Raw genomic sequence first — 1,111,112 nt, forward strand, 5'->3', positions numbered from 1 at the left:
TGGCATTACCTCCGAATGAAGTGGTGTTTCCAGACAAATAATACGACCCTGAATATAGACGGTGATCTCCACAGTGTATATTATCAGACCAACAGTGTGCTTGCACGTCGCCGACGCTGCAACCTCGTAATAAAATTACCGAATTTTGCAAGTGATTCGCCTAAGGAACGTGGTATGACGTCGGTATTTGCAACTCCCTCATGCCACAGCCATATATTTTTCCAGTATTTGTTATGCATTCTCAGTGCCATATCTGAGGTGCGGTGATATATCCACTGGATTAAAGTTGATGGTTGACTGAGAAGGATTACAAACAGTAGATGGTGTGCTCATCGAGGTGGTGAGAAATACACACTATCTTTTCAGATCTCTAGCTTTCCGGTAGAAATCACGTCTGCGATTTGGAATGAAGTCTTACCATTCAACTACATACCTGCGTTGGATCCTATGGAGAAGTCTTTTAAGGATTACAGGGCATTTGTGAATCACTCTTCTGGCACTCTCATGTCTCGAAACGAGTCACTTATTTTGAACCTACCTGCTACAGTAAAATTTTAGATAATCCCTATGCAACTTGCAGCAACCCCCCAGACTCTGCCCTACCACCCAGTAGCTTTGAGTATGTCTTCGTTCCAATTTAAGTCGCAACGGAGCAGAAGGCGAGATAGCTATATCTACCACATTCTACAGCCCATGTTGAAACAGGCTAAGCTGAGTTACTGCATCAGGACCGTGTTTTGACTATTAGACAGAGGTGCGAACATGTTGTCGTAGCTCCACCAACAGTGTACGATGTGTAAGGTCAGCGCCAAAGGAAATACGCACGTGTAAGACAGTAAGGGAACTGGGAGAAGGACGAGGATTTTGTTAATGCATTGTGGTTCATCTCCTAACTACATACAGGTTGTATACTGCCATATATTTTGTTTTTTTCACCACAACTTCGAGGTCTAAGTTAGGCTCTAAACTGATATTACACGTTCCGATCCATTGCATCTCACAGAAAACTAGATATCACACAGTGAAAATCATGTTGTTGCTGCTGCTACCATAACACACCACACACACACACACACTCACACACACACACACACACACACACACACACACACACACACACTGGATGATTTTAAATAAAAAAACAGTCACAATAAAGAAATCTGGAAGAGTTTTTCAGTGTTGTGGTGCGTTTCCAAACTGCTATCCAAAGGTGACTGACGACCTCTACATTTAAACTCTTCTGTCACAGTGATAGAATAGCTGATGACTCTGCGTTCCATTTCGATTGATTCCTCATATTGCAGTCATGAACATGATCACTATTTCAGTGCTGGCCATCCCCAGAAGGTGTTGCCCCCCACCAAAACTCTTTCTCCATATCAAACAAGCGATGTGGTAACCAACAGCATACCAGTGGATGGATGGGAAAGAAGTGGCACTGACGATGAACTGTAATAATAAGCATCACAGTTGATAGTGCTAAAAAGCGTAGCAATTTTACAGAAATTTCAACGTCGACCACTGATGCGACAGCATGTTTCCTGATTTTAGTGTCATCGCTAAACCACTCCTTCTATACGTTGCGAGTACCATTGCGCATATAGAGAGATGAGACTGCAGTACGTCCATCCATTGTTAATTCTCGAACACATACATCATCAAACAATACCAGAGAGCAATCTACACTACTGGACATTAAAGTTGCTACACCGAGAAGAAATGCAGATGATAAACTGTTATTCATTGGATAAATAAGTTATACTAGAACTGACATGTGATTATATTTTCACGAAATTTGGGTGCATATATCCTGAGAAATCAGTACCCAGAACAACCGCCTCTGGCCGTAATAACGGCCTTGATACGCCTGGGCATTGAGTCAAACAGAGCTTGAATGGCATGTACAGGTACAACTGCACATGCATCTTCAACACGATACCACAGTTAATCAAGAGAAGTGGCTGGCGTATTGTGACGAGCCAGTTGCCCGGCCAACATTGACCAGACGTTTTAAATTGGTGAGAGATCTAGAGGATATGCTGGCCAGGGCAGCAGTCAAACATTTTCTGTATCCAGAAAGGCCCGTACAGGACCTGCAACATACAGTCGTGCATTATCTTGCTGAAATGTAGGGTATCGCAGGGATCGAATGGAAGGTACAGCCACGGGTCGTAACACATCTGAAATGTGACGTCCACTGTTCAAAGTGCCTTCAGTGCGAACAAGAGGTGACCGGGACGTGTAACCGAAGGCACCCCATACCATCACGCCGGGTGATACGCCAGTATGGCCATGACGAATACACGCTTCCAATGTGCGTTCAGCGCGATGTCGCACGGATGCGACCATCATGATGCTGTAAACAGAACCTGGATTCATCCGAAAAAATGACGTTTTGCCATTCGTGCACCCAGGTTCATGGTTGAGTACACCATCGCAGGGGCTCCTGTCTGTGATGCAGCGTCAAGGGTAACCGGAACCATAGTCTCCAAGATGATAGTCCCTGCTGCTGCAAACGTCGTCGAGCTGTTCGTGCAGATGGTTGTTGTCTTGATAACATCCCCATCTGTTGACTCAGGGATCGAGCCATGCGGATAAGATGCCAGTCATCTCGACTGCTAGCGATACGAGGCCGTTGAGATCCAGCACGGCGTTCCGTATTACCCTCCTGAACCCACCGATTCCAAATTTTGCTAACAGTCATTGGATCTCGACCAACGCGAGCAGAAATGTAGCGATGCGATAAACCGCAATCGCGATAGGCTACAATCCGATTTTTATCAAAGTCGGAAACGTGATGGTACGTATTTCTCCTCCGTACACGAGGCTCCACAACAACGTTTCACCGGGCAACGCCGGTCAACTGCTGTTTGTGTCTGAGACATCGGCTGGAAACTTTCGTTGTAGGTGTCGGCACAGCCACCAAACTTGTGTGAATGCTCTGAAAAGCTAATCATTTGCATATGACAGCATCTTCTTCCTGTCGGTTAAATTTCGCGGCTGTAGCACACCTTCATGGTGTAGCAATTTCAGTGGCCAGTAGTGTACATATTTTTAACATCTCGTGCATAAGTTACGATCTTACTCTATACAGATGAGAGTTTCAGAGCATTCTCACATTCTTGGGATAAATTTAGAGACTGAAAGACCCCCTCGCACTGTCTTTGAACAACCCGCCCTGCGGCACCGTTACCGATTTAATCTGCAGCTGACGAGAATTAGACCGCTACATTCCGTGCCTCGTGAATGAAAGGTGCTTGCCGAGTTCTCGTCCATCCAAGTGCATAAGATTTCTCCAGATGTGCGCATGTCGAGGAGGTTTGCACCCCTTATCGAACTATACTTGTAGATTTGAAAGAGTTTTGATGTAATTCAGATGGTTAAGAAGAACAAGAAACTGGTGGTTTTTATGCATGATGGAGCTCCAGACGGATGGATTTACAACCATTTTTACGTAAATCAACCACGCAGTCAACTCTAAAGTATTATTCGAGTGTCTGAGATCAGTACTGGGAAGGTGTTGGTAAGAGATGACATAAACACATGCACTCCTAAGGCTCCACGGTTCCGCACTTAAAACAGGCTATAATGTTAGATCGTTTCAGTTCCCGACGTATTAGACGTATGGAATGCAGCGCTGTTAATTTTCAAATGTAAGAAATGTAGTTCCAGCGCAGCTTCCTCTATGATAAACTATGGTAACAAACTGTAAAATGAAATAGCTGCTTCCTCTAAACATCGGTTCTGCATGATACATGCACAATATAGCTCTCCAGAGGTGTATACTGTCCAGTGTTCACATCCGATCATAGTTCAGAAATTATACTATTCCCACATCTGTCCTATATAAAATGACCGTTTGTAATGGAGAATACCTCTTACAAGGAAACAGGTAAAACGCATAGCGGCTGGGTTTGAGACGTGAAATCACACGTTATGACGCCACTAACTCTGTAAACAGGACATCTGTAAAGCAGATGTGTACACGGGAATTGCAGTGTCTCACAAACACCCATCGCTAACTTGAATCATGGGTATATTAAGTTTAAGGATAACCTTCATGACTTTAAGCACATATGGTCATCGTGTAAAGTGCCCCCACCGAACATGCCTAATAGCGAGCTCCTTACTTGTTTCACTTATTTAAAATCTTAATCATTATCAATAATTTAATTAGGGTGTAACTGGGCATACGACGCCCCCGTCGTCACACTTAACTATTATTGACCAACATGAGTCAAGTGTATTAATTAGAGTGTGACGGAGAGTACAACATCTCCGTCATCACGCTTACATGCTATTGACCGACACAGGTCAAGTACACTAAAATATAGTCTACGATGTACGTTAGACGGGAAATATTATCTATAGGAAACATTGTGAGTAACGCGGTACACGTGAAACGTTATAGTTATCATTACAAGGGAAATATTTAGAGCAGCTTTACTTTGCTGCATAATTGTTAAAGCCATCTATGCTAATGACCGATATAGGTCACGCATAAGCGTGATGACGGAAATGTACCAAACTACACTCCTGGAAATTGAAATAAGAACACCGTGAATTCATTGTCCCAGGAAGGGGAAACTTTATTGACACATTCCTGGGGTCAGATACATCACATGATCACACTGACAGAACCACAGGCCCATAGACACAGGCAACAGAGCATGCACAATGTCGGCACTAGTACAGTATATATCCACCTTTCGCAGCAATGCAGGCTGCTATTCTCCCATGGAGACGATCGTAGAGATGCTGAATGTAGTCCTGTGGAACGGCTTGCCATGCCATTTCCACCTGGCGCCTCAGTTGGACCAGCGTTCGTGCTGGACGTGCAGACCGCGTGAGACGACGCTTCATCCAGTCCCAAACATGCTCAATGGGGGACAGATCCGGAGATCTTGCTGGCCAGGGTAGTTGACTTACACCTTCTAGAGCACGTTGGGTGGCACGGGATACATGCGGACGTGCATTGTCCTGTTTGAACAGCAAGTTCCCTTGCTGGTCTAGGAATGGTAGAACGATGGGTTCGATGACGGTTTGTATGTACCGTGCACTATTCAGTGTCCCCTCGACGATCACCAGAGGTCTACGGCCAGTGTAGGAGACGGCTCCCCACACCATGATGCCGGGTGTTGGCCCTGTGTGCCTCGGTCGTATGCAGTCCTGATTGTGGCGCTCACCTGCACGGCGCCAAACACGCATACGACCATCATTGGCACCAAGGCAGAAGCGACTCTCATCGCTGAAGACGACACGTCTCCATTCGTCCCTCCATTCACGCCTGTCGCGACACCACTGGAGGCGGGCTGCACGATGTTGGGGCGTGAGCGGAAGACGGCCTAACGGTGTGCGGGACCGTAGCCCAGCTTCATGGAGACGGTTGCGAATGGTCCTCGCCGATACCCCAGGAGCAACAGTGTCCCTAATTTGCTGGGAAGTGGCGGTGCGGTCCCCTACGGCACTGCGTAGGATCCTACGGTCTTCGCGTGCATCCGTGCGTCGCTGCGGTCCGGTCCCAGGCCGACAGGCACGTGCACCTTCCGCCGACCACTGGCGACAACATGGATGTACTGTGGAGACCTCACGCCCCACGTGTTGAGCAATTCGGCGGTACGTCCACCCGGCCTCCCACATGCCCATTATACGCCCTCGCTCAAAGTCCGTCAACTGCACATACGGTTCACGTCCACGCTGTCGCGGCATGCTACTAGTGTTAAAGACTGCGATGGAGCTCCGTATGCCAGGGCAAACTGGCTGACACTGACGGCGGCGGTGCACAAATGCTGCGCAGCTAGCGCCATTCGACGGCCAACACCGCGGCTCCTGGTGTGTCCGCTGTGCCGTGCGTGTGATCATTGCTTGAACAGCCCTCTCGCAGTGTCCGGAACAAGTATGGTGGGTCTGACACACCGGTGTCAATGTGTTCTTTTTTCCATTTCCAGGAGTGTATAATTAATACGCTTGACCTATGTCGGTCAATACCAGTTAAGTGTGATGACAGGGGCGTTGCACGCCCAGTTACAACCTAGTTAAGTATAGTTAATGATTAAGGTTTTACGTAAGTGAGACAAGTAAAGTGATCGCTATTAGGCATGTTCGGTGGGGATACTTTACATGATGACCATGTGTGCTTAAAGTCGTAGAGGTTATCCTTAAATTTCATATACCCAACCATGCAAATTTCCGACCATTTAATACAATTTGCATATAGTTTATACACATAGGGACGTCATCTACATAATGCCTAGTCTGCTTACAATTACGGTTATCAGTTCCCAACACGTGATATACAGACAGCCAATGACATACATCCTTGACTCTCCGTATGTGCAACACAGCATCGTATTTCCAAGTTTTCGATTCTTCAACCTTTGACTCAGGCGACATGTAATACAGAAAGCACTGACCGCTACAGCCACAGAAAGAGCTACAGTGGCTCCCATTTGCTGTACGAGGGCGTGTAGAAAACTGACACCTCCGAATTCTTTACCTGAAATCTCTTAAAGCGTTTTAAATAAAACAAATGTTATTAATTCTACACCACTATTCTTCATGTCTACATATTTGTTTTCAGCCCTGGAACACATTTCTCGCAACAAGACACCAGTTTGTTGATACCGTCACTGTAAAATGTTTGTCTATGTTCACGGAGCAACATCTTCATCTCTTCTTGCTCTTCATCACTACGCAAATGAAGTCCTCGAAGGTGTTGTTTAAGTTTTGGAGGCATACGAAAATCGGATGAGGTCAAGTCGGTAGTGTATGGAGGATGATTCACGAGAGTGAACCCAAGGCGTCTGTTTCTCACTCACTGAAAAAAAAAATGGCTCTCAGCACTATGAGACTTAACATCTGAGGTCATCAGTCCCCTAGACTTAGAACTACTTAAACCTAACTAACCTAAAGACATCACACTCACCGGCATATTTACGTTATACACCGCAATGTTACATTCTACAATTAGGAGCCTCCTAGCGGAGGAGGTCTACAAATATGTAGACTTCCATATAAATAAAAATGTGAGTGTTCATTTGTTCAAAGTCACGTATCTTCGAAAGTTCTTGGTCGATTGCTTTGAAATTGTGACAGAACGTAGCATTCTAATACAGATCTGTTTTTTAGATATCTGTTCTTTTTATTTTTGAGATTTTTTGTAACAATCTTTCCCATCATTAATTTATAAAAAATTGAATATAAAATATACTAAAAAACTGGTAGAAAAACACACTCATTTTCAAATGCAGCATTGTGTTAAAATTTAAAAGCATTCGGTCAAAAACTTTCGAATACTTGTGATATTTACAGTTTCTATATAAGAACAAACGTAGACGTTATATATACATATATGTAATAAAAAGAGTAACGTTATAAAAATGAAAATGGTAAAATGTTGGTTTGTTCAAAATCATTAATCTCGGAAGTTCTTGACTGACTGGTTTCAAATTTTGACACAAACACTGAATTAAAATACTTGTATGTTTTTCTTTAATATGTGCATTTTTTTAATACGTATAAAATATAAAAATATATTATTACACAAAGAGAAAACATTGCTACCAAAAATTTCAAAATGTACATTACTGATTTACTTCAAACTTTTACAAGTTTTTGCGCTACATACTTCTTGAATACATAAATAACAGTGAAACGTTGTAAGCAAACAAGAAAGCTGTGATTTTGACTTATTGGTTTATGATTAGAATACTACCACAGAACCTGAATTTGCAATAACAATAAACAAGGCCCAAGGTCAGAGAGAGGGAGAAATTGATGGGGAAGGGGGGGGGGGGAGGAAATGTAAATAGGCCACAGGGGGGGAGGGGGAGGAGATGACTAAAGAGAGGGGCAGAAGGAGATGGAAAGACAGGGGGAGGAGTAGATGACAGAGAAAGGGGAGGAGGTGATGGGCTTAGAGAAGGGGAGAGAGGGGGGCAGGAAGAGGTGAAGAGAAAGAGAGGGATGAGAAGATGGACAGAGATAGAGGAACAAGGGGATGGAGGGAGAGAGGGGGAAGGAGGAGCAGACAGACAAAGAAATGTGGAGGCAGAGATGGACAGAGAAGGGGAGAGAGACAGACTGAACAACAGCAAAGCGTGGTTGGGTACAGCTAGTGAAGAACAAAGATATAAAATGTTAAAAACGTCTGTTTTATTTAAAACAACTTTGTGAGTTTTCACATTAAAAATTCGTACGCATTACTTCTCAGTACGTCGTCGTGACATACATAGATATCGCAAGCATTTGCACTGGTTTGGCACGGTTGCGGATTTAAAAATTTTGCGCCCCTAAGCTCACCTCATTATATGTGCTCCTCCCCCCAAAAAACATGTTTTAAATAATAAATGTTACCCGATTACTTCACAATAGCCGTTCTGGGTGGGAATGCTGTGAGCTGTTTGCGTACTCTGCTATTCGTTGTTGTGAAGGATCGTCAGCAGTCTAGTCGCACTCAATCAAAATGTAATATGGTTCCTGAACTGTACTTGGCGTACGGCAGCGGATAAAACAAACTTAAAACGTCATTGTGTTAACACATTCTTCTGTCGAAACAGAACAGGATCGAACACTAGGGAAATAACTTTTCTTTTGTGGCCTAAAAATTCAGCATAGCGAGTAGGAGACAACGGATTTTTGTTATACATTCACTTTTAATATGTTCTTTTACACGAAAGCGTTGAAAACGAAAATAAAAAACTTGTGTTACGATCTAAAAATTGAAGCAAACGTGTCATGCGTTAGAAATTAATACGTACTTTTACAGAGATGCATTCAAAATTAAAATTAAACTGTCGTATTCCGATCTAATAACTTGAATGTATGGCAGATAAAAAAAACACGTTCGGTATTAATACGTGAATATATACAAAAGCGTAAGAAATGAAAATGAAATAGAGATATCGGTGCACGAACTAAAAACTAAATACGGATGAGCAAACACAGAGATCGATTTGCTATTACATAATTTTACAGATTAGTATGGAAAAATGAAATTTGTCTTATACTCTAGTAGTTAAGGTGTAAAGCATTACGGTCTGTGTAGTTATACGCTGCATAGTAAGTGTACACAATACCTCTAATCCATGTAAGGGCTGAACAGTTTTGTACTGCAGCTACTGCGCTGACCATATCTGTTTCTAACGGTATTAACAAAGCTTTTACGTATTAATCGACAGAACTGAACTACGTTATTTATTAACACTTTTTCATCTGAGCTTACCCTCCGGTAACATACATTTCCTTGATAACTATACATTTCAGCAGACTCCAAGAATACGCATCAGTTGTAACATACTACAGTATCACTATGACTTGGCTGTACAGCGCCGAGCGCCCTTGGTCATTCGGGTATTGTTTAGCATTGTAGGGGCGCCTTCATTCACGTCTGCACGTAAACGAGGTTTAGTTCCGCGTTCTGCCATCGGCAGTTGTAAAATAAACAGGTAATACGTAGTTTGTAAATCCAATGAATGTGATCTAATTATAATAAAAACCACATTATAATATTAAATTTTTAAAACTAATATGAATAAATAGACTCACACACCAGTCAGAAAAGTGTGCATCTGGCTTTGACGGCAGAAAACTCGTTGATCATATCTTTATAGTTCAGACGGTTATCGGTTAGGAGGTCGACTTCGATGTGAAGAATGGACAAGGCGTGCAATCTCTCCTCAGACAACGTAGAAAGTAGGTACGATTTCAGTCTTTTAAAAGTCGGAAAAGAGCGTTCTGCTGAAAAAATTTGTGACATACATAGAAATGTTCTAAGAGCAATGTCAACATTCGGAAACACGGACTTTAACCTCTCTTTTCGTAAAAATTTACTCACTTCGACTGATATATCACTAATCTCAGAAGATTTCAAAAGTTCCGCGAAATGTACACATTCACTATTCCAAGGAAGACTCTCAATCTGTGTCATATGACGCTTGGAGTTTTGCTCCAAGTTCAGCAATATCGTCGAATGAATTCTTCTTAAGGTTACTGAAAACTGTGAAGGAGTCCAACAGTGTACTATAGTTGTCGTTCCTCCTCACTAATTCGGCGTACAAGTTGTCGAGTACTGGGAGAATGTTTCGAATCTACATTTTTCCCTTCCAATCAGAAAAACTTCTTCAGAGTCCGCTTCTTCGTAATCATGAAGTTTGCATTTTCGTGATTTTTTACAGGAGCATTCATAGTCTATATCAGTCACAATCTCTATAGATTTATTTTATAGTAGTCGAAAATGCCACAAATAGATGCAATAAAACCTACAAGTGATTCATATAATTCATGCACTATTTACATTACGTAGCTCCCGATTTATACTATTAAATCTCTGGTGTATGTCCTTCCAAACTGTCGTCATGAATACTGTTTCTAGTCTGCTGAGTTAATTCAATAAAGTTGAAGCCTCATTTCACACACATGGTTTTTCAATTGCAATATTAGAAATACACTCCTGGAAATTGAAATAAGAACACCGTGAATTCATTGTCCCAGGAAGGGGAAACTTTATTGACACATTCCTGGGGTCAGATATATCACATGATCACACTGACAGAACCACAGGCACATAGACACAGGCAACAGAGCATGCACAACGTCGGCACTAGTACAGTGTATATCCACCTTTCGCAGCAATGCAGGCTGCTATTCTCCCATGGAGACGATCGTAGAGATGCTGGATGTAGTCCTGTGGAACGGCTTGCCATGCCATTTCCACCTGGCGCCTCAGTTGGACCAGCGTTCGTGCTGGACGTGCAGACCGCGTGAGACGACGCTTCATCCAGTCCCAAACATGCTCAATGGGGGACAGATCCGGAGATCTTGCTGGCTAGGGTAGTTGACTTACACCTTCTAGAGCACGTTGGGTGGCATGGGATACATGCGGACGTGCATTGTCCTGTTGGAACAGCAAGTTCCCTTGCCGGTCTAGGAATGGTAGAACGATGGGTTCGATGACGGTTTGGATGTACCGTGCACTATTCAGTGTCGCCTCGACGATCACCAGAGGTGTACGGCCAGTGTAGGAGATCGCTCCCCACACCATGATGCCGGGTGTTGGCCCTGTGTGCCTCGGTCGTATGCAGTCCTGATTGTGGCACTCACCTGCACGGCGCCAAACACGCATACGACCATCATTGGCACCAAGTCAGAAGCGACTCTCATCGCTGAAGACGACACGTCTCCATTCGTCCCTCCATTCACGCCTGTCGCGACACCACTGGAGGCAGGCTGCACGATGTACGTCCACCCGGCCTCCCGCATGCTCACTATACGCCCTCGCTCAAAGTCCGTCAACTGCACATACGGTTCACGTCCACGCTGTCGCGGCATGCTACTAGTGTTAAAGACTGCGATGGAGCTCCGTATGCCAGGGCAAACTGGCTGACACTGACGGCGGCGGTGCACAAATGCTGCGCAGCTAGCGCCATTCGACGGCCAACACCGCGGTTCCTGGTGTGTCCGCTGTGCCGTGCGTGTGATCATTGCTTGTACAGCCCTCTCGCAGTGTCTGGAGCAAGTATGGTGGGTCTGACACACCGGCGTCAATGTGTTCTTTTTTCCATTTCCAGGAGTGTATGTGTGTGGGCATTGATAACGCCCTCCCAGTTTTCATATAGACTTACACACGCTTTCTCTCTTGCTTAACAGCGTGTTTTTGATAAACGTTTTTCCGTTTTGCTTCCTGGTTTCATGAGAGAAAGAAGTTTATCCCAGCGCTGTGTAGGAGAGAGAAGAAATTACAAAGGTTTTGCACTACACTGAAAAATGAACATGCTTCCCAACAACAGCTTGCAGCACTACTGCCGACTAAATTCAAAGAGTGTGCCGCACAAGGCACATAATGCGCTCTCAGATTTCGTTCTTTAATGCGTGCCTGGAAACCAGTGCAGGTTCCTGGCGTATTTCTTGGGTTATCATATATGACTGGCCTCTACAGTCAGTAATATCAATGGAATTTGTAGACAGGACTTTTAGTTCGGCCTCAGCTAAGTTTACGAACTTGTGTGCCGGGCTTGGAAAAAACAGAAAGAGTCGTTCACCATTCTCGTTCACATATCTTAATATCAAACATAATTGATTAAATGTTCAAATGTGTGTGAAATCTTACGGGACTTAAATGCTAAGGTCATCAGTCCGTAAGCTTACATACTACTTAACCTAAATTATCCTAAGGACAAACACACACACACCCATGCCCGAGGGAGGCCTCGAACCTCCGCCGGGACCAGCCGCACAGTCCATGACTGCAGCGCCTAGACCGCTCTCCTAATCCCGCGCGGCGATAATTGACCAATATGTGAAATGTCCACGATAGAATACGCTATATTGGCCTGTTTTATTTCACTTACGATAATTCTTTTTATTCGTTCAGAAAGAAGCCCTATTATTTCATCACATATTGTTGAAGAAAGATAGTGTGTTCCTGTCTGGATTTCCATATCGTTCAATGTGCTCTACGAGAAAAGGATCAAACTCTGCTGTAAGTTCAAGAGACATCATCAATTGACCAATATGTAACGAATGGAATCTTTCAACGAGTCCACGTACGGGAAGTCCAGGACTTGTTAGCTTCTTCACTACTGCAAACACCCTTTTCAACACACTGCACCAGTACATTTTTTCTGTCTCAGCATATGAATCGAAATGTTTATCTATTGTTCCAAGTGACTTTTTTCTAGTTAAGAGTGATAACACAGAATTTTTGTGTTCAAGTGAATTCTCATGATAAGATAAAATATTAGAAATATTTTTCCACTCTACAATACCATTAGTAGCAATCTGAACAATTTACATGGTGCACAAAAAACAGTACCGGTGCTACAGGAGTATACTATAAAATCATGCAAAGTTGATTCACCATTTAAAAGTTTACGGCAAACTACATTTTTGTTCAAACATTTGCTTTTATCGCCTGTCGATCTCCTTGAATTAGAAAAATCACCGTTACAATTGTGATTAATGCCACGTTGTAAGAGAACGTCGATTGTTGATTCATTGACACCCCATTCTGCAGGATTATCACTAACGAGGTTATTTCTTTTTGTATTGTCTGACTCAACACTTAGTTTTCGTGAAACACGAAATCAGGAACAATTTGCTTTTCGTCATTTTTACTTTTGTTTCGTCTGCATTTACTTCTTTTGCAGCAGCTGCAGTGCAGAAATATCATCTGTACTACTTGAACTCGAAGTCGAACCAGCAACATTTTTGCGAAAAAAAGCGTTTTAGAACATTGACTTCTCTTTCTCGCCTTTCCTTCGATAATTTTTGAAATGCCGCCCCACTTAATTGTGCACGTTTGCTTTTTGCACTGTTTTTCACGTTAAAGCACTTACAAAATTGTCAACCAAGAGTCAAAACAAAAGAAAACAAATTTGTAAAAGGAAAGAAAAAACGACTGTATCCAGTTACAATCGTACTTCAACGCACATGAGCACAAAGTTTTTTACTTTACACACGGCACACGGATACCAAGATTTTTCCTTTAAACACAGAGCGATGAACTAACCAACTCGGATTATTAGACGTGACTCTGCTATGAAAGAACGACAATGTAGAATAATTTAATTTCATTGTCGCCTGTTTCTCTGTTGTCAGTGAACAGTAGAAACACACGTGCCGGCTGGAATTCGTCTCGAAAAGAAAACGGGACAGTACCTTTTTTGGCTACTGTTTCCCGCCGCGTCTCCGGAATTTTAGCTGGGACGCAAATATGTTCTGAATATCCTTGACACCGTCTTTCTAATTTAAAAAGCAAATAATTTTTGCAGTTTCTTGCAGTGAGGTGTGCTGGATCGACTCTTATCCCACTTACAACATTTTAGCGGTTTCTGTGGGCAGCGAAGACGGACTACAAAGTTGAAGTAGTCTTGTTGGCAGTTGATGTGGTGTGTCGTCATTTGTGTGAACACTGCTGTTATATCTACTCGCAAACGCACCTTTTGTTCCAACATAAAATAAAAATAACCTTTCCTCGCAGAAAAAAAAGCTTAGTTACGAAGTTTAATATAAAATTTGCAATGCCACGTAGTATCCGATTGCACAGAGTGGGGACTATGATATCGAGCAGGCTGCACCGCAATAAATGAGACAAACGATAATTTGTTTCTTCTTCTTTTTTCGCTAAAAACAGTAATTAAGTAAATAAATAAAGTGTTTAAACTGTTGTGAAGTGTATTTCACATATTATTAGATATTCTGCTTACGTTCTTTTCGTATAAACAAGTGCTTAAAAATGTAAAATATTCCCAGTATCAACATGTTTTGTTAAACAGGTGTTATTAAATCAAAGCTCATACTTTGAAGACCACAGAGCTTTCACATTAATTACGGTAACGGAGGGTTGACTTGATACTTCCCCGTAATTTATGAAAGAAGTTTAAGTAGAGTCGGGTTTTACATACTGAGGCCCACACGTGTTACAGTATTTTAGAAACTGCTGATTAGTTTGTTAAAGCTTTTCAGGGGTCCCGGTATTTCCATGGGAAAATATGGTAGGGTTAATTAGAAGGCTACAACATTCTCGGATTAATAACGTTTCAAACATTGTATTGTAGACTGCCGTCCTGACAGCTTACTTCAAAATACACTACCGGCCATTAAAATTGTTACACCAAGAAGAAATGCAGATGATAAACGGGTAATCATTGGACAAATATATTATACTAGAACTGACATGTGATACATTTTCAAACAATTTGGGTGCATAGACCCTGAGAAATCAGTACCCGGAAAAACTACCTCTGGCCGTAATAAAGGCGTTGATACGCCTGGGCATTGAGTCATACAGAGCTTGGATGACGTGTACAGGTACAGCTGCCCATCCAGCATCAACGCGATACCACGGTTCATCAACAGTAGTGACTGGCGTATTGTGACGAGCCAGTTGCTCGGCCACCATTGACCAGACGTTTTCAATTGGTGACAGATCTGGAGAATGCACTGGCCAGTGTAACAGTCGTGTATCCAGAAAGGCCCGTACAGGACCTGCAACATGCGCTCGTGCATTATCCTGCTGAAATGTAGGGTTTCGCAGGGATCGAATGAGGGGTAGAGTCACTGGTCGTAACACATCTGAAATGTAACGTCCACTGTTCAAAGTGCCGTCAATGCGAACAGGAGGTGACCGTGACGTGTAACCAGTGGCACCCCATACCATCACGCCGGGTGATACGCCAGTATGGCGATGAAGGATACACGATTCCCGAAATAATGACGTTTTGTCATTGGTGCATCCAGGTTCGTCGTTGAGTACACCATCGCAGGCGCTCCTGTCTGTGATGCAGCATCAAGGGTAACCGCAGCCATGGTCTCCGAGCTGATAATCAATGCTGCTGCAAACGTCGTCGAGCTGTTCTTGCAGATGATTGTTGTCTTGTAAACATCCCCATCTGTTGACTCGGGGATCGAGCCATGCGGATAAGATGCCAGTCATCTTGACTGCTAGTGATACGAGGCCGTTGGGATGCAGCACGGCGTTCTGTATTACCCTACTGAACCCACCGATTCCATATTGTGCTAACAGTCATTGGATCTCGACCAACGCGAGCAGCAATGTCACGATACGATCAACCGCAATCGCGATAGTTTACAATCCGATCTCTATCAAAGTGGGAAACGTGATGGTACGCATTTCTCCTCCTTACACGAGGCATCACAACAACGTTTCAGCAAGCAACGCCGGTCAACTGCTGTTTGTGTATGAGAAACCAGTTGGAAACTTTCCTCATGTCAGCACGTTGTAGGTGTCGCCACCGGGGCCAACCTTGTGTGAATGCTCTGAAAAACTAATCATTTGCATATGACAGCATCTTCTTCCTGTCGGTTAAATTTCGCGTCTGTAACATGTCATCTTCGTTGTGTAGCAATTTTAATGGTCAGTAGTGTATTTTGAAGAGTCATGAAGATGACATCAGACAGAAATCTATTGTTAAATTTCCAAGCTTGTATTGTCAAATTTCGTTCTTAAGGCTTACTTAAACTATCAAGTAGCTTAACAACATCAAAAATTTTTGTCGTTATAAGCGTAGTTATTTGAAAACGTAAAAGGTTAAAATGAGTGCAGAACAAAAATGCCGCCCCCCTTAAGGTGCCTCCCCTAGGCCCGTATGTCAGTGCGCCACTGGTTTGGCATGCTACCGACGAAAGGTGAAAACAAATGTGCTCGGGTGCACGATTTTTGTTCCTTTCATCGGTTTTCAATAGCAACTGCCGCCCCGTAGCATCTGTCAACGGCTGGTACAGTCGTATGCCGGCGGCAGCGGTTGTTGTTCAGCGACTGGCCGGGCTGCATTTTTAAAATCTGCGAGACAGCCGTGAAAAGACTCAACTCACAGAGCCGCTGCGCACTGCTCGTTCTCCTGTCGCGTGACACCCTCATAGCAAAAAAAATTTCGCTGTTTTGGCGGAGTTTTCGAGCGTCACCCGGAATTCCGGCACGTGTTGTGCCCCGTGGGAGAGCGGGAGGGGCTGGGAGAGGGGGTGGTGGTGCAGCGACGGGTGGTAACGGAGAATGACAGGCGGGCAGAATCTGAGCCGACACGGCCCCGGGCCCGGGTTCTATTTTTATTTTTTCATTCGTCCCTGCCATGTGGAAAATGCACCACACCCCGTTTTCAGCTCTATCCTTGTGATCGCTGGCCTGCAGTGAAGCGATTTTTTCCAGTCGCTTCGGCCAGAAACGCTTGATACACACGCAGGGAAAGTGGCCTTTCTGCGACGTATACACTGTGGGTGGGGCCCAGCCTTACTACAACAGTCTCCGCAGTATATGTACGAGTGTCTGGTGGTCACTACTGTGTGACTTGTGAGTGAGTTACACAGGGTGTTACAAAAAGGTAAACATTCCTCACACACAAATAAAGAAAAGATGTTATGTGGACTTGAGTCTGGAAACGCTTAATTTCCATGTTAGAGCTCATTTTAGTTTCGTCAGTATGTACTGTACTTCCTCGATTCACCGCCAGTTGGCCCAGTTTAAGGAAGGTAATGTTGACTTCGGTGCTTGTGTTGACATGCGACTCATTGCTCTACAGTAGGCATTGTTGGTGATGTCTTGATTGGGACCCATGTTCTTCCACCTACTCTCCTGATTTCATACGGGATACTCTGCCTGTGCTGCTAGAACATGTGCCTTTACAAGTACGACACAACATGTGGTTCATGCACGATGAAGCTCCTGGAAGTGTTCGTACGCTTCTCAACAACAGATTCGGTGACCGTTGGATTGGTAGAGGCGGACCAATTCCATGGCCTCCACGCTCTCCTGACCTCAACCCTCTTGACTTTCATTTAAGGGGCATTTGAAAGCTCTTGTCTACGCAACCCTGGTACTAAATGTAGAGACCCTTCGTGCTCGTATTGTGGACGGCTGTGATACAATACGCCATTCTATAGAGCTGCATCAGCGCATCAGGGATTACACGCGACAGAGGGTGGATGCATGTATCCTCGCTAACGGAGGACATTTTGAACATTTCCTGTAACAAAGTGTTTGAAGTCACGCTGTTACGTTCTGTTGCTGTGTGTTTCCATTCCATGATTAATGTAATTTGAAGAGAAGTAATAAAATGAGCTCTAACATGGAAAGTAAGCGTTTCCGGACACATGCCCACGTATCATATTTTCTTTCTTTGTGTGTGAGGAATGTTTCCTGAAAGTTTGGCCATACCTTTTTGTAACACCCTGTAGATTCAGCACATCCATTGCCATAAGAGGAATGAAAGATTTTTTTACGTGGAAAATTATGTTTGCCATAGATATTGAGATTCATTCCAGAACCACAGTAGTCAAGAGGAGGCATTTCCAGTACATTGCTAGGTGTCAGACTGCGGTGGCAATCCTAATATTTAGTTGTAGTTACACTGATAAATATGAGGGTCACTCCAAAATAAAAAAGGACACTATTTTTGAAAAAAATACAGTTTTCACTCTGCTTGTGTGAAACTCTTACAGTGTGTAGATACATCCTTCCCGCTTGTTTTCAAACTTAGTTCAACATGTTGCCGTGAGTGGCGCCGTCACAGCATGTCTTCAAGATGGCTGCTACACTTGACGTTCAGCAGAAGCAACGTGCTGTCATAGAATTCCTGTGCTGTGAAAACGAAACAGTGGGAAACATCTACAAGAGGTTGAAAAAAGTGTATGCACCCTGCACAGGTGAACAGTGAACTAATACCAAGTTTGCATCGAGTCGCCATTGGGACCGTGTGTAAGCAGTTACCGGCTTGGCGTTGATTCATAGAGTTGTTGGATGTCCTTCTGAGGAATATCGTGCCATATTCTGTCCCATATGCGGTTTAGATCGTCAAAATACCGACCTCTGCCCATAACGCTCCAAGCCTTCTCAGTTGGGGAGAGATCCGGGGACCTTGCTGGCCTAGGTAGAGTTTGACAAGCACGAAAACAAACAGTAAGAGGTATCGTCGTGTACGGGCGGGCATTATCTTGCTGAAATAAAAGGAAATGGGACGTAGAATGTCGCCGACGTGCCACTGTGCTGTCATGGTGCCCCGATAACGACCCAAGGCGCCCTACAATGAAATGAAATGGCATGCTGGACCACATGTCTTGGTTGCTGGGGCGTGTGTAAGGCTGGTATCCCACCACTCTCTGAGGCGTCCCCAGACAGGTCTTTGCTGGTCATTCGGGCTCATTTAAAGCCGGACTTATCACTGACAACAATTTTACTCCTGTTAATGAGATTCCTGGCCGAAGACGAGTCTGGAGACGCTCCAGATACCAACCTGACTGTCGCAGGTCACACGGCCAGACGACTAGGAGTGACGATCTGGTCTGGGGTGGTGTTTCATTTTATAGCAACAGCATGCCTTTGTTTGTCATCTGATGCACCCCTACAGTACAGTGGTACGTCTTCTGGCATTAGGTGAAGAGTTTCTACTGCTTGTCTTCGTGCTTGCCAAATTGTATGGTGGCCAACAAGGTTGCAGGATCCCCACCTGAGACCGTTTGTAGCATTATGGGCGGGCCCTTCAATCAGCGCGGGATTTTGATGAGCTAACGCACCAACCGTACAGAATTTGGCACTTGATCCACCAGGAAGACGTCCAGCAACTCCATCAATTAATGACAAGTCTAATAACTGTTTGTCAACGGCCTTACCGCAGTGGATACACCGGTTCCCGTCAGTTCACCGAAGTTAAGCACTGTCGAGCGTGGCCGGCACTTGGATGGGTGACAGTCCAGGCAGACATGCGCTGTTACCATTTTTCGGGGTGCACTCAGCCTCGTGATGCAAATTCAGGAGCTAATCGATCGATTAGTAGCGGCTACGGTCAAAGAAAACCATCGTAACGACCAGGAGAGCGATGTGCTGACCAGACGCTCCTCCTATCCGCATCCTCATCTGAGGGTGACACGGCGGTAGGATGGTCCCGATGGGCCACTTGTGGCCTAAAGACGGAGTGCTTAAGAACTGTTTGATTAAGGGGACAGAGGTGGACCAACATGTTACTGACTTGCTCAATTTATAAAGCTCTTTCTCTTGAATAGATCTTCCATTTTTTTCTGGAGTTGTAATCATATGCTTTTCTGTACATGTGCATCACATCTAACCATTTGCACCCCTTCACTATAATTCCTTGTTGGTGTGTCGTTTTTGTTGTCTTAGAGTGTAAATCAACAAAATGGTTCAAATGACTCTGAGCACTATGGGACTCAACTGGGTCATCAGTCCCCTAGAACTTAGAACTACTTAAACCTAACTAACCTAAGGACATCACACACATCCATGCCCAAGGCAGGATTCGAACCTGCGACTGTAGCAGTCACACGGTTGCGGACTGCGCGCCTAGAACCGCGTGTAAATCAACACCGAAATCTATACACAGAAAATTTAAACTTTGATTTTAAGGTAAAATACAGCCAACGTCATTTTCGTTGTTTTACACTGCCCATGAGAAAGAAAGAAAGAGAGAGAGAGAGTGTGTGTGAATGAAGCAGCAAGGGAGGAGGAAAAGGAATACAGGTCGAGAGAATATCTGATGTTATTTCAGTAGTACTGTATCGAGTCAGGTTTACATAAATCTTGTCAGCAGAAGCTCACTTATCAATGTGATGGTGCACACTGTCTCTGGCCTTGATGAACTCACCATTTCAGTTGGGAAGGATGTCTACTGGCGTTGTATCCTCTCTTCAGGCAAGCTGGCCCACAACTGTTGAAAAGGTCACAGGATGTCCTGGATATCAGCACTGGGACAGGGTTGACTTCCAAGCAGGTAACACATATGATCTATCAGGGATGGATATGTGGAATTGCTGGGCACAGGAGCGTCTCAGCATCACGTACTCGGTTCATAGAGGTACGAACCATGAGTCGACGACCACTGTCATATTGAAAAATGCCACAACGATACTGATGCATAAGAGGTAACACATGAGGACGCAAGATGTCCATGACGAACCAAAGTGCCGTCTGAAGCCCTTCAGTCACTACCAACAACGACCAGAAGTTGTAAGTGCGCTGCTTCTGTCTTGATAGCGCAGTGTAGCGCTTTGCATTCGGTCTCGGACTGCGCTTTCTTTGTAAGAGACTGTGGCTGGTTGGACTCATTGTTGGAAGTTAATCGCCTGTAGTGTTGGGTAGTTGGAAGTACTGTTGGGCATTTGGAGGTGAACAGCCAGCAGTGACGGATGGTAAATGTCAGAAGATATCATGGATGGAGGGTAGAGGTCTGAAGTGTTTGCGTAGGCTAACGATCCGGAAGTATCCGACTTGGAGATTGAAAATTATTCTTGATTATATATCTTTGTATAGAGTGTCAATGACGATTTATATTTGTGTATGAAATGGCTGTCAAATTATTAACGTAAAAAATACATTATTCGGTTTGCAACAAAATCTTTCCGTTGCTATCGAGATGCCTATTAGTAGTTAGTGGCTTACTAGTTAGAATCTTTTATTTAGCTGGCAGTATTGACGCTCGCTGAATTGCAGTAGTTCGCGTAATGAAGATTTTTGTGAGGTAAGTGCTTAATGAAATGTATGAGTTATTGTCAGGATTGCTTCTTAATCACGGCCATTCTTTTGTATTAATTATTTGAAGTCAGATTTATTTTGAGTAGTCAGATTGCGTTGCGCTAGAATATTGTGGGTCAGTGTTGACATGATAAGAAAAAGTAAAGAGAAAGTTGGCTCAGTACTTTCAGTTTTACTCAGCTGTTTCGGAATCAAATGACGTAGAAGATTCATGTTGTCGGTCACTCAGCAATTTAAGTAGGCCTACAGACACATACATTTAAATAAAGAAGATTCAAAGCCAGACTCGATTGATACGCATACCATAACGCCAGGAATAGCACCGCTGTGCCTTTCCAAAACGTTTGAAGAATGGGACCTCTTCGAGGTCCCATTCTTGCGTACGTTCGCCATGCAGGTAGTGCGAAACCGTGGCGCAATGCTGAATATGCTATAAGTAGGCTGTTTAGATTCTTATATTGGTAACGCCTTCGCCACGTAGCGCTCTGTATGAAAAATAAGGTAAGTGATTTGTGAAACGTATAGGTTAATGTTAGTCAGGGCCATTCTTTCGCAGGGATTTTTGGAAGTCAGATTGCGTTGCGCCAAAAATATTTTTCAAAGGGGACGTTTCATATGTCGACCCTTAGCCGAGGATACCTCACTGGAATCTTCTGATTCTTTTCTTGTAGTTTGTGTAATTAGTGTATCTTTTGTTTATTGCTAGCGGGTAATTGTAGAGAGAATCTCCTTTGTAGTTGCAGTCTTTCATTGTTGTATAGTAAAACAGGTGTGGCACGCATGTAAATTTGCGCCAAGTATTTCGCAGCTGCGCTTGCAATTAACTAGTTATTATTTTCAGTGCTATGTTAATGTGTTTTCTTATTTTCCTCTTCAAATTGTGCTTTTCTGTGTTGTCGTGTGAAATATTTTGACTATAATGGCGTGTGACAAACGTAATACTAGGCTCCAAAGTAAACTGAGAAATGACAGTGAAGACGAAAGCAGTGTGTTAGCGCCACCATGTAATGAATTAACTAATGTTCAAAGTAGTAATTTGGTAATTGTACATAGGGAAATGGAGCGGGCTGCAAACAATGGTGTAGACAGTGAAACAATTAGTGAACAGGGAAGCATTATCGATCGATCGGTTGGCAACAGCTCGCCTCAGGATTCCGAAATGACAGAACACATTCTTGCAAATACTGTAGATTCAGGTTTTGCGCCCTCACCGTTTTCTCAAATAAGTCAAGACACATTTTCTGTTTTTCAAACTGCGAATATTTCCGGTTCAAATGCATTGCCGAATAGCACTAAGGAACATGTTTCAGACACCAGTGCACTGTTATTACAATTAATGCAACAAATGGGACAAAAGCTTCCAAAGTTAGACACAGTGGAACAAAATCTTCAAAAGTTAGACACAATGGAACAAAATCTTCAAAAGTTAGACACAACGCTTGAACAAAATCAGAAACAAATGAGACAGAATCTTCAAAAGTTAGACACAATGGAACAAAATCAGAGACAAACACAGCAACAGTTGGACACAATGGAACATAATCTTCAAAAGTTAGACACAATGGAACAAAATCAGAGACAAACACAGCAACAGTTGGACACAATGGAACATAATCTTCAAAAGTTAGGCACAATGGAACAAAATCTTCGGAAGTTAGACACCACACTTGAACAAACACTTGAAGATTTAACTACTGAGTTACATAACATTGAATCGAAATGTCAAAAAATCTGTAATTACGTAAAAACACAAATCTGTGAGCATTTTCAACCTATTTTTTCGCGGCATGAAAACGCATTACAGAATCACGAAGCAGCCATAAAAGAATTGCAAACTGTTGTTCGTGAAAATCACGACACCTTGCAAGCTAAAATGGACTCAGTTGCATCCACCGATTCGGTTACGCAACTTGTAAGAACTCAGGAAAACTTAAAGGACACAGTAGATTCGATTTCAACACAAATGGACACTCTGAAACTTGGTTCAGAAAAACACACTGATGATATGTGTTCACTATCGGAGAAAGTAGCCGAACTTTCGGATCACTTCACTAATTTATCTACGAATGTAGATGATAATCTGAATGACACAAAACCGGTAGTCTTTAATGACACAGAAGAGTGCGAACAAATTAGGAAAGCCGGCCGCGGTGGTCTCGCGGTTCTAGGCGCGCAGTCCGGAACCGTGCGACTGCTACGGTCGCAGGTTCGAATCCTGCCTCGGGCATGGATGTGTGATGTCCTTAGGTTAGTTAGGTTTAAGTAGTTCTAAGTTCTAGGGGACTAATGACCACAGCAGTTGAGTCCCATAGTGCTCAGAGCCATTTTGAAATTAGGAAATTCAAACAAAGTCTGAATCAAATTAGTACGCAACACCAAAGAGAAATCCGGGAAGTACAAGATCAGCTGACACAGGTAATACAACAATTACGTATTTCAGAGGACACTCGCGCTCCAATACGGGAAGAGGGACATAGAAATACGGAACAGCCACAAAATAATAAGACAGGGCACTTCGGAAATTATGAAAGAAATTGGCAAGGTACACCGAATTTTGAGATGGAACCGCCGAAACGACGTAACAATGACCGACATGCGACTCGCCGACATGATAATTTTGACTATAAGCTGTTCATTACTACACGTAAATTCAAAACATTTAAGAATTCTGGCAACGACATTCATGCACAAGCGTGGCTTCATCAATTCTCTCATTGTTTTCCTCCCAACTGGTCATTAGAACACAGATTAGAATTTATGTGTGGCTACTTGGAGAATGAACCTGCTGTAAGAATGCGATCTGTCATTCACGATTGTCACAGTGAAGGAGAATTTTATCATGCTTTCCTCTCAGCATATTGGTCTCAAGCTACACAAGACCGAGTAAAACATAGCATAATGATGATGAAACACTTTGAACAATCTGAATTTTCCAGTCTTGTCAAATATTATGAAGACATGTTGCAGAAGAACCAATATTTTTCAAACCCATATAGCCCTTCAGAACTCATCCGCATTTGCATAATGAAATTGCCTGAACATTTAAGGAATATTATTTTAGCAGGACGATGCAAAGACGACATTGAAGCTTTTCATGGACTCTTACAACAATTAGAAATTGACACAGACAGTCGCGGGATGCGAAAACAGGAAAACAATCAATACAGGTCACATCCGTCGCAATTCCGCGATGAAAGAAACAATAAGTGCACACGACAAGGCTATTCTCACTACACAAATCGTGACCAAAACAGACACCACCCATATGACAACCACTGGCAGAGTAATAGTTACAGAGAAAGATCGCATTTCCGTAGTAATGAATATTACACAGAGAATCACAGAAACAGACAGTATGGCAACCAGAACTATTATTATCAAGGGAAACAGAATAACTTAAGACGCAACGGTCCAGCGCGCAGTTACGATTCCGGGAGAAATTCTTCACCACATGACCGGAAATCAAGAAACTACGTAAACTACCGACAAAACGACAGACCTGAATTCCATTAGAACTGGGGGGTTTCAAACAGGGCAGGACCCTCTCGACAAGGTGATTTCGTAGAAGTTAGGTCTCCTAATCCCAATAACGACCCGCGCCAACAAAGAGACAGACAATGACTCGCACCGCAGGCAGTCACGTGCGCCGGCTGGCTCCGCGAAAAATAACATAGACGCAAACCTTGAGAGAAATTTTAGCATTTTTACCGATATATACAACATGATAATTACTTTGAAGTTGAAACTCTGCTCATTAGAAGGAGTAAAGGACTGCACCACATTTCATATGTAAAACCGTTTCTTGAGAGATAATCTGTTTTTGTTGTTTTAACTTAGTCTTTGCAATAAAATTTTTCACTTCACGCTACTAGTACAATTTGACACACTGAGAAACTGTTAACATGTAACAATGTTCTGAAGTTAACTATCCAGTCTAGAACCTAGGCAAGATATTTAGACCGTATTTACGAGTGCATTGTTATAGTGAACATACGACACAGTGTTATTGTGTGTGTACATTCTTGCTTGTTAGTTAAACGATTACGTAACGTCTAGAAGGCTCACATACTTAGAACATTTACCAGTACTGCTAATGAGATTTCAATGCAAGATTTTGGTTTACTTGAAAATACATTCTGAATTTAAAATACTTTCTGTGAGATACCAGATGACACAGTGGTTGGTTTATGTGACAGCTACACGATTATATCACGACGCTACTAATGAGTGACAATTTACAATGTTGCGTTTGCGGTGTATCTGTTTTATATCTGCACAGTTTTTCTGAATTCTTCTGGAAAGGAAAACATTTTTAGTAGTAACTTTGTGGTATAGCTACAATGAGACAGCCTTTTCTGTAGCACAACAATACGTTACAGTACAGTACTTACTTCATCACGGCAATAAGCGTAGTAACTACGATATCTATACGCAAAGCATTTCACTTTTGTTTATCATGAGGTAAGTACATTGACTTCTGCAGAACTTAGCTTTCGGAGGACGATAACTACGGCACTTCCACAGAGATTATCTTACAACACGACGCTCAGTTTAGCGCTACAGTACGTGTATTTGAGTGACTAATTTTGTACTTAAAACATTTATTTTTAAAGATATTTGAAATACAATGATACAAAGGTTTTTCTGTGATACATTTAATTCCATTGCTGTAATCTGTAACATCTGAGGATATAATTACATTAATCCTCAGGGGGGTACACGCCTACTTTGTGTACCATGTGTTTGGCAAGCACAAGGAGCCCTAGCTAATATGGTATTTTCTTATACAACTTTACACATCGGTACCATATTTCTCTAACACATAAATTACACAGCTATCTGGTTATTTAACTGAGAGAGACAAACATTTATTTTACTACATCAGTGAGAGATGTTTACGTAATTGCACCGTTGGATAACTTCACACTTATGAAATTGTATTTTGTCTGTACTTTGTGAACAGTTCATATTTTTTCGGAACCATTGTGATATTATGAGAGCTTTGAATGATGGATTTGGTATGGGATCGTGATTTTTAAAGTACGTTTCAGGCAGATGACACTTTTGACACGAGCAGAGAATTTTTTTTAGGTTTTGAAATTATTGGAGGAAGCTATGACGATTTTGAGAGTTGGCTGAGGTGTTACGATGTTATTATTACGATGACTTTGTGTATTATGCTGTTGAGGTATGTTTATCATCAATAAGCTGATGCTATATGAGGAATTTGATTATGCTACTATTTATTATGATGAAATCTTGAAGAAGTGTCTATGAATAATGAGCAGTGGTTAGGGACTCTGATTTGTGAAAAAGGATGTTGGAAACCGAGAATCGTACTTCAAGAGTTATGAAATGTGTGTATATGCGTGAATGTATCACTATGCTGGCGAAAATTTTTTGGACACATATTTAAATAATTTTATTTCTACAGATTTTTAACGCAAATTCTTGACCTGTGAATTTTTTTTATATGAGACTGCCACTGTAGCGGAAGCTGGTGTCGTAAATATTTCGATAAGACAGTGAAGTGACCACCTGCACGTAATGCGTCGTGGGCACCCAGCTGCGCGACAACCACCTGACAAAAGAAAGCCATTAGTGTGTGCCTGTCAGAGGCACAGGTGGAGAGAAAAAAAGAGGCCATTATCCTCGCTATTGAGATTCCTTTGTAGAAAGCATCGCAAAAACGACACGCTCATTACTTGGAAAGATATTTTCTTACATCTGCACACCTGATAATGACAAGCGTCTTTCTACGAGAATTGAGAGAATGTCTACTAACTTATGAAATGCCACATCACTATTGAATGATATTTTTATGCTTTTTACATAAATGCTTATTTCATTTGATATCTGTTTTCCAGCTGTGTTGCAGCATTGGTTTTATAAAATAAAAGTAAATGCATTTGCTAATGTGAAAACTTTCTGTCAACAGATCTGTTAAATAATAATTTTATGATCCACATTCTTAAAAAAAAGGAGCACTTGGAAAGGAAAGAACAATAAGAAGGGACTAGTAACAGGAACTGCATACATCATTTTCTTTTCAAGTACTTGGTAATTTATTTCATAGAATAAGTTGTGGTCCACCACTTTAATTACATAGACATTAAGATGTGATTATAACTTTCCCTTATCTGCATTGTTGTCTTTAGTGTACTATTTTTTCTGCTTGTGGGTTTGTCATGTTAAGGTATAAGTTATTACATTTATTGCTGCTTGCTTTGGTTAGTTGCATTTTTTTGTCCTTGTTGTTTGTGTTAATTGTTTTGTGCTGCTGCATTGCGTCGTCCCTTAGTTTAGCATCTGAGCTCAGTAGGTTTAACTTAGCTTAAGAGGGGGTAGACTATATAAGAAACTAACTATGATGAATTGGAAGAAAAGCATTGAAAAGCTATAAGAAAATGGTTTGGCAAAAAAAAGTAGTGTACAGCGGAGGAAAACTATTTTTGAAAGAGGATGAGAACAGAATACAGAAAGCATGCTTGGATAGATTTTTTTTTTTTTTTTTGGCTGGAGCAAATGATGAAATAAGAGGGGCGATCTATGGAATGAAGTTTTGGGTTGGACTCCAGTACCAAATGTTACCCTGAAAACGAACCCTGTCCTTTCCTTTTGTGTTATCCCACTGAGTGTTTGTGTACCCTTGTGTATTTATTTTCTTCCTGTCTCTGTGTACTGTTCCATAGAATTTTTTCTCTTCTAATACTAAGCTACATTCACTTTGATGAGGAATACTGTTATCCTCAAATATAATTTGCATTAATAACATGTTATTTACTTCGTAAAGATGTTTACACATTATTTATTCTGTTTTGTTCTAATGCTCATGTGTGAAATTGATGTTTCAAAAGTTATTCTGATCTTTTATGTATTTACTTATGTCATAATTCCTGTAACACTGATGTATTTGTTATTTCGATTCTATTGTAAAGCCTGTATTACTGTAAATGTTATCTGTACTATTATGTTCTTTAATGATATATTTTGTACCTTTGTTATTGTATTCTTATGTTATAAAATTGTAATTGACACCAGTTCATCAAATTAAGTAACTTGTAAATTACATTTCACTGCACACGTTTCTGTTGATCATAGTATATGGACAATATGTGAGAAGTAGGGACTGTTAGTGTTTGCACGTGTGTTAATAATTCAGCAAGGGACTGGATAACAGCATTGCTGGTTCTAAGGACATTTCAAACAAATTCTTTGTGAGTGGACAAGTGGTGGTTTATGGACTTGCTATATTGTCCATGAGACTCTTCGATGGTGATTGTGCAGCTGCACAGTCGCAACAGTTGGCTCTTAGCCATCTCTACAAGGACTACAATGGGTCTACACCTTTGATGACTCACCAATACCATTATTTCTATAAGGACTGCAGTGGGTCTGCAACTCTGGTGGCCCACCAATACCATAATCTCTATGAGGACTACAATGGGTCTACTCTGTGTTGACCTACCTACCAATATTCTTCAAAACTTCGACTGACTCTGCTATGAGTTTGCTTTGTTGTGGCCCATTATTTGTCTACATGTCAAGAGTCAGCACTGTATTTCCGTTGGAAGGACAACACTACTTCTTCAAGACTGCAAGGAAATCCACTACTTCCATGCGCATTTTCTTTTATTGCTCACTCTTTGAGAAAAACACTGCTATTTTACTGTGATGAATGATCGGGACTGTCTCTATGGACTGTGAGAAAATTTTAGCTTTTGACCAACATTGTATCAATAAATGTGTGCATTTGATTTCTTTGTTATTGTAACTATGAAAAAAATTTTCAAATCTGCATTGGCCACTGCCCAAAACAATTTGTAAATTTTTTTGTGGGGAGCATGTGGGCTATGTAAGTAGGCTGTTTAGATTCTTATATTGGTAACGCCGCTGCCACGTAGCGCTCTGTATGAAAAATCACTGGCTGTGCTGTGTGCAGTCAGTGGCTGGTTGGCATTGTTGTAATACTCGCCATTGTAGTGTTGGGCGGCTGGATGTTAACAGCGCGTAGCGTTGCGCAGTTGGAGGTGAGCCGCCAGCAGTGGTGGACGTGGGGAGAGAGATGGCGGAGTTTTGAAATTTGTAAGAATTGGTGTCACGAACTGATTATATATATATATATATATTGACTATTAAGGTAAATACATTGTTTGTTCTGTATTAAAATCTTTCATTTGCTAACTATGCCTATCAGTAGTTAGTGCCTTCAGTAGTTTGAATCTTTTATTTAGCTGGCAGTAGTGGCACTCGCTGTATTGCAGTAGTTTGAGTAACGAAGATTTTTGTGAGGTAAGTGATTTGTGAAAGGTATAGGTTAATGTTAGTCAGGGCCATTCTTTCGTAGGGATTTTTGGAAGTCAGATTGCGTTACGCTAAAAATATTGTGTTTCAGTTTAAGCACAGTCTTGCATAATTTTTCTAAGGGGACGTTTCAATGTGATGCCATGCATCCGCAGTCCATGCGTCTCAATCACGGCAGGACACCAAACACAGCCATTTGTGTTGTGATGTCGGTCTTCACCCGCATGGGACGGTAATTCTCTTGTCCAACTGCTTCTGGCATCCCACCAGCGGATCGGGATGACACTGAACGATACAGAGAGTCCATTACCTGTTCTCGGATTTCGGGCGCAGATATGAAACAGTTACAACGTCGCACTATACGTCGATCCTAGTTTGTGGTAGCCTACCGCGAAGGGCGTTCGGTAAGTAATTCCACATTTTTGTTTCCTCAGGCAATTTCGGCTGAAAGTATGTGGAATTTTTTGAGGGACATCGTGCGTTCCAAGCAGACAGCTGCCATTGAATTTCTTTAGTGGAAAAACAATAAATCGCTGATATTAATAGGCGCTTGCAAGATGTCTACGGAGACCTGGAAGTGAACAAAGACGCGGTGTCGTTCTAGGCGTCTGTCATCATTGCAACAAGATCGAGGGAATGTGTCCAGCCCCCCGCGTGCCTAAGAGCGGCACACGGGTGTGACTCTGCAATGCTGGTACTTGCGGACACTCTCATTCGAGATGAACGACAGATCCCAACGCAGGACCTCGCTGCTCGGCTGGACGTCTCTGTCGATAGTGCTGACACACTCGTCCACCAGCTGAGATACTCAAAGTATTCCTCACCTCTTAACAGAAGATCATACAGAGCAACAAAGGACCATCTGTGCAGAATTGCTAGCGCGTGAAGAGACAGATCGTTACAATTTTTTGACGAACGTCGTAACAGGCGATGAAAAATACAGGTAGGTTCATCACTTCGAACTACACTCATAAATTAAGGATAATTGCAGAATGTGGTGCCACACAACGTGGCACTACACAAAACTGGCGCTAATAGCATAGGCACACAGGGAACACACTCGACACAGATATGTAAGTCCACGGTGTAGGTGATAAGTTGAGAAAACCGTCCCGAAACACAAGAGCTACAAAACGCCACTGTTTCCTGCGCATGGACCACGACATCAATATGGGATATCATCACCATGCAGACGTACATTGACCACACAACGGGTTGGCATACTCTGGATCAGGTGGCCGAGCAGCTGCTGGGGTACAGCCTACCATTCTTGCACCAGTGCCTGTCGGAGCTCCTGAAGTGTCCTAGAGGTTTAAAGACGTGCAGCGATATGTCGACCGACAGCATTCCAGACGTGCTCAATAGGGTTTAGGTCTGGAGAACAGGCAGGCCACTCCATTCACCTGATATCGTCTGTTTCACTCCTCCACGTTGGCAGCTCTGTGGGCCCGTGCGTTATCGTCCATCAGGAGGAAGGTGGGACCCACTGCATCCCTGAAAAGGTGGACATACTGGTGCAAAATGACGTCCCGATACACCTGACCTGTTACAGTTCCTCTGTCAAAGACTTGCATCCAACACCATCAAACCACGACCTCCATACAGGTCCCTTTCAAGGACATTAAGGGTTGGTATCGGGTTCCTGATTCACACCAGATGAAAACCCAGCGAGAATCACTGTTCAGACTATACGTGGACTCGTCTGTGAACATAACCTCGGACCACAGTTCCAATGACCATATACTGTGTTCTTGACGCTTTATGGGCACCTTGCAGGTCTCTCGGCGAATAAACCACGTCTGTTCAGTTGTCTGTAGACTGTGTGTCTGGAGACAACTGTTCCAGTGGCTGTGGTAACGTACCGAGCAAGGCTACCTGCAATACTCCGTGGCCGTCTGCGGGCACTAATGGTGAGATATCGGTCTTCTTGTGGTGTTGTACATTGTCGAAGTCCCGTACTGTGGCTCCTGGACACGTTTCCTGCCTGCCAAAATCGTTGCCATAATCTTGAAATCACACTTTGTGGCACACGGAGCTCCCGTGCTACAACCTGCTCTGTTTGACCAGCCTCCAGTCGCCCTAGTATTCTACCCCTCATAACGTCGTCAATATGTGTTCTTTGAGCCATTTTCAACACACAGTCACCATTAGCACGTCTGGAAACGTCTGCTCACTTACGCGCTGCACCATACTCTGACATGCACCAACACACCACTGCGTATGTGGACTGCTGCCAGCGCCACTGTTCGACGACCGCAGGTCAAATGCACCGCATGGTCATACTCCGAGGTGATTTAAACCCGCAAACTGCCCACCAGAGCGTTGTTTCATCAGGTTTCAGCATTATCCTTAATTTATGAGCATGAGTGTAGAAACAAAACTGCAATTCATCGAGTGGCGCCACACCACCTCTCCTGCGAAGAAAAAGTTCAAAGCTGCACCCTCAGCCGGTAAAGTCATGGCGGCGGTCTTCCGGGTCTCTGGCGGGATTATTCTGCTTGATGATGCTCTCTGTCACAGAGCAATGATCAATTCTGAAGTGTACAGTGCTACGCTCATGAAACTAAAGAAATGACTTCAGCATGTTCAACGCCATAAGAATGCAAACGAAGTTCCCTTGTCCATGACAATCCAAGGCCTCACAGAAGTCCGCGCACCCGAGAATAGCTCACACATTTTCATTGAATCTTCCACCCCACTGCCAGGATCTCGCACTTTATGGCTTCCATCTTTTTGCTCCAATGAATGACGCACTCGGCAGGGAGCAGTACGTAGATGATGGGATGGTTATTGTTGCAGCAAGACGTTGACGCCGGCGTCGACCGGTAGAGAGGTACCATTTTTGCATAAAGGCCCTCCTAGTTAGGTGACGTAAGGACGTCGAGTTGAGCGAAGTTTATGTTGGAAAATAGGGTTTTGTGCCCAAAAGTGTGGGGAATAATATGGTGTATTGGAATCACGAATAAAAACAACCTGCTTCAGAAATAAAAATATGTCGTATTACTTACTAAAAATCCCTCGTGTATAAACCATTATAAAGATAAAGACGTAATTGTCCTGCAGAGATTACATCTTTAGCCCTTGTATCACTATCTGCATTTATTTACTTAGTGTTCCGTCGGACCAAATTAAGGAGAATTCTCCATGGTCATGGAACAAGTCAATACATGAAATTATAACACGATATTAGAAACAGATAAAATGAAATATAAAAAACATATTCAAGTGACAAGTAAGTTTAAATAAAGAAAATCAACAATGTAACACAGGAATTTGCTTAATTTTTTAGATCTTCCAAGAGCTCCTCGACAGAATAGAAGGAGTGAGCCATGAGGAAACTCTTCAGTTTATACTTAAAAGACTTTGGGCTACTGCTACGATTTTTGAGTTCTTGTGGTAGCTTATTGAATACTGCACTCCTTTCTGCACAATAGTCAAGGAAGTGCATTCCACATGCAGATTGGATTTTTGCCTAGTATTAACTGAGTGAAAGCTGCAAACTCTTGGGAATAGGCTAATATTGCAAACAACAAACGACATTAAAGAAAATATATACTGTGAGGGCAATGTCAGAATTCCCAGACTATTGAATAGGGGTCGACAAGAGGTTCTTGAACTTACACCACATATAGCTCGAACAGCCCGTTTTTGAACCAAAAGTACCCTTTTTGAATCAGACGAATCACCCCAAAAAATAATACCATACGACATAAGCGTATGAAAAAATGCGAAGTAGACTACTTTTCGTGTTGAAGTGTCACTTATTTCAGATACTGTTCTAAGGGTAAATAAAGCATCATTTAGTTTCTGAACAAGATCCTGGACATGAGCTTTCCACAACAGCTTACTATCTGTCCGAACGCCTAGGAACTTGAACTGTTCCGTCTCGCTTATAATATGCCCATTCTGTCTGATCAAAGTATCGGTTCTTGTTGAATTGTGAGTTAGAAACTGTAAAAACTGAGTCTTACTGTGATTTAACATCAAATTATTTTCCACAAGCCACGAACTTATTTCATGAACTACATTATTTGATAGTGTTTCAATATTACACACAAGATCCTTCACTACCAAACTGGTGTCATCAGCAGACAGAAATATTTTTGGATCACCTGTAATATTAGAAGGCATATCATTTATATAAATAAGAAACAGCAGTGGCCCCGGCACCGACCCTTGGGGAACACACCACTTAACAGTGCCCCATTGGGACTGAAGATCACTACCACTGTCAATATTGCGGAGAATTACCTTCTGCTTTCTGTTCTTAAAGTAAGAGGCGAACCAATTGTAAGCTACTCCCCTTACTCCATAATGGTCCAACTTCTGCAGTAATATTTTGTGGTCAACACAGTCAAAAGCCTTCGTTAAATTAAAGAAAACTCCTAGCGTTCGCAACATTTCATTTAATCCGTCCAAAACCTCACAGAGAAAAGAGAATATAGCATTTTCAGTTGTTAAACCATTTCTAAAACCAAACTGAACATTTGACAGCAAATTATGTGAATTTAAATGCTCCAGTAACCTTGTATATACAACCTTCTCGATAACTTAAGCAAACACCGATGGCATAGAAATAGGTCTATAATTATCAATATTATCCCTGTCTCGCTTTCAAAAATGGCTTCACCACTGAGTACTTTTATAGGTCTGGAAACTGACCACTCCTAAAGGAAAAGTTACAGATATGGCTAAGTACTGGGCTAACATACATAGAACAATACTTCAGTATTCTGCTAGATACCCCGTCGTATCCATGAGAGTTCTTGGTCTTTAGTGATTTAATTATTAACTCAATTTCCCTCTTATCAGTATCATGGAGGAGCATTTCAGGTAACAGTCTCGGAACACTTTTTTTCTAAGAGCGCTGTATGATTCCCTGTTGGGACTAGGTTTCTATTTAGTTCACCTGCTATATTCAGAAAGTGGTTATTAAATACTGTACATATATGCGACTTATCAGTAACACAGACATTCCCACTACACACTGATTCTATATCCTCGACCTGTCTCTGCAGACCAGCCACTTCCTTTACGACTGACCATATAGTTTTAATTTTATCCTGAGACTTAGTTATTCTATCTGCATACCACATACTTTTTGCCTTCCTAATAACATTTTTAAGCACCTTACAATACCGTTTGAATGGGCTGCTGCATTTAGATTCTGACTGTTTCTAACGTATTGATATAATTGCCACTTTGTTCTACAAGATATTCTTATCCCTTTAGTCAGCCATCCAGGCTGCCTGTTTGTGCTAGTACCCTGTTTTGAACGTTCTAACGGAAAGCAACTTTCAAAGAGCACGAGAAAAGTCTTGAGAAAAGCGTTATATTTATCGTCTACTGTATCAGCGCTATATACATCTTGCCACTCTTGTTCCTTGATAAGGTTTACAAAAGTCTCTACAGCAACTGGATCAGCTTTCCTGAAAAGTTGGTAACTATATTTAATATGTGTTGCAGCACAAAAATCTTTTAGACTTAAAATTTGTGCATCATGATATGAAAGGCCATTCACCTTTTTGCTAACAGAATACACTTCTAGTAATGAGGAATGAACAAAAATATTGTCTATGGATGTTCTGCTGTTCCCTTGCACTCTCGTTGGAAAGAATACGGTTTGCATAAGATTATATGAATTAAGGAGGTCTACCAGCATCCTTTTCGTTACACTATCACTTATACAATTAATATTGAAGTCACCACATATAACTAACTTTTGTATTTCCTATAAAGTGAACCAAGAACCTCCTCTAGCTTTAGCAAAAATGTTCCGAAATCGGAGTCTGGAGATCTATAAATAACAGCAGTAAGAAGTTTAGGTCCACTAAATTTAACCACACCTGCACAACATTTAAACACCTTTTCAGTGCAGTACTTTGAAACATTAAATGAGTCAAATGGGATACCGTTTGTCACATACGTGGCTACTCCCCCACACCGCAAAATAGCTTCTCGAAAAGCTGCCAGCCAACCTGTTTCCTGGTAAAGGAAGCCTCTGAATTATCTCCTTTTTTAAGAAGTGTTCAGATATACAAATAATTTCAGAGTCAACATCTATAAGCAGTTCACTGACTTTATCTCAAATTCCCTGTAGATTTTGATGAAATATACTAATTCCCTCATTAATCGGATACCTAAGCTTTGTCTAAAGTGCTTTCTTTGTTAGAGAGACTTCCCTTAAGCAGGAATACCTATCAGCTGACTTCAATCTAAAAAAAAAGGTATAGCTCTAACACCCACAACTACCGGAATTTTCCCATGAGTGATCCCACCACCCCCACATATGCTGTCACCTATAAGCTTTGCCAACCTCCCCTTTCCATACCTGTTGAGGTGCAGGCCATGTCTAGTGAAACCCGTCCTGCCGATAGACTCCACCGACACCACTGAAATGTGACTCATGCCTTCTGTCATCAGCGCACCCCCAAGTCTCATGTTATTACGCCTGACGGCTGTATTAAGAGGAGGCCGATCGTGACGCTGAAACAGTTCCACGAAATGTACAATCGTGTTGCCAGTCTGAGTGGCTATCTTTTCCAGGTCACCACCTATGTCAAACTCCCCATCCCTATTAATACTATTACCAGCCCCACCCACAATCACTACCTGATCCTCTTCAGTAAAATCCCTACATAATCCCCCTATGTTAACAGTCACCTGAGCCAATCCTGCATTAGGCTTCACAATGCTGGTGACCTGGTACTCACTCCCCAAAACTTCCTGCAACTGCTGGCCTACACCTCTACCATGAGAACTACCTAAAAGCAGAACTTTCTTCTTTCTCTTAGACTTTGCAAATGTCCTATCCACCGTAACTGCTGAGGTCTGCTGCATACTTCCTACATTTGCAGCTACTTCTGAAATTATTTCACCAGAAAACACAAAAACCACCTATTGAAGACTACTAAAGTTTCTAAATAAACCACTATACACAAACAATTAATCAGTACTTAGCTTTCGATGCGCCGCTACAGCTGCAACTGGTCAGCGCGGAATGTAAACACAGCTAAGAGGTTACGTTGCTCGATACGAAACACTCACAAATATCACGTCACAACACAAGGCAGAGGCGAACGAAGAAACCACTAATATGTCAATCACTTATATAGTAAATATTATCACAAAAATCGTTAAAATATGTATCTGAAACGTAAAAATATGAATCAACAGTTGAAAAAAAATTGATGTACGACTTACTCTTGCTTCAACTCTTATATTAATCGATTGTTATCTCTCTCTTGTCGTCCTCCGGATGAGAAGGTCATGTACTGCTTTGTCATTACAGATGATAGTGAAATATTCATAAAATATCGAAAAATGCACCGTGTTTCATTTAGTAGACAATTCACTAATATCCTTATTGACGGCTGCTGTGTAAGGGCACAAGAAGAGTGAACACTCTAACTTTCGACGCCTTGTGGATTTATTGGTTATTTTTCTTTGAATGCTGTTAAATTGAATTGCAATTTGAAAGATACGGCACTTAAATCTACCGCGCTTCTGCTCCTGTAGTCTCTGTGGAATTTGGCATCAGGGTCGCGAGCACACCTTCAGTTGTGCATGTTTTAAGGAGCTTTTGCGTATGCGCAACAGGCGTGACGTAATTGCCTTATGGACCAAATACATACAGATTTGAAACCAATGTGCACAGTTCATGGGGTGCACAGCTAGCCCTTGCCACTCAACTAGAAGTTAACGTCAGTGCCATAAGGTGGTCGTACGCTGCGACAGACTTTTATCCCCGTTCGCTCAGCATAAATCCTCCTACATGACAGCAGACTAATTCACTCACTATATAGTAAAATTAAGTCGGGCGTCAGTATGTTAAAGTTGTACTGACAGTAAACCTGTTTTGTCGGATTCAGAATGAGTTTTAGAATATTGAGTTACGAATTTTATCATACAGTAATCCATTTGAGGCGGTGAGGAGCATTAGAGCCTAAAGCACATCACCGCCGATTGTGAGATTGTAGATTTATTCCTGCTTCTGAAATCTGTTGGTCTTACGGTGAGTGGCTTCTCTGTGCTATAGGTCCACATTGTACACATGAAAATTCACGAAGAGCTGTATCATTGGTTTCTCCGATATTCAGTTAAACGTGGGGTTGACGGCGGTGTGCTGTACGCCCTTATGGATCTCAGCGCCTCTTTTGTACACTGGTTAACTCACCATGTTGGTAGACATTACTACTTGAGTTTAAAATAAGTAACAGTTTGTGTTCGGAGTTGGTTGTTTACTGTGCGGGAATCGGCTTTTGTGTGCAGTGTAAACATGAGCTACGTTGAATTTATTTTAAATGCTAACAGGAAAGCAAAGGTGTGAGTCGTGTTTGCGTCGATCAGTCGGCAGAGCACTTGCTCGCGAAAGGCATAGGTCCCGAGTTCGAGTCTCGGTCCGGTAAAGCTTTAATCTGCCAGGAAAATTCATTATCTGCGCACACTCCAGTGTAGGATGAAAAATCTCATTCTCGGAACAAAAAATTAAGTATCAGGAAAAGTTAGCCACAGAGGAACTAGGGTCTTTGAGAACAGATCCTTTGACTGCCGAAATCAAATAAGCGTCACTACAAGCGAATGTTTAACAACGGAAGTGTACAGTTAGCACAAGATGTTCTGTAGATGCAGTGTAAGAATATCTAATTTTCAGCCCTGAAGTAAATTAGTGAAGTAATACATCTGTTAGGGATCTTGTACATTTGTCTGAAAAAATGGAAAAGCATGAAAACTCCCACTTACATAAAAATGCGAAACGGAGAATTGCGAAAGCTTACACATTATTCCGTTATTGCCCTAAACGGTACTTAATTATGTACAAAACAAAATTGCACAAAACAATTGTTTCTTGTTGGTTCAAATGGCTCTGAGCACTATGGGACTTAACTTCGTAGGTCATCAGTCCCCTAGAACTTAGAACTACTTAAATCTAACTAACCTAAGGGCATCACACACATCCATGCCCGAGGCAGGATTCGAACCGCTCGGTCACTCCGGCCGGCGTTTCTTTTTGTCAGATAAGTTGTACATCTTCTTCTTCTTCCTCTTCTTCTTCATCCTGTTTATTATTATTATTATTATTATTATTATTATTATTATTATTATTATTATTATTACTGTTGTTATTTTTGTCAGTGGCTGTACTTGTATAAACTAGTTGATAAGCATAACTGTTATACATCAGATGCTATTTATTTCACACTCCCAAATTTATGGGAATCTAAAAATTTGTGAACACCCAGAATGTATACTCACGAGCCGTCACTGAATATCCTACTCTTCTGATTATAAACTTGTTATAAGATCGGCTGGCCGGGGTGGCCGAGCTGTTTTAGGCGCTACAGTCTGGAACCGCGCGACCGCTACGGTCGCAGGTTCGAATCCTGCCTCGTGCATGGATGTGTGTGATGTCCTTAGGTTAGTTAGGGTTAAGTAGTTCTAAGTTCTAGGGGACTGATGACCTGAGAAGTTAAGTCCTATAGTGCTCAGAGCCATTTGAACCTTTTTTTTAATAAGATCTGAGCTGATTAAAGCCAGTTGCATGTGGTCGGATTGGTACGTCTTCTAGACGCTATTGTATTTACATTTACGTTTTCAGAAGTCGAAGCTGCAAAATATATTTTTTGAGAAACTCCAATCACCTCTATTATTATCATGCAATAATTTGTTGCATTGCAAATTGATGTCATCACGATTCCGTGTCACCAAGCTTTACCTGTAGCCAACAACGACTTCGGCACCTGTCCATTTCTATTTTTAAGGTTGCCATGTATTTAAACATTAACCGTCGTAAGAGGATTTTTATTTTTATTATTAATACAACGGCTCCATATTATTATTATTATTATTATTATTATTATTATTATCATTATTATTATTAAACAGATTCAGAAGGATGTAGGTTGCAGTAGGTACTGGGAGATGAAGAAGCTTGCACAGGATAGAGTAGCATGGAGAGCTGCATCAAACCAGTCTCAGGACTGAAGACCAGAACATCAACATTATTATTATCTTGTTCTTGATATGGTGTGTCCCACCACTCGATAATTAACATTCACAGTCCAATCACTTCTCTTTACATTTTACTTTGTGGGATACAATTCAATATGTGGTTAACTGAAGTCCTGACGACGGGTGTACCTGCGCTCTCGTTCCCATGCAGTCCAATATTAGGCCAGTGTCACATCCGAGCGCTACAAAAATTTGGATATTGCAGGATTCGATCAGCCGCCTAAATGGAGGCCCACAAAAAGGCCCCTTTCAAACTTTGTCAAGTGCTGATATCGCTGTCTCTCACGGGTACCACCTCCGTGTCTTTCACAGTGATCTCTAGGCATATGACGTTCACGCATCATACATACCCTACCATGCCCCGTAACGAAACTAAACCCAAGAAATGGCCTTTCTACCTGCAATAGAGAATTGTAACTCTAATCGTGTACATACCTGCCCATGGTGTGTCTGAGTACGAAGTTCCATCAATATCCAACCACAGACTGTGTTTACACATACATGGCGACGGAAAATAGGTGTCAGTAAGTTTTTGCCTCCTACGACATAATACGAAGTATGCGTTGTTTTTCATATTTATGTTGTTGTGTTCTGTTCTGTACGTCAATTGCTGTGCCTTACCTGTGTGTACATGAGCAGTTTGTTAAACTGTATGATTTTAGGCACACATACGTAAAGTTACACTTCAAAAGACGCCACACACGCTAAAGTGACAACACAGCTATCACTGGCAAATTACACAGTCATTTTTTGTGGAAATATTAATTAGAAGGTTTAATGCCGTCAATATGAAACGCGTAAAGGGCGATACTGCTTTAATGTCATAGGTTCACGTAGACTATTATTATTGTGTGGTTTATTCATCACTGATCACTTCGGAGAGAGTTAATTTCTGTGATTTTACGAAGCCGACTGTGAGATAAAATATAACCGTAATGCGGGAACCACAAGAATTTGATAAAAACTGCTTTTAATCTTTGCAAATAAATATAAATGACACTGGAGTTAAATAATATAATTAAAATGCACACTTTGTAAGTTTTTAGCGGCTCTGTGCCGTTTAATATTGACAATACTGAAATAAAGAATTGCGGCTGTGCAAATGGCCGACAACAATCAGTCACAGGCTTGCGCTGTATTGTGCATTCTGATACTGTGAAAAAATAAGTTACTAGTTTCCTAACATGTAGGGACACTGAAGATGCACAAACAAAGGTTTTAAGAACAAATAAACACATATATTTAACCAACATGCAACATAAGTGCACTTACGAAGTCTCTCAAGTCTACCCTCATCCAGGATCAAGACCAGAGTACATAATTACACAAAATAATTCTACTGTTTCACAGTCATTAATATTTTAACATAGAACAAAGATATTGTTTTTAACTACAATTGCGTTGAATATTAAATGTTTTTTCGGTGTGCGTATTTAGGTACGTCATTCACGAATCTTAGAAGTCTTAATTCATTGCATTGTTCGTAATTCCATATGAAAAAATATTGTTCTCTCCAGGGCAAGGAGTACAGGTGAAAGACTCTTGATTTCATGTTTATGCTGTAGCAGGCAATCTAATATTTAATAAGGAAGATTTTCAAATAGCTTTCCTTCTGCGGCAATAAGTGTGTAGAGCCTTAATTTCTTGATGTCTTTGTGAAGAACATCATTTTATACAGCCCGAATCTCTCTGGAAATTACAGTAAAAATATCCTGGGGTGTTTTAGGTACTCTTTTGAAGACTCTGCTCTTTAAATAACTCCGTAAGAAATAATCACGCAGGTTGAGATCGATACCATAAGGGGTCCAATCCAAAACATGTCCACTGAACGCTAAGGTGTTCATACCGACGATCTGATCTCTGGTCGTATGCTGAAAGAAAGTGTGGTGTGGACGTGCCCCACCTTGCACGAATAGTTCAAATGGCTCTGAGCACTGTGGGAGTTAACATCTGAGGTCATCAGTCCCCTAGAAGTTAGAATTACTTAAACCTAACTAACCTAAGGACATCACACACATCCATTCACGAGACAGGATTCGAACCTGCGACCGTAGGAGCAGCGAGGTTCCGGACTGGAGTGCCTAGAACCGCTCGGCCACAAAGGCCGGCACCTTGCATGAACCAGTGGTTTCGGAGCATTCTGCGGCGTCGTGCAGCCGGTATAAATTCACATTCCAGTACCCGGCTGTATTTGCCTGCTCTAACAGTTCCTTCATTAAAAATGGGCCCCGTAATGCACTGTACAATGACTGCATTCCAAACTGTGAGTTTGTGTTGACGAGGTGAAGCAGTAGCTTGAAATTTCGCATTCTTAATAGCCCAGTGGCCTCATCAGTACATCGGGTCTGATCCGTACAGAGTGTTCCATTTTCAGAGGCCTCATACATCTTAGTTCCAAAATAATAATGACGCTCCCTATCTCTCTCTTTCAGACATGGGCATCGTTGAATTTTGTGAGGTAAAAGGTTAACTTTCTCTTTCGTAAGCCCCTGCAGAGTCCATCGTGACATACTGAGTTGCTGTGCTGAATTTCTGGCTGATATAGTGGGCTCCGCACTGAATAAGGTTCGCACTCGTTCCACATTCTCCAGGGTTACAGCTGAGTCTGTTTGTCCTCACTGCCTCTTTCTGGAATCATATAGGGATCTGGGGTTTTATACACGTTTCATCAACATGTTAAAAAGCTTGGAGGACATGACAAAATGTATATGAGACGACGCTAAAATTTTGTCGGCACAATTTGACTTCAGTACTATACAGCAATCTCACCGAGAAATGGTCATTAGCCGCACGGAGTAACCGCGCGGTCTTGGGCGTCTTGTCACGGTCCGTGCGGCTCCCCCTGTCGGAAGTTCGAGCCCTCCCTTGGACAGGTGTTTGTGTTTGTGTGTGTGTATGTGTGTGTGTGTGTGTGTGTGTGTGTGTGTGTGTGTGTGTGTACATAGTGTAGTCTAAGTTAGGTTAAGTAGTGTGTAAGCTTAGGAACCGATAACGTAAGCAGTCTGGTCCCTTAAGATCTTACCACAAATTTACAAATGGTGATTTCGAATTGCGCTGTTCTTGGATCAAATGTGCCGTCAAGTCGGTATAGCACCACAACAATATGTCCAGAATTGAATAAAACATCTCTTTGATCAACAAATGCTGTCCCACGGTTACTGCTTCCATTCTTAAATGTGAACTGAGACATCGTGAAGTGAGCTATAGAATTTTGAGAACTACATTAGAACAATATCATGGAGAGAATTGTTTTACGGCATTTAATTACATCACAACAGAGAAGTACTTCCTAACACCTAAGTATTTTGCGCCGCACTTTAGCTTCTTTCACCAACATTACAGTCTGCTCCAAAGGTCTAATTATCATATAAACATTGCCTTTTGTTCCAAAATTTCTTAATGATCGCAAACATGAACTAAGGTTATTATTAAAAAGGGGAAGAGCGTTTCTAATAAAGTAGGAAAACCTACGTAGTGAGCATGGCGTTTAATGCGTGTGGCCAGCATCAGACCACTATAGTATCGTTAAGTTGCGATGCTGTTGTTTACGTTTTTCAGTAAGATCGAAGCTTTAATACGACACGTATCTGTCCTATTATCGCACATTTTTGTTAGTTACAACAGTGGTGCTGAACGGTTGCTGCTACTGCGCCTGCCAAGTGCTAAAGTGCTAAACACAAACCGTGTACACCATAGGGCTAAACACAACAGTGTACATCAAGTCTGCCACGCACACAGGCAGAGGTAACATTCCTCAAGGCAGTGTCTTTCCAAGCGATCTAAACGGTATTGTGATGGTGGGAGGGATGCGTTGAGCACCAATCGCTGGTTTCTTCTCTAGCTGGGACTCAATAGTCCTAGGGATCTTACATGTTTTACGACCCAACAGGGCATGGAGTATGAGGATTCTGAGAGAAATATCATATATTCTGGACTGTCAGTCTGGCTAAAGCTGTTGACACCATTGTATGGATGCTACACAAGTGGAACGGAAGTTGCTAACGAACAGCTCTACAGTTCCCCACTAAAATGAAAAGAAACGTCAAGGACGACTTTTATACAAGAGGAGAGAAGGGGAGCAGGGTGATCCTCCCCCTGATTGGCAGGCAGTGAGACACTTTGACTTCTGCTGGAAAGTCACTCAGGATTTATCCTTGGTGTACGAAATGATCTGATACCTGTGAAAGTAATTGCCAGTGACGCTGGAGAAGTTCCACCCGATCACCACTACAGCTGGCTCTGCTGATTATTTCGGGATAATTATGGAAAAGTAAATGTAATTAATTTAGTACTGGTGCTGAATAAAAGCAATTATGAGGTACATCATTTACAATTCTTAAGCTTGTGCACTTAACTTTTATTGATTATAAATATGGTACCCAAGTGTATTTTTTAAGTAACAGATGCTATTAGTATATCAACCTCCTCAAAATGCATTTAATAAAATCAAAAATGGCAACCAAAGTGGAATGCAACAAAGCGTTCATTATTGCATATCATAGACTAACTATTGTGACTGAAGAAAATTTTAATTTTGTTCTTGCCTTTGTGACCATAATAAGAGTACACGCTCCATAGGCAAACAGCCAGCTGACATTAAGAAATAGTCCATCAGGACGTAGGGACAAAATAAGTGGCGGTGGCTGCTAAATATGGCTTGTTGATCAAATAACTTAGTGTTTGACTTCCTGCCAGAGGAATCAGCATGAGTCAAACTTGCACAATGGAAGACGCAAACACTAGGGCGATAATAGAGCAAGAGAGAATGTCAGTCACGTGCGGAAAAGACAGGTGTGGAACCAAATTAAGTTCTGTGCAGCTAGAAACGAAAGTGTCGAGTGGAACTGAAGGCATTCTTGCGCAAGTCGACCAATTAGAAACGAGAGTGTCGTGTGGAACCATAGGCATTCTTGTGCAATCTGATCACTTAGAAATGAAAGGGTCGTGTGAAACAAATTAACTCGTGTGCACCCAAGTACATGAGTAACGAAATAAAAGGCCAGGCAGCGGAATAGCTAGAGGCAGAGATTCGGATTCAGATTCAGAGCCAGTGTAGGCAGTTTGGAGATTCCGCAGCGAGATGCCAGCAGGGCCGAGTAGGCCCATAGCAGCCGATACAGCTGATAAAGACTTCAACTACGAGAAGACGGTGATAGACTCTGGTGGACACTCAGGAACTGCAGGTCAAGTAGTATTTTTAGAGTTTCATTGGAATAGTGTTGAACAGAGGCTGTCTGTCTTTGTGTCAGTTACTTAGAGAGATTTCAGTGCTAACCAAGAACAAGTGATTGTTTTGTACTTGTTCCTTATATGTACCGGCAATTAGCTTTGAAGTAACAAGTCCGAATAAATAGACTGAATCTTACTAAGGGGTTTATGGTCCAACTCCTCACATATGAGAGAATAAACTTGATAGAAACTAACCAGTCTTTTCTGCCTATTGCAATTCTGTAACCTATTTTCAGGAAACTTATTTGCTTCAAACTAAGGAGATTCTCTCCCTCTCATCTCCGATATAAAGGTTGACAGCAATTTATAATTAACCCATTGTCGTTAACGTCCCAATTGCGCTACACAGTTCGCACTTCGTTCTGGTATAGTGAGGCTGTGCTGGGACGCGACATAACTACAAAATTGCGATCTACGACCGGTATACGCTGAGGTGACAAAATTCATGGGATAGCGATGTACACATATACATATGGTGGACCGATCGAGGTGGCGAAGTGGCTAGCATGCTGGACTCGCATTGGGAGGTCGACAGTTCAAACCCACGTACGGCCATCATGATTTAGGTTTTCTGTGATTTCCCTAAATTGATTCAGGCATGTACCGGGACGGTTCCTTTGAAAAGGCACGGCCGACTTTATTCCCTATCCTTCCCTAATCCGATGACATCATTGTTTCTTCCTCTCTCTGAAGTCAACCAACCGACAGATGGCGCCAGTATCGTGTACAGAAGGCATAAAATGACAGTGCAATGGCAGAGCTGTCATATGCATTCAAGTGATTCATGTGAAAAAGTTTCCGACGCAGTGATGGCCACAAGGCGGGAATTAACACTCTTGGAACACGGAATGATAGTTCGAGGTAGAGGCATGGGACATTCCATTTTGGAAACCGTTAGGAAATTCATTATTCGGAGATCCATAGTGTCAAGAGTGAAGCAGAATAGCAACTTTCAGGCGTTATATCTCACTATGGACAACGCAGTAGTCGTCAGCCTTCACTTAACGACCTAGAGCAGCGGCGTTAGCGTGGAGTTGTCATAGCTAACAGTCAAGCAACACTGCTTGAAACAACCGTAGAAACCAATGTGGGCTGTCGGACGAACGTATCCGTTAGGACAGTGCGACTAAAATTGGCGTTAATCGGTAATGGCAGCATACAACGGACGCGAGTGCCTTTGGTAATAGTACGACATCGACAGGAGCGTCTCTTCTGGGCTCGTGACCAGATCGGTGGGACCTAGACGACTGGAAAACATTGGCCTGGTCAGATGAGTTCCGATTTAGGTTGCTGACAGCTGACAATAGGGTTTGAGTGTGGCGCACACTCCACGAAGCCATAGACCCAAGTAGATATCAAGGCAGTATGCAAGCTGGTGGTGGCGCGTTAATGGTGTGGGCTGTATTTACATGGAATGGAATAGGTCCTGTGGTGCAACCGAACCGATCATTGACTAGAAATGATTATGTTCGGCCACCTGGAGACCATTTGAAGCCATTCATGGGATTCATGTTCTCAAGCAACGATGGAACTTTTATGGATGACCATGCGCAATGGCACCGGTTTGAAGGACATTCTCAGCAAATCGTGGGAATGATTTGGCCACCCAGATCGCCCAACATGAATCACATCCCATGTTTTTGGGACATAATCGAGCGGTCAGTTCGTGCTCAAAACCCTGCACATGCAATTATGGATAGCTATAGAAGCAGCATGGCTCAGCATTTCTGCAGGCTTTTCAAGTTGCTTTCGGTATTAATAAACCTTCAGCTATATTTAGTCCTTTATTATTGAATCACAGTAATAAAAGACTTAAGAAGGCTAAAGCGGTTTATTAATACCCAACATGACTACCCGTAACTGTGGTTGGCCTACCGACAAATTTGAATGCAAGAGTTGTTGAGTCCATGCCGCGTCGAGTTGTGCTGTGCTAAAGGAGATCCGACACGATATTCGGAGGTATACCATGATTTTTATCACCTCAGCGTGTACTGATTCAAGCCATGTCATTGCGATGTAAATTGCGAAATTGAATTAACTAACTACCCGGCCATTTTCCACAGTGTGGAAGAGGCTGGAAGGAAGATTAGAGTCGAGATGATTATGGAAAGAGCATTAGATCGATTAGAGAAAGACAGGGGAAATACAGGCCGTCCACTGATTGACGGAACTGTCAGTGCTATTATCAGGAGCTGTATAGGGAAACCGCACGAAACAGAATGCGTGTATCACGTATTAAGCCAACCGTTGGCGTGAGGACCTCTCAGGAATCTGTGTAATAGCGGCCCCATTCCCTTCAGTTGGCGTTTACCCCCGCTGAAAGCCGCACGCGTCCCCGCTTGCACGGTGTATGGAGGTGGGGGAGGCGCGCCGACCGACTGCCGTTTCCTATGCAAATGAGCGGCCGGAGAATGGCGGCTGCGCTTAGCGGAAGCTCTGTAATGTGCGCCGGTGGAGGGCCGCCATCACCATCACTTAGACGAGGCATTAGCTGCCGCAGAGCGCGCTGCTTGGAGCCCCAACTTTCCGCGACAAATGGACTCTGTGGATACTCCAGTGCTGTCAGAGAAGTACAGCTGTTGTATGTACGCATTTGCGTAGGAAATACCACATTTATCAACTCCACAGGGTTTCACTGTGCCTCAATAACATCCAAATAACTGTGCGGTTCCTAGGGTGTTGTTTACATTTTCTTAATAACCATACTTGATACACATCAAAATAAGTCAAAAGTGTCAAATGAGTGATGCGACGCATTTCTTTTCTGACACCTGGTTAGTTTTATCCAGTACACCACATTATTCTCCACTCTTTTGGCTCCAAAGCCCGACTTTTCAACATAATCTCCTTCCAATGCTACGCCCTTCCGCTGTCTTACTGCGAGGGCCTCTATGCCTGCATGGTACCGAGCGAAGTGGAGCAGTGGTTACCAGACTGGACTCGCATTCGGGAGGACGACGGTTTAAACCCGCGTCCAGCAATCCTCACTTAGATTTTCCGTGATTTCCGTAAATCACCTCTACATCTACATCTACATACACTCCTGGAAATAGAAAAAAGAAAACATTGACACCGGTGTGTCAGACCCACCATACTTGCTCCGGACACTGCGAGAGGGCTGTACAAGCAATGAGCACACGCACGGCACAGCGGACACACCAGGAACCGCGGTGTTGGCCGTCGAATGGCGCTACCTGCGCAGCATTTGTGCACCGCCGCCGTCAGTGTCAGCCAATTTGCCGTGGCATACGGAGCTCCATCGCAGTCTTTAACAATGGTAGCATGCCGCGACAGCGTGGACGTGAACCGTATGTGCAGTTGACGGACTTTGAGCGAGGGCGTATAGTGGGCATGCGGGAGGCCGGGTGGACGTGCCGCCGAATTGCTCAACACGTGGGGCGTGAGGTCTCCACAGTACATCGATGTTGTCGCCAGTTGTCGGCGGAAGGTGACGTGCCCGTCGACCTGGAACCGGACCGCAGCGACGCACGGATGCACGCCAAGACCGTAGGATCCTACGCAGTGCCGTAGGGGACCGCACCGCCACTTCCCAGCAAATTAGGAACACTGTTGCTCCTGGGGTATCGGCGAGGACCATTCGCAACCGTCTCCATGAAGCTGGGCTACGGTCCCGCACACCGTTAGGCCGTCTTCCGCTCACGCCCCAACATCGTGCAGCCCGCCTCCAGTGGTGTCGCGACAGGCGTGAATGGAGGGACGAATGGAGACGTGTCGTCTTCAGCGATGAGAGTCGCTTCTGACTTGGTGCCAATGATGGTCGTATGCGTGTTTGGCGCCGTGCAGGTGAGCGCCACAATCAGGACTGCATACGACCGAGGCACACAGGGCCAACACCCGGCATCATGGTGTGGGGAGCGATCTCCTACACTGGCCGTACACCTCTGGTGATCGTCGAGGCGACACTGAATAGTGCACGGTACATCCAAACCGTCATCGAACCCATCGTTCTACCATTCCTAGACCGGCAAGGGAACTTGCTGTTCCAACAGGACAATGCACGTCCGCATGTATCCCATGCCACCCAACGTGCTCTAGAAGGTGTAAGTCAACTACCCTAGCCAGCAAGATCTCCGGATCTGTCCCCCATTGAGCATGTTTGGGACTGGATGAAGCGTCGTCTCACGCGGTCTGCACGTCCAGCACGAACGCTGGTCCAACTGAGGCGCCAGGTGGAAATGGCATGGCAAGCCGTTCCACAGGACTACATCCAGCATCTCTACGATCGTCTCCATGGAAGAATAGCAGCCTGCATTGCTGCGAAAGGTGGATATACACTGTACTAGTGCCGACATTGTGCATGCTCTGTTGCCTGTGTCTATGTGCCTGTGGTTCTGTCAGTGTGATCATGTGATGTATCTGACCCCAGGAATGTGTCAATAAAGTTTCCCCTTCCTGGGACAATGAATTCACGGTGTTCTTATTTCAATTTCCAGGAGTGTATACACTCCGCTAGCCAAAAGTCATATTTCTCCCCCCCTCCCACTTCCTGTTCCACACGCGGATCGCGCGAGGGAAAAACGACTGCCTGAGCGCCTCAGGACGAGCTCAAATTTCCCTTATATTTGAATGGTGGGAATAATATATGCTCTACATCCTCGGCGAAGATCGGATTTCGGAATTTAGTGAGCAGCCTCTTCCGTTTAGCGCGCCGTCTATCTGCAAGTGTGTCCCACTTCAAACTTACTATGAGATCTGTAACCCTCTCGCGATTGCTAAATGTACCAGCCACGAATCTGGCCGCTCTTGTTTGGTCCTTTTCAATCTCTTGAATCAGACCCAACTGGTAAGGGTCCCATACAGACGAACAATACTCTAAGACAGGACGAACTAACGTATTATAAGCAATTTCCTTTGTTGAAGGACTACATTGCTTCAGGATTCTACCAATAAACCGCAATCTAGAGTTCGCCTTGCCCGTTACTAGTGTAATCTGATCATTCCATTTGAGATGATTTCGAGTAGTCACGCCCAGATACTTGACGGATGTTATCGCTTCCAAAGACTGGGCATTTATCTTGTATTCTTACATTAATGGGGATTTTCCCCTTATTATACGTAGTAGGTCACACTTACTAATATTGAGAGATAACTGCCAGTCATTAGACCACGCATTTATTTTCTAGAAATCCTCGTTGAGCTGTTCACAAACTTCGTGTGATACCACTTTCCTGCGGACTACAACAACATTGGCAAACAATCTAATGCCGCTGTCAATACCATCAACCAGATCGTTTACGTAAACTGTAAAAACCAGCGGACCTATTACGCTGCCCTGGGGCACACCTGAAGTTACGCTTGTTTCTGTTGAAGTCACCTCATTCAGCACGAAGCAGAGACGAGCTTATTTACCAGCTATTCAGGCAACTGCCGGGATGGCTCCTTTGAAAGGCCACGGCCGACTTCCTTCCATAATCCTATGGGACCGTTAACCTCACCGTTTGGTACTTCCCCCCCCCCCCCCCTCCAAATCAACCAACAAACCAACCATTCTACTGGTCGAAGTCGGAGCCAACTTCCTGCTGCATCAATAACCTCCCTATCATTAACGTCGGCATTCTTCACTGGGCCCAAGAGTTGAAAGTCGGATGGTGCGAGATCAGGGCTGTAGTGTGGATGAGGAAGAACAGTCCAGTGAAGTTTCTTGAGCTCTTCTCGGAAGCGCAGACTTGGGTGAAGTCTTGCATGTTCATTACGAAGAAGAAGTTCGCTTGCACTTTGTAGCGACAAACACGCTGAAGTCTTTTCAGTTTCCTCAGCATAGCACAATGCACTTCAGAGTCGATCGTTGCACCATGGGAAAGGACATCAAACAGAATAATCCCTTCAGAATCCCAGAAGACAGTCACTGTGACTTTACCGACTGAGGGTGTGACTTTGAACTAATTTTTGGAGGAGATGTGGTGTGGCGCCTCTCCATGCATTGCCGTTTTGTTTCCGATTGAAGTCGTGAACCTACACTACTGGCCATTAAAATTGCTATACCACGAAGATGACGTGCTACAGGAGCGAAATTTAACCCACAGGAAGAAGATGCTGTGATATGCAAATTATTAGCTTTTCAGAGCGTTCACACAAGGTTTGCGCCGAGAGCGACACCTACAACGTGCTGACATGAGGAAAGTTTTCAACAGATTTCTCATACACAAACAGCAGTTGATAGGCGTTGCCTGGTGAAACGTTGTTGTGATGCCTCGTGTAAGGAGGAGAAATGCGTACCATCACGTTTCTGACTTTGATAAAGGTCGGATTGTAGCCTCTCGCGATTGCGGTTTATCGTATCCTGACATTGCTACTCGCGTTGGTCGATATCCAATGACTGTTAGCAGAGTATGGAATTGGTGGATTCAGGAGGGTAATACGGAACGCCGTTCTGGATCCCAACTGCCTCGTATCACTATCAGTCGAGATGACAGGCATCTTACACGCACAGCTGTAACGGATCGTGCAGCCACGTCTCTAACCCTGAATCAACAGATGGGGACATTTGCAAGACAACAATCATCTGCACGAACAGTTCGACGACGTTTGCAGCAGCATGGACTATCAGCTCGGAGACCATGGCTGAGGTCACTCTTAACGCTGCATCACAGACAGGAGCGCCTGCCATGGTGTACTCAATGACGAACCTGGGCTCACGAATGGCAAAACGTCATTTTTTCGGATAAATGCAAGTTCTGTTTACAGCATCATGATGGTCGCATCTATGTTTGGCGACATTGCGGTAAACGCAAATTGGAAGCGTGTATTCGTCATGGCCACACTGGCGTATCACCCGGCGTGATGGTATGGGACGCCATTGGTTACACGTCTCGGTCACCTCTTGTTTTCATTGACGGCACTTTGAACAGTGGACGTTACATATCAGATGTGTTACGACTCGTAGCTTTACCCTTCATTCGATCCCTTCGAAACCCTACATTTCAGCAAGATAATGCACGACCGCATGTTGCAGGTCCTGATCGTAACAAAGTTTTGACGAGCACCGTCAGAGCTGATGAGATATACCCTACTGCCCATTAAAATTGCTAGACCAAGACGAAATGCAGATGATAAACGGGTATTCATTGGACAAATATATTATACTAGAACTGACATGTCATTACATTTTCACGCAATTTCGGTGCATAGATCCTGAGAAATCATTACCCAGAACAACCACCACTGGCCGTAATAACGGCCTTGGTACGCCTGGGCGTTGAGTCAGAGCTTGGATGGCGTGTACAGGTACAGCTGCCCATGCAGCTTCAACAGGATACCACAGTTAATCAAGAGAAGTGACTGGCGTATTGTGACGAGACAGTTGCTCGGCCACCATTGACTAGACGTTTTCAGTTGGTGACATGTGGAGAATGTGCTGGCCAGGGCAGCAGTCGAACATTTTCTGTATCCAGAAAGACCCGTACAGGACCTGCAACATGCGGTCGTGCATTATCCTGCTGAAATGTAGGGTTTCGCAGGGATCGAATGAAGGGTATAGCTACGAGTCGTAACACATCTGAAATGTAACGTCCACTGTTCAAAGTGCCGTCAATGAAAACAAGAGGTGACCTAGACGTGAAACCAATGGCGTCCCATACCATCACGCCGGGTGATACGCCAGTGTGGCCATGACGAATACACGCTTCCAATGTGCGTTCACCGCGATGTCGCCAAACACGGATGCGACCATCATGATGCTGTAAACAGAACCTGGATTCATCCGAAAAAATGACGTTTTGCCATTCGTGCACCCAGGTTCGTCGTTGAGTACCCCATCGCAGACGCTCCTGTCTATGATGCTGCGTCAAGGGTAACCCTAGCCATGGTATCCGAGCTGGTAGTCCACGCTGCTGCAAACGTCGTCGAACTGTTCGTGCAGATTGTTGTTGTCTTGCAAACGTCCCCACCTGTTGACTCAGGGATCGAGACGTGGCTGCACGATCCTTTACAACCACGCGGATAAGATGCCTGTCATCTCGACTGCTAGTGATCCGAGGCCGTTGGGATCCAACACGGCGTTCCGTATTACCCTCCTGAACTCATTGATTCCATATTCTGCTAACAGTCATTGGATATCGACCAATGCGAGCAGCAATGTCGCGATACGATAAACAGCAATCGCGATAGGTTACAATCATACTTTATCAAATTCGGAAACGTTATGGTACGCATTTCTCCTCCTTACACGAGGCATCACAACAATGTTTCACCAGGCACCGCCGGTCAACTGCTGTTTGTGTATGAACAATCGGTTGGAAACCCTCCTTATGTCAGCACGTTGTAGGTGTCGCCACCGGCGCCAACCTTGTGTGAATGCTCTGAAAAGCTAATCATTTGCATATCACAGATCTTCTTGCTGACGGTTAAATTTCGCGTCTGTAACACGTCATCTTCGTGGTGTAGCAATTTTAATGGCCATTAGTGTAGATATATATCATTTCACTATTTTTTATCATATTCGAATATTAAAGCTGCTACCTTGTGTAGCCAAATCAGGAAGAAAGTCATTTGTCAAATTTCCGCCCCTGGTAGCTGAGTGGTCAACGCGACGGATTGTCATACGTAACGGCGCGGGTTCGATTCCCGGGTGGATCGGAGATTTTCTCCCCTCAGGGACTGGGTGTTGTGTTGACCTTATCATCATTTCATCCCCATCGAAACGCAAGTCACCAAAGTGGCGCCAACTCGAAAGACTTGCACCACGCGACCGGTCTACCCGACGGGAGTCCCTAGCCACACGGCATTTTTATTTACATTTGTCAAAGGAGAGAAAAACTGCGACTGTCTGTAAAACAAGCACACTGAAAAGTGTGTTACATCTGCTATTAAAAATATAGTTAAAGCATTGCGTGAATACCTTGTTATAACGTAAGAAAATATCAATAACCAGATCCTAAGGAACTCTGCCATAGTTAAAACTGGAAATCAGAAAGATATTCCTTTAGGTGGACCAACTGTGAACTGTTTTCAAGCACACCATTTCCAAATGTTCTCTGGCAATTCCCTCACATCCTGAAATGTATGTCGATTCTGAAATCCACTCAGGTCTTTGACTTATTCTGTAATTTTTACTTTCCACGTCTCATTCATTTACCTGAGTACATTATATCAGGATACGACTATTTTCCTGTGAAATCATCCATCAACTAAACTGCCTCGTTCTGTATTTTCTCTTCTTTGCAACTGAAGTCCCTATGAGACACCAGTGCTATAAGTCAAAGCCTAGAGGTGGCCGGGTAGAGTTATGGCGATGCCTCACCGCAGTGTGGTGTAACGCAGGTGTGTTGTGTTGGAGTATGCTTTGTGTCGACACTAGTTATATCAACACTCTCATGTCGTCACCAGCACAGTACACTTACAACATTGTCTCCATGCACGGATCACAGACATATAAACTCAAGATTCATTACTGATACATCATGAATGAAACGCGTGAATATACCGAAATTAAGAAATACTTTCAATGCTGTGAACTTATGTAAAGTAGAAATGTTTTGCTATCCCAAAAGTGCCAGAAGAATCTTTCTTTAAAAACGCGTTAATATACCGAAAGTAAGAAATACTTTCAATGCTGTGAACTTATGTAAAGTAGAAATGTTTTACTATCCCAAAGGTGCCACAAGAATCTTTCTTTAAATTTTCACTTTCTATCTTCTTCTTCTTCAGATGTAACATATTCAGATGAGAACTGCGACAGAGTCTTTTTCGTCAGTGATGAAACACATTGGTTCTTCTAGCTAGCATAGTTATCATCATATCGTTTTTGAAGATCGTGTGGATGCGGCACTGCAGTAATTGCCGGGCAACTCAAATACGTTTTTAAATAATGTCAGTTTACTGAACGTGTACAGTAAAAGGTCCGAAGGAATGGTAAGACTGGAGAACACACTCTTCATCGGCAAGGGAAATTTGATGTAAGAGGGCTCCATACAGTACCGGTCCGTAGCACCAGTTCAAAAGTCAGCAAGTGGTCTGGACTAGCAAGGAGGTATAGACGCAATTCACAAAAAACACTAAGATTGGCTGTGAACTGCAGAGCCGGTCACATACGCACAAATCACTGCCAGGTGGGTTATCCACGAGACGAGCTGCGGTGAGAGGAGAGCGTTGCTTACGGCAGCGCCCTCGGTAGTATGCGAATAATTTGCGGACTCCATACTGATGTCAGGCTGTGATGCAAAACATAGCAGGCAGTATCGGCATGGCAGACTCTGTAACTACGGTGATATTCTTCGCGCTGATTCGCATACTGAACGTACCCAACTTAGTGAATGCTGCATTTCCTTACTGGACAGGGTCCTTACAATAGAGAGGTGGGCAACAGCTCTGAGTGATTGCGAAGAAGAGGAGAAATGGGGCTAAAATTGGCAACACAAAAAAATTAATAAAGAGAAATGACATTTCTGGAATAAGTTTGTATGGGTAACATATTTATGTGATTGACATTGCAATATCACAGGTTAAACTACACGCGAGACAAGCCATTGCAAAAGTGAAATGCTGGTGCATTAACAACCGGTGTAACTGCCAGAATGTTGAATGCAAACATGCAGATGTGTATGCATTAGGTTTCACACGAGTCGGATGTCAGTTTGTGAGATGGGGTTCCAGGGACGGTAACGCCGGCTGTGCATAACGCTGACGCCCCATATGTGCTCGACCGGAGATACGAGGGTCACTCCAAAAGTAATGCACACAATTTTTTTTAAATCCATCTTTTATTCTACATGTTTGAAAGATTTACTGTGTGTTGATACATCCTTTAGGAACAATATTTTCATTTCTCCACATAATTTCCATTCATCTCAACTGCCTTACGCCATCTTGGAACCAGCACCTGTATACCCGCACGGTAAAATTCTGGAGCAACATGTTGTAGCCACTGTTTGGCGGCGTGCACAATGGAGTCATCATCATCAAACCTTGTTCCACGAAGAGAGTCTTTCAGTTTCCCAAAGAGATTATAGTCACATGGAGCCAGCTCAGGACTGTAAGGCGTGTGTTTCAGTAATGACCATCCGAGTTTTGTGATCGCTCTCATGGTTTTTCGACTGACATGTGGCCGTGCATTGTCGTGCAACATCAAAACATTCTGCTTTTCCCGATGTGGTCGAACACGACTCAGTCGAGCTTGAAGTTTCTTCACTGTCGTCACATATGCATCAGAATTTATTGTGATTCCACTTGGCATAATGTCCACAAGCAAGAGTCCTTAGGAATCGAAAAACACCGTAGCCATAACTTTTCCAGCAGAAGGTGTGGTTCTGAATTTTTTTTCTTGGGTGAATTTGCGTGATGCCACTCCATTGCTTGCCTCTTCGTCTCTGGTGAAAAATGATGGAGCCATTTTTCGCCACCTGTCACAATTCTTCAAAGAAATTCATCTAAAAAATTCTCATAATTTTCCAAAAGTTCGCTGCATACCGTTTTTCTTTTTCTTGTTTCTTTGTGAGCCACTGTCAACATTCTTGGAACCCACCTAGCACAAACCTTTTTTAACGCCAACACTTTCACTATTCTGCAAACACTTCCTTCCCCTATTCCAACGTCACTGTGATGCGTCTGTCAACAGTCACCAATTCGTTAACTCTTTGCACATTGTCTGGAGTGTGTGCAATATGATGCCTGCCGCGGCGCGGACAATCCTCAATGTTGCCGTGCCCGCTGTCATTCTGTAACCTGCCAGCCCACCGACTAATCGTACTGCGATCGACAGGAGCATCTCCATACAGATTTTCCAACCTCTTGTAGATGTTTCCCACCGTCTCGTTTTCATAGCACTGGAATTCTATGACAGCAGGTTGCTTCTAACGAATGTCAAGTGTAGCAACCATCTTGAAGACATGCTGTGACGGCGCCACTCACGGGAACAGGTTGAACTAAGTTTGAAAACAAGCGGGAAGGATGTATCTACATACTGTAATACGTTCACACATGTTGACTGAAAATTGTATTTTTACAAAAATAGTATGCATTTGTTTTGGAGTGACCCTCGTAGATCTGCTGATCAAGCAGGCCAAGGGAAAATGTCGACACTCTGTAGAGCCAGTCAGGAGATAGAGCAGCAGAACAACATCGAGAACTTGTTCAGCAATGGAACAGTGAAGTGGAAAGCTTTCTGAGATTTTAAGTTCGGTAGCAGGTGATGATGAGTAGGAAATGGATGTTTATAAATAGGTTAATCGATGATGTAATATGTTTATTTAGACTGCACAGATGTTCAAATTACATACGAAACATAGGAACCAAAATAGTAATGAGAAGGCTCGAGTTCTACCGTGCCGCGCAGGGTGAACTGGCAGTAGTTTATTATTGGGATAAACTTAGATGTAACGGATTGCATGGTCAGCAGTCTTTAGCAACACCAAGATTGCTGATTACCATCCTAACGTAAAAGGATCCCACTGTTGCCTGACTATTCGAAACTTCTAAATACTGGTTGTTAATTTTTTGGCTGGATGAACTTCGCCGTTTAACAGGGCTGTTCCGTAGCCACGAACCTCCTATGGAGGAAGTACAGTGCTTAACATTTTATGCCTTGCCCTGAGTGCAAAGTTGGCCGAAGTCCCGGAAGTACTGCCTTTTGACGTAGTTCCTATCACAAGGAAAATAAAATCACCGGAAATCTAGCGGACTTCATATCGACCGATCAGGGACTGAATTTCACTAAATTCTTCTTAGTAATCAGGTCAGCGATCACAGAAGGAAGGATGGTATGTCGGTATACACATTGGGGAAACGTTTAGCGTATCAAGAGTGACGTTCAGTAAGAAATGCAATGAAACTCCCTGGCAGATTAAAACTGTGTGACTTGAGCTCGGGACCTTTGCCTTTCGCGGGCAAGTGCTCTACCAACTGAGCTACCCAAGCACGACTCACGCCCCGTCCTCACAGCTTTACTTCTGTCAGTACCTCGTCTCCTACCTTCCAAACTTTACAGAAGCTCTCCTGCGAATCTTGCAGAACTAGCACTCCTGAAAGAAAGGATATTGCGGAGACATGGCTTAGCCACAGCCTGGAGGATGTTTCCAAAATGATATTTTCACTCTGCAGTGGAGTGTGTGCTGATATGTTGGTAGAGCACTAGCCTGCTAAAGGCAAAGGTCCCGTGTTCGAGTTACGGTCCGGCACACAGTTTTAATCTGCCAGGAAGTTGCGTATCAGCGCACACTCCGGTGCAAAGTGGAAATCTCATTCAAGAAATGCAATACTTTTTTCTGAAAGCTGGTTGGTTTAATTCAGGATTCGAATACACCATATTATTCCCCACTCCTTTGGCAACTAAACGCTGCTTTACAACATAATCGCTTCAATGCGAAGGTCTTACGCTACCTTACTGTAATGGCCTGTACGCCTGCGTTGTACCACTCTGGCCGTCATCGTCGGAACCTACATCTTGCTGCATCAATAACCTTCCCATCATCCACGTGCTGCTTCCCTCGCAGCGCGTCATTCATCGGGCCAAACAGATGGAAGTCGGAAGTTGCGAGATCCGGGCTGTATTTTGAAAGAGGAAGAACAGGCCAATGTAGTTTTGTGAGCTCCTGTCGGGTGCGCAGTCTTGTGTGAGGCCTTGCGTTGTCATTGAGTAGAAGAAGAAGTTCGTTTGTGTTTTTATTACTACGAACAAGCACGTTCCATCACTGCCGCGTGCGGCCGGCCGGCTCGTGGGAGGTTTTCGCGACGTTGTTGGAACGTCCGTGCTTTTGTTAACTGCCAAGTCCCCGTAGACATTGTACAAGCGCGTAGAAATATCTACGATGCTCTGGTTTTCCACCCAAAGAAACTCAGCGACAGCTGTCTGCTTGGGATGCACCTCCGTTACAAACGCCATTTTGAAGGCCACTTATAGCGCCGCCGCGTACCGTAGCTTCATGAAACTAAAGGGGCTGAAGCGGGAACATTCCACGGTGTCGCACAACAAATTCCGTATTTTTTCAACCGAAACTGGCTGAGAAAAATTTTGTTGCATAACGTATTGTAGGCCCCTAGTAGAATGAAACAGAGAGAGCTTGATTCAACTAATTAGAGCATACAAAATCCTAACACTATGGTTCCGTAAGAAAAAACTGTGTTATTATTCAGGAGGATTGGCTGGATTAGAGGGCGCAACGTGGATACACTTAGGCTCATACACAGGTTCTCAGACATCCACGGAATTACCGAAGATAATGTTCGCGTATTTCTCGCCAATGTTGAGTTGTCAATCTCGCTTGTGCGTCGAAGCAGAAAGAAAACGTGTAACGCAATTAGCAACATGATCTGAAGTGAATCGTGACCAGGTAAAGAGCAAGTTCTTCCCCGTCAGAATTTCGTTGAATTATACCAAAATTATCATTCACGAGAACCCCGTGGTACTTACAACAAATGACTTTAAAGTTACACAAAGTTCCTTGCTAGAAGACTCTGAACTAGTTCTCACCCAAAATCGACGAACATACAAACGACATACCATACTCGCCAGCACAGTGACTTGCCTACCACTCGACTCCTCTGTGACCCGGTAACTTATCCCCGAAATCAAATCTGCCTCGCCTCCAACCACAGAGACCTTAAAACCTGGAGGAGGCGTACATACCTACGAAGAAGACGAACTCTTTCGTGGTAGAAGGCATCTTCTCCATCCACATGACAGGAAAGACGACGCTTGTTTACTCGTTCTCATTGAAAGATTTTCTGTCGGTTGAACGTCTGAAATTTGAACGAAAGCGTCCCTCGCTTGTAGCTCTTAGAGAGCCAGTCCCATTGGCCCGCGGCAACGTCCCGGCATGTACTATGAGTGTCGACGCAAGCTGACTTGGAAATTGAGCCCCACTGCTGTTTCCGAGACACTGCCGCCAAACTAAAACAAGAAATTCCAGCTGAATACACCCATTCTCATGCCCCTGCAATCACACTAACATTCATTCAATCCAGCAATCGTCCATATTTAGGGCAGGTAATTTTATAAACACAGTGTGCTGAATATGTAATGTAATAAAAAGGAGAATGAAACACATTCAGTTTCGGTTCCCCACGTGATCTTCCTGGCTGACATGAAAAATACCAGAAAAGACACTCTGCCGAACTTGATAAAACTAGTGAATTATAAACCCACAAATTTTTATCTGAAAGGTGAACTGAGTGCCACCTTTCAAAGGTTTGGGCACAGAGGATCACGTAGTGGTGGGTATTTCTTTTACTTTCACTTGACTATTCCTACTTTCTTTAGTTTCTACATTTTTCTGTTATTACAGCAGTAGTATTTAGTTGTAGATTTTAATATTGTATATTCAATGTCAAACTGAAATGTGCAAAGCGTAACTAGTCGCTCAAGGCAGATGTACAGCATAAAAAAATAAATACATACCCAATCACAGTTCATTAGAGTTGTAAACCTACCGCCGGCCGCGGTGGTCTCGCGGTTCTAGTCGCGCAGTCCGGAACCGTGCGACTGCTACGGTCGCAGGTTCGAATCCTGCCTCGGGCATGGATGTGTGTGATGTCCTTAGGTTAGTTAGGTTTAAGTAGTTCTAAGTTCTAGGGGACTGATGACCACAGCAGTTGAGTCCCATAGTGCTCAGAGCCATTTGAACCATTTTTTGTAAAACTACCGTAGACTATCGCAGAGAATCATAAATCACCGTAGACTACGGTAATTTTTCTAGTAGCTGTGTCGTTCTAAGTATGCATGTGGTGTGTTCTGTTCTGTACATCAAGTGGTAGGCTTTAATTGTGTGTTACAGTCTGGAACCGCGTGACGCTACGGTCGCAGGTTCGAATCCTGCCACGGGCATGGATGTGTGTGTTGTCCTTAGGTTAGTTAGGTTTAAGTAGTTCTAAGTTCTAGGGGACTGATGACCTCAGATGTTGAGTCCCATAGTGCTCAGAGCCAGCCAATTGTGTGTACGTGTGCATTTCATTAAACTGTAATATTTGTAGGCACATATACGTATAGTTACACATCAAATGACGCCATACACACTGAAGTGACAACGCAACTTATCACGGGCATCAGTCTTTTTTTTTATGAAAATATTATTTGAAGATTTAATGCCCGCACATGTGAAGGGCGGTGTGAAACACCGTACTAACTAGTATGTAAACAAAATATTTCGGGTTCATTTTGCACTGCAGTTTCATTGAAATTAATACTGCTTTAATGTCACGGGTGTGCATAGAGAAATATTATTGTATGGCATGTTTATCACTCATCATTTCGGAGTAAGTTAATTTCTGTGAATTTACGTAGCTGAGATAAAAGATGGCCGTTATGCTGGAACCACAACAATTTGATGAGAACTGGTATTAATCTTTGCAAATAAATTAAAATTACACTGAAGATAAATAAAATAATTACAATGCAAACTTTGTAAGTTATTCTAGATTGTCTGTGTCAATTAATATTGGGAATATTCAAATAAAAGGTTGCAGCCGTGCAAATGGCCGACCGCAATTAGTCAGAGGCTCGTGCTGTATTACGCGTTCTGATACTATGAAAAAAATTTATTAATTTCCTAAGGAATGCTGCAAATACATAAATAAAGATTTCAAGAGCAAGTAAACATATCTATTTAAGCAAAATGCAACATAGTTACACTTACAATAGCTCCAACGTCTGTCCTCATCCAAGATCGTGACCGGAGTACATAATTACATGATATCGTTCAACTATTTCACAGTTATTAATATTTTTAACAAAAAATAATATACATAATAAATCGATAAGGTTTTTAAATACAATTAAGTTGAATTGTAAATGTTTTTTCTGTACGTTGTTAGGTGCGTCTTTCAAGAATCATAAACGTCTTAATTCATTGCACTGTTCGTAATTGCGTATGCATAGATATTGTTGTCCCCAGGGGAACCAGTACAGTGGTCCCCTGGGATTATTGTCCCACAGACGCACATAGCTTTTGTGGACAGTAATTCCACTAGCACTAGTTCTGCACTATCACAGTTGATCACCTTGTTGGCATTTGTGAAAGAGACACTTCAATCTGTTTGAGTTCATCATTACGGAGTGTTCATCTCCTTTTCAGGACGTCGATGATTAGTTAAAAATGATTGCATTAATCGACTGTTCAAAGTTTTTAAAAGTTTTTAGATATCAGATGACATTGGATAGTACTGATTATACAGGGTGGTCTATTGATAGTGAACGGCTATCACAAAGCGAAAATAGTGGTCCAACTAAAACATTAATATTTCTTTACGTACTGCACGAATGTGTAACAAAAAATGGGGGTTCCTATTTAAAAAAAAACGCAGTTGATATCCGTTTGACCTATCGCAGCGCCATATAGCGGGCCACCCATAGCGCCATCTGGTTTCCCCCTTCGAGCTAGACAGGTTTCGTTCCGTGTAGTTTTCCCGGTCGACGTTTATTTCTTGAGATATTTGGCTCAGTCACGATCAATGGACCACCCTGTATACATTCTTCGCGTAATTCTTTGGGTATATATCGGCACTACATTCTTGACGTTTGGCTGCCCTATACATAACAATTACCGAAAACTGTCTGGAAAGTTTACATTCCCCGGAAAGATATTGACTGACTCCCCCATTCGGGTTACAGGCAACAGGAAAAACAGGATAATACTAAAAACTGTGCCCGTGGTCTTCAGACTGAACATTATATATTGATACCAAGTCCGTTACAGGTTACGTTACGCCATTTATTAAAATGTGGTAAGAAATCAAAATTATTTAGTCATCGTTACGAAACTTACAAAAACGTACAGTATCTGTTATATAAAGAACATGACAACATTCGTTTGCAAGATTGTCTTTTGTATTTCAGAAACATAAATAATTTCGAAAGTATTCGCTAAGAAAGCTTTGGTAAACAGTTCATACTGACAATATTTGCGGAAGTACGATTTTTTTTAGAATAGTAGTTCGTGAATACATAAATAATTCTTCGTCAGTCGCGTTGGTGGTGGCGGCGTGGGTGTGGCGCACTGGAACATAAGTCCATGGTTCGACTTGTGCTTGGCCGGTGCTGTGCGACGGCTCGAGGTCAGGACGCCCCCCTCGTCAATCAGCTGTAGTGGCCGGCTAAACCCGAGAGGCGATCAGCTGGTCTGGTTCCGAACGCCCTGTTTGCTGTTTGCTGCTTGGAATCCGGCTCTGTCTCTCATAAAAAAACAGAGGGACACAATTAGTGCTACCTCACCTGTTGATTAATAGTAACTATCGATATTTCTGATGTTGGTTATCTTTGGTCGTGTTGACGCTTATTCTGTGTGTGGTGTCTTCCTTGCTTCTCCTCTGTGAACCGAGGTATTAAATTTGCTTGCACATTTTTTCTTCCTTGCATTTGTGCCTTCAGAATGGCAGGGTGTGCTCCTGTCGAAATATCGGCGGTGTTCGACGACGTCACGCGGCAGCAAACCCGTAAGTTATTTGAAGATTCGATTCGCCGGGAAAAGTTAAAGTCTCACATTTTTGCCATGATTGTTGCCGCGAGTACATTAAAAGTCACCGAACATAGGATTATCAGCTATGGTAGTTTGGCTGTAAAAAGTTTTGCTAGACTGCAGTCATTCCACATTGTGTGTGAAGAAATGTTCTCGTATGTAATATGAAGGTTTATTTCAGTCTAGGTTTCGTACAAGTTTTCAAGAATCTACAAAGAGTATCACTTTTTATTTTGGCACGGCACTTCTAACATCGCGCATCATCTGTAGACACTGTGGTGAGCATTCGTAGCGGGCTTGTCGGGTTGTAGTGCTTTTACTTTGTAGTGTTGGTGCACCTGGAATTGCAGTGTTCAGATGCGTCATTTTTAAGCGACACTGTCCGCCACGCCAGTAAGCGCAGCTGCTTTCTCATTGCGTGACACAGCTCCAATCTCTTTTTCGTAATGCACAATTCTAAAGGTTTAGGCATGTCAGGTGAAGTATTACTCAGCTACATTGGTGTCCAAAATTAAAGCAACACACGGAAATTCTGCAGGGTTGTGTTTATTTTGCCACAAAACAGTGTAAACAGGTGACAGTAAAGTAGAAACAATGTAAACAGTACAAAACATAATCAACTGCAACATGCGGAACGGTAGACAAAAATATTCTTCGGTTTTTTCCAACTTAACGGATTTGCATACACTTCGTGATGACTGATTTCCGTGCTCAGTAATGGGTGTAACCACCACTGGCACCAAAACAAGCCTGACAACGACGGGACAAGCTGTGAATGACGTCATCAGTCTCACGTTGTGGCAATAACGCCCAGTCTTCCTGCAGAGCTGCTCACAAGTCTTGGAGAGTGGTTGGTGAATGATACAACCCGTCTACCTAGAGCAACCCAGACCTGCTCTGTGGAATTAAAAGCGGGATAGCTAGCAGACCATGCGACGCATGCAATATCTTCCGTTTTCAAAAAGACATCAACCACCCGTGCTTTATAAGGTCGAGCATTATCGCCCATCTACAAAGTCTGGGCCTACAGCACCTTGCACCAACTGAGCATGGATCCCAAGATCTCCTCACGGTAGCTGACAGCAGTTTAATCTTGCTGATTCACCCCTACAATTTCATGAAGAGGTGTTCGAGTGGTCAACAGAATCCCTGCCCACACGATGAGGGGTACTCCTCGATAACGGTCTCTTTCCACAATGTTTGGGTCCTAAAATCGTGTTCCACGTGCCTTCCAGATGCGAATCGGTCGAGAATCACTCTCCACATCAAATCGGGACTCATCTGTGAAAAGAACATCAGCCGACCGTTCGATCGTACAGGTGTCATGTTGAAGGCTCCACTTTAGGCGTCCCCATCTGTGAAGACACGCCAGAGGTAAACAGACAGCAGCCTTCTGTACAGTATTTGCCTCGATACAACCCGCGATGCTGCGATGTCACATACCAGTTGCAGTGCAGTACTAAGGAGATACCGTCGTACCCTTATAGCCAAATAACGGTCCACTCCTTCTGAAGTCCCACGTGATAGGCCCTGTCCTGGTCTCCGGGATACTGTTTCGGTCTCTTAAAACTGTCGCCTCATCCGAGAAACAACTGAACAATTCACTTTAAGGCATCGGACTACATCAATTTGTGACTCTCTCCTACTTCCGTTCGTCCTATAGCTCTCCGGAGCAGAAAGTCTGTAGCGGTCTTCACTGTGCCATATTGTACAGTATGTGACTGTGTACACAGCGATTGTGGAGGTGGGACTACCCTGAAAACACTACCCCGCTTGATAGACGCGCTGACGCATTGAGGGAGTGGTTGTCCGTTGATCGGAACGCCATCTTCCGCACAGAACACGATCGTAACACCTGTATGAATATATCGTGAATTAGACATAGCTCGGGGAAACAGTAGTTTGTTGCTTTAACTTTGGACACCAGTGTAAATACTTAATTGAATAATCGAACTCCTGATAATTATATCAGTCTTGTGGTTCCTGTGATTATGCAGTTTTTGTCTGTTTGCATCACACTCTGTTTAGCACTCGAATAAAGCGTTCTTGCACTTAAAGCACAATTTATATTCACAAATTCATACTTAGAATATCTTTCATATCATTCAGTCTGTGCACTGAATATGATGAAAAAGAAGCACTATAAGTGTATAAGTTACTGCAGTTCATCAGTATTAACAAAAAATATGACATACGTTTACATGTTACAATTTGTCATTTACAATGCTTTGAGCTTTCCTTACTTATGTTCGTATCAGAAGTAACTTAGCATCCCTTCATGCCGAAAACTTGACCGAAAAGAAAAAATGGTTCAAATGGCTCTGAGCACTATGGGACTTAACGTCTGAGGTCATCAGTCCCCTAGAACTTAGAACTACTTAAACCTAACTAACCTAAGGACATCACACACATCCATGCCCGAGGCAGGATTCGAACCTGCGACCGTAGCGGTCGCGCAGTTCCAGATTGTAGCGCCTAGAACCGCTCGGCCACCAAGGCCGGCTTGACCGAAAACTTGAGAGTCATTCGTAATGATTCATTGTGGAAAATTCTGTCACATACAGCACACGGGTGCATCTTTTCAAGCTTGGCTATGATCTGTAGAAAACTCTCACACATGAATGACCAGTTAACAACATACGAATAAAGCGTACAAATGTTCACAATCAGGACAAGTCTCATCCTGGATGAGACATAATTATAAGCAAAGTGAAAATCAGAATAGTCTGATTAGTAAGTCGAAATCATGTAACCAAAATATTTTTCCGGTGCATGCTATAGTTGCCCACTGAGGGCTCATTTTGACTTACAATTGTTAACACGGTTGCCATACCGTTGTGACTCCTACGTAAAACACTGAAATGGCTGTGGCTTTAGTTACCACCTCAAAGTCAAACAAAACGTTACACACACACACACACACACACACACAGAAGAAACTTAAAATTGTTAACATACATACACAGATACCAATTAATGTTCAAAAAATGTTAAAATGTATGTGAAATCTTATGGCACTTAACTGCTAAGGTTATCAGTGTCTAAGCTTACACACTATTTAACCTAAAGTAACCTAAGGACAAACACATACACCCATGCCCGAGGGAGGATTCGAACCTCCGCCGGGACAGCAGCACTGTCCATGACTGGGGCGCCTAAGTCCGCTCGGCTAATCCCACGTGGCATGGCAATGAATAAAACACAGAAACCATACAGACACTACTATTTACATGAGTAAAAATTTTGTTTCTTCTGTCAGACGATATGGCATATTGTTAATGTTCATTTATTCTGAAAGGTTTCAAATCACGGCGCTGGTATACCGTTAAAGTTCTGGGTTTGCAAGAAGGTAGCAACCCTCATGCGGTATATTTACAAACAAGTGCGGCCCTGTGTATAACACTGCCACTTTTTAGTCTCTATTTTGAGAAGACTTTTGGCTGAGTCCTCAGCAAGATTTGATTGCCCTCTCGGTACTCATGAATAGCCGTCTGTTGTCTGTTATGTTGGCGACTTCTGATTTGCGCCTACAGGTGTCAAAGCTTGATCAATGTTTTCCTCTGACATCACCTGTCTTGGCATCTCCAAGCTCGTAAGAAATCTCACTCCATGGAACTTCTGTATTTGTTCCTCCGATTTTTCCGGTCGTGTTTGCAGAGGAACGATTATCTTGTTTATGTTACGCGCATCGAGCACAAGACGAGTTTTAGCGTCCGACTTTGGGATCGCGACCAACGAGCTGCTATAAAGAGATGTGGTGCTCGTATTCTCCACCACTTTTTCATCAGTTGTATCTCTTTCGATATCACCTCTTTCTTGCCCGAGGGACAGAGTAGATAGTTCGGAAATATGTCTCAAGCGGTTTAATTTGCGTGTCATAAATGTATCCTTTTTTATGCCGGTTTCTCCGAAAATACCACTGCATGATGTTTTAGTAGTCGGTGACTTTAGTAGCGATGTCCTTCCTTACGACGTGTTTCTCTTTCTCGCTGCTCCTACATATGCGTGTGTAGTCTTCCCGCGTATTCTCATAGGCGACGTGCGATAACTTCGGCCGTTCGTAAGTAACCGTTAACCCCCTACAATAGTGCCGGTACAGGGCGGTTATCTTTATCATTGCCAGTTCTACAATTCTGCCTTCATTCCCTAGTGAACAGATAGTTCGAGAAAGATCCATTTTTGCGTTCCTCTCTCTCTCTCTAAAAAATTCCCACCCTGGAATACAAGGGAAGCGCCAAATCCCTTGCAACTAGGAATGATCATTTAACTGCTTCATTTTCCATTTACATAGCGGCCAGCACCTGGTTCTGGATTCTTAGCATTCGTCCACTTGTGGCTCTGACAATTCTGCAGTTCTGCACCGGCAATGAGGTTAACTTATATAGCTTATGCACCTGATTAAGTCATAATAACCCACGGATACACTTGCACCAGTATGGAGAATGATATTCACGGGCCATCCATGAACAGTTACCTTAATCGCAGCTTACACCAATGCAGTGTTCCGCTGACCACTTGTGCGTGTATCAATTCCTTCTTCAGGTCCAACTCCTCGTTGTACCGGAGTCCTCTTTGTACCTGAGAATCGATACATTTATTTGACAATTGTCCCCCACCCCCTGTGTACCCCCACGACCACATGCCGAGAGCTTACGTGAGTCGTGCGGAGTCTGACGTTTGTGATGTGGTGCGCTGAGGTTCGTCAGCAGCCGCAACAATCCTGAGGCTATGAGGTTGCTGCGGCATCTCTTTTTGTGGCGGTATCCACTGTTGTTGGTGGTTACGAGGTCGCATTGGTATTACGCTGACATTATTTACAGGAGGGTTTCTGTCCCGTTGTGGATTCGACTGCCAGTTTACTGGGCCTTTTGTTTGTCCAGAGTAATTTACCTCACACATGTTTTTAGACTGGAATCGAGCCTTATAACCACCTTCATTCTGTCTTTTTCTGTTAATGTTACCATTGCGGAACTGTTTACTGTTAGATCAGTTGTTATGATCGTTGTTATAGTTAGGCTGAGTTACAAGTCCGTTTGGTTCGTTACTGTTATTCTATGTACAGTAATCATTACATCTCTTCTGACCGTAGATTGTTGTCATTGTGCATTTGTTTTTTATTGCAGTTGTTGTGACCTCTGTTCACTGCTGTGCTCTGCTTTGCATCCTCTTGGAAAAGACAGAGCGAGTCAACTGTGGCCATGAACAATTCCACGTCCGTGTCAGGGAGGTGGAATAGTTTCTCGCGTGTAGCGATCGGTTATCTACCTTTTAAAATTCTTAACACGTCGCGTTTTGTTCAAGCACTTCTCAAACTGTTTTCAATTGCATTTCTCAGGATTATAAACTTGTTTTCTTAAGCGTTCATGTGCACACTTCGACCAGAAGCGACCCAACAATGCTTTCTCAAGTTTGAAAAATGTTTGGCAGCTATCAGCGATCTCCATCGTCCACAGAGCTGCTTCGCCAGTTATAAATGAGATCATGAACTGGATCTTTTGTCTTTCAGTCTATGACATAGGCAGTACACTCCGGAAACTCTCACTAAATATCATGAGAAGCACAGTTTTCTTCTATTCCGAGAAGGTCGGGAACTGGTGATGTTTTATTGAAGATTCCTCATGTTTTATATTTGCCAATGTTGGCACCGCAGCTCCAGGGCTCGTCATGGCATCAATGCATTCTTCGCAATACAGATTGTACCTAACAGCAGCACTGCGATTCAAATTCTCGCACCGTGTAGCATTGATTGGACTATTTCCATACTGACAGCTTGTATGTGGAGTCTCAGTAATCTGTCGATACCTACTGTCATTGTTCTCACGCTCTGCTATTGGCGTAAGCGGCGGTACTTCAAGCCTATCCTGTGGCAGTCGCTTAGTTTGTTCGTTTTCCTCACAACTCGCTGCAACGTTCATACTCTGCACGGCCGCGGCTACTTCGGTTTCAGGTCTACAGTCGTCATTATGTTTTTAACCTGTTCCTCAGGAGCACAATACACTTCGTGAGTCTAGTTCACCCACATTGTTAGACAAATCTTTGTTTTGGTATCAAGTTCTTCGACCTGGGTGTGCATTTTATTTATTCCATCTTTAATACGGACAACTATCCGCTTATCTCTCGTATCAAGGCCCTTATTGAGCTCTTCTGCTAACCTCTTGTCTCTTTAGGTTTCTCTTAGCCTTTGTTTTCCTTAGGTTGCTCTCCCTCCTCACACTTAATCTTCTTAATCCTTTCCCTCTTCTCTTTCTCTTTCTTTCGTCTTCTCTTTCTCCTCTTGTTCTGGAACCTGAATAGTTCCCTCTCTTCTGTTCCCCTTTATTTCGCCTTCTCTTTCTCGTCGCGTTCTACCTCCATATCAGCCAGGATTTATTTACACAATGCATTAATGTAGAGTACGTCTTTCCTAGGAGCTTAGGTGGTATCACATTTCCTGCCGCTGTTGCGTGTTCAATATTGACCATGGCGTCAGGTCCTCTGTCCCCTGTTTGTGGTTCTAACGTCTCGACATCTGAACCACACATTTAAGTTCCGTAAGTCAGACTGTTCGGTTTTCAAAGCTTGGAATTCCGGGCTGACATCATCTGCATCATTACATGGTAACTCCATGATATTCTCGTCTCCTCTAAATCTATAATATCGTCACCGTCCGCTCTATCCTTTCTCTTTGACCCATCCATCTCTGATGACTAAGTAGAAAGTACGCACTAGATACACACAAATATAACACACACAACACAAAAAAATAGTATGACACTTAAAACGTTGCAATAAACTGAATAAAAAAATTCCCCGATTACTGAGCATTCTGTCTAAGAATCACTGAAACAAATCTGTGAATGAAACTATCTCCAACAGCAATGCAATATGTGTAGCAATAAGAAATACTTTTAGAAAAGTATACAAACACAAAACACTTATTGCATGCCCTCAAGGCACTATCCTTGAAGCTTGGTGGTCATACGACCATCTCCTTACCTGAATGTTCTGTCGTATTGTAAATTTTCTCGGAATTTTCTCGATTAGCAATGGCTCCTCTCTCTTGCAGAATTCTTTTCAATATGTATTTATCTCATTGTTGTAGTCGACGTGGTACGCGAAAGAAAATACAATACGCATTACAACAAAGTAAAAACATTATACAACCTAACCACACCAATATATCTGGTCCCACTTTGAGTGCCAGTGTCTTTGTCTTCTGATCTGTACGTCCAGTGGTGTGCCTTCACTGTGTGGACATGTGCAGTTCATTAAACTGTATGATTTGTAGCCACATATACGTATAGTTACACATCAAATGACGTCACTCACACTAAAGTGACAACACAACTTATCATGGGCAAACTACACAGTCTTTTCTATGGAAGTATTAGTTGAACGTTTAATGCCCGCAATTTGAAACACGTAAAGAGCGGTGTGGAGAACCGCACTAGCTCATATGTTAACAAAATATTTCAGGTTCATTTTGCATTGCAATTTCATTGATAGTAATACATCTTTAATTCATGGGTTCACGTAGAGAAATATTATTGTGTGGAATGTTTATCACCGATCATTGTGGAGTAAATTTGTGGCCTCCTCTCTCCTTTCTCTCTCTTGCTCCGTCGTCGTCGTTTTCTTCTTTTCTCCTCGGCTGTCCAAACGCTCTTCCTTCGCCGTACCGTGGATATATCTCAGGGTTTTCGACAAAAGGGAGGGAGAAGGGGGCCCATATGTGGTTTGTCACGATGATGTAGTGCTATGTGTGAGTGTCATCCTTATCTCCGTTTTGGGAAGATTGATGGCTAAATATGAAACATTTCTCTAAAAAGGTAAGTGCTCTCTTTTTCAAAAGGTGAAAATTGTAGTGTGGACTACAATTTTTATCGATCTACTAAGCTGAAGAAACACGACACAGTTTATAAAGTTCCAACTTCGGATGAAGTTTATTGATGCCAAGGAGCTGAAACAAAACTCATCCGTTCCATATATCATTCTCAACGAGAGTAGTTAGTTTTCTAGTGTGCGTGATCACCAATGATTGAAATGATCGTTCCGGTAATTCCGTTAAATCTGTTTATTGGATGCTAACCAATGTATCAATCAATCGACTATTCCGTGATTAATATATGTTATATTCAAACAGTAAATCAAATCCCGTTTACTGTTAGCATCAAGAACGATTACTATACCCTCCAATAATTCTTTAATAATTATTACCATGTTAATGTCAAGAAATTACAGGGAGTTTCAATTAATCCTTTACGCGAATATATTGCGCGTATCTGAAACTACGCGCATTTATTTCAAAGACCATGCGCGATCTGTTTATAACAATGTTTGGCCGTGGCTCTCTAGAATGTTTTCCAAACCAACTCCGGATTATGGATTATCAGTTTTATGTCAATTCTTTGCAATTAAAGATGAACCGCACTCGATTACCACTTGTCCACACACTTGAGCAACTCAGAAGTTATTATCCCGACAAGATTATTGCTTAAAGATTTCGTGGGCTACTCGGACGATTACCCATGTAATGCTACAAATTAATTTCTGTGATTTTACATAGTTGAGATAAAAGATAGCCGTTATGCGGAAACCACAAGAATTTGATGAAAACTGCTATTAATCTTTGCAAATAAATTAAAATGACACTGAAGGCAAATAATTTAATTAAAAATGAAACTTTGTATGTTATTTTAGTGGCTCTGTGCCATTTAATATCGGCAATATTCAAATGAAAGTGGCTGTGCAAATAGCCGCCAATAATCACTCATAGGCTTGCGCTGTATTGCGCGTTTTGATATTGCTACAAAATAAATTATTTGTTTCCTAACATCAGTTTTATGTCAATTGTATACTAAGATTTTAAGAGCAAATAAACACATATATTTAACCAAAATGCCAACATAAGTGCACTTACAATGTCTCTCACGTCTGTCCTCAACCAAGATCATGGCCAGAATAGCTAATTACATAAAATCATTCAACTATTTCAAATTTATTAATATTTTAACAGAGAACGAAGAATAATGCACATGTACAATAAATCTATATTGTTTCTAAATGCAATTACGTTGAATGATAAATGTTTTTCTGTACAGTTTTGCGTATGGGTTTTGAGAATCATAAACGTCTTAATTCACTGCGCTGTTCTAAATTCCATGCGAATAAATATTGTTCTCCCCAGCGCTACCAGTGCATAGCATTTGTCAGTTGAGGTCGTATCCGCAATACCAGAACATTAAGTGTGTTGCATACCTATTGGGCGTTACCTCAAGTCGATCGCTTTGCTTGCGTGTGCAAGCAGTTTCTTACTAGATTCCTGAAGAAACGGGAAGTGATGAACCGTTTAGAAACTGAGACGGTATATAAAATGTCACATGAACTATTTCTTCTACATAGTTATCATTGTGTCTGTTACTTAAAAAGAAACAGAATTTATAGCAAAATTTAAATTTTCAATGTTTAAACTGGTTTTATTCGAAATCTGTAGCTCTATTCGAAGTCTGCTCATTTCTAACGTGAAACGGTGGTTTGAAGTAGGAAAAAAATTGAAAAAATGCAGATTTATTATACAGCACTAAAATAACTCAGTTTCCCCAAAAAGGCGAAAAAAAACACAAAACAGAAAACATTAAACATCGCTTCAATACTTCGTTCGGCTTATGCAACATATGTTTCTGTCAGTCACAAAAATTTTCGCACTTTTCAATCATCATAAGAAACTCATGGTGGAGAACGTTCTACTGAGTACAAAATAACAACGAGAATTATATACTTTTTTATATTTGTGTGTTTAAACTGTATTTGCCACAAAAGTAATTGTTTTGGTTACTTAAAAGCGCATAGTTACGCGATCAGTTAATTTTTTATTATAAAATGCAATCTATATTTTGAAAGGGTATAAAATACGCTATGGACTTAACACTAAACGATCTGCAGTTCCAATTAAATGCAAAACAAACAAACAGACAAAAACCAAAGAGAATTGTCGTCTCGCAGTTACTGTCGCATACATTCATTCATGTTCCTTTCCATGTCAGTGCTACCAATACTGCTTGTACTCCTATCACTACGTCATTTATGTATTGCAACGAAAACACCGAACCGTAGTTCTGGCAGAGCGCGACTTTTCTGTTGATCATTGATTTATTTTCTCTCTCATAATGGGACGTTGCGGACTGTTCTGCACTCTACAATTTTCTTCATACCTGTGGAATCTGAAGAACAGGGTTGTAAATCTATTTACTAAAGCAGCTCCTCCGTATTTTCTTCACGCATGTATCAGTTGCGCACGGCACAGGACGGTGCGAAACAAAGGCCGGAAAATCAGAAAACCCTTTAGTGCTTCGGATCATGTTCAAATTTAATTTTTTTGGAAATGTTTTGTTAGGCCCCTAGTGATTCCGCCTCATATACTAGAGCAAATACGACAGTCGTGCTGCACTGCAAAGGGATGCGATCACGATCTATGGGGCTGCAATTCCACAGTGTCCTTTGAGAAGGGTTGAGTCATCCGGGGGGAGGCATAGCGGGCGTGGTCAAAAACGTCGGCCTGTCGCTCACTGCACAGTGAACCGTTGTTACCGTTGTTTTAGGCCGCGAAATGTGTGGGCATCAACGCCCCAAGAGAAGGGGTATTTCCATTGACGTCCTTTATACTACCCCGATGAATTTTCGCGTAAATACTGCGGCGATGTGTCAACTGCCACCAAAAAAAAAACCGTAATTTCAGTGATGGGCATCGCGGCTCTGACTTCTATGGCAAACGCTTCGAAAGAAGGTGTGAAATGTGGGTAAGAAGGGATATGACGACCTTCTCATATTGCGACACGTCCACGGGGCACTGGGCAGAATTGTGGTGGTGGCCTCAGTAACCCATCTTACAAGTCTCATGAACCTCTGAGCTTTGGACTTTTTCTCGCAGGTGTCGACACCTTGTGGTTTGAAGCATTCCCGAGCCAGAGGATGACGTCGCAGGACGCCACACAATTGTAACATTGCATAAGAAAGTTGTAGGCACCCTTGAGCCAAATTTTAGACTTCTGCTTCGCATTGGGAGACGATTTCGGGGTTTCAAAAGAGAGCGTTTAATTGTGTGGTCCAGTGTATTTTCTTGATTCAATAATGAATTTGTTAATATAGTCTCATTTCGAAAAAAATAATTAATTACAGCAGATCACAATTAAAATAAACTGCACATCTGCTAACTGGCAGGTGTAGCTTGGATAATTTAACGTGTGAACATCAGTTATAATTCTATAAAAACTACAGAGTATACAGGGTGGTCCATTGATCGTGACCAAGCCATATCTCTCACGAAATAAGCATCAAACGAAAAAACTACAAAGAACGAAACTCGTCTAGCTTGAAGGGGGAAACCAGATGGCGCTGTGGTTGGCCCGCTAAATGGCGTTGCCATAGGTCAAATGGATATCAACTGCTTTAAAAAAAAAATAAGAACCCCATTTTTATTACATTTTCGTGCAGTACGTAAAGAAAAATGAATGTTTTAGTTGGACCACTTTTTTCGCTTTGTGATAGATGGAGCTATAATAGTCACAAACGTATAGGTACGTGGTATCAAGTAACATTCCGCCAGTGCGGACGGTATTTGCTTCGTGATACATTACCTGTGTTAAAATGGACCTTTTATCAATTGCGGAAAAGGTCGATATCGTGTTGATGTATGGCTATTGTGATCAAAATGCCCAACGGGCGTGTTCTTAGTATGCTGCTCGGTATCCTGCACGACATCATCCAAGTGTCCGGACCGTTCGACGGGTAGTTACGTTATTTACGGAAACAGGATGTGTTCACCCACATGTGAAACGTCAACCACGACCTGCAACAAATGATGATGCCCAAGTAGGTGTTTTATCTGCTGTCGCGGCTAATCCGCACATCAGTAGCAGACAAATTGCATGAGAATCGAGAATCTCGAAAACGTCGGTGTTGAGAATGCTACATCAACATCTATTGCACCCCTGCCATATTTCTATGCACCAGGCATTACATGGCGACAACTTTGAACGTCGTGTACAGTTCTGCCACTGGACAGAAGAGAAATCACTGGACGATGACAGATTTTTTGCACCCGTTCTATTTAGTGACGAAGCGTCATTCACAAACAGCGGTAACGTAAACCGGCATAATATGCACTATTGGGTAACGGAAAATCCACGATGGCTGCCACAAGTGGAACATCAGCGACTTTGGCGGGTTAATGTATGGTGCGGCATTTTGGGAGGAAGGATAATTGGCCCCCATTTTATTGATGGCAATCTAAATGGTGCACTGTACGCTGATTTCCTACGTAATGTTCTACCGATGTTACTACAAGATGCTTCACTGCATGACAGAATGGCGATGTACTTCCAACATAGTGGATATCCGGCACATAGCTAGCGTGCGGCTGAAGCGGTATTGAATAGCATATTTAATAACAGGTGGATTGGTCGTCGAAGCACCATACCATGGCCGCACGTTCACCGGATCTGACGTCTCCGGATTTCTTTCTTTGGTGAAAGTTGAAGGATATTTGCTATCGTGATCCACCGACAACGCCTGACAACATGCGTCAGCGCATTGTCAATGCATGTGCGAACATTACGGAAGGGAATGTCGTTACACGAACTGCAAAACGCATTGAGGTTGTCGGACATCATTCTGACAATTTATTGCATTAATGTGGTATTTCCAGGTAATCACGCTGTAACAGCATGCGTTCTCAGAAATGATAAGCTCACAAAGGTACATATATCACATTGGAACAACCGAAATAAAATGTTCAAACGTACCTACGTTCTGTATTTTAATTTAAAAAACCTAATTGTTGCCAACTGTTCATCTAAAATTGTGAGCCACATGTTTGTGACTATTACAGCGCCATCTATCACAAAGCGAAAAAAGTGGTCCAACTGAAACATTCATAATTCTTTACGTAGTACAAGAATATATAATTAAAAAAACGCTTATTTCTTGAGATACTTGGCCTGGTCACGATCAATGGACCACCCTGTATACGTATCACAGAGCAATGGGATAGTACCCCCTGACTTATAGCTACAACACACCAATAATTTTATCTTGGGACTCTTCCATTTGGTCCGTGTTCGCATAGAAAAACAACAATATCAGAAGTTGAGTTCGCCTTGATGCAAAACACCTTGTTGTATGTTTAATTTCTTTATTTTCCCAAACTAGTTTCGGCGACAAATATCACCATCATCAGTGGGCTTTTTTAATCTAGAACACGCAGAGAATAGGATGGTTACACAAACAGAGTGGCACATTACTACATTTTTACTGATCGTTTTTTGAAATATACTTTTTTATACTACCTTATTTATTGCAAGTTACATAATGTTTTTGAGCATTGTTTTTGCTGTTTGCAACATATTTACTCCGTGCTTATGTCACCGTTCGTGAATAAAAAACGGTAGAGATAAGAACACATGTAGACTGTAAAGAATCTGTAAGAGCAGCAATGAACTTATGGAACCCAACGACAAAAACAGCCTTTGAAACCTGAAAATTTTTCATGCAAGGGAACGGGATATTTAACACAACTGATGTGGAAGTGTTGTACACGAACTGAGCTATTATACATGGAGTAGTCAATTTTCATTGCCTTCATCATGAGCAATAATTGTCTAGACACAAGGAGCGGCTCATAACCAGTGTTGACAAGATGGTGTCACTCAATTACTTACGAAAAGTTCAAGATAAGATGTAGGATAGCAGAAATGCATAACAGCAAATTTGAATTGATACTCAGCGAACATAACCCATATGACATTCACATATTTGTGAAATATGAGTCAAATTTCTAGTAATCACAAATGGTTCAAATGGCTCTGAGCACTATGGGACTTAACTTCTGAGGTCATCAGTCCCCTAGAACGTAGAACTACTTAAACCTAGCTAACCTAAGGACATTACACACATCCATGCCCAAGGCAGGATTCGAACCTGCGACCGCAGAGGTCGCGTGGTTCTAGACTGTAGCGATTAGAACCGCTCGGTCACTGCGGCCAGCTAGTAATCACAGCAATGTAAGTATTTCTATACATGAGGTCCAGCAAAGCATTGAATAGTCTAAAGCTGCAGAAGAGGATGGTAAAATGGAGAGCGTAGTACTTCCGACAGATGACTATGACAAGATTCTATAATCAGGTTCCAACTTATGAAAAAGAAGCGATTTCTGAGGCTCTGTAGCTTCTCGTGCTTAAATAGGTGATCGCGTTCACAATTCATCACAAGTTCAGCAGGCGAAATTGTTGCAAAATATTTGTACAAATACGTATATTACACGACGGAAATGACCGAAAACTCTGCCTGTTAACAAACACTGAAAATAACTGAACAGTCTCACTAAATCTCCAAACTGCAGCCGCCATCTTAGAACTCCTACGACTCCTTACTTCAACGATCCGAAACAAAATATGCTTTTAAACCATCTAACCAGCTTAGCCTGTTACCACCCAAGGGTCTGATTGGCTGGAGAAGTACGTAACTCGCCAGAAATACACATGCTCTCATAGCGGTTTCTCAAAGAGACGTAACTCAAATATTCTGCACTAAAAATAATGTCTAAAAGTAATGTCTTTGCAAAAAAACTTGTAAAGACTAGATTACTGAATTAAAGAAACAAAACAGTAGCAAAATTTAAAATGCCGTTTAACACGCAACTTTCTCTCTTTCTTAAAAGTTCATCAGTTTTTCGACTTGTTTGATGTTGAGCTCCATCTTTCTCTACACTGTGCTAACGTTATCATTTCTCATTGTGGCGAAACAACCGCTGCATCACTGGAGAGATAAGAGCCGAGCGAGAGTGCCGGGACTTAACCCAGTTCACTGCTACTAGCGCCACGTCATGATAACGCACCTGTGTGCAGCATAAAAAGTATTGTGCCATAATCTAAGGATGAAATTTAAAATTAAAGTTGTTTTTCCTAAATTAGTCAAGATTGTCCCTATTTGTACTAGATTAAGTATCAGTTATATTAATGACATAAAGTTCTGATTACAGCAATTGATTAAATCCATTAAATAAGAAAGCTTTAACAAGTTTCAAGACTTAGATGCAAATATCAATCAATAAAAAGTCTCTTAAAGTTATAGTTCAGAGGTCATTTCTACTTTCAGTTTTGTTCTAAAAATTCTAGCCGCCAAAGTTTAAATGCAGACGAGCTAAAACTTTTTCTGTAATTAGAACCAACTTTACTCCGTTCGCATAGAAATTACGAAAGATTGTAAATTGATTCATGACGGAGTTATTAAATAATATCTGTCGGAGAAAGTGGACATTTAGGTGTTGCTACCTCGGCATACACTAGATGACTGCACCCATGTATAAACACGGCCTGAGAGGTGGTGAGACACATACTTCGCACCCCGCTATCATACGGTGCGCGTCAGTCAAACGCCGGATTACACGCTGCCTCGGATGACGTCACAGCCAGGATGCTAATAAACTCGTGTTGGGTAAGAATAGAAAGTGAAATCACGAGGACTGTACAACGTCCTGGATCGTTTAAATTTTACAAAAGACACGCTTCGCACCGAGCTATCACTCTGTCGGCGTCAGTAAAACGCCGGGTTACGCGCTGCCTCGGATGTCACAGTCAGGCTGTTGTTAAATGCATGTTCTCAGCAATAATACAAAGTGAACTCGCGAGGACTGGATCGTTTAGATTTTTGAACACACACTTCGCACCCAGCTATCAATCGCTCCGCAGTCAAACGCCAGCTTGCTCACTGCCTCGGGTGACCTCACAACCAGGCGGCAGCTAAACGTATGTTTTCGGTTCAAATAGCAAGTGAACTTGCGAGGACTGTACACCGTCCTGGTTTGCTTAGATTTCGCGAAGAAACTGTTTGTGTGCCGCCCCTAATGTTAACAAAACCGCGTTGCAACTGGTGAGATTATTTTCCACTTTTGTGGGGAGCAAATAACTTTGACGTTTCGAAGTCAGGGCGAACACCGTTGTAATGGGAACTTACCGTAGACGTCGCCTCTGAGCTGCTCGTAGTGCTATTTATGATATACGTAATTATTATTATTATCAGGATTATTACTATGTTTGTGCATGTGTACTTGTACTAAATAAATTAATCAGTTAGAACTGAAAACTTCTATTTATAATCATAGTTCCTGATCCCACTGAGTAAATAGAGAGAGAGAAACATTTTTGATTTGAGCACATCGACCTAGCGGTTATCGATCCCGTCTGGCGTAAAGTTTGCCTATAAAGCGTGCGCCTGAGGCGAGGCACGTGAAGAGAGAGTGAACACGGAGCCGCTAGGAGGCGTGAGTCGCGCATGCACCGTGTTTAGAAGCACCCTGGGCGGCAGTATAAGCTGGCAACGCGTATGACTTAGACTGTTAGTACTGGCATTGGTGATTCTGATGTTCATTGGTTGAAGAGACCCTGAGTCGACAGCCTTGTTTCAGCTCACGACTGCATTGGAACCATGGATAGGTTTTTTTTTAGGGTGAGCAAAATTTCAGCCCATGAACTGTCGTAACAACGTGATTTAATGTATTGCTGCCATTTGTTACCTCATTCGGAATTCTCGTCAGTTACTTCAGACTGTGCTATGGGAATTGCCAACTGCCAGTCCTGAACGATTTCCTTAGCAGTGAAATGCCCGTGTTTAGATGGTTTATCAAGTGTGTTTAAATTTTTTTATTTTATTTAGTGGACCAATTGGTTGCTTGAAGTTTTCCAGGCCATAGTTTAAATTGTTATTATTGTCTGGCCTGTATCCGAGGAAGCACGTATGAACATGTTTTTGAGGCTTGTTGGATTAACACCATCTGTTTGTGTGTTTTAGAAGCTTTGTGTTCTCTGCCATGTGTACAACGGCCTGCCTGAGGAGACGAGCGAGCTGGGCCTTTTGATTGCTGGAGAGTAAAAGGGCTCCTGTGTTGAACTATTGCAGAAGATAACACTGAAGTCATTTACTTGTCAGCTTGAATTTGTTTTACTGATTTCTACATTGAACAAGAATAATGTTTTATGAGAAACTTTGTCTTAAAATTTTATGCTCTGTGTTTTTTCAATAAGTACCAAGGAATGAGACTTGCTTAGAGAGCTATATTGTAATAAAGTCAATCATGTTTGAGAATTGTGGACTAGTCCCTTCATTAACTGAACCTTTCCTGTGTTAGCGTAAAGTTGCGTTACAATTTTCTTTCAGAGAGCACAAGAAGAATGTGGACTCGCAGGCTGGAAATTATCGTCAGTATGTTGTCCATCCCTTTCTGGCTGACGACAAAAATAGTTTTCAGGTTCTCGTGAAAGACGATGAAAATATATATACTATTCCACCCGCCGCCTTATACCATAACTATTACGCTCAACATCTATGATCCGTTTTGCTAGTTTTAATAATGATCTGCAGTAGTGTTTTCTCCCTCTTCCGCTGCTACCGGAGACAGGTTAGCTGTTCCTGAATACCTTTCGCTTCTTCAGAGATGGGCTTTGGATAACCTCGAATCCTCATCTATTTATTAACCCTTCTAGGTCGTGCGGTAGCGTTCTCGCTTCCCACGCCCGGGTTCCCGGGCTCGATTCCCGGTTGGGTCAGGGATTTTCTCTGCCTCGTGATGGCTGGGTGTTGTGTGATGTCCTTAGGTTAGTTAGGTTAAAGTAGTTCTAAGTTCTAGGGGACTGATGACCATAGCTGTTAAGTCCCATAGTGCTGAGAACCATTTGAACCATTAATCCTTCTACATTTTTTACTAGATCTGTGCACTTAATTTTTAACATTCTGTAATAAAATCATGTTTTATATGCTCCTATTCTTCTCCAGTTTTTTGATACCCAGCGTTTCAATTTCATACAATGCTATGCGGCAGACCTACATTATCAGGAACGTGCTACGCCTTTCCTTATTAATGTCTGATAAATGCAGAGCTTTTTTTAAAGAAGGAATCTCTTCTCGGGTGTGGAAATTGCTGATGTTCCCTGCTTCGGCCACCCTCTGGATTCTATTTTATACTGCTCTTCATCACTTTCGTCTTTGCTCTGTTCACCAAGTTATGTTATGTGCTGAGTATGTTTTCTTTTCTTTACACCACGTCTTCTGCGTCTTCCAGATATCCGACCAGAAGGGGTGAGTCGTGTGTGAACTTTCAGAGTGAACATTTATGACACTTGCGATATTTTCTATTTTCTTTATCGCTGGACGACCTCCGTATCCCAATGATTAGTGTCGCTGTCTTCAGTGAGGAAGGGCGCGGCTTCGATTCGTACTACCTCCCCGGCCTTTTCTGAGGTATAGATATCTGGCTTACTCAGCGTCGTGGGACCAGATGGCGAACTGCTTGAGTAAATAATCACCAGAATTTTCAGGATTCATCTACTGACAAGAACGGCTAGAGGGATTGCCGACATGCTGATTACATCATTGTACAAATGTTCAAATGTGTGTGAAATCTTATGGGACTTAACTGCTAAGGTTATCAGCCCCTTAGCTTACACACTACTTAACCTAAATTATCCTAAGGACCAACGCACACACCCATGCCCGAGGGAGGACTCGAACATCCGCCGGGACCATCCAAAATCATTGAACACTCCTCGTACAGCCTTGTAGGCTGCAGTTGACCAGTTGGAACAGACCTAAGGCCTAATCCATGAATGGTATTTCCTTTATTGCTTCTTCGGCGTACAAGTTTAATAACTTCACAGCATCAAACTTGCCTCACACCCTTCTTAACTCTTTATTTCACTTCCTATACACGATTGTCTTCCTCATCAACGACGCGGAGACCAACTAATAGAGGGGGAAGAACTGTTTCCTTCAGACTGACTGTCCTCAGGTAAGTTACCCACGGTCTGAGGCGTCTTGCCACGGTTCGCGCTGCTACCCTCGTAGGAGGTTCGAGTCCTCCCTCGACCATAGGGGCAGCAGAAGTGGCCATGCTGTTCTAGGCGCACCAGTCTGGAACAGTGCGGCCGCTAATGTCGCAGGTTCGAATCCTGCCTCGGTCATGGATGTGTGTGATGTCTTTAGGTTAGTTATGTTTCAGTAGTTCTAAGTTCTAGGGGACTGATGACCTCAGAAGTTAAGTCCTATAGTGCTCAGAGCCATTTGAACCATTTTTCGGGTATGGGTGTGCCTGTTGTCCTTAGCGTAAGTTAGTTTAAGTTAGATTAAGTAGTGTGTAAGCCTAGGGACCGATGACCTTAACAGTTTGGTCCCGTAGAAGCTGCCCCAAATTTCCAATTTTTGCACCCACGGCGCAGCAGTAACAGTTGAACACTGTCCCATTGCCCATCTATCCATGAACTCAGTAATGGCAATGATAGTGCAGTGACCAATCAATAGCTGTCGAAGATTGGTCCCTTTCCCTGTCCTCGCTTAGCAAATGAGTAAGCGTCACGTACATGCTGTCCTTCTCAGCCAGACCATCCAATGGTAGGTGAGGGTTAGTCAGTTTACCATTTACTCATGGCTGATTTCTTCAGTGACGCCACCAATGGCGCGGAGACGAACCAATAACAGGTGAACATCGTCAGTAGGCTGTTTAGGTTTTTATGTTGGTAACGCCACGTAGCGCTCTATATGAAAATCACTGACTGTGCTGTGTGAAGGCATTGTTTTGCATTGTTGAAGTATATGCTATTGTAGTGTTGAGCAGTCGGCTGTCACAGCGCGTAGCGTTGCGCAGTTGGAGGTGAGCCACCAGCAGTCGTGGATGTGGGGAATGAGATGTCGGAGTTTAGAGAGCGGATGATCTGGACAGAGGCAGTAAATTCAGTAGTTAGTGCCTTCAATAGTTACAATGTTTTATTTAGCTGGTAATAGTGGCGCTCGCTGTATTGTAGTAGTTCGAGTAACGAAGATTTTTGTTAGGTAAGTGATTCATGAAAGATATGTGTTATTGTTAGTCAGGGCCATTCTTTTGTAGGGATTATTAAAAGTCAGATTGCGTTGAGCTAAAAGTATTGTGTGTCAGTTTAGTGTTGATCAGAATAAGTAAAGAGAGTAATGTCTGAGTACGTTCAGTTTTGCTCAGCTGTTTGAAAAGCAAATAATGTAAGAGGTTTATCAGTACAGTAATTCATTAATTTTTCTAAGGGCACGTTTCAATATTAGGCCCGTATACCTATCTATAACTATTCTCCTCACGGCGCTGTAGCCAACTAATGTCGTGTTAAGATTTACTTGAGAGGAAGTATCAGAGATCGGGACGGCCTTCGCCTCCTCCGGTACTTTGTTAGTGCTACATAAAGGACGAGCTCCGAGACGCTGGAGAAATTCTAATTGGGTCGTATCCGCTCGTTATACGGCGAGTGCCCGCTGCAGCCCGTAACGTTTTCCGTCACCAAGGAAGCGACGGCGGCAGCGGACGGCACGCGTTGTTTACCAGCACGGGGAGCGTTGTTTGCGGACGGCGGTCGCCAGTCGATACGGAGGCGGCGCGGGGCGGGGGCGGGGGCGGGGGCGGGGGCAGGGTTGGAGGCGGAGGGGTGCTCCGGGCAGGTGAGGAGCGCCCGAGAGAGACAGAGCAGCCGCTCTGCGCGAATATCGATCTCTGGCAGCGGCGGCGGCGGCGGCGGGGGCGGCCGCTGGGGCAGTAGCGCGCCCGCCAGCACGCCGGCCGCAGCACGCCACCGCCGCCGCCCCCGCCAGCACAGCAGCAGACCAGCAGCGGCATGGCTCGCACGCGCGCAGCGGCTCTTGCGCTCCTGGCGCTGCTCGCCGCCGCGTCTGCCCGGACGGTGAGTCCACACCGACAGCCCGCTCCCCAACCCGCGCCAGGAAAACGCTAACGTATCTTTATTACAAGCAGAGTTATCTGAGGCCGGAAATGTCTTAAAAAAATCACAACGTCTGTAGACACATATTCCACTGCATTACTATATATCAAAATATTTTGGCGCTACTTGTACTGCCGGCATACTGCCTTCTTCTGATGCCCACATGTCTTACGTCTTCACATGTTTAGAGCAACCGAAGACCGTAGCGTGACGCTGCAACATTTCGGTAAACAAAAGGTAGCTCAAGCAGACAACACTTGTAGCACTGCCAATTGTTAATAGAACGACTGCCAACCCTATTACGCTATGCTGAAAGCTCAATGTGTAGCTCTGACTGAGGTAGGGGAAACTGAAACATCGTCTAACTTCTGGTGTTTCTCAGTGAAATGTACTGGTACCATTTTTATTCTCAAGCCACGGTATTTTATTTACTTCCCATCATATGTAAGATTTGTAATCTAGTGTCTATGGCAAACCCTGACAACCACCACAGATAATTACTGCAGAAAAAAGAAAGGTATACTATAAGTTCAAAACGCAGTATGTATTTTTACTTAAGTTACAGCTTGGTAATTACTGAGCTACTTCAGGTTTTGCATAGTAAATTGTTTGCACGAAATTAAATTACAATACCTCATAAAATTCATTGCGCATGTATACAAATTTTCTACTGCATTCACTGTATATCAGAATATTTTGGTGCTACTTGCGTCCCCGCCACGCTGTCGTCTTCTGCTGCTCATATGCCTCACGTCCTTAAATGCTCAGAGCACCCGAAGATGGCTCCGTGATGACGCAACATTTTGGTAAACAAAAGGTGGCTGAAGCAGACAACACTTATAGCCTTGCGAATTTCTAGTAAAACGACTAGTAACCCCATAACGCTACACAGAAAACCCAGTACGTAGCTGTGTCTGAGGTAGGGGAAGCTGGAACATCGTCTAACTTCAAGTGTTCGTCAGGGGAATGTACTGGTACCATTTTTATTCTCAAGCCAGAATATTTTATTTATCTGGCATCATATGTAAAGTTTTCCGTCTGCTGGCTTTGGCAACCCGTGATGGTTACTACTGAAAAAAGAAAGCTACAAAGCTGGACTATAATTTCAAAATAACGTTCTCTACTTTTACATAAATTTCATCATGGTGTACTTCTGACCTGTTTCGAGATATGCGCAGTTTGTTGTTTGCATTAAATTAAATCAAAACTACACCTAATTTGTAATTATTAATTACACATATTATCTCTAACACATCCTGGTATCACCAGACTCGGATGCGTAGGTCCAGAGCAATCACAGCTGAACTGGTCCACCTAAACGAATCGCCTGTCACTGGTTCCCCGACACGCAAGAATACTTATAACGTCTCATACTTAATATCCATCAATCTAACAATACTAAATTTGTCCCGTAGTCTTGCCCATTTTTTATCACATTTCTAAATATAGTACTGAAACAAGGCATCATCTTTCTATCACGATCGTTACGACATAAAAATATCTTTTTATCTATCATATATCCAAGCATTAAAACGCGGTATCAGCTCAAGAAATATGCAAATTTAAAGCAACCCTGCACAGGTACCCCGTTCTGCACATTTCCTACGCACTGCTTCCTCGATGTGATGTTACCAAAAAAATATCTTTCAGGTGACTTTAGCAATGAGAAAAATATCAGATTGTTACATCAGTTCCTTGAACGTGCATGGAGTGTCAATTCAGGATTCCCAACTTCGAGGACTCTGAAACATTTCCACGAACAGGTTAAGTATTCGAAACAAGGTCTTCTACAGGGGACTAGTATCTTACTGTCTGCTTAATCTCGTTGGCTGACACATCTGCCATAATACTGAACTAGCTATAGTTTTTGTTAAGTGGAACGATGTTCCTCCTTACTTTGCCATTCGAGAACTCTTAAAGAGGCATATATACTAATGTTACTATTGATGGTAGTTGTGTTGAAATTTTTCCCATGAAAAGACAGGAGGTGTGGTAACGGTCAAGGTCATAATTTGAGGCACAACACACGGTGACCTTCCGGGGTCATGCAAGCAACGGGTAATGGAGCAGAAACTGCATTGCTCCGAGAACATTGTTCTTTAGTTTACCATATTTATGGGCCATTTTATGTGTTCATTTGCTGGAAATTATCATGACACTACAATTAACTTCAACGACCTTTCTAATGGCATTAAGCACATCGTTCCATTAAAAAAAGAACTTTCCTTCGTTGTGCTGTTAGACAAAAATTTTAATCATATTTTTTATACACAAAAATATATGCTGATTGATGGCTAAAACTTTTGTAAACACTTCGATGCTTGGAAACTTTATGGCGCCCACATTACTTGAACCGCCTTCGATACATAAATTATTTAGTAAGAGATTTCTGCAGCTCCTTGGAACTATTCTGAATGATTTAGTTGTATGTGTACGATAATTCTTCCTAATACCCTGTTACAATATACAGGTACATTTAATACCACAGTAACACCTGGTCAACTGAATTTCTTTTTATCCCCAATGTATGCTAACAAATTACAAAGACATATAGACAAACTCAAGAACAATGGAAAATAATTAGAGTAAGTTGTGTCAGATTGAATTACTACGTGAAGCAATCAAGTTTATTCCAGTCAAATCCTCGCATAAATTCTTCAGTAGCAAGGACGGTGTGGACTGGCTACTTATTCTCAATAGTTCATAAATACTTCTTTGGCGGTGGCTGCGTCGGAACTTGCAGGTATCAACATTTTCGTGAGCCTCATACTAAATGACTGATGACAAATATAGCCATTTAGTCCAAAATATTGGATACTGGATTAATAAATAATTGAGACAAGTTAAGATGGCGGATTTAATGCTTCAGTTCTTCTGCATAGCCGGCCGGAGTGGCCGAGCGGTTGTAGGCACTACAGTCTGGAACCGCGCGACTGTTACGGTCGCAGGTTCGAATCCTGCCTCTGGCGTTGATGTGTGTGATGTCCTTATGTTAGTTAGGTTTAAGTAGTTCTAAGTTCTAGGGGACTGATGACCACAGATGTTAAGTCCCATAGTGCTCAGAGCCATTTGAGCCATTCTTCTGCATAGCCTCCTCCACTTGAGTACAACGCACAGAAGTTCCACACGCCCAAGCGAGACTGTTAGAAATGTCCTTCTCTGGAATCTTGTTCTACTCGCCGTCACAGTCGCACCTTCGTTGGTCTTGCCCGTCCATCGGAGATCTGTTCCGCACTTTGTCTTTCTGTTGTGGATCAATAACACCACATCTTGTCACCCTTGATAATTTCTTCCAGGAGAGAACGGTCCTTCTTAGTCTCGGAAATTTATGGACAGACATTGCAAACATGAAGAATGCATCTACAGCTATCTCCACACTCCACCTTTTGATGTGTGGTAGAGAGTATTTCCAGCGCCACTGCCTTTTCCTCTTCCCATTCACGAAAGGTGCACTGGAAGGACGACTGTCGGTGTTACTGCGTATGAACTTGTCTAATTTTCTTCTCGCGATCGTTTCGCGAAACGTATTGGCCTGGAAGCACAATTTGCACAACTATTCTTGGAGCACACCGTCTCGGAATTTCGGTATAATCTAATCCATCTGTATATTGAGCAAGCAGTAAAGGAAACAAGAGAAAAATTTGGAGTAGGTATTAAAATCCATGGAGAAGAAATAAAAACTTTGAGGTTCGCCGATGACATCGTAATTGTGTCAGAGACAGCAAAGGACTTGCAAGAGCAGTTGAACGGAATGGATAGTGTCTTGAAAGGAGGATATAAGATGAACATCGACAAAAGCAAAACGAGGATAATGGAATGTAGTCGAATTACGTCAGGTGATGCTGAGGGAATTAGATTAGGAAATGAGACACTTAAAGTAGTAAAGGAGTTTTGCTATTTGGGGAGCAAAATAACTGATGATGGTCGAAGTAGAGAGGATATAAAATGTAGACTGGCAATGGCAAGGAAAGCGTTTCTGAAGAAGAGAAATTTGTTAACATCGAGTATAGATTTAAGTGTCAGGATGTCATTTCTGAAAGTAATTGTATGGAGTGTAGCCATGTATGGAAGTGAAACATGGACAATAAATAGTTTAGACAAGAAGAGAATAGAAGATCTCGAAATGTGGTGCTACAGAAGAATGCTGAAGATTAGATGGGTAGATCACATAACTAATGAAGAAATATTGAATAGGATTGGGGAGAAGAGAAGTGTGTGGCACAACTTGACCAGAAGAAGGGATCGGTTGGTAGGACATGTTCTGAGGCATGAAGGGATCACCAATTTGGTATTGGAGGGCAGCGTGGAGGGTAAAAATCGTAGAGGGAGACCAAGAGATGACTACACTAAGCAGATTCAGAAGGATGTGGGTTGCAGTGGGTCTGGGAGATGAAGAAGCTGGCACAGGATAGAGTAGCATGGAGAGCTGCATCAAACCAGTCTCAGGACTGAAGACCACAACAACAACAACAACTAATCCGTGCTGCCCAACGCCTCGCTAGAAGCATCTGTGACCATCTCTGTAACTGTCTCCAGCTGACTAAATGATCCCGGGACAGATAGCGCTTCTTTGGATCTTCTCTAAATGTTCTATTAACCCAACTCCGTAAGGCTTCCAGACTGATGGACAACACAAAAGAATCGGTCGAAAATGTGTTTCGTAATCTATTTCTTTCGTGGTTTGAAAAGGTTTTATCAAATTTGAACCAATTAATCTCCTCTTCCTACAATTTTTTCCGTGGTTATACCACTTTGAGTCGGTCCAGATGGTTGTTGTTGTTGTTGTTTTTGCGGTCTTCAGTCCGAAGACTGGTATCATACAGCTCTTCATGCTACTCTCTCCGAATGACTGCTGCAACCTACATTCTTCTAAATGTCCTTACTGTATTCATCTGTTGGTCATTCTCACACACACACACACACACACAACACACACACACACACACACACACACACACACACACACACACACACACACACACACACACACTAAACTGCTGATCCCTTGATGTCTCAGAATGTGTCCTATCAACCGATCCGTTCTTTTAGTCAAGTTGTGCCAAAATTTCTTGTCTCCCCTATCCTGTTCAGTACATCCTCATTACTTATGTAATCTGCGCATCTTACATTCAGAATTCTTCTGTAGCACCACATCTCAAAAGTTTCTATTTTTGTCTTGTCTAAATTGTTTATCGCCCATGTTTCACTTCCATATATGGTTACATCCAGACAAATAAGCTCATAAATTACTTCCTAACACTGAAATCTATATTCGATGTCGACAAATTTCTTCTCTTCAGAAACACTTTTCTTGCTATTGCCAGTCTACAGTTTATATCCTTTCTGCTTCGGCCGTTATCAATTATTTTGCTGCCCAAATAGCAAAACTCATCTACTACTTTAAATGTCTTGTTTCTTAATCTAATTTCCTCAGTTAATTCGACTACACTCCATTATTCTTATTTTGCTTTTGTTGATTTTCACCTCACATCCTCGATTCAAAATACTATCCATTCCGTTCAACTGCTATTTAAAGTTCTTTGCTGCTTGTGACAGAATTCAATGTCATCGGCAAACCTAAAAGTTTTTATTTCTTCTCCTTTGGCTTTAATGCACATTCCGAATTTTTCTTTGGTTTCCTTTAATGCTTGTTCAGTGTACGAATTGAATAACATTATAACTGCCGTCTGGTTTCCGTATATATTGTAAATACCCTTTCGCTCCCTGTATTTGCCGGCCGCGGTGGCCGTGCGGTTCTGGCGCTGCAGTCCGGAACCGCGGGCCTGCTACGGTCGCAGGTTCGAATCCTGCCTCGGGCATGGGTATGTGTGATGTCCTTAGGTTAGTTGGGTTTAAGTAGTTCTAAGTTCTAGGGGACTTATGACCTAAGATGTTGAGTCCCATAGTGCTCAGAGCCATTTGAAGCTCCCTGTATTTTACCCCTGATATCTTCAGAATTTCAAAGAGAGTATTCCAGACAACATCGTCGAAAGCCCTTCCTAAGTCTACAGATGCTGTAGATGTAGTTTTACTTTTCCTTAACACTTTCGGGACGTGCGATGTAGCTCCTACGTCGGTCCGACAGTACTCCAAAAAGACGATCGACGTAGTTCCTGAATCGGCCGATTATCAGCGATGTTAACGACTCCCAGCGCATGATTTTCATATTCTGTAGGTTTAAAAGTACTCTCTGGTTATCCTAGTACCAAGGAAAAATTACAGATGGAAGCATACGTCACTGGTGGAAGTGGAACAGGAGTATATTTTGAGTCATTTGCTTTGCCGCGCTCACGGTCGACTTACTACCTTTAGATTGTTGTCGGCTGATACCTTTGCGCTTTATTTTCGTCATGGCCTTGCGAGATGAAGAAATAGAGTTTTTATTGAACAATAGTGGTTTAGAATTACATGAAGATATTGCAGATTTTGACATTACTGATGGTAAGCTATTTTTGTCCAAATTTTCCGTGATTCTGTGGTTTGATTCTTGGTCAGAAAAAAGGTAATTTTTACGAATTTTCTTATAGATGAAAACGATCCCTCGGACGGTGAACCGTCAGGAAGACCTGAAGATGAGGCTGTTGACATCGTTGTCACAACAAACACAACTGGTCATTGCAATTTGCCATATTCTTCTGGCCAGTGGACAGATGACGATACAATCACTCCCCAGCTTCCTGTTTTTTTCTGAATCCTGTGGAATTCAAGATGGGATTGACCAACATTCTTCAGTGTTGGATTGTTTCACGTACTTTTTCGATGAAGAACTGGTGAGACTGATCAAACGAGAGACAAACCGCTACGCTAGAATGACAATAGAGATACCAAGTGCTACAGGAAAACTGAAGCCTCAGGGAGTATGGTGTAAGTGGACAACAGTGAAACTCAGTGAACTGAATAAATTTTTTTGATATTATTTTGCATATGTGCCTAGTCAAGAAACCAAAACTGTCTGACTACTGGTCTACAAGTCCCGTGTTGCAGTCCTCATTTGCGTCAAAGTGTCTGCCAAAAGATAGATTTTTGTCAATTCTACGAATGTTACATCTCGTAGATAACGCAACATATACTCCTAAAAACCAGGTAGGGCACGATCCTATTCATAAGGTAAGACCTATATTCGACAGATGCGTGACCCCAAGTGGAAAGGCTTACAAGCTAGGCGAAAATATTACTAAAGAAGAAGGAATTTGCCCTTTTCGTGGTAGACTGAGTTTTAGAGTGTATATGAAAAATAAGCCTAATAAATATGGCGTAAAATTTTTTATGCTATGTGAAAGTGAAAGTGGGTACGTCCTGTACTGTGAAATTTATTCCGGGAAACAGACTAATGCCGATAACAGCGGTTTACACATTGTAGACAGATTGCGTCCTTCGTTTCATAATTAAGATCACACATTATACATGGACCGATATTACACCAGCCCTGATTTACTGAATTATTTGTGGGGGAAAAGAACTAAGGCAGTTGGTACTGTACAGAAAAATAGAAAAGGATCTTGCTGGCCAGAAATTGAAAAAAAAATGAACTTTGTTTCGCAGACGAGGTAACTTACTGTTTGTAAAATGGAAGGACAACAGACGTTTTTATTTTGACAACAAAGTATAAAATGACGGCAACAAATGTTAGTGTAAAAACTAGAATGGTGGAAAAAATGAAGCCAGGCTATGTTTTGGACTACAACAGTAGAAAGCTGGTGTGGATCATAGCGACCAGCTAATGGTGTACTGTCCTTTTGAACGAAAACAGATAAAGTGGTGGAAAAAAGTTTTCTTTCACATTTTCATGCTCATGGCTAAATTCTTACATTTTGTACAAAATGTCGCGAAATACAAGCAAACATCTGGTTCAATATATTACAGAGTTAGCAGAGAACTTGGTTCACAAAGGTGGCCTCTTAGACTCATGCAGTTCTCAGAATAGTTTCCCCATCAACAGACTAAGCAGAAGACATTTTCCAAAGTTAATTCCATCCACAAAATAGTCTTAAGTGGCCTCAGAGAAGATGGAAAGTATGCGCAGAAACAAGCAAGGCCAGATATAGTAAAGTTTCAAGGAACGACACGCGATATTAGTGTGAAACCTATGACGTAGGGCTTTGTTTTCCAAAATGTTTCGAAATATTTCATACAAAAGCCAATGTAACTGTGTGATTATTAATAAAATAAAAGTTCATATTTCAGCAGTTATTCATTTAAAACTAACAACTTCAATCCTATGTCCCTTAGAGGTCCTAAAACCTAAAACAAAATTGTATTTTCACTGTGAAAACAGCATACTCTCAAATTGATATACAACCCTTCTCACTAAATTAAATGTTTATTTCTTTGCAGTACTCTGAAGGGAATGGACGTAGTTTTTAAATGCAAAAGAGCAATCTATTTTCTGTGGTATAGCATTTGCTGTAGAAAAATCAGAAAACCTGTGAAATCGTTCAGTACCAGCCGGTTGAGCGTCCTCACTCGCGCTCAGTCCTCAAAGTGTTACCCTATCTTTTGAGATAAGCCGTAGGTTCAGTACTGACTCTCCAAAGTCCGAACTGATCTTTCCCGGAGTCGGCTTCTACCAGTTTTTCCATTCTTTTGTAAAGAATTCGTGTCAGTAGTCTGCAGTCATGACTTTTTTAAACTGATAGTTCGGCAATTTTCTCATTGTCAGCATCTTCTTTCTCTGGAATTGGAATTGTTACATTCTTCTACAAGTCTGAGGGTATTTCGCCTCTCTCATATACCTCGCAAGCCAGATGCAAGAGTTTTGTCATGGCTGTCTCTCCCAAGGCTATCAGTAGTTCTTACGGAATGTCATCTTCTTCCGGGGCGTTATTTCGAATTAGGTATTTCATTGGTCTGCCAAATTCTCCTCGGAGTATCATATCTCTCATCTCGTCTTCATCTACGATCTCTTCCATTTCTATATTATTGTCTTCAAGTTCATCCCTCCTGTATAGGCCCTTTATACACTCCTTTCAGCTTTCCCTTCTTTGCTTAGCACTGGTTGTCCATCTGAACTCTTTTGCCCAAAGAACTCTTTGGTTTGTGGCCGTGCGGTTCTAGGCGCTTCAGTCTGGAACCGTGCGACCGCTGCGATCGCAGGTTCGAATCCTGCTTCGGGCATGGATGTGTGTGATGTCCTTAGGTTTGTTAGGTTTAAGTAGTTCTAAGTTCTAGGGACTGATGACTTCAGATGTTAAGTCCTATAGTGCTCAGAGCCATATGAACCAACCAACTCTTTGGTTTTCCTGTAGGCAGTATCTACCTTTTCCCTATTTAAACATGCTTCTAAATCCTTAGATTTTGCGCTTCTTGTCAATCTCATTTTTAAACATTTGTACGCTTTCGCATGCTTCATTTGCTTCAGATGGTTATTCCGAAGTATTTTACTGTAACTCCCGTAAAATACCAGATGGTTATTAGTAGGTAATCTACGGTAGTTGCTGTTTTCAGTTATTGACGCCACACTGGTGTATGTCATTGCCATTTCATGTGCAATACATTAATTTATTTACGATCATGCAGTATGGAAGCACGAGAGCATAAAACACGCTCAGTGAACACCATGGAACTCCACCACTCCCTACACCACATAACGTGCAAAGATCACTATCGCTATAAGAAGAATATCACATTACATTTGCAATCGCGTCGGAGATTTTCTTCATACGATTCGTTAGAGAAATGGAAGTGGTACATACATATGATCCTCGTTTTGTATCATGCCCTGATATGAGGATTTTGAAATTAATAGACTGCAGTCTATTGTAGTTGAGATCTTGAGATGGATGACTGGTTCGATGCAGCTCTCCGCTCTATCCTATACTGCGCAGGCCACTTAATCTGTGCATAGGTGCTGCAGCTTACGCCCATTTGAACCTGCTTACTGCACTCAAGTCTTGGCCCCTTCTACAATGTTTACCCCCCCCCCCCCCCCTCCCCATTATTGCCATATTATCTTGTAATATAAAAGGTAAGTAATACTATCTGGCGTCATAAAATTACGTCAGTTCTTAAGTACACTGGTGCAGTCACTGTGCGACAAGTACACAGAGTAGTATCACTCTGCTAAAGAATGAAGTCACCGACACCAATGACTATAGCGTATAATGTGATGTTACAAAACATTACCCCTTACTCTCTGAACTTACGAAAAAATACTCTTGTGAATAATCCAGCTCACGTCCTTCTCCTGACACGCTCCTGACACGCTCATAAGTATCCCATTATAGTTACATTGGCTGAAACAAATCAGTACAGTTGGAAATCGACAATGAAAAACAGTAAAAGATTTCAAACTATCCATGGAACCGAGTAATTTAATATCATTTGAAAGGCGATTGAATCAGCCCATCAGAACGTAGTGTGCCACAGCTGAAATTTTAATTAAAATGGTTTGCTTTCATTTCCTGGCGGGTATATTTTTACGACTAAAAAACGCAATAAAACGGTAGCGTTCCCAATCTTGTTAAGAAAAAAAATGAAACATGCTACGAAAATATCACGCAAAAATACTGACGATAGCCTTCACCCGGATGTTAACGAACAGCAAAGTTAACTGTTGTGTAACGTTCAAATACAGCGTCCGCGAATTAGAGAATAGTTATACGCCAAGGGACGTGGAGAGGTCGTATGTCGTGAAGCACATTGTCACAAGCGGAGGACCATTGGGAGTTAAGATTTTTGTGACGGAGCTAATTTAGTGGTTGGCGATCGCTGCCTGAGGAATGAATATTTGACCTAGCATGGATGTGAGATGTTTGATATCTCGGAGGCTGCAGGGTTTTATATGACCTCAATCGGATGCGGAACGGTGCATATCCATGATGTACTGAAAACATGTCCCACTTGCGGCACAAAGAAGCAGCATTTTTTCTTATTGTATTTGAAGTTAGCCGTTGGATCAAGCTGAACAAGGAGTCCAGACTGGTTGCTTAATCCCGTACATTTTTGCCAGTGACAATAATATCGAACAAATAATTTGCTGTCCTTGGTGTGTCCCGTGAAAGATGTCCAAAATAGTACTGGAATATGGCTAGTGCACTGGAGATGCAGAAGGACGGGCGATTACATCGAAAAAGACCAAATGGCGTGTTGATGACCAGAATGCTTTTGGAGGCTTCGTCCAAGGGAGCTGAAAGTAAGTGTCGATAGGTCTACTTTTACAACACCTTTGTCTTTGGCTAGGCGTGCCATATTATTCTCCAATTTAGGAATATCCATAACTATGGGCAAGCGACAAACACCTATGATAAGATCTGCAGAGCTGTCGAGAACCTAATGGACTGTTGAAACGCTCAAATGGTGGGAAGACATGTAGCTAAGTGATTTTTAAAAAAGAAAAAAAACCTCCCTGTGAGCTGCTTTTCCTGCTAATGCTGTAATGACACTCATAATAATAATAGCGACATTGACAGATACAAAATATGCTTAAGGGTGTACAAAGGTTATTTCTGTCATCGCCAGTTCTGAGGGGAGCAAATTTAGGTAGACAGAACCAGCTAAGAGCATCGGGAAGTGAGGAAGATCTGATTGGAAAGAAGAATCAAATGAGTAATGATTGCATACTAAGACAAAGGTAGGCATTATTTATACTTAAGTACATTGCTTTTGAGGTGGTGGTAGTAGTAGTAGTAGGCTTCTAAGGGACTCGAAGCTCCCGTGCCGATCTCACATTATTCCTCCAGATGCTCCTGTCTTCTGCTGCCTCTTACCAGTTACTTATTCCCAATCTTTCGCATATCCAATCAATTTCTGGGTCTCCCCCTTGGTCTTTTGCCATATGGCTTCTCTCTGAATGTTCTTAACACAATTTGATCTTCTTTCATTCTCATCAGACGTCCAGCCCGTTGCAGTCACCTAGCATTTATTATGTTTACTATCGTCGGTTGTTGTGATAGCTCATGGATTTCTATGTTCTGTCTTCTCTTCCAGCATTGTGATTCATTTTCATAATATGGATCAAAGATTTTTTCATGAAGTTTATTCTCAAACACTTGTAAATGGTGGTTTTCTGTTTTCGTTAGGCTCCATGTTTCTTCCCTATAGATTAGAACTGGTCTGATGATTGTGTTATATAACTTTATTTTGGTTTTACTAGTCAGCAGTTTGGATCCTAAGATGTGTTGTATTGCATAATAGAGTCGGTTAGCATTTAGCAGTCTCGCTTTTATTTCCACCTGTCTCTGATTTTGTTCGTCTGTCACTGCGCCCAGAAATTTGAACTGTTCAACACACTCGAATTTTTGTTCACCAACTATTAGATGTGATTGGTTATCCCATTGATCTCTACATCTTTGAACTATCATGTATTTCGTTTTCTCGTCATTTTCTTTCAGGCCAGGTCTTGATGTTTCTGTTGCAAGCTCCACAAATAATTGCCTAATCTCTACTTCACTGTCTCCAATGAGCACTATGTCATCTGCGTATGCTAACACGTTAATTTTACTTTCTTGGAGGGTCCCAGCAGGAACCAGTTTGAGTTTCCTCACAACTCTTTTTAAAGCTATTTTGCAGAGAAGGGGGAGCAAAGAATCTTCTTGTCTTAACCCACTTTTATTTTTAAAATAATCACACTTTAATCCATTTAGTAAAACCAATCTTGTATTTTCATCCATGCATACTTTGCTGAGAGTTATCAATTTAATTGGCTAACCAAATTCAGTCATTACATTCCACAAGCTTTGCCTATGGGTGGGGTTATAAGCTTTCATGACATCGATAAACAAATAATGTATTTTTTGTTTATAGTTCCAAACTTTTTCATTTATTGATTTGATTGCAAATATGCTGTTAGTGGTGGATTTGTTTTTGCAGAAGCCATTTTGAGAACCCCCATTGCGCTTGAAGTGGAGATATTATTTAGTTTTCTAACATAAAGAGGGAGGTCATTCGAAAACTTGGTTGCTGTTACTGAAAAGAACTTCGAGAAAACAGGTGTGTGACGGAGTGGGACGAAAACGATTTTCTTCTGATAGGAACAAGAATTTCTGCTATGTTGTTTAGAGAAGAGGTTAAGATCGAGGAGCGATATGATTGGCAGTGTACATGGGTGAGACAGTGCAGGAAACAGAGGGTATGGAAACCGCTCCACTTGTCTGCACGTAGCCAGGATAGTTGCGTATGAGACGGTGAAATACGATCGAACGCAGACGTTAATCACCAGCTCCAGGCGCCGTGAGCTTTCCAGAGAAAGACCTTGCAGTATAACATCGCTGTAATGAACAATTGGAAGTGTAAGAGTGTGTACAAATTTCTTTTTCAGGTCGGAAGGGAAGAGATTTTTATACTTTTGTACGGCATGGAGATACTGTTGCCTTCCTGTACATTGCTATTGTGTGACGAGCCCAATGTGGCTTATCATCCGGTATAATTCTTAGACTCTTTCCTGAGGGAGAGAAGTTGATATTTGTACCATTTAACATTTAAGTTGGTAGGAATTTGTGATATTTGGGTTTAATGAGTCTAGTATGATTAATCGGAACTGCTTTTGTTACAGTTATATTAATCCTATATTCTGTGCCCATTTCGATAGTGCACAAGGTCAGTATTGAAATTTTCTATAGCTGTAACTGGTCTATGGTTCCACCTTTTTGTCACACGCCTGGAACGACGAGGATGCTGCCAGCAAACGAGTTGATGCAAGAGATTGCCGGTGGTGTGTTGGTGATGGCAGCCATATGCTCTAACATCAGCTCCTGAGCTTGCAATTTTTTGTAGAAGCAGTAAGACTTGAGTGGTGACGTTCATAGAGGTGGTCGTAGTGGACCAAAGAGTAAATTTCGCCCACCACGAACAGGAAAAAACACAGGAAGAAGCATCGTCTACCCGGGATGTACGCCGCGGTGGTCTCGCGGTTCTAGGCGCGCAGTCCGGAACCGTGCGGCTGCTACGGTCGCAGGTTCGAATCCTGCCTCGGGCATGGATGTGTGTGATGTCCTTAGGTTAGTTAGGTTTAAGTAGTTCTAAGTCCTAGGGGACTACTGACCACAGCAGTTGAGTCCCATAGTGCTCAGAGCCATTTTTGAACCCGGGATGTACCACAAGCGTGCAGAGTGAGTCCATGAAAACCTCATCGTCAATGGAAGTGGCCCACGACGCTGTCGACGCAGAGAAACTAAAACCCAGATAGACAATGAAATGCAAATTTATGCACGTGCAAAAGCGACTGGATGCACGCTGACTGCGTCCTCTTGGAGAGACCCTGCTGCCTGGTGTCAGTGAGGCGTGCACCGGAAACTGCAGTGGTACTGTTCGCCGTTGTAGCCCCTGTGGCTTTTGGCACCGGCCATCCGAGGCATAACGCTTTTATGCTGGAGAGTTCTGTGCCCTTACACAGCATTTCCAAGCATTTTCTATGCACAGGGTGACAATTATTGAACTATATGATAAAAACGTCAACTAGTGACAAATTACTGCGTGCACACTCTTTATTCAACACGTAGAGGTCACTATAGATATTAGGAATTAGGTTTTGACATGACCGATATGCCTGCCATCATTGGCGATGATGTGGCGCAGACGAATAGCGAAATTCTGCATGACCCGCTGAGTTTTTGGAATATCGATGCTGTCGATGACCTCCTGAATGGCTGTTTTCAACTCAGCAATGGTTTTGGTGTTATTGCTGTCCACTTTGTGTTACATAGAGCCCCACAAAAAGGAGTCGCACATGTTGCTGTCCGGTGGATACGGCGGCCCATCGAGGCAAACGCATTGAACACCCGGGAAGTTTTGTCTTCTAGTATCCTCAGGCATTTCCAACTGTTTTGTTCTTTTAGCTGTCTTCGATACACTTATGGAAAGTTTGTAACTCGTAGTAGTTTCTCTTAAAGCTCTGTTCCGTCAGTTGGTGATTATTTCATAGATACCACTGTTGCAACTTCCTTGGCAAATGACAGCAGTCTACATTTTGACTCTCATTCTACACCCAGCATGCTATGTAAACTGCTATCTTTCTCAGCCACAACTCAAAGACATTATCCCGAGAGACTAAGCCACACACCGATATTTGTAGGCATCGTTTCGTTAAATGCTTCATTTGGCAATTCTTAGACCAAGCGTGTACGGTCTTCATCCGCATTAGTAATCTCATATACCCTTGTAAATGATTTTAGGGAAACTGATTTCCCTCAATATTGAGGTCATCGTATATCAAAACTAAACCTAATGTGCACCAGAATCCCCATGGTGTACATTTTATTGATGTTCTAATGATAGGAGCTATTCTTCAAGTTCTTCGTTAGTTTTTCACTGTTAAAATTCAAGCTGATTTGGGTTTACGCCTGCAAGATTTCTACGGATGTCTAGACATTCACAATTAATTATTTCTTAATTATTCGCATCTCTTAAATCCTACGAGTTTCTAAGCATCAACGCGTATGTTTTTCTTTAAAGTTTCGATGTCTCAGTGCCTATAGATATCACCTTCATTCCATTAACCTCTGCAACATTTCTCTTGTTCAGTATCATCAGTGACTTCCTCCGAAAGAGTCGTTTTAGCTTTTCTTCGCTACTCCTGTCGTACCTCATTTTTGCGGTTGTCATCTGGAGACAACGTTCCCGTTAAAAGGAATATTGAATCGTATATGCTTTCTCATAGGGACCACTCGTGATGACTGGGTGTTGTGTGATGTCCTTAGGTTGGTTAGGTTTAAGTAGTTCTAAGTTCTAGGGGACTGATGACCATAGATGTTAAGTCCCATAGTGCTCAGAGCCATGTGAACCATTTGAACCATAGGGACCACTGGGACTCTACCTTTTTTGTCAATAGTTTATTTTGCCTTTGCCAAATCTTGTTATTCAGGTGTTCTCTTCAAGTATTCCCATCTTTCTTCTTCATGTTACTTCAGTAATTATTTGTATTTCTGTTTGGAACTCCAATAAGTCCCTATTTGTCTAATACATTATCCGACTCCTATTGGTTCCTGATAACTTTACACCTCACTTTTTGTATATCGTTACTCCACACTGCCTTTGGGCCTCCTGTGTGTCACAAAACAATAAAGTGAAAAATCACTTATATTTGTCTGCACCATTATGCCATTATCTGTCAGACAAGCAATAATTTGTACAGACGCTAACAGTAGTTAGTCTGAGCGCCGGACGGAATATTAAGACGTAAATGTAAATTTCATGCTTTTTGTGATATTGTGCACTTTTAATATTTAGTCTTTATATCACTTTATTTTTTTGTATGTAAACGTATTTTATGAAATTTCCCATAAGTTTTCTTTCTTTTCAGCTAATACATGCATTTCATTTAAAATAGATTGCACTTACATCAATGATTGACTCATAGCGATGTTTTATCAAGCTGGTCTGAGTAACGAATTCCTTAAACACTTTTCGTTCGTTCTCTTCAATCTAATTTGTGTACGAGTGTAGGGGAATATTGTTTGTTTTTATTTTGGAGTGAGAGCGTGTTAGTTAAGGACCTACACGTTTGTAACTGACAGGGGAAACGTTCGCAGGAATCTATAAATCAATTTAAGGAGAGTACGAGATGAAATATTTAATGTTCTTGTTGTTGATCCAATCGTAAGGTGTAGGCCTAACACTCAAACCTACAGAGAGTTTGTTCACAGAAAGTATTATGTCTCTGTAAAATATTGTATTATACGAGTTCTTCACACTTTTGATTACGATAAAGGACGAACTAAAACGCGTCGTAATACATCTAGTATGTTGTCATCCTCAAGAACACATGTGTTAAAAAGCTGTGAACAGACATCAGCAATCCCAGAACAACGCCTTTTGGCAGCTATACGAAGTTCACCTAATACAACCACTGGAGGGTCTACTGATAGTGGGACACCACATACGGTATCATTATAACTAAACAGATGACACGGCAACCCCTTGCCAGTTATCAAGGTTGCCTACATGATCGTTTCCAGGGATGACAAAGATTTAATTTTCAAAAATTCATATAGTTATTGACAGAATTTAAAAATTTAAAATGTTGTCATAATCTACTCTTTAAGAGCTATAATCTTATGCTAAATTTTTAACGCTGTAGGACAAGTATTGTCGTTATAAACTGTGTATATGCCTTGAGGTACTGTAACTCACTTCGTGCAAATTATCCAGATTTTATTCATCCAGTATTTGAGATTGATATCAGTTATCGACTTCCATCTAGCTTTAAACTTAATTTCAAATATTAGCAAAATTTATCCCTCTGACACCATCCACAAAATGAAGAAAGGAAGAAAATTCATCGCCTACTACATTTTCGCTGTTCATGCAGCGAAACTTCAGCATCAGCCATAACGTTTTAATTCGTTACTCATTTACTACTTGCTCTATTCCCGACACATTCTGCAGACAATATCCACATGGATCACTGAAAGTACCTGAGAAATTACTCATTTTACGACTCATAATTCAGTAAATGTGAGTCCTATTCATAGAGAAGCGTGAAAAACTAGCTTCTGCTTAAAACGAAGCGCAAGTTATCCATACGATACTCATCCAATGTTTGATAACGAGAACACTTTTCTATTTCAAAAAATTTTAAAGGTAATTTCAAACCTTTTCTAGATTTTATGTCACTTATATGCTTCGTATCAAATATTTAACATACTATCTCATTTGTAAGTTATCAGACGTTCGAAGTTGTTTCATATATTGAAGTCCGATTTAGTAAAAAATCGTGGATGAGGGTTTACTGGTGTTACATACTAACGTCAGTAGAGATTCACATCAAAGTTACTTGCTAAAAATTACAAGAAAGAAACTGATGAAAGTATTTCTGTGATAAAAATGCTATCCATCGTTTTGTATAGCCTTACGCGCACTTCAATACTTTTACAGTCTAATAATATGAAATTTCTTTATCGGTTTGGCCTATACTTATTTAAAAGTTATAAATTGGTGGAAAATGCTTGGTAAATTTACGCCTGTAGGGGATCGGCCATACTAACACTGGACTGATTTCACGTTGATTCGTTCATAGACGAGAATTTGTTCGTAAGTTAGCTCTAACCTCTCTACGTAATGCTAGCACGTAGATATTAGCTAGAAAAGAATATGTCTTCAACGATTAATTTCGAGGCATTTTTTTGGACTACAGAAATTTCAGTTAGGAATTTATTGTGAATTTATTTTATAAATATTTTCACTGTTTCTTTTAATTTCAGACAAGCGTCTAACGGTAAAATGACAGCAAATAATTTTTGTGCGCCAGCGTGAAATAAAGTAATAGTACATTGTGAAAAACTTGAAGTGTATATAAGGATGCTCCGCTAAATAACATTCCAAGTGGGTGACGTATCACTTCACGTATTTTACTTGGACAGCGCAAATATTAGTATTTGTTTGTTGTTTTGCAGTGCGGCGCTGTCAAGTCCAGGAAAAGAAAACGAGAAAAAAGAAGGCGAACGGCTGCAGGTTAGCTGCGCTATACGGCAGTGGCGGCTGTCGGGAATTGGCCCCAGGCTCCTCTGAACAGGCTGTGCAGTGAGACAGCGACAATTCGATCCGACAGGAGCCCCAGAGCAATCTCAGGAGTGCGCAGAGGATATCGGAAGAATGGACACTCCTTGTGGAACGACCATGTTTAAAAAAAAAAAGTCTGTTATTAAGCCTGTTATTCAGATTATCTGCCTTCCAAGAGTTAAAAAACCTATGTGTTCGGTAATTCCAGGCTTGCCTCTTCTTTTAGTCATCTATGGGATCAAAGGCTAGATGCGTTTTTCTCTATAAGCGCTACCTTACTTTGTGACAACGAATGTCGCTCCAAAAGACATATCTGCTTGATTTTTACTTCTGGAATTTTTGGAAGAAGGAACCAGAGAGGCTGCAGTCTAGCGGCCGGTCTACATTAAGATCGTTACTGTACATTTGGTTAGAGCAGGGCTTAAACCCCCACCTCATTTTCCCTACTTTTAGATTGATGTATGTTCTAAGAAATCTGCATCGTACTTCTGAACAACACAAGCAGTGCAATATAGTATTTATCCGTCGACACCAGGCAAGCTACTTACAAATTAAAATGTGCCCCGTGAACGAAAATATACATAATGGATGTTCAAGTGCAGGTTGTAGACACGTAGTTGACGACATATGGGAGTTTGGGTCTGGTCGTGAAGCGTGCACGGATAGCCTAAAGGTAAGGCGACAGCTCGCGATAAGTGGGAAACCCGGATTCGAGTCCGGTCCGGCACAAACTTTTATTGTCGTCATTCAGTTATGCAGCTGATGGGTGTCTATATTCGCATCTGTGAATATAGTTCATGTTTTTTGATGTATTTTTGGAGAGGACGGCGTTCAACCAATGGAGAAGCAGACAGTGTCGGAACACTGCTGAAGTCAGGTAGTGACGTACACTTTTCGAATGGTGTGCTCAAGGAAGCGATTCTGGAACCTTCATGTCGGGTTCTCCAAGAAGGCAGACCTATCTGAAAGTAACGTGAGCTATACGGTCGTGTAGGTGGTTGATTCTGGGCGGTGAACGGCCACTACGATACTCTTACTTTCTCCGGTTGCATTACGGAATTGGGAATAGGCAGAGCATGAGTTTATACATCCTATGCCATGTGTTTAATTTGTAAATCATCCTGTTGAACTCTGAACTATTTTGAGCTGGTGAATATTTCGTGTATTATGATCACGAAATGTACACAGTTTACGCGCGTCTTGGATTACTACTTAGACTGGGGTTTCTGCTACAATTATCGTAACGGTTTCAACGCAACTTTACGGTATTTGGTATGGTTGTTTTCTGTCTGTATTATATTAAATTATCGTTGGACCATTTCCGTTTAGCTGAGATATACTTTAGTTAATAAACATCACTGAAAGTAATGTCTGTCTTACAGATGTTACAATTGAATCCTTTTATTAAATTATTAATTTATCTTTTATTTAATATTCCTACGCATTTTATTAATTCGAAATTCTAGCCAATGCATAGATTGTCTGACTGTAGGATCGGTTCTAAAGATTATTATTTGCAGCGAGTTAGCTGCTGGGCATGAAAAGAGACATGCGTGGCTCAACTCTGTAACTACATCGAGTTACCTCTTTTAAACAGATCCATGCATAGCCCAAATACTACGGGGCGAGCAACATCAGATAAATTCGCAGTTTGTTTTCCCGTGTGGCTGCTGGTTAGAGCAACTACTCGGTAAAAAACCGTTAGTTCGAGTATAGATAGCCTAGAGTGACAGACGATCCGTTTCAACTCTTTGCCGGAGTTCTTGAACGGCTGTGTGGTGGAGAGTGATCGGGTGCCTATCTCTTGGCAACCCTTGACAAGATGTTCCCAATGTGTGAGACAGCTGGAGGAGGTGTTGGCCATCGCAACAGTCCAATGGCCTCTGTATCGTGGTAAGCCAGGGTAACATAAGCAACATGTGGTCTTGCGTTATCTTGTTCATAGCTCGCTCAGGGACGCGGAATTGTTGACCTGCTCCGAGGTCGCACACCCGTGTGACGCTTGAGCTTTCCTTATACAGCGTGAATACTGGTTTTGCGTTTGGTATGGTTACCTGTAGCAAATTGTAGCGTTTGACTTGTATCTTGGTGACGACAAGCTCCGTCATGTATGGCCGGGTCTATAGCGAAGGAGATGGAAGTGTCGAAGCCCCTGCAAGTGACCATTTACAACAGCTACCCAGCGGCTTGATCAAAAGGCAGTCCCCCTCACAGCTCCTTCAGGAACTACACTGGACAACACGGTGGACTGGCATCAGTCATTTGCTGACGGACACACTCCTGACCCTTGTCGATCTGCGCACAATAACTTAACAGTTGACTCCGTGCACAACAGCTCCCCAGTATACGAGGGTTGGAACTTAAATAATGGCAACTATTTGTTCACAACCGATACAAAAGAGTTACATGTTTGCACCTGTTACTGTCCTTCAAAGTAGTCACCAGCATTCTGTAGAACCCGTTGCCAGCTATGTGGGAGGCGTAGTATACCGTTAGCAGAGCGTGTTTTGTTGATGGTGCGAATGGAGCGGTCTACTGCCTGTTGAATCTCTGGAACAGTTCTGAAGCGAATGCCACGAACCCAAAACTGAACCGCCAACACAACGAATGGCGTCATTATGGGTTGCCGTGAAAGTCGAAAGTGTGTCAGAGCCCCAGTATGGTGAATGTTATGGTGACTCCCGCGTACGACTGTGGTGGTGTTATCCTAACGCATTACGTTCCTACACGGCAGACCGTCCAAGCACAGTATTACTGTTCGGTTTTGGAGCATCACCTGCGGCCAGCTTTGCGAAAGAAGCGGCGACACTTTCTGCGCAACCCACCCAACATAATGCGCGGGCTCATAGAGCGCAAGCCGTAGCTGTTCGGTTTTGGAGCATCACCTGCGGCCAGCTTTGCGAAAGAAGCGGCGACACTTTCTGCGCAACCCACCCAACATAATGCGCGGGCTCATAGAGCGCAAGCCGTGGCTGCTCTGTTCGGTCGATGGGACTGAAAAGTACTGTACCACTCACAATACTCCATGGACTTAAATCCTTGTGACTTTGATTCTATTCGGAAGATGAATATGAAGATGATTCGTGGCATTCGCTTCAGAACTGTTCCAGAGATTCGACAGGCACTACCAACAGAACAGGCTCTGCTAACGGTATACTACGCCCTCCACATCGCTGGCAACGGTTCTACACAAAGCTGGTGACTACTTTACAGGACTGTAACAGGTGCAAACATGTAACTCTTTTGTATCAATTGTGAATAAATTGTTGCCACTATTTAAGTTCCAACCTTTGTAGTATAGCGGAAGATGAGTGGAGACGCTTAATAAGACAGCTTCGGTCTTCCTTCCTTCATAACAGACGGAGGCCTGAATTTCCATGATGTACTGTGGAGAGGAGAAATAAAAGAAAGAAGCCACTAGACTTTGATGAATATTATAGAAAAACGGACCCAAAATCCAGGAAGAGACAAGCTTTCGTACAACAGATATTAGATTTACTCAGAAATGGTGAAATTGGCAAAATTTTAAAGTGCGTTTCGTACAAAGTAGTCGTGAGCAGAACGTAAAATACAAAAAAAAAAAAAAAAAAAAAAATACAGTTGACGTCAGGAAATATTGTATGTGAAATTTACAATGAAACCTTTGTGTTTCCGTATAATTTGTTTTCTGTGTTATCTTTTCCAGTATTTGTAATATTCTTGAAGAATGTTGTGAAAAGGGGCGAATGTCGTGCACTCTCTCCGTTCTGATTTGGAAGAGTTCGCAGAGTTTGTGCAGCTGGTCTGCCATGAGCGGGTAGAAGTTGCCGAACTCGTGTGTGCCGCTCAGAGGACGCTTTGGGAAGAGTTGGGGAATTCGAGTGTTTCGTTTTCCACCAGCAGGTAGAAGTTCCGAGTTCTGACGAGCCGCAATTAAACCGTGCTGCACTTACTAACACTAGATCGGATGCGAAGCACCCAGATTAACCGTGAGTCACATATCACGCCTAGTAATCGAGCGTGAGAGGCTCTCTGGAAAGTATAATTTCCACATGTGGCGTTCGATTTGCTAAACGAGCTGACCGTCGGTTTCTCAGCCGAACGGTCCAGACTGCTGGCAGACAGCCTCTCACAGACGTATGCATTGGCAGAAAGTAATGCTGTTTTGGTCTGAAGATGTGAGTCTGCATTTGAATGAACACTTTTGTATGGAGAGTAATTTTTCGTTCCAAATGAAAAGTATAGAGAGAATACGAGAAGGAGCTAAAAACTGCACGCTATGGCAAGCCCTCAGAGACAAGAAGATGTCAGAGCATGTTGCCTTTAAATCTGACATAGATTGTTCTTTGAGCGACGAAGATGTTGATACTATAAATTCGCCTCGAACGTATTCCGACTTCCGTCAGCTTTCCAGGAGAACCGGTATCTGAACTTTATCTTTAAGCTCCCATAACGTCAAGATAAACGGCGACAACTGCTTTTTTCGTTATAAAGGCTGAAGTGGTGTCCATTGCAACCTAAACAGATTATTGTAGGACCTTTTGCCTTTCCAGAAACCGTATTGACTCCTTGGCATCAAATTATTATTTTCAAGGAATCTTTCCAGTCTCCTTTTTACCATTGGCTCCGTCGTTTTTGCTACACATGACGACAACGGGATCGGTCGATAATTAGGGGCCGTATCTGGATCCATCCCATTTTTCAGATCTGGAATTATAAACTGCATCTTCCATGTTTCCATGAGGTCCTGTTGCATTAAATACTGATTACAGATGAACAGAGGGAAATCTTTCACGCCGATGAGCAGATTCCCAAGAGTAGAATAATCAATGAAATCAATACCAGGTCAAGTGTCACTTGATGATTTAATCTCACCATGTAGTTCTTTTTTAAAGAAGAGACGAAGCAGAACGTGAAGAAAATCGTCGTCAACAAGAAATGGATGGTTTTGAAACTGGACTGCGTAAGGTACGAGCGTGTCAATAGATTCTTCTACCCAGGCAGTGGTAGCAGGAAGAGCGGGAAGGCAGTGGGCTGTTTCGAAATATCTTTGTTTCATTCAAAATGAGACTCACACTCTTTGTCTCGTTGACAGAAGACAAAATTTAATCCCACTACTCTTTTTTGCTTTTTCAAGAATTTAACACGTGCATTTACTTTTAGCACTTTCAAAAAATTATCCAAGTTTGAATTTTGGCGATAAGTTTCCAAAGCAAGTCAGCCTTTTTGAAACTTTTGTAGAGCTTTCGCTAAATCACCAAAAAGAGGAATGTTGCTCCACAAGAGTAAACTCTTTTTTCTTCGCAATGCTGTCACTCGCAGCTATCTCCATATCGTTGGTTAAAGAGTTTTACGCTTCTTTTTTCCGTGGGTCAGCGGTTCTAGGCGCTACAGTCTGGAACCGAGCAACCGCTCCGTCGCAGGTTTGATGTCCTTAAGTTAGTTAGGTTTAATTAGTTCTAAGTTCTAGGGGACTGATGACCTCAGAAGTTAAGTCCCATAGTGCTCAGAACCATTTGAACGCGTAGGTCAATCCTCGAGTTCTCGTCTAACTGCATCCGTACTTTTGTCACAATCGGTTTCCACATTTTTCCAGTTACTATTGGCATAATATATTTGTGTAGTATTAAAGTTTGCTTTAACTTAGAACCCTAGCGGGTGACGATCGGATCCCACTGAATTTGTTTTAAAGTGCCAATTAGAAGTTTCAGCATAACAGGAGGACCGAAGTCGGGAAAGGGAACAAACCATAGCAGGGGCTCCATCGTTGATTAATTAAAGTCTTGCAGCTTCTGTCTTTCATTTCTAATCACCACGGTACGTGATGGAAATTCAGGGTCAATTCTTACGTAGTCATCAACTTGCTCTTGATTCAGATTTTTCACAAATCTGAAGCTGTGTGGATGAGGATTTTCACGCGAAGCGCCGAAATAGGAATAAAAGTTTCCACAACCATTATACGTTTTCCTTAAGTAAACGCAATCTGATACCCAGATGTGAGAAGGGAATAGCGCAACTTCTTCGTCATCAATGTAATTTGGTCAGTTTTAGGTCTTGTGGCTTTATGCTGACCAGGTCAACAAAACCACCAGGAACATTTTGAGGATTTAACTAATCAAGCCCAAAAATGTAGTGCAGCCACAGGTCTTTTTCACAGTTCTGGTCTTTGTGTCTCTAAGCCAAACCAAATGTTTCTGTTCTTCGTTACTTGAAATGTGTAGAAAAAAATAGTGTTTGTCGAAACTTAAAAGACAAAAGTTTAAGGTCCGCGACTAAAGCAATGTACAGAACCTTGGGAGAGTGAATGCCATTAGATAATTTCGGGAACATCGAAATTTTAGGAGTAACTGGATTCTACCGATTTAAAAAAAGATGAATAATATTCTATACTAATTATGACCGTTTATCGTTCAGCAATAATACGGTTTTCTTAAAGTAACGATTAGGCCTACAGCAGTACTTACCAATCCTGAGCCTTGTGAAATCGACAATCAGCAATCTTGACTGATGGGAAGGCAACCTTGATAATCTCATGGATGTATTCCAGTATTTCCAGTACCGAATATGGAACTATTACAAAATTGCTTTATAGATGCTGTCAAAAATCTATATCAAGATGCCTGACCGTGTGTTCATTGCTGTCCAACTCCTCTCGCTCCATCAAAAGAGCGTAAAGTTTATAGTATAGAGGTCAAACATACATATCAATACATCATAGGTACAACATCGATAATTTCTCAAATTAAGTTGAGGCGAAACTATAAATATTCCCAACGTTAAGACAGATGCTCAGGGGTCATTTAACGTATTTAAGCTCTTATCCAGTATGGTGGTGTATAATGGCTGTGGCAAGTTAAGATTCTGAGAAATATGTGCAACCAGTCAGCCATTGTTATGGTAGAATTTTTATTTTTTCGTTATCTGTTAGAAGTCCTCTAACGACTCCACATGATATGGTACACCTCTTAGTAACAGTTCATGACCCTGTGGGGGTCGTTCTGTAGATTTTATTCCATACGATTTAAGGAAAGTACGTAGGCTGTTAGGGCTGGGTTAGGTTGGGTTCGTTGGGGAAGGAGACCAGACAGCGAGGTCATCGGTCTCATCGGATTAGGGAAGGACGGGAAAGGAAGTCGGCCGTGCCCTTTCAAAGGAACCATCCCGGCATTTTCCTGGAGCGATTTAGGGAAATCACGTAGGCTGTTACTGTAGAAAAGTTCATGTAGTCTCTTCTAATTAACATTGTGAGAGGGAGGCGGTAATTCAATAAAAAATGTGATGTCTGTTTCTTAGTTATCTTTCCCTACACATCAGGTATCTAAAGTGGGTCCCTTAGATATGAGCATCGGACGAGTTGGGAGGGGGGGGGGGGGGGGGGAGTATCAACTGCACAAGTTCCCATATTACCACTTTCTCGCTGAACTACTGGGAGTACCACAACCAGCTGTAGGTCGTAACTTTTAAATATATTGTACAACGGATAACGCGTTATATAATCTGCAGTATGGGAAGAGAAAGCACAGCGAACCACTCTGTCTATTTCGGCCCACTCGTTCCTCAACCCTCTTCAACGATATTTTCATCAGAACTTCCATAATCTACAGCGACTCGTTAAAACATCAAATAATAATGGGTACGAGTTGGATTGGAGTCTAGGATACAACAGCTTAAACTCCATGTTTAAACTCTTTGGACGTTTATTATTCTGAATATCTCACTCTTGGCGGAAAAAAAATTGAGAAAGCTTTTTTTTTTTATTATTCCACCTGAATATTTCATGTGGCGAGTGACACCCATAGTACACTTCTTCTATTACAAATTATGAATTAATGAAGCTTCTTAATAAACCACTGGGGCTCCCATTTGATCTTAGAATGTGCACACTGGCCGGGGGAAAGGAAGTGTCCTTATTTATTGACTATCGGAAGGGTAGTTTTTATGCAATCTCGCATTAATTCTCTTTCATCCACATCGTCCTGAAACTACCATGAGGCATTTTAATTAACTAAAACTAACTTAATCTGGATAGGCAGAGCAGGAAAGGGTCCCATCCGAAAGGTGTAAAATCATTAGCTCCAGTCGTCGTGGATATCAAGGTTATCTCTTGCCATACGTGCAAAAGTTGGCACATCAGCTCTGAAACTGTTCGCACCTAGATGGACTTCACCCGTCCACATGCAGTCATCTAACCATAAAAATCAGCCAGCGCCGTCGTTATTATCATTACCTGCACCTCAATCCCTGGTGCAATAACCAGAACCATGTGGTTGCCTTGAATGACCAAACTTCACACGATAAGGTATTGATCGTATGGTACATATGCGCGCTTCCTAGCTTAATCTTTCACCAGGAACGCTCTGGCTCATTGTCTTGTGCAGTCGGTCCACATGAGACCGGAAGACCAATGGCAATTTGTACTCACTATGTGTCATTCCTGTGCATTAATTAATTGACACGTAAAGATTACATTTTATTTAATTCTAGCACATGCTGTATCCTATTATTAATAATCTAAAGAACAATTTGGTTCATCATCAGTCAAGTCCTACCACGTAGGACAAAGAGACAATGACCATACAATTCACTCACCATTGCTAACACTCTTGAGCAGTTTATATTTTCATTCGAATAGGATTTCAGTCTTATGAATACACCCGCGATACTTCTCATGTGAATAAATCAACCACGACGTCGGCACATCGTCCGTGCACCCATAGACCTGGGATCCACGAAGACAAAATTACTCACCCACTTATCGTGCATAACCAATAAAAAACTTCATACGCATAATGTATTTCAACTTACTCTACAACACGCTCACTGTGTTTCAACTTAACCCACTCACAGCACAATAGTAGCCTAGACACTTGCCCAAGAGCCGGCCGCGGTGGTCGTGCGGTTCTAGCGCTTCAGTCCGGAACCACGGGACTGCTACGGTCGCAGGTTCGAATCCTGCCGCGGGCATGGATGTGTGTGATGTCCTTAGGTTAGTTAGGTTTAAGTAGTTCTAAGTTCTAGGGGACTGATGACCTAAGCTGTTAAGTCCCATAGTGCTCAGAGCCATTTGAATATCTGAACTTGCCCAAGAAGCGTGTCCAGCGACCAGGGCAAAGCAGGCTTGAAGAGTTGAGATTCCCCTAATGAATTTACCCACTGAAATGAATATAAATTTCCTCATGACCTAAATCATTTCTACCTAAAAACAACGGATTAATCAAATATCCTACTTAATTAGTTAACAGTTTATACGTCTTATGTCGCCCAAATTTAGAGCACACTGTAAGATAACCTATCAGTACCGCATCCCATGTCTAAGTGTCTAAACATGACGGCTCCAGCGACTATTCCTTCTTGCGGTTTGTAGAGGGGGGCATGGGTCTTTCGACAGTGGCCAGCCATGGTCTACCACTCTTTGCCTCTTTCGCAGCTTTGCCCAGACTGTTCTCTTTGCCTCTAAGGACAAAAACTCAAGTTGGCAGCTTCCTGAGACTATTCACCTAACATCTTTGATAGCTTACAACAACATCCAAGCTGACAATTCACACCATGCCATAATAAATCCTGTGAAGACATCAGGAATTAACTATATAATGAAGAGACTAAATAAGAACACTACAGGAAATGATAGGGAAGTGCAACAGTAAATAAAGCATCAATATCATCCATCCTTCCTACGAAAGTCTCCGGTACTTCTGTTCGAAGGTATATAAAAGATGAACTAAATAACTTCAGTGGCTTCAGGCAGTATTAGTGTTCATTAAAGTGAAATCAGAACTACTGTATCATTTCAGCATAACTAACCAACGTAAACAATGTTTTCTAAAATGATTTGCGCTCTCGGAATAAAGCTATGGGATCAAATAACTCTGTATGGCCACCGCAATGCTGTGAAGTATCACTAAGAACGGTGCTATTTGACGATGTTCCATTTGATGAGTTCAAATAGGTAATGGAAAAATGTGCACCCTTGATGTAAGATATTTCTGATCTATTTCTAGCCAGACTTCTTCGAGCCTAGAGTCCATTTCACTGATATTAATTACCAGGAAGAAGTGACAGCCATGTTACCCGATCTTCAAAAGCGCTACACCCTTAACCACAAACAAGCTGCATATTCTGCTGTAATCTGTGTATCTTGGCCGTTGGGTGGTTCACTGATATCTTGTCCCAGTTTAGTAGTACTTGTGTGAGAGATGATGTCTATGACTTCCGGATATGTAAGCTTCCTAGGTAGTGATTGTAGAAACATCGACATCTCAGGCAACAACCGGAAGAGGAATACAGTCAAGATCTAATGTGTTGGTGGACCAGTGAGATGTATGAATGTCTCGGTAAGCTCGCGTTGCAAGTGACTACCCATATACATGTGACAGACCGTTCCTATGCTGATACGCAGCACCTTACTGAACTAACTGCAAGCATGATGGTGTGGTGTCCTAGGACAGATTCCTACGACTGCATCTCAAGAACATAGCTCGACCACACGTCGAATGGAAAGTGAAGGGTTTATTCTCATGTACGTAGCATACGCTGTTTATTTCCTGCAGTTCCTGCTAGCTTGGGATATCGCAGAGAGCAAATCGAAGATTTCAGTTAGTTCGTCAACGAAATCATGATTGTCGGCCAGAAGCCGTCAGCAACTGACTGCAGTCAGTCGAAATATCTCTCTAATCAAACTCGTGCAAGTAAAGAAGACCCAGCTGCTACACAGAATGGCACCACAAAATATACAGTTTCCTTAAATGTACATTTACGGCTGTCCAGGAGTGTTGACAATTCCATATTTACGCACACTTTTCGGCAATTGATGAAGTCGCGATCGTGCAGTGTCGCCAGAGAGATAGTCTTAGATCTTTCCACTTCTAGACTTCACTAACAAGGAGAAGGCCTCGACACGCCTAACCGATTCTGCTCCTATTTGGTACAACCTAAAATGAGAGTCTCTAAGATATTTTGTCTCAACACCCCTCTGTTTTTGAGAAAACCATCCCTAATGTTCACAACGCGTAATCGAGTCAGAATTGACAAACCTTATAAGTAATTATTGAAAACTGAGTATTTTCGTTGCCTTATATGGGGTCGATACCCCGATGTATTCAGCACTTTTTTGTACTTGTATTTTTTTTCCGCGTCGAATTTAGTAGGTTAATAAAGTAAATAACTCAACAAGAAATAATAACAAAATATACACATAAATTTCTCAGACGACTTGGATTAGTAAGAAACTGAAAATTTAACCTCGTTGCATGAAAACAACTACGTGTGATGCTGCTACGAAGAAGAGCGGTCTGTACACGTTATCTCATGAGGTAGAAAAGCGAACACTTGTCGCCGTTCGTAGTATACATAAGATAAGGCATTCGTACATACCGCATCGTACATACCGCATCGTAGCATCTGGAAAATTGTCGCCTGAAGTTTACCAGTGTTCATAAGAAACAAATGATTAATTTGGTCCTCGGCATACAGAAGAGGGTACTCGTATAACTGACTTGTTAAAAAATGTTTACATCACTTTGTCCAAATCCCGGCAACTGACAAATTCAATTTACAAAACATGTCATGAGAACATTGTTTAAGTTTCTAATAAAAAGTTTTGTCTACTGTAATCCGCAGCTCGTGATCGTGCGGTAGCGTTCTCGCTTCCCACGCCCGGGTTCCCGGGTTCGACTCCCGGCGGGGTCAGGGACTTTCTTTGCCTCGTGATAACCGGGTTTTGTGTGCTGTCCTTAGGTTAGTTAGGTTTAAGTAGTTCTAAGTTCTAGGGGACTGATGACCATAGATGTTAAGTCCCATAGTGCTCAGAGCCATTTGAACCATTTTGTCTACCCATATATGGGTTCCTGGAGTGGACAAACTAATACCGCCAGCAATGATAGCATGTTTATAATTGACGAAGATCATGCGACTTACACGGAAGAAGTAATACAGCCAGACTGCACAGCTGTGTGCCAGCCATGTGATGTTTATTTTTGCCGCCAAGTAAAATTTTATTTCAAGTGTTCTGAATTGCAGTCTCTTTTCGGAAACGTAGAGGGATTCCACAGCCGCAAAGATGCACTAACGATTCAGAGCATATTTCATTATCAACTTTCAACATCGATTTTTCATGTTATCACATGCGTCTTATTATTATAGAAAACTAAGTATTTTCACACGTAAACAAAGTCTGCTTTCCGCTTAATGTTCGGAAGGAACGATGTAGTTGCGCGAAGATTACATTCAATAGGTGCTGAGAGTGCATTTTCTTGGAAAGTTTGTGTGATCAGTATCATCCGTCTAGCTGTTTGAAGGAAACTGAGGACATGTAAGAGAGTGAGTGAAAGAGACATTGTAAAGTGACCAGTATTATTCAAAACTGCATGTCATTTCAGATATTTATTTGCCTACCTGGTTGTTATTCCTTATTGTTTTACATACCTCCCGTTACTACCAATTTCGGAACGGAAAAAAATACAAATGAAAAAAATTCAGAGTCCATGCAGAAATCGAACACAGGTTCCCCACTCCGCAGCCAGATGCCTTGATCTCTATGGCGGCGCCGCTTGTGATGATTGGCGTTTCCCGTACGAGTGCATAAGCGGCAGTCGCAAAAGTTTTCCTCGATTTCTACGAAAATGTGTGATTGTGGACCCAATATTTGATGTTGTTGAAGACTGCTCGATTTTCAATTATCTGTCGGTTGTGAGTCGATTGTGCATCATGAACTTTAGCGGTGGTTTTCTCAAACATGAGAGGATGTAAACATTTGAGGCCTTCCCCTTTTGAGTGTGTTAGGTATTGCTGGAAACGCGCCGCTATTTATACTCAAGTTCGATTCCCGCTACTGACCACGCCCTTTCGTTTCTACTTTGCCTTCCGACAATTGAGCCGCCGTTGCAGAAAACACATGTCACTTCCACGTTTTCAGCTCCGACGGATGAGATGGCCTGCGAGATCTTAATAAAATAAGTGCTATAACCAAACCCTTCGTTAAACTTATATTTGCATTGCTTCATATTAGCTTTCCCAACATTCTTATTTTAAAAAAATAAGAAAGAAACTATAAACTTAGGCTTGCATCACGAGTCAAATCTCTTCGTATCTCTTTTCACTTCCACACTCTGAATAGAATTCGGAGATAGGTGCTCTATTGCACATCCTGAGCCAAGGAGCCACTCTCCTCCTCTTAAATGTCGAGGAAAGGTGGCAGATCTACTTTGGAGAGCAGTGCATTATAGTCACTAAGGGGGAAGCAATCTACATCTACAAACCACTGTGCAGTATATGGCGAAGGGACTGTCTCATTGTATGGTCCCGGCGGAGGTTCGAGTCATCCCTCGGGCATGGGTGTGTATGTTTGTCCTTAGGATAATTTAGGTTAAGTAGTGCCTAAACTTAGGGACTGATGACCTTAGCAGTCAAGTCCCATAAGATTTCACACACATTTGAACTTTGTTTGTCTCATTGTACCACTCACGCATGCAGGGTGGGAAAAATGATTGTTTAAACGCCTCCGTGAGAGCTGTAATTTATGTCGTATTGTCCTCAAAATCCCTAAGGGAGCGATATGTAGAGGGCTGTAGTATATCCCTAGAGTCGCCATTTAAAGACAGTTCTTGAAACTTTGTAAATAGGCTTCCTCGGGATAGTTTACATCTATCTTCGAGAGTCTACCAGTTCAGTTTCTTCAGCAGTTCTGCAACACTCTCCCAGGGATCAAAGAAATCTGTGACCATTCGTACTACTCTTCTCTGTATATGTTCAGTATACGGAAAAAATCTGAATACTAAAAAATAAATAATGTAGGGAACGAAATTTCGGGAATACATTTGTCTGGGTAACACATTTCAGTGAATGACATTGCGACATCGCAGGTTAATGAAAGCGCAAAATTAGCTATTGCAAATGTATAACGCTGGTAGATTAATAACCGGTGTAACCCCCAAACTGTTGAATGAAAGCATGCAAACGTGCAAGCATTTTGTTGTTTGGGAGCCGGATGTCTGTTTCTGGGAAGGAGTTCCATGCTTTTTGCATTTGGTCAGTTAATTCAAGGACAATTAATGCTGTTCGTAGATGACGCTGGAGTTGTTGACCGATGATATCCCATATGTGCTCGATTGGAGACATGTCCGAAAGAATAGACACCATATCCATAAGTATATACAGGGCTATTACAAATGATTGAAGCGATTTCATAAATTCACTGTAGGTCCATTCATTGACATATGGTCACGACACACTACAGATAATACGTAGAAAAACTCATACAGTCTTGTTCGGCTGAATCCGCACTTCAGGTGTCTGCCGCCAGAGCGCTCGAGAGCGCAATGAGACAAAATGGCAACAGGAGCCGAGAAAGCGTATCTCGTGCTTGAAATGCACTCACATCAGTCAGTCATAACAGCGCAGCGACACTTCAGGACGAAGTTCAACAAAGGTCCACCAACTGCTAACTCTATTCGGCGATGGTATGCGCAGTTTAAAGCTTCTGGATGCCTCTGTAAGGGGAAATCAACGCGTCGGCCTGCAGTGAGCGAAGAAACGGTTGAACGCGTGCGGGCAAGTTTCACGCGTAGCCCGCGGAAGTCGACGAATAAAGCAAGCAGGGAGCTAAACGTACCACAGCCGACGGTTTGGAAAATCTTGCGGAAAAGGCTAAAGCAGAAGCCTTACCGTTTACAATTGCTACAAGCCCTGACACCCGATGACAAAGTCAAACGCTTTGAATTTTCGGAGCGGTTGTAACAGCTCATGGAAGAGGAAGCGTTGAGTGCGAAACTTGTTTTCAGTAATGAAGCAACATTTTTTCTTAATGGTGAAGTGAACAGACACAGTGTGCGAATCTGGGCGGTAGAGAATCCTCACGCGTTCGTGCAGCAAATTCGCAATTCACCAAAAGTGTTTTGTGCAATCTCACGGTTTAAAGTTTACGGCCCCTTTTTCTTCTGCGAAAAAAACGTTACAGGACACGTGTATCTGGACATGCTGGAAAATTGGCTCATGCCACAACTGGAGACCGACAGCGCCGACTTCATCTTCGAACAGGATGGTGCTCCACCGCACTTCCATCATGATGTTCGGCATTTCTTAAACAGGAGATTGAAAAACCGATGGATCGGTCGTGGTGGAGATCATGATCAGCAATTTATGTCATGGCCTCCACGCTCTCCCGACTTAACCCCATGCGATTTCTTTCTGTGGGGTTATGTGAAAGATTCAGTGTTTAAACCTCCTCTACCAAGAAACGTGCCAGAACTGCGAGCTCGCATCAACGATGCTTTCGAACTCATTGATGGGGACATGCTGGGAGGAACTTGATTATCGGCTTGATGTCTGCCGAATCACTAAAGGGGCACATATCGAACATTTGTGAATGCCTAAAAAAACTTTTTGAGTTTTTGTATGTGTGTGCAAAGCATTCTGAAAATATCTCAAATAATAAAGTTATTGTAGAGCTGTGAAATCGCTTCAATCATTTGTAATAACCCTGTAGTTCTGCCAACACCGGCCATGACCTTCTTCTTCTGTGCGGATGCACACATATTCCCCGAACTCTTGCAGGACTTGGTAAGAATGTCTTCCACGAGTAATGATTGTGTTGGGGTGGGACACTACGAATATAGTGCGTGGATATACAAGGTGAGAATGTGGGTCTCGCGGGAGGCGTGCGCGAGATAGTCCCTGCAGTCGCGCTATCCTCTGTGCCATCGGTGGCTCAGATGGATAGAGCGTCTGCCATGTAAGCAGGAGATACCGGGTTCGAGTCCCGGTCGCAGCACACACTTTCATCTGTCCCCATTGCTATATATCAACGCGCGTTAGTAGCTGAAGGTATTAATACAATTCTAATCTCTGTAGAACATGTTGCATTAAAACGGAGATATATGGGCGAGCGTTATCCTGTTGAAAAACACCCCCTGGAACGCTGTTCATGTCTGGCAACACAACAGGATGAATCACCAGACTGACGAGCAGATTGACAGTCAGGTGCATGAGATAATCACATGAGGCCATAACTCCATGTGTGTCCAGGCGGCAAACATGTTGGTTTGCAGGCCCCCAACCCGCCTCCTCCTACCAACACATGGCCGTCACTAGCACAGAGGCAGAAACAGCGTTCACCAGAAAACACGACGGATCTCCACCCTGGCCTCCAATGAACTCGCTCGAATCCACTGAAGTCGTAAACGATGGTGATATGGAGTCAGTGGTATGCATGCTACAGGTCGTCTGTGTTGAGCTGTTCTTGAAGTAATCGATTTGTAGCAGTTCGTTGTGTCACTGTAGTGCCAGCTGCTGATCAGAATACTGCTGCAGATGCAGTACGATGGCACATCAACATACGCAGAACAGGGTGGTCTTCGCTCTCGGTAGTGACATGTGGACGCCCGGTGCCCGGTTTTATTGCGACCTTACGTTCCCGTGAACACCGCTGATGGCAATATCACCGAAAGTATATCCAGCTTCTCGTAACCCAATGCGTTACCAGCGCCACTCTTATGCGACTAGCCTTAAGTCTGAATAGACATCGTCTTTCAGATGTAGAAACATGCCTACCAACTTCCGTTTATGTCGCACAGTTCTTTCTTACTGTTGCTGTTTTTTTGCCCGTTAGTGTAATTAGTATGCGTCCCAAAAACTTTAGCAACATTCTAGGACTGGTCGCACGAGTGATTTGTGGGCAATCTCCTTGTAGCTGATTGCATTTCCGTAGTATTCTAGTCCGGCCGATGTGGCCGAGCGGTTCTAAGCGCTTCAGTGTGGAGCCGCGCGACCGCTACGGTCGTAGGTTCGAATCCTGCCTCGGGCATGGATGTGTGTGATGTTCTTAGGTTAGTTGTTTAAGTAGTTCTAAGTCTAGGTGACTGATGACCTCAGATGTTAAGTCCCATAGTGCTGAGAGCCATTTTTAGCCATTCGTAGTATTCTACCGATAAATCAAAGTACACCATCTGCTTTATCCATGGGTAAGCCTATTTGATCATTCCATTTCATATTCCTACAAACTATTTCACCCAGGTACATGTATGAGTTATGTGATTCCAACTGTATCATACTGATATTACAGTCATGGGATACTACGTTTTTCAGTTTAGTGATTAGATACAACCGTGTGGCGAGCGTACACACACACACACACACACACACACACACACACACACATACACATACAAACAACAATAACAACAACAACAAAACACACACACACAACACATACTGGGTTAGTCAGTGAAACGGGCAGATTGGAGATGGCCTTGACAGCTGGAATGTGAGGGGGGGGGGGGGGGGTTAATGGTGGCGGCTCCGTTCTAACTGCATGTCCTGTCATTTCGTTGCGATGGATCGTTGGACGGGTAAACATCGCGGCTACGCGGTTAAAGCGTATTAACCGAATGGTGACAGTTTGGTGAAAACGCGACGTGCTTTCCGACGCCATTTCAGCAGACTGCACAGCAAGCCTGTTCCCTCGGATAACGCAATTCGTTCGTGGATAAACAAACTTGAACAAACTGGATCAACGTCTAAAAAACAAGCTGGGAGTGCAAAAACCGTTCGAACCCTTCAAAACATCGCTGCTGTTCAACAGGCAATGCTCAGAAGTCCACGCCGATCTGTCAAACAACATGTTCTACGTCTTGGAATAAGTAACACTTCGGTGAGAAGGATTCTTTGTCAAGATTTACATTTTCACCTATACAAAATACAGATTGTGCAATCTCTCAAACCAAGTGACTATCAGAAACGATTACAATTTTGTGAGGAAATGGCCAGAAGACTTGAAGAAAATAACGACCAAGTAAACCACTTGTGGATGGCGATGAGGCGCATTTCCATCTGTCTCGTTATGTTAATAAACAAAACTTCAGATACTGGTCGGATGAAAACCCTGGAGCACTTCATGAAACGCCTCTTCCAGCTCAAAAAGTGACGTTTTGGTGCGCAATGTCGGCAAGAGGTATCATAGGCCTATTTTTCTTCGAGGATATCAATGGAAGTGCTGTGACTGTTAACTCTGTGCGTTACGTTGCGATGATCCAGAACTTTCTTACGCCAGAAATCGGCCGTTTCCCAGGGAATGAACACACAATGTCCCAACAAGATAGGGCAACAAGCCACATTGCAAGTTGCCATGAATGCTGTGAATGCTTTGTTTCCAGGCGGCGTCATTTCCCGAAATGGGGATATCCCTTGGTCCCCTCGCTCTCCAGATTTGACAACCTGAAACTTTTCTCTATATGGTTACTTAAAATCAAGAGTTTTTCAGAACGATCCACCCAAAACTATCCCAGCCCTAAAGTAACGAATTCTGGACGACACTGAAGGAATACCAGTCAATATGCTGCAAAATGTCATGGGAAACTTGCAGGCCCAGCTGCAGAAGTGCATAGATTCCAGTGGAGGACAATTGGCAGATGTTATATTATAAATATATTTTTTCACTTATTGTACAGTAAATGGCTACCTTTGTACTTTATATTTATAACCATTAAATTAATAAATTTTCTTAAAGAATTAGTTACTTATTTAAATCTTCCTGTTTCACTGGATAACGCTGTACAAACAACAACAACAACAACAACAACACACACACACACACACACACACACACACACACACACACACACACACACACACACACACACAACAACAACAACAACAACAACAACAACAACACACTACTGCCAGGACTAACATATACAGTGGAGGGTTATATGACCTGGTGCTGTACCAGTGCTAGATCATTTACAGCGCACTTTCAAGGGGGGAGGGGCTAATATTTCATCGATGAGCTAGTAGAACGTCGTGCATACATGTAGAGAGCGATATTGTTCACGACCAAGACAGTCCACAGTCCGCAACTCAACACATCAGTCAAGTGTAATAGTTGGAAAAAGTTATAGGTCAGCGATCCTGATATACCAGAATTTAAGAGGACTGACTCACATAAAAGTAGAGATAAAGTGAAAGATATGACGTTAAAATCCAGGCAGCCTCTCGCACAACCAGTATCTACAGCCACAGGCCTGGACAAACCAGATATCCAGGCAAGCGCAGTTTCCGGACTTCTACTCTCCGCTCACCTTACATGTGAACACCGTGATGCTGGTCAAGAGAAGGAATAAAGAGCGAGTGAGGTAGCATAGTGGTTAGCATACTTGACTCGTATTCTGGAGTACGGCAGTTCATATCCTCTTTCAGCCATTCAGATTTATATTTTTCGTGATTTCCCTAAAACGCTTCAGGGAAATGACGGGTTAGTTCCATTGCAAGGGCACGATCGGTTCTCTCTCCCATCTTTGAACCTTGCAACATTCCGAGCTTCTACTAGTCTCGCGCTTTTTCTTCCTTGAGGAACAAAAATGAGTGGAAAAGAAAAATATCGTTCCATATGCACGTTGCACCTATTCACGGTGTTAGCAGCGATTTATTGCTTTTATGGGATGCTTTAGGTAACAAAGTACATTCCAGGGCGCAAATGTGCCTCACTTCCGTTTAAATGTCATGTCGTCAACAGAGATTACGGCGAAAAATAATTATACACTGTAATCTACTGCACTATATCAGAATTGAGGAAGAGCTGTGTAGAATTAAATAGGTAAGCAGACACTACCGACAGTAATTTTTTGAGAATTTGCCTTGCCTTCATCGATTAGCTAAAAAAATATATTATTATATCCATGCACTTAGCGCAGTCGATACCAGTTATTCACACATGTTGTCAAATTTTAAATGTCTCTTCCCACACATGCCTCATTTTTAAGACTACTGCCAAGTTCATGAATTTTTCGCCCCCGTTCATTCATTTTAAAATTGCATACGGTTGTGAAAAGAGGTTTTCTTTATTTGGTGTTTTGAACATTTATCAGGATAGCGTTGTCGAAAGACCCGTTATTTACTGAATTATACAAACCATTTCGCAAACGTTTTCCATGTCGCCTACATTAATTTCGGTTTCTGTAACTAAGATTTCTTTTCTTATTTATGGGCAGAGGAGCTTGAATATTAAACACAGCCTGCGTTATCGATTGAAACGTATATTCCTCTCTTAATTTATTATCTCCTCTCCGTGCAAAATCAATTGTTTTTACTAGTTCGATGATATACGAGGGTAATTCAGAAAGTATGGAACGATCGGTCGCGGAATGGGAACCACAGTGAAAATCCGATGACATTATGCACAGGGTTGGGCAGTGTCTCTAGTATGCCCATTGTTCTTTTTGCTTCTGAGCACACAGGGAGATACCTAGAACAATAGTGTCTCCCGCCACGTACAAGGGCTTGGTGAGAATTTTCCCCTGAATCTATGCAGCCAACATTACATAACTGTCGTGCGATTTCTTCTTCAAGACAATTCTCGGCCCCATTCTGCAGGAGCAATGAAGATGCTCCTGCATCGTTTTCAGTTGGAAATGTTTGATTACCCAAAATACAGCCAATGATTGTCTCCCTCTGAGTTTCATCTCTGCTCACATGAACCGCTGGCTATAAAGACAACATTTTGGCACAGACAAGGAGCTGTATGCCAGAGTAGAGAAGTGGCGGAAAGCACTGGCGGCTGCCTTCTATAACGAGGGTGTTGGAAAATTGGAACAACGCTACGACAAACGTCGAAGTCGGATCGGCGACTATGGATATAAGAAGCTGGAAGTCGTATTTAACTGTTGAAAATAAAACAGTTTCGATTTTCACTGTGGTTCCATTTCGCGACCTGTCGCTCCTTACTTTCCGAATAGCTCTCGTACATAACTATAAAAATTAACTATTAACACTACGGCCTTCTGAAAATCGGTTCTCACAGAATAAGAACGGGTCAAAAGGTAATTTTTATCTGTAAATATATAGCCAAAACGTATTAAATACTATTAGGGCTCTTTATATGTCTGAGTTAATGGATAATACTGATCCAGAAATAATTCAAAATAATGCTAAGACCCTGGTTCCCACTAAGGTTTACCTACGGTTTCGTTTGACCGTCAGGCGATGGTTCGATGTGGAAAACCTCTTCCAAATACTCCGCATTGGAAACTGCAGTGTCCCACTCTCAGAGTATTGGGGTATTTGAATGACATGAACTATGTTCCATAACGTGGCTTTCCACCTCCCCTTCAGAGGAAGGAGTTAAAGATGAAAGTATGTTATACAAATTATTCTAACTACCGTAGTCACATTTCTAGGAAACAATCGTGTACTTTTTTTCTTTGTTAGAGTTTATAACTTACATACATTTAATTGATTCTCTAAGTCTTAGGAGAACTTTGAAACCCCTGCAAGGAATCTGGCAGCTGCGATAGAGTTTTTGAGGAGTTTCGCAACGAATTCCCCTTTCTGTTGGAAGAAGAAGCGAGTTCTTACAGCTACATTGCGAAGCATGTAATTAACAGTTTATAAAGTTATGTCAAACACCCTCCTAACCTGCCAAACTTTGCTTTTACACAGGCAGAAAACTGACGGAGAAATACCCCTTGATTTAACGAACAGCGAGAAAGAACTTAATTACTGCTCACTCTAGCAATCCGTCACGCAGTTCACATGGGAAAGGGTAGGAATCGGAGGAAATCTTGTTTCTACAGATTCAAACAAGATTACCCTCGAATAGAAGTTCGTCAATATAGCAGCACCTTTCGCTCGCTGTACAGATTCATCCCAGAAGGCCAAGTGCATGCCTTATAGCACCGAACCGCGGCATTACAAAATGCAACGCTTTTCTGATTATGGCGAGAAGGGAGAACGCAGAACTTTGAACGTTTCCATTCCAAGTTAAATTCTCAGATACTAAGTGTGCGGTACTGGCATCGAAACCGTGTAGCCATAACTTACAGAGCTCTAGTGTTTGTCGCCAGTAAATGAAAACCCCTCGGGGACAGTAAAATAAGCCCTGCACTTGTTTCGGAAATGGCTCTTTGTTTCCGCAGTCGACATAATAGGACCTGGACGCAGCAGATATTTTTCTTCTATTCTGTAAAATCCTTTTGTTCTGGTTTTATTCGCAGCCGGAATTTGTTTTCTCCTTTCTTTCCTGTGCGGAAGCCATAAAACATGGAAACTAAAGCGTTCCAGGGGGATGTCTGCGCGGGCACAGCCGCTGCAGGTTGCTAAGCTTAGCTGGTTATTTGCTCTTTTACGACACAGCCACCTTCTAGCACATAAAAATGTGCTTCATCTCAACCACTTATGCTTCATACGCTTTCAAATGTACCGCACTTAAGAGCGATGCTACTTTGCGAAGTTGAAGGTAAGTGACTTTTCACAACTACGGAGTGTATCACTACTAAATAAGGCCGCTAAGAGCTACTATATTCAGCAGCTTATGTCTTTGAGCAACGTGTTAATCCTCTTTGCATGTAAAATGCCATTTCTAGAGTGCTCTTTCTTATCATGGTAGGTAGAGTATGTCCTTTCGTTGTAGCTGTTTATTCTGGTACAGTAAGTCCCGTGTAGGATGTCTACTGTTATTGTTTATGTGCAACAGAATTTATGTATCTGAACATATCACTGAATCTGAGTGTGTTTATGAATGGCATCTGACTGCATGGGAAGATATTTACCGATTCTGCGACATGCAAATAATACTGGCATTCCCAAATCGTTTTTCCGTCTGAAGAATTAAGCTGAATAAAAATATGTTCTTTGTTACTTTAAAATGAGTTGAGCATCGATGTAGCGCGCCAATCGTTTCTTGAGGTAAACTTGTAACCCAAAGATTTCTTGAAATAAGACACCTTCCCTCATTCGTTTTACATTATCACTTACATTTTTCACAGTTTTATTACGATGCCAGCTGTTACCACACAGTATTAATACCTATTGCACACGCTTTCACTAATTGTACATTGTCAAAATAAACTTGTTCGAACACTTTCACATTCAGTTTCAGTGCTACCAACCGCTCCCAGTATTCTGTTCGCAAACTGTTAATTACATCATGCGCCATCGTCTGCTCTCACCTCCAGCGCAGATTTGTCTGTTACTCATGTCTCAGCTCTCCCCAACTGTCCGCGACACCTCTTCGGCCACAACTGCTTCGCTTGAGGTCGCTATGGGGCAGGGTCCCTACGTAGCTTGTGATGATGTGCGCTTATTGCTGAAAATCCCTTCAAATGAGTGGACGATGAATGCAGTACTGTTTCAGTAATTTCGTTCTCTGAGTGCCGCTTTCTTGTAACTGAACTGCTGCACGCTCTAGGTTTTGAGTTCAGGGTTCATTACATGTTACTTTACATACACCTCGTTTAATTGTTTGTCGCTGAATGAAACGGAAGGTGGCATCGGACGTTACTGCAGATATGGTCACGCTACAACAGATCGCTTCTTTATTTTCTTATCCTTGAATTAAATGCGAGCTTTGTCTTCATACAATTAAACAGTTTTTCTGTACTTATTCAAAATAACAATGAAACTTGCCTACTTTATTCAGCGGCGAACGGTATTTCTATTTAGCATCTTGCTCTAATTTTCATGCCATGAAACTTCTTTTTATTCGTTCGTTGTAAACTGACAGCTTTCGCATTACATTTGCGTGACGTATTAATGTTATAAGGGATGCAAATTTTGAGCACGCTTTCATCACCATGAAAAATGTCCAAGGACAGTATACACGTTATACGAAATTATTAGTTACTTAAATAATCTAGAACTAACTACTAAGCACCATAAATACGGTCCATTGTTGAGATGAATGGCGGACGTTGGGGGAAATAAAGAATGAAAGCGTTCACTGGTATCAGGTACTGCGTGCAGTAAACATGTAACCTTGCACAATGCAATTAAGTGTCGCAATTCTTCTTTCGCCCGGTAACAAAAAAATGGTTCAAATGGCTCTGATCACTATGCGACTTAACTTCTGAGGTCATCAGTCGCCTAGAACTTAGAACTAATTAAACCTAACTAACCTAACAACATCACACACATCCAAGCCCGAGGCAGAATTCGAACCTGCGACCGTAGCGGTCGCTCGGCTCCATACTGTAGCGCCTAGAACCGCACGGCCACTACGGCCTGCGCCCGGTAACACAATACTACTTTCTTGTGCAATATTATGTTGTAACAATTAGCGCATACGTCATTATTTTGTTTCACATCTGCACATAACACTGCCAACGTAAGCTCAACGTAGTGAACATACAATTTTCAGGCAGGTTGTCGATTATCGATTACTGTGCCGTCAATTTATAGGAAAATAACAGCCGAGTAATCACTCATTACTCACTGGTGCATCTTATATCTGTAGTTCTATTGTTGCCTTGAGGCTATTAAAAGCCTTTGGTCTTTTACACATTTTTATTTCGTTGATGATGCTGTCTTTCGAGATGAGCAAGCGATGCAATTTCAGCATTCAGACAGAAGCGGGAAGGATGGAAAAGAAAAACAATGTAAAAGTAAATAAGCATGGTCAGACACGATTGCAGTCTGGGGTGGGGGCTTTATTATGTAAATGTTTGGATTCATAGACTGCTACTGATAAGCAGAAGCAGTAAACGTGGTACAACAAAACAGTACATCTCAGGTTATCGGGATCTTTCGGCAATGTAACGGTAGAGGTACTTCAAGTGGAATAAATCCACTTGAGTTAACAGCGGTAATATACTGCTTCGAGTCCAGATTCTCATAGGAGTGCAGGTCACTGACTGAAAACGAGAAATCAGGCCCTTTTTCTCTGAAAGAAACTCTTCGACAACCGAAAAAGCACCAACATCAAAATATCAGTTTGCAGCTCATGACACGCCCCCCACCCCCAAGAACGGCTGACCCATTACTTCGTTAACTACATTTCGCGATTAAACAACTTGCATTCGCCGCTGTTTCTGTTGGCAATTCACCAATTTTGGTAGAATTTTGGCAGTCAGACGTTTCTTAGTCAAAACGCCAGCCAGCTGTTATGCTGACATCAGAGACTTTTCTAACTGTGATTCGGTGATCGTTCATAATCACTTCTGTCACTTTTTTTCATGATTTCACCGGACGCTATGCTGTAGCGTCCCAGGCGCTCGCTATCTCAACGTGGTCACGGTCTTCTTACGATTACAACTCTAGGCAAAAATTAGCGCAAATTATCTGATCTACTTTCATATTAAACAACTGTTCAGCCTAGTTAAATGGAAGAGAAAGAAAAGATAAAGCACAAGTTTATTATATGTATGGGAATCTAATATATGTGCTTATTTCCTTCTCCCCCCCCCCCCCTCCCTGTCTATGCCCATCTCCTCCTCCCAGCCTCTCTACCCATCTACTCCTTTCCCGTCTCTCTTGCCACGCACCTCCCCTCTTCCTTTTTCTGTCCATCTCCTGCTTTCTGCCTTCTATGTCCATTTCCTCCCAGCACTCTCTCCATCTCCTCTTCCCCCCTCTCTATGACCTTGAAACGTGTTTATTCTTACTGCCGATTCAGATTCTGCGATAGTACGCTATCCGTCAGCCGATAAGCCATAAATAAAACTTTCCTGTTTGCTAATAACGTTTCGCCACTATATATTTTATATAAATTTATATATTAAATATTTTAAAAATACGAATCCTAATGTACCCAAAGGTTTATTACAGAAGCGTGAAAGAATCTGAAGTAAAACGGTCGAGTACTTTTTAAGATTTTTGCTAACGATGTTTCCCCATTGTAAATTAAACGTATATTTTTATATTATATATATATCCATGTAGCCTATGTCCGTCCTAATGTGCATTACAGTACTGTGAAAAAATTTAAAGTAAATCGATCAATAAATTTTCGAGATTTCTTGCAATAACGTTTCCTCTTTGTATATTACATATTTATTTATATTGTATATGGTGACAGCCAGTCAAGGATATTTTAGGGAATTGGTTGAAAAAATTTATTTCGAAGGCCCTAGTCAGATCTTTACAAGTTTTCTCCCAGAGCAACTTCCGCTGTGCATACGTGACACAAGTTGCCTGCCTTTCAGAACAGAGGCAGTTATGTCCAGTTAAAGCTGCTGACAAGAGACGCCTTGAGCCCTCTGCTGAAACCGCTTGCGAATTCACGCCACCGGTTTTAGACAATAGCGTGCGTGGGATAGAGGTTACGTGTGTGGACTCTGGAGGATTCTGCAGTGCACAACACAGTTACTTCTCTCCCTTGTGATCCAGACTTTGAGCAGAACAGACGTGTTTCTTGGGAGGCAGCGCCTCTGGCTCTGCATTCCATGACCGGCCACCGACACGAATTATCACGAGCCGCCTCTCCATCCGTTGTCCATTTCAATTAATTGTCCGACCTCCTAGATTGGCCTGAACCTGGTAACTTCTAACCCTAAGCGCACCCTCCGTATACCATATATTGAAACGTGTTCTCTTTATTTCACATAATTTCCTGTTCTGTCATTTAACGGCAGCCTTGGTTGCCCACTCACAAGTCCTGAACGCTCCACCTCCTGCACGCTGTCGTCATAAGCCGGGCGCAACAATCTTCTTCCCCCTTCCTTGCCCATGTACAATATATTATATGTATTAAAAACAGCTACATAAAAACTGGCTCGTATTCGAATGCAACGTTGTGTCAAAATTTCGAAGCAATCGCTGAAGAACTTTCACAGATTTATGACTATTTATTTAGATGTAAATGTTCGTTCATTCAGAATCAGTTTTCAATATCCGAAAATTCTTCATGGATTTCTGTGAAATTTTGAGACAACGTTTCACTTGTTTTTACATACCTATGGAAACGCCATGAAGTATAAAAATAGCAATCAGTAGAGAACTTTCGGAGATCCACGTATTTGAACAAACGAACATTTACATTTATGAATAAATAAACATTGATGTTACCAAGACAAATGTGACCTTTTTGACAGTTGATGACAGACTAATATCCGATATAGTGAACAGAATGTATAATTTTCAGACATGTTTACCAACACAACAGCGAAAAAATCCCACGAGTCGTACTGATACAACATGCACACCTCGTAAGACATGTACTTGCACCGTATCAGAAGGAAATTAAGAAGAGAATGTTACTACGGAGAAGAATGCACTCCACAACAAGCTGTCTGAGAAAAAGGAAGGTAGGAAGACGAGAATTTAACGTCCTGTCTAGCACTATCAAGGACCGCTGCCTGCATTCAGATATGACTAGGCGCTGGTAACAACAACTGAGTCAGTGTGGAATATCAGGTGTTAAGATGATTATTCGCCAATGATCAGCATACCACGTCCTCGATAATATTGCTGAAACAATGTCGAAAAAGGCATGGTAGGCACATCATCTGAATCACCCCATTCCCCTATGCTACCAGAACAGCAGTGTCGCTGAAGTATCAGTTTGCGCCCCGAAGGAATCCGAGCGACCGGAATGAGATGTGTCGCCATGCAGCGACTGTGCTTATTGGAAACGGCAACGTTCCCTCGTAAATGGAGCACGTCCTCTGCAGCCAGGGATACTAGCACGGCTGAGGCAGATTGTCTCAGAATTCCCTCCACTTTTTTAGTGGGGGGGGGGGGGGGGGGATGGGAGAGGCAGGGCCGTCAGCGTGCATTACGGACTGAGGTACCACTGACTGACACGATATCTTTGATATAAAAACTTCTCTTTCTTAAAGCGTCATAATAGCAGTAGCAATAACGATGGTGAAAGTAGACATAGTAGTAATAAAAGCGATGGAGATTGTGGTAGTAACAACAGCTGTGATATGAAGCTTCCTGGCAGATTGAAACTGTGTGCCGGACCGAGACTCGAACTGGGGACCTTTGCCTTTCGTGGGCAAGTGCTCTACCAACTGAGCTACCCAAGTACAACTCACGCCCCGTCCTCACAGCTTTACTTCTGCCAGTACCTCGTCTCCTACCTTCCAAGCTTCACAGAAGCTCTCCTGCGAACCTCGCAGAGCCAGCACTCCTGGTAGAAAGGATATTGCGGAGACTTGGCTTAGCCACAGCCTGGGGGATGTTTCCAGAATAAGATTTTCACTCTGCAGTGGAGTGTGTTCTGACATGTTGGTAGACCACTTGCCTGCTAAAGGCAAAGGTCCCGTGTTCGAGTCACGGTCCGGCACACAGTTTTAATCTGCCAGGAAGTTGCGTATCAGCGCACACTCCGGTGCAAAGTGGAAATCTCATTCCAACATGTCTGATGTTTATACACGATTCAGTCACATTAATGTTGCTACTGCTTATATTCGACGTAAACGTGCGGTAATCACTCACAGACGGCAGCTGGCAGCATTAGCAGTGGAGGGTATATAAAAGGCGTCGGGGAGACGCGGAAAACAATCGAGTCGTTGTCATAATGCGGAAATGAAGCGAATTATCTGACGTCTAAAAGGGCATAATCATTGGCTTTCTGAAAGGGCCAACTCTGTAAACTGTTCGCGTGCCGCCTTGGTTAGAGTATGCCATGCATGGCAAAATGGCGCAATCAAAAACCGGGACCGTAGCAGCTGTCGTGCACCATGTGCCATAGATTATGGGGGTCTGTCGTGTCCTGACATAGGTGGGGGAGGGAAAAAAGGGGCTTCTGGTCAGTCTGCGCTCCCGAGCGGTACAGAGTAGAAGGCAGAAGACAATTCACAGTGAAGGCATTTGACTGTTTTCTTCTGTCTGAGCCAACACTGGTACAGGCATTTACTAGAAATGCAGGTGGTGAGGCTCGGTAGGGAACTCGTTGTGGAGACTCTTGGACAAACAGGGTTTTGAAATAGTTGTTTATTCCAGACAGAACTAACTAATACACTGGACGCTAGTTCTAGGGTTAGAAAAAGCATGAATAACTCTGTTACAACAGAAGCCAATGCAGAAGTCACAGGAGTGGATGCTAACCACAGTAGCAAACTCTAGCCGCATCTTAAGGCAACAACTTACTTGCATAACAAAACATACTTAATGTTACACTTTTCGCTGAGGCACTCCAAGTGAGAGAGCAGACAGACTTACGCGGAGCTGGTCCGAGGCTGCAGTCGACGGACGCTGATTCGGCGCCCAGAACTTCTGACTGAGAACTCCACCAAAATACGGAATCTAGGGGTTTTAAAGAGTTGCGTGCGGGCACTGTTTCTTCCACTTAAAGCCACCCAGCCAATCCTGCAGGCCTCTTGCAGGCGCCTGCCAATCACAGTTTGTATGTTGTATGTTAACCTGGGACCTAGAAACGACGGAGAGGCTCCGTCCCCGCCGCACCCGCAGTGGTCCACAACCCCACGACGACTACCGCAGTCCACTTCACTCCTCCGCCGCCCCACACCGAACCCAGGGTTATTGTGCGATTCGGGCCTCCGTGGAGCTCCCCCCCCCTTCAGGGAAGGTCTCACACCAGACGAGTGTAACTCTATGGTAGAGTAATGATGGAGATCTTGTTTACGCAGCAATCGCCGACATAGTGTAGCTGAGGCGGAATAAGGGGAACCAGTCCGCATTCGCCGAGGCAGATGGAAAACCGCATAAAAACCATCCACAGACTGGCCGGCTCACCGGACCTCGACACAAGTCCGCCGGGCAGATTCGTGCCGGGGACCAGGCGCTCCTTCCCTGTGCGGAAAGCCGTGCGTTAGACCGCTAGGCTAACCGGGCGGGGTTAGTCACGGTTTAGTTAGGTCCGCTCTGCTGCTCCTAAGGTGGGGATGTTAAAGCAGTTGCACTAACTAAGTACGTATTTGGTATCAACATTCTTCAGCGGAAAGCTAAACGTAACTGCTCTGCAAAGTAAGAATTGCAACATTATTGTTATACGTCATTTAGCCCCGCCCCTCGGGCACCCCGGAGTAGGGACTGCTAGGTCAACAGTTTTTGACGTTTTCGCTCTCTTTCTAACCCTCGTGAGCCTACTGACGTTGCTGTTCTCAATGCTGGTATCAAGCTGGCTTTATACGCTAGTACGTGCCTGATGGTTACAATGTACTACGGTGGAAACCTACCACAGCGTCTAGACGACGTATGAACTTACACGTTAATTCCTTGAAAAGTAAGTAACGCCCTGGGACCGCGTCTGGGGGCGTCTGTATTTTCTCAGGGCTCTCCCCTTACGGTTTACTTCCTGTAACAATATCTCTCCTAGTTTCGTCTGCCCTCATCATCGTCTCTGCTTCCGCCCCTGACAGCTTCAAGATGACACTACAGTAGCAAGGAATAAGCAATATATTACAGGTCAACGACGGCTGCGGAGAGTTGTGCAGCGGAAGAGACGTGCAACTCTTGAGCAATTGACGGATAAGATGAATCTAAAGGCTACCAACACTGTATCCTCAGGGACTGTCCAGCGAATGATGCAGCGTTGGGCATTCGCAACAGGAGCCTGGTTCGTGAGCCCATAGGACGAATGCTGCAATATATGTGCCACTACTGCAACTATACGTCCACTGAATGGCGACAGGTGACCTTTTCAGCAGAATCACGTTTTATGTACCATCGGACAGATGGCCGTTCGCGTGTACAGCATGAAACAAGCACCCTGAAGCAGTTATTGTCTGCGATATGTTTCCATGTCATTCCCTTGGCGATACCGTTATTCTAGAAGGCACAATGGGTAAACTCGAGTGTGCATTCATCCTTGGGGAGAATGCCCATCCTTACATGCAGTTTGTTTTTCCTCTGCACAATGGCGTCTACCAGCAGGATAATGCAACGTGTCGTACAACCTGCAGTGTATGTGCGTGGGTCGAAGAGCACAGGAAAAGTTGACCGTACTCCCCTGGCCGCCGAAGTCCTCGGAGTGAAAGTCAATCGACAATCTAAGGGAGGACCACGACCTTGCTGTTCGAACCGTGGATGCTCAATCGAAAAAGCTGGAATCACCGGCCACGGCACTGAAGTCAGCTCGGATCCACATCTCTGTCGATACCTTCCAGAACCTCGTTTGCTCTCTTCCTGCGGCCAGCGCTGCAAAAAGTAGTTGTTCAGGTTTCTGACAGGTGATCAAATTAATGTGACCAAACAGTGTATTTGCTTTAATGGTAAACGTAGCTTCGTTTTTATTTTGAACAAGTTTGGATTGAGAAATACACTAACGAGCCAAAAAATTATGAACACCTGCGTGATAGCGTGTTGGTTCACTTTGAATTAGATAATTTCCTGATAGTTTTCTCCAGGTACGCTGCTGTAGATGTCACAAGGCGCAGGTCACACAAGCCCAAAAACTACGGACAGTGTCAGAAGTTTCATGCGGCTTTTCGCGGATGATGCTGTAGTATACAGAGAAGTTGCAGCATTAAAAATTGCAGCGAAATGCAAGAAGATGTGCAATGGATGGGCACTTGTTGCAGGGAGTGGCAACTGACCCTTAACATAGATAAATGTAACGTATTGCGAATACATAGAAAGAAGGATCCTTTATTGTATGATTATATGATTGCGGAACGAACACTGGTAGCAGTTACTTCTGTAAAACATCTGGGAGTATGCATGCGGAACGATTTGAAGTGGAATGATCATATAAAATTAATTGTCGGTAAGGCGGATACCAGGTTGAGTTTCATTGGGAGAGTCCTTAGAAAATGTAGTCTATCAACAAAGGAGGTGGCCTCCAAAACACTCGTTCGACCTATACTTGAGTATTGCTCATCAGTGTGGGATCCGTACCAGGTCGGGTTGACCGAGGAGATAGAGAAGATCCAAAGAAGAGCGGCGCGTTTCGTCACAGGATTATTTGATAAGCGTGATAGCGTTACGGAGATGTTTAGCAAACTCAAGTGGCAGACTCTGCAAGAGAGGCGCTCTGCATCGCGGTGTAGCTTGCAGTCCAGGTTTCGAGAGGTTGCATTTCTGGATGAGGTATCGAATATATTGCTACCCCCTACTTACACCTCCCGAGGAGATCACGAATGTAAAATTAAGAGAGATTCGAGCGCGCACGGAGGCTTTTCGGCAGTCGTTCTTCCCGCTAACCATACGCGACTGGAACAGGAAAAGGAGGTAATGACAGTGGCACGTAAAGTGCCCTCCGCCACACACCGTAGGGTGGCTTGCGGAGTATAAATGTAGATGTAGGTAGATGTAGACCAGTGGTTTGTGGACGTGGAAATAGCGCCCAGCAGAGTCCCAGATGTGTTCCATCGGGTTAAGATCAGGCGAATTTGGTAGCTAAGTCATTAACCAGCGTTAACTATCACGCTCCTCAAACTACTGCAGCATGATTCTGACAAGAACAATTATCCCCCTATAATAGGTCACCGCCGTCTGGCGGTTCACAGTGTTGTTCACGTAGTCCGCACCTGTTATCGCGTCTTGAATTATTGCCACATGTCCCATGTTCCACACGGCATAATACTGCTCCCACCGGCCTACGTGCGTGGCGCAGTGCATCTCTGTTGCAGCCGTTCCCGGACAGAACCGTCGACTTGGAACAACAATAAAAGTGATTAAGCCGACCAGCCGCCACGTTGCCATTCATAGTCCGGATCGTCACGTGTCCATTGCAATCGTAATTGACGATATCCTTGGATCAAATTGTAGGGGTAGTCTGCAGCAGGGCCACATTTTGAATGACGTGAGCTGCACTGCGTGCTCCGAAACACTTTTGTCTGCAAGGCAAGTCATCCGGTTCAGATCGTATACCAATCAGGTTCCTTTCAGAGTATGCAGAAACAATAGCGCCAATTTTTTAGCAATCGTATACAACCGCTCACTTGACGTAAGGTCTATTTTTAAAGACTGGAAAGTACCACAGGTCACACCAATATTCAAGAAAGGAAATAGGAGTAACCCATTGAATTACTTACCCATACACTGACCTCAATTTGCAGTAGGATTTTGGAGCATATACTGTACTCTGACATTATCAATCACCTTGAAGAAAATGACTTATTGATACATAACCAAAACGGATTCAGAAAATATCGTTCTTGTGCAACATAGCTAGTTCTTTATTCCCATGAAGTAATGAGTGCTGTCTGCAAGAGATCTCAGATCGATTCCATATTCCTAGATTCCCAAGAGACTTTTGATACCCTTCCGTACAAGCGACTATTAATCAAATTGGATGCACGTGGAGTATCGTCTCAGTTGTGTGACTCGATTCGTGGTTTCCTCTCGGAGAGATCACAGTTCGTAGTGATAGACGGTAAATCATCGAATAGAACAGAAGTGATATCTGGCGTCCCGCAAGGTAATGTCATAGGCCCTCTGCTGTTCCTGATTTACATAAATGATCTAGGGGATAATCTGAGCAGCCCCCTTGGATTGTTTGCAGATGGCGCTGTAATTTACCGTCTAGTGAAATCATCATACGATCAATTCCAATTACAAAATGACCTACAGAGAATTTATGTATGGTGCGGAAAGTGGCAATTGACACTAAACAAAGAAAAGTGTGAGGTCACCCACATGGGTACTAAATGGAATCTAAGGGCTGTCAATTCGACTAAATACCTAGGAATTACAATTATGAGCAACTTAAATTGGAAAGACCACATAGATAATTTTGTGGGGAAGGCGAAACAAAGACTGCGCTTTGTTGGCAGAACACTTAGAAGATGCGACAAACGGAATAACGAGACAGCCTACATTACACTTGTCCGTCCTCTGCTGGAATATTGCTGCGCAGTGCGGGATCCTTACCAGGTAGGATTGACGGAGGACAACGAAAAAGTGCAAAGAAGGGCAGCTCGTTTCGTGTTATCGCGCAATAGGGGTGAGAGTGTGACTGATGATACGAAAGTTGGGGTGGCAGTCACTGAAACTTAGGCGGTTTTCTTTGCGGCGAGATCTATTTACGAAATTTCAATCACCAACTTTCTCTTCCGAATGCGAAGATATTTTGTTGACACCCACCTACGTAGGACCGAGCGAGGTGGCGCAGTGGTTAGCACACTGGACTCGCATTCGGAAGGATGACGGTTCAATCCCGCTTCCGGCCAACCTGAATTAGGTTTTACGTGTTTTCCCAAAGTCGCTCCACGCAAATGCCGGGATGGTTCCTTTGAAAGGGCACGGCCGAATTCCTTCCCTGTCCTTCCCTAATCCGATGAGAACGATGACCTCGTAGTTTGGTATCTTCCCCAAAAACAACCCAACACACCTACGTTGGGAGAAATGACCATCATAATAAAAGAAGAGATATCAGACTCGAACGGAAAGATTTAGGTGTTCCACTTTCCCACGCGCCATTCGACAGTGGAAATGGTAGAGAAGTAGTATGAAAATGGTTCGATGAACCCTCTGCCAGGCAGGTGAATTGCAGAGTAACCATGTAGATGTAGATGTAGAGTGGTATCCTCTGTCGTCAGATAATCCACAAATCTCCACCTGTCCTGCTTTCTACAGCGATGAAGCCTCTGTCCTCCGAGCTTTGTGCTGAGGCGTGGACGTCCAAAACGCCAATTCGTGGTTTCGCTCACCTTCAACGACTTTCCACAGATGATGACGTGGACGGCCGACCGGCTTCTCCGATATGCTCATTCCCAGTCGTCAGACCACAACAGGCTACCCTTTGTCAGAGTCGCGTACGTCAGTGGATTTCCCCCTTTGTGGCCCGTATCGTAGGCGAAGGGGTTCCACATTCGCCTCTGTTCCTCCGTTCCGCTTCACGAGACCACATCACCACCAGGCGGCATTTTGCCTCGGGCCAGGCAGTGACTCAGTGTATTGTAGAACAGCCTTTATGTAGAACAAATGAGTAATTTTTACACTCCTGGAAATGGAAAAAAGAACACATTGACACCGGTGTGTCAGACCCACCATACTTGCTCCGGACACTGCGAGAGGGCTGTACAAGCAATGATCACACGCACGGCACAGCGGACACACCAGGAACCGCGGTGTTGGCCGTCGAATGGCGCTAGCTTCGTAGCATTTGTGCACCGCCGCCGTCAGTGTCAGCCAGTTTGCCGTGGCATACGGAGCTCCATCGCAGTCTTTAACACTGGTAGCATGCCGCGACAGCGTGGACGTGAACCGTATGTGCAGTTGACGGACTTTGAGCGAGGGCGTATAGTGGGCATGCGGGAGGCCGGGTGGACGTACCGCCGAATTGCTCAGCACATGGGGCGTGAGGTCTCCACGGTACATCGATGTTGTCGCCAGTGGTCGGTGGAAGGTGCACGTGCCCGTCGACCTGGGACCGGACCGCAGCGACGCACGGATGCACGCCAAGACCGTAGGATCCTACGCAGTGCCGTAGGGGACCGCACCGCCACTTCCCAGCAAATTAGGGACACTGTTGCTCCTGGGGTATCGGCGAGGACCATTCGCAACCGTCTCCATGAAGCTGGGCTACGGTCCCGCACACCGTTAGGCCGTCTTCCGCTCACGCCCCAACATCGTGCAGCCCGCCTCCAGTGGTGTCGCGACAGGCGTGAATGGAGGGACGAATGGAGACGTGTCGTCTTCAGCGATGAGAATCGCTTCTGCCTTGGTGCCAATGATGGTCGTATGCGTGTTTGGCGCCGTGCAGGTGAGCGCCACAATCAGGACTGCATACGACCGAGGCACACAGGGCTAACACCCGGCATCATGGTGTGGGTAGCGATCTCCTACACTGGCCGTACACCTCTGGTGATCATCGAGGGGACACTGAATAGTGCACGGTACATCCAAACCGTCATCGAACCCATCGTTCTACCATTCCTAGACCGGCAAGGGAACTTGCTGTTCCAACAGGACAATGCACGTCCGCATGTATCCCGTGCCACCAAACGTGCTCTAGAAGGTGTAAGTCAACTACCCTGGCCAGCAAGATCTCCGGATCTGTCCCCCATTGAGCATGTTTGGGACTGGATGAAGCGTCGTCTCACGCGGTCTGTACGTCCAGCACGAACGCTGGTCCAACTGAGGCGCCAGGTGGAAATGGCATGGCAAGCCGTTCCACAGGACTACATCCAGCATCTCTACGATCGTCTCCATGGGAGAATAGCAGCGCTGCATTGCTGCGAAAGGTGGATATACGCTGTACTAGTGCCGACATTGTGCATGCTCTGTTGCCTGTGTCTATGTGCCTGTGGTTCTGTCAGTGTGATCATGTGATGTATCTGACCCCAGGAATGTGTCAATAAAATTTCCCCTTCCTGGGACAATGAATTCACGGTGTTCTTATTTCAATTTCCAGGAGTGTATTTGCACACCCGGAAGAACAGCGTATAGGTGTCGAATTATTTTGTTACAGCTGTAGACCGTCAGCAACATCTGTTCTTCCTGAACCCAAGTATTATGAGCCCAGATCGGCATGCGACGTTAATATCATTGGTCTCGATTCCTCCAAGTCTCATTTTCCTTGGCTCGGAAATCCAACTGATAATGTTGGCGAGCTTAGGTGACGAATTCTGTGGACTATGGCATATGAATTTAGACAGTTTAACACAGCCAGATTTCGGTCGGTGGAAATTTTGGTTCGACTCCCGCGCCGGCAGAAATTTTCATGTATCACTAATCAGTAGTCGCCGCAGGTCTTACACTTAGAGGCAGTACTTAACAGTCGAACAGACCATCCTGGTAGCCTTATTGTACGTACATATGAAACTCGAAATTGGAGATGTACGAAAGAATATTTATTGAATTTAACATGTGAACATTCATCTGAAAGTTTTCACCAAGATGAGGACGTGAACAAGGACTTCCTACATTTCGCAAACAGTACTACATTTATACCTCATTCATTATCTAATACAATGATGTCAAAGAATTCGCAGTGAGCGAATGAATTTCGAAATGAGTAATTACGTACCATTCATTGTATTATAGGTAGGTATTTCTGTTTCTCCCATTCTTTCACTTTTTTCAGCTTTGTGACGGATTCTATGTCGATTTGTATCTGAAAAAGTAATTCAAAACTGCTCCTCGTTGAGTGAGTTAATTAATGCCATCCGCCTCTGTTCCCTTGGAGTGATGCTATTCCCTTGAAGGGAGAACGTCTGCGGATATGAATACGGCATATGGGGGACGAACATCAAGTGGAATCCAGAATTTGGAACGCGTCAGGCATAATAAAACGACTGATTGCGAAAAGTAGGAAGTCCTTGTTCACGTTGTCATCCCGGCGAAAATTTTCTGGTGAATTTTCACATGTTAAATTCAATAAATATTCTTTCGCATATCTCCAATTTCATGTTTCATATGCCCGTATAATAATGCTACCAGGATGTTCTATTCGACTGTCAAGGACCGCCTCTTACTTTAAGACGTGCTGCGACTGCTGATTAGTTTCATTTGCCCAGTCTGTAACAGTTCATTTGTTCAGTGAAATGAGTCCTCAGATTTCTTCCAGTCCAGTGTGATGTGATTTGCATACAATTCGTTGCTGTAAGAGCCAGATGTGTCCAAATGCACGACTGTGAATTTAATGTCGTGGGCAGTACTTCTACTTGCGTTTTCTGCGTTATTAAAATTAATTTTTATTTATTTAGTTACGAATAATCTAGCCAGTTATAGAATATTACAACGGTTTATGCTAATTTTACATTTTTAACTGCTGGATGATTTTTAGATGTCAATGTAGTTTCTATTCCTTCGTTCAGTGTAGTTCTTAGCTGTTGTAATATTGTTGTAAGCAATTTAAAGACACTGACTGCTAAGAATTGGAGGAATACCGCAAATCAGCAGCAGTGGCACACGATTGACATCCAGACCGCTCTTCGACAGTAGAAACAATGGGAAGCACAATTATCATAAAAGAAATAGTAATATTCTTAGTTATTGCTCTGCATGGGAATGGTATTCCCAATGAAGTAATAACTTAAAAGCTCGGTTTTTTTAGTGGCCTCAGTTCAACTATTGTAAAATAGATGTCTTTTTGCGTTAGTGAAAAGTAGATTAATACCTGGCTGATACTTCCGCCGATGTCTGTGCCAAAGGAGTGCATAGCCTATAGCCCGACTGCTAACCTCGACGATGTCTATGTGCAGCAGTAAAAAAAAGTAGAAGTATGCAGCGCCGAACACAACAACAGCAGCAACAACGACGACGACGACGAAGACGGCGACAGCAGCATCTGAAACAAGTGAACTTCCCAGAAGAACCACGCCATCAACGGAATGGGGATTTAGTTTAAATTCTATAATTTCATAGTTATTTATATAATAATGAAATAACATTTTTTACTACTTGTATTCTTCCTAAAGATGTGGCAGATAATTGGCAAACATGCCTGAAATACGTTACAATGTATCAAATTAAAACAAAACTTAATTTTTACTTTTCATTTAGCCACCATGGCGACGAATAGCGTGAAACTAATTTGGACGAACGACGCAAACGTATTTTGTGTATCTGTTGATATACGTAATCGAACCAGCTTCAATCTGCTATAATCACAACAGAGTAAAAAAAAAAGTTCAATGTGTTTGGGCATTTCGAAAGTATCAGCTAATACGGCTTTTTTATCGATCCACTCAAGTAAGGAAAGAGGTAAAAATGACTGTTTAAATGCTTCTTTGCATGCTGTGGCTACTCTAATATTGTCTTTGCGGTGCCTAACAGAGTGACTCATGGGAGTTTTAGTACATTCTTAGTTTCAGCACTTAAAGTTGATTCTTGAACCGTTATAAGCAGGCTTCCACGGGATAAATAAATGTCTTGTGACTAGGGCCTCCCGTCTGGTAGATCGGTCACCGAGTGCAGGTCTTTTCGATGTGACGCCACTTCGGCGACTTTCGAGTCGATGGGGATGAAATTATGATAGTTAGGACAACACAGTACACAGTCCTTGAGCGGAGAAAATCTCCTACCTAGCCGGTAATCGAACCCGGGCCCTTAGGATTGACAGTCTGTCGCGCTGACCACTCAGTTACTGGGGGCGGAAATCCACGGGATAGTTTGCGTCTATAATGTAGTGTTTGCCAGCTGATTTCTCTCAGCATCTCTGTCACCCCATGAGACACACAAACCTGTGACTGTTTTGTATGCAATCTCCTTTGTAAACTGATTACATTACCCAAATATTCCACTAATGAACCCACAGTCTGCCATCTGATTTACGTATAACTGACCCTATATGATAGTTTCATTTCCGTTGGCATAGGCATGTACGTTACATATCAACAAATCTGGGACAAATACACGACGGTCGTTCAATAACTAACGCAACACAAGATTTCTATACACCACATTATTCCCCACTATTTTGGCTACAAAGCCCTATTTCCCAACATAAGTCTCAGTTCAATTCCTTACGACACATTACTGGGAGACCCTGTATGTCAGCATGGTATCACTCTATTAGTCGACGTCCCAGTCAAGTTTGCTGCACCAATAACCTCCCCATCATCCATGTACCGTATCTCGCGAAATGCGTCCTTCATTGGGCCAAGCAGGTGGAAAGTGGAAGGTGCGAGATCCGGGCTGTAAAGTGGATGAGGAAGAACACTCCAGTTGAGTTTTTTGAACTGCTCTCGGGTGCGCAGACTTGTCGAGGCCTTGCGCTGTCACGGTGAAGGAGAAGTTCGTTTGCATTTTTGTGGCGACGAACACGCCAAAGTCGTTTCTCCAATTTCTTTCCGAGTTCTTCATTGCACCATCGGAGAGGACATAAAACAGAATAACTCCTTCAGAGTGCCCAGAAGACCGTCGCCTTGACTTCAGCGGCTATGAACTTTTTTTTTCCGAGGAGAATTTATGTGACGCCACTACATGGATTGCCGGTTCGAAGCTATGAACCCATGTTTCATCACTAGTGACAATGTTCGACAAAAATTGTCACGATCAGCGCGTAACGCGCAAGCAATTCTACAGAGATGGTCCTTTGTTGTTTTTTATGGTCTTCTCCTAGGCGACGATGAGCCCAGCGGATACACACGCACCCATGAGTACCCCGACTGGTGGACTAGTGTCTCAGCGCTACCAACAGAGGAGGAGGAGGAGATTTGTGTTTAACGTCCAGTCGACAACGAGGTCATTAGAGACGGAGCGCGAGCTCAGGTGAGGGAAGGATGGGGAAGGAAATCGGCCGTTCCCTTTCAAAGGAACCATCCTGGCATTTGCCTGAAGCGATTTAGGGAAATCACGGAAAACCTAAATCAGAATGGCCGGAGACGGGATTGAACCGTCGTCCTCCCGAATGCGAGTCCAGTGTGCTAACCTACCAACAGAGATGTCTAGTCGTGCAACGAGGTGTTCAATTTTGATCCATCGATCTCCTCGAATGAGTGACCGCACGTTCCAACATTGCAGGAGTTACAGCTGTGTGCAGCTGGGCAGCACACAGGAGATCGGATTGGTTTCTGCGATATTACCGCGATGATGGCAGTCACCTCTCCTAACGACACACTCTGCTTTTGTTCACTGCCGGGTCTCCATAAATATTCTGCAAGCGTCTCTGAATATCTGCGATTCTCTGGCTTTCCATCAGAATGAAGTCAATGACAGATCTGAGCTTGGAACGTACTTCCGTTACAGACTCCATTTTCAAAGCTACATATAGCGCCGTGTAGTACTGTACCCGTGGTCTAGGGGTAGCGTCTTTGATTCATAATCAAAAGTCTTCGGTCCCTTATTCGATCCCCGCCACTCCCCAAATTTTGATAAATAATCAGCATTGGCGGCCGAAGACTTCCGGCATAAGAAGTCAGCCTCATTCTGCCAACGGCCTTGTCAAAGAGGGCGGAGGAGCGGATAGAGGTTCAGGGCACTCTCTTGTCCTAGGGGTGGGAAATTGCCCCTAAAGGCGGAAGAATCAGCAATGATCAACGACATGAGGATGCAGAAGGCAATGGAAACCACTGCAATAAAGACACATAACGTGTATCCACAGGACATGTAGCCTGTAGTTGAAGAAGTGTCATGATGATCTCTCCATTGTCAAAAGATTCCGGAATAGTCCCCCATTCGGATCTCCGGGAGGGGACTGCCAAGGGGGAGGTTACCATTAGAAAAAGATTGAATAATCAACGAAAGGATAATGTTCTACGAGTCGGGGCGTGGAATGTCAGAAGCTTGAACGTGATAGGGAAACTAGAAAATCTGAAAAGAGAAATGCAAAGGCTCAGTCTAGATATAGTAGGGGTCAGTGAACTGAAGTGGAAGGAAGACAAGGATTTCTGGTCAGATGACTATCGGGTAATATCAACAGCAGCAGAAAATGGTATAACAGGTGTAGGATTCGTTATGAATAGGAAGGTAGGGCAGAGGGTGTGTTACTGTAAACAGTTCAGTGACCGGGTTGTTCTAAGTAGAATCGACAGCAGACCAACACCGACAACGATAGTTCAAGTATACACGCCGACGTCGCAAGCCGAAGATGAACAAATAGAAAAAGTGTATGACGATATTGAAAGGGTAATGCAGTATGTAAAGGGAGACGAAAATCTAATAGTCATGGGCGACTGGAATGCAGTTGTAGAGGAAGGAGTAGAAGAAAAGGTTACAGGAGAATATGGGCTTGAGACAAGGAATGAAAGAGGAGAAAAACTAATTGAGTTCTGTAACAAGTTTCAGCTAGTAATAGCGAATACCCTGTTCAAGAATCACAAGAGGAGGAGGTATACTTGGAAAAGGCCGGGAGATACGGGAAGATTTCAATTAGATTACATCATGGTCAGACAGAGATTCCAAAATCAGATACTTGATTGTAAGGTGTACCCAGCAGCAGATATAGACTCAGATCACAATATAGTATTGATGAAGAGTAGGCTGAAGTTCAAGACATTAGCCAGGAAGAATCAATACGCAAAGAAATGGGATACGTAAGTTCTAAGGAATGACGAGATACGTTTGAAGTTCTCTAACGCTATAGATACAGCAATAGGAAATAGCGCAGTAGGCAGTACAGTTGAAGAGGAATGGACATCTCTAAAAAGGGCCATCACAGAAGTTGGGAAGAAAAACATAGGTACGAAGAAGGTAGCTGCGAAGAAACCATGGGTAACAGAAGAAATACTTCAGTTGATTGATGAAAGGAGGAAGTACAAACATGTTCTGGGAAAATTAGGAATACAGGAATACAAGTCGCTGAGGAATGAAATAAATAGGAAGTGCAGGGAAGCTAAGACGAAATGGCTGCAGAAAAATGTGAAGACATCAAAAAAGATATGATTGTCGGAAGGACAGACTCAGCATACAGGAAAGTCAAAACAACCTTTGGTGCCATTAAAAGCAACGGTGGTAACATTAATAGTGCAACGGGAATTCCACTGTTAAATGCAGAGGAGAGAGCAGATCGGTGGAAAGGATATATTGAAAGCTTCTATGAGGGTGAAGATTTGTCTGATGTGATAGAAGAAGAAACAGGAGTCGATTTAGAAGAGATAGGGGATCCAGTATTAGAATCGGAATTTAAAAGAGCTTTGGAGGACTTACGGTCAAATAAAGCAGAAGGGATAGATAACATTCCATCAGAATTTCTAAAATCATTAGGGGAAGTGGCAACAAACCGACTATTCACGTTGGTGTGTAGAATATATGAGTCTGGCGACATACCATCTGACTTTCGGAAAAGCATCATCTACACAATTCCCAAGACGGTAAGAGCTGACAAGTGCGAGAATTATCGCACAATCAGCTTAACAGCTCATGCATCGAAGCTGCTTACAAGAATGATATACAGAAGAATGGAAAAGAAAATTGAGAATGTGCTAGGTGACGATCAGTTTGGCTTTAGGAAAAGTAAAGGCACGAGAGAGGCAATTCTGACGATACGGCTTATAATGGAAGCAAGGCTAAAGAAAAATCAAGACACGTTCATAGGATTTATCGATCAGGAGAAAGCGTTCGACAATATAAAGTGGTACAAGCTGTTCGAGATACTGAAAAAGGTAGGGTTAAGCTATAGGGAGAGACGGGTCATATACAATATGTACAACAACCAAGAGGGAATAATAAGAGTGGACGATCAAGAACGAAGTGCTCGTATGAAGAAGGGTGTAAGACAAGGTTGGAGCCTTTCGCCCCTTCTCTTCAATCTGTACATCGAGGAAGCAATGATGGAAATAAAAGAAAGGTTCAGGAATGGAATTAAAATATAAGGTGAAAGGATATCAATGATACGATTCGCTGATGACATTGCTATCCTGAGTGAAAGTGAAGAAGAATTAAATGATCTGCTGAACGGAATGAACAGTCTAATGAGTACACAGTATGGTTTGAGAGTAAATCGGAGAAAGACGAAGGTAATGAGAAGTAGTAGAAATGAGAACAGCGAGAAACTTAACATCAGGATTGATGGTCACGAAGTCAGTGAAGTTAAGGAATTCTGCTATCTAGGCAGTAAAATAAACAATGAAGGAGGGAGCAAGGAAGACATCAAAAGCAGACTCGCTATGGCAAAAAAGGCATTCCTGGCCAAGAGAAGTCTACTAATATCAAATACCGGCCTTAATTTGAGGAAGAAATTTCTGAGGATGTACGTCTGGAGTACAGCATTGCACTATCATGTCGTCTATCTTTATCGAGTAAGTGATATAGCTATTTTCTAAAGCGTTGTACACTTTTTAATTTTTATTTCTTTTTATGAGCAAAGTGCCAAGAAGTAAAGACTACCGTAACATCGTCTTGGAATCTTTCGAAGCTCGACCTGTGCGTCTACGATTAGGGAGGATTTAATTAAAGATATTAATTTCATATTCACACTGCACCGCTTACATAGCAGCGAAGAGCGCGCGTGAGATCAATAACAGTCGCATTCTGGTATTTCATATAGGCTGCTAGGCTGCTTGTATTACAAATGGTTCAAATGGCTCTGATCACTATGGGACTTAACTTATGAGGTCCTCAGTCCCCTAGAACTTAGAACTACTTAAAGCTAACTAACCTAAGGACATCACACACATCCATGCCCGAGGCAGGATTCGAACCTGCGACCGTGGCGCCTATAACGGCTCGGTCACCCCACCCGGCTACTTGTATTACAAAAAGTCACGCTATTCACATATAGTATTAACTTACAAGTATCTAAATTTCATTAATATTGTTACATCTTCATACAAGTTTTAAGTGCTGTCTAAGTCAAACATATATAAGAAAAAATATAAACGTACAGATATTATGCAAGGGAAAAAAATTTCAAGCAATGAAAACCTAGTTTCCGTTACTCTGAATTCTTCGGGACAAGAAAACTTGATACTTTCGAAGAGGAGGTTGTTTCTCTTATCTAAATTCCGTTATGAGTAGATCCTGATTTGAAAAGTGTGGATTACTTACTTCATTACTCCGTCACTAGCCGTTCACTTTAATTGCTAAGTATATCTTTACAAACAGCGCAATTACTTGCCACTGATGTCTGTAAAAGCCAAAAATTTCAATTAGTTTCTTGATTATGATGAAGTCCCATACTCCGTAACAGAGCGTAGGGGACGATGCGGGAGCCCCGCACCGCCGTACTAGGCAAGGTCATAGTGGAGGTGGTTTGCCATTGCCTTCCTCCGATCGTAATGGGGATGAATGATAAGGATGAAGACGACACAGCAATACCCAGTCATATCGAGGCCGGTAAAAATCCCTAACCCCGCCAGGAATCGAACCAGGGACCCTGGGCTCGGGAAGCGAGAACGGTACCGCGAGACCACGATTCTAATGTATTCCCAGTGTTTTGGTTTTTTGGTAATTTTTGAGATCTGTACATCTACATCTACATGACTACTCTGCAATTCACATTTAAGTGCTTGGGGCAGAGGCTTCATCGAACCACAATCATACTATCTCTCTACTATTCCACTCCCGAACAGCGAGCGGGAAAAACGAAGACCTAAACCTTTCTGTTCGAGCTCTGATTTCTCTTATTTTATTTTGATGATCATTCCTACCTATGTAGGTTAGAATCAACAAAATAATTTCGCATTCGGAAGAGAAAGTTGGTGACTGAAATTTCGTAAAAAGGTCTCGCCGCGACGAAAAAGTCTATGCTGTAATGACTTCCATCCCAACTCGTGTATCATATCTGCCACACTCTCTCCCCTATAACGTGATAATACAAAACGAGCTGCCCTTTTTTGCACCCTTTCGATGTCCTCCGTCAATCCCACCTGGTAAGGATCCCAACCGCACAGCAATATTCTAACAGAGGACGAACGAGTGTAGTGTAAACTGTCTCTTTAGTGGACTTGTTGCATCTTCTAAGTGTCCTGGCAATGAAACGCAACCTTTGACTCGCCTTCCCGACAATATTATCTATGTGGTACTTCCAACTGAAGTTGTTCGTAATTTTAACACCCAGGTACTTAGTTGATTTGACAGCTTTGAGAATTTTACTATTTATCGAGTAATCGAATTCCAACGGATTTCTTTTGGAACTCATGTGGATCATCTCACACTTTTCGTTATTTAGCGTCAACTGCCACCTGACACACCATACAGCAATCTTTTCTAAATCGCTTTGCAACTGATACTGGTCTTCGGATGACCTTACTAGACGGTAAATTACAGCATCATCTGCAAACAACCTAAGAGAACTGCTCAGATTGTCACCCAGGTCATTTATATAGATCAGGAACAGTAGAGGTCCCAGGACGCCTCCCTGAGGAACACCTGATATCACTTCAGTTTTACTCGATGATTTGTCGTCTATTACTACGAACTGCGACCTTCCTGACAGGAAATCACGAATCCAGTCGCACAACTGAGACGATACCCCATAGCTTTGCAGCTTGATTAGAAGTCGCTTATGAGGAACGGTGTCAAAAGCTTTCCGGAAATCTAGAAATACGGAATCAACTTGAGATCCCCTATCGATAGCGGCCATTACTTCGTGCGAATAAAGAGCTAGCTGCGTTGCACAAGAGCGATGTTTTATGAAGCCATGCTGATTACGTGTCAATAGATCGTTCCCTTCGAGGTGATTCATAATGTTTGAATAAAGTATATGCTAAAAAACCCTACTGCAAACCGACGTCAATGATATAGGTCTGTAGTTAAATGGATTATTCCTACTACCCTTCTTGAACACTGGTGCGACCTGCGCAATTTTCCAATCTGTAGGTACAGATCTATCGGTGAGCGAGCGGTTGTATATGAGTGCTAAGTACGGAGCTATAGTATCAGCATAATCTGAAAGGAACCTAATCGGTATACAATCTGGACCTGAAGACTTGCCCGTATCAAGCGATTTGAGTTGCTTCGCAACCCCTAAGGTATCTACTTCTAAGAAAATCATGCTAGCAGATGTTCGTGTTTCAAATTCTGGAATATTCCATTCGTCTTCCCTGGTGAAGGAATTTCGGAAAACTGCGTTCAATAACTCCGCTTTAGCGGCACAGTCGTCGATAACAGTACCATCGGCACTGCGCAGCGAAGGTATTGACTGTGTCTTGCCGCTTGTGTACTTTACATACGACCAGAATTTCTTCGGATTTTCTACCAAATTTCGAGACAATGTTTCGTTGTGGAACCTTTTAAAGGCATCTCGCATCGAAGTACGTGCCAAATTTCGCGCGTCTGTAAACTTTAGCCCATCTTCGGGATTTCGCGTTCCTCTCGAACTTCGCATGCTTTTTCCGTTGCCTCTGCAACAGCGTTCGGACCTTTTTTGTGTACCACGGGGGATCCGTTCCAACTCTTACCAATTTATGAGGTATGAATATCTCAATTGCTGTTGCTACTATATCTTTGAATTTGAGCCACATCTCGTCTACATTCGCATAGTCAGTTCGGAAGGAATGGAAATTGTCTTTTAGGAAGGCTTCTAGTGGCACTTTATCCGCTTTTTTAAATAAAATTATTTTGCGTTTGTTTCTGATGGATTTGGAAGAAATGGTATTGAGCCTAGCTACAATGACCTTGTGATCACTAATCCTTGTATCAGTCATGATGCTCTCTATCAGCTCTGGTTGTTTGTGGCTAAGAGGTCAAGTGTGTTTTCGCAACCATTTACAATTCGCGAGGGTTCGTGGACTAACTGCTCGAAATAATTTTCGGAGAAAGCATTTAGGACAATCTCGGAAGACGTTTTCTGCCTACCACCGGTTATGAACAAGTATTTTTGCCAACATACCGAGGGTAGGTTGAAGTCCCCACCAACTATAACCGTATGAGTGGGGTATTTATTTGTTACGAGACTCAAACTTTCTCTGAACTGTTCCGCAACTGTATCATCGGAGTCTGGGGGACGGTAGAAGGAGCCAATTATTAACTTAATTCGGCTGTTAAGTATAACCTCCACCCATACCAATTCGCACGGAGTATCTACTTCGACTTCACTGCAAGATAAACCACTACTGACAGACACAAACACTCCACCACCAATTCTGCTTAATCTATCTTTCCTGAACACCGTCTGAGACTTCGTAAAAATTTCTGCAGAACTTATTTTAGGCTTTAGTCAGCTTTCTGTACCTATAACGATATCAGCTTCTGTGCTTTCTATTAGCGCTTGAAGCTCAGGGACTTTTCCAGCGCAACTACAACAATTTACAACTATAATTCCGACTGTTCCTTGATCCAAGCATGTCCTGTAATTGCCAAGCACCCTTTGACATTGCAGCCCATCCCGCACTTTCCCGAGGCCTTCTAACCTAAAAAACCGCCCAGTCCACGCCACACAGCCTCCGCAACCCGTGTAGCCGCCAGCTGAGTGTAGTGAACTCCTGACCTATTCAGCGGAACCCGAAACCCCACCACCCTATGGCGCAAGTCAAGGAATCTGCAGCCAATACGGTCGCAAAACCGTCTGAGCCTCTGATTCAGACCCTCCACCCGGCTCTGCACCAAATGTCCGCAGTCGGTTCTGTCAACGATGCTGCAGATGGTGAGCTCTGCCTTCATCTCGTAAGCAAGACCGGCAGCCTTCACCAAATCAGATAGCCGCTGGAATCCAGAGAGAATTTCCTCAGATCCAAAGCGACACACGTCATTAGTGCCGACATGTGCCACCACCTGCAGCTGGCTGCACCCTGTGCTCTTCATGGCATCCGGAAGGACCCTTTCCACATCAGGAATGACTCCTCCCGGAATGCACACGGAGTGCATTTCTTCGCCTCCTTAGCCGCCGTATCTCTAAGGGGCCCCATTACGCACCTAACATTGGAGCTCCCAACTACCAGTAAGCCCACCCTCTGCGATTGCCCGGACCTTGAAGGCTGAGAATGATCCTCTGAAACAGGGCAGGCAGCTGCATCTGGCTCAGCCACAGACAGTGCCTGAAACCGGTTTGTCAGACGCACTGGGGAGGCTTTCTGATCAGCCTCTGGGGACGCCTTTCGCTGCCTGCCACGCCTTGGAACGACCTCCCAATCAACCGCAGGCGAGGGCTCAGCCCCACTGCGGGCAGCAACCGGGGCAACCACAGCGGCAGACCGATCTGGGGACAGACGGGACGAGGTTGACATCCCCGTGATACCCAAGTCCGGCTCCCCACAGTGGTGCCCATTGCCAACAGCCTCAAGCTGCGCGACCGAAGTCAGCGCCGATTGCAGCTGTGAGCGAAGGGATGCCAAGTCAGCCTTCATCCGAACACAGCAATCGCAGTCCCTGTCCATTCTAATCGATGTTGAACAACAGTTACCGAAACACGAGTCCGTGCCTAGATAACGCAAGCGAAACACGCAAAGAATGTATCAACTAACCTGTACAAATGCCTAAGGACTGCGCTACAATCTGCTGAATTTACGATTACAGTAACTAAAACTCGAAATTGCACCTCCTATACGAAACTCACACGCAATTTAAATAAGAATCTACGAAGTAAACACTAAAGCGCGATGCTACAACTGTCAAATACTATAATACGCCCGAAATATATGAATTAAACAATGCAAGTACCCAAAAACACGCAAAGAAATTAATTAAACTATCTAACAAATAAGTAAGCTAGGGTTATACGACTTGCTGCTGCAGCTGCTTATCCAACGGCGGCAGGGAGCACAATGGCTGTGACCAACCGACACTGGCTGTTCAAAACAAAAACAGAAGACAGACGACCACGCGAATTTACACTATTCAGGTACTAAGGCGCGATGCTACAACCCTCAAATACTATGATACGCCCGAAATATATGAATTAAACAATGCAAGTACCCAAAAACACGCAAAGAAATTAATTAAACTGTCTAACAAACAAGTAAGCTGGGGTTATACGACTTGCTGCTGCAGCTGCTTATCCAACGGCGGCAGGGAGCACACTGACTGCATTAAATTCCAAAACCTGAAACTGAATGAAATTAATTTATAAAATTGTATTTTTCGAAAGAAAGTTAATCTGCATTAAACTATCCAGGATATGTCGTTGCATTGAAAACTTTCATTCTGGCTGTGGACCCAAAAAGCGCAAAGGGCTCATTTCCTTAATTCGAATAAATCTGAGTACTGAATTGTCTGAAAACGTGGTAAGTCTGCTCAGGTCGTAAAACAACTTTTACTGAAATGCACGAACGTTCAGGAAATTAAACAAATGTGCTGTACCCATCAGTGAGGAATTATTCTATATGCGTTCTGGTTTATTTATTAACACAATATAAATACCGAAACATGTAGACATAAACATCTAAACTCACTACGAAGTCGGTAAAACAGAATGTTAATAACTTTACGTATTCAACAAAATTCGGCGACAAGATTCGGATTTCAAGACCCGGTGGGAGCCGCACGTAATTCTTCAGAGGGCCAGAATCGCGTACTGTAGAGGCACGATCATAGCTACTTTGTCGATTCAAAAAAAGTTACTTCATGGTACAGTTTTACGAAAATTTCTCAAAAATTCTCTATTTGACTCAACCGGGGAGAATGCTTTCGCTTCTGTAAAGCTCAGTTACTTCACTGAACTGTCAGTTGCTTCCAGTAGACAGCACAAGCAGATCTCAGTTTTGCGCAAACAGAGAATAAAACATCTGTTGACACGGGTAATTTTGGCAGAGTACTCGTCTGTGACACTGAATATTGGAGACATGCCACAGAATCACGTAGCACGAAGCAACTGCTTAATTCGTATTGCGCCGGTAATGAGGTAAGCAAACAGCAGGAACGTCTCATGAGTTACTCCAACTCGGCTCTGCCGGCATGTTAATATTGATAGCGCAGATGTGGAAACGCGAAGTTACAAGTTGGGGCAGGTACGAAGTGCACCAGGCTGAAACCTGGGAACCATCCACCGTAGCTTGCAGTTACCTAAACCAGCAGACTTTGCTCCCATGAGACACGTTGTAACTGTACGTTAAAGTTTTATGTACTATCAGTAGATAGCACTACTGACATTATTATAGTTTTATGGTAAAATATTGTCATTTGTTTTTGTTAACAGACTGGCAGCTCGAAAGCTAGGTGAGTGGCTTGCTTATAAAGAGGCCTTAAAAAAGTAATGTTGTGAGAGAAATGGAAAACTGACGTGACAGTTTTCTGCTGGATCCTCCGGATAAACGGAACATAGCCATACACAGGGCAGCGTCTCCAATGTGAATAAACGTAGTTATTGTAAGATGCCTTAGATGGTGCACAAAACACGGACTATATCATGTTCGTGAGCCAACGAGATATACGGGCCCTGTGGCGTGCGTCCCACTGAAAGTCTTACGCATTCCAACGACCGTCTCAAGGGAAGCGTGATACTATTTCCGACGAATGTTATAATTCTTAATTGTGCGTTTAAATAATGAAAGCTGGCCGCGGTGGTCTCGCGGTTCTAGGCGCGCAGTCCTGAACCGTGCGACTGCTACGGTCGCAGGTTCGAATCCTGCCTCGGGCATGGATGTGTGTGATGTCCTTAGGTTAGTTAGGTTTAAGTAGTTCTAAGTTCTAGGGGACTAATGACCACAGCAGTTGAGTCCCATAGCGCACAGAGCCATTTGAACCATTTGAACCAATAATGAAAGCTCTCGATAACAAATGAAGAAGTGAAGACCTTTAGTGAGTACATTGTCATTGACATCTTGATTTCCCATTGGCCCTGGGCGGAGGCGAACATTCGTGACTTACGGCGGCAAGGCAACCATTGTGACGACACAAGATCGTTGAGGAGCCCATATTTCTCGTTGGCCCCGTCATCCTTCCGCATTGCGTCATAAAAATAGTTCCTGAAAAAACATTCGGCCACCAATCGCAGATTAAGCAGACACACGGCTCCACTCCACAGTCAGTGTCGCACCATCCGCACAGACAGCTTCCGCCAAGTGTCGCAATGTGGATGCATCAACTAGAGATCAGAAATGAGCTCTGTATACTCTTATATGAATGCATGCTGTCTATTTTCTCGGACATGTCCGAAAGAACAGAGACCACACGTTCATTTATGTGATTCGTCTCGACGGCCAATGAATCCACAACCCCCAGTGATAATAGCGGCATGTCTTCCTAAAACAATGGGAGATTGGGACCACTTACCATCTTACCACCACAGTCTCTGACGATGGTCATCCGGGATACTACAGAACAGCAGTTTAAGCCTGAACACAATACAACGCCAGTTATGAGCAGCCCATACTTCCCGATCACGATACCACTCAAAACGCAGCCATTTGTATTGTAGTGTTAACGGCTGCGTACGTTTGGGACAAAATCTCCCCTTATCCGGCATCTGCTAGTCTCCCACCAACGATGCTGGATGACGCAGAACGTTGTAGTGAGTTCATGGATGGCAGGCGTTGAGATGAATGGGTTAGGATGCCCCTGGTGCACAATGTGGCGTTCCTCCTTTGTTGTGGTCAGATGTGCTCTACCAGAACCTTGACGATTAACATGCTTGCCCTCACATTCCCATTCAATCCAACATCGGGGCATTGTCATAGCCAAGTGCTCCTAAAATCTGAAACTGCACAATTCGACTAGACGACCACATAGAAATAAACAATGAGGCCCGTTTGAAATTCTGTTAGGTGCACTTAACGCTATCTCTCATGAGTCCGCCGAATCTCCATGTCCTTCAGAACGATCACTGAACATCGGACGCTGTTCATTCACCTTATATACTCTACCAGGCCAGGTAACAACAACAATAATGCGCTTTCCCTGTCACAGAGAATTACAAATCTGTAAACATTTACTTATCCGCCGAAGAACTTATACTCACATTCGGCTACGTGTTCTGGCTGCTTTTTTTTTTTTCTTTGCCAATCATTGTAGTTAAAGTGTATTAGAAACCCGATTTCCAGTCAGCTGCGATTCAAAGGAAATCACAACAGCCAAATATGAAACTCTGAACATAGACACTTCGTTAATAACAAGTGCATCGTCTCTTCATGCAGCAGCAGAAGTGGAATACGTGTTATTTAGAATAGCCAATGGTGTTTGCTATAAGAAATGTTACACGAAAATTAACAAATATATCAACTATCGAAGATGACGTTGCGTTTCGCAACATGGAGCCATGTAACGGCGCGGAAACAAAGTTACGCCAGAGTACTTAAACATTACGTTAATGAGCAGGGCGTTTAAAATAAGAAAAAAATACTTGAGTTCCGCGCTGTATAATTAATTGAAAATTAATTTAAGACGCTCAAAGCAGCTTACTCCCACTTTCGCTGCCCATGAGAAGTTTTGCTAGGGAAACTGTCGGGCTTTCGTTGTAGTCAACCAACTGCCAAAGACTCCCGGTACCACGTCTCGCCACATTCCACGAACTGAGGAAACCACGAGCTAATAGAATTAATAATTAAAAGCCCTGTTTCTACCTGACTGCTTTCAGGTAAGATTTCTAGATCCGACCACTGGAATGGAAAGATAATCGTCTAACACTTTCAACTTACTAGCAGCAGTTGCTATTGATAATTACTCCAACAACCAAACGGGAACACAATTCAGTATCAACAGAGAAAAAGCCACTCATAAAGCTTCATTCTCAGATTTGCACAGAAAACTATGAAATTTATTTGCCAGAATTAAGCCCAGCCAATTTCGTCTTGTTCAGTAAGATCTTACTGCCCAGCTAGCTGCTAGCTCCGCGTTTCCTCTGTCCTCTCAACTCATCGAAAAAGTCAACTGCCACTACTCCGCAATAGTCTCAGAGAACAGGAAAATGCGCTCGGCAACGCACTTTCGAATACTTTCTCGGCTTTCCCTACCGGAAACGTAAATCCGTTGGTCATGGAAGACGACTCACTTCACAGCTTCGAAATGAAAACTACATTGAAACAGAAACGCTGCCCAGAGGGCCCACGACTTTCAACCTCAATTCCAAAATGGCAGACGGCTGACTATCTTGATTTCGTGAGCTACCCACCGATGTAACAAACTGTTAAAAATGTAGGCCTTTCAGATAATCAGAAAACAGGAGCAAAAAGTAAGCATTGTCTTTAGCCATTACCCTGTTCGTGTTAACAGAGATCTTGAAAGATTCTGTCATCTGAAAGGCTGTTTAGAACTCTTTCTGCAATTGGAACTGTACTATACAAATGCTGAATAAGTCACATAGAACTTGCACTGTTGTTGTTGTTGTTGTGGTCTTCAGTCCTGAGACTGGTTTGATGCAGCTCTCCATGCTACTCTATCCTGTGCAAGCTTCTTCATCTCCCAGTACCTACTGCAACCTACATCCTTCTGAATCTGCTTAGTGTACTCATCTCTCGGTCTCCCTCTACGATTTTTACCCTCCACACTGCCCTCCAATGCTAAATTTGTGATCCCTTGATGCCTCAAAACATGTCCTACCAACCGATCCCTTCTTCTAGTCAAGTTGTGCCACAAACTTCTCTTCTCCCCAATCCTATTCAATACCTCCTCATTAGTTACGTGATCTATCCACCTTATCTTCAGTATTCTTCTGTAGCACCACATTTCGAAAGCTTCTATTCTCTTCTTGTCCAAACTAGTTATCGTCCATGTTTCACTTCCATACATGGCTACACTCCAAACAAATATTTTCAGAAATGAATTCCTGACACTTAAATCTATATTCGATGTTAACAAATTTCTCTTCTTCAGAAACGCTTTCCTTGCCATTGCCAGTCTACATTTTATATCCTCTCTACTTCGACCATCATCAGTTATTTTGCTCCCCAAATAGCAAAACTCCTTTACTACTTTAAGTGTCTCATTTCCTAATCTAATTCCTTCAGCATCACCCGATTTAATTGGACTACATTCCATTATCCTCGTTTTGCTTTTGTTAATGTTCATCCTATATCCTCCTTTCAAGACACTGTCCATTCCGTTCAACTGCTCTTCCAAGTCCTTTGCCGTCTGTGACAGAATTAGAATGTCATCGGCGAACCTCAAAGTTTTTACTTCGTCTCCATGAATTTTAATACCTACTCCAAATTTTTCTTTTGTTTCCTTTACTGCTTGCTCAATATACAGATTGAATAACATCGGGGAGAGGCTACAACCCTGTCTCACTCCTTTCCCAACCACTGCTTCCCTTTCATGCCCCTCGACTCTTATAACTGCCATCTGGTTTCTGTACAAATTGTAAATAGCCTTTCGCTCCCGGTATTTTACCCCTGCCACCTTTAGAATTTGAAAAAGAGTATTCCAGTCAACATTGTCAAAAGCTTTCTCTAAGTCTACAAATGCTAGAAACGTAGGTTTGCCTTTTCTTAATCTTTCTTCTAAGATAAGTCGTAAGGTCAGTATTGCCTCACGTGTTCCAACATTTCGACGGAATCCAAACTGATCCTCCCCGAGGTCCGCATCTACCAGTTTTTCCATTCGTCTGTAAAGAATTCGCGTTAGTATTTTGCAGCTGTGACTTATTAAACTGATAGTTCGGTAATTTTCACATCTGTCAGCACCTGCTTTCTTTGGGATTGGAATTATTATATTCTTCTTGAAGTCTGAGGGTATTTGGCCTGTCTCATACATCTTGCTCACCAGCTGGTAGAGTTTTGTCGTGACTGGCTCTCCCAAGGCCGTCAGTAGTTCTAATGGAATGTTGTCTACTCCGGGGGCCTTGTTCCGACTCAGGTCTTTCAGTGCTCTGTCAAACTCTTCACGCAATATCGTATCACCCATTTCGTCTTCATCTACATCCTCTTCCATTTCCATTATATTGTCCTCAAGTACATCACCCTTGTATAAACCTTCTATATACTCCTTCCACCTTTCTGCCTTCCCTTCTTTGCTTAGAACTGGGTTGCCATCTGAGCTCTTGATATTCATACACGTGGTTCTCTTCTCTCCAAAGGTCTCTTTAATTTTCCTGTAGGCAGTATCTATCTTACCCCTAGTGAGATAAGCCTCTACATCCTTACATTTATCCTCTAGCCATCCCTGTTTAGCCATTTTGCACTTCCTGTCGATCTCATTTTTGAGACGTTTGTATTCCTTTTTGCCTGCTTCATTTACTGCATTTTTATATTTTCTCCTTTCATCAATTAAATTCAATATTTCTTCTGTTACCCAAGGATTTCTAGCAGCCCTCGTCTTTTTACCTACTTTATCCTCTGCTGCCTTCACTACTTCATCCCTCAGAGCTACCCATTCTTCTTCTACTGTATTTCTTTCCCCTATTCCTGTCAATTGTTCCCTTATGCTCTCCCTGAAACTCTGTACAACCTCTGGTTCTTTCAGTTTATCCAGGTCCCATCTCCTTAATTTCCCACATTTTTGTAGTTTCTTCAGTTTTAATCTACAGGTCATAACCAATAGATTGTGGTCAGAGTCCACATCTGCCCCTGGAAATGTCTTACAATTTAAAACCTGGTTTCTAAATCTCTGTCTTACCATTATATAATCTATCTGATACCTTTTAGTATCTCCAGGGTTCTTCCACGTATACAACCTTCTTTCATGATTCTTAAACCAAGTGTTACCTATGACTAAGTTGTGCTCTGTACAAAATTCTACTAGGCGGCTTCCTCTTTCATTTCTTAGCCCCAATCCATATTCACCTACTATGTTTCCTTCTCTCCCTTTTCCTACACTCGAATTCCAGTCACCCATTACTATTAAATTTTCGTCTCCCTTCACTATCTGAATAATTTCTTTTATTTCATCGTACATTTCTTCAATTTCTTCGTCATCTGCAGAGCTAGTTGGCATATAAACTTGTACTACTGTAGTAGGTGTGGGCTTCGTATCTATCTTGGCCACAATAATGCGTTCACTATGCTGTTTGTAGTAGCTTACCCGCATTCCTATTTTCCTATTCATTATTAAACCTACTCCTGCATTACCCCTATTTGATTTTGTGTTTATAACCCTGTAATCACCTGACCAGAAGTCTTGTTCCTCCTGCCACCGAACTTCACTAATTCCCACTATATCTAACTTTAACCTATCCATTTCCCTTTTTAAATTTTCTAATCTACCTGCCCGATTAAGGGATCTGACATTCCACGCTCCGATCCGTAGAACGCCAGTTTTCTTTCTCCTGATAACGACATCCTCCTGAGTAGTCCCCGCCCGGAGATCCGAATGGGGGACTATTTTACCTCCGGAATATTTTACCCAAGAGGATGCCATCATCATTTAATCATACAGTAAAGCTGCATGTCCTCGGGAAAAATTACGGCTGTAGTTTCCCCTTGCTTTCAGCCGTTCGCAGTACCAGCACAGCAACGTCGTTTTGGTTAATGTTGCAAGGCCAGATCAGTCAACCATCCAGACTGTTGCCCCTGCAACTACTGAAAAGGCTGCTGCCCCTCTTCAGGAACCACACGTTTGTCTGGCCTCTCAACAGATACCCCTCCGTTGTGGTTGCACCTACGGTACGGCCATCTGTATCGCTGAGGCACGCAAGCCTCCCCACCAACGGCAAGGTCCAATAATATAATATGATCGCAAGCTTCCTGTTTACATCTCCCTTTCTTTAACGGCCGTCATGGTAAAATTTCTCTCTCTCTCTCGCTCTCTCTTAAACCAACCGTTTAGAAGGGTTGGAGAAAATCTAGCCCATCCTCTTCAGGCCGAACGGAACTCCCTTCAACCAGCCGCTGGAAACCGGCCCTTCTCGACTACCATACCGAGGAGCTTATTGGCGCTCAACGCAAGGTTATCAGCAACATACCATACGGAAACGAATCCCAGAGAAATGTGGACACGGAGATATGCGCTCGCCACGTTTGGCAGATAGTGGCTTGTTGAACAATGACGCCCAATTTAAAACAGATCATTGTTTCTGCCGTACTGTGTAACAAATAGGGATAAAAGTCTTAAATATATGCGGATATATATTTTTATCAGCACGAAACTTAGAATTTCTACAACTGTATATTCTTATTCCTTAATCATTTATCACAATTTCGTGATAGTGACGTGCATTTTACAGACTAACAGTTGTATAAAAACGATATACTACTCGAGTGGAAGCAGTTTTCCCCACCTGAAAAGTAGAATATTGCAGTGATTGAATTCGGTAAACTAAAACTGTGTTTTAATCTGTAAAATGGAACCACATTCTGGAGTGTTAAATATAATTATTAAACCACAGACTTATGCTACTTAGGAATCTTGAATGAAAATGCTATTCAAAAAATTCATTCTGAGGAACTAGATTTCTCTTTTGTTTTATATGTACAGCACGAAGACTGCGTGGATGCATATACTGCTGTTTCAGACGTATTCTGAGGCCTAATAACGCTTCTACTTGTTTATAAACTAGAAATTATGGACTACCATTAGAACAATTTGGCTTCTTAGTGTTAAAAAGAACCATATAATGTGGCACATGAGAGTGCAGTTTCAGAAAAATGCCCATCAGGAACATATACAGAGTGGTCCATTGATCGTGACCGGGCCAAATATCTCAAGAAAAAAGCGTCAAAAGAAAAAAACAACAAAGAACAAAATTTGTCTAGTTTGAAGGTGGAAACCAGATGGCGCTATGGTTGGCTCGCTAGATGGCGCTGCCATACGTCAAACGGATATCAACTGCGTTTTTTAAAAAAATAGGAACCCCCATTTTTTATTATATATTCGTGTATTTCGTAAAGAAATGTAAATGTTTTAGTTGGACCACTTCTACGCTTTGTGATAGGTGGCGCTGTAATAGTCACAAACTTTTGGCTCACAATTTTAGACGAACAGTTGGTAACAGGTAGGTTTTTTAAATTAAAATACAGAACGAATGTACCTTTGAATATTTTATTTCGGTTGTTCCAACGTGATACATGTACCTTCGTGAAATTATCATTTCTGAGAACACATGCTGTTACAGCGTGATTACCTGTAAACACCACATTAATGCAATAAACGCTCAAAATGAAGTCCGTCAACCTCAATTCATTTGGTAATACGTGTAACGACATTCCTCTCAACAGTGAGTAGTTCGCCTTCCGTAATGTTCGCACATGCATTGATAATGCGCTGACGCATGTTGTCAGGTGTTGTCGGTGGATCACGATAGCAAATATCCTTCAACTTTCCCCAAAGTAAGAAATCCGGGGACGTCAGATCCGGTGAACGTGCGGGCCATGGTATGGTGCTTCGACGACCAATCCACCTGTCATGAAACATACTATTCAATACCGCTTCAACCGCACGAGAGCTATGTGCCGGACATCCATCATGTTGGAAGTACATCGCCATTCTGTCATGCAGTGAAACATCTTGTAATAACATCGGTAGAACATTATGTAGGAAATCAGCATACATTGCACCATTTAGATTGCCATCCATAAATGGGGGCCAATTATCCTTCCTCCCATAATGCTGCACCATACATTAAACCGCCAAGGTCGCTGATGTTCCACTTGTCGCAGTCATCGTGGACTTTCCGTTGCCAAATAGTGCACAATATGCCGGTTTACTTTACAGCTGTTGGTGAATGACGCTTCGTCGCTAAATAGAACTCGTACAAAAAATCTGTCATCGTCCCGTAATTTCTCTTGTGCCCAGTGGCAGAACTGTACACGACGTTCAAAGTCATCGCCATGCAATTCCTGGTGCATAGACATATAGTACGGATGCAGTCGATGATGATGTAGCATTCTCCACATCGACGCTTTTGAGATTCCCAATTCTCGCGCAATTTGTCTGCTGCTGATGTGTGGATTAGCCGCGACAGCAGATAAAACACCTACTTGGGCATCATCATTTGTTGCAGCTCGTGGTTGACGTTTCACATGTGACTGAACACATCCTGTTTCCTTAAATAACGTAACTATACGGCAAACGGTCCGGACACTTGGACGATGTCGTCCAGGATACCGAGCAGCATACATAGCACACGCCCGTTGGGCATTTTGATCACAATAGCCATACATCAACACGATATCGACCTCTTCCGCAATTGGTAAACGGTCCATTTTAACACGGGTAATATACCACGAAGCAAATACCGTCCACACTGGCGGAATGTTAAGTGATACCAAGTACTTATATGTTTGTGACTATTACAGCGCCATCTATCACAAAACGAAAAAAGTGGTCCAACTAAAACATTCGTATTTCTTTCCGAACTACAGCAATATGTAATAAAAATGGGGATTCCTATTTTTTAAAAAACGCAGTTGATATCCTTTTGACCTATGGCAGCGCCATCTAGAGGGCCAACCATAGCGTCATCTGGTTTCCCCCTTCAAGCTAGACGAGTTTCGTTCTTTGTAGTTTTTTCGTTTGATGGTTATTTCGTGAAATATTTGGCCCGGTCACTATCATTGGACCACCCTGTATAAGGTGAAATTAATAAAACCGACGAACTACAGGAGCGAATTCCTGACTGGAAATTGAAGAAAAAAGATCCTACGAAATGCATCGTTGCCACGGTAGATGGCGCTGGCGACTGACAGCTCCTCTGACCACGTGCCGTGTGTTCCTTGCGTGTTGCAGGCTGAGAGATTGACGCCGCGTACTGTAAGCAGCAGAATGGTCCGGTATTTTTGTCGGGACCAAACCGAGATGGTGTTTGTGTAAGGCCATGCTGATGGAAATGGTCAGAGGCAGCTCGGCTGTATAGAAAAAAATAGCCTCATAGACACCTATCACATAACATTTCAAGCTATTTTTTGGCGATTATATCATGGGTCCCTTCAGACAGACGAACGTGCGGGGAGCAGGCAGATTATGCGTACAGCAGATTTGGAGGACCGGGTTCTACAGGACATTGAGACGAACTCTATTACAAGCTCCAGGCAAGTGACCCGCCAGCACGGTGTAAGGCAAAGTATTATTATGTTTACCCTACATGACACCCGCAACTACGCCTGTCACCTGCAGTCCCGTGGAGGCCAATTTGAACACTTGAGACGTGGATGCGATACTACTCCGCACTGTGTTCGGGGATGACTTGTCGTCGTTGCAAGCACACCGTCCATTTCCGGACACGTGTTCATAGAACCTTTTCTTCCTCCATTTCCAGTCAGGAATCCACCCCTTCAGTTCGTCGGTTTTAAAAATGTTCACCCTGTAGAAGTATAATTCAAGCTAGATGGAGACCAACAAACTCTGTACAACCATATAAACAATTATTAACAACATTGAAAAATACGAAAAGTAAACCTTTAAACAAATTATTAAATGATAGACTATTTCAAGCTTATATTTGAGGCAAGTAGGCAACAAACACCATTATTGTTAACTGTATCAATTTTAGTTTTAAACCCCTTTATCCCCTCTGGGAAATTTCTGGTATCAGTGACAAAACATTCGCATACTTTTTACATACGTTTCCACGTCTTGACGATAGAACTACAGAAGAATTTGTTCATTAATATAACATAACGCCGATAGAGCTTCTTCAAAGCCATTAATAGTTTACGCAAGTGATCGGTGGCTTTGATAGCATTTTTATATTCTGTTTTACTTGCGAACAGATGTTAGTCCAGTTTCTGAATGTGGACAGTGACTTTCAAGCAGGACCGAATCTTATAAATTCTTCTTTTACACACTTGTTTTTGACCAACCTCTACTGGTTTCGCACCATGCCCCAAAATCTCGTATGATCGTATCATAAAAAGTGTGTCAAATAAATACAATTTTATAATAACTCAGTCACCGACTCCTGGAGCGGAGTGTCCTTTCCCAGCACCTAACGTCGCCATCCTCTTCATACTTCAGCTTCACATCCATGGAATTTTCTGGTGATACGTAAAGAACAAAAAAAACTTTCTTAACAACCAATTATGATTGGGACCCGTCCTCAAATCTGACACCAATGCTCCTGTCGGACCAGTAACTATGTAACTGTTACATGTGCAACAGTTGACGGGCGCAAACTCCGTGTTAGCACGCGGGAGCGAGTTCTTAAGCTGTTGCTGTATATATCTACGAGGAAGTACTCGAAAAAACAGGAATAATTTTTTAAAAGCTATATATTTTCGAACTGTTTACAAAACAACCTAATCCCCTTCAAAATGCTCTCCATTACAACTAATACATTTTGAGATCCCCTGCTATACCCGCAGGACAGGACAGGTGGTTTAATTTGTGGAAAGGGGTCAAAATGAGTGTCTGTCAGTTTCACTCGAACAGACTACTATATTCATTTGACAAACATTACAAGAGTCAAGAAAACTTTAAGAACAGATCAAGCGCCGGACGGTGTGGCCGAGGGGTTCTAGGCGCTTCAGTTTGGAACCGCGCGACCACTACGGTCGTGGGTTCGAATCCTGCCTCGGGCATGGATGTGTGTGATGTCCTTAGGATAGTTAGGTTTAAGAAGTTCTACGTTCTAGGGTACTGATGACCTCAGATGTTGAGTCCCATAGTGCTCAGAGCCATTTGAACCATTTGAACAGATCATCCAAAATTAATCATCATCATCATCATCATCATCATTTAAGACTGATTATGCCTTTTTGCGCTCAGTCTGGAGCATAGCCCCCTTATAAAATTCCTCCATGATCCCCTACTCAGTGCTAACATTGGTGCCTCTTCTGATGTTAAACCTATTACTTCAAAATCGTTCTTAACCGAATCCAGGTACCTTCTCCTTGGTCTGCCCCGACTTAATTCCCGGTTAAATGCGCCATTCAATCTCACGCCTCAAGGGCAAAACAACTTTAATTTAAAACCGGCTTTAGGCCAATGACTTAAGACTCAAAAACAAAAATTTGAACATTAAAAGGCAGACGGCCTCATCTTGAAACATTTATCTAAATTAGGCTGAAGGCCCAAAAAATCTCACGCCATAAGGGCAAAACAACTTTAAATTAAAATCGGCTAGAAGCCATACATAAATAAACAACAAGGACAAATAAGAAAAGGCAGCACATCAAACGGCGCTGAGAAGTTTCCAAGGATCAGCCTGGAATTAAAAAACTAACGCTCGCTTAGGTGAGACAGACAGTCGGCCCAACAAATTCTACACGACGTGCTGGACAGCCACAACACGCCGAGGAAAATACACTGCCTGAATTTACGTCGACGGTCAGAGTATGTAACCGGAACGTTAACGGCCACAAGGCAGAAGATTTTGCTGATGCACTTCAGTTCAAAATAAAGTTACGTTAAACTCCACCGGAGGGCGGCTAGAATTTGGCCAACTTGAAAACACACGTTGTTGCTCGCGGGAATTTCCCAACAGCCCACAACGAACAGTTGGGGCTGGCTGGTAGATTAAGTAAAGACTCAACTTTCGTGTCCGGAACCGGTGAGCCACGGACCTCGTAGCAGTGGGAACAGCGCCACACACTCCGACCGCACGTGGACGCCGCCAGCGGGCCCAGCCAAACAAGTGAGGTCAAAGATAGTACGACTCGCAGAGAGAGAGAGAGGATAACAGCATAATCGCGATAACTGCGGGAGACTAATCGTAGAATAGCAACCAAGGTTTAATGCGAAGCATAACACGAGCCAGCCACGGCTCATATTTGTTCCGTCGGTGCTTCCACTGGTCGAAACATACTTGCGGTTATCTTGAGTAATGGCTGATAGCTCCTCCGTCCTTTTCTTTCTTCACTTCTTCAATGTTGTCAAATCGGTATCATCTCATGTCCCTTTTCATGCGTGGAAATAAGAAATGTCACACACAACCAGATCAGGCGAGTAAGTTGCGTGGGGGAGCTGAACCATGCCATTTTTAGCCAAAAACTGTCTGACTGAGATGGCTGTGTGCATGTGCGTTGTCGTGGTGGAATAACCAGTCTCCTTGTGCCGATGGTATCCTCGCCACATGTCCGAAGCCTTTGAATGCCGCGCACAAACTTCCTGCGACGGTACTAGAGTGTGTCACTCAGGTGTCGCCCTCTGCCGACTGTCACGAGGGATGGCCGGAGCGAGCTACGTGGAGAACGGTTGCAACCAGGGAGGGAGACGGCAGAGCGGAGCCCCGGACAGCATCAACCTGCTACACGGCGTGTTCCGGACAGAAGATGCCTTTGGTCGGTATCGATGACACCGTGGATAGTACCGATCATAAACCTTTTTGAGTTATAGTGAGCTGTGGTCATTGTAACGATCGTCGGCCAGGGGACTGAATACCAGGCGTGTTCTATGTGGCTCAGCTGTGGCGTATATCTAAATGAGAGAACTCTGTGGGAGGGGGGAGTCCGAAAACTTGTCACGCTACTCATGTGTACCGTAATCAGATGGTTATTCTCGTGCCCCTTCCAGAGACAAATTCTGAGAGTTGTGTTTTCAAATGGTTCAAATAGCTCTGAGCACTATGGGACTTAACATCTGAGGTCATCAGTCCCCTAGAACTTAGAACTACTTAAACCTAACTAACGTAAGGACACCACACATATCCATGCCCGAGACAGGATTCGAACCTGCGACCGTAGCAGTCACGCAGTTCCGGACTGAAGCACATAGAACCACTCGGCCACAGCGGCCGGCTAGTTGTGTTTTCTTTTGTAACTGTTCGCATTGAGCAAAGATATACGAATGAGGAATTGCTGCAATTTTGATAGGATGAGCGCATTCCCTTCTGGTTGTAAAGTTTTTCTTGGCCAATGTACCACATTAAATTAGATTAATTTTTGTCCTAATGTTTTAAATCAGCTATTTCGTGTTGTTTTTAAACGTTTGTGTTTAAGAGTATCAGTGGATTTTACTGGATTGTTACTTACAATAAAATTATGCTTAGAACTGTTGTATTACCTCCTCACCCCCAGTCCTTCCACTTAATGCTCTGTTACACTTCTGTCTGCTACCGAGCTCTAAGAAACCCCTCTAATCTCTGATAATTGATGAATTGTCTGGCAACAACCTGTGAGTACAGGCCCTCGAATTTTTCAATATTTTAGTCGATTCGGAGTGTTGATGGACGTCAAGAGCGAGATTTGTCATCAATCGACATGTCGCCATTTTTAAGTGGAGCAATTCACTCGTACATTTGAGTTTTTCGCACAGCGTTATCATGGTAAGCTGCTTTCAATATTAATACAGTTCCAGAAAACAAAATTTCAGCAGTTACACATTGTTCACTTATACCTGCCACCATAAAAAATGAAGCAAGAACAAAACAACTCTAGCAAAAAACAATCACTGCAGATGAACAGAACAAGGCGGGCCGACAACACAGGTGGCAATCAACTGGAATTAGTTCGCTATACATGGATAGTGGCAGAAATGCTCACTACACAAGCTGCGCCCACGTGGCAGAGTTATTCCGATTCATATTGGGTACCCTCCCCCCAACCCCGGTACAATACTACAGGGATCCGTTATCACGCTGCACACTGTTACGTTACCTCACGTGCCCTACTTTTGCACTAACCCATCCTGAATTACTGCTGTGTTGTTTCCCTTCAAACGCAGAAAACGAATTATCTCACGACTCTCCACTTCGCCTGGGACTGTGACATCTTGTTTCGCCTCAGGTAGTATGAGAAACCCTAATAAAACTACGCGGAAAAATCTTGGTTATAAAAATATATCACCATACTCTTTCCTGAGATAATGATGAATTGATGATTCGATTTTCATATTTTTTTTCTTTTTTTGGTCATCAGTCTACTGACTGGTTTGATGCGGCGCGCCACGAATTCCTTTCCTGTGATAACCTCTTCATCTCAGAGTAGCACTTGCAACCTACGTCCTCAATTATTTCCTTGACGTATTCCAATCTTTGTCTTCCTCTACAGTTTTTGCCCTCTACAGTTCCCTCTAGTACCATGGAAGTCATTCCCTCATGTCTTTGCAGATGTCTTATCATCCTGTCCCTTCTCCTTATCAGTGTTTTCCACATATGCCGTTCCTCTCCGACTCTGCGTAGAACCTCCTCATTGCTTACCTTATCAGTCCATCTAATTTTCAACATTCGTCTATAGCACCACATCTCAAATGCTTCGATTCTCTTCTGTTCCGGTTTTCCCACAGTCCATGTTTCACTACCATATAATGCTGTACTCCAGACGTACATCCTCAGAAATTTATTCCTCAAACTAAGGCCGGTATTTGATATTAGTAGACTTCTCTTGGCCAGAAATGCCTTTTTGCCATAGCAAGTCTGCTTTTGATGTCCTCCTTGCTCCGTCGGTCTTTGGTTATTTTACTGCCTAGGTAGCAGAATTCCTTAACTTCATTGACTTCGTGACCATCAATCCTGATGTTAAGTTTCTCGCTGTTCTCATTTCTACTACTTCTCATTACCTTCGTCTTTCTCCGATTTACTCTCAAACCATACTGTGTACTCATTAGACTGTTCATTCCGTTCAGCAGATCATTTAATTTCTCTTCACTTTCACTCAGGATAGCAATGTCATCAGCGAATCGTATCACTGATATCCTTTCACCTTGTATTTTAAATCCACTCCTGAACCTTTCTTTTGTTTCCATCATTGCTTCCTCGATGTACAGATTGAAGAGTAGGGGCGAAAGGCTACAGCCTTGTCTTACACCCTTCTTAATACGAGCTCTTCGTTCTTGATCGTCCACTCTTATTATTCCCTCTTGGTTGTTGTACATATTGTATATGACCCGTCTCTCCCTATAGCTTACCCCTACTTTTTTCAGAATCTCGAACAGCTTGCACCATTTTATATTGTCGAACGCTTTTTCCAGGTCGACAAATCCTATGAACGTGTCTTGATTTTTCTTTAGCCTTGCTTCCATTATTAGCCGTAACGTCACAATTGCCTCTCTCGTGCCTTTACTTTTCCTAATACCAAACTGATCGTCACCTAGCGCATTCTCAATTTTCTTTTCCATTCTTCTTTATATTATTCTTGTAAGCAGCTTCGATGCATGAGCTGTTATGCTGATTGTGCGATAATTCTCGCACTTGTCACCTCTTGCCGTCTTCGGAATTGTGTGGATGATGCTTTTCCGAAAGTCAGATGGTATGTCGCCAGACTCATATATTCTACACACCAACGTGAATAGTCGGTTTGTTGCCACTTCCCCTAATGATTTTAGAAATTCTGATGGAATTTTATCTATCCCTTCTGCCTTATTTGACCGTAAGTCCTCCAAAGCTCCTTTAAATTCCGATTCTAATACTGGATCCCCTATCTCTTCTAAATCGACTCCTGTTTCTTCTTCTATCACATCAGACAAATCTTCTCCCTCATAGAGGCTTTCAATGTATTCTTTCCACCTATCTGCTCTCTCCTCTGCATTTAACAGTGGAATTCCCGTTGCACTCTTAATGTTACCACCGTTGCTTTTAATGTCACCAAAGGTTTTTTTGACTTTCCTGTATGCTAAGTCTGTCCTTCCGACAATCATATCTTTTTCGATGTCTTCACATTCTTCCTGCAGCCATTTCGTCTTAGCTTCCCTGCACTTCCTATTTATTTAATTCCTCAGCGACTTGTATTTCTGTATTCCTGATTTTCCCGGAACATGTTTGTACTTCCTCCTTTCATCAATCAACTGAAGTATTTCTTCTGTTACCCATGGTTTCTTCGCAGCTACCTTCTTTGTACCTATGTTTTCCTTCCCAACTTCTGTGATGGCCCTTTTTAAAGATGTCCATTCCTCTTCAACTGTGCTGCCTACTGCGCTATTCCTTATTGCTGTATCTATAGCGTATTGATTCTTCCTGACTAATGTCTTGAACTTCAGCCTACTCTTCATCACTACTATATTGTGATCTGAGTCTATATCTGCTCCTGGGTACACCTTACAATCAAGTATCTGATTTTGGAATCTCTGTCTGACCATGATGTAATCTAATTGAAATCTTCTCGTATCTCCCTGCCTTTTCCAAGTATACCTCCTCTTCTTGTGATTCTTGAACAGGGTATTCGTTATTACTAGCTGAAACTTGTAACAGAACTCAATTAGTCTTTCTCCTCTTTCATTCCTTGTCCTAAGCCCATAGTCTCCTGTAACCTTTTCTTCTACTCCTTCCCCTACAACTGCATTCCAGTCGCCCATGACTATTAGATTTTCGTCCCCCTTTACATACTGCATTACCCTTTCAATATCCTCATACACTTTCTCTATTTGTTCATCTTCAGCTTGCGACGTGAGCATGTATACCTGAACTATCGTTGTCGGTGTTGGTCTGCTGTCGATTCTGATTATAACAACCCGGTCACTGAACTGTTCACAGTAACACATCCTCTGCCCTACCTTCCTATTCATAACGAATCCTACACCTGTTATACCATTTTCTGCAGCTGTTGATATTACCCGATAATCATCTGACCAGAAATCCTTCTTCCTTCCACTTCACTTCACTGACCCCTACTATATCTAGATTGAGCCTTTGCATTTCCCTTTTCAAATTTTTTAGTTTCCCTACCACGTTCAAGCTTCTGGCATTCCACGCCCCGACTCGTAGAACATTATCCTTTCGTTGATTATTCAATCTTTTTCTCTTGGTAATCTCCCCCTTGGCAGTCCCCTCCCGGAGATCCGAATGGGGGACTATTCCGGAATCTTTTGCCAATGGAGAGATCATCATGACACTTCTGCAATTACAGGCCACATGTCCTGTGGATACACGTTACGTGTCTTTAATGCAGTGGTTTCCATTGCCTTCTGCATCCTCATGTCTTTGATCATTGCCGATTCTTCCGCCTTTAGGGGCAATTTCCCACCCCTAGGACAAGAGAGTGCCCTGAACCTCTATCCGCTCCTCCGCCCTCTTTGACAAGGCCGTTGGCAGAATGAGGCTGACTCCTTATGCCGGAAGTCTTTGCCCGCCAATGCTGATTATTTATCAAAATTTAGGCAGTGGCGGGGATCGAACCAGGGACCGAAGTCGTTTTTGATTATGAATCAAAGACGCTACCCTCTTTTTATCTCATTTTGTTCCGTTTCTTTTGTTGCATCTGCTCGGGGCGGACGTCGTAAGACATCCGTTTAAGTTCGTTGTTGATCTTTTAACTCAGTTTTTTTATTACAGAGGGCAGCTAACCTTCTGACCGAACACGTTGAGCTACCGTGCCAGCAATTAGACCACGGGTTCTTGTATTTTCATATTACCATACTCCAATAGCCTCAGTTATTTAGGTAGAGAGGTGAGTACGGCTCGTAACTATAAATACAAGACCAAATTGAATTTGTTCTCGTTAATATTCGACAAAAGACCAAACTGCTGAGGTCATTGGTCCCTAAACTTACACACTACTTAAACTAATTTATGCTAAGAACAACACACACACCCATATCCGAGGGAGGACTCGAACCTCCGGCGGGAGGGGACAAGTAATCCGCGACATGGCGCCCTAAACCGCGCGGCCACTCCGCGCTGCTACTTTTCTTTACTGCTGGCTGCAACTCAGGGAAACGATTATGTGACGTGAAAAGTAGCCGTTATGCCAGAAGTAGTCCGCTGAGTGAGGGCAGAAGCTGTCAGCACGTGAGCCTGGGGGCGCCGCTGCTGATGGGATCTGCCTTAATGGATTAGCTCTGCAGATTGCTCGGCCGTGCGGAAATCTGCTGCTTCGTGCGCATCTGTCCATCTTTGCTGGCGTGTGGCCGGCAGCTCGGGGAGCTGTGCCTAACAGCTCTCTATCTCCTCCACTTAACACGCCCCTGCTATAACGCAGCCGACACGAAAATAGAGCAATCGAAAAGCCTTGCCTTCGTGTTAGGTTGTGCCATTCTATATCTCACAACATTCGGCTGAACGTGGACAAAACTGTCAGATATTTTCGGTAAAGAGCTAGCTTTCGCACCAAACGTGTCAAATACTAGTCTGTTGTGAATGTGGGAGGATAATAGTTGAATTGTTTATTTTCCATTAAACATCGTAAGTTTGTTCATACGCCGGAAGAACATAAAATAAACTTGTAGTGCATTACAGCCATAACTTAAAATAAGTTTGGTGTTTTAAACACCTCACTTTGTGATCAAAATATTTGAAACCATAATGAAACAGAAACGAAGCAGAATAACGTACAGGCATCGTTATGTAAGTGACATCAAATCTCTTCTAGATCAAATAACCATTTGCATACATTAACTGCACAATGGCATTAATATAGATAAAATTCTCCACATAAATGACAAAAAGTTATATTTCTTATACATCACAATAAACAGATACAATACCTAACATCAATTCATCAATTTTCCATATAGAGCGAATCCACCACCATCAGCGCAACCATACGCAAAAATTCAAACCTGCCTACAACACACAAAGAAGCCATTTTCTGATACTTGCTATACATGTTGAATAGAACTTCAATGAAGACGGCTACACAAAAAAAGGCTACAGACAATCATACAAATAGCTGATGGAAATGGATGCGGAACAAACATGATAGATAAACTAAACACATAATTAAAGCAAAAATCAATAGATAACCAAAACACAACAATAGATTAACACCAACATAGAAACACAGATATGCAGGACTCAGACACCACAACATATCTGAATAATAAAAATCCACAAGAAAATACAAATGCACACAGTCACATACAACAAGAAAGCAACTCGTATGATTGGCAATATACTCAAAAAAGGAAAACAGCCTCCACGACAGGCACCTTACAGAAAAGGGAGTCAGGGCAAACAACACTAACACTGACACTGACAAACACAACAAATCTGGGACCTATCAGTTCACATGTCAGGACTGCATCATATCTGAGAGACGGATGTAAATTTCAGCATTAGATGCACTGAAGTCTTAAGGGCACTTAAAAGTAACAGCAGTCATCCTACATTTGCAGATCAGCTTATGGACATGTAGCACAAATCAACAGACATAAAAACAGATCTAAAAATTCTTAAATGCAAAAATAGCATCCACAGAAATTTAAAGGAGAAAGTTGTTTTGTACATAATGTCATAATATAAGGAAAAGAAACAATAAATGAATGCACAGCACTCTGCAGTGGAAACATGTTCTTAGCTCAAAGAGAACTATCAAAAGAACAAGGCGCATAATGCGCGCGCGAGCTCAGACACACACACACACACACACACACACACACACACACACACACACACACACAGACCTGCTGTCATTACGAAATTCCCGCGAGTAACACCTGAAGCAAGGAATCGGAATATGGAATATATGATAAGCAGTGTGCCAGTGCGTGTTACACAGCGCAGTTTGCATACCATGTAGAGGCATGAGAAAGCGGAATAAACAAAGAGTAAGTACAGTTAAGTTACATACACAGCCCCCCTTACGTTCACCAATTCACAAAGCTCTTTCATAATCAACATACACTACAACGCTTACTAACGCTGTTTTTATAGCACAACAAATGACAACTAAACAATAAAACAACAACTCAGTGTTGACAGAGAATGTAATATGATGATAACACTATACTCTAACAGTAACAAAGCAATAATTACGTTTTCCGTCTAATATTTTGTTAAATTTACATACTCTCCTGGAAATGGAAAAAAGAACACATCGACACCGGTGTGTCAGACCCACCATACTTGCTCCGGACACTGCGAGAAGGCTGTACAAGCAACGATCACACGCACTTCACAGCGGACCTCGGTGTTGGCCGTCGAATGGCGCTAGCTGCGCAGCATTTGTGCACCGCCGCCGTCAGTGTCAGCCAGTTTGCCGTGGCATACGGAGCTCCATCGCAGTCTTTAACACTGGTAGCATGCCGCGACAGCGTGGACGTGAACCGTATGTGCAGTTGACGGACTTTGAGCGAGGGCGTATAGTGGGCATGCGGGAGGCCGGGTGGACGTACCGCCGAATTGCTCAACACGTGGGGCGTGAGGTCTCCACAGTACATCGATGTTGTCGGCAGTGGTCGGCGGATGGTGCACGTGCCCGTCGACCTGGGACCGAACCGCAGCGACGCACGGATGCATGCCAAGACCGTAGGATCCTACGCAGTGCCGTAGGGGACCGCACCGCCACTTCCCAGCAAATTAGGGGCACTGTTGCTCCTGGGGTATCGGCGAGGACCATGAAGCTGGGCTACGGTCCCGCACACCGTTAGGCCGTCTTCCGCTCACGCCCCAACATCGTGAAGCCCGCCTCCAGTGGTGTCGCGACAGGCGTGAATGGAGGGACGAATGGAGACGTGTCGTCTTCAGCGATGAGAGTCGCTTCTGCCTTGGTGCCAATGATGGTCGTATGCGTGTTTGGCGCCGTGCAGGTGAGCGCCACAATCAGGACTGCATATGACCGAGGCACACAGGGCCAACGCCCGGCATCATGGTGTGGGGAGCGATCTCCTACACTGGCCGTACACCTCTGGTGATCGTCGAGGGGACACTGAATAGTGCACGGTACATCCAAACCGTCATCGAACCCATCGTTCTACCATGCCTAGACCGGCAAGGGAACTTGCTGTTCCAACAGGACAATGCACGTCCGCATGTATCCCGTGCCACCCAACGTGCTCTAGAAGGTGTAAGTCAACTACCCTGGCCAGCAAGATCTCCGGATCTGTCCCCCATTGAGCATGTTTGGGACTGGATGAAGCGTCGTCTCACGCGGTCTGCACGTCCAGCATGAACGCTGGTCCAACTGAGGAGCCAGGTGGAAATGGCATGGCAAGCCGTTCCACAGGACTACATCCAGCATCTCTACGATCGTCTCCATGGGAGAATAGCAGCCTGCATTGCTGCGAAAGGTGGATATACACTGTACTAGTGCCGACATTGTGCATGCTGTGTTGCCTGTGTCTATGTGCCTGTGGTTCTGTCAGTGTGATCATGTGATGTATCTGACCCCAGGAATGTGTCAATAAAGTTTCCTCTTCCTGGGACAATGAATTCACGGTGTTCTTATTTCAATTTCCAGGAGTGTATGAAAACATTATTTTTGCATTTTTAATCTTGCACACAAAATTCTGAAATTTTTTCCAAAGACGGCGTCTAAAAATCGAGTTTTGCCAAATGTGAACATCTACTGCGTGGAGCAGATATTTATTATTAGCTTTCGACAAAGTAGCTCACTACCGTACTTCCCAATCAGGGGTCACAATTACATTCCAATAGGGTATTTTATAAATAAAAAAAGGGATTCAGAAAACTTGAAACCCTAACCTTACCCTCACACCACTGCTAACAGTTTAATAAAAGAAAAACTACCATTTAAAAAGTCTGGAGCCAGAGTTCTTATATATGAACCCCATGCTTAAGATTAAGCCAAGGCAGTGCTATCTGCGAAGTCGAGACAACATACTTTTCCTCTCTGATCTTTACTGAAGTAAAGGAAACTAACATAGTTTCAAGGACAAACAATCACCCCTGTAATAAAGCCATGTGACTACCAACAAATCTGGTGATGTAAAGAAAGTAAAGAGATTTTCTTATATGTCACCAGAAGAAGCCTGAGAGTTGTATGGGAGGACCCTAGAGTGTTGCGATGAACATGGCAATTAAAATAATGCAGTACCTTAATGAACAGGTTCATTAACTTTATTACGTTATGAACAAGATTTATTAAATTATTTTTTGTTCACTAGGTTAAAATAAACTAGAACATTACTGCTACAAGGGAATTGATCTGTAGGTCTTCAGTTTTGGAAAATATTATGATTTTTACATATTTTTATTTACGTCTAAAAGCTTATACAAATGTTTTTCACCATTGCGTTATGTATGTATAGCTTATTTGTGAAATGTAATTTTGTATGGCATCGGCCATGTGTAATGTTCAAGCAATTAAATAAAATGTGTTTCCTGAAAATTTTCTTTTTTGTACGATTTACTTTTGTGAAAACAGTCCTCAGTTGTTCTCTAATTCGAAAACTCTGAGAGACCATTGTGTATTGACGACAAGTCTTGTAATTCGACACCTAGTTTATGCACTTTTTTTACAGATTGCGTAGTAGCTTCTGTATTCATGTAGTGCTATTGTACATACATGTTGTCCGTCCGGGATGTAGTTCAGTTGTTGGTGGTAGTTGGCGTTAGATAAGTTTAGTGAGCTAGTGTGCTTATTGTTATATCATTTCTGTGCCCTTTCAGTAAAGCTAAATCGTGGGCAGAACTAATGTTTATTTTTATCGCGTAAATAAATTTTTAGGATAAGTTTCTATTTTATGTTCTTATTGCTCCCTTTGGAGATCTTGTTACTTTTTTACTGTGGGCTGAGTAGCCTGTTTTGGTATCTGATATCATTGTTTATCTGATGTAAATTATATTAAGAGGTTAAAGCCGTGTTTATTTATGCTAGCGCTCTGGTATTGTAAACTGGTACGTAATAAGTCTAAGCTTGATTAAAATCTCAAGCTTGCAGAACCCCCAGCCAAACACTATTCCCAAGTAAATCATGAGCTACACAAGTGTCATCTCATAGGAATTGTTTGCAATGTAATCAGCTCACTGTAACGTACGTAAAACGTCGTTATCCACATGCATCAGCTAGTCGGAACATTGACTGCCGTTCTACATCAAAGAATCTCATAAGAAGTCAGTGGTTTTCACAGTTTTTACTAAATGTTCATCAGGTGTTTTTCGACCTGGAATGGCCGATAGATAACGTAATTATTTTAGGTGTTGTGACAGGTAACACCGAAAAGCATTTAGGTCATATCAACATCAAGGCCAGAGAACTGGCCACTCCTTAGTTATCTGTCTACAGTGGTACATTTATAAAGCTCATCCAAGTACTTATACTGTACGTATCTCACTATTCACTGGTCAGTGATTTCCCCATGATACTTGTTCGGTAAGCAGTACAGCTGTTCTTTCTGAACATTTTAGAATTCATGAATACATGAGGAGACAGAAATACTTTTTTGTCGCTATTTGATTAAACATCATGCTGTTGATTGACTTCAGGCAGGAATTGCTGGGACATGGTTCCAAAGCAGTCTATATCGAACGACACAAAACACAAATACAAAGACACTTCGCCTAAATCGAGATAGATGAAGTTGCGAAGGTCACTCTAAAGAAAATTAAATACTTGCAGTACGTTACAAAGACTTAGCCCCCCTCCTCAGCCTGTAACTATAAATGGTCAACAATAAAAATAGTTACATTCCAAATACATCCAGAGTTTGGTACCATGCAAAATAATAACAAGCTGGAGTAGTGTATACGGCACATATAATACACAGCGGTGCATACACGTGTGACCTATCTGTTCTCTACGTCTGACTATTGCGATGCTGCTAGTTGATGGATTGCTCAGCATAAACCCCCAGTAGTGTATTGGTCATGTTGTGCGGATCCATCGCGTCACCTACAGGTGCATCCGCTACCTCTAGCAGCCCTGTGTCTCTTCATCTCTGATTATCAGTACGTCCCAGGCGTATTTATTCAATTGCGTAAAACATTGATGCCCCCAAATGTAAATATGAAATACTAATTGAGATAGCGTTATACAGTTTTATCGTTAAGAACATTTAATTTGATTTATTGCATGTGAAAAGGTTAATGTAAATTTAATTTTGATAGATAATGCTCCATTTTTTTGCTCTTGATTATCTGAAAGTACTGATAATTGAGACCCACTTGTTTGCTTGGTACACTGTTTTGTATCGCTTGATCAGTTATTTATGCATACCAACCACGGGCTCACATTTCTGGTATCCAGATAAATACAGCAACGTACCTGGATACTACAGGGTGGGGCAAGTAGAAGTTGCCCCAAGAACACAGTTCCAGGGTACAAAGATATACAGCAGAGGAACCGAAATACAGTACTAAACTGACTGCCACTCATTATTTGGCACTTTGGGCCCTGGTTAGCTAGCTGCTGGAGGCGGATCGAAGATGGAGTGATGGAACTGCTGGAATCTCATCCGAAATATTTTGCTACAGTTCTTGAAGACTGTGAGAGTTGTTGCGATACTCCATAGACTTGAGGGCTCCCCGCACGAAGTGATCGCACACTGACAGATCAAGTGACATGGGTGGTCAGCTGGAGCCGCAACCAGACTGACCTCTACTAACAACTGTCAGGCGTGAATTTTGTGTAAATCTGCTCCAAGGTTCGGCCGGTTGTATGGACAGTTGCTCCATCTTGTTGGGCGTTATTTGGTGTGGTTGTATGTACACATTCACGTCCAATAGTATCCACTCGTACTGGCCACTTTTATTTCCTCCACTCCGTATCTGTTGAGATGAACTGTGCCGGGTCTCTACTGACTGGCTCATATTTTTTACTTTAACTATCCACCATGGCAAAAGTCTTCAATAATATGCTAGAAGATCGTGAAAGAGGAGACCTGGGCATATTGAGGCGGCATTGGATGGCACGTATCACTCACTAGGTGTCAGCCATCAGAACTTCCCTTTCCAGCTTCCTAACTTCAGAGCGTTATCGTTTTCATTCCGAGTCACCTGATTAGTTTGAATTTTATTTTATTGTTCCTACCAACACACGGTGCTCTACTATTCGGATTAATTTAGAGTTGGCCGAACTCCAGCTGCCTTTTTAGATTCCAGTCAGTTCCATTCATTCTCCAGCTGCTACAGTAATAATTACCGCAGATGGCAGTGTAGTTCTCCAGAGCGACATTTTGTTTATAACACCAGCTGTCGTTATGTGAACATAGCCCCCTTTTCTCCTTACTGCACCCTTACTTTTTCCTTATACTATCATTTTTCCTCGTACTTGAAGTAAGAGTTACTCCCTTGATAATTCTCATATTGGATGATTTCTGTTTCTTACTATCGTTGCAGCTTTCACGTAATTTTTGACAGTCGGTCTTTTGAGGTGATCCTGCTACTAGATCTCTCAGCTTCGTTACACACACACACACACACACACACACACACACACACAAAAGCAAATGTTCTCTGGTTGTTCTTCTACAAAGGGCAGACATGTCTGACGCAGCGTAACAAAATTGTCTAGATGTTAGCCCAGCCGGCCGCGGTGGTCTCGCGGTTCTAGGCGCGCAGTCCGGAACCGTGCGACTGCTACGGTCGCAGGTTCGAATCCTGCCTCGGGCATGGATGTGTGTGATGTCCTTAGGTTAGTTAGGTTTAAGTAGTTCTAAGTTCTAGGGGACTAATGACCACAGCATTTGAGTCCCATAGTGCTCAGAGCCATTTGAACCATTTTTTTTTTGTTAGCCCAGCAACGTAACAGGCGAGATCTGGTGACTCTTCTGTACGTGCATGGCGCCTTTGTCTAAAGGAGAAATAGACGTGGACTTTTATTTCTGGACAGTAGTAAGGGTGGTAACGAGATGGACGCACCCGGATGTCATACACTGTACTCCCAAGTCGTTACCAGGGTGTCAAAAGTCAGAAAACGTCTTCGCTTTGCATATATACGACCATCACTGAATATTATGTGTGCAACACAAACGACGAAAAATATTACAGGCATCTGCTCAGCCGCTCTACCTTATAGATTAGGAATATTTTTGTTAATAATACGTACACATTTCAAATAATGTAACGTTACGTCAGTGTAGTTCTTGAAAATGGAGTTGTAACTCCTAACTGAATTGGATTCGAACAATAAAATACAGTATCGTGAAGGAAGGTGGTGTGTTATTAACGAAAATATTGCTGATCTACAAGTTATAAAATTTTGTTTATATAATTTATTTGTATTAATTTCAGTGGAGTGGTATTTTCATAGTTAGTGAAGATCAACTGTTTCGTTGAGTTTGATTAGCGAAGTAACCTCGTTATGACCGTAATGTGACTGATGCAAGAAGAACGGAAGGGTTTTTTCTGACAAGTGCGTCCACATTAGTGATATTAACCAACTCAGCGCGATATTGATTGACGACAGAAATTGTAATTCACTTCTCATCGCCGACTATTGCATTATTCGTAACGCCACACCGGACTTAACACATCAAGAGAAGAGATTTCTTTTACACACATTCACATACTTCGTCTAAATTGTAGCTGTATTAAGTGGAAACTCCAGATAAATCCGTTTCCTGGTTGTGCTAAGAAGCGCCAGGCAAAGTACTGCAGTGGTTGAGACACTTAATTCTCTTTCCTGAGGGATGGATTTCAAATCTCCACCATATCATCCATATTCAGATTTTCATTGCTTTCCTTAAATTATTTTAGACACAAACCATGATGATTTCTTAAACAAGAAATGATCGATTTTGGGTATAACTTTGACATCGATGGAAACTTAAACTCTAGCCTTCCTCTCTGCTTTCATATCTCTTGCATGGAGCTGCTTCTTGAGATAATTACATGCAATAGTAACTCAGGTTAAACAACGTATATATTGGAAACTTGTTCATATTGACAGATGTCCTCAATATACAACACACAGAAAACCTAAAATCTGCAAACACAATGCAATAAATGTTAATTTTTTTTAATAAAATTTATAGCAGCTACTAATGGGTTCCAGTTCACAAAATGAAAAAAAGATATCTTTACAGAACTCGCCTCTACATTCGAGTTTATAAGAAAATAAAAATGCTGACTATGAAACCGGCACCGGCGTGCGATCGTTAATTTCTAGTACACAGGGTGAATGTGTGATTACTTACAAACTTTCAGGAAAGATGGATTAATGTAAATGTATTAAAATGTGGTAAAGGACACTGGTCCAGAAACGCCCTAGTCGAAAGCTGTAAGCGAAAATCCTGACACCTCTGACAGTGGAACACACGTACTGGTATTGTTGTTGCTATGATTGTAGGGTAAGCAACTTTCAGAAGTGGTCGTATAGACCAAACCGAGAAAAAAAAGTCAGGTACATAAGATCTCTAAAATGCATACTTTAAGAGCTATGGGCACTTGTTCAGTACAAGATATGTGTTTCACAGTAACGAAGATGAACAAGTGCTCATGGCTCTTTGGGTATACAATTTAGAGTCCATGTTTCCCTGACTTTTTTCTTGTTTTCGTCCACACTACCACTTACCTACCCTACAGTCTTATCAACAACAGTACCACTACAGATATGCCACTGTCAGGTTATCACAACCCTTTTCGCTTATAATTTTCGACTCTGTCGTTTCCGGAACAGGGTTCCGTACCTCAGAATGCTACATTTACACCTCTCCATCGTCCCTGAAAGTTTGTAACATCATCCTGTATATCTAAATACGAGCACGTTTTGAAATGACGTGAATCAATGTTTCCGGCAGCCTTAATTGATTTCCACTTTAGAATGAAGTAAATGCTTTTGATCTGTCATCACATTGTACTCTTTTTACCGACTTACTGCTTGTAGTGAATTCGTAATCATTGGTTGTTCCCAGAAACTTACGATTAAACAGGGGAAAAAGCTTTTTCATTTTGTAGTATAAACAGTAATCTGCTCCAATCGGAAAATGTTTGGGGATGAATATTTTTTCCCCATTGGAATATCAACAAACAAAATCAAAAAGCAAAATCGAAAACAGTTATCTCTTTCTTTGAATCGCACTGCGCTTTGAAGACAGTTTGGGTGTTTAGATTAATATATTTTATCTGTTGATAGTGAATTTACGAGTTGTATCTAAAGATGATTTCCGTAATGGTGGAAGGCAAGGCTAGCAAGTTAAAGGCGCAACACAAACGCCTGCTTGTGTTACAGTTCGAACTCGACCCTTCGTCAAGAATATCGTGCAACATACTAAAATACTGAGAAACGAATGTAATGTCTATCAACTATCAATCTGTCTTCTTTGAATGACTGTGACAAACAATTGTTCATTGTACTGTTTTGTTTATGTTGTGGGAATTGCTTTTCAATGCGGCCATTTCATGTCCGTTAAGACCCCGGTTCTTAATTACTGTACCAGGATATCATTTCACTTTTGGGCTAAATTTGTTCAGTTTTTATGTTAGTTTCTTTTGATCTATTCACTATGTCCATGGGTTCCATCTTGTTATGATGATAGTGAAAGAAAGAAGAGGGTGAGAGAACGTGCTGGAATATAGCATATTCCTCTTGAATAGGATCATCAAAGGGATGGATGGGTTTAATGTTCGGATACAGTGGAATGACTTCCTGAAGCTCTGCAGAGAAGTTTTCGAGCATAATCAGATGATTATTCTGTGACAATTCGTCTTCGTCTCCGATCAGGCAAATTGTAGTAATAAAATTTTGCACAATACCAAGGTTGCTGGTAAACTTAAACAAAGGAGTAAAGTGGATAGTTAATTACATTAACGTTTCTGAAAATTGCGCAGCCATTTATCATTGTACTGTAAATTTGGTACATGACAAAGCATAAATGATTAAGAATATACATGCATATATGATCTGTGGGTGCAAAAATTCAGAGCAGTGCGGAGTCTCTGTATTCTGCAATACAGGCCTCAAATAAATCGTTAGTTAGCCGGTATCTGGGAAATAATCGCAGATTCTCTGGATTTACTCGAAAATATTCAAACATGGACTCTATTTCACATGCGTAAAAATTAACTGCGAATAAGGAAGTACATGGTGTTGAAAATACACTGACCGAAAAATCACAACATCAAAAAATAATTGATGTAGAGTAATGAAATTTTGGAAATATGATTGGCTAGGTAACATATTTAAGTGATTAACATTGCAAGAGCATAGGTTAATGTAAGCGCGAGATAAGCTATTGTAAATTTGAAATTTTGGTACAATAAAACCGGTGTAGCTGCCAGAATGTTGATTGCAAGCGTGTAAACGCGCATGTATTGTGTCGCACAGATGCCGGGTGTCAGTTTGTGGACTGCAGTTCCATACATTCAACTTGGTCAGTTAATACAGGGACGGTTAATGCTGTTTGTGGATGACGCTGGAGTTGTCGTCCAATGATCTCCGACATGTGCTCGACTGGAGACAGATATAGTGATCGAGCAGGCCAAGGCAACAGGTCGACGCTCTGTACAGAATTTCTGGATGAAACATCGGTATGCAGGAGTGCATTATCCTATTGAAAAACACCCCCTAGAATTCTGTTCATGAATGGCAGCATAACAGGGGCACAAATTGGCGGTCATGTTGCGGGGCCGGCCGTAGTGGCCGTTCGGTTCTAGGCGCTACAGTCTGGAACCGAGCGACCGCTACGGTCGCAGGTTCGAATCCTGCCTCGGGCATGGATGTGTGTGATGTCCTTAGGTTAGTTAGGTTTAATTAGTTCTAAGTTCTAGGCGACTGATGACCTCAGAAGTTAAGTCGCCTAGTGCTCAGAGCCATTTGAACCATTTTTGTTGCGGGGGATAACCACGATAGCGCTCTTGCTGTCATACGAAATCGCTCCCCAGACCGTTACTCCAGTTGTGGGCCCAGTGTGTCCAGCACTCAGACAGGTTAGCGGCAGGCCCTTAACTGGCCTCGTTCTAGCCATCAGTGGCACCGAGGCAGGACCAGCTTTCACCAGAAAACACAACAGGCCTCCATCCTGTCGCCCAGTAAGTTCTCGCAAATGGCGGTAGTTTGGGAAAGCATGCTACAGGGCATCTGGCTCTGAGCCGTCCTTGAAATAACCGATTTGTAATACTTCGTTCTGTCACTGTCATGCCAGCTACTGCTCAAATTGGTGTTGCTGATGCAGTACGATGCACCAGTACCATATACCGAACGCAATGGTCTTTCCTCGTGTTAGCGCCAGGTGGCCTGTCGGAACCCAGTCATCCTAGTAACCACCGCCGCCAACAATCACGTACAATGGCTACATTCCTGACAAGTCTATCTGCAATATCGAAGAAGACACATCCATCTTTTCGTAGCCCTATTACACGACCTCGTTCAAACTCGACGATGCGCTAATAGCGATTCTCTGTGGCCTTGAAGACTTTCTTGACGGCATCAACTGACAACGTCGAATCTCAAAGGTAAAGTAACGCTCACGATCGTTTCAGCGCAGCGAACCCAATTTCCGTCCTCGCAGTGGCACTACCAGCGTCGCCCTTAAGCGACGGTTGCGAAGTTTTAATAGCTTTCAGCTTTCAGGTGTAGAAACACGCCTGCCAACTTTCGTTTATGCCACACAACTCCTTTTTGGTGTTGTGGTTTTTTTTTTTTTCCTTCAGTGTAATATCAGACTGTTCAGACTGGATGGACACGGAAGTAAAACCTTATTTTTATATCTTGTTGAATTTACCTGTACCGACGGCCACTGCAGGAACGATCACCACGATTGTGGCATGAGCATAAAAGGAGGGGCGGGGGGGGGGGGGGGGGGCAGCGGGAAGCGCTCTTATGGGACGAGCGGGGTGGAGGGGGGGGGGGGCATCACACGCGGTGGAAGGGATAGTTAGCTGTGTGTGCCGCAGTGAGGCAGTTACATACAAGCGGATGATATTTACGCTGATTTCAGAACAGGTATCAACAATGTTTTAAAATGGGGCTTGTCTGTTATTCCTGTTACCTTAATGGTGACGCAGATTTTATGTTAAACACAAGCTTGCTCATTTCTCGGCCTGAGACGTGTCAATGGGAAACACAACGTCCTATCTGTCAAAAACGAGGTCTTGACGTAATACTCAAGTTTAAAGATCCCTTGTTGAACTCTGCTATGTAACAAGTACGCGCAAACTACCGTGATATGCGAGAACAACAAAACGTGAGCCGCATACATTTCATTACATCTTGTGCGCCGTGCAACATTAATTTATCATGTCAGACAAAACCCGGCGTCTGGTAGGAAGAATGACGTTCTTGCCAGGATAGTGAAATAGCGATTTCACTGTGCTTTGTGTGGGCTCAGTCCGGGACTTAGAAGTGATCCAGAAAACGCCGTGTAGGATGCAAAGTATTTAAATAGTGTTATCTACGATATCCAGCAAACATTATGGCATTTTTAAAACAATTTGTTCAACCGGATTATATATCAACAAGAAGTCGATGTTTATTCCTTAAACAATTCTAACAAAAATGAGAGATATTCTCAAAAAAGCATGAATGACTGACAGCCTTCTGTCGCAGATTGAAAGATGTGGTGGAGCCCTTTCATCCCATTCACGTTTACAACTGCTGTAGCGATGAAAATATAACTCGATAGGACTGGAAAATAGCAGCCAACCAGTTGCAGAATTGTAGGTTTATTAACCTCTTACCATGGCTTCGACACATAAATTTGTCTTCTTCAGAAGGGAAATGGACTCGGAGAATCTCATATCGACAAAAACGGATGTTACGTCAAAAAGACTTGTCTACTTCAGTGTGCATATAAACCACAAATATCAACAGTTAAAATGAATAGTTGAAGTTGGTAGCCCAATGCTGCGGGGCTTCGTCATAAAACTTTTAAAATAAAACACTAGTGCCATTGGATCCAACTAATGTTTAGTATGGCTTTGTTGTAAAAGATACAAAATAAAACACAAATACCATTGAATCCAGCTGACATTTAGTATGGATTTGACGTAAAAGTTTTCAAATAAAATACAAGTGTCATTGCATCCAACTGGCATATAGAATGGCTTTGTCGTAGAAATTTTGAAATGAAGCACAGTGCCGTTGAATCCAGTTGACATTGGTGGGACTTTGTCATAAAACTTTCAAAATAAAACACAAGTACCACTTGATTCAGGAATATTTTCTCATAACAGGGCTTGTTATTGTGATTGCCGTATTTACACACTTTCGTGCTTGCCTTGTCGAGGCCCCTGCGCTTTTGGGCGCAGTGAAGCCGTGTCATGCTGGTAGGCTAAGTGCCACGACGTAGCACACCCATCTTCTGATATTGCATTCTTCGATGTCGACGAGGCGTACCAACACTTGCTTGCAAGTTTATACTTCGCTTGACAATTCTGCACTGACTGAGTATGGTGCAACACTGACCTTCCCGGACACAAATAGTAGGTCGCTGCTGGGGCTCTGTGCACACCGTCTCTCTGCAGCCTTAATCACTAATTGTGGTTCCAGTGTTCTACACATCCTACGACTATGGAGTGATTCCGACCAGTCCCTGTGGGTGTTGCAGTTTTCACAGACAGTAGTATATTACTACCCCCGTATGGGTCTCGTGAAATGATCACAACGAGGATGTTGGAGAAATTAGAGTTTTATTTATTTATTATCTTGTAGGAAGTATAAATTTTATAATAAGCAAAAAGAAATCTATAGTTGACATGAATTTATACATTGGCTGACTAGAAACTGGCAACGTCGTGTGCATTCTCTGTCGCCCTCATCAGATCTCTCATACTGCGTGATATTGGGGATGAAGAACAACGTAGTAGATGATTGTTATTCTGTACAGCACCACACTTACAAAAAGCGAGCTCCACAGAAGGGCGCTATTTCTGCAGGTTCTGTAGTGGGAATTTGCGCCCTCTTAAGCGTCCTCAAGATTTTACGGAACGACTGTGCCTAAGCAGTTTCAGATGCTTCATTCATTGGTTTAATACATATACATAATTTTTGAACCAATCTTCGTTAAAAATTGCAAAAACTTTGTCATAAAATTTAATATAAGGTGAGAAATATGATGTAACAAACAGATAAATTACCCGAAGTAACAAGTTACTTTCTGTAAAAAAATTTACAAGCATTTGTAGTACAAAAATATATATAGAACTGATGGGTTACCAATACCCAAATTCCCCTGGATAAGATGAATACGCAATAACCAATAATGCACATTACAAATTTTAAAACTTACTTTCAAATAATAACGGATATATGCCGTCCTTCAACAAAGCCTTTAAAATAGGAACTTTCGGTTTGATTTAAATAAATAATGGCTTAAACTGCAGTTTTAAATCAACAAGGAATGAATTTAAGTTCCCCTGCCTTAGAGAAAATACCCGGTTATATTTTGAAAGAACTATTAATTTACTAAAAATGAGCTCAGCCATGATAGAACGGCAATAAGAATGACTGAGGACCCACTTAAACAGGTTAATCGTCAGAGACCTCAGGAAGCCCTGAAAGCTGACACTCATAGAGTGCCTAGAAAGCCGATATGTCCAAATTAGGATAACTTATCTTGCCCACAATGTAGGTGAGCGGAACTGTGGCTGGCGCACCGTCTCGGCAAACGGAGAGATGTGTGGATGTGTGGCGGCAAAAGAGTAGACACCGCAGCCCTGCTTGAGCACCAGCTTAGGCGACGGCCTCAGCCCGACTGCGCTGCTCCCTTACCAACCCCGTCACCGATGAGCCCCATAGAGAAATATCAATGACACGCTCCTGCAGGGTCGAATAGTTACCTTAAGATATGAACTACTATAAAGACACTACCAAGTGATCCCCCTCCCAGCCGGCCCTGGTGGCCGAGCGGTTCTAGCCGCTTCAGTCTGGAACCGCGCGACCGCTACCGTCGCAGGTTCGAATCCTGCCTCGGGCATGGATGTGTGTCATGTCCTTAGGTTAGTTAGGTTTAAGTAGTTCTACGTTCTAGGGGACTGATGACCTCAGATGTTAAGGCCCTGTTCATTTGAATCACTTTTTGACCCCCTTCCAAATATACAGAGTGATTCTAAAGTCACTATACATTTTGTACTTAAACAAATTTTATTAACCAATATGTAATGGCACTACAACATATGTTACAATAGGGCATAAATTCAGAACATTTCAGTGTGACCACCTTGCGCACTCCCCCCCCCCCCCCCCCCCACCCAGCGCTCCACTGTAGACCGAAAATCCTTCCCAAGCATATCTGGTGTAATAATCCAGCTGCGGCTTCGAATCCGCTGTATTAAGTGCTCAGTGCTGCGGATCTTCACCTGGTATATCTTAGACTTGATAAACCCCCAAGCAAAAAAGTCTAAGAGTGTCAAGTCAGGAGAGCGGATTCCCCCCATACGTCGAGCGGCACGACCAATCCTTCTGCCGGGAAATGCTTGATTCAGATAATCCCGAACAGAGAGGCCAAAATGGGGTGGTGCACCATCCTGTTAAAGAACAACAGTATCCATAATCCCAGCAGATATCAACTGAGGCTCCAAAAACTGTTCCAACATATCTAGGTATGTGGTTCCAGTAATGGTTTCTTCTGCAAATAAGAAGGGCCCGTACACTTTCGACCTCGTTATCCCTAGCCACCCGTTCACTTTTGCTGTGTCTCGTTGCCACTCCTGCGGCACACTTGGTTGTTTATCTGCAGAGATCCTGCAGTTGTGTCTGTTCGCATTCCACAGGTATGAAATGTAGCTTCATCACTGAACAAGACATTTTGCATTGGCATCAAATTATAATTTTCCACAGCTTGTAGCAGGTCATGACACATAGCTTGTCTGGCTGGCTGCGTAGTCCTTCGCTTCAAGCTTATGTACACCCTGGATATGGTACGCACGTTTGTGCAGCTTGTAACGAAGAACTCTCCTTACAATGGTTTGAGGAATAACAAGCTCCGTACTATGTCTCCTGGTAGATGCGGAAGGGCTACGTGTGATCGCATCCTGCACACTTTACACGGTGTCTGACGTTTTGGCCGGCCTCCCTGGACGTTCTTCATCTGCAACACTACTAGTACGCTGGAATTTATTGACGAGAGTCTTGATAGCAAACATGGTGGGGCCTGTTTTCTGGAATCGACGGGAAAAGTCTGTCCGCACCTGTTCGTACGTCATTCCACGAAGACGAGCAGAAACAACAGCGATTCGTTCTTCTTTGGTTAGCATTCTGTGGTAGTACCTGCAAGAAACAAATATTCCGTTACTATATCACTGAAATGTATAGTGACTTTAGAATCGCCTTGTATATTCTAATGCCAGGAACTCCTTGAGATCGAGAATGGTCTCTTTTAAAGAGAAAATAACAACCTAACGACCTCAGCAAAGCCCGAAAACACCAACGAATCTTTAACTCTTTTTAACTTGAAAACCTTAAAACAAGATTAAAACTAAAATTGTGAATTTTTATCGCTTCAGACGCGCACCAGAATTATAGTTTGAAGTTCCTTTAAACATCCAACGGAGTTACCAAAATGCAACGAGGGAAAAAGATGGCGCGCACGAGACCATAATAGCAGCTAGGGCTGCTTAGCATAGTGCTCTCCTCCTTTCAAGAACGATTGGCATCGATTACAGGCCAGTAAAATAGTACAAATTATACAATAATATATTTAAAATTCATACACACGGCGTATAGGGCAAAATTTCCAGTACACAACTAGGAAGTCTCACAGAAACAAAATTTAAGGTGGGACGTTGGTGAAAAACACACAATAGTTCAAAAATGTACCAAATCCACAATTTTGGAAATATGGAAATGAAATTTTGCACCACTCTTTACATGAAAGTAACACATTTACGTACAAAAGTCTTTGATTATATACATTCAACTTTTTTTAATGAAATTTCGAGCTTTATTTTCAAAAAATCATGTATGTTCTTTTTTCGCAGAAAGTATTCAAGAGATTTGTACAGAAATTTCTCTGTTTCATCTCTTTACATGTTGTAAGCTTCTCTCATAAGGTTTTTTGAATAGGTCAAGTAGGAGAATTTCCATATTTTTTAAAATTATAATTGCACAAGTACAATTTTAAATTCATGTAAAATTCCAAGCACTTTGCCCCATATCTCAGCTTGCAATCAGAATTTCAAAATGTGCTCTTGAGACAACGTTTATTCGGTTTACAGAAATACGTGTACAAAATTTCATAATTCTAGCATTCATATAATCTGAGGAAAAGGTAGATAAACTTTAAAAAACAAACTTTTCAGGAAACGCAATTTAAAGTTCAACCTAACTTTTTTCTTATGTCACTTCTTCAGAAGGCACCACATTTGTACTCTGGGTCGTCTTTCCCTTCAAGGCTTCTCTTCTGGTTTCTTGTTGTCTGTCTTCTTTCCTTTACCAGGTCTTCAACTGACTTTTCAGCTGCAGAGACGCGCTGTAAATCTATTTTTCTCGAGATGTCTTGAATAAAATTTCCTATCTTGAAGCCCATTCTTTTTAATACCTTCATCCTCCCGGCGTTCCCATCATTAAACACAATAACTGCATCATATGTTCCAATTGTGATAACTGTAGCAGATGCAAATGTGTTTTTATGGCAACGTTTCCATATGACTGAATTTAAATAGAGACTCATTTGGATTTTTGGGTTTTGTCATGAACACACTTTTTAAGAAGTGCAGGATCGGCCAAAGATGATCTATAAAACCAAAGAGTATGTATCACGGCCTTCTAGATGTATTCTGCACACGTTTGGTTGGAAGTAATTCACAGGCACTTCGGATGCGGTTTCAATATTGAAACTTTGGAAACTTTTTGTCCATGAGTTGTACTAACAAATAAAAAATAAATCGAAAATTGACATTTTTGGTCAATTTCATCAATGTCCCACCGTAACAGACCTTAGAACCAATTCGTCTCTTAACCATAGGAAAACCACTACAATGTACTACCATGGAGACGAAAAAACCACGAATCGAACACAGGAGAAAAACATTCATCTGTTGTGGTGAACTCGCCTCTGACAGCGTGGTACCTCCTTCGTAACCAACTCCACGCTTCTCGAAGATACCAAATAACGAATATAAAGTTCCTTGAGGCTGCGATGTTGAGACTCTTTTTTTCTCTACTGCGCCGACGGACCGGAAACCACCAGAAACCTTGTTTTTGATTGCGCTTCATAGCCCCAGTTCGCCACAGTCCCCCTAGAATGAGCCATACACGTTTCAAAGCCCTGCGGTCAAAGACGAGAGGCGACTAACAAAGTCGATACCGCTCGATAAGCCGCCAGGGCTTGGGTTGATAATGCATCTCGTGCTACTAGAGCGCAGTCTGTGAGCCTTCCACGTTGTCCACTTCTCTGAGTGACCAGGAGGGCGCTCTTCCTTCGGAACCTTTCTATTTCTACACATTTTGACATCTCCCGCCGCTTTGTCGTCCTTGCTTGCTGTGGTGTTCCTCTAAGAGCTTCAGTAGTCGACAAGAACCTCTTTCTTGATTTCAGTCGAGGATATTCTGGCTGACGCCATATAAAGGGTGGCCTTCAGCAGTCACACCTTACTTCCGTCGCATCTAGCAGCTATCTTTTGTCTGATTTGAGGAGTGGTTATCCAAGCAAGACAGTGGAGTTTACCCACGGGTGTAATAATGTGACGCGTCTCATTAAGAGCTACTTGTATGTTTGTGGCATGACTGTACCATGCTGAGGACGCACCTTCAGTACTGCAGTAACAGAGCGCTAGCACGCTAGTTCTCACGGTGCATAAGTGAGCTCTCCAATGAGGTACCTGTCAGTTTCCACACTCTGCTGTTTCTGGCAGACGCTTTCTGTTTCGTGTTTAGGCAGTGTTTCTTACATCTACATTTCTGTATATACTCCGCAAGTACCGTACGATGCTTGATGTACCACTACTATTCATTTCGTTGTCCAGGGAAAAACGAGTGTCTTTTGCTTCCGTATGAGCCTAATTTCTTGTACCTTATCTTCGTGGTCCTTATGCGAAATCTTTGTTGTCGGAAGTACAATCTTTCAGCAGTTAGCTTCAGATGTCGGTTCTCTAAGTTTCGTCAATAGTGCTTCTCGAAAAGAACGTCGCTTTCCCGCCAGGGAATCCCATTTCAGTTCCCAAAGCATCTCTGTAACACTTGCAGGTTGTTCATACCTACAGGTAACAAATCTAGAAGTTCGCTAATTCCTTCCTTTACTCCGACCTGGTACGGATCACACACACTCGAGCAGTAATCAAAGATAGGTCACATTAACGTCCTACGAGCCGTCTTTTTTACAGATAAACCACACTTTCCAAAAATTCTCCCAGTAAACAGAAGTCGAACATTCGTCTTGCCTACCACAATCCTCACACGCTCGTTCCATTTCACATCGCTTTGCAGCGTGACGCCCAAGATATTTAAGCAACGTGACTGTGTGTGGCAGAACACAACTAGCGCTGTATTCGGACTTGACAGGTTGCTTTTTCCTACTCATCTTCATTAACTTACATTTCTCGATATTTAGTGCTAGCTGCCTGTCATCACACCAAGTAGAAACTAAAGTCACTCAACTTCGACACGTTATCGTACACCACAGTGTCATCAGCAAGCAACTGTCGGCCAGATCATTTATGTGTATAGAAAATAATAGGGGTCCTATCATACTTCCCCCGAGGCACTTCTGGCGATGCTCTTGTCTCTAAAGAGCACTTGCCATCCTGGACGACATAATGGATTCAATTACGTCTTCAAATCATTAACGTATATGGGAACCTATTCCAAACGCTCGTACCTTCGTTAATACGTCTGTAGTGGGTCACCGTGTCCCATGCTTTTGGGAAATTTAGTAATGTGGAATTTGCCTGTTTCATTTTTTTGTAAGTGTATGGTTCAAAGTCACTCCCAGATATTTCGGAGTCGGACTGCGTTCAAGAGAAATTCCTTCCCAGGTGATTTTCTTTATAGTAGATGGTAAATTCTTCCAGGGCTTGAGAGTTCATTTGTGAGACACACAGGCGAGGAAAACGGAGTACCCTCCACCACACACCTTGAGGTGGCATGTGGAAAACATACACTATGTGGTCAAAAGTATCCGGACACCCCCAAAAACATACGTTTTTCATATTAGGTGCAGTGTGCTGTCACCTACTGCCAGGTACTCCATATCAGCGACCTCAGTAAAATGAAATGGCTCTGAGCACTATGGGACTTAACATCGGTCATCAGTCCCCTAGAACTTAGAACTACTTAAACCTAACTAAGCTAAGGACATCACACACATCCATGCCCGAGGCAGGATTCGAACATGCGACCGTAGGAGTCGCGCTGTTCCGGACTGAAGCTTGACCTCAGTTGTCATTAGACACAGTGAGAGAGCAGAGTGGGGCACTCCTCGGAACTCACGGACTTCGAATGTGGTCAGGTGACTGGGTGTCACATGTGTCAAACGTCTGTACGCGAGATTTCCACGCTCCTAAACATCCCTGGGTCCACTGTTTCCGATGGTATAGTGAAGTGGAAACGTGAAGGGGCACGTACAGCACAAAAGCGTACAGGCCAGCGTCGGCTGTTGGCTCACAGAGACAACCGACAGTTGAAGAGGGTCGTAAAGTGTAATAGGCAGACATCTTTACTGAACACCACACATGAATTCGAAACTGCATCAGGATCCGCTGCAAGTTCTATAACAGTTAGGGGGGAGGTGAGAAAACTTGGATTTCATGGTTGAGCGGCAGCTTATAAGCCACACATCATGTCGGTAAATGGCAATGGTCGCCTCGCTTGGTGTAAGGAGCGTAAACATTGGACGATTGAACAGCGGAAAAACGTTGTGTGGAGTGACGAATCACGGTACACAATGTGGCGACGCGATGGCAGGGTGTGGGTATGGCGAATTCTCGGTGAATGCCATCTGCCAGCTTGTGTAGTGCCAATAGTAAAATTCGGAAGAGGGGGTGTTATGGTGTGGTCGTGTTTTTCATGGCGGGGGCTTGCACCTCTTGTTGTTTTGCATGGCACTATCACAGCACGGGCCTACATTAATGTAGGCTTCCCGCTGTTGAAGAGCAATTCCGAGAAGGCGATTGCTTCTTTCAATACGATCGAGCACCTGTTCATAATGCACAGCCTGTGGCGGAGTGGGATGTTTTGGAACGCCGAGTTCGTGCCAGGCCTGACAGACCGACATCGATACATCTCCTCAGTGCAGCATACCGTGAAGAATGGGCTGCCATTCCCAAAGAAACCTTCCAGCACCTGTTTGAACGTAGGCTTGCGAGAGTGGAAGCTGTCATCAAGGCTAAGGGTGGGCCAACACCATATTGAATTCCAGCATTACTGATGGAGGGCGCCACGAGCTTGTAAGTCATTTTCAGTCAGGTGTCTGGATAGTTTTGATAACATAGTGATTGTGGATGTAAACGTCCACACCTTAGCGTGGGCAAATAGTAACTAGGGTGACTGTAAACTTGACACCGGTAACGACTCGCCGCCGCTGCCGTGGCAGACTAATTCATCAGGTGTTTGGGATGCGGCCCTCCAACGCCCTGTATACGCACAACCCTAGCCGCGCAGGTACAGCGGCGGATATTGGCGACGCGGTTAGCGGAGCATCGCAGCCCCGCAGGGGCCGCGCCGCGTAATGCGGTGTGTCTGTCCCGAGAGGCACGGGTGGCGGTGGGGGGCAGGGGGCCAGGGGGGCAGCAATTTGGCGAGCCCCTCTGCGCCGCTATCGCTTCCGCTTCCCGTTATTGAATAATTACGCCGGCGTCAGCGATGCCTGCGGATCGCGCGCCCCGGGCGGAAGGGGGGCCCAGGAGCAGTTCGTCCCCTCCGCCCGTCGCATCGTTTTGTTTCGACCCATCCGTCCCCCGCCCACTCTGCTGCGAAACAATGAAACGCGATTCATCTCGTGCCGTTTGGACGGTAGACGTCCGGAATGGATTCCAGGCGGCACCAATCAGCGATCCGGAGAACACTTCCAATCAGAGCAGTAGGGAACCTCAAGTGCGGAGACGACAGCTAAGCAACACGAGCAAATAACGCGGGTTCACTATAGCCATGTCTGTCTCTAATCACCAGTTCTGCTGCTAGTTTCCGTCTACTGTATTTATCTCCAGCTGATTACATGTTGAGTATTTCTAAATTACGTTAATCCATTATTTAGACTTACTTTACCTAATCAAAATTATCTGTGCCCTTATTAGTGGATATTAATATGGAATACGTCCACCTTTGGCCCTTACGATGGCTTCAACTCTGTTGGGGATTTATTTATGAGGTGTCTGAATGTCTGCGGAGGAATGATAGCCCAGTCTTTCTCAATATCCGAACCAAAGAAAGTAGAGATGTTGATGTCGGACACTGGATTATATTACAAATAGGTCCTCGGTCACAAATATTAAGTCAAACTTGACCAGGTTTCGACGCTACTACGAGCGTCGCCTTCAGAATTAAACTAACTGCTCTAAAACATATTAGCTATATAATACATTAATAAAATTAAAGTTTGTACTGACTGGAAAGAGACGCAGTACTTACAAGTCACACTAAAAAAATGAATAGTTGTAAATTAAGATGTTGTAAATAGTTGTAAATAAGTTGTAAATAAGACAGTCTTGTTGCAACCCTTGCTCACTCAAGTACGAGCAGCCCTTAGCGGCTCGCCATCTTATTTACAACTAATCATGACGTCGCCTTTCGGGCATAGATTTTTTTTTAAAATGTGACTTGTAAGTACTGCATCTCTTTCCAGTCAGTACAAACTTTAATTTTATAAATGTATTATATACCTAATATGTTTTAGAACAGCTAGTCTAATTCTGAAGACGACGCTCATAGTAGCGTCGAAAACCGGTCAATTTGACTTAATATTTGTGACCGAGGGCTTATTTGTTCTAATATAATTCTGACACGGTCACTGAACCTTAGCAGCTATGTTCAATGTTTAATGTCGGACACTGCAGTCTTAAGCGACTTTCTAACGCATCCTAAATGTGTCCCCTTCGGTCCAGGAATGTTATTGTCCACAAACCATTGCATCACAGATGTTGATTTACGCCAAAGCGCATTGTCATGCCGATGCAAACAATCGTAGTCTCTAAAATGTTCGTCAACTGTACGCTGTGCTGGCCGGTTTGGCCGAGCGGTTCTAGGGTCTTCAGTCCGGAACCGCGCTCCTGCTACGGTCGCAGTTTCGAATCCAACCTCGGGCATGGATGTGTGTGATGTCCTTAGGTTAGTTAGGTTTAAGTAGTTCTGAGTTCTAAGGGACTGATGACCTCAGATGTTAAGTCCCATAGTGCTCAAAGCCATTTTTGAACTGTACGCTGCCGTTTTTGAACTGTACGCTGCACACAAAAAAATGGTTCAAATGGCTCTGAGCACTATGGGACTTAACATCTTTGGTCATCAGTCCCCTAGAACTTAGAACTTCTTAAACCTAACTAACCTAAGGACATCACACAACACCCAGCCATCACGAGGCATAGAAAATCCCCGACCCCGCCGGGAATGGAACCCGGGCGTGGGAAGCGAGAACTCTACCGCACGACCACGAGATGCGGGCCGCTGTACACAGTGCCGTAAAAGTAAACAAAATGGTGAAAGACCGTCAAAGTTGCACAGAGCACACAATATTTGTGTGACTGAGTGCAATACCATACAAAACGACTGTACTGCGCTGGATGCAGCACGACAGTGCTAGGTGAGCCTCATTCATAGGCAGACTAGGATAGGGGGCACTGACGACACTCAGGACACAAATAAAAGTTACATGCGGCATAAATAATATATATCTTAAATGATAATTTATAGGTTACAACCATAATATAATCAGAAGCAAACAAAGAGTAATCATATGGACGCATATTCGCGACAACCAGTAGCGCTACAAACGACTGTAAAATGTATTCATATTCTTCCGCGTTTAATGTTTTCTCAAGAGTAATAAGGAGAACACACTTTAACACCGAAAAACACCCAATACCGTAGCACCACCTTCTCCGTACTTATCTGTTCACACCACACATGTTGGCAGATGGCTTTCGCCAAACCCAAACCCTTTCATCGGATTACTAAAGGATGTATCGTGATTCTTCACTCCAAATAACTTGTTTCAAGTCACCCACTGTCCACTGGCATCGCTCTTTACATCACCTCCACTGTTTCTTACCACAAAGTTCGGAGATGTGTGGACTATGAAGAGACGCTCGACTGTTCTACCCCATTGTTAATAAGTCGCTTCGCGTATTTATTGTACTAGCTGGACTTCCGGTGGCTTCTTGGAACTCACGTCTAATTCCTTCCGCTGATTTCATGTAAAGTGTTTACAGCCACACTTCACAAAGTTCGACGGTTCTTGTCCGTCGTTAAATAAAGACCACCTAGTTTTTGTTTAGCTGTGGTTTTCCTTTCCATTTCCATTTCGCAGTGGCATCATCAACAGTCGACTTGGGTAGCTATGGAAGTGTTGAAATGCCCCTGATGGATCTGTTACTAGTGGTATCCAATGATTAGTCAACGTTCCAAGTTCCTCAACTCTCCTGACCGACCCATCCTGCTTCTTTACTGACATCGTAACACTCCCCGCCTCCTCTTATATTGGTGGGTCCGCCGCATCTGATAGCTCCACCATAACACTCATAAAAGCATTCCACGTCCCGACTTTAGGCAAAAGATTGGATTTTTGTGACTGTCCCTAATTTATGGGAACCATTCGATGTTGTTACTGCCCCGCCGTTTGTAAACTATCAAACTTGTCTGCCAGATTTCCTGTTTGCTGTACATATGTTTTGTTACACAAGTGCGCAGACGTACCAACCAAGTTTTTCAAATTTAGCCCCAGTTGGAAGCAGCTGACACGTTGTGCGTTTCGTGACACGAAGTGGGTAAAACACAAGGTGCACTGCAGGATACAAACTTTATATCACTGAAATCTGCTCGAGTTGCCAGATATCTCAAAGTTACATATAACAGCCCCTCAAGCCACTGGTTATTGTTTGACAGACGCATGCCTAGACGGCCAAACTTGTTTCTCAAATCACCCATCAATCAAAATTTCTCTCAAACACGTCAAACAAATCAGCCCATGTTAATTTTGACAAACTGCTTGATCATCCACGGGGCCTTTGGATTCTCTGCATGATAAATCGAAGGACTTATTCAAGAAATTTGAACATCGGTTCCGTCATTCCCAGTTTTTCCCTAGACTACCAAAGATTTTTTTTCATATCTACCGGTTGCTACTTTTTTCAATTCCTCCACCTCACGTTTGTCAAAGAACCTTTAAATTTAAATGGGACGCATCTTCAAGATGCTCTACTTTCTTAGTTCCACCACAGTCGTTCCCTTCATAACGCGAGAACTACTGGCTCCTTCTTTTTGACCACCGCTTTGTCATGTTTGACGGTATGAGTCTTTCACCGATGGCATTCCTAAGATTTAATGACCATCATTTCCTGAACTATTTGCAGTGATTCTTATCCCTTCGATATTCTTAAATGTACATACTTGTCTAAGAGTACAATTATTGTGTAATCCAGTCCAACTTTCACTGTCACATTGATATAATTTTAAAAAGGGCGGGAGAGACCGCATATGGATACATTTTAAGAAAAGAGCGGGAAATATCGCGCATTGATACATTTTGTAATGGTAGCAGGGATTGTCTGCACCAGAAAGCATTGTTGGTGGGAGAGACCGCACCTTAACGTTCGTAGGAAGTCAGTAGTAAGCAAGATGTGAAACGAGTTGGTAGCATGTCTGAAGCGAGAAGTTGAGAGGAGCGGTGTGCCTGCCAGCCACCAGCTATGATTTGCAAGAGATTATAAACGGATGTACAGAGACATCAGCTACCTATTATCATAAGAGAACTAATGTAATTGATTTTCTTTTAGAAGCTTAAGGCTACTGAAGGTATGTTTGCGCAATGCTAGTTGTAAGATTATTGTAAAAAAAGTAAGTCCCATTTGAAAGTTTGTAAAATCATTTCATTACCAACATTAAATATTTGAAGAATCGTTTTCAGAATATAATTAATATTTGCCAGCAATATTGCATTACTGATTATAATCCATCGCTAAAACCATCAACGTAAAACTATGCAAAATTTTAATGTTGTCAAGAAAAAATTTAACTATGAATTACGTAACTTCAGTGAAATTAATTAAAGGATAACGTCAGCTTTTCTATTAAAGAATAACGTCAGCTTTGGTAATAAATACAGCCACTTATTATGACAGCCCACCAGCAACTAATAGAGTATAGTAAAACAGAGTAAGTATATTCATGTCGGAGTTCGATGTAGCAGTCAGATGGCGATACAGTAACAGTAAAAAGAGGTAAGTAACAGTTTTGGGTTATTGCAGGTAACGACTGAGGGCCACGGCGACGACACATTCTATGTTTCGTCGAAATAATCAGCAAATCACTTTTAATAAGCAGCATTTAAATTTGTATGCGAAGATTGCACTTATTATTATTGAGAAAGAGAATTAATTTCAAAGGGAAGATTTCATTTGTTATTATTAAGCAAGAGATAGAAATCCTAAGGGGAGGTTTCATATGTTATTGTAGAATGGAAGGTTGCGTAACAAAAGAGATATGGAGGAGACGGGAAGGTTTCAGGTTCGGCGGAGCTCCACGATTTGCAGCGGTCTGGGAGACCATCCGCGGCTGTCAGACCTGACATGTTGCAGCGAGCTGATGTCATTCGCGAGGACAGACGCATTACGACTCGGCAGTTGGATCTGCGTCTGTCAATCAGCAAAGGAGGTTCACACAATGAAGCACTGGCTTCCAGGACAAGGACGCTACCGAGTGGGCAAGCACGCCCTTGTTTCGCGCTGGAGGAAGGCCATAGAACGGGGTGGAGTGTACGTGCAAAAGTAGGGTGTGAACATAAAACACCATTCTTTCGTGTGTGTGTAACTCTCATTACGTTCAATAAAGGATTGTTGAAGAAATAAACGCGGTGCTTTACTTTCTAAGCAACCCTCGTACATACCGGGTGATCAAAAAGTCAGTATAAATTTGAAAACTGAATAAATCACGGGATAATGTAGATAGAGAGGTACAAATTGACACACATGCTTGGAATGACATGGGGTTTTATTAGAACCAAAAAATACAAACCTTAAAAAGTGCATGACAGATGGCGCTTCATCTTATCAGAATAGCAATAATTAGCGTAACAAAGTAGGACAAAGCAAACATGATGTTCTTTACAGGAAATGCTCAATATGTCCACCATCATTCGTCAACAATAGCTGTAGTCGAGGAATAATGTTGTGAACAGCACTGTAAAGCATGTCCGGAGTTATGGTGAGGCATTGGCGTCGGATGTTGTCTTTCAGCATCCCTAGAGATGTCGGTGGATCACGATACACTTGCGACTTCAGGTAACCCCAAAGCCAATAATCGCTGGATCTGGGGACCTGGGAGGCCAAGCATGACGAAAGTGGCGGCTGAGCACACGATCATCACCAAAAGACACACGCAAGAGATCTTTCACGCGTCTAGCAATATGGGGTGTTTTTTTCTAATAAAAACCCACGTCATTCCAAGCATGTGCGTCAATTTTTATCTCTCTATTTACATTATTCCGTGGTTTATTAAGTTTTCAAATTTTTACTGACTTTTTGATCACCCGATACATACTCCGCAACCCACCCTATGGTTCATGGAGGAGGTTACCTTATATCGTTATTACTCATTTCCTTTGCCGATCCATTCGCAAATAAGGCGAGGGAAAAACAGCTGTCTATACGCCTCAGTACGAGCCTTAATTTCCTCATTTCTGTTACCCCTTACAACCGCCTATCCCGCTTTACACACCGGGCAAGTCTCCGACCTTCATGTTCTGTGATGAGGCGTCGACTTCCAGTATCTCCACGCCTGTTCGCAGTCGCCGTCCTTCAATCGCTTTCATAATTTATATGTCCACGACAGTAGTACACAAACAGCCGACCTTCTCGGCCGTTTCCGAGATGCTCGTTCCCAGGTGCGGGATCGTAACAATCTGCCCATTTGTCGAATCCGCCTATGTCAGTGAATTTCGCTATTTGCCGTCCGTGTTTTCTGCACAGTATGTTCATTTGTCTCTGCTCTGGTTGTGGTAGTGGTAAGTTCCTATGGGACCAAATTGCTGAAGTCATCGGTCCCTAGGCTTACACACTACTCAATCTAACTTAAAGTAACTTACGCTAAGGACACACATTGATGCCCGAGGGAAGGAGGACTCGAACGTCCCACGGGGGAGCCGCGAGAAGCGTGGCAAGGCGACTGACACCAAGCGGCTACCCCGCGCGACTATGGCTGTAGTAAAAAGATATTTTGCTTTAGGTTGAGTGGTAGATGTACTTTCATTTGTTAATACACTGCTTGACAATTGTTCACGAACAACTGCCAGTTGCTACGAAACCGGCAATTGATACGGAACACCAGACGAACGACGATAAAAGGAAAGGCAGCGAAGCATCTGTACGAACGCTGTGTGCATTCGACAGTTCACGCAGTACGATTGTTGATGAAGAGTGTTGTGGAACAGTTCAGTGCGACATTCCCTGTGGTACATGTCTGCAAGACATCATTTGAGAGCTTACGATCGTAGACGAATAGTTGGGTGCTCCGAAGCCGGCCAAAATGTCTCCACTGTGGCTACAGTAGTGGGTGTGTCCAAACGTATCATCTCACGATTAAGAAAGCTTTCCGGTAGTCGTAGGCGGACCACCACATCACAAAAGTATCGATACGTAGCCATTGAAATCCGCTTACGCAGGTCAGAGCGGATCAAGTTGTGGAAAGGGGCCAAGATCAGTTACTGTTAGTTACACAAGAGCACACAACTTTATTCCTCGAAAACCAATGCACAGGTTTCTCTTTAAAAGAACAAGTATCAATTCACAGCTGAGGTCCCAAGTAACTTCTCAATAATAAAGTTTAAATAACTCCTTTTAAAACACAAGGATTTAGCGAAACGGCTGAAGGCCTTACTTAAGTAAAATTAAAATATCCTTAAATAATTCCTTTCAAGACACAAGAATTTAGACAAATGGCTGAAGGCCTTACTTAAGTGAAATTAAAATATCTTCTCGGCTAAAGGCCCAAATAATATTTCAGATCAGCAAAGTAAATTCTTTAAAAGGCAAGCATTTACAAACGTTGGTTAAAAGCCATATTAAGGAAAATTTACATTAATTCCTCGGCTGAAAACCTAATAATATTTCAACATCTTGACGGCTGAAGGCCCAAACAATTATTCGAAATACTTAAAGACCAACCTTAATATAAACATTTACACAGTACGGCTGAAGGCCAAGATAATTAAAGAGAAACGTTATAGTCACGAATTTACGCATTATGGCTGAAAGCCGCAATTTAAAAACAAACGCGGCTGACGGCCTAAATACAGAGCAAAGAAGAATTTTAAATAAAACGCTGCTAAAGGGATAATCTTAAAATACTTCACAGAGAGTTCGGCTGAAGGCCTTATAGTAAACATAGAACAGACAAAATTAATACATGGCTCAAGACCTGGCAAAGTACTTGCGAGAAAAGAAAATTACAACCACCAACAACAGAAAGGTGCTGCTCAGAAGTGTTCCAAGGGTCGGCCTGGGGAGGAAACTAACAACAGTTCAGGCGAGACAGTCAGCCAAGAGTAATACTAAATAACCAGGTGGCAGCACGACCCAGGGACGGCTGAGAAACCAACCAACAACCTAATCAATTCCCTTCCACCCAACCCACGGCACGACAACCGAAAATATCAGCGAGGACGAAGATTGCAGCAGCACTACGTCTCGATAATTGGCATCTAAACGCAGTCAATGCACAGTAACCACTCAGAGAAAAGGGGAACACAACGCCAAGTTGTCGAACTACACACTATGCGGGCAGCATCAACATGGCGAGGAAAAAACACTGCCGGAAAACTACACCAACGACCAGGCAGGTAACCGGAGCGTTAACAGCCACAAGGCAGAAGATACCGCTGGTGCAATTCGCTATTAAATTATAATCATTTCAGAAGTTAAACGTCATACAGGAAGACGGCTGAAAAATTTTGTCGACTCGAGCACACGATCACGTTGCTGCTTGCGGGAACAGCCCAGGAAGCAACAACCGACAGTCAACGAAGAGATTTCACAGCAGTTGAGATATCATAGCAGGTTCACTGATTACTCAACTCCAGTACGCAGGTTCGGTGGGCAACTTTGCAGCTCTCGCAGCTAGTGCGTCACAACTCCGACTTGACAGCACAATGCCAGCGGCCCCGGCCTGACCTCACGCCGCGGAGACTTCCTTGTCGCTCCGGCGCGATAGACCAACTACTACTCCAGTACACAGACAACATTCAACGGCTCGGCGGAAATCACAGAAGCTACATACAGTTCCGTGTAAACATTTGCACCAAGAATTTCGACAATCCCAAAACCAATCACCGTGGAACAACAAGGAGAAATGACAAGTCACACACACACACACACACACACACACACACACACACACACAGAGTTTCCATAAGCGGTCGGCGACCAAATACATGTCGTCCGATGAGACGACCAACCGAACGCCGGACCAAGGTCGTCCCCATCCAAGATATGAGTGTCAGCAACGGCCGGGCGAGTCTTGGCTCTACGGAGCTCACTGCAGCTCTAGCCCGGCTCAACTCGATGTCCGTTCGGAACTCGGAGACACGGCGACCCGGGCACACTGGCTCGGACCCACCCATGCAGAGGTAACTCTTGCCCATCGGCGAGACATCTCTGCTCGATGAAGGGACCAACCCACGTCCGGCAAGATGACCAAGCGACGAGGCCCAGAAACGGCCAAAAGCCAAATACACGTCGTCCAATGAGACGACTAACCGAACGACCAACCAATGGCCGTTCCCGCTCCAATCTTCTTCCGTCGAACAGTTCATGTGTTTTGCCAGTGGTCTGCAAGTACTGGCTTTCCGGACCTCACTGGCGCTACGTCCACCGACTGACTCATGACACACAACGACCCGGAAATACTAACGGTTGCTCCAGAGATAGTACGACAGTGCACTATCGATACGCGCTGCTACTGCCACCTACAGGCAAGCAAACAAGCAACTTAGTGACGCCAGTAAATTGAATAAGAAGGAGGCCGGTACGGTAAAGACAAGGTGACAAGCAATAAACGACATGAACACGAGCCGCGCACTCTCAGCCATAGTGGCGAAAAGTGAACAGACTTCTCACTCCTAGGCAGATCTCGTAATCGCTACCGGTTCATGTGTCTCTGGCAGAACCATTTGTTGCATGAAATCAGGCTGGTTCGTATGCTCGGAAGCCTGCTACATGTATTCCATTTCAACCACGCCATCGTGGAGGAAGAGTTCATTGGGCTGAATGTATGAATTTAAAAAAAACGCCTTCAGTCACAACGTTTCGTGTTTTATTAAGTACACGATGCATTTCGGATCCTGTGGGTCCATCATGAGGTAGGATTTGTCTTAATACATGCTTTATTTTTTCTCTTAAATGAGGTGATATACATATTACTGTCATGAAAAGTTTTTCTGTTAGGTTATAAATTTCGTAAGTCAAACGCTGAGAATATGTGCCAAATAGTGGAAAAGATGAACAGCGTAAACTTACCGCATAATCCAAGAAAACGGTTTTTAACCTTTTAGCACCATCATACATTCTTTTCTCCTTGCTGTTCGTACATATCACTTCACTCAAGAATGTATGCGGTCAGCAACAGGGATCCAAAGTGATGTTCTCCGAAGAATCGTGCTTGAATATGGTAAGTGATTCTGGCCACCAGTTAATGTAGAGGGAGAGAAGAACGCTTTACACACCACAGAATGTTCATGAACATCATCGGTAGGGTCCAGGCATTACGGCGTTGGCAGTCAATGGCCAAACACCGCTGCATATCTTTGCCCGAGGTACCATTACAGCACTGCGGTATCGCAGTGAGGTTATTCTGGAACATTTCTGTCTGTTCTGGGTGCCTTAGGTCAGGACTTCCTCTTTATGGACGACAATGCCCTCACAGAGAAGAGGTGTTGGACACAATGGTAGGTGAAGATACTGAACGCATGGAATGGCCTGGGTCCTCCCCGGACCTAAACCCTACCGAACATACCTGGGACGGTCTTGGCATACGTGTTTGTCGACGAAAACCCCCTTCCTGAACCGTGCAAGAAGAGCCAACTGCCTTCAGAAAGGAGTGGGACAATATCCCTCAAGGGCTCCTCAGCAGTTTCGTAGACAGCGTGAATAACACCTGCTGAATGTGCATTAGTGACCGAGGAGGGCATATTCTTTACTGAGAGTCCGATATCGATCTTTATGTTGGGCGTCTGACCTGTATCAAACATGAACGTTATTTCTGTCGGCTATCCTGGTTTCCCACTATGTACCATTTTTTGTTGTAAGTTTATCTCTCCGCCTTTGTTACATACGTACTGTATTTCATGCCGTCCATCACTGCCTGTGATTACTCCTCTCCAACAATGTCTCTGCTCCTTTGCAACTGTCTTACAGTTTGTAGTTTCCTAATCGTGTCACGCTCCCCTATCGTCACCAGGCGGCATAGAACTGATCCTCTATTTTATTTAGCAGTCTTCTGTATTTACAGTGAGCTTCCGGATGTTCTGCCGAGTTGTTGTTTCCATTTTATGCTGAATATTTTGAAGACCAATACTGCCGTCTTCTTCAGGTGCTGTGAGTACACATAGCAGCAAAACTCGCAGCATATGGAGAAGATGGCTGCGTTGGTCGTCGATATATTGTACATAGCGTGCAAACAATAACTCGGCAGAACATCCGGAACACACTACTAGTCAACCGCACCGAGAAAGCCTGACAGATTATAACACTATTGTCTGCTACTGCTGAACCATAGCCTTAAAGCAGGTTGTGAAATAAAACAATATTATTAAAGCAATTATGGTATAACGCAACAGAGCAGTGTTACCCTCTGGGAGGAATTTTGTTGTGTTGACCGTGTTGTACCTAACGGAGGTGGCTTATCGGAAATGAAAGTCAGAATTATGCAAATATTTGAACATTAACAAACAAAATTTTGCCTATCTGCACTGTTTAACAGGTAAAGAAAACGGTCGCCAGCCTAACTAGGCAAGAGAATGATTAACATTCTCGTTCAAGAAAATAGTTATTAGTAACTTGAATGGATAAACACAGCCTATACTTTGTCACACGCGAGTGCAGTGAATTCTTGACACATACATATGTGTACGGTAAGATTGAAACTAACAGTTAAAGCAGCACAAACTATTTGCAAAATTATAACAGATACTGAAACACACTATTACTTTCAGGGCTTACACAAACAGAATGGTCTTTCTAACGTTATTACTATTAACTGCAGAAACATTAATTGGATATAGGTTAAGTCTCTCTCAGTTAAGTACGTTACTATTTAAAATAAAAGTTAATTTGAATCCACTTAAAGGTTGCTCCTCACTATCATTTGACTAAAGAAATTATGGTTTTCATAATTAATGGTCTTTCCGTTACTTGTTACCGAGTATTAACCCAATAGACAAACTGTGGATCCTGTTATACTTTTAATAAGCACTTCTAATACACAGGAGAGACAAACACTTAGCAAACATGAGTATATAACATTCCACACTGCAGTTTTCCACTTTTACTACACTGAGACACAAAATTAACATATATGTAAGATACTGACTCACCTTCTGTGATTTACAACAGACAGTAATGAGATCATTTACGAAGCAAAACTTTATAAGCCTCAGTCTTCACAACTTTTAATTTGAAGTTGGCAACAACACATTAATAAGCAGTTTTATTAGGAAAATTTACTTTCATTAACTTTCTCTTTTTTTATTATGTTCAAGAGGCATTAATTAGCTAAAACACTGGTCTTTAACGTTCTTTCAGTAGGGACACTCGGAAATCACTTTAGTTCAAACGGAGAGGAACCTGAGAAGTGTTATGATAAGGAGAAAAATCAAGATAGGTACATAAACTCACTTATAAATTAGCTTATATTTGAGCACACTAACCCATCCATTTAGCTGATCCTTCACTGTACATTGCTATAGTGCTCCATTACAGTGATTGCGCAATGTGGTGGCGATTGCATGTCGGTAGGTGGAATTGCAGGTAGGATTGGTGGACTCTGTCATTTCTTGGTGGCGATGATAGATACAAATTCCAGAATAATTCCAGCTATTTATCCATTCATCCGAGGCATTGGAAAGTAGCAGAAAAAAACCTCTCTCGGAACCAGCACAGTATGCAACATTTACATGGCAGTGCAGAATTTGGTGGCTCGTCCCCGACTCCTAGCTCGTCCCCAACTGGTGGCTCGCCCCTGACTGACTCTCAGTTCCACCTTTTCTACTTAGGCCAACCACAATTTGCGCGAGCTACACATTTCCGTCCCCGAGGGAAACCACAACACCTTTTACATACAAACTAACTAAGAACCCTAAGTGAGGATCAGCAGTTTACATAACAGTAATCAAATACATTAAATAAAACAGAATATTTGCACATATTGACATTGCTACAAAAAATTATTCACACAAAATCACAATTATATGCAGTAGGTTTTGTTTCCTCCAAATGGGACAAAGAATTTAAATGACAGATACACTATATTGCATAGAAACATATCATGACATCGAAGTTCTTACAAAGAAATGAGTAAACAATTTTATGTTATCGATTCAAAGAAACACATTTACAGAAGCTCAGTGATGTAACATTAAATGAAACAAAAACCAAAATAAATCATTGGAGTATTAGAGCTATGGTGTTACAAGATCACAAGCTTCTGTATATTGTTCTGGTCAGAAACTTGGATGCTTGAGCTGTTACAACAGATTGTGCTGCATTTCTCGAATTTATTTAACCTATCTTTGTTTGTTAAGTCTCATGAACCCAGCGAATTTTTTCAGTTATCTGGGACGTCCTACTGCCCAAGCATTTACATACCAAGTGGAAACATGTGTCTGTACAACTGGCCTGAAGAATAAACAACTCTGACCCATCGCACCTATAGTGTCCTCTCGCGTGTCTCCTTTCCGTACCAACTCCAAGGCCGAAATATTTTCAACGCTGCCGTGCAGCGAGATAAAAAAGAAGCTGGAGAACACGCGACTTGCAGGCAAGTTCGACGCCAGAACTCGTCCCATCAACACGCAGAGTCCATATTTCACGCCTTTATCGTCCGCAGAGGGTCCGGCTCTAATGACCTGCTGTCAACGCGCCGTTATATTTTAAAGAAAAATACTGAAAAGGAAATAATTGTTCAAAATAGTCTCCCCTGGTTACAAAAACCTAGTTTGGTCGTGATCAAATGGTGGATCCAACACTGTAGTATAAAATTAAACATGGTCATTTCCGCTTGCACCTGTAAAAAATTATTAAATTTTTATTTTTTGCGATTGTAATTTCTGAAAGGTTTATCTGCACACAGCCGGCAGTGTGGAAGAGCGGTTCTAGGCGTTTCAATCCGCAACCGCGCTGCTGCTACGGTCGCAGGTTGGAATCCTGCCTCGGGCATGGATGTGAATGATGTCCCTAGGTTAGTTAGGTTTAAGTAGGAGACTGATGAACTCCGATGTTAAATCCCATAGTGCTTAAAGCCATTTGAACCATCTGCACATAGCGCAAACTCCAAGCGAGTACTGTGTCCAACTTACACAGTGCGCAAATAAAGATAAAACCAGACAAAAACTATAGTATGTCCGTCGCCACTGTAGGGTCCTGTACAGCAAGGAAGCAAGGGAAAGGATGTTGTTATGGGTGGCCGGTGTTTTCTTTCTAAAACGCAAGTGCACAGGTTGATTAATACGGTTTTTTATTTACATGAAGCTGCTACTTAACTTGAATAGAGTCCTTGTTGGCGGTACAAGCTCATCAGTACTAGTCCTCTTGCAGACAATATCGGTAACCTTGTTCTGACAATCTTGCTTAGGCTTCACTGCTAGTCCCGTGATAGGCACTAAACTGGTCACTAAGTACAGTCATAAGCTGCGATGAACTATACATGGTCTGCCAGTGGACTGAAAGACGCCAACTGAAAGAGTGAGTCAGTGGGGCCCTCCATCAGCGGCGGCGGCCTAAATACACGCCGTCGAGAGAGCGTTAGCGGATTGTTGCTTGTTGGTGTGTCTCTGGCCTCTCTCGTGATAGGCGCGCTCAACGCAGCGCCTGCTATCGACCTTCACACTATATCTTTCCCGCCAGCACAAAAACCTCTACATCTACTTACGTAACCCACAAGACAGTGTAAAATACCTGAAGGAGAGTAATTTGTAACAGCATTATCTGTTTTCATTCTATTTCATTCGGCGTACTGAGCGAGGGAAGAATACCTCTGTAACTGCACTAGTGTACTCCCCTTATTGTCACGAGATACATGAGATAACACAGTGGTGGCAGCATAATGACAGAACAGTCCATTCTGAACTGTGGTTTTCCAAATTTAAGCAATGGGTTTTAGAGAGAGCTACATCGTCTTGTGATCCACGAAGTCTCTGCTGTACTTCACCTCCACAGGTACTCTCCCACTACGATGATGTTGCCAGTCTCACGCGAAAGTAACTGGAAAGTAGAACAGGACACATCAATATTCAAGAAAGGAAACAGGAGTAACCCACTGAATTACAGACCCATATCACTTACCTAAGTTTGCAGTAGGATTTGGGTAGCATATACTAAACTCGAAAATTATGAATTACCTGATGAAAATGACTTACTGATACATAACCAACACAGATTCAGAAAATATCGTTCTTGTGCAACACAGCTAGCTCTTTATTCCTATGAAGTAAAGAGTGCTCTCGACAAGGGATCTCGTATCGAATCCATATTCCTAGATTTCCAGAACGCTTTTGATACTCGTCCTCACAAGCGATTATTAATCAGATTGCATGCATACGGAGTATCGTCTCAGTGGTGTGACTGGATTCGTGATTTCCACTCAGAGAGATCATACTTCGTAGTGACAGACGGTAAATCATCGAGTAGAACAGAAATATCTGGCGTTCCGCAAGGAAGTGTCATAGGTCCTCTGCTGGTCCTGGTTTACCTAAATGATCTAGGTGATAATCTGAGCAGCCCCCTTATACTGTTTGCAGACGACGCTGTAATTTACCGTCTAGTAAAATCATCAGATGATCAATTCCAATTACAAAATGATCTAGAGAGAATTTCTGCATGCTGCGGAAAGTGGCAAATGGCACTAAACAAAGAAAAGTGCGAGGTCATCCACATGGGTACTAAACGAGTTCCAATAAATTTTTAGTATACGATAAATCGCACAAATCTAAGGGCTGTCCATTCGACTAAATACCTAGGAATTACAATTACGAGCAACTTAAATTGGAAAGACTACATAGTATGAAAATGGTTCGATGAACCCTCTGCCAGGCACGTAAGTGTGAATTGCAGAGTAACCATGTAGATGTAGAGGGTACAGATTTTGGGAGACACTTAGTAATACAAGCCTGGGAAAAAGCATCGCGTCTACCGCTTTGGTAATGGCCAGTGAGCTTTTGTTGTTATCCTTAAACTGTTTCGATTTTAGTTAAACTCACGATACAGATAAATTGTAATAAAAGCGGTTTCTCGCTAGACAAGTGCCAACATAAAAAAAACGTACGACATCTTATCAAAATGGTAGTCAGTAAAAATTTCTCAAACACTTTAAACAAAGTCTATGATTGACAAAAACCTCAAAGCAAAGATGTACAGTATCAAATAACTTGACAGACTAGTGAAGTTTGTGAAACTGTTTGAGTGCATACGGGTGAGGAGTGGCTGTAACTCCGACGTGCAGCAGGCGGCGGGGTGGACGGAGCGCCGCGGTCCGGCAGCGTCGCTACTGGCGGTGACGCGCGTCGCGGCCGCCACCCACAGGCATCGGGCCCTAATGGCCTGTCGGCCGACTCTCGGCGCGCCGGACAGCTCCATCACCGAGGCCAGCCCGCCGACCGACGCTGGGGACCGGAGCTCCACAGCAAAACCTCCCTTGTTCTGCGGCCGACGCGACAGCCCATTTCTTACCCTTCCGACGTACTCGGCCGTTTAATCTCCGGCAAGCCTTCACTACCTATAACACTGACGCTACGTCACACAGTTGCTGGAAGTAATGCAATATTAATTGCACGGCACATCGACGCTATTCTCGGCTTACTGACGTACCAGCCACGGTCGTGTCACCAAACAGTGCACACTAAATACGAGTTGACCTCAAAAAACAGCTGATACATTATGCTACACTGAATTTCAAAGAAACACAGATCACTGACACATTTTTCGACCTAGTCACCGTGTCTCTCTGGACAACGGTCGGAATGTTTAATCAGTCGTTCGATCCTCAGCTTTTCGGTTACGGAACTATACGAGAAACGGTCAGTGAACGTTTTCATCCTTGGGAAATCTCTTTCCCTCCAGATGCTCTTTCACGTTTCCGGACAAAGTCCTCTGCGGTCGATGTCTATCGCCTTTCTTCCCCATTACCATCCATCATCCACGTCTTTGCAACATCTACAGCTACATGGTTACTAGAACGAAATTTTTCACTCTACAGCGGAGTGTGCGCTGCTATGAAACTTCCTGGCAGATTAAAACTGTGTGCCAGACCGACACTCGAACTCGGGACCTTTGCCTTTTGCAGGCAAGTGCTCGAGTTCGAGTCTCGGTCTGGCACACAGTTTTAATCTACCAGGAAGTTACATGGTTACTCTCTGCAAATCACACTTAAGTGCCTGGCAGAGGGTTCAGCGAAACATTTTAATACTACTTCAGCTGTGGCCTTCTCCAATTAATTGAACAGTCCAATAAATTGTTTTCGGACTTGATCGTTAGTTTCTTCTGGCTACGCAGACATATCAACTTCCCTACCATTCCACTCTCGAATGGCTCGCGAGAAAAAGAAACACCTAAATAATTTCGTTCGAGCTCTGATTTCTCTTATTTTGTTATTATGATCATTTCTTCCTACATAGGTAAGTGTCAACAAAATATTTTCGCATTCGGAAGAGAAAGTTGGTGATTGAAATTTCGTAAATATATCTCGCCTCAAAGAAAACCGCCTTGGTTTCAGTGACTGCCACCCCAACTCACGTATCATATCAGTGACACTCTCACCTCTTTTACGCGATAACACGAAATGGGCTGCCCTTCTTTGCACTTTTTCGATGTCCTCCGTCAATCCTACTTGGAAAGCATCCCATACCGTGCAGCTATATTCCAGCAGAGGACGGACAAGTGTAATGTACGCTGTCTCGTTATTCCGTTTGTCGCATCTTCTAAGTGTTCTGCCAACGAAGCGCAGTCTTTGTTTCGCCTTCCCCACAATATTATCTGTGTGGTCTTTCCAATTTAACTTGCTCATAATTGTAATTCCTAGGTATTTAGTCGAATTGACAGCCCTTAGATTTGTGCAATTTATCGTATACCCAAAATTTATCGGATTTCATTTAGTACCCATGTGAGTGACCTCGCACTTTTCTTTGTTTAGTGCCTATTGCCACTTTCCGCACCATACATAAATTCTCTGTAGGTCATTTTGTAATTGGAATTGATCGTCTGATGATTTTACTAGACGGTAAATTAGAGCATCATCTGCAAACAATCTAAGGGGGCTGCTCAGTTTATCACCTATATCATTTATGTAAATCAGGAGCAGCAGGGGGCCTATGACATTACCTTGCGGAACGCCAGATTTCACTTCTGTTCTACTCGATGATTTACCGTCTATCTCAACGAACTGTGGTCTCTCTGAGAGGAAATCACGAATCGAGTCACACAACTGAGACGATACTCCATATGCAAGCAATTCGATTAATAGTCGCTTGTAAGGAACAGTATCAAAAGCCTTCTGGAAATCTAGGAATATGGAATAGATCTGAGATCTGATCACATTGTTGGCACCGCGTCACTACGGGTGCAAGGAACATTGCAATTGGTCCATATACATCAGAATTTAACGGTGATTCTTTGTGCAATATACATATTTTGTCACACAAGCACTGTATTGACCTGCACACTAATATAGGTGACTCCTTCCGCATGTATCGAAGGCCCAGTGGTCTTCTTCAAACGGACTCTGACTGCAGGTTACCTGGTATAGGGAACGGGAGAAAGTTTGTATCATTTCCAGGTCGAAATACACTCCTGGAAATGGAAAAAAGAACACATGGACACCGGTGTGTCAGACCCACCATACTTGCTCCGGACACTGCGACAGGGCTGTACAAGCAATGATCACACGCACGGCACAGCGGACACACCAGGAACCGCGGTGTTGGCCGTCGAATGGCGCTAGCTGCGCAGCATTTGTGCACCGCCGCCGTCAGTGTCAGCCAGTTTGCCTTGGCATACGGAGCTCCACCGCAGTCTTTAACACTGGTAGCATGCCGCGACAGCGTGGACGTGAACCGTATGTGCAGTTGACGGACTTTGAGCGAGGGCGTATAGTGGGCATGCGGGAGGCCGGGTGGACGTACCGCCGAATTGCTCAACACGTGGGGCGTGAGGTCTCCACAGTACATCGATGTTGTCGCCAGTGGTCGGCGGAAGGTGCACGTGCCCGTCGACCTGGGACCGGACCGCAGCGACGCACGGATGCACGCCAAGACCATAGGATCCTACGCAGTGCCGTAGGGGACCGCACCGCCACTTCCCAGCAAATTAGGGACACTGTTGCTCCTAGGGTATCGGCGAGGACTATTTGCAACCGTCTCCATGAAGCTGGGCTACGGTCCCGCACACCGTTAGGCCGTCTGCCGCTCACGCCCCAACACCGTGCAGCCCGCCTCCAGTGGTGTCGCGACAGGCGTGAATGGAGGGACGAATGGAGACGTGTCGTCTTCAGCGATGAGAGTCGCTTCTGCCTTGGTGCCAATGATGGTCGTATGCGTGTTTGGCGCCGTGCAGGTGAGCGCCACAATCAGGACTGCATACGACCGAGGCACACAGGGCCAACACCCGGCATCATGGTGTGGGGAGCGATCTCCTACACTGGCCGTACACCTCTGGTGATTGTCGAGGGAACACTGAATAGTGCACGGTACATCCAAACCGTCACCGAACCCATCGTTCTACCATTCCTAGACCGGCAAGGGAACTTGCTGTTCCAACAGGACAATGCACGTCCGCATGTATCCCGTGCCACCCAACGTGCTCTAGAAGGTGCAAGACAACTACCCTGGCCACCAAGATCTCCGGACCTGTCCTCCATTGAGCATGTTTGGGACTGGTTGAAGCGTCGTCTGACACGGTCTGCACGTCCAGCACGAACGCTGGTCCAACTGAGGCGCCAGGTGGAAATGGCATGGCAAGCCGTTCCACAGGACTACATCCAGCATCTCTACGATCGTCTCCATGGGAGAATAGCAGCCTGCATTGCTGCGAAAGGTGGATATACACTGTACTAGTGCCGACATTGTGCATGCTCTGTTGCCTGTGTCTATGTGCCTGTGGTTCTGTCAGTGTGATGATGTGATGTATCTGACCCCAGGAATGTGTCAATAAAGTTTCCCCTTCCTGGGACAATGAATTCACGGTGTTCTTATTTCAATTTCCAGGAGTGTACATCCACGGTTTCCTCCGACAACGTCTTTATAGGCTCCACCTCATATCATCGCCATATGGAGACTTTGAAGAGCTCTGGGACGTTAATCATATCTTATTTTGCTGCCCTTAGTACAGAAGGGAATCCGACTGGTTGATTATGGAACTGGTCCGTATGCATCGGCCACTTCGTTCTCATATGTTAATTCTCTTTATTACGAAGAATGTAGGTATTTGCGAATTATTAGCTGCATTTCTTAGAAGTTGGAGATTAATTGTAACTGTTAAGTTTTGATATGTGTGTGTGTGTGTGTGTGTGTGTGTGTGTGTGTGTGTGTGTGTGTGTGTGTGTGTGTGTGTGTGTGTACGTACACGCCTGTGTAAAGTTGTTTTTTTTTTCACTGTTTGTAATCTGACAATTTATTTTTTAGTATCTGATAAGCCCAGCATTGCCTGTGTTGGGCTTTGCCCGCACGTCTCGTATAAGGTGCCTAAGGGATGCTGCGTTCTCGCAGTGCTATACAACAATTCAAGCAAATAACATTAGTAGGTTCATTTCTATAAAACAGATTGACAATACTTAACTTTAATGTACAAAAGTGTCGCAAGCGATGAGGGACATACAACACAAATCCGAGTCCTTGCTATACACAATGTTCAAACAAGCAGTGGATGTGGATCACTACAGTGTGATATCGCAGCACTCTCTGGTAGGCCGCGCTAATGCTGTCCACTAATGCCCGGCCGTGGTTGACAGGAGCAGCGCTTATATTCACTACTTGCAGAGGTCGCTGCTATCGTGGCGCGGTGCTTGTCAGCGCGCTATTGGCTGACGTCGCCTCACCGCCTTCTCTGGTCTTGTGTTCTTCCTCTTCGTTCCAGCGCTTGTGGTTACGCCAGAACAGCCTGGGTATTCATTGTGCCAGTTTTGTATTAGAAACGAAAACAAAGAATGAATAGCATTCATGGTGAAGTATCGAAAAAATATCATCTCCAAATATTCATGAAAACACCTCTGAAATTATGAAACACTCGTACAAAGAAATATGCATAATGTACAAATGTACAAGTACAGTACCCAAATTAAGAAACATGATGCCGGACAGTTTCCGTATGCTACGTGCAGCTTCTTCGTGCTTCTACAACGAGATATTGAAAACGTCTCTATGGCAACGCCTCTTCATAGCTCTATAGGGGGCTCCTCTTTCCGCCTTCAGCCATCTGCACTTTGCAGTCGAAAGCTATCAAAAGCGCTGTCAGATGTTAGAGATTTCCTTCCTTTGACTCGACTGTACGAGTGTCTTAGTAGTAAACGGAAAGTATGGAAACGTCATGTATGAAGAGACATTTTTCACCCACCTCAGTGTTTATGACGTCATATCTCCGGACCTGTGTGTTGTACAGTGATGTATTTCGGTAGGTGCATTTAGCGGCGTATGTGTATACTGCAATTGGAACATGTTGCGAATAGAGTTAGTAGCAAAGGGGAATTAATTTTTAGGTAATGCGTGATACCGCAGTTTTTTTGCATATCTCAGTGTTCATGGTTCAAATGGCTCTGAGCACTATGGGACTCAACTGCTGTGGTCATTAGTCCCCTAGAACTTAGAGCTACTTAAACCTAACTAACCTAAGGACATCACACACATCCAGGTTTCGAACCTGCGACCGTAGCAGTCGCACGGTTCCGGACTGCGCGCCTAGAACCGCGAGACCACCGCGGTCGGCTCTCAGTGTTCATGACATCACATCTTCTGAACTCTGCTAGGAAGGTGATTCTTACCCCACATTGATTGTTACCTGACAATAAAGGATAGGTATACCAAGTTCCAATTATTAACGTTAAAAATCAATGAATTATCGCTAGAGTATCGAAAAAGAAATAGATGCGTAAACCAAGTAACAAGCAAAGCAAACCGAGCCCGAAATCTCATAAACAACAATTAACGTCCCAGGATTTTACTCTACACGTTGAGTCCGACAGATGCGCTCCCCTCACATTAGATCACAGGGCGGAAGTGTAAAGGTTAAGCCTTGGTTATCGTCATTGCATCCAGGAAATGTGGATTAGTGTCTTGAACCCAGATCTGACGTTGTTAGCCTTGAAGAGAGCGAATCTCGTCGTTTCCCCAGAAGTGAAGTTGTTTGTCTCGAGCAGTGAATCTCGCCATGTTTCCACATTGCTATCCAGGATGACAGCACTAGTATTATACTCTGCGGCGGCATAAGATTAGGATATTTGTCCTGCATGCAGTTTCCACGCTAGTGAGAGTGCTTTCATTAACATGTATGTCATCCTGCAACGGTATGTCGACCTTTTCCGTGTTCCGTATGTTACTCGGTTCCATCAATAACACTATAATGTACGTTCACTTGGGATTGGCCTGAGGAATGTGTACCTTCACCACGAAATCATATGTCCATAGTTCCAGTTCAGTCGCTGGACTTAAATCTCATTGAACATGCATGGGACGATCTAGACTGATGTTAAGTAATGTGAGACGTTTCCCGAATTCAAGCGGGAGAACCTGAGATGCCTCCTAATCAGATGAATACCTCACCCTGATCACATTGCTCGACTTATCACCGTATTATCTTTCAGCAGCTTGTTCGAGATTTGCACAGGGAGTTGTAGCCATGCTAAAGTAGGCGAAAGTTACTACGATTTGCCATGTGGATATCTGTGGTTTCCAGCTGAAGGCAGAGAGATGCGAACCCAGTAACAGCGATCCAAAATCCTGCACATTATCGTTGCACCTACTCGTTCGAAAAAAGACTAGCTCATATAAGCAGCCTTTTATATGGGATGATTCAGCTGCCCCTGCCGATGTCGTTTTATGCAACCACACATGACAGAACAATGTTCCTGGCCAATTCCCTCTGTAGATAAAAAGAACATTGCCAAAATGTTGCATAATAACAGGTAAAATGTCCGCCCCCTGGTAGCTGAGTGGTCAGGGTGACGGAATGTCATACCTAACGGCCCTGATTCAATTCTCGGCTGGATCGGAGATTTTCTCCGCTCAGGGACTGGGTGTTGTGTTGTCCTTATCATTATCCTTTCATCCTCATCGACACACAAGTCGCCGAAGTGGAGTCAAATCGAAAGACCTGCACCAGGCGAACGGTCTACCCAACAGGAGGCCCTAGCCACAGGTCATTTACATTTTTACTGGTAAAATACATGAAAACTTTTTAGACCAATTGTACAATTTTTGTTTATGAAACCACTTTAGCACTTAACGTGGCTAGTCATAAATTAACCTTTTCATTGTATTATATACCGGAAAATTGTTAGTTACACGTATCTCATTTTGATATCGCCTGTTAAGGAGTTGTACGACATAAGTTGGTAGGCCTGTTTCTAAAGCTGAAAGATAATGTCTGTTCACATTTCCAACCAGTGGCACCAGAGTGGTGCTAGTAGTACCAATACGAGGACAAAAATCAGGTTTGCTTTAAATACACGCTGTAACGGTCGTGACCGTTAGTTACCTTTGAGTTCGGAAGCTGTGAGTTGAGTTGAGGTTAGTTAAGGATGCCCTTAAGTTGACAAAGACGTCATTATCAACACCTCACTGAGTTTGAGCTAGGTCGTGTAATAGGGCTACGCGACGCTGGACATTCCTTCTGTAATATTGCAGAAAAACTTTCCAGGAATGTAGTAACTGTACATGACAAGCAGCGGTAATTATGAGAATATACGGTGCATTCCAATAATCACAAGCCACCACCATCTCTGACTTTACTGGTGTCAAGCGAGAGCTCGTTGGAGGGCAGAGAGTCTGATGAAAGCTGATTCTGCCTCGGTGCCAGTGATAGCCGTGTGTACGTTAGGAGGGCAGTTGAGGACCTGCACCCAACCTGTCTGCATGCTAGACAAACTGGACCTACACCTGCAGTTATAATCTGGGGTGCGATTTCGTACGAAGTGTCCCGCACCCTGACTGCAAAATTGTACGTCAGTGGTGATTCAACCTGTTGTACTGCCATTCATGAACAGCGTTCCAGGGAGTGTATTCCAATAGGATAACGCCCACCCACATTCCGCTGTTGTAACCCAACATGCTCTACAGATGTCCACATATTGCCTCGGCCTGATCGATCACCAGGTCTGTCTCCAGTCAATCACAAATGAGACACCATCAGACGACAACCCCAGTGTCATCCATGAACAGAATTGTTCAAATGGTTCAAATGGCTCTGAGCACTATGGGACTTCTGAGGTCATCAGTCCCTAGAACTTAGAACTACTTAAACCTAACTAACCTAAGGACATCACAAACATCCATGCCCGAGGCAGTATTCGAACCTGCGACCGTAGCAGTCACGCGGTTCCGGACTGAGCGCCTAGAACCGCGAGACCACCGTGGCCGGCCTAAACAGAATTATCCGTCCCTGTACTGGCCAACCAATTGCAACAGGCATGCAGCACCATCCCACAAATTGAAATCCGGCACCTGTACAATACAATGCAAGCACGTTTCCATGCTCGCATTCAACATTCTGGCGTTTACACCGGTTATTAATGTACTGGTATTTCACATCTGCAATGGCTTATCTTGCGTTTACATTGGCCTGTGATCTTATCTATACAAATCTTATCTATACGAATATATTACCAAAATTTCACTGCTCTTGATTAATTATATTTTAGAGTTGCTATTTTTTCCGTCATTGTATTAAGGGTTCATTCTTTTTTTCAATGGCTCCGGGGCATCTGAAATAGATACAGATTTTGTGGGAGCATCTGGAGCGTCTGAAATGGATACAGCACATAAAACACTATATTCACTGAGGATGTGCTCCTATCAAGTAGACAGCATAGGCGCATTGCAAAGAACGTAACAGGTCACTACAGCATATCTCTTACTATAACAAAAGCGCTGAGAAAACAAAGTTTTTAGGAGCAGAGTCTACGTTCTTGTGAAACCTTGCTGACTAAATTTAGGGTACAGATATTGCAGGAAGATTACGAAACAATTATACTACACCCAAGATGTATCGAATGAAAGGATAATGGGAAAACAAAAAGTTGGATTTTGGTACGTACCTAAGTAAGCAGAAAGTTATTTTCCCTCGTAGCAAATGGAGCAGGACAGGAAGTCCTTAATATTGCTACGAAATATCCGCTGCCATGAAGTGTACGTTACCTTGTGGAGTATATATGGTGACGCGGAACCCAGAATACGAAACCTGGAATCCGCTACCAGTTGCAGCTTAGGGACCGCCAATATTCGATTTTTACTCAAAACGGAATGTCCTTTACTTAACTATTGAGTATCTAATAAAAAATTCTAATCTAGTCCGTCTGTGTTCCTCCAGTAGCTTGGGAATGTGAAATTGATACGGAACAATGCAGGGCTTGCGTAACATTCTGACGCAAATGGAAACAATGATCACTTTGCATGCTGACGATGGTCTATAGTTATCCACATCCAGACAAATCACTTAAATTAGTCATAAACAGCATCGTTTGATGTACACAATACAGACTTGCACTGCTTCAAATAACTGTGTATTGATCTCGTCCAACAATTGCTCGTGCAGCTCTGCCGTGATTTCTAACAACGAACGAACCTCCAAGTATCCCAAAGTAAGTTCACTTTTAACTAATTTCAAAGATTCTTAGTTTTCTATTTTTGGATAAAGTGAGTAGTTTGTAGCTGTAACATATCGTTTCAGTACTTGCTCCTACACATTATGTTGTTCCCAACGAGATTCTACATAGTAAGAGATATTTTGCGGGTGCTCATTGCCAATTGGTAGCTTACCGTCAGTTATGTGCATCAGAATATTCAGTAAAAATGTCATCATTATTTCTAGTACAGCTTCACAGAATTACAGAGTACTGAAAGACATGACAGTAACGCATGGGACGTCGCGGTTGAATTCCATCCAGAGGCATAGAAGTAGCCTACTACAATTTTTCTTTCAAATGATCAGTGGATCAGTTTTCGAATAATGCCACTAGAAATCTGTTCCTTCTTAAAGACTATATGACACTGATAGTTCATTGTACATTGACGGTAATAGATAAAAGAAAGGTACTCACCACCCGCACGGGCCACTACTTACAATACCACGTAGTTAGGTCCACGATTGCTTATATTTCTTGCAGATCAGTAAAAGAAGGAAAATAGCCAGTTACATTAGTTTTCCTTTTTTATTACCGTCGTTTTGCGAGATCATAAATTGCATAAAGCAACCGAAATTAATCATTCTCCTTTAATTGTATTCCAAAAACAATTGTCTAGGTATCGAAGTTTTTAAATTTAAAAATTAAAAAATATATGTATTTAATGAATTAAATTAAGATGGCCTCCTCCTCCCTCACAATATCAGGCTTCACTAGTAATGAAACGTGACAGATATAAATAATAGTACATTACATGAAGCTTGTGGTGTGTTTGTATGTGTGTTTGTGTGTGTGTGTTTTAGGGAACTTTTATGTTATAGTTGTTATTAAAGTATTATTATCCTACGATTTTTATTCATACCCATGCCATAAAGCTTCAATAAGGACATTGAATTCAATCCTATCGTGCAACCAAATCAATACATTACTACTACCACCACCATATAAAACTTTTTAAATATGGTTGTTGAACATTATCTAGCTTGATAAAAGCATATTAACAAAACTAAAGTTTTGACAATCCGATATGTCCTCTGAGTGGGGAAACATTTTAAAATTAATACCACAGTTTCAAACTGAAATTCACAGAAGGAAATTGAAGTCTTTGGACAATACTTTCATTTACTTTCTCTCCGTTGTGCTTTCAACCCTGTTACACGGGGTGTTTATAAAGCAATTTTCGTTAGTGTTTTTCAGTAAAGTTATTTTTCAGAGAAGCGCCAAGACCTGTGAAGAAATATAATACAAATAACTAAAGATTGGTTACTACAGAAATTTCTGTCGGTATTTGTTCGAAATTAAATGAGCTTAACTATTAAGATATTATCAAGTCCATTTGCATTAGTAATATAGTATATCCCATATGCGTGGAAACATTCGTTATTTCGCTTGTTTCGAACTGAAGTTCGAATCTGGAAAGTCTTTGGAAAAAAATTGGTTTAGATTTAAAGAATAAACGAAGCTCTTTTATATAGCGTGTTTCTAAAAGTAATTTTCACACCACTCTTCGAGAACTTTTAGTAGGGACTGATAAGGTATAATTTCCAATAGCATCTCACAGCCCTCAATGTCTATAGGGGCAAATATGTTAAACCAGTGTCTTACACCTTCTACTCCATGCTCGATGTAATTGTGATAGTGAAGTACGCTGGCTCCAGTTATTATATCACATTTGTATTGAAACCATGTGGTGACAATGCACATACTAAGGGCCTACCGGAGCTTACAGCAGTCACGTCTCAGATTGTGTAACTGAAATCTCTTCTGTTCCACTATTAGAATAACCGTTAGGTGTTGGTCATTGTTATCACATTACTTGGCTACAAAAGAATAACTATGCGAGACACATTACAGTTCTGTAGCTCCTCCTGATAACAGAAGCGAAAAACGCAATGATAAGAGGCATATGAAAACATTAGTGTTACCCAGATAAATAATTACGAACTTACTACATTGTTCTGGGTTCTTCCAAACTGAACCAAAACTGGATAAGATAATAAAGGTACTAGGGGAAAAACATGTCTCAACAGGTCCACATTCCCAGAGGTTCTTTTGAACAATCGTTGTTTGAAGTATCAACAAATAGCCTTCGCCTTCTGATCTTACTGCTGTCATTCCAAGATTTTTGAATGAACTGCTTTCTGCCAGCATAAAATGTTGTCATTGTTTCTTTGCTAGTTCACATTGCACTCTAGGCTGTACGTTAGGCCCGTAGCGGTGCCAGTGTGCATGTTTTGCAACCAATTTTTACGTATTTATACGAATAGAGTGGATGGTACAGTGATTTAACTATGCACTTCTACCAACCTGTAAATTATTTAAGTAGTTTCAATAAGTTAGCTGTGTGTATTTTAATAGGTTATACGGAATATTTAGATATGAAAATATTCAGTGTGAAGGTCAATAGAAATTGCATAGCTCTGTTTCATTGTCAGCAACTGCTGCTTAACTTAAAAGATGTATATAGTTTAATAAGTAATAAAAACTACTTAGATGTGAAAATATTTAATTTGAATGTCCGTAGTGTTTGCAAAATGCGTTTTGTGCTCTAAATCTTACAATTTTAGTTTATTGGAATGTTTGAATTTTCGAGATTTCTAAGTATGTTGTGTATTACGATAAGCAACATACATGAGTTTTTTGGTAATAAATAGCTTTGCGAAAGATTCTGCTGTCTCATTCTGCAATCTCTTTGGGGCTGTTACATCCCTGTCACTGTCTTTGATCGTACTGCGTGTAATCATAATAGAAGTTGTCCAGTTTACGTGCCACATCATAATAAAGACACTCTCTTCCTTCCCTCATTTCCAAAATAGTATTTGTGTGTGTGTGTGTGATATTTTTCATATATGTTGGTATTATTCATTAGTTTATTATAGGAAATACAGTCTGTAAACGTTTTAGAGAGCCTTCGCGATATACTTCTGATTGGTGAAGATTACAGCAGTACATTTTGTACTTAACCTCGATTGGGCCCAACCATTTGGAGTAAAACAAACAATAACTGCCTATCAGTACCATCGATTATATTTTTGTGCGTTATCTTTATCTTCATTAAACATTAGTGAAAAACATAAAATGACAGTACATTCTGTAACATGTCCTCAGACTAAAATGACAATACCCTTTACAAATTTCAGACATGGAGATCGCAATGCGTCGATTGGCAACTATAATAGAATCATAGGATCGTAGAATAGGCGTAACTAAAACGGAGAAAAAAAACTTTATATCCTTTTATAACAGATTTGCAGAATTCTCTCGCCGTGAATATGGCGACTAGAAATAACGACTTCTCACGCTTGGTTGGGGGGGCGACTAGGAGTTTACTGCGATTTTCTGAGACATTTAATGAGGGACGACATGAGCATAAAACGTCCGGGTAAGTAGCGTACGTAAGACTGGGCACTCCCTGTTTATGTGCGACAGCGTGTGGCTATCATCACTCAAGAATTTTTTAATTAAAAACAAGAAGGCACTTGTAACAATTCCTCGTACTCAGCAGAATTTGCACTGCAAGATGAAAAAGCCAGTTTAATGGTCGAAGTTTTGACACAGTGGAGGAGACTCACGTGAAACTGCAGGGGATCCTAGACACCCTGACAAAGAAAGACTGCCGTGATGCAATACAAAACTGGCTTTGGGGGGGGGGGGGGGGAAGATTGTAGGTAAGACGTAATAATAGTAATTTCAATTAATATGTTTCGGAAAGTTTTTGAAACCACCTCGAATAATCTAATTATCTCACGTTCCAACTACTTAATACTCGTAATATAGCTGCCCGACATGCTGTGTGTTCTCCCATATTTTGTTCGATTTGCAGCTTGCTTAAGCACGCACAGCTGTACCAACGGCCTTGTCACAGTGGTCGCACTGGTTTACGCCAGATCATGAAATGCAATCGGGCTTGGCAAGCACTTGGATGGGTAACCGTTCCGGTACGCTGATTGCTGTTGGCAAACGGAGTATACATTCGGCCCTTGTGAGGCTAGTTGAGGAGGTACTTGACTGAGAAGTAGCGGCACCGGTCACGAAGACTGACAACAGCCGGGAGAGCGGTGTACTGAACACATGCCCCTCCATATCTGCATCCAGTGATGCCTATGGTCTAGAATAACAAGGCGTCGGTCGGTACCGTAGGGCTTCAACGGATTTCGGACATAGATTAAGCAAAACTGTAAGGTTGCATTACATACTATTGTGGTATCGTCTCTGCAGATACCGATGGTGACCACTGCAACAAATCACCTCACTGAACAAGTGCAAGATTCATTGCGGTATTCCGACGATGTTACCGTTACCCGTCATTCAACAATAGCAGTTTATCTAGAATTTTTGGTCTTCCCACCAGACAAAGTTCGTTAGCAGGAAATTTATTTCTTGTTCATTTATTTTTTTGTTTAGTGCTGATAACGAACTGATCCTGATATAGTATTACCTAATGCTGGTGGTATAAACCAAAGTATGATTGCACAAAATTAAAACATATATTCATACGGACTTTATTTGATACTGAATAGACATGCTGCAGTCATAATAAACGGTTCTAAGAACCCAATCCCTTAAAACTAAATATAAAGATTACGTAACTTCAGTAGATGTGTCATTTTAGGTACGAATCATGACCTGGTATTCCTGGACTAACTTGGGCTCTGGCATTCAGAGTCTCTACTTAACCACCCAAGAAAAAAAAAAGTATAACTGCTTTCTATAGCTGCACACTAAATTAGTAAAGTCCGATAGCTAATGGATTATTCTGTCCACTAGAAATCTGATTTGAAGTTGTTCTCTTTCTCTGGGTGTGAGACGATCATGGTGTCACCAGGAAGACTTTCCTAGTATCACATTGGTGGCTCTATACGCTCCCGATGGAAGCCTATCTGACTCAAGATTGTGTTCTTTCTCTGAGCGTGAGACGGCCGCTGTGCCATCAGAAAGGTTTTCCTAGTGTCACATCGGTGGCTGTACACTCTCACAGTGGCACTGTTCCAACATCCAACGCCTCACACCCACTCATCAGAAGCCATTTCTTCTGGGATTTTCCGGGAGAACACGGTAACGGAACCCCCGCCTCACCCCCAAAATTGCAAAATTGTCTCCTATTCATAGTTGTTCCTGAACTCCTGTACATTCTTCACTGTTTGTGTATTTGGGGAGGCTACGTCATGAGCTGTTTCTTATCTTAACTGCTACTGATGTTTCTCCATCTATAGTGGTCGTCAGGGCCTGATGGTCCATAATTACTATATCATCTGTTTTGACTGCTAGTGTCTTCACATTCTTTCTCGAGTCAATCTGTATTTTAGATTTCACGTAGCTTAATTTTGGCTGTATTATTCGCTATAACATCAAACAGCGGCTAGTTTTCATTATGAACTGCGTCCTATGCACTGACTGATCTTTTGTCCACACTCCCTGTCTAAATTACACTCCTGGAAATTGAAATAAGAACACCGTGAATTCATTGTCCCAGGATGGGGAAACTTTATTGACACATTCCTGGGGTCAGATACATCACATGATCACACTGACAGAACCACAGGCACATAGACACAGGCAACAGAGCATGCACAATGTCGGCACTAGTACAGTGTATATCCACATTTCGCAGCAATGCAGGCTGCTATTCTCCCATGGAGACGATCGTAGAGATGCTGGATGTAGTCCTGTGGAACGGCTTGCCATGCCATTTCCACTTGGCGCCTCAGTAGGACCAGCGTTCGTGCTGGACGTGCAGACCGCGTGAGACGACGCTTCATCCAGTCCCAAACATGCTCAATGGGGGACAGATCCGGAGATCTTGCTGGCCAGGGTAGTTTACTTACACCTTCTAGAGCACGTTGGGTGGCACGGGATACATGCGGACGTGCATTGTCCTGTTGGAACAGCAAGTTCCCTTGCCGGTCTAGGAATGGTAGAACGATGGGTTCGATGACGGTTTGGATGTACCGTGCACTATTCAATGTCCCCTCGACGATCACCAGAGGTGTACGGCCAGTGTAGGAGATCACTCCCCACACCATGATGCCAGGTGTTGGCCCTGTGTGCCTCGGTCATATGCAGTCCTGATTGTGGCGCTCACCTGCACGGCGCCAAACACGCATACGACCATCATTGGCACCAAGGCAGAAGCGACTCTCATCGCTGAAGACGACACGTCTCCATTCGTCCCTCCATTCACGCCTGTCGCGACACCACTGGAGGCGGGCTGCACGATGTTGGGGCGTGAGCGGAAGACGGCCTAACGGTGTGCGGGACCGTAGCCCAGCTTCATGGAGACGGTTGCGAATGGTCCTCGCCGATACCCCAGGAGCAACAGTGTCCCTAATTTGCTGGGAAGTGGCGGTGCGGTCCCCTACGGCACTGCGTAGGATCCTACGGTCTTAGCATGCATCCGTGCGTCGCTGCGGTCCAGTCCCAGGTCGACGGGCACGTGCACCTTCCGCCGACCACTGGCGACAACATCGATGTTCTGTGGAGACCTCACGCCCCACGTGTTGAGCAATTCGGCGGTACGTCCACCCGGCCTCCCGCATGCCCACTATATGCCCTCGCTCAAAGTCCGTCAACTGCACATACGGTTCACGTCCACGCTGTCGCGGCATGCTACCAGTGTTAAAAACTGCGATGGAGCTCCGTATGCCACGGCAAACTGGCTGACACTAACGGCGGAGGTGCACAAATGCTGCGCAGCTAGCGCCATTCGACGGCCAACACCGCGGTTCCTGGTGTGTCCGCTGTGCCGTGCGTGTGATCATTGCTTGTACAGCCCTCTCGCAGTGTCCTGAGCAAGTATGGTGGGTCTGACACACCGGTGTCAATGTGTTCTTTTTTCCATTTCCAGGAGTGTAAATATATTGATTACATTCGAATAAAGCATGTTCAAGTGTTTCTATCGATCCTCAGTTGCCAGTTAATGCCCTAATCTTGTTAATTCTATATAAATACACAAATATTTGTCATTGGCGGACACTGTAATACAGCAGTTTGTTTGCAATGGAGATTCAACACAAAACATTGTAAATTCAGAGCTTTCACGATAGTAACCATGAACATCCTCCATATACTTACGCATCAATACCGTAGACATCGTGCATATAGCGTTTCACAAATACCAGGTCGTACAGAGGAGAACAAACATTCTTATAACCCTCTATCTCCGAATAGAATGGAAAGAAACTTTAAGATATCGTATAATAGAAATTTCCCTCTGCCACGAACTTCACAGAGACTCGCAGAGGACAGATATAAATGTAGATAATGATTTTGAACAGTTCCCTGGTATTCTGCGGATTTTCTCTGTCTAGATTTTAAAACATTTGAGACATTTCAGCAAACTATTAGTGTTTCTCCCCAACCTGAAGATGACAACAAGTCAGCTTGCCACAATGTTCGAAATGTGAAGTCTGGGTGATGCTACACGACAAAATAACCAAGATCTATCAAAAACACTTTTTACTGTGTCTAAGTGAACAACCAAGTATCGTAGACGTAGCCCGATTTTGGGTATTACCCGTGTTATAAATTATTATATTTGAGACATGGTGTATTTTTCCATTATAAGTATGTAATTATTCTGACATGGAAGCGAATAAGTAGATTGTGAGACGGGCAATACTGTCTTGCCCTGAAACCACGCATTAAACGTTGTTTTCAACTTGTGTCTGAGGATGGTTGTATGCCGGAAGTTGTACTGTAACTGGTGTTACATAAAAGTGGGATCTGAACGGAAAATGGAATAAAGAGTACATATATTATCGCAGACTGGTAGGTAAAATTTATTTACTTCGTTAAAAAACGATGAGAAGGTCGAAAACTGTTTGATTTACTAAAGAGGAAATGGTGACGGTGATGCAATGTTGTATGAAACTATCACAAAAAGCTTAAACATCTTTGCTTAGCTGCTATAAAAGCAATATGGCAGTCAACTACTCCAAGCCTCATAATATAGGATTTACGGCGAGAGTAAAGGGGTGTGTCGGGACAAGCTTGAAAATTTCCGCGGCATAAAAGCCAATAATTCTTCTTTTATCGTATCCTAGGGCAGTTACCTGTCTCCGTGGATGAGGTCTCTAAATCCTCGGGCACTCGATACTGAAATATGGAGTACGAAAGCCGATAATGAAAAAAGTTTTCGACATTTTTATTTTGCCAGCAAAGGGAGGAACCGTTGGATCGTTCATTTCGGGTGAAAGGCGGCCCTAGTTCAGTGACCTGACACTGAGGTTATTAGGAACAGGCCATTGGCTGTGCTGGGCAAGAATGGAGAAGGGAAACTGCGTAAGGTTTCTGTAAAAATTTATTGTATGCGAGGAAACTAAATACATCTATATCAAAAACTTTCCCCTCATGTAACGGGTACTTAAGATATCGTGTTGAATTGCTGAGCAAAACTAACTATTGGTTGGCCTTGTGTTGCGTATGTGAACAGTATCGTGAAATAAAACTTTAAATGTCTTGGAATGTAAAATTTTAAATGAAGAAAAAAAATTGAATTAAGTCCCAAAAGAAAGTAATTGTGTGCTGAATGGAAATTATATAACTAAAACTCAGAATCTTAGTACATTATGAGCGTTGTGGAATATGAAGTGTAATGTTCGACTCGGAACATCTACAAAAATAAATTAGTGATCTACTCGGAAGAAAATAATTGTTTGAAATTTCCAGAACTGTTTTCTGGAATCTAATCTACTTGCTAGCACGACGCCTGACAATCCCGACTACACATCGGTTTTTTTAAGGAATGCAAGGCGAAATCAGCCTTGATATAAAAGTGACCTAGCTCTTGCTCAGTATGCTATGTTTGTGTACGGAGTACTGACGTTCTGGAAAGAAATACAAATCAGCAGATGCAGCAACTAAAGGAAAATAAACTACTCATAACTAATTTCTTCCTTTTTGCTTGTTAGAAACAATCTGTGACTTCATGTGGTGCAATTCACACACGACAAAACATTCAAAACTTTATTATTAATCATCGAGGTTGGTATTACTTTAAAGAAAATCGTTCTTGAGAAATCATATTCTGATTATTGACAAAGAGACTGAACAAGAGGACTCTATTACAAAATTCTCTCAGTATGAAATTCACACACATTTCAACCAGACGGTTATTTGTGACATAAAGAGAAGAAAGAGCTCAAATTAATACTAAACCTAAATGTTACTAGTTAACCTATCTAAGGAACAAAGATTCCCTTCAATTAATAGTTCTGTCAAACAATCATGTATGTTTACAGATAAGTTTTCATCTCTATAACAGAGTATTCCATGTAATTTCATCCAATTTCACTTATATCAAGTCTCCTTTTCTAAGAACTTGACTGCTCGCTACTATGTCTCAAGTAAGAATGTTCCCGCGCTGCAGAAATGACTGACTAGCAAGTGAACCACAGCTGAAACTAAACATACAGAGTTAAGGATCTTATTCACTACTCGCGCACTACGGTCATGCCTGTTTGTCGCAGTATAGTAAAGATGAATTATTTACAATAGCAGAAAACATACGAAAACCTTACTATTGTTGTTCTGTATTAAAGAAAGCATTGCTGCTCACGTTATCTATAGAAAACAAACGAAAATTAGTCTTGAGTGAGATTATGAAATCTCGAAGATGATTCATGCATATCCTCACTTCACAAATATCTGAAGTATATGACACATTATACTACATTTTACGATTTCTTCCGGTTCACGTACTGAGCTCGGGAAGAATGACGGCTTAAATGTCTTCTGAGCGCGCCGTAATTAATTTAACGTTTCCCACACGGCCACTACGGATGCGATACGTAGGAGGAAGCAGGACGTGCCTAGCTTCTCATACAATACTGGTCCTTGGAACTTCGCAAGTAGGCTTTATCAAGCTAGTCAATGACTTCGTTAAAACGTCAGCCAGTTTGGGATTTTAGTATTTCAGTGACGGTCTTTCGTGAATCTAATAAGCCAGTGACACTTCACGGTGATCTTCTCTGTACGCAATCAAATTTCTCTTTAGATGTATTTGGTTTGGGCCGAAACAGTTGAGCAGTTTTCTAGGATGAGTGCCAAGAGTGTTTCCATAAGTAGTATCATTGTCGACTGACTGTATTTTCGTGGTACTCCGTGGTATCTACGACTCGCATTCGGGAGGACGACGGTTCAATCCCGTCTCCAGCCATCCTGAATTAGGTTTTCCGTGATTTCTCTAAATCGTTTCAGGCAAATGCCGGGATGGTTCCTTTGAAAGGGCACGGCCGATTTCCTTCCCAATCCTTCCCTAACCCGAGCTTGCGCTCCGTCTTTAATGACCTCGTTGTCGACGGGACGTTAAACACTAACCACCACCACCACCACCACCACCACCACCACCAGTATCTACCACACGCTCTAGAACTCTCCCCAGTAAATGTGTAGTGTGGTATAACATTCAGTTGTTGGGGTTGCTGTGTTACCACATCGCCTTACAGGTCCCGTCATCAAGACTCTTCGTACACGACGATAGGGTAGATAAGGGTGGAGTGGTTGATTGAGTTCAGTAACATTTAGACAGTTCTCTTTTAATACACTCCATTTCACCCAACAACACGTTTCGAAACATGATCATGCAGATAGCAAACCAATCATTTTGCAGAAAACAATGACCGACAGCACAAATCAGCCCAATAGCCAAACAAATTTCAATTTAAGTAACACGTGACTCTAATCTCACCCATTAGGATGACGTAAGAAGTGGGTACTATACTTAATATCTTAAACAATAAAAAAATGACCATTGAGATTAACTTTAAGAAAACTGAGAAGTCAAAAAGAAAGACAAGCTACCCCATGAGCGAGATCTTACCTTCAAGTTATTTAATCTTGACAACTCTCAAATCCGCTTCAGTTAGAAGACTTAATATTGGCCAGTCGGCAATTTTATCAATTTTCTTTTAAAAAGATAACCTAACTCTCTCTCTCTCTCTCTCTCTCTCTCTCTCTCTCTCTCTCTTTCTTTCTCTCTCTGCGCAATGACTTAGATTTTTAGAAGAAAGAAAACGCGTGGCATCCATAAAACTTTCAACCTTTTCTTAAAAGGAATTGTGGCAATTATTACTTTTAATCACAGCAGGACCACGTGTAAGGCAATTAATCCTGACCTGCAGTTTTATGACTAACACGTATCCAGACAATGTTCAACAGCCAATTTTTAATAAGGAGGCCACAACCAATACTTCAGCATATATCATCAAATATCAAAGGCTATAAAAAGTGGTTGCTTCCCTTATTTGTCAGTCAATTTGTATCCCAGGCGGACGCGCCTTCACATCCAGTCTTTTGGCATTCAGCCAAGAGGTCCGTTCTAAATACAGAATATAACATCTCAGACCGCACGCGAAACAGGCCATTGTTAGACATAAGCAACACACAACATGCTGGAACAGGCACTTCCAAGAACAAATAACGAGCCTCAAAACTAAGTCAGTCAGCACAGCGTCAAAATGTAACATCACCATAATAGAGAGGTTACCAAGTCAGGTTCTTATTAATCAAAGAAGCACATTCTACCTTCGAACTGAGGCCATAGAAACAGCGTATACACGCGGAATTTGTATTATATGAAAGCTCAAAACAGTCATCAATTAGCGCCTAACTGTAGGTGAACGCTAGACAGAAATCGTGGCAACGCCACCACCCGTTCACAGCACCTGCATAACACTGCGCAATCTAGATGCAACAACGACGCCGGTTATCCTGTCCGGCGGGATACTTGGTGACTGTAATTAAACTGTCCCTGTTTAATGCCAAGCTTGGTAGCATTAATGTCAAGGACGTGGGAAAGAGAAATAATGCAGAATTAATTTAATTGAAACGCTTTTAATGCGCTGCTACGTTACATCACACCACTGTATAACGGTACCATTACTGCTACAAAAGAGGCTCAATATGGCGTCCATCAATGTCCAGAAGAGTCTGAAAGCGCAGGATTGCATTCTTCCCAGCAGAACGAAGCATATCCGTAGGCATGCTGGCTACCTCTCTTGATATGCTGCGTTTCAGATCAGCACGTGTGTGAATGCTTCCCTGGTAAACCCTGTCCTTCAGGTAGCTCCACAGCTCCACAACCAGAAATCACGGAGAGTGAGTTCAAGCCATCGTGCCGGCAAAGCATTTGGAAACGATCAGCTGATAACTCGAAAAGCAGGTGAACTTCCGAGTGATGTGCGATGGAGTCCCATCTTGCGCGAAAACTGTTGAGTTCAATGCGTCTCTCTCTCTTGCAGGGCGGCTACGACTTGCCGGCGAGCCGGCCGCTGTGGCCAAGCGGTTCTAGGCGCTTCAGTCTGGAACCGAGTGACCACTATGGTAGCAGGTTCGAATCCTGCCTCAGGCATGGATGTGTGTGATGTCCTTGGGTTAGTTAGGTTTAAGTAGTTCTAAGTTCTAGCGGACTGATGACCTCAGAAGTTAAGTCCCATAGTGCTCAGAGATATTTGAACCATTTTTGAACTTGCTGGCGAATCATACCGCAGTAACGTTGGCCAGCCACATTGCACGTATTTGGTCATTGAGCGCCAACCTGTTCAAAACAGGATGGACAGCCAGCCCTCGTCAACTTCTATCCTTACGAGAAAGTGGAGAGCGAAATCAATACGCCGTAGGTCGTCCTGTGGTGCAAGCAGCTGTACGATATGGCTCTTGTACGGATGCCATTTGAGAATGGTTCGAAGCACCTACCGTACAGTGGACCACGGGATGTTCAACTGTTGTGACATAGCAGGCGCTCTGTATGAGAATCGAGAACTGGGAGCAGCGTTGTCTGTTGTAACAACCTGTCGTGTAACCGCTCGTTGGCCTCTTTCCGGAGCGACGCCTAGTTCTCCAGTTGGTTCGAACTTCTTCATCATGCTCCGCACAGTAGGTGGAGAAAGAGGACCTTTCTGTAATCCCTTCAGCCGACGAGATTCTCTCACAGCGCCGATGTTATAGTATGACACCAAGCAGTTCCTAGAATGAGATTTTCACTCTGCAGCGGAGTGTGCGCTGATATGAAACTTCCTGGCAGATTAAAACTGTGTGCCCTACCGAGACTCGAACTCGGGACCTTTGCCTTTCGTGGACAAGTGCTCTACCATCTGAGCTACCGAAGCAAGACTCACGCCCGATCCTCACAGCTTTTCTTCTGCCAGTATCTCGTCTCCTACCTTCCAAACTTTACAGAAGCTCTCCTGCACTTGCCCGCGAAAGGCTAAGGTCACGAGTTCGAGTCTCGGTGGGGCACATAGTTTTAATCTGCCAGGGAGTTTCAGTATTACTGTTGTTTTGATAACAGAGCTTCACCAATAATGCCCTGCTCCTTATGTCCTAGCTCATGTAGACACGTCAACAAGTACACTGCGCCTGGTCAGGTGTGTGAGACTATGATACACGATGACCAATCTCGTCACCTGGTGGCCGGAGTTTGAACTGGACGGTGGCCCTGTGACGCGTGCAAATCATGCACCCCATACTCTGGACATTAATGCTACAAAGGTTGGTACTCGCACGGTAATTCGTTTCCGTGTTATAACCTGTTAAATAGGGAGATATAATTCTGTAAGAGTACGAGGCGGGAGAGATCGCTTCTGAAAAGCACGTTGCAAGGCATCCCAGATATGGCCACTAATGTTCATGTCGAGGGATCTCGGTGGCCAGCGGAAGTGTTTAAACTTAGAAGAGTGTTCCTGAAGCCACACTGTAGCAATTCTGGACGTGTGGGGCGTCGCATTGTCCTGCTGGAAATGCCCATGTCCGTCTGAATGCATAATGGACATGAATGGCTGCAGGTGATTACACAGGATGCTCACGTATGTGTTACCTGTGAGAGTCGTATCTAGACGTATCAGGTTCAAATGGTTCAAATGGCTCTGAGCACTATGGGACTTAACATCTGTGGTCGTCAGTCGCCTAGAACTACTTAAACCTAACTAACCTAAGGACATCACACACATCCATGCCCGAGGCAGGATTCGAACCTACGACCGCAGCAGTCGCGCGGTTCCGGGCTGAGCGCCTAGAATCGCGAGACCACCGCGGCCGGCAGACGTGTCAGGGTCCCTTATTACTCCAAGCGCACACGCCCCACACCGTTACAGAGCCTTCACCAGCTTTAAGAGTTTCTTGCTGACATGCAGAGTTCATGGATCCATGAGGTTGCTTCCATACCCGTACACGTCCATCCGCTCGATAAAATTTCAAACGAGACTCGTCCTACTAGGCAACATGTTTCCAGCCATCAATTGTCCAATGTCGATGTTGACGGGCACAGGCGAGGAGTAAAGCTTCGTGTCGTCTAGTCATCAAGGGTACACGAATGGGCCTTCGGCTTCAAAAGCGTATATCGATGATGTCTCGTTGAATGGTTCGCACGCTGACACTTCTTGATGGCCCAGCATTGAAATATGCAGCAATTTACGGCAAAATTGAACTTGTGTCACATTGAACGTTGCTCTTCAGTTGTCGTTGGTCCAGTTCTTGGAGTATCTTTTTCCGACCATAGTGGTGTCGGAGATTTGGTTCCTGATATTCACGGTACTCTCGTGAAATTGTCGTGCGGGAAAATCCCTACTTCATCGCTACCTCGGAGATTCTGTGTCCCATTGCTCTTGCGCCGACTATAACAACACGTTCAAACTCACTTAAATCTTGATAACCTGCCATTGCAACAGCTGTAATGGATGTAACAACTGCGTCAGACACTTGTTGTCTAGTATAGGCGTCGCCGACCGCAACGCCGTATTCTGCCTGTTTACATACTTCTGTATTTGAATAAGCAAGCCTATACCAGTTTCTTTGGCGCTTCGTTGTGTTATATTTCAAGTACTGTGAACAAAACTTAAAAATTTAAAAAAATGTTCCAAAGCTTTGTGAAATGACTTGTCTAAAACTAATAAACGAAGTAAATTATACAAAGATATGATACACCTCAAATTCTGAACATGATTACGAGCATCGATCAAAGGTACGTCCAATGTTTCTTTAATCCGTTTTCTTTCTTAGTTGTAGACAAATCATTTAAAAAATATTTGACATTTTATTAAAAAGCTTTTTTAACATTTAGTGAAATGGAGAAAAGAGAATTGAGAGGACTACGGATGGTAGTATGGGTAGGGAGGAGTAGTTTAGGGGTTTGATAGAAAGAGGGAGGAGAGGGAGAGGGACAGCAAAGGCAGAGACTGTCTCGGGATGCGAGGCGCCGCCAGCGAGCCGTGACGTGATCGCCGGCGGACGTGTTGACAGCCCCGGGTCCCCTGGGGTGGCAGAGATGCACGGGGCCACTCAGTATTCATGGGAAAAGTTGAGCCCCGTAACGCGATCAGCGCTAACAACAGCGCACAGGCACACACACACACACACACACACACACACACACACACACACACACACACACACACACACAGGGCCACGACTGGGCCGGAGGACTTAATGCGACAGAGGCGACGGCCATGAGCGTGGCCGAGATTCCTCCGTCTATCAAGTTCCGCTGTGCAGCTTCTGCTCGTCACCTCCTTCCCTCATAAAAAGTTAGACTGTAAAATCCAGACATTTATATTTATGATAGCCTGAAAATCCTATTTTCTTAGCTCTAGATTCGGCCAGGGTAAATTTCTGGATTTCTGGTTACTTTATTTGCTCTTCGAACTCCGAATTACCGTCCTCGACATTTTTCTGATGAACTAGTGGGTCGTTCCAGCGCGGACCTGCAGAACTGTTCCTGTCCTACATGCCTCCCAGCTTTGCTTTAAAATTCGTATCTTCAGAATTTTCGTTCAGCCGCCAATCATCGCAAAATTCACCATTTCATTACCAACTACAGTGGATTACGATTATCTTTAGATCAGCACGCAAGTATATAGACGGGGAACCATTCGTTTGAAACAATGAGATTACTGTTACCAGTCACAATTTAAACTCAAAGATAAATAAAAAAACGGCGCACCACGAAGGAATTTTGCCAATGGGAGGGATGTCGGTAGAAGTGATGTACGTCTACAAACAAACAAATGATTACAATGTCAGAGAAATTGGATGATTTATTCGAGAGGAGAGAATTTTACAAACTGAGCAAGCCAGTAACGCTTTGGTCCACCTCTGGCCCTTATGCAAGCAGTTATTCGCATTCGCATTGATTGATGGAGTTGTTTGTCCTCCTGAGGGACATCGTGCTAAATTCTGACCAACTGGCGCGTTAGATCATCAGCACCCCGTTCTCGGTTGGGGAGTGATGCGGCGACCTTGCTGCACAAGATAGCGTTTGGGAACCACGGAGACGAGCAGCAGAAGCTCTCGCCGTATGCGGGCCAGCATTGTCTTGCTGAAATGTAAGCGCAGAATTGCTTGTTACGACGGGCAGCAAAACGGGGCGTAGAATATCGCCGACGTACCGTTGTGCTGTAAGGGTGCCACGTATAACAACCACGTATAACGTCCCACTTTGAAGTGAAATGGCATACCAGACCATTATTTCTGGCTGTCGGAGCAACAGTCAGAATGGTGTCCCACCGAGTCAGGGGCATCTCGACCTGAAATATTGACTGGAGCAGAACTGTCTTCAGTGGAGAATCCAGCTTCGAACTCAGCCCTAACGACCGGTGAAGACGTGTATGGATTAGAGATGGTTCGTTCGCGAACTAACGGGTCCAAAGGAACGCTTCATCAAGGTGAACGCAATGAGCGATAAACGAATTCTGAGGAGCTGTCTTTCATAGTTCACTTCGGTCGCGGTTCTCTACTTATAGTTCCCGGGAACGGGAAACGGTCGGTCTTGGTCCCTGACCCACCTGTCTCGGTCTACCTCTGCCGGACTCGTCCTTCTTCGCGTGGCCACTCGTCGCAGTTCCACTACTGACTGCTCATAGTTCGGTATAGGGTTGTCCGTTTGGTTCGCTGCGCACGCCCGTTCTACATCTGTTTCATACCTTCTTTGAACTCTGAACTTCTGGTTATTTTCGTTTTCTATTCAGCGTGCAAGTCCGGTAATTAAAGTTTATTTTATTATTACGTAATTGAAATAAAATTAGTACATACATCTTTTCAGGTAACGAACCGGCGTATCAGCTTACATCACTATTTTGATAAACAGCTGAAGAAATACTGGAAAAAGGCCAGATATTTTTACTACACATGCAAAGAAAGTCGGCACCGCACACACGAATAGCCGTTTTCCGTTTTTTTCTGATCGAAGGTAAAAGTGCACGTTCATTGTTATGAAAGGCAGACCGACTTACAACAAAATGCAGGCCGCATTCCATAATCGAGTGTCTGGTGTCACAGTTTGTAAAGAGAATATGATAACTTCTGCAATATTATTTCAGTGGTACAGGGTGGCGCACGAAAAATCGGCCCCGAGTACTAGACTGCTTTTTCTCGCCTACCAATCGTCATCTATTGTTTCGAAATTGTTGTTTGCATTAGCTTATTTGTTATTTCTCCACTGCCTAATTATTACATGTTTATCTATTCTGCTCGTTGCGGTCAACAAATCGTGCGTAATTGGCGAACAGTCTGTACCCGGGGCCGGTTTTTCGTGCGCCACCTTATATTACTTCACTACGATCAGCCACCTAACGCTACAGTTGAAACGTCCCCTCAGAAAAATTAGTGAATTACTATGCTGGTAGACGTCTTACATAATATGGTTTTCAAACAGCTGAGCAAAACTGAACGTGCACAGACATTTCACTCTTTACTTATTCAAATCATCAATAAACTGACGCACAATATTTTTAGCGCAACGCAATCTGACTTTCAACAATCCCTACAAAAGAATGGCCCTGACTAACAATAACCTGTACCTTTCATGAATCACTTACCTCACAAAAATCTTCGTTACTCGAACTACTGCAATACAGCGAGCGCCAATACTGCCACCTAAATAAAACATTCTAACTACTGAAGTCACTAACTACTGATAGGCATAGATAGCAAATGAAAGATTTTGGTACAGAACAAACAATGTATTTACCTTAATAGCATCCAAATTTACTGTTTCTGATGGACACACGTCCAGATCATCCGCTCTCAAAACTCCGCCATCTCTCTCCCCACATCCACCACTGCTGGCGGCTCACCTCCAACTGCGCAACACTACGCGCTGTTAACAGCCAACTGCCCAACACTACAATAGCAGATTCCAACAATGCAAACCAGCCACAGACTGCACACAGAACAGTCAGTGATTTTCATACAGAGCGCTATGTGACGTTACCAACATAAAAACCTAAACAGTCTACTTAGACAGTTGGCTAAACGAGAGGTTTTGCAGGATCACGAATATTACAAGTGTGTGAGAATTCTGTAACGAATAAAAACTCTGTACTCTAGGGCGGAGGCAAGTGCCCCCCCCCCCCCCCGCCCTCTTTGATGCCTCCCATCTTCAGTCACCTATGCTATGAATTTTCAGTTTTTCATTGCCAAGTACAAATTCACGGTGAACGAGTGAAAATGAACGCTTTCCAAACAGAGCGATACCCAGTAAACTAGTTCCCAAGGAAACGAGTTAGCCCATCTCTAGTATGGAGACGCACTGGACAGCAGTGGGATACCAACTTTATTATCGCCTGCCATACATCCTGACAGTCACTGTCTGAGGTGCCATTTCTCCCAAGAGGACCGCTTTAGTTGATTGGACCATGCGGTTTTCCTGAAACAGTAACTTTTTTGCCGTATTTATTTCCACGACGCTTTTTAGAGTTTTAAGCTCCATCGTCAAGTGGATTTATGTGAATTAATATGAAATATTTGTGTTGTGTTACTACTTTGGACCAACATGTCGCAAGGTCTAGTAGAGGACGACAAAAATAATACACAATTTCACTACGTGGCTCATCGTTTTTTAGAGGTATCTGATTGAGACTGAAAGGATGAAAGAAAACATAAGTATAAAATTAAAAATACGTCCAATGGTCACATGTTGCTTTTCTTGTTGTGTTACTTTTTTTGTTGTGTTACAACACACACGCACTGACGCTTTGTTCATATTGAAAAAATCATAGATGGAATCTAGAATCTAAAGAGTCCAAACAAAATATAACAAATTAAAATATTGATTTAGCACGAGTCTCAAAGCGCTGTGGAGATCTTAGGTTGTGTGGATGAACAGAAATATAAGTGTTAGTATCTCCAGTGATCATAGATTCTTTTCAGTCAGAAGTCTTGGGATATATCCTAAGATCGTATCGTACCTCCTTTTGCCCGGCGCAGTGCGGCAACTCGACGAAGGATGGACTTAGAAAGTCATAGGAAGTCCTCAGCAGAAATATTGGATCATGCTGCCTGTGTAGCCGTCCATTATTGCGAAAGTGTTGCCACTTCAGGATTCTGTACATCAACTCACTTCTCGATTATGTCCCATAAATGTTCGACAGGACACATGTTGTGCAGTCTAGGTGGCCAAATCATTCGCTCGAATTCTCCAGAATGTTCTTCAAACGAATCGTGAACAGCCCATTCGTAGAAATTTCATCGTTATTTCGGAACATCAAGTCCATGATTGGCTACAAATGGTCTCCAAGCAACCAAACATAATCACTTCCAGCCAATGATCGTTTCAGCTGAACCAGAGGACCCAGTCATCTACATCTACATCTACATCCATACTCCGCAAGCCACCTGACCGTGTATGGCGGAGGGTACCCTGAGTACCTCTATCGGTTCTCCCTTCTATTCCAGTCTCGTATTGTACGTGGAAAGAAGGATTGTCGGTATGCTTCTGTGTGGGCTCTAATCTCTCTGATTTTATCCTCATGGTCTCTTCGCGAGATATACGTAGGAGGGAGCAATATACTGCTTGACTCTTCGGTGAAGGTATGTTCTACTGAGCGTCTCTCCTGCAGAGTCTTCCACTGGAGTTTATCTATCATCTCCGTAACGCTTTCGCAATTACTAAATGATCCTGTAACGAAGCGCGCTGCTCTCCGTTGGATCATCTCTATCTCTTCTATCAACCCTACCTGGTGCGGATCCCACACTGCTGAGCAGTATTCAAGCATTGGGCGAACAAGCGTACTGTAATCTACTTCCTTTGTTGTCGGATTGCATTTCCTTAGGATTCTTCCAATGAATCTCAGTCTGGCATCTGCTTTACCGACGACCAACTTTATATGATCATTCCATATATGATCAAATCCATATAAAAACGGCCCACACCATTATGGAGCCACCACCAGCCGTTATTTCCCTAAATCGCTTCAGGCAAATGCCGGGATCGTTCCTTTGACAGGGCACGGCCGACTTCCTTCTCCATCCTTCCCTAGTCCGATGAGACCGATGAGCTCGCAGTTTGGTCTCTTCCCCCAAATTAAACCAACCCACCACCAGCTTGCATAGTGCCTCGTCGACAATTTGGGCCCATGCCTTCCTGGGGTCTGCGCCACACTCGAACCCTACCATCAGATCTTATCAACTGAAATCTGGACTCATCTGAGAAAGAAACGGTTTTCCAATTGCCTAGGATCCAAACGATATGGTCACGTGCTCAGGAGAGGCATGGCAAGCGGTGTCGTGCTGTCGGGAAAGACACCCACATCAGTTGTCTGCTACCACAGTCCATTAATGTCAAATTTGTTAGCAATTTCCTAACGGATATGCTCGTCGTACGTCCCACATTGGTTTCTGCGATTACTACACACCGTGTTGCTTGTCTGTTAGTACTGACATCTCTACACAAACGCCGCTGCTCTCGGTCGTTAAGTGAAAGCCATCGACCACTGCGTTGTCCATGGTGAGAAGTAATGCCTAAAGTTTGGTATTCCCGGCATAATCTTATCATTGTGGCTCTCGGAATATTGAATTCACTAACGATTTCCGTAATGGAATGTCTCATGCGTCTAGCGTTCATAACTCTGTTAATTCCCGTCTTGTGGCCATAATCATTTTGGAAACTCTTTCACATTAATCACCAGAGTATAAATGACAGCTTTGCCAATGCACTGCCCCTTTAACCTTTTGAACACGGTACAACCGCCACCTTCATACAGGACGACAATTATTGAACTATGTGAAAAAAAAACTTAAATTAGTTACAAACTATGGCGTGTTCAACGTGTAAACGTCGGGTTTAGGTTATGACATGACCGATATGCCTGCTATCCTTGGCGATGATGTGGCGCAGATGAATAGTGAAATTCTGCATGACCCGCTGAAATATCGGAACATCGAGTATAGTCCCACAAAAAGGAGTCACATGTGTTCATACTCGGAGAATACAGCGGCCAATCGAGGCCCATGACAGTGGCCTCTGTGTGCCCCAGAGCTAGCTAGAATGTGGTTCACAAAGTGCTCTCCCAGAACATCAAACACTCTCTTGCTTTGATGGGGTCGAGCTCCGTCCTGCATGAACCACATCTTGCCGAAATCAGGCTCACTTTGGATAATGGCGATTAAATCATCTTCCAACATCTTCACATACCGTTCGATAGTCACCGTGACATCAACGAATATCGCATCGATTATTTCGTGACTGCGCATTGCACAGCACACAGTCACCCGTTGAGACTGGAGAGACTTCTCGATGGCGAAGTGTGGATTCTCAGTCTCCCCAATGCGCCAGTTTTGCTGGTTGGCGAACCCACCCCAATGAAAGTGGGCTTTGTCGCTAAGCCAAACTATATTCACATAAAAGTTGTGTTCGTCAATTCTGTGGACAATGGTGTTGGCGAAACACAATCGCTGTTCCATGGCCCTGGGGCTTAATGGAAGGTCTTCAACAACAATTTGTCGCAGTGTCTCCAGGTTGATTCCCACCGGTTGTGCAACTTATCTGATCGATTTTCTGGAGCTGGTTTGAATTCAGCGAGCGTCTTCTTGATGTTTTCAGGCGTTTTCACCCTTTTCGGACGACCGACATTGTCAACACTGCCCTCACGATCACTACCAATTCTCTCAACCTTGCGAATCAAATTCTTGATTGTTAGGACACTTGGACCGCCTGCCTTGAGCTTGAACGCGGTCGCAAACTTTCTTTGATCCGCAGTTGGGCTGTTATAGCTCGCATACGGTAGTAGACCGTCACAAGCTTTATACGCGCAGGCACGCTGTGCCGTGATACTTCCACATGGAAACGACCGACTGCAACAAGGCGCGTGCGCATGTGCATGCTAATTCCCGCCGCCAACCGTGCAGTTTGAACGTTCTAACGCTAACCGTTCAGTAGTTATGACGATTTTTGTTCAATAATTGTTATCCTGTATGTGCATATCGCTACCCCCATTATTTTCATCACGTCAGTGTACAACTTAATATTTTATACACATTGAAGCAGTCAGGATGACGTGCTATAAACGTTAGGTGTGAAGAAGGTATGACATAATTATTTTGCTGACAATGACAAAATGTGTACAGCTGTCCCTACCGATGTAGTTTTATCCAGTCCACAATTCCATATCTGGTCCTCAAAAACCATGTGCGAAATTATCATGTTCTCTCGCTCACTATACCCCAATTGTTAGTCCTACACAAAAATTGATCAAAACTTTTTCTAGGAAATTTAATGCAGTTTAAATATTGTTCTGCGATACGTTTTCGCAGGAGGCCAAGGTTTTCGAGTTATACAAAAACAACGTTCACAAGTGACCTTCAAACGGACCTCCACCCCACATTTCTCTTTCAATAATCTGGATTTTTAGTAAGTTATTCGTTACTCTCCCTCCTATTACTTTACACAAATTTCCAACTGCAAAAACAATTCCCAATGTTCGACATTCTTTGGTCTTTATTGGATGGGCTATTACGCCTCTAACACAGTCGATTATTTCGTTAACATTAATTTAAACGTGCCTGTAACGGTGATGAAAGAAAAACTACTTTTGTAAATGTTATCCTAAAAGTAATTGCGTTGACAGTTCTGTCCAAACTTAACTCTTAAAAGCACAGTACTTTCGTAGTTTTTATGCCTAATGAATAAAACAATGTCATTGTTTATTTTATGCTGTTAAGTTTCACAAATTTGTTAGGTAAAATTTACACAAACGTTCCTGTTAAAATTTGTAAGCGCTCGACTAATACCAGTTGCATAATAAGGTCAGTCAATGAAGATCAAAGAAGCTCGAATGTGGGAAATAATTCGTGCAGTTGCAAACTTTTATGCACTGGTATGAGAGAGTGCCGTGAACAATGTGCAAGAAATCCTGACTGGTGGGGACTGAGTGTAGGATTGGGGGTGCATTTGTAGGTCAGTTTTGTAGGCTTTTCTTGAATAATTCGAAAGCTACACCCTCTAGTGCAAACGTATCACCTTAAACAGTTTAACTACATTAAATTTCCTGCAGAGAGGTCAGGTCATTTTTTTTTCTGTATGACTAATAGTTCGCGCATAGCGAGCGAGAGAATATGGAAATCGTGCGCGTAGTTTTTGAAGGGATTGCATTAAACGACAGCAATAGGGGCTGCTGAGTCACTCTGTATACATAACAATTTACTTATTATTGCTATGTTACACTGATAATGAACGTGTCTGTACCACAATATTTAAAAGTATTATAATTTTCTGCTATCATTTGTGGAACTCTAAAAGTACAAAACATTTTTTGTGAGATTATCGTTCGTAAAAAGTCTACTTACTATTTGCTACCTCGATTACTGAATTAAAAGTTCAGTCGTAATGGCCATGTCCATTGTTAATGAACAGTATACACTGAAGCTCCGAAGCAACTGGTATAGGCATGCGTATTCAAATACAGAGATTTGTAAACAGGCAGAACACGGCGCTACGATCGGCAACGCCTATACAAGACAACAAGTGTCTGGCGAAGTTCTTAGATCGGTTACTGCTGCTACAATGGCAGGTTATCAAGAGTTATGTGAGTTTGAACGTGGTGTTGTAGTCGGCACATTAGCGATGGGGTAGAGCATCTCCGAGGTAGCGATGAAGTGGGGATTTTCAGACACGATAATTTCACGAGTGTACCGTGAATATCAGGAATCCGATAAAAAATCAAATCTCCGACATACCTGCGGCCGGAAAAAGATTCTGCTAGAACGGGACCAACAACGACTGAAGATATTCTTGCAACGTGGTAGAGGTACAACCCTTCCGCAAATTGCTGCAGATTTCGATGCTGAGCCATCAGAAAGTGTCAACGTGCGAACCATTCAACGAGACATCATCGATATGGGCTTTCGGAGCCGAGGGTCCACTCGTGTACTCTCGATTACTGCACGATACAAAGCTCTAACCCTCGCCTGAGCACGTCAACTCTGACATTGGAACGTTGACGACTGGAAATGTGTTACCCGGCCGGACGAGTCTCGTTTCAAGTATTATCGACCAGATGGACGTGTACGGGTATGAATTCATGAACCGTGCATGCCAGCAGGGGACTCTTCAAGCTGGTGGAGGTTCTGTAACAGTGTGGGGCGTGTGCAGTTGGAGTGATATGGAACCCCTGATAGGTCTAGATACGACTCTGACGGGTGACACATACATAACTACCCTGTCTGATCACCGGCATCTTTTCATGTCCACTGTGCATTCCGACGGCACCCCATATGTCCATAATTCCTACAGAGTGGCTCCAGGATCCCTCTTGTGAGTTTAAACACTTCCGCTGGCTACCAAACTCCCTCGATATGAACATTATTGAGCATATCTGGGATGCCTTGCAGCGTGCTGTTCAGAAGCGATCTCCAGCGTCTCGTACTCTTACAGATTTGTGGACAGCCCAGCAGAATTGATGTCAGTTCCCTCCAGCAGTACTTCAGACATTAGTCGAGTCCGTGCCACGTCGTGTTGAGGCACTTCTGCGTGCTCGCGGGGGCCCTACACGATTCTAGGCAGGTATACCAGTTTCTTTGGCTCGTTAAGAGATTCGCTGTTCTTCGTTTACAAATCGACGAAGATGCTATACTCAGAAGATTACAGGAAACCGTACAGTACGTTCATTGTCACTCTCTATGAAATAAATGTGTAATTTTTTCACTCACGTTGTGGCTATCCCACACAAATTCTCAGTTGACAAAGGAATAATCAGTCAGGTAAATGACTGCGTCTCGACCACTAACAAAATTACACGAATTCAGTTATTCACATTTTTACTTTATATGTGAAGTGCCCTCATATCTATATCATGATGAGACGATACAGCTGCAATTACAACGAAACACAGAAGCAAACTGTATTATTAAACAAGCACCTGAGGATAAACAGGGAGGTTAGTTATGAAAACGTTCATTGTCACTCTATATGAAATAAATGTGTAATTTTTTCACTCACGTTGTGGCTATCCCACACAAATTCTCAGTTGACAAGCTATTGATGGTCCATAAAAGATTACATTGTTACATTATATCGCGGTAGGTAAGAAAGTTTTGCTTGTTTCTCCTGTTTACATGTCATCATTTGCAAAAACTCGTTTCATTGTCTTGAACAGTTTGTGAGGTATGGCAGATATTATGAACAGTTCGCTTTCACTGTAGTGTTGGCATGGGCGAGCGGAAGTAAGAGCACTATGTACAGTCAAGTCCCTCGATATTGTAGATACATAAAGATCTCCTTCTAAGTTTAAGAATAATTCTATGTTTCGTACTTACAAATGCATAACCTAATATGGGCCAAACGTATACTCTTAGCGACACTATTCTTCATTGTTGGTGGTACACTTTCAATCGTAGATGTCAAAACACACCTTTTGGTCGCTTAGGGGACAGTCCTCGACATTAGATTTGCTGCAAAAATTCCGAAATTTAGATTATGCGGAATACTTAGTGTTGCTACTTAGTCCATTGCTTGACTTTCCTCCCTTGTACCGTGGGCCCAGAATGCTTGCTTCTGCGTGTATAGTTTTGCAGGTAAACTCTTTCCTACGTTTCAGAGTAGGTCTTATAACTTATTGGTCTTCTCCAGAATACAGATACTTCTACGGGCCACATCGTGCTCACTGACGTGGAAGGTGTAGCTCAGCACTACATCTTTCAACCTGTATTTGTGAACGCCTTTGTTTCTTTCTTGTCGTAGGTTGTGACGTCACCATGAGTTAAATAGATTAGGGATCACCTTGAGATTCATTGAGATGGTGGTGCACTCACAACGCCAGTGCATAATGATAGGCTTGCAATATTTACATGTAGCTTCTATTTTTCCATAAATACTCAAAAAAATGGCTCTGAGCACTATGGGACTTAATATCTGAGGTCATCAGTCCCCTAAACTTAGAACTACTTAAACCTAACTAAGGACAGCACACACATTCACGCCCAAGGCAGGATTCGAACCTGCGACCGTATCGGTCGCGGGGTTCCAGACTGAAGCGCCTAGAACTACTCGGCCAGACTGGCCGGCCCATAAATACTGCTTCATACTGATTGCATACGTTGTCACGAGGCTGAATCGCTGCAGTGACTTAGAGTTCACGCAGGAATATGGTATCTGATGCGAAGAGACCATTTATTATTGTCCCAAGCGCTGGGCGACCTCATTCGTTTGTTCATAAGGCGAGACCAACATTGTTTGTGCCCGCTTTTGACCAATCAGCGATGCGCTCCGATGACAGAATCGAGTCGCACGCCCTGCAGTCTTTCTGAAACTAAAATGACGCGTGGCTAGGGCCTCCCGTCGGGTAGACCGTTGGCGACTTGCGCGGCGATGGGGATGAAATGATGATGATTAGGACAACACAACACCCAGTCCTCGTGCGGAGAAAATCTCCGACCCAGCGGGAATCGAACCCGGGCCGTTAAGATTAACATTCTATCGCGCAGACCTTTTTTTTTTTTTTTACTTCTTCATTTTGTTCGGTATTCATTCAGCAACTGAGGTCGGACTTTCTAACACGATTTTAGAGGAACTATTTAGTAAATAAAATCCTTTTTGAATTACTTATAGATTTTTATTTCAGCTTCATGATGACATGCCCATCATTCGTTAATGATCATAGTTACTGTAATGTTAGTAAGACACAACGTGAAAGTCGAAAAAGTTTGCAATGAGAAATGGGGGTCGCTATGATTTTACGTTTGCCCACATTGTACAAAATTTTGCTGCGTACGAAATCTAGCTAAGATCTTGAATTTTTCTTAAGACTCGGATGGATATCTCTATCTGTCACATATCTCGAGAAAATTGATCTAATGCTGCACACTCATTTGCGATCGCTGTTAGTGATAAAACCAGAATGAAATATTCACAATGTTCCTCATGTCTATCTCGAGAAAATTGATCTAATGCTGCACACTCATTTGCGATAGCAGTTAGTGATAAAACCAGAATGAAATATTCACAATGTTCCTCATGTCTCATAAACTGTCTGAGATATCGACATGAGACTTTGACAAATGACAGCACGTAAAGAGGTGAGTATTTTGCCGTACGGTTATTATGAAAAACTTTGTTGTGTTGTTCCACTAACTACATGGCCATCGATATGTGCTGAAAAGAGATCAGCAGAAGTGAAGGCATTACACGTTTTTTTCTTGTACTGAGATTGTGCTTTTGCCTAGCTTTTTGACCCTACTTTTCCTCAGTTCTTCACTTAAAGAAGTTAATGATGCTCGGTTTCAGACTTTTCTCGCAATTGCATGTGCGCTTCATGTTAGTCAGATGACATTGTGTAAACTCCTCTTTGTTTTGGCAAATGAAGCAAATCTTAAGGTGGCAAAAAGAGAAGTGTAGGTTTTACTCGAAATTCTCTATTCGTGACGGTTCTCTGAAAGTTACAATTGGTTAACTAGTCGGGCGAAAATAAATCGCTGCTTTTGTTGCATTTTCAGTATAATTCTTTGTAGGTATTAACCAAAGTAGAGCTGACAGTAGATCGTTTTGAATGGTCAGTAGTCAAGTGTGAGCAGGAATGTGCTCCCGTCGTTATGAGAAATCTCAGCTTAGGCTTCAGTTTAGACCAGTACTTCCCCTTCAATGCTCGGCACTTCCCCTACAGCGCCTGCCCACAAACCCCTCCACTACTGCTCTCCCCACGCTTGCCCTACAGACTGGCCATGTTATTGTGTGTGCACTATATGATGGTCGGTTTCTATGCCTGTCAATGTGTAAACAAATGCGTCAACATTCTAACTCCAGCAACTTCTACCTCCGGCACTTCCGCTAACGGGCTTTTCCCCATCTAGGGGCGTTTCCCTACCCCCCGGAGATATCGATCTTACAGACTGCAGCAGTTTAGGCACCCAAGTAACCTTATTATAAAACTATTTAAAATTATATCTACTAACTACTTAACGCAGTACTTTTTCATCTCTACTACAGTGGATATTTTTCGCCCAACTTTGAGCCGTAGCCTGCTGGCATCCAGTAAGTGGATTCTTGCATCCATGACTACACAACTTGCCCGCTTGGTAAACAGCATTCTTGCCATAGCCATTGGATGATCTTCCCGTTCACTGCGCAAACTTCACGTGGCATGAGATTTTCAACAATGAGTGTTTGTCAAAGTCTTGTGCAATCACTATGACGAGTTTTTTATCACGCTTTTTCCAGCACTGTCTATTGTAAATTAGGACCTCAGTGTGTCATCTAATAAACCTCTGAAAGATTAAAATGTCCAGATTCTCAGGTCCTTCAGTGGCTCGATGAATGCTAACTTTTCTCCTTTATTTAGTGATGTTGAGTACAGGAGGGGTAAAAACGCAGCTTTTTTTGACTTGGAACGTTTTTCCACACTTATAACTCACCTGCTGCTTGCTTCATATGCAAAGTTAAAAGGGCGAGTCGGTACCGACCCTCCGCCGTGTTATCCCCTGCCAATAGCGTGATGGGATACCTCATGCAGGGCATGGAATCACCACACTGCTCTCCTCAATGTGAGTTTTTGTGACCTGTAACTGCTACTATTCGATGAAGCAGCTCCTGAATCAGATCACGAGGCTGAGTGCACCCAACTCCAGTTCCCCTACTAACCAAAAGGTCCCTGGCAGTCCCGGAATCGAACCTGGGTCCTCTGCCTGGCAGTCAGCCATGTTTACTACTCATGTACAGTCAGACGAACTTAAACAACATCAGAATTAATATTAGAAATTAACTGACCAGAACAGATATGTACTGCGTTATACAGGGTGTTACAAAAAGGTACGGCCAAACGTTCAGGAAACATTCCTCACACACAAATAAAGAAAAGATGTTATGTGGACATGTGTTCGGAAATGTTTAATTTCCATGTTATAGCTCATTTTAGTTTCGTCAGTATGTACGATACTTCCTCGATTCACCGCCAGTTGGCACAATTGAAGGAAGGTAATGTTGACTTCGGTGCTTGTGTTGATATGCGACTCATTGATCTACAGTGCTAGCATCAATCACATCTGTACGTAGCATCAACAGGTTAGTGTTCATCACGAACGTGGTTTTGCAGTCAGTGGAATGTTTACAAATGCGGAGTCGGCAGATGCCCATTTGATGTATAGATTAGCACGAGGCAATAGCCGTGGCGCGGTACGTTTGTATTGTATCGAGACAGATTTCCAGGACGAAGGTGCTCCGACAGGAAGACGTTCGAAGCAATTGATCGGCGTCTTAGGGAGCACGGAACGTTCCAGCCTATGACTCGCGACTGGGGAAGACCTAGAACGACGAGGACACCTGCAATGGACGAGGCAATTCTTCGTGCAGTCGACGATAACCCTAATTTAGGCGTCACAGAAGTTGCTCCTGTACAAGGTAACGTTGACCACGTCACTGTATGGAGAGTGCTACGGGAGAACCAGTTGTTTCCGTACCATGTACAGCGTGTGCAGGCACTATCAGCAGCTGATTGGCCTCCACGGGTACACTTCTGCGAATGGTTTATCCAACAATGTGTCAATCCTCATTTCAGTGCAAATGTTCTCTTTACGGATGGGGCTTCATTCCAACGTGATCAAATTGTAAATTTTCACAATCAACATATGTGGGCTGACGAGAATCCGCACGCAATTGTGCAATCACGTCATCAACACAGTTTTTCTGTGAAAGTTTGGACAGGCATTGTTGGTGATGTCTTGATTGGGCCCCATGTTCTTCCACCTACGCTCAATGAAGCACGTTATCAGGATTTCATACGGGATACACTACCTGTGCTGCTAGAACATGTGCCTTTACAAGTACGACACAACATGTGGTTCATGCACGATGGAGCTCCTGCACATTTCAGTCGAAGTGTTCGTACGCTTCTCAACAACAGATTCGGTGACAGATGGATTGGTAGAGGCGGACCAATTCCATGGCCTCCACGCTCTCCTGACCTCAACCCTCTTGACTTTCATTTATGGGGGCATTTGAAAGCTCTTGTCTACGCAACCCCGGTGCCAAATGTAGAGACTCTTCGTGCTCGTACTGTGGACGGCTGTGATACAATACGCCATTCTCCAGGGCTGCATCAGCGAATCAGGGATTCCATGCCACGGAGGGTGGATGCATGTGTCCTCCCTAACGGATGACATTTTGAACATTTCCTGTAACAAAAAGTTTGAAGTCACGCTGGCACGTTCTGTTGCTGTGTGTTTCCATTCCATGATTAATATGATTTGAAGAGAAGTAATAAAATGATCTCTAACATAGAAAGTAAGCGTTTCCGGACACATGTCCACATAACATATTTTCTTTCTTTGTGTGTGAAGAATGTTTCCTGAAAGTTTGACCGTACCTTTTGTAACACCCTGTATGGTTTAAGTAAATCAGTTAAAATGGTGGACCACGAAGCAAACAGAGAAGTAAATTGTGTGAGACATTATTCACATCTACAGTAATAGCTCTGTATGTAATACTCATACGTCTGAGGAGTGGAACTAACTAACACACTGCACTTTAATATTATTATAATCCACTGTTATTAGAACTACCAGGTAGTTATAACCGAACTGCGGCTACTCAGCTGTAATTATCGTATTCTAGCGAAATTTGGTACGTATTCGAGAACATATTTACAATGGATAAAACTTAGTTCCAATTTTGGCTACCAGGTGCAAATCTGACATGAATGGGACTTCGGCAGAAAAGGACAGACAATTGAGAAAATCATTTTATTATTCACCGCTGGTAAGAGTCTGCCCAACGTATCGTGTCCAGCAGATGTGCAGTTGGCAGGGCATGTATGGGGAGAGTGGTATTGGTGGGGATTCAGGCAGGTGCTGCAGAGAAAATGCCAAGTGCTGGAGGGAATGCGCCATTCTAAACTAAAGCTCACATTTTTTGGAGATATCAATTGGAGACCATCCAGACGCACACTTACGTGGTGGCCATTCAGAAAGACACATCACCTCTGCTTTGATTAGCATATAAAAAGAGCTCCGCTGAAAATGCTGCAATTTATTTTTGCCTAGCTCGTTAACTATTTGTAACTTTCAGAAAAGCGTCACGAGAGGAGAATTTTGTGTAAAACCCACAGAGTTCTCTTGTTGCCATGTTAAAATTCGTATCTTTTGTCAAAACACAGCGGAGTTTACAAAATGTCACCTCACTAACATTCTTTCATCTAACAGTCTGTAGTTAGTGGAAGAACACAGTAGGTAATGAATTTTTGCATAATAAACAGCTGACAAAATACTCTTCTCTTTAAGTGCTATCTTTTTACAAAATCTCATTGCGTTATCTCAAATCGTTTATGAAATATGTTTCTATAAAATCGTTTGAGAAAGATGGCAACGTGTGCTCCTCGATTCTGTCGTCGCCGACTGGCCGAGAGATTGCAGACACTTTCGGCCTTAGCTTTTGAACAAACGAAAGAACTCGGCCACCGCCTTGGACGAAAGTTGATCACTGCGCATTGGCCACCACATCCTGCGTGACTCTACACTGTTCTATGTGAGCTCCGGAGAAGTCAACGAAATGCTGCACAGCGCCAGACTTGCACCTAGTGGCCTAAACTGGAACTAATTATTTCCATCGAAAATCGGTTCCGCATTAACGCATTAGCATATCAACGAAATTTATCTGCCATATGATAGTTACAACCCACAATGGACCTCAGTGAGTAGCTGCATATTAATTATAACCACCTGATACATGTATTCGTACTGTAACTTATAAATCAGCATTTAAATTAGATTGTCTTTGCTTGGTATGAAATTAATTTTCACAAACTCGCTAGCTGGGTTATGCATAATTCCGAAAATTTACGTTTCTGCTTTCATCAAGATTAGTGCTCAGCAAGCAAAACGTGGTGCGACAGTTTTGTGAGAGGGATGGCACAGAGATAGTACGGAGGTGGAGGACAAAGACGGTTCTAAGAAGCAAGGAGGCATTCCAAGAAAAATCTCGGGAAGACAGCAAGCTCTGTTCGGAAAGCCGCCTCCTGCGCCAAGCACTTCCGGCGTCACAAAAGACGGCCAGGACGTTCCGCCGGCGGCGTAATCCTGACACGGGTGCTGTCCGCCTTGTTTGTGTTTGCGCGCGTAATGGAACGCGCCCGCCCTGTGACGTCAAAGGAGGCGAGCGCTTACACGCATGCGCGCCTCAACCGTCAACAGCACACCGGACGTCTTTGCTCCCGCGCTTCTCATCTTGCAACAATCGATATTGCCAGTCGCCTCTCTGCAGCCGTCGCCGTCGCGGTGACGCCTTTGTTTGCTCCTCGAGTTACTGGCCTATTACTCTTCGATCCAGTCGCCTCCGGGAGACTTTGTCGCTGCACTTTGTACTAGCGCCTGGCGTCACTCTGCCGAGAGAAGACGTGTTTCTCTGGCGAACTTGGGTCGGCAACCTCTTGCTGTAATACCGCAAAACCTTTGTCCTCGGAAGCAATTAGCGAACAGAGGAACACCGGCTGGCAAAAGCCGTTCGTGGCGCTATTCGCAGCCTTTTTGTCTTCCATTTAATTTTAGGTCACTAACTGGAGGGCCTCTTAATTTGGACCATTAGTTCCCGAATTAATTTATTGTTAATTTTCTTTACTGTTACTACTAGTACACGTTTCTTACACCGACAGAGAAGCACTGAAACTGAAAAAGAGATTTTTACCTTTCTAGATTTAATATGTATCGTACCATATACGTTAGCTAATACCTAATGAGAGCGAAACATAGATTTCTATGAAAAAACTTCCCATTTATGTATTGAATGATGTATATTAAACACGAGTGCAAATTAAAAATCACAAACAAAAATAAAAAATTACTTGGTATGGTAAGCAGCAAAACACTCAACACACAATTCCACATTACATATCTTGCACTGAAATCATATAGTTTATTTCACCACATCATCTTTCTTAGAGTTGCTGTGTTTTCACAATCAGATGGTTCATTCCTTCAATCTGCTGCAGTACTGGAGTGCAGCATTCGTACATGTCCGTTCAATGGTGTCATATACATCCTCAATAACACCTGCGTATTTTCTCTTTCAATATTTACCTGAAAGATTGCATTTCCATTTCTGCGGTAGAGTATCCAGGCTTTGAGTACAGTGATATCTATTAACCAACCGATAGGAGCCCAGTACCGGTACCTGTCATGGATATTTATCCTTTATTGATTCACATTTTGAACCATTCGATCAGTGCCATGTACGTGCTTGTTATATTCTATCACAAAAGAAGGCCGAGGAACCTCGATGTGTTTCCTCGACCACTGAGAATGTCTTTTAACATTAGTTACTAGGTTCACACCAGTTGCATTTGATGTTGCAGAAACAACGGAGGTGTCATGCCATTTAAACATCTAGAGGCTCATTTTTCTTTTGTAGGGCAGAATAAATAGTATGTCTTCCTTCTTTCTCAATTTCCGTCTTCTTTGCTAGCGGGCAATTTTGAAGGATACGATTCTTTCTCTCAGTCCCACTGCCCCCAAAATTTTATTCTCTACGAATATAACAGATTAAAACATGTAAACAAGTAGCCAACATAGAAGTAAAAATTATTAAATTGGTCTCATTACTGATTACAAGGGTACCGTAGGAACTTTCCCTCACCGATTTTATTCATATTGCTAGGTTGTGCAACACATGACTGGGACTTCAACACATGTAAACGAGAAGACGCAACTCTTAACCGTTTCCGAGAAAACCAAGTTTGATACTTTTATGCCTGCTTATATACCTTGTATGGTCAACCAAACTCCAGGAGTCCTCAGATTTCCTTCGTGCTGACATTCACTTAAGTAAACTGTACCATCCAAAGTTTCGCGAATTTTTATAAAAATATCCAATAAATCTTAAGAAAGCGCTACGCCATATGAAGCTACGAAGAAACAACGCAAGAAATCAGACAAGAGGTTGCAAATTAAAGAAAAGGGAGGGTATCAATTCATGAAACAGCTGACTCAATGGGAGGATGTATTGCAAATGTTATTGTTGGAACACTGGCTCAAGATGATCCTGGCAAAAAGTTTCTATATAAAGTATATTTTCCACCATTAGTTAATTGTTCAACAAAATATGCCTGAAGGCGTCAAGCGTGATAGTGCAATACTCTTCATAACCGATGCTGCAACTTACATGGTGAAAGCTGCCAATTCACTGCAAAAATTAAACTGTAAAATAGTGCCTGTGACTTGTTCGGTTTGTGTGTTATACAGAGCTGCAGAAGAGATTCATAATAAATTTATTGGGTGTATCCAAAAGGTATTTTTGAACACCCCTTCACTTTTTGAAGCATTTAAGTTGTTAGCTCCAGGCGTTTCCTCATCACCATATCCCATTTTAACAAGATAGGAGCCCTGGGTTTATGCCTGCAACTATTACTGCCAAAACTTCAACGCAGTGAAAAGCATCATTGATCTATTCGATAGCAGTAAACCCGTCGTAACTGGAGTAGCCCAATGATTAATGTCTAGCGCTGAAATTAGATCAAACTTTCATTCATAAAACCAAAGTTTGGAATTACACTCCTGGAAATGGAAAAAAGAACACATTGACACCGGTGTGTCAGACCCACCATACTTGCTCCGGACACTGCGAGAGGGCTGTACAAGCAATGATCACATGCACGGCACAGCGGACACACCAGGAACCGCGGTGTTGGCCGTCGAATGGCGCTAGCTGCGCAGCATTTGTGCACCGCCGCCGTCAGTGTCAGCCAGTTTGCCGTGGCACACGGAGCTCCATCGCAGTCTTTAACACCGGTAGCATGCCGCGACAGCTTGGACGTGAACCGTATGTGCAGATGACGGACTTTGAGCGAGGGCGTATAGTGGGCATGCGGGAGGCCGGGTGGACGTACCGCCGATTTGCTCAACACGTGGGGCGTGAGGTCTCCACAGTACATCGATGTTGTCGCCAGTGGTCGGCGAAAGGTGCACGTGCCCGTCGACCTGGGACCGGACCGCAGCGACGCACGGATGCACGCCAAGACCGTAGGAACCTACGCAGTGCCGTAGGGGACCGCACCGCCACTTCCCAGCAAATTAGGGACACTGTTGCTCCTGGGGTATCGACGAGGACCATTCGCAACCGTCTCCATGAAGCTGGGCTACGGTCCCGCACACCGTTAGGCCGTCTTCCGCTCACGCCCCAACATCGTGCAGCCCGCCTCCAGTGGTGTCGCGACAGGCGTGAATGGAGGGACGAATGGAGACGTGTCGTCTTCAGCGATGACAGTTGCTTCTGACTTGGTGCCAATGATGGTCGTATGCGTGTTTGGCGCCGTGCAGGTGAGCGCCACAATCAGTACTGCATACGACCGAGGCACACAGGGCCAACACCCGGCATCATGGTGTGGGGAGCGATCTCCTACACTGGCCGTACACCTCTGGTGATCGTCGAGGGGACACTGAATAGTGCACGGTACATCCAAACCGTCATCGAACCCATCGTTCTACCATTCCTAGACCGGCAAGGGAACTTGCTGTTCCAACAGGACAATGCACGTCCGCATGTATCCCGTGCCACCCAACGTGCTCTAGAAGGTGTAAGTCAACTACCCTGGCCAGCAAGATCTCCGGATCTGTCCCTCATTGAGCATGTTTGGGACTGGATGAAGAGTCGTCTCACGTGGTCTGCACGTCCAGCACGAACGCTGGTCCAACTGATGCGCCAGGTGGAAATGGCATGGCAAGCCGTTCCACAGGACTACACCCAGCATCTCTACGATCGTCTCCATGGGAGAATAGCAGCCTGCATTGCTGCGAAAGGTGGATATACACTGTACTAGTGCCGACATTGTGCATGCTCTGTTGCCTGTGTCTATGTGCCTGTGGTTCTGTCAGTGTGATCATGTGATGTATCTGACCCCAGGAATGTGTCAATAAAGTTTCCCCTTCCTGGGAGAATGAATTCACGGTGTTCTTATTTCAATTTCCAGGAGTGTATTCTTAATGTCATAACTGCTCTAGAGCATTAGGAAATGCCACGTGTGAAGCCGACAGAACAAATGAAAAGAATGTGAAAGAATTAGAGACTGTTTGCTGTAAACTGGAAAAAGAACTGCAAAGAAACTGGAAAAGGAGTTAGAAGTAAATGAAGGGTATCACACACTGTGTTTCATTTCAATGATTTTGCTGGGTGAAAAGTTTTCTCTTGATTATTTACATTTAGATTCAAGAGATATTGCCCATTTTAAATACACTCAACTTGTGTCAGTTGAAGAAGAAATAAGTTCTTCGAAGTACAAGGCTTTGTTGGCTTCAAATGGGAAATCTCTTAATTTGGAAATTTACACAAAGTATGGATTGCATATTGCAACTCAGAGGTCATAAACTGAAGTAAAAATGAAGATATAAAACAAAAAAAAAAACATCATAGAGCAGATACATTCTGATAATGTTAATAAAAAGCGTAATACGAGACCAAAGTCCATAGTTACTTTGCTTCTCAAGTTCATTTTAGTCTTAAATAAATGGTTTATTATCATAAACTTATTTTCAATTTATTCTGCAACAAAAATTTTTTTCTATTATTGTGAACATTTTTGTAAATTTTCCATTATAAGAGCATATTATTTTGTGCATACTATGATGGTTTTTTTAATCAAGAAAATCCTACACCTTGCTATATTTATTATTATTTCTCATAATTATGACAAATTATTAATTCTGCTGTTAGTGTTATTTTTGTCGTTTCGATTCAGGCCACGAACAGTCTATGTTAAGTCGATAAGTTGGCTTTATGCTTCCTCCAACGATTCAACAGTTCAGATTTTCTTCTTTCCTTCTGCTTTTCATTTTCTTTCCTTCTAGTGTCTTGGAAACCTCCTCATTTGTTAATTTTCTTTTTGTATGTTGTTCTGTCCGGACTTCTGTTTCCTTAAGTAAGTTTCTTCTTAACCACCATCATGTGTTTTCCTAAACCAACTGATTTGCCTTTTAATTTGGAAAATATAGCACAAGTTTCTTATCAATCTGTTGGGACTCATTCTCTGTTCCCATAATACATATCTTCTTTTCTTAATTACATCGTAGCTTCTTTCATAATTTTGTATACTTCTATGTTACTTTTTAATATCTTCCTTGACTGTTACGTAACGTATTCACAATACTGTTTCTTTTCTTCTTCCTAATTTCGACAGTTTCTATTACCGATCCTAAAATTAGAGTTTATGGTGCACACCTGCATTCTGACCATAATACATTTTTGTGATGATGATTTTTTTCGTTTGTAGGAAGTTATTTTTTTAATTGTAAACTTATATTTTGGAGTGTACTATGAAGTTCGTTTTTCGCCTTTTCCCCTCCATTGGACAAAATTATTTCTGCTAGGTACTTTAATTTGATCTTTTATTTTTATATTTTTTCTACTGAATTTTGGAATATACTCTTTCGTTGTATGTCAATATCTCTTTCTTTTTACCTCTTTTGGTGATTTGTGGTCCGTCTTTTTGTAATGTTTTCCTGTTTTTGTGCTACCCCTACACTGTTTTACAGGTAATCTAAATTATTTTTCACTTCATGATATGGTTGGTATAGCAACCAGTATATGTGATGTGAGAAAACTCCTAGTCTTGGTTGCAAACACTGTAACGAAGACTGCTTGTTTCTTCAGTAATCTAAATCATCGACATATTTTAAACATTTTTGTATATTTCTAAGAATGTCTAATAGTAATCTGTTTTTATGTGTGGTTATAGTCCCCACTTGAGTGTTGGTTATTTATGTGGGAAAAAATTTAATGTCGTATGGCATTATTGGTCCAGAGATTCCCATTTGAGGTTGTTCGGCCGTCTGGTGCAAAGGACTGTGTTACACCTTGTGTAAGAAAATGATGTATCAGAGCGTGCCGATATACAAGATGGCAGGATCATGGACTATCGATCCGCGATGTTGCCACTTAACCTATTTCGAATCTTGAAATGAGCATGTTTGCAGCAAGACAAGTAATCACACACACACACATACACACAGCGCGATAATGTGCGGAGCACCACTGACTGTCAGCATGGCGGCCACTGTTGCAGCTTCTTTGTGACGGAAGCAGCGGGACGTGGGCCCACTGTGGTGGCTCCAAAAACGACATTGGACACAGGAGTGGCACCACGTCTTCCTTTTATACTTCTGCATATAGCATCACAATGGACTTAACTGCGAATACGATTAGACTTCAGCTGCACAAAGGATTAATGACAATGAAAATTTGTGCTGCACCGGGAATCGAACCTGGACTTCCCATTCATTCCGAGCAGTCGCCTAAATCGCTTAGACTACCGGAGCACACCTCCAGGACCGACCAAAATGTTCCTATGTCACTGTTTTCGAAGTACATTGAACAGTATGTCGTATACTACAGACACTGCAAATACTGTTATCCTTGTTTGGAGGCTCTGAGGGAACGAATGTTACCAGATTGCGTTAGTCATCTCCATATGGGCATATCTTGGCATGGTGGTACTGGGCGGCGTTACGTACAGAACACCTCTGGCTTCCATAGCCCGAAAGACTAGAAGCCCCTGTACACCGTCAAACAATCTGTCAAACTTTACTATATTTGCCATACTCGGTGATATTCGACGTGTTTATCAAGCGTAGATCGTGTCTGACGTGTTTACGAGAAAGTTTGATTGATAGAAAGTTTGACAAAATGGCGGAAGTTGTTTGTGTCGATGTTTCGCCGCAAGTGTTTAGTAAAAAATAGTATTATTACTGTATCGTGTGTTTCCACAACTGTGGAAAATAGGAGGGTTGCCCAGATAATAATGCACCACATGTTTTTCTCAGTCAAAAACAATGCTGAGGGTTGAATTTCGTACAATTTTAAAATATTACATAATGTGATAAAAGGACAACTGCTACATACTTCAGAAGAAATTGAAAACTATTCACTTTACAAAAGTACACCGTTATCTGTTTTAAATAAGCAACTTAAATTCAAAGACAAATATTTCATTGAGCTTTTTGACGATCTGATTTAAAATGTTCACTCTCGTTTTTTAAAATTATTAAGACCTTCATGAAATATTTTATTTTTACTGTGTAATTTTATTTTTTTGCCAAATTTTATTTTATGACTGACTAACCTGTTTTTAGAATGTTTGTTTATATGCTTTAAGAATGCATATTGCTAATTCACATCCTTTGATTTCTGACACTACAACTCGTAGTATTATAATGTTAAATTCCTTCCATTTTCATTATTTTTATTTGTTATATAAATGGAATTCTCTTATTACACCATGAAATCGTATCTCTGCAGCATGTACTACACATGTCGGTTAATGATTTTTGCAGTCTGCTCATTGAAAAGCGCCCTGATAGAGCGTCTATCGTCTCAGTAGAGACATGTTGCTGCTCAGTAGTACATCATCGTCTGCCGTGACAGTGTCTGTCATTTCACTTTCACAACAACTTCATCTGCCACATCTTTGGAACGGCGTCTAACTTCACCATGGTAACCAGTGGCTCCAAATGGTTTACCAACAGGCCTTGAGAGGGTAACCCATGTACTGTCTAAACGATGTTCATTTTCCTACCTGTTTAAATATTTTTACGCTTCTTAACTGAAATAGCTGTTCAACAAGTTAAGTTTTATGTATGTTTATATTCCTTTCTTGTCAGTGTTTTTTTAACTGAGAAATTTTACGTTGTTATTCGACCTATAACCCATTGAATAGCAATGACATCATTCTGTCAGAAGTGGGCGGAGTCTCCAATATGTATAGTAAGACGTGCACTGGTTTCTCCAGTAGTGATTTACCACCAGAAAGCGGTTGTTACTCATTGGTAATTCATCGTTTTATAGCTTTGTAGCTTTATGTATTTTCTTTAATTTACGTAGCCTTCTAATCAAAGCTTTGTATATGACGTGTAGGTCTGAAGATGACCACAGTTGTGGTTGAAACCGGTCACCGGAATAAATAATTTGTGACCAAGGCTGTTTTTGATAGTAAATATTTTTTAAACAATCGATGTTGTTCTGTTCTCCCACAGAAGATGAGGCTATATGTTCCCATGTCAGAGTCAATTCCAGAAATACTTTGTCTGCATTTTTGGTCATTTTCACCACTGTCAAAATACTCACGACCACGAACATCGTCTGTTTCAAAGTGAGGTTAAACTGACAAACTTTGTTTGTAAGTGTAAGGAGCAGTTTGACAAATCCGCGGCTATATGAGGCCGAATTTGACAGCGTCGCTCGCTCGTTTACGGGGACTTTTACATTTGGCTATGTGCACTATTTTCGAGGTCTCCGCGACGTTACGTAGATGTAGATGCCCAGCAGTACTGGCACCGCCCTGGTTACCATTGGTGGTACGTACATCTACTAAGTATCGTACCTAGTTCCCCTCACGCCGTACAGAAATTTAATTACGTATTCTTGGAAGTGAAACGTTGCATTCCGGACTAATCGTTTGTCCAATCTGCATCAAATGCCACTTGTACGACAAGTTTGGAGCAGCACTGGGAACTAACTATGGAAAAAGTGCTAATAAGACGGTTTCTGTATAAGCTTGTCTGCTGTAAGCTATAGTTGCAGTAACTAATATTTCATTATTTGCTAACCTTCGTGCTGTTGTGCGTGAGTGAGTGTGTGTGTGTGTGTGTGTGTGAGAGAGAGAGAGAGAGAGAGAGAGAGAGAGAGAATTGGTTTTCTGTTATTAACTTTCGTGTATGTCTGTGTTGTAATGTGAATTCGGAAAATGCAAGTGGTGTCCTTACGTAAGCGCTATCTAATTAAATGAGTCGACCGATCAACTGAAATTGTATTGCAATTAATTTTTACCAAAAATAAATCTGTACACTAAAGAAACTGATGTGTAAAATTCTGTATCGTGCAATGCAGTGAACAGTGCTACGAAGCGTGACGTCACATTACGTGGCTTGCAGTTCCAAAACACAAAACTAAGAGACTAAAAATTCTACATAAAATTATAAATTCAGTTACGAAACAATAAATACCCAAAATGCTTTTATTAAAATCCTATGTAATTTTAAGCACGTAGACTGACTAAGTAAACTCACGAACAACAAATGACACACACACACACACACACACACACACACACACACACACACACGCATGCATGAGCAACACTGCACTGAAAGACTAAAATTGATTGAAAAAGTGAATGAAATCTTAAGTAAATTTTGCTTAAATGAACCTGACTGTAATTTTGAAATGGAAAGCTTGACTGTCAATCATTTTATTGTGTTCTAATTGATGTTAAACTGGCCCTAACAAATTTTCATGACTTTCCTTGTGGAAAGGGAAACTAGACATTGGTGAATACCGAAATACAGCGCCGTAGCAATCCAGCACTGCCGAGCACTTCATTGAGTGATTGTGTTCCGCTCAGTGCAATTCGACGGCAAACAATTACAAGAGAACATTTTCGAGAGCAAACTGTGGAAGAAACTAGGCTTACTGAATGACTGAAAAGAGACCGGCATTCAAAAAGAACATTCCGAAACTCGTCCCGTAACAATTACAACCATCTAAACAAAAATCAGTAATTATAAAAAATATGACTACCATTAAATTAAATTAGTTAATGAAATGGCAGATCTATAACGCTGAGCCTAAGCTATGTGAGCAGATAACTTTGTTTAATCACGCTTCTACAGTGGAACTAATCAACCCGAATCAATAAGGAAAACATAGTGCAATTTTAAACATGGCTCTTTGTCAGCAACCGTATAAAAGTTTTAACATAGGAATCACACAGCCAACCGGTTGCAATGTGCCGAAAGTCATTTGCAAGGAGCTGGCTATATGATTCCTATGTTTAAAAAAAGAAAAGAAAAAACAGTGCTAAATATTTACCTTTCAAGAACTCATGATAAATTACACACGGGTAAGCAATACAAGACAACATTACTGGAATATCTTCACACTTCTCACCGCAGTCTTTGCAAAATCATATTTCCATAATGCAACATCCTCTGCATTTTCCTCTCCGTGTTATGCTAGTTGTTTCCATCCGCTCAGACGCATGTCATCACCCGACTATCTCATTAGCGTGCTTAGAAAGCTTACTGCGTACTGACAACCAGAGATGACATTGCTTGTAGTCAAAACCTCTGTGGCGTAACCTATCGCCTATCGAAAAAACCGTCTAGTGTACAGGTATGAAGTATTACACACTGAATAAAAAGAGAGCTCCAATCACTTTCATTGAATTCCAAAACTAAGCTAGAAACCTTACATGTTGCAGTTTTAATGGCCAACAGTAGATAATGTCTCTTAGGGAGCAAAACACCTGTCATCACTTCTTGTGCTAAACGGATTTCTTGAGTAGTGAGCAAACGAAATTTCCTTTACCTAAATTATGTTTCCTTTTGTTTCAGGTAAGCCACCAGCGATTCTCATCGTAACACTCTACTATGCCAAGGTGTAGCGACAGGATTTCTCAACACCTCTGCTGAGAGCAACATCAAACATCAGTAAGTATAGCGCGTCAATTATTCAAAGAGATCGCGGACAAGCTCCTGCGTGTGTGACTAACAAGCTGTACCGTATATGCCAAGAAGACATGCTGTGCACGGGACAGCTAAATCTGGAACGTTGTACCCACGAGAAAAGCGCAGTCCTACCCGATACGGCCTCAGATTCATTAACTCGGTGGGTAAGAGACTAAGAAATCCAGAGATTGAGGGTTCAATCTTTTAGTCGCTCTAAGAAATTTCTCTGCAGCCTACAGTTTCTTTCACCTCTGTCAACGATTTTCACATGTGAAAAATGTTCAGTTGCACAGTTTTTTACAGTCGGCTTCAAGTTGCAGGTACCATTACATCTGGTTGGCTATGTGAGTTCAAAGTTCAAAAGATGGTAAAACCTTACTACCTTCAATTGGGTTTTTGGGTTGTTGTGGGGGAGGAGACCAGACAGGGATTTCATCGGTCTCATCGGATTAGGGAAGGACGAGGAAGGAAGTCGGCCGTGCCTTTTCTAAGGAACCATCTCGGCATTGGCCTGGAGCGATTTAGGGAAATCACGGAAAACTCAAATCAGGATGGCCGGACGCGGGATTGAACCGTCGTCCTCCAATTGGACTATGCTTAGTGCAGCACTGCTGTGTTCAAAGTCAGTCTTTGCCTTAATGACAGCTTTACCATGTGAATACCGGTTGCGAAGTTCTGCTTCATTTTTTTCTTTCTTGTACCTCTACGAGTATAACTGCAGATGATCTCCCGTCTAGGCCACACTAACGATAAACACTAACGATAAGGCACTGAACTTTCTCTCGTTTTGCTGAATGTGCAGAGCCATCTAACACACTTTATGCGACAAACAGGACAGAATCAACTTCACTTGAAGTATACAACACTTAATCTTATAAGGAGACCACACGGCAAACTGTTTTTGACAGGGTGTAAAAAAATGTACGGCACAAACTGCACGACACGTTCCTCACACGCAGATGAAGAGATTATGTTATGACCACGGGTCTGGAAACTCTTTATTTCCATGTTACATCTCATTTTCTCCAACTCATTAATCATGGGAAACACATCATGGGCAACATGCATTCTTGGTGACGTTTGGTTACGTTGTGCACCGCCAGTGTTTTGTTTTACATGTCCCTGTTGCCATGCGACGTATGTCATTGCTTTGTTTACGGGTAGCATTAAATGTTCCAGCTTTCAGTACGATCGTTGAAAGCACACTGGTTACTACCTTGAGTTAATCACAGACATGACTCGTACAATGGCAATGCACAAATGCAAATATGGCAGATGCCAGTCTGATGTATGGATTAGCTGACGGCAATGGTGTTTGCGCTCAGCGCTTGTATCGGAAGAGATTTCCAGACGAAGGTGCTCCGACAGGAAAACGTTGAAAGCCATTCATCGTCGTCTAACGAAACATGGGGCACTTAAGCCTGATACATGCGATCAGGGGAGATCTATATGGACGAGAACACCGCGACGGGAGGCCCAATTCTTCATGCAGTTGACGATGACCCTTGTGTCACTTCAAGACGTGTAGCTGCAACACTGAATGTTGACCACATGACTGACTTGTGAGTGTTACACGAGGACCAGCTGTAACCATACCATTTACAGTGTGTGCAAGCACTATCAACATCTGGTTTTCCTGCACGGGTACTCTTCTGTGAACGGTTTATTCAACAGTGTCAACCCTAACGGTGCTGTTCACAGATGAGGCGTCGTTTCAACGAGATAACATTGTAAATTTTCACAATCGGCATGTATAGAAAACGTGAACTAGTGAAGCAAGCCATCAGCAAAGATTTTCTGCAGTGTTGGGCAGGCATCGTTAGTGACTGCTTGTAGGGTCTCACTTTCGTCCGTCCAGGCTCAACGGACAAAGTTATAATTTGTAACTTCCTGGCAAATTAAAACTGTGTGCCGGACAGAGACATGAACTCGAGACATTTTGCCTTTCACTGGCAAGTTCTCTACCAACTGAGCTACCCAAACACGACTCACGCCCCCTCCTCACAGCTTTACTTCAGCCAGTACCTCGTCTCCTACCTTACAAACTTCACAGAAAATCTCCTGCAAACCTTGCAGAACTAGCACTCCTGGAAGAAAGGATACTGCGCAGCCATGGCTTAGCCACAGCCTGGGGGGATATCCCTGGAATTTTCACTCTGTAGCAGAGGGGCTATTTCCTGGTAGATTAAACCGTGACTCGAACTCGGGATCTTTGCCTTTGATGGACAAGTCCTCTACCAATTGAGCTACCCAAGCACGACTCACGACCCGTCCTCACAGCTTCAATTCACCCAGTACCTGGTTTCCTACCTTCCAAACTTCACAGATGTTAGGAACGAAGGAGACGATGTACTGGCGGAAGTAAAACTGTGAGGACGGGGCGTGAGTCGTGCTTGGGCAGCTCAGTTGGTAGAGCAGTTGCCCGCGAAAGGCAAAACGTCCCGAGATCGAATCTCGTTCCGGTGCACAGTTCTAATCTGCCAAAAAGTTTCATATAAGCGCAAACTCTGCTGCAGAGTGAAAATTTCATTCTGTTATCATAATTTCATAGAGAATGTTCTACCTCATCTGTGAGCCGATGGCCGGCCGTGGTGGCCGAGCGGTTCTAGGCGCTTCAGTCCGGAACCGCGCGACCGCTATGGTCGCAGGTTCGAATCCTGCCTCGGGCATGTATGTGTGTAATGTCCTTAGATTAGTTAGGTTTGAGTAGTTCTAAGTTCTAGGGGACTAATGACCTCAGATGTTAATTCCTATAGTGCTCAGAGCCATTTAAACCATTTGTTAGCAGATGTGCACTTAGCTGCGCAACAAAACACGTACTTTAAGCACGATGGAGCACCTTCTTATCTTCGTATTGATGTCCGTCGGTTTCTAAATAACACATGCGGTGACAGATGGATAGATAGACATGGACCACTTGCCTGGCCTCCACGCTCTCCGGACCTACGCAAACTGGACTTTTATTTGTTGGGACATTTGAAAGCTCTTTTGTATGTAACCCTAGTCCAAGATGTTCATAGTCTCCGTCTCCAAATTATGGAAAGCTGCGAAACCATGTGTAATACTCCAGGGATACATCAGCGCATCGTAGATTCATTACGACGGCGGATTGATGCAGGTGTCGATCCCACGGAGGGAATACTGAATATCTCATGCGAGAAAGAGTTGCGCGTGGTACGCATTGTTCTGTTCCTGTATGTTTCCCATGATTAATGAGTTGGAGAAAATGAGTTGTAGCATGGAAACAAAGCGCTTCCTGGCTCATGTTCACATAATATAATTTATTGGCCTACGAAAGAAGAATGTGTGCAGCAATTCGTGCCGAAAGTTTTTGTTACACCCTGTATTATGCTACGTGACGATTAGAATTGAAATATCGATCACTCTAAGCCATTCCAGGCAACACACCAAAAATTCTCGGAAAAATGCTTTGAGGTATTCCAAATGCTTTAATATCCTTATGTAAGTGCGCTTTTTAAAAGGCAGCAAGGCCGTGTGATAGAATGCGTGCCTGCCTTGTGGAGGTCTGTATTTCGATTCCTGGCCGCTGCAAATTTTTAGCGAGAGCTACATGTTCTGCGAACATTTCCGTGTAGCGTAAAAAACGTAAAGATGGAAAAACAGTCAGCAGCCCTCGACACTGGTGATCGGTGGGTCACATGTTCGAGTCTCATTTCGGTCATTTTTTCCGTTTTTATTTATTTATTTTTTGGTTCAGTTCGAATGCCACCTTCTCATAAATAGAAAATTCATCAAATAAACACTAATTAACACAAATGCAATTGTCACTTTTATGAAAGTACACTCTTTCTTATTTCTACTTACATGTTGTTGTTGTTGTTGTTGTTGTGATCTTCAGTCTAGAGACCGGTTTGATGCAGCTCTCCATGGTACTGTACGCAGCTCGTGCTCTCACGGTCGCGTTTTCGCTTCCCGAGCACGGGGTCTCGGGTGCGATTCCCGGCGGGCTCAGGGATTTTCACCTGCCTCCAGATGACTGGGTGTTTGTATTGTCTTCATCATTTCATCATCATTCATAAAAAGTGGCGAGATTGGGATGGGAAAAGGTTGGGAATCTGTTCGGGCGCTAATAACCACGCAGTTGAGCGCCCCACAAACCAAACATCATCACCTTCATGCTACTCTATCCTGTGTAAGCCTCTTCATCTCCAAGTAACTACTGCAAACTAAATCCTTCTGATTCTGCTTACTGTATTCATCTCTCGGTCTCCCTCTACGATTTTACCCCCACACTTCCCTCCAGTACTAAATCGTGATCCCTCGAGGCCTCATAATGTGTTCCTACCAACCAATCCCTAATTCTAGTCAGCCTGTAACACAAATCTCTTTTCTGCTCAATTCTATTCACTACCTTCTCATTAGTTACGCGATCTACCCATCTAATCTTCAGAATTCTTCTGTAGCATCACTTCTCTAAACTGTTTAACCTCCATCTTTCACTTCCATACGTGGCTACACGTCATACAAATATTTTCAGAAAGGACTTCCTGACGCTTAAATCTATACTCGATGTTAACAAATTTCTCTTTCTCAGAAACGCTTTCCTTGCCATAGCCACTCTATATTTTATATCCTCTTTACTTCGACCGTCATTAATTATTTTGCTCTACAAACAGCATAACTCATCTATTACTTTAAGTGTCTCGTTTCCTAATCTAATCCCCTGAGCATCGCCTGTTTTAATTAGACAAATATTCTGTTATCCTCGTTTTGCTTTTTTTATGTTCATCTTACATCCTCCTTTCAAGACACGCTCCATTCCCTTCAACTGCTCTTCCAGGTCCTTTGCTCTCTTTGCCTGAATTACAGTGTCATCGGCATCTTCTCCATGGATTTTAATACCTACTCCAAATTTTTCTTTTGTTTTCTTTACTGCTTGCTCAATATACAGATTTAATAACATCGGGGATAGACTACAACCCTGTCTCACTCCCTGTAGTCTCTAAGTCTACAAGTGCTGTAAACTTAGGTTTGCCTTTCTGTAACCTATCTTCTCTGAGAAGTCGTAGGGTCATATTGCCGTGCGTGTTTCTATATTTCTGCGGAGTTCAAACTGATCTTTCCCGAGGTCGGTTTCTACTAGTTTTTCCCTTCTTCTGTAAAGGATTCGTGTTATTATTTTGCTGCCGTGACTTTTTAAACTGGTAACTCGGTAATTTTCACTCTTCTCAGCACCTGCTTTCTTTTGAATTGGGATTATTGTATTCTTCTTGAAGAATCAAGCCGAAGTGGCTTTGCGGTTCTAGGCGCTCCAGTCTGGAACCGTAAGACCGCTACGGCTGTAGGTTCGAATCCTGCCTCGGGCATGGATGTGTGTGATGTCCTTAGGTTAGTTAGGTTTAAGCAGTTCTAAGTTCTAGGGGACTGATGACCTCAGTAGTAGTGCTCAGAGCCATTTGAACCATATTTCGCCTGAGTAATACAGCTTGTACACCAGGTGGAAGAGTTTTGTCATGGCTGGCTCTCCCAAGGCTATCAGTAGCTCGAATGGAATGTTATCTACCCCCGGGGCCTAGTTTTGACTTATGTCTTTCAGTGCTTTGTTAAATTCTTCACCCAGTGTTACATCTCCCTTATATTCATCCTCGTCCTCTTTAATTTCCAAAATATTGCCTTTAAGTCCAACGCCCTTGTATAGACCCTCTATATACGCTATCCACTTATGCTTTGTCTTCTTTGCTTAGACTCATTTTCCAGCTGAGCTCTAGAGATTTAGATAGATGGTTCTCTTTTCTCCATAGGTCTCTTTAATTTTCCTGTAGGCAGTATCTATCTTATCCTAGTGATATGTGCTTCTACATCCTTACATTTGTCCTCTATCCATTCCTGCCTAGCCATTTTGCACTTTCAGTTAATTTCATTTTTTAGACGTTTGTATTCCCTTTCGCCTGCTTCATTTATTGCATTTTTTTTATTTTCTCCTTTCTTCGATTAATTTCAATATCTCTTGTGTTCCCCATGGGTTTCTACTTGTCCTCGTCTTTTTACCTTCTTGACCTTCCGCTACCTTCATTATTTCATCTCTCAGAGAACTCAATCTTCTTTTACTGCAATTCCTTTCCCCTTTTCTTCTCAGTCGATCCCTAATGCTCCGTCTGAAACTCGCTAGAACCTCTGGTTCTTCAGTTTATCCAAGTCCCATCTCCTGAAATTTCGCATTTTTGCAGTTTCTTCAGTTTGATCTGCAGTTCATAACCAATAAATTGTGGTCAGAGTCCACATCTGCCCCTGGAAATGTCTTACAGTTTAAAATCTGGTTCCGAAATCTCTGTCTTACCATAATATAATCAATTTGAAACCCTCCGGTGTCTCCCGGTCTCTTCGACGTATACAAGCTTCTTTCATGATTCTTAAACCAAATGCTAGCTATGATTAAATTATGCTTTGTGCAAAATCCTGCCAGACGGTGTTCTCTTTCATTCCTTCCTCCCAGTCCATATTCGCCTGCTAATTTTCCTTCTCTTCCTTTTCCTACTATCGAATTCCAGTCCCCCGTGACTATTTAATTATCGTCTCCATTAATTATCTGAATTATTTTTTCTATCTCATAATAAATTTATTCAATCTCTTCATCATATGCGGAGGCACATAAACTTGTGCTAGTTTGGTGTTCCGTGTTGGCTTTGTTTCTATCTTGGCTACAATGCGTTCACTACGCTGTTCATAGTAGCTTACTCGCATCCCTCTTTCCTTATTCAGTATTAGACCCAATCCTTGATTACCTCCATTTGATTTAGAACGTACAACCCCGTATTCCCTGACCAGAAGTCCTGTTCCTCCTGCCACAGAACTTCAGAAATACTCACTACTTCTAGCTTCAATCTATTCGTTTCCGTTTTTAAATTTTCTAACACACGTGCCCGATTCAGGGATCTGTCATTCCACGTTCCGATCAGTAGAACGCCAATTTTGTTTCTCCTGATAACGACATTCTCCTGAGTAGACCCCGCCCGGAGATTCAAGTGAAGGTCTATTTTATATACTGGATATTTTACCGAAGAGGGTAAACTATTTCGGAGATAATTACATATCGCACACAAGAATCCAATTTCGGTCGCAAATACAAATTGAAGACTTCATAACAAAAACGACCTGGTCAAAATTTACATTTTTCAGGATAGCGAGAAAAAACGTTCTAAATAGTTGCATAACATCTCACCGTCAATTATATATATATTTTTTTTATTTGGCTCCTTGGGAATGGCTAAATCATTCTTATGACGCTGTACTAATTTACTTTTCAATGAAGCTAATAAGTTTTTTTTCAAATTACGGTTGTCACCGGCATAGCTGTTTTTGCTAGAAAATGTAGATGAGAGTAAGAAGAAATGACTCATTAAGTGCGCTAATTACATTTCATAAACCTCATAACATATTAATTTTTTACAGAACAAAAGGTTAAGTTACATTAAAGATACACAGAATTGATCAAAGAAACGTTCACAGGTCTTCTGCGTTATTGTCGTCAGATTCAATCATATCTAAGTTCGACTCATCTTTTTCCTCTCCAGAAGCAATCAGTGTTTTGAGAAAGTTTTAGTTGTTACTCGTCAAATTAGCAAGAAGCACCTTCACGTGTTAAGTTTTTAACTCCTTAATCTTGAATACGTTATGCGGAAAGTAAACTCATGTATCACTTTCCGTTGCCCGAAGTGCAACCGTACGCCAAGGTTCTGTATAACTGTATCGCACAAAAATATAGCTCGTGCGTGCCTCAGTTCTGTACATCCTTAGCTCTCTTAGCTTAACATTTTCTTTCAGACGGTTTAAGTTAGTGGTCATCAGGTTCTTTAATGTTGAATATCACTGACTGGTTTATTTTGCAGATGCGGAAAGGTATTGGATGTTTTTGAGAAGAGGTAATGACTGCGTCCCATAACCTTATCAACTTCACTGGCCTGAAATTGCGTGAAATTAAGGAGAAATCTTGACCATTTGGCAAAAGCGAACCACCTTTCATGGAAAAGATGTAAGGTATTCTGTTGAACATTGTCAGACATATACGAAAAATGCAGCATGAATAAAGTTTATTCTGACCAGCGCTTCCCTCTGAAATCAAAAATAATTCTCTCCCAGTGTGTTGCCCACTTTCCAAGTAATGAAACAATAGAGAGGTCAATTCGTTATATCGGTTGGGGGGAACACTTTTGCCGGCATAATCCATGTATTCCTCGCCCACTGCTTCTTCTTCTTCTTTATTACATTCTGCTTTCTTTCTTGACGTTTCTGCCTTTTAGGATCTGCCTTTTAGGATCCTGAACAATGTCTCAGACATTGAACCGTCACTTGCCAAAGAGCAGACTGAAATAATGCAGTAAGTACTACAAAGGCACAGTGAACACTGAGGATGCACTGTCGCATTCTTTCATACAGAAATAGTCCTTGTCAAATGACGAAGGCTGCTTTTGACATAAATTATTTTGGCGAAGGCTGGTTTTTCTGGAACGATCACATTTTCTAGCTGCAATAACTCAGGCGAAGGGTCGTTTCTGCCATATGTGATTAGAACGAATCGTGAGCCTTAATGCTGACTACAAGACTGCGCTGAAATCGCGGAAAGATAGAAACAGACAAAGGTTATTTTTGTTACGAGCTCTTCAGTCTTAGTTATCCGCTTTTTATAAAAGATTGTTAATAAAGATGCCTCGATAAAAAAAATTACAAATATTTTTTTTCATTTTTATGTATTTTACGTTTCTCGGAAATTTTTCTTAAAAATTCATTTGTTTAAAAATTTTGCAGCGGCCAGGGTAGTCCCCGGCGCTCCACGTAGCGCACGAGAGTTCTACCGCAGAGCCACGCTGCCTGATGAAAATGCAACCTAACACTCAGGTATCAACGACGCTCGGAGATCTTCGAAGTTGATTTTCTCTAAAATTTTTGAGATTTGCATCGATAAACTCTGGCAGATTAATATTTGAGATCTCGACTTCACGTACCACAAATATAAAAAAGTTGCAAAATCCAAGTGCGATTGGTTTATTTGTTAGACTGTCTACATGTACAGAATGACGATAATTTGTCTGGAGCTACATGAAAACAGGTAGGTAGCTCCGTCAGCACTGAGGTCTTCAAATTTCCGGGAAGGGCTGTTCAATTTGAAGGTGTGCCATGTTTGAAGTCCATTTTTGCAGCTAGAAGTAGTGTATGGGGCAATTTTTGATACGATGTCTCAGGACAAGTCACAGATTAATCGACTATAAATGTGATATGAAAATCGCTGTAAGACACGCAAATCACAGCAAATTGGAAATTACGTAAGAGTTGGGGTTACTGAGATCAACTTTGTCTGTGGGAATCTTCAGTACGGCAGAAACTGCCGCCACCCGCCATCGATGGCGCAAAGTACGACCACGAGCGCCTGTTCAACAGACGCCACGTCGCCCCCACAGAGTCATAGGTGGCGACCGACCATCGACTGTAAGTCAGGACGACACCGGTTTGAAAGACGAGCTTCAGAACTACAAGCAGATCAACGCCTCGCATAGGCTTCAGCTGCCCATCTTTGTACTTTGACCATTCAGTGTATAGGCAATGCCAATGAAATTGATGTGGGCAGAACGTGAAGGCCGATGAAACAGTGGTTGATGGACCGAGAAAATTCTTTGTCAGATTCCTAGAGATAATAATGACGGAAAAAATGACATAATGGAAGATGTGTAGACGGCATTTGAAACATTACAGAAAGAGCATGTATGTGATTTGCCGTAAGATTCTCAAAGTTTATAGGAGTATCCAGAATGAGATTTTCACTCTGGAGTGGAGTGTGCGCTGATAAGAAACTTCCTGGCAGATTAAAACTGTGTGCCGGACCGAGACTCGAAATCGGGACCTTTGCCTTTCGCGGACAAGTGCTCTACCAACTTTTTTTTCTTTTTTTTTCTTTTCGTTTTGTTCGGTATTGTTCATAGCGTTTGGTCTGGGCGGACGTCACAAGATATCCGTTCAAATTGATCGTTGATTCCTGTCCTCAGTTTTTGTATTACAGAGGGCGAGCAGCCCTCTGACCGAACACGCTGAGCTACCGTGCCGGCTACCAACTGAGCTACCCAAGCACGACTCGCGCCCCGTCCTCACATCTTTACTTCTGCCAGTACCTCGCCTCTTACCTTCCAAACTTTACAGGAGCTCTCCTGCGAGGAGTACTTTATCCAGCAGTGAATGTCCAGCAGTGAATGTCTACATGCACACTCCACAAACCAATATACGGCGCATGGCTGAGAGTACCTCGTACCACTCCTAGTCATGTCTCGTTCCAGTCGCAGATAGAGGGAGGGAAAAAGTCTACCTATATGCCTCCGTTCGACTTCTAATTCCTCTTATCTTATGTAGATAGTCCTTCCCCAATATGTGCGTTGGTGGCATAGAATCGATCTGCAGTCAGCCTCAAATATTGGTTCTTTAAAATCTTCTTAATACTGTTTACTTCGCGAAAATTACGTCGCCTTCCCTCCAGTGGTTCACATTTGAGTTCACGAAGCATCTCCGCAGTACTATCACTTTGATCGAACCTACCGGTAACAAATCTATCAGCCCACCTCTGAATTACTTCGATGTATTCTTTTAATCCGACCTGGTTGGGATCCCAAATACTCGAGCGGTAGTGAAGAACGGATCGAACTAGTGTTTTGTACGTTTGATAGGTGAACCACACTTTCCTAAAATTATCCCAATAAATGGAAGTCTACTATTCGAATCCTCTACTACGTCCTTACGTGCTCGTTCCATTTCATATTGCTTTGCAACATCACCTCTAGATACTTAATCGACGTGACGTGTCACGCACTACACTACTTACGCGTTTTATTCGAACGTTGCAGAGTTGTTTTTCTTATTCCTCTGCATTAACTAACCTTTTTTCAATTGTTAGAGGTAGCTGCCTTTCAAACAAAAAGCAGAAATTTTGTCTACGTCATTTTGTATCCTCCTACAGTCACTAAACGATTAAACCTTCCCGTACACCCCAGCGTCATCAGCAAACCTGCAGACTGCTGCTCACCACGTCCGTCAGATGGTTCAAATGGCTCTGAGCTCTATGAGACTTAACATCTGATGTCATCAGTCCCCTAGACTTAGAACTACTTAAACCCAACTAATCTAAGGACATCACACACATCCATGCCCGAGGCAGGATTCGAAAGTGCGACCGTAGCAGCAGCGCGGTTCCTGATTGAAGCCACAACGGCCGGCTGTCCGTCAGATCATTTACGTATGTAGAAAACGAGAACGGTCCTATCACACTTCTATGAGGCACTCATGACGATAACCTTGTCTCTGATGAACACTCGCCATTGACGACAAGTTCTGTTACTTACGAAGTCTTCCAGCCACTCACATATCTGGAACCCCATTCCGTACGTTCCTATTCATAGAATATGTACATTATTAAGCTTTGCAGAAATGATAAGCATTTGAACCATGTCGGCCCGCGGTTTCAAGATCAACATCGATATCGTGGCGCAACACCACCTACCGGTAAAATGAGCCTGCGGGTTTCTTTATCGCCAAAAACCGAAGGTAACGTAGCAGTGTGATTTGAGCAGACGTGCAGGATGCCTCGCAGACGTAAGCGCGAACCGTACCGTCAAATCAGTGAGTCTGAAAGAGAGCCCATTATTGGGCTGAGAGAAAGCGATGCATCCATCCAGGAAACTGCTGGTCATGTGGGACGAAGTGTGTCGGCAGTGCAACTGGTGTTGATTGAATGTTTCACGGAAGACTGTAGAACACGACGAGATGGGCGAGGTCGCCCCACCAACACGACCCCCCGATGAGATCGAAACCTCATGCGGATGGCATTGCAGGACAGATATGTGTCCTCCTCGGCTCTGGCGCAACAGCAGAACAGTGTTCACATACCGTACAATGTCAGGGGTGACAGTCCATCGGCGTTTATTACGGCATGGGTTACGTGCGCGGCGTACACTTCTCCGCCTTCCTTTGGCGAATGTGCAGAAACATGTTAGACGGCAATGGTGTATGGAACGACGTCAGTGGGGACAGGAATGTGATCAGATAGTATTTTCGGACGAACCAGGTCCTGTTTGTTTGGAAATGAAGCCACATTTTCGTTCACAGCAGGCAGAGGGGGGCAGTATCGCAGTGACTGCTTTCGCACAAGACATACAGAGCCAACTCAAGGCCTTATGGTGTGAGGTGCTATTGAGTAGAACCACAAATCACAGCTGGTGCGTGTCCAGGTCCCTGTGACCAGTGTGACCTACGTGAATAACATTCTGTGACCCTTATCCATGTCCGCCCCCGGTATCTGAGTGGTCAGTGCGACAGAATGTCAATCCTCAGGGCCAGGGTTCGATTCCCGGCTGGGTCGGAGATTTTCTCCTCTCAGGGACTGGGTGTCGTGTTGTCCTTATCATCATAATTTCATCCCGATCGACGCGCCAGTGGCCGAAGTGGCGTCAAATCGAAAGACTTGCACCCGACGAGCGGTCTGGCTGACGGGAGGCCCTAGCGCCACGACCCTTATCCATATCCTTTTTTGAGAACACTACAGACGCTATTTTTCCGCAAGACAATGCACCACTACATGTTGCTGCACGAACACGTGTCTTCTTGCTGTCACAGGCTGCCAGCCTTTTGCCCTGGCCCGCCAAATTACCAGACTTCTCGCTATTCAAAAATGTCTGGGATTTGGTGAAACGACGGGTGCAGCGCTGTGACCCAATGACAATCACCATAGATGAACTTTGGAAGCAGGCGAATCTGCATGGATGGCTGCACTACACTATCGAACGCCATTCGTGTCCTATACGCGTCGATGCTATCACGCATGGAACAAGTTATCAGGACCCATGGCGGGTACTGCCCCTACTAGGAAAGAGGACACGTGCTGAACCGAGGTGACGGAAATGCTAATCACTTCTGCAGAACATACTAATGTACACGTACTGTCAATATGAACATCCTGTCTCTAGTCGTTGAAGGTGTTCTCTATTGTTGAACATGAGTGTAGAGATACAGAATCTGCCTGTAGCGTTTTATCCATTTTTGACAGGGTATTGTTTGAGAAAAGGCCATTTATCGAATTGGTGCTTGCTAACGAGATTGTTTCGGTCTGCACATTAGACCATTTTCGAGTGGACGTTGTGTTCTTTCAAGTGATGGAGCGGTGTTCCATCAATTGAACATTCCGTTTCGGAATCAGTCCCCTCCGAATCTTGTAATTCTACGAAAGTACGCATTGTCAAACGACTCCTTAAATAGTGTCGCGTTTCCCAACGTACGAAGGCTGACGAATCCACGTGGCAGCGCTCCGGCCCGTGGCGAGCAATCTGTGTGAGTGGCTGTGCAGGTGGGCTTTGTGATGGCCCATCAAGGCGAGGCACACTGCAGGCACGGCTTTAATCTGGGCCGAGTAGCTGCCAGCCCGGGGGCCATTACCCGTAAAAGAAACAGCGCGCAACAACAGCGCACCATGTACCTACCTCTCCTAGGAATGCACGCGCAACAGTCGCTAATGGTCGTCACACCCGGCATACTCCAGCTGACGCATTGCCGCAAAATGTTGTCGTCTCCTCTCATAAGAGTAAATTTAAACCTACAAAAAATGATTTTTTTTTTATTTTAGGGCGCATATTCGAGATGTACAGTTTTGTGGTTGTAAAAAATGTACGCTGATAGGCAAAAGAAATGTAGGACGCAGAAGTGAGGAGGAAATGAAATGAAACTTTTGTTCAGAGGGTAAGTGATGTTGCTTCAGAGATTATGAAATCGACTCAGATTTGCCAATATCACGTTGCCTCACCCCCCCCCCCCCCTTCCCCTCTTACTTCGATCCATTCACTGATCCGTTAGGGAAGCCGTTGTATCCTCTACTGAGGCAAGCTGGATCTTAACCATTGCAAAAGTCCTCGATACTAGCACAGGGATAAATTTGACATCCGAGCTAGACCAACACATGATGTATCCGGGAAAGATCTGAGGATTTTCTGGCGACTCGAGTACCTAAAAAACACGCACATAGATCATAGAGACAAGTGCTGTGTGTCGACGAGGATTATCTTGTTGAAGATGATGCAACGATACTGTAGCATTAAAGGAAACACATGCGAACCATGATACAAGGAGTAACGCTGCTGTTCTGTCTAAGACACTGGAAGGATGGGACCTCTCTCAGATCGCGCCAACACTCGCCGGCGGTGGCCATCCAAGGTAGAGCAGAACAGTGATTCATAGCTGAACTCAATACGATGCCATTCATCAGCAGGCTGATTCCTCGTCACAGCGCCACTCCAAACGTGGGCTTTTGTGTTGTGGAGTTACCAGCAGCTTACGCCTAGGACGGTAATTTCCTATTCCGGCTGCTGCTAGTTCTTTGGACAATGGTGCTGTATGACGTAGAAGATGGCAAGGAGTCCATTAACTGTTTTTCAATGTAGCTGCAGATGTGAAGGGGTTATGACGTGCTTAGTTCCAATATGGTGATCCTCCCTTGTCATGGTCAGACGTGATCGACTGGAACATGGACAATGGGTACGACTGTCAGGTTCCAACCCAGTCCAACATTGGACCAGTATCACATCAGAATGCCCCACGGATCTGGATAGCGTGCGATTCAAAGACCCATAACGAGACCCATTTCACAATCTGTCACATGGCGATAGCGCTGACTCACATGCGTCCTTCACAGTGGTAAGTCTACACTTGACGCTGTTTGAGGCTCCTTACACTGTCTGATCAAAAGTATCCAGACACCTGGCTGAAAATTACTTACACGTTCGTGGCGCCCTCCATTGATAATAACATGATATTGGCCAATCCTTAGCCTTGATGACAGCTTCCACAGGCATACGTCCAGTCAGGTGTTGGAAGGTTTCTTGGGGAATGGCAGCTCATTCTTGACGGAGTGCTGCACTGAGGAGAGGTATCGGTGTCGGTCGGTGAGGCCTCGCACGACGTTGGCGCTCCAAAACATCCCAGAGATGTTCTATAGGATTCAGATCATGACGCTGTGCAGGCCAGTCCATTACAGGGATGTTATTGTCATGTAACCACTCCACCACAGGCTTTGCATTATCGACAGGTGCTCGATCGCGTTGAAAGATGCAATCGCCATCCTCGAATTGCTCTTCAACAGTGGGAAGCAAGAAGGGCTTAACACATCAATGTAGGCCGGTGTTGTGATAGTGATACGCAAAACAACAAGGGAATGCAAGCCCCTCCAAGAAAAACACGACCACACCATAAAACCATGGCCTCCGAGTTTTATTGTTGGCACTACACACGCTGGCAAATGACGTTCACCGGGCATTCGCCATACCCACATCCTGCCATCGGAGCTCCACATTGTGTACCGTGATTCGTCACTCCACACAACGTTTTTCCACTGATCAATCGTCCAATGTTTACTTTCCTTACACCAAACGAGGCGTCATTTGGCATTTACCGGCGATTTGTGTGGCTTATGATCAGCCGCTCGACCATGAAATCCAAGTTTTCTCACCTCCCGCCTAAGTATCATTGAACTTTCACTGGCCGATTTTCAGACGAGAAGTCTGTATCAGTTAGAGTAGCAATAACGCCTTAACTTAACAGTGGAATTAGTGTAACACCAATAGACCGCGTTTTAAAACTATGACAGTGTCTGTTCAATTTATTGGAAAAATTGTGTCACGCGTACCTTATTATGCCGAAAAACTGTGAACTGTGTGGTTAGGTAGTTACTGCTCACAGGTGTTCAGCAGCAAACTTTTATAGCAGTATGCTGATGTTTTTCTGCAAGATATTAGTGAGGCTTACCATTTACCACTAGGGAACTGGCCATATAATTGTGTAATATTAAGAGGACTGTGAACAGTGAAAGTAAAGAACTGTGAAACGCAACTGTGCACCTGTCGACTACATCATTTACAGTGGTCAGTGTTGAACTTCCACCCCGTATTTTCAGCTAGTGTAACAATGCAGTACGTCGGCACCGATACATATACACCGATGACTATCAACGAAGAAATAAAGCAGGTGAACGTGACAAACTGTAATTCCATCTTCCCTGTTTGTTATCATTCTAGATTCCAGACATCAGATGAAGGAATTTTACTAAGTCTTCGGAAACCCGTCGTGAATACAATCAAACATTGTTGACTAAGCAAATTTTGTGCGGTTTCTTCATTTTAGAAAATGGGCTGACAAACAAAAGGAACTCTTTCACAACGGTCTGATCATTTAGAAATGTGATAAGTTTACTATACGTTACAAATGAATAACTCGAACGTTGGACCTTAGCTCTTTCTTTTAATGTATCATTCTAGTTTTACATGAAATGTTTCGTTGAAAACCACGACTTCTGAGCGTCAAAGTAGTAATATTCATGTAATACGTGCAGCTAGCCAGAGCAGTCGGTAATACGTCCTACTCAAATTAATGCCCCAGGCTGGAAGAGCACAGAGATAAGTTAAAAATTCGAATGTATTGAAAACCAAAAGAAGCATGAAAATATCTCAGCGATGTCTTACCATCTGCTTAATTGCAAAAATTAATCACAGAAAAATAAAAACTGTAGTAATATTCAAGAAAAATATTAGCATATGATTTTTATAGTACAATTACAAACGTTGCGAGTATGGGGCGAGCGAACTGCTCATATCCTTGTCAAAGGAACCATCTCGGCAACTGGTTACGCCGTTTAGAATGAACGCGGAAAAACTACATTTGGATGGCCAGACGTGAGTTAGAGTCGCTCTATTTAGTAATTCTTTACAGACGAATGGAAAAACTGGTAGAAGCTGATCTCGGGGAAGATCAGTTTGGACTCCGTAGCAATGTAGGAACATAAATGTAGGAACAAAAATCTTACGTGGAAGATAGGTTAAGGAAAGGCAAACCTGGGTTTCCAGCATTTGTAGACTTAGAGAAAGCTTTTGACAATTTTGACTGGAAAACTCTCAAATTCTGAAGGCTACAGGGTGCGAAAGGCTATTTACAATTTGTACAGAAGCTAGATGGCAGTTATAAGATTCGAGGGGGCACGAAAAGGAAGCAGTGGTTGAGAAGCGAGTGAGACAGGGTTGTATCCTATCACCGATGTTATTCAATCTGTACACTGACCAAGCAGTAAAGGAAACAAAAGAAAATTTGGAATAGAAATTAAAATTCGTAGAGAAGAAATAATAACTTTCAGGCTTGCCGACTACATTGTAATTCTATCAGAGACAGCAAAGGATCTGGAAGAGCAGCTGAAGGGAATGGACAGTGTCTTGAAAGAAGATGAACGTCAACAAAAGCAAAACTAGGATAATGGTATGTAGTCTTATTAAATTAGGTGATGCTGAGTGGATTATATTAAAAAATAAGACACTTCAAGTAGTACATGAGTTATGCTGTTTGGAGAGCAAAATACGTGATGAAGGTCGAAGTAGAGAGGATATAAAATGTAGGGTGGCTATGGCAAAGAAAGCTTTTCTGAAGAACAGACTTTTTTAACATCGAGTATAGATTTTAGTATGAGGAAGTCTTTTCTGAAAGTATTTGTAAGAAGTTAACCACGTATGGAAGTGAAACATAGACGATAAACAGTTTACACCGGAAGAGAAGAGAAGAGAAGCCTTCGAAATGTGGTGCTACAGACGAATGCTGAAGAGTAGATTGGTAGATCACGTAACTAATGAGGATGTTCTGAACAGAATTGGGGATAAGAGAGATTTGTGGTACAACCTAACTAGAAGAATGGATCGGTTGGTAGGACATATTCTGAGGCATCAAGGGATCACGATTTAGAACTGGAGTTAAGCGTGGGGGTAAAAATCGTAGAGGTAGACCGAGAGATGAATACAGAAGGCATAATCAGAAGGATGTAGATTGTAGTAGTTTGGAGATGAAGAGGCGTGCACAGGGTAGAGTAGCATGGAGAGCTGCATCGAACCAGTCTTTGGACTGAAGACTACAACAACAACAACATTTCATAATTACTGTGAACAGTTCGCGAGTGTCTCCACTTGCGTGACGCCATCTCGAATATTCAAGTAATTACTACGTGCACATTCCATGACGTCACAACCTGACTACTAGTTATAACACGTGAACTTACTAGCAGTCACGACAGGCTGTTGCTCCTGACGAAAGAAGGACGTTTAGTCTTGAACTTTCCAACATTTGAATCGGAGCCTAAGCTCGTATTCAGGGAGTGATGAGGAAGCGATCCGGAAGTGTCCGTTTGAAAGCAATCAACCTGACATTTACCTTACACTAGTTAGGGAAACCACATTAAATCTGAATCTGAATTGTCAGCTGCTCTCCCGAATATGGGTCTAGTGTGCTTGCTCACTCCATAGATCGAGTTTCTTCTGGAAAAAACACGATGCCCACCATAGGTAGTACGACGGGAAAACGTCCGTAACAGTTAACGTCGGTGGCGAGACTGCTTCACACGCCTACCATGTCCAATCACGTAACGAGGATTCGTTTCCGTTTCTAGGGCAGTGTTGCCGCAGTTTTAACCGGCTCACACTTTTAGCAAATCTTCAAAGTGCCCTTTCGAGCCTCGTGCTGGCGATAGCGCTGCCAGCTTTCGAGGTTCTTTTTTGGCGTACGGAGTATAATAAACTAGGGTCTTGATTTGGGAGGAATCGCCTTCAAAACTAGTCGCACAGTTTACGTTTTCCATGACTTGTTGATCCTCTATTGGTGGAAGGAAGGAAGGTTCGGGGTTGACGTCTCGTCAACTACTATGTCAAAGACGGAACACAAGCTCGCAATGCTTAAAGGCTGGAGGAGGAATCCACCTGTGTCCTTCAAAGGAACCATTCCAGGGTTTGCATGCAGCGATTTAGGGAAATTGTCAAAAACCTGAATCTGTATGGCCAGACGCAGATTTGAACCGTCGTCCTCCCGAATGCAAGTCCAGTGTGCTAACCACTATGCCCCCTCACTTGTCCTCCATTATTGGGTGCTGGCATAGTTCTCTCGATTATATTTTGGTCAGTCATTTATCCAGTTCACTTCATGGTTAATCTGTAATGATCTTGTTTGGCGGGCGTTAGATCAGAGAAAAAATTATGAAATTATCCATTCGCCCAAAGATCTTACATTGCACTTATTTGGAGTTGACGATGACCGCTTACTAGGAATCTAAGTGTAGCAGCTAACACTATGTTCATTCTTCATGTTATTTTATTATTCCTCCTCCTCAGCCTAATCATCAGCGTCTTGTGTTTTGAAAATATACACTGATGAGACAAAGCATTACGACCACCTTCTTATAGCGTGTCGCACATCAACATGAGTTCGCTACCGTAGCCCTCAAACTACTCTATCATGATATAAGAGCGTGACATGAATAGTTATCCTGCCCGAATGTTCCAACATCTCCCGTACAGACATCAAGCATAAAGTGTGCAGGTGGTACGCAGTCGTCTTCACATTGTCCACAGCTGTCACGATACCTTCAATTACTACGACAGGTAACATGGAAAAGCAGGTGAACGTTCCCCCCCCCCCCCCCAACCCCCGGAATTTGCACATGCCGCAGCGCATGTTCGAACATCCGTTCCCCCGCATGTCGTACACCGATACGATCATCGACATGGTGTTGCAAGAAACGTGATTCATCCGACCAAGTGACACATTCCTATTGATCCACTGTCCAATTCCGATCCTTCCGTGCCCACTGCAACCGTAACTGACGATGTCGTTTGGTCAACATGGAAACGCATGCACCTGAACACTTGATCTTAAACCAGAATTGTGTTCTTTCATTGGATGTACAGCAGATCACCGCTTGCTTTCCTTTACAGATTTGGCAAACCTCCGACCTCCACATCCTGTGATGAGGCGTGGACATTTTTTCGTGGTTTTGCCGTACTTCAGCTACTGTCCATAGATGCTCACAACATTGGCCTACGAATATCCTAGCAGCTTCGCCGTTCCCTGGCGTCAGGTTGTAAGAATCTGCTCTTTGTCAATCTCATTTTCGTCAGTGGATTTATCCATTTTCGGCCAGTATCGTCCCTAGAATATTTCCGTATTCTTCTCTGCTCCGCTTATATCGTTCCCTCAGCGCGTCACGTGGCCGCAGCGCAAACGTGCGACATTACTTCTCTTGGTAAGCAGTGGTCATAATGTTTTGGGCTCATCGGTGAAGCTGGCTGTACACACTCGCAGAGGAAACAAATCGGAATCGGGCTTCTTTTTCTACCACCATTAGCAAAATAAAGACTGTTGAAGTTTAAAACTTTATTTTGAGACTTACACCTTGAACAAAACACAATATGTTGTTGTACACTAGCTCTCATATGTGTTCTGGTGATATTACACATTTATTAAAAATACATATTTCACAATAACAAAACTATCTAGCTAGCCTTGTAATAGAAGTTTAATATATTTCCGTGTTCCGTTTTAAATAATGGTTTTTTTATGTACTACAGTCTTTCTCTGAAATTATAAAAAAATTATTCCGGAAAATTAAGGTTATTCCAAATGTAAAAACGTGTTCAAAACTGCAACATCGTTACGTACCTAGGAACAACTACTCTAATGAAATTTAAAAGCGTTGCAGTCGAGAAAATCATGCCAGAATTATCGTAATTAATCGTCTGTCTGTTACGTTATTACCCTGCTGCACACCAATAATTAGTAAGTGAGATCAAATTAAGAGGAAGCATTATCAAAACCAGCCGCAAGTTAAATACGTTTTCAAACAAAAGCTTTCGGTAACTAAAACCAATTTCCATTTTCAAGAGAAGTAAAATTATGAAGACATTAAAGGAACTCAGTTGATCTGCAAGTTGCATACACTGATCAGCCAGAACATTATGACTATCGACCTACTATCAATATAAAACCGTTTAGGCGATAGCAGCGTCGCCTGGCGAGGAATGACTGCTAGTCAGACACACTCACGGTGCATGTAGTACCAGTGGACGTGCTGTCCGTGTGCAGACTGGGGAAGGCGTGCAATCGATCTGAGTTTGACCTGGGGCAGCCTGTGATGGTCTGGAATCTCGGAACGAGCATTTCGGAAACTACATGACTTGTCAGGTGTTAGAGTAGTGCTGTGGTGAGTGTCTTCAACACGTGTCGCAACCAAGGTGAAACCACGTCCAGGCGTCGTGGGGTTGGGCGGCCACTCTTTATTACAGATGCCGGGCGTCCTAGGCTGGGAAGAACAGTAAAACAAGGCAGGCAACGAACTGTCACGGAACTGACATCAGGAGTGAATGCTGGGAAAAGTACAAGTGTGTCTGAATTCACAGCGCATCGAACACTTCTAACGTTGGGCCTCCGAAGCCGGCGACCCAGGCATGTGCCAATGTTAACACCGCTATGTCGGTAACTACGACTGAAATGGGCACGTTACCATTGGCAGTGGACGTTGGCTCAGTGGCAGAGGGTAGCATAGTCTGATGAATCCCGATACCTTCTTCATCATGCCGAGCCCGCATCTCGTGGTCGTGCGGTAGCGTTCTCGCTTCCCACGCCCAGGTTCCCTGGTTCGATTCCCGGCGGGGTCAGGGATTTTCTCTGCCTCGTGATGGCTGGCTGTTGTGTGATGTCCTTAGGTTAGTTAGGTTTAAGTAGTTCTAAGTTCTAGGGGACTGATGACCATAGATGTTAAGTCCCATAGTGCTCAGAGCCATTTGAAACATTTGAACCATCATGCCGATGTGAGCGCGCGGATCCATCGTCTTCCAGGGCAACAGCTCCTTAACACCGGTACTGGAGTTCGGAGACGAGCTGGCGGCGGCTCCATTATGCTCTGGGGAACATACACATTGGCATACGTGGGTGCAGCGGAGCTCATGTAAGGCACCATGACGGCCAAGGAGTATCGTACACTGGTTGCAGGCCACGTACACCCCTTCATAACAATCATCTTTCCTTACTGGTGGCATTTTTCAGCAAGACAATGTGCCATGTCACAAGACCTGGAATGTAATGGAGTGTTTCGGGGAATACAGAGGTGAATTCCAATTGAAGTGCTGGCCCCTCAACTCGCCATATCTGAAGCAGATTGAACACATGTGGGATGTGATTGAACGTAGTGTCAAAGCTTGTGGCCTGCCTCCCAGAAATTTACGGGAATTAGGACCACATCTGCACATACAAGTCACCTAACTCCCTCCAGTGACCTACTAAGGTCTCACTGCTTCCATGCCACGACGCGTCGCCACTGTTATCCGTATCAAAGGTGGATACCGGCTATTAGATTGGTGGTCATAATGTTCTGGTTGACCAGTCTATGTTCTACGGTAAAAGCCCTTCTCCTGCTTGAAGGCACAAGATGGTGCACGACCGGCAAAGAATGACTTAACCATCCGTAAGTTACATAAACAGGCCTAAAAATATACAACATTTTACTCACCACAAAATTCTGCAACTGAAAAACTAACAATATCTTCGAAGCATTTTGAACGTATCATACAGCACTGAAATGTGTAGAAAGCGAAATATTTACAAATGCTGCACAAAACGCATCCTCATGTCTAACAAAAGCTAACTGTCTATGCCGGTCTCTAGTGTGTACTGCTCCAGGTGATTGTAAAATCAGTTACCAGACTGAAGTATCGACCAATAAACGTCATTTGTTCCTAAGTCAACCAGCCTCTAGGCACAACACTACCAACAGCTGCCGTCTATGTGTGACTGTAGGCTTTCCCGGCGTAAACTGTTGATGAAGGTTTCTCGGGTCTCCAGCAGGGTGATAGCGTTGAAATCTCGCGACGTTTTGGAAAGTGTCATAGTACCCATCTTGTAGCGAAGATGGGTACTATGACACTTTCCAAAACGTCGCGAGATATCAACGCTATCACCCTGCTGGAGACCCGAGAAAACTTCATCAAAAGCTCCCGTCTATGTTTTGCGGCATAGATAGTATTTTCTTATTCTACAGAAAGCATCCACAACGTGAACATGCAAATGTTTTTGTCGAAAGAGGTTTGTAAATCCCAACCATAATCCCAACCAACTTGTATTACATTACTTAAGATTTCCAGTAAAATGAAGAGATTCTCACTGATGAAGCTGTAACATCACGGAAGCACATGCGGGAATAGTGTATAACACTAAATTGTGTTTTGTCCAAGGCATAATTCTCAAGGGATATTTAAACTACAATACAAATAGTCGGCAAAAGAAACTGTTTAATGATTTGCAACAATAAATAAATTAGCTTTCAGCTAAAAGGATGGTTTTTGATTCCTGATTCTACGTTGAGGTGTTATTTTTTGTGATGTTGGGGACGTACTGCTGATTGGTAATGACAGTCAACTGCGATGCCGAAAGAAATACCTAACATCGATTAGATGCACAGTATATTTCTAGGTGCATCTGAAAATGGGGTTTTCATTCCCTAAATTGGTTATGCATTGAGGTAATTATAAATTATTCTTACAGCCAGAGGCTAATTTATTTATAACTATTAAAGAAATTGTTCCTCGTATAAGGTTCAGTCCGAGACTTGTATTTATTGCTCAGCCAAATATGCACACAGAAACTGAGCTTCATGTAGAAAGTCAGCACTAGATGAATATGGTGTTTACAACTGAGGACCCACTGTACTAGTGTGTAATTGAGAGACATAACCACAATGGACTTTTACTATTTGATTCCTTGTTCACAATATTACTTCAAATATGCGACATAAAGAAACTAACAAGTGAAATTACCTCCCCTTGACTGTTCCCATATTAGAGCAATTTTTAAAACATAATTATCTATTTGTGGGTGCCCTTCGCGTTACATGCTATCCTGCTAACAGTGCAGGACTCTATTCCGGCTCATGATAAGACGTATTATTGTTCAGGTTGAGTGAGCTCAGCTGACAGTACGTGAGGATCAAATCAGTCCATTTGGTCGTCACAAATACGTTGAAAATACGGAATTAGCGGACTGTACGTCACATTTAAAAACTTGTTATAATAGTGTCACCTGGTAAACTGTACTGCGTGGTCCTAACTCATTTGCTGTCCACATTCTCCACATATTGTTAGCTGTAAAACTACTTCTGACAGCGCTGCCAAAGGCTTTGTTCTCTTTCCTCGACACCATAATACGATAAAAGTAATCTAATCGCATGCAAGCTGAGACACCGGTAAGTACCTATGCGACTCTTTATTTTCCGAAATGTACGCAAATCAATTATCCACATACATCAGGAAAGTAATGCGATTTGCTGTCTAATGTTGACTAAGCTTTAAGAGGACCCTTTGTCAAGTTCGTATCATTGGCTAGTGTCAATATGAATATGCGATCGTACTTGCATGTTATGAAAGTGAAATGACACCGTTCTTTTTTATGCATGAGGATCCACTTTAATCCCATGGTAGCATTGAAGTTGCGTATAAATAAGAGTTCTTTCTGTGATTAATCTTCGCGTTTGAAAGGGAAATCGGTGATTCAAATTTATGATAAAACTGTGCTTGTGCTCAGAGATTACTTGGCTGTATACCACGTTGAAAAAGGAAAACTAATTCCTTCAGTGACATTACACGGAACTGACAGACTCTCAACAAGCTGACAGTCTTCTCTGAGAATCAAACAAGCTTTCGTTGGTCAGATGGTGACTTTGATGTTACCTAACAGGCGCAGAAACATCCAAACATAAGCCGGAGTCAGTCATGGATCTGAGCGAAAGATCTTACGTGGTGAACTGCTCGTGTAGTCCTGAGTGCGTTTCCTACCAGTAAAATTACTCCTCACTGGTAGTGTTAAGAACACAATGATGTTGTCCATTTTTGAGACCGCTTATCAATTTTTTTCACCATTTCTGTACCAACTGGTTTGATGCTGCCCGTCACGAGGTTCTCTCTTGTACCGGACAATAGCTTCTTCTCACACTAGCGCTTTTATCCTACGTGCTAAATTATTTGTTTGTATGTATTCTAATCTCTGTCTCCCCCTGCACCTTTTATCATCTACAGCTCGCTCTAGTGCAATCTAAGTTATTCCCTGACGTCTTAACACACGTCCTATCATAATGTCCCTTCTTCCTGCTTCATCTCATTCCTTTTCAGCCCATCTAATTTTTAACATCCTTCTATAGTACTATATTTCAAACGATTCGATTCTCTTCTTTTTCGGTTTTCTCACAGATTCTTAGAAACGTCTTCCTCATAATAAACCTGTCCATTTCACGATACATTAAACCTTAATCATTATTCTTTGCGTTTACTTAACTGATACTTAACGTATTAAACGGTCTTCCATATTCGTCAATGGCGAATATAGGAATGCTGAACATTTCGGCGCGTTGTTGATAACATTTCGCGGAACCCTGGTGGCGTACAACTACTACGAAATTTAATATAATTATACAGCAATTGTAGTAGAACTAAAATCGATATACTATTAATAACGCTTTTTGACCGATAAATGAATTTTTGTGATGCTACTTAAAAGTTTGTGACTTCGCTAAAAGACTAATGAACGATGTTGCAGTTTTTGTATCGCACAAGTCGAAAAAAATACGAAAAATAATTACTTCTCTGCGCTTTTAGAAGCACACACGTTTTAGAAACAAGTTAACAACGGTAAATTTCAACTAAGTGCAGCAAAGACTACTGATGGTCAGTTGGACGGTAGAGACGATGTAGTACCAAAGATTATATATATATATAAGTAAAAATCAGAGATGCTATGACGTGTTGGGGGATTGGGGGAGTAGATCCAATAGAACATTCGAGTGCTTACTTCGAGCCTAAGTTACGAAATCTTATTTATATTCATGTTAATCAACAGAAATCAAGAGACATTTCCATGTTATCGACTGAAAAATAAGACGCTATATGAAAAACGTTTCCTGAGTGATGAAGATGATGTTATTGGGTCTGATGATGATGATGTTGATGATGATGTTTGCTTTGCAGGGCGCTCACTGCGCAGTCATCAGCGCCCGTACAAATTCCCAATTTTTACACAGACCAACTTTTCACAATCCCATCTATCCACTATCACGAATGATGATGATGATGAAATGATGAGGACAGCACAAACACCCAGTCCCCGGCCCCCGACCCGGCTGGGAATCGAACCCGGGACCCCGTGATCCGTTATTGAGTCTCAGAACCTTTTATAGCGCCAATTCGCAGACTTCTATAAAAGTGGGATACCACAAAAGGTCTGTTAGCTCTGTTAGTGGGGGAAATAATTGAATTTCTACAGAATTTAATCAGAGAATGACTAATGAAAAGGCACAATTTCAGAATTTATTCCGTAAAATTCTTTTTACCCAAAATATTAGCAATGTAAACCCAACTCATATTTCACGTCTAATTTACATGTGTGTATCAGCGTGTAAGTCTGGGTGTTATAATACAATCCACCCCAGTGATGTGTGGAAGTGCCAAATGAGACCCTACAGAAAACAGTTCGGCAAACATGAGACTTCCGTTTATTTCGTTGCCTCACTCTACAAATTCCTCTCACGGACACGGTTCTGAGCAGCTGTATCCCGCCAACATCTGTATTTTCTAGCAACTGATAATACGGCTGGGTTTCCGACAAATGTAGCTTAGGTATTAATGCACTGCACCAATCGATAATTGTAATGAATAATTCATACAGCTTGTTGCCGCAGCGATATGCAGTCGTGCGTGTCGTTTTCATTGAAACTCCGAGTGCTGCAAGCAAATAATTCACACTCACATCAGGACTTAGTCGTTCATGTTTAATGGCTTGTTTGCTGAAAATATAACGAATGCTCTTTGTTTCAGTAATAGAATTCTGCAATCTGTCGCTAGCCATTTGTGAAGGCCAGTACAAATATTTGTTTGCCGTTGTGCTCCAAGCACGGAACAATATTTTGTCGTAATGCATTATGTATGTCGTTATTGAACGTACTTGTAGTGTTGTCAATGCCAGACAACCTACCATGTGTCCTCTGCAAACATCGTATATCATAGGGTCGTTTCTGAAAAAGCTCACGAAACAATTCCTCTCTGCTACAGAGTAAGTCAAACTAATATTGAAGAACATGTGAGTGATTTAATGCGTGCCCGGTAATAGAACTTTGTCTGGAAGAGAATACGCTATCATTACCTTATTCAGAGAAACTTCTGTTCACGATTTAACAGAGTATGGAGTGTACATAGTGCTTAAAGACTGTTTGCCAACAATGACACAGCGCATATGGAGAAACCCACTTCGAAAAACGAAGACAGGAAGAATAGGGTTCAACATACCGACGACAACTAGATCATTCGAAACTGAGCTGTGTCTCGGGCAGGATAAGGATAAGGAAGGAAATCGGCCTATCAAAGAAGCTATGCCAGCATTTGACATTTGGGGGAACCACCCAACCCCTAAATTTGAATGGCCGGAGGGTGATACAGACCCTACTACTCCAGAAAGGGGATTGAGTGTTTCAAATACTGCGTTATCTCAGTGGGTTACTCCAGTCGGCCCCAACGTAAATAAAAATTTGTGGAGACATATACCAAACAGTGATACAAAAGAACTTCGTTAAATCGTAGTAATTGATGAGCCTATTACGTAGTGCATTGAGTATTTTAGCACAACCAAACTGGCATCAATTTCCAAACCGAAAAATTTTAAAGAAGTCTGTACTCTGTGGAATTTCTGGTACTGATTTGTGGCTTCCTCTCCTGAGAGAGCGAGAGAACTTGATTGAACCTGAAACTTCCTGGCAGATTAAAACTGTGTGCCCGACCGAGACTCGAACTCGGGACCTTTGCCTTTCGCGGTCAAGTGCTCTACCATCTTTTCTTTTTTTTATTTTATTTTTATTTTTTATTTTTATTTCTTTTTTTTGTTTTTTTAATTTTTTTTATACAAATGGATAAAAGGAAGGCCGTTCCTCTTCGGCTACATAAACAGAATAATAGGAAGTCGTCCCGTTACGACAAAGGATGCTCCATACTATAGCCCGCTGCGAATTTTTCGATGACTGTCTTCTCGTTGCTGTGTTGTTTCCGTTGTTTGTTCAGTCTCATAAAAAAAGTAACTGGGAAGAGGTGCTATGGTTATCTTCTCATGTCATCGATAATCCAGCTGCGAGGAGGATGATGGAATGCGCTCCAAAGGAAATTAGAAAAATATTGCCTATATTTAGAGTTCTTGACGATCGCACAATGTCGTTCGTTGAGGTAGTACCAAAAATCGGGTACTGTCTTTTCGCCATTACCGAAGAGGTAGTGAACAGCGTGGCCGCTGATCCGCGTCACAGAGTTCGTTTTTGCTCTTGGGAAATAAATCTTATCGGGGAAAAGAAGTGATCGGGTAGTTATCCTGTCGGGAGTCGTGCGTGTGAGAAAAGCCAATATCTGACACACCGATTACCAAACGTCCTTTGCCGACCCGCACTCGAAACGATGTTCATCCGTGTCAGTCACTTGGCATGTGGCACACAACGGTGAATCAGCGAGGTGGATGTGATGTAGCCGTTACTGTCACAACTGTTTCCCATTAACAGTTACGTACCATGCAGATTGCACGCCAGTATCAAGGGTGGTGGCATACACTGCCTGCCACACAGCGCGCCACTTTGTATTGGGGTGTTTGCTTTCAATCACATTCGGCGTCCTGTTCATTTGCATGGCAGCATATATCGCCCTCGTCATCATCAAGCGTGTGGGTAGTAGTGCGGTGAGGATGTAGCTTAATTCAAGGAAGAATTGGCTAATGTAGAAGAAAGGTGCTGGGATGTCCGACATCATCACAGGGGGTGCGAGTGAGATAGGTCGTAAGGCTTCCAGTAAGAGACTTGTGAGGCACTTCGGACTTCGTCGCCACAGTTGCAGGTGACAGCTGACGAACAGGGCCTTCGCTCTGTTCTGAACATGACAAAGGCCTAAACCCCCTCTGCTCCTCGGGAGAGTTAGGGACTCGTAGCGAATCTTAAATAACATGCCGGTATTAACAAAGGATCCCAAAACCGCCAACATGCGGTGAGCCAGGGTAGGTGGTATTGGGAGTATCTGTGCAAAATGGGGGATACGTGACGCCTAATAGACGTTAGCATATCGTGTCCGTTGCAGGAGGTCTAGATGTCTCAGATGGTGGACACGAACGCTTCATGTCAGATGTGACGTCATTGCCAAGACAGCGGGTTGTGTCACTGATTCGTAGCGGTGCGACGCTCTCGCCGGGTAGGCCTCTGCCTATTGACAGAGCGTGTGATTTGTGGAGATTGAGATGGCTCCCCGATGCCGCGCCGTAGGTCGCCACCCACGCCAGTGCAGCTCGAACATCGTCATTATTGCGAAGAAGGAGTACCAGATCATCTGCATAGGCAGTGCAGCAAAAAATGTGTCCACCAAGGGACATCCCGGTCAGGCGTTGTCGGAGGCCGCAGAGGAGTGGTTCCAAGACGAGGGCGTACAATATCGCCGAAAGAGGGCAGCCTTGTCGCACCGATCGCTGGATCTGTATCGGCGGCGTAAGACGGCCATTATATAACACCTTGGACGTCGCGCAGCGTAGGAGACGCATCAGTACATTAACTATGACGTCCGTATACCCCATGTGTCACAGTACCTCCATCGAAAATGTGTGGTCGACTCTGTCAAAGGCCTGGCTAAAGTCGAGTGAGGCCAAAACTCCTGGCAGTTGGCGAGCTTTGGCTAGCGCGTCTCATATCTCTATACAGACACAATGCAGTGCGAATATAATGGTCACCACCTAACGATGCCTGGTCCTGCGACACAACACATCTTACTGATCGCTTTAGGCGTGCCGCCAGAAGCCGGGTGAAAATCTTCAAGTCACTGTTGAGTAAGGTCAAGGGCCGATAGTCACTGATCCTGGATCTGCCTCGTGGTTTGTGTATGGGCACAATCAGTCCTTCTAGGAAGGTCCCAGGTATCTGCGACGTGGGAGACATAAGATCGCGGCAAATATCAGTCCATGCTGGTGCCAGCAATTGTTGATACGTCCGGTAAAATTGCAGAGGAAGGCCATCAGGTCCCGGGGACTTATGAGCAGCCCCAGCCTGTATTGCTTCAATGATTTCCTCTTACGTTACATCTGCAGTCAAATCCGCCGCCACTGTCGGAGAGATCAAGGCATATATGAGTTGAGAGACTTCGGCGTTCACCTCTGGGGGATGTCGATGTTCCGAGTACAGCCTAGTGTAGTGAGCATGAAGGGCGTTCCCTATGTCGCGCTGTGTATCAAGGCGTCGTCCGTCTTCCGACGTGATAGCTTGGATCAGTGTCCTGCGTCGGCGCCGTCGTTCTGCAATGACGTGTTACATAGAGGGCTCCTCCTGGGCCACTCTGTCTTGAGTGCGCTCCCTGACGATCACACCCTCAAGGTGGCAACGTGTTAACCTGATGATCTGTGCCTTGGCACGTTTCACCGTCACCTGCCGTGCAGGTGACTACGGCAGTGTTGTACATTCCCTTAAGATGCTGTAGTAAAAGTCCATGGTATGTCTCTTCCATGCTGCAACATCTCAGTCGTAGCCTATCAAAGTCTTTCGGAGGGCTGGTTTGGCGCAGAGTAACCACCACGACAGTGTAGACCGGTAGGTGCCACGCCGACGTCTACAAGAGTCCCACGTGTTCTCTTTAAGGCGGTAGCATTCCTGAGAAACTAGGTGGGCGACGTTCAACTTCCAAGGACCCCGGCTGTGCCATACCTTCTGGCGGCCGACGGTAATAGCGCAGATGTACGCCTCGTGGTCATAAAAAGCTGTGGGCCAAACTTCGGCAGCTCTTGTCCCCACAGCTATGGAGCGCGAGATGTAAATCCGGTCGATGCGACTGGAGGAATGGTTGGTGTAGTGAGTAAATCCGGGCCGATCACCACAAACATGTTCCCACGAGTCCACCAATTGATGATTATTTATAATTGTCGTAAGTTCTGCGCAGAGAGAATGATGTGGTAACTGATCCTTAGTTGCTTGGCTACAGTTGAAGTCCCCTACCATTATCAAGGTGTCCTGACGGCCCATAAAGAGGGGCGTGATTGTATGAGCGAAAAAGGTGGATCGTTCGCGACGCCGACCAGATCCTGACGGTGCATAGATGTTAATATGTTTGACTCCTTGGATAGTAAGAGCCATGCCCCTGGCCTCAGGGAGATACTCAACGTCTTCTGCGGATATACCTTCGCGGAGCAGGATCGCCACACCACTGTCATTGGCAGACGCAAGTGAGACCCAAGTCTCTCAGCCATTTTTTTTTTTTTTTTTTTTTTTTGTCATCAGTCTACTGACAGGTTTGATGCGGCCCGCCACGAATTACTCCCCTGTGCTAACCTCTTCATCTCAGAGTAGCATTTGCAACCTACGTCCTCAATTATTTGCTTGACGTATTCCAATCTCTGTCTTCCTCTACAGTTTTTGCCCTCTACAGCTAACTCTAGTACCAGGGAAGTCATTCCCTCATGTCTTAGCAGATGTCCTATCATCCTGTCCCTTCTCCATATGAGTGTTTTCCACATATTCCTTTCCTCTCCGATTCTGCGTAGAACCTCCTCATTCCTTACCTTATCAGTCCACCTAAGTTTCAACATTCGTCTATAGCACCACATCTCAAATGCTTCGATTCTCTACCATAGAATGCTGTACTCCAGACGTACATCCTCAGAAATTTCTTCCTCAAATTAAGGCCGGTATTTGATATTAGTAGACTTCTCTTGGCCAGAAATGCCTTTTTTGCCATAGCGAGTCTGCTTTTGATGTCCTCCTTGCTCCGTCCGTCATTGGTTATTTTACTTCCTAGGTAGCAGAATTCCTTAACTTCATTGACTTCGTGACCATCAATCGTGATGTTAAGTTTCTCGCTGTTCTCATTTCTACTAGTTCTCATTACCTTCGTCTTTCTCCGATTTACTCTCAAACCATACTGTGTACTCATTAGACTGTTCATTCCGTTCAGCAGATCATTTAATTCTTCTTCACTTTCACTCAGGATAGCAATGTCATCAGCGAATCGTATCATTGATATCCTTTCACCTTGTATTTTAATTCCACTCCTGAACCTTTCTCTTATTTCCATCGTTGCTTCCTCGATGTACAGATTGAAGAGTAGGGGCGAAAGGCTACAGCCTTGTCTTACTCCCTTCTTAACACGAGCACTTCGTTCTTGATCGTCCACTTTTATTATTCCCTCTTGGTTGTTGTACATATTGTATATGACCCGTCTCTCCCTATAGCTTACTCCTAGTTTTTCAGAATCTCGAAGAGCTTGCACCATTTTATATTGTCGAACGCTTTTTCCAGATCGACAAATCCTATGAGCGTGTCTTGATTTTTCTTCAGCCTTGCTTCCATTATTAGCCGTAACTTCAGAATTGCCTCTTTCGTGCCTTTACTTTTCCTAAAGCCAAACTGATCGTCACCTAGCGCATTCTCAATTTTCTTTTCCATTCTTCTGTGTATTATTCTTGTAAGCAGCTTCGATGCATGAGCTGTTAAGCTGATTGTGCGATAATTCTTGCACTTGTCAGCTCTTGCCGTTTTCGGAATTGTGTGGATGATGCTTTTCCGAAAGTCAAATGGTATGTCGCCAGACTCATATATTCTACACACCAACGTGAATAGTCGTTTTGTTTCCACTTCTAATGATTTTAGAAATTCTGATGAATGTTATCTATCCCTTCTGCCTTATTTGACCGTAAGTCCTCCAAAGCTCTTTTAAATTCCGATTCTAATACTGGATCCCCTATCTCTTCTAAATGGACTCCTGTTTCTTCTGCTATCACATCAGACAAATCTTCACCCTCATAGAGGATTTAAATGTACTCTTTCCATCTATCTGCTCTCTCCTCTGCATTTAACAGTGAATTTCCGTTGAACTCTTAATGTTATCACCGTTGCTTTTAATGTCAATAAAGTTTGTTTTGACTTCCCTGTATGCTGAGTCTGTCCTTCCGACAATCATATCTTTTTCGATGTCTTCACATTTTTCCTGCAGCCATTTCGTCTTAGCTACCCTGCACTTCCTATTTATTTCATTCCTCAGCGACTTGTATTTCTGTATTCCTGATTTTCCCGGAACATGTTTGTACTTCCTCCATTCATCAATCAACTGAAGTATTTCTTCTGTTACCCATGGTTTCTTCGCAGCTACCTTCTTTGTACCTATGTTTTCCTTCCCAACTTCTGTGAAGGCCCTTTTTAGAGATGTCCAGTCCTCTTCAACTGTGCTGCCTACTGCGCTATTCCTTATTGCTGTATCTATATCGTTAGGGAACTTGAAACGTATCTCGTCATTCCTTAGAACTTCCGTATCCCACTTCTTTGCGTATTGATTCTTCCTGACTAATTTCTTGAACTTCAGCCTACTCTTCATCACTACTATATTGTGATCTGAGTCTATATCTGCTCCTGGGTACGCCTTACAATTCAGTATCTGATTTCGGAATCTCTGTCTGACCATGATGAAATCTAATTGAAATCTTCCCGTATCTCCCGGCCTTTTCCAAGTATACCTCCTCCTCTTGTGATTCTTGAACAGGGTATTCGCTATTACTAGCTGAAACTTGTTACAGAACTCAATTAGTCTTTCTCCTCTTTCATTCCTTGTCCCAAGCCCATACTCTCCTGTAACCTTTTCTTCTACTCCTTCCCCTACAACTACATTCCAGTCGCCCATCACTATTAGATTTTCGTCCACCTTTACATACTGCATTACCCTTTCAATATCCTCATACACTTTCTCTATCTGTTCATCTTCAGCTTGCGACGTCGGCATGTATACCTGAACTATCGTTGTCGGTGTTGGTCTGCTGTCGATTCTGATTAGAACAACCCGGTCACTGAACTGTTCACAGTAACACACCTTCTGCCCTACCTTCCTATTCATAACGAATCCTACACCTGTTATACCATTTTCTGCTGCTGTTGATATTACCCGATACTCATCTGACCAGAAATCCTTGTCCTCCTTCCACTTCACTTCACTGACCCCTACTATATCTAGATTGAGCCTTTGCATTTCCCTTTTCAGATTTTCTAGTTTCTCTACCACGTTCAGGCTTCTGACATTCCACGCCCCGACTCGTAGAACATTATCCTTTCGTTGATTATTCAATCTTTTTCTCATGGTAACCTCCCCCTTGGCAGTCCCCTCCCGAAGATCCGAATGGGGGACTATTCCGGAATCTTTTGCCAATGGAGAGATCATCATGACACTTCTTCAACTACAGGCCACATGTCCTGCGGATACACGTTACGTGTCTTTAATACAGTGGTTTCCATTGCCTTCTGCATCGTCATGTCGTTGATCATTGCCGTTGGCAGAATGAGGCTGACTTCTTATGAAGGAAGTCTTCGGCCGCCAATGCTGATTATTTATCAAAATGTAGGCAGTGGCGGGGATCGAACCCGGGACCTAAGACGTTTTGATTATGAATCAAAGACGCTACCCCTCGACCACGGGTACAAAGTTTGTAGCCATAGGGTCTTTTGAAGTTTGAGACATACAACTCTTGAAGGAGCGCAATGTCGATGTCTGTTGCGTTGAGTAGATCCTGTAGCATCGCTAGTTTATGTCGAGCACGTATGTTGTTGATGGTAATCGTCGCTAGACGGTATGTTTGGTCAGCCAGGTCGGCAACTGGGTTGTGTAGGAGGCCAGGTGTGGGCGTCAGGGACAGCCCCACGGGGGCTGACGATACAGCCGTAGTCACTGTTGTTGGTTGGTGCTGGGTACAACCGAGGGAGCATCTCTGCCTTCGGAATCCTCCTGGTGCTGTGGCTCACCCTCGACATCATCCGCCCAAGAATCAGATGCAGCAATTGGTAACTGTTGATCAGTGCTGTCAGTAGAGCGCTTGCGCGTATGTTCAGTAGCAGAAGTGATGTTGTCAGACGGAGGCTCAGAAATTGTATCCGCCGTAGCATCGTGATGGGAAGGGGGAGTTGTGGTGGTAGAGTCCTGAGTGTCGTGCGACGCCGGATATTCGTCTGGGTCACACATCCGAAGCAGAAAATCATCGGATGGCATATGGCGCCGTTTCTTGCGTTTTCGAGGGGACCATTGTTTCCGGACATGTTGTTCTGTGTCAGAGTGCGGGCGACAATCATCTGATGCGGTCTCCATTGGTAGGAAGGCAGAGGTCGGGACAATTTTAGTTTCTACTTCCATCTTCTCTTTAGGCTCGTCTTGGTGGCACAATTGATCACCGTCTTGAGGCAAGTCTGCCGATGACGTCGTAGAGGGTGATATGCTGTCCGCCACACTGTCATCGACCACTGACCGCAATATGGTGCTACGATCCTGGGCAGGAACAGCTGCTGCGGTTGCAGCCGCTGCATACGTGATGGGGAGTGAAGTAGGCATCGCCGAGGATGGAACTTCACCAACCGGTGTCTGAGTCAGTCGGCGTTGAATGCAGGCCGATCGGACATGTCCTTCCTTGCCACAGCCGGCGCAAGTACGCGGTTGTCCGTCGTACATGACAATGGCTCTGCAGCCGCCAATTACTGGATAGGATGGCACATGCTTCGTCAGTTCAATCTTAATTTGTCGCACTCCATTTAAGACGGGGTACGTCTCAAACGTTTGCCATTTTTCAGTCAAGTGGCTTAGCACGTTGCCGTACGGTTTGAAAGCTGTCATCACAACATCTGGCGGGACTTCGAATGGCAGCTCGAAGACCCTCAGAGATTCACGGCGGGGTCAGGGATTTTCTCTGCCTCGTGATGGCTGGGTGTTGTGTGTTGTCCTTAGGTTAGTTAGGTGTAAGTAGTTCTAAGTTCTAGGGGACTGATGACCATAGGTGTTAAGTCCCATAGTGCTCAGAGCCATTTGAACCATTGTAAAATGCCGGCACGGTAGCTCAGCGTGTTCGGTCAGAGGGTTAGCAGCCCTCTGCAATAAAAAAAAACTGAGTTAATCGATAAACAACGAACTTTACCGGATGTCTTACGACATCCGCCCCGAGCAGATACAAGAAAGGAAATTGGACAAAATGAGATTAAAAAAATAAATAAATAAATAAAAAATGGTAGAGCACTTGCCCGCGAAAGGCAAAGGTCCCGAGTTCGAGTCTCCGTCCGGCACACAGTTTTAATCTGCCAGGAAGTTTCATATCAGCGCACACTCTGCTGCAGAGTGAAAATCTCATTCTTGCTTGAACCTACCTGAACCAATTTTTAATACCAGAGGTAGGGGGTTATCAATTTGATCCTTTCAATCAATGCGAGAGTGTATACAATGACAGCTATAGACTTTGCAACCGAATCAGCAGGCGACCGTGGTGTTGGCTCCCAATAAGTTACTTGCTTTTGTAAAATCGACGTTACATATGGATACAATATACAAAAGGGGAAATCACACCATTGCCATCATATAATGACAGCTAACAATTCGTTGCTTCGGATGCAATTGTTTCATTTCTGTCTAGTTTACACAATGTTGGAAGATAACTGGTCAGACACTACGTCTCACTTCACTACCGTAGGTAACTGAGTAGAGATGAAGCGTGGAATTATAAGTACGCACGCTGAGCATCTGAATGTGTCGGAAAAAAGCATAGTCCAGACATAGGGGTGAAGGAGTTTTCATTCGTTGTCAAAAGTTTGCAAAGATAAAAGTACAGAGAAAAAGAAGAACGGGTCCCCGACGGTCATATTACCTCCTCGCGACTCTGTGGTAGTGAAAGCTTGGCGTGCGAGCTCCAGAGCAGCTTCCAGTGGACCAAGAGTGAGCTTACTGGCAGACTATTCTGATTTAATGCCTACGATCGCTTATAGGTACTCCTCAGACTGCTGTCCAACACTACGCTAAGATGATATTATGTCCGCAGAAAGTACATGGCCCGAGATTGAGTTAACATGAGATGAAACGAAATGCGAAAAATGAACCACATGTAAAATGAAAGACAATCAAATCAGATTAAGTCCTGCAGGAGTGACATAAGCAGTCCTTCTCTATGCCGGGACCCAGTCCCAACACAGCAACCGAATAGTGGGAGAGGGCAACCTGTATATTTCTACAGGGACAGAGGGGAGCGAGTCTTGGATCTTAAGTTGGCAGCCACATGTAGTTTAGGGTGCGGGTGTGTTGTGACATGCCCGGAAAAGACAGGGCGTTTGAAATGAGCTGCCCATCATCTTAGTTAACTCTGTAAGATACTTAAAAATGAGACGACTAGTTTACAGATAAGCATAATCTAGAGCTTAAATTCATCAGGAACATACTGATTTCGGTAGTCGAATCTTAATTTTCTCAACTGCCGCGAAATTATGTTATTAGCTAGAACCAATAGCTAGTGAAAGATTTAATAAGATTTTAAAATAATTGTCAGCTGTCTTCGATAGTTACCATTAGTCCTTCCTTTTCTTTTTTTGTCAGTTTTTGTTTGAGTAGTTAGTCTTCTGACACAAATTACCCTCCCGTGCCAATCTTTTCATCTGATTAACACTTGCAAACTCTCTCCTTAACTATTTGCTGGGTATATTCTAATCACTGTCTTCTTGTACCATTTTTACTCTCTATAGCTCCCTCTAATACCACGGAAGTTATTCCCTGATGTCTTAACAGAAGTCCTATCACCCTGTCCCTTCTTTTTGTTAGTGTTTACGATGTATTCCTTTCCTCGCCGATTCTCTGGAGAACCTCATTTCTTACCCTATGAGTCTGCCGCGTACATTCTCAGAAATTTCTTCCTCAAATTAGGCCTTATGTTTGATACCAGTAGACTTCTCTCGACCAGGAATGCTCTCTTTGCCAGTGATAGTCTGTTTTTCATGTCCTCCTTGCTCCAACCATAATGGGTTATTTTGCTGCCGAAGTAACAGAATTCCTTAACTTCATCTGCTTCGTGATTCCCAATTCTGATGTTAAGTTTCTCGCTGTTCTCACTCCTGCTACTTCTCATTGCTTTGATCTTTCTTCGATTTACTTTCAACCTACATACTGCACTCATTAGATTGTTCACTCCATTCAACAGATCTTGTAATTCTTCTTCATTTTCACTAGGGGTAACGATGCAATCAGCGAATCTTATCTTTGATATTTTTTTCACTTTGAATTTTAATCCCGCTCTTGAGCACTTCTTTTATTTCCATCGTTGTTTCGCTAATGTTTAGATTGAACATTAGGGCGAAGGACTAGACCCCCGTCTTACACCCTTTCGTTCTTGGTCTTCCAGTCTTATTTTTCCCTCTTGGTTCTCGTACATGTTATATGTTACCTGTCTTTCCCTATAGTTTATCCCTAGTTTTCTCAGAATTTCTATGTATAAACATGAGCGCCAATAAAGGTCCTGAAACACTATGGAAACAAGGTTAAGTATCTACATAGAAGGTATCCCGGGAGGAACGGTCACTATTCAGGGATATGAAAGGAGCGATTATTCGAAGAAGAAAAAACTAAAGTAAACATAGACTCTAAAATTCATGTCTTAAGACCTATGAGCTCTGCTTCATCTTCGATACTGTGAATCAAATCTCATCTACAACAAGCTCATTCCTTTCCGCATTTTTAGAGGTGGTAGTATGTACCAAAACGAGAAACAAAATTCCAATAAACTTCGGCACTAGAAGGTGTATCTTAAAAGCTATGAGCACTTGTTCGTCTTCACTACCGTGAAATACATCTCTTCTTCTGAAGAAGTGCTCATAGCTCATATATACGGGAAATTCTGACCGGCCGCTGTGACCGATCGGTTCTAGACGCTTCAGTCCGGAACCGCGCTGTTGTTACGGTAACAGGTTCGAATCCTGCCTCGGGCATTGGTGTGTGTGATGCCTTAAGTTAACTAGGTTTAAGTAGTTCTAAGACTGATGAATCCTGAAATTAAGTCCCATAGTGCTTAGAGCCATTTTTGGGGGAAATTCGTTGTACTACTGCATCCGCTTGTAGTAACTTCACAGACTTCGGGAACATCCAGTAAATTTCCACAAGCCTGTACAACTCGCTACTCCAGTTCTTCAGCATTACCAACTGTTTGCTATTTGTTTCACTTTTGAGTCGCCTTCACACAGAAAAATCCAGACGATTCATGTCATGTGCCTGTCCCAGCTCGACAACCCATCTTGGACCATATTGCCACGACTGAGTTCTTACATTCGCAGCAGAATATGCCTGTGGCTCATTACGCAGATATTACATTCTCCATCATGGATCGTGGATGAATATTGAGCCCAATTAAATGAAGACCTAATCGAGAAGTTTACGTGTTAAATATTTTGTAGTAGTTAGCATAACATTTCATACTGGAGTCAGTAGTGCCTCGTAACCACACAATCGCAACTACACTCCTGGAAATTGAAATAAGAACACCGTGAATTCATTGTCCCAGGAAGGGGAAACTTTATTGACACATTCCTGGGGTCAGATACATCACATGATCACACTGACAGAACCACAGGCACATAGAACAGGCAACAGAGCATGCACAATGTCGGCACTAGTACAGTGTATATCCACCTTTCGCAGCAATGCAGGCTGCTATTCTCCCATGGAGATGATCGTAGAGATGCTGGATGTAGTCCTGTGGAACGGCTTGCCATGCCATTTCCACCTGGCGCCTCAGTTGGACCAGCGTTCGTGCTGGACGTGCAGACCGCGTGAGACGACGCTTCATCCAGTCCCAAACATGCTCAATGGGAGACAGATCCGGAGATCTTGCTGGCCAGGGTAGTTGACTTACACCTTCTAGAGCACGTTGGGTGGCGCGGGATACATGAGGACGTGCATTGTCCTGTTGGAACAGCAAGTTCCCTTGCCGGTCTAGGAATGGTAGAACGATGACGGTTTGGATGTGCCGTGCACTATTCAGTGTCCCCTCGACGATCACCAGAGGTGTACGGCCAGTGTAGGAGATCGCTCCCCACACCATGATGCCGGGTGTTGGCCCTGTGTGCCTCGGTCGTATGCAGTCCTGATTGTGGCGCTCACCTGCACGGCGCCAAACACGCATACGACCATCATTGGCACCAAGGCAGAAGCGACTCTCATCGCTGAAGACGACACGTCTCCATTCGTCCCTCCATTCACGCCTGTCGCGAAACTACTGGAGGCGGGCTGCACGATGTTGGGGCGTGAGCGGAAGACGGCCTATCGGTGTACGGGACCGTAGCCCAGCTTTATGGAGACGGTTGCGAATGGTCCTCGCCGATACCCCAGGAGCAACAGTGTCCCTAATTTGCTGGGAAGTGGCGGTGCGGTCCCATACGGCACTGCGTAGGATCCTACGGTCTTGGCGTGCATCCGTGCGTCGCTGCGGTCCGGTCCCAGGTCGACGGGCACGTGCACCTTCCGCCGACCACTGGCGACAACATCGATGTACTGTGGAGACCTCACGCCCCACGTGTTGAGCAATTCGGCGGTACGTCCACCCGGCCTCCTGCATGCCCACTATACGCCCTCGCTCAAAGTCCGTCAACTGCACATACGGTTCACGTCCACGCTGTCGCGGCATGCTACCAGTGTTAAAGACTGCGATGGAGCTCCGTATGCCACGGCAAACTGGCTGACACTGACGGCGGCGGTGCACAAATGCTGCGCAGCTAGCGCCATTCGACGGCCAACACCGCGGTTCCTGGTGCGTCCGCTGTGCCGTGCGTGTGATCATTGCTTGTACAGCCCTCTCGCAGTGTCCGGAGCAAGTATGGTGGGTCTGACACACCGGTGTCAATGTGTTCTTTTTTCCATTGCCAGGAGTGTATATCGAAATGGGCTTACGGGAAAGTTTATGCTTCTGTTATCGTATACATTCATCTGTTTAGGTCTGAGAAAACCTGTGAAAGGGAATCCGTAGTTGAAAAGGTAGAGAGAGGGTTGTAGCAAATCCCCAGTGTTATTAAATCCGACGTTGAGCAAGCTGTGAAGGAAACCAACCAGAACTTTGTAAAGGGAATTAATATTCTGGGAGAAAACATAATCATTTTAAGGTTTTCCGATGGCAATGTAATTCTGTTTGATACCGTACTGCAAAGGAGAAGCAGTTGAACCTAATGGATAGTGTCTTGAAAAGAAGTTATGAGACGAACATCAAGAAAAGTGAAAGAACGGCAATAGAATTAAGTCGAAGGAAATCATGCGACGCTGAGGAAATCAGATTAGCAGATGAGACACTAGAAGTAGTAGATAAGTTCTGCTATTTGTGCAGCAAAATAACTGATGATGTGTGAAGTAGAGTGAATGTAAAATCAGAATGTATATAGCAAGAAAATCATTTCTGAGAAAAAGGAATTTGTTAACACTTAATATCAACTGAAGTGTTACGACTTATTTTCGAAGATGCTTGTCTGGAGTGTGTAACTCTGCATGGAAATGAAACGTGGCCGGCAAGAAGTCAGACAAGAAGAAAAATAGAAATGTCTGAAATGTTGCAGCAGAAGAATTCTAAAGTTTAGATCGAATAATAAACGAGGAGGTGCTGAATATAACTGGGAAAAAAGGAAATTAATGGCACAACTTGACTAAAAGGAGGGATCCATCGATAGGACGTATCCAGAGGCATCAAAAACAAGGAACTGTCAGTTTGGTACTGGAAGGAAGTGTGGGAGGTAAAAATTGTAGACAGAGAGAAAGGCTTCAGTACTTAGAACAGGTTCAGATATATGTATTTTTATTTTATTTAGTTATTTGTTTAACTTGATCTGATTAGGCCATCAAGCCCTCTCTTACATCAGACCAGTGTTTCACATATACAGTATCTTCTTTGCATCATACTTACCTAAGAAATAATAATTTTAATATGACAATTAATATTAAAATGATCTGAAAGTCTATAGCGACAATGTGAGTAAATAATACTGCCTATGAACCATTAAAGTTAATAACGGTAGTACTTCTACTGTAGCTGCTGTCGCCACTAATAATAATAATAATAATAATAATAATAATAATAATGGCAGATATAAAAAGAATTTATAGGTGTATAAAATGTTTTCTGATAAAGCGAGTTTTGGGAAAAGGGAATTTAACGAGACTGCACCAGTTAAAAATACGTGGAAATGAAGATCTGGTAGGAACGGAGGACGTGGGGGGGGGGGGGGGTTAATGAGTGCGTAGAGGGACAATGATAATCATAACTGTTGCTTATGAAGATATGTCATTAACTGTCTTCTGAAGCAGGAGATGTTTTCGTTCTGTAATGTAATGCGGGATGTTATTCCAGGCCGGCCGCGGTGGTCTAGCGGTTCTAGGCGCTCAGTCCGGAACCGCGGGAGTGCTACGGTCGCAGGTTCGAATCCTGCCTCGGGCATGGATGTGTGTGATGTCCTTAGGTTAGTTAGGTTTAAGTAGTTCTAAGTTCTAGGGGACTGATGACCAAAGATGTTAAGTCCCATAGTGCTCAGAGCCATTTGACCATTTTTTTGTTATTCCAGAGTCGGTTTCTCGCTACTGGGAAAGACTTCGAGAGAGTGATTGAACGACAGAGAGGGACAGAAACGATTTTGTTGCGATACGAACGAGTACTTCTGCCATGCTGTTCAGACAAGAGGATTAAGTTAGCGGAGAGATATGACGGACAGTCTAAGTTGATAAGACAGTAGGGAAGACGAAGGGTATGGAAACCTCTGAGATTGTCTGCACGCAGCCAGTATAGCTGTGCATATGATTAGTCGAACATCACAGATATAAGGAAAACAAGCATTCATAACCAGTTACCACCGCCGTGAATTTTCCTGAAAAAGACATAGCAAGATAACATCGCCGTAATCAGTAACTGAAAGTATAAATATTTGTACAAGATTCAGTTTTAGGCCAAGGGGGCTGAACATTTATATTGGGCATGGAGAGATGCTGATGCCACTTTGCACATTGCAGTTATTTGCTCAGCCCAATTTAGATTTTCATACCTTATTACTCTTACCAAACTCTTCCCTGGAGGAGAGAAGTTGCCATTTGTCTCACTTAAGGATAAAGATGATAGGGATCCCCGGTATTTCGGTAGCGCTTCGATTTTGGGTGTGTTGAGCCTTCACCCTATATTCTGATCCCATTTTGACAGTGCACATAGGTCGGTATTGTGATTCTCGATAGCCGACTTCAGGTTTATTGGTTCTGCACTGAAATAAAATTCGAGGTCGTCAGAGTACATGTGGTATTTGCAGGAGGGCAAAACTGATGACACATCTTGACGTACAGTGGAAATAGTATGGGACCCAAAACCGAGCCCTACCTACCTCCATTGTGACTTTATTTTGCCGAATACGACGAATTGCTGGCGAGACGTCAGACATAAGTGGAACCATTGCACTGCACTTGGTGGGAAATTTACACTGCTAAGTCTGGCAAGTAAAATGTCGAAGTAAACAGTATCAAAGTCTTTGCTGAAGTCTAAGAAGAACTACTGCCATCCGTGGCAAGCTACAAGTCATCTGTTATCTTTATCAAGGAAGACGTTGTGCTGCGATATTTACGGAAACATGAGTGGTATTAGTGTAGTAGGTTCTTTGTAATTGGAATTAGTTAGCCAGTCTTGGACTATACAAGTTGCAACGGATATAAATTCCGATATTTTTATATGTGTTACCCTAATATGGACACACATTAGTGTGTTGGTTGTTTTTTTTTCGCTGGGTTGAACAGTCTTCCCACAGAAAAGTTTCAAATTTAATGACCGCATATTTTCTGCAGGGTTGTAACTGCGCCATTAAAATTAATGGCTTGCTCTTGCCACAAGTACTTGGAAGTACTAACCAACCTAAAAACATATTACTCCTAATAGCTACAATTATTAGTCTGCAAATAAAGTATATACAGACATAATGTTGTTCAGTACTCTGTCTTTAGTCACCAATAAAAATATCTTCACTTATACCAGTTACATACTGTACATTCTGAGGCCTTGGATAGTGCAGGAAGAATGTAAATGGGTCAGTAATCAGAGGATGCTGTGGCAACGTCCTTTTTCGGTAGTCCATGTTTCTAGACCTCAGGAAAAACACTTGTGGTTAAGGAGTAGTTGAAGAAGATATGTCATCGTGGACAGTAGTGGGTCAGTAATAAGCAACCCTGTCGAGGAGATGCTGATCTTCTTCATGCCTTTTTTGACGATATTGCAAGTAACATGTTTTAGAAAGAATTTTTCGTAACTACAGTCTATCGTTTACACCTTTGAGTGTTCGGTGAGTTCTATTTCGTTTGCGGTTCAGCTGTTGTAGGTAACGCGAAATACGCTTCAGTTCTTCGGGTAAGACAACTGGATCTGCTGCAGCTGCCCTTCACCCATGGCAAGACCATACAGATTTTTTCCATAGGGCAGGTGGTCTGTTTATGTTGTTGGTTAGTGTGTGGGCATGACTGAGTTTGCATTTCTCAGAGCTTGACTGATCCTTTTCCGCTACTGCTTGTAATAATATGATGTTCAGGCGTGTAACGTCTAGACTTATGAGCTTCAGTTAGCCAAAGTGTAGGTTTCCTTTTACTATTCCGGTTTTTAGGGGGACATATATGTTATATAGTTGAGTAAGTTTGTTATTAAATCCATGAAGATCTTTGTTCTCGTCCGAGAAGGGAATAGAAGACGTCCTACTAACTTTTCCTTGCGTCTCAGTTGCAAGTGCATTTAATTAGGCTGCTATAGTTATGCAAAGATTGCACAGGATAGACTAAAAAGGAGAACTGCTTCAACCCAGTCTTCGGACTGAAGATCGCAACAACAGCAACAACAACAACGTCCTACAGGCAGGGTGTTTCAGGAGGGGTAGCAAATAGCGTAGGACAACGGCTTACAGACTTGCCAGTACCGCGGACCGCAGATCTCTACTGTGACTACATAAAGCAGCAAGTTCAAAAATAACGTGGAGCGAGACAACTTACTATTCCGATTATAAAATCAATGGCGCCGCATGTGGCCCGCTGGCTGCAGTCTGTGCACCCCTTGTGTAGGAGGTTGTAGTACATTTTAAAGTTCAGTTTGTGAAGCTGTGTTTCATGTCAAGTAATATCTTTTTTCAGCTGTGATTGTCATTTGTTGGCCGATACTACTGTATCGTTTAAGCATATGATATTTTTGTGTATGGATTCTGCTTGTAGAGAATAATGCGGATAATTTACGAACCGCGGGGTAACAGGGGTACCAGACTGAAGAGTGTTTAGTAGTGGTTTCACTCATCTGTGTGAGAGTGGTGCACTGCACAGCAGTCATATCTCATGTGATGTTGTCGCGTTTTCTTGGACCATACCCGTTTCGTCTTTTTCCTGTGGGCAGTTTGAAAGGCGAAATCCACAAAGAAAAATAAACACTGGGGACGAAATGATCGTACTAGTACTGCCCTCACAAAAGACGACCTCAGTAGATTTACAGATAATCAACTTTGAAGTTAAACATGTGCCCTTGCTTAACATCTTGTGCGAGTTTTTGTTTGGGTTACATTCTAACACTTTTATCTCTCTAGCCGTGGAACCTCTCATTCTAATTTGTCTGTACTATCACCTTCTAATATATTTAGTATTCCTCCTAAAACAACCTGTATAGCTGGAGTCCTAGTCGATTCGCTCAAAATGAAATTGATGTTCTGAAAATATTTAGAACAGAACCACTGTTGCCACCTTTATCAGTATGCAAAAATAAATGCAACATTGGATTTCAGTAGACGTTGAGTGACTCGTACATCCGTATCAGCAGTAGCCTTTACAGATCTTGCTTAAATATGAGGTCGCTAGTTATGAGTCTTGTCACTGAGGAAAAATGAGCGCGACCTTAGTACCTTAACTTCAGTCTCAACACTCTACTGTTCGCCAGAACAACGACGTAGAAGTTTCTTGTGATGCGTACGTCTTAATGTCTACAACCGTTTTGGAAGCCGACCGCCGCGGGGAGTTGTGAACGCATCACGCTCAGAATGCACGGACTCAGGTTTCTCGCCCCCTTTTAGCAAAAAACATTAGCCCTTTTATTTTGTAAGTTAATTGTATGTATGCCATGTGTAAGAAATTGCCAATATTAACAAATTAAAATTTTTGTTTCGTTAGCAAAAAATACAGTTAATATTTATTCCACTCTGCCATTATATCATCACAATAAAGATAGATTTGTTTATCATAATATAACGATGCTGCATAATTACATTTCATTCACATAACTTAAGCTTATAAATTCGGTATTTTCCAAGCGTTCAGAGGAAACCGGTCACAAAAATAGCAGAAATACGAGGTTTTGGCGCAACATGAGTTTCACATGAATAATCAACACCAGCAGTTGTTTCGTACAAAATGAATCGAACTGTTTACGTGATTGAAATACTGAGTACTTTGTCAAAGCAGAGCACAGGCGTAGGGATGTTAACTTGAGGTTGATTCTCTCTTTAGTTTTTAGCAGAGAATGACATACCCAAGTTTGAATGATATTATGACTATAACGTAGTTACAACGCATTTGGGCCACCTGAATTGATATTCAACCGTGCAATTAGTAATTTTCAAGTTTTTGTCAGACTTTATTATTACTTCAAGAACATTGACAGCAACAAAATCATTCTGCCTCATTTCCTTTGTAATGAAAGGTGTAATTAACCCTTTCAGACCCTCTGGCTACAATTGTGTACATTAATTTTTCTGCGTCTTAGTTATAACAGAAGCAGTTTTCCCACGGAAACCTGAGGTTCACATCTGTGAATGCTCAACCATTTCACATGCCCAAGTGCATCCACATCCTGGCCATCATCATGAAAATATTAGCAAGTCAATGGAGCAGTGAGCAGCAGCTCGTAACCACCAGAAAACAGAGGTGTGGTTGGTTCGCTATATTGTGCTGTATAATTGAATACTGTTATTGTTATTTTGCTTAGTTATTATTGAATGATCATTTTACTACTTGTTACAATAGAGAATACTTCGTAATTAGCTATTTTAGCCATAAAATGTCAAATGTACGAAGTATAGTTTGAAAACAAACTTCGTACACTTGGCTTCATTTTATGGACTAAAATAAAAGGGGCACATATTTTTTTACAAATATTACATCCAAAATCACTAAAAAGTCATGTGAGAACATTGTCACATCAAGAAACTTTTCCGTCTCCCAGAAAAAAAATCGGGTCTGAAAGGCTTAAACAAGCTTCAGATATTACTTATTTCCATTACAGATAATCATAACATCCATTATACTTTTTCCCCGATTAGTGCAAAAGAACAGTCCAAAGGCAGGCAGAAATGATCCGAAACAATAAACTTACGCTCTATTGTTATAAAATATCTTATCAAAACAAGGTATTTATACAAAAGTATCACTGTCTTTTACTCTAGTGTACAATTTTTACTTTACAATGATATAGAACTTTCTTAAACATGACAGTTTTGATATACAGGGTGATTATAATTAAACTTTCAAAACGCTGTAGAAATAACACCACTGGTCAAATTGACGTCAAATTGCAACAGAATATTATCGGAGAAGGGGGAAAACGTATGGCAGAAGAAGAAAAAAAATTGTGTAAAAATTGATCAATAGATGTTGCTATATGTGTCAGAATACGTAAATGAATACACCTGTCACGCTCACGTCCCACTGAGGTTGGTATAAACACGCCAGGTACACAGCTTTTCCTCCTTTCGCGTCTGCGACGTTCGTCATGACTGTCTCAATGCAGGATCGCACTCTGCTTGTAAAGCTGTATTACAAGAATGATGACTTGCACACGTCGCTCTGCAGAAGTTCCGGTCACTGAAGGGTTTGCAAAAAAAGGGGTTGGTCCGATGACTGCCGTGGGTCTGGAGAAAATGACTCGGAAATTCGAAAAAATGGGTTCTTCTGGTGTGCAGCCTGGTAGGGGGAGGAAACAAATTGATTCGACGTCAGTGGAAGCAGTGGCCACAGCAATGCAGGAGGAAACGAGTGGTGTTGTGCAAACGTGTAGTGCACGGAGAATTGCCAGAACACTGGGCATATCCGTGAGTACGGTGCCTAAAATCGTACGAAACACCCTTCTTTGCTATCCATTCAAAATTACCCAAGTGCACGAGTTGCTTCCTGTTAACCTGCCAGCGAGAGAGACATTTGCTTTAGAATTTCTTGCTCGCATGGAAGTGGACAATATTGGCCGTGGAAGATTTTGTGGACACACGAAGTCCACTTCCATCTGAAAGGATATGACAATACACAGAATTGTCGAATATGGGCAGCGAAAAATCCACACGCAAATCAACCACCACCACTTCATCCTCAAAAGGTCACTGTGTAGCGCGTGTTTACTGCATTTATCATAGGGCCATATTTTTTCGAACAGACAGGTGCTTCCAGTCCTGTTACCTGTACCGCCACTGGTCAGAGCTATGAGTGTCATTCCAGTTCTGTAACAGCGTGGATGTGTGGATGGAATCATTTTTACGCAAGATGGCGCACCTCCGCACATTGAAAATCCAGTTAATCAGCTGCTGAAGCGCTATTTCGGAAATGCTGTAATTATCAGTCGCCATTTCCTTAGAGCACGGCCGTACCGATTACCTGATCTTACTCGGTGTGACTTCTGGCTGTCGGTCTATCTGAAAAATGTTGTGTTCAGTGTTCGGATTAGAAACTTAGCTGCATTGAATGCACGCATTGCGCAGCACATTCTGAGTGTGACCCCGGAAACACTTCGATCAGTTGTGAAAAAGGCTATTTCTCGATTTCTGTTTGTTGCAGAAAACGGTGGACAGCATGTTGAACATGTTTTGCGCCAGTCACACGAAAATTAATAATCCGTTTTGATTCTGATTGGTGCTTTTTATGCTGTCTTTGGCCTCATGACAATTAAAAACTGATGTGAGTGATGCTTTTTATGCGGTTTTTGGCCTCAGGACAATTAAGAACCGATTTTTCCTATTAGATGAGATTTTGTAGCACACCTGTACACCCATGCACACTGAGTAGTACAATTGCTTAACGTTAAACGTAAACTTTAGGCATTGTTGTACGATTCATTTGTTATTTGTAGTCGACCACAATTAAATTATGATGCTTACAGCACCATCTATTGCTACATTTTGTAACGGTTTATTTTTCCTCTGCCATACGTTTTCCCCCTTCTCCGATAATATTCCGTTGCAATGTGACGTCATTCTGACCAGTGGTGTTATTGCTACAACGGTTTGAAAGTTTAATTTTAATTATAATCACCGAGTACTTTCTCTCAGGCAGGTCTTTACCAGCTGTAGAATTATAAGGTTTTCCACTGTTCCTCCTACTTTTCTTGACGTTCTCCTTCAAATTTGATGGATCTATATTCCTTTCTATGATCAGCAATTTTTATTGATACAATGATCTTCCAGGATGCTCAGCTTTACAGCTGCAAACAGTTCAACTTGTAAGCAGAGACATGTTGCTATGTCTCATGTCATGTACCACCTGTGAAAACTCAACTTTGCCAAAAAGGCGATACACAGTCTTCTTTGTAGGAGATCTTGAATTCATGCCTCCGCGATACCATGCATTCGCAGAGACGTAAGTGTATAGCCATACCAATGGCCATGGACACTAAGATACCGACAAAAAATAACAGTAAACTTAGATAAATAGCTGCATAACTCTCTCTCCCTCTCTCCCCCCCTCTCTCTCTCTCTCTCTCTCTCTCTCTCTCTCTCTCTCTCTCTCTCTCTCCGTCCTCACAGGCCTTGGAAAGCCCACCGGTACCGACCGTCCGCCGTGTCGTCCTCAGACGACAGACGTCATTGGATGCGGATATGGAGTGGCATGTGGTCAGCGCTCAGTGTATAGCTACAAACCATATGTCAAAATTCCATTACGCTCCCTGAAAACTGAAAACGCACAGCTGAAACTTCTTTCCTACCTTTGGATGTTTATCTTAGGAAGTAGATAGTAGCGTATGCAAAACGAAGTGATGTCATAAATTTACTTGTTTGCTAAAGCAATGTATTCCAGATAAAGTGATCAATAATAAATTTCACATTCTGGAGAATTGGACTTTTCTGTCCAAGAAATGCATGGTGATTCCGTGATGATGATACACAAGTTCAGGGAAAATTGGAAAAGGGGAATTTGGCCCGGAAATTGGGAAGTAGAAATTTATAAGCGAAAATCGCTCTAACAACTCTGGCAGTAGAATGTATGTACCTCTACTGTTGTTGCTAAGATTGTATGGTAGCCAGCTTTCAGAGGTGATACTATGGACCAAATGAGTAAAAGAAATGCCAGTAAATATGGGCTCTAAAATGCTTGCTTACTTTATGAGCTGTGGGCACTAGTTCATGTTCGATACTGTGAAACACGTCTCTTCTACTGCAAGCTCTTTGGCTATCATGTTTCTGAAGGACATAGTATGAACCAAAACAATAAATAATGTCCAGTGAATATGAGCTGTAGAATGCCTACTTTAAGAGCTAAGAGCATTTGTTCATCTCCACTACTATGAACCACACATCTTTTACTGCACAATTGCCCATAAATCTTAAGGTATCCATTTCAGAGCGCATATTCACTGGAATTTTTTTTATTGTTTTAGTCCATACATCTATTCCAAAAATATAGATACTAAAGACCTTGCAATAGGAGAGATAAGGAAGTACCCATAGCTCTTAGGGATGGAGTTTAAAGTGCATACTTCCAAGACTCTTTTTTCATGTTTTGGTCCATGGTACCATCTCCGAAAGCTGCATACCCTACAATGTTTGTAACAATAGTATCGGCACATGTCTTCCACAGTCAGCGGTATTAAGATGATAATCGCTTATAACTTTCGACTCTGTCATTTACAGACGAGGATCCCTTATCTAAAGCTGATACAGTTACCGTTCTCCATCACACCTAAAAGTCTGTAAAATCATCACGGAATCATCCTTCAGAACTGTAGTTTCCCTTTGCAAAATAAAACTAAATGTGTATTCGCAAACTACGACATACGCCTTGAATGACCAACATATAGCGCCCAAATTACCAACATGGTCATCAAAAAATTTTGGATCCCTCCTACCGTAACCAAATAATCAGCCGCACTCATCTCTTTTTTCCTGTTTTCGACATTAATGACATCGTTAGTAGCAATATGAGAAGTAGAAGGTAATATATTGAAACTTTTACTGACAAAGAGGGGGCGGAAGAGGGATGGGGAGAGGCTATTAACAGGTAACACAGAAATTACCGTCAAGTGTGAGATTTCGCCATCAATTGTTTGGAAAAGCCCTGGATAGTCTACCCGTCACACAACAATCGTTCTCGGGGACTTGATACCCCATCTCCTTATGATATTCGCGGCATCGAATGAACCAGCATTGTGCTTTTAAAACTTGGAATCTACACTCTTTCGTAGCCGATATCGCTGGCGCACACTTGAGCGGCTGCGATCCACTCGGAGGTAGCCAGCTAGAATTGCGGTGACGGAAAACAAAGTATTCATTACCAGCATTTTGCAGGCTAAAGAAGGAGGGGTAGTGGCGTCAAGTTCCTAATCGCTGAACTTTGACCTAGTTTTCTGGCTTGAATTCCAAACCTCCGTGTATTGTCTCACGAAGTGAGAACGTGGGAAGCTGTTAATGGTGATCCATCAATCGGATGCGGACGTTAAGCTCTGCTTAAAAGGCGCTTTTTGCTAATCGAGTAGGCTTCATGCCAGTACCGAGCTCCCTCACCCTCTCTCTCTCTCTCTCTCTCTCTCTCTCTCTCTCTCTCTCTCTCTCTCTCCACACACACACACACACACACACACACACACACACTCTGCCAACATGACACCAAAACAACACACGTATGTATCACAGTCACAAATAGACTTAACAGCCTACAGAAGCACCACACTTAGCGAACGAAAAGGTACCTTTGTGCACACAGAATATGAACCCTTTCAATTAGGCGGCTGTATCTCTCTCTAGAGGTATTTCAGCTTACAGTACCGTATGACTACACCTTTATGCCAAGAGAAAAGACAATAGCTCAATAGCTCCACAACAAAAAACCTTCATGATAATTAGAAAAATTATACATTTTAGCTATTGCGGTCTGCTGTTCGATGACTATTTTGATGCAGCTCTCCACACTAACCTATCCTGTGCAAATCTCTTCATCTCTGACTAACTATCGCCGGCCCGAGTGACCGTGCGATTCTAGGCGCTACAGCCTGGAACCACGCGACCGCTACGGTCGCAGGTTCGAATCCTGCCTCGGGCGTGGATGTGTGTGATGTCCTTAGGTTAGTTAGGTTTAATTAGCTCTAAGTTTTAGGAGACTGATGACCTCAGAAGTTAAGTCGCCTAGTGCTCAGAGCCATTTTGACTAACTATCGCAACCGGGATCCGCTTGAAACTATGCAACTAATGCGAAGCCGTGGTCTCCCTGTAATATTTTTTACCCTCCATTACCAAGTTAACTATTCTTTTATGCCTCTGAACCGACTTATTCTTATTTTCAAGCTGGATCAGAATCACCTTTTCTCTCTAATTCGATTCAGTACGTTCCTAACAATTATCCGGGTTAACGCCAAGTTTCTTCTGTAGCATCGTATTACAAAACCTTCAATTGCCTTATTGTCTGTAGTTTCTATCGCCCACATTTCACTTCCGTAGAAGGCTACGCTCCAAACAAATCCATTCGTAAAGGGTTTCCTACAACTGAAATTTATATTCGATGGTAAAAAGTAACTCTTTTTCATGAACGCTTTTCTTGCTATTGCAATTCTACGTTTTACTCCCTTTTTAAGTGTATAATCGTCAGTTATTTTGCGGCCAAAATGGCAAAACTCGTATCCCTCCTAGTGTCTAATTTCCTAATCCAACTTCCACAGCAACACCGCGTAGATTATTTAATACATGTCTTTGTTTGTAACATCGTTTCAACTACTGGCATCATCAGATCAGAACCTAGAACTTGCGAAACAAGGTTTATTCTACCACATTCCATTATTCCTGTTTCGCCTTTCTTCATGTTCATCTTATAACTGCTTTTCAATACAATATCCATTCCGTTCAGCTATCCACAGAGTCCTTTGCTACCTCTGACGTAACTACGTTGTCATCGGTAAAACTTACATTTTTTATTATTTCCAATATCATTAGGTTTCCTTTTATTGGCTGCTTGACGGACAGACTGTATAGTATGGGTGATCTGCTTTGAATCTGCCTCAATCCCGACTCAGCCACTATCTCAGTTTCATGTCCATAGACTCTTGCAACTGTAGTCTGGTTTTTGCAGAGATTGTAAATAACCATGCACTCTCCATAACTTTATACCAAACCAAGAGTTAGGGGATTTAGGCCAACCGAACCTTACGGTACCATCCTGCGTTTCTCGAAAATTGCGATTCCTCCGCTTCCTCTCTCTCTCTCTCTCTCTCTCTCTCTCTTCTCTTCTCTTCTCTTCTTTCTTTTGGGAGTCGAGGACGGGGGCAGGGAACGTTTATTCGCATTTCGGACTTTTAAGTACGGCTTCATGATTTTTATATACACTGATTATCCAGTACATTATGACCACCTACCTAATAGCAGGTATGTCCAAATTTGGCACGGATAACAGTGGCAACGCGTCATGGCAAGGAAACACTGAGCCAGCCATGGGGCTGGATAGAGTTGGCACCACATCTGCAGACTCAAGTCACCTAATTCCCGTAAATTCCGGGAATGGGGGCGATGAACTTTGAACACCACGTTCAATCACATCCCGGATGTGTTCGATCAGGTTCAGATGTGGCGTATTGGGGGCCAGCACAACAATTGGAACTCGCCACTTTGTTGCTCTAACCATTCCCTCACACTCCTTGCCTTGTGACATGGCGTATTATCTTGTCGAAAAATGACACTGCGGTCGGGAAACCTGATCGTCATGAAGGGGTAGACGTGGTCCGCAACCAGTGTGCGATACTTTTTGGACCATGGATGCCCACGTGGATGTTTCCGAGAACATAATGGAATCGCCGCCGTCTTGTCTCCATTCCGCAATACAAGTGCCAAGGAACTGTACTCCTGGAAGACGATCGTTTCGCACCCTCCCACTGGCATGATGAAGAAAGTGTCGGGATTCATCAGACAACGCAACGCTCTGACTCTGCACCAACGTCCAGTGGCTTAGTTAGCGTGTCCGTAACAGTCATAGTTGCCGACGTCGTGCTTTTAAAATTGGCACATGCCTGGGTCGTCGTCTGTGGAGGCCGAACGTTAGGAGTGTTCGGTGCACTGTGTGTCCAGACACACTAGTACTGTGCCTAGCATTAAAGTCTGATATTAGTTCCACCACAGTCCGCCGACTGTCCTTTTTTACCAGTCTGCCCAGCCTATGTGTTCCGACATCTGTAACAAGGTGCGGCCGCTCAACCCCACGACGTCTAGACGTGGTTTCATCTTGGTTTCGCCACACCTCGAAAATCCGGTAAGTCGTGCAGTGTCAGAAAAGCCCCTGGGGCATCACAATCTGTCCTCCGTCAGTCTCAGATAGATGGTGCGCCTCCCCCCTTCTACACACGGACAACACGTGCACTGATACTACATGTACTGTGTGTGGGTCTGGCTAGCAGACATTACTCGCCAATTGACGCTACTGTCACCTGGACAGGTTTATATCGATAGTAGGGCGGTGGTCATAATGTTCTGCCTGATCAGTGTAAGAACGCTATACTCTCAAGTATTTAGCATATTATATTCTTATCCAAATTTATTTTTCATATAATAACAGTTTTGCGAATTACAGTGTGAAAGTATAACATTACGAAAACTGGGCATCTTATAGATCTCACTTCCCAAATGCTACAATCAAAACATTTCGTAGCTACAAGAAATGTAGTTTTAAGCATTTTTTCCATATCATTAATAACAAATGCAGATGGATATGGTTATTTTCCCCAGTTTAATTTAATGAAAAATGGAAATTTATTGCTCAATATTTAAAGAAGCATCACTTTATTTGAAAAGCGCAATAAAATTGTTCACTAACAATTTATCGGGATGCAAAATGTTTGTATAACAAAACGTAAACAAATCGTGTGATGTGGCATATCTTTAAATTTTATGTTCTGTTTCACAACTGCATAAAATATTTTCATTGCCATTTTTACTCCCAGATTTTTTAACAACAAAAAATTATATTTTTTACTTGGATTCTCACTGTACGTAAAACCGGATGTTATCGTAGACCTTTTTGCGACAATACTGCTTCTACAACATTCTGGAGAACGCTGCTGTAATATGTAGAGCTGAATGCGAGCCAAGTGAGCCAGTCAGTAGCTGGGAGTCACTCTGTCTGCAATTCGCATTTGGCTCTTTTGTCTTCGACTGCTAATAATAGTTTTTTGTTCTGAAAATTGTTGCGCAAAAAGCTCTCTTCTGAGTTATAATTTGTATGTTGTGTTTTACTTTTGTGATCAGACAAAAGTGCAGTAAATTGAAAAAAACTGTTAAAGAATAGTGTTTTCACTGAAGAATAAACAACCAGCGGACAAAATCGGTCCTAGTAAGACGAGGAGCATTGTATTGTCAACAATGAAGAGGAGAGTGTTTATTTTATGATAATATTCATCAGGTTTAGTTTTCAATGACTATTCTTTCCGTTAACATCCAAACACACTACATTATAACACTTATCAGCTAAAAAGTACATGCGTTTGGTAAAAATAATAAAAACTTTTTATATTTTTGGAAAGAAGGTCATTTCACCTTCAACCTCAGAATTTGGAGGAGAGTATTCCGGTCAACATTATGAAAAGGTTTCTCTAAATTTACAAACGCTACTAATGTAGATTTTTCTTTCTTCAAGATTAGAAATAATGCATCAACAAAAGTTGGAAATAGAAGTCAGCGATTTTATCCGCCACATAATTAAAGGTTTAGAGGAGGACAAACGCGAATCTCCTGCTTTCAAGCTTTAACGAAAGAGCGGCGCGTGGTTCCTTTCTTTGATCCCAATCCTGGTAAGGGACTTTGCAATTTTCAATAGAATCGTAAGGGTTTCTGTGGTTAGAAGATCCCCTTTTACGTCTCGAATCTCCCACTGGGCATTAAATCTACAAGATAACAAAACGGACAGAAGAATTATTCAATTTTCATTTGAAGTAAAACTCTCAGCACTGCAGAGAAATAATAACTGCGTTGCATGCAAAGCAGCTGCCAGAATACAGTCCAAACTCATTTCCATTCAGTCAACTCTTCTCCGCGAGTTTCCCGACAGCCGTGTTGTTTGCAAGTCTCTCCTGCTTTGTCTCTTTGTATTCTATATGTGACTATTGAAGTGGTGTCGACAGCACTGCGAACGAAAGTGGCGTTTTTACATATGTAACAGCTGGGTCCGTTGGCCGTCGCTTTACCCTAGGCGAGCGATTTGTTCCACCAGTCGCAGAAAGTTTGCCGTATGGGGAAGGAAAACTTGTCGGCGAGTTCCGAGGCTGAAGTTGTACTAGTAGCTGTTTGGCTGTCCAGGAGCAAGCGTCCCCTCGATTTATTCAGACCTCCATGAAACACGCAATACTCGGTCGGTCAATAACCCAATGAGGCAGGAGAGGAAGCAGGCTCTCAGATGTAGCAACGCGGTACGTTCAGAGCCTTGTGTGGCCCTTATCGATTGCGGTTAAGTCGCCACACGGTTCTCTGTCATTACTGACAATTTTCTTTTCCTTCAGGTATAAGCTTCCGTCAGCAATCTTATCTTTCTGCTTCTTCGGTTTCTTCATTTTCTACTTTGTCTCAGTCCTCGTCCGGAGCAAATACTTCTTCCTGTTCCTTGTCTTTCCACATGTAGTTTCCTCCGAAATTGTTTGTCCCGCTAGTGTGAGGAAAATTTGTCTATCTGCTTAAGAACATCTCCGAAATGGATCGATACGTTCTTGTTAGACATCATGCTCATACCTGAGCCACAGTTTTGATTTATGGTACCATATAATGTGATGTTGTGACCGAAGTAATTGAAGTTAATCTATCTGAATTAAATATTTGCTAGCGTGCTTCGTATTCTTTCGGCTAGACGTGATTGCAATAATATTATAATGTACGAAAAATCTTGTGGAACAATAAATTTGGATTAATGAACAGTAACATTGAATGTACATTTATGATTAACAAAATTATCTTTTTCTTGTTTAAATGTATATTTATTGATTAGATGAGACCGGCTTCATATTTTAACGTTCTTTAAATAAAATTTGAAATCATACACTTTATGATTACGTTAAATAAATGTCTGATCTGTGGAATAGATATAGAACGCGAATTATCGTGTTGTAACTACAAGTGGTGTACTTACTCTGTGTTACTGTTGCAAAAACTTTACACGAATTGGTTGGGCAATGCAACTCCCAAAACCAATAATGAAATAAGGTCTCTGCAAAATACATTCAGCCCCTTACGAACTGAATCCTCTGGCCGTGTTCAAAACTAATAAGTTTGCTCCCTGTGCACATAACAAATTAATTAAATTGTCTTACATGTAGATCAGCAACTCAGTAACGAGATATATTTGATCTTTCAAAAAAATGATGAATATGCTAATAACAGCAGTGTGCAATGCTGGCCATAATACTTGAAATGCACATTAAATTTATTTGGCTGATAAATTAGAATATTTAAGAAAATTCAACTTTTTTAAAAAATATATGACCTGGACTGAGAGGAGGTACTGATTATGGTGAATTACTAACACACATTTTTTTTTAGGAAAATTATATTGCAAGTTAATTTTGGCTTTTCAAAAGCATTTGACAGTTTAAGATTCATTAGTGGCAACTGATTCACAAACAGTGAGGTTTAAATAGCAAGTATTATCTAACATCATTAATCCAACATAAATGCAGATCATTAAATTACACGTAGCTCTGTTAACAAATCTTGAAAGCATTACAAAAATTAAATATCTAACTAGCCTTTTGATCAAAACCGTTTACGTACATTCTGGGGTTCCTCAACAATTACAAATTATCAGCCAACTCATGTATACTAACGCGCTGGAAAAAATAGAAATCATAATTATTGAACATCTTTACCTTATTTGCCCTAAGACTTCTGCTTCCATGTTCAACAATAATGACATAGCAACATTAATCTAACTCTTGGTAGATTCACACAGCACACCACAATAGTACCTACAACTGAGCGCCCAGCGCTCTCTTACTGCAACAAAGCAGTACAGTATCTTTGGCTCTGTGGCCCCGCACAGTCAGCGATCCACATTATCGAGCCTATCAGAGACATTCATTGTATATAGTACACTAGTTTCATTTTAGTTTATTAATATTCTTATCTTATTCAGGAGCCACATACTCGTACAAGTGTGCCCCAGTATACTCCCTTCAATATTTTATATTCCTTATATAAATAGTATCTTTAAATATTAAGCAACACATACATTAATTTTCGAGAAAAGTAAGTGAAACTTAGATTAAATGATATTTGAAAATTGTAGTCGTATTTTACGTTGGTCTGAATAGGGATGCTGGTTTTTGGAATAAAAAATGTGCTTCCCTATTTAGACACGTGTCGTGTTCATTGTTCGTTGCTTTTAGAATCATTGCGCTTTTTGTAATGTTTTTAATCTTTTCGGTCACACACTTAGGTATCTCACCATCAACAGCAACAACATCACAAACACGACGCAACACACCCGTACTCGTCGTAAGTGCCGACACGAGATATTTACCGTTGGGACATGTGTCACGGCCGGCCGGCGTGGACGAGCGGTTCTAGGCGCTACAGCCTGGAGCCGCGCGATCGCTACGGTCGCAGGTTAGAATCCTGCGTCGGGCATGGATGTGTGTGATGTCCTTCGGTTAGTTAGGTTTAAGTAGTTCTAAGTTCTAGGGGACTGATGACCGCAGAAATTAAGTCCCATAGCGCTCAGAGCCATTTGAACCATGTGTCACGCAAGTCGCCAGAACATGGGCAATTGTTCAGTTTTACACAAGACTGTTAGCCGTCTTAGTCAACTAAATCAACGAACTTAAGTATTGGACCATTGGATTAGAATACGCTGTCGAACATTCTTATGTTGGATTCTGTATAAAAGTTCAGAATTTTCAAGATAAATAAAAGATTAATGCATCACTTTAGGTCACTGAACATTCCTCTACGGGGAACCGCATACTTAACAAAGTTTTTAAATGATAATATCGCCGGAATTTCACTACGTGTTTCTCATTATTTCCCCTAGCGCGATTTCTACTTTTGAGCCAGCATCAAGTGCGACTGGAAAATATATCAGTGTCAGACGTATCTGCGTAACGCCGTCCTCAAAATATTATAATTCATACCTGCATATATAAACCAAATATCTCGTCATAAAATATGAGAAGAAATCATTCATGGCGGTAACATTTAACATGGCACACGACAGATACAGTACATCTGCGTCCTGAGCTGCATTATTGTTAACAAACGTGCGCACAAAACATGACAAAACAAGGAGAGAGGAATGTCTCAAAGACGAATGTGACAATGGAAATAATAAAAAATATTCAGTCAAAAAGAGGCAGTGTAATAATTTTTAAACATTAGAATTCCATCCCCCTGCATCTCACGGAATTACTTCAGACTACCCGCTGAATATGTTCTATAAATAAAAATTGAAGTACGTTTGGATTAAACAAAGAAACTACATTTCAGCAAACAACAAGTGGTTGCGTTTCTTCTAAAATAAAATACATGTGAAGTAAAACTACCATTCCAGCAAAACGCGTAAACTAAAATATGAATCTAACTAAAAGTCGCGATGTCGTTTGTCAGATGTGTCACTTTTCTTATGTTTCAAGGAAACAAGCTGGAATGTGACTCTTCAGGATAAATCTCTAGACCATTTGACCATAGCTGGACGGGATACAGTGTCGTGCGATTGGTCCTTCCCTCTTATTTTACTATTTCATAATATTATCATAGCTGTGATGTATAATTCTGATTTAAAGTAAGCTATAGAATGACAAACACGGTTACCATTTTGTAACTATGAAAAAGTTAAGAACGTCAAGATCATTAATGAGTTCCGTTATCTGACGCCATGGATTTTATATCAATTAGTATGAGGTCTAAATGCTTTACAAACGTAATGGTGGTCCGTGGGCCGATAACGGTTGTTCAGTAAAGAAATTTTCTCGGCAGCTCTCGATGGTAAATCATGAAGTTCTTCAAATAGTTATGAGCAAGGGGCATCATCTTCTGAAAATATGTTAGTAAAACAGATTCTGTTATAGACAGTAAACACTAACTCAAATAATTAGCTAGGTGAAGGGAATTGCAAGAAACTGTTATTCCTCTGATGCATTAACGTTTTGAGGCCGTGAAATAACAGAAAGAGAATGGACCTGCTTTACGTTGACAATAAATTTAATTTTTTTCACCTAGGATAACATTAGTAAATATGATTTAAATGTCTATCACGGCACAGGAAAAAATGAAAGCCAGGAAAATATCGAAGTTAATTTTAGAGAATAATGCACAGCATTCTTCGCCTGAATTGGGGATAAGCAAATAAAGGAAAATTTTCATTTAAATTCTTCGTGGGGGATTTTGTCGAAGATCCTAGGAAAGATGTATCCAGTATCTTGCACTGTATACTGACATATTAGGGTTTCTTTCTCCATGATGTGTCAGTAGTGATATGAATGTTTTGAACTGTCTGCGCATTAATTTTCCGGAAGTAATCTACACTCATGCACATAAATCACAGATAATGCTGATACATGTTGAAACAACGCTGTGGTGAGCTGTTTGCGGGCTTAAATCACCTTGGGGTATGACCATGCGGTGCATTTGACCTGCGGTCGTCGCACGGTGGCGCTGGCAGCAGTCCACATACGCGGAGGTGTGTTGGTGCATGACAGAGTACGGTGCAGCGAGTAAGTGTGCAGACGTTTTCAAACATGCTAAAGGTGACTGTGAGTTTGAAATGGCTCAAAGAACACATATTGATGACGCTATGAGGGGTAGAATACTAGGGCGACTGGAGGCTGGTCAAAAACAACAGGATGTAGCAAGGGCCCTCCGTGTGCCACAAACTGTGATCTCAAGATTATTGCAACGATTCCTGCAGACAGAAAGTGTGTCCAGGCGCTACAGTACGGGACGTCCACTGTGTACAAAACCACAAGAAGCCCGATATCTCACCATCAGTGCCTGCAGACGGCCACGGAGTACTGCAGGTAGCCTTTCTCGGGACCTTACCACAACCACTGGAACAGTTGCCTCCAGACACACACGGCCTACAGACGACTGAACAGACATGCCCGGATGCCTGCAAGGTGCATTCTACTGACCTCTGGTCACAGGAGAACCCGTAAAACCTGGTGGCAAGCACACAGTACATGGTTATTGGAACAGTGGTCCCAGGTTATGTTCACGGGCGAGTCCAGAACCAGATACCAAACCCTTAATGTCCTTGAAAGGGACCTATAAGGAGGTCGTGGTTTGATGGTGTGGGGAGGGATTATGATTGGTGCACGTACACCCCTGCATGCCTTTGACAGAGGACTGTAACAGGTCAGGAGTATCGGGACGTCATTTAGCACCAGTATGTCCGTTTTTTCAGGGGTGAAGTGGGTCCCACCTTCCTCCTGATGGATGATAACGCACGGCCTCACTGAGCTGCCATCGTGGAGGAGTACCTTGAAACAGAAGATGTCAGGCGAATGGAACGGCGTGCCTGTACCCAGACCTAAACCCCATCGAGCACGTGTGGGCTGCTCTCGGGCTATTATCGCAGCACGTCTCCGACAGGCACTGGTGATAGAATGGGAGGCTACATCCCAGCAGCTACTCGACCACCTGATACACAGTATGCCAACCCGTTTTGCGGCCTGTGTTCGTGTAAATGGGTCTCATATCCCATATTGATGTTGGGGTACATGCACAGGAAACAGTGGCGTTTTGTAGCACATGTGTTTCGGGACGGTTTTCTCAACTTATGACCAATACCGTGGACTTACAGATCTGTGTCGTGTGTGTTCCCTAGGTGCCTATGTAATTAGTGCCAGTTTTGTGTAGTGCCGCGTTGTGTGACACCACATTTTGCAGTTATCCTTAATTTATGAGTACGAGTATATACGCCTGTGAAGAACATTACGGTCGCAGGTTCGAATCCTGCCTCGGGCATGGATCCTTAGGTTAGTTAGGTTTAATTAATTCTAAGTTCTAGGCGACTGATGACCTCAGACGTTAAGTCGCATAGTACTCAGAGCCATTTGAACCATTTTGAAAAACATTAATGTATGTGGGAGACGCAGTTGAGACAAACAGGGTGCGCGATGTCCCCGTATCTCATCGTTTTACCTCTGGAAATTGTATACGGCGACGAGGAGACGACTACTTGGATTCAGAGCCAGCATCGACTGTGGCACACGAAAAATTCTGTCGTGGACAAGCATTCATGGGCTTGTGATGACCGTGTCTTTATTTCAGGAAATCTGGAGTTGTGGCTACGCCAGAGTCCGCGAGAGAGTGCTTTCAAACAGGGAGTCAGTATTATCTCCAGCCAGAGACATTGGCCCACCGGTATGACAGTCCTTAAATGGCCTGTGAATATTTACCTTCAGGTTGTTGTATTTAGCGTCAGCACGGAACTTGTAGAAACTGTGTACTGACACGTCGAAATCCGCTTTTCCTCAACCCTCGCTTTATTCTTATCTCGAGTATTTCTGTGAACTGTTGTCTACCACTACATCAGTTTCGTTAATTAGATGCCTATGTCAGAAGACACCGACGCCAACAAAATTTTAGTTTTACGAGCGTGGGTTGTATTTTTCCGATGTTAAGATTTACGCGAGCTTTGCAGTGTTTTGGGTGCCATATTTACATAAATGATACTCCCTCTAGTATTACGGGTAACTATAAAATATTTCTGTTTGCTGATGACACAAGCTTGGTAGTAAAGGATGTTGTGTGCAACATTGGCTCGGTTTCAAATAGTGTTGTTCATGACATAAGTTCATGGCTTGTGGAAAATAAACTAACACTAAATCACACTAGGATTCAATTTTTACAGTTTGTAACACACAATTCAACAAATACTGATGTTTTGATTTCGCAGAATTGGCGTATGATTAGTGAAACGGAACAGTTCAATTTTCTAGGTGTTCAGATAGATAGTAAACTGTCGTGGGAAGCCCACGTTCAGGATCTTGTTTAAAGACTTAATGCTGTCATTTTTACTGTTCGAACGGTACCTGAAGTAAGTGATTGTTCGACACGAAAAATAGTCTACTTTGCTTATTTTCATTCATTTATGTCGTATGGCATTTTATTTTGCGGTAATTCTTCCCATTCTAAAAGGATATTTTTGGCTCAGAAACGGGCGGTTGGGGCAATAACTGGCGTAAGTTCACGAACTACTTGTCGACCCCTGTTCACGAGTCTGAGTATTTTGACGTTGTCATTTCTTGTTAACAATATTAGCTTATTGATGTAATTTCATAAACTTTCCCGGCGATTTGATGACATCTCGTGGAAAGCAGCTTTCACTCAGTTAATACTCGGTAGATATGAAACCTGTATTTGGATCAATCTTCCTTGTGCAGAAATGTGTGCAGTATGCTGCTGCATCCATTATCAATAACCTACCACAAGAATTCAAAAATATTAGCAGAATTCCACGCGCTTTCAAATCGAAACTGAAGAGTTTCCTCATCGGTCACTGCTTCGATTCTGTCGAGGAGCTCCTAGAAAAATTAAGATGATTGTTGTTGTATTGTTGACTGCGTTTACTTAAACATATGGCTTGACTTTTTACGGCTTCATAAACATTTTATTTTTATCTGTTAATACTTTTATGTTGTAATTTCATGTATTGACACGTTCCAGGGCCTTGGAGATTTGCTCCTCAATCTGGTCCTATTGAACTTGACGTGTAAATAAATAAACAAATAATCATTTTGCAACGGAAGGGAGACACTGCAGTGTTGTTCTGCTTGTAACATTACTTATATGGACTTCCCAGTATATTTACATACATGATACCATGCTACACAAGTAGTTAAATCAAAAGGACAGCCTTGAGGAATAATTATTCTTCTGCACGGCAATTATAGCAGTCTTCCAGAAAATACAACGATCCCCACCACAAGATCTGCTCGGGCTTCAGCTTAAGACAGACTATAGTAGGTATATTGATAAATTTCTCACACAATATTGTTTCCTGAAACTTTGTAAGTAGGCGGTCATAGGTATAGTTGGCACCTACCTTCAGATGTATGCCGCTTCAGTCTCTTTAGTCTCTCCGTGACGCTAACCTCCGGTCAAACCAACTCGCAACCACTCATGCTACCCTTCTCTGTATACTTTCAATATTACCAGTTAATCCTATTTGGTATGGGTCCCATACACTTCGACAGTATTCTAGGATGGGATGCACGAGTGTTTGGTAACCATCCTTCTTCGTAGACTAACTTGTACAACCACGGCAGGCCGATGTGATAATTCCATTTCACATCCCTACAAACTAGCACATACGGTACGACTTGACTGATTCCAATGGTGACCCACTGATATTGCTGTCATAGTGTAGCACATTCTGAACATTGAAATCAATGATTGTGACTTCTTTATTTCAGGGCACCAAACTTCGTATGCCGCAGACTTCCTTCGTCTGAAACCACAATCGTACACACGTTCTGTTCTGGAAGTTGTAGATGCATGGTGTAATGAGGAGCGACCACATAAGCCCTGTTGCACTTCAGATAAATGGTTAGTTTACATATATTGTTAGGATACTTGCAAACAATCTGCAAGTATATCACTTTCAAAACACATATATGGGCCCATATACATTTGAAATACATATTAGGTCGCGCATCAAAGGTCACCGCGCGCATACAAATGAAAGCGGTGAAAATGGACAAGTGTTTCTGCTTATGGCAGAGCATTAGCGATTCCTGAAGAACCTTAAGTGGCAGGCACTCGCAGATACGCGAAAACCAGCTTAAAAATTCCGATAACTGGTTTTCAAAGAGGATATTACGAAAACTAAAATTCGCGCCCTGTACACCTGCAAATTATCTACAAATTCATTGATATATTCTTCTTACTGTACTGTACGAGTATTTACTTTACTTTACTTTACATGTAGCAAGGGCCTTATCGACAATGCGCCTGCTCTGTGACCCTCTTCCACTTCTGTCTGTCGAATGCGCTATGCGTTGTTTGTCCAGTTGCTGTTGCTGTTCATCCTACTTGTGTCCTACCGAATGTTATCCCGCCATCTGATTTTGGGCCTTCCTCTTCCTCTCGTTCCATCTATTGTTCTGCTGAATGCCATTCTAGGTATTTGTCATTTTTGCTATATCGCTTGCCCAATTCAACCTTCTCCTCTTGCACACTTCGACGATGTTTCGCTATTTGTACAGCCCTCTTAATTCTTCATTTCTTTTTATTCTCCATTCCATGTTATTTTCGTCGTATACTGGTCCAAAAATTTCCCTTAGTACTTTTCTTTCGAATATTAACAGTTTTTCTTCATTTTTCCTTCTAAATATTGATGTTCCACATCCATATAACATCACAGATATAATGGTCCATTGATATAAGCGGATTTTGAAGTTATTCCTAAGAGATCTTTTTCTTTGAATTTTGATGAAACTAAAAAGTGTCTTGTTTGCTGTTGCTAAAAGGACATCTAGTTCTATATCTGTTCTGTTGTTATTACTAAAAAGACTTCCTGGGTATTTGAAGTACTCAACAGTCTTGAAACTGAATCCATCTACAGTCAGAGGTGCATTGTTTTTTGTTTTCTTATTTATGGGTAAGTATTCTGTCTTTTCTTCATTAACAAGTAATCCTGTTTTCTCAGGAATTTTGTAGTAATTTTGCATCATTCTAATTAATTCTGTTTTGGAACTACATACTGTGCGAGTATAATCACAATAAATAAAATTTTGTTATTTGCAATACCTCTTGATTCAAATGGTTCAAATGGCTTTGAGCACTATGGGACTTAACATCTGAGGTCATCAGTCCCCTAGAACTTAGGACTACTTAAACCTAACTAACCTAAGGACATCACACACAGACATGCCCTAGGCAAGATTCGAACCTGCGACCGTTGCAGTCGCGCAGTTCCGGACTGAAACGCCTAGAACCGTTCGGCCACCGCGGCCGGCTAATACCTCTTGGGATTGCAGTTTTATTCGCCAGTAAATTACATGGCTGAGTGCACTGAATTAGAAAGACTAGAAAAATGTCAGTGTAACTAGTCCAGATATTACAAAAAGAGAAGTTAAGAATGCCATAACAAATCTCAGGAAAATAAAGGCAATGGGCACTCATAACAGACTAGGCAAAAATTTTTTTCAAATGATCAAATGTGTGTGAAATCATATGCGACTTAACTGCTAAGGTTATTAGTCCCTAAGCTTACACACTACTTAACTCAAATTATCCTAAGGACAAACACACACACCCATGCCCAAGGGAGGACTCGTACCTACGCCGGGACCAGCCGCACAGTCCATGACTGCAGCGCCTGAGACAGCTCGGCTAATCTTGCGCGGCGCGCAAAAGTTTTTGAAGATGATGCCGTACAGTCACCAACATTGCTCATTAGCATAATATAAGGTACAGGAATATGGAGGCAAGATTTTCTTAAAATATTCAGAAAGTGTTAGAATCTACAATAAAAACCGGCGACAAATTTAGAATATGTATCAGTGTGCAGAAAACGAAAGTAATGAAACTTGTAAAGACACATAGCCAGGTAAATACAACACTACAAAGAATGAAACTTAATAAATAAACTCCTGCACTTGCTTAGGTAGCTGCAGATGGAAGTTTTACTGGAGGAATAAGAAGCTGAAAATCAAGAAAGGAATTTATCTGAGGGATAAATTTACAAAATGCTTTATTTTGAGAGTTGCTACATATGACTCGGAAATTTGGTCATTGGGAAAGAACAAGGAACTTTAAAACGGTCTGTGAAGAAGAATGGAGACAAGTAAATGTGTAGAAAAAGTAAGAGTCGTAAACCGTTTCGAACAGTAAAGGAAACAAGAATTTTCCTGAAATTCTTCAAAGAGAAGAAAGCCATCTAGGCCAGAAATCCAACGAACAACTATTGCTCAAAAACAAAGAAGAATAAAGAAGAACAAGAAGATCTGGGATGCTGACAGATTTAAAGGAATGAGTGCCATAACGAAGAACTAAAGGAGTTCGCGAAAAATAGATTATCGTGGAGGGAAAAGTTCAGGCGAAACTTGTTTTTCTGGCACATTTGTATGTGTTGACGATAATAGCGGGACACAAAAAAGATTCTCCTAGCAAACGGCGCAGTTGGGAAATGTACCCATTGCATGAAAATATACATGTAAGAACCTTGTATCATAGCATCAAATAGCTAAGATCACGTGTTAAAGCAATTGCACCAACAAGAGGCTCGACAAAATACTGCATCAAAGGTAGTGCGAATGTTATCCATTCACGCGTATGAACTTCAGGATATACACGTTCTGATGCGTTCGAAAGAGAATCTTACAGTGAACCAGCTCGGTGCTGTCTGGATAACGCATGAGCTAGTGCGTTAAACTGACACTGGGTTCGACAAAACGTCAGATGTGTTATAACACGGACTAACATAATGTTACAGCATGCGACAGCACTAATTATGGGCGTACATCACGTTAGCAAAGCTATGGCAACCCACTTTCCAGTAGCACTTCAGGTCATGTAGATAGCCGATTAGATTACGCGCTGCACTTGACTCAGCTTCTACACACTCATCAATCCTACGGCCATTAAGGACAGTACGGGTACGATCGACTTCCCAGAGAACTACTGAAGGGCAAGTGAATGACGTTAGATTAAAATACGATACGCTTTTAACAGGTCGCCTTTCGCGATCAATATGCCAGTTGCGTCGTTGAAGGCTTCAGTCATAGGGAATTACGTATAGGGACTTTAACTTCTCTCACAGCTGATCAGTGTAACATTCCTGGTAATATTGTAAGCAACATAGGCACTATATCAGGTTGTATTGTGAGCAATTATTAGTTCCGACTGTGCAACCAGTCAAGTGTTCGTGAACTGGTCGTGTAATCTCATCCAAAATGTCCATACAGTTCTGTTGTCTACCGACGGTTCCTGAACGACATAAGGGAGCGAGATAACGCAAGACCCACACCTCAGCAGCTCGGCGTGTTGCACATAGTAATTATACAGTGCACAGTACCATTCGTGTTTTGCTAGAATGTGGGAGTTGATAGAATGGTACACTCATCAGGGATGACGCCCTATAAATAATCTTTCTGAAATTGTTCGGCAGAGGTAGTAATAGTAGTACAGAGGTATTCCTCTGGAGGCATGTGGCACCTGTACGGCCTAGAGGGTGATATATTCCTTGTGAATTTGGGTGGGCGACATCCATTGACAATGTTCATAAATCAAGTGAGCTTTTTTTCAATTCTTAGCCGCACGACGCTACCCCAGAGAAGATCTGACCTTCTTTTTAACGTTTTCAAATGTGTGTGAAATCTTATGGGACTTAACTGCTAAGGTCATCAGTCCCTAAACTTACACACTACTTAACCTAAACCATCCTAAGCACAAACACACACACACCCATGCCCGAGGGAGGACTCCGGGACCAGCCGCACAGTCCATGACTGCAGCGCCTAAGACCGCTCGGCTAATCCCGCACGGCTTAACGTTTTCGTTTAGTAGTCACTCGTTCGACAAAAGCTATTCCTCAATGGAATTTAGATTCTCAGAAAAAAATAAAGGAACGAGAGAATCAGTTCTGGTTTAGCACTTACAACAGTAATGAAAGGAAATGTGAAAAATCAGGAAGCGTTCATAGGTTTTTGAGATGTACAGGAACCCTTCGTCAATATATTATGGGATATGGTTTTTATTTTGTTTAGCAATTGCTGGTAAATATAAAATCTGCTATGCCTTAACCTGGTCACCCGCCTGGATAGCCATGCGTGTTGGAACGTCGCTTCTGGGACGGAGAGGATCGCCAGAGTCGTATCGAATCCGTCCGATGAATTAACGATAAAGTATGGTTTGACGGTCTGTCTTTCCACTTTCACAGGAATACAGACAGATGGGTTACACATAGTGTGTCTTGGGGGGTAAAGAGGTGGCGACAGAAAGGGCATCCGGCCATCCCTTATATTAACCATCCGACGTCCTCGATAACGAGAGAAGCCGAAGCAATTAATTCAAATTTGTGCCAATACCAGGACTTGAACCTTGTCTGCTGCTTACTAGGCAGACATGCCATCCACTACACCACCCTGGCAGTGTTGACTGAGCTGCGTGAAGTCGAATGCCCTCCCTAACGCAACCTTCAATTCACGCTTCAGCCAGTCTTGAATTTCCCTTCTTAAGAGGTGGTATTGGTACAATTTCAACGAAGTCGTAAAAAAATCGCAGGGGGCTGAAAATCTGTTTCATAACATACCTTAGCATGCTGAATTCAGTGGGTAAATCCAGTTTGCTAAACCAATTTTTTTTCATCACTTCTGAATTTTTGAATTTTGCAAAAATCATTTTTATACAAATCCACACATGGAATTGTTGGTTATCACGGAATGTATTCACAAAAAAGGTAAGCCGAAAACTTTTAAAACTGATAAACGAGTAGTTCTTGTTATTGTAGCCATTTTGATATTTTTTTCAAAAAAGTTGACGTATATCTTTCAATCACTAGATAGATATGTACAGGGCAGAAATTTAAATGAAACTTTAATTTTATGTGAATATGTCTGTGTATGTACATAAACTGTACGTACGTCTTTAATCGTGTATGTATATGTGCGTAATCTATATGTTCATCCGAAATGAAGGTAAATAAATACGTGTAAGTGTAATATTTTTTTCAATTTGCAGACGTGCGGATTTACATTCGCGGAGGACTTAGTTGTGAACTGGGAAGTAAATATTTGTAATAAGTTATGGTCAAGAACGTGTGGCGGCGGGGTGTGAGGTTCTTAGCGCGAGCAGGTGATCAACATTCGAACACTATTTGGTTGCTTGCTACACCTGTGGCCGGCGATCCGCTCGTGCGGAGACAGGAATTTGTGATGAAATATGTAAGTTGAAAATAAAGAAAGCAATTTTCAAACGTATCAGGTCATCTTTTATTTGTTTGTTCTTCACACTGGGACAAACATTGTACAAGGTCGTAGTAATTCTGTTTTACGCTAAATTCTTGTCGTGCACTATAGATACCGAATTTTTAAAATTGGTTTACATTTTTCGTACGTATATAGTGTCAAAAAGTAACTATATTTCAATTTCTTTGAAAAAATCGAAAAGGTCGAAACGGAAAAATGCTGTTACTCTGTCGATTTAAAAAATTTTTGGCTCAAAATATTTTTGTGAATACAGTCCGTGACAACTAACAATCCCACGTAAGGGTTTGAAAAAATGTTGATTTTTCTCAACAATCTAAAAACCAAAAGTGATGAAAAAATTGATTAGTAAATTGGATTTACCCATTGAATTCATCACGTCAGGATACCTCAAGAAATAAGTTTTCAGTCCCCTGTAATTCTTTCTTTTTTTTCCGACCAGGATGAAATTTCCCCGGTACCTTCCCTTAAATCGTCAGTGTTAACCATGAAGCCGACCCTGCACCGATGCACGACAAAGGCGCAAGAAAAGAGAAATAAGCTGCAGCCTGGTTCACAATATACAATGATGATCCAAAACATTATGATCGTCTGCTTAATAGCGTGATGATCCTTTTTGGAAAGCAGTACAACACCAATTTATACATATATAGTGCTCAGATAATTTGTTGTTTATCTTAGCCACTTCCACTCAATAAAACATAAATACCAGACCAGACTGGATTAGAGTATTGGTTTTATGTAGAAGCATTTATTAGTACTTAATGCAAGATAGGAGTAAGGAGGATCAATCGGGCCATAAATGAAAGAATTATAATTCAATCTATTTACTGAACATAAGAAAATGTTGGATGGTACCTCATATCATTTAAATCAAGGATCAGTTATATTTGAATCAAGCATGACAATCAACTTCCTATACAAAGGCCTTATAAGGAAGATGTATCATCATTCACAAATACCTTCAAATAAGGTGACAACCTTCTGAAACAGTTAATAAAAGTCATATTTAGTTTGTATATTAATACTAATCACAAAGATTCCCTAACTCAAGTTGGTGAACGAAAGAACCCTTCAATAAACTCTCATTAAGAAATTAAGTTCGTTTTCGAAGACACAACGTAGTAATTCACTTACTCCGTGAGTAAACCTCATAAAAAATAACACCAAATAACCAACAGGCGCTGTGGAAGGCGTACCCGTATGATGAGAGTGAAGCTGTGGGCTTAGCTCACACCAGCGTGCTGCAACAAGCCTCCAGAATAAATATTCCGGAAATTCGAAATGCTTCTGAGAATTCGCAAATGGCCACTCAGATCACTAGCCCCAAAACTGTCAGTAGCTCCATATTTTATTTAGAGGCAACAGAATTACCAAGCCAGCCTTATTGCTGCTTCGTCCGGATCAAGAGGCCCGACACGCAGCAGTTTACACCAATATACACTTGATACGCCGCTAAGCATACACGGTAGCTGCCATTCCGTCGTGTTTACCATTACGGCCCCGCTAACACCACTGTTCCTGCCGAACAGCTTGTTATCTTCACTTGCGGACGAGGACAAAGCCCGTACTGCTCACCACTCATATACCAATAGCCTCATTGCCGAGAACTCTCTTCCCCATGTGAGTGCGCCGGTACCCTCTGCCCCTTCCCCCCCCCCCCCCCCCCCTCACCTCTAGGTAGTTGGTTTGAGGAAGAACTCCAAAGACATCGTCCTGCAGGTAAGAACAAAGCTAGGAAACGAGTGTATGTCGACATTGACGACCACGTAGCAAGGATTACTGGCAAACACCAAATATTATATGTCGTCCTATTAAATGGAAAGGAAAGGTGCTGAAACAGCAGCATCGTCTAACACCAACGTTCATGGCCGCAGTACTACACTACTGGCCATTAAAATTGCTACACCAAGAAGAAAAGCAGATAAGAAACGGGTATTCGTTGGACAAATATATTATACTAGAACTGACATGTGATTACATTTTCTCGCAATTTGGGTGCATAGATCCCGAGACATCAGTACCCAGAACAACCACCTCTGGCCGAAATAACGGCCTTGATACGCCTGGGCATTGAGTCAAACAGAGCTTGAATGGTGTTACAGGTACAGCTGCCCATGTAGCTTCAACACGATACCACAGTTCATCAAGTGTAGTGACTGGCGTATTGCGACGAGCCAGTATCTCGGCCACCATAGACCAGACGTTTTCAATTGGTGAGAGATCCGGGGAATGTGCTGGCCAGGGCAGAAATCGAACATTTTCTGTATCCAGAAAGGCATTACCCTGCTGAAATGTGGGGTTTCGCAGGGATCGAATGAAGGGTAGAGCCCCGGGTCGTAACGCATCTGAAATGTAACGTCCACTGTTCAAAGCGCCGTCAATGCGAACAAGAGGTGACCGAGACGTGTAACCAATGGCACCCCATACCATCACGTCGGGTGATACGCCAGTATGGCGATGACGAATACACGCTTCCAATGTGAGTTCACTGCGATATCGTCAAACACAGATGCGACCATCATGATGCTGTAAACAGAACCTGGATTCATCCGAAAAAATGACAATTTGCCATTCGTGCACCCAGGTTCGTCGTTGAGTACACCATCGCAGGCGCTCCTATCTGTGATGCAGCGTCAAGGGTAACCGCTGCTGCAAATATCATCGAATTGTTCGTGCAGATGGTTGTTGTCTTGCAAACGTCCTCATCTGTTGACTCAGGGATCGAGACGTGGCTGTGCGATCCGTTACAGCCATGCGGATAAGATGCCTGTCATCTCGACTGCTAGTGATATGAGGCCGTTGGGATCCAACACGGCGTTCCGTATTACCCTCCTAAACCCACCGATTCCATATTCTGCTAACAGTCTCTGGATCTCGACCAACGCGATTACCAATGTCGCAATCGCGATAGGCTACAATCCGACCTTTATCGAAGTCTGAAACGTGATGGTACGCATTTCTCCTCCTTACACGAGGCATCACAACAACGTTTCACCAGGCAACGCCGGTCAACTGCTGTTTGTGTATGAGAAATCGGTTGGAACTTTCCTCATGTCAGCTCGTTGTATGTGTCGCCACCGGCGCCAACCTTTGTGTGAATGCTCTGAAAAGCGAATCATTTGCATATCACCGCATCTTCTTCCTGTCGGTTAATTTCGCGTCTGTAGTACGTCATCTTCGTGGTGCAGCAATTTTAGTGGCCAGTAGTGTAATTACGCAGAGTACGTGAGCACTTTCCAAACGCACAGCCAACAAAAGACTGATGGTTCAAAATAGGCGCGACTCACAGATAGGTAGACTCATACGAGACGGGATTTTGTGCGACGCTGCGCACCCAGCAGGTGGGTCGGGTTCAGCTGAGCCCAGCTCAGCGCGGCTCCGCTCGGGGTATCGACCTGGGCCCGTGCCAGTGCCATTGTCGGCACCTCTCGTTACGCGCCCACACACTGCCTTCTGCCACCGCTGCTGGATATTTGATGGCGCCTCCTCCAGGGCTCCAGACACTGTCATTTATTCCATTAATTCTTGATGCCTCGCGCAGAATTCGCTGTGGGCAGAGGCTTCAGCTCGGCAAAGACGTTGGCTCCTGGTGCGGTCAGAACTGTTGGAATCGACAAACCACTCGGCTTGTGGATATCGCACTTCACAAACTCACAGCCGCGGCCCCTTTGCTGTGGTATCGCTGTTGGTTAGTACATCTGGCGCGTCACCTGAATTAAATGCAGCAAAATCTAAGAATTGCATTCTTTCAATCACATCTCTGCATTTCATTCAAAATCCTCATTGATTCCAATGAAATGAAAAGAGCGTTTTTGGCCGGGAGTCCCCCTTGCGCGGGATTCGACCGCCTGCTGCAAGTCGTTTTGTTTGATGACACTTCGGTGACTTGCTCGTCGATGGTGATGAGATCATGATGATGACAACACGAGTACACCCAGTCAAGAGTGGAAAAAAATGTCGGACTCAGTCGGGGATCGAACCCGGGACCCCAGTGATCGAGAGGCAGCACTGCTAGCCACAGCCCACAAGCTTCCGACATTGGTTTCATTAATTTTAATGTACTGAATTCAATTCAGTCGATGTACATCACTGTGGTAGCGCAAGCTATGGTTCCCCGTCGTACCCACTTTCTTGTTGGTGCTATTCTTGAAAGTAAAACATTCAGTTGTTCCTTCGGAAAAACCTGGAAGAAAACATAAATCAGTCCAATTGCTTGGAATGGTAAGTGAGGTGTAGTTTTCTTTTTAGAATCAGTAGTCTTCTTACTGGTTTGATTCGCCACAAATTCTTCTCTTGTACCAACCTCTTCATCTCAGAGAAGCACTTGTGCTTTACGTTCTCAGTTATTTGTTAGATGTCTTCAAATTTCTGACTTCCACCACAGTTTTTACCTGCCACAGTTCCCTCTAGCACCATCGAAGTCTCAATACATTTCCTGTCACCATGTCTCTCCGTCTTGTCAGTTTTTTCCATGTTCCTATCTTCATCTGTTCTACGGAGAACCTCTATATCTTTCCCACCCACAAACGATTTCACATTTAAAACGCTTAGATTCTTTTCTTTTCCGGTTTTCCCATAGCCCATAATTCACTGCCATACAATGCAGCGCGTCAAAAATACATTCTCAGAATTTTTTTCCTCAAATTAATACCGATGTCCGGTGCTAGTAGACTTTGTTTTGTGCAGAAAAGCTCTCTTTACCTGTGCTAGACAACTTTTAATGTCTTCTTTGCTGCAGCCGTCATATGTTAATTTTGCTTCCAAGTCAGCAGAATCCTTTAACTTCATCTGCTTCCCATTCCCTAGTTTTTATGTTAATTTTATGACCAACCTCTTTTCTGCTACTCCTCATTATTTTAATTTTTCTGCTGTTTGTTCTCAATCCATATTCTATTGTCATCAGACTGCTCGTTCCATTCAGCACATCCTGTACTACTTTTTCGCTCTCACTAAGGATAGTAATATCATATGTCAATCTTATCATTGTTATACTTTCACTATGAAACTTAAACCTATTCTGGAACCTATACATCATTTTCGTCATTGCTTCGTAAATGTATAGATTTAACAGTACTGGCTAAACATTGAATCCCTTTTTATATCCTTTTTAATCCGATTCTCTCTTGGGTCTTGTACGTATGAATCGGTCATTTTAGAAACCACGAACTCCACATTTTATGAAAAATTAGCTATTTTTGTTAAGGACTTCTCTAAGCGTAGTCGCAGCGTTATGTGTACAGGGTGTTTCAAAAATGACCGGTATATTTGAAACGGCAATGAAAACTAAACGAGCAGCGATAGAAATACACCGTTTGTTGCAATATGCTTGGGACAACAGTACATTTTCAGGCGGACAAACTTTCGAATTTACAGTAGTTACAATTTTCAACAACAGATGGCGCTGCAAGTGATGTGAAAGATATAGAAGACAACGCAGTCTGTGGGTGCGCCATTCTGTACGTTGTCTTTCTGCTGTAAGCGTGTGCTGTTCACAACGTGCAAGTGTGCTGTGGACAACATGGTTTATTCCTTGGAACAGAGGATTTTTCTGGTGTTGGAATTCCACCGCCTAGAACACAGTGTTGTTACAACAAGACGAAGTTTTCAAAGGAGGTTTAATGTAACCAAAGGACCGAAAAGGGATAGAATAAAGGATCTGTTTGAAAAATTTCAACGGACTGGGAACGTGACGGATGAACGTGCTGGAAAGGTAGGGCGACCGCGTACGGCAACCACAGAGGGCAACGCGCACCTAGTGCAGCAGGTGATCCAACAGCGGCCTCGGGTTTCCGTTCACCGTGTTGCAGCTGCGGTCCAAATGACGCCAACGTCCACGTATCGTCTCATGCGCCAGAGTTTACACCTCTATCCATACAAAATTCAAACGCGGCAACCCCTCAGCGCCGCTACCATTGCTGCACGAGAGACATTCGCTAACGATATAGTGCACAGGATTGATGACGGCGATATGCATGTTTGCAGCATTTGGTTTACTGACGAAGCTTATTTTTACCTGGACGGCTTCGTCAATAAACAGAACTGGCGCATATGGGGAACCGAAAAGCCCCATGTTGCAGTCCCATCGCCCCTGCATCCTCAAAAAGTACTGGTTTGGGCCGCCAAAGGAATCATTGGCCCATCTTTCAGATCCGAAACGGTTACTGCATCACGCTATCTGGACATTCTTCGTGAATTTGTGGCGGTACAAACTGCCTTAGACGACACTGCGAACACCTCGTGGTTTATGCAAGATGGTGCCCGGCCACATCGCACGGCCGTCGTCTTTAATTTCCTGAATGAATATTTCGATGATAGTGTGATTGCTTTGGGCTATCCGAAACATACAGGAGGCGGCGTGGATTGGCCTCCCTATTCGCCAGACATGAACCCCTGTGACTTCTTTCTGTGGGGACACTTGAAAGACCAGGTGTACCGCCAGAATCCAGAAACAATTGAACAGCTGAAGCAGTACATCTCATATGCACTTGAAGCCATTCCGCCAGACACGTTGTCAAAGGTTTCGGGTAATTTCATTCAGAGACTACGCCATATTATTGCTATGCATGGTGGATATGTGGAAAATATCGTATTATAGAGTTTCCCAGACCGCAGCGCCATCTGTTGTTGACAACTGTAACTACTGTAATTTCGAAAGTTTGTCTGCCTGAAAATGTACTGTTGTCCCAAGCATATTGCAACAAACGGTGTATTTCTATCGCTGCTCGTGTAGTTTGTATTGCCGTTTCAAATATACCGGTCATTTTTTAAACACCCTGTAAAAACAACGCAATTTCCATCTAACTGTGAATGTTTTTGTGTCATGTAAATTTGCGTTAGTTTTCGAAACGACGTAAAGCCTACAATACTGGTGTTTCTAATATTAACGTGGCAACACTATTAATTCTGTTGGCAGTGCTGCGCGACTTGTTTGTTCTAGTATTAATTTGTCATTATTGAAGAGCTGGTTGTCTTTCAGACAGAACAGAACATTCTTGGTTATCTTATGTGATTACAAAGTGCAAGTTGATAGGAGTTTCATTTTAAAGTTCTGTAATAATGAAAAACTCCACAAAACGAAAGAGGGATGTGAGGAATCAACCTGAATACAAGAGTGAGGTAATTAAAACAGCACGTCTTCAAGGAAGTGAGTACAAAAAACAAGCAGGAAAAACAATTCCGGAAAAAAGGTGAAAAATATAACTGTAAGAAAATATTTTTTGTTAATGTTAATATATTTCATCAGACATTTTTGTTAGAGAGAATTAATAATTTCAAGAGCAAAATCAAGAGAAGGTCATTTTCACCTCTATAATGAAAACCAGGGCAACAAAGGACCATATGAAGTATCTTCTTTTGTTCTCAATTACTTAGATGCAGCGTGGGATTAGCCGAGCGGTGTTAGCCGCTGCAGTCATGGACTGTGCGGCTGGTGTCGGCAAGGTTCGAGTCCTCCCTCGTGCATGGGCGTGTGTGTTTGTCCTTAGGATAATTTAGTTTACGAAGTGTGTAAGCTTAGGGACTAGTGACCTTAGCAGTTAAGTCCTATAAGTTTTCACACACATTTGAACGTTTTGAACATTACATTTATAATTGCATTCCGAAGGATGCGAAGGATCTGTACCTCTTTAGTGATAGCTGTGGTGACCGAAGTAAGGTTTTTGATGACCCTTGTAGAAACAGAGCCTTTTGATAAAATCCAGCATTTCTTTCCCCTGAGAAGACATTCTTTTCTCCCCAATGGGCTAGATTTTGTGTTGTGAAAATTCCTTTGCAAAGCACGACAGAACTATCTTCCAAAACAAAAATGTGACATAGTAGTAAAGCCAAGACTCCCTGGGAAGTTCATGGTTACTATGGTAGGCGTTAAGATGTAATTAACTTCAAGAAGCGGTGCCCTCCTCTGTGTAAGAAGATACTAAATTCACAGGATAGCGAACATCTTTCAAGAGATAAGCGTATAGCATTGCAGATATCGAAGTTAGGTCATTTCAAATACTCGTCTCGCTATCCAGGGGCAGTAGTCTGGTGATAAGGAACTTTGCCCCGTCATCTCTCCTTCCTTTGTCGGTCATGGCAGTGAAAATTTTTCCAGCGCTAGGATTCGAGCCGGCTTACCTCCGGATGGAGCGCCAGCACACAGGCCGGCGTTATTGACCTCGGCCACTTTACCTTTCCAAATGTAGAGCTGAATGTCATCTAATAGGTCTTCAATTTTCTTTTCCATTCTTTTGTTTATTATTCTCGTCAGCAAAATGGATGCATGCACTGTTAAGCTAGCTGTGCAATAGCTTTTGCAGCTACCTGCCCTCGCTACCTCCGTGATTGTGTGGATGATATTTGTTCCGAAAGTTCATGCTTCATTAGTTACAAGTGCCATAGATCATTTAAACGATTCTGTTACTAAAACAATGTGTAATGAGTTAGTTTACGCTATGTGTATACAAGGTACGACAATAAGGTAATGAGACTGATTTTCTTTGCAAGATGTGGCAACACTGCAGGCTTGCGAAGGCACAATATCTTTGACCTTGGTCTCTAAGCTGCTTCTAGTCCAAGTGGCACAACGATGCAACTACTCAGTTGTAAGTTGTGCTGTAATAAGTCAACACGTGTTTGTGTCTCTCGTCACGGAAATGGAACCGCATAATATTGCGCTACAGTATGCCATTACTTTTTGCATTGAATTGGGAGAAAAAGCGATGACAACTTACAGTTAGCTTCAGAAGGTTTTTGGAAACGAGGTTATGTCAAGAGCTCAAGTTTTTCGTAGGTATAAAATGTTTAGTGAAGGCAGAACGAATGTTGAAGATGAAGACCGCAGTGGACGACCATCAACCTCACGGACGGATATCAATTTGGCCAGGGTGCATGAACGCGTACGATCTGATCGAAGATTATCTGTGAAAATGATTGCAGAGGGACTGAACATCAATCGAGAAACGGTTCGTCTAGTAATAAGTGAAGATCTTGGTATGAGAAAGATTTGTGCAAAAATGGTCTCCAAAAATCTCACATTACAACAGCGAGAAACACGGAAAAATGTGGCAGCCGATCTGTTAGAGCAAAGGAAATCAATCTCGAATTGTTGAACCGTGTTATCGCTGGTGATGAAAGTTGGTTTTTTCGGTACGGTCCAGAGACAAAATGCCAAAGTTCGCTATGGTGCTCAAAGGCATCACCCAAACCAAAGAATGCTCTCATGTCAAAGTCAGAAGTGAAATTCATGCTTATGTGCTTCTTTGATTCCAAGGAATAGTTCATAAAGAGTGGATGCCTCCTGGACAAACAAGTAACCAATATTACTACAAAGAAATTTTAGAAAGACTTTGTAAAAGAGTTCTTCGTGTCCGTGCCAATATTGTTAATAACTGGATTCTGCATCACGATAATGCGCCATCCCATACTGCTCTGTCAGTACAGCAATTTTTAACCTCAAAACAAATTTCAGTACTACCACAGCCACCTTATTCACCAGATATTGCTCCGTGCGACTTCTCTCTATTTCCAAGAGTCAAAACGGCGGTCAAGGGACGCCATTTTCAAACAACACAAGATGTCCAAAAACCTGTGACGAGGGTCTTGGAGGGTATTATAGAAGATGAGTTCCAGAAATGTTACCATCAATGGCAGATGGGCTGGAAAAAGTGTTTGAAATCAGAAGGGAACTACTTTGAAGGAGACAACACTAAACTTGACTAAAATGGTAAGCAACATTTTTTGTCACACCTGTCTCATTACTTTATTGTCGCACCTCGTACATGATTAGTTTTAACAGTAATGAATACCTGAACAATTTAGTCCTAATTACGCAGATATACTTAGCTTTTTTCTTTTTACAGGCTACCAGTTTTTAAACAGTTGTCCAGAGAAATGATTTTACGTTTACTTTAAATCTGGCTTTGCGATGTGTCACGCATTTTATGTTATTGGGTAAACGATGAAGAAAATGTCTTTCCTGTATAATTAACTCCTTTCAGAGCCACTGACAGAGTTAATTATGTGTGATAAAGGTCTTTTTTTACCTCTGGTGGTGTAGATATGGCCGTCACTCTTCTTCCCAAATTGTGATGGATTATTTACGACAAATTTCGTTAGCGAAATGTTTCTTGCGATAATGAAGTTAAAATGCGTACCTAATTCATTGAAAACGTACCCACATGACGACCACAGGTAAACATCATAAACTATTTTTACTATTCACTTTTGTGCAAATAATATTTTCTTTCTGTTGTAATGTGAGATTTTTGGAGACCATTTTTGCACAAATCTTTCTCATACCACAGAAAATTATTTCATAAGAAGTTATTGAGTTAAAATATGTAAATTATGGCAGGAGATTGATTCGTTTGTCTCCAGCACTAGCAATCATATGAAGAGCAAAGCTAACTGAACATAACTCTTTGAGAATCTCAGTAATATGGTTCTTCCACTTCAAGTTTTCATCAACACGTACGCCCAAAATTTTGAAGCATTCTACCCTATCTGCTGACTCGTGATCATATGGTAAATCAGTTATTGGTATGACTCTATTTCTTATACAGCCCTGAATACGTGTTTACTCAAAATTTGGGAAGCGTCCATTTACACAGAACCACTTCATAATTCTTTCACAAACATCAGTTACAATATCCTCTGTGGCTTTCCGTGTAATAGAATTCATTGCAACATTAGTATCGTTTACAAAAATTATCAATTTTGCTTGTTAAACGTTAAGTGGAAGGTCATTTACACAGATAAGGAATAGAAGTGGGGTCATAATTGAACACTGTGGGATTTCCTTTGTGATTTCTCCCTAGCCACTAAAATTTGCTACCCTTCTATCACTGAGTTACTCAGCACAACTTTCTGCATTCTGTTTCTAAAGTATGATTCATACCAGTTGTGTGTAAAACCATCAGTTCCATTAAACGTAATTTTTCTATGTGTAATATGATCCTGGAAAAGATCACAAAAACCCTATCTGGCGATATTTTACTAATGAAGACCTGTAACATTTAATGAGTGAATGTATGAGCACCATTCACAGTTGAACAGCTTTTCTGGTGCAGCTCCGCTGGAATCCAAACTGTAATGAGCCAAGTAAATTGTTTCCGTTTACATGTGAATCTATTCTTTAGTACATTACTTTTTCGAATGTTTTGAAAAAGATGTGAGTAGGGAAACTGAACGATAACTATTCAAACCTTTCTTGTCACCTTTCTTATGAAGAAATATTGTTGTATTATATATGTATATCACTAAGGATATTACTTATTATGATAGAACAGCTCCGTTGCGCATTGTTTTGTCGAAAAACATTTTTAATATATTCTCTTCCTTCTTCAACTGAACCACATATTTTTATTTTTGCTGCTACATTCAGAAACTCATCTTTAAAAACACTCCCAACTTGTGAATTATCAGTCACAACATGATCATTTAGTTTAATTGTTATGGTATCGTGAACGGTGACTGCCTGTCCTGTCTCCCGTTTCAGAACACCCGATAAAGTTTCAACCTCATTATCTGCTGCATCAGTTTTTGTCAAGACGAACATATTTCTTGACTTTTTATGATCTTCCTTAAAATAATACTTAGTTTTTTATGGATTTTCTCGATTGACTCATGTCTACAATGGCATCTATTTCTACACTACTGGACATTAAAATTGCTACACAAAGAAGACGACGTGCTACAGACGCGAAATTTAACCGACAGGAAGACGATGTTCTGATATGCAAATGATAGGAAGTCGTTTCTGAAACTATTTGTATGGAGTGTAGCCATGTATGGAAGTGAAACTTGGACGATAAATAGTTTGGACAAAAAGAGAATAGAAGCTTTCGAAATGTGGTGCTACAGAAGAATGCTGAAGATTAGATGGGTAGATCACATAACTAATGAGGAAGTGCTGAATAGGATTGGGAAGAAGAGAAGTTTGTGGCACAACTTGACCAGAAGAAGGGACTGATTGGTAGGACATGTTCTGAGGCATCAAGGGATCACCAATTTGGTATTTGAGGGCAGCATGGAGGGTAAAAATTGTATATATATATATATATATATATATATATATATATATATATATATATATATATAGGGTGAGTCACCTAACGTTACCGCTGGATATATTTCGTAAATCACATCAAATACTGACGAATCGATTCCACAGACCGAACGTGAGGAGAGGGGCTAGTGTAATTGGTTAATACAAACCATAAAAAAATGCACGGAAGTATGTTTTTTAACACAAATCTACGTTTTTTAAAATGGAACACCGTTAACGTAATCAATGCCGTTTGTTGCATTGTAAAATGTTAATTACATCCGGAGATATTGTAACCTAAATTTGACGCTTGAGTACCACTCCTCCACTGTTCGATCGTGTGTATCGGAGAGCACCGAATTACGTAAGGGATCCAAAGGGAACGGTGATGGACCTTAGGTACAGAAGAGACTGGATCAGCACATTACGTCCACATGCTAATGTGGACGTAATGCTTTTAATGCTTTTAATGCTTTTAATTGGTCTTTTTCACTGACGCACATGTACATTACCATGAGGGGTGAGGTACACTTACAAACGTGGTTTCCGTTTTCAATTACGGAGTGGAATAGAGTGTGTCCCGACATGTCAGGCCAATAGATGTTCAATGTGGTGGCCATCATTTGCTGCACACAATTGCAATCTCTGGCGTAATGAATGTCGTACACGCCGCAGTACATCTGGCGTAATGTCGCCGCAGGCTGCCACAATACGTTGTTTCATATCCTCTGGGTTTGTAGGCACATCACGGTACACATTCTCCTTTAAGGTACCCTACAGAAAGAAGTCCAGAGGTGCAAGATCAGGAGAACGGGCTGGCCAATTTATGCGTCCTCCACGTCCTATGAAACGCCCGTCGAACGTGTACCTCACCCCTCATGGTAATGTACATGTGCGTCAGTGAAAAAGATCAATAAAAAGATGTTAGCATGTGGACGTAATGTGCTGTTCCAGTCTCTTCTGTACCTAAGGTCCATTACAGTTCCCTTTGGATCCCTACGTAATTCGGTGCTCTCCGATACACACGATCGAACATCGGAGGAGTGGTACTCAAGCGTCAACTTTAGGTTACAATATCTCCGGATGTAATTAACATTTTACAGTGCAACAAACGGCTCTGATTACGTATTTGCTTATATATTCAGCTGTGCTAACAAAACTAACGTGGTTCCATTTAAAAAAAACGTAGGTTTGTGTTAAAAATCATATTTCCGTGCATTTTTTTATGGTCTGTATTAACCAATTACATTAGCCCCTCTCCTCACGTTCGATCTGTGGAATCTATTCGTCAGTATTTGATGTGGTTTACGAAATACATCCAGCGATAATGTTAGGTGACTCGCCCTGTATACAGGGTGTTATAAAAAGGTGCGGCCAAACTTTCAGGAAACATTCCTCACACACAAAGAAAGAAAATATGTTATGTGGACATGTGTCCGGAAACGCTTACTTTCCATGTTAGAGCTCATTTTATACTTCTCTTCAAATCACATTAATCATGGAAGGGAAACACACAGCAACAGAACGTACCAGCGTGACTTTGTTACAGGAAATGTTCAAAATGTCCTCCGTTAACGATGATACATGTATCCACCCTCTGTGGCATAGAATCCCTGGAGCGCTGATGCAGCCCTGGAGAATGGCGTATTGTATCACAGCCGTCCACAATACGAGCACGAAGAGTCTCTACATTTGGTACCGGGGTCGCGTAGACAAGAGCTTTCAAATGCCTCCATAAATGAGAGTCAAGAGGGTTGAGGTCAGGAGAGCGTGGAGGCCATGGAATTGGTACGCATCTACCAATCCATCGGTCACCGAATCTGTTGTTGAGAAGCGTACGAACACTTCGACTGAAATGTGCAGGAGCTCCATCGTGCATGAACCACATGTTGTGTCGTACTTGTAAAGGCACATGTTCTAGCAGCACAGGTAGAGTATTTCGTATGAAATCTTGGCGGTGAAACGAGGAAGTACAGTACACACTGACGAAACTAAAATGAGCTCCAACATGGAAATTAAGCGTTTCCGGACACTTGTCCACATAACATCTTTTCTTTATTTGTGTGTGAGGAATGTTTCCTGAAAGTTTGGCCGTAACAAACACCCTGTATATATAGTCTGATGTATGTGATAAGTTGAAAGTGCGTGCCGGACTCCGCCCCCACTTTCTCGCGAGACCTTCCCTGTCAATTACCCAACCTTGCTCGCTTCAGGCGGTATGGAAAGGAAGAGTAGAAGTCTGTGGCAACTAAACGCTTTCAGGCCTCTTTGAACCGTGCTCTGATGACGTAACTGACTGTGCAGTTTCCGCGAAAGACAGGGATCCGGGTCTAGCATACAGAGTTGTCATATATAATCACCACAGAGAGTAAAAGAACTCATTTTATTATCGCGACATATATTACAACGGGTCTTCTCAATATGTAGGTTTATTGCAAAACAGTATTAAGGGTAACATGGATGAAATTAAATGCAAAATCTTTTTTGCTAAAATAAAATACTTTATTACATATGCTGCTCGTGATGTACTCCGTGTTTTAGACAAGGTGTCTTTCTCTGTAACTTACAAAAATGTCAAGTGACAAGACTATTTATTTAGATAGGTAAACGTAAGAAACGTTACTCTTAATAAGGAATTATGAGCACATTTCCCAGAGTTTTAAAGCAATGAGCTACAATTTTTAGAGAGAATATCTTTTTTCTGTCATGTATCTGATGTATTTAAAATGCCTGAACATCGATTTAAATAAGAGTTTATCAGTTTTTGCCGTGTAGTTATAAGCGTTTAGAGTTTTACGGGTGGATGTAGCATGCTATACGTAACTGTCCCTATTCAGATGGATGTTTTGCTCATTCTCAGACACTCGATGAATGTAATCTGAGTATTTGTACTTGTAACGTTACACTTCTTTTGCACACTCATCGCCATCCCTTTGAGAGATAGATGGTTCTTACAACCACAGCGTTTCCTTCCAAAGTGATATGTGTACCAAATTTGACTGAAATCGAGCCAGTACTTTAGGAGTGGTTTTACTGCTTTACACTATTACGGTGGAGCTGGGGAAGATGTTTCTGAAAGAATACGTCTGAGCTGTAAAATTGTACGCAAGTGAAATATGGACGGTGATACGCAGAAAAAGGAGAAATTGGGAGAATTTGAACTGTGGACTTATAAAAGAATCTTAAAAATGATGTTCTCACCCAGGTTACATATTCATAAAAAGTAGGCGAGGAAAATTCGCTACGGAAAGAGGAGAGCTGTTATAGCGTCCTGGAATACATATCCCGGGGTCGTTAAGTAAACTGGAAAAATTGTTGGATCAGATAAAGCCTATAGTATATGGCAAAGGTTATCAAAAATTTAGAGCAGAAAAAAATTGTAAAATGTAAGAGTCTAAAAGCTTAAAACATTTTTAAAAATTCTTTCATTTCAATAGAAAATTACTATCTGATTCTGTAAAAATAGTTACTAAACAAGTTAAAATGGATGCAATGAATCAGTATCAAAGAAATAGCCTCAGTGAGTCTCGATATTTCCCCATTTGAAATTACATACGTATAGGATGCCTCATTGCCGTAGATAATTTGGAAATTCATTCATTCTGTTTCATGAGCTGCACTATAACCTATAATGAGAATGCTTCCAAACTTAGCGCCGTCTCTCTGAAATGACGATGCAATCAACGTATTGATTCCCGTTCTTCTTTTCCTCTGAGGGTACAGTTGGACGCTAACTCTTTGAAGAATTAATCTCTTTAAGTCCTACGCAATAAAGAATTCCCATCAGCCTTGAGTAGCCCTCTTCTTTGCTTATTGGAGAACTTATACAGAATAAAGATTAAAGTCTGAACATAGAACGAAAGCATCTGCTTGTCTCTCACGCATCGCTGAATCACTGTATCGAAACTGTCGAAGCGAGTTATTCAATATAGCATATCCTTCATGGGCATGCTGGAGCCCTGGGATAATGGGGGCAGTTACTTTTTCTTGTCATGTAGTTTTAACGAATTACTAATATCTAAAAATTTAGATTACGACGATTATCTATAGGACTGCCTTAAAGATGAGAACGGATGCTAACAGTTAGTTAGAGGAACCACGCACGCATACCCATCAAGTGTGTTATAGAAAATACAGAAAATTAAATCAGAGTAAAAGCGCTCTCCCTCAGTTTTAGGACAATGTCTACAATGCGACGCCCCAGCGACGATCAGCGCACTTGATAATGGCAACGTAGTCGCTTGGCGAAATATTGTGCCCGTTGGATACTGACATCCAACGGTTTGTCCACGAACTAATTAGTTAATTATAACGTGTTTGCATTCTATTCTGACATATCTCATCTTATTTCGCACAGTTCTATATGCAGATCAAAGAACAGGTATGGTACACTTTGCATGCAGATTTTTGAGTCTCTTTGTAAAAGACATGACGCACATTTTTTATTGTTTATAAAGAATCAAATGTTAAAACGAATTTCTTGGTAATGTTTGGATCATGAATTCGGTGGTCTTATACCAAAAAAGGTGAAGTCGATTAAATTTCCTCCGGAAATATTATAGGTTACGTTTCTAGGGATGAAAAAGGGGTTCCTACTATTGGTTACCTCACATAAAGTAAAACAAAAACTGGTGAACGCTATGCAAAGCTTATCCACCAAATGAGTATCTAAATACGTAAGACGAGAGCCTGTAAAAGAAAGCGAAATATCCTTCATCGGGACCTTGCTCCTGAACAAAACCTGTTTTATTAACTGGGTGAAAAGTACGAGTTGGCTGTGAAACATTTTGATTCGAATGCTCTGTGGCATCTATAGAGAAATATTTTGTGGAACTTGAAAACTCACACTCCACGTATGGAATCCGTTCACTGAAAAAATGCATTGTCTTCAAATGAACTACCTTAAAAGGTCGTAAGCTGTTTTCTACTTCAAAATGTAGTATTTCACTGTTCATATTATTTCGCAAATTACCACAGAAATGACTGACAAATTGCTAATACGAGATTACATACAGTCCATACGTTCATTCACTGGTAGCATTCATGAAACTATTCCGTATAGAATTAATTTCATAAATGGCTACAGTGAATGGTTTCTACCAATTCGGACAGTTGGTTTACTTAGCTTTAACGTAGATCACTTTTTACAAAGATCTCTGCCGCAGTCATTGGCAGCAATTGGTAATAAATTCCAGGAGAACACCTCTTCTTTGTTTCGGCATGCTCTTCCTTCGAAATATTTTATGCTGAACCTATAATTTTTGAGCAGACTAACAGGTGGCGCTGGGTACACCTCTTTCTTTGCTAGTGGCCGGTTATTTTGCTGAAGACTTTGAGGGGACAGCGCTGGAATCAGTATCCCTTAAATGAGGTATTTGGAGATAAGTGCAAGATACTTTCATAATGTGGCCTGTTAGAGTAGACAATATTACTAGGGCTAACGGAAAGTAAGTTCCGATTGATCGCGAAATGGAAATCACTTTGAAAATCAGAAATGTTTTATCTGCAACAGTTAGCTACACTTCCTGCCACTGCTCTACATTGTCACAACTCCGACTTAGCCATTTGTCGTAGCGTTGTTCCAACTTTCCAATACCTTCGTCATAGAAGGCAGCCACTTGGGCTTCCCGCCAATTTTCTACGTTCATCTATAGCTCGTTGTCTGTGCGAAAATGTTGTCTTCGTAGCCAGTAGTTAATGTGAGCAGAGGTGAAACACAGAGGGAGCCAATTACGGGATGTAGAGCGGGTGATAAAACACTGCCCATCGAAAACACTGCAGTAGCATTTTGATTGCCCCTGCAGATTGCAACCGAGAATTGTCACAAAGTAGGAACCATGTGACAGTTCTGTAATGCGGGCTGCATAACATCAGGCGAAATATCTCACCAGGACCTCATACTTGACGGGAGACACTAGTTACTGCGCATATTTATGTGCTCACCATGCTCTCAGAACTGAAAAGAGTGAAGTTATGTAACCGACAGGCACTCTACAGACACTGTCGAACATGTGTGTGCAAAGCTTTATTAGATTTTACAGTTGTTTCCATTTCTTGACCGATCGGAACTCACTTTCCGAATGTCCCTGGCATTTTACATCATCTGAACTCCATCCATTTAAACATTCGATTCACTAAGAGAAAGACGGTTGTTAGATTTTCTTAGATGTTTTGGTCAGATAGAAAAATTTCACCTCCCTGGGCATTTAGTTTACCGCAAGCTCACTCATACCGTTTTCTATTGACGACCGTCAAGCTGTTATCATCCGTCGTAATCTGTTTTGTGCTTAAAACACTTGCTTATAGAGCTTATACAGATTCAAATCCAGATAGTTCACCCGAAGAATTCGCGCATATAATCAGGATTAAGAGAAAATGGATGTTCTACCCAGCAGATAAGTGGGACACCGTCTATTAAAGTAGCTGGATACAAAAGAGAATTCGGCAGCCAAATTCCTACCTGTTCTTCTTAATGTTGGCAACATTTAGTTTAAGACCAGTAAAACCAGATTCTTTAAAGAACTAAACTTCCGTTTATTAAACAGCTTCAAACTTTTGATTTCGCTACAAATGAGTCAATGTGTTTAATACTTGACGTTAAGCAGGTAAGCTAGAAAAATTATGTATAAAGTTTGTTGGAAGTCGGGAAATGCTCTCACTATCGAACATCGGATAAGTATATTATTGGCAACTTGCGCTCTGTTTTGCGCAATACCTAGTTTTTCACCATGTGTCGTAAAATGACATAATTTTAGAGGTACATCCAGTGCTATATTTGGACACCGTCTGCAAAATGTGTTCCAAATAGAGTTATTAGTAGAGAAGACATAAGTTACAAGGTCATGCCTCAAGTGGTAGTTTCGCTGTATGGACATCGAAAATGTAGTAAGCGACAAAGATATTTCCTTTCATCATTTTAAGAGTAGTATAATATTTGAGATTATGTGTAATGTGTGTAGCAAGTCACCAAAAGTTCTCATTCTAAAACACTAGATGAATTCAGTCTGGGCATTTGCTTGCCGTGAGTTGGGGTGCGTAAAGACATAATTACTGTAATACTTGCCTTACTGTGTTGAGAATTACATTATGCCTCTTAATGATTTGATTATGTCACTCCCCCTGTTTCACTTCTCATGACGCCTCTGCAGAACCGCCATATCCACCGTTGATGTAGGGTAGTTTTTTAGCGGATGGGAGAGGAAAAATTTCAGAATCGAGGCGTAAAAACCTCAGGAGGTGGCATAAAGGGCGCCAGTGAAACTTGGCATTATCCCTGATATCACTGGAATGGTCAGGCACTCGGCGGCTAGTTTATGCAACTGGGACAATGAAACTTTCATGTCTTCCCGTTACTCTAATGAATTAGCCCATAGTACAAGCACAAGTGTTGGCAAACAAACGCTCATTTCATTTTTATTTGCCAGCCGGAGCAGGTTAGAAAGAAGCGACGGCCCCAACTCTTTTTGTTTCTGTTTTTTTGAAAAATGTTTTATGATGACGCCGAAAGTAAGATACCGATTCCTGCACTTTATCAAATTACTATGAAATTACACTTTTTTAGATTCCGATCTCCTTCTTGATTCCATTTAAACTGTCTTAAACAACAATACAAAAATCGTGAAAACAGGACATTCCAGGAGAGCGAACTACGAACTAAACCTCGCCAACGTTGGTGAAGCGCCGGGAATGTTTTGTACCCTCACTCTGTCGCTGTCACACACACCACTAGTCAACTTGTTGGCCTGTTGTTGCTCGTGCGTTCAGTTGTTGAAATTGTTGGAAATGAGTTCTGGTTAATAAAAATGTAATAGATCATCAATAAGATCATTTGACATCTGGGGTTTCCCAAGCGTATAGTGTTTCGGACCCAATACTTTGATGGATAACATTAAGAGAGGCATCACCTGTTGCTTGACATAGGCCCACAGGAACATATTTAAATCGGTAACGTGACGACAGTCCATGATTTTTTAACACAGACTGGTTTTTATCAATTGAGGAGGTGTGAGTTCTTCGCCTTTCCACGACAGCTGTTACTCTCCCCGTTCTGTAACAACTCCATAAGCCATCTGACATGGCATTTATACACACCAGAAGATGCAACTTGAAATATGCGAAACCGGTTGTGTGGGTCTCTAAACAACTTAATAAATACAGCTACAGCGGACTATTGGACTTTTCATTCAGTTTTATATTTTAATAGTTTTAACCGCTGTGTTTAAATACCTGTTTTAATGTATGAATTGTCAATCAATCATGTATTTCCAAACTGAGTGTTAAAATCTCTGCTTTTCTTATTCTATATAAACCATTTAGGAGTAGTGCTCACATATTGTTTGCAGATGATTTGGTAGTTAACAGCCAATCAAGTCATCAAAAATTAAACAGAATTACTAATAATTTAGACAAAATATCTGCAGAAAGTGGCGACTGACCGTAAACAATTCAATTTATGAGTTTCTCCAAACGAGTACCAGAACGATTCGGTTAATGTTCGGTGAAGCGACGAATCTCACAAATGTTATCTACTCAACTAAATATCTAGGGATTACAGTTAGCCGGCCGGAGTGGTCGAGCGGCTCTAGGCACTACAGTCTGGAACCGCGCTACCGCTGCGGTCGCAGATTCGAATCCTGCCTCGGGCATGGATGTGTGTGATGTCCTTAGATTAGTTAGGCTTAATTAGTTCTACGTCTAGGGGACTGATGACCTCAGATGTTAAGTCCCATAGTGCTTAGAGCCATTTGAACCATTTTTGATTACAATTACGAAATCTTAAATTGAAACCGTCACATAAAAAATGTTGTGGGGAAGGTGAAAGAAGTTGGCGTTTTGTCAGTAGAACACTTACAAGATGCAACAGAGCTACTAAATAGTCTGCCTACACTATGCTTGTCCGTCTTCTGCAGTAATGCTCCGCGCATTGGGATCCTTATCAGATACTATTGATGGAGGACAACGAGAAAGTTCAAAGAACGACAGCCTCTGTTGTATTATAAGGAAATACGGAGTATCACTGACATGATAAGCGAATTAGGGTGGCATTCACTAAAACAAGAGCGTTTTTCGTGGCAGTGTAAAATTTTCACGAAATTTCAATAATCAAGATTCTCCTCCAAATGCCAAAATCCCACCTACATAGGGAGAAACGGCTTTTGTAATAAGAGAAGACTAATCAGAGTTCACACTGGAAGATTTATGTGTTCATTGTTCTCAAGTACTACTGGAGAATGGAACGTTCGAGAAATGGCCCGATGTTCTATGAACACTCTGCCAAGCATTGCAAAGTAATCATGCTGATGTAGACGTAGACGTAGATGTAGATATGTGCTACAGAGTAGCGATATGGGTAAAAGTTTTCCTGTTCTGAAACTCCAAAGTTAGGCCTCGGCCCTCTTCCGGTCTCAACATGTCTTCCTCAGTCTTTCCGCACTTCTTTTGCTCTACCGCTTATAATACATTGCCAGTTTAGAAAGTCTTTGCGGCAGCACACAAAGTACGTGTTCTCTCCATTTTTCTTTGTATCGGATTGTCTTTTGGGTTCCTGGTTCCAGCTTTATTTTTTTCCTTATTACTTCGTTTCTAATTTTGTTTCCCCTAGTGCAGCCTTTCACAGATCTTACGAACTTCATTTCTGATGCTTCTAGTTCCAAAAAACTGTATTCTTGGTGTCCCAGTGACATAACTTTACAAAACTTCAGTTGCGTCCCTCTCCTTATTTTACTCGTAAGTGTTCTCCTTATTGCACCACACGTACACTGGTAAGTATAGTTTGTTCTATATATCCATATCTAGATCATATTAAATGTCACATCCTAAATAACTAAATAGAGCTCCTTGTTATATCGGCTTGTTGTTGAGGACTATTTTTGTTGAGGACTATTTTTGTTGGTAGTGGGTCATTACCTGAAAAGCCCATGGTTTTAGTTTTATGTACAGATGTAGTCAAATTATGGCTTTGACGAATCTTATTTAGACACAGAGAATTACAGAAATTGACTGCGAGCGGCCGTTGATTTAAATCAATGGGAAAGTCCAAAATTTGTGTCTAACTGGGAATCGAACCCAGTTCTTTTGCTTACTAGTTAGAAGCGCTGAACACTGCGCCATCCGGTCAGAGTGGTCATCGCACCTGCATGGACTACCCTAGCATGTCTCCCTTCAGACGCAAATTCTCATATTAACCACATACTACGAATATGGGGCCCCTTGTTCATTATCCTCATTACTCGTGGCATTTCACCGATTCCCATAACAGTTCGAGTCTAGTGTGCATACGCACTAAAGAGATCATTTGCCATCCTCACCTCAGTTATATATATTATCTCAACAACAAAAAAGTTCAAATGTGTGTGAAATCTTATGGGACTTAACTGCTAAGGTCATCAGTCCCTAAGCTTACACACTACTTAACCTAAATTATCCTAAGGACAAACACACACACCCATGCCAGAGGGAGGACTCGAACCTCCGCCGGGACCAGCCGCACAGTGTATGACTGCAGCGCCTATTTATTATCTCATTGAGTTTATGTGATACTATTTGTGGTTTATCTTTGCTCTTTTGTAACGATAACTTGATCATGTGCGTATAACATAGTGTTAATATCTTTACTCCTCCCATTATTTATGCTTGAAATTATTCTATGTCTTTTTTACTTCATCTATCCAGGTACTGAATAATGTTGCTGGCAATGTGTACCCTTACTTTACCGCTTGATTTGTTCTTATAACAAGTGTTATCTCTAACCGTGTCAGTTCTGATTATGGCGTTCATACATAGGCTATTTGCGACTTGTATCACACGCTTAGCGGTGCTCCTTTGTTTCATTATTGCGCTTAGCTTACCTCTGAATTCTTTCAAACACTGTTTCATAATCCACAAATGTTACTTGAGTTTCCAGATTAAATTCTCGTCTCCTTTGTATTGTCCGTTTCAGTGCGAAAACAACGTTTATGCATGATCTTCCCTTTCGGGAACCTGCTTGTTATTCCATTTTACTCCAAATTCATGAGTAAAAGTTGAAAAGAATCGAGTAGAAAGGTATTGGTATAGCGATGAAATTAGGGAAGGAGCTAATTCCGCGGCATATTCAGTGCAATACTCGGAATTCCGTCAGAGCCTGTTGCCTTGTTAGCACCGCAATAGGGCTACGGGTGCAATGGAACGGTTCACCAAGATGAACGAAAGGACCGAGGAACGAATTCCAAGGAACGATCGGTTCATAGTTCACTTCGGCCGCGGCGGTATACTTATAGTTCCCGGAAAGAAGAACGATCGGTTCATAGTTCACTTGTTCACTTGGGTCGCGGCGGTCACTTCGGCAGTTCTCGTCCCAGCCTCGGTCCGGTGCTCGTCTCAGTCTCGGTCTCCCTCGGCCGCACTCGTCGTTCTTCGCATGACCACCTGTCTCAGTTCCACTGCCGAGTGCTCCTAGTTAGTTCAGTATCCAGAGGTTCCCTTCGTTCACTGCGCTCGCCTATTTTACTTGTGTTCCAAACTGTTCTTGCACTTGGTTCTGGCTATGCAGCGTCCACGACCAGTAACCAAAAAGTATTTTATAGTTACGTAAATTACATAAAAATTACGTTGTATGTAATAGGTACGTATTTCAGGTAACAAAAGGGCATATCAGCTCATTTCATTATATAGATGAATGGCAGAAGACATACTTATAACAAGGCAAGTTTTTTTGTTATTCGTATATTTTGTGGTGTCATCGACTTGATTTAGCAGCTAACTTTCAATAATTTGCTTAATTTTTAGTGTAAATTCATATAAAACGATTATCGTGTATCTTTCATATACAAAACATTACATTTTGGAAGCCTCTAATTATTTTTAAGTTTGGTTGTTTCCAATTTGCATTAACTGTTAGATTGGTTTCTCTGAAAAAAAAGTTGAGGGTCATTTTGGCTCAGTAGGAAAAGCGGTGCCTCTCCATTTGAAAAGACATAGATTGCCATAAAATCGTATTTACTTATTATCTCAAAAACATTTGTTCAGAAGGAGCTTTCACACCAAAAACTTTATTACTGCGAACTTAATTATTATTATTGCTGCATTAATTTTAATAATGCAACATAAAAACCAAATTTTTACTAATCGTGTGACACAAGTATGAGAAAACTACAAGTCAGAGACAACGTGAAGTATATATAGGGTGTAAACGATTATTGTTTACAACGTAGCATAGCTATGCAGTGGAAGTTGAAACGAAGAATTTTATACAAGACACTTGTGGTCTATTAAGTTGGGAAACAGCCACCAACAGGTTTACAAGACTACATGAGCTATAGCCCATGCACGGCTCGTGAGTTTTTGATGTTCTCTTCTCCAGCTCTCTACTCATAGTCATCGATTGTTTCGCAATTGTTGCTTGCATTAGCTTGTTATTTCTTCACTGCCTAGTTATTACATGTTTGTCTGTTTGTCTGCTCGTAACGGGCAACACATGGTCCGTAATTGGCGAGCAGTCTGTACTCGAGGCCGGTTTTCCGTGCGCCACCCTATATAATTTCCCTGCGATCAGCCACACAAGGCTACAGTTGGCTAAACGAGAGGTTCTGCAGAATCACAGAAATTACTTCTAAAACTGTGTAAGAAATCTGTAATGAATAAAAACTCAATACTCCAGGGGGGAGGCAAGTGCCCCTCTTGGTGCTCTCCATCCTTCAGTCACCTACACTACTAGTTTTCAGTTTTTCATAAGAACCATATACTAAGCACAAATGAATGGTGAACGAGTAAAAATGAACGGTTCCCAAAAAAGAACGATCAGCAGTGAACTAGTTCCCAAGGATGAACGAGTTTGCCCATCTATACTACCTATGCGCGTGTGCTCACTGCGTTCCATAAGTACGCTCGGAGCATACACAAGGGCGGCGCCGCCGCGGCTGGGAGGTGAGCCGCAGGGCAGCCTAAGTGACAGGCGGATGCGCCGGTCCCTGGAGAGGAAGACGCGATCGGAAATACGAGAACACGGGGAGGCGGCTAAGGTCGCCCCGCTCGGAAATCCGCTTTGCCCGGACTCGCTTCTTATTTCCCAGACGAGGCCGCCGCCGCCAGCGACTCTGCCGGTCGATACACGGGACAGGTGCTATCTCACAACATCGCTGCCTTCGGTAGTAAATCTCTCTTATCGAGAAACAGATCGCCGTTTATTCCGACGTAAATTATTTGCTCAAGATCCATCTTCCCGTAACATTTTGTCCTTAATGTAAATGTAACAACGATCGTGTGAAACACAGCTCACTCATTCGATTTCTTTTATTATTATTTCTTTTATTTCCCCTGAGAACTGAAAGTTCATACAAATTTCGGGCTTACAGCGTTAATGTTCAGGACTGCATTCCTTTATAGCGCCTGTGGTCTGTCCAATGTAAGCCATACCACACTGACAGTGTACTTTATACATTCCTGCCATCCGCAATTTCTAGTCGTCCTTCGCTGACCACAGAAGGCTTCTAATCTTTAAAAAATGGTTCAACTGGCTCTGAGAACTATAGGACTCAACATCTGAGGTCATCAGTCCTCTAGAACTTAGAACTACTTAAACCTAACTAATCTAAGGACAACACACACATCCATGCCCGAGGCAGGATTCGAACCTGCGACCGTAGCGGTCGCGCAGTTCCAGACAGAAGCGCCTAGAACCGCTCGACCACGCCGGCCGGCCCTCTAATCTTAGATGGTGGAAGGCAGATATCAAAATCACCCGAAATTTACAGACGATTCTTGCTCTTTTAAACGAAAGTTGCCTACAAAACCAAGAAAAGCTAAAAATTTTGCCAGCGTGCTCTCCACTTGTGGAATATCCATTTTTCTGCACATTCGCCTTTACAACCAGACAAATCCAGTATTTCCGAACACTCTAATTCCACTTGACATTCAACGCAGCATGATGGAACTGTAATTCTGACTATAGAAATACCTTTTTGGTTCAAATGGCTCTGAGCACTATGGGACTTAACTTCTGAGGTCATCAGTCCCCCAGAACTTAGAACTACTTAAACCTAACTAACCTAAGGACACCACACACATCCATACCCGAGGCAGGATTCGAACCTGCGACCGTAGCGGTCACGCGGTTCCAGACTGAAGCGCCTAGAACCGCTAGGCCACTCCACCATTTTGGCACTCCATTATTAAAGAATACGCGAAAATACACTTGGCGGAAAAACTGATGAACTGTGATAGAGGCTACCAGTTGGAGTTGGACAGTCCATGGAAACCCATCATCTCCACGATTTCTTCTAATCGAAGACGACAGAGCGCGTCAATGGCCATGCCAAGCTCTAATGCAGAGGGCAGCTGAGTTCCACTGTTCAACCTTCTTACTGACGCATGTGCGGAAAACCCACAGCGCGCTATATATTGTGGAACGAAGATAGTCTTCATTAGTCTTCGATACGACTGGCAGGTGCCCAGTTGAATACGTTAAACTGCTGCAAGCCTGAAATTTGTTTGCACATAGCTTGCTCAGTTCATACAAGACAGCCAAAACGCTGTAGATGCCAGCGACTAGGTTGGTTCCACGTCCTTTGACTTACGGAAAGCGTTCTATTCTGCTCCTTAGTGAATAGAATACGAGCGTAAGGAATATCAGACAAATGTGTCATTGAAGGTTTCTAGCAATCAGAATACATCGTGTCATTCTTAACACAGAGAAATCATCAAACGTAAAAGTATCTTAAGGTGTACTTCGAGGGAGTTTTACAAGGCCATTATTTTTCACAGTACACGGGGTGATTCCGAGATGATGTAAGAGACTTTTAGGGATGATGGAGAAGGTAAATGTGTCATTTTGAGGTAAGGGATCCTGGTCCGAAACGACCGAGTCGAAAGTTGTACGTGAAAATTGTTCCCAGACATCTGACAGCTGACCACTTCTGCTACATGCTCTTTGCTTTCCATATTTTGGGAGTAGATGTTATGAAATAAAACAAGAAAAAATAACTAGTAAAATGCATACCTTAAGAGCTGTGAACTCTTGTTCAGTAGATAAGATGTGTTTCACAATAGCAAAGTGCTCATAGTTCATGAAGTGTGCACTTAGGGCCTACGTTCACCCGACATTTTTTTCTACCTTTGGTAAATACTACCTCCCCCAAAAAATATGGAAAGCGATGAGCTTGTACAAGAAGATGTTCACTTTCAGACTTTCAAATGTGTCAAAGCTTATAGCTTTCGGTCGTTTTCGGACCTGAAAGTGGCACATTTACTCTTCCTCATCATCCCATAAAGATTGTAACATCATCTCGATATCACTCTACACATAAATGACTGAGTGGATAACGATGGTAGTTCCATGACGCTGAAGTCGTAACACTAGAAACTTGTAGCGAAATGCAGGATGACCCTCAAAAGGATCGATGCTTAGTGCATGGATTGGCGCGTGATCTACACCATAAACAGGTGTAACATATTGCTGATACATATGTAAAATGATATATTTATTTTACGCTTACAAGATAGCAGAACAATATTTGAAAGCAGTCTAATGCAATAAATATCTAGGAGATCACGTAAGGAGCAGTTTAATGTGGATCGACCACATAAAACAAATCGCATCTAAAGCGGATACCAGACCGAGTATCACTGGAGGAATCCTTCTACAAATGAGGCAGCTAATAAAACCCTCGTTCGACCAATATATGAAAAATGCTCGACAGTCTGGGCTCCATACCAGATAGGATTTACAGAGGAAATAGAGATTTGTTACAGGTCCATTGAGAAATACCCGAAAGTGACACGCAGATGCTCAGCCAACTACAGTAAGAGACGCTGCAATAGATGTGTTTTGCTTCACTGTGTGTTTTACTGTTAAAATAGGAGCGTAAGTTCCTGGAAGAGTCAACCAGGATATTGCTTCCTCCTATATACATCTCACGGAAAGGCCTTGAAGATTAGAAAGATTCGAGTTCACACGCAAGGTTACCGTTAATTGTTCACCCTGTGGACCATTCAGGACTGGAACAAGACATGGGGAAAATCACACTGGTACACAAACTACTCTCCGCCATAAATCCAGTGGTGGCTAACGGAGCACAGATGTCACGCTACGTGTCACTCCACTCTGATATCGCTCAGTTTTGAGAAGTAAGGACATCTTTTTTACCACTTCGTGCTCTCTTACGAAAGACGGTGCTTATCTTAGGAGGCTGACTGAAGGAAGACAAAACTAAATTTCCTAAATTTTTAGATTTAGGTAATAGGGATAAAATACAGACAGCGAAGGGTTATTTGCAAACTTGTGCAAGAACCAGATTGCAGTTATAAAAGGGCATGAAAGGCAAGCAGTGGTCTAGAAGAAGTGAGAAAGGATTGTAGCATGTCCCCGATATTACTCAATCTGTACATGGGGCAAGAAGTAGAAGACCAGTATCAGTTGCTAAGCGATTTAGAAAAGATTGCTGTATGGTGTGGCAGGTCGCAGTTGACGCTAAATAACGAAAAGTGTGAGGTGATCCCCATGAGTTCCAAAAGAAATCCGTTGGAATTCGATTACTCAATAAATAGTACAATTCTCAAGGCTGTCAATTCAACCAAGTACTTGGGTCTTAAAATTACGAACAACTTCAGTTGGAAAGACCACATAGGTATTATTGTGAGGAAGGAGAGCCAAAGGTTGCGTTTCATTGGCAGGACACTTAGAAAATGCAACAAGTCCACTAAAGAGACAGCTTACACTACACTCGTTCTTCCTCTGTTAGAATATTGCTGCGCGGTGTGGGATCCTTACCAGGTGGAATTGACGGAGGACATCGAAAGGGTGCAAAAAAGGGCAGCTCGTTTTGTATTATCACGTAATAGGGCAGAGACTGTAGCAGATATGATACGCTAGTTGGAATGGAAGTCATTACAGCAAAGACGTTTTTCGTAGCGGCGAGATCTATTTACGAAATTTCAGTCACCAACTTTCTCTTCCGAATGCGAAAATATTTCGTTGAGCCCAACCTGCATAGGTAGGAATGATCATCAAAATAAAATAAGAGAAGTCAGAGCTCGAACAGAAAGGTTTAGGTGTTTGTTTACCGCTGTTAGGGAGTGGAATGGTAGAGAGATAGTATGATCGTGGTTCGATGAACCCTCTGCCAAGCACTTAAATGTGAATTGCAGAATAGCCATGAAAGTGTAGATGTAGATATTTGGAAAGGAAAATAAATTTCACTGTTTGCAAATGATACTGTAATTATGTCAGTGACGGCAAAGGACTAGGAAAATCTGTTTGATTCTAAAATTACTTTCAACAGAAATAGAATAAGGTTTTTGTAACGTAGTAAACCAAATTATGCTATGGTGAGGGAATTAGAAATGAAACACTGGAAGTAGTAGATGAGTATTACTATTTGGGCAGCAAAATAGCTTACGATGGCCGATGTAGAGAGGATATAAAGTACAGAATGTCAGTAGCAAGAAAAGAGTTTCTGTAAAAGAGAAATTCCTTAACTTCCAATAGAAACTTACGATGGGATTACTCATGAGCTTTTCGAGTATTGGTCACACTCAGCAACAAAGTAATATTAAAGTTTATATGCTACTGAAAGATCAGTAATATCAAATTATTAAATCAAATCGTTTTTCCATTTATTATTGTACTCACATTGTAATCACCTGAGAAAGTAATGAAAACCAACACATACAGAATCTTGAAACTTCCTGGCGGATTAAAACCGTGTAGCGTACCTAGACTCGGACCTGAAGAGTTCCCATTTGCTGCTAATGCTCTTATCGGCTGAACTATCCAAATACAACTCGCGACCCCTTCTCGTAACTTTACTTCTGTCCGCACTTCTGTCCTACTTACCAAACGCCACGGTTCTCCACCATCCCCTGCAGGACTTCCGCTCGTTGAAGAAAAGATACAATGAACTGACTGGTTCATTCAGGAAACAATCCTGTACGTTGAGACTAAGTCATTTTTTCGCAATATCATTTCTTCCAAAAGAACATTTCCTGCAAGATACGCTGGTGAACTGTGAGTTTGCAAAGTTACAGAGAGTTCCTAACAAAAGTAAAACTCTGAGGGCGGCAAGAGCACAGCCCGCGAAAAGCAAAGTGTAGGTTCGAGTCCCTGTCCATAATACATTTTTAATCTGGACCTTCCTGGTGGATGAAAACTGTGTGCCGGACCGAGACTCAAACTCAGAACCTTTGTATTTCGCAGGCAAGTGCTCTAACAACTGAGCTAACTACGCAGGACTCAGGCCCCGTCCTCACAGCTTTAATTCCGCCAGTATCTCGTCTCCTACCTTTCAAACTTCACAGAATCTTTCCTGCGAACATTGCAGAACTAGCACTCCTGGGAGAAAGAATACTGCGCAGACATGGCTTAGCCACAGCCTGGAGGATGTTTCTAGAATGATATTTTCACTCTGCAGCGGAGTGTGCGCTGATATGGAACTTCCTGGCAGATTAAAGCTGTGAGGAGTGGTCGTGAGTCGTGCTTAGGTAACTCAATTGGTAGAGCACTTGCCCTCGAAAGGCAAAGGTCCTGAGTTCGGATCTCGGCCCGGCACACAGTTTTAATCTGCCAGAAAGTTTCATATCAGCACACACTCCGCTGCAGACTGAAAATCTTATTCTGCATTTTTAGTCTATCAGGCAGTTCCGTAACAGCACACATCCTGCTGCAGAGTAATAAATTATTCCCACATATCCTATTTAATTTCATTCACACTTCATTTCTGAATGTGGGAATTCCATGTACACGAACACACACGACAGTTTTAGTTGTTGTTGTTGTTGTCTTCAGTCCTGAGACTGGTTTGATGCAGCTCTCCATGCTACTCTATCCTGTGCAAGCTGCTTCATCTCCCAGTACCTACTGCAACCTACATCCTTCTGAATCATCTCTCGGTCTCCCTCTACGATTTTTACCCTCCACGCTGCCCTCCAATGCTAAATTTGTGATCCCTTGATGCCTCAAAACATGTCCTACCAACCGATCCCTTCTTCTAGTCAAGTTGTGCCACAAACGTCTCTTCTCCCCAATCCTATTCAGTACCTCCTCATTAGTTACGTGATCTATCCACCTTATCTTCAGTATTCTTCTGTAGCACCACATTTCGAAAGCTTCTATTCTCTTCTTGTCCAAACTAGTTATCGTCCATGTTTCACTTCCATACATGGCTACACTCCAAACAAATACTTTCAGAAACGACTTCCTGATACATAAATCTATATTCGATGTTAACAAATTTCTCTTCTTCAGAAACGCTTTCCTTGCCATTGCTAGTCTACATTTTATATCCTCTCTACTTCGACCATCATCAGTTATTTTACTTCCTAAATAGCAAAACTCCTTTACTACTTTAAGTGTCTCATTTCCTAATCTAATTCCCTCAGCATCACCCGATTTAATTTGACTACATTCCATTATCCTCGTTTTGCTTTTGTTAATGTTCATCTTATATCCTCTTTTCAAGACACTGTCCATTCCGTTCAACTGCTCTTCCAAGTCCTTTGCCGTCTCTGACAGAATTACAATGTCATCGGCGAACCTCAAAGTTTTTACTTCGTCTCCATGAATTTTAATACCTACTCCAAATTTTTCTTTTGTTTCCTTTACTGCTTGCTCAATATACAGATTGAATAACATCGGGGAGAGGCTACAACCCTGTCTCACTCCTTTCCCAACCACTGCTTCCCTTTCATGCCCCTCGACTCTTATTACTGCCATCTGGTTTCTGTACAAATTATAAATAGCCTTTCGCTCCCTGTATTTTACCCCTGCCACCTTTAGAATTTGAAAAAGAGTATTCCAGTCAACATTGTCAAAAGCTTTCTCTAAGTCTACAAATGCTAGAAACGTAGGTTTGCCTTTTCTTAATCTTTCTTCTAAGATAAGTCGTAAGGTCAGTATTGCCTCACGTGTTCCAACATTTCGACGGAATCCAAACTGATCCTCCCCGAGGTCTGCATCTACCAGTTTTTCTATTCGTCTGTAAAGAATTCGCGTTAGTATTTTGCAGCCGTGGCTTATTAAACTGATAGTTCGGTAATTTTCACATCTGTCAGCACCTGCTTTCTTTGGGATTGGAATTATTATATTCTTCTTGAAGTCTGAGGGTATTTCGCCTGTCTCATACATCTTGCTCACCAGCTGGTAGAGTTTTGTCATGACTGGCTCTCCCAAGGCCGTCAGTAGTTCTAATGGAATGTTGTCTACTCCGGGGGCCTTGTTTCGACTCAGGTCTTTCAGTGCTCTGTCAAACTCTTCACGCAGTATCGTATCTCCCATTTCGTCTTCATCTACATCCTCTTCTATTTCCATAATATTGTCCTCAAGTACATCGCCCTTGTATAAGCCTTCTATATACCCCTTCCACCTTTCTGCCTTCCCTTCTTTGCTTAGAACTGGGCTGCCATCTGAGCTCTTGATATTCATACACGTGGTTCTCTTCTCTCCAAAGGTCTCTTTAATTTTCCTGTAGGCAGTATCTATCTTACCCCTAGTGAGATAAGCTTCTACATCCTTACATTTGTCCTCTAGCCATCCCTGTTTAGCCATTTTGCACTTCCTGTCGATCTCATTTTTGAGACGTCTGTATTCCTTTTTGCCTGCTTCATTTACTGCATTTTTATATTTTCTCCTTTCATCAATTAAATTCAATATTTCTTCTGTTACCCAAGGATTTCTAGCAGCCCTCGTCTTTGTACCTACTTTATCCTCTGCTGCCTTCACTACTACATCCCTCAGAGCTACCCATTCTTCTTCTACTGTATTTCTTTCTCCTATTCCTGTCAATTGTTCCCTTATGCTCTCTCTGAAACTCTGTACAACCTCTGGTTCTTTCAGTTTATCCAGGTCCCATCTCCTTAATTTCTCACATTTTTGCAGTTTCTTCAGTTTTAATCTACAGGTCATAACCAATAGATTGTGGTCAGAGTCCACATCTGCCCCTGGAAATGTCTTACAACTTAAAACCTGGTTCCTAAATCTCTGTCTTACCATTATATAATCTATCTGATACCTTTTAGTATCTCCAGGGTTCTTCCACGTATACAACCTTCTTTCATGATTCTTAAACCAAGTGTTAGCTATGATTAAGTTGTGCTCTGTGCAAAATTCTACTAGGCGGCTTCCTCTTTCATTTCTTAGCCCCAATCCATATTCACCTACTATGTTCCCTTCTCTCCCTTTTCCTACACTCGAATTCCAGTCACCCATTACTATTAAATTTTCGTCTCCCTTCACTATCTGAATAATTTCTTTTATTTCATCGTACATTTCTTCAATTTCTTCATCATCTGCAGAGCTAGTTGGCATATAAACTTGTACTACTGTAGAAGGTGTGGGCTTCGTATCTATCTTGGCCACAATAATGCGTTCACTATGCTGTTTGTAGTAGCTTACCCGCATTCCTATTTTCCTATTCATTATTAAACCTACTCCTGCATTACCCCTATTTGATTTTGTGTTTATAACCCTGTAGTCACCTGACCAGAAGTCTTGTTCCTCCTGCCACCGAGCCTCACTAATTCCCACTATATCTAACTTTAACCTATCCATTTCCCTTTTTAAATTTTCTAACCTACCTGCCCGATTAAGGGATCTGACATTCCACGCTCCGATCCGTAGAATGCCAGTTTTCTTTCTCCTGATAACGACATCCTCCTGAGTAGTCCCCGCCCGGAGATCCGAATGGGGGACTATTTTACCTCCGGAATATTTTACCCAAGAGGATGCCATCATCATTTAATCATACAGTAAAGCTGCATGTCCTCGGGAAAAATTACGGCTGTAGTTTCCCCTTGCTTTCAGCCGTTCGCAGTACCAGCACAGCAAGGCCGTTTTGGTTAATGTTGCAAGGCCAGATCAGTCAATCATCCAGACTGTTGCCCCTGCAACTACTGAAAAGGCTGCTGCCCCTCTTCAGGAACCACGCGTTTGTCTGGCCTCTCAACAGATACCCCTCCGTTGTGGTTGCACCTACGGTACGGCCATCTGTATCGCTGAGGCACGCAAGCCTCCCCACCAACGGCAAGGTCCATGGTTCATGGGGGGGTACAGTTTTAGTAATAAATTTAAATAAAAACGTTTAACTGGAATGTTGGACCACTCGCATGATCTAACAAAAACTGTAGGAAATCTGGTAGCTTAATTGCTAATGTAAACAGAGCCACAATGATATTCTGGTAGCATAAAACTCATCAGTATAATCTCGTGAAATTTTGGACAGCAGTGTTGCGTCCATGGTATAAAATGTTGACAGAACTCTTCACAAAAGAAGCTTCCGTTCTGTCAAAATTGGTTTCACTTGTTATAGATTATGGAGCACTACCATCCCTCGTGAAGTGCAACTTTCGAGAAACATTTGGTAACTACTCTATAGACCATTAAAACTACAACAGTAGAATATGTATCAAACAGCGAAATTTTTCTTGTTGTGCCTATATAGGCTTAGTAGGTAAATTGGGAGTACACAGGTTGCGAAATGTAGTACTCCGGCCATAACATGGTTGGACACAGTGTCGAATCGACCTGTGATAACACATACGTGTACCTTATTACTCTGCCCCATCTCTTTGCCAATCATAGTAGTTGGCGAGTGGTGGCGTACCAATCTCTTGGTGACCAAAGACTATATGTTTCCAGCGGGTGAAAGGCCTGGAGGAAGTACTGGCCCGAGTGAAGGTTGAACATCCTCTGTATCGAGGTAGCACAGACAAAATAGGGTCTTACGTTGTCTTTGTGCTATCGTCCAAAGGTTGCGGTGCCACACCACATTCAGCAACGTACATCGATACCACAGACATTAGCAATATCTCGTTGCAATTTGCAATGACGAATGGGAAAGGCTGAAGAAGACATTCTCCCTCTCTCAGCACAGCAGCACCCTTCCACAAAAGTCAACATAGACCCGAGCATGGAAGTGCTCTCTCCCAGTTAACGACTTCAGATGAAGAAGTCAACATTATTGAGTAGGACTAAAGAGTTACTTAAGTCTCAGGTGGACATGTACTTTTGTAAATGTTGAACATAGTTCTTCAGGAGAAGAGTTAGTTAATTAGTTCATTAAGTGATCCTGTCGTAGTCAGTGACAGTTGTAAATTATCAAGCACCCTGAGGCAAAGGATTGTATCAAGTAAATTAAATCTTTTTATTCATTCGTGTGGTGAAGTGAACCAATATTTCATATGTTGTAGTTCCAGTGAACCACTTCCCAGAGCGGTCAAACAACACATAGCTGTGTCCAAGTGACTGAAGTTCTGTCTGGTCAGTCTTACTTAAATACATTGGTTTGGAGACTTCGAAAACAGAGCCATGCCACCGATATTAACAGTCATAAAAACGTCCGCTGCTGTCCGATTTACCGGCTATGCGAATTGGAGTTGATCTTGTAGTGCACTCAAACTATTACGTTAAATTACGATCCCGTATGACATCTACATCTACATGATTATTCCTTTATTGACTCTTAATTGTTTGGCAAAGATTACGTAGAACCACTGTATCTATCACTCTACTTTCGAATAGGGAACAATAAACGTCTAAATCTTTCCATGCGAGTACTGATTTCTCTTCTTGTATTACCATAGTCTCTTCTTCTCCCAACGTAGGTTCAAAAAAAATTGTTCTGAGCACTATGGGACTTAACATCTGAGGTCATCAGCCCCCTAGAAGCTAGAACTACTTAAACTTAGCTAACCTAAGGACATCACAACACACCAAGGCCCGAGGCACGATTCGAACCTGCGACCGTAGCGGTCGCGCGGTTCCAGACTGAAGGGCCTAGAAACGCTCGGCCACACTGGCCGGCCCCAACGTAGGTTGGAATTTCGTCAAAGATCTCCCCGCAACGGATATCATTCTTTGAACTCTCTCGATGTCCTCCGTCAGTTGTATCTGACAACGATATCATATCATCCAGCAATATTCAAGGCGAAGATGGAGAAGCGTAGTGTAGGGATAGCCCTAAGTAGATTTGTTGCATCTTCTAAGTGTTTTGTGAATAAAACGCAGTATTCGGTCCGCTTCTCAATATTTCCTGTGTTATGGCTCCAATTTAAGTTAGTAATTGTGATCCCTCGATTTTTAGTAGAATCTACAATCTTTAAATGTGTGCTATTAAAACTACAATCGAAATTTAACGATATTATTTTATTGCTCATACTCAAAAGTGAAACTTTGCTGTCTGTCAAGTTGCCAGTACACGACAAGAAGAGTGTTGGTCGCACCACACATCAGGCTTTCTATGTCTGTGGACTTGGGAGAAATAATCCACAGTTAGAATATTATGAATGGCACTGATATTTCAGTATCTGTAACATGTCAATAAACGAACAAGGCTTTAAACCCTTGTTCACTAGGTATGCTAGATTTTTAGTTGAGCTATGGAGCTGCTGTTTTTATGTTTGAAACACATGATTTAACTACCGACTTAGGCTTAAAAGAAAACATAGTTCTAACACTCCATGTTGAAGACGCCTCACTACTTATCGCACAACACAGAGTATTTTTGCCGCATTGGATAATAAAAAAATATTACAAACGTAGAGGTAGATTTCGAAAAAACTTCTTAGGATGTACTACCGGAGCACTGCGTAAATTATAGAGCGTGGTAAAATCGGAAAAGAGAGTCGAAGCCCATGGATTGTGATGCTGTAGAGGACTATGGAAAATTAGGTGAATATAAGAAATGATAAGGTTCCCCGGAGGACTGGCGAGGAGATGAGCATGTGCAAAGTATAAGGAAGAATAAGGGTCAGTATTATCGGACTTGCGTTAAGACTTCTGGGAATAACTTCCATAGTACACTACTGGCCATTAAAACTGCTACACCACGAAGGTGATGTGCTACAGACGCGAAATATAACCGACAGGAAGAAGATGCTGTGATATGCAAATCATTATCTTTTCAAACCATTCACACAAGATTAGCGCCGGTGGCGACACCTACAACGTGCTGAAATGAGGAACGTTTCCAACCGAATTCTCATACACAAACACCAGTTCACCGGCGTTGCCTGGTGAAATGTTGTTGTGATGCCTCGTGTAAGGACTTTGATAAAGGTCGGATTGTAGCCTATCGCGATTGCGGTTTATCGTATCGCGGCATTACTGCTGTTACTGCTCGCGTTGGTCGAGATCCAACGACTGTTAGCAGAATATGGAATCGGAGGGTTCAGGAGGGTAATGCGGAATGCCGGGCTAGATCCCAACGGCCTCGTATCACTAGCAGTCGAGATGATAGGCATCTTATCCGCATGGCTGTAACGGATCGATCCCTGAGTCAACAGATGGGGACGTTTGCCAGACAACAACCATCTGCACTAACAGTTCGACGACGTTTGCAGCAGCATGGACTATCAGCTCGGAAACCATGGCTGCGGTTACCCTTGACGCTGCATCACAGACAGAAGCGCCTGCGATGGTGTACTCAACTACAAACCTGGTTGCACGAATGGCAAATCGTCATTTTTTCGGATGAATCCAGGTTTACAGCATCATTATGGTCGCATCCGTGTTTGGCGACATCGCGGTGAGCGTACATTGGAAGCGTGTATTCGTCATCGCCATACTGGCGTATCACTCGGCGTGATGGTATGGGGTGCCACTGGTTACACGTCTCGGTCACCTTTTGTTCGCACTGATGGCACTTTGAACAGTGGACGTCACATTTCAGATGTGTTACGACCCGTGGCTCTACCCTTCATTCGATCCATGCGAAACCCTACATTTCAGCAGGATAATGCACGACCGCATGTTTCAGGTCCTGTACGGGCCTTTCTGGATACAGAAAATGTTCGACTGCTGCCCTGGCCAGCACATTCTCCAGATCTCTCACCATTTGTTAACGTCTGGTCAATGGTGGCCGAGCAACAGGCTCGTCACAATACTGTACTATCGTGTTGAAGCTGCATGGGCAGCTGTACCTGTACACGCCATCCAAGCTCTGTTTGACTCAATGCCCAGGCGTATCAAGGCCGTTATTACGGCCAGAGGGGGTTGTTCTGAGTGCTGATTTCTCAGGATCTATGTACCCAAGATGGGTGAAAATGTAATCACAAGTCAGTTCATTTTTCCAATGAATACTCATTTATCATCTGCATTTCTTTTTGGTGTAGCAATTGTAATGGCCAGTAGTGTACTTTAAGGAGCTGTAGAGGGTAAAACCTGTAAGGGAGAGGGATATAACTGAGGATGTTGGGACCCTGGGATCACGTGTTGTCCTGAGATGTCGGCTCAGAAGAGGAATGAGAGGCATGTCGCATCAAAGCAGGTGACCGATAAAACAAATTAACTGTAATAATCCCCAGTTTTTTCACATTTTACATTTTTTGCGCTAGAAAAGTGCCAATTGGATGCGTTCTTCAATTCATAGAAGATAATAAACGTGCCTGGATGATATATTTATGTAGCCTATTAGAACTACTGTCAAAAACGGTAACAACAACACAAGTAACGTACAAGACAAAAATGTTTAGTAATTGGCAAACAATGCTGTAGTCCTATTTGCTATGTCACGATATTGCAGCCGGTTCGGCTGAAGCTGCAGATAAATCGCAAGCGTTATTTGCGTTGGCAGCAACAGCGGATAGAACGCACACGTGTTCCATTACCCGCGATTCCATTCCAGAATTGGCTGCAACAGATTAGCGTCGATTTGTTCTGGTATTAGCGTCGACGACAGGAAACGGTTTGAGGGCTGTCAACATGAAACACTGCTCACGGAGTAAACGCGCGCTATCTTGCGTCGGATGTCAATCGCACATCATCCATGTCATTAATTTCTCGTCATTAGTCCACCAAAATGGAGTATGCGCTTTGGATTATCTTCGACTGCGACATATTTACCTTGCAAATTACACTGCAGTGCATTGTGGGCGATACCTACGGCCGGTAATGCCGAACGTCATGTTGATCCACTCGCTGACAGCCCCCGGAAGCAGCACCATAATTTGGTTTCACGCTTCAGAGCTAAAGATGCTGAGTGACTATATTAATGATACGGTTAATAGTGCCTAAATTGCATAGATAACCTTTCGAAACTGTTGAGTTCTTTCTAAACTACCCGACTTCGTTCTGGCTGTTGACCGTTACAATTGTATAAAATAGTTTTATTTTAATATTTTTTCACATTTTCGTTACAACACTTGTTTAGTTGTTCAGGCTGTACATACAACTATTTTTGCTGGTGATCCTGCTCATAGTAATCCGACGTCCAGGCGACCTAGTGAAAAGCACGATCCCAAGTATTTGACGCCACAATATCGGAATGTTTGGTCTAGCGCTTTGTTGATGGTCAAACTGTAGTCCAACGTCGCTAGGAATTGCAATCGTTTATAACTGAAGAATAATTTAATTAAAACTGGTTCAAATGGCTCTAAGCACTATGGGACTTAACATCTGAGGTCATCAGTCACCTAGACTTAGAACTACTTAAGCCTAACTAACCTAAGGACATCACACACATCCATGCCCGAGGCAGGATTCGAACCTGCGACCGTAGTAGCAGCGCGGTTCCGGACTGAAACGCCTAGAAACGCTCGACCACAGCGGACGGCAATAATTCAATCGAAATTGAAGTTATTCACGGTATAAATACAGTTTTCCTTTTTCCCTTTCCGATCATTTTACTGTCGTTGACGATGTTATTCTACCGATTTTTGATGCAGAGTCTTGTGCCATTGCATAATTTCGATGAATCTGGCTCCGCAGCAAAATTTCCGACTAGCCATTCTTCAGAACGAAGCAACACAACGGCATTCCTGGCGCATTCAACGAATACGGTAGGAGACCTTACTCTTTGAATGTTCAAATGTGTGTGAAATCCTAAGGGACCAAACTGGTGAGGTCATCTGTCCCTAGACTTACACTCTACTTAAACTAATTTACGCTAAGGACAACACACATACCCATGCCCGAGGGAGGACTCTAAATTGTACCTTTGCATTTCCTTTTCCCGATTTTTTAGCTTCCCTACCATATTAGGGCAGCGTGGATGGTAAAAATCGTAGAGGGAGACCAGGAGATGAATACACTAAGCAGATTCAGAAGGATGTAGGCTGCAGTAGGTACTGGGAGATGAAGAAGCTTGCACAGGATGAGTTGCATGGAGAGCTGCATCAAACCAGCCTCTGGACTGAAGACCACAACGACGACACAACAACCATATTAGACTTCTGACATTTCACGTTCTGCCTCGTAAGATGTTACCGTTTAGTTAGTTTTTCATTTTCTTTCTCCTGGTCTCCTTCATCTTGGTATTTCCCTTCAGAAGAGGTGAAAGGGAAACTAACCCGGAACTGCTTGGCCAATGGAGAAATCAGTTAAGCCACGTGTTCTTTAGACACATATAACGTGTCTTTCATGCAGTGGTTTACATTTTCTTCTGCATCTTCGTGCCATTGATCATTTGTGAGTCTTCGGCCTTATAGGGGCAGGTTCCCAGCCTAAGGGAACCTCTTCGACAAGACCGTGACACAGCTCTTTACACCGGAAGTCAATTTCAACATAAAGCTGAAATATTCGTAAAAGTTTTACCATCAATGCAACGATTCAATTAACGTCATCAGGATAAATAAGAACACCATCTGAAACTTTCTGCGGTGTAAAATGAAGATTACGTCATTTATGTATGGTCTTCGAAGTTTCATGGTTCATTGAGTGATTCGGCAGTAAATAGACTGGCTTTTTATTTTCGAAAATAAGAAAGACGTACGTATAACGTACTGTATTATGCTTATCCCTTTACACCTGCACTTATACAGTATCGTTACTGTGGGATTCAACTTAAGTGTTCGTCAGAGAGTTCATACAACCACTTTTATACTATTTCACTCCTGTTCCACTCCCGAATACCACGTAGGAAAAGGAACAGCTTAATCAACGTGTGCAAGCTCTGATTTGTGTTTGTTGTTACCATGGTCATTTCCTCCTATACATGTTGAAGCCAACAAAATATTTCGCCATTCGGAGGAGGAACTTGGTGATGATAATTTCATGAAAAATTCTAGCTGCAATCAAAAAGTCTTTGTTTTAATTTCTATCCAAACTCGCTTTTCATATCCGTGACAAACTCTCACTTATTTTGTAATCATTCAGAACAGTCCTCCGTTCTTCCAGCTTTTTTATCGTTCTCTGTTAATTTTTTCTGGTAACTGCAGGGTGAAATATTTCATTAAGTATTGTCACTTTGGATTTTCCCATGTGATGAAAGTTGTATGTTTACACATAGCACGGTATTTTCAAAATAAATTGTTGCTCAGAGAGATCAATCCTAATCTTATTTCTTTAGTTTTATATGCGGTCATAGGTGTGAATTAATTTCACTCCAACTACCGTTCGACTTGTTCGGAAGACGGCTGCAAGACATACAGCTGAAATGTTAGTTCAAATGGTTCAAATGGCTTTGAGCATTATGGGACTTAACATCTGAGGTCATCAGTCCCCTAGAACTAACCTAAGGACCTCACGCACATCCATGCCCGAGGCTGAAATGTTAGTGGAAAAACTAAAACAATATCTGGCTACGGTCTAAACGTTTCATCAAGTATTCAAATCTTTGTCGTTCTGCAAAGGTGAAACCCCATTATAGATTTATTTCCAACTGGTAACGATAGCTGCGCGTTTACAAAGGAAATGCCTAAACACGGAACAGTTCTGAAAGATCAACGACGCGATTCAGGTACGATCGTACGAGTCCTTGTTACTCAGCACGCGGAGTCCACGATGTGTGAAACAAAATAATATCTTCCTTGATTCATAATCTATATTGCACTGATGTATAATTTGCCGAGTAGATTCGCCGCAGGCTAAAATAATCCAAATCGCAGGAACTGTATTAAGACAGTCTACCATATTAATTATAGACACCAAATGAGCTTGCTGATATGATTAGAAACTTGTTGGCCTCGCAAATAGAAAAGCAAAATCCTAAGGAAATATTAGAAGATTTATTTGTGCTGTGTCGTTTTTGAAATGTTTCATACGTGTCAATATATCTGTATAATTGGGAATTAACTAGATAGTGTTCGTAAAACGACAGTACCGTATAATCGTTGTACACAAAAATGGAAGCAAAAAGCATAAAGGCAATCACTAAGATATCTCAACTGTTTTCGAACTGTGTGCTTGATTTCAATAATATTTGTGTTTTGTTAATGGTAGCGTGCATTACCGAGTTCCTGCATCGCCATATAGCTATTCTATCTAAACAGACTTAGATGATCTTAATGCTTCGAATTAAATAAGGCGTGAAATGCCCTCAGTGTTAACAAGCGAAGCTTGCACCGAACTGGCCACCGATACTGCTCACATTTTGCACGACTGTAGTGCACACTCAGCTGTAACGGATTGTGTCCGAGTACGATGCACTTACATAAATCGCTGCTCAAAGTTAAGACGTTGACTTCCGTACGAGAAGGCCTGCCGAAAAGCAGCGGCGTCAGCGGAACAGGCTAAGGTGCCAGACTAAAAGTCTTACGTAATATATTCGTATCCCTTCATTATTTTATTCCTAATTTTGTAGCCGGCACTACTGTCACTGCAATTTATCTTCTGGAAGTAACAACATTAATGATCATAAGTTTTCTCAAAATGCTATCCACATTGCCTGTATTGCGATCACAGTTATTTCACAATATCAGCCGATTTCGGCGATGTGGTAGCTTCGAGCTTCACTCATTGTCAGAAGGCACACTACGGGATCTTACGTATGATATAACGTTATTTTGCTCTGTCATATATATGATCTAACTGTGAGGCTATGAGAAATAAAACAATATAACAGTTGATACGAACGTTAAAGATCTGTAATTCTGCCGCTTGAAAATTAAATATTTTTAACCCTAGTAATGGAAAATAAAAGTCATAAAAAAGAATTAACTATGTTTCTGTTGGAACCCTCAGCGTAAAATGCATTTCTAACAACATTTCATCACATTCAAATGTATTTCGCAAATACAATGTAAGCTATTCAAAGCGAAGTTGGCTTGGTATAACTTCTTTGCAATATGCACGTGGATATACAATAGATAAATGATCATTCCATCATAATTCCTCACGATACATTGATTATACCCGCCACTAATGCCCCACAATGATAATAATAATAACAATAATAATAATAATTATTATTATTATTGTTAATATTTCTGTTGTTGTTGCTGTTCTCCTTCTGAAGAAACATGGGCAATTCAAGCGTTTGGAGAAATATTTGGGAAAAAAGTAAAAAACGTGATTCACCCCGGATTAGCTGGTTTCGCTAAACCCCGCCTCCCACGGACTGAAATTCGCCGTAAACTTACTTGCTGCTTCACGCAACGCCTCCGAAGCAGGTTCTGCCGACTGCTAGGCTACGGCCCTTCAGGGATGCATTATAGTCGCGGCGCTATTTTCCTCGTAGGATTCTCTAAATGTTATCTTTTCTGGCCAATAAGGAACCTTGACGGCGTCTGAAGTCACAGTTCGGAAGACAAGACTTGGCCGCATACGCATCCATGCCGAGGAAGCGGTCGACTGGATCACAGCTTCTACACGACCGAATGTCTCCACAAAGAAGCAGAGGAAGCAATACTGTTTTAATTGGTGAATATAGGAAAGAGTCGTACTCATGTGCTAATAAAAATCCCAGCTACGCTAACAAACGTACGTCCCTGAAGCGGATGTTTTGCCACCGCTCTTGTAAGGCATTCAACAATCTCGTAAAACTCTGGATCTCCGTCTCTCGAAAACGCTTAAGAAGCGATTCATACTGGATCAGCATCTGTTATGCCTAAGTATATTCGGCACTTGTGAAAAAAGTCAGTAAATTTGGTGACCCACTGGGTGTATCCTTCCCGTGTAAGACGCAACGTTGTTAAAAGCGCGTTTCTCTTTCGCCCAATGTGTAGGCTATGCATCGTAGCAATCGCAATATTGGTTGCAAACAGTGTGTGTAAAACACGACTTTATTTTCAAATTTAGACTTTAATAGTGTGTAACACCTCTACTATAAAAGCCGTGCAATTGTGGCTGATGGTGGCAGCAGGACAGTTCACGCGAGGGATGCATTCTATACAGGGTGGCCCACTGATAGCGAACAGGCCAAATATCTCACGAAATAACCGTCAAACGAAAAAACTACAAAGAACGATACTTGTCTACCTTGAAGGGGGAAACCAGATGACGCTATGGTTGGCCCGTTAGATGGCGCTTCCTTAGGTGAAACTGATATCAACTTCGTTTTTTTAAATAGGAAAGCCCATTTTTATAACATGTTCGTGTAGTACGTAAACAAATATGAATGTTTCACTTGAACCACTTTTCTCGCTTTGTGATAGATGGCACTGTAATAGTCAGAAACGTATAAGTACGGTGTATCACGTAACATTCCGCCAGTGCGGACGGTATTTGCTTCGTGATATATTACCCGTGTTAAAATGGGTCGTTTACCAATTGCGGAAAAGGTCGATATCGTGTTGATGTATGGCTATTGTGATCAAAATGCCCAACGGGCGTGTGCTATGTATGCTGCTCGGTATCCTGGACGGCATCACCCAAGCGTCTGGAGCGTTCGCCGGATAGTTACGTTATTTAAGGAAACAGGATGTGTTCAGCCACATGTGAAACATCAACCACGACCTGCAACAAATGATGATGCCCAAGCAGGTGTTTTAGCTGCTGTCGCGGCTAATTTTCACATCAGTAGTAGACAAACTGCGCAAGAATCGGGAATCTCAAAAACGTCCGTGTCGATAATGCTACATCAACATCGATTGAACCCGTACCATATTTCTATGCACCAGGAATTGCATGGCGACGACTTTGAACGTGGTGTACATTTCTGCCACTGGGTGCAAGAGATATTACGGAACGATGACAGATTTTTTGCACGCGTTCACCAAGAGTGGTAACGTAAACCGGCATAATATGCACTATTGGCCAACGGAAAATCCACGATGGCTGCGACAAGTGGAACATCAGCGACCTTGGCCGGTTAATCTATGGTGCGGCATTATGAGAGGAAGGATAATTGGCCCCCATTTTATCAGTGGCAATCTAAATGGAGAAATGTATGCTGATTTCCTACGTAATGTTCTACCGATGTTACTACAAGATGTTTCACTGCAGCCGGTCGCGGTGGTCTCGCGGTTCTAGGCGCGCAGTCCGGAACCGTGCGACTGCTACGGTCGCAGGTTCGAATCCTGCCTCGGGCATGGATGTGTGTGATGTCCTTAGGTTAGTTAGGTTTAAGTAGTTCTAAGTTCTAGGGGACTAATGACCACAGCAGTTGAGTTCCATAGTGCTCAGAGCCATTTGAACCATTTTTTTGTTTCACTGCATGACAGAATGACGATGTACTTCCAACATGATGGATGTCCGGCACATAGCTCGCGTGCAGTTGAAACAGTATTGAATAGCATGTTTCATGATAGGTGGATTGGTCGTCGGTGCACGATACATTGGCCCGCACGTTCATCGGATCTGACGTCTCCGAAAAGTTGAAGGATATTTGCCATCGTGATCCACCGACAACGCCTGACAACATGCGTCAGCGCATTGTCAATGCATGTGCGAACATTACGGAAGGCGAACTATTCGCTGTTGAGTGGAATGTCGTTACACGTATTGCTAAATGCATTGAGGTTGACGGACATCATTTTGAGCATTTATTGCATTAATGTGGTATTTACAGGTAATCACGCTGTAACAGCACGCGTTCTCAGAAATGATAAGTTCACAAATGTACATGTATCACATTTGAGCAACCGCAATAAAATGTTCAGACGTACCCACGTTCTGTATTTTAATTTAAAAAACCTACCTGCTACCAACTGTTCGTCTAAAACTGTGAGCCATATGTTTGTGACTATTACAGCACTTTTTATCACAAAGCGAAAAACGTGGTCAACTAAAACATTCATATTTCTGAACGTACACAAATAAGTAATAAAAAATGGGGGGTCCTATTTTAAAAACGCAGTTTATTTCCGTTTGACCTATGACAGTGCCATCTAGCGGGCGAACCATACCGCCATCTGGTTTTCCCCTTGAAGCTAGACAAGTTTCGTTCTTTGTAGTTATTTCGTTTGACGCTTACTTCATAAGATATTTGGCCCCCGTCACGATCAATGGACCACCCTGTATGCTACGTCAGGCAGGCTCATATTTCGTCTTCCAGAGTTGATGACGCTCTCGCAAAATATCACACACGATCCTAGTTTTCCATTTACGATTTGGCACTGAAACTGTTATGAGAAAAAAGCTGGTCTTCTTTCCATTAAAGAGCACCTAAATTCTATTATGGCTTGCTATAAATTCCTTCAGCGTTGTACTTCTTGAGTCAAGATTGTTCAAAATACAATCGCGAAATATTACACTACATTTCACATGAGTGACTGATCCCTAAGTCACGAACTTAATTATTGTTACGTAGAACACACTTTAATATCACTGAATCAACAATAATGGTAAGTAACAGCCATTCTGAGCAGGAGACACACTTCACCTCAAAATACTGTAGCTAACCTCGTTGTCGCACTCACGATTGCTCATTTCGGCGGACGCCACCCTAGTCTCAGAGAGTCGAATTGGAGTCTCTTTCCCATAGCTTTCGATTGGTCAGCGGCCAGGAAAAGCAATGCTGCCACATAAGAACATGCTATGATCAGCCAATCTGAAGCAGAGACGCTGTCCCCACGTGAATAGCCACGTCTTAACTCGGGACCACAGCCAGTAACGGCTCAATGTGCTCCGCGACAGCAGGTCTCGAGACGTGCTGCACAACATTACGGCTCGCCTGGGACAATTTGCTATAAACGTTACAAGTGCCCTCGTAGCACTAAACGACCAGAAGAAGATGTTCCCGTAAAATTTTATGTGCATTTAACGACGTGAAACGGGTGACTGGATTAGATTATAAAGTCGTGCCTGCAGGATGGAACAATTTTTAGACCTCCTGAAGTTCCATCTATATACAATACACGATGTCCGACACCGCTTATCTGGCAGCTATGACGTCTCGTATTTCACTCTTTTATGAAGAGTTTGACAGAGCACTGAAAGATCTGAGTCGAAACAAGGCCCCAGGAGTAGACAACATTCCATTAGAACTACTGACGGCCTTGGGAGAGCCAGTCCTGACAAAACTCTACCATCTGGTGAGCAAGATGTATGAAACAGGCGAAATACCCTCTGACTTCAAGAAGAATATAATAATTCCAATCCCAAAGAAAGCAGATGTTGACAAATGTGAAAATTACCGAACAATCAGTTTAATAAGCCATAGCTGCAAAATACTAACACGAATTCTTTACAGACGATTGGAAAACTGGTAGAAGCCGACCTCGGGGAAGATCATTTTGGATTCCGTAGAAATACTGTAACACGTGAGGCAATACTGAAAGGAAACAAAAGAAAAATTAAAATCCATGGAGAAGAAATAAAAACTTTGAGGTTCGCCGATGACATTGTAATTCTGTCAGAGACAGCAAAGGACTTGGAAGAGCAGTTCAATGGAATGGACAGTGTCTTGAAAGGAGGATATAAGATGAACATCAACAAAAGCAAAAAGAGGATAATGGAATGTAGTCGAATTAACTCTGGTGATGCTGAGGGAATTAGATTAGGAAATGAGACACTTAAAGTAGTAAAGAGTTTTGCTATTTGGGGAGCAAAAGAACTGATGATGGTCGAAGTAGAGAGGACATAAAATGTAGACTGGCAATGGCAAGGAAAGTGTTTCTGAAGAAGAGAATTTTGTTAACATCGAGTATAGATTTAAGTGTCAGGAAGTCTTTTCTGAAAGTATTTGTATGGAGTGTATCCATGTATGGAAGTGAAACATGGACGATAAATAGTTTGGACAAGAAGAGAATAGAAGCTTTCGAAATGTGGTGCTACAGAAGAATGCTGAAGATTAGATGGGTAGATCACATAACTAACGAGGAGGTATTGAATAGGATTAGGGAGAAGAGAAGTTTGTGGCACAACTTGACCAGAAGAAGGGATCGGTTGGTAGGACATGTTCTAAGGCATCAAGGTATCACCAATTTAGTATTGGAGGGCAGCGTGGAGGGTAAAATTCGTAGAGAGAGATGAATATACTAAACAAATTCAGAAGGATGTAAGTTGCAGTAGGTACTGGGAGATGAAGAAGCTTGCACAGGATAGAGTAGCATGGAGAGCTGCATCAAACCAGTCTCAGGACTGAAGACAACAACAACAACATGAAACGGGAACCGGGAAGCGCATGTTTTAAAGCGTATTATGTGTGAACAGAAACTTTATTCGCAGTAAAGCATTAAAACAATTGCTAAGGAAGAACGTCATTCTGGATTTGTTGGCTGTCTGTTGTTTTCACCAAATATCGTTGGCATCAAACGTAAATGTGACAGAAACAGAACTGTCTTGCTTGCTCACAGTAACTATACATGCTAGTCAAACTGGTTTAGGCTAACTATTGCAAAACTGAAGGCAACACGGGCCAGTAACAATTTACAATAATATGATGAACGAAAATACACATTACATAAATTGAGTGTGGAAAGCATACGTGGCAATGTGATTAAATGTGCACTTGAACCAGTCAATCCTTGGACACTGTTCTAATCCTGTATTCAGAGAAGAATGACTAAATGCCTAACGTAATTATTGTAATGCTGGGTTGCTAATCTTGGGCTCTTCTTGGCGGCGACTAGACAAGGTCCTGATGCAGTCTTGAGGTCTGTGTTGATACTGTTGATACTGTCCAACTAACTGGCTGAGTAGAGCCATGCATCTGCCTATATCCATGTCTGGTGGATGTATCTCCATCCGGGAAATATTTCGGTGACGTAAGATGGAAGCATTACGTAGTCTGTGTAGCGTGCGCCCTCGGTAGGATACCACCACAAATACACTGATGGAAAAAAATCTCAACACCAAGAAAGAGTTATGCGACATAAACGAAAGTTCGTAGGAGTGTTACTACATCTGAAACATGATGTCTATTCAAAATCGCGCCAATCTCATAACAGTGGCGTTAGTAGCGCTACATCTACATCTACATTCACACTCCGCAAGCCACCTGACCGTGTGTGGCGGAGGGTACCCTGAGTACCTCTATTGGTTCTTCCTTCTATTCCAGTCTCGTATTGTTCGTGGAAATAAAGGTCATCTGTATGTCTCTGTGTGGCTCTAATTTCTCTGATTTTATCCTCATGGTCTCTTCGCGAAATAATCGTAGGCGGGAGCAATATACTTCTTGACTCTTCGGTGGAGGTATGTTCTCGAAACTTCAACAAAAGCCCGTACTGAGCTACTGAGCGTCTCTCCCGCAGAGTCTTCCACTGGAGTTTATCTATCATCTCCGTAACGCTTTCGCGATTGCTAAATGATCCTGTAACGAAGCGCGCTGCTCTCCGTTGGATCTTCTCCCTATCTGGTACGGATCCCACACTGGTGAGCAATATTCAACCAGTGGGTGAACAAGTGTACTGTAACCTACTTCCTTCGTTTTTGGATTGCATTTCCTTAGGAATCTTCCAATGAATCTCAGACTGGCATTTGCTTTATCGACGATCAATTTTATATGAGCATTCCCTTTTAAATCACTCCTAATGCCTGCTCCCAGATAATTTATAGAATTAACTGCTTCCAGTTGCTGACTTGCTATATTGTAGCTAAATGATAAAGGATCATTCTTTCTATATATTCGCAGCACATTACACTTGTCTACATTTAGATTCAATTGCCATTCCCTGCGCCATGCCTCAATTCGTTGCAGATCCTCCTGCATTTCAGTACAATTTGCCATTGTTACAACCTCTCGAAATACTACAGCATCATCTGCAAAAAGCCTCAGTGAACTTCCGATGTTATCCACAAGGTCATTTATTTTTTTTATTTTGGTCATCAGTCTACTGACTGGTTTGACGCGGCCCGCCACGAATTCCTCCCATGTGCTAACCTCTTTATCTCAGAGTAGCACTTGCAACCTACGTCCTCAATTATTTGCTTGACGTATTCCAATCTCTATCTTCCTCTACAGTTTTTGCCCTCTACAGCTCCCTCTAGTACCATGGAAGTCATTCCCTCATGTATTAGCAGATGTCCTATCATCCTGTCCCTTCTCCTTATCAGTGTTTTCCACATATTCCTTTCCTCTCCGAATCTGCGTAGAACCTCCTCATTCCTTACCTTATCAGTCCACCTAATTTTCAACATTCGTCTATAGCACCACATCTCAAATGCCTCGATTCTCTTCTGTTCCGGTTTTCCCACAGTCCATGTTTCATTACCATAGAATGCTGTACTCCAGACGTACATCCTCAGAAATTTCTTCCTCAAATTAAGGCCGGTATTTGATATTAGTAGACTTCTCTTGGCCAGAAATGCCTTTTTTGCCATAGCGAGTCTGCTTTTGATGTCCTCCTTGCTCCGTCCGTCATTGGTTATTTTACTGCCTAGGTAGCAGAATTCCGTAACTTCATTGACTTCGTGACCATCAATCCTGATGTTAAGTTTCTCGCTGTTCTCATTTCTACTACTTCTCATTACCTTCGTCTTTCTCCGATTTACTCTCAAACCATACTGTGTACTCATTAGACTGTTCATTCCGTTCATATACTACGATACTCCCCTCCGGCACACCTGAAATCACCCTTACTTCGGAAGACTTCTCTCCATTGAGAATGACATGCTGCGTTCTGTTATCTAGGAACTCTTCAATCCAATCACACAATTGGTCTGATAGTCCATAAGCTCTTACTTTGTTCGTTAAACGACTGTGAGGAAATGTATCGAGCGCCTTGCGGAAGTCAAGAAACACGTCATCTACCTGTCTCCAGGAAAGTCATTATACTTGAACATAATACATGTTCCAAAATTCTACAACTGATCGACGTTTGAGATATAGGGTCTACAGTTCTGCACATCTGTTCGACGTCTCTTCTTGAAAACAGGGATGACCAGTGCTCTTTTCCAATCCTTTGGAAAGCTACGCTCTTCTAGAAACCTACGGTACACCGCTGCAAGAAAGGGGGGGGGGGGGCAAGTTCCTTCTTGTACTCTGTGTAAAATCGAACTGGTATCCCATCAGGTCCAGCGGCCTTTCCTCTCTTGAGCGATTTTAATTGGTTTTCTATCTCTCTGTCACATATTTCGATATCTACCATTTTTTCATCTGTGCAACAATCTAGAGAAGCAACTACAGTGCAATCTTCCTCTGTGAAACAGCTTTGAAAAAAGACATTTAGTATTTCGGCCTTTAGTCTGACATCCTCTGTTTCAGTGCTATTTCGGTCACAGAGTGTCTGGACATCTTGTTTTGGTCCACCTACCGCTTTGATATAAGACCAAAATTTCTTAGGATTTTCTGCCAAGTCTGTACATAGCACTTTACTTTCGAATTCATTGAACGCCTCTCGCAAAGCCCTCCTCATAATACATTTCGCTTCGGGTAATTTTTGTTTGTCTGCAAGGCTTTGGCTATGTTTATGTTTGCTGTGAAGTTCCCTTTGCTACTGCGAGAATACAAATCAGATTTGCTTTAAATACACGCTGTAACGGTCATGAGCGTTAGTTACCTTTCAGAATGTTGATGTTAGTCAAGAATGCCATTAAGGCGACAAGGACGCTACTGTCAACACTTCACTGAGTTTCAACGAGGTCATGTAAGAGGGCAACGAGAGCTGCATGATCCTTTCATGATATTGCAGATGGATTTATCAGGAATTTAACCAATGGACATGATAGCCGGCAGCGGTGGTCAGGAGACTGTACCGCCACAAGAAGACCGGTCTCCGGACGGCCACGTGGCGCTACCGAGAGGGGAGATCATTGTGCTCGGCGTACGGTTCTGACGCATCGTTCAAATGGCTCTGAGCACTATGGGACCTAACATCTGAGGTCATCAGTCCCCTACAACTTAGAACTACTTAAACCTAACTAACCTAAGGACATCACACACATCCATGGCCGAGGCAGGATTCAAACCTGCGACCGTAGCGATCGCGCGGTTCCAGCTGAATCGCCTAGAACCGCTCGGCCATATCGGCCCACTGGTCCATCGTGCTGCATTTGCAACAGCAGTTTGAGCAGCAGCTGGCACCACAGTGACACAACGAATTGTTACAAATAAGTTACTTCAAGGACAGCTCCGATTCAGACGGCCTGTAGTGTGCATGCCACTGACCCCAAAACCAGCACCGTCTACGACTGCAGTGGTGTGAAGCGAGAGCTCATTAGAAGACAGGATTGAGGTCTGCTGTGGTTTCTGATGAAAGCTGGTACTGCCTCGGTGGCAGTGATGATCGTGTGTTGGTTAGAAACAGGACAGTTGAAGGCTTGCACCAACCAGTCTGTGTGCTGGACACACTGGGTCACGACAACCTGGTGATGCGATCTGTTGTCCTCCCCTGCATGAACGCCATTCCGGGTGAGTTTTCCAACAGGATAATGCTCGCCCACATACCGCTGTCGTAACCTAACATGCTCTACAGAGTATCGACATGTTGCCTTCGCCTGCTTGATCAGCAGATCTGTCTCAGGTGAATATAGAGACATCATTAGACGACAACTCCAGCGTCGTCCACAAACAGCACAGTCCCTGTATTGACCGACCAAGTGCCCACAAACTGACATCCGCCACCAGTGGATCACAATAGTCAACATTCTGGCGGTTACACCGGTTATTAATCTACGAGCATTTCACATTTGCAATTGCTGATCCCAGGCTTAACTCGCTTAATCCTGGACAAAAGTATTCCCCAAATTTCATTACTTAACATTAATCACTTTTTTGCTGTTGAGATTTTTCCGTCAGTATATTTCGGTGGAAACATAATGTAGTATATATAGCGTCCGCCCCGTATGTGTGTGTGTGTGTGTGTGTGTGTGTGTGTGTGTTTCGCCCCTCTGGAGGCAGATCTAGCCATGTGGCGTGCTCTCCTTGTAAGGCTGTGTATCGTATTTTCTGGAGAACACAGCACTACCCACATTTAGCTATCAGTACGTAGAGATCAGGAACGCAGAAATTCCTTGTCTATAGTTGAGGGCTGTATACCTTAAAATCAAGGCGCCGCCGTGACGTCAGTGCAATGTTGGCTTCCTCCCTTACCACTGCAGTTCCATGAGTATGACAGGTCTGAGAATGGCGGCGTTCGTCGACTCATTCCCTCTACTGAAGTGTCCAGGAGTATAAAGGGAAGTCGTGACTTAGTGCGAAAGTTGAGTGCACTATTTCTCTTTCGTAATGTAGCACTGCCAGAGCGATACGACTGATTGTTGGGATCAGATTATCTCTAACTAAACTAAGCTTCATGAGGCTGTGGAGGGAAGGCGAGAAGTAAGTGATGCAGTGTATACAACTACATATGTGCTCCATAACAGAAAGAGTTATGCCTGGAAAAAGTTCGATGTTGCAGTTCAGTGTTCGGACGAAAGACATAACAGTTCGTATTATAGGTATAACTGGATTTTTCAACATTCCACTACGGGGAAATGTATATATTCCGTCAAACAAAAGCAGGGTAAAGAGTAACACCGCGTGGTCTAGGACGCCTTGACACATTTCGCCCCCCTCTCCCCCTCCCCGTCGGAGGATGGAGTCCTCCTCCCTCGGGCACGGGTGCGTGTGTTGTCCTTGGCGTAAGTTAGTTTAAGTTAGATTAAGTAGTGTGTGAACAGAGAGAGTGATGACCTCAGAAATTTGTTCCCATAGGAACTTACCGCCACCAAAGAGCAACGTCATTTTTATGTCACTGGGACCGTTTATGGGCTAATAGCGAAGTGAACTGTGCAGCTTATTTGTCATTTCTGTAACTTTCTCGAAGACTGCTGTAAATTTAACAATTAATCACCATTTATAGAATACACTCCATCCTTGCGCCCTATTTTGTGGTACTATCATCACAGACTAGGTAACGTATTGAAAATTATGTACGTCTATGTAATTGTTAGATGTTGTCTGAAAAGAGATTAAATACTGAAATATATTTACAGCAATATTCGAAAGCATTTTATACACACACATACAAACATTTCTATACACTTACATATGTATATAGATACAGACACACACACACACACACACACACACACACACACACACACACACACACACACACACACACAGATATATATATATATATCCTATCGCTCAAAAGTATTCGAATGCCCTGAAAGTAAGATAAAAAAAGCTAGATATCTAATGTAAATAAGAATTAGCTATATTGTTTCCCCGGTGTTCCACGTTTTTAAAAATAAAATCGCTCAAAACATAACTTTCCGTTACTATGCTGTTCAGGTTCCAAGCATTGCATGCTGAACATTTTATATTGTGGTGGCATAATATAATGTTTCCTCACTAGACGGCGTTCATAGGACGTCAACAAATCTGTAAACACGGTTACAGGTAAGAAAGGGGCACGAGATATCAAACAGTGAATTTCAGTGAGTGGTCAGTGTAAACATCGATAATGGGACAAAGAAAGGAGCTTTCAACAGAATAACGTTCCGAAATTGTGTCTTTACATGTAGCCGGTCTTACTGTGCGCCAAATAGCACGTTCAAACATAGCTCCTTGGGATGTGTCCATCACACCTTGCAGATGGCGGATACTGGCCAGAATATGGACCGAACTCGAAAGGGTAGGCCAAAAGCCACATCAAAAAGTGATGACAAATATATAGTAGTCACAAGTAAACGTGATTGCTTCAAAACAGTGCCAGTTTTATCAGCAGAACTCAACCATAATAGGGAAAATAGGGTAAATAATGTAACCTTAACAGGTTCGTGGCGGCTAAGAAACCATTACTGACGGGAATTAATAGGCAGAAGAGGCTACACTGGGCAAGACGACATGAAATTTGGGCAGCAAATCAATGGGAAAAGGTACTTTTTACTAGCGAATTCAAATTTGAGGTCTTTGGCCTAAAGAGACGCAAGTTTGTTCCCGGTTGCCAGGTAAACGAATGTTACATTAAAGCATAGAAGGTGTTCCCTCATGGACTGGGGACGTTTTGGAGGCGTTTAGACTGGTGATCTTGTACAAATAAACGGAACAATGAAGAAAGAGAATTGCCATCGCATTCTGCAGTGTAACGCAAAGCCATGTGGAAGACGTTTGATTGGCAAGGGATCCGTCCTTCAGCAAGATAACGACCCTAAACACACTTCAAAACTGTGCAAAGCATATTTGGCAAATTTAGAAAAAAAAGGAATTGAAAATCATGATCCGGCCACCCCATTTCCACCACTGTAATCCTACTGCGTTGGGATCACTTAAATCACCAACATTCATCACCTCTGAACCAGACCACCAGCGGTATGGCGGCATATCACGGAGGAAACTCTGATAAAGCTGATCGCAGCAATGCCTCGCGTAGTGTAGTGATTAAAGACAAAGGACGCCACTTTCAGGAGGGTAAAATTTGAATGCTTATATTTGGTTTCAATAAAAGATTATTCCAAATTTGGCTTATGAGTCTAACATTTCTGGTTCCAACTTGCTTTTTCTTCTCAAAATCACTTTTGTCACATTGATGTGACCACCTGGAGGACGTTCTGGAAGGTGGAACATTGCCGACCCCAGTGACTTCATGTCAGACTCCTGTATGCTCTAAAGAAGCCATATAGCCATTGTTTATTACGTGACACTTTGTACTAATATCACTTGTTGTTACATGCACTGAAGAAGACTATGTAATACTAGAAATCTAGATCTGCTGTAATAAAACGACGGATTTCCCGATCGATTACGGTTCTTTTCTCCATTGTCTAAAAACTACTCGTTTTCAACCTGCTTGTCTCATTGAAAAATTGGTTTCCCTCTGAAATCATTATACCCCTTATGTCATTCCATTGTACGGTTATTCTTGAATCATTTTCGTATTTGCACGATAACTGATTGTTCTTTCAAGACCCGGGTCGCCGTCCGCCTCGATACAGTGAGGGCAACTTCCCGCAGTCGGTCTTCGACGCAGAGAATCCCGCTCCTGGTAGCTGAACTGCAGCCTGTAAACGTATTCTTACGGAGCTACTCAGATACACAACATTTCACGTAGAGGAAGCGTCTGTGGCGCTGCAAGCATTGTCATTAACAAGAAAATACTGACTCTTATCTCTTCATGATCTCGAATATACGAAAAAAATTGTACGCAAAATATGCTCTAAAACAAGAAAACGTTGCCTTACGATAGAATGATTCGAATGGGACGGAAATCAGTAGATGTGATGTACATGTACAGGAAAACAAATTCCTACAATTTCAGAAAAAAAATTGATGTTTTATTCAAGACAAAGAACTTCAGAAATTAAACAGGTCAATAACTGTTGATACACCTCTGGCCCTGAATGGAAAAACTGGTAGAAGCCGACCTCGGGGAAGATCAGTTTGGATTCCGTAGAAACGTTGGAACACGTGAGGCAGTACTGACCTTACGACTTATCTTAGAAGAAAGATTAAGGAAAGGCAAACCAACGTTTCTAGCATTTATAGACTTAGGGAAAGCTTTTGACAATGTAGACTGGAATACCCTCTTTCAAATTCTAAAGGTGACAGGGGTAAAATACAGGGAGCGAACGGCTATTAACAATTTGTACAGGAACCATATGGCAGTTATAAGAGTGGAGGGACATGAAAGAGAACCAGTGGTTGGGAATGGAGTGAGACAGGGTTGTAGCCTCTCCCCAATATTATTCAATCTGTATATTGAGCAAGCAGTGAAGGAAACAAAAGAAAAATTCGGAGTAGATATTAAAATCCATGGAGAAGAAATAAAAACTTTGAGGTTAGCCGATGACATTTTAATTCTTTCAGAGACAGCAAAGGACTTGGAAGAGCAGTTGAACGGAATGGACAGTGTCTTGAAATGAGGATATAAGATGACCATCAACAAAAGCAAAAAGAGGACAATGGAATGTAGTCGAATTAAGTCGGGTGATGCTGAGGGAATTAGATTAGGAAATGAGTCACTTAAAGTAGTAAATGAGGTTTGCTATTTGGGGTGCAAAATAACTGATGATGGTCGAAGTAGAGAGGATATAAAATGCAGGCTGGCAATGGCAAGGAAAGCGTTTCTGAAGGAGAGAAATTTGTTAACATCGAGTATAGATTTATGTGCCAGGAAGTCGTTTCTGAAAGTATTTGTATGGAAGTGAAAGATGGACGATAAATAGTTTGGACAAGAAGAGAGTAGAAGCTTTCGAAATGTGGTGCCACAGAAGAATGCTGAAGATTAGATGGGTAGATCACATAGCTAGTGAGGAGGTATTGAATAGAATTGGGGAGAAGAGGAGTTTGTGGCACAACTTGACCAGAAGAAGAGACCGGTTGGTAGGACATATTCTGAGGTATCAAGGGATCACAAATTTAGCATTGGAGGGCAGAGTGAAGGGTAAAAATCGTAGAGGGAGACCAAGAGATGAATACACTGAGCAGATTCAGAAGGATGTAGGTCGCAGTAAGTACTGGGAGATGAAGCAGCTCGCACAGGATAGAGTAGCATGGAGAGCTGCTTCAAACCAGTCTCAGGACTTAAGACCACAACACCACCAACGTTCTCGTACAAGCAGCTATTCGGGTTGGAACTAATTGAGAGAGTTGTTGGATGTGTTCCTTAGGGATTTCGTGCCAAATTCTATTCAGTTGGCGCCTCCAATCGTTGAAAACCCGAGCTGGTTGGAGGGCTCTGTGCACAAAGATAGAAACATTCTCAACTGAAGAGACATCCGCCGATGTTGCTGGCCTAGGTAGGGTTTGGTAACCATGAAGACAAGCAGTAGAAACTCTTGCCGGTGCGGGCGTGCATTATCTTACTGAAATATAAGTCCAGCACGGATTGCCATGAGGGACAACATAACTGGGCGTAGAATGTCGTCAACGTACCGCCGTGCTGTAATTGTAACGCGGGTGACAACCAAAGGTGTTATGCTATGAGAAGGAATGGCACACCAACCCACACTCCTCGTTGTCGGACCGTATGATGGATGACAGTCTTCACTGGTCTGCGGGGTTCAGTTCGAAGCGGGACTATTATTATCTAATAAATGACATTCCAGTTCCAGACCGAAGAACTATCTGCAAGCGGCCCGAACAGCGGCGGGATACCAACCAGACACCACATGTCAAGACACACTACCCCGCTCCAGTCACTTTAATGTGACCACATTCTACGGTCGACGTCAACATGAAATAACCACACACAGACGAGCGTGGCAGCACGTGCCTTGCAGAGCATATACAGCGTGAAACTTCCTGGCAGATTAAAACTGTGTGCCGGACCGAGACTCGAACTCGGGACCTTTGCCTTCCGCGATGAAGTGCTCTACCATATGAGCAAACCAAGTAGGACTCACGGCCCGTCAAGCAGGACTCACGCCCCGTCCACACAGCTTTACTTCTGCCAGTACCTCTGGCAGTACCTCTGCATGGTTTGCAGGAGAGGTTCTGTAAAGTTTGGAAGGCAGGGGATCGATGTACTGGCAGAAGTAAAGCTGTGAGGACGGGCCGTGAGTCTTGCTTGGGTTGCTCAGATGGTAGAGCACTTGCCCGCGAAAGGTAAAGGTCCCGAGTTCGAGTTTCGGTCCGGCACACAGTTTTAATCTGCCAGGAAGTTTCATATCAGAGCACACTCCGCTGCAGAGTTAAAATCTCATTCTGGCATACAAAGAGTGTCTGGCGGGTGCGAAAATGGTGCAGTCCTTGTCGTAAAGCCGAAACGGAGCGATTTACCTGAATGCCATAAAGGCATCATCATTGGCTTTCGGGCCAAGGTTGGAAGGATTTCGAAACGGCTAAGTTTGTAAACTCTTAACGTGCCACTGTGGTTCAAGTCCTCGTATACTGTGCAGGGTGACAGAATTGACGATCTACCGCATAAGGGACATCCAAGAACGTTTTCTGTGCGAGAAGAGTGCTACATCATCAGACAAAATAAAAAGCACCCCAAATTAAGTGTTTGAAAACTCTACTGAGATTGCCAGGGACATCGGAAAGGAGGTGCATCCAGAAACAGCACAGAGGGTGCTCAGAAGAGGTATCTTCCACCGCCGTATTGCAAGACGGAAGCCCTTCATAAGTAAAATAAATCAAAGAAAGAGGATGTTGTTGTTTTTTTTTTAAAAAAAATTCTTTATTCCTGATGTTTATATTACACATATACAACCCACTACCTCACATAATTAGTGGGTCGTTAAATGATACAATATTATTAGCAGCTAATTTACAATGTTTACAAGTGAGCTACAGTAGTGTTCAATGGACAATTAATTTGCTGTTATTATTACTTAATGGCTAAACCTCTACACTGGCTGCAGCGTCACAAGTGTGTCAGTGAAGTATATGAACCTACTGCACGGCCTTGGCCACCGAGCTAATCCCGATGAGCGTGCCTCTGACACTAGGAAGGCCAAGGATAACTTGAATATCATTGCAGGTTCCTGCTTGTTGTTTCCTAGTTCTAAGTACTAAGATTCTATCCTACGTCAAATCCGGTGCTTGTCTAGTTCGGTGTTGTTGCACCCCGCTCCCCCTATTACTGCGCGTGGCGGATTCCAAATGTGATGGTAGCCGATCTATCTACGCACAGGCGGTACTGGATCAGGGTACTGGGACAAATTTGGTTATTTGTCACTGCTGACGATTGTCCCTCAGATATTCCGATAGTACTTTTCGTGGTACCTCGTTCGCTACGGTGTTTAATGTTCGAAATATATCCTCTCGTCTCAGCAGAATATACAAGTCGTTGTCCGGTAACTGGTGTCGTAATGCGGCCGCTACATCGTTGTAAAGGGGGTGCTCGCAGACCACATACTCGGGAGTACCCTCTGGTGCGCCAGAGTCACACGCAGGCATCCAGGCGTTGCCCTCCTCCAAACCCGACGTAGATATGTCGGATAGGGTCCATGACCAGTGATACAATGGAACAGTCCTCGAGTTGGCTCAAAGTATTTCATACCTAACCGTTCTTTAACGTATGGTAAAAGTTGGAATGTTCTTCGGCCAGTGTCATTAGCTTCCCATGACTCCTGCCACAGCTCTTCCCCTCTTCTCCTAACCGCACTCGTATCCCCAAACCGAACGCCCAGAATGTCCTCTATTTTCCCAATGTCACCTTTCTTGGCCCAGAACCTGCTTATTCTCTGATTTTGATGTAAAGAGGACAGAGCCCCATTATTACTAACGGTCCCCACCTGGAGGTGTCCTATAGACCCCCAATGACGTTAATAAAATGTTCCTCGACACCCTTCTCACTGTCATGTCGGACACCACCCTCGTGAACCTGTGCGCCCAGACTCCTGAGCCGTAACTCAGTATTGATGTTAATATGCTGTTATGGCATAATTTTATTAGATGAGGGGGTAGATGGAATCTTTTATGACCAATGGAAATGAGGTTATTGAGTACTTGTAGGGTTCTTTGGGTTACGGTTTCGATGTGCCTTGCAAAGTTCCACCTTTCATCAATGATGACTCCCAAGTTGTGGGCCTCACGTCGCCGAAGAACTGGCGAGCCCACAATTCTCACTGTAGGGTTCCTTACAAGTTGTCATTTTAGTAAAAGATATGTTCACTTGTTTTGTGAAATTGTCATTTTTGTATTTCGGCACCATAGTTTTTCCATAGGCCTTTCTATCTTGAGCTCAATATCTTCGCGGCTATGACCGCCAACCAACAGGAGGAAGTCATCTGCGTAGGCTAACACCTCTAGCACCTCTTCACTCTGTTGTAGGCTATCCAATAATGGCTCCATGTGGATGTCCCAGAACAGGGGACCTAACACAGAAGCCTGGGGGCACCCCTTTGTTATCATTTTTCCAACTTTCCCGCTAGGGATGAAAGCCAGACCTCCCCATCGTCACAACAGCTCCTCCATCAACCGTATAGAGGCCCTGGACACTCTTTCTCCCGTAAGCAGGAGAAGAGCGAAGGTCGAAGGCACCACTGATGTCCACCACTACGTACTTGTACGGGGCTGTCACAGCCTCGGCCGCCAGGGCGATTGCGTCAGTTGCCGACCACCTAAAGCCAAACTGCCTGTTACTCATCCCGCATAACACTCGATGTGCAGCCAGTCTGTCAGCCAACAATTTCTCGAGTAATTTCCCAAACAGGTCCAATAAACAAATCGGTCTATGATTTAGTTTCGAGCCGGTCTTTGTCGGATTCTTTCTTTATAATTACCACATTTGCAACTTTCCAGATTTTCGGGAATTTCTGCTGCCTGAGGCACTCATTAAATAGTTAGGTGAGTGGTGTTACCAGCTGAGGGGATAAGAATTGCACTACCTCCACCATAATGTCGTCTGGCCAAGGGGCTTTCCCTCTCGTTAGCGATTTTATTTGGGCAGTCACCTCCTCTTCAGAGAAGGGATATACTTCCCTATCATTGGTGTATCTAACGAGATCGTCATTTCTCAATTGGCGCTGGCTCTTGGTTTCCTCGTCCACACTGTTGTCAGGCAGCAGGAACTGGAGGAGGACCTCGGCAGTCTCCTGCCAAGATTCGGTCATCCTGTCCCCATGACTGACTATTGATATCGCCATTGGAGAGCGGATCTTTTCTCTTACTAGTTTGTAGGGTACTCCCCATGGGTCTACAGTTAATTGGTTTATCATGTAGCTTTCTCAGCTTCGTACCCTAACCGCCCAAAGTTCATTTTGAAATGTTTCTTTTGCCCCCTGTACTGCTGCAACCATCGTTGCCTTACTCAACAGACGACACTGCGCTGGTAGTGCGGACTCAGCCTTCTGACAGACTGACGCATATCCTCACGTTCAGCTGACCATGGCGACGGAGAGGCCGCCATTGCCTTCCTCCTAATCGGTACGGCTGCTTTCATCGCTCTGGTAATCCCACTCACTAGCTCTTCGGCATACTTGTTCACGTCAGTGTCCTGGTGTAAGTTACCTTCTGGTAACGCATGGATGCCGCACTCCCTCGCTAGGTGTTCCCAGCCTGTTCTGTTGTAGTTCATCTGAACCTCCCACCCCATGGTCCAGTGGCACTCTCTGTCGCCTGTTGTGAAAGTAATAAGATTGTCTTCAACCTTCCAATTTTTTATAATGTTGACGGCATTTGGTGTGGTTAGCGTCACGTCAATATTTGTGCCTTGTCCCCCTCCCGCTGTGTAGGCTTGTTGGCCACCACAAGTTGCAAGGCCATAATCGACTCTTCCGCTTTTCCTCCATTTGCGTCTCTTTTGCCACTGTACCATAGTGGAGATTTTGCATTAATATCAGCAGTTACAATCACTTTTTGTCCCCGCAAAGCCATGATTACTCTTGTATTGTGTTCCAAGTATTGCTAAATATCATCTCCGTACTGGAAGTACATATTTACGAGAGTTAATACTGCCGCGGGACACTGCATTTCCACGACACTGCAGTGACTGTGTACTGCAAGAGAATTGTTACCAACAATAATTTGTTTGTAATTATTACTGCCGCTCTCCGGTCGACCCCGCTGCTGACAATTTGCCATGTTACGGGTGCAAAAGTTATTTTCCCAGCTTGGGAGTACGGCTCCTGCAGGCAGAGCACATCTAGTCTCTTCTCCTCCACTGCCTTAGGCAACTCCTGCATCACGAGTCTGGTATTATGAGTGTTTTAAATGACGAATAGTTATTTTTGACATTACCGGAAGTATGTATGTATACGACCATCTGGCCCATCCTTTCTCCAACCGAAATCGATGCGTCCATTTTCCAAGACTGATTGTGTATAGATTTAATCAAGATCGAATTTTTCGCCTCGTCTTTCAAAAACTTTCTTGACCAGATCCCACAGGGCTCCGAAGTCGGTGGGGACATTCATCGACTTGAGCTGTATTCTGTCTGCAGCCTCCGTCAACGAAAAGGTGACCTTTCTGCCATGTTTATGTCGCAACGCAGTGGTCAGGGTAGTCGGTTGCTCCAACCTTGCCAATTGCATGGCGTGTTCTATAATTGGGTACACTCTAAGAGGATCAGCACGCGATATTCCGACAGGAGTGGTGTCTTGTGTATCTGGGAGCACACTGGTGCTTGTTGTTGTATTTTCTTGAACTGGATATTCTTCTGCTCTGCGCAGATCATTTTTTTGCTTGGCCACAGGTGGGGCCACTACCACAGGATGCCCTTGCCGCTCTAGGTATTTTATCGGCCTAAATCCCCGACTTTGGGAGGAACGAGCTACAGCCATCGAGGGAAGCTCCGTCTGTATCCCGATGTTAACTATTTCAATTTTATCAGTGCCCGAGAGCAACCTCAAGAATTCTCTGAATTTGCTTGCTCTCATACCATCCCTCCACCTTTTGCTCGGGGATTTAGGCTTTGGCATCCTGTTCCCATTTCTGTTTTCAGCCATAATCTATTCTCGAAATGAGCCTTTCAAAAAATGTTCAAATGTTTGTGTAATCTTATGGGACTTAACTGCTAAGGTCATCAGTTCCTAAGCTTACACACTACTTAACATAAATTATCCTAAGGACAAACACACACACACACACACACACACACACACACACACACACACACACACACACACACACACCCGTGCCCGAGGGAGGACTCGAAACTCCGCCGGGACCAATGAGCCATTGTTCAAGCATCCCGTAAGTAGGGCAGTTTCGATCAGTGACTCCACATGATCTTTTACCTCGTTTCTTGCATGGGATACATACTCCTGCTGCCTTGCAGTCTTTGCGTGTGTGGCTTTCGTCACCGCACTTGGAGCAAGCCGGCCCGCTGGTACAGTGCTTGAGAACGTGGTCCAGGTCACCACAGTTACGGCAACGAGGTACCACGAGATAACCCCCCCTGACACTGACCCCGTGAAAACCAATACAGAGTTTGCCCATTGTCATTACTTTTCTTCCACATTGCTCCGGTGACCTCAGCAACGTGATGGACGACATCACGTTCCCGAGGCCCCGTTTTAAATCTCAGCTTAAAACTCCTTTTAAATGGAGTTTTATTTTCTGAGGAGAGTAAAATGGGGGCGCGGGATCAGCCGAGCGGTCTTAGGCGCTGCAGTCATGGGCTGTGCGGCTGGTCTCGGCGAAGATTCGAGTCCTCCCTCGGGCATGGGTGTGTGTGATGTCCTTAGGTTAGTTAGGTTTACGTAGTTCTAAGTTCGAGGGGACTGATGACCTCAGATGTTAAGTCTCATAGTGCTCAGAGCCATTTTTTGAATTGGTCGAAACAAAGACCCAGGAGTAGACAACATTCCATTAGACCTACTGACGGCCTTGGGAGAGCCAGGCCTAACAAAATTCTACCATCTACTGAGCAAGATGTATGAGACAGGCGAAATACCCTCAGACTTCAAGAAGAAGATAATAATTCGATTCACCGGCCGCGGTGGCCGTACGGTTCTGGGAGCTTCGGCTCGGAACCGCGTGACTGCTACGGTTGCAGGTTCAAAACCTGCCTCAGGCATGGATGTGTGTGATATGCTTAGGTTAATTAGGTTTACGTAGTTCTAAGTTTTAGGGGACTGATGACCTAAGATGTTAAGTCCCATAGTGCTCAGAGCCATTTGAACCAATAATTCCAATCCCAAAGAAAGCAGGTCTTGACAGATGTGAAAATTACCGAACTATCAATTTAATAAGCCACGGCTGCAAAGTTTTAACACGAATTCTTTACAGACGAATGGAAAAACTGGTAGATGTCGACCTCGGGGAAGATCAGTTTGGATTCCGTAGAAATGTTGGAACGCGTGAGGCAATACTGATCCTACGACTTATCTTCGAAAATAGATTAAGGAAAGGTAAACCTACGTTTCTAGCCTTTGTAGACTTAGAGAAAGCATTTGACAATGTTGAGTGGAATACTCTGTTTCAAATTCTGAAGGTGGCAGGGGTAAAATACAGGGAGCGAAAGGCTATTTACAATTTTTACAGAAACCAGATGGCAGTTGTAATAGTCGAGGGGCACGAAAGGGAAGCAGTGGTTGGGAAGGGAGTGAGACAGGTTTGTAGCCTATCCCCGACGTTATTCAATCTGTATATTGAGCAAGCAGTAAATGAAACAAAAGAAAAATTCGGAGTAGGTATTAAAATCCATGCAGAAGAAATAAAAACTCTGAGGTTCACCAATGACATTGTAATTCTGTCAGAGACAGCAAAGGACTTGGAAGAGCAGTGGAACGGAATGGACAATGTCTTGAAAGAAGGATATAAGATGAACATTAACAAAAGCAAAACTAGGATAATGGAATGTAGTCGAATTAAATCGGGTGATGCTGCCGGAATTAGATTAGGAAATGAGACACTTAAAGTAGTAAAGGAGTTTTGCTATTTGGGGAGCAAAATAACTTATGATGGTCCAAGTAGAGAGGATATAAAATGTAGACTGTCAATGGCAAGGAAAGCGTTTCTGAAGAAGAGAAATTTGTTAACATCGAGTTTAGATTTAAAAGTCAGGAAGTATTTTCCGAAAGTATTTGTATGTAGTGTAGCCATGTATGGAAGTGAAACGTGGACGATAAATAGTTTGGACAAGAAGAGAATAGAAGCTTTCGAAATGTGGTGCTACAGAAGAATGCTCAAGATTAGATGGGTAGATCACATAAGTAATGAGGAGGTATTGAGTAGAACTGGGGAGAAAAGGAGCTTGTGGCACAATTTGACTAGAAGAAGGGATCGGTTGATAGGCCATGTTCTGAGACATCTTGGGATGACTAATTTAGTATTGGAGAGCAGCGTGGAGGGTAATAATCGTAGAGGAGATGAATATACTAAACAGATTCAGAAGGATGTAAGTTGCAGTAGGTACTGGGAGATGAAGAAGCTTGTTCAGGATAGAGTATCATGGAGAGCTGCATGAAACTACTCTCAGAACTGAAGACCGCAACAGCAGCAATTGGTTTTTATTGAGGGTAGAAAGGACAACTTTCAGTACCTCAGACAATTTGCAAAAGAGCACCGAAAAGATGAAGATTGGGGAACATTTTAAGTTTCATCAAGAAAACGACCCTAAACATACAAACTGGAATGTAAGAATGTGATTATTGTTTAACTGTCGAAAGGTGTTTTATCCACCTCCTCAGTCGCCAGACTTGAATGTGACTGATAAACTGTAGCATGAAGGTGATAAATAAATAAGGAAACAGCAATCACATTTAGAGAACAGCCGAAAAACTGTCTGCAAGAAGAGTGGCAGAAAATACCTCCCGAGTACACCCGGCAGTCAATAGTGAGCACTCCAACACGCCTCAGACAACTATTTAAGGGGAAAGGCATGCCTGCCCGGTATTGAACTATTGGATTGCAAGTAGAAAGAACAGTATCCGAAAATTTTGTGCAATATCGGTTTTCTTTCTGATTTTGTGTATGTTAACTCTTCTGTTTATATTTGCAGTGTTCTTTACGACTGACATTTAGTTTGTACTTTCCTTACCAGTGCTTCATTTTTGCTGAAATCACAGAAACGAATGAAATAATACAGGGTGCCCTAAAAGTCTTTCCCTGATTACATAAATTGATAACTCAGGCTAGAAGTAAGATACAAATACGAAACTGGTGCCTAATTGTTTACAAAGTATCAAAGTTTTTTCACACATCAGTAAACTTCCACTTCCATTGTTGCCCAGTGACAGTACACGTCGATATGACTTTGCGATCGAAATGCTATCACGTATTGAGGACGATGATGGTTATCTCAGACGAATTGCCTTTCCCGACGAAGCGACCTTTTTTTTGTCAGTGGAGTAGTGAATCGCCATAATGTGCGCATTTGAGTTTCACAATCCCCTGGCGAGGTCATGGAGTGCGCCAGTGGCAGTCCAAAGTGAATGTTTGGTCCGCGCTATTCCACGATCGAATTATCGGGCCATTCTTCTTCGCTGAGGCTACCATCACATCTGCAGTGTATCTGAACATGTTGCAACTGTATGCTGTTCCTCAGCTGCTTCAGTATCACCCCGATGTCTTGTTTCAGCAAGGCGGTGCACCGCCTCATTGCGGTTTGGACGTCCGTACCTATCTTGATATGACCTTTCCTGGGCGATGGGCCAACGGTTTGGTCTCCACACTCTCCTGACATAACTCCATTAGACTTCTTTTTATGTGGTTATGTCAAGGACGAGGTCTACCGAACACGTGTACCAGATCTTGAAACCCTGCGACAACGGATAACCACAGACGTTGACTGGATCCCTCCAGTGATGTTGGCTAATGTGTGGACGGAAATTGAATATCACCTAGATGTGCTACGTGCCACCAAGGATGCTCAAGGATGCTGATGTGTGAAAAAAACTTTGATAGTTTGTAAACAATTAGACGCCAGTTTCATATTTGTATACCCTAAGTTATCAGTTTATGTAATCAGGGAGAGACCTTTCGGTCACATTGTACATCATTTTTGTCCAAATAATTTTGTGAATCACTGTACATGGGAGGGATATGCCTTTGACAAAGTTAAGTGCATTGAGCACGAATATGGAATATCTCATTTAGAGCTGACGTCACATGCCAAAGTTTTTAGCTCCCGCTGCAGCTGTTGCCGGTAATATCCTACAAAGCAAGTCATCGAGATGAAAATAGTTGCACGACACTGATAGCTTTCGTAAGGATGTAAGGTGGCTTTAAAAAGGCTGTCGTCTTCAAAGCGAAGGATGCAGTTTTTTGGTGAAGCGCATACACGTTAGTAGTATATGCAATGCCGTAAGAGCCTTTTGATTGTGGTGCTGCCACTGAAGACACTCAGAAGGAGGAAGAATAGTAGACGAAACGAGCAAGAAAGACATTCTACAACTGTGCTCTGGGAACGCAATGTGGGGCGCACAAATTGTACCACACTCCTCGTTTGAAAAGAGACTTATGCGCTGGAAAGCAGTAATTTTAACGCTCCAGCCACAGGTTTTCAGAACGTTGCTTTCTGCAGCTGACTGACGAATTAATCCTGCGGGCAGAGAGCCGAACGGGAATGTGACACGCTCGAATGGCAGACAGAAAGGAAGCGCACGCCCGCATGGGCTTTTTGTCATCCTCTGCAAAGCTCAGCCCCACTAGCGACGCAGCCCGCTTTGCGACTTCACTGGTCTCTGTCTTTTTTTTCCCGTCGCATATTTTTTTTCGCTTTGTGTCAGGACGAGCGGGAAGAGAGCGCTGGAGAGTTCACAGTGGAGTGGAGAAGCCTCGACGGTCGCTCCTTAATGACGCTCAGCGAATAAGGTCGAGGGCTCCGCCGCGAATGCCTGCCCGGCTCCCTCTCCCCGGTCCGAAATAATTTAGGGCGCTGTTTGCGTGGCGCACATAATGATCCCTGCGGTACGCCAGCAGGGCGCGCGGATGAAGGGCCGCCGCCAGGCCGCTAACGGGCACACCCACACACACACACACCCCCGCCCCCGCCCACACACAGTGTGCGCCTTAATTAAAGGTCGCAGAGCCCGGCGAGGGCTGGCACCGCGGAGGCCGCGCGCCCGGGCTACACGCCCAGCGTTGTCTGTGATGCATGGCCGGCTCACGTGGCTTACACGGGACAGAGCTCAGATTTATGTCACGGCTGGTCGCTTCCTCAATAGCGGAAACTGCTCCTCTCCAATTTGTATGATGAATCTCGGCTCAACAGATCGCCGTTTACGCTAATTACCGTACGGTGGCGTCATGCACACGCGCCCTGCACAGTCTGTTCGGCGCCTACTGGCGAAAGGCATCAGCACGACCTTTCCAAATCCCAGCCACGCTATATACCTAAAAATTAGCGCGTTTCATTTCCCTACTTCTTCCCTACCATTTAATTTGGAGGACTGATTAGGCGGCCCCGGTGACCGAGCGGTTCTAGGCGCTTCAGTTCGGAACCTCGCGACTGCTACGGTCGCAGGTTCGAATCCTGCCTCGAGCATGGATGTGTCTGATGTTCTTAGGTTAGTTAGGTTTAAGTAGTTCTAAGTTCTAGGAGATTGAAGACCTCAGATGTTAAGTCCCATAGTGCTCAGAGCCATTTCAACCATTTTGGAGGTCTGATTCTAATGTTTCCCGTCTTGTTAAGTCATCAGATGACCAAAAACAACTGCAAAATAATATAGACAAGGTATTTGTATTGTCAAAAATGTGGCAATTAACTCTAAATAATGAAAAGTGTGAAACCCACATGCGTACTAAAAGAAATTCGCTAAATTTCGATTACAATGTTACTTATAATCCGTCTTGATTGCAAACTTTCTTTATTCAAATGCCCGGTTTCGGTTCATCCAGAACCATCTTCAGATCTGATATTTCAGTTACAGTATGGTGTGATGCAGCATGTGAAAGTTGCTGGATTTGGACGGGTTACTCCTGTAACTGAAGTATCAGATCTGAAGATGGTTCTGGATGAACTGAAACTGGTCATATAAATAAAAAAAATATTGCTATCAAGACGGATTATAAGTAACATTGTACAATCACTGATTGCTGCTATCCCATCAGACATTATGTCTGTTTTTGCAAAATTACGATTACACGATAAATCACACAAATATAAAGGCTGTAAATTCAACTAAATACTTAGGGGCTACAATTGCGAATAACTTCAATTGAAGCGATCCCGTAGATTATGTTGTTGGTAAAGCACACAAAAGACAACGAGTTATTGGTAAAACAATTAGAACAAAAATGGCTCTGAGCACAATGGGACTCAACGTTTTACATCATCAGTCCCCTAGAACTTAGAACTACGAAAACCTAACTAACCTAAGCACATCACACACATCCATGCCCAACACAGGACTCGAACCTGCGACCGTAGCAGCAGCGCGGTTCCGGACTGACGCGCCTAGAACCGCTCGGCCACACCGAAAACACTTAGAAAATACAACAGATCGACTAAAGAGACTTGTCCGCCTCTTCTGCAGTATTGTTGTGCGGTGTGGGATCCGCGTCAGTTGGGACTGACGGAGGATATCAAAAAAGGTTAAATAAGGGGCAGGTCATTTTGTATTATCGCGAAATAGGAGAGAGACTGCAACGGACATGACGCGTGAATTAGGTTGGCAGTCATTAAAATAAAGGCCTTTTTCGTTGCGGCAGAATGTCCTCGTCAAATTTCACCGACTTTATTCTCCGAATGCGAAAATATTCTGTTGACTCCCATGTACAGTCTTAGACATAAAACCTGGTCGCCGGCCGGCCGCCACAGAGACTAAGTCCGAGTCGTTCACTTAAGGTGGCCAATAAAACTGACCGCCCCCGACAACTCAAAGTCTAGCTATCCGCACAATCCGGTAACACTGTAAGATGCGGAAGTGTTAGGAGGAAGTGTTGTCTACTTCCGAGCTGCTCTCGGACTGCGTGAGCCTTGGGTCTAGTTGTCTAGTAGCCAGCGTGTTCGGTCAGAGAGGCGGTTGGACTCTGTAATAAAAAAACTGAGTTGAAGGATGAACTACTGAACTTGAACAGGATGTCTTGCGACGTCCGCAGCGACTCGACACAACGATCAATAACGCACAAAAAAAGTGGTAATCGTCGTGCATTCTAAACATGTAGTCGCATGTTCGCTTCCAGTGTATTTTTCTTTTTTCTTTTTTTTTTAACCACATGTCGGTCTAAAGTTATGAGTCTGATTGAACATGGAAGATAATTCGTTTAACATTCTACTCACAAGCAATATCAAGTATTTCAGAAACAATTCCGCAGGACAGCTCGTGGCTACGTCGCGATCAAAACAGCTAAAACTGCTTACGCTCGAGCGTTTCCTCGCACTGCAGCGGCTACCGGCCACCGGCCAGACGCCTCCCGCAGCCTGAAATCAGGCGCCGCCCAGGTGAACGCGGTGCGACGCTGTCAGTGTGTGTATCAACTGTCATTTTCGAATTTGAAGTTCTAATTATCATCTTGCAGTTAAGCATTGGATTCTGCATACAGTCGTTTGACTGTTGAAAATGGTTCCAACAAATCACCACTAGGAAACACTGCTCTTTATCGCAATAACTCAAGATGTAAAGCAATACCACGATACTATAAATATCAGGGAACACCTTATCACAGATAAGACTGTCCTTAGGGCTTGTAAGCTCACATTTATTACAATAAATGACATACCTGAAATGTTACCACTCTCATTATTACGTCAGACAGGTAATGCACGTAGTAAGTTCGTCGGATTCATGGTTTCCTCTTCAAAGTAACATGCCGTACTTATTATTCAACACAAAATGACATTAAAAATATAAGTTTTTCACGAGCTGCTAGTTGAGAATATGTATGAACTTCAAATGACACGACGAACCGTCTCTTTCTGCATATGGATTCAAACCCTGGCCATGCAGACCAAGCGAAGAATCCGTGACTGACGGAAACTAACAGTCATTCCAGACTAGGCATACAGAGAGTGATATACCTCGATTTTAGACAGTATCAGTTAGGAAACATCAACTTTAAGTGACATAACGTAAACATTTTTACCGAACGCGAATTCCTATCCAGCATATATTGTGCCTGTTAACGAACTACGAGAGTTTTTAAATATTGCTTCTTCACAAGTAACTTACTTGAAATGACGTGAGGTATAGCTTTGTGTTGGAAGTGATTCGAACCCTGAACCTAATCGGATTGTTATCGAAGCACAATTAACTGTGTCGTAGCAGATTTTCTCTGCAGTAGCAAGATGTTTTAACTGAAATGACGAGATGAAACATTAATTTTTTCCTTACCAGGACTCCAACCCGGCAACTATCGCTATTACGTTCTAGAGAAAACGAACGTTAAATATGGGTTTGTTACACCAGAAGCTACATGTGAGCATGTTTGAACTAGAATTAATATGACGAAGAGTTCAGTGCTGACTGGTAATGGAACACCACACATATCGTTGCTGACTACACATAAAGAGACGTCAGCTACCGAATTTTTCTCCACCAGCTGCTGGGAATAACATCCTTGAACTTACAGTGATCTCACAAATAGTTCTGTGTCTCACTGGGAGTCAAAAACGTCAGATGTCGTTAGTGTTGACAAGGAATGAAAATACAGTCGCAGGTTCGAATCCTTCCTCGGGCATGGATGTGTGTGATGTCCTTAAGTTAGTTAGGTTTAAGTAGCTCTAAGTTCTAGGGCACTAATGACCTCAGATGTTAAGTCCCATAGTGCTCAGAACCATATGAACCATAAGAACCATTTTGTTATTGCACGTACTGTAGCTAACCTACTCACCATTACACAACCTAAAAAAAATTACTCATATGTAAGGACAAGCCGCGTGGAGTCGCTCGGTTAGAGGCGCCATGTCACTGATTGCGTTGCCCCTCCCGCCGGAGGTTCTAATCTTCCCCCGGGCATGGGTATGTGTGTTGTTCTTAGCTTAAGTTAGTTTAAGTAGTGTGTAAGTCTAGGGACCGATGACCTCAGGAGTTTGGTCCCATAGGAATTCAAACACACAGATTTAAGCACAGACATGGTTAGATGTAGATGTAGATGTAGGAGGAGGAGATGAGTGTTTAACGACCCGTCAACAACGAGGTCATTAGAGATGCAACACAAGCTCGGATTATGGAAGGATGGAGAAGGAAATTGGCCTTGCTCTTTCAAAGGAACCATCCCGGTATTTGGCTGAAGCGATTTAGGGAAATAACGGAAAACCAGAATCAGAATGTCCGGACGCCGGTTTGAACCGTCGTCCTCACGAACGCGAGTCCAGTGCACCACCTCGCTTGGTGCCACGAGTAGATAATAAAATAGGTTATTCAAAGTTCAGCAGTGTTCTTGCTTCTATTGCTCCCATTATCAAGTGTGTAGGATGAATTATAAAGTGTGTAGGATGAATTACGTCCCTGGTGACTTTAGTGTACAATCTACTTTCACCAGTGTTGCAACTACATATCCATCCGTCATTGCAAGTTTACGCTAATACTGTTCGTTCCGTGCTATGAGCGTAGTTTTCTTGCAAAAATATGTAAGTGAAAGATAATGAAACAACACGTCTCGCACGGGAGAGTTGGTGGCAATGGCGTATGGCACACCATTGGATCGACAACCTCTCAGCGTTCGGTTTTAATCTGTCGGCGAAGTAAGTGATGCGCGCGCGCGCGTGCTTGTGTGTGTGTGTGTATGTGTGTGTGTGTGTGTGTGTGTGTGTGTGTGTGTGTGCGGGCAATACTTTTTTTCTACTGCGACAGGAATGTACCGATGGCAGACGTTTCCCACGATGAAAAGAAACCAATTAAAATCGTAACGAACGTTGTTTATGACAACAAATGAAAAAGAGCACGCAGCGGCTATGAACGCAATAAAAAGAGGCCCGCGGCGAGGGGTGCAATTATTCAATGGCTCCGCCTCATTCGGCCTAACGATCGCCATTTCAACACCGCCGTGCGCAGCGGAAATAGCGACACTCATGTATCCAGTAACTCGAAAACGTCCTCCAGATGTTGCCACGCAACAAACACAAACATTTTTCTTTCTATACTGATTGTAATGTTGCCATGAGACTACAATGTTTGTAGTGTACATATGACATACGTCTATTATCTTGCGCTGAACTTCAAATAAATGACACTGCCCAACAATAAAAAGTGAAGCACACAGAGGGCATCGTCGGATGTCAATATAACTTCGTACTGTGCATGTTATCGGGCGGGTATATAGGTGATTAAAGTTGCAGTTCTCCCTGACAGGGAGAGTGACCACTAGCCACTCTGTTGCTCGTGTTTAGCGTTGTTGCCATACCTAGTAAGTTATACAATGGGCGTGAACAGCGTCAGTTAGTGAATGATCCGCGTGGGACGACACGGAGATGCCATGTACTCGTCTGAGGTAGTGTTAACAACACCTGCGGCGTTGCAAACTATCCTCAGTGTGAGTCTTGATTTGGCTGGCTTGTCGAATCCTGCAGTATCGAGATTTGTGGGGCATTCAGAGGTAATAGTGGATCGATGTTGAACTGCATGGGAACGTCGTCAAGGTTCCAACTGACCACATCTGAATACCCATAACAGATAAAATGTCCAAATGTGTGTGAAATCTTATGGGACTTAACTGCCAAGGTCATCAGTCCCTAAGCTTACACACTACTTAACCTAAATTATCCTAAGGACAAACACACACACCCTTGCCCGAGGGAGGACTCGAACCTCCGCCGGGGCCAGCCGCACAGTCCACGACTGCAGCGCCGTAGACCGCTAATCCCGCGAGGCCCCATAAAAGAAGACAGCTGTATTATGCACCAAGCAAATCATGACACTTTCACCACTGTCCCTACCAGCCGACAACAAGTAATGGACTCCTTGGAACATTCTGTGTCATTTCACATCATTGTCCAAAGACTAGCAGCTGCCGGACTTCGTAGTTATGCCGTAACGGACGCCTGCATTTTGAGGGACGATGTGACCAGGAAGCATGGACTGTTGATTAATGACATCAGCAATGAATTGTGGTTCTGCATTACCCGAGACGACCACCGTAGGTGAGTGTGGAGGCGATTTGGAGAGAAGTCCTATTCCTCTAATGTTATGGAGAGGCATTATGTGTAGGGTGCCATCGGGTATGACATCAGGTCGCAGTTGGAAGTGATTGAGAAAACTTTGATGGCTCAACGATACTTGACGGACATCATGCGCTCTCATTTGTTACCTCTCAAGGACAGGACCGTGGCGTCCTTTTCCAATAGGAAAACGCTCGACTACGCATGACACGTTTGTCTGTGTGATTCTGAGATACTTCCGAACCAGCAAGATCCCCAAGCCCTAACCGATATAACATGCGTGGGACATCACCTTCATCCCAGTGCTGTGCTGGTATACGGGATATTAAGAACCTGTTACGACAGTTGTAACCCAGTTTGCGTCAAGAGTGGATTAAACAGCTGTATGATACCTTTCCCAACCGAATGACAGCATTCATAATTTGCAATTACTCGAATAATATCACAAGCCCTCTCAAACTGAGATAATATATTTCTTTTCCTCCTCCTCTCCTGGAGGCTTCACTTTTTTGTAAGGCAGACTATTACAGTAATCTCATGCTCAACAGAGACTATTATCAGCTATTCTGTCTGAAGATTATAGAAGCATACCAATTATCACTCGATACCTGTTAATGGAATTTTACGTTATAGAAACACTTTTACCTGGAACTTTCTCCTATTATTTCATAACTACTTTTAGTAAAATACATTTCCATTCTGTGTAAATGGTGTACCATATGTCGAGAATATTTGCAACGTTGTTACCGCACTTTTCACAGAGATACCGAACTAGGTGGTGCAGTGTTTAACACTGTGTCGTTTGTGCAACAGGGCACAAATTATGTGAATCGCAAAAATTTTCGAAAAAATGCTTTTGCTCTTGGGATCCGTCGCTGAGTCAGTTGTCTTACAGGAACTCGCCGCCACCGAAGTAAACAAAGGTTTTCTGGGCTGAGAAGGGATTGCTTTCTTTGATGGAAAATTTAGCGAGACTCACCTGGGTGGAATGCGTAATGCTAGATTGCATATGACTGCTCGATGTCGAGTAGAAACAGTTATTTTTACTGTGACCGGTAGGTCTGCGGGCCTCTCTTACGTGCGACGAACAATCGGTGCCGGTTATCGTTCTATGGTAGGGATATATGTATTGGAAACAGTTACTCAAAGAAAATTTGTAAAGAAAATCCTAATACGAAAGAACTAATTTGTAAACACTGACAAAGAGTTCCTTGTATCAGTACACTCGCAATACGAGCCTGGGCTCTATCTTCGATTATTTATAGCACCTAAAAGAAAGATAGTGTTTCATCTAACGCTGTTGACTATACAAGATGTCCCAGGAGGAATGGTCAATATTCCTTTATATGACAGGAAAGACCATTCGAAGTGAAAACATTTAGTGAACAAGAACTCTAAAATGCATACCTTGAGAGTTATCATCGTTTCTTCATCTTGGATACTGTGAAACAAATCTCTGTTATTGAATATTTTGCGAGGTGGTAGAATGGACCAAAACAAGAAAAAAAGTCCAGTAAACATGGGCTCTGAGGAGTATACTCTAACAGCCATGAGCGCTTGTTCACTTTTGCTAGTAGGAAACCCGTCTCTTCTACTGAGCAAGTACTCATAGCTCTTAACATACGCATTTCAGAGCGCATGTTTACTAGAATTTTTTTCTTGTTTTAATCCAAAGTACCTCCTCCTAGAATGTTGTAAGCAAAGAGCTTGCATTATAAGAGATTTGTTTCACAGTACCGAAAATTAAGAGGTATTCATAGCTCTTAAGGTGTGCTTTTTGGAGCCCATGTTTGCTAGACTTTTTTGCTTCCAACTATCGTTCCTTTCATATCACTGGCTTGATCATTCCTCCTGGGAAACCCTGCATTTCTGACACTACGTGATTAATTCAACGTGACGAACAGGTGATAACTGTCGAGGATAGCGACGACTCCATATGCTGAGAAAGCTTTTCGAAGAATATGAAAGTGAGATTTAAAAATAAACACAAAAAAGATATGTGATAATGGGTGGAGGCGAACAGCATGACTAATATTCTGTGAATTTTAATAATAAATATTTTTCTTCTATTAAACACCTAGGTTTAGCAATACGCTGGAATGGAAACAGTGCAGAAGAATTTAAAAATCAGATTGGACAAGGGAAACATTTTTATAAAAATTAAACTCAATCTTTTGGAATAATAACATTACAAACAAAACTAAAAAGATTATATACAAACCAAAACAGTATGAATACTTGAGTCAGACATTTAGAATGTAAGGAACAGACAAAAAAAATCAACCATTTTCTCTGTAAATGGTCTTTTGGAGATAAAACGTTACTGAGAGCCCCTTGGAAATGTTACATGCTTCACGCTGTCATCGACTGTGAAGTATTTATGGGCCATTGGTAGTCAGCTGAAACCGTGCAGCCACTGAACAATTTGGGTGAGCTTCAACTGACATAAACTACTAGGAGTATGGCCGCTACGGTCGCAGGTTCGAATCCTGCCTCAATCATGGATGTGTGTGATGTCCTTAGGCTAGTTAGATGTAAGTAGTTCTAAGTTCTATGGGACTGGTGACCTCAGAAGTTAAGTCCCATAGTGCCCAGAGCCATTTGAACCATTTTTGCTAGGGGTATTCGGCATGTAAGGTCCTATCGGTCGCGAAATGGAAACCTCAGCGAAAATAAAAATGTATAATTTGCAAGAGTTTGCTATACATTCCAGCTACTTCTCTCCCACTTAGAAATCTGTGGCAGTGTTGTATCAATTTTCCAATACCCTCGTCATAGAAGGCAGCTACCTGCGCTTCTAAACACCCGTTGCTGCTTAGGATCACGTTTGAATTTCGTACAGTGGTTTAAAAAATGGTTCCTAGTAGCTTTACACTGTACACCAGAGCAAACACAGGGTCGCGCAACTCTCCAAATGAGTCCTACCACGTTCACGGTGATTCCAACCTCACGTTGTCCTTAGAGAAGGGGTGAATTATCAGGGGGTGTCGGCTGTTTCAGAGGTTGTCAAGTGTGTAAATGAATGCTTCAAGGCTCTGGCTCTAAGCACTATGGGACTTAACATCTGAGGTCATCAGTCTCCTAGGCTTAGAACTACTTAAACCTAACTAATATGAAAACATCACACACATCCATGCCCGAGGTGGGATTCGAACCTACGACTGTAACAGCAGCGCGGTTCCGGACTGAAGCGCCTAGAACCGCTCGGCTACAGCGGCCGGCAATGTTTCAAGGGAAGTGATAGTTTCATAGACGGCTTTTGTACCACCTCCTGAGGTCTTCTGGTGTCTGAAATGTCTTACTTTGCCACCAATAAGAAAATCGAGTTTTTGTGAATGCTCTGTGTTGCGGTTCTGACCTCCACCGGAGAGACGTTGGAGAAGGTGTGTGTATAACAAGGAGTGTGACGATCTTCCTACCAGGTGACACATCCAGAGTGGTTTTGGGAAGAATTTTGGTGAAATTTGCTGCCTATTTGACCTCTTTAGCCCTCTAATACCTCATATAGACTTCTGAGCTCTAGCCTTTTTTCGCAATCCGACGTCTAACTGTAGAAAGCATCGGCGACCCCGAGGGTGACGTCACAGGACGCCATGCTTTTGCACCATTGTGGGAGAAGGTTAAGGACCCCTTTCAGTAAAATTTCAGATTTCTACTTTCAATGTGGGAAAATGACAGAGTTTCAAAAAAGTGTCTAATTCTTTTCGCGATTTATTTAGAAATGTCGGGATCTTAAGAATCGTAAATAAAGAAATCATAAAAGTGATGGAAGTGGAAGGAACATAATATAAGGTACGGAGAGAAACAGGTTACGACAGTATGTGCATCTGGAACGAATGTGATAACAGATGGAAGCGAAAGGTGTTGAAGTAGATGCTAGAGAGAAAAAAGACCGTGTCGACCGCATAGAAGACGGCCAATATATATCAAGGAATCAATGGACTCTACGAAGCTTATAGAAGGTGCATGGGAAGAATGTAAATTATGAAGGTTGAGAGATTAGAAGCATTAGCTGAAAACAACTCGCAAACATAAGGAAAGAAACTTGTGTGCCAATTGCATGGGAAAAATAATCGGTTGGGGTACCAGGTAGGCCAGGAGGACTCCTTCGTCTGCTCCTAGCGGAATTTTCACGGCACTAAACACAGTCGCTAGTTGCCTGTCTTCCTCCTCCTTGTTCTACAGTTGTTCTCACTTCCTTCCTCTACCCTACTGCTTTCTCGTCTCCTCCCTTCTGCACACACACACACACACACACACACACACACACACAGACACACACACACAGCAGGAAGAGGTAATAAATGCCCGCAACTCCCGCAGCTACTGCAGGGCTCCAAAGGGGCCTGCGGTTCCCAGAGCCCTTCAGTTCTTGTAAACCGGGCTACGTTTGCGAGTGGAAATCCCAAAAGAGCGATAGCCTTTACTGAGTGGAAGATGCTACAGTCCTAGAGAACTCTTTCCAAGGAATACAACAGACAAATGTGCAGTTGCAGTAAACGAACTGCCTATACCGTGACCTCTCGACAGTTCTATTTTTATAATTACTAAGGAAGCCTAGAAATCTTTGCTACTCGGAGAAATAACAAAGCGTTCATAGACAATCGTTGTTTACAGTGGCGGGCAGTACTACTGAATGGAAGAGAACTACGACAGACATCCTGGCTTTCTAATGACTGCGTCATAACGTGACGGACTTCGGAATATTTACAGCTGCACATATTGTATATTCTGTAAGCCACTGCTCTGCTTAATAGTTATAACATTTACTATTCCTGTTTCTGTATGGAGAGCTATAGATCAAGGGAAGATCCAGTGCATTCACAAGGCAGCTATTATGCGCTTTTCATGTGTCCTCTTTACACGATGGCTAATGGATGGACTAAATATTCTGCGTGGCAAACCTATTTATTAATAATAAATTGTATTACCAACAGTGACTGTTGTTTTTCTTTTTTGTAAGACTTTACCATCAATTTTGGACATCACTATCTCACCAAATCAATTTACTGCTAAATAGCATCCTAAGTGTTGTCAGTGTTGTTTTAATACAGCTTGCATATACTTCATTATACAGCTGACATCTTTTGTTGGGCTGCAAAATTCACGAAGAGTAGCCATTCAACTGTAAAGGTTCTCTTCTGCACGAGTTCAACACAAACTGTAATAATTAGACGGGACAACGCTCTATCACGCAACCTTTCTCTTGACAACACATATCACAGAACTTCATTTCTGCTAATAAAACATTCAGTTCTCATGAGCCAGTCCTGCTAACTATCACGTACATCCATCTTGTGATATGGAACTTATTTGATCGCGCAGTAACCTTCTCATTCACTGTCAATTACCACCTGTGGATGCAGTGCAATCTATAAATTGCTCATGCATAGCACACGCTGTCATACACAAGTGACTTACTGCGCTCCGATGCGTCTGAGCACACCAAGTTTCCATAACTAATAAAGGGTGGTCAATTGATCGTGACCGGGCCAAATATCTCACGAAATAAGCGTCAAACGAAAAAACTACAAAGAATGAAACTTGTCTAGCTTGAAGGGGGAATCAGATGGCGCTATGGTTGGCTTGCTAGATGGCGCTGCCATAGGTCAAACGGATATCAACTGCGTTTTTTTAAAAATAGGAACCCCCATTTTTTTTACATATTCGTGTAGTACGTAAAGAAATATGAATGTTTTAGTTGGACCACTTTTTTCGCTTTATGATAGATGGCACTGTAATAGTCATAAATGTATAAGTACGTGGTATCACGTAACAGTCCGCCCACTATCTCGGTAATAGGATAGAAACCTGTGCGACTGTCCTCTCGTAATCAGCTAGCATGAGGGATAAGGAATTCTTCAGGTTTACCCTCATCGGAGTGCTATGCCTAAAATGAAAAATTGCGTAAGACAGGAGGAAAGGCTTAGAGCATCTAAAAGCAATTACAACAAAAAGAGCGATGACAGACGCAGCGGCCAGAGGAGGTATTATCGTGGGTCTTCCGCCCTGTCCTAGCCCCAAAAGTAGTTAACAACGTCATATCCGGGAATAAAAACCATTTCCTCTTAAAAAAACGAAGAACCCGATCAACTGCCCGTATGTCGTCCGCCAGTATTAGAGGCAAAGAATTCGGAAGACCAAACTTGGAGTCCACAACCAGAACCAGAACGAGGGGGCATTCCACCAGGATTTGAGTAATTGTCTGTAAGGCTTCGTCTGTAAGAATTCGGTTAAACTTCTGATAACACTAAACAGTGCATTTTGAGCTCTTCCAAAAATGTTGCTGGTGCAAATGTTTCTCCTCAGTCAAAAAGTTAACGTCATTTTGGATACTTCTGAGGTCATCAGTCCCCTAGAACTTAGAACTATTTAAACCTAACTAACCTAAGGACATCACACACATCCATGCCTGAGGCAGGATTCGAACCGCCGACCGTAGCGGTCGCGCGGTTCCAGACTGATGCGCCTAGAACCGCTCGGCTACTCCGGCTGGCAGATACCACTGTTCTCTCTAATAAATTCCTTCCTGTCAAGGAGACTATCACGGTTTGGGGCTATTCCTTCCTGTTTTCCACCGATTTTGCTACTCCTACATACTACCATAATTCACTCAAATTTATGTCTGACGTCAATAACTCCAGACGATCTATCTTTTGACTAAGCAACTGATGACCATCCGGCGTACAGTATTAATAATATTCCACCCCCCTCCCCCTCCCCTTCCTATCGCAATAGTGAATAGTACATGGTAGATGTCTGTGTAATCCCAATTCTCTCTAAATTGAGTAAACAAATCTGTGGCGAATTAAGCTGTTTTTCTTTGAATTTCCTCCTTCGGTAATCCAACTTCGTAAATATCCCATACAGGAGAAAAACACTACAGAATCGTTGGGGCGAATATTTTGTAGGCGACCAGCTTTGCGAATTAACAGAGGGAGAAAAAGAAGTTATTCATTTCTTAGATTTATTCTATTTCCTTGTCAGGATTAGGTTTTTGTCTTTGCTGCTCTCCCATTAGCAGTTCAGTCGGTACCAGGAAAGGTGCTCAACATAAACACGTATCATAAAAATGTATGTTTCATACCGCTTCCTAAACCACTGGCCCCATTTCAACTTAACTCGGTACACATATCACTTACAGTCTGAGAAAAATTGCTGTGGGGATAGAACCACCTTCCTATAAAAGTTGTGGTGATTCAGGTGAAAAAGAATTGTAGCCCAAGATGCAAGAACACCTGCACTTTATTCACACAATGTTTGAGAATGAGACAGTGTGGAGAAGGAGATGGACTGAGACAGGAGGTGGGGAGGGGATGGACAGAGACATGGGGAGGAAGAAATTGATGAACAAAGGGAAGACGAGACAGAAAGAGAGAGGGAGATAAGGACATGGACTGAGAGAGAAAGGAGAATGAGACGGACAGAGAGAGGTAGAGGAGATGGAGCGGAGATTGGCGGGACAGGAGGAGATGGACTTAGAGGGGGGAGGATCAGATGGACAGAGAGAGGGAGGAGTAGCAGATGGACTGAGAGTGGGGGTGGAGGATGTGGACAGAGAGAGGGCGGAGGAGAAGAGAGGGGGTGCGGAGGGAGGGAAGGAGGAGGTGGACTGACAGAGCTGGAACAAGAACGAAACCGGCAGTACCAGGTACTCAGTTAGTTCTGAAATAAATGTCAATTTGCAGCAGTAATGTTCACATGTGACCATCGTGTTTACATCTACATCTCGATCGGTATACCGCAAGCCACGTTACGATGTCTGGTGTACGATCGTTCTATTACCATTATCACCCACTAGCATCCCTATTCCTTTCTGAAATGGTGAATGAAAACAACGACTGTCTATAAACCTCCGTACGAGCTCTAATTTCTCTGATTTTCTCATCGTAGTGATTTCATGAAACATATGCGAGAGGAAGTGATATGTTGCACGACTCTCCGTGGTGCGTATGGACTCGGAATTTCAACGGTAAACCTCTGTATGACGTGCAACGCCTCTCTTGCAGTGTCTACTACAGGGCACCGTTGAACATCTTTTATACTCTGGCACTTACTAAAAGATTCCGTGATTAAACGAACTGCTCTTCATTGGATACTTTTTTTCTATCTCCCCTAGTAATCCAATATAGCAAGGATTCCAGACTGAAGAGCTATTACACAAAAACCGGCCGAATAAGCACTTTCTAAGACACTTCTCTCACAGATGAATTATATTTCCTGGTTGAAACCAGTAAATCTTAGCTTGGCACCTGCTTGTCCTACAATCAGTATTATGTGGTAATTTCACTTTAGTCACTCCTAATGGTTGTTATTAGGTATTTTACATTTGTTATTGTTTCCAGTGATTTATCCACAATAATGTAATTGAAAAGTAATGGATCTCTTCTCCTTACGTGAGCGCTCTACGTTTAGTTAGTTCAGGTTCAACTGCCATTCCGTGCATCAGTCATCGATTCTCGGCAGGTATTCCTACATTTCGCCACTGCCTCCTAGCGTTGCAATCTTTCTGTAGACAACAGTATTATCTGCGAACAGCCTGATGGAGGCTCTGACGTTATCTACAGCATCGTTCATACATGTTGTAATCTGAAATTGCCCTAAAACACAGCCGATTCCGTTCCGTTGGAAACCATGCATTAAACAACGTCTGCGAAATCGTTTACTTTTTTGCGCGAGTTTATGTCCCTGGTGAGGTGTAAAGATATGCTCGGGCTCTCTTCTGCTAAAGAATGATACAATTTTTGGCTGCCTAGTGAAGATATATCTATACGCGTCACTATGAAGGAACAGCAGACTGACCAATCAGGTCTCAGCACGGAAAAATTTGCAGGAAGACTACAGGCAGAAAGGCGTTCTCTTTCCTGCATCTTTCTGCATCCTGGTCTGGGGTATCTTCCTCCTGAGTTGTTGGGATTACACGCATCGCTAGGACGCTGCCTGTACTTTCATGGTGTTCAATTTTCATGGTCTTTTCCACACTGTAATTTCGGGTGAGCCCGTTGTTAGTCAGCCCAGCTCGCCATGCGGGATTAGCCGAGCGGTCTAGGCGCTGCAGTCATGGACTGTGCGGCTGGTCCCGACAGAGGTTCGAGTCCTCTCTCGGGCATGGGTGTGTGTGTTTGTCCAGAATGTTCTTCAAAGCAATCGAAAACAATTGTGGACCGGTGACATGGCACATTGTCATCTATGAAAATTGTGTTGCTGTTTTGGAACATGAAGTCCATGAATGGCTGCAAATGGTCAATGATGGGTTCAGTTTGACCAGAGGATACAGTCCATTCCATGTAAACACAGCCCACAGCCTTGTTGAGGCACCACTAACTTGCACAGTAACTTGTCGACAACTTGGTACCATGGCTTCGTAGGGCCTGCGCCACACTCTAATCCTATCATCAACTCTGACCAACTGAAAACGGGTCCCACCTGACCAGGTTACGCTTTTCCAGTCGTCTACGGTCCAACCGATATGGTCACGTGTCCAGAGGAGGAGCTGCTGCCGATGTCGTGCTGTTAGCAAAGACACTCGCGTCGGTCGTCTGCTACCCTGCTACTACAGCCCATTAACGCCAGATCTCGCCGCACAGTCCTAACGGACACACTCTCGTGCGTCCCACATTGACTTCTGTGGTTACCTCAATCAGTGTTGCCTGTCTGTTAGCACTGACAATTCTACGGAATCGCCACTGCTCTCAGTTCTTAATTGAAGGCCGTCGGCCACTGCGTTGTTAGTGGCGAGAGGTAATGCATGAAATTTGGTATTCTCGACATAGTCTTGTCACTGTGTATCTCGGAATATTGAATTCCCCTAAGATTTTAGAAATGAAATGGTCCATGCGTCTAGTCCCAACGCGACCAAAGTCTGTTAATTCCCGTAGTGCAGCCATAATCACATCGGAAATCTTTTCACATGAATGATCTGAGTACAAATGACAGCTCCGCCAATGAACTGCCCTTTTATACCTTTTTTACGCGATACTATCTCCATCCGTATAGGGCTGGGTTGTCTTGGGGGAAGAGACCAGACTGTGAGGTCATCGGTCTGATTGGATTAGGGAAGGACAGGGAAGGAAGTCGGGCGGGCCCTTTCAAAGGAACCATCCCGGCATTTACCAGGAGCGATTTAGGGAAATCACAGGAAACCTAAATCAGGACGGCAAGACGCGGGATTGAACCGTCGTCCTCCCGCATGCGAGTCCAGTGTGCTAACCACTGCTCCACCTCGCTCGGTCCCTCTGTATATGTGTATATCGCTATCCCATGACGTTGGTCATGTCAGTATGTACATCACTAAGGATATAGTAGGATGGAATTGTAAAAACCCTAAGAAAATGGTTCTCGGAAGGAACAAATTTAAGGAAAAGGAGTAAATTCTGTGATCAAGACGTGAACAGCACGGGATTGTCGCCCGGCCACCGCGTCGTCCTCAGCTGTTCATCATTTGCTGCGGATAGTGGGCATGGGGTCAGTACACCACACATCCGGCCGTTGTCGCCGTTTGGACCTTGGAGCCGCTGCCTCTCGATGAGACAGCTCCTCAGACGGCGTCACATGGCTATTTCACCACGGTCCAGTCTTCCCACCAAGGAGACCACCCTATCAGTACCGAGAATCGAATCGGGTCATCCGCATAATACTCTGGCTCCCTGACCACTAGGCAACAAAGGTGGACTGGAACAAATTCACTTACACTATTTTATTTTCCAACGACCAAGTTCTCCTAGTAGACGGAGAAAGCTTTACAAGAAAACATGTTCAAATTGAATAGTAGTTTACAAACTTATCAATCTACAGAAATATAATGCTGTAAATGTTTGTATAAGGAAGCATTTTGATAGAACTATGAGAAAAGAGGTAATACTAAGAATCCACAGCGTGGCTGTTAAGCCTGTTCTTATATATGGTAGTGAAAACTGGATACTAAGAAAATGAGACGAACGAAGACTTGAAGCAGATGAGAAAAAGTTTCTGAGGTCACTTCTTGGACAAACGCTAAGAGGCGGTTTGTAGAATGAAGATATAAGATAACAACTAGACGTTAAAACAACAGTGACAGAAGAAATTAGGCGCAACCAAAAAAAGTTGTATGTCCATGGCAAAGGATGTCAGCTGAGCGAATGCCGTGGCAAGCATTATATTGCAACCAAAGTCGAAGACGGACTATGGGACGGTCAATGAAGAGGTGGACACAACTGTTTTGTTAAAGTGCCTTGGTTTCGGAACAGGGCAACAGCTACTCCTTGAAATAGAAGAAGAAGAAGAAGAAGAAGAAGAGGCATTTACGATCCTTAGATGATATCAGTTTCAAATTTTGCTCTCGTCGGTGAAGAGAAACCATTCAAATGGTTCAAATGGCTCTAAGCTCTATGGGACTTAACATCTGAGGTCACCAGTCCCTAGACTTAGAACTACTTAAAACTAACTAACCTAAGGACATCACATACATCCATGCCCTAGGCAGGATAGGAACCTGCGACCGTAGCAGCAGCGCAGTTCCGGACTGAAGCGCCTAGAGCCGCTCAGTCACAGCGGCCGGCTAGAGAAGTCATTGATTGAGGCTCTATTCCAGGTTTTCCGTTACTCACGTTCTCTTCCCACAGTGTTATGGGCTTTGTGCTGTTGTTCGTAATGGACTGCTAGAATCCAAATTGATTGTGTGTTGACGGTTAGACACTGAGATGAAGCAACACTCCCAGTTGCGTCCAAAAAGACAACGCGCAGTCGTGCCGCATTTTCCTTAGGGTAACTATGAGCCAAAATTTGTTGGTAGCGGTCATCACCTTAGCGGCCACTACGAGGCAAACTTTTCAAGTTTTATGCCTGATGGTAGTGACTGAATGTTTGAATGTCGCTGAGGTGTACGGCAATGCGGCGGGCAAGTTCCCGTGCTCGCTACTCTTCTGTCCATAAAGCGATGTGTGCACTGTCTTAGTTTTAAACTATGCTTCGAGGGATATTGGCAGAGTTGACAGCTGCACTACCTTGCTCACGATTCGAGAAACAGCGCGCTGCACTGTGCTGCAGGTTAAGTTTTATCTCCATTACGCTTTTACTGTATGTAGCGATATCCATTCGTTAAAAGAGAATTAAAAGGTTTCGGATAGAGGAAACTGTATAAATCATTAGGATGTGAAAAACTTTTTGAGAAGTTTTGTGTAAATGTAAGTCCTTTATCGGCAATGATTCATCCAAGTCAACCTTTTTCCTCTTACTTACCGTAAGGAAGTAGAGTGCATACTGCCTACTTGTGACATCTGACTGAGAGAACGATGTTTTCTTTGATCAGCTGCTGATGTATTCGTGTGTTTGGCTGCGCAGGTGAACATCTCCAACGCGTGGTTCCTGCCGCAGGAGGGCTACCCAGTCTTCTACCGCTACTTCCGAGACCGCATCACGTGGTTCGAGGCGGACGCAGTCTGCCAGTTCCACCACGCCAACCTCGTCACAGGTACCTTTCCTAATAACAGTACACCTCTTTATACACTACTGGCCATTAAAATTGCTACTCCAAGAAGCAATTCATGTGATTAACGGGTATTCATTGGACAAATATATTATGCTAGAACAGGCATGTGATTACGTTTTCATGCAATTTGAGTGCATAGATCCTGAGAAATCAGTACCCAGAACAACCACCTCTGGCAGTAACAACGGCCTTGATATGCCTGGGCATTGAGTCAGAGCTTGGATGGCGTGTACAGGTACAGCTGTCCATGCTGCTTCAACACGACACCACAGTTCATCACTGGCATATTGCGACGAGCCAGTTACTCGGCCACCATTGACCAGATGTTTTCAACTGGTGAGAGACCTGGGGGATGTGCTGGCCAGGGCAGGAATCGAACATTTTCTGTATCCAGAAAGGCCCGTACAGGACCTGCAACATGCGGTCATGCATTATCCTGCTGAAATGTAGGGTTTGGCATGGATCGAATGAAGAGTAGAGCCACGGGACGTAACACATCAGTAATATAACGTCCATTGTTCAAAGTGCCGTCAATGCGAACAAGAGGTGACCGAGACGTGTAACCAGTGGCACCCCATGCCATCACGCCGGGTGATACGCCAGTATGGCGATGACGAATACACGCTTCCAATGTGCGTTCACCGCGATGTCGCCAAACACGGATGCGATCATCATGATGCTGTAAACAGAACCTGGATTCATCCGAAAAAATGACGTTTTCTCATTCGTGCACCCAGGTTCGTCGTTGAATACACCATGGCAGGAAGCTCCTGTCTGTGATGAAGCGTCAAGGGTAACCGCAGCCATGGTCTCCAAGCTGATAGCCGGCCGCGGTGGTCTCGCGGTTCTCCGGAACAGTGCGACTGCTACGGTCGCAGGTTCGAATCCTTAGGTTAGTTAGGTTTAAGTAATTCTAAGTTCTAGGGGACTGATGACCATAGCAGTTGAGTCCCATAGTGCTCAGAGCCATTCCAAGCTGATAATCCATGTTGCTGCAAACGTCGTCCAACTGTTTTTGCAGAACGTCCTCATCTGTTGACTCAGGGATCGAGACGTGGCTGTACGATCCGTTACAGCCATGCGGATAAGATGCCTGTCATCTCGACTGCTAGTGATATGAGGCAGTTGGGATCCAACACGGCGTTCCGTATTATCCTCCTGAACCCACCGATTCCATATTCTGCTAACAGTCATTGGATCTCGACCAATGCGAGGAGCAATGTCGTGATACGATGAACCGCAATCGCGATAGGCTACAATCCAACCTTTATCATAGTCGGAAACGTGATGGTACGCATTTCTCCTCTTTAGACGAGGCATCACAACAACGTTTCACCAGGCAACGCCGGTCAACTGCTGTTTGTGTGTGAGAAACCGGTTGGAAACTTTCCTCATGTCAGCACGTTGTAGGTGTCGCCACCTGCGCCAACTTTGTGTGAATGCTCTGAAAAGCTAATCATTTGCATATCACAGCATCTTCTTCCTGTCGGTTAAATTTCGCGTCTATAGCACGTCATCTTCGTTGCAATTTTAATGGCCAGTAGTGTAGCACCCTTACCCTTATTTTTAAGGGCTTCTCCACTCTTCAGCAGCTGCCCTATATTCCTGTTCGCCAGCTTTCGCGATCAGCGTAGCCTTCCTCTTTCAGATCTCTTCCTCGTCATTGTAATAACTTCCGCTCTCCATGTTAACCTCGGCTGTCCACCTTTCGTCTTCCCTGGCGGCGACCATTCCAGGATTCCTTTTGGCCATCATCCTTGCTCCATCCGTCGCACATGGCCATACCACTGAAGAGCTCTGTTCTAAATCCTCTGCACGACTGGTGATCAATATTCATAATCTCCCTAATTTCTTCATTTCTTCTCCGCTCAGTTCTGGATATCCTGGCTGTCTACTTATTCCATCCATCTCTACAGCCTACACTCTGCTTCTCTGCAGCTCCCCCATGGTCCATCCTTGTGCACCGCACATTAGTATACTTTCCACTATTGTTTTCAGGATCCTCTTCTTTATTTCTTTTCATATTTCCCGACTCTACAGAACTCCATTTAGCATTTAAAGTGCTCCTCTTGCCTACTCGATCCTGCAATCCACATCTGCTTCACAGCTTCCGAGGAATGGTTGAGGAAAAGAAGAAACTACATCACATGTTGTAAAGCTTTGAGAATGAAGAGGAGTGTGATAGGTACAAAGTATACAAAAGAAGGACTAAGAAATTAACAAGAAAGTGTAAGGGAAAGGTAAAGAGTATGTGGGAAACAGAGCATTCGCTTGGATACAGGAGATTGGCAGAGGCATGGAGTATGGTAAGGCAGATGAAAATGGCTAGAAATGCTGCACCCACAATACAACCTATATCAATTGGACAGTGGAAAAATCGCTTTGAAGAACTTCTGATAGAATGAAGAAGAGGCCACCCGTTAAAAGCCAAAACAGAAGCAGTACTGGTAGAGGGAGAGGAAATACCAAGAGAGAAGTGTTTGTTATACATATCTGCTATCTATAAAAAGGGAGACAGGAAGCACCCAAATAATTATTAGGCAATTAGTGTTATGGCATCTATCAGCAGACTTTTTAATGCTTTACTGATAAACAGGCAGAAGAATGAGACTGAGAGAAAGATGCAAGAGGAACAGGCAGGTTTTACAGTGGGACGGCCTTGTATGGATCATATTTTTAACCTTTGGCAAATAAGTGGGAAGTCTTATTCTAAGTTCACTTAATATTTGTAGATTTAGAGAAAGCGTATTCCTTTGTATCCACCAACTCACTATGGGAAGCAATGGAGTATATCGGTGCAGAAGCATAACAGATATCCCTAATTCAGAGAATCGTACGTTAAATCAGTGAGGGAGTTGAGTGAGACATTCCAAACATGGAAATGAGTTAGATAGGTATGGAGTATGTCACAGACCGTGTTTAAAATATATATAGATGGATAATCAATACAAAATGGTTCAAATGGCTCTGAGGACTATGGGACTTAACATCTGAGGTCATCAGTCCCCTAGACTTAGAACTACTTAAACCAAACTAACCTAAGGACATCACACACATCCATGCCCGAGGTAGGATTCGAACCTGCGACCGTAGCGGTCACGCGGTTCCAGACTGAAGCGCCTAGAACCGCACGGCCACCCCGGCCGGCAATCGATACAAGTATTTAAACTATTTTACAGCTTTAATAATTCCTTGCGGCAGTACACTATCGCTGCCATCTCCTCCCACTACTAGATATTCTGCATTGTTCATGTTCATTTTAAGCCCGCCTCATTCAAATGATTCCATTAACTTCTTTATCACAAATCTGACATGCTGTGTACTTTGTCTATCAGCACATGATCATCGGTGAGTAATAATGAGCAGATTGTACCATGGTGAAAAGGAATACCTCCGCGTTACTGATTCCACCGTTCCAATATGTCTGCATATATATTTTAAACAGGGTCTGTGACATACTCCAGCCATTACACTTTGCTGTTAATTTCTTAGCCTTCCTTTTGTATACCTTGTCGCTATCCCAATCCGTTTCATTCCCAAAGCTTAACAGCATGTGATGTAGTTTCGTCTTTTCCTTAACCACCACTCCGTGGTCATCCATTCAATTCTTACTCTTCTCTTCCTTTCCCTTAGTAAAGCCTCCTCCCGTGCTTCCTTAACCGACTGTTTCAGATACCGTACAGCTCATTAGCACTCCAGCCCTCCTTCACTGCATCCAATCTTAGATATAATCTTTGCTTATGGTGTAAACGTAGGTATATTTTTGGAAATTTGTGGTAAGGTGTTATGGGACCAAACTGCTGAGGTCATCGCTCCCTAAGCTTACGCACTACTTAATATAACTTACGGTAAGGACAACACACACACTCATGCCCGTGGGAGGACTCAAACCTCCGACGGGGGGAGCCGCCCGGACCGTGACAAAACGCCCTAGACCGCACGGCTACCGCGCGGTGCTAAATATACGGATATATCAAACCTTGTAGTGTTAAAAGGTACAACCAGGCTGGACTGGCCTCCAATATGTGATAGTTATTAAGTCTTTTTTCGTGCACGAACAGCTGAAATAAATACTAGGAAACTCGTGTTACAGTGCTGTATAGTAAATTCCCAGTTTTTCTTTTGCCACTGAGTGGACTACACAATCTCGTTGTGAAGCTTTATTATTCTTGTCACATCCTCGGCTTAAACACAAGTCTCATGAACAATAATGAAGAGTAAGGATGGAACCTCGTCTGTGGCAGGAGAAGCCGCGAGGGCACAAGCGAAGCTTATACTGGGTATTCATTTTAACTAACGACATTGAAAAATTTCTAAAATTACACATCCGATAAAAAAATGTTATTATTCTAATTTGTTTGTCTCGGAAAGGTACATCCAAATATATCACACTCGCCCCATGTGTGAGTGGCAAGGGGCAACTTTCAAATCTTCGCCGGCCGCGGTGATCTAGCGGTTCTAGGCGCGCAGTCCGGAACCGCGGGACTGCTACGGTCGCAGGTTCGAATCCTGCCTCGGGCATGGATGTGTGTGATGTCCTTAGGTTAGTTAGGTTTAAGTAGTTCTAAGTTCTAGGGGACTGATGACCACAGCAGTTGAGTCCCATAGTGCTCAGAGCCATTTGAACCATTTTTCAAATCTTCTTTACAAGCCCCCGTTTGTTATTGCAGGTTACGTTTCTACTACAAAATCTACACACGTTTTCTGTGAAGCAATTTCACCATTTCGCCACAGTTAGGGCTATAACCAGAGAAGTGGAAATGGGTAAACAATCGTAATTTACGACATGCTACTCAAAGGTCCTTGAATATCCATTGGCACGTGAGACCTCAATTTCATGCTGCGAGGGTAGGACAGGCCAGTATTTAATAAGTTGTAATTGGAAATCCCATTCGCAATATTGTTTTCCTCCAACATATTTAACAGGAGACTGCTCGATGTAGCGAACTATCATAACTGGCAGTACTGCGACCGGAGTTCACGTATCGTGCAGACATCGAACAGACAGCGGCTCTAGACATTACAGTATTTGCGCAGTGCTTATTGCTGCACACCTGCCTATCATTTGAAGAAATGAAGTGCAAGTCGACGATAAATGTTATTCTGATTTACGGAGAATGTAGCAGAAATATTGAGGCTTCTGTTGCCTTGTATGTTGAGCGTTTTCCAGAGAAACCTCACCTTCGTTCGTTGTTTTATAAGGCGTCCACAGCCTTTATGTCTGATAGCAGCGTAGAGACCGGCAAAAGGAAAAGAAGCAAACGTTTTACAGGAGAAGTTAATGAAATAGCAGTGCTGGCAGCAGTGCACCACAACGTGCGGATAATCGCCCGGAAATTACATCGCATTCCGAAATGTTCGTAGGTAGTATTGTCACAATACTGCATAGTCATATAATCCACACCACATGTCACTGCATCAAGAACTTCATGGCGCCAATTTCCATACCCGGGTAGTGTTTTGTGAATGCGCGTGTCGACGAATGCAAACGAACCCAGCGTTCCTTGCAGAGAAACGTTTTTCCAGTGAGTCTACATTCACCAACCATGGCAGCGTTAACCCGCTTAACATGCATTACTTGAGTGTAGACAACTCCCACAGATTACGGCAAGTTGGCCGACAACGCCCTTGGTCTGTTAACATATGGTGTGGCATTATGGGGAACAAACTCATTGTCCCGTGTATTATCGACAATGCGTAGAATGGACGCAAATATCTAACGGTTTTGGAATAGGAACTTCGGCAAGGCATAGGTCCCGGGTTCGAGCCTCGGTCCGGCACACAGATTTAATCTGCCAGGAAGCTTCATATCAGCGCACATTCCGCTGCAGAGTGAAAATTTCATTCTGGAATCATCTCTAAAACATGTCACTGAAATATCCTTTCTTCCAGGAGCGCTAGATGTGCAAGGTTCACAGGAGAGCTTCTGTGAAGTTTGGAAGGTAGGAGACGAGGTGCAGGCAGAAGCAAAGCTGCGAGGACGGGGCGGGAGTCGTTCTTGGGTATCTCAGATGGTAGAGCACTTTGCTGCGAAAGGGAATGATCCCGAGTTCGAGTCTCGGTCCGACATACAGTTTTAATCTGCTGCTGCAGAGCGAAAATTTCAATCACGTTATGTCTTGTCACGGAAAGGTGAACAAGATGCTAGGATCGGGGGTCTAGTAGACAGTAGAGACAGCAACGAAGAGAAGCAGCCAGTTTCGGTGGAGAATCGAAGACAATAGGGATAGGCGCGGGAAGTAGTCGAGGACTGAGGCAGCCGTAGTGTTATTCTGATGTTGCTAGGCCGGAATTAGATATCTGCAGGGCTCTGTTGTTCTTAGATGCTGACCGGGGTTTCAGTCAGCAAACGCAACAGTGGTAGTCAGTCACTGTCTCTTACGACGACTTGACTTTAGCGATGAGATACTCCAGCTAGGAAGGTCAAGACGGACTAAAGATTAGGAATTAATTTTCAAGGCTTATTATTCCTTTTCCTCATCATCCTCTCATTGCCTACATTCACATCAGGTAATTTACGTCAGACGATCATCTGTCACTCTCAGCTTGGCCAACCTACCGAATTCCCAGTAGCACGAACCCCTGTCGCTCTGTCCCTGAAAAAACCCTCGCTCGGGACGCGATATTCTGCTGTGCGCAACAATTGTGAATGTGATAAGGATGCTAACCTTATGTTGCATGATGTGTGATAGCTTTACTGTTTTTACTTCTTCCTGGATGATGCTCAAAGACCAAAACTGCTCGGAAACAATACGAATGTACATACAGCACTGTGTCATGCATTTCCTGCGGTAGTTATTACTGATGTTCCCTCTACGTCCAACATTCTGTAGTCTCTTATTTTCTTTTCCGCCACCCGCTTTATTATCATAAATTTGTCATATAGTCTACAGAATATGAGAAAAGAGGAATAAGCCGTTGGTTGCCATATCTGGAGAATAGGGGGATGAGGCAAAAATTAGATAGTCCAAAGATGTAACTTGTATCAACGAGTCGGCTCGTGAAATTATACACTGTCTAGTTCCACTGTCTAGTGACCACCTGCCAAAACCTGAATAATCACCTTTTGCAACCCGGACCACTGCGGTATATGCAGGAGGAGAGTCGGTGATATTCTACAGTCACTGACAGGGAATCAGAGCCAGGCCGAAGCCAATGCCTTGTCCAGTTCTCGATTAAGGATCCATGACGCGAACAGTCCTGTCCCACAAATTCTCGATTGGGTTCAGATCCGGGCGTGCTCTCCGAACCAAGCACGTACACTGCGCTATGTGTGCCACGCTGCATTGTCGTGCTGGTAGATTCCATCATGCAGTCGTGCCAAAGAAAAACAAACTGTACCTACAGGGTGGACGTGGTCCCCAAGGATAGATTACGTTGATCCATTCTGTCTTCCCGAATGAAGAGAGGGAACGCCACGAAAACGTTTCCCAGACCATAATGCTCCCTCTTCCAGCCTGGACGCTTCTAACGATAGTTGCAAGATGTTTGCTTTCAGACGTTTCGCGCCGTACACGACAACTGCCATCTGTCCGATGGAGCACAAAACGTGCTTCATCTGTAAAGGCCACCTGTCGCCACTCAGTGGATGTGCAATCGTGGTAATAGCGTTCAAAGTCCAGCCTTCGTCGCCGATGAACAGCAGTCAGCATGGATGCACGGACCAGGCACCTGCTGCGGAGGCCCATATGCAGCAACATTCCCTCAACAGTTATAGAGGAGACACTGTTGGTAGCCCCTCAGTTCATCTGCGTGATCAGCTGCTCAACAGTTACACATCCATATGCCTGTGCACATCCCAGCAGCCGTCGATCGCTCCTGTCATCTATGGCCTGTGGTGCGCCACAGTCGCCTCGCTGCCGATTCTGGATACCACCATTTTGCCATGCACGGTATGCCAGGACTTGAACTACGCCGGCACGTGAACGGTTTACAAGCTTAATCGGTTCAAAAATCCTTCCACCCTTGGACGTCAGATAAATCTTTTCGTATCCGCATTACGACATCGACTGCACTGTATTCTGCATCCCCACCCCCCTCCCGCGGCACGCTTTATGTACCCTCCACTGCTGCTGCTGCCAGGTACAGTCTGTGAGTGATTATTGCACATTGAGGTCGAACGTAGCGGTGGTCACGTTAATCTGACTGCATCTTGCAACATCCCCTGGATAACTTCTCGACAGCATCCCATAATGTCCTCAGGACATTTTATGAAACGTCCCCTTAGAAAAATTGCACACGACTGGTCTATGTGAAACGTCCTCTTTCAACAATTATACACGAATGTGCTTAAACTGACACACAATATCTTTTAGCACAACGCAATCTGACTTTCAAAAATCCCTACAAAAGAATGGCCCTGACTAACATTAATCTATACATTCCAAAAATCACTTACCTCACAAAAATCTTCGTTACTCAAGCTACTGCAATACAGCGAGCGCCACTACTGCCAGCTAAATAAACTACGGAAGGCACTAACTACTGATAAGCACAGTTAGCAAATGAAAGATTTTAATAGAGAACAAACAATGTATTTACCTTTATAGTCATAATATATATATCAGTTCATGACATCCAGTCTTACAAATTACAAAACTCCGCCATCTCTCTCCTCACGTCCACCACTGCTGGCGGCTCACCTCCAACTGCCCAACGCTACGCGCTGTTAGCATCCAGCTGCCGCTGCCCGACACTACAATGGCAGACAACAATGCAAACTAGCCACAGACTGCGCACAGCACAGCCAGTGATTTTTCATACAGAGCGCTATGTGGCGTTACCAATAAGAAAACCTAAACAGCCTACTTACAATTTCGGTAATGACTTAGTCCTTACGACCACAGTTAGCATCAAACCATTGTACTCCCAAAAACACTCGTCACGTTGACACATGATCGTTGGGTTTTGGTGTATTTCGCCAGTGGTGAATTCACATCTTTCCCACTACTTGCTTTGTTTCTTTGTCTCGGTCATAGTAATATACCCAGCACTCACTCATTGTGACTAGGCGACTAAAGAAGCAATGTGGATTCGTCTTTCACAGCTCCAACATTTTTACTCCTGCTTCAGTTCGGAGCGCTTATTAAATGAGTAAAGGCGTGCAATCAACTTTGTCATATTCAGAGTATCGTGAAAGAAACTGAAAAGTGATTCATGACTGATTTTTACTTTTTTGTGATTTCCTGCAAGCCAGTTGGCCTAGGGAAAGTGGGAGGGGGGAACGCGGCCATTTTGAGTCAAAAATTATACTTATTAAGATAAGTTGGGTAGCAAAATAATATTTAAGATAATACATTTGATTTACATAAGTACCAGATAAGGGCAAAATTGGTCTGCTTGTCTACATAAGGGTCATAATTTAGGCTAGGCCAAGTGGCTGGTTTACATACGGAGAACAACGGGCCCTTCCTCACAGAACAGGTACAACCACCCATTGTCAGCTTATCTTGCCGTGGACTTCTATAAGTCAACATGGATTATTCCAGAATTGTTTCCCTTCGAAAGAAAAAATAAGTATTATCCCTCAGTACTGCATTTGATCAATGGGCTGCGCCAGTTTTCTGTCTTCTGTATCGGCATGCCAAGATTTCAAGGTGTACCGGAACTGCAAATATGTACCTGAAATCCAAACAAAACATTAATTACCTAACTTTAATTTTGTGGGTTGATAATTAAAACTTTATGGCTGCCCTTGAGTAGAGTTGTCAGTGCTAACATACAAGAAAGACTGCTCGAAATAACATCAGAAATCAGTGTGGAACATACGACGTACGTATTCCTTAGGACAGTGCAGCGAAATTTGGCGTCAATGGGCTATGGCAGCAGATGACCGACGCGAGCGCCTAGCAGATGACGGACGCGAGCGCCTTTGCTAACAGCACGACATCGCCTGCAGCCCCTCTTCTGGGCTCGTCACCATATCGATTGGACCCTAGACGACTGGAAAACTATGGCCTGGTGATATGAGTCCCGATTTCACTTGGTTATACCTGATGGTAGGGTGGGAGTGGAGCATAGATTCTACGAAGGCATGGACCCAAGTTGTCAACAGGGCACTATGTAAGCTGGTAATGGCACCATAATGGTCTGGGCTGTGTTTGCGTGGAATGGTCTGGGTCCTCTGTATGTTGGGTTTACTTGTTCCCAAACAACGATGGAATTTTTATGGATAACAATGCGCCATGTAACCGGCCACAACTGATTGTGATGGGTTTGAAGAACATTTTGGACAGTTCGAGTGAATGATTTGTCCACTCAGATTGCCCTACATGAATCCCATCGAACATGTACGGGACATAATAGAAAGGTCAGTTCGTGCACAAAATCCTCCACCGGCAATATTTTCGCATTTATGGACGGCAATAGTGGCAACACAGGTCAATATTTCTACAGGGGACTTCCATCGACTTATTGTGACCATGGCACGTCGAGTTTGCTTCACTACGCAGGAAAAAAGGAAACCCGACACAAAATTAGAAGGTATTCCATGGCTTTTGTCACCTCGTACGTGTGTGTGTGTGTGTGTGTGTGTGTGTGTGTGTTTGTGTGTCTCCACACGAATACAAATTGGAGATTTAGTTTTAGGCACAATTTTTACTTACCTTGTTCCACCAGTGAGAATTAACTTCGCAACTCAGAATGAGGTGATGTAAACTAAATCTAAACACACCTTCCACTGATAAAAATGCACGGTCTTTACTGTTTATCATATCAATCGCGCATAAAAAAGTCATACAATGATACATTTTCCACGTTCCACCATTACAGCATGCATGTGGCACCTCCGAGTTTACTTAAAGTGTTTTGCAGCGTTGTCACACACATAGTGCAGGTTGTTAACAGAATGTATCACAGTTCAAAATGTCACAACCCGATATTTAAACCTCTGCCGTTCACTTCGTAAAAGTCAGTTGCTGTTCCAAAGGGCTTTCATCCGTTGTCCAACTAAAAGGCGTCGCTTGCTGGTAGTACTTCTCCCCTAGTACTATTCCATTACTTCATGGCAAGAACTACGAGGTGCATTCAAGTTCTAAGGCCTCCAATTTTTTTTCTAATTGACTACTCACTCGAAATCGATGAAACTGGCGTTACTTCTCGACGTAATCGCCCTTCAGACGTACACATTTTTCACAACGCTGACGCCATGATTCCATGGCAGCGGCGAGGGCTTCTTTAGGAGTCTGTTTTGACCACTGGAAAATCGTTGAGGCAATAGCAGCACGGCTGGTGAATGTGCGGCCACGGAGAGTGTCCTTCATTGTTAGAAAAATTCAAAAGTCACTAGGAGCCAGGTCAGGTGATTAGGGGGCATGAGGAATCACTTCAAAGTTGTTATCACGAAGAAACTGTTGCGTAACGTTAGCTCGATGTGCAGGTGCGTTGTCTTGGTGAAACAGCACACGCCCAGCCCTTCCCGGACGTTTTTGTTGCAGTGCACGAAGAAATTTGTTCTTCAAAACATTTTCGTAGGGTGCACCAGTTACTGTAGTGCCCTTTGGAACGCAATGGGTAAGGATTACACGCTCGCTATCCCAGAAAATGGACACCATCATTTTTTCAGCTCTGGCGGTTACCCGAAATTTTTTTGGTGGCGGTGAATCTGTGTGCTTCCATTGAGCTGACTGGCACTTTGTTTCTGGATTGAAAAATGGCATCCACGTCTCATCCATTGTCACAACCGACGAAAAGAAAGTCCCATTCATGCTGTTTGTTTCGTTGCCCATCAACATTGCTTGGCAACATGCCACACGGGCAGCCATGTGGTTGTCCGGCAGCATTCGTGGCACCCACCTGGATGACACTTTTCACATTTTCAGGTCGTCATGCAGGATTGTGTGCACAGAACCCACAGAAATGCCAACTCTGGAGGCGATCTGTTCAAGAGTCATTCGGCGATCCCCCAAAACAATTCTCTCCACTTTCTCGATCATGTCGTCAGACCGGCTTGTGAGAGCCCGAGGTTGTTTTGGATTGTTGTCACACAATGTTCTGCCTTCATTAAACTGTCGCACGCACGAACGCACTTTCGACACATCCATAACTCCATCACCACACGTCTCCTTCAACTGTCGATGAATTTCAATTGGTTTCACACCACGCAAATTCAGAAAACGAATGCTTGCACGCTGTTCAAGTAAGGAAAACGTCGCCATTTTAAGTAATTCAAACAGTTCTCATTCTCGCCGCTGGCGGTAAAATTCCATCTGCCGTACGGTGCTGCCATCTCTGGGACGTATTGACAATCAACGTGGCCTCATTTTAAAACAATGCACATGTTTCTATCTCATTCCAGTCCGGAGAAAAAAATTGGAGGCCTTAGAACTTGAATGCACCTCATACAATAGCGAAGTATGATATGTTTGAAGTTAAATACATGTATTCCGCATTATTTTGTAGTTTAACTCGAGGGTAACATAAGTCAAAAATGTACTACATAGTTTCACCATAAAACTGCACTTTCTTACCCTTATTGACATACGTTCCCTACTCCACAATTCAGTTTTGTTACTGACTGAAACAAAAATTGAACAGGTGCGAGTAAAATGCGCGCTCTGAATGATTCCGTACAAACTTTATTATGTAAGTAAGTAGTTCATCCATCCCGGGAATCTAGAATCTAGACGAGTATTGACTGTTATCGATATCGATACCGGAAAGATATTGGTCCCGGGAATTCCAAGTTTGAACTCGATTAATAAACGTCAACAGAAATATTTTTGTGTGACATAATTACAAATAAACAGTTTTCGGAACGTTTCTTTACTTGTACTGTGGGTCCTTACTTCTTGACAAATTTTATGATTCTATCCCAAAGGGAAGAGCCCTATAAGTTTTGATGAGTGCCAAGCAAGTTTGTTTGCATTGCCATCCTTCGCAGCAAGCACAAAAATATTTGTTTTGCAAATAAAACCCCCGTTTCTTCCTGCACAGTAATTTATTTCTTCTACGCGTGTTTCACCTCTTTTTACTCCAAGGCGCCTTCAGTGAGATCTAGAACGATAAAGTCTTGTTTTGATATGTGTTATTTTTAGATTAGGAACTGTTCAAGTCGCGTTTTTATGTAAATAAGTAATTACTTACAGTTCTTAGCGTTTTTGGTTGGCATCTGCGTTTCATCTCATCTGGACTGGAGGTCGCACTACCACTTCATTTACGAAACATAGGCACATTTTTATACTCTGAACTTTTTCCTTCACACTGTTCATCTTGTTTATCCTTATTTTTGTGGTGCAGTGTTACTCTTCCACCACTAGTTACAGATGTTTGTTTGGAAACAGTGCTTTTATTAACGTAAATGTAGCGAGTTTATTATGTGCCTCATGCTGTTTGTTTTGTTTACTTGAATGTTGCCAGCCTAACGAAGTACGTGCTGGAAAATAATGTCTATTCATGATGTTTGTTTGTGTGTGTGTGTGTGTGTGTGTGTGTGTGTGTGTGTGTGTGTGTGTGTGTGTACATGAGAGAGAGAGAGAGAGAGAGAGAGAGAGAGAGCAAAATAATGTGTATATGTATTTTTTAACACAAACAAAACTCTATTGTTCTATATCCCGCTGTAAAAGCAAAGCGCGTCTGGGAGAAATGTATTAGAATGCAGCAAGAAACGGCGGTTTTCATTTACAAAGCTAATATTTGTGATTGCTGAATTTGCAAGTATCAAACTATGTGACATAAATGGCCGTATTTTTGATTGCATTGATTTATAAGCTTTTTACGCTGCCAAGGGACTGTAGACCTTAGTATATGGCTTAAATTTCAAGTTGACATGTCTATCCATTTCTGATTAAAGGAGTTTTCAATAGTAGGATAGACAAACAGACAGACGTGGGACAAAGTAAGTCTATGAATGTTTAGTTTCTACCGACAGAGGTATGGAACCACAAAAAATACTCCACGGCTATAAGAACATGATCTTTTCATTACAACAACCCATTGAGAAGTATATTTATATATATTTTAAACTATCTTATTAACATGAACTGAATTCCCCTCGATGCTTGGCAGAATATAATAATAATATTAAAACGGAAGACGCTTCCCAATGTCCTGCAAAATTTTGCGCAATATTAGGAAGTGTTTCCCTTTTGAATATTGCGTTCTTATTGCATCACTTTACAGAAGAAATGCTTTATTGGCTTTACTTCCGCTATCGAAGAAGATAATTCTATTGAGAAACAGGGAGTGGAGGTATGCAAAAAAAGCCGTGTTTGATATTCGTTTTGTAGGCATTGGGCGGTGGTCCACGGCATAATTTATCTCTACGTAACGTTTCGTCTTGGGATACAAAATAAGCTAACAATTTGGTGTGGCAAGCGAGTGTCTAAAACATTTCAAAAATAAAGCATTTCGGTGTCCCTGGAAAAAAACTATGTTTGATCATAGAATGTCACCTCCTTTCCTTGCACAGCTACCGATGTAATGACGATGGGTAATTGACGCAGGGAATAGGCTGTGGGAATCCCTATGATGGAAGAAATTTTCATCACAACCATTCCTAGAGAAGGACGGAGGCTGTGCTGTAAAATTACTGACAGCCGGACCATGGGATAAAACACAAACGTCTTTACTATGTCTTACTAGCTGAATGTATGTGGCACTTGCTGTTGATGGTGACCGTCCGATGGATGAAAACGGTTATCTTAGCTGCCGCCTCGTATTCTTCACGAGGAGTAAGTGTGTTCCGGCAACACATTTCACACGCTTTCTTCCCTTCAGTCCGCACTCATCTACAACAATACAAATACCGTACTGCACTATACATTCATCACAGCCATCTAGATGATATAAATAAACCCTTGACACGCCGTAAAATGTTAGAAGAACGAGACGGCAAACCATTTCCAATAGAACCTTATCCAGGACTATAATGCTGCCTTCTTCTATTGTTCCAGGGCTCACTGTAGAGGACTACCTTTGACCCTTAACCTTTCATTCATTCCACACTTATTCATAATAACAAAGACATAATATTATTCCGTTCAGGTAATCTTAACGTAATCAGCTTGTAGTGATTTGCTTTACTGGTCCCTTGTGTGGCATCAACTTTCTTTCGAGCCTTATGGTGACGCAATTTTATTTCGTTCCACTTTGGGCATCAGTTATGTAGTGATGCAAACTATCGAGGCCTACGCTGGGTGTCGTATAGCCGGCCGTTGTGGCCGAGCGGTTCTAGGCGCTTCAGTCTGGAACCGCGCGACCGCTACGGTCGCAGGTTCGAATCCTGCCTCGGGCATGGATGTGTGTGATGTCCTTAGGTTAGTTAGGTTTAAGTAGTTCTAAGTTCTAGGGGACTGATGACCTCAGAAGCTAAGTCCCATAGTGCTCAGAACGAATACGTTTACCACCGTGACACACGATATGTCCGAGATGATATGTTGTTGCAATGTCGTTACAGTCGGAAACTGCCACAGGTTCTTAGTCCACCACAAGATCCAGACCACAAGTGTCAACACTAGGTTCAAATAGCTCTGAGCACTATGGGACTTAGCTTCTGAGGTCATCAGTCCCCTAGAACTCAGAAATACTTAAACCTAACTAACCTAAGGACATCACACACATCCATGCCCGAGGCTGGATTCGAACCTGCGACCGTAGTGGTCGAGCGGTTCCAGACTGTAGCGTCTAGAACCGCTCGGCCACAACGGCCGGCGAGTGGACTTGGCAGCCCCTTCACGGCTGGGATCCGCCATGTCTCAGATTAGGGGGGAGGGTGTACATTTCCCACCGACCGTGACACGCACCGATAATGACAGTAATATAAGAAATAGGTTAGTTGTAGGATAAGATAGGAAAACTCAATAGAATAGCACTGCTGCGAATCTAATGTCTTTGGCCAGCCCAGTGCCAGGGGCACGCAAGTTGGGGTTACCTCGGTGGGCAAGGCCAACAACATAGGTTTGTAACACGCTGGCACACCTGTAACGCTGCAGGTAGTGTTGATTAGTTTAAGTATAGACAAAGTTGCATATACATAATACAAATAACAGCTGTAGAGAATTAGTCACAATCAACTACCGACTAAGAAACACGTAGAATAGAGTAACAGTAAATCAAAAATGCCTGTAGTGGTGAAATAATAGTACTAACATACCTCTAGTATTAGCAATTTAAGCTGCAGTAATTGTAATATGACTGTAAATTTAGGATCCACTAATGCAGTTATGTAGTGGGTTGATATGTATCATTGTAGTTATCTTTTGAATAAAGGCGTAAAAAAAGTAGAGGCTTGCTCCCCCCCCCCCCCCCCCCCCCCCAGTGAGAGGGGCCTCGGTGTTATGTCTGGATTGCCTTCCGGGCCAACAGAACAGTCAATAGGAGAGATTCAATGAGTAGAGGATAGTATGATTGGTTTTTGCAATGTTGGGACGATTTCGTATTTGCTAATTCGGCTCCCGTGCCGAGGCTTGGTGGAAAATGATTGCGATTCTTTGGCTTCTTCGTCTTCTGGTCCTCCCCTCGTGTAGAACTTTAGGTTTTTTCCTAATGTTGAGGACAGCAGTCTCTCTTAAATGGCTTCCTCCACCCACTTTCGGCCATCCGGCGGCCTCATGACAGACCTTCATCTGGCCCAGGCACAATGTTTTGTGAACCGGTGCCCTTCTGTCCAATTCTAAAGGAAAGGAGGAGAGAGTTTCGTCCAGAAGACCCTCTGCAGGTTAAGATCCACTGCGCGCTACTTTCCAGAATCACTCACATGGCCAGGTCGCTGCACTCAGCTTTTATGGCCCCCAATTCATCTGACCCCTGTTGTCCATTACCTACAGGTGTGCACGGTGTAGCCATTTTTTGAAGAGTGAGAACTCGCTACTGGGCCAGCAGATAGTTGACATTATCTGACTACGGCCCCTCGGGTACAAGTTGTCTACAGGTTACACATGCAATTATAGGTACTTTCTACCCACAATTTCCCCATGTAAGAAAAGCCATAAACCACACACAGCAAGCGTAGTACTGGGGAGCACCAAGATCATGACCTAAAATATTAATCTGACGACAATGTTGTTAAAGTGAAAGGTGGTATTCCATCTCTGAAGGTGTTTGCCGTGTAGACATTTTTGGAGAGTGAGGGCAAGTAGGTAGTTGGCATTATCTGATTGGCGTATCGATCTAATGTCTTAGAATCTAAGAGTCAACTTGCTTGGTCCATCTATCATGCCTTCCTGCCTTTATGGCTCATCGGCCCCCGTTCCTTTATTATTATTATTGCTATTATTATATTATCATTACGCGTGTTACTGGCCTTTTATCAGACCACACGAAACATTTATGACTACTTGTTCTTCCTCTTCCTCCAGTAATGGTTCAAATGGCTCTGAGCACTATAGGACTAAACATCTGAGGTTATCGGTCCCCCAGAACTTAAACTACTTAAACCTAACTAACCTAAGGACATTACACACATCCATGCTCGAGACAGGAATCGAACCTGCGACCGTAGCGGTCGCGCGGTTCCAGACTGAAGCGCCTAGAACCGCTCGGCCACATCGGCCAGCTCTTCCAGTACACCTTCATTCGTTCATTAATGACTTTCTTCCTTTTTTCAGAAACTTTGGCCTTTCGGTGTTGTTTTCTCTGACATCACTTTCCACATGTACACCTTGTGTCTATAGACACCTTTGTCCATGACGTCCACTGAATCTTTCTGAACTCTTTCCAGATCAATTTTGAGTTGTGTCATCCAGGGTGTAGTGCTCTTCAGTCCCTGGATGTACCTGAGGATTCTGTCGGTGAGTATGGTCAGTGGGAGCTGCTGAGGTGTCCATAAAATTTTAGTCGCCTCTTTCGAATGTCCGGTGCGATGTTGGAGAACTTCTCTGCGGTATCCCTGGAGTGAAGCCTATGTTCTTCGTCCATGAGTTTTACTTCAATAATTTTCCTTATGATTTTTCTTTCCTGGATGGGAATGTTCTCAAGGTCAGACTTTGTGTGTAACCTCAGTATATCTGACTGTATTTATATAATTCATAATTATGTCTTCCACTCCAATATCTTTCTTAATCCATGTATTTGTTTTTGTATCTCTCCTGTTAACTCCCAACAGGCAACTTTACATAGTTCACTGAGCACAGCCGGCCGGCCGCGGTGGCTGAGCGGTTCTAGGCACTTCAGTCCGGCACCGCGCAACCGCTACTGTCGTAGGTTCGAATCCTGTCTCGGGCATGGATGTGTGTGATGTCCTTAGGTTAGTTAGGTTTAAGTAGTTCTAAGTTCTAGGGGACTGATGACCTCAGCTGCTAAGTCCCATAGTGCTCAGAGACATTTGAACCATATTGAGAAGGCCAAGGCTACATGTCGACTCTTTATAGGTGAAGTTCGGTTATAACAGCCGTAAGTGGGCGAGTGTTATTCCGTTGGGAAATACCACCCCTCCTCCTCCTCCCTCACCCCCCCCCCCCCCCCTGGAATGCTGTTCACGAATGGCAGTACAACTGACAACTGGTCGAATCGCTAGACTGATGTACAAAATTTGTAGTCACGGTGCGTAGGATAACCACGAGAGTGCTCCTGCTGTCATAAATATCACTCTTTTCAAATGTTTCCACCGAGCGGGGTGAAGCAGTGGTCAGCAGCACACTGGACTCGCATACGGGAGGACGACGGTTCAAACCTGGGACCGGCCATCCTGATTTAGGTTTTCCGTGATTTAGGAGTACCAAAGATAAATCGATAGAAAGACGAGTGTTAGAGGATACATTAACCTAAGGCCTTTTGGTTGAAAATATACTTTATCTTGTGGCAGAACATTTCTACACATCACTCTAGAGACAACCTTCCTTTCATATAGTATTTTGTCTACCATTTGGAAAAACCATAGATATAATCATTTTCAACAAGTTTCGCTGTAAAGCGACAGCTTTTTAGAGCGTGCACGATCAGTTCACCGTATTCCTTCGCAGTATGTATACGATCAACTCTTCTTACTCCGCGCCTTATCAGAACAAAATGTCTGTTACAAGCATTAAAAGAGTGACTCCTAATAGGAAACAACTTTTTCACATTATGAAATTTTTTAGAGTGATAAAACCACATCTTCTGAAGTAACAGAAGTTAGGCTATAACATATACCTGAAAGGCTACCGGGGTTTCTTGGTGCTTACAACTTTTCCAGAATAAGTTGTGCATACATACTCCTTTACTTGTGTATGTTTGATGACATCACACATACATTCATTACTATTCCTCGACCCTCTTTCTTTTTCTTACTCCTGAAAAGTCACAGATGCTTACAGTAGACATTCCCTCCATTCTGAGAAACTGTGGTTGAAGAAAGTACCACTAGGAGCGTGATTGTTGAAAAGGCTTTATTCCAGGAATTAAGACCTTTCTAAACTGTGGCCACTGTATCCATTAATATGGCTCGAATGAAACGTATTCTATACAGAAATGTGCAAATATGTAACAGAACCATTTCTTGAGTGAGAGCTCATTTTTGCCAGTTTTGGAATAAAGCTCGTTCTGTAATGACTAATCCAAATGTAGGTCAACGTTTTAGAGCCATTGCCTCTGCAATTACATATCGTTGGTCGCGTAGCCTGCTGACACGTAGAGTCCATTCAGTGGCGTGTCCTAACTCTTTTGGCTGCATGGTGCGTGTCCGATGAAACTGCACACTGAGCTGGAACTACCCAGTTTTGTTACCGTGGTGAACCGTACAATAACTGGAATCGCCATTATTAAAAGCCATTTGCAGCACGTTGTCTGGACTCACTATGTAATAGAGTGGCGCAGATGGTGTCGCATGGGAGGGAGAACAGAATTAGGGGCGTGGCCACAGGCCGTGCCAGCGTTACTGGTGTTGTGGCAGAGAGGCTGTGCACGTGGCGAGGCACTGGTTGCCGCGCAATTGCAGGCCGCCTCCGGCTCTGCTGGCCGCATCAATACCGCCCGCTGCCCGCTGCCCGCTGCCCGCTGCACCGCTCCGGGGGGCAGCGGCGAACTCAGCCACGTACATGTGACGCGGCCACAACACTCACCTACACTCCACTCGGTATTTTTCGTCCAGAAAATCGGACTACAGAGGAGATCTACATTGATGAGGCATAATGTTACGACTGTCTGCTTAATAGGGTGTGCTCCACTTTTGGAACACAATACTGCAACTATTCTGCGTTGCATGGATTCTACAAGTCCTTGGTAGGTTTCCGGAGCTATACAGGGTGGTCCATTGATAGTGCCCGGGTCAAATATCTCACGAAATAAGCATCAAATAAAAAACTACAAAGAACGAAACTCGTCTAGCTTGAAGGGGGAAACCAGATGGCGCTATGGTAGGCCCGCTAGATGGCGCTGCCATAGGTCAAACGGATATCACCTGCGTTTGTTTTAAATAGGAACCCCCATTTTTTATTACATATTCGTGTAATACGTAAAGAAATATGAGTGTTTTAGTTGGAGCACTTTTTTCGCTTTGTGATAGATGGCGCCGTTATAGTCGCAAACCTATAAAAACGTGGTATCACGTAACATTCTGCCAGTGCGGACGGTATTTGCTTCGTGATACATTACTCGTGTTAAAATGGACCGTTTACCAATTGCGGAAAAGGTCGATATCGTGTTGATGTATGGCTATTGTGATCAAAATGCCCAACGGGCGTGTGCTATGTATGCTGCTCGGTATCCTGGACGACATCATCAAAGTGTCCGGACCGTTCGCCGGATAGTTAGGGTGTTTAAGGAAACAAGAAGTGTTCAGCTACATGTGAAACGTCAACCACGACCTGCAATAAATGATGATGCCCAAGTAGGTGTTTTAGCTGCTGTCGCGGCTAATCTGCACATCAGCAGCAGACAAATAGCGCGAGAATCGAGAATCTCAAAAATGTCGGTGTTGAGAACGCTACATCAACATCGATTGCACCCGTACCATACTTCTATGCACCAGGAATTGCAAGGCGACGACTTTGAACGTGGTGTACAGTTCTGCCACTGGGCACAAGAGAAATTACGGGACGATGACAGATTTTTTGCAAGCGTTTTATTTAGCGACGAAGCTTCATTCAACAACAGCGGTACCGTAAACCGGCATAATATGCACTACTGGGCAACGGAAAATCCACGATGGCTGCGAGAAGTGGAACATCAGCGACCTTGGTGGGTTAATGTATGGTGCGGCATAATGGGAGGAAGAATAATTTGGCCCCATTTTATCGATGGCAATCTAAATGGTGCAAAGTATACTGATTTCCTACGTAATATTCTACCGATGTTACTACAAGATGTTTCAGTGCATGACAGAATGGAGATGTACTTCCAACATGATGGATGTCCGGCACATAGCTCGCGTGCGGTTGAAGCGGCACTGAACAGCATATTTTATGACAGGTAGATTGGTCGTCGAAGCACCATACCATGGCCCGCACGTTCACCGGATCAGACGTACACGGATTTCTTTCTGTGGGGAAAGTTGATGGGTATTTGCTATCGTGATCCACCGACAACGCCTGACAACATGCGTCAGCGCATTGTCAAAGCATGTGCGAACATTACGGAATGCGAACTACTCGCTGTTGAGAGGAATGTCGTTACACGTACTGCCAAATGCATTGAGGTTGATGGACATCATGTTGAGCATTTATTGCATTAATGTGGTATTTACAGGTAATCACGCTGTAACAGCACGCGTTCTCAGAAATGATAAGTTCACAAAGGTACATGTATCACATTTGAGCAACAGCAATAAAATGTTCAAACGTACCCACGTTCTGTATTTTAATTTAAAAAACCTACCTGTTACCAACTGTTCGTCTAAAATTGTGAGCCATATGTTTCTGACTATTACAGCGCCATGTATCACAAAGCGAATAAAGTGGTCCAACTAAACATTCATATTTCTTTACGTACTACACGAATATGTAATAAAAAATGGGGGTTCCTATTTTTTAAAAATGCTGTTGATATCCGTTTAACCTATGGCAGCGCTATGTAGGGGGCCAACCATAGCACCATCTGGTTGCCCCCTTGAAGTTAGAAGAGCTTCGTTCTTTTTTTTCGTCTGATGCTTATTTCGTGAGATATTTGGCCCGGTCACTATCAATGGACCACCCTGTATATTAGCTGATGTGTCACAGGTCACGCAAATCTCCTAAATTACGGGCTTGTGATTAATGGGTGTATAACTAGCTCTCAGTAGCGTCCAAGATATCTTTCATCAGATTAACACCAGGCGAATTTGATAGCCAAGACAGCAAGTTGGGTTCACTATCAAGTTCCTCAAACAACTGCAGCACGATTCTGGCCGTGTGACACTGACAGTTATCCTCCTGGAAGACGCCATCGCCGTTGGGGAAGATTTCAAGTATGAAAAAATGGGGGTAGTCCACAGTCGTGTTCACGTAGCCTACAGCTCTCGTGGTGTTTTCTATTGCTACCATAGATCCTATTGAAACCCAGGTTAATGTCCACCACTGAATAATATAATCTCCACTCGCTGGCTTCCGTGGCGCAGAATATGTCTCGAGCAGCCATTCGCCACCATGACGGCATATTCCCACACGATCATCGACATGGTGTAATATTCGATCAAGCGGAACTTTTCCATTGGTCTGCCGTCCAATCTCGATGATCCAGTGTCCGTTGGGTCAACATGGAAACACGTAGGGTCGTCTGCTGCGGGGCCCCACGCTCAACAGCGTGTGCCGAAGTGTGTGCTGTATAAGCCTTGTACCTGTACGAGCACCGTACTGTATCGTCATATCTGGCACACATCGCCGTTACGCTGCGTTACAGACCGGGCAAGCCTCCTACTTACACATTCTGTAAAGACGTGGATACGTCCAACTTGTGGATTCACCGTCTTTCAATTCTTATCGTCGGTGGCAACGGCAGAAACAAGCGAACAGCCGACCAGTTTAGCCGTTTCCGAGATGCTCTTTCTCAGACTTGGGCCACTACAATCTGCTCTTTGTCGGTGTCGCTTATGTCAGGGAATTTCCTCATCTGCGGCGCCTATTTTCGCTAGAGCTTTTCCCCGCTCGCCTTTGCTGCACTTACGCAGTTTCCTTACGGACGCAAGTACCGGTAACGCCATCTGGCGGCTTCAATCTCGCGGTGGACAATAGTCGTAATGTTATCGCTTCTCAGTGTATTTATCTGTTCTTACCCCCTACATATAGTTGCAAGAATCGTGCTCGCTTCTGTTATCCATAAGACAGCAGCGCGTCTAGCGGCCAGAAAGCCGAACTGTTGACTAAGGCATGCGGTGAGTTCGTATCGCACACTTACATCCGTCAACACAAACTAAAACTTTCTGTTTAGTATCACATTTCGAGCTTGTCACCCCACTAGTTTTTCCAACTAAATTTTAAAAGTATAATAACGTTACTGTTGCTTACAATAGTACCTTTGCTCTTGTGGTAATTATTCTCTAATACTGGATGTTGCTCCGTTAAAGACATTGCGCCATTTTGGTCTCACCCCACACTTCCAGGGACGCGATGAAATAAGTTTAATTTTTCCATTTGAACTCAATTCGTTTATTATTTCGTCCATGTTGCTCAGCATACACAGGGCGACTCCGTGATGATATTACAGAATTCCAGGGATGATGGAGAAAGGTAAATGTATCCTTTTGAAGTAAGGGACCCTAGTGCGGAAACGACAAGAGTCGAAAGCTATAAGCGTAATTTGTTCTGATACCTTTGACAGTGTATCTGTACTATTGTGTCTAAGACTGAATGTTGCGCAACTTTCAGAGTTGGTAGTATGGACCAAAATAAGAATAAAATGTCTAATAAACATGGACTCTAAAATGCGCGCCTTAAGAGCAACACAAGGTGATCTAAAGTATCCGGACACCTGGCTGAAAATGACTTACAAGTTCGTGGCGCCCTCCATCGGTAATGCTGGAATTCAGTATGGTGGCGCCCTCCATCGGTAATGCTGGAATTCAGTATGGTGTTGGATCACTCTCGCAGGCATACGTTTAAGCAGGTGCTGGAAGGTTTCTTGGGGAATAGAACCCCACTCTTGACGGATTGCTGCACTGAGAGGTATCGATGTCGGTCAGTGAAGCCTGGCACGAAGTCGGCGTTCCAAAACACCCCAAAGGTGTTCTATAGGCTTCAGGTAAGGACTCTGTGCAGGCCAGTCTATTACAGTGATGTTACTGTCGTGTAACCACTCCGCCACAGGCCGTGCATTATGAACAGGTGCTCGATCGTGTTGAAAGACGCAATCGCCATCCCCGAATTGCTCTTCAACACTGGGAAGCAAGAAGGTGCTTAAAACATCAATGTAGGTGTATGCTGTGATAGTGTCAAGCGAAACAACAAGGGATGCAAGCCCCCTCCATGAAAAACACGACCACGCCCGCCATAACACCACCGCCTCCGAATTTTACTGTTGGCACTACACATGCTGGCAGATGACGTTCAGACCGAGCGAGGTGGCGCAGTGGTTAGCACACTGGACTCGCAGTCGGGAGGACGACTGTTCAATCCCGCGTCCTGCCATCCTGATTTAGGTTTTCCGTGATTTCCCTAAATCGCTCCAGGCAAATGCCGGGATGGTTCCTCTGAAAGGGCACGGCCGACTTCCTTCCCCGTCCTTCCCTAATCCGATGAGACCGATGACCTCGATGTTTGGTCTCATCCTCCAGACAACCAACCAACCAAGATGACGTTCACCGGGCATTCACCATACCCACACCCTGCCATCGCGTCGCCACATTGTGTACCGTGATTTGTCACTCCACGCAACCTTTTTCCATTGTTCAATCATCCAATGTTTACGCTCCTTACACCAATCGAGGCGTCGTTTGACATTTACCGGCGAGATGTGTGGCATTGGGCAGCCGGTCAACGATGAAACCCAAGTTTTCTCACCTCCCGCCTAACTGTCATAATACTTGTATTGGATCCTACTGCAGTTTGGAATTCCTTTGTGATGGTCTGGACCGATGTCTGCCTATTACACATTACGACCTCTTCAACTGTCGGCGGTCTCTGTCAGTCAAGAGACGAGGTCGGCCTGTACGCTTTTGTTCTGTACGTGTCCCTTCACGATTCCACTTCACTATCACATCGGAAACAGTTGACCTAGGGATGTTTAGGAGTGTGGAATCTTGCGTACAGACGTGTGAGACAAGTGACACCCAATCACCTGACCACGTTCGAAATCCGTGGGTTCCGCGGAGCGCCCCATTCTGCTCTCTCGCGATGTCTACTGAGGTGGCTGATATGGAGTACCTGCCGTTAGGTGGCAGCACAATGCACCTAATATGAAAAACGTATGTTTTTGGGGGTGTCCGGATACTTTTGATCATACAGTGTACTAGAACGAGTTCAGCGCTTTAACTACCTAGGTAGCTATGTTGCTTTTAACGAAGATAGGGACGTAGATATTAAATGACAGATATGCCGGTGTATATGGGGCTCTATAAGCAGAACACAGCACACGAAGAGACAAAAATGAAATTCTTGGAGATCGTGGGTTTATTGTTCTACTGTATGGCAGCGAAACCTAGGCTGCGAAGAGAGAAGATTCTGAAATGTTCAGGGGCCTGAAATGAAAATTATACGAGCAGGGGAGATTGGGCAAACCCGGACAGAATTCCTAATGTAAACATTAGACAAGAACTGAATATGTTGCACTAAATGACAAAATAGAAGGACATGCACTGAAGTCACGAAAGTCATGGGATACTTCGTAATGCCATTGCTGACCGCCTTTTGCTCGGCGTAGTGCGGTATTTCGATGTGGCATGTCCGCAGCTCGTCGTCTAGTGGCTTCAATTATAATTTTGTTTCGTACCCGGTATTTGCCATGGAATGCCATTGTCTTACTTTTATTTAATCTCTTCTTGGAATTATAATCTGTTCCTATTAATTTTAAAACGTGGAGTGATTTTCGTAGTTTCATAATTCGCCATTAATGAATAGAACGTTGTCAGCTTACAATAGTATGTTAGTTCACTGCATTTACCTTTCTTTATATGGGTCTCTTCTGGCGCTCTTTCTTTCCATTTTCTGATGGTATTGGCTGTATAAACATTACCAAGAGTAGACGTTAAAGCACATGCTTACGTTACACCTCGGTTTATTATAATCTTTTCGCTTCTATAATTGGGGACGTCAAGTATAAGTTCCATTACACAGACTCTTGATGTACTCTTAGTTTACTGAGTGATTTGTGAATCCACGTTTTGCCATATTTTCCCATAGTTTCCCCTTCTCCGCCATATCAAATGCTTTTTAAAATCTATGAAACGCACATAGGTTGGTAAGTTAGATTCTCTTCTTTATTTCTGATTATTTATCTCTATATGACTTTCTTCTTATGAAGTGGCGTTGTTCTTCTATAAATAACATCTCTGTAAAAACCTTTAAACTGTTACTTAATGCATCTGAATAAAATGAAATTTTGGTACGATCCCCGTTTTTAAACAGTGACAAGACTTTTTCTGTAATCCAAGTCAGTGTTTAGCCAATAGGTATCGATCAGATGTAAAATTCTAAGCTTAAGTAATAAATCACCATGTTTAATCGACTCCATTCATCCTATTAGATGCTAGACTTTTCTAGCATTTTTGTTTATTAATATTATCCTCCATTTATTGTACGGTAATTAAATGTGTAGTAATGTAATCAGTTACATTTTCATAATGACTACTGTAATTACATGTGTAGTAACGTAATCAGTTATATTTTCATAATGACTACTTGCCTTTGGACCATAGTTCATGGCCGAGCGGCTCTAGGCGCTTCAGTCTGGAACCGCGCGACCGCTACGGTCGCAGGTTCGAATCCTGCCTCGGGCATGACTTTGTGTAATGTCCTTAGGTTAGTTAGGTTTAAGTAGTAGGTTTAAGTAGTTCTGGGAGACTGATGACCTCAGATGTTGAGTCCCACAGTGGTCAGAGCCATCCACCATAGCACAGATCCTGTCTTTGCTCCTGACGTAATAAGTATATTTGTGCTACATATTTCTCAGATGTATTTAAGTTTCTTAATCATTTGAAAGCGAAGTCTTGTCTGCCATATGATCATTTTCTGTAGGAGGCGTTTTATAAGTAATGCAATACAATTTTTTTTCTCAGCCAGTTTCGCTTGATCAAGTTCGGAATTTTTTGTGGGCATCGTGGAACATTCCTGCTTTAGCTCCTATAGTTTCATGAAGTTACGATAGGTGGCAGCGATATATGTGGCCTCCAAAATGGCGTCTGTAACGGAGGTGCGTTCCCAGCACAGAGCTGTCGTTGAGTTTCTTTTGGCAGAAAACCAGAGCGTCACAGATATTCATAGACGCTTGCAGAATGTCTCCGGAGACCTGGCAGTGAACAAAAGCACGGTGAGTCATTGGGTGAGGTCACGCAAACCTGCCGATACCTCACGTACTGGCCGGCCGCACGCAGCTGTTTCTCCTGCAGTATTGGAACGAACGGACATTCTCATTCGAGGTGATCGATGGAACGCTATCAGACACCTCGTTGCACAGCTGTACGTCTCTGTTGGTAGTGCTGATACACTCGTCCAGCAGTTGTGGCACACTAACGTGTGCCTAGTGGGTTCCTCGCTGTCAACAGAAGACCGTAAAGGGCAAAGAAGAACCATCTGTGCGGAACTGCTTGCGCGTTACAAGGCTGATCGTTACAATTTTCGTTGACTGGCGCCACTTCATCACTCTTCCAAAAAAAGGTTCAAAGATGCACCCTCAGCCTATGAAGTCATGGTGACGGTCTTCTGTGACTCTGAAGGGGTTATGCTGTTTGACGTCCTCCCTCATGGTGCAGCGATCAACTCTGCAATGTACTGTGCCCGTCAGAAAACTGAAGAAACGACTTGAGCGTGTTCGTACCCACAAAAGTGGGAACGAACTTCTCCTTCTCCGTGACAACGCAAGGCCTCACACAAGTCTGCGCACCCGAGATGAGCTCACAAAACTTCATTGGTTTGATCCGCCTCGCCACCCTACAGCCAGGATCTTGCACCTTCCGCTTTCCATCTGTTTGGCCCAAGAAGGATGCACTCTGTGGAAAGCAATATGTGAAAGTCTGGGATGTTGCTGATGCAGCAAGACGTTGGCTCCGACGTCGACATATAGAGTGGAACACAGTAAGGTGGCGTAAGGCTGTCACATTAAATCGAGATTACGTTAAAAAATAGTTTTGTAGCCAAAACAGTGGGGAATAATATGGTGAATCGGAATCCCGAATAAAATCAACCTGCTTTAAGAAAAAAAGTCATGGATTAATTACTGAAAGCCTCTCGTACGTCTGCTAAAAATTTATCCCAAATATTTGGAGGTCGTATCGAGACGGTCAGATTGACACCGAGGTGGCCGCAGTCGATCTGATGAAGGGACATAGCAAACAGCGATTCTCGAGGTCCGTGCTTCTCCAGCTCCTGAAAGCATGGTGTGGAGGGCTGTTGTATATCAGAGCACAACTATGCTGGTAAACTCTGTTGTCATATCCTTAATGAGCACAATAACAAGTGGCATATTCCAGAAGAATAATGCAAGACCGCACATCGCACTTCGCCCACATATCCCTTGAGAAATGTACGGATCTCTGTCGGCCTGCCGGTTCCGTGATTTTTCGTCCTTAGAATATGTATGGGATACCAGTCTCATGTTAGCTTTCTTCACGAACGGACACAGCACGTGTTGCAGGAATAGCAAAAAATCAAGATGATATTCGAAGGCTGTTTGCCATCCATGCCATCTATGTCATTGGTTGTCACACTGATTTTGATAATGAATATCAATTCCGAATGAAATCAAGGTTTCATTAAATATATCTTCACGAAGTATCAGAGTGCTGCTTCATTCCGTATCTGAGCGCGATTGCGGATAAAGACAAGAACGTCAACATTCGTACAAAGCGGACTTTGCCTGTGATGAGTAGCCTACGGATGCACTAAAGAAATTGAGTGGTCGTAAATTTGAAACCAAAACATGTACGCCATAGTACAGTTTTGGTTACTAAGGACAAAACCAATCCCTATAATCTCTTCTTTGCTGAAATTGCCGTCTTTAATGTCACTATAACAATATAGTTGTTCGCTCTATTGACGGAAATTCCTCAAAAAAGCACCACAGCTAAGTCTCGTTCGGGAGAAACAGGACTGAAACCCGCGTCATGCCTTACAGAATTACGTTTTCCGTGGTTTCGCTAAATCGAGAAAGGTGAATGCCGCGATGGTTACTTTTAAAATGTATAAGGCCACTTTTCCTTTTCCAGCGTAGTCCTGTTGGAGCCTGAGTTCCGTCTCTCACCATCCCTTTGCGGACGTGTCATTATATCTTAATCATTCTTCTTCTCTGGTAGAAATACATCAACACGTGCTTACTAGTGTTAGACGTATACTCTAAATAGAGTTATAAATTTAGTGAGGTCGGCAGAGGGACTATTGAAATTGTAACTGTTCTAAATATTTCAGATGCATTTGCATCACTGCGTCATTTCGATAAATTCATTGTATTCTCTTTGTGTACATTCGATATGTGAGTATTGGTGCTCAGCCTGGAACCTTTGCCAGGTAGGATTAATAAAGGAAATGAAGATCCAAAGGAGAGCAGCGCGTTTCATCACCGGTTGTTTTAGAAAGCTCGAAAATGCTCTTATGACTGCAATGGCGGACGCCACAGGAGAGGTGTTGTGTACCACAGTGTCGTTTACAAGTAGAATTCAGAGAGCGTAAGTTCCTAGAAGAGTAAATCAACATGATGCTTCCTTGTACATATATCCTCCGAAAAGAGTGTGAAAGTAAAATTAGATTCACAGAATTAGGTTCACAGAGAACACTCCGTCACACAAGGATAGGGGCTTGCGTAGTATATATGTAGATACTATCAATATTTTTGGAGTTTCTTTGTGCATTTCAGATATCAGTAACTCAACTTCTACTGAAAAGAAATGTTAACATACATTTTAACTCCGAAGAGTTCAACTACCCATTCCTGAAATGTGTACCATTGCCCAGAAACACACTGAATGTTCCCGCTTTTCTGAGTTTTAAATCACCATTTACTGCGTCCAGAAGCATTTGTTGCTTGCCACGCGCACGAAAGACGCACTTGCTTACACCATTTTTTCCTAAAATGCGTTTCCTTTTGATGTCGGACCGCTATGTAATGAGAAAGCAGTGGTGGGCCTTTTTTGTTTCTTACTTATCTGTTTGTGAGCGCGGACTGGGATGGAAAGCGCGTGTTATCTACCGGCTTTTGTACTCGTTTTTCTTCTACATCGCTTTCAGATGCACAAGCTGCCGGCAAGGACTTTCTTCATCGACAAAGACAAACTTTGTGCTCGAGCTGTGGAGACGCAAGCATATAAAATAATGTGGTCCACTCCTCCGCGTCTGCGAAAGACTCTTACTGTATCTGTATCAAAGTAATAATCGTAGAAAACAAGCAGATGTAACCTGCAATTATTGTTGTGAAACGAACTTTTTATGAAGGATCTTTTCAGAGTTTACGTACCGTCAACAACGAAGTCGTTTTTACGGAGCACTGATTCGGATTTAAGGGATAATGGGGGAGGAAAGCATGTCGCGTCATTTTCAAAGAAACCCTCTACGCACTTGACTTTAAAGATTTAGAGAAACAAGAAATGCATCTGTAAGTGAATACAGGCCCATCTCAACCAGCTTCCGAGGGAATATTCGGAAGGCAATGCGAACATTTTAGGTTAGGCTTTACCGTGACTGTTATTGACATTAAATGAAGCAACAAGTTTACTGTTACCAGTCACCGTTTATTGATCTCCACGAAATGTTTCAAAGGTTCAGACCTACATCATCAGGTGGACGTTGTGTGTGTGTGTGTGTGTGTGTGTGTGTGTGTGTGTGTGTGTGTGTGTGTGTGTTGTATTATGGTTTTTTGGAAGAACTTGTGGAACTGTGGAACTGTCTCCAGTGGTCACAGGTTCCTTCAGTGCCGTAACACATCACGTATGGACTGTCATATTTTGTAAACAAATATGGCCCACACACATGTCATGCTAACAAATGTAAATCCACCTGATGAAGGAGGTTTAAACCAAGGAAACATGTCGTGGAGATAAAAAGTGACTGGTAACAGTAAACTTGTTGCTTCATTTAATTTTGAAGGGAACTTTATGCTATGGACGTCTGGAGTCGGCTACCTCGTGGAAGCGCATTGCTCAGTACAGCACATAAGGCTGATTCTTTTCAATGGGCATGATAGGAGCTATACAGTAGATGACTAGAGGTTTCTAGTCTGACGAGTCCAGTATTAGAATCAGAATTTAGAAGAGTTCTGGAAGACTTAAAATCAAATTAGTTAGAAGGAATGGATAAAATTGCATCGCAATATCGTAAAATAATTGAGGAAAGTGGCAAGAAAACGATTATTCACGTTGGTGTGTGGAATGTATCGGACTAGCGATATACCATCAAAGTTTCGGAATACCACGATCCACACAACTCCCAACGTTGCAAGAGCCGACAAGTGCGACAATTATCGCTCAATTACGTTAACAGCTCATGCATCCAAGTCACTGTCAAGACTAATATACAGAAGAATGGGAAAGAAAATTGTGAATATGGTAGATGACGATCAGTTCAACTTCAGGAAGGTAAAGACACCAGAAAGTGAATTCTGATGTTGTGGTTGATAATTTAAGCAAGACTGAAGAAAAAACAACACATCTCCATAGGATCTGTCGACCTGGAAAAACAGTTCGACAATATAAAATGGTGCAAGGCATTCCAAATCCATAGAAAAATAGAGGTAAGCTACAGGGAAAGGCGGGCAAAATGCACAATATGTACAAGGACCAACAGGGAACAATAAGAGTGGAAGTAGGATTAAAGTTCATGATGAAAGAATATCAATGATGGGATTCGCTTGTGGCATTGCTATCCTCAGTGAAAGTCAAGAGGAATTACAGGACCTGTTGAATGGAATAAACAGTCTAACAAGTAGAAAATGTGGACTGAGATTAAATCGAAGAGAGACGAAATTAATGAGAAGTAGCAGAAATGAGAACAACCAGAAACTTGCTATCATAAGTGATGATCAAAAGGTAGATGAAGTATGCTACCAAGGTGATGAGAATTCGTGATTTTAAGACAGACATGACATTCATCATTGATATTGGTTTTTATCAATTGAGGAGGGCGGAGAACTTTGCCTAGCCACACCAGCTGTTACTCTGGGGCATTTTGTAACTTTAAAAGTTGTGAAACCAGTTGTGTGGGTCTCTAATCGACCAAAATAAATTCAGTTACAGCGTAATATTGGACTTTTCATTCAGTTTTATATTTTAATAGTTTTAACACATGTATTTAAACAACTGTTTACTGTATGAATTGTCAATCAATCATGTATAACTATTTTAGCTATGGTTGCCCGAATATTAAAATTATCTGACAACCATTATACCCCCGACTATTAATATGTATTTAACAGCTTCAAACGTCTTCTCACTTTACAAATCAGTTGATGTGTTAAACATTTGATTTTAACCAATTATGGGAGAAAAATATTAGAAGAGCTTTCACATTTTGTTTAACTTTGTTGGAAGCCACTAAGTACTCTCTTTATCAAACACTGGATGAGTAGAGTCTGGGTAGCTCGTGCTCCGTTTTAAGAAAATTCCAGTTTTTCATGCGTCTCAATGTTTATAATGTATCTCCTTAATACTTGTATTACAATGATATAATTTTGCAGGTACATTCAAAGTACATTCACTGTTACACGTGTATGTTGTCTGCAAAATGCGTTAAGAATACAAATAGTAGTAAAGAAGTAATACATTAAAACGTTTGACTGATTTGAAGTTTGACTACATGAAGGGATAAGATGTAGCAAGGGATTCACATTTTCCCCTCCGTCACTGGGAGGGAGGCGTCAGCGAAGAAAAGTTTCTTAAAGGTTTGAAACTATGTGTTTAGTATGCTGGAAGTCGCTAAGTGTCCTCCTTCTCAAATACTGGATGAACATAGTCCGAGTATTTGCGCGCCATGAGTTACGCTTCTTCAAGGCAAATACAGTTTTTACCTGTAATACCAGTCTAGTGTTAAGTCTGTAACTTAAGGTTATACGTCTTAATGAGTAATTATATGAAATGTTGAAAATTAAATTTTTGTTGCCCCTGGAATCCGTTAGATAGACAACGTGCAACTAGGATTGTGCACCACGAATCATGAACCGGGTCAGCCGTTTAATAACATAGATGTGCTCAATATCTCAACTTCACCGTATTTGTGTAGGAACGGATGGCAGGTGCGCAGCGGGATGCCTACTTTGGACTACGTAAGGGGCGCTCCCTGTAACCATTGCAAAGGCGCGGTATGGTAATTCCTTCACCTCACGCGAGTTAACATAGTCAGCCCGACACAGTGCCGGACTCTACCACTGAGGTCGAATTTCTTCGTTGTCACTCTTTATTTCTTTCGCCATTCTAAAAGTGAAAACAACAGTTGAAAAACTGGACAAAAGGACAAGACACTAGAGAAATTCATTGATAGCATATGAAATACTAAATATGACTGACGTAAAAAAAAGGTAAAGTTTATTAACAAGGTAAAAGGAAACAGACCTCTAAAATCTGAACATGACACTGGAAAGTAGTAATACAAGAAAGACTATAGGAGAAATGTAAAATTGTAGAAATCTGCATGAATCTAGAATAGAAAAAATCCCGCTTGTAAGAAATTTAAACAAATCTTTGGAGAACAAAAGCTTTACTGTATTTATGTCCAGACTTCACATCGCAAGCCATTACTAAGCAAAGAAGGACGAAAGTTTGAAATGATTTATAGGAGAGTTGTATAAACGAAAAATGCTTTAAGAAAGTATTGTGGAAAAAGGAGATGATTTGGATGGACGTGGATGACTCGATACTGCGAAAAATAACTTGGTTGAGCAATGAATGACCCAAGTCATAACTAGGCTCCCAGAGTTATTACCACCATTGGGAGAACAGAATAACCTCCTCCAAGCCAACCATCATGGGTTCCGTAAACATTCATCATATGAAACCCAACTCACACTCTTCTCACATGACATGCTGAAAGCTTTGTACCATGACAGTCAGGTAGGTGCAGTACTTCTTGATTTCCAAAAAGCATTTAACTTAGTATCACTCCTACGCTTACTGTCAAAGTTATTATCGTTTGGGGTATAAACTGAAATTTGTGACTGGACTGTGCAAAAAATGGTTCAAATGGCTCTGAGCACTATGGGACTCAACTGCTGTGGTCATTAGTCCTCTAGAACTTAGAACTACTTAAACCTAACCAACCTAAGGTCATCACACACATCCATACCCGAGGCAGGATTCGAACCTGCGACCGTAGCAGTCCCACGGTTCCGGAGTGCGCGCCTAGAACCGCGAGACCACCGCGGCCGGCGGACTGTGCACTTTTTAGTAGGGAGGATGCAGCTTGTTATCTTGGAGCAGATGTAGAAGTAACTTCGGTTGCGCCCAGGGAAGTGAGTTGGGACCTTTAGCGTTCATGTTGTACATTAATAACCTTGGAGACAATTTTACTAGTAAAATCGGGCTTTTTACAGATGATGCAAATATCTATAATGAAGAACTACCTGAAAGAAGCTGCATAAATATTCGATCAGATCTTAATAAGATATCAAAGTAGTGCAGAAATTGGCAACATGCTTTAAATATCCAGAAATATAAAATGTTCAAATGCCTGGGCGTAACACTTTGCAGGGATATTAAATGGAACGATCACATAGCCTCAGTTATGGGTGAAGCAGGTGGAACGTTTTGGTTCATTTGTAGAATAGTAGGGAAATTCTATCAGTCTGTAAAGGAGACTGCTTACGAATCATTCGTGCGACGCATTCTAGAATATTTCTCAAGTGTGCGAGACCCGTTCCAAAGAGAACTAAAACGGGATATTGAAGGTATTCAGAGAAAAGCAGCACAATTGGTCACAGGTCTGTTTAACCCGTGAGAGAGTGTCGCAGAGATACTGAAGAAACTGCATGGCAGACTCTTGAAGACGGACGGAAACTGTCCCGAGAATGTCTACTAACAAAGTTTCAAGAATCGGCTTTCCATTATGACTCAAGGAATATACTACAACCCCCTACGTATCGATCACAGAGGGATCATGAAGACAAAATTAGAATAAATGCAACACGAACTTCTTTAAGTCATCCGTCTTCTGACTGGTCTGATGCAGTCCGCCACGAATTGCACCCCTTTGCCAACCTTTCTATCTCAGGGAAGCACTTGCAATCTACGTCCTTAGTTATTTGATACACGTATTCCAACCTTGGTCTTCCCTCTAATACCAAGGATGTTATTCCCTGATATCTCAATATATGTCCTATGATCCTTTCCCTTCTTCTTGTCAGTGTTTTCCATATTTTCCTTTCCTCGCCGATTCTGCACAGAAGCTTCTTATTACTTACCTTCTCAAGCCACCTAATTTTCACCATTCTTGTGTAGCACTACATCTCAAATGCACCGATTCTCCTCCGTTCCGGTTTTCCCACAGTCCATCTCTCACTACGACACAATGTTGTGCTACAAACGTACATTCTCAGAAATTTCTTCCCCAAATTAAGGCCTATGAGCGAAAGTAGTAGACTTCTCTTGGCCAGGCTGCCTTTTTTGGCAGTGCTACTTTGCTTTTGGTGTACTCCTTGCTCCAACATTCATTGGTTATTTTGCTGCCTATATAGTAGAAATCCCTAACTTTACCTACTTCGTGGCCATCAATCTTAATGTTAAGTCTCTCGTTGTTCTGATTTCTGCTACTTCTCATTACTTTCGTCTTACCTCGATTTGTTCTCAGTCCGTATTCTGTACTCATTAGACTATTCATTACATTCAGCAGATCATGTAATTCTTCTTCTCTTTCACAGAAGATAGTAATATCATCAGTGAATCTCATCACTGATACCCTTTCACCTTGAATTTTAATTCCACTTCTGAACCTTTCTCTTGTATACATCATTGTTTCTTCGATGTAAAGACGAAAGACCCTTTTAATCCGAGCATTTCGTTCTCGGACTTCCATTCTTGTTATTCCCTCGTGGGTCTTGTACATGCTGTATATTACCCATATCTCAGTACCCGTCTCTCCCTATAGCTCAGAATTTCTTGCACCATTTGACATTGTCGAACGCTTTTTCCAGGTCGACATATCCTATGAACGTGACTTGATTTTTCTTTAGTCTTGCCTCCAACATCAACCGCAACATCTGGATCCTTTACCTAAAGCCAAACTGTTCGTCATCTAACACATCCTCAATTTTCTTTTCCATTCTTCTGTGTATTATTCTTGTCACAACTAGGATGCATGAGCTGTTAACGTAGTTGTGCAATAATTCTGGCACTTGTCATCTCTTGCAATCTTCGGAATTGTGTGGATAACATTTTTCCGAAAGTCAGATGGTATATCGCCAAACTTATACATTGTACTCGCCAACGTAAATAGTCGCTTTCTTGCCACTTCCCCCAAAGATTTTAGAATTCCTGATGGAATGTTATCTGTCCCTGGTGTCTTATTTGATCTTAGGTCTTCCAGAGCTCTTTTAAATTCTGATTCTAATAGTGGATCCCCTATCTCTTCTAAATCGACTCCTATTTCTTCTTCTGTCACATCAGACAAATCTTCCCCCCCCCCCCCCCCCCATAGAGGACTTCAATGTAACCTTTCCTCCTATCCGCTTTCTCTTCTGCATGTAACAGTGATATGCTGAGTCAGTCCTTCTGATAATAATTTCTTTTTAGATTTCTTTGCATTTTTCATGCAACCATATAGTTTTAGCTTCCCCGAACTTCCTTGTATTTCATTCCTCAGTTGCTTGTATTTCTGTTTTCCTGAATTTCGTTGAACATTTTTGTACTTTCTTCATTCATCGATCTGCTGAACTATTTTTTTTCTGTTACCAATTGTTTCTTAGCAGTTGACTTCTTTGCACCTATGTTCTTCTATCCAGCTTCCGTGATTGCTCTTTTTAGAGATGTCCATTCATTTTCAATTGTACTGCCTACTGAGCTATTTCTTACTGCAGTACCTTCAGCCCTAGAGATTTCAAGCGTATCTCTCCATTCCTTAGTACTTCCGTATCCCACTTCTTTGCGTATTGATTCTTCCTGGCTAACTTCTGCCTATTCTTCATCACTACTGCATTCCGATCTGAGTCTGTATCTGCTCCTGGGTGAGCCTTACAATGGACGCATTCTAACAATCAGTCTTCCCACTCTCCATACGTGAATGGAACGGGAAGAAACCCCAGTCACTAGTACAATGCACTTCACGGTGGTTTGCAGAGTATATATATATATATATATATATATATATATATATATATATATATATATAGATTTAGAAACCAACCAAGAGAAAAATTTTCTATGTTGTAAGCAGGCTATATCAGACAGGCGAAATAATCTCGGCCTTCGAGAAGAACGTTATAATTCAAATTTCAAATGATTCAAATGGCTCTGAGCACTATGGGACTTAACATCATCTCTCATCAGTCCCCTAGAATTTAGAACTACACAAACCTAACTAACCTAAGGACATCACACACATCCATGCCCGAGGTAGGATTCGAACCTGCGACCGTAGCAGACTGAAGCGCCCAATTTCAAATAAGGCACTTACTAACAGGCGAATTCCCTCACTCCATGCAACAGACAAGTTTCGCAAATCGCAGTTGCACAGCATTAAGTCAAATTCTCTACAGAAGAGTGGAGGAACCAGCAGAGGTCTATCTGGAGAACGAGCAGATCGGCTTCCGGACAAATGTGAAGCAATATTAACCTTACGGCGTCCCTTATAAGCTAGGTTAAATTTAAATAAACTCTATTTATACTATTTTTAGCTTTATAAAATAGATTTTGACAATGTTGATTGGCACACACTCTTTTAGATTCTAGACTTTATCAGGTATAAAACATCCGCTGCAAAGGTCATCTTCAACTCGGGCAGAAACCCAATTGCAGTTATAAGAGCCGTAGGATGTGAAATGGAGGCAATAGATGAAAAACAGCCGAGACAGGTCTGTAGGCTATCCCCAAAATTATTCTGGCCGAATATAGAAAAATTAGTTAACGAAACCAGGGAGATGATTGGGAAAGGAATTAAATCGATTGGAGAAGAAATAAAAAGACTAAAGAGATGGCAAATGACTTGGAATATCAGATTAAGGAAAAGGATAGTGTCTTGAAAGAGGTTATAAGATGATCATAATGAATATAAGCAAAATAAATCGCGACCTCAATAGAAAATGGGATATGAAATTCGGACTTGTAGCAGCGAGAACAACTTTCTGACAAAGAGAAAATTGTTAATGTCATTGTCAGGAAGTCTTCTCTGAAAATGTTTGTCTGGGGTACAGCCTTGTATGGCAGTGAAATGTGGACGATAAGCAATACAGATAAGCATAGAAGAGATGCCTCTGAAATGTATGGGGTTACCTGAAGAATGCTGCAGGTTAGATGGTTTTAATGTATAACTAATGGAAAGGTCATGGTATCGCAAAGGGACAATATAGCGTTTTGTGTTAAGTTCGACGTGGGCGATAAGCAGTACAGACAAGGGTAGCAGAGAAACGTATGAAATTTGTAGTGTTACATGAAGAGTGCTGAAGATCAGATGGATAGATCGGATAGCTAACGAGAAGGTTCTGAACCCAACAAGGGGGAAAAGAGCTCTAAGGCTCAAATTGATCAACAGATAGTTTGATAGGACGCGTCCTAAGGGACCAAAGATTAGTCAGTTTGTTAATGGAGGAAATTGGTAGGGGTAGAGGGAAGGATAAAAATTATAGAAGAGACCACGACACATACAGTAGGCAAATTCAAACCGATGAAACACAAGAAACCTGGCGTGGAGTGTTAAATCGCCATTATTCGGACTGATGATACAACTTCGTCTCTTTGCCACGATATCGTTCAAGCGTCTTGCCAACGTCTATAAAATTATGTTGTTTTTCTTATTATTATGACGAAAATATTAGCCTTTTACACGTAGCTCAAAACGTAAGAGTATTTTGCGCTGTAGTATCTGTAGACAGATGTCTGTTAGTAACCGAACAAACTCTTCGTTAATGATTCATGATTGTAGAGGATGAATGAAATCGAAATTTCCCGCAAACCACGTACTATATACTGCCCACAGCAGTAAGCACAGGCTTGGCATGCAAGTTGTAACCGAGACATGACAGAAAATGTTTAAGGGTAAAGGAGGAGGTTCAAAGATACTGTTCTTGTTTGATAATGATCTTAGATTACACCTACTCTGCAATTCACACTTTACCGAGCGAGGTGGCGCAGTGGTTAGCACACTGGACTCGCATTCGGGAGGACGACGGTTCAACCCCGTCTCCGGCCATCCTGATTTAGGTTTTCCTGATTTCCCTAAATCGTTTCAGGCAAATGCCGGGATGGTTCCTTTGAAAGGGAATGGCCGATTTCCTTCCCAATCCTTCCCTAACCCGAGCTTGCGCTCCGTCTCTAACGACCTCGTTGTCGACGAGACGTTAAACACTAACCAACACCAACACCAATTCACACTTAACTGGGTGGCAGAGTTTTCATTGAACATCTTTCGCACTATCTGTCTACCGTTCCTCTCTCGAACAGTGAACCTGAAAAACGAACAATCGAATCTTCTCGTGCGAGGCTGATCCCTCTTATTCCATTACAATCATTTCTACCGTATGTAAGGGCATCAACAAAATAATTTCGCATTCTGAGGGGAATATTAGAGATTAAAACTTCATGAAAAGATGGTGCAGCAGCGAAAAAGGCTTTTTTTTATAATGATTGCAACCCAAACTTGCGTGGCATATCCGTGACTCTCTCTCCCTATTCTTTGAACTTTTTCAAAGTCCATTCTCGCACAGCAATACTCTAGCAGAGGAGGAACAAGCGTAGTGTAGGCAGTCTGATGTATTTCTTACATCTTCTGAGTGTCCTGCCAATAAAACGTGGTGTTTGGTTCACTTTCCGCACAATATTATCTTTGAAATCGTTCCTATATAAGTTGTTACTCACGTGGATGACCTGACATTTTTATTATGTAGGGTCAATTGCCAGTTTTGGCCTCATACAGATATTTTGTCTAACTCATTTCTCAATAGCACTCCGTCTTCAGACGACAAGTGGGCCATCGGGACCATCCGACAGCCGTGTCATCCTCAACTGAGGATGTGGATAGCAGGAGCGTGTGGTCAGCACACCGCTCTCCCGGTTGTTACGATGGTTTTCTTTGACCCGAGCCGCTACTGTTCGGTCGAGTAGCTCCTCAATTGGCATCACGAGGCTGAGTGCACCTCGAAAAAAGGCAACAACGCATGGTGGCCCGGATGATCACCCATCCAAGTGCCGGCTACACCCGACAGCGCTTAACTTCGGTGATCTGACGGGAACCGGTGTATCCGCTGCGGCAAGGCAGTTGCCCCATTTCGCAATAGGTTCTGATCTACTTGCAGTGGATGCAGGGCTACGCCCCTGCATACTCGGCCACCACACATACGAATACGCTTCGCAGGCCACGTCCCGCCTCCGTATAAGCTCAGAGGATGTGTCAGTAGAAGAGTCGCTAAGTTGTTTATCATCAAGCCTTCTGCAGCCATCATAGCGTCTTTGCACCGCAAGCTGCGTTACTCACTACATGGCGAGCAGCTCGCGGTACACAATGCAGCAGCCGCTGACCCCTATTTTCGTCCGCTCTGTAAAGTGTCCATTTGACACCGCGCATACAGTCTTCCGTCTGACTCGTCCCGCGACATCCTGTTAGCACAACAGGTAGAGTCAGTCAAGTCGACTCAACGTCATCAATCGATTCCGCATTGTGACACAAATGAATGATGACCGGTGCCTTGAAGGAGCGAAGGGTGTAGCAGATCGCCTTTCGGCGTCCCCTCTGATCCCCCACTTCCGACGACTACCGAAACGGACATCATTCAGGATTCGTTCGCAGCGCCACTCCGGACCCAGAAGACATGCAGTCCACAGAACTACGCACCGATTGGTGGCAGAAGTTCACGTTACAGAAGAAGGCGAAGCAGACGCCTGCTCCCGACACTGACGGTTTCATCAAACCGCGAAGACCTAGGTGCAGAATTCAGATATCCATGTCGCTGCTAGCCGACGTCTCCAGTGCTTTCGCTCGATCTTTACCGCAGGCTGGGATTGCGCCCAAGAGGGATCCTTCTCTTCCGTCGGTTGTACTACAATTCAAGGAACCTTAGAGTCAACTCCAACATCTCAGAAGCTGTAGAGGTGGGGGGCAGGGAGCTTACAAGATCACGCTCCGATCGGCTGATGACTACGGCCGAGTCACGCAGGAGACGTCTGATAGGCAGATCCCTTTCTATAAGCACGTCTCCAATCCCCACCGCGTCCTGAAGCATGGAGAATGAAGACATCCAAGAAGACCTTCTTGACGTGGGGTTCCACGTGCGCACTGTCGTGAAGATGAAGCAGCCTCGATCACGCGAGATATGTGCTTTTCCTGATCATCGTCACAAACACTGAAAAACAGGAAACTTTACCAGCTCACACGCCTTGCTGAAGGCTTGGTACAGACGGAAGATTTACGAGCCAAGCGAGCAACAGTCCAATTGTTCCGCTGTCAAGGCCTCAGCCACTTTACCTGGCACTGCTCGATACTGGAGGAATATGTGAAAAGTGCCGGAAATGACACCAGACGAGACTATCCTCTCTAAAAAGACCCCACCATGCGCCCTCCGTGGCGGCAGCTGCTTTGCAAGCTACAGATACTGCGAGGTTTGGAAACGCTCCATTTCCCGCCACCGTGGACAACCATCTGTTCCATAACGAACGAAGAAATCAGCCAAGGCTCGTCTTGGCTTCACATTCGCTCATGCAGCTTCAGGGACGTTGACATCATGCTCGCCCCATCTGAGACCACTACTCATGATGTATCGGCAACACCTACTTCGTACTGCCACTGCTACAGTACGGTAAGAGGCGCCTTAAGAATTACCGTATTCCGATATTCCTCCCTTCAACTCGACGCAAGACTAGAGAGTAAAAGAAGAGAGCACACATGAAGCTTGATACCAGAGCTGTCGCACAGAGGTGGTCCCTGCTCCTTGTAGCAGCGCCGTCGTTGCAGCAGCTGCCTCCCTGCCTGACTTGAGCGTTCTCATCACGCAGCTCTGTGCACTCGTGAACGGTGTAGCTGAGCTGATCGAGTTGTTCTCTCAGCAACTCCTCGCTGCACCCAATAGTGTCGTGCTGGCAGTTACCAGTGGCAAACCTTCACAGTCTTATAATGGATAGCGCTAAAGGATTGGCAGTCACCACGTGGACCTTAAATGGCGGCCAGACACAAGCTGGCGAACTACGCCAATTCTTCGACGATGAAGCCACCGACGTCTACTTGATAAGCGAAACCCACCTTAAGCCAGGAATCGACTTCAAAGTACCAAAATTCTCTTGTTTCTAAACAGATAGGCTGACGGCAGATGGTGGTACCCCTGTTTATGTCTGCAACAGAATTTGCCATAACCAATTACAGCTACAGCAGCTGGCCAAGCTAGAGGCCACGTCGTGCGTTCATCAATGGGCTCCATCACATTCATTGCAGTCTACAAGCCGCTATCTCGCGCCCTGGATCCGACGGACCTGACACCTTGCTCAGTCTAACTAGAAAAAATCTTCATTTCCGGCTACTTCAATTCAGAACACGTCATCTGGGATTCCAGAATCACTACTACCGACGGCAGTCACTTCATGCAAGCATCAGAACCTCATGAAGCCATCGTAATCGTATCTTATGATCCGATCATCTTTCCCACCAGACGCCATTGACACCTCAGTCGTTAAGAACATCTCGCAACAGATCACAGCCTCTATGTGGAATGCTGTCTCCTGTGACCATGTTCCTGTTGTCTACAACATAGATCTGGATCCACTGCAGCTGTCACGAGCATTATTTTGATCTTGGGAGTCCATTGGAACCACTTTCGCGACGCCATGACGAAAACACTTGCCACCTCTCCTACTCCATCAGAAACGGACATCACTGAAGCTCTCCTACACTTCACCAGCGCCACGTTCACGGCAGTCTGAGAAGCTGCGCCACCCTTACCATGCGTAAGTCGTGACAACTCACGCCAGATGCCGTTGGACATTCTGTCGCAAATCACTGGGAATAACTTTGTGTACCGGGAATGACAGCGTACGCGACTTCCTGCCAATAAGAGGCTGGTGAATCGTCTCCAACAGGGCATCAAGGTGCCTACTGGAACACGCCAAAATTGAGAGTGTGTAATCTACACACTCCAGCCGACGACGTTTCAGGCTCGTGAACGACCAAATACTTCTTCCGCCGCATCCAGCGCGTCTTTCCGCTCGACGATGGAAATCGGACTGTTTGTAAACGTAACGCAAAAGCTGATGTTCTCGAGGACACTAGTAGAGGATCCAATGAATGCTAGCTGCGTTGCGCTGATGGCAGGCTGACTTCCACACTACCTTGAGAGGTAAATGGCACATCAGATGACCAAGTTTCACTGATCCTGAGTAGTTCCACACCAGGGAAGCGACTGGCCCTGACGAAACAACCAACGCCATCTTGAGGTGGATGCTTCCTGAAGCTACCACTGCTTGCTTCCGATTTTCAAGCGATCTCTTCCCACTGACGTGGAGACAAGTCGAGATAGTGGCCATCGCGAAGACGGGGAGGATGTTCGTTTCGCACAGTCTTCGCCGGGGATCAGTAAGGTTTTCGAGCGAGTCAACCTCAAGCGACTACAAGGCCGTTGCCACAGAAGGTCTTTTACCTGAGGAGCAGTTCTGGTTCCACCAAGTCCACTTGCAGGAACATTAACTTCTGCAGCTTGTTGAAGAGGCCTTCGGTGCGATGGAATGCCCTGAGTACTTCAGTGCGGTGTTCCTGAATGTCTCGCGAGCGTCTGACAGCGTCTCACACACCAGCTTCCCATTCAGATTACTCGAGTAGCGGGTGCCGGCATCGTATGTTTGCCTCATATGCTCATACCTACACTGAAGGACCTTCCATGGAGAGCAGAGTCTGGACTGAGTACAGTTCGTCGCATCCGAGCACGTGTGCCACAGGGCTCGGTTTCAGGACCGCTCGTGTGCACACTTTATACACCGGACAAGCCGAAGATTGACCGCGCCCAGCTAGCTCTCTGCGCTGACAGTAGCCGCTGTACAGCAGGAGCGTGAACACCGACACCCTCCGACGTCGACTGCAACTCGCTACTAACACTCTCACCGAGTGGGCCCTAAAGTGGCGCCTCGAGTTCAACGGCGCGAAAACACAATTCCTGATGGTCACACTCCGTGCCATTCCAGAAAATCTGCTACCTCTCAAAGTCGGCGGCAGTCCTATCCCCTGGAGGCCGACGGCGCGCTATTTCGGCGTCATTCTGGATCGTCAGCCTCGCGCTAGGAAATCCAGGTAGTGACATGCGAGCACTGAATTCGCTTTTGCAAGCTCTACCCCTGCTAAATCCGACTTCCACTCTTCCTCGACGTCTCGATGTCCCCTGTATAAGGCGCTGCCCTGCCCTACCCTTGAGTACGCCGCCGCCGACCGGGGGAAGACTTTCCATTCAGACCACTCCACGATATCGCGCAAGTCCCACCCCTGCAAGACTGTTTCCGAACGATTTCACATACCTTTTATTCGAAGACACGGCAATCCAGAAACATGACGATACGGACACTGGATCGAAAGATGCAGTGTAGCGTTACAACAAAGGGTCACATCTCATCGTCGTGCAAGCAGCCTATATAGACGAAATCAAACAGCTGGAAACAACAGAAGATAATCAAAATCAGAATACCACGTTCTTCACTGGCATGGGAGCGAAAACGCTTCCTGCTGCGAACTCCATCACCTTCGGAGGACTTCACTGAAGATCTAGCAGCGGCGAATCGAGGACCAGTTGCGGACCAAGCTCCGACCGACCAACAGCCGCTACAAATCTCCGACACGAACCAAACGCCTGCCACTGCCCTCCAAGGTGTCATATCGCCCTCGCCGTGAGGTACCTGCATGTGACAGCACAAGAGATCATCGCCTCATGGGAAAGTGTCGTTGCTTATCCTACGTGCTCCTCAGAACACCGATGTTTATGGATTTCGTCCTAGTGTGCACCTGTTAGGCACTGTCGAGGATAGACGTTTCTGTTATCAGGTTGTGTGGTCATTGAGACTCATAAGCTGTATGTAGTTTTACTCATGTTAATACTTGTTATTGCAAAGTATTTGAACCGTGATTTATTTTCAAAGAGTATTCTTAAGAATTTATTTTATTTACTAACGATTCATCAAAAACATTAACACATTTACTCACACTATGTAAGCGTGGAAGTAGTTGCCAGGGAGTAACTGATGAAATCATAACCAAATTCCTTTTAACAATTGGAGATTTTTTTCACTTTAATAGTGCCTAAAAGCATTTTTTTAAAAGAAACGGATTTAAAACTATCATCAGAAAGCACCCTCAAAGTTACAATTTATTCAGAGACAGAAAGAAACAAGTTTTGACAATATGAGCTTTCGTGCAGAGAACCTTGACGCTCCCTTTCCACACGGCCGTAGTTACGACGGCTCACAACAGCCTCTGAAAGACTATACTGGTGCAAATCTGCAACACACTAGATAACTTTAAACTAAGAGTTTTAACACTTTACACAAGGACACAAACTATGCACTCCCCTTAGGAGGGATGGAAATGGTACAAAACACTAACAATTAAAATATTAACCTCGCTACCGAAGGTGCAACTTGATTTTAACTTCTAAGGAAAGTCTTACGGTGAAAGGGTGGCAACTTTATGTACTAAAATGATCATTTAAATAAAATCCCATGAAATGCAATTTTATATAAAATTCCACAAGGTTGGCCAAACAATACTTAAGATGCTCTATAGTACACAGATACCACCTCTCAAGATCATAGGCAATAATATTAAAGTTTCCAAAGATCAAAACATATTTCAGGTATTAGGCCGCTATACTCCCAGCAATAAATTCGTTAACACACCAAATCCGACAAACATGACAGAGGCAGCTACTAACGTACGGTAGATTGATAGGGAGATTACCGAACAACCCGAACCGCAGGTTGCTCTAACCCGCCCCTACTCCACAAGGGAAAAATGGATCACCCAATTTATAAACAACCATTTTCCTGCGGGTGGGCAAACAGAGAAGAATGGTGAGACGACCCCAAAGCAAAACGGCTGCTGACCTCACCAAGAAAACAAGTAGAATTTAACAAGAGTAAATCAAACAACCTATCACGAATCACTTAACTTTTAATAAACTGCGATTTCTGGAGAAGACCTGGCGCAGCACCCCCAAATCGCTCTCCCGAACCGTCCGCTGCCAGCCGCTTCAACGGGCGCAGGAAGGCACGCCGATCTCCCGTCTCACGGCGTCGCAGCTCGCACCGGCCAGACTGATGTCGTGTGTTGACTCCTGTTGCTCTCGTGTCGACCGCGAAGTCACTACCCCTCGCTATACGCCGCGGCCCACTGGACTACGTTGCGACCTCACATGCGCCGACGCTCAAGACATACAAGTCATCTTGTGTCTCAGTGCGCGACCAACCAACCGATCGATCCAATCGCCAATGACCATTGCCTGAGCAGACTCGAGCAGACTGGCAGCCTAACGCGCAGACTCAAATGCAGGAGCTAAGCCCCGACCGGGTGACCACTCGCTGAGTTCTCTTACTGGCGGAGTGGAAAGACTCTCATTTTGCCGGCTTTAAAGGTTGATCCGAACGACAGACATACTAGCACTCCTAACGACAGAGAGACACTAACTGCCTAACAAATGCGGACGAGACACAGACTAGCAATTTGAGGACGAGAGACTGACCGACTGGCGAGCTCATAGCGCCCCTTAAATGCACGTGAGCAGGCAATCTTTCCCTTTTCCCACCAGAGGGAGACACCAAAGCTGCGATTGCCACAGCGGTGCCACCGCCAGAAACGGAGGGCGACTGCTTCACACTACGCGCTGTGGCGCACTCTTCAAAGCAGCAATTTTTTCCACGGCTCAGTACGTTTGTCACTACTGCCAGTTGAGCCGTGGCGACTGGCACTAGTTATGCTCCACTTGCATTGCTGATACGGACACACGTCTGGTCTTATCTCTGACTGTTCCGCCTTTGATTTTCCGGCTTGACGTGTGGCGGGGGTATCTCTCCGGTCGGCAGCATGTCTTGAGGGCAGGCCCTCGTCTCGATCCGCTGTGCCTGGGGCTCGCCGTCCTCGCCGTCTTTGCCCTTTTGTCGCGCGCCGGGTGTAGGGTGCTCATTAGTCGACGCCTTTGCGTGCGAAACGGTGGCGGGTCCGTCATCTCATGCTGGACATCTTCTCATCGCCTAACTGGAAGCATGAAGTTACATGTGATTCATATTCTGCTGTTAACCTCTGAAGATTTGTGAAAATTGTGGTGGCATGTTGTATCTACTGGAGATCAGTTAAGGATGGTTTTGAATAAGAGAGTGTTATACGGAACTTACTAGGTCTAAGGCCTCGAAGTGTTGTTTCCGCGGAGCGGAGTCTAATTATTTCGGCAAATGCAAAAGGGAACATAATTTTACTGCTTGTTTTAAAGGTTCCTTGCACTGTTAATTTGATTTAGTATGTTAATTAGTGTGCTCTTCGCCCACTTTTGGTTTTAGACTTTCTTTTAATATGAAGGGCAGAGTTTTTGTTAAGTAAGTGTAATTTTAATTGTTCTTTTATTCAGTAAATATTTCAGTTGGGTTTTCAGTTATATTACAGATAGTCACGTAGTTGGTAAGCCTTGCATGGTTTTGAAAAAGGTGAATCACAAGTTGAATTTGTCTGCCGCGTGTATTATTTGCTGTTGCAGAAATGGTCTGGTATGTGGGGCAGATGGGGTTTGTCGCCCTGGCGGGCAGCTGAGATCGTGTGTGTGTTGGGCGTGTTTTCTGCTCTGGCTTGCAGCCTGATCATCTTTGAAATTGCTTGGCGGTTGCTCTCTACTCGTTTGTTCCGAGTACCACCGTGTATAGGCCGCTCTTCCATCCTTTAGTTAAATATCCGGCATGTCCGCCGGTACAGACGAGAGCTTTTCATAAATAACTCAAGGTGAATCATTAGTGTTGTGGAAATTTTGGTTACGTAAGCAATGAGCTGAATAGTGTGCTTATGGTGGTGATGTCTGTGACCCTTTTGCAATCAGATCTAATTATTATCTTTAAAATACTGTTTTTTATATTAATTCATGATCTAATCACGTAGTTTTTCTAAGTTAGGTGAAGGACAAGCGTCCAAAATTTAAAGACTTGGTAGTTCCATTTACATCTTTTTTTTTAAAAAAAAAAAAGAATAAAAAAGGCAGACGGTTAAAGTCAGTTGTATATTTTCTTAAAAGGACAAAGGTCCGAATTAAATTTTTATATTTTTATTCTCATTCTGTAATTCGGTAATAATGAAATTTGTTCTTTAGCTGAAATTAAAATTATGTACCAACCATAAGTTTGTCCATCATCAAAGATCCCTAACTTCCTATCTCCTTTGAGTAGCTGTGGTTAAATTGCAATTTTGGTTTCTGTAGCACCTAAGTTGAGCAGTAACACAGCTCACCAGTTACACCGCTCGGTAATGGATATTAAACGTCTGAAACTTTAATAGACAGTAAAACACAGCATTATCCGCAAGATAGCTGTTCAGATTGTCTCCTAAATCATTTATGCAGATTATAAAACGCAAGCTGCCTATAACATTTCATTGTGGAACGCCAGATTCACTTCTGCTTTACTCGATGGCTTTCCATCTATTACAACGATCTGTGACGTTTCTGCCGTTGAGATATCCTGATGATAGCACTCATTGCTTCATGAGGATAAACAGTTGTGTTGCACAAGAATGATATTTTCTGGATCCGTTCTATTTGCCAGTAGATCATTTCCTTCGAGGTAATTTATAATGTTCAGGCACCGTGTACGTTCCAATATCCTACTGCAAATCGAGGTCAGTGATATGGATTACTTCTATTACTCCTGTTTCCTGTGTTAAGTGCTCATGTGACGTGCAATTTTCCAGTCTTTATGCACATATCTTTCGTCCAGCGAGCGATAATGTATTATGACTAAGTATGGAGCTATTATATCAGTTTACTCTGTAAGGAATTTACAGAAGACCCTCGATTATCCGGCCTTCGATTAATCGACTCATCAGGTTATCCAAGTATGTGTCCAACCATGCGTATGCACTTCGCGCCGAACAGAGGGTTGTGATCCTATTGAAGCAATGAAACAGCTCAACATAAAAGATGCCATTTACATAGGTGATCAAGCTTAGGAAGAACTCAAGGATAGCACTCTACAAAAAACATGGAAGAAGGTTTGTTGTAGCCTAAACCAAAAGCAATAACTTCCAGTAACTAATGAATCAGATACTGCAGATTTAGTCACTGATTTTCAAACTCTTTAGAATGGTAGCCAGCCTACTGATGTAGAGGAATGGCTATCGAAACCAATTGAAGACAGTCAGATCATCTATCTTGTTTTGCAACTGTAACTTATAATGTTGAGAAAGAGAAATCAGATGATGAAGAAAAATAAGAAGACGAGAAAATCAGCCACTTCTCAGCAATGGATGCATTCGAGACTGCCCTCAAATATTTGGAACAGCCAGCCAAACGCTACAGCTGTGGACATATTTTGGCCAAACCAATGGCGTGATGTAGCCACAAAGTCATTTACGAAACAAACAAAAACGCTTTATACACTATTTAAAATAGATTTTCACTGTCTAAAAATTACTGTTTTCCTTCCTCTTTATTAGAATCGTAATTCTTTTACCTAATATTGATTTAGCACATCGTTCTGAGTCCTGTAAATGACTTGTTTCATTCTCCTCTGATTATCTGACTTTTAAGGGTTCCGACTACTCCTGGTCCCAAAGGCGACTGCTAATCGAAGTTCTCCTGTGACTGTTATACGAGCTGGACCTGCAGACTTGCCTTTATCAATTTACTTAAGCTACTTCGCTACACCGAGAACAACTACACTCCTGGAAATGGAAAAAAGAACACATTGACACCGGTGTGTCAGACCCACCACACTTGCTCCGGACACTGCGAGAGGGCTGTACAAGCAATGATCACACGCACGGCACAGCGGACACACCAGGAACCGCCGTGTTGGCCGTCGAATGGCGCTAGCTGCGCAGCATTTGTGCACCTTCACCGTCAGTGTCAGCCAGTTTGCCGTGGCATACGGAGCTCCATCGCAGTCTTTAACACTGGTAGCATGCCGCGACAGCGTGGACGTGAACCGTATGTGCCGTTGACGGACTTTGAGCGAGGGCGTATAGTGGGCATGCGGGAGGCCGGGTGGACGTACCGCCGAATTGCTCAACACGTGGGGCGTGAGGTCTCCACAGTACATCGATGTTGTCGCCAGTGGTCGGCGGAATGTGCACGTGCCCGTCGACCTGGGATCGGACCGCAGCGACGCACGGATGCACGCCAAGACCGTAGGATCCTACGCAGTGCCGTAGGGGACCGCACCGCCACTTCCCAGCAAATTAGGGACACTGTTGCTCCTGGGGTATCGGCGAGGACCATTCGCAACCGTCTCCATGAAGCTGGGCTACGGTCCCGCACACCGTTAGGCCGTCTTCCGCTCACGACCCAACATCGTGCAGCCCGCCTCCAGTGGTGTCGCGACAGGCGTGAATGGAGGGATGAATGGAGACGTGTCGTCTTCAGCGATGAGAGTCGCTTCTGCCTTGGTGCCAATGATGGTCGTATGCGTGTTTGGCGCCGTGCAGGTGAGCGCCACAATCAGGACTGCAAACGACCGAGGCACACAGGGCCAACACCCGGCATCATGGTGTGGAGAGCGATCTCCTACACTGGCCGTACACCTCTGGTGATCGTCGAGGGGACACTGAATAGTGCACGGTACATCCAAATCGTCATCGATCCCATCGTTCTACCATTCCTAGACCGGCAAGGGAACTTGCTGTTCCAACAGGACAATGCACGTCCGCATGTATCACGTGCCACCCAACGTGCTCTAGGAGGTGTAAGTCAACTACCCTGGCCAGCAAGATCTCCGGATCTGTCCCCCATTGAGCATGTTTGGGACTGGATGAAGCGTCGTCTCACGCGGTCTGCACGTCCAGCACGAACGCTGGTCCAACTCAGGCGCCAGGTGGAAATGGCATGGCAAGCCGTTCCACAGGACTACATCCAGCATCTCTACGATCGTCTCCATGGGAGAATAGCAGCCTGCATTGCTGCGAAAGGTGGATATACACTGTACTAGTGCCGACATTGTGCATGCTCTGTTGCCTGTGTCTATGTGCCTTTGGTTCTGTCAGTGTGATCATGTGATGTATCTGACCCCAGGAATGTGTCAATAAAGTTTCCCCTTCCTGGGACAATGAATTCACGGTGTTCTTATTTCAATTTCCAGGAGTGTATTTCTAAGTTATTCACGTTGGTAGCTGTTACTGATTCAAATTCTGGAATATTTACTTGCCTTTTCGGTGAAGGAATTTTGGAAAACCGTTTTTATTAACTGCACTTTAATAGCACTGTTGTCCGTAACACTGACTTGCTATCGTGCAGTGACAGTACTGAATTTCTCCTGCCATTCGTGTACTTTACATACAACGAGAATATCTCTAGATTTTCTGCCAGATTTCGACACTGAATTTCGCTGTGGAAACTATAAAAAGCATCGTCCATTGAAGTTCGAACTACTGTAAAACTTCACTAATCTTAGGGATTTTGCGTTCTTTTAAATTTGGCATGCGTTATTCGTTGCTTCTACGAAGTGTTCTGATGATGATTACGATGATTTTGGTTTTTTGGGACGCTCAGCGACATGATTATCAGCGCGCAAATTTCCAAACCGCACACTTCCAAGTCTCGCCATTTTCCTGGATGATTATGAAATGATGAGGACGACACATACACCAAGTCTCTGGGCGGAGAAAATCCGCGACTCCGCCGGGAATCTAAGGGGGACCGCGTGATGCAGAGCGGCGTCGCTAACCACCAGACCACGAGCTGCAGACGCGACACTGTTCTGATCTGTTTTGTTTATCATGGGGGATCTGTTACTTATTAATTTATTGGTTTTAATTTCGTAACTGCAGTCGATACCATTTCTTTGAAGTTAAACCACGTTGGAGGTTGTCTGTGGAGGTGTCAAACGATTTTTTATCTGCTTTTTTAAATAGATGTATTTTTCGTTTATTTTGGGTGAGTTTGGATGTTACGGTATCCAGTCTCACTACAACCACCTCGTTGTCACTAATCTCTGTATCTGCCACGATGCTCCCTGTTCGCTCATATGTGTTACGAGATCATATATGTTTTCGCAACCATTTACACTTCCAGTGGGCTTCTGAAATAATTGCTGAAAATAATTTTCGGAGAAAGCATTTAGTATTTCGGACGACATTTTATGCCTACCATCGGCTTTGCTCATCTATTTTCGCCAGCATATCGATGGTCGATTAGAGACACCATAAAATATAACGGTATTAGTGGGGGGGCGAGGGGGGGGGGAGTATTTATTTGAGATGATACTCAACTTTTCTTCGAACGTTTCAGCAACTGTATCATCTGAGTCCAACCTAGACGGCGATGCGATCTTATCAAACTTCCAACAGGCTTTTTTCTGTTTCCTTGGGGAATATTTTCCGGCGTTGAGCTCGTTACGGATAGATTTTTCTAATAATTTGTCTGTTTCCCTGAAAAACTTTTTACGGTAGTTTTTCTTTGCTTACTCCCTATTTCATATTGCTGACTTTTTTTGTAGGACTTAAGTTTAATTTATCATACAGTAGCACGTAAACTCTACTGATGTTACTAAGCAACAGGATTATCTGTAAATGTATTTGGTAAGGATTCGTAACTGTTCGCTGTAACTTAACATTGTAGAGTACCACTAAGTTCGACTATGGCTGCGCGAGAAGGAAATGGGCTGCAGCAGTGAAGAGGATTGACCGTTGTACACATCGTCATGCGGCAGCCATGCGCCGTATGATGAGCAGGACAGATGAATAAGCTGTTCCAGGTGAGGAAGGAGAGTGCGACCAAGATGTTTGCCCCCACCAGCGAACGAAGCAAGCCCTTTAGCCTAAGGAAGTCCTTCCACTGGGGAAACTCTAACACGCCATTAGGTCTCTAGCAGAAGTGCCGCTCACGGAGAGGACTTTCTGACCCCGGAGCCCTCGTGGCGTTTCACTCGGAGTCTTACTTGCTCCTAACCGGAGCACTCGAAGTTCAAATAGGTGAATCAAGCTAACTGTCGTCTGTTTCCGTCAGAAGTCTTCGAGACATTTGGATGCAAAAGTCTTCAGAAATTGTTGTATTTGCGTGTGATTCACATGGATTATAAATGCAAAGAAGAGGAAAATTGTTTAAATTTTGACCTTTGATTGTATGGGCACAGTACACTCAAGTTCACAACTAGCATTGTGCTTAGTACGATATAAATGAATTTTCTTTTCAAAGAGGATGAAACTGTTAGAAGTGCGTGGAACCATTTGTAGGTCGCAATTAAATACAGGAATATTGTTAGTTTTGACGTACGACACAGCAAAATAAAATAAGAATAATGCAATATATGTTTCCTAAGCAACAAGAAAAAAAGTTATCTTGTCTGGTTAGTTATATTAAAAGTAAACACTTCCTGTAATTAAAATTGGAGAGATCCATCAATAGTCGTCATTTCCACACTGGATATTACACGTTTTTGCTTGCGTATTTTTTTTTCTCTAAAACACTGCTAGAGTGCACAAAAGTAGCTCAGTCCGTACCAGGGCAGACGGCTTGGTACGGGAGGGAACATTGATAGCGCAGCCATCATGCGTGGGGCAGCTGGTGTTTAACAGTTGAAGCCTTCTCACAAGCAGAACTTCTAAGCTACAGCAAGGGAGTCAGCAAACGATCGCATTAACAGGTTATGCCAGTACGGCCAGCAACTCGACAAGTCAGTGACCTATTACTAGAGTACCGACTAAGGGAATTAGTGCACAAGCAACTGAGACGGCCGCTTTTAGCGGACAGGGCGCAAGTTCAGGAGGTGACAGCGAACTAACAGGGTGACAAGATGCGACCCATTCGAGACAAAGGGATGGACTCAGTCAGCGCTGAAAAAGAATGCGTTTCTGAGCATACGCCATGATACTCCACTCGAGATCTGTACGTCTGATCTCCGTTTTGACATAAAGAAACTTTTTACGATCCAAGAAACGACTTACCCAATTTAAAATGGGCTCCGCGTCACGGTACAACTTTCACATCATCAAATCATTGTCAGAGCTAAAAACTGGCCTATCTTGGTTGTTTTGGGGAAGGAGACCAGACAATGTGGTAATCGGTCTCATCGGATTAGGGAAAGACGGGGAAAGAAGTCGGCCGGCCCTTTGAAAGGAACCATCCCGGCATTTGCCTGGAGCGATTTAGGGAAATAAGGGAAAGCCTAAATCAGGATGGCCGGACGCGGGATTGAACCGTCGTCCTCCCGAATGCGAGTCCAGTGTCTAACCACTGCGCCATCTCGCTCGGTTACTGGGCTATCATTATATCCTTCGTGATTTTTATTTCATGGACATTAAGGCGTGGTCCAAGGCATATTTTTCTGCCTAACGTTTCGTCTTCCAATACTAGAGACTTTACCAGGCGCTATAGCGACTTATAAGCAGTTATAATCTATAACAAAAGCAGCGAACCTAAATGTTTACACTGGACTCGCATTCGGGAGGACGACGGTTCAATCCCGCGCTCGACCATCCTGATTTAGGTTTTCCGTGATTTCCGTAAATCGCTTCAGGCAAATGCCGGGATGGTTCCTCTGAAAGGGCACGGCCGATTTCCTTCCCCATCCATCCCTCATCCGTGAGACCGATGACCTCGCAGTTTGGTCTCCTCCCCCAAATCAACCTAACCTGTTTACAAGTATCCACGAAACGATCAGTTTGTAACTTCATCAGATCGCCTCCTAAGCTCACGTCGATGTGTGTTATGGAACTTGTAGTGTGAAAGTGTTGTCGCTGTTTGCTTTATGTAGCACTAAGGTGCACAACTTGTCTAATTCCAATTCTTATTTCCTGTTAAAGTAGTTTTTGTGCTTTTCACTGTCTATGGCCTCTCTGCACATCCCTGCACATAATACGCTGCTGCCGATTTATCCGTATTGCCCAGACGACAATATTGCGCTTGCGTTCCTTAAGCTGGGTATTAGAGGCTTCTTTTTGTGGTTACTCTGAGAAAGTGTGCATGTATGGTCAAAGATCTGTCATTGCTAAAAATGACAGAAACAAATGCCAAGTCCGCATTGGGATACAAATCTGGAGTTTTCACATTGAAGACTGGTACTCAACTACTGAGCCTCTCACTAAACATAATATACTTCGTAGCTATAAACGTAACTGAAATTGCAGGCAAAATGTTGTTTTACATGGGAAGTAAAGTCTGCCGCAGCAGTTATTGCGAAAAAGCCCATCGCTCTGATTCGTAAAATGAGCCTGTTACTTTTAATTCTATTAACTGAAATCCATTTGGAACGCACTATTCATATAATTGGAGACCGAATATGTGCTTCTGCTATTTTCTTGTTCACCATAGAAGGACACGCCCTAAGTCTGCTGCGATGCGGTTTATGTTCTCTCTTCCTACTGACGTAGAAAGTTCTCACCTAAATGAGTTTTTCATAAACACGGGCTAACTTGAAGCACTTAGACCTGTTACTAAACGAACTGCCTTTCCATCAATTAATAAACTGTATGGAACAACAAGTGGGATTTATTAGTAAATTTAATAGTAAATTTATCTTTCTACAGTAACGAAAAACTGGCTGCCTTACAATTAGCCTTTTGCACCATATATGTAGCGAACATAAAGGCTGCACAATCAGACAAACAGTTGACTACTGTCATTTTGAAAGGCTTTATAAAATGTCATATTGACTGGTGTACGGCAACTGGCTGTATTAATTCCTCGGTTAGTGTCTAATTTAGGCAATCTGCAAAGCGTATACGAGAGCCTATATGGGCCTGTAACAGCAACCGAGCACAGAACGACACTATGAGAACGCGTTCGGCAGAGCATCACAGACGCCTAAACAAATTTTGTCGCTGCCTAAGTGTCCATGCATATCGCTACGCCACACGTTCTAGAGTTAATTTTCACTACGCAAAAAAGCGTGCTTCCTTGCCGTACCGAGACTCGAATTGAGTTCCGACTCTGTCATTGACAATGATCTTGCCAATCGAGCTTTTCAGACGTGACATAGAAATCATCTTCACACTTTTAATTCGGACAGTATCACAGACCTGTGGCTAAGGCACTTCCCTTATACGTAGTTCCTTGCAGAAGTCCTAGCACAGCTGAGACGATTGGAAAGTGCAAGAGAGACACGCAGTTTTAATCTGCCAGGAGGTTTCAAAACCAACACTGTCATGTTTTACTCGTAATATGATATTTACTGGCATTGAAAGACGTCAGGCCGTGATTTCACGGTAATCTGAGTAGCAAAATTCAGTGAGTGAAATTTAAAAGTGTAAAGCTACGTAATTATATGTGCATCATTTGGACTGGGTTACCGGGGTGGGGGACCTAATTAGGCTTCATATTTCTGCCGAAATGTCTGTCTTGAAAATAGTAGCTTATCAGAATAGTGAGTGAATCTTGGCAGTATGTTGAAAGTAGTCCAGTATTGGAATATTCCGCGCTGAATAACTCGGCCCATAACGCCGAACCGTATTTAACAGACCCACTTCCTCTTATTTTTCTTTTCTGTGTTAATGCGCCGCAGTTGCTATTTCTACTTCTACTCCTCAAGGCACGTTACAGACAGTAGTGATTTGTGCTTGCCGGCCGAAGTGGCCGTGCGGTTCTAGGCGCTGCAGTCTGAAGCCGAGCGACCGCTACGGTCGCAGATTCGAATCCTGCCTCGGGCATGGATGTGTGTGATGTCCTTAGGTTAGTTAGGTTTAATTAGTTCTAAGTTCTAGGCGACTGATGACCTCAGAAGTTAAGTCGCATAATGCTCAGAGCCATTAGAAGCAATAGATTTGTGCTTGAGGTGGCACTGTCGTTTCTTCCCTTCCTTTCCTATTCGAGATGAGAGACAAATTACACTCACAGCAGCAACGGGAGTGCTCGGCTAAGCCCGAACTACTCAATGCAAAGAGCTATTCGTGTGAATCCTGGAAGTGTACGAACAATGTGTTTGGGGTGTAATTTGCACCGCGTATTTGTGTTGTGTCCACAGTGGAGACGAGCGCTCAGTTCGACGCCACGCGAGCCTACCTGCGAGAGCTGGACGTCACCAACAACGTGTGGATCGGCCTCAAGAGGAACGGACCCAACGAGCCTTTCCTCTGGCCGTGAGTACCAGCTTCATCCAAGTGTCGTAATATTACACACAAATTCTAAGTAAGTCACGTTTCAAGTAAAACACTTTATCTTACCCAAGTGTCTTTCGAAATCGTCACTGAGTTGTTGACCCGAAAAATGTAGATGTATGGTTAAAATTCAGATACTTAGGATGTTTGTTATCGCCTAGTATACAAAGTATTTCAGGAGGAATATTAAATATTTTCGCAGGTGGTATTACAGACTTATCTCAACTAAACTTTCCATATAAAGTTGGTCTAATTTTTTGTGGTTACACCTGTTAGAATGTAGCTTAAGCAAATAATCACAAAAGGTGTCAAGCAAAGACAAATGTGATTGTGTTCACAGGTGATTTTCATAAAACCCACCTCCGACTTCAGTACGGTTTTGTTGTCAACACAGTTAGAAAGTTTATTGAAGTCGGACGAGGAATTAATGAAAGTCGATATTAAACTAATCATTCATCTTTGCTTAACAGCAATGAGTATTTCTTTGGCTTACAGTCTAACAGCTGTATCTCCGTATCCAACAAAAAGTGGACATATGTTTTACGGAATGGTTCATTCGAATTAGTCTATACTACAGCCTCCTAAAATATTTACTATTCCTACTAATGTACGCTGTATTTTAAAATATTTCAATACTTTTTTGTTTTGTGCTGCATGAAGGTGGTCCCCAGATTGTAAATATTCGAAAAACGTCATAGCAGCTCTTGGCGTTTGAACTATGACGTTTTTTATACTCTTTTATTTTCTTGTGTTCCACGTTTTGATGTTTGATCAAATTTTTGTCTCTGGCAGTGTAGCATATCAACCGTAACACTAACATTACAGAAATATACTTACGTTAATAACTCACACAAACTACCCATTTAATTTAGTAGATTATAGACCTGAAAATCCTACAAATTTATTTGGGTGTATGAGGGAATGGTAAAGTTATTTAAGCTTACATCACGCGGATTCGCTCTTTCGTTTTGTCCTGAATGTGTATATTGACAACAGTCCATAGACTTAAATGTAGACTCTGCTGTTTCTGTTTGTCTTATTCACTGTCTGTAACCGCGTTTTAGCACGTATCGGTGCTCAGTTTTCAACGTTTTGAGCACATGATACGATAGTCATAATAAAATGACGAACGGTACCTGAGTTGCGCGTTTGCTTATACGTATTTGGTACTGTTGGACACATGGGTGGCACCTCTTCTCTTGCTGGAGTGACAGCGTTTGTGGGACCGTTATCTTATTAGCATTTGTTCATGTTCCACATTTGTTGAATCACTGAAGTCCTCTTCGAACGCTCTTTCTAATGCCACAGAAAAAATAGATAGCTCCATTTTGTAAAAAGCAGATCTCATAGTACAGCAGCCATAAACGTTACTTGAACGTCAGAAAATTCACTACAGTGTCCACTGTAGCCCTGGAAAAGTCGCTGCTAAATATATTTGAAGATCTCCCTCAAAAAAGGCTGTACATCACAATTCAATAATTGTTCATGAAGTAAAAATAACTGTAGTTTTCATATGGTACTATTTATTTACACATTTTATTACGTCTGATCAGGTGGTATAGTGTGTATAATAGAACAGCAACTGTAATTGTCACGTTTTACAATATTTAGAAAGTTTTATCTTAATTTTTACGTAGTTTTCTATGTAAGAACGTTTGCGTATCCTCCAAAAATACAGTTTGAAATAATGTTGTATATCAAACAATACTGATGTTCTGTTACAACTGCAAAAATAATGGAGCATATTAACAGAATATGTTATCTCATATGCTGAAATAACACAGCGTATTTATTTAATTAAATTCCAAACCTGAAAACTGGTTCTATATAGGACGAGAAACAATAACAAAGCAGAAAATTAAACACAGGAAAAATAAATTTAGCTACTCAGTCAGAAGGTAAGTTCACAGAAAGCTCCCTAAATTGTACATCGAATTATTCACATACATCCATAGAGACCCTGACATCCAGGCCGAAAGAGAAAGATGCTCTTCATTCAACAAAAGATGCACCCGCCATAAGAACACCGTAATTTTCCCACGATAGAATTCACTTAGCTCCGACATAATGCGCACACAACCAAACAGAACTCTTTTCTGACCACGACTGACACCAACAACGTATTGAGGAAATTGTACAGGCTTTGCACGGGTGTAAGGGTGTTCACTTAAGGGTTGATGTTCTCTTTCGTTTTTAGCAGAGAATTACATATTCATGGGAGAATGACATTATGACCAAGACACAGATATAATGCATTTGGATCATCTGCGTTGATATTCAACCGTGTAACACGTAATTTTCAAACTTCTGTCAGACTTCGTGATTACTCCAAGAACATTCATAGAAACAAAAAAATTCTGGCTCCTTTCCTTTGTAATAAAAGGCGTATTTAAACAAGCTTTGATATTACATACTTCCGTTCACAGGTAATCACAACATCCGTTACTCTTCTCTTTTCCCGGTTAATGCAAATGTACGGTGAAAAATAAGAAAGCTATGCCCCGAAACAATAAACTTATACTCTACTGATCTACACTCCTGGAAATGGAAAAAAGAACACATTGACACCGGTGTGTCAGACCCACCATACTTGCTCCGGACACTGCGAGAGGGCTGTACAAGCAATGATCACACGCACGGCACAGCGGACACACCAGGAACCGCGGTGTTGGCCGTCGAATGGCGCTAGCTGCGCAGCATTTGTGCACCGCCGCCGTCAGTGTCAGCCAGTTTGCCGTGGCATACGGAGCTCCATCGCAGTCTTTAACACTGGTAGCATGCCGAGACAGCGTGGACGTGAACCGTATGTGCAGTTGACGGACTTTGAGCGAGGGCGTATAGTGGGCATGCGGGAGGCCGGGTGGACGTACCGCCGAATTGCTCAACACGTGGGGCGTGAGGTCTCCACAGTACGTCGATGTTGTCGCCAGTGGTCGGCGGAAGGTGCACGTGTCCGTCGACCTGGGACCGGACCGCAGCGTCGCACGGCTGCACGCCAAGACCGTAGGATCCTACGCAGTGCCGTAGGGGACCGCATCGCCACTTCCCAGCAAATTAGGGACACTGTTGCTCCTGGGGTATCGGCGAGGACCATTCGCAACCGTCTCCATGAAGCTGGGCTACGGTCCAGCACACCGTTAGGCCGTCTTCCGCTCACGCCCCAACATCGTGCAGCCCGCCTCCAGTGGTGTCGCGACAGGCGTGAATGGAGGGACGAATGGAGACGTGTCGTCTTCAGCGATGAGAGTCGCTTCTGCCTTGGTGCCAATGATGGTCGTATGCGTGTTTGGCGCCGTGCAGGTGAGCGCCACAATCAGGACTGCATACGACCGAGGCACACAGGGCCAACACCCGGCATCATGGTGTGGGGAGCGATCTCCTACACTGGCCGTACACCTCTGGTGATCGTCGAGGGGACACTGAATAGTGCACGGTACATCCAAACCGTCATCGAACCTATCGTTCTACCATTCCTAGACCGGCAAGGGAACGTGCTGTTCCAACAGGACAATGCACGTCCGCATGTATCCCGTGCCACCCAACGTGCTCTAGAAGGTGTAAGTGAACTACCCTGGCCAGCAAGATCTCCGGATCTGTCCCCCATTGAGCATGTTTGGGACTGGATGAAGCGTCGTCTCACGCGGTCTGCACGTCCAGCACGAACGCTGGTCCAACTCAGGCGCCAGGTGGAAATGGCATGGCAAGCCGTTCCACAGGACTACATCCAGCATCTCTACGATCGTCTCCATGGGAGAATAGCAGCCTGCATTGGTGCGAAAGGTGAATATACACTGTACTAGTGCCGACATTGTGCATGCTCTGTTGCCTGTGTCCATGTGCCTGTGGTTCTGTCAGTGTGATCATGTGATGTATCTGACCCCAGGAATGTGTCAATAAAGTTTCCCCTTCCTGGGACAATGAATTCACGGTGTTCTTATTTCAATTTCCAGGAGTGTAAAATATCATATCATAACAAAGTAGTTGTACAAAAATATCATGTTCCAGTTTTTTTTATTTTATTTTGCCCATAAACAGCGGCGAGATCAAGCAAATTACTTTTGTGTGCAATTTTTACGTTATAATGATACATGATAAACAACCTTCTTACATGTACTACTGTCGATGTAGGTTTTTCAGGCACGTCGTTACCAGCTGTAAAAAAAAATAATTAAAAAAATAAAAAATAAATCCAATGTTCCACCTACTTTTCTCGACGTTCTGCTTAGAATTTAATGGATCTACATTCCTTTTCAGCTTTTATTTAACGATATAATATCCTTTGGAGCGAAACTTATATCAGCCATGTGTGCCATTTCCATTGATGTAAAACGTTCTTCCAGGATGATCAACTTTACACCTAAAAATAGCTCAACTTGTAAACGGAAAAAATACATGTGTTGCTATGGTGGCTTGTCTCACGCGATGCACCACTTTATTCCACGTTGCCAAAAAATGTGGCGTACGAGTACAACTTTCTTTGAGTGAGCTCTTCGTTTACTCGTTCTGGAAATACGCTGTCGGCTATTAAAGTTGCAACGTCTGCAGGGACAGGAAATAATGAAATTTCACTTATTGTGGAACCATAGAACGATAGGACGAATGATGGTTAAATTTGTAGGTGATGTGGCTGTATTTGAGGATACGAAATGCAGTAGGCCCTACTGAGAGACTACACACCGGACAGCAACGATGGCTCTGTCCAACTACACATTGAGTCGAACTGAGCTTGGACGAAAACTGTGCGTACGCCAAGGAATGAACGGTTCTTAGTTTTAGCAAGCTTTAAAAGAGAGAAAAAGCGCTCACGAATATACGTGGAACCAAACATTGAGAAAACGTTGGCCGCGTGCTAGTGCAAAAGACGATATTTCTCTCGTGGAAGATAGCTGTAAAAGTCATCCAAAGTTTTACACATAAGAAAGCGGTCGTTTAGGAGGATATGGCACTGTATGTCAATCAGCTCTAGTTGAAGCACTTCTGGGACGTCCTCCGCCCGGAGGGAAAACGGGCGAACAAATGTATCTATCGGCTGGCGTTCGGGCGGTCCGCACGGTCAGCTAAGCGTCACGGCTCGGCCACTGTAGCAACGTACGAATTCGCCCGGGACGCTGGCCGCGGGCGGTCGAGGGCGCTGGCGCCCCAGGGGGTACAGTTTGGACGAGCCTGGGCTATGCGAACAGTCGTGGCGTCCCGACCAAAGCGAGTAGTAATATCGCGATGTAGCACTACTTTCTCACAAGAAACGAACCTTCAAATACGATTTCTCCACTGCGTAACATAATTAAATGTTCACTTTTTTGAAACCTTGTAATTTTCGTATCATTCAAATTTAGTCGAATAGTTTTGAACGGTCCCTATTGGTTCCAGCCCGTATACTAGAGCAAAAATTGTGGTTGCACTAAACCCCAGGGAGTCAGATCACGTTCAATGGGGTTGCCGCCCCAAGACGTCAGAGAAAGGAAGAATCGTCCGGGGGATGTGAGCGGTGTCGAGCGTTTTCAGGGACGTCTTCCTGGTGCTCATCGCATTGCGAACTGTGTTGGAACCAGGGATCATTTCACTAACGCTCTTTATGCCACTTGCTGAGACCTTTTCGTATCATTCACAAGAAAAGCGAGAGACTTCAACGCGAGGAGTCGCAGTTCTGATCTGAAAGGCGTCAAAAGAAAGGATTAAATGTTGGTAAAGGATGAAATGGATGTGACGACCTTCCCATTGTGTGGGAGGTCCATGGTGGCATTGCCCTGAATTGTGGAAATTTTGTGCCAATGTGACCTCATTACCCCAACCTAAACCTCACATGAACGTCTGAGCTCTACCTTTTGTTCGTATATCTCAAAACCTTGCCGTTTGAAGCGTCACAGAGCTCGATGGTGACGTTGCAGGGCGATATGCTTTTTCATCACTATAATGAAAATTTTAGGTAACAGCGTTTTCCGTTGAACCTGGGTATCATATAAAATATACAGTGAAGCGCCAAAAAAACTGGTGTAGGCATACGTATTCAAATATAAATATATATAAACGGGCAGAATACGGCACTGCGGTCGGCAACGCCTGTATAAGACAAGTGTCTGGCGCAGTTGTTAGATCGGTTAGTGCTGCTACAATGGCACGTTATCGAGATTTAAGTGAGAATGAACGTGGCATTGTAGTCGGCCCACGAACGATGGGACACAGCATCTCCGAGGTAGCAATGAAGTTGGGATTTTCCCCTACTAACATCTCACGAGTGTACCGTGAATATCAGGAATCCGTTGAAACGTCAAATCTCTGACATCGCTGCGACCAGGATAGTATCCTGCAAGAACGGGCCCAACGACGACTGAAGAGAATCGTACAGTGACAGAAGTGCAACCCCTCCGCAAATTGCTGCAGATTTCAATGTTGGGTCATCAATAAGTGTCAACGTGCGAACCACTCAAAGAAACATAATCGATATGGACTTTCGGAGCGGAAAGCCCACTCGTGTACCCTTGATGACTGCACGACACAAAGCTTCGCGTCTCGCTTGGACCCGTCAACACCGACATTGGACTGTTGATGACTAGAAACATGTTATATATGAAGATGGTACCTGTTCTTTCGAATATGTCCGAAAGAACAGATACCACCTTCACATATATATATATATATATATATATATATATATATATATATATATATATATATATATATACTCGTATATATCACCGGCCGTTTGACCATCTTCTTCTGTGCGGATGCACAAACAGTGCCCGAACTCTCACGGGAATCGGCAAAAAGCCGCGAGTAATGAGGATAATGGGCGGGGGCACCATGAATATAGTGCGGGACAATAAGTTGGGAATGTAGGTCTCACGAGAGGCGTGCCAGAGATAAGTCCCTACAGTAGCACTATCCTGTGTGTCCTCGGTGACTCAGATGGATAGAGCGTCTGCCGTGAAAGCAGGAGATCCCGGGTTCGAATCCCGGTCGGGGCACACATTTTCATCTGTCCCCGTTGACGTATATCAACGCCTGTATGCACCTAGGGGCATTAATTTCATTGTCATTTCATAGAAACATGTTGGCTGGTCGGACGAGTCTCGTTTCAGATTGTATCGATCGGATGGATACGTACGAGTATAGAGACAATCCATGGACCCTTCATGTCAGCAAGGGATTGTTCAAGCTGGTGGAGATTCTGTAATGGTATGGGGCGTGTGCAGATGAAGTGTTATGTGTGCCTCATACATCTAGATACGACTGTGACAGATGACACGTGCGTAAGAATCCTGTCTCATTACCTTCATCCATTGATGTCCATTTTGCATTCCGGCGGATTTGATCAATTCTAGCAGGACAATGCGACACCCTACACATCCTGAATTGCTACAGAGTGGCTCCAGGACCACTCTTCTGAGTTTAAACGCTTCCACTGGCCACCAAACTCCCCGGATATGAACATTATTGAGCATCTATGGGATGTCTTGCAACGTGCTGTTCAGAAGAAATCTCCACCCCCTCGTACTCTCACGGATTTATGAACAGCCCTGCAGTCATTTCCCTCCAGCACTACTTCAGACAACAGTCTAGTGCATGCCACGTCGTGATGCGGTCCCATACGATATTAGGAAGGTGTACCAGTTTCTATGGCTCTTCAGTACATACTACGAGCAGTATTTGTTTGGCACGATTCGACCTATACATTACAAAAGCTAAATGCAAAAGTCTGCCGGAAGACCACAGAAAATGCGCCTGATGACTCTTAGGAGAGATATCCTGTATAGTGAATGTAGATGGCGTTACTCCAACATAGTTTATGCGGTTGCTCTGAGATACTAATCATTTGCATTTCCGATCGTTTATGTTTTTGCAGCTTTAATAACCAGTAGGTTCGCCGTAGTTGCCCCTTCTGTATTTTTTATTTAATAAAGTTGCAGCCAGATAGCCATATACAGTTAGTTTGCTTACCATTTTACATTTACGTTTTACATTTTTGCATATTTATTTATCGATTTCACTCTTGTACTGCACAGTTGTATGTGATATCGTTCAAAGGCTTCGCTACACAGTTCACATACACATGTTGTGGTTGGGCCGTGATAAGTTTTGTTTTTGCCGATCAGATGGTGAAAGCCGTGAATAGAAAGTCTAGTTACGACATGTCGCTGTTCGAATTTGGTGCTGTCCATGAGCGGTTCGTCATTGCTTCGGTGCCATAGAACTCCGTCCATATTTTTTCTCGTTTGTCCTTCATGATCTTCAGTTGCTTTCTGGAAGCCCTGGTGTGTGGCGTCATATAACGAAGTCTGATGTCTTCGATTAGGAATGTTTCACTCGCTAGCAGGTACACTAGTCTAGATCTTGTTATCTTTGAGAGACCTAGTGCTCTTTTTAGATAAGTCGATTTTACCTTTTCTAGTGCTTCTAGATTTTTTTCTGTCAGATGGTCCCATATAACCTCCATCCCATAGGCCAGGATCGGCAAGATTTTTGTGTTGAATAATTTCATGGCTGTTTCTAGACTGAGTAGATGGATGTTTTTGACGTGTATTGCTATTATTGCTTGGGCTGCACGTTCTGTTGTATGTTTTGTGAAGCATTTGGCTGTTGGTTGCAATGTCAGTCCTAGGTATTTAAAGTCAGATGAGGTTTTTGTTTTTTGTCCTCTGATGCTTATTTCTCCATTCTTGGGTGTTCTGCCTCCTTTTCTGAAAATTAACATTTCTGTCTTTGTTATGTTTATGTGAAGTTTGCGTTCACTGCACAATTTGTCTATTTTCTCAATGATTCTCTGCAACTTCTATATGTCTGTTGAACCTACGGCTATGTCGTCAGTGTATGCATATACACATACAGGGTGTTTCAAAAATGACCGGTATATTTGAAACGGCAATACAAACTAAACGAGCAGCGATAGAAATACACCGTTTGTTGCAATATGCTTGGGACAACAGTACATTTTCAGGCAGACAAACTTTCGAAATTACAGTAGTTACAATTGTCAACAACAGATGGCGTTGCGGTCTGGGAAACTCTATAGTACGATATTTTCCACATATCCACCATGCGTAGCAATAATATGGCGTAGTCTCTGAATGAAATTACCCGAAACCTTTGACGTGTCTGGCGGAATGGCTTCACATGCAGATGAGATGTACTGCTTCAGCTGTTCAATTGTTTCTGGATTCTGGCGGTACACCTGGTCTTTCAAGTGTCCCCACAGAAAGAAGTCACAGGGGTTCATGTCTGGCGAATAGGGAGGCCAATCCACGCCGCCTCCTGTATGTTTCGGATAGCCCAAAGCAATCACACGATCATCGAAATATTCATTCAGGAAATTAAAGAAGTCGGCCGTGCGATGTGGCCGGGCACCATCTTGCATAAACCACGAGGTGTTCGCAGTGTCGTCTAAGGCAGTTTGTACCGCCATAAATTCACGAAGAATGTCCAGATAACGTGATGCAGTAATCGTTTCTGATCTGAAAAATGGGCCAATGATTCCTTTGGAAGAAATGGCTGCCCAGACCAGTACTTTTTGAGGAAGCAGGGACGATGGGACTGCAACATGGGGCTTTTCGGTTCCCCATATGCGCCAGTTCTGTTTATTGACGAAGCCGTCCAGGTAAAAATAAGCTTCGTCAGTAAACCAAATGCTGCCCACATGCATACCGCCGTCATCAATCCTGTGCACTATATCGTTAGCGAATGTCTCTCGTGCAGCAACGGTAGCGGCGCAGAGGGGTTGCCGCGTTTGAATTTTGTATGGATAGAGGTGTAAACTCTGGCGCATGAGACGATACGTGGACGTTGGCATCATTTGGACCGCAGCTGCAACACGGTGAACGGAAACCCGAGGCCGCTGTTGGATCACCTGCTGCACTAGCTGCGCATTGCTCTCTGTGGTTGCCGTACACGGTCGCCCTACCTTTCCAGCACGTTCATCCGTCACGTTCCCAGTCCGTTGAAATTTTTCAAACAGGTCCTTTATTGTATCGCTTTTCGGTCCTTTGGTTACATTAAACCTCCGTTGAAAACTTCGTCTTGTTGCAACAACACTGTGTTCTAGGCGGTGTAATTCCAACACCAGAAAAATCCTCTGTTCTAAGGAATAAACCATGTTGTCCACAGCACACTTGCACGTTGTGAACAGCACACGCTTACAGCAGAAAGACGACGTACAGAATGGCGCACCCACAGACTGCGTTGTCTTCTATATCTTTCACATCACTTGCAGCGCCATCTGTTGTTGAAAACTGTAACTACTGTAATTTCGAAAGTTTGTCCGCCTGAAAATGTACTGTTGTCCCAAGCATATTGCAACAAACGGTGTATTTCTATCGCTGCTCGTTTAGTTTTTATTGCCGTTGCAAATATACCGCTCATTTTTGAAACACCCTGTACATCTTCTTCATTTTCTCCAATTCGGAGTACTTCTTCAGTGGCAAGAATGCACAGCAAAGGGCTCATTGGGTCAACCTGTAAGACTCCGTTCGATTGCAGAACGGGGTTCGAAAAAGCGAGGTTGTCTGATATTGTGATTATGTTGTATTCGAGGATTGACTTGATTATTCTTGCCTATACGCTATCTTCTCCCATTGTGTTTTCCAGTTTTCGGACTGTTTGATCTCTTCCCAGTAGGTCAAAGGCTTTGGTAAAGTCTATGAACACTGTGTAGAACATTTGTTTCCTTTGTAGCGCGTCGTCGATGTTGTTTAGAAGAAGTCTGACTGCCGTAAGTGTTGATCTTCCAGATGTGAAACCCATTTGTCGTTCTGGGAGATGACTATCCACAGCGGCTTGGATTTTTTGTGTAATTATCTTTGAAAACATCTTGAATTGTGTATTTTCCAGGGCTATGCCTCTGTACTTGTTTTGGTCCGTTGGGTCTCCTCCACCTTTGTAGAGAACTTTTATTGTCGAGTGACTCCATTGCGTCGGAATTCTTCCAAATTCTAGGCTTTTGTTTAATAGTTTGGTCCATACGTGTTGAAGGGCCTCTTTTGAATCTTGTATATGTTCATTATATATATTATCTGGTCCTGCTGCTTCCTTGTTCTTCAGTGCTTTTATTACTTTTTTTGCATCTTTTTCATTTAGAGGTTCCCATATATCGTGTTTTTCCTTAGTTTGATGTTTCTCTTTCTTTGTGGGGTGTTTTGATTCCTCGTTTGTTCATTGGTCTTCTCATTCCTTCATGTCTATAATTGGTGTATGAGCCATTTTTCTTGGTCTTGCTGCTACGTATGGGTCTTTCTCTGCTTCATCCGCTTCTCCTTTTGCCTCTTTTTCTATGTATTCTTTTTTCTTCTCTTCTATTAGTTTTTTGTAGATTCTCCTCTCTTCTGTGCACAGTTTGTATGTTTCCTCGTTGTGCTGGTTTCTTAATCAGTGGAGCGTTCTTAGAACAGTGTTCCTTATGCAGTAGCATTCAGCATCGAACCATCTTTTTACCGTCCGTTTTTGGATTTGTTTGTATCACTTCTGTATTTTTTACCATAGATGTGTACGGGATAGTCTCGTATTAACGTAGATGGAGCAGGGCGGACAGTGTAACGCGGCCGGACGGAGTGGCTGAGCGGTTCTAGGCGCTTCAGTCCGGAACTGTGCTGCTGCTACGGTCGCAGGTTCGAATGCTGCCTCGGGCATGGATGTGTGTGATGTCCTTAGGTTAGTTAGGTTTAAGTAGTTCTAAGTTCTTGGGGACTGATGACCTCAGCTGTTAAGTCCCATAGTGCTCAGAGCCATGTGAACCTTTTTTTGTAGGAACTACAGCGCGGTGGACCCGTCTGCGAGTGCGGCGGGCGGCGGCTCGTGGCTGGAGCAGGCGTCGCGCGGCGAGGGCCCGCAGTGCGCCGCCACCGACCCGGCCGCCGACTTCCGCTGGCACAGCCTGCCCTGCGGCGGGCCAGCCGTCGCATCCTTCATCTGCGAGCTGCCAGGTACTCCGCGCTCCCGTCACCAGCCCGATACTCACTCGCGTGCACCTCTCTGTTCTTCTGTGGCGTCACAGTTTTCCTTCGAGCATCTCTCAATTACACAGCACACCTCTGAAAACAGTTTACTAACGAAAACCACTTTTTAATGTGCTAAATACTGATATCGTAACCAAAAACCGTGTCAGCCCCTGGTAGCTGAGTGGTCAGTTCGGCGCTAGCGGCCGTGCGAAGCGAAGGTCCGATACTTCCGCCTGTGCGGCGTGCGTGAGTGTTTGTTTACTTGTGGACTTAGTCTGCGCGCTGGTTAGTAACAACGATCATGGCGAACAAGTACAGGAAAACTACACTCCTGGAAATTGAAATAAGAACACCGTGAATTCATTGTCCCAGGAAGGGGAAACTTTATTGACACATTCCTGGGGTCAGATACATCACATGATCACACTGACAGAACCACAGGCACATAGACACAAGCAACAGAGCATGCACAATGTCGGCACTAGTACAGTGTATATCCACCTTTCGCAGCAATGCAGGCTGCTATTCTCCCATGGAGACGATCGTAGAGATGCTGGATGTAGTCCTGTGGAACGGCTTGCCATGCCATTTCCATCTGGCGCCTCAGTTGGACCAGCGTTCGTGCTGGACGTGCAGACCGCGTGAGACGACGCTTCATCCAGTCCCAAACATGCTCAATGGGGGACAGATCCGGAGATATTGCTGGCCAGGGTAGTTCACTTATACCTTCTAGAGAACGTTGGGTGGCACGGGATACAAGCGGACGTGCATTGTCCTGTTGGAACAGCACGTTCCCTTGCCGGTCTAGGAATGGTAGAACGATGGGTTCGATGACGGTTTGGATGTACCGTGCACTATTCAGTGTCCCCTCGACGATCACCAGAGGTGTACGGCCAGTGTAGGAGATCGCTCCCCACACCATGATGCCGGGTGTTGGCCCTGTGTGCCTCGGTCGTATGCACTCCTGATTGTGGCGCTCACCTGCACGGCGCCAAACACGCATACGACCATCATTGGCACCAAGGCAGAAGCGACTCTCATCGCTGAAGACGACACGTCTCCATTCGTCCCTCCATTCACGCCTGTCGCGACACCACTGGAGGTGGGCTGCACGATGTTGGGGCGTGAGCGGAAGACGGCCTAACGGTGTGCGGGACCGTAGCCCAGCTTCATGGAGACGGTTGTGAATGGTACTCGCCGATACCCCAGCAGCAACAGTGTCCCTAATTTGCTGGGAAGTGGCAGTGCGGTCCCCTACGGAACTGCGTAGGATCCTACGGTCTTGGCGTGCATCCGTGCGTCGCTGCGGTCCGATCCCAGGTCGACGGGCACGTGCACCTTCCGCCGACCACTGGCGACAACATCGATGTACTGTGGAGACCTCACGCCCCACGTGTTGAGCAATTCGGCGGTACGTCCACTCGGCCTCCCGCATGCCCACTATACGCCCTCGCTCAAAGTCCGTCAACTGCACATACTGTTCACGTCCACGCTGTCTCGGCATGCTACCAGTGTTAAAGACTGCGATGGAGCTCCGTATGCCACGGCAAACTGGCTGACACTGACGGCGGCGGTGCACAAATGCTGCGCAGCTAGCGCCATTCGACGGCCAACACGGCGGTTCCTGGTGTGTCCGCTGTGCCGTGCGTGTGATCATTGCTTCTACAGCCCTCTCGCAGTGTCCGGAGCAAGTATGGTGGGTCTGACACACCGGTGTCAATGTGTTCTTTTTTCCATTCCCAGGAGTGTACTTTACGATTCAATTTCTGCAAAGACTACGAACGACCAAAGGCTTTAGCAGTGGAACGATTCATTCGAGAGGAAGTCAGGATACCGCCAAACGATATAGTCGGAATTCACCTGTCCATCATTAGTCCCACGGTGCATGTTAAGATGATAAATGACGCGGCGTGTGAGAGAATTCTACAGGCGACAAAAGCAGGTCTCCGATTTTGCCATAGTGACGGGGAATGTCGGCACGGTAACTGTAGAACATGCTGGTCTGTGTATACGGACAATACGAGTTTTTGAGCTCCCATTTGAGCTCCCGGCTGAAGAAGTTATCGAGGCTTTTAAGCCATACGGCAAGGTACATGGTCACGCGGCAGAACGCTGGACACAATTCGCCACGTACCCCGTTCTTAACGGAGTACGACAGATCACTATTGATCTTCAGAAGCATGTACCGTCTTAGCTGACAATTGGTGGTTGTCGGGCGGTGGTGATTTACGATGGTCAACCACATACATGTTCTGGCTGTGGCCAGGAGGGCCACCTCAGGTCAAACTGTATGCAACGGCGGATTACGCAACTGCCTTCAGATGTGCGGGAGCCGTCGCCGGCGATGACAGTACTTCCGATCACCTATGCCAAAGCCCTCACTGCGTCCGCTGATGACCGAAAGGATACAGCCCCGGTGGAAGATCAAGATGGCACTCTCCGAAACCTTGTCGCAGACGTCGGGATGACAGAGGGTGCTGCTCCATCGAGCATACAATCTACAGCGACAACATCAAACTCCCACCAAGCACACCGATAGTACACGAAGCAGTTCCAACCACTACGGATGCTGTTCCGTCTGGAACGCACTCTGAGAGGACAACATTAGTTTCGACCGAACTCCCGCCAAGTACAACGATGGGTCTCGAAACACTTCCAGTTCCTACGGATGCTTTTCTGTCGGGCAGCCGTGATTCCCTACAATCTGAGGACACGGAAGGAAGATCACGCAAACAACGTTCCCCGAAAAAGAGGAAACGGCGGCGTCGCACGACATCTCCTCGGGATGACTCGCCTTGCCCCGACGACGATGTGCCTGTGGACCAAGACGACACAACAGCCTCTACGAAACAGGATGAGGCAATGGAAACTGTTCGATCAGACCCACAGGGGTCTGTCACATTGACGGAACCGGGACGTGGTGATGCTGAAGAGGAATCACAGCCAGTTGGCTCTCCAGACGCAGATACTATGGCTATGGACACGATTATATCACAGCCTGAAAAGATGTGGTATGACGATATTGAGGAGGCGCCGGACGTCATACAGAGGCAGCCGGCACTCACGAAGACGGCCTAATAATTGCTGAAGGGAGAGGGGCGAGAGAACGTCTTCTAACTCATCCCCCAGCGCCGATGCAGGGAGATGTTGTTGCGCCTCGACAGAGTGGGATTCAACGCCATGCGAACCGTATTGCGACGTTAAATATAAATGACGTGCGTTCACCGGCGAAAAATACACCTACTGAAGGAAACGATTTGGGCATCTGATGTGGATATTGCTTTGCTGCAGGAAGTCCACATAGCTGCACTCCATACATCGCAGGCTACCAATCCTATTCGTCACATGGAGATCACAATGGGAGTGGGGTGGCAGCTTACGTGTGAGATGGCTTCCCAGTGGAAAACGTGTCTTATCTTCCGTCGGCCAGGGGAATGGCTTTCACGACGTTTGGGACACGCATCATCAATCTTTATGCACCGTCGGGCAATAATCGGCGGCGGGAAAGGGCGCGATTTTAAGCAGAAGACATTGCTCCACTATTCCATGGACGTTATGAATGTGTAATAATTGGTGGGGATTTCAACTGTGCTCTCAGCCAGAAAGACCAATGACCGCAAGCAAACATTAGCCAGGAGTTGCGAATCGTTTGTCAACGACCTTGTACTTAGTGACACGTGGGAATTACTACATGGAGATGCACCGGGATACACCTATGTGACAAGTCATTCGGCGAGCAGATTAGATCGCATTTATATCTCACGGGCTCATGAAAATGATGTCCAGGACGCGGAACGCTGGCCATTGGCATTTTCCGATCGAAGTGCTTACATCTTACGGTGCTTCTTCCCCGTAGAGAGGTGTGGAACAGTAAGGCCCCGTGGAAACTAAACATTCAACATCAACATGATCCTGAATGCCGTCAACGGATCCTTGAGACATGGACGATGTGCGAGCGAAGGGTTGGAAGGTATGCGACGAAGCTTGATTGGTGGCTGACTTGTGCTAAACCGGCGCTTCGCCGCACGTTCATCTCATATAGCAGGGAGATGGCAGAATGGCGCCGCCGTACGACCGACTTTTATTTTGCAGCACTGCGCGACCTGGATGATTGACTGCCGGGACAGCACATCTGGATCGAACGCAAAAGGATAAAAGCTAAACTAGTGGCTTTAGCTCGGAAACATCTTCAGGGAACCATGGTGCGCGCCAGATGTCACGATACGATAAGGCACGAGATTCCTTCCATGCACCACGTCGTGAATGAACGAAAGCACCGACGACGCGTTTTGGTACGGGAATTAATTACCCGCGAAGACCCAAGAGTGACGCGTCAAGCGGACATTGTCTCTGCATTCGTCGATCATTACCAACACATCTATCGGGAAGAAGCAGCCCCTGTCGATGACCTCCACCGTATAGCCACGCATGTCTCCCGTACACTGACGGCGGAAGCCGCGGAAACCTTACTGGAAGCCATTAGCTGTGAGGAAGTACATGATGCGATCGCACAAGGTGCGTTGAATCGGTCCCCAGGCATTGATGGGCTTCCTGCTGAATTTTATCGAGAATTTCGCAACGAAATGGCACCGCGATGGACGGAAATGTTCAACGAGATGTTAAATTCCCATGCGCCTATTCCACCGACTTTTATGGAAGGCCTCCTGGTGCCAGTGCATAAACCGAAGCCAGGAATTACGGCCAGACATTATCGCCCCATCACCCTGCTTAATGCCGACTTGATCTTTGCACGGTTGTTAGCGTCCCGATGTCGTATGTTAATTCGTAGCGTTCTCTCTCCAGAACAGACGACACCGGGTGGATCGGTGAATGTGCAAACAGCTACTGGCGAATGCCGTTATGAGATAGCGCTGGCGGAGGAGTGCCGGTTTAAAGCAGCGATGGTGGCGGTTGATTTTGACAGTGCTTTTGATAAGGTGCACCACAACTATCTGTACACTGTACTGGAACAAATGGGATTTCCAGACCGTTTTACTGGTCTGATTAGAAGGTTTTATGGGGGCGTACAATCCTTGGTACAGGTTAATGGGCGTATAGCAGGGCCCATTCAAATTCGACGATCCATTCGCCAGGGCTGCCCTATTTCCATGCTGCTGTTCGCGATAGCGTTGGAACCATTAATTGGGAGGCTAACCAATTCTCTTTCTGGGATAGAACTACGGGGCTAAACCTTCAAATGTCGTGCCTATGCAGACGACCTACTGCTGCTCGTTCGTTCTGAGGAAAAGGTGAAGACGGTTATTGAACTGTTGTTGGACCACAGCGTGACGGCGGGTAGTGCAGTGAACATGAACAAATCGGCGGCAATGCCGGTTGGAAGGGGCCTTACGCCGGAAGAAATCAGGCCGTTTCCTTATGTGCAACGATTCCGCTATCTCGGCATAGACTTTACCTCAACTGTAAAACATACTGCGGCAGTTAACTACCGACGTATTTTACAGACAACACGTACCATGGCGCGACAACATCTCCTACGGCGCCTTGATCCATTGCAGCGAGTCGAGTATCTGAACACTTATGTGGTTTCTCGAATGGTGCATATTTCGCAGATCCTGCCCCTACCACTCACGCTCGGACGTCGACTTCAATCAGCACTAGGCTATTTTGTGTTGATTGGATCGCCCCTCAAGGTGCGATACGAAACGCTCACACTCCCTACGGACAAGGGGGGACTCGGACTTACGAATGTTCACTGCCGAGCGACGGCGCTCCTTCTAGCCACGATGTACAAGCAATGGCGTAGCGGACGTGATTCCCTTACATCCCGCCTACTGGATCTCCTGGTTCCAGCGTCCCTCACACCTCCGGTGGCGGTGGGCAACATTACGCCACATTTTGCGCATGTTTCAACATTTATCGTGGAACTTAGTTATGTCAGTGACGAGCTTCCGCGCACGAGACCGCCATGTGCGAAGTATTTTTATGTTTGGCTGGTGCGACGGATAAGTCGTAATGTCATTGAACTCAAACACCCCAGGTTGCATTGGCCGAAGATTTGGAGACATGTGCACCAAAAATTCCTTCCTACCTTCGTTCGGGCACTGTGGTTCTCTGTCGCCTATGGCAAGTTCAACACCAACCAACGACTCCATGCAATTGGACTAGTGGACACTCCACTGCGCCCGAAATGTCACCAAGTGGATGACGACCATCACCGCTTAACTTGTATCGCGGTGGAGGACGTCTGGCTCCTAGGAAGACAGATGGTGGCTTGCTACCTCCGTGTGACCCCGCAACATATTACCCCTTCTTCCTTCTTACATCCGGAGACTGACTACTATCCGGCGACTAAATCACAGACGATCATCTGGGTCAAAGGTTGGACGATCGCGTACCTCTATGGGGATGCTGCCAAGTCGCGACTTGACTTTTGGTATTTCTTGCAGCAAGCCCACAATGAGGTTCGTAGATGGTCACACTATCGGAAAACCTTTGCCAACTATCTTCAGGCAGTCTTCCTTGACCCCCCACGCAGTTGGGATGTGCCGAGTGCAGTCGGTGTGCACATTTGACAGCTGATAATGAACCTCACGCTTCTCTCACCACTCAATATGTAATGCACATACTATTCGATGAAATGATCTACATGTACCTTTTAACAGAGTGATCTTTGTTGAAAATAAATAAATAAAAACAACATCCCTGTTCCTTTAAATTTGTGATTTGTTTTAAAATGATTTTTTTCTTTTTTTGTGCAGAATATGCATTTCATTTAGTGTTTGTGAGCTGCCTAATTTTGTATCCAAATAAAAAAAAAGTTGGTAGAGCACTTAAATTAAAAAAAAAACAAAAAAACGTGATCAGCGCGATGGAGTGTCATACCTAACGGCCCGGGTTCGATTCCCGGCTGGGTCGGAGATTTTCTCCGCGCAGGGACATATACATCTACATTTATACTCCGCAAGCCACCCAACGGTGTGTGGCGGAGGGCACTTTACGTGCCACTGTCATTACCTCCCTTACCTTTTCCAGTCGCGTATGGTACGCGGGAAGAACGACTGCCGGAAAGCCTCTCTCTAATTTTACATTCGTGATCCCCTCGGGAGGTATGAGTAGGGGGAAGCAATATATTCGTTACCTCATCCAGAAACGCACCCTCTCGAAACCTGGCGAGCAAGCTACACCGCGATGCACAGCGCCTCTCTTGCAGAGTCTGCCACTTGAGTTTGCTAAACATCTCCGTAACGCTATCACGCTTACCAAATAACCCTGTGACGAAACGCGCCGCTCTTCTTTGGATCTTCTCTATCTCCTCCGTCAACCCGATCTGGTACGGATCCCACACTGATGAGCAATACTCAAGTATAGGTCGAACGAGTGTTTTGTGAGCCATCTCCTTTGTTGATGGACTACATTTTCTAAGGACTCTCCCAATGAATCATAACTTGGTACCCGCCTTACCAACAATTAATTTTATATGATAATTCCACTTCAAATCGTTCCGCACGCATACTCCCAGACATTTTACAGAAATAACTGCTACCAGTGTTTGTTCCGCTATCATATAATCATACAATAAAGGATCCTTCTTTCTATGTATTCGCAATACATTACATTTGTCTATGTTAAGGGTCCGTTGCCACTCCCTGCACCAAGTGCCTATCCGCTGCAGATCTTCCTGCATATCGCTGCAATTTTCTAATGCTGCAATCATCATGGAACTTCCGACACTATCTACTAGGTCATTTATAAATATTGTGAAAAGCAATGGTCCCATAACACTCCCCTGTGGCACGGCAGAGGTTACTTTAACGTCTGTAGACGTCTCTACATTGGGAACAACATGCTGTGTTCTGTTTGCTAGAAAACTCTTCAGTCCAGCCACAAAGCTGGTCTGATATTCCATATGCTCTTACTTTGTTTATCAGGCGACAGTGCGGAACTGTATCGAACGCCTTCCGGAAGTCAAGGAAAATGGCACCTACCTGGGAGCCTGTATCTAATATTTTCTGGGTCTCATGAACAACTAAAGCGAGTTGGGTCTCACACGACCGCTGTTTCCGGACTCCATGTTGATTCCTACAGAGTAGATTCTGGGTTTCCAGAAATGACATGATACGGGAGCAAAAACATGTTCTAAAATTCTACAACAGATCGATGTCAGAGATATAGGTGTATAGTTTTGCGCATCTGCTCGACGACCCTTCTTGAAGACTGGAACTACCTGTGCTCTTTTCCAATCATTTGGAACCTTCCGTTCCTCTAGAGACCTGCAGTACACGGCTGTTAGAAGGGCGGCAAGTTCTTTCGCATACTCTGTGTAGAATCGAATTGGTATCCCGTCAGGTCCAGTGGACTTTCCTCTGTTGAGTGATTTCAGTAGCTTTTTTATTCCTTGGAAACTCATTTCCATGTCAGCCATTTTTTCGGCTGTGCGAGGATTTAGAGAAGGAACTGCAGTGCGGTCTTCCTCTGTGAAACAGCTTTGGAAAAATGTGTTTAGTATTTCGGCTTTACGCGTGTCATCCTCCGTATCAATGCCGTCATTGTGTTCTCCTTATCATTATCATTTCATCTCCATCGACACGCAAGTCGCCGAAGTGGCGTCAACTCGAAAGACTTGCACCAGGCGACCGGTTTACCCGCCGGGCGGCCCTAGCCACAAGGAATTTCCATTGCCAAAAACCATATCATCCACCTCCCATTTCAGTACACACTCAGTATAAAAAAATATTTTTAGCCATTTTCTTATGACAAAGGTGACTGGATAGCGGTAGTATCGCGTAGACAAGGTATGAAAGGGCAGTGCATTGCCGGAGCTGTCAACTGTACTCAGGTGATTCATGTGAAAAGCTCTCCGACGCATTTGTGGCCGCACAATGGTAATTAACGGACTTTCAGCGCGGAATGTTAGTTGGACCTAGACGCGTGGGGCAATCCATATCGGAAATCGTTAGGGAATTCAGTACGGCGAGAGCCACAGTGTCAAGAGTATGCCGAGGGCAGCAAATTTCAGGCATTTATTCTCACCACGGATAAAGCAGTGGGCGTTTGCGTATAGTTGTCAGTGGTAACAGACAGGCAACACAGCTTGAAATAACCGCAGAAATGAATGTAGGACGTACGGTGGCCATATCCGCCACGACAGTGCGGCGAAATTTGGCGTTAATGGGCTATGGCAGCAGACGACCGACGCGAGTGCCTTTGCTAACAGCATGACATCGGTGCAACACCTCTCCTGTGCTCGTGATGATATACTGGATGCAAAGTATTTTAACCGACAAACTCGGCGAGGTTGTAGGGGACATCAAAACAAATATTTTTCCCTAGTGTCCTTTATTGCTATGAGGAGTATTTAAACCGGTAGAGGAAGATTTCTCTGGCGGCAAATTAATTAAACCAACAAACACTTTTCCATTTTTTTATGACCAAGAGACAACACATTAACACAACTCAATTTCAATTACAGCAGATTTTCAAAAATGCCTCCATTGACACGTAAACAAAGGTTACACCGTCGGGTCATGTTCTGTCTGACACGGGCAAAAACCCCAGGACTATCCTGAACTGCCGCGCGGAATTAACCGAGCGGTCTTATGATCTGTGCGGCTGGTCCTGGCAGGAGGTTCGAGTCCTCCCTCCGACATGGGTGGGTGTGTTTGTCCTTAGGATAATTTAGGTTAACTAGTGTGTAAGCTTAGGGACTGATCACCTTAGCAGTTAAGTCCCATAAGATTTCACACACATTTGAACTATCCTGAATTGTTCCTGCTGCTGCTACTAACCGGGCAACCAGATCCTCTTATGATGCAACAGGTGTTTCGTAAACAAGGTTGCGCTTCTCTCCCCACACAAAAAAGTCCAGAGGGGACATGTCTGTCAATCCACGTTTCTGGGAACCATCGGTACAGGAATCGACGCACACGACGACTGAAATGTGGCGGCGCCCCGTCATGTTGGAACCACATGCGTTGCCTTGTAGGGAGCGGGAAGTCTTTCAGCAATTCTGGCAATGCTCTGGCGACATAATTGTGATAGTGCCCACCATTTAATGGCCTACGTAGTAGATACGGCCCTATTAAACAGTCCCCAAAAACACCGACCCACACATTAACGAAGAACCGCACTTGATGAGCGCTAGTAACTGTGGCATGTGGGTTATCCTCACTGAAAACATGCGACTTGTGCATGTAGAAGGCTCCATCACGCCCGAACGTTGTTTCATCGATAACAACGCAGAGGATAGAAATGTATGATGCATTTCACACTGTTCCAGGTACCAATAAGAAAACTGTGCTCTGGGTGGATAATCAACTGGTTCCAGGTTGTGGACACGCTGTAAGTGAAATGGGCGTAACAGTTGCTCTCGAAGGACTGTTCTTACATTCATCTGATTCGTCCCCATGTTACGTGCAGTTGCACGAGTGCTGATTGAAGGATTCCGCTCCACTTGCTGCAAGACAGCGTTCTTACCGTGCGACGGCGTATCCGTCCAGGTAATCTGCTAAATGACGCGGTCTCACGCAGACGTTGTTACACAGCAACAAAGGTCGTATGAAGAGGGATACGGCGATTAGGATAATGTTGTCGATAAGCCCGCTGTGCAGCTCGTCCGTTGTGGTGCGCTACGTAGTACGCACCAACCATATCAGTGTACTCACTCCAAGTGTATCTCTCCATTAGTAAACAGAGAGAATGCACTACCACACTGGTGGACAGCAGTTGCCTACAACTGAAGACCTCTAACAACTGAAGAGCGTAATACGGCCTGCACCGGTTTAAATAATCCTCATACGAAAAAATAATATTAGGGAAAAATATTTGTTTTGATGTCCCCTACAACCTTCCAGAGTTTGTCGGTTCAAATACTTTTCACCCTGTAGATTACGGTATAACCGTGACCCGGTCAGATGAGTCCCGATTACAGTTGGTAAGAGCTGATGGTAGAGTTCGCGTGCAGCGCAACCTAAAGAAGCCGTGGACCCTATTTCTTAACAAGATACTGTGCAAGCAAGTGGCACCTCCTTAATGGTGTAGGTTGTCCTTCCATGGAACAGGCTGGGTCCTCTGGATGTTCGGCAATTTGGAGACCGTCTGCAGCCATTCGTGGACGTCATGTTCCCAAACAACGATGGAATTTTTATGGATGACATATGCCATGTAACCAGACCACAGTTGTTTGCGATTGGTTTGAAGAACATTCTGGACAATTCGACGGAGTGGTTTTGCTATCCAGATCGCCCGACTTGAAACCCATTGAATTTTTATGGGATATAATCAAGAGGTCAGTTCGTGAACAAAATCCTGCATCGGCAACACTTTCGCAATAATGAACAGCTACAGAGGCAGCTTGGCTCAATATTTCTGCAGAGGATTTCAAATGACTTGTTGAGACCATGCAACGTCCAGCTGGTACACTACGCCGGGCAAAAATAATTCCGACACAAAATTAGCAGGTATTGTATGATTTTTGTTCAAAAACGGCTCTGAGCACTATGGGCTTTAACTTCTGAGGTCATCAGTCCCCTAGAACTTAGAATTACTTAAATCTAACTAACCTAAGGACATCCCACACATCTATGCCCGAGGGAGGATTCGAAACTGCGACCGCAGTGGTCGCGCAGTTCCAGACTGAAGCGCCTAGAATCGCCCGGCCACAACGGCCGGCTGACTTTTGTCACCTCGGTGTATACTGAGTGTTCAAAAATTGATTTTTAGCTATTTTAGTTACACACAGTGTAATGTTGTCCGCCCCCAGTAGCTGGATGGTCAGCGTGACAGATTGTCAATCCTCCTGGCCCGGGTTCGATTCCCGGCTGGGTCGGGGAATTTTCTCCGTCCAGGGACTGGGTGTTGTGTTGTCCTCATCATCACCCTATGATCCTCATCGATTGCAGGTCGCCGATGTTGCGTCAAATTGAAAGACCGGCTTGCGGCGAACGGCCTGCGCGACGGGGAGCCTTAACCGTACGATTAAATATATAAAAGAAAAAGTGTAATGTTCCAGATAGGGCGTAAAACTGAATGAAATTTGGATTCCGGTGCTGAAGAAGATGTGTACCAGTCTTTCACCATGGAATAATAGTAACAGTGGATGACGGCAGTCGACGACGGTCCGTTGCGCTTACGTATTCAAAACATGGGACGTCACGCCACTGTGCGAAAGTTGGTTGTAGACAGTCGCGATTCACAACAAAGTTTCGATCCCCCTTAAAAATATCCTTCGCAGATGGGGACGAAATGTCTGGTTTTGAAGTGAAATCAGTTCGACCACGGTATAATAGTCCGCAAAATATTATTAATTGTGACTTCTCTGCAAGTCACTGTTCCGACTTGGACATTTGTCGTAGTGTTGGTTCAGGCTCTTTGTTGGAGCTACAGAGTGCGGTTGAGGATTGTCATCATGAAGGACGATGCCTCATGACAGCATTCCTCTTCACTTGTTCTCAAATGTCATTAGTAGATGATATTCTCTGATCCAATCGCTGAACAATATCATGGGCTGACGTTTGCTTCCTTCCCTGACAGCCTGCATCATGAACATCTGTAGTCCTTCTTCAGCAATCCTGCATCATTGCCGCACTTTCCTGCCATATTACGTATGCTGCATGAAATTAAGGGGAACCACCAGAATGAAGAAATCGAATGGCAGTACGCACTTCAGGCTTGGGGGAGACACTTATTATTCAAGGCTCGGAGATGACTGCCTGGATGCCTCACAGACTAACTCCAAAGATACGTAACTTGGTGAAGTCCGTACTACAGATAGACTTTTATCTTTACAGGAACCCTATACTAACTAGCAGTCCGCAGCTCGTGGTCGTGCGGTAGCGTTCTCGCTTCCCGCGCCCGGGTTCCTGGGTTCGATTCCCGGCGGGGTCAGGGATTTTCTCTGCCTCATGATGACTGGGTGTTGTGTGATGTCGTTAGGTTAGTTAGGTTTAAGTAGTTCTAAGTTCTAGGGGACTGATGACCATAGATGTTAAGTCCCATAGTGCTCAGAGCCATTTGAACCAACTAACTAGCACGCGAAAACAACTGAACTGTAGAGGAGCAAATTAAAAGTGAAAGATGCAATCTGACGGATAGCTTTCAAGGCTGCAACTGAAATTTACCGACAGTTTCTTAGGATATTCAGGTATATTTTCTTTTGCTGTAAGAGAATCATGGTCACCGACGGACCATTACAGAGTAATAATGCAGTTATGATTTCTTGTTGCCCAATTACCTTCATTCTGTGATAATACCCTCACAACACTGAAGTAGCCTATAATATGCAGCAACCATCATGTGAAAGGATCCAGTTTCTCGGAGGCGCAGTTGTGCACATGCAAAAGTGCTGTGAAGTGGTTATCATCACTGCAGGAACAGCCCATCATAGCATCATCGTGTCGCTCTTCCTGTGCTTTGAATGAACCGAGAGACGAGGTGCTTATCAGTAAACCTATCCATACTGTTGTGGATCACTGTAAATGTACTATTAACACTGCCAGAAAGGAAAGCCTGAGACACAACTGAGCCCTGCTGAATGCGAATTTGACGGCGAAGAGTAATATGTGCATTCTGTTGTCAACAGCAGGTACCAATAGTCAGCTGAACAAATTTGCTCTTAAACGAGACACACACCTCATACCTTCGGCATTTCTACTGCTGTGCTGATATTTTCATTGTAACACAGATACTAAAATAATTTGTGGTAAAGGAAATGAGCGTTTGGCGTCATTGGCCGGGAGGTCCGGCAGGTCCGGCCGACTAGGTGCAGGTCTTATTACATTCGACGCCATATTGGGCGACCTGAGCGCCGGATGGGGATGAAATGATGATGAAAACAACGCAACACTCAGTCCCTGAGCGTGGAAAAATCCCCGACCCAGCCGGGAATCGAACCCGGGCCCCTGAGAACGGGAGTCCGTCACGCTGACCATTCAGCTATCGGAGCGGACATTTGTGGTAATAAATCGAACGAAATGTTAAACTGTAACGATATACCGGAGACCACTGCTCCATAGCACCAATATACTCTGAAAATACACCTGAACATTGCGCCTTGCCACGGTTCGCGCGGCTCCCCCCGTCGGAGGTTTGAGTCCCCCCTCGGACATCGGTGTGTTTGTCCTTAGAGTAAGTTAGTTTAACATTAAGTAGTGTGTAAGCCTAGGGACCGATGACCTCAGCAGTTTGCTCCCATAAGGAACTTACCACAAATTTCCAAATTTACACTGGAACTACTTCCGAATTTGTCCGGTGGTATTCTGTTTCACTCTATGTACAGGGGGCAAGAAAGTGATTCCGATGAACTACAACAGGCTGAAGAGAGTATTTTCTAGATCTGCTTTTTCTCCTTTTTTTAATATTCTACATCTTCTTTTATTTCCTTGAGTTGTCCCGTTTCCCTATTGTGTCGTTGTACTTACAAGAGTTTTGGGAATGTTAGTGGCAGTCGGTGGCCAGATGCACTTACTACCGACACCACTCTCCTCGGCACGGAATTTGTGTACCCCATCTGTCTGCGCTGAGAGTAAGGCTCATGTTCAAGTATGAGAACGTTTTCTAAATGTTTGCGTAGTTTGTATCTGAGCCGGGACGTGGCTACTTGCCCATTATTTACCAAACTGGATGTGGGAAACCGCCTAAAAGCCATATCCAGGCTGGCCGGTTTACCAACCGTTGATGTTAATCAACGAGACAGATCCAATTCAGACCAGACTCGCCTCCCCGAATTCCGGAGGTGGCACGTTAACGTACTCGGCTATCTGGGCAGTGCGGGCGGGTCGCGTTGAAGAGGGTCTCTTCATTTAAAGATGCTACAATGCATCGATGTCATAGGAGAAAATGTCTGTCACTAGGCCACGCTTTCGAGACCAAACGTCAGTTAGATCGCTAAAGGACTGCAATGTCTCTGCCATCAACGCTGTTAGCGCACTCTACTGTGCTGTTCTGACGTACGTGCCCGTGGAGAACCTTTTACTGTATGATTCCACGGTTGCGGAACAAGCGCTTGAATCAGTAACATCCACTATATATGTAGTAGCATGGGTATTGAGAGATTTAAAGTGGATCGAACACACAAACTAGGCTAAGTAAGGAGGAAGCCACACTGAGTGTCATTGGAAGAATCGTCAGGAAATATAGTCCATCCACAAAGGAGGTAGCTTACAAAACCCTCGTTCGATCAGTACTTGAATATTGCTCCTCAGTCTGCGATCCATACCAGACAGTATTGATAGAAGGAATAGAGAAGATGCCCAAAAGAGCAGCGGGTCTCGTTACAGGTTCGTTTAGTAAGCGTGGAAGAATAACTTAGATGTTTGGCCAGTTCCGCTGCAGATGCTGCAAGTGAGGCGTTGCGCATCGTAGTGTAGTTTACTGCTTAAGTTCCGAGATCGTAGCAGGTGCTGAAGTATGAAACCATAATTTCCCTATAGATTGTGCTAGTCGTCAGTGTAGGGCCCGTGGGACCGCGCCTGCAGCGCCATCTGTTTCCTATAACAGCTGACGACGAATGTCACCACACAATAACCCGACTTCCATATATCGGTCTTTGTTTCAAACCCGTACACATGTCGAGTTTTGTGCCTACGAACTACGATTTGCGGGCAGCATTGGTTTTCTGTTATCATTTGAAGAAAACTGCTGCAGAATCGCATCGAATGCTTGTCGGCGCTTTCGGCGAACATGCTCTTGGAAAAACACAGTGTTTCAAATGGTTCAAAAAATTCAAAAGTGATGATTTTGACGTGAGAAACGACGAGCGAAGGAAACCACTGAAAACGTTAGTAGACAACTAATTGCAGGCCTTACTGGACAAAGACGATCTCAAACTCAACAGTGGTTCGCGAAACAATTAAATGTGACGCAGAAAGCAAACCGAAAGACCACTTCTGAAATGCTGCTCGCCAGATTCAAAAGAAAGCCGTTTCTCCGGGTGATATAAATCGGATATATTTTGAGAATCCTAAGCGTCGTAAATCATGGGTGAATCCAGGCAAACCATCGACATCCACTGGAAGATAAAATCGCTTTGGAAAGAAGACAATGCTGTGTGTTTGGTGAGATCAGAAGGGCGTCATTTATTATGAGCTGCTAAAACCTGGTGAAACAGTTAACACTGATCGCTACCAATAGCAAATGATCGATTTAAATCGAACATTAAGTGAAAGACGACCGGAAGATGGAAAAAGGCAACACAAAGTCATATTGCTTCTTGGTAACGCCCCATCATACACAGCATACGAGTCAGGGAAACGATCGAGGCTTATTCTCCAGACTCGGCTCTGTCTGATAATCATCTATTTGCAACAATGGGACACACTTTCGCTGAACAACGCTTCAGTTTGTATGAAAATGTTCGAAAATGGCTCGCTGACTCGTTCGCTTCAAAAGTAGAACTTTTTTTTTTGCCTGGCATTCGTAGCCTGCCGGAGAGGTGGGAGAAATGTATAAAAACAATGGAGATTATCTTGAATGAAATATCACTTATCAGTTGCAAACAACAGACGTGTAATTATTGTAACCAAATTCCGGTTTCATACGTCTACACCTAATACGTTCCTAGGAGAGTCTGCCCATACATTGCTTGCCGGCTTGCCCCAGCACGAATCCGCCCGTCGGATTAGTGTCCAGGTCTGTTGTACCGGAAGCTTGTGTATGGTTTTTAAGGCAGTTTTCCATCTACCTCGGAGAATGCGGGTTGGTTCCCCTTATTCCGCCTCAGTTACACTATGTCGGCCATTGCAATGCGCCAGCCTGTGTGGCCGAGCGGTTCTAGGCGCTTCAGTCCGGAACCGCGCTGCTGCTACGGTCGCAGGATTGAATCCTGCCTCGGGCATAGCTGAGTGTGATGTCCATAGGTTAGTTAGGTTGAAGTAGTTCCAAGTCTAGGGGATTGATGATCTCAGATGTTAAGTCCCATAGTGCTTAGAGCCATTTGAACCGTTTGATTGCTGCACAAACACTGTTTCCACGTACGCGTTCACCATAATTATTCTACCACGCAAACATTTGGGGTTACACTCGTATGAGACGTTTCTGGGGGCAGTCCACTAGGGATCGAACCGCACAATAACCCTGGGGTCGGTGTTTGGCGGCGGTGGGGTGGGTGGACTGCTGTGGCCTCTTGTCGGGCTTCGACCCACTGAGAGCTATGGCGGGACGAAGCCTCTCCGTCGTTTCTAGGTCCCTTGTTTAACACATGTATGCACACATACAATACAATACATTGCTGCCTCCAACGTATATCTCGCGAAAAGACCATGAGCTCACACGGAGACTTACCAGCAATCGTTTTTCCTGCAAACAAATCACCTCTTTAACAGGCAAAGGGGGCAGAAACAGTGGTGCAAGAACTATCCCCCTCCTCATACCGTAAGGTGGCTCGTGGAGTATAGATGTAGATGTAGATGTACGTCCATTGCGGCAAATTCCGCTTTCACTGAAACTGGCATTCACGCCGAAAAGATTGCCTAACGGAGGGCGTTTTCCCTTATGGCGTCGCCACCCTGGGCCTTTGTTGGATAATGTTTCCAGATGTGAGCTCCCATCCTCAGTTTGTTGTTGTTTGTCAGTTTGGTTTTCTTACACCCCATGTACTGTGTATCATACACAGAGTGCCTTACCTACGATACAAGCGCTGTGTCAGGAGTTTAAGTACCACGGAGACTGGCCTCCAATTCCTGAATAATCTGCGGCCCATTCCTCGGAATGTGGAAGGTAGTGTACAGACTTCAGCAAAGCCTTTCTCTGCAATATCCTAGCATATATAAGAGCTTGTATACATAACAGCTTCTTTGAAGTTTAGAAAGCAGATGAGAGAAACTGACACTAGTTAAGTTACGAGAGCGCGTCGTGACGTACCTGGATTGCTCAGTTAGTAAGAATATTGCCTGCGAAAAGAGAGGTTCCTAGTTCCATTCCCGCTCCGGCACACTGTTATAATCATCTGGTATGTTTCAAAACAACAACAATTTGCTTCCCCCATCGTTGTCGAAAATGGCCAACGCTTTGCCTCTGATAACCTCGATGTCGGTGGAATGTTAAATGACAACAGGAAAAGCTACGCCCTCTAAATACGCGTAGCTACAGAACAGTTTTCGAATAATGCAAACAATAACTGGTTTATCTGCGACGTTAATCCGTTTTTTCGACGTACTCTACAAAAACAATGTTTTCTGTGTGATCAAAACACATTTAGCTCACAATTACTCCAAAAAGCTAAAATCATATACACGAGGGATTACATGTTTTACATTGTTTGTGAAAACAACAATAACCGATGGAAACTTTCTATTACTTTGTATTGCATAATCATCAGCACTTATGAGATTATTCCCAGAGAGATCGTCAGGACTTTAAAAGCTTAACGAAAGATTGTCCGGCTGGCCGCGGTGACCGAGCGGTTCTAGGCGCTTCAGTAGGGAACCGCGAGACTGCTACGGTCGCAGGTTCGAATCCTGCCTCGAGCATGGATGTGTGTGATGTCCTTAGGTTAGTTACGTTTAAGTAGTTCTAAGTTCTAGGGGACTGATGACCTCAGATGTTAAGTCCCATAGTACTCGAGCCATTTGAATTTGTAAGATTGTCCTTTATGATTCACTATAAATCGAATCTCCAGATATTTCGAAAATTATTTAGATGCAGTTACGACGACATAACCTTGGTGAACTTGGCTTCATGGAGTATAAACCCGCAGCAAAATATTTAAAATATTACCACGCGTTAGGATTTGGAATTGGACGAAGCAGCGACCGGATAAAGTAATTAAAAATTTTTAGAACACGTCCTTATTTCGTGTATGCATGGGCGCAAATGACTGACGTCAGAACAGGTGCAGTCAAAATAAATTCCAGTGACGGAATTTAATATTTCATTGACAGACGTATTTATAACTGCGGTCCAATCCACCCCCCCCCCCCCCCCCATTTTCGTCATAAATTCGACAGACACCAAATGGATTACTAATTTTACTAATTAATGATCGTTCAAAATGCCCAGAAATACAGTACACACTACCGTGCACACACGCACACACACAAACACACACCTGCGCACGCGCTTGCAGAGAGAGAAAGAGAGAGAGAGAAACTTTACACATTGATAGATGCTTTTAACTTCAGACACGGTCATCTAAGATATCACAGATTAAATTACTTCCTCGTATCCAGCACAGAGGGGTTAATCTATTAAAATGTGTGGATAACTGTAACATCCCTACCAAGCAATACTTTTATCGCTTTTTTCTTGTGGGCGTCCACAGCCTCAATATATTTTAAGAAGGAATACGTGGTCTAGGCATGCTGTAATCGTTACACCATGGAAGCGCTGTAACAAATATATCTGAAAAGACGTACCACTTTTCTGGAAGGAGGGCGCAGGGTGTAGGGGGGAGGGGGGGGGGAGGTCTTGGTGCTCGGTTCCTATTTGAGCTAGGAACATGTGGTAGAAAGTTTTTGGTTTATTCTGGACCATCGGCCATTTGTATATCTATTCGAACATTTGTCTCATTGTATGCATGCTACAATATATTATGCAAGGTTTGAACGACGTACCCTGGCTTGTGCCCAGTCAGAACGTGCTAATAGATTAATTCGTTTTGCATAAGAGGTTAACTGGGTTGAAATTAATTCTCAGCAAATGATACCATTTGCATATGCACCATTCCGATCTTACGTGCAAAAAAAGTCTCCCTTAAGTAATTCCGGACTGAGGCGAGGCTGAGGGTCAAATTCGGTTCACTGGCGTACCTGATTTTTGTCCAAGATAAGTTTTGACGATTTTGAAAAATCTTGCTTCGTTTCGATTTTTACATGCAAAAAACACGTTTTCTGGGAGGTTTTTGAAGCGCACCACCTCTATATTTTAAACTTACACGAGTAGATAAATGGATAAAGTGAAAACGGAATTTGTTGTCCAATAATCTTTATCCTTTGTCAACATACGACGGTTTAACGCCCTTCTGGGAGGTTTTTGAAGCGCATCATTTGTATGCTTTAAACTTGTTCAAATCGCTTCAAACTTTTCACGAAGATGGAAAAATCTATGAGGTGAAAAAGAATTTTTGTCCCATAATCTTTATCCGTTGTCGAGATACGATGTTTAAAGTCGACTTACATACAGCACGTTAAATTCATTCTTGCGTGAGTAGTATGCGCAGAAACGGTTTAAAGTGAAACAAATAAATAAAAAAATTCATACTTACGATAAAATTGAAAAATCGCCTTCAGAAGTCTAGGTTCTTTCGGATTTTACGTGCAAAGAACACTTTTTTGTGAGGGTTTTTTCGTGTACCATTTCTATATTTAAAAATTGTGTGAATCAATACAAATTTTGAGAAAGGTAGACAAATACAAGAAATCAATGATCATTCTGTTGTTTTGTGAAAGCTTCATCTGCAGCCGCGGTATAAGCGACATCGTTCGAAATACAGTAAAAAACCTACACCGGATCAGTCGTCGCCCGAGTAAATAAAAATCTACATCGGTTGCCAAGCTGTGGCGGTGTAATGTCAAAATAATGGTAAAGTAAAAATCTGAGGACCAGAATGAAAAATGCTCCTATCGTAGCACAAAAAAAGCGAATATGTCCTGGGAAAAGTTAAGGATGCAAAAGGAAGGAACTAGCTTGTTGACTTATCTGGCAGCTTCAAAAACATTAAAATCAAAAACCTTGACTTATTCGCACTGTTTTAAGAGTTAACCTTGTTTGCTCAGCGCAGTGAGATCCTTTCGACCCACGCTCTGTTACGTGTATGGTACAGGGTGTTAGAACAAACAGATATAAATTCATGTGCCTCCAGAGAGTAGGACGCATCTACAAATGGAAATATCTGAGAGTGGGGGTGGATATTCTAACAATACCACCACTTGAAAAGTAGGTTAGAATTCAGATTAATAATGTTGCTCACGCAGCATATGTTCACTTTATCGGACAACAACCAAGTTATTGACTGTGGATGGTATCGTCAGAATCGAAATAATGAAGTCACTGTAAAAAAAGTCATTAATTTAGCACTTATATCATGAATGGATTCCCACGTAGATTTCGTCGAAGTTGTTATGGCTCATTTTGTTGATTCTAGGGAGATGCCACTTTGACAGCTAGAAGGTCCACATCTGTATTTTAGCAATATTTGAAGACCTAACAAATGCGTTTTTCAGGAAATTCTTAATGATCGAACAGTCCCAGATCAGAATAATGGTATGGTAGAAATAATTTTTGACTTGGTATCACGATCCACATTTTTATTAAACTTCTTGTAAATTCACATATACTTCTTAATTGTCACATCGTCAAGAAAACAGTTTTGTATCAATCTTCATATATTTAATTTCCACTTTAACCAAACACAAGACTTGACTGTTCTTTTACAAAGCGAAATAATAACTTAACTTCTGCAAAGTGAAACAAAGACTGCTCTGTGCGCTTTCGCGTCAAAACGGTTACAAGTAAATCAAAGATTATGACAGTCTCACAGAAATAAGTACACACAAGAACCATATCATTGTAATATATCGATACATCGGAGTACCTCTACATTAATAAAACCAAATGTGAATATTGTCACAAAAATATGTCTGTTACTTCGCAGAAAAGTAGTACGAAATTACTGGTATCGAGAACTGGGGTTGGAGTGGCGTAATGGTCACGTAAATAAAGATTCATTACAAACTATAATAGGAAGTATCCCGGAGTGCGGATGTGTGCATCTTAAACTTAAATGACACGTTGTGTCATATTGTCCGGCGTGGCAAAACCATGGCTTGTGTCATGTTATATGACATGACATCATGTATCATGTTATTTTATCCGGACAGAGTGGCCGAGCGGTTCTAGGCGCTTCAGTCTGAAACCGCGTGACCGCTACGATCGCAGGTTCGAATCCTGCCTCGAGCATGGTCCTTAGGTTAGTTACGTTTAAGTAGTTCGAAGTTCTAGGGGACTGATGACCTCAGAAGTTAAGTCCCATAGTGCCCAGAACCATTGAACCATCATGTTACTTTACTTGACACGATGCATTATGTTACATGACATGGGTAGTAATATTAACGAATTAAAAAGTGCGAATACATCAAGATGTTTTGATTCAAATGTCTTTGAAGCTGCCAAAAAAGTTGAAATGCTATTTCCCTTCTTTTATATCCCTAACTCTGGCAAGTGCATATTCGCCTTTTTTGTGCTATGACAGGAGCATTCTTCATTGTGCTCTATTTATTGCCTCTGTTATTAGATAATTTCGGCCGTAGGTCATTTTCAAGCACTTTTCCGAAACACCGATGGAATTTTTGTAGACGACAATACGCGATGTCACCGGGTCACCGTTGTTCGCGAATGGTATGAAGCACATTGTGGGCAATTCGAAAGAATGATTTGGCCACCCAGATTGCCTGACATGAACATTTATGGGACATAATCGCGAGGTCAGTTCGTGCACAAAATCTTGCACTGGCAACACTTTCGCAATTATGGATGGCTATAGAGGCAGCATGGCTCTGTGTATTTGTAAGGTGTCAGGCAAATAAAACACCTTCCATGAAAACCCTGACATAATAAGCAAATCCAGTAGTATGTCACAAAGCTCCGAACAAATCGTGACATTAAATTAACCAAAGTAATACGGGTAACGAGTGAGCAAATGGAATACCACAGACTAACACAGGAATGCCTAAATGCATGTCATACCGTCCCACTGTGAGACAGACGCAGTTGCGAGGGGAGAAACGAGAACAGAAGCCGAGAGCAGAACCATGTTAAGCTAGAAGGCCCTACGATAAGGGACGGACTGGACACCCACGTCGTCAGCTAACCACTAGGACAACCCCAGCTGCAAGTTTTAGCGTGGGATTTTTTTGCGTCTCTGTTACGTCCAGACCACCCTCCAGCCCATGTTAAAAGCTGGAGCTCTCCAGAAGAACAGTATAGATCTTACGATAACACAAAAAGGGCCATACCACCCGCAAGTTTTAGCGTGAGACTTTTTCGCGTCTCTGTTACGTTAGGACCACCCCCCAGCCCATGTTAAAAGATAGAGCCCTCCAGAAGAACAGTATAGATCTTACGATAACGCTAAAAGGACCACATCAGCTGCAAGTTTTAGCGTGAAACTTTTTCGCGTCTGTGTTACGTTGCAAACTTTAAAAACATTGCCCCACCACGAAAAGTATAACGTTTCTCATTGGATAGACAGAATTTTTGTAGACAGAGCTTAAGGTTAACATTGAGACCCTGATTGGTCAGATGAAAACACAGCCAGATAGTTTTTTTTAAACCAACTTCGGTAAATTGTAGTAAGGAGAAGTTAGGAGAGAGTTGCTTTTGAGACGGCGAGGTGAGCGGAGCTGTGCTACCCGCCGCCCCCTGACGAACACCGACAAGGTAATGAACGCACGCGATGCCGCATAACAGCGCATAAAGCTTCACTCAGAACTGCAGAAGTCTCATCTGTTACACACCCATTTTGCGTAATACTATGTCGATCGTCAATTAAAGCTCATGGTGTTCACATTTGCCACTTGAAGTAAAAATCTGAATCGCGATGGTTTTTCTGTTATATAGTTATTGAGAAGCCACATCAGCCACTGTAATTTACGACAAGTTAAATAAGTAATTAAAGATAATTGAGGGTCACTGTAGACCATTTTGATAGTTTTCTCTTTTGTGAAACTTAATTTAAACCTAGATTATAGATGTGATATGGCGTAGGTCATCCTTCGATCCATTGTAGAACTTGGAAACCCATTCAGGGAATATTCGTTCACATTTTTGTTGAACGCAGTCGGTTTTTACCATCCTGTATTAAAACATTTCCTTTTATCAATAGTGCAATTTATAAACGATGTTTTTGTGAGTAGAATAAAATTTCCAGTGGTAAACTTAACTGCTTTTCCGACGTTATTTTACCAGCTAACTAAAAATAGGAAAGCCTTGAACCCCTTCCACTAAATTTTGTTAGTATTAAGATTCTTTTACAGGGAGTGCACTGGAGCTGACGCTGAAATCATTAAGTATTTGGTTATATCATCGCTAGTCTCACTGAACTCTTCTGAATTCTACATGTCATGTGTGGTTTGGCGTCCCAGGTTCAAACTAGTCAATTCCCTAAAAAAACACACTCAGAGCTTCGTTGCGCGAAAGTGGTAGGGAGACACGATATAGAACAATCAGACACCACCCAGAATGTTTAGATATTGCGGGGGACTTCCAACGACTTCCATGCCTCGTCGAGTAGCTGCACTACGCCGATCAAAAGGAGGTCCGACACGATATCAGGTCTCCCATGGCTTTTCTCCACTCAGAGTATGTACTTTTCGTTCCAAAACGTTCATAACGAGGAGATCCTATAGTATGTAGAACACATCAGAAACTATTGGAAACTGAAACTAAACGAACATATAGCTATTTTGGCCACTGCACATCTTTATCACAATTGCAGGTCATTGTGGGCAGGACAATCCACTGCTTCCGTGGTCAGGTTCGTTGCAGACATCATGGTTTGTGCGAATCCTGTTGATGTTGCAACGCTGTCTTCTGGGAAGAGAGCATCCTAGTACCTCCGAAGTTGGATCTGTCACGACGTGGGAGTTCTTGACCCTCTGTTCTTGTCAAAGTTATGTCCAGTGATCACTGAAGTTGAAGTCATAGAGTTGGTTGGCAATTACAGGACGTCCTTGGATCAGGGAACAGTCGGAATTATAGTTGTAAATTGTTGTAGTTGCGCTGGAAAAGTCCCTGAGCTTCAAGCGCTAATAGAAAGCACAGAAGCAGATATCGTTATAGGTACAGAAAGCTGGCTAAGGCCTGAAATAAGTTCTGCAGAAATTTTTACGGAGTCTCAGACGGTGTTCAGGAAAGATAGATTAGGCAGAATTGGTGGTGGAGTGTTTGTGTCTGTCAGTACTGGTTTATGTTGTAGTGAAGTCGAAGTAAATACTCCGTGCGAATTGGTGTGGGTGGAGGTTATACTTAACAGCCGAATTAAGTTAATAATTGGCTCCTTCTACCGACCCCCAGACTCCGATGATACAGTTGCGGAACAGTTCAGAGAAAGTTTGAGTCTCGTAACAAATAAATACCCCACTCATACGGTTATAGTTGGTGGGGACTTCAACCTACCCTCGGTATGTTGGCAAAAATACTTGTTCAAAACCGGTGGTAGGCAGAAAACGTCTTCCGAGATTGTCCTAAATGCTTTCTCCGAAAATATTTCGAGCAGTTAGTCCACGAACCCACGCGAATTGTAAATGGTTGCGAAAACACACTTGACCTCTTAGCCACAAATAATCCAGAGCTGATAGAGAGCATCATGACTAATACAGGGATTAGTGATCACAAGGTCATTGTAGCTAGGCTCAATACCATTTCTTCCAAATCCATCAGAAACAAACGCAAAATAATTTTATTTAAAAAAGCGGATAAAGTGCCACTAGAAGCCTTCCTAATAGACAATTTCCATTCCTTCCGAACTGACTATGCGAATGTAGACGAGATGTGGCTCAAATTCAAAGATATAGTAGCAACAGCAATTGAGATACTCATACCTCATAAATTGGTAAGAGATGGAACGGATCCCCCGTGGTACACAAGAAAGGTCCGAACGCTGTTGCAGAGGCAACGGAAAAAGCATGCGAAGTTCAGAAGAACGCGAAATCCCGAAGATGGGCTAAAATTTACAGACGCGCGAAATTTGGAACGTACTTCGATGCGAGATGCCTTTAATAGGTTCCACAGCGAAACATTGTCTCGAAATTTGGTAGAAAATCCGAAGAAATTCTGGTCGTATGTAAAGTACACAAGCGGCAAGACGCAGTCAATACCTTCGCTGAGCAGTGCCGATGGTACTGTTACCGATGACTGTGCCGCTAAAGCGGAGTTATTGAACGCAGTTTTCCGAAATTCCTTCACCAGGGAAGACGAATGGAATATTCCAGAATTTGAAACACGAACATCTGCTAGCATGAGTCTCTTAGAAGTAGATACCTTAGGGGTTGCGAAGCAACTCAAATCGCTTGATATGGGCAAGTCTTCAGGCCCAGATTGTATACCGATTAGGTTCCTTTCAGATTACGCTGATACTATAGCTCCCTACTTAGCACTCATATACAACCGCTCGCTCACCGATAGATCTGTACCTACAGATTGGAAAATTCCGCAGGTCGCACCAGTGTTCAAGAAGGGTAGTAGGAGTAATCCATTTAACTACAGACCTATATCATTGACGTCGGTTTGCAGTAGGGTTTTGGAGCATATACTGTATTCAAACATTATGAATCACCTCGAAGGGAACGATCTATTGACACGTAATCAGCATGGCTTCAGAAAACATCGCTCTTGTGCAACGCAGCTAGCTCTTTATTCGCACGAAGTAATGGCCGCTATCGACAGGGGATCTCAAGTTGATTCCGTATTTCTAGATTTCCGGAAAGCTTTTGACACCGTTCCTCACAAGCGACTTCTAATCAAGCTGCGGAGCTATGGGGTATCGTCTCAGTTGTGCGACTGGATTCGTGATTTCCTGTCAGGAAGGTCGCAGTTCGTAGTAATAGACAGCAAATCATCGAGTAAAACTGAAGTGATATCAGGTGTTCCCCAGGGAAGCGTCCTGGGACCTCTACTGTTCCTGATCTATATAAATGACCTGGGTGACAATCTGAGCAGTTCTCTTAGATTGTTCGCAGATGATGCTGTAATTTACCGTCTAGTAAGGTCATCCGAAGACCAGTATCAGTTGCAAAGCGATTTAGAAAAGATTGCTGTATGGTGTGTCAGGTGGCAGTTGACGCTAAATAACGAAAAGTGTGAGATGATCCACATGAGTTCCAAAAGAAATCCGTTGGAATTCGATTACTCGATAAATAGTACAATTCTCAAGGCTGTCAATTCAACTAAGTACCTGGGTGTTAAAATTACGAACAACTTCAGTTGGAAGGACCACATAGATAATATTGTCGGGAAGGCGAGCCAAAGGTTGCGTTTCATTGGCAGGACACTTAGAAGATGCAACAAGTCCACTAAAGAGACAGCTTACACTACACTCGTTCGTCCTCTGTTAGAATATTGCTGCGCGGTGTGGGATCCTTACCAGGTGGGATTGACGGAGGACATCGAAAGGGTGCAAAAAAGGGCAGCTCGTTTTGTATTATCACGTTATAGGGGAGAGAGTGTGGCAGATATGATACACGAGTTGGGATGGAAGTCATTACAGCATAGACGTTTTTCGTCGCGGCGAGACCTTTTTACGAAATTTCAGTCACCAACTTTCTCTTCCGAATGCGAAAATATTTTGTTGAGCCCTACCTACATAGGTAGGAATGATCATCAAAATAAAATAAGAGAAATCAGAGCTCGAACAGAAAGGTTTAGGTGTTCGTTTTTCCCGCTCGCTGTTCGGTAGTGGAATAGTAGAGAGATAGTATGATTGTGGTTCGATGAACCCTCTGCTAAGCACTTAAATGTGAATTGCAGAGTAGTCATGTAGATGTAGATGTACTACAGGTGGATGTCTTGACTTCAGTCTCGATTGCTGTCGTTTAAGGAAATCTGCTTGACTGGGAAGGGATGGGTTGACATGACACTTTTTCCAACTTATTGATTATGATTTGAGTGCTCCAGATGTCTAGATTGAGGAGGCTGGAAATTATTCAGTACTGGTAGCCACTGGAGAGGCGTTGTTCTAATAGTTACAGCTACGGTTCACGCTGCCTGGTTTAAATGTGTATCGACAGGGTTGGTATGGTATCTATTAAACTGCACTGGAGCATAGTATTCTGTGGTTTTGTGTACGAGAGCTATTGTGCTAATTCTTAAGGTATCACCAGTAGCAGCCCATGACGTAATTGCCACCTTCTGGAAGAGATTAGTCCTAGTTTTGATGTTTTTTGATAATTTGGACACCGCGGTTCTCAGGCTGTGAATTATGTTTCAGTGTGATTCCGTCATGGTGAACGACAATAGTTCTCTGAGCTTCTTTGTTGTTAAGGTGTACTACAACGTAACTTCAGTTTTGTTTGGTGTCGGCTGAATGCCCCATTTTTTGAACTTCGGCCGAACCGGCCTCAGAAGGCCCAACGGTACCGATCGACCGCCGTGTCACCCTCAACAATTGGCGTCAGACACCTTTTTTTTCAAATATTCGTAAATTGTGTCAAGGTTTTTTGTCAGTACACCCTCAATTTGGGCAAAGCACGAACATCGGTTACCGATGCAGTATCGTCCACATACATGAATTTTCGAGGTGTTGTTAGTGGTATAAGATGTATATATATTGACCATTAGAGAAGCTAGTACAGATCCTTGTGGTAGGTTATTTTGGAGACTATGGAAAATACTTGACTTCCTACTGAAGTGTACTTGTAAAAGTCTGTCGCTGAATGTCTCGTTGAGTAGATGGAAAAAGGATTTGCAAGAATTAAGTTGTAGCACCATCAATAGCAGTCCTTCTCTCTAAACTATATCAAAGGTTGAATTTAAATCAAAAAACGCGGCTGATTTTTGAGTTGTTGTTGGAATTCTTTCTCAGTGCAATTCTGCGTGAAAGGACCTGATCGCAACAGCTTCTTCTCTGCGTAAAACCATCTTGCTCTACTTGTATGCTATTGTTTAGAAAGGATGTTACATACGCATAAGCTATTCTTTCAAGGCTCCTGAAGCAAACGCTGAAAAGTGAAATTGGTCTATAGCTTCCTGGCATAGCGATGTTTTTCCCAAACTTATAGAAAAAATAGAACAAATATTAGCAATAAAAACAAATGTCCAAGCATAACTACTAACATACGTTTCTAGTCTTAATTTTAATATTTTTACTTAGTTTAATAAGAGAGATTAAACAATTATCTGTGTCACGTCCTTTGCAGCGATTTGCAGACTATACACGTTGATGTAGATGCCTGTTGGCTAAGATTACGCTATGTCCCTGCGCAGCAGTATACGAAAACATTCTGCAGGACTCTTCACAGAATGGCGAGGAGCCAACTTCCAGAACAGCAACTCTCAGAGTCTCTGCGCTCTGCATCCGGCTGCGTTCATTCCACGCTGTAGTAGTGTTCGCGACTCGCGCTGCCCGCTCATTTACCACCAGCAACATCCGAAGCAAAGTATTTGCAATGCAGATTCCTTCCTCGGACTAAATCAGGTTTTCTGTCTGAAACGAATATTCCGGATGCAAATGAAGATTTGGTTTTGATTATTGCTTTAACGTCTCTCATGTCTACTCCCATCACGTTCTTTCCGAAAAACTGTGTAAAGTTTCGTAATACTGGTGCACTTCACAGTTCAAATAAAACTCTTGAGAAACAAACTCGCTACGCGGACTCGCTGGCTGTTAACTGTGCACGGCTGACAAGTGGCTTATGACCATTCGACGAGCAGACGAGTGCAGGATTATATACAGGATAATTTCCACTGCACAGCAAACTGTAGCAATGTTACGAATACGTTCCGGAATGTTAGGGATGAAATTCCACCTCTGCTGCTATGTAGCAATCAATGTGAACAACGTACTTCGACAAATTTTAATTACAATTCATAACGAAAATAATTCTGTAACGCACCAAGCTACGGCGGATACAAATTGAAATTCCGCAATAAGCCATAATTAAATCAGGAAATAAAATGCGCGTAATATTTTTTCAGCAGCAGAAGTTTTTTTTTTTTAAGTTTTGTGTTCACAGTAATGAAACTGCTTTAACTGTACTTTTAATTCAAATTCAGAGTTTCTTACTTCCTTGTAAATTTGGCAATTGTTATGTCTAATAATACTGCGTTTCCCACAGAAAACCGATACGCCTCACGACTGAGATTCAAGTAACAATGAACTAATTAAGAAATACACTCCTGGAAATTGAAATAAGAACACCGTGAATTCATTGTCCCAGGAAGGGGAAACTTTATTGACACATTCCTGGGGTCAGATACATCACATGATCACACTGACAGAACCACAGGCACATAGCCACAGGCAACAGAGCATGCACAATGTCGGCACTAGTACAGTGTATATCCACCTTTCGCAGCAATGCAGGCTGCTATTCTCCTATGGAGACGATCGTGGAGATGCTGGATGTAGTCCTGTGGAACGGCTTGCCATGCCATTTCCACCTGGCGCCTGAGTTGGACCAGCGTTCGTGCTGGACGTGCAGACCGCGTGAGACGACGCTTCATCCAGTCCCAAACAGGCTCAATGGGGGACAGATCCGGAGATATTGCTGGCCAGGGTAGTTGGCTTACACCTTGTAGAGCACGTTGGGTGGCACGGGATACATGCAGACGTGCATTGTCCTGTTGGAACAGCAAGTTCCCTTGCCGGTCTAGGAATGGTAGAACGATGGGTTCGATGACGGTTTGGATGTACCGTGCACTATTCAGTGTCCCCTCGACGATCACCAGAGGTGTACGGCCAGTGTAGGAGATCGCTCCCCACACCATGATGCCGGGTGTTGGCCCTGTGTGCCTCGGTCGTATGCACTCCTGATTGTGGCGCTCACCTGCACGGCGCCAAACACGCATACGACCATCATTGGCACCAAGGCAGAAGCGACTCTCATCGCTGAAGACGACACGTCTCCATTCGTCCCTCCATTCACGCCTGTCGCGACACCACTGGAGGCGGGCTGCACGATGTTGGGGCGTGAGCGGAAGACGGCCTAACGGTGTGCGGGACCGTAGCCCAGCTTCATGGAGACGGTTGCGAATGGTCCTCGCCGATACCCCAGGAGCAACAGTGTCCCTAATTTGCTGGGAAGTGGCTGTGCGATCCCCTACGGCACTGCGTAGGATCCTACGGTCTTGGCGTGCATCCGTGCGTCGCTGCGGTCCGGTCCCAGGTCGACGGGCACGTGCACCTTCCACCGACCACTGGCGACAACATCGACGTACTGTGGAGACCTCACGCCCCGTGTGTTGAGCAATTCGGGGGTACGTCCACCCACCCTCCCGCATGCCCACTATACGCCCTCGCTCAAAGTCCGTCAACTGCACATACGGTTCACGTCCACGCTGTCGCGGCATGCTACCAGTGTTAAAGACTGCGATGGAGCTCCGTATGCCACGGCAAACTGGCTGACACTGACGGCGGCGGTGCACAAATGCTGCGCAGCTAGCGCCATTCGACGGCCAACACCGCGGTTCCTGGTGTGTCCGCTGTGCCGTGCGTGTGATCATTGCTTGTACAGCCCTCTCGCAGTGTCCGGAGCAAGTATGGTGGGTCTGACACACCGGTGTCAATGTGTTCTTTTTTCCATTTCCAGGAGTGTAATTGATAAGAGTAACGCTAGAAAGCATCTAGTTGCTTGTTTATAAGAGATGCTGGAAATAGTGGCCATGGGCAACCAGGCATCGCTGACTTCGTGCGATGATGTTACCAGTAACACAACGTAATTCTGCAGGCGTGGTCTTGTTAGTCTCTCTAGAAATGTTCCGTTTAAGATCCTCTGTTGTGCGAGAATTCTCAGCATACACCTTTCTTTGTTTTGTGCCCCATAAACAAAAATCATACGATATTAAGTCCGGAAACCTTGGAGGCCAGACGTCTCTACTGACAAGTCTATCCTCAGGGAAGACGTTGGTGACGTGAGCCATACCTTTGATTTGTGAGCGGCTGCTCCATCTTGCTGGAGTAGTGCATACAGCTTCTCTGCACCTGTTAATTGTTCACAGAAAGAGTCAAATACATCTAGATATCTACCACTGTTTAAGGTGTAATTGAAACACATGGGGCCTATAATATGCATACCAGGCAACACACACCAAAGACCCATCTTCTCTGAGTGAGTCATCGAGAATATGTGGGTTGTTCTGCGACCAGTATCTGCAATTCTGGGAGTTTACGTAGCTTGACAAATGAAACCAGACCTCCTCTGACACGAATTAAAGCAAGGAGTCCAAGTAATCGTTAGCAACTGGTGTGAATTGCCGGTAACAGTAATGGATTCTTTTTTCGTTATTCTCAGATTTCAACCCTTGCACCACAGATACACGACAGACTGTTAAATACAAATCCTTTAGTACACAATGACATGAAGTACGAGGTACACCAACCTCCTGCGATAACCTCCTTACCAAGTTGTGGGGTTTCTCGTAATGTCTACGCGAATTCTGTCGATCGTCCATTCCTCTGCACCCTGAAAGGAACCTGTATAAGTAGGCTGTTTAGGTTTTCTTATTGGTAACGCCGCTTAGCGCTCGGTATGAAAAATCACTGGCTGTGCTGTGCGCAGTCTGTGTTTAGTTTGCATTGTTGTCTGCCATTGTAGTGTTGAGCAGCGGCAGCTGGATGCTAATAGCGCGTAGCGTTGCGCAGTTGGAGGTGAGCCGCCAGCAGTGGTGGACGTGGGGAGAGAGAGGGCGGAGTTTTGAAATTTGTAAGAATTGGTGTCATGAACTGATATATATATATATATATATATATATATATATATATATATATATTATGACTATTAAGGTAAATACATTGTTTGTTCTCTTTTAAAACCTTTCATTTGCTAACTGTGCCTCAGTAGTTAGTGACTTCCGTAGTTTGAATCTTTTATTTAGGTGGCAGTAGTGGCGCTCGCTGTATTGCAGTAGCTTGAGTAACGAAGTTTTTTGTGAGGTAAGTGATTTGTGAAACGTATAGGTTAATGTTAGTCAGGGACATTCTTTCGTAGGGATTTTTGGAAGTCAGATTGCGTTGCGCTAAAAATATTGTGTGTCAGTTTAAGCACAGTCTTGTATAATTTTTTAAGGGGACGTTTCACCTGTCAGCCCTTCATTTCTTGTGCAGATCTTGATTAGTGTTGGTCGTGGGGCGTTTCCTACCACGATACTTCTCTCGAAACATTTCTTTACATTTTCTAATGCATTCTGCTCCATTTCGGTAATAACCGAACAATACGAGCTTCTCGACAGACTGCTGCACTCAAGCTTCCGAGAAAATGCGGTGTAGCCCACTTTCAAGTCAGTGTTGCAACTTCACAAGCAATTCTATTAGAGATGGTTAACCGGTAGGTGAGGCGAGGCGTCCGGTTTTAAGTGGGACACCTTGTATAATCGCCGTTAATAAAATAATTTTTTTTTGTGGGAAAGTGGTATAGCCCCTATGACAGACGCACACCTTCCCGTTGGATTGTGCGCTGAAAGACCACACCGTCAAACATTGCGTCATCTCTTGCGATATTCAAAAACAGCCAAAGCACAGTTTCTCGGGAAGGTATGCGAAATATTAAGGAAGGTGGTATTGTTGGTTGGGATATCCCCTACAGGCTTAGCAACAGAGCACCTTCTCTTTGGCAAATGCGAATGTTGTCTTGAGGATGATTGTGCAGTAAAAATAAATAAATAAATGTCGTGTGACTAGGACCTCCCGTCGGGTAGACCGTTCGCCGGGTGCAAGTCTTCCTATTTGACGCCACTTCGGCGACTTGCGCGTCGATGGGGATGAAATGAGGATGATAAGGGCAACACAACACGCAGTCCCAGAGCCGAGAAAATCTCCGACCCAGCCGGGAATCGAACCCGGCCCTTAGGATTGACATTTTGTCACGCTGACCACTCTTTGTGTGTGTGTGTGTGTGTGTGTGTGTGTGTGTTTGGTCGTTGCGGAACTCACATGACATTCGTTCAAGTTCATTTGTTGATCCCTCCACTCAGTTTTTTATTACAGAGGGCAATCAGCTCTCTTACCGAACACGCTGAGCTACCGTGCCGGTTTGAATGATGATGAAATCGCAAAAACCCAGTCATTTCGAAGCAGGTGGCAATCCCTGACACCACCGGAAATGGAACTTGGGACCCGTGCTCGGGAAGCGAGAACGGGACCGCTAGACCACGAGCTGCGGACTTCTCGTAATTGACGCTTCGGGTTCGCCGACTTTAACGTTTCAATCCGAGAGGCGAGCCATTAACAACGACGTCAGCTGCAGCCATTCAGGGCCGGATTTACGCATACATCAGATGTGCCCGTGTCTACAGCACCGAGAGGAAAAGAGGCGACAATGGACCTCTATCGACGTTTGTATTTTGGGTAGACTGAATCACTTACACAAAACAAAACAAAAAATAGAAGGCAAACCAGTAGCATCGTCGCTAACGTACTGTTTGGTTCATCGTTGAGTACAGTTGGAGTGCGATTGTTAATGTCACTAGTCGCAACTGCTTTATAATTCTGTTTCGCATCGATACGTGTGAAAGTTTCCATTGCTTTCGATGTCAGTTATCATTGCGCAGATTATCTGTAATTCTTTTTTTTTTAAGTTTTCTGCTGAAGAATATTAGTGGCGTGACGAAACTAAATGGTGCACAACACAGGAAACCAACAACTGAAAGAAAAACGGAGGATGCAGAAAGAGAAAAGATTCGACGAATCTTTTTCTAAATATCAATGCGCACCTTTTGACGGCCAGCTTGGTAGTACAAGGATGATTCAAATGTCAACCTTAATTATTTATTGTTATATAAATAAGGTAATACAGAAACATTACAGATATTTCGTTTTTCATGACGTGTAATGCACGCATTCCACCGCTTCGGAAGTGCATCGATACCTTCTGAGAAGAATCCTTTTGGTTTCGAAAGCAGTCACTCGAGCAGCGCGGTTTCACCTCTCTGAAATGCTTGTCTCCTGGCGCTTATTTGAGCCGTTCAGACACATGAGTCATTCGGGACGAGGTCTCGACATAATCACATTTCATATTCTGTATTGTAGTCACGGCTGAACGGGCAATGTGGCAACAAGTAATGTCGTGTTGCAACACCTGCAGTCAGGAGTCCTCATCTTTTAATACGACTGCAGGGCGAAAGTGATTTCTTAGTAGATTTGAGTGTGAATTGCTGGTTACTGTTACTCCGGTTTTGAATCCGAAAAGAGATGGTTCAAATGGCTCTAAGCACTATGGGACTCAACATCTGAGGTCATCAGTCCCCTAGACTTAGAACTACGTAAATCTAACTAACCTAAGGACATCACACACATCCAAGCACGAGGCAGGATTCGAACCTGCGATCGTAGCAGCAGCGCGGTTCCGGACTGGAGCGTCTAGAACCGCTAGGCCACAGCGGCCGGCCCGAAAAGAGAGTGAGCGCGAGTTCTCCTTTCGATGGTTCAGTGCATCTCTTTTTGGCTTTGGTAAAAAACTATGGTACCATTGCCTGCTCGATCTTTTGTTTAGGTTAGTGTTAGTACAGCCATATTTCAACTCCTTTAAGAATTCCGTCCAAAAATCCATTAACGTCGACCTGGAAGCGACAAAAAAATGCCTCATAGGCATCGACGCGACAAGCCTCATTTCGAAAGTTAGCTGACGTGACACCCACGTTGCGGACACTTCATTAAATCGCACCTTGTCATGTTTAATATTGTGTCCTAACGTCCAAAATAGTGACAATTTTACTCACAGTAGTAGGCCTTTTCCTTCATACGCTCTTCCACTGTGGTAACCTTTCGTTCATCACTGTGCGGTGTGCCTGGGCCAGGAACGCAGCGTCTTACACATGCGTTAAACCTCTTTTAAACTATCTTTACCATCTTACACCTGGTGTGGATCACACACAAAGCATCATACTGGGCTTCCACCCTGCGAAGCATTTTCACAGATTCGACAGTGTCACTACACTAAAAAAAACTATCATAAATAACTGCTCTGTTGCTGTGCCAGCCCACAATGGGGCGCCCATCTTTGTACCGACACTGCTTCGTTTTCTGTGATTGAACAGCAGGGTGCAACTACTGATCGTTTCTCGAAACTCGATGATAATTCCTGCCAATTGTCAAATCTATAGTACAACTTTTATGAATTTTATTGCACGTTAAGACTTTCATTTAAACCACCCTAATAGTCAGGGTAAATTTGATCATCATTTAATGAAAACATTGTTGGCGGTGGAACCTAGGGCAACAGTGTTGACAGAGTAAGAGCAGTAGAAGTGACATCTTTATTGGTGTTGAAGAGTCATTAAAGACGGGGGTTTAAGATGATAGCATGGAACTTCTAAATCTAGGTAATAAAGTTGTGGTTGCATACAGAATACACCTGTCAACAGCGGTGGTGGTTAATTATTCAGCAGGAAGGAGATTTACTGATTTTAAAGAAACAAATTATCTCTGGACTACTAATTTGCACGGAACATTTAAAGCATTATCTGTAATGCAAACCGAAAATGAAATCGTAAACCGGATTAACTGTGATGGCCTAACTGATGGTTTCGCCAAAAAGTATTCTCGCCTAAAAGATTTGTAGGTCTAGTGCCAACTCTCAACTTTTATGCTTACATTCATGACGTCACATTAAAATATATTTACTTCTTTCCTTTTTGTGTAGTCTGATTTGTTTCGTATTTAGTCTGAAGTAAAATAGCTACTTTATTTCCTCGTTATGTATCCCCTTTCCATTGATACCATGACATCATGTACGTCTGAAATTGTTCCTTGCCTCTCTCTGATACAGTTTTCTTTTCCACTCCAGGAAGGTAACGGTAAGCAGAAAGATTATTTTTAAGAGCGGAGTCCATAATATGTTTCTTTTCAGTAATCCAACTGTGTATTATTTATTTGTAATATGAAATCTTGATTTCGGATTGTCGGTAGGAAAAATATATTTTGGAATCAAACATATATCACAGTAATTCAAATAATTATGTCACATTTTATACAACAAAAATGTCACAATGGCATCAATTCGGTAATAAAAAGGGTCTACACGTTTCTTTAGGTATACCATATGCAGCTGAAGCGACTCATTGGTGATTAAATCTCATGAAGCTGCCAAATTGCATGGATGTTGATTGCTACGTTTCACTCGCTGCTCCAAAGAGCCGCACACATTTTCTGTGGAATTACGATCAACCAGGATTTAGCTAGCCAGTTGAGCTGTGATAGCCCGCCTGAGTGTTCGCCTAACAAGGGAATATCCACATCATACTAATCATGAAGATGGAAGAAAAGTGCAGCACCTGTTCTCCAAGTATGTTGAAATAAACACCCATTTCACGTTCACGGTAACCTGAATCAGGGGTCTAAATCATGGAACAGAAAACAGCCTCAAAACATCACAGGAGGAATGTAATGAGCATTCTTGATCAGAAATGTCCTGCGTAAGTGAAGGACAAAGGCAATGACCTTTGACGTTTGTCTTTGACCTTCAAGCCACTTTTCCTTATTTATCACATGACAAGCCACGACCCCTCAGCCTGACATATTTCTCAATAGCGAGATCTGTACGGCAACTATTTTTACGTCGGCTGTAATACGCACTAAAACTCTTCAGTCTCTGACAGAACACAATATCTGATGACAAATGTCCGGACACATGCTAGTGGACATTAGATGAGAGGGTGCTGTGCGTGTGAGACTCAGGACAAAAATATGCTTTTCATTGTTTCCCTGTGTTGCGCAGGAGGGTAGAGATGTAATGGTTATGACATCTTATGCATGATGATATGGTCTTTATGAGCTCTGTAGTGAAAATAAGATGTATTCCAAATACACTCCACCTTACGATGTGTTGTGTAGAGTACTACGTGTAGTTCCCCCATTATCGGAACTTCATGAAGCTATAGGGGCTGAAGAGAGAATATTCCAAGACGTCCTACAACAAAATCCCCATTTTTTCAACCGAAACTAGCCGAGAAAAAATGTGTTGCATTGCTTATTAAACATGCCTCGTACAAGCAGCCCCCACTGCCCAACGATGAAATCCGTCCCGATGTACAGCTTTCTTTCCAGCTATAGTCACACGGCTCCATCTCATACCATCTTTCCATTTTCCTCCCTCCCCCAGCCTTCATGTCAAAGACTTTTAGCCACCCCTATGGTTCCACAGCTCCCCGCAGCCACACTCATCATCCACACTTATCATTACCACGATCATATCCTTGCACCGCTACTATCACCATTATATCATACCATCAATAAAACTGTCAGCAGTGGCTACATTTGACTGTAGTTAAAAATCGTCTAAAAAGTATGATAAAAATTTTCATGAATATGTTATTTTTTAAATAGTCATTTGCTATTGTCTATTGTCTACGCATTTCAAAATTTGTTTCAAATAGTTGTGAAGTTTTGGACGAAGAGCGCATTTATCTTCTGAGAGCCTGCCCGTCGTGGGAAGTTTAAACAACAATAAATAAAAAAAGCACAGTCGATGTCAGTCTTTGATAGCTAACTTCAAGATGTCCGTGGGATATCCAGATGAAATCTACATCTACATCTACATCCACATCCATACTCCGCAAGCCACCTGACGGTGTGTGGCGGAGGGTGAACGATGACTGGGTGCAATCCCAATACAACATCGAGTGTTTAGCAGGCCGGGAATGTTGAATACCATGGGTCGTCTCTTACTTCGTCTTCAGTACAGTCGAATAATATTGCAAGAGGCTAACAGGCAATTTTTGTTTCGTAGAGGCCGTTTCATCCCCCCTACCCCACATAGGGGGCGAAGAACTACAGCAGCCCTATTCCTTCTCTTCTGCCAGATAACATTAAATAAGAACACAGGCCGGGTGGAAAGACATATATCTTTTCCCCTCCTAAAACATTACCCTACAACTCCCCCTAAAAGTGGTAGCTTTTGCATTCTGATCAGTTTACATTTTCCTGTGTACATTATCAGAACATTGCATTCCTGGTTGGATATATGTTCTGGCGCTGATATTAGCTGCGTCGGTTATAGGTTCTAGTAACAGATACCGCCACCGCCAAATTCAGTATGTGCTACCAGCATGTTACATTCCCGGACATCCAGATTTTCCAAACTTGCCCCTTTTATCAATAAGCTACAGCAGAATTGTAGGAAATTACGCAATGCATCGACACGTTATAGCAAAATTGTAGGAAATTACATCCTACACTGTAGTATTATAGCGAAATATCACCAATATGTTATACTAAAATTTCATCAAATTGTTATAGCAGATTCGCAACCAATTGCTCAAGCAATAGATCAGAATTATCGAAAACACTGTGAACAGATTGAGGGATTACGGAATGTGTATTCCGTCCTGCCGCTTGGAAGGACTGGACAAACAGGGCTTGAACACCATTTGTGATACAAGTAAATTTCAAATTCTCTTTAATACAATTACAAAGTTCCCTGAGAATGCCGAAATCAGCAGAGCAATAAAAAGGAAAGCCGAAGTTCAAAAGAATAAATTTCAACTCCGACGTCAACTCTCGACGCTTCACATACTAGACTAGTCAAGGAACTCAGACACCATCTCTTTCTAAAAAAACAGGCGTTAAAACAACCTTGAAATGCACACTATAACAAAAGATCAAATTAACACTTTACACAATGTAACTGACCACAAGAGTCATACTTTTAAAAACAAATTGAAATATGCTTGATTGGATTCAAACCAAAGAAAAATTTTTTACAGCGCACAAGCGTTCAAACGTCAAACAAGATACACACCTTAACCAGTAATCAATCAGTTCAGAAGGCAAATTAGATGTGCGCAAAAATTAATAGTAATTGTGTCAAAATTTGGAGAACGCACATACTCTCAAGCTACAGTTACAAAGCTCGCTTCAAAAATTACTCGACATGTATAAAATATAGCTAAAATTCATTTCAAAACCAAGCAGTGTCGATGAACACAGGTACGGAAGAATTTGAAGTAGGTACCTCGGCATGAATTACTTTAAATCGAAACTCTGGAGATACAGGTTAAATAACAAACGCGAATTCACTCAAGTAGCGATTAAAATAAATGCTATGAAATAAATACTGACCAAGTTATTTAACAAGGGCCCAAACAGTTTGCATGAAAAGCGGTAAACAAGAAGTGGGATGCAACCACCCACTTCTTAGTATTAAGAACACAAGGAGCATACAGTATTTATTCACTCTATTTCACAAGTTACCCTGATTAAACATTCCATATAGACAGAGCACAAGCGAGGAGTGCATTAGAGAATTCTTTTGTAAACCGCAACATTTAAAAGGAAAAAGTTCTTAAAAAAAACATAATTGTTACAGAAACCTGAAATACATTTCATGGGAGGCTGAGTTGTACCGCATACAAATTTAACAGTCTAAAACATACATGTCCGGCCCTAGAATTTATACGAGTCAGTAACACCAGGAGCAGAATACGTAGCGTCTTCGTTTAAAGTCAGTGAAAAGATTGAAAAATAAAGGTGGAAGCTTAAGATAAGTGCTTGAAAATGACCCAAGGTTGATACTGGCCGATTACACAGATAATAAAAGGAATACAGCCTGCTTGGACTATGTTTAGATTCTCCAAAGATTTTAAAAATTGTTCGCACAGCAAACGGTCTCGCACCAGGATCACAACTTGCGACTTAACCACAGGGAAAGTTCCGGAACGTGCAAACCCACAATAAGTGTCCAACAAGCTCCTAGACAACACAGGTTGAAGTCGACGAAAGAGCCGCTTTCCTACAGTGGTAGGACTCCTTCGCTGTTAGCTGCTGGCCACAAGAACGCTGTTACAGTGGTAAAACACCAGGCGGCTTGCTCCACTCTCATCCGCCCAAGTCACCACGGCCAGTACCAGGGAGGGCTTTGGCGACAAACCACTGACCCAGAATATGAGGCCGCTCGAGTCAACACGGAGTAAAACTGAGACCCACTCCGGGCTCTGCTCCTCAGTGAACCTCCCCGTCTGGCGGCCGAACTTCAAGAGAGTGACCTCCCTTCTGGAGCAACATACCAGGCTGCCAGACACGTCCTCTGACCAAAGGTCAACACATTTGAGAGCGTGACGCTACCAAGTGATTCGCGGTACGGATCAGTATTTATCAATTTATTGGGCAATCATACAATATATATGACACTTTATACGTCTCCAAATATACAGCCTAAGTAGGTGTTTAGGGGTGGAGAGTAACTGTATGCATACAAAACAAATGCATGTTGCTTATCGTAGTACGCAAAGGCTGGCTGCAGATGATGCGGTTGTCTGTAAGAAAATAGCAGTTCTGGTAACCTGTAGTTAATTGTAGATGAACGATTATTGGAACAGGTACTAAGAGTTGACAAGGAATGTAACCTGTTACACGTACACTGATAAGCCAGAACATTATTGCCACTGCCGACCACGAGGTAGGATACTGCCCGGTGACTTTGCAGGCACGTGACGCGCTAAGAAAAGGAAGTAAGAGCAGCAGAGGCGGATGAGGATCACGCTAGCGAAGATATGGGCTGCAAACGGGGAAATCCACTGAGATAACCGACTTTATCAAAGGACAGATTATTACTACGCAAAGCCTGTGAACGAGTATCTCGGAAACGACGAAGCTCGTCGAATGTTCACGTGCTACTGTCGTCAGCATCCACGGCAAGAGGTAGGACAGTGGAACTACGGCTAGCCGTTGAATGATTCGACGTCCTCGACTCTTCACAGAACGTGGGGTTCGTACGCTTCTCTACTTTGTAAAGTAGGATAGGTGTGATCTGTGGCATCTCAGCCGAAAGGGCACAATGTATGCAGTATACTGACTTAGCTAGTTGTCTGTATAAGCTGCAAGCTCACTGTACTCCGGATAGGCAACTGGCTCTTCTGTAAGTTGAAAAATTATTATATGCAGTAAAGGTGAAAATATCTGTCGGAAGTTATCATCGCAGTACATGTTACATCTCGTAGAAAATGTGCTAGGTTCGAATATTTTGCACTGAATGTTGTCATACAGTAACCTAAATCGATTTTTAAAATAAAGGATTTCAATGTTTACGACCATTGTTGCCATTTATCCAAAACATATTGACAGTAATACTGTGACGGTGCACATGGAATAAGACATCAAGATTTCCCCATGGAATAAGACATCAAGATTTCAGTGGTACCAAACGTGAGTTCATTGGAGGGCAGGCGGAAATATGTTGTGTTTTCTGGTGAAATCTGGTTCTACCGCGGTGCAAGTGACGGCTGTGTGTTGTTTAGAAGGGAGCCAGTTGATGGTCTGCAACCAAACTGTCGACGTGCTACACACACTGGCCACATGGCGTTATGGTCTGCGGTGCGATTTCATGTAACTCCAGGATACTCTCGTCGTTATTCCACGCATCATGACTGGAAATTTGGAAGTCTGTCTGGTGATTCGATCTGTTGTGCTACCATTCTTGAGCAGCATTCCAGGGGTTGTTTCCCAACAAGATAACGCTCGTCCACATGCCGCTGTTGTAGCCCAATATGCTCTACAGAGTGTAGATATGCTCCCTTGGCTTGTTTCATCACTAGATCTACCTCTAATCGAGTACATATGGGACATCATCGGACAACAAGTCCAGAGTAATCAACAAACAGAATTAGCAGTTCCTGCATTGGCCGACAAAGTGCAACACGCATAGAACTGCATCACACAAACTGATATCCGGCACCTGTGCAACACAGTGTATGCACGTTTGCATGCCTTCAGCCAACCATCTGACGGTTACACCAGTTGGCGGCTTATCTCACGTTTACATTAACCTGTGATCATGTAATGTTAATCACTTAATATGTTACCTAGACAAATGTATTCTCGAAATTTCATTACCCTACATTGATTATTTTTTTGTGTTGGGATTTTTTCCGTCATTGTAGGACTTTTAATAGTGAACTTAGCCGTGTTGTTGATTCCATTTTCTGCACAATAATTCGACGACCTACCCAGCCGTCTTCTTGAGGTGCTGTGCGCGCCTAAAGGAGACGGAAGGGTTGGTAGTCGATGCAATGTGCAGAAAATGGAAACAACAGCTCAGCAGAACACCCAGACGCTCACTATTAATCGATCACGGCGAGAAAATCTGATAGATCACAGAACTTTTCTTCATGTAAAAGTAGTTTGTTTTCGTTTGTGTGCCTGTGTTCAGAAACTGCTGAGTTCTCAAGTTGCCGATTTTCAGTTCTCCTCTCATGTTCTGCACAGCCGTACTGATGGACTGACAGGTGTAGCTGCTTCCACTCTCGCAATGGATTGAGTCCCAGGCTGTCCTTAATCACTGGGAGCGATTCGTTTATCCTCTTTGGTGGTCGGAAAGTAGGACTTATTCCTTGTCTTCCCTACTGTCGGTCTATTTTGTTCATGCAGGACCGCAGAAAGGAAGGAACACTGTCGATGGCTCAACATGAAACTGTTCTACATGCCGATGTTTTTATTTTTTGGAGAGGGCCAACTTAATATCACATGCCACGTAGCCGTTCTTTCGGAACACATACTTCAGATGATTAGTTTGGAAATACCAGTGGTCCTGTTTATATCAGTATATTTAAGACGGCTCTATTCTGGACTGGTTAGTGGGAACTCTGCGATCTAAGATAAAAATCAGCGTGCGTCTGCGTGCGTTACATAGAGTGGCGGAGCAACCCCACAGTCTTCGTTCATCCAGAATATCTAAAAATTACAACTTTCCTTCTTTCTCTCTTTCTGTACCTACTGTGAACCGGATGTTTTCAATAGATGGCGCCACCAGTGCAGACGTTGACATGATGTATGCCAAAATGACGTAATTATGACGTATGACGATCGATCAAAATCCGTCCATTGGCTACACACCATATGACAAAAAGTACCCAGACATCAGTTGTTGAAGAGTAATATGCTGTGTATCCACCCTTCACCAATATGACGGACTGAATTCTGCTGGGGACCCTTTAAAAGATGTGTCTGAATGACTGTGGCGGAATGGAAGTCCATTCTTCTTCAAAAAGCCGAAACTAGAGAACGTTATGATATTGGATGCTGAGGCCTGGAGCGAAGTCGACGTTCTAATATCACAAAAGTGATCCACTGGGTTCATGTCGGGAGTCTGTCAGGCTGATGCATTTCAGGAACATTACTGTGCACAAACCATTGCCTAATAGACCTGCTTCAAGACAGAGTGCATTGTCACACCGGTAAAAACAGCATCGTCTCCGAACTGTTCCTTTACTGCAGGTAGTACACATTGCTGCCAAATGTATTCACATCCTTGTACATTTAGCGTTTTCTTAAGGGCAATATGGGGACTACAGCCTAACCATGAAAAACCACGAAAACAACGCCCTACTGTAACACCTTCTCCTCCTGCTTCACTGGTAACACTAGACATGATGGTAATGTTCTCTAAGCACTCCATCGGAATGACACAGGGTATAGCTAGACATCACTTCAGATATACATCTACATGGCTACTCTGCAAACCACACTTATGTGCCTGGAAGGGGGCTCATCGGACTATCAGACCACTCTTACACTAACTCTCTATTATTCCATTCTCAAACAGCGCGCGGAAAAAAAGAACACCTATATCTTAACGTTCGGACTCTGATTTCCTTTATTTTATTATGACGATCGTTTCTCCCTATGTAGGTCATCATCATCAGTGTTCTGCCAAAAGGCAGGTGTTCACATGGTAGTTCTACAGGCTGTCCGGTCTTCTGCCATCCTCCTCAGGTCTGCATAATTTCCTCTTCCCTTTAAGTCGTCTGTCGTCATGTATCTCCTTCTTCCTCTCAGTCTTATCCCACAAATCAATCCTTCCAAAGCATCTTCTAGCAAGCCTTCTCAATGAATGTCCCAACCAGTTCTTTTTCCTTTCTCTTATAACCTTCAGCAGACATCTTCTCTCACCACCCCGTACTCACTCATTCCATCCAGCTTATTCTCTCCATGCTCCTCCGCAGCCACATCTCAGACGCTTTTTTCATCCTCTCGTCTCAGTGTCCATGTTTCTGCCCCATATAGTGCCACATTCCAGACAAAACATTTGCCAGACTTTTTCCTTAGACCTTTATCTAATTTGCCACATAAGAGTCTCCTCTTTCTGTTGAATGCCTCCTTCGCTATGGCAATTCGAGTTTTCACCTCCTGTTGGCATCTCAAGTCTTCGGTTATTGTGCTTCCTAGACATTTAAATGCACTTACTCGGCTAATGGTAGATTGTCCTATTTTAATGTTCATTGGACAGTCTGCGTCTTGTACTGATGACCATACTCTTTGTTTTTGCTTTGTTTATTTGCATCCCATATTCCACAGAAGCTTCATTCAGATCATTCAGCATGTTATTCACGGTCCGCACACTTTCTGCCACTAATACCATGTCATCAGCATGTAGGTCGGTGTCAACAAAATATTTTCATATTCAGAGGAGAAAGTTTGTGATTGAAATTTCGTGAGGAGATCTCGCCGCGTCAAAAAATGCCTTTGTTTTAATGATTTCCACCACAAATGCGTTATAATGTCCGTGAGACACTCTCCCCTATTTCTCGATAAACAAAATGTACTGCCCATCTTTGAACTTTTTCGATGTACTATGTTAATCCTCTCTGGCTAGCATCCAACATCGCTCACCTGTACTCCAAAAGCCGGCCGCGGTGGTCTCGCGGTTCTAGGCGCGCAGTCCGGAACCGTGCGATTGCTACGGTCGCAGGTTCGAATCCTGCCTCGGGCATGGATGTGTGTGATGTCCTTAGGTTAGTTAGGTTTAAGTAGTTCTAAGTTCTAGGGGACTGATAACCACAGCAGTTGAGTCCCATAGTGCTCAGAGCCATTTGAACCATTTTTGTACTCCAAAAGAGGACGGAAAAGGGTAGTGTAAGCAGTCTCTTTAATAAATCTGTTGCGTCTCCTTCGTTTTCTGCCAATAAAACGAAGTCTTTGGTTCGCCTTCCAAACAACATTTTCTATGTGTTCTTTTCAATTTAAGTTGTTCATAATTGTAATCCTAGGTATTTAGTTCAATTTATGGCCTTTATATGTGAATGATTTAGCGTGTAACCGAAGTTTAACGGGTTCCTTAGAGCAGTTATGTGGATGACCTCACGCTTTTCATTATTTAGGGCCAATTGACAATTTTTGCACCATACAGATATCTTATCTAAATCATTTTGGATTTTTTTTATCTTCTGATGACTTTACTAGACGATAAACGACAGCACAATCTGTAGACAGTCTAAGACGACGGCTCAGAAGGTCTGTTAATAATGTAGATCAAGAAGAGCAAAAGGCCTGTAACACTTCCCGTGGGAACACCAGAAATTACTTATGTTTTGCCGGCCACGGTGGCTGAGCGGTTATATGCTCTTCAGTCCGGAACCGCGCTTCTGCTCCGGTCGTAAGTTCGAATCCTGCTTCGGGCATGGATGTGTGTGATGGCCTTAGGTTAGATAGGTTTAAGTAGTTCTAAGTTCTATGGGACTAATGACCTCAGATGTTAAGTCCCATAGTGCTCAGGGCCATTTGACCCATTTGAACTTCTGTTTTACTCGATGGCTTCCCGTCAGTTACTACGAACTGTGACCTCTGTATCAGTAATTCACGAATCCAGTCGCACAACTGAGACGATATTCCACAAGCTTGCACCTTGGTTACAGTCTGCTTGTCAGCGTATGGTGTTAAAATCCTTCTGGAAATTTGGAAACGCATAATCAATTTCAAATTCCTTGACGATAGCACTCAACACTTCGTGTAAGTAAAGAGCCAGTTGCTTTTCACAAGAACGATGTCTTCTAAATCCGTGTTGATGATGTGTCAATAGACGGTACTCTTCTAGGTAATTCGTAACGGTCGAACACCCGTTTTTAGTCGTCAACAGTCCAGCGGCTCCGCTCTTTAGACCTCCTCGAGCCTCACTTACAACTGTCTACGAAGTAAGTGTCTTTTGAGGGGCTGTTCGACCCTTGTACCCCGTTCTTTTTGACTTCTGATGCTCAATCAGTGTGCTAGCTGGACTGTTGCTAGCATTTTCGAACTCACGAGTCATTCTTTCTGCTGATTTCATGCAGCCACCTTCTGCAACGCTAGACAGTCCCTGTGTAAATAAGGTCTGGCTGTTCTTGCTTTAGCTGCCGTTGTTCCTTCCAGTTCTCACCACCTCCTTTTATACTACCGCATCCACGTCTAGTGGTGAATTCCGCTGTACACAGAGGAGTCCTCAATAACAACGACGATAGTCAGTTTCTCCTGACGAAGAAGATGATAGTAATAGTCCAAAGCTTGAGGTCTTACTCAGAATTGACGCGGCAAGAAATCCGACTCTTATTTATGGATTCTTCTGCTACTTCTTGGTAGAACAATTCCATATTTAAGGTTGACTAACAGATACATTTGTTCTGCTGATTTCTGTTTATTTCAGACCAGTTTTCGGCTTATTGCGCCATCTTGAGGAAACAGAAGACTAGCGTCTGGAAGGGACACTAGTTCTTAGGTAATCAAGCATTGTAAGCGAAGATGTTATCCACTTGCATAGAGTCTTGTGCGTCAAACTTGTTTCTTAACACAGTTTTAATTTGACAGGAAGTTTCATATCAGCGAACACTCTGCTGCAGAGTGAAAATTTCGTTCTGGAAACATCCCCAAGGCTGTGGCTAAGCCATTTCTCCGCAATATCCTTTCTTTCAGGAGTGCTGGTGCTGCAAGGTTCGCAGGAAGGTAGGAGACGAGGTACTGGCGAAATGAAAGCTGTGGGGAGGGGACGCGAGTCGTGCTTGGGTAGCTCTACCGGAATCAGTCGGCTGTAGGCTGTGATAGCGTGCGGATCAGCTCCGCGCGCCGGACAGCGCACCGCAGCTGTATACTTCCGCGTCGCGGTATTTCGTGTTGTGTAGCGTCCATTACTACTGCACCTTATGGTGCACTGTTACCGCCGAGCGACACTTAAAGTAACATTCCAAGCCGAACATGCAGATCGAGATGGTGGCCGTCCCATCAGGCCTGACCCACCCTCCACCCAGTGATTGCGGCTACAGCGACTGTGTCGGATGTTCCACTCCAGCAGGACACCTCTGCCAATGGTGGGAGCACGCCCACAACACTACCACATGCCGACGATGAATCTCGCCACCATTCGGGGTCCCCATAAACTGGCAATGTTCTGAGAGAACACTTATGCTGCTGACGTCGACATTGCCCTCCTCCAAGAAGTGATCGTCGCTGATTTCTACGACCCTACGGGCTACACAGCACACGTCTCCCACGCTTCTGACAAAAGTAGTGGAGTCGCCATCCTCCTCCGTTCTGGACTCCCTGCTGAAGATGTAATGTACCTTTCTAATGATAGAGTTATGGCACTCACGCTGTTCAGCGTCCTCAATCCTCAATGTATATGCGCCGTCCGGCTCCTGATGACATCGTGATCTAAACACCTTCTTTGCTGACGAGGTAACGCCACTTTTTTAGAGTCCCCTGGATAAAATGGTCCTCGGTGGCAACTTCAACTCCACACAAGGGCCTGATGACCAACTTCCACATCATTCCCCGTGTGCGGCCCTGTCCGTCATCATCGACCGACTTCAGCCTGTTGACGCATGGACAAAGGTTCATGGCACATGTGCAGGTTTCACATACTATACGGTGCATTCATCCAGTCTCCTCGACCTATATACTTCACACGTTCACTTGCTGCTGACACTCGACATGCCGAAGTATGGTCTCTGGCTTTCTCTGACCACGACGCCTACATCTGCGATGTCGTCATCGCCCGCCAACAGGTGTGACATAGCCTCGGCTTGTGGAAATTAAACGTTTCTCACCTGACTGTCCCTGATTGCCGACGGATCGTTGAGGATGCGTGGGCCCTCTGTCGCCGACGTCGCCCGCATACACATCCACCTATCCTGGTGGCTATCCTGCGCGAAATCAGGTCTACACAGGGCGCTGATGGAATATGGCAAAGACTTCAAAGCTTGGCAAGTGAGCACCATGGACCTTTTTTGATGCTCCGTGACTGTACTTGGATGGCATTCTCTCCTGTCCGTCGGACGGTAGTGCATCGTGCTAAAGCGCAGATCACTTCACTCATGCGACGACGCTTAGAAGGGACCCTTGTCAGATCCTGCACCCGTGACCCTATGCCTCCCAAAACGCCATCGATGTACCACCTCCTCTCAGAACGCCGACATCTTCGTTGAGCTCTCATCCACGACCTCAACGATGCGGAAGGACGACGATACACTACGCAATGCGCCATTGTCCACGCTTTCTATTCTCATTTCCGACGACTATATGCAGCCGTCCCACATCCCCAGGCCTCAGTTGAGGATGTAGCAGTACTGACTGTCAACACAATGCCAGAGGATGTGGCTCAAGAACTTCAAGAACAAGCGACGTCCGATGAAGTCCTAGATACTGTCAAGGTGGAAGCTGCCAACAAGTTCCTTGGACATGACGGTCTCCCCCTCGACTTTTACAAGTGGTTTAGCTATCTTTGGTACCTACTTGGACGTCCATCTGCCGTCAACTGTTGTCACCCACAACGACGATCCCAGCCACCTTCCTTGATAGGTCATCATCCTGATCCCTAAACCACAAGGGCGATCACGGATCTGTGATTACCGGACAATCAGTCTGCTCAACTGTGATATTAAACTTTTTACCCGTTTGTTGGCCTCACGACTCAAGAAGGCTTCCAGATACGTCACCTCCCTTGATCAGACTACGCTGGGCGGTGACAACACCATCAATACGGCCCTTTGCCGTTACAGGAACATGATCGCGCTCGCGCGGTCGCAACATTTACCTGATGCGTTAGCATCGCTTGACTTCAGTCAAGCATTCGACTGTGTCGACCATCACTTTCTGAAATTGGTCCTCCAACACATGGGTTTTCCGGCTAGTATACTAACCGTGGTAGTGCGGCTCTTGAGCTGAGCGACTTCAAGAATACTCTGTAATGGTCGCCTCACCGCGCCTCTAGCGATCTAGCGCTCTGTCCGACAGGGTTGCCCACTTCCCACGATACTGTATGCTTTGGCATTAGAGCCCCTACTCCAGGGGTTTCGCCAACGCCTGGTGGGCCTGACATTGCATGGGCATGTACAGCCTATGCTGACAATCTAATCCTCTACCTCCGCAATGAAGACGATGTTCGAGCGGCTCTGACTTGGGTGGCGACATATGCGGCGGCAGCGGGCAGTTATTTTAGCATTTCCAAATCGAAGGTTCTGCTCATTGGTGAGCCTCTACCTGAGAGATATGTCGCTCCTCTAAGGGTGGCCACCGGTGTCCGCTGTTTGGGCTTTGATTTTATGAACGACCTCCGTCGTCCAGCGGCAACCAACAGTCGACGTCTCCTCCAAACGATTAGGGCTAACCTTGTGTACCACCGGCTTAGATCCCTCGACATTGTACAGCGTGCGCAACACGTGAATGTTTACCACGCCTCACTCATCCCTCATGTGGCACAAATGTTCCCGGTTCCGATTACCCTCGCACGTTGTATGTTGATGGCGATGTGATCCTTTGTCTGTACCGGGATTTTATTTAAAGTTCAATATTCCTCCTGCGGGAGGGTGGTGAGGTGGGCTTATTCCATGTGCAAGACAGAGTTACGGTACATTTTGTTAGCTCCCAACTGAAACCCTGGCGTCGCTGCCCGACGAGACTGACAGGACTGCTTTTGCATGAATACACGCCAGCCTCCATGTCAGCCCCTGTCATGTTATCAGACATTCCACCCCCTTTCATCACTTTCGGCACTTCTTTCTTGAATTGAGTTACATCGTGCACTCCTTACCCCTTCCATGTATACTCCAGACAAAGACTGTACATGACACATTACAAATGTGTCGAACGCCCAACTCCATTGAACACAAGTTTCCCCAGATCAAATGGCGTCGTGTGTGTTGAAAGCGGTGCATGCTGGTTATCTCGACCCAAGCGTTCAGTCCATCTGGTACATCACCGTCAATGGCAAACAGGTCAACCAGTTTCGTTTGCACCACATCCCCCTTGCTGACACACCCCTCTGTGTTCACTGTGGTTTGGGGGACATAGACGCTCACCGATTCTCTTGTGGTCCGTCGTCTGACGTCTGGAGGCTCGCACAGCGTATCTTGGCTTTCCATACCCGATAGACACCTGCTCAGATCACTTTCTGACGCTTTTATTCCTGGATGTGATTCATTACCCCGCAGCAAAAATGAACGCTGTGAATTGGATACGCGGTCATAAGGTCCGCTACCTTTTTGGCCCCGATAAGAAATCAGAACTAGGTTCTTGGACGTACTTTAACTAACGACACTGTGCACTAGTTCGCAACCCCAGATACAAGCAGTTCTTTTCCAGTTTTCTACGGAGCGCCTTTTATGACCTGCCTTCCAACTGGAACGTCCAAGCCATAAGATGCTAATGCTTTTTTGCCGACATGATGTTCTGAACGCACTACAAACGGAATCTCCACAAAAATTTCGAGAAGACACGTTTGGATGTTCCGCCAACCGGAAGGCGCTAGCGACTCCTGGAATTCCGGTACATAGACTAATACAATAAAAAATTTAAAAAATAAAAAAACAAAATTCATTAAATAAAATAAAAATATACATATAAAAAACGCATAAAAGACTGTAGAGGACTTGCTCGCCGACGCCCGCCCCTTCCCCAAAAGGCAAAGGTCCCGAGTTTGAGTCTCGGTTTAGCATACAATTTTAATCTGCCAGGAAGTTTCATATCAGCGCACACTCCGCTCCTGAGTGCAAATTTCGTTCTTGTTTCTTAATGCTGAAATTACAGTTTACCTAGGGAACAATATTAAGCACAATATATAATTACACTAAACAATATTACAGGTTAAAATGTTATTATGCTAAAGTTTGTGAGGGCTTGGCATTGGCTGAGAACTATCTAAGTAAGCACTAGTAACTCATGTTGTGCAACAAATATGTTTTAGATTGTACATTATTTTTACGTAATGGGCAATACTAAACAGAGTGCATGGTTAAAGTAACATTACAGTACAACAATTTATATTATTGAAGTTTGTGGGTGCGGCAAGGAAATTCTGTTGTGTTTTAATTTTGTGTAGCAGTTTGTGGGTAAGTGGTTGGTTGATTGCATGACGTGTGGGGGCGTGTTCAGTTGTAATTGACCATTTAGAACCAGCTGGGGATTGTGAGTTAAATGTTTGTTTACCTCAATTCCTTCTAACAAGTTTAGTTTTCTTCGTTTGTTGGCTGTATATAGTACTTCTTTGTGGATTTGGTATCTGTGTCCTTTTTTTCAGCACATGTTCGGCATAGGTGGAATCTGACTTTTGTAGTCTCCAGCTGTGTCCATGTTCAATCAGTCTAGTTGTTATGGCCCTGCCTGTGTGACCAATTTACAGTTCGTTGCAGTCATTGCAAGTGATTTAATAGACACAACTGTTTCTCAATACATGTTTTTTGTGCGTGCTGTTGAATAGGATATGAGCTGTAGTGCCTCTTACATAAAATGAAGTTTTGTAATTGCATGATTTGAGGGTTTTGGCTAATTTGTCAGATGACTTTCCTAAATAGGGGATAGTATTACAGTTGGATTTAGGTATATCTGTTGCTTTGGAGGAGTCATACACATAGAGGAACATTTTTCATCTTTGTTTTTGTGTAGAATGTAGTCAGTTAATTCAGGGGTATAGCCATTGTTAATACAATAAATTTAGTGGTTTCTAATTCTATTTGAAAATTCTGTTTTTAAATTGGTATCGATGGAAGGCGATGCAGCGATGCACCATGGAATGGAAGTCAGCATGTTTGAGAGATATTGGATGTTGTGAACATGAAGGTAATATCGAGTCTGTTGTGCTGAGTTTTCTGTGATTTTTGAAATAGTGCGTATTTGTGGTGATATCTACGTTGAGGTCTAAGAAGTTAATGGTTATTTCACCCATCTCCATGGTGAACTGTATATTTTTGTTTTGTGAGTTTGGATGTTTTAGGAATGTGTTCATTTGTCTTTTGGTACCAGTCCACAGACACAGTACGTCACCTACATCTCTGTACTAATATTTTATATTATCAAATAGTTTTAAATAAACAATAATCAGTAGAATAAAAACATTGTATTTGTTATAAAGCCTTAAATCCAATGATATATTATACGTGAACTAGCTTAGCACCCGCTGCTTCGCTCGCGTAGAGCATATGGCTTGAAGAGGTTTTTTTTATGGAATTTTTATGTTTTTCACAAACTGCAACACATTCTAAGCTTTTCACGCTCATTAAGACCATATAAGAATGGTCTTTTCCGGATGTAATTCTCACCAGACAGCGATTCTGGTAGCTGAGTCCAAATTTTTTGTTATTCATGCTTTTTACGTTCTTGTGGAGATACAGCCATAGCAACTTTCATCCCTAGCAAATATTTCTGTATATTAACCGAGAAGATAAATACCAATTTTTCATAACTTAAGTTTTAAAATTTTTTAATGTAGTGAAATATTTGCTTAACAATTTTCATCCCGTATTGCTCTCCCTAAGGGTAAAAGTTACAGAAACACTGAAACTCGTTTTTTTTATTTCTAACTGGGAAGTCAAACACCAAATGTCAAAGAAATATCCTTAAAAATCCTTTAGTAATTTTTTAGTAATTATTTATTTTTAAAAAATCTTTCACACACTATTTTACTCTCTTAGTGGTTGAATTTCCAAAGGTGCTGACACACGTTATTTTATTTTCTGACTAAGAAACCAAAAATCTGTTTTCGTTGTCTTAGCTTCAAAATTCCCTTAATAGTGACACTCTTTCAAAAAGCCTTTCATCGCCTATTTCCTCCCCTTAGGAGTGGAATTGCGGACAATCCCTTCTTAAACGATGCCTACGGTATGCGATCCATACCCTCTCCAGACTTCAGGTTTTTATCGTTAGCGGTTTGGGCTGGGTGACGATGAGTCGGTGAACCAGTCTGACCCTATTTCACCACCTTAGGTATAGAATTTCCAAAAACAGTGAAACATATTTTTTTAATGTCTAACCGAGAAGCCAAACACCAATTTTCAAAGATTTAATTTCAAAAATGCTTTCGCAATAAAATATTTTCATAAAACGTTTTATCGCCTATTTCACCCCCTTAGGGGTTGAATTTCCAAAAACCATGACATGCGTATGTTTTGTTTCTAACAGAGGAGCCAATTACAAATTTTCATACATTTAGCTTCAAAAATTCTTGCACAGTGAAATATTTCCATGAAACTTTCATCCCCCGTTCCACCCTCTAGGGGTTGAATTTCCAATAACATCGAAACACGTATTTTTTCCATTTTTAACTGCGAAGCCAAATTTAAATTTTCATATATTTATCTTTAAAAATGCTTGCATAACTAAATATTTTCATAAAAATAATCTCATCGCGTATTTCACCCCCTTAGGCGTTCAGTTTCCAAAAAAACACTGAAACATGTATTTTTGATCTGTAACCGAGAAGTCAAATACGAATGTTCATAGATGTGCCTTTAAAATACTTTAGTAGTTCTTTAATAATGATTTATTTTCAAAAAATAGTTTTCACCCACTATTTCACCCCCTTAGGATTAAAATTCCAAAAACGCTGAAACACGTATTTCTTTATTTCTGACTGAGAAACCAAATATCAATTTTCTTAGATCTAGCTTCAAAATTGCTTTATTAGCGACTATAGAAAAAAAACTTCATCCCCTATTTCACCCCCATGTAACAGGAATTGCGTAAAATCTCTTCTTAAACGATGGCTATAGAATAAGATACACACCTACTACAAGTTTCTGTCCTCGGCTGTTTGGGCTGGGTGATGATAGGTCAGTCAGGACTTTGCCTGTAATATACAGAGACATCGTCGCGAGAAACTTGGTCCTCACTCGGTATCCTAGCCTCAGTTGGTGACATGTGTTGAGCGGAGCTTGCGGCGTGTGTCGGCAGTGCCGGCGTGGGCGCGTGCTGAGGACGGCTGCCTGCTGACGTCACTGCCGTCGCTGACGGTGACCTTCCTGCCGGAGCAGGGCGCCGTCGAGCTGGCGGCCGACTGCGGCCTCGACGGATCCCGGCGCGTCGCCTGCAGGGGACAGGCGGTACGTCTCTCTCTCTCCCACTCTTTCTTTCATGCGCTCATTATACCTTACACAGCGTTAAACTTACAACGCCAGAAAGGATAGCCAATAACTACATTTTAATTACTGTTCGCATACAGGATAGTACCAAGAATCACCATCATCATCGTCATCATCTTAATTTACTGGATTAACTGACATTTAAGGTCTACAACAGCAAAATAGAAGAAATAACCACACTAAAAGAGGAAACAAACAGTACAATGTAGAAAATTATAAAATAACAGGTTACAAAATGCACAGTAGGAGAGGAAGTCAATCACAACAGAGGAGGTATCTACTGCAGATGGTAGTACTTCATTGCCAGTTTTTAGCTTCATTTTCCACAGATGTCGGCTCCACTTATTTATGGACTGTTTATACTACATACTTCCACCGCGTCCTTGGAAGTCCTCTTGGGCGTTTTCCAACATGTCGAGAATGGAGAAGGATGTGCTCAAACCACGATAGTCTCTTCCGCCCATAGTATTTGGCCAATGTGTCGCTTTCCAACCACTTCTTTCGTTCCTTATTCCCGTTTTCCTTCCATAGTATTGTGGACAGGTCCACAGAGCTTTCGAAGTACCCTCCTCTCGAAGGCACAGACTGGCTCTTCAGTTGTTGTTGATGTCGCTCTGTTTTCACAACCATATAAAACAACCAGTTGTACTCCTGACACGTGCAGATGGACTTTTTAGGTAATAGAACCCAGTGCGTTTTCCTCTATGGTGAGTGTTCATCGGAGGTGGGGGTATTACCTGGAGTGCCCCAGGGAAGTGTGGTAGGTCCGCTGTTGTTTTCTATCTACATAAATGATCTTTTGGATAGCGTGGATAGCAATGTGCCGCTGTTTGCTGATGATGCTGTGGTGTACGGGAAGGTGTCGTTGTTGAGTGACTGTAGGAGGACACAAGATGACTTGGACAGGATTTTTGATTGGTGTAAAGAATGGCAGCTAATTCTAAATATAGATAAATGTAAATTAATCCAGATGAATAGAAAAAAGAATCCTGTAATGTTTGAATACTCCATTAGTAGTGTAGCGCTTGACACAGTCACGTCGATTAAATGTTTGGGCGTAACATTGCAGAGCGATATGAAGTGGGACAAGCATGTAATGGCAGTTGTGGGGAAGGCAGATAGTCGTCTTCGGTTCATTGGTAGAATTTTGGGAAGATGTGGTTCATCTGTAAACGAGACCGCTTATAAAACACCAACCAATACGACGTATTCTTGAGTACTGCTCAAGCGTTTGGAATCCCTATCAGGTCGGATTGAGGGAGGACATAGAAGCAATTCAGAGGCGGGCTGCTAGATTTGTTACTGGTTGGTTTGATCATCACGCGAGTGTTGCGGAAATGCGCTACTGAGGAAATTTAGAGATCCAGCATTTGAGGCTGACTGCAGTACAATTTTACTGCCACCAACTTACATTTCGCGGAAAGACCACAAAGACAAGATAAGAGAGATCAGGGCTCGTACAGAGGCATATAGGCAGTCATTTTTCCCTCGTTCTGTTTGGGAGTGGAACAGGAAGAGAAGATGCTAGTTGTGGTACGAGGTACCCTCCGCCACGCACCGTATGGTGGATTGCGGAGTATGTATGTAGATGTAGATCCTAATCTTCTGTGATATCAGCTGTGTTCTGAATAAATAGTAGAATGAATACGTGATTAAATTTGTACATGATTTGGAGGTATACAGGGTGTTTAATTTAGTACTCAGGTCTGACAGCTCTGGTAACAACAACGACCCTAACCTGAGTATACTCGAACTGAGCTCGAATGATAGATATGGGTACGTCATTCCTCGCTGTTTCAGCTCTGTGACTGAGTTCATCAGTCGTAGTGGCTGCCAATTGGTGGCTTGTCAGAGTCTCGGCAACCCGTGACCAGATGTTTTCATTAGGTGAGGCTCTGGCGAAATTGCTGGGTAGAGCTAGAGAGCCTACGTAGAGAGGGGCCAATGGTAACATCCACACTGATCGGCTGAGAGCTCAGGGCGCATTGTCTTTACCATTATTGTGCTTAGTGTGATTGGAGTACTGCGTGTGGTGATGTAGACCAACACGTGTTCTGCGGCAAAATTATTTTCAGGTGGAAGTACAGTAGGTTTTAGTTGACTTCCCCATGTGCTTTGTCGGTTCATTCTACGTTATTTGCCGTCGATAAAACAATCGAAGGTACTGGTAGAATAACCAGACATGTCCTTGTTTGGCTGAAAATGATATTTTACTGCCACTGCATAGTTTGAAAATTGCTCTATCGTGCGGTGCAAGAATAAGACCTGTCCGTTGGACCATTTCAGAATAGCAAAGGGGGACTTGTCGGCTTCGGATGTGTGGAGGCAAGAACCAGATACGTCAGTGGTTTGCTTGTCATTGCACGAAAACAGTTACGCAAGATCTATTTTTAGATTTTTTGTTACACTCAAAAAAGCTGTTTCTGTCTAACATTAAGAATGCTGATAATGGGAAGTTTACTATTTCGAAGTACAGGGTCTTTGAGTAACCCACTGCACACAAGCATGTAACTCGCTGCAGTGCAAGATAATCATAATTTATATATCACGATTTCGTCATTGAGAAAGCCTCAACAGTATTGACTTTTCCTGTGATAAAACTATACAAAGTGCATTTGCCAGTAAAACCTAAGAAAAATAAGGATCTCATGAAGATTGCCAAGAAGTATGTGTCAGCCGCAGACAGCGAATTTTATAATTATAAGGTGATCTGTGACAGAACTGTTACAGATGCTACATGCTGTTCATTCAGGAGTAGGAGCACAATAAATCTCTTATTATCCTTCCTCATCAGATTCACTAACCTTTAAAGTGGTAATAGTTGTTATTTCTTTAGTTACTCGTTTATTTTATGATATCATATTCTAAAAACAAACGTTCTTGATGCAAGAGTGAGGCAAGTCTAATTTCTTAAACCTCAATAAATACCATAATAAACCTTTGTTTGGTAATAAGTTATTATGGTGTCATAGTGTCCTAAATAAAGGTTGGGAACAGATAAGACCGATCAATAAAGTTTTTCCAGTTTCTTAACAGTTTTTTGTGTTTTACTCAAAATTATGTAAACCTGATTTATTTGGTTATTGCACCAACGCCTTCAATCACGTTGTAAGTTGAATCTGCGGTGATGACTGTCTCATTGGATTTTCTCACCAATTTCTGTAGACTAAATTTTGAATCATGGGACATTTAATGAATGTAACTAATATCGCTTACTTAATTTTTAAGGACAGTAAAAAAATTTCAGGTTGTCCTATTACTGAATGTAAAAATTGCGAAAAAAGGAAGGAAGAGTAAAGTCCCGTCCACAACTACGCCATTAGAGACGTGGAACAAGATCGGGTTAAGGAGACATGAGGAAGAAAATCGCCTGTATCCTTTCAAAGGAACCGTCGCGACATTTGCCATAAGCTCTTTAGGGATGCCAAGGAAAACCTAAAACAGGATGGCCGGACGCTGATTTGAAACGTCGTCTTCCCGCATACGAGTCCAGTGTGTTAGTCACTGCGAAAACTAAATGTAAAGAAGCTGGATTCATGGTGTAGGTGTAGAAAGACAGAAACAGTGCGCAGTTAAAGGGAACTCGGAAGATGGGAATCGTACAAGCGGTTGATGGAAACCGACAAATTATTCACTTCTGTGTGAAGTACGTTCGTATTTTGTGTTGTGTTGTGTGACAGATAACGTGTGACCAATAACATTTCATTGCTGCAAGCAGCATTAGAATTATTCATTTACTGCGTAATACATTGTGTCTTATAAGTAGATCCCGGATGTTTATGTAATTACATATTCGTCTCCTTCGATCCTATGCCTATGAAAAGTGTAAATGTTCACGAATTACGTTTCCAGCGTTGATATATTCGATTTTATTGTTACATATTTTACACATTTTACTGTAATTACGTGTTTTAGGTATTTTAACTTTAAGGTACATGAAATTACGTATTATTGCTTTTTTACGCTTTTTCGTGTTACCCCACACTCTCAGCGCCACTCCCTTAGACAAATATAAAATCACAATAAAAGTTTAAGACAGTTAATTATCAGAAAAAATCGCCTTCCAGTGCACTAAAACATTGTTAACTGCACTTTGAGTTCGATTTCAAGGACGTTCTTCCGCTTTATTTTCTAAAATTCGGAATTTCAGTTCTCAAATGGTTCAAATGGCTCTGAGCACTATGGGACTTAACATCTATGGTCATCAGTCCCCTAGAACTTAGAACTACTTAAACCTAACTAACCTAAGGACATCACACAACACCCAGCCATCACGAGGCAGAGAAAATCCCTGACCCCCGGGCGTGGGAAGCGAGAACGCCACAGTACGACTACGAGATGCGGGCATTTCAGTTCTCAAAAGAAAACAGATACAGTAACAATACTGGGTGCAGCATTGTGGTAGCCAATACTGAGTATAGTAAAGGGCTTCGTGCGCTGTCGAGATCATCAATTGAAAAAAAAAAAGATATGCGGCACGGACTACTAGCGACGTCTACAGATTGAGAACTAGTGAGTGCGTGCGTCAAGAAATGTTCACAACTGTTTGTGTTCATGATGTCATCATATAACAATCTGTATTAAGGGCCTGGGTTACGATGAACGACGCTTTCACTACTAATGGAGAGACTGTTCTATGTCGTGTATGCAATAAGCAGACAGGCTGCACTACGACGTTCCAACGATAGCATAATATAGGAAGTGGTGTATAAAGGAAGAACAAAGCAGTTCAGTCGTCTAGGAAGCAAATGTTATTCATGCAAGTGCAAAAGACATCAGTCTTCACAAGGGAATTTTTCCACATGTGCTACGCTTTGTTTGCTGCGAACATTCCATGGCACAAACTTCAAGTCCCTGAACATTATACTTTTCCATGAAGGTACTGCGGGCAACAGATTCCTGATTAATCGCTATTTAGATTTTTGTTACCAGGAGCCTCTAAAAAGTGTGGGGCGCTATGTAAATAACCAACACATGTACACTACTGGTCATTAAAATTGCTACACCACGAAGATGACGTGCTACACACGCGATATTTAACCGACAGGAAGAGGACGCTGTGATATGCAAATGATTAGCTTTTCAGAGCATTCACACAAAGGTTGGCGCCGGTGGCGACACCTACAACGAGCTGACATGAGGAAAGCTCCAACCGATTTCTCATACACAAACAGCAGTTGGCCGGCGTTGCCTGGTGAAACGTTGTTGTGATGCCTCGTGTAAGGAGGAGAAATGCGTACCATCACGTTTCAGACTTTGATAAAGGTCGGATTGTAGCCTATCGCGATTGCGGTTTATCGTATAGCGACACTGCTGCTCGTGTTGGTCGAGATCCAATGACTGTTTGCAGAATATGGAATCGGTGGATTCAGGAGGGTAATGCGGAACGCCGTGCTGGATCCCAACGGCCTCGTATCACTAGCAGTCGAGATGACAGGCATCTTAACCGCATGGCTGTAACGGATCGTGCAGCCACGTCTTGATCCCTGAGTCAACAGATGGGCACGTTTGCAAGACAACCATCTGCACGAACAGTTCGACGACGTTTGCAGCAGCATGGACTATCAGCTAGGAGACAATGGCTGCGGTTACCCTTGACGCTGCATCAAAGACAAGAGCGCGTGCGATGGTGTACTCAACGACGAACCTGGTTGCACGAGTGGCAAAACGTCATTTTTTCGGATGAATCCAGGTTCTGTTTACAGCATCTTGGTGGTCACATCCGTGTTTGGTGACATCGCGGTGAACGCACATTGGAAGCGTGTATTCGTCATCGCCATACTGGCGTATCACCTGGCGTGATGGTATGGGGTGCCATTGGTAGTACGTCTCGGTCACCTCTTGTATGCATTGCGGCACTTTGAACACTGGACGTTACATTTCAAATGTGTTATGACCCGTGGCTCTACCCTTCATTCGATCCCTTCGAAACCCTACGTTTCAGCAGGATAATGCACGACCGCATGTTGCAGGGCCTGTACGGGCCTTTCTGGTTACAGAAAATATTCGACTGCTGCCCTGGCCAGCACATTCTGTAGATCTCTCACCAACTGAAAACGTCTGGTCAATGGTGGCCGAGCAACTGGCTCGTCACAATACCCCAGTCACTACTCTTGATGAACTGTGGTATCGTGTTGAAGCTGCATGGGCAGCTAGCTGTACCTGTACACGCCATCCAAGCTCTGACTCAATGCCCAGGCATATCAAGGCCGTTGTTACTGCCAGAGGTGGTTGTTCTGGGTACTGATTTCTCAGGATCTATGCACCCAAATTGCATGCAAACGTAATCACATGCCTGTTCTAGTATAATATATTTGGCCAATGAATACCCGTTTATCATCTGCATTTCTTCTTGGTGTAGCAATTTTAATGGCCAGTAGTGTACTTACGTTGATAACAGACATATGTGGACGTTTGTTGGTAGTTTCATTGTTACGTGAAATGGAAGTCACAGTTGCGAATGGGGGCAATCATCAGCTGTGTAATGCAATAACGACAATGAAAATTTGTGCCTGACAGAAACTCGAACCCTAATTTTCCCGACTTACGTGAGCGGTGGCCTTGGTCGATTTGGTTATACGTACAAGAATACAAGACTCATGGCTGAACCCGAAGTTCCTTATGCTGTCGTTCATGCGTCGTAACGTGCACTCGTTTAAATTATGTGATTACGTATCTGGGAGGGGGGACGGTAGGAGGGTAAATTTTAATTGAAACTAGCTTCCTGGTACCGGTGGATAAATACGATACTGAAGTGCCTGTATTGTTAGGCAGTACGATGCAACATTCCTTCAGACGTGCAATATTTTTGGCATATAAGGGACGTCAGCGCAGTAACTACGCTGGAATATGGACTCACAACTGTGAAAAACAAATATGCATTTCATCAGTGAGTTGCCCACAGGCAGTAAGTATTAAGTAGTGGACGTGCAAACGTAGTGTGTCAACGATCTTGTGTCACAAATCACAATGGAGCAACATCTCTAATGTAGGTGTACAATACTTTCTTCAGATTCAAGACACAAGGTAGTTAAAGACATTAGCTGTCAGTGGAGATTGTTTTACATCAATGAGCAAACTGAAAATTTCTGCTGGGTCGGGATTCGAACCCGGGTCTCCTGTTCAGTGGGCACATGCTCTGACCTTTACGCCACCCACACCCAGCGGTCATCGCAACCGCACGGTCAACCCTAGCATGCCTCCTGTAAGACCCAAATTCTCAACTTATAACGCACAGTTGTGATATAGTGGCCCTGCTCATTAGCCACATTACTGGCGGCACCTCGCTGATTCCCGTAAGAGTTCGAGCTTGGTGTGCGTCTGCACTGACTGAATCATTCGTCGTCATCCCTTGTATTGTATACACATGAGGTGTCTGTTCTTTTGGACATGTTGGTAAGAACAGACACCATTTTGATGATGCAGCCGTTAGGAATCAAGACACAAGGGAATTAAAAGTATTAACTGCCTGTGGGCACTCACGTATATCAATGGGGCGAGTTGAAAATTTATACGTGATGGGAATTCGATCCCTGGTCTCCTGCTCTCTAGGCAGATGCACTGACCACTGTGCCATCTGGATCGCACGGTCTACCGTAGCAGCACTCCTGTCAGACCCAAATTCTTAACCTATACCACACACTATTGAAGTAGTGCCTTTGCTCATTAGCCTTGTTACTAGCGGCATCTCGCCGATTCCTGGTGTGTATCTGCACTGAAGGTATTAATGGCCGTCATATATATATTGGTTCAAATGGCTCTGAGCCCCATGGGACTTAACATCAGAACTACTTAAACCTCACTAGCCTAAGGACATCACACACATCCATGCCCGAGGCAGGATTCGAACCTGCGACCGTAGCGGTCGCGCTGTTCCAGACTGAATCGCCTAGAACCGCTCGGCCACACCAGCCGGCACGACATATATATTCTCCAGAATGTTTTGCAGAAGAGAAAAGAGTGTGGAAAGTTTGTCCCGCACAATTCAAGTCTCGAACAAAGACAACGATCATGAATGCCTGCCCCGACTTGATTGGAATACAAAACGCGGACAATTCTTTCCCGGAAAAAATTCGTCACAGACGACGAGAGTTGGTATTATGAATACGTCTCACCAGAAAACGACAAACTGCAGACATTCAGATGAAGGGTCAACGCTTTGACGACATAACGCCACAGGCCGGTCGGTTTGGCCAATCGGTTCTAGGCGCTTCAGTCTGAAACCTCGAGACCCCTACGGTCGCAGGTTCGAATCCTGCTTCAGGCATGTCCTTAGGTTCGTTAGGTTTAAGTAGTTCTAAGTTCTAGGGGACTGATCACCTCAAATGTTAAGTCCCATAGTGCTCAGAGCCATATGAAGCATTTGAACATAACGCCACATTCAGGTCCATGTGATGCGCGAGTTGAGCAGCATCCCAAAGAAGGACTTTTCTGACAGTTGCACACCTCTGTATGAGCGTTCTGTGCGTTTATCCAAGCAGAGGGGGACTATGGAGAACAGCTGGGGCATTAAAACCGGCATCTTAACGTTTCTCTAATTTTTATTAGTCCTGTCTCGAAACTTTCTGTGCTGACGGAGTATTTGTTGCACACGCGAGAATTGCGAGGGACTCCTTGTATAAATGAGGATGTAAGTTATCTGTTGCTGTTGGTTCAACAGCCCGAAGACCCATCGGATGCAGCTCCCTACTGCTGCCGCCTTCCAGCCGTCTTAATTAGAGCACAGCTGCTGCATCCCCCATCACATCTATATCTGCCTCCGCGATTCTTTCTCTCTACCATCCTTTCAGTCACAGTCTTCAGCAGCGGCTCATGTCGTAACATGTCGTCGTCGTCTCCCCCCCCCCCCCCCCCCCCACTTATCTATTTCTTTCTTTCATTATGTTTTTGTTATACTTTTTCTCGTTGACTCGTTTTCATTCTTTACTCTATGAATCCGCTTGATGTTCGACAGTCTCCTGTGTACATCACATTTCAGGGGCTTCTAATTGTTTCATGTCTGTCTTCCCCAGAGACACACACACCTGTGCTCCAAACTCAGTATTTCATGAATCTTTTTCTGGTCTCGGGGTTCATATTTTTAGATATCAATAGCTGTTTCTTTTTGTAGAAAACCCTTGTGCCTCGTGCAATCCTTCGTACTACGTCTTTCTTGTCTACCAGTCAGAAGGGTCCTCGTCAAGTAGACAACAATGTGGGAAACTCGAGGGAGTTACGTTTAAATAAAAAGACTTATTTAAATTCATTTTATTACATTCTTGTATACGAACAATATATGGCCGCACCTGAGTTGAAACGCGAGGTCATTAGCCAGTGAAGATGCACAGGAAAAGACGTAGTTTTGGTGTCGGAACGAAGTTCTGACGATGCGGAGAGAGAAGAGATGATGGTTCACGTCACAGCTAGCTGAAAGCCGGAGCCAGAGAGAACATCCTGTCTTGTACTGATACTCCAGCAACACCCTACGTCGAACAAGTGATTTCTCTCCCTTGCTCCCTGTCGGCTGCTCAAAGCGGTGCACAGTGACTTGTCAGTCAGGACATTTTATGGGAACGAATAACTCCTGTTGAAGCTGTGAGCCTGCTAGTTGCTTAGACCTCAGCGAATTGTGCTCGAACAGTACAGATGTATTCGTATCCATTGTGTTCTGTACTGGTCACGACATAAGCAGGTTATCTGGCCGTCTTGTAGGAGTTACTTTAGACAGGACGCTAAGTTACGAGGAACATCCGATAAAGACAGCTGAAAGGCTCCGTACAAGGAATAAAGTCGTACAGAAACTACGTAGCACAACTTGTGGGTCTTCGGTGTCTGCGTTAACGAACAAGAGGCTTAACTCTAGTTTCATCACTATCAGAATACTGTTGCCCCGTCTGGCTTAACAGCTCCCACGAAAGTTCTGAGTAAATCTAAACCGTATTACAATCAACCACTGCAAACGTGCGGACTCATTGTGTAAATGGAAAGTAAATGCATCTCCGAAGTGCGACTGTGGAGCAGAGGCGCATCTAGCCTGTAGTGCAGACATGTTCACTAAGAACCTACACAGGAAAATTTGCAGATATCCTGAATACGATTGATTGTTCAGTTAACTATACTTGTAACCTATATGTTTCTTCACCGATATTATTTTTAGTTTACGTTCGTCAACGTGATTTGCAATAGCACCATACAATGAATAAATAATTACAGACGAAAATTTCAATGAAGAAAGGAAGAAATAGTAATAAAATCTGAGATAACCCCTAGACTGGCTAGGCTATTTGCATACAGGCATTTTTCTTATTTATCTGTTCTTCTGCCAAGGTAGCAATAGTCCGCCTTTTCAACACTCTCTTGGAAATTTACATTCAGCCCTCCAGTGTGACCAGCTTCCGCAGATACAACTCCCTTGACTTTCTATTTGTTTACTATTGTCATCAGTTAACACACGTTCCAGTCTATTAAGCACATGACCATTCCCGTTCACTTTCGATAATGAATTCTTTGTCTTCAGCATATTGTATCATGTATATTTTCTGCTCATCCAAACAACTCCCATATTGAGAGGCGGGTGTTGATATTATGTTGAATTTAAAGGATGACATCGTTTTATGAGGCTGTTATTTTAAAATAGCACTTTGTCAACCACTAGAGAACAACTTCATGAATGGCCACAGGATTGTTTGACCCATGAGAGAACATCACACAGGTACTGAAGGAACTGAACTGACAGACTCTTCAAGACAGACATAAGCTATCCCGACATAGTCTACTTACAGATTTCTAAGAACCGATTTTAAACGATGGCTCTAGGAATATAATACAATCTTCTACATATCTCTCCAGTAAGGATCGTGAGGACAGATTATATTAATTTCAGCGTGCACAGAGGCATTTAAACAACCATTCTTCCCACAACCCATTCGTGAATGTAACGACAAAAAGCCCTAATAACCGCTAAAGCAGGACGTATCCTCCGCAGTCAACCTCGCAGTGGTTTGCAGAGTGAAGCTGTAGATGTAAATGTGGAAGTAAATGTAGATTTAAATGCAGATGGAGACTAGCCAGTTTCAGTTGCTCCGCTACATGTGTACACATTGTACAGATGTAGAGGAATTGGAAACAGCTGTGTGTTCGAAAGCGGTAATAAAGTTCTAATTATCACCTCGAAAACATTAAGCAGCGACCATGAAATTTCATGATGATATTTGAAGATCTTGGCTGTAAGCAGTGGTAAGAGGCAAGCTGGCTGTTTAGAGAAATTGGACAGTTAAGTTTCAAGAAAATCTCAGAAATCAGATGCATAAGGTAAATCTATTGCGATTCCTTTATTCAGATGACTCATTGTTTTTATATGTTTCCTGAACAACGACATACTTTTAAAATCGTAAAGTCTATCCAAAATCTTAAGCTTAAAAAAACGTCAATGGTTGCTCAACATTGTTTACTTGCAAACTGAGTGCACTTAACATGAGTTAACATTGACTTGCCACTGTTTTCTTTCATGGTGAATTAACGAAATGTTACTGGGAAAACTCTCAGACATACAAATTTAAAAGGTCAGAATTGTTTCAGTTTATAGTAGTAGGATTTGCATTACCAATTTTTGAAATAATGAAGTATAACAACCTCAAAAATTAACCTACGATTCAGAGCTATAAAAAATCAATTTTACTGAATCCTTACAACTGGACTTAAATAGCGTGGCCCTTAATATTTCTGCCATTACACTGTATCATCCTCGGATTTGTACAAATCGTCCCTGAAATGCAGTTTCCTGGCATGAAAAGCGCAGTACCCATATTTTTGGCTCTTACCACTGTTTACATGCACGCATCCTAACATAGCCGCCATTAGTGAGAATCTAAAATTAGAGATAGATCCGCTATTCCTCGGATTATCGTGGAACTATTGCGAGGTGCCGGGGTGGAGAAGAGTTTGTACCTCTTTAATTCAGACGAATTTTGCATGAGAACTGGACATGCACTCGACCCCCTCCTTACATACCACCTAATTGGTTATGTGCGCAATGGTAACGGAAGAAAATGTTGGTGGACCCTGCTAGTTGGTAAAATAAGAAGTGTACACTCACAATAATTTAATAAAAATCGTAATCTCCTCGGAAAAAAAGAGAACTTTATCATAATAAACAACATTAAATGGGATTCTGCATATATCTACGAAATGATATGCGGATTAAATATTACAATGAGATTTATTATACATCACAACATAAATGTACATGATTATCGACACAAATAGTGGGTTAACGGACAGGGTATACTGAAATATTATGGGGACGAGAGTTAGATCGAGAACAAGTGGCTCCTACTCTCTGTGATGCAATAGATTGACGATAATGACTGGAGGTCCTAATGAATCAAATATTAATCTCCCGTCTATATAGCAGTATCGCAATTAGTAGTGAGAGCTCAAATGGGATCACAAGGAGATACAAGCAAGGTGGACTTGTAGCAAAGCGAGCGCGAGTGCTGCTGAGGGATTCAGTATAAAATTGATAAGGTCCTACAATGCCGGAGCCGCAAAATACTGTACCAGTACTGAAATCTGCAGCACGTCGTCGGTAGGCAGCGCCCTGATGATGTAGGCGCCGACTTCTGCTCTTCAGAAAACGAGCGACCAAGTCGCAAGACCGTCCGACTCCGAGAAAGATCAGATCCCGAATTCCTCTGCCCGCGCAACGCAAGAGCGAAGCTAACATTGCTCTACTCCCTATTCTCCTCGAAAAACTGCGAATCAGCATTCAGTTCTGATTCCAAAATTTCCCCACACTGTCTCACGACAGCGACCGTTCCCTCCAACTTCGAGCAGGGCTTTATGACGTTACCTAGCCTCAGTTTAAGTTGACCAATCATGCCTCTTCTATTCAGCTGAGGGCACTGAACTTGCTGTTTGACCGGCTACAAAAACAACCTGCCTAGACCACCGGCCATCGGGCGCCAGACAGTCGCACCCAGCAGGGCACAGTCCTTAAGTATCCTCAGAATCGAGAGGACAATGCAGTCAGTCGGTGCCAAGAATCTTCATTCCACACGCGCTGGAACGGTAAACCTATAAACTGCGGCGACACTCAGACGTCTAGCAGGTCGTTTCGCCCTGCATAGAATAGGCGAAACTCGACTGAATTCAGTCGTACCGCCAGGCGCTATAGCCTATTGTACGAACCCCACAGAATTCAGGGAAGTGCAGTCCCCAACCGGAAACGCAGTGTGCCGCGTCCTCTGATGCTCGCCTCGCACAGGCCACCCAAGGAAGGAAAACAACATGTTTAGGAATCAAGTTAAAAGTATTTTTGAGCTCTCAGTACGAATATTCTCATTACAATAACCTTATTCGGTCTGTTACTACCACGCAATGAAATAGAACGTTAATAAAATTGATGAAAATGAGAGAAGACATGCAAAAGAGGGCATGGAACCTCTCACTATCTACTAGTATCAATAAAACACATCACATACTATGCGTTTTGTACAATCAATCTCTTGCTCATTGACTGTACCTGACCACTAGAGTTGTAAAACTACCACAGGCTAGCACAAGTAAGCGTAGACTACAGTAGCTTTGGTCAGGTAGGGCTGTATCTGCATTGCCCGTACGTCGGACGTGTTGCATACCTATTCGGCGTTACCTCATAGCGACAGCTTTTTTTTTAAATATGCGATCAATGTCGTACTAGATTCACCACCAACCCGGAATCGGTGTACCATCTAAAAACTGAGTGAGGATATATTAGGGCCAGGTAGCCTATGGAACCTTTTCGTTCTACATGGCCATCCTCCTGCCCGCTACTTAAGAATAAACAGTGTTTACAACAAAACTGAAATTGTCAATGTTTGATTCAGTTTTATTCGAAAATTGTTAATTTGTAATGTGAAACAATGGAAGGCTGTAGTAAAAATAAAGAAAACAATGCAGATTTATGATACAGCGCTAGAAAACGCGTTTTCCTCAACAAGAAGGTAGAATTTAAAGAAAAAACTGAAAACGTTCTACTGAGAAGGGAAACCCCCCATAGCACCCTTCTCAGACTTAGTGGTAAGATGGCCCAGTGGATGGCCTGTCAAAAACTGAACACAGATCAAGCATGAAAACAGGTGGTCTGAAATGTGAAAAAAAGCTTAGCAATTCTAATACTGAGCAGCACTGAACTGCTGCGGCGCTGTAGTTTCAGTTTCGCTTCGAGCCCCGAGTGGAAAGGTTCTTCTTTATTCCACTTGAGTGAAGTTTTCCTCGCTAGTCTTGTTCTGCCTGCCGAATGAGTCGTAGTGCCTCTGCTCCGCCTTATTGTCTGGCTCTGTTCGTCTTCTTGCAGCGGCGTCGGCCGCTCCGCCATGGTTACCATGGTTTCGACGTGTATTCCTTGAGAAGGCCCTGTGCGCTTTACTTTCGATAAAACAACGCGACACGTGCAGCCAAGGCCTCTAGAAATCCACGATTGGCTTGGCAATGCAATTCATGTGAACTCTGATCAGGTCCACACCGCTTATTTTGACGTAGACGAGTACGTATTTTACGTGAAAATTGTGGATCCCCTTCCCGTGAAAGATTACTGTCGCGACTTGGTTCTCAAGTTCCGTTCAAGCATTGCGAGAATTTCGTTAGTATGGTGTCACTCGCAGATCCTGAAATTAACTGTACCAATGTTAGAATATTCAACCTCTCGCCGTAGGTTGATAACAACTTTCTAAAGAACATTTTGACATGAAAAACGTCCGTCGTGAGCGCTGGTCTACTCAACACAGACTACAGTGTTATAATGGAACTCGTTCCGTGGAAAAGCATGTCAAACGCAATATTCCATCACACTTACAAGTGTGTGGTTACCGCGTTCGTTTCATGTGTACTGGCCAAGAGGGAACCTGCTTCCTATGTAATGAAAGTGGACACGTTCGGTCTGATTGTCCGCAGAGGGTTTTTTGTTTTAAAGCCGTCATTAATGCAGCGTCGCAAATTGACGGTTGCTGATCCTGTTCCTTCCACTTCCGACGTCGGATCTACTTCTGCTTCAGATCATAATGAACAAAAAGTCAGTCCTGATAATCGTGTAAATGAATTTCCGACATTACCTCCGTGACAGGTTCAGAATCCTATTGCCCCTCAGGACAGACCTGTAACGGTGACAAGCGATGTCGCACTCCAGATACTGAGGGTGATGATTTGGCTGTGCATTCTGCCCCAACCTCCTCTGCATCGATTGTCTCTCCTGCTCCTCTCGATGCTACGATCAGCATCCGGCGTACGGTAAGTGGCGAAGAAGTTATCCCTAGCAACCCTGCAGCTCGCGAAGTGGCTTCTTTCGAGCTGCCAGAAACCCTGCAGCTCGCGAAGTGGCTTCTTCCGAGCTGCCTGAGTATGGAGAGCCCCCCCACCCCCACCCCGCCCCCACCCCCTCTTCGTCTTTGTGTATTTCGTTATAGTCTGAGGCAATTCAATGTCCTCCTGCTCCTTCTTCTTCAGCCGCCGACGGTTTCCGGAATTTTGTCGCCTACAGCAACTCCCGAGGAGAATAAAATTGGCTTCCAAGTATCACCTGGTGCATTAGTAGTTCCTCAGAATCGTTCCGCCTTAGTGGCTGGACCTGCATTACATGTGCCTCCAAGTTCTGACAGGCAGGAAGCTGTGGCTGGCACCCCTCCCACACCTCCGTCTGCAGAGGCCGACATGCCACGTAACGGACAGAAACAGCGTATACAGCCTGGCCGTGCGGTGGCGCATAAGAAAAATTATTTTAATCCCAAAACGCCCTGGATCGGCTGCCGCTGATACCTTTCGCCTCATTACTGTGTTCAACTTTGATTATAAGACTGTGGCGAGGGCGTTAATAGTAGGATGTTGACTGTGATGGAGACGATTGTTGAAAAACATCAAAGCTGCGTACCTGGTCGTACCATTCTCACCCCTGTAGTCGAGTGCCGTGACGTAGTTTCGATTGCTGCTGTAACGTCCCTCCCTTGTGATCTGGCTTTTCTAGCCTTCGGTAAGATTGTGTTAATCACAACTTTTTGCTTCGAATTCTGAAGGCATTTGGTTTTAATGTTGACACATGGCGAGTGTTCTCAAATCTGTTTACGGGTATTTCGGCTTCAGTGGTTGTTAATGACCAATTGACGCCCTCGATAAATGTGCCTCAAGGAAGCCCGCTGTCAATGACTTTGTTTTTGTTGTCTCTGGAGCCCCTATTTCGGATGCTAGCATCCCAGCTGACAGGTTGGATGCTTTCCAGTGGGACTATAACTGTTCGTGCATATGCGGATGATGTGATGGTTCTACTTTGCAATCCTGCGGAGATACCTTGACTGAAGGCTGTAATCGATGATTTTTGTTGGAGTTCAGGCGCACTACTTAATGAAAGTAAATGCAGCCTTCTTACTTTGCGAGATTTTGATGACGCAGTTGTTCCATGGGCTACTGCGCTGGATCGGCATACGTCTCTTGGTATCATAATTGATCGTTGTTCCCCAAAATGGCGACGCTCAGCTGGAAGTCTGTTACGGTAAAAATTCAGGGAGCGATACTAGAGCATGAAAGGCATTCTGTTGCTCTGCTCCGTAATCATAGTGATGCGCCAAGCACTCGACTGCGGTGACTAGGCGCCTAAAGAAGTAATCTGGATTGGCTTGGCACAGCTGTAACATTTCCGCTGCTGCTACACTTTGGCGAGCTTTTCGAATGGGTGAGAGCAGTCGCGGAACCCATTTTCGTGATCAAAATGCCGTGCAAGATGCTGAAAACTGATCCATGATTGATTTTAACTTCTTACACTGCTGCCGCGATTGTCATACGCCGGTCTTCGATCTCCAGGGCCACTACTTTTCTTGCGATTGCCAGTTCTTGACAGCGGCATGATCCGTCACTTCTTCATCATTCAGACTCGGCTGCCCACACTGGAAGCGTCTGAACCAGTTACCCACTGTGTCGTATGATGGAGCAGTGTTGGCTTACACTTCTGGAAACTCAGCGTGAATTGTTGCAGCGTTATTACCCCTGAAATGCAGAAAATTAATTACCCCACAATACTGCACTTCATCAGTAGGCTGCGCTATTTTATTTTGGCTGCTCTAGCGATGAGCTACTGTTCTGTGGTGCGCCAGGTCTGCAGATATGCACCTGTAAACGAACAAAATATAAACGACAAAGTGCAGGCATGAAATCAGGTTGGTAGGTACTCAGAGAGTGCACAGGATAAGGCTATGATTATGGATAGGGTCGTAAACAATTACTGTGAGTTGCACAATCAAACACACAACTTTATTTTTCTAAGAACCACTCATTTACACATTGCTTTTAAAGAACTTGAGATGCTTTCTCGGCTGAAGCTCCAAAACCACACCAAAAACAAGAACGGCTGACGGCCTGGATTAGAAATCAAAAGCAATTAAAAATAGAAGGTAAACATTTTATCTCTTTTAAGAAAAACATCCAATTGAAAACAATTAGCGGTTGAAAGCCTACACTACACGTCCGAAGGACAACTATAATTAAAACACATTAATAAACAATTTTTCCAACCAAGAAATTTCTTTTTAAACTTACAACAGAACGGCCGAAAGCCTAATTAAAGAAATATTTACTTATTGCACGGCTGAAGCCCACAAACAAATTTGAAACAGCGGCTGAAGGGCTAAACAACAAGTCAGACAAACAATTTAAAATAAATCCCTTCCTTCCTATAAAAAAATTTCCTTTAGAGAATACACGCAGCTGAAGGCCTTATTGAAAGGGGGTTCACGTAAATTCTCGGCTGAAGGCCACACATAACACATCGAACAACTAACGGCTCAGGGCCGGGATTACAAACAATTTCAGTCCAAAGGAACGTTGCATCGTAGTTCGTAATAACACAGGCACTGCAATATCATATTCATCCGCCGACACGGGGCAAACGACTTTCAAGTAAAATGTCTCCGCTATACGGGAATGTTCATAATGGATGTACGAGTACAGTTTCTAGATATATGGTTGTCTGGCTGTGAGTCGTGCTCGGTTAGCCAAATGGGTTTGCCGGCACGGTACCTCAGCGTGTTCGTTCAGAGGGATAGTTGCCTTCTGTAATAAAAAGAAAAAGTGAGTGAATAGATCATCGATGAACTTGAACGGGTGTCATGGGACATCCACCCCGAAGAAATGCAACGAACAATGACGAACAAAATGAGGCAAACACAAAAAAAAGTAAGGCGACTGCTCACGATAAGAGTAAATCCGGGTTCGAGTCCGTGTCCGCCATTCCATTATACAGCTGATGGTTGTTCATATTCGCAACAGCAAATATATTTAATATATAGAGAGATATCTTGTGTAAACCGTTTTGCAGTTGTTTCGATCATCTGATGACTTTACCAGACGGCAAGTCACAGAATAATCAGCAAACAATCTAAGTGGGCTGCTCAAATTGTTTCCTAAAAATGTCGAGCATGAACACCTGAAGTCCTATGATACTTCCCTCGAGAACGCCAGTATTTCTGTGTTACTCGATGACTTTCCGTCAATTACTACTCTGTGACCTTTCTGACAGGAAATCACAAATACAGTGGCACAACTGAGATAATCTTCCATAGGCACGCAATTTGTTTAGAAGTCGCTTATTAGGAACGGTGTCGAAAACCTTCTGGATATCTAAAAATAAGGAATCAGTTTGACATCCCCTGTGGGCAGCACTCATTACTCGATGAGAATAAAGAGCTAGTTGTGTTTCTTTGTACCCTCCTTGTACACTGGCTGCGAAAGTGGCGGCCTTTCACCCTCCCTCTCCTCCCCCCCCCCCCCCCTCCAGCTTGTTTCACCTGCAGCTATTTTTGTAAATATGTCGACTGCAAAGTTGTAGGTATTCATTGGGCAAATATATTGTACTAGAATTGACATGTGATTACATTTTCACGCAATTTGGGTGCATAGACCCTGAGAAATCAGTACCCAGAACAACCACCTCTGGCCGTAATAACGGCCTTGATACGCCTGGGCATATAGTCAAACAGACCTTGGATGGCGTGCACATGTACAGCTGCCCAAGCAGCTTCAACACGATACCACAGTTCATCAAGAGTAGTGACTGGCGTATTGTGACGAGCCAGTTGCTCGGCCACCATTGACCAGACGTTTTCAATTGGTGAGAGATCTAGAGAATGTGCTGGGCAGGGCAGCAGTAGAACATTTTCTGTATCCAGGAAGGCCCGTACAGGACCTGCAACATGCATTATCCTGCTGAAAGTAGGGTTTCGGAGGAACGAATCAAGGGTGGAGCCACGGGTCGTAACACACCTGAAATGTAACGTCCACTGTTCAAAGTGCCGTCAATGCGAGGAAGAGGTGACCGAGACGTTTAACCAGTGGCACCCCATACCATCACGCCAAGTGATACGCCAGTATGGCGATGACAAATACACGCTTCCAATGTGCGTTTCCGCAATGTCGCCAAACACGGATGCGACCATCATGATGCTGTAAACAGAACCTGGATTCATCCGGAAAATGACGTTTTGCCATTCGTGCAACCAGGTTCGTCGTTGAATACACCATCGCAGGCGCTCCTGTCTGTGATGCAGGATAACCACAGCCACGGTCTCCAAGCTGATAGTCCATGCTGCTGCAAATGTCGTCGAACTATTCGTGCAGATGGTTGTTGTCTTGTAAACGTGCCCATCTGTTGACTCAAGGATCGAGATGTGGCTACACGACCCGTTACAGCCATGCGGATAAGATGCCTGTCATCTCGACTACTAGTGATACGAACCGTTGGGATCCAGCACGGCGTTCCGTATTACCCTCCTGAACCCACCGATTCCATATTCTGCTAACAGTCATTGGATCTCGACCAACGCGAGCAGCAATGTCGCGGTACGATAAACCGTAATCGCGATAGGTTACAATCCGACCTTTATCAAAGTCGGAAACGTGATGGTACTCATTTCTCCTCCTTAGACGAGGCATCGCAACAACGTTTCACCAGGCAACGCCGGTCAACTGCTGTTTGTGTATGAGAAACCGGTTGGAAACTTTCCTCATGTCAGTACGTTGTAGGTGTCGCTACCAGCGCCAACCTTGTGTGAATGCTCTAAAAAGCTGCATATCACAGCATCTTCTTCCTGTCGGTTAGATTTCGCGTCTGTAGGACGTCATCTTCGTGGTATAACAATTTTAATGGCCAGTAGTGTAGCAGAAATGAGAACAACGAGGAACTTAGCATTAGGATTGAGGGTCAAGAAGTAGATAAAGTTAGGGATTTCTGCTACCTAGGCAGGAAAATAGCCAATGAATGTTGGAGCAAGGATTACACTAAAAGCAGAGTAGCACTGGCAAAAAAAAGGCAACCTGGCCAAGCGAAGTCCACTACTATCGCTCATAGGCCTTAATTTGAGGAAGAAATTTCTGAGAATGTGCGTTTGGAGCACAACATTGATTCGTAGTGTGAGATGGACTGTGGGAAAACCGGAACACAAGAGAATCGGTGCATTTGAGATGTTGTGCTGCAGAAGAATGTTGAAAATTAGGCGGTCTGATAAGTTAAGTAATAAGGAGCTTCTGTGCAGAATCGGCGAGGGAAAACACTGACAAGAAGAAGGGACACGATCATAGGACATGTATTAAGATATCAGGGAATAACGTCCTTGGTATTATAGGGAACTGTATGGCGTAAAAACTGTAGAGGAAGACAGAAGTTGGAATACGGGTATCAAATAACTGAGGACGTAGATTGCAAGTGCTTCTCTGAGATAGAAAGGTTGGCAAACGAGAGAAATTCGTGGCGGTCTGCATCAACCCAGTCAGAAGACGGATGACTTAAAAAAAATGCGTGTTGCAATTCTAATTTTCTCTTCATGATCCCTCTGTGATCGATACGTAGGGGTTTATAGTATACAGGGTGAGTCACCTAACATTACCGCTGGATATATTTCGTAAACCACATCAAATACTAACGAATCGATTCCACAGACCGAACGTGAAGAGAGGGGCTAGTGTAATTGGTTAATACAAACCATAAAAAAATGTACGGAAGTATGTTTTTTAACACAAACCTACGTTTTTTAAATGGAACCCCGTCAGTTTTGTTAGCACATCTGAACATATAAACAAATACGTAATCAGTGCCGTTTGGTGTATTGTAAAATGTTAATTACATCCGGAGATACTGTAACCTAACGTTGACGCTTGAGTACCATTCCTCCGCTGTTCGATCGTGTGTATCGGAGAGCACCGAATTACGTAGGGATCCAAACGGAACAGTGATGGACCTTAGGTACAGAGGAGACTGGAACAGCACATTACGCCCACATGCTAACACCTTTTTATTGGTCTTTTTCACTGACACACATGTACATTACCATGAGGGATGAGGTACACGTACACACGTGGTTTCCGTTTTCAATTACGGAGTGGAATAGAGTGTGTCCCGACATGTCAGGCCAGTAGATGTTCAATGTGGTGGCCATCATTTGCTGCATACAATTTCAAGCTCTGGCGTAATGAATGTCGTACACAATCCGCATCTCGTAGTCGTGCGGTAGTGTTCTCGCTTCCCACGCCCGGGTTCCCGGGTTCGATTCCCGGCGGGCTCAGGGATTTTCTCTGCCTCGTGATGGCTGGGTGTTGTGTGCTGTCCTTAAGTTAGTTAGGTTTAAGTAGTTCTAAGTTCTAGGGGACTGATGACCATAGATGTTAAGTCCCATAGTGCTCAGAGCCATTTGAACCATTTTTGAATGTCGTACACGCCGCAGTACATCTGGTGTAATGTCGCCGCAGGCTGCCACAATACGTTGTTTCATATCCTCTGGGGTTGTAGGCACATCACGTTACACATTCTCCTTTAACGTAACCCACAGAAATAAGTCCAGAGGTGTAAGATCAGGAGAACGGGCTGGCCAATTTATGCGTCCTCCACGTCCTATGAAACGCCCATCGAACATCCTGTGAAGGGTGAGCCTAGTGTTAATTGCGGAATGTGCAGGTGCACTATCATGCTGATACCACATACGTCGACGCGTTTCTAGTGGGACATTTTCGAGCAACGTTGGCAGATCATTCTGTAGATACGCGATGTATGTTGCAGCTGTTTGGGCCCCTGCAATGAAGTGAGGACCAATGAGGTGGTCGCCAATGATTCCGCACCATACATTTACAGTCCACAGTCGCAGTCGCTCTACCTGTCTGAGCCAGCGAGGATTGTCCACGGACCAGTAATGCATGTTCCGTAGATTCACTGCCCCGTGGTTTGTGAAACCCGCTTCATCGGTAAACAGGTAGAACTGCAACGCATTCTCTGTTAATGCCCATTGACAGAATTGCACTCGATGATTAAAGTCATCACCATGTAATTGCTTATGTAGCGACACACGAAACGGGTGAAACCGGTGACGATGCAGCATGCGCATGACATTAGTTTGACTCAGTCCACCGTCTCTCTCAATGTCCCGTGTACTCATGTGTGGGTTCATGGCAACAGCAGCTAACACACGAGCTGCACCCGCTTCTCCTGTGACGGACCTGTTACGGACCCGTTTGCGTGCTACGTCCATATCCGTTGCATACAGTAGGCGGTAGATGTTTTGCAATGTGCGGCACGTTGGATGCTCTCTGTCCGGGTACCGTTCTGCATACACCCTGCAGACTTCAGACATTTCGTCGACACTCGCCATAGATGAGTATCATCTCCGCCTTTTCAGAGTTCGAATACACAGTTCCTACAACACTACACTATCACAGACGTCTGGTAACACGGTGTACCACAGTTGGTCTGCGTGCGGAGACGAATGCAGAATAACAATAGCAGCAAGCGCTACATGCGGACACTGCGACAGCTAGACCAAACCACAACAGTGCACTACAGCCACACTCGTAAACACGGTCGTCATCGTAAACATGTCCCGGCAGATGCTGCTCGCCGACGTGGCCCGTGTTTGTTACAACACGCAACTGAACGTCGGAGGTTTCAAGCGTCAACTTTAGGTTACAATATCTCCAGATGTAATTAACATTTTACAATGCAACAAACGGCACTGATTACGTATTTGTTTATATGTTCAGATGTGCTAACAAAACAAACGTGGTTCCATTTAAAAAAACGTAGGTTTGTGTTAAAAAAATACTTCCGTGCATTTTTGTATGTTTTGTATTAAACAATTACACTAGCCCCTCTCCTCACGTTCGGTCTGTGGAATCGGTTCGTCAGTATTTGATGTTGTTTACGAAATATATCCAACGGTAACGTTAGGTGACTCACCCTGTATTCCTTGAGTCATACAGCTCCAGTTATGCAAGTAGTATCGGTATATCTGATTGTCTGTACATGGAGTGCGTAGGAGCCCAAAGATAGCATTATTGAGACGCCAAAATTGTTTTATTTTTCGAATAAAATGACTTTTAAAAAGTATGTCTTCGGTTGTTTGGCGATTTTCCTTGGTAAATATTTGAAAAATCGGTGTCCCTTATCCACACTGGATCGACAGAGAAGCAATGTTGGGTTGTTTCAGAGCCGCGAGGAGATGGAACGTCAACTGGCCTGCGAGCAGGAAGCCACCACGTCAACGCCCACAGTGTCCACTATGAGGGCGACGAGCACGACTCAGGCAACGATGACGACTACGGCGGTGGCCACATCAGAGTCGGCGCCAGCTTCCACGGCTGAGACGGAACAGACGGCGACCACCGGCGACGACGACAGCGTCGGCGACGACCGGTCGCGCCGCGAGACGCCGGGCTCGGACGCGTCTCCGGCACCGACGTCTGCCGGCACCGAAGCGCCGCCCGCGGCCACAGAGGCGTACTACGACTCCAGCGTCAGCTCCGTGACAGACGCCACCGCGTCTTCCGGCTACGCAGAGGTCTCCACGGCCACCGGAGTCGAGGAGAGGCGGGACGCTGTCCCGGAAGCGACGCCGCCACCTCCTCTGTCAGAGGACGCGGGCGGCGGCGGCGGGGAAAGGCGTACGCCGCCGCGCCTTACGACGGCGTCGGCCGCGACGCAAGCGGCGTCGGGAGTGGCGGAAGTGGCGCCAGTGTCGACTGGAGCGAGCACGGTTCGGCTGGGCAGCACGACTGGCGCCAGCGCGGCGCGGACAGCAGAGGCGGGCCAGCAGGAGGTGGAGGCGGCGGACCCGCTGCAGTACGAACCCGAGGCGCCTCCGCCACACAGCGGCCGCAAGAGGCGGCTGCAGAGGCCCCAGGAGCGCTCTGGCAGCGTCTACCCCTACCTGCTCAGGGTGCTCGGCTAGTCGCACTGCTTCTCAACAATTGTAGTAGCTACGTAATTACTATTTGTCGCACAGGGACTTGCGTACTGCAGACGACTGGTCACCTCACTGCCCGGACGGGTCCTCGTATTCTCCTTGCACTTTTTTTATATGTAAATGCCTCGATTTAATAGTGCAATAGCTCCTGACATTTGATCTGCAGGTTCTAAAGCCTTTTTTTACACCAGAGAGAATGGAAGCAAATGCGCATTCGCGGATAATTTGCTGCTGTTCATTACCATTCTTTCGTACGCTGGAGGGAAGTGAAGACAGTACGAGAGTACCAGAATAGCATCTCAATGCTGGGAACACGGTGTTATTGTTCTTTGGCACTAATGATCGCAACACCTGTTTCACTCGATACGACACTAGTTATCGCCGTGATGCAAAACTGTCATATTCTGACAGGATTAATTTGCATGGCGACCACGTCGATTTTGATGAAGCGAGCAAAATTGTGTAGGGAGAGACATGGACATCCTCAGAAACTTGTTCAAGAGGGGGCAAGATTCTAAAATTTCCATTTTTTTGGTCAGAAAACTTGAGAAATTCTTGTTAATTATTAAAGTAAATAACCAGAAAAATGCCACTGGTTAATATTCCTGAAAGTAAAGAAATAGGAAATAAACTTTAAAAACGCTGATTCAGTTTATACCACTTATAATATTATGGTTTCCTGACATGATCACTCAGTTCAGGAGGCGCCATATAATTTTGTGTTGTAATCTTCTTTTGAAAATCAATTTATTTGCCAAGGTCGCTATGTTAATACAGTTACTGGGTTTTGGCAATATGTATTGCCATCCTCAGCTCCATAAAACCGGGCATTCGTGGCTACGTTATACAATGCTTACGTCAATCTGTCACATGAGGGCAGAGTAATTGTCGCAACTAAACTGGCTTTACACCACAGAGCAAGCTGTGGTGTGTAGCCTATCTGTCTAGTTCTTTGCCATACATACTCAAAGTTGTACATATTTCATAATAGAAGACCTGGCGTTTCATTGTAATGCCTCAATTTTTATGAATATTGTATAGCCCTCATGTGATAGGAGTTGTGTTAGCATTGCATTCTGTAGCTACCACTGCCCAGTTTTATGGATCTGAGGATGGAAATGCACATTGCTGCAACTACGAGTAGTAATCCAGTAATTGAGTAAGTGTTATAACATAGCAATGTTGACAAATAAATTGGTTTTCAAACAAAGACTATAACACTTATAACAGTATTTGCAAAACCTCACCTCTGAACATCTTAATGGGTGTTATCGCAATACTTTCAAACCTTCTAGTTGTTAAAGTTCACTAGTATACTTAAAGATTAATAAAATGTGATTTGAAAGCTACATTTTTCACTAGGGAAGCTCTTAAGAGGTTTTTAAGGCTAAGCTTACCCAAAAATTTGGAGAAAACTTACAATTAGATATAGAATATAAAAATGCATTGAAAACAGTGTAAGTTTGTTTTGCATGTTACTACAGTTTCATCCAATCCATCCATGAGCTGAAAGTTAGTGTGTTATGCATGCTATATGGTTTAATAGTTCACTGCTGGTTTCTAGAAATAGTCTCTTGTTTCCACATGGCAGCACACAGGGTCACAGGCAGTCATGTATGTTGTATTTAGGATTGCCAGATTAAATTGACAAAATTACTGATTGTAACCTGGTGAAATGATCTGCTATGGTGATGTCTGAGGGTGAACACAGTAAATTAGTAAACATTAAAAATTATGTTTAAAATTGCTAGTTTCAGTTGTCAACAATTTTTTTACTTTTAATTTTCGCTAAAATTTACTTGCATGTTGCAAACCAAATTACAACAAATGCATAATTCCGCTTTTATCATATCGTTACTCAATTTGTTTCTAGCATCAGACAGCAACACAAAATAGTGTGCAAAATTATTATATGCAATGCTGAAATCAAGAAGATAGTGTGATCACAGAAAAACGGTTTTTATTTAACATTGGTAACCACTGAAATAACTACAATGCATCACCCACAGTGAATGTAAGGAAAATGATCAGGTCTTTTGTATATTTTTAGTTCTAGTCAGCATAATAGATACTTATGAGTAGGTTCTTGTTTTCTTTCATGTGCCATTATTTCTTAATAAAAATAAAAACAAAATTTTTACTTATTCATTCCATTCCTATCTAATGAATTTATTGTCTTTTTCACATCTCCAGTTGCACATTCGAGTTTTTGGCAGTTTTATACTGATTACATTTCTCTTCCTTCAACATTTGTCCTGAGGCTCCCACAGGCACCTTCTTTCCTCTGTATCTGAGTTGTCAGTGCAGGTGACTCCCATGCAGAGGACGTGAGTTTGATATCTGGTCAGAGGACTAAAACAGAGTACACTCACCCTTGTGAGATCAACTGAGAAGCTACTTGACTGAGTTGAAGCAATTCCAAGGTCAATAAACCCGACAACACCCAGGAGAGATGTGTGCTGGTCACATGCCCTCCTTACACCACCATCTGTATCTAGAAGGATTTGCTGCATACCCAGTGATGCCATTGGCAGAGTATGAGGTGACAGAGGATTGGGCCTCACTGGCCCATCTAGATCCAGAACCTTCTCAAAGATATCTATTATGTTTATATTCTGCTACCAAAAACATTACAGTCTCTTCAGACCCCTCTGTTGTCAACACAACTCACAGCAACAAAAGTTTGCTCCCCAAACAGTGGATAAAAGCTCTCTGTGTTGCTAGCACCAAAGTGGAGAATGTAAACTTCCTTTGATTGTTCACTGAAAGACCAACAACCAGCAGAACATGAGCAAACTCCTGTGAATGTGAACTGAAAATGGCCAAATGGTATCCGCTTGTGCTTGGCTACTGTTTACGTCAGAGAGATTATCTTTCATTGAAGTTTGTTCATTTATGTTACTGAGTGAGGTAGCACAGTGGTTAGCACACTGGACTCACATTCAGAAGGATGACAGTTCAAACCCATGTCTGGCCATCCTGATTTAGGTTTTCTGTGATTTCCCTAAATCACTTCAGGCAAATGCCGGTGTGGCTCCTTTGATGAGGCATGACTGAATTACATCCCCATTCTTCCCTAATTCAATGGGACTGATGATCTCGTTGTTTGGTCCCCTCCCCCAAATCAACCAAACAACAAATCATTTGTGTTCACTCTGCTGCAAACAAAGCTTAAGAATTCAGTTTAAAAGAACTAAAGGCTACCTGCAGTGAGCTGTTGTTTTCCAACTTCAATATTGCTGATGCCTTCGCCCATTGCTACACATGATGTAACTCAAAATTAACAACATAGTGCCTCGGTACTGGCACACACAATACACACACACACACACACACACACACACACACACACACACACACACACACACACACACACACACACATTGTAAAGGCCCACTGTGGCTGAATTCAGAATTACTGGAAGAAATGTAAAACAGGACCATATAAAACAGCATTAACTGAGCCAATTATCACCAACCTAAATTCAAAAGCGTAGCTGTCCGATTTCGGGAATATTCTGGTTGTCCAACCATCTTTCTGCCAAGCCTACTTCATTAGGTGAGGGGGTACATCAACAAATGATTCTTAGAAAGGATTTGTTAACCATGTTTGGCAAATAATTTCTCCCATCAATATTATGGAACAAGTTCATAAGAACGCACACTAGATCACAGTGGAACATAACATACAAATAAAACTCTTGTAGCAATTAGCAATATGTAGAATGTGATAAAATAAAATAGAATTATGTCAAATGTATTCTTCAAATATTGAAAAATACACACAATTTTATGTCACTGGTCTGTTACTTCCAGTGCTTTTAAAGTACTGAACAATCATGTGCACATAATTCTAAACAGTGTTATTATATTCAGTTCAAACCTGCTAATGCATAGTTTTCTCCTGACAAAGTAGGAAGTGTTGCTGCAGGCCCCCTGATAGCTCCTGGCCCATAGCATGTGCTATGTGGATAAAGTATTTCAGCCAGCTTTTCACCTTCAGATAATCCCAATGAATATTAGTTGGAGACCCTACTAGGTCATTAACTGTAATGAAGACATTCCACTGAGCATGTGCAAACCCAAGATTTCGAATGCAAATGTGCAGAGTAGTGGACTATTTTTTGCAATTCTGTCTACAATTTGACCTGGTTTTAGGATGGTCAACACAAGTTTCTGGTGTTAAACTAAAGGGCTTTGTTAATTAGAGCATCAGCATATTGTCAACCTCTTTGATAATACTGTCCCAGGAAGAGGAAGTAACACCAAAGCTCTTTTTTTTAGTCAATCTACTCTCTTATATTCAGACTACTGGTCAGGAAATGCAGTTACTCTAACAGTGTATGGCGCCAGTGTTTGTTGTACATATTCTTAAGAGACAGATCTCAGACAGCAGCTACTGAGCATTGACTGAAACCATGACATTGGATAATCAACATATTGAGATCATCTCTACTGCTTCCTCTTTCTGGATCAGTCTTACCAAAGCAGTATTCCATCTTCATATAAGTGATGATTTGATTAATGACAAAGCAGAATCTAGCTTCAGTGAAGCTTAAATCCACTGCTAGTCCTATAATCAAGTAGATTGTAGGGGGGGGGGGGGGGGGGGGGGAGGGGGAGAGAGCTTGTTTCCTGAGTTGCATTTCACAAAGACTCTACTGAGAGTTTTCAGCCAACATTAAAAATCATCAATTAAAGAGGAAGAATTGCTCCTGCATTGAAATTATGTGACATTTCAGTGGAACCATCCAACATAGCACACAAGAGCCTAAACAATACACATTATGTTCTGGCCGAAACACTGGTGAGTCATCTTTCACACTTTCAGTTGCCTTGCATAATTCCAATCAACTCTACACAAAACTGTGTGCAAGAGGTAGGCAATTATTCAAATAAAATGCATGTAAACTAGGTGTCAAAACTCTTTACTGCTATAAGGAAGAGGGATTCATGTTTCAGACAGAGAATTGTAGTGTTTATTCAGTAGAAATACAGCTAAACACTGTAACATAACAGATTAGTTATTAGGTTTCAGTAGTTGTTAATTTATGTGGTCATTTGTTGGTCATTTCTACCTATAAGCACAATTAAAACAAGGCCTTTACCTGAAAAGAAGCAGCAGTCTTCATAACTTACCAACATCTCTCTCTTTTGTGATTCAGTACTTGGCACTGTTCTCCACAATGTGAAAATAAGTTGATTATAATAAACTTCTCACTTAGGGTACAAGGTACCAGAATTAAAATTAAGAGAGGAATAAACTCAGCAATTACCATATAGTTCTTCAAGATTATGTATCTGGAATAGTGTTTCACTCTTCCTCTTTCATTCGTGTGTGCAAAGTGGATACAGTTACACAAGACCAATCATAAGAGTCCGGCAATGTGACACTGAGAGGCACTGTTATTTCATCAACAAGTCAAAGGAACAGAATGACAAACCTATCAACTAATACTTGGCCAAGCAAAGCAATGCATAGTTTCAGTGTGTCTGTCAACAGTCATTTGAATATTGTCAGCACACTTTTTTGCTGATTTGTGAAAGGGTTTACAGAGAACAGACACATGAAGCTCCACAGCATGCATAGAGTGCTGGAGAGAGAGGAGCAGTATAGAAGTTACCTGCACCAATTAACATAGAGCAGAAAAAAAATGTAATGTGGAGGTAAGCAACTACTGTACTTTTTGTGCTTTTTGCAATTTAAGATGAAATGCTTCATCAACTAACACATATGCAGCACAGTACCTGGTATTACATCATAAATAACAGTTTGTTAAAACTGATAAGAACTTAAAACAGGAAGCTTTACTGCTGCAGCTGTTCTATATTGAAGTGTCATTGGACACCAGACGATATCATTAGTAACGCAACACACTGTTTGCTTGACTTTGACTGATTTCCAATTAAGGACTAAGAAATTGAGTTGTCAGGGAGTGTACATACTCTACTGATTTAGATAAAAGTAATAAATTTTCATTTAGCAGTATTTATTTATGTAAAAATACTATCTACAGTCAATTTAAAAGCTAGTTTCCTCGTCAATAACCTTTGTTTTATTAAATTTAGATCTCAGTAATTTCTGATTACTAAATGAAAGAACAATATCCAAGCAGTTTAATGACTTTTAAACAATAATTATGTATATATTGATGATAAAGGGTTCTGGAAATGCAAGTGAAGCAAACATTCTTCACTGGCTGTGTCCACCAGCATACAACTGAAACCTCCAGCAGTGAAAATAATACATCAGGTTTTTAATACAATCAACTGTAAAGCACACTATTGAACACAGGAGTTCTTATTCTTACAAATAACTATTCCACATGTAACACCCATGACACATTGTCTGAACTAGCCATTTGCGATCTCTCTTTTTCCAATTAGAAACTGTGTTTTCAATATTCCTCTATCACAAATGACTGTTTATTCAGGCAGTTGCTGTACTTTTGACTTCTTTGACAATGTCATTTCACTATATCATTAACAAAACAATGTAAACAATAGTTATTAAGTTCATGAAATATGGAAACAAAGTTTCTCACAGTAACTTCCATTTATAAAGTATGATATTCTTGTTGTTCTTATTTTTAACTCATCATCTTTGTCAGCACCCACCGATGGTCATCACACTGTCAGAGATTTGTCAATGTCTGTGCTATTACTGGTTCCTATTAAATATAAATAACTTAGAGAATTTCTTTGCAGTTTCTCAACACTGAGTGCCCACTTCCATGCACTACTATAAACAAAAAGATGCTGAAAAGTTATCAACTCATTTTTTATCTTTCAACAGGCACTACTAACACCATAGAAATCAACACAATCTCTGGTAGAAAGATGACAGACAGCTGTTCTGATGAAGATGAAAGGCTATTGTTGAAAGCTCATATTTTAATTAAATAGATGTTCACAGAATGTTCATGTCACACACAGAATCTTGTTTTTTCATTCTTTGCTCTTTTGATTAGAATATTTTGTTATAGTTACACAATAATGAAATCTCTATATTCTATCAGTACTTTGCTCAGCAATCCTATTGCCTTTACTGGCAGCTGTAGAAACACGTTATTCTACTTTAGAATTATCTTTCATTATAAATCACATGTGGGTACATCTTCTGATGTTGATGTTTAAAATATTAATATTGAGATAAAATTGTTCAATTATATTCTTATCAGTAATATAAATTTAATGTCAATTATCTTGAATTTGCACATGTCCATTTTGGTTGAGTTCACTGTGGATTCTTGGTGAAACAATGTCTGTAAACTATATGCAAAAATGTGTATGCTCAATAATTACTCATGCACATTAACATTTACCTCTGTATATATAAACTGTGCAGTAGCCTATGAATGTTTCTTTGTTTTGGTCTTATTATTTGAGCCACCCCGCCAATATGAATTTTGATAATCAAGTAACAACAAGCTGCATATGTGAATTTGTATACATCTTGGCCGTTTTTAAGTTGTCATTATGTCTGTCATACTCTTGGGGTTAATTAATCAAGTGGTTGCTATCCTAACAATTTGAGTCTAAATCCATCAATTTATTCAGTTTGTTCAATTGAGTGATAATCACAAATAATGAAACAACAGCCATGAATAAACCACAAAGGAATCTTTTATGAAGCCTTCTTTAGAAGTGATCTGTATTTTTCTAGACATCAACCAACAAACTACTTTTTACCCACACATTTTTATGTTCATTCTGCTTCTTGTTACTTTGTATTTTATTCTTTGCTATGTGACCAGTGTCACTTTATCTATGAAATGCTGTAAGTAAATAATATTAAATAATTCCCTACTATTTATGCAGATTAGCTCCTCTATATTAAGGAGAATTATCATCCACTACATCTAGATAGTTTTTCACTGTTATTTTCTGATAACGCTTTTCTGTACTGTGTACAAACAACTGCCCAGTTGCTATTTCACTGGCTATTTGGGAAGTATTAAAATATAACAACAAAAGCAGTAGATTGTTCCATATTTATTACTTTTTTCACACTTTGATTTTTTCACCATCTCTGAAGCATGTAACAGTTGGCTGACAAGGTATACAACATGGCTTAAAGAAATTTATTGTTTATGGTTACATTGCAGGTGAAGATAATAGGTATATAAGCAAATGGTAAACAAATAAAGATGCAAATAAATGGTGCAAGCATAATACGGCACATGAGGCCAGTGTCCCAGTAGCGTAGAAGGCTAACAGCTTGATCAGTGGTTTCACTGTTTCAGAAGTTAATTTGTATTTTAGATGAAGGAAATGTAATAAATACATGAAATTATTTATGCTACTATCAGATTACTGTAAGAGCTCCCATAAATCACTTCAAATGGAACTGCATTTTTAACTGAGAAAAAGAGTAGAACAATGACAAATATCTGATTATTGAATGTTCTGCAGCAGTGTTAGGCACCATATGATGCAACATGAACAGCTTGCATCATTTTCAAAGCCTACGGATCATTCGTCTGTAGCTATGTACTTTTCTTGCTACATCCCCATTTCATAAGACACAAGCACAGAAGCTGTTTACATGTGCACAAAGCAGTAAACACATATGCATGCACATATTCACATCAACTTGCCTTACAGTCAGTGCACCTCAGTAAACTTGCACCGTCCTGGTCCCGTCCCACTTCTTGCAAACGCACAAGCATAAAGCATCACTTTTCTGTCAATTCTCTTGCACATCTAGAGCTGGAATAGCTTATTTTGGGTGTGAGAATTCCCTACTAACCTGTTCCAGCATTGTGCCATAAAATATTTCAATGTTTTTTTTTTAATATTTACAAGTAAGTCAATCTGTTGCTTCTTAAGCTTTAGAGCATTAGCAGAGTACATATTATATCTTTATAATGTACATACCTCCAAAATTATCTATATATTTATGTGTTTAGATGTAGATATTGGTAACTCAGATAGAAAATGTTTAGCGATGTATACAGAAGCAAATTTTTCTGTAAGCAACAGGATATGGTCATAAGGTTCACACATTTTTCAGATTATCATGCAGAATGACTAGTTCATTAATACAGTTATTATAGCATTAGTAAATATGTGGGCGTACCATCCACATATGAATTGTTTTTGGGCATAAGAGTTTTAAATTCATTCAGCTGAGTGAGTCTTTTAGTCTGTTCACATCAAAACTGTTAATGTTTACAGTTCCTTAGAATGTCTATTGCTATCAAAATAAAAATAAATTGAAAAGGGAAAGAACATGCCTTAATGAAACTAAAACAAAGTAATTTTAGAAAAAATTATATTTGTCAAGTAGTATGACAAACACAAAACAGAAATATTCACTATCTTCCAGCATCTGTTGTTTCTTTGCACATCTCAGAGAGAAAAGGAATGACCATCTCAAATTAGGCAATAAGTCAGGGAAATCATCCAATAGTCACAGTAAAACAGGTTTGGGTATGGGACAAGTGAACAGTGAGATGTCAGGAACAAATTTTACATTAAACCCAGAGCCAAAACGACAGAGAAGACTGCAGACACATCACAGAGAATGATGAGGGATTAGAAACATAGATGAGAAAGATATGTAAAGGTGTGGGGGAAAAGTAATAAGAAAAAGATAATCATCACATCTTGAAAAATAGGTAAAACAGTATAACAGACAAAAACATAAAATGAGAGAGAGAAATATAGCCATAATAATAAAACAGGTGATGCTCCTTCTGTAGGAAGAACCTGGCAGTGATAAGACTGACAGTGAAAATAAGTCAATAATAAACAGTGATTTACTAGTCACAGGGGGATGAGTGACATGAGTCAGGCATGTGCCATTGAAAAACCCTCCACCTACAAAATCACATATTATTGGTGTTGAGTGCATTTTACTCATCTTTGCTTCTACAACAGTCTCTCTTCTCTTTGAGCTGTTAACAGCCATTTATATCACTTTCAGGTTCTCATGTTTTCAGATCTTGTCCAGACTAAAAAAAACCTCTGGTTCCAAAAGCTGGTGACTTGGTAAGTTTTAGTATGTCTCTTGTCAACCAGCCATCACATGGTAATAGGAATGGTTCTATTTTCCTTGAAAATGTACATGATGAGCTTCATAAATTTGTTTATTATCATGTACAAATATTTGTAATAAAAATGAGCTACTCATTTTTCTTATCTGTTCAAGCCTACTCATTTAAATGAACATGATGAAACCAACCATTGTCTTTAATTATAGTAATATTTCAAAACTTACAGTATGTATTGTAAAGTTCTTTCAGATGTAGAAAGAAATAGTATGTTTAACTGCAATTTTTGATGTCTCATATCTCCCTTCCACCACATATTCAGAAAACATAAAGGACACAGTCTAAAGGTTTTTGGATACTTGTGATGGAGTTAATGTTAATCAAATAAGAAATTACAGTCAAAATAGCTTTGTAAATACTATCTGCATACATAAGCAAATGTGGTCTTGGTGTTTGGGTCTGGAACAGTACAAAATGTATGCACTAGGTGGAATGAATTTATGCAGTAAAAAATAAGCCATGCATAAAATATTCAGATATGGTATTCTCTTTTCAGAAAAGTATGTTGTATATAATCCAAAACATATCTATTCTGAAAACTGGTTATTCTGAAATCTTTCTTAAGCAGTGTTTGTAATAAATAAATGACTGAGTGCCAACTCCTTTATTCACCTGTAAGAAGATTTTTCTTTTTGGTAGCATTTCATATCCTGTTGAAGGCTAGATAGCTAGTTTACAGGTAACTTGGTGTATTTAACAAATAAATTCTTCTGATAATTAATATACTTGTCTAAAGTTCTTTTTTCTATATTATTTTGTATGAAGTATTTACATCAAAGAGTATCTCTTTTGTAAAGCTGTGCCAGAAATCAGATAGTAAAATAAAATTGCTGATATTACCAGATGATATGTGTTTTAATTTCCAAGTATTACTGTCACCAACGTATCGTATCAGCCTGAATACAAACCACACACAAGTATAAAATTGTGTCATATTATCCATTTACAAAAACTGTTCACCATATTGTCCCCAATAATTACATTTTTTGCAGTGTAGATAAATTAGACAGAAACACCAGCCTTCTAATCACAGGATTCACGAATGTCACTGTTACCTTCACTATTAGTACGTGTTTCATCCCTGTAAATAATTTTATCACTTCATCCCAAAGCAAATTTTCCACATTACCATCCACAGCATTGGACATGCAACAGCCCTTGAAACCTTCAATGATAGAATGTAGTGACACTGTGTGTCATGAAGAGAGAATAATTACAAATTTATGGGAAAAGAAAATTTTTTTATGTAAAAGTGTAAGTACTGACTAACAATACAAGACAGAGAAAGTACTTACATGCCATGAATAAAATAAATAAGAGGCCAGAAGGGCTTTAGTCACAACATTTTTTTGAAAAGAATGCATGAAGGCAAGCCGCTAAGGGCTGCTCATATCTGTAAAGCCACAGGTAGCAACAGACTGAGGCGCCCGTGTTAATGAGTGCGGGCAGGTAAACATGACACCAAGAGTGCCATCTGGTAGCCATGAAAATAAGTAGGATACTTAATATTTAAAATATAGGAAGCTGAATGTTAAAATGAACAATATTTCGTACTTGAACTCATAGGCAAAGTTTTATATGACAACAGCAGACATGGTAACATTTTGCTTATGTAAAAGCATAGAAATACAGTTTGAAAATTAATGGTACAAAAAGAAATAGTACTTACATGTCGCATATAAAATAAATATAGAGCAAAACAGCTTTAGTCACAATTTAAAGTAAAATGTATGGAAGGTGAGCCACTATGGCCTGCATATGTTGTGCTTCAGACCAAAGCACCCACATTAACAACTGTGGGAAGGAGAGCATTGTACCGAGAGTGCTATCTAGTAGCCACAAGTACAACTTGGCTACTTAACATTTAAATGTAGACAGACAAATATTATGATGAACATTATTCAGCACATGATGTAAAAGGCAATATTTTGTTTAACAGAGACCGATAAAATAACATTTTGTCTACATCAGAGCTTAGAAGCATAGTTTGAAGTATAAAAGATCACTACAGAAAATACAAAAAGGGCTGAATGGCATATCCTGTAGAAAATGATATAACATGAAATACTCCAATAAACCAACATTGTGCGTTGACTTTGATGGAAAAAATGACACGATTCTCCGTGATCTACCCTGTGTAAAAGTCTCCTTTCCCTTTTCTGTAACAGAAGTATTTCTTTATAAGTGGACATCAGATCCACAGCCTCATAATTCAGTCTCACTGTTAAGAAAGGGGTAAATTCATCCATTTGTAATGTTTGGCTATGAACTCTCTTTGCAGGCTCGCTAAGAAGATATAAGTCAATACTGACATTTTTCATGTGCAGAATCACAATTCATCTCCCACAGGTTTTCATCAAATTATACACACTGAAATTTACAGCTGGCAGTTTCTGTTGCTGAGATATTAAATACACTATTTACATTGGTGAGGTGAGAACTGCCTGTTTTAATTATGAATGACTGAGATTTGGTGACACTCACCTTGAGACCCTTATCACTGAAGTACTTAGTTAATTCTATAACACCACACATAGCACAAGATTTACTCTCTCTGCCATAGACTAAGACTGAGGTACTGTCTGTATGTCTTTTATAAATGAGTTAATAGGTGATCAAATGTTGTTAATATACAGAATGTCTCTCCTAAATGCCATCAGCTGAATTTTCACTGGTGTTCTAGCAGATATGGGCAATTTAGTTTTTGCAGTGTATAGCTGTAGTCAGTTCCAACAATATTGCTCACCATATCTTTCATGTGACACCCAGTGTCAACAAAAAGCATCAGTTTGTTTCCCATTGTGAATGAAATGCTTTTTAAAGTGGAAGTTTACATATCTGTTTGATAGGGCAGCCACAGGTTAGTCTAGTATGTTATGCATTGTATTGATTTGCATTAACAGGGACAGTAAAATACAAGAATAGTCTGAACTCCAGCAGTAACTAAGCAGTGATGCTGTATGGCAGTAACAGACAGTGCTGGCCCCAGGCAGTGTTATTACAGCTGGAGTACTTGGTATTCTTGGTGATCTACTGTCCCTGTTAACACATACTGATAAAACAAATATTGCATTAGACTAATTGCGGACTGCTCTCTCAAATGGACACATAAAATTAATTTTTTTTAAAAAAGCATTGTGTTCACAACAGAAAACAAACTTATGCTTTCTATTGATATTGGGCATTATGTGAAAGATGTGATGAGCTGTACTTGTTTGGGCTGACTTACACAGTGCAAGAATGAAATTGCAAATATCTGCTGAAACACCATTGAAAATTTGGCTCAGAGCTCTTAGTAGAGACACATGGTATATGAGGAAGAGAATGGGACTGAGGACGGAAGCCTGAGGTACATAATGTATTATTGTTCCAGTGGTGGATTGAAATTTTATAATCCCATCACTTAATTTGTATGCTGATTCAGCATATTGCTTACAATTCAGTAGATATGTGGTTAGAAGCCGGCCGGAGTGGCAGAGTGGTTCTAGGCACTTCAGTCTGCAACCGTGCAACCACTATGGTTGCTGGTTCGAATCCTGCCTTGGGCATGGATGTGTGTGATGTCCTTAGGTTAGTTAGGTTTAGTTCTAAGTTCTAGGGGACTGATGACCTCAGATGTTAAGTCCCATAGTGCTCAGAGCCATTTCAACCATTTTTTGAGGTTAGAAGATCCCTGATAGGATACAACTTCAGTTTTTTTAGGAGTAACCTACAGTTTAAAGAGTTGAAAGTTTTTGTCAGTGCTATACTTGATGAAGACTACACTTGAGACATTCTCTCTGGCACTGTAGTGGGTAAGCCATGATTTATGTCTAGAGTAGGCCAAACAATGGAAATGAAATGAATGGATATTAATGTACTGGGAGTCTCAGAAGTGAGATGGCCAAATGCTGGTGACTTTTGGTCAGGGGATTACAGAATCATATGCACTGGAACAGCACAAGACAATCCCGGGATTGTAGGAGTGGGAATTATCCTCAATAAAGAGATGGGGTTAAGAGTAAAAGGATTTGTTCAACATAGTGAGAGGATAATTTATGTCAGATTGGAAACTAAACCAAGAGACACAATCATAATCCAAGTACAGATGCCAACTATGACGCACGAGGATGATGAAATCGACATGATGTATGACCATCTTGAGGAAGTAATTGGCAGAATTAAAGGAGCTGAAAACCTTGTCACTATGGGAGATGTGAATGCCATTGTTGGGGAAGGTAAAGAAGATGATGTGGCAGGGAATTTTGGATTAGGATTAAGAAATGAAAGAGGGGATAAACTTGTAGAGTTCTGCCAAAGAGATAAACTTTGCATTACAAATACCTTCTTTTATCATCATCCAAGAAGAAGATATGATTGGAAAATGCCTGGTGACATTAACAGATATCAAATTGACTTCATATTAATGAAGTAAAGATTTAAAAACCAAGTTAAGGACAGCAGATCATATCCAGGCTGTGGTGTGGAAAGTGACTACATACTTGTTATGATGACGACTGAACTAAAATTCAAGAACATTAAAAAAAAGAAGTACATGTAAATGGGATTTGACAAACCTGAAAAATGAAAATACACTGAAGCATTATCAACTAGAAACAGTGAAGAAAACAAATACAGAGGGCTGCAATGACATCCAAAGCAGCTGGGTAAAAATAAAAACTGGTATTTTAGAAGCAACAGAAGAAGGAATAGGAAAAGAAAGGGCAGAGAAAAGGAAGGAATGGATCACTAATGACCTACTAAATATGATGGAAGAAAGAAGGAAAATGTGTTGGATCACGATGATGAAGTTGCAAGAAGATGGAAACAATATATAGGAAAACTGTACAGCGGACCAGAACTCTCTGAAAACATCATGGAAGAAGAAACAGAAGTAGATGCACACAACACAGGTGAACCTATATTAAAGGAACAGTTTGAACTAGCTCTTAAAAAATTGATAAACAAGAAATTGCCTGGTATAGACAATATCCCAGCCGAACTTCTGAAAACTGGAGGAGCAAAACTGAATCAGGAGTTGTATAATCTTGTTTTCAAAATGTATGAGCAGGGTAACATTCCTACAGACTTTGAGAAAAACATTATGATCCCCATTCCAAAAAAGGCAAATGCTACAAGATGTGAAAATTATAGGACGCTCAGCCTAGTTCCTCATGTCTCTAAAATAGTAAACTCAATTATCCTAAAACGCATAGAACAAAAAGTCGAAGCTACACTGTCTGAAGTCCAGTTTGGATTCTGGAAAGATGGAGGAACCAGAGAAGCAATATTTGCTCTAAAACTAATAATAGAGAAACGACTAGATAAGAACCTGAAAACATACATAACTTTCGTAGATAAAGAGAAAGCCTTTGATAATGTTAAATTGGATAAGATGTTTGAGGTACTCAAAAAAGTAGGAATAGACTATAAATGATATGGAACCTGTACAAAAACGAGACAGCATTTATCCATGGACGGACAAAACAACAAGATGTGCAGATACAGAAAGGTGTGTGGCAAGGTTGCGCACTATCCCCTGTTATCTTTAATCTATACATTGAAGAGGCGATGGAAAAAGTAAGGGAAAATTCACAGACAGGTGTAGTAATTCATGGCCAACAAATAGATATGATAAGATATGCCGATGATATAGCTGTCCTGGCTGAAAGCGAAGAAGATCTTGTAGTTCTACTGAATAGAATGGATAAAGTTATGGGGGAAGAATAATATGAGAATTAATAAAGCAAAAACAAAAGTTATGGCATGCGACAAAAAAGATCAAGTGAAAGTCCAAGTTCATGTAGGCAATGAACTGCTTGAATAAGTTGATAAATTTACTTATCTACACAGTAATATTACCAGGGATGGAAGGAGCAAGACAGAAGTGAGAAGTAGTATTGCTCAAGCAAAGGCTGCTTTTAACAAGAAGAAAACCATCTTAACATCTAAGAGCATCAGCCTTGAAATCAGGAAAAGATTATTGAAATCATATATGTGGACTGTGGCATGGTGTGAAACATGGACTCTCAGGACAGAAGAAGATGCATGCTCAAAATAAAAGGTATCGACAAGGTCACAAACGAAGTGGTTCTGGAAAAAGCAGGTGAGAAGAGAAGCTTCTGGAGTTTCATTGTTAAAAGAAGAGTTCAATTTACAGGCCATCTATTAAGACATAAATGACTCCTGAACACAATCATAGAGGGATATGTCAAGGGAAAAAGACCAAGAGGAAGACCACGACTGAGGTACATGGATCAAATCGTGAAAGATGTGGGACGTAACATCTATAAAGAAATGAAGAGAAAAGCTGAAAGACGCACAGAATGGAGACAACCTGCCATTGTAGCAGTTGCAAACCAATCCTTGGATTGACCACTACAGAAGAAGAAGAAGAAGGCCAAACAAGATACTACAATAGATGATGTTACTAAGACTTGAAAAATCTGAAATACTTAACTTGGAAACAATCCATCTCCACAGGAATGTCACTTAAGTATTTTTTACTCTCACTGTGCTTGATAGCCTGTCACTTTACACAGTATGGACTGATGTTCTCATCTCAGTGTTCAATAGATTGTAAACTTTGATACAGTTCTGAATTCTAATACATCTCGCACTGCTGGATCTGAAGTAAGGCAATGCAGTTGTCTTAAGTATCAACAGCAGACTGGCTGAATGGCACTGCATTTTAACATAAGTAATAAGAACGCTGCTAGCAGAGGCAGTGTATTGAATATCTTAAGAGGGTGTGTGTGTGTGTGTGTCACATGTTGACAATGGGGTATCCACCTCACAAGTGACCAGGTACAGCTGCCAAAAACCTTTGACAGGCTACACATCCACATCCAATGAATGACTGAGATGCTGTTGTTGGGTTGACTGAAAGTGGAACTCCAGGCACATCATGATGGCTCTCTGGTAGTTGCTCCTCCTTGGACATTGACTCAGGCCATAGGTGTGTCAGTGAAGGCAGCAGTGGCACAACGTTGATCTCCATTGGCACCACTCTTAACAGTGCTGACTGTGATGGGCAGAGAGGTGAAAGTGACTGTTGCTGTAGACCCTAGCGGTGATCCCACTCTGTGGGAAACAGATTCCAATGTTAAAATTTTGCACTGCTGCCAGTGGGATAGGATTGGAAGGATTGAACAAAGCCATCAAAGGCCAATGATCCATGATCATGTAGAACTTATGACCGTATAGATACTGGTGGAATTTGATAACTCCATAAATATAAACTGTTTGACTCAATGCCCAGGCACATCAAGGCCGTTATTACAGCCAAAGGTGATTGTTCTGAGTACTGATTTCTCAGGATCTATGCACCTAAATTGCGTGAAAATGTAATCACATGTCAAATCTAGTTTAATATATCTGTCCAATGAATACCCGTTTACCATCTGCATTTCTTCTTGGTGTAGCAATTTTAATGGCCAGTAGTATAGTTAATCAGAACTACCATTACTTTATAGTTTCTGATATGGCAGATTAGAAAAAAAATTTAAGCTCTACAAATACAGATTAGAAATTTAAAATGGGAACATGATCAAATTTATGACTTCAAGATGGAGATTCACCATTAATGGGGCAATTATCATTCTTCCAAGACCATAATAGATTTATTATACTAATTACAGTTATTGAAGGCTACACCCTAAGATATATACTATTTATTTCTTACATAAACCAAAATATACTTCATGGACACTTAATTGCAACTATTTGAATGGCATTACAAACAATGACACTAATTTTTATTGCACTCCAATCTCTATGATATTATATTTACTTGATGATTCAGTAGACACAATAACCACAATTTAAAAAATTGGTCAACAATGATACTGAAGATATAAATACTCAGACTTTATAGATGTACAGTTTGACAGATACATAACACCACAGCAAGATCCAGGAAACAACGGATTTCGACTACTAGATATATATAATCGTACAATTCTACCTATAAATAAAGGAGTATGAATATTAAAGAGGGCAATATATGTTCTACACTAATGAGCAGTACCTGCTCTAGGGGTTAAAATTGATGCCACACCTGCCAGGAACATTTACAATAAATCAGCCAGGATTATTTTTCGGTCAATGCTCAGAAACTTGTGGAGCAAATGACAGATTTACATATACCAATTGTAATTGAAAGAACTTCAGTAACTTTATTTATCTAGTGATTACCTAAGATAATTTTAGGAGTTAGTTAAAGTATATAACATTAGAGTGACAATCTAAAATAACTAAATAATTAGTACACCTTGAATCATCAGATGACCAAAAGTAAGTAATGGTCTCTTAAACTAAATAATAGTAAATTAACGCCTGCTTCTGCTGGGGGAATTTAACCCAAATCTCTCAAATATCTCTATTTTATGATTCTCTCTATTAATTATATTTGCAGCCATTTTAATTCGATTTAATCAAATAAACTTTTTCTCTTTTAAACCTAATCTTATTAAAAGATCAGAAAAAAGAACAACTGAAATAATAAATTGAACCTGAAAATTATAACAAATCTATTCTCAACATTTGATCCATTTACTAATGTCTAATTTATCATTAAATTGAACTAGAACATTTCTAGAGCTCTTATTAATCACGTCAATATTTTTTGACTAACACCATCATGAATTAATATTATCTGAAATAAACTAAATTTAACTTTACATAACGCATTTAAAACATTATTAGGACCAAAATCATTCAATGGGACAATATTCATATTTATTTCAATTTTCATTATAATATTATTCAATAATTTCATGGGATTATTCCCTCATACTCTTACTAGAACAAGATACTTAGCAATCTTTTGCAATATGACGACGATTTATAGTATTTGGATGAATCGCTCACACTAATCATGTATTTACACATCTTGTTCCTCAAGGCACTTCACCTGCACTAATATATTTTAGTACTAATTGAAACAATTAGAAATATTATCCAACAAGGTATGTTAGCATTACGACTAGCAGCAAATGTAATTACCAGTCACTTATTATTAACGCTAATAATAAATACAGGGCCAACTATAGCAATAAATTTAATTTCATTATTAATTATTGGACAAATATTCTATTAATTTTAGAATCAGCAGTAGCTATAATCCAGTCTTATGTTTACTCAATTTTAAGAAATTTATATTCTAGAGAAGTGTACTAAACTTATGTTAACAATTCACTCAAACCACCCATTTCACTTAGTAGATTATTGACCTTCACCATTAACAGGAGCAACTGGAACAATAGTTCTACTATCAGGATTAGAAAATGATTCCATCAATTCAAAATTAAACTATTCATAATTGGATTCGGAATTACTTTATTAACAATAATTCAATGATGATAAGATGAAGTTCAAGAAGGAACATATCAAGGACTACACATAGGATTTGTATCCATTAGATTATGATGGAGAATAAGTTTATTTACTGCATCAGAAATTTCACTCTTCATATTATTCTCTTGAGCTTTTTTAGCAGAAGATTAGCATCAACAATTGAATTAGGAATACTATGACCCACAATAGGAATTCAACCTTCCAATCCAATACAAATTCCATTACTTAATACAGCTATTCTTTTAGCCTCAGGGGTAATTGTAACATGAGCACACCACAGTCTCATAGAATTCAATCATACTCAAGCACTACAAGGTTTATTCTTCACAGTATTATTAGGGTTATATTTCACAATACTTCAAGCATATGAATATAGAGGAGCACCTTTTACTATTGCAGACGCAGTATACAGATCCACATTAATTTTTGCACCTGCATTCCATGGACATCTTGTAATTATGGGAACAATCTTTTTAACAACACACTTACTTCGACATTCAATAAAGCAATTCTCAACAAGACATCACTTTGGATTCGGAGCAGCAGCATGATATTGTCACTTTGTAGATGTAGTATGATTATTAATACATATCTCGATTTATTGATGAGGTAGATAACTGTTTTTCTAGTATAAATAGTACATTTGACTTCCAATCAGAAAGATTGATATAAATCAAGAAAAACAATCCTAGTCCTATCTACAAGAGTTTTTATTAGATTTACACTCCTGGAAATTGAAATAAGAACACCGTGAATTCATTGTCCCAGGAAGGGGAAGCTTTATTGACACATTCCTGGGGTCAGATACATCACATGATCACACTGACAGAACCACAGGCACATAGACACAGGCAACAGAGCATGCACAATGTCAGCACTAGTACAGTGTATATCCACCTTTCGCAGCAATGCAGGCTGCTATTCTCCCATGGAGACGATCGTACAGATGCTGGATGTAGTCCTGTGGAACGGCTTGCCCTGCCATTTCCACCTGGCGCCTCAGTTGGACCAGCGTTTGTGCTGGACGTGCAGACTGCGTGAGAAGACGCTTCATCCAGTCCCAAACATGCTCAATAGGGGACAGATCCGGAGATCTTGCTGGTCAGGGTAGTTGACTTACACCTTCTAGAGCACGTTGGATGGCACGGGATACATGCGGACGTGCATTGTCCTGTTGGAACAGCAAGTTCGCTTGCCGGTCTAGGAATGGTAGAACGATGGGTTCGATGACGGTTTGGATGTACCGTGCACTATTCAGTGTCCCCTCGACGATCACCAGAGGTGTACGGCCAGTGTAGGAGATCGCTCCCCACACCATGATGCCGGGTGTTGGCCCTGTGTGCCTCGGTCGTATGCAGTCTTGATTGTGGCGCTCACCTGCACGGCGCCAAACACGCATACGACCATCATTGGCACCAAGGCAGAAGCGACTCTCATCGCTGAAGACGACACTTCTCCATTCGTCCCTCCATTCACGCCTGTCGCGGCACCACTGGAGGCGGGCTGCACGATGTTGGGGCGTGAGCGGAAGACGGCCTAACGGTGTGCGGGACCGTGGCCCAGCTTCATGGAGACGGTTGCGAATGGTCCTCGCCGATACCCCAGGAGCAACAGTGTCCCTAATTTGCTGGGAATTGGCGGTGCGGTCCCCTACGGCACTGCGTAGGATCCTACGGTCTTGGCGTGCATCCGTGCGTCGCTGCGGTCCGGTCCTAGGTCGACGGGCACGTGCACCTTCCGCCGACCACTGGCGACAACATCGATGTACTGTGGAGACCTCACGCCCCACGTGTTGAGCAATTCGGCGGTACGTCCACCCAGCCTCCCGCATGCCCGCTATACGCCCTCGCTCAAACTCCGTCAACTGCACATACGGATCACGTCCACGCTGTCGCGGCATGCTACCAGTGTTAAAGACTGCGATGGAGCTCCGTATGTCACGGCAAACTGGCTGACACTGACGGCGGCGGTGCACAAATGCTGCGCAGGTAGCGCGCTTCGACAGCCAACACCGCGGTTCCTGGTGTGTCCGCTGTGCCGTGCGTGTGATCATTCCTTGTACAGCCCTCTCGCAGTGTCCGGAGCAAGTATGGTGGGTCTGACACACCGGTGTCAATGTGTTCTTTTTTCCATTTCCAGGAGTGTATTATTCCAATAATCATTGTAATCCTCGCAACTATCACAAAATACATCACTGACCGATAAAAACATCACCATTTGCATGGGGATTTTATCCAAAAAGATCAGCACAAATACCAGTTTCCTTCCGATTCTTCTTAGCTGCTGTAATTTTTCTAATCTTTGGTGTAGAAATTGCATTCATTCTGCGAGTTGTAATTATTTTAAAAACATCAGACATTATAATCTGAACAGTATCAACCATATTCTTTATTCTATTCCTATTAGGAGGACTATATCATGAATTAAATCAAGGAGATCTACAATGAGAAGAATAAAGGGTTGTAGTTAACTATAACATTTGAGTTGCATTTAAAAAGTCCTGATATAATCAATCAATCTTAAATAGAATAAGAAGCAAAATATTGCAATCAGTTTCAACCTGAAAGGTTGGTAAATAATGTACCCTTATTCTTTATTAATTGAAGCAAAAAAGAGACGTATAACAGTTAATAATATAATTGAACTATAAGTTCCAATTAAGGACCTGTAATGCCAATATGAAAGCTACTAACGTTTTATATTAGTGGTTAAACTTCGTTAACATTTCTAACATTTATATAGTCTAAATAAAACGTACCATTTTCACTGTAAAAATAATATGAATTATGTGGTGTCACGCCAGACACCACACTTGCTAGGTGGTAGCCTTTAAATCAGCCCAGTCCGGTAGTATACGTCGGACCTCCGTGTCGCCACTATCAGTGATTGTAGACCGAGCGCCGCCACACGGCAGGTCTAGAGAGACTTCCTAGCACTCGCCCCAGTTGTACAGCCGACTTTGCTAGCGATGGTTCACTGACTAAATACGTTCTCATTTGCGAAGACGATAGTTAGCATAGCCTTCAGCTACGTTATTTGCTACAACCTAGCAAGGCGACATTATCAGTTACTGTTGATATTGTAAATCATGTACCGTCAAGAGCGAGGTTTGTCATTAATGGATTAAAGTTAAGTATTCCACCAGCTACGTCCATTATTCTCAATTCTAATTCCCTTGTCATGTTCCAGACCTCAGGCCAGTCTGTGTGAGCTAAATCGCGTGCCTCTCGGCCTCCTCTACTAACACAGTGTTGGCTCTCCTGGCAACCACAACAAATTATATGTGTAAAAACCAAAAAATACAAATATTTTCTTAACATCTTAATATCACTAAATCAAATATTCAAAAATACAAGTTAAAAGATAAATCTTAAAATTTGAGTTGTATTGACCATTAATATAATTACTTAAATAAGTAAATAATCTGTACAAACCATGACTGTCTAATACTTCTTCCCAGCCATAATCAAAAGACTTTGATGAATAATAACCCAACTTTAAAGATATATATATATAATAAACTTAGTTGAAATGAAAGGTATAAATCATATAGAACCAGCAAATCACCAAAAGAAAATTCAAAGAAAATAAATTATAAGCAAAATCAAACTTAGAAGTGAGATAACCCAAATAAGCACCTAAAATCCTTCTTAATTAATAATCTTTGTCTCCCTAGATGATCATAAATAATATTAGACAAACAAAATAGACCAGAAGTACATAAATAATGATCAACCATCAAAGAAAGTGAACCTATACAACCTCATCAATCTGTAGTCATTAATCCACCAATAACCATTCTTATATGAGCAACAGAAGACGAAGCAATTAAAGACTTTAAATCAAATTGACAGAAAAAAATGAATCTAACAATAACTACACCAGATAAGCCTAAAGATAACCAGAAATAATTAAATTTCAATCCTAAATAAGAAATAACCTTCATTACAACGAAAATCCCATCAGCTCCTAACTTCAACAAAACACCAGCAAGAATCATTCTACCAGAAATAGGGGCTTCTACATGAGCCTTAGGAAGCCAAAGATGAACCAAAAGCATAGACATCTTAACTGAAAAAGTCAAAATTATAAAAATTTAAAACATAAGATAATACAACCCAAAATGAGACAACAAAGGAAAATAGAAATTATAAGCCAAATCATAAACCTTAAATAAAACTAACAATAAAGGTAATCTAGCAACTACAGTACAAAAAATTAAATAAACACCAGCATGTAAACGCTCAGGTTGATAACCTCAACCTAAAATTAAAAGTAAGGTAGGAATCAATTTAGCTACAAAAAATTTAAAACGAAAGAAGAGTTAATCTCACAAATGAACAATAAAGCATAATCATTAAAATATAACCCATAAAAACAAAAAAATAATACTGATATGAAGTTAAATAAAACAAACCTCTGAAGATAACCAAAAACTCAACAATGTCATATTAAAAGAAAAATAATCAGTACCAAAATAATATCTAATTATACTTAAATCAGCATATGAATATACACAATTTAAAATAACAAAACTTGACAGGAACATTAAACAATGAACCAACCTTCTAATAATTTCTGGGTATGCAGCCGGATCCCGTCGACATTCTGCCATGATATTTCGGCCCAGAGACGTCTGGCCATCAGCAGGTGAGTACACAACTACTGAAGAGCCCAGGTGCAGTCGCGGTGGCAGAATGTCGACGGGATCCGGCTGCATACCCGGAAATTATTAGAAGAACAAACACGCCGGGAAAATTTCAGAAGTCACAATGAACCAACCATCATAAATTATTTAATAAACAAAGTGAGATCAAAAACATTTTAACATAGAGACAATGAAAAATAATCAAAAAGTCATTACCAAGAGATCAAAGTACTGCAATAAATATAGAAAGACCTACGTCTCCCTTACAAACAGAAAAAACAAAAAAAATTACACAAAAATAAGCATAATCAAATACAATAAGAATATCCTCCAATCTCAAAAGAACCATTAATCAATGTTTATATTTAGAAAGAAAAAACATCAACACCAATAAAGAAGTACAAACAAAGAATATAAATAGTTTTTAATAGTTTTAAAAAGTCACCAGACTTGTAAACTGAAAATAAGTCTAGCCACCAATTTTAAAATTTCAAGGGTGGTAAAGCTTCCCATCATCAGACCCCAAAAGTAATATTTTAATAAAACAACCCCTGAAATGATAAAAATAATAAGTATATCACTATCAAACATAGTAAATTTTAATGTTATTAAATAAAGACATCCAATATCAATAATAGTTTTCATTATTCTTCAAATTTTTCTTGTAGGATTACTATTAGGGACAATAACAGATAGTTATTAATTGTTATATATTCTGTTTTTAACTTTTCTTGGTGGTATATTAGTTCTATTTATTAATATCACAAGAACTGCATCAATTAAAATATTTCAACACAAATTAAATACTATAATTGTTACTTTTACAATATGAATCTTCATTATATCAAAATTAATTATTTTAAAAATAATAATATTTATAGATTTCTTCAAACATACCGAAACTATAAATGTTAATAATTCAATAAATTATCAAAAAATAACAATTTCTTAGAAAAATTATATAGTAGACTAACATTTATTATTACAGTGATGATAATATTTTTAAGCAATATTAACTGTAGTGAAAATCACCAATATTAACCAATGTCCTATTTATAACATTAGATATTTTACAAATGAATAAACCCTTAGAATTATGACACCCTTTAATTAAAATTATTAATAACTCCCTACTCAGTCAACCTGCACTAACAAGTATTTCAATTTGATGTAATTTCGAATTCTTATTAGGATTATGTTAAGTAATTCAAATTGAGACTGGAGTATTTTTAGCTATATATTATACATCAAACATTGAAATAGCTTTCAGTAGTGTAGTTCACATCTGCTGGGATGTACATAACAGTTGAATCATTTGAAATTTAAATCCAAGTGGAGCATCTATATTTTTCATTTGCATTTACTTACATGTAGGACGAGGAATCTATTATGGATCTTATATGTATATACACACTTGAATAATTGTAACAGTAATTCTGTTCTTAGTTATAGCAACTGCACTTATAGGTTATGTTCTACCTTGAGGTCAAATATCATTCTGAGATGCAACAGTAATTAATAATTTATTATCAGCAGTTTCATTTTTAGGAACAGATTTAGTTCAATGAGTATGGGGAGGATTTGCTGTTGATAATACAACATTAAATCGATTCTTTACATTTCATTTTGTATTACCGTTTATTACTGCAGCTACAGCAGCAATCCACTTATTCTTCTTACATCAAACAGGATCTAATAACCCTCTAGGATTAAATGGAGATATTAGAAAAATATCATTCACCCATACCTTACTTTTAGGATTTCATCACATTTGTATTAATAACATCATTATTAGTTTTATTATGTCTAATAAACCCTTATCTTCTAGGATAACTGGGCATCTTTGTAACTGCCAATCCACTAGTAACAGAAGTTCACACGCAATCAGACTGATATCTCCTATGGGCTTATGCAATTCTATTACCAGCTCCTAATAAATTAGGTGGTATTATTGCACTATTTCTATCAATTACAATCTTAAAAACTTTAAAATTTTATAACAAAACACAATTCTGAGGTATTCAATTCGACCCTATCAATTAGATCCTACTTTGAATCATAGTAGTTGTTGTATGTTTACGAACATCAATTGGTAAACAACCAGTTGAAGAACCATATATAATAACAGGGCAAATCCTCACAATTATCTATTAATTATTTACATACTTTTTAATTATCATCTACATTGCAAATGCCTGAGACAGACTAATTAAGGAATAAAATAAATAAGTTAATTATCTTAGGAAAAGCATATGTTTTGAAAACATAAAACTTAAGTTTAACCCTTCTATTAACTTCCCTTAAAAAATGAAATAAACAAACTCCGTAAACCAAAAAAAAATTAAAAAATTCAATGACAAAGGTAAAATATTCTTCCATGGCAAATTTATTAATTTATCATAACAAAACTGGGGTAAACTACCTCGAACCCAAATACCAAAAAGATATAAAAGAATAAAAATCACCACCCAAAAAATTAAAGCTAACAACATTTTCATAAAAACAATTCAAGTATATTCTGCCAAAAACAGTCAAAGTAAAACCACCTGCACCATATTAAATGTTGAACCCTGACACTAATTCAGACTCAACCTCAGCAAAATCAAAAAGTTTCAATTAGTCTTGGCTAAAAAAGAAGCAAAACAAAATAAAGCTAAAGGAAAAGAAATACTGATAACCCAACGATAAAGATGATAGTTTATAAAATCAGATATATTAAAACGACCAATTACAAAAATTAAAGACAATAAAATTAAAGCTAATCTAACTTCATATGAATTTGTTTGAGCAACAGAATATAAAGAACCTAACAAAGAATAATTTGAATTAGAAGATCAACTGGCAATCATTACAGTATAAGCACCGAATCTAGTACAGCATAAAAAAACAAAAAACCATAAGAAAAAGAACACGTGTAAGTTAAGTAAGGAAAGATCACTCAAACAGCCAAAGAAATTATTAAATTAAAAACAGGTGAAACATAATAAAGTAAATAATTAGATATAATAGGGACTGGCTGCTCCTTACAGATCAATTTACTAGCATCACTAAAAGATTGATGGATCCCTACAAACCCTATTTTATTGGAACCTTTACGAGTTTGAATATAACCTAGAAACCTTTTGCTCTAATAAAGTTAAAACACAAATAACCAACAAAAGAAAATTCAAAACTAACATAAATAAATCATAAAGTATCATTACTATTTGTAGAAAAAATCTCCATAAATGAAGTCAACACATTAAGTGTCAAAATAGTACTCAATTAATATTAATCAATAATATAAAAAATATTTCACCCACATGGTCCTTTCGTACTAATATGGGTAAATAATCTAGGGGTAGAAATTGACCTGGCTCACACCGATCTGAACTCAGATAGTGTAAGAATTTATAGGTTTAACAGACCTAATTATTAGGCTCCTGCACCCAACATATTTCTTAATCCAAGTTTGAGGTAGCAATCTGCTTTGTCGATATGAGCTCTCGAAGACAATTATGCTGTTATCTGTAAGTTACCTTAATCTTATGATCATAAACTATGGATCAAAACAACAAACATAAATCAATGAAATAATAATGAAGAATTTATTTATCCTTCATGTCACCCCAACAAAACATTATTATGAAATATAGAAAGATCAACAAAAAACTATATAAAAGTAAAATGTTAAGCTCTATAGGGTCTTCTTGTACTAAAGATAAATTCAAGCCTTTTGACTTAAAATTTAAACTCAAAACTTTATTGAAACGCAGTTTATTTCTTGTTAAGCCATTGATTCCAGCCACTAATTAAGAGGCTAATGATTATGCAAACCTTTGCATAGTCAAAATACTGTGGCTCTTTAAAAATTCACTCAGTGCGCAGGCCTGACCTCAAAATATTTTCAAGAGGAAAATCAATTTTGCCTAGTTCCTTATATAAGTTAGCAATGGCAAATTTTCTATACAAATTCTATCATTATTACAAAGATTATTACATTAAATCAAGTATCTTAACACAACACCAAACATAACTATAAAATCAAAATAGAAAATAATGAACTAAAAAGTAATCTTAAAGATAGCTGGTTGGAAGCCTACTATTATATTGCAAAAAAGCAAATTGTAGGTTAATAATTATAAAGCTTAACCCTTAAAGAATAAATAAGTTAATATTAATATTTTAAATATTAAATAAAAAAATCAACTTTGAACATTAATTTTTTGCTTAAGAAACTATCTTAGGAAAACAATTACCATCTCATTTCTATAAATAACTTAACAATAATTATGACACATTTACTATAAACTATTTATAAATCAATCCAAATCGAGAGAAGTAATATAAATACCAAAATTTTGATAAACCCTGATACAAAAGGTACAAAAAATAAAACCTATTTTAAAAAATTTAAAATATTATTTTGTAAAACACATTACTACTATATTACAATTTAAAAAATCAAATCTACACAATATAATAAGAGAAAAAAATAATTATTTATATTAAATAATTAAAGAAACAAAAATTGAATATAATACAATTAATAATCAAGATATCCAGAACTGCTCAAAAAAATACTTACTATTTTCTTCCTAGATACATTTTCCAGTACATAAACTATATTATGACATGTCATAAATTGAAACTACCTTAAAATAATTTAAATAGAATAATCAATAAGGAGAGCGACGGGTGATGTGCGCTCACCTCAGAGCCAATATCAGTTAAATTAAATAAATCAAATTACTATAAAAACCACTGTCATCAACAGTATTTCACCACTGAATCCATTATAAACAAAATCTGTTGTAACTCACCTCCTCGTAATTATAAGAATTCACCTTGACCTGAAATAGTTTAAAATTATAAATCCTTAAAATTATATCTCTAAAAAGATTCTCTGATAACAGAGATATACAGACAAATAAATTAAGTAGAGTAAATCCTGTACTATCAATCATGGGGTAGGTTCCTCTGAATGGAATGAGATACTGCCAAATTCTTTGAGTTTCAAGACCTTAACTAGTAGTACCCTGGTAAGTATAATTAACACTTAAAATAATAGGGTATCTAACACTAGTTTATTATTTACATTTCACAGATTCCTAAAAAGAGCTATAAATAAATTTTAACATTTCCCCTTACAAATTTAATTTTAACCCAAATAATATAAATAACTGTTTTAACCAATAATATACACTTGTATCAATCATATAAATATGGCTGCTGGAAATAATTATGCCAATACTATATCAATTGCTAAGTCCAAGATCACTTGATAATTAAATCAAATTACTGCAAAAAGAACATTTCGTTTAACAAAACTTGCATACAATACAAAGAAAAGGTGAATAAACAAGCAAGAATAAAACTTTTGGGAAAAAGTAATGAAGCATAATAAATTAAATATCATAAGATGTAGCTATAAATACAAATATTTCAAGAAAATAAAAGCAATAATAATAATAATAATAACAATAATAATAATAATAATAATAATAATAATAATAAATGAACCATGCTCCTGTTCGTGACATCATCTCTATTATATACAATTAAAGATAAATATGTAACCTGTATACCAATAAATGTGTTATATTATATCTTTTTTGATATATTGTATCAATTTGAGGTTAGAGACCCAGGCCTGGAAAAGACCAAGTTGAAAGTTGTAAGCAAATATTGTTCCAATATCTCTGACAGCAGCCCTTTCCTACTGCTGGCTCTTTGTTTTCAACATTTTGGGATGAGATAGTATGGACCAAAACAAGAAAAAATTGTCTGATAGACATGCGCTCTAAAATGCATACCTTAAGAGCTATGAGCACTTGTTTAATAGAAGAAATGTGCTTAACGGTAAAAAAGATGAACCAGTGCTCATAGCTCTTAAGGTATGCATTTTTGAGCCCATGTTCACTGGACATTTTTTTCTTGTTTTGCTCCATAAAATCACCACTCAAAATATGGAAAGCAAAGAGCTTGCAGTAGAAGAGGTCCACTGTCAGAGGTCAGTATGATGTTTGCTAATAGCTTTCGAATCATTCATTTGCAGACCAGCGTCCCCTTTTACATAATACCCAAACCTTTGTAACATCATCACAAAATCACTCTGTATATAATAAATGTATATATGGTTTGTCTATGCAAGCTGCTTTAACTGCAGAAACACTCTGGGCACTTTTTTTTTTCCTGAATATGACGTTGTACAGTATGGTTTACATCTTTTGTTCTTAAACCTGATGTAAGAAATGCCACATCAGCTGGATGAAAACAGTATTACATAACTAAAATACAACCTAATTTACTGAAGTGTGTAGTCAACATGATGATGCCTTCAGCAGTAGATAGAATATCTATAGTGTAATCATATTGCTCTTTAAATACAACAACATAATTAAAAATCTGGGAGGAGCATTTGAAAGTCTTAAAGGTTTACCATTTCAAGGCAAAAATAATTATAAGTACCAAATTTGACTATCTGACCAAATAAACTGTTGCAGTAATTATGAGTGTATTGAATTTATTTTACTTTTTACCGAAAATGTAATATTAGGCCCAAAGGAGTGCACATACACACTTCTGTTATTGTAACTACAAACATTATGGCCTTAATGTGTGACTCAAATCAATATGTGGCATTCTTACCACAAATTACAATGATGTTGCTGATAGTTATGTCCACTTTTCCTTACACACTGAAATAGCAGCATCAAGTGCAACAGAACAAAGGGGTCACCTTTTCTTAATCACAGTTACTACGTGGAACTCTTCACTGTAAAAATTCTTTAAAAAAATACAGAATATGATAACTTTGATAACTTTCACATCTGTTAGTGTCAAAAGTATAGGGTTTAGAGGACGATCATAGAAGTAATATGTTTCAAATTATAAAAATCCTCCTGGAATAATTCATGCACATGAAAAGCAAGTGACCTGCTTCCATCTATAAAATTCCTCAAAGTATTAACATGGGTGTAATGGCTTTAAATTTTAGGATCAACTTCAGCATGCTGCCCTGTATCCAGGGCTGCATTAACCATATTGTGGTTCTTAGGCAATGCATGTCTCTACCATTTCCTCAACTCCTATATATATATATATATATATATATATATATATATATATATATATATATATATATATATATATATATATATATATTAAAAACAAAGATTCCAAGACTTACTAAGCGGGAAAGCACCGGCAGACAGGCACATGAACAAAACACACAAACACACACACAGAATTCGAGCTTTCGCAACTGGCAGTTGCTTCGTCAGGAAGGAAGGAAGGAGAGGGAAAAATGAAAGGGTGTGGGTTTTAAGGGAGAGGGTAAGGAGTCATTCCAATCCCGGGAGCGGAAAGACTTCCCTTAGGGGAAAAAAAGGACAGGTGTACACTCGCACACACACACACATATCCATCCGCACATACACAGACACAAGCAGACATATTTAAAGGCAAAGAGTTAAGGGCAGAGATGTCAGTCGAGGCGGAAGTACAGAGGCAAAGAAGTTGTTGAAAGACAGGTGAGGTATGAGCGGCGGCAACTTGAAATTAGCGGAGGTTGAGGCCTGGCGGATATCGAGAAGAGAGGATATACTGAAGGGCGAGTTCCCATCTCCGGAGTTCAGATAGGTTGGTGTTGGTGGGAAGTATCCAGATAACTCGGACGGTGTAACACTGTGCCAAGATGTGCTGGCCGTGCATCAAGGCATGTTTAGCCACAGGGTGATCCTCATTACCAACAAACACTGTCTGCCTGTGTCCATTCATGCGAATGGACAGTTTGTTGCTGGTCATTCCCACATAGAAAGCATCACAGTGCAGGCAGGTCAGTTGGTAAATCACGTGGGTGCTTTCACATGTGGCTCTCCCTTTGATTGTGTACACCTTCCGGGTTACAGGACTGGAGTAGGTGGTGGTGGGAGGGTGCATAGGACAGGTTTTACACCGGGGGCAGTTGCAAGGGTAGGAGCCAGAGGGTAGGGGAGGTGGTTTGGGGATTTCATAGGGATGAACCAAGAGGTTACGAAGGTTAGGTGGATGGCGGAAAGACACTCTTGGTGGAGTGGGGAGGATTTCATGAAGGATGGATCTCATTTCGGGGCAGGATTTTAGGAAGTCGTATCCCTGCTGGAGAGCCACATTCAGAGTCTGATCCAGTCCCGGGAAGTATTCTGTTACAAGTGGGGCACTTTTGGGGTTCTTCTGTGAGAGGTTCTGGGTTTGAGGGGATGAGGAAGTGGCTCTGGTTATCTGCTTCTGTACCAGGTTGGGAGGGTAGTTGCGGGATGCGAAAGCTGTTTTCAGGTTGTTGGTGTAATGGTCGAGGGATTCAGGACTGGAGCAGATTCGTTTGCCACGAAGGCCTAGGCTGTAGGGAAGGGACCGTTTGATATGGAATGGGTGGCAGCTGTCATAATGGAGGTACTGTTGCTTGTTGGTGGGTTTGATGTGGACGGATGTGTGCAGCTGGCCATTGGACAGATGGAGGTCAACATCTAGGAAAGTGGCATGGGATTTGGAGTAGGACCAGGTGAATCTGATGGAACCAAAGGAGTTGAGGTTGGAGAGGAAATTCTGGAGTTGTTCTTCACTGTGAGTCCAGATCATGAAGATGTCATCAATAAATCTGTACCAAACTTTGGGTTGGCAGGCTTGGGTAACCAAGAAGGCTTCCTCTAAGCGACCCATAAATAGGTTGGCATACGAGGGGGCCATCCTGGTACCCATGGCTGTTCCCTTTAATTGTTGGTATGTCTGGCCTTCAAAAGTGAAGAAGTTGTGGGTCAGGATGAAGCTGGCTAAGGTGACGAGGAAAGAGGTTTTAGGTAGGGTGGCAGGTGATCGGCGTGAAAGGAAGTGCTCCATTGCAGCGAGGCCCTGGACGTGCGGGATATTTGTGTATAGGGAAGTGGCATCAATGGTTACCAGGATGGTTTCTGGGGGTAACAGACTGGGTACGGATTCCAGGCGTTCGAGAAAGTGGTTGGTGTCTTTGATGAAGGATGGGAGACTGCATGTAATGGGTTGAAGGTGTTGATCTACGTAGGCAGAGATACGTTCTGTGGGGGCTTGGTAACCAGCTACAATGGGGCGGCCAGGATGTTTGGGTTTGTGAATTTTAGGAAGTAGGTAGAAGGTAGGAGTGCGAGGTGACGGTGGGGTGAGGAGTTTGATGGAGTCAGGTGAAAGGTTTTGTAGGGGGCCTAAGGTTCTGAGGATTCCTTGAAGCTCCGCCTGGACATCAGGAATGGGATTACTTCGGCAAACTTTGTATGTAGAGTTGTCTGAAAGCTGACGCAGTCCCTCAGCCACACACTCCCGACGATCAAGTACCACAGTCGTGGAACCCTTGTCAGCCGGAAGAATGATGATGGATCGGTCAGCTTTCAGATCACGGATAGCCTGGGATTCGGCTGTGGTGATGTTGGGAGTAGGATTAAGGTTTTTCAAGAAAGATTGAGAGGCAAGGCTGGAAGTGAGAAATTCCTGGAGGGTTTGGAGAGGGTGATTTTGAGGAAGAGGAGGTGGGTCCCGCTGTGATGGAGGACGGAACTGTTGCAGGCAGGGTTCAATTTGGATAGTGTCTTGGGGAGTTGGATCATTAGGAGTGGGATCAGGATTGTTTTTCTTCGTGGCAAAGTGATATTTCCAGCAGAGACTACGAGTGTAGGACAGTAAATCCTTGACAAGGGCAGTTTGGTTGAACCTGGGAGTGGGGCTGAAGGTGAGGCCTTTGGATAGGAAAGAGGTTTCGGATTGGGAGAGGGGTTTGGAGGAAAGGTTAACTACTGAATTGGGGTGTTGTGGTTCCAGATTGTGTTGACTAGAATTTTGAGGTGTTGGGGGGAGTGGAGCTGGAAGTGGGAGATTGAGTAGATGGGAGAGACTGGGTCTGTGTGCAATGAGAGGAGGTTGAGGTTTGTTGGAAAGGTTGTGGAGGGTGAGTGAGTTGCCTTTCCGGAGGTGGGAAACCAGGAGATTGGATAGTTTTTTGAGGTGGAGGGTGGCATGTTGTTCTAATTTGCGGTTGGCCTGTAGGAGGATGCTATGTACAGCCGGTGTGGATGTGGGAGAGGAAAGATTGAGGACTTTGATTTGGGATAGGAGTTGACGGGTGTGTTCATTGGCCGAGTCGATGTATAGGTGAAGGATTAGGCGGGTGAGGGCTATGGATTGTGCTGTTTGGAACTGGTATAAGGACTGATGGAAAGAAGGATTGCAGCCAGAGATGGGAACTTTAAGTGTGAGGCCTTTGGGAGTAATGCCAAATGTCAGACAAGCCTGAGTAAATAAAATATGGGAGCGTAATCTGGCTAGGGTGAAGGCATGTTTGCGGAGGGAATGTAAATAAAATTTAATGGGGTCGTTGTAGGGATGTTGTGAGGTTGACATGGTATTGGTAGGTGGAAAGGGTAATATGAGGTTAAAGTGAAAGTAAAGAGAGATTTATATAGGGAGAGATAAAGGTGTGAAAAAAGTCGAAAAAGTGTTGGTTTGAGATGAGCTATGTTGATCATGTGCTGAACTTAGGTTGGTGAACAACAATGGGTGCAAAGGTTGGGTAGTTATGTTGTCTCCAGATCACGTTAAAGGGTGGGGAAATTCAAGAAAATTTCGAGAAATTCAAGAAAATTTCGACAAAAAAATTTTTTCGAAAAAAGTTTCGAAAAAATAATTTGCGAAAAAATAAAATTCGAAAAAAATTTTCGAATAAAATCTCGAAGAGTATGTGTGTAAATGTATTCAAAGGACTGGTTATGTACTGGCAGGTTATGATAATGAGGCTAACAATTGTTTGATGAAGAAATAATAACGTGTAAACCTGTGGGAAGCTGCTAGAAAATGATCGGTTTTGTGGGAAAAACGGGAATGGAAATAAAACGAAAGTTGTTGGGAATTTTTTTTTTTTTTTTTTTTTTTTTTTTTTTTTGCCGCAATACACTTCATAACTATGCTGCTTCCCCTTCTTTCCTTTTTTTTACTTTTTTTTTCGAAGTATGCCACCACATTATTCAATAAAAAGATTGAAACAAATAAAAGGAAAATATGCATAATTTTTTATTAAATCATTTTGTAAAGTATAATATGTTTAAATATTAACTCTTCTTATATTTTTTAGCTAAATTATCATTTAACATATCTCGAAAGTCTCTTTCCCAATATATCATTTTCAGTTGCCACCACCAATAAATTTAAACAGTTCTGAGACACTGATGATTGAAAACATTTTTTGATTAGTTTTAATTTCAGAAAATTATGTTTACTCATGTGTTTGTAATCATCAGACTTGTATGTACTGTGTCCTCAATGCTGTCATTATATTTGCGAAAGCTTACTGTGCCATATTACCAAAAATCAGTTTATATGATTCCTCAGCAGGTACAATTTTATCTTTTTGAGCATCCCAAGTTGTAAAATGAAGTACTTTAAGTGCACCATCTCATCTATAAACTCAGGCTCAATGTCCTCAGAATAATGTCCCCTAAAATTTGTACAACTCTATCTAACTTCACTATTGGACTTTGTCGAGAAATCTTTAAAAAAAGATTTAATTTCTTGGTAAGCTTCTACTCATTGCAGCAATTCCGTAAACAATATGTCAAGTACAGCCAAATAAAAACTGAAACTTAACATCTCTTTTCCTCTGTAGACGTCTTCTGCTTACCTGTCTTTGTGATGCTTTTTCGTTCATTGTACATGCTGATCTTCACCACTGTACCAGGTACAAGTTTTCTCATTTGCCTTAATCTTGTAATTGTCACGCAATACTTAAAGTGAAATTAAAAATTCTAACAGCAATTTTAAAAGATCATCTGCAGTTCAATATCTGTTTTTTGTAGAGATTAATGACACCATTGATTTGATCTAATATGGCAGCCCAAAATACTGCCAATACAGCATTTTCTTTTTTTCCCCTAAGTTCTTTAATAGACATCTGGCCTTACAAAGCACTTGCAATGTCTCAGTCTCATCGTCAGCAACAGACTGCAAAAGCTTTCTGGAAACTGTTGTTACCTTTTGACAAAGCCTTAATAGCATCACCCCTTTCACACCTTCATGTGCAGGTTACTATTTTCAGAACTACTGATGAGTGTAGCTTACGTTCATCGCCTTTTCCAAGATGTTTGAGCATAATGGTCCAGTGATGAATTGACACTGAAAAAAAGTTGTATAGTGCTTACACAAATCCGAAGAATGAGACTGCTCCAAAGCAGCTCACCATAGCAATGTACTCCAGTCAAATTCAGTGAGTATGCTGCACATGGAATGTTTTGTGTGAGGTGATTTATTTTCTTAATATGTGCCTGTAGACCATTGTAACAAAATATATATTTGATGAATTGTCGCACAACTGGTCTCTCAAATGTTTTGTCTCAATGATATATTTGTTTAAAAAATTCCCCTTTGTGGTTTTCAGTAGGAATAAACATTAGAAAACATTCTGCTACTTCTATTTTTGACACAATGTATGTCAGTACTACAGTCAACTGATCAGTATGACATACATCTGTTGTCAAATTGACACTTACTGAGGCTTCAACAGTTTCATTGATAATTAATTTTAATACCTTATTTCCCTATATGTCAATAAGTTCCTCCCAAATTGTAGAAGACAAGTATGATTGTTTCCCCTTGCATACATTATCATATTCACCTAAATGTGAACTAAGGAATGAGTCGTACTTCGTGATTACCTCAAAAAACTCCCAAATACACTCCTGGAAATTGAAATAAGAACACCGTGAATTCATTGTCCCAGGAAGGGGAAACTTTATTGACACATTCCTGGGGTCAGATACATCACATGATCACACTGACAGAACCACAGGCACATAGACACAGGTAACACAGCATGCACAATGTAGGCACTAGTACAGTGTATATCCACCTTTCACAGCAATGCACGCTGCTATTCTCCCATGGAGACGATCGTACAGATGCTGGATGTAGTCCTGTGGAGCGGCTTGCCATGCCATTTGCACCTGGCGCCTCAGTTGGACGTGCAGACCGCGTGAGACGACGCTTCATCCAGTCCCAAACATGCTCAATGGAGGACAGATCCGGAGATCTTGCTGGCCAGGGTAGTTGACTTACACCTTCTAGAGCACATTGGGTGGCACGGGATACATGCAGACATGCATTTTCCTGTTAGAACAGCAAGTTCCCTTGCCGGTCTAGGAATGGTAGAACGATAGGTTCAATGACGGTTTGGATGTACCGTGCACTATTCAGTGTCCCCTCGACAATCACCAGAGGTGTACGGCCAATGTAGGAGATTGCTCCCCACACCATAATGCCGGGTGTTGGTCCTGTGTGCCTCGGTCGTATGCAGTCCTGATTGTGGCGCTCACCTGCACGGCGCCAAACACGCATACGACCATCATTGGCACCAAGGCAGAAGCGACTCTCATCGCTGAAGACGACACGTCTCTATTCACGCCTGTCGCGAAACCCCTGGAGGCGGGCTGCACGATGTTGGGGCGTGAGCGGAAGACGGCCTAATGGTGTGCGGGGCCATAGCCCAGCTTCATGGAGACGGTTGCGAATGGTCCTCACCGATACCCCAGGAGCAACAGTATCCCTAATTTGCTGGGAAGTGGCGGTGCGGTCCCCTACGGCACTGAATAGGATCCTACGGTCTTGGCGTGCATCCGTGCGTCACTGCGGTCCGGTCCCAGGTCGACGGGCACGTGCACTTTCCGCCGACCACTGGCGACAACATCGATGTACTGTGGAGACCTCACGCCCCACGTGTTGAGCAATTCGGCAGTACGTCCACCCGGCCTCCTGCATGCCCACTATACGCCCTCATTCAAAGTCCGTCAACTGCACATACGGTTCACGTCCACGCTGTTGCGGCATGCTACCAGTGTTAAAGACTGCGATGGAGCTCCGTATGCCACGGCAAACTGGCTGACACTGACGGCGGCGGTGCACAAATGCTGCACAGCTAGCGCCATTCGACGGCCAACACCGCGGTTCCTGGTGTGTCCACTGTGCCGTGCGTGTGATCATTGCTTGCACAGCCCTCTCGCAGTGTCCGGAGCAAGTATGGTGGGTCTGACACACCGGTGTCAATGTGTTCTTTTTTCCATTTCCAGGAGTGTAGTTGCCATGCTGAAGGCAAGAATTTCACTATCATCACCAAACGCTAATACACAGGATGATAAAAATTTAATCACTGAGACCACAGTTAGTTAAACTTTCACCCAATATTATCTTTCTTTGTTGAATGTGATTTCCAATGAGCTGGAATCAGTGTTTGTACACATACTTGGTGTGCTGCTTTATTCTCATGTGATTTAATTTGGTGTAACACATTTTTACAATCCAGTTTGAAATTGTGATTGGCTTTGAGGTTCACAAAAAAGAGTACATGCAAAACAGTATACATTTCCCGTATATGCAGAATATATGAGCCACTCTTATTTAATTTTACCATCACTTACATGTTTCTTAAAAAATGTAAACAGAGGAAAAATTCTTTTGCTGTCATCATATTGTCATCCTGAAGCAAAAAATCACATTCAAAAGTGTTCACATTTATTAGGATCTCTAGTATACCCAGAAACTTGTATTTCATTGGTATCATTTTGCCATAAAGCAATTTCATTCTCTTATTCTACTCCTAGATTGACTATGTTTTGATATAGTAATCAGATCTTGGTCTCAACCTCACTTTCCTCTGCACCCTTGCACCATCTTGATCCTGGCCAGTCCATTCAGAATGCTCACTACTTGTAATTCATACTGGGTCCACTGCCATCATGTGGCTGGCAGACATACTTGGAGACACATACTGTTGATTTTCCGTTGATTGACAACTAAATTTGAGTCAAAAAAGGTTTTGTATTTTCTTTAATTGTTTATCAAGCTTTTTATGTTGCTCTTGTTGCTTTTTATTTTTTTTCCAAACTACACTCCTGGAAATGGAAAAAAGAACACATTGACACCGGTGTGTCAGACCCACCATACTGGCTCTGGACACTGCGAGAGGGCTGTACAAGCAATGATCACACGCACGGCACAGCGGACACACCAGGAAACAGCGTCGAATGGCGCTAGCTGCGCAGCATTTGTGCACCGCCGCCGTCAATGTCAGCCAGTTTGCCGTGACATACGGAGCTCCATCGCAGTCTTTAACACTGGTAGCACGCCGCGACAGCGTGGACGTGAACCGTATGTGTAGTTGACGGACTTTGAGCGAGGGCGTGTAGTGGGCATGCGGGAGGCCGGGTGGACGTACCGCCGAATTGCTCAACACGTGGGGCGTAAGGTCTCCACAGTACATCGATGTTGTCGCCAGTGGTCGGCGGAAGGTGCACGTGCCCGTCGACGTGGGACCGGACCGCAGCGACACACGGATGCACGCCAAGACCGTAGGATCCTACGCAGTGCTGTAGGGGACCGCACCGCCACTTCCCAGCAAATTAGGGACACTGTTGCTCCTGGGGTATCTGCGAGGACCATTCACAACCGTCTCCATGAAGCTGGGCTACGGTCCCGCACACCGTTAGGCCGTCTTCCGCTCACGCCCCAACATCGTGCAGCCCGCCTCCAGTGGTGTCGCGACAGGCGTGAATGGAGGGACGAATGGAGACGTGTCGTCTTCAGCGATGAGAGTCGCTTCTGCCTTGGTGCCAATGATGGTCGTATGCGTGTTTGGCGCCGTGCAGGTGAGCGCCACAATGAGGACTGCATACGACCGAGGCACACAGGGCCAACACCCGGCATCATGGTGTGGGGAGCGATCTCCTACACTGGCCGTACACCTCTGGTGATTGTCGAGGGGACACTGAATAGTGCACGGTACATCCAAACCATCATCGAACCCATCGTTCTACCATTCCTAGACCGGCAAGGGAACTTGCTGTTCCAACAGGACAATGTACTTCTGCATGTATCCCGTGCCACCCAACGTGCTCTAGAAGTTGTAAGTCAACTACCCTGGCCAGCAAGATCTCCAGATCTTTCCCCCATTGAGCATGTTTGGGACTGGATGAAGCGTCGTCTCACGTGGTCTGCACGTCCAGCACGAACGCTGGTCCAACTGAGGTGCCAGGTGGAAATGGCATGGCAAGCCACTCCACAGGACTACATCCAGCATCTGTACGATCGTCTCCATGGGAGAATAGCATCCTGCATTGCTGCGAAAGGTGGATATACACTGTACTAGTGCCGACATTGTGCATGCTCTGTTACCTGTGTCTATGTGCCTGTGGTTCTGTCAGTGTGATCATGTGATGTATCTGACCCCAGGAATGTGTCAATAAAGTTTCCCCTTCCTGGGACAATGAATTCACGGTGTTCTTATTTCAATTTCCAGGAGTGTACTTTGGTGTTTTTCTTTACAGGTACCTCCGACATTTTGTTCTTGAAAAAAAGCTTAATAATTGTGTGATTAGAGTGCAGCTTTGTAATTTACAAATTACATTTGACAAGTAAGCACTTACTTATGTATTTAAATAAAATGAACTGAATCTGTATTTAACTATCCTCTATATTTATATCATTAATCATTTATTATTTTTCTGTCTTGGTATCAGAGGAATGGAGAGAAAGTCAAGAAGAGTATGAGATGAAATAGTAACAGTTTAATAACATCTACACAAGAAAACTTTGGCACTTCACGATCATCAAATTCTATAACTTTAAATGAAATAAATATGTAAAATATAATCTTGTAATCAAACTTACATGGTATCGTAAAATTTATTATACTCATTGTCTTGCCAATTTTCTTGAAGCACCTGTAGTCATTATAAAAACCCAGCATTGTTATCCAAATTAGTAAGTTTTGAAACACAAGCCACAGCAAAACTTTATAAAGTTAATTCAAGATTGAAAAACTCGCAAATTTCAATTGCAGAACAAAAAGAACACTAAACAACTTATAGTGTTTCCAGACATATGTATAGAATGACTCGGAGACACCCCCAATGCTCTTTGTTATACAAACCAGTACTGCCAATCTTATGAAAGCAATGTGGCCACAGGGTTAATGAAAACATGTACCAGTATGTGTGCATTCACTATACAGATTTTCTGAAGTGTGCTGCATTAAAAAAAGGTGTTCTTGCCATGCCATTCTCCGATTAGTTGGCATTAAAATTGACACAATAAAATATAATATTATTGTAATGGTTGGTGCATAAGTTCATAGCATTTTTCCATAAGTTTAACAAACACAACACAAGCATGTAAATGAGACTTTAGTCATCAATAATATAAGGGGCATTCAAATGAAACCCGCTCACTAGTGTAAAGTAACGGTAACGATTTTATCAACTCAAAACTATATGTAATTATACACAGTACAAATACTCAAAAATAGTCGCCAAAACTGTTGGCACATTTATCCCATTGTAACACTAGCCGGACAATTCCATCCTTGAAGAAGCTAGTAGGCTGCTGTCAGATCCAGCATGGACCCAGTCACACACTTCATCGTCCGTTGTGAATCGATGTCCATGAATATCTTGTTTTAGCTAAAGCAAACTTTAGCTTTATCAAGACTAAAGCATTCAGTTCTGCAACCATTTCCAATGTGATGACATGATGAGCCTGTCAAGGACGAGCATTGTCTTCCAATAATTCACACCCCTCAAGGAATTGTTTGTGCCATTCCACAACACTTGAACGACTCAGACTGTACTCACCGCACACAGCCTTCATCCATCGATACATTTCACGGCCTCCAACTCCCTCCACCACCAAAAGTTGAAAGTTGTTCGTGCTTACTTGCCTGCATGTTTGGTAGTGGACAATAACTTATGCGATCACCTTCTCTTTGGCCTGAAATCACACTGGCGCTATGCAACATCAAACAGTGCACACACGTAAGTCTCTCCACCAATAGATGGTGCCACCATACCCACAGTTAGGTGGTGAAGTTGGGCCACATTCGTAGGGCTTTCCAACCAGAAACAAAGTTCCTTTAATGTTGTTCAAGAGAGAGCAGAGAAACTGAAAATCTGAGAGCGTAAGATCAGGTGACTAAGGTGGTTGCAGAATTACTTCCCAATTCAAATTCTGTATGGGGTTTTCTGTGAGTCTAGCAGAATGTGATAAATTGTAATCATGAAGTAGCATCACTTCACACAGTATTCCTGATTACTTTCCTTGGATTGTGTCTGCAAGATGTCGCAGTTGTTGACAGCAAATGTCAGCAATGATGGTTACACTTCGGGGAAGCAATTCATAGTACACCATACCGTCACTGTTCCACCAGGTGCATAACATTACCTTCTCTTTCTTGTCACTAGTAATGATACAGGATATAATGGTCAGTGTCATTCACAAGCCAATTGATGATGAGATGAGCAAACAGAGATGTGCATATGGCTATCTGGTGATTTTTGTGATTTTGGCTTAGATCATTCGGACCCATGCCTCTGATTTTTGAACATTCCTCATTGCATGCATATGTCGCACAATGGTGGAATGTTCACAGATCATCACAAGTGCTTAAACAATCATCATCAAACCCTGAAGCTCTTCCTGGATGTTGAGAGTCACTAATGTCAAAACGATCCACTTAAAACGAGAAAACCATTTTCTTGCCATACTCTGTTCAATAGTATAATCCCCATACATGGCACAGATGATTCTGGCTGCCTCTGCTGCTATCATCGCTCCTCTACTGAAAAGCAGAATAATGTGTCAGAAATGTTCTGATTTCTTCACTTGGCCCTCCATTTTCTTGTGTCTGAAGCTCCACTCACTATCTCCAAATGCCAAAAGGCAATATGTACTGTTAACTCAAATAGCAACAACAACCTACAAATAAAAGATGACAATTGATAAATAAACCAACAGTAACCAGGATACCAACATGCAAAACAAAAATGCTATGAACTTATGCACGAACCAAGTGTAATAATTTGAAATGTGTTCTGAAATGTACTGTAGGGGGCAAAAAAAAAATTATAATAATTGTCATTGGTTACATATCAGTTAAACTTAATTTTCACTGTAAAATCTCTCTCTCTGTCTTGTAATGTGGCCCCGTAGCTGATGCGGGGCCACTAGGCAGTTGCCTACACTGCCTAATGGATAATCCAGCTCTGCCTGGATCCAGTGTTTAGTGTTTGCCTCTTTGTTCTAGCTCACAAAGAGTCTGTAACTTTATTACATTTCTCCAGAGCTGGTCAGACTGGGCAATTGTAGATACATAAAGTAGTTTTAAAAATGATTTTACAAACATTAACCTCCTCACCAGTCATGAAAAAATAAAATGCTATATTAAGTTGCCGTGGAGTTCTGCAGCCTATGACATGAGTACAGCAATGAATATGAATTGTCTCTGGATTTCTGTTCATCTAATGACCAGTATGCCAAAAACAGTTCCAGACTGCACTCACTACTGAACATTAGGAGCTTTGAGGGTTGCAGTTTTCTTTATATACTACTTTCGTTGCCCTTTGTAGTCATATACTTTTACTTTGTGTGAGATAATTCAGTTGGTATATTTGTTCTGCTGAGTGTTTCACAAAGATTTTCAGGCACATCGGAAACAGCAATCCCAGAACTGTCATCACTATCATTTCCACACTCATCATTGGAAGAATGCTTTTTGCCATAAACAACTTTTTGCACTTTTCAGAAGGTGTTATGTTACAATAAAATCGTATACGAGCAATAGAAAACAATTTGTCTTGCTTAAAACAAACAGTGGGTCTTACAAATCTAAAATTACTGATATCAAATATGTAGTGCCTCAAGGTTCTGTCTTGGGACCCCTTCTTTTCTTGATTTATGTTATAGATATACAGTATTGTTCTCCTAACTGTACAAAAATATTGTATGCAGATGACACATCAATAGTGTGTAAACACAGAGACTGTGAGAGTCTGGAGTTATCGTGCAACAGTGTAACTAATGAAATAGTCAAGTATTTTAATGAAAGCCATCTAAATGTAAGTGCTTCAAAGACTGCAATGATGGAATTTAACACAAGGAAACAAATAGAATTTGACATGAAATTATCCATAGGAAATGACATTGTAAAAAAAAGAAAAATGGACAAAGTTCTTGGGAATTACAATCTAGGACAGCCTCAAATGGGACATGCATATTGATTCCTTAGCATGTACTGTTGAAGAATGTGTTTGCTATAAATATGATTAGCAAATATTGTAAGGACATGTGTGTACTAAAAACTGCTTATCATGCCTTATTCCCATCAAACTTAAACTATGCTGTAGAAATATGTGGTGCAACAACTCAAGCCAACCTAAGTACATTATTAATACTACAGAAAAAAAGTTATCAGAATTATTTGTGGTGCCAAACCTCAAGACTCATGTCGGAATCTGTTCCCAAAATTAGGTGTGCTTACCATTATAGGTGTATACATATTTAAAGTTATATTGCTTGTGAAAACAATAAATCCAAATTTCAACTGTGACCTGCACCAGTATGATACAAGGCAAAAGTTCAGATACCATGTAAATAGCCACAGAACAGCTTTATATGAAAAAAAAATGCACTTCATTCTGGGCTGAAGCTAGCCAATGCCCTACCAAAAAGTCTCACAATCCTTCCTACTAACAAATTAAAAGATCAGCTAAAAAGAATTCTAATTTAAAACCCTTTTTATTCCCTAGATGAGTATTATATCTGCATGAAAAGTGCTTCATAAGTATGTCAAGCTCATAGTTTTAAGTAAACTACAACTAATATAATGTTGATGACAACAATATTTGAAATATTGTGATTGTATACTACCAAATGTAAAATGCATAAAAATGTAAAATTTATTAATACAAACAAATCTTTAGTTTGTAATTTATAAACTGACGTATTCAGAAGAATAATCTGTATGATGTCCTGAAACTGTATTATTTCTAGGGATTGTATTTGATTGTTCGATGTTGAATAAATATTATTATTATTTCTCTTTTCTGTCTCAAATGTTATGTCTGGTTAAAAATGGAAAGTGACGCGGACCTTGATCAAGCGTGACTTCCTTGTAACTGTACGGTATTATGTTACATTGCACTTAGGAACTTTCGGGTAACTGAACATGTATCAATAATTACAGATTTCTGTAGTTGTATATATACGTTTGGATGTAGCTGTATTGCGTTGATGTATTGGTGGATATTGTGTGGTATGACTCCTGTAGTTGATATTATAATTGGTATGATGTCAACTTTATCCTGATGCCACATGTCTTTGACTTCCTCAGCCAGTTGGATGTATTTTTCAATTTTTTCTCCTGTTTTCTTCTGTATATTTGTTGTATTGGGTATGGATATTTCGATTAGTTGTGTTAATTTCTTCTTTTTATTGGTGAGTATTATGTCAGGTTTGTTATGTGGTGTTGTTTTATCTGTTATAATTGTTCTGTTCCAGTATAATTTGTATTCATCATTCTCCAGTACATTTTGTGGTGCATACTTGTATGTGGGAATGTGTTGTTTTATTAGTTTATGTTGTATGGCAAGTCGTTGATGTATCATTTTTGCTACATTGTCATGTCTTCTGAGGTATTCTGTATTTGCTAGTATCATACATCCACTTGTGATGTGATCTACTGTTTCTATTTGTTGTTTGCAAAGTCTGCATTTATCTGTTGTGGTATTGGGATCTTTAATAATATGTTTGCTGTAATATCGGGTGTTTATTGTTTGATCCTGTATTGCAATCATGAATCCTTCCATCTCACTTATATATTGCCTTTTCTTAGCCATGTGTTGGATTGGTCTTGATCGATGTGTGGCTGTGTTAGATGATACAGTGTTTTCTTTTTCCAATTTACTTTCTTCGTATCTGTTGATGTTATGTGATCTAAAGGGTTGTAGAAATGGTTATGAAATTTCAATGGTGTAGCCGATGTATTTATATGAGTGATTGCTTTGTGTATTTTGCTAGTTTCTGCTTGTTCTATAAAGAATTTTCTTAAATTGTCTACCTGTCCATAATCTAGGACTTGCCAAGTGGGAAAGTGCTGGTAGACAGGCACAATAAATAAAACACACATGCACACACACAGAATTTCTAGGTTTCGCAACCGACGGTTGCTTCTTCAGGAAAGAGGGAAGGAGAGGGAAAGACGAAAGGATGTGAGTTTTAAGGGAGAGGGTAAGGAGTCATTCCAATCCCGGGAGTGGAAAGACTTACCTTTGGGGGAAAAAAGGACAGGTGTACACTCGCACACACACACATATCCATCCGAAAATACACAGACACAAGCATAGTTCGGGCAGAGATGTCAGTCGAGGCGGAAGTACAGAGGCAATGAAGTTGTTGAAAGCCAGGTGAGGTATGAGTGGCGCCAACTTGAAATTAGTGGAGGTTGAGGCCTGGCAGACATCGAGAAGAGAGGATATTCTGAAGGGCAAGTTCCCATCTCCGGAGTTCGGATAGGTTGGTGTTGGTGGGAAGTATCCAGATAACCCGGACGGTGTAACACTGTGCCAAGATGTGCTGGCCGTGCACCAAGGCATGTTTAACCACAGGGTGATCCTCATTACCAACAAACACTGTCTGCCTGTGCCATTCATGCGAATGGACAGTTTGTTGCTGGTCATTCCCACATAGAAAGCGTCACAGTGTAGGCAGGTCAGTTGGTAAATCACGTGGGTGCTTTCACACGTGGCTCTGCCTTTGATTGTGTACACGTTCCGGGTTACAGGACTGGAGTAGGTGGTGGTGGGAGGGTGCATAGGACAGGTTTTACACCAGGGGCGGTTATAAGGGTAGGAGCCAGAGGGTAAGGAAGGTGGTTTGGAGATTTCATAGGTATGAACCAAGAGGTTACGAAGGTTAGGTGGACAGCGGAAAGACACTCTTGGTGGAGTGGGGAGGATTTCATGAATGATGGATCTCATTTCGGGGCAGGATTTTAGGAAGTCGTATCCCTGTTGGAGAGCCACATTCAGAGTCTGATCCAGTCCCGGGAAGTATCCTGTCATAAGTGGGGCACTTTTGGGTTCTTCTGTGAGAGGTTCTGGGTTTGAGGGGATGAGGGAGTGGCTCTGGTTATTTGCTTCTGTACCAGGTCGGGAGGGTAGTTGCAGGACGCGAAAGCTGTTTTCAGGTTGTTGGTGTAATGGTTCAGGGATTCAGGACTGGAGCAGATTCGTTTGCCATGAAGGCCTAGGCTGTAGGGAAGGGACCATTTTATATGGAATGGGTGGCAGCTGTCATAATGGAGGTACTGTTGCTTGTTGGTGGGTTTGATGTGGACGGATGTGTGAAGCTGGCCATTGGACAGATGGAGGTCAACGACAACGAAAGAGGCATGGGATTTGGAGTAGGACCAGGTGAATCTGATGGAACCAAAGGAGTTGAGGTTGGAGAGGAAATTTAGGAGTTGTTCTTCACTGTGAGTCCAGATCATGAAGATGTCGTCAATAAATCTGTACCAAAATTTGGGTTGGCAGGCTTGGGTAACCAAGAAGGCTTCCTCTAAGCAGCCCATAAATAGGTTGGCATACAAGGGGGCCATCCTGGTACCCATGGCTGTTCCCTTTAATTGTTGATATGTCTGGCCTTCAAAAGTGAAGAAGTTGTGGGTCAGGATGAAGCTGGCTAAGGTGACGAGGAAAGAGGTTTTAGGTAGGGTGGCAGGTGATCGGCGTGAAAGGAAGTGCTCCATTGCAGCGAGGCCCTGGACGTGCGGGATATTTGTGTATAGGGAAGTGGCATCAATGGTTACAAGGATGGTTTCCGGGGGTAACTGACTGGGTAAGGATTCCAGGCATTCGAGAAAGTGGTTGGTGTCTTTGATGAAGGATTGGAGACTGCATGTAATGGGTTGAAGGTGTTGTTCTACGTAGGCAGAGATACATTCTGTGGGGGCTTGGTAACCAGCTACAATGGGGCGGCCGGGATGTTTGGGTTTGTGAATTTTAGGGAGTAGGTAGAAGGTAGGAGTTCGAGGTGTTGGTTGGGTCAGGAGTTTGATGGAGTCAGGTGAAAGGTTTTGTAGGGGGCCTAAGGTTCTGAGGATTCCTTGAAGCTCCGCCTGGACATCAGGAATGGGACTACCGTGGCAAACTTTGTATGTAGAGTTGTCTGAAAGCTGACGCAGTCCCTCAGCCACATACTCCTGACGATCAAGTACCACGGTCGTGGAACCCTTGTCAGCCAGAAGAATGATGATGGATCGGTCAGCTTTCAGATCACGGATAGCCTGGGCTCCGGCTGTGGTGATGTTGGGAGTAGGGTTAAGGGTTTCCAAGAAAGATTGAGAGGCAAGGCTGGAAGTGAGAAATTCCTGGAAGGTTTGGAGAGGGTGATTTTGAGGAAGAGGAGGTGGGTCCCGCTGTGATGGAAGACGGAACTGTTCCAGGCAGGGTTCAATTTGGATAGTGTCTTGGGGAATTGGATCATTAGGAGTGGGATCAGGATTATTTTTCTTCGTGGCAAAGTGATATTTCCAGCAGAGACTACTAGTGTAGGACAGTAAATCTTTGACAAGGGCAGTTTGGTTGAACCTGGGAGTGGGGCTGAAGGTGAGGCCTTTGGATAGGACAGAGGTTTCGGATTGGGAAAGAGGTTTGGAGGAAAGGTTAACTACTGAATTGGGGTGTTGAGGTTCCAGATTGTGTTGACTGGAATTTTGAGGTGTTGGGGGGAGTGGAGATGGAAGTGGGAGATTGAGTAGATGGGAGAGACTGGGTCTGTGTGCAATGAGAGGAGGCTGAGGTTTGTTGGAAAGGTTGTGGAGGGTGAGTGAGTTGCCTTTCCGGAGGTGGGAAACCAGCAGATTGGATAGTTTTTTGAGGTGGAGGGTGGCATGCTGTTCTAATTTGCGAGACTGCTATGAACAGCCGGTGTGGATGTGGGAGAGGAAAGATTGAGGACTTTGATTTGGGATAGGAGTTGACGGGTGTGTTCATTGGCCGAGTCGATGTATAGGTGAAGGATTAGGCGGGTGAGGGCTATGGATTGTGCAGTTTGGAACTGGTATAAGGACTTATGGAAAGAAGGATTGCAGCCAGAGATGGGAACTTTAAGTGTGAGGCCTTTGGGGGTAATGCTAAATGTCAGACAAGCCTGAGTAAATAAAATATGGGAGCGTAATCTGGCTAGGGTGAAGGCATGTTTACGGAGGGAATGTAAATAAAATTTAATGGGGTCGTTGTAGGGATGTTGTGAGGATGACATGGTATTAGAAGGTGGAAAGGGTAATATGAGGTTAAAGTGAAAATAAATACAAATATACATAGGGAGAGATAACGGTGTGAAAAAAGTCGAAAAAGTGTTGGTTTTAGATGAGCTTGTGCTGAACTTAGGTTGGTGAACAACAATGGGTGCAAAGGTTAGGTAGTGGTGTTGTCTCCAAAACACGTTAAAGGGTGGGGAAATTCAGGAAAATTTCGAAAAAAAATTCGTAAAGAATTTTTTGAAAAAAATCCCGAAAAAAATTTCGAAAAGATGCGTGTAAATGTATTTAAAGGACTGGTTATGTACTGGCAGGTTATGAAAATGAGGCTAACAATTGTTTGATGAAGAAATAATAACGTTTAAACCTGTGGGAAGCTGCTAAAAAATGATTGGTTATGTGGGAAAAACGGGAATGGAAATAAAACGAAAGTTGTTGGAAATAGCTGAGATAGTGGTTTAATGGGTGAAAGGAAAGTGTCTGTGTATGTGCAGATGGATATGTGTGTGTGTGCGAGTGTACACCTGTCCTTTTTTCCCCCTAAGGTAAGTCTTTCCGCTCCCGGGATTGGAATGACTCCTTGCCCTCTCCCTTAAAACCCACATCCTTTCGTCTTTCCCTCTCCTTCCCTCTTTCCTGAAGAAGCAACTGTCGGTTGCGAAAGCTAGAAATTCTGTGTGTGTGTTTGTGCGTTTTATTTATTGTGCCTGTCTACAGGCGCTTTCCCGCTTGGTAAGTCTTGGAATCTTTGTTTTTAATATATTTTTCCCATGTGGAAGTGTCCTTAAATCTTTTCGAAAGTTATTCTTATTTCTAGTATTGATTCCATGAACTGAGCTGTTGGTAAAAACAAGATATATTTTAATAACAATTTTCATTAAAGAATAAATGTATTAGGAAGCAGTGGTTAGTATACCTAGTTTCTGAAACAGTCCTCTGCACAATGTTCTCGAGTTCACACCACAAATAATTCATACCACACATTTCTGGGTTCAGAAAACTTTAGCTTGGCTTGATGACTTACCACAGAAAATAACCCAATATATGAAATGTAAGTAAGCACAGTACACTAGGTTTATCTATTTTTATTCAGTTATGTCTGGCAACATTCACACAGCAAATAGAGACTTGCTTAGGTGGTTCACCAGTTCTGTGATATGCTGCACCCAATTAAATTTATTATCAAGCCATAATTCCAAGAATTTAACATTGCCAACGTCTTCTGCTTGTTATCATATTTTAGGAATATACTGGCAGGAAACCTTTTACAAGTTTTGAACTGCATATAGCACGTTCTTTTTAAGTTTAGTGACAGAGAATTGGTTCAAATGGCTCTAAGTGCTATGGGACTTAACATCTGAGGTCATCAGTAATTTCTTCAGTGGCTGAAGTTGACACCATTAAGATTGCCTACTTTGGCTACTTCCACTCATTGATGTGATATGCTATCATATTCCGGGGGAACCAACCACTTGAAAAAAAGGTTTCACCATCCAAAAAAAAGCAATCAGAATAATGTGAGGGGTCCATCAAAGACACTCTTGCAGGCACTTGTTTCAGAACTGCCTCACAGTATATTTTTTCCTTGCAGATCTTTGTGTGCAAAAATTATTCTATCTACCAAGACAACATTAAATTCCATGGCTATAACACCAGAAACAAAAACAATCTACATTTTGAAATGAAACGTCTCACTCTGGTACAAAAAGGAGTTTACTATTTCAGCATTAAGCTGTTCAATGCTCTACCACTACATATCAAATGTGTTCATACAGAATTGCCAAAATTTAAACAAGTTCTCAAAGATTACCTGACAGAGAAATCTTATTATACTGTGGATGAATATCTGAAAGAAAATGTATACCATCATTAAACTTATTGTATCTAGAAGCAGTTCAATTGATTTTATTGTGCATTTGAGCATTAGCACACTTTTTGTAACAACAAATTGACTGTACCTGTATTTACTCTTGTAGGCCTAATATCTGATTTAACTTAATGTGCTCTTACCTTTAACCTTTATTTGAAGCTCCTTTTTCTGTTAAATTGTTGTTATGTTATCTAGCTGACATTGTATCTATTACTGTATTTATAGTGTGTCTTACTTAAACTATGTACAATTTGGCATTGAATTGCCCTTGTATTTATTGTAAGTTTAAATTGAAACCTGTATAAGTATGGAGCTCTGCTCACAGTCGTCCTATTTCTTGTGTGGTTGCGTTGTAAATTAAGAACAGTGGTTCATGGATACCTCTGGCAATGGGAAGAACACCATGCTTTGGCTGAAATTTGCAACATTTTGAGAATTTATTTTTACATCTGGGTATGTATCTGTGAAATATGCATACAATTCATTGAGATTGTGCAACACTGGCTGCTTCTACTTACAAACCCAAAATTTCATTTTGTTTCACTGACAGTACCCTTTCCTGGCATCATTCGGTTCATAACATGACCACAGTAAAAAATCACATATACACTCTGAACTGTTTTCAAGTATGCTCCAACACTGAAGCAATCTTTTTTCAGTTTTTGTTTGGGTACTTTTGTCTTACACTGAAGCCTCTTTTTCTTTACAAGGGATTCACTTAAATACTAAACGCTAGTATTTAAAGAATCCAGTGCTATATCAGATACTACTTCATTTTCATTTATGTCCTCTATGGAAGTACCTTGCACATCTGGGGCTACATCTGCAGGGGTTTATCAGTTTTGTGATATCTGTATAGCCTTCTACCCTAGAACATCTGATTAACATCCACTACTGAACAGTCCTCAAATTCTTCTGTACTCTTGGTCAACCTCAGTTACATGGATTGCAACTATACAATTTTGACTTGAAATCCATTTTCTACAAACTACTCATTTACAGCACATACATATGGCAGTTTCAATAAACAAGTTACACCCTGAAACAAGCTAATGATGATCAGTTAAAACAAAAGTTTCTCTTAATGGCTGTCCACAGCAGGAAGTGTTCACCAGCTATTGGCTGCTGTTCTCAGCCTTTATTTAATCGTGCAATAACGAAACGTGACAAGATTGCCAAACATCTGGTTGTACCACTCGAGAGGAGGGAGCATATAAAACTCAATACATAGCTGCTTACTGGACTTTGTTAGTGTAGTGACATATACGAAATAAATCTTTGGGTTTGATGCCTTTGGCATGGCATCTTATATATTGGAACACTGCAATATATGTTCTTTAAAAAAAGTGAAGTGAGATACTCAAGGTCAAAGACCAAGGCAAATGACCCTGAATGTGAAGAAACCCACCATGTAGCATGTCAATGTAAAACTCTACTCATTAGTTTTTCAATGATGTAAGTTTTACGGATGTATCTGGATTAAACCAAAATTAGAATCATTTAAACAAAGGAAAATTCAGGATGGAATAACAATAATATGGAAAAGACAGACTGCTGCAACAACGTAGAGCAAACACTGAATCACAGACAGGTACAATGAAAAAAAAAAAAGTTAGAACATTCAGCTTTCTCTCTCTCTCTCTCTCTGCCCCTGTCATCTCATGGTGCACAAGGCCAACTGCACCTGTGGCTGAGGTGAGCAGCAATCTAGCTGGGGTAGATAGTGGAGGTATGGAAGAGGAGTGGAGGTGTGGGACTGATAGCAGGTTAGTGATGGGACAATATGCTAGTGCTACCTGTGGAAGCATGCAGGGTGTGGTGGGAGCAATATAGGGCTATTAGGTGCCACTTCACGAGACTGTGCTTGGACTGGGGTGGCAATGGGAAGAGGAAGAGGAGAGAATTAGAGAAGGGGAAAGGACTAGAAGGCTTGTGTAATACTAGAGTGGGATCAGGTAAGGGGATAGGCAGCTGGAGGACAGGGACTAGCAAAAGTTGAAGGCAGGAGGTTTAGAGGAATAAAAGAATGTTGCAGGTAGAGTTCCCACTGGCATATTTCAGAAAATGCTGGTACTTGTGGCAAGAATCTTGGTGGCACAGGCTGTGAAGCAGTCATCTAACTGAAGCACGCTTAGGAACTAGATGAACCAGCTGTCTCTTCATCACTATGCTCACTTAGAAAACAGCATAGAGGTTGACAGGTGGCCCTTCCTCTCGTACAGTAGGAGAAAAATGACAGAGCTGAAGTAGGTGGTACCGGGGAAGATGCATGGGACAGGTCTTGTGTCTAGGTCTAGTGCGGGAATAAGAGCCATGAGGAAAGAGGTTCAAAGCAGGGGTAGGGGTTGGGGTAGGTATGGGTGGTGGAATACTATTGTGGGAGAGTACTGGGGAGGATATTTCTAATTTCACGGCACAGCTAGCAGTAGTCAAAACCCTGTGGGAGAATGTGATTCATTTGCAACAGTTCTGGTGGTATTGAATCACGGGAGCATTGCTTCTTTGTTGCTCGACAGTAGATATGAGGGGATGGCAGGTAACTGGGGAAACAGGCCACATGATATCTGTTTTTGGACAGGGCTGGAAAGGTAATTTTGGTTTGCAAAGGCCTCAGTAAGACCCTTGGCATTTAGGAGAGGGACTGGTCATCACTATAGATGTGACAATGATACGTGGCTAGGTGTATAGAAGGGACTTCTTGGTGTGGAATCAGTGGCAGCTGTTGAAATGGAGATATTATTGATGGTTGTCAACATGAGTGTGTGTTGCTTGTTTGAATTGTAAGAGTGCTCAATAGCAAGGATATTAACATCCTTACAAATATTAAAAGAAACAAATGTTATGAAATTTCTAAGAAGGTCATCATACAGTGACGAGTCAACTTAAAAAATGACACTCTCTCACACCTCAATCATGTTGACCTACACAATCGCTCTACCTCATATGCCATAAAACAATGCAGAAACAGTGAAAGGTACTATACGTGGGATTAAAATGCAATTAAAATGAACGAGGAGCTAAAAGTAATAGCACTGGGAGATGTGACTGGCTGACCGCTTAACAAAAAACAAGGGTGAAACAGTCAACCTGATAACACATTAAGAACAACTCTATAAAACTTTACAAAAAGGTTGTACACATCATGAAACATTGAAACTCTCATTCATTTGAACACCATTAAATTTGCTGCTCCCCTCTGTTCCGAAAATAAAATGCAGTCTAAGAAAATGTGGTGCACACATTGGAGGGTCCTCTCAATCAAGCAAGGAGCCATGTGTCATAGGGCTGTGGCATATGCAAAGGAGAATAAGTAGTTAAGGAGGACGTCATTCTGCCTACATGGCTGGAAAAGAGTTGGGTTATTTTTCAAATCCGCCTTATGCAAACACAATTAGTTTATTCCATGTTTCGACACCTTTGTGTCATCTTATGTGAGTCAAATTTTTTATTTCTGTAAAATACGAATATATAATAATAAAACTGTTGCAGGACTAAGAATTACAATAAGTGCAATTTGCTATGTTTTGTTTGGAGGCTCATATTAAAATTACATCAATAAATGAACTGCATTATTGTACACTGGCTTTTTATCAGGGTGTATATGCGGACAAGAAAAAAAAATTCCCGTATTTCCCGGTTAAAAATACACTTTGTCCCGGGTGAAAACATACTTTTTCCCTGCTAACTGACAGTATATTTTCTCTCAGAACTGTATAACTTATCAGTCCTTTGAATGGTTATGGTTTTATGTAGAATTTCCCAGTGCTTTAGAAAACTAAACACAGGGAAAAAAACACGTTTTGGAAAGATCTTTGATGAGCAGCAACACGTATGTTGCATATTACAAAAGTATAAATTCAAATTCCACTGAATACCGCATTTTACTTTCCGAAGCATTGAAATTGAGATTGCGATGCATAGCCGGGCATAGCTCATGTCACGTGATCTTGCCAGCCGATGACAGCGGGTATTCAGAGCTGAGGACACATGATGTAGTCAGCCAATAGCAACATCACTGTTAAGAAGTGCGAACACACAAACAGAAAAAGCTATTGGTTTAAATTAACCAACATAGTGTTGCTGCACGGGAAGCAAAGCTTTCACATATAATATTGGTCTATAGGAATACTACGCTGCAAGAGACACTAAGTTTTCACATATAATGTTGGTCTTCTATGCGTGTATTACAATGTAAGATATATCATACAAATGTGCCAGTAAAAATTTTAGTAACGACATAAATGTCTGATCTACTGGGCTCAAAATTCATTTAAATGGATTGTCATCAAAGAGTTGATTTTTAAATGAGAGTCAAAAGCGCTGTGAATTAAGAAATTCTTGCTTACAGTTCAACTTGCGTAAAAGGAAATTTACTTTGGAAGTAACGCTTTTCAAACCATCATTCGCAATGTTTTGCCATGACCTGTTAGAAATAGGTTCGTTTCAGCAGTTGCCAGAGAGCGCCAGATAACAGGCGTCACTGCGCTTGTGCAGCTATATCGTAGGGAGCCCGTATGTACATCATCATCATTTAAGACTAATTATGCCTTTCAGCATTCAGTCTGGAGCATAGCCCCCTTATAAACTTCCTCCATGATCCCCTATTCAGTGCTAACATTGGTGCCTCTTCTGATGTTATACCTATTACTTCAAACTCATTCTTAACCGAATCCAGGTACCTTCTCCTTGGTCTGCCCCGACTCCTCCTACCCTCTACTGCTGAACCCACGAGTCTCTTGGGTAACCTTGCTTCTCCCATGCATGTAACATGATCCCACCATCTAAGCCTGTTCGCCCTGACTGCTACATTTATAGAGTTCATTCCCAGTTTTTCTTTGATTTCCTCATTGTGGACACCCTCCTGCCATTCTTCCCATCTACTATTACCTGCAACCATCCTAGCTACTTTCATATCCGTAACCTCAACCTTGTTGATAAGGTAACCAGAATCCACCCAGCTTTCGCTCCCATACAACAAAGCTGATCGAAAGATTGCACAGATAACTTAGTCTTGGTACTGACTTCCTTCTTGCAGAATAGAGTAGATCGTAGCTGAGCGCTCACTGCAATAGCTTTGCTACACCTTGCTTCCAGTTCTTTCACTATGTTGCCATCCTGTGAGAATATGCATCCTAAGAACTTGAAACCGTCCACTTGTTCTAACTTTGTTCCTCCTATTTGGCACTCAATCCGTTTAAATTCTTTCCCACTGACATTACTTTCGTTTTGGAGATGCTAATTTTCATACCATAGTCCTTACATTTCTGATCTAGCTCTGAAATATTACTTTGCAAACTTTCAATCGAATCTGCCATCACAACTAAGTCATCCGCATATGCACGACTACTTATTTTGTGTTCACATATCCTGATCTCACCCAGCCAGTCTATTGTTTTCACCATCTGATCCATAAATAATATGAACAACAGTGGAGGCAGGTTGCAGCCTTGTCTTACCCCTGAAACTACTCTGAACCACGAACTCAATTTACCGTCAACTCTAACTGCTGCCTGACTATCCATGTAAAGACCTTTAATTGCTTGCAAAAGTTTGCCTCCTATTCCATAATCTCGTAGAACAGACAATAACTTCCTACTAGGAACCCGGTCATATGCCTTTTCTAGATCTATAAAACATAGATACAATTCCCTGTTCCACTCATAACACTTCTCCATTATTTGCCGTAAGCTAAAGATCTGGTCCTGACAACCTCTAAGATGCCTAAACCCACACTGATTTTCATCCAATTGGTCCTCAACTAATACTCACACTTTCCTTTTAACAATACCTGAGAAGATTTTACCCACAACGCTGATTAAAGAGATACCTCTGTAGTTGTTACAATCTTTTCTGTTTCCATGTTTAAAGATTGGTGTGATTACTGCTTTTGTCCAGTCTGATGGAACCTGTCCCAACTCCCAGGCCATTTCAATTATCCTGTGAAGACATTTAAGACCTGACAATCCACTGTATTTGATGAGTTCTGACTTAATTTCATCCACCCCAGCTGCTTTATTGCACTGCAATCTATTGACCATTTTTTCCACTTCCTCAAATGTGATCCTATTTCCATCACCATTCCTATCTCATTCTACCTCGAAATCTTAAACATTGCTAATCGTATGTTCACCTACATTGAGCAACTCTTCAAAATATTCCCTCCATCTGCCCAAGGCATCCACAGTATTCACCAGCAGTTTTCCTGACCTGTCCAAAATACTTGACATTTCCTTCTTACCTCCCTTTCAAAGACTGCTAATTACACTCCAGAATGGTTTTCCAGCAGCTTGACCCATAGTCTCCAACCTGTTTCCAAAGTCTTCCCAAGATTTCTTCTTGGATGCTGCAATTATCTGTTTGGCTTTGTTTCTTTCTTCAACATAACTTTCTCTGTCTACCTGAGTTCTAGTATGTAGCCATTTTTGATGCGCCTTCTTTTTCCTTTTACAGGCTGCCTTGACTGTGTCATTCCACCAAGCTGTTTGCTTCATCCTACTTTCACACACTACTGTTCCAAGACATTCTTTAGCCACTTCTAGTACTGTGTCCCTGTACCTTGTCCATTCCTTTTCCAATGACTGTAATTGACTACATTTAACTAACTGGTACCTTTCTGAGATTGCTGTTATGTACTTGTGCCTGATTTCCTTATCCTGAAGTTTCTCCACTTTTATTGTCCTACATATGGACCTGACTTCCTGCACTTTCGGCCTCACAATCCCAATTTCACTGCAGATTAAATAATGATGAGTGTCATCAAAGAATCCCCTGAATACACGTGTATCCCTCGCAGCCTTCCTGAATTCCTGATCTATTATTATATATTCAATGAGAAATCTAGTTCCCCTGCCTTCCTAAGTATACTGGTGAATGTTGTTATGTTTAAAAAAGGAGTTTGTGATTACTAAGCCCATACTGGCACAGAAATCCAAGACTTGTTTCCCGTTCCTGTTGGCCTCCATATCCTCTCCAAATTTACCCATAACCTTTTCATACCCTTCTGTTCAAGTTCCGTATGTACGTACATGTAAAACATTGAAAGACCATACATTATGTCATAAAAGAAACAAAACATCAGAGGATACTCCAAGAGCATCAGAATTTCTTGAACCATACTAAAATGTGCACACTCAAAGTGCATATTTAAAGTGCACATTTGTATGTCCAGATTCCCAGTGAAGTAGGCCATGAGCTGATATTAAGCTTTTCAATGTAGTTTTCCACATGTAAATTTTCTTGGAGGACCAGAACTAGGTTATCCCATGTTTGTTTCTTTATTAAGGCATAATGCCATTCGTGCTAGAAGTTGAAACTGTGCACTTGAAATGCAGCGAACAGTGCGTGGAATTAAACACTTCATTCCAAACATATTGTCTGCCTCAGCGGAAAAGATTAATATAAGAAAATTTCTATAGCAAACCGACAAAAATAACTTCATTGTTCTGCAAGGTAATAAAGGCTTGACTGTCAGAATAGTGGAAATAAAATAAAATCTGCAACTAACAACACATTTTAGCCTTCCGTAATTATGTGAATGTATTTTAATTCACTTAGTAGTTCCCGGCCACTGAAATCCGTTTTGTTTTCATTTGAGGTGAGAGCAGTAAACAAAGAAGAAACAGCAAAATCACTAAATGTAAACACGGGTCGCATGGAGGCTACCCACTTCCACACTACAATGCCACTCCCTTGAGCGTTTGACATAGGACATCAAAAATTAGAAAAAAATGAATTTTCAAAACTATATTCATTTTGTAGTGCACATCTTTTTGAAGAGTCTAATGCATAAAACATATGTGTTTGAGGAAATGTAAGACATGTTATCTGGTCATAAGTCTGCCAAAGTGCAGTGTCACCACTCTTCACACAGCATTCTGCTATCGCAAGTCACTGTATTTCGCTCTGTGGAATTGAAACGTGTATATTTTGTAGTGGATGCCATCAAACCATGTTCAGGACAGTAGAAATTAAAATGTCCTATGGTGCCTCTCATGTTTACAATTGACCGGTTTCACATCCTGTTCCTCTTTTTCCAATTTAAAAAAAAAAAAAAAAAACTCTTCAGAAAATTTGCGCTCTTTGTTCTTTATCAGCTAACAACTTGCTGTTTTGTGTGACATAAAATTAAATATGGGATACATAAAACCAGTAAAGACATAAGACAAGCAAGACAACACACATGAATGCAGAGTCTCGCGGCAATAACATTGAATAAAATGTTCTCGGGTTTCCAACCACGTCAATTGGTTAAAACTACCGAGCTTACGGCCAAGCACTCCTTGGCCATTGTCAAGTGTTATGACTGCCAGTGGGCACCTTCACCGCGGGATATTACTGTCTGTGAAATAATAAGCGGTGTTGAACAGGCAGTCCACAAGCTCCCACATGAAACAGCAGACGAAATACGGCAAAAAACCAGCCGTATACTGACAAAGGCGAAGTTACCAGCATCCAACATGACCAGGGCTGAGCGCAACGGCCTTCGAGCACTACGTAATGATGACAACATTGTGGTGCTTCCTGCTGACAAGGGCAATGCCTCCATCATTATGGAGTTCGAGGACTATGATACGAAGATCTGTACGCTACTGAACGAAGATACTTATCGGAAGATCCCACGCGACCCGACATCAAGAATAGTAAGAAAAACGTCAGAACTTCTTAAGGGATCTTCAGCGGAAGACAGTGTGGTTAAGAATCTTCTCCCACAGGTGCCTAGACCACCTACTGCTTATGCTTTACCGAAGATACACAAGGACGGGACTCCATTTCGCCTTATTGTGTCCACAACAGATTCTCCAACATACAAGCTGGCGAAGTACTTGGCCAAGCTCCTCGCTCCACATGTGGGACACTGCGAACATCATATAAAAATCTCAGCAGAATTTATCAGCATAATCAACCGTCTACGCCTTAGTGAGGACAATATTATGGTCAGTTTTAATGTAGTGGCGCTGTTTTCGAATGTGCCTATCAAAGATTCTTTGGATCTAATTTCCCAGTACTTTGTAAGTGACGTGGTCGAGCTCTTTAGGCACACTCTTACATCATCCTACTTCATGTACAACGGCCAGTATTACGATCAGACAGACGGCATAGCAATGGGTAGCCCGTTGGCTCCAGCTGTTACAAACCTCTTCATGGAGAACTTTGAGGATATTGTCATACATACTGTGCCATTGAAGCCTAAGTGTTTCTTTCAATACATTGACGACACATTCGTCATTTGGACACAGCAGCTACAGAAAACCCACCAACACAGACCTGTACATGCACGCTACCAGCCATCATCATCCAGCACAGAAGCGCACAGTGTTACAAACATTGATGCATCATGCGAGAGTAATATCAGACGACGACAACCTGCCCCATGAACTGAGCCACCTACGCAAGGTTTCCAGGAAGAACGGCTACAGCGCCCATCAAGTGAAAGAAGTGATTTCTGGGAAATATCAGAATAAGACCAGCGACAAAGAGCAGGAAAAGAAACTTACTTTGCTGCCATTCTGTGGCTGTGTCTCGGACAAGATAAGCCGCCTGTTGAAAAGACACAAGATCAAATCGATCTTCAGGCCTCCAATGAAAATCCGTCGATTATTGAGACCAGTTAAAGACGCTGTAGGTCTCAGAACACCTAGTGTTTATGGAATACCTTGTGAGTGTGGCCAGAAGTACATTGGACAAACAGTGTGCACTGTGGAACAACGCAGGAAAGAACATGAGAGGTATTATCGCCTACGCTATCCAGAGAAATCTGCGTTAGCTGAGCATGCATTAGAAAACAGTCACCACATAAAACTTGACGATACCTCTGACGTGGCTCGCACAAATGGCTTCTGGGACAGTTTAATACAGGAACCTATTAAAATAAAAATTACCACAAACACCCTGAATAGAGACGGTGGCTTACAGCTCAGCACTGCGTGGGACTCAGCGATCACGCGGTTGAAGAGGGCACATTGAACGCCGACTCAAAACATGCCCATATGTGGCAATGTCACGGGCACCAGTGACATCACAGCCGGCAGCTAGCGTATATAAGGGCGCACCAACAGCCCATTGGCAGTCATAACAATTAACAATGGCCAAGGAGTGCTTGGCCGAAAGCCCATGTAGTTTTAACCAATTGACACGGTTGGAAACCCAAGAACATTTTATTCAAGACAATACACATTCCTTCAATCCACAGCTCCGAGAATTTATTTCTCTCTAATCTTGTTACAGCTTTACGTGGCGTGCTTTCCTTTCTGTGAAAGGAATCAAAGCTCGTCAAACGTTTTGCTACATGAAAAATCGAAGTGTCATTGTCTAATAGTGAAAAGCTGTTAATACAAATAGGACCCCAGACTGGTGTGGTTTCTCGATCTGATTACGTCTATTTTGTCACTCTTCGCTAGATAAAACAAAATAGGCCTTTCTAATACTGCAACAATTGCACCACACACCAAGTAAACTAGACTGTTTTGGCACAAACAGTCAGTTTTAATGACAGAATATGATTCAGAAAGTACCAATATCAAATGCCTATTAGGCCTACTACAAGCAAAAAGCTTTACTTAAGGAACAGTTTCACACTTCAATCATACGCTCCAGTTTCTCAAGCAAGAGATCGAAAAGTAGTGGTACGAAATTTTCATACAAACTTGGAATCGTCATATTGCTCCATAATTTGTGTGATGTCCCAGTTTCTTCTCCTTCCTCATTCTAACGAAGGGTCTTGTCATCACTAATATTCTTTAACTATTTCTGTAAATGTCAAAGCTATTCGCTGGTTAACTTCACTAACTCTGCCAGAATCACCGGTTTGGTTATCCCGCGATTATTCTCTGGTTAGGCGTTGTTACATGTTCGTACAACGTGGTTTCCATGCTACTTCTAGAATGGAACTTAAAGCGGCTGCTAGCCGGGGACTGTAAAACTGACCCTTACTAGTATATTGATCTGGCCAAAAAATTTTTGTCAAATTTCATTTTCTTGGATACACCGAGAAGGTAATACGTCCTGGACGCATTGATCGAGCGGTTCCAGGCGCTTCAGTCTGGAACCGCGCGACCACTACGGTCGCAGGTTCAAATCCTGCCTCGGGCATGGATTTGTGTGATGTTCTTAGGTTTAAGCAGTTCTAAGTTCTGAGTGGCTGATGACCTCAGATGTTAATTTCCATAGTGCTCAGAGCCATTTTAATACGTAACCTTTCTTACCTGTTATTCGTTTAATTCTACTTCGATAGTCTGAATCTATGGATTTCGCTAGTAATTATAACAACGCTCATCATTCGCAAACCCAATCAACCACACAAACAGCCGTTGGCACTCATCCATTCGGCCTTACTCTGCTCAGCTCATATAGTCCCTTTTGTCTGTAGGAAAGTTTGTTTCTACATGCGATGGGGATTCCCCCGACAGAGACATCGATACACTAATGTGCGCTGGATGCTAGGTCGCTTCGTGAAACAAGCTTTTTTTCCCTCAAGAATATGAAAAATCTAACCATTTTTTTTTTATTTTTCAAAGAATACCTCTGCAGACAAATTCTCCAAAGCTGGAATTTATCAGTTAACCTGTAGTTCATACCAGTCAGTCTACATAGGCCAAACAAGCCGAAATTTCAAAACAAGGTACTCTGAACACCTCAGAGCCCTAAGAAGTGATAGTACAGACTTCCACATTTGCAGATCATCTAATACAAGAAAACCAAGACCCAAAAAAACACGGAGACTGATCTTACGATCAGTGGCTTTATATGCTCCACCGCCGTGATACTACACATGCAAGTCACAGATGCTGGTCAGTGGCAAAGAAATACGCTTACACATGCGCTGTCTGGGGTGAAAGCATACACACATTCAATTCACTTATTGCTGTATGATCGTCAGCGGTAACACCATGATGACTTCTCTGCTGTTTAATTACCCTAAGAGCCGTATTCCATGCTCTGTCAAAATTAAAACCATTATCTCTATTTATTAAATTATTAGCTAATCTAATTTCAATAACTTACTTGAAGACAGATTCCCAAAAGGAAGAGGTGGATGTTAAAATCTTCACACCATTGTAATTCATGGAATGCCCTGCATCAATACAATGTTTGGGCACAGCTGACTTGTCTGGCTGTAATAAGCATGTGTATCTTCGATGCCCCACACATCTATCATGAACAGTGCGTGTTGTTTGACCTATGTATGACTTCTCACAATTTCCGCAAGGAATCTGATACACACTCGCTCTACAAAGCTATAAATCATCCTTCACAGAGCGGAGTAAAGTTGCAATCTTCGTGGGGGTACGGAAGATCACCTTAACACGGTGTTTATCAAGAATACAGCCTATCTTCGAGGAAAGAGCACCCACATAGGGCAAAAGCCCACTAGAACTGAAGGAATTACTATATTCTTCCCCATCACACAGCAGCATTCTAGGTCTTGCATTGAATGCTCTATGAATTTGTTGCAGAGAAAATCCATTCGGTTTAAAAATGCTCTTGAGGTATGCGGGCTCTTCTTGCACATTACCTTTATTGGATATACAGTGCTTCCTATGCACTAAAGTCTTAAGGATACCTATGGTCTGTGAAGGTGGAGAAAATTTTATTTGTGCACCTGCATGCCCAAAATTTAATGGACTATTCATTACACCGCAAGAAGTTGAAAATGCACATAAACTAATTGTGTTTGCATAAGGTGGCTTTTCAAAATAACACAACTTTTAAAACACAAACATGGAAGAACATCACGAGGAGCTTTATATTTTTGTAACATGAGCTGAAAAAAGGAGTACACCATGGCCACACTGTTGGCTTTACTACAAGCAGCTTTTTGTCTATCACTCCTAGCCACTCTTTCTCCAATCAACACATGACTCTGTACCTAAACTGCGAGGTGATAGCATGCAGGGGGATGGCACACTGAATGAACTGGGGACCTCAACATGCCTCCTTGGCTGCTACATCCACCCTTTCATTCCTTGTTATCCCCCCTCCCCCCAATGTGCCCTGGTCTTTGTAGTTGGAGAAGGGCATCCTGGATATTACGGACAGCTTTATCTGACTGGTACAAGTGTAGTAGAGAGTTAGGGGCTCTCAGGTAATCTGAAGGAATTTAGCACCCATAACACGTCTCATCTGCTCCAAGGCCCCCAAAATCACATATAATTAAATGTTGAACACAGTAAACTCAGGAGACAATCTTAACTTCAGGACACAATCAGGAGAAACAACAGAGTAACCAACATAATCCTCCTGTTTAGACCTACCCATCAATATAGCTACAGTGTTGTGGTGCTCAGTTAAAATTTCATAAAATAATGTCTTAAAAACATATGGAGCAGTGCAAAGTCTCCTGCACTGCATTAAATCCAAAATTACTCTGGGCCTCTGCAGTAACCAGTATGGCAGGCAGTTGGGGTTGAACATGCTTCATGTTACGTGACTCCAGTTCACACTTCCATGGACCCCAAAAGGCCTCGATCCAAGAGTTACATCGCCATCTAGGGATACAAAAAAGTGGTTAGACAGGAGGGACCATAAGAAGATGGGGAGATGGCCACGGAAGCCCCACTGGTAGAGCTGCCCTACAATAATGTCTCTTCAAGTAGTGTCACACGTCTTACAATGTCAAAAAACACATCAAAACAGTGATCACCACATAGGAAAGCCTGTTAAATTGTTGTCTGCAGCAGGGTCAAGTTGTTGACAGTGGTCTGAAATATCCTGAAGCCACACAGAGAGTTGCTTAGGAGTTGTTTGGTCTCTAACATCCACACTAGTGATGGTTAAACATTCATTCCAGGCTCTCTCCTACACAGCTCCTCAAGGCGATGCTCTGGTAACTACTGGGACATGTTCAGCCCTTTCCTCCAAATATGACCTGAAAACTTTGGGATGAAGACGTAAGCTGCATGGTGATTCATTCACATGGTGTGGTCCACTCATTCCTGGACGCAGTCACAGCGTTCAAAGACAGTCAGCTGGCTGAACAGCTTTCAGTCAGCTCCACTGGTCATCCATTGGGCATGTGTCCTTTCTGGGAAAGCTCCATCCAGTAGGTGTATCTGGAGTGGGAAGTGGTCATTGGAATGAAGGTCAGCAGTGACTACCCACTGAACAGAGTCCACAAGAGCTGGAGAAGTTGGTTGATTGGCATGACTCAGTAGCAGCACAGAAACGAGTCGGCATGCTTGTGTTTAGGATGTACAGCTCATGAAACAATATGAGGGTCTCCAAAACTCGACCACGGGGGCAAAAAGAAGTTGAGTTCCAAAATACATGATGGGCACTGAAGTCTCCCAGTAGGAGAAGTGGTCGGAGGAGTTTCTCTATTAGAACTGTTAAAGCCTCAGAGACTATCACACTTTGTGGAGGCAAATACAGCGAGCAAATAGTGTTCACTGGCACATGAAGTTCAACTGCAAATGCTTGCAGGTCAGCATCCAGAGGGAGGAGCAGAGGAGTGGTGCACATTATTGACAAATGCAGTGACCTCTCTATTGGCCCTTCCCCAGTCAGGTCATCCTAGCAATGGACGGTATCACCCAGCACTTTGGGTCTTGAGCTGTTGTGCGCAGGTGTCTACCATAAAGACTGGCTGATTTTAACGTATTTTAAACTACTGCAACTCACAAAAGGTTTCAGTTATAGCAATAAAATTACTCTTATTGAAAAACCTAGACTTTCTTGTTTAAAACCATGTATAATACCTTTCTCTTGCATTAATACATACTTTTGACAAGCATTATTATTATAACATTGTTTTTGAAAAAAGGAAAAATTGGTCAAAGGTATATTCACTGTATTTTCTAGAAGGAATTTTTTTTTTTTATTTTACACAAAAATTGTAACTCTGATGGATACAGTATCTCTCACCTACGATAACCTCCTGTAACTATTTTAGGATGCAATTTTGTTCTTTGTGTGGTAAATTTTGAAGCACGGCATTTTGCACAATATTCACTACACTGGTAGCTTGTGTCTTTTCGCCACACTTTTCCAGTCAGTTTTTTTTTTTTTTTCCTCTCAGAGAACACACTCCACACTGTTTTTGTTTCTACTTCTTACCTACTTCTGTTCAATCTTTTCCAGAAAATGATTTGCACTTGATAGTCCTGAGAGTCCAGATTGACCAGGTCGGGGTTCAAGATCTTTGCTTTGTGCAAGATCTGCACAGATAACAGTCATGAAGTGAGATGTTGTGAGGTATTTTCCAGTAACTTTATTGTGTAATATGTAGGAATTTACAATCGCCATTAGTATAACATGGAATGCCAACTTTCTCCACCACTTCGCCATGTCGACACTACTGAGACCCCGTGGGAAAAAAATCGCCGCTCACAAAACCCGACAAATAAAAAGGGAAGCATATCCTTCCACAGCATGCCCGCACCATCTAGTGACCAATACTCGAACTACAGTCCATGCAGCTCCTCCAGACAAGCGGGAGCCATAAGAACACACAAAGGAAGGAAGGGGAAGAACGAGAACATGCGCTCGTAAAATTTCGGGCAGGCTGCACACGCCCGTATATTTACGGGCATCAGCACCTAAGTGTTAAAATGCATTTCCTGTAAAGACAAGCACAGAGTGCATTCCTGAGCTAGGAGTTTCAGTTCCTCCATGTGTATCCTGAACCCATTGATGTTCCGCTGTAGTATGGGAGTCATTTATCACTGGATAAGCACTTTCACTCTGTCTTCCTGACAGGGAGGCGGCTCGATCTTGGGGCAAAATGAGTGCCCTTGCCGACCTCAAGGTCCATCGGCTCTGGAGACTAATCATGAGATATGTCAGAGAGTTCAACTTTGACATCATCAGACAGCTTATTTAGCACATCCATCAGCAGTTGATTCTTTGCTGTGACTGATTTTTTTGCCTGGGGAGGCTTCGGAGTCACATTTTCAGAGGTGGTAGTGACTGCACTAGATAGTAGGCTAGACTTAAACTTTTGTAGATCAGGAAATACTGCAATGTTTTTCAAAGCTACCTTCTTACCTCTCAACTATTAAAAACAATTCTGATTGCCAGTACATGTTATGTTATTAGAGGCAAAAGTTTTGGAATAATTCTGGAGTTGGAGAACTTGCTCCACAAACCCTCTTGTTCAATTGGGTTTTGGGTTTTAGTAACATTCTGCTGGGAGGGGAAAGAGAAAACTTCCGTGGTTCCATGTCAATCTCATGAGTAGTTGGTGAAATAAAGGTCCACATTCAAAAGGGAAGTGATTGTGGGTGAAGCTATAGTGGCTCATCGTGACGACGAGTGAGGTTGTATGTGTCAGCCACATATTTGTGAGATGTGCTTGTGTGAATGCATGTCAGTTTCATACTTTGATGAAGCACTTAGTCTGAAAGCTGAATATTCTAGCATTCTTTTTCACTTCAGTCATTTATGTAAAGACAGACATGTTTTAATTACAATTTCCAAACTTTGGAGATCTGTAACTCTCTACACAATTGTCATATACCTTGCAAACTGGTAGTTTTCCATCTCTATCTTGATCACTGAATGCACTAAATTTGAAAGAAATCTGGATGGTTCAGGTTAAGCAGTGTATTTAAATCTCAAAGAATTAATTATCCTTGTGCCAGACACTGCCCCCCCCCCCCCCCCCCCCCCGAACGTGTTTTAGCACATCCTTTACTATCTTCAGTAGGTTTTATTTTTATTTTTTCTGAAACTTATTATATCAACATCTTGTGTAAGTTATATGGATTTCAGCTTAAACCTACTTACATGTACAAAGGAGCACAAATGAAGCATAAAATTTTATGTTAATTTACATATACAGCTAAAGACATGTCACAGAATTAAAGCATTACATGATGTACATTTATCATATGCTGAAAATTAGGTCTAGTGTGGTGTTACTTACCACTCCAGAGGAGTGATTTGTACGAGGGCGATGTAACATCCACGTGATAAATTTTTGGCTACAGTGCGACGAGAGGAAATTGTGCCTCTGGCAGTTATAAACATTGTCTATTCCACATATGAAAAAATAGTGAATTAATTATTTATATAATATTCTATGATTGGACATACGATGTGTATTATACAAAGACAATGATAATTGTAAATGCCTTTTATGATCTGTGTTTGTCTTTTTTTGTTTTTACCTTTCGTTGAATGACTTTTGCAGGTTCAGCACGCAAGACGCATATCAAGCTGAGGTCTGTCAAGAAATTGTAATTATTTGTTGATTATTACTTGAAAATAGAGTTCATTATTATTATAAACATGAGTGAATAATTATTTGTAACTGTAATTCCTCTCTCAGTAAGCATTATCTGTGTTAATTATTTCTTTCCGCTGCAAGGAGCGCAGCCATTGATGATAGCAATTTGTATCGCGTTTTTGTCTGTGTTTTCCTTAGAAACAAATCAAATGTTTGCTTGATGAAGTCCAAATAGTGCACAATATGAAAGTAGAGTTTCTGTAAAGTTTAATAAGCAGGTAAATACTTATTTGGTCTAACAATAGGAAGTCTCTATCAATTGTCAACAGCCATCTTAACAATTATCACAGCGGCAAATTCAAATTACGCAACTCTGCAGACATAAATGCTGAACGTAATACACTCCTGGAAATTGAAATAAGAACACCGTGAATTCATTGTCCCAGGAAGGGGAAACTTTATTGACACATTCCTGGGGTCAGATACATCACATGATCACACTGACAGAACCACAGGCACATAGACACAGGCAACAGAGCATGCACAATGTCGGCATTAGTACAGTGTATATCCACCTTTCGCAGCAATTCAGGCTGCTATTCTCCCATGGAGACGATCGTAGAGATGCTGGATGTAGTCCTGTGGAACGGCTTGCCAATGCCATTTCCACCTGGCGCCTCAGTTGGACCAGCGTTCGTGCTGGACGTGCAGACCGCGTGAGACGACGCTTCATCCAGTCCCAAACATGCTCAATGGGGGACAGATCCAGAGATCTTGCTGGCCAGGGTAGTTGACTTACACCTTCTAGAGCACGTTGGGTGGCATGGGATACATGTGGACGTGCATTGTCCTGTTGGAACAGCAAGTTCCCTTGCCGGTCTAGGAATGGTAGAACGATCGGTTTGATGACGGTTTGGATGTACCGTGCACTATTCAGTGTACCCTCGACAATCACCAGAGGTGTACGGCCAGTGTAGGAGATCGCTCCCCACACCATGATGCCGGGTGTTGGCCCTGTGTGCCTCGGTCGTATGCAGTCCTGATTGTGGCGCTCACCTGCAGGGCGCCAAACACGCATACGACCATCATTGGCACCAAGGCAGAAGCGACTCTCATCGCTGAAGACGACACGTCTCCATTCATCCCTCCATTCACGCCTGTCGCGACACCACTGGAGGCGGGCTGCACGATGTTGGGGCGTGAGCGGAAGACGGCCTAACGGTGTGCGGGACTGTAGCCCAGCTTCATGGAGACGGTTGGGAATGGTCCTCGCCGATACCCCAGGAGCAACAGTGTCCCTAATTTGCTGGGAAGTGGCGGTGCGGTCCCCTACGGCACTGCGTAGGATCCTACGGTCTTGGCGTGCATCCGTGCGTCGCTGCGGTCCGGTCCCAGGTCGACGGGCACGTGCACCTTCCGCCGACCACTGGCGACAACATCGATGTACTGTGGAGACCTCACGCCCTACGTGTTGAGCAATTCGGCGGCACGTCCACCCGGCCCCCGCATGCCCACTATACGCCCTCGCTCAAAGTCCGTCAACTGCACATACGGTTCACGTCCACGCTGTCGCGGCATGCTACCAGTGTTAAGGACTGCGATGGAGCTCCGTATGCCATGGCAAACTGGCTGACACTGACGGCGGCGGTGCACAAATGCTGCGCAGCTAGCGCCATTCGTCGGCCAACACCGTGGTTCCTGGTGTGTCCGCTGTGCCGTGCGTGTGATCATTGCTTGTACAGCCCTCTCGCAGTGTCCGGAGCAAGTATGGTGGGTCTGACACACCGGTGTCAATGTGTTCTTTTTTCAATTTCCAGGAGTGTACAAATGTGTAAAAATAAATGTGAACCGGTGGTCCCAAACTCATTTGAATGAAAATAATTCGAATCAGATTTAAAAACAGTGCTCATAGCGCGATCGTTATTACAAACTTTTCTAGCTGTTGTATGGAGCTGAAATTAATTACGCACGAGTTGTGAAGAATATTGTTTCAGGTAACATACGTCAGTGTTGTGCGCGGCTGATATTCGGTGGTTTCAATGATCATTTTGCTGAAGGTAACCGTTTCCATCATAATTCATAGTTGTATAGAATCTATTGTATGAACTGTGATTTAGTGACACTTACACAACTTACAGACAACACTTTAACATGACGTTAACTTGGAATTCTTTAGCAACTTGACCAATTCTTTAGCCGGGAGAAAAATTATTTAGTAATTACTCAATGTAATAAAATAAGATTATCATTTTCATTTACAAATTAGTTAAATATCAAACCACTGAATAACACAGTGGACACCACAGCGAGTCAAATGAAAACCTTAAATTTGTAGTAACAAATCAAAATTTCGTGCCGTTGGCAGCATAGTGCAGATGCACACAAACCGTCGCAGTATCAGTATAAAGATAGCCGCCCCACTTGCGACTTGCACCAGGGAAGAACAGCGTTCTGTTATTTGGTTTTTGCGTAGTGAAACCTATTGAAATTCATTGACGAATGAAGGTTCAGTACGGTGATACATGTTTGGCACAGCAGCAGTCTATGAATGGAGTAGGAAGTTCGCAAATGGTGCGACTTCAGTGAAAGATGCTCTTCGTCCAGGTCAGGTACAACGAGTTGTGACTCCACAGAACATTGCAGCAGTTGAAGCCATAGTGAAGGAAAACTGCAGAGTGACACTGAATGACAATGCAGCATGTTTACATATTAGTCATGGGTCAGCACACCACATTGTGCATGACATGCTCGTTTCACAAAGTGTCTGCAAGATAGGTGCCATGGCAGCTGACGCCTGAAATGAGACAACGTGTTGATGCTTGTGAAGAACATCTTCGGTGCTTTGACCGAGAAGGTGATGGCTTCCTTGCAAGAATCATTACTGGGGACGAAACCTGGGTTCACTTCCACCAACCAGAAATGGTGCCATTCCTCATCACCAAAACCAAAGAAGTTTCGAGTAGAGCCATCGGCAGGGAAGGTTATGCCGACACTCTTTTGGAACGAAAAAGGCGTCATTTTGGAGCATTACATGCCTAGGGGGACCACTGTCACCAGCGAATCATACACAGATCTCCTAAAAAATCATCTATGGCCTGCAATCAAATCAAAGTGATGTGGACTGCTGTCAGCAGGTGTCCTTTTGCAACGTGACAATGCAAGATCCCACACTGCCTGTACAACAGTTGCAACAATCACAGACCTGCATTTTGAGTGTCTTCCTCATCCACTATACTCTTGTTATAGCATGCTGATAACATTCCTCTCATTTGTAACGCCTTGCTTCTTGTCACTCTACTTGCTGTTTTGCAGCACCATTTGTTGCCATCAACAGTTAAAATATCTTGCCTCTATTAGAGGGGTAGGACCAAAATATGAAACACCACGAGTAATACATGCTTGAACATAAATGCAGATGCCAGCCAAGCTTGTAGGTGGCACTATCATATTTTGCAAAAGTACCGATGCAACGTCCTCCATACGTTTCAACTGTGAGCCATGGTCAGAACATGCTCTTTGTAATTGCAAGCACATTATGTCAGAGCTAAGTCCATTCGAATGCAGGCAAATTGTTGGTGCTTGAGTGGTAGGAGCTTCCGTAACCAAGGAAGATCATATCGAGGATTTATATTGCATACAGGGAAAGTGGAAAACATCTGCTAAATCATAAAGCACACAAAGGTGTGTGTTGAACGATTGTGATAACTGTGACAGACACACATTGAAGAGAATTGTGATGAAAAACAAGAGGATGGTAGCAGTGAAAGTCACTGCAGAGCTGAATGTAGCATTCGCAAACCCTGTCAGCACCAAACCAAAGCGAAGGGCAGAGCTACATTAACAGGTACTTGTGAGGTGCGCTGCAATTCCAAAATCACTCATGAGTGACGCAAGTGCCTGTAACAGGGCAATATGGTGCTCGAGCTATTAAACCTGGGCTTTGCAGCAATACATAACGACCATCTGGTCACATGGCCCTTGTTTCATACTGCTTCCATCTTCTGGCCAAGTTTATGTCCCAAGATGTGGGGGCAATGATGACTTGGGTAGCCATATTGTGGTATTCCACAGATCTCTTGGTTACTCTGCAATATCGCTTTACTGCTAAGGATTAGGTGATGACCATTTTGGCTGATCAGGCCTGTCCCATGGTACGATGTTTGTTGCCCAAAGGTAATGCTGAGGTAAAAGATGACAGGGCCCCTATTCACACATCTCCCATAACCCATGACTAGTTTTGAGAGCATGAGTAGAAATCTCAGTATTATTGAACCTTAGTGATCTTCTTTGGTGAGAAGGGTGCATGACTGCCATCATCATTACCTAAGCTTGCCACTGTTTTGCAGGAATTAATGGTATAAGATTCCCCTGAAACCTATACAGAACATGTATTTATTCATTCCGAGATGACTGGAAGCTGTTTTAAATGTCAGCAGGTTCCCTACACCATATTAGGCATGGTGACGTGTTTTGTTTATGGTGTTAGTAACCTCTGTACGTTGGAAATTTTCCAACTCAACACTGTATGATAGCCAAATTCGATGGACACTCAAGAGACACAACCCACAAAACAACCAAAGAAAATCTAGCTCCATTAGCAAGTTCAACGTAACACAACAGTTTCAAGAATGGGTTGAATGGTTCATATGGTGGAAGAGACTGCCTTTGTGCAGTGATAAACAGGTACAGCTGTCAGTGGTTCAACCCTCAATAACCACTTGTGATTGCCCTGTTGTGAAAGGTATGAATAAGGCACCACAATAATATCATCTGTACCACTATGCCATCTTGGTCAGTGTCCATATTGGTGTCACTGTTGGTTGGCATACAAAACATTATATTCTTCTCCGCCCATCAAAATTTGTATAGACAGCCCCCCCCCCCCCCCCCCCGTACACACACACACACACACACACACACACACACACACACACACACACACACACACACACACACACACACCTATGTTGCTCTCCCCCGTTGACATAATAGGTGATATAACAAAAAAGCAAATATGAAAGTAAGATGGTTGGTAAATTTATGTAGAAGTCTACATGTAATGTACCAATACAACATTGTGATTACATATTTTTAAAGCAAATCCCATGAATTCTTGATGATTTACTGCTGCTCCAACTTCTCGTGCAAAAATATGAGAAAAATACAACAGAAAGTAGTACTATATGCACACATTTTGATAATTTTCCATTTCAATTTGTGAACAGAACAACAAAAATGCACCTAACAGCCTTTCTCCATTCAAGTTACTAACAGTCTATTTCCTATCAAATGATCAGCTCAACAAACAGTGAGTCATGTACAGTATAGCATGTCTGCAGCATTTACACATTTTTGGAAAGGGAAATGTAGGCATATTATTACAGACAGAAATATAAAGAAATTTTATTAATTCATTTCATAAAGTCAGGAATAATTCTCTGGATACATATGGCTCAATTACAATATCACATTCAGTCCAATATCTGGCATGTACAATGTTTCGGCAAGCATTGTCATGACAGACTTAATGGTGGAGCTCATCCGAATATACCAATGAAAAATAAAGCTCTTTATTGTTCCACACATTAATTACAGTTAATGTCCATTAACCATGATGGTATTTTAAGAAATAATACAAAAAGTTCCCATCTATGCACAACAAAGCTCATGAATTTTCTTTATCATTAAGAAAAAGTGAGGAATGGGAAAAATAAAAAATTAAAACATTAGGCTCAGGTTCATAAACTGTCTGTTCTTCAGTTTACTTGTCGGCTTAGCCTGCAAAAAAAAATGAATCACAATACGCACAAACACAAATAAATTAATTTAATTACCCTATCAGTCAGAAAATTTGTGAAGCTTGTGTGAAATGCACTGTCAATATATCACGCAATAGATCTATTAGTGTCACATCATTAACTCCTTGGAAAGTATTTCATACACCATTTTACGTCTGAAGTATGGCATGTCCTTCTGAGAAAACCGGAATGCTGCATTACGGCATATAAATTCAGCATATGTACACGAGAAGACACCACAATCACTGCCATTCATCTGTTGTGGTATTCTCTGAAAAAGTTCAATGAAGATTGTAGAATATAATTACATAGCAAGCAATTTCACAAAACATCAGTTATTCCTAAAGGAAAAAAAAAAGAGAGAAAAAAAAGAAACGTAATTTCTACAAATATTACCTTACATTTATTCACTTGTCTTGCATTTTTCAAATTAAGCATTTAAAAGGTAACAAATTACTATGTCATCAATCAAGCATCCATTCGACAGTCAAATCAATCTTTGTTACATTCATTTGTGATGGAAACAATAAGCAGGGAATGGAAAAGATCCTACACGAATTTTCACCCTGCAGTGGAACGTGCACTGATTTGAAATTTCCTGGCACATTGAAACTGTCCATGCCAAACCTGGACTTGAACCTGGAAACTTTGTCCTTTGTGAGCAAGTGCTCCACTGAGTCAAGCATGACTCACGAATTGCCCAAATGGCTTTACTTCTGTACTTCTGCCAGTGTCCCTCTCCTAAACTGCAATCTTTACAGAAGTTCTCCTGTACACTGCGCAGTAGTAGCTTTCTTCTAGGAATATTGATGGGTATCAATGTGACATGGGAAGAACAACCGTAAAGCAGTCGCTGTCACATAAATCACCATGCATCTTCCCATACGTAATGGGAGATAGTGGGGTCTACACACTGACAGAAAATAGCCAAGGTCCCATATGCTGGGGTAAAATTAGTTGGAGACTCTACTCTGTGTGTTTAAAGATTAAAATCAACAAGTACTTGGCCAACAGATTGCCCCACTAACAATTTTTTAAACTGCCCTATAATGGGTAGCGGGAATCAAAATCTACCACCAAGAATGTGGTGGTGGAGGTAACTGTGTGTGTGTGTGTGTGTGTGTGTGTGTGTGTGTGTGTGTGTGTGTGTGTGTGTGTGTGTGTGCGTGTGCGTGCGAGCGCGCGCATGTCTTCTTCCTTAAGTAGCAAATAATATAACACTGTGTACAATTTGTGAGTGTCTGTATACTTACAGCTGCCAGATCCGGTGAAGCACTGGATTGTATCTGTTCCAACCAATGGCTTCACAGGGTCAGCTTGATTTTTAAAATATACCTTTTAGTAGCTGACAAGAGGCAAGTAGTCTGTTTGGAATCAGGTCTCCTGCAAGACTATTCCAACTATTGGGTGCAGTGCAGTGTTAAAGGTTTAAGTTCAGTGAGGTAATAAACTATTGCAGTTTCACTGAATTGTTGCTGTATACGTTTTCTGGTTTTGTGTGTGTGTGTGTGTGTGGGGAGGGGGGGGGGGGGGGGACTGGTAGAAATTTATGTCATAATCCAATGTGATACTAATACCACCTTTGTGAGTGATTGTCAAAATGTTCAAGTTTTGTTATATGACAATGGGTGATCCAAAGTGAACGGCATTAACAGCTCAGTCTCTCCCTTTGGTTTCTTCTAACTTTTCTCTTGTGGCATTTTAGTACCATTATTATATGTGTTTTTATTTATTTATTGTTTTTATTCCTTCAACCACTGGCTGTCATTGGGGTGTGGGTCATGAAGGTTTGCGGGTTGTGTCTGGGGGTGAAAGTAAACCTTTCCTAACAGGGATTATTCATGGAGGATACTGTTCTGCTCAGTGAAGGAAGGCCAAGCTCCTTGAGGTAAATGCAGAAAAGATATTAGTGGATAAAAGCCCTTCTTTGACAGGTATATTTTGGAAGGAATAGGGGCCTAATGGTGCTGTAGGGAGTACATTACTTGTCACTTACACAATTTTTTTTTGCTCTCCATACACTATGACATCATCACAGTTTTATGACCTGTTATCAGGCCCTTTCAGGTGATACATCACTTCCTTCTTAATGCTGCTCTGTGCACTGTCATCTTCTCTTCCACATATTATTCTAAGACTTTTTATAAGCCCCTCTGTTTTTCTTATAAATAAATGTAAAATTCAATTTCTTTATTTTGTTTCTGTTTGCTCTGTCATTCTTCTCAGTTCCTCTTCATTTTTCACCCAATTTATCAAACTAACTTTTTCCTGTCCTTGCCATGTCCAAATCTCAAAACCCTGCAGCATTTATCTTTCATCTTCATTGCCCACAGTTCAGCAGCATACAGGAGGAGACTCCACATGAAACTGTCTTTTCCTCAAATCTTCATCTACAATACTGCAGAAAACTCTCCGTTACTTACAAAATGTGTCTTTCACCAATGTTATCTAGGTTCACCAATGTTATCTAGGTTTGAATTACTGTGCTGCACTTCCAATCAGTTTCTATCCTGCTTCCTGGGTATTTGAACTCTGCACATTCCCTAATGTTTCTCCATTTGTCATTATCTGTGCCTTTTTTATCCCTCCTAGTGCCATTACTTTTCTATCGACTTCTATTCCACAGCTCTTTACTTTATCTTCAATTATCTCTGATATTTCCTGAAATTCTTTTTGTAACCTACATTTATATGATTACTCTGCAATTCACACTGAAGTGCCTGGGAGAGGATTCTTTCAACTGCATTTAAACTGTTTCTCTGCCATTCCACACTCTAACAGCACATGGGAAAAAAATGAACACTTAAATCATTCTGTATGAATGCTGATTTCTCTTATTTTATTACAATGTTCACATCTCTCTACATAGGCTAGCAACAATAAAATACTTTCATATTCAGAGGAGAAAGATGATGATTGAAATTTCATGAGAAGATCTTGCCACAATGAAAAAAAGATTTTGTTTTAATGACTGCCACTTCAACTCACTTCGGCAATATTCTTTCCCACATTTCATGATGATACAAAACAAGCTGCCCTTCCTTCGACTTTCTCAATGTCCCTTGTCAAGCCTATCTGCTAAGGCTTCCATACCACACACCACTATCCCAACAGAGGACAGACAGGCAGATGGGATGTGTGAGAAAAATAATGATACACCAGAATAGTCTTTGTTGCCAGTCTTGGTAGCAGCACTAAAAGGCTTCAACTGGTAGGACCTTTGATATGTTGATCACACACTTTTGAAAACTCTCCAGGGTCCCAAAATGATGTCCTTTTATGACATATTTCAAGTTGGGAAAAGAAAAATAAGTCACAAGGACTCAGATCATGTGACTGGGGTGGGGAGTGGAACAGCAGGAATGCCTTTAAGAGGTCAAAAATTCCAAGATGGAAGTGGCCACATGTGAAATGAGGTGCTGCCGCCTTGTCTGCAATGTGCGATTTCACTTGATTCACCCTTTTCTTGAGCCTTTCAACGACACTTTTGTACTACAATTAGTTCACAGTTCATCCTGGAAGAACAATTGCACAAGATCATGCACATGTTCAATGTTTTCGTTAGTCCAAGGTCTCCACAAGCAAGCTTAATTTTCAGCGTATTGTCTGCTTTCGAAAGACTATTTGTACCAGCAAAAAATTGTGCTCTTCATACGGAATGTTGCCCACATTCCTGCTTCAACTTTTGAAAGGTCACGCTCACAAATTCTCCAAGTTTTGTATTAAACTCGGTGGCATAACATTGCTCTAAATTCCACTGTTCCATTTTCATACCAAAGAACAACAGATGATGGTACCCTTAAAAATCATGTGATGGCTGTACAGAACTGAAACTCTGGCTTAACATCTGGAAGGCATGAAAACACCTGTCTACACAAATAGAGCAACACAATGATGCCAGATCGCTTCAGTGTTGTCAATCTCATTAATTTTCTCACAAGCGTCATAGTGTAGGCTACTCTCTTTAATAGACCTGTTGCATCTTCTAGTGTTCAGCCAATAAAACAGTGTTTGGTTTCCATTTCACACAGTATTACTTGTGAGACCATTCCATTTTAAGTCGTTCGTAACTATAATTCCTAGGTATTTAGTTGACTTGACAACCTTTACATCTGTATGATACAACATGTAACTCATATTTAATGAATTTCTTTTCCTACTTACGTGGATGACCTTCACTTTCATTATTCAGAAACAACTGACCTTTTTTTTTTTATCATACAGGTATTTTTTCTAAATTGTTTTGGAATTGGTTTTGATTGTCTCATGATTTTACTATAAGGTAAATGACAACATTACCTGGAAACAATCTAAGAGGACTGCTCAGACTGTTTGCTACATCACTCATATAGAATAGGAACAGTAGAGAATCTGTAACACAGCACTGAGAAATGCCGGATAACACTTCACTTTCACTCCATAATTTTTCGTCAATTACTACATACTGTGACCTTCCAGACAAGTAATTAAGAATCCAGTTAAATAACTGAAATGATATAATCCGTTGGCACGCAATATGATTAGAAGTCACTCTTGAGGAATGGTGTCAAAAACCTTCTCGGAATCTAGGAACACTGACTCAATCTAGGAACACTGACTCAATCTAGAAACACTGACTCAATCTAGAAACACTGACTCAATCTAGAAACACTGACTCAATCTAGAAACACTGACTCAATCTAGAAACACTGACTCAATCTAGAAACACTGACTCAATCTAGAAACACTGACTCAATCTAGAAACACTGACTCAATCTAGAAACACTGACTCAATCTAGAAACACTGACTCAATCTAGAAACACTGACTCAATCTAGAAACACTGACTCAATCTAGAAACACTGACTCAATCTAGAAACACTGACTCAATCTAGAAACACTGACTCAATCTAGAAACACTGACTCAATCTAGAAACACTGACTCAATCTAGAAACACTGACTCAATCTAGAAACACTGACTCAATCTAGAAACACTGACTCAATCTAGAAACACTGACTCAATCTAGAAACACTGACTCAATCTAGAAACACTGACTCAATCTAGAAACACTGACTCAATCTAGAAACACTGACTCAATCTAGAAACACTGACTCAATCTAGAAACACTGACTCAATCTAGAAACACTGACTCAATCTAGAAACACTGACTCAATCTAGAAACACTGACTCAATCTAGAAACACTGACTCAATCTAGAAACACTGACTCAATCTAGAAACACTGACTCAATCTAGAAACACTGACTCAATCTAGAAACACTGACTCAATCTAGAAACACTGACTCAATCTAGAAACACTGACTCAATCTAGAAACACTGACTCAATCTAGAAACACTGACTCAATCTAGAAACACTGACTCAATCTAGAAACACTGACTCAATCTAGAAACACTGACTCAATCTAGAAACACTGACTCAATCTAGAAACACTGACTCAATCTAGAAACACTGACTCAATCTAGAAACACTGACTCAATCTAGAAACACTGACTCAATCTAGAAACACTGACTCAATCTAGAAACACTGACTCAATCTAGAAACACTGACTCAATCTAGAAACACTGACTCAATCTAGAAACACTGACTCAATCTAGAAACACTGACTCAATCTAGAAACACTGACTCAATCTAGAAACACTGACTCAATCTAGAAACACTGACTCAATCTAGAAACACTGACTCAATCTAGAAACACTGACTCAATCTAGAAACACTGACTCAATCTAGAAACACTGACTCAATCTAGAAACACTGACTCAATCTAGAAACACTGACTCAATCTAGAAACACTGACTCAATCTAGAAACACTGACTCAATCTAGAAACACTGACTCAATCTAGAAACACTGACTCAATCTAGAAACACTGACTCAATCTAGAAACACTGACTCAATCTAGAAACACTGACTCAATCTAGAAACACTGACTCAATCTAGAAACACTGACTCAATCTAGAAACACTGACTCAATCTAGAAACACTGACTCAATCTAGAAACACTGACTCAATCTAGAAACACTGACTCAATTTGAGATTCCCTGCCAATAGCAGTCATCATTTCATGTGAATGAAGAGCTAGTTGACTCTCACAAGGAGATATTTTCTGAATTCGTGCTCCATGTCAACATACTGTTCTCTTTAAGATAATTCATGATGTTCAAACACAGTATATAATCCATAATCCTGCCGCAAATCGATGTCAGTGATATAGGTCTTTAATTCATAGGATCACTCTCACTTCCTTCTTTGAGTACTGGGGTGACCTGTGCAACATCCCAGCCTTTTGGTACGGATTTTTCCTCAAGTGAGTGGTTGTACATGATTGCTAAGTATGGGGTACACTATCTGGGCTAGAAGACTTGCCTTTATTAAGTGATTTAAGCTTATTCACTGCACTGTGGATATTTACTTCTTAATTACTCACGTTGGCAGCTGTTCTTGATACAATTTCTGGAATATTTACTTAGTCTTCTTTGGTGAAAGAATTATGGAAAATTAAGTTTAATAACAGCACTTTAGTGATACCGTCATTGGTAATATTACCATTTGTATTGCACACTGAAGGTACTGATTGCGTCCAGCTCTTTGTGTACTTGGCATATGATCAGAATCTCTCTGGATTTTTTCCTCAGATTTGGAGACAGTGTTTCATTGCAGTAGTTATTAAAAGAACCTCAACACTGAAGGCTGTGCTTAGTTTCGAGCTTCAGTGAAACATCATCACAAATCTTGGAAATTTTGCATTCTTTTAAATTTGACATGTTTTGTATACCACAGGGGACCAGTATTATCTCTTATTAAGGGGAGTTGGAACGCTCTATCCCGACAACGTTAAATTTAGTGACTTGGCTTCCTGTATTTCAGGAACCACTGTAGCCACTGACATGAAACTTTTACCGGACAGTAAACTGTATGTTCTGAGTCTACTGAACTATAATATTTGCATTTCAGCCACTGATTTACGGTAATACACTTTTTTTATTACATGTTTAAAATATTGTGTACTTTTTTGTACGTATCCTAAATAATTTTAATAGTAAATAATATTATGTGCTTCTGTTAGTTCAAAAGACTGAGGATATGTATGTTATTTCTCCCTGAAAATTTGAATACTCTACTCAAAGTGGTTCCTGAGATTTATGAAAAAATGCAATAGAAAAAGTAATTTTTCAGGAATGGCTTCTTTTAAAGTTTCAAAAGACTGCAACTCACTTAATATAAGCTTAATTTTAAGTCACTCAGAAGCACTCTGCAGTATACTGTATACCATCCTCTCTATCTTTGTCCAAGTTTTTTCTTTTTCCTGGAATCCTTAAGAGGCCAACTGTGCTGCATACTCTGCTTTATCAATGCAAACCTAGTCCATCCATTCAAGTTCTCTGATGCAGTTTGCTCCAGGATTAATTCCCATATGCTGTAGCACTTTCACCCTACCAATGCTGCCATCAATAAAAGCAATAACAGCATTACTGACCCCCCTCCCCCCACACATATTAGTGTCTTCATTTCAACAAAAACATTTTTTGGTTAGCAAGTCCATTTAAGATTACTGAATGACTCATTGGGATTTTAAGTCCAACCATGCAGACACTTCTTCAGAAATTCCAGATTTGCCAGGTCACTATAAATAGGTTTCATAATATCCATGACTGCTGCCTGCTGGGATGGAATGTTTATGACTGTATGAGCTGTTTGGGTACTGGGCATTGCGGTAATTGCACCATGAATCAGGTCCAGGAGGGCACAGGTAGGGTACTGGTTTTTTATCAGTTGACAGTATGTGGATTTTCAACAAATCCTCAGTATTATTTTTAATAGCCATCCCATAATACTGTTGCAGTTCATCATTTTGTATGTCAGCCTGTCTCTTATGGTTTTACCATCAGAAAGTTTCTTGTCTCTCAAACTTTGTTTCAACTTCCTCAACCTGGTGCCCATCCTCATCTGGAAATGACCAACACTGTGCAGCTGAAATTTGAGACTCGAAATTCAAGGGGGGGGGGGGGGGGGGGGGAGTTTTGAACCACACCTCCAAATTGAAACAAAGTTGCACTATTGTAACATGAGAAACAATTTAGGTTGAATGGATGAAGATACAGCTACAGTAGTTTGGTCTGAGTTATAAGCTTAGCACTTAAGCTTTACCAGGTAGCCATTGCTATGTGCCAGGCGCTCCGTCCTTACTTATATGGGTACCCTTTCTTTTTCACATGGTTTGTTTGGTTTGAATCAATTTCTTATTTTGCTTTGACCTGATAAGTGCCATTCTCTTTGTTATAGGTGTTTACATCACTCTAAGCTGAAAATGCATTATTGTACTGTGTCATGCATTGTTTGTCGCATTCGCGACATGGCTTGCTTTTGTGCACGCTACCCGCCGCTTACAATTAAGAGAGAGAGAGAGAGAGAGAGAGAGAGAGAGAGAGAGAGAGAGAGAGAGAGAGAGAGGAATTGTCTCATTAGTGAAATAATAGCAAGAGACTGCTATTTGTTGTTACTTACACTGCTGCTTTCTTTGATAATGATCAACAAGAACCAAATAATAGACTGCATATGATAAAAGATGTTCTGAACGAGAGTTTAGCAAAAAGTTTTCTCCATTTGAAAATCTTCACAGCTGCCTCTTTAGTAAAATACATTCTGCACATAAATTAGAGTCATCTTAAATTTAAAAATCTAGTCAGCTGCCATGCTTCATTTCTGACTGTATCACTATTCAGCACAAGAATAATACGAATATAAACATGACATGATATGTATATTCTTTCGTATTTGCTATTGTCTCTCTAGTTTCATAGCTTATTAGGCAGACAAGATTTAAATGAGATAGCAGCAAACACGAAAGAATACATGGCATAAAGTTTACATTCGTATTATTCTTATGGTGAAGAGATTACTGCATATGATTCACGATTCATAAAAGTTCCTATTAGCAACCTTTTCTTGTCACAAGTAGGAAAAAATTCAGAATGTAGAGTTGGCCATATTGACATACATCCCAAACAGTCTTGCCAGTCAGATTTTCGTAATATGTTTTTTGTCTTTAGTCCGTAGACTCGTTTGATGTAGCTCTACACACTTTTCTATCATGTGCAATGCAGAGTAACAACACTTATAAAATAAGAAGGAAAATAACTTAGAAATTAAAAGCTGAAATTAAAAACAAAATTTTATTGTTGTTGTTGTGGTCTTCAGTCCTGAGACAGGTTTGATGCAGCTCTCCAATGAAAATAACTTAGAAATTAAATGCTGAAATTAAAAACAAAATTTTATTGTTGTTGTGGTCTTCAGTCCTAAGACTGGTTTGATGCTGCTCTCCATGCTACTCTATCCTGTGCAAGCCTCTTCATCTCCCAGTACCTACTGCAACCTACATACTTCTGAATCTGCTTAGTGTATTCATCTCTTGGTCTCCCTCTACAATTTTTACCCTCCACACTGCCCTCCAATACTAAATTGGTGATCCCTTGATGCCTCAGAACATGTCCTATCAACCGATCCCTTCTTCTGGTCAAGTTGTGCCACAAACTTCTCTTTTCCCCAATCCTATTCAATACTCCCTCATTAGTTATGTGATCTACCCATCTAATCTTCAGCATTCTTCTGTAGCACCACATTTCGAAAGCTTCTATTCTCTTCTTGTCCAAACTATTTATCGTCCATGTTTCACTTCCATACATGGCCACACTCCATACAAATACTTTCAGATACAATTTCCTGACACTTAAATCTACACTCGATGTTAACAAATTTCTCTTCTTCAGAAACGCTTTCCTTGCCATTGCCAGTCTACATTTTATTTTCTCTCTACTTCGACCATCATCAGTTATTTTGCTCCTCAAATAGCAAAACTCCTTTACTACTTTAAGTGTCTCATTTCCTAATCTAATTCCCTCAGCATTACCTGACTTAATTCTACTACATTCCATTATCCTTGTTTTGCTTTTGTTGATGTTCATCTTATATACTCCTCTCAATTAGGTTTTAATATATCTTATATGAAATGTTTAAAATATCAGTCATGGTTCTGAATCACTATTACTCAATTCTTTGTTGCTCATTTCTCCATACAGAGCATCATCATCCATACAAGATAGTGCATTGGATATCGAACATTTTTTAAATGCTTGTTGCACAGTCTGATTTGGAACACGCTTCCATGCATCATAAATCCATCAAGACATTTGCGACAAACTTGTGCGTTTTACACGTCCCGTTGGTGTCAGTTGTATGTCCCATTTCAAAAGCCAGTCTGTGTACATGCAGTTAAGCTTGTCCTTAAATGGTTTATTCAAACAGACATCAAGTGGTTGCAGAATTGACGTCATCCCGCCTGGAATTACTGCCAAGTCCGTTTTGCTTTCCTCTAATTTTCGTTTTACGGCAGGTGTTGTATGGCCTGCGTAAGCATCTAATACCAACAGACTGTGTAAACCAAGCACTGCGCCAGGACGACAATTACACACACGCCTAATCCATTCCAGCACCATGTCCTCCGAAAATCACCCAGTTTCGTTGGCTTCTACAATTACAGTTTTTAGAAACACTTCCAATTTTGGTAAAGCCTATCGCTTGAAAACTAAGAATGGGGATAATTTATGTCCATCTGCTGTGCAAGCAAGCATGACGGACATCTGCTGTTTTTCACCCCCTGATATAAGAACACTGTGTCTTTCTTTCGTTTGGTGTCAACTGTGTAATTTGACAGCATGTCAAAATATATGGGAGTTTGGTCAGCATTTCCTATCTGAGCAAGAAGGTATTGCTTTTCCTTGGGCTGCCTAATTATGAAGCGCCGAAATTCCACAAGTTTTTCCTTCATAATTTTTCGGCAGCTTCTGTGCAACTGAAGTTCACCTCCAAAGTGAAAAACCCCAGCACTTCATAAACAGATCACTCCAGCTGCGTCTAGCATTAAAATTTTCAATTTTTTGCTCTCTAACAATTTCATGTGTGTTAATTTTTAAAATTTCAGCGTTCACAGTCATGAATTTCTGACGCTGTTCCTTAATAAATTCATTTAAAATCGCATCTAGTGCACGATATCGGCCACACTTTGGCCTACTAAATGCTTTCCTGATAATTGAACATTTAGTCCCATATCGCAAACCTGCAGCACGATTAGAACTTTGTTCCGCAAAATAAATACTCTCCTCTTGAATTTGGCACGATAATGAAAGTACTTCACAAAATTCCATGAAGCAGTACGTGCTGCTACCTGAAATCTTAATGAACCCCAGTGCATCAACTAGTGCAACAATCCTAAAGCCTTGTCAACTGTCGGTATTTTAGTGTTAAGAAATTTATTTTTATTGCTACGAATATTTGAAAGGCTGCTACATTCGATGAACAATATGGAATTTTTATTTATTTCGTTGGATAATGTATGAAAATGCTCGCGGCAGAGGGAAAAAGCTCATCTTCTACATAAAATACTTCCATGTGAGTTTATAAGTGACATATATATCATTTTAAGGAAAATTGCAAATAATGAGATACAAAACAAAAAGATTAAAAAAAAAATTCCGTTCTAAGTCCCCTTAATATATGTGGCAAATATCTCTCGATTGCCATTGACACTGTTTCTTCACATTCAAGCCACACCTGGTCTATGCTTACATAGTTAATTTGAAAGGACTGGAGACTGTCTCTTAGGAAGGAGCCAAGCGAATTTTTATCTGCTTTTTAAAATACATATATTTTGCATTCACTTTTGGTGGATTGGGATGTTGCGGTGGTCAGCCTTGGTACAATGACCTTATCATCAATAATCCCTGCATCTGTCAAGATGTTCCCTATTTGCTCAAAATTATTTGTTGCTTAGAGGTCAAGTATGTTTTCGAACCATATACATGTTGAAAGAACTCCTGAAGTAAGAGTTCAAAATAATTTTTGAAAAATCATTTTGTACAATTTCTGACGATGTTTTATACTGGCTATGAACATGTATTTTTTTCAACATATTGACAGTAGATTGAAGTCACCATCAATTATAACTATGTGAGCTGAGTACCTATTTTAGATGTTTTCTGTCCAGAAACTAAATCGTCTGAATCCAGTGGGTCAGTAAAAGGAACCAATTATTAATTTATTTCAGTTGTCAAGTATAACCTCTTCCCATACTAAATTGCAGGAACTATCTATTTCCATTTCACTGCAAGATAAACTACTATTAACAACAACTAAGACCTTGTCACCAACTATATTTAATGTAGCCTTTCTGAACAATGGCAGGTCCTTTGTAAAAATTTCAGCTGAACTTTCTTGCACCTTTAGCCAGTTTTTGGTACCTGTAACAGTTTGAGCTCCAGTGCTTTCTATTAGCGCTTGGAGCCCTGGTTCTTTCCTGACACAACCATGGACATTTAAACTACAGTACTACCCTCTTCCTGTGTTCATCTGCAACCTGTAAAACTGAAGCCATTTCTGTACTTTCCCAAGATCCTATAAACTAGAAAACTGCCTACTTCATCCATACAGCCTCCACTATCTGCGCAGGCCATCTAACCTACAAAACCGCCCAGTCCACGCCACACAGCCCCTGCTACCCGTGTAGCCGCTTGCTGCGTGTAGTGGACTCCTGACCTATCCAGCGAAACCTGAAATCCCACCACCCTATGGCGCAAGTTGAGGAATCTGCAGCCCACAGGTCACAGAACCATCTCAGCCTCTGATTCAGACCCTCCACTCGGCTCTGTACCAAAGGTCCACAGTCAGTCCTGTCGACGATGCTGCAGATGGTGAGCTCTGCTTTCATCCCACTAGCGAGACTGGCAGTCTTCACCAAATCAGATAGCCACCGGAAGCCAGAGAGGGTTTCCTCTGATCCATAGCGCTACACATCATTGGTGCCGACATGAGCGACCACCTGCAAATGGATGCACCCTGTACCCTTCATGGCAACCGGAAGGACCCTTTCCACATCTGGAATGACTCCCCCCGGTATGCACACGGAGTGCACATTGGTTTTATTCCCCTCTCTTGCTGCCATATCCCTAAGGGGCCCCATTACGCGCCTGACATTGGAGCTCCCAACTACCAGTAAGCCCACCCTCTGCAACTGTCCAGGTCTTGCAGACTGAGGGGCAACCTCTGGAACAGGACAAGCAGACATCTCCGGCCGAACATCAGTATAAGCCGGAGACAGAGCCTGAAACCGGTTCGTCAGACAAACTGGAGAGGCCTTCCGTTCAGCCATCCGGAATGTCTTTCGCCCCCTGCCACACCTCGAGACGACCACCCACTCTACAACAGGTGAGGGATCAGCCTCAATGTGGGCAGTATCCCGGGTAGCCACAGTCTTAGTCCGATTGGGGGATGCGTGGGACGAGCTGGCCGTCCCCGACAAACCCCCATCTAGACCTCTACAGTGATGCCCATTGGCAACAGCCTCAAGCTGTGTGACCGAAGCCAACACTGCCTGGAGCTGGGAACGAAGGGATGCCAACTCAGCCTGCATCCGAACACAGCAGTTGCACTCCCTATCCATGCTAAAAACTGTTGTGCAAAGAACGTCTGAATTAATCTACAGAGACCACAAACAATTCGACACAAAATTTAAACGGTTATTAAAATACAAGAGTGCCTAGTAAATGCAGTAATGCTGCTACTTGCGCACTGCTGACACACTGCTTGGTGGCGGAAGGAGACTACGCGATTTTACACTATTCAGGTAATAAAAACGCGATGCTATAACTCTCAAGTACTATAATACGCCTGAAATTTATGAATTAAACAATGCAAGTACCAAAAACACGCAAAGAAATTAAGAATTAAACTATGTAACAAATGAGTGAGCTAGGAGTATATGACTTGCTGCTGTAGCTGCTTATCCAACGGCGGCAGGGAGCACACTCTACACTTATGCACTGTTTGAAAAAAGCTGCACAAAAATTCAGTCAGAGCTTGGTAAGATTTCAAAGTTAGGCAAAGGTTACATAGCTGGAGTTATTAGAGTATTCGATGACACCCGCATATCCCTCTCAATGGTTTAGCTGTCATACTGAGGCTTGGACGGACACACACACACACACACACACACACACACACACACACACACACACACACAGAGAGAGAGAGAGAGAGAGAGAGAGAGAGAGAGAAGGGGGGGGGGGGGGACACAAATAATGTGGAAATGCATATCTGGTAATATGCGAGTCACATCATGCAAACTTCCCTGCACAGCCTGTCGTACTGAGCAAAAGCACTGAAAAGTGAAGGGTCAAACCTATTAACAAGGAACATACTTGATTAGCCAGAAATAGTGATAAGATTCAAACTATAAAGGTGGAAGAATGACTACAATTAGTATTGCTGGACAAGCTCATTTTCTATCAAAGAAGCCACCATCGTTTACGAATTGAAGGAGGATTGTGAGGCAGAGAAGAGGGTGAGGAAAGTGGCACAGGTTAGAAGAAATTCTTTAACAGCTCACTGCCCTGTGCTCGCCATGCAACTGATAATGAAAGAAGAGTATGTGGTTCTACGAACTGAGAGTATCATGTTTCTGATAGTAGGTTTCAGTTAATGTTTTTCATCTGATGGTATGTATTGTAAGTTTGACTATATGTCTACATCACTTTAACAAATGATTTCTATATTGCTGAAGTCTGTGCATAATTAAATCGAAAGTATCTCAGTTTATTTGTGTGTAAGTTAATTGTTTATATTTCGCTCTGTACAACCCTGCTTCTCTTTTTATTGTATATAGTGGTGTTGAGAGAAACATGTATAAACAGTATGAATTGCGAGTATGTAGGTACATAATGAATGTGTTTCTATTACTTTGCTGTAGGTAGATTCTGAAAGGCATGCATAACGCACTGAAGAGCCAAAGAAACTGATACACCTGCCCAATATTGTGTAGGGCCCCAGGGAGCATGCAGATGTGCCGCAACACGACGTGGCATGGACTCAACCAATGTCTGATATAGTGCTGGAGGGAAAGGACATAATGAATCCTGCAGGTCTGGCCATAAATCCTTAACGGTACAATGGGGTGGAGATCTCTTCTGAACAGCATGTTGCAAGGCATTCCAGATATGCTCAATAACATTCATGTCTGAGGAGCATGTTTAAACTCAGAAGAGTGTTCTTGGAGCCACTCTGTACCAATTTTGGACGTGTAGGGTGTTGCACTTTCCTGCTGGAACTGGCCAAGTCCATCGGAATGAAAAGTGGACATGAATGGATGCAAGTGATCAGACAAGATGTTTGTGTGTATGTCACCTGTCAGAGTCGTACCTAGATTTATCAGGTATCCTGTATCAGTCCAACTGCGGAGCCCACACCACTACAAAGCCTCCACCAGCTTGAAGAATCCCCTGCTCACATGCATGGATTCATGAGGTTGTCTCCATACCTGTACACGTCCATCCACTCAATACAATTACAAATGAGGCAACATGTTTCCAGTCATCAACAGTCCAATGTCAGAGTCGATGGCCGCAGGCAAGGCATAAAGCTTTGCACCACACAGTCATCAAGCATACATGGGTTGGCCTTTGGTTCCAAAAGCCCATATCAATGATCTTTTGTTGAATAGTTCACACACTGACACTTGAATGATGGTCCAGCATTGAAATCTGCATGAATCTGTGCTAGGCTTGCACTTCTGTCACATTGAAAGATCCTCTTCAGTCTTCATTGGTCCTGTTCTTGCAGGATCCTTTTCTGGCCACTGCGATGTCTGAGATTTTATGTTTTTTCGGATTCCTGATATCCAAGGCACACTTGTGAAATGGTCATACGGGAAAATCCACACTTCATCACTACCTCAGAGAAGCTATGTCCCATGGCATGTGTGTCAATTGTAACAACACAATCAAACTACCACATTCAAACTCACTTAAATCTTGATAACTTGCCATTGTAGCAGCAATAACTGAGCTAACAACTGCACTAGACACTACTTGTCTTATATAGGTGTTGCCAACCGCAGTGCCTTATTCTGCCTGTTTCCGTATCTCTGTATTTGAATACCCATGCCCATACCAGTTTCTTTGGTGCTTCAGTGTATTTTCTAATTATATTTAAAAATGTCTTGATTCCTTACGTTTGTGCATAAGTAGATTTTTTATGGATTTCACTGGCTCACCTAGAACCGGATGTGAGATTTTGTCATCAGAGCAACACATACGAACTGTTTCTTCCTTTTATTTTATTTACTGCATTATGGTAACTACATTTTTTATTCACCTCTCTATGTATGAATAACATGGTTGGTTAATAGATCATAATCGGATGCAGCCTCACCAAAAGCCTCTCACGTTCTGTATCTAAAGGTACAACTTTCTGTTTGTTGTACAGCCTTTAAATGAAGCCACTGTTGCCACTGTTCATTATATCACAATGTTGGCATGTACAAGTGTTACCCCACAGTAATGACCCACTTGAAGCATTGAACAGTGCAGCTTCATCACATCCGTGCCAACACTTATTCAATTACTCATTACCTCTTAGGTGACTGCCTTTACGGGACTGTGTTAGCTCAGAATATGGGTCATTTTCTTGCTTAGTTTGGAAGTTCTTTCTCACCTAGATCACCGTTCAGTTTATATTGCTACTGCTTATTTGGACATGTGACAAAACAACTTATTACTGTGTTAACTGAAGCAATAATGAAGGAATAGAGTCAGACTATTAACTGTAAAACAACAACGGAATGGTACAAGACAATGTTATTTGTGACTGGCACACTTTATACACAGGTGTGTCTGCTTGAGAGTTAATGAAGAGCTGGAAAATACTGAAGGATGCACTATTCAAGGATCAATGAGGGCATCAAAGACACAATGTGCAATGTAAGTGAAACATGACACAAAGGCCATACATTCTAGTCCCAGTCTGTCAAGAAATTTCACTATTTTAAATTGGTTCACAATGACAATAGTACCTTACAGTGTGGTTACAGATTATGTAGGTCTACTCATACTGTTCCATATGAGCTCTGTATTTTACAAAACAGACAATTTTGTCGCCATTAATATACTTTGCATGAAATTATCAAAAATGGTAAAATACCTTCACATTTTCAGTCTTCCAGCCGTCATAATTGAACTTTTGCTGCTTTTTATCCATTTTTTCACTGCCCAAGTAGTTCCACAACAACTGCAAAAAATTAACATTCTTTTACTTGGATGAAATTCATTATGTAACAGTGCAGATATGTTAATCTACCATCTTAATTCCCTAGTTTTAAATTTCTAATTTTGTCCTCTGCAGAGAACAGGATCAACGTCAATATGAACTTGTGTTAACTACACATTTAGGAAAATCTGTTACATGAAATGAAAAATTTACAGTACTTTGGTTTGCATAAGCAGTTCACAATGTAGGAATATGGGGGTGACAATGAAACACTGCAACTAACCTACAGAGGTATTTTGAAGATGTATTTTATTATAAAATATTACTGTCATGTTAACACAAATAAACCACACAACACACTAACTGTGTCTTAAATTCTAAGGTCAATCACCTTTAGTCACAAAAACGCACTGTCATCTGCATAACAAAATCATGATAGAGACTCCATCTCACTCTCCAACTTCATTAGTCCAATCACTGCAGGAGTATCTAAACACCATTCTACGCAATAGAAATCAATTTATGTGACAACCTATTACATATTCCCATGTATCTCCTATGGCTGTTATCACTTGCTAGTACTGCAACCTGGTACCATACAAGTAAATCTTTATTGCCATCAGTTTAACAAAAATACACCAATGAGCTGGACATGTTTAAACATTACAGCTATAAGTTGTTATATTCATGTAATATATGTAACAGTGATACTAAACTTTCTCTCCAAATCCAGTGGTGAATTCATTAGGAAGTGTAACTGAAGTAAAATAACTACCACTTGTCAGCTATTTGGATGCAGTATTTACAGTTTCCATTTGATAGATTTCAAATCTGTGTGTAAATGTGACACATTTGAACTTTCTGCCAACTAAACACATTAAATTATGAAGTCTATGATCAAGCGCGCATCATGGGGCAATGCATTTCATCCCACCACTGAAACAAATTTGTTATATGTCGTAAGTACTTCTTGCTTGTACCACCAAATTCATTTTTTCCCCACCCTCTTCCACATAAACATGGAGAAACACTACCAAGAGAATAAGTCTCAGCTGAAAGAGATGGAGCCATTCATACTAAGTAGGGAACAATGTAATGCACTGAATCTAATCTACATTCCAAATTTTGTGTGTGTGTGTGTGTGTGTGTGTGTGTGTGTGTGTGTGTGTGTAGGGGGGGGGGGGGGATTGCATTTAACATTATATCATGTCAACAGAGCAACAGATGATGAACAACGGTCGCGATAGTTGAAATAGTATAATAGTTAAATACTTAAGAATAGAAAGCTGTATGTGGGTTATTGTCTTCTATTTTGCATGTGACACTTATATGGACAGACACTGCATGTCTTCAAGATGGGACAGCAATCACAGTATTAGCACAAGCTGGGGTACCTGCATGAGGTTTATGTAACTTTTGAAGGTTTCGAGTAGCTTGGTATGTCACTGAACAAGGAACATGCCATGACAATCTCTGTCAAAAATGTCAGTAGTCAAATGTATTATCTCTGTATCTTCTCAAACTGCACACATGAGTGATATTTCTTGTTTTTAGACAATTTAATACTGTCAGTGATTTTGTTGAGGTGCATTATAAGCATTTCTTAACTGAAGCAGTACACTGTACTTCTTTTAATGTGTTAATAGTTGGGGAACTTGATCTGATTATGATATCAGTACAACTGTAGTGGTAGCGGAATCAATCAAGCTGTGCCAATATGGTCCAAGAAGAAAGTTTACAAGGTGGGTTCCATAAGTAATGTGACTAAACTCATAAAAAATCATTTATTGAACATATTCATACAATCATTAAAAGATTTTCAAGATAGCACCCTCCTTTGTCGATCCACTTCTGAAGAGGATATTTCCAGACCTGGGAGGCCTTTCTCGAATGTGCTTTAGAGCTAATGTTACATGAGCCTGGATGCTTTCAGTCATCTCCCAAGCTTTTCCTTTAAGGTCTCCTACAAGCAAGGAAACAAAAGAAGTCTGGGGAGCCAGGTCACACAGTTGGGGGGGGGGGGGGAGGAAGCAATGGAATGTGGGTTGTTGTTGTTGGGATGTTTAAGGGGGACTAAACAGCTAAGGTCATCAGTCCCCCATTCCAAAAAACCGGCGAAACAAAATTTACGGAACAGGTCAAACCCCAAGGGGGGAGGAGACGCCCCTCCCCCCAGTCACTGAAAGAACACCAATGTGTCAGCGAACACTAGAGACAAGAAGAGTACAGACGAACACTGGACAGAAAGAAACGGAAGAAAATAAGAGGGTTGGAGACTGGTTGACTGACCATGGGTACAAAAATTGGGAAAGAGTCAACCATCCGAATACACACATTAAAATCTGCAACCAATGAGACACTCGAGGACAAGATACACAGAAAGGGAAAGGGACAGGTCCCCCCTAAATGGAACCATAAAAAGGACTACCACGGATAAAATTTAAAACGTCGTCAGCCAAGGAGGCATCGTCGCATAAAACCAAAGGCAACGTGCCCGGGAGATTAAAAGTCTGCCGGAGGATGCGCAGGCGGGGACACTCCAACAAAATGTGGGCGACCGTCAACCGGGACCCACACTGACACAGGGGGGAATCCTCCTGACGCAAAAGATGTCCGTGCGTCAGGTAGGTATGGCCGATGCGGAGCCGACACAGGATGACAGAGTCCCTGCGAGAAGCCCGCAGGGAGGAATGCCACACATCGGTCGTCTCCTTGACAGCCTCCATGTTGTGTCATATGCCTTCCGCAGATCAAAAAATACAGCAACGAGATGCTGACGGCGGGAAAAGGCCGTACGGATAGCAGATTCCAGCCGCACCAAATTGTCCGCAGCAGACCGGCCCTGACGGAAGCCACCCTGGGATGGAGCGAGGAGACCGCGCGACTCAAGGACCCAACACAAACGCCGCCCCACCATACGTTCGAGCAGTTTGCACAAAACGTTGGTTAGTGTAATGGGACGATAGCCGTCCACCGCCAGAGGGTCCGCACCGGGCTTCAAGATGGGAACGATAACACCCTCTCACCATTGCGACGGGAACACGCCCTCGCTCCAAATGCGGTTAAAGATGGTGAGGATGTGTCTCTGGCAGTCCCTGGAGAGATGCTTCAGCATCTGCGCGTGGATGCAGTCCGGTCCTGGCGCTGTATCAGGGCAATTGGCGAGGGCAGCGAGGAATTCCCTCTCGCTGAAAGGAGCATTGTATTTTTCAGAACGACGTGTGTGGAACGATAACGGCGTCCGCTCGGCGCGCTCCTTTAGAGAGCGAAAGGCAGGAGGGTAAGTTGCAGTCGCAGAGCTCGTAGCAAAGTGCGTGGCAAGGTGGTCAACAATGGTGGCGGCGTCCGTGCAGACAGCGCCGTCCAGGGAGATTCCAGGGACACCCATAGGGGTCTGGTATCCATAAATCCGCCGGATGCGGGACCACACGAGCGACGGGGAGACACGGGAGCCCAAGGATGAAATGTACCTCTCCCAGCATTCCTGCTTAAGCCGTGCAATAAGACGACGGGCCAAGGCACAGAGCTTCTTAAAGGCGATGAGGGTCTCCAGAGACGGGTGCCGCTTATGACGCTGGAGAGCCCGCCTACGGTCGCGAATAGCCTCAGCAATCTCCAGCGACCACCAGGGGACAGACTTCCTCCGAGGGAGTCCAGAAGAGCGAGGGATGGCAGTCTCGGCCGCAGAAATAATTGACGAGGTCAAGACACGGACCACCTCGTCAATGTCACCCTGTGGGAGAGAAGCAATGGTGGCAGCGGAAGTAAAAGCCGGCCAGTCAGCCCTGTTGAGAGCCCAGCGGGGCAGGCGCCCAGAAGAATGACACTGGGGCAGTGACAAATAGATGGGAAAATGGTCACTACCACACAGGTCAGGATTCACTCTCCAGTGAAGGGATGGGACAAGTCCGGGGCTGCAAAGAGAGAGATCGATGGCCGAGAACGAGCCATGGGCCACACTGAAATGCGTGGGAGCACCGGTGTTCAAGAGGCTAAGGTCGAGCTGAGCCAACACATGTTCCACAGCGCGACCACGGTCATCGGAGACAGTCCCACCCCATAGAGGGTTGTGGGCATTGAAATCGCCCAGAAGCAGCAATGGCGGCGGGAGCTGAGCCAGCAGCGCAGCCAAGACATGTCGGGGGAGTTGCCCATACGGAGGAACGTAAACAGAGCAAACAGTAATAGCCAGCGAGAGCTCAATCCTGACAGCGACTGCCTCTAAAGGCGTCAGAAGGGGTACTGGTGAGCTACAGACAGAGTGGTGAACAAAGAGGCAAACTCCACCTGAAGCTCGTTGACAGTCAGCGCGGTTCTTATAGTATCCCCGATAACCGCGAAGGGCAGGGGTCCGCATTGCTGGAAACCAAGTTTCCTGAAGAGCAATGCACAGAACAGGGGAAACACTCAAAAGCATCCGGAGCTCAGGCAGGTGGCGGAAATAACCGCCGCAATTCCACTGGAGAATGGAAGCAGGAAGGGACTGGGAGGGCGTTAAGTCCACTAAGAGGCAGACGGCGCCGCAGAGTCAACGGCCGCCACCGAGCGAGAGTCAGCTGTGTCCATAGGAGAGGTCCCCGAGGGTTCCATGAGGGCGAGATCTGCGGCAGAGGCGAGGATCTCCACCGCATCCCCAGAGCCAGAGCTATTGACAGCAGGCGGTACTGAAACTGCCGGAGCGTCCTTCTTGGACACGTTCCGGTCCTTCTTCTCGCGTCTGTCCTTTGGCTTAGAGGGCTGGGAGAGTTTCTCTGAAGGAGCGTCGGAGGCTGACGACGACGCAGAAGCCCTACGACCAGCAGGTGGGTGAACCTTCAGCCACTGGCTGACATCCGGCGGGGTAGCAGAAGAAACGGAAGAAGGGAGGGCCCCGAGGGACCCCTTCCGCGAGAGAGGAGCCGGCAGAGACGACGCCGGCGGAGACGACGGCGGCAGAGAAGGGGGAGGGGGAGGGATCGAGCCCCCTGGTTTTGGAGCAGATGTCACTCCTGAAGCATGTGCGGGGGGAGTGACAGAAGGGGGTTTGCCCCCAACTGCTAAGGGGGCAACAGAGGAAGGCTTGCCCCCAGACACAAGGGGGGCAGACAGAGATGGACGGCCCCGAGGGCCAACTGAAGGCGGCACAGAGGAGGCGACAAGTGCCGCCCGCAAGGGCGACGATAACGTAGCTGCAGCATAAGAAGTTTGAAGAGGGACAGGATGCAACCTTTCAAATTTCAGTTTTGCCTCGCGATAAGTAAGCCGGTCCAGGGTCTTAAATTCCATAATCTTCCGCTCCTTATGAAGAACGGGGCAGTCCGGCGAGCATGGAGAGTGGTGTTCCCCACAGTTGACACAGACAGGCGAAGGCGCACATGGAGAATCGGGATGAGAGGGGCGTCCGCAATCTCGACATGTGGCACTGGATAGGCAACGGGAGGACATATGCCCAAACTTCCAGCACTGGAAGCACCGCATCGGGGGAGGGACGTATGGCTTGACGTCACAACGGTAAACCATTACCTTGACCTTCTCAGGCAATACAGCACCCTCGAAGGCCAAGATAAAGGCACCGGTGGCCACCCTGTTGGTCTTGGGTCCTCTGTGCACACGACGGACAAAATGCACACCACGTCGTTCCAAGTCAGCTCTCAGCTCGTCATCGGACTGTAACAAGAGGTCGCGATGGTAAATAATCCCCTGGACCATATTTAAGCTACTGTGGGGAGTGACGGTAACAGGGACGTCTCCCAGCTTATCACACAAGAGCAACGCCCGTGACTGGGCTGGGGAGGCCGTCTTGAGGAGGATGGACCCATTCCTCATTTTAGACAAACCCGCCACTTCCCCAAACTTATCCTCCAGGTGTTCCACAAAAAACATAGGCTTTGTCGAAAGAAAGGAGTCACCATCAGTCCTGCTGCAGACAAGGTATTGTGGTACATAAGGCTCCTGCTTGGCACTAGATCTGCGTCCCTCCCATGGCGCAGCCAACGAGGGGAACGACTGAGGATCATATTGTGCAGCATCGAATTCAATTTTGCCTCACTTAGAGACGCTGGTGGCAGTGCGACCACCAGCTTGGTGAGATTTATTGCGCTTCATTGCGCCACATCTGCCCAGATGCCACCTACTCCGAACGAGGGCTCTCCCCAAGGGCGCCACCCAGCCAAAGCAACGGGTACCTGGCCGATATCCCATTGCCCGGAGTCCCCGTGCCCCAGACAAGATGGGCACATTCTCCTTGGCATGCATGGGGAGGAAACAGCTCTGGCATCTGTAGTGCAATCCCTGCGTGGTCAGGGGGCTACCACCAAGAGGGTACATGACGACCCCACCACAACGGACTGGCTACCGTGCTGGATTTTAGGTGTTGAAAGGGTCCACAATTGCCGTGGGCGCTAAGAAGGGGATTGCGCACAAGACGAGGAGGCAACCCAAAAGACATGGGGTGTAAATCCCTCCACACGACAATAGATAGCATGCAATATGGAGGTGCACGATGGACCAATAGAAAAACACCACGTAAGGCGTCCTTCCCCGAATGGCACGCACTAACAACGGAAATTTTGAAAATGGCAGGTCAAACCCAAGTGGGGACCATCACATAAGGCCGAAACTTTGAAGACTCCTTTTAGTCGCCTCTTACGACAGGCAGGAATACCGCGGGCCTATTCGTACCCCCGAACCCGCAGGGGGGCAATGGAATGTGGGTCTCGGCACACTGTTGTCATGAAGTTTCTACTTATTATGTTGCTTTGGCAGCATGTGACTCTCCTTTTCAGTCTTTTAAGCACTTCCATTTACAAAGCTGTGGTCCCGGTAGGTATGAATTCATGTGGACAGTGCCTCTGACTTCAACAAAATTAGATAGTGCTGATCATGCCCTTTGTGAGGGTCGTACATCCTCCCACATCAAAATATTTGTCATTCCTGGTAACATTCAATCAAAAAATTATTGATCTTTTTCATTGCAGAAGATTTATTGGAGCTATCACTGGTTTAGCCAATGCCAGAATTTCAGAGTAACTACTGCCCACTGACAATGCCTTGGGTAGTTTGAGATGGTTGTTGCTTGGCACAAGCATTTAGCATGGCGGTAATTAGTCAGCAGTCTGTGGTCAAGTCCAGTTGAATTCAGACAAAGTCCATGCTGGGAGTACTTGCAAATTAGGTTTGCTTTATGGTTTCAGTGCGAAACAATCAATGTCATATGGTGGCATGCAGAATATTGCTCAACTGGGTGTATTCAAAAGTGTTTGGTGTGAGTAATGTTTTTAGTAATAAATCATACAGTTCATGATCTACTAGCAATGACTATTTTTAGTGAGCCCATCATCATCCACTTCCTCAAACAAACAGCAATTGAAATAAATATGCTGTTAAATTCCTGGAGTGGAGAGCGGCAGCATCATCATAGTACAGAACACCAGATGGTCTTGTTATATATGGTGACAGTGACAGGATGTCTCATCCTATAACAATCTTCGGATCTGGAGACAGACTGCCAGCATCAATGTATGGTGAATGAATTTGGAATTTTCAGTTCTTTAATCAACACTGGACAGGAAGGAGGATCAAACAATGAAATGTTACTCTGATTATAAACTTTATGTGCAATATATATTTGAATAATGATGATTACTCGAATTGAGAATGGTGATGTCATTAATGAGAGGACAATATTAATCAGGGCAGTGTTGGTATGAATTTCACTAATGAATGGAACTAATTAGCAGAACTCAAAGTGTAGATTAGCGGGAAACGAAAATCAAAATTTGAACATGAACTTTGAAGCAAGTGAGGTAGTGATAGGTAACAATCATGTTGCTGCTGTAGTAATCAAGGATGTGTTAATGAAATTTTTACTAAAATTACAGAGAGAACTAGATGATAAGTGGGATTTGAAAGAAATAACTTGATAATAATCAAAAATTGGTTGAGGGTTTCAACAAAGAATTCAAGGACATTAACAAAAAACTTGACAATAATTAGCAAAATCTGAAGGAAAAAAAACTATCAGCATACGGTAGTCCAACACTGAAAATATATGATGGACCAAAAGGTAGTGGACATTCTTAAGGAGATGCAGGTTCAGCTCAATAAATCTGCAATGGAATGTATAAAACTGCTCAGTGTGCAACAGTTTGTGTGTGTGTGTGTGTGCGTGCGTGTGTGTGCGCGTGCGCAAGATCATGACATTGTTGACAGATGAATAAAAAATGTGGCTGAAATAAAGATCCAAGTAAACACAACATGAAATTGTGAACAAGCCCTGCTGGACAGTACAGTAACGCGGTTGTTCGTGCTAAAAATGCGTGCAAATAGAAGGAAAAAAAGTCTGTTATTAAAGTAGTACCACATGTGCAATAGCAATATTCTGATTTAGAATCAAAAGTGCAGGACTTGGAACAAACAATGAAGTATGGAAAAATATGCACTTGCAGGTTGCTGCAAATATTATCTGAGAAAAATAGAAATGCTAATGCAAGGAAAACATAGAGCAGGTCACTGTACAAATATCATTGTTGATAACGTGCTTGGGCATAGGTAATTTCAGGAATTTTACCTGTACAAACAATTACATCCAATGGATTTCATGAAACAATTTTAACATATTTCACAAGAATTCAGAACGAGTCTGAAAGGACTTCTATTTATGAACAGCACATGAGTGCAGGAGCTAGAGCACTGGGAAACCAAGTGTCCAATCAGTACACAACATTTGCAGACTTCGAAACTGCATTTCTCCACAAGTACTGGTCACAAAAGAAACAATGAAGCTCCGAAGAGAAATTATTTTTAATGCGCAATTACAAAAGCCATGCAGGATCAATGCATAGCTCTCTTCAAAAACACTGGGAACAAAGTACTAATTTGGATGATCCCCATCAGCAACAATGATTTCATTATAATGATTATAAAGCATTTACTATGGAAAGTAAGTAAACAGTTAGCCTCACAGACATTCGATGATTTCTATGAGCAGTTTGAGTTGATCGTTTAGAGGAGACTGAAAATGAAGGAATACCTGATGAACTGGAACAAAATACAAGACACAGCAATCAACATTTTCGGTGATGCTACACAATGTAGCAAGATAATTTTTGGTGCCCACAAGGGAATTTGTAAATCTGTAACACGGTAGTAGACTACAGTATAATGATGCACAGAGAGGTGAAACTTGTGAATTATGTACTCAATGATGATCAGATGTGAAATGATGAGGAGGAAACTGATAGTGATAAATGGAACCAGTAGGTTGCTCAAGATGGAACCAGTAAGTGGACCAAGATATAAGATTTTGGGATCATTCAACAAACTGGGATACAGATGACAGACACCCACAAAATTAGTGACTGCTCGTAAACTAAAATGTATGCAGACGAGACTCACTCTGGAACATGCGAACAGTTTAATAGATCAGATCTGAGAATTCAAATGGTTAGATATGATACTGACGACATTAAGGCTAAACTAATGAGGGAAAATCTGCACACTATAGATGATGCTTTGAGTAACTGAACTTGGCGCAAATGGCCATAAAACTGCAGCAGTTGTGGCTTCTGGATATGAAGCTACAGAGATCTCCAAGAATTTATATGAACACCTTTGTGAAAGAGAAAGGGGCACACATACTTCCAGTAAATACTCAGTATGTTGTCACCATAAATGATCACAAAGCCGATGCTGTTATTGGGGAGGCACTCATTAGATATAAGGTTTTAGATGGGATTGGACTGATGGGGCTAACAGGTCATCAGGTCATCAGTCCCTTCATGATGTACGTGTCAAGCCAGGAAGGGCCCTCAGAGAGGAAGGACATAGAAGACAAATACTAAGGAACCCAACTGTAAACAAGAACCAATAATACCACAACACAGAAGCAGTCGAGTGAGGAAGCGGTACGAAGATGAAAGTTGGTGAGTTGAAAGCAGCTGGAGGCACCCAGGACATGATATGCAGTGGGAGTTGCATCAACTGCAACTGACCATTACCATCAGAAAACTAGCAACACAGACAAATATTTAAGATCTCAGGAAAGAAAATAACAATGGTGACACAATAAACCAACAACAGATGTAAAAGAACAAGAAGAATTAAAAAGGTGGGAATGGTAGGAGTTAGGCTGGATCTCCAAGCAAGGGCAGCCATGGGCTCCATGGGTCAGAGCAGGTGACAGAGCACCCCTCCAATCTCTCCAGCAACAATGAGGCCAATGTGTCCTACCTCACAAAGAGGGAAAAAACCACCTTCATGTGTAACACACAAAACCAGATCAGCTGCTTTGGTGTCATCTGCTAGCGAAGGAGGCAGCATGTCAATAAGTTGAACGCTTAGCTACTATGGATGTTGACAGGAACACAATTACTATGGAGAGGTCTCTCAGACTGCCTTTTTATTCTTTATGTATCAAACGATTGTTTTGGTGAATATATATTTTCATGGCTTCCAGTTGTTTTTTTACACTTCTTGGAAACAAACTTTATGGAAATTCGGATTTTTTAAACAATGCAGAATTTAAAATGCTTTGAAAACCAAAATACAGCAAATTTTGTAGTTTGTTTTATTTTATGTATCAGTGAAATAACAGCAAATAGTTACCCCTCTAATGACTCACAGATTACAGGGAGATAGTATTATACATTTGCATCATAACAGTATGGAAACAACACATTTCAGTTATGACAAACCAGCTTTGAGTTTAGTATGCATTGTTTCAGCCTTAAAGCTATTTTCTCACTCCATGATTTTATCAAGGGAGAAATTTTGCAAATGTTTTATTTTAAAAAGCAAGAAGAAAGTAATTACCCTATGTATACCTCTGAGACCATGAATCAACTTTTAATTGCTTTCAGCTCGCATGCATTTCATGCAGACGCTCCTACAATTCTCCAACCAAATCAGCACAGCACACAGTTGACAGGGGTATCTTGTTTTCCACTTCAAACAAGGACAACAAAAGGCTGATGTTTTTCATTTTTCAAAAAATTAGTTCTGTATTTAAGGCTCATATCTGCAAAATAGCAAGTTTTTCAGAGACTTTTCGAAATCTGTTGCAGTCAAGGCAGCTGCAAGGCAATGTTGAGTTGTCTTGATCTTATGTCAGCGGCTTCTGTTTTCTCCATCAAAAACATTTTTCTGTTCTTACCAAAGAAGTACAGTTCTCCACCATCATCACCTGTCACATTTTCTTCACTTTCAGTTTCCTTCTCCGAACTAGTATTGTGGTCAGTAAATACTGAAAATCAGGTTCATTATCACTGTTATCACAGTCTTAATCTGAGAATTCACTGAAGTGTTCTTTAACACCCACATCTGTCTTGCACAGAAAACATTGCATAGAAGGTCTAGCTTACCTCACCAGGGAAAAACAGTAACGTTCAACAAAAACACGCCTTGCAAACACTATGATGTGTCTGAGAGACCTCTCAAGACCCAAAAATATAAAACAAACTGCAACAACAATGCCAGGCACATGTAGCCTGTCATCCAATAGGAAGGTACACAGAAGAGTCTACTTCACCTCACAGTGGTGTTTGAAGTATCAAAAAACAAAAAAACTCTTGCATAGTAGTTAAGGGTCAAGGTTTTGCCTAGTAGTATGTGGGTCATATCAGACACACACTGCACTGACAGTGAGTTAGATCCTCATTCTGTAGGATGTGGCCATGGGTCAGCAAGTATGGCCAATGAAAAATTGACAGAATGGTAGATTTCCTGCAAGAAGTGCGAACAGAAGACTGCCACATGGATGTCATCAACTTTATTGCTCGCAGTTTGTTAGGAGAATCTAAGGCACATGAGTGTGCTCCACACCTCCAACAGTTGATGGTACAGAGTTGACTGAAATTCCGATTCCTGTAAACCATACTCCAACGGCGACATCCTGGTACCCAACTCAGCCACCTGGTAAGTTTATTCCCTGGGATTCAAACAAAGATGACCAACCATTCAGTTTCAGGAAGGACACAGAGGAGATCCTGGAAAATCATGACCAGTGGATATTGGGGATCACAGCGGTTGATAGCCTAGGCTACTTAAGAAGACACTGCTGATTAAGAATGTCCTGTGGATGCAAGAACAAACATGACTGATGGCTTGTGCAATGACCACCAATTCTCCAGTGAATATAGTGCATCTGTTTGGCAGGGTGCATTGTTCACTATGTATAGGCAAAACTGGTCTGCCCATTGATCATAAAGTGTCAGTGTATACCACTTTCAAACCTGGAAATTTGTGGAGGACAGCCAGGAACAGGCGGAGAAAAACCATAGGGTCAACACTGTCCTTCAGTCCAAAGGACAGGTTGAGACAGGTCCAAAGATAGGATACGCACCACGGAGGCATAGACGATTGCTCCCTAATAAGAGGTGACAGTAAAAGAAGTTGGAGTTCAGAGCAGAAACATTGTTTGTAAACAGCAGTTATAACTCATGTCCTAGGATTATGTTGCAGGAGGTGGCTGTCCCTACCAGGAATAAGGACACGGTAGTTCCAATGCTTAGACAAGCAGTGAAGGTATGTTGCATATCTGAGCATCATTTATTGGCACCTGATCTGTAGTGGAGAGACCGCAGTCTCTGCTAGTTCACTGTTCACAGAGCTGGTCTGAAAGGCACCGGTCACAAATCAGAGCCCACAATGATGTACTACAGGTAGCATGTGCAATACTGAAGGTGATGCCGAGCTATATGACAGACTTCCACAATCAAGATAGTACAAGATCAGAGCCTCATAAAGCTGCAGAAGTGTAGAGTCATCTGCACACCAGCTGGTGTTAAAACGTCAACCAGGCAACAAATAACAATCCGAGAAAGTGTAAGTGTCCACCACATTGAGTAACTGGCCGTCAGTGATGAGTTTGTGTTGTGGATGGACAGCGTCAGCATACAGGCAGTGTGACACTGTACATCCCACAGCTACTGCTAGCCATTAGGAAAAGGGAGACACTCAACTGACAGCCCTGCAGGACCTCATTCTCTTCTCTGTCAAGGGGGAGGCGGGGGGCAGAAGGGGGCGTGTACTGATGTAAGTATAAATGTAAACCTGGAAAGTACAGTTTGACAGAAAATCCAGACAAAAATCAGGAACAGGATGCCAAGAACCACACATATAGGGTAACGAGGGTGTGATGACTCCTTGGTGTCATAAGACTTTTGCAAGTCAACAAAGACAGGTGTTGACACTGGGCAAAAGCTGACCAGTTGGCAAATGTCGGACAGACCAAAATGTCAGCAATAGAAAGGCCTTTGCAAAAAACACCCTGTGATGGAACCAAAATACTCCCAGGCTAAAGGTACCAACAATGCTACCGGCTCAACATACATGGTTTCAGTGCTTGGACAATCAAGCTATGCTGCCATTCAGATGGTAATTCTCCCTGGTTTCAGACGGAGAATTATATGGCTTTAGATCAGGAGTGCCCAACCTTTTTAGGCTCAAGCTCTAGTATATGCAATTTAGTTCAATTAGAGATCTACTGACTTAGAAATTCTTAGAGATTTATGCACAAACCACCACCATAGCCAAAATTAACCATTTGAATTACACCAAATAAATAAAAGGGAATTTTATCTCCATCAGACATTATAGGCCAACTACTCAATTTTAAAGATATTATACATGTGGAGAAAAAAAAGAAATTAAAATATACACCATCACAAATGCAGAAAAAATTTAGTGAGGTACTTGGCTTTGCATATCACTGGCAAGTTCGTCATAATCTGATGAATGATTTATCAAAGTCAAACTTAAAACAGCCTGAAAGATGAGGATCAGTCAGTTTATTCCTACACCTAGATTTCACTATGTTCATGTTGAAAACACTGTCTTCCATAAGTAAGCTGATCCCAAAAATGATAATATGCTGTCACTTTTACAACATTAGGGTAGGTTTTTACATTCATTTCCAAAAGTTATGTTTATTGTATTTTGACTAAGTATTTTACCAGGTACACCTCCGTTGGACTGGTGTGTATAGAGGCACTGACCCTTTGCCCAAACCTGCAAAGGAGGGGTACGTGATCCAACAGTAATAACATACCATTCCCAGCATTCTTGCTGCTGTCTTTTATTAGGTTGTGGTCCCAGACACAGGGCCATTTACAAGCAATGAGGTTCTCCATCGATCAATGTCTCTTTTGTTGTTGGAGAGCCTTCCTGTGATATGTAATTGACACAGACCTTTCTTAAGTCCACCATGGTTCCATCTTCTGACAGAGGATGCAGACGAATAGGGGACCACTAAATCTGCTGCTACTAAAAAGGCTGCAGTTGTGCTCTGGACAACCACATCGATGCATCAACAAGGAGGAATGCTACAGTCACGACCTCAATATGGTGGAGTGCTAAGACTGACAGCCTCAATAGATGGACTGCTGTGTGCAACAGTAGAGGCAAAAGTATCTCAGTCAGCACTGTTGAAAGGCCATCAGGTGGACTGTCCAATATATGGAGAGTAGAGATCAGAAACAGAGCAAGTACAAGCCTCATGTCCGGTTCTCCAGAAAACGAAACACCACTGTTCCACCAGTGCTAACAGGCTTCCTTTCTTTCATGCTATAGATCTGCATCACATGCCCGAAAACCGTGCCACACAGCCACTTCATACCCATTGACTGATCCTCTCTTACAGAAGCCTGCAGGAGTGTAAGTATAGTTCTAACTTATTGTAAGTGCAGAACATGAGTACCTGATCTTGGTACTGTTCAGGGGTGCTGACAAGGCACAATGATCGACCGTTGGATCAAATGTCCTTTAATGAAGCTGTGTTATATGAGAGTGTGAAGAAGAGTAAGCCGAAAATTAATTGATCCAAGTATACAATTGCAAATGTATTCTATTAGAGAAAGAGTGAAAACTGGAATAAGTTTCACACTTAAGTCCACACTTAAGACAAAATACATACAAGTTTCATTTAAAAATTAAAAATTTTAAAAAAATGGCTGTAATCTTGTTCATTCGACCTACACCAAGAGAAAATATCTGCTGCATCAAACAAAAACAGGCTACAGAGCAGTGTTACCGTTACATCCCTGCGACAAGAAAGTGTACTATTTCTTTGGTCATGGCAACTAGTGTTTAAGTGCTAAGAATGAGTTACGTAGTTTATCATTCATATCTGCAAATTCTTTTAATAATTAATCACCATTTACAGATTGCAGTTAATCCTCATGTCATGTTTTCTTGTACTATTGTTACAAGACTTTGTAACACTTCGAAAGTGTGTATATGTTAAAGTGATTCTTGGAGGCATTCTCTGAATAGATATGAAAAGTTGACAGCAGTCTTCGAACAAGTTTTATCTATATAAATGTATGTACCAACAGAACAATATTCACTGATAACCCATCAGCCATTATAATGGCATAGAAGTTATCACATCCATTTAAGTAGCTAAAACATTTTGTGACTTTACAACTTACACTTGAGAATGACTGTCAAGCTGAAATCGTGATTGTGTGAAATAAATGAATAGGATTTACAGTTTAATGGCACAAACTTCTTTCAAATCGGTTGTGTATGTAGTGAGAATGCTGTGAGTCCATGATTATAGTTCCAAACTCATGTACTCACTCTCCTTTCGAATGAGTCGTGTCCACTTATACCTGACAACTGACTCAGGCGACAAGTGGGCAGCATTAGAGACTTATGAGCAGAGTCCATGGGAACACAGAGATGGCAAGTTTGGAGATGACATCACAGAACTTAGGAGTTCGTTTACGATTTCTAATGGAGAGGAGAAGACTAAAGCTGCAAAGCAAAAGATCAATGGCTGAATGATATCCATGTTATGTGGAGGTGCCGGTATTCTAAAGACAGAGATTGAGCTCTGTGAGCAGAGTTTTGATAACTTTGCCACAGTCAGTGGTTATTGTATCACCACACAAATGGTTGTGGGCACTGAAATCACCCAAAATGGAAAGGAGTGGGAGACATTGGGGGGGGGGGGGGGGGGGGGCAGAGAAATCTGTGCAGACTAGGCAATCTGAGGCACTTCATCATCAAGAGGAAGACACAGAGAGGAAAATCCAAACATCTTTGCAAGAACAGCCACAGCCTCCAAAATTGTATATAGTGGCACATGTTTGCTGCAGACAAAGTTGAGTGGTAAGTGGGAACTCCAGCCAGTGGCATGTGAGAGTCGGCTTGATTCTTAAAATAGCCGAAATAGCCATAGAGGGTAGGGGTTTGCAAAGCAGGGAACGAAGTTTCCTGGAGGGCAATGCATAAAGTATGGGAAATGCATAAGAGATGTCATAGCTCAGCCAGATGGCGCAAAAAAAATTCAACAGTTCTATTGGAGAATCACACTATCAGTATCCTGTGAGGGTGAGAAAGGACCAATGAGGCAGGTCATGCCCAAGGGTCAATTGCTGCAACCATTTGCAAGGATACGGCATCAATACACACTGGTTCTGAATAAGGTCATGTGATGGGATCCAGTACCACAGGTGCCACTGGGAACTACTACTCAGCTACAGATGCAGAATCTGTGGGTTTCACCAGTGTGGGGGGCACCGGAACCTCCTAAGGTTTGGAGGTATCCTTCTTTTCCCTCTTCTGCTTGAATGATTACAGTGTTCAAGAAGGCTTCTCTGCCCTAGTTTAAGGTATAGAAGAGAAGCACTAAGCGATCTGTGGCTCCTTCAGCCAATGACTGGTATCTAACAGCAGATCGGAAGGGTCCCGGGAGGGGAGTGACCTAAGGGATCTCTTCCTCGTGAGAGGTGCTGGAGGAGAGAGTTGCTTCTTCAGGTGGGGGTTGGGGATCGACATCCCCATCAGTTGGGAAGTTGATGCTCTCAAAGGGGGTGTGGGGGAAACAGTAGGATGGCCCACAATCACCAAAGGAGCAGGTGTATTTAACTGGCCCCAGGGCCTGATGTAGAAGACACAAAGGGCAAGGGCACTGCTGCTGGGGAGGACGTCATTGACATTGCCACAGTAAGCATCACTGTCATATGGGCACCGATGCAAATGATCATATTTCTTCTTAGTCTGAGCCGATCAGGGGTCTTGTAATATTCTTACATTTCCTTTCCTCTTTGAAACGTGGTGCAGTCTGATGAACAGGGGGAATGGTGCTCCCAGCAGATGACGCAGACGGGGGGAGGGGCACAAGGAGTGTACTTAAGCAACTGACATGCACAATCCCTACAGATAGGATAAAATAAGGACATGTACACAAATGCCATCAATTTGAAGCACCACTACAGAGGGGGAACAAACAGTTTCACAACACACTGACACACCATCACCTTGACCTTTTCAAGCAATGAGTCATCTTGAAAGTCCAAGATGAAAGCCTGAGTATCACCCCTATTGTTCTTTGGTTCCTACTTAACATGACACACAAAAGGTACACACTGTCAATCTAAATAAGCATGCAACTCATCACTGAACTGTAAAGAGGAGTATTAGTGTTGTTATGTTGTTTCCCCATGAGTGATTGTGTAATAAATAATTTTGTTAAAAATCCAAGTGGATGATGATACCTGTACCACACTGAGGCTGTTATAGGGGGTGATAGTTATGGAAATGTCATCCAGCTTGTCACAGTGAGCAGCAACCACTGCCTTAATCAGTACTGAACCACTTTTCATTTTCCAACCTGCTGCTGCCTCCCCAAACTGGTCTTCAAGGCATTCAACAAAGTGTACCAGTTTTGTGGTGAAAAAGGAATCCTGTTCATTGTAGAGCAAGCTAAGTATTGTGAGGAGTATTTCTTCCCGTGTCTCTTAGCTCTCCTCTCCTCCAGCGGTGTACAGTAGCCAGGAAATGAACCACTTTGGGGTGATTTCTCTCTCCACATTGTAATAGTTCTTTCCTTCTGAAGAGATTGCTGGGGCCATGCAGCCACCAGCAGATGAAAGTTTGAGCTGCTTAATTTCCTCACCATCCACCTTGGTGTCACCCACTCCAAACTGTCACTCTCCTATGGGTGCCACCCAGCCATAGCCTGTTGCCTGAAGTTGCCAGGCCTCAGGCACCATGGGCACATACTCCTTGGCATAGGGGTGATAAGCCAAGCCCAACAATGGGGACTATATACTGAAGAGTGAAAATTTGTTAGAAGTGCTAGAAAAAAGAAAATTGAGTGTCCTAAAACATAAACCAAATCCAAGCATAATCAGCACCATGCAGACCATCCAATGGAAAGGCAGGGGGAGGGAGGGAGGGAGGGGGCAATGAGAAGAACAGTAGAAGGACAGACTTGTAGCATGGAAAGAAAAGAAGAGCTGCAAGGGCCAGGCTTCATGGCTAAGCACATACTCACGAAAGAGACTGTGTTGGTTATAGATTTTTTGACTGTGGCACGAATTTTTGGTAATGATTGGCTGCAAGAAAGAAGCTGTACGATTTATTTTGCAAGATGATGTGTAAGTATTTGTGGTGAGACAAATTTACAAATTTAATTCAGAAAAAAATAAGAAGGGTCTGTAAGGTTACGAATTAGGTTTATCAAGAAGAAGATAGATGACTGAATCAAAGCACCAATACATATGAAGGACAATGTGTCCATAGGAGGAGAGAAAGAAATTCATGAAGTCAAAAATTCAGGAAAAATCGATATGTTGAGTAATTTGCCCACATTGTTTCAGGAAGAAATTATTTTATACATGCCAAAGTATTTTCAAGTAAATCTGGACTGATGAAGGGACTCCAAGGCAAATTATGGTGCAACTGCAAGAACTGTTCAAAATGATATTGCACTGGATGCTGCAAGCTAGAAGAGAAGCTGTAGAGAAGGAGATAAAACAAATGACAGAAAATGATATAATTGAGAGGTCATATATTGAATACTGAAATCTGATAATCTAGTAATTAAAAAGGATGGGCCAGTCAGATTTGTTTTGGATGCTTGAGTTATCAATCATGTCACTCTGCCTCAGCAGGATCAGTTCAAAAATACAGAAGAAATTTTGCAGAGGTTTGTTGCTGCTTGTTACCTTAGAAGTTTATATATGGCAAGTAGTCATTAACAGCACCAGCTGGAGGAAGGTAGTCAAATATTCACTACATTCTTGCACCTTGACCATTGTTACCACTTCAATTCTGTTCAATTTAAATGTTTCATCAGCAGCATTTGTTCGAGCTATGAACGAGATTCTTGAGGATGAACTTTTACACTACATACTTGTGTATGTTGTGTTTTAACAGTGTCTGCATCATGGTAAGAGCATTAGACGCAAAAGATAACATACTTGGAGTGGTTGGAGTCACATTCTATCTGTAAAAATCTGAATTTGCAAGGAAGGCGATACCTTTCTTGAGACATATCATCTCTCAAGCAGGAATTAAGCCAGATTCAAAGAAACTGGAAGCAGTTCAAAATTTTCAGGTACCAACTTGCAAAAAATAACTTCAACCATTTTTCTGTTTGTGTGGATACTATTGGCATTTGACTTGATACCCATAGAAAATGGTCAGGGGCAATGACCACATTATCAAGTTCTATTTTGTCAGTATGGGTAAATAAATACGCTATGAGCAAGTGAGATATATCACACAATTGTTTGGGGCTTCCACTGGTTCCATCTGGATGGCGCACTTTCACATGGAGCAATCATAAGGCATTTCCTTCCTCCAATGTAAATTAACACGCAGTTGTCTTTTTAGGTGGGTCTTCTCCTTTCAAGAATTCCATTTTGAGATACAATTCATGCCGGGTGAAATGAATGTGGTACCTCACACTTTGTCATGTCTTCAGCAACACTTAAAAATGATGTTTGCCTCAAGACCTCGCATGTAAAGAAGGTCAAGATTAATTTTATGAAGATAGAGGATGGAGAGGCAAAAATTGCAGATTTCTACACAATATCAAAGCAGAGATGAAGTAGATGAGATGCTAAAAATGATTAAAACAATGCGCCAGCATGAGGCTGAGAGTAAAATTCAGAAATATTAATTAATTTATAAAGATGTTTTATACCATAGAACAGTCTTACACTCAGGATCCTGGAGGCTTTGCACACCACAACATAATATCCAAAGAAATGTTTACAACTTCAGAAACAAGTGATCTTTGATCTTTAATAAAATGTCTCAGCAAGTATGAAAGATTATACTTGTGGGAATTTCTTGCTAATCTTGGTAGTGGTGGAATTATTTTCAAAATTTGTTCAATTTTTTCTGCTGAGAAAAAGTAACAACAAAGTATAATTACAAAACCGAGAGATGACTATTTTCTAAATACCAGTGGATCACAAATTATCCTGTTGGATAATTGCCCACAATTTGTTCTGCATTATGGAACTCATTCACGGAAGAGGAAAATATGCAACAGAAAAAAATATATAACATTGCCACGTCTATGTACCAACCAGCACCCAATCCAGCTAAGCTTATAAAGGAAGAAGATAACTCCAAACGTAATGTGGAAAGAAACATGTGAAATGGATTAATAAGTTGTCCAATCTTGAACCTGTGATGAATAGTTTCTCTCTTGATACTACTGGTCTGCAAACCTCTACAGTTTTACAGAGCAAAAAAGATGACAATATTTTCAATGAGATTATTAATTTTCCATCACAAACTGAATTAACCACCAAAGAGAGATAGCAAATAGTCTTGAAGCAGATGATGAAGATGGCAGTAGTGAGGAAATTAAGACACAATTGTTCAGTGAGACCCATTGTGTACAAATGCATAGGTTATGGACTGATGCAACCACATTTCATTTCAACCTTCAGTGGCAATGGACAAAATTATAAAATTTCTGCATTATTTGCTGGGTCCATTTAGAATTCAGAAGGTAGTGTACCCAAATTCTCTTGAGTTAGCAAAACTTAATGACAAAAAATATTTTGGACTTCATCATGAGGAGAACATAAAATAGTAATAGCATCATCATCACCACCACCACCATCATCATCTGGAAGAGAATGAAAATTAATAGTGCTGTAATATTGTTCTTGCATTACGATGTGATAGACTGGCCGAGTATATTTCCCAGCAATTTAGTATAGGGAACTGGTTAAGCATGCTGTCTGTGATTCGTTTAACAAATTGTAACTAATAGTGAAGTAATGTACAATCATATTTTGGGTGTGTGTGAAAATTGTTTCTTAGGAATGGCAATATGTGGTAGGCTGCATGATGCTGTCCTTAAAAGCTAAGTCACGATAATGTTTGAAGCTAACTTGCATATGACTGATTATTTTTTGACACAGTGGTGAAAGTCTTGTTTCAGCGTGATATTGCTGTCTGCTCTCTCATTGTTTCCACTAGGTCCTCGCATATGACACTGTCATCATGACATCAAAAATGCAGAAAAGTAATTCATGGAAGCAATACTATGTTGCAAAATGTAAGACCAACAGCTGGTTAGCTTTCCACCAACCAGCACACTAGTCCCTGACCCCCAATCCGGTATCGCACTATAGCACACTGTACAAATCATCTCCCCATGGCAGGCACGAAGAGAGCTGAGTGTTTATCAACTGAGCCATGAGGAACATATAAACAATGCAAGTGTTCAATTTTGTTTGACAAATTTACAGTGTCAGTCAGTTGCTTTACAAAGCAGAGTACCCATGACCTCAATGAACAAGTACAATACAATAATGCAATGTAAAATGTGTACACCTGAATATTTCAAATTTTAATGTATTTATGTAATCACATCAAAGAAGGTTGTATACATAGAAGAATTCTGGAGATATTAGTATCAGATAGATTATATAATTGTAAGACAGATTTAGGAACCACGTTTTAAATTGTAAGACATTTCCTGGGGCAGATGTGGACTCTGACCACAATCTATTGGTTATGAACTGTAGATTAAAACTGAAGAAACTGCAAAAAGGTGGGAATTTAAGGAGATGGGACCTCGATAAACTGACTAAACTAGAGGTTGTACACAGTTTCAGGGAGAGCATAAGGGAACAACTGACAGGAATGGGGGAAAGAAATACAATAGAAGAAGAATGGGTAGCTTTGAGGGATGAACTAGTGAAGGCAGCAGAGGATCAAGTAGGTAAAAAGACGAGGGCTAGTAGAAATCCTTGGGTGACAGAAGAAATATTGAATTTAATTGATGAAAGGAGAAAATATAAAAATGCTGTAAATGAAGCAGGCAAAAAGGAATACAGACGTCTCAAAAATGAGATCGACAGGAAGTGCAAACTGGCTAAGCAGGGATGGCTAGAGGACAAATGTAAGGATGTAGAGGCTTGTCTCACTAGGGGTAAGATAGATACTGCATACAGGAAAATTAAAGAGACCTTTGGAGAAAAGAGAACCACTTGTATCAACATCAAGAGCTCAGATGGAAACCCAGTTCTAAGCAAAGAAGAGAAAGCAAAGGTGGAAGGAATATATAGAGGGTCTATACAAGGGCGATGTACATGAGGACAATATAAGGAATTGGATGAGGATGTAGATGAAGATGAAATGGGAGATAGAATACTGTGTGAAGAGTTTGACAGAGCACTGAAAGACCTGAAGCACTGAAAGGCCCCCGGAGTAGACAACATGCCATTGGAACTACCGACGGCCTCGGGAGAGCCAGTCCTTACAAAACTCTACCATCTGGTGAGCAAGATGTATGAGACAGGCGAAATACCCTCAGACTTCAAGAAGAATATAATAATTCCAATCCTAAAGAAAGCAGGTGTTGACAGATGTGAAAATTACCGAACTATCAGTTTAATAAGTCACAGCTGCAAAATACTAACACGAATTCTTTACAGAAAAACTAGTAGAAGCCGACCTCGGGGAAGATCAGTTTGGCTTCCGTAGAAATGTTGGAACACGTGAGGCAATACTCACCCTACGACTTATCTTAGAAGAAAGATTAAGAAAAGGCAAACCTTCGTTTCTAGCATTTGTAGACTTAGAGAAAGCTTTTGACAATGTTGACTGGAATACTCTCTTTCAAATTCTGAAGGTGGCAGGGGTAAAATACAGGGAGCGAAAGGCTATTTACAATTTGTACAGAAACCAGATGGCAGTAATAAGAGTCGAGGGGCATGAAAGGGAAGCAGTGGTTGGGAAAGGAGTGAGACAGGGTTGTAGTCTCTCCCCGATGTTATTCAATCTGTATATTGAGCAAGCAGTAAAGGAAACAAAAGAAAAATTTGGAGTAGGTATTAAAATCCATGGTGAAGAAATAAAAACTCTGAGGTTCGCCGATGACATCATAATTCTGTCAGAGACAGCAAAGGACTTGGAAGAGCAGTTGAACGGAATGGATAGTGTCTTGAAAGGAGGATATAAAATGAACATCAACAAAAGCAAAACGAGGATAATGGAATGTAGTCAAATTAAGTCGGGTGATGCTGAAGGAATTAGATTAGGAAATGAGACACTTGAAGTAGTAAAGGAGTTTTGCTATTTGGGGAGCAAAATAACTGATGGTGGTCGAAGTAGGGAGGATATAAAATGTACACTGGCAATGGCAAGGAAAGTGTTTCTGAAAAAGAGAAATTTGTTAACATCGAGTACAGATTTAAGTGTCAGGAAGTCATTTCTGAAAGTATTTGTATGAAGTGTAGCCATGTATGGAAGCGAAACATGGACGATAAACAGTTTGGACAAGAAGAGAATAGAAGCTTTCGAAATGTGGTGCTACAGAAGAATGCTTCAGATTAGATGGGTAGATCACATAACTAATGAGGAAGTATTGAATAGGATTGGGGGGAAGAGAAGTTTGTGGCACAACTTGACCAGAAGAAGGGATCGGTTGGTAGGACATGTTCTGAGGCATGAAGGGATCACCAATTTAGTATTGGAGGGCAGCGTGGAGGGTAAAAATCGTAGAGGGAGACCACGAGATGAATACAGTACGCAGATTCAGAAGAACGTAGGTTGCAGTAGGTACTGGGAGATGAAGAAGCTTGCACAGGGCAGAGTAGCATGGAGAGCTGCATCAAACCAGTCTCAGGACTGAAAACCACAACAACAACATATCCTCCCATGTCAGTGTCCTGGGTAGTGTGCAACAGTTGTTGCTTGATGTAAGCATTTAGCATAGCACTCGTCGATAGTGTTGAGTTGAGTTGAGTTGGGTTGATATGAAGTACATACCGGTCTTGGTCAGATGTACTTGCTAGTTTGCTTTGATATGATTATTTGTGCCACGTTTAGTTTGCTTTGAGATTTCAGTGTCTCAATGAATGTCGGATAATGGCATGTCGAATATTGTTAAACTGAGTGTTTTTAAAGTGTGCCGAATGGGGCAATGTTTTCAGCAATAAGTCACTTAGTTCATAATCTGTTAACAATGACTGTTCTTAATCCAGCCCATAATTATCCACTTCCTGAAAGCATTACCAATTAAAATAAATGTATCATTAACTTCTTGGGGTACAGAGAGGCAGCATTTTCGTAATGTAGCACACCAGATAGTCATATTATAACTTCATCAAGCACGCCATCCTGGGACAGGACAGTGCTAGGGTGTGTGACTCTGAATACTGCCTTTTTGTCTCCAGTTTGTATTCATCCACCTTGGCGTTCATTGGTGACTTCCTCTAGGCCCTTCTTGAATAAGTTGTGCCATTGAAGAACTAGTGATATTTACAAGCAACTATTCACAACAGCCTGCTGAATGAACTCAGACATTTCAACAGCAGACTTCCCAAGTTCAACGTAAATTTGATGACATGGAACGATCAATCATGCCACATTATGTTACCTCTCCACGTTACATAATCTCAAAATGGGGTTCATGGGAATGCACATCCTAATTATCAGGCAGCTTGAAGGTGACCGAGACTGGGTACAATTTGAAGCTAACACCCACCTCCACCTAATTCAACAGGTTACAACGTCTTGCAGTTCATTGTTGCAGCAGGAAAAAATTCATTACATTGCTTATGGAACCCACCTTGTATTTAAAGGTCCAGCCATTCAGAACTCCAACATAACAACAAATCTGAATATGAGCATCTACATATATTTAAAGCTAAAATAGCAGTGTTTTTCTGAAAAAGAGAGTCAATCGCTTGCTCAAAAGCTCTCCTTCACGCCAACAAATTCTGTTGGAGAGAGAATGGTTTGTAGTCTTGTGCACAATTTTAATCTTTTCTTACATGTTTAATGAATTGTCAAGATTCTTGCAGTTCGGAAAAATAAAAAATAAAAAAATAAATAAATATGAAGTGACTTACCTGCAAACAAACATCATTGTTGCCACCCATACTATCATAATAACATATCATCTTTTTCTTGAAGTTTATTGCAGCCATGCACCAATGGACACCAAGATGAACAGGAATTATAATTATGTCATTGGCAAATACATCCACCTGGAAATACGTGTGCTTGTAAATGGCTTTGTTTACAAAGAGAACACTGCAATTCATTTCAAACAAAGAAAAAAATTAAAGCAAGCACCTAAAGTATTATTATGAAATGAGACTCTTATCCTATTAGTATATGGTTTAATTGAGCTCTTAATATTAAAACTTTAAGCATTATAAAATGTTTAGCAATTTTAAATATAAAACAACTTCTAAATACGTTCTAAATTTTCTGGAGTACCTTTCAAGGAACTACCCTTGTCATGTTAAAGATGGGGGAGGGACAGGGACTGAAAAAGGACCTGTGTATTTAAATCTCTTTCCTTGCAAACATCCATGACTTATCTCCTAAGTTCTGCATATCTACTGGTGCAAAAATTGTAACCTATATACACACAGATTGCAAATACCCTTACTGTGGTTCAAATGATTAATGCCTACACATGAGAATCAAAGACAAATGTTGCTTCTTTCTCATTACGAATATTTCTGCAATATGTGGATTTGGATGCTGCATATTTAAATGGAGTCATTTACTGTATTCCTCAGCATTCGTCAGGTTTTTTCTTTGGTGCTTTGCAAATCCTTTAATTTAGCACCAGAAGTCATTTTTCTGGCAGTGAGAAAAAGCAATGTTGTAAAAATAATCTCTCTTCGTAGCTTACTGAAGTATCAGTTTTTAGAGAAATAAATGTCTACACCATAACTTCACATTGCCTTCACCATCATCTTCACACACCATCATTTAACACAATGAATTTCCTTAGTTTAAAACTTAAAAGGAGCTTCATACTTACCTTCATAATGTTATTAAATAACAGTTTCAATCAGCTACACACACACACACACACACACACACACACACACACACACACACACACACACACACACACACACACACACACACATTTTCTACTCATATGGAGTGTAGGTAGCTCAGATTTCCATTGACAGTGCTATGACACTTTACTGAGGGGGAAATAGTGAAGGGATCTTTGAACTTGGATAATTATTACACAACATGGAACTCTCTCCATTATTAATGAAATTACCTCTTTCAAATTAATACATTTAATAGTGTAAGTAATGTAGAAGTAAATAAACATCAGGTCTAATATTTGCACGAGATACTTTAATTCCCTAATAGTTGAGGACACTGACAATACTTCTCAGAATATACATATCATACTAGTGCAACTGACACAATCCAGCCTTGATATCTTTAACTCAAACTCATAACAGCAATATATTTAGTCCATGTGAGAAATGCAAAATACGAGATGTTTGACCTATGTAGTTGCTTAACTTTCTTTCACACATACAGAAGTTTTGGTATTTAGCACTATGAAGCTTTAAAGATTTCTGCCATTTCACCTGCCAAGAAAAGAAAGTCAATAATTAAGCTGCAAAAATAAATGTGGAGCACAGTACTCATAGTAACTCACACATTTATTGCTGTTTTATAAAGATAATTTGTAGTAAAATAGGTGATACATAAATTTTTCAACAATCTCAGAGAAATGACGAACACCACAAGAGGATCACTTTCTGCACAAATAATAATAATAATAATAATTTATGCCTTTCATTTATTTGGTTAAAAATTTCTAAGAAATGTAACATTAGCAGATCATTTAAGCCACAATTTTTGTTTCTCAAGACATCTCCTTGGGGATATGTATCCCTGATGGAGGTGGGACTTTACAAGAGAGATGCCAGAGTTTGGCAGTGGCAATTTACTCAGATAGACAGCTGGTTGGAAGTCATACTTACACAAAAGGCTAATATATGAAATGGTAGGCTTGCCTCTGATAGGATAAAATATGGCTGCAACCAGGGTAGGGATAGCACAGTCGGTGATCAAAAAGTAACAGCAATTTTTGTTTTTCTTAAATTATCTTGATTTATTCATCAACATCAACTTTGCCCCCTTCAAAGTAATTCTCCTCAGATATAATACACTTGTGCCAGTGCTTTTTCCGATTTGGAAGCACTTCTGGATCTCACTTTTTGTTACAGTGTTCAGTTCATTCGGCAATTCTGTTTTCATCTCAGCAATGGTGGCAAAGCGACGTCATTTCATGGTTCTATTCAGCCTTGGCAATAGAAAGAAGTCACAGGGAGGCATGTCCAGAAAATACAGTGGCTGTGGCTACATAATGATTTTCTTTTTAGTCAAAAAATCACGAACAAGTAATGAGGTGCGAGTGGGAGAAGTATCGTGATGCAATTTCCACAAGTGGTTCTCCCACAATTCTGGTTGCTTTCTTTGAATTGCTTCTCACAAACTGCACATATCTTCCAAGTAGTATTCCTTACTGACCGTACAACGAAAAGGCAGGAATTCATGGTACAATTGTAACTGAAGAAAACAGTGAGAAGAACTTTCACATGTGATTGAATTTGTGAATTTATTTAGGTCTTGAATCTTCAGGTAGTTTCCATTGGGACGACTGGGCCTTGGTTTCGACCTCATACATGCATACCCATGTTTTGTCACTTTTTACAACCTTCTTTAGAAGCTCTGGATCGTTATTGACTTTGTTCAGCAATTCCTGGATGGTGTCTATGAGATATTGTTTTTGGTCAAATTTCAAATATTTCAGAACAAATTTTGCTACAACATGTTACATAATTTAAAAAAAAAATTGATAGGTTGGAATGAGCCAAAGGATATGCTGACATCACCACCAACCTCTCTGATGGTGATTGTCCTGAACCATTTTCTTTCCTTCTTCCACTTAGTCATCAGTAACTGATGTGCTAGGGTGTCCAGGGTGGTTACCACCAGTACAGCATTATCAACAAAAACAGTAATAGGTCTAATAATGACTAAGAAAATAGAAATGCAGATAAGCTGCTACAAACAGCATAGTGAATGCTTTATTGTAGCTAAGGTAGACTTGAAGCCAACATCCCACAGTGGTACACATTTGTGTGTTAAATAGTTATGCAGGCAATTAAGAGTTAGAAAGAATATGTGGTAAGATGAAGAATACTCCACACATAGTTAAAGGGATAAAAATTTAATTGTGATGCAAGGTGAACTCGGTAGTAGGAAAAGGAAGACAAGGAAACATATTAGGAAAACATGGACGGCAGGTAACAGATGAAAGAGGACTCGTAAAATTTTGCATAGGGGATACTCTGATCATCTCTCCCACTTGGTTCAAGAATCAAGAAAGAAGCTTGTATACATACCACTGAAATGTTCCACATTGATTACATAATGGTGATTTTGGAATCACACTTTAAACTGTAAGCCATTTCCTGGGGCAGATGTAGACTCTGAACCTAATTTACAGGTTATGAAACAGTAGAAAATTAAGGAGACAGGATTTGGATAAGTTGAAACCAGGTTGCTGTGAGTTTCAGTGGGAGCATTAGGCAACACTGGAATGAAACAAGAGGGAGAGGGAGGTAAAAGAAGATGGATCAGTAGCTTGTGTATAGTTTATACAAAGTGTAGGTTATTGGAATGCATTTCTGGAGACAAATTATTGTTCATGAAGGTTTTGTTAGTATTATTGTGTCCTTTTTCTGATTAGTTATATTGGAAACTTGGAAATGTTTCTTTGTAATTTAGTGCTGCTATGACTTGTTTTTAAAACTTTTGTGACAACAGCCAGGATACTGTTTCCTAGTATGAACTGGTATCGCCTGGAGTACAGAAGATGGCGGATTCTTGCAACCTCGATGTAAGTGGAATGTTCAGTGTGATTATGATGTTCATTTAAGTTTATATTTTGTTACATTTAGTGGGAATCATTGCTGACTGAAGAAAGATTTATTTGATATTTGGGAAAAGTTGTATTTAGTTTCTGAATATTGTTTGTTTTGATACTGTAGTACACTGGGGGTTTGTATTTTTTTGTTTCATGCCGTATCTGAGATATAATTGTGCATATTTGCGAATGCCACACTATAATCTGTATAGCATTGAAGAGATTTTAGTAACTGAATGAGTTTTGTGCAGTTCCAGCCCAGAATAATCCAAACTGTCACAGGGACATGTGAAACATAGTTGTTCATAGGAGGGAGTGGAAGAGGGAGGAGTGGAACATTCTTTGCAGGAGGCAAGTCTACATTGGGTGTATTCGGCAAACTATTTGGTGGTAATTATTATCGCAAATCTGTACAAGCAAATTTATTCTTAGGGTGCAGAACATTTGGAGAAGGTAGTGGTACATTGATAAAGGAAAACCTTGTGACATTTCAAGGTCAATTTTTTGGCTTCCAGCAACACTAACATGGGCTAATTCTGAAATTGGTACATACACTATTATACCTGCCAGATAAATCTTTGGACATACTACCTGCTCAGAACCTGACCTTCCTAAAAAATACTTTGAATCCCAACCTACACAGTTCACTGGACAAGTTTATAGCAGTGCAAATTGGGTGTATAAGTGCAGAGCAAATGTTTCATCATGTATAGCATATCACAGTACATACCAGCACAAAATCATTGTGATAGACACCTCAACTTCAAGTACTATCTTGCTTCTGGTTTTTATTCGAGCAGCCTACAGCTTTCTATGGCAGAAAAGCTTCCACCTTCCTGAACTCCTTTATCAACCAAATGAGCCACTACTAGAGAGAATACAGTCATTAAGCATAGCAGCCATTCGACACTGTGAACTGGACTGGTTGGATGAGAAGCGAACATAAATCCAAAAAATTATGTAATGTTTCAGTGATTTAAAGATTTACCAGTTGGGATACAGCGGACCAAATCTTCTGAAGGGAGGAGGCCTGTTGCACCAGCACTTTTCCCTAGAAGACCTCAAAACCTGTAACAAGGCAGGCCACATACTGCCTTCAAAATTCTGCTGGCAGGACTATGTTATTGCTGAGGTGACAAGCTACCTGCCTGTCACAATGAAGCACTGGGTTACCTCGTGCCAGTACCTAGGCCTCTACGTGAAAGATGCCTTGTCAGAAAAGGACCAGGACTAGCCAGTATAAATAACAGCTGCTGTTGCCATACATTATCTGTCATCAACAGCTGCCTACAACAAGAACATTCCCCCACACAATGTGGTTGACCAGCCTCATCTACAAATGTCTGCTGCCACTGCTAGTTAGTGGTCTAAAATAGATCAAGCCTAGAACTGATTCTGCCGCATTTCAAACCAGTGCCACACACGATGGGGCTTCCTGCAGGCTGACATCAACTTGCCACTTGGCTTCTTCGAAAACACTTTGGTTCACAGCCCACGCCTTGGTGTCTTTCACACTTTACCTACTGCAGACCACCAACATCTTCATCGAGCGTTCGTGTTCAGGGCACCACACATCTTGCGTCTATCCTGCTGACTGGCACTATGGTTCATGTTCACCAGGGCCTCTCACTGCCAGACGGCATATCTCATGCAGCACCAGCTGTGTTGTAGCAACAAACTACAACACATGGCAACTGCACTGCTGTGCCCTGCTGAGTGTAGCTGCTATTGCCACCACATGCTGCCTCATGGTTTCTGGGGTAGTCACTTCTGCATGGGATCGACACCATCCACAGCAGTTTCATGAATTCTGCTGAATAAAATATGTTGTTGTTACCACTGTTCTTATTTATGAGAGCTGAGGAAATGCTTCTTCGTATCTACTGCCCAGCCAATTGTTCTGAAAGAACATCCCCAAGGTTTACAGAAAAAGAAGGTAGGCCATTCCCAGCTCCCGCTGAACAAAAAAATTCCTAGATGCCTTGGCATCACTTTGAGGACTCTCGTGGCTGTGCATTCCGCAGTAAACAGAAGTTGTGGTGTGCATTTTGGGTCAACAATGAGCATGGGTCACTGTAATAACACTGTAGTAAAATGCATTAATATTGCTCAGATTACAACGAACATTATTTATTATGATTCTCCCAAAGATGAGCATGTGCAATGGGAATGAATAGTTCAATGAAAATGCGTGCACAAAGTGAATATGAAAACTGCATGTTTGTGTTCAGTTCATATTCAGTCCAAAGATCATGAAAGAGATTTCATAAATGAACTTTTAGGGCTACATCCATGAAAGAAGATACTACCCACTGCAATCCCCATCGTAAACATTCCAAACTGCAATGGTGAAGAAATTACGGAAAGCAGAGATGCAAGTGAAAAGATAAGAAGTCAATGCATAAATAACCATCATAATAGTTGTAACTTATAAATCACTTTAAAATAAATTAATTCATAAAACTTAAAAGCTTTTCTCATGTGGCACTGGATTACTATATGAAAGGGACTGACCCACTATATTCTGTATGAAATAAATTATGTTGCTCAGGCTTATTAGCTTTTGCTCCCATGTACTGTAGCATCATTTCTCATGGAATTAGCCAGAATGTTTTTTTTTCCATATTCTCAAGATGTTTTAACTATTTCAGTGTAAGACTATAGTACAACTTGTGACTGTAACAATACCAGCGTAAGTTACAGTGACTGCATAACTTAGCTGATAAGATTGGTGCCTGACACGATGAAGGTTGCGATTTCGGAACCTATCTACTACTTGATATTTTATGTTTAAATTTTGCTGAAGTAAGCTGTTGCGGCAAATTACGTCACTGAAACCACTTTTTGTATTATTTATTTGGTTAATAACGAGAAATTAATGTAGTTGTACAGTACTCAGTAAATAATTTCAGGAATAATAAATGCAAATTCATACCTTAGAGTAGTCGTGCACTACACTGTGAAACAAGAAGTTTGCAGAAACATGCTTTGATGATTTTGGAACAATTTTGCTCATGAGCTCAGTGAAATAGTAAGCATTCAGATATTAAGGAACTAATGGCTGAAACTGAACTTTTAATAGGAATAAATACACAGAAGCAGCACTAGAGAGATGTGTTATAGTCTTATGGAGTACAAGAAATGCTCTTTGTCGTGTTCTTTCATTAAACCAGACAAAAAGGTCATCTGACACAAAATAAAAAAGTCAAATTACACAGCAATGTGAGCAATGCTCTGCCAAAATGTTTTACACTGTCAAATACAATGTCTGCTGAACGAAAGCAAATGGGTAAAGTGGAACTCAGAGGACACTGCCAACGCATCAACTTCAAGAGTTCCATCGCATACCCTTCTCTGCACAAGCGAAAAATACCTTTGCTGTGTAGGGCAATACTTCAAAATTTAAATACAAACCAGGCACTCTCAGAGATAGCCTGTGTTTACTGAAGTTAAATAAAATACTCTTAATATCTAAGAGAGACTAGCTGTTTTGAAATTTGGTGAAATGAATGTAGATGTTCGCATATGTTGCGATTTGTCAGAGGACATATTAGTTGGTTCATATTCCAGCGTTAAAGTTAGCATGATCACTGAGTTGTGCAAACAGGAGAAACAACCAGTTTAGTGTGACTTCAACATAATTATGACTAGCATTTTGCTACAGGGTATCATTAAAGCAGTTGAGAAACTGGGAATAAATGATGTAGCTGTGACATGTGATACAGGTGGGAAAAATATAAAAGTTTGGAAAGAATTGAGCTGCTTGGGGGAACACAATGGTAAGTGCCATCGCCGTTTATTTTGCGGTAGATGGCTAATGACACCACCTGTGGAATGCACAATGCAGTAAACTTACTATTAGTTCCAAATTCAATCAACAGACATCAGGACCGAGCTTAATGATAAGCGCCACTGTCCGTCTGTTGCGGAAATATAATGGTAAGTGACAGAGAGAATGGCGGCAAGTAAAAGCATCTCCAAGATTATGGCAACAGTGAACATGACAGAAGACGAGAAATATACTTCCAATGATACTAATATCTTCGAGAGGGAGCCAGAATACATTCCTAACGATTTAGATGACTCAGAGGTGTGTTATTTTGTAAATATGCTGTCTTTAGTACGTTTCACAAACATAATGGTAAGTGCATGCACATACCATTATGTTCCTGAAGTACGTTAATTTTGAGGTTATTTTAGAATGGCTAAATTTTTTTGGCTAAGTGGTGTGTGAATACGCATTTCTCATGTATATTGTTACATTTAATAATCATAATAGTAGTGGTAGAGGTAGTTTTCGTTATTATACAGGTTAATAGCAAATCAGATCACACTGCCCAAAACAATGAACAGTGTATCGCTCCTGCAGAAACCATTCAAGAACAGACAAAGAGGTCGTCTCGGAAAAGATGCTGCTGTGGCCAAAATAAGAAATGGAACATGGTACTGTTTTGGAAATATCTAATTTCAACTGGTAGTTTTCGTGTGATTGAACACCACTTCCCCGTGAGCGAGCACACAATGTTGCCATCCGATAGAGATTTCGCGACAATTGAAAATTACGTACGCCGATAAGAACAAGATGTGTATAGTCAAGATCAGTGGTGCGAGATCATCAAGAAATCGGCTAAGAAGAATCCATTGTTTGTATATAATATGAAAAGAGAGGATTTCTATCAAATACGGTACTCTAAAGAAGCATTTGTCTTCAGAAAGAAGACAGTTGATGGTCGAGATGTCAACCTACGGAAAGTATGTAAGTGGAAGGTGACCTCCGAATATCCATCATCTTTATTCATCAGTGAGAGATTTTGTCATGACATTTGGTATGAAAGAAGCTTCAGGAAACTTGGAAGGCAAGGACCAGTTCCTATGCTTCGACTTAAATAAAATGGGCCAAAGGTTATTGAAAAGAAGAAAGTTGCTGACGTCCTGTCGCTCCTAAATTCCATACCTCCTGTCCACCGTGGATTTATCCTGTCACTAAAGCCAACAGTTTTGGATGAAAAAGACATTAGTAATGAGAGTGATGAATGATTTTGCAGTGTCAGTAAAGTGTTGCGGACTTACTGTAAAATTTAATATGTAATGTTCTATCACTGTGTGTTGTTAATGGTGTATGGTAATGTAATAATTTTTGTATATTTCATTTGTTTTAGTCAGTTCTGAGTTTCATTTATGTCTGTATAGTAGAAGATAGATGTTAGAATTACTACAGAATAAAAGGACTGTTCAAAAAAATTATTCAGATTTGCAGATCAATTGAAACTTTAGATGCGCTCGAAACTGTGATTTTTGCGCTTACCATTTTGTTCCCCCGAGCAGCTCAATTGTACATCGATACAGGTAAAACATTTCATAAATCCAGCAGACAAAACCAGAAATGTACAGGTTTTGTTTAATGTACCCCTTCTCAAAGTTACTGAGGAAAAATTTCATTATGCTACCTAAAGGGTCCAAAATAACTAAGGCAGCTATGTCAGAACTATTTAAACATCAAAAAGTGACTCAACAACAACACACCACATTACCGAAGTTCACTTAAACACTTAAACACAAGGACCTTGAAATCAATTTTATTGAACAAATTAATTATGTCTTTGACGCCTTGAACTCTAGATTTCCAAAAGATGAATGTTCATATGAATTTTGAATGAATCTCACAATTCAGGACAATACTCTAAAGAAATTCCTAGACATCTGTTAAAATCTTCATTTTATCTTTTTGAAAGCTTGAAAAGAATGAAGGTCAGCTATTTCCAGATCAAATCAAGATTGCCTGGAATTTTTTTCTGGGGTATGCCATTTGAAGTAAGGAATGCCACATGTCTCCTTATAGTGATGGGTAATGCAAGTGATGTTTCTTTCTCTGAAAACAAGCCAGTTACTGAAGAATCAAATGCAGAATCTTCTCAGTGAGACACTGATTCAGATTCTGCACCCCTAAGTGGCATTACCATTGTGCTCTGTGTTTGTTGTTGAATTGCCAGTTTGAAAGATCCCAGAAAAGAATCACCAGTTTGAAAGATCCCAGAAACTGTGAATGTTGAAGTAAATGTATTAACAGATGTAGTAACAGTGTGCGGTGACTCAGTAATCTCTGATGTTCTTACAGATGCGGTGAAATACATCACAAAGTATATTGCATTTAGGTGCCAAATAATTGGTAAATCATCAAGTTTTCCAGCAGCAAAAATTGAAGCAGTTGAAGAAAAATTTGCAACTTGTCATGGAAATGGATTATGCAAAAAATGTGAAGTCTGTGTGCTCTATTTTGAAAGAAAAGTTTTCTGGTTTATTACACAGCTATTGTTCTTTATGTAAGAATAAGAGCATTTATAAGGATTAGGCATATGGATCAAGAAGCAAACTTGGAAGCCATGAAGAAATGTGGCACAAGGAGGAAGTGGCTATGGATTGTTTTTTTGTATGGTAAACAGGAACAGAAATCTGGAACAGGCTGCATTAAAATCTGCTTCTTCATTAAATGGGCGAGTTATTTTTCACCTTAATTATTGACATTTTGTCCTAACGTATAATACATCTGTCATGCCATTTGATTTAATTTTTCCAACTGCGTACTGAACCAAATCAAAAGCAAAATGAACAAATAACATGTCACTGTGTCCATGATGTAGTGCATTTGCAGTATAAGCCCACTGCTGTGCTATGCTATGTAGCCTCACCCCAACGTCACAAGGCTCCAGCCAACAGCAAGCATTTTAGCCAGAATGACACCCCCACCCTCCTCCTCCTCCTCCTCCTCCTCCTGAATTCCCAATATCTTATGATGTCAAAATGCTCGGACCATCCTGGCACCATAACAACATTCATACCAATGAATGATACTCTCAAATGAAAACCAGAAAACAAGTTCTCATAGAGGAGAGCACAAATATTGTGCAGATTTGTTACTTTATTTGCATGTGGAGAACTGTGCTGAGGGACAACATATTTTCCCCGTGAGATGGAGTCCCTGTGCAGACACAAATGTAGAAGCTCCTAGTATCACTCGCACTTTGGACAAGTGCAAGGTGCTTGGAAAATATGCAACTTTGACAATGGTTACATTGTTTACTCCAGCAAATGAAATGTCAATCTATCATTCTTTGGATATATTTGTAAGGAGCAGTTTCATGTTGGATGTTCTGATTTAACAGAATTCGATGTTGCCCAGTGGAAGTTGTATATGTTGATGGACAATATAAGGTGTACATAAAGTCCGGGAACACTTTCTGTTATTTACTGCACATGAACTAAACATTGTACAGATGCCATACATACTGCATTCTGAAGACAAACTCTGAAAGTTTTTTTTACAAACCGTGAGTGACCCAGCAGATGTCAATACGGTAACTGGATTCTTGACATACCCGTCCCAGCACGGCATTTTCGATTGTGGCAGTAGTTTCCTGTATTCTCTCCCAGAGCTCTGCTACATCACGTGGTAGAGGCGGTACATACATCAGATCTTTAATGTGTCCCTCAGAAAAAAGTCACATGGGGGTGAGATCTAGTGATATGGGAGGCCATTTCATGGAACAGCTGTCCCCTTCTGTAACACAGCTGATCCATCAATGCAGCAGCTCCCTGCTTAGGTACCCATGAACTTCATGATGGAAATCGGGTTGAGCCCCATCCTGCTGAAAGAAGAACGGAGAGTCCGATTGCAGCCACTGCTGCTACATGCCCAAGAAGGAATATCCAGTGACAGTGCTCTCAGCGAAGAATAATGGCCCTTACAGCTTTTGACGTGACAAGGCACATAAAACATTTACCTTTGGGGAATCACGCTCAAATCCAATGTATTCATATGGATGCTTTGTACCCCAGATTCGACAATTATGCCTGTTCACTTTCCCATTAGTGCGAAAAGTGGTTTCGTCGTTAAAATCCCCATCCTCATTCAATTTTTGCAACCGTGAACAAAACTAAAAATGCTTGTCTTTGTCATCGTCACTGAGCTTCTGCACTAGCTCAAATTTGGTTTCATAGACAGCTTCTGTCACAGGACTTTCCACACAGTCACTGGAGCCATTTAGAGTTTGCAAGATGCACGATGCACCGATTTCTTCGGACTCCTTACGAATTTCGCTCCACACTCACTGCACTCACACCGGAAGTCCGCTTCTCTTTGCTGGGACAAGCTAGCCGTCATAACAAGTTTGTTGTACCAGTGGTAAATGGCCTTCCTTGTTGGTAGCTTCTTACCGTACTTGGTGCTAAACATCCGTTGAAAAGCTGTAGCACACTTGTTTTGGTCAAAATCCAATACTCAGAAAGCCCGCTCCGCATCAGAGCTCGCCATGTTTGCAACTAGCACCGACTATCGCCACATTACCAAACTACGCTGTGGCAGTATACATGAAGAGAAAAAAAACTTTCAGGGTTTCTCTTCAAAATGACATCTATCTGTATATCTGTACAATGTTTGGTTCTTGTGCAATAAATAACTGAAAGTGTTCCCGGATTTTATGTACACCATGTATGTGGATTCTGTATACGAAAGGTGTTCAGATCCAATAACAATACAAATTCCTGAATGGAATAACTCTCTCTCTCTCTCTCTCTCTCTCTCTCTCTCTCTCTCTCTCTCTCTGTTGTGTATGTGTGCACACGCAAACAAAAACCACACAGACATGCAAATGCACATGCCTATGGCCACAGGCATATGTGTCTGTGTGGTTGTCTGTGTGAATAGTTTGTACTACCATTAGAGAGCAAAAACTCTTAACCTATTACAGGGTGTATACGTGGACAAGGAAAAAAATTCCCGGATTTCCCGGTTAAAAATACACTTTCTCCCAGGTGACAGTATATTTTCCCTTATCAATCCTTTGAATGGTTATGGTTGTATACCCGGGCGTACAATATCCCGGCACTTTAGAAAATGAAACTCAGGGAAAACGGCAAGTTTTGGAAACATCTTTGATGTGCAGCAACATGTACGCTGCATATTTTCGTATCACGAAAGTATACACTGGAATTCCACCAAACAGCATGTTACTTTCCGAATAATTGAAATCGAGATTTCAATGCGCTTTTGTAGGCCGTTCGTAGCTCATGTCATGTGATCTCGCCAGCTGATGACAGCGGATACTCAGAGCATAAGATACGTGATGTAGTCAGCCAACAGCAAACATCACTGTTAAGTACCATGAACACACAAACAGGGAAAGTTAATAGTTTAAATTAATATACATAGTGTTGCTACAAGAAAAGCAAAGTTTTCACATATAAAATTGTTCTGAAGCTGCAAGAGAAGCTAAGCTTTCGCATATACTGTTGATTTTTTTTGTGCGTGTTACACTTTAAGATATATCACACAAATGTGTCAGTAAATTTTTTAACAATGACATAAATATCAATCTTCAGGGTTCAAAATTCTTCTAAATGGCACATCATCAAAGAGTTGATTTTTAAATCGGAGTCAAACGCTCTGTGATTTAATAAATTCATGGTACAGTCTTGCAAATAGTTCAACTTACGTAAAAGGATATTGACTTTGAAAGTAACGCTTTTCAAACCAATATTCGCAATATTTACCCGCGACCTGTTAGAAATAGGTTCATTTCAGCAGTTGCCAGAAAGCGCAGATAACAGGCGACACCGTGCTTGGGTAGCTATCATGACGTAGGAAACCCGTATGTACACACATTCTGTCATAAAAGAAACAAGACACCAGAGGATACTGCAGGAGCATCGGAATTTCGTGAACACTATTAAAATGTGCACATTTAAAGTACACACTTAAAGTGCACAGTCATATGTCCGAATTCCCAATGATGTAGACCTCGACTTGATATTAAGATTTTCAGTGTGGTTTCCGGGATGTAAATTTTATTGGAGCACCAGTACTGTATTATATCATGTTTGGTTCTTTATTATGACGTAATTCAATATGTGCTAGAAAATGAAAAGGTGCACTTGAAATGCAGTGTACCATTGAAACTAGCCAGTACTTTGGAATTAAACATTTCGTTTCAAATACATGGATTACCTCTGCGGAAAAGATTAGCAAAAGTCAAATTTCTTTAGCAAACAGACAAAAATAACTTCATTATTCCGCAAGGCGATTAATGCTTGACTGTCAGAAAGATGGAAATAAAATAAAATCTGAAACTAATGACATATTTTAGCCTTCCGTAATTATGTGAATGTGTTTTAATTCACCCGAGAGAACAAGAACTCTTCCGAAAATCTGAACTCTTTACTACATACTAGTTAATAACTTGCTGTTTTGTATGACATAAAATTAAATATAGGATATATAAAACCAACAGTGACAAGAGATAAGCAAGAAATTACACATTTCTTCAAACCTTAGCTCCTAGCATTTTTTTGCTCTCTAATCTTGCTACAGCTTTACATGGCGTGCTTTCCTTTCTGCGAAAGAATCTATTACCTCAGCAAAGTTTGTCAAACGTTTTGCTACAGGAAAAATCGAAATGTCGTTATCTAATACTGAAAAATCTGTTAATACAAATAATACCCAAGACTGGTGTGCTTTTTCGATCTGATTACGTCTATTGTGTCACTGTCTGCTAGATACAACAAATAGGCCTTTCTAATATGGCAGCAATTTTGTGACACACCAAATAAACGAGATTGTTTTGGCACAAATGGCCATTTTTATAACAAGACAGAATGTAATCCACGAAGTACCAGTATCAAATGCCTATTAGACCTACTATAAGCAAAAAGCTGTATGTTAGGAAATAGTTTCACATTTCATTCATGCGCACCAGCTTCTGAAGCACGAGATCGAAAAGAAGTATTACAAAATTTTTATGTAAATTTGGAATAGTCTTATTCTTCCATAATTTGTGTGATGTCCCCGTTTCTTCTCCTTCCTCGTTGCATCAATCTTGTCATCACCAATTCTGTAGCTATTGCTGCCATTGTCAAAATTTGTCCGCCGATTAACTTCACTAACCCTGTCAGAATCACAGGTTTAGTTATCCCGCGATTATTTTCCGGTTAGGCGTTATTACGTGTTCAAACAACACGTTTTCCGCGTTACATCCAGAATTGAACTTACGCGTCTGCTAGCCATGGACTGTACAACTGGTCCTTACTAGAGCAGCGATCTGTCCAAAAATTTTCTGTCAACATTTCATTTTCTTCACACCTGTTATTCCTGTTAGTCGTTTATTTCCATTCTGGTAGTCAGAATCTATGGATTTCGCTTGTAATTATAACAATGCTGATCATTCACAAACCCAGTCAACCACATAATTAGACAGTGATTGGCATTTATCCATTGGCTTTACTCCCTCAGCTCGTATTGCCCCGCCCCCTTTTGTCTGCGGAAAGTTCATTTCTAGATGCAAGGAGGATTCTCCTGAGAGACACATCACGTATATTATGCATGCATTCAAAAGTCAACTTATGATTCATTCAGAAATCAACTTAAAATGTGGTGAAAAATGTTCAAAAACCAACAGGGAAACGTTTCAAAATCATATGAATAATCGATAGACACGCTTTGTGAAACAAGGTTTTTTCCTCAAGAATACGAATTTGGCGCCCCCTTTTTTCCAGTAGCATCTACCTGCCTGCTGCGACTGCTTGCACAGCCAACAGCCACATTCCTGAAGCCAGAAGTGGGAGAATCTACTACTGAAACGTAACTCAACTGAGCATGTGCTTGAGCCCGCACATAACTGCTAAAACAAATTGAATGTAAATAGTTGTGACTTCACGCTCATTGGAGGCAATTTGTTGTTATGAAGCACTGCATAGTCTTCCTAAAGCCTTTGACACATTTTCAATTGGCAGACGCTTTCATGAGTGCTGTGTCATTGTTGTATATGACACATTTTCTTTGCAATTTAAGTTGTTTTCGTTTTTTCTTCTCTCGTTTATGTTTTATTGTTGAAGTATTATTCTACAGTAGCGGGATACAGTAATATCCTTTGTTAGAGTATGGCTTCTTACAAGCCAAAACAACAAAAATTTAACTGAAAACTCTAACAATAAAAAATTCCCAGAATTCTAAAAATATCCCGGGTTTTTCCTGGTTTTCTCCTGGATGAAACAATTCCTGGGTTTTTCCCGGATCTCCCAGTTGTCCCGGGTCGTATACACCCTGTATTACAAATGGCTTTCTGCTACTTGTTTCTATGCATTACACATCAGCCAGCTAAAGATGTTCATATATTATTCAAGAATAATACATGCAGCGATATTACATTTTCTTAGAGCAATAATCGAGCAAGGGGACGACAAAGTCTTTTATTTTCACATCCAAGGCCACAGTTGAGTAACTAAAGGGTAAAGGAGAACTATATTAAATCTTCATTGAATAAATCATAAATCACATCCAACCAAAACAAGAGACTACTGGGAAGGTAGCAGGGATACAAAAAACAAGAGACTACTGGGAAGGTAGCAGGGATACAATACAGAGGGCAAAAGGCTATTTACAACTTATGCAGAAACTAGATGATAGTTATACGAGTTGACGGCATGAAAGGGAAACAGTAGTCGATGAGAATGAGAGAGAGAGAGAGAGAGAGAGAGAGAGAGAGAGAGAGAGAAGTATGTAGCCTATCCCCGTTGTTATTAAATCTGTACATTGAGCAGGCAGTACAGGAAACCGAAGAAAGTAGGAAATAAAATTCATGGAGAAGAAATAAAAACTTCGAGGTTTGTCGATGAAAAAATGAAAGCAGCTGAATGGAATGGACAGTTTCTTGACAGTATGATATAAGATGAATAAGCAGAGCAAGGATAATGGGATGTTCCAGAATTAAATGAGGGGATGCTGATGGAATCAGATTAGCAAATGGCACACGAAGTAGTAGATGAGTTTATGTAGAGTGGAAATAGCAAGAAAAGTATTTCTGAAAAGGATGAATTTGTTAACATCAAATAGAAATTTACATGTTAGATCATAGCTTCTGAAGGTATTTCTATAAACCACAGTCTTGTATACGAGTGAAACATGGATAATAAGTTCACACAAGAAGAGGTTAGAAGCTCTTAAAATGTGGTGCTACAGAAGAATGTTGAAAATTAGATGAGTGAATTGAATAACAGCTATATCTAACTAGGGAACAAAGAAAAGTATTGCATAATTTTACTAAAACAAGAGACAAGTCGATAGCACACATCCTAAGGCATCAAGGAATTGTCAGTTTGGTAATGAAAGAAAATTGTAGGGCGAGTGCGGGAGGGGGAGGGGGGTAAAAACTGTCGTGGGAGACCAGGGCTTGAAAACAGAAAGCAGGCTAAAATGCATGTAGGTTGCAGTAGTTATGCAGAGATGAAAATTCTTGCGAAGTAGAGCATAGCATGAAGAGCTCCAGTAAACCAGTCTTTGGACTGAAGAACACAATCACAACAAAGGTCTAAGCGCGTGGCAGGGAATTGCTCATCATTGCAGGCAGCCAAAGTGGAAGAGATGGCAGCTATAAAATTGAAAGTACTCTTGATGGTTAGTGGGCTCAACAAGGACAAATGTTTTTATGGAGCTGGATGTCAAAGCCCAGGAAGGTGGCATGGTGGCCAAGGATGATGAGGTGAAGCAGCTGCGAGAGAAGACACCGAGGCTGTGGAGAAATGAGGATGAGAAGGTCTTGGCCCTGGCTGTAGGTCGCGAAGATATAACTATGAAAGTGTCCTCATTTCTCCATAGCCTCAGCACCTTCTTCACTGTCAAGAGAGACCTTACTGCACCACCAGATTCCTGCTCACAATTATCCAAATAATTTTCAGATGGAAGTGAGACAACAAGCTGATCACACTGCTTCAGATTATAGGCCACCTCAGGGAATCTTTCACACTTTACAGGAAGACACTCAGTTTGGTTGAAATAAGTTTACCAGTTTTGTTTTCTGGTTGTTTATAGTGGAAACAATATTTAATATAGCAGTCGTCCAAGATCTTAAACAAACAAGAACCTTGATGAGTAATATGGGAGGAGTGGTCGCAGGGTAAAACGCTCTTCCTCCTACTTGCAGCAACGGTGGCCAACATCTGTGTTCTGGATGTCTGTGAAAGCGAAACTGACAAATGGTCATAGGACTTGCAATTTCTTCTGGTGTTGAGACACTCATACTCAAACCCCGTGATGGACCAGGATCACTCTCTTCACTCATTTCAATATAAGAAAAGAAAACAGAAGAGGAACACACAATGCAAAGTAAAGCAGAGTGCAGCTACTGCACAAATGCTTGCTGAGATTGGCAGCAACGTAAACGAGGCACTTCAGGCCTCTACTGGTACACAGCCAAAGTTTGACACTTCTACCACCTAAAACTGCCAGATTAAAGTGTCTGCATTGTATTAACTTTAACTTGCTGACAAACACACAGATTTCTTTGTTGTAAGTAGCTAGGACGCACAGACAAGTGCTGCATTGCCATACAAGGTCTCTCTCTTACAGAGGCCATTCAACTAACCAAACCACAGTTAACACGGTACCACAGCAAAACTTATGAGAGCACTGATATGTTGTTGCATTTGGGCACAGGTTTGTTCTTGTGCACGTTATATGGTAGATCAAAAAAAAAGTATACACATTTAGATGAAAATAACCTTATGTAGTGTTAAAAGTATTACAATGACTCAAAGTGAAACAATTACAAGTGTTCAAACAGCAAACCACCTACCTCCACACACTTCTAAGCATTATAGCATAAATTCAAGGTCACATATTCCAGAGTAGTTGGAGGAATTGCTTGACAAGCTGTTTCAATTTCATGGCACAGTTCTGCTAGTCTGCATGGCTTCCTGCTGTACATTATGTTCTTAAAGGTGCCTCACAAGTAAAAACTGTGGCATCAATTTCGGAGAACGTGGGGTACTTTATGGGACTCCTCCGTCCAGTCTAACACACGATGCATTATTATACAGATAGGTATACAATATCATTATGGAAGTGGCATGGAAAAAAATGTTCATCACAAAAAAGCACAAATGGATGGTAAAATTAATAGGCCCAGTCTTCCAGGTAACTCCTGCCAGTAATTGTACCTTCGAGAAAGAAAGGTCCAATCAATTTCCTTGAGGATAACCTGCATTAGACATTAAGTCTTGGAGCACGTGACAAACATGTGGATGTCACAAATACATACGATTATGCCTGACTATTGTACCATTTAATTTAGACTGTACCTCATCAGCCCACACCACTTCGGAAACAAAATTAGCATCATATTCAATGTGTGCAAGAAACCATCCACTACACTGATTTCTGCTGTCTTCGTTGTCCTCACCCAACACATAACAACTGTGGAATTTTAACTTTCCACTTTACTCTGCGCAAAATACGACTTAACATTTTCTCCACTCAGGCGTGTTTCATGTGCAAACTACTGTGCTGATTTTTGTGGTGAGCATGTGAATGCATCTAACACCTGAGCTGAAGGCTCTCCACCTGTTGCTTTGTGTGGCTAGTCTGATATTCCCTTACGCATATCCGTAATTTTTCTTGCAGTTTCAAAGTCATCGTAAGAGTGAGCAACGGTTACACATGTTGGTGGTTCAGTTCCATATTCTGCCTCCAATGTCATTGCACTTCACTGATGTTCTCGTAACTTCCAACACCAACTGAGAATGTTTTTTCACTGCTTGAATGTCATTTGTGTTTGCACCATGACTTCACTTCGTACACTGACATTGGTGCATCACAGCACTACCGCCATCTTTGCTCAACCACTGTACTACACATTCAACCCACATCCATAGTGATTTCAATGTATACAGTTTGTATAGGCAGCTTTAAAGTGTGTACACCTTTATTTAGATCTACTCTATACTTCGAAACTGGGCTTAGTCAGATGTTCTGCAATACTACTAATCATAAATCGGTTACTTTTTGAGATTTATACATACATCAAAAAAAGTTTTGCATCACCCTGGTTCCCAGAACTCCTGAAGATAGATGATTTTGACTGTGGATATTGTATCACAGACACAGTCCCTTTGACTGTCCAGAGATGTCACTAAACCAGCACAAAGATGCCAACAAAGAACCATGCATGAGCAGCGTCTGTTAGACGGAGGGGATCTGACAGCCAATCAGTTCCAGCCATTCCACCAGAAAGGAGGTACACGGCTCGTGTTGTCTGTAGTTCAACCATGCCTAGACGGTCAAAACCACAGTTCGATTGCGTCTGCATCGTTAGTTTGTGTCAGGAAGGGCTCTCAACAAGGGAAGTGTACAGGCATCTCAGAGTGAACCAAAGCGATGTTGTTCGAACATGGAGGAGATACAGAGAGACAGGAACTGTTGATGACATGCCTCGCTCAGGCTGCCCACAGGCTACTACTGCTACAGATTATGCTCAGAGGAACCCTAACAGCAATGCCACCATGTTGAATAATGTTTTTCGTGCAGTCACAGGACGTCATGTTATGACTCAAACTGTGCACAATAGGCTGCATGATGCGCAGCTTCACTCCCGATCTCCATGGCTAGGTCCATCTTTGCAGCCATGACACCATCCAGTGCGGTACAGATAGGCCCAACAACATGCCAAACGACTGCTCAGGACTGGCATCACGTTCTCTTGAGCGTTGATTGTAGCATATGTCTTCAACCAGATGATCATTGGAGATGTACTTGAAGGCAACCCGGTCAGGCTGAAAGCCTTAGACACACTGTCCAGTGAGTACAGCGAGGTGGAGGTTCCATGATGTTTTGGGGTGGCATTATGTGGGGCCAATGTATGTCACTGATGGTCGTGGAAGGCGCCGTTAACAGCTATACGAAATGTGAATGCCATCCTCCGACCTATAGTGCAACCATATCAGCAGCATATTGGCGAGGCACTCATTATCATGGATGACAATTCGTGCCCCCCATCGTGCACATCTTGTGAATGACTTCCTTCAGGATAATGACACTGGTCAACTAGAGTGGCCAGCATGTTCTCCAGACATGAACCCTATCAAACATGCCTGGGATAGATTGAAAAGAGCTGTTTATGGATGACGTGACCCACCAACCACTCTGAGGGATCTACGCTGAATCGCTGTTGAGGAGTAGGACAATTTGGGCTAACAGTGCCTTGATGAACTTGTGGATAGTATGCCAGGACAAACACAGGCATGCATCAATGCAAGAGGATGTGCTACTGGGTATTAGAGGTACCGGTGTGTACAGCAATCTGGACCACCTCCTCTGAAAGTCTCGCTGTATGATGGTACAACATGCAATGTGTGGTTTTCTTGGGCACTAAAAAGGGCAAAAATTATGTTTACGTTGATTTCTATTCCAGTTTTCTGTACTGGTTCTAAAACTCTCGGAACTGAAGTGATGCAAAACTTTTTTTGAGGTGTGTATTAAAAAAAATGTTATTTCACACAATATTCAATAAAATAGTTTGTCTAGATAAAATGTTTATTAAGTAAATTTCCATTTTGAGGTAAATTTCCCCACCTGTATTCATCACATTTAGCACAAATACGAGTTTTTCAAGCCACTAATACTTCTGTAGAAGGGGGTCTCAAAAGAAAGTTTATATCTGAAAAGCTCCCTGTGCATGCACAACATATCAGAGCAGAGTGGAGGTACATTTATTGCTTCCTTGGCATTTAGGAATTCAGTCAATAGGGAACACGTCTCAGGAAAGGAAAGCGCATTCTACGTGCAAGAATTTTACAAAACTGGTCATTCAGTGATTGTAGCATGCAGGAAATTTTGCAGTGATCATGGGTTGCATAATGTAAATAATTCTCAAAGTCTTCCCCTTATCCAGGAATGGACCAAAAAGTTTGAGAGGACCAGATCAACACTGACGTAGGTCATCAAGAATGGGTGAATCAGAAGAGCGTAAATTTGTCTGTTCACATTACCTCTCCATTTGTAAGCATGCAAGGTCTTTAAATGTGAATACACCATCACTGCAAAGAATTCTGCAAAAGGACCTTAAACTGCACTCTTGCAAAATACAGCTGGTGCAAGAATTAAAGCCTCAGGATGCCAGACATAGGCTGCAGTTTGTTAATGATGTGAATGAATGTGCTTCATTTATCACCATCTTGTTTTCTGACGAGTCTCATTTTTACCTGAACAGTAACATCAATAAGCAAAACTGCTGCTACTGGAGCGCAACAAATTCTAAACAGAAGCACAACAAACCCCTTCATTTGCCAAAAGTTACTGTATGGACTGTGAAGTCTATTCAAGGGATAAGAGGCCCATATTTTTTCGAGGAAGTCTGTGAGCTTGCCGTTACAATGAATTTGGAACATTATGTGACAATGTTATTGACTTTTTGGATCCTGAATTGGAAAACTTTCCTGGTTATAACCAAAGAACACTGGTTCATCGAGAGAGACAAGCCACAGCACACATGTCTAACACTTGTATACTGTGAGTTCATGAAATTTCCCCAGGCAAATTGACCTCCAAAGGGTAACACAACTGGCACCCATGCAGTCCAGATTGGAGCCCCATGGATTTTTTATATGGGATATGTTAAATCTAGAGTGTATGTCAATCATCCAACTTCTCTTGACACGTGAAAGAAAGGATCCTTAGCAAAGCGGCAGCCATCCAATGCCTACATGCTGGGCCAAATAGCAAAATTTTGTTCGTCATTTAAATGAGTGCTGTGCACATGCTAGATTGAATTTAAATGACATAATTTTTAATAAGTAAATTCTTAAACTGTATATTTCAATAATAAATGAAGATCGCGTTGACAGACTTCAACGTCCACTTATATTGAATAGTCAAATGTAATTTTTTTTTAGGTACCCAGTACAAAGAAGTGCAGGTAAGCTTTTCACCATTTCTCATATTTTTGTGTATAATAGCTGTATCTCTTCCTTCAATTTTTTCAAGTTTACTTTAAACCAAATCAGATTGCTATAAAATGAAATTATATTAAAAATAGTTGGAAAATTTTAAATGTAGTACAGTACAACAGTTTACCTTTCTTGTCCATCTTTTCACAGCAGAATAGCCACTTGACTGCAACCTTGGATAAAAGAAGGTGTTGAACGCATATACTGGTTGATATTTATTCTTCTTTCCTCTTTCAATAAGCAAGTTCATATAAAAATTGATAACCTAGAACAACAAAAAGGTTGTATTTCTACTCACAATTTCATTTCTACATAAGTTTCTGCCTTCAAAAACTAGGTGTAGGTTACTGATTCTTACCTCATCATTAAGCCAATTTGTACCTGCAAGAGTACAAATATCATGCCTCGTTATTTTCAGACTGAAAGCTTCCACAAGAACTTCAGACTGTGGTTCAGGTCTTAGAGCGGAGGCTACTCTTCTCTGTATGAAAAATTTAATGAGTCAATACAAAATTATAGCCATCTCTAATATTGTACATGAGACTGCTTCTAAAAAATACCTCAATTTCCGGAGTCAGTTTAGGAAGGGCTGCTTCTTCTTCCTCTTCTTCAACAATGACCTCATCTTCTAAAATTGCTTCAGTTATTTTCATGTGATTACGAATTCGTTCTTCAAGAATATCAGCATATAACTGTTTATTTCTCTTTCGATATAATTCAGCTTTAATTCTCTTCTCTTCCGCCCTTCTTTCACGTTCTTTAGCAACATAGTCAAACAGCTCACTCCTGGAATGTAGAGTAATACTGTAACAAAAGTGTTGTATTCCAAGCAACAGTGTGAGTATTAAAGAGGCTATAATGATTTCTGTCTGAACTATACTAAGCAATGCCTCTTTAAATGTGTGTGTTTCCATTTTATATGAAAAATGCTCTTTCCTGTAATACACTGCATTAACTAACACAGAATCTTGTCCTGCAGCAAGGTAAGCAGGCAGGATGATAGGGCCTGAGCTATAAAAACCACACAGTGTGCTGTGCGGATGGTACCACTGAAGTACTTGTGTTTAAAGCAGCTTATTGTTCTCCCTACAACTACCTGCTTACCTCTCTACACATGCAGCATCCAGCACAAATGCACCCTTATTTTAGGTAACACACTTATGGCTGATGTTCCATAAATGTTAACCAGTATAGCTGAATTTCACAGATATATTTTTAAAAGCACATTTGTCATGAGCTCCACCAAAAGCTCCAGTTACCTCTACAACTTCCTGTAAAATGCGAGGGGGAGAGGGGGTAGAGGGGGGAGAGGGGGAGAGGGGGAGAGGGGGAGAGGGGGGAGAGGGGGGAGAGGGGGGAGGTTACGTTAAGTTAGTGATTTTTTAACGTCCCGACAACAACGAGGTCATTAGAGACGGAGCACAAGCTCGGGTTAGGGTAGGATAGGGAAGGAAATAGGGCGTGCCCTTTCAAAGGAACCCTCCCGGCATTTGCCTGAAAGGATTTAGGGAAATCACGGAAAACCTAAATCAGGATGGCTGAAGACAGGATTGAACCGTCGTCCACCCGAATGCGAGTCCAGTGTGCTAACCACTGCGCCACCTCGCTTGGGAGGGAAGGGGTAGAGGGGGGGGGAGGGGGGTGGGGGGGAGGGGGAGGGGGAGGGGGAGAGGGAGAGGGGGAGGGGGAGAGGAGAGAGAGAGAGAGAGAGAGAGAGAGAGAGAGAGAGAGAGAGAGAGAGAGAGAGACTTACTCTGCAGATATCCAGTTAGTGCAGAATAGTTGACTTTTAAAGGGATTAAAAACCTTTCCATAGCTCTCCTTCTTCGACTGAGAAGTTTTCTCCTCTATGATTTCAAGGTCTTCGTTACCTGCAATGATGACATAACATAATTATTCTGGACACAAACTATAAAGCATAACACCTTCCTTGTTATCAGAGGAGTATCCACAAATTATAAACAAAAATATTAAACAAAATTTCCTGGCAGATTAAAACTGTGTGCCAGACCGAGAGTCAAACTCGGGACCTTTGCCTTTCGCGGGCACGTGATCTACCATCTAAGCTACCCAAGAACGACTCATGCCCCATCCTCACAGCTTTACTTCTGCCAGTACCTCGTCTCCTACCTTCCAAACTTCACAGAAGCTCTCCTGTGAACCTTGAAGAACTAGCACTCCTGGAAGAAAGGATATTGCAGAGACATGGCTTAGCCACAACCTGGGGGGATGGTTCCAGAATGAGGTTTACAGGAGAGTTTCTGTGAAGTCTGGAAGGTGACATACAAGGTACTGGCAGAAATAAAGCTGTGAGGACCGAGTTCGAGACTCAGTCCAGCACACAGTATCAATCTGCCAGGAAGTTTCATATCAGCATACACTCTGCTGCAGATTAAAAATCTCATTCTAAAAATATTAAATATAAACTATTACATGAATCAAATTTACCAAAATTATTATAGAGCCTGCAGAACTGTCAGAAAGGAGACACTCATTCAAGATTAGTAACACATTTAATAACTAAGCTGTAGCCTTTAAGACCACAAATATTTTAAGCGATTTCACTTAGTACTCTGATGACAATATGTGGGAAATTGTAATAAGCCTGCTCAACATACAGGTTATTGGAACTTATCATTCATTTAAATTTCCAAATCTAATAATTTAGCTCACGTGAAAAAAAATTTACTTAAATTCACATGTATATACTGAATACCTACATACAATGTGTACAATTACCTAGCTTCTTAGCATCTGTGTCTCTGCCTTTGCTTGTCTTTTCACCTTCAGTACCATCTTCAGTAAGATCGATGATATCTACTACAGATTTACTTTTGGATAACCCTTCATTTGTCATTTTATCACTTGCTGTTTTTCTTGGTGAACTGAAACATCACATATAAAAAACCTGTTAAATAAACTCAATAAAGCATTAGTCATTCACTTTTCCTATTTGTTTACTTATTTCTATTACAAAAAACAGTTAGCCATAACTTCAAAAGAAGAATTTTCTATCTATTTGTGTTGATTCATCACTTGTGCAGAACTTCTATGAACTAAAACAGAGCATTAAAAAAAGTGACAAAATTTTATTAATCTTATAGCTAGCATTGTTTGGACAGGTTATTTAATGAAGAAAAACAGAAAGAACAAATAAACTGTTAGAATATGAGTCACAATTCGAGAACCAGTGTGAAAGAAGGTATTCTTCAAGCACAACAAAGGTAGTACCACTCCCACTTGCTTAAGTGATATTTTCCCTACACTCTTTCACATATTCAGAAGAACATCTATGCAAAATTTATAACTCTCATCTTTACGTAGACTGATGGGAAGGCAAGTGACAAACAGATTATGATGCAGTACTAGAAAAGTTATGAATTAGCTTATAAGTTTTTTTGTATGGGTAGAATTATTACAAAAGAAAAAAAATATATGGGTAGAATGATTACAAAAGAAAAAATACTGACACATATATCTGCATCTGTGGCCAAGGTCGCTAATGCACACTTGCGCCTTGGCGCTTGACCCTGGAGTAAGGCGATTCGTAACATTGTGGTGAAAAAAATTTTCACTGCCAGTATTTTGCCAGCACGGGGAGGAGAGGTGATCATGTAAAGTTCTTGATCATCAGACTCTGTGTCAATGTCATGTTTTAAATACCAAACCGCTCCGCAATGCCTCATGAAGAGAAGACATGCAAAACTGTTGATGGCAATCTGTCTGTCAAATGGAGACGTTAAGCTTGGCAGCCCTCTTGGTGATATTCGCGTGGAATAAGGCTACATGCGGGCACTGGGTCTGACCCTCTCTCTTCTCTCATCATCATCATCCTCATCCAACGCGCGCACTCACGCTCACACTCACACTCACTCACACACACACACACACACACACACACACACACACACACACAGACAGAGAGAGAGAGAGAGAGAGAGAGAGAGAGAACACATACATGTAGTATCACAAAAATTTTTAATGGAGCATGTTGCAAATAATCAAACAAATGAATACATGTAACAGCCATAAAACTTTTTCTTCTTTGTACTACAGTACTGACTCTTTGCATGCCTTACCCTGATGTTCTAACATCTATTATTGTGGCATTTTATCAGTTTCAGTGCTTCCTGCACATTCCTTTGGTGTATTCACACCTTTTTTGAAGTTGCTGTTTGGTTTAGCTTACGCTTTTGTTTCCTGTCTTTTCCAGTCCCAAAACATCTTCAACATCTGACCTCTATAGTTTCGCTCTGTCGGACTGTTAAGGAGTCCTTTGCTATTTCCTGGCTTTCCTAAACTCTGTCTGCCTGTGTTTTGTATCCCCCCCTGCCATATGGTCTTCTGTACCTAGGATGGCATTTTTCCATGTCATGATGATGATCTTGCATTTTTTAGTGTACTCCCAGATCCTCCTGGACTACCAGCTGTTGCTCACTCCCATCAAACTTTTCCTTATTTCATCTGTTAATTCAATGACTTCTGTGTACAGTTCCTGATTTATCCTTTTATTCCAAATGTCATGTCCCTTTCTACGGTGCAACATTTTCAAACACACTATTATTTGGTCTTTTCCCCAGGTTCGTGTTGATTTACGAAGGATGAAAGTTTTTGAAGCTATGTGAACAGAAAGATTTTGATTCTGATTTGATTTGCTTTCAGACAGAACTATCCAAGTAGATAAACAAAACAGAACTCTCACCAGATTTACATTACCCTGCAAATCTTTAAATACTTATATCATTCTACGATATTGAATAGCACCATTCACCTCAATTCCTTGAAGACAGATGTTAATTTACAATAGAAAACCTCAGTTGTGTAACACACTAAATTCAGTCTGAGCTATCAGTGACTGCTAATTGGCAGAGAGATCATCATAACAATACTGGATATCTCGGTAACAATTCTGTGACTGAGACGCAAGCCGAATGCTTTAAACCACGACTGACTGGCTTATTATGAAACATTTCCTTTCATATCTAAGGAGAACAACATGTCACTAACAACAACAACAACAACAACAACAACAACAACAAATCAACAACAAACCACAAGGGTAGTTTTATAAACATAGCTTATAAATTAAGATTTAACTGATTCACAGAACTGATTCTATACATACCTTTCTGCACAGCTGCCAAAGAAGTATGGGGATGAAGAACATTGTTGTTTCAAAAGTTGAGAGTACTGCATTTTTTCATCAAGACGTATACTCTGAAAATTAAGCCATAAGATGTTATGCACTGAAGCAAAAGCTTGGAGGAAAAAAAAGGAGAACAGCATCAATACTGCAATGACCCTGAAAATGGGATGTCCCATAACCACATTTAAAGTGGAAGGTACAAACAACCTAAAGATTGATAACGAGACAATAAATATATTATAAATGACATCAAGTTTACACAAACCATTATTTTAAATTAGCCACACAATAATGAATATAGCAAAATGACGACCAGTTGCATAAGTACCACTTTAACATGTTTTTTGAAAATATAATTGATTTTGCTGTTACCTTTTATATTCATAATTTCTCCAATAAAACTTTGATTATAAAATTGGTCCCTATATAATGACACACTCACTGGATGTCAATTTTGACCCGACTTCTGAAACTGAACTCTGTTCATCAGTCTATTTTTTGGGTAACAGTAAACTTGGATACACTGAGTGAGGTTCATTCTTGATCTAAATAAGCAAAAAATATGGTTCACAACAATGTTAAAATCCACAATCGACATGTTTATCACATTTTAACCACAGATGTTACTCTCACATCATAGATGATGATGATGATGATGATGATGATGACGTCCCATACTCTGAGGAGCGTAGGAGACGATGCAGGAGACCTGCGCCGGCGACTAGGCAAGGTCCTAGCAAATGTGGTGGTTTGAGACTGCCTTCCTCCAAGTGTAATGTGGATGAATGATGATGATGAAGATGACACAACACCCAGTCATCGTGAGGAAGGGAAAATCCCTGACCCACCAGGAATCGAACCCGCAACCTCGTGCGCGGGAAGCAAGAACGCTACCGCAAGACAACAAGCTAGATACACTGTATTATCAAAGATATTGTGCTGCACAGATGGAGAAAAGTAAGCACAAAAAGGTACACTCCGCAAACTACTTCACAACTGAAAAACATTTATACCACTGGAAACAATACTGAGTCAGTATTAAGACATCAAACAAAGAGCTGCTATGCTCGAGAAATAAAAGCTATGGAACTTTAGAATCACTGTATTTCACCTTTATGTAAAGGTTATGCTGTGTAAAGAGGAGCAAAAATACTGTCAAACTTATCAAGCTTGTAATGGATAAAACTGAAAGTGATAATTTCATCAAGCCTACTTCTACAGAAAGTGGACAGAAGCTAGTTGCAGCCCTCAAGCTACAGTTTATTCCTCTTTCCAATCCGTACAATGATGATGAAGAAATATCATCCAGAAGTTGCATCTATTGGTTTGCAAACACTTCAATAAACTTGTGTTAATTTTTGGAAAATAATTTTTTGCATGAAAGGTTGTTTATTATAATATTCACTGATCATTTCTACTTCTTCTGATACAGATTTAAATAACACAAAAGGTTGCAGTTCTTCTGCAAGTCTGTACATAAAGAGGTGATTCTAACTTCAAATAAAAATCTCATTCTCAATGAAAAAAAGAGAATCTTTACGTTCAACTGATAGGACCGATAGTGTAACTGAACTGTGACAGTGATAAACTGTGTGTTTTGAATTAAACACAAGCTATAATAACAGAGGGATGCAAAGGGGGAGAGGGAGGGGGGTGGTAGAGCGGGCGAGGGGGGATAGAGAGGGGTGACTGGAGGGAGCGGGGGTGACCGGAGAGAGCGGGGGCGAGAGAGAGGGAGGGAGCGGGGGGAGGGGGAGAGAGGGGGGAGAGAGAGAGAGAGAGAGAGAGAGAGAGAGAGAGAGAGAGGGAGGGAGCGGGGGGCGAGAGAGAGAGAGAGAGAGGGAGGGAGCGGGGGGCGAGAGAGGGAGGGAGCGGGGGGGCGAAAAAGAGAGAGGGAGCGGGGGGCGAGAGAGGGAGGGAGGGGGGGGCGAGAGAGGGAGGGAGTGGGGGGGCGAGGGAGAGGGAGCGGGGGGGGCGAGAGAGAGGGAGCGGGGGGGCGAGAGAGAGGGAGCGGGGGGCGAGGGTGAGGGAGCGGGGGGGCGAGGGAGAGGGAGCGGGGGGGCGAGGGAGAGGGAGCGGGGGGGCGAGGGAGAGGGAGCGGGGGGGCGAGGGAGAGGGAGCGGGGGGGCGAGGGAGAGGGAGCGGGGGGCGAGGGAGAGGGAGCGGGGGGCGAGGGAGAGGGAGCGGGGGGGCGAGGGTGAGGGAGCGGGGGGGGCGAGGGTGAGGGAGCGGGGGGGCGAGGGAGAGGGAGCGGGGGGGCGAGGGAGAGGGAGCGGGGGGGCGAGGGAGAGGGAGCGGGGGGGGCGAGGGAGAGGGAGCGGGGGGGCGAGGGAGAGGGAGCGGGGGGGCGAGGGAGAGGGAGCGGGGGGGCGTGGGAGAGGGAGCGGGGGGGGCGAGGGAGAGGGAGCGGGGGGGGCGAGGGAGAGGGAGCGGGGGGGCGAGGGAGAGGGAGCGGGGGGGCGAGGGAGAGGGAGCGGGGGGCGAGGGAGAGGGAGCGGGGGGGCGAGGGAGAGGGAGCGGGGGGGCGAGGGAGAGGGAGCGGGGGGGCGAGGGAGAGGGAGCGGGGGGGGCGAGGGAGAGGGAGCGGGGGGGCGAGGGAGAGGGAGCGGGGGGGGCGAGGGAGAGGGAGCGGGGGGCGAGGGAGAGGGAGCGGGGGGGCGAGGGAGAGGGAGCGGGGGGGCGAGGGAGAGGGAGCGGGGGGGCGAGGGAGAGGGAGCGGGGGGGCGAGGGAGAGGGAGCGGGGGGGCGAGGGAGAGGGAGCGGGGGGCGAGGGAGAGGGAGCGGGGGGCGAGGGAGAGGGAGCGGGGGGCGAGGGAGAGGGAGCGGGGGGCGAGGGAGAGGGAGCGGGGGGCGAGGGAGAGGGAGCGGGGGGCGAGGGAGAGGGAGCGGGGGGCGAGGGAGAGGGAGCGGGGGGTGCGAGGGAGCGGGAGCGGGGGGTGGGGGAGCGGGAGTGTGAGGGAGGGGGAGAGTGAGGGGAGGGGGAGGTGGAGAGTGAGGGAGGGGCAGGGGGAGAGTGAGGGAGGGGGAGGGGAGGGGGAGAGTGAGGGAGGGGAAGGGGGAGAGTGAGGGAGGGGGGAATGAGGAGAGACAGGGGGAGGGGAGGAGAGAGTGGTGTGACTGGGGGCAGGAAGAGAGAGAGAGAGAGAGAGAGAGAGAGAGAGAGAGAGAGAGGAGGGAGGGAGGGAGGGAGGGAGGGAGGGAGGGAGGGAGGGAGGGAGGGAGGGAGGGAGGGAGGGAGGGAGGGAGGGGGCACACGGGAAAAGAGGAGAGGTGCCATGAACAACATACCAAAATTCCACACCTGTGGGGTGTGAGTGTCGGTTTGGAGTGGGAGCATTTAAAGGTCACCATTTTAAATTTATCTGGAACACTAGATCGCGTGTTCTTTTAGCAAAAATGCTTTTCATTACAAAACAAAACTTAATTAAATTTTCTACAAACATTGCCTTATTCGTTTTTTTTCTCTGGGACTAATAATTTCCATATTACTGGGGATGGAAAAAATCACAGATTTTAAAAATAATGTTTTAATGGTTTAAAAACAATGATTACTGTTAAAGTTAGTGGTGTGTCGTACATTGACAATTTACTTACATGTACACTGTTAAGCTTAAGGCTGTTGGAGGCCAACAAGTGCACTCCAAGCTAGGAAATCAAAGACACAATGCAGCTTACACAATGCAATTTTGAACATGTTTTCTGATAATAGTCTTCAGCACTGAGTTTAGCAGCCTACATGCAATGGAAATACCTTAGACCTTGTCCCTACAAAGAGACTGGACCTTACCAGGACAGAGATTGGGTTTAGTGATCATGATGGCACAACAGCGACTGTGGTTATGAAAGTTAATAAATCAGTAGAGAGGACTAAGTGAGTGTTTCTGTTCAAAAGACCTGACAAACAGTTGGTAGTATCTTACGTAAACAATGAATTGACACATCAATTACTTCCATTACAATTGTCACAGAGGAATTAGGGGCAAAGTTTAAACAGATTATAAACCATGGTCTGGAGAACTACGTGCCTAGTAAGTGGATTAAGGAAACAAAAGAATGACCATGGTTTGACTACAAAATCTGTTAAATGCTGAGGAAGCAAAGGTCTGTTGGACTCTCAGTTCAAAAAAGAATGCACAAATGATGACTTACGAAGGTTAGCAGAGACTTGCATCTGTGTGAAAAGACAAATGTGCATACAACAATTACCATTGTCATAGTGTAGTAAAAGATATGGCTGAGAACCTGAAAAAATTGTGGTTCCATGTAAAATCATTAAGTGAGTCTAAGGATTCCTTGCAGACACCCATTGACTAGTCTGGTGTGGCAGTTGAAGATAGCAAGACAAAAGACAAAGTTTAAATTTCACGTTTAAGAAATCGTTCACACAGTACAATTGTACAAACATACCATTGTTTCAGCATCAAACAGACTCTCATACAAATGACACAGTAACAAGCATCCCTGCCATAGAGAAACAACTGAAAGAATTGAAAACAAATAAATTGCCAGGTCTGCAGGGAACCACAAGTTGGTTTTACAAAGAGTACTCTATGGCACTGTCTCCTTGTGTAGCTGGAATTTATCACAAAGTCCCAAGTGACTGGTGACTCCTGTATATAAGGAGGGTAAAAGAACAAACCCCCAAAATTATAGACCAATATCCTTTACATCAGTTTGTTGCAGAATTCTTGAACAATCTTCAAGTTTGAATACAATAAATTTCCTTGACGCCAAGAAGCTTATGTCGATGAATCAACGTGATTTAAGAGTTGCTCATACAAAACTCAGCTTGTCCTTTTCTCACATGATATACTGAATGAAGGGCAACAGGAAGATTCCATATTTCTGGATTTCCAAAAAACATTTGACAGGGTGCCCCACTGTAGACTGTTAACGAAGGTACGAGAATATGGAATAGGTGCCCAGAGATGTGAGTGGCTCAAAGACTTCTGAAGTAATAGAATCCAATGACTTGTCCTTGATGGCAAATGTTCATCAGAGACAAGGGCATTATCAGGACTGCCTTTCTAGTTGGTGTGATGAATGGTAGCTGGCTCTGAATCTAGAAAAATGTTAAGTTAATGCAGATGATTAGGAAAAACAAACCCATAATGTTTAGATACTGCATTAGTAGTGAACTGCTGGACACAGTCACATCATTTAAATATCTGGATATAACATTGAAAACATGTATGAAACAGAATGAGCATGCGAGGATTGTGGTAGAGACGGAAAATGGTCTATTTTGGTTTAATGACAGAATTTTGGGAAAGTGTGGTTCATTTGTAAAGGGGACAGCATATATGATGCTGGTGCGAATTATTCTTGAGTACTTTTGGAGTGTTTGGGATCTACACCGGATCATTTTAAAGGAAGATGTTGTAACATTTAAAAGGCGGGTTTCTACGTTTGTCGCCAGCAGTTTTGATGCTTTGGGAGCTCAAATGAGAATTCCTGCAGGGAAGGCAACATTCTTTTCATGGAACAATACTGAGAAAATTTAAAGCAGCAGAATTTGAAGCCGATTGCAGAATGATTCTACTCACGCCAAAAGACATTTCATATTAAAGACCACAAAGATACATTACAAGAAATTAGAACTCATACAGAGGCAGACAGACAGTCATCTTTCCCTCGCTCTATTTGTGAGTGGAACATCAAAAGAAATGACTAGTAGTGGTACAGGGTACTCTCTGCCACACCTTGTACAGTGTATTGTAGAGTTTGCATGTAGATAATATAGCTGCAGAACAGGCAAAAATGGTAGCTTTTAGGTGAACCAGAGGTAAACAGTGAACAGTAGAGACCTGTGAAACGCAGATGCTCTAGCCAGCTGTCCCAGTGGAGAAGTTTCACATTGGAGAATTAACTGGGATACGTCGGATGTCAACAACTACCGCCCAATCTCTCTTCTGACAGCTCTATCAAAAATTTTTGAGAAAGTAATGTATTCAAGAGTAGCCTCCCATATTTGTAAAAATAAAGTACTAACAAAATGTCAGTTTGGTTTTCAGAAAGGCTTTTCAACAGAAAATGCTATATATGCTTTCACTGATCAAATATTAAATGCTTTGAATAACCGGACATCACCCATTGGTATTTTTTGTGATCTCTCAAAGGCCTTTGATTGTGTAAATCATGGAATTCTTTTAGATAAGCTAAATCATTATGGTTTGAGTGGGGCAGTGCACAAATGGTTTAATTCATACTTAACTGGAAGAATGCAGAAAGTTGAAATAAGTGGTTCGTGTAATGTTAAAACAACAGCTGATTCCTCAAACTGGGGTGCTATCAAGCACGGGGTCCCACAGGGTTCGGTCTTAGGTCCTTTACTGTTCTTGATATACATTAATGACTTACCATTCCACATTGATGAAGATGCAAAGTTAGTTCTTTTTGCTGATGATACAAGTACAGTAATAACATCCAAAAACCAAGAACTAAGTGATGTAATTGTAAATGATGTTTTTCACAAAATTATTAAGTGGTTCTCAGCAAACGGACTCTCTTTAAATTTTGATAAAACACAGTATATACAGTTCCGTACAGTAAATGGCACAACTCCAGTAATAAATATAGAATTTGAACAGAAGTCTGTAGCTAAGGTAGAATTTTCAAAATTTTTAGGTGTGTCCATTGATGAGAGGTTAAACTGGAAGCAACACACTGATGGTCTGCTGAAACGTTTGAGTTCAGCTACGTATGCTATTAGGGTTATTGCAAATTTTGGTGATAAGAATCTCAGTAAATTAGCTTACTATGCCTACTTTCATTCACTGCTTTCGTATGGCATCATATTCTGGGGTAATTCATCGTTGAGTAGAAAAGTATTCATTGCACAAAAACGTGTAATCAGAATAATTGCTGGAGCCCACCCACGGTCATCCTGCAGACATCTATTTAAGGATCTAGGGATCCTCACAGTAACCTCACAGTATATATATTCCCTTATGAAATTTGTTGATAATAATCCAACCCAATTCAAAAGTAATAGCAGTGTGCATACCTATAACACCAGGAGAAAGGATGATCTTCACTATGCAAGGTTAAATCTGACTTTGGCACAGAAAGGGGTAAATTATGCTGCCACAAAAGTCTTTGGGCACCTACCAAACAGCATCAAAAGCCTGACAGATAGCCAACTAACATTTAAAAATAAATTAAAAGAATTTCTAGATGACAACTCCTACTCATTGGCTGAATTTTTAGATATAAACTAAGTAAAAAAAAAAATAAATAAATAAAAACTTAATCATTAGTGTCATGCAATATTTTGTGTAATGTAATTTCTTGTACAGACATCTTTTATTAACCTGACATGTTCCACATCATTACGAAGTGTCGTATTCATGATCTATGGAACAAGTATTAATCTAATCTAATCTACTCTAATCTCTAATCTAATCTACCCACCACCTAGACACTGCTTTAAAGTACCACAGTAGAATATGGTAACAAAAAGGCACGTCTTAGCAGAGGCAGCAAGTATGATATTTGTCACTGAGAACTGCGACATCAGTGGGGTACACAGGTTAGAGCACTACAACGGTAGTCCCCACTCATGCAGGGCCCCTTGGTGGGGCCAAGTGACGAACACTATTGTTGCTAGCCATACGATGTAGGGCAGTGACGTTTAGGATTCAGCTAAATGCTGTTGCTACCAAACTGGGAGTTTGTTAAAATCCAGAAACATCCCTATTTACAAAGTAGCAGAATGGGAGGAATCTGAAAAAGGCTGGCCAGAGATGCCCTGCAGTTGCAGAATGAATTGCGAGATTGGCGAACCCTGGAAAGTGCTAATGGACTGGAGGGTTGACTATAGGAAGGAAAAAACAATGTGCCAGCACAATCCTTTAAAAATCCATGTTTTTGTATTCAGACAGAGTTATCACTCAGATCGTTGTGGCGCCAATTCTATATCAGTAATTGCCAGCCTCAGGTAAGCTCTGAAAAGCCTGTTTTTCTCACTCAAAGCATTATTGTTCTTCACTCAAAGCATTATTGTTCTTCAGAATGCTGCTAGTGATTCTTATTTCTGTTAGCTCTCACATCATGGACTTTGACGCTAACTTATGTTGTGCAGCCAGTTGCATCCATTGCTTTATCTAATGTTCAGAATTAGGCGTCAGTGTGGCAGCTGAGCTGATTGCAAACAAATACTGTTTATCAGACCCCTGAGTATCATAGAGTCTCCTGCTGCAAGCATCCTATTGAATCTCAAAATCTGTGCCCCCATGATGCCTTATTACTGTTTGGCACTGAGCCACGTAATCCACCTACCTTCACTGTAAGTTTGTCTTTCTGCATTTGCTCCTAAAAACTCTGAAATTGCAGACTATCCTGTAACCCTGTCTTCCCTCTAGCCTGTGTTAGGACACAACAATGGGTTAAGAACATTTTATATTTGATTTGTGTATTACTTAGAAGTGCAGTACAGCTGTATTGAGTGAAAAATTGTGTCCTGGGGGTGAAACAGGGTGGAGGGGCGCTGGTGGAGGTTAGATGCGTGAGGAATGGTAGGTCATCAGAAGCGGTCATGCATTTCCATCGATTATAGGCCTGCAAGCACAAGATGTAGTAGTGATTCCCTGCTCCATCTACCCCACCACATCACAAGCAGCAGCAACAGGGTGTTTGACAAAGTTATACTGATCCTCTGCAGCACGCATTATGAATCACTGGCAATGCAGTGCGCAGACATGCCTAGGTCGTGTTCAGTTTCCATCAAGTCTTTTACACTGCATGGAGTACAGATACGAGTTCCTAACAATACTAATGCAAGAAATGCATGTAGACACACTGGCAGAAGGGAAATTTATTCTTGTTATTCCATACAGCATCTGTAGTGTTCTTTCCGGAAAAGTAACCTCCCCCACTACAAACGGTGCTCACTTTCATTTTGCAGAGAGACTGTACCTCCTCAGCATTTCCTGTGCAGTCCTCTTATACGAGTAAACACAGTAAGTTCACTGAGCTCACCTTTATATAGTTGGGCTGTTTTCAGATTATTACATGAGTACTCATTTGTAATTGGTAAGTGAGATATATAAAATTTGTTCCTATTAACAAAATTTGTAAGTATGAAATTGTTAGTGACCTTAATAGTGTTGGTGGGAAAGCGACTGGATAGGTAAACGTGGCCCCTTGCTGCTGTCTATCGTCGACAGCATATTGTACAGTGGTGTACCTATGTAGTAGTCAGCTGGTGGTAAATTTATCACCAGATAGTTCCTGAACTTCTCTCACCATTAATTCTGTTACTACTAGACTGCAAAAACCTCTTCCATTAAGGAATTGCTGGCATTTTTAGAGTGGACTGCACTGAGTGCAGACACTATTCACAGCCAGTTCCCATTAGATCACTGAAGTTGAGCACCATCAGGTGTGGCCGGTACTTGCATGGTTTCCCGTCTGTGTCCGGCACATGCTATTGACAATTTTTCCTATGCCTTTACAGCAGAATGGTAAGGAGGAACACCTGAAGTCTCCGATCACCAGTCTTTGGGACAATGTCCTGGATTCAATTCACCTTCTGCTCTGAGTCTCATGAAGTGAGGGCATGCAACACTGTTGATGTTGATCCATGTCAGATGGAGACATATAGCTCAGCTGTAATGTACTGCTGGAATTATGCTTTAACATCTGAAATTCCATAACTCCTAAGTGAGGGAGATAATTTATGCCTGTGGGCCTCATGAGATGTTGGGAGAGCTGAGGCTGGGGTGATGCATTTGACACTCCTCGTGCTGTGAAAAGTATTCCAGATAATGGTAGTGGAAAATACATACTGACAAGAAGTTAAGTTGGGACAGGCTCTTCAATGTGGTAAATAGCTGACAGCTTCAGCTGTTGAAAGGATTTTTTTTTTTTATTTTTTTTTTTTTTTTTTTTTTACATAATAGCTTTCGAATCAACTTCGCATACGTAATCATTTAGCCCATTACTTGCCAAAATTTACTTATTTTTTGTTTTTGAATTTTTTTACATTAACATTACACCCTGAGTGATAGATGAACGTTGCTTTGAAAAACTTCAGTACATTAGTATAAAAACTACAGCCCATCCCATTTTTGGGACATACACAAAATTAGTTACCAAAATGCACAATATTATTGATGTATTATTGAGTGTGTCGAGTTATCCACATCCCTTCTGTGTTTTATTTGCCACAATTAAGTAGTTCCCTGGATCTAATCTTCTCCATCTACATCTACATCGATACTCTGAAAATAACATTTAAGTGCCTGGCAGAGGGTTCATCAAACCATCTTCACAATTCTCTATTATTCCAATCTCGTATAGTGCATGGAAAGAATGAACACTTGTATCTTTTCGTACGAGCTCGGATTTCCCTTATTTTATCTCCTCCCTATGTAAGTCGGTGTCAACAAAATATTATTGCATTCGGAGGAGAAAGTTAGTGATTTGAATTTCGTGAGAAGATTCCATCACAATGAAAAACGCCTCTCTTTTAATGATGTCCATCCCAAATCCTGTATCATTTCTGTGACATTCTCTCCCATATTTCACAATAATACAAAATGCGCTGCCTTTCTTTGAACTTTTTCGATGTACTCCGTCAACCTATCTGGTAAGGATCCCACACCACGCAGCAGTATTCTAAAGGAAGACAGACAAGCATAGTGTCGGTAGTCTCCTTAGTACGTCTGTTACATTTTCTAAGTGTCCTGCCAATAAAATGCAGTCTTTGGTTAGCCTTCCCCACAACATTTTCTGTGTGTTCCTTTCAATTTAAGTTGTTCGTAATTGTAACACCTAGGTATTTAGTTGAATTTACAGCTTTTAGATTAGACTGATTTATCATGTAATCGAAGTTTAACGAGATCCTTTAAGCACTCGTGGATGACTTCACACTTTTTGTTATAAACGACAATGTTATCTGCAAACAATCGAAGACAGCTGCTCAGATTGTCTCCCAAATTGTTTATATAGATAAGGAACAGCAAAGGGCCTATAACACTCCTTTGGGGAACACCAGAAATAACTTCTGTTTTACTCGATGACTTTCCATCAATTACTACAAACTGAGACCTCTCTGATAGGAAATCACAGATCCAGTCACATAACTGAGACGATATTCCATAAGCACGCCATTTCACTACAAGCCGCTTGTGTTTTACAGTGTCCAAAGCCTTCTGGAAATCCAGAAATACGGAATCTGAAATACCTCGTCAATAGCACTCAACAGTTCATGTGAATAAAGAGCTAGTTGTGTTTCACAAGAACGATGTTCTCTAAACCCATGTTGACTGTGTGCCAATAGACCGTTTTCTTTGAGGTAATTCTCTATGTTCAAACACAATATACGTTCTAAAATCCTGCTGCATATCGATGTTAAAGATATGGGCCTGTAATTTAGTGGATTACTCCTCCTACCTTTCTTGGAAATTGGTGTGGCTTTTGCAACTTTCCAGTCTTTGGGTACGGATCTTTCATCGAGCGAACAGTTGTATATGATAAGTATGGAGCTAATGCATCAGCATACTCCGAAAAGAACCTAATTGGTATACAGTCTGGACCAGAAGACTTGCATTTATTAAGTGATTTAAGTAGCTTCACTACTACGAGAATATTTACTTCTACGTTACTCTGCCCATACTAACTCACAGGATGTATCTACTTCAATTTCGCGACAAGTTAAACTACTACTGACAGCAACAAACATGCCACCACCAACCGTGTTTATCCTATCCTTTCAGAACACCATTAGGTTCTTCAACATCTGTGCCCATCTGTCATCTCATCAGTTTGCTTCCTTGTGGTCTCTGCATTTTGGTGTTGATCCTGCTTTCTTTGAATGGTACATTACAACTCTCCTTCAGACATCCGAAAATTAGTGCTTCTCAATAGGGTTAACAGTTTGATAAGCATGCCATGTATTTACCATGAGCGAATAGTGGCCCTGCAACTTCTTTGATCTTGTCCTCAGCCAATAAAGTGATATCAGCTTGACCAGCAGATCAATGCCATCCATATGGGATTGCATTCCACCCATATGGGATTGCGTTCTTGAATGAGATGTGGCACTGTAACAGATATTTCCTCCTCCTTTGCCTGTGAGTTAGTTTTAGCACAGTTCAAAGGACTATTAGTACGGTAACTTGTGGCTACACGTACTGTTTTGTCATCCCTCTGTTCTACTGCCAGAACTTAATTCCCTTTGATGAACATATAGTCTTAGAATCCTTGTTCATTTTCTTTTGTCATCATCTTTTTCATCATTAACCAAGAGGTATGCATTACTCAGCATCTCTGTTCCAGTAGCTTCCATTTTCCTCTTCCCTAAATGCAACGAGTGTGTGAACACTGATGAATAGTTGATTCAGATATTCTGATTCTGAAATCGTGCAGATTAGCTCATTTACTATCCTTGCATGTAACAGCTCCATTTGCTGTCTGCCTTGCCATAGTATGGAGAAAAATTACACAGGAAGCCATGGGAACTCTTTAATACACCAAATTTCCCATCAGAAACATCTTAGCTGAATGTTTGCCATAATTATGTATCATCATTTCATCGATTGAGAGTTACTGAAATATGCCAAGTTTACCAAATTCCTTCTTCAGTGTTTCAAAGCACAACCTTAGTTTGTACATCTTGTCACTTCTGTCTATTTTGGTGCTATTAGTCGGGTGAACGAATTTCTTTGTTTCCCAAAATATATTTCTTTGCATGGACGTGAAGAGTGAAGGAACAACAACATCTGGAGCCTGTTCTCAGTACAACTTTCATAGGTAAGCTTACAATACCAATTCAGTAGTAGTAGTAGATGTTAATGAGAAAGGATTTTAGTTGTTCTTTGGTGAGAAGAAAATTCATATTGTTCTTTTGGCAAGTATAGAATTTGCTTTGTTCTCAAGAGTTGCTCAGAAAAAATTCCTTTCACACCAGGGCACTGTCTTTGATAAGTCATTCTACAACAAAATCTTCATTGCTATTACCTGATTCATTAGTTTTATATATGATGGTGTAATATCACTTGCAACTGTTTTTATTGCAGATAATGCACCACTTTCCACTCCATGTCCTAATGGTTTTCTTTGCACAGCTTCTGGAGGTAAATCAGTAACAGTAGCTTCATCCCTGTTGGTTGCAACTTCTTAAGTGCCTGCTACATCTTGTACAAAACAGCCATTGCTCAGTGCATTTTCTTCGATGTCTCTTTCTGTTATTTCATCTGCACTGGGTGAAATAATCACCAATTCTAAGTCACCAGCTTCATCTTCACCCACTTCATAGTTCTACAGTTCTGCTAGAATTTCTTCACTGTTAAGGCTGTTTGACACATTTTTATCCTATTGGACCCGTAAAATGTGGAAGGCAATATTTCACTTTACTACCTAACCCTGGAGAAAATCTCACATAATGTAAAGAAAGATCTCAACAACGTAAATAGTAATTTTTGTGTGTATAAGATATGTATATTGTAACACAGCACATCAACAAGGGGTGATAATGTAACATGTCACTGTCTCATTATTGGGACACACAAAATAAACTGATATTGCACTTGCTTCAGGATATCTGAAATATACTGCCTTACAGGGACATCCACATGTTCATAACAAACGTACGAGAGAACTAAATCACAATTCATTGTAGTATGGAAGCTGCCAGCAGGCATACAGTGCAGCCAAGTGTGAAGACAGAAAATGGACAAATTAAGTCCTTTCCTAAAATACGCCAATTAAAAAGAAAATCTTTAGAATTATCAGGCCATATTGCAATCAGCCCAAATTTTAGGTACAACCATCAAAACTATAAATTTCACTACTTATATAGAAATAATATTTGCACCCCAAAAAATGAATAATGGTAGATACTGGGTTGGTAAGTGAAAATAAACCCACCACGTAAACATTATCTCCATAAGTAATTTTGTTTTCTCACATAAGAGAACTGGGCAGGAAAGTATAGTCAGTCTGTAACCCATAAAAGCAAGCAGCACTCGTGGCGAGGAAGGTAGCCTACCCAGAAGAACACTACACCTACCGTACAGCACGGCTAAGAGTCCATTTTCCCTCTGGCAGTGTTGAACAGTGAGCAGAGATTTGTCTGATTCTGTCCATATATGATCCTTGCATTAGTATTATTAGTTACCTCATATTTGTATTCCACTAGTGTTCATGCACTTTTTGGGTAATAAACACGCCCTGGCATGGCTGCCCACTCTGTTGCCACTGATTCGTAAGGCGCAACGCAGAAGGTCAATATAACTTCGTTAAAACACCATGTAGTTCCTTCTTGTGATGTGGTGGGCTAGATGGAGTGGTGAATCCCCTGCTCCCTCTTCGGTCTGTACACCTGTGATGAAGGAAACTATATGGCCACATTCTGGCAACCTACCTATCTCGTGCTTCTACCCCTAGCCCACTCTACTCCTCTTGTTCTTTTCCCATTGTTTTGTGCCCCAACTGAAAGAATTTTGGCCCTCACTGACCAATACCTCGTACCAATTACCCGAAATCTAACCTCCCATGTAAAAAATACCAACCACTTACTTCACCCACTCTCCTTTACCTCCTGGATCCTTACTCATCACTGTTGATGCCACTTCTGTACACACCAATCTTAGCCTTCCTACTACTGAACACTATCTCACCCAACATCCAAACCCACCACCCAATTCCTCATACACCTTAGCAATTTTACCTAACACACGTCTACTACTCCTTTGAAGGAACGGCATACAAACACATCTATGGCACAGCATGGGCACCCGCATGGCACCCTCCTATGCCAGTCTGTTCATAGGTCATCTTGGGAAATCTTCCCTGCATCCCAAAACCCCTAGTCTTGTTCAGGCTCATTGATGATATCTTTATCATCTGGACTCAGGGCCAAGACACCCTATCCTCATTCATTCACAACCTCAGCACCTTCTCCCCCATCCTCTTCACCTGGTGTTCTTCATCCCAGAGTGCCACCTTCCTGGATGTTGCCCTCTATCTCTCCGACAGCTCAATTAACACCTCTGACCATATTAAACTCACCAACCACCAATGGTACCTGCATTTCAACAGCTGCCACCCCTTACACATCAAAACATCCCTTCCACAGGCCCTAGCCAAATGGGGATGCCTCATCTGTAGTGACAAGAAATTTGTTCTCAATCACCACTCCTAGCCACCACTTAATAGACTGTGTCTGCTGCCATGGCAAGGCCGAGCATTCTATGCAACACCTGCATCCATTTCTGAGTAATCTTCTCAGAATTGCCCTCTCAAATGTATCTACACACTGTTTCATTTTACCATACATGCAGTATAAAGCTGACTAAATGAATGTAAGTCTGGGATCTTCTCCCAAAACCCACAATCAATTTCAACCAAATCTGGTGCATAAACAACTTTATTATCAACATTGGTGGGTTTGTAACCTCCTAGCTCCAACAGGACCAAGAGATGAGCTTTTTTTAGTTTTCTTTCTACATATTTGAAAGCATCCAGTTCTTTAATAATTTTTCCATTTTAATGTACCGCATTTTACTAAGACGGCATGGACTATAACATTCACCTTAAGTTTTAAGGAATTTTTATAAAAAATAACATTTTTACAATTTTTACTACACTAGTGGCCATTAAAATTGCTACACCAAGAAGAAATGCAGATGATAAACAGGTATTCATTGGACAAGTACATTATACTAGAACTGACATGTGATTACATTTTCACGCAATTTGGGTGCATAGATCCTCAGAAATCACTACACAGAACAACCACCTCTGGCCGTAATAACGGCCTTGATATGCCTGGGCATTGAGTCAAACATAGCTTGGATGGAGTGTATAGATATAGCTGCCCATGCAGCTTCAACACGATACCACAGTTCATCAAGAGTAGTGACTGGCGCATTGTGACCAGCCAGTTGCTCGGCCACCATTGAGCAGACATTTTCAATTGGTGAGACATCTGGAGAATATGCTGACCAGGGCAGCAGTCAAGCATTTTCTGTATCCAGAAAGGCCCGTACAGCACCTGCAACATGGGGTCGAGCATTATCCTGCTGAAATGTACGATTTTGCAGGGATCAAATGAAGGGCAGAGCCACGGGTCATAACACATCTGAAATGTAACATCCACTGTTCAAAGTGCCGTCAATGCGAACAAGATGTGACCGAGACGTGTAACCAATGGCAGTCCATAACATCAAGCCGTGTGATACGCCAGTATGGCGATGACGAATACACGCTTCCAATGTGTGTTCACCGTGATGTCACCAAACATGGATGCGACCATCATGATGCTGTAAACAGAACCTGGATTCATCCGAAAAAATGATGTTTTGCCATTCGTGCACCCAGGTTCGTCGTTAAGTACATCATCGCAGGCGCTCCTGTCTGGCATGCAATGTCAAGGGTAACAGTAGCCATTGTCTCCGAGTTGATAGTCCATGCTGCTGCAAACTGTTCATGCAGATGGTTGTTGTCTTGCAAACGTCCTCATCTGTTGACTCAGGGATCGAGACGTGGCTGCACGATCCGTTACAGCCATGCGGATAAGATGCTTGTCATCTCAACTACTAGTGATACAAGGCCGTTGGGATCCAGCACGGCGTTCCGTATTACCCTCCTGGATCCACCGATACCATATTCTGCAAACAGTCATTGGATCTCGACCAACGGGAGCAGTAATGTCATGATACGATAAACTGCAAGCGCGATATGCTACAATCCGACCTTTATCAAAGTCGGAAACATGATGGTACGCATTTCTCCTCCATAAACAAGGCATCACAACAACATTTCACCAGGTGACACCGGTCAACTGCTGTTTGTGTGTGAGAAATTGGTTGGAAACTTTCCTCATGTCATCACGTTGTAGGTGTCGCCACCGGCGCCAACCTTGTGTGAATGCTCTGAAAAGCTAACCATTTGCATATCACAGCATCTTCTTGCTGTTGGTTAAATTTCGTATCTGTAGCATGTCATCTTTGTGGTGTAGCAATTTTAATGGCCAGTAGTGTATTAAGTCATAAAACCAGACAAAAAACCAGTCTTAGTTCATAAAACTGAACTGACCTTCAAAATCTCTGAAAACCATCATCATCTAGCTTTTGCCATTTTGCTTTCAATCCTGTATTTGCACATATAGTCTTTCTATCTTTTTTATTCCAGTTCTTCTTTACTAGCCCCCCCAATCGCCAATGGTTTTTTTTCTGTTGGTGGAGGGCTGAAATGCCATTCAGCTGCTCTGTTTCCATGTTGTTCTGCATATACTATTACTTTCAATTTATAGCCCATCTCATATGAATACCTTTAATTTTTTTAATTCTGAACTAGCTACCAACAAAAATATTGTACTGTTACTGATAATACAACTCACTTTCAATTCAAGTTCACTGGCACCGTAGACTCCAATGATGCACAGACTGCAATGATTCATCACAGACTAGATGGCGTTCTGGGTTTGTGATGGTGGGGTGGGAGGAAGGCAGTGTTAGCAAGCTTGAGAATCCCTGCAACCCACATTCATCACATCGGTGCACTGCTCTTACCAGTTGAATCCAATGTTGCCAGATAGAGAGAGCTTTCCCTCGACACTGAATATATGGCCATTTTTAATGGAAATTTTAAATGGAAATTTTAAATCAAACACTTGATTTTTTTCCTTAATTTCAAGTATAAAATGCACCTGAATTTTGGTGGCAGTTTTTCAGACAAAAGTCTGTCATACAGTCCATAAAATATGGTACATCATTCATTTTTTCTGCTCATTTTCGTTACCTTACTTTCTTGTTAAGCTTATTTCCATGCTTTCTTCTTCACTTCCTCTCCGTCAGCTATTTCATTGTCTGCCCCCGGTAGCTGAGGGGACAGCGCGACAGAATGTCAATCCTAACAGCCCGGGTTTGAGGGTTCAATTCTCAGCTGGGTCGGTGATTTTCTCTGCTCAGGGACTGGCTGTTGTGTTGTTCTAATCATCATCATTTGATCCTCATCAACGAACAAGTCGCCGAAGTGGCGTCAAATCGAAAGACTTGAACCCGGTGAACTGTCTGCCTGACAGGAGGCCCTAGTCACACGACATTTATTTAGCTATTTTGTTGTTCTTGAAATTACTGCTCTATTTCTTTCCAAATCACCCCATTATCTGCATATGCTATGATTTATATCATCTGCTGCTGACCTTTGGCTCACTTTCCTCATTATGTTGTCCATAAATATACTGGAGAGCACTGGCGAAACCACACTTCCTTGTCGAACCCCTCTACCTATTCTAAACCATTCTCATTATTTGCCACCGATTATAGCACAATTCGGGCATTTGTTACACAGCTTTCTGACTGTAAGTTGAATTCCTTTTGACATATCCAGTCTATTCAGACCTTGCCATCTCTCTTCCCTTCTAATAATGTTATAAGCCTTTCTTATGCCACGATAATGTCTTTCACAAACTCCCATTTCTTTTCTATTACTTTTCTCGTTGTAAATATGGTATCTAAGGTTGATCTCTAGGTCAAAATCATTGCTGCTTTTCTCTTAGATGTGGTCCGATCTTGTTCCTTATTTACTGTAAAATTATATTTTCATAACTCTCCATGTACAAGGTACATAACGTTATTACTTTGTAGTTCTCACCGAGAGCCTTGTTACTCTTCTTAAAAACACCTGCTATAACTGCCTCTGTCCAATAATCAGAAATTTCTTCATATGTCCATAATCCCCTTCATTGTTCAATAACGCCAGCTACTGAATCCTGATAGGCACTGTGGTTTTGATCATTTCCATTGTGTTGTCATCTACTCCAGGAGCTTCACCATTTTAAGTTCTCAAACAGCTTTCTCTACATCCAACATCTGAAGATCTACTCTTTCTATTTCCTCTGTAATTATGGTATTTATTTTGTCTCCCTTTATTGGGTTGTGTGCATTTGCTTCATCCTGTTCTTTGTACAGATTTTGCAAGCATCCTTTCCACGTTTTAAAACCTTCTTACACCCTGATAATTACAATTACTGCACAGCCACCTGCAATAACAAACCCATGTACAAATGCTGTAACCTGACAAAAAAAAGTCGAGGTAAGAACAATTCTTTTGTTACCAACTGGGCTGTATCGTATGAAAGACCACTGAGATACCATTAGATTTTGAACATCTACTGCTGTTGCCCTGTAAAACCTTGCTATGTACAATATATCATCCAGTAAGTGAGGCATGTACAAATTTAACTTTCCTTTCATAAAACCCACACTCATTCACTCACTCACTCCCTCAGTTTCTATAAAAGCAGCATATACTCCAGGTCTGGCCCAACAGCATTCTGCAGGTGCCAGTACTCCACCTGTGCTACAGCCTAGCATTCTAAACATAACAGTGAAAGGTGCTGAGGGATGAGGAAGAAAAGGAAAACTGCAGCTACTTGTTACAGCAGGACAGTCACCTAGTCACACACCAAGCAATTTGCAAGCAATACCAGTTATGTCATATTACATGTGTGTTCTACTTTAGAAACACTATGGTGCCTTTAAGAGAAAGTAGTGAAGCAACATCACTGAATGTCAAATGGGAACTGCTTTCCAGAGGGGGGGGGGGGGGGGGGGGGGGGGGCCTCACTGGAACGACTTTACAACAGCCACAGCCCAGAAACGTGTGATGGGAGTCACATCGGGTGATGTGGGGGACCAAATCACTCGGCTGACAGTAAAATGTTTGGGAACATGAAGTTCATGAATGGCTGCAAATGGTCTCCAAGTAGCCAAACAATCATTTCCAGTCAATGAACAATTCAGATGGACCAGAGGATGCAGCCCACACCATTATGGAGCCACTACCAACCTTGCATAGTGTCTTGTTGACAACTGAAGTCTGCACTACACTCTAACCTTACCATCAGCTCTTACTAACTGAAATCTGAACTTGTCTGACCAGGCCACAGTTTTCCTGTCATCTAAGGTCCAACTGATAGCACTGTCTTTTAGCACTGTCAAATCTATGACAACTCCACTGCTCTCTGTCATTACGTGAAGACCATCAGCACTGCGTTGACCATGGTGAGAGGCACTGCCTGAAATTTGGTATTCTAGGCACATTCTTGATGCTGTGGAACTTGGGATGTTGAATTCCCTAGCGATTCCTGAAATGGGATGTCCAATGTCTCTCGCTCCAATTACCATTCCGCGTTCAATGTCTGTTAATTCCTATAACGCTCCACAATCATGTTAGGAACCTTTTCACACAAATCATCTGAGTCCAAATGACTGCTCTGGCACAGGACTACCCCATGATTTTTGTATCCTTAGTGTAATTGATTAAAAATATACAATTTGTTTCTACAGGAGGAAGGAGGCCACTGCTACAAGTCAGCTACAAATGCGTATACAGTGCTAGGCATGGAGAGTACATTAAGGAATGTCTAGCACATATAGTGGAGGTTGTGTGTCCAGTAGAAATGTTGAAGTTCAAGCAAGGTGCACATTCTTGTCATAGAGTGGAACACTTGTTAAGGAAGGAACTGGAGCCCGTTAGGACCTTGTTAACAACTACAGCCCTCTGCCTGACACACCAGGAGGTGCTATGAGCCAAGTCAGTTAAAGTAAACACTATAATGGAAATTGTTGCCCACACAGTGAAATATTCAGTAACACAGATGGAAACATCGTAGATTTAGGAATTCTTACTTCATGTCAAAGTTGAATATTCTAATGTTCTATACCTCTCCAAAATTAGGTGGTTAAGCTGTGGACAAGTCCTGAAGAGGTTTCTTAATTTGCAGGAAGAGGTCACAAAATACCTAGAGACAAGTGGAAAAGAGGGCAAGTGTCTCTTTGAGTCCTGTTGGATTGCTTAGCTCGCTTTTATAGCTGACATCACAATTTCTCCAATTCACTAAGCCTCTAATGCAAGGGGAGAATCATTCAGTAACAGTTGTAGTGAAGAAGACAGATACTTTAAAAATATTAACCCTATGGAAATATTAGCTTAAAGTTCATGACAGAGAATTTCCCTGAATTTGGGGCAGGCAGAAGGGGCCACACGATTGACTGTGTATCAATAACTGAAACATTTGATCATGAGTTCTCAAAGGGATTCCAGGACTTTGCATTACTGAAGACTGATTTTGTCTGACAATGTGTCTTATTACTTCCAACTTGAGCTGATAAGACCTACAGTGTAGTACCTGACTCAAGGACCTGTTTGCCCTATCCAAGAATAAGCAAGACTTTATAAAATGTTGTCCAAAGAGAAATACCCCGAACTGGACAGATGAGCTGCTAAAGTTATTCAATGTCTGGTTCCACATGAGTACACAAATTTTATTTTTCCTATTATAATATCAACAATGTCCCACCAAAATTTGAATTTGATAGATTTTTAATCTGCATAACTCCATGCATTTGGCTGCGTCACAAAACTACAAGTATATTCCATTCTGTACAATCAAAAGTGTATCAATTTCAAAACCTGAGAACTTAAATGTTAAATGCCCATAAGTAAATCTTAAAACATTAGCTAATGTTCTTATTTAATCACATAATGAAGGTATTGCTTTGGTAGAAGGCTAGAAAGTCAAAAACAAACACTAGTGATTATATTCTTTTTATAAAATTACTTTTTATAAAATTACACTTATAAGTAGCCCCACTGTGTAGTTAACACATATCCCGGTGTTTCCCATACATGCAATCTTTAGCATATAGCAGCTTTCTCACTCACACATCATCTCGGGATAGCAGATTGGTGGGGAAGCTGCAGTGTTGGATGGACTTGGCCACACTCCCAGAGCATGAGCATGTGATGAAAATGCCAGTCTGGGCCAGGTCTGATGCACACAACTGATGTCATCTATCTGGCTCCATATTTACAAGTTTTCTGGCCATATATAAACTGCATACAACTCAAGTTGTAATTCGAAATTTATTGAAGTACATTTTGATCTTTCCAATCTATCAAACTGAATATCATTCACAGCATAATTCAAAGGATATTTCCACTACCCCCTTTCCCCAAAGATCAGATTAGGGGAATGGAAACTCCAGATAATTTAGATAATTTTATGTTGAGCATGGTTGTGCTATTCAGATTTATAGAAATATCTCTCAAGATTTTGAATGTAGTGATTTCCTGTTACCTTCTGCACCCAAATGTAGATCAAACCTGTCCCTCCCTCCCCAATTAGAGACAAATTCTTTCCCAGAATGACAATAGAGCCCCCTAACCTATCTATATCCACATATACACTCTCACAAAGACTACTGGAGCTTGATACAGGGGATGCACTTACACAAGGGAATGTTCGGTTCCTACATTCATTCGTCACATACATACATATATACATACACAGTTGTTGCTGCACCCCTCTCTCCTCCTCCTCCATGAACAAAAAGGAACTAAATGTCAGTATTTCAACAGCACTGGAATGAGAAACAAAATGGCTTCCTGATAACATCCGTCTGTAGATACTGGTGCCGGCTGATGTGGCCGAGCGGTTATTGGCGCTTCAGTCTCGAACTGCGCGACCGCTATGGTCGCAGGTTCGATTCTTGCCTTGGGCATGGATGTGTGTGCTGTCCATTGGTTAGTTAGGTTTAAGTAGTTCTAAGTTCTAGGGGACTGATGACCTCAGATGTTAAGTCCCATAGTGCTCTGAGCCATTGGTAGATACTGGTCTATCATATTTACCCGATTATAAGATAAGGTTTTTTTTACCAAATTCGTCATTCAAAAAATAATGGGTCTTCTTATATGCGCAGATTAAACTATTGATGCCAAGGTCAAACTTGCTTTTTAGTAGAGTATCTAGGGGTAGCCTTACATTTATACTGATCATCTTACAATTAGAGATTAAACTGCTGAGCATAGATGCAGGCATATTTATTTTGAAGAATTCGGAAGGGCAGGGCTTGGCAAATGATACCTGCATTGCAAATGGCTCGAGATTTCCCAATACACCGAAATGCTTTGTACACTATCATACAACCAGTTGACATTGACTTGTGAGGAACTGTGAACTAGCCACTACAATAGTCTATCGCTCTGATTCAAATTTGACAATTTTGCGAAACACAGGAGGAAACAGCATGAAATTCTATCATCTTACTAACTTTTGTTGTATTTGAGCAGGTTAACAATAAATGTTTCACACATGTACGGTTACCACGCATAAATGAATGCAGCTTTTTCAAGTAAAGGTAATGTTGAAAACCGAAATGTTGTCCTCCAAAAAACATTAGTTGATTCAAAGCCCAGACCAATACTTTATTTGATTATGAGGGCCTGCTACATTTACAGTGGTTCAAAATGGTGTCCCCCGTGCCAATGCAGGCATGACCTTGACACACACAGTTCTGTCATACCCATTCTAATATTCCCAGTGTTGTTTCAAAGGATGTTGTAGATAGCAAGAATTCTTGCCAGGAGATTCTCTGCAGTCTTGGCAGGGGTCTCGAGCATAAGACTTTTTACACTGAGCCACAAGAAGAAATAAAGTTGGTGAGATTATGTGAGCATGCTCACCATGAAATCAGGTTCTACCTTCCTATCCACTTCTCAGGGAATGTCTGATCCAGGTGTTTATGAACCCTCAGTCCAAAGTGAGGTGGGGCTCCAGCATGCTGGAACCACACCCTTTGATGAATAACAAGTGGAATATGTTCCACCTGGGTGGTACATCTCTGATGAACACTGTGTGCAATGGTGCATTTAAGTGGGGAAGGAGAAGAAACAGGCCTAATATGTAATCACTATCTATGCCTGCCCACACATTGACTGATTATATGTGTTGATAGCTTGTCACAACTGTAGCGTGGTGATTCTCAATGGCCCAAACATTATTACTGCGACTATTTAGCATTCTCTCCTGGTGAAACAGGCTTCACTCGAAAAAAGTATGTACGCAGGAAACTGAGGATTGATTCTAAGGCACTACAAAAACCATTGGCTGAACACGTCATGAGATCCAAAGTCAGCAGGAATCAAAGCATGCCCTTTCTGTCAACAGTACGGGTCTAGCTACATTTGCTGTAGTACTTGTCACACAGCACTCAGTGATACATTCATTTCATGTGGAACTGATCACATTCTCATTGCAGGCACCTCATCCACTGAAGCAAGCACTGTCCTCTCTATGTCAGGAGTCCACATAGTTCACCATACTCCTCGGTCATTGCACTGCAGTACCAATTGCCTGATTTCACTTAATCGATGGAACAATCTCAGAAATACTGTACGAGTGGATGTCTTCCATGCAGATATTAGTTCCTATACAACCTTTAGACTTCTTAGACTTCTCTGATGCTTCCATTCACAAAAATCATGTCTGCAAGTTCCATCACCAGTACAACTCCATTTGGTTAGAACTGATCAATGTCAGCACTTGAACTTGTAAACAAAGACTGCAGCCTACTGCATTACAAACATTGTACACGAGAAGTGCTCATGTCAGTATGCAGTACACCATCTGCAATGGATTAGCTGAATTATTATGTCAACCTCTATATCTACTAAGTGCTCGTCAGGATTTCCTCTGTTACAATGTTACAATCTTAGCAACAACAGTGCCCGTACATACATTCAACTGTTAGGGGTGGTACCAGAACAATTTTTGCTTATAACTTTGGACTCTGTAGTTTCCTGACCAGGGCCCCTTACCTCATACTGAATTATTTACCCTTTTTCATCATCCCTGTAAGTTTATAACATCACACAATCACCCTGCATAGTGTGCATAGCAATTACTTCCCTCACTTTGTAGCTTCACATTCAAAATGGTGTGCAACAATATCTCTCAAATAAAAACACACGACTGAGTAGGTTATTTGACATTATTTAATAACTAATGTTAAAGAGTATCAAATATCTTTTACAACAGGGATTAAAACCATTGAACTAAATTAAGTTTTGCAACTATGCAAGGATAAATAAATGCATCACAGTCGCAAAGCAATTAACAAAAACTGGTGCAAAAAAGTATCCATCAAATCATAGAATAACCAAGTGCTCATATGTACTACTAAATCTACTGGGCATTCAGAAATACCCATTATGAACATGTAAGGCTTGTACAGGGGAGCGAGTACATAATATCATGATTAGGGACCTGTGTACAGAAACGTACTGTTTCCATTCTACATTGGGTTCAGTTCAGATGTTTAACTCGTACACTTCTGCCTGAGGAACTGAATTATGCATGACACAGTATAATTATTAGATAATAATTTGAAAGGAAATACAACGAAACATCCACTTATTTGTACTAACACTTAAACATCCCATGTTTACATTATCCCAAAACAAAAAAGAAGCCACCACACTGTTCATACAGAACAGTACTGTTGTAATACAACAGATGTGGTGTTCACAAACATCATTACACACATTGTACCTACGAAGCATGTTCTCTTACACATACTCCACCCTACCTGGCGTCTCTTTAATATATAGTGCAGCAGCCAGTACTTGTGCCAGTATATCTTCCTCTGTCTCTACATTTTGTACACGACGTCACAAGAAGTAGCCCAAAGGAGTTAAATCTGGTGACTGCAGCAACCATGTGACTGGATCACATCAAACTATCCACCTTTCACCATACCATCAGTTGACATGTCTCTGAACTGCACATGTGAAGTGAGGTAGTGCACCACCAAGTTGAAACCACATTTCTTGATGGACATTCAGAGGCACAGCTTCCAATAATGGGCCCAATACATCTTGTAGAAAGATCAGGTATGCAGGACCAGTTAGTTGGAGTGGAAGGAGGTATGGCCCCACCACATGACCATCCAGAATACCAGTCCACACGTAAATACCAAACTGGTCTCAAATCATTGAACATGCATGGCATGAGGGTTTTAGTCTGGCCGGACATGGCTGTTTCACGAATTCAAAACACCCTAGTGAGCTTACACTCATTTTTGAACAGAACTTTATGTAGAAACAGTGGTGTGTCAAAGCAGCGGTGTAGGAACGACGTACAGTAGGCAATGTGTTGTGGAAATTGAGCTGGACCCATAGTGTGTAACCTTTATAAGTGGTATGGATGTAACTGTTGCTCACACAGAACATACCAGATGATACTGTGACTAACACCCGTTTCACATGCAATTGTTCAAGTGCAACTGCTCGAGTACTCGTTGACACATTCTCTTCAATGTGTGATGCAGTACATCATCTTCAAATTTGAGCATGTGGCATTGTGCTGGAGCACAGTAGTCCTGCCTCCTCACAGTGAAGGCACCTGTTCCAAACAAACTGAAGGCACCTGTTCCAAAAAAAAAAACCTTCATAATTTGAGCAAAAAGTTTGTATGTTTATCATGCAGCCGACTAGCAGCTCTTCCATTACCTCGAGCTGTCTCGAGCTGTGCCAAATACAAGGAGCATGTCTGTGTATTCCGAAAACATGTTTACTGTATCAGAGATGCATAGGCACTGAATAGGTCTCGCAGCAATGCAGACATTAAGTGACATGAGGTGGTCGTCTGGCATAGCACGTCATCTTGTCTATCCTATTGCATACCAGGACAATCAACTCTTGAGACTTTTCTTCTTCCCTCAGTAAACTTGGACGCATTACACATCTCAACTGAAACTGTTACAGAATGGAAACTGCATTTTTCTGGGCATGGGTTTCCGTTCAAAATATTATGTACTTCTCTCCTCAACAAGTCCTAGAAGTTTGTAATATGAATTTCTGAAAAACCATGTACAACCAAGTACTTCAGAGATCCGGTGTAGTGTCAAAACACACACACACACACACACACACACACAAACTTTGCCACACAATGCAAGAAACATATTAAAGCGTCAAAATTTGCCCATATATTTTAACTACCGTGATGTTCTGATTCTATCAGTGGCCAAAAAAATTACAATGCATGATGTTTTGATCCTAGAGGCTACTTATTTACTTAAATTTCCTTCAGTCTCCAATTTTACCTCATCAAGTGCAGATCTCTTTTTCGGTTTGCTGTTATGCGATTCCTTCATCTTCACAGGATGTTGTCTAAACTGGATGCTAGCTTCTCTTCTCACAGATGGAAAAAATCTTTTATTAATTATAGATAGTCCCTCTCTTGGAGTTGAAAAATGCAAGGCTATAACAAGAAAATAAATAATAATTTTAAATTATAACAGTAAAAAAAGTACTGTGTTACACATTCTTATCTACATGAGATGTAATAACTACCTCAAAATTATTGCATACTAGACGATATTATGCATACTAGAAGATATTACTGTAGTGTGTGTATTATCAGCAGGCAGCTCTGTTTTGATTCACTCCTTACATTTACCTCCACCAACTGCATGCAGCAAATGAGATTTAGTGTCTTTCCAGGCATCCTGCTGGGAGTAACAGGGGTGGCAATAACTGCTCTCTTTCTGAGTGCACATGGCCATGCTGATGTGATGATAAAGTTTTATTCATTGTTATCTGCAGCAACACTTTATAAGACTTGTCAACATAAAAGTTGTCCATCCCCTCTCTGCCTGATTCTCTCTCTCTCTCTCTCTCTCTCTCTCTCTCTCTCTCTCTCTCTCTCTGCCCCCCCCCCCCCCCCCCTCCCTGTGGGAGAGATTGAAGTTACAGGACCCACAGAGTCTAAACTGCATTATCAGTTTAGTCAAGCCACAACATATAGTGATAGTGAGCTCGACTGCTAGCTAAACAGAAACAAACACAGCATAAAAGTAAAATGAACAATTACAAAAAGCCTCATTTTTAATGGACTAATCTTAAAGAGTTTCTAGGTAAGCTGGTGTCTACTGTCAAAAACAAACTCCCTCACCATGTTGCTATGATTAGTAAAGACCAGAATGTGTTGCACAGCCACGTTGTATATGCTAAGCCTTAGTTAATTTTAGATGACAAACTCACAATACAGAATAAAGTGAGTGTGTGTGTGTGTGTGTGTGTGTGTGTGTGTGTGTGTATTTTGGGGGGGGGGGGGGGGGGGCGCATGGACACTTTTAGAAAATGGTGCCTATGTTAGTCTGTAATAAAATACATTTAAGTAGTCTAGTATGAGGGGTGTTTGAAAAGTCCGTGAGATGGCACCACCAGTGTGTATCGAGGTCATGTTTAGTTAGTAGCACCTTTGGAAAGAATGCACACCAAGTTTCGGCCATATTGGTCTATTTTATTGTGTTTGGCATTTGTATGAATCAAAGACGTCAAGTGATTGTCAAATAAAGGTCAAAAAAGAATTTCGTGTGCTGATTAAACATTACTTTATGAAGGCAAAATGCCTCAGGAGACTAAAGAAAGAGAAGCTTGATAAAAATTAAGGTGACTCTGCACCTTCGATTAGAAGTTTCTAAGCAGTTTCAAAATTTTCAGAGTGGCCATATGAGCATAAGTGATGCTGAACGATGTAGATGCCCTGTGGCAGTTACGGCTCCAGAAATCATTGATAAAATCCACAATATGGTGATGGATGACAGAAGAGTTAAGGTATGAGAGACTGGTAGTGCTGTGGGCATTTCAAATGAATAAGTACATAATATTTTGCGTACACATTTAGACATGAGAATGCTATCCACAAGGTTTGTTCCGCAATGGCTCACGCTTGAGCAAAAGCGGAATTGTAAGAAGTGTTACAAGAATGGTTTGCAGTTGTTCAGAAAGATTCCGCAGGATTTTAAACGGCGTTTCGTAACTGTGGATGAAACATGCATACATTAGTATACACCTGAGACCATACAAAAATCTAAACAATGGGTTATCGAGGGAGAATCTGCACCAAAAAAGGCAAAGACCATTCCTTTGGCCAGAAAGGTTATGGCGACTGTCTTTCGGGATTCGCAAGGGATAATCCTCATCAACTATCTGGAAAAGGGTAAAACTATTACAGGTGCATATTATTCATCTTTACTGGACTGTATGACAACTGAGCTGCACGAAAAATGCCGGCAATTGGACCACAAAAATGTCCTTTTCCAACACGACAATACACCAGCACACACCTCAGTACTTGTGGCCGCAAAATTAATGTAAATAGGATTCCAACTTATTTCAAATCCCCCCTATTCTCTAAGCTTGGCTCCTTCAGACTACTATTTGTTCCCCAATTTGAAGAAATGGCTGGCGGGACAAAGATTTTATTCAAATGAGGAGATTATTGCAGCAACTAATAGCTATTTTGCAGACTTGGACAATTCCTATTATTCACAAGGGATCAACAAATTAGAAAGCAATGGACTAAGTGTATAAGTCTAATAGGAGACTTTGTCAAAAAACAAAACAAGTTTACCCCAAACATGTAAGTAGTTTTTATTTCTGCACAGACTTTTCAAATGCCCATTGTACCACTTCCATGTTAAACAAAAGTGAAGTGCCGAGTACTGCAAAAAATGGACTTAAATATTCAATCTTTAGACTGGCTAATTTGGTGAAGCATCAACTTCTTACAGGTAAACTCTACGTGCTTTTGTGAAATTTTCATAACTGACAATTGATCAGTTTATAAAAAGGAGTTAAGCTAATGTAATGGAAATTCCTGGATGGAACAATATATAAAATACGGAAAAGGCAACCACTCACCTATAGCAGATCGATGCATGGAGCACAAAGCATATACTAAGCTAAAAAGTACATTCGTTTCTGCGCTCAACCCATCATTTGGCTAATAAGAATGTGGAAACTTTACATTTATTAAAATATTGAAAATAATTATTTGAAACAAGTCCTCCATGTCCATGAAGCATTAAATAGAATAATTAAAAACTCACTCTAGTCTGCCCTACCATCTAGTGAGGAAATGTTGTAGCATCATATAGATACTACAGACTAATTTACGATACAGTAGCCTACAGTTCTGAGTAATTATTTCCCAGTTGCATTTGTTTTCTGCATGTGAATGATCTTATCCATAGTTTTCAATACCGAGGTACACAACTGTAACTTTCTCAATGTGTTGTGTTAAGTGCAAGGTACTGTATATCAACAGCAAAGCTCAAATGACTTGTTATACCAAGAGTGCACAAGAAATAAAGATATTACTGACAATAATTAGCCTCTCAAACTCAACAGTGTCAGTGGACTGTAAAACAGCTGTAGAGCTCTTGGATCTGAACATGGGATAGCTGACTTAAAAGAAGAGTTACATAAGGAATTAAAGTACAGTAAAATGTTACTCAGACAAATAGAGCAGGGAGGAAAATCAAATGTATCATATATTGTAAAGATAAAAATTAAAAAGGACATTATAAATCTTCGCAGCTTCTCAGATGGCATAGTAACTTAAGTTTAAAAAATAAAGGACAGACATTTCAAGGAAAACCTTCAAGTTTATGCACCACTGTCCTTGTGTTCTGATAAAGTAAAAGAGGTCTTTAAAAAAAAATTCCTCCCGGACAGGCCACGAAGGCGCAACAGTACCCTCCAGCCGCCGTGTCATCCTCAGCCCATAGGCTTCACTGGATGGGAATATGGAGGGGCACGTGGTCTGGACACTTTTCTCAAGGCCGTATGTCAGTTTCTGAGACCAGGGTGCACTCAGCCCTTGTGAGGCAAACTGAGGAGCTACCTGATTGAGAAATAGCGGTTCCCGTCTTGGAAAAGAGGCCTACAAAGAGTTATAAAAGTTGATCAATTCCACTATGAGATGATAATGGGGAATTTTAAAGCGAAAGTAGGGAAAAATTTGATGAGCACTGCTTAGAGGTAATTTCACATCTGATATCAGAAATGACCAAGGTAATGCATTTGTAGCAGTTGCTGAAAACATGCTTGCTTTGACATTATTCCACAAGAAAACAAATACAAAATGGAATAGACAAAGACCAAATGGAACTAAAAATTGATTATATTTTATCAAACCATGAGGAAACTGAACAAGAATTTCAAGTTATTAAATTCATAAGTCACAGAGAATATGCACATACTAAGCTATAGAGCAACAAACTTATCAGCATGATAAATGAAGACTGTGAATTTACTTAAGAATAAATGTAGCTACCAGACTTTATCAAGCAACAAGCTCTCCATCTCAGATAATGGAAACTGTACAGAAATAGGTGAAAGGGACAAGCATGCATGAAAGAGGCAATTATTTAACAAAGGTACTAGTGAAACTTCCTGGCAGATTAAAACTTTGTACCGGGCTGAGATTCAGGCCGGTAGAGCACTTGCCTGCGAAAGGCAAACATCCCGAGTTTTGGCACACAGTTTTGATCTGCCAGGAAGTATCATATCAGTGCACACTCCGCTGCAGAGCGAAAATCTCATTCCGGAAAGGTACTAGTGGAAACAGAATAAGATGATACTGATACAAAGAGAGCAAACAAAAAGGAAAAAAATATCAAATGAAACAATAGTAGCTACAAAGAAAAGAAGGGAGTTTTAACCTATCAACAAAAGGAAAATGATAGAATATACTGAATTAAAACTGGCACAAAATGTCAGAGTATGGTGAGAAGATAAATGAAGAATTGGCATGAGAAACAGTTCAAAACTATGATAGTATGGGGAGGGGAGGTAACACACTTTTTCATCAGTTAAGATGGCAACTGATGTAGTAGCTATAATAGAGATAGAATTGTATAAGTATTCAGTGTCTTCTTTACTGGAGTCTCTTTGGAACACAAGCACTTCCATTGTCTTCTGTCTTTATACACCATTCCTCCATCTCCACCTTGATCCTGTCTTCACCTTTATTTTGCAAGCAGATCTTCACCCCTTTCAGCTAATTGGTTGTAACTCTTTCTTTTGGTCTTTCCCCTTCCCTTTTATTTCACATATCTCTCTTGGTATTCTCTTGTCTTCCATTCACTTAACACATCCATACCATCAAAGCCAGGGGTATCAAACCTTCAGCCCAAAGCAAGTACCAATGCAGGCCAAGGAGATTGCTACTCACCATAAAGATGACCATTTGATTTGCACACAGGAACAACGAAAAGACTGTTACAAATTATAGATTTCAGCCAAAACTTTCTTCAGCAAAGAAAACACACACTTTCGCACTAACACGCACACATCCCACACGAGTGACCTCTACCACTGGCAGCTCCAACCGGATTCTGATTTTTCACCATTAAACAGCTAAATTCACAATTATGAAACTACAGAAGCCAGAACAATTTTCGTAAAGAAAGCACAATCATTGAAAACCATGCTATCTGAACCTTTAATAATCTACGATGCACTGCCTAGAGAATAAAGGAAATGAGAATATTAGGTTTATTTTAAGTAAGGAAAAGATAACCACTCACTTATAGTAGATCAATGCGTGGAGCACAGAAATAGCATTCACACTAGCTTTCAAGCACTACATCTTTTTCAGCATTGTGTGTGTGTGGTGCGGGGGGGGGGGGGGGGGGGGGGGTGTTAAACCACCACCCCCCTTTTTTTTATTTTTACAGATGAATCTTCTAACATAGCAGTATTCAACATGCGTTTCCTAGATTTGTTCAGGGAAGACTTAAAGAATCTACCAGCAAAGCAAGCAGGAACGAAACAAGTTGATATTGCCAATTGCAACATGCTTCTCTGCATGCCAGAACACTTCAGAACTTTCCACATAAAAGCCAATTATTTAAAAACAATAAACTTGGATCTTTGACTATTTTAGTGTGCCCCTTTAAGAGGTATCAAAGGCAATTGTGTGAGTAACACTTATAACAACATAAATGCTTGGTTTTCTGGATCCAAAGTTTTTCTAAGTGGCTGGACTTCAGAGTGTTAAAGACAATACGATGAGTGAGTAAACTTGTATTACTGTTGTGTGTGTTGGCTTCATGTCTATTGGCTCGGCAGAGGAAGAAGCAACTAGATGAATGTATGATGAGATAAAAGAAATTATTCAAAATAGTTACAGATGACGAAAATTTAACTGGGATGGAGAGACTGGAATTTGACAGTACAACAAAGATCAGAAAGAAAAATAGGAGAACGAGGACTGAGAGGGAGGAATGAAAGGAGAAGTGACCTGATAGAATTTTGTACAGAGCGCAATTTAATAATTGCAAATACTTCAAAGAAAGTTGTATATGTGATATGATGATGTGATGAATATTGTGTGTTTAAAGGGACTACACTCCTCATCATGAGAGTAACATGTAAAAAGGTAAAAAGTGAAAAAATGGGGACTTGGCTCAAGCTATATAAGCAAGCCAAAGAGTTTAAAAGGTCATGACAGTAGTCGTAACATGAAAGGTAAAAGAAAATGGCAATAACTCCAGCAGCATCTCGCACAAGAGGGTCTAAAGGCACAACAAGGCGGTCGCTTGGTGGGTACCTGATGCACGGGGAGGCTCTTGCCCCCACAAATACTCCTAGCAATGGAAGAGTATTATAGGTTAGTGTAAAATCCACTCTTCCCCAGGAAATGCAACACTCTGTGGATGATGTGACAGCCACTACCAGAGATCTGGAAATATACACGCCACACCTACATGGACTCTTTAATCACTCTCAATTGGTTTTGGGTTGTAGTAGCCTGCCTTTCAAATTCCCAGAGCCTCAGTATGTTGGGTCGAAATTGTAATCTTAGGTCTGTGCCTGATATACCAACATCAAATTGATCTCCTGTAGATGCATGTTTAGCTAAATGGTCAGTGGGATCATTTCCTACATTGCCTATGTGGCTCAGTGTCCCAATGAAGGTCACTTTCTTCCCAGAGCTGTAGACATCAGTCAGTATGTCCTGCATATTAGCGACCAAGAGATTTTTGGGATAGCAAAGGTTTATGCCTTTTAGGCAACTCATGGAATCGCTACAGATTATTAAGTTCATCGTGGCCTGGGATTTGCCATCCGCAAAGCCTGAGAGATCGCAACCAACTCTGCAGTGTATAAACTGGAGGCACTTAGCAGGGAATGCTCCTCGAATTCCCTTGCATAGGCAAAAGTGTAACCAAATCTGTAGTTAACTTTCAATCCATCTGTGTGGATGCATATGAAATTAGAATAATCAGGGGGGTCTAGCAGAAAGAGGTATTGGAGAAGGGTACGGTCATCATTCTTCTTGGGGCAACAATAGCAGGGTACATCTTATGGGGAGTGTCAAGAGGGAGCTCTACAAACACAGACTAATGGAGGCTGTTGGGGGCCCTTCAGTAGAATATCCAGTCCGATCCCAGCTGGTCTTCCCAGTTTTGTGTGATGCACAAACAGTTTGAATTGCTGGCTGTGGACAGAGTTGGGTGACATGGGTGGGCAGGAATCTGACAGATTGTGACTGTGTAACTTGACAGAAGCTGTTGTCATCTAAACCACAACAGGGGACACCGGCTTCCGCCAAGAGGCTGTCAACAGGACTCACACAAAAGGTCCCCATTGCCAATCACACGCCTGTGAGGTGAATGAGGTCCAGCAGGCTCAGTACAAACAGTGCTGCCGACCTATAGGCAACATGTCCATAGTTCAAGTGAGATAAAATCAGCACTTTGTAAACTCTCAGAACAGTGCGGTCTGCACCCTATGAGGAGTGACTAAGAAAATGTAGAGTATTCAGCTTCTTCAGACAAGTTGCCTTGAGCCGGCATACGTGAGGCAGCCAAGTTAGCAGGTGGTCAAATAAAATACCTAAGAATTTGAAAGTTTCAACAATTTCAAGTAACTAGTCACCAAGATAAATTTCTGGGTTCTGGTGCACAGTCTTGAGTCAACAAAAATGCTTAACTAATGACTTTGCAGGAGAAAACTGATAGCTGTGATTCAGGGCCCAGTCATTGACTCTACAGACAGCCCCCTGATGCTGGCACTCAGCGGTGTGTAGTGATGCAGAGGCATAGTACAGCAAAGGTCATACACATACAGTGATGCAGAGACTGTGGGGTCCACAGGATTTACGATACCATTGATGGCAGTAACAAATAGTGTTAGGTTCAGAACCAAACCCTGAGGGACTCCTGTTTACTGTACACATTGGTTGCTGAGCGTCTAACCTACCCACACCCGACAAAAACCGGAGAGATAGGAAATTCAGGATAAAAATGAGTAAAGTGCCCTGGAAACCCCACTTATGCGGTGTAGATAGGACATGATGGCGCCAGGTGGTATCATATGTCTTCTGTAGGTCAAAGAACACAGCAATCAGATGTTGGTGATGCACAAAAGCATTGGGCACTGTGGATTCCAAACAAACCAGCTGATTTTTAGCAGACCGGAAAGCCCGAAAGCCACACTGGAATTGTGATGTATGCACTCCAGCTTCACAGCAAAAACAAAGAAGACTGCTGACCTTTCATTTGAATAGCTTAGATAGCCCAATCGTCAGAGAAACTGGCCGTTAGTTTTAAAATATGTGAGTCCTTTGCCGGTTTCAGGGCAGGGTCAACAATACCTTCCTGCCATTGAGAGCAGAATACTCTCTCCTGCCAAATGTGATTAAAAAGCCAGAGAACATATTCGATACTGTCACCACAAAGATGTCCGAGCACTCAGTTGTGGATTTTGTCGGGTCCAGGGGCAATATTGCGACACTCTGCCAAAACGCTGCAAAGCTCCATTTCACTAAAAGGGACTAGAGCCAGGTGCACAGAAAGGTAGAGGACAGTGCTCAATAAGTGTTTCTGGGTCACGAAATGAGAATGGTAATTACCAAAAAGAGACACTTCAGCCATGGGATCAGTGCAGATGTTACCACTGACAAGAATGCCAGACACCGCCGTGGTGGTGGCTGGTCACAAATGCGGTGGAGTTTAGTTAGGGGCGATGGGGTCTGGGATTGCATAATTGAGACATACTGCTTGCAACGCTCCTGCTTCCTTTTCTTTATTAAAAACCACACTTGAACGCTTTTAAATTATCCATGGCACTTATGCCACTGAAGCACACAGCGGCATTTCCTGATAGTTGTGGCTATACCTTCAGACTACAATGGCACCAGCTGTTGTCAGGATAAGCGGGAGGAATACGGTATTGTTGCTGCTGCTGCTGCAGCACAAATAATAGTATCAATAGTATCCTGCATCAATTTGTCGATATCCATCACATGACTGGCAGCAAAAGTGGCTACAGAAGAGAAAGCCTGCCAATCAGCTTCCTGAAGTGACCAATGTGGAGCATGTTCTAGACATCTGTGAGTGCAGACGGAGAGAACAATCACGGTCGCTGCCACAAAACTTGCCATGGGCAAGCCACTGAATCAGGGGTAAGATACTCGGGCTCCAAACTGCGGGATCAATAGCTGAAAACATTCTGTGGGCCACATGAAATGGGTTGCAGCTCCAGTGATGAGTAGGCAGACGTCCAATTCTGAAAGGAGGAGTTCTAGTACTCAGCCTCTGTGAGACTGTGTCGCTGCCTCACAGAGGATTATGGGCATTAAAGCACCCCATAAGATTAAGCGGGCACGGAACTGTGCCACTAACTCTAGCAGCTCATGGCAATGAAAAGGTCTGTCTGGGGGTAGATGAAGATTGCATATTGTCATCCAAACTGACAGGTAGGCACTAATGGCCATGGCTTCTAGTGCAGTGATAGGAGGTACCTGCTCACTGAAAATATCAGAGCATACGAGGGTACAGATCCCACTGGACAATCTCTCGACATTAATGTGATTGGTACAATAGGGTTGGTAGTTTTTCGAAGCAGAGAGGCACGTTATCAAAGACCTTGTTACCTGAAGCATTATGTCGACCTCTCAGGTGAAATGTTGTCATCGAAGGCTAGGATAAAAGCTCCAATGTCCACTCTATTATCCTTGGGTATCTTCTGGATGTGGCGAACAAAATGAACCCCATGCTGCACCAGATTAGTAAGCAACTCTTCATCAGTTTAAGCGTTAGGTCCTGATGGAAGATGACACCTTGAATTCCACTGTGCTAGTTATGAGGAGAAATTGTGACTGGTATATCCACTAACCTGACGTAGGCTTGAAGTGCCCTTGATTATTGCCACAACTTCCCCAAACCGATCTTTAGTACTTTCAACGAAAAATATTGGCTTAGTTGAAGCATAAAAGAGACTGTCAGTGTGGAAACACACCAAGAACTCCGGAAACTATCCACTTCCATTTCTCCTTGCCTGGATCTCATCTCGAGACATGGACAATGATGAAAATGCTGTAGCATTGTAAATTTCTGCACTAAAATCACTGTTACTGACTGATGAGATGGCCATGTTGGCATGGGCACCATTTAAATTTGATCCATTTCTTTGTGGGTTATCCAGCCCAATGCCACTCACCCTGCCAAGGCAAAGGCCATTTGGCACAGTAGCCACTGCCCAGAGTCGCAGTACCCTGAAGTGGACAGGTTGACACGAGTAGGTCACAGCTCAGGCATCGGCAGTGTGATCCCTACTTTATCAGGGGCTACCACCGAGGGGTACATGACAACCCCACAACAACATACTGGCTACCACAATGGATTTCGGGTGCAGAGGTAGATCCATTTGATTGGTAAATGCAAAAGATAACAATGTACAACGGACAGGTAATGCACCACAGAAAGGCCTCCTTCCCCAAAAAGGGGACCAGAAATTAAAAAGCCAAAAAATATGAGGGAAGAAGTGTTAAAAAGTGAAAAGACCAAAAGCCTCCAAAAGTCTGAATAATAGTCACAAGACCAAAGTAAAAAAAATTAGATCTAATTAAAAAGACTCTTACGATAGGCAAGAAAGAGCTGCGGGCCTGTTCTACCCCCAACACCACATGAGGCAGTCGTACATGTGGAACTGCCCTAGAGACAACATAAGGTTTCAAAATAGATCTCAGCACAGTAAGAGAGATTTCAAAAGAAGATTTTAAACAGCAAATCATTTTTAGGGAATGTGATCATAACTTATTGTGAACTGCAGATTAAAACTGAAGAAACTGCGTAAAGGCAGGAAAGTAAAGATATGGGGCATGGATAAATCGAAAGAACTAAAAGTTATTGAGAGTTTCTATGGTATTGTCCAGAGCTGGTGGTGTTACACCAAAGTCAGCAAACTGAATCATTACCATAGACATTGGTGATGGCTCGCTACAATTCGCAACAACCAATGGGAGGCAGTCCAGAACAGATACCTCTGTTCAGTATAGCATTACCCTCACACCGAGGTCAATAAAGTGTCAAGCATGTAAAATCTCACCCCAGTTCGATACCTCAGCTGAAGCAGTCAACATCATAGTGTGGGACCAATAAGTTCGTAAAGTTTCTAATGAACATTTACATTAGTAATGGTTAACATTGTATCTCAAGAGAACAGTTTCTTAATTAGCGCATTAAGTGATGCTTCATTAGTCAATGACAGTTGTAAATTATCCGGTACTCCCATGGCAAAGAAGTGTGCCAAAGTTAAGTAAATCTTTTATTCATTAACCCAACAAAGTGAATTAATATTTCACGAGATACAGCTCCTATGTGCAGAACCCAGTCACGGCTGGATGAAAGTAGTTTCATCTGTTTGCAACAAATGGTTATGACGATCGACATTTGACTGGCTTATTTTCATGCCAGCTGCTTGCCTGTTGCACATGTCTTTTTTTCTAAATTTTGTTACTCTGCTTTTAGTCAGTTGTATTAGTGTGTGTCCTACAGCAAATCACCTTGTCTGAGCTGCCACAGTAAATTCTCACTGTCAGACAACTGACATCTTAGCTACAAAAACAAGCAGCACCGCCACAGGTAGCTGTTCCAAAATTTTGTCCACACCTCAGCCACGATGAAGAATGGTCAACTTCAGGGCACAATTAGAGGTGTACCGTCAATGGGGTGATTTTGGAGACTGAGGCGAATTCGGACAGTATGGCTTTTTTGCTCTTTGCTACTGCACAGAAACAAAGAGCTACTTATTTTAACGCCCGTGCGCCAGTTATTTTAAGCGCAAGATTTCATTTACCCCTTACCACAACTTTTATTTAGCGTCAATTGTTTCCCTAGGTGAATATTTGATGAACAGTCTCAGTGTTAAAAATCCATGCATTATTGTAAAGTGGAAACTTACTATTGTTGTGCCGAGCGGGGAGTTATTGTAACCGTAATATTCAATGCACTCAGTAGCTAACAGCATTGAGACAAATTCTGTACAAGTTTGTCGAGTTTCTCGTGCAAGGTTATAAAATAACGGCGGTTTTTATAAAACTGTGTACTGTGTGGGGTGATTTCGGACAATGCCAAGAAAGTATAAGAGCAGGAGAGGTGCTACAGTACCGTGTAATTATGACCCGGAACTTTTAGATAAAGCTGTTCATGATATTCAGAGTGGTAAATTATCGCACAGAAAAGCATGTGATTTGTATGAAGAAATGTTGAAGTAAGGTATGTTGAGAGCTCCACATTGGAGATTTCCCTTCACTAAATTGGATATTAGATATTTTGTTAAAGGCTACCTTGATAAATCTAGCCAAAAAGACAAGAAATTTCGTAATATCTTGCCAGGAGAAGAATGGGTACATTTATTCCTCAAATGACAGTCAGAAGATCTTTCCATTTGCTTAAGCGAAAATATTAAATGAGCTTGTGCAGAAGTGAACAAAGAGACTGTTCATTTAAATTTTTGCAAAATAAAAACTTATCTGTAATATATAAAATTCATTATATCATTCCATATCACTTGTTCGTAACAAAGGGCTCCCTTAAAATGTGTAAAATGTCACCAAAATCAAATAAAAAGCAGGTAGAATTTTTTTTAAAGGCAGTAGCTGTCCGAATTCACCCTATATATACTGTAACTTTGGACAGAGATTTAAAAAACACATGTGTCCGATATCACCCCAATCCATCGGGTGACTTTGGACACTATTTAACTGCCTCAGATAAATATACCTACACATACACTTTCTGGTTCTGGGATATTTTATTCGTTACACATATACCCTACCACTTCCACAACAATCAATTTAGTCTAACGATATATACGAAAGTTACAATCAAAATAACAACAAAACCATCCGAAATCACCCCATTTTACGGTACTTCACTGCTTACCAAGTAACAAGTATGGAGCGCATGCTTATTTTTTGTCCACCATTGCTCCCGAAGTGCACTAACTCTGTGTTAAACTGTGCACCAAAACTGCTCGTGAACATCACATATACGACATGCCAGTTTAGATTTCTTCATCTGAAGCAGCAGCCAGCTCAGACAATAAATCAGTGGATAGCGGAACTCAGAGGTCTCATCAGACACTGGAAGTTTAAAATTTTGTGTGGAATTAAATAGCGAAGTAATGTTGCATGATGCTATTACCCAGAATGTATCAAATGACACATTCACACTGAAATTTTAAAAATGCCTGGCCCTGATTTAAAAAGAATACTGTCTACTGAGGACTCACAAATAATTGTGGATTCAACAGAGGTTCATTTTGAGACACTTTCTATTTCAATTGTTTACAGTGTACAAGACACTCAGACTCACGTACGGAATAGTGTTCAAGTAGTCCAGAAAAGAGCTCAGGCAAACAGTAAGAAAAGCAGAAGTAAAAACTTTCAGTCTTGTAGCAAACAGCATGTGTTACATAACTCTGGGAGAAAATCGTGTTCTCAGTGCTTTTTCTAGACATGATCGGAAATTCTGTCCCTGCCATAATGCTAGCTGCTTTTAATGTGGATGTGAAGGTCACACTAAATTGTATGTTTACTTAGCATGCAGGACAAAACAAAAACTTCTGCATCATGGAAAGCTTTCACTGCAACATGTTGGCAGGCAAAGTAACTTTCTGTTATATATGTGGTGTCCGTTCTTTCGGAAGTATCCGAAAGAGCAGACGGCACACATATAATTGTCTTGACTGCCAATGAACCCTTCAGTGCAGATGTGTAACAAGCTCAAACTCTTATGCGGATTGCTGATATGCCACATGTAATGAGGAGAGTGAGGTGGGACACTACATCAGTATTGTATGATACAAGTTGAGAATATTTGTCTGATGGGAGGCTTGCTGTGGTAGTCTGTGTGGATGTGGTGATAACTGTGTTGGAATGGCATAGTGGTCAGCACATCTGCCTAGTAAGCAGAAGACCCACACTTGAATCCTGGTCCAGTACAAAGTTTCAACTTGCCCCTTGACATAATCAATGCCACTAGCAGCTAATGTCTAATTCTTTTGTATCTACTAAATTTCTGTTCATTTAAAAGTCGAACATAAGACAAGTAGCGTAGCTACCAGCAGGGTCACTCACGCCAGACGGGTCAAAGGGGAGGAGCCAGATGAAGTGTGTCCCACAATGACATATCAATCCTGTTTCCAGTACTATCCTATTCTAAGCCTATCCCTTTTCCTTGCCATTTTCAGGTCCCTACAATATAGGGCAGGGAGGGCTCTACAGGGGGGGTGGAACCAGTCTCCCTAAGGGAGTAAACCCGATACAAATCTAGGTTCCCTGGCTGGGGATTGATCAAGGAGCTAACAATCCCATATCAGAAAAAACTCATTGTTCAGCAACCAATTCAGAGAGAGAACCAGATTGTCTCAAACTTACGGCAACCAAGGCACTTCAAACAGAATCGATTTTGGTACATCTGAACACAGAATGTAAGAAGTATCTTTCACACAGGAGCCATTAGAAAGGTCGAGGAGGAATTATTGAGGCACCGAATTGATGTCGCAGAATTGCACGAGAAAAGATGGAAACAAACAGAGTTGGTTGATCTTCAGCATTATACATTGATCAATAGCAGGAAAGAAGAAAATAGATTAGGAACAGGTTTTATGGTATAGAAGGCCATCAGTCACGCGATGGTGGAATATGAACAAATAAACCCCAGATTTTGTCTATTGAGGCTGAAGGGAAAATTCAGCAACTTGTCGCTGATTAGTGTGCATGCCCCAACAGAAGATGCACCTGAAGAAGAGAGAGAAGAATTACATAAAAAATTCTTTGGTTGGTTGGTTGGTTGGTTGGTTGGTTGGTTTAAAGGCAGGAGAAGGGACCAAACTATGAGGTCATAGGTCCCTTGTTCCTAATAAAACAATGCCACAAGTGTGAGAATAAAATGGACGAAACATATAACACAAAACGGAAAGAAAGGAGAATCCACAAGAACAAAGGGAAGCAACGAACACTAAAAGGAACAAAAGAGGACAAGAAAACAACGGAGAGACACTAGAAACAGAAGAGAGTAAAACATGAAAGCAGATTACAGTGGCTGGCCAACCACTAGAATAAAAAGAGAAAGCCAGCCACTCAGGACACAGAGGGACAAAGGACATGCACTAAAACATACATAAAAGTATAAAACCCACTCTCATGGATAAAACGTAGAAGTAAAGCTGCTGTGGAGGAATTGTTGCCCAACACCAAAGGCAGGGTGCTAAAGTCTGCCGCAGGGCGGCTAAAAGTGGGCAGTCCAGGAAGAGGTAGACGACTGTCATTTGGGAGCCACAGTGACAATGAGGTGGGTCCTTACGACAAAGTAGGTAACAATGCATTAGCCACGTATGGCCAATGCGGAACTGGCAGAGGACAACTGATTCCCTGAGAGAGGCCTGCATGAAACACCTCCACACATTCATAGTCTCCTTAATGACACACATCTACATCTACATCTACATCCATACTCCGCAAGCCACCTGACCGTGTGTGGCGGAGGGTACCCTGAGTACCTCTATCGGTTCTTTCTATTCCAGTCTCGAATTGTTCGTGGAAAGAAGGATTGTCGGTATGCCTCTGTGGGGGCTCTAATCTCTATGATTTTATCCTCATGGTCTCTTCGTGAAATATAAGTAGAAGGGAGCAATATACTGCTTGACTCTTCGGTGAAGGTATGTTCTCGAAACTTTAACAAAAGCCCGTACCGAACTACTGAGCGTCTCTCCTGCAGAGTCTTCCACTGGAGTTTATCTATCATCTCCGTAACGCTTTCGCGATTACTAAATGATCCTGTAACGAAGCGCGCTGCTCTCTGTTGGATCTTCTCTATCTCTTCTATCAACCCTATCTGGTACAGATCCCACACTGTTGAGCAGTATTCAAGCAGTGGGCGAACAAGCATACTGTAACCTACTTCCTTTGTTTTCGGATTGCATTTCCTTAGGATTCTTCCAATGAATCTCAGTCTGGCATCTGCTTTACCGACGATCAACTTAATATGATCATTCCATTTTAAATCACTCCGAATGCGTACTCCCAGATAATTTATGGAATTAACTGCTTCCAGTTGCTGACCTGCTATTTTGTAGCTAAATGATAAGGGATCTATCTTTCTATGTATTCGCAGCACATCAGCCTTGTCTACATTGAGATTCAATTGCCATTCCCTGCACCATGCATCAATTCGCTGCAGATAATCCTGCATTTCAGTACAATTTTTCATTGTTGCAACCTCTCGATACACCACAGCATCATCTGCAAAAAGCCTCAGTGAACTTCCGATGTCATCCACCAGGTCATTTATGTATATTGTGAATAGCAATGGTCCTATGACACTCCCCTGCGCACACCTGAAATCACTCTTACTTCGGAAGACTTCTCTCCATTGAGAATGACATGCTGCGTTCTGTTATCTAGGAACTCTTCAATCCAATCACACAATTGGTCTGATAGTCCGTATGCTCTTACTTTGTTCATTAAACGACTGTGGGGAACTGTGTCAAACGCCTTGCGGAAGTCAAGAAGCACGGCATCTACCTGTGAACCCGTGTCTATGGCCCTCCGAGTCTCGTGGACGAATAGCGCGAGCTGGGTTTCACACGACTGTCTCTTTCGAAACCCATACTGATTCCTACAGAGTAGATTTCTAGTCTCCAGAAAAGTCATTATACTCTAACATAATATGTGTTCCAAAATTCTACAACTGATCAATGTTAGAGATATAGGTCTATAGTTCTGCACATCTGTTCGACATCGCTTCTTGAAAACGGGGATGACCTGTGCCCTTTTCCAATCCTTTGGAACGCTTCGCTCTTCTAGAGACCTACGGTACACCGTTGCAAGAAGGGGAGCAAGTTCCTTCGCGTACTCTGTGTAAAATCGAACTGGTATCCCATCAGGTCCAGCGGCCTTTCCCCTTTTGAGCGATTTTAATTGTTTCTCTATCCCTCTATCGTCTATTTCGATATCTACCATTTTGTCATCTGTGCGACAATCTAGAGAAGGAACTACAATGCAGTCTTCCTCTGTGAAACAGCTTTGGAAGAAGACATTTAGTATTTCGGCCTTTAGTCTGTCGTCCTCTGTTTCAGTACCATTTTGGTCACAGACTGTCTGGACATTTTGTTTCGATCCACCTACCGCTTTGACATAGGACCAAAATTTCTTAGGATTTTCTGCCAAGTCAGTACATAGAACTTTACTTTCGAATTCATTGAACGCCTCTCGCATAGCCCTCCTCACACTACATTTCGTTTCGCATAATTTTTCTTTGTCTGCAAGGCTTTGACTATGTTTATGTTTGCTGTGAAGTACCCTTTGCTTCCACAGCAGTTTTCTAACTCGGTTTTTGTACCACTGTGGCTCTTTCCCATCTCTTACGATCTTGCTTGTCACATACTCATCTAACGCATATTGTACGATGGTTTTGAACTTTGTCCACCGATCCTCAACACTATCTGTACTTGAGACAAAACTTTTGTGTTGAGCCATCAAGTACTCTGAAATCTGCTTTTTGTCACTTTTGCTAAACAGAAAAATCTTCCTACCTTTTTTAATATTTCTATTTACGGCTGAAATCATCGATGATTCCCTGTTCTGCATTAACTGTTTCAAATAGTTCGGGTCTGTTTGCCACCAGAAGGTCTAATATGTTATCGCCACGAGTCGGTTCTCTGTTTAACTGCTCAAGGTAGTTTTCAGATAAAGCACTTTAAAAAATTTCACTGGATTCTTTGTCCCTGCCACCCGTTATGAACGTCTGAGTCTCCCAGTCTATATCCGGCAAATTAAAATCTCCACCCAGAACTATAACATGGTGGGGAAATCTACTCGAAATATTTTCCAATTTATTCTTCAGGTGCTCAGTCACAACAGCTGCTGAGTCCGGGGGCCTATAGAGACATCCAATTACCATGTCTGAGCCTGCTTTAACCGTGACCTTCACCCAAATCATTTCACATTTTGGATCTCCGTCAATTTCCTTCGATACTATTGCACTTCTTATCGCTATGAACACGCCTCCCCCTTCACTGTCCAGCCTATCTTTGTGGTATACATTCCAATCTGAGTTTATGATTTCATTACTGTTTATGTCTGGTTCCAGCCAACTTTCTGTCCCTAGTACTATATGGGCGTTGTGACCGTTTATTAATGAGAGCAGTTCTGGGACCTTTCTATAGACGCTCCTGCAGTTTACTATTAGCACATTAATATTGTCATTCCCTGTTGCATTTTGCCTACTCCTACCTTGCAGCGTCTCAGGGGGCGTCTTGTCGGGCCTAGGGAGGGAATTCTCTAACCAGAAAAACCCCCATGTGCACTCCACACGTACTCCACTACCCTTGTAGCCGCTTCCGGCGTGTAGTGCACGCCTGACCTATTCAGGGGGACCCTACATTTCGCCACCCGATAGCGGAGGTCGAGAAATTTGCACCCCAGCTCTCCGCAGAATCGTCTGAGCCTCTGGTTTAAGCCTTCCACTCGGCTCCTAACCAGATGACCATGATAGTTCGTATGCTCTTACTTTGTTTATTAAACGACTGTGGGAAACTGTGTCAAACGCCTTGCGGAAGTCAAGAAACACGGCATCTACCTGTGAACCCGTGTCTATGGCCCTCTGAGTCTCGTGGACGAATAGCGCGAGCTGGGTTTCACACGACCGTCTCTTTCGAAACCCATGCTGATTCCTACAGAGTAGATTTCTAGTCTCCAGAAAAGTCATTATACTCGAACATAATACATGTTCCAAAATGTTTGTTGTGCGTGCTGTTATGCCATTCCGTCTCCCAAAGCCGGAAAACCCTGCGGTGTAAGACAGAACACAGGTCAGTTTTGGAAATGCCCATCTATAGAAGCGGTTTCCGTGTCGCCTGTTTGGCCAGTTGGCAAGTTCGGTGCCAGGGATTCCAACGTATCCTGGGGTCCACACAAACACCACAGAACGGTGGGACTGTTCCAGGGCATAGATGGACTCCTGAATGTATGATACCGGAGGGTGGCGAGGGTAGCACTGGTCAACAGCTTGTAGGTTGCATAATGAGTCAATATACAGGTGAAACAACTCCCCAGGGTATGAGCAGATGTACTCAAAGAGCGTGAGATATAGCCGCCAGCTCTGAGGTGAAAACACTGCAGCCAACTGGTAAGGAGTGCTGCTCATTATGTCCTCCATGAACATATGCGAAGCCTACGTGACCATTAGCCATTGAGCCAATGGTGTAAACCGCTTATGTCAAGAATCGAGAGGAAGTGACAGTGGACAGCGGTGGGGTTAACGGAGTCCTTAGGGCCATGCAAAAGGTCCAGATGAAGCTGCAGCTGAGATGTACACCATGGAGGCGTATGTGAACGGACTGCAAGTACAGGTCTAGAAGAGGGAAGGAATCTAGTTCGAAGAGAAGGGACTGCATGCAAACCACAATTGTTAGCCCTGATCTAGGCCACTGATGCAGGGGATGGACTGTTGCGAGCGGGAATAGGAGACGGTAATTCGGATGCTCAGGGGAACTATGAACTTATGCTGCGTAACTGATGAGCAGTTGTGCACATCTGATCTGCAGTGGAGGGACACCAGCCTCCACCAGTACGCTGGTCACCGCACTCGTCCTAAAAGCTCCTGTCGTTAATCAAACCCCACAGGGTAGAGTAAACGCAATGCTGAAGGCACTGCCGGACCATAAACAGCACTCCCACAGTCAATTCGGGATTGGACAAGGGCTCTGTAGAGCTGCAGCAGCGTACAGCGATCTGCACCCCAATTGGTGTTGCTTAGACAACAGAGAGCATTGAAGTGCTGCCAGCACTTCTACTTAAGCTGAAGAAGATGAGTGAGCCAAGCCAATCAAGCGTCGAAAACCCGTCCTAAGAATTGATATGTCTCCACTACAGTGAGTGGATTGTCATGAAGGTAAAGTGCGGTTTCTGGATGAATGGTACAACGCTGACAGAAGTGCATGACACATGACTTTGCGGCTGAAAACTGGAAGCCGTGAGCTAGAGCCGATGACTGTGCCTTGTGGATGGCTGCCTGGAGGCCCCGCTCAGCAACAACAGTACTGGAGCAGCAGTACGAAATGCACAAGTCATCTGCATACAGAGAAGGCGAGATGGAGGGCCCGACAACTGGTGCTTGACTGTTAATGGCCACTAAAAATAGAGAGACACTCAATACAGAACCCTGCGGGACTCCATTCTCCTGGATATGAATGAAATTATGGGAGTCACCAAATTGGACACGCAAAAGTATGGAGCGACAAGAAGTTTGGGATAGAAATCGGGAGTGGTCCCCAGAGACCCCACTCGTACAATGATGCAAAGATATGATGTTGCCAAGTCCTGTCGTATGCTTTACGTAAGTCAAAAGAGACGGCAATCAGGTGTTGTCGTCTCGAAAATGGTTGTTCGGATGGCAGACTCGATGGACACAAGATTATCAGTGGTAGAGCGACATTGGTGGAAGCCACCCTGACATGGAGCCAGGAAGCCACATGACTCCAGGACCCAACCCAACCGCCTACATGCCATATGTTCCAGCAGCTTACAAAGAATGTTGGTGAGGCTGATGGGCCAATAGCTAACAACATCAAGAGGGTTTTTACCAGGTTTGAGCTCCGGAATGATGGTGCTCTCCCACCATTGCGATGGAAAGACGCCATCGCACCACTGCCAGTTGAAGATGAAGAGAAGCTGTCGCTTGTAGTCAGATGAGAGATGTTTAATCAGCTGACTGTGGATGCGATTAGGCCCAGGAGCTGTGTCGCGGCAATGTGTAAGGGCACTGAGGAGCTCCCACTCTGTAAATGGAGCGTTATAGGATTCACTGCGGCATGTAGTGAATGAGAGGACGTTCCCTTCCAGCCGCTGTTTGAGTGTGTGAAAGGCTAGGGGGTAATTCTCTGATGCACAGGCTCGAGCCAAGTGCTCAGCAATCGCATTTGTGTCGGTACATATCTCGCCATTTATCGTAACACCAGGGATAGCTGTTGGGAACTGGTACCCGAAAAGACATTTGATCTTTGCCCAGACTTCGGAAGCTGACGTGGGGCACCCAATGGTGGAGGGTATCTCTCCCAACACTAATCGTTGATAAGGTAGCGAACACAGGCATGGAGCCGTTTAAAGGCTATGAGGTGCTTCAGGGAAGGGTGCCACTTATGCCACTGTAGAGCTCGCCGGCGCTCCTCAATCGCTTCAGCGACTTCAGGAAACCACCAAGGGAATGCCTTACGCCTTGAGCACCGTAAAGAGCAAGGGATTGCGTTTTCTGCCACATAAACAATTTTGCTAGTCATCTGCTCAACCATCACAACAATGTTACCATGTGGGGGAGATTCAGAGGTGACAGCAGAGGTGAAAGTTCCTCAGTCCGTCTTTTTCAAAGTCCATCTAGGCAGGCATCCGTGTGCCTGACACTGGGGCAGTGACAGGAAGATGGGAGAAGTCCTGGGCTGCAAACTGATAAATCAATGACTGAGTAACTACCACCATGAGCCACACTGAAATGTGTGGCGGCCCCAGGAGCTGCGTCGCGGCAATGTGTAAGGGCACTGGGAGCTCCCACTCTGTAAATGGAGCGTTATAGGATTCACTGCGGCATGTAGTGAATGAGAGGACGTTCCCTTCCAGCCGCTGTTTGAGTGTGTGAAAGGCTAGGGGGTAATTCTCTGATGCACAGGCTCGAGCCAAGTGCTCAGCGACTTCAGGAAACCACCAAGGGAATGCCTTACGCCTTGAGCACCGTAAAGAGCAAGGGATTGCGTTTTCTGCCACATAAACAATTTTGCTAGTCATCTGCTCAACCATCACAACAATGTTACCATGTGGGGGAGATTCAGAGGTGACAGCAGAGGTGAAAGTTCCTCAGTCCATCTTTTTCAAAGTCCATCTAGGCAGGCATCCGTGTGCCTGACACTGGGGCAGTGACAGGAAGATGGGAGAAGACCTGGGCTGCAAATTGATAAATCAATGGCTGAGTAACTACCATGAGCCACACTGAAATGTGTGGCGGCCCAAGTATTTAAGAGGCAAAGGACGAATTTTGAGAGTAAAGTTTCAACATCTCTGCCTCGGCCAGTAAGCATGGTACCACCTCACAAGGGGTTATGGGCATTAAAATCGCCCAGAAGTAGGAAAGGTTTAGGGAGTTGATCAATCAGTGCAGGTAATACATTCAGGGGTACTGCACCATCCGGAGGAAGATATACATTGCAGACAGTTATTTCCTGTGTCGTCCTTACTCTGACCGCCACAGCTTCAAGAGGGGTTTGAAGGGGCACACATTCACTACAGACCGAGTTTAGGACGTAAACGCAAACTCCACCTGACACTCAATCATAGTCACTACAGTTCCTGTAATATCCCTCTTAGCCATGGAGGGCAGGGGTCCAAATTGCTGGGAACCAGGTTTCCTGGAGGGCAATGCAGATAGCAGGTGTAAACCTTAACAGCTGCTGTAGCTCAGCCAGGTGGTGGAAAAAACTGCTGCAATTCCATCGGAGGACGATATTGTGAGACTGTGAAGGCATGGAACATTCAATGAGGCAGTTTAAGAGTCACCTGCTGCCATCAATTTATTGCCTGAGCAGTCTATATCCATTGTGTCTGAGTGTCTGGCAAGATCTAGGTCCTCAGTGGACGCCAAAATCTCCAACCCATCTTCAGCCGCAGAGCTTGTAGATAGCTGTGGTGTGGATGATAATGCAATTTCCTTGGTCTTAGTGGTTTTCTTTTTGGATTTCTCTTGCTGCTCCTTGGGTTTCCCTGGCTGGGAGGACTTCACCGGCTCAGTCTCCAGGACTGAGGATGAGCATGAAGCCCTATGACCAGCTGCTTTTGGGGTCTTCAGCCACTGGTGGATGTCGTCTTTACCACTAAAAGAAACCTGGGAAGGGAGTGACCCAAGGGACCCCTTCCTAGCAAGAGAAACCGAAGAAGACTTACACTTCTCCGGCTTAGAAGTGGGGACGGACGTCCCCGACTATTGCCGGGGGGGGGGGGGGGGGGGGGGGGGGGTTTGCTCCCAAAGTAGTTGGTGCAGGGAGGTAAATGCCCCCCACCATCAAGGGAGCAGGTGTAGTCTTCCGGCTCTGAGAGGTGACCTGGGTTGGCGGAGCTGATGGTGCCTCAACTGTTGTAGCGGCAGCATAAGATGATGTCACATGCACAGGATGCAAGCGTTCATATTTTCTCTTAGCCTCAGTGCAGGTCAGTCGGTCCAGGGTCTTGTACTCCACGATTTTCCTTCTTTCTGGAGAATCCTGCAGTCAGACGAGCAAGGCGAATGGTGCACTCTGCATCTGACACAGATGGGAGGCAGAGCACTTGGAGTATTGGGATGTGATGGGTGTCTGCAATCTCAACACGTGACGCTGGAAGTACAGCAGGAAGATATATGGCCGAACTTCCAGCATTTAAAGCACTGCATTGGGGGAGGGATATAGGGCTTCACATCACTGCGGTAGACCATCACCTTGACCTTCTCGGGCAATGTATCACCCTCGAAGGCCAAGATGAAGGCACCAGTGGCAATCTGATAATCCTATGGACCCCGGTGGACACGCCGGACGAAGTGTACACCTCGCTGCTCTAAATTGGCATGCAGCTCATCGTTGGACTGCAAAAGGGGGTCTCTGTGAAATATGATACTCTGGACCATACTTAAGCTCTTATGGGGCATGACAGTTACAGAAACATCCAACAGCTTGTCGCAAATGAGTAACTCCCGTGACTGGACAGACGATACTGTTTTCATCAATATCCACCTCCCAGAACTTGTCCTCTAAATGCTCAACAAAAAAAATGAGGCTTCATCATCATGAAAGATTCCCCATCAGCTCTCAAACATACAAGGTACTGGGACGAATAAGATCTGCTGCCATCCTTAGCCTGACATTCCTCCCATGGTGTGGCCAGGGAGGAGATTGATTTGGGGTTGTACTTCTGTGCATTGAATTGAGCTCATGATCGCTTAGAGACTGCTAGTGTTTCACCACCAGCAAGAGATTATGGACTATGCTTGATCGGGTGTCATCTGCCCTGATGCCACCCACTCCGACCAGGGGCCCTCCCCACGGATGCCACCCAGCCGCAGCAAAGGCCACCTGGCAGGATGGCCATTGCCGGGAGTCCTGATGCCCCAGGGGAATGGGATCTACACCTTGGCATACATGGGGAGTTAATGGCGCAGGCATCAGCAGATTGATCCCTGTGTGGTCAGGGGCCTACAACCAACAGGTTACATGACGGCGCCACCACAACAGACTGGCTACCATGCTGGGTATCAGGTACAAAGAAGTCCATGGTCATTGTAGACACAGAAATTGACACTGCATAGTGCATGGTGGAAAATGTGCCCAGAAAGGTGTCCTTGCCCAAGAGATGGAAAATGGGCAGGACTGCAATGCGACGACGAAAAAGTGGGATAAAAATCTCAATGCACGATGGACACGATGCACCTCATAAGGTGCCCTTCCCCAATTGGCTCACACTACGGGAAAATTTTGAAAAATGGAGGTCAAACCCTACAGGGGACCATCTCATAAAGGCCAAAACGTGTGAAACTTCTTTTAGTTGCCTCTTACGACAGGCAGGAATACCTCGGGCCTATTCTAACCCCTGGAACCGCAAGGGAGGGGGGGGGGGGGGGGCTAGAAATTGGATGATAAGCTGCCAAAGTATGATGTCAAAATTATCCTGGGGGATTGTAATGCTATAGTAGAAAAAGAGAAAGATAACCAACCAGTGGCAGGTCTTCATAGTAAACGCCTGGAATCTAATAACAATGGTTGGAAACTGACTGAATCACTAACCCTTTGCTAAAAGCAAATTCAAAGTACAACCTGATGGGTTGGCGAGAAATCAAATAGCTCATGTACTGACAGATGTACAGCATGCCTCAGATGTTTTGGATGTGATTAGCCGCTGAGAAGCAGATACTGACTCTGACCATCTTTTGCAAAGAATCAAAACCTTAGAAAGGATTGCAGTTAAAGCCAGAAGGGCTGGAGTGGAGAGAAGTAAGGACTACAATGTGGATATGCTCAAAGATAAGAAGAAAAAGAAGGAGTATAGGAACAAAGTACAAGAAAAATTGCAAAAGATCAGTGTGATGGAGGGGAAAAGATATCGACGTACTATGGGAGGAAACTAAGATAGCATAGCTTTAAATACGACAGCTCAAGAGGTACTTGGAGAAAGCAGAAAACAGAGAAGAAACAGATGGTTCGATGAGATGTCAAAGGTGCTAGATGACAGAAATCACGCTCGACAAAGAATGTTACAGAGACCTACACGAAATAATGTGGCTATGTTTAAAGAGAAGAGAAGGATAGCTAAGAATTTATGCAGATTAAAAAGAGAGCAGAGGAAAGGGCAAGGAGGGATGAAATACAGAAGAACTTTGAAAATAAGCAGCGGAGGAAATTCTTGTATGGGGTGGGGCAAGTAAAGAAAGGATGTCAGCCAAGGAAGGACATGCTGAAAAACGAGACAGGCAGTTTGATAGTTGGAACGGAAAGAATAATAGAAACTTGGGCCCAACATTTTGAAGTGTTACTGTCCAACAGACACATTGTAAGTGAAGAGAGAAATGGAGGGGGCTAGAAAAGAAACTGAAAAAGAACAAGAGGTGGAGAGAGATATGATGCAGTGGACACAGAACCACCATCGATAGAAGAGTTAGGAAAAATTATAAAGCAACTTGGGAATAACAAAACTCCTGGACACGACCCGATAACAGCGGAAATGATAAAACACGGAGGTGAAATATTAGTACAGAGGATACATAAAATAATTACTGTGTCCTGGGAAACAGAGGAAATGCCAGATGACTGGACGTTAGCAACCATCTGCCCTATACATAAGAAAGGATCATACATGCAGTGTGACAACTATCAAGAAATATCTCTTCTTAGTATCATCTACAAAATTCTTTCTACAGCTATAACAGGGAGAGTAAGTAGAAGAACAGAAAAGATTCTAGGAGAGTACCAAGCAGGTTTTAGATCTGGGAGGTCTAAAGTTGACCATATCTTTACAGTAAGTATGATGCTGGAGCAGACTTATGAATATAATGCACGATTAGAAAATCTCTTTACAGACTTTAAACCGGCCTATAACAGAGTTAAAAGATCAGCATTGTGGGAAACAATGCATACATTCAAATTTCCTAAGTAGTCAATAAAATTAACTAAGCTGACCCTGGAAAACAGCAAAATCCAGGTTAAAGTTAAGGGATGTCTGCCGAGATCGTTCCCAACAGAAGAAGGCCTAAGACAAGGAGACCCATTATCCCCAGTACTATTCAACCCGGTTGATTGGTTACTTTAAAGGAGGGGGGAAGGGACCAAACTGCTTGGTCATCGGTCCCTTGTTCCGAATAAAACAATGCCACATGGGGGAGAATAAAATAAACAAGATATACAACACATTGGAACAAAGAACATGCACGAAAACTTTGATCAAATGATAAAACTTACCCTCACGAATAAAATGTAAAACTAAAGCTGCTGTTGAGGCACTGTCGCCCAACACTGAAGGTAGGGTGCTGGGAAAGTTAATGGTCCGCTGTACAGTGGCTAAAAGTGGGCAATCCAGCAAGAGATGGACGACCGTCATTTGTGAACCACAGCGACATTGAGGTGGGTTCTTGCGACAGAGGAGGTAACCATGCATTAGCCACATATGGCCAATGTGGAGCCAGAATAGGACAACTGATTCATTGCAAGAGGTCCGGGTGGAAGACTTCCACACATTCATAGTCTCCTTGTTGTGCGTACTGTTATGCAATTCTGTCTCCCAAAGGCGAAAAACACTGCAGCGTAAGACAGAATGCACGTCAGGTTCAGAGAAGCCGATCTCCATGAGCAGCAGCCGTGTAGCCTGTTTGGCCGGCCTAATGGAAAGTTCATTGCCTGGGATTCTGACATGACCTGGGATCCAGACAAACACCACTGAACGACTGAACCATTCCAGGACATAGCTGGACTCCTGGACATTCGCTACCAAAGGATGATGACGGTAGCACTGGTCGATAGCTGGTACACTACTCAAGGAGTCAGCACACACAAGAAACAACTCTCTATGGCATGAACAGATGTGCTTGAGAGCAGGAAATGTAGCCACCAGCTCTGTAGTGAGAACACTGCAGCCATCAGGCAAGAAATATTGTTCAATATGTCCTCCATGTACATACATAAAGCTCACATAACCATCAGCCATCAAGCCGTCAGCGTAAACCACTTCATGGCCTTAGTACATGACAAGAATCAACAGGAAGTGGCAGCAAAGAGCCGCGGGGTTAACTGAGTCCTTAGGGTCATGTGATAGGTCCAGGCGAAGCTGTGGCCTAGGTATACACCATGGAGGTACATGCATGGAACTCAAGTATAGGTGGTAAAGGCAAGGACTCCAGTTCGGAAAGCAGGGATCTAACACAAACAGCAATTGTAAGCCCTGTCCTGGGCCGCTGATGCAGGAGATGAACCGCCGTAGATGGTAAAAGGAGACGGTAATGCGGATGCACAGAAATACAAATGTGTGCAACACACTGGCGAGCAGTTGTTAACACCCAACATTCAATGGAGACACCCCAGCCTCCACCAGGACACTGGTCACCGGGCTCATCCTAAAAGCTCCCGTTGCTAGTCAAACACGCAGTGGTGCACTGGGTCGAGTAAACACTACACTGAGGGTGCTGCCGAACCACAAACCACACTCCCATAGTCAAGGCGGAATTGAACCAGGGCTCTGTAGAGCTGTAGCAGTGTAGAGCGATCTGTACCCCAGTTGTGTTGCTGAGGCAGCATAGAGCACTGAGGTGCTGCCAGTACTTCCGCTTAAGCTGATGAAAGTGAGGAAGCCATGTCAATAGGGCATTGAAAACCAGTCCTAAGAATTAATACGTTTCCACTGCAGTGAGTGGATCATCATTAACGGAAAGTTCTGGTTTCGGATGAATGGTACGATGCCGACAGAAGTGCATAACGCAAGACTTTGAGGCCGAAAACTGGGAACCATGGGCTAGAGCCCATGACTGCACCTTGAGGATGACACTTGGTGGAGTCTGGTACACAAGAACACATCTGAGCTTCATCCAGACTTGGAAGGTGGTTTATGGCACCCAGTTGTCAAGACATACCTCTCCCAACACTCCTGTTTCTGCCTTTTGATAAGTTGGCAAACACAGGTACGAAGCCATTTAAAGGCTACTAGGTGCTCTGTGGAAGAGTGCCACTTATGTCACTGTAGAGCTCATCCACGCTCTTTATATTTAACCTGGTATTACAGAATGCAGTAAGATCAATAACAACAAACCCAGGAAGCAGTATTTATAATAGTCTTCTGCAAATTTTAGCTTATGCAGATGATGTAATAATAAGTGCTAGAAGCACGGAGGCACTCACATCAGCCTTCAAAGAGTTTGAAACCACTGCCAAGAACCTTGGTTTAGAAATCAGCGAGACAAAACCTAAGTATATGGTAACAGAGAGAGTTAGAAAAAACACAGATGATCTACAGTTAGAAGGATACAACTTTGAAAGAGTAGATAGCTTTATTTATCTTGGCTCAGCAATAACATCAGAAAACAAAGTGGAGGCAGATGTAACAAACCACATTAAGGCTGCCAACAGACCATATAGAGCACTATATACCATGCTCAAAAGTAAGAACCTTATAGAGAACTAACTCTGACATTTCACAAAACAGTGACCAAACCAGTTCTTATGTTTGGCAGTGAGGCATGGGTATTGACGGAGGCTTTGGAGAAGAAGCTAAATATATGGGAAAGGTAACTGCCGAGGAAGATTTTTGGTCCTGTAAAAGAAGGCATGATATGGAGAATCAGGACTAATGATGAAATGAGGCCTCTGTACAAAGAACCTGATTTGGTAACCTCAATCAAAATGGGAAGGCTAAGATGGTTAGGACATATACAGCAGATGATAGAAGAAAGGCTCCTGAGGAAATTATGATGATGGGACATCCTGGTGGTAGAAGAAGGAGAGGGTGACCACATGTGAGATGGCTGGAAGATGTGGAAGCTGACCTGAGTGCACTGGCAGTGAGGAGGTGGCGCAGGTGTGCTGAAGACTGATGCAATTGGAAATCTGTGATTGAGATGTCTGAGGTCCTCAGAAAACGATAGTGCCACGGAGTAGGTAAGTTACTTTTCACAGACATATTTGCAAGAGGTGTATGTAAAGTTACTGCGGGAAGAATGGTCCAAGCAACACTTTGTGATAAACACTTACTTAGGTTTTTTCCAGTTTCAGAGACTACCATTTGGGAGTGCTTCAGCTCCTGTAATTTTTCCAACACTTCCTGGAATAGTTAATAGTGAAGGTTCCAAAAGTGCAACAAGGAAAAGTGCTCCTTTTTCCAGGACAACTGAACCATTTAGGTCATGTAACATGTTCAAAGGGTATACACGTAACTACATCACACTTGGCAGTGATGGCACCCTGTAACATTAAGGAACTCTAATCTGTTATGGGGAAGCTCACCATTACATAAAATTTGTTCCTAATTCTGTGTAAATTGCTGCTTTGCTTAAGCAGCTGCACTGGGAAAATGATATTTTTGTGCCATCAAGAAATGCCAGAATGCATTTCAACAACTGAACGACGCATTGTTAAGTCGCAGACGTTTGATTCACTTTGTCCCAGAAAAACCTGTCGTGCTAGATGTGAATGCCTCGTCTTATGAGATTGGGGCTGTGTTCTCCCATAAGACTGCTATTGCCTCAAGAACTCTTAAAGCACAGTGTGACTACAGTCAGCTTGAAAACGAAATGCTCGCCATTATCTATGGTGTTAGGTAATTCCACCAATATTTGTATGGTCGGATGTTCATTTTGCTGACAGAACATCAACATTTGATGGACTTGTTAAATACTACCACATCTGTCCCAACTCAAACAGCACCAAAACTGCAACATTGGGCTCTGATACTGCTGAGTTGTTGTGTGGGCCCATTACTCAACATTCAAATGCTGATATGTTGTCTCTGTTACCGGTCAGTAGCAACATAGTATTTGATTCATGTGACTAATCACGTTTTCTAATGGATTTGCATAATAATGAATGTTTTCAAAGTTATCCTCTTGCCTTTTAGCAGGTTGCTGCAGCAACTGCTGCTGACACAACTCTTCAGATTATTTTGAAATACATGCACCATGAGTGACTACACAGTTTCAAAAATTTCCCCACCCAGTGGCATGACACTGTTTTTTGCTTTGTCATGCACTTCCTGTGCGATCAGGTTTTCTGCTACTGCATGTAGTTGCATACACAGAATGACGATGTGCGTGTTGTGACTCTTCAGTTCCTACAGTGGGAAGTTCGGTATTTATTGCACTGCGATCATTGGGACATACTTCATACAAAACAACTCGCCTGACGCCATTGTACGTGGCAGTGCATGGATGCTCAGATTGAGCAAATTACTGATCATTGCTAAGTATGTGCAGAAAACAAGTAAGCTCCGCCACAAATTTTTTGAGTGGCGATGTCCATCCGGACCATGGCAGCGCATTCATATTAGCTTTGCTGTTCCATTCTAGAACCCATGACGGTTGTTAGTGATCGATGCTTACAGTAAGTGTCCTACTGTCCCCATGACACCCACCACTACTGCATGTATGGTACTGGTGTTGTCTTATCTTTTCTCTTGAAGGTCTTCCAAAGGTCGCTGTCTCTGGCAAGCAACGACAATTCACGTTAACCAATTTCCAACAGTTTTGTGCCACCAATAGGATACGCCATGCGACCACTGCACACACAAATCAATCAGGCATTGAAAGGTTTCAGTCCTCCTACCACTCCTTGCCATGTGACAGGAAGTCGCTGGCAGAATTGTTACATGGTCACAGGCATGTTGCAACTCCTATGGCTGCCATATAAACAATTCATTCTGACAGGTTGGATAAAGTTTCAGTCACAGAATGAAGTCCTTCACGAAGTCTTTGACAAGCAACAGCATTGGGGAAAATGGGCTCATCACCAAAGCAATCAGACATTTGCCATATGTCATCCACAGTTCTCCTAGGCTACTACGGTGCCACCAAAATCAATTGCACTGTGTATACGAGTTTGTCAGTGACTATGCCACAGGATGTTTGCCCACAGACCCAGCATTTCATTGGAGCCCACACTGCAGTCACAGCCATCTCTCCACCAGCTGCTGCCAGCTCTGTCAACTATGGTGCATAAGGTTATGGATGTCCCATCACTGGCACCAGCTCCTGCCTAGCTACCCAAACCTACGTCCATGAACATATCAGCCCCAGAAGGTCATCACACTACTTCCCTCTCAGTACAGCAGCATCATCATGCTGAGGTCTATATAGTGCCAAGTATGCAAAAGTTCATCCCAGTTTGTGACGTCAGCTAAAGCAGTCAGCATCACAGTGTAGAACCAACAAGTTGTTAAAGCCTCTGACGAAACTGTACTTTTGCGAAGGTTAAACATCACACCTCAAAAGAATAGTTTGTTAACTAGTGTACCGAGTAATGCTTTGCTAGTCAATGACAGTTGTAAATTATCCACTACTACTGTCACAAACAAGTGTGCCACAGTTAAGTAAATCTTTTATTCACTAATGTAATAACAGTTCTTCTACACCACATCATCACCAAGTAATCAAAGAACCTACAGCCAGGGCTGAACAAAAGTAGTTATGTCCAGTCACAACAGTTTTAAAGAGGGCACTGATAATGTTTGACAGGAACAGGGGTAAGGACCACAACAGACAGCATATAGCGAACTTTTAGAGACCAAATTACAAAGGCAGCAGATAAGAAAATGATCAAATAGGTAAAATGACAATGTCCAGGACAAATTTTTGAATGGTGTATGAGATACTGAATTCAACTGAAGAATGGAGAAAATGTAGAAATGCATAATACAATGTCTAAAAAATGAAACAGAAAGGAAGCGCAAAGCAGCAAAGTATAAATGGCTGTATAAGCATGCATGACTAGAGGAAAGACAGATGCAGCATATATGAAAACTAATGAGACTTTCTGAGAAAAAAGAAGCACACGCATGAATATTAATGGCACCGATGGCAAGCCCATACTAAGCAAAAAAGGTAGGAGGGGTACAGATGGTCTATATAAGGGAAGACAGTATTATAGGAAGAGCAGAGCCAACTATGACAAAACTATACCACCTCTTAATGCATGATACTTCAGACAGGTGAAAATCCGTCAGACTTGAAGATCAATGGCAGCAAAATAACTTATGATAGCTAAGTCAGAAAGGATATAAAACATGGAACGGCAATAGCAAGGGAAGTATTACTGAAAGAGGGATTTGTTAACACTGAATAGAAATTTAAGTGTCATTAAGTCTTTTCTGTAAGTATTTCTATAAAGTGTGGCCTTGTATATGGGTGAATTATGGACAAGAATAAACATAGACAAGAAGAAAATAGAGGTTTTTCAGTGTAGTGCTACAGAATAATTTTGAGAATTAGATGCGTGCATGTAACTGAGTTGATACTGAAAAGGACGAAAAACGAAATTTATGACACAATTTGACTGAAAGAATGGATCAGTTGGTAGGACACATATGGAATTGTTAATTTGGTAATGGAAGTGGGGAGAAGGGGGGAGATAAAATTGCAGAAGGAGACCTAGGCTTGAAACTATTATACACATTCAAATGGATGTATGTTGCAGTAGTTGTGCAGAGATGTAAATGCTTGCACAGGATACTCTAGAATGGAGAGCTGCATCAGACCTGTCTCCAGACTGCAGAGCACACCAATAACAAAACAAACACTTACTTGTTTACATATGCTATTATCTCCAGTATGTGTTCCCTATTTTATGCTCATAAAATAGAAAGAAGCTTCCACATGGGAAAAATATATTAAAAACAAAGATTCCAAGACTTACCAAGCGGGAAAGCGCCGGTAGATAGGCACAATAAATAACACACACACACACACACACACACACACACACACACACACACACACAGAGAATTTCTACACACACACACACACACACACACACACACACACACACACACACACAGAATTTCTAGCTTTCGCGACTGACGGTTGTTTCTTCAGGAAAGAGGGGAGGAGAGGGAAAGACGAAAGGATGTGGGTTTTAAGGGAGAGGGTAAGGAGTCATTCCAATCCCGGGAGCGGAAAGACTTACCTTAGGGGGAAAAAAGGACAGGTGTACACTCGCGCGCACACACACACACACATATCCATCCGCACATACACAGACACAAGCAGACGTTTCATATGTCTGCTTGTGTTTGTGTATGTGCGGATGGATATATGTGTGTGTGTGTGTGTGTGTGTGTGTGTGTGTGTGTGTGTGTGTGTGTGTGTGCGCGCGCGCGAGTGTACACCTGTCCTTTTTTCCCCCTAAGGTAAGTCTTTCCGCTCCAGGGATTGGAATGACTCCTTACCCTCTCCCTTAAAACCCACATCCTTTCGTCTTTCCCGCTTTCCTGAAGAAGCAACCGTCAGTTGCGAAAGCTAGAAATTCTATGTGTGTGTGTGTGTTTGTGTGTTTTATTTATTGTGCCTATCTACCAGCTATTTTATACTCATTTAGAAAGTGGGTCGTCTATACTGTATTGTATGAGCTACACAGTGTCACCTTCTGTACCTAAATGAAGATTCCTTGGCAGTTACTTTTAATCTTTGCTTTTATTTTTGTTCTCAATGTTTAACTTTTTTTTTCATTACTTGTTCCACTATAGCGACCTTTTCTAAGTGCTCCAGAGATCCATTGATTTTATTTTTGTTCTTTTCGCTGCTGAAATACTCACAAATTATTTTCTTAAAAATTATTTTAATGAGAGCTTTTTGTAGTAGATTTGTAGTATTTTCGAACAGTATTTTTATTGTGTGTCGTTCTTTGATCCATTTTAAAACCTTTATCACAGAAGAATATTGATCATACATCTGCATCAATATTTCACCATTATTTATACGCCTAGATGTATTATTTTACAAATGCACTTGATCTAATTACTTCAAAAATAAAACAATGGAAAATCCAGGCTGGAATAAAGACAATATTATTAACAGGACAGATTGATATTCACCATATAGCGGAGATGATGAGCCGTAGACAGGCCCAACAGAAGAGACTGCTAAACAAGCAAGCTTATGGCCAAAAGTTCTTTTTCTGAAGTAGCCACCCCACATACACACACAAAATTTCACAGACTGCCCTCGGCAACCAGAGACGATGCTCTCTCTCTCTCTCTCTCTCTCTCTCTCTCTCTCTCTCTCTCTTTAATTATGATTTCAGGACACAAAACTGCTACCGTCGTAAGTGCCCATCCTGTGGCTTAGTGAAGGATAAAAACAAAAATTTGAATCGGCAGCAATGAGAGCAAAACTCAAGAAAGGGGAAACTAAAACAGAAGGAAATTATAGAAAATTGCTATTGAAGGGGGATTGTTTCCCTGAAAAGAGTATCAAATGACCGATGTCATCTCACTAACACTGATAAACTCAAGGACACTATCGGCTGAGTGTATGTCATCTGCTAAAAGGGAAGATATATCAGGCGACAGCTGTAAATTGGCACTTAGTGGATTAAAACAGGGGCACTGAAGTAACAGGTGTCTCACTGTCCATGGTTGAGAGCAGTGGGGACAAAGCGGGGGAGGATCGCCACTTAAAAGATGTCAATGGCTAAAAAGACAGTGCCCAATCCGGATTCTGGTTAAAATTACCTCCTCCTGATGATGGGGCCAGGAGGAAGAGGTCTGAGCACAGGGAAGAGATTTTATGTCCCGTAATTGATTATCAGGAAGTGATGATCAATGTGTGTACCATAAAAGAGCAACACAACGACATAAAACACTCTGTAAATTGGCAAAGGGAACCATGAGAACAGCTGGCCACAGAAAAGAGACTGCAGCCTTTGCCGCTACATCGGCTGCCTCATTTCCGCAGATACCAACATGCCCTGGAATCCAGAGGAATGCCACAGAGATGTCTCTCCATGTGAAGCATGAGGAGGCAGTCCTGAATCCGGTGGACCAGAGGGTGGATGAGATGAAGAGCTCGGAGGTTGAGAAGAGAGCTGAGCAAAACCGAGCATATAATATACTGTATCCGCTTATGGCGACGGATGTACTGGACAGCCTGGAGAACAGTGTAAATCTCCGCAGTAAAAATTGAACACTGGTCCGGATGCTGAAACTAATATGGGTGTCGCCAACAATATAGGCACTCCCAACACCAAAGGTGGTCTTTGAGCCATCAGTTAAATAAATGTGGCATCCTCCATCTGTGCGCAAAGAGCAGCAACTGCCCGACGACTAACTATGGGGGCGGTTACTATCCTTGGTCCTTGGGAAGTTGACCAAGGTGACGGAGAAGGCAGGTCCAGGGGCAAAGTCAAGGTGGCACCATACCCTCATCTGTCAAGAAAGTTTTAGGAAATTGGAAGGAAAGGGAATGTAGTAGTTGACAGAAGCAGACTCCCGGTGGTAGTGGAGAGTAAGGCCGGCATGCATTCCCTAAATCCAAGGAGGTGTCAAAAAAAAAAAAGGAGAGGGTCGGATGAACAGACATGGAAACATACGACTAGTGCAACGCCTCAAAAGGACAGCTCACCTATTGGACAGCAGAGGTTCAGCAGTCTCAGCGTAAAGGCACTCCACGGAGCTGGTATAAATATTCCAGGTGCTAAACACAATCCACAGTGGTGGACAGTGTCTACCTGCCAAATAGATGGCCATGTAGAGGAGTAAACAATGCTTCCATACTCCAAATTCAACCGCACTAAGGCACAATATAGGTGGAGGAAGACCACTCTGTCTGTTGCCCAGGAGGTACCACTCAGATCACAGAGGCTGTTGAGGGATTGCAGACAGCGAGCCGAAAGACATGAAATGTGTAAAGACCAGTACAGTTTCCTGTCAAACTTAAGTCCCAATAATTTGGCGACATTCGCGAACATTAGGTCAACAGGGCCTAGATGTAGGGAATCCAGATAAAACTCCACATGACGCCAGAAACTTACACAAATTGTCGTAATGGGAGAAAATCTACAACTGGTTTCAATGCTCCATGAGTGGAGGCAATTGAGGCATCCTTGAAGACGTCGTTCAAAAAGACTGGTCCGATGAGACCTGCAGTAGATTGTAAAATCATCAACAAAGAGGAAGCCCGAGACATCGGGAAGGAGACAATCCATAATTGGATTTACGGCGATGGCAAACAGTAGAACAGTTAGCACGGAGCCCTGGGGCACGCCATTTTCTTGAGAGAATGTACGAGATAGAGCAATGTTCACCTGCACCCTAAATGTCATAAATTCACGGATGAAAAGGGATAGCCGAACCTCAAAATTCTCCAAGAGAACAGTGTGCAGAGAATGCCTGTCCTCCAACAGGTACTGTATGCTCTCTCCAGATCGAAAAATATTGCTACAGTTTGGCGTTTCCTGAGAAAATTGTTCGTGATATAAGTGAAGAGAGCAACAAGATGGTCAACTGCAGAATGATGCTTTCGGAAACTGCTTTGGGCGAAAAGATTTCGAGACTCCAGCCACCAGCCTAAACAGCAATTTGCCATACGCTCCAGAACCTCACATACACTACATGTGAGAGAAATTAAGTGATACCATGAGGGGAGATATTTGTCCTTTCCAGGTCTCAGAATAGGATTGACAATAGCTTCCCACCATCTTCTGGGAAAGGTACTGTCGGTCCAAACTCGATTATAAAGGCGAAGGAGGTAACGCAGACTACGGTATGATAAATGCAGCAACATTTGGATGTGGATGGCATCTGTCTTGGGGCAGAAGAGTAAGAGGAAGAGAGAGTGTGTTGGAGTTCCAGGACAGAAAAAATCATATTACAGCTTTCGTGATTTTGAGAGGAAATAGCAAGAGGTCGCACTTCTGCTGCTCATTTATTTAGGAGAAAGGCTGGTAGATAATTTGAAGAGCTTGTAATCTCGCAAAGTGTTGACTCTACTAGTCAGAAATTGCGCCTTGGTCTACTAGGTCTCTGGTCACATAATGCATCATGGCACGCCTCATTCCACCAAGGAACTGGGGGGGGGGGGGGGGGGGGGGGGGGGGGGGGGGGCAAAGGGGAGGTACAAGGTATTAAAAGTTGCGCAGCAGTAAGAATAGCTTCCGTAACATGAGGAACCTGGTTGTTGATGCTACGAAATTGACGGTCATCAAATGTTGCTGGGGACGAGAAAAGTGTCCAATTGGCTTGGGAAAACTTCCAGCATCTTAGGTGCACAGATGGCAGTTGTAGCTGTAATCGAAGGACACATGGGAAGTGGTCACTCGAGTACGTATCAGCAAGAGCGAACCATTCACAGTGCCGAGCTAGCTGAACTGTACCAATCTAAAGGTCCAAATGAGAGTAGGTTTACATGGAAGCACACAAAAATGTAGGTTCCCCAGTGTTGAGGCAATCAAGATCCACTTGGTGGAAGAGGTCAATAAATAGTGAGCCTACCAGACAAGGAAGTGGTGATCACCAAAGCGGGTGATGGGCATTTAAGTCCCCAACCAGCAAATAAGGGGGTGGGAGCTGACCTAGGAGATGAAGGAGATCAGCCCTTGCCATTAGTGTGGATGATGGAATGTATATGGTACAAAGAGAGAAGGTGTATCCAGAAAAGAAAAGACGTACAGTGATAGCTTGGAAGGAACTGTGTAAGGGGAATGGGTGATATCATGGAGAAAAATCGTAAGTGCCCCATGGGTCGGAATGCCATCAGCAGAGGGGAGATCAAACCGGACTGAGTGGAAATGAGGGAAGACAAACCGATCATGGGGACGTAACTTGGTTTCTGAAGACAGAAGACGACCGGGGAGTAGGATCGCAAGAGGATTGACAATTCATCCCAATTAGAGCGAATTCTGTGGATATTCCAATGGCTAACTGGCATAGGGTGAACAGAAAAGGGAAATATCTCACCACGGTTGCTGTCAACTCAACGACCACTGAGAGCCAGCAGCCGATGGCGTGAAACAGCATTCAGCCAGAGGCAGAAGATCCTGATCCATAGGTTGTTCGGGGGCAGATCCTGGTTGTTTGGCCGCCAGCGGTGCATCTCGTCGACATGGAAGATGGCTGAGGGCAGCTACTGCTGGGTGATGCTGTAGAAGAAACACACTGTGGTGAAGAAGGAAGGGAACTTTGTTTCTCATGAACCTTATTGGAAGCAGGATGTTGAGATGGGGGAAGAGTCAATGGTTGTTAGGTATGGGTACATAAAAAATTTTCATGAGTAGGCTCTTTTTTGGAAGTCCAGGCATCCAATTTTGAGGTCGATGATTTAGCAGGAGCCAATGAAGGTTGAGCCTTAACTGGAGCGGGTGATAGTGGGAAGGTTGAACAGGCAATCTTTGAGCTGGCCGATCTGACGACCATGGCACTAAAGGTGAGATCCCAAGTCTGTGTGGCTACCTCCTTAGTAGATTGAGGAGAGGCAAGGACAGTGTCATATCTACCTATTGAGAGCAAAGTGGGCTTTCTACTGGCGAATAATTTACACCTTTTCCTTCACTCGGATTTCCTGAATAATTCATTCATCTTTAAAAATAGGGCAATCTCTAGAGGAAGCAGCGTGATCGCCCATACAGTTGATGCAACGAGGGGATGGACGTGGAAGACCACCCTCATGGGCATCCCAGCCACAGGGAACACTTTTGGCCATACTGGAACAGGACTGGCTAGTATGATTAAACTGCTGACACCAATAGCAACGCATAGGGTTGGGGATGTAAGGGTGAACTGAAATTATCTCATATTCCGCTTTAATGTACTATGGAAGCTGAACTGTATCAAACACCAAGAAGAAAGTGCCAGTCAGTACCACTTCTTTTTCACAACCCTTTTCATGACACTATGTGTAGCCATTATGCCCTGATCAGACAGGTAATTTTGAATGTCCTCATTGGATAATCCAGCAAGTAATCTTGATAAACCACCCCGTGCGATGAATTTAAAGTAGGGTTCTCTTCCATGCAGATGAGGAAAGGAAGGTGTGTGGCAGTGTAGTTCAAAGTAATTTATGTGCCTGGAGGGCAATGTCTGTTTCTAGCAAGAAGTTGTCATTTCGTAACCGGGAACAAGACTTTACAGGACTTGCAATTCTGTCGACACCTTTCTGAATAATGAAAGGGTTAACTGTGGGAGAAGTCTTGACCTTCGTCAGACCGAGAAACAACTAGGAACTTTGGCACTGATGGAAGAATTATTCATGGCTGAGATTCAACTAGCTTCCTCTTGTGGGCAGAAGTTGTAGAAGTAGGAGGAAACCATTACAAAAGTATCCCCCGTGATTACCGGCCTCTCTGATGGCGCACTTCCTCCTAGTGGGGGCCCACAGTGAGGGCACTCCCACCTTAGGCAACTGTCCACACCTGAGGTCATATGTCCCGAGAAATTGACAGAAGGACCAATCGGCATGTTCGGAAGGTACCAGTTCGAGTAATCACCCTTCCCTGGGCCTGGCCTTAACCGGGAGGCACATGTGTCCAACTTGTCTACCCGGGACAGGGAATTAAGCATTACCCCGTCACCAACTACGCGTGGATTGGCCTTCAGACAAGGACAGGTAGGAAAAAAAGAGAAACGGAGGAACAAAGAAAAGGAAAGAAGAGAAGAATTCTCATATGCCATAATGGAGAAGAAGGTACAGAGAAAAATCAAGGAAAAGGGAAGCCCAAAATAAGGACAGAGACTTTCCATTATAGAGATAAAAGGAGAGAAACCACATCTTACATTCACAAGCTTCTGTCTCTGGACATAGGCACAAAACATACTCCCAAAGGGATGGAAAAGGGGAAGGGAGGGGCAGAGGGGGGGGGGGGGGGGGGAGAGGAGCAGGAGGGTAGGAGCAGGGGGGAGCAGGGAGGAGCAGGGGGGGGAGGGAGCAGGGGCGAGCAAGGGGAGGGGGGGGGGGGGGGGAAGGAGCATTGGGGACAAGCAGGGATGTGGAAAGGGAAGTTATGAAGCCCGGAAAGTAAGAAGAGCTGTACTAGCTCGGGGTCCCATGCTCGCCAGCACGTATCCACAAAAGAGTTGTGGACCCCCTGGGAGGGATGGTCTTCTAATGTTTTTTTGTGACAAGAGTTTGTGAAGTTGGATTGCAACATTCTCACTTCTTTTACACAAATAGACTTACTTGGTATGCTTGGTTGGTTGGTTGGTTTTTTTCCACAAACAAGAAAACTCACGAGGAATAAAAACAAGCAACGGGGGTAACAAGGGATGACACAGAACAAGAAAGACACAGGCAAAGACCAGAAAACAAGGAATTAAAAGCATACAGAGCTGTACAGTGGTTGGCCGACCATGGAAACAAAAAAGGAAAAGCCAACCAGTATGGGACACATTAAAAACCCAAATCTAAAACCGTAGGCCAAAGGCCAGATGCAACACACAAAAGGGGCAAACCCTGAGATTGAGCAATAAAAGCCGCCTGCTCGAATAAAACTCACAACTAAGCCAGCCATTGCAGTGTCATCCATTAAAAGAGCAGGGAGAGTATCAGCAAGCGCAAATGTCTGTCTGCCAGTTAAAAGCGGACAGTCCAACAAGGTGTGGACCACTGTCAACACTGACCGGCAGCGACATAGAGGTGGGTTCTTGTGGCGAAATAAATGACCGTGCACCAGCGAGGTGTAGCCAATGCATAGCCGGCAGAGAACAACTCAGTCCTTGCGAGAGGCTCGCAAGGAGGAGCGCCACACACCTGTAGTCTCCTTGATGACCCGAAGTTTGTTGGGGGAAGACAGGGTGTACCATTCATCACCCCAAGCACCAAGGACTTTTTGCCGCAATACTGACTGGAGATCACATTCCGAAAGGCCAATCTCCAGGGCCGGTGCACTGTGCCTATTTGGCCAGTGCTTCAACACATTCATTCCCCGGGATGCTGACATGACCTGGGGTCCACACAAAAACCACGGAGCGGCCTCAATGGGCAAGAGTATGGATGGATTCCTGGATAGCCATCACCAGACGAGAGCCCCAGTGAGAAGAGACCAGACACGAACAGAAAAATGACGCCCTGACCGGGGCCGTCGATCCAGAAGATGGGCGACCAGTTGGGGGACAGGAGACGGTAATTGGGATGCCCGGGCAAGCTACAAACGTATGCAGCATAAGCGGCCAGAAGTCGTTGGTGCAGGATTCACAACGAAGAGACACCAGCCTCCACAAGTAGGCTGTTAACAGGGCCTGTGCGGAAAGCTCCAGTGGCAAGTCGGATCCCGCCCTGAAGGATGGGGTCAAGCAACCGCAACGCTGAGGGTGATGCTGAATCATAAGCCAGGCTCCCATAATCGAGATGGGACTGAATCAATGCGTAATACAGTCAGAGAAGGGTAGATCGATCGGCACCCCAGGTTGTGTGACTCAAGCAACGAAGAACGTTAATATGGCGCCAGCACGTTGGTTTAAGCTGCTGAATATGAGGGAGTCAAGTCAACCGGGCATCAAAAAGCAAGCCCAAAACCTGATACATCTGCACCTTACTTGGTATGCACAGCTGATCTTCTCTCGATAGCCGGCTGCATCAGTCTCCAAAAACTTCTTCTCCAAATAATGATGCTAGTTAAAGGAATCTCTCTCTCTCTCTCTCTCTCTCTCTCCCCCTAACACCCCCCCCCCCTCCCTCTCTCTATTCGTGAAATAAGTAGGTACTCAAAGAATACTTTTAGTTCACTGTCGGTATATTTCAACTTCCATAAAGAACAAAATTATCATTTCTCACATAAACATTAGACTTCTTGTAAGTCACCCATGTCGTCTCACATTAGACACAAATTAAGATTTATTTATCATATAGTTAATTCAACCACCACGGAAATCATGAACAAGTCTTGCCTCTAGCACGTCTGTCTTAAAAGCTACTAAAAATCTTTTTTTCAACTCAACTGTTTTTTTCGTCAGTACAATAGTCAAAGTTATAAAACAGCACTGAATAACACAGAAATTCCTTGGGACTGCCGAGTTCTTTCATTACAACTTCCTTGTACTTGTCGGTGCTGTTCGACTGCCGTGTCTAGTCTCCTCACTATTCACTTCAGACCTGAACACACAGACAGGTGACACACAGTAGATAGGCACTCTCACACTTATATTTAAAATATCGTGTATTCAAGACGTTAGAAGGCAAAGTGGTTCTAGAATTTACGCGTAAATTCGCGAAACACTACAGTCTCGTGTGTGTGTGTGTGTGTGTGTGTGTGTGTGTGTGTGTGTGTGTGTGTGTGTGTGTGTGTGTGTACTTCAGAGGAAGGCATTTTGGCCCTAGCTTCCTTGTTTAGCAATCTCTTTGTTGTGCCTGTTTGCGGCTCAACATCTCCACATATGGTGAGCAACAACCTGGCATCTTCATAATACTATAATTAATTCAAAAATAATTTATCTAGGGTGGACGAAGATGATGAACAGCACTAATAAAGTGGCGACACTGCGAGATCAATAGTCAGGACAATTTGAAACTTTCTTTTATAGAACTGAGTATGCCACTAGCCATTGCAAATTCCATATCCTGGCATGAACAATGGAAATATTAGGAGACAAAACATTGGGCTTATATAAAGCTATCAACTGCGTTAACCAATGTACTAAGTGGCTGATACAGTATTCTCCCCCAAAAATATGACTGAAAATCTGTGAGTTAATCATATCTATTATATACGTGTGTGTGGGGGGGAGGGGGGGGGGAGGCATCACACACACACACACACACACACACACACACACACACACACACACAACACACACACACTTTTTTCATGTTAGGTGCATTGTGCTGCCACCTACTGCCAGGCACTCCATATCAGTGACCTCAGTAGCCATTCGACATTGCGAGAGAGCAGAATGTTTCTGATGTGATAATGAAGTGGAAAAATGAAGGGACACGTACAGTACAAAAATGTACAGGGTGATCTTGTCTGTTGACTGACAGACCACCGACAGCTGAAGAGGGTTGTAATGTATAATAGGCAGACGTCTATCCAGACCATCACACAAAAATCCCCAACTGCATCGTGATCCACTGCACGTACTATGACAGTAAGGGTGAAGTTGAGAAAACTTGGATTTCATTGTCGAGCGGCTGCTCATAAGCTGGTAAATGCCAAACGATGCCCCGCTTGGTGTAAGGAGCATAAACACCGAATGACTGAACAGTGGAAAAACATTGTGTGGAGTGATGAATCACGGTACACAATGTGGTGATCCGATGGGAGGGTGAGGGTATGGCGAATGCCTGGTGAAAGTCATCTGCCAGCATGTGTCGTGCCAACAGGTAAAATTCGGAAGCAGTGGTGTCGTCATGTTTTTCACAGAGGAATCTCACTATCACAGCCCAGACCTACACTGATGTTTTAAGCACCTTCTTGCTTCCTGCTCTTGAAGAGCAATTCGGAGATGATTATTGCCTCTTTCAGCACAATCGAGCATCTGTTCATAATGCACAGCCTGTGGCGGAGTGGTTATACGACAACAAATCCCTGTAATGGACTGGTCCGCACAGAGTCCTGACCTGAATCCTACAGAACACCTTTGGGATGTTTTGGAATGCTGACTTTGTGCCAGGCCTCACCAACCGACATCAATACCTCTCCCCAGTGCAGCACTTCATGAAGAATGGGCTGCCATTCCCCAAGAAACCTTCCATTACCTGATTGAACATATGCCTGCAAGACTGGAAGCTGTCATCAAGGCTAAGGGTGGGCCAACACCATATTGAATCCCAGCATTACCGATGGAGGGTGCCAAGAACTTTTAAGTCATTTTCAGCCAGGTATCTGGATACTTTCAATCACATAGTGTATAAACTACCATGACAGGGAGGGGGAGCAGGGAGATCAGTGGGGAGCGAGTTAGAATATATCAGTAGTGAACTATTTATTTGCTTGTTTGTCAGCAGTAAAATTCTAGGATAAAGTTACTGAAATATGCAAAATAAAAATTAAGTCTACTTACGGCAATCATTCTTTGATTTCACTGTTTTCAAGACTTCAATATCATCATCTTTCTTTACATCTGCTGAAGAATTATTGGCATCAGATGATATACCCTGTACAGGTTTTTGTTTCAGTTTTGGCCTAGAAATGGCTTTAGGGATTGGAGAAGCTGGAACCCAATCATTCTCCTCATCTGATACAACAATGCACTAGAAAGAAGCAGTGAAATTCATAACAAGTTTTCTACTCACATATCTTAAAGAAGCAGTCAGTCACAGCTAATAACAATCACTTGTCTACCCGCTACATCCAATTCTCAAACAACATACCACACAAAATATTAAGACTTCATATACTCACTGTGACTTATATCTTGTAAAATACTAATGTTCTGTTAACAACAATGACAGTCACATAAATCTACATACACAACATAAATGCCACACTTCTGAGATTAAAAAAGGTGGGAATGTAGTACATATGGGGAGACGACAGATTTTTAACACAAAAATCTGAAATGAGATAAAGAAAAATATGTTGTACAGACCTCATCATCATCATCCTGAGAGGAAATGTTTTCTTTGCTTGCTTTTCTTGCTGACATTTCAGCACCTCTACCCCGTATAAGGGACAGCTCATTCTACATAACATGCACAGAAAATTGAGAAAATCAGCACAGGTCATGTAGAAAGGTTACTTATAGAGTAAAATAAAATAATATTCTTTTCTTTCTCTTAGTTAAAATCATTACAATTTCTGCATGATAAGTAGGATGTTTGTCTTTAAATTGTCATTCAGTGAAAAAAAAAAAAAAAAAAGCAATAATGAAATGTGAAACTATCAGATACAATGAAATCAAGTACATAGCTACAATGAACTTTAGAAACTCTTGGTAAAACAATGAGTGAAGAAATTGTTGCAAGTCACTGAGCAAAAATTTGATTACCTGCAAAGTCCTGCTAGCTCTCTTCATCCTTACTTCAGCCGGAACCAGGAAATCTAGGCAGAAGAAGTAAAAATCACGACTTCTCCAAATGTTGCAAAAATTTTTCCATCATAAATAATAATAGTACTGACACCATACTACCCCACATTGCTAAAGGGGTACTGATAAATCTTTAGCTTTGTAAAGACAGAGCTGAATGGAAATTATGCCACACTTGTAACTTCCCATCAACTAAAATACATTATCTAACATCGGTAAAAGAATGAATACCAACACAGGAATGACGTCACCAATTTTTAACACGTACAAGTTGAAACACAGATGTAAATCATAGCACGAGTCGCAAAAACAATAGAGACAAGTCCTTTTGAAATAAACACTCTTATCATGTCTCTTCTGGAGTGAGTGTATTATTTATCTTGTCACACATAAACAAACAATGGAAATTCCAGCATAGCAGAACAACAATATTATGAAACGGGTAGAATGACTCAGCACGCAGAGGAGATGTCTAGTCACCGACAGTCAGTCAGTCTCTCTCTCTCTCTCTCTCTCTCTCTCTCTCTCTCTCTCTCTCTCTCTCACACACACACACACACACACACACACACACACACACACACACACACACACACACAAACCACTGTCTCCAGCTGCTGTGGCCAGATTGCAGACTGTGACTGCATCCAATCTTGCATGGACGGTGAGGGGGGGGGGGGGGGTGAGGGAGGTAAGGAAGCAGTATATGGTGTGAAGGGGGGGGGGGGGGGCAGAATATCAGGGGATGGCAAAGAGCTGATTGTGGGATCATGGGGAGACATGCTGCAGACAGGGTAGAACTGGTAGGTGCAGTCGGGAAGTTTGGCACTAAGGGTGGAAGGGGGGCAGGGGGAGCTACGAAAAGGAGAGAACTACAAAAGAGGGAAAAGACTGTATGTGTTGGCAGAATAAGAGGCTCTGTTGTGCTAAAATGTGACCAAAGGAGTGGACAGGTAGGTGAAGGATAGGGACTAGCGAAGATTGAGAGCAGGGGGGGGTAACAGGAATATAGGACATATTGCAGGGAGGGTTCCCAACTGTACAGTTCAGAAAAGTTCATGTTGCTACACAGGATTCAGATGGCACATGCTGTGAAGCGGTCATTGAAGTGACACACATCATGTTGGGCAGCACGCTCAGCAACCCAGTGGTCCAGCTGAAGAGGCCACATTTTGGCAATGGCCATTCATGTGGATAGACCAGTTGTTAGTTGTCATGCCCACTTAAAAGCAGAACAGTAGTTGTAGGTTAGATTGTCCATCACATGACTCCTTTCACAGATCACCCTGCCTCTGTTAGGGTAGGAGATGTCAGTAATAGAACAGGATTAGGTGGTAGTGGGAGGGCTTGCTTCTAGGTTTATTTCAGGGATATGAGCTATGAGGCAAGAGGTTGGGAAGAGACTCTAATAGGGCCTTGGCAGCACTACCTGTGAAAGCAGCCTTGTGCTCTACAAACTAAGCTGCAGCAACTGTGCTCCTTTCTAAGTGGGCATCACAACTAACAACCTGTCTGTTCACATGAATGGTCATCGTTGAACTATGGCCAAGAGAGCTGAACCACCCTTTCCTGCCCTCCCCTCCTCTCTCACTTCTCCCCTGCCCTCTGTCTAACATCCCCACTGCAAATAGCTGCCCTACCCTCTCTCCACTATGCACTCACCAGCACTTCAGTGCAGCTCAAAGGCACAGACGTAAATTTTCATAAGCATAGGTTCTGGGTGCAACTCAAGGATTAAGTCATCTAAGAGTCTAAGTAGAAGACACTGCACAAAAGAAAAGCAGAAGTGTCTTACACGGAGCATTTTTATCACCCACCTTCATGGTATAAGCAATTACAAAACAGGTGTTCTGTGTTTGGTCTGTACATTCTACTACAGTACAATGTCAACCACTGAAGTCTCCTTAGTATTTACTGGCTTCCCATTAGCTACTTACTATTTAAATTCTTGTATTGTAGAAGGGACAAACATTTGTCCCACAGACAAATACTGATATCTGCTGCTTAGTTATTTACTATCTGCCGTCTGAGCAGTCTATATATTTCCTCTTTTTCAAGTCGAGCCACAGCGGCCGCAGAGTATGGTCGTGAGTGTGTGAGTGTGTGAGTGTGTGTGTGTGAGAGAGAGAGAGAGAGAGAGAGAGAGAGAGAGAGATTTTATATTTCTGAAGACAACTTTTCAGCAGAAAGCTTGAATGTTTGGCAGTGTTTTCATTGTCATTGTCTGTGACTCAGTGCTTTCTCTATGTGGTGGGTAGTAATCTATCCTTTTCATGTTGTTAAAATTATAAAGATCTCGACTGCATAATGAAATCAAAGGATACAGATGCAAAATACACTGAGACACTGTTGGTGTACTATAGTCTAGTATGTAAAATACTGATCAGCAAACAGTATCTAAATGGTAATTAATACGGGGCTGTTAAAGCTGCAAAAGATCCAGTAGCCATTGGCATATCACAAAAACTTAAACAAGTCAACAACAATGCATATGATTATGGAGGATAAGTTGAAAGTGGATCTGACTATAGCATAAATTGCAAATGTGATGGGACTGCTAGTCTAGCAGCCAGCATGAAATGAATTTTCTTGATCACAGAGAAAATTTGAAATGCATTCAAACATTCAGTTAGTCCTTAATTGTGTTCTGTAGATCCCATCAAGGAGGAGAGCTTTCACGAATGTGGATTAGTCAAGGTATACATTAACAAAAGTCAAGCAGTTCACAAAAGCTATCTCAATAACATGTTAACAATACATTATCACACTATTGCTTGATGCTATTCATGCTTATGCCAGCTTAATTTAATCAAGTACATTACAACAAAAAAATCTCTACTTTGAATAAAACTGCTTCCTCCTCATTTATACTACATAGCTGTTGTTTAGTTGCTATTGGTGGTTTAATATTTACTGATTAGAGCAGTACTTTTCAAAGTTAATTTTTACCTACAGTGCTAAATTCTGTGTCCTATTTATAGTACCTTACTACTTGTCATGCAGCTTTACAATGAACACAGCTACTTGTCATGCCATTAACAGATACTTTCAATCCTTAAACTAGATATTTAGTAAATTTCTACATTGTGGCTTATGAATTAGTGGGGTAGGACGTCAAACGGGCTGACTTGGAGCAGGAGAGGCATCACAGGACATTTTAATTTCCAGTGTCTATACTTTTACAAATAAATTCATAAAACTTTGTCAGCATCACCAGGAAGGATTCAGGATTCACACTCATTGGGGTGGAAGTTCGAAGACATAACATATGTAAAAAAAATTACTTTCTTATGTTTTCGAACTTCCACTGCTATGAGTGTGAATTCTGAATCCTTCCTGGTCATGCTGACAAAGTTTTATGAATTTATTTGTATAAGTATAGACAGTGGTATACATTTGTACAGGTGACTAACTAATTTAAACAAATATGTATGCACAGATCACTCAAATTAAGGCACAAAAAATGATGTTCAGCAACAGTGCTAAGGTTGCTACTCATCTTAAAAAAAAGTAAACGTCATTTTGTATTTCAAGGTCAACTTACGGTCAGGTAAATATGATATTCATATTTATTTTATTTTCTTTTGAACTGTTTGGGGTTCCAAATTTCTCACTTTATTTTACATAGAAGGTTTTCGAACATCTGTGCATCCAAGTGCAAAAATCCACTATAAAGAGGCAATGTTTATATGAAAATTAATTTTGTGTCTTCTAATGTGACTTCGTACATAACAGTTCAGCGAACCATGGACCTTGCCGTTGGTGGGGAGGCTTGCGTGCCTCAGCGATACAGATACCCGTACCGTAGGTACAACCACAACGGAAGGGTATCTGTTGAGAGGCCAGACAAACGTGTGGGTCCTGAAGAGGGACAGCAGTCTTTTCAGTAGTTGCAAGGGCAACAGTATGGATAACACTGATCTGGCCTTGTAACAATAACCAAAATGCCTTGCTGTGCTGGTACTGCGAACGGCTGAAAGCAAGGGGAAACTCCGGCCGCAATTTTTCCCGAGAGCATGCAGCTTTACTGTATGATTAAATGATGATGGCATCCTCTTGAGTAAAATATTCCGGAGGTAAAATAGTCCCCCATTCGGATCTCCGGGTGAGGACTAGTCAAGAGGATATCGTTATCAGGAGAAAGAAAACTGGCGTTCTACAGATCGGAGCGTGGAATGTCAGATCCCTTAATCGGGCAGGTAAGTTAGAAAATTTAAAAAGGGAAATGGGTAGGTTAAAGTTAGATATAGTGGGAATTAGTGAAGTTCGGTGGCAGGAGGAACAAGACTTTTGGTCAGGCGAATACAGGGTTATAAACACAAAATCAAATAGGGGTAATGCAGGAGTAGGTTTAATAATGAATAGAAAAATAGGAATGCGGGTAAGCTACTACAAACAGCATAGTGAACGCATTATTGTGGCCAAGATAAATACGAAGCCCACACCTACTACAGTAGTACAAGTTTATATGCCAACTAGCTCTGCAAATGACGAAGAAATTGAAGAAATGTATGATGAAATAAAAGAAATTATTCAGATAGTGAAGGGAGATGAAAATTTAATAGTCATGGGTGACTGGAATTCGAGTGTAGGAAAAGGGAGAGAAGGAAATGTAGTAGGTGAATATGGATTTGGGGGAAGAAATGGAGGAGGAAGCCGCCTGATAGAATTTTGCTCACAGCATAACTTAATCATAGCTAACACTTGGTTTAAGAATCATGAAAGAAGGTTGTATACATGGAAGAACCCTGGAGATACTAAAAGGTATCAGATAGATTATATAATTGTAAGACAGAGATTTAGGAACCAGGTTTTAAACTGTAAGACATTTCCAGGGGCAGATGTGGACTCTGACCACAATCTATTGGTTATGAACTGTAGACTAAAACTGAAGAAACTGCAAAAAGGTGGGAATTTAAGGAAATTGGACCTGGATAAACTGAAAGAACCAGAGGTTGTACAGAGTTTCATGGAGAGCATAAGGGAACAATTGACAGGAATGGGGGAAAGAAATGCAGTAGAAGAAGAATGGGTAGCTTTGGCGGATGAAGTAGTGAAGGCAGCAGAGGATCAAGGAGGTAAAAAGAGGATAACAGAAGAAATATTGAATTTAACTGATGAAAGAAGAAGATATAAAAACGCAGTAAATGGAACAGGCAAAAAGGAATACAAACATCTCAAAAATGAGATCGACATGAAGTGCAAAATAGCTAAGCAGGGATGGCAACAGGACAAATGTAAGGATGTAGAGGCTTATCTCACTAGGGGTAAGATAGATATTGCCTACAGGAAAATTAAAGAGACCTTTGGAGATAAGAGAACCACTTGTATGAACGTCAAGAGCTCAGATGGAAACCCAGTTCTAAGCAAAGAAGGGAAAGCAGAAAGGTGGAAGGAGTATATAGAGGGTCTATACAAGGGCATTGTACTTGAGGACACTATTATGGAAATGGAAGAGGATGTAGATGAAGATTCTAAAGGTGGCAGGGGTAAAATACAGGGAGCGAAAGGCTATTTACAATTTGTACAGAAACCAGATGGCAGTTACAAGAGTCAAGGGACATGAAAAGGAAGCAGTGGTTGGGAAGGGAGTGAGAAAGGGTTGTAGCCTCTCCCCGATGTTATTCAATCTGTATATTGAGCAAGCAGTAAAGGAAACAAAAGAAAATTTCGGAGTAGATATTAAAATCCATGGAGAAGAAATAAAAACTTTGAGGTTTACGGATGACATTGTAAAGCAAAGGACTTGGAAGAGCAGTTGAACGGAATGGACAGTGTCTTGAAAGGATATAAGATGAACATCAACAAAAGCAAAACGACGACAATGGAATGTAGTCAAATTAAGTCGGGTGATGCTGAAGGAATTAGATTAGGAAATGAGACACTTAAAGTAGTAAAGGAGTTTTGCTATTTGGGGAGCAAAATAACTGATGATGGTCGAAGTAGAGAGGATATAAAATGTAGACTGGCAATGGCAAGGAAAGCGTCTCTGAAGAAGAGAAATTTGTTAACATCAAGTATAGATTTAAGTGTCAGGAAGTCATTTCTGAAAGTATTTGTATGGAGTGTAACCATGTATGGAAGTGAAACATGGACGATAAATAGTTTGGACAAGAAGAGAACAGAAGCTTTCGAAATGCGGTGCTACAGAAGAATGCTGAAGATTAGATGGGTAGATCCTATAACTAATGAGGAGGTATTAAATAAGATTGGGGAGAAGAGAAGTTTGTGGCACAACTTGACCAGAAGAAGGGATCGGTTGATAGTACATGTTCTGAGGCATCAAGGGATCATCAATTTAGTATTGGAGGCAGCGTGGAGGGTAAAAATCATAGAGGGAGACCAAGAGATGAATACACTAAGCAGATTCAGAAGGATGTAGGCTGCAGTAGGCACAGGGAGATGAAGAAGCTTGCACAGGATAGAGTAGCATGGAGAACTGCATCAAACCAGTCTCAGGACAGAAGACCACAACAACAACAACAACAACAACAACAACAGCAAGGAGTGAAGATATGCAAAATAAGCCTTGTCTCAATAATTTGCCATTATTGTTTGTTTTAAATTGCATAACATGAGTCTTTGTGAGATTTAAGATAAACTGCTATCTGCGAACCACTTACAGAAGTCTTCGGATATCATCTGAGCTGTATCTTTGATGACTGAGATCCTTGATAAGTGCACCTGAATCAGCAGTTAACATTATAGTTTTCCAATTACCCTTTAAAGTTACTGGAATATCTTTTATGTAAGTTAAGAGTAAGAGTTGGCCCAGAACCCACGCATCAAAACCTCAACACAAAGACTATTTAAAGTGGACAGATTTTTTAACATAAGGGAATTAAAAATGACGTTACAAAGAGCTTGACAGAACTGAAAAGGTAGCTTGGTCCTCTGTACGAACAGAGTAGCCACCACTGTGCTAACTCAAACAGCCCAAGGAACAGACTTTTTATGGCACAGTGCAGAGAAAGCCACAACTTGTGTGCTTGTCCCATGAAAGCATTTAACAATTTGGTGACTTGAAATTTGATGGCAAATGGGACCAAATGGGTACATTCATGAAACTGTTGAACAACTGATAAACACTGCATATCACAGCAACAGTACTGACAATGGCACAGCAATCCTCCATGATCATGGATTCTTCTATAATGTGCACCAAGCTTGATGCCTCGTAAGTTCAGGTTTTATTACAAGTGAACACACTGAACTATTTTTAACTGCTACTGACAAAGTCAAGCAGAAGATGATGCTTTCCTGCAATTTAGCAGTTCAACTGCTTTTGACCTTACACTACACTGGGGAATTCGCTCACAATGATTTATCAGGGCAGGGTGGTGGTGGTGGTGGTGGGAGGGGTTTGTGTGAATGTTGCTCACATGCTTAAGCAATGTTGTTTTATGAAACTTGTTCTTTTGTGCAGCAGAATGACATTGGAATAGAGGACTGTCTTGCAATTCTGGATTAGGAACTAGGATTACAGCAATAAAATCAAAAAAACTTAATGCTTGGGAGGAACTACACAAAAATAAAAACTTATTTTATCAAAAGACAACATGGACATTCAAGACTTGTTAGCACTGGATGAATACAACACTCCTGTTGATGTCTTAAGTATCTGTATTTTATTTATACTAACACTGTAAAAAGGAACAGTTTGTCATCGTAATCTATATCATAACTATTTCCTTTAAGGACACAACTCTTGCAACCAAGATTCATCTGTGTGGTTAAATTTCATGACCATCAAGTAAACTGTTTACACATCTAGCATTTCAGCATATCAATCATTTGACTCAACCACTGTGGTTAGGAGCAGCTTAGAGGCTTCAAACCACACAAAATTAACAAATCACTGTCTTTTGACAGTATGATACTGGGAACTACTTTCTGGGATTTGAATGGGAAGATAATTGGTGGCTTAAACTTAATGATCACCAAATTTGGTGCCAATGTCCTAGTCTAAATTCCAGTGAAGGTATGCAACACTGTTGATGGTGTTCTCTCCATCGTGAAAGCAAGTTAAAATTGACTTATGCTATATGTTATTCAAGAGGAGTGGGCTATGTGCTGTCAGTGGGTTTCACTCCACTCTTTCCCTTTTCTGATCATCAGGCAATGCAAAAATGAAAACACAGTAAGCACACTCCAATAACAGTCATCTGCACTTAACAGATGCCCTTGAGAAAAAGCAATCACACTACAAACCATTTATGATTTAGTGGCTAAACCTATCCCTCAGGATGTCCCAGCCAATAGTGCCATCAGACACACACTCTCTCACTGCAAACTTAACAGCACTTTGCAATGGGATGACTACAATCTCCATCTCTTAACTGCCAGAGCAATGACACATGAGGCACCAAGTTCCAGGAGGAAGTAGTGGATACTATATTAAATATTATCACACTAATTTAGATGCACACAGAACCTACCGAATTCTGTCTGACAAAGAAGCAACAGAGCCTAAAATCAGATATCACTCACTTGTATCTGGTGTATTTCAGCCTTTGGAGATGGTTTGCTGAAACTCTGGGTTCAATGTCTTGTTATTGGTACACAATAATACTAGTTATAATATGAAATTCTTACCTAGTGAAGTGAGAGGAGTGTGATGAAATCTTGGGCTACCAATCTTCCGAAATTTTGGTGAAATCACATCTTCATCAGTATCACATTCTAACTGCCTACAAATAATACCAGATAAAATTAACATCAATGTAACAAATGAGGAAAAAAATTTCTTTTTAAAAATAGTCATATATAGGCTGACCATAATTAAAGCTCCAGTTGAAAAATGTTGTAGAAAGAACCACTGCTCAGAACGATGTCAGAGTTGAACAGCATATTACTGATCTGGGGAAAAGTCATGAAACAAAAAATTTTTAAGAATTAAAAAAATAAAATAAAGTGCATTCTATATGCCACATTTCCATTTAAGTGTCAGAATAGGCACACCAATAAGCACACAGCTGTTGGTTGGTTGGTTTGTGGGATTAAAGGGACCAGACTACTATGGTCACCGGTCCCTTTTTCCATAAAAAAACTAAAACCACCCAAAAAAAAAAAAATGAACAACAGGAAAGACAGCAGACGAAACAGGACAAGAAATACTCTGACCAGACCAAAACAAATTAAAACACACAGTGTGACTGTGGTTGGCCGACCATGGAGAAAAAAAAAAGAGGAAAAGCCAACCACCAAGAACACATTAAAAACTCACTTTAAAATCAGAGGCTAAAAGCCAGAATCAACACTAAAAAACAAACACTCAGATTAAAGGATAAAAACCTCCTGCCCGAATAAAACGCAAAACCAAGTCCACCATGGCAGAGTCATCAAATAAAAGAGCAGAGAGCGTGTCAGGCAGCGCAAACGTCTGCCTGAGCACAGATAAAAGTGGACAGTCCAATAAAACGTGGGCCACTGTCAATGCCAAGCCGCAGCGGCATAGAGGGGGCTCCACACGGCGCAATAAGTAGCCGTGGGTCATCCGTGTGTGCCCAATGCGCAGTCGGCAGAGGGCGACAGACTCCTTGCGAGAGACTCGCAAGGAGGAGTGCCACACAGTCGTCGTGTCCTTGACGGCACGGAGTTTGTTAGGGGTGGCCAGACCGCGCCATTCAGCATGCCAAAGCGAGATAACTTTGCGGCGTAAGACTGCTCGCAAATCAGTCGCCGGGAGGCCAATCTCAAGAGATGGTGCGGTGCACTGGTGGCCTCTTTCGCCAGGCATTCAACAGTTCATTTCCAGGTATCCCAACATGGCCCGGGGTTCAAACAAAGACCACAGATCTGCCGCAACGGGTAAGAGTATGCAGGGACTCCTGGATAGCCATCACCAGACGAGAACGAGGGAAACACTGGTCGAGAGCTCGTAAACCGCTCAGGGAATTGCTACAGATAACGAAGGACTCACCTGAGCAGGAGTGGATATACTCTAGGGCATGAAAAATGGCAACCAGCTCAGCAGTGTAAACACTGCAGCCAGCCGGCAACGAACGTTGTTCAGAATGGTCCCCTAGAGTTCGTGCATAACCGACACGACCAGCAACCATCGAACCGTCAGTGTAGACAACGCCAGAACCCTGATACGTGGCCAGGATGGAATAAAAGCGGCGTTGGAAGGCCTCCGGAGGGACTGAGTCCTTCGGGCCCTGCGCCAAGTCAAACCGAAGGCAAGGGCGAGGCGATTGGACAACCCGACCGGGGCCGACGTTCTGGCAGATGGATGTCTGACTGCGGGAACAGGACACAATAATTTGGATGCCCAGGCAAGCTAAAAACATGGGCAGCATAAGCAGCCAGTAATTGTTGGCGTCGTAACCGCAGTGGAGGGACACCTGCCTCCTCAAGTATGCTATCCACAGGGCTGGTCCGGAAGGCACCAGTAGCAAGGCGTATCCCACTGTGGAGGATTGGGTCCAGCACCCGCAATGCAGATGGGGATGCTGAGCCATAAGCCAGACTCCCATAGTCCAGACAGGACTGGATTAACGCCTGGTAAAGCCGTTGGAGAGTAGATCGGTCGGCGCCCCACCTGGTGTGGCTCAGGCATCGCAGAGCATTTAGATGCCACCAACACGCCTGTTTAAGCTGCCGAATATGAGGCAGCCAAGTCAACCGGGCATCAAAAACCACACCCAAAAACCTATGTAACTCCACCACTGTAAGAAGCTCGCCGTCGAAATAAAGCCGCGGCTCCGGGTGAACTGTGCGTCGCCGGCAGAAATGCATAACGCAGGTCTTGGCTGCCGAAAATTGAAAACCATGAACTACAGCCCAAGACTGCGCCTTGTGGATTGCGCCCTGTAGCTGACGTTCAGCAGCTGCAATACCAATAGAGCTGTAGTAAAGGCAGAAGTCGTCAGCATACAGGGAAGCGGAGACAGAATTTCCCACGGCTGCAGCGAGCCCGTTAATGGCTATTAAAAACAGACAGGCACTGAGAACAGAACCCTGTGGCACAACGTTCTCCTGGACTTGGGAGGAACTATATGAGGCTGCGACGTGCACGCGGAAGGTACAATACGACAGAAAATTGCGGATATAGATCAGCAGAGGGCCACGAAGACCCCACCCATGAAGTGTAGAAAGGATGTGATGACGCCATGTCGTATCATACGCCTTCCGCATGTCAAAAAAGACAGCAACCAGATGCTGACGGCGGGCAAAGGCAGTACGGATGGCCGACTCCAGGCTCACCAGATTGTCGGCGGCGGAGCGGCCTTTACGGAACCCACCCTGAGACTGAGCCAGAAGACCCCGAGACTCTAGTACCCAATTCAAGCGCTGGCTCACCATCCGTTCAAGAAGAACGTTGGTGAGGCTAATGGGACGGTAGCTGTCCACCTCCAAAGGGTTCTTTTCCGGTTTCAGAATGGCGACATAAGACATTCCCGCCATCGCGACGGAAGTCCACTGAAAGGTGTTTCAGCATCTGAGAGTGGATGCTATCTGGCTCAGGAGCGGTATCAGGACAAGCGGCGAGGGCACTGCGAAATTCCCACTCATTGAATGGAACATTGTACAATTCAGGATGGTGGGTGCGAAAAGAAAGACTCCGATGTTCTATCCAATCTTTAATGGAGCGGAAGCCCAAGGGGTAGTTGGCAGAAGCAGAATTCAGAGCAAAGTGCTCTGCCAAGCGGTTTGCAATGACGTATGAGTCAGTACAAACTGCTCCATTCAGTGAGAGCGCAGGGACGCTGACAAGGGTCCGACAGCCATAGAGGGTCGAATATTGGCCCAGACCTGCGGTGGAGTGACATGGAGGCCAATGGTGGACACATACAGCTCCCAGCAATCCTGCTTGCGTTGGCGGATAATGCGGCGGGCTCACGCACGCAGCCGTTTGAAGGTGATAAGGTGTTCGAGTGAGGGATGTCGCTTGTGACGCTGGAGCGCCCGCCGGCGAGCTTTAATCGCTTCAGCGATCTCAGGCGACTATCAAGGCACAGACCGCCGCCGAAGGGACCCAGAAGAACGGGGAATGGCAGATTCGGCGGCAGTAACAATGCCGGTGGTGACCGATTGAACCACTGCATCAATGAAATTGTGACAGAAAGATCGGAAAGTGGTCACTACCACACAGGTCGTCATGCACTCTCCATTGGACAGACGGTAAGAGGCTAGGGCTACAGATGGAAAGGTCAATGGCGGAGTATGTGCCATGCGCCACACTGAACTGTGTGAAGGCACCATCATTTAATATCGAGAGATCGAGCTGCGCCAATAAATGCTGAACGATGGCGCCTCGACCTGTTGCCACTGACCCACCCCACAGATGGTTATGGGCGTTAAAGTCGCCCAGTAACAAGAAAGGTGGCGGCAATTGGGCTATCAGAGCAGCCAGGACATGCTGTGCGACATCACCATCCGGTGGAAGGTAAAGACTGCAGACGGTAACAGCCTGTGGCGTCCACACCTGAACAGCGACAGCCTCTAAAGGTGTTTGGAGAGGGACAGACTCGCTGTGAAGAGAGTTCCGGACATACATGCAGACACCACCAGCCACCCTTTCATAAGCTGCCCGGTTCTTAAAATAACCCCGATAGCCACGGAGGGGAGGGGTTCGCATTGCCGGAAACCAAGTTTCCTGCAGAGCAATGCAGAGGAAAGGGTGAAGGCTGATAAGTTGGCGGAGCTCAGCTAGATGGTGGAAGAAACCGCTGCAGTTCCACTGGAGGATGGTGTTGTCCATGGCTGAGAAAGGCGTGACGGGACTGGGAAGGCAGATTACGCCGCTGGGTCACCTGCCGCCTCCGATTGAGCACCTGTGATAGTGCTTTCCATGGCGTCTGAGGGACCGGCGAGATCGAGGTCCTCAGTGGACGCCAGAATCTCCACCTCGTCCTCAGACGCAGAGCTTGTAGGAAGCAGTGGGACGGGTGCCACCGCAATGTCATTAGCCTTGGGGACTTTCTTTTTCTTCTGTTTCACTCGCTGTGCCTTCGGTGCTTCAGGCTTCACGGGCTTCACTGGGTCAGTCTCAGGGACGGACGACGACCGTGAGGCCCGACGACCAGGGACTGGTGGTTGTTTTAGCCACTTGCGGGTGTCTGCTTTTCCACTGGTCGGAACTTGCGAAGGGAGGTCCCCAAGGAACCCCTTCCTGGCGAGAGTAGCCGAAGAAGTTTTACACTTCTCCGGCTGGGAAGGGGGAGCTGATGTCCCCGATGGTTGGAAGGGTGTTGCTCCTGAAGAAGATGGAGCAGGAGCAACAGGGTGCGAAGGGCCCCCAACAACCAAGGGGCCGTTGGATTCTGACCAATCAGAGAACCAACCGTACGGGACGAGACAGGAGATGGAAGAACCGTCATTGCAGCAGCGTCGTACGTTGATGTCATTGGCACAGGATGGAGCCTCTCATATTTCCGTCTAGCCTCAGAGTAGGTCAGGCAGTCCAGGGTTTTATATTCCATTATCTTCCGTTCTTTCTGGAAGATCCTACAGTCCGGCGAGCAGGGGGAATGGTGTTCTCCGCAGTTAACACAGATGGGAGGCGGAGCACATGGAGTATTGGGATGCGAAGGACGTACACAATCTCGACTTGTGATGCCAGAAGTACAGCGGGATGACATGTGCCCAAACTTCCAGCATTTAAAACACCGCATCGGAGGAGGGATATATGGCTTCACATCACAACGGTAAACCATCACCTTGACCTTTTCGAGTAATACATCACCTTCGAAGGCCAAGATGAAGGCACCGGTGGCTACCTGATTATCCCTCGGACCCCGTTGGACGCGCCAGACAAAGTGAACACCCCGTTGTTCTAGATTGGCACGTAGTTCATCGTCGGACTGCAGTCGAAGATCCCTGTGGAATATAATACCCTGGACCATGTTTAGACTTTTATGGAGAGTGATGGTGACAGAAACATCCCCCAAATTGTCACAAGTGAGCAACTTCCGTGACTGCGCAGAGGATGCTGTTTTGATGAGAACCGACCGAGAGCGCATTTTGGACAAGCCCTCCACCTCCTCGAACTTGTCCTCTAAATGCTCCACAAAAAACTGGGGCTTGGTCAACATAAATGATTCCCCATCAATTCGCATACACACGAGGTACCGGGGTGAATAATCTCCACTGCCTTCTTTAGCCATACGTTCCTCCTACAGAGTGGCCAGGGAGGGAAACGATCTCTGATCAAATTTCTTCCCGTTGAGGTTAGACCTCGATCGCTTAGAGACTGCTGGTGGAGGCCCACCAGCGAAAGATGATGGACCACGCTTCATTGCGTGTCATCCGCCCTGATGCCACCCACTCCGACCAGGGGCTCTCCCCACAGGCGCCACCCAGCCGCAGCAAAGACCACCTGGCAGGATGGCCTTTGCCAGGAGTCCTGATGCCCCAGAGGGATAGGCATCTACTCCTCGGCATACGTGGGGAGGTAGCAGCGCAGGCATCAGCAGTGTGATCCCTGTGTAGTCAGGGGGCTACCACCTAGAGGGTACATGACGACCCCACCACAACGGACTGGCTACCGTGCTGGATGTTGGGTGTCAAAATATCCATGTACATAACGAGGGCAAAGATGGAAGTGCACTATGGAGGGAATGTACGCTACCCGGAACACACTGCAGCAGATGTGGCCGGAAGCTCTATGGAGGTCCAACTCCATGACAATATCAGGTGGACCAGATCTTAGGGCAAGATGGATATATAATACACCACGTAAGGCGTCCTTCCCCAAATGGTACGCAATAACAGAAAATTTTGAAAGGTAGTGGTCAAACCCCTTAGGGGACCATCACATAAAGGCCGTAATGTTTGAGACTCCTTTTAGTCGCCTCTTACAACAGGCACGAATACCGCGGGCCTATTCTTACCCCCGAACCCGCAGGGGCCACACACAGCTGTTCCTCAGTTTGTGTCCAAGATGCACAACATGACTGTCTACATGAAGGATCATGCACTGCTGGTAAAAACTCTTTTACAAAAATGATGACTGTGCACCAGTAGCCCTACCCCTGTAGGTTGTCAAAAAAGTCACTACTGGTCCAATGATTACAAAATTTGAAAAGAAAGGTTCTTCTGAAGCACAATGTGGCAGAGGGAGAAAAGCAGCTGACCCGACACCTGTTGAAGATATGGTCTCAGCACTGCAGGACGGTTTGAGCAGTGGTGTCAAACATGCAATCCATGGGAAACTGCCCAAAGACAGACATGCCTACAAGAACAGTGTATCAAGTCCTACAAACATGCTGCATTGATATACATACAAAAACCACCCATCTTATCCATACTAAATCACCCATCGTCTGGAGTTGCTTCCTGCCCACCAACCAGAGAGACAAACTTTTACTCTGGAAATTCTTGCTCACATGAATGTGGACAATGAATAGCCATGAAACATACTGTGGACAGAAAAAGCCCATTTCCACTCCATGGACATGTCAGTACACAGAACTGCAGAATATGAACATCAGAAAACCCAAATGCATGTCAACCAGTATTTGATTCTACAAAAGTGACTGTGGGGGGCAGGTTGGCAGCACCATTTTTATATTATTGAGGAGGTGGGTCTTGTTACTTGTACAATCAATGGCGAATGCCATGGGTTTTTTGCACATCAAAGTTATTCCAACCCTTCAACAGTGTAGATGTGTGGGCAGAATCATTTTTATGTAATATGGCACACCTCCACACAATACACAGCCAGTGAAATGGCTGCTACAGAGGCATTTCCGAAATGGTTGAATTATCAGTCATCATTTCTGTAGAGCCTTAAAACCTGGCCATACAGATAATCTGATCTTAATCCATGTAACTTCTGATTGTGGGGTTATCTTTAAGATGTTATGTTCAGTCCTGCAGTTACATGGCTGAATTGAAGGCAAGTGTTGCACAATGCATTCTGAATGTGGCCCCTGAGACATTCTGATCTGTTGTGTAATGTGCCATTTCCTGATTTCAACTTGTGACGGAATGCTGTGGGCAGCATGCAAGGGGGGTACCTGGAGTACCACTGCTGTGGGCGAAGTTTGTGCACGATTCACCACTGCCACTAGGCGTGACTAGGCATGTATAGCGCTACTCATTGGCAGTTCATGTCACTTGTGTTGCCAACCTGGCTTGTTCTGTTCATCTGCAATGATTGTTTTTGCTAGCTCTGTTTGGTTCTTGTTTCGTTTTTTATTATGGCAAGTTTAAGTTAACAATGTGCAGCTGTGAAATTTTCTTTTCTACTCGGTAAAAAAAGCTGCTGAAATTGTTTTAACATTGTAAACAGCTTAACAAGATGACTCTGAAAACACCTTACCAAAATGACTATGTGAACAACTCGAGTGTATGAGTGGTTTGCTCGATTTGAAAATGGTAATGTGTCGACTAATGACAACCTCATTCTGGACATCCATAAACTACCAAATCGACGAAAATATTGAAAAGAATTCGAGAGCTGGTGCTCACAGACCATTTTAAGAAGTTTTAAGAAAATAGTGCCGCAGCATTCATCGAAAAAGGCCCAATTTGTGGCAAACAGAAGACTGGTTCTTAAACCACAACAATGCACTTGCACACACAGTCATCTCTGTTTAGAGAGATTTTGGCTAAAAATGGCACGGTTCTGCTGTCCCATGCACCTTACTCACCTGACCTGGCTCTATGTGAAGTTTTCTTATTTCCATGCATGAACACATTGAAGAAGTTGAGAAAAAAAATGAGGGAGGAGCAGTCAGCTATTTCTAAAGATGACTACAAAAAATGTTTTGAACAGTGGAAGCACAGGTGACACAATGGTATCAGTTATAATGAAGAGTATTTTGAAGGGGATAAGGTTGTTTTGTGAGCAATTTGAAAACACTTAGCTTTTAAAAAACAATTCTTTTTTAAGAAACCAATGTCTTTTTGCTTTTTATGCAGTTTTTTGTCCAAGGACAATTAAAAATGATGTAATTTTGCTTTCTTCTCATCTGAAGTGGTACGGCCTTGCCTCTGTAGATGAGCTTACCTAACAAAACCATAACTGTTGACTGCTGAACTTGTGCAATCATGCATACTGGATGTATGGATGGTCTCATGTACAACTCAAACCACAGCCATCATATCGTTATCCATCTGTCATTTGTAGCCAGTCCAGTTTATGTTAAACACATTTACAATGCTATCTATTGGTAAAATTTTGATTTATTTTTTCCCTGATGTTTCCCCCTTCGCCAATACTACGCCACTTCAATTTGACGCCGTTCTACACAGTGGCTCTCTCTCTATAGAGTTTTGAAACTGCAACTTTAATTATGGACACTCAAATTGATATGCACCAACACATTGCGCTTCAAACACAGTGTATGGGGACGGCTCTTTATTTTTTCCCCTGCTTATGTCAAAGCGTATGGGCAGGAAATACAGCATAACCCCAGTTGACAGAACTCAGGTCCACCAAAACCCAGGTAATCTTAGACACCTCCAAGAATCACAAATCTAAAAAAATAACACTGTAATGTATGAAAATAATTTGAGGGCAAGAGCTGGCCTATGGCTAGCAGGGAGAGCTGAGTGCCCAATCTTGAATTGCTCCCCCAGCCACCGACTCACCAGTCTTAATTTACTACACAGCCAACAATAATGGCATTCAAATGGGTGTTTATTTCTGTTGCATGTATATTTTTGTGTTATTGTGACTAAGCAGAGGCATGACGATTTTATTTTTACTGATATTCAGCTGCTGTCAGAGAAGTTGAAAATGCAATCCTACAAGGCAGGCTTTATCCAGACCAAATTTATTGCTTTGCTGTAATGTACACAGATGCAAAATAAATTAAGTAACATAAAAATAACTTTACTAGAAAAGAAGAAGTAGAATTGAAGTCAGGCAAGTTGTGTGCCTCTGTATTGAAGATAGCTCCACAATACACTCTGGTGCAGTGGTGTGTTATAAATCACGGACCAAGAAACTGTAAAAACAGTGATGCAGTCAACTGCTGAAGCAATAGAAGGCTCTAAAAGTAGGTGACATGGATGACAGAGTAACTGCTGACAACAGGTTTTTTCTTTTCTTTTTTGAAGCATTTGTTATATTTCAAAAATCTATTTCATAGTATATCACAGAAATTACAGTGCATGCGCTGTTATTTCAGGTGTCTTAAGATTTGTTTAACAACACAATCAGTTAGCACCACCTGATCTCCTTCTGATGAAAAGCCTGCAGGACACCGCTGGTATAAAAGATCTTCAGGGAGGGGGGGCAGTAAGTGTACAAAAATTACTCATGTTTTTGAATGAGTAATTAATTTGCTACAAACTGTTAAGTACAGTACACTGTATATTGATGTACTGTAATCCTGAAAATCAAATTTTAGCTTTAATAAAGAACAAAGTGTAGCCTGCAGAGAGATGTCTACATTCATTTGACCTTCATAACTTTTCAAAAATATCTACTGTAATTGCAATGCAAAATACTCTACTGTACATATATTTCATGTCAAGTTCTTTAGTAGCATGTCATTCACTTGCAGTACATTCACAAAACTGACATATATGAATTTCTCGATTCATTTCTTTGATACTCATTTTTCTGTCATGTGTACTGATCTGTCATAATTTTTCAAATAAAAGTATCACATCTAGCTCTCACAACTTTTTATATGTTTTAAGCAACTATATTAAAGACAGCATGATTTTTTTTATTCAACACATCACAGTATCTCTGCATTCACTCAGTTGTCAGTATATTTTCCAGACATTTCACAAAACTTGTTGGTTATCCAAATACTTTTAGTATCAGAAATACAGAAATGTAACAAAACATTTAAAAATAGCTAACTATTTATTCCAGACATTTTTAAACATTTAGTAAATACAGTTGCTTGTTTGGTAACTGATAAATTCCAAACTTTCTGTAGAAGTTAAAAAGACTTCTCTTCTGGTCAGAATGTGATATGTGCCACTTCATATTTTCAGGAATGTCTACTCCCTGGCGTAAGGAGATTTTTCAACTATTGCTTGCTATAATTACACGGGCAGCCTTAGTGTGATTGTTACAATGCATCTATGAAATACATTTACTTGTGAAAACTTTACTGTCTGCTCTCTTAGTTTTCAGTTTTATGTAACAGCTTAACACTAAAAACCACGAAAGGGTATCTTCGTCCAGTACCAAAATTTAAACCCCTCTACCTCTTCTAATTGTTTTAGCAGATGGATGAGGGCCCATGACTTAACATTCTTAAACTAGTTCATTTTGAAATAAAATTCAATGCTAACAATTGCATAGCTTTTAAGAAAAAATAAAAAATACCTTAAACTGCCACCCTCACATTTTTATTGCACTGAATAAACTATGTGGTGCCGATTGCTTAACACTGTTGGTAGCCTTTATTTTGTCTGCTGCTGCAATGCAGATATGGAACTAAGAAGGATATCTTTGACAGGTGCAGTGGCTTTCAGGAATGGCAGTGCCTCCACATTATGGCTCCCAAGAGGAGAGGAGCAGCAAGGGGAAGAGAGCCTCGGCTGCTTGCAGCAGTATTGTCACCGCTACTCGCATTTTGTGCTTAACACGAAATTGGAGGTGAGACTCGTGGGAAATATTTTCCGCTTAACTGACACTGCTGCCGGATCAGAAATCGCCAAATTTGTTGACATATTCATGCTTGAGAATTTTACTTACAATTTATGTATTATTTATTTATTGCAAATTATAAAAAAATGGACAAGTTACGATACTATGAATAGAAAGTCAAAAACTTATCTTTGAAATCTGTGTGCACACTGCATTTATTAAACACGGCACAGTAATGTTTACAAACTACAATTAACTGTGCCTGAAAGAATTGTCAAAATGGTGTTCATTAAAGATCACTGTCATTTGTGTTTGATCTAAGATTATCCTCATCATAGCATGAAGGTGTCATATTGATGACAAATTAATCGAGGGCTATTTCCATTATTCCATCTTGTGTCTAATGATCTTGCTCCAGTTGCTGCACTTCCCAGCAGTAACCTTTCCAGTCATGTGCAATAAATGAATGGAAAGCAGGATTAACAAAGTTCCGTAGTCTTTCCTTTGACATCTCACCAATGGCTCTGTTCTCCCTGAAATTTTTCTTTCTTTTTGCCCATGCCAATTCTATCAGATTTAGATCACAGTAGTAGGGCAGTAAATGGGCTATTTTGTGGCCTCTGCTCTCAGTGATTTTATCCATGACATACACTTTCACAGTTGATTTATTTTCCTTTTTAGAGAATAGCTCAGTCTTCCTCATTGAGTCGCTGCACATTATTTGCCTGTCTCGAGTCCACTCTATCATCATAAACCTAAAATCACATTTATTAAGCATTCCATCAAACTTATGGTGCATTATCAGTACACTGACAGAATTACCAGTAGTTTGATCAACATCAAGACATTCAAAAGTTAGTGAAAACAGTTTCTTGCATAAAACTTCCTGACAAACTTAAACTGTGTGCTAGGCCTGGATGCCAGGTTCGAGTCCCTGTCCAGCACATGGTTTTAATTTGCCAAGAAGTTTCAAATCAGCACACACTCCACTGTCAGATGAAAATTCATTCTAGTTTCTTGCATCTTGATGCAGATACCTGCTGAATTTGTCATTTTGTGGGAAGTTTTCTCATACTGAAAATGCGTATGTTCAGTTCTGATGCGTAAAAGTCAAGTGTTGAAAATGAGAATGGTACAAAGATGGATGAGCTGAAAGAAATGTACCACTGGAACCCGTGTACACTTGTAATTAGCACCACAAGTCAAGGAAGTGTGAAATGAGTTTACCAGTCAACTTGTTTCACAAGAAGGGAAAGCAGAATTTAAGTACAGAGGTCTTTAAATTTTAGTTGATTCTTTAATGTTATAGAAAACATAAATGCATTACATTTATGATACAAGTAGTAAACACTGCTTGCAGAAACCGAAGAGTAATCAAAAGACAGTCCCTTGGTGAGATACCGCACATAACATTCTCCAACTTTTTAATGTAAGTGAAATGCTCCAACTTTAGTTAAATGAATAGTGTTTCTTGGCAACATCAACATTAATATGTACTCCTACAACATTATTCTATTTTTTTTATTTTTGTATTTTGTCATGATTTTTGTTCATTAATACTAATGCAATAACTGTGAAAAATAACTGCACTTCTGCAACAAGTACATGCAGAAATTTCCTGAAATAAACTTGCCCCAGTGAAATAAACACATAAACTTGAGCAAGATTTTGTTCTAATGTAAACACCTCAGCAAGTGCTGACAGAATTTACTTGCTAGTGAACACAAGCCTTTCGTAATAGTTCGCATCTAGGGGGTGCTTGGCATTGGCAGTGCTCTGAGACAAATGAATATCTTTCAAGTGGTGCCGATTTTCTCCGCTTCTGGCAGCACTACTACACTCGTTAAGTTGTTAAGTTATCATGCCAAACAGTAAATAGGCACTGTGAAGTATTGCAGCATGGCCATCATGGTCGCCCATATGAGCAAATGTAAACCAACATCCACACTGGATAAGCTGCACTTCACTTCACAGCATCACACCATACCATGAACAAACGTGTGGCGCAGAGCTGTAGAAAGGAGCAGTGTTCAAATGTGCACTGTAATGTACCAGAATGTGTGTTTGTGGAGAGGGGGACAGTCACAATGGAAAACAAAAAACACAGTCCAACATCCCAACAGTGCTATGCACAAATGAACCATTTCCTCTAATGTACCAATACTTCGTGGAACTTGTTCGTCGTCGTGTAGAGCAGTGTGGTTTGACGTCCACACCTGATAACCCACACTGCATCAAACCTCTTTTCTTGGTTTTTGGCAGCACAGCCAGTGTGGACACGGCTTCGGCTTTCATAAATAATACTGAAGAAGTTCAATCCAAAGGAGAACTGATTCTGACGACGCAAAACAAAGTACAACAGACTCTGCTGAATAAGAGAGCAGAGACGAAGATTCTGATGAAACACACACACACACACACACACACACACACACACACACACACACACACACACACAACTGGGGAAATTTAGAAATAAAACTTTTCTGAGCAACACATTTTAGTTTCCCTATTTTTCATTTCAACTATGTTAATTCCAAAAAAAACTTCCAATTATCTCTAAGTGCCACCCCATCCACAGTGCAACCAAGTCATCACAGTACTAGAAAAGGTATCAGAGGCAGTTCTACCACAATGGTTTGTGGTAATGCTGCCACAGATGCAAGGACAGCATTTTGCAACATAACAATAATGATCTGGCTACAGCTAAACACGATAAACATTCTTGACTAAATGATGCAAAACTGAGCCATGTACATGATAACAGGCAATGTACCTCAAGTAAAAAATGCTAAGTAACTTTACTTTCAGTACTGAGGTTGAAGCTGCTGATGGGAAAAAGTGAGTAGTGCCTACTAGTATTAGAGTTCCTGCAAAGCATGAACAGGAAAATGTTCTTCGGGAGAATTTTTATCCTTCTCTATATGCAAAAACATGTACCATCAGCGATTTTCCCTCGAGTGCTTGCCGCTTCTTTATTGACGAATCTATTTTCGAACACATTCAAATATTCACTGAAATAGAGGTGTGGAGAGTGTTGTGAGGCGAAGAATGATCATTCTCGTAAGAAGAGCTTGATAGATCTCTTGCTATTTTGTGACACTGAATCCAAAGGAACAGAAGTGGACCTTCTATCATCAGAGAAGTGGGGAATACAATTTGATAAGTCTGATGTCATGTAATCGCTTTAGGAGTGGATTACATTGCTACAGTTAAAAGGACCATACTACGAAGTCATCAGTCAATTTCAACCTATTTGCGTCAAACTAGTGGGAGTCCTCGACAGGAGAAGCGCACAGAAGAAAAACCCTGATTAACCCAATTGTAACTGAGAATCAATAAAACCAAGAGACAGAAGCAAACAGAAGTGAGAGAGGGGTAAGAGGGTATGGCGGGTGAGTCACTCCACCCAGAAAGAAACTGGAGACAACCAGGACATGTTATGCAATGGGGGAGACAACCTCTGCATCCCATTGGTGTTTCCTTGCACTCTATTATTACAAAACTAGCAACAAAGACAAATTGATAAAATCCCAGGAAAGAGAACAACAATGAGACCACAAACCAATGACAGATATTTAAAAAAAAATAAGAAGATTTAAAAAGGCGGGAAGGGCAGAGCCAGGCTGGGCCACTATGCAAGGGCAACACTGGCCCGCCATACATTGGAGCAGGTGAGGGGGGACCCATCCAGCTCTTCAGGTGGCCCATGAGGACAACATATCCTACCTCAAAGAGATGAGTAGAAGCTTCCCTCACAGGTAGAACATAAATCCAGATCAGCCACTCTGGCGTCAGCCGCTAGCACCAAAGGCAGCATGTCAGCAATTTTAAGGTTTTGCTACGATGTGGCAAAATTAGGGCAGTCCAGTAGGATGTGAGTTGGTGGTTGGTTGGCTGGTTTGGAGTGAAAGGAACTAAAAGGAGGCAAAAGGCAAATCTTGTAAAGCCAAAGTGTAACTAACACAATAAAAAACAGAGATAAAAGCCGGGTAAAAGAAAAGCACAGACAAGTCATTAAAAGATCAGTCAAGACAAGGGGTTAAAACCAAGAAATGAAAGAGAACTAAGACAATAAAAAGGTGGAAAGGGTAGAGACCAGGCTGGGCCACCAAGTGACCCCACCTCTGTGAGAGGAGGTGGAGGGGGTAGGGGCAGAGAGAGGTGCCCCACCAATCCCTCAGGTGGTCTGTTGTTGTGGTCTTGAGTGCAGCTCTCCATGCTACTCTATCCTGTGCAAGATTCTTCATCTCCCAGTATCTACTGCAACCTACATCCTTCTGAATCTGCTTAGTGTATACATCTCTTGGTCTCCCTCTACGATTTTTACCCTCCACACTGCCCTCGAATGTTAATTTGTGATCCCTTGATGCCTCAGAATATGTCCTACCAACCGGTCCCTTCTTCTTATCAAGTTGTGCCACAAACTCCTCTTCTCCCCAATTCTATTCAATACCTCCTCATTAGTTATGTGATCTACCCATCTAATCTTCAGCATTCTTCTGTAGCACCACATCTCGAAAGCCTCCAATCTCTTCTTGTCTAAACTATTTATCGTCCATGTTTCACTTCCATACATGGCTACACTCCATACAAATACTTTCAGAAATGACTTCCTGACACTTAAATCTATACTCGATGTTAACAAATTTCTCTTCTTCGGAAACACTTTCCTTACCATGTCCAGTCTACATTTTATATCCTCTCTACTTCGACCATCATCAGTTGTTTCGCTCACTTTAATTGTCTCATTTGCTAATCTAATTCCCTCAGCAGCACCCGTCTTAATTCGGCTACATGCCATTATCCTCATTTTGCTTTTGTTGATGTTCATCTTATATCCTCCTTTCAAGACACTGTCCATTCCATTCAGCTGCTCTTCCAAGTCCTTTGCTGTCTCTGACAGAATTACAATGCCATCAGCGAACCTCAAAGTTTTTATTTCTTCTCCATGAATTTTAATACCCACTCCGAAATTTTCTTTTGTTTCCTTTACTGCTTGCTCAAAGTACAGATTGAATAACATCGGGGAGAGGCTACAACCCTGCCTCACTCCCATCCCTTTCATGTCTCTAGACACTCATAACTGCCATCTGGTTCTGTACAAATTGTAAATAGCCTTTCGCTCCCTGTATTTTAACCCTGCCACCTTCAGAATTTGAAAGAGTATTCCAGTCAACATTGTCAAAAGCTTTCTCTAAGTCTACAAATGCTAGAAACGTAGGTTTGTCTTTCCTTATTATAGCTTCTAAGATATGTAACAGGTCAGCATTGCCTCACGTGTTCCAACATTTCTGCGGAATCCAAACTGATCTTCCCCATTGTCGGTTTCAACCAGTTTTTCCATTCGTCTGTAAAGAACTCGTGTTAGTATTTTGCAGCAGTGCCTTATTAAACTGATAGTTCGGTAATTTTCACATCTGTCACCACCTTCTTTCTTTGGGATTGGAATTATTATACTCTTCTTGAAGTCTGAGGGTATTTCACCTGCCTCATATATCTTGCTCACCAGATGGTTGAGTTTTGTCAGGACTGGCTCTTCCAACGCTGTCAGTAGTTCTAATGGAATGTTGTCTACTCCCGGGGACTTGTTTCGACTAAGGTCCTTCAGTGCCCTGTCAAACACTTCATGTATTTTCATATCTCCTATTTCATCTTCATCTACATTTTCTTCCATTTCTATAATATTGTCCTCAAGTACATCACCCTTGTATAGACCCTCTATATACTCCTTCCATCTTTCTGCTTTCCCTTCTTTGCTTAGAACTGGGTTTCCATCTGAGCTCTTAATATTCATACAAGTGGTCCTCTTTTCTCCAAAGGTCTCTTTAATTTTCCTGTAGGCAGTATCTATCTTACCCCTAGTGAGATAAGCCTCTACATCCTTACATTTGTCCTCTAGCCATCCCTGCTTAGCCATTTTCCACTTCCTGTCGATGTCATTTTTGAGACGTTTGTATTCCTTTTTGCCTGCTTCATTTACTGCATTTTTATATTTTCTCCTTTCATCAATTAAATTCAATATTTCTTCTGTTACCCAAGGATTTCTACTACCCCTCGTCTTTTTACCTACTTGATCCTCTGCTGCCTTCACTAGTTCAAAGCTACCCATTCTTCTTCTATTGTATTTCTTTCCCCCATTCCTGTCAATTGCTCCCTTATGCTCTCCTTGAAACTCGGTACAACCTCTGGTTCTTTTAGTTTATCCAGGTCCCATCTCCTTAAATTTCCACCTTTTTGCAGTTTCTTCAGTTTTTATCTACAGTTCATAACCAATAGATTGTGGCCAGAGTCCACATCTGCCCCTGGAAATGTCTTACAATTTGAAACCTGGTTCCTAAATCTCCGTCTTATCATTATATAATCTATCTGACTCCTTCCAGTATCTCCAGACTTCTTACATGTATACAATCTTCTTTTTACGATTCTTGAACCAAGTGTTAGCTATGATTAAGTTATGCTCTGTGCAAAATTTTATACGGCGGCTTCCTCCTTCATTTCTTCCCCCAAATCCATATTCACCTACTACATTCCCTTCTCTCCCTTTTCTTACTATCGAATTCCAGTCACCCATGACTATTAAATTTTCGTCTCCCTTCACTATCTCAGTAATTTCTTTTATCTCATCATACATTTCATCAATTGCTTCGTCATCTGTGGAGCTAGTTGGCATATAAACTTGTACCACTGTAGTAGGTGTGGGCTTTGTATCTATCTTGGCCACAATAATGTGTTCACTATGTTGTTTGTAGTAGCTTACCCACGTTCCTTTTTTCCCTATTCATTATTAAATCCACTCCCACATTACCCCAATTTGATTTTGTATTTATAACCCTGTATTCACCTGACCAGAAGTCTTGTTCCCCCTGCCACCAAACTTCACTAATTCCCGCTATATCTAACTTTAACCTATCCATTTCCATTTTAAAATTTTCTAATCTACCAGCCCAATTAAGGAATCTGACATTCCACATTCCGATCCGTAGAATGCCAGTTTTCTTTCTCCTAATAACAACGTCTTCCTGAGTAGTGCCCAACTGGAGATTCCAATGGGGAACTATTTTACCTCTGGAATATTTTTACCATACGATAAAACTGCATGGCCTCGGGAACAATTATGGCTGTAGTTTCCCCTTGCTTTCAGCCGTTCGCAGTACCAGCACAGCAAAGCCGTTTTGGTTAGTGTTACAAGGCCATATCAGTCAATCATCCAGACTGTTGCCCCTGCAACTACTGGAAAGGCTGCTGCCCCCCTTCAGAAACCACACGTTTGTCTGGCCTCTCACCAGGTACCCCTCCGTTGCGGTTGCACCGATGGTACAGCTATCTGCATCGCTGAGGCATGCAAGCCTCCCCACCAACGTTAAGGTCCATGGTTCATGGGGGTGGTCTATGAAGCCAAAAAGCTCTACCTTACTGGATGAATAGACACCACTTTTATGTGCAAAACATAACACCAGGTCAGTTGAATTGGCGTTCTCCGTTAACACCAGAGGTAGCGTGTCAGGAAGATTAAGATGCTGCTTCAAACTAGCCAAATTAGGGCACTATATGAGTAAGGGGGCTACCACCAGGAGAGTTCCGCATTGGCAGTGAAGGGGATCCTCACCTCTGAGAATGTGACCACGGGTTGGCCAAGTTTGACCAATGTGGAGTCCACAGGGGACGGTGGATTCTCCACGAGAAGCACACAGGAAAGACTGTCATGTGGCCATGGTCTCCTTAATTGTCCTCTGTTTGTTTGGGGATATTAGGGCAGACCAATCTGAGTTACAGATTTCCTGCTGTCAATGGTATGTAAATGACCAAAGATCCCATTCTGGGAACCCCATTTCCAGAATTGGCATCCTTGTGGCCTGTTTGACCAACAGGTCAGCTCATTAATTTCCCTACAGATAAGGATACTCTTGCCAGAGCAAGAAAATACATGGCTAAAGGCTAATTTAATGGCCATCAATTCTGCAGTGAAGATACTGCAGCCATTTGGCAGAGTGTGAAGATCACTGCAATGTTCAAGTGTGTGTGTAAAGCCTGTTTGTCCATTGACTGTTGAGCCATCAGTGAGTACCACTTCCGAACCCAGGTTCTTCTAAAGGATAGCCAAGAACAAGCGGCAAAAAATCATGGGGTCAATGAAATCTTTTGGACCAAAGGAGACTTTGAGACAAAACCAAGGTTGGGGCATAAGCCATGGAGGCAGATAAATGACTCCCTGACCAGAGGTGACAGTGGAGGAAGCTGCAGCTCCGACCAGAGACAACGGAGACGTGCAGCAATTGTAAACCCAGTTCTGAGTTCTGGAAGGTAGAGCTCCCTTCCAGGGAAAAGAACACAGTAGATGGTATGTTCAGGGAAGCTATGAACATGTATAGCATACTTCAGCAGCTTTGTTGGCACCTGATAGGTAATGGAAGGACTCTAGACTCGACTAGTAGGCTGTTCACAGGGCTAGTTCAGAAGGCTCATGTCACAAGTTGGACACTACACCAATGAATAGGGTAGAGTATCCACATGACTGATGGTGACACAGGACCATATGTAAGACTCCCATAGAGAAGATGGAACTGAATCAGGGCTTTGTACAGCCACAGAAGCATTATGGAGACAGTGAAGTGTACTGAGGTGTCAGCAGCACTTTCACGTAAGTTGGTGAAGGTGAGGAAGCCATGTCAGCCGAGAATGGATAACTAGCCCTACAAAGTGGTGCATCTCAACTACAAGAAGTAACTGATCATCTAGGTAAAGCTCTGGGTGTGGGTGGGCCGTACGATGGCAACAGAAGTGCACGACATCAGTCAAATCCACATCAAAACACAGTCTCTCTCTCTCTCTCTCTCTCTCTCTCTCTCTCTCTCTCTCTCTCTCTCTCTCTCTCTCTCTCTCAAGGCTCAAGGGGCCACGTCCTGTCCCATGCCACCACTGCAGAGCTTGCACTCCACAACCACCATACTAGAGGAACAATAATAACAGCAAAAATCATTGGCATATAAGGAGAGCAATACCGAAGGCCCCACAGCCGCAACCAGACCATTTATGGCCACTAGAAAGAGGGGGACACTCAGTACAGAGTCATGCGGGACCCCATTCTCTTGTATATGTATGGTACTGAGTGAAGAGTCCACCTGCACCCGGAATGTATAGTGCGACAGGAAATTCTTGACAAAACTCATGAGTATACCCTGGAGACCCCGACTCATGTACCGTAGTAAGGATGTGATGATGCCATGTCGTGTTAAAAGCCTTCTGTAGGTTTTTTTTTTAAAAAAAAAGTGTGATGAGGTGCTGACAACGTGCAAAGGCCGTCCAGATGGTGGACTAAAGGTGAACCAAATAATTATCAATGGAGCGGCCTTTGCGAAAACCACCCTGAGATACAGCCAAATGGTCCTGAGACTCAAGGAGCCAACACAGCTTGCTCACCATGCTTTTGTGCTACTTACAGAGAACATCAGTAAGGCTGATTGGGCAATAACTCTCCATCTCAATGGAGAGTTACCCTGTTTCAGCACTAGAACCATCATGCAAGAATGTGACACTAACAATCCACTGAAAGATGTTTCAGCGTTTGGTTGTGTATGCAGTCTGGCCTTGGAGTTGTACCAGGGCAATGAGCCAGGGCACGGGAGTGTTCCCATTCACTGAATGGATTGTTATACGGCTCCATGTGATGGGTAATGAAAAATAAGCTCATAAGCTCCTCTAGCTGTTTTACGAGCCGAGATGCCGGGTGGTAGTTCTCAGATGCAGATGTGTGAGCATAATGCTCAGTAAGACGTTTAGTGACAGTGTTTGGGTCAGTATAAAAGACACCATCTAAGGAAATACTTGGCACACCTGCAGGGGACTGGAAGCCATAGGGTCATGTAGTCTTTGCCCATACGTGTGACGAAGAGATACGTGATCCACATCCTGTTCCCTGGATTCTTGCTTTCATCATTTTATGAGGTAGCAGATGCAGGCACAGAGCAGTTCAAAGGCAATTAGGTGCTCCAGTGAAGGGTGTCAGTTATAGTGTTGGAGAGCCTGTCTACGATCTCTAATCGCCACAGTGATCTCTGGGGTCCACCAGCATACTATCTTCTGATGGGGGGATCCCAATGAAGAAGGGATAGTTTGGTTGGCTGTCAAAAGAATGGCTGCCATTGTATACTGAACAGTCGCATCAATACTCCTTGCAGTGGGGAGCTGGTACTCCTTGCAGTGGGGAGCTAAGGACGACAGCAGAGGTGAACCCATCTCAGTCAGCATTACACAGAAGCCACCTGGGGGGGGGGGGGGGGCATCCGAGGGAGCAACGCCGAGGGAGGGACCGGAAGATTGGCAGGTGGTCACTACAACACAGGTCATTATGGTCCATCCACCACTCTGAATACTGTGTGAGAATGAAGTGACCAGGGGGGGAGGAAGAGCCAGGTTATGATGCATTGTCATGTATTGCCACCACTTTAGATGTCAGGGGATTCAATGAAGTGTGTTCTGTGACAAACTGCCTGGGGAGATCTGGTGTCTCAGTGGCTACCTGAGTTTCCATCGCCTTAGTGGACTTCTTTTTGTCCTGCTTGTTGTTGTTCTCCTGAGAAGACAAAGGAGTGAGATTTCCCTGAAATCGTTTCAGGGACAGAGGAAAAACAAGAAGTCTGAGGGCCAGGGGCGTGTGGTTCCTTCAGCCACTGGCAGGCATCTGGCTGTGGACCAATAGGAACCATGGAAGGAAGAGTTCCAAGAGACCTCTTTCTAGCTACAGAAGCTGGAAGAGGACGAGATGTATCTCGTTGGATGGGATGGGGAGTGGTGTCCCCGGCAGGTTGGGAGCCAATGCTTCCGAAGAGGGCATGGTGGAAGCACCAAAAGGGTGCCCAACCACCTGGGGGCACGTATCAGCAGGCGGCTCTGACAGCACGCTTTAAGAGGCACAACAGAGCAAGGTACAATCTGCAGAGAAGGCAACAACATTGCAGCTACAGTGTAAGATTGTGTCATTTGTTCGGGATTAAGACACTCATTCTTTTTTCTGAACTCTTGATATGTGAACTTGTTCAGGGTCCTATACCTGGATTTTATTCTCATGTTTAAAAACGGAGCAATCTCATGAACAAGGGGAGTGGGGTTTGCAGCAGTTTACTCAGACAGGGGGTGGTGTGCAAGGAACAATCACATGCAATGGATGTCCACAATCCCTGCACGCAGTGGTAGCAGTTCAATGGGAAGACATTTGTCTGAACTTCATATGCCTGAAGTATCTCATAAGAGGAGGAACACAGGGTTTTACATCACACCAGTAGACATCTTAACCTTCTCAGGCAACATATCACTCTCAAAAGCCAAGACAGAGACTCCGGTAGCAACTCCGTTTTCCCTTGGTCCCCTACGGACACGACAGACGAATTGCACATCCTGTCACCTCAACTTGGCCTGCATCTCACTGTCAGATTGCAGAAGATCACGCTGAAAGATGACGCTCTGGACCATACTGAGACTCTTGTGGGATGTGACAGTCACCAGGATGTTACCCAACTTTACACAGAAGAGGAGCACCTGTGACTGGGCAGGGGATGAAGTTTTCATCAGGAGGGAACCAGTCTTCATCTTAGCTTCACTGTATTTGTCCTCAATGATTTCCACAAAAAATACAGGCTTTGTGGCGAAAACAGTGTCCTGTCAGTCCTAGTACGGACCAGGAATTGGGGGGAAGGATTTTGCTCCTCGTAATCTAGTCCTGCATTCCTCCCATGGTGTAACAAGGAAAGGGAACATGTTGAGATTGTACCTTGTTGCATTGTACGAGGCCTTTCCATATCAAGAATCTAGCAAGGGAAGAGAACGTGTTGGGATTGTACTTTGTTTCATTGTACGAGGCCTTTCCATAAGAAGAGTCTGCTGGGACCACATGACCACCGTTGTTGTTGCTGTTGTTGTTGTTGTTGTGGTCTGCAGTCCTGAGACTGGTTTGATACAGCTCTCCATGCTAATCTACCCTGTGCAAGCTCCTTCATGTCCCAGTACCTACTGCAACCTACACCCTTCTGAATCTGCTTAGTGTATTCATCTCTTGGTCTCCCTCTACGATTTTTACCCTCCACGCTGCCCTCCAATACTAAATTGGTGATCCCTCGATGTCTCAGAACATGTCCTACCAACCGATCCCTTCTTCTAGCCAAGTTGCGCCACAAACTTCTCTTCTCCCCAATCCTATTCAATACCGCCTCATTAGTTATGTGAGCTACCCACCTAATCTTCAACATTCTTCTGTAGCACCACATTTCGAAAGCTTCTATTCTCTTCTTGCCCAAACTATTTATTGTCCATGACCACCAGCAGGAGAAATTTTAATCACTTCATGTGCGAACTATCTGTCAGGGCATCATCCACTCCAAACAGGGGCTCTACCCATGGATGCCACCCAACAACAGCTATGGCTAGCTGGCCAGTAATCTGTTGCCAGGAGTCCCTGTGCCCCACACATGGCAGGCACATGCTTCATGGCACACATGGGGAGTGTGCAGTGCAGGCACCAACTGCAGTGCAATCCCTGCATACTCATGAGGCCACCATTGTGCAGGTTATTGATGACCCACCCACAATGGAATGATTACCATGCTGGATTTCAGGCATACTACAACAACCGGAAGGAAGGTTGAAATGTCACAGAGGCTGAGCATATACCACAGTGGGCCACATTCCGTGCACAACAAGCATTTCTGTAAAATTAGGAAAAAGATGGCGCAGGTCAAACCCAACAATTGGGACCATAAAATCATTAATGGAAAGTGAAGACAGCGCCAGGAGTGGAACTAGAAATCAAAGCCAAAATTGTGAACCCAGTCCACGCAAAGTCTTCACCAAAAGGACCATCTGACAAAGTCAGAGGAAGTAAGAGGTAGTGTAAGCGTAGGTTTTCAGGATGAGGGCCACCATCAAACAGCCACTACACTGACTGTGGGTTGGATCCCCCCATCACAGAATATGGTCATGTGGCAGCCAAGTGTGGCCAACGTGAAGTCGACAGAATATTACATCCATATGAGAGGCATGAAGAGAAGACTACAACATGGTCATTGTCCCCTTTATTGCTCACAGTTTGTTCTCAGAACCCAGTGCACACCAATCCGTGCCCCTAATATCCAACATCTGACAGCAAAGAATCAACCAAAGGTCCCATTCCAATGTCACCATCCTTGTAACCAATTTGGCCAGCTTTCAGCAGGGATCCCAACATTTGTTCATGAGACCCAGAAAATATTACATACAGGCTCCCAGGTATATGCCATTTTCCTTGACTTCCGGAAGGCATTCAATACAGTTCCGCACTGTCGCCTGATAAACAGGTAAGAGCCTACGGAATATCAGATCAGCTGTGTGGCTGGATTGAAGAGTTTTTAGCAAACAGAACACAGCATGTTGTTCTCAATGGAGCGACATCTACAGACATTAAAGTAACCTCTGGCGTACCACAGGGGAGTGTTATGGGACCATTGCTTTTCACAATATATATAAATGAGCTAGTTGATAGTGTCTGAAGTTCCATGCGGTTTCCCCAGAATGAGCAGGCAGCAGGAGACACCCAAAACATTAGCTACCCCGTGTTTGCCTTGAAAGTGTAAAATGTTATTTCTGGGAATAAATACCACTTTGACAGAGAAAGCGCCAAAGAAACTGGTATAGGCACGCATATTCAAATGCTGAGACATGTAAACAGGCATAATATGACCCCGAAGTGATCAAAGCCTATAGAAGACAAAAAGTGTCTGGCACAGTTGTTAGATCAGTTACTGCTGCTACAATGGCAGTTTATCAAGATTTAAGTGAGTCCAAATTTGGTATTATAGTCGGCACACGAGTGATGGGACACAGCATCTCCGAGGTAGCGGTGAAGTGGGGATAATGCTGTAGTATACAGAGAAGTTGCAGCATTAGAAAATTGTAGCGAAATGAAGAAAGATCTGCAGCGGATAGGCACTTGGTGCAGGGAGTGGCAACTGACCCTTAACACAGACAAATGTAATGTACTGCGAATACATAGAAAGAAGGGTCCTTTATTGTACGATTATATAATAGCGGAACAAACACTGGTAGCAGTTAATTCTGTAAAATATCTGGGAGTATGCTTGCAGAACGATTTGGAGTGGAATGATCATATAAAATTAATTGTTGGTAAGGTGGGTGCCAGGCTGAGATTCAATGGGAGAGTCCTTAGAAAATGTAGTCCATCAACAAAGGAGGTGGCTTACAAAACACTCGTTCGACCTATCGAGTATTGCTCATCAGTGTGGGATCCGTACCAGGTCGGGTTGACAGAGGAGACAGAGAAGGTTCAAAGAAGAGCTGCGTGTTTTGTCACAGAGTTATTTGGTAAGCATGATAGCGTTATGGAGATGTTTAGCGAACTCAAGTGGCAGACTCTACAAGAGAGGCACTCTGCATCGTGGCGTAGCTTGCTGTCCAGGTTTCGAGGGGGTGCGTTTCTGGATGAGGTATTGAATATATTGCTTCCCCCTACTTATACCTCCCGAGGAGAACACGAATGTAAAATAAGAGAGATTCGAGTGTGCATGGAGGCTTTCCAGCAGTCGTTCTTCCCATGAAATACGCGAGTGGAACAGGAAAGGGAGGTAATTACAGTGGCACGTAAAGTGCCCTCCGTCACACAACTTTGGACGGCTTGCAGGGTATAAATGTAGATGTAGAACCAATGGGTATTTAGCACAGCCCTGGTTGATAGCCTGAAGACTACTCAGGGACACATGGCTGATTAAGAATGCTCGTCAGTGCAAGACTGATCATAAAGACCCCCAATTCTGCAGTGGATACACTGCACCTGTTTGGTGGGGAGTGTAGTTCACTGCAACTTGCACGTGTGGAGGCAAAACCGGTTCATCCATGGATCATAGTACCATCAATGTATAGAACTTCCGAAACCAGAAATGTATCGATGATGGCCAGCAGCAGGCATCAAAAATCCGTGGGGCCAACAGTCTTTCAGTCAAAAGGAAAGGTTGAGACAAATCCAACAATATGGTACAACCACGGAGCATGTACGAACACCCCTGACAGGAGGAAATATTGGGTCAAGTCAGAGTTCTGAGCATAGACACTGTGCGAACTGCGTACGACTCCAGTCCTGGGGCTCTGTTATGGGAGAGTGGATCCTTCTACCACAAAAAAAGGTTGGTTGGTTGTTGGAGTTAAAAGAGTCCACACTGCGAGATCATCAGTCCCTTCATTCTATATGTATTGAACCAGGAAAAATCCGCTGAGAAAGGATTTTACCATACGACCATTTCACAAGTGTACAGTGAGTATCAGGAAATCTCCAGCTTCACTGTGGCCAGAAAAATATCCTGCAGGAGTGGGGCTAATGAAGACTGAAGAGAATCATTCAACATGACAGAAGAGCAACTCTTCCACAAATTGCTGCAGATTTCAATGCTGGGCCATCAACAAGTGCCACCGTGTGAACCATTCAATGACACATCATTGATATGGGCTTTCGGAGCCAAAGACCCACTTGTGTACCCTTGACGAATGCACAACACAAAGCTTTATGCCTCGCCTGGGCCCGTCAAGAAGTATTGTCTGACTTATGTACATCAAGAACAACTGCAATGAGGTGCTGGTATTTAGAAAAAGCCCATCTACTTCCTGTTCCAAGCTAACCACATGACCAGTTGTGGATTGTCCCTCCCAAAACACACACTGATGGGTGATGAAAAGGCCCTGCAATTCAAGGATCCAGTATAATCATTGGACTACCATCCTTTCATGCAGCTTCCAGAGCATGTTGGTGAAGCTAGTGCGTGGTGGCTGTAAATGGATGTACAGTTTTTGTCAAGTTTAAAAAATTGGAACAATGATACTACCTTGCCATTGCAAAGGGAAAATATTTTCTAGGAAATATGGCTGAAGACCCGGAGTAGATGGAATCTTTGAGTAGACGAAATCTTTGACTAACATTCAGATAAATAAAATATGGCGTTTCAGTCTTCGATCGAAGACTGAAACGCCATATTTTATTTAATGAACGATCGCGGAACTCCCAAATAAGACAATCATGTCTAGTTTTGATAACATTCAGATGTTGGATGATCTGTTTATGAGTCGAATCAGGGCATGAGGTCACATTGAGTGATGAATCAAGAGCCTGATGCAGACCCCAACCAGTGACAGGTTCATTACACAAGTCTGCACGATTTAGGGAGGGTGGGGTAAAGAATATTGCACTGTATGTCTTCTACTTCTAGTCATTTATGCATCTCAGAGGTTGGCATGCACTAACAGGATGCTGGTGCTGTCACAAAGTGGACTGCAAGATGTTGAGCAAGAACTGATGCACCGGCACAAATACCACCATGAAGGAAAAGGCTCACATGATTGCGCTCAAGAGAAGGTTGTGCTCAAGCATGGGAAGTGTGCACATCACTGGTGCTGTGCAATATCCGAGCTTGGCCAGAAGATGAACTGTGATGCTGTGCTCAAGCTGTGGCATGACAAAAAGTGAATTGTCATGTGTCGTTATTACAACACATCAAAACTGTCATGTTCTCATGCCACAGCATGCATAGAAAAAGCCACAAGAAGAAAGTAGATTCTGACACCCAAACCTCTAGATGTCAGATTGGTACCAAGATTAGATTGAAACTTGTTCCATAGATCATGAATAAGACACTTCGCAATGATGTGTAACGTGTCAGGTTAATGAAAGATGTCTGTACAAGATATTACATTACACAAAATATTGCATGACACTAATGCTTAAGTTAGTTTTTTTCCCCTCCCTTAATTTATATCTAAAAATTCAGCCAATGAGTAGAAGGAGTTGTCATCTAGAAATTCTTTTAATTTATTTTTAAATGTTGGTTGACTATCTGTCAGGCTTTTGATGCTGTTTGGTAGGTGACCAAAGACTTTTGTGGCAGTATAATTTACCCCCTTCTGTGCCAAAGTCAGATTTAACCCTGCATAGTGAAGATCATCCTTTCTCCTGGTGTTATAGCTATGCACACTGCTATTACTTTTGAACTGGGCTGGATTATTAACAACAAATTTCATAAGTGAATATATATACTGTGAGGTTACTGTGAGGATCCCTAGATCCTTAAACAGATGTCTGCAAGATGACCGTGGGCGGGCTCCAGCAATTATTCTGATTACATGTTTTTGAGCAATGAATACTTTTCTACTCAATGATGAATTACCCCAGAATATGATACCATACGAAAGCAGTGAATGAAAGTAGGCATAGTAAGCTAATTTACTGAGATTCTTATCACCAAAATTTGCAATAACCCTAACAGCATATGTAGCCGAACTCAGACGTTTCAGCAGACCATCAATGTGTTGCTTCCAGTTTAACCTCTCATCAATGGACACACCTAAAAATTTTGAAAATTCTACCTTAGCTACAGACTTTTGTTCAAATTCTATATTTATTACTGGAGTTGTGCCATTTACTGTACAGAACTGTATATACTGCGTTTTATCAAAATTTAAAGAGAGTCCGTTTGCTGAGAACCACTTAATAATTTTGTGAAAAACATCATTTACAATTACATCACTTAGTTCTTGGTTTTTGGATGTTATTACTGTACTTGTATCATCAGCAAAAAGAACTAACTTTGCAGCTTCATCAATATGGAATGGTAAGTCATTAATGTATATCAAGAACAGTAAAGGACCTAAGACCGAACCCTGTGGGACCCCGTGTTTGATAGCCCCCCTCCCCTCCCCCCCCCCCCCCCCCCCAGTTTGAGGAAGAGGAATCAGCTGTTGTATTAACATTACATGAACCACTTATTTCAACTTTCTGCATTCTTCCAGTTAAGTATGAATTAAACCATTTGTGCACTGCCCCGCTCAAACCATACTGATTTAGCTTATCTAAAAGAATTCCATGATTTACACAGTCAAAGGCTTTTGAGAGATCACAAAAAATACCAATGGGTGATGTCCGGTTATTCAGAGCATTTAATATTTGATCAGTGAAAGCGTATATAGCATTTTCTGTTGAAAAGCCTTTCTGAAAACCAAACTGACATTTTGTTAGTACTTTATTTTTACATATATGGGAGGCTACTCTTGAATACATTACTTTCCCAAAATTTTTTGATAGAGCTGTCAGAAGAGAGATTGGGCAATAGTTGTTGACATCCGACGTATCCCCCTTTTTATGCAATGGTTTTACAATGGCATATTTCAGTCTATCGGGGAAAACACCCTGCTCCAAAGAGGTATTACATACGTGGCTGAGAATCCTACTTATCTGTGAGGAACAAGCTTTAAGTATCTTGCTGGAAATGCCATCAATTCCGTAAGAGCTTTTACTTTTCAGTGAGTTTATTATTTTACTGATTTCAGAGGGGGAGGTTCGTGGAAATACAGTTGTTTCAAACTGCACAGGTATGGCCTCTTCTATTGGAAGCCTTGCCTCTTCTAGTGAAGATCTAGATCCTACTTTCTCCACAACATTTAAAAAATGATTATTGAAAATATTTCCAATTTCAGATTGTTTGTTAGTACACTTGTCATTCAGTTTTATAGCACTAAAGTCTTCCTGTGCTATTGGTTGCCCTGTTTCCCTTTCAATAATATTCCAAATTGCTTTAATTTTATTATCAGTGTTACTGATCTCAGACATGATACACATGCTTTCGGACTTTTTAATAAATTTTCATAGTACTGCACAATAGTTTTTATAATATTGAACAATTTCGGAGTCAGTACTCCCTCTTGCTGTTAGATACAGTTCTCTTTTACGGTTGCAAGATATTCTTATTCCTTTAGTTAGCCAAGGTTTTTTATATGTTTTCTTGGAATTATGTGTGTAGACAGAGTATCAACCAAAACACCAATTTAGTTTCCGCTGAGTGCTGTTGTCGAAAGAACATGTGTAAATGGTAACTGAAAGTAACACCAGAACTACGGAGTGTAAGGAAAGCCTATCTGGAAGTTATGAATAGGAAGATATCTGGTAGATGAGCTGTTAGAGCATCAGATTGTCATTCTAAAGGTTCACAGATCGAAACCCCTGATGTCAACTTTTTTTAACAGTTTACGTGTGAAACTGTAGTATAGGAGAACATTTTTGTGGCACGTAAAACGACATTTCGAAGTTTGTAGCAATTTCCTTTTCACAGTCTGCTTTCACTGCATTAGTTGAAAGCAGCAAACCTATGGTGTACATTTGTATAGATAACACCACACATATCTATACAAATGTACTCTATGTGTTTGCTACTTTCAACCAACGGCAAAAGCAGATGGCCAAAAGAACATTGCTACAAACTCTAAAATGTCGTTCTACACGTCAGGGAATTTTTCTCTGATATCACAATTTTACACATTTAAAAAAAATCGTGATCAGTGGGTTTTGAACTCAGGAACTTCAATACAACTATTTAACACACTACCAGATCGCCTAATAGTGATCTTCATAGTCACCACTCACAATGTTTGGTACCAATCTGAGTGTCTTGACATCTGGAGGTTTGGGTGTGGGAAGAAGCTTCTGACAGAACAACCCACAATATATGCGGAACAGAAGCATGAGAGCCTCATGCGGTTGTCCCCTTTGTCCCCTCTCTGCATGTTCAGTGCAGCAGAGGGTTGTGGACAGAGCTGTATGATGTTATGGCTGACTGCAACACAGACGAAGTTCATGTAGACTCTATAGACTCAGGCGACATCATGTAGCTGCAGGCCACGAGCATGGTCAAGCTCCATGCACTCATGGACATGTTGGCCACCTACATCATTGATCGACCTACTGTGAAGAAACTGACGATGCAAAAACAGCACGAGAAGCTGTCCCAGGCTCTCCTCAGGGGACTGCCTTGGATCTGCACCAAGAGACGGTTGAAGAGGAGCTGTTATGTGCCAGATTCTGGGGCACAACTATAAAGCTGCACAACTGGCAGAATAAGAAGAGTCTCCCACTATACATCATCATAGTGCAAACTGCAGCACATGGTGGCGAGTTCTTCGGGCTAAGGAAGCTCTTAGGCTTTCCTGTGACTGCCAAAGCTCTCCCCCTTATCATGGATGATGAGCCCCAGTGCTTTAGGTGCCAAGCTGAGGGGCATCTGGACAAATACTACCACAACTTACTGGCACTAGCATGCACGACACTCGCACCTGCAACAGAAATGAGACGAGGTGCCAACTTGTACTCACTGTGGTGGGCCACATATGGAGAACTGGCATAGGTGTCTGGCCTTTGCTGGTGAGGACTGTGTTGAAGACAAGCTGCAAATGAAGAAGAAGTGACATCGCTGCCATAAGCACCACCATATGACAATGGAACTGAGAGGCGAGAAGACAGCTTCCACTGCCCACAGGCGATCGGAATACTGCGCTAGTGAGACTGGTGTGGGGGACCAGCCATTGGTGCTGACACAGCAGGTGCCACTAGGTCATGCTGTGACCTTCAAAGTCACCACAAAAGTGTAGAGAGCAGCTCTAAAGGCTGCCTTGTCTGCGGAGAAGGAGGAGGCCTACCACCAGCTGCAGCAATTACATGTGCAGCTCACACACAACCTCTGTGCATATACCACAGAAGAAGATATGGCACCTGCCGCTACTCCCTCACGAAGCAGCCGGCAGAGTAACGCAGAGCAGCACACACACCGAAGATGAACCCTGCCATTACGCGACTGTACAGCTCCACGCACTTGGCTACATGGCATGTCTACAAGATAACAATGAATGACCTGGGCCTTCCTCCACATCCAGTCACCACCAATGCAGCGCAGCAGGGCGCTCACACAGCTCTCACAGCAAAACACTGTGCTGCAGTACAGAATCAGACTGACCACTTTATGATGAGCAGGTGGCTATGACACAGTATCTGCTTCATGATACCCACAAACTACAAACAAAACCTACCCTTGCATGATCTGACATAGGCAGCAAGAAATCCACTACTGCTCTTGCTAAGCAGTCTGGACTATCGCAGAGGTTTTTTTCCCTTGGCACTTGCCTTCGCATTTTTTCCCCCTCTACCCTTGAAACCGCTATCCTTTGTTCATTATTCGTTCACCATCTACCTACTCAATGCAACTGTGTTAGTGGATAATCCTATCCAGAAGGACGGATAAAATTACAGCCCCATATCCTATGAAGTCCTCTGTTAGTAACTAACAAATACAGGGTGACAGTAGATCTGTTGAGATGGTCACGAAGTTGGTGTGCATGTGGAGGGGCTCCACCGTACCTTCTTAATGTGTTTAATTAGATAGCAAGCCTTAGTGCGAAGCCCCTTAAAAGTGAGGAGGGTTGTCTCAGAAGGATGTCGCTCGAGATGTTGCAGTACCCTCCTACAATCCTAAGTGGCTGTTCCATGTTTATCAACCATGGCACTGGCTAGTGGCAGAGGGGCACCTGTAGAGAGGGGAACAACAATTCCAGCAACATTGGCAATTGGGTCAGACACATCTCCCAGAACCTCATCAATGCACTGACGGGCAAAGGTGGCTGCAGATTTGCAGTTGGCTCTTCGAAGAACCTAACCTAGTAAGTACACTGTACAAATGTACACGTAGAGGTTTGTTAAATTGTTGATATACAACATGAAATATGATGTAGTGGGGTTGAGTTGCGTTGTTTGGGGGAAGAGACCAAACAGCGAGGTCATCGGTCTCATCGGATTAGGGAAGGACGGGGAAGGAAGTCTGCCGTGCCCTTTCAAAGGAACCATTCCGGCATTTGCCTGGAGCGATTTAGGGAAATCACGGAAAACCTAAATCAGGATGGCCGGACGTGGGATTGAACCGTCGTCCTCCCGAATGCGAGTCCAGTGTGCTAACCACTGCGCCACCTCGCTCGGTACAACATGAAAAGCAGCATTAACCGTATTACATACAATCTCCAAGATGCACATCCAACAATATTCACATATGAAGTAGACTAATGAATCGAAAATTTTATGTCCCACTACAAATCGTCTGCGAATTTTCAATATTTATAAATCAAATACAGAGAAAATTAACATATTGGACCCTACTTCTATTTTTAGTATATTATGTATGATAAATGTACATTATACGCACCAAGATGCTCAACTGAAAACTGTACATCGTCCAATAACACACGTTTTCAGACTTAGCCTTGCAGTTTTAGTTACTATAACCAAAAGTTGATTAAATATGGAGTGAATATAGACATCAGGGTACGCTACAGATAACCAGTTACCACAACCTTTATTTTGCACTCACATTCATTGGCTTTACCAGTTCACAAATCACCTAACCTAACTTAGACTGCAAAGCTATATTACAGATCACTGTCACCATAGCAAAGAGTTCAGAGGGGGTCTACTACCATTACCTTGTCAAAATATGACCGGGGCATCAATGTTTTACACTCCACGGAAGTCGTCGTGGAACTAAATTGCATCCCAATATGAGTAAGTTTCAATAGCAAATAATTCCAGCATTTTTTGAGTGCAAGTACAAAAAAAAAACTGAACAATGAACACAAAAGTTTATCATCTCTCTACTCAGCTATTGACGGGAAAGCCTCTGCCTACGTATTCCTAACACTAATACACAAAAGATATTGCTATCACATGAAAGTATTTGTCACAAAACAGTATTGAGACTGTGAGCACAAACGTAGATTTCACGTAAATTCTGCAAACTGTCAACATTCATCAGTTATACTAAAACCGCACACAGAATTTTTCTCCAATTAGGAATATTATGCACGTATTTTTTTACGGTGATAATTAAAACAGTTCAAAGTAAATTAGACAGGACAACTTCTCTAAAAATCATTAGACCTTCACTGTGGTTTTGAATAGTGATAGACCGCCAATTACTATTAAAAAGGGCAACAGGTTGTATTTATATTGTTTGTTAACTAAAGGCCACAGATATAAAAGTTCAACTGAAACAATACAGAACAACATTCAACACTGTCACTTACACTGGAGTCAAACACAACAGAACAATTTCAACCATGTTTTTGTTCGTGGAATACCAAAGGAATTATGGTGAAGACAGCAATGCAACAAACAACAGTATTCTCAAGGCAACCAGCACCATCGACAATGGCTAAAATATGGATAACACTGCTTACGGAACCATTAAAATACATCGAAAAAGTAATGTCTCCCAATCCTCAAACTAGTAGCCTGTGGGTTCATACCTAAAAGGTGTTTTCCAAAACTTCAAAGCTTCTGTTAATGAAACCTTCCGCGACATCATATATGTGAACAAAAATAGGTAAATGAGATCAAAATATCTCCGCGTTGTTGCCTTCCCCGCACTGGTCTGCAAACAAATGCGACATTACACTAAAATCGTGACGAGATACGACTGACGTCCACCATATAAATATACCTGTTAAAGTGAAAACTGATGCAAAGTAATAACTTACCTTTTCGTCGCTCTGTTTACTAGCTCCTCTCCTCTATCAAAGAAATAGAGAAATGCCCTTCTAAAAGCATCGAACATTATGACGCCGTTTTGAACTTGGTCAGGTTCTCACAGCTTAAGAACATGCCCAAAATGAAACAGATATATTCCAGGTTTGACAATACCAATTAACAGGCGTTTACACAAAACTCAAATATTACACATACAAGGTTCATTATAAACATAACAACATCTTCTCGCCATTTTCATACTTTCAAACATGCTTCATCTCGGAACACAGATGTACATTTGTAAGCCACCTAAGGGATTGCCTTTATTATCTCTGCGTATTTATCATTTTAAAAAAGCAGCAATATGTTTAAATAAAATTAATTATCGCAGCCTTAATGGCGCCTGGATTCTACATATAGCTTTCCAAATTCTGCTTTGTTAAATTCTGTCGATGCCATTTCCAAACAGAGGACGCTAACTTCATTGGAGGACGCTAAGGCCTTGAACACACTAGTATATTCCTTTGGTGTATCTAGCCAGTGTTTGCAGACGATAGAGCGATTTTGTGTATAGAGAGTTGAGAGATATTAATGTCTATAGATACGCTTTTGCAACAAAATCACAGAACTTTTGACTCCCTTTTGAAATGGATGATATAAGACAACTCTCAGATTCTGTTGCGTGACATTTCGCAGTGTGGACATGTTTGTAGACGTACCCTCCAGCTGCTCTCTTCGTGCCGAGGGAAACGCTGCGTAGGTTTTGCGCTATTATTATTTTACTTATTGTAAAACATCACTTATGAAAATGTGGCCAACGGAGGAATGAAATGTTGCGACTGACGGAAGATTTTCATGCGGCATCATGCCTGTGGGAAGTCAATAACTCCGAATATTAAAATCGTAGCAAGAAGATACTGATTAACGAAGAGCTGGACAAGAAATATAAAGTATCAGTGAGTGATGCTGAAAAAAAATCCAGACTCTGAAAACAGCTTTTCATTGGAACATAGTAAAATTAATCAGACGAAGGAGAGTGGGGCATCGTCTGTAAACAATGCTGGGTTCCCAAACGAACACCTGTTATTTCTCCTGCAAGGTTCAGAATCAAGAGAAAGCAGAAATACCGAATCCGATGAGGAAAGAAATAGTGACTCACAAAGTACCGAAGACAATCTAAGTACTGTACAAATATATTTTTATTTCATTGGTATAAATGATTGTCGAGCGCAAAACAATGTTATCAAAACACAGCCCACTGGGATTCTTTTCACTGAACGTTACTGCTGGACTGTGACTTGGGCTGCAAACATTCGTCCACCTAGCTTCATCTTTTGGCAGCAGTATGTGTTGGCACACAATGGAAGAGCTGCTTCTGGCAGTCATCTTCACCTTCTTCTTGATGAGCTTCAGCGGTGAACGACGATAGCTAAGAAAAAAAGTATTATCAGCCAAACCAATCCTGCAGCTATTCAGCTGTGCCCCATAGGACAAGGAAATAACCTTCACAAATCTCACATATATTTGGTATTTGAGGAACAAAGTTGATTTGAGAACAAAAAATGAGACATCTGTCAGCGTTTTCCTGAACCAGCTCCAGCAGCTAATGCCATCCAGTTAACTGTGGTTTGATAGGGCAGAGCAGCCTTCTGACCATGTTAGATAGAGACAAATATTTGCCACTTACATCCTCTGACTTCAGTCAGCTGTGAGGCCTTTAGAGGTATGATTGACTATTACATTCTAGCTCCAGTATTGTTAAACTAGAAGAGATAAATCACTTGTATGTTTATTCAAAAAGCACAGATCAACCAAAATATCAAGATTTATAAAAGTCTGTAAAGAAGTGGAAGATAAAAATAATAACACGGTAACAATGTTTGTTGAAAATAATGATGAAATTGTGCCACTAGATTAATGGCAAGATAGTTCACTTTTAGTATTCAACGATTTCATTCTTGAAAATCAAGATGTAGTTGGAGAATATTTTACTAGAGGAAGACATAAATGAATAGATTATTGTTATTTAGCTCAGATATATTCAAAAATACCAAAAGCTATTAAGGAAAAATCTAAATTTTTAAAATATTTTTAGACAGCAACACAAATTTAAATCACATTGAACATGTGATTGTTTAAAATTTGATGGTTTTGTGTAATAAAATTTGGAATGATCAGCTTGGATTTTTTACAACGAATATGACTAGCAAAAGTAATGAAAGGAAATAAATGTATCATATAAAAGATTTCCTTTTTAAATGAGCACTTTAAAAGGTGATATTGCATATCTATTAGAAAAATATGCTGAGCGTATTTTACATGAACATAAAAAAGAATTTAAAATATCTCTTGACTATGTAATAGAAAACCAAAAATAAAAAATTGGCCAGCATTATAATAATTGTCCATGGGCTAGTGACTAGATAAATGTGGGCTAGATACATGTAATGGTGCTTTTTTTGAGAAGAGTAAAATCAGAAAGAATTATCTTATTAATTTTTTAAATCCATACATAAAAATAAATTTCATTAATGTTTTTATCCTTAGTATATGTTTTCGAAATGTGACCCCGAGTTTGTTAAAAAGCTAATCCAAATAGAAAATAAATTTAAGTATTGTAAGAAACATTCAAGTCCGGAAAAAAACAACCAAGAACAGAATATGAAAAATATAAAAAAGAAGATCAACCTGTTATTAATGCAATTGAAAAAGTTAAAGAAGGAATCGAAGGTTTAGGTGGTACTGTACTGGAGCTATTGAAGGAAATAGAGAGATTGGAAAACAAATGGTTCCATACCACCACAGACATTTAGAAGGATTTGAGGTGTACCAGGATATGTAAGTCCAAAGTACAAATGGTGTGATTAGCATTCTGCTTTGCATGTTGTTGTTGTTGTGGTCTTCAGTCCTGAGACTGGTTTGATGCAGCTCTCCATGCTACTCTATCCTGTGCAAGCTTCTTCATCTCCCAGTACTTACTGCAACCTACATCCTTCTGAATCTGCTTAGTGTATTCATCTCTTGGTCTCCCTCTATGATTTTTACCCTCCACGCTGCCCTCCAATGGTAAATTTGTGATCCCTTGATGCCTTAAAACATGTCCTAACAACCGGTCCCTTCTTCTAGTCAAGTTGTGCCACAAACTCCTCTTCTCCCCAATTCTATTCAAAACCTCCTCATTAGTTATATGATCTACCCATCTAATCTTCAGCATTCTTCTCTAGCACCACATTTCGAAAGCTTCTATTCTCTTCTTGCCCAAACTATTTATCATCCATGTTTCACTTCCATACATGACTGCACTCCATACAAATACTTTCAGAAACAATTTCCTGACACTTAAATCTATACTCGATGTTAACAAATTTCTCTTCTTCAGAAACGCTTTCGTTGCCATTGCCAGTCTACATTTTATATTCTCTCTACTTTGACGATCATAAGTTATTTTACTCCCTAAATAGCAAAACTCCTTTACTACTTTAAGTGTCTCATTTCCTAACCTAATTCCCTCAGCATCACCTGATTTAATTTGACTACATTCCATTATCGTCGGTTTGCTTTTGTTGATGTTCATCTTATATCCTCCTTTCAAGACACTATCCATTCCATTCAGCTGCTCTTCCAAGTCCTTTGCTGTCTCTGACAGAATTACAATGTCATCGGCGAACATAAAAGTTTTTATTTCCTCTCCATGTATTTTAATACCTACTCCGAATTTTTCGTTTTGTTTCCTTTACTGCTTGCTCAATATAGAGATTGAATAACATCGGGGAGAGGCTACAACCCTGTCTCACTCCCTTTCCAACCACTGCTTCCATTTCATGCCCCTAGACTCTTATAACTGCCATCTGGTTTCTGTACAAATTGTAAATAGCCTTTCGCTCCCTGTATTTTACCCCTGCCACCTTCAGAATTTGAAACAGAGTATTCCAGTTAACATTGTCAAAAGCTTTCTCTAAGTCTACAAATGCTAGAAACGTAGGTTTGCCTTTTCTTAATCTTTCTTCTAAGATAAGTCGTAAGGTTAGTATTGCCTCACGTGTTCCAACATTTCTGCAGAATCCAAACTGATTTTCCCCATGGTCGGTTTCAACCAGTTTTTCCATTCGTCTGTAAAGAACTCGTGTTAGTATTTTGCAGCTGTGACTTATTAAACTGGTAGTTTGGTAATTTTCACATCTGTCAACACCAGCTTTCTTTGGGATTGGAATTATTATATTCTTCTTGAAGTCTGAGGGTATTTCGCCTGCAGCACACATCTTGCTCACCAGATGGTAGAGTTTTGTCAGGACTGGCTCTCCCAAGGCCGTCAGTAGTTCTAATGGAATGTTGTCTACTCCCGGGGACCTGTTTCGACTCGGGTCTTTCAGTGCTCTGTCAAACTCTTCACGCAGTATCATATCTCCCATTTCGTCTTCATCTGCATTCTCTTCCATTTCCATAATATTGTCCTCAAGTTCATCGCGCTTGTATAAACCCTCTATATACTCCTTCCACCTTTCCGCCCTTGCTTTGCATGACTATACATTAAATTAGCCAGAAATACAAGAAGAAATACGAATACAAGAAGAAGTATGAATAAGAGAGTAAAGATAGGAAAAAGATAGCTCAAGCTGAATGTGAAAGTAGAAAACAAATATAAGTGGAATAATGTGAAAGTATATTAACCATATCGAAGATAAAGTTTTTGGATTGAAAATTGTTGGTATGTTTAAATATGTTGGTAATTTACATATAAACTTGTAGGCAGATAACTGTTGGTGGTATAGAATATGAAGATACAGATGGATTAATGCATCTGTTACCTAAAACAAAGATAACTATAGATGTTGTGGGTGAAAAATTTGATGCTGTCGATTTATCAAATTATACAGATACATTATGCAGTTTAGGAATATTATATTCTGATAATAATCCAAACAAAATAAGATCAAGTAAATGTAGAAAATACATAACTTTGATAAAAGCTACTGGTGGAGAATATTTTCCAAAATGAAGGCAACCACTTGCAAGTTCAGATGTTTCAGATGCAAAAAAGGTGAAGATTTAAGAAAAAACATAGAGAAAAATAAGTTAATATATATGAATGAATGATGTTAGAGATTTAATCGATAGATTAGTAGTTATTCTTGGAGAAGAATTAACTGGAAATAAAAATTAATGTAATTAAAAAGTGGGAATAACACAAATGTTAACAAATAACTTTAGTGATTATATTATCAACAATCCAAAAGGAATTCCACATTTGATAAGATTTTTGAATAACCTACCATACACATTCTGGCAAAGCGAAAATTATGAAAAAGGATTAGTTGACACATTAATTAATAAATTACCTTTTGAAATGCACCTACCTGGTTATACATTTTGTGACCCAAGAAGAAAATTAGATGAAAGATTAGCTAGAGGACCTACCGCCGTTGGATAAGCAGCTGCAGCAGCAAGTCGTATACCCCTAGCTTACTTATTTATTACATAGTTTAATGCTTAATTTCATGGCGTGTTTTTGGTACTTGCATTGTTTAATTTGTAAATTTCGGGCGTATTTTAGTATTTGAAAGTTGTAGCATCGCGCTTTAGTGTTTAATTCGTAGATTCTTACATAAATTGCGTGTGAGTTTCGTATAGGAAGCGTAATTTCGAGTTTTATTTACTGTAATCGTTAATTTGAGGCAGATTGTAGTGCAGTCGTTAGGCATTTGTACAGGTTAGTTAATACATTCTTTGCGTGTTTCGCTTGCATTATCTAGACACAGACTTGTGTTTCAGTAACTGTTGTTCAACATCGATTAGAATGGACAGGGACTGCGATTGCTGTGTTCGGACGAGGGCTGAGTTGGCATCCCTTCGCTCACAGCTGCAACCGGCGCTGACTTCGGTCGCGCAGCTTGAGGATGTTGCCAATGGGCACTACTGTGGGGAGCAGGACTTGGGTATCACGGGGATATCAACCTCGTCCCGTCTGTCCCGAGACCGGTCTGCCACTGTGGTTGCCCCGGTTGCTGCGGCAGTGGGGCTGAGCCCTCGCCTGTGGTTGATTGGGAGGTCGTTCCAAGGCGTGGCAGGCAGCAAAAGACGTCCCCGGAGGCTGATCAGAAAGCCTCCCCGGTGCGTCTGACAAACAGGTTTCAGGCACTGTCTCTGGCTGAGCCAGATGCAGCTGCCTGCCCTGTTTCAGAGGATCATTCTCAGCCTTCAAGGTCCGGGCAATCGCAGAGGGTGGGCTTATTGGTAGTTGGGAGCTCCAATGTTAGGTGCGGCTAAGGAGAGGAAGAAATCTAGTGAGCACTCTGTGTGCATTCCGGGAGGAGTTATTCCTGATGTGGAAAGGGTCCTTCTGGATGCCATGAAGAGCACAGGGTGCAGCCAGCTGCAGATGGTGGCACATGTCGGCACTAATGACGTGTGTCGCTTTGGATCAGAGGAAATTCTCTCTGGATTCCAGTGGGTATCTGATTTGGTGAAGCCTGCCGGTCTTGCTTACGAGATGAAGGCAGAGCTCACCATCTGCAGCATCATCGACAGAACCAACTGCGGACCTTTGGTGCAGAGCCAGGTGGAGGGTCTGAATCAGAGGCTCAGACGGTTTTGCGACTGTGTTGGCTGCAGATTCCTTGACTTGCGCCATAGTGTGGTGGGGTTTCGGGTTCCGCTGAATAGATCAGGAGTTCACTACCCTCAGCTGGTGGCTACACGGGTAGCGGAGGCTGTGTGGCGTGGACTGGGTGGTTTTTTAGGTTAGAAGGTCTCAGGAAAGTATGGTGTGGGCTGCAATCTCAAAGGGTGCATGGTAAATACAGGACGTGCTTGGATCAAGGAACAGTCGGGATTGTAGTTGTAAATTGTTGTAGTTGTGCTGGGAAAGTCCCTGAGCTTCAAGCGCTAATAGAAAGCACAGAAGCTGAAATCGTTATAGGTACAGAAAGCTGGCTAAAGCCTGAAATAAGTTCTGCAGAAATTTTTAAGAAGTCTCAGACAGTGTTCAGGAAAGATAGATTAGGCGGAATTGGTGGTGGAGTGTTTGTGTCTGTCAGTAGTGGTTTATCTTGTAGTGAAGTAGAAGTAGATACTCCATGCGAATTGGTATGGGTGGAGGTTATACTTAACAGCCGAACTAAGTTAATAATTGGCTCCTTCTACCGACCCCCAGACTCCGATGATATAGGTGCGGGGCAGTTCAGAGAAAATTTGAGTCTCATAACAAATAAATACCCCACTGATACGGTTATAGTTGGTGGGGACTTCAACCTTCCCTCGATATGTTGGCAAAAAAAACTTGTCCATAACTGGTGGTAGGCAGAAAACATCTTCCGAGATTGTCCTAAATGCTTTCTCAGAAAATTATTTCGAGCAGTTAGTCCACGAACCCACACGAATTGTAAATGTTTGCGAAAACACACTTGACCTCTTAGCCACAAACAATCCAGAGCTGATAGAGAGCATCATGACTGATACAGGGATTATAGATCACAAGGTCGTTGTAGCTAGGCTCAATACAGATTCTTCCAAATCCACCAGAAACAAACGCAAAATAATTTTATTTAAAAAGCGGATAAAGTATCACTAGAAGCCTTCCTAAGAGACAATCTCCATTCCTTCCGAACTGACTATGCAAATGTAGACGAGATGTGGCACAAATTCAAAGATATAGTAGCAACAGCAAATGAGAGATTCATACCTCATAAATTGGTAAGAGATGGAACGGATCCCCCGTGGTACACAAAACAGATCCGAACGCTGTTGCAGAGGCAACAGAAAAAGCATGCGAAATTCAGAAGAACGCGAAATCCCGAAGATTGGCTAAAATTTACAGACGCGCGAAGTTTGGCACGGACTTCGATGCGAGATGCCTTTAATAGGTTCTAAAACGAAACATTGTCTCGAAATTTGGTAGAAAATCCGAAGAAATTCTGGTCGTATGTAAAGTACACAAGCGGCAAGACGCAGTCAATACCTTCGCTGCGCAGTGACGATGGTACTGTTACCAACGACTGTGCCGCTAAAGCGGAGTTATTCAATGCAGTTTTCCGAAATTCCTTCACCACGGAAGACGAATGGAATACTCCAGAATTTGAAACGAGAACAGCTGCTAGCATGAGTTTCTTAGAAGTAGATACCTTAGGGGTTGCGAAGCAACTCAAATTGCTTGATACTGGCAGTCTTCAGGTCCAGACTGTATACCGATTAGGTTCCTTTCACATTACGCTGATACAATAGCTCCCTACTTAGCACTCATATACAACCGCTCGCTCACCGATAGATCTGTACCTACAGATTGGAAAATTGCGCAGGTAGCACCAGTGTTTAAGAAGGGTAGTAGGACTAATCCATCTAACTACAGACCTATATCATTGACGTCGGTTTCCAGTAGGGTTTTGGAGCATATACTGTATTCAAACATTATGAATCACCTCGAAGGAAACGATCTATTCATACGTAATCAGCATGGCTATAGAAAACATCGCTCTTGTGCAACGCAGCTAGTTCTTTATTCACACGAAGTAATGGCCGCTATCGACAGGGGATCTCAAGTTGATTCCGTGTTTATAGATTTCCGGAAAGCTTTTGACACCGTTCCTCACAAGCGACTTCTAATCAAGTTGCGGGCCTATGGGGTATCGTCTCAGTTGCGCGACTGGATTCGTGATTTCCTGTCGGGAAGGTTGCAGTTCGTAGTAATAGACGGCAAATCGTCGAGGTGTTCCCCAGGGAAGCGTCCTGGGACCTCTGCTGTTCCTGATCTATATAAATGACCTGGGTGACAATCTGAGCAGTTCTTATACGTTGTTCGCAGATGATGCTGTAATTTACCGTCTAATAAGGTCATCTGAAGACCAGTATCAGTTTCAAGGCGATTTAGAAAAGATTGCTGTATGGTGTGGCAGGTGGCAGTTGACGCTAAATAACGAAAAGTGTGAGGTGATCCACATGAGTTCCATAAGAAATCCCTTGGAATTCGATTACTCGATAAATAGTACAATTCTCAAGGCTGTCAATTCAACTAAGTATCTGGGTGTTAAAATTATGAGCAACTTCAGTTGGAAAGACCGCATAGATAATATTGTGGGGAAGGCAGACCAAAGGTTGCGTTTCATTGGCAGGACACTTATAGATGCAACAAGTCCACTAAAGAGACAGCTTACGCTACACTCGTTCGTCCTCTGTTAGAATACTGCTGTGCGGTGTGGCATCCTTACCAGGTGGGATTGACGGAGTTCATCGAAAGGGTGCAAAAAAGGTCAGCTCGTTTTGTATTATCATATAATAGGGGAGAGAGTGTGGCAGATATGATACGCGAGTTGGGATGTAAGTCATTACAGCAAAGAAGTTTTTCGTCACAGCGAGATCTTTTTACGAAATTTCATTCACCAACTTTCTCTTCCGAATGCGAAAATATTTTGTTGAGCCCAACCTACATAGGTAGGAATGATCATCAAAATAAAATACGAGAAATCAGAGCTTGAACAGAAAGATTTAGGTGTTCGTTTTTCCCCTGCGCTGTTAGGGAGTGGAATGTTAGAGAGATAGTATGATTGTGGTTCGATGAACCCTCTGCCAAGCACTTAAATGTGAATTGCAGAGTAGTCATGTAGATGTAGATGTACAAAGAATAAATCCACTAGATGAAGCTTTCAAAAAAACTGGATACTGCATATAGAGATAAAAAGATTTAGAGGAAAGACATAAAGAATATAAAGCAGACATAATTCAGCAATGGAGAAGAAAGCCGGCACTGAAATAAAAAAATTCTAAAAAATAATCAATATGTATCCTAATTCGCTAAGTAATTTTGATATGGAAAAATGTACTAAACAATTAAAAATCAAATACCTTTGTGATAGTTTTATGCTTGATGAATTACCTAATAGTCCTAGAGAATGTGAATCTGGAGTAGTTACATTAGATACATCTGATCATGCTTGCTCACAATGGATCTGTTATCATAAGAATAAAGATAAAAAAATATGTGTTTGATTCATGTGGAAGAAATATTCCTGAAAGAGTGATTGAATATATTAGCTCAAGTGATTTATACTATAATAGACAACGAATACTAAATTTTAATCAAGTAATTTGTGACCATTTGGGTATATTTGTTTTAAAACTGATTTCAAATTATTATAAGTTTAATGAAGTTTTGATAATAGCCAATGAAAATTTTTGAAAATAAGATATATCATTGTAAGGGGATAATTTTCATAAACAAATCCTGTTCTAGGTTTCAATTTTTGAATCCAGTAAATGTCCCTTTATTTTCCATAGTTTTCCAGTCTCCAGGATTCTCAAGGCTGAAATACCATAATGAATAAAACATAAAATAAGATTCGTAATCAATACATTTTTGTTTAAATAAGGGAACCCAAGTATCCTTAAACCAAGTGCCTAAATTAATTTAGTAATCATTCATTTATTCATTTAATATTTTCAGAAAGAGTGAAGCCCCTCTATAATACCATACTTGAGAAAACATAAAATACTTTTTTCTCTTCAAATATCTCTTTTCTGGAAATAGACAGTTCTACATTTTTCCTATAAAAACAAATCTTATAAAGGGAGAACTTAAATGTAAGGGTATTAAAAGCTAGTGCAAAACAAATATAAATAAGCGATTATTCTAAACTTAGTAAGCATCACTTATTATTCTCATTAAGAACACCATCAATAACAAAAACAATATTGACAATAGCAATAATCAAATTAAGGATAACAATGAAAGTGAGGTGCATGTACTAAAGCTCAAGAACAACAACTTATTCAAATGATTCTGTTATGTGTAAAAATTTAAATTTTGAGTAATTATATGAATAATATTTAAAAAACTGAAACATACAAAACTATATTGGTTCATTATGTTAAAAACTGAATTTTATTAGACATATTTATCAAGGAAAGAAAAATTATCTGAAAATCTTATAAGAGAACTGGGTTAAAGTAAATTGGGATAGTATCTCGCACAAATATATTACTTCTGGAAATTTTGTATGAGAATTTCAGGACACATTAAAATGGTCATGTGTCTCATATGATCGAAAATTATCTGAGCATTTTATAAGAGAATCCCAAGAGAAAATCGATTGGGCTAGTGTATCATATAATATAAAATTTTCTGAAGAATTTCATCACAAAATAGATTGGAGTCAAATATCAGGCAGAAAAACACTGATTGAAAATTTTATGAGAGAATTTCAAAATAGAATGAATTGGGAGAGTATGTCTCAGGATTTGTCTGAAGTTTTTATGAGGGAAATTCAAGAAAACGTAAATTGGGATAATATATCAAGTAACCAAGTATTGTCTGAAGATTTTATAACCAAATTTAAAGATAAAATTAACTGTGAAAAAGTGGTGAGATATCAAAATTTATCCAAATCGTTCGTGCAAGAGTAATAGAACCTCATGAAACAAAGGATCAGCCTGACGGTAACGAACATTCTACACTCCTGGAAATTGAAATAAGAACACCGTAAATTCATTGTCCCAGGAAGGGGAAACTTTATTGACACATTCCTGGGGTCAGATACATCACATGATCACACTGACAGAACCACAGGCACATAGACACAGGCAACAGAGCATTCACAATGTCGGCACTAGTACAGTGTATATCCACCTTATGCAGCAATGCAGGCTGCTATTCTCCCATGGAGACGATCATAGAGATGCTGTATGTAGTCCTGTGGAACGGCTTGCCATGCCATTTCCACCTGGCGCCTCAGTTGGACCAGCATTCGTGCTGGACGTGCAGACCGCGTGAGACGACGCTTCATCCAGTCCCAAACATGCTCAATGGGGAACAGATCCGGAGATCTTGCTGGCCAGGGTAGTTGACTAACACCTTCTAGAGCACGTTGGTTGGCACGGATACATGCGGACGTGCATTGTCCTGTTGGAACAGCAAGTTCCCTTGCCGGTCTAGGATTGGTAGAACGATGGGTTCGATGACGGTTTGGAAGTACCGTGCACTATTCAGTGTCCCCTAGACGATCACCAGAGGTGTACGGCCAGTGTAGATCGCTCCCCACACCATGTTGCCGGGTGTTGGCCCTGTGTGCCTCGGTCGTATGCAGTCCTGATTGTGGCGCTCACCTGCACGGCGCCAAACACCCATACGACCATCATTGGCACCAAGGCAGAAGAGACTCTCATCGCTGAAGACGACACGTCTCCATTCGTCCCTCCATTCACGCCTGTCGCGACACCACTGGAGGCGGGCTGCACGATGTTGGGACGTGAGCAGAAGACGGTCTAACTGTGTGCAGGACCATAGCCCAGCTTCATGGAGACGTTTGCGAATGGTCCTCGCCGATACCCCAGGAGCAACAGTGTCCCTAATTTGCTGGGAAGTGGTGGTGCAGTCCCCTACGGCACTGAGTAGGATCCTACGGTCTTGGCGTGCATCCGTGCGTCGCTGCGGTCCGGTCCCAGGTCGACGGGCACGTGCACCTTCCTCCGACCACTGGCGACAACATCGATGTACTGTGGAGACCTCACGCCCCACGTGTTGAGCAATTCGGCGGTACGTCCACCCGGCCTCCCGCATGACCACTATACGCCCTCGCTCAAAGTCAGTCAACTGCACATACGGTTCACGCCCACGCTGTCGCGGCATGCTACCAGTGTTAAAGACTGCGATGGAGCTCCGTATGCCACGGCAAACTGGCTGACACTGACGGCGGCGGTGCACAAATGCTGCGCAGCTAGCGCCATTCGACGGCCACCACCGCGGTTCCTGGTTTGTCCGCTGTGCCGTGCGTGTGATCATTGCTTGTACAGCCCTCTCGCAGTGTCCGGAGCATGTATGGTGGGTCTGACACACCGGTGTCAATGTGTTCTTTTTTCCATTTCCAGGAGTGTATATGTTTAATTGATCAAAAATCGGTTTGTAAAAACAAAAGTGTGTTTCAAATTTCATAAAGAATATATTAATAAATGGCAAGCAGATCATTCATCTTGTCCATTTTGTAGATATACACATCTGCTCATGCTAGACTACTGAAATGTCTGATAATTTGGCTTCAAATAGAAACTGAAATTAATCACTGGAAAGAAAATAGTTAAAATTAACTGAGGTAGACGCCCGTTATTGATGTTGGATGCATCTTTTTTAGCTGCCAAATTGACATTTAGAGAAATGCTATGAAGTTGAGAAAAGTTTACATTGTTTATAGCCATGATCAGTTTTGTGGGGCCGACATCTGTTATTTACAGGTGAAACAGCATCACTGCTTGGAGACTGTGGCCAGATCATTTAAAGTTCCATGCTTGCATTCAAATTTGCAAAACGTTCCGTGATAATCGGCAACTAATATCACGGACACTGTAGGAAATTGGAAATGAATAAATGGCAGAATACTAACTATTAAAATTGTACAATTTTGACAGGCTGACTGTCGCTGTACCGTTGAAATATTATTTATGAAATAATAACTACATTTAATAAAATTAATTTACACCACCTATTTAGATCTGAAGTTATTTACAGTAAATAAATAAATAAGTGCACATATCTGTGTTTCTGTCGTTTTCACGATATAAAGTTTACATGAAATAACGTGGGTCTGCCCTTGCAATGCATCAATGCGTTATTAAAAATTTGTAGGATGAAGATTAATTGTATCATTAATCAAGTGTTCTTTTGTGCAAACATGTGAAATAATGAAATAATTGTGCCAGCAAGCAGTTCTTAAAGTTTCTTTCATTCTTTGATATTAATTTACTGAACTATAATTATAATTAAGTCCTAACATTTCTTCACAATTTCGATGTCTATTTTCGATTTTCTATATAGTTGTCTTTTTAAACTTTATTGCTGCACTCTAATGACATAACAATTATATGAAAAGTTTTCATCAAATATTTTTTTAAAAATTGAAGAATAATATGAGGTAATGAAGCACCTATTTCTCTTTTCTTTCTTGTACCATTACTAAAGCATTATCAACTATTCTGTTTAAGTTTACTGTATGTTCATCCTTAATTCTGTTTATATTTTTCAAGTGACTTACTTGATTTTTAATCTTATATTCTCCATGTTTACGAATTGATGGTAAAACTTCGTGTGTAATCCATTTTTTGGATTGTTTGCTTTTTCCTCTTGTGATTTTAAAATTTAAGAATAGAGACTTTTGTTGATGAAAATAGTTGTTTTTCGTTTCCTTTCAATATCTACAAATTGGAAGGCTGTAACTTTTCTAATGTGATAGTACCTTCATCATCAAAATCTCTGAAGCCTTTGTCTATTTTTTTTAAGTTTAACCACCTCTTTTGCTTTAAACCCTGGATTATTCTTTTCATTGGTAATCACAAATGCTTGCCTGCATTTAAATGGAAACTTGTTGGTGATGAGGCCTATGTCTGACTCTATTTAATAAACGCAATTTTTATTAGAAATATTTTTATATTCATTGATAAATTTTGTTGATTTTTGCTAATATTTAGATAGTGCTGCTTTACTGATGTCCCACAGATTTTCTGAAACTGTTTAGTCGTCTTTACTCGTTTTAAAATATTTTTATGTATTCTGTTGATGACATCATAAATATTATATTGTTCCTTATCAGGATTAAAACAAATAATTTTACACTTCAGCTGCTCTTCTATAAAGTTTTGCTTTTCATTTCTTCTGTTTTATTTCGATCGTTATGACTGTTTTCACTGCATTCAACTGCAATTCTGTATTCTGTGAAATATAAAGCGATTCTTTGCTTGACAGTAGAGAACTGTATCTAACGTTATTCATTCTTAAAACAATTGATGATGATGTCAATCAATTCTTGTTCATTTGAAGAGAAATTGCTTAATTTTAGTGCGATTTCTGTCTTGCATACCACAATTTTTGTGCAATTACAGCAAGCTGTAACACATTAGCACATGATAACCGACCGCCTCTGGGAACTACCATCATTCTCCATCCCCCCTCAGAAACCTGCTGTCACTGGTCATCTCTTGACATAAAAATAAAACTAAAGAAACCCTTGTTCTAATACGAAACATATTCGTTCCTGCTTCGCATATTACAGCCCTATACTCGCATACAATACAAAAATAATCACCAACAAACGCAATAACAAATACCACAGTTACTCACCTAATCTTAATGCACGTGGTTTTTCTCGAACAGCTTCATCTGTCCTTTCTTGCACACTCTTCCGATTCTTCCTTTCTTGTCTCTTTCTCTGGTCCCACTCTCACTACTCCTGGGATCGACGCGAGAGTACCTCTGTATTGACGCTGGCGTACAGTATGCACTATTGTCGATCTGATCTGCAACTGCAGCTTAATGTTGACTGGTGGCGTAATCTCTACTACTGACTGGGGTCCTTAGTACCTCGTGACAAATTTCTTTTCCATACCCCTCAGAGTGTGAGGGCTTGATAACATCGCCCTTTGCCCTACCCTATAATACAATAAGCTTCCTCATCTTTTCCTAGTGTCTTTGCCTTCTGCATCTGCTTCCATATCTCTGTCAATGTAGTAACATGACATCCTTTTGATCATTCGATGCACCGTTCTGTCGTAAGACCTGACTATGTGCAGAGCAGACTAGTTCTTAATTTTTTCCCTTCCAACAAATCACATAAATCCTTTAATAAGCCTGAGATAAATTTTGTTCCTTGATTATTTTCAGTAGTCCAAACCTAAGTATCCACTTGCTGACCATCGCTTGCATGACTGTAACTGCTTGTTATTTCGGAATAGGAATCATCTCTAGATATTGAGAGAAGTGATTTATTGTTGTCAGCACAAAACTATTCCCCTTTGACACACACATGCATCCCAGTTATTTCAAATGGCTTTGGCGCTTCTGATAGTCTCTATAATAGAAATAGTTTATGAGTTAAGTCTACACACATTGCACACAGTTCCTTAGATACTGGTCTGCATCTTCCTTTCTTACCTTCCACCGATATCTCACAACCACCCTTCGATTACTGGACAGCCTATTATCAGAAGACTCTCTCAGAACTTCTCCCTTCAACTTAGCCAGTACTAACACCTACATCCCTAACCTAGTTACGTTACACAACAGATCGTCAGATGTGCTGAATTGTGGTTACGTTTTATACAGGTTGTAGCATCTGTCAGCATTCTGTGCTGCTTGCCATTTCGGAAGGACCTGATTCACTGCTTGCACTAGTGTTTACTTTCTGCTTAACATGTCTTTGCATTTCCATGTTTCTTTACTGGCTTGTAAACCACTTTGTAGTCAAACTTACTGAGATTCAATGCCCATCTTGTTAGTCTGCTGGACAGGTCTTTCAACCCTAATTACCAATTTAGAGCAACATGATCGGTCACTACTTCAAATTTATTCCCATAAAGGTAACATCAACACTCTACATATGAGACTAAGCATTTCATAATCTATGGTCAAATAATTTTTCTCATCTGTATTAAGTTGTCTCAGCACAAAAAGTACAGGGTTTTCCTCACCATTAACATCCTGACCTAGGATGGACCCTAAGGCATGATTAGATGCATTATATAATAATACAAACGCCTTCTCAAACTGGGCTCAACATCAAAATTCTCTTCAGCTCTTAGAACTCGCCCTGGCATTTCTCTGTCCATGCAAATTTTGCACCTGTTTTCAACAACAGTGGAAGTGATCATGCTACATCAGCGAGCAACCTCACGAATTTCCTATAGTAGCTCAAGAGCCCCAAAGACGATTGTAGTCCTTTCCCTATCTGGTACACTGGAAAGTCTCATGGTGTCTGCACAGCCTTGGATCTTTTGTCACCCTATCCTTGTTAATCATGCTTCCTGAGTAATCTACTTCCTCCAATGCAAAATTACACTTACCCATACCCAGCATCAGATGTGCAGCCTGTAACCTCATCAATGCCTCTCTCAACCATAGTGTATATATCCATAACCTGTGAGAACACAATTAAAACACAAGTTCAGAAAGGGTGTGTACTTGATTTTTATATTTCTTTAGAAAAAGTGTATTAAAAAAAACAGGATATTTTTGATACACAGGGTGACTATGTAACCTTGTAATCGCCATCACGTTGAATGCATGTGGTGAGCTGTGGCACAAACTTCTTTCTGCCGTCCTTGTAGAACTCTCCTGCTGGCTCCTTCCCCTACTTCAAAACCTGTTTCTCCACCTACTCGTCAGTTGAAAATTTAATTCCATTCATGTTTGCCTTCAGGGAGGTGAAAAGATGATAATCTGAAGACACCAATTCAGGGTAATTTGGGGATAGTCCAAAACATCCCAACCAAATGAGATCAAGAATGCCTAGGTAGATAAGGCTATATGAGGACGAACATTGTCAGCAACAAGCACACTCCTCTTGTCAGTATACCCCTCCTTCTATTTTGAATGGTCCTTTTGAGATTTTTCAGGGTCTCACAATATCGTTTGCATTGATTATCTCCCAATGAGGCTGAAATTCGAGCAAGATGATATCTTTTTGGTAAAAAAACACTGAGATTATGATGCTTTTGGCCAAAATCGTGGTGTTGAAGTTTTTTCCAGATGGAGAATTGCTGCGACACTACTGTGACATGTAATAAGCCATCCATGATTCGTCTCCTATCAAAATGGCGCTCAGAAACCCTCACCTTCCAATTCAAGTCGCTCAAGAAACTTGTGGATGCTATTGACATGATTTTTCTTCTGCTGCTCTGTCAGATATTTTGGGACGCAACTTACACACAGCTTCCGGTATCCCAGCGTTTCTGTAAGTGTCTGGTATATACAAGGTTCTGTGAAGCCGTGATAACAGCGCAAGAATTTCATCCACTGTCAATCGGCAGTCTTCACAAACAGTTTCCCCGATTTTTTGCACCAAATCATTATTCAATATGTAAGGCCTTCCACACTCTGTTCGTCTCGAACGTTTGTTCTTCCTCCGTTAAACTCCCTACACCACTTAAACACAGTCGTTCTGTTCTTAAAATCTTCACTATAAACCGATAGATGTTGTTTCTTCCACGAGCAGGAATCAGATAACAGCACATAGCTTGTACTTGGTGTGATTTATTACCGACATCTTTCACGCAACTGGACACCACAACGTGAGTTTACGTACTACAGTGTTCCTTCGATGCACGTCTCGCCATCCCCCCTCCTCACTTCCTCTCCCATCACTGTTGCAAACGCTCAAAAAACAAAAAGCAACAGCGCATTATGGTCACAGCACACTTACTTTCTAAACATGCCCATATACTGGCCAGGTATACTAGACATTGCCGACTTTTCACAACACATTGGCTGGTAAGGCTGGCTCCACACTCCCCCAGAGCCACTCCCTAGTGACACCTTGCACACAATTGTGCGATTCAAGCTTTAGTATTGTAATGGCCAGTGAGCTGGATGCTTGGGCAGTGGTAGGATTAGGCTATCAAATGAACATAATTCACTCAATAACAGTTTTATCAAATGAGCCAGCACTTTGCTCATAAGTAACAAAATACAAAAAGTTGCCCAAGGCTTACAATACAATTCTAAATACTATACCGCAGTGCCTGTATTGTTCAGAAGTATGATGCAATATGCCTTCAGACATGCATGCTTGTCCAAAGAAAAGGCTCTGTGGCGATTACAGCCCTTATGAAATAGCGAAATGTATTTGCTGTTACGAATATGTTGTCAACCATGTGTCTACAACCTTCACTTGTACATCCAGTATGTATCTTCCTGTACTGGGCAGACAGTTGAATTGCAAGTCGCTTGATCAGTGTCGGCAGACAATAACGATACTGCAGTGCCTATGTTGTTCAGAAGCACGATGCAATATTACTTCTGACATGCATGCATGTCTGAAGAGACAAGCATTGTGGCAACTACAGCTGTTATGAAACACATGAAATGTATTCACAGTTGCAAATTGGACAACCATCAATCATATAATGAAATGACGGCAAAGAAAATTTGTGCTGGCCTTGGACTTGAGCCCAGATCCCGCTTATGGTGAGTGTTTGCCTTACCATTACTCTATCTGAGCACGACTCATGCCCAGTCTCTGACTTCCATATGTCATCAACCATGCGTCTACAACTTGTACTCCTACTTCCATTATGTATATTCCCATAAGGGAAGACTTTTTGATTGAAAGGCTCTTTCCCAGAGTCGGAGGATAAATACGATATTGCAGTGCAAGTGCGAATAAATTTTATACTTTTCTAAATGCAGCAGGTGTCCAATTGGCTTCATTTTACAGTCAACCGAATTTGGGCAGGTCTCAAATCTGGCGCCAGATCAAAGTGTTGCATGTACAGTTCTGAAGAACGCAAGTCAAATAGTGTAGTCAATGGGACTTCTAAAAGATATCAATATAATGCATTTAAGAAATGCACAGCAAGCACATCACAAAAGTAGGCAGCTCTTCAAAGTTCCACAAACTACACAGTACATTACCCATGCCCATAAATATATTTAGAATATTTTTTTCACAATACTAATAAATAATGTACTAATAAATCATTTATACAAGACAAATAAGAACATGAATAATACAAATATAATAAAGCTAGGCGGAAACTTGCAAGGAATAGCACTGATGACAGAAACTTAACCAAATAGTATTATGCAAAGTACAGCATTGACTACGATGAGTCACAATATTCACATAACAAAAATTTTAAATTAGAGTGAGACAGTTAACTGATTCAGTTGAAAATAGTTGTAGTGGTCCAAAATAACAACGTCTTCAGGCCTTTCTTCAGATGTACAGGAACAGTGAGGTGCGTGATTCTGTATCTCAGCTTCACATGCGACTGTCACCTCCCTGCAGTATGGTGTTCATAGTGTGCTGCTACTAGGCACCTCACAGCCCTTGTACACCTAAAGATGGGCTTATACTTGCCTGGAACTGGTCGTGATTTTGAACCATTAAATTATGTACACCTGAAGCAGTTAATTATCTGACTCTACTATAAAGGTCAGTTTCAGCTGTCCTTGTAACCAAATCTTGTGCAGAAGATCTCGAAACTGGAGCACTCACTGAGCAAGACCAGACCAGTTGAAAAACTCAAATCTATTCTCCCTGTACAACCCAGTACTCAAATTAACCCTTTAATCACGAGGTGTGGTTTCCCAGACCTCGCGAATATTTTCGAACTCGCTCTCCAAGGACAGTTGTGGTGGAATGCTTCTATACACCCCCTGCCCCCCTTAAATTGCCAGGCCGACAATGTTTTGTTGTTGGTTGCGTTATTGCCTTCTGTGTTTATTGTTGACAAGCGTTATTGATAGGTGTTGGAGTCTCCTAGACCATATCTCATGAACTGCGTACCTCTTTTCTTCAGTACAGTACTGTATGGCTCGAATGTGTTTCCACAAATGTGTCATTTTTAACTTCACTGAGTTTGATGAAATTGTTCATCGGTCTATGGAGGAAGGTGTCAGTGATATAGATGAAGAAATAAACAAAAAAGACGACGATTTTACATTAGCCAGTGATCACAGCTCTGCTATCGAAAAAGAGTATCATTCAAAGGAAGAACTTCAGGAAAGTTATGATGGGGATCTATCTGTTTATTCAATGAAATACTTAAAATGTCTGTTAGAATCGAATCTGTTCTCACTGGTGATAAGGAAAGTGTGGTTCCCAGCAATGAATGTCAATTTGATAGATTTTCTTTTTGTACCTATCAGGTGGAACTTTTAGGCGCAAATTTAAACCCAGGAATTTAGTTTTATTTGGAAATTAATTTGCTATAGAGACTGTATAATTTTTCAGAATGAAAAATTCAGTACTCTGACACTCAATTTATGAGTACTATTTAAAAGAACCATACAAAATTTTGTACTTTTGTGTGATAAATATTAAAATGCTGCAGGCTTTGTTTAGTGCAACAAAATAAACTAGAAGCATTTAAACAACACTTAAATAATTGTAAAAGTAAATGTAATATAGCATAAATAAAAAATCTGAAATGATTTTTGCCTTAAATCCCGTTTGAAACATGGAGTTCCAGAGACTCCACCTAATGGTATACATTACAAAAAAGTCACCTCGCAGCTTAGGGGTTAACAAAAGACAATTTTAAAGCTAGGACAAATAAAATTTTATTCCGACCAGCGATAACGAGAATAAAGTAGACGTTGGAAGAGATTTACCAACTCTTTTCATGTATGTCAGAACCAATAACAAACCCCAAGCAGGAAACAGACTGTAGCCCAGTTGAGAGTTAAACTCTGGCAAATGGCACTAAACAGAATGGATTGTATGTTATGTTGACTCCACAGCACAAGCGCACAGCAAGGCTCTGAAATGTACTCACCGATTTCAATTCTGTTTGGTTGAACAAGAACCATCCCAACTGGAAATTGATACATCAGTCTACCTTTGGCTGTGCCCCATGACCCGACGATTTCTGTGCCTGATCTCCAGCCACCCACTGTCTCCACACTCAGACAGGCAAGGAGCCCAGTATCATGCACTCGTCTGCATGCTGCTCTGAAGGCGTCCACTCATCCATTCCACTCAGAATTGTCTCAGTGATCTTTTTGCCAGCAGACACCTTCGTGACTTCCAACAGAGACTGTGCTAGGTGACCCCAGAATGCTTGTAAAAGGCTCACCAGTTGCTGTACATACCCACTTTGGTGCCAAGTGTGAAGCCATTGCTGGCTAGCAGCCAAAGGGTATAACCACATGCAACACTAATAAGACCAAAAAAGGATGAAGCATATTTGTATGCAGTTTAATCGGATTGTCCACTACAGTAGAATTACTTTACAGCAGATATACATTGACATGGTTTCTCCCACCTGGAATATCTTCCCAGTAAGTCCACCACATGTCGCCAACGGTTAATTTTGGTGTGATGTCAATCCAAAATCTGACCTCAGTAACATGCTGTAAGTAGTAGGGTAACCTATGTTCTGGGCCATTTTGAAAGTGCAGGTTGCATACATTCAAGGGCAAACTTATTTGATTTACGACCACCTCCCCCTCCCTTAACCTATTGTTATACTAAATGATTTATGACCCCTCATGGTTGATTTAAATCCCCCCAGAGATAATCCATCCTTCTGAGGAGCTCCCCCCCCCTCTCCCTCCTACTCACCCACCCTCTGGGAAATCCTCAAGTCCTCGCCAATACAAGCACTCTTTTCCTATCAAATTAATTGACAAATAAAGTTTGCGGAAGAAGAACTCATTCTGTGCTGAAGAGGTAGCATCTAATGATACTGTTTATTTATAAAGTTCATTTTTCGGGGGTTGGATCTCTTTCTTTGGCGGGAAGAGCTCACGTCCAGCAATTAAATGTCCTGTTTATGTAAATACACTGCTGCAGATTGAGGGTGTTATGTTGTAAAATTTTGGTTTGTGAGGACTCCTTCACATGCTGGGATTAACTGAGCTAGTGCAAAATGCCACCACCAGAAGCCGCCCCACCCCATACCCATCCCAGAAAAAGTTGATTGGGAAAAGACTCAATCTGCATTGGGGAGGAAGGATCTCATGACATGAAATTCAAATCAGTGTCAGTAATATATTAATACACACGCTTTATTTAATCAGATTGTGGGATACAGGGCTCCCCCACCTGGGTAGGCCTCACATCTGCACAACCCTCCCTCCCCCCTCCCCCCCGTCGATCCGCTTCCTGTGACATAATAACTATAAGTGCCTAGGACTGGAGTGAAGTGCAGTATAGTAGTAACCGTTTGGGGTCTCCCATGTGTGTGTCTATCGTACAGGGGCCTACATGAAGGTCAAAAACCGTGCAATGTCCTAGTTACAGTTCATGATACTAAATACCACTGGCACTAACACTCATCATTTTGAATCTTCTCACACAACACACACGTCTGCTCCTGTCGCCACTCACCCAGCACACTGACCTCTTCACTAGCCCCCACTGCCACAGGCAAGAGCAGACAGTATTTTATTGCCCCTGTTATAAGTTATTCGTTACTTGACAGAGTTTCAACTCCAGGTAGCATCTTGGGCTATAAGAGTTTCTCTTCACTGTCTCGACCAACAGAGTGTATCTCATTTGTAGATCAACAGTTAGCAAGTTATCCATCCAAACTGCAACCATCCACCGCTGACAGCTCTATACACACACACACACACACACACACAGATACTGCATGTATATTACCAATCAAAAAGTCTCTACTTCAACCACTTGTACATTATTTTCGATGTTATTACAGCTCTGAAAATAGTGAAATACCCTTCGCAAAACAGTTCTGCAATGGGTGTAAGCACATTTAAATTCATGCTGCTAAAATGGATAACATCTTTGATATGATTTATGTTGCCAATATTTGTAACAAGATTGTCTAGATTCTGTAATAATATCAACCATCGAGGGCATACCACTGAGCCTAACACACCTCCTTTTATACTCTAAATATCTGCAATGACGGTACATGATCACACCAGTCATTATATTTTGCATGGTAGATATGTGTTGCATAGAGGGAGACTGTCCTTCGTGAGTATCATTCTTATGCATGACAAAGATCAACACATTAATCGGACAGTGTAGTGTAGTACTGTACTGGAATGCTTCCAGCTACATATTCTACAGTTGCAGTGCATTTGGTTTATTTTCTGAATGCCTGTGTCTTTATTTGTGTGTGTGTGTGTGTGTGTGTGTGTGTGTGTGTGTGTGTGTGTGTGTGTGTGTGTGTGTGTGTGTGTGTGTCGTCGATGGCTCCCATAAACCTAACCCAGTCCTCCCATTGGTGGATACACCTTCAGACATAGACACACATCTGGGCGTAAAGTGTGGTGCATCCAGCTTCGATTTATACCCTGGACATATTGTATTGTGAATCTGCCTCTGAAGATCGCTCTGGATATAATGCATGGCATATCTACATTCAGGTCTACTCTGGGTCATGGGAGCCATGTGTGACACATGCACAGATATAGACATACAAAAAATTGAGCAAAAGAATTGCAGCTGTGGAATAAGTGGTTAGATGCATTCGAGTACAGTGCTACACGGTACTGTCAGACTAATGTATTGTCCTAACTCGTACATAAAAATGATGACACGAAGGACAGTCTTCCTCCATCCAAAGGACATCTAGCATACAAAATAGCGTGATTGGGGTGATCATGTGCCGCCATCGTAATCTTTTGAGTATAAAAGGAGGAGTGATAGGCGCAGCAGAGCACTTTGTGTGGTTGTTATTATTCGAGAGTCTAGACAATCATGTTACAAATGCCATGTGGGATTAGCCAAGCAGTCTAAGTCACTGCAGTCATAAACTGTGTGGCTTGTCCTGGCAGAGGTTCGAGTCCTCGTTCAGGCATGGGTGTGTGTGTTTGTCATTAGGATAATTTAGGTTAAGTAGTGCGTAAGCTTAGGGACTGACGACCTTTACAGTTAAGTCCCATAAGATTTCACACACATTTAAACATTTTTGTTACAAGTATAGGTAATATAAATTATATCGAAGATGTTATGCTCTTTAGCAGCATGAATTTAAATATGCTTATACCTATTGCAGAACAGTTTTGCGAAGGGTATTTCGCTATTTGCAGAGTCGTGGCACGTCGAAAAGAATGAACAACTGATTGAATTTCAGACTTCATGGTTGGTTATATGCGTGCAGAGTCTCTACATGTATGTGTCTAGAGCTGTCAGTGGTGGATGGTTGCAGTTCAGAGATATAACTTGTTAACTGTTCATCTATAAATAATGATACAGGGGAGACATATTCAGTAGGTAGATAGAGAGAAGGGAAACCCTTATGGTCCAAGATGCTACCTGCAGTCGACACACTGTCAACTAAAGAATTTCTTATTACTGGGGAATAAAAATAAGTACCCTCAAGCTATAGTTTGTAATGTCCTGATAGGACTATGGGTACATATCAGAGTTGGAAGGTATAAACAGAAATAACGAAGCACAAATTCGAGGAAAACCTGATATGATCACGAAAAATTGATGTGAAACACGTTAAATTGCGGGAAATACATGAAACATATAAAATAGCGAAAACCTATTAAAATTACAGAAATTGACTGGGTACATAAAATTAGAGGAAAAATATCGTTAATGAGTACGGACTAAAATCAATATAATCGCATGTTCCGGAAGAGAGCTACATACCCACACCTTAATAGTGGAAAGAGGAGGCATTGTAGAGACTTGGTGTCAAGGCGAAACGTCCATATTATCTCGCATATGAGGATAACAGCCTAACATTTGATCATGACTTCTATGTGCTAGAGGAAGAGTACCAGTAGCGGTGGTAAACTGCGATAAACTAACACGTCTCCTCTGACTCTTGATCATGGTGTTTATTTCCTCATAAGACAATGCTGTCTCTTGATATGCATTTTCAGCTGCCAATGTTCATTTTATAGAACAGTTGTGAACATATCACCATTTCCGAGCCGCAATCGGCCTTGAACTTTGTAAATAGCAGGCGTCATAAACCTCTGGAAACCTATGTAGTGTTTGTGTCACAAAGAACCAATGTTTTCTTTGGTGTGCAAGGTAGTTGTTTTATCCCCTTATAGTTTGGCATTATAGTTTATCAAAGAGAAACTTGCAGGAAAACTGATGTTATCCACTGTAAATACAGTTCTTACATAGGAATATTAACAGCGTTGCATTCTGCACGACTAATAGGTTGGAAACCACATTGCTTTAGCATTACAGCATGTTTAAGTGCATAACTGTTTAGCCCTAGGGATATGTTCACGTTCCAGGATCATTTCTCCCTTTCCGATACCTTCTTGGTACAGACACTAAACACTGCAACAATACTTCAGAATTGTTAGAACAAGTGATTTATGTATAATGTTTCAAATTCCTTTTCTAAGTCACTGACAGGGGTTTGTGTGATACTGCACACCCAGTGTGTGTACATTTGCTTGACAGGAGTCCTGTTTATAGAGTTCGTGCAGCATGGTGTGTAATTCCACCTGTCAAACACCGCTGCAATTTCTGAACTATAATCAGATATGAGGACTGGGTGCTACAAACCTCTGGGAAGTTAAATTTTGCATGTATCACAAAGAATCTACGTTTTTGCCTGGTCTAGAAGGAAACAGTTTTATCATCTTAAAATTTTTCACCATAGCGAGCAGGATAGAAAACTTGCAGAGTGGATGTATGTCAGATGTTGGACATATATGTCCTGCATTAGAGTATTAAGAGCGTTGCACTCCACATTACTAACAATTCGGAAACGACATGACTTTAACATTATAACATGTTTAATTGTGGAACCATATACCCTTAGGCCTGTGTGTTTACTTTCTACGATCATTTCTCTCTTGCCAATTACTTACCTTAGACACAAGAATAATACTTTCAAAATTGAGAGCACATTGGATTTACATAAAATGTTTCAAGCTCCATCCATCTGGAGCTCCATCATGCATAAAACCACAAGCTTCCTCTTAATCATGTGCTGTATCACAACACTCTCACATCTACTATACACCAATAAGGGGTGCTAACCTCTTCAACATGCTAACATCAGCAGAGTCCTTGTGCACTTGTATGTGTGCCACGAGTGAAATTGGTATATATCAGTCTCACCAATAAGGGGTGCTAACCTCCTCAACATGCAAACATCCCCAAAGTCCATATGCACTTGTGAGTGCCGTGGGTGAAATTGGTACATATCAGTCTTTGTTGAACAGCAGTTATGGACTCAGCTGGTTCTGTTCCATCATGAGATGTGGAATGCAACATGTATAGTACCGTCCTGCTTCTGGTCAGTTGCAAATTAAATCGCCAATAGTGTTGTAGAGAGGGTTGCTCAAGATGGTGGATCCAGGATGGCGACCATAGATGTGGCAACGTCGCACTGATGTCATGGCGGGAAATTCAAATTCTAGAGGGATAATAGTTCAATTGTGCAACTTCCACTAACTTAACTCCACCCACATCCTCCCTTCCCAACTCCTCTCCCATCTTGAAATAGGCGGGAGAAGGCTCACAGGTCCCACAGTAGAGCAGAGCTAGCATTCGAGTGTAGATCTGGCAAGCATTATGTATGGAGCGATGTTGAGATGCATATCCACAATACACCATGTCCAGAATAGGATTTGAAGGTGGATCTGCCATGCATTATATCCGAAGTGACATTGGGATGCGGATCCACAACATGTCACATCTGGGTTAGGGCTTGAAGGTGGATGAACAACACGTTAAGTCCGGAGATAAGTTCTATGTTCGAAGTTGGATCCACCATCTGGAACAGCACGTCGTGGGAGCCTTCTGCGACACGTGTACTGATTCAGACATACAGAAAACAGGGCAAACGTGATGCAACTGTATGGAATATGTGGCTGGAGGTGACTGGATGCATTCGAGTACAGTGCTATAGTATGCTGCCCGACCAGAAAAATAGTGCATTTCCGCTAGGTGTTGGCAGCTGTACTACATTTACAAGCAATTTTAGAACATGTAACGAGAAATGATGACATGATCGCATGGGTAGAAGTGACAGAAAATGCGTGTCTTCTGGTTGGCGCAGAACAATTCTTACACATGGGAACGAGTGAACAGCGTCAAGAGGAATATGGGAAAACGTTGAAATGGACGCACCGGGAACTGAGGAAACAGTCCTTTATTTTTCGTTGAGGCAACATTCTGTTGTATGTCTACTGGGGTCATAGTGATACACACGAGTTGGCTGCTATCTTTGATGTTTTCCTGGCAAAATGAGAACCATTTGCTCTAAACTTACTTGCATATGCGTTAAAGGATGACAGACTGGATGGAATGATTGGTTGAGATGGAGCTGTAACGAGGTAGCCTTTAATGGTAGACTGATAATGCATTCTAGAGAGAGAGGGACATGTTGCTGTAGGTAATTTGAATTTTTTTCCGTTGTTCTGTCAGGATGCATCAGTTGTGGAAATAACCTGCATTAGACTCACATACAAATGCCTGTGGCTTAGAGCACTGTCTACTTGCAATCGTTATCAGCTAACCTCTCGGTCATCAGAGGAGTTCCATCCTCTTTCGACACATTCCTCTAGTCGAACGAAGATTTATGCGACGTACTCCATTCCATTGGCGCGTCTTGGGTATAAAATCGATTCTTCAGTTTCTTAACTACGGTGATTCTAAGTTAGCGACAGGTGTTTGTGAGGTACTGGAATCCCTGTGTATACTTCTGCTAAACAGATATCCTGTTTACGGAGTTAGTGGCAGCATGATGTGTAATTTCATATGTCAAACACCGCTGCTATGCGTTTGTCTCTTTCTTTGTATGAGACATTCTCCGTTATTAACGATCATTTTATGCAGGACTAATGCGAGCATAGTATAATTTCTGAACCGTGATTGGATGTGAACAGTGGGCAGAAACTGCAATGATCTAACATTATAGTGTGTTTTAAGTGCAGAACAGTGCAGGCTTAGGAGTGCATGTGTTTATGTTCTCTCTTACCAATGCCTTTATGGTAAAGACCCCTGACACTAGAACAATACTTTAGAATTGATAGCGCAGTTGAGTTACGTAAAATGCTGCAAACTCCTTCCATATGGAGCTCCACCATGCGTAAGAGCCACCCGTTTCTTGTTCTTAATCGTCTGTTATATCATCACAACAGTTTCATATCTTCTATACACCGATAAGGGATGCTAACCTCCTGGACATTCATGCATCTGAAGAGATCTTGTGCTCTTGGATGGGTGCGGGACATCAGTTACAGCCTCGGTTCGCACTTTTCCTACCAGACACATGGAATGTAGTGGTCTACATCTGGTCAGCTGCAGATTAAATCGCTGCCAGTGCTGCAGGAAGCGTTGGTCAGAGACAATGCGAGGAGATCTTTCGGTCTCTAACTTTACATAAGAATGCGAGAATGCCTTGTGACTCCCATCAACATAGAGAAAGACTGTAAATTACGCACTATGATCAAAGTGCTAGAGATTTGTAGGTCGCTGTCTGGTATACTTTGGTGTATATGTTCGAGAATTAACAATGGATGAACGTACTGCACAGTCATCTATTTAGATTCGCTGTGATACTCGTAAAGTAGTGGAGGGGCTGTTTAGCGATGATACAGAAATTGGCAAGCATGCTGTCAAGTCATTGGTCAGCATTGAAATTACGATAAAATTATAAAAATTGATCACACTGTCAACTATGATGTTTATTATTACAGTACAATGATGGTGTCTTTCCCATCCCAACCCTCCACTGGTAGACTGTTGATTACCACATAATGATTGACTGACATAGATTGTTTGAGATGGAGAAAGAGTCTTGGTGGAGGGGGCAACACCTTACAGGGATGGCTAACACTGAAACAGCGATCGTGTGCATGGCAGCAATATGAGAAATCAATCAAACAGAATATAGCGCCATAAGCTATCACGTCACTGTGAATGATGTGTTTTAAATTTAGAGGTAGTCAATCACCTTCGGACAGCAGTTTGGAAACGCTCCACAAACCTCAAAACTCTTCCAGTTTCCTAATGTTGTGACTGTCTTTAATTTCAGTCACCCCGTGTGTGGGTGCATTGTGGGATCTCAGCACCAACATGATTTACACCGTGCGATGTCTAGTTTTATGGGAGAGCCAACAGACCAAAACTTGTTAATATCAGTTTAGAACCTGGCGCAGATGTCGAAGTCGTGGGGGAAAAGAAAAGCAAGATGCATGGCAGTGTACAAAGCGTGTTACAGTAAAAAAAGCAGTGTATCAAACAACAAAGCAGGGACCCTCTCCTGTGACTGATAATCTGTGGGAGATGGTCCTCGTACAATACAGGCGATGAAACTTTACACCGGTCTGTGCAAGAGAAGTCGATCACTGGCCGCCTGCTCTAATGGATCAATACTTGTATATTTAATAGGATCGCAGGAATTGCTTAATGCCAGCAAGCAGATGGTGTTTGTTCGATAAGTAAAAATCTATCGGATGAAGCTAGCAGAGTTTTTATAGTTCGTATTTTTTTTTCTGTTGGATCGTAGAGACTAACGGTGATAGAATGTTTGGGTGATAGTTGTGAATGGACCCTGAAAGACACAGAGCTGCTTTGGACTGCAGTACCTGTATGATATTCAGTCTTCCTAATTTTCCCTATAATAAACACCATCGTAACTGTTGGTACTCTCTTTTCCACTACATCGTGTTGCAAGAGCAGGCTTCATTTGGTGTTGACCTTACACATTGTACACGCATGGCAGAGCTACGATAACATGTTCCCATTTCCACCGAGTGACAAAACACTGTCGTATAACATTAACTCAGCTCACTCTGTTTCTACACTGTTTGCAGAATGTGGTAGATATAGCTCTCTCCAACTTCTGGGTAAAATTGATCTTGTTGTCAACTGTTGTGTGTGTTACAGTATATTGTTCCATATCAACAGTGTCTTTCCCATCCCAACCATCCACTGGGTGTGTTGATGATTACTGCATAATGATTGACTGACACCACTCGGTTGAGATGGAGGGAGCCTTGGCAGAACAATGGATATCTGCTACTTGTCGCTGTGGAACATGGAATTAAATGCAGAGGTCATTATCTCCATACAGATGTTTGGTAGCGTTCCTCATTCCTACAGACTGATCCTATTTCCATATGCTGCTACGCCCTCCACATGTTTTTTTTTTTCGCCGATAAGGTGACAGTACCTCTTTTTATTTGTCCTACATCATGCATGTTGTGAACAGCATCTTCCGGCAATTGCCAACACCAGAACAGTAATCATGTACATGACTGCAAAATGAAGGAACAATGGTTTTCGAAATGGAACACCGAGACATCCGCTACCCTGTCGATGGGGAAGATGAGATTAACTGTACATATCATCACCTTCGAATAGCTGTTGGAAGCGCTCTACAGTACTGCAAACTTCCAGTTTCCATATGTAGCTATGTCTTCCACATTCTTGTCAATGAGAAACATCAGCTCTGTGTTTTATTTCTACCAGCCTATGTTGTGGTAGTGGTATAGGTTAAGCAATGTGATGTTCAGCTTTCTGTGAGAGTCAGAGGATAGAAAAGTGTTAATGTCAATTTAGCAGCAGCTGACATTGATCTTTAAGTCATGGTAGAAGAAATAAAGTGGATGGCGGTGTATACTGATTGGGTGTGTTACAGTAGAAAAACACAATGAAGGAACAATACAGGAACCCTGTCAGGTGATTGGTAGCTGTGGCTAAGCCATGTCTCCACAGTATCCTTTCTTTCAGGAGTGCTAGTTCTGCAAGGTCTGCAGAAGAGCTTTTCTAAAGTTTGGAAGGTAGGAGACGAGATACTGGCAGAAGTAAAGCTGTGAGTACTGGGGGTGAGTCGTACTTCAGTAGCTCAGATGGTAGAGCGCTTGCCCGCAGAAAGGCAAAGGTCCCGAGTTCGAGTCTCAGTCAGGCACACAGTTTTAATCTGCCAGGAAGTTTCAACATGTGACATCATCTGTGGATGGGGGTGGCGTGGCCAGGGGCAGGGGTGGTTAGGGATGGGGTTGAGTGGGGATGGGGGGTGATAATTTGATCAATTTAATTAAAATGACATATCAATTTGATATCAAAAGTGGAGTCGTGCCCCCATTTTCCTACTACTGGAGTTTAAAAAAATTAGATGATGTTAAGCAATTGCAATACTTTTTTGCATTGTATTGTTGTATGTTTATCGAGGGCCTAGAAACGATGGAGAGGCTCCGTCCCCACCGCAGCCGCAGTGGTCCACAACCCCACGATGGCTACTCCCATCCACTTCACCCCTCTGCCGCTCCACACCGAACCCAGGGTTATTGTGTGGTTCGGCCCCAGGTGGAAACCCCCCCCCCCCCCCACGGAACGTTTCACACCAGATGAGTGTAGCCCCTATGTTTGTGCGGTAGAGTAATCGTGGTGTGAGTATATGTGGCGTGGCGATTTTGTTTGCGCAGCAATAACCGACATAGTGTAGCTGAGGCGGAATAAGGGGAACCAACCCGCAATTGCAGTGGCAGATGGAAAACCGCCTAAAAACCGAACCTCGACATAAGGCCGCTGGGAGGATTCGTGCCATGGACCAGGTGCTTCTTCCCACTCCGGAACGCCGTGCGTTAGACCGCACAGCCAACTGGGTGGGCCAATACTTTTTTTACTCCATTAGTGAAAGGTACCCCATTATTACATTGTCGCAGATCGCGCTGAACATAACTGAAAAACTTTCTTGAACATGCTCCATGCACCAGAATTGCCCCCGCAATGTTCCAGGCTCACAGAACTAGCCACAGGCAACAACAGGGGCTGTGCTAACCACATCCTGTCACACTGGAAATACTCGTGGCTTTTCTTCTCATCCCTGCCGCACTTTTATTGTTTGTGACATACGGATACCCCCTTGTCATTGAACACGAACTGCTTCAGAAGTTATTAAATCTGATGCTTAAGCAATGTGTGGAATATTGTCACAAACACATCTTGAAGATGTCATAGGAACTAAATATACCACTGCACAGAGAGAGAGAAAGAGAGAGAGACAGACTGAAATCTTGGCAGATAATGCAACAAAACATAAACTACTTGTGATGAAATTACACTTTTTCTCCTGAGGCATGCCACCACCACACTTGAACCCACATTCTAAAAAGATCGTGGCAGATTCTGGCACTCTTGTGTAATCTCCCAGTCTGCATCCAGCTTTCCTCCCTAAGACAATTCGCGCGCTTTTGTGGGAAATAGATCCTGAAACTGATATCAGCTACAACATCCGATTTTACACACCAAACCCGCGATATTTGGAATTCGAAATAAATATCTCTGTAACTCTAGACAGGACGCTTAACAATTTTCAAGTTTTAGCTGCTTGTTTGAAAGTACTGCCGAAGAGCGAAACAATTTCTGAGTCCTACAGCTGCTGTAGTGTTCATCACTTTTCTAAAACCATGAGTGGGCTCAGTCTATAATTTCTGCTGGAGTCAGGGAAAAAGGCTCTTATTTTTTATATTCCTCTCTTTTTGAAGCACACTAGTGTCTAAGCACAGACAAGAAAATCAGGAGAACTACATATCTAAAACTTAATGACGTATTTGTAACCCCACAACAGATCGTGAAAAAAAGGCAAACAGAGTAGGAAGCACTGTCCTGTAGACGAGAAAAATAACTGGAATTTTCGGTGAATTTTCGATGTCCTACAGTTGTTGGTCTGAAAATGCTATAAAGCCACAATGGTGAGGGGGGGGGGGGGGGCAGCAGAGGAGGATGGTCTTCTAGGACTTGTCTCTGAACACTCGAAAAAAAAGACATCATGGACTCTCATACGTTACAGAGCTTTCCGTAGATACCTCGCCCCTGCCGTGTTCGAATCAGTCTGTAGAGGCTCCTATACCTCCACCAATGATGTCTTCTGACTCTCTGATGTCATGGAACCTGCTGTGAATGTAATATTCTGATTGGTTCTTTTGTAAACCCCTGTCGCCAGTATTGTAAAGGACTCGTCGCTACCTTTGTAAAGGCCGAGTTGCTGCAGTTACAGTAGGCCGAGTTCATGAGATCGTGAAATGCCTTCTGGTGCAGCACATCGCTCAGGCAATTCCTCCCTGCCACTATTATACAGCTATGCCCCATGGTCAGGTAACAGGATAGGTGAACGAAGGTTCTACACTACCGGCCATTAAAATTGCTACACCAAGAAGAAAGGCAGGTGATAAATGGGTATTCATTGGACAAATATATTATACTTGATCCGACATGTGATTACATTTTCAAGGAAATTGGGTGCATAGATCTCGTGAGATCAGTATCCAGAACAATCATTTCTGGCCGTAATAACGGCCTTGATACGCCTGGACATTGAGTCAAACAGACCTTGGATGGCATGTACAGTTACAGCTGCCCATGCTACTTCAACACGATACCATAGTTCATCAAGAGTAGAGACTGGCATATTGTGACGAGCCAGTTGCTCGGCCACCATTGACCAGACGTTTTCAATTGGTGAGAGATCTGGAGAATGTGCTGGCCAGGGCAGCAGTCAAACATTTTCTGTATCCAGAAAGGCCCATACATGACCTGCAACATGCGATCGAGCATTATCCTTCTGAAATGTAGGGTTTCGCAGGGATCGAATGAAGGGTGGAGCCACGGGTCATGAAACATCTGAAATGTAACGTCCACTGTTCAAGGTGTCGTCAGTGCGAACATGAGGTGACCGAGACGTGTAGCCAATGGCACCCCATTCCATCACCCCAGGTGATACGCCAGCATGGCGATGACGAATACACGCTTCCAATGTGCGTTCACCGCGATGTCGCCAAACACGCATGCGACCATCATGATGCTGTAAACAGAACCTGGATTCATCCGAAAAAATGACGTTTTGCTGTTCGTGCATCCAGGTTCGTCGTTGAGCATACCATCGCAGGCGCTCCTGTCTGTGATGCAGCGTCACGGGTAACCGCAGCCATGGTCTCTGAACTGATAGTCAGTGCTGCTGCAAACGTCGTCGAACTGTTCGTGTAGATGGTTATTGTCTGGCAAACGTCCCGATCCATTGACTCAGGGATCGAGACGTGGTTGCACGATCCGTTACAGCCATGCAGATAAGATGCCTGTCATCTCGACTGCTAGTGATACGAGGCCGTTGGGATCCAGCACGGAGTTCCGTATTACCCTCCTGAACCCACCGATTCTATATTCTGCTAACAGTCATTGGATCTCGACCAACGCGAGCAGCAGTGTCGCGATACGATAAACCGCAATCGCGATAGGCTACAATCCGACCTCTATCAAAGTCGGAAACATGATGGTACGCATTTCTCCTCCTTACACGAGGCATCACAACAACGTTTCACCAGGCAACGCCGGTGAACGGCTGTTTGTGTATGAGAAATCGGTTGAAAACTTTCCTCAAGTCAGCTCGTTGAGGGATGTCACCACTGGCGTCAACCTTGTGTGAATGCTCTGAAAAGCTAATCATTTGCATATCACAGCATCTTCTTCCTGTCGGTTAAATTTCGCGTCTGTAGCACGTCATCTTCGTGGTGTGCAATTTTAATGGCCAGTAGTGTACAACACTCCAACAAATTAGTAACAAAGTCACATAAATGAGTTAACAGGGTATACTTATCTTTGTGAGCAGTTGAATAACATGAAGACTGTAACATTCCTTGGAATATAACACAGAAATGGACCCCAATGGCTAAGTGCGAAGAATCATAGGTCTACTTCACAGTACATAGTAAATGCAGTTACAACAACTATCTGTTCAATTCTAAGAACTCACTAAACGACGTTCCCTGTCTATGTCAGCCCTGGTCGATGATTACAATGAAGTGCCGGCCGAGGTGGCCGCGCGGTTCTAGACGCTACAGTCTGGAACCGCGCGACTGCAGCGATTCCTGCCTCTGGCATGGATGTGTGTGATGTCCATAGGTAAGTTAGCTTTAAGTAGTTCTAACTTCTAGGGGATTGATGACCTCAGAAGTTAAGTGCCATAGTGCTCAGGGCCATTTTCTACAATCTAGTGGGTGAGAGCTGCTCTTCTATCTACCGAGTAAGCTTCTGTCTGTTGTCATCCAGTCACCAGTCACTGGCGGATTCTACTCGGCCGGCAATTGGCCAAGACCAAGTTGATATCTTCATCATCAGTACAGGCCGTGGCGCTGGTGGAGCTCGTGCAAGTGACAAGTCTCTATGGCACTGGCACCAGCTCGCATTTTTGCACCTGTGGTGCTTTCGGCCTGGCTGTGTCTTGTTCGGACGACACAGGAGTTCTTACAGAAATAACCCACCAAATTGCTGCCACAAGTGTGAGTGCACTGTCCACCGCTTTCTGCAGACGGACAGATTATAAGACCTTCAGTAGCAAACTATTTTGTACAGATCGAATAACATAACCAGTCATTTTCCACTGACAGTTAAATCCTGCAAAAGTAGTCCACAGATTATGAAACACAGAAACTACCGTCAAAGACTTTTCCTCAATTGCACTGCTCTGCTACTGTCGAGAAAACCTTGAATTTTTCGCCGTGAAACCGATCTTCAACCTCGCTCTATAACCACAAACAATTGTACCACCATACCATATCGATGTAGTAAACACAATTCGTATCCTGCACCATACAGAATCATAACTTCTGCATCCTGCATATAGCTATGGACCATCAGACACTCATACCGAAAAAACAGAGAGACCTCAAAACACATAAGCATATGCACCTTATACAGTCGCAGCACTAAATATTTCCCGTGAGGCTGGTCAGTCATCCACCACGGCCAACATTCACGCATTAGCTGTCACCCCATATACGCTGGCCTGATGCATGATCAATGTTCACTCCACATACACTCTCCAAACTGGTGTACAAAGGCTGGGCTGGTTTCTTCAGCAAAAAGACGTCTGATGGTGGTATTGTTTTCAATGTGACCTTCTTGTTGCCGTGGTCTCTGCAACGAGTTGCGATCATCTGCAGACTCTGGGATTAGAAGAACATGTGTATTTTCACATGGTTTGCCAGAATATCACACGATTTACGTGATAGTTCTTGATATCATGCACATAATAGTTGGCTACCCATCACTTGAACAGTATAATTCTGAAGGTAGAGAATGAAAATTGTATCTCTAGAAATTAAGATATACAACTACAGAATGGATCGAATTTTGGACCCTGTAAATGACTGTTTAGGTGTTTTAAACCCTAACAAACAGTTTTTAAAATGTGCTTCTCTGTACTCTTGAGGCGTCAGCTAACAAATGCATTACAAACGGTTGCTGTATTTTAACAATATTCTATGGTATCTCTATTGAGGTAATAGTGATATTTGCAAGTTGACTGCTGTCTTTGATGCTTTCCTGGGAAAGAGAACCACGTGTTTCTAAACTGACTTTTATCCACATTAAATGATGATAGAAAGTGGATGGAGTGATTGGTTGAGATGGGATTGCACTGAGGTATGATTTAAACCTAAATTGATGATGTATTCTGGAGAGAGGGAGATGTTGCTGCAGATCATTTATCACACATTCAACCATTTTTTCCATTGTTCTCTTGGGATGTATCAGTTGTGTGGCATAATCTGCGTTCAACTGGTATACAACTGCGTGTTCCATGTGTGACTTAGAGCACTATCCGCCTGTGATCGATAACAGTAAACCTCTCCATGCCACAGTTATCAGAGGACTTCCAACTCATGTATGATGATGAAACATGTCCATTGATGGTAAACTGTTTTGGCACCCTTCTCTAGATGAAAGAAGATTTATGACAACATACTCCATTTCCCTGTCACATCTGGGGCATAAATCGAGTCTTCAGTTTCATAATTGCAGTGAATCTAAGTTAGTTGCAGGTGTTTGTGAGGTACTGCAATCTGTGTGAATGCATCTTTTTGACAGATGTCCTGTTTACGATGTTACTGGGAGCGTGATGCGTAGTTTCACATGTCAAATACCTCTGATAAGAGTTTGTCTGTTTCCTTGAAATAGGAATTCTCCATTGCTGTTGACGATTTTATAAGACTGATGCAATCATAATATAATTTCTGAACCATGATCGTATGTGAATAGTGGGGCTATACCCCTCTGGAATGATATATTGGGCATGTATCAAGAAGACTCTATGCTTTTTTCTTCGGTGTAGAAGGAAGAATTTTTAATTTCTTACAGTTTGTCACTGTAGTGAGTGGGAAAGAAAACTTGCAGGGTGGATGTATGTCAGATGTTGGACTTAAATGAGGGCCGTTTTTTTCCCAACATCTGATAGGCTATAAAAAAAGACAAGTTCATAGAAAACAAGCATTCGTCTTTGTTTCGGATGACCAAATTTGCATTTGACTTCAGGATTGTGTTAATCCATGACAACGCTCGTCCACACACTGCTGGCACAACCCAACGGCTCCTTCAACAATTTCAATGGGACACTTTCGATCACCCGTCATACACTCCTGACCTGGCACCCAGCGACTTTCACCTTTTCCCTGAACTGAAGGCGAGGCTAAGAGGGCAGCACTTTCAGACCAACGAAGATCTTCAAAACAGCGTCAATACTCATTTGCAATCATTGGCAGCAACATTTTTTGACGATTGTATTGCAAATCTTGTTCACAGGTGCGATAAATGTCGCAATCTTTTCGGTGACTGTTGAAAAGTAACCATAAGTGTACAAAACTTTTGGTAATAAAATAATTGTTTTCTATGAACTTGTCTTTTATTTATAGCCTATCGGAGATTAAAAAAAAAAACAGCCGTTGTATGTCCAGCATTCGAGGTTTAAGAGATTTGCACTCCACATGACAAATATTTTGAGAATCTCCTGGATAACACTTTGCAGTCTAGTTGCGAGCTATACTTGCAGTCCCTGCACGAAGTGTTGCCGACGAGCGACGAACGACGCTCGCAGTGACGTAAAAAAAGCACAGAAAACAAACTACAGGCTATACTTGCAGTTCGTGTGTTTCGTTATGCAGCTTGATGGTTTAGTTATCCACCAACAAGATAAATGTTCGTGTCTCTAGATTCTCACACATCCACACGTAAGCAGTGCTGGCAAGATGTCGCAGTACAGACGGTCGCTTACATATAAAGAAATTTTGAATGTTCTGTTCAATGATTCGGGGTCTAAAGGAGAATTGTGTGACGATTCTGAAGATGACAGAGATACTGCAGGTAATTCTAACATATTTACTGTAATTTCTACTTTGTCATATGTTGAAACGTGTAACAAATAGTAGGCTGCTTGTACACGTTCTCTATGTATATTTTTTGTAATATATTTTAGACTAACCATTATGCAATGTATCCAGTTGTACATATGACTTACTTATTTACAGTTGGAGAGCTTCAGAACGACATCAACATGACGTCTCAACAATAGATCGCGAATTTCGAAATGGTAATTGCTCGCAATCCCCTCTCTATGATTATAGATAATATAGACTGTAAAAAGTAAACAACTTAGCCACTGTTACGTAATAACTTGTTTATGTATTGAAGAAAGGCGTGAATTTCATTTTGAATCATTTGAAACTTGTAAGAATAACTAGTAATTGCCAATACCTAATTGAAGCAAATTATTTGTGCACTTGTCATGCACGCCATATCACACAGTAAATTACACGACTTACTTATTGAGAAAAACTGAAGATCAAGCTGGAGATGTGGAATCACCCCAGCATGTAGAGCAGGCTGCTCTTGATCATGAAGTGTAAAATGGGAATATTTCTCAGCCTCATTTTCCTAATTATCAATAAGAATAATGTTGATTCAGAGCAAAATTATAATAATTTTACAAGCATAATTTCACATTGTGATTTTAGTTTATCAACCAAAACCTCAACCTGCATGTGAAGTTTGTCAAGAAAAAGGCCCATGGCAGACAGCAATGCTGACTTGGGATGGGATGACATTCTTGTGTCTGCACCTCCAGTAAGGGATGTTGTTTATTATTGTTTATGTAGAAGTTCTGAGAATTATAGTTCCACTTGATGCCATGTCAACTGAATTTGACTTTTTTTGAAAACAATTTCCACAGGAATATGGTGAAGCTTGTGAAACCAAAAACAAACAGGTAAGCTGCAATTACCATTGAAATACTGAGGCGTACCAATCATATCAAAGAACACAGATTGCGGTCGCATCGGAAACCTGTTACTTGGCAGAGGTTTATAAATGTTTTCCCATAGGATTCACATGTGCTTGGTAAGGAACACATTCATAGCAGATTACTGGTCCATAGCTTCCATTCTTCACTCCATATTTGCAGCTAGACTGATGTCCTGAAATTGTTTCGAGTCCATTTTGACAATCCTGCATATAAGTAATAATGAAACATACATACCACATTGTCAGACAAATCATAATATTTTAAATAAATTAGCCCATGTTTTGATTACCTTGGGCAGAGCTTCAGAAACTTGCTTTGCCAACTGAGAATTTGGCCATAGATGACAGAATATGTGACTTTAGAAGGGGGATACAGTTTAGAGTCTGTATAAAGAACAAACTGGATAAGTATGGCATCAAACTGTTCTTTGTGTGTGACTCTGACTCTGGTTATCTTCTAAATATGGAGGTTTACACAGGCAAAAGTGATGATTTCACAATTATTACATTGTTTGAATGTCTGCTTTCACCCAACTTATCTAAAGGCAATTCTGCTTACATGGACTAGTTTCATACTAGCCCTAAAATTATTGACTTTTTTATGGAACAACAACACCTTAAGTGTTGGTACTGTTATGCAAAACAGCAAAGAAATGCCTAAGAGTTTAAAAACAGCTGTACTGAAGGAAGCTGAAATGACATTTAGACACCAGGAATGTGGTAGTGTTGTCTTCAAAACACAAGAAGCTTTTCTTCCATCTTTTCATTTGGGAATAGTAAACAGTTATATTATGTATAAAATATCACACACAACCAAATGCTCTACATAAATTTATGTATGTTATTGAAGAAACATGATGGCAGGGGAGGGCAGGGGAGGAACAAGTGGGAGTGAACCCTCCTACTGTAGGTGCCAGACTAACTGGGGGACATTTTGGAAGAGAAATCCCTCCAACCAACAACAAAGCGAGGCCATGCAGATCGTGTAAAGTGTGTGGTCACAAAGCCAAAAAAGGAACTAGAAATTGGAAAAGGAAAGAAACAACATACCACTGTCCAATGTGTGATGTTGCACTGGGCATGCCAGAATGATTTGAACTATTTCACATGAAAGCCAATTACAAATAGAAATGATTTATAAAAATAATAATATAATACCTTTCAGTTTTTTATAAAATATAAACAAGTGCAATATCCTTTGTACCTACAATAGATCCTACTATAATTTTTTTTCCTTTTTTCAGCTACATACTTTGATAACAGCATAGATTTAAGTGAAATTGGTAACTATAATACGTTACTTCATTTTAAAATTTAAAGTACAGTGGTAAAATAGAAAAAAACTGCAATGATTTATCTGTGATTGTCCCTGAATTATGATTTTTTGAAAAACGACAAAAAACTCCAGTCTGGTGTGCTAGGATGACCTTAAGATGCTAATATGATAGCGTGTTTAAATGCAGAACTGTGTAGCCTTATGAGTGTATGTGTCTATGATTCTATGATCATATCTTTCTTACCAATGTCTTCTTGATACTGACCCCAGACACTAGAGCAATACTTTCGATTTGACAGCGCAGTCAGTTTACATAAAATGATTCAAACTCCGTGCATCTGGAGCTCTATCACACATAAAACCACACGTTTTCTTCTTAGCCGTCTGTTAGATCATTGCAACATTCTCTTATTTACTGTATACTGATAAGGGGTACTGACCGCCTCGCCATGCATGCATCTGAAGAGATCTTGTGCACATAGATGGGTGCCATGAAAAGTCTTCACTGAACAGCAGTTATGGAGACGACTCACCCTGTTTCTTCATGAGACATGGAATGTAGCGTTTCAAGATATGAGAATGCCACAAATATGATATATTCGCCTGTAATGATGAAAAGACATCCCCCCATAGGATCCAAGGTAGGTATGTGGTTGAATGGAAAGACTTGACTCCAAACTACATACATGTTTTCTACCAGAAAGCGTAATATTATTGATCTGAAAAGCTGGTGTATTTGACACAGGACTCATACATTTCTTACAACCACACTGTAGCATTGCAATGTTTTTAAGTGATTCGTCACTGTATGTGTCCATCCTCAATCAACCACCATCCTCCCTCGCCTATAAAACAGTGGATATGTTGCCAGAATCTCTGACATGGCATCGACGTAAAACGCATTAAAATATATTTGTTATCATGAGAAATGTCTATCGGCGACCTGAGGGAGTCGCAAATATCGGCTTAATTCTATGTTCCTTAGCTGAATCACTTTCTAAATTCCATGAGAATGGTGATTTTATTACAAGCTTACACCGCTGGCGAAATGCACCCGCACTTTCGGTCTGTTAATACACACCCCAGCGATCACCATCTATATTCAATGTTGCGGTATGTGTGTGGAAGACCACTTGATTCGTAGGCAATACCATATCTCGATTTATAAAGCTTTTATAGGCTTTAATAAGGATTTTGCTAGCGATACTTGTGTGCGCCTGTAGAAGCAAGACCGCTTTTTATGAAGGGTTATAGTAACGTAGTCGTTGCGATCGTGTTTCTGATTGCTGGTCGCTTTTAAAACGATTACGTCTCTCTTCGTAAGACACACTGGTATCACTAGCAGGAAAAAACAAATAAGACATGTCCATTGATCACGGATTTTCGCTCTATATTGTTTGGTGTCACCAGCATTCAATTATTGGCGATGTATTATACTTAATAGGGGATGTGTGATAGATTCGCTGTCACAGCAGGTATATGAAGTATGTGCTGGGATGTAAAGTTATTGTGGTCAGTGTTCCAACATGTGCAAAGAAAATGACTGTCCAGTCATAAGGGGAAGTATGTATTTGACATGGAGAACTGCGATTACAACCCATATATTGCTGTAATGGAGATGAAGGATTTTACACTGAAAATTATGTCCAGTCATTAAGAGGATATAGATATTTATATTTCCAGAGCTACAGTCGTCAGAAGGGGGTATTTCCGATACTTCGCTCACTGCCGATTGTCGCCATATTGGCACTACGATATATTTACCTGTAATTACGCTGATAAATATGTGGCTGGTTTCTTAGGAGCGATCCTGCCTGGCGTGCAGAGCGCATGATGGAAGTAGCTGGTGGCCAGAACAACTTGACGTTTCCAGCTTAAGGCACGACCGTCGTTGAGCCGCCGGAACTGGACAGGCTGGGGTACAACGTGCAGCTGACAGTGTGTTGCCCTCTAGGCAGATGAATAGCGTACTAATACTCACTACGTGTTGGGCAGCCTTCACGATCGCATGTCTTGCGATTCTCTGTGGAAATTTGAGAAGATTCAATAAGGGTGAGTGTTTGCACTGGACAACTATTCCCTCCCCTGTACATTGACTGGCTGTCTGCCTGTGCTGCCATCATAAACATTTCCTGTCTTTACTTGGTTCAGAGAAGATCGATTGTGGCGTATGTTATGTGCACCTAGATGGTGAGAAACAGTTGGAAGAGACATTTTCTGGTTCGCTAGACATGGGAAACACATATGATTATTAGTTGTCTTTGTACAGCGCAAGGATGATTTGAAATTTGTTATATCATAGACATTGGTATTCGTTAAAAAAACGAGTTGAACTACCAGTTTCCTTTATTTTTCAGTTTTCACGTATGGATCATAGCAGATGAGATAAGTTTCTAGTAAGCCATTGGTTTGCAGCATGTCCCACATAATGACTTCGCTAAAGTTTCGGTTTTCTAGAGGTATAATTTCCGCTCTTTATCTTCAGAACGATACTATGCGAGCGATGGGTAGCATACTGCTATGTGCTTGATATCGAGAACTATTGCGTAAATGGTGTGGTATTCTGGCAAACCACGTGATAATACAAATGTTCCTGTAATCCCAGAGTTTGGAGATGATCGCAACTCGTTGCAGAAACCACGGCAACAAGTAGTCCACATCGGAAACAGTACCGTCAGTGGACGCCTTTGTGTTGGGGGAAAAAGTCCGGACTTTGTACATCAATTTGGAGAGTGGCCACTGTCTGTGAAGGGCGCACTGATCAGACCAGTGTGTGTGGAGGAACAGTTGACTTGTAACTATTGGCTTTGATGGATGACTGACCGACCTCACAAGAAATATCTAGTGCTGCGACTATTTAAGGTGCATATGCTTATGTTTCTTGGGACATCTCTGTATTTTCGGTATATGAATGAGTGTCTGGTGGTCGGTAGCTATATGCAAGTTGCAGAAGTGATGATTTTGTATGGTGCAGATTACGTATACAGCGATATGGTATGGTGGTACAATCGTTTGTGATGATATAGAAGCAGATCCGTTTCTCGCCGAAAAATTCAAGCTTTTCTCGATATCACGAGAGCAATGTAACCGAGGAAAAGTCTTTGGTGGTAGTTTCTGTATTTCATAATCTGCAGACACTTTTGCAGGGTTTCATTGTCAGTGCAATATGACTGTTGTATATTTTTCGATCTGTTCAAAATCAGAGCAAAATGCCTCGGACCTTTGGAGGTGACAGAGTCCCATCTCTAACTGACAAACCAGTGACTCCTAAGATACGACTTGGCAAACAAATGGTAATGAGATGGGGAGCTATTAATATCAGTGGGGGCTACTCTGGGAAGAAGGTACAGCTGGCAGAGGCTGTAAGTAAGATGGGGCTGGACGTTTTACCTGTTAGTGACATTCGGGTAAGGGGTGAGAAAGAAGAGGAAGTGGGAGAATACAAGGTCTACCTGTCAGGAGTCAAAGCAGTAATAGCACAATGGGGTGTAGGGATTTACATCAGGAAAGAAATGGAACCCAGCGTAGTTGCAACAAGGTATGTAAACGAACGACTGATGGGATAGATTTGACAGTGTCTAGCAAGAAAATTAAGATTGTGTCAGTATATTCGCATTGTAAAGGGACAGATCAAGATAAGATGGATAGTTTTTATGAGGCACTCAGTGATGTAGTTGTTAGAGTAAAGTACAAGGACAGTGTTCTGCTCATGGGTGATTTTAACGCCAGGATTGGAAATCGAGCAGAAGGGTATGAAAAGGTTATGGGTAAATTTGGAGACGATATGGAGGCCAACAGGAACGGGAAACAACTCTTGGATTTCTGTGCCAGTATGGGCTTAGTAATCACAAACTCCTTTTTTAAACATAAGAACATTCACTGGTATACTTGGAAAGGCAGGGGAATGAGATCTGTCATTGACTTTATAATAACAGATCAGGAATTCAGGAAGGCTGTGAGGGACTCACGTGTAGTCAGGGGATTCTTTGATGACACTGATCATTATTTAATCTGCAGTGAAATTGGGATTGTGAGGCCGAAAGTGCAGGAGGTCAGGTCCATATGTAGGAGGATAATAGTGGAGAAGCTTCAGGATAAGGAAATCAGGCACAAGTACATAACAGCGATATCAGAAAGGTACCAGTTATGTGAATGTAGTCAATTACAGTCATTGGAAAAGGAATGGACACGGTACAGGGACACAGTACTAGAAGTGGCTAAAGAATGTCTTGGAACAGTAGTGTGTAAAAGTAGGATGAAGCAAACAGCTTGGTGGAACGACACAGTCAAGGCAGCCTGTAAAAGGAAAAAGAAGGCATATCAAAAATGGCTACATACTAGAACTCAGGTAGACAGAGAAAGTTATGTTGAAGAAATAATCAAAGCTAAACAGATAATTGCAGCATCCAAGAAGAAATCTTGGGGAAGACTTTGGAAACAGATTGAAGACTATGGGTCAAGCAGCTGGAAAACCATTCTGGAGTGTAATTAGCAGTCTTCGAAAGGGAGGTAAGAAGGAAATGACAAGTATTTTGGACAGGTCAGGAAAACTGCTGGTGAATCCTGTGGACGCCTTGGGCAGATGGAGGGAATATTTTGAAGAGTTGCTCAATGTAGATGAAAATACGATCAGCAATGCTTCAGATTTCGAGGTAGAATGGGATAGGAATGATGATGGAAATAGGATCACATTTGAGGAAGTGGAGAAAATGGTCAATAGATTGCAGTGCAATAAAGCAGCTGGGGTGGATGAAATTAAGTCGGAACACATCAAATACAGTGGAATGTCAGGTCTTAAATGGCTACACAGGATAATTGAAATTGCCTGGGAGTCGGAACAGGTTCCATCAGACTGGACAAAAGCAGTAATCACATCAATCTTTAAACATGGAAACAGAAAAGATTGTAACAACTACAGAGGTATCTCTTTAATCAGCGTTGTGGGTAAAATCTTCTCAGGTATTGTTGAAAGGAAAGTGCGTGTATTAGTTGAGGACCAACTGGATGAAAATCAGTGTGGGTTTAGGCCTCTTAGAGGTTGTCAGGACCAGATCTTTAGCTTACGGCAAATAATGGACAAGTGTTATGAGTGGAACAGGGAATTGTATCTATGCTTTATAGATCTAGAAAAGGCATATGACCGGGTTCCTAGGAGGAAGTTATTGTCTGTTCTACGAGATTATGTAATAGGAGGCAAACTTTTGCAAGCAATTAAAGGTCTTCACATGGATAGTCAGGCAGCAGTTAGAGTTGACGGTAAATTGAGTTCATAGATCAGAGTAGTTTCAGGGGTAAGAAAAGGCTGGAACCTGTCTCCACTGTTGTTCATATTATTTATGGATCATATGTTGAAAACAATAGACTGGCTGGATGAGATCAAGATATGTGAACACAAAATAAGCAGTCTTGCATATGTGGATGACTTAGTTGTGATGGCAGATTCCATTGAAAGTTTGCAAAGTAATATTTCAGAGCTAGATCAGAAATGTAAGGACTATGGTATGAAGATTAGCATCTCCAAAACGAAAGTAATGTCAGTGGGAAAGAAATATAAATGGATTGAGTGCCAAATAGGAGGAACAAAGTTAGAACAGGTGGACAGTTTCAAGTACTTAGGATGCATATTCTCACAGGATGGCAACATAGTGAGAGAACTGGAAGCAAGGTGTAGCAAAGCCAATGCAGTGAGCGCTCAGCTACAATCTACTCTCTTCTGCAAGAAGGAAGTCACTACCAAGACTAAGTTATCTGTGCACCGTTCAATCTTTCGACCAACTTTGTTGTATGGGAGCGAAAGCTGTGTGGATTCAGGTTACCTTATCAACAAGGTTGAGCTTACGGATATGAAAGTAGCTAGGATGATTGCAGGTACTGGTAGATGGGAACAATGGCAGGACGGTGTCCACAATGAGGAAATAAAAGAAAACTAGGAATGATCTCTATAGATGTAGCAGTCAGGGCGAACAGGCTTAGATGGTGGGGTCATATTACACGCATGGGAGAAGCAAGGTTACCCAAGAGACTCATGGGTTCAGCAGTAGAGGGTAGGAGGAGTCGGGGCAGACCAAGGAGAAGGTACATGGATTCGGTTAAGAAAAATTTTGAAGTAATAGGTTTAACATCAGAAGAGGCGCCAATGTTAGCACTGAATAGGGGATCATGGAGGAATTTTATAAGGGGGGCTATGCTCCAGACTGAACTCTGAAAGGCATAATCAGTCTTAAATGATGATGATGATACGATGATGATGGTTCAAAATACACTCCTGGAAATTGAAATAAGAACACCGTGAATTCATTGTCCCAGGAAGGGGAAACTTTATTGACACATTCCTGGGGTCAGATACATCACGTGATCACACCGACAGAACCACAGGCACATAGACACAGGCAACAGAGCATGCACAATGTCGGCACTAGTACAGTGTATATCCACCTTTCGCAGCAATGCAGGCTGCTGTTCTCCCATGGAGACGATCGTAGAGATGCTGGATGTAGTCCTGTGGAACGGCTTGCCATGCCATTTCCACCTGGCGCCTCAGTTGGACCAGCGTTCGTGCTGGACGTGCAGACCGCGTGAGACGACGCTTCATCCAGTGCCAAACATGCTCAATGGGGGACAGATCCGGAGATCTTGCTGGCCAGGGTAGTTGATTCACACCTTCTAGAGCATGTTGGGTGGCACGGGATACATGCGGACGTGCATTGTCCTCATGGAACAGCAAGTTCCCTTGCCGGTCTAGGAATGGTAGAACGATGGGTTCGATGACGGTTTGGATGTACCGTGAACTATTCAGTGTACCCTCGACGATCACCAGAGGTGTAAGGCCAGTGTAGGAGATCGCTCCCCACACCATGATGCCGGGTGTTGGCCCTGTGTGCCTCGGTCGTATGCAGTCCTGATTGTGGCGCTCACCTGCAGGGCGCCAAACACGCATACGACCACCATAAGCACCAAGGCAGAAGCGACTCTCATCGCTGAAGACGACACGTCTCTATTCGTCCCTCCATTCATGCCTGTCGCGACACCTCTGGAGGCGGGCTGCCCAATGTTGGGGCGTGAGCGGAAGACGGCCTAACGGTGTGCGGGACCGTAGCCCAGCTTCATGGAGACGGTTGCGAATGGTCGTCGCCGATACCCCAGGAGCAACAGTGTCCCTAATTTGCTGGGAAGTGGCGGTGCAGTCCCCTACAGCACTGCGTAGGATCCTACGGTCTTGGCGTGCGACCGTGCGTCGCTGCGGTCCGGTCCCAGGTCGACGGGCACGTGCACCTTCCGCCGACCACTGGCGACTACATCGATGTACTGTGGGGACCTCACGCCCCACGTGTTGAGCAATTCGGCGGTACGTCCACCCGGCCTCCCGCATGCCCACTATACGCCCTCGCTCAAAGTCCATCAACTGCACATACAGTTCACGTCCTCGCTGTCGTGGCATGCTACCAGTGTTAAAGACTGCGATGGAGCTCCGTATGCCACGGCAAACTGGCTGACACTGACGGCGGCGGTGCACAAATGCTGCGCAGCTAGCGCCATTTGACGGCCAACACCGCGGTTCCTGGTGTGTCCGCTGTGCCTTGCGTGTGATCATTGCTTGTACAGCACTCTCGCAGTGTTCGGAGCAAGTATGGTGGGTCTGACACACTTGTGTCAATGTGTTCTTTTTTCCATTTCCAGGAGTGTAGTTTGCCGCTGAAAGTCTCGTAATCTCGTAATCTGCAGAAAGAGGTTGATTGTGCTCCCACACAGGCAGCAGCATTTTGGTGGGTAAATTCTGTGAGAACCAAACAGGATGCTCCATTCACAGGAGGTTCCACGACGTCAGAGAGTCACACGACATCTTTTGCGCACGGCTTAGGAGCCTCTACACACTGGTTTGAACAAGACTGGGGCATGGTATCTACGGAATGTTCTGTGGCGTCTGAGAGCCATCTGATGTCTTCGTTGTTGGAATGTTCAGACAAGTCCGAAGACCATCCTCCTCTGGTTCAGTCACTTTGGATGCTATCCTCCACCTACCATTGTGACTTTAGAGCACCCCCAGACCAGGTCGTTGTTGTGCGCTCTAAAACACTAATCTTGTAGGACATCGAAAATTCACCGAAACCTCCAGTTATTTTTCTCGTCTATAGGACAGTGTTTCAAAATCTGTTTGCGTTTTTTCACGATCTGTTGAGGGACTGGAAATACGTCATTACCTTTTGAGTATGTAATTTTCCTGATTTTCTCACCTGTGCTTAGATACTAGTGTCTCCTCGAAAGGTGAGGAAAATAAAAAATAAGAGCCTTTTTCCCTGGCTACAATAGAAAATATAAACTAAGCCCGCTCATCGTTTTAGAAAAGTGATGAACACCACAACAGCTGTATGACTCAGAAATTTTTTCGCTCTCTGGTAGTACCTTCAAACGAGCAGCTAAAACTCGAAAAGTGTTAAGTGTACCGTTTAAAGTTAGAGAGATATTTATTTAGAATTCCAAATTTCGCTGCTTTGATTTGTAAAATTGGATGTTGCAGTTGATATGGGTATCGGGATCCCACAAAATCGTGCGAATTGTCTCAGGAAGGTAGGCTGGATAGAGACTGGGAGGTTTCACAAGAGTGCCAGAATCATCTGCGATCTTTTCAGAGTCAGCATTTAAGTGGCAGTATTCGCCAGAATAAAAGAGTAATTAGTTTGCAAAATTGAAGAAAACTACCGGGCTGCGATTTTTTTTTTTAAATGTGTTCAGAGACAAAATTCAGTTGGATTTAATAAGTCCTGAAGCAGCTCGTGCTCAAAGACAAGAGAGGGATGTGATATCTCCCACTAAAGTGTGCAAAGTGTCTCAGGGAGGAAGGCGGATGAGGACTGATAGGCTTCACAAGCGTGCCAGAACCTGCAGCGATCTGTTTAGAGTCAGTGTTCAAGTGTGGTGGTGGTATTACTCATAAGAAAAGGTGTAATTACGTCTTGTGTCATACAAAATAAAGACTTACATCCATCCTATCCAGCAGCCCAGCATAGACTGAGTCCTTTTCCCACCACATTCCAGAAGGGGGAGGGATGGGTAGATTGTGGGGAAGGTGGGAGGGGGAGGAAGTAGGGGATTGGAGTTAGGTTACTGGAGGTAGCCCAATTGACCTATTCTGCCACTAAAATTTGAATTTCCCGAAATGACATCCGTGCGATGTTGCCACATCTATGGCCACCATCTTGGATCCTCCATCTTCAACAAATTTAGCAACAATGCAGAGTGGGATGATATGAACTTTGTCCCACTACTTCCAGGCTGATTACACTGCAAACTTTTAACAGTTTCCCAGTACTGATCCTTGCTGTTGGCCTGAAACTCAGACACATCAGCCAGTTGTCTGGCCTAAGTAAAATAACCCTGAAATTATGGTGAGAACCTCTCCCAGGTCCCACGTCTGTCACACACATCAAGAGTGTGCTATTGGCCTGAAACTCAGACACATCAGCCAGTTCCTCTGATCTAAGTAAAATAACCGTGAAATTACAGTGACAATCTCCCCCAGGTCCATGTCCGTCACGCACATCAAGAGTAACCAACCATTTCCCCATGCACCTCACAATATTGACACTGCAGGTTGTGGTCCAGATGTCATGCTGCGTAGAAGATGAGTAATCTGCTGAGCACTGAAGATGAAGCCACTATTCCTGATGCCAGTTTATAGCCAACCTCAGGGTTGGCAACATTGTCAGGATGTCAAATGACGGAGGGATCAGGCTGGATGGTACATGGATGAAGGCCCAGAGAGAAGCAGCTGCCAAAATGATTAATTTATTTCTATTTGTCCATTGGTCCACCTCATGGAAAGAGGGCCAGTGGTCACTCAGGTGGTTGCTACTGACCAGCCAGCTGGCTGCTACTCATGTTCGCAACATGCTTTGGTGACTCCTTGATTTGGAGCTTGGCATGCACCACTATTATGTGAGCCACATCATTGGCATCAGCAGCACATGAAGAGAGACAGGAGACTCACAGAGGTAGCGAAGGTGGTGAATGACTGCATGTGGGTGGCCAAAGTGTGCAGCGAGAAGGCACGCCCATCACATTGTTGTAAGGTGGCTGTTGTACCTGTTGCTTCCCCATCTCTCAGGGAACTCACCCTGCCGATACAAGCACATTTTTATATCAATCTGATTGACTAATTAATGAAATCGATCAATTACTTAAATCCACCCTCTGGGAAACCCTTCCTCCTCCCCTCCCCTTGCTGGAAATTGGTGGGAAAAAGACTCAATTGATCGGTCATTTGAAGGGAAGTCGATTGCAGTGTATGGAATATTGTTTAAAAATATAGACAATATGTGCAACATTGTTTATTTAAACAATTTATGGGATTCAAGGCAGTGTATGGAAAATAGTTTATTTATATATTTAAAGAATTTGTCAGGAAATCGATTGCAGTATGGAACATTTAAAACAATTGTGGTACATTTTTATTTTGATCGAGTTTGGAAACGCTGAGTAGGCTTAGTTTACAATTGATGCCAGGGTCAGGAATTTAAGGCTCTTATTATCTATTTTCCTCACTTTTAGAAGCACATTGTTGTCTTGCACAGACGGAAAAATCAGAACAATTACATATGTAACAGCTCATAACATATTTCGAAACCTATCATCACTTTCTGCGACGGATAGATTACTAGAATTTCAGCGGCAAACATTTCCTACAGATCGAGAAACATACATACATACTGCACTGACAGTTAAATCCTACAGATCATGAATGGAATGATGTGTGATATAATAGCCGCCATTTGAATTTTCCCAAGAGTGTGTCTATCGTCAGGGCACAACAGCGAACGTCAAAACCACAAAGTGTTCTAATTACAGATCACGTTACGAAATACCACCCACCACAGACCACACATCAGCTTCCTTTTGATCTCGCAGCCCCCAAACATCAAGTACCTCCATTCTGTTGATTGGGAAATTCCAGGCTCGCTTCCTGCCTCTTTCTTTCTCAAGAGGCCACTCCATGATTGTCTGTGTGAACCAATGTCCCAAATCATGCAGACAGAGGTTTGCATCTCTCCTCAGAATCCTCTATTCCTGTTGCCTAATGCTGGAGACATCAAAAACAGAGTGAAATAATCCATTTGCACTGTAAGTACGCTGTTTAGGTTTTCATATTGGTAACGCCACGTAGCGCTCTGTATGAAAATCACTGGCTGTGCTGTGTGCAGTCTGTGGCTAGTTTGCATTGTTGTCTGCCATTGTAGTGTTGGGCAGCTGGATTTTAACAGCGCGTATCGTTGCGCAGTTGGAGGTGACCGCCAGCAGTGGTGGATGTGGGGGGAGAAATGGCGGAGTTTTGAAATTTGTAAGACTGAATGTCATGAACTGCTATATATATTATGACTTTTGAACACTAGCAAGGTAAATACATTGTTTGTTCTCTATCAAAATCTTTCATTTGCTAACTATGCATATCAGTAGTTAGTGCCTTCAGTAGTTTGAATCTTTTATTTAGCTGGCACTAGTGGCACTCGCTGTATTGCAGTAGTTCGAGTAACGAAGACTTTTGGTAAGTGATTTGTGAAAGGTATAGGTTAATGTTAGTCAGGGCCATTCTTTTGTAGGGATCTTTGAAAGTCAGATTGCGTTGCGCTAAAAATATTGTATGTCAGTTTAAACAGTCATGTATAATTTTTCTAAGGGGACGTTTCATATGTCGACCCTTAGCCGAGGATACCTCACTGGAATCTTCTGATTTTTTCTTGTAGTTTGAGCAATTAGTGTAGCCTTTATTTATTGCTAGCATGTGATTGTAGAGAGAATTTCCTTTGTAGTTGTAGTTTTTCATTCTTGTACAGTAAAACAGTTGTGGCATGCATGTGGATTTGCACCAAGTATTTCGCAGCTGCGCTTGCAATTAACGAGATATTATTTTCAATGTTATGTTAATGTGTTTTCTTATTTTGCTCTTCAAATTGTGTTTTTCTGTGTTGCCTTGTGAAATATTGTGACAATAATGGCGTGTGAAAAACGTAATACTAGGCTCCAAAGTAAACAGAAATGATAGTGTGCCATCGAGTAATGAATTAACTAATGTTCAAAGTAGTAATTTGGTAATTGTGCATAGGGAAATGGGGCGGGCTGCAAATAATGGTGTAGGCAGTGAAACAATTAGTGAACAGGGAAGCATTATCGATCGATCGGTCGGCAACAGCTTGCCTCAGGGACCCGAAATGACAGGACACAATCTTGCAAATACTGTAGATTCAGGTTTTTCGTCCTCGCCGTTTTCTCAAATAAGTCAAGACACATTTTCTCCTTTTCAAAATGCGAATATTGCCGGTTCAAATGCATTGCCGAATAACACTGAGGAACTTGTTTCAGACACCAGTGCATTGTTATTACAATTAATGCAACAAATGGGACAAAAGCTTCAAAAGTTAAACACAATGGAACAAAACCAGAACAAAAACAGCAACAGTTAGACACAATGGAACAAAATCCGAGACAAACACAGCAAAAGCTTCAAAAGTTAGACACAATGGAACAAAATCTTCGGAAGTTAGACACCACACTTGAACAACCACGTGAAGATTTAACTACTGAGTTACATAACATTAAATCGAAATGTCAAAAAGTCTGTAATGAAGTAAAAACACAAATTTGTGAGCATTTTCGACCTATTTTTTCGCGGCATGAAAATGCTTTACAGAATCACGAAGCAGCCATAAAAGAACTGCAAACTATTGTTCATGAAAATCACGACACCTTGCAAGATAAAACTGACTCAGTTGCATCTACCGATTCGGTTACGCAACTTGCAAAACCTCAGGAAAATTTAAAGGACACAGTAGATTCGATTTCAACACAAATGGACACTCTGAAACTTGGTTCAGAGAAACACAGTGAGGAAATGTCTTCACTATTGGAGAAAGTATCCGAACTTTCGGATCAGTTCAGAGAAACACAGTGAGGAAATGTCTTCACTATTGGAGAAAGTATCCGAACTTTCGGATCAGTTCACTAACTTATCTACAAAGGTAGATGATGATCTTAATGACACAAGACCCATAGCCTTCACTGACACAGAAGAGTATGAACAAATTAGAAAATTCAAACAAAATCAAAATCAAATCAATACACAGTACAAAAGAGAAATCCGGGAAGTACAAGATCAGATGACGCAGGTAATACAAGAATTACATATTTCAGAGGATACTCGCGCTCCACTACGGGAAAAGGGACATAGAAATACGGAACAGCTACAAAATAATAACACGAGGCACTTCGGAAATTATGAAAGAAATTGACAAGGTACACCAAATTTTGAGATGGAACCGCCGAAACGAAGTAACAATGACCGATATGCGACTTGCCGACATGATGATTTTGACTATAAGCTGTTCATTACTACACGTAAATTCAAAACATTTAAGAATTCCGGCAACGACATTCATCCACAAGCGCTGCTTCATCAATTCTCTTATTGTTTTCCTCCCAGCTGGTCATTGGAGCACAGATTAGAATTTATGTGTGGCTATTTAGAGAATGAACGAGCTGTACGAATGCGATCGGTCATTCACGATTGTCACAGTGAAGGAGAATTTTATCATGCCTTCCTCTCAGCATATTGGTCTCAAGCTACACAAGACCGAGTAAAACATAGCATCATCTACATCTACATCTACATCTACATGACTACTCTGCAATTCACATTTAAGTGCTTGGCAGAGGGTTCATCGAACCCCAATCATACTATCTCTCTACTATTCCACTCCCGAACAGCGCGCGGGAAAAACGAACACCTAAACCTTTCTGTTGAAGCTCTGATTTCTCTTATTTTATTTTGATGATAATTCCTACCTATGTAGGTTGGGCTCAACAAAATATTTTCGCATTCGGAAGAGAAAGTTGGTGACTGAAATTTCGTAAAAAGGTCTCGCCGCGACGATAAACGTCTTTGCTGTAATGACTTCCATCCCAACTCGCGTATCATATCTGCCACACTCTCTCTCCTATTATGTGATAATACAAAACGAGCTGCCCTTTTTTGCACCCTTTCGATGTCCTCCGTCAATCCCACCTGGTAAGGATCCCACACCGCGCAGCAATATTCTAGCAGAGGACGAACGAGTGTAGTGTAAGCTGTCTCTTTAGTGGACTTGTTGCATCTTCTAAGTGTCCTGCCAATGAAACGCAACCTTTGGCTCGCCTTCCCCACAATATTATCTATGTGGTCTTTCCAACTGAAGTTGTTCGTAATTTTAACACCCAGGTACTTAGTTGAATTGACAGCCTTGAGAATTGTACTATTTATCGAATAATCGAATTCCAACGGACTTCTTTTGGAACTCATGTGGATCACCTCACACTTTTCGTTATTTAGCGTCAACTGCCACCTGCCACACCATACAGCAATCTTTTCTAAATCGCTTTGCAACTGATACTGGTGTTCGGATGACCTTACTAGACAGTAAATTACAGCATCATCTGCAAACAACCTAAGAGAACTGCTCAGATTGTCACCCAGGTCATTTATATAGATCAGGAACAGCAGAGGTCCCAGGACACTTCCCTGGGGAACACCTGATATCACTTCAGTTTCGCTCGATGATTTGCCATCTATTATTACGAACTGCAATCTTCCCGACAGGAAATCACGAATCCAGTCGCACAACTGAGACGATACCCCATAGGTCCGCAGCTTGATTAGAAGTCGCTTGTGAGGAACAGTGTCAAAAGCTTTCCGGAAATCTAGAAATACGGAATCAACTTGAGATCTCCTGTCGATAGCGGTCATTACTTCGTGTGAATAAAGAGCTAGCTGCGTTCCACAAGAGCGGTGTTTTCTGAAGCCATGCTGATTACGTGTCAATAGATCGTTCCCTTCGAGGTGATTCATAATGTCTGAATACAGTATATGCTCCAAAACCCTACTGGAAACCAACGTCAATGGTATAGGTCTGTAGTTAGATGGATTAGTCCTACTACCCTTCTTAAACACTGGTGCGACCTGCGCAATTTTCCATTCTGTAGGTACAGATCTATCGGTGAGTGATCGGTTGTATATGATTGCTAAGTAGGGAGCTATTGTATCAGTGTAATCTGAAAGGAACCTAATCGGTATACAATCTGGACCTGAAGACTTGCCTGTATCAAGCGATTTGAGTTGCTTCACAACCCCTAAGGTATTTACTTCTAAGAAACTCATCCTAGCAGATGTTCGTGTTTCAAATTCTGGAATATTCCATTCGTCTTCCCTGGTGAAGGAATTTCGGAAAACTGCGTTCAATAACTCCGCTTTAGCGGCACAGTCGTCGGTAACAGTACCATCGGCACTGCGCAGCGAAGGTATTGACTGCGTCTTGCCGCTTGTGTACTTTACATACGACCAGAATTTCTTCGGATTTTCTACCAAATTTCGAGACAATGTTTCGTTGTGGAACCTATTAAAGGCATCTCGCATCGAAGTCCGTGCCAAATTTCGCGCGTCTGTAAATTTTAGCCAATCTTCGGGATCATAATGATGAAACATTTCGAACAACCTGAATTTTCCAGTCTTGTGAAATATTTCACAAATCGTGACCAAAACAGACACCACCCATATGACAACCGTTGGCAGAGTAGTAATAATTACAGGGAAAGATCACCTCTCCATGGTAGTGACTATCACAGAAAAAATCAGAGAAACAGACAATATGGGAACCAAAATAATTATTATCAAGGGAGACAGAATAACTTTAGACACAACGGTCCAGCGCGCAGTTACGATTCAGGGAGAAATTCTCCACCACGCGACCGACAAGAAAGAAACTATGGAATCTACCGACATGACGACAGACGATATGATCGTAACGACAGATCTGAATTACATCAGAAATGGCGGGATTCAAACAGGGCGGGGCCCTCTCGACAAGGTGAATTTGTAGAAGTTAGGTCTCCAAATCCCAATAACGACGCGCGCTAATAAAGAGACAACAGGCAATGACTCATACCGCTGGCAGCCACAAAACGTACTTCGGAAACAGACGACGCAGCTACCGTAGCTAGTAATTATGTAAAAATGGAAGACATTAGGGACATCTTACTCCAGGAACACGACGTAAAACATAACAACATTGCATATCCAGTGATTCAAATTACAGTAAATGACGTAAAATTTACGGCAGTACTTGACTCTGGCAGTCCCATTTCAGTAATTGATGAAACAGCTTTTAGCAAATGCAACAAATCGAACGATTGCCCCACACTTCCTTTACATAAGATTAAATTAGAAGGTGCAATTTTTGGAAAAAGTGCAGATGTATGCGAACAAACCAACTTAGAATTCCTTTGTCAAAGCCACAGCTTCTCTATGAACTTTCTTATTGTTCCGTTATTGTCGACGGAAATTATATTGGGAGTAGACTTTTTCAATGAATACAAAGGAATCTTAAATTTTGACGATGCTGAAATAAGTTTAGAGAAAGAAGGTAAGTCAATAGCTTTGAAATTTGAAGATTGGCTCTCAAACCATGACGAGGAAATTAATCGGCTTTACCTTCTGTTAGACAACAGTTCAGAATTTTCTACAGAACTAGACTGTAACAATCACTCTGCAAGTACTGACAGGGATGATATCAACGGCATATTTGATACTAATGAGTTAATTCAGAATAAAATTCAAACAATTGAAAATTGTAATGACACTGATAGGCAAGACCTTTTTGAGATTTTACAAGCACATTCCACAGTTTTTACTCGCAAAACAGGAACAATCAAGGGATTTCAATACCAATTTCGTGTTCGTGAGCATACTAAATTTTGTGTTAGACCATACGTAATTCCAGCACATTATAGGGGCCGTGTTAGAACAGAAATACAATCTATGCTTGATGAGGGCATTATTGAGCCTGCAGTAAGCTCATACAACAATCCATTACATGTTGAGAAGAAAAATGGATCGATCAGGCTTGTCTTAGATTCGAAACAAATCAATACTATCATCATCCCTGAAGCAGACAGGCCGCAAATGATGGAAGAACTTCTTCAAAATTTTAATGGCGTAAAAGTGTTGTCTTCTATTGATCTCAGATCCAGCTTTTATCAGATCCAACTTCGTCCAGAATGTAGAAAATACACAGCTTTCCTTTGTTTCAGCGTTTGTTATCAGTTTCGGGAACTTCCTTTTGGTTTGAACATTTCTTCGGCAGCATTCATTCGCGGGCTAAATTCCATATTACCTGAGTTCTTAAAAGTCACATCACCTTATATGTGGACGATATTCTGATAGCAGAAGCCTCATGGGAACAACACAGTTGCATCCTCAACAGCGTGTTACATATTTTTGCAGAATCTGGAATTACAGTTAACTTGGAAAAGTCTGAATTCGGTAGGACAAAGGTGAAGTTTTTGGGACATATTATTTCTTTTGAAGGCATTCAGCCGGATCCTGAAAAGCTAGAAGCAATCAGAGCCATTCCAGTTCCATCCACAAAAAAAAAACAAGTCCGCAGTTTTCTAGGTCTCGTAAATTTTTATCGTCGTTTTCTGAATATGCAAATTCTAGTTACACCAAAAGTTTGTTCTCTCATTGGAAAAAAATATTATTTGGAACTGGGACGAACAATCACAGTTGAAATTCAATTCTTTGAAAGAATCGCTAATTAACGCGCCAATACTAGCTCATCCAGATCTAACACAAGATTTCTGCCTTAGCACGGATTCTTCTAAAGTCGGTCTTGGTGCCCATTTATTTCAAGAAGCCACAGAAAATGACACTACTGTTCAGAAAAACAATTGCTTTTGCTAGACGAGTGCTAACAAAATCTGAAAAAAATTATTCCGTTACTGAATTAGAAGCTTTAGCTATCGTTTGGGCATTTAACAAATTCCGTTTCTTTCTTTCTGGTAAGCACGTAAAAGTATACAGTGATCATCGTGCATTACAATTTCTTATGTCTTCAAAATTAAATCATGACAGGTTAAAACGTTGGGCATTGTTTCTGCAAGAATTCCACTTCACAATAGTCTACATTCCTGGCAAGGAGAACATCGTTGCGGAGGCACTATTACGCGCACCGGCTGGGCTTGAGGAAAGTAACACAGAAGGCAACCTCGAGAAAAATTTCAGTATTCTTTACATTCAGAAAGTCGCCTTTGAAAACTTCATCATCACATCTTTAAAGGACATTTTCATGAATAAGATAAAGATCCGATTTGGAAAGACATCAAAAGTAAATGGCATGAAATGCCGCACACTCAGAATCGGCATTACTATCTCGTTAGAAACAACATACTCTTCAAACGCTGCACTGTTGAAGACAAGCTATGGGTACTTCGCATTCCAGACAATTTTGTTAATAAGCTCATTTGGTACATTCATTTCAGCTATGCGGATTTAGGTCCACGAAAATGTTATCATATTCTTCCAACGGCTTGTTATTTTAACAATATGGAAAAGAGAATTCGAAGAGTCTTGTCTCTTTGTAAACTTTGTCAAAAGGCGAAACCATCTACTATCTCACATCGTGCTCCGTTGTTCCCTATAATTCCTTCTAAATTAAAAGAATTTGCTGTTGTTGCTCTCTTGGGACCCCTTGTCAGAACATCGAAAGGATTTTCGTACGTTCTAGTCGCTGTTGAACTTACTTTAAAATTTGTTTCTTTCACTCCGTTACGTAAAGCCACTGGACGGTCTGTATCCAACGCCTTTGCTAAAAATTTCTTACCTGAAATTGGACGCGTTAGTAAAGTCATTTTAGATAACGGACCGCAATTCAGATCTGGTGTTTGGTCACACATGCTTCGGAACCATAAAATCAAACCTGTTTTTATTTCATTGTACTCACCACATTGTAACCCGGCTGAACGGATTATGAAAGAAATCAATAAGCTTTGCAGACTTTATTGTCACAGGAAGCATCAGCATTGGGACAGATATTTACACTTATTTCAAAACGTGCTGAATGAAATGCCTCATGACTCTACTGCTTTACCACTGAAGAATGAAGAACCACCGAACAGAATCAGAGAGCTTGTACCTTTTCCGAATACACGTAAACTTCGACACAAAGACATTTGATTTGGCTATTAAAAATATAAATTCTGCAGCAGACAAAAGGAGAAAACTACACGGTAAAGCAAATGCAAAGAAATTATATATTGGTCAGAAAGTTCTCATTAAAGCTCATTCATTGTCACATAAGAAGAAACACTTGAGTCACAAATTCTTTCTAGTTTACAATGGACCTCACAGAATCCGACGTATACCACATGATAATTGCGTTGAAGTTGAAACTCTGCGTACTAGGAAGAGTAAAGGTTTACACCACATTCCACATGTAAAACCGTTTATTGAAAGATAATCTGCTTTTTAATTTTGTCTTTGCCATATAACTTTTCACTTTACATGACTAGTATGCTTTGTCAGACTTAGAATCTGTTAACATGCAACAATGTTTGAAGTTAAATATCCAGTCAAGAACCAAGGGAACTTATTTAAACCGAAATTACGAATGCATTGTTATTGTGAACAGACGACACAATGTTGTTGTGTGTGTACATTCCTGCTTGTTAGTTGCACGATTACGTAACGACTATAAGGCTCACATACTTAGAACATTTACCAGTACTGCTAATGAGATTTTAATGCAACATTTTGGTTTACTTGAAAATACATTCTGGATTTAAAGTACTTTCTGTGAGATACCAGATGACACAGTGGTTAGTTTATGTGATAGCTACACGATTTTATCACGACGCTACTAATGAGTGACAATTTACAATGTTGCTCTTGCGGTGTTTCTGTTTTATATCTGCACAGTTTTTCTGAATTATTCTGGAAAGTAAAACATGTTTTAATAGTAACTTTTGTGGTATAGCTACAATGAGACAGCCTTTTTCGTAGCACAACACTACGTTACATTATAGTACTTTCTTGATCACGGTAAGGTACGTAATAACTACGATATCTATACCAAAGCATTTCACTTTCGTTTATGATGAGGTAAGTACATTTACTTCAGCAGAACTTTGCTTACAGAGGACGATAACTACGACAATTCCACAGAATTATCTTACAGCAAGACGCACATTTAGCGCTACAGGACACGCATTTGAGTGATTAATTTTGTACTTAAACCATTTATTTTTCAAGATTTTTGAATTACCAAGAACGTTTTCCGCGATACATTTCATTCCATTACTGTAATCTGTAACACCTGAGGGTATAATTACACTAATCATCAGGGGGGTACACGCTTACTTTGTGTACCATGTGTGTGGCAAACACAAGGAGCCCTAGCTAATATGGTATTTGCTTATACAACTTTACACATCAGTACCATTTTTCTCTAACATATGAATTACACAGCTATCTGATCATTTAATAGAGAGAGACAAACATTTTTTTTTACTACGTCAGTGACAGATGTTTACACAATTAGACAGATAGATAACGTCACACTTATGAAATGGTATTTTGTCTGTATTTGTGTGAACTCTTCATATTTTTCGGAACCATTGTGATACTATGAGAGCTTTCAATGATTTATTTGGTATGGGATCATGATTTTTTAAGTACGTTTGAGGTAGATTACACTATTGAAATGAGCAGAGGATTTTTTTTAGGTTTTGAAATTATTGGAGGAAGTTATGACGATTTTGAGAATTGACTGAGATGTTATGATATTATTACGGCGACGATGTTTATTATGCTGTTGAGATATGTTTAACATCAATATGATGATGCTACCATATATGAGGAATTTGATTATGCTACGTATTTCTTATGATGAAATTTTGAAGAAGTGTCGACGAATATGTATATGTATAATGAGGTAAGGAATAATGAGTAGTGGTTAGGAACTCTGATTTGTGGAAAAGGATGTTGGAAACCAAGAATCATACTTTAAGAATTGTGAAATGTGTGTAGATGCGTGAATGTATTAAAATGCTGTCGAAAATTTTTGGACACTGTTATATTTATAGGATTTTATTTTCTACACATTTGTAAAGCAAATTCTCAACCTGTGAAAATATTTTTATATGAGACTGTCACTGTGGCGGAAACTGCTGTCGTAAATATTTCAGTAAGAAAGGTAAGTGACCTTGACGTAATGCGTTTTGGGCCCCCAGCTGAGAGATAGTTGTCTGACAAAAGAAAGCCATTAGGTGAAAAAAAAGGCCATTATACTCGCTATTGACATTTCTTTGTCGAAAGCATCGCAAATACGACACGCTCAAACTTGAAAATACATGATTATACTGTGGAGCTCTTAATTTATGATATTTACTAAAATGCCTAATGAAATGATGAGAAACATTTTACATCTATTGTCTTTGCAGTTGAGAGATTGCTCATTTTGTTTAATATCTAGTTTCTAGTTGCACTGCAGCATTGATTAAAATAAAATTTTATAGATGTACTAATATAAATATTTTATGCCTACAGATCCGGTAAATAATAACTTTATAATCTACTTCAAAAAAACGAGGGAGCACAAAAAGACATTTCCCTTCACAGGAATTGCATACATAATTTTAGTCAATGACTGGGTAACTTATTTAGTAGTGTAAGTTAAGGTGATGCAACACCCTAGTGTTAAGATGTGACATAGGTATTAAACATGGCCATTTTTACTGTAATATTTTTTCTGCTTGAGCTTTTTCATGTTTAGATATAAGTTATTGCATTTTCTGCCGCTGTTTTCCAGGCATAATGTTACTGAATTTGACTTTGTATTACTCTGTTAAGCCAGTTTTACTCTAGTTTATTTTTCTTGTTTGCTGTGCTTTGCCTTATATTAGTTGTAATATTGCATTTACTTTGCCAATTTGCATTTTTTATCATTGCTGTTTGTGTTAATTGTTTTGTTCTGCTCCATTGCCTCGTCCCTTAGTTTAGCATCTGAGCTCAGTAGGTTTAAGTTAGCTTAAGATGGGGTAGGCTATATAAGAGAATGAGTTGTGATGAATGGAAAGAAATGCATTGAGAAGCTATAAGAAAATGGTTTGGCTAAAAAAGTATTTAAAAGAGGATATGACCAAAAACGTAGGGTTTAGGGACAACAGGTTTAGGTAGGATTTGAGGTAAGATAACGGAAAATAAATAATGAGGTAAGAAATATGTGAACATATAAATACAGAAAGCATGCTTGGATAGGATTTTTTTGGTGGAAACAAATGTTGAAATAAGACGAAAGATCTATGGAATGTAGTTTTGGGTTGGACTGCAGTAACAAATGTTACACTGAAAACAAACTCTGCCCTGTATTTTTGTGTTATTACACTACTTGAATTTGTGTTTTTCCTGTCTGTATGTGTCTAGCTAATAAGATTTATGTTGTAGAATTTTTCTGATAATATGTTATTTACTTTGTAAAGATGTTTAGACATTATTTGTTCTGTTTTGTTTTAATGCTCACGTGTGAAGTTGATATTTCGAAAGTTATTCAGACCTTTTATGTATTTACTTATGTCATAATTCCTGTAACACTGATGTATATGTTTATTTCTATTCTTTTCTAAAGCCCCTATTACTACAAATGTTATCTGTATTGTTATGTTCTTTAATGATATATTTTGTACCTTTGTTATTGTATTCTCATGTTATAATATTGTAATTGACACCAGTTCAGCAAATTAATTAACTTGTAAGCATTCATTTCACTGCACACATTTCTGTTGGTCATAGTATAAGCACAATATGTAAAAAAAAAAAAAAAGAGGGCTGTTAGTGATCCCACGTGTGTTAATAAGTCAGCAAGGGACTGGTTAACAGCATTGCTGGTTCTAAGGACAATTCCAAAAACTATGTGAGTACACAAGTAGTGGTTTATGGACTAGCTATATTCTCCGCAAGACTCTTTGATGGTGATTGTGCACCTGCACAGTAGCAACAGTTGGCTGCTGGCCGTCTCTACAAGGACTACAGTGGGTCTGCATCTTTGATGACTCACCAGAACCATTATTTCTACAAGGACTGCACTGGATCTGCACCTTTGATGACTCACCAATATCATACTCACTACCAGGACTACAGTGGGTCTGCTCTTTGATGACCTACCTACCAATATTCTTCAAAACTTCGACTGACTCTGCTGTGGGTTTGCTCTGTTGTGGCCCATTACCCGTCTGCATGTCAAGTCAGCACTGACTGTCTTTCTATTGGAAGGACAACATTACTTCTTCAAGACTGCATGGAAATCCACTACTTCCGTGTGCATTTTCTTTTACTGCTCAGACTTTGAGAAAAAAAACACTGCAATTTTACTGTGATGAATGATTAGGACTGTCTTTATGGACTGTGAGAACATTTTAGCATTTGACCAACATTGTATCAATAAGTGTGTGCATTTGATTTCTTTGTTATTGTAATTATGAATTTTTTTCAAATCTGTATTGGCCACTGCCCTAAACAATTTGTAAATTTTTTTGTGGGGAGCATTGGGGCTATGTAAGTAGGCTGTTTAGATTTCCTTACTGTTAACGCCACGTAGCGCTCTGTATGAAAATCACTGGCTGTGCTGTGTGCAGTCTGTGGCTACTATGCATATCAGTAGTTAGTACCTTCAGTAGTTTGAATCTTTTATTTAGCTGGCAGTACTGGCGCTCGCTGTATTGCAGTAGTTTGAGTAACGAAGATTTTTTGTGAGGTAAGTGATTTGTGAAAGGTATAGGTTAATGTTAGTCAGGGCCATTCTTTTGTAGGGATTTTTGAAAGTCATATTGCATTGCGCTAAAAATATTGTGTGTCAGTTTAAACACAGTCGTGTTTCATTTTTCTAAAGGGACGTTTCAGCACTACCATTCCATTATATTGGTTAACAATTAACATCAGTCAAAGAGATAGCTTAAAACAGTCACCTACACTTACGAAGATCCAACTTTGTAATAAAATATATTTTCAATGTTCGAGTAACACACACAAACATGATTGAAATCAAATAATTAAATTTCCATCACAAATAGATTTTCGTGTTAAACATATCTGAGGTCTTGTACGCACCAACGATTCAGAGCACAAACACGCTCCCCTACCTCAGTGTTCCACTAAACATATCTGACTAAAAAAAGAATCCTGCTAAAAACAGAAACTAGCGATCGCGATGAGCGCGCCATTTGCCGTCTGCAACATGCCTTTGTCTGCACTGGCCTGGAGAGAGACCTACACTCGAACGCATTTGTGCACGCAATACAATTATTGGAAACAATAAACTGATCAATCGGGAATCTGACGTGGCGAGGGGTTTTTAAAAGTTCTGTAGAATTCCTAAATTGCTTCTCTCTGCTACATTGTCAAGGAGGGAGGAAGGTGACTGATACAACAGAGACAACAGCAAATATCACTATAAGACACAGACCACTGCGATGTACTGAGAAGCACCAAAAATGACATACTTAAACCACGAACTAGTACTTGGAAATAAGTTGTCATGGCTAGATGTCAGAGATCGTCATCAACAGAGAATCTGATGACAGGACTAGGTTTTTCAAGCACAGTAGAATCCCTGAACTCCTCGCTACATTTAGAAGGGGGAGGATGAGAAAGGTTCCAGTACTTGATAGGATACCGAAAACAGCCAATACCACAGCAAGACAGATTCCACAGCAATTTACTGAGAAGCACTAAACATGACACAATTAAACCACAATCCAGTCTGTAGCACTAGTTGTCATGACTAGGTGTCGGAGATAGCTGGAAACACTCGCATACCCGTCACGATCCTGTCCCGAGGTCCAAAAACAGGGCTCCCACCACCATGTACATTCCAGTGCCACGTAAAAAGGTCGGTGAAAATTACTGCTGCGACTGCAGCCACAGCCGTGAACGTGCATGCATGCCAGAGTGCACCACCCGCAGCCACGGAGGACATCCAAGATGATTGGAGTGGTAGAAATTCGGATACTATCAATACATCCAGCACAAACATCCATCGTTTTGAATCTTCTCTCACGCAACTCACACACATACGCTTCTGACGTGCTCACCCAGCACACTGGTCACTTCGCCAGCCGACACTTGAGTGGCAAGATGAGACAGGCAGGCGCGTTCTTTGTACACATCAAAGCTGGGCTAGTCCGTTACTTCCAGTAGTAGACTCATCATGACCGCCCCTGCAGGCAGCCGCAATGCACTGCAGAATGAGTATCTGCAGTTTGGACATATACAGTAGCTCTAAACAATTTCACCCCGACATATACCACCCAGTTTAAAAAACACACTTTACCCAATCCGAGACAGCGGTCTTGTTGACCATAGAACTGTAATTTCTCAAGTCAAATGTAGATTCTTATTTTCGAAGATAGAAGAAATGTGACAATACACTCTTCTTACGTCGCTAAAGTATTGTTACTTATTGTGAAAATCCTCTACAGGAATACAGAGTATTCCCCCTAAGTATTCTTTCATCAGGTAGAAAAGTATCTTTTCTTATCTGTCACATCATGCTTCACAGGATTACAAAATAAAACTCATTCTTGACTTATGACTGAGTGATAAGATCTACCACTGTCACAGGACGCCTTCTCACTTTCGAACCTCTCTTAACGTAACCAGATATTTCGCCACATACTATGTCTCTTAAGGTAACAGCACAGAGAAGTTGTATTTTACAAGTTTTATACTACGTTTCACTTTATAAGTTCAGTAACACATCTGATTTTATTACGACGTTTGTCTCTCCCTGTATAAGAGGACGACTGAAATATCTTTAAAATATATTGCAGCAACGAAAAAAAACGCCAAGTGAAGAATCATATCCAAGGTGTCCTATCCATCGCCTGCAAGGAAGAGGAAGTACGGAGAGCACCCTTTGAATGCTGGACGTCCTCGCTACGGATACTTTCACAAGTATTACCAACAGCTCAAAAACTATCCAGATCGCTTTTTCAGACATTTATGAATGTCGCAAGAAACTTTCCAGTACATTATATATCTAATCGAACCAGAAATAGCTAAACAGATGAAGATTCGGCCCAACATTGTTAATGCAATTTCTGCGGAGGAGCGCCTGGTACGCGCTCTGAGGTAATATTCGTCAGATTTTATTTATGTCTCCTTTATGTACTACATCTGCCACCTGCTTAGGGTTGTCCGGATAGTAAAATTTATACCTTAGATGTAACTATAACTTTAAAAAAATATTACACCTAATTTTTCTGTTGCATGATTTTGAAGTACAGGGATACGAAAGACTAACACGATAGCTACAAATAAAAACAATAAAAAATACATTTCTATTAGTTTTATTTTATTTTAACCAATTCTAACTGCATTTCAGAAGTGCTTTATAATGTGACAAGGTTTATTTAGTCCCCTTTTTAAGCTCCGTTGTAATGTGGGTCCATGATATTCACAGCCGGCCGGAGTGGCCGTGCGGTTCTAGGCGCTGCAGTCTGGAGCCGAGCGACCGCTACGGTCGCAGTTTCGAATCCTGCCTCGGGCGTGGATGTGTGTGATGTCCTTAGGTTAGTTAGGTTTAATTAGTTCTAAGTTCTAGGCGACTGATGACCTCAGAAGTTAAGTCGCATAGTGCTCAGAGCCACTTGAATCATTTTTTTGACAGTCATAAAACTTACTTCCGCTTCACCTGGGCGATCGTAGTCTGTACCACCAGTTATCTTCTCACCTGAGCTTGATGTTTGTACACCATTAACTGTGCAATGTTGGTTACTAAAGTGCTGTTCCCGGTGCAAATCCGATGGATCTATTTTCAGTGCTAATATTTGAAGTATATGGATGAATATGTATATACCGTTGCGAAGCTTCATCGTATCCTCTCTAACTTCGATCTAAAGATCCATATACTCTTTCCGTAACTAGTTTCTGCACATCTATTCTGAACGACATTTTGTCGAAAGGAGTCATGCGTCTCACTTGAGGAAGAAGAGACATGAAGAAAGCTACATCTCCATCGTTTTTTCTGATAACAGCGACTCTTTTTCTCTGCGCATACGTAACTTCTCTTTTCGATTTCTATCAACTGATTTGCAATTGGGTCTACAGGTCGTGGTCTCTTCCTACAGGCCCTACGTTCAGCAGGTGTAGAGTTTGGTGGTGTCTCAGCGCGATCAGAAGACACTGGTGAAAGTGGTGATGCTAAAGATGTTGTTAATTTGTTATGAGCTTCATCAAAATGAGAACTATACTCGCTGTTGTGTTCAGACGTATCGTTGGTTTCAACGGGATCCAAATTCCCACTTTTTTTAAATCTCATTTTGTTCGCTTTTGTTTGTTGCATCTGCTCGGGGCGGACGTCGTAAGACATCCGTTTAATGTAACGTTAGGTTTCCGCGGCCGTTGTCAATGTCAATAAAATTCTTCTGGGTTAGAGACCGCATTGTCATTTATAAAATTCCAACGTTTCGGCGTCTGTTGCAAGACGCCTTCCTCAGGGTGTGTTGCTAACTGCTGAATGAGCGCAAGTGTGGGTACATACATACTATGGAAGAGTGTTGTGATTGGATGTGAGGATGAGGAGGAAGGGTACTAGGAGTTCATTTTATTGGCGTTTGCATTGCGTCTTGTTATTGGCGGAAATAGGCGTTTTCCATTGGAGTTTCCTTTACTGCCTACCATTGGTGGAAATCGGCGAATAGGAGACTTAGCGGCGACTGCAGCGTAGCGTTGTTTACTAACTGCCTAGTATCGACTAGGCCGCGTCAGCGCTCTGTGTACCATCCTCCGCTGTGGCCTACCGCACGCCTGTTGCTTTGCGCGAGCTGTCCTTCCACAAAGCTGTCACAGCAGGCAGCCAAGACGCTGGGAGTCTGTACCCGTCTTCTCTGTTCATATTATCGGGTCGCTTGACTATTTCTATAGCCTCTCTAATCTTCCTCCTCAAACTAATGGGAAATGCCACCGTAGTGTTGGACACAGTAGATTACGATAAGCGGATGGAGGATCTTTTGAAGGAACCCATTTACCATAAACTTAAGGGGGATCCGACGGTCAAGATAGTGAAATCGACGCAAGCGCTGCTGAAGCAAACCAGGATGAATTTTGACACGACCCGTAGACTCATTCCACAGGTGCCACAGGCACCAAGAATATATGGGGTACCAAAGATCCACAAAGAAGCCGATAGTGAGTACTATCAACTCGCCGACCTACAAATTAGCGAAAGAATTGGCTCCGAAGCTTAGACGTTTAGTGAGACATACAGATGCATACGTCAAGGACTCCACCCATTTTATAGCACTTTTTAAACAGAAGCGTGTCTCTCATACGGATTTAAGGGTCAGTTTTGACGTGAAATCTTTGTTCACGAATGTACCCGTGACGGACACCATGAACATCTTAGAGGAACGCATGGCACCTGACATCAGCGAGCTAGTGCGCCACTGTTTGACGACCACCTATTTTAGGTGGAAAGGGGATTTTTACGAGCAGACGGACGGTGTTGCTATGGGTTCCCCTCTTTCGCCAGCTGCAGCAGACATTTTTATGCAAGCATTCGAAGAAACAGCACTCCTGTCCGCGCCATTACGCCCGGAATGCTGGCTACGATACGTGGATGATACCTTTGTTATCTGGCCACACGGAGAAGAAGAGCTTCAGAACTTCCACGAACATCTTAACCAGCAGCACAGCAAAATTCATTTTACCATGGAGATTGAAAAGAACGGGGTATTGCCTTTTCTCGACGTAGAAGTTTAACGTAAGCTAGACGGGAAGCTTGGACACAGAGTTTACAGGAAGCCCACCAACACGGACAGGTACCTGCATGCATTCTCCCACCACCATCCTATGCAAAAGAATTCGGCCCTGTGAACTTTAACTAAGAGAGCCTACAGGATCAGCGATGAATACTACCTGCAAGCTGAACTGCAGAACCTCAGGACCATTTTTGGAGCTAATGGCTACGACATGAGGCTGATACGCAAAACCATGGCGCCGAAGGAGGAGGGCAACAGGGAAATACAGAACGAAGCACAGAACACCGCCGTGCTACCGTATGTACAAGGGGTTACTGAACATCTGGGCAAAATTCTCCGTCGGGCAGGTATTAAGCCGATTTTCCGTAGCAACAACAAAATAAAAGACATTCTGGGCTCGACAAAAGATACAATTGACAAGTTTCATGCCGCCGGAGTTTATGAAATCGAGTGTGAATGTGGACTGGTGTATGTAGGTGAGACTGGGCGTCCAATAAGCACGAGGCTAACTGAACATGAGAGATATATCCGCCTCAAACAATATAGCAAATCAGCGGTGTCAGAACATCATGAGCAGTGCAGGATGAACATCGAATTTCGAGAGGCCCGAGTACTGGCGAAACAGCCGTTTAGTTTGAGGAGGAAGATTAGAGAGGCTATAGAAATAACCAAGCGACCCGATAATATGAACAGAGATGACGGGTACAGACTCCCAGCGTCTTGGCTGCCTGCTGTGACAGCTTTGCGGAAGGACAGCTCGCGCAAAGCAACAGGCGTGCGGTAGGCCACAGCGGAGGATGGTACACAGAGCGCTGACGCGGCCTAGTCGATACTAGGCAGTTAGTAAACAACGCTACGCTGCAGTCGTCGCTAAGTCTCCTATTCGCCGATTTCCACCAATGGCAGGCAGTAAAGGAAACTCCAATGGAAAACGCCTATTTCCGCCAATAACAAGATGCGATGCAAACGCCAATAAAATGAACTCCTAGTACCCTTCCTCCTCATCCTCACATCCAATCACAACACTCTTCCATAGTATATATGTACCCACACTTGCGCTCATTCAGCAGTTAGCAACACACCCTGAGGAAGGCGTCTTGCAACAGACGCCGAAACGTTGGAATTTTATAAATGACAATGCGGTCTCTAACCCAGAAGAATTTTATTGACACATCCGTTTAAGTTCGTTGTTGATCCACAACTGAGTTTTTTTTTTTATTACAGAGGGAAGCTAACCCTCTGACCGAACACGCTGAGCTACCGTGCCGGCCACTAGTCGCTCTACGTCCAAAATTATCTCGTATGAACGTCATAGCCTCGAAATACGGCCACTATCCTGGAGTCGTGTGAGCAGCACCGCCTGAGGCGTGTCTAGGAAGCGTGTTCAGCCTTTCATTGAACTACAGTCGAAGACTTTTCCACTTTTTCTTAACATCGCAGACTGCTGAAATAAGAGGAAAAATACCTTTGCAGAAACATTAAAGATTAACCAATTCCATTAAGTTCATTATGTAGTTACATAAATAAACAGTGGACAGTAACACACGTTCTTGACAAGAAGGAACTCGTATGCAAGCCTAGCAGGAGAGATTAGAGTAGGAATAACTACTGTTTCTCAAATTGTAAACAGGTTTTATCAGTCTTGTGGCAGATAATACAACCATTGCATATGAAGCCACCAACGGAAGAAGAATTCAGATAAATAGCTGAAATGTTTTACAAGAAGTGGGGATTTCCAAATTGTCTAGGCTCTATTGATGGGAAGCATACACCAATTGTAAGCCCTAAATGGTCTGGTCCTATGTTTTACAATTATAAAAAATACTTTTCAATAGTTCTGCAGGCTGTGTGTGATGCCGAGTGTAAATTTACTTTTATTGAAGTTGGAGCATTTGGAAAACAAAGTTACGGAGGCACTCACAGGATGACCGTTTTGTACGATAAAATGATGAAGCGTACCCCCTTCTCAGACACCTTATGAAACCTTTCGCCAGGAGAAATCTTTATTGCTCGACCGAAAAGTTCCACAGAGTTCTTTCGCGAACTAGAAAAACTGTTGAATGTGCCTTTGGAATTGCGACTTCAAAATGGCGATTACTAGCCAAACCAATTGAAACGTAGGGGCGGTAGGATTCTGTGGATTTGATTCATCATCGCCGTGCCATGCCGGCGAGCAGGGAGCAGCGAGGTGGCAGAATAAACGCGCCCTTACAGCTAGAGGGCGAGAATCTTGCTCATACTTGCTGCACTGTTGCCGTACGTCGCGACAGCCGAATTATTCATTAACTGTCATTTTTTTTTCTTTTCCTTTCTTGCAGCAGTATCATTATGAACGAGTACTCTAAATGTGTAAGTGCGATTAAAAAAGAAGTCAGGTGACGGCAATAAATGTGAAGTGCTACACAAGCAGGCGAGAGGGATTGTTTACCACATTTATAACTTTTTCAAACGTGAATTTGAAAGCAGGTCTCCTAGTGTTGACATTTGAAGACACAAGAACGGACTACAGAAGCCTGTAATGCCGGCAAGAGAACTAATAAGAGAATTGTAAACGAAAGCGTCAGAGCTGTAGGAACTGTAGAAAAAGTTGGTTTCGTCTCGCCTGGAAAGCATTGAAATCCCAAGGCACCTGTAACACAAATAAATGATTTGAGAAAGGATGTTTTAAAGCACTCCATGTGGATGTTGAATGCCCTGACATCAAGAAAACTTGTTACAGTTATATAGCAGAAAACTGGCTTCAAAGGCAAGCACTTCATCCTTGTAAGGAATTTTAAAAGACATTGGTGCCAAGTATGTTAAGAAGAGAGTTTTTAATTAAAAGAAGTGACAGAGGTGCAGCACTAACTACAACACACATTAAGATTCACGTTATGTGAGGAGGAGGTAGACATGTATTATATTGACGAAACGTTGATCAGTTGCTGGAAAATGAGTAATGGTATTGTCGGTTTTAAGGTTTTCATCACTCGAATAATTGTTCTGCATCCTGGCTCATCTGATGGTTTTGTTCCTGAGAGTAAACCCATACTTAGGTGAAAAAAATTAATTTATGCAAGTCAAGCAACAGAACGTACAAACTTGTGGTCACACAGTTTTGCGTTTACCCACGAGTCACTGTCAGTATAGCCCCCATGGAATTAATTTGGGCAAAGGGTAAAGGCTATGTGGGAGAAAAAAACAAAATACTCAAGGTAACAGACACTGAATCGCTTGTGCATGAGGCAATACACAACGTCATCCCTTTAGCATGGGCACAGTCTGTATGGCATGCTGAAAAGCTTCAGATAAAAAAAAATTGGACAGGGAAGAGATTATAGATATAAGCCTTGAACCTATTATCGTAATATATATTATCAAGTGGTTCGGAAACAGACTCAAATAGCAGTGACGATGGCAATACGATGTAGACTTTGGAACAAGGTAAAGTAATAACATTACTTACTTTTGAAAATTTAATAGTCATGGGTGACTGGAATTTGGTAGTAGGAAAAGGGAGAGAAGGAAACGTAGTAGGTGAATATGGACTAGGGCAAAGAAATGAAAGTTGAAGCCGCCTGGTAGAATTTTGCACAGAGCACAACTTAATCATAGGCAACACTTGGTTCAAGAATCATAAAAGAAGGCTGTATACATGGAAGAAGCCTGGAGATACTGACAGGTTTCAGATAGATTATATAATGGTACGACAGAGATTTAGGAACCAGGTTTTAAATTGTAAGACATTTCCAGGGGCAGATGTGGACTCTGACCACAATCTGTTGGTTATGACCTGTAGATTAAAACTGAAGAAACTGCAAAAAGGTGGAAATTTAAGGAGATGGGACCTGGATAAACTAAAAGAACCAGAGGTTGTACCGAGTTTCAAGGAGAGCATAAGGGAGCAATTGACAGGAATGGGGGAAAGAAATACAATAGAAGAAGAATGGGTAGCTTTGAGGGATGAACTAGTGAAGGCAGCAGAGGATCAAGTAGGTAAAAAGACGAGGGGTAGTAGAAATCCTTGGGTAACAGAAGAAGTATTGAATTTAATTGATGAAAGGAGAAAATATAAAAATGCAGTAAATGAAGCAGGCAAAAAGGAATACAAACGTCTCAAAAATGACATCGACAGGAAGTGCAAAATGGCTAAGCAGGGATGGCTAGAGGACAAATGTAAGGATGTAGAGGCTTATCTCACTAGGGGTAAGATAGATACTGCCTACAGGAAAATTAAAGAGACCGTTGGAGAAAAGAGGACCACTTGTATGAATATTAAGAGCTGAGACGGAAACCCAGTTCTACGCAAAGAAGGGAAAGCAGGAAGGTGGAAGGAGTATATAGAGGGTCTATACAAGGGCGATGTACTTGAGGACAATATTATGGAAATGGAAGAGGATGTAGAGGAAGATGAAATGGGAGATATGATACTGCGTGAAGAGTTTGACAGAGCACTGAAAGACCTGAGTCGAAACAAGGCCCCTGGAGTAGACAACATTCCATTGGAACTGCTGACGGCCTTGGGAGAGCCAGTCCTGACAAAACTCTACCATCTGGTGAGCAAGATGTATGAGACAGGCGAAATACCCTCCAACTTCAAGAAGAATATAATAATTCCAATCCCAAAGAAAGCAGGTGTTGACAGATGTGAAAATTACCGAACTATCAGTTTAATAAGTCACAGCTGCAAAATACTAATGCGAGTTCTTTACAGACGAATGGAAAAAACTAGTAGAAGCCGACCTTGGGTAAGATCAGTTTGGATTCCGTAGAAATGTTGGAACACGTGAGGCAATACTGACCCTACGACTTATCTTAGAAGCTAGATTAAGGAAGGGCAAACCTACGTTTCTAGCATTTGTAGACTTAGAGAAAGCTTTTGACAATGTTGACTGGAATACTCTCTTTCAAATTCTAAAGGTGGCAGGGGTAAAATACAGGGAGCGAAAGGCTATTTACAATTTGTACAGAAACCAGATGGCAGTTATAAGAGTCGAGGGACATGATAGGGAAGCAGTGGTTGGGAAGGGAGTGAGACAGGGCTGTAGTCTATCCCCGATGTTATTCAATCTGTATATTGAGCAAGCAGTGAAGGAAACAAAAGAAAAATTCGGAGTAGGTATTAAAGTCTATGGAGAAGAAATAAAAACTTTGAGGTTCGCCGATGACATCGTAATTCTGTCAGAGACAGCAAAGGACTTGGAAGAGCAGTTGAACGGAATGGATAGTGTCTTGAAAGGAGGATATAAGATGACCATCAACAAAAGCAAAACGAGGATAATGGAATGTAGTTGAAGTCGGGTGATGCTGAGGGAATTAGATTAGGAAGTGAGACACTTAAAGTAGTAAAGGAGTTTTGCTATTTGGGGAGCAAAATAACTGATGATGGTCGAAGTAGAGATGATATAAAATGTAGACTGGCAATAGCAAGGAAAGCGTTTCTGAAGAAGAGAAATTTGTTAACGTCGAGTATAGATTTAAGTGTCAGGAAGTCGTTTCTGAAAGTATTTGTATGGAGTGTAGCCATGTATGGAAGTGAAACATGGACGATAAATAGTTTAGACAAGAAGAGAATAGAAGCTTTCGAAATGTTGTGCTACAGGAGAATGCTGAAGATTAGATGGGTAGATCACATAACTAACGAGGAAGTACTGAATCGGATTGGGGAGAAGAGAAGTTTGTGGCACAACTTGACCAGAAGAAGGGATCGGTTGGTAGGACATGTTCTGAGGCATCAAGAGATCACCAATTTAGTATTGGAGGGCAGTGTGGAGGGTAAAAATCGTAGAGGGAGACCAAGAGATGACTACACTAAGCAGATTCAGAAGGATGTAGGTTGCAGTAGGTACTGGGAGATGAAGAAGCTTGCACAGGATAGAGTAGCATGGAGAGCTGCATCAAACCAGTTTCAGGACTGAAGACCACAACAACAACAACAACTTTTGAAAACTCGTGGTATAAAAAATATGTTTGTCAACATATCAGTTGCATACATAGTAATGAGTACGTCCAAGCCATTATTGGTTAGGACTTTGTATCTTATGAATTATGCAGACTTTAATGTTCAACACATTGCCCAAGGAGAAGTTACACTTCCCCCACCCTGTTGTAGGCTCCAATAACACACGAGAATGCGGTCGGGTAAATTCATCAAAAGTCCGATATATCCACATGTAAACCCCTGTCATTTTCAAGACACGGCCTGGAGAATGCCTTAAAATGACAGTAACAGTTACTTGTCGAAATATCGGTGGATTTCAATTATATCGGTCAGCATGCCCTGAAGTTATACACAGATGGTGGTTTATTGTTTACTTGTTCAATGTATTAGAAATGCGATCTCTCATGTTCATGTCGAACGAGTTAATTTACTCTTGTAATGCCCACTGACAGCGGAAAATATAACTTACCGACTTTTTTTACGACAGTCTTTTACATTATTCTTTTCTAGCAGTAATTATTTTTTACGGAGAGTTATTACACTTAACTACAGTGAAACACATCCAAACGCACACCTTATACACATATTTAAAAAGTCTATTGATTAGAAACAGTTGTCAAGCAAATATAATGATTTCGGTTTGTGGTTAAAGTAAATTCTGTTGTGTATTAAATTTTTACTTGTAAAGTAGTCCAAATCAGAATAAATGACAATTATTGCAGACAGTTTCAAAGATATTGTCATTAGACAATTACCATTTTGGGAAAAATAGTTCTTCATGTCTTCTGGAAGCTGTGTCAGCTGTGCTCACCTCCCAATGTCATGCAGACTAAATCTGTGGAGCAGTGGACTCAATGTCATCAAGAGGTGAATTAATATTACTATCATGACGATTAATCGAAATTGTTTTTAAAATTTGTTATTCTCCTCATCTATTTGGATGTATAATACGAAGTACAATAGGCAAATGAACCTGTTGTTATCGTCAGCAAAACAGTCGGCAACGTGGACTTCGTTTGCCCGCTCTCTGCTGCCACGCATGCGCAGTTCTCATTTCTTCCCCGCTCCACCTGTATGCTTGGAAGCGTCGTCCTACGTGAAGTGGGCTTCATTCGTGTGGAATGCAACGCTGTTAATATCCCAATAAAGAAATATATCCCCAGCGCATGACATACATTCTCTTTGCAAGTTTCTCTACGATAAACTATGGTGACAAGCTGTAAAATGAAAAACTACTTCCTTAAAACATCGATTCTTTGTGTTACATGCACAGTATAGCTTTCCAGAGGTTTATAGCGCCCACTGTTCACATCTGATCACGGTTCATAAATATACTATCCTCGCATCACTCAGACATAAAATTACGTTAGTAGCGGCGAACACGTCTTACGAAGAAAGAGACGAAAGCATAGCAGCTGTGTTTGACAAATGAAATTACACGTCATCTTGCCACTAACACCGTAAACAGGACATCTGTGAAGCAGATGTACACACAGGGATTCCAGTACCTCGCAACCACCTGTCGCTAACTTAGAATCACCTTAGTTAAGAAACTGAAGCCTCGATTTCATGCCCAGAATGCGGCAGTGGAATGGAGTACGTCACATAAATGTTCGTTTGTCAAGAGGAATGTGTCGAAACAGGATGGACATGTCTCATCACACCTGAGATGGAAGTCCTCTGATGACTGAAAGGTTTGCTCTTAACGATCGCACAAGTAGACAGGGCTCTAAGTCACACACAGAACATGCAGTTGTATACGAGTTGACCACAGGTTATGTCACACAACTGTTGCATTCCGACAGAACAGCGGGAAAAAATGGTCAAATGAACTGCAGCAACATCTCCCTCTCTCTCTAGAATGGGTCATCAGTCTACCATTAAATCATATCTCATTTCAACTCCATCTCAACCAATCACTCCATCCACTCTCTGTCATCCTTTAACGCAGATGCAAGTAAGTTTAGAGGCAGATGGTTCTCTTTTTTTCAGCAAAGCATCAAAGAAAGCAGTCAACTCGCGTGTTCATTATTACCTGAACAGACGCACAGAAGAATATTGGCTCGACGAAAAAAGTGACTGTTTCCCTGGTTTCTGGTGCTTCCATGTCAACGTTTTCTCGTATTCCTCTTGCTGTCACATACTCATTGCGACTTTCAAGAACTGTTCTACACCAAAAAGAAAACATGCAAGTACGTAATACCTTAATTTCCCCACATTTCGATGTATTTTGCCTTAATTTATACGTATACCAATACCTTCTTAGTACTGACCCCATGCACTAGAACAATACCTTTGGATTGATAGTGCAATTGATTTACGTAAAATGCGTCAAACTCCATCCATCCGGAGCTCCGTCACGTATGAAAATCACCCGTTTCTTGTTTTCAACCGTCTGTTGTATCATCAAAGTACTTTCATGTCTACTGTACACCGATAAGGGGTGCTAACTTCGATATGAGCGCATCTGGAGAAATCTTGTGCTCTTGGATGGGTGCAGTTACGGACTCGGTTCATTCTGTTCCTTCACGAAGTGTGGAATGTAGCGGTCTGCTTCTGATCAGCTGCAGATTAAATTGGTAACAACGTTGCAGGGAGTGCTGGTGAAAGACAATGCGATGAGATCTTTCAGTCTCTAACTTTATCCTAAGAATTCGAGAATGCTCTGTGACATCCATCCACATAGGGAAAGGTGGGCAGTCTTAATTGTAAATTATTCGCTATGCTCGAAGTGCTAGAAATGCATAGATCGCTATCTGGTACATTTTTGTGTCTACTCTGTATATTCGAGAATTAACAATGAATGGATGCACTGCACAATCATCTATCTACATTCGCAATGGTACTCGCAATGTAGAAGAGGAGCAGTTTAGTGACAAATCAGAAACTGGAAAGCATGCTGCCGGATCACTCGTCGGCGTTATGAAAAACTGATAAAATAGCTAAAATTGATCGCACTATCAACGATGATGCTTATTACAGTACATAGATGGTGTCTTTTCTATCCCATCCATTTACTGGTAAGCTATTGATTACCACATAATGACTGACTGACATCACTTGTTTGAGGTGGAGAAAGAGTCTTGGTGGAGGGGCAACACCTTCTGGGGATGGTTGGCAGCGAATCAGCGATCTTCTACAGGACTGCAGTTTGAGGAATCAGTTGAATCCGTACACTGAGCCAGCAGCTATCTTGTCACTGTGAAAGATGAGATTAAATGTAGAAGTCTACAATCACCTTCTGACAGCAGTTTGGAAACACTCCATAATGCTGCAAAACTCTTCCAGTTGCCTTATGTTTTGACTGTCCTTTATTTCAATCATCTAACATGATTTACTCAAAAATTGTTAATGTCAGTTTAGAACCTGACACAGACCTCGAAGTCGTAGCAGGAAAAAACATGGTCGTGACACATTAACTTAGTGTACCCTGTTTCTACACAGGTTGCAGAAGGTGGTACCTACAGCGCTCTTTGACTTCTGCTCAGCTCTGACTTAAATGGGGGCCGTCACATGGACACAGCTGCATGGAGGCCGCAATAGAGACTGAGGAATTCTTACAACAGGCAGAACGACTGTCTAAAACCACACCGGAGTATTGCTGTAGCAGATAGGTTCGGAAAAGATGACTCGTTTCGAGATACGAGGGTGGCATGAATATTATTCACCAGTGGCTGTAGTCATTAAAAGACTAGAATACAGCGCAAGAATGTGGTTGAATGGAGAGACTTGATTCCAAATCACAGACAGGATTTCTACCAGAAAGCAATCAGTGGCTCTTGTATGTGACTGTAGAACCAAGACCACTTTTTATGCAGACTGACAGTAACATAAGTAGTGGAACAAGGGAGGGTGTGGCCCCACTCTCCATTGTTACCAGATGTGTCTAAGATTGCGACCTGTAGCCTTGGCAACAGCGCATTACATCATCCAAGATGGCGGTCGTGACCTCATTCAAGGTGGCAGATTTTGGTGGGAAGGCAGGTCAATTGGGCTACCTCCACCGACCTAACACCCTCCCCTCCTCTCCCCCAGAAAATGGTGGTAAGTTCAAATTCCACAAGGAAAATGCAACACACCTCATTTAACCTAAGAAAATGGTGGGAAAATGGGTCACTTAGTCTACCTCCACTAACCTAAGTCATCCGACCGCCACCTCTTCCTAGGGATTAGTGGGAAAAGGACCCAGCATGTGCTGGGCTGCTGGAGAGAGAAAGGAGTGTACTTTATTTATTTTGGGACAATTTATTTAGGGGTGGATGTTGAGAGATAGTATATTTATCACAGTGATACAGAACACATGCTCTGACATGCTTGGGGTCACGCCACATAACCTAGAGACCTGTAAACTACTCGTAAATTACCGAAATAATTTCAGTACACAGAATACAGACCTGCAAACAGCTCGTAAATAATGCAATACATCTATGTCCAGAGAGCCAAACAACTTGTAAATTGTCAAAATAATTATCCATCTAAATACTCTGCAAACATGCTTGCTAATCGTTAACTGTTGAAATCATGCACCAGTCTTTATTTATACAATTTGAGGCACTATCAAGATTGTATACATGGAAGAAGCCTGGAGATACTGACGGGTTTCAGATAGATTATAGAATGGTAAGACAGAGATTTAGGAACCAGGTTTTAAATTGTAAAACATTTTCAGGGGCAGATGTGGACTCTGACTATAATCTATTGATTTTGAACTGTAGATAAAAACTAAAGAAACTTCAAAAAGGTGGGAATTTAAGGATATGGGACCTGGATAATCTGACAGAACGAGAGGTTGTAGAGAGTTTCAGGAAGAGCATTAGGGAACAATTGACAACAATGGGGGAAAGAAATACAGTAGAAAAAGAATGGGTAGCTTTGAGAGATGAAATAGTGAAGGCAGCAGAGGATCAAATAGGTAAAACGACGAGGGCTAATAGAAATCCTTGGGTAACAGAAGATATACTGAATTTAATTGATGAAAGGAGGAAATATTAAAATTCAGTAAATGAAGCTGGCAAAAAGTAATAAAAACATCTCAAAAATGAGATTGACAGGAAGTACAAAATGGCTAAGCAGTGATGGCTAGAGGACAAATGTAAGGATTTAGAGGTGTATATCTCTAGGATAGATACTGCCTACAGGAAAATCAAAGAGACCTTTGGAGAAAAGAGAACCACTTGTATGAATATCAAGAGCTCAGATGGAAACCCAGTTCTAAGCAAAGAAGGGAAAGCAGAAAGGTGGAAGAAGTATATAGAGGGTCTGTACAAGGGCGATGTTCTTGAGGACAATATTATGGAAATGGAAGATGATGTAGATGAAGATGAAATTGGAGATATGATACTGCATGAAGAGTTTGACAGAGCACTGAAAGATCTAAGTCGAAACAAGGCCCCGGGAGTAGACAACATTCCATTAGAACTACTGACGGCCTTGAGAGAGTCATTCCTGCGAATCTCTACCATCTGGTGAGCAAGATGTAAAAGAAAGGCGAAATTCCCTCAGACTTCAAGAAGAATATAATAATTCCAATCCGAAAGAAAGAAGGTGTTGACAGATGTGAAAATTACCGAACTATCAGTTTAATAAACCATGGCTGGAAAATACTAACAAAGAAAAATTTGGAGTAGGAATTAAAAACCACGGAGAAGAAATTAAAATTTTGAGGTTCGCCGATGAGATTGTAATTCTGTCAAAGACAGCACAGGACCTGGAAAAGCAGCTGAACGGAATGGACAGTCTCTTGAAAGAAGGATATAAGATGAACATCAACGAAGAAAACCTTGAGTTAAATTTCCATTTTTCCACATCTCTCATTCTTCTAACACTAAACCGAGGTACTCGGCCAATAGCTCACAACGGTCACTGATTTTGATCAAGCTTTGCAAGGACGTTCCATATTGAAAACAAAGAGATACGTGTTTCGGTTTTTTGCTACACACTTCCTAGTTTTTCAAAAATTGAACTCAACATCGGGTGACGGAAAATCGTATTTTCAGTGTTGTACATTGAAAGATCGTCCAAACACAAAAATTTTTATTAATAAAATGTGGAGTTCAGGTTAATAGTGTACAAGTTATTAACATTTTTGTTTTCTTGTTGTAAATCTACATCTACATCTACATGATTGCTGTTTGAAATGAAGGAACAATAGAGGACCTATAACATTTCCTTGGGGAACGCCGGATATTACTTCTGTTTTACTCGATGACTTTCCGCCTATTACTACGAGCTGTGACCTTTCTGACAGGAAAGCACGAATCCAGTAGCACAACTGAGGCGATATCCCATAGGCAAGCAGTTCAGCTAGAAGACTCTTGTAAGAAACGGTGTCGAATGCCTTCTGGAAATATAAAAATATAGAATCAATTTGACATCCCCTATTGATAGCACTCATTACTTCATGAGTATAAAGAGCTAGTTGTGTTTCACAAGAACGATGTTTTCTGAATCCGTGCTGACTATGTACCAATAAATCGTATTCTTCGAGGTTATTCATAATATTTGAACATAGTTTATGTTCCACAACCCTATCGCAAATCGACGTTAGTGATATGGGGCCGGAATTCAGCGGATTACTCCTATTTCTCTTGTTGGGTATTGGTGTAACTTGAGCAATTTTCCAGCCTTTAGGTGCGGAACGTTCTGTGAGGGAGCGGTTGTATATAATTGCTAAATGTGGAGCTATTGTATCAGCATACTCTGAAAGGAACCTGAGAGGTATATAATCTGGACCGGACGCCTTGCCTTTATTAAGTTATTTGCTACTCCGAGCATATCTGGTTCTATGTTTCTCCTCTTGGCAGCTGTTCTTGATTGGAATTCAGGAATATTTACTTCGTCTTTTTTGGTGAAGGAGTTTCGGAAACCCGTGTATAGTAGCTCTGCTCCGGTGGCGCTGTCGTCAGCGACTTCTAGGTACCCGTCATTGTTTGTGCCTGGCAAAGCTAGGTCGGTGGTCGAGCGGTCGAGGCGTTAGAATACCAAACGACTGGTCTCTGTTCATTTCTTGGTCGCCATTTTTTTCGTTCAGTAATTTTTTTCGGTATATCTAATAAAACACTGAAGAGCTAAAGAAACTTGTACACTTTCCTAAAATCGTGTAGGGTCCCCGCAAGCACGCACCTGTGACGCAACACGACGTGGCATGGACTCAACTAAGGTCTGAAGTAGTGCTGTACAGAACTGACACCAAGAATCCTGGAGGGCTGTCCATAAATCTATAAGAGTACAAGAGGGTGGAGATCTCTTCTGAACAGCATGTTGCAAGGCATCCCAGATATGTTCAAGCGTAAGTGTTCAAACTTAGGACAGTGTTTCTGGAGCAACTCTGGAGCAATTCTGGACGTGTGGGGTGTCGCACTGTCCTGCCGAAATTGCCCAAGGTCGTCGGAATGCACAATGGACATGAAAGGATGCAGGTGATCGTATGTGTCATCTGTCAGGGTCTATCTAGATATATCAGAGATCTCATATCACTCTAACTGCACATGCCCCACACCATTACAGATCCTCCACCAGCTTGAACAGACCCCTGCTGACATCCATGTATTCATGAGGTTGTCTCCATCCGCTCCATACAATTAGAAACGAGGCTCATCCGACCAGGCAACATGCTTCCAGTCATTAACAGTCCAATGTCGGTGCCGACGGGCCCAGAAAAGGCATAAAGCTTTGTGTCGAGCAATCATCTAGGGCACACGAGTGGACCTTCGGCTTCGAATGTCCATGCCTATGATGTTTCGTTGAATAGTTCACACTCTGACACTTGTTGATGGCCCAGCATTGAAATCTGCGAGAATCTGCGGAAGGGTTGCACTTCTATCACGACGAACGATTCTCTTTGGTCGTCGTTGGTCCCGTTCTTGCAGGATCTTTTTCCGGCCGCAGCAATGCCGGAGATTTGACATTGTACTGGATTCCTGATACTCTCGATACACTCGTGAAATGTTCGTACGAAAAAATCCCCACTTCATCGCTATCTCGGGGATGTTGTGTCCCATGGCTCGTGCGCCGACTATAACACCACGTTCAAACTCACTTAAGCATTAACAGATATAATAACTGCACCAGACACTTATTTTCTTATATAGACGTTCCAGACCGCAGCGCCGTATTCTGCCTGTTTACATATTTCTGTATTTGAAAACGCATGCCTATATCAGTTTCTTTGGCGCTTCGGTGTATTATGATAATGGGAATACCTTTCTTTGCCTTTTTAAGTGTAGCTTCGGGAGGTGTGATGAATAACCTAATAAGTATGTATAATTTCTTAATAGTTATTTTCATCGTGATATGTGACATGCTACGATAGGACTTTGTAGACAATGATGTTTAACCAAACTGCACCATGAAAGTGATACCACTGAAACGTACCTTTCTTTGTCAACTAGGTTTTCTTCTTCCGACAGGTAAAGAATGGTGTCGAGCGGCTTCAAAATCACGTGACAGCACATCAGAGCAGAGTATTGCAAGATAGAGCGGATGCTATCAAGATTCACAAGTTGGTCTGAACCAGTTGTCCGCACCTGTCATTCAAGATATGCTTTTTATATGTTTGGTATGCATCCAAATCGATATCTGATAGATTTGTTTTAAGCAACGTGAACCAGATATGTTTTCCACGAATAATGTGTATTTTCGTCCTACATATCACGATGAAAATAACTGTCAATACATTATACGTACTTAGTTCTTTATTAATGAATCATCCCAATGTTTAACATGAAAAAAGGGAAAGGAAAAGTATTCCGATTATCAAAATACTGTCAGATACCTCGACAAAATATTGCATGGAAAATAGCCACGACCAATAATCGAAAACGGACAAGTAGTTTAGTTATCTAACATCTTGACTGCTCGAACCCCGTCAGTCTTCTGCTAGACGCGATACCAAAGGTACAGCATGAAACAAAAAAACGTTAATAACTCGAACATTATTAGCTTGGGACCCCATATTATAAAAAATGTTTGTTTTTAGACTATCTTTACAATATAGCATTGAAAATACGATTTCCCGTCATCAACTTTCACCCCGATTTTTTTCAAAAACTGTGATGTGTCTAGCAAAATAGCGGAGCACGGAGCTGTTTGTTTCCAGTATAGAACGTACTTGAAAAACGTGTTCAAAAGCTGTGTACTGCAAGTCAGACCTTCTCCTTGTTATCTGTCATTGTTTTAAAAGTAACAAAAAAATTGTTCAAATGGCTCTGAGCACTATGGGACTTAACTTCTGAGGTCATCAGTCCCCTAGAACTTAGAACAACTTAAACCTAACTAACCTAAGGACATCACACACATATCCATGCCCGAAGCAGGATTCGAACCTGCGCCCATAGTGGTCGCACGGATCCAGACTGTAGCGCCTAGAACCGCTCTGCCACCTCGGACTGCTTAAAAGTAACAAGTAACACATTTTAAACAGTAGTAGATTTCACATCCTACTTAATGCCCTGATCATTTATTTTAAAAAATATACGAAAAGCAGGTGACCCTCGAATGTAAACCACAAGTCTACAGTTCTTTGATACATAATATTTTGCACAAACATTCGCGAGTTTCTGTCGTATTGTATTCCTATACAAAGAGCGGGCGAAATGTCTGCATGCTTAGGTATACGTTCTAAACTATAGTGGTTCGTTTGCGAGACTTGAAGAGTTGTGGGCAACAGAGTTGATGTAGTCTTCCATAAATACTGATTCTCAACTCCTAATCAAGATGTTTTCGCATGATCGGTGATATGTTTTTCTAAAAATTCCCATTTGTTCCCTTAATAACTCTCAGAGTTCCTGAGAATGAAGTCTGTTACATTCTTGTATTGCGTCTGTATTTACCAATACGATCCTAAGGCCGGGAAACACATGGCGTTTATGTCCGATCGGAATTTTTACCGTCGCTGCCGTACCAGTAGGGGCGCGTAGGATAATTTTGCGAGGTACACATTGTGTGGAAAACTGGACGATCGGATAAATTAACATTGACGGCACCAATGCAGCCGCCCACTGCCACTACAATCGACGGATCTTTTACCGTCTCCGCCGAAATGGTGGCCTACGTGACTAAATGCGCGGTTACACACTCATCGTGCAGTCTGCAGCCGACCGCTGTTGTGTACGCGTTGAGAGTGGCGTGATTTAATCATGGCCGAAGTGGTTGTAATTGATAATGAGTTATTAATTCATTTTGTGCAAGAAAGACCTATGCTCTGGGGCAAAACCTTTGACATTTTTAAAGATAGGAACGCCACAAGGAGTGCATGGCATGAAGTTTGTCTTCAGCTTACAAATAATTTTATCTATTTATTTTATAATGCTATTGAAGTGTCCTTAACAATCTTAATTTTTTATTTGCAATTTTAAATATACTAACAAATTCAAAGAATCAAAATTTTAAAAACAAATAAAAATCACCATACATTACACAAAAGGGAAAACAAACACTAAAGCATAATTACAAAACAACAAAGCTCTTACAATAACACCACCAGATAAGGGGACGGTCATAGTAGTAATGAATAAATTACATTATCATCATCCTTCAGGACAAGGCTTGATAAAGAAATCCTCAATTTCTAAATGTCGCCAAAGCAAAAGTAATTAAAGTATTTAACAAATTATTTCCATTATACTAAACAGAACAAACACTGACAGAAACCAAATCAAAAATTAAATTCATAGACGAAATCTCGGAACCATTCTTAATTAAAACAGGAGTAAGACAAGGAGATGGGATCTCGCCACTATTATTCAACATAGTTTTAGACAAAGTAATGGAAGAATGGGAAATCGAACTAAGGAAACAAAACTTCTGGGAACCAATTGAACTAGGAAGAGGTAAAGGAAAATTAAGCATCCCATATTTAGCGTTTGCAGATGACCTAGTAATTATAACTGACAGTGAAGAAACTGCAATAAAACAAATTGAGATCCTTAAAGAATGTGCAGAGAAGGTTGGCCTGCAAATCTCCTTTGAGAAGACTGAGTTTATGTGCTCCAAATTAGATATTCCGAAACTGGAAACAAATTTTGGTGAAATCAACAGAGTCAAACACTTTAAGTATCTCGGCGAAGTTATTGAACCAACAGGACTCGAGAAAAGAGCACAAAACAACCGAGTACAGAAATTCAAGAAAGCATTCGGACTTGTTCAAAGCATATATAACAAAAAATGCCTGTCAAAAGGAACTAAAATCAGACACTACAACACAGTTATCAAACCTACAGTCACATATGCAAGTGAAACGCTCTCACTGAATAGAAAACTAGATTTACGAGATATTAAGAAAATAGAGAGAAAAATTATTAGGAAAATTCTGGGACCACGATACACACAAGATGGATACATCGAAACAACTGAAAAACTATCAAATATCGAAAGTGACAACAGAAAGAGACGAATGAAATTTTATGGACACCTACACAGATTACCTGGAAACAGGTTAACTAAACGTCTATTGGACTATGTGACATCACTTAAAGCAACAATACCCTGGGTAACTGAAGTTAAGAAGGATTTGACAAAAGCAAAAATTGACATAACAGACACTTCAGACAGGGATACATTCAGAAGAAAAATTGTCAAGTGGAAGTTTACTTCAGAGACGGCACCAAAACCATACCGACCAAAGTGGACTGAAGAAAGAAAGAAGGCTTTTGGGGAGAAAATGAAGAAATATTGGCAAAACAAGAAGAACCTAAAGAAATATTGATAAATCACCTGCTTATCGTTCTCCTATGGGGACATTCGCTAATAATAATAATAATAATAATAATAATAATAGATGTAGGACTATTAATGTCAGTTAAAAAGCATTACAACTAATAATGAATAATCTTTAATTAATTTTTCAATATCATTGCATTTATTTTGCATTTTTATAGTTCTATTGTACATAGTACCTGTTATATGTCGAATTGTACTAATCAGTGAGATTGGAGTTATTTTTTATGCCAAACGGTGTAGAATCTGTCCACAGTGTATATGGTTATGCTTATGTTTCCTGGTTTCACGTATCTGGACCTCAGACCTTTGACATCAACCAGGGAATGCTTCCAACACTTGACACGAAGTACTTGCACAGAATGTTTCTCAAGTTGTTCGCTTTCAAACCTCCTCTTGAACAGCACGCTAATCGGATGCTTTGAAGTCCTGTAATTGAAGTACTGTCCTCAGCTACGTACCCATCTCTGTCTCTAACATAATTGTGAAGCACACTATAGACCTTGACAACATCAGTAGCAAAATCAGATACATTCAAGGGACGATGAAAAATTCGCCATTTGTTATTGAGTATTCCGAAAACGCACTCTATGTACCTTCTTGCTCGACACAGTCTGTGGTTAAATATCCTCTTTTCACCAGTCAAGTGAGTACCAGCCTAAGGTCTCATCAAATGTTTTATGTAAGCCAAATGCAGCGTCAGCAACAAATAAATAAGGTACTTTCGGGCATTCTGTTCCTGGTAGGCACATCTCTACCAGTAGGTTATGTGGAGCACTTTCGATTGATTTCCACAGCTTAGTGACTTTGAAAATAGAAGAGTCACAATCTTTTCCATAACTTCCAATTTTCACGAACGTAAATCAGTATGAACTGTCTGCAATTGCGATAGCCATTAACACAACTGAATAATAATATTTATAATTGAAGAACATAGAGCCACTTCCCACTGGCACACGAAACGGATGTGCTTTCCTTCTATGGCACCTATACAATGAGGGAAATTTGCTATTGATTTAAATGCCTTTGCTGATTCCTCCAAGATTTCTTTAGTGGGTGGTGGTATGCACTCACTTTGCAAAATTATCCACAGTGCTTGACAGACCTCTTTAACAATCAATCTTGCTATAGATATTCGAATTCTGTATGAATAATGGAGGTCGGTAAATGTGCATCCACTAGCCTAAAAGTGAAAACATTATTTTAGTGTCAATGCAGCACATATATTATAGTTAACAAATTGTAATTTTCGATATATATTACACCTTACAAATATTTTATTTTCAGTTAGAGAAGTCATGAAAAGGTGGAAACACTTACGTGATGCCTCCAAGAAAAAAAAGTACATATTCAACATTGAGCTACAGTTTCTGCGAAAAATATACGAGGAAAGAGAAACAGAAGAAAGAAAGACGAGTAGATGAAGACTACAATAGTGAAGAGCGATGTGCTCCATCAGTACCTCCCACAGTGGCTACAGTTGAAGGAACAGCTGAAACATTTGATTCAAAAGCAAAACCACCTACAAGGCAACATAAAAAAATAGATGAAGTCGACTTAAAAATTTTACAGACATCACAGATAAGAGAACATGTGAAATAAAACGACAAACTGTCTTTCCCCGATAGTTTGTTGCCTCATGTAGACAAGTTTGATTGCACTCAGTGGCTTCAATGCCAAATGGAATTTCTTCAAGTCATTTCGAAAATTTAAAATATATACCCCTCCATACCTCAAAGCCATAATGTATACTACCAATCTACTCCCAGATCCAGCAGTTTAATCAGACATCAAGTATTAAGTGTACACAACTTCCTGTGTTCCCCAGATGCCTCAACAAGCATTTATGACTAACATACATTCATAGCAGTTTACAAGTACTCCAGTTCCATTACAACAAATGACCTGCTCTCCAATCACAACTTTCGAGCCAATTCCAAACGTACCTCAGCAGAAAAATTCTGCTGCTCAGCATTACGAAAATTATTCTCAGATGATCAAGGGTGATAATATTCAATCTCGCAGCTCTTCAGTAACTTCAGTATCTTCAACAAACATTACTGATTTTGCTGAATTGTAATTCTTAGCGATAAAATATTGCCAAACATGTAATACAATGCTGTAGTTTATACTTTACAGAAATGTAAGGTTTTGTTATCGAAAAATTGTGTGGTGAATTAATTCCCAGCTCTCAGTTTTACTTACCTTAAAGTTATTGCCAGCATTTCCACCGGCTGAATAAAATTCCTCAGTCTAGTATTTTTCTGTTGTATATGATTTTTCAGCAGGTTGTACAGTTTCTCGAATGACGAGATTGACATCCTGAAATAATTGAAAAACTTTTCTTCATCGTTTCTTAAATCAGGAAACAAAGGGTAGAAGGCGCCAACTTCATATCTCCTTCCATTAATCGGATTTTATTTAGCATATGATACATAACAGTCACTAAACACATAAAATACAGTACCACAGACACATTAAAATACAGTTTAGATCTTTATATCTTAGCCATTGATCCAATCCACCACTATGGAAGTAACCAGGTTCGAATCCACTAGATTTCAAGGGAAGTCACGGAGGGGGCAGTCCACTGCCATATGCTTCATTGTTTGCAGAAAGTCAGCATAGTATGGGGTGTCCCCCCCAACCCCATTTATGAAGAATCGAAGCACTTCTCCCCACACCACATCTGAAACGGTTAAGCCTGCTCCAAGTGTATCTTGGCAAGCTGAAACCATTGAGCCTTACTGTTGGATCTTCAACTTTCAAGATGCCCTGTGGAGTAGAATATGTCCATTCTTTCCACAAGCTCTCTTTGGGCTCGAAATGGTTGCTTAACAATTCCATGGCCGGTTTACGGGACTTCAACCTGGATTGTTCTAGCTGTCTCACATCTTCGTGAATTGGGAGTGACGAGTTATTCAGTATTCTTGACCACAGATGTGAGGAAGTGGTATGTTACACATAATCAGAGGAACCCAAATAAGTCTATTTTTTCGCTTCCTCTTCAATCGACGATATAACAATAATGCAAGAAGTTGTTCTCTATTCATGTTGTACACAACACAATTCATAATATGATAAAACGACAATTGAATAGACACTTGTTGCACGGTGGTCTGTGATCGACTGATGTGGCGTCGGTATTCTTACCGCTCAGTGTGTAACTGCTACATTAATGTTAGAGCGCTGACAGTAAAAATTCCTATCGGACAAAAACTCCAAGTGCGTTCCCGGCCTTATGTAACAACTCTGTATTTGTCCGATGTCTGCTGTTATTCGTATTTGATACGAATTCCAAAATTTAAAGCATTTCTCTATCATTGGTCACACTAGAAAAATGTACGTTGTTTCTTTTACATATACACAATTTGGACCGACAATTTTTATCATCTGCTGCTCCATCAGAACCAATTTAATTAATCATTGACAAAGCATTTACTACGTGTACACCTCACTTGATTTAGTGTGAGTTTCTGTCGAATTCTCTTGTCACCTACTATACCTGGTGTCATATTTTCATGCTTTATCGGTTCACTTAACTTCTAATATCCTTTTGTAGCATTACATTTCAAATGTTTACGGACGGCGCTACAGTGGAATTTATTTGAATGTTCTTCAGGCGAACTCCCTTTCAGCTTTTCATTTTGTGTCCGTCTTTCAGTACACCTTGCTTTGCATTAAGACGTAATAAAAGCTGTTCAGTTGTATTCCTGTGCTAAAATTTGAATTTATAAACATTAGTAGGTTAAGGACCCAAGATAACCGCAAAAAATTTCGTCACAGAATTTTATTATGCGTTATGTTTGATTCGTGATTCCAGTCGTCTCGTGCGTCGTTTTTGCGCCAATTTGGGCGAAGGAATCGCAAGAAGCATCCCGAAATTCGGCTAATCGAAATTCCAACTACGGAAAATGCAAATTCGGGCTTTGTTCGACACCTATGGCATTCAAGATGTGGTGGACGGCCGAAGAGCAAAATCAGAAGATTTGACGACATCTGCCGGTAAACTGCAGGTAAAAAACAATTCTCGTTCAATGCGTTATGTTTCGAACAAGATCGAGTACTAGCAACCTCGAATTTTTGATACCGTGCACCACTCCTCGTGACATGTGGGAGAAGCAAGCAAACCCCTCTCTCATGAAAAAATTTCACGAATACCGAATGGACGAGAGTGATCCATTATCACGGCATATTGCTAAAATCAGAAACACAGCGACTCAACTCAAGGACGTTGTTGAAACAGTGGTGGACGTAGTGCTTACGGCCGTGATCCTACACTCAAGCTCATAAATTAAGGATAATGCTGACACATGGTGAAACAACGCTCTGGTGGGCGGTTTGCGGGTTTAAATCACCTTGGGGTATGACCATGCAGTGCATTTGATCTGCAGTCGTCGCACGGTGGCGCTCGCAGCAGTCCGCATACACAGAGATGTGTTGGTGCATGTCAGAGTATGGTGCAGCGAGTAAGTGTGCAGGCGTTTTCAGGCGTGCTAATGGTGACTGTCTGCTGAAAATTGCTCAAAGAACACATATTGATGACGTTATGACGGGTAGAATACTAGGAGGCTGGTCAAACACAGCAGATCGTAGCACAAGCCCTCCGTGTGCCACAAAGTGTGATCTCAAGGTTATGGCAACGATTCGAGCACACAGGAAACATCTCCAGGCGCTATAGTAAGGGTCGTCCATAGTGTAAAACACCACAATAAGACCGATATATCACCATCAGTGCCCGCAGACGGCCACGGAGTGCTGCAGGTAGCCTTGCTCGGGATCTTACTGCAGCCACTGGAACAGTTGTCTCCAGACACACAGTCTACAGACGACTGAACAGACATTGTTTATTCTCCTGGAGACTTGCAAGGTGCATTTCACTGACCCCTGGTGGATGATAACGGGTTGCCCCACCAAGCGGCCATAGTGGAGGAGTACCTTGAAACAGAAGATATCAGGCGAATGGATTGGCCTACCTGTTCTCTAGACCTAAACCCCATCGAGCACGCCTGGGATGCTCTCGGTCGACGTATCATTATACTTCTTCAAACCTCTAGGACGCTTCAGGAGCTCCGACAGGCACGGGTGCGAGAATGGGAGGCTATACCCCAGCAGCTGCTCGACCACCTGATCCAGAGTATGCCAAACCGTTGTGCGGTCTGTGTACATGTGCATGGTAGTCATATCCAATATTGATGTCGGGGTACATGTGCAGGAAACAGTGGCACTTCGTAGAACATGTGTTTGAGGATGGTTTTCTCAACTTAACACCAATACTGTGAACTTACAGATCTGTGTTGTGTGTTTTCCCTATGTGCCTATGCTATTATCTTTTGTGTAGTGCCACGTTGTGTGGCACCACATTCTGCAGTTATCCTTAATTTATGAGCATGAGTGTAGGAAGCCTTTACACGAAGTTCCACTGCCTGGTCATGTCATGGGACAGTGTGCCTGGGGATTGGTAAACGATTCTGAAACTACGGAAGCAGCCAACATCTGCTACGATTGATGTGCATGGAGCAGGCGTCTAACGTCTACGCAACGACTTCATCTCAAGGCTGGATGAAAGTGCATACGAGCATGAAGAAAAACCCGAATCAGCCGAATTCAAGAGGAAAAGTTATTTGCTGGACCTGCGGGAACGAAAGCCATCTGTCGAGAAACTACTGTTCTAAGACGAAGAAAAAAAAAGGTAGTAAAATAAAGGTAATGTAAGTTCCACACGATAAAGTCACTCGCCAGAGTATGCTCAATGCCAATATAAGCGATGTCTGAATTACTGACAGCGGGGCATCTTGGCAGTGTCTCACTGAAACCTGAGAATGTCAAAACATTGAATTCTCTCTTGACATGTGAAGTGGAGATAATCGGATCAATAAAATTAAGAAATTCGTAAACAAGCGTGGGGGGGGGGGGGGGACGAATTGATGATGTGCTATACAATTCAAATATAATGAAGACTTTGTGACTCTGTTCGTTGACTATTGTAAGAAAAAGAAACGTCTACAGCCGTCCTTATGATCTTATTTATTTTGTAGCTACCAGTTTCTGCGCTTCAGTGTGCCGCCTTCAGGCCGTAGTTGATGCTGAAGGGGCTATCACGAGTCATATATGCATTGCATCAGTGGCCAACATAAATTGTGTACGCAGACTCTCTGTCAAAAACTGGCATTACAGGCTGAGTCACATAAACATCAAGTTGCTTGCGAATTTGATCAAAACAGGTGTTGTCAAGGAAATAAGTATGTCTGATGCGGCGTCATTATTTTGTGGAGCGTGTCAATATGGGAAGTCTCACCGTTTGTCTTTTAACAAGAAAACTGAGGCGAGAAATTCGGAAATCAGAGATTTTATACACATTGGTGATGCCGACCAGTACAGGTCGAATTACTCAGTGATGCAAAATATTTTGTAACGTTCAAGGACGACGCAACTGGTTTTTGCTATGTCTATTTCTTGAGAAATAAATTCTATGTTTTTGATCGTTTCAAGGAATTCGAGATGATTATCTGTCCAACAGGTATCCAAAATTATGAATATCCTGAGGATTGATCAATGGACAGGGTACTTAAACAAGAACACGAAGCGTTGTCCCATCGAACTTGGGATGGCTAGTCGAGACAATGGCTCCGTATAATACTCAATAAAAGAAAAGGCAGAATGAGAAAACAGTACTATTGTTGAGTCTGTAAGGTCCATGCTCATTGGGGCGAATATTACGAAAATTCTGTGGGTGGAGGCAGTTGATACCGTGTTTACACACTAAATTGGAATTCAGTCGAGAAAGGAAGAAACGTAGCACCATACAATTTATGGTCACGCAGAAAACCCCAAACCTCACACACAAGAACTTTTGGAGCAGAAGTGTCCGTCATTGTTCCTAAATTATTGTGCAAGAAGTTGTATCCAAAGACCAAGAAAATTATCATAGTGGGATATCCTGGAGAACTTTGCTGTAACATATTTTTTGAATCAGAAAACAAGAAAATCACCGAATCCCATGTCGTGAATTTCAGTGAGGGAATGCTGGCCGTAGATAAACCCATTTTGAAGCACGAGTCTGTTGATTTACATTATTTGTTCCCTATTTTGGACTCTAGCAGCGTAGAATCTGAAGGTGAAGATGGAGAACATGATGTCGAGCTAGCAGCTGAATCTGACAGAAAAGTACAAGGAGAGGGAGATCAGTATCCTGAACAACCACACTGAGATTAGCAGCAGTCTTACATATTATGTGATGGAGGCTAGATTCGACTCACAGCCAGATATGATACAAAATGTGTAGACTGTCTTGAACCGAACACTTCTGAAGAGGTAATACCAGGTACAGACAAAGAGAAACGGAAATGAGCTCTTTAAGACGAACTCGAAACAGAACAAACGAATGAAACTTGGGTCATTGTGTCAAAAGAGGCCCAAACAATGATCGGTTCAATATAGGTCTTCAAAATCAAATAATCTAAAACCGAAAATGGCTCCCAACACAAAGCTCAAATTGTCATTCGAGGATTTACGAAGTGCTTTGGACTGGATGCAATGAAAATTTCTCGTCAGTAGTGGTATACGACTTACTAAGCACTTTGTTTGCGATTTCGGCCGAACAACATTTTGAAATGATGCAATTTGATGTGAAAATCGCGTTTTTATATTGAAAACTGGACGAGAAAATTATGTGTTGGTGCTGCAAGGTGTGATGGTGGATGAGAACAAATACGAAAGCAAGCTTAAAAAGTCAATGCACAGTTTAAATCAGGCTTTCCTTTGTGGGAATCAAACGGTTTGTAAATTCTTGAAGAAGTTCTATTTCAAAAGGTGTAACGCAGATGAATGTATTTTCACTGGGAAAGTTGGAAATGATGTGATATTCTTGGGAAACTAAACAAAACAGAGAAGAATAAATGTTGTTTAACATCAACAGTGTATGTGTTTCGTATCCTGAAGCAGTTTTACTTGGAAAATTCCAATCATGTGTCTGTTCTGGCGGATCCAATGTTAAATTGTACTTAGTGTATGAAGATGCGTCAGTTGTAGCAACGTTTCCATTCAAGGAAGTTGTTACTTCTATTTCTACATGGTACTCCGCAAACTACACGTAAGTGCCCTGCAGAGGGTTTGTCGTACCAGCTTCACAATAATTCTCTATTATTCCAATCTCAAACAGCAAGCGGAAAAATAGAACACCTATATCTTTCCGTGCGAGCTCTGATTTCCTTTATTTTATTATGATGGTCGTTTCTCCAAATAAAGGTTGGCGTCAACAAAATATTTTCGCATTCGGAGGAAAAAGTTAGCGACTGAAATTTCCTGACAAGATTCCGCTGCAACGAAAAAGCCTTTGTTTTAATGACGTCCACCCCAAATCCAGTATCACATCAGTAATACTCTCTCCTCTATTTCACAATAATATAGAATTTGCTGCTCTTCTTTGAACTTTCTCGATGTACTCCGTTGATCCTATATAGTAAGGATCTGTGACCGCGTACCAGTACTCCAGAAGAGGACGAAAAAGCGTCAGCATATCAGTACCTAGTCAGTATATCTTATTTTTAACATCTAGCCATCATGGTCGGATAAACTACTGATTATTGATTTTACATTTGAATCACAGAGAGTGCTTAATGTAAAGACAATTTGTCAATGGCTGTTTCACTTCACCCTTCGTTTCTTGTAGGCAATTTTACAGGATCAATAACCCAAAGTTGTATAATAGCTCTAAGTGTTCTCGACAAGCATCAAAGAAACGAGAAACCTGAGCCCTCTGAAACATGAATTGTTGGAACGCCCAGGTGTTTCATTAAATTTGTTTCCTACTGATATTCCACCTACCCCTACATCAAAACCCATACATTGCTGAAGTTTTCTCTCATCTCTGATTTTTCCATGTATCCACCAATCCTATTTCCCAACATAGCAGCTGAGAAGAACATGATTAGAGAAAAAGGAGTTGAAAAGTTTAATGGGTAACATATCACCCGATGAGTCATCTTCTTACAAAATGACTCTAAGCATTGTGGTACTTAACATCTGAGGTCATCAGTCCCCTAGAACTTAAAACTACTTAAACCTAACTAACCTAAGGACCTCACAAACATCCATCTCTGAGGCAGGATTCGAACCTGCGACCATAGCGGTCAGGCGGTTCCAGACTGAAGCGCCTAGAACTGCTCAGCCACAACGGCTGGTCATCTTCTTACACTTCATGGACTAACTCAGATATTTAGTCTGTCAAAATCTTTATTAGTCGAATATTGACAGCTTTTTGCGATAGCCAGTTATGCTCCCAATGGTCACAGCACAGTATATTTTGATAGGAACTTGATTATGATGGGTACTATAAATCTCAACCTACTTTCATTTTTTTTCTAGTCTTGTCTTATGAGTAACTAGATTTTTTTGCTTTCCTTATTTTTTGCAGGCTGCATAAATGATAGAAGGAATCATCATTATTATTAGCAAAATTTCTCATACTGAGATGATATCCAACACAGCAGTTCTGTGGGATTTAAGATTACTGAAATATAATTGCTAAAATCAGTTAAAGGTTCTAATGTAACATAAAAAGGAAACAGAAGTATTGAACAAGGTACAGTCACTTGTTAGAAGATATGTTGCAGCTAGTATACAACATGGACGAAACTGGACAACAAGGGCTATGACATAAATATGTATAGTGTTTAGAAAAGGCAAGAAACAATTTTTAGCGACAGAATGGGCGGGAAATAGTATTGATGGGCCATTCACCACTATAGAAGTTTTGTTACACAGTGGTGGTAACAGTGGAAAAGAGACTCTCTGGGCTACGTGAAAACACCACTTAACAGAGGAATTAAACTTGCTGCTTATTGACAATCATGGAATGATCATTATGTTATACCACAAAAATTGGAGGAAATTTACAGTTTACCTTCTCATCATGGAAACTCAGTACAAATTTATGAAGACATTGTCAAGATGATTGTGACGGTGAAGCTGATGATAATTCATTGTAAAGATCATTAAACTTCTGACGCATCAGCGACATTTTTACTAAGATACCTTGAAAAAATTAATGTACATTTTGAACAATACTACATAACCAATTCTTTATATCAATCTTTATCCATATAAACAACACTGCATTCTACCAAATGATTCTCTGATGGACAAATCTATAAAGAAAGTTTTCTTTCAATGAACTGGTCTTCGATATACAATACTCAGATACTCATTACTGAACATCCTCAACTGTGTAATAATCAGTAGTAATTATTTCCTCACCACTGTGTCCATTTTCTCTTTGCTTTACTCTTGACACTTTCAATTGTTGCTGTAGGGCTTTCCACGCACGTTTCACATAGCACTGGCATGTAAGCTGGCCATTCGTTTCCATGTGAACACCACTGTCAGTTCTTCTACTGTGTGACATACAGTTCACTTTAATTTATCCTGACTATTAGGCTACCAGATCTGGCTTTAGCAGTGATGGGAGCTAGCAAATGCTTGAACGGTTATGATGAGAACTGTTATTTTCAAGCCATTGTAAGCAAGACACGAAATACTCTGGCGTATTGTACAGAAAGAGTGGAGATGAGATGAATCTGTTTGGGTATAGCAACTCAGATTATGTGGAAAATATACAAGTAGAAACAAGACAATCGTCTTCAGGTTTTGTTTTTCTGTTATCAAATAAAGGAGTATCAATGCACAGATACTGTGATTCTCTCAGGGTCAAAAAATAATGATCTTGAGCATCATAGAAGTGGAATATGTGTGGGTCAGGATGGCTGTAAAAGACATAATACTGCTGTGCTTTGGAGTAAATTTGTTTTTGCAACATTTAGTAACACAGGGTACAAAAGTCTAAAATAATGAGAGGATACATAATGAGAATAAATACAGGAAATTATTATTAAAAATCAAAGAATAAGCAAACATCAGTGATAATGTCACTTTGCATGAACACATTGCATTTTGAGCATAATTGATGCGCAATCACTACATCACCCTCCCTCCCCCCCCCCCTTCCACAGATTCTAAAGATATCTTCGACTGAAGTGGGCATGACGCCCACTTTGCATGACAACAGGTTTTGCTCCTGCTGAGGCATCAAGAATGGTGTACGATGTCCACTACAGCTTGTCCATGATGGGTTGTGGAGTGATAGGTGATTATGTCTTGTCTGTGGTTGGTGTGCCAGGCAGTTTGCTCATACCAGCATAGGCAGTGTTCAATATGGGTTTAAAATGGCAGACATAAATTGTTGTTGCAGTACCCATTATATCAGCCTTAAATAGTTTGCCATCTTTGCTGAGAAGAGCGTAAGGTCCATAGTATTATAGTGGCAACTTCTGCCACCGAATGTATCAGGATGACCAAATGTAGCAGGAAGAGGTAGAAGGAACCGTATTAAGACTCATCCAAGCTTTCCAAGTGATTTATTGTTTCCAACTACAGCGCCGTGTTCCCCTCAGTCTGCATCAACCGGTCCTACAATGCTGAGGACACCACTTCACTGTGAAACGGTTTGGCATGAATGGCTGCCTCAGTGACCCGTGCACACGCTGTGTGTCAGCTTTGTATGCCAGCGGAGAGCGTCGTCGACAGGATGCCGTCAGTCGACTCAGTGGTCTGCGTCCCTGCCGACTCAGCACCGCTCGATGTGAGCTGCAGGTGGCCAACTATGTGCTTCTCGCCAGCACAGCTGAGATCGCGGGGACAACAAGTGCTCACGATCCGGAGTTCGAATCTGTGACCCTAGCCTCGGGATGCCTCCGGCGTGTGTTGGAAGCCAAGATGGCTGCCCGTGGTACCGAGCCGTCGAGTGGCCTGCTGCTGCCTGGCTACAGACCCCGCGTTGGCCTCAGAGGGTCGAACCAGCGACCCGCTGTGGAATGGAACGCTGACGCCCCATATACTGCTGTGTGTAAGTGGTGGTGTGACATGCTCCGCCATCCAGGAGAGCTGCCACACATGAATGAATCTCGTTAGAAACCGCACCTATTTACACATGGCTGTGAACCTCTGTTTTGCGATATGCACCATTTCGCTTCACGTACTCATAATACGCTAGGTTGGTAAGTGGGCCCCTCCTGCCTGTGACTTGCGACATGCGAAACTGCTACTTATACGCTTTCAGCAATTTGACGGCCCTGTAGCCTCTGTTCTACTTTGCAACTGTTGGTACGCGTAACTCACTGCAATCTGGCCTGCACCTGCCTGTAACTTGTGCTCAGAAAAGTGCAAAAAACTAATTTTCCCTATTCTAAATGGTGGTGCCGCTACATTACTCCCCTCTTTGGAAAGACCCGGTCCCCGGATCGACCTTTGACTAACTCTCAACTTGTTTGGGTCGCCACCTACGGCATATTTCCTTAATATTAGAAAACTTATATGTAGTATATTCCCCCTTAAACTTACGACATGAAACAAAACGTCAAAATTCCTTACTGGACTACCACTGCTCGATCAACCCCTTATCCACTCGTCTCACGTCCTCGGTATCCAATCTACTGGGACTTGGACTACCCTTCCCTCTTGGAATCAGCTCCCCACCTGATCAGAAAGAAAACAACACATAACAAAGTTAAGGCTGCGATGACACTTGCCACAGAGGTACTAAAAATGATCGTTATTTGCTATTGTCTTTCCCTATACTGAGCGACATGTTGCACAAGCTGTTTGGCTGATATGTGCCCCTCTTGCTCTAAAATGAACTGGTTTACAGATCTCAACAGATTTGGCTCCAGAGTTTGATTTAACAAGGTCAGATTCTGCCGTGGCAAAAACTCTAAAGTGGCTTCTGGCCAGTACAGCTGTGGCTGTGTAACATTCAATTGTGTGACTCCTGAAATTGACGCTCACAGATGGAAGGTTGGTCCTATTATGTTACACGCAGTTCCATTTATTAAATTTCCAGTTCCTTCGAGCTCTATACGTTTCTATTCTGCAAATACTCCTCGATCAAAACAACTTGCTACTACTATCAAATTCTCGTAGGTGGAGAAAATCCACTGCATCCCGACCCGTTGAAAGCTCAATTTTCGCTCCACAATGTCCCTTGGACAGTCTATTCCTTTCCTCCTGGCTAAAAATAACTGCACCGTCTATGTGTCAATGATTGGTACTTACCATCCTGGGTGGACATACCATTACCTTCCCTCTATGGCAGCTATGTAATTCCTCCTTTGCCATCTCAGTGTACCAGTCTCTAGTTGTCAAGATCAGCAATACCTCCTCATTTTCTACTCCTACCAACTTGCGCAACGCTCCTCTTTTCAGTGACCTGAGGACAGTGATCACCATCACCCTTCCTCCCTCTTCAAAAGGACTGCTGTCCGCAGCAGGCTATATTCGAAAATACATACAACATATGAAAATACAACACCTAATTACTCTATGCAAACCCAATGATACATTACTCAAAAACAAAAAAAAAACTACTAATACTCTACTACTTTCTGGATCGCAAAGCATACAGTACTTCATGCTGTATTCTATCTTCCTGGATTTCTCTGTGCTTAGCACCTCTCTTCACTGTCTCTCTTCCTCTTTCCTTCCTGTGACATGCCTGGTATCACATCTGGGCAACCCTTAAATGGCTGTAACTGCCCAATGCGTACTACCTGTGTTCTAGCTGGCAGCTGAAGCTTAACATTAACGGGAGATGTGGTTTCAACAACTTGGTATGGCCCTTGATACCTCGTGTGGAACTTCATCGTTTTCCCCTTTTGCATGCAGGGACTGGCCCACTCTATACTGCAGTAAACTTCCTTTCCGCTTTACTGCATCTTCCTGCATTTCCAAAGCCTTTGTATTCTCCTTTTGTATCCATTTCCAAACATCATCAATTGTCCTTGCGAATTGATGTACAGATTCACCAGTCCTTCCTTTCTGTAGCCTCACCAAATCAAACGGTGATGGTATTTTTCGCCCGTACACTTTTTCATATGGAGACAAACCGGTATTTGTATGGACTTTCGCATATGTATGTGCATACAATATGCTTCAAATACTCGTCCGACTGATGGTGTTGAGAATCCACATAAAAACTCAGCATCTTCCCAATTGTTCTGTGTACCCGTTCTGTCCTTCCGTTGGCCTGTGGATGCAACACACTCATCCTCAACTTATTTACGTTCAACAATTTACACAGTTCCTTCATTAAATTCGACTTGAAGTTGGTCCCTTGGTCAGTAATTATTGTCTCTGGTACACCAACCTTCAAAATCCAGTTCTTCGCTAATGGTTGCATGACCATTGCTGCCTGTTGGTTTGGCATAGCCACCATCTCCACATACCTTGAAAAATGGTCTATTATTGTCAGAGCCGGCCGGTGTGGCTGAGCGGTTCTAGGCGCTTCAGTCTGGAACCGCGCGACCGTTATGGTCGCAGGTTCGAATCCTGCCTCAGGCATGAATGTTTGTTATGTCCTTAGGTTAGTTAGGTTTACGTGGTTCTAAGTTCTAGGGGATTGATGACCTCAGAAGTTAAGTCCCATTTGATCAGAGCCATTATTGTCAGAACTAATCTGTTCCCTGATGGTGTTCGCTTGAAAGGTACTAAGACATCGATCTCCAACAAAGAAAATGAACACGTCGCTTCCAGCAATCGTTGTAGCTCCACTGTTTCTGACTCCAATCAGCTCCCTGCATGCATGGTATACAATTCTTGACATACTGATCCACATCAACTTTCCTAACTCTCCATCAATACCTCTCCGCCACCCTCCTATTCGTCGCTCTACACCCTCCATGACCAGATAACACGTGATCATGTGATCCTTTAAAACTTCATCCCTCAACTTCGCTGACACTACTACCCTTGGCCCTAACTTCGTTTCCCTGCACAGAAGACTGTCATACATATTAAATTGTGGCCGTGTCCGATACAATTTACAATCGTTGTCTGCATTCTGTAATTCTTGCCATACTGCTAGGTTATAACCTATGACTTCTACTTTTGCCACCTTCATACTTAGTGATCCACATTACCGTGCTTCTTCCTAGGCTTGTGCACCACCTCGTCGTCGAATTCACTAACCTTCACAGCCTATCTAGCGAGTCTGGTGGACGGATCCTTCACCCCTAATAACCACTTCAATGCAACATGATATGTCACTACCCGAAATCTTCTGCCATATAAATAACATTGAAAATTTGTGATTCCATAGATTACGCTAAGAATCTCTGAGTTGTTAAGTAATTCCTCTCTACTGCATTCAACTGCCTACACGCATAGGCTACAGGATGTTCTAGGGGACTGATGACCACAGATGCTCAGAGCCATTTGAACCATTTTGCTCCCACATTTAGTTCGCCTTCGACATGTTTCAGTCATAAATTACACTATGTATATTGAGTGTAGAAGATGATGCAGTAGCTATGCTGTGTCTAGTTTGTGATAGAAAGCATACATCAGTGGCTTGTGGTCAGTGATGAGCATGAAGGGTTGTCTTTTAGGCATTTGCCAGAACTTCTTGACTGAAGCATATGCCACATACAACTTGTGATAGTACATCAGCCAGCTCTGTTGCAATGGAGATAGCTTCCAGCTGAAGAATGCTAAGGGCTGTCAATGCTGGTCTGCTTGTTTCTGAAGTGCAGCATTTTTGTGGTGAGAAGCACATCAAACATTAAGGCATGCAGCATGTGCGGGATAGGGTGTGGCAATAGCACATCTAAAGCAATACCAATCTTCACTTTGTTGAAAGATGTCTGGGCTTTGTTTGTCTATAGCAGTCTGGTCTCACTGAGCTTCACTAAAGTTCATTCAATGGAACAGTCGAGAGTGGTTGGCTGAGCATGAAATGGTGGTAGAAATTAGTTACGATGAGGAATCTTCGCAACTCATGGACAGTCACAAGCTGTGGGAAATTTTGCACCGCTTCTACCTTCTGCTATGGCAGCTGCATTCCATTTGGCCTTGATTGTGTAACCCTGGAAGCAGACTTCTAATGCCCCAAAGAAAATCTTTGACGGATTTATGAGTAGCCCATGTGAACAAAAATGGTAAAGATACAGCGTAAATGTTGCAAGTGCTCAGTTTCGGGACTGGACGTCCTCAAGACATCTTCAGCATAAATGTAACAGAAGTCAAGGTGCCATGCAACTTCAACCATGAAACGCGGAATGTCTGAGCAGCGTTGCGTAGCACAAAAGTAGTTCTCATAAATTCAGTGACCAAACAGAATACACACAGTTGTTTTACGTACATCTTCTGGAGCAAAGGGTGCTTGGTAAAACGCACATAACAAATGTAAGTTGGAAAAACATGCTTGCCATTCATGTCGAATACAAAGTCTTCAGTGTGTGGGACCAGATAGCAATCACAAAATGTTCGATCATTGAGTTGCCGGTATTCGACGAGATCCATTGGTCTTCTTGGGGACTACATCTACCACTGAAGCACAGCTGCTGCTTGATAGGCGGCAGATTCCTTGTGCCAGAGTAAAGGAAAACTCTTGCTTTGCTACTTGCATCTTTCATCAGGTGACGAGGTCAAATGTGAATTTGCGGTCCTGTTGTTGTCAGTATGTAATGTACTCTCGAATGTCGTACTAGCTCTTGTATAAGTAGCTGCCGAGTTATCTCAGAGAACTGCTTGAGAAGTTCTATGTATGGAGAATCACCTGTGGTCATTTGCACAACAGTTTTGTGCACACCGTGTACACATCCATGGCTGGCAAAATTATTGGCGGTGTCAAGCTGGTGATGACGATGAAGGTCCGCCAGCAAGCTGTAAAATCATAGAACATCTGCAGCAACGCTAGGGTGCATCACATCTGCTACAATAAACTGTCATTCAGACTTGTGACATAGGCCTAAGTTTAACAACAGTGTCATGCGAACACATGTTTGGATGGTGGAACCATTGTGGCAAAGAGACGACAGTCATCACTACTATGGTGACAGGAAGACGGATATGCTGATACGTCGGCTCCTGTGGCCATTAAGAACTCCATTTTCATACAAAACTTCGTGACAAACAGTTGATAGCTGCCATTCAAAAAGCCAATCGCCGTCATTACTGACCTCCAAATGCGTTTCTCATCTCACACAGAGGACTGAATTTCCGCGTTTCGGAGTCAAACCGACTGCGGTACCAGCAATGTTTTGTTGGGAAGGACGATAGGCTTCATTTTCTCGGTGAGTGGTGGAGTCATGGCTGGCGACTGGAATGCTTTGTTCGTAGAGCAGCGACTTACGCTATAGGTTCAGCGATTTGCACCTGTAATGACGTGATTGTATCATCCAGGTGCAAGCCAATAGCTGCAACATCTGTGGATGGGTACATTTCTGCGATGCGATCTGCAGTTAGTGTCAGTATATCAAGATCGCTGGTGTGCACTGTGAATATCTTTTGCACATCTAGCACATGACAGCCAGATGTTCTGTGGGATATCCTCGTTGACAGTGCTACTTGCTAAAGTCTGTAGCTGCCGCAGTTACTGTGAGATAGTGTGGTCACCTAACTCCTCAGTATACTGTAACATCTCTACACACTTTACTTTGGACTGTAACAGGCGAATGATCTGGACGTTCTTGAGGGTCAAATACTGGTGGGTGCTTGGTGGAAAAGCCAAAATGTCTTGCACTACCATAGCCACATCTTCGTTTAACGCAGTGATGATGTAACTGTACATGGTTTCATCAGCGGTGACATTAGCTATCACGCTCGAACTATGCAAAAACTGCAAGACTGGGTTTTTCTGCCATGATGGTGGCAGGTTTACCATAACCCTGTTAATCAGTGAGCTTGGAGGCACACAACAGACGGTGGCGGATCCGACGTTGCAAACCTGTAATTCAGTACAAGGACACTGTGTAGTATGAGCAATTGATTCATGGTTGACGTTTTGGATGAAACTGCGATTCAGACTGCAGATGGCGCACTGTGTGGTTGGTGTGAGTGGCTCATGTTTGACATTGGATACTGAACCATATAAAACGTCGATGAACTCCAGGGATCACGTTGGCTACTGCTAGATATTACGTCTATTGGCATCTGGGATCATATAAATCTGCTTTACCGCAACATTAAATAAAACAGCATGCAAAAGCGCAAAAGAGTCTAAAAATATAGTGAGTATCAATAAGGTATCCATTATAAAAACAGAATAAACGAACAGCAGCGTTGATGTCGCTTAGGATATATAATTTTCATCCTCAGCATATTTGATATATGCTGCACAATCACTACACTGCTCAGTGATTTTGAAAATCAATGCAATCAAGCAACAAAAATCTTATGGATAATCAGGGTGCAAACTTGAATTTCATAAAAAAATCAAGACACATTGATATCCAATATCATTTGATGAAAGCATGAGGAAGAAGCGATCATTATCGAATATTTTCTTAATGAAAAACAGGGTGCGGATATTTTCACCAAACCAATGAGCAAAGGTGGGTTTGTGATGTTGCACGCAACTATGAACATTATCAAAAATAGATTGTAAGATGTTCAAACAGTGGTAGTTTTGAAACTGAAGGTGTTTCTTTTCTCCAAAAATCTCCCCACCTTACATGTTGATGGCGTTACATTCACATTTATTTTAATATTCCTTGGGTACGGCCCCCTGTTTTTAATCACTGCGTGTCCATCATTCAACACACACTTCCTTATATTAAGACATGATAAAAGTTGTTCCTTTATATTCATGTGTCTGAATTTGAATTCGATAATCCTAAATATGGTTGGGGTTTATTCTACTTCGTTTTCTCATAGCTGTGTTTGTTTCCAAACACTGTCTTTCACCAGACGCACAATTTTATGAGCAGCATCCTCAAAATCATCTCACTTTTTAAAATTATTATGAGATTACAGACACAGATACAGAGTCATCTAGTGGAAACGAAATACTGTTAGTAACATTTTTAAAAGATGACCTTGGGAAAAATATCTTCAGTGAAAGAGGATGGATACGAGGACATAGCACCTTCTAAGATCAGTGAGATTTGACAAAGATGGATGAGATGACAAGTTTCACTGAGTAAATCTTCCTGTTGACTCTGTAGTAAGTTTCAAAATCAAGATTGTTTAATATAACCAAGTGAAGTCACACTTTTGAAGCCTTTTAAAATGTAGGTAACATACAATACTGTACAAGTAGGAATTAGACTTAGAGCTCTATTGATTGATGTGAAAAAAGGATTCCCCTACTTATTATTTATTTATGCCTCCTTAGGCAATTCAGCGTGACAGCATCAGACATGTCAGACACATTACAGAAATAGTATATACATATACGAAACATACAAAGAAGGATAGGATTATATAAGGATAGAGAAGGAAGTAGGCCATGATCGCTTCACTGTAATCACTCCAAACCGGTATTCACCATAGTAGTTTGGGAAAACTATGGAAAATCCAACTCAAGATGGCCAGATGGGGTACGAAACTCGCTCTTCCCGAATATGAGTTCGGGGCATCAACATTTGGTTAGCAAACTTGCTCGGTACGTTATGGGAAGGAAAACGACATATGTATAGTCTACAAGGACATAACTGAAGAAATATAATCACTGATACAACTAGAATGTGAAACTTTGATATACCATAATACACTTTTGAAATAAATGAAAACACATGGACACATTATATAACGTGCTGAAATGTATGAAACACGAATGCCTGCAAAAAAAAAAAAAAAAAAAAAAATGTTCCTTCACATAGGTAGGCCTACAAATATATTACAGTCCCTGCGTAAATTTTATATGATTCGTGTTTAGTTTTTTATTGTGATAGAATGAATTATTTTTGATGATTTCCCGTTATAATTTGTAGACGAAATGTTGTTGTAAAGAGGTCTATGAACAGCAATCTCATTTACAGCAAATCCATTTCGATTTATAGCACTGTTAATTGTGTAGTATAGTTAATACGATCCAAACAAATAGACTTTAACTCAGCATGCTTGCCGTTAAGGAGTTAACGGGAAAAATGGAAAGGAGTTACCGTCTTATATCAGAATTATCAGGCTGTTGTAATTACACCATTTCTCGTGAAATATACTTCTCGTTTAAGACAAGAGTCTGCGTTTCTTTTATACAGCTCGAGACATTAATGAAACAGGAAACTGTATTACAATAGGTAAACTGCCACATCTCCGTCGCCAATGTGTGCTATTGTATCCTTACTTTCGTTGTCAGGACTTGTCATTTGGTCGTGTTATTATTGATAATATCTTTGAATCCCAGAGATGGTAAAATATATCAGGTGAGCTCGGAAATTTTCCTGCCATAAAGAAGTGTATGTTACACTTATTATGAATTAATTTGATAATCGTGACGTAAAGTTGCAAGACGTTGTACCTACGTTTCTGTGGGATAGTATTTCGTTGTGTAATAGACAATAAAGTGGGCGCTGACTATCCGAAGGTCGAAGGATTTAATGTCTCAGTTCATTTGGTAAACGATTCGTGTTTTATTGTCAGCTAGTTACTGAATTTGTAGCATGACTTATTGTACATAAAGTGCCGCAGGAATTATATCTGACTTCGAGGAAGTTTATGTTCTGAGTTGAAATATTTGTGAAGTCTGGACAATTACGTTTTTATACAAGACAATCAGTGTTAAATGTGTGTGCAGCGTAAGAGAACAAACTCCAGGTAAAGTGCAGAGAGCGAGTAATGGTGAAACAATTTCGTGATTCAGTGCCACATTGTATTGGAAAAAAATAACAAAAACACGTGTTTCACATGTAAATCATCTGTGATGCATTTAATTGTCTGTGATACAGTTAATGTCATGGTTGTAGCCCATTCTGTCAGAGGCGTTGAAAACCCCATGTTTCTTCTGTGACTTATAAAAGATACGACGTAATGTTCTCTTCCTCTCTCAGATTATAGGAAATCTGCTTCACATGCGGCTTAGAGTGTGATATATTGGGATCCAAAACATTTTACAATGCCCTTGTTTGGTAAATCTCAGAAGAGCCCTGCAGAAGTAGTTAAGGCGTTAAAAGAAGCCGTCAATGCACTGGAACGAGGAGATAAAAAGGCTGAAAAGGTGAGTATTCGTAGAATTTGTGTTTTAACTGTAAGTTGAGTAGTGATGTGGGTTGCTTTGCACGAAGTTGTTCGTTATGTGGTAAGCTAATAATGGCAGAGAGATGAGTGTTATACGCTGGAATATGTGCGTATGTGTTGTTCTACATTATGTCTATAGCTTACATTCTTTGAAATCAGATGTTCACAATCTCTTGAACTTATAGTATACAGCTTACATGTAAATCAGAAGTGGTGCCAACCAGGATGCTTTTCGTGTTTTGCACATAGGTTGCCTGTGCGTCAATTTGGTGTAGCTAATAAAAACCAAATTTTAGCTAAGGAGTTCTGTCATTTGTTTTAGTACAGAAAAGTTTCCATTATTCAGGAGCATACCTTTTTAATAATTTGCGAACATCGGTAAGAAGTTTAACTATCAATAAAGTTTACACCAATAGGAGCCTAAGAGGTTTGTTTCTGGCAAATTTCTCCTCTTTGACTGACAAATGTCATAACTAAACAAACCGATATGTGTGTATGTTACTATCAAATAGGCACTTATGTGTGTGTTAGGTCAAATCTTACTTGTGTACATCTTCAGTAGTATGAACAGTGTAGGTGTCAAACACAAAACAAAACATTATCACAAATGTCCAGTGTAGAAGTCTTGAACCAGTACCCCTTTGAGTAAATCACCAAATGCTGTAATGGTGACAACAGCACATATATTCATCCCTGATCTGAAATGCAAAAACTTTGCTTAGTGTTATAAATTCCAGAATAACCTGGCACTTGAATAGTTGGCCATCAGATCATTTAACTATACCTTTGTTTGTTGCTAGTGAATTTCCTCATCCGAACATATACAATGCAAAAACGAAATCTCCAACAATTAACAACACACTAAATTAACAATTTGAAAGCCAAAAACCAGTCTGTAGCCAATACTACTGAAACTACAGCATCTCACTAACAAAGCTCCCAACACTCAGTTCCAATATGAAGCATACAAGTAACATATCTGACAGATAGCACTTCACCAGTCCAATCGTGCAATAAAACCACCCAAAAACATTGATATTAAACATGGGAAAGTGCCAGAATGTACTACAAAGCTCCTCTTCAACACGCTATAGTGCAGATACTCTGGCAATCTTGATGTCATAGGTCAAAGCTGACATCCAGCACTGCAGTTTTTGGTTGACCAATTTTGTCTAGCCCAGACTCTTTTCATTGTTCCTGAGAGTAATGTCTTTCTTTCTTGGTTGCTAGTAATTGCAGTAACATGCCTTCTAGCTGCTTGAGTTAGCAATGTATTTCTAATGTTGCAGTTAGCCTACTTTCCGTTTTCTAGGGTATGTCTAAAAGTAATCATTGGAAAATTCATACATATTTTGTTAGTAGTAGCTCCCCTGTAGATATCTAATTGTGTAAAACACTTTTATTTTGAAGGGTTCGGACATTTTTTTTCAACAGCAGCTGTGCAATTGTTTCCATACTAATAGGAGGCAAAATTCCTGTGTTTTCTATATGACCATTCTGACATGATGCTTTTCAGAGATATTGTAACAAGTCCACTATCTTTTGGTGCATGTGTTATCTTGTCACTTTTATTTATCAGTGTTCACTGTCATTGCACTGAAGATGATGTGCAGGAGTTGGGCAGATCTTGTAAGCACTGCACATACCATAAGATGTAAATAATCTCTTGGGTAGTTTTTGCTGATTTCTGGATAGTGACTGTGTAGATTGAATTTACTGATGCTGTTGAGAATCGGATGCACACACAATGCTTGTGATCTGTGTGTTTTGTTCTTGATATCGATCGGGTGTTGAACCTTGGGCTATCTTACTGTGTACTTGTCCCTATCAGAAATATTAGGTATGTTAAACTGTAGCATTGAACAAGCAAAAAGTAGCATCTAATTATTAGGTCATAAGCAGACCTAGAGGCAACACTTTCCAGACAATTTAAAAGACTAAAGTTTACACAGGAAATAACTTACATAGCAGTATGAAGATATTTTCCAAAATGATGTGCACTGAGAACTAGTTAAATGAAGTTTTTGGTAATATGACAGCCTATATTTCTTACATATTACCATGACTTTTATAATCTAAAAACAAAGATGATGTAACTTACCAAACACAAGTGTGTGTGTGTGTGTGTGTAAAAAAACACTCTTGTAGTTATTGTTTTCCATTCTTATTATTAAAATTGGACATTCCTTATTGTTAGGCACAAGAAGATGTCAGCAAGAATCTGGTACTCATTAAAAATATGTTGTATGGGACATCAGATGCAGAACCACAGACTGATATAATTGTTGCACAACTAGCTCAGGAACTTTATAACAGCAATTTACTACTTCTGCTGATTCAGAATTTGAATCGCATTGACTTTGAGGTAAGATCTTAACTCTGTTACTTCAATTATGTCATTGTAGCACTTGAAAGTGGTCATTCTAAGTTGTGTATATTTTAGGGAAAGAAGGATGTCGCTCAAGTTTTCAATAACATATTACGTCGACAGATTGGAACTAGGTCACCTACTGTGGAGTATATATGTACGAAGCCGGAAATACTTTTTACTCTTATGGCTGGGTAAGTCAGCACTTTTTTCTTTTCTTTACTGTTTGTCATTTGATGTCTTATCGTGCAGTGTTTTGGAGTCTACACAGAAACAAGCAAATAGCTTCAACATGGGAAGCAGACAGTTACAGGTTCAGCTGCAATGCACAATGACTTAAAAGCATGCATTGTACCCAAAAAAAATTGTGTTGCTGTACCTAATAAATATTGGATTTAGTCCTACATGTATTCTACATGTTATGGCGTGCTTTTGATCTGACTGATGTTAAAGTTGCGACAAGCAGCATTTAAATTATAAAACACTAGGAGAAACAATTACAGTGTGAAAATTTAAGATGTGACTTCAGGCATTCTCGACATGTCTATTGCAAATACACTTCTTGGGATTGCCGCTGAGTAATACTGTGCGGATCCCTCAATGTTTTTTTGTTACAACTGTTCAACATTTTCAGGTGGTAATAGCTGCTGTTAGCACTGCTGCAAGATGCAACTGGAGATGATTGCACGGTGTTGTCAAAATTTAACAGCCCAGGAGCAAGGAGAAATACACTTGGGTGGGGAAGTGTTCATGGCTGAAAAAGGTACATGTGCGGTTTCCTCCAAGGAGCTGGAGAGAGGCCTTCCACTTTTGTGTGGTGGGCAATAACTGTTGCTGTGTGATGCTCCTGTGGTTAAAGATTGATTTATATTTCTGCAATGTGCCGTGTCTGGTCATGAACAGAGGTTCATGTTTCATTTGTTTTAATTTAATGACAGCCAGTGCAAGAGTCAAAGCAAGGATTAGTTAAAAACAAACTCCCTGTTAAGTTTGTCTGTTGTGTGTGATTTCCTTAAAAACATAATCCCACAATGATGATGCTGAGGATAAAACTTCTGTTTACTTGTAAATTGTGGTTTCCTGTGTTCAGACAGTGCTCTGTTGTCATTGAGTTATTAGCTTTGCTCAGGCATGTGTGATGTTGGTGTTTACCACATTTTTGTATGATTAAATATATCTGCTCAGGGATCATAAATACCATGTTTTCTAAATTAAAGACCTTCTTCATTAGAACACAACAGATTCCTCAGTTTGCTGGTGGGTGGAAAACGTACTTGGTGTCTTGTCTCTTGAGGATTCTTTCTTTTCTCGTAGACATGCTGCCAAAATACCATAAGGCCATTGCAGCGGGTGCCTCCGCACTTGATTCACATCCTTACATTGAACTTGCTTGCACTGGAATGGATTGAGTATCTCTGGTCAGAATCACCAGGTAGACTGTGGGGATCTGAGACCACCTTAACACAGGGTGCAGAGTAATGGCAGCTTACGGCCCACCAATGTAACTCAGTGAGAGTCGGTTTACGGTAGGCAATATGTCGCAGCGCACCGTCTACTTTTCTTCTAACCATGACATTCAGGAATGGTAAGATGCTATCTTTTTCCACTTCCATGGTGAACTGAGTATTCAGATGGAGCGAGTTCAGATACTGGACAAACATAGTTAAGAGCTGTATTCTGTGAGGTTACACAACAAATGGATCACCTATATACTGCCAGAAGCAGACGGTGCCACACAAAGGTACAACACTAAAACTAGCCACAGGATCTGACCGGTGCAGTTTGCCTCTTCATCATCCTGTAAAGACCTCTGAATTGCAGGTATGATGGTTGCATTTGCCTGTGATTAGAGGTTCCAATTGGGAAGTAAGATTTTTAGCCAAGAAATAAGTAAGCAGTGGCCTTCTTGCTATATTTTGGCAGCATGTGTTTGAGTAGAAAGAATTCTCATGAGACGTTTTTGTCATCCACCAGCAAAATTCAGGAATTTGTTACGTTTTATCAAAGATGATCTGGGCTTTAGAAAACGTGATGTATGTAAGATCTTATGCCAATATGGGAATTCTTATACAGGGCAAACATGTCGAACTGCGCAAGAACACTCTATGGAGTACCATTGTGATACATGCATGGGTCAACAAGATAAATTGCTGACATACGGCTTCACATGTTTTACAGGAAGACTGGCGATTTATCTTCAGTCTCATTGTTATGGTATTGTGCTTTTAAGTAGACCATGCATATCCATACGGCAGAGAGTCTCATCAGCGGGAATGCTAGTTTTCAACTGAGCCCTGTCTGAAATCCAGCATTGGCAGCCATTACATTAAAACAGGATCAGATTCAGTGCACTGCAGAGATTTAATTTACTTTTTAATGGCAGGAGCATCCAGCAGCACAGTCACTGCCCAATGCACACACGAAAGGCCTCTCTTTAGCTCCCGGTGTGTGTGTGTGTGTGTGTGTGTGTGTGTGTGTGTGTGTGTGTGTGTGTGTGTGTGTGTGTGTCCACCCATGCATATTTGTTGCTCATGGCTGATAAATTTAAATGGGTACTTCATCGAGCTTGAGTGCTTAGAAAAGGAGGCTTTGAAGGTCGTGTTGCATCAACCAGCCCTCTGTTACATTCATCAATATGTTAACAGCAAGTGACTGGAGTAGGTGGTGTTATTGTGTGTCTCATCTGTTGCAAGGTACATTCTGTCATTTGCTTCCTGCAATCAGGAATAGTTAATGCTGTCAAGATTCATCATAAATTGTCATGTATGGGGATGAGGAAAGGAGTGAAGGTATTACGGGGGTTATGAGTGATGGCGTTGGGTGGGAGTTCCAGAAAATTTTGAAACTAGTTGTTGAGGTGTGTATATTGGAAGTGGTAGAGGAAGATACTCAGAACAATAACTGAATTTTCTGTCAGTTCTTTGTATGTTGCTGATGAACTGTTGCAGCATATTGGTGAAATTGTGCATGTGAGATGTCAGTTAAGTTTCCGAATTTTCCAAAGGTGTGCCTCAGATTTCAGTGACAGTAGTTTTTAACATTGTCAGAGAGATTTGCTTGCTATTAGTTTTTATGCCTGATGGTACCAAAATGTAGAATATGCTCACAAAAGTGAAAGAATGGGTTCAACCTTGACAGTCCTTCAGCACTAAGTAGAGAGCAAGGAATTTCTGAACATGATTGCAACTGGAGACAAAGTGAGTACAGTATGTGAATTTTGAAACTAAGGAAAAGACCAAACAGGAGAAGGAAACTGATTCTCCCAAATAAGTGCAAAAAATTAAAGGAGATGTTGTTAAGAGTTTTGAACACATTTTACGAGAGTAATGCTGGAGAATACAGTGACAGAACAGTTTCATTTTGCAACTTGTATGAAAATCCAAAATAAATAAAAAAGAAAGACAAGAGATGATTAGCAAAGCAATCATTCTCCTTCATGACAATGTGTGACCCCTTACTACGAATTGAACAAAGGAAAATCTCAAACTTTTCGACTAGCAAATTTTTCATAATTCTCCTTATACTCCCAACATGGCATCAGATGACTTTAATCATCTTGAAGATGAAGGGTGGGCGTGCGGGTGGGCAGGCAGGCAGGCAGTGACCTAAAGGATGCTGTCAACAATTGACAGAAGCACTAGGTAGCACCATTTTTTGATGAAGGGATAAAGAAGCTGGTGACCCAGTATGACAGATGTGCAACTTTGGGTGGTGACTGTGGAGATATGTCAACAAGTAAGTACAGATTATACATAGAAGAAAAAGAATCATTTATTTTTTTTAATAGCCAAGCAGAGGTCAATTTATGAATAGCCCTAATATTCTCCCTCAATACTTGGGCATCGAGATTGCTTTATCATTCAGACAACATGCTTGGCGCTAGTGTAATTTTAAAATATGTGTTCAGCTAAACCATAGGCAGTGCAGTGTATTTACATGTTAGGGCAATTTTTGGTATATGCCTCGAAGTGTATATGTGAGATTATTGAACTGTTATAGAGCAAAATTTGTTGTTTTTCACAAGAATGTCAAATGATCTTATAATAACTCCAACACTTTGGGTAATAAATTCAGTTTCCTTGCTTTGCTGACAATGAGGATATGTACAGTGTAGATGTGGAAAACAATTTGCCATGTTAAGTTTAGGGACAGTTTATTATCATAGACTAGAATTAAGTGTCATAATGCATGCTGTTTTAATACTGCTGTAATTATAAAATTAACAGACTTTGTGCCTGTATACAGGTGACTTTTACTTTAATTGCGATTCAAGTAGTTGTGGACTTTAAAAATTGGAATCTAATATTCATATTTTAAGTACTGTTGTGCAGTCTATACTTTGCTGCTAACTGTGTTTCGTTTTGCATTACTTTGCATGACCAAAGTAAACATTTGTAAAAGCTGTGCGCGCGCGCGCACACACACACACACACACACACACACACACACACACACACACACTCGTATGAATTTTGTGATGCAAACTTTTGGAAAACTTGTCAGAATTGCAAACAAAACACATCAATTGCAGAGTAAATGTATTACAGCATAGTGTCTTGATAGTATAAAGTTGCTAGAAGTTATGTTTACCACACACAGAAAAAATGTTCTTGTATGTTGTGGCAGCTATATAGGTAGATAACTTACCATTAAATAGATTCAGGTAGCCATCTGCTGGAACAGATGAACAGTTGGTTTGTTAATCAGAACATCCTTCACGCCCCCCCCCCCCCCCCCCCCCGCTCCCCCTGTTTGCACTCTCCCCCAGCAAAGAAAGGCATTGAGGAAAAGAACTTTAAAGAATCTGGATAGGGTGCTAGGGTAATTAATAATCCGTGAAACATCAGTAACACATACCATTCAAGAACTTGGAGTTGAAGGTGGTTGTGGAGGGTGAAGAAATTAGATATATCTTACTGTAGTGACATTCATCTGGTGATAGCTCAGCATGAACCATACACATCTATTTTCAGAAAACCATTGTATGCTATGTGGAGTAGAGTATTTCAGGTGTCTCCCTATTGAAAATAGGGAGCATAATGTAATTCTCCATGAAATAATTTCAGAAGATTGCACAAGTGTATGGCTAATTTGTGCTAGCTTACTGCTTTGTGCAAGCATTGTATATTGGCTGAAGTGAGTGGGAGTGGGAAGGAGGGGTGGGAAGTGTAGCTGACTGCAGGGGGAAGAAGCAGCAGGTGCAAAAGATAGGAATGTGATACTGGTGAGCTTGTTCTGCCCACAGGTGAGGGAAGTGGTGTGCCACACACGGTGGCATGTAGGAGTGAATTGGGAGCTAGAACTAGCCAGAGGGAGGCAGCTGAGAGGAGGACGATAGGGCAAAATGAAAGAAGTTATGGTGGTGGGACAGTCTAGAGGAGATGGAACCCAGGAGGGTTATGGGTCTGAAGTATGTGTTGCAAGAAAATTGCCCTCTTTGTAATTCAGAGAAGCTGGTGATATGGTGGAGGATTCAGATGACATGGATTGTGAAGCAGCCATTGAAATAGTGTTGTGTTCAGCAGCATATTGTACCACAGGGTGGACAAATTTGCTCTTGGCTGTTTGGCAGTGGCCATTCATGCGGATGAACAACTTTGCTCTTGAATATAGTTCGACAGTGACCATTCATTCAGGTGGACTGGCAATTGGTGATCCTGTCCATATAAAATGGCATGCAGAAATTCAAGGGTGTTGATGTATGATATGACTGTTCTAACAGGTGATACTGCATTTGGTAAATTAAGCCCATGAGACTACTGGACTAGGATGTCCAGGGTGCATGTTTTGGACAGATCTTGCACCTGAGGCTTTCAAGGGTCCACAGGATGAAAGTAAACAATAAAGCAGTATCAATAGATATGTACTTGAGAATCTGAATTTGGATGTGGTAGTCACAAATGAAAACAATAAGGGCTGGGGTAGTGCACTACGTAACCTTCCTACTGAACATGCTTTGTGTAATATCAGCCTCTGATCACACAAATGAAGAATCAGCCTATGCATCTGAGAATATATAATTGCAGACAAATCAGTGGTGCACACACATTTTCTATCATAATAAATCTGTGGAGAGGAATACACACCTGCAGTGATGCTGTGTTCAAACCCAGGGTTTCCCACACCATCAGGGATTTTGCAGCAGTGATTTTTTTGTGAAGTTGGCAACATTAAGGAAACACAAAATGGCTTAATTGTAGAAGTAAGCAGGTAATTGTCCAAAACTTAACCAAAAAAAGCTGTTCTGCCTGATTGGTGGAGCTGCACTCGTGGAAAATATTTTAACTAAGGTGAAAAGCAAGTTTCACAACTCGACTTTTCATCAAGTGTGTGTGGTCAGCATGTTTGGTTTCCAACAGTATCCCCATGGATTTAAAACAAAGAGCATTTTTTCACTTACTGCAAGATGTTTTGAAAAATCTGTATTTGCAACCAGGTTAGATCGGTTGTCATCCTCATAAGAAAACATGAAATTAGTTGAGCAGCCCTTTCATCACTACTGTGATGTGAAGTTCATCAGTATGCCTTGTGCACTCGACTTAGCAGCAGGGAACATAGGAATGGACAGTGTACTAAAGTTATTCATTTGCGTAAGTACAATTTTCTCATCACAGCAGTGATACAGAATGATTTTTATGACTCAATTGTATTCTTGCTGTCACAGTAGGAATGATGACATGTAGGCTTCTATATCTTTTTTGCAAATTGATGAAATTAGTAGTAAATAGTTTTAACATCTCTTTCCTTACCTAAAATTGATTTGCTGTAAGTTGTAGGTACCGGTATATTGGCCATTTTCCCCTTTTCGGGCACCAAAAGAGCAGGATGCCTGATCAGCCAAAGTCTGAGAGACCTGGTCGCCTTGTCAAATAAGACTTTGGCTCTTTGCTGCATGGAATACACCTTTATTTTTACCATGTACTGTAAACTGTCTAGTTATTGCAGCTGGTCTAGTGTCTGCACTGCATGAGCTGAACATAGGGTCTGACTGGCTGTTCAAATGTGGCAAAGCAATTCATCCCAAAATGAAAAACTGATTTCACAATGCTTCAGAAAAAATGGTTACAAATTCACCATCTGTGCATCAAGCGAGAAGCCTTCTTTGAGGATTAAGCACTGTAGTAGTAGTAGTAGTAAAAAAGGAAGCTCAGTATGCTATTAGTTTCATGAATAATATTATATTAGTGGTGAAAACTGAAAAGCTCATTGTTGGTGGAAAGGGGGACGGAGAACAGCCGAAGAATTGACAAAGAGTTTTCCTGATCAAGGGAAGAAAGTTGAAAAAAAGTATACCAGGAGTCAGCCTCTTCTCTACAGAAATTACACACAAGCAGACCTACAGTACCTTCATTGGGAGGAAAATATGAATAACACACCCATCTAACTCATATCCACTGTGAAAATAGTCCATCCCCGTCAGTTCATATCTTGCAGGCATGGAAAAACTGAGCTGTGCTAGCACATCTAGCGTGACGTGGTTTATCTTACAGTTTGAAGTCGAGCCATTGAAACAGGTCTTACCAGTTATGTGATGCATTGGACAACTTTTGTAGTGGGAAACAGTTAAAAGGATGTAAACATTTAAGCAAGAAATGAATGCAGAGTTCCATGGGGTCTGAACAGGATGACACTGAGTGTGACTGGTGTTTGATACACTGTTTGTTATGTTTATTTGTTGACATGAGTCCAGAAAATCTTATCTTTATCAGAGAAGTTTGTTGATGAAGTCCATGTTCATATATGAGAAGAGCTGTAATTCTTTGTAATGCGAAAGAAGTTGATGGGTCTGAAACAGCAAGATGGTTTTAAAATTCTTACTTTAAGTAAGACGTCTGGGTCAATTTCAAACATTGAAGACAATTAAAACACAGATGGGACTTGCAAGGAAGTTAATGTTTTGATGAATGTAGGTTGACTGCAAACTAAAATTATTGCTGTTTGTGGAATTACTAAGAGATGGAATGGGGGGTTGACATAACATTCTGAAAGTACTAGTGTATTACATAAAGGATATAATACGGTAGTAATGTATATTCTTTACTGTGATTAATAAGGTATGTGCACAAAAGAATTTGCAGAATTTCCCAGAATGATATATTATGAAATTTGTTAGTAAATTTAAAGCTGTTTGCAGCTCTGCAGCAAAGATTTTCCAGAAAGTATTATAAAGAAAAATTTGTAGCTATAAGCAATTTCAGTAATGTCAATTTTATTTCAGGTATGAGCATCAAGAAATTGCACTTAATTGTGGAACAATGTTAAGGGAATGTGCACGATATGAAGCACTAGCAAAAATAATGCTTTATTCAGATGAATTTTTTAACTTTTTTCGATATGTTGAAGTTTCAACATTTGATATAGCTTCAGATGCCTTTTCGACATTCAAAGTAAGTAAACATGTGAAAGTAAAACATGAGCAACTGTGTCTGATACAACGTTAAGTTGTTTGGGGTTGAATGAATTTTTTTTTCCATTCTCATGGAATTTTATCAGGTATAATTGAGAGTTGCATGAAAGTTTAGACACAAGGTACAAAAAAATGTTGTGTTGGCATATGAATATTTGGGACTTAATTAACTTTAATTACAGACAGTGTTTTTATAGTGTTAATTCATGATATATTGTTTTAAAGAATGGAAGCTAATGCTATATAATGGGTGCCTTTAGGAACTCCTTACACGCCACAAGCTGCTTTGTGCAGAGTTCCTGGAGTTGAATTATGATAAAGTCTTTTCCCACTATCAGAGACTTCTGAACTCTGAAAACTATGTAACACGTCGACAGAGTTTGAAATTGCTTGGTGAACTTCTGCTGGACAGACATAATTTCACAGTAAGTATCATCCTTTGTGCATTATGAATACTGTATTAATGTAAGAAAAGAACTTGTACTACTTGTGTAAAAGTATACAAATTATAAATAAGACAATTCATTTCAGGAGATTGTAAAAATCTCAGATAGGTTGGTCAGTACTTTCCTTTTCATACAAAATTCTGTCATATTTCATTGTAAATGAAGCACCTATTCTCTCTGATACATTTACCTTTCTCTCTCTTTCATTTCCACTTTGTAACAGATGGATCCCTTTTAGTCCAATATTTTTATCGATCTGTACCCAACCTTCACCCGTCCTCCCCCCTCCCACCCAAAATTAAAAACTTTCCTTTTTCTCTAACAATGAAAAAGGGACATATTCCAATGTGGACAGCTAAAATGGAATGAAAATGATTTACAGAGCAGTATCTGTTCCATAATTCATTAAGGTTATGTATCTATAAAATGATACATATGTGCACAAGCAATGCTTGAACATTAATTATGTAAAGGCTACAGAAGCACAGTTTGTTGAAGAAACAGTGCCATGGCATTTGTGACTAGGAAAGTCACATTTGTCATATATACAGGATGTTTCAAGAAGATTTGTGCAGTTTCGCATGCCTGTACCCTTTATGTGAACCAAAATAGTAAAAATAGTGATGTACACATAGAACTACATTTTTATTTCCAAATGAACCATCTGATTTTACAAGGGTTTATCCACACACGTATAATCTTGGGGTACTTTTTACCATTCCATTGTACAACTGGAGGTGGCTCATATTCACAACTGTGAATCCATTTCAATAGCCAAACTCATCAGTGACTTTTGTGAGCATGTCTGGGTTACTGTGTTTGCAGCTGATGCTGTGTGTCCTGACAATATAGCCAGACTTGTTGGAAGGGGTCGCACTTACCTGCAGTCTTTCACAAATTCTCACAAAAAAAAAGACCTGAGGTAAGGTGACTTTGACAGCCAACGATGCAATGACATCTATATGACCTTATTGCCAATCCATCATTGATGGAGCTTATTGTTGAGAAATACTCTTACATGGAAACGCCCACACAGTGGTGCTCTGTCCTATAAAAACATGAAATATTATGGCATTTTCTCAAATTTTGGGAAAAGCCAGATCTTTTACAGGTCGAGGTACACAATACAAAAACAAATAAGCAGTAAATCTTCTCATGGAAAACAATACAAAGCACATGAAGCTTTCAAGAATATATTTTGTACTTGTGGCTGCTTTGTTGCCCATATTCGTATGTTGTGATTGTAAAATTTCCACTTAAGTAGACTGTAGTGCTCTTACTGAACACTAGACAAGAGTTGAAATTCTCTTCCATCTCCATGGCCAAAATGAATTCACTGAAAACTATGTATCCTTGGTTTTCAACATCATGAAGGGCTTTAATAAATGAATCCTTTCCATTTGAAACACAAGCATTGCCGAAAAATATGCTGAAGTTGACACATAAGGAGTGGTAAGTGCTTGTGTGGCTCTTTGAGTATACTTTTGTGGACTGTGTGGAGAATATTGTTGAAGGCACTCTACATCTTGAATGGACACGGGGGGGGGGGGGGGGGGGGGGGGGTGGGGTGTAACCTGTGGATTTCCTCTTACATAGGCATCAGTGCCTAGAATTTGCTGATACCACAATCAAATGCTACAAGCTAAAGGGAGGTGCAATGCCATACCCAGGACAAAAATTACCCTGTACCATTGTAAATGAATTCCACCTGTTGAAAGGGAGAACAGTAAATGCCTTTTGTTGTGCCATCGCCTTCTCGACACATGAACAATGGTCGATAAGTGAGTGTTTCCTGGAGATCCCTATTGCCAATATACATTTGGTGCCAAGGTAAACTTTGTTTTGATGTGGAAGTTAAAATTTACACCAAGTTGATGACTTTGTTCATGTAAAAGATAGTCTTGTGAAATTGGATGAATTTTTTTAAACACCTTGTTTGTTGATATAAGTGCATAGGCTTTCACAGCAGGAGTCCATTTCCATAAGATTCTGCTGGGTGTGTGACCACATTGTTTGTGACAAAATTACAATGCTTCTCCTGCCTTTGCAGGCAGCCTTATCAGAGGCACTAAAATTTTATTAAAATATATTTCATGTGTTCAGTATTTTAGTCGTATTTCCCAGAAATTACTGTGTTGTTAAATGTTGTTCAATTATTCATCATTGAAGTTCAGATATGAAGTTTCTGTGAAGTTATTAAAACACAGTGCATCTGAATAGTGTACACACACCTCTATCCCGAGGGTCCAATTACCTTGTTGTTTAGTCCCCTCTCCAAATCAACCAACCATCCATACTCCCACCACTATGGCCCACGGCCCTTCCATGAATGAGCATATGTGTGGCAAGCACAGGGCTCTGAGCCATTGCAGCATTAGTTTTCTGTACAGAAATACCCACATCCTCCTGTTATATTTCCACCACACTCATTATGAAAACATGCTTTCAACCTAGAGCTTGTCTGGACTTACTCTTGTGACCTACTTACAATACTTCCTACCTTTCTTTGGTCCCTGCCCAAGTTTAACCTCCATTCTTTTCCAGATTTATGTGAAATGCAAATTGTTCAAGGAATGGTACCCAGTTTGGTATTTGGATATATGCCCAGGAATGACTATCACTACATCCAATTCTAGGCAAACTATTTGTCATGCCTGAAACCAAACCATTAGAGCGGGTGGTCATGTACCTGCACAATTGCAGTGATTGCACTTCTGGTATCTATGCTGTAAACTTAACATGCATGACATAGAGTAGCGCGTGCTTGCAATGCTCGCGGTAGCAGGTGGCTAGTTGGCCATTTTCGTGGCAGTGTGGTGGCCATAGAGAAAACTGTCAAAGCAGGCAGCCTGCCATGAAGTGTTTGACATATAACATAGCCATCAGTGTCACGACTCGGGCAGTCTCTGATAGTCTCGCAGGTACAACACAAAAATGCTCTCACGACTACACCATAGTAGGAGGGACAATAGCATCAACATTGAGAACCCTTCCCCCCACAGTAAATTACTTATACTAGAGCAATGCCAAGACATTTCTAATGACCAAGCCTAAAATAAATGGAGCACATTAAAGATAAGTTTAGAGGGGTGGCAGCTTCCCAAAAGACTTTGAGTGGCTGCCTCTTGAGTGAGTTAGCAGACTCTGCTCAGTCTTGAGCCTTTATGTATTTATTTGGGAAATATTCCAGCCTTTTAATTCTCATATAAGACATGTCTGAATCAACAGACGCCACAGTGTAACGGTAATAGCTTAGCTGTGACTGCATTTCATGGCATCTTCAGTGTGGGTGCACCCTAGTCTGACCTCTTATGAGAATCATTTAAGATGCTGTGAGCAATGAGGAAAATGGGCAGGGGCACTATGCGAGTAGTACGTGACAAGTGGGGAATTTGGGTTGGATGCGAAGCGTACTTGGGTAGCTGATGCTGTTAAGATGACCACTCGTGTAAACAGGGAAATCCAGGTTAGAGTCCCAGACCGGCACAAATTTTCACATGTTGCCATTGAATTATTTCTATGCCCTAATGCATCTGCACTGATACTTCACTTTCATCATGTGTATATACATCCACAGTTTCATGACTGTGTGGTGTACGTTCTTTCAAAGTTTTCGGTAGAACCGGCCCACACAAATAGCAGTAACAATAGAGTAGAGTGTAGATTTTACAAAGTAATTGGGTGGACATGGGTGTTTTGAAAACCGTTTTATTCAGATTTCAAACTACAACTTTTATTTATTAATCTACAGATAAAACTATGTATATTTATAATAATGTGAATATCTCTTATTACAAAGGCAGCTACAGTAGGAATGTGTGTAGTACAGCTAAGTAAACAAAAAAATATGTAATAGACATGCATTTTGCACGTATGATACATATGTATGTATAGAATTAACCCATAAAACAACTGTTAATTGTCTGCTAAGTAAGGCTACTTGCTTACAAGCAGCTAAGTTTCGCACTTTTTTTTTTCCAGGAGAGGTATCTGATATTGGTCATTTTCATCTTGAGCTTCACACTTTTGCAAGGCAATATCCAAACATGTAAATGCTTCAGAAACAGCCAATATATTTTCATCTTAATTTTCTGGACCACTGGTTGATGAGGTGCTGGCAGTGTCAGTTTTATCAGTGAGAAAGTTTAAAATTTCGCTAGGTCGTTAATTTTAGTGCCTTGGATCTCTATCGTTGACACTCGTTGATTCTCAGACATCTTCATCATGCCTATGGAACTAATTGTTTTAGCATATTGAGAATTTCAAAACATAACATTATCATGTTGTTCATTTTCAATTAGATTTTGAGAACTTTCCGCCATACCCAAAAGTTTATTCCAGGCTTTTTCAGATTCTGTTGCTTTTCGCTATCCTTTGTTGCTCCAATCATGTAGGATACATCTTTAAAATCAAAATTTTTATGATTCCTTAACACACTTCCTTCTCCCTTTTGTTCTCTAACTTATGTATCAATTCTTTTCCGTAATACTGTTTGAAAGTCTCAATAATCAATTTATTCATGTGCTTTACTAAGCCGGTTATGGTAGGTGGAAGAAACATCACTTTCATTAACTTCTTCTTTTTGTTTCTCTAACTGATGAGCTTTTATAGGAGGCACAAAGCTTCCGTAAAGCATTCCATGAAAATCATTCTATCCATCCAGGTGCTTAATTGTGAAGTGTAAACAAAAGGCATTCCATACATATTAACATGTTTGAAACAACACAGTTTCTTACTTTCACCAATGATGAGCATAGGCAATCAGTGGTTCTAGTGCAAGCTAAAGCAGTAATACAATCTTAGCTTGGTTTAGGACCAGTTGCTGGTAATTCATGACATGAACCAAGTTTTTCTTACAAAGCTTTCCAATTGAGGTCAGTTTTGTCTGCATTGTATAAGTTTTGAGAGCGTAGGTTTCTTCCATCAGTGTTCCTTAGTTTGATTTTGAAAGAATCAGCAGCCTTTCTCCTTTGAAGGGGTCATAGGGTGAGTGGTCGGCCCAGTGTAAACATTGTTGACAGTTAAGAAAGACTTTTACTAACTCCCGTATGTGACGTAGCAAGGCGCACACACTTGTCTCTGGCTGGTGCTGACTTATGAGCAGCGGCTTCCACCCTGGCTGCTGACCTGGCTCACCAAGATGCTCATGGAAGGCCTGTGGTAGGTTGGCCGCTGTTGGAGGTCACAGCCATTGTTGTCAGTCACATGCCGCTTTCTTGGCGTCTTCTAGTGCTTACGTCACTGTGGCTTGCGTGATGATGGCTGTGTTGGAATATACTGGAAGGAATCTGGTGACAGCTGTTACTGTGGCGCCAAGTCCCACTAGGAACACAATGTTGGTGACAGAAGGTATGGATCACAGGTCGGCAGAGCTATGGCACAGAGTCCCATTAAGAATGTAGTGCTGGTAGCAGGTTTAGCTCTGGCATCCCTATAGTGCAACTGATTTTTGGTGACAAGAAGTGACTCCTGCCTCAAAATCTAGACTTATTTATATGCATCTGGTGCACATTTGTTTCACTAAAACCTGACACCCAGTCACGTTTCCCTGCTGTGATGATATCACTGTGTGGTGCAGTTTACTGCTGTGCATGACTGTCCATGCCTCATAGTCCTTTGCATGGTGGTTACCGACTTGCATCTGCTAACTCAACATTGTACGGCAGCTTTCTCACTACTACTTATTACTTTTACTGAACACTTTTGCTCCAAGACTGGGTTGTAGCAAAACACTGCCCCTCTCCATGGAGAAGACCCGGCCTACCCAGTCTTTGTGTGACCCGGTTCTCTACTGCGATTAGTTATATCTGTACTCCATAAAACAAGCACCTCATACTAAACTGGCTATTCTTATTGTGCAAGTGTGTTAACAAGCACCTTCAAAAATTTATCATCTCCCACTCAGGGGATCCAGTGTATGGGGACTTGAATTACCCTCAAATCAGGTATTTGCATTGTTTGCCATTTCAAATATGAGAGATGGAACTTTAATAGTGGCAACACTTTATTTACAGCTCGTACAAAATACACGTGTTTCAAAGTTTTACTGACCTTCAAAGTAGTCACCAGCATTGTGTATAACCCGTTGCCAGCAATGTGGAAGTCGCACGATACTCTTAGCAGTGCCAGTTGTGTTGACAGTTCAAGCAGCGCGGTCTATTGCCCGACGAATTTGTAGCAGTTCTGAAGCGAATTCCATGAAGCGTTTCCTTCAGTTTAGAAACTGAGTTGAACTCACAAGGGCTTAAGTCAGGGGAATGCAGTATGTGGTATAGCACTTAGCAGCCCCATCAGTCAAACAAGTATCCCCTGGTGATTAGAATAGCACTTGTATTTGTGTTGCTTCCAAATCTCAGTTTAAAGTGCTAGTCATGGCTCGGATGTAAACCACAGCTTCCTTAATAAGCCATCAAAGCACGTGTGTGTCATTTAATATGCCACTCTCAAATTTTGCGCCCTGTGTGGAATACCAGCCCGTAGTTATTTCATTTGCCTCTGCTAACCCCCTTGCAGCCTCTGCTGTCTCATTTAATTTGCTTACATCTCTTGCATGAACTATCCCAAAGGTGGTTTTCAGTACTCTACTTCCAGTGTCTATCAATCAACTTTCCATTCTTGTGGACTCCTGCAGTACCACTCCAATCACCTCCAGCATGTGCTCCTTTAGTTGCTCATATTACCCAAGCAATTTCGTGTGCTCATTTTTAAGACCTCCCTCAGTGTCCCCCTACTAACTGCTAACTCTCGTAGCCCAGAAAACACCAACTCTAGTCTCCTAATTTCTTTCTGCAACTCCCACACATTAAACATTAAACCTAATGACCATTTGTGACTGGATAACACCATGTCTGATTGCCTGGAAAAGAGAAATTCTTCATCCAGGTGGTGATCCTGTAGCACCCCCTGTGCCCTCGGCAGAGAGATACAGCAGTGCTAAAACTAGCCTCTTTCTTCGCTCCCACTAATACCTCTTGTGGAATTGCCTCTGGTGAACCATTAATGGTTATAAATACCCTACATGCACACTTGTTGACCTCTTTGGCTGCTGGAGCTTAGCATTTGTTGATGGTGGTTTAAGTTACTTGTCATTGGCTTTGGTACCATGATACAAAGTTCTTCATTTTTCCCTTTGGAGTATATTGGCTCAACGTAACCCACTGGCAACCTTATTATGAGATTATGATCGCACTCGCTTCATTGCCTTTTCCTGCTTATCTGTTTCCTTAGTATTTGCTAACTAAACCTTTCTCCACACTTCCCTTACCACCCTTGCAAGTTCTTTGACTGACTCTCCTTTCCTGCTTCCATCCTGGCTAATCATGTTGAATGGCAACAGCACCTTCTTCTATACACCATCTCAAATGGTGACAATCCTATGTTAGTGTTTACTTCGGAGTTGTATGCAGTCTATAGAAAGGATAGATATGTGTCCAAATCAGAATGCTGTGCATTCATTTACAATGCAACGTATGTCCAATTGTCCGATGAACTCGTTCTGTCCTTCTGTTAGTGTGTGGATGAAGTGCACTAGCCCTAAACTTTTTTCCTTTTAATAACTAACACAACTCTTTCATTGGGTCTGACATGAAGTTCGTGTCTTGGTCTTTATTTATTGTCCCCGGCACCCCAAACTTCAATATTTTCCTACTAACCAATGTTACCATGACTGTGACTGCCTGCCTGTTGGTTCGGCATCAGCACCATGTCGATGTAACGAGAAAAATGGCCTGTTATGGTCAGCACAAAACAATATCTGCTGGCTTTCAGCTGAATGAGCTTGGCACATCCATGCCAATGAAACTAAACCATTCTGTTTCTTCTGGAAGTCTGTGTATAGTAGCTGCTTCAGATTCACAACTGCCTGTTGTGCACAATCCACACAATTCCCATTCCCCATGGCCCAGCAATAGGTGGTGATCATGTGTTTAATATGATACTACTTGCTTCAACATAAATGGCACCACCAACTGTGGTCCTAATATAATTTCATTACATAATCCATCATGCACACTAAACTGCTGTTTTGCCATATTGTCTACACTCTTGATCAGCACTCTGTGCAGTCACCCATTCTCAAAGGTCATGAGCTAGTGCTTGAGCAACAGCTGCTATTCTCCTTAATTCACCAGCATTTCTATGCTTCTTGCCTGGTTTGTGGATCACTTCATACTCAAATTGACTGAGTTTTATTGTATATCTCATCTGTTTACTAGATAGGACATCCAACCTAGTAACCACTTCAAAGCAGCATGACCCACTACTTCCTTGAACTTCCTTCCATGTAGGTAACACCTGAAGTATTTACCCTGTATTCAAGTTAATCATTTCTCTCCCCATTGTAGTGTAATTCCTCTCCACAAATTCAGCTGTCTTGATGCAATGGCTTCAACTGTCTTAATGCAGTGGCAGTAATATATTCCTGACGTTCAACCTTTTGGCTTAACATCCATCCAAGATCATGATTCAGTGCATCACATGACAACATAAACAACTTTTGAAAATCTGAAAACACCAGCCCGGACTCTGTGTTAACACCTTTTTAATTGCACAAACACTCCATGACAGTCCTTTGGCCACACAAGGTGATTATCCTTCTCCAGCAGCCTTGCAATATCCACAATTCTTTTTATGAACTTCCTAGAATAATTTGCAAGACCCAGAAAAGACTAACTCCTTGGTTGTTCCTGGCACCAAAATCTTGCACTAACCTAGGTTCAGTTCTTCAACCATCATTATTAATCACATGCCCTAAATCATTCTTCTAGCACAAAGTGACATTTCTCAGTACTTAGTTGCAAATGAGATGCTGTTAACCTTTTGAACACTTCCCTCAGTTGTTGCCTTTGCTCCTGCATATTACTTGAAAAAGACAGTTGTTTCATCAAGATGTACCAGACGATGACATGGCTTTAATCCTTGCAGCACTCCATCCAGTAATCATTGGAATGTTGCCAGTGCATTCTTTTAATACAAAAGGTAATATTTCTATATTGATAGTGTTCTGTGGGGAAACACTATTTTGACATATCCTCCAGAGCAAGTTCTGATTGATGGTATCCCCTCCTTAAGTCCATTGTTGCAAAGTATTGGCTTTGCACTAAGTTATTTATGGTCTTTGTGATGTTTGGAATTGTGTAGACATCTGTCATAGTCTTAATATTCAAATGGCATGAATCGTAAAAAAAAGGGGGGGAGGGAGCAGGCTCTTGGGTACAGTCACAATGCCTGCAGCCCAGGGGCTACGACTCTCTTCTATTATCCCATCAGCCAAGTGGTTATTTATAAATTCCTCCAAAACTGGCTGTAGTGACTGTGATATTCTGTACAGTCTTCAGTACACCAGTGCTTTGTTCCCACTTTGGAATCCTATGTTGTGTTACTAACGTAGCAGGCAATGGCCCTTACAGAAAAAACGTATTGTATAACTGCACCATAGGTCCTCCATCTGTGTCATTACTGTCGCATTTAAATGCTTAAATTTCTCACAAAATTCAGTCCTAACAATATTGTATCCTATCTTACAGTGTAACCCTCCGAGTTGTGATCTTCCTCATCTGGAATATCCAGTGTAGCCACCAATGTTCCCTTCAACTTTCCCTCATAGACACCATAATTATCCACATTGATTGGTTCTACTTTGCTTCTGTCCCTCTCTTGTATGTGTACAGTAGTACTTCCCACCAAACACCACGCCGCCTTCAGTAACTTACTGCCCTCCAGCAGTTCCACTACACACATCACTAGGTAAGTCAAGCTCCACTTTCACCCATAACAACTTTCTCATGCCACATGATACACAATCATTTGAATTAAGACTTAATGTTCTTCTTCATGGCCTAACTAGTTTGTCCTGTATGCTAGACGCTCCTTGCAACTGACTTACATTAACAACTTCCCCTTGCCGGAATGTCTTCCCACTAAGCTCAAGTATACATTGTAGGATCATGCTGTAGCCATTGCTGACATGAGGCACCACTTCTGCACAATGCTTAAATTTGGTTCATCACTAGTGAACCTAGAGGTCGTATATCACTATCCCCCTACCCCACACAAACTGTAATGTGACAGGTTTTGTCCCACGTAGTAACTTCCTGTTGAGGCCACCAACATATATGTTCCTGTATCTAACAGAACTTTATTCCCTACCATCTATTACACTCGCTATGGCATGTTCTACCTGTGCTCTTGTTTTTACTGTATTTATCTTTACTGGGAACTCTTTCTGGCAGCTCTGGGGTTCCCTCTCGAGCTTAAAGGGTATGTCTTTCCATTCAGACTACCTCCCAATACCCCTGTATTTCTGCCACTGATTTGTACTGCCCATATTTTAATTTCATCAGATTAAAGCATCTGCAGTCCGCACCATCCCTGTTAACTCTCTGTGGCTGCTAGCACTGCCTCTGTATGTGTGCCGTGCCATTAAAACATTTTATATTCACTGCAAACATGTTTCTTTGATCCCTTATACCTGTGGACACATCAATCTCCTCATACTTCAGAGCCAGTCTAACTACTGCATGGAGATCCTTCGGTGCCCCAGTAGGCACCTTGCCAGTCATCTGTGGTGACAGACTTCTCAGAAAGGCATTAAGCTCATGTTGCTTGGCTTTCTGTTACAATGTTTTGTTCACTCTGTGTTAACTCACACATATGTACAGTACATTCAGTTTCCTGATCCAAGCTGTGAAAATCTCAACCACTTCATTATGCCTCTTGGAAACTACTCTACTGCTCACAGAAAAACAGTGCACTTTGCTGTTTCCTGTTTGTTTGTTCTGATCCTTGTTCAAGTTGGTCAAAAGTAACTTCATAGCATAGTGCCTCTGTGCACTGCACAAATGACTTCTCTTCACCTGATAAGTGTAACCTTGGTATCTGTAATAACTGTGTATCAGACCCCATCCCCTTGTATTAACATATGACCTGAGATCCTACAAAGATGCTAACACATTCCCAGAAGACCTGCCAGAAAAAGGAGAAATGAGGTTAGCAGCAGCAAGATCAACTACTAGAGACTTTGACCTTAACACCTCTATTTACAAATTTTTCTCTACAAGTTTATTATTTGAATTCACTTTATCCACCCATAATTAAGCTACCTGATTCACTGATGACTATGTAGCCTCCTGACTGACACCGTGTGTCGCTGAATTCGCCACTGCCTCCCCTTTGCTCACTCAGAATCTATTATCTCAAAACAATAACACATGCCAAAGATGTAAAAAACTTTTTTGCTGAAAATATGTTATTCTTGTGTGTTTCAGGGTGGCAAATCCAAATATGATACTTTAACATTTTACAGTTAAATTTATTAAATTAAGTGATTTTTTAAAAGAATTTAACAGTTTTTATGTAGCTGAAATAATTTAAAAAGGTGGTGTAATGAATGTAGATGACATTGGTAGCACTGCTGAAAAACATTTGCTGGCATAAAAAGTCGATTCTATTTTTGTGTTAACAGATGGTGTTTTGTTTACTGTCAACCTAACCTCGCTTTCCTGTTTCCTGTACATGTGCTCAGTATAATGTCTAATCGTGGTTGTAAATGAATTTGTGATTAAAAAGCACCGAGGAAACATTACAGACTTTGTGAAAAAGGTTTATCTATCATACTTTGGTTCTAAACTTGGTGATAAAGATAAATCAAGGTATGTTACACACATAACATTGAAGATATGAGAAAATGGTCCAAAAACGAGAAAAAAGCCTTTAGATTTGCTTTTCCTATGATATGGAGGGAGCCAAGAAATCATTCCAGTGATTGCTACTTTTGCAGTACTGATATTACTGGTCATAAATTGAAAAACAAGAAGGTAATAAGCTACCCTATCTTTCTGTCTACCACCTTACTAGTAGGGCATGGTGTAAATTTGCCAGTTCCTGAATCACCAGATGATTTAAATTCTATTCCAGCAGAAGTATTTTCTGATGTAAAACTGTTTTAGATGAAGCAGACGATGCTGATGAATTCCATTATAATACAGAAAGTCTACAGCCCAAATTGTTTACACAGACCGAGCTTAATGATTTGGTTAGGGATCTGTGCTCAACGAAAGAAAAAGCTGTATTGCTTGGCTCTAGATTAAAAGAAAAGAACTTATTGGCAGTTGGAACCAGCATATATATGTATAGAAAGAGAGCGCAGCAATTTTCCAAGTTTTTTCAACAAGAAGGTGATTTAGTGTACTGCTCAGACATTCCCGGTCTGATGAATGAGTTTGGTATTGAATGTTAGTGAGGAGCATGGAGAGCTTTTTCATCAGGACATTAAAGTGATGGAAAAATGCTACCAGGGCCGCTGGAACACCAACATGATAGGGTACTACTGTTGGTTACTTCACTGAGAAATTCAGCAGGCGACTCATTGTAGAAAAAGCTACACAAGAAGCTTCAAAGAAAAAAGAGAAAGAAAATACAAACCAATTGCAGCTGACAAGTGAAACTTCTATTAACACATATCATTGTTTTTATAAGCTTACTGTAAATACCAACCATACTTATGTTGTAACAAAGCATTTCATTAATTCCCCGTTTACCATTTAGCATAGAATTTTTATACTATGAAATAATAAGCATATTGCTCGAAAACTATGGGTGATACAAAAAACTAAGGCTAGATTTTGATTCAGCTCATAAAAATCTATAAAGATCAGCTATGAAAGTAAAAAAGGTTCAAAGAACATTTCTTTGGTCTGTGTAATTTACCAATTATCCATGGAACAGTTAGTCCAGGAGTGTTTTACCAATCTACACCTTCTGTCTAATCATGAGCCTGGCTGTGTGCCCAAAATTATTACATGTAAAGCAAACAACTGCTACACACTCAGTCCAAGGGGCAGGAATACCAGAACAAGTTGCAGTGTGTGCAACAAGCATGTACTAACCACTCATCTCTCGAATTCCCCTGAAACTGTTAAGTCACCCATTTCCTCAAGTTCCACAAAAATGACCCTCCTATTACCAAGCCCCTTAATCCTCGACCCCATGATTGTAACCACAAAGGAACAAAATAGTCTCATTTGCCCCAAATGATGATTCTGTTGAATGTGGCTCAGACATCATGTTACAGAGTTGGCACACCCTCTCCTGCTGGCTGTGCTGACGGCATGCCTGATACCACACTGAATCGCCCCCCCCCCCCCCCCCCCCCCAGGGGATCCACAACGCTTTTGTGGATATGTGCATGGTGAGCACGGGACCCCGAGCCCGTGCAGCTCTCTTTCCTTTCCGGGTTGCATGCCTCCCCTTTCCACATCCTTCCCTGTCCCCGATGCTCCATTCACTCCCCTTCCCCTTCGCCCTCTGTTTGGGAGTATGTTTTGCATCTACATCCAGAGACAGACGCTTTGAACAAATGAAGTGGTTTCTCTTCTTTTATCTCTAATGTGTCAAGTACCTGTCCTTACTTTGTCCTTTCCTGTCCTTGATTCTTTCTCTTTCCCTTCTTCTCCACTGTGGCATTTGAGAATTCTTCTCTTCTTTCCTTTTCTTTGTTCCTCTCTTTTCCTTTCTTCCCTCTCTGTGCGTGTCTGAAGGCCGACCCACACTTCTCCATGTGTAGCTGGTTATGGGATAACCCATAATTCCCTGCCCTGGATAGACAAATAGGACACGTATGTACCCTCTGGTAAAGGCTAGGCCCAGAGAGGGGTAATTACCCAAGCTAGTACCTTCTGAATGTGCTGATTGGTCCCTCTGTGTGTTTCTTGGGAGGTGTGGTGTGATGTGGTGTGTGGTGTGTGGTGTGTGGTGTTGTCAATCGCCTAAGGCGGGAGTTGCATAAGAGAGGCCCCCCACTAGGAAGGAGCGTGCCATCGGAGACTCTGGTAATCGTGGGGATACTTTCGCAATGGTTTCTTCTACTTCTACAGCTTCCGCCCACAAGAGAAAGCTAGAGGAGTCTCGGTCTCGGCCACCGAAAATTCCTGGTTGTTCCTAGTTGTTTCTTGGTCCGACAAAGGTCAAGACTTCTCCACAGTCGACCCTTTCATTATTCATAAAGATGTCAACGCAGTTGCAGGTCCTGTAAAGTCTTGTTCCAGGTTACGAAATGGCATCGTGTTGTTAGAAACACAGTGCCCTCCAGGCACACAAATTGCTTCGAACTACACTGCTACACACCTTCACTGTCTGGGTGGAAGCACACCTTACCTTAAACTCGTCACACACGGTTGTTTATTCAAGATCACTTGACGGATTATCAAATGAGGACATTCAAACTTACCTGTCTCATCAGGGAGAAACTGCTGTACATAGATTAATGAAAAGGATTGAAAAGGAAATGGAACCGACCCGCAGTCTCTTCTTTATGTTTGACAGAGCTCAACTTCCATCGAACATTACAGCGGGATATCAGATAATTTCTGTTCACTCTTACATACCCAACCCTAAACATTGCTATCAATGTCAGGTTTAATCATTATTTGCCAGTAGTGTTCCAATTCAGCTAAAGGCGTTACCTGTTGCGGGGATGCCCATGAGGATGGTAGTTCGTGCGCCGCGCCCTTCCCTCCCCCCCCCCCCCCCCCCCCCCCCCCCTCTCCCCTTGTTGCATCAACTATATGGGAGACCATGCTACTTCCTCTAGAGATTGTTCTATTTTTAAGGATGAATGAATTGTTCAGGAAATCAGAGTGAAGGAAAAGATGTCGGTCTTTGCTGCTCTTAAGTTATTCGCCAGTACAAAGCCCACTGTGCTCCCAGTGGGTAAGTATAGTACTGTCCTCGCCTCTCGTCGACCTACTAATGTGATGGCCACGCATACTCGCGATCTCACCTTTAGCGCCGCAGGTGTCAGATTGGTCAGCCCAAAGATCACCCATTCAACCTCCCCTCTTTCACCTGCTCACTCTAAGGCTCAGCCTTCCTCGGCTCCTGTTAAATCATGGGCCCCAAAATCGGACACAGCCTACTCGTGAAGATTTTTTTATGCCCCCAGACCTCACAACCCTCAACTCCTTCATCTCAACATCCTGCTTCCAATAAGGCTCATAAGGATCAAAGTTCCTCTCCTCCTTTGCCACGGCTTGTCTCTTCTACAGCGCCACCCAGCAGTAGCCGCTCTCGGCCATCTTCCATGTTGCCGAGATGCACCGCTGGCAGCAGGAGCTGCCCCTGAACAACCTATGGATCAGGCTCTTCTGCCTCTGGCTGATTGCCATTCCCCACCGTCAGCCATTGGCTCTCGGTGGTCGTTGAGTTGACGGAAACTGTGGTGAGATTTTCCTGTTTTCCTCTACTCTATGTCAATTATCCATTGGAATACACACGGAATTCACTCCAGTCGCAATGAATTGTTGATCCTCTTTAAGATCCTACTTCCCAGTCATTTTCTGTCTTCAGGAAACAAAGCTACGGCCCCATGATTGCTTTTTGTTCCCTCATTTCCAATCAGTCCAGTTTGATCTGCCCTCTGCTGATGGCATTCTGACACGCAGGGCACTTAGGATTATCCATTATCACCCAACCCCTTACACAGCTCCTTCCAAGCTGTCGCTGTACGTTTATTACTTTCTGGATACACCTTCTCTCTTTGTACCATATACATTCCACCATCCACACCAGTGGCAAAAGCTGATCTCCATCTCCTTAGTCAGCTCCCACTGCCCTATTTGTTGACTGGGGACTTCCATGGTGACCACCCTCTTCGGGGATCTACGCCTCCTGTCAGAGAGGCTCTCTGTTGATTGACCACTTCCACCTAGCGGATCTTGTTTGCCTCAGCACTGGCAAACCAGCAGTTTGGTCTGCCTCCAAGTCAACCTACTCTCATTTGCACCTTTTGGTCGGTACTGTTAGGATAGCTCAGTGCATTGAATGCTTCACTCTTGCTGATACACGCCCGAGTGACCATTTTCCCTGTGTCCTTAAATTATAGCCACAACTGGTATCTACACACCCAAGACACTGGAAGTTTTTCCAAGCCTATTGGACACTTTTCTCCTCTCTAGCAGGTGCCTCAAGTCCCCCATAACAAGATACTTGCTGTGACGTGATGACGTTGCCCTGCTTGCTGCACTATTACCACTCTGGGGTACAGTTTAGTGCTGTACATGGCTGTCTTTCCTTTGCAGTCCTCTGTGTGTCTATTAGTGTAACCCACGTGTCACCGCACTGGAAGATACTGACTCGGAGCTGCTAATGCAACTCTCTATTGCAGCATTCTCACTACCTCATATTACCTTTGCTTAAGACTTAATTTTGCTCCAAGATTGGTAGGATACTCCATCTTATAATTGAAGCTCACGAATGCTATGTCTTGCCTTAACATTTTTTAACCAGTCCAAGCTTGCTTTAAAATTTAATGACCTTCCAAGATCATTAAATTGACTTTGCATGTAAAATGGAACCAAGGCTAGGGTCTCCTTGTGATCATTTTCTTGTAAGCTGTTTATAAACAATATCATACAGGTCCATGTTCATGATGAGCTTTATAATTTTAAGAATTGTTGATTCATCAATAAAATGAAGCTCGGATACAGAATTTGTGATGCTCAAGACTAGCAAGGGAAGGGTGGTACATGAAGAGTGACTGTTCTGTTAAGTGGTTGTTTGGTTGATGGACATTCAGGTAATGGACGCTGTGCTGTACTGTTCTGTAGATGATTACTTCATTACTTCACATTCCTCTGATCATGACAGGAAGAGACTTGTGTATCATGGAAAGGTTTTCTCATAACATACCAAAGCACAGACTGCTACACAGGGCAAAGGACCTTTAATCCTTCCATATACATCTTGTTAATAATGAAAGTTACAGTAATTCTGGCTTAAGCTAAGTCTGCAAACTTCCTTCTGAGCTGTGGGCACCAACGAAATAGAAGGATAAGGAAAGGATACCAGTACTCTCTTAAGTGCTCTTCATTGCACACAGGGTAACTGACCTTGTAAATGTGTATATCAGTGTAATAAGGAAACTATGGAGAGTGTTAGTAATCTTTATGACCAGAGAGTGGAAGAGTTGGATTTTTTTTATAAAGATGCATAGTTTTTAATGTTTAGAATACAGTAAAATAATTTTACCAGAACCACTGCTTAGCATAAGGGATATAAACGTTAACGAGGTTGTTGGGCACAAATAAATCTCATATACTGCCATTCATGGAGTATTAGTGCAATTTAGACAGGATTGCAATTGTATTTGATTTGGCTCTTTTAAGTTATTTTGGAATGTTATGTACTCTGTAGCCCACGAAGAAATTGGGCTGTTCACAGGTATATCTTGTTACAGATTCCTTAGTACTGTATGTGCCAATATGGTGATTTGCCACAATATGGTATGTGCTTAGGAAGTGTTTTTGTGGCCACGTTTCTTAGGCTAATTATAAAATCATGCCTTGTTGTAGGATTTAAGTGTGCCCGATGTGAGATATCAAGTATGACACTACAAATTAATTTGAGCTTTTAAGCAAATAAAGCACCACAGTTACATTTTTTACAGAGCTAAAAAATTGTTCAGAAGTATTGTGCAAATAATTTAATACAGAAACTCCAGGACACCTTCTGTATTATAGGAAATTTGAAGTGATATTCTACTGGGCATCTGGAAGCATTGAACTTGAGAAAGTCTTTAGCAGATATAGATCTGAAATAAAAGTTGCCACAAAATTTAAGTAGATATTTTCTTTATCTAAAAGTAGTTTTTCTCTGAATGACACCAAGAATGCTACTTTCTAATTGGCTAGGGTAATGGGCTTAATAATGTAGAAAAAGACAGGTTGCTACTTATTGTAAAGAAGACATGTCAAGTTGTAGATGGGCGCAATTAAGACACATACATAAAGCTTCACATACACAAGCAAACACACCTCACAAGCACGCGACTGCCAAACCAGCATCTTGGGCTGGAATGAGATTAATGGTTTATGCAATTGCAGTCTTACTTGGCGTATTCCGCTGATGAATTCTTCTCGGGTTATCAGCCGAGTGGTGGCGTCGTCTTGTTAAAGCGTTTCAATGAGTTTTGTACCCATCATCTTCTGGAGATGATGATGGGTACAGAACTCACTGAAACGTTGTGACAAGACAACGCCACCACTTGGCTGATAATCCAAGAAGAATTGATCAGCTTAATGGTTTGGTAAAGTGACCATCCAGCCAAGAAAAAGCTCCTCTTCTTTGTTTCGACTACATGTTAGTTACGCAATCCCTCATGGTCACTCTTAACGTCAATGACTAAAGGAAACGCATAATGCAGTGGTTGTTTTGTATTATTGTCAATATATTGCGTATCAGAGTTTAGTTACATTTAGTACATTAAGGGCAGTCACCAATTAAGATGGTATATGCAAATGTGGAACAATTTTATTATGTGTCTCTCAGAACTTACGTAAATGAATTTATTAACTTGGACTGTATCCAGCTGCTAATTTAAGTGTCAGTCATTAAGTCCAAGTAGATTGTGTCAGCAATATTGTAGAACAGAGAGAATTGGTGGAAAAAGAGATGGAGAAGTGGAATTTGCTCTAACAATGTCACAGCTTGTGAAATATTATGTGCTAATTGAAACGGAAATTGTTTTTGGAGAGATTGGAAGCATTATATTTGTCACACTTCTAAAATAAGTAATCACAGCATTTGAAGAAAGCAACAAGTCTTGACATTGCCTAACTTAATCGAAAATGATTGTTTCCAAGTTATTACAGTGTACTGCATTGTTTTTCATCCTTACAAAACTTCAACACTATATCGCACCTAAATATAGTTCTCAAAAATTTATTCTGAAACTTCAAATGCTGTATTAACATGTGACCTTCTGTTTTTTCAGGTTATGACAAGATACATATCGAATCCTGATAATTTGAAACTAATGATGAATATGTTGAAAGAAAAATCCAGAAATATTCAGTTTGAAGCCTTCCATGTTTTCAAGGTAAACATGCTTGTGTTAATTACTTTTATATTGTAGAATGCCATTCTAAATCTTATCATCGCATGCAACCAGTATACCAGCCCACATCTCACACTCTGAACTTTGATACTGTAATCACAGAAGACAGGACATGTAATTTGAGATTATTATTATTATTATTATTATTATTATTATCATCATGTCCAATGTGAAAATTGGAGTTTGTTGGAAACATCTTGTAAAAACGTTCGTTAACCATTTTGATGGTATGTCCACAGTTGTACAGCCGATAATACCTCTGAACAAATTAGGAAATTCCATGAGAACTCATGGCCTTCTAGAGGGAGAGAAATAAATTCTGATATGTTTTATTGTTAAAGTAAATTGCAGTTTTCTCTTCAGTGAAATTTAAATTTTATGGCCTCCATTGTAGAAACCTTTTTCTGTAACAGCTCCCATTTGTCTTGAACAACAGTCCTGGATATTAATATTTTTTTGCTTTTTTTATGAACAATCAGCATGGATGCTATAGCAAATTCATTTTGAATCTAAAGGCATTGCCCAAAAGATGGATGGCCACTCTACAGCTGCCATTTGTAACATTGCTGATGCTGCTGACCCCATGTTCTCTGGTCAGTTAAAGTGCTTTGTCTCTATGTGGGATTACGGTTTTGCACGTGAGTTGCAGCAGGGTGGATGGCACTGCAGCAATATAATGAAGCAATATGCAATGGAAATTAGAACCAGTAATAGGGGAGGCAAATGGAAGATTCTCGAAAAGTATGGTGCATCCATAAAGGAAACTGCATACAATACAGTAGGGTAACTAATTCTTGAGCAATGTGCCCAACAGTGCAAACTTTCATAAAATTGGCATTACAGCAGGCATGGAATAAATTAAGAGGCACTATTTGGGTCATAACAGGTCATTACAGCCTGTATAAAATTGCAGCAGAGATATTCAGCGAACTTAATGTGGAAAGCTGTGGAAGAGAAACAGTGTTGTTGCAGATTGGTGATAGGTAAAATTAGAAAACAAATGTGTAGAAATCCTGTTGTCATCAGATATTGCAATTGGGGTTCACAAGAGAAAGAATTGTGAGATTAGGGCCATACTTTGCTTATTGTCAGTCATTGGTCTCTTGCTCCAGATATAAATGAAACAGGACAGTAAGTTGCTACTATATGTACAAAGTATCCTCCACCACGCACTGTATAGTTGCGTGCAGTGTACAGGTGTAGGTTTAGGTTCATGCTATTGAGAAGTATTTTGTGTCCCAAAAGTGAAGACTCATTGGATGATAAAAGAATGTTGGAAATGGGTTTTTGGTGAGTGTTCTGTATGCACTCATTTTTTGAATGGTCACCAGAATAAAATAATTGATATTGAGAATTGCCAGTAAAAATAAACAGCTGCCCATCACAGATATTCTAAATAAGAGATATTAACTTCTGTTATTTCTGAGAAGGAAAATGGAAGTATGATTACAGGAGCAAGAGCATCTTTATTGAGTGACTTCAGTCTGACATTTGTGGTTAAAAAGACCAGTGTAATTCAGTGGTGCATACTTTCCAGCCTGAATAATATATCTATAGATCTTCCTGATGCCCTGTATATGGGAATTCATATCAAACCGTATGTTATGCCCCATGAAAGACCTTTACTAGTCTCCTGAAACAAGGGAGAGATAGTAATTTGATGAACACCTGTAACGGTGCTCTCACTGGGTGCTTAAAAAACTCGGGGAAGGTTTGCATAGATTTTTTATATAAAAAACACAAATACACTCCTGGAAATGGAAAAAAGAACACATTGACACTGGTGTGTCAGACCCACCATACTTGCTCCGGACACTGCGAGAGGGCTGTACAAGCAATGATCACACGCATGGCACAGCGGACACACCAGGAACCGCGGTGTTGGCCGTCGAATGGCGCTAGCTGCGCAGCATTTGTGCACCGCTGCCGTCAGTGTCAGTCAGTTTGCCGTGGCATACGGAGCTCCATCGCAGTCTTTAACACTGGTAGCATGCCGCGACAGCGTGGACGTGAACCGTATGTGCATTTGACGGACTTTGAGCGAGGGCGTATAGTGGGCATGTGGGAGGCCGGATGGACGTACCGCCGAATTGCTCAACACGTGGGGCGTGAGGTCTCCACAGTACATCGATGTTGTCGCCAGTGGTCGGCGGAAGGTGCACGTGCCCGTCGACCTGGGACCGGACCACAGCGACACATGGATGCACTCAAAGACCGTAGGATCCTACGCAGTGCCGTAGGGGACCGCACCACCACTTCCCAGCAAATTAGGGACACTGTTGCTCCTGGGGTATCGGCGAGGACTATTCGCAACCGTCTCCATGAAGCTGGGCTATGGTCCCGCACACCGTTAGGCCGTCTTCCGCTCACGCCCCAACATCGTGCAGCCCGCCTCCAGTGGTGTCGCGACAGGCGTGAATGGAGGGACGAATGGAGACGTGTCGTCTTCAGCGATGAGAGTCGCTTCTGCCTTGGTGCCAATGATGGTCGTATGCGTGTTTGGTGCCGTGCAGGTGAGCGCCACAATCAGGACTGCATACGACCGAGGCACACAGGGCCAACACCCTGCATCATGGTGTGGGGAGAGATCTCCTACACTGGCCGTTCACCTCTGGTGATTGTCGAGGGTACACTGAATAGTGCACGGTACATCCAAACCGTCATCGAACCCATCGTTCTACCATTCCTAGACCGGCAAGGGAACTTGCTGTTCTAACAGGACAATGCACGTCCGCATGTATCCCGTGCCACCCAACATGCTCTAGAAGGTGTAAGTCAAGTACCCTGGCCAGCAAGATCTCCGGATCTGTCCCCCATTGAGCATGTTTGGGACTGGATGAAGCGTCGTCTCACGCGGTCTGCACATCCAGCACGAACGCTGGTCCAACTGAGGCGCCAGGTGGAAATGGCATGGCAAGCCGTTCCACAGGACTACATCCAGCATCTCTATGATTGTCTCCATGGGAGAATAGCAGCCTGCATTGCTGCGAAAGATGGATATACACTGTACTAGTGCCGACATTGTGCACGCTCTGTTGCCTGTATCTATGTGCCTGTGGTTGTGTCAGTGTGATCATGTGATGTATGTGACCCCAGGAATGTGTCAATAAAGTTTCCCCTTCCTGGGACAATGAATTCACGGTGTTCTTATTTCAATTTCCAGGAGTGTATGTACTTGTGTGCTGAAAAAAATCTTCATTGATGGTAACTTGACCACATCTCTCCAGTTGCAGCATTGCTGGTAAAACTATATTGCTCCACCATCTGCAACAGCATTAATCATCTAAATGTAAAAATATGTGCTGACATTCCATTTCAGTATTTAGCAGGAAGTGAGCATGTCAAAAGAAATAAGGAATTATAAACTATCCATATGGAAAGAAAAATGTGTGTAAAATGAGAAGTGAGCTATTGGAAAAGTCAAAGGAAAATAGCCATATAAAATTCAGGCTCTCTTGTAAATGAGCTGATGGAAACTTGTTTGTAGGAATGTTGTTAGAAGATAGCCTCAGATACAGAACTATGAAAATGCATAATTAATTTTAGTGTTTTTTGTATTGAATAAATATCCAGTGTTTAATAGAGCAGTTTAAATAAAATGCTGCCTTCCTATACCAGAAGGCCACATAAATTACAGTAGTAGGAAAAGTGTGAGCACTCACATAACCAGCTTAAAGGATTAACAACAGAAATGTCATAAACTAAATTTCCACTTGTTGGAAACAGACATCTTATCACCTTAAGCATTCATGAAGACATAATATTGCTAATTAGTAAATGGAAATAATCAGTTTAAACTCATGACATTCCGGTTTAACAATTAACATAATTTCCGGATGTATTTGTTTTCTTATTCTGTATTGTGACACACTGCTCATAATTTTCAAATTGTCTCTTGACAGAGAAAAACTACCCGTACCTTCTTATAAACTACAGCATGTATGAAAAGCTGTGGTAAGTTGCTGTTGTTTACTGTTTCTGCAGTATCTTCCTAACTCCCATTGCTGTCGACTTTGTCCTTACGCGTATTCTCATGTGTGAATGGATAATTTGCTGTCAAGACTAGGAGGGGAAAAAATTGATATTTAATGTTTCACTCCTCGGGCAGAAATGTACTTTTCTTTTTCGTAAATCATTTAATTTAGTCTGTAGTAACAACAAACAAACATAGTAAAGAGCTCAGTGAAGTGTTCATTACTTGCTGATTTGTGGCATAGTCTTCATGCTCCCCTCACAAAAGGTAGTCAGTTGTAATTAATTCTTGATAGGTTGAGGGACAGTCTATAATAACAGGCTTAGATTTCTACTGAGAGAATGTTCTGTACTAATTCCAGTAGTGTTTGATAAATAATTACTTCAAATTTTTATTTAATGACACTAGAATATATTTTAAAACGCTGAGGTTTCTAGGATTCATTTTCAGTCCATATCTCAACTAATACCATTTCTGAAGAATGTTGAAGATTTTGAATAACCTGAAGTGCCATGATGGAAGCAGCAGGAAACCAGCAGGTCACACCTATTACAAAGTTGCAGCTTGTTTGGTCTCAATCTTGTTATGGACGTTCCACCTATAGTTATACTTGACCTTTTGTGAGTGTCTTTAATACAGTGCAACTAGAGGCTTATAAGAGAAGCCAAACTCATAACATGTATGCAGAAGTTAATCACTTTAAACTACTGAAGTGTCACTCCCAAGGGAAAGTCTGTGACGTTCTGTTGTATAATTACTCTCACACTGAAAAAGCAACTATTCATCATACAAAATCAATGAGAACGTGACAGAAATGATTATTCTGCTACGTAGTAAGTCGTCCATAGTTAAAACTTGTGCCATACCATGACTGAAACATTGATTTCCTACTTCTTTTTCAATTAGTCACCTCCGTAACCAGTAGGTTACTTCAACGTATATCTAGACCTGATTCAAATTTCCTCTGTCACTGATTTTTCTATCTACAATTTCTAAACACTACTACCAGAAGTTTTCTGGGACAGAGTATGTGAGAATAGTGTGATCTTGAGATATGTTTGGATAGCCTAATACTTGAAGCTTAAGAAAACCTGGCTTAGAGAATCAGTCTTGGCATATTCAACTCTATCATTTGAAAACAGCAAAGTTGTAAGAAATCTAAGCAAAGAATCTTGTGATGGTGCACAGTAGAGATAGACCTGAAGATTCTCCTGTAGTGATGGATCTGCAAGCTCTTTGTAATTTTCAAATGACTTGTTTTACAATATAAATTTTTGTTAAGTTCAGTGGCACACACTGATGGCTGTTAGCAAGGTTAGTTATTCGGCTGCAGTCGCCCCCCTCCCTCCCACTCACCCCCTCCCCCTGCCCCCCCCCCCTCTCTCTCTCTCTCTCTCTCTCTCTCTCTCTCTCTCTCTCTCTTTGTCTTTGTCTTTGTCTTTGTCTTTGTCTTTATCTTTATCTTTCTGTGCCCAGATTGACAAAGGTGTGGTACCCTACATGAATGGTGCCCCATGTGTTGCATTAAGATTTCACTCAGTTTGCATATTGCAGTAATATGCATATTAGAATTTTGTACTGTTAAATCTATTTTTATTGGAATGAGTTGCACATATTCCGTTAATGTTGCCACATTTATGTACCTTAATTACCTGTATGGTTCATGATCTTCACTAATGCACGTGATGTAGTGTTTTGATACTGATTATGATAATTTCCATCTGCTATAATTTATTTTTGCAATATCTGGTAATGTTTACTTATTTGAATAGTGTACATTTGTTTTGCTTTTTTATTTCCTATGAAACCAAAGTCTTAAAATTATTAGGAAACTTGGATGTAGAACTTAATTTCATGTCAATTACTGCTAGTAATTACTTCCTAGAGATATCTTGAAATGTATGTAAATTTTATAACACAAGGCAAATGCTTAGTTCAAATTAGTGTTGTTATTCCTGTATCCTATTAGTTTTGACTAATATTGATTATTAATCATTCATCAATAATCACATGACACTCAGTGCATCACATCACAGATGTAGACAGTGGATAGGTAACAAATGATATACAGGTGTAAGCCATTGCCCCTTAGCTGCAGAAAATTGACACACACAGTTGTTCACTGTGTGTACTGATGTTTTACTTGCAGAAATGTAATTTTCTTATAGTATGTTAAACAGTAAAACTGAGTTGTTGTTGTTGTTTAAGGTAAATATATTATTGCAATCGTGGGTCCTTCATTTTTGACACTTCTCATATTTCACTAAAAGTAGAATAATTAACTTGGTCTTAGTCATAAAATGTGAACTATTGTTATTTTTGTTTGAATTTGAAGAGTATGTAAAACATGGTGCTGTTCAGTATGTCACAAAATTACTTGCTGTTTCTCGAGCACTATGAAGCAATAATCAGACTTACTTTTAAAAGTTATCTCTCTTTTTTTTTTTTTTTTTAACAGGTATTTGTTGCAAATCCAAACAAACCGAAACCAATTTTGGACATATTGCTGCGAAATCAAGAGAAGCTAGTAGAGTTTCTCACGCGCTTTCACACGGACCGATCAGAAGATGAACAATTCAATGATGAGAAGGCATATCTTATTAAACAGATAAAAGAGCTGAAGCCTTTGACAGACCACTAACAGCAGGACAATCTGGCAGTCTAGTGTTAGAAAAAAAAGTGCATATTAATATTGCAAACAAGAAAAGTTGCTTCCATTATTTTGTGAACATACAAAACACAGGAAATAATGTTCCACAAATAGCACCTCTGTTCCCAGCTTGGCAATAGAGATATGAGGGTTTCACAAAACATTTGACACATATGTGAATTTGGCCTGCGTGTGTGGGTTCTTTATTTGAAATAAACTAGTCCCACTTAAACTACTGCTGCTACTACTGCACTTCCACTGTGGAAAATTTTCACATCTTTTCCAAGCTCACCAAGATGGAAAGATCTGAAAGTTTGCTTCTAGAGCTTTAGCATATCTAAACTGTTGAAGTTTCTCTTCTTTTTTCCTGTTTTAGTGGGTGAGTAGACACAAATATAACTGGATACAATAGCATATTTGAATTGATTTTAAATCTTTCATTGTATTAGTATTTAGTTGCAGAAGTGAAATTAATAAAATTTATTAAACTTATTTCATATCTGCTGAAGCTAAATTATGTTTGTTGTTATTGTGAAATTAGTCCATAAGACTTTGAGTTATTGATCATGTTGGCTCATACAATGTTGCTTGAAAAGGAAGAAGGAAAGTCCAAAACCTATGTTAAAATAACTTGTTAGCTGTGACTGAAACCAGCATCAGTTATAAATTTTAGAACAGCAACTAAAATTTTTAAGAAGCATTATGCATAGTACAGCAATGGTGCAATTACTGTTGTACAGTAGTGCTGATCTGCAGTATCAAAATAATATTGTTCAGTTTTTAAGGACTTATGTTGATTGTGTTTTAATGTATATATGATTGTTGTCTTTTACTTGTAGTTCTGTATTATAAAACTAAATTTAGTATAAACATTTTTAAGAGAGACTTTGTTACAGTCTGGTTGATTGTGACAGTGTTTGTCTATTGACAGTATAAAAAGAGCTGTTTTTAACATGGACTTAAAACAAACACATTTGCAAAAAATTCATCAGGATGATTTTTTAAGAGAGAACAATTTTTGGAAATAAAGTGACCCATTTTGTTTCATACATCTCCCTTGCAAACATGTGCTTTATATTTAAAAATGTGGGAGAGATTTGATTGAAATAAACTACTGTCTGCAGATAATACTTTTGTTTATTCTCCTTATTTACTTTCATTTTATTTGTTTGAACTTAGTCAGTTGCAAGAGCCAGCACAGCATAATTCTTTTTTGTTCTGCGAGTTACTTGATTAATGATTTATTTTCATGTTGTCTGGCGCAACGATTTCTTTCTGCAATTTATTACAGAGCAGAAAGGTAGAACAATAGTATTTTGAACTCATGATTGATTTTGAAAGTACTGTCCTCATTTAATGAGCCTTGTGAACAGTTTAAAAAAACTTTGTTTCATCATGAAAATAATATATTAATGTCTAAAGCTGCATATCTTTATACTTTGTATGTAATAGCTGTTTCATTTAAATGATGTGTCCAAAATGAAGCAAAATTTGTCTGTTCAGTTGTTGTATTGGAACCTAAGTTTTGTTGAAATAGCTTCTGTATTAAACCTGATTGAAATTGGTGTAACATTCACTTTCCTGTGAAACAGGTGATTTTATTTACTTGTTCACTCCATTGGAAAGAGGACAGGACTGCAGAAAATGATGGTAGGTATTTCTGAATGTGTCAGAAATCCAGGTGGAATCTTGTAAGTAGATTAAAAATTAAGGTATGTATGTGTGCTTTTGATTGACAACACAGAGTTAAGACATGTTAACAGACTTCTGTCCTATGAAAGTAAAAGATTATGCACTGTGTTAATTATGTAATTGCCACGCTGGCTGGAGAATACAACGCATTGTAATTAGTTTAAGTTTTTCCATTGAACAGCTCTTATTATAAAATTTAGTGCATCAATGCAGTAGTCTTGAACTGTGTGTGTGTGTGTGTGTGTGTGTGTGTGTGTGTGTGTGTGTGTGTGTGTGTGTGTGTGTGGTTCAGGTGGCCATGGTGTGAATTCTTCTCAGAGTATTAAACTTTCCCTGAGAACGAAAATGCAAACTGTGAATGTCCTATTTATTAATAGCTATATTGTAGCTAAAATGTTATTAGACAATTCACAAGCATGCAGTGGAGCAAACTGAAAAAATCGGGGAATAGGTAACACAGTGTAACCTATTACATGCTGGTGCAGTAATGATTTTTCAGGACCCAATATGGAAACAATATGTTAAGTCTCAGAACTGTGGGTAAGATGATGTCTTCATAAGGAAATTGATAGTCACTTTTGAATGTCTTTTACATTTGTCACAAGCAAATCATGTACTATGCATACTTAGAGTGCTGTCGATGCGCAAGAGTAGCAAGTTGCAAAACTTTTTTTGACAGAAGTGAGTGAACCAATATTAACAATCAGAAAAATGTGAAACAAGCTCTAGCAAGAATTATAGGTGGCAAAAAAGGTCAGATGTATTAGTTGTAGAAGAGAAAATAAAAAAGTATCGTATTAGAGTACTAGATTACAAATAAGTGTTTCAGCTTCTTCAGCAGGAATAACTGTCTTAACCTTAATACACTGAAACAGGTAAGGCTCTTAAGTGTGTTCATATGCTGCCATATGGTTCTTATGCAAAAATCTCTCTGAAAACATTGCAAAATCTTCTACTAAACTTTAATAAATTGTAGTTCAGTGGATTACTGCTATTCATAGTCCAAAATGCTAACTCAAATAATGTACAGATCGGTACTTGTTACTACTGTTGCTAAAATAAAATGGCTATGGTTGACATATGACTGTTGTAACAGTCGGTGTTGCTTATTTACAAGTACGTGGAGAACATTATCAGACATCGCTTGCCACATGGTTAAACCGCAGCATGCTTGTGACAAAGTCAAGGTACAACCACCTCATACAAAAACTGACACCACTATGTCTTATACTTCTACATTAATGCTGTTCATTAACAGTTTATATTAATGTAATTTTATTTAATAACATAATATAAATAATGCACTTTACCTTATACCTCTCACTAATTCGTATTTTTTTTTTTTTTTTTAAATATTAATAAATCATGTCCTGTGTTTGGCAGCAGGAATTGAGCGATAGCAATTTTGATATAAATAATGAAATCTTTAAAGAAAATACTTCTAAATTACACACACACACACACACACACACACACTCTCTTAATCAGGATACCTAGTACTAAAAATCATTACAGGTCAACATTCTAGCAAAAATTTATTAGTAGAGTCCCAATTATTCAGTTGGTGCTTAAGTTCACAGTAGTTTTTCCATAAGTTTAATAAAAACAACACATAAGACTTCAGTCACTATTTACAACAGTGTGCCAATGCTGGGGTAACTTTTTGATTCCATGTACTGTAGAAATTACATGGTTTTGAGGTGAAGAATTGGTTGAACCGTGTGTGGAGCACATTTTCATTCAGTATGAAAGTTCTTTGAAGGTTATTCAACAGAGTGGAAAAGGTGAAAATATGAGGTCTAGCAGAATATGGGCAGACTTTACTGTGGGGTAGCATCACTTCACGCAGTCTTCCGTTGTGCTTGGATAGCATCTGCAAGGCATCTCAGTTGTTGACAATAAATGTTAGCAGTAATGGTTACAGTACATGGCAGCAATTTGTAGTATGCCACATCGTTGCTGTTCCCCCAGATGCGTAACATCTTTTGTGAATGCGCTCAAGCCTTTGTAAGAGGAGTTGCTGCTTTCTTTTTGTTCAGCCATTCCTTTCTCTTTCTTATATTAGCGTAGAGGTGCCATTTCTTGTAAGCAGTAATGATTCATGGGCCAATTTATAACAAGCAGTCAGAGATGCACATATGGCCACCTGCTGATTTTTGTGATTTTAACTTAGAGCATGCAGTACCCATACACCCAATTTTTGAACCTTCCCCTTTGTCTGCAAATGTTGCACAATGGTGCAATGATGACAGTTCATCACAGATGTCATTTCTTGAGTGCACTGACATTGATCATTGTGGATTAATGTGTTTAAATAATCTCAACCCTGAGGATTTTCCTGAATGTGGAGAGCCACTAACGTCAAAATGAACATCTGTAAAATAAGAAAACCATTTCCTTGCTGTGCTCTGTCCAAAGGTATTACCCCCCCATACAATTGCAAATGTTTCTGTCTGTCTCCACTGCTGCCATGTCTCTGTTGAACTCAAACAGAATAATATGTTGGAAATGTTCAGGTTTCTCCAAGTGGCATTCCATTTGCAAGTGTCCACAGCTCCAATCACTATATCAAAATGACAGTATGCAAACTCAAATAGCAACACTGAACTACAAATAGAAAAATGACAATTGATAAATAAACCTTTAGCAACTGGAATATTAAAATGCAAAACAAAAACCCCTCAAACATATGCATCGGCCTAATATTAGGGCACATGCTAGTATTAAAATTCAGAAACCAATTTATCCCCAAAACAAAATTTTCTCAATAAAATTAGCTTAACTTAGTTATCATCAAAACATAAATTGTCTGAATAATAAGAACTTGAAAAACATAGCCCATAATGTAATTCTGATATATATTTGGTAATTGATAGTAAATTCCAAAAATGTAAGAAATAGCATGTATTTACTTAGAGATCTGGTACCAGAGCAGGTGGAGATATTCCGAAGTTAAGTTTAAAGCTCTCGTTACATACATAAGCCAAACCATGATGATCAGTGCCCTCTCTGAGATTGAATACCACCTGGTTTCCTTGATAAGCAGAGCGCAGAAAAATGGGGAATCATTATAGGGATGATACAGGACACCTAAGGTGGAAGTCTGCCAACATAAGCAAATTTGACAAAAGGCATATGGTTATGGCCCAGTACCTGGAAGGAGCACCTCTGATGTGACAAAGCAAGTCAGTTGTTTGTGTGCTCCTGTTGCGAGCATCTTGGGATAGTGGTTAAAGGGTGGTGAAATCACAAGTTAGCAGCAGGGTTTGGATGTCTTATAGAATGTTTATATAAAAGCCAGATAAGCAGTGACCTATTGTAAATCTGATTCTGTTTTCGTTCCATAGGCCCAAATAATGGGGTGATTCTCATGGAACATGTCAGAAAGTGTAACAAAAAACATAAATCGTTTGACTATAATACTTACTACCATGATCATTTGTCAGGAGATTGTCAAAATACGTGAACACAATACAGTAAACTGGAGCTGCTAATATTTACAGAGTTAATACACTGTCAGAATGAAACATTGTTATGCACTTTGATAAATGTATCATACACAAAATATCTAATCTAGATTGTTGTGACAAAGCGCTGTCAAAACTGAAATCTAACAGAATACAGTACTGGTGCAGGTACAAATGTTTTAGAGCACTCTCTTTAATGTACATTGCTGAACATAGGACTCCACAGCTGACAACCATGTCATGTACCCATTTTGACCCAACGACAACGTCAAATACAACCACTGTGGGCGTACAGCCATAGAGATTGGACTGTGCATCAATGGAAATGGATGAAGCACTTTTATTGTTACACCAGGTTGATGGCTGTGACTGGGTACACTGTCAACGAGGCAAATGGTTGCTCGAAGAATGCACAGTGTCACGTACACAGTCTGGTGGGGCCAATGTTAATGCTCTGTGACATTCTCTTGGGCTTCCAAGGTGGTAGTGGTAGTGGATGGTACTATGGTAGCTTTGGACTACGTGAATGTTACATTGTAGTCCACCTGCATTGCTTCATGCTTGACGTTTCCAGCAATGATGGCATTTTCCAGCAGGATAACTTGGTGTCAGTTATGGCTTATCAGTGCAGGAAACTTTGAGAAGAGTGCTGATTATTTATTTGTATGTTCCATTAGTCATACTTGGGACAACTTGTTATGTGTGGAACTCAATTGTTTTACATGTAAGATAAATTTAATAAAGGTAACCTGTTACATACAGAAATTCTTCTGTAGAGCAGGTACTGTTGAGCAAAAAAGATTTTAAACTTCCATTATCTGCCAGCATCTCTTAAGTTACAAATACATTAAAGACTTCATGATTTCTTCCTTTTCGTGGAAGTGAAGGTAATTTTAGGGAGAGGAGGGAAGTGGCAGAGAACATGTTCAGTAAATAGGCTCTTCTGTTATCCAGCTGATGAACTCAGAATCTATATCAAAAACAAAAAAAGTAAATATGAGGTCAACTGAAACAAGGAAAAGTTGCCCACAGCCAGGAATGTGATTAGGGAGGTGGGAATTTGGAGGGAGGGAGCATCAATGCACATGCACCAATTGGGAATATCAACGACAGGCAAGGATCATAATGTGTGGCAATGACATGGAATGGACATTTTATGGATAACATCAAAAGAAAGTGGAAAAATGTTTCTTTAACAGTTCCGTTGGACCAAATGGTAAACATCTTTTTCAGAGTTTCGTAATAGATGATGATGATGATGACGACGATTATAGAACTCTAAAGCCAATATCCAGCAAGGGTATGAGTGAGGTAGCTCAGGTCCAGGTCCTGTAAAAGTCTCCAGTAGGAAGCTGGGAACATTATGCATTTTAAATTTGCTACTATTTTGAAAAAAAATTTGAACTTACAATTAATAGCCAAAATTGACAGTAGACAAATCAAAAATGAAGAAAACTGACAAATGTTGAAATGAACTAGAAAACATTAACAAAATTATTTAGGCATTTTAGTTACAAAAGACAATGTATACTGTTTGGAAATCAGAAAAAGAATTGAAACAGAAAAATGTGCTTCCAATAAAAGACAATAATCAGTGACCAAGTAGTTTAGTCTAGAAAAGAAGAAAATTATCAAAAACCTTGCAGATTTGAGTGACCATTTTGATGACAGATGCCTCGCCCAATGACTGACTGCACGTTATTTCACTGCCAGGTCTCTGTAGACATGTTGCAAGCACTTATGAATATCTGCAGTGCTCTGGTTTTCTGCCGAAAGAAACTGACAGCTATCAGCCTTGAGTGCACCTCTAGATGCCGTTTTAAAGGTTATGTATACTGCTGCCCCATTGACGCATAAGAAATTCCTTATTTTCTCAACAGAAATTGGCCAAGGAAAAAGTGTTGCATTACTTACTGAACACACCTTGTATATTAGAGAACTGTGAAATTATAAGAAGGTAAAATGGCTTGCAAGTACTTACGTGTAAGCTGTGAAATTCTAAGTACTGCTGATAAACAGACGTGTAGGAAAAACCATCCTACCTTTTGGACCTGTTAGTTCCTTCCTCAGAGAGGAAAGATGCATAGGTTGTGGAAGGACAGAAAAGGAAAGGAAAAAAAGAATAAATAACTAATAAATAATGCAAAAAAGGGAAACAGTAAGAAAAGGGAATACATTAAGGAACATCATGTCTAGGAGGATGCCATGATATGAAGATGTATTGGAGAGGAAGTTATCAGCTCCAAAATTCAGGGAAATGTATTGGATGGGAGGGTCCAAATGGCCTATAGCCAGCAGCAGACAGGTCTCGTGACATTTTGCATACCATGCTCAGAAAATGCGTACTGGGTGTCTCCAATGTAGTCAGTTCCTTGTAATCCATTCAGGCACTCAGTCAGTTAAGTGATGATTATTCCAATACACAAAGCAACACAGCAATATTGTTGGTTTCCAACACACATGGTTTTACATTGCTTTGCCTTTGATATTTGTCGGATTAACTGATGATGATACCATAGTAGGAGGTGGAAGTTGGGTGTACGGGGTAGATATTATAATGGAGGTTTTCTCTTCAGGAGAAAATATCGTATGGTTTCACTAGGATGTTAAGACACAAGGAGGTTGGCAAAACAACACAGTGAGGGATTGGGGTGAGGAAGATATCAAGGAGAGAGAAATCTCATTTCTGGACTTGACCTGAAACAGTCATATTCATGGCAGTGGCTTTTGAGGCCTGGGTGACAAGGAGGGACACTGTTCTTGTTTTCTTAAGAAAATGGAGCTGTATTTGTCGGAGGGTAAGTAGAGAGGCCAGCCAGAGAGATTTGGTTATGGAAAAGATATGTGGGGTAGTTGTGGTATAGTCAAGAACTGGGAGAAAGTATTGATGCACACTGGTTGGTTTTATGTGAACTGTTTTTCAATGTGAGCATCGGTGAGATGGGAATTCATGCCAAACAAGGTGTCTTTGGTTTTGGAAAATAACCCGATCCATTTCAGTTAGAAGACAGGAGTTAAGCTGATGCAGCAACATGAGAAGTTCCTCACAAGATCACAAAGATGATATTTATAAATCTTTACCACTCCAGGAAACCTGTTTTCTGTGTTTTGATGGATTTCTTTCCACGTGGCCCTTCAAAAGGTTGGCATTGGATGGGATCATCCATCATGACCTTCCTAATTTGTTTGTAGGTTTTACTGCTTCTACAATACCCACCTGAAAGTCAGAGGCCGCATCGATACTAGCAAGGAGGGTTCCAGGGGAAAGAGTGAGAATGGATTTGAGATGATCCATGAATGGTTGACATCTTTTATGTTGGGTAGGAGGTTCTGTGAATGAGTTGGAGGTGAATGTCTGCCAGGGATGAAGTGTGTTTCACAGAAGTTTTGGAGCTGGATAGGTTGGAGGTACTTGTCTATCAAGGTTACAGATGTGTTTCATAGGAGCTTCGAAGCTTGATACAGTGGGGCAGCTAGGATGGTTGTTATTGTGTACTGTGGACAGCAAGTAGTTCTGTGGAAGCAGCTAAGATTCTTTGTCAGAGGCGTTGGGTTTTATGAATTTTTTGCAGTCCAGTGTGAATGGAAGGATGGATCATTAGTAACAGTTTTTTTTGTATCAGGGTGTAAAAGAAAAAAGTGCATGTGCCACATACTCCCCACACAAGTATCATAGTAGCAGAGCCTCTGTCCATGGGGAAGAGAGGGAGGTGGAACATGATCATAGAGCAGTAAGCCTGAAGGTTACAAAGGTGTTGGGCTTCAGCTGGAGTAAGGCTTTGGGTTTTGTTAATACTTTTCATGGAAGATAAGAAGAGCATTATTCAGTGCCATTGTCTTCTACACCCACATCTACATTCTGCACACCATTGTGAAGAGCATGGCAGAGGGTAGGTGGTATTGTACCAGTTATTGGGGTTTTTCATGACCCATTTGCATGTGGAATGTGGGAAGAATGATTGTTTGAATGCCTCTGTGCATGCCATATTTAACCTAACCTTGTTCTCACGATACCTACATTACTAATATGTAGGGGATTGCAGTATATTCCAAGAGTCATCATTAAAGCCATTTCTTGAAAATTTGTTAGTACCCTTTTTCATGATAAACATAAACTATCGTAAAGAATCTTCCACGGCAGTTCCTTCAGTATCTCTGTGATACTTACCCATGGATGAAACAAACCTGTGACCATTTGTGCTGCCCTTCTCTGTAGATGTTCAGTATCCTGTTAGTCCGGTCTGTTATAGGTCCCACACTCTTGGGCAATATACTAGAATCGGTTGCGCGAGTGACTTGTAAGCAATCTTCTTTGTAGACTGATTGCACTTCCCCATTATTCTACCAATAAACCAAAGTGTACCACTTGCATTACCCACTACTGAGTTGATGTGATCATACCATTTCATATTCCTACAAAGTGGTACACCTTGGTAATTGTGTGAGTTAGCCAATCACAGTTGTAGAAAATTGTTAAGGCTTTCGTTGCCACTTCTTGACAAACAGCCTATTGGCTTCTGTCTTGAGTTCTTCGGCTGACGTTCATCTAATGATTTTACTGACATTTTGCCAGCACGAGTGGCTGGCATTGTCAAAGCTGCACTCGCCATTGCCGGTGATGAACTGGAGCCAAGCTCGCGGCTGCAGCCTATATGTACCTGGCGCGCCAGCGTCAAAGTCCTTCTCAGCGGTCATTTCCGGAATGGTTCTCCTCTGGCTACCTGCGACGGTCGTTCGCTGCAGTACAGAAGCCAGGATCCGTTTTCCTTAAGGCTTTCCTCTTTCTCGCTGAAACTGATTGTGTGTTTTTGTATTTCTACAACTTCTCTGAACAAGCGCGTGTGATAGTGCTTCTCTACAGCCAGAACTTCTGTGTCTGTGAATTTTATTACGTGGCACGTAAAGTGCCCTCCGCCACACACCGTTGGGTGGCTTGCGGAGTATGAATGTAGATGTAGATGTAGATGTAGATGTAGGTCGGTCTCACTCAGTGCATGTTCTGCCACGACAGATTTCTCCATCTGCCCTAACCTGCAATGTCACTTATGCTCTTTGATGCTGGTGTTAACTGTTCATCCAGTCATTCTCACATAAACTTTTCTGCATGTGCATGGTATACGGTATATTCCCGACATTGCAAGTGGGTCCCTTTTCTCCTTTGCCAATCTCAGACACTCTTTGATCTTCCTTGTCGGTTTTAAAATCGTCTTTATGCCATGTTTGCACAATATATGGCCGATTCTGTCCATCAATCTGGGAATGTACGGCAGAAAGGCCGTACCCAACATTTCTTTTTCTGATTCCTTACTTTACCGAGTGTTTGGCTCTGTTACACTACTAATGTCATTTGTGGAGTACCCATTGCTCCTCAGAACACTTTCCAGGTGTTGCATTTTTCATCTGAGGTGCTGCGGCTCACATATTTGTCCTACTCACATTACGAGCGTATGAATCGTGCCTCTTTTCTGGCTCGGGTTATGGTTTGATAGTTTATGCAGGTATCGGTCCGTGTCTATCGGTTTTCGATACATGCTGTGTCCCAGGTTTTCGCCATCCCTTGTGACCAGCACATCTAGAATTGGCAGTTTCTTGTCCTTTTCTACTTCCATGGTAAATTTTATGTCGGCATGGAGGCTGTTAAAGTGTCTTAGGAAGTCACCGAGCTGTTCTTCACCATGGCTGCACACCACATGGTGAGACATGCATGGAAGAGCTTTTTGATGTCTTGTGGGAAAATGGAACCGATGTCATCCAGAGCGTCACTGAGTGGCAGTTTCGTAAACAACGAAACAACATCAAAGCTGACCAGGATCTCGTTTGGTGCAAGTTTCCGTTTCTTAGCTTTTCAATGAAATGTCCTGAGTCCTTTATGTATGTATGCCTTCCCCACGTGTAGCTGGAGCAGTGAGGCCACGTATTTTGCCAGTTTATACATAGATGAGCCAGGAGCGCTAACAATCGGTCTATGTGGAACGTTGTTCTTATGGATCTTGGGTAATCCATACAGGCGAGGTGGTACGGCTTCTGTGCTGCAGAGGTTTCTCTGTATGTCCACCGGCAGAGAAGACGCCTTCATTAATCGATTTGTATTCCGTGTGATACACTGTGTCGGATCTGAACTTACTTTATGGTACGTTGTCGAATCTAATAAGTCTCAGATCTTTTGCTCATAATCTTCAGTCTTCATTTCATTACGATGGTCGCATTCCCCTTATCGGCAGGCAGTACCAATATATTCTTGTCAGCATTGAGATTCTTAATGGCATGTACCTCTTCTTTCTTCAGAATGCAAGCTGGTGGTTTTGCATGGTGCAGTATCCTGGCTGTTTCAATACGTATTTCCTCTGCCCTTTCACAAGGAAGGGTTTGAATGGCTGCTTTGGTGTTGGCAATGATGTCTTCCATAGGTATAGATCTCGGGATGATAGCGAAATTCCCTCCTTTATGAGGAACAGACACTTCCTCTTCAGTCAATTGTCATTCGGTAAGGTTGACCACTGTTTGTGACATTTCAGGAATTGTCTTGTCGGTCTCCTTTTGGCGTCTTTCAGACTTCAGTCGCTTGGTGCAACGCTCGAGTTCGTTCTGCATGTTCCTGTGAGTGATGCTGTCGATCTTGTCCCAGTCGTATCGATGCATTCTGCTACTTAGGTGATAGAAAATGTCCAGAAGTTCCTGATCCATTCTTGCCAAGTCTCTTTATGTTGTATGAATTTTCTCACGAAGAAAAGCTCATTCCATTCCGTTGTAGATATGATGTACTTGGGTGGTGGTGAATAGGTGCTTACATCTCAAGAACTTCAGCGTAGCACCTTCATCTCGGCACCATGACAGAAAGGCGAGAGAGGACATCAATTGAGTTTTCTTCTTCCGTCATTGGTCAAGATGTCGATACAATTTGCAAATCTCCTCCCTGTTGAGGCATAATACAAAGAGTGTCTGAGATTGGCAAAGGAGAAAAGGGACCCACTTGCAATGTTGGGAATATACCGTATACCATGGACATGCAGAAAAGTTTATGTCAGAATGACTGGACAATAAATTATCACCAGGATCAAAGAGCTTTCATGGTCCCTTGTTCACCAACTGCCTGTTGGTTTCTGTCTCGGGTTCTTCGGCTGACGTTCATCTAATGATTTTACGGATGTTTCACCAGCACGAGTGGCTGGCATTGTCAGAGCTTCACCCTCCAGTGCCGGTGGTGAACTGGTGCCGAGCTCGCAGCCACAGACTATATGTACGTGGCGCGCCAACGTCTGCGGGTTTCTCCGCGGTCATTTCTGGTGAGGTTATCCTGTTGCTACCTGCGACGGTCGTTCATTGCAGTACGGTAAGCCAGGATCCGTTTACCTTAAGGCTTTCTTCTTGAAGCTGTTTGTGTGTTTTTGTATTTCTACAGCTTCTCTGAACAAGTGCGTGTGATAGTGCTTCTCTACAGCCAGAACTTCTGTGTCGGCGAATTTTATTACATGGTTGGTCTCACTCAGTGCATGCTCTGCCATGGCCGATTTCTCCACCTGCCCCAACCTGCAATGTCACTTATGCTCTTTGATCCTGGTGATAATTGATTGTCCAGTCATTCTGACATAAACTTTTCTGCATGTCCATGGTATACGGTATATTCCCAACATTGCAAGTGGGTCCCTTTTCTCCTTTGCCAATCTCAGACACTCTTTGATCTTCCTTGTCAGTTTTAAATTGTCTTTACGCCATGTTTGCACAATATATGGCTGATTCTGTCTGTCAATCTGAGAATGTACATCAGAAATGCCGTACCCAACATTTCTTTTTCTGATTCCTTACTTTGCCGAGTGTTTGGCTCTGTTACACTTCTAATATCATTTGTGGAGTACCCATTGCTCCTCAGAACACTTTCCAGGTGTTGCATTTTTCATCTTAGGTGCTGCGGCTCACATATTTGTCCTACTCACGTTACGAGCCTATGAATCGTGCCTCTTTTCTGGCTTGGATTGTGGTTTGATAGTTTGTGCAGGTATCGGTCCGTGTCTGTCTGTTTTTGATACATGCTGTGTCCCAGGTTTTTGCCATCCCTTGTGACCAGCACATCTAGAAATGGCAGTTTCTTGTCTTTTTTTACTTCCACGTTAAATTTTATGTTGGCATGGAGGCTGTTCTTCTCCGTGATTCCACACCATGAAAGTGTCGACGTATCTGTACCATGCCTTAGGTTTGCAAGTCCAGTGCCTGTTCTTCGAATTGTTCCATGAAGAAGTTGGCCACTACTGGACTAAGAGGACTACCCATGGCGACGCCTTCCAGCTGTTCGTAGAATTCGCCATTCCACGTGAAATAGCTCATGGTGAGACATGCATGGAAGAGCTTTTTTAAGTCTTGTGGGAAAATGGGGCCTATGTGCTCCAGAGCGTCACTGAGAGGCACTTTTGTAAACAACGAAACAACATCAAAGCTGACCAGGATGTCGTTTGGTGCAAGTTTCAGTTTCTTCAGCTTCTCAATGAAATGTCCTGAGTCCTTTATGTATGTGTCGGTCTTCCCCACATGTGGCTGGAGCAGGAGCCCTTTCCTTTTCATCCCATCCAGTAAGTCTTCCCTGACTTGGGGTTCTGGGTGACTTTTGTGAAGTGTACCCCTTCCTCTAAACCTCTCCATTCCTTTTCCTTCTCCCCTCTCCCTCCCCCTTCAACTCTTCTGCCAGAAGAAGGAGCCACAGGCTCTGAAAGCTTGTAAAAATTTAAATACTTTTGTGTCTGTGTTCCCCTGTTGCCCCGTGTTGAGTAGATTTTTTTATCCATCCATTTATATTATATTATCAGTCATTGATTATTTTCATTGAATATTTATGCAGCTTCTTTCAGTTGGTACTTCACTGTAGATAACTGCATCATTTGCAAAAATATTATGAAGTTACTATTAATATTGTCTGCAAAATCATTAATATACAATATGAACAGCAAGGGTCCCGACACACTTCCCTAGGGCACAACTGATGTTACTTCTACGTGTGTTGATGGATCTCCACCCAAGATAACATACTGTGTCTTCCCTACAAAAACTCCTCAATCCAGTCACAAATTTCACTTGATACCCCATACAACCATACTCGTGATAATAAGCATAGGTGTGATACTGAGTCAAATGCTTTTTGGTAATCAGGAAATACTGCAACTACATGATTGCCTTGATCCACAGCTTTCAGTATGTCACATGAGAGTTGGGTTCCACATAGTTGATGTTTATGAAATCCATGCTGTTTGACATGGAAGAGGTCTTTCTGTTCAATATACCTCATTATGTTTGAGCTCATAAAATTTTCTAATAGTCTATAACAACTCTATGTCAAGGGTAGTGGATAGTAGTTTTGTGGATCACTTCTATTACCCTTCTTGTAAATGGGTGTGACCTGTACTTTCTTCCAGTAGTGGGCACAATTCTCTGTTCGAAGGATCTACTATAGACCGTAGTTAGAAGAGGGGCTATCTCAGCTACAAATTCAGTGTAGGTTGTGATTGGCATTTCATCGACCCTTGAAGCTTTGTTCAGTTTGAATTATTGGCAGCTGTTTCTCAAAGCCACTGACACTAATACTAATCTCCATGGAACATTATCATTACTTTGTAACATGGGCATAGGTTCACATTTTAAGAGCTTCAGATCAAAATATTTCAGAAAGTTTTGTTGCCACATAGTACCTGGAATTGAGTGCCAGTTACAATAGCTGGATTGCAATAAGGACAAACACTTCTTGCTGGAAGCATGTTTATCTAGCAGGCACTATAGTATAGTTGGAGGAGAACTATCTCTCAACAGCGTGTGCTGCTCTGTAGTCATGCACTGAATATTCTAGTAAATTTCAATATTCCACAAATAGGTCTCAGAACCATTCATAAATTACAACTACTAAATGGTAATTAACAGCAGAAGGTTGAAATCAAACAAGTTACTCACATGTCACTGATACACCATGGCAGACTGTGTACACCATGTGGCTGTGCTCCCCCTCCTTGCACAGTGATGACCTGCCCCTCCTTGCACAGTGATGACCTGTTGTTTTGGAGTTGACTGTGATTTCCTGGATCTGCTCCTTAGTACGGTAACACTGACACATTCTCCTGTTCTGGTTGAATCGTTACGTCCTAATGATCACTGTGACATTGAAAAGTGGTTACTTCAGTTGAGGGACTGCTATTGGCAGGCACATTTTCCTTGTATTGATAGCACTTATCAGTCTGCTCCCCAGGATATAATTATGGCTTCATGTGAAGGATATAAATATCTGCGCGCTTCTTTTTGCTTGGTGTAGGGCAGTCGTATCTAACTGTGTGTGTAAAATCTGACAAATGATATAGGTTCTGGTGTGGGCTAAAGTAACATTTTAATAATTTTTCCTATAGCTTGACCTTAATTTGACGAAAAAATATAAATGCTGTCACTCCGGTTGCAGGTTTCATCTTGTTGTATATTGTATTGTTCACTGAACTTATCCTGTGTGTCTGAGGTCAGTATGTCTGACAGCTGTCTTGCTTCAGTTCTGGTGATGAGCTGTTTGATGTAATCGTCATGTTAAATGGAAGCAAAGTATTCCTTGTTATTTCAGCATGTCAGTGGTGGATCAGGAAAAATAGCATTAAAACTTTAGTGTATCTCTCTTCTGTGTTGTGTATTAATGTCACAACAGGGATTGTTACAGCCTGGTTTCTCTGTTCAATGTCAATGTGTATTAGGAACCTATCTATCAGTGTTTCAGTAAAATATTCCATGAAGCCATTCTTGTGAAGGTGCAAATGTTTCATCCTGTAGACAATGTTGCATTGCAAGATTACTTCTGTCCCCAGTCTTGACTGAAAAATTTTCCACAATTGAAGGTCATTATATATGGTTTCTGTGCTTCTCAGCAAACCTGGCAGTTTATGAAGCTTCAGCAGTTCGTACAGCCTTGATGACAGTCAAGGGAGTGAGGTAATTAGTGTGTAGCAGTAGTCATTTCTTCCCATTTGTCTTGATTTGGCAAGCCTCCCCAAGAGGTCAGTTCCAATCCATTGAAATGGATCAACTGCAAGTGGAATTGTTACCAGATAATCTTAGGGTATCTGAAGTACATGTACCCCTTGTTGGCACGCGTTGTAGTGACTTACATAATGTCTGATAGACCGGGAGTGATCTAGCCAATGGCATTTGCTTTTAATTCTACCACAGGTCTTCACAAAGTCCAGATGACCTGCCTGTTCCCATCCCATTAGGTTGTAAACATTTTTTTACACTATTCCATTTATTAGTATGAATTCTGCTTTGACAGCTTGTAGCTTCTCTAGGACCAGTGTGGTTTATGCTCGATCTCCCCTGTGTTCTCCTGCAAGTTTCATCAGAGCAACAGTCATAGAAATATCACTAGCCCTGTAATGTTGTTTTAGTGGATTCCAAGAAAGGCATTTATCAAATATTTACAAACATTGTATTCCTGAAGCTTCAGTGCGGGTCTCAACAATTATTGTGACAGATCCTCCTCCTTGTCAGTGGCATAAAGAAAGGCGGTCAGCCACAACAATGAATTGTGTGCCATATAAATAGGTTTGGAACTTGTTCATTGCTGAGGCAGCTGCAAGGTTCTCTTTGTCATTCATAAGGTAATTTGTCTCAGATTTATAAAGTACTCAGGAGGCATTAGAATTCGCCCTTTCTGCCTCTTATTGCATTTGCACTAGAACTTCATGTATACAGGGCCCATTAGCAACATTGTGTAGTTCTACCTTGACATTCTAGTCAAAAAGTGTCACACCTGGTGAAGACATCAGTACCTCCTTAACATACAAAAAGATTTTTTGTCCATTCTAGTGAAAATGTGTCCCTCATGTACACACTTTAGGACAGTTGTCAAGCACCTTAGGTGCTTTTGAAATATCTTTGTGAAGCCAAAAGTATCTTCTTTCTTTTCTGTAGTGCTACAGCTCTTGGTGAGCCTAGGTTTCTTCAGCTATTTACCCCCTCCCCCCCCCCCCCTCTCTCTCTCTCTCTCTCTCTCTCTCTCTCTCTCTCTCTCTCTCTCTCTCTCTGTGTGTGTGTGTGTGTGTGTGTGTGTGTGTGTGTGTGTGTGTGTGTGTTACTTGTTGTGATAAATTTAATTGTATCTTCTCCTTGCTTGTAGCTAGGTGTTACAGTGAATACTGCAGCCTTCTTGCGCCCTTATTGGGCCATACATTTTGCTTACTATTTTTCACTCAAGGTCCTTAAAGCATTTTCATCACTTTCTGTCAGTTGCCATACCTATGATTTTTATGCGGCAGTTGATAGAGTTAGGGAGATGTATACTAAGGGTTTCATTCCTCTTTGCAAGAAGGCTGTTTCTCAAGAGACATAGGCTTGCAAAGTAAGCTCCATTTCCTGCTTTGTATATTTTTCCATATAACATTTGCAATGGTGTTAACATTTGATATTGAGGCTTCCAGATGGTTAAAAGAGGAACTCCTTTGAAACATTTCTCATTTATATTTAGATCTTTAGGAGTTGTTCTGGCCTCAGTGTGTGAATTACCAAATATTTGATTTTATTTACTATGAAGTTGATTTTAATGCATCTGTTTCCATTGGCAGGTATGTTTCTTGAAGTGTACTGGAATTTCTTCCTACTAATGCAATGCCATCAGCATATGCACATACATCGATAGTTTTAATAAATGTTTTTTTAATGATTTTGTTTTATTACACTATGGAGGGCTATATTGAATAAGACAGTGGAGAGACTATCACCTTGCTGCACATATTTCTTAAAGACAGAGCTTTCACGTCCCCTACTGAATATCTACACTTTTGCTCTTGTCTCTATTGTTGTCATTCTGATAAGATTTATTGGTCTGGCACTTCTACCCACTTCTCTCACCACTCTGTACAATTCTTCTCAGTTTATGTTGTCAAAGGAGTGTTTGAAATTGTTGAATATGAAATACAGACTCAATATTGAGTCTGTGAAACTTTTCCATTATAATCAGATATCTGACCAGCTATTCCTCTTCCTGATTGGAAATCACACATATTTCCCAAGTATGCCCTGCACATTTTTGTAGCCTTTCATTTAGTACATTTCTGAAGACCTTGTAATTCATGCTTCGTAGTGTTGTACCTCTGTAGTTTCAGGCGTATTGTTTCTTCTGAAGCATCCTTAGTGTTTTTTCATTCCTGCTTCACTTTTTTGCTTTCTACAGTTATTGGCTCTTTGTTGGTCAATTTCTTACATAGTGATAGTTTTTTAATCAGGAATTTAAAGTTTATCTAAATTCCAGTTCATCCTCTTGTTTGTTCTGTTACTATTTACTAATGATAGCTACTCTGTCAGGATTTATTTTACCAAATAGTGGTCTGAGTCACAATTTGACCCTCTGCACCTAAAATAGAGGTGGAGTGGTGGGAATTCAGTAACATGTGGTCAGTCTGGTTGTCTTTCTCATTGACTGCATACTTCCATTCCAGGGTCTGGGCGTGACAAGGAGGAACACTATGGTTAGAGTAGGTGTTGGATAGTGGTGCTCTAAAAGAGAATGACTTAAGGAATCCCTTTCCCTTGACTAAAAACTATTCCAACATTCTGTTTCTTAAATGAAAAATTCCTTTCTCTGGGTCGAACACCTTTTTTCACAGTGATAACTTAAAGAAATGGTGTCTGGAATACTCTTCCAGATGCTGGAGAGCAAGTGATTCAATTTCAGAGAGGTGATGTATGTAGTAGGGATTGCACAGTATCGTTGTCTTGCAGAGGGAGCAGAAGTTGTTTTGGGGTGCCTGTGCCATGGAGATTGTTTTTGCAGTACTAGGTTTGTGAGGGATTGAGTTGGCAGAATCTGAGAAGGTGCAAGTCATTGTGAAAGGAGGTTTCATACTCAGGAATGTTAGAATAGTTTTTAGCCAAGGAAAGGGATACTATTCCGAACTGGTGCAGAAAGCTCCCAAAATTATCCATCCTCAACCTACAATAATCTATCTCCACACCCTTCACCCATAGTTTGTACCATGTCCTATCACGTCCCAATTCACATCCCATCACCCTCATTGTGCACTGTTCTCTACCAACACACCCACCACTCTTTTCCTCTCAACTGCTCCTCTCCTTTTTCACACCAGTTCCCCCACAGCCTCCAGACGCTGTTCCTAGCAGCCTTGTCCTGCAACCTTGTAGTCCCTGCACACACTGCCAGTCAGTGCTCTTCTCTCCACCCACCCATAGCCTCCCATCTGTCCCCCTTCCCTGCCTTGCTCCAGTTTGCTGCTTTCATTCAGCAAATTGATTGCAGTCTTCCCTAAGTAGCCGGATAAAGCGATCATATCTGCATCAGGTGTGACTGTGCCTTTTGGTCATGAGCAGCATTTGAATGACACATACTCCATGACATAGAGGCTGAGTGCAGTGCTGGCTGGGCTGGTGTGTGTAGTCAGCTGCAGCTCTGGATTTAGTCCATGTGCTAACTTACGTGAGCCCCATTTCCACATACACTGACCACTATTCGGTGGCTGAACCATGCATATCTGTCAAAGCTGAAAAAATACGTCACCTCAGTCATTGATCAAACAATGACTGCTAACTGTTATTTGTGCTTGCACTCATACAAAGCAAGTGTTAGTCACACAATGAAGGATGATACATCATATGAAAGAAGGTTGCACACAATTCTGCCGGTACATTCATACAATTGATGGTGTAATTGAACTTTAATTAACATTTGAAGTAACACCTGCCGCAAAACAAGTACACATATAGCAAGGCAGTGTGCATTTACAGAGGTTGTAACACACAATTTGCAATCATTAGTTATGAAGATTTATAATTTTTATTGTATTTTTCTTTGTATATAATTGTGCATATTTATTTTCGTAACTAATGAGTATTAAAGATATGTAAATTCTGAGTAGTGCAATGAAAAGAGCATTAGAAATCCATTAAGGAGGTAGTCCAAATTAATAGTTGTAATACTATTTAATGGCACAAAATGAAAGAACCCTTTTGAGTATTGCAACAAAGTTTGCAATTATTCAACTTCAGTTACTGGGTGAACTATTAAATGTTCAACTTAATATAAGGGTGAGTCAAATGAAAACTTTAAATATTTTTTAAAATATTATTTATTGTGCAGAAGTGGTACAAAGCTGTATCACTTTTCAACATAACCTCCCCCACACTCAATGCAAGTCCTCGAGCACTTACAAAGTGCATAAATTCCTTTAGAAAAACATTCTTTCGTAGTCCGCACAACCACTCGTGCATTGTGTGGTGTACCTCTTCATCAGAACGGAACTTCTTTCCTCCCAATGTGTCTTTCAGTGGTCCAAACATATGGAAATCACTTGAGGCAAGGTCTGGTGATTATGGTGGATGAGGAAGACACTCAAAATGCAGGTCTGTGATTGTTGCAACTGTTGTATGGGTAGTGTGGGGCCTTACATTGTCATGTTGCAAAAGGACCTTCTGACAACAATCCACATCACTTTGATTTGATTGCAGGCCACAGATGATTTTTTTAGGAGATCTGTGTGTGATGCTCTGGTGACAATGGTCCCTCTAGGCATGTAATGCTTCAAAATGACACCTTTTTCATCCCAAAAGAGAGTCAGCTTAACCTTCCCTGCTGATAGTTCTGTTCAAAACTTCCTTGGTGTTGGTGGTGAGAATGGCACCATTCCTTGCTCGTCTCTTCATTTCTGGATGGTGGAAGTGAAACCAGGTTTTGTCCCCAGTAATGATTCTTGCAAGGTAGCCATCACCTTCTCTTTCAAAGTGCCGAAGAAGTTCTTCACAAGCATCAGCATGTCGTTCTCTCATTTCAGGAGTCAGCTGCCGTGGCACCCATCTTGCAGACACTTTTTTGAAGCTGGAGCATTTCGTGCACAATGTGATGTGCAGACCCATGACTAATCTGTAAACATGCTGCAATGTCATTCAGTGTCACTTGGCAGTTTTCCTTCACTATGGCTTCAACTGCTGCAATGTTTTGTTGGGCCACAACTCGTGCCTGAACTGGACAAGGAGCATCTTCCACGGAAGTCACACCATTTGCGAACTTCCTACTCCATTCGTAGACTTGCTTCTGTGACAAATTATGCATCACTGTACTGAACCTTCATTCACAATGAATTTCAATATGTTTAACACCTTCACTGCGCAAATACTGAATAACATAACACTGTTCTTTCCTGGTGCAAGTTGCAAGTGGGGCGGCCATCTTTATACTAGTACTGTTACTGTATGTATGCATCTGCACTATTCTGCCACCTACAGACCATTCTGCACACTGTTTGTTGCACGCTTACCAACTTACAGGATAACAGTTCGAAATTTTGATTTGTAATTACAAATTTTAGGTTTTTGTTTGACTCGTCCTCGTATATCACTTTAGACGAAAATTTCAGTGCGCAGCTAATGTCACAGTAAAATCATTTAAAATTACTCTGTATGAAAATACATAAGTGAGGCTGGTGGAACTGTGAACCTCATTAAGTGTCATATACAGGAAATCACAGAGGTGATGGACCTTGGCTATATTACATAGCCTCTGTGATGGCTATCGTGATGTGAGGAGAATTCATTACGACCTAGCTGGGGCAGGACCTTTGCTGGTTGGGGAGGGTCCTGTGTGAGTTTATTGAAGCAACATCTTAGTCAGGCTAAGCAGTGATTCCAGTCATTCAGGCTTTAAGAAAAGTTCTACAGTTAGCCCAATAGCTGAACTTAGAAAACTCAAGGCTTAGTCAGGTGTCTAATTATTCTCTACTAGGCGACTATCTGGATTGTGATTCTCATGTGAAGTGGGTTTTGGACTCTTGTTTCTGAACTAAAGTTGGACTCTGTCTTAATTTTGCCTGTGAGGAACTCTGGTGATTTTTGCTTAGAATTTACCATGATGTTTCAATTTGATGATAATTATGTGTAAGTTAGCCTGTGGTTTACTCTCCTTTAATCAATAGCAGTGAACATAATTAACATTTTTCAGCAGTTTTTCAATTTATTAAATTTGATATAGTGAACTTACCTGCCACTATTTTGGGGGCCTGAGTCACTTTTAACCACTTGCTGAAATAGTTGGTCTTTGAGTTTTTGCTAAGATTTTAAAAGACAATAAACTTCTATTGGTGAAAATTGAAACATTGTAGTAGTGGGTCATTATTTCACATAATTTGCACATGGATAATCCTAGTGATTGTCTATCCCAGAATTAATTTTCTTTAGATTTTGATAAAATTTCAGATTCACTACCCACATGGATTAATAATCACATTATGAATGCTAATTTATGATTGTGGTTTTAAATTCATAATTTTTTTTACGTATGATATATCATATGGTGGGCAGTAAGGGGTAAAAGTATTGAGGGATGATATATCATATGATGGGCAGTAAGGGGTAGAATTCCTTACACAATTTTATCACAAGTAATGTGTTAAATTTTTTGTCATTATTTTTCATTACATGAATAAATGAAGATAAAGTACAATAATAATTTCCAGTTATTGTAATGTTCATTTTATTTACATTTTTTATTTATACATTAAGTATATGTGGCAAATTCGTATAGAAGAACCAACAAAATAGCTGTACTGCAGTACCTGAATAAAGTAAGACATTGAAATAATTAAGGACAAATGACAAAAATAACACTATTAGACAACACAGTCTTCTTAGCGTCGATGATACAAAATGAAATATCACTTTGGATGGAGTCCCACATTGCATATTACACTGTGCAATTTTGTGCATTTATGAAACTGTCCACATCTTTATGTGCTCTGCACATCAATCATGTGCCCAGCATGATCAAAACTTATGTCTTCTTGCACCTGTGACAGAAATCTTGGCCTCAAACCTCTTGGCTTTTCAGTGTTGGGCGAAGTCAGAATTGAAAGTGCAATACGTCTGGTAAATTCCAGTAAGCTTGCATTGTTATTTAGCTGCCTGTATAGGATCCACATATTCACAACAGCACCATTTAGGCAGAGCCTGATCATTGGCCAGTACCATTTCTTTGATCTTATTCGAATGCGGTATAGACTTCGTTGATTGTCAAAAAAGTCCACCCCTTCCATGTGATGATTATATTCCTGTACACGGGAAGGCTGTGGTATGGAAACCTTCTTTCTTGATTCTCTGTTCCACCTCAAGCATATACTTTTACCTAATATACTTTCATCCAGTACATTTGTCACCAGAGTCACTTGACTACTGTCTTTCCTTCTTAGAAGTGTGATTAGAATTCTCTGTAGCATGGTACACATGAGTAGTACCTCATGGTGCCTTCTTTATATCTGACATGGGTGCCTTCTCTATGCGGTCATTTCTCAGGGTTCCTATGCATTTGATTCCATTTGAAGTTGAGAGATCCAAGTAGGGGCAAAGAATTAAAGTAATTATCAATGTAAACTGTCCTGTTGTGAGGGATGTAGACCACACAGAGCTTCTCAACTACAGAATGTCCCAGTGACTTATGGAAATCTCTTTGACTTGCTCCAACATATGCCTCAAATTTCATGAGATATCCATTAGATGTAGCTAAGCACCACCTTAAGAAACCGCAGTGAATTGGCTTGCCTCTTATAAACTGTGTCACAAAGTGTGGCCATAACAACACTCCATGGCCTCATCCAAGGAGAAGTTTGATCCTAGAGGCTCTATGATGTCTTGAAATTCCGTATTTAGATGTGAAATTAATGCCCAAACCTTATAAACTTTATCTTCTTTTGCAATGCTGTCATTATCATTGACATGGAAGAATCTATCAATTTTGTCAAAAGTGTTTTTGGTGATAGGATTCAAAACAAGGGCATTGTTTGTGTCAGATCTGGTCTTCCAATACATACGTCTATGCATGACCTTACAATATCTAGATAACAGCAAAATAGCTATGTATTTGTAGTTATCACCATGACTTATTTGTATGCTGTGTCCCTTTTGAGCAGCATATTTTACGTTTTCTTTCACCAGAATCTCAACCAAGTCAGCATCAAAACATTATTAAAAAGATCTATTGGAGTCGAGTTTGATGTGTGGAAATGTTCTGTTACATCAGGTGTAGGATCATGAGATACCTCAAATTTTTGTGAAGAGTCTAGGCTTTCTTCTATCCACTGTCTTATTTACCTAACTTGGAACAACAATTATGATTTGGAACAATAGGGATTTTCCTCTTGAGTGGATAACGATGTAACATTTTCAACAAAGCCATCAATATTTACTGATATTATCTCTGTAGTTTGTCCCATAATCTTCTTTCCTAAACCAGCAACAGTGGCAGGTTGTACTTCTGCATCACTACCTGCATCATCTTCATCAGCGTCCTCACCATCATTTGGCGGAACAAGCACAAATTCAAGCTCCTGACATGTATCAAATATGTCAAACAAAGTTTCATCATCATCTTGTGTGGAAAACGGATATTTAGAACCTCTTCTAAGCCACTCTCCTTTTCCTAATTAAATCTGAAATAAATCAGACCAACTGCAAGAAAATGACCCCTTACTGCCCACTTTGTGATATTCATATGTAAAGGTATAAGCCAGTACCACAACAAAGCAATTGAAGTATTTTTTTCCAATTGGTGCTTAAATATTTCATTTAAGTATTGAAATTACTCATCCTTAATAATGGGAGAGAAATTATGAACCTGCGCATCATAATTTTAAATAATTCATGGAAAATCTCATATAAAGATGTGAAACAAATACTAACAAAGAGATAGAGGGGCTGGCCAGTACTTACCTCAGCTCAGTACAGCCGATAGATACACAAAAAACAACCAAAAATTTACATTCCTAGCTTTCGGAATAAATGTTCCTTCATCAGGGAGGAGAGAGGGGAAAGAAAGAGAAGAAGGGAAAGTGGATTTAGTTACACACAACCCAGGTTATGAAGCAACAGGGAAAGGAAAACAGGGAGGGTACCAAGGATGGAGGCATGGCTGTCAGAGGGAAGCCTCAGACCACACAGAAGCATCCCCCTTGTCATCCAATATTATCCTGGCCTCGAATACATCAATAAATTACTCCGCCAGGGATATGACTTTCTCAGGTCAACCCCTGAAATGAGATCATCCCTTGACAAAATTCTCCCCACACCACCCAGAGTTGCCTTTCGTCGCCCCCCTAACCTCCGTAACATCCTTGTTAAACCCTACAATATTCCCAGACTACCTTCTCTACCCAGCGGTTCCTACCCCTGTAACCAACCCCGCTGCAAAACCTGCCCCATGCATCCCCCCCATAACCACCTATTCCAGCCCCACTACTGGTAAAACATACACAATTCAAGGCAGGGCCACGTGTGAAACTACACATGTCATTTATCAGCTGACATGCCTGCACTGCACAGCCTTTTACATTGGTATGACAACAACTAAACTGGCTGAGCGCATGAACGGACACAGACGAACTGTCCGCCTAGGAGACGTCCAATACCCAGTAGCGGAGCATGCCCTCCAGCATAATTCTAGAGACCTAGGAACCTGCTACACCGTATGTGCCATTTGGCTTCTCCCACCCAACACCAGTCCCTCTGAACTGCGCAGATGGGAACTTGCACTCCAACACATCCTTTTATCCCGCCATCCCCCTGGACTGAACCTATGTTAAACAACCTCACTCCCATTTACTCTTCAGTCTTCTCCTCTTTCCCTTTCCTCTTTAGCCATTCATGCATCTTTTCATCCTACATCTTTATACTTTATACCTCTTTACTTCTGTATGCATCCTCTTTGGTTTGAAGCTGGCACAGTACTTACAATAGAGTATCTTTGGCTTCCCTCTGACAGCCATGCCTCCATCCTTGCTACCCTCCCTGTTTTCCTTTCCCTGTTGCTTCATAACCTGGGTTGTGAGTAACTAAATCCACTTTCCTTTCTTCCCTTTCTTTCCCCTCTCTCCTCCCTGATGAAGAAACATTTATTCCGAAAGCCAGGAACGTAAATTTTCGGTTGTTTTTTTGTGTATCTATCGGCTGTACTGAGCTGAGGTAAGTACATCATAATTTTATTATTACCTTCTGCCTGTCCACGACAAGAAGCAGCAGAGTCAATAGCACTGGAACAAATGCTTTCCACCAGGAAATAAGCAATCCAGATCTCCACTGCTACTGTTAGTTTCAACAGTGGAGTTTCAAACTAACAATAAAACATAAAAGAAATACTTCAGTTTCTGACAAAGTGCTACTAAACACAAATGTGCCTGAGAAGAGCAAGCATACGATAAATCATATGATGGGATATAATGGGTTAATAGCAGGAGGAGCAGTTTTATTTCACATTTAAATTACTATTGCACATGGGCAAGGGAAGCTGAATTTACCATCCTCAATGATGACATTGTAATTTACTGGCCAAGAATATTTTCAGATTTTTTCCCCATCCTGTCACATTTGTGAGTTTGCTTCTGGGACCTATTCTGGTGGCTAACTAGACCTGAAAACTAGGATTATTAGATGTGAACCACAATTAATGAGTTTGTGACACATCTTTGATTCATTATTGTCATGAATACTTGTCTTTTGCTGTCACCATTGCATCCATGCCTTGCCGACATATTCATCGCAGCACTATGCACTGAGGATCTGGGCTCCAGTGTGTCATAGCAGCAGCCACATGTTCATCTCCACATCGGCCCACCGCAGCATGGCTCCACAAACATGGTCTGCCTCCAGTGTACCATGTATCCACCGTCTCCATGCCGGGCAGTCGACTGATGTGTGCAGCCATCAACTTCACATCAGCTGCACAGTGGTTGCAGATTGAGCTTAAGCTGAGCAGCTTCACTATGTGCCTTGTTGTTTGCCACTATACCTGAGGGAAATGAGATTTAAATTTTTGGGGAAGGATCTGAGATGTTGGTATCAGGAGATTAACATGAACTTTTGCAAACTATTAGAGATTAATTGGGAGTAATTGATAAGATTAAAAATCAAGTTAAGAGCATTGATGAATTAAAAAGTCAAAATGCACAACCTAGAAAAGGTTTAAATGATTGTAATGGGGAAATCCAGAACATTTTAGTGGGGCTTACCATGCATATTAGTGATGTAAAGGAAAAGGTGGAAAATCAAAATACTGTTGTCGAGAATGATTTCGGATGCGGAATAGATTCGAGCCAGACAGAATGCGAAAAAGAGATGAAACAGACAGTCTGCACTGAAATCTGTCAGATAGCATGGGCCATGTGGTTCAGTGCCAGATGGAGGCGAAGGAAAAGCTGGGACCAGTAAAATGTGAGACGAGCAGTCTGCACACTGCTGCCCTTAAAGAGACCAAAGAAAGAAAGAGAGAAATTGTGTCTGTTAAGGTCATGGTAAGGAACATTGTTATGAGTCAGGAAGGGACTGCATTTTATGGGGAGTCCCAAAATAATGTATTTTAGTGAAGAAAGAAAATACCAGGTGGTAGATTTCTTGGCCTCATGTAAGAATTGTTTTGTGTAGGATATGTCCGACAAGGCAAAAGTCAAGTTCATGAAATTGCAGCTTGACAGAAGTGTGCAGATTTGGGCAACTCGAAATGTAGCAGAATTTACTGATTACATCATGTTTGAGATGCAACTTGTTAATAAGTGTTGGGTTGTAGCAAAGTAGTTGCAACTGTAGAATGTGTTTCTGAATGGTGCGTGCAACAGCAGTAACCATGGAAGCATGCACAAATTTTGTGAGTCTGAGCTGCAAAAATTGGTGCATTTTTATGGACCGTTGGGTATGCTGACAGAGATTTCAACTCCAAAAAGGTGTTTGCCAAATTATTTGCAGTGGTTTTTGTCCACTGCCTCAGGGAAACCATGGAGAGTTTGCTTGAGTTCATGGAATAAATGGATGGTGCAATGTGACACTGAAACATAGATGCCAGTAATCCCAGAAATTATGAGAACAATAGAGGAAATAGGAGCTGGAAAGAAACTGATTGGGAGTGCTTCTAGTGTTATGTAAATAATTCTCAGGTGAATACACACAACCGTGGGATCAGTTGGGCAGAGATGCACTGGAAAATGAGAGTCAGTGCAGTAATGGACAGCAAAATGGGATTAATCAGTGGCAGCAGCTGGGAAACTACTTGCAGATTTTCTCCTGACTGTGGTCCGTAAAGGGAGGAATAGATATGATTGAAACAGGACTGAAGATGGGTTTATGAGAAGGCTCAAAGATGGTAGTAATTATGGAGAAATCTGAGTGTTCAACATGGAAGCAGTATTGGAAAATGAAGAACTGTGGAGAGGCAGCATGATAGTAAATTCAGAAAGATGCATAATCAGAGAATTGAATCTGTAGACATCAATTTAAATGTATTGTTCAATCCAGCATCTTGTGAGGATGATCATGTCTGTTTGCCAGTGCTATAGCAGGACAGTTGGATTGAGGAATCATTAATGGCGAAGAGAATTTTAATTTTTGTGTGGATTGGGGTAAAATAGTTCCAGTTTTAGATTTTGGTGCTGCTAGCTTATAGGAAAAGGAACCTGTCATGCAGAGGAAGTGGTGGTCAGGCATGCAAAGAGCCTTGTGTGCTGATAATTTATTTACTGAACAGTAAGGAGCTGCAGCAAAAATTATTTCACACACTGTGAATGGCACACTGGGCTCTGACTAGTGCAATTTTGGTAGTAATTTAAGCATTGAAGATAGTTTATATGAGATGAAGACTTTCATAATTGTTATTGTTGAAGAGCAAGTGGTCATAAATGATATGTGTACTGACTGGCATAGTAAAGAGGAAGCTGAATGATTGTGTTGCACAGGCCAGATTTCTAAGGCAATTGTTACCACAAAGGTGAACAACCATGAAGTTTAAACTGGCAAGGAAACTGTGCAGATTAAGTGAAATTCAGCCAGAATTTTGCTGTTTTTGATGACATATTTAATGGTGATATTCATCTTGAACCTCCAATCAATGTTTTAATTAACACCATGTGCATTTATAGCTGTAAGGAGAATGAGAGCAATTTACTGGTGGAAAGTGATGTGAAGAAAGAATACTTAGAAAAAGTTCAGCCTATCATAAATGTTGTTGCGAATAATGCAGCTGTAGACTGTTTGGTCAACACTGGAAGTGACGTGAGTTCTGTTTGAGTTATTTTTTAATCATGGAAATAGCGAAGATGTTGCTGTATATTGTTTTAGCAGTGTGAAAATTAAGATGGTTACTGGCAATCACAGTAAGTCTATTAAAAGTGAAGCCATCTTTGAGGTAGATATGGGTGGAGTCACATATGTGCACGGGTTTTTTTGGTACCAAATCTGAGTGCCAATATGTTGTTATGCACAGACTTTTTGGGTAAATATGTTGGTAACATCAATTACCAGCACAGGTATATTGAGTTGAACATTAGTGCAAGCTGGAAGTGTGTTTAGTTTAAGAGTTTGTTTTCCAGTGAAAGATTGGTGGCTAGTGTATACGTAGATAGTAGCATTAGTGAATTAGATGTAGTTGACAGCATTAGAGATAAGGTGAATGGTACAAAAGGATTCAAAGGAAAGAATAAAAGTGGGTTGTTTTAATTTTTTGTGTGTGTGTTTTTGGACGGACCTGGGAAGATCATTGATTTTTGGTACCGTTTGCAAGTAACGAACCATGAGCCCATTAGGGTATGCCCTTATGTTATACCAATGACAAACCAAGACTTTGTAAGGGCAGCATTGCAGAGGAAACTGGACTGGGGACTTATTGAGCTCAGTAGGAGTGAGTATTGTAACCCAATCATAGTTGTGAAGAAAAGGGACAATAGAGTCAGGACTGTACTTGATGGTAGAAGAATTAATAAAAATCATTGTGTGGGAGACAGAGTAGCCTGGTAATAAGGATGAGCTGATGTAGAACATTAGGAATGTACTATATATATCTAGCATAGATATGACATCTAGATTCTGGCATGTTCCATTCACAGAAGAATGCTGCAAATATATGGCATTCATCTTTGGAGGTTGGTCATACCAATACAAAGTGGTATCATTTGGTCTGTGCACTTTTGTAGTGGTGTTTTTACTGGTAATGAACTATGTACTGAGACAAGCTCTGATAAGTCACTTCACAGCCTACGTAGACAACATTTTGATAGCAACCACAAGATGGCAAGAGCACTGTAGCCAATTGAAGGAAGTATTCACAGTGTTCAGGAACAAAGAGATGAAATTGAAACTGAAAAAAATACATGTTTGTTAAACCTGAACTGGATTTTTAGGACATTGACTGTTAGCAGAGAGCATATGCCTAAAACTGACAATCTCACAGCGATTTTGGGTGTGTTACTCCCAGTAACTGAAAACATCTAAAATCGTTTCCGGAATGTGTTCATACAACCACAAGTTCATAAGCAATCAGTATTTAAATTCTCCAAATCTTTCTAGACCCCTGAAAAGAATGTGTCATGGCTGTAATGAAGGATTTCGATGATGATTTCAGGGCTATAAAAGAAAGTTTGTGCCACAGTATGAAGTTCTACACTGTCTAGACATGATTCTACCTTTCTGCTTTGTTACAGATAGTTTGAATTTTGGCATGGCAACAGTTTTATTCCAGAGAGTAGAAGTGAAGGGGACCACAGAATACCAGATAAATTCTTTTGCCAGTCACATGCTATCTAAGCATGAGTGATGTTATGGAATTTCCGAAAAGGAACCACTGGCAGTAATATGCAATTTTACAAAATGCTGAAGGGACCTGAAATAGTCATGTTAACTGACCACAAAACCCGTGTACAGTGGAGTACATAAAACTAGCCGACATTTTTGTAGCAGATGCTTTGTTGCAGCTGAAAGTAGTAGACAAAGAAGACTGTGAGGAAGGCGACAGCACAGTACTGTTTTGTGTATCTGATGAGAGTTGAGGGCAAAAAGAAGGTTCGAGGCATCTGCAAAGATATGCAGAGAGTGCAGACTGCAAATCCACATCTTAAGCTGATTAAGTTGCTGTTTTGTAATAATGTAAATGAGAAGTTGCAGCACTTCTACAAGATTTTCAAAGTGGTTTTGGTTTAGAGAAAAAAATGAAGACAACTAGGAGTGTAAGTTCTGTTTCCCAGAACAACATGTAGGAGCTTTGATTTAGTTTATCCATGTGAGTCATGGGCGCTATGGACCACAGAAGTGCTTGGAGGTGCTACAGAATTATGTCCTGTTCAAGAACATGGCAAGAAGAGTGAGGCATCAGCTCAGTTGTTGCTACCACTGCCTGTAGGTAAAGCACGCTACTTCAGTGGGTTAGGGAAAAATGCAGAGCATGGTAGCTGATAAAGTTCATGACCTACTTTTGGCTGTCATTTTTGGGTCTTTTCTCTCAAGTTCTGGAGGTGTAAAATACATAGTTTTCACAGTATTTTCCAAATACGTTAAACTGTACACTATGAAGAGAACCACCAGCAAAATAGTGAAAAATAATTTAATAAAGAATTTTTGCCTCGGGATGATGTGCAAATTCCACCATATTTCATCAGAGCAACTGTGCAACATCTTTAGGTGGTTCAACCTTGCTGGTGGCTAGGTACAATTGATGGTATCAACACATCAATGCCCTGTATATACAACATGCAAGCAAAGAATGCACAATGGTTTGCAGATAGATGGTGCATATTGAAATGCCCTCTGCCAAAAATTGCAGAGCGACCCTCCTGCGCATGCACTGTACACTGTGTTTGCTAATAGTGTGGCCACACGTCACACACTAAAAAACTGTACTAGACCAATGCTATGACAGGTTTGTTATCAAAAAATCTTAATTTTCTTGTTGCGAGCTGATAGCAGCCAATGCCAAATTCCATGCTGTGCTCAGTTGAAATTCTGCATCTCTGTTGATGAGATTATTGGCTGTATGGATATGTATTTCTTCCTTAGTAATCCCAAAAGGATGATGCTGGGGATAAAACTTCTGTCTTTTCATAAATCGTGCGATCTCCATTATTCAGTGTTCTGCAACTGCCAACTTTTCTGGTTGACGTAGGCATGTATGATGCTGATGCTCATTGCAGCATTCTTGTACTGTGTGACATGTTTGACCTATATATGCAGCCCCACATTGACAAGGAATTATGTACACACCACATGTCGCACAGTTCAAGAACACTGCAATGAGCATCAGCATCATACATCAACCATAAAAGTCAGCAATTGCAGAACACTTTTTGAAAACAGGACATCACATGATTTATGAAAAGGTGGAAGTTTTATCCCTGGCATCATCTTTCTGGGATTGTTTCATTAAGGAAGCAATACATATCCATACAGCTGATAATCTCATCAACAGGGTTGCAGGGTTTCAACTGAGCACAGTATGGAACCCTGCATTGGCTGCTAGTAAATCACGATGAGAATATTAAGATGTTTTCAATAACGAACCTGTCATAACATTGGTCTAGCATAGTTTCTTAGTGAGTGGTGTCTGGGTGCACTGTTAGTAAAAATAGTGTAGAAAACACACACACACACACACACACACACACACACACACACACAGAGAGAGAGAGAGAGAGAGAGAGAGAGAGAGAGAGGAGGGCCACTAGGACATTTTAGTATGGTGCCATTTACCTGCAAATCATTGTGTGTGCATGATTTTGAAGCCTGCACATTTTTTGCATGCGTGTTCTATATACAGGTCGTTGATGTGCATATACCGTCAGTCGTATCTATCCACCAGCAACGTTGTACCACCTGAAGATGTTGGACAGTTGCTCCGAGGAAATATTGTGGAGTCTGCACGTCATCAGATGGCAACCCACAAAGAAGAGTCACAGTTGTAACAATATTTAATGGCACAAAGTGAAAGAAACCTCCTTGAGTGTTGCAACGAAGTTTACAATTATTCAGCTTTCATTATTGGGTGAATTATTACATGTACAACTTAATATATAACACGTCATTTTAGACTAGAATTTCTGCACACAGCTAATGGTGCAGTCAAATCATTTGTAAGTACTCTCTATAAAAATACATAAGTGAGGTTGGTGGAACTACGGACCTCATTAAGTGACATACACAGTAGTTTCATGGAGGTGGTGGGCCTTGGCTGTATATGGGTGATGGACATCGTGATGTGAGGTGAGTTCATTCAAAAACACACACACACACACACACACACACACACACACACACACACACACACACACACACACACACATATGACCTGGTTGGGGCTGGACTTATCCTGGTTGGGGTTGGGAAGGGTTCTGTGTGAGCTCATTGAAGCAACATCTCAGTCAGGTTAAGCAGTGATTCCAGCCGTTCATACTTCAGGAAGAGAAAAGTTTTACAGTTAGTCCAGTAGCTGGACTTAGAAAACTTAGGGTCTTGTCAGGTGTTTGATTATTTTCAGCCAGGTGACTATCTGGATATTGGCCTCTGTTTGTTGACATTGAAGTTGGACTTTGCCTCAGTTTTACCTGTGCTTAGAATTAACCATTGTGTTTCAATTTGATGATAATTAGGTGTAAGTTAATCTGTGGTTTAGTCTCCTTTAATGAATAGCAGTGAACATAGTTAATGTTTTTATGTAGTTTTTCAATTTATTAAATTTTATATAGTGACTATTTTGGGGGCTTTAGTCACTTTTAATCACTTACTGAAATAGCTGGTTTGACCAGTCTTTGAGTTTGTGTGAACATTTTAAAGACAATAAACTTTTATTAGTGAAAATTGAAACATTGTAGTTCTGGGTCATCATTTCACATAATTTGACTCTGGATAATCTTATTAATTAATTGTCTTACTGGATAATAGCACTAGGAGCAATTTTATTTCATCATTTCAATTGCTAAAGTGTATGGGAAAGGGAAACTGAATTTATCATCCCAATTGATGATGAGAGACAATGGATTGTAATTTACAGCCCAAGAATGTTTTCACTTCCATTTTATCCCCATACCATCATAGTGTTTCCCTTTGTTTTCTGAAGAAGGCTTCAGCCAAAAGCTCAATGTGTAACAGTCTCTTTGTTGTGCTTGTCTGCAACTTAGCGTGTTGTCTTTATGGTGATTAGCAGTGTATCCTTTTCATAATTGTAGTGATAAATGTTAATATATTTATGACAGTGATTCTGAAAGCACAGGAGAAGGTGAGATGAGGCCAAGCGAAGGTGTTTCTCATCTGCACCAATTCCGTTAATCCTCATCAAGCCTTTTAACAAATATACCTGACAGAAAAAATTGTACAGAACATTGGCATTATTGAAAAGTGGTGGTATTCTGATGGGTACCAGTGCTACATAGAAATAAAGGGAACAAGACACTTACATAGCATCAAATGAAGCATGTAGGGATGACAGAATTGAACAATGGCCATTCTCCTACTGGCTGTACACTCACTGTTAAATCAGAATGTCTCATCTGTGGGAGAAAGAATGGCTGGAGTGGAGGAACAAGAAGCTGTAACTGTGAAGCCAACTCCATTGTGGCATTCCTCTTTCCAGTTACACATATGGAATGAAGGGTCAACTGTCTCCATATAGGACAGCCTCCTTACATATGGATATTTGCTCCTGAAAGAGGACTCATCAGTTTTTGCCTCAAATTATGTATGGCACAAGTAAGCTGTTAATGGTACTGATGTGTGGATGTGTGTGCTCAAAACTGATGGTCTATGCTGACTGGTATAGTCCACCTCATCAGGCTGTTACAAACATGTAGAAAACATCAGGTAGGAAATTGTGTGATGTGTTTGCAGGAAGACTGCTAAACCTAGAGAAAGAACAACTAATACACTGAAGTGGGTATATATTAAGGCACCATTTATCAAAATATTTGCACCTACACCCCTAACAGCCTGTATATAGGGCCCCTTCTGAGTAGCTCAGCTGTGTGGTGCAAGTCTTCTTTGATGCCGCTTTGGTGACTTATGCATCAATGATGATGGTTACAAACACACAGTCTGGAGCAAAGAGAAATCACCAGCCTGGCCAGAATCAAACCTGGAGCCCCTGATCAAAAGTCAGCAACACAAACCGCAAGTCCATGAGCTTTTGACTCCAGGAACAAAGACAAGAGTGCAGAATATGTTTTAAAATTTTGTGTATTGTTCAGATACCAGCCTAAATTACTAGGCTGAGGATTTTAGTGCACTGCAGAGTAGCTGGATCATCCATTCTTTTATCCAGTGATAAGTCAACCACAATTTCTGCTGCACTTTTTATATCATCTATTTTAAGAAAGGATAGGAGTGCAGCACTCAGTCAAAATACCAGTCTTTTTTTATTTTTCTTACATACCCAGTTTTCAGCTGTAAATAGTCATCTTCAGTGCATTTGAGTAAGTTTTAATCCAACAAACTCACAGCAGTATATGTCACCACACTGGAGTATAGTCAGAAGATGTATAATAATATACAGCCACTGTGCACATCGGCTCTGGGTAGAATCAAAGTTGGTAATCTTTCATTGTTTCTCTTAGTCTTGTAGTTTTAGAATTGATAGTTGATTTGATTTTGTGTGTGTGTGTGTGTGTGTGTGTGTGTGTGTGTGTGTGTGTGTGTGTGTGTGTGTGTGTGTGTGTGTGTGTATGTGTGTGTTAATCAACATTTTTGCCGTTCTCAGGCTCAAAAAACGTATTTAGTTTCACAGAATACATTTCAAAACCAGGTAAAGGCACCTGCTGAAGGACCTTAATGTGATATCAACATGTGAATTTTGCTTATTTCTGTTGTATATGACAAAGCAATGAAGTAACAGCCACATTTTGATTCCACACACATATAAACAACTTAAAATAAAATACAGGAAACCCTCATAAGAATTTAAATTTCTTAAAGAGAAGAGATAATTTGGGTTTTGTACTGAATTGTTGAGTAGTACATTGAATGTAGACATCACACACTTCATTTCGTCATGTACACAGTTGCACACAGACAGAAGGCTGTGGAGCAGATGACAGCAACAAAACAAAGAACATAAGAAATTTACAGTGTATCAACAAGTAACATACTCCCAACTTAACTAAGAGGCACAACGAATCCCCTGTCTAAGATAGAGACAGTCTGAGATTAAATCTCTAGCTTTTTGATAACCCAAGACGAGAGGCGCAATACTGGAATGTCCTGAACAACTTACTGAACAATTGGTGACAAAGGGGTTCATTATTCCGGGTGGCAACAGGTGGCTCATTTAGAAGGTATGTTAATAAATGTTCACTCCAAGGAATGCTGCCAGTGTCAGGATCAGAATTTATATCAACTACATCATCATTTGTGGGCATGACACTGTTTTCAGATGTGGCACTCTTATTACTAGAACTGGATGGTGACAGTTAGTCTACATATTCCCTATGTATAGCACTGTTAAAATCTTTACAGAATACATGACACTTCCTTCAATTTTTACAACTATACCCATTTCCCATGCATCAGTGTTAACACCATTTTTCATGTGCACAAAGTCTCCCACATTGAATGACTGACTTATCAGGTCTTAACTTGGGTCTGGTCTTTGGCTGGACATCGGCAAACTTGATTAGGCACAATTGAGTCCTTAGATCCCTCCCAGGTGTTTGCTTGTGAATGCATATTCTGCATATCAGTAAGCAATTAACCAGATAACAATTTACCCAGATTGGATATTTTATCATACTTACTAGGTTTCAGTGCATGCTTTAGTGACATCTCACTCAACTTGACCATTTGAACTGGGATGATAAGTCATGGTGGTCAAATGCCGAATTCAATTTTCTACACCAAAAGATGTGAAGTCATTACTAACAAGTTGGGCGCCATTGCCTGATACAATCACTTTGGGCAGATCAAACTATCCAGATATAGGAATTAATGCATCTGCTTGGGCAGAAGTTGTGGTAGAGGATATCTTGATAACTTCAGGGCAGCCGCATGGGGTAACCGCGAGGTCTGAGGCATATTGTCATGGTCCGGGCAGCTCCCCCTTTTGGAGGTTTGAATCCTCCCTCAGGCATGGGTGTGTGTGTGTTGTCCTTCGTGTGAGCTAGTTTAAGTTAGATTAAGTTGTATGTAAGCTTAGGGATGATGACCTCAGCAGTGTGGTCCCATAAGACCTTACCACAAATCATCATCATCATCATCATCATCATATAAGACTGATTATGCCTTTCAGCATTCAGTCTGGAGCATAGCCCCCTTATAAAATTCCTCTATGATCCCCTATTCAGTGGTAACATTGGTGCCTCTTCTGATGTTAAACCTATTACTTCAAAATTTTTCTTAACCGAATCCAGGTACCTTCTCCTTGGTCTGCCCCGACTCCTTCTACCCTCTACTGCTGAACCCATGAGTCTCTTGGGTAACCTTGCTTCTCCCATACGTGTAACATGTCCCCACCATCTAAGCCTGTTCATCCTGACTGCTACATCTATAGAGTTCATTCCCAGTTTTTCTTTGATTTCCTCATTGTGGACACCCTCCTACCATTGTTCCCATCTACTAGTACCTGCAATCATCCTAGCTACTTTCATATCCGTAACTTCAACCTTGTTGATAAGGTAACCTGAATCCACCCAGCTTTCACTCCCATACAACAAAGTTGGTCGAAAGATTGAACGGTGCACAGATAACTTAGTCTTGGTAGTGACTTCCTTCTTGCAGAAGAGAGTAGATTGTAGCTGAGTGCTCACTGCATTGGCTTTGCTACACCTTGCTTCCAGTTCTCTCACTATGTTGCCATCATGTGAGAATACGCATCCGAAGTACTTGAAACAGTCCATCTGTTCTAACTTTGTTCCTCCTATTTGGCACTCAATCCATTTATATTTCTTTCCCACTGACATTACTTTCGTTTTGGAGATGCTAATCTTCATACCATAGTCCTTACATTTCTGATCTAGCTCTGAAATATTACTTTGCAAACTTTCAATCGAATCTGCCATCACAACTAAGTCATCCGCATATGCAAGACTGCTTATTTTGTGTTCACATATCTTGATCTCATCCAGCCAGTCTATTGTTTTCAACATATGATCCATAAATAATATGAACAACAGTGGAGACCGGTTGCAGCCTTGTCTTACCCCTGAAACTACTCTGAACCACGAACTCAATTTACCGTCAACTCTAACTGCTGCCTGACTATCCATGTGAAGACCTTTAATTGCTTGCAAAAGTTTGCCTCATATTCCATAATCTCGTAGAACAGACAATAACTTCCTCCTAGGAACCCGGTCATATGCCTTTTCTAGATCTATAAAGCATAGATACAGTTCCCTGTTCCACTCATAACACTTCTCCATTATTTGCTGAAAGCTAAAGATCTGGTCCTGACAACCTCTAAGAGGCCTAAACCCACACTGATTTTCATCCAATTGGTCCTCAACTAATACTCGCACTTTCCTTTCAACAATACCTGAGAAGATTTTACCCACAAGGCTGATTAAAGAGATACCTCTGTAGTTGTTACAATCTTTTCCGTTTCCATGTTTAAAGATTGGTGCGATTACTGCTTTTGTCCAGTCTGATGGAACCTGTTCCGACTCCCAGGCCATTTCAGTTATCCTGTGTAGCCATTTAAGACCTGACATTCCACTGTATTTGATGTGTTCCGACTTAATTTCATCCACCCCAGCTGCTTTATTGCACTGCAATCTATTGACCATTTTCTCCACTTCCTCAAATGTGATCCTATTTCCATCATCATTCCTATCCCATTCTACCTCGAAATCTGAAGCATTGCTAATCGTATTTTCACCTACATTGAGCAACTCTTCAAAATATTCCCTCCATCTGCCCAAGGTGTCCACAGGATTCACCAGCAGTTTTCCTGACCTGTCCAAAATACTTGTCATTTCCTTCTTACCTCCCTTTTGAAGACTGCTAATTACACTCCAGAATGGTTTTCCAACAGCTTGACCCATAGTCTCCAACCTGTTTCCAAAGTTTTCCCAAGATTTCTTCTTGGATGCTGCAATTATCTGTTTGGCTTTGTTTCTTTCTTCAACATAACTTTCTCTGTCTACCTGAGTTCTAGTATGTAGCCATTTTTGATACGCCTTCTTTTTCTTTTTACAGGCTGCCTTGACTGTGTCGTTCCACCAAGCTGTTTGCTTCATCCTACTTTTACACACTACTGTTCCAAGACATTCTTTAGCCACTTCTAGTACTGTGTCCCTGTACCTTGTCCATTCCTTTTCCAATGACTGTAACTGACTACATTCAACTAACTGGTACCTTTCTGAGATCGCTGTTATGTACTTGTGCCTGATTTCCTTATCCTGAAGTTTCTCCACTCTTATCGTCCTACATATGGACCTGACCTCCTGCACTTTCGGCCTCACAATCCCAATTTCACTGCAGATTAAATAATGATCAGTGTCATCAAAGAATCCCCTGAATACATGTGTGTCCCTCACAGCCTTCCTGAATTCCTGATCTGTTATTATATAGTCAATGACAGATCTGGTTCCCCTGCCTTCCCAAGTATACCAGTGAATGTTCTTATGTTTAAAAAAAGGAGTTTGTGATTACTAAGCCCATACTGGCACAGAAATCCAAGAGTTGTTTCCCGTTCCTGTTGGCCTCCATATCATCTCCAAATTTACTCATAACCTTTTCATACCTTTCTGTTCGATTTCCAATCCTGGCGTTAAAATCACCCATGAGCCGAACACTGTCCTTGTCCTTTACTCTAACAACTACATCACTGAGTGCCTCATAAAAACTATCCATCTTATCTTGATCCGTCCCTTCACAATGCGAATATACTGACACAATCCTAATTTTATTGCTAGACAATGTCAAATCTATCCACATCAGTCGTTCGTTTACATACCTTACTGCAACTACGCTGGGTACCATTTCTTCCCTGATGTAAAGCCCTACACCCCATTGTGCTATTACTGCTTTGACTCCTGACAGGTAGACCTTGTATTCTCCCACATCCTCTTCTTTCTCACCCCCTTACCCGAATGTCACTAACATCTAAAACGTTCAGCCCCATCTTACTTGCAGCCTCTGCCAGCTCTACCTTCTTCCCAGAGTAGCCCCCATTTATATTAATAGCTCCCCATCTCATTACCATTTGTTTGCCAAGTCGTATCTTAGGAGTCCCTGGTTTGTCAGTTAGAGGTGGGACTCCGTCACCTCCAAAGGTCCGAGGCATTTTGCTCTGATTGTTGCCAGCATCATATTTAAAGGTTGCTAGACTTACTTGCCCCGAGTCCCATTGAGTTTTACCCCTAACGGTTGAGGGACTAACCGGTGTATTTGGTAGTCTTTGTCGTATGAGAGGGGAAAAAAAAAAGAAAAGAAAAAGAAAAAGAGAGAGAGAGACCACTTCAGGTCACTAACTGGAGGTATCCACCGAGCTCAGATACATGGTCATGGAAGGTACCACAAAATTGATATTAAGTTTATCCCATGGCTCTCTAGACCATTCCTACAGATGGTAAGATGTCTTGGCTGGAGCCCCACTCACTCTAGAATATCTTTTGCAGGTAGCAAACAGTAGAAAATATAGGAAGGAATAACAACAATATGTGTTGTAACCTATCATAATTTATGTCATTGGAAGCAGCAACATACAAAACTTTGAGCTACAGACTGACTCTCAAGTGGTCTTGAGTTTATTTCTTTTAAAATCTGAGGTTCTAGACTACTTGGAATTATAACTCCACCTTGCCTAGCAACACATCATTGATCAGTAGAGTACTCATTGAATACTCTTTAGAGTGCCTTGCCCCTGGTTATTTTTTTACACAATTCAAGACAACAGATAGAATCTATCTTCTCTTTGGAAATTTCTTTAGTTGTAATATGAACATTATCAAGCATTAGGAAATGTACATGTGTAACATGATCATTATGTCCAGTCTCTCCAGGTAATGGCAATCAGCTTTATAACTTTAACCAGTTCTGCACAGTGTAATATCATAATCATACTATGATGAAATTAAGCCTATCTTAACTGTCTCCTGTCTAAATGACACACCCATAGGTCAGAACTTACTTTTCTCCATGGAGTGAAAATTAAGTTTGTGGATAATATAGATTTAATAGAGTAATTATTACTTGAAGTGCTATGTTCTTTTGCGTAAATGACAAAGACACTTGTCTTATTATGCATGTGTGATATGTAAACGTCACTGAGACAAGGACAGCATCCTCTCAAAAGGAATAAGTATGCTTTGATGCTCTCCATAGTGAGTTGTTACTTGAGACTGGCATAACTGGCTGAAACGCTATCATGAGTAAATAAATTTAATAACAGTCCAGGAAGAAAACATTGTCATTTCCAAAATAGTTCAGCACTCTGGATTCAAGTAACACACAAAAAATAGTTTATGATGACCCCTCGCAGAGGGCCACAACAATTTTATTATTAAATCCTCCTCCATAACTCTAACATCTGCCTACTTAGTAATCATTTTAAAACATGAGCAACCAACTAAAATATATTTTTCCAATGTTTTCCAAGAGTTCTGTTGCTGCAGACACCTAGATTCTTAATTCAACATAACGAGTGGTATCATGGAACATTCTAATGCCCTGCCATGCAATTGGATCTCAATCATGATGTTACATTCGACACAGTTTCAGGAATTTACCATTGTCGATTGTACATTGTGCCAATGACTTTACCTCAATGGTAACACTGGGGGTGTTCTGTCAGGTGACTGAAGTTAAGCCCTGTCAGATTTGGCTAGCACTGGGATAGGCGATCATCTAGATCTGCTGAGTGCTGTTGGCAAATGGAATTCACTCAGCCCTTGTCAGGCCATCTAAGGAGTTACCTGACTGAGAAGTAACTGCTCCGATTTTAAAAACTGACAATGGCCAGGAGAGCAGTGTGCTGATCACATGTCCCTCCATATCCACATCCAGTGCCTCCTATCAGCTGAGGTTGACACTGTAGTCAGTCAGTATCATTGGGCGATCCAAGGCCTGTTCAGATGGAGATTGCACTTGGTTCTCCTTGAATATATATCCTTCAGACAATTATACATATATGACTATAAAGATAGAGTAAAAGTTGTATATGCATGTGTCCATAATAATTTCTTTGAAAAACATTCTCTGAAGAGTGAATATAGCACCTGTGCATCAGAACTGATTGCCTTACTTTGAGCTCTCACCTATAGAATAACTTGCTTCATCTGATAAATCTTCATATACAGTGGCTCTCTCAAAAGTCTCCAGGTGGTAATAGACTGCTTTCCAAAACATCCCATAGTATACGTACAACAATGTAGGAAAATTGTTACTCGCCATGTAGCGAAGGTGCTGAGTCGCAGATAGGCACAACAAAAAGACTGTTAGAAAGTAAGCTTTCAGCCAACAAGGCCTTCATCAGAAATTACATACCATCCTCGATTTGCCATTGCTAGACAATGTATTAAAAGATAGATTGCTACTCATCACAAAGAAGGCACATTAAGTTGTAGACAGGCGCAATTAAAATACACATACACAAAGCTTTTGGCCACAGTCTTCATCAGCAAAGGCAAAACAGAAAAACACACACAACTAATACACACAAGCAAGCCCACCTCATGCACACATGACCACCAACTCTGGCAGCTCTGTTCTGTATGTGAGGTGTGCTTGCTTGTGTGCATGAGTGGTATGTGTTTCTCTGTTTCTCTTCTGCTGATAAAGGCTGAGGCCAAAAACTTGGTGTAGCCAAGGCTTATTAAAGAAGACTTATTAAATATGCAACACAAGTTACAGGTAACACAATTCCTGCCATAAATTCTCATGGCTGATTGTCCTATTGACACTAAAGTGTTAAGATACCAAGAAGAAACATCTTATTTCCTTGTCAGAAAATTGAATTTAATGATAGCTGAAACTGGAGAAGCCTGTATCCCTGGATGATCTCCATATTACATTTCTCATGTTCATTATCATAGTCTTTCACATTCTGTTTTTCTTCATTGTACCTTTCATTCAACCCTGTCACTTCATTTGTAATTTTCATGTCTCAACAAACTTTTATGTGTAAAGAGGACCACAGTTTAATGTTGTAGAACACTTTATCCCTCCAGGTAAAACAAAAATGACAGATAAGAGCTCTCATTGAAACTTCTTATTTTATTTTTAGTAGTTTTTAGCTTTATACTTATGATAATACTTGTTGTCAGTATGGGGGAAGGGGTGGGAGAGGTTGCTTTCTGGCTCAAGTATGTTTTGCATATCTTAACAGTTCTCTGAACTCAAGTTGTTATTAAATACACTACGTCATTGTGGTTACTTACCCTTCCATGAAGAGTCGTGGCTGGTTTGTTGCCAAGAGAGATGACTGTCAAACTGCACTAAATAAATTTGAAAAATTGGCTACTCCACTACTAGCACAAAACTGCTCCACTACTGTCAAAACCTGTAGCACCAGTCTGTGAAGCTTAATCAACGTAGAATCTTAGAATGGCAAACTCTACCAGTATCTGTGTAACAGCAAATTCCTAATCTGTACATTTCTAAATTCAAAAATAATGACATGAAGACTCAGTCAAAGGAGTACTTACATGTGTCACACTAAAACTTGACAGAACTGGACTATAGACACCAATGAAATGCAAACCACAGTCACTTGTAGATTTGTCATGGAGAAGAAATAAAAACTTTGAGGCTTGCCGAAGCCATTTTAATTTGTCAGACACAGCAAAGGACATGCAAGAGCAGCTGAACGGAATGGAGAGTGTCTTGAAAGGAGGATATAAGATGAACATCAACAAAAGTAAAATGAGGATAATGGAATGTAGTCGAATTAAATTATCCCACAGGGGCCAAACCGCAAATAACCCTGAAAGAGTGGTTTGGTGTGGGGCGGTGAAGGGTTGAAGGTGACTGAGGTAGTCATGGTTTGTGGACGACTGCTGCTACAGTAGGGTCGGAGCCTCTGTCATTTCTAAGTGCCCGGGTAACATACAATAAAATAACCTGATCATTTGTCAGAAGATTGTCGAAATAGGTGACTACAAAACAGTAAACTGGAACAACTAATATTTACAGAATTAACACACTGTAAGAATGAAACATTATTATGCACTGTTAATAAATGTATCGTACAAAAAATACCTAATCTTGACTGTTGTGACAAAGTGCTGTCAAAATTGAAATCTAACAGACATTTTTACTTAAGCAGGCTTAACAGTCTCTGTTAAGCTATTCATCTGTAGAGTAGGAGTTGCATATCAAACAGTCTTTCATACTCTAAAAACAAAGATTCCAAGACTTACCAAGCGGGAAAGCGCCGGCAGACAGGCACAATGAACAAAACACACTAACACACACACAGAATTACTAGCTTTCGCAACCGATGGTTGCTTCTTCAGGAAGGAGAGGGAAAGACGAAAGGATGTGCGTTTTAAGGGAGAGGGTAAGGAGTCATTCCAATCCCGGGAGCAGAAAGACTTCCCTTAGGGGAAAAAAAGGACAGGTGTACACTCGCGCACGCACACACACACACACACACACACACACACACACACACACACACACACACACACACACACACACACACACATATCCATCCGCACATACACAGACACAAGCAGACATATTTAGGCAAAGAGTAAGGGCAGAGATGTCAGTCGAGGCGGAAGTACAGAGGCAAAGAAGTTGTTGAAAGACAGGTGAGGTATGAGCGGCGGCAACTTGAAATTAGCGGAGGTTGAGTCCTGGCGGATATCGAGAAGAGAGGATATACTGAAGGGAGAGTTCCCATCTCCGGAGTTCGGATAGGTTGGTGTTGGTGGGAAGTATCCAGATAACAAGGACGGTGTAACACTGTGCCAAGATGTGCTGGCCGTGCACCAAGGCATGTTTAGCCACAGGGTGATCCTCATTACCAACAAACACTGTCTGCCTGTGTCCATTCATGCGAATGGACAGTTTGTTGCTGGTCATTCCCACATAGAAAGCGTCACAGTGCAGGCAGGTCAGTTGGTAAATCACGTGGGTGCTTTCACACGTGGCTCTCCCTTTGATCGTGTACACCTTCCGGGTTACAGGACTGGAGTAGGTGGTGGTGGGAGGGTGCATAGGACAGGTTTTACACCTGGGGCGGTTGCAAGGGTAGGAGCCAGAGGGTAGGGAAGGTGGTTTGGGGATTTCATAGGGATGAACCAAGAGGTTACGAAGGTTAGGTGGACGGCGGAAGGACACTCTTGGTGGAGTGGGGAGGATTTCATGAAGGATGGATCTCATTTCGGGGCAGGATTTTAGGAAGTCGTATCCCTGCTGGAGAGCCACATTCAAGGTCTGATCCAGTCCCGGGAAGTATTCTGTCACAAGTGGGGCACTTTTGGGGTTCTTCTGTGAGAGGTTCTGGGTTTGAGGGGATGAGGAAGTGGCTCTGGTTATCTGCTTCTGTACCAGGTCGGGAGGGTAGTTGCGGGATGCGAAAGCTGTTTTCAGGTTGTTGGTGTAATGGTCGAGGGATTCAGGACTGGAGCAGATTCGTTTGCCACGAAGGCCTAGGCTGTAGGGAAGGGACCGTTTGATATGGAATGGGTGGCAGCTGTCATAATGGAGGTACTGTTGCTTGTTGGTGGGTTTGATGTGGACGGATGTGTGAAGCTGGCCATTGGACAGATGGAGGTCAACGTCTAGGAAAGTGGCATGGGATTTGGAGTAGGACCAGGTGAATCTGATGGAACCAAAGGAGTTGAGGTTGGAGAGGAAATTCTGGAGTTGTTCTTCACTGTGAGTCCAGATCATGAAGATGTCATCAATAAATCTGTACCAAACTTTGGGTTGTCAGGCTTGGGTAACCAAGAAGGCTTCCTCTAAGCGACCCATAAATAGGTTGGCATATGAGGGGGCCATCCTGGTACCCATGGCTGTTCCCTTTAATTGTTGGTATGTCTGGCCTTCAAAAGTCCTTGTTTTCTGGATACTTCCCACCAACACCAACCTATCCGAACTCCGGAGATGGGAACTCTCCCTTCAGTATATCCTCTCTTCTCGATATCCGCCAGGCAACCTCCGCTAATTTCAAGTTGCCGCCGCTCATACCTCACCTGTCTTTCAACAACTTCTTTGCCTCTGTACTTCCGCCTCGACTGACATCTCTGCCCTTACTCTTTGCCTAAATATGTCTGCTTGTGTCTGTGTATGTGCGGATGGATATTTGTGCGTTTGTGTGTGTGTGTGTGCGAGTGTACACCTGTCCTTTTTTTCCCCCTAAGGGAAGTCTTTCTGCTCCCGGGATTGGAATGACTCCTTACCCTCTCCCTTAAAACGCACATCCTTTCGTCTTTCCCTCTCCTTCCTGAAGAAGCAACCATCGGTTGCAAAAGCTAGTAATTCTGTGTGTGTGTTTGTGTGTTTTGTTCATGTGCCTGTCTGCCGGCGCTTTCCCGCTTGGTAAGTCTTGGAATCTTTGTTTTTAATATATTTTTCCCATGTGGAAGTTTCTTTCTATTTTATTTACAGTCTTTCATACTCTGTTTGAACTGTGCTCTATCTGAAGCAAAGTTCTTAATGGTTGCTGGCGATTTATTGAAAATGTGTGTTCCTGAATATTGGACCCCTTTCTGGACCAAGGTAAGTTATTTTAGGTCTTTATGTAGATCGTTCTTATTTCTAGTGTTAATACTATGTGTTGAACTATTGGTTGGAAATAAAGGTATATTACTTGCAACGAATTACATTAAGGAATAAATACACTGAGAAGCAGTGGTTAGAATACCAAGTTCCTTGATTCTTATAACAGGCTTTTGCACCCTAAAAACTTTTCCTCGGTTTGATGAATTACCCAAGAATCTGATTCGGTATGACACAATAAAATGAAAGTAAGCAAAGTACGCAAGTTTTTGTTTATTTATAACTCTACTCTGACATCATGTTCACTACAAATACAGACTTGTTTAGGCACTTAAGCAATTCTATGGTATTTCCTTCCCAATTGAATTTATTATCGAGTTGTAATCTTAGAAATTTAATACTGTCAACCTCTTCAATCTGCATGTCTTCATATGTTATTCACAAGCTGGAAGAGAATCTCTTAGAGGTTCTGAACTGCATATAGTGGGTCTTCTCAGAGTTTGATGACAGTGCATTAACTTTAAACAATTTATTAATGTCAGTGAACATTTGATTAGCAGCTATTTCTAAATCTGTACTTGACTTGCTACTTATTGCAATGTTGGTATCATTTCCAAACAAAACAAACTTAGCATGTGGCAATGTAACAGACGAGAGGTCATTAATGTACACAAGAAAAAGCAATGGACCCAAGATGGAACCTTGAGGAACACCACATGTAATTAATTCCCAGTCAGATGAAGACTGACTGCTTACTGCACAGGTATTTTGCAACAACACCCTTTGTTTCCTGCTAGATAGGTAAGACTCAAACGATTTCACGGCATTGCAGGCAACACCATAATATTCTTATTTACTTAGGAGAATGGTGTGACATGTCAGACAGATACAGAATTTCACCAGAAAAACAGTGACATTGTCATGTTGAACATAGATGTATCAATTCTCAGGTTATAACCATTATGTGTGGCAGAAGTGACACACTCGACAGCATAAGTGCATACCGAAATGGCATCAAATGGAGTTTTAAATGGTGCAAAGTGCAAATCACATACCTTATGTGTTATTTGTGTTTAAATGTTTGGTAATGTTTACTCATGTACACATTTTAACCATTATTTCCTCATTTACAGCATACAAAAATGTCGTTAATGCAAGAAGAATGCATTGAAATCGTCTTGATGTCCGGAGGATGAAGCAGATGGCTCATTGCTGAGGATTTTAACAGTCACTACCTGACCGGACAACCCATTTCTCATGGTGCAGTTGCCAAACGTTTGGTCAAATTCTGGGCAACAGGTTCCATCACAGATAAACTGAAAGCTGGAAGACCAAAACCCGCCACCAATGAAGCAACAACAGTGAGTGTGCTGGCATCATTTATCAAGAGTCTGCAATGGAGCACTTGCTGTCTGTTGCAGGAATGTAGGGTTACCCATGCCTCAATTCTGTGAATTTTATTGCAGCACTAAGGACAACTGTACAAAAATTCAACTGCTCCAACATCTCAATGAGGATGACTCACATGGTCGGATACAATTCACAGAGTGAGTGTCACAGCAGCTGCAGATAAACTCCGGAATCCCCCATGAGGTACTGTTCAGTGATGAAGCCAATTTCTTTATCAATGATGAAGCCAATTTCTTTATCAATGATGAGGTGAACAAGCAGAATCACAGATTGTGGTGTGCGTACTGTAAGACCTTTGGTACACACACCATTAGATTATTTGACTTGTCGCTCTAGCGAAGTAGGTGAGTGTCAGCAATATGTCTCGTGGTCTTATCGTGGCGTGTTTATCTTCTGCCGTTTGGTCAGATGATAGAAATGCCACTTGCACGCTTAGAGTGTCAGATTGACGGTGACCAACTTTAAACAGAACTTGATTAATTTTCACACACATTTATTAAAACAATAAAAATCATAGATATTACATAACTGATTCTGGATGCTGTTTACAATTGACAATCTGAAGTTCCTTTGGTCTTGGTACGTTAATCTCATTCTCACATATCTCTGACACTTGACTAGGCGCAGACTGAAACTTGACTACAGACTAATGCAGACTGGTGCAGACAATTGCAGACTCGTACAGACTAAAGCAGACTGACTAATCGGAGGTCTGTACACTCGTTATAATACCTCGAGCGTTCAGGTATCACTGTGCGAGTGTGATCCATGAGGAGAAAAGGTTCTACGTTAGCAGCAATCTCATTGGCTGCGTTACATATTAATACGTGGATCGGCGGAAGCAGAATTCGGTCCGTCTCTAAGATAGTGCCATCTCATATGGGAAAGTTGTGTATGCACTGACTACACGGAACTATGTACACAACACAGATATTGGTCAGATACAAATCCGCACTGGATTCATGCATCTAAAACAGTCAGCTTGCAAAAAGTGATGGTCTGATGTGGCATGTGGGGTACCCAAGAAGTGGTGGAACCGTCTTTTACTGAAGGTTCAATCACAGCCAACATTATCTGAGGTTGCTGGATGAAGAAGTGTTTCCTTCACTGTTAATTGAGGATGAGACATTTCCAGAATTCTTTGAGTATTATGGTGCCCCACTGCATTGTGGACATAGTGTGTGGGTTTACCTGAATGTGCAGTTCCGCAAAAGTAGATTAGTCATAGGAGTGGCCACCATATTCACCAGATTTAACTCCTTTGCATTTTTACCTGTGAAGTCACATTGAGATGCTGGTTTATGCTGTGAAAATATGGGATCTGATTCACCTTAAGCATCTCATTGCTGATACATGCAGTCAAATTTAGCAAGATGTGTCAGTGTAAGTTCATCCGGACTGGGATCAGAGGATAGCATTAACACTCCAACATAAGGGACAGCTTATCAAACAATTTCTGTGACTTGATGTTCTCTCGGGAGTGTGTAATATTGTCTTAATGCCTTTTTGGTACATAACGCTCATGATGTGTATCACTGCTGCCACACATAATTGGTTATAACTCAAGGATGAATAAAGCTGTGTTCCAAATAACAAAGTAATCATTTTTCTGGTGAAATTATCTGTCTGTTTGATATGTCACATGACCACTTTGCGATTGGAAATTTGGTGTGCATATATGCTTGCTATTTCTAGAAAAAGAGCTAGTGCTTGAAAGCTGGTGTGAATATCATTTTCTGTTATGTGTTTTTGTGTTCTACGCGTCGATCCTCTATAGGTGAGTGGTTGCCTTTCCTTCATTTTACATATTGTTCCATTCTGGAATTCCTATTTTGTTATATAGGACTATATGAACTTGGAACAGATACACCTGTCTGCTTCCCAAGATTTGTGGCCAAAATACGTAGATTTTGTAGTTTTGGACTTACTTTGTGTGTAGTGGATTTCTACAGGGTGATCCAATATGTAAAATGAAGGAAAGACAACCAAGAGCTAGTGCTCTAAAGCTAGGATGAATAGTGTTTTCTGTCGAATGTGTCTGGCTCCACTCTTGCCATGCCAACAGCAGTATGCATATTAGTATCTGTGACGTTGCCTTTCCCTTTCTGTACAGTCTTGGCTGGATTGTGGAGTGCACAAACGGTGTATGGATCAAAAAGCCTGATCTACCATAAGACCATCAATCCTATACATGACTACAATTTGGGCTGGCTAAAAGCATGTTTACGATCAGCCCCACATTCAGTTATCTGGTGACCATTCAGTGCTGGCTTCTTTCCAGAGTCACCAGTCTTTGTTTGCCCTGCCATGGAACCTGTTTTCAAGAATCACCCCTGAGCAATTAGGCTCCATGGGCCCTGCAAAAATCAGTATGGAGTATACTCCTGTCCATTTAGTTAAACACTCAGAATTATTTTATATTTGCTGGGGTTTAGGAAAGTTGGTACAGTTGGAGACACAGTTTATATCAAATTTTAAATGAATGTCACAATATTATGAAAGGAAAGTTGCCTCTCACCATATAGTGGAGATGCTGTGTGCATGTAGGTACAACAAAAATACTCTCACAAATAAAGCTTTTGGCCAATAACACACATGCACATGCACATGCGCATGCACACATGACTGCAGTCTCAGGCAACTGAGGTCATACCATACTGGATTTTCCAAGTTAGATTTAAACAAATGTCACAAATATGTGGCTCTACTCAGAGATGATAAGACTATTAGCTGCTCCATAATTTAAGAACATTGTAAAAATTAGTTTACCAATTGAATGCACCATGTTTGGTGCAGATTCACATGCATAGTTAGACACAGTCTCAAGGGTGCTCGGGCAAACGAGATGTATTCTTCATGTGAAAATCCTGATCTGCTCTGTTCATTGCCTGCACTTAGAGATGCACAGTGTTTCACCCAGCAAATAAGTCATGACTGTCATACACATTCTCCTCCAGCTACTATAGCTGGGGAAAGAGGTGTATTTATATTGGATACCATAACGTATCATAATTTATGAAACAGGTTAACCTTACTTAGGACCAACAACAGTTATTAAACACAAATAACATGTGTAACAACAATGTGAAATTGTTTGTTTGCTGGCGAAATCAACAGTAATAGTTTATGGGGAGGATGGAGGCCCAGGGTGGGGGGTGAGAGTGTGTGTCTGGGGGAGGGGGGTGTAGGTAATAGTAATAAATAAATAAAGGACTTTGACTAGAATTCAAAAAGTTATGAGTTTGAATCCAGCCATTGCTTAAATTTTGAATGAAATCATCAGGAGTGGTAGCCGAAGACTTCTGGTGTAAGGAGTCACTCTTATTTTGCTAGTGGTCTTGTCAAAGAGGGTGGAGGAGTGAATGGAGGTACAGGGCATCCTCTTGCCCTTGGGGTGGGACACAACCCCTAAACAGTGGAAGAAGACCAATGATGTGTGGGATGAGGACGTGGAAGGCAGTAGAAACCACTGCATTAAAGACAATTTATGTGTATCCACAGGACAGGGGCCCTGTAATTAAAAATGAGTCATGATGGTCTCTCCAGTGTCAGTATATTGTTTGAATTGACGAAAACCGCAACAGCTGCATCAAAATATATTTGTTAATCATGACTAGACTCGTGATATCATAGTCACATCTTCACCTAACAGGCTGTTTACCTTTAAATACACAGCATCTTTAAAACATTGTTCAATTAAATAAAGAAGTCCCCTATCTTCCAGCAAGAAATTGGCATCACAAAGTATGCAACCATAGCCCAGGCATAGGTGGGACATGTTTGCATGTAGCTACCAGTTACACTAGTAAATCATTTTGAGACAGCTGTGGCAGTTCTTGTCAATCAAAATATATCATCACAGCTACAGTTGCCCTTCATACCAAGTGATTGGAAATTAATATCCCATTTGGATATTTTGAAGGGGAAGGTAACCACGAGAAAAAGATTGGATAGAAGTTTGAATGTGGTAGGGAAGCTAGAATATCTACATCTATATACATATCCCACAAGCCACTGTACGGTGGATGACAGAGTCTATCTCATACTATTACTAAGTATTTCCTTCTGAGTTCCATTCACAAATAGTGAGAGAAAAATGACTGTCTATATGCCTCCAGATTAGCCCTAATTTTTCTTACCATGTCTTAATGGTCTGTTGGTGGCAGCAGAATCATTCTGCAGAGAGCTTCGAATGCTGGCTCTCTAAAATTTCTCAATATGGTTTTATTGTAAGAACGCTGGTTTCCCTCCAGGGATTCCCATTTGAGTTTATGAAGCATTTATGTAATATCCCTGTGTTGACTGAACCTACTGGTAACAAATCTATCAATAGGCCTCTGAACTGCTTCGATATCTTCCTTTAATACAACCTGGTGGGGATCCCATACACTCGAGCAATACTCAAGAATGGATTGCATTGGTGTTCTTATTTATAAATGAGTCCCAATACACTGAAGTTGATTGCTCACCTTCCCTATTACCATTCTTATGTGATCATTCAATTTCATATGACTTTGCAACATTACACCTATATATTTAATCGATGCAACTGTGTCAAGTAGCCTACTACTAATGCTGTATTTGAGTGTTATGCAATTGTTTCTCTTGCTCATCTGCATTTACTTGTAATTTTCTACATTTACAGCAAACTGCCACTCAACACACCAACAACAAATTGTTTATCATTTTGTATCCTCCTACAATCTCTCAGTGACACCACAGTATCATCAGCAAACAGCTGCAGTTTGCTTATCACCCTGTCCATCATATCATTTGTGTATATAGAAAATAAAGAGTGTTCCTATCACACTTCCCTCAGGCACTCCTCACAAGACCCTTGTTTGTAATAAAAACTCACAATCAGTGACAACGTACTAGGTTCTAATACTTAAGTAATCTTCAAATGACAACATATCTGTGAATCTAATCTGTATGCTTAGACCTTAATTAACAGTCTGCTGTGGGGCACAGTATTAGACACTTTCTGGAAATGTAGGAATATGAATCTGCCATGGTGCATGGGTTATCAGATGAGAAAAGGACAAACTGAGTTTTGCATGAACGATGATTTCTAAGTCCAAGCTGATTTGTAGATAGAAGCTTTTCTGTCTTGAGGAAATTTATTTTATTATAAGTCACAACATGTTCAAGAATTGTGCAGCAATCTGATGTTAAGGATATTGGCATGTAATTTTGCAAGTCTATTCTTTTACTCTTCTCATATATAGAAATCACCTGAACTTTTTTCCAGTTGCTTGAGACTTACTGGTTGAGATATTAGCAACAAATGCAAGTTAAATAACTGTCCAATGCTGTAGACTGCTCTGTAAAATTGAACCACAGTGGAAAGTATAAAAAGGGGAATGCAAAGTTCGGCTAGAAATAGTGAAGGTCAGTGAAATGAAATGGATGAACTGGAAAGGAGATCAGGATTTTCATCGGGTGAATATAGGGTAATAAAGCAGCACCAGAAAATAGTATAAGAGGAGTAGGATTAATAATGAATAGGTAGGTAGGACAGAGATTTAGTTACTGTGAACAGTGCACTGATGGGTTTGTTCTCATCTGAACTCACAATAAACCAAGTATACACATATATTTCCTAATGTCATGAGCAGAACTTGAAGAAGAAGAGAAAGTTTATGAGGATATTGAACAGGTAACTGAGCTTGTAAAGGAAGATGATAATCTAATAATAATAATGGATTTCAATATGGCAGTAGGGGAAGGAATGAAAGAAAGAGTTTGAGGAGAATGTGAGCTTGATACTAGGAATGAGAGAGGAGATACACTATTCAAGTTCTACCATAAATTTCAGTTAGTAATATTGAACACACACTTAAAAAATTACAATAAGAGGGACAAGGCCTGGAGACACAGGGAGATTCTAGCTTGGTTACATCATGGTCAGAGAAAGATTCTGAAATCAGATATTGGATTGTAATGCATACCAATGAGTAGATATAGACTCAGATCACAATATATACAGTAAACTATAAAGGAAAATTCAGACTCTCTTAGATGATTATCAGTTTGGCCTTTGGAAAGGTAAAGACACTAGAGAGGAAGATCTGGCATTGCTCTTGATAATGGAAACAAGACCTACGAAAAATCAAGACACATTTGTAGGATTACTCAACCTAGAAAAAAAATTAGACAATGTAAAATGGTGCAAGACGTTTTAAATTCTGAGAAAAATAGGAGTAAGCTATAGGGAAAGATGAGTAGTATATTATATATACAGAAATCAAGAGGGAGCAATACAACTGGAAGAGCTAGAATGAGGTACTAGTTTTCACCCCTAGTGTTTAATCTATATATCGAAGAATCAACAGTTGAAATAAAAGAAAGATTCAAGAGTGGAATTAAAATTCAGGATAAAGAATATTAATAACACTTGCTGATGACATTGTAATCATCAGTGAAAGTGAGGAAGAATTACTGGACTGCTGAATGGAATGAATAGCCTAATGAATTAAGAATCTGGACTGAAAGTAAACTGTGGAAAGACAAAAGAAATGAAGAGCAGCAGAAATAAAAGTAGCGATAAACTTAAATCAAAACTGGTAACTATGAAGTAGATGAGAGAAGAAATTCTGTTACCTTTGAAGGGAAATAATGTATTACAGTGGTAACATGGACATAAAAGGTAGGCTAACACAGAACAAGAGGACATTCCCAGTCAAAAGAAGTCTACTGGTATCAAACATAGGAAGACATTTGTGGGATTGTATGTTTGGAACATACCATTGTATTGTAGTGAATCGTGGATGTTGGGAAAACATCAAAAAATTTAAGATGATTTGCTATAGAAGGATGCTGAAAATTAGGTGGACTGATAAAGTAAGAAATGAGGAGATACTTTGCAGAATCAGTGAGGAAAGAACCATAAGGAAAACACTGACAACAAGAAGAAAGAGCATTAAAGACACACCTTATGACATCATGGTATAACTTCCATGGTACTAGAGGGAGATGTAGAGGGTAAAAACTGTAGGAGAACACAGAAATTGGAATAATTAATTGAGAATGTAGGATGCAAGTCCTATTCTGAGAAGGAAAGCTTAGCAGAGTAGATAGTCATGGCACTCAGAATTCACAGGAAGAGGCGATTTGGACATCAGTGACTGCGGAAGAGAACCTTTGTGGCAGCCGTATAACTGCCCATTATAGGAGCTCATGTGACCAGATTGTGTTATCAGCCATATTTCTGCTGGTGCCCTCACCAGACGTATGTGACAATACACATATTGATTCAACTGTATCATCCATTTGCATGTTTAGTGGGAGTTACTATATCCCTCACCTCTTGATTAAGGACATAGGACTAGTAGATGTCCAACTGGTGCTGTGAAAGTGACTGGGAGCTGGACCATGTCATGAGAGGAGGATTCCTTTTCATGCCATCTGGTAAGTCTCCCCTGACCCTGGGTTCTGAATGACTTTTCTGGAGTTTTCTCATTTCCTAAATCCAGTCCCTCTTCCTCCCCCTTCAACAGTTCTGCCAGAAGAAGGAATCATTGACTCCAAAAAACTTTCGCATTTCTTTACCCTTTATATGCTTTTTCCCCGCCAGTGCTCGGTGAGTGTAAACTATTTGAGTAGATTTAAAGATTGTTACAATGTTTTGTGAGAACAAAATATTTGTATCTAACAAAAGTTTTAAATTTAAAATATGGAAGGACTGAAAATGTTGATTTCTTAGATCATTTTGTAGATGCAGATTGGACAGTCAGTAAAGTAGATTGTAAGTAAATGCCAGGCTCTGTGATAAGGTTATATGGAAATGTAATATTTTTGAAATCTAAGAAACAAAGGAAATGTTACAAAATCTTCTACTTTTCCTGAGAAAGTGGCATTTTTAGTAGCTGTCACTGAGATTAAGTTAATTGTAGATGTTCTGAATATTTTTGATGCAAAGTCAGATGAGTCCATTAAAGTAAAAGAAGACAACTCAGGTTTAGGCATTATTGCTAGATCTGGTAAGTTTACAAAACATTCAAAGTATATTGAAGTACACTGCCATTTTGTGAATTAATGTTATATGAATGGAACTCTAGACATTTGTAAACCAGATTTGGAAAACAATGTAGCTGGCATTTTTACCAAATGTTTGAATGTGTATACATTTGTAAAATTTTGAGTTTTGTGATTGATTAAGCTGTAAGCATGTTGGAATGTGGTGCATTTATATCAAGAGTATTGGCAGTGTCAAGAATGTTCTTAAGGGCGAGTTGTTATATGTTTATTGCGCAACAGGCACTCAGTTCCATCCTGTGAGTATGTGCACAGTGTAAAGATTTATGTATATTGTATTTAACTTGTTGTTAATCAATATTCTTAATAACTTTCAGGGAGAGCAAGCCATAAAAAGTTGACCAAAAGGTATTTTTGATGACAAGAGAATGGAAGTTTGCAATTCAGATCTAGATGATGCAGGAATTAAGATGGAAAATCAATATCATCAAACATTGTTTCAATGCCCAAAAGTAGTACAGGTGAAACCTGCTTCCCTGAATTCCAAAATGATCTGACACGAGAGACTTTGAAACTAATGTATCTTCTCTTTCTGGCATATTAAAGTGAGAGAATTATTTAAATTTTGCTGAAAATATGCAATATATGAATAAAGGTTTGCCCAGGAATGATAGACTACAGATGTGATGCCATGATGATGTTAGTAATGTTACACACATCAAGATACAACCAAAGTTTCTACTGCACTGAATCACCATTATTTAAAATCCTAAGCCTTTGCACACCATGACCTTTGGATGTATCAGGCCCTGATGGCTATTGAATATCGTCACTGTTAAGGCTCACTGACCACGAAAAAAGTAATGAATATAATGTGGACTTTGTAAAAGTAGATTTGCAGAGTCAACTTTTGGAGAATAAAATACTTACACGACATGATGCAATAAACAGCCACTTGTTCTGCCTTCAAACAAGGTGTGCACAATTTTGTGATACATCTACCATGATAAATAGAAAGTCACCAAACAAAATTAATCTGGTAGTAGCAAAATGTTTCTACAAAAACTGCAAACACTACTATTAATGAATAAAATTATCATCATTCAATAAATCAGAAATTATACTGGAATGACAGCATGCACCTCCTAATCCATCGAGTGATACAACAAAAGTGAGTAGCCAGAAGAGGAATCTCAGCTTTGTAATACGTTGCTTGTTTCTCAAAGAGTGAAAGTAATACAGAGGTTACTTGTTACACATTACACATTCTTTATGTGAGTTACAATTAACATCTGTTAATCAATCATTGATATTACATATACATTTTGTGATATAAGAGTTTCTGTCAGGTTGATAGTTTCTTCAAACATAAGAAAAAATAAAATAAATTAAAACATCTTTTTACAATACACATAACTGCCCTGCTGAATTCTAGAAGTTGCAGATTTAACAGTACCTCAATTTGAGGATTTCGTTGCAATTAACTCAATGGAGATGGGGCATGGCCACATGACACATTTAAAAACACACTGATGGGAAAAAATTGCAACATCAAAAAAAATAATAAATGCAGTGTTATGAAATTTTGGGAATACATTTTTTTAGATAACATATTTATGTAATTAAGACTTCAAGATCACAGATCTAAGTGCAAGATAATCCATTACAAAAGTGAAATGCTAATACATTAGTAACCGGTGTAACTGCCAGAATGTTGATGAAAGCGTGTAAATGAGCATGCATTGTGTTGTACAGGTTCTGGATGTCAGTTTGTGCGAAGGAGCCCCACACCTGTTGCTCTTGGTTGATCAATACAGGAACGGTTAATGCAGTTTGTGGATGACACTTGAATTGTCGTTCAATGATGTACTGCTCGAGTAAAGACAGATCTGGTGATTTAGCACCTCAAGGCAATGTGTTGATGCTGTGTAGAGCATGTTGGGTTCCAACAGTGGTATGTGTGTGAGCACTATCCTGTTGGAAAACACCTCCTGAAATGCTGTTCAGGAATGGTAGCACAACAGGTTGAATCACCGAATTGACACACACAATTTGCAGTCAGGATACATGGGATAACAATGAGAGAGCTCCTGCTGTCATACAAAATCACACTCCAGACAGTAACTCCAGGTGCCTAGCACATAGACATGTTGGTTTCAGGCCCTCAGTGAGCCTCCTCCTAACCAACACACAGCCATCACTGGCACTGAAGCAGAACCAGCTTTCATCAGAAAACACAACAGATCTCCACCCTGCCCTACAATGAGCTCTCACTTGACACCACTGAAGTCACAAATGGCATTGGTTTGGGGTCAGTAGAATGCAAGCCACAGTGTGTCTGACTCAGAGCTGTCCTTGAAGTTACTGATTTCTTGTAGTTTGTTGTGTCACTGTGGTGGCAACTGCTGCTTAAATTGCTGCTGCAGATGTAGTATGATGTGCCAGAGCCATACGCCAAATACAATCATCTTACCTCTCTGTAGCACCACGTGGCCATTCAGAGCCAGATCATCTTGCAACGGTACATTCACGTGACTGATAATTAAGTGCAGAGCACAGCATCCTGGACAAATGACAGCATCCTACATTCAAGATGTCTTGGAGCTGTGTAAAATAGTGGATCCTAGACTGAAGGAGGAAGATAATGTTGCACATCTCATGAAGGGTGGTGCTGAGGACATGTATCAAGCCCTACTCCTGAAGAAGGTTTCGACAGCAGACAACTTCATAAAATGGTGTCAGTATATCGAGACAATGCATCAAAAAAGAATTACATGCGAGAAGTTCGAATGGCTTCCAAATGTCATATTGATGTCTGTGATGGAGGAAGCAACTGGTTTCAAAAGCATTCTTCATCAGGTAGTGAGATAGGAAGTTCGGAAGGCACTTAGATAGTGCGGCAAGTACAAAACCAAGAAGCTTCAAGAGGTCACAAGGGAGGAAGTGGAACAGACATTGAACCCAATCTCTCGTCCTTTATTTCCCTTTAAAAAAGTGAAAAAGTCGAGACCCAGCCAAAGTTATGTTCCTACAATGCCGTATGAGGAACCTGTTTGGGCACCACAGAAGACTGACATCTGGAGGACCCAGGATAACTAACCAGTATGTCTCCACTGCAGATGACTGGGACATGTGGCATGCTATTGTGTGCTATTTTCAAGAAAGGTGGTGTATATTCCATGACACCCATGCCACAAGACAGCAGACCAATCTTAACCAACGGCAACTTTGGGATGACAAAGATGAACAAAAAGGTGTGAATGAAGGACGGCGTAGGTCACCATCGCTGCAAGCTAGTCACTGGAGAGGACGCTCTCGAACTCGCTGATCAAGGTCTCCATCGGCATTTAGAAGCTCCAGCCGATCACCTAGCCACTGCAATGTGGAAAACTAAAGGGTGCGACCTTCCGTGGAGGTGAGGCCGCCAAAGAGAAAAATCCTCTGCCATTGATCACTACAGAAATGAAAGGAAACTACTTCAATATCTTCATGGATGGCCAACCAGCCCAAGCTCTTGTGGACTCTGAAGCATCATATTCAGTCATTTCGGAGGAGTACATTGTCAGTTGCAGAAAACCATATTCATCGACAACAAAACATCTCTGCTGAAGGTGGCTGATGGGAAATATGTAAAACCTGCAGGAAAATGTGTCATTTATGTGGGTATAAATGGCCATACACAGCACTTAGAATTCATTATCGTACAAGAGTGTAGCCATGATGTCATTCTCTAATGAGACTTTTAGAAAGCTTCTCAGACAATTATAGATTGTGGTCACTCGAAATTATGCTAGACAAGAGGAGATACTGTGGATAAAGATGTGTATCCGAGTGTGTGGAGACTATGTGCGATGGATGAAGTGATCATTCCTGCAGTCAGTGATAGAAAGAGAATGTCTTGCTGTGATCTGAGCCATGTGCAAAATTTCGACAGTATCTCTATGGAAGGCCATTCACAGTTGTTACAAACCATCATTCACTTTGTTGGTTGACAGATCTTAAGGATCCAACAGGATGACTTGCCGGGTGGGCGCTGGGCACTAGCACTACGTCTTCAGAAGTATGACATTACCATACTGTACAAAAGTGGAAGAAAACACCAAGATTCTGACTGTCTCTCAAGAAACCCTGTGCAGGACTATCGAGACTTTGATGAAGATAGTGACTGTCTCGATGCACTCCAGGTTCTCTCTGCTGAGCAGAAGGACGCCAAGATATTCAAATTATGCTTACCTTAAACCGGTCAGAGGATGTGAAAGGACAATTTAAGGTAGTTAGTGGATTACTTTACAAGAAAAACATTGATCTATTTGAAAAGAGGTGGCTACCAGTGAGTCCTAAACACATGCACTTAGATGTTCTACAGAAATTCCATGACACACCTGAGGCTGGACGTTTAGGATTTATTGAGACATACAATTGGATCCGCAAGAGATTTTTCTGGCCAGGTTTATTTATGAGTGTCAGTCACTATGTGCTGCACTGTTAAGAGTGCCAGAGGAGAAAGGCGGCGCCTCAGAAACCACCTGGCTGACTCATACCAATTCCACCAACCGAAACGCCTTTCCAGCATGTTGGGATTGACCTCCTTGGATGGTTTCCAACGTCTGCTAGTGCCAATAGATGGTTTATTGGTTGCACTGATTATCTAACATGCTAAGCCATTACAAGAGCTGTGAAAACAGCTGAAGCATCTGTGGTAGCCAAATTCATCATGGAAGACATTGTATTAAAACACGGTGCACCAAAGTTGTTAATTACGGATTGAGGGAAAGTTTTTCAATCGAATCTTGTGACAGCGATAAACCGTTGGTGCAACATTACTCATCACATGATGACTGCCTACAATCCACAAACTAACGGGCTTACTGAATGCCTTAAAAAGATCTTGGATTACATGCTATCAATGTTCGTCAATGTTGAGCACAGCAACTGGGATGAGGTGCTACCTTTCGTGATGTTTGCCTACAACACCGCCAAACAATACACCACATGGTTTACGCCATTTTTCCTAATGCATGGGCGTGAGGCGACGCTGTGCTTCTGTTACATACTGATGATGTGGACAACGACTACATCAGCCAGGTGTTAACCGCAGCTGAGGCATCTCAGCAGTTAGCTTGACTCCACACACTGCAGGCTCAAGAAAACAATCACCAAAGGTATGATGCGAGCCACCACCCTGTTGTCTACCAGCGTGGTGACCTCATCTGGATCTTCACTCCTTTTCGGAAGGTTGGTCTCTCTGAGAAGCTCCTCAGACAATACTTTGGACCTTATAAGGTTGTAAGACAGTTGTCTGATGTTACTTATCAAGTTGAAGACTTCGATCCCAACACAAGACTACAAAAGATCAGAGATACGGTCCACATCCTTCGAATGAAGCCCTGTAAGGATCCTGCAACCCAGGGTAAATTTGAAGCTTTAACGACAGGCAATAAGCACCACTATTTTACACATCTCCAAGGCATCTCGAATGTAGGATGCTGTAGTTTCTCCTGGAGGCTGTGCCCTGCACTTTAATTTATCTTCAGCCTTGCACTTCTGTCATGTGTCGCCAAAATACTTGTGCAGTTCCACCTGAAATACTTCCCAGCTTGTGAACTTCTCCTCGTTGTTCTCATACCACTGCTTGGCAGTGCCCTCCAAGTAGAAAAATCTGTTAGCCAAACACAAGGTGTCATTTCATTTGTTAAATTAGCTATACGCTCATATACCTTAAGCCACTTGTTTGGATCTTGGCCATCATCACCAGAGAACCCGGAAGGATGTCTGATGTGGTGGCACACAGTTGCTGTCATCGTAACGTCCTCTTCTTCTTCTGTCTCCAATAGATTGCGATCTGTTGAATATGGCTTGAACTCGGGTCCTCGCCACGTAAACAGTGGCTCTGTTGTGGCCTGATGGGAGCCACTGTGTCATCGATAATGTGCGCTACACAAGTTCCAATACCTAGCACCTCCACCAGAATAATGTCACGTAGAAGAAGGTGTAATTAGATGAATGATGAACACTATCTTCACTTAACGAAGGTTTATTCTGCACTAGCACATACAAGAGTGTGGAGTGAACTGCCTCCAGCCAGAACACATATGGTATATATACAGTTACAGAACATTCCAGTACAATGATTCTTGACATTTGTGAATACTTCTACAATGTACTCGAACTGAATATAGAAATTAAAATTTTACAGTTCAGGTGAGTTTTGAACTCACTGCACTCCATGCAACAGCGTAGTATCATAACCACTACACTACAGTGACTGCACTACTTAAAGGAAACCTGATTTACTTCCTTGTAGTGGCATTACTGGCAGCACTCTAATGCAACTGGAGCAGGATTTGAATAGACATCATCATTCAGATGTAGAAACATGCCTACCAACTTTTTTTATGTTGCTTAACTCATTCTCGATGTTGCTACTTTTTTCCCATAGTGTAATTTCTTTTGTTTACACCTTTCCACTAGTCAACAAAAAATTACTTCCTGTACAAAAAAAAATTTGAGCATTTAATGACTCTCTCAGGAAGTCCAAAATCATTTTAATCCACACAGGCATACTTGTTTGGTCACCCATTTGGATGCAGGATTGAGGATAACTGGAACTTAAAACCTAAATCTGACCATTCAGACTTCCTAATTTTCTATACTTTTTGATTACAAGGTTTTCAGCAACTAGTACATTAATGTAAAGTAAAAGATAATATTCAGTAAGTTCTCAGTCTGCACAGAGACAAAGAATAATTGTAGTTCTCCACATGCCAGACAACAAAAATTTAACTTTTACATAGATTTAACGTTTTGTTTGTTTTAGTTTGTCAGAAGTGAATGTTTATCTATATTGTGGTCAAAAAGTGTATTACATTTTGTGCGATGGAGTCACAATCATAAGCACTTCTGAAAGCCTCCTTGCCTCACGAGGTTTAGCAACAGTTTTCTATTAGTCCAAAACTGCATTGGTCACACACATGTATTTCAAAAATGACAATTGATTTTCACTGCAGACTGTGTTGCTGAGACCGGTAGAAGCACTTGCTCCCGCATTGCATTGCCACTTCTGTGCACAGTGTTCATACATTCAAAGTGTCCTTTGTTGTCATCGTGGAAATGCATTACTTTATTTGGAGAGTCTACCTGCTGCAGAATCTGCCACTGAATTTGCTCTGCACTTCACAGTTTGAAATCACAAAGGTAAGTAACCACCCCACTAATTTTTCTGTCACTGTTCTCTGTGCCATTGCACATATGTTAGCTTATGAATGTCACTCACATGAGCATCCACAATTGTCCTACATGTGTTAAAACAAATACTTTACTTGCACTGTCACATTCACTATGGCACATTTTTCTTCTCTTTTTACATACCTCATGTTCTGTACATTTTTTGTTTTGTCAATCCTTGTGTCTTTTTTTAATCCTAATGGATCAGAATTTTGTTTTCATCAACAATAACCTTAAAGTTTTCTGAAATCTTATACATTAATTTTACAAGAAAATTTTAATATCTGTATAGTTATTTGACTTTCATAATGACCAAGGGCATTATAGATACAGATTGATTTTTGTACTCCCTTTCTTTTATTTTGAATCTTTGTTTTAACTGCACATGTATACAAATATTCAAACAATTATGTTACAATTCTTTTACAATATCGTTGTTTGCTCACACAGGTAACAAAATCTTTACTTTCACAGGGTTAATGAACATACACTCCTGGAAATGGAAAAAAGAACACATTGACACCGGTGTGTCAGACCCACCATACTTGCACCGGACACTGCGAGAGGGCTGTACAAGCAATGATCACACGCACGGCACAGCGGACACTCCAGGAACCGCGGCGTTGGCCGTCGAATGGCGCTAGCTGCGCAGCATTTGTGCACCGCCGCCGTCAGTGTCAGCCAGTTTGCCTTGGCATACGGAGCTCCATCGCAGCCTTTAACACTGGTAGCATGCCGCGACAGCGTGGACATGAACCGTATGTGCAGTTGACAGACTTTGAGCGAGGGCGTATAGTGGGCATGCGGGAGGCTGGGTGGACGTACCGCCGAATTGCTCAACACGTGGGGCGTGAGGTCTCCACAGTACATCGATGTTGTCGCCAGTGGTCGGCGGAAGGTGCATGTGCCCGTCGACCTGGGACCGGATCGCGGACCGCAACGACGCACGCCAAGACCGTAGGATCCTACGCAGTGCCATAGGGGACCGCACCGCCACTTCCCAGCAAATTAGGGACACTGTTGCTTCTGGGGTATCGGCGAGGACCATTCGCAACCGTCTCCATGAAGCTGGGCTACGGTCCCGCACACCATTAGGCCGTCTTCCGCTCACGCCCCAACATCGTGCAGCCCGCCTCCAGTGGTGTCGCGACAGGCGTGAATGGAGGGACGAATGGAGACGTGTCGTCTTCAGCGATGAGACTCGCTTCTGCCTTGGTGCCAATGATGGTCATATGCGTGTATGGCGCCGTGCAGGTGAGCGCCACAATCAGGACTGCATACGACCGAGGCACACAGGGCCAACACCCGGCATCATGGTGTGGGGAGTGATCTCCTACACTGGCCGTACACCTCTGGTGATTGTCGAGGGTACACTGAATAGTGCACGGTACATCCAAACCGTCATCGAACCCATCGTTCTACCATTCCTAGACCGGCAAGGGAACTTGCTGTTCTAACAGGACAATGCACGTCCGCATGTATCCCGTGCCACCCAACGTGCTCTAGAAGGTGTAAGTCAACTACCCTGGCCAGCAAGATCTCCAGATCTGTCCCCCATTGAGCATGTTTGGGACTGGATGAAGCGTCGTCTCACGCAATCTGCACGTCCAGCACGAACGCTGGTCCAACTGAGGCACCAGGTGGAAATGGCATGGCAAGCCGTTCCACATGACTACATCCAGCATCTCTACGATCGTCTCCATGGGAGAATAGCAGCCTGCATTGCTGTGAAAGGTGGATATACACTGTACTAGTGCCGACATTGTGCATGCTCTGTTGCCTGTGTCTATGTGCCTGTGGTTCTGTCAGTGTGACCATGTGATGTATCTGACCCCAGGAATGTGTCAATAAAGTATCCCCTTCCTGGGACAATGAATTCACGGTGTTCTTATTTCAATTTCCAGGAGTGTAGATAAATGTGAAACAAACCACACACAAAAGGCTTTCATGGTAGCACAAACACGCTTGCCCTGTTTTGACTCTGTCATTGAATCTTTAAGCCCAATGTAAGGCTATCATAGCCTGCCTTGCTTGGATATATACATATAAATGCAAATAAACTTGGAAATTCTGTTACTAACTACCTGTAAAATTTCCTTTCTATTATCTATGTATGTATATTATGTAGAAGCTTATTTACAGTTCCCTGCATTTATTTGCTATTTTACTGGAACCATCTCTCTGTTGTTTCAGTCCTGTGATCTACTCTTTTGACAGTACTTAACTACACTCATGCTCATAAATTAAGGATAATGCTGATACATGGTGAAACAACGCTCTGGTGGGTGGTTTGCGAGTTTAAATCACCTCGGGTCATGACCATGCAGTGCATTTGACCTGTGGTCATCACATGGTGGCACTGGCAGCAGTCCACATATGCAGAGGTGTGTTGTTACATGTCAGATACAGTGCAGCAAGTAAGTTTGCAGTCGTTTTCAGAGGTACTAATGGTGACTGTGTGCTGAAAATAGCTCAAAGAACAAATATTGATGACGTTATGAGCGGTAGAATACCAGGGCGACTGGAGGCTGGTCAAACATAGAAGGTCATGGCATGGGCCCTCCATGTGCCACAAAGTGTTATCTCAAGACCGTGGCAATGATTCCAGCAGACAAGAATCGTGTCCAGGCACTACAGTATAGGTCGGCTACAGTGTATAACACCACAAGTAGGCTGATATCTCACCATTAGAGCCCACAGACAGCCACAGTACTGGAGGTTGCCTTGCTCGGGACCTAACTGCAGCCACTGGAACAGTTGTCTCCAGACACACAGTCTACAGATGACTGAACAGACGTGGTTTATTTGCCCAGAGACCTGCAAGGTCCATTCCACTAACCCCTGGTCACAGGGGAACACATAGAGCCTAGTGTCAAGAACACAGTACATGGTCATTGGAACAGTGGTCCTAGGTTACGTCCACAGATGAGTCTAGGTATAGTCTGAACAGTGATTCTTGCCAGATTTTCATCTGGTGTGAAACAGGAACCAGATACCAACCCCTTAATGTCCTTGAAAAGGTCCTGTATGGAAATCGTGGTTTGATGGTGTGATGTGGGATCATGATTGGTGCACGTACACCCCTGCATGTCTTTGACAGAGGAACTGTAACAGTCAGGTGTATCGGGACATCATTTTGCACCAGTATATCTGCCTTTTCAGGGGTGGGTCCCACCTTTCTCCTGATGGATGATAATGCCTTGTCCCACTGAGCTGCCATTGTGGAGGAGTACCTTGAAATAGAATATATCAGGTGAATGTAGTGGCCTGCATGTTCTCCAGACCTAAACCCTATCGAGCACATCTGGGCTGCTCTCAGTCGATGTATCACTGCACATCTACAAACTCCTATGACACTTCAGGAACTCCAACAGGCACATATTGATGTCTGGGTACATTCGCAGGAAACAGTGGCTTTTTGTAGCACACGTGTTTTGGGATGGTTTTCTCAACTTAGCACCAGTACCGTGGACTTACAGATATGTGTCGTGGGTGTTCCCTATGTGCCTATGCTATTAGCGCCAGTTTTGTGTAGTGCCACATTGTGTGGCACCACATTCTGCAATTATTCTTAATTTATAAGCATGAGTGTTTATTAACTTAGGTCACAGTTAGGACACAGTTCATTGATTTCTGCTTTGTACTTCCATATTGATGAGTTCATGTCACATTAGTGATAACTGTGTATTACTAGGTTCACTCATTTAGCATCCCATTTCTGATATGTGTTACATATAAAATTATTGCAATCAACATTATTTTCACTTCTGGGTACTGTACTTCTTGCTTTACACTAAAAACTACCTAATGTGGTTCCCATAAGCATAGTCCTCAGTTGTCATTTGTATTTGTGCTAAAGATCATTGTGTTCAAAAACACATATCCATTACTCATTGGTAATTTATGTATGTAACCATGTCTCTATTTTTTGTTGAGTGTCGTTGACATGTGAAATTCTGACATATTGGACTACTATATGCTGTAAAGTTTCATCTAGGTTTTTAGACCTCTATAATTACAAATACATCACATCATACAAGATACAGAAATAACATAAAATTTTATTACTATTATACATAACTTTTTAGATCTTTGTGAGGATGTAATCCACATATTTTCTCAGAGTCTGCACTGGTTAACAGGGAACATCTTCTATGATGCATTCTTAGTGCTCTAAATGGACTAGTATACATCAGTTTCCATTTCTTATTCATCATTAATGAAGGTTTTGGATGGTTTTTAAGGAGTACCTTGTCCCCATATGTTAAACTCTTGTGTTTTCTGTAACCTTTCTTTTCACCATCTGGTTCGCATCTTTCTGATCTCTTTCTTTACATCATGGCATTTTGTCCTTTGCCTGGGGTGAGTAGATGAGCAGTCGATTTTGTGGGTAACTAGCTCCATGTTATATTGGTAGCACTTAATGATCTCAGGTAGGTATTAATACAGGGTGTTTCAAAAATGACCGGTATATTTGAAACGGCAATAAAAAACTAAACGAGCAGCGATAGAAATACACCGTTTGTTGCAATATGCTTGGGACAACAGTACATTTTCAGGCAGACAAACTTTCGAAATTACAGTAGTTACAATTGTCAACAACAGATGGCGCTGCAGTCTGGGAAACTCTATAGTACGATATTTTCCACATATCCACCATGCGTAGCAATAATATGGCGTAGTCTCTGAATGAAATTACCCGAAACCTTTGACAACGTGTCTGGCGGAATGGCTTCACATGCAGATGATATGTACTGCTTCAGCTGTTCAATTGTTTCTGGATTCTGGGTACACCTGGTCTTTCAAGTGTCCCCACAGAAAGAAGTCACAGGGGTTCATGTCTGGCGAATAGGGAGGCCAATCCACGCCGCCTCCTGTATGTTTCGGATAGCCCAAAGCAATCACACGATCATCAAAATATTTATTCAGGAAATTGAAGACGTCGGCCGTGCGATGTGGCCGGGCACCATCTTGCATAAACCAGGAGGTGTTCGCAGTGTCGTCTAAGGTAGTTTGTACCGTCACAAATTCACGAAGAATGTCCAGATAGCGTGATGCAGTAATCGTTTCGGATCTGAAAAATGTGCCAATGATTCCTTTGGAAGAAATGGCGGCCCAGACCAGTACCTTTTGAGGATGCAGGGACGATGGGACTGCAACATGGGGCTTTTCGGTTCCCCATATGCACCAGTTCTGTTTATTGATGAAGCCGTCCAGGTAAAAATAAGCTTCATCAGTAAACCAAATGCTGCCCACATGCATATCGCCGTCATCAATCCTGTGCACTATATCGTTAGCGAATGTCTCTCATGCAGCAATGGTAGCGGCGCTGAGGGATTGCCGCATTTGCAATTTGTATGGATAGAGGTGTAAACTCTGGCGCATGAGACGATATGTGGACGTTGGCGTCATTTGGACCGCAGCTGCAACACGGCGAACGGAAGCCCGAGGCCGCTGTTGGATCACCTGCTGCACTAGCTGCGTGTTGCCCCCTATGGTTGCCGTACGCAGTCGCCCTACCTTTCCAGCATGTTCATCCGTCACGTTCCCAGTCCATTGAAATTTTTCAAACAGATCCTTTATTGTATGGCTTTTCGGTCCTTTGGTTACATTAAACCTCCGTTGAAAACTTCATCTTGTTGCAACAACACTGTGTTCTAGGCGGTGGAATTCCAACACCAGAAAAATCCTCTGTTCTAAGGAATAAACCATGTTGTCCAAAGCACACTTGCATGTTGTGAACAGCACACGCTTACAGCAGAAAGACGACGTACAGAATGGTGCACCCACAGACTGCGTTGTCTTCTATATCGTTCACATCACTTGCAGCGTCATCTGTTGTTGAAAATTGTAACTACTGTAATTTCGAAAGTTTGTCCGCCTGAAAATGTACTGTTGTCCCAAGCATATTGCAACAAACGGTGTATTTCTATCGCTACTCGTTTAGTTTTTATTGCCATTTCAAATATACCGGTCATTTTTGAAACACCCTGTATATTTCATTAGTGTATTGGCAAATTTATCTTGCTGTATAGCATCAAGGGTTCGTGATAGTGCTAATTTGATACGAATGTGGTTCAAACTGGATTCCACATCCATGTTATTGTGATTTTGATTCATCAAAACAGTAAGACTGCATGATACTGACATACAGTAATTCCTTCTGTATAATCTTTACCCTGTTACCCTGGCAGTGTCTGCCATGCCATGCTTTAGTTTTCAACAGATCCTCAAAGACTTCCTCACCATGAACTGTTAAATTTTATTTACCACATGAAAGGTCAATGACACTGTTCCTGTGATACATAAATTCTAATTCAATTAAGCAGCTTTTGACAATTAGGAATGTCCATTTCATTGCTCAATTACCTATATGCAATGTAACCTGTGCTTGCCATTTCCCACTTTGTGATTTCGCACCAATAGCTCCCAAAATCTTGCAGTTCTGCAATGGCGAGGTGAGTGTCTGATGAGTCTCACCATTTTATTGAAAAAATTGCTTGCCACAACATTCGTAAGTTCTTAATCTATCACACATCATGACCTTTCAATGTATCAGGCCCTAGTGACTGTCAAACATCATCATTGTTCGAGGTCTCATTGACAGTGAAAATATTACACTGGTTGCATCCATCAAAGTAATAGTAGGAATTGTTCCCACAGTCATACTAACAGCTGCCTGGACCAAGTCTTCTGTCTGTTGCATAACTCCTCACGAATGTCCATATCTGCATTTTATCTCGGCATATCTATGATGCAATTACATCTACTGCTCTCACTCCACCTGCAGCTTGCACCAGAGGGCTAAATACAGTCATGTTTAGTTTGTCAACCCACCTCGGATTGGTGGAGTGTACCCTGCAACACAATTCTAACAGATTAGTTTTGTGGTAGCAACCAGTTTTGATTCCCTGGTTGTGACCAGCTTGGATTATCACTGGGTTTTGGCCTTCTCCTATCCCCTATGTCTTTGTTGTTTGTGTGAGGTGTTCCAATGTTATTTATCCTGTGATGCCCCAACGTATTGCCATGCCTGTTCTGCCCATCATTACTGTGTGTGTTACTGGCATATCCTGGGTAAAACCAGTGACCATTGATTCTCTTTTGTTTCTTTTTTTTGTTGAAATAGGAAGTACTATTTTGACAGGGAGTCTGTTTACATTTGCAGGTTTGTGCATGATTGTGTGCTGTTGTCACACTACACAGCATTTGTAGACTGATTGTTATGGCTGCAGCTAGATGCTGTGTGTTGATCAGTGCCATTGCCAGAGTTGCAGTTTCATTCCTTATGCATGAAATCCAGCAAATCAAGAACAGACATACTGTATATTGCTCTAAATTTGCTTCATGCACATGGATTAATTTCTCCTTTATATGCAGTGCTAACTAAATTTTTAACAGTTTCATAATACCTTTGTGAGACATGAGTTCCTCCCAATATGTCATTTTGTTTAGATGTCACTCGAAATACTTTCAATAAACTGCCTTGCCTCCTTTTATAGGGCTCAGGATCATACCCTTCCTTCAGAAATCACTCCTTTATGGATCAAGACCAGTACTTATTTAAGCAACCTCTTTCAAATTCTTCACAACTTTGAGACATTTTTCAGGTTTTCCATAGTCCAAAGGATGGCATCCCCAGCCACAAATTTGATGTTATGCTGATTGTTCCACATTTAGGGTAACACACCTCTAAACTCTCGTATGAACACAACTGAATGTGGTGACTTCTCTGGTAAAATACCTGAAAGTGTCTACGTTTTAGAAGGCTTTTTTGTAACAGTATAGCAGATAATGTCAGTTCTGCCTCCACCCAACCGAATAGTGTCTGTATAGGGACTGATTGGTCCTGTGTCTTCTGGTCCCATAAACTGTCTGACATTTAAATGTGCTTTACCAATCATATCACCCACAGTGGTACTTATTGGTGATGGATCATATGTGGCACTCTTTATTGCTGCTATCTCTTGCTACAGATCATGGACCCGATTATTCGCTTGTTCACAAGATTATGGTACATTGTGCTTTAACTTGGTCTTGATTTATATCAAGTATTTTTTTAGTAAATCATTAGAGGGACTGCACTTGTGCAATACTTATGGCTCTCACTTTGTGCAGCAGCAGCAGCACACAATTCAGTGTTGTGTGATTGCATCGCTTGCATCCTTAACCAGAACGAGACGTCATTCACAAATTCTGTTGCTGCCCATCAGAACTTTCTGTGATCTTACGCTCTTACAGCACAACTAAATTCTGAAGCTGAGTTGTGAGCCCTTGTACTAATGTTTCAGATGTGGCTTGCACTGTCTGTAGCGTGAGCACATTATTTGTTAATTTTTGTATTGAGCCCAGTATATCTTCATACTTGTCTTTTAATGCTGTTATTTCAGAATGTATTCCTGTGAAATTAATGTTGATCTGATTGGATTGTTACTTCATGACCTGATCAGGTGTTGTTTTAATTTGATGCAATTGTTCTTTATATATTTGATGTAATGTTGATCTACTTTGGTCAGGTTGTTCCCATGAAACTTCATTAAATTTTTCTTCCATCTGTTCATCTAAACTTTATGCTAAACACTCAGAATTACGTTTCATTTGACTATCTTTTCTTTTGTCGTGAACATTTAATTTCTTGTCAAGATCTTGTGAAAGGCTATTAAAATTATATAATTGTTTTGATTACTCTTTCACAACATTGCTTAGTGTAGCACTCACACAAGCTTATAATCTTTGTTAAAAATCACAAATGGGGCTGCTGTTGCAGATGTTTGCTGGCCTGTTCTGATTGGGAGGCAGATGTACTTCAGTTTTGATTACATAAAATTAGATGTACTCTTTGTCCTAGTTGATCCATGGTGAGGAGATCCTTTGGAATGTGGAACAAGTCAAAAAATGAGAATACACAATCAATATTTACAAAATATGGAAAGATCCTGATGTAAGTTCCACAGATCCCAAATAAAATTGCCGTTATGAGTGTGGACTCAGTCATTAAAAAGAAAACTAACTTAAATGTATTTACATTTAAAAGGATATAAAACTTGTCAGTAAATATTAAATGTTTAACCACTTAGCAGCAGATGATAATTCTTAGGCTATTGTAGTCACACATTATCAGATAAAAATAAAATAAAAAAACATTTTACAGTACTTATTCATAATGACTGTATAAAATTTGTACAGAAGTCAGATTGTATTCAGTATTCTCATTATGTGACATTAACAACATACCTAAATGAAATAGAAAGAAACTTCCACATGGGAAAAATATATTAAAAACAAAGATTCCAAGACTTACCAAGCGGGAAAGCGCCGGCAGACAGGCACAATGAACAAAACACACAAACACACACACAGAATTAGAAACCGCCCCCGGTGTAAAACCTGTCCTATGCACCCTCCCACCACCACCTACTCCAGTCCTGTAACCCGGAAGGTGTACACGATCAAAGGGAGAGCCACGTGTGAAAGCACCCACGTGGTTTACCAACTGACCTGCCTGCACTGTGACGCTTTCTATGTGGGAATGACGAGCAACAAACTGTCCATTCGCATGAATGGACACAGGCAGACAGTGTTTGTTAGTAATGAGGATCACCCTGTGGCTAAACATGCCTTGGTGCACGGCCAGCACATCTTGGCACAGTGTTACACCGTCCGAGTTATCTGGATACTTCCCACCAACACCAACCTATCCGAACTCCGAAGATGGGAACTTGCCCTTCAGTATATCCTCTCTTCTCGATATCCGCCAGGCCTCAACCTCCGCTAATTTCAAGTTGCCGCCGCTCATACCTCACCTGTCTTTCAACAACTTCTTTGCCTCTGTACTTCCGCCTCGACTGACATCTCTGCCCTTACTCTTTGCCTTTAAATATGTCTACTTGTGTCTGTGTATGTGCAGATGGATATGTGTGTGTGTGTGTGTGTGTGCGAGTGTACACCTGTCCTTTTTTTCCCCCTAAGGGAAGTCTTTCCGCTCCCGGGATTGGAATGACTCCTTACCCTCTCCCTTAAAACCCAAATCCTTTCATCTTTCCCTCTCCTTCCTGAAGAAGCAACCATCGGTTGCGAAAGCTAGTAATTCTGTGTGTGTGTTTTGTTCATTGTGCCTGTCTGCCGGCGCTTTCCCGCTTGGTAAGTCTTGGAATCTTTGTTTTTAACAACATACCTACATCAATTGGTTGTGCTAAGAAATTCATAAATGGAGTAGAAGGAGTTGCCCACCAATAAGTCCTTTAGACTCTTCTCAAACTGAAATTTATTATTAGTTAAATTTTTTATGGCTGTCAGCGCCTCATTGAAAATGTGTATTGCCAAATAGTGGACACCTTTCTGAACCAAAGTACGTAACTTTAAATCTCTGGGAAAGTTATTATTATTTCTAGTACAGATTCCATGAACTGAGCTGCTGGTTTGGAAAAATATATATTTTAATGATAAATTTCATTATGGAATAAATATATTGGGAAACAGCAGTTAGTATTACCAGTTTCTTAAACAGCCTGAAGGAGATATCAAGGTGGTAAGGTAATGACTACGGTTATCTCTTCTAATCATCAATACTTTTATTGCATGACAAACTTACAGGTCGAAGACTAGGCAGGAACTGAGGTCCCGGAAGTATACAAAACAAAGAACAACTCGAAGACATAATACATGTATGATGTTCTGGCCTATCGATCTGTGGATCGACGCCACATAACCCACCCCCCGCCCCCTACAGTATGGAGTACATACCCGAAGGCGGGGGGGGGGGGGGGGGGTTGGCAAGAGTTTAAGTGGGTTACAGTGGGTTACAGTGAGTTCCTCTGCATCTAACAGCATGGGCCGTGTGGGAGGAGAGCGTGGAGCAAATCCTGGAATGCTGATGCTGAAGTCTTGAAGCCACGTCGGCGGTTGTAGTCGGCGGCCGATGTAAGACCGCTGGTGTGGAAGGGTGTCATTGGCAGGGAACCTAATAATCACCTTTCCACTTGGGCTAATGTAAGCACGTAGGTTGCCACACGTAGCACTCCGAGAGATTTTGAAACGTTTCACTGCACAGTGTGACACACCACCTAACGAGTCACACGAATCGTCACACGCAAGCAACACCAATACGGTATCACCACTAACGACGACAGATAATCCACAAATGTCATTAGGATGAACGTGGGTAGAGAGCTAATTGGCGCCTGCTAATGAAGAGGTATGCTGAGCCGGTGGGGTGGGGAAACCGTAGCACTGTGAGGGCAGTGTGCTTCGAGTAGAGGGGTGAGTGTCAGATGGTGAGGTCTGAGTGGGTGTGGTAGGAACCTGCGGTCTGCACCAGTTAGAAGAGTGATGCAGTGTGCGGTGTGCTACCGCAAGAAGATGGAACTGTTATATTAGAGCCCTGGGACCTAGGGGCTCTGCTATGGGAGCCAGGAGGCGGAAAACCCTGTAATGAGTGTGGGCTCGTTGATAGAGCCAGTGTAGGCATGAGTTTACTCGAATCATGAGCAGAGGAAGAAGGCCGAGGGTGGCCAGAGAGCATGATCTCTTCAACGGTGGCTGAGGTAGGGGGAAACTCAATGCAAGCAGGATTAACCCTGTTGAGGGAGACAGTAGTTACTGAGCCTTTAATTCCGATGTGCATTGTGTTACTGGTTCATTTGGCAACTCTGTACGGGCCTGTGTAAGGGGCTGTAACGGGGCTTTTACAGTGTCATCGCGAAGGAACACAAATTCGCAAGTGTTGAGCGCGTTGGGAACATATGTGTTCGGCGGAGTGTGGCTGGAAGGGGGTGGGGGTTGAAGTTTGTTACAGTGTAACCTCACCCGTTCTACCAAGGACGGCCGGCAGTTCGGACGGTTTGGCGACTGGAGTAGGAGCAACAAGTTCGCCTGGCAGTGTAAGGGACTGGCCATAGATGAACTCGACCACTGAGCTTTTAAAGTCTTCCTTGAAAGTGGTCTGCAAACCGAGTAAGATGAATGGCAGGGCTTCTGTCCAAAGGAGGCCATGGCAACTTAGGGCCATCTTAAGTGTCCTATGCCAATGTTCCACGAGGCTGTTGCTTTGTGGGTGGTATGCTGTTGAATGAATTTTCTTGATGCTGCACAGCCTACATAGTTCAGAACACAAGGCAGACTCAAATTGACGGCCTTGGTCGGTCGTCAAGTAAACAGGGCAGCCAAAGCGTGAAATCCAAGTGTCTATAAAGGGTCGTGCGACTGATTTGGATGTAATATTGGGTAGTGGCGCAGCTTCCACCCAACGAGAGGTTCTGTCTATAATAGACAGCAGGTATCTGTAACCCTCGGAGGGAGTGAGGGGGCCCACCAAGTCGATGAGAATGTGCTGGAAGTGACTAGAAGGAGCGGTGAAGCTGCCTAGTGGGGGCGATGTGAGCTGCAAAACTTTATTTTGTTGGCATGGAATGCAGGCACAGGGCCAGGCTTGGCAGTCGTGATGCATGTCACGCCATACGAATCGCTCTGAAATAAGTCTGGTAGAGGCTCTCACACCTGGATGAGCTAGGTTGTGTAATTTGTTGAACACTTTTCTCTGTAGAGGTTTGGGTATAAAGGGACGCAGTGTACCAGTTGATTTGTCACACCAAACCTTGCCTATGACATCGGGAAAGGTGAATCGCACAGGTTTGAGTGACGAGCTGTGATCGGAAATATGGTCCATAGTGTCCGTGTCGGCAGACTGCAGCTGAGGCAAGTCAGAGAGGTCTATCAGAGTTGTGAGAGTGCTGACACAAGACAACAAATCTGCGACCACATTACCTGCATCCTTGATGTATGGTACGTCAGAGGTAAATTGCAATATAAAGTCCAAATGACGGAAGCATCTAGGTGGGGGGGCAGTCGGGGGGTTCTTTACAGCAGCAACCAAAGAATTATGGTCAGTTAAAATGTAGAAGTCCCTACCCTCAACCTTGGCGTGAAAGTGTTTCACAGCCTCGTAAACTGCCAAGAGCTCACTATCAAAGGCTGAGTACTTTTTTTAGCGCTGTTGAGCTTTTTAAAAAAGAACTGCAAAGGAGAGGTAGTATCTCCGACGGTTTGGCTGAACAGCACCTACTGTGGTATCACTGGCATCTGTGGTAATAAAAAATGTAGCATCCGGATGCGGGAGGGCAACAGTCACTGCATTTGCTAGTAGGTGCTTATGTTTGTCAAAAGCTTATTCCATGGCAGGGGACCGGGCAGATACCGGTCGAATTTTTGCCTGCAAGGGCGTCTGCTATGGGAGCCTGAATCTCAGTTGTGACAGGCAAGTGCTTCCTATAATAGTTAACTGTTCCGATGAACCTGTGCAGCTCCTTAAACGAGTGAGGGCGTGGCAAATCCAAAACAGATTTGTTTTTGTCCTTGGGAGGAGTGAGGCCCTTAGCTGACACGGTGTAGCCGAAGAATCTTACCGAAGTCTGGTGCAACTGAAGCTTCTTATTATTCAGTTCAACACCGGGAGCGGTAAGAGTGTCTTTAACAGTCTGCAAATGTTCCTTGTTCTTTTGCAAAGTAGGACTGAAAATAAGAATGTCGTCCAAGTAAACGAAAGAAAAATCCAGATGAAACAACACCTTGTTTATGAATCACTGCCAAGTTTGTGCAGCGTTACGGATGCCAAAGGCCATGAACTGGTACTGGAAAAGGCCGAAAGGTGTTGTAACAGCTCTCTTTTCAATATCCTCTGGTGCCATCGGAATTTGATGATAGGCCCTCCTACAGTCCACTACCAAGAAATATTTGGCACCTGCAAGAGCATGGTTAAAATCCGCGACGTTAGGAACCGGGTACTTGTCTATGATAGTACGAGAGTTCAACTTAGTATAGTCGCCAACCACATGCCAGGTGCCGTCGCTTTTTGTGACGAAGTCAATAGGCGAGGTGCAGCATCCGGCAGATGCTTCAATGTTGCTGGCTATTAAAAGATCGTCTATTTGTTTGCAAGCCACTTTCATGAGTTCTGGCTTGAGACGGCGTGGTCGGCGAGAGATAAGCAGCCCGTCTTGCAAGTGAGGTTTGTGGGCGGTGCTGTCTGTAACCACAGAAACGTGTGACGTGGTACACGAGGCGACTGTCTGTGGTATAGTGTGTGCGGCGGCCGCTAGGCTGGGTTGTGGCGTGGACGGCGAAAGTTTGCATAAGTGCCAACTATCGGGTGGCTGGGAGTGACAAACAAGTGAGCTACGCAAAACAATGTTGGTACACTGTTTATTAGTAACCGAAGGCACCGCTCTCGAGCTTGGTGGCAGTAGCGATCGCAAATGAACAGCTGATGGCAGTAAATCAAAAACATTAACCTGCGCCTGGGAAGTTAGCTGCCCAAGTGAGGAGGGGGATGGATGTGCAATCGAATTAACACAGTTAGAGCTAGCGGGAGTGCAGACACTGTACAGTTTAATTGGCCCATGCTCACAAATGCACTCGGGCGTGAGAACACTTTAGTGGCACCGACTAAACTTGTGTGTTGCCGAGGCATCGTCTGCTGCAAGCTGCTGCCGTGCCGTGCCATGCCATTACTTAAGTCGTTGAGGCGACAGCATAGCTCAAGTTGTTCCAAGTGCAGGCATGTAGACTTGACACGCTCCATGAGCCACTTATTGGTCCATGACAAGAGCTCAGAGGATGGGTTATTACACTTCCTAGCCAGGTGGACCTGTTTAGCAGTACTATTGACACTTGACGAAGCACACGGAATGTGTTCCTGGGTAGGGTGGTAGAACACTGTATTCTTGACGAGGTCAAGCCACAGTTTGAGGTGTCGTAGAAAGTCAATGCCCACTTGAGGTTGCACTCAAGCGAGATGGACACTGTATATGAAGTAGAACCTAAGCACGACAAATTAGATGAGTTTACAGCACGTAGGACAGTTTTGTGTAGTCAGATCTTTTCGGTAGCAAGACGAGATGGAAGTAGGGAAACATCTGCACCCGTGCCGATGAGAAAGTTTGTGCCAGAGTTCAAGTCACAGACGTAGATTTGTCCATTCGAAGCAGTAGTGTTGGACACAGAATGGAGTGTGGGATGGTGCCTGTTGTTTACGTTGCAGGAGGTGGCGCCGCTGCCTACCTGCAGTTAAAGTTTGGGTAGGAGCAGGGCGGTTTACAATTGCGTGCTTGTTCCCCGAATTTTGCATGGAGGAAACAGTATTTATGGGCGGACATCTGCTTCTGCGAGTGGTCAGACAGCGGCGGCCCAGAATCTTCCACAGAGTCAGATGTGCTGTGCGGATGTGAAGTGCCGGTAGTGTAGTGAGATTCACAGACTTAGATTTAGTGGGGCATCCACGCTGGGGCCCGGGTTGTGGTTGGAAACTGGCGTAGCTGCTGGACTGCTGGGCACGGCGTTCACCTAGTAGAGCGGAGTAAGCTCGGTTGGCGGCATGCAAGCATTCTCTATTTGGTCTATATTCGTAGGCAGAGATATCCGTTTGGACAGACAGAGGCAGCTTTTCCGTCCAAATCTTGGTGAGCTTGGCGTCTGGCGTGTCACATTCACTGACGAGAAGTCGAAGTCATCGCCACAGCTGGGATTGAGATCTGTTGCCGAGGCGTTCTTCATAGACGAGCTGTTGAACGTTTTCTCTTCTTGTCTTGGAGACACGTTCCAGTATTGCTTGTTTAGCTATAGCTGTTGTTCGGAGGAGGTGACTTAACCAGGTCATAAATTAAGTCAACACGGTCATGGAGGTAGTTCATGAGACATGTGAAACGGTCATTGTCATCCAGTGCACAGACACTGAAAGTTTGCTCGACCAGGTTGAACCAGAATTCCAGATGTGCAGGTTTGAATGCCGGAAGTTTAGGTAGATTCGACAAACTGGTGGTCGAAGAATGCGGGCAGACACTCGCGGATGCAAGAGTAGGCAAGTCAAAGTTAACCCTGCGTCGTGAGGGCGTTAGAGAGGAAGCAGACATGCTGGCTGTGTTCATAGTAGCTGGAGGGGAAGCAAAATCCATTAGCAGGAAGTCCGGCTTGGAGCGAAGCGGGACCGGTTGTTGCAGCGGAAGGTCACAGTGGTCACGGCAGTTGCTTCATAGGTTGTTATGCAATTGATCCTCTACATCTGCAACAAAATTGTCCATCACAGAATCACTGATGAGCTTGGTGGAACTTGACACACTCAAATTACTGCACTGATGAACACTCGGAGTAACAGGCTGGCAAATGTCATTCACATAGTGTGCAACCGGCGCGGAGTGATACACACGTGGAGCTTGCACATTCAAAAAGATGTCCTGTTGTGGCACATTATGAAAACTGACTCCAGATCAGAAGGTTGCATGATCAAATCATGCCGAGCTCACAACTGAAGGAGATATCAAGGTGGTAAGGTAATGACCACAGTTCTCTCTTCTAATCATCAATACTTTTATTACACGACAATCATACAGGTTGAAGGCTAGGCGGGAACTGAGGTCCTGGAAGTATACAAAACAAAGAACAACTCGAAGACATAATACACATATGATGTTCTGGCCTATCGATCCGTGGATCGACGCCACAAGCCTCTGCAGAATGTTCTCGAGTTCACACCATAAATAACTGATCTTGCATGTTATTGGGCTCAGAAAACTTTAGCTTGGCTTGTTGAATTACCCCAGAAAATGACCCCATATGACATTATGGAATGAAAGGAAGCATACTACACTAGCTTTTTTACTTTTATATCACCTACATCTGACAACATTTGCACAGCAAATAGAAATTTCTTTAGGTGCTTCAGCAGTTCTGTGGTATGCTCCTCCCAGTTATATTTGGCATAAAGCTGTAATCCCAAGAATCTAACACAGTCAACTTCTTCTATCTGCTTGTCATCATATTTTAGGCTTCTACTAGCAAGAAACCTTGTACAAGTTCCAAACTTCGTATAGTATGTTTTTTAGGCTTAGTGACAGAGAATTTGCTAGGAACCCATTATTAATGTCCATAAAAATTCCATTAGCTGACCTTTCTATAGCTATAATTGATTTACTATTTATTTGCAATGTTTGTAGCATCTGCAAACGAAACAAACGTGGCCTCTGGTAATGTTACTGATAAAGGTCATTGGCATACAGAAGAGTAAGTTAGAACCCTAAAATGAAGCCTTGGGGGACACTACATGTTATCGGTTGCTAGTTCAGTGATCAGTTTGGTGACAGCTGCCTCCATAATGTCAACATTTGGCTCCACCAGTTATCATTTTCAATATTTTCTTGGCTCTGTATTTCTTCTATGTGGTCCATATTTCTTATCTTGCCAATATTCATCATAACACAGCTATTAATTTTGAAAAAATAATCTTATTTACTTCAGTTGTCGTTGCATGTGTTTCAGTAATGCAGTTAGCAATAATGAAATTCTTCTTGAAATTTGAAGAACATGCACAAAATATTACAAGTCAAGACAAGATCTCACCAACATCTTAATTACATTGAATGCAATAGTGGCCGTCTTAATGTCATGACCCCTGAGATTCCAACAATTGTTCAAGTTAAAATTCTGAAAATTGCAAATTGAAAAATTTATGATAGGATATGATATGCAAACCCCAAGATTTGTGACATCTGATAGAAAGAGATAAAGCAATGATCTCCTTACCTGGTATTTTTGTAGTTTGTTCCAATGACAATAATATTTTTGTAATGTTATATAATTTTCTTATCTGCAAATAAATACAAGTGAGTAACTCTTTCTTAATTCTGTCTTCTTCTTGGACTTATATATTTATATACTTTTCCTCTTATTAGGCATTGTGTTGGTGTAATATGTGCAACAAAGAGATTATTTGTAATATATAATACATACATAAACTTCAATATGTTCACAAAAACCATGCAGTCCACATCACCCATTGTAATGTATCTTTCCTTTCTGACAGATAAAAGTGACAGAATTATTTAAATTTTGATAAAAATATGCACTGCATGAATAATGATTTGCCTCATGGAAAAACACCTGCAAATGTGATGGCATTACACACATTGAGATAAATTCAAACTTTCTACCATACTGAATCACCATCATTTAAGTTCTTTAGCCATCACACATCATGACCTTTTGATGTATCTGACCCTGGTGACTGTTGAACATCATCATTGTTTGAAGGGTCATTGATGATGAAAATGTTATACTGACTTTCATGTAAAAAGTAGTAATAAATGTTATTTTGGACTTTGTTAAAAATAGATCTGGATCTGCATGTTCGACTTGCGTAGAATAAAATACTTAAACCGCATGAAGTGATAACCTATCAATCATTCTGTCTTCAAATAATGTGCGAACAGCATTCTGATACATCTACCTGAAAAATATAAGATCGTCAAATAAAATTAATCTGTTAGTAGCAAAAGGTTTCTACAATAACTGCAGACACCAGTGTTCATGAATAAAACTATTATTATTTGAAGTATCAGGTATTAGACAGTAATGGGTAAATGAAAGTGGATTGATATTTGCTTGGATAATTAGAAAAATTGATTGGAAAGAATAGTTGAGAAAATTTTGAAGGTAATTTATGAATCTGTGCACAATCTTGGGTGAACTTTAACTGATACCAATTCAACAGACCTTATATATCATTACATTCAACACCAACAAACATAATTTACATGTCATACTGTTGTTACCAGCATTGTGCGGTACCAAATAATCACTGCAACCATTGAAATTGTCAATCTGTCTTTAAGTTCTTAAACACACGAAGCACAATATTTTTAGTATTAGTAAACCAAATTCAGTAGGTGCCTATCAAGTCTGAGTCATTACCTTCACATTAATTCCATGGTGTTTAGTCGTGAGCATGACAATGTCAGTGCAGGAATTCTCCTCCAGATATGGTGTTAATTGTTGTTGTCTGAACTGAACCTCTTGATGCAGGATCTCAGCAGCGAGTGAAGTGATTAACAGATAGAAGCTGAACTTATACCCATGTGAATAAGCGTTTCTGTTCTAATAACTTTTTATAATACTTTCAATTGTAATGTAACGGACTACTGAAGAGTGCGATACCACCCTTATAGTCGCATCTGCCCTCGCAGGGTCAGTGCTCCAATTTCATTTCTATGATTTTTTTATTTAATATTATTGTATGTAGTATTTAATTTTGCCCAAACCTTTTTTATTATATTATTCTATAATGTGAACTTTATTTGTTTATTTCTGGAGAATATGTTGGCACCAGTGTGAGCCAAAGACATTCGTGTGTGAAAGGTACAGAGTCGGACAGTGTTAAGGTGACTGTGGGAGTGAGTTAGTTGGACTGTTGAGGGGAGAGCGTGGTTTTGTGAGGTGGACTGTTGATGGGAGTACGGAAGGAAGTCTGTCGTCTTATATAGAGAGTATCTATAAATAGTATGTGATATGAAGATGGAAATTATTGTGAAAACGTTAAATTAATAAAAATGAAGAATCAATTGTAAAACAAAAAGCGAGTACCAGTTTTCATTAGCACACAAAGACCCGGACCTAATATTAACAATGTTACATGGATGGAACGCACCACGGCGAGAATCAAGACAATGAGACCAAATTCAGCATCTAAAGGTAAGGTATTTTAATTAGTTTTAGTATTCTGTGATGTATCATTCTTTTGTCTAAATATTAAGCTTAACATTGTCTGTTGTAGATACAGACCACCCAAGCTGGCGAGGTGTCGTCAATTGATCATCATAATCTCAGGGTTTGAAATAGCATTTAAATGAATTAAAAGTTTGTCACTTGATATTTGATTTTCACCCCGGATGAAAGAGGGTACATTGTAATTGGGGGCTCGTCCGGGATCCATTGCATTATTGGACTGATACTCGTTTCACACTTGAAGGATTTTTTTCTACCAGGCAGCCTGAAGGGGGCACTACGGTGAGCTGTGCACCAAATCTAGGTAGCTGGACCCTGCTGTATCAGAATGTACAAGGACTATGCAACAAAATGAGTGAGCTGGAAGTAATTTTAAATTGTAATGTTAAGGAGGTTTCTGTGCTGTGTATCAATGAGCACTGGCTTCGGGACACACAGATTTGTGCAGCAAGTATACCAGACTTTAACTTAATAAGTCGCTTTTGCAGGGAAAATTATAAATGTGGAGGTGTATGCATCTATGTTAGAAGCAATGTTAAATCTAAAGAGATAAAACCTAGCAAGGTGAAGTGTGCAGAAAAAGATTTTGAATGTTGTATTTGTGAACTTACAGACTGTCAAACTATCATTGCTTGCATCTATAGGTCTCCATCAGGTGACTTTAACCAATTCTTATATTATATAGATGATCTTTTAAATGAATTGAGAGGCAGGTCAAAATGCACAATAGTTCTTGGTGACTTTAACATTAATTTTAACAAAAGTAATAAGAACAAGGCACAATTACTACATCTGTTTAACTCATACAACATGCAACCTACTGTGTGGGAAATTACCAGATATGGGGAGGGGTCTGGAACAACACTTGATCAGATATTTACCAACAAACAAAGCTGTGAGTACAATATTGAAGTAATAGATACAGGCTTTTCTGACCATATGGCTTTAAAAATGATGATAAGGAATGAGAACACTAAGAAATGCACGATCACTGAAAAATATGTACAAAGAAGACTTATTAATGCAAACAACATAAGGGTTTTTAATAGTATGCTAAAAAGGGTGCAGTGGGGCGTAGAACAAACTGATGATGTAGACAAAAAGTATGACAGTTTTTTTACTGATTATAAATATTGCTACGATGTGGCATTCCAGTTAAAAAGAATTAAAGTTAGTGAGAAGACAAAAACATGGGTAACACAAGGGATTAAAAAGTCAGCAATCACCCTTAGAAACCTAAGCAAACATGCTAGAATAAATACAACAATTAAACCATACTATAGGAAATAGAGAAGGGTCTATAGGAAAGTTTTACAGGCAGCAAAAAGGCTAAGCAATGATTCATACATTAACAAGGGAAGCAATAAATCAAAATCTATTTGGAAGGTTATAAACAATAGCATAGGAAAACGTAAAACCAAGACCCATAACTTCAAAATTAAAAGTGAGGGGAAAGTGATAGAAGATGCTCAACAGATAGCCAATATATTCAATGAACATTATGTGAACATAGCACCGAACCTAATTAAAGGTCTATGCAATTCAAACAACAAAAACATAAAAGTACCAACTTGTGAAAAGACGATGTTTCTGTACCCAGTAACAGAATGTGAAGTTAGAAATGCTATTAATAAACTAAAAAATAAAATGTCTTGTGGTATTGACGGAATTCCAGACAAGGTAATCAAACACAATTCTACCAGTATAGATACTAACCTAGCTGACATTATTAATACTTCTTTCAGGACAGGGGTGTTCCCATCAAAACTAAAACTCTCCATAGTAAAGCCACTACACAAAAAGGATAGTACAGCTGACATAAATAATTATAGGCCAGTGTCATTATTGTCAGGTTTCTCTAAATTAATAGAAAGAGTAATGTATGAAAGGCTAGCTGACTTTCTGAATAAAAATAAAATACTGACTAATGCTCAAAATGGGTTTAGAAAGAACAGGTCCACAGAAACGGCAGTCTTCCAATTCATGAAAATGGTCCTAAATGCCTTGGACAAGAATGAGTTAAGCTGCGGGATATTCTTAGATTTATCTAAAGCGTTTGATCTAATCAGCCATGATTTATTGCTTATGAAACTAGAATTTTATGGGGTCCGGGGACTTGCCTTCAAATGGTTCAAGTCTTATCTCTCGGATAGACAACAGAAAGTACAAATATACCATGAAGGCAAAGAGTATCTTTCTGACTTCAAAAAAACTAGCTATGGAGTGCCCCAAGGTTCCGTGTTAGGCCCTCTGTTGTTCTTGGTGTTTATAAATGATTTGCCAAAGCATCTGACAGTGGCAGAAACGGTGATGTTCGCTGATGACACTAGCATTTTCATAAAAGGATCCACCGAGGATAATCTACAACAAAGTGTCTCAAGGACAATAAATGAGACAGGAAAATGGTTTAGTGATAATGCGTTGATCATAAATAAGGATAAAACAGCATTGATGAATTTCAGTAATATTAAAAGTAAAACTAGAAGAACAGTAAAAGCTGAGCTAGGGAGCTATGTTATTGCACAAGCTCCACATACAAAATTCCTAGGTATATGGGTGGATGAGCACTTGAGATGGGAAAAGCATCTAGAAGCTTTGTGTAAAAAACTAAGTAAATGCTGCTATGTGCTTAGAATGCTTCGGGACTGTTGCAACACTGAATCATTGCTGTGTGCCTATTATGCTTATATGAACAGTTTGCTTAGATATGGTGTGATCTTCTGGGGAAATACAGGTATGGCAAAACAAGCTTTCAAACTTCAAAAAAGGGCTATTAGAATAATGAAAGGGGTTCCCCGTAGAATGTCATGCAGGGAAATATTTAAAGAATTTAAAATAATGACTCTTCCTAGCTTATACATATATGAATGTGTCTGCTTTCTGAAAACTCACCAGGAATTTTCAACAGTAAATAATCAGATTCATAAACACGAAACAAGAAATAGAGATGATTTTCACAGAGAGGCCCACAAAGGAGCACTATACCAAAAAAGTGTCAACTACCAGCCCAAAATACTTTTTAATGCATTGCCTGCTGCAATAAAGAAAATTAAAGAATGTCATAAATTCAAAGTAGATCTTAAACAATTTTTAATAAGAAACAGTTTTTACAACATTGAAGAATATCTAAATATGGGAAAGTAACATTATTTATATAAAGTGAAGTAAAATACTTGTATTTATTATGCAAATTTTTGTAACACATTAAATAACAGAAATTATATTGTAATTGTCTAATAGGGGAAAGTAAGATTATTTATATAAAGTGATGTAAAATATTTGGATTTATTATGCAAGTTTTTGCAACACATAAAATATCAGAAACTATATTGTAATTGACTACATCCATACAATGTATATTGTTAACGGATGAATAAAGAGATTGATTGATTGATATATTAACAGGTATGGATTAATAATGTATTAGAAAGAAGAGGAGAACGTTCTAAATGAAAGGAAATGTAATCTACTGACAAATGGAAGTAACAACCCAACAAGAATAAGAAAAGTAAATAATAACGGACGTGGGACCACGCGGAAAAACGAGATAAGTACACCTATTAAGTTATTTGTATTGTTGACATTTTGGGCGTTTTGTCGGTGCAGGGGTTTCTTAATTCGATTAAAAATGACCGTGACAGACGAGTTGGAACAAAATCAGCAGGGGGATAAAAAGTCTATCGAAAGTGTTCAAGCAAGTGCTAGTACAGAAATGGCAGATAAAAAATCGGAAGGAAAGGTTGAAGAATTAGATATGTCCGCTATGTTGCAATTACTGTTAACACAGAATGCTGAGCAATTCGATACTTTTTAACAAACGGTTCAGTTGTCTGAATAAGCAATGTTCTGAACAATTTAGTTTCTTGAATAATGTAATTACAGAAAACGCGAAAAGTATGGAAAAGAAAGTGTCTGATTTAGAAGAGAAGCTTTTAAAAGAAAATAGCCAATTGGCTAAGGAATTCTTTAATGAATGTTCAACTATCAGATCGGAAATGAAAGAGACGAAAACCAGTTTGGAGGAGCGAACCGACGAAATTGAAGATAGGGTAGACAATGTAGAAGATAAACTCAATGAAGTCGAATCAACAATCAAACGGGAAGTGGAAGAAACCGCGAAGTATTTTGAATCATTTTCGAGTGAGAGAAAAATTAAAGATAGGGAAATGATTACCAGAATTGACTTACATACGAAAAATGTCGATGACAAATTGTCATTGTTCGAAAACAAGGTAACAGAAAAAGTGAAAATTATTGAACATAATGTAGATTCTTGTAACAATGTAATTAAAGACAATGAGCATGTGGTAGTTCGGCTACAGAAACAATTAAATGAAATTCGGGATAATTTAGCTATGAAATCGGTAGCGACTTCATTTAACGGATTTTGGCCAGGTACAAACGTGCGTAATTTTCTGGGAGACGAAAAATTACACCCAGTTGATTTCATTATGAACTGTCGTGACAATTTTTCGTTCGAAATGAGTGACACCAAATTTGTTAAAAAATTCTTAGATGGAGAAGCATTGTCATGGGCTAATCTAACCGCCAGTTCTGATTTAACCTATAGTCAATTCGAAAAAAGTTTTTTGAACAAATTTTTTTCAGCATCTGTTCAGGCCAAAATCAAAAGCGATTTTCTTAATGGGCCTAATTATAAAGAATGTGATGGTACAATGAGGGAATTTTGCGAGAAACAGCTAAGAAAGTTGACGCATTTAGACAGACCTATTGATGAACTAATGCAAATAAACGCTCTAAAAAGGAGGTTACCAAATAGAGTTCAGTGGGACTTGGTATATGGGCCAGATGATTCAGTTGAACAATTTTTGAGTTACGTGGAGAAATTGGATCGTGCATTAGAAAGAAGCAAAAGATTTAATGGGCATCATTATGAACAAAATCATGGAGGGTGGAACCAAAATTCTAATAATGGGAATAATGGTAGGCGCAATAATCATAATGGGAATAATCAGCAGGATCGTCAAGGTAATTTTCAGGGAGATTTCAGTAGAGGAGAGAATAGCAACTGGCGTCAACATGAGAATAAGGGAGGTAATTATTATGGTGGGAACAGAAATACACAATGGGAAAATCGAGATAGAAGACAAGATGGGAATCGGCAAGGCCTGTTAAACTAAGAGCCGTCCCAATGAGGGCCTGTCAGTTTGGGACTAACAGATATTACAGAAAAAGACATAGTAATAACATGACAAGAGCACCGGAAATTGATAAGAGACCATTTGATAAACAGTTTTGGCAGCAAGTCAGTGAGAAGGCTATGAGCACAGATAATTCTAGACACATTAGTAATGAAGATTCAGAGGTTAGTGGGGAGATAATGAATAATTTGTTTAGGCAGGAAGAAAGTGATGTGAGGGGGGATGTAGGTGGGTGTTCCTATGTTAATAATAGTTGTGATACCTTCGGAATAAATACATTAATGTATTCTGATGAAATTGCAGTAAATCGAGATCTGAGTGATGTAAAAACTTCTGTGGGTGAGAATGTCAATCAAGTACTGAATAATAGGGTTGTAGAATTAGAAGAAGTAGAGTGTGATGTTGATGTGAGAAGTCGTGCCGAAGTAGCCAAGGTTAGGGAAGTTGAGTCAAATGGTGAGATGTTAAATGATGCTGAGGAAGAGGCAGTTCATGATAGTGATGATATGGAATATAGAAGTGAGATAAGAGTATTTGTTGTGATTAAGAATGATGCAGATGTAGTTATGAAGGAGGGGGGTAATAGTGTTAGAGAAAATAATCATTCCGTACAAGAGGTTCAGGCTGCAGTCACGTGGGTTAATACATCACCAGTAATCGAGGGGATAGACGGGGATGACATTAATATTGCGAATGAAGAGAAGGTAATTATTAACTTAGGAAACCAGGGACAAGAGTTCATTTGTAGATTCTGGGACAGCCTTAATGAGACTAATAAACATAGTGTGTTTTGGATACAATTATTATCCATCTGTGATAAGGTATATCCTATTTGGTGGGAAAAAACAAAAACAGGTATAAAATGTAAAGAATTGCCTATGATTACTGATAATAATAATGTGTTTAATTATGTTTGTGTTGAGAATCCTAGTTGGCTTCTGCACAATGTGCAGACTGAAAATAGTTTAGCTTATGCCAATCAAAATGAAGATCTGAATTTTAAAAGCGTAGAAGATGAATTGATGCATGAAGATGTTGGTGAGCAGGAGAGTGAAATTGTAGGAAGCTCATACATGCAAATTTGTATTAATGATTGGACAGGTTATTGTTTGATTGATACTGGAAGCCCGATATCAGGAATCAGTGAAAAATTGAGGGATAGGATAAATAAAAACCATGAATTTGCAGAATTACCAGTAGTTGGGGTTAAAATTAGGGGAGCGACTGGAAGATTCAGTAAAGCAGTAAAATGTCAAATTCTTTTGTCTTTCAAAGTTGGAGATGTGGTCTTTGATCAGAGTTGTCTTGTCATTCCGGACCTGAGTGAGGACTTAATTCTAGGTATGGATTGGATAGTAAAAGTGGATCTGGGATTTAATTGGAAAAACAAAACTGTCAAATTTAGGGAACCAACAGATAAAAATAAGTTGTATGCAGAGAGCTTCATTGAGAAGAATAGTAATAGTCATAATCTGATCAGGGGGGTGAATTATTTAGATGATGGGAGATGCACTGATCCTTTTGAAAAACAGACTTCTATTGATGACAAAGATTATCAAAGCATAATAGAAAATAAGATTGCTGAAGCAGAGAGCTTAACTAGGGAACAACAATCTGATCTCATGGAACTTTTAGGGGAATATTCTGATGTATTTAGTGACAGATCAGGCAGAGTGAAAGGGTATGAATGTAAACTTGTACTCAAACCGCATGATCCATTTTTCATTAAACCTTATGGGATTCCATTAAGCAGGAGGAAAGCTGTAGAGGGGGAGTTGGAAAAGATGCAGACTTGGGGGGTTATTCAGAGGTGTAATAGCGAATATAATAATCCTATCATAGCCATTGCCAAGAAGGATAATAGTGTAAGACTTGTCCTAGATTCTAGGTTCCTCAATAAATTATTATGTAGGGAACTGATCATCCTGAAAACATTGATGAATTACTACACAAGTTTGAACATGTAAAGTTTATGTCTAGCCTCGATCTGACCTCTGGATTTCATCAAATACCATTAGCAAGGGAATCTCAGAAATACACAGCATTCTTATATAATGGAAAATGTTATACCTTTAGTGTAGTACCATTTGGGCTGAATGTATCTGTTGCAGAGTTTATCAGAGCTTTAGATTATGTGTTGGGAAAGGAATTGTTACATAAATTAACTATATATGTAGATGATATTTTGGTATCCAGTAAAAGTTGGGAAGAACACATAGGGTTACTTAAGGAAATTTGTGAGGAGTTTAGAAAAGGAGGAATTTCACTGAAGTTATCGAAATGTAAATTTGCAATTAAAATTTTTGGGGCACATTATATCTGACAATGGAATTATGCCAGATGATGAGAAAATTGAAGCAATTGCAAAGTTTCCACCACCTAGGAATAAGAAACGGCTAAAGCCATTTCTCGGACTGTGTGGATTCTATAGGAAGTATTGTGCTACTCAGGCTCTTAATGCACCTTGTTTAGGGAATTTGCTTAAAAAGAATACTATATGGGATTGGAATAAAGATTGTCAGATTGCTTTTGAAGAGATTAAACACCAGTTGGTAAATAGTAAAATCTTATGTAGGCCAGATTTTGGGTTGCCTTTCTGTATTATGACTGACAGTAGTAATTATGGTTTAGGGACACACCTTTTCCAAGTGAGAAGTCAGAATGGGGTGGAAGAACATAGATCTATTGCTTTTGCCAGCAGGACATTGCAGAAACACGAGAGGCAGTACACCATTACAGAAAAGGAACTATTAGCCGTTCATTGGGCTTTCTCCAAATTTAAGAATTATTTATTGGGTCACGAGGTGATAGTCTTTTCAGATCACAAAGCACTATCCTACTTACAAGAATGTAAATTATACCATAGTAGAATCATGAGATGGGCACTTTTTCTTCAGCAGTTTAACTACACCATCAAATATATTAAAGGTGATGAAAATTGCATAGCAGATGCTCTTTCAAGGCATCCTTTGGGGGAATCTATTGGTGACAATGGTGATGAAGGAGGGAATGAATTTAAAATTATGTATTTAAAAGGCATAAATGAGGAGAAAGATGTCGTGAAAATCTGCAGTGACATTAGACGGTTTCAGAATCATGATGAAGAGTGGAAACTAGTGAAAAGTTATATTGGAAAGAAGGGAAAAGAAAAAGTAGGGCAGTATTACAAAGTTCATAGGGGAATATTATTTCGGAGGATGAAGGAGATAGTGAGGTATGGAAGTTATGTTGGCCATATGAATTTGTCAAATTACTTGTAAAATATACCCATGAAAGTTATGGTCATTGTGGGGCAGCAAAATGTATACAAAAGATTCAAGAAAACATTTACTTTTACAATATGGCGAGGACTGTGAGGAAAATCTTGTCCACTTGTGACTTGTGTCAGAGAGTCAAGGCAACCAATCAAACGAATAGAGGTCAGATGCAAAATATACTTCCGAAACAGCAGCTTGATGTTGTAGCAATTGACTTGTATGGGCGACTGCCAACCACTGGAGGAGGGTTTATTTATGTTTTTGTAGTGGTGGACTTATTTTCCAAATTTATTAAGTTGTACCCATTGAGGAATGCTACTAGCAAAAACATTATTTCATGTTTTACCCATGACTATTTTAAATGTGTAGGTGTACCCAAGGCAATTCTTAGTGACAACGGATCACAGTTTACATCCAAAAGTTGGGAAACATTTATATATAGAGAGGAGATCAACCACATACTTATTTCAGCTTATCACCCATCCAGCAACCCAGCCGAAAGATACATGTGTGAAATTGGGAGATTATTTAGGACTTACTGTCATACTGACCACAACACTTGGATGCATTACATTAGCAAACTTGAAGATGTGTTGAATAGCTTACAGCACAGTTCAACAGGATTCTCTCCACATGAGATACTTTATGATAAAAAGCCACCAAATCTTATTAGTGAATTGATTGAGTTTCCAGCATGTAACAGCTTGTCAAAAGAAGAAAGAGAGGAGATTGTAAGGAACAACATGAAAAAGCAAGGGGAAATTAGGAAAAGTAGACATTATAAGTGGGGGAAAATGTGCGAGTTTAATGTGGGAGATTTAGTCCTAGTGAAAACAGTAGAAAAGTCAAAATCATTGTGTGGGAACTTGAGAAATTCTTTGATATTTATATATGACCATTTGTGATATCTGAGAACCCACATCCAAATGCCTATAGGTTGATCTATCCTGAACCTAGAAAACTTTTTGGTCTACGTAACATCATGGAGTTGAAGCATTATAAAAGTCCAAGCTAAGTTTACAGTGTCACAATTTTGAAAACTTGGGACTCTGTCTTGATCTGTATCTTTGCTGTTTAATCTTGCATTTTGCTTTGTATATATTTATGGTTATTACAATGAATATCTTATGCCCTTGCCTTGCACGATGAGTGCAAAACTTAAATGTTTCTTTATACTCATGTGATTTGAAAATATAGATTTTTAATCTTAGTATCATTGTGTTAGTGTAAGTTGATGAGGCCATACTTCATCTGTTTGAATATGGCTATGTTGTGCTCAAAAGAGCTTATTCATTTAGACATTATGCTTAATATCTTTGTTATTGATATTTATTATACACAGTGTAAACTGTTTGTAACATTTTGTTACTGAAGACCCTTTATGAACCAGACTTTATGAGTAACTGACCAACACACTCTTATGCTAAGTATTTGTGTTGGGGAGAGAAGTTTTAATGTTTCTATTCTTGTTTATGCTTATGGAGTTTTAACTTTTGTATTATCATTTTTATTGCATAACTTTGTCTTGTCCAATAACTATGGACTTTTAACGCAATATTGGGCCATGTTGCTTCAAGACAGGGCACTAGTCTTATCTTGTTTGAAAACATGTGCACTGTGCACATAAGTAGATACCTGGACAGGCATTTACTCTTGAACCAGTGAAACAATTATCATTTCTGTGAGAAACTTACCTGAACTATAGTTTTAGAACACTTATATCTGCTATACATTGTTTTTCTCGTTGAGGCATAACTCACAAAATATGAGTACTTAAGTATAATAATTTGTACCATTGCCTGTTGTGAGGCTTATCTACTATTACCTCAAGTATTTATGGATTTAATAGGATACCACACCCTTTAGAAATGTACATTTTGATTTACTGATACCTAACATAAAAACACAATGATAGGACTGGAGAGAAATAACAGTAGATGAGATTTTTCAGTGGTAAACTTTTATTCGTGAATCCTTTTTATGTAATATTTAAATTTCTTTATGCCTTGCGTTATTACTTAGTCAAAATTTCGGAGGTGTGACGTTTGTTCTGTACCACTGAGACATCTCATTCGAAACCTACCTTGCCACTGACAATATTGTGTTTGTAATACACAAACACTTAGGTAATTCTGTCAAGATTTGATCCTGAGATCTATGAAATAACTGTGAAAGCAGTATATATATGATAAAACTGTACACTCTAAATGACATTAGAAATTTGGAATTAATCACTTACTGAAGATATACATTGAAACTGCAGATATCAAAATGCTGACTATTTCACTTACTTGTGCACAAAGCTATGGAACTTTGGTTTTGTTGCGTGGTCAGCTCAGTATAGGTTAATTAAATGGGGATTAGACGTCATGTCTTATGACATAGGCAACTACACTAACCACAAATTTACACTTGTGAAGTGACTTATATGCTACGATATGGATATGTGACTGCGAGAAGTTATGACCAGAGTACCATGTCTTTACTACAAACTGTGTGAGTTGAAGTATGAGGATAAAAACTGCAATTAATCTTGAGTGAACCAGCGTTCATACTCTAATAGTGATGGTGATCCTGTTTTGCCACAGTTGTGTATACTATGTGGTTCTCATGGAGACACATAGACAGTGTGCGCCTTGGTACTGGTTGGACTTCTGCATACTGTTTAGTCTTGTGTCCTGTGCATATGGCCAAGATTGATTGAAGGCTGAGTATTGATGGCAGAAGGTGGATGATTCTACAATATAATTAACTAATCTACATGTCTTATGTGACAAAGGAACTAGGTATGGAGAGAGGACTACACTCTGTACATAGATGTACACTTTACATGATTACACATTGCCTATGCCATGAGTAGAGGGAATTTTCATATATATATATTTATATTTTCTTTGAATTTAAGGATTAGAAGTGTGTTTGCTATTTTATTATCTTATATTGAATAACTGACCTGACCAAGCAATTGCTAGCTTCTGTTCTGATCAGTTGAGAAAACAACAACACTTATGTGGACGGAGCTCTGTATCTCCACAGATTTATGTTTTACTGACTAACTTTGAAAGAAATTGATCTTGTATAGACACAGAATATTAGATAAGGGTAGGTTGGATGAGTGTCAGCATGGAGTGGATTAGGATTAGAGGATAAAGTACATGCAGGAACTGACAAACACAAAACTTTGTATAGTATTTACATGTATTCACTTTATTACTATTTAACTTATATTGGTGAGAAAAGTATGTTCCCACTACCTTTGACGGGGTTTACAGATTCCCATTGCAATGCCACCTCTGACTTTGTACATTTGAATTATTTTATACATATGTACGAGTGAAGCATGATACCACTGATGATGGCTGGGTTAAACATGATCCCATTGCACTGCCATTTCTAAACTCTCACTTTTTAGCTATTTTACATTACATTATGGAAAACTTATTGATATGAGGACGCTGAGATGCTTATTTAACTGAGATTGTTCAAATGATACTCTTTACAATAATAATTTAAAAAAATATTAGCCACATATTTCTCAGTAGATGTCTGAACTAAATTGAAAATAACCTTTTTAGCTGATGTTAAAACCAAGTCGATATAAGACCACATTTATCTCTTTTATGTCTTACTTTTAGTGTCTAGTATATTTGTACAATCATTATATAAATATGTAAGTGAACTCTGGTAATCAAACACAGTATGGTAGGGAAGAGGCATCCTGGGTGAGATACCAATGTATTTATATGTGACTAATTAAGTGTTGTATGATTTCAGGAAAATTACCATGATATAATTTGACAGATGAGGCGATTAAGGGGACAAATTCAAGAGGAGAAGACCAGCAGAAAGAGCCGAGAAGACAACTATTGAAGATTACATTAATTACATTAAAAAAAAAAAAAAACAGTGGTTCATTGCTTTGCGTATCTGTCGAGATCTCTTGCAAAATATTTTTGCATGAAATCTCGAGGTGTGTGTGTGTGTGTGTGTGTGTGTGTAATGTAACTGACTACTGAAGAGTGCGATACCACCCTTATAGTCGCATCTGCCCTTGCAGGGTCAGTGCTCCAACTTCATTTCTATGATTTTTTTTATTAAATATTATTGTATGTAGTATTTAATTTTGCCCAAATCTTTTTATTATATTATTCTATAATGTGAACTTTATTTGTTTATTTCTGGAGAATATGTTGGCACCAGTGTGAGCCAAAGACATTCGTGTGTGAAAGGTACAGAGTCAGACAGTGTTAAGGTGACTGTGGGAGTGAGTTAGTTGGGCTGTTGTGGGGAGAGCATGGTTTTGTGAGGTGGACTGTTGATGGGAGTACGGAAGGAAGTCTGTTGTCTTATATAGAGAGTATCTATAAATAGTATGTGATATGAAGATGGAAATTATTGTGAAAAAGTTAAATTAATAAAAATGAAGAATCAATAGTAAAACAAAAAGCGAGTACCAGTTTTCATTTGCACACAAAGACCCGGACCTAATATTAACAATGTTAGATGGATGGAACGCACCATGGTGAGAATCAAGACAATGAGACCAAATTCAGCAACTAAAGGTAAGGTATTTTAATTAGTTTTAGTATTCTGTGATGTATCATTCTTTTGTCTAAATATTAAGCTTAACATTGTCTGTTGTAGATACAGACCACCCAAGCTGGCGGGGTGTCGTCAATTGATCATCATAATCTCAGGGTTTGAAATAGCATTTAAATGAATTGAAAGTTTGTCACTTGATATTTGATTTTCACCCCGGACGAAAGAGGGTACATTACATAATAAAAGGTTAAAGTACACAATTTTAACAATGCTGGTATGATGGATCCAAGCATGCATCTGCATGCTACCACTTCCTGAAATAAATGGGTGAAGATACATGAATTAATAAACTGAGGAGCATATTTCTTACTTCATTTCATACAGATTTTTAACAAAGTATCACAACATTATCCTTGCCACAAAACAAACTCATTAATTTATTTTGGCAGTGTCTTTAGTTTATTGCTGAATCAGTTTACTTATAGCTTATATATAAGAAAAGAAAGAAAAATAATATGATTCAATACAATTGCCTCCCACTGTGCACTGACGTTATACGGAGGTGCACAGTAGTTAAGCTTATTTCCTCTTTTGAGGTTTGATAACCCTGGCCAGTATGGTCATCCTGAATGGTTATCAATTTATATAGGCATGTCAGCTACTTCTAACATATACATATATAAGTTTTCTCTCCTAATAAAGTTCATGCTGTAACCACATAGTCCCAGTATTGTCAGTCAGCATTTGCACAGTGTTTAGCTTGCGAAGTATGTGCGCGCAGCCCAACGTCCATTATCACCACAGTTCATGCTCACATGTCCAGTACAAGGCCAGAGTGTCCATATCATGCATGTACAGTGGCTTCCAGTGCTCAAATTCGTGAAGCTCGTGTTCAGCGGTGTGATCATTTGTGAAATCTTCGGTGTGGTGGTAACTGGTTTCCATATTAGTGGCCTGAGAAATTTATTTTACCTCGTCGCTCTCTCTTATTCAGTAGGGAGACCAGCCGTTCATCCAACATCTGTCGACAAGGTAAGTTCCTTGCTGCTTTTGTGACATCGTCAAGCACAGAAAATTCAGGTTATATGAAGTATTGGCATTTTTAGTTTATCTTGCACACACACTCATATTGTTTTAACACATGTGCACTTAACACATTGCAGCCACATGTTTTTGTTCTTTGTTTCGGAGAAAATTTCATTCAGCTGCATTACATAAAGTTTCTGTAGTGGCCTTTTCGCATACTGTACACATAAAAAAAAATTCAAATACAATTACAAAATACACTTATCTTACTCATTTGCTGACATGCCATCATTGTCATTCATATACATTAAAGTCTGTCTCATATTCTCTCCCCTCTTTATATATAGGATCATTACTTGTCATTTAATTTTAGTACATTTAATCAGATTTCATTTTCTTTACATTATTCAATTCCAATTTTATGAGCACACATTTTACTCTTGTTTGGTTATACATACTTCATATAACATTTGTACAGTATTAGATTCTGCTTTCATTTATGGCATATGTTGACAAGCATTTCATTTCAATTTACAGTGACTTCTTGCCAGAGCATATTTATCAGTTCAAAAATTATCAAAGAAGTAAACAATAGTCGCTACAACAGGTACTACATACTGCTCAGATAACTATGCATGGCCTTGCCTCTTTAGCATTCTTCAGGAAGGATCTACGAACTACTGGGTTGCGTAAATTTTATGGAAACACATTTATTTGCTCAGTTACATCTCTTTAATAGACTTAACTGTGATCACGAGAACAAAATAGTTTGTTTTTTCTAAGCGCAACTCAAATCTGATGATACCAATCAAACCAAATACGTATTCAGTGCTTAAAGGCAAGCTCAATATTTACTTTTTATGTTTAATATGTAAAGGGTTACCATTTCATGTGTTGAGGTATACAGAGTTGTATCATCAATATGATATGTTATGAATAATGAGCATAAAACAATGTTTGCATAAGTAACAAGTGTGCATAAAAATTTCAGTGTAATTCAGGGGTTGATGCATTCATGAGTAGTCGACACTCACAGTAGTCAGGTTTTGACCTCTTGATTATTTAGTAATACTCACCCTTAGTGCAGCATCATGATATGCGATGTACTGCAACTGTTTTCTTCTTCACATAGTTTCATACTATCATATTCATACGTATCATAAACTTACAACTTTATTTACTTGCGGTGTGGTCCTTTCTTGTGTTTACATGCTACCTAACACTCTGCAAGCATTTATCATTCTTCACTTTGGGGTGCGTCAATGCATCTTTCCCTGTAAGAAAAAACTTAATACTATCGTAATACTAAATATTCATAGATAAGTGTACAATGGCTCAATGCCACAGTTACAGCAGTTGCATGCAGTTGTGTTTTGATGAAACATAATCCATGTCATTTGTGCATCTCTTCTTACCTTATAAGTCTGAAAGATAAAGTGTATTAGAGGCATGGTGTGACCACTTATTCAGTTTGCCACTTATGCAGCAAACACACACACCATTGTTCTTGTTTGGGATGGTTCCTATGGAACAGAACACCTTTGCAAACAGTAAAAAACCTTTTTTAAGTTTTCATTACCATTTCACATAAGTTTCGCTCTTGCCTTACCCCAACATGTGTCTTCCTATTGTAATTGCTCCATGTGTTTACATATGTGGACATAGTATGGCCAGAGTGTTTTGTCTTCCATCAACATAGCTCTTATTTCACATCCCTGCTCTAAAAGATTGTTAAATTCCTCTAAGCACTGTGGTAATAGAGAAAGAGCATCAGCTATTATGTTCTTGTTTCCTTTATGTACGCTATTTCAAAATTGAATTCTTGAAGATACATACACCAACTAGCTATCCGTTGGTGTAGCAATTTATAAGTTAACAAAAATGATGACAACTGATGATCACAGTATACTTTTGTGTGTTTACCCCAAAAGAAATTTTCTAACTTTTTAAAGTACCGTATTACAGCCAAACCCTCCAACCCCGTAACTGAATATAAACGTTCATCTTCAGATAAGGAGTGGCTGGTGAAGCTAATTACTTTAAAGATGAGTTTTCCCTCTTCTTCTACTGTTTGAAAAAGGCATGCACACAAACCTTGAGAAGACAGGTTGGTGCATAAGCAAAAATCCTACTTCATGTCTGGTTGAGATAAAACATTAGCATTTAATAATGCTTTCTAGATGTTCTCAAAACTGCTTTCACATTGCTTGTCCTATAACCAAGGTCTGTTTTTCCGGAGAAGATTGAGTAAAGCATCACTGTTCATAAGTTGGTTACAGATGAATTTCCTGAAAAATGAGACTAGGCATAAGTATGCTTTTAATTGCCTCTTGTTTTGAGGAACAGGGCAGTTCCTAATGGCATCAAGTTTTTTAAGATCTGGTAATATGCATGCTGAACAGATTATGTGTCCTAAAAGTCTTACCTTTTCTTGACCAATATTAGATTTTTGGAGATTTGCTGTTACTCCATGTTTGGAAAAGCAGTTCAATACTTGTTCAATTAATCTTAAATGATCTACCCTAGTAGGAGTGGTGACTAAAAGCCCATCCACATACATGTTATCTTACTGAAAAGTTCAGGTCCTAGCACTTTGCCCAGAGCAGAGATAAATACATCTGCACTTACATTCAATCCAAACAGTACTATTTGAAATTCAAAGCTCCTGCCCCCACATGTGAAGGCAGTATACTTCTGACTTTCTTCATTCTTCATATAGTTTTATTAGCTAATAGGAGGACGAAAGACCAATTATAGTAAGAAATATAGCATTTTGGAATTTCACAAGCTATTCCTTTAAATTGTCTGGACATGTTCATACTGGTACAGTGATCTTATTAATGCTACGTGCATTAAGGACTAAGTGCACCTTGCCATCTGGCTTACTCATGGCCAAAGTAGGACTGCAATAAGTGGAAAATGATGGTTGTATTATGCCCCATTCAATCATCCTGTTAAACTTTTTCTTACTGCTTCCCTCTTTGTCCATGGTATAGGGTATGAAGTAGAACAAAAAGTTTCATGAGAATATACTTCCATTTTGTTCACAAAATCCTTAATGATACCTGGTCTTTGTTCAAATACATGTATATCAGCAAGTACAAGTTCTCTCTGTTCCGCTTGCTGTTCTTGAGAAAAGCACTTTGATTCACTTACCTCCATGTTTATTGTGTCAATGTTTACCTCTTCTGGTGCCAACAGTTCGTTGTTGTATAAACATGACTATGGGATTTACCAACTGAACCTCAAAGTCACGAGTAACTTCAGTTTTACATCTATCAGTACTTTTCCAGATTAGATCTATTGCAAATACTTGGTTGTTTACTGTGAAATGACATTGGCACTCGCCTTTATACATTTGTACTTGGTGTGTCCTAAATGTATCCATACCAATTAAACAATCAATGATTAATTTCTCTACTATAAAAACATTGCATCATACAGAAAACGGTCGTAATTGAATGAGAATCAGAGCTTGTATTTTGACTCCTTTCAATTTCTGACCAGTTGTAGTTTGTACCTTGCAATTTTGCACTAGCAGTGTGGGCATACATCCACATTTCTTCTGTTCTTGAAACACACCCTGTGACATCAAATTAGTCATAGCATCTGTGTCAAGCACAATGGGTACTTCAAGGTCAAATGTTTTGGCTTTAAGCTTGTACCTTGCCCCCTGACAAGTTTTCCTGTGTATCCTCATTACTTTGATACAGATCATCTTTCACATCACTATCTGTTGAAGCAAGTGTTGATCAAGCTTGTGCCCCACTCTCCTCCCAGGTAACAAAATGGGGGCCTACTATGACTGGTTCAAGTTTTCCAGCATTGCAGTGGTATCAGTCTCTGGGTGAGGTGTAACTTCTACTATATGGACTGTTGGTGTTTGATTACGCCAGTTAGTATGCTGTGAGGCTCTCAACTCAAATTCTCTTTGCCTTTGCATGTTATTTGGCATACGTGCATTCTTTGCTGGCTTAATTCATCTGTCTGTGGATTATTTGGCTCTGTTTTTTTTTGCCTATTTCTTTTATATCTGCCCTTGAGTTTACGGCTTTTGCCATTACTGTTGTGATTACCGTTACTGTTACCATAGGTCTGCGTGGGGTAAGGTTGCCATCTGTGTTGTACTACAAATCCTTTGTTCCCTTGTTGGTCCATAAATCCCTGTGGCACTATCTGCATATTAACAAGCTTGGGTTGTACTGGTCTCTCTTCGTTTATCAAATCTATTGAGTCCTGTACAGATAGAAAGTATTCGGTGTCATGTTCTGGAATGATAATTAGTTTTTCCGATAATGTGGGCAAGTAGACGGCTCTTTAAAATTTTCAGCACGTTTACTTGAGATACCAGGTTCATCCAGTATCTGATTTTATTCAAATAGTTTTCAAAATAGCCCCTTAAGCTTCCTTGTTTGCTATTCAATGGAGTTGGGTTGAATGCTTCATGTCTGAGCGTCTCTTGTATAGCCTTAGACCAATATTTATCCAGAAACTGCTTATAGTAATGACAACATTCCGCCATGTCCTTAGCCCATGGCAGAATGTCACCCTGTGGGTAGTCAACAACAAATCTAATTTTCTGGGCTTCAGTCCAGGTACAAGATAAAAAGTTTCGAAATGCTCCAATAAAGACAAAAAAGTTCCTCCCCCTCCCCCCCCCCCCCCCCCCCCTTCAGAGGTAAATACCAGAAATTGTCAAAGCCTAAGTAATCCTTCACCTACAAGTAATGTTGACAAACACACCACGCTGTCAGTGACAGGCATGTTTGTTTGTGATTGTTTGTGACATAGCACATGGCAACTGCGCTTGCTCGACAGGTACAGCTGCCAGCAAGTGTTGTTGCCAATGCTATTTTCCTTCAATGGGCTAGTGATGTATTGTGCGTGACCAGTAAAATTATCTAATTTCTCTAAAAGCGTGGGTTTGTTTTCTGTCAAATGTTGTTTTGGAATGTCAGTATTTTTAGCAATACTGCCTCATAACCTTCCTCTGCTTCCTTTATACCTAAATTTATTTTAGCTAAAAATTGACTTTCTTTCTCTTTTAGAACTGCTTCTACTGTATCTAGATAAATCTTGCACTCTGACACTACCTTTTCAGCAAGGGTGTTGCCCTTATCCAGCATCCTGGCTTCAGCATTTTCTGTTATTTCCTTTACATCTGCACGCATCCTATGTCTCTGTCTTTTGGCAAATTTTGACTCAAAACTTAATTGGTCTACTCCTAGAGTTAACTTTTGTACTTCTGTAGGTAAGTTTTTGCACATATCTTGCAGCTTGCTGACTGCATCCATCACATTTTTTACTGACGCATCCACTTGGAATTGTGTCTCCTGAATTTGAGAATCTGCTCCACTAATGTTTTGTAACTCGCCTGCAAGTTGTCCCTCTTTATCATCTATGGATGATACTCTTTCTGGTAACATATTTATATTGCAAGATGTGTCAGTAATTATTTCTTGTTTTAGTTGTTTACCCAGCTCTGTCAACTTCCTGGATAGTTCGTCAGATAATTCAGTGCGTATAGTTTTGCTCACCTCACTGTACTCTTGACTATTACTATTCTGGAAATCATTAAATGCCTTATTTTGCTGTTTAAACTGTTGTCCTATATTTTCATGCTGTTTTGTGAACTGCTGTGTATTTGTTCCATGAGTTGTGTCAAATTGTCTGTCTCACTAGTTTCCTGTTTCTGCATTTTCGATGTTGTGAGCAATTAACCAAAGGAATTTTCGCTGTCATACCCTTGTTTCACTATTTGAAAAAATGTTTCCCAGTGAGAACTGAAAAATTGTCTCATCGAGCGTGATAAAAGTGACATCATGATTAGTTATATAACCAGTGTCATCATTTATTGATAGTGGGACACCAGCCTCATTGTTTTGGTTTCCATCAGCCAGTTTATGAGTTGGCATGCTACTTTCAACTGTTGCCAAGTTCAGATTTCAAACATCTTGGCATATAGATTTTTGTAATGAGTTTTCAACAATGGCCATTTCCATTGACTCCATTGTGAATAGTTTATAAAAATTATGAATAAAATTTTTCAAAAATTAAATTTTGTCTGTATGAGTACTTTTCAACTAATGTAGGTTTAGCCATGTATTCACTAATGAACCTGATTATTATCTGGCACACTCATAGAATTTAAAAGACTTATTTTGAACTTTAATGATGATTTTGTATAAATTTTAGTCCCTTCTGTAGAAATGCACTTTCCGTACAGGATATTAATTGGAAGGAAAAGAGATTACTACTGCCAGAGAGACAGTGTCAAGTGTGGCCATATGAGCATATGGCGTACCAGCTTCCTGAAATTTGCATTTCCGGCTCATGTCATTTGTAGGCAGAATTTAATTTTAATTTGCTCCTTCCAACAGTTTTATTATTCCCAATCTTGTTGATTGTTGTTGTTGTGGTCTTCAGTCCTGAGACTGGTTTGATGCAGCTCTCCATGCTACTCTATCCTGTGCAAGCTTCTTCATCTCCCAGTACCTACTGCAACCTACATCCTTCTGAATCTGCTTAGTGTACTCATCTCTCGGTCTCACTCTACGATTTTTACCCTCCACACTGCCCTCCAATGCTAAATTTGTGATCCCTTGATGCCTCAAAACATGTCCTACCAACCGATCCCTTCTTCTAGTCAAGTTGTGCCACAAACTTCTCTTCTCCCCAATCCTATTCAATACCTCCTCATTAGATACGTGATCTATCCACCTTATCTTCAGTATTCTTCTGTAGCACCACATTTCGAAAGCTTCTATTCTCTTCTTGTCCAAACTAGTTATTGTCCATGTTTCACTTCCATACATGGCTACACTCCAAACAAATACTTTCAGAAACGACTTCCTGATACATAAATCTATATTCGATGTTAACAAATTTCTCTTCTTCAGAAACGCTTTCCTTGCCATTGCCAGTCTACATTTTATACCCTCTCTACTTCGACCATCATCAGTTATTTTACTTCCTAAATAGCAAAACTCCTTTACTACTTTAAGTGTCTCATTTCCTAATCTAATTCCCTCAGCATCACCCGACTTAATTCAACTACATTCCATTATCCTCGTTTTGCTTTTGTTGATGTTCATCTTACATCCTCCTTTCAAGACACTGTCCATTCCGTTCAACTGCTCTTCCAAGTCCTTTGCTGTCTCTGACAGAATTACAATGTCATCGGCGAACCTCAAAGTTTTTACTTCGTCTCCATGAATTTTAATACCTACTCCAAATTTTTCTTTTGTTTCCTTTACTGCTTGCTCAATATACAGATTGAATAACATCGGGGAGAGGCTACAACCCTGTCTCACTCCTTTCCCAACCACTGCTTCCCTTTCATGCCCCTCGACTCTTATGACTGCCATCTGGTTTCTGTACAAATTGTAAATAGCCTTTCGCTCCCTGTATTTTACCCCTGCCACGTTTAGAATTTGAAAGAGAGTATTCCAGTCAACATTGTCAAAAGCTTTCTCTAAGTCTACAAATGCTAGAAACGTAGGTTTGCCTTTTCTTAATCCTTCTTCTAAGATAAGTCGTAAGGTCAGTATTGCCTCACGTGTTCCAACATTTCGACGGAATCCAAACTGATCCTCCCCGAGGTCCGCATCTACCAGTTTTTCCATTCGTCTGTAAAGAATTCGCGTTAGTATTTTGCAGCTGTGACTTATTAAACTGATAGTTCGGTAATTTTCACATCTGTCAGCACCTGCTTTCTTTGGGATTGGAATTATTATATTCTTCTTGAAGTCTGAGGGTATTTGGCCTGTCTCATACATCTTGCTCACCAGCTGGTAGAGTTTTGTCATGACTGGCTCTCCCAAGGCCGTCAGTAGTTCTAATGGAATGTTGTCTACTCCGGGGGCCTTGTTTCGACTCAGGTCTTTCAGTGCTCTGTCAAACTCTTCACGCAATATCGTATCACCCATTTCGTCTTCATCTACATCCTCTTCCATTTTCATAATATTGTCCTCAAGTACATCACCCTTGTATAAACCTTCTATATACTCCTTCCACCTTTCTGCCTTCCCTTCTTTGCTTAGAACTGGGTTGCCATCTGAGCTCTTGATATTCATACACGTGGTTCTCTTCTCTCCAAAGGTCTCTTTAATTTTCCTGTAGGCAGTATCTATCTTACCCCTAGTGAGATAAGCCTCTACATCCTTACATTTATCCTCTAGCCATCCCTGTTTAGCCATTTTGCACTTCCTCTCGATCTCATTTTTGAGACGTTTGTATTCCTTTTTGCCTGCTTCATTTACTGCATTTTTATATTTTCTCCTTTCATCAATTAAATTCAATATTTCTTCTGTTACCCAAGGATTTCTAGCAGCCCTCGTCTTTTTACCTACTTTATCCTCTGCTGCCTTCACTACTTCATCCCTCAGAGCTACCCATTCTTCTTCTACTGTATTTCTTTCCCCTATTCCTGTCAATTGTTCCCTTATGCTCTCCCTGAAACTCTGTACAACCTCTGGTTCTTTCAGTTTATCCAGGTCCCATCTCCTTAATTTCCCACATTTTTGCAGTTTCTTCAGTTTTAATCTACAGGTCATAACCAATAGATTGTGGTCAGAGTCCACATCTGCCCCTGGAAATGTCTTACAATTTAAAACCTGGTTCCTAAATCTCTGTCTTACCATTATATAATCTATCTGATACCTTTTAGTATCTCCAGGGTTCTTCCACGTATACAACCTTCTTTCATGATTCTTAAACCAAGTGTTACCTATGACTAAGTTGTGCTCTGTACAAAATTCTACTAGGCGGCTTCCTCTTTCATTTCTTAGCCCCAATCCATATTCACCTACTATGTTTCCTTCTCTCCCTGTTCCTACACTCGAATTCCAGTCACCCATTACTATTAAATTTTCGTCTCCCTTCACTATCTGAATAATTTCTTTTATTTCATCGTACATTTCTTCAATTTCTTCGTCATCTGCAGAGCTAGTTGGCATATAAACTTGTACTACTGTAGTAGGTGTGGGCTTCGTATCTATCTTGGCCACAATAATGCGTTCACTATGCTGTTTGTAGTAGCTTACCCGCATTTCTATTTTCCTATTCATTATTAAACCTACTCCTGCATTACCCCTATTTGATTTTGTGTTTATAACCCTGTAATCACCTGACCAGAAGTCTTGTTCCTCCTGCCACCGAACTTCACTAATTCCCACTATATCTAACTTTAACCTATCCATTTCCCTTTTTAAATTTTCTAACCTACCTGCCCGATTAAGGGATCTGACATTCCACGCTCCGATCCGTAGAACGCCAGTTTTCTTTCTCCTGATAACGACATCCTCCTGAGTAGTCCCCGCCCGGAGATCCGAATGGGGGACTATTTTACCTCCGGAATATTTTACCCAAGAGGATATGCAACAAATACAGTGAAAGTTTTGTCAGTTCTTTGTAACAATATTATGAATCATGTATCCCAGAAATTGTTATCTCAACAATTGAAAGGTCTGTTCATATTTCACTCAATGTCGTCCTTTAAACGGTCACCATTGAATAGGTAAATGGTGAAGGAAATGGATTAATAATTGCTTGAATAATTGGAGAAATTGATTGGTAAGAATAGTTGAGAAAATTTTGAAGGTAATTTATGAATCTGTGCACAATCTTGGGTAAAATTTAACTGATACCAATTCAACAGACTTTATATATCATTACATTCAATGTCAATAAACGTATTTTGCATTACTTCCTGCTGCTTCCAGTAGTGTGCAGTATCAAATAATCACCACAGCCACTGAAATTGTCAATTCATCTTTTAAGTCCTTAAACACATGAAGCACAATATTTTTAGGACTGCTTCTCCAGGTATGGTGTTAATTGTTCTTTTCAGAACTGAACCTCTTGATGCAGTATCTTGGCAGCAAGTGAAGTGATGAACAGGTAGGGGTGTAACTTGTTTATACATAGAAGGGTGGTTTGAAAAGTCTGGTAAAGAAGCAAGGAAAACTATTTGCTTCATAAACAACTCATCTTACTTCTCCTCATAGTCTCCTCTGTGATCCTCCAGCTTTTTTGTCACGTTGGAAAAATAGATTCTGTCAAACTCTGCAAAATACTCATTGACTGCAAGTTTCAAATTAGTGAACAGGAAGAATTCATTTGGGGCCAAGACTGGTGAAATCCCAGTTACATAATTTCATCACTGCTGTTGCTGATGTTTGGGATGGTACAGTATCAGGGTGAAAGAGCTTTTTCTTTGGTCCCGTTCAGTTCTATGTAATCTATGAGAATTATTCCTTGGAAATTCCAAAAACAGTTGCCATCACCTTGTTGTTGCTGTGGTCTTCAGTCCTGAGACTGGTTTGGTGCAGCTCTCAATGCTACTCTATCCTGTGCAAGCTTCTTCATCTCCCAGTACCTACTGCAGCTTGCATCCTTCTGAACCTGCTTAGTGTATTCATCTCTTGGCCTCCCTCTATAATTTTTACCCTCCATGCTGCCCTCCAATACTAAATTGGTGATGCCTCAGAACATGTCCTACCAACCGATCCCTCCTTCTAGTCAAGTTCTGCCACAAGCTCCTCTTCTCCCCAATTCTATTCAATACATCCTCATTAGTTATGTGATCTACCCATCTAATATTCAGCACTCTTTCCCTTATTCAGTGCACTTTCATAAGCCTTCTTCCATTGTTTTGACTGCTGTGTGCTGACTCTGGTGTGTAATGATGGATCATTGTGATTAAAGACATTGTATTGAAACGTTGCGCTGGATACACTTTTGGCCAGTCGTGCCAGCCACCTCGCACACAGTTTCTTCATAGCCAATTCTCCACACAAGATATTAAGTACGCATTCAGTTGAGGTGCCTATAGTCTAAGCCATCTCAGGAATTTTTATTTGGCAGTCTCACATTACCATATCATGGGTTTAGTGAATGGTTTCCCTCTTGGTGAACTCAGTTGGATGCCTGGAGCATTTAAATTCATTAATCCAATGGTAAATGGTCTTTAATGATTGTGCAGTATTTGCATGAACTTTAACCAATTCTGTTTTGGTTTGTGTGACACTCTCGTACTTCAAATGAAAATGTTTAATAACAGCATGAAACTTGGTTTTCTCCATTTTCAATTGCAGTCAACACACAACACAGTTCAGACAGTGATCAAATGCAAACTGTACAATGTACATTGTTGAAAGTCTTTATATGATCCTTGCAATAATCATGCTTACCAGCCATGAAGGTGCAACAAAAAAGTTCCAGTCTTTCACAGTTATTTACCAGATTTATCAAACGATACTCATATATTTTAAATCAATAGCCATGTAAAGCAAACAATGTTGTGCTCTATGAAAAATGTTTTGGAAAATCTCCATTTTCAAGACACATCAGTAAGTTTGGATCAGAAGCTTATGTACATGTTCCTAATCAGTTCAGACCAAATTGGGATAGTAAATTTAAGGAATTGACCATGGTTGTCAATGATGGATATAGTGCCCATTGCTGCTTCTATAATCCTGAGTCATGCTTCTATAATCCTGAGTAAAAGAAAATTACTCTCTCCTGCAGTGTCCCTTCCATGAAAAACAAACCTGTCACATAAAAATGAAACAGAGAGAGACTTAATTTTACCTCGGATGCCCATGCTGCAGATGATAGTCAACAGGAATCCAAAGAGGATGATGTTGTTGTTGTTGTTGTCTTCAGTCCTGAGACTGGTTTGATGCAGCTCTCCATGCTACTCTATCCTGTGCAAGCTTCTTCATCTCCCAGTACCTACTGCAACCTACATCCTTCTGAATCTGCTTAGTGTATTCATCTCTTGGTCTTCCTCTATGATTTTTACCCTCCACGCTGCCCTCCAATACTAAATTGGTGATTCCTTGATGCCTCAGAACATGTCCTACCAACCGATCCCTTCTTCTGGTCAAGTTGTGCCACAAACTTCTCTTCTCCCCAATCCTATTCAATACTTCCTCATTAGTTATGTGATCTACCCATCTAATCTTCAGCATTCTTCTCTAGCACCACATTTCGAAAGCTTCTATTCTCTTCTTGTCCAAACTAGTTATCGTCCATGTTTCACTTCCATACATGGCTACACTCCATACAAATACTTTCAGAAACAACTTCCTGACACTTAAATCTATACTCGATGTTAACAAATTTCTCTTCTTCAGAAACGCTTTCCTTGCCATTGCCAGTCTACATTTTATATCCTCTCTACTTCGACCATCATCAGTTACTTTGCTCCCCAAATAGCAAAACTCCTTTACTACTTTAAGAGTCTCATTTCCTAATCTAATTCCCTCAGCATCACCCGACTTAATTCGACTACATTCCATTATTCTCGTTTTGCTTTTGTTGATGTTCATCTTACATACTCCTTTCAAGACACTGTCCATTCCGTTCAACTGCTCTTCCAAGTCCTTTGCCGTCTCTGACAGAATTACAATGTCATCGGCGAACCTCAAAGTTTTTACTTCGTCTCCATGAATTTTAATACCTACTCCAAATTTTTCTTTTGTTTCCTTTACTGCTTGCTCAATATACAGATTGAATAACATCGGGGAGAGGCTACAACCCTGTCTCACTCCCTTCCCAACCACTGCTTCCCTTTCATGTCCCTCGACTCTTACAACTGCCATCTGGTTTCTGACCAAATTGTAAATAGCCTTTCGCTCCCTGTATTTTAACCCTGCCACCTTTAGAATTTGAAAGAGAGTATTCCAGTCAACATTGTCAAAAGCTTTCTCTAGGTCTACAAATGCTAGAAACGTAGATTTGCCTTTCCTTAATCTTTCTTCTAAGATAAGTCGTAAGGTCAGTATTGCCTCACGTGTTCCAGTATTTCTACGGAATCCAAACTGATCTTCCCCGAGGTCAGATTCTACTAGTTTTTCCATTCGTCTAAAGAATTCGAGTTAGTATTTTGCAGCTGTGGCTTATTAAAGTGATAGTTCGGTAATTTTCACAACTGTCAACACCTGCTTTCTTTGGGATTGGAATTATTATATTCTTCTTGAAGTCTGAGGGTATTTCGCTTGTTTCATACATCTTGCTCACCAGATGGTATAGTTTCGTCAGGACTGGCTCTCCCAAGGCCGTCAGTAGTTCTAATGGAATGTTGTCTACTCCGGGGGCCTTGTTTCGACTCAGGTCTTTCAGTGCTCTGTCAAACTCTTCCCGCAGTATTGTATCTCCCATTTCATCTTCATCTACATCCTCTTCCATCTCCATAATATTGTCCTGAAGTACATCGCCCTTGTATAGACCCTCTATATACTCCTTCCACCTTTCTGCTTTTCCTTCTTTGCTTAGAACTGGGTTTCCATCTGAGCTCTTGATGTTCATAAAAGTGGTTCTCTTATCTCCAAAGGTCTCTTTAATTTTCATGTAGGCAGTATCTATCTTACCCCTAGTGAGATAAGCCTCTACATCCTTACATTTGTCTTCTAGCCATCCCTGCTTAGCCATTTTGCACTTCCTGTCGATCTCATTTTTGAGACGTATGTATTCCTTTTTGCCTGCTTCATTTACTGCATTTTTATATTTTCTCCTTTCATCAATTAAATTCAATATTTCTTCTATTACCCAAGGATTTCTATTAGCCCTCGTCTTTTTACCTACTTGATCCTCTGCTGCCTTAACTACTTCATCCTTCAAAGCTACCCATTCTTCTTCTACTGTATTTCTTTCCCCTGTTTCTGTCAATTGTTCCCTTATGCTCTCCCTGAAACACTGTACAACCTCTGGTTCTTTCAGTTTATCCAGGTCCCATCTCCTTAAATTCCCACCTTTTTGCAGTTTCTTCAGTTTTAATCTACAGTTCATAACCAATAGATTGTGGTCAGAGTCCACATCTGCCCCTGGAAATGTCTTACAATTTAAAACCTGGTTCCTAAATCTCTGTCTTACCATTATATAATCTATCTGATACCTTTTAGTATCTCCAGGGTTCTTCCATGTATACAACCTCCTTTCATGATTCTGAAACCAAGTGTTAGCTATGATTAAGTTGTGCTCTGTGCAAAATTCTACCAGGCGGCTTCCTCTTTTATTTCTTAGCCCCAATCCATATTCACCTACTACGTTTCCTTCTCTCCCTTTTCCTACACTCGAATTCCAGTCACCCATGACTATTAAATTTTCGCCTCCCTTCACTATCTGAATAATTTCTTTTATTTCATCATACATTTCTTCAATTTCTTCGTCATCTGCAGAGCTAGTTGGCATATAAACTTGTACTACTGTAGTAGGTGTGGGCTTCGTATCTATCTTGGCCACAATAAAGCGTTCGCTATGCTGTTTGTAGTAGCTTACCCGCATTCCTATTTTCCTATTCATTATTAAACATACTCCTGCATTACCCCTATTTGATTTTGTATTTATAACCCTGTAGTCACCTGACCAGAAGTCTTGTTCCTCCTGCCACCGAACTTCACTAATTCCCACTATATCTAACTTTAACCTATCCATTTCCCTTTTTAAATTTTCTAACCTACCTGCCCGATTAAGAGATCTGACATTCCACGCTCCGATCCGTAGAACGCCAGCTTTCTTTCTCCTGATAATGGCATCCTCTTGAGTAGTCGCCGCCCGGAGATCCGAATGGTGGACTATTTTACCCAAGAGGACGCCATCATCATTTAATCATACAGTAGAGCTGCATGCCCTTGGGAAAAATTATGGCCGTAGTTTCCCCTTGCTTTCAGCCATTCGCAGTACCAGCACAGCAAGGCCGTTTTGGTTATTGTTACAAGGCCAGATCAGTCAATCATCCAGACTGTTGCCCTTGCAACTACTGAAAAGTCTGCTGCCCCTCTTCAGGAACCACACGTTTGTCTGGCTTCTCAACAGAAACCCCTCCGTTGTGGTTGTACCTACGGTACGGCTATCTGCATCGCTGAGGCACACAAGGCTCCCCACCAATGACAAGGTCCATGGTTCAGGGTGGGGGGGGGGGGGGGAAGAGGATTATAATAGTGAACAAATCAAAGAAAATGAACGGATGAATTTGACAGAGCAATTTAATCGGTGAGCACCTGCTTGTTTTTAGGGCCAAGATCTAGCCTACTTTGCCATTATCTTTGAATCTCAAACTTTTGAAAAAGCAATGGTGTCACAAGAGTCAGCAAACTGGAAGCAAGCAATGCAAGACGAAATGGCTCTTTGAAGAAGAACAAAACTGGGTATCTGGTACCATTACCACACAATGACAAGGCAGTTGGATATAGGTGGGCCTGTCATGTGAAGCAGAAACCTGAGGAGAAAAACTGACTGCCTTAAAGCTAGAGTATGGACAAAAGGATATTCACAATGAGAAGTCATCAATTATGAAGACACATTCTTCCCTGTGGTCCAATACAACTAAGAGTTTTATTAGACATATCAGCTTCACAAGATATGGAAACTGGGCAGATTGGTGTTAAGACAGCATTCCTCCGGGAGGATTTGAAAGCAGAAGTTAACAATTAGCACTCTGATTCAATCAATCACTATGCTACTGAAACAAAAATTTGTACAGTTTCTGACAATCTTTGAATTTGAGCAAGTGAATGTAGACAAATGCATTCCTATGCTTTAACAAATAACATTGACCTGGCACTTTGTGTGGATGATGGCACGCTTATCTGCAAGTCTGCAAAGAATATTGCAAAACATTTAGACAACACTAGGATTGACAATAGAAATAACTGTGGGCAATGGAACATACTTCCATGGACTGGAAATTGAACAAAGGCATTCTGCAAAAAAATCCACATAAGTCAACAAGGGTACATCAGTTGCCTAGTTGAGAAATTGGATCTTTTGAAACTGAATTCCATTCTGTTTGATTCTGGAACCATGTTGCACAGTGGACAGTCTCCTGAAAACTAACATGCAGTAAGGGAGATAGATAACAAACTCTGTCAACAGGCAGCTGGCAATTTAATGTGTGCAGCAGCTATGTCACTGCCAGACACCACATATTCTGTGAGCATGGCGAGTAGGTTTCTGTATAAACCAGAGCCTGATCATTTGTATGCTGTTACAAGGATTATGAAGTATCTACAGGGTCTCAAAGACACAACAAAGCGAAATCTACCAGACTGCTCATCTACTCTGACGTTGATTTTGCTGGCAACTGTGATACTCATTGTTTAACATAAGGCTATGTGAGCTTGTTGACAGCCAGGCCTGTGTCATGGTGTTCTTCTCAATAGAAAATTGTAAGCAGATCAACAATGAAGGCTAAATAAGAAGTGTGAAATGCTGCTACTGAAGTTGTTCAGTTGTGCATTTTTTTCAGTGAACTTGGTTTTCAGTTAGAAAAACGAACCATGCTCTGTGCTGATACTCTACAACCATACTCTGCAAGCCATTGTAAATACATGGCAGAGGGTACGTCCCACTGTAGTAATTATTAGGGCTTTTTCCCATTCCATTCACATACGAGATTCAGGAAGAATATTTAAAAAGGAGCAAGGTAGTGCCAGTATATAAAGGAGGAGATAAAGGAGATCTAAGAAGATGTTGACCCAAAACAATCACAACTATTCTGCCAAAAATAGTAAACAAAGTGATTAAAGTTAGTTATAAACTCCATAAAGAAACAAAATATCTTAAATGAAGCACAGTATGGGTTAAGATAGGGGAGATCCACTAAGATTGCAATGGTAAACTTCATAACCCACATTCTTTAGGACCTGGATCATCACAGGAAAGTATCTATTGTGTACTTATACTTTTCCAAGGCTTTTGGTAGTGTCTGTCATAAAATTATTCCAGAGGAACTGGGATGTTATGACATAAGAGGAAAGGCTGTGGATATTATAAAAACTTTTGAAAATAGCCAAAAGTGGGCCAAAATAAAACATAAAGCCAGAAACACAGAGAAAAATGTCTACTCTGATTTTCTGCAGGTAAAATATATAGTAGCTCAGGGTTCAGTAATCGGAACTCTGGTCTTTATCTTGCAGTAAATGAAAAAGTGATTATGTAAACTGATGATACAATTCACTAATACGTAGTGACTCATCGAAGGATTTGTAAAAGAGAGCCGATGGGAACATGCAAGTGGCATAACAGTGCTTTAGAGAAAATAATTTATTGATCAACAGGAAGAAGACAATGTCTATAAGATTTGAAACAAACAGAGCTAACAACTCAAAGGGTTTTATTCTGAGCAATGGGCCTGCAGATAAGAAGTACATTGTAATGGGTTTCTGGGAAAATTCTTCACAATTAAATTGATAGTGTGTGCTGTTGCATATGCAGGGTGTCCATTTTAACTGAAGGCATCAAAATATATTGAAAACTACACATTGGATAAAAAAAGTCATAATTCCAATTTGTTTGTCTCTGAGAAGACATCCAATGATATCACATTCGACCCACTATACCACCCCCTGAATGAATGGTTAGGGCCAACTTCGAAATCTTTAGTGGGAATCTTCGTTTTATATTGCAGATAATGATTCTTTGGGAAAATGTACATACGTTTTGTCTGAAGTTTTTTCTTCACTTCAGCACAGATGATCCTGGTAATCGAAGGCACAGAAATGGGCACACAATCGTAATTTATGACATGCTACTCAATGGCCCTTAAATATGGGACCCCAGCTCCATGCTGCAAGGGTAGGATGAGCCAATATTTCATAACTACTAATTGGGAAAGCAATTTGCAACGTTGTCTTCCTCTAACATATCTGACAGGGGTCTACTCGAAGCGCCACTGTGGCTGTTGGTGGAGGCGAATTCTACTCTACTTTTCCAGTTAGAGTAAGTGTTTCAATATGGTACCACCTATTTCAGTACACTTAGTGATCCACTTTTCAAATGAAGTTACATAGGACAGAAGCATATCCATGGGATTTCAGCATTGGTGTTTCTGATTCCGTCGACCATGTATTCACATCCTGTTGGCACTAGCTGGTACACCTTACCTTTCAAGTATCCCCACAGAAAGAAATCCAGCGACCTAGCGGGTCAATTAATAGGTCCACATCTGCCGATCCACCGACAATTGTAAACATGGTCTTATACCTCCCGTGCTTCAATTGTTTAATGCACTGGGCAATAATCATGCTGTAACACACATCTTGTTGAACGTCCAAGACAACATCCTGCAGTAGGACTGATAGTTTTTGTTTCAAAAATGTTCACTGTTTGGATCCATCCAACATGCTTTTGATAAAATACGGACCAATAAGTTTGTTCCCCATTGATAAAATACGGACCAATAATTTTGTTCCCCATGATCCCACACCATACGTTAACAGACCAAGGACATTGATGGTCAACTTGCCGTAACCAGTGGTGACTGTCTACACTTTAGTAATGCATGGTATGCCAGTTAATGATGCCATGGTTTGTGAATGTAGGGCTTCGGAAAATACCTCGGCTAAGCATGTGGGGGTCATTTGCATTTGCATTGTGACATGCCCAATCAAAAAGCCCTACCTAGTTATGAAAATTGGCGACATGAGGTTCTTGAGGCAGTGACACATGGTATGTATGATTCTTACGACGACACAGTATTGTGACAGTACTACCCTCCCACAGACATACTGGAATCGCTGTCTAATTGCTGGACTCTTATCTGTGTGTTGTGGTGCACTGCCACTAATACAGCTATTTCGCTAGCTTCTCCTGTAACATGTTTGCTTCTTCTCCTTTTGTCGGTCTGTGGACTGCCATCAGACATAAAGGCGCTCACAACCCTGTGAAAGAACGAACGAGAGCAAGCTTTCTCAGTTATGATACTAACAACTTTGTTTTTGATGTTCTGTTCCGAAACTACATTATCTGACACCTCAATAATATTTAGTACTGTATGCTTTTCTGGGAAATGGAATGTCTCAAGAGCTAACGCCTTCAGGCACCAATTAATGTTAATAAAATTACCAGCCACAGCCATATATGCCTCACAACTTAGCGAGGTCCAAATATCAGTTGTTAGAGAAACACAAGTAGAGTCTTTCACTTCCAAGGTCAACAGTCTCTCTGTCCTTAGGGTGATTTTCTTCAATTATGTGGTGCATTTTTTTTATTAGTATCGAATATTTTGGGTCCACAGTGCAAAAAGTGTCGAAAACCAGTGTCCTCTACGATTAAGAGTGGTTGAAAATCGTCTTATCACGGCCACTAGTTCTTGTTCTCATTTACTTCACTCTATGAAGCGAAACATTAGCCTTAGATCAGTGTGTCTGCAAGGAGATAAGTTTTGCTCGCAAATTAAAGTGCGAATCATGTAGGAAGGCGACCCAGTTTTCAGCCGTTCAACTGTTCTTCCACTGGCAGCCAATAAGATTAATTCTCCTACAAAGCAGCTAGTCCCGAATTACGGCTAGACGGCGAGAATCTGTCTCCTGCATGCTGCACTGTTGCTGGATGTCGCGACAATTGGATTATTCATTCAACTGTCTTTAGTGTCATTAAAAAACCGTCAGGTGACGGCAATAAACATGAATTACTTCATAAGCAGGCGAGGGCTTATTTACCACGTTTATTGCTTTTTCAAGCGTGAATTTGAAAGTGGGAATCGTACTGTTGACATTTGAAGACACGAGAAAGGACTGCAAAAGCAAATGGTGTCGGCAGGTAACCCTAAATAGAACTGTAAACGAAAGTGTCAGTGCTGTAGGAACCTTAGGAAAAATGGACTTCGTGTCGCCTGGAACGCATCAGAATCACAAGAAATCTGTAACAAAAATGGATGGTTTTGACAACGATGTTTTAAGGGGGGATTTAATGTATTTTGGTCCAAAAAATCACTTTTTTTAAAAAAAATATTATTTTCTTTATCTATACAGTTTAATATACGTTGTGCGTGAATTTTATTGTGATAGCAGCTTTAGAAATGCCTTTCAGTTGGTAAAGTCACTAACTCTGCATTGGCTGCCACTCAAACTTTTTCCGGCATTTGGGAAACTGCTTGCTGCAGCGATATTTTTGTCAGTGTGAACTGGCTATTTTCTTTCGATATCTTTGGCTGGCTTCTGTATCTCTGGCAGACATCAGTATCTTTACATGAAATCTTTCTTGCATGTGGTTTATTTACGTTTTGACAATACTAACACATGTTAGAAGGTGGAAGATTGAATTCGCAAACGTTCACGTGGTAGTCAAAATTTGTATACGTAACAGGTGGTGGGAAATCTGTGTTTAGGAATCGGAGGGTTAATGGAAATCGTCTTACCAATAAAAACGAGGAAGCAGCTCTAAATAGGAATATAAGCTCTAAGCTTCAGCATCGAAAATTTGGACAGAAGAATTGTACAAGTGTGTAAATGATGTTGACATGGATTCCACTGTATTCAGACTTACTGATTTAGAGCTTCTATGCCAGGCTAGAAAGTTTTCATGCTCATGTGTTAGCTGTAAAAATACAGAATGCATGATTGTCTCTGAATAAAGAAGAGTGGGAATAGCGAGTTATTTTAAATTACTCTGTAATTCGTGTGGCTATGAATTTTCACTTTCCTCCTCAAAAAAAAAAAAAAAAAAAAAAAAAAAACTGTTACTTATGAAACCCATTTTAGATTAGCAAATGATCTGAGACGCCTTGGACAGGGCAGGGAAGGTGGTAATTTATATTGTGGTTTTCTGAACATGCCTGATTGTATACACAATACTGCCAAAGTTTCTATGAAGGAACAGTGGAGGAATTGGTGGAAATAAACCAAAAAGAAATATATCATGGGGGAGATACGCACAACAGTGAAATGACAGTGCTAATGTTACTGACCTGTGTGTGTCTGTAGGTGGGACCTGGATGAAAAGGGGTCACACATCTCTGTATGGAGTTGCATCTGTTACTGGTATTGACTCTGGTAAAGCTTTAGATGTAGAAATTATGTATAAATACTGCCACCAGTGTGCTACAAGGAAAATGTACAACAATGAAGGCAGTGACAAACTGTATCAAAAAAGCATGCTCTAAAAATTATAGTGGTTCAAGTGAGGGCATGGAGGCTGCTGCAGTTGTGAGAATGTTCTCCAGATCTGAGGACCAGTATGGAGTTAGATATACTAAATAACTTGGCAATGGGGACTCCTCTTCATTCCAAACTGTAACAGATAAAAATCCATACAGTACAACAATAAAAAAGTTGAAATGTGTTGGCCACATCCAAAAGAGGCTTAATGGTACACTTCGTCGCTTGCTGAAAGAGAAGCAAAGTGAAGTACTTGAATATGGTAAACCAGTAGGAGAAAAAGACAGGCTTACTCTGAAAGAAATTGATACTCTTCACTTATTTTATGGAAGAGCTATCAGGAAAATGAGGCATGCTGTGTGGGCAATTATTTTCCACAAACTATCCACTGACCAAACACCAATTCATAATCTGTGTCCGAAAGACGATTGGTGTAACTGCAACAACAGAAATGAGATGTATTCACATAAACACTTATTACCGGAACCTGTTATGAATGCAATTAAAAACACACATTCAGGTTTCTTGCAAACCCTGATTTTTGAGGAAGTGTCTTCGTGAAAAGACACAACATGCAAATGAAAGCCTCAATAATTTAATTTGGATTAGATGCTCAAAAAGGACATTCTGTGGACTTGAAGTACTCAAAATAGGTGTCTATGGTGCAGTTTTATTACCTTTATTACCAATTCTATGTCATTCATCAGCCACAACTGGACAGACAGCATAGATACAACATTATCAGAATACATGAATACAACTCTACTTTGATAGTAATTTAATAGATTACAATAATAACACAACTCTAAGATAGATACAAGTATATGATGGAATTAAATATAATGGTTGCTGTTGGAGTCATGGAACTGAGCTGCAGCTCAGGTAAACACTATGCTATTACTAGAGAAGAATTCTTCAATATTGTAGTAGTTTTAAACTGCTCCCATGATAAAGACTGAATGTGATCAGGTAGAGCATTAAACAATTTTAGAGCCACCATTGGGAAGCTGTTTTGTGTCTTTGCTAATAGACATCTTGGCATGTCGATACTTTGTTGCAAGCTCTGTATTTGTGAACTTAATTTCTCTTTCAGTAAATATCATGGTTTCTCTTTATGTGGAAGATGCAGTTCAATATATACTGGCTGTAAACAGTCAGAACTCATAACCTGTTGAAAATTGGTTTACAGTGGTCTGTTTTTTTTTTTCCTTGATGTAATGATCCTCATTGCTTTCTTTTGCAGGAAAAGTACATTCTTGCAGCCTGCAGAATGGCCCCTCAACAACAGCCCATAACTGATGTGACTGTGGAACATTGCATAGTACACAGTTAGAAGGTATTGTTCTGGTACTATACTTTTCAGCTTCTTCAAGAGGTACAGGACCCATGTAAGTTTGGAACATACATGTTTGGTGTTGCCAGGTTCATTTGGTATCAATGAGAAAGCACAGAAGTTTAACATCTGCTGTATTACCCAGTGCTCCAGTATTACTGAGGCTACATATCATCCTCTGAGTTTTTTCTTCATTAATTTTCATTTTGTTCATTGAACAAGACTTCTGCTTGTTGGACTGCCTGTTCAACATTCTCTCTTTTTGAAAACAAGGTCGTTTCATTTGCAAACTGCAAGGTGGGCCCATTGGAGCCTATGTCATTTACAAAGATAAGGAACAGCAGAGGAGCCATTACCGATCCCTGTGTCATACCATGCTGTAGCTTCTTCTCACCTGAATCAGCTCCTTGCACAGAGACAATCTGTCGTCTGCTTCTCAGGTAGGATTCAAGAGTTTGCAGGACAGATACCCCTATATCATATGTTTTTTAGCTTTCTGAGCAGGGCCTTATGTGGGGTGCAGTCAAATGCCTTATTAAGGCCACAGAGTACTTGTGCTATAGACAGTCTACAAAACCCTGACTAATGTTTGTAACTAAGTCAAGTACAGCTTGTGTTGTTGACCTGCCCTTCCGAAAGTCATGTTGCTCATCATAAAAGAGACTATTTCCTTCATAGAAACTTAATAGTTGTTCTTTCATGATCGATTCCATGGATATGGGCCTGTAGCTTGACACTTCATGTGGACTGCCTTTTTTGTAAACAGACGCTGGGTCACTACTTTCAGAAAGTCTGTAAATTTCCCTGCACGGATTCTTTTATTTATTGCTACTGCTAATGGCTGTGGTATTTCACTGATTATAGTTTTTAACATAGTACCGGACATGCCATAAGTATCAGGGCTCCCTGAAGATTTGTAGCTCCGGAATAAAAAACGTTTTATCACAATGTTCTTCGGCCATATACTGTGGTCCATTATTTTATCTTTAAGGTCGAATTCAACACCAATTTTGAAGCTATTATTTATTCCCTTTGTTTCCAGTTTTTAAACCGTAAAATTGTTGTAATTTGAGAAAGTGTTCTGTAAGAAGTGAGTTGCAGTTTCAGCTGTGGTGCCACCTCTTAGTTTACTTAGGTGGAACCATGCTTTTTTGTCACCATACAGCATTCCTTTTTCATCGCCAATACCTATTATGGCTTTATTTCTATTTTTAGTACTGGCATTCACAAATATTTGTATAGTGGGCCTCAAACACTGTTCACCCGATTTTCCATTTTGTAGCACAGTCTTTGTTTTCTATTCCTGTGTCTTCAGTGGTTTTGGCCAGTTCATTTCCTCATTTCGCTACAGTCGAATTTCTTCTGCCTCCTCGCTTCTTGCCAGTCTGTATTGATGCCTTCCAAAGAGTTTTCATCCATCAGATTGTTTATTCCTGTATTTGGTTTATTTTTAATGGAAGTTGAGTTTCACTGACACACTCATTCTTTACATTTGTACCAGATGCCACTTTAGCAATGTTTGGGTCTTCAATGTTATTTCTCGTTGGAAAATTACTACATGATGAATTTGCAGGCTTTTTGCTGCTGTTGTGATTGGTGATGGTGGTAGGTGCTGCTTCTCTGTCACACTCCAGACCAGTATTTGAACTTTGCCTCGGATTAGCGATGTTTACTTCTTTATTTCTGGCAATAATACATGGCATGTTGTTTTCTACATCCTCTGCACACTGTCTTGCTGTGTTTCTCGATGATTGAGATGCTTCTTCACTTTGTGGTACCAATATTTCTAACTTAGAGTTTATGGCAATCACAGTGTCTAGTTTTTCATTTATTTGTTTGTTATCACTGGCACGTTTTCTCACAATTTGCATAAGATTATTCCGTGATGCAACTAGAACAACACTGAATTACTGCTTAGAGTACAAGATTTGTTCACGTTTCGCTGTATTATTGTCTTCTGAGATTTCGCCAGCTAACCTCACTTCACAGATGTCACAAACGTATTTTAAGCGACCTTTTGAGCACTTTAGAATGCGATCTTCGCTGTTGGTGAGCCTGATACATTCTGTGTGAAACTATTTTCCACACCACAGTCCACACAAAACACTGAATTCCTTACTTTTAAGGTTTTTTTCGCACTTAGCACAATGGATGCTTTCACTGGACGCCATCTTGGAACTGTTGCAATAACGGAAATAATGGCAGAATTGAAGTGCTGAAGAGAGTTGGTATAGATCCTGGTGTATTTACAACAAAAGCATTTTACACCATCTACGAGAGCAGGCTCAAGAAAGCTAACAGATGAGTGTCTTACCTGCAAATATGAACCAGTAGATTCGAAGACGAGAGAAGAGAATCCTGGAGGATAAGAAGTATTAGTATGGAGGATTTTAAAATTGAGGTAAGCTCATTAGATTTAGAAGTATGAGAAGAAAATCTTTGAACCTCATTTTCGCTGTTTTACAATATTTACGTTATTAGAAGCATTTCTCAAAACGTATATGTGACAATGCTATGAAATTTTCAGGAACTATTCACAACGTGTTGCTGTCTCCCTGGAACTCAAATGTACGAAATCCTTCAAGTACATTCTGATTTTTAGATGATTGTATGTAGAAAAAAAGTTAATTTTGGTTGTGCAAAATTAAAAATTCTGTTAATTATACAATTTGTACCATAAATTAATAACTGTAGTACAGTGGTCTCATAACCTTCTCAGGACACTACAATAAAATTTTCAGATTAATTGCATGATTAGAATTTGAGTTATAACTTTTTATAAAAAGACAATAAAAAATTAAAAATTCAAGTTTCTGGCAAAATATTAATCCTGAATATTTTATTACATTTTTTCCGTTAAAACACAGCTCCTTTGCTTTACACATAAGGGATTTGTATAACTGTAATGACTTTTTGAATAAATGTTCTCCTGTTACATCCCCCTCTTTAAAGCACACTGTGTGAATGGCGAATATCCGACATCACAAAAACTGTCACAATTATGCTTGAAAATATTGGTTTCAAAGATAGCACTTCCTCAATATAACTAACTTTAAAAGATGTTGGTTTTGATTATGTTGAGAAGAGAGTTTTTAGTTGAAAGAAGTGACACAGGTGCCTCACAAACTAAATTCACTATAAAGATGTGCAATACAAAAGGAGGCAGTTCAACAGTGTATTACCTTGATGAAACATGGGTGAATCAGAATCTTTCCAGGAAGACGTCCTGGAAAATGGGTGCTGGTACTGATGGTTTTGAAGTTCACATAGGAATAGGTTCTCAGATTTATTCTGCATCCTGGATCTTCTGGTTTTGTTCCTGAGAGCAAACTTGTATTTTAGGTGTAAGAAAAACAGAAGTGACTACCATCTGGAAGTGAAAGCTGCCAGATTTTTGAAGTAGTTCCCTGAACAATTCTTGCTATAACTTGCTTGAATATCGGTCATTTGAATGTACGATGCTAGTTATCACATAACGTTTACCAATAAAACACTAAGCACAAACACCAGAAAAGCAGATATTACGTCTTTGCTAAAAAATATTTCACACAGTGTAAACCAGACTCAAGTTGAACTCCTGAAGCTCATTAATTTATATAAATGACGTGAAGAATGTACAGACGTGATTTTCTTACACGTGAACATGGTCATCCAATTTTGCATTTACACACACATCAGTCAGTATAATCCCATGGAATTAATTTAGGTGAGGATTGAAGGCTATGTCGGACAAAAAACATATCATTTAAGATAACAGACATGACATCCCCCCTTCAGCATGGACACAGTCTGTGCAGCATGCTGAAAACAAGAAGACTTTCATAGTGATGTGAAGATGGATATATGTCTTTACCTATAATGTTAATTTAAAATCAGAAGGGGCTAGAGAGCAATGACTGTGGTGTTATTATGGATATTTTGTAATAAAGAAAAGTAATAATGTTTCTCACTTTTAATGGATCATGGTTTAAATAATGTGTATGTCAACATATCAGTTGCATATATAGCATACAAGAATTTCTTAGGCTTTATTTCTTAGCAATTGGCATCCTATGAAGTATGCAGAGTATATTATTCAACATACTGCCAAGGAGGAATTAAGCTCTTCCCAGCGTGTTGTATGGTGTAATAACTTGCGAGGATGTGGCTGGATAAATTTGTCAAAAACTCCAATACTTCCATAGGGAAACCCCTATCGTTTTCAAGGTACGAATTGAAAAATGCCATAAAATGATACGGTTGGTTACCTGCCGAGATGTCGGTGGTTTTTGATGTTATCGATCAGCATTCCCTTGGGTTGTTTGCAGAAGACGATTAATTGTTTACTTGTTCAATGGATTAAAACGCCGTCTCTCACTGTAATATCGTACGAGTTAGTTTACACTCATGCCACCCATTCACAGCGAAAAATATGACAACTCACTGGCCATTTTTACAATAGTTTTTTATATTAGTCATTTCCAAGAGTAATTTTTTTGTGTACAGTGGTTACATTTAACTACAATCAAACACACCTGCATACTCGCCTTATGCACTTTTTTAAAATTTCTATGGAATAGAAGCATTTGCCAAGCAAAAATGATTTCAGTTTGTGCTTGAAGTTTATTTCGTTGTGTATTACATTATTACTTACAATAGAGTCCAAATCGCAATAAATGATAATTATTGCAAGCAGTTTTAATGACATTGTCGATAGACAGTTATAATTTTGTACTTGACGTCTCCACAGAGCTGTTTCAGCTGTTCTCGCCTTCCAACATCATGAAGACTAAAACTGTACAGTAGTGGATGCAACATTGTCAATATGTGAAGTAAGATTTCTCAAGACGACTGATCGCTATCGGTTTTAAAATTTACTATTCCCCTCACACATTTGAACATAACATACAGTGTACTGTAGGCAAATCAATCCGATTGTTGTCTTCAGCAACACAGTTCGAAAACGTGGAACTTGTTTGCCCAATCTGTGGTGCAACACATACACAGATCTCACCCCCTCCACTCTTCCCCAACCATTCTGCCTCTATGCCCGGAAGCGCCATACTACGTGATGCAGGCTATAGTCCAATAAAATTGCATATTGCACCATGCAAAAGCTTAGGTAGTTTTAATTTTTGGGTTTGTTGCATATTATCAGAGTCTGATTAAAAACCCCAACTTCAGCGTACTGCTTCAGGCACTGTCCAACCTTTCACATGAAATTCCCATTCTGTTCGATTTTAACGGATTATATTTCTGATCTGGGTATTTTGTCTGATTCGCATTTTTAAAAGAAGGAGCCTCTGGACCTATGGATGTTGGTGTTTCATTGCCTGATAAACTGTGCGATTTAATATGCCTAATCATGCTAGTTGTATTTTTTGAAACATTTCTGAGAGTTTTAGAACGAGTCATGAAACGAACGTTATCTCTATCCTCTGTAAATTATTGCCAGCTCTATGACTTTCGTTTTTGTGTACCGGTATCCATATTGATTCGAATCATAACTTCATTCGAATGAAACCTGATACACACAAGCATAGTGAGCTTTGAATGTGTTTGTGTGGATAGGTGCACACTTCTTGGGCCACATAGATACTTGCTTTGGCCACATGTGACCCATGGGCCGCAAGTTAGACACCCTAGGTCTAGTGTGAACATTCACTTCCAACAGCAATCCCAGCACATGTTGCAGTCAATTAACGCACAGTATTGCGCGCGAGCCTCCACAACTCGCCATCCCATCACTATTGTTCGCATCATGTGAGATGGCGGCCCAGTTTTCAGCCGTTCTGCGCATACCACCCCTCCCTCACACTAGCCACTGAAGGCCAATAATATTCATTCTCTTTCAAAGCAGCTAGCAGAGAGGTACAGCTAGAGAACGAGAATCTCACTCCTACATGCTGCACTGTTTCTGCGCTTTGCAACAACCGAATTATTCATTCTACTATTTTTTTTCTATCTTTTTCTTGCAGCTGTAAAGGTGTGAATGTGTATCTTGTAACTGTTAAGTCCCATTTAAAAAAAGAGTCCGGTGATGGCAATAAATTTGAAGTGCTTCACAAGCAGGTGAGGCGGACTCTTTACTGCATTTATAACTTTTACAAACGTGAATTTCAGAGCAGGTATCCTACTGTTGTTACAGTTATGCAGGTTTCACGGGTAAGCTCTTTGCCGAGGTAAAGAATTTTAAAAGATGTTGGTTACACATATGTTAAGGAGACAGTTTATAGTTCTAAGAAGTGACCTTGGTGCAGCATGAACTATATCCCATTGAAAAGATTCATGATACAAGAGAAGGAAGTAGTTCAACAATGTATTACTTTGATGAAACATGGGTCAATTAGAATCATTCTAAGAAAATAAGTGATGGCACTAGTGGTTTTAAAGTTCTCATAGGGATAGGTTCTCAGTTATTATACTGCATGTTGACTCTTCTTCTGGTTATATTTCGGAGAATAAACTTGTATTTACATGCAGGAAAAACAGCAGTGATTACCATTCAGCAATGAACACTGTCAGTTTCGTGATTCACGGCTCTTGTCATACCATGCTTCGAAGTTGGATTAGTGCCAGTTATAATTCCACTCTTACAGAGAAAAAAAATCAAGAACAACTGCCAAAAAAGGGAAAATTTTTCCCCAGTCCAAAAATTAAAATATTAGCCACTGTATAAACCAGACTCGTGCCGATCTCCTGCAGCTCGTTAATTTATACTGTACAAATCACATGGCGGAGTGTACAAACTTGACTTCCTTGGACATGAATGGAGTCACAGTTTTGAATTTACCCACATGTCACTGTCATTGTAGCCCCATGGAATTAATTTGGGCCAAGAGTTTTAATGCTATGTGGGAGAAAAAAAAACAAATCATTAGATATAACATAAAGTGAATCACTGGTGCATGAGGCAATAGACAATGAGGCAACAGACAACGTCCCACTTGCAGCGTGGGCACAACCTATGTGGCATGCTGAAAAGCATCAGAAAGAAGAATTTGACAAGGAAGTCATGATGCATATAAGCCTTGAACCTATCACTGTAAACTTAAAATCAGATTGTTTCAAACAGACTCAAGTAGAAGCGACGATGGTATTTATGGTGTAGACTTTGGAACAAAGTAATAATATTTCTTAGTTTTAAAGACTCGTGGTTTAAAAAATGTGTTTGTCAACATATCAGTTGCTTGAGGAACAAGACTTTTGGTCAGGCGAATACAGGGTTATAAATACAAAGTCAAATAGGGATAATGCAGGAGTAGGTTTAATAATGAATAAAAAATAGGAATGCGGGTAAGCTACTACAAACAGCATAGTGAACGCATTATTGTGGCCAAGATAGACATGAAGCCCACACCTACTATAGTAGTACAAGTTTATATGCTAACTAGTTCTGCAGATGGCGAAGAATATGATGAAATGTATGGTGAAATAAAAGAAATTATTCAGATAGTGAAGGGAGGCGAAAATTTAATAGTCATGGGTGACTGGTATTCAGTAGTAGGAAAAGTGAGAGAAGGAAATGTGGTGGGTGAATATGGATTGGGGCTAAGATATGAAAGAGGAAGCCACCTGGTGGAATTTTCCACAGAGCACAACTTAATCGTAGCTAACACTTGGTTCAAGAATCATAAAAGAAGGTTGTATACATGGAAGAAGCCTGGAGACACTGACAGGATTCAGATAGATTATATAATGGTAAGACAGAGATTTAGGAACCAGGTTTTAAATTGTAAGACATTTCCAGGAGCAGATGTGGACTCTGACCACAATCTATTGGTTATGAACTGTAGATTAAAACTGAAGAAACTACAAACAGGTAGAAATTTAAGGAAATGGGACCTGGATAAACTGAAAGAACCAGAGGTTGCACAGAGTTTCAGGGAGAGTGTAAGGGAACAAATGGCAGGAATGGGGGTAGAAATACAGTAGAAGAAGAATGGGTAGCTTTGAGGGATGAAGTAGTGAAGGCAGCAGAGGATCAAGTAGGTAAAAAGACGAGGACTAGTAGAAATCCTTGGGTAACAGAAGAAATGTTGAATTTAATTGATGAAAGGAGAAAATATAAAAATGCAGTAAATGAAGCAGGCAAAAAGGAATACAAACGTCTCAAAAATGAGATCGACATGAAGTGCAAAATGGCTAAGCAGGGATGGCTAAAGGATAAATGTAAGGATTTAGAGGGAAAGCAGAAAGGTGGAGGGAGTATATAGAGGGTCTCGACAAGAGCGATGTACTTAAAGCCAATATTATGGAAATAGAAGAGGATGTAGATGAAGATGAACTGGGAGATACGATACTGCGTGAAGAGTTTGACAGAGCACTGAAAGACCTGAGTCGAAACAAGGCCCCGGGAGTAGACAACATTCCATTAGGACTACTGATAGCCTTGGGATAACCAGTCCTGACAAAACTCTACCATTTGGTGAGCAAGATGTATGAGACAGGTGAAATACCCTCAGACTTCGAGAAGAATATAATAATTCCAATCCGAAAAAAGGCAGGCGTTGACAGATGTGAAAATTACCGAACTATTAGTTTAATTAGTCACAGCTGCAAAATACTAACGCGAATTCTTTACATACGAATGGAAAAACTGGTAGAAGCTGACCCAGGGGGAGATCAGTTTGGATTCCGTAGAAATATTGGAACACGTGAGGTAATACTAACCCTACGACTTATCTTAGAAGCTAGATTAAGGAAAGGCAAACCTACGTTTATAGCATTTGTAGACTTAGAGAAAGCTTTCGACAATGTTTACTGGATTACACTCTTTCAAATTCTGAAGGTGGCAGGGGTAATTTATAGGGAGCGAAAGGCTATTTACAATTTGTATAGAAACCAAATGGCATTTATAAGAGTCGAGGGACATGAAAGGGAAGCAGCAGTTGGGAAGGGAGAGAGACAGGGTTGTAGCCTCTCCCCAATGTTATTCAGTCTGTATATTGAGCAATCAGTAAAGGAAACAAAAGATCAATTTGGAGTAGGTATTAAAATCCAGGGAGAAGAAATAAAAAGTTTGAGGTTCGCCAATGACATTGTAATTCTGTCAGAGACAGCAAAGGACTTGGAAGAGCAGCTGAACGGAATGAACAGTCTCTTGAAAGGAGGATATAAGATGAACATCAACAAAAGCAAAACGACGATAATGGAATGTAGTCGAATTAAATCGGGTGATGCTGAGGGAATTAGATTTGGAAACGAGAAACTTAAAGTAGTAAAGGAGTTTTGCTATTTGGGGAGAAAATAACTGATGATGGTCGAAGTAGAGAGGATATAAAATGTAGACTGGCAATGGCAAGGAAAGCGTTTCTGAAGAAGAGAAATTAGTTAACATCGAGTATAGATTTAAGTGTCAGGAAGTCGTTTCTGAAAGTGTTTGTATGGAGTGTAGCCATGTATGGAAGTGAAACATGGACGACAAATAGTTTAGACAAGAAGAGAATAGAAGCATTCGAAATGTGGTGCTAGAGAAGAATGCTGAAGATTAGATGGGTAGATCACATAACTAATGAGGAGGTATTGGTGTGTGTGTGTTTGAGGTTTACAGGCGCTAAACAGCGTGGTCATCAGCGCCCAAGGAGGTATTGAGTAGGATTGGGGAGATGAGAAGTTTGTGGCACAGCTTAACTAGAAGAAGGGACCCGTTGGTAGGACATGTTCTGAGGGATCAAGGGATCTCAAATTTAGCATTGGAGGGCAGCGTGGAGGGTAAAAATCGTAGAGGGAGACCAAGAGATGAATACACTAAGCAGATTCAGAAGGATGTAGGTTGCAGTAGGTACTGGGAGATGAAGAAGCTTGCACGGGATAGAGTAGCATGGAGACCTGTATCAAACCAGTCTCAGGACTGAAGACCACAACAACAACAACAATCTAGGTCAAATGGTTCAAATGGCTCTGACCACTATGGGACTTAACATCTATGGTCATCAGTCCCCTAGAACTTAGAACTACTTAAACCTAACTAACCTAAGGACAACACACAACACCCAGCCATCACGAGGCAGAGAAAATTCCTGACCCCGCCGGGAATCGAACCCGGGAACCCGGGCGCGGGAAGCGAGAACGCTACCGCACGACCACGAGATGCGGGCAACAACAATCTAGGTATCAGCACTGTATGCATACTACTATCGCTCCACGCGACTAGGAAGTAAAATATAGTGCACTGACGCCGCTCGTGCCGTATCATTCCTTGCTGTACTCTGATGAGAATTTTCTGTGATATTGTGATATACTGCAATTTTCTACATCTCTGAATCAAGATTTTGCAGACAAACAGGCAAGATATTGTTTTATACTTAAACAATGTGCTTTTCCTAAAGACTGTGTATTTGGACCTCATTATTCTTTTAACTGCCTCAATAATGGAAAGTTTGTAACGTTGTCATTTGGGGCAAGTTGGCTGGCGCACGCCAGCGTGTGTGTGTGTGTGTGTGTGTGTGTGTGTGTGTGTGTGTGTGTGTCCATCTGTATGTCTGCGCGTGCACACGTTCATGTGTCTGTGTGTGTGAGATATTTAACCTATATAGGGCCTAGATCTTATAATAAATAGGCCTACCACAACATAATATAATATTTAGAGACTATGTAGGACCTGGTGTCAGGTCGCTTATTTATTTTTAATTTTCATGGGAACAACCTATTCATGGCGGATGATTTCGAGAAGTTTTTAATGAAGTGCAACTAAAAGATCTAAAGGACTATGTGACAACAATAGATAAAATGTGTTTTGGAATAACGAAGCAGCATTGTGGAAGGCTTGTCTTTGATTACGCAGAGCAGTGTGAGGTATCCGATCCATTCAGCGCTGTTACCAGGATGGTTATCAAATTTCATGACAAAATTTAAATTCAGTGTACAGAAACCAGGTTCAACATCGATTGCTAGAGGAATGGGTTTTTACAAGCCAAGTGTTGATACGTTCTTCTCAATATTGAAATAAATATAAAATTACTCTTTATGCCATTTACAATGCAGATGAATCTGACTCTCCACTGTCCCTAATTGGTTACCAAACGTCATTTCACCCATAGGAACTGCTGCGCTAGTATTACTCTTAGTAGCAGAAAAGGGGAATTTTGCTAAAATTCAAGAAAGGCGTGGTTGGAAGATGAAGTCTGCGGCCGCCGGCAGTGTGTAGCAATAGTTGGCAGCCAGTAGGCCAGGCAGAGTAAACATGGCGTGTAGCTGTAGCAGCGTATCGCACGTACGCTTTGTAGGGAACTGCAGTATTGCTTGAAGTTATTGTGATGTATGAGGCTGGGCACTAGGCCAGAGACAGGAGTGTGATGTGTAAATGGCTTACGTATAAGAGTTTACCCCTGCCATAGTCTCTTCTCTCTCTGAAACTACGTCAGAAGCGAGGGGAAACGCAGTATAAATAGACAGGCAATTTTAGCTAAAGACAAGTGTGTGCTAGGTCAGTCGAGAGTCCGGATGGACCTGTGCTGGTCTACACTTATAGGGGCCAGTCTGGCAGCGATATTGCAAATATTCTGTGTAAATCTGTACTTTATTTCCTTGTACTAGTTCGGGCTGTGTTCCGCCTCTGGGATGCAACTGTGGGGTGGGATGGAAAGGCAGTTGGATACTTGGAGATTGCACAGTCCGCCTGAAGGAGGGCATTGACAGCAATCTGCATTGGGTTCAAGACGGGTCAAGTTCACTTCCCACCTGACATACCGGGGTCCGGGGGAGGCATACGCAGTGGAGGCGCGGCAGAGCTGCAGTGGCGCCAGAGGCAGTGGTGGTTGTTGCCATCTGGCAAGCACCACTAGCAGCAAGTTGCAGCAGTGCATCCAGGAGGGCGCAGGTTTGAGTCCAGTCCTGTCCTGGGAGCAGCAGTGGCCTGACGGCCATGGGTGACCTGTACAACCACATTCGTCCCATGGTCGGGCAGAGCAGGCCAAATGGGGCAGAGGGCAGCTGGGACCAGGGACTGTAACATTCTCCGGAATCACGAGCAGCTAAATGGCGCAAGACGCAGCGCCTTGGCGAGTGGCGACCGGGCAAGAGCGGCTGAGACCCAGCTGAGCCGCCTTGTTGACAACAGCAGCAGTGTCAGCATACCAGGAGTTGTTGTGCCGGTTGGACTCGCAGAACAGTGCGCGGGTGGAGCACCGACATTAAGCTTCTGTAAATTATGTGAATAAAGCAATGTTTCCAAAAACCGCTGTATCACTCTGCGCTGCCCCTTGATGCTACCGAACTTGCTCGGCCTCCTGACAGAATACTGCGCAGTGGGTCCCGGCTTCAGCTTGGCCATCTGGAGTCCAGGGTTCGACTATCGACGCCTCACAACAGAACTAAGAGAGTTTTCAAAATGTGTCAGTGGAGATAGGAAGGAATGTTACCATAATTTGTTGCATTAGTGCTACTGGATATTACCTGCCACCATTTTTGATTTTTGCAAGAAAACGGATGCGACCTGCACTTGTCGAAAGAGTCCTACCAGGAACAATTGGACACTGTAGCCACAATGGATGGAGCAGTGGAGATACATTTGTGATGTTTTTGAATCATTTTAATTCCCATGTTAAGCCGACTTCTGAATCACCAGTTTTGTTGCTGATTGACAACCATAAATCTCACATAACCCTGGAGGCTATCAAATTTTGCAGGGAACATTATATTATTATGGTTAGATTTCGACCTCACACTACCCACTGGATGTTTCATGCTTTGGACCTTTAAAAACCTATTACAACTAAGCATGTGATAACTTTATGGTAATTCATCCTGGTTAGGCGATTACTGATAAAAATTTTGGTGGGCTACTGAGCACTGCCCATTGCAAAGCAGCCACTGTTGGGAATGCCGTTAAGGGATCCAGAAAGTGTGGAATCGATCCTTATGATCCTCTTGTGTTTGATGAGGACGATTTTGCTGCAGCAGACGCCACAGACCATGCTCTTGCTTGAGACAGTCCTACTGAACGTGAAAATCCTACAGTTCAGAGTGAAGAACCTAATTTCCAGTCCTGAAAAAAGCTGAATGAAGAAGTAAGATCTTCAAGTAGTGCCCACCCAGGCAAACCAAAATTATGCAGAAATATCTTTGACTTAAAACCAGTGCCAAAAGAAAAACCAAATATGAGGAAACGTAGAACTTACAAACAATGTGCAAATGTTTTAACAAGCACACCTATGGAAGACAGTTTAGAGCAGGAAGAAGCACAGAAGATGGAACAAGAACTTCTGAAGCAACGAAGACGACAGGCTCGGGATGCAATAAATAGAAGTTTTACTAAGAATCTATCGTTTTCCTATTCTGATGTAAAGAAGAAACCCAGAGTTTCGATAAAATCAACCAATGCTTCTCAAGAAAGTTTAGTTCAGTGTCCTGGATGTGATAAGACACATGAAGACCCTCCATCAGAAGACTGGATACAGTGCTGAAAGTGCTTTAAATGGTGGCATCAAGACTGCTGAAACTGTGGAGGAGGGAAATTTATATGTGCTTTTGTTAAAGTATGTACAACAATGTATTAATATTTACAACAATACAAATGTATTGCAGTTTTATTAAGTGTCATCTTGCCCATGGTCAAAGTCATTTGCCCTATTACTTTTTAAAATTACCAAAAATTTTGGATAACATTACAATAATATGATATATAGTTACGAAAATTGCAATAAAGACCAGTGTAATAATATTTGCAATGAAAAAATATTTTCATCAAAAAAATGAATTTATTAAAAATTTTTAATCGTTAAAATCGCCAACTTGCCCCGATCTCCCCTATGTATAATTTCGTACATATAAATGACACATAATGCTACATGAATGATCTTCAAATCAGTCAAAACAGGGTACAATCCAACAACATTTACACCATTTCACTAAAAATACGAAAGTTCAACTAATAGCTTGTCTCGAAACATAAAAAGGGAAATCTCTGAGATGTTGAGCAGATTGGGCCTTTAACATGTGGGAAGGCAAAACAAGCCTCTACTAAATTAAATGAGAGACCACTGGAAACCTTAGTTCAAAATCCGTGCATATCAGTTCAGACACAAACCGGCAACATATTGGCTGTTTCCACAGCTCCAAACTCAGGCTCAACTGCACCTGGTACTGCAGACATAGCTGATATATCAAATAACATAGCAAGAGACAGTCGTGATACTGTTTCTCAAAGGTCTTGGACTGATGAAATAAATGAAACCACATCATGTCAAATAATTCAATAAGACGTGAATACAATTTGGACTCTTATTAACTTCAAGAAATTTGGATTAAATGGAAGTAACCGTGAAACTAATAAACGTGGACTAGCAAAAACCTTTTTCAATAATAAAGAATAGCGACATTGTAATAGTATTGGTAGTTCCCTAAATTTATACAGTTCGAAAGTTTTTTAATATTACAGGCATTCACATTATTTTAATGCAGGAGGTGACAAACATCAAATTAGATGACACCTGTGGATGTAATGCTGCAGTAAACTCAGGGGCAGGTAGAGAATTAGTAGTTTGAAACTTACTAAAGAGGGAAATATCTTTCAACCAAATGGAAACACATTGAAACTGCACAGATATTGCTGTCAATGACCAGAACAATAAGGTTATTAAAATTTCTGCACCATGTAGAAGTGGTAGAAGACATGACAAAGTGAGTTTTATAAAAAAAAATATTTCGTTAACATCTTTGGAGTGCACTAAACAAATTTAATTTTATCGAGAGATTTCAACTGTGTCTTAAATGCTAAAACTCAATTGTAACTCATTAGTTTCATTGATCATACAGCATATATCTTAAATTAGACATGTAACAAGAAACCCTATCAAGTAAAAGATACATGGAAACTGATATTGCACATGGTGAACATGGTAAGATGGTGAATGCTGAACATGTGAAGAATTCAAACAAAAATACGTTTTGAATAATTCTACAATAACGTAGTGGCTCAAATGAAACATACCCAAAATACATAAAATGTTAATGAATTACCCATGTTAAACAATTACAGTACAAGAAAACGAGCGAATTTTACTACCAATGTCTTCGAGACCTGTACAGACTAGGTGCCCCAGTTATTGGCAATTATGAGAAGATCCAGAAAATAAAATCCAAAATTTTTGCACTGAAATGTAAACATTTATAAAGATACAAAATCTGGTTTAGAATGCATGGTTATATACACAATGAAGAAACCTCAATATAGCATGGTATGTATGAAAGAAAGAGTACATAAAGGAAAATATTGACAGGAATTAAAGGCAAAGATGGGACCACACTAAATATACAGTATGAAATACACTGAAGCGCCAAAAAAATTGGTACAGGCATGTGTATTCATATACAGAGATATGTAAACAGGCAGAATACAGCGCTGCGGTCAGAAACGCCTACATAAAACACCAAGTGTCTGGCGCAGTTGTTAGATCGGTTACTGCTGCTACAAAGGCAGTTTATCAAGATTTAAGTGAGTTTGAATGTGGTGTTACAGTCGGCGCACGAGCGATGGGACACAGCATCTCCAAGGTAGCGATGAAGTGGAGTTTTCCCATATGACCATTTAGTGAGCATACTGTGAATATCAGGAATCTGGCAAAACATCAAATCTCTGACATCGCTATGGCTGGAAAAAGGATCCTGGAATGGGACCAACGACAACTGAAGAGAATCCCTCAACATGACAAAAGTGCAGCCCTTCCGCAAATTGCTGCAGATTTCAATGGTGGGCCATCAACAAGTCAGGGTACAAACCATTCAACAAAACATCATCGACATTTACTTTAGATCCCGAAGGTGCATCTGTGTACCATTGATGACTGCATGACACAAGGCATTACGCCTCACGTGGGCCTATAAAAATCGATATTAGACGGTTGATGACTGGAAACGTGTTGCCTGTCGGACGAGACTCGTTTCAAACTGTTTCGAGTGGATGGATGTGTACAGGTATAGAGACAGCCTTATGAAGTCATGGATCCTGCATGTCAGCAGGGGACTGTTCAAGCTGGTGGGGGCCGTGTAATGTTGTGAGGCATGTGCAGTTGGAGTGATACGTCTAGATATGACTCTGGAAGTTGACATGTACGTAAGCATCATCTTTGTTCAACTGTACCATTAATTCCATTGTGCCTTCCAACGGACTTGGGAAATTCCAGCAGGATAATGCGACACCATACACGTTTGGAATTGCTATAGAGTGGCTCCAGGAACACTCTTCTGAATTTAAACGCTTCCCCTGGCCACCAAACTCCGTAGACATGAACATCATTGAGCATGCCTTGCAACATGCTGATCAAAAGAGATCCTCCCTCTCGTACTCTTAAATATTTATGGACAGCCTTACAGTATTTAGGTGTCAGTACCCTCCAGCACTATTTCAGACATAAATTGAGTCCATGACACATCATGTTGCAGCACTTCTGCGTAGTCACAGGGGCCCTACACAATATTAGGCAGCTGTACCAGTTTCTTTGTCTCTTCAGTGTAAAAAGAACGTATTTACAATAATTTTACTGATTTGACTTCAAATAGACTTTCTGATAACAATCCACAAAACTCTTCAAAGAAAACTCAACACTACTGATTCATAATACCTCACATCTGAGATTCATGAAGAAGATTTGGAAGTGTTAATAAAACACATCCCTAAAAAAATTGCCAGGCTGTGATGGAACAGCCATAGAGTTGTATCAGATTTTTCAAGAACAATCAAAACTAAATTATTATGCATATACAATGAAATAGTGAACCCTGATGCTGAAACCCCACATGACTTTTTTGAAGAAGTTGTCGTTTTAATTCCAAAAGAAAACATGAACTGCACCCATCGAAAATCTTGGACCCATAACTTTACTAATAGTGACTGTATAATCATGTTATGTGTACTAACTCAGAGGCTCAAGAATTTCATGCAAATAGTGACTGGTCCTTACCAAATCATTGTGGACAAGGACAGAATGATAATACAGGGAATATGTGATTATAGAAATATTATAGCAATAGCAGATATCCTCAAATTAAAATGCACTATAATGTCAATAGACTTTCAAAAAGCCTTTGACAGAGTAAACCCTCCTTGCTTACATGAAAGGATGAAAGCAGTGGGTCTTCCACAAAGCTGTATCAAATTAATACTCGGAATATTATACAAACGTTCATCCAGAATCCTAATAAATGCTCAGCAAATAATGATATTTAACTGCAAGTGTCTGCTAAATATATGTATCATTGCAAAAATCAACTAGTAACGTGCATTCCTCAGGACATGGCTACCAGAATTATGTTGGTTTTAGGTCATTGTAAGACACAAATTAATTACAGACATTGCTTGCGAGTGGACATTGATGTAAATCAATAGGGAAAGCAGAAAATGTGTGTCAGACCGGGATTCGATCCCAGGTCTCCTGCTTATTAGCCTGTTGCTCTTACCAGCAGTGTGCCGCAGAGGAGTGTCTAGGACCGTTGCTATTAACAATATACATAAATGACCTGGTGGATGACATCGGAAGTTCACTGAGGCTTTTTTCAGATGATGCTGTGGTGTATCGAGAGGTTGCAACAATGAAAAATTGTACTGAAATGCAGGAGGATCTGCAGTGAATTGCTGCATGGTGCAGGGAATGGCAATTGAATCTCAATGTAGACAAGTGTAATGTGCTGCGAATACATCGAAAGATAGATCCCTTACCATTTAACTACAAAATAGCAGGTCAGCAACTGGAAGCAGTTAATTCCATAAATTATCGGGGAATACACATTAGGAGTGATTTAAAATGGAATGATCATATAAAATTGATCATCGGTAAAGCAGATGCCAGACTAAGATTCATTGGAAGAATCCTAAGGAAATGCAATCCGAAAACAAAGGAAGTAGTTTACAGTACGCTTGTTCGCCCACTGCTTGAATACTGCTCAACAGAGTGGGCTCCGTACCAGATAGGGTTGATAGAAGAGATAGAGAAGATCCAGCGGAGAGTAGCGCGCTTCGTTACAGTATCATTTAGTAATCCCGAAAGCGTTACGGAGATGATAGATAAACTCCAGTAGAAGACTCTGCAGGAGAGACGCTCAGTAGCTCGGTACGGGCTTTTGTTGAAGTTTCGAGAACATACCTTCACCAAAGAGTCAAGCAGTATATTGCTCCCTCCTACGTATATCTTGCAAAGAGACCATGAGGATAAAATCAGAGAGATTAGAGCCCACACAGAAGCATACCGACAATCCTTCTTTCCACGAACAATACGAGACTGGAATAGAAGGGAGAACCGATAGAGGTACTCATGGTACCCTCCGCCACACACCGTCAGGTGGCTTGGGGAATATGGATGTAGATGTAGATGTAGACTAACACGTGTAAGCAATCCGGACACAGTAGTCACCACAACTGCACAGATTACCCTAGCAATCCGCAAGTCAGTTCCAAAGTCTCAACTCATTCACACACTATAAATGTAGTGCCCAATGCCCATTAGCCACATTACTCGCAACATTCCTCTAATTCCTGTAAGAGTTCGAGCCTAGTGAGTATACGCACTGAAGTGATCACTGCCTGTCTTCACCTTAGTTATATATATGATGTCTTCTTTTGGACATTTCTCTGTTGATTTACATCAATGCCCAGTCACAGTCAAGTCTCTAATTCATTTATAGTGGTTGCTGGATAAAAATGGTGTTGTTCTTTCAGACATGTCCGAAACATAACTTTATAAACTGTGGAAACATATTCAAAGTTGCATTTGACACTCTAACTCTCCTTGCACAAAGAAGGAATAACCTCATGGGTATGTGGGCAAAGCCTGAAGTTTTATTAGTGTGTACAATATACAAATTTTAAGTCTCATTTGCTCAATGACATTACACCAGTCACACTCGAACTCTCCCTGCAGAAAGATGGAACAACCTCATGGGTATGTGGGAATGTGTGTACAATATACAAATTTAATGTGTAATTTGCTCAGCGACATTACACCAGTCACTATTAATACGCTTATAAATATGAAATACGTCCCAACCAGAATCCACCATTTGAAACAATTTTTAATCAAATTCAGTTACATACAGATAAACATTCCAGAGAAGAATGTAATGAAGGCATGGGAAAAATATTTTAAAATTATGAAAAAAAGTAAAACTGCGATCGAACTAAAATTTCCAGCCTATGATTGGAAAGCTATCTGGGAAAATATCAGTTGTCGGAATCTATTATTAAATGTAAAGGCAACTTGGTACAAAGCAGTTAACAGAAATGTATCGACCACCTCAAGATTTTATAATGTCCATCTGACAGGATCAGCATCCTGTCCATCTTCTAATTTAACTTACAGTGAAGAACACATAATTGTGTGTAAGAAAGTTGCCAGGCAGAAGCTAGTGAGTTTAAAGAAAACAATTCCCAAATATATTACTTCAGCTGAATTTTTAAACCCAGTTGATGTTACGTACCAATTGCTACATTTGCTGATGAGACAGTACAGTATTTGATGCTACCAGTTTTTGTAGTAAAGTGTGTGTGTGTGTGTGTGTGTGTGTGTGTGTGTGTGTGTGTGTGTGTGTGTGTGTGTGTGTGTGTGTGTACATGAGACCAATTCAGTGGAAGGGTGTCATTTTTTAGGAAATGCGGTACCTTCGAACTTGGCACAACTTTACGCATTTCGAATAGTTGATTTATCCAAAGCACTTGATTGTGTGAATCATGACATTATGACAAGACATTATGTTACAGAAATTACAGTTCTACAGTATAAATTACAGTTCTACAGTATAAATGGAACAGCATATGAGTGATTTAAGTAATACAGAACAGGGACCAAATAGTTTCTTTCTATGATTTAAGCAATTTAAGGAAGTTTGTCATTTCATCTAACTTGGGTGAAATTACTTTGGTTGTTCCACAGGCCTCAATCATGGATCCCATTCTGTTTCTTATTTACAGGTATGTGAATGACCCCCTTCTTATCTGAAACACGAAGCTAAACTGAAACTGTCTGCTGATGATACAAGCCTCACTATTAAACCAGTAAAAGAATCTCAACAGAAAATGATACAAATAACATCTTATTACTTGTTTTTTTGCAAATGGGCTTGCTCTGAACTTTGAAAAAACACAATACATTCCATTTTCTACTGCAAGAAATACAATTCCTTCAATAAATATAACACATCAACAGAAGTCAATAGCCAGGATCGAGCGTACCAAGTTTTGGGGTGTACATATAAATGAGAATCTTAACTGGAAAATTCATATTTTGGATCTTCTAAAGTGGCAGCAACTTTTGCAATCAGTATTATTTGCCAATTTCGGGGTTATAGAAATTAGAAAGCTAACATACTTTGTGAACTTTCATTCTCTGATGTCATATGGCATAATTTTTTTGTGTTACCCAACACTTGGGCGAAAAGTATTGACTGCTCAAAGAAAGTGGTTAGAATAATGTATGGGGCTCATAGTCCCACATCTTGTAGACATCTGTTTAAAAGGTTAGGAATTCTTACAACAGCCTCACAGTAAATTTTCTCAGTAATGAAACTTTTTCGCAATGACATGGACAAGTTTAAAAAACCCTTGCTTCAGGTGTGCATTTCTTGTGCACTTGATGCATTACACATCATAACTGTTACTGTGAGATTGTTCAATGGGACACCTAACTAACAAACAAAATAATTTCAGGTAATCATAATAAATTGTTTACATCTTAGTTAGTACATCATTACTATAATGTCCAAGAAATAACAAGTGGAACTGTAACATTTTTAAAATATCCATCAAAAAATTTGAGGATTGCAGTTAATTTAAGAATTACTGTCACAACACCAATAGTATCATAAATTACACAATATTTCTTGTTAACAGCAGATGTAGACATCCATTGAATGTACACCTTTACTTGGTTAGAATAATACCAACTAGGTCATAACCACATCCATATAAATTAGCTCTTACAAAAGCAACTCGTATATTCACTATGTTTATTGTAGTTCTTAATTTATATAACTTTTCGTCATTTTCGAGACTCTTATCGTTCATGTGTGATGCAAGGGAAATCAGTCACTGTCCTAGAACTGTTGGAAGCTGGATTGACCACACTTGCCTTGGACGACAAAGGTACTGAAGCACCTCTGGAGAAAGTGTAACTCTTCTGGTGCCCAGAGTACCAGTCAATACATACTATATGGCTCGATCACACTGAATTGACATATCCAGGCACTACTGAACACTTGCTCCCTCAGCTCATTTATCCTAATACCTAATAAGTTCCAAAACATCTCAGGAGCTGAGAGAGCAATCCTCAAAAAAGGAGTTGGCTGAGTTCAAGTCATGACTCAACATAGAGTTTCATGTCCTACGAAATTTAAAATCGCACTCACTCCATTATCGAGTGAAAGATGCATTCTGTAAACTAATGAATATTGATAAACTGTTTGTTACCCACCAAACACATAAATACTATCAGTTTCTGATAGATACTAACAAACTGCAATGTTCTTGTCAGAGCTAACCTTTAACAGTAATTTTGAAGGGTTAACTGGAAATTTGTGTACAACTTTCTCTTCCACGATCTAGGTTTTCTTTCATAAATTTTTGACATGTGTTCATCACATGTAATTCAATCAGCCTTTCTTCTCATATAGTGCTGTTAAGCCAAGTTGTTAGCAATATGGCGGAAATAAAAGATTCGCGAAATTTTGGATCTGTAAATTATGCAGATAAAGAAAATGTTCAGTGTGAAGAATGTGTAAGAGTTAGTTTAGAGAATCCTGGAATGTGCCACCATTGTTATTTGAAAGTTAAAAACGCCAACGAAATCGTAACTAGGTCAAAATCGAAAAGCAAAACAGTCACAGATGCAAACAGGGCGAGTTATTCATCCTTGCGACCAATGTGTCGATTATCGCCGCATGTTAACGGTAAAAAACAGTAAAATCAACGAACTACAAAAGTTATTCGCCGCCTTAAGAAGTCAACTGCAAGAACTGCGAGAGAAAGAAGTCATCCAGGGGACATGTGAAGACCATAACCCCCAGAAACCTGCCAACTGCAACGTAAACAACGATCAGAAGAATAGAGTCCACATAGGGAAAATGAGTTAAAAATCTAACCTGAAAGTAAGTCTTACACAAAACTACATTTACCAAGCTAAGACCCAAATATTATAAATAAAAAGCGTTCACTTTGTTCAAGCAGTGAAGAACAGTCAGTCTTGTGTAGTGAAAACTATCCAGATAGTGGTATGTCAATAAATAGCATCACTCAAAATTGCCCATCTGTTTCAAACAATAAAAAAATACAGAAACATGCATTTCGGGTACCGCTCTGATAAACAACACAGAACAAAACAATATCGACCAGCTGAGACTGTGCAAAAAAGATCGACAGTTCCTTATACTCGCCGACAGTCACGGTCCACAAATTGCAAAAAAATGTGTCTAGCCTTTTACCAAGCTACAATATCATGGGTTTCGTGAAACCAGGAGCTTGTTTTTCAGAAGTAACAAAACTCTTGTAAAAACTTTGGACCATCAGACTACGTGGTGATTTTTAGAGGTGCGAACGATGTTGCAAGGTATCGAGCCAACGAAATAAAAGCAGATCTTAAATGTGTACTGCAGCAGACAATCCACACGAATGTGTTAGTTATTAACCAACCACAGAGGCATTACCTACCTTCGTCGTCATGTGTGAATCAATTAGTGATTAAGATAAACTCTGACTTAAAGGATGTTTGTGGAAAATTTGAGCATTCAAATGTAATAGATGTAAGCACTCTTGAAAAATCCATGCACACCAGCACGGACTTCATCTAAATTACGTTGGTAAACAATATCTAACAGAGAAAATATATAATTTTGTAAAGCATTACACTAGAAACCTTACCAGTACGTTGGATAATTGGCTCATAACAGGCAATGAAAGCTCAAAAAACAAAGTAGAACATGTTAAAGGGGTCCAAATTGACTCACAAGGAAGGATGAAACCCAAGGAAAGAACGAATAACACAAAAATGGGCCAAAACACATTAGATAAATGGCTGGGAAGAAACCCAGAGCAAGTGACAGGTAGACGTTTTTAGAGTAGCTGAGGGTGCCACAGGG

General features: G+C 41.9%; 4 protein-coding genes and 1 pseudogene across 7 annotated transcripts; 2 read left to right on the forward strand and 3 right to left on the reverse strand.

Moving 5' to 3' along the window:
- The first annotated feature begins 83,510 nt into the window (after positions 1 to 83,510).
- On the forward strand, positions 83,511 to 576,683 carry LOC126273193 (uncharacterized). Its single transcript, XM_049976718.1, has 6 exons — positions 83,511 to 83,660; positions 417,489 to 417,618; positions 474,830 to 474,944; positions 486,693 to 486,868; positions 541,377 to 541,525; positions 565,027 to 576,683. Exons 1-6 carry the CDS (start codon positions 83,595 to 83,597, stop codon positions 565,765 to 565,767), a joined length of 1,377 nt encoding a protein of 458 aa, XP_049832675.1. The 5' UTR covers positions 83,511 to 83,594; the 3' UTR covers positions 565,768 to 576,683.
- On the reverse strand, positions 457,876 to 457,993 carry LOC126274598 (5S ribosomal RNA; annotated as a pseudogene).
- A 62,675-nt stretch (positions 576,684 to 639,358) lies between the features above and the next one.
- Positions 639,359 to 825,137, reverse strand: LOC126273194 (sentrin-specific protease 1-like). 3 transcript variants are annotated; one of them, XM_049976720.1, is made up of 16 exons: positions 824,475 to 824,565; positions 824,244 to 824,368; positions 790,190 to 790,284; positions 781,556 to 781,608; positions 781,157 to 781,249; positions 780,629 to 780,818; positions 736,626 to 736,783; positions 709,705 to 709,796; positions 707,319 to 707,464; positions 706,333 to 706,450; positions 705,140 to 705,365; positions 704,938 to 705,060; positions 704,707 to 704,844; positions 681,958 to 682,095; positions 656,792 to 656,878; positions 639,359 to 640,040 (listed from the first exon to the last, which is right to left on the reverse strand). In XM_049976720.1, exons 2-16 carry the CDS (start codon positions 824,300 to 824,302, stop codon positions 639,879 to 639,881), a joined length of 1,878 nt encoding a protein of 625 aa, XP_049832677.1. In that variant the 5' UTR covers positions 824,303 to 824,368; positions 824,475 to 824,565; the 3' UTR covers positions 639,359 to 639,878. The 3 variants fall into 3 exon arrangements, with proteins under 3 accessions (XP_049832677.1, XP_049832678.1, XP_049832676.1); XM_049976721.1 differs by lacking the exon at positions 824,244 to 824,368 and adding an exon at positions 790,371 to 790,453 and having other exon boundaries at positions 824,475 to 824,521; XM_049976719.1 differs by lacking the exon at positions 824,244 to 824,368 and having other exon boundaries at positions 824,475 to 825,137.
- A 106,130-nt stretch (positions 825,138 to 931,267) lies between these two features.
- On the forward strand, positions 931,268 to 970,298 carry LOC126272959 (protein Mo25). 2 transcript variants are annotated; one of them, XM_049976276.1, is made up of 8 exons: positions 931,268 to 932,017; positions 932,251 to 932,417; positions 934,635 to 934,802; positions 934,881 to 934,999; positions 943,024 to 943,192; positions 943,473 to 943,637; positions 962,425 to 962,529; positions 968,979 to 970,298. In XM_049976276.1, exons 2-8 carry the CDS (start codon positions 932,316 to 932,318, stop codon positions 969,159 to 969,161), a joined length of 1,011 nt encoding a protein of 336 aa, XP_049832233.1. In that variant the 5' UTR covers positions 931,268 to 932,017; positions 932,251 to 932,315; the 3' UTR covers positions 969,162 to 970,298. The 2 variants fall into 2 exon arrangements, with proteins under 2 accessions (XP_049832233.1, XP_049832234.1); XM_049976277.1 differs by having other exon boundaries at positions 931,529 to 931,626.
- A 21,763-nt stretch (positions 970,299 to 992,061) lies between these two features.
- Positions 992,062 to 992,547, reverse strand: LOC126273302 (piggyBac transposable element-derived protein 1-like). The gene has a single exon (XM_049976848.1). The coding sequence runs from the start codon at positions 992,545 to 992,547 to the stop codon at positions 992,062 to 992,064; it is 486 nt and encodes a 161-aa protein (XP_049832805.1).
- Between the last annotated feature and the right edge of the window lie 118,565 nt (positions 992,548 to 1,111,112).

This window comes from Schistocerca gregaria, chromosome 5 (assembly GCF_023897955.1).
Source record: "Schistocerca gregaria isolate iqSchGreg1 chromosome 5, iqSchGreg1.2, whole genome shotgun sequence".
Lineage (NCBI taxonomy): Eukaryota > Metazoa > Arthropoda > Insecta > Orthoptera > Acrididae > Schistocerca > Schistocerca gregaria.

What these genes read in the sequence shown, in the direction of transcription:
- LOC126272959 (XM_049976276.1), top strand. Translation starts at nt 932,316, where the DNA reads ATGCCCTTGTTTGGTAAATCTCAGAAGAGCCCTGCAGAAGTAGTTAAG. An exon ending in GAGATAAAAAGGCTGAAAAG is followed by an intron (nt 932,418 to 934,634) that starts GTGAGTATTCGT and finishes CCTTATTGTTAG; the next exon opens with GCACAAGAAGATGTCAGCAA. An exon ending in CTTTTTACTCTTATGGCTGG is followed by an intron (nt 935,000 to 943,023) that starts GTAAGTCAGCAC and finishes ATTTTATTTCAG; the next exon opens with GTATGAGCATCAAGAAATTG.
- LOC126273302 (XM_049976848.1), bottom strand. Translation starts at nt 992,547, where the DNA reads ATGCTACAGAGAATTCTAATCACACTTCTAAGAAGGAAAGACAGTAGT.
- LOC126273194 (XM_049976719.1), bottom strand. Translation starts at nt 824,551, where the DNA reads ATGTTCGATGCTTTTAGAAGGGCATTTCTCTATTTCTTTGATAGAGGA. An exon ending in GAAATCAAAGAATGATTGCC is followed by an intron (nt 736,784 to 780,628) that starts GTAAGTAGACTT and finishes TTCTTGTTATAG; the next exon opens with CCTTGCATTTTTCAACTCCA. An exon ending in TTTGGCAGCTGTGCAGAAAG is followed by an intron (nt 707,465 to 709,704) that starts GTATGTATAGAA and finishes GTGATGTTTCAG; the next exon opens with TTCACCAAGAAAAACAGCAA.
- LOC126273193 (XM_049976718.1), top strand. Translation starts at nt 83,595, where the DNA reads ATGGCTCGCACGCGCGCAGCGGCTCTTGCGCTCCTGGCGCTGCTCGCC. An exon ending in AACGAGCCTTTCCTCTGGCC is followed by an intron (nt 474,945 to 486,692) that starts GTGAGTACCAGC and finishes CTTTTTTTGTAG; the next exon opens with GAACTACAGCGCGGTGGACC. An exon ending in CTTCATCTGCGAGCTGCCAG is followed by an intron (nt 486,869 to 541,376) that starts GTACTCCGCGCT and finishes GTGTGTCGGCAG; the next exon opens with TGCCGGCGTGGGCGCGTGCT.